Genomic DNA, 1,153,433 nt, shown 5'->3' with positions numbered 1-1,153,433 from the left:
CTGAATGTCTGTAGATTTGCCTCTAGCTCTTCCAGCAGCCAAGCTCCAGATCTGAACCTCTGACTTGGTCAGGAACCCTTCAACACCTTTGCCACTGGGAGGAGTCACGTGATGGAGTAGTGGCCAGTCGGGGAACTCCAGCCCTCTCCGGAAAAGTTTTTAAAAAAACACAGAAAACACAAAGGCACAAACACAAAAATTAAAATAAAGTGAAAGTAAAGGTGGGAAGAAAATGGCAGCGAAGAAAGAAAAGTCGAAAGCAACGGGAAGAAGAGAAGAAGAAAAGACATCGGAAGAAGAAGGTGAAGGCCTTACCTGTCCGAGGAGGCCCGCTGTGGAGAGAGAAGCCCGCTCCCTCAGGTCAGTCGAAGTCCCGAGCTCGGGACTACAAAAATGGCTCGCGGAGCCAAGCAAAAGTGTGCAACCGCGCATGCGCGAGAAGTCGCGCATGCGTGATGCGCAAGACAAAAAAAAACACTGATGGGAGGGGGGACCAGCTGAGGAGTCGATCTCCACAGCTGAGAATGACAGCCACAGCACAGCAGCAAGAAGAGAACATAGAAAACAACGAGAACAAGAAAGAAGAGAGTAAAAAGAAATCAAGGAAACAACAGATGACCAACCCAGAGGAAGAAGAAGAAGAACACAGAGAAATGGAAGAAGAAGGGAAAGGCAAGACAATGGATATATTTTTTTTTAAAGAATATATGGAATCAGTAAAAGAATGGCAATCACAAGAATTTAGTGAAATAAAATTAAGAATTAAAAGTACAGAAGAAAAAATGAATAGATTAGAGATGGTCATCTCAGATATAGGAAAAAGAGTGGACAAGGTGCAAGAACGAGAAACAGCCATAGAAATGGAAATAAAAGAGAAATTAGAAGAATCTAATAAAAAAGTTAAAGAGACACAAGAGCTGTTAGCTCAGAAGATAGATATAATGGAAAATTAAAATAGAAGAAATAATATAAAGATAGTGGGCCTTAAGGAAGATGAAGAAGGCAAGAATATGAGAGAATTTATAAAAGATTGGATCCCCAGGGTCCTAGGAAGACCAGAATTACAGGAAGAAATGGAAATAGAAAGGGCACATAGAACATTAGCCCCTAAACCACAGCCACAACAAAAACCAAGATCCATTTTAGTAAAATTCCTAAGATATACAATGAGAGAAAATATATTGGAGAAAGCAATGAAGAAAATAAGAGAAGACAAAAAGCCACTGGAATACAAAGGTCAAAAAACTTTTTTCTATCCAGACATAAGTTTTGAACTCCTGAAGAAGAGAAAGGAGTTTAATACAGCAAAAGCGATCCTATGGAAAAAAGGATATAAATTTATGCTAAAGTACCCAGCGGTACTTAAAATAGTTATTCCAGGGCAGCAAAACAGACTATTCTCGGATCCAGAGGAAACACGAAAATTTGCAGAACAACTGCAAGACAGACAGAGAGATGAAGACATGTAACGAGAGCAAAAATGACCACGAACTATATGTATGTGTGTATATGGGTATATATATATATATATATATATATATAGTGTGTATGTATATATGTGTGTACATGAGTGTTTGCGAATTTAAAGGAAAATATATAGAGTATAGATAAGAATTAATACGGGAAAGAAAGGGAAGAGAGAAGTAAGGAGGGAATTAAGAGAGTGACCTTTGTTGTATATGAAAATTGGAATCTTTTCTGGGGGGGCGGGGTGGGGAGGAGTTACGGTCACTGCAAAATCAGTTGATGCATGCGAGTGAATTCGCAAATCCAAATGGAGAGGGGAGATGTGGTTGCCCGACAAGGGATGAAGGGCAACTCAGGAAGGGGAGGGGATAGTGGAGTTAAAGAAATTTTAGATTGGAGAATAAGGGAAATGTTTGATGTTTTAGAAATGTTCTCTTATAAAGTGTTCCACACAAGAAAGCTGAAATGGATAAGAAGGAAAGGTGATGATGAGGAAACGGAAAGGAAAGATAAACAAAGTATGAAATGGCTATGTTGAACTATATGACTTTAAATATTAACGGAATACATAACCAAATCAAAAGGAAGAAACTGCTAAATTTACTGAAAAAAGAAAAAATTGATATAGCATTCGTGCAAGAAACACACTTAACTGAAATGGAGCACAAGAAATTAAAGAGAGATTGGATAGGACATGTAACAGCAGCGTCATATAATTCAAAAGCTAGAGGAGTAGCTATATTAATCAGTAAAAATGTACCAATTAAAATAGAAGAGGAAATAATAGATCCAGCAGGGAGATATGTAATGATAAAATGTCAGATATAATCGGAGTTTTGGAATTTACTCAATGTACATTCACCTAACGAAAAAGATCAAAAATTTATGCAAGATATTTTTTTGAAGATAGCAGACACGCAAGGGAACATACTAATAGGAGGGGATTTCCACCTTAATTTGGATTCAAACATGGACAAAACTGGGAAAAAAATTAACAGAAAGAACAAAGTAACCAAATTTATAATTAAATCGATGCAAGAAATGCAACTTTTGGATATATGGAGGAAACAACACCCAAAGGAAAAGGAATATTCATATTATTCGGGTAGACATAAAACATACTCAAGAATAGACCTATTCCTGTTATCAGCTCGCATGCAAGACAGAGTTAGAAAAACAGAATATAAAGCTAGAATATTATCGGACCACTCACCCCTGATATTGGCAATAGAGTTAGAGGACATCCCTCCAAGAATGTATAGATGGAGATTAAACTCCATGCTACTTAAAAGGCAGGATTTTAGAGAATTAATTGAAAGACAAATTAAAATGTACTTTGAAATAAATACGGAATCAGTGAAAGATAAGTTTATACTATGGGACGCAATGAAAGCGTTCATCAGAGGGCAAATAATAAGTTATGTAACCAAGATGAAGAAGGACTACAATCAGGAAACAGAGCAGTTGGAAAGGGAAATAGCAAATATAGAAAAAGAATTAGCAATGAAGGAAGACACAACTAAAAGAAGAGAATTGGCAGATAAAAAAAATAAAATATGAAACACTACAAACATATAAGGTGGAGAAGAACATAATGAAGACAAAACAGAAATATTATGAACTAGGAGAAAAAACGCACAAAATTCCAGCATGGCAGCTTAAGACGAAACAAACTAAGAGAATGGTATTGGCATCAAGGAAAAAAGACAAACAAATCACATATAATCCAACGGAGATTAATGAAAACTTCAGAGAATTCTATGAACAATTATACCAAACTGAAAACGAAGGGAAAGAAGACAAAATAGATGAATTTTTAACTAAAATTGAACTACCAAAATTACAAATAGAGGAACAAAATAAATTAACAGAACCATTTGAAATAGTAGAAATACTAGAGATAATTAAAAAAACTACCGAATAATAAAACACCAGGAGAGGATGGATTCCCAATAGAATTCTATAAAACATTTAAAGATTTATTAATTCCTCCCCTCCTGGAAGTAATCAACCAGATTGATAAAACACAAAGCTTACCAGATTCATGCAAAACAGCAATAATTACAGTAATACCAAAGACAGGGAAAGATCCACTCGCACCAGCGTCATATAGACCAATATCTTTACTTAACACAGATTATAAGATAATAGCTAAACTATTAGCAAACAGATTAGCCGACTATGTACCAAAAATAGTAAATCTACATCAAACTGGATTTATTAAAAAAAGACGCACAACAGACAATATTTGTAAATTTATTAACTTAATTCATGCAGTAGAAGGAAATAAAGCTCCAACAGTAGCGGTGGCTTTAGACGCAGGGAAGGCCTTTGACAGAGTAGAATGGAATTATTTATTCAAAGTACTACAAAAATTTAGTTTACCAGAGAAAAATATTAATTGAATTAAAGCATTATATAAGGGGCCATTGGCGAAAGTGACAGTAAATGGATATATAACAAAACAATTTAAATTAAGCAGATCATCAAGGCAGGGATGCCCACTATCACCTTTATTGTTCACATTAGCCATAGAACCACTAGCAGAACTGATAAGAACAGAAAATAAAATAAAAGGGATAAAAATATAAGACAAGGAATATAAAATCAGTTTATTTGCAGATGATGTTATAGTATACTTAACAGAACCTGAAATATCAATAAAAGAATTACATAAGAAATTGAAGGAATATGGAGAAGTGTTGGGATACAAGATTAAAGCAAATAAAAGTGAAGCAATGCCAATGAATAATGTGGATTTCTCAAAATTTAAGAAAGAATCACCATTCAGATGGCAAATGCAAGTAATACGATACCTAGGTCTACAAATAAATAAAAACCTCGGCCATCTATATAAACTCAATTATTATCCACTAATGAAAAAATTACAGGATGACTTAGAGCATTGGAAAGACTTACCATTAACACTAATAGGAAGGATAAACTGTATTAAAATGAACATTTTCCCAAGGATACAATACCTATTTCAGGCATTGCCAATACACTTGACGGAGAAATTCTTCAAGGAGTTAAAGAAAATAATAAGGTAATTTTTATGGAAAGGGGGGAAACCGAGGATAGCACTAGATAAATTAACAGAATGGTATAAACAAGGAGGCTTACAACTGCCAAACTTTAAAAATTATTATAGAGCCGCACAATTAAGATACCTATCAGATTTTTATCAAACAAGGGAAAAGCCAGATTGGACTAGATTAGAACTAGATAAATAGGGGAGAAGATACCAGAACATATATTATATAAATGGGATGAACGTAGGAATTCTCCAGTATTACATCATCTGCTCAATATTTGGAAGAAGATTCATGTAGAAAGGAATAAAACAAATTACCAACTACCAAAACTAATACTGACGCAAAATCAGCTAATCCCTTTTACAATAGATAACCTTTCCTTTAGAGAATGGGAGAAAAAAGGGATCAAAAGAATAGAAAATTGCTTTTCAGGAAATAAATTATCATCCTTTGAACAAATGAAGGATAAATATAATATAACTCATGATACAGTGTTGGCATACTACCAACTGAAATCCTACCTGAAGGACAAATTGGGAAGCAGTCTGAGGTTACCAGAGGGAAGTAATTTTGAATATGTGATTACAGACACAATGATAATCAAAAAATTTATAACTAACATGTATATTAAACTGCAAGAAAAGAAGAACAAGGAAACAAATGGTAAAACTAAACAAAAATGGGAACAAGATCTAAACATAAAGATAAAGAAGGAAACATGGGAGAAGTTATGCTCAGGAACTATGAGAAATACAATAAATACGAGGTTACGTATGATACAATAGAACTGGATACACAGGCTATATATTACACCTCAAAAGTTAAATAAATGGGACCCAACAGTATCTGACAGATGTTTTCGCTGTCAAAAGGAAATGGGAACAACAATTCATGCAATCTGGACATGTGAGGAAGTGAAAAGATTTTGGGAAGATCTAAACCAGATATTAAATAAAATCACAAAAAGCAATATACCAAAAAACCCAGAGATCTTCCTCCTAAGTAACATAAAAAACAAAGAATTTGGACTTGATTTGGATGGTGCACAAAAAAGATTTGTTAGGATAGCCCTAGCTGTAGCAAAAAAATGTATTATGTCAGCCTGGAAATTAGAAGATAACTTGAGAATACAACAATGGTATATAGAAATGAATAAATGTATTCCATTAGAAAAAATAACATATAATTTAAGAAATAATATTACAATATTTGAACAAATATGGGAGCCATACATGAAACACAATAGAGAAAACCTACCGGGGACATCTACCACCTAAAATGACAGAAGGAGAAGGGAATGAAAAGAATTGACTCAGTGGAAATTCTTGTTTGTTTTTATTGAGTGACAACATTGTTTGAGGGGTTTAATGTATCTTAGATTCTGAACTTTAAATGAATGGGAGGGGAGGTAGGGAGGGAGGGGGGGAGAAAACGACACTGTCGCGCATGCAGCCATCTTCAGCGCAAACTCCGGGAGATCCAAAATGAGTGGTGGACTAGCCTCGCCAAACGAACACAGCTCAGCGCGGACATTGGCGACTTCAGGGGTTTCTACGAGGCTCTAAAGGCTGTGTACGGCCCCTCACCCCAAGTCCAAAGCCCGCTGCGCAGCTCAGACGGCAAAGTCCTCCTCAGCGACAAGATCTCCATCCTCAACCGATGGTCAGAACACTTCCAATCTCTTTTCAGTGCCAACCGCTCAGTCCAAGATTCCGCCCTGCTCCAGCTCCTTCAACAGCCCCTAAGGCTAGAGCTGGATGAGGTTCCCACCCTGGATGAGACATATAAGGCAATCGAACAACTGAAAAGTGGCAAAGCAGCAGGTATGGATGGAATCCCCCCAGAAGTCTGGAAGGCTGGCGGCAAAACTCTGCATGCCAAACTGCATGAGTTTTTCAAGCTTTGTTGGGACCAAGGTAAACTGCCTCAGGATCTTCGTGATGCCACCATCATCACCCTGTACAAAAACAAAGGCGAGAAATCAGACTGCTCAAACTACAGGGGAATCACGTTGCTCTCCATTGCAGGCAAAATCTTCGCTAGGATTCTACTAAATAGAATAATACCTAGTGTCGCCAAGAATATTCTCCCAGAATCACAGTGCGGCTTTCGCGCAAACAGAGGAACCACTGACATGGTCTTTGCCCTCAGACAGCTCCAAGAAAAGTGCAGAGAACAAAACAAAGGACTCTACATCACCTTTGTTGACCTCACCAAAGCCTTCGACACCGTGAGCAGGAAAGGGCTTTGGCAAATACTAGAGCGCATCAGATGTCCCCCAAAGTTCCTCAACATGATTATCCAACTGCACGAAAACCAACAAGGTCGGGTCAGATACAGCAATGAGCTCTCTGAACCCTTCTCCATTAACAATGGCGTGAAGCAAGGCTGTGTTCTGGCACCAACCCTCTTTTCAATCTTCTTCAGCATGATGCTGAACCAAGCCATGAAAGACCCCAACAATGAAGACGCTGTTTACATCCGGTACCGCACGGATGGCAGTCTCTTCAATCTGAGGCGCCTGCAAGCTCACACCAAGACACAAGAGAAACTTGTCCGTGAACTACTCTTTGCAGATGATGCCGCTTTAGTTGCCCATTCAGAGCCAGCTCTTCAGCGCTTGACGTCCTGCTTTGCGGAAACTGCCAAAATGTTTGGCCTGGAAGTCAGCCTGAAGAAAACTGAGGTCCTCCATCAGCCAGCTCCCCACCATGACTACCAGCCCCCCCACATCTCCATCGGGCACACAAAACTCAAAACGGTCAACCAGTTTACCTATCTCGGCTGCACCATTTCATCAGATGCAAGGATCGACAATGAGATAGACAACAGACTCGCCAAGGCAAATAGCGCCTTTGGAAGACTACACAAAAGAGTCTGGAAAAACAACCAACTGAAAAACCTCACAAAGATAAGCGTATACAGAGCCGTTGTCATACCCACACTCCTGTTCGGCTCCGAATCATGGGTCCTCTACCGGCACCACCTACGGCTCCTAGAACGCTTCCACCAGCGTTGTCTCCGCTCCATCCTCAACATCCATTGGAGCGCTTACACCCCTAACGTCGAAGTACTCGAGATGGCAGAGGTCGACAGCATCGAGTCCACGCTTATGAAGATCCAGCTGCGCTGGATGGGTCACGTCTCCAGAATGGAGGACCATCGCCTTCCCAAGATCGTATTATAAGGCGAGCTCTCCACTGGCCACCGTGACAGAGGTGCACCAAAGAAAAGGTACAAGGACTGCCTAAAGAAAACTCTTGGTGCCTGCCACATTGACCACCACCAGTGGGCTGATAACGCCTCAAACCGTGCATCTTGGCGCCTCACAGTTTGGCGGGCAGCAACCTCCTTTGAAGAAGACCGCAGAGCCCACCTCACTGACAAAAGGCAAAGGAGGAAAAACCCAACACCCAACCCCAACCAACCAATTTTCCCTTGCAACCGCTGCAATCGTGTCTGCCTGTCCCGCATCGGATTTGTCAGCCACAAACGAGCCCGCAGCTGACGTGGACTTTTTACCCCCTCCATAAATCTTCGTCCGCGAAGCCAAGCCAAAGATATATTTGAAAAGGAAAATGTATGTATCTTGATCAATGTGGTTTATAGTGTGAAAAATTAAAAATTAAAAAAAAACACCTTTGCCACTCCCTGACATCTCAGTTCTGATACCCCTTCAGCCAGTTTCCAGCCAGTCTCGAACAGTCCACAGCCTGGCGTGAGTCCCCAACAGCAGTCTCCAGCAGCCCACAGCCTCCATGGGTTCCTCGTCTCGTCATAAGCCGTTCACCAAACCACAGAGCCCCTCATTGGTCTGCCACAGTGGTCACCATCCCGTGGGTTGTCTCCTCTGTTTCTGCTACTCAGACGAGGGGTGATCTTGTGCCAGTCCTCCATTCCCTGGAGTCTGCAACCCCTTGTGGCTGCTGCCGATCTCAGGCACTGCCATCTTGGGCGCAGACCCCGCAGTTACGTGATTTTAAATAAAACTACTGTCGGCTCCTTTAACGGGCTGTTCAAAGCATGAGCGGAGCTGACAGCAGTTGACTGGGTGGTTGGACCCCACAGGGGCCCTCTATGTCTGCTCCTCACTCCCTGTGGGTTCACACCAGCGGCAGTGCTGTCATTTTGTCAAAATTTGTAACACTGGTAGTGCTTGCTTATTCCATAAATTAAAGAGGGATTGAACAGAATGAGCAAATGACTGCAGTTTGAACTATTAACACAAAGGAGAATCATAAAACTGCAGATGGTGGAATCTTGAGCAAACAATTAGTTGCTGAAGGAACTCGGTGTGTCAGGCAGCATCCATAGGTAGAAATGGTTAGTCAACGTTTCGGGTTGTACCTTTTATCGAAATTAAAGTAGGAAGGGGAGATACCAAAAATATCAAGAGGGAACTCATCTTTGGGGGGGGGGCTAAGAGGGTGGGACCTCATGATTGAACAGTACAAGGCATTGGTGAGACCATAATGTGGAGAACCGTGTGCAGTTCTGGTCACCCAGCAATAGGGGATTCACCAGGATGTTTCTGATGTGATTGAGTTATAGGGAGATGTTAGATAGCTGGGCATTTATTTTCTAGGGCAAAGGAGGCTGAGGGAGTGACCTTATAGAGGTTGACAAAATTGTGAGGAAGATGGATAAAGTAAATGCTCAGACTTTTTCCCAAAGTAGATAATTCTAGTATTAATGGAGATAGTTCAGACTGAGAGAGGAAAGATTTTGGAGGAACCTGATGGGCCGATTTTTTTTCACTAAAATACATATCTGGAATAAGCTGCCAGAGGAAACTGTAGACGCGAGTACAGTAACAACATTCGGACAGATTTAGGGACTCAAGGATTTTAGAGGGATATGGACAAAATGCAGACAAATGGGATTAGCCAAGAATCCTAAATTAGTCAGTATAGAGACCAACTAGGCTGAAGGGAATGTTTTGTGTTGCATTATTCTATGACGAGGTGATGTGGTATAGGACAGAAGGTGGGAGAGGTGTCAAAAGAAATCCAGGTAAATCTAAGGATGAGGCGGAAATTAGCAGGAAATTGTCGATGTAGATTAGCAAGAAATTTTCTGTGATGTTCTCAGGGATGAGGAACTTCATCTATTGGGAGGATTCTTGAAAAGTTAGAACTCAAAAAATTAATATGTGACTTATTAAAGTATTTAAAGATGAAGATTTTTGATACAAAATACAGAGTGCTCTGTTCTCTCCAAGTTGGCCATTAGCAAGGTTGTAAATTTAACTAAAATCTTTTTTTTTAAAAACTGCAGTTGCTGAAAATTTGAAACAAAATAAAGAATGCTTAAAAAATCTTGGCATGTTGGTCAGAATCTGTGAAAAGGGAAAGGGGTTTGTGTTTCAGATGGAAAATCCTTAATCTGTTGAAAGGTCTTCAATCCAACATATCATCTGTTTCTCATACCACAGTTAGAGATTGTGTGTTCACAGAACATTAGAAGGGAGTGAACTCAGTTGTTTGAGTCTGGGAGTACCTGCTTATTTCATAAAATAAAGAGGGATTGAACAGTTACTCAAGAATGAGCAACTTCCAGACTTCTTCACTTTCTGAGGAGTTGTGAATAGAACATTATGTAGTCATCAGTGTATGTCCCCACTTATTGGCCCAGAGGACCCCAAACCCAGTAGCAATAGATATTCACCAAGACAAATGGATACTTAAACAAAAGTTGCTTTTAATTATCTTTAAACATGAAAACAGGATCACACTTTTAACTTTTCACTATTAACTAACTTAACCCCTTTCTAATCCTAAGCGCACGTATATGTAATATGTATGTAAATTTAGAAAAGTTCTTTGATTCACAGTCCAATCTCACTTCTCACTCCTCCAAGTTCACTGGTTGCAGTCAATTCTTATACTGTGCACAGAATTTAACATTTATGAATTTCACCAGGCTTTGGTGCATGAAAGGTGGTGGTGGAAGGGTGTTGAAATTTGAGCATCTTCCTTTCTATATTTTCTTGTTTCTTTCCCTGAAATCTTGACAGACTAGTTTGGAACATGATGTGTACAACAGATTGGCTTCGCTACAGGAAGGACTGATTCCAAAGAAGAAAGCAGCTGCGGATGATGACATGCATCGAATTAATGAGTTGATCCAGGTATGTGCATGTCCTGTGTAAGAACACAGCGGACATGGCACCTCAGTTATGTGTTGTGAGCAGGCTAAGTATTGGGCCATTATATTAAGACAACGCGATCAGTGCAATGCTCTTACAGCGCCAGGGACCCGGGTTCAAATCCACTGCTGTCTATAAGGAGTTTATACATTCTCCCTGTGTCTGCGTGGGATTCCTCTGGATGCTCCAGTTTTCTCCCAAGTTCCAAAGACACGTGGGGGTTAATAGGTTAATTGATCACATGGGAGTAATTGGATGGCACGGGTTCATGGGCCTGCAGGGCCTGTTACCACAAGTTCACACCACTTCCAGTTTTTCTCCAGTAAGTGAGTAAGAACAAGCAACTAGAATAATTTATTTGCAAGAAAAGGAAGAAGTTAATACATTAATGTAATTAACTAGACTAGAGGGAGCTATGTGAATCATTGGACCTGACCAACAAAGACTACCGATCTGGGATGAATTAAGGTTATCACGGTCCACTAAAGCATCTCTGATGATGATAGAAACTAGCAAGGAATCCTACCCCAGCAACCTCCTGGAAGTGGTAGAGAATTGTGATTGCTTGCTGTGATTTACTGTGATTGCTCCCTCTAGTCTGTCCAAGCTAGTAGATAAGGAGTTGTACAAGAGATTTGCTGCTCAAGCTCTATCCCAGCATGCTTACAAATTCTGTCAGCATAATGATCAAACATTCGTCCAGTGTTCTAGATTGATAGTCTGGAGGCGGATGTTCAAATCCTGTCATGTAGGAAAGTATAAATTTAATTCATTAGTTCTGTAATTTAAAGTTAGAATTGATGATGGCAACCACAAAAACAAACTAACGTCCTGTGGGGAGGGAAATCTGCAGTCCTTGTCCTGCCAGGTCTACACCTGATCTGTGACATGATTTTCAACTCCCCTTTGGACAAATGTAAGGATATGGGCCAAACACAGGTAAGGCGGAACTAGTGTGGGTGGAACATTTTGGTCAAGGTGAGCAAGTTGGTCCAAGGGCCTATTTCTACACTGTATGTCTCTGTGACTCTAAAATGGCTGGACAAGCCAAGGGAATGATTTGTTGACATTACCTGTTTTTTCACGAATGAATAAAACTGAATGCGGCGTCAAAGTGTGCAACTGGCTGACCTGTCGTGACGGCAAGTTATGAATTAGAATAAATTGTTTTTTTAAATGGGAAATTGGTATACCTTCTTGAAACAAAATTGTTACTAACAGATTTGATGTTAAAGCAATTCACTAATGTATTTTTAGAGAAAGAAGTTTTTTTATCCCATCCGGCCTATACAAGGCTGCAGTCCCACATCAGTGTTATCACCCGACCTCAGCAATAGCCTAGCATAATACTACGATGCATCAAACTACTACTTAAAGAGACTTGCCTCCTATTTCATAGATGGACAATAAATCTCGGATTCCAGGATGAAATAAAGTATTGAGGAAATTTGGCCAGGTAGCTGGATAAAATGAGTCTGAGTGAGGATGTTCTGGTTGATGGGCTATGTACATGTTCATTTCCAGTTGGTGTTACAACTTGAAAACTTGATGTGAAGATAAAGGCTTACACTCTGCACTGGATGTCCTAAAGTGCCAAATTTGACTGCTTCAGATGTTGTTTTGAAATAAGGTGAAAATCTCTTGTTTTCCTTCCACCATGCACTATTTAAAATGGTGTGATTTCTGGAAAGTTTCCATTGGATTACAACAAGAGTAGGAATGAACATCAAAATTTAAAATAAAGTGGAATTCTGAGAATTTAAAAGAAAGAAAATACTGGAAATGCTCAGTTCAGGCAATGACTGCAAAAGAGAAGCTGTTAATGTTTGAGGATTGAGTCAGATGGAAGTTGATGGGCATGCATTAGAATAACCTTCAGGACTCGATCGGAGGAAGGACAGGGATAATGGACTGATGGCATTGAGCTGAGCCAGTATGGATTCTGTGAACTGAAAGGTTTTCTTTGTCATAATTGAGAAAGAGAAATTTTAAAAAAGTTTAGTTAAAGAGTGATTGGATGAATAGATAGGACAAAGTGAATACCTGTGATAGGTTGAGTGTGGAACTTTGTGGGAATGAGGCTTCTGATCAAATGTGATAGAGTGGCAACTAAAAGGTAAGTTACACTTTTTTTAGCAGTGTTGGTAATAGGTTTGTGCTAATGGGTCCTTGATGGATGAGGTATACCAAGTGGGTTGGAGAACCTCTTTCGGTGATGTAGGCCTCCCTACTGTCTAACCAGTAGAGTAGATTTTGCATCTCAAATTTTCTGATTATATGCTGTGAACCCATTCTCATCATCCCTCTCCTTGTTCCCTCTTGCACAGTGCAGTCTCTTTGATTCCTTTGCCACTTCCCAATGACAAGAGTAATTAGCCCACCACCACACTCTGGGATGTAGGAGCACCTGAGCTAAACCCATATGGTCTTGGGGAGAACTTGTAAACTCCACACAGACAGCAGCCATGGTCGAGTGAATTCAGAGCTACGAGGCAATGGCTTTACTAGCTACATCATTGCTGACCTGGAACCAGTGGAAGTTGTGTATTTAGATTTCCAAAGGGCATGTAGAAGGAAGCACAATTAAAATGTTCAAAAGGCCCTTTGGCAGATATATGGACAGCTGGGCTTTGAAGGATATGGACCAAATGTAGGCAAATGGGACTACTCCAGATGCTGATTTGATCAGCATGGATGCCTCAAAAAGTGGTAATGCAAAAACATATAAACACACAACCAGACATAACACTGTGTGTGTGTGTGTGTATGTGTGTATTATATTTATTTATTGTTTAATGAATAGTAGTCTCAGAAGGTTAATATGTGCTGTTCATTCACTCGTTCAGCATTGGAGAGAAGCAATTTCTCAGCCTGGTGGTTCTGACTGATATTCCTGTATCTTTCCCAATGGGAGTAGCTGAAAGATGCCGTGTGCTAGGTGTTGGGGCTCTTCAATGATTTTGCATGTCCTCTTTGGACAACAATACTAGTAGATGACAATTCACAGAATCCATGAATGATCCTCTCTGCAGTTCTTATGGTCCTGCGGATTGACCTCCAATCCAGTTCTCTACTGCAAATGTGCCACAATGTGATGCAGCCAGCCATGAGGCTCTCGATAGAGTTCTTGTAGAAAGTTGACATGATGGTGACTGGTAGCCTTGACCACTTCAGTCTTCTCAGAAAGTGCAATTGCTATTGTGCTTTCCTGACAAATGAGGAGGTGTTGAGGTCCAGCATAGGTCACAGGTTGAGGTGTCCAAAGAACTTGGTGCTCTCTATTCTCTCTGCCACTGAGTTATTAATGTGTGGTGGAGGGAGGTCATTTCTGGTCCTCCTGAAGTCCACGATCATCTCCTTTGTCTTGTCTGCATTGAAACTCAGGTTGCTATTCTCGCACCATGAGATTTTCCCACTCTTCTCTGCAGTGCAACTGATCATTGTTGCTGATGAGGCCAAATACTATTGTGTCATCTTCAGAGATTACTCTTTTGGAGCTGGATCTGGTATTACAGTCGTGAACAGTAGTGAGCTGAGCACAAGGCCCTAAGGTGCTCAAGTGCTCAGCGTGACAGTATTCAATGTTCTGCTGCCAACACAGACAGGCTTTGTTCTTTCTGTTAGGAAGTCCAGAATCCAGTTACAGAGAGGTGTTGAGTCCCAGTGAGAACAGCTTCTCCACCAGCACCTGGGGAATGATTGTATTAAATGCGGAAATTGATGAAAAGCAGTCTAGCATATGAGGTGTCATTCAGATGGGTCAGGACAGAATAGAGGGACATCATCAGCGGAACAGTTTCACCTGTTGGCAAACTGAAATGGGTCCGGCATCTTGGAAGTGTGCTTTGATGCTTTCCATCACCAAATGCTCGAAGCATTTCATAATGATGGAGGTCGGTGCCACAGGCCAGTAGTCATTGAGTCATCTTCAGTACTGAGATGATGGTAGCTACTTTAAAACCTGTGGGGACAATGGAGCTGCAGTGAAATGCTGAAGATGTCCATGAGGATCTCAGTCAGTTGGTCTGTGCAGTCCTTGATGCTAAGTAATGGCTTGTGATATCTTGTCTTGGGTATGATTCCTGGGAACTGAGTTTGAGGGAAGAATAAGCAGAATGAGAGATAATCCTATTGAGACAGGTAAAAATTTCGAGAAGCCTTACAAGCTTGATGTGGTTCAGGACAGTCTAACATTAGACAGCAGTACTGGGATAAAAGAAGAGGGAATCATTATGGTTGCAAATCTTTTAAAATCAATATTCTTTGATGGTTCTGGATGCAGTAATTAAAGATGTCTATAGCTGTACACAAAACTTCCCACGTACCAAAGACACTTGGGGTTGGTAGGTTAATTGGTCACATGGGTGTATTTGGGCAGTGCAAGCTAGTGGGCCAGAAGGGCCCATTACTTTGCTATATTGCTAAATTTTTTAAAAATGGCGGTCTTAAGGGGACTAGGTCAAAGGTCAGCTCTGACCTTGTTGAATGGTTCGAGGGGCTCAAGAGGTAGTTTAGCCTATTGCTGTTGTATGGTTTTTCACTGCTTTTAGGATAGCGCACGTCTAGTGGGGAGGGATAATTTAAGGCCGAGACAATAACCACGATTATTTACGTAATGTAATTTTTAAATACATTATATGCAGCTTTACGAATTGAATTGAATTAGATTATACAACTGTTTCTCAACTCTTTTCCTTGCCAGCTGCCCCTCCACTGATCATTCTCAACTTGCTGCTATGTTCTTTTGTTGAAGAACCTGAGTCAGAACCAAGTATGTGAATGATCTAAAAATGGGGAGGAGGAGGGTTGTCACTAGGTCCTTTGTGGAAACCTCTGAGTAGAGCATGTGTTCTGCAGTCTTGCTTCACTGGAGCCTCTTCCTGATGGGACTATTCAAATAAAATGCTTTCTCTTGACCATTCTATATAAAAGCGTTAAACTGACTAGCATTGGGACCCTGCAGAAGCATAGTGCAAAGCAGCCAATGAGTGATGGCAAACAAAGAACTGCTGGAGGAACTTAACAAGTTAGACAGCATACATGGGTTGAAATGGTCGGACAATGTTTCAGGTCGGGACCCTTTATCAAGACGAACCTAAAAATGTAAAATTAAATAGATAAATGAGTGGGTGCAGGTGTGGTTTATCCATCCCCGAGTCAGCTGTGCTGCACGTGGGTGTCAGTGGAACTAGTCATTTCTCTTACTATAACACAGCGTTGTTCTATTCACAGGGGAACATGCAACGCTGCAAACTGGTCATAGACCAGATCACCGAGGCCAAGGATACCATGATGAAGGTTCTGGATCACAAGGACAGAGTTCTAAAACTTCTCAACAAAAACGGCACCGTCAAGAAGGTGTCCAAGTTAAAGAGAAAAGAAAAGTCATAATGTTTCAAAGTGGGTAGTAACCATTTTAAAGCCACTGTATAGATGTTTTAGTTTGGTATTTGAATAAAACCAGTGTTTGCAGATAATGGATAGGCTCCGCAAGATGTGAACACTGCTGCACTGTGTTTCACAGTGAATGGAAGTGCCCACCTTCCCAATAGCACTTCCTTGGTTGATCTAATGAGTCGTCAGAGCTTCGCACTAAAATTGTGGCAACCTGCAACAAAAACCTGACAGCAGACTACCAAGCAATGTTGACTAATAAGCATGTCTTCCACCTCCTTCACTTTGGTGTACCACACCAGTCAGCAGCAACAGATTGGCAAGCAGTTCTTCCCGTTCGTTTTCTTTTAATCTTGGGAGTAGGAAGTTTTATACGAATTTATTGTTCATGATCTCTCCTTGGCAGCACCCCGTTGCTTCTGTTGGTTTTCAGTGGTTAAGATCAAGGTGTTTCAGGTGAGCAACCCCAGTTGTTGATGGACTAGCTATAGGTTTGGATGGAAGAAAGATCAAAGTCCTGCAGACAAATTTGGGGTCTCTCCCCTGACTGAGGAAGAGGCCCCTCTGGGGAAGATGACCAAAATGATTTTCGATTTGTCCCTCAAAGAATGTGCATCTTGGTGCTTATGAAACATGATGCAAGATTTCCCCCACCTTCCACCCCCCAGTCCACCCCTCAAAATTTGTCTGTGCAGTAACGGCAGGAGTAACTCGAGCTGTTTCGAATATTTTCTCAATGAGAAAAGGAAAAGTCCCTAAAATTTTAATTCTTCATCTTGGGAATAAATGGTGTGTTTGCTAATCAAAATTTCTTGCTCATGGGTTTGTTGTGACTTTCCAGAAGGAGTGTAAATTTGCTGCATATTGGCTTTGTGTTGAATGGTCCACACATTGTGCAGAGTGGCCAGGGTGAACTGACGGAACAGGGTCCTGTCACAATACTGTTGTAGAACATTTCCACTTCAGGTTACTATATTGGTAAAGATTCTAATCATGTGGTGATCTTTCTATCATCAGAAATTATATTTAAAAAGTGGAATAACTAGGTTTTTTTATATTTAAAGAATAAAAGAAGCTTGCACGATTCTTGATCAGAATCTCTGTAAGCTGCCATGGCAGGTTTTTTTTTGCCCATCCATCACTTCTTTCCACCTATTATGTGTTTGATGTTTGGACCAGCAGTGTTTGTAACCAAGGAAGGTATTCAAGCCCAAACTGCTGTTTTTGTGTGTGGTGATGTTTGCGATGTTTGTAGTTTGTGATGCAGTTTCTTGTACATACGCACTTGCAAATCATTAATAAACAGTGCAGGCTTTTATACCAACGACACAAAACCTGACTAGTAAACGAGCATGAGTTGATTTGCACCTCCTTGCGTGTATGTATTCTGTTTTCAAAGTTGGTACTATGATAAAGTGGAAAACACAACGTTCCATGATTGTTAGCTCTCAAATCTCCATAGAATCTTGAACTGATCATAATTCACCATACACGTGACTCAAATTGTGGTGCTTTCACTGGTTCAATTGCCAAACTGAAATTAACCCACCTTTTTCAAATATTTTCTGTTTTATTAGCTACTTGTCTACTCGTGAAAATATATTATCTTTAGGTTTAAATTCATGCTAAAATTTTGGAGAAAATAATTTTGTTTTAAACTGATAAAACTGTTTAGAAAATAAAACCAGACAGAATTAGCATTTTCATTCATTTTGCTGTTCCTCATTTTTATGGTGAATATAGTCTGGAGCAATTTCATTCATGCATGGTTGCACTTGTGAGCAAAGTTACTCCACTGACCTGGCAGAGATTGATACATTTCTACTGCGTAAGTGTTCTTAGTATCAAATTCAATGTAGCTTCACCATTGAAACTGAAAGTTGATTTAAATAGATCTGTTGACTTTTGGGAACAGTAGTTAAAAAAAAAACATCAGAACAAGTAAAAACTGCAAAATTCAACCCCTAATCTTCAATCCCATGAACTCCAATCTTCAATAATAGCCCCTTCTGTGACCTGTATCTTTAGAAGGCATTTCTTAACAAGTAAATCCAAGCCTCCCCATCTCATTCTTAGCTTTCTTACTTGGTTCATATCAACCAAATACATTGCATCACATTGGCTCCAGAATTTACTAGTTTGTTATCCTCAGAAAAACCTAATGACAGAATTGGATTGAATTAAAGTTGATGTCTGTTCCCAGTTCCACTCCATCCCTGTCTTGATTCCAGTTTTCTCTCAACTTCACCTCTTTAATTCAACTCACCCATAACATCTCATGAAATGCCTTGGTGGTCAATCACTTCCTTCCTTGCTGAGCTACTCGTGGAACCTTGGCATCTCCTATTTATAGAGTATGTTGTAAGACTGCAAGAAACATGAAAGGTTTGAACCTTTTAAACAGCAAGGTTCCCATTGTTATCTGCCCTGAATTTCTGTACATCCTCCTTTCTCACCACTGACAGCTGCAATTTGAGTTTTATCAAAATCCAGTCACACATCTCCCACCTCTTCCCTTTAAGATTCTTCACCAAACATTTTTTGCCTTGCCAAACACCTTGTTTGCCACTTGAAGTGGGTTAACACTTTTTAAAAAAATTGGTTAGAAATGGAAGTTCCCTAGTTGTCCTGCGTCTCACCGAACAGCTTGATTGGAGTTCCTACCCTCAAAGTAGACTCATTGAATAAAGTCTACCTGTTGCTGGAAACCTGCGTTTCTGTTCCAACTTGTCAGTCTCTTGAATGGCCCAAACACTACATATAATTAATGGTTGTGAAATGGAGTGCCCGTATTGGAGACAGATCTGGTGATCATTTGTATACTTCTCGATTAAGCTGGTTTACCTGGGTAGTTGAAGAATTCCTGAGAGCCTGCTGTTAAAAGGTAGTGCAATAGGATCTTTAAAATTTAGAAACAGATGGATTGAAATTAATATCTCCTTTTAAAGATGGGAATGTTTCACTTCATTGCTGCCCCATGTTATATGCTTCAGCTCGATACTGGCTTGAATGTTGGGCTTAACCTGTGAAGGAGAGGAAGGTGAACCTTTATAGTTTGTGCAGTTCTCAGAGAGTTAAAAGCCTCCTGTGTAGAACAGAAGAATGGGCAGCCAACTTCATTATGAACCAATTTTTGGAGGGTGCCACAAACAAGATGGGTAATGGTCTGTGAAGTTTGCTGAAGATGCAATGACCGATCTCACAACAAATTAGTCTGGTATAAGACATTAGCCCAATTAAGCGTTCTCTCAGCTTCACAAAGCAACAATAATAAATAAAGAAGTTAGCACACATTACTCTAGACTCGAGGTTTCAGAGGGCTTGTAAATTCAAAGCAACACCATACAAGTGTGAGTTGAGAAGCAATTGATCTGAGACATCTCTCATGGAACTCGAGGCCTTGGAAAAAGGCAAAAGAGCTTTCTGTTCTGCAGAATCTCTAGGTTAAGACAGTAAAATGCCCCAGTGATGCGACTACTTGGTCCTATTATGAACTTTCAAGAGCTATTAGTTCCAAGCTCCTCTGTACCTAACTGCTACCTAACTGAAGTGGAAACGGAGTTGATGCTGTGGCAGCCATCAGTGTAGATGGAATGGATGAAAATAGCTAATAGGGATTGAATCTGAATATAGTCCTGTCTCGATGGAAGGATGGTCTTGGAAACCGGGTTTAACAAGCCCTGAAACAATTGCAGGGAGAGCCCGTGTCCGAGATTCGAACAGGAAGCCGCGTCTGATTGAGACAGATCACCTTGTGACTTGACAGGTGAGTGGCACTATTCCTGGGCTGGGTGTGGGTTGTGTCTCCTGCAAATAAGGAGCTGGGGAACTTGACAAGGGCAGGTGATGTAGCTGATGAAACAGGCTGTGGATTTTGTGAAAGGTGAAGATGTGAGGAAAGTTATGCAGCAGCATAAATTGAAGTGACTATGAGTAGGTAGAAGCTGGGGGGAAGAATGATCTCATTACCAACCTGGACTGAAAATTCAGCTCAGGACTGACCGGTTCCCAATTCTGTCCACTGCTTATTCATCATGCAGCATTGAACAGACCTATAACATTCCAGGTACTGACTACCCTCTGAATGAAAGCATCCCCTTTGGGTCTCTTAATCTTCCCTATCAGAAACCTATGCCCTCTGGTTGTAAGTTGTTGAGAGAGTCGGTGTTGGGGAACACAAGGAGGATGTTGGAACCCACCCACCTTATATTGCAGCTTTTGAGCTGAATAAAGTTTTAATTAATCCTGCAGATGGTGAACTGAGAGACCAGAAGAGAGTCATGAATCTAATTCCTGGGAAGAGAAGGTTGTTCTATTGCAAGTGGCTAAAGAAATTCGATTTCTGTTCTTGAAAATGAGGGATGACTTTTCGGAATGTACAAGATCATTCGGGGTACACAAGCTAGAGATATATCCACCACTGAAGATCGCAAACAGGGATGTACTGTAGATACAAGATTAGGGAGGGGCACACATCTAAACTGAATTTGTGACAGAGGGTGGTGAATCACTGGAATTCCCAACCCTGCAGGGTTTTACAATCAGGATCATTTAAGGACGGGGTAGATACATTTTGAAAAGTTAAAGGATTTAAAGATGATGGGAAACTAGCACAAATAAGGAACGAGGGCTGGGGCACATCAGCTGTGATATTGGATAGTGGGCCAGGTTTGAGGAGTGAGGTGGCCTACTCCTATTATGTTCTTTTTCTCAATTGATCTGTAACAGTAGATCAACTATGAATTCAAATCACTGGAAGGTAGAATGAGCTGTAAGCCTTTGGGAGGTTGGTTAATACATGAAGAAATAATTCCCCAAAACCAGAATGTATTTTTAAGAATATTTGTGAGTAGGATTGTGCTGACATTTCTTGAAACTCTGCTGGGCTAACCACGTCAACTTGGAACGATGATTAATTTTATGGAGAAATGTGAATCTTTTGATGATCAATGGATTCCTTATTTCTGTGAATAGTGTCCTTGAGCAGCAGGCACAAAAAGCAGATCACTCTTTCATCAACTAGGTTCTTTTAAAAAGATAGGGATTTTTGTATTCAGAAGATTCTGTTCTCATTCCTTTCAGCCAATACAGTATCTGTTTGCTTGGGTGGTGGAAACAGATTGTGATTTTTGTTTTTGGAGACGAATACAAGAATAAACCCCACAGCTATTGTATGATCAGTGAAGCAGCAAATGGCTTTAACATAAGAAAAAAAGTAGCAAGAGTAGGCCACTCCAACTTGCCCTTCCATTCAATCATGGTGACCCTACCTCTAGTTTTCCATCACTATGATTTACTGTATTATGTTTCTTCAGGTGTCACCATCTGAAGAAATCCCTTGTTTCTGTAGATTGTTCCTTGCTTTATATCTACTCAGGTATTTGATTTTTATGTTCCCTTTCTTGATCACAAAGGTATATCACTCCATTCTAAGACCCTACACCTCCAAAGGAATATTGGACTTGAAAGTGTGTATTGCAGACGCACTAGAATAATGAGTGCAAATAGGCTTTCCACACCCTTGGTTAAATGTTGAACGTGGTCCTGGTGCTAAAGGCATTCAAAGGATAACCATGGAAATTGGAGAGAAACCAATTCCCTGCAATGGGAATCGAAGATGAGGGTCAACTGTAAAATTGGAGTTCTGCATTCAAGTCATTCCCGACAAAGAGCTCATGCCCAAAGTGTTGGCTACCCTATACTGAACTTCCTCTGTCTGAATGCTGGGTGATCTGCTGAGTTTCTCCAGCATGTTGTGTACTGCATTTGAACCCAGCACCTGCAGGGTTTCTTGTTTAATTGTTAGGTGTTCAAGGATAGGCATTGGGAAGCTTTTTTAACCACTCCTACTCACTCAGAGAAATTTACAACTGCCAATTCATTTACCAACCTGCATGGTGTGCGGATGTGAGATGAAACTCGAGCAGTCGCAGGGAGAAGGTGCAAACTCCACACACACAGCACAAGGGGGGGGAGGGGTCAGGATTGGACCCAGCTACTGGAGGTGCGAGACAATTGCCCAACTCTCTGCAACTCTGGGCTACCCAGCTCTTACTGTGCAACTTATTGGGTGATTAACATTTGTGACCTTAACTAAACTCCAGATGATATAAAAAGAGCATAAGCATTTACTTTAGTGAACAACACCCATAAAACTATCTGCTATTGTCGGCAGGCATAGCCAAAGTTGACTGCAAGGTTGGCTTGTTCAGTTTCATCACAAAACTGATTGCTAAGAAGTTTTTATGAACAAACTGAATCCCAAGAGATGGAGGGTCAATTATTTGGAAGAAATCTCAGAGGTAATTCTTTAATCTGTCATAATATTCAGGTAATTTTCTTGCCATCTCTTTGAGGTTGCAACTTGTAATGTGGAAACTTGTGAGTGTTTCACTGTCTGATGATGAGGTAGCTACTGCCGGGGCCAGCCTAATTAGAGCTTTACAACTATGGGTTTCCAAGGCTATGATTTGATGTTTCAGCTCTGAGCTAGTTGACCCGCTGACTCTTCAAATATATGATTGATGATGCCTCTGAACGCCATTAGATTACTGCATTGGAATCAGTCCCAGGAATGCATTATTGCCAGAATAGCAGTTATTGTGTTGCTTACTTTATTATATATAAAAAAAAATTATGGCTTGAATTACTTAAGAGATTGTCCTGCTTGGAGCCTTGAAACTTTTATCTTGTATACTTGTCTGAAAAGAACGGAGCTCAAAGCAACGCTGCCAGGAAACAGGTATCCCTCAGAGACAGTGGCTGCTGTGGCCCTCAGAGACAGTGGCTGCTGTGGCCCTCAGAGACAGTGGCTGCTGTGGCCCTCAGAGACAGTGGCTGCTGTGGCCCTCAGAGACAGTGGCTGCTGTGGCCCTCAGAGACAGTGGCTGCTGTGGCCCTCAGAGACAGTGGCTGCTGTGGCCCTCAGAGACAGTGGCTGCTGTGACTCTCAGAGACAGTGGCTGCTGTGACCCTCAGAAATAGTGGCTGCAGCTTTTGTTTTCATCTATTGTAGTTTCTGAAGAACTGTGCTCATAACTTAAGCACTAAAAGAGGGAGAGTTTAGTGTATGTATACAAAAATATAATGTACAGATGCACCTGAATTCTTATTTGCGGGAGCCAAATGGGAATGAAGGATATAACAACAATAACAGTATGAATTAAGTTACCATAATGTGCCAATAATAGAGAAATAGAGAAGATAGATATAAAAGGATAGATAGATTAATATTCACAGTTACAGTTGATGCAAAAAAATTGATGTTTTGATACTACAGATAGATATGTTTGTGGTTGGAGAGATTTATGAATAGTAAGGATTGCCAGGAATCTTTAAGAACCTATTTAAACTTGAAGCTACCAGCTTCAGGATTAGCTGGTTTAAGAGCTGATGGCTCCTCATGACTGTTCCCATCACGAGCTAAGAACTTGTCTATATTCCTCCACTGTTGTGCAAGATGGAAATGACTGTCATTGTCCAAATCTTCTAAGAGCTCTGGGCTGTGAGATCCAAAGTGAAGTGGGTGCTGTTTGAACTTTTGAAAGGGTTCTGCACCACATGCCGTAGTAGATGGAAGTTTTTCCCAGCATTGAATTTGGGAATTGCTGTCTCAAGGAAGCTGCACAGTCCATTGAATCTATACCAGCTCCCAATGGCCTAATCCTCTCAGCCTCTTTCCACCGCATGTAATTTTCCCTCAAATGCCTACCAAGGTTGCCTTTGAAGCCACCAATTTACTTCCCCCACCCCACCTCTTCAGGCAGTAAATTTCATATTGTAGCTACTCTCTCTTGTAATAAAATGGTTTTTTAAATTAATCTCACGGTTGTATACCTTCCCAAATTTTACTGCATCTCCACTGCTTGGACTAATGGGACCTGTTTACCCAATCAAAACCAATTGCCACTTTGCATTTCGATCAAATCTCTCAACTTCCTTTGCACAAATGAGAACAACCTCAGCCTCTCTGTTCAAGCCTGGCACCAATGCTGATGGATTTCGCTGAGTTATTTCCTAGTTCCTTGTTCTGACTCTTCAACCCAACAATAAGCAGTCTCGTGAAAGGATCCCGGCACGAAACGCTGTCTGACCATTTCTGTCCATGGCTGTTCTTTCTTCTTACATCAGGATCCCAGCATCGGCAGTTTTAGTCTTTCTCCAATGTCCATTATTTATTTGCATTCAGGTATTTTGGAAGTGATTATGAGAGGTCAGGGGCCAAACTTGCTTAACTAAGAGCCACATATGATAAACTTAATAAGTTTGAGAACCGCAAGACAAGAAAATATATGACATACACGATTTTACTCTTGCATGCACATTTTGTTACAAAGTTTTTTGTAAATATTAAGCAACACAGTTGATGTAGTGGTTAGCATAATGCCTTTACAGCACCAGCGATCGAGACCGGACCAGGGTTCGAATCCCATACTGTCTGTAAGGAGTTTGTATATTCTCCTTGTGTCTGGGGACTCCGGTTTTCTCTCACCCTTCAAAAACATATCGGGGGTGTTAGTTAATGGGGTGTAAATTGGGTGGCACAGACTCGTGGGCCGAAAGGGCCTGTTACTGTGCTGTATGTCTAAATTTAAATTTAAATACATGTACGTAACAATACTTATTCATGTATGTACTTTTTAAACCGCTAATTTTATTAGTTTCAATAAATCAAAAAGTACATATACAATATATACTTGTTTAATAGTCAAATTTTGTGGACAAATTTTTAGGGTAAAATTTAGGGGGGGGTCAACTGATACACGTATACTACTTTTGACCGCGGTAAGTACCTGTGTCGTTTGGGGCATTGGGAGCTCAGAGGGGCGGGTGGGTGGCCAGGACCAGGTGTTTGAGGTGCTGGGAGCTCAGATGGACAGGTAGTCAGAGCCAAAGCAAGGGACGATTGTCGGGGCATCAGGAGCTCGGATGGGTGGGTGGTCAGGGCCAAAAACAGGGGGGCTGATTATTACACACATATATACGTAGCACACTAAATATTTTCAATGGCAAACCAAGCCCACTAAAACTAACATTGTGAACAGTAGCTCATACAAATCCTGTCTCAGCCAATATATTTCCACAAGATGCATATTACATGGCAAAGAGCCACGTGTGGCTCACCAGCTGTTTGGTCACCCCCCTCCCCCCATGATAGGTAGTTATTAGAGATGGAAGTGATTCTTCCTTTACTCATTTCCCACCTGAAGTTCAGTTCCAGACACCACTCTCTACCACCATTCCCTGCAATGCATTCCAGGTACTCACCACTCTCTGTGTAGAAAAAAAAATTCTCTGAAGTCTACCCTAAACTTTCCTTCACTCCCCTTGAATAGATACCCTCTGGTATTTGCTATTATCACCACAGGAAAAAGGTGCTGGCTGTCCACCCTATCTAGGCCCCTCATAATCTTATACACCTCTATGAAGTCACCTCTCATTCTTTGTCACTCCAAAGGAAGATGCCCTCGCTCTGTCAGCCTTGCTTCATATGTATGTTCCCAATCCAGGCAACATCCTTTTTAATTTCCTCTATATCCTCTCCAAAGCATCTACATCCCTCCTGTACTGAGGTGACCAGAATGGAACACAATATTCTAAATGAGAGACAAAGGCAGAAAGTACTTGGTTGGAGTTAAGCAGGAAAGGCATTGTTGATGTGTTGTAGGTATTCACTGAACCTGCATGGGGATGGCGTGGTCGATTGCCGTTTAAGACCAATGATTCAGATCTCTACAGGAAGTCTAAGTATGACCTACTGAAGGGTATCTTAGCAGCAAAGAAGCAATTCCAAGGTAAGCTAGAGACAGTCAGATACTCGCCAGCCATGGCAGGCCATTACATCCTACAAGGCAGTCTATCATAAAAAGCTGTGATGCTTCACTACCTTTTATACTCACTTGGAAAAGGAGAATTTAATGGTTCCAATGAAAATCCCTGCAGAAGCTGGTGACCCTGTGATATCTGTGTCTGAGGTCACTGTCAGAGCATCTTTCAAGAAGATCAGGTCCTGATGGCGTACCTGGCAGGGCACTGAAAGTCTGTGCCAACTAATTAGCTGGAATTTTCTCGGTCATTTTCAGTCCGTCATCGCTGCAGTTGGAGGGCAAAAAGGCATCAATGATACCAAGCCCAAGAAGAGCAGAGGGAGCTGCCTCAACAACGATCACCCAGTAGAACTCACACCTGCTGTGAGGAAATGCTATGAGAGGTTGGTCATGGCCAGAATTAATTAATATCTATGATCTGGACCCACTGCAATTTGCCTACCACCACAATTGTCCCACAACAGATGGAATAATGTCTGGCTCTCCACTCACTCCTGGATCACCTAGACAACAGCAACATGTACTGTTTTTCATTGTCTACAGCTGAGCTTAAAACACCATCATACCCTTAGGTCTGGTCAGCAAGCATCAAAAGCTGGGCTTCTGTACCTCCCTCTGCATCTGGATCCTTGGCTTCCTCATCGGAAGACCACAGTACAAATTAAAAACGTCTCCTCCACACTGACAACTCAAGTATGCCCACTGCTCTACTCGCTCAACATCCATGACTGTACAGCTAGAACAACTCAAAGCCATCTACAAATCTGACGACTGTGGTGTCAGAATCATCGACGGCAGCAATGAGGAAGTGCACAGGCGTGAAATAGAACAGCTAATTGAGTGGTGTCAGAACCACAACCCTGCACTTAACATTTGCAAAACTGAGGAACTGATTGTGGACTTTTGGAGGGGGAAATCTGGAGAACACAAATCAGTCCTCATCGAATGGTCAGCAGTGGAAAGGGTTAAGAACTTTAAATTTCAGTGTGTCAACATCTCTGAATATCTATCCTGGTGCCTCCACATTGATGCGATCATGAAGAAGGCTTGCCAGAAGGTATACATCATGAGGAGTTTGAGAAGATTTGTACGTCACCAAAGACTCCTGCAAATTTCTGCATCACTTCAGGTATGGAGATGCCAATGCTCAGGACAGAAGGCTACAGAAAGTTGGGAACATGGCCAGCATCACCATGGCATTAGTATTCTCTCCATTAAGCATATCTACAAGAGGTGGAGTCTTAATAAAACAGCCTCTATCCTCAAGGACACCCACCACCCAGGCCATGCCCTCTTCTCACTGCTATCATCAGGTAGGAGGTACAGGAGCCTGAAGACGAACACCCAATGTTACAAAAACAGCTTCTCCTCTACTATCAGATTTCTGAACGGACAATGAACCACAGAGAGTATCTCAATTTTTTTTCTTCTTTCTTCCTTAGTTTATTTTGTAAAAATGTCATTTATAATAATTTTTTTTTAACCTGCAATGTTGCCACAAAACAACAAATTTCATAACACGTGTTCAGGAAATGTGGGGCCCAATAGGAGCCTGAAGGGTAATCTTTGCATTGAGATGGAGGGCAAGATGTTGGTCTTTCCCATGAAAGAGTTTGCTTGCTAAGCTGGTAGTAGAGGTAGTGAATGAGAACACAGATGACAAACCGATTGGTGAAGCTCAACGTTAGCTAGTCCAGATGGGATAAATCTCAGGCAGCTGAGGGAAGTGGAGATGGAGATTGCAGAGGGCTGACATTCTCTTCCAGTCCTTGAATGTAGGAGAGATGTTAGAGGACAGGACAATGGTAAATATGATGCCCTTGTTTAGAAAGGGGTGCAAAGACAAGCTGGGTGAGGAGACAAGGCAGATTAAATGACCCAACCTGTTCTTGCAGATGGAGAAAAGGCTCTGGGATCAGTCGGGATACCCAGCTTCTGGCCTCTTGTAGTCACTGCATTTAATGGCTAATTTGGTTTTGTTCCTGATGTGTGGTGACCCAATATTGATGATAGGGAATATGGCAATGGTAAAGTTATTGAACGGCAGGGGAAGCTAGTTGCTCCTTGCTGGAGATGGCCGTTGTCAGGCTGTTATGATGGGAAGAATGTATAAACTCCTTACAGACTATGTGCAGGATCAAAACCCTGGTCCTGATTGGTGCTGCATAAAAGGCGTGGTGCTAACCGCTACGCCAACTGTGCCGCCCAGATGGATGAAAGAAGATTTCGAATGATAGGCAAGCTGAAACTTGGGATCATGCTTGTGGAGTGAATGGAAATATCAGAATGTATGAGGCACTTGGGCTCCATAGGCTCGTGGGCCAGAAAGGCCTGATACCGTGTTATATGTCTAAATTCAAATTACCGTACATAAATTCAAATAAGTCTGTAACCCCGGTCACCCACGCACTTTCTAATTGCTGGTTTTTCTTCCCGGTTTAGCTGTATTTTTCTCCACGTTTACTTTAAACTAATAGCCTAAATGTTAAAGAAAACAATTACAGGATAAAATATTAAAAGATGTGACAGTAAGTGAGCAGTGGTTAGCATTTAAAGAAATAATTCTTAATTCTCTCAATACATTCCACTGAAAACCAAGACGACGTGGGCACAGCAACTGTTCTTCATCTGAGGAAATGTGTAACTGACAGTATGAGACTGAAGGAAAAGTCTTGTGGAATTGTAAAGAATAGCAGGTATAAGGATCAGCAGCATTTTAGAAACCTACAAAGCAAGAACAAAATATTGAATAGAAATACAAAAACAGAGCTCGAAGAACACAAGAAATCCACTTTGGAAGAAACAACTGTTGATTAGTTTATTGTTTGAACGGTGATTGCAGCATGCTGTTGTTGCAGAGGACAGGAGTGCTTGTGCATGAATTATAAGAGGTTGGTTTGCAGGTGCAACAGATCATCAAAAAGGCAATTTGGACTTTGCCCTTCATTACAGGAGGGAATGAATTTAAGAGCAGCTCGAGAGGGTACCAGTGAGGCCACACCAGAGTGCTGCATGAGTTTTAGTCTACTTACCTGAGAAGGGATGCACTGACTTTGGAGCCTCAACAGGTTGATTCCAGAGATGAGAGGGTGAGCTGATGAGGAAGGATCGAGTCGCCTGAGATTATGCTCACTGGAATTCAGAAGAGTGAGAGGAGATCTTTTTAGAAACATAAAAATCATGAAAAGGATAGTTGCTCTCTCCGGCAGGTGACTAGAATCTAGGAGACACAAGATTCAAGGAAGTAGATTTAGGATGATGAGGGGAAACTACTTTTCCCCAGAGACTTGTGAATCTGGAATTTTCTGCCCCAGGAAGTAAAGGCTGCCTCATTAAATGCATTTAAGATACAGTTTGATAGACTTCTGCAAGAAGGGGAATTAAGGGTTATAGGGGAAAAAAGGCAGTAGATGGTGCTGAGTCAATGGCTAGTTCAGCCAAGATCTTGTTAAATGGCAGAGCAGGCTCGACAGGGAGATAGCCAACTCCTGCCCCGGTTTCATATGGCTGAATACCTTCCTATCTCCCAACTACTGGGGACTATGCTACTACCCAGTTCACAAATTCCATAGGAAAGCATTATTTTTTGAGATTCTTGCCACCATGTCTTCTCAGGTGATATATGGAGACTTTACCATCATTTTCACTCATATGGGATCTAAGATCAAGACTCATCATTGAGATGACACTGTTACTCTTCCTATTCCTGAGCTGAGAACCTTTCTCTTCATTCATGTGGCCATTACTGAAAAGACCAATGTTATCACCCTGAACTGGCAGAGATTTGAATGGTTAAGATACTTCCGAGAGCCGCAATTTCTAACTGCCGCTAATCTAACTTACTAAAAAACGTGTCTTATTATGCTGGGGCTGGGATGCTTTTTCTCAGGTCAAGGTGAGCATGTGGTTTATGGGAAAGGTAGTTCCTCTGCCGACTGCTCTGTAGATATTCTATTTGAGCTTCCGCTACTCTGCCTCTGATTCAGCCGTACTGTCAGAGTCCATACACGATATCACATGGAGTTCTTCTTTCTGCGGGCCAGGCAGAATTATCACTTACTGGTGGTGAAAAAGAACCTGTACACAGCATACACATGTAAACAATAAAGAACTGTAAACAGAAAACAAATGTAAACAAACTGACTGCAATACAAGGCACAAGTAAGAGTCCTTAAATGAGTCTCTGATTGAGTTTGTTGTTGAGATGTCGGATGGTGGGAGGGGCAGCAGCTGTTCCTGAACTAGTGGTGTGAGTCTTGTAGCATTGATACCTCTTTTCTGATGGCAGCAGCGAAAACAGCACGTGCAGGTTGGTGTGGATCCTTGATGATTGCTGCTGCTCTCTGACAGCAGTGTTCCCAGTACATATTCTCAATCGTGGGGAGGGTTTGGCCTGTGATGTCCTGGGCTGTGTTTACGACTTTACAATCAGGAGTATTGATGTCCCCATACCAGACCATGATGCAGCTGGTCAGCACACTTCCCACCACAGCTCTGCAGAAATTTTCCAGGGTTTCTGGTGTCATACCAAACCTCCACAAACTCCTGAGGAAGCAGAAGTGCTGATGTGCTTTTGAGTCCAGGAAAGATCCTCTGGGATAGTGACTCCCAAGAATTTAAATTTGCTCACCTTCTCCACCTCTGATCCCACAATGATCACGGGATCGTACACCTTTGGCTTTCCTTTCCTGAAGTCAACAATCAACTGCTTAGTTTTGGTGACATTGAGTGCAAAGTTGTTGTTGGTGCACCATTCAGCCAAGTTTTCAGTCTCCATCCTTGTATATGATTCATCACCTTTCTTTATACAACCCACTTCAGTGATATCGACAGCAAAATTGTAGATTGTGTTATTGTTGTACCAAATCACACAGTTGTAGGTGTAAAGTGAGTAGATCAGGGGGCTAGAGCGCAGCCTTGTGATGCTCCAGTACTGATGGAGATTGTGGAGATGTTCTTACCAATCTTCACTGATTGTCGTCTGGAGGTGAGGAAATCTGTGATCCAATTACACAGTGGGATGTTGAGTCCCAAGTCTTTGAGTTTGCTGATCAAATTTGAGGGGATGATGATGTTAAATGCCATACTGTAGCAAATAAAGAGTAACCTGATGTATGCACCTTTACAATCCAGGTGTTCCAGGGCTTTACGTAAAGTCAGTGAGATGACACCCACTGTAGACCTAATGTTATGATATCCATATCGCTGCTCAGACAGGAGCTGATGGGCTTCAACACCAGCCTTTCAAAACATTTCATCACTGTTGATGTAAGTGCAACTGGTCAATAGTCATTAAGGCAGGTTACCACACTCTACTTGGCCACTGATAAGATTGATGTCTGTTTGAAACAGGTGGGTACCATGCCCTACTGGAATGAAATATTGAATATATCTGTGAAATTAATGGTAAGTTGGCCAGCACAGATTTTTAATACTTGGCTGAAGAAAGCATCTGGGCTGGGTGCTTTCCACGGATTCACTCTCCTGAGGAAGGACACAGATCATCCTCAGAAAACGGACTGGACAGGATCATCAGGGGATGTGAGGGTACGGAGGGGAAGTTCTTCGCTGTTCTATGGTCAAATTGGGCATACAACGAATTGAGTTCCTCTGGGAGTGAAGCTTTTCCATCTGCTACTGTTCCGGATTTGGTTTTGTAACCAGTTACAAGTACTCCCCGACTTGCAACTTACGTCCAATTAAAGAAAAAATATAAAATTTACGCGGATTACTTTGTATTTGACAAACCATAACAGGGATACAGGGCGTGGAAGAGCCAAAATATGCATACTTACCTTGTTAGTCGGCATCACGGGGTCAGTAAGCTTGGCACAGCCATCTTGATTCATGTGCGAGTCTTCATTTGGCACATGCACGGTGGGATTGCATATTGGAATTTGGTTGGTGCATGTGCAAGAGTTAAGGTCACAAATTCAATATCGTTAGGGCGGTTAACTCTCACGCATACGCCAATCAAACTGCACAATATATTCTAAGAGAAATAATGCTGTACTTTGTGGCAATTGCTTCCCAATAATCTGATTTAATAGAAATCTTAAATATTCTCAAAAGAGTTTCAGTTTACAGCACGACCAAGTGGAATGTAAAAAAGCTACCTGTTTCTTCCCGCATCTAAAACACGTATTGGGTATATTAGAGTTTAATTTATGCAACTTCTGTGGGGTAAGGTATACCTGATGCAAGAAATTAAATTGCACATCTGTTATCTTACATTAATTGTATTAGTCATGCAGTCATGTCATAAATCAGACCAGGTCTTATCATCAATACTAATATTCAAGTCTGATTCCCATCTTTGTTTTGATTTATATAACTCCCGCTTAGGAGTGCCTGACTGAAGTAAAAAATACATAACTGATGTCAATTTCTTTGTGATTCCCCTTCGAATCAGAATCTCCATTTCACTGCACTCGGGTAAAATCATGGTCAGTCTTAATTCATCTCTGAAGAAAGCTCTTAATTGAAAGTAGCAGTAGATTATATTATTATGAATATTGCATTTATTTTTGGAGGTGTTCATATTACATTAATTGCCCTTGCACATTGTAGAGCTCGTCGAAAGAACCAAAGACTTGTTGATCCAAACCAAGGCTTTTATTAGCAAAAGACCGGAGCTCTTCACAGGTGGCCGACCAGTCCGGAATGATCCGACCTGGCTAGGGACACAACCCTTTAAGGCCCAAACAATAGGTGTGGCTTAGCTCTCAGCCAATCGCTGTAAGCACAGTCTAGATACAGTAACTATATACACTATGTACATTGGTGATAGATCTGTACTATCACATTCACCCCTTCTTGGAGAATTGACCCGGGGAAAAAAAAAAAACAAAAACGAGGGAGAGAATGAAAAGGAAGGGGTAGGTCAAGGACTGTAGCGGTCAGGGGGTCTGACCATCCGGCGTGACCGCCGTGGTGCCGGGATTGGGGTCGCTGGAGTGGTGTCACCAGCGGGCTCATCGGGTGCGACTGCTCCGTCGCTCAATTCCCCAGTCGTTTTGTCGGCAGGGTGGCCCGAGTCATTGGGGTGCTGTTGGTCCTTCTGTTGCGGCACGGGGCCTGGAGCATAAGGAGTTGGGGGGTTTGCTGGGTCTACCGCGTCCTGAGCTAGGTCCCGCACCGAAACAGTGTCCTCCCGCCCGTCTGGGAACTCCACGTATGCGTAATGTGGGTTCGCGTGGAGTAGAGTCACTCGGTCGACCAAGGGGTCATTCTTTGAGTGCCGGACGTGGCGTCGCAAAAGGACGGGGCCAGGGACGGTGAGCCATGCCGGTACAGTGGTTCCCGATTCGGATTTCCTCGGGAAAAGGAACATCCTTTCGTGGGGGGTGGCATTTGTTGCAGTACATAGGAGGGAGCGGATGGAGTGTAAGGCACTAGTGAGAACCTCCTGCCAGTGAGAGGTGGGGAGACCTTTAGACCGGAGAGCCAGTGTAACCGCTCTCCATATGGTGGCATTCTCCCTCTCGACCTGGCCATTACCGCGTGGGTTATAGCTCGTGGTCCTGCTTGAAGCAATGCCACACTCCAGAAGGTACTGTTGCAGCTCTGAACTCATGAATGAGGACCCCCTATCACTGTGGATGGAATTGGGGTACCCGAAGATGGTGAAAATACTGTGAAGGGCCTGTATCACTGAGGTGGCAGTGGTGTCTGGGCAGGCCACAGCGAATGGGAAGCGGGAGTATTCGTCGATGGCCGTAATGATGTAGGTATTACGGTTGGTCGACGGTAGGGGTCCCTTAAAGTCTACGCTAAGACGCTCGAAGGGGCGGGTGGCTTTGATGACGTGGGAGTTATCCGGACGGAAGAAGTGGGGCTTGCATTCGGCGCACACCGAACAGGCTCGGGTCATGGAGCGGATCTCCTCAATTGTGTAGGGTAAGTTGCGCGCCTTGACAAAGTGAGCAAACCTAGTGACCCCTGGATGACAGAGCGCCTCATGGAGTTTCCGTAGTCTGTCCATCTGTATGCTGGCGCACGTCCCCCTGGAGAGCGCGTCAGGCGGGTCGTTGAGCTTACCAGGCCGGTACAGGATGTCATAGTTAAAGGTGGAGAGTTCGATTCTCCATCTGGCGATTTTGTCGTTTTTTATCTTACCACGCTGGGTGTTGCTGAACATGAAGGAGACCGCGCGTTGATCAGTCAACAGTGTAAAGCGCCTCCCAGCGAGGTAATGTCTCCAACGACGTACCGCTTCAACTATGGCCTGGGCCTCCTTCTCGATCGAGGAGTGTCTACTCTCCGGACCCTGGAGGGTTCTGGAGAAGAAGGCTACAGGCCGACCGGCCTGGTTCAAGGTGGCTGCCAGGGCGAAGTCGGATGCATCGCTCTCGACTTGAAACGGGACAGACTCATCGATCGCGTGCAGCGTCGCAGCAGCGATGTCAGATTTGATTCGATCGAAAGCCGCTGTGGCTTCGGTCGAGAGGGGAAAAGAGGTGGTCTTGATAAGAGGACGTGCCTTGTCGGCGTAGTTTGGAACCCATTGTGCGTAATAAGAGAAAAGGCCCAGGCAGCGTTTGAGAGCTTTCTGGGTATGTGGGGGGGGTAAGTCCATTAAGGGACGCATGCGGTCAGGATCTGGCATGACTATCCCGTTTTCCACCACACAACCTAGAATAGCGAGTCGTGTGGTCCGGAAAACACACTTGTCCAAATTGTAAGTCAGGTTTAGCTGACGGGCAGTTTGAAGAAATTTGTCTAGGTTGGCGTCATGGTCCTGCATGTCGTGGCCGCAGATGGTGATATTGTCCAGATACGGGAAGGTAGCGGTTAGCCCGTTCTGGTCCACCATCCTGTCCATTTCCCGCTGGAAGACCGCGACACCATTTGTGACCCCGAATGGTACCCTGAGAAATTGATATAGCCGCCCATTCGCTTCAAAGGCCGTGAATGGTCGGTCCTCGCAGCGGATCGGGAGCTGGTGGTAGGCCGAACGTAGGTCAATAGTGGAGAAAATGCGGTACTGGGCGATCTGGTTCACCACATCCGTGATGCGTGGCAGGGGGTACGCATCCAGGAGTGTGAAGCGGTTAATGGTCTGGCTGTAGTCGACCACCATCCGTAGTTTTTCCCCATTCTTGACAACCACCACCTGGGCTCTCCAGGGGCTTGAACTGGGTTCGATGATGCCCTCATCCAGCAATCTACGCACCTCACTCCTAATGAATTGCCTGTTTTCGTAACTATATTGCCGACTTTTGGTGGCCACAGGCTTCCAGCCAGGGGTGAGGTTTGCGAAGAGTGCTGGCGGGGCAATCCGGAGTGTGGAAAGGCCGCAGGATTGGCCCCGGGGCACGGGGGCGGGTTGCTCGGGTGCTTCGGGAGTGGGGCGATGGCGATGGCAGACCGAGAGGGGGGCGTGGGGTCCCCCAAAGTGTAGGGACACCGTTTGGAACTGACACTGGAAGTCTAATCCCAGCAACACTGGGGCGCACAATTGGGGAAGGACGAATAATTTAAAGTGGGTGACCGTCACGCCCTGTACTTCCAGCGTGGCGATGCAATACCCCTTTATCCCAGTCGAGTGCGACCTCGTCGCTAATGAGATCCTCTGGGTAGTGGGGATAATGTCAAGTCCCCAACGGAGGGCCAGATCTGGCTGGATAAAACTGTCAGTTGACCCAGAGTCAAATAAGCAATTGGTGTAGTGTCCATGCACTTTAATCAGTTCCATTGCTCTGGTGAGGGGATGAGAGCATTGCTGGTTTAATGTTATTGAAGCAGTTGACAGGCGAGTTTTGCGCGATGACGTCACGCAACGGGATGACGTCACGCAACGGGATGACGTAGTCAACGCTCGAGGAGCAGGTTGGAGAACCTCCCGGAAGTGCTGTTGTGGCGGGTGAATGGTAAGTAGTGGGGTTTGTAGTTGCTCGTGATCGGTGGTCGGGCCCTGGCGGTCGTCAGCGATGGACGCTAGGGTGAGCACCTGGTTGGCCGCGGGGGTGGCTGCGGCGGCGGTAGCGTCGGCCCCGGGGGTGTCTGTGGCGGCAGCAGCAGCGGCGGTAGCGTCGGCCCCGGGGGTGTCCGTGGCGGCGGCAGCAGCGGCTGTAGCGTCGGCCCCGGAGGTGTCCGTGGCGGCGGCAGCAGCGGCGGTAGCGTCGGCCCCGGGGGTGTCCGTGGCGGCGGCGGCAGCAGCGGTAGCGTCGGCCCCGGGGGTGTCCGTGGCGGCGGCAGCAGCGGCGGTAGCGTCGGCCCCGGGGGTGTCCGTGGCGGCGGCAGCAGCGGCGGTAGCGTCGGCCCCGGGGGTGACTGTGGCGGCGGCAGCAGCGGCGGGCGAGAGGCAGGCCATCACCATGGTTGCGACGGTGGGTTGCCCCTTCCGGGTTCGGCGTCTCCGTGACGTCAGGCGTTGCCGTGCAGGGGAGCCCTCGCTCTCATTGGACGAGAGCTCTGGGGAAGAAGAGTTTGAATGGGATAGCGGCGATTGGGCTTCACACGAGGCACTGTGTTTGCTGGCGGCCATTTTAGACCTACAGACTGCAGCAAAGTGGCCGTTTTTAAGGCACTTCTGGCACCTGGCTTTTCTTGCTGGGCACTGGGACCTGCTGTGCTTGTTCCTCCCGCAGAAATAACATTTCGGGTTCGCACGGGGCAGGGTAGCAGCAGCCGACAGTCCGTCAGGGGTAGGATAGAAGGGCACTTTACTCACATCAGAACGAGGGGTCCAGTCCCTAGAGAGCTCGGTGGACTTTAAGGCTGCATCCTCCATTGTGATTGCAATCCGGGCCACGTCCTCTAGTTTTTCTACCCCTTGTTCGAGCAAACGCAGCCTCACTTCGTTCGATCGGAGCCAGGGGTAGGATAGAAGGGCACTTTACTCACATCAGAACGAGGGGTCCAGTCCCTAGAGAGCTCGGTGGACTTTAAGGCTGCATCCTCCATTGTGATTGCAATCCGGGCCACGTCCTCTAGTTTTTCTACCCCTTGTTCGAGCAAACGCAGCCTCACTTCGTTCGATCGGAGCCCAGCCACATAGGCATCCCGGACGAGGTCGCTAGTGATCTCGGCAGCAGTTTTGTCCACACAGTTACAGTCCTTGCCCAATGCCTTTAGTACTTGTAAATATGCCCTGCTGGACTCACCGGGCTGTTGTTTCCTCGACGCAAGCATGAGCCGGGCATGAACTCTGTTCACCGGTTGATCATACAGTCCTTTCAGTACCTTTATGGCTGCGGTGTAAGTGGTCTCATCCTGGATGTTCTCGTAGACTCTCAAGGACACCATAGACAGCAATGCTGTTAGACGCTGGTTATCCTCCTCTACCTGAATGAATCTCAGGAAGTTTTCAAAGTTCAGCAGCCAGAAGTTAAAGGCTTTGAAGGCTGTAGCTGACTGTGGGTCGATATCAAGTTTTTCTGGCCGAGTTAAACGCTCCATCCCTTTCAAAAAAAAATTCCTTTTGCTAATAAAATTGTAGAGCTCGTCGAAAGAACCAAAGACTTGTTGATCCAAACCAAGGCTTTTATTAGCAAAAGACCGGAGCTCTTCACAGGTGGCCGACCAGTCCGGAATGATCCGACCTGGCTAGGGACACAACCCTTTAAGGCCCAAACAATAGGTGTGGCTTAGCTCTCAGCCAATCGCTGTAAGCACAGTCTAGATACAGTAACTATATACACTATGTACATTGGTGATAGATCTGTACTATCACACACATAACAATCTTCCACATATCGGATCCCTTTACAGGACAATACATGTAGAATTAAATTATCCATTGTTAAAGGAATTGATCTATTTTGAATCAGGGTGTGATTGAAGCTATTTTTTTCTTGATCCAATTAAATTGTTCAATTTGTGTAAAATATCCAAAATGTCCTTATCAGCAGAAATGGATTTAGTGTCCCATTTGTATACAAAATCTTCTGCTACTCTCTCTCCGACTTTGTGCAGTTTAATTTTCACCCATGAAGGCTTGTTTCTTCCATTAAAGAGGGAAGTGACAAATTTCATCTGGGCCGCCAAAAGTAATGTTTGAAATTCTGGAGTTGGAAATATCATATGGGAGGTTTCGAAGTTAGTTTTTCCATGGAGATTCTGGCTGGCTTACTGTACCAAAAAAACTTCCTAATTATTCAAGTTTTATAATAATTTTTGCAGTAATGGTATTTGGAAGAGCTTGGAAAAGATATTGTAGATGTGGGAATATATTCATTTTGATACAATTAACTCTTCCAATCAATGTTACTGAAAGAGTTACCCATTTATTTAAATCTTCCTCAACTTTTTTTTTTATTTTTTTTTATTTTTTATTTTTCACACCATAAATCACATTAGCCATGATATACACTTTTTCTTTTTCACACATATACAGTGACTTTTTCTCCCCCCCCCTTCCTCCCAAGCCACCCCCCATCCCCCCCCCTCATCCATTTTAGGTATACAGTCTAGGTTGCATTAAACCCGTCAGACAATGTTGTCATTCAACAAAACTACACCAGAAATTCTACTGAGTCCATTCTTTTCTTTCCTTCTCCTTCCATCAACTTAGGTAATGTTTGTCCCCGGTAGGTTTTCGCTATTGTATTTAATGTAAGGCTCCCATATTTGTTTGAATATTTCAATATTATTTCTTAAACTATATGTTATTTTTTTCTAATGGAATACATTTATTCATTTCTATATACCATTGTTGTATTTTCAAATTATCTTCCAATTTCCAGGTTGACATAATACATTTTTTTGCTACGGCTAGGGCTATCTTAACAAATCTTTTTTGTGCATCCTCCAAATCAATTCCAAATTCTTTGTTTTTTATGTTACTTAGGAGCTGACATTTTATCATAACATATCTCCCTGCTGGATCTATTATTTCCTCTTCTATTTTAAATGGCACATTTTTACTAATTAATATAGCCACTCCTCTTGCTTTTGAATTATACGATGATGCTGTTACATGTCCTACCCAATCTCTCTTTAATTTCTTGTGCTCCAATTCAGTTAAGTGTGTTTCTTGGATAAATGCTATATCAATTTTTTCCTTTTTCAGTAAATTTAGTAGTTTCTTCCTTTTAATTTGGTTATGTATTCCATTAATATTTAAAATCATATAGTTCAGTGTAGCCATTTTATACTTTGTTTATCTTCTCTTTCCGTTTTTCCATCATTACCTTTCCTCCTTTTCCATTTCTGTTTTCTTATTTTAAACTCTTTATAAGACAACATTCCTACAACATCAAACATTTTCCTTATTCTCCTATTTATATCTTCTTTATCCCCAATCTCCCCTTCCCCTCCTGAGTTGTCCTTTATCCCTTGTCGGACAACCACATCACCCCTCTCCATTTGGGTTTGCGAATCCACTCGCAAGCGTCAACTGATTTTGCAGTGACCGCTATTCCCACCCACCCAGCCCACCCCAGAAAATATTTCGCTTTTCATATGTAACAAAGGTCACTCTTTTAATTCCCTCCTTATTCTCTCTATTCCATTACCTTCCTTTATTAATTCTTGTCTATACTATCTATATTTTCCTCTAAGTACAGATACATTCACGTATGCACATTGTATCTATTCACTCTTATACCTCTTTACCCACGTACATATCAATCGTGATCATTTTTACTCTCATTACCCGTCTTCATCCCTCAGTCTATTTTTGTAATTGTTCTGCAAATTTTCGTGCTTCTTCTGGATCTGAGAATAGTCTGTTTTGTTGTCCTGGAATAAATATTTTCAATACCGCTGGATGCTTTAGTATAAATTTATACCCTTTCTTCCATAAAATAGCCTTTGCTGTATTTAACTCCTTTCTCTTCTTTAGGAGTTCAAAACTTATATCTGGATAAATGAAGATTTTTTGCCCTTTATACTCCAGTGGTTTGTTGCCCTCTCTTACTTTTTCCATTGTCTTCTCCAGTACCTTTTCTCTTGTAGTATATCTTAGGAATTTTACTAAAATAGATTCTGGTTTTTGTTGTGGTTGTGGTTTAGAGGCCAATGCTCTATGTGCCCTTTCTATTTCCATTTCTTGCTGTAGTTCTGGACATCCTAGGGTCTTAGGGATCCAATCTTTTATAAACTCCCTCATATTCTTGCCTTCTTCATCTTCCTTAAGGCCCACTATCTTTATGTTATTTCTTCTGTTATAATTTTCCATTATATCTATTTTTTGAGCTAGCAGTTCTTGTGTTTCTATAGCTTTTTTATTAGATTCCTCCAATTTATTTTTTAAGTCTTCTACCTCCATTTCTGCTGCTACTGCCCGCTCTTCCATCTTGTCCATTTTCTTTCCCATTTCTGTTAAGGTCATATCTATTTTGTTCATTTTCTCTCCTGTGTTGTTTATTCTTCTTCTTAAATCATTAAATTCCTGTGTCTGCCATTCTTTAAATGACTCCATGTATCCTCTAACAAGAGAAAGTATATCCTTTATCTTGCCTTTCCCTTCTTCTTCTATTTCACTGTACTCTTCCTCCTCTGGGTTGGCCATCTGTTGTTTCTTTGTTGCCCTTCTCTTCTTTCTTGTTTCCATTGTCTTCTGTGTTCTCTTCTTGCTGCAGGTGAACGGCAGCTGTCGTTGCCAGCTGTGGAGATCGACTCCCCAGCTGGTCCCCCCTCCCGTCGGTGTGTTTTTTTTCATGCGCGATTGCGCACTTTTACTCGGCTCAGCGAGCCATTTTTGTAGTTCTATTTCTACCGACCTGAGGAAGCGGGCTTCTCTCTCCACAGCGGGCCTCTTCGGACAGGTAAGGCCTTTTCCTTCTTCCTCCGTTGTCTTCTCTTCCTCTCTTCTTACCGTTGATTTTAATTTTTCTTTTTTTGTCGCCATCTTCTTTCCACCTTTATACTCACGTTTCTTTAACTTTTATTTCTGTGCCTTTGTGTTTTCCCTTGTTTTTCCCGACTTTTCTGGAGAGGGCTGGAGTTCACCGTCCGGCCACTACTCCATCACGTGACTCCTCTATCTTCTTCAACTTAAGGTTGTTCAATTTATTTAAGTTTTAAAAATTATTATCTACTTTAATCCCATTTACAGGCCATCTAAATTGTGTATTTCTTTTACAATTTGTATAATCCTCATCCATTAAAGATATAATCTCCTATTCCAATTTATTTTGGACCCTCCCATAATCTTCCAATTGCAAGTGCAGTCTTTGTAGAGAAGTTACAGGCTCTGTCAGATATTTTAATACATCATCTGCAAAAAGATTAATCTTGTGTTCATCTTGGTCCACTCTGAACCCTTTAATTTTGGATCTTGTCTAATAGTTTCCGCCAGAGGTTCTATGACCAATATGAAGAGAGCTGGTAATGGTGGACATCCTTATCTACTAGACCTACACAGTGGGAATGTCAGAGATATTTGATCATTGGTCACAACTCTAGCCTTAGGTTCATTATACAGAGCTCAAATCCAATTTATAAAATTTTGACCTAATTCAAATTTCTCCAATACTTTAAATAAAAAATCTCACTCCAATCTATCAAAGGTCTTTTCTACATCCAGAACGATGGCCACACTAAAGTTACCTCTTCTCTGGGCCAAATGAATTATACTCAACAGTCTTGTAACATAATCTACTGATTGCTTTTTATTTACTAATCCTGTTTGGTCCTTGTTTATCAATTTAGGCAAAAATTTTGCCAACCTATTTGCCAAAGCTTTGGCTAGTTTATAGTCTATATTTAACAAAAAAGGGACTATATGATGACTGTTTCAATGGATCACTGTTATTATTGCTGTTGAGAAAGATTCCGGCAGAGTATACGATCCAACCACCTGATTCAATACCTCCATAAAAGAGGCATTAATAAATCCTTAAATTCTTTGTAAAATTCTGGTGGAAAGCCATCTTCACCGGGGGACCTATTGGTATGTAATAAAATCAATGCCTCCTCTATTTCCAACTGAGTAGAGGGTGCATTCAATTCCATCTGCTCAGTCAGATCCAAATTATGCAAAGCCAATTGTGACAAATAGCCATAATTTTATTAACATCTTCTTGCAATTTCGATTTATGTAGTTTAGAACAAAATAATTTAATGGCCTCATTGAATTCCTGTGGTTTATAAGAGATCCTATTTGTTTCTGTTTCAATTGCATTAATTGTACAAGAAACAGGTTCTGTTTTCAAATGCCAATACAGGACCTTATGAGCTCTTTCCCCCAGCTCATACTATCTTTGTCTTGTTCTCATTGTTTTTTCTATTAGCTCTTTGCTAATAAGTACTCTTCGCTTTTGTTCTGAGTGCCAATCGAACTCCAATACGTGAACCCACTGCACAGGCGCCAACCAAAGACAGGAATCAAGATGGCCATGCCCCACCTGCGGTCCCTGGGACGCCAACTAACAAGCTAAGTTTGCAATTCTGATATACATTCATTCCGAGATACGACCAATCCTTGAGTCTAATTATGGTCTTAAGTTGGTGAGTACCTGTATAGCACACTATGCTTACAACAACAAATTCCACTCACTGACCTATGGCATAATGTATCAGTTGACTACACAATGTAAGCTGAACTGCTCACCAAATTAACTTTCTAACTATTCCTTAGTTCCTGTAACAATAAACTTGATCTTCTTGCTTCTGGGAATTAGACTGAAGTTGGAAAACTCAACTATAAACAAATAAAGTGAAAAGTTTGTGAGAAAATAGTGGGGAGCTGTTGAAATGATCAGGGAGATTTAATTTGTTTTAGACTCTCTCGAACATAGATACTGATTTGATTGTGACCAAATGTTCAGAGAATATTTAAGATACATGTCATATGAGATGTCTAAATAAAATATGATTCAGCAATGCTGTCTAGTCTGTTCCAAAAATAATTACATCTTTGGATTTTGTTTTGGAGATGCTGCTCATTTATTTCTTCTTGCCCTCTATAAGCTGACTCATGCTGCAGTTTCACTCCCCCCCACCCCTCCCCACCCACCCCAACATGGCTGCTGTTTGGTTCTGAACTCGGCTGGAAGACTACTGTCTTGGCTTCCTTGCTGTGACTTCTCATCAACAACCAAACATGCATTTTAATATGCAACTGACTATATAGTGTCTTGCAGCTGGTTCCATTGTTGGTTTCACCGTACAGGTTCTGAGGGCTCACATGGATTGAAACTAGTCCTTACAACTTTTTTCAAAATGGCCAGAGCACTGAACGCATTAATGGATGTATGCATACAGAGCGATAGCAGGCACAGCTTTGACCACCTGACCATTCATGTGATGTGAAGATTTGGCAATGAGCCAGACTTTTAATTTTTTTCCACAACTTGCCTGCTCTGTTATATTCTTCATTACAAGATCCAAAAGTAAATCATCCCTTCATGTGATTTCACATATTAGGTTAGAAAGGATTTTTAGGACTACATTTTCATCTCTACCAATTTCCTCTGACAGGTTAATATTCAGAAAATCTTAACTCCTCTGACACTACTGCCTCTTAAGCATCTTGGCCTCAGTTAATAACAAGGCATTGTAGCAATTATTTAGAGAAAAGTTATCTATGGGAATTAAACTTTGCAGTGAATTAAATATTTACAGCTGAAGAGGAATGAAAAGGGAAGTAGAGTAGCAGCACTTAAAAGGCATCACATAATGGCAGTAGAAAGCAAAATGGAAATATACAGAAGACAAAAATAGAACCATTTGGAAATAACAAATGATCATACTAATGGTGGAGGAAAATATATGCAGATAAATTAGGGAAATGAGCAATGAAAAAACAGTAGTTGTTTGGGATGAAAATTTTCTGAATATTATCCTAATACGTGAAATCACATAAAGGGATGATTTACTATTAGATCTTGTAATGAGGAATAAAACAGAGCAGGCAAGTCGAGGAAAAATGGGGTATTAGTAACTCTAATATGCCTTGTGATTTTTGAGGCTTGAGTATGAAAAAAGACAAGTTAATAGATTGGAGAGAAGCTCATTTTGTGTTTCATTTGAGGCAGATAAAGTGTTCGATTATATTAGCAAAAAAAAGTCAAGCAATAATGGGAAACATTTAAAACAGGCTTCAGTGTACAGGAAATATGTATTTGACCACAATGAATGATCAAACTGCAGACTCGTGGGAATAACTGGGGCTGAGGTGTACAGTAAGTGCACAGAATTATACACAAAATATGAAGGAGTTTAGACCTATAAAATTAATGGAGGAACTTGTGCAATTATCAAGGAGCATTCATTATTTTACAGTCACATCAATAGAAAAAAGTTGATTAGAGTGGAAATAAGACCAATGGAGGATGAGCAGGATATTACCAGGACAAGGCAATATTAAATGAGTAAGGTGATAAATCCAGCTAAAATAGAAAGGGATCAATTACATAAATCAAACTCGAGGAGGTAAAGTCACTGGCCCTTGTGTATTGCAGTCATGCATTTTAAAAGGTTCAGGGGAGGAGATGGAAAAGGCCTCACTACACATATTTAATTCATTAGAAGGGTGCAGTGCCAGAGCATGAGTGGACAGGTAAGAAGAACATGGAATTGAGAAGATAGAATATAACCAGAGAATTACAGGAACACCATCTTATCAGTGGTAGGAAATATATAAAATTCCTTCCAAAGGAGAAAATTTAACATCTGGAAACGAAAAGTATATTAATGAATCATTAGTGAAAGGAAAATCCTGTCTGACCAATCTGATTACATTTTCGAAGAGGTAACAGGCAGCAGATGTAATTATCTAGATTTTCAAATGGCCTCAAATACAACATAAGAAACTAAAGAATAATGTCAGACAATGTGGAGTCCAGGGATAGGTTCCAAAATTGATGGCAAGCTGCCTTTGGGACAGAAAGGAGAGACTGAGGGAGTAAAGTGTAGCTATTTGGAGTGGAAGAAAGTAGGCAAGAATCAGTACTGGCTTCACAGTGTTAATGTTAACAATTTTGAGTCTGTAAACAAAATCATACACCCACCCCCTCACCCTCACCCCCAGCCTTAATGAACAGGTTGCCAATAAAATTATTTCTTTCTCTTATCCCGACCTCCAGTCAGTCCTCGACACTATCTTTGTCTCTTTTTTAAAAAATTTTTTTTAATTTTTCACACTACGAACCATATCAACCAAAATATGTACAAACGTATCTCATTAAATTTACACAGTGGTCTTTTCTCCCCTTCCCCCCCTCATTACCTCCCTCCCCTCTACTCACCCCCTCCAATACCCATAAATATTCAATTGTATTATATACAATACAATAAAACCATATGTCATCTATTTATTACACACTGAATTGAGTCGTTTTGTTTTCTTATAATTTTCATTCTCATTCTAGGGGATGGAGATCGTAGGCAAGCTCTCTCTGATATGTTCCATGTATGGTTCCCAAATTTGTTCAAACATTGTGACTTTATTTTTTAAATTACATGTTATTTTTTCCAATGGAATACATTTATTCATTTCCATGTACCATTGCTGTATACTCATGCTCTCTTCCATTTTCCAAGTTGTTGACATTATACATTTTTTTGCTATCGCTAAGGCTATCATAATGAAATTTTTTTGTACTTTATCCATTTTGAGGCCTAATTCTCTACTTCTTATGTTACTTAAAAGAAATATCTCTGGATTTTTTGGTGTTATTTTTTGCAATTTTATTTAGTATCTGATTTAGTTCTTCCCAAAACGTATTCACTTTCGTATATGCCCAAGTTGCATGTAATGTTGTTCCCATTTCTTTCTTACAGTGAAAACATCTATCTGATAATGTTGAATCCATTTTAAAAAAATTTTTTAAGAGTAATATATATCCTGTGTAATCAATTATACTGTATCATGCGTAACCTTGTGTTTATTGTATTCTTCATAGTTCCAGAACATAACTTTTCCCATGCTTCATTTTTATCTTTATGTTTAGATCCTTTTCGCATTTCTGCTTAGGTTTATAATTTATTTCATTTTCCTTATTTTGCAGCTTGATGTACAGGTTCGTTATAAATCTTTTAATTATCATTGTGTCTGTAATCACGTATTCAAAGCTGCTTCCTTCAGGTAATCTCAAGCTGTTTCCCAATTTATCCTTTAAATACGCTTTCAATTGATGATATGCAAACATTGTACCATGAGTTATTCCATATTTGTACTTCAATTGTTCAAATAAATTCTTTCCCAAAAAACAATTTTCTATTCTTTTGATTTTTTTTTCTCTCCCATTCTCTAAAGGAAAGGTTGATTATTGTAAAAGGGATTAGCAGATTTTGCATCAATAGTAATTTTGGTATTTGATCAGTCTTTTTTTTCCTTTCTTAGTGGATCTTTTTCCATATATTAAGTAAATGATGCAGTACTGGTGAGTTTTTATATTGCACCAGCTTTTCATCCCATTTATAAAGTATATGTTCTGCTACCTTTTCCCCTATTTTATCCAGTTCTATCTTAGTCCAGTCTGGTTTTTCCCTTGTCTGGTAAAAATCTGATAAATACTTCATATGTGCGGATCTATAATTTCTAAAATTTGGTTGTAACACCTTGATTATACATCTCTCTTAATTTATCTACCGCTACCCTTGGATTCCTCCCTTTCCACAAGAATTTAGTTCCTTAAAGAATTTTTCTGTTAAAGGAATTGGTAACGTTTGAAATAAGTATTGTATCCTTGGGAACACGTTCATTTTAATGCAGTTTACCCTCCCTATCAACATTAGCGGTAATTCTTTCTATTGTTCTAAGTCTTCCTGCAATTTCTTTATTAGTGGCTGATAATTTAGTTTGTACAAGTGGCTTAAATTATTATCTAACCTGATCCCTAGGTATCGGATTGCTTGTGTTTGCCATTTAAATGGTGATTCTTTTTTAAATTCTGTATAGTCTGCGCTACTCATTGGCATCACCTTACTTTTATTTGCACTGATCTTGTACCCCAATATTTCTCCATATTGCTTCAATTTCTTTTACTGATACCTCTGGTTCTGTTAGGTATACTTTGATGTCATCTGCAAATAAGCTGATTTTATACTCCTCCTTTATTTTTATCCCTTTTATTTTATTTTCTATTCTTATCAGTTCTGCCTTAATGCTAAGGCAAACAACGAGGGGGAGAGTGGACATCCCTGTCTAGTTGACCTACTTAATTTAAAGTGACTCGATACATATCTATTTACTGTTACCTTCACCAACGGTCCATTATACAATGCTTTAATCCAATTTATATATTTTTTTGGCAGATTGAATTTCTGTAATACTTTAAATAAGTAATTCCACTCAACTCTGTCAAAGGCTTTTTCTGCGTCTAGAGCAACCACCACTGTTGGTTTCTTATTTCCTTGAACTGCGTGAATTAGATTAATAAATTTGCAGACATTGTCCGCTGTTCGTCTTTTCTTAATAAATACAGTTTGATTTTGTTTTACTATTTTAGGTACACAATCGGCCAATCTGTTTGCTAATAATTTTGCTATTATATTATATTCTGAGTTAAGTAGAGTTATTGGTCTATATGATGCTGGTGTTAGTGAATCCTTCCCCATCTTTGGTATTACTGTAATTATTGCTGTCTTACATAAATCTGGCAAGTTTTGTGTTTCTTCTATCTGGTTCATTACTTCCAGGAGAGGAGAATTTAATAACTCTTTAAATGTTTTATAAAATTCTATTGGAAATCCATCCTCTCCTGGTTTTTTATTGTTCGGTAGCTTTTTTAAATATATCCTGTACTTCTTCTATTTCAGATGGTTTTATTAGTTTATTTTGTTCCTCTTCTTCCAATTTCGGCAGTTCAATTTTACCTAAAAGCACTTCTATTTTATCATCTTTCCCCTCATTCTCAGTTAGATACAATTGTTCATACAATTCCTTAAAAAGGGGGCATGGCAAGATGGCGTAGAGTAATCTCGACCTCTCTGGCCAGACTTTTAAGTACCCGTTTTTTAACCCTTTGTTTTCAAGTTTAAACTTTTTAAATGTTAGTTTAAAGTATCAGGGAACTATTATGGCCACTAATGGTAAAAAGATTAAACCTCAAGTGCAGAAGAAGTTACATTTTCGAAGTGCTGAAGATTTGGGGCCTAGACGACTTGATACAGCCCCAGGCTTAATCTCTTCAGTGTCTAAACCTCAAAGACTGCCTGTGGGAGCTGAAAAAAAAAATATCTATTACTCACCAAGTGAAAGATGGCGCCGGAATTACCTGTTCTCTGGAAGAAGGTGCTTGTTACCAAGAAGTGGATCCCGACTTTGAAAGCCTTTCGATTTCAACGGAGGGAGGACGCAGGAAGATGACTCCATTGTTGGAAATGCATCAGGAAGCATTTCAACCAGAAGAAATTGCTTACCTTCGTGATTTTATGAAAAAACAACGAGATGTGGGGGGAGACCAGTGGCGACTCCCTGAGGAAGTCAGAGTGTCGTCACTGGGAGTCCAGACCCGCAGTAAAACTTTTAAAATGTCTTCTGTTGAGTTGCAGCAGGAGCTGCAGTTACCTGGTTCTGCCACTAGGTCAGAGAGAGCAGGGCTGAGCTTTTCTGATTGACAGTGTATGCAACTAAATGCAGTTATTCAGCCTCTAATGAATGAGATGGTTCAAATGAATTGAATACAGTTAAAGCCGTGTGGATGCATCTTATGAAGAATTTAAAAAATTTCAGAGTGCTTTTTCGGATTGTAAACAACAAGTGGCTCCTAACACAGAAAAAGTGCTGAAGGTTGAAAAATCAGTCATAGAATTGGGAGAACGCGAGAAGGAGCTAGAGAGGAAACTAGACTACTTGGAGAACCAAAGCAGAAGGAATAATGTAAAAATTGTTGGTTTGCCAGAAGGTATAGAAGGACAAGATCATCTTCGTTTCTTTAAAGACTGGATCCCACAAGTATTAGGGCAAGATATTTTTTCTGGGGGATTGGTACTGGAAAGAGCCCATAGAGCTCTAAGAAGAACACCCTCAGATGATCAACCACCGAGTCCGGTAATGATTCGATGTTTGAATTATTTGGACAAAGAAGCAATACTTCGACTAGCAATGCAAAATGCGAGACAACGACAAACTCCGTTACTGATTCAGAATAGCAGAGGTTTTTAAAATCTTGATTTGAGTCAAGAGGTCATTCAACATCAACGTCGATTTAATCCAGTTAAAGAAATTTTGTGGCATAAAGGTTATAAGTCTACTTTTCGCTACCCTGCAGTGTTGAAGATGTTTTATGGAGACTATCAATTTCGGTTTTTTGAGAATGATCGTGAAGCAATGATTTTTGCTGATTCATTGCCAAATATAAGAGGACAAAGACGTAGTCCACCTAAAGAAAGGTATGAAAGTTTTAGACAAGGAGTATAAAATTAATTTATTTGCTGATGATGTATTGGTGTATTTAATAAACCCAGCTTAGTCACTTTTGCACTTGAAGGAGTGTTTAATACAATATGGATGTCTTTCTGGATATAAAGTTAATTGGGAAAAAAGTGAAATATTACCGGTAAGTGAAGGAGATTATTCAGTTTATAAGAATATTATTAATTTGAAATGGACTGATCGAAATAAATATTTGGGTATAATTTTGAATGTTAATTATCAATCTTTATATAAATTAAATTATGTTCCGTTAATGAAAAAAATTAAAAATGATTTGATTAAATGGAAAGATTTACCTATTAATTTAATGGGTAGCATAAATACAATTAAGATGAACATTTTTCTGCGTATACAATATTTGTTTCAATCTATTCCGTATTTACTTGATAATATTTTTTTTTGAGATTTGAATAAAATGGTTAGGGAGTTTTTATGGAGGGGTAAATTTTTGAGAGTAGCTTTGAATAAATTAACTTGGAAATATGAGTTAGGGGGATTACGTTTACCAAATTTTCAAAATTATTATGAAGCAGCCCAACTTAAATTTATTAGTTCATTGATGGATTTGGTATGGCCTCCTAGTTGGGCCAAAATTGAGAAGGCAAATATTTCTGAATTTGAAATACATCAGTTTTTGTTTAGATGGAATATAAATTTGTTACAACAATATCATGTGCCTATATTAAAACATTTAATAAAGTTATGGATAAAGAAAAATAAAATGACAGGCTCTAGGGGTAAATTATCGGCTTTGACTCCTTTGTATAACAATCAACTTATTTCTTTTACAATACATAATCGAAGTTTATTGCATTGCAGATTTAAAGGTGTGAAAAATTTGGGAGATTGTTTTAAAGAGGGTAAATTTTTATCTTTTAATCAGATGAGGGACAGTTTTGGTATTGATAAGAACTCTTTGTTTCTCTATTATCAAATTCGATCTTTGGTAAAACGCATGTTTGGTAGAGATATGATTTTACCTGAAATGACTAAATTTGAGACTTTTCTTATGAAGGTACCAGAGAAGGGTTACATTTCATCTATGTATCAAATATTACAAGATGGTATGGATAAAAAGGGTTGGGATAGATCTAAAAGTGAATGGGAAGCGGATACTGGTTTTATTTTTTCCGAAGATGATTGGTTAGATATTTGTTATGATAGTGTAACTAGATTGATAAATGCACATTATGCAATGATTAACTATAATTTTTTACATCAATTATACTTAACACCAACACCTGAAAAATTAAAAAAGTATTGTTTTCATGAACCAGATTAGTGTTCTAGATATGGTAATACGGTTGGAACTTTTTTTCATGCTGTTTGGTCATGTATACATATAAAATTTTTTTGGAAGAAATTTCAATTGTTTTTAGAATACCTGTATAAGATTAAAATACTTTTAGATCCGACAGTATTTTTATTGGGTAGTTTGCAACCTCTGAAAGTCTTGGGATTAGATAAGTTTCAGCTTGCTTTTGTATATTTAGCTTTATCTGTAGCGAAAAAATGTATTGCTAGTACGTGGAAAGATACAAATATGATTGATATTAATAGATGACATAATGAGATGAGATATTGTTTAATAATGGAAAAAAATTATGTATGTTTCACGTGATAATTTAAAAAAATGTATTAATAAGTGGTTGTTATATTCAGAATATTTACATTTCAATTTACATTGATTAGATCTTAATATGTATATTTAATTTTTCTTTAATATTTTTTCTTCTTTCTTTCTTTATGGCTCTCCTTAGGAGAGTTGGCTGAAGGGGGCGGGGTTCTTTTCTTTTCTTTTCTATATATAAAAAATAACATTAGTGTTTATGGTTAATTGTTGTATATGTCATATTATTTGTTTTTTGAATGAATAAATAAAGTTTTAAAAAAAATTCCTTAAAATTTTCATTAATCTCTCTGAGAATATATGTAATTTGTTTGTCCTTTTTCCTTGATGCCAGTATCGTTCATTTAGCATATTCTTTTTTAAGTTGCCAGGCTGATATTTTATGTGTTTTTTCTCCCAGTTCGTAATACTTTTGCTTTGTTTTCATTATGCTCTTCTCCACCTTGTACGTTTGTCATGTTTCGTATTTAATTTTTTTTCCCCGCCAGTTCTCTCCTTTTCATTATATCATCCCTTTTTACTAATTCCTTTTCTGTACTTACTAGCTCCCTTTCCAACTGCTCTATTTCCCAAATGTAATCCTTTTTCATCTTAGTCACATAACTTATTATCTGCCCTCTAATGAAGGCTTTCATTGCGTCCCATAATATAAATTTGTCTTTCACTGGTCCTGTGTTTATTTCAAAATATGTTTTAATTTGGCGTTCAATAAACTCCCTAAATTCCTGTCTTTTAAGTAGCTTGGAGTTTAACCTCCATCTATATGTTCTTGGTGGGATGTCCTCCAGTTCTATTGCTCTATAGGGGTGAATGATCTGATAGTTGTCCAGCTTTATATTCAGTTTTCCTAACTCTTCCTTGAATATGGGCTGACAACAAAAACATATCAATCCTTGAGTACGTTTTGTGCCTTCTCGAATAATATGAAAATTCCTTCTCTCTTGGGTGTTGCCTCCTCCATATATCCATGTTTCATTTCCTGCACTGATTTAACCATAAATTTGGGTACTTTATTCTTTTTGCTTGTCTTTTGTCCAGTTTTATCTAACATTAGGTCCAAATTAAGGTTAAAATCCCCTCCTATCAATATATTTTCTTGTGTGTCCGCAATCTTCAAAAAAATATCCTCCATAGACTTTTGATCCTTCTTGTTAGGTGCGTATATATTAAGCAAATTCCAAAATTCTGAGTATATCTGACACTTTATCATTACATACCTCCCTGCTGGATCTATTATTTTCTCCTCTATTTTGATTGGTACATTTTTGTTAACTAGTATGGCTATACCTCTAGCTTTTGAATTATAGGATTCTTCCTTAACGTGTCCTACCCAGTCTCTCTTTAGTTTGTTATGTCCTGCTTCAGTTAGATGCGTTTCCTGCACAAATGCTATATCTATTTTTTCCTTCTTCAATAAATTTAGTAGCCTCTTCTTTTTAATTTGGTTATGTATTCCATTAATGTTTATAGTCATATAGTTCAACATAGCCATCTTATATCTTGCATACACCTCTTTTCCACTTCTTTGCCACCTCCATCCCCCTTTTCCCCATTTTCATCTCTTAGTTTTCTCTTTTTACACTTAATATACGACAACACATTTAAGACATAAAGTACCCCTGCAGTTCCCACATCCACTAATACCTTAACCCCAAAAGATCTCCCCCCTCTCTGAGTTGCCCCATACCCCTTGCTGGGCAACCACAACTCCCCTTTTCATTTGATTTGCAATCTTGTTCACAGCGTCAACTGATTTTGCAGTGACGGTTATTCCCCCTCTACCCAGCCCTCTCCAGAAAACACTTTTTTTAAAAAACACATGTAACAAAGCTCTCTCTCCTTTATCCCCCCTTACTCCCTTCCTTCCCTGCTCTTTTCCTTCTTTAGTTCTTTACATATACATTGTTTTTACATCTTTATATATACTTTATCGCCATTCTTCATTCTTGTTACATCTCTTCATCTCTTCTCCTATCCTGCAAACCTTCTGTGAATTCTTGCGCTTTCTCTGGATCCAAGAACAGTCTGTTTTGCTCCCCAGGAATAAATATTTTAGCATGGCTGGATGTCTTAATTTGAATTTGTAACCTTGATTTTGCTGTATCAAATTCATTCCTCCTCTTTAAGAGTTCAAAACTTATGTCTGGGTAAAAAAATATTTTTTGACCCTTGTATTCCAATGGTTCATTATCTTCTCTAATTTTATTCCTTCCCCATTCCAGTATATTTTCTCTTGTCGTATATCTCAAAAATTTTATTAAGATGGATCTTGGTTTTTGATGTGTCTGCGGTTTTGGAGCTAGTACTCAGTGTGCCCTTTCTATTTCCCTTTCTTCCTGCATTTCTGTCATTCCCAGGACCTTCGGGATCTATTCTTTTATAAATTCCTTCATGTCTGTGCCTTCTTCACCCTCCTTCAGGCCCACTATTTTTATATTTTTTCACCTACTATAATTTTCCAACATATCAGTTTTCTGAGATAACAACTCTTATATCTCTTTAATTTTTTTGTCACTTTCTTCCAATTTTTCTCTTAAGTCATTTACTTCCATTTCTACAGCTGTTTCCCGCTCTTCCACACTCTCTACTCTTTTCCCTATTTCTGTCATTACCAGTTCTAACCTTTGCATTTTATCTTCTGTTCTTTTCATTTTTTCTTTTAATTGCTTTAAGCTCTAATGATAACTATTCTTTTAGTGATCTAATTTGCTCTTCAAAAAATACTTTATCTATATTCTGTTCATCAGTTTGACCTTTTATTTCTCTTTGCCATCAGTTTTACCTTTTATTTCTCTGTGAAGATCTTGGTCTTCTTCTTCCTCTTCTTCTGTGTCTGTATCTGTGTTTGTGTCTTCTTCTTCTTCTCTTCTGTGTGTCTGTGTCTCTTCTGTTTTTCCTGATGAGCTGTTTGTATCTCTTTGTAGGGCCTCTTCTTGCTGGTCCTCCCCTCCTGGGCTGCTCATCTGTTGTGCTTCTTGACATTGGTCTTCTTGTCGATCTTCCCTACGTCTGTCTTCCATGTCTGTTTAGTCGCGCCCACTTCTGCTGTCTTCATCATCTTCCAGCTGAGAGCTCTGGTGTCGGGCATCTCTCAGCTGCTCAGTCTGTGACAGCCCGCTCCTCTGTTGAGCCCCCCCCCCCCTCCCATTGGTGTCCGCTTTCTCCTCTGATCGCTTGTTTGGATCCGAGAGTCATTTTTGTAGCGTACTGGCTGGTGGGTCGTAACTCTGCAGGGCAGGTACTGACCTCGAGGGTCGGGCGCTCCTCATCACCACATCGTCCTCTTCCTTCCTGCAGGTAAGACCTTCTTCTCCAGTGACCTTTTTACTTCTTTTTTTCCAGCTGTTCTTACTTTCTCCTTCTTGGAAGCCATCTTCGTTCTTATCTCTGTATCTTTATCTTCTATTTCTTGTACTTTATTTCTGTTATGTTTTGCTTTTTCCTGACTTTTATTTCTATTTTCCTGGAGAGGGCTGGTTTTCCTGACCGGCCACTACTCCATCATGTGACTCCTTCTATCTTTGTCTCTTAATTCCAAGGGATGGAGGAGGCAAAATAAATGATGGACACTTGATTCAGCCATTTATTGTCAGATCTACCTGGACAACTCACAATACCAGGCCCTCCATTCATCTGCCAAAACACTTCCTCCTGGTATGTAAAGATAAGCTCGTTTCCTTTCCTCTTCCCTACAACTATATGTTGAATTAAAAATAAGCTCATGACTTATGAAAAAAATAATTTGATTAACTTTTCTCCTTTTCCTAACCTACTTTGCTAAATTTCTTGGTTTCCCACACATTCCCTGCCCTGGACTCTTTAATATATCTCCTCCCTATCTTCTGCAAGTTCTTTCTAGATCACCCTTTCTTTAACATGGAACATAAAATATTACAGCATAATATAGGCCCTTGCAGACCTATATAAACCTACTTGTAGTAATATAGAGAGCTACTACCAGGAGGAGTCAGTGACAGAGTGTGTGGTATCTGGGGAATGTTGTATCTTGGGTAGATTCAAGATGGATGCCTCCACGTGAGTGTCTCTTCTGTCTTAGTGCTCTTTGCCTTAGCTAATAAATCTAGTTGTTTAAAAATAACCCAAGTTTCTTTATTGTAATAAAAGAAACATTACATGGTACCAGGAGTGGAAGATACAGCCAGGAGTGGAAGAAACAGCCAGGAGTGTGCTGCTGTGCACAGGAGTGAAACCCCCCCCCTCCCCACAGTGTACTTAGTAAGTAATATCAGCAGAGAAAATATGGAGAGTTTAAAAACCCCTGATGCTGTAAAGTGGACTGGAAATGTCGACCATGAGTGGAGCCTGTTTAAGCAAAGGTTTATGCTTTACCAGCAAACAATTGGAATCAATAGCCAACACGGAAAATTGCAATGCTACTTACCATGGTGAGACCTCAAGCTCTCGAGTTTTTCAACAAATTTTGTTTTTACTGAAGCAGAAGACCAGAGCAAACTTGACAAGGTTATCGGGATGTTCACCAAAGAAAAAAGAATCCTTCAAGAGTTATGTGCTTTGGTTGCGCACGCAGTTGCAGGGACAGAACGTTGATACTTTTTTAACAAACTTAAAATTAAAATCTTAGAACATGTAATTTTGGATCGCTGCAAGATTCAATGATCTGTGATCAAATTGTGTTCAGAATTAATGATAAGAAAGTGAGAAAGAAGTTGCTGCAAGAGGCAGAGTTTTCCTTAGCTGGAGCTGTGAAATGTGCCACACCAGTGAATTAGCTCTGCAGCATGTGAAAAAATTTGGCAATAGTATAAAACCCAGTGAAAATGAAGGCAGAGTTGTAGCCATAGTGTCTAAACAAACAAAATATGAGATACAGAAAACAACAAAAAGATGGAAAGACATTCAATTGTAAACAATGTGGCACTAAACTACCACATTTGGTGGCTCTTTGCAGCTCCCCCACGGGGCCTCACAAAATGAAGGACGAACATGATGATCCAGCAGGCTCCACGAGGCCTGCAGTTTGGCCACAACCAAAAGAGCTTAACTGGCTTATCAGGGAAAGTGGATCACAAACACACCAGTCAGTGCTGAGAGGGTTTTGACCACGGCCCTCAGCTTGAGACTAAAAGCAGGGCAGTGAGCCCAATAAAGCTCAGTGTGTTAACTACCCTCAACTGGGTTTGTGTGTCTGAGGAGTCACGTGATGGAGTAGTGGCCAGTAGGGAAAAACCAGCCCTCTCCAGAAAATAAAGAAAAAAAAGTCAAGAAAAGACAAAGTTCAACAAATATAAAATATAAGAAATAAAAGAAAGTTGCAGAGAAGAGAAAGAAGACGGCACCTAAGAGGGAAAAAGTAAAAACAACAGGAAAAATAGAAAAGACACCGGAAAAGAAAGGAGAAGGCCTTACCTGCATGAAGGAACAGGGAGACATGATGGTGAAGAGCGCCCGATCTCCGAGGTTGGTGTTGGCCCTGCGGAGTCGCGACCCTCCGACCGGTGGACTGCAAAAATGGCTCTCTGAGCCAAACAAAAGTGCGCAACTGCGCATGCGCCAGAAGTCACGCATGAGCAGAGCGCAATCTAAGGTAAAGTAAAACACTGACGGGAGGGGGGCTCAGGCGAGGAGTGGGCAAACACGGTGTGACCAGCTGAGGAACGCCTGACATTAGGGCTCTCAGCTGGAAGATGAGGAAAGCGCCAGGAGAGGAAGTGAAATACCAGGTGAGAAAGAACGGCAAGAGGAGCAACAGCAGGAGGCCTTACAGATGAGCAGCTCAGAAGGAAAGGACCAACAGCAAGACGCCAGCAAGAAGACGCCCAACAAAGTGAGACAAGCAACTCATCAGAATAATCTGAAGAGACACAGATACAAAGAAGAGAAGAAGACACAAACACAAGTACAGACATGGAAGAAGACCAAGATCTTCACAGCGAAAAAGAAAGTAAAACAGATGGACAGAACATAGATAAAGCTTTTTTTCAAGAACAAATGAGAACTTAAAAGAATGATTTTTATTAGAATTTAGTGCAATTAAAAGAAAAATGAAAAGAACAGAAGATAAAAAGCAAAGATTAGAACTAGTCATGACAGAAATAGGGAAAGAGTAGAAAATGTGGAAGAACGAGAAATGGCTGTAGAAATGGAAGTAAACGACTTAAGAGGAAAATTGGAAGAAAGTGACAAAAAAATTAAAGAGACACAAGAGTTGTTATCTCAGAAAATTGATATGTTGGAAAATTATAGTACGCGAAACAACATAAAAATAGTGGGCCTGAAGAAAGCACAGATATGAAGGAATTTATAAAAGAATGGATCCCAAAGGTCCTGGGAATGACAGGAAGAAATGGAAATAGAAAGGGCACACAGAACACTAGCTCCGAAAGCACAGATACATCAAAGCCAAGATCCATCTTAGTAAAAAATTTTGAGATATATGACAAGAGAAAATATACTGGAGTGGGCAAGGAATAAAATTAGAGAAGATAATAAACCATTGGAATACAAGGGTCAAAAAATATTTTTTTACCCAGACATAAGTTTTGAACTCTTAAAGAAGAAGAAAGAGTTTAATACAGCAAAATCGATCCAATGGAAAAAAGGTTATAAGTTCATGTTAAGCTGTGCTTTAAATATTTATTCCCGGGGAGCAAATCAGACTGTTCTCGGATCCGGAGGAAGCACAAGAATTTGCAGAATGTTTGCAGGACAGAAGGAGAGATGAAGAGATGTAATAAGAATGAAGAATGGCAATAAAGTATATATAAAGATGTTAAAAACAATGTATATATAAAGAACTAAAGTATATGTAAAGGAGAGAATTGGTGAACAAAAATAAATACGAATCATTACAAATGTAAAAGAGAAGTAAAGAAAGGAAGTAAGGGGAAAAAGGGAGAGCTTTGTTATATGTGTGTTTAAAAAAAAGTGTTTTCTGGGGAGGTTGGTGCGGGGGGGAAAGAGAATAACTGTCACTGCGAAATCAGCTGATGCTTGCAAACAGGATTGCAATCCAAATGGAAAGGGGAGTTGTGGTTGCCCGGTAAGGGATAAGAGGCAACTCAGAGAGTGGGGGTGGGGAATTTGGGGTTAAGCTAATATTGGATGTGGAAGTTGTTGGAGTATTTTATGTTTTAAATGTGTTGTCAAACATCAAGTTTAAAAAAGGAAAACTGAGAGATGAAAATGGGAAAAAGGGGGATGGTGGTGGTGAGGAAGCGGAAATGAGGTGTAATCAAGATGTGAGATGGCCACGTTGAACTATATGACTATAAACATTAATGGAATACATAACCAAATTAAAAGGAAGAGGCTATTAAATTTACTGAAAAAAGAAACAAATAGATATGGCATTTGTGCAGGAAACACATCTAACTGAAGTGGAACATAACAAATTAAAGAGAGACTGGGTAGGACACAGCGGCAGCATCATATAATTCAAAACCATTGGAATACAAGGGTCAAAAAATATTTTTTTACCCAGACATAAGTTTTGAACTCTTAAAGAAGAGTTATAGGTATAGGTATATTAATTAATAAAAATGTACCAATCAAAATAGAGGAGGAAATAATAGATCCAGCAGGGAGGTAGGTAAATGATATAGTGACAGATATATTCAGAAATTTGGAATTTGCTCAATATATATCCACCTAATGAGGAGGATCAAAAGTTTATGCAGGATATTTTTTTTAAGATTGTAGATATGAAAGGAAATATATTGACAGGAGGGGATTTTAACCATAATTTTGATCCAATGTGGAATAAAACTGGACAAAAGACAAGCAAAAAGAATAAAGTGGCCAAATTTATGGTTAAATCAATGCAGGAAATGAAACTTATGGATATATGGAGGAGGCAGAAACCAAGAGAGGAGGAATATTCATATTATTTGAGTAGGCATAAAACATATTCAAGGAGTGATATGTTTTTGTTGTCGGCCCATATTCAAGGGAGAGTTAGGAAAATTGAGTATAAAGCTAGATTACTATCTGATCATTCACACCTGTTATTAGCAATAGAACTGGAGGACATCTCACCAAGAACATATAGATGGAGGTTATACTCCATGCTACTTAAAAGGCAGGAATTTAGAGAGTTTATTGAACGCCAAATTGAAACATTTTGAAATAAACACGGAATCAGTGAAAGACAAATTTATATTATGGCCTTCATTAGAGGGCAGATAATAAGTTATGTAACTAAGATGAAAAAGGACTACAATTGGAAAATAGAGCAGTTGGAAAGGGAGATAGTAAGTACAAAAAAGGAACTAGTAAAAAGGGATGATATAACGAAAAGGAGAGAATTGGCAGACAAAAAAAAACGAAACATTACAAATGTACAAGGTGGAGAAGAACATAATGAAAATAAAGCAAAAGTATTATGAACTGGGAGAAAAAAAAACACATAAAATATTAGCCTGACAACTTAAAACAGAACAAGCTAAAAGAACTGTATTGGCATCAAGGAAAAAGGACAAATAAATTACAAATAGCCCATTAGAGATTAATGAGAACTTTAAGGAATTTTATGAACATTTATACCAACTGAGAATGAGAGGAAACATGACAAAATAGAAAAGCTTTTAGGTAAAATTGAACTGCTGAAATTGCAAGAAGAGGGACAAAACAAACTGATAAAACCATTTGAAATAGAGGAAGTCCAGGATATATTAAAAAATCTGCCAGGAGAGGATGGATTCCCAATAGAATTTTATAAAACATTTAAAGAGTTATTAATTCCTCCTCTCCTGGAAGTCATGAACCAGATAGAAGAAACACAAAACTTGCCAGATTCATGTAAGACAGCAATAATTACAGTAATTCCAAAGATGGAGAAGGATCCATCAACACCAGCATCATATAGACCAATATCTCTACTTAACTCAGATTATAAAGAGTGAAATTATTAGCATACAGATTGGCCGATTGTGTAAAACAAGATCAAACTGGATTTATTAAGAAAAGACGAACAGCGGATAATGTCTGTAAACTTATTAATCTAATTCATGCAGTTCAAGGAAATAAGATGCCAACAGTAGCTGTTGCTTTAGACGCAGAAAAAGCCTTTGATAGAGTAGAATGGATCTATTTATTTAAAGTATTACAGAGGTTCAATCAACCAGAAAAATATATTAATTGGATTAAAGCATTATATAATGGACCATTGGCGAAGGTAACAGTAAATCGATATGTATCGAACCAATTTAAATTAAGTAGGTCAACTAGACAGGGATGTCCATTATCCCCCTCATTGTTCGCCTGAGCAACAGAACCATTGGCAGAACTGATAAGAACAGAAAATAAAAAATAAAGGAGTTTAAAATCTGCTTATTTGCAGATGACATCATAGTATACCTAACAGAACCAGAAATATCAATAAAAGAATTTTACATAAGAAATTGAAGGAGTATGGAAAAATATCGGGGTATAAGATCAATGCAAATAAAAGTGGTGATGCCAATGAGTAATGCGGATTATACAGAATTTAAAAAAGAGTCACCATTTAAATGGCAAGCACAAAGAAACCTAGGTATCAGGTCAGACAATAACTTAAGCCACCTGTACAAACTAAATTATCAGCCACTAATATAGAAATTGCAGGACTTAGAACATTGGAAAGAATTACCGCTAACGTTGATAGGGAGGGTAAATTGCATTAAAATGAATGTCTTCCCAAGGATACAATATTTATTTCAATCGTTGCCAGTTCCCTTAACAGAGAAATTCTTTAACGAACTAAAGAGAGTAATAAGGAAATTCTTGTGGGGGGGGGGGGGAAACCGAGGGTAGCGTTAGATAAATTAAAAGAGAGGTATAACCAAGGTGGTTTGCAGTTACCAAACTTTAAAAATTATTATAGCGTCACACAATTAAAATATTTATCAGATTTTTATCAGACAAGAGAAAAACCAGACTGGACTAAGATAGAACTAGATAAAATAGGGGAGAAGGTTCTGGAACATATACTTTATAAGTGGGATGAAAAGCTGGTGTAATATAAAAGTTCACCATTATTACATCATTTACTTAATAGATGGAAGAAGATCCACTTAGAAAGGAAAAAATGAATTACCAAATACCAAAATTGTTATTGGCACAAAACCCACTAATCCCTTTTACAATAGATAACGTTTCCTTTAGAGAATGGGAGAGAAAAGGAATCAAAAGAATAGAAAATTGTTTTTTGGGAAATAATTTATTAACATTTGAACAGTTGAAGTACAAATATGGAATAACTCTGGTACAATGTTTGCACATCATCAATTGAAAGCTTATTTAAAGGATAAATTAGGAAATAGACTGAGATTACCAGAAGGAAGCAGCTTTGAATATGTGATTACAGACACAATAATAATTAAAAGATTTATAACGAACCTGTACATTAAGCAGCAGCTCTTCAGCGCTTGACGTCCTGCTTTGCGGAAACTGCCAAAATGTTTGGCCTGGAAGTCAGCCTGAAGAAAACTGAGGTCCTCCATCAGCCAGCCCCCCCACATCTCCATCGGGCACACAAAACTCAAAACGGTCAACCAGTTTACCTATCTCGGCTGCACCATTTCATCAGATGCAAGGATCGACAATGAGATAGACAACAGACTCGCCAAGGCAAATAGCGCCTTTGGAAAACTACACAAAAGAGTCTGGAAAAACAACCAACTGAAAAACCTCACAAAGATAAGCGTATACAGAGCCATTGTCATACCCACACTCCTGTTCAGCTCCGAATCATGGGTCCTCTACCGGCACCACCTACGGCTCCTAGAACGCTTCCACCAGCGTTGTCTCCGCTCCATCCTCAACATCCATTGGAGCGCTTTCATCCCTAACGTCGAAGTACTCGAGATGGCAGAGGTCGACAGCATCGAGTCCACGCTGCTGAAGATCCAGCTGCGCTGGATGGGTCACGTCTCCAGAATGGAGGACCATCGCCTTCCCAAGATCGTGTTATATGGCGAGCTCTCCACTGGCCACCGTGACAGAGGTGCACCAAAGAAAAGGTACAAGGACTGCCTAAAGAAATCTCTTGGTGCCTGCCACATTGACCACCGCCAGTGGGCTGATAACGCCTCAAACCGTGCATCTTGGCGCCTCACAGTTTGGCGGGCAGCAACCTCCTTTAAAGAAGACCGCAGAGCCCACCTCACTGACAAAGGGCAAAGGAGGAAAAACCCAACACCCAACCCCAACCAACCAATTTTCCCCTGCAGCCACTGCAACCGTGTCTGCCTGTCCCGCATCGGACTTGTCAGCCACAAACGAGCCTGCAGCTGACGTGGACTTTTACCCCCTCCATAAATCTTCGTCCGCGAAGCCAAGCCAAAGAAAGAAGGAAAATGATGAAATAAGCTATAAATCCAAACAAAAGTGGGAAAAGGATTTATGCATAAAGATAAAAAATGAAGCATGGGAAAAGTTAAGTTCTGGAACTATGAAGACTATAATAAACACAGGGTTACGCATGATATGGTATAATTCGTTACACAGGATATATATCACGCCTCAAAGGTTAAAAGAATGGGACCCAACAGTATCAGATAGACTTTTTCGCTGTAAGATGGAAATGGGAACAACAGTACATGCAATTTGGGCATGTAAGAAAGTGAAAAAGTTTTGGGAAGATCTAAATCAGGTATTAAATAAAATCACAAAAAGCAACATATCAAAAAATCCAGAGATCTTTCTTCTAAGTAATATAAGAAGTAAAGAATTAGGCCTCAAACTGGATCAAGCGCAAAAAAGATTTATGATAGCCTTAGCTGTAGCAAAAAAATGTATAATGTCAACTTGGAGCCTGAGAATACAGCAATGGTACATGGAAATGAATAAATGTATTCTATTGGAAAAAATAACATATAATTTAAAAAATAAAGTCACATTATTTGAACAAATTTGGGAACCATACATGGAACATAACAGAGAGGGCTTGCCTCAGACCTCCACGTCCTAAAATGATAAGAAGACAAATCGACTTGATCCAGTGTGTTAAAGTAGATGACACATTTTTCTTGTTTATTTTTCATTGTGTGAAGACATTGTTTAATGGTTTTATTGTATTGTATATGTTACCCCCTCCATAAATCTTCGTCCGCGAAGCCAAGCCAAAGAGAAGATATGTTTAATATTTATTGGTTTTGGAGAGGGATGGGAAGGGGGGAGGGAGGGTAGGGGGGAAAAATAGGGAGAAAATGCCACTGTGTATATTTAATGAGCAATGTTTGTATATATTTTGGTTGATATGGTTCACAGTGTGAAAAATAAAAAATTATAAATAAAAAAAGCTGGGTTTGTGTTGTTCTTTCTGGGAACAGCGTGTTCTTTCTGGGCTAACCTGCATGCAGCTATAATAATCTCTCCTGTACTATATGCTCCATAGAGCTATAGCTTGTAGCAGCTAGTTACACACCCAAACAATTCCCAGCTGATGGAAAAGTCTGTAACAAGTGCAAAGGACAGAATTATTACGCAAAGCAATATTTTTCCAAAGGGAAACAAGACAGAAGTAAAAGGTTTACACACTATAGAAGAAAATGCTCTCAGTGATACACTTTTCATGGGTATGGTAGGAAAAGAAGTGAACAGGACTGTGTCATTACATAAAAATGGAACAAATATTCCTTTCAAGCTGAACACAGGGCAAAGGTCAAATTGTTCTCTGAGCCCAACATCAGGCCAATGAAGGTAAAGCCATACATTTATAAATCCTGTACTGCTCAAAAGTACCACTTGGTTCTCAGTACTCCAGGCAGACATTATTCACTGCTTGTTGACAAAGCATGTGAAAACTTAATCCTAGTCAAGAGGATGCATCACATTAACAGGGTCCATGCAGAGAACAGCGTAGAGGAAATACTGGGTCAATTTCCCATCTTCAAGGGGTTTGGAGTTGTACCATTCACCTATAACACACATGTCAAACTCTGGCCCGCGGGCCAAATTTGGCCCGCGATATAATTATATTTGGCCCGCAAGATCATATTAAATATATATTAGAGTTGGCCTGCTGACCGCCGCGCCAGTATAGCGCATGCACACTGAAGGTGAAAATGAAGACGCCGGAGGTGTGGAGGGATCTCAGAGTCCCGAATCCCGGGGATCGGAGTGCCACACTCAGCCCGCCCGGCTCCCGGACACACAGACGCGGCTGGAGTTGGGGACCATCCTCGTTGGGTCTGCGCTTCAGCGGCGACGCCGGACCGAACGTCTCGTTGGCGATGCCTTCCCCCTCGCTCCGTGCGTGGCAGTCCCTGCCTCCCGCTCCTTTTGTTGGAGACGAGCCCGGCGCCGTGAGATCGCAGTTTAATCCCTCTCCAACCATGGGAGGGGGGTGGGAGCAACGCGCTCTTCTCAGCCAATTCCTCCACCGCCCCGGACGCCGGCGTTTCAACGGGGGGTTCGGGTGCCTTCGTCAGATGACCGACCTGTTGGTCCAAGACAAGGGGAGAGCGTACAAACTCCACACAGACAGCACCTGAACTCGGGTGAACGTGGAGCTGCGACCCCACATTCCACATCAGGACTGTGTGTAAGATTGGGAGCAGTGAGACGGAAGTTTATTTTGTTCCTGTGATTTAAGCCTTTCTTGGGGTGGGGGGGGGGGTCCTTCTCTGACCACTTGCCTAACAATTAACCTAATCAGATGTGGAGTTACCACAACAGTTCTCAACCTTTTTCTTTCCACTCGCGTCCCTGTGCCATTGGTGCTCTGTGATTAGTAAGGGATTGCTTAAGGTGGTCTGTGGGTGGAAAGAAAAAGTTTGAAGACCACTGCTTTAATCATCCCTCATTGACTCGTCATGTGCACGGTTTCAGACGCTAAAGGAAATGGGCCAATGACAATGACAATGAAAGAGTTTATCCAAAACTATTATTAAACATTTATTTTAATAAGAAAAAGTTTAACATTACATTTGTTGAAAGAAGAGAAAACATGCAGATGTTGTTGAAAATTTTCAATAAATATTTAGTTCGGCCCTCGACTTAGTCCAAGTTTTTAATTTTGGCCCTCCGTGAATTTGAGTTTGACACCCCTGATCTATAAGATACAGTTAAAGAAGGACACACAGCCAGTAGATCATGCCCCGAGGCGGGTTCCAGCACCACTAAAAGAAAAGGACAAGCAGGAATTCGACCGAATGATAGCACTAGGAGCATTAAGAAAGTGGAAGAGGCCACAAAATGGGTGAATTCAATGGTGTGTGTCAAAAAGACCTATGTGTGTGCATGGACCCAAAAGACTTGAATGCCAATATAAAGAGGGAACATTATCAGATTCCAACCAGGGATGAAATTATGTGAGATGGCCAGTGCAAAGTTTTTCACTAAATTGGATGCATTCCAGGGCTTCTGGCAAATAAAACTGCATGAAGATAGCACAAAATACCATATATTTAATACAATGTTTGGCCAATACTGTCTGAAGATGCCTTTTGAAATTTCCTCAGCTTTGGAAGTATTCCGCAGGACAATAGAGCACATCATAGAAGGCATAAATGGGGTACATGTGTACATGGATGACGGGATCTTATGGGGATTCAGACAAAAACAACACAATGAGAGGCTCATCAAAGTGCTACAACACATCCAGAAGCTTGGATTAAAGTTAAACAGAGCAAAATGTCAGTTTTGTGGGAGATAAACTGTTAGAGGCAGGTGTGGAGCCATCAAGAGTAAGGTGAAAGCAATTTTAGATATGCACAAACCCAATGACAAAAAAAGGCATATTGAGAGTGCTGGGAATTGGTAAATTCATACCAAGCCTGTCTTCCAAAACGATGAACTTAAGGAAGTTGTTACATGACAAATGGATAGACAACCACGAGGAAGAATGGGGACGACTGAAGACCATTCTAACCACAGAACCAGTGCTTTTGACATGCTTTGACGCATCCAGAAAGGTGAAAATATCCACAGGCACTTCAAAAGATGGAATAGATGCTGTACTATTTCGGGCTATAGGAGATGGGAGGCCAGTCACATACACATCAAGGACGATGACAACACCTGAATGTCGATATGCACCGATCGAGAAAGAGTGTCAAGGTCTAGTCTATGGACTTGAGAAATTCCACAGTTATGTGTATGGTCTACCAATATAATCAAGAAAAATTTCAGTGAAATGTTGCCAAGAATCCAAAGACTACTGATGAAATTACAATGTTATGACTTTGAATTGGTGTCCAGACCATGGAAATTTATTGTGTTAGATCAGGGGTTCCCAACCTTTTTGTTCCTCTGTACCCCTTGGGCATTTTTATAGATTCCCGTGTACTCCTAAAAATTAAGGATAAAAAAACATGACATTGTGCAATCTGACTGCAGATTACAACACCATGTATTGTACAGTAGTGGTTATTCTCTCAGACCCAATGTACCACCTGAAAAGTGCAAATGTACCACTGGAGGGAGGTACATGTACCCCAGATTGGGAACCCCTGTGTTAGATGATGCATTGTTGAGGGCAACGTCACAGAGTGAAGCACATAATGAGAGTTCCACAGAGACATGTGAATCTGATCACTGAATCTCTTCCCATATTTGACATGATGCAGCAGTCCAGTTTGGCCCCATACATAAGGGGCCAAATCGCCATAGCACACAGCCTACACACAACGGCACAGAAACCACCTCATCAATAAGAAGCCCCAGGGTTAAAGAGTGGAATGCAGGAGCAAGTGCCGCTCCTGAAGCTGTGTGCTGACATCACTCCCATGAGCCAGCGTGGCAGGTGGGGTTTTTGCAGTATTGCTTTTGAAGCGCAGTCTGTTTGAATAAAGAGTCAGTTTCTGGTTCACTCAGCTTGGTGCAGACATGTCCCTTTCTTTTTGCATTGCTACCATATCGTGCGCGCTATAGTGGTGACCCTGCATAGGTTTCAATAGTTTGAAGCCTACCAAGAACAGAGCAGCATGGACCCTACTAGCTTTTCAGTGGCTCCTGAAGCAATGAACCTGCCATGGTTGTGACCATTTCTACTCCTGCCCTGGCTATGGTGAATGCCATGGGCATCCATTTACCGCTATTTTGGGCCAACCAGCCATGCAGTTGGTTGTAACTAGCTGAGGCACAGTTCGTGCCAAGACGCATAAAGGCTGAAGTCACTAAATTCTGGCACGTTGTCAGCTTCCTGGATCCAGTCACAGCAGCAAGAGTCAGCTCTTTTATGAACCACCCGCCCATGGAATGCAAGTATATCATCTCTCATCGGTTCTTACTCGACTCTTTTGAACTCAGCCAGCACGAATGGGCTGTTCGCGTACTTAACTCACAGGTCCTAGGGGACCGCAATCCCTCTGACCTTGTGCAGAAGCTAGTGGTATTAGGTGACGGACATACCAAGTGTTTCCTGTTTGAAGACCTATTCTTGTCGAAATTGCCAGTCCACGTTGCCTCAGCCATCTCCAATATGGACTGCTCACCCACACCTCGTGGCCAAGGAAGCAGACTGGCTTTTCCATGTCCTGCCTATTTGTGCGGTGGATGCTACCACACCGGCAGGGTCTACTCAGTTCCCCTCCCTGGCAGCCGTAGAGATGCAGCGCGGTGACTGTCCCGACAAAGCTACTGGTACTGCTACTACCACCGTTGATGGGGGCGTAGTGCCTGATGTTGCATCCCCCCTGTAATTTCCCTGGATCCTCACCCGGCTGTATGCCGGGAAATGAGCAAGCCAGCCATCGTTAGTGGCCTTGGTGGTTGGCACCAGAAAGAGCCTTCTTTGCCTACGGGACCTGAAGACTGGGTAACATTTCCTCGTAGACACTGGTGCCGAGATCAGGCACATACTGCCCACATTCTTCGAACGGAGAAACAACCCCCAAGGTTACACCTTATAGGCAGCCATAGGTTCTACGATCCCCAGCTATGGAACTTGACTTGTGACTATCTACACCAAGAACACAGTTTTCCAATGGGAGTGCACAGTTGCCTCCATGGGTCAGGCCCTCCAGGGACAGATTTTCTGCGGGCCAACAAACTGCTGGTGAATTTGACCAAGTGCCGCCTAGCAACCTTCCAGGCTTTTCCCCTCACTGTACGCCAACAAAATTTCCAGCCAATGGGAGTCCATGCCTCCAACTGGAACGAGTATACCTCCCTAGTGGCCTATTTCCCGTCTCTGCTAGCCTCGAATTTCCATGACGCGGAATCTGCACAGGGTGTCCAGCACTTTATTGAGACCACCAGTTTATGCAAGGGCAAGATGACTTCCCCAGGACAAGCTCCTCCTGGCCAAAACTGAGTTTGCAACCATGGAGGAGTTGGGTATCATCCACCACTCAAACAGCCCTTGGGCCTCCCCAAGAACTCTGGAGGGTGGCAACCGTGTGGAGACTACTGGTGGTTAAATGACGCAACAATGCCAGACAGGTATCCAATACCACATGTGCAAGATTTCGTTGCTTGACTCTGAGGAACTCTATCTTCTCTAAAGCTGATTTGGTTAAAGGATATCATCAGATTCCAGTGCACCCCAATGATATCCCAAAGACTGCCATCATCACCCCATTTGGACTTTTCAAATTCGTGCTTATGCCTTTTGGCCAAAAAAAGACGGCCCAGATGTTCCAGTGCCTTATGGATGTAGTGACTCAGGACCTGGAGGGAATATTCGTCTATTAGTCGATATCCTCATCACCAGTCCAATACAAGATCACCCAAGGAACACCTTCGGCAGCTCTTCGCCAAGCTTCGGGCTTGTGGGTTAACCATCAACCCAGCTAAATGCCAGTTTGGCCTGGACACCATCAGCTTCCTTGGACATTATATCACCGGCACAGGAACCACGCCGCTGCCCGACAAGGTAGAGGCCATCCGCAGTTTTCCCAAATCAACCTCCCTCAAGGGACTGCAGGAATTCATAGGGATAGTGAACTTTTATCATCGTTTCCTCACAGGAGCAGCAGCCATCTTGCAACCACTATCCCACCTCATCAAAAGGGGAGAGAAGACTCTCACCTGGGCCACTGAAGCACCTCAAGCTTTCGACGGAACCAAAACAGCACTAGCTGAAGCCACCTTCTTGGCCCACCCAGACCCCCTTTTGTCATTGATGACGGATGCCTCCAAGAGAGCAGTTGGTGCAGTACTGCAGCAGTGGGTCCGATCAACAATGGAAGCCACTTGCTTTTTTCAACAAGCACCTAAGGTCACTAGAACTTAAATACAGGGCTTTTAATTGGGAGCTGCTGGCTCTGTACGTGACCATGTGCCATTTTAGGTACATCTTAGAAGGTTGGGTATTCACGGCATACACAGACCACAAACTATTGGTGCAAGCACTGGGGAAGATCCCGGACCCATGGTCGGCCAGACTGCAATGCCACCTTTCCTATATCTTGGAATTTACTACAGACATCCGACATGTCACAGGGACGTCCAATGTAGTAGCAGACGCACTCTCACGCCCAACAATCTCCAAGGTTACGGGTGGTATTGATATGGTCCAACTAGCCAGGGACCAGGCCAAGGATGCAGACACGCAAGCCTACTGCACGTCCATCACAGGACTGCAGATACAGTTCACCCCAGAACCAGGAGGACCCTTACTCCTTTGCAACATGTCCACTGGCCACCCGAAGCCCATTCTTCCTGCTGTTTGGAGATGCCAGATGATCAACCAAGTGCATGAACCTTCGCACCCCTCTATCAGGTCAACGGTCTGTCTCATCTCAGATCACTTCATATGGAATAGACTATGCCATGAAGTCTCTCTCTGGGCGAAGACCTGTGTACAATGTCAACTTGCCAAAATCCAGTGACACACCAAGGCAGTGTTACAACCCTTCCCACCTACGGGAATCAGATTCCATCTATCCACATGGACATCGTAGGACCACTGTCAATCAGCCAAGGGATGAGGAACCTGTTAACTGTGGTCAACCGTTTCACTCGCTGGTCAGAGGCAGTTTCTATGTCAGTCTGTGATACAGAGACTTGCAGTGGGTCGCTCATTTCGGTGTCCCCTCATAGATTACCTCTGACCGAGGAGCCCAGTTCACCACCTCCCTGTGGTCAATACTATCAAAATTCTGTGGTAGCCAGTTACACCACATGCCTACCACCCTCAAGCGAACAGATTGGTGGAGTGCTTTTACCGCCATTTGAAAGCATCTCAGAAAGCTTGATTCTAGGGCCGAGCTGATGGACAAACTCCAATGGGTCCTGCTCTGCATCTGCAAGACACCCAAAGAAGGCCTCCCCACCTCATTGGCTGAGATAGTCTACGGGACACCGCTTGCCATTCCAGGTAACCTCCATTTCAGCTCCACTGAACCTCAACCCAATGTCATGGACATCCTGCAGCGTTTAAGGGACAGCACAGTCAACCCACGCCCACTCACTACTACCACACAGCACACCACCCTGCCTCGTCCCAGAAGATTTGAAAACTGCGGATTTAGTTTTCGTCAGGAGGGGCCAGTCAGGAAACCTTTTACAATGCCCTTATGATGGACCTTTTAAAGTGCTTAAGAGAGATGGGCTGGTTTTTACTCTGGACGTTGGGGGTAGACAGAACATGTTCACTATGGACTGTTTGAAACGGGGCCACTTAGACAGTACGGAACCTTTTCCTGCCCCTTGGTTACGGCAACGTGCCCGCCCTCCTAAGGACTCTAGAACAAGGAGTGTGAGAACTGTTTGGGATCCTGGGGGTGGCGGGGGTTGGTGTAGCAGTTGGTCCGGCACCGTACACAAGGGGCCAAGTCGCCATAGCACACAGCCTACACACAACGGCACAGAGGAGAAGCACCAGGGTTAAAGGAGGGGGGTTTCGCAGTATTGCTTTTGCAGCGCAATGTGTTTGAATAAAGAGTCAGTAACTGGTTCACTTAGCTCGATGTAGACGTGCTCCTTCCTTTTCGCAGCACTACTGTATCATGAACACTACAATGAAATCCAAGCAGATCGCAGCTGAAACAGAAAAGGACACAGTTCTACAGAAGGTCATCACGAATCCAAATGAAGGAAGGCCTAGAGGTGAATGTCAGCAATATTACAACATTCGAGCTGAGCTGAGTGTGGTTGATGGGGGGTGGGGGGGGCTTCTACTCAGACAGAGCAGAATTGTCATTTCTCAATCACTGCGACTAGAGAAGCTGAAAAAGGTAGACGAGGGGCACCTTGGAATGGGAGGAGAGTGTTAATTATGAAGGAGGCAGGATTAGTGTAGTGGTTAGTGCAACACCAGCAACTGGGGTTCGAATTAAAATTTTGTAAGTTACAGGAATTACTTGATTAAAGTGAACTTTACATAATTAAAGACTACAATACTGACATTTTTCAAATGTACATTTTGCACTGTCTTTGTCTTTTAAATGATGTATTTTTAATGCAGGTGCATTTGTCAGGCACCTGCAATAAGTGAAGCTAAACCTGAAAATTTGCATTTCCAACATCCACGATCCCCATCGGTGCCGAATAATGGGGATTTTTCTGCATATCATATCTACTGCCCTATTTTCATCAATTTCTTTTGTTATTCCCTCAAAAAAATCAATTACGCTCCAGAGACATAACCTACCCCTCTCAAGCCCATGCTGATTATCCCTGACACTATACTTCTTTAAATGTTCGAAAAATCCTGTCGCTAAGAATCCTCTGCAATAGCTTGCCCACCAGTGATGTAAGACTCACCCAGGACTTTCCCCATTACTTTTTTTAAAAGAAAGGGACCGCATTTGTCAGTCTCCATTCCTCCGGTACCTCCTCTTCGGCCAAAAATCATTGTCAATTCCCTAGCAATCTCTTCCCTCACTTCCTGTAGTAACCGGAGGTACCTCTCGCCTGGTCCTGAGGACATCAATCCTAATGTTTTTAAGAACATTCAGCACCTGCTTTTTCTTAACCTCAACATAGTCTAGCATATAAGCTTGTTTTGCACTGACCTCACATTGACCAATGACCCTTTCTCTGGTGAACAATGAAGCAAAGTATTCTTTAGGACCTCCTCTGCCCCCAGGCACATGTTGCCTTCTTTATCCTTAGGTCTCACTTTCAATATCCTTCTGTTCTTCATGTATGCATAGAGTGCCCTAGGGGTTCCTGAATCTGACTCCTTCTAACTCTCCTAAGTTCTTTCCTGGCTACCATATCATTCTCATGAGCCCTTCCTGACTTTTGATTCCTAAACCCTCTTAACTAGCTGTATCATCTCATTTATCAACCATGGTTCCCTAATCCTATCATCTTTTCCCTGTCTTACTGGGACAAATTTATCCAGAACCCTATGTAAGTGGTCCCGAAATAACTGCCACGTTCCTTCCGTGCTTCTCCTTGAGAACATCTGTTCCCAGTTTACCCTCCCCAGTTCCTGCCTAATCCCATCGTAATTAGCCCTTCCCCAATTGAACACTTTATCATTTGTGTACTCCTATCCTATACTGAAGGTTAGGGAGTTGTGGTTATTTTCACTGAAATGCTCCCCCACTGAGAGGCATTCACATTGGAGCTTAATCATTATAATGGTGTAAACAGACACATCGGGTGTGATAATCCCTGATGCCAGTGGCTGCTTACCCCACCACTCTCTCTCTATCACACGTGCAAACTTCCCTAAGACTAGGGACTTCCACCCACACTCCCGATTCTCTGTACCAATGGGGTGCCGTCCCCTGCAAGTAATGTTCTAACACAATGCTACGGCCCAACTAAGTGTAGAGCACACCTTACCCACGACTCCTCCAGTGACGTCCATGGCTGCAAGCTGTCATGGAGTGGTGTTTGTGGCGAGGACCAAAAAGCAGGAGAAAGTGAACTGTTCTACATGTTGGATTTTTTAGTGTTGTGAGCTAGGCGTCTGGTCAATGATGACACTGAATGATTCAAAGGATGAATGGAGTCCAACCTTGATTGGCAGGTGATGTGACTTCCGACCTGGTTCCAGACAGGGAAATCAAGTGATCCTCTGTAATCAACATATATCACCACATCAAGAACCCTGCTATTTCTGTACCATTCCAGAATCTGCCCACTAACCTGCTCCTCAATGTCTCAATGGCTATTTGGGGGCCTAGAGGCCACTCCCAATACAGTGATCATCCTTCCTGTTTCTGACTTCCACCCAACTGACTCAGTTGGCAATCCCTGCACAAATCCTCCCTTTCTGCAGCGATGATACTAACTCTAATTAGTAATGCTACTCCTCCCCCCCTCCCTTTTGTCTCCCATCCTACCCCTTTTAAAACATCTAAACCCAGGTAACCTGCATCAACCAATCCTGTCCTTACATCAGCCAAGTCTCTTTTCAGGCCACATTGTAATTCCATGTTCTGATCCATACATTAAGTTCATCTCCCTTATTCCTAATAGATAAATTTCACACCCTCCAACTGACTACATTTATGCTCCCTCTTCACAAACTCACAACACATTGCATAAATCTTTCCACTATCTATTCTCTGCCCTCTCATTCTGGTTCCCAATCCCTCCCAAACTAGTTTAAACACCATCACACCCCTCATCCCCACACTAGTTCCTCTCCAGTTCAGATGCAAATTATTCCTCCGGTATAGGTCCCACCTTCCCTGGAAGAGAGGCCAAAGATTCAGAAATCTGAAGCCCTCCATCCTGCATCCTCTCTTTAACCTCATGTTAAGATGCATCATCCTCCTATTTCAAACTACACTACCACGTGGCATGGCTAGGAATCCTGAGATCACAACCCTGGAGGTCTTGTCCTTCAACTTCGCACCTAACTCTCTTTGCAGTACCTAATCACCCTTCCCACCCATGTCATTGATCCCTACAAAAAGCCCAACTTCTGCTGACCACCCACCATCTTTCCCAATTAATTATTCGCTCTCTCTCCCTCAGTAGCATCAGACAGCACAGATACAGGCCCTTTGACACATTGAATTTGTGATGGCCTTTGATCACCCATCTACATTAATCCCATACCACGGTCCTGTCACCCTTATAATCTGTCAGCATCAGCCTTCTCCTCGAAAATCCAACACTTAAACCTTTGGATTTTGTAATCCACCTCCAAATTCCTTGCCATATCCATTTATATATTTTCCAAAGTATGTGGAAATCTCCCTTGATTTATGCCTGTTGCCAACTATCACAAAAAAACTCAGTAAACTCACAAGCAGCATTCCATGTAAATATGACAGATTCTTTCTCATTTTTCTTGACCTGACAGTAGGTTTTGACACAGCTGTCCACCCTTCCCCAAATTTCCTTCACGGAGATCCAACTGAATAGAACTGAACTTGCCTGCTTTCACTATCCTCCCTTAGCCAGAGAATGAAATGCACAGATGTCCTTTCCCATCTTCACCATCACTGCTGCTGTGTCTGAGGCTGTGATCCTAGTCAAGCCCCTGGCCTCAACTGCATTTTGGCCTTAGCAACATCATCTAAAAGCAGTTGTTACATGTACATGATGACAGCCAGTTTAAACGAGGATAATCCATCACCCTCATCTGTCTCTGCAATGTCAGTATGATGAGAGACACATCTGATGACTGGCAAATGTTCTCCCATTAAATGGCGAGAACTGAAGCCATCAGCTGTAATCCCTGCCACAAATCCATTCTCTAATCAAGTCCATCCCTCCCTTAGCCAAATGCAAGACAATGAAGAAGATTGCTGCCATCCTATCTGACTCTGGGAGTTAAAAAGGAAAGACTGCAGATGCTGTGATTGTAGTGCAATAGGAAAATGTGCTGGAGAATCTGGAACACATAATTGCACTATCCATTTTCATCTCTGTGATAGCACCCATCTCTAGCCCTGATTGAGTTCCTAAACCGTCACTCATAAAATTCCTTCTGCTACTGCATATTCCAATCTTTGCCAAGCTTTATCTTCCCACCCTTCCATAAACTTGTATCTCAAACTTTGTTGTCCATTCTCTAACATACAAAGTCTTGTCATGCCATCTACCTGTGCCAACTCCTGTTTAATTGACAAGTGGATTTAAATACTTTGATCTTTAACTTCTAATCCTACATGTTATCTCCACCAACCTGATATGCACACAGCTAAAGATACATAATCAACATTCAGGTATGGAAAAAGGTTGGTTTTTAATCAGAGCTGGAAACCAAGAGGCACAAAATGGCGGCGGAGGCAAGTAGCAGTGGTCATAGAGTTTGAGAGCAGCAGGGTAGGCTGACATTTTTCTATACCTTGATGGAGGGCTCAAGCTCAAAACGTCAGTTATGTATTTTTACATTTTGTGGTGCACTGTTAGCCAGAATCAGACACACATAAAGATAAAGACTGTACAACAGGCTTTAATCCACAAAGACTCCCACAGAGCCAGGCTGGTATGGCTACAGCAACTCTGAGTGAGGCCTCGGGAGGCTGGCGCAGGCTTATATCCCAGAGTGTCCATTCAGATCCAATGAGGCCGACTGATTGACAGTCGGCCAGGTGTTGTCCTGTCCCCTTACACTCTTGCAGGTACAGAGGTTGCCCTCTGCAGTAGGTTGGTGGTGTACCACCACACATTTGCTATATAAATGACACTGTTTGACCTGCTCAGTTTCTCCAGCATTGTTTTCAATTCAACCACAATGTCTACAGACTTTTGTGTTTTACTATTCAGTTAATCCTGTGCACCCAAAATTAACTAGCAGTCAAGCCTTAAACCATCTCAGCCCTCAACTCTGGAATTCTTTCCCTAATCTCTCCAATTTCTTAAAATGTGTTCTTCACCTAGGTATTTGGATACCTTAAAATGATGTTTCCTTACTCATAGACAATTGGTGAGTAGGGAAATTAGGCATTCTTCTCAACTTTGATAAGAACAATTTCAGCCCCCTCATGCTTTTTCCAAGGTCCAACAAGTTTTTCCCTCATAGTTTGATTGGAAACACTGCTATAAAACACCATGGGCATTTTACTGTAATTGTCTATTAGGCAGACACTACAGGAGCCTGACAAGTATTCTGACTGAATTATCCAAAAGCCAATTCAGAAAGCGACTGGGTAGGAATACAGTTACCCTCTACCCCCTCACTCTCTACACACCAGGCCATATTACAGGAGCAACTCTGCCCAAGACAGCAAGAAACTGCATAGTGTGGTGAAAACCCAAGCCATTATGTAAATCAACCTCTCCTCCATCAATTCTATCTTCATCTCCCACACTTCCTTGGGAAAGTAGCCAACTTAGCAAAGGATACAACCCATTATGGACACACTTTCTTTCTCCCCCCCCCCCCCCTCCCTCCCTTCAGGCAGCAGAAGAGTTTGAAAATATGCACTTTCAGATTCAAGGACTTTGTTTCCTTCGGTTATCAGGCTCTTAACTGGACCTCCCATCAGTATAATGCACTCCACTGACTGTAATTTTTCTCTTTAACATTATACAACATTGTACTTGCTTTACTGTAACACTTTTTAATGCACTACCAGCTATACTAGGTGACTTGCCTGGATGTCATTGCAAAACAAAGATTTTCACAGGTTTCCAATCCAAAAGAATCTTGAGGAGCCTCTGCAGGTCCTCCCAGATGGGAAATCACGGTGGCTGCTGGGATACTGGAGCCTTCCCATGTCCTCCCAGCTGGGAAATCACGGTGACCGTTGAGATACTAGAGCCTTTCCAGGTCCTCCCAGCTGGGAAATCACGGTGGCTACTGGGATACTGGAGTCTTCCCAACTAGGAAATCACGGTGGCTGCTGGGATACTGGAGCCTTCCCATGTCCTCCCAGCTGGGAAATCACGGTGACCGTTGGGATACTGGAGCCTTCCCAGTTAGGAAATTACAGTGGTGGCTGGGATTCTGGAGCCTTCCCAGTTAGGAAATCACGGTGGCTGCTGGGATACTGGAGCCTTCCCAGGTCCTCCTAGCTGGGAAATCGCGGCGATCGCCAAGACACCGTTTGCCAACCAAGTAGCAGCCGCGTGTCTTGGAGCGCGCCGGGCCATGACGTCATCACGCCCCGATGCGCGCCGGGATATCGGAGTCTGTCTCGATCCTCCGGCTCTTCAGTCTTTCCGCTGGGTTTAACCGGCTGTTCCCACACACCCTCCCCACCGCCTCTCCCCCTTCTCCTCTCCGCCGGGTCCCCCGCGGCCGTGCGCTTGGGCGGGGTTTCTGCTCAGATTTGCTGCCGTGCCATGGCGACGTGATCGCGGGAATGTGTGCCAGGCAAGAGGCCGGCCTCCTCCTCCTCCCTCTGCTGCTGTCCTTGTCCGAGGCTGAGGGAACGTCCCGAGCACTCGTCAGCGGCACAAGGTTTGACATTCACTTGCTGAATTTTGCTCGGGGTGTGTGTGTGTGTGCGTTCCCCATCCGTAGCAGGAGGCTGTCGTTTCATTCCTCGCCCGTATTTGAGTAGACGCCGGCTCATTGAATAGGCGGCAGATTGTCGCTGCATCAGCTCGGGCATGGCCGGACCCCGACTCCATCCACCGTGCGTGGCAACAAAAGAAGAACCTGTCGCCGGTAGAGCTTCCCAGCGACAAATGAGGGGAATCCTCTTGTCCCCTGGCTCTCCTGCCAGAATCAAAACGTGCAACTTCTTCCCAACAAACCCCCTGCACGCTCGAAGCCCAATTCTCAGACCTTATTCGTGCAGATGTAATCGATCATGGGGCATGATTTGGATTCTTGTGCAACGCCCCAGGCTGTGTGTGCAAAAAGTGGCGAAATAATTTTTTTTAATGCAATTCATCGGCACCAATTGTTTAATCGTTGCCTGTTTCATCTCAGTTCTGAGGAAGGGGCATTGAGTCGAAACACTAACTCAGCTCGAGCTGCTGAGTGTTTCTGTTTTTGCTTCCCATTTTCAGCATCTGCAGTTTTAATTTACTTCTCACCAACTGTTCAATATCCCGCCTAACGACGAGGTTTGTATTTTTGTGTTGCTGCAGAGAATTGTTTTTGCGAAATCCCCAAACCCTTCTCGCCCACCCTCCGAATTTTGGAAGTACATGTGGGTTGGGGATTTGGGGCGACAATGGCAGCTGGTACGGGGCCCAAAATGTTTACCTTGCTCATTTCTTCCTCTCTTTACCAGATTCTGCAAGAAGGGATGGGGAGGGGATTTGCATTGGAGAACCAGGGACTTCCCTTTGCTGCCACCTACTGTAGATCAGGTCTGGCGCCTTGCTTCTGCGATCAGTCAGGCCCCGAGGAAGCGAGCCTCATTGAGTTACCAGAGTGACGTAGCACGCGTGGTTTCAACCATTGTACTGGTGTTGGTATTGGAAATGGTGTGGGGAAGGATCTGAAGGAAACGGGAAGAAGGGCCACACGTAGGGCTTCAGATCTGCATGAGGAAAGGGGACTCATCCAGGATAAGGGGAGACACACACACACAATAGTTACGGGAGACAAGCGTATTGAATGCACGGATGTATAGATTAAATTGTGGGGAGGATGGGACTGTAAACACGAGACATCTCTAAATGCAGGTAAGATCCCTATTAATGGGTGGTCATTATTAATGGGCGGGAGATTTCAAATAGAATAACTAATCAGTGGATCCAGGGCTGGGGAGGGTGCGATCAGTGGATCTAGGGTGGGCGGGGGATATGATCGGGGGATCCAGGGTAGGGAGGGGAATGTGTGATGGGTGAATCCAGGATGGGGGGGGGGGAGTGTTTGATGGGTGGATCCAGGAGGGGGGTGGCGGGAAGTGTGTGATGGGTGGATCCAGGAGGGGGGGGGGGGTGAGTGTTGATGGGTGGATCCAGGATGGGGGTGGTGGGAAGTGTGTGATGGGTGGATTCAGGATGTGGGGGTGAGTGTGTGATGGATGGATCCAGGATTTGGGGGGGGGGGGTGAGTGTGTGATGGGAGGATCCAGGATGGGGGGGGGGGGAAATGTGTGATGGGTGGATCCAGGTTAGGGGGGGAAGGGTGTGATGGGTGGATCCAGGACGGTGGAGGGTGTGATCAGTGGAACTTTTTATCCTTCCCATTCTTGACTACTTGGTGGGGTGGAGGTTCACATGCAATCTGCAGCATGGAGGCTGACTAGCTGTCCTTTAAGCTACCAGAGTTGCTATGCATTTTAAGGTGCTGAGAGTAATCTAATATACAATTGTTCCAGGCTAAAATTAATGCTTTATGTAATCTACTGACCTTGGGTCAAAGAGTTCTATAGCATGGAAACAGAAGGTATACGTTGCGTTAGCCTTCATTAGTCAGAGGATTAAGTTGAAGAGCTGTGAGGTACCATTGCAAAGCTCTGGTTTGACCATGGAATTTTGCATTCAGTTTTGTTTTCTTGTTATTGGAACGATGCAACTGCTTTGGAGAGGGTGCAAAGGAGATTTACAACGATGTTGCCTGCATAGGAGGACATGTCATATGAAGAACTTTTTTCTTTTCTTGTTGGGAGTGACAAGGGATGAGAGATGACTTCATAGAGTTGTATAACGTTATGAGGGCCTAGATGGCATGGACAGCCAGCACTGTTATCCTGGGACAACAATATCAAATACCAGAGCACACCTGTTTAAGGTGAGTGGAGGAAAGTTTAGGGGAGATGTCAGAAATATGCATTTTACTTGGAGAGTGGTGGTGGGTGCCAGAATGCATTACTGTGGATGATGACAGAGGCTGGTACAATAGGGACATTCAAAAGTCTCTTAGATAGGCACATGGATTTTAGAAAAATAGTGGGTTATGGGTGTGATATAGGAAAAAAATTGGGATTGCTGTGGAGTAGGTTTACATAAGTCAGTACAACATCATGGGCTGAAGGGTCTGTGGTGGAAGGGTCTGTGGTGTGCTGTTATGTTCTATGTTTTAACAGGTGCTTCAATACAAATAGTCCATGCTGACCTAGCTAGTCCCATTTGCTAGCCCACACCTCTCTAAACTTTTCCTTTCACTGTAGGCCATTTCACGTCAGGCCTCTGCCTGGAGGCCGGCTACAAGAATGGATTGAAAACTTAAAACATACCCTTCAGACATCAGCCCTAAAAGGCTGCTCCAGCGTCCCATTCATATCGAGGTGCCTCGTAGTGCCCTCCAGAGCCGATGGAGACGGGGCAACTGGTGCCATAGTGCCACCCGTCATAAGTACACAGCAGAGCAATGGCAGTCTTTCCTACCCATAATCTCCCACACAGCTGAGTGGTCCCGAAGGCCGAAGCAGCCTGGTGTGCTGCTTCTGCCTGCACCGGCCGGCCCCCACCCACTGCTCCAGCCCGAGGGGGGTCATGGAGGGAGAGGGGTGAGTGGGGAGATGGGTCACAGGCCGATGGCATTATTAGTCAGCCCCTAACTTGCTGCTTGCAGTGGCTGTACATTCAGGTCAGGCAGTGGAGCGCAGCGCTCCGCTGATTATCCTTCCCAGAGAAAGGTTGGAATCGGAGCCAGCCATGGCACATTAAAAAAGGTACGTCTTTAGCCATAAGGGTGAAGAATCTCCGCCTTTGCAGACTGGTGTTTTCCCCACTTGAAAGTGCCATATACTTATCCAAGTCTCTTAAACTTGGCACTTCCTCTGGCAGCTCATTCCATATACTCACGACCCGATGTGAAGAAGGTGCCCCCTGGGTCCCTTTTAGATCTTTCCCTTTGAATATTAAATCTATGAGAGCTATAGTTTCAGATTCACCTACTGTGAGGAAAAAAGGCTTTGACTGTTTACTTCATCTGTGGCTCTCCTGATTTGAGAAATCTCTAAAAGGTTCACCATCTCCTCCCCTCCTCAGACTCAAGTGCTTCAGGGAGAAAAGCCTCTCCTTGTAATTCAAATCTCCAAGTCTTGGCAACATTCTTGTGAATCTTTTCTTGACCCTTTCCATTTTAATGATATCTTTCCTAAAGATGGGTGTCCTGTACAGGATACTCCCAAGTATGGTCTCACCAACATCTTGTTCATTTACATCCCCAAAGATGTGTGCTTCGCCCCTGCTCTACTCATTATACATCATGCCAGGCAAGATTCCAATGCCATCTACGTTTGCTGTTGACACCACAATGAGGAAGCGTACAGGAGGGAGCAGCTCTTTGAGTGGTGTCACAACAACGACCTTGCGCTCAACGTTGCAAAACCAAGGAGATGATTGTGGATTTCAGGAGGGAGTCAGGGGAACACAACCCAGTCCTTATCAAGGGCTCAGTAGTGGAGAGGGTCAAGAACTTCAAATTCCTGGGTGTTAACCTCTCAGAGGATCTGTCCTTCTTTTGCTATACTTTTTGAGGTGCTTGAGAAGATTCAGTTTGTCACCGAAGACGCTCGTAAACTTCTACAGGTGTACTGTGGAGAGCATGCTGGCTGGTTGCATCACTGTCTGGTATGGAGGTGCCAAATCTCAGAACAAGGAAAAACTCCAGAGGGTTGTTAACTCAGCCTGCGACATCACAGGCACCAGACTCCATTCCATTGAGGACATCTACGTGAGGCAGAGTCTTAAAAAAGCAGCCTCTATCCTCAAAGACTCCCACCACCCAGACCACGCCCTCTTCACTCTGCTACCATCGGGGAAAAGGTACAGGAGTCTAAAGACGAGCACTCAGCAGCACAAGGACAACTTCTTCCCCGCTGCTATCAGATTCCCGAATAATCAATGAACCAAAGATGCTGCGTTACTTTTCGTGCACTATTATTTTAATTTTTAGTTTGTCTATTATTGTTGTAAGATGGTTCATAATGTGAATGTTTGCCTGATGACGCTGCTGCAAAAACACCAAATTTCATGACTTGTTCATGAAAATAGAATCTGATTAGATCCCTGCTCCAGTACTCAATGCCCTGACCAAGTGTGCCAAGCTCCGACTTCAGTATCCTGTCTGCCAGTGGAGCACTTTTATGGAATCATGTACCTCTACCTACAACACTCCCCAGGGCCCTGGTTTAACACCTTGCACTTCTGTCACCTAAGCTGATCATTACCGCTTCAGTTTATTTGGCTTCTCCTTAAATGATGTGTTAAGCAATTCCAATTTCTAACCAATGCTGCAATTATAGAAGTTTCTGCTTCTTCATATTGGATTTATTAATGACAGTCTTGTACTTGTGTTCCTTGGTTGTCTATGCCCTCACAAGTGGAAATGTCTTCCTCATTTACACAAAAATGTTGGAGAAGCTCAGCAGTGAAATATGAAAGTCTGCAGATGCTGTGATTGTAGTAAAAACACAGAAATACTGGAGGAACTCGGTTGGTCTCACAGCATTTGTATGAGGTTGATAAACAATGTTTTGGGCTTGAGCTCTTCTTTAAAATATGAGCACAAAGCAGGCAGATGCCTGAACAAAAAGGCTTGGGAAGAAAGGGCAGGGGGAGGAACATGCCAACAGACAAAAGATAATCCTTGGACATGGATAAGATAGGAGAGGAAAGGCGAGAAGAGATTGGGGAGGAGGTGGCTCTGAGAATGCAGACCTGGAGGAAAGGAGACAGAGGGAAAGAAAGACTGAGCTAGAAGAAAGGTGAAGTAAGGATAGAGGAAGTGGAGAAACAAGGGGGTGGGGAGGCAAACAGAAACTAGAGGTTGATATTAATACTATCTGAATGGAGGGTGCCGAGATGGATTATGAGGTGCTTTTCCTTACAATTTGTGGATGGTCTCAGCCTGGCAGTGCATGAGGCCATGGACAGATGTGTTGGTATAGGAATGAAAGGGGAATCGAAATGGGTTGCCAATGGGAGATCCCCTCTATTGTGGTGGACAGAGCAAAGATGCAGAACAAAACTCTCTCCCAGACTACAACCAGTTTCTAATGTAGAAAAGACCACAACAGGAGCACCGGATGTAGTAGAAGATCCCTGCAGATTCGTGTGAAGTGTTACTTCACTTGGATGGACTATTTGGGGCTCAGAATGGTGGTGAGGGACCAAGTGCAGCATCTCCGGTCTCAGAGCTAGGTGCCAAGGGGATGATTGGTGGGGAGGGAGGAATGAACAAGCGAGATTTGGATGGTGCGTTCCCTGCGGCAGACAGAGAGGGGAAGATGTGTCTGTTGATGGGGATCATGTAATACATAGTGGAAATGGCAGAGCAGGAGGATGTGTTGATTGTGGAGGCTGGTGGGGTATGAGGTGAGGAAAAGAGGAATTCTGACCTTGTTGCGCATGGGACAGAGCAGGCCAGGGCAGATCTGTGGGTAATGGAGGATGTGCAGGTGAGGGCCGAGTTGATGTTGGTGGATGGGAAGCCATATTTTTTTTTGAAGAAGGAGGACATCTTGGATGATCTTACCTGGAACACCTCATCCTGGGAGCAGATGTGACAGTGGTAGAGGAATTGTAAGAAAGGAATGGAATTTGCTGACAATACCATGTAGTGGGTTATATAAAGAAAGGTGATGAGTCATTATACAGGAGGGAGATTGTTGCACCAACAACAACCTTGCATTCAATGTCACCAAAACTAAGGAGCTGATTGTTGACTTCAGGAAGGGAAAACCAGAGGTATACAGTCCAGTGATCATTGGGGGATCAGAGGTGGAGAGGATGAGGAAATTTAAGTTGCGAGTCGCTAATTTGGGGGATATATCCTGAACCCAACACACAAAAGGCATCGAGAAGAAAGCACGCCAGTGCCTCTACTTCCTCAGAAACCCTGGCAAATTTGTACTGATGTGTGGTGACTGTCTGTATCAAGGTCTGGTATGGGACACTAATACCCCTGAGCATAAAGCCCATGCAAAACCCTCCCCACTATTTGAGAACATCTATAATCAGTTTGTTTACATTCATTATCTGTTTACAATTCTTTATTTGTTTATGTGTATATGCTGTGTACAATTTTTTTTAACACTACTAATTTGTAATTCTGCCTCATCCACAGAAGAAGAATCTCAGTTGTATGTGATGTCATATATACTCTATGACAATAAATCTGAATCCTTACATGGGTTAGGGTGTGAATAGATAGCTATGGGAATTGGTGAGTTTGTAAAAATGTCAAGAGTTTGTCAGCTGAGATGAAGACTGAGAGATCAAGAAAGGGGAGACTGTTGTTAGAGATGGACCAAGTGAATTTGAGGTCATGGTGGAGGTTGGCAGTCTGGATGAAGTAGATCAAATCTTGGGTGCAGAAGGCAGCACCAAAGTAGTCATCGGTGAAGCAGAGTTGAGGAGCCTTGCTTGTTTAGGATTGTAGCATGGATTGTTCCACGTAGCCAACAAAAAGGAAGGCATAGCTAGGTACCTATGGCTACGCTTTTAACTTGGAGAAAATGGGATGAGTCAAAGGAGAAGTTATTGAGGATGAGGACAAGTTATGGCAGCTGAAGGAAACAGAACAAGTCACACAGCATTCTTTCTGTAGCAAAGATAAAGATACATAACCAACATTTTGGGCCTGAGCCCTTCAATAAGGTATAAGGAAATGGCAGGAAGGGATGTGAATAAAATGGTGGTGGGGGGGAGGGCCAGGGGAGGCCTTGGTTTTTTTTGTAACTCTATTTATTGCACTATGAACCATATCAACCAATATACTTATAGATGCATCTCTTTAAATATTCAGTGACATTTTCTCTCTTTTTTTTCCTCCCATCCCTCCCTTCCCCCTTCCCACCCCCCTCCAAAAACAGCAAACATTGAACACACAAAACACAACAAAACAATATCTTTATACAAAGGGAATACAAACAAAAAAGACGTATCATCTACTTATACACATCAAATCTGATTGTGTCCACCCTCCCATCATTAGGTGGTGGTGGTCCTAGGCCTGCTCTTTCTGTTATGTTCCATATATGGTTCCCAGATATTTTCAAACATTGTAACTTTGTCTTTTAAATTATGATTTTTAAAAAAAAAACTTGGTTATATATTCCATTAATGTTTATGGTCATATAGTCCAACGTGGCCATTTTGTATCTTTATTTTCATTTGTTTTCCGCCTCTTCACCACCTCCATCCCCTTTCCATTACTGTTTTTTAAGTTTTCCTTTTTAATCTCAATATATGACAACACACTTAAGACATGAAATACCCCAACAATCCCCATAAGCAATAACCCTTTAACCCCAAATGAACCTCCCCTCCTTGGATTGCCCCTTGTCCCTTGACGGCAACCACAACTCCCCTTTCCATTCGGTTTGCGAACTTACTCGGAAGCATCAACCGATTTTGCAGTGACCATTATTCTCCCACCCCCAGCACCCCCCAGAGAACACTATTTTCTTATACATATAACAAAGCTCTTTTTTCCCCTTCTCTCATCCATCTTTAAATCTTTATATATACATTATCTTTACTTTATATTTTTACATATTTTTGTATATTTTCTTGCCGGTCTTCCTTCTTGTCAATTCTCCTCCTCTCTTCTCCTGTTCTGTAAATGTTCAGCAAATTCTTGGGCTTTCTTTGGGTCCGAGAACAGTCTATTCTGTTTCCCAGGAATAAATACTTTGAGTACTGCTAGATGTCTTAATATAAAGTTATACCCTTTCTTCCATAAGATTTTTTTCGCCATGTTGAATTCCTTCCTCATCTTTAAAAGTTCGAAGCTTATGTCTGGGTAAAAAAATATTTTTTGTCCCTTATATTCCAACGGCTTATTGTCTTCTCTAACCTTCTTTCTTGCCTGCTCCAGTATGTTTTCTCTTTTCTTGTATCTTAGAAATTTTATCAATATGGATCTCGGTTTTTGATGTGGTGGCGGTTTTGGTACTAGCGCTCTATCCGCCCTTTCGATTTCTATTTCTTCATATGAATCTGTCGTTCCCAGCACCTTCGGGATCCATCCTTTTATAAATTCCTTCAAATCCCTTCTTTCAGACCCACTATTTTTATGTTGTTTCGCCTACTGTAGTTTTCCAATACGTCAATTTTTTTGTGACAATAAATCTCTTTATTTTTTCGCACTTTTCCAACTTCCCTCTTAAAGCATTTATCTCTATTTCTACAGCAGCTTCTCATTCCTCCACATTTTCTACTCTTTTCCCTTTTTCAGTCACGACTAAGCTTTGCATTCTGTCTTCAGCTCTTTTAATTTTTCTTTTGATTGAACTAAATTCTAATGATAGCCATTCTTTCAATGACCTCATTTGTTCTTCAAAAAAGGCTTTATCTAAATTTTGTCCTATTTTACCTTCTTTCCTTTGAAATTCTTGGTCTTCTTCCTCCTCCTCTTCTGTGTCTGTGTCATCTTCTCTTCTCTTCTCTGTATCTTTGTATCTTCATCCTTCTCTGGTGAGCTGCTTGCTGGGCCTCCTGCCGCAGGTCGTCCCCCGTCACCCGTTGGCCGCTCACCCTCTTCCAGCCCTTCATTCTCTTTCTCACCACTTCTTTTCTTCTTTCTTGCTTACTTCCTCCAGCCGAATGCCCCGATACTGGTCGCTCCTCAGCTGAGTCCCCCTACCGCCAGCGTTAACCTTTTCTTTTACATGCGCAGTTGCGCAACTCTTGGCTCTGAGAGCCATTTTTGAAGTCTCTGGTTGGGAGGACACTGCTCCTCTGGGGACTCACCAACATCGGAGATTGGCTGCTCCTCTCCATGGTGGCTCTCTGTTCCGATGTGCAGGTAAGGCCTTCTTCTTTCTTCTCCAGTGATTTTCCTTCTTCCCTTTTCTCTGTTATTCTTACTTTTTCTCTTTTGGGTGCCATTTTCTGTCTCTTCTCTGTAACTTTATCTTTCTCTTCCTATTGAGCTCTGCTTTTTCAAACTTTTTATTTTCTCTGGAGAGGTCTGGTTCCACTCGACTAGCCACTCCTACATCACATGACTCCCCCCAGGGGAGGCCTTGTTGAAGGATGTAGAATATTTATCTTTGAAACATAAAGAAACCTGCATGATTTGCTGAGATCTCCAGCAACTTTGTGTAAATTACAATTGCACCATCTTTAACTTCCTCATTCTTGGTTTAGTCGAATGAATAAGAATTTCTTAATTTAATTTTAATTTAGGGATACAAACTAGATGGATCCTCAAAAAATAACTAGGATATTCATAATTATGGCTTGTAGTATGTCAAGAATGCTTGGGTTTGTGACAGTGGGGGTATTTGCAAAAAGTGGAGCTGAGGCAAAATATTAGCAAGTGGTAATGGTGAGGGGTCCAAAGGCCAATTCTTGCATCTTTTTGTATTGTGTTCTTCGGAGGACCAGTTGACACCCATGTTTCCAACAGAATGAGGTCTGTTTTGGTGTATTTGATAAAGAGTGTGATTATTAAAATCTTATTTTACCATTGTATCTTACGACTGCTAGGATGGCAGCAGGTGAATTGAATGGCATTGGTCTTTCATTCTATTGCAATTCCTAGGTTTCTGTGAGAATTTGTTAATGATGATTATTTTATTGTTATACACATTGTACAATGTAGATATAAACCAAAATTCTTACTTTCTGCAGCTCAATGCATACTTTGTAAAGAAAAACAATGACCATAAACTAATTGAATTAAAAGAGACAATAAATAGGTAATATATATTCACAGTAATCCTAGTGCAAAAATGGTGAATTGCAGTAGTGCCAAAAGCATTTTTCACTGTTGGAGCAGTCCCTGATAACAGATCAAGGGTCTGGTAACTGGAAAAAAACTGTTCTTGAACCTACAGGTGCTGGTCTTTGGGCTTCAGTACCTTCTGGCTGAAGGTAGCAGTGAGAAGTTGTGACCAGGGTAATAGGGGTCCTTTATGATGTTGACTTCCTTCTTGAGGTAACACCTCACATAGATGTCTTTAATGGATGGGTGGTCAGAGTGTATGATGGACCTGGTTATGTTTGCTACCTTCTGTGTTCCAGGGCACTTAGATTGCCAAACCAACTAGTGATGCAGGTTGTTGGTATACTTTATACAATGCACCTGTCCAGCAGCATATCAAATCTCCTCAGAAAGTAGAAGGCATTGGTATGCCTTCTTCACAGTTGTCTCCATGTATTTACTCCAGAAAACACCTTCTAAAATAAGGACACCCAGGAACTCAAAGGTTCTGACCCTCTCCACCACAGTCCCATCAATGACAACAGATGTGTGGTCCCTTTGACTCTCCTTCCTAAAATCAGCACTAAGCTCCTAGGTCTTGATGATTTTGAGAGCAAGATAGTTGTCTGGCACGACACAACCAGATTCTCAACCTCCAGCCTGAATTCTGACTCCTCATTTCCAGTTATTTGGCTGACAATGATGATGATGTCACTAAATTTGTAGATTGGTTTGGAGTTGAACTTGGCTACTTAATTATAAGGAGTAGAGCAGGGACTAAGCACACAGGCTTGGGGTGACCCTATGTCACTGAGGAGGAGGTGATGTTGCTGATCCACACTGATCGGGGTCTGATACTGAGGGATCCATTTGCAGAGGCACAGACAGAGTCTCAGATCTAAATACCTTATTTCTTCTTGTTGGACCATCAAAATCCAGCAAACAACCTTAAAGTAGCACAAAAATTTCAGATGCTGAAATCTTGAGTGAACTGAGGAGAGGTTGGAGGGACTCGGTGGGTCAGGCAGCATCCATGGAGGGAAATGGTCAGTCAGTGCTTCGGGTTGGGACCCTTTACTGAATCTTTGACTTAAATATGGTCAGGGTGCATTCAAAGCAAAATTAGGAAGTTTTTTCAGTAGGTCAATAGTTATGTGAACTCCAGGAACTTGGTCTCTCCACTCTCTACGCTATTAGTTATTCTACGCTATTAGTTATTGATGTGTAGTGGAGGGTTGTAGTTCCTGGTTCTCCTAAAGACCACGATCATATCCTATGTTGAGATTCAGGTTGTTACCTTTGCACCATACCACAAGATTTTCCACATCTTCTCTTTAGTGTGACTCATTGTTGTTGCTGACGAGACCAACTACTGTCGTGTCCTCTGGAAATGATGTCTTTGTTGGGGCTGGATCTGGCGATGCAGTCATGGGTCAGTAGCATGAACGGGAGTGGGATGAGCATGCAGCCCTGAGGTATGCCTGTGCTCGGTGTGATGGTGCTTGACATTCTGCTAGGGTATGATCTTGCTTTAAGTACTAATAGAATATTTGCCGGCACATATAACCATTTACGGAGCGGAAACAGGCCATGTTGGCCTTTCGAGTCCGCACCGGTTCACTGATTTTGTGCGCCCTCTTCAGGCATTGGTCCCGGTAGATCTTCATTCAATAACGATGGACGAATTCAATGCAGGTCACTGGTATATTTCTCCTCTTTAAACAAGACTAAACATTAGACATCCTGAATTGGAAAAAGAACTGATATCCTAGAGGCGGAATGAACAGCAGTTTCATTATGTATGTCAGAGAGTGCTGGATAAAGAATATCTCAGTTGATTCCCAATGATAAACTCCCCATCCTGACCAACACAAGGCAGACACGGGCAAATCTGAAAAATGCTTTTGGCAAATTTTGATCATCAATTGAGTGGTTAGTGTTGTTTTGCATTTCAACTGTAGACTGCACAAGAAGCAGATCCATTGTTGTTTGTCATATATATTAATGATCTAGATGATAGGATTAGTAAGTATACAGATGATGACTAAGATTGGTGGTGTCGTGGACTGGGAGGAAGGTTTTCTAAGCATGCAGTGAGATCTAGGCCAGTTAGAAGAGTGGGCAGAAAGATGGCAGATGGAGTTCAATACTGAGAAGTGTGAGGTGCTACATTTTGGTAGGAATAACCAGCAGAGGTCCTACACGTTAAATGGTCGACAGTTGAGGAGTGCAGTAGAACAAAGGGATGTAGGAATTCTGACACATTATTTCCTGAAAATTGAGTCACATGTAGATAGGGTGGTGAAGAAAGCTTCTGGTATGTTGGCCTTCATAAATCTGAGTATTGAGTACAGGAGTTGAGATGTCATGTTGAACTTGTAGAAGGCCACATTTGGAATATTGTGTGCAATCTTAGAGGTCAAAATATAGGAAGGCTATCAACAATGATGGATATCAAGAATGTTGGATGGGTTTATGGACGAGAGGGATTATGGAAGGTTATGGGCTGGGTGTGGATCATTGAGACTAGGTAGGAGAAGGTGTTCAACATGAACTAGAAGGTCCGAACTGGCCTATTTCTATGCTGTAATTGTTATATGGTTATAACAGAGACACACACATCTTTCTGGCACCTTGATCTGATGTTTTCAAATTGAAAGTTAATGATTGAACTTGTGGCTTTGTAACACAGAATTTTGGAAAATTGTCCGTCATAATCTCACCACCTTTGTGTTTTCCTATCACTTGCGCAGTGTTGCCATCCAGTGTTGCTGGTCTTTACACTGCCTCATGTGATCCAGATGTCCTATCAGTTTCCTCCACAATCTGTGTCATGTGACAATCTAGCTGAGGTATAATAGAACCTGTTTTGAAATTTATGTTGATGGTGTCCACCAATACTGCAACATGCTTGACAGGGTCAGATTTACTTGGTGCTGATCCAGTGATAATGCATTTCAAAAGAAACTGAAATTTAATTTGAGATGGTAAGAAAAATACATTTTATGGTGTGGTTTCCTATAGATCTTCCTGACAGGATATTGCATCCAGTGTTGGGCTTCCTGTATCTATAAACTCATCTATGCCACTGGTACAAATGGATGTTGGAAATTGAAGATAGGTCACTTTCATGTTGCGGTATACTTGATGTCTCTGATTGCTTTTGCATTTCCTATGAAGAGACAGACTTCTACGAACAGTTCTTGACCCCACCTGGTGCAGCTCATAATTTACTCTTCAGTCACTGTTTGACAGAGCAAAGATTTTAAATGATCATAGTTCTGGGAATTTTCCTACGTGAGTTGACAAAAATATGAAGCTTTCACCTGCCCTCTGTTACATTGGGGAGTGATCCTGTGGTAATGTTTAAAATTGTCTGAGTTGTTACTTATGATTCTAAGCAGATCAGGTAGATGTAAGTATATGAATATTTCTGAATCAGTGGTATCTAATTCTTTTTGACAGCTACTGTTTCTGTCTCTTGTGTTTCAGGCTTCACAAGTTGGGAAAGTTTGATCCTAGCCAGGAATGGAAGTGAAGCTGACTGAATTCTCCATAGAATTTCAATAGGCCAATCATCTGTGTAAATTACTTGTTTCCAAAACTTCCAGAGCAGGTATGCTTCAGTTGCACAGATGATTACTGTGCAATTTATTATAGTTATTTACATTATATTCTGTTTGTTCTTTGGTAACTTGCTCACAGACTGTTGTTCACTTAAACCCTTGTGATAAGTGGCAGCAAGTCAATGACTGTGGGCCAGAGGGTATTGTCCTGCCCTCAAATGACCTTTGCATACACAACATTTCTAATATTAGTTGCTTGCCAGTGGCTTTTCCCTTCCCTTCAAGCTTGGGGACAGAGCATATGGTTAAAGCATTCCAGATTACTCAGTAGAGACTGGGGTTCAAATCTGGGTCCTGCTGTATTGTCCAGCTAACAATGCAGGTCAGTGTAAGTAGTGCCTTCAACATTTTGCTGGACAGAGATTTCCATTCCACCAATGGACAGAAAGGGTTAAACAATGCTTAATCACATTAGAGGTAATGTTAAATACAGGATCTGTGCACTGTTCAGGTGGACATAACAAATTTTAGGACAGTGCTTGAAGTCTTGGACAGAATTCCTCTCTCAACTAATTAGAGTCAACTGGCATTTCTTTTTTACTTTTGGGTTCTTTTGGTGAGTTGCTATCTTTTCATACAATATAGTAATGACTCCACTTAAAAAATGGGCTTTTAAAATGCTAGGGAAATGTTGCATGTATGTAACAAAACCTATCAGGACAGAAATAGTTTGGAACTGGATTGGACTATGCTCCCCAATGGTTTGGCAGATAAAGGGAATTTGTAGCACTTAGTATGTGTCAGTTTTAATTGCACAAACTAGGATTGGGTGGTTAGTTCAGCCAAGATCATGGTAAATGGAGTGCAGAGAGAAAAAAATGTTATTTAAAAATCCAAATATCAAAGTTGGGCGCAACTGCGAAGCTAAGTGAATATCCAGCTGGCACAATCTAGATGCATGGCACAATCTAGATGCATGCTTGAAGAGTAGTTATGATGCCCAGTGGCTGATTGTTTACCCAGTGCTTTCTGTCTGAAATGGAAGATTGGTCTCCTGAGAACTGGTACACGGAGCAGGTATTGGCTGCTTCTCTTCAGATCTTACTAAGAGTTGCTGTCGTGAAACCCTTCCTGATTCCCATTCCCTGATGTTATACACAGATGGTGCTTGCCTAAGCCACACGTTGCTGTTTGAGGCTCCCAGCTGTTTCCTGTAATTTTGTAAAAAATTCCACAGCCCTAAAATTTTCTTGCTAGCTGGCTCTGTTTCTTTCTTTGGCTTGGCTTCGCGGACGAAGATTTATGGAGGGGGTAAAAGTCCACGTCAGCGGCATGCTCGATTGTGGCTGAGAAGTCCGATGCGGGACAGGCAGACATGGTTGCAGCGGTTGCAGGGGAAAATTGGTGGGTTGGGTGTTGGGTTTTTCCTCCTTTGTCTTTTGAAAGTGAGGTGGGCTCTGCGGTCTTCAAAGGAGGTTGCTGCCCGCCGAACTGTGAGGCGCCAAGATGCACGGTTTGAGGCGATATCAGCCCACTGGCGGTGGTCAATGTGGCAGGCACCAAGAGATTTCTTTAGGCAGTCCTTGTACCTCTTTGGTGCACCTCTGTCACGGTGGCCAGTGGAGAGCTCGCCATATAACACGATCTTGAGGAGGCGATGGTCCTCCATTCTGGAGACGTGACCCACCCAGGGCAGCTGGATCTTCAGCAGCGTGGACTCGATGCTGTCGGCCTCTGCCATCTCGAGTACTTCGATGTTAGGGATGAAGTCGCTCCAATGAATTTTGAGGATGGAACGGAGACAACGCTGGTGGAAGCGTTCTAGGAGCCGTAGGTGATGCCGGTAGAGGACCCATGATTTGGAGCCAAACAGGAGTGTGGGTATGACAACGGCTCTGTATACGCTAATCTTTGTGAGGTTTTTCAGTTGGTTGTTTTTCCAGACTCTTTTGTGTAGTCTTCCAAAGGCGCTATTTGCCTTGGAGAGTCTGCTGTCTATCTCGTTGTCGATCCTTGCATCTGATGAAATGGTGCATCCGAGATAGGTAAACTGGTTGACCGTTTTGAGTTTTGTGTGCCCGATGGAGATGTAGGGGGGCTGGTAGTCATGGTGGGGAACTGGCTGATGGAGGACCTCCGTTTTCTTCAGGCTGACTTCCAGGCCAAACATTTTGGCAGTTTCCGCAAAACAGGATATCAAGCGCTGAAGAGCTGGCTCTGAATGGGCAACTAAAGCGGCATCATCTGCAAAGAGTAGTTCACGGACAAGTTTCTCTTGTGTCTTGGTGTGAGCTTGCAGGCGCCTCAGATTGAAGAGACTGCCATCCGTGCGGTACCAGATGTAAGCAGCGTCTTCATTGTTGAGGTCTTTCATGGCTTGGTTCAGCATCATGCTGAAGAAGATTGAAAAGAGGGTTGGTGCGAGAACACAGCCTTGCTTCACGCCATTGTTAATGGAGAAGGGTTCAGAGAGCTCATTGCTGTATCTGACCCGACCTTATTGGTTTTCGTGCAGTTGGATAACCATGTTGAGGAACTTTGGGGGGCATCCGATGCGCTCTAGTATTTGCCAAAGCCCTTTCCTGCTCACGGTGTCGAAGGCTTTGGTGAGGTCAACAAAGGTGATGTAGAGTCCTTTGTTTTGTTCTCTGCACTTTTCTTGGAGCTGTCTGAGGGCAAAGACCATGTCAGTGGTTCCTCTGTTTGCGCGAAAGCCGCACTGTGATTCTGGGAGAATATTCTCGGCGACACTAGGTATTATTCTATTTAGGAGAATCCTAGCGAAGATTTTGCCTGCAATGGAGAGCAGCGTGATTCCCCTGTAGTTTGAGCAGTCTGATTTCTCGCCTTTGTTTTTGTACAGGGTGATGATGATGGCATCACGAAGGTCCTGAGGCAGTTTTCCTTGGTCCCAACAAAGCTTGAAAAACTCATGCAGTTTGACATGCAGAGTTTTGCCGCCAGCCTTCCAGACCTCTGGGGGGGATTCCATCCATACCTGCTTTTCTTGCTAGCTGGCTCTGTAAAACTTGGCTATCTAGTGATACATTGGCAGAGGAGGTGATTATAAGAATGACTGACAATGTAGGCCAGTAATATGTCTACATTAAACAATATCATCCATATGAACAAAGATGTTTTCTTCCATACAGTATTAACTTGTGCTATTGCCTCTTCAAAAAAACAGGTGAAGATCAATCAACTTTGATTTCCATTGTCAATAACTGCACCTGAAAGATAACATATTGAGTTTCTGGATATGGAGTTGCTATCTCTGCTGGATTACCCTATGATAACAGCAGCCTGGGAGCAGGGTAGAACTTCTCACTGCAATCTACTACTCTGATCCCTGTCTAATTTCAAATTGGAGGTGTGGGGGAGGTGGGGAAGAAAACACTGTAAACCCAAACCCATGAGGAGCCTGAGGAGCTTCTGTTGCAAAGATGATTAACTCACCAGGTTAGCAATATAGTACACCCAAATTGACATTCTCCCACTCAGTTAGGAGAGGTTTGCAATGACCCAATCTGGATTGATGGTGGGGGTGGGTCAGGGAGGGGAGTTGATCCCCACTGGGCCCCAAGAGCCTTTGATTTAAATGACACGATATGGAAAAGGGTCAGATAGGGAAGAATTTGTCATGTGTGTCCAAGAAGGATTTGAGAACCTAACTAGAGGAGAGACCAGACTGGATCTAGTACTGTGTAAATAAATGGGCCAGGTCAGTTGACAGACCTTTCAGTGGCAAACCTTTCTGAGATGGTGACCTTGAGCATAGCTATGGACAAGGATAAGAACAGACAAAATAGGAAAATGTTTAATTGGGGAAGGGCTAATTATGATTGGATAAGCCTGGTACTTGTTGAGGATGTTAAGGGACCATTTTCATGGGGTTTTGGATAGGTTTGTCCTATTGAGACAGGGAAAGATTGTAGGATAAAGGATCCATGGTTGACACAAGGTTTAGGAAGCAAAAGTCAGGAAAGGCTCATGAGAATTGTATAGTAGCCTGGAAATCCTGTCCCTAAGAATCCTCTCCCAATAGTTTGCACCACTGACAAAATTCATTGGCTCACTGATCTATATTTCCCAGGATTCCCCTCTTGCCTTTCTTAAACAAGGGGACCACATTTGCCATTCTCAAATCCTCTGGTAATCCTCCTGTGGCCAGGGAGGAAACAAAAATCATTGTCAATGCCCCAGCAATCTCTCACCTCGTTTCCCGTCATAACCTGGGGTATATCTCATCTGGTCCTAAGAAGGTACTGTAGATACTATAGAAGATTGTTACAACAGACTATAAGTAGAAAGCAGAGTGGGACAGACAGATGGCAGATGGAGTTCAAAATGGATAGGTATGAAGTGATCCATTTTGGAAGGTCAATGGTAGGATTCTTAACCGCATTTAGGAACAAAGATCTTGATGTTCATCCAGAGATCCCTTAAAGTTTCCATGAAGTTGATGGGGTGATTAAGAAGATGCATGGTGTGCTGGCCTTTGTTAGTCAGGGGATTGAGTTGAAGAAGCATGAGGTAACGTTGCATCTCTATAAAATTCTGGTTAGACCACACCTAGAGTATTCCATGCAGCTCTGATTGCCTCAGGAAGGATGTAGAAGCTTTAGAGATGGTGAAGGGAGATTTACCAGGATGTTGCATAGATTGGAGAAAGTCTTATGAAGCAAGGTTGACAGAGCGGGGGGATTTTCTATTTGGAGCCATGATGGATGAGAGGTGACAATAGAAGTATATAAGATTATGAGAGGATTGGATTGGGTGGATGGCCATCTTTTTCCTGGGTTGACCATAGCTAATGCCAGAGGACGTTTGTTTAGGATGAGGGAAATAAACTTTGGGAAGATGTCAGAAGATAGCAAATTCAGCAGAAAAAATCTTTGGGGGGGTTCTCTTTTTAACACTGTGATGGGTGCCTGAAATGCATTTCTGAGGCAAGAGGGGTTGGTACAGTAAGGATGTTCAAAGAATTTTAGATAGGCACATGGTTGTCAGAAAAATAAAGGATTCTGGGTGTGAGGTAGCGAAGGGTTAGATTGTTGTGGAGTAGATTTGTACAAGTTGCACAACATTGTGGGCCGAAGGGCCTGAACTATGCTGTAATGTTATGTTTAATAATACAAGCCACCCCAGTATTATAAGATGTAGTGAGGGTTTGGGACCCGAGAAATGTACATATTGAGATTTTTCTGAAACTGCTTCATCTGTGCATGCACCAAGGAATGAGAGCTGGGAAACAAATTCTGTATTTATTTACCTTTTTGATATAAATGATGCAAGAGCTGCTCTGGCATTGGCTACTGTGATCCCTTTTGCAAGAGTATTTTGATGGCACTTCATTGACTTTTAAGTATTTGGGATTTCCTGAGATTATAAAGGGTTCATGAATAAATGAAATCTTTTTTATGATCTAGTGTGAATTTCCAATTAGATTTATTCATAATCAGCATCTTCATGCTCTAATTTTTGCCTCACCTGTGGGTATCAAGTCAAGTCATCTTTATTTGTCATTCATACCCTGCTTGCACAGTAAAGACAAGATAGCGTGTCTCCAGACCAAGATGCATATTTACATAAATTTCAGTTAGAATAGATGTTCAACACATTTCAAATATTTAAGACATTAACATTCCATGATACCTAATCCCCACATGTTCTGGGAGTTCAGGAGTATGATGGCTTGGGGGGAAAAGTTCTTACCCAATCTACACATTTGGGCCCGAGTGCTGCAGTACCTCCTACCAGATGGCAGAAGGGAGAACAGTTTACTTGAGGGGTGAGTGAAGTCTTTCACAATGTTTATTGCCTTTTGTCTGCTTCGAGTGTTATAAATGTCCTTCATGATGGGAAGAGCACCTCCAATGATCTTTTCTGCTGACTTCACTATCCTCTGCAGGTCTTATGGTCCGAGGAGGATCAGCTTCCAAACCAGGCAGTGATGCAGTTGCACAGGATGCTCTTGATACATCCTACGTAGAATGTCATTTTCCCTACATCAATCTTGGAATTTTCACAGTTTAAAAATGGCCAAGGTCATCATCAATTTTGCTTTTCCAGTTTGATCTTTCCAATTTATAAACTTCTCAGTTGTGGTTACATAATTTGAATCTCAATTGTCCTCTGTAATCATTTTATGTGACAGACGCTTAGGGGGGGTCTCGTAGAGTTTCCACACACGATTAACATTTTTTTCTTATCAATCCTCTCCCACAAGGTAGGAACACCAATGCTTAATTTGCTTTTGGTTTGTGATGCTTTTTTTAATGATAATTTGAGCTGCTACTTCTTTGATCCCTTTACTCTTTAACACCCTGTAACACTGTAGCTCCAAATGTCACTGCTGTGCCATGGGCTATTTGCCTCAATTATATGATGAATCAATCTGTGATCTTACTGGCAGTTATGGCTCAGCTTCTGACATCATTGACTCTGGGTTCAATGCAACTCCAGACACTTGAGATCAAATGTCTAGACTGTCTCTCTAATGCAGTGCTGAGAAAAAGCTGTAGGAAATGCTTTCATTTTTATTTAAATCAAAATCCATTTTATTGCTACAATTGTCGTTAAATTCCATTTGTCGATATATTTTAGTCCATTTAGAATGTCTTGTCCATGTCTTTCTTTGAATGAGAACATATATTCACAAGGGACCGGGCCAAGTTTCAGTTGGGATGGAGCTGTTCATGTTGTCTGCAGTGATGGCTTGAAATTCATCTGCAGATGCTGGGATCAAGTGCAATACACAAACCTTGCAGGGCACGCCATATCCATAGGAAGTAAAGGGTAACCAATGGTTCAGGTTGGGCCCTTGGGTACAAGCAAAACAGGCAGACACCTGGAAAAAAAGGTGGGGGGGAGGTAGAAAGAGGAGGAGCATAGGCTAATATAAAAGAGTGGATACAGATGGGAAGGTGGAAGAGACTAAAGGAGGGTAGATCTCTGATAGGAAAGTGGAGAGCACCAAGTTCCTTGACGTTCACAATGTGCTTCAAAGCTGCCACTGTCGTTCCTATGCTGAAGAAGTCCTCATTGTCCTGCCTCAATGACTATTGCCCTGTTATGCTCACGTCTACTGTCATGAAGTGTTTTGAGGGTCTTTTCATGAGGCACATCAAGCACCTGCTGCCCCCCTCACTGGACCCCCTGGAGTTAGCATATAGATCCAACTGCTGTACAGATGATGCCATTGCCACCACCCTCCATCTAGCCTCCACCCACCTGGAAAATAAGCACAAGTGTTTGAATGCTGCTTATCGACTTCAGTTCAGCATTCAACACAATCATTCCACAGTACCTGATAAGGAAATTGGCCCTGCTTAGCCTAAACACCTCCCTCTGCAATTGGACTCTTGACTTCCTGACAGGGAGACCTCCGGCAGTCCAGATCAGAAGCAGACCATTACACTGAGCACAAGGGCCCCCCCAGGGCTGCGTGCTTAGTCCACTGCTGTTCACTCTGCTGACCCATGACTGTGCAGCTAAACACACCTTGTACCACATCATCAAGTTCACTGACGATGTGACCAAGATGGCCCTTATCAGCAAAAACGATAGGTTAGAGTTAGCATACAGAGATGAGGTGCAGTCGCTAATGGACTGGTGCAGAGCCAACAACTTGCATCTGAGTGTTAATAAAACAAAAGAGATGGTTGTCAACTTCAGGAGGGCCCAGGGGGTCACTCTCTGCTGACCATTAATGGTTCTACTGTTGATGTTGTCAAGAGTATCAAGTTTCTTGGCAGAGAACATCACCTGGTCCCTTAACACCAGCTCCATTGCCAAGAAACCCCAGCAGCGCCTCTACTTCCTGCGAAGGCTGAGGAAAGTTCATTTCCCACCTTCCATCCTCACTACATTCTACAGAGGATATATTGAGAGCATCCTGTGCAATTGCATCACCACCTGGTTTGGAAACTGTATCACCTCAGACAGTAAGACCCTGCAGAGGATTGTGGAGTAGCGGAGAAGATCATTAGGGTTTCTCTTCCTACCATGACGGACATCTAAAACACACTATGCATGTGGAAGGCAATAAGCATTGTGAAGGACTCCACACACCCCACATTAAACTTTTCTCCCTTCTGCCCACACGTCCAGATTGTGCAACAGATTTTTTTTTCCCCCAAGCCATCATGAACATGTGTATTAGTATATCATGGATTTTTAATGTATTATGACAATATTTAACTCCTATTTATGTAAATCTGCTCTATGGTCCTGGAGAAATGCCCTCTTTTCTTTACTGTGCATTGCATTGGTAGTTATGGTATGAACGACGAATAAAGATGACTTGATAATGACCTATCGTGGACACTCAACATCTCCTCACTTGTCTGGAAGGCACAACAGCGACTGCACTTCCTGAGAAGACTGAAGAGGGAAAAGTTACTGGCCATCATTATGTCAACCTTCTACAGGAGCTCTATCGAGTAGGTCCTAGCTGGCTGCATCACAGTGTGGTATGTCAGTTGCAGAGAAATGGATCGGAAGTCAATCCACTGGACCATGAGTAGCAGAGACGATCACTGGAGTCTCCCTGCCTTCCATCAACATCGTCTACCTGGATCATTGTCTGAAGAGGGTGCATAACATCATTGTGGACACCTTCCGCCCTGCACACAGCATCTGTCAACTGCTCATCGGGAAAGAGATACAGTAGTAACGGTGCCAGCACCACTAGACTGAGAACAGCTTCTTCCCACTGGCAGTAAGAATGCTGAACTGCTCATGCTAAACATACGAGACTCTCCTATACATGAAACAATACTTGTGTTAATGAAATACTTGTCCTGCATATATATTGTTAGTCTTCATGTGTGTTGTATACGTTTTGCACTGAGGACTGGAGAACGCTATTTGGTCCAGTTGTACTTGAACAATTAGATGATAATAAACTTGACTTGGAAAGTGTTGTATTCCTTTTATGACATCTTGCATTCCATTTGGGCACTCTTCAGCCAGATGGCTTTCATGTTGAATTATCCATTTTCTGTTAATCCTTTTCCTTTGAGTCCTTCCATATCCCTCAATCTCCTTACCTCCAGCTCCCTTTCCTCCCGTCATAATGTGCTGGTTTCAGGGGAGGTCTTCTGAAATATGGAGTCCAGGAAAATATTTTAGAGAAGTGAAATTATGCACCTGCAGCTTTGGTGTTTCTCCATTTGTAAAATGTTTTTTTTATATTCTGAAATGCAAGGAAATCTTTTGAGACTATTCTAGCTCTTGGATCCATCCTCCTCTCCCAGATATTCCCCTGTAACCTCGTCTCTCCCATGTGTTCATTAAACCCCCCCCCCCCCACCCACTTCAACCTTAACAACTTCCCACCTATTTTTTTTATTTATTTTAAAACATTTTTCACACTATGAACCATATTGACCAAAATACACATGAACATTTCCCTCTTGAATAAACACAGTGTCATTTTCTCTCCTTTTTCCTCCTTCCCTTCCCTCCTTCCCACCCCCCTCCCCACCCACTAAACGTTCAACATATACAATACATCAAACCCATTAAACAATGTCATGACGCAATGAAAATAAACAAGAAAATTGTGTCATCAACTTTTACACACTGGGTCAGTTCATTTCGTTGTCTTCTCATTCTGTCGTTTTAGGTGGTGCAGGTCCTCCGTACGATCTCTCTGTTGTGTTCCATGTACGGTTCCCAAATTTGTTCGAATACTGTGATGTTATTTCTTAAATTATGTTATTTTTTCCAATGGAATACATTTATTCATTTCTATGTACCATTGCTGTATTCTCAGACTATCTTCTGATTTCCAGGTTGACATTATACATTTTTTTTGCTATGGCTAAGGCTATCATAATAAATCTTTTTTGTACTTCATCCAAATTGAGGCCAAGTTCTTTACTTCTTATATTACTTAGAAGAAAGATCTCTGGATTTTTTGGTATGTTATTTTTAGTGATTTTATTTAATACCTGATTTAGATCTTCCCAAAACTTTTCCACTTTCTCAGATGCCCAAATTGCATGTACTATGGTTCCCGTTTCCTCCTTACAGTGAAAACATCTATCTGATACTGTTGGGTCCCATTTATTTAACTTTTGGGGCGTGGTGTATAGCCTGTGTAACCAATTATATTGTATCATGCGTAACCTCGTGTTTATTGTATTTCTCATAGTTCTGGAGCATAGCTTTTCCCATGTTTCATTCTTTATCTTTATGTTTAGATCTTGTTCCCACTTTTGTTTGGGTTTACAGCTTATTTCATCATTCTCTTTCTCTTGCAATTTGATGTACATGTTTGTTATAAATCTTTTAATTATCATTGTGTCTGTAATCACATATTCAAAACTGCTTCCTTCTGGTAACCTCAGCCTGCTTCCCAATTTGTCCTTCAAGTAGGTTTTCAGTTGGTGGTATGCAAACATTGTACCGTGAGTTATACCATATTTGCACTTCATTTGCTCAAAAGATAATAATTTATTTCCCAAAAAACAATTTTCTATTCTTTTGATCCCTTTTCTCTCCCATTCTCTAAAGAAAAGGTTATCTATTGTGAAAGGGATTAGTTGATTTTGCGTCAATATTAATTTTGGTAGTTGGTAATTTGTTTTTTTCCTTTCGACGTGAATCTTCTTCCAAATGTTGAGCAGATGGTGCAGTACTGGTGAATTCCTATGTTGCACCAGCTTTTCATCCCACTTATATAGTATATGTTCATGTACCTTCTCCCCTATTTTATCTAGCTCTAATCTGGTCCAATCTGGTTTTTCCCTTGTTTGATAAAAATCTGATAGGTATCTTAATTGTGCTCTTAATAATCTTAATGATTCTTAAAGATTGGTAGCTGTAAGCCTCCTTGTTTGTACCATTCTGTTAATTTATCTAGTGCTATCCTCGGTTTCCCTCCTTTCCATAAGAATTTCCTTATTATTTTCTTTGAAGAATTTCTCTGTTAGGTGAATTGGTAACGATTGAAATAGGTATTGTATCCTTGGGAAGATATTCATTTTAATGCAATTTACCCTTCCTATCAGTGTTAGTGGTAAATCTTTCCAATGTTCTAAGTCCTCTTCTAATTTCTTTATTAACGGCTGATAATTTAATTTGTATAGATGGCCTAGATTATTATCTAGTTGAATACTTCGGTATCGGATGATTGCTTGTGTTTGCCATTTAAATGGTGATTCTTTCTTAAACTTTGTGAAATCTGCATTATTCATTGGCATCGCTTCACTTTTATTTGCATTGATCTTGTACCTGATACTTCTTCATATTCCTTCAATTTCTTATGCAATTCTTTTTTTGATAATTCTGGTTCTGTTAAGTATACTATGATGTCATCTGCAAATAGACTGATTTTATATTCCTTCTCTTTTATTTTTATCCCTCTTATTTTATTTTTTCTTCTTATCAGTTCTGCCAAGGATTCTATAGCTAACACGAACAGTGAGGGAGATAGTAGACATCCCTGCCTAGTTGACCTACTTAATTTAAATTGGTATATATTTACTGTCACCTTCGCCAATGGTCCCTTATATAATGCTTTAATCCAATTAATATATTTCTCTGGTCGGTTGAACTTCTCTAGTACTTTGAATAAGTAATTCCATTCTACTCTGTCAAAGGCTTTCTCTGCGTCTAAGGCAACCACCACTGTTGGCGTCTTGTTTCCTTGTACTGCATGGATTAAGTTAATGAACTTGCAGATATTCTCCGTAGTTTGCCTTTTCTTAATAAATCCAGTTTGATCTAGTTTTACTAGTTTTGGTACACAGTTGGCCAATCTGTTTGCTAATAGTTTTGCTATTATCTTATAATCTGAGTTGAGTAGAGATATTGGTCTATACGATGCTGGTGTTAGTGGATCTTTCCCCGTCTTTGGTATTACTGTAATTATTGCTGTTTTGCATGAATCTGGCGTGTTTTGTGTTTCTTCAATCTGGTTCATTACTTCCAGGAGAGGAGAAATTAATAAATCTTTAAATGTTTTATAGAATTCTATTGGGAGTCCATCCTCTTCAGGCGTTTTATTGTTCGGTAGTTTTTTTAATATATCCTGTATTTCCTCTATTTGAAATGATTTTATTAATTTGTTTTGCTCCTCTTCTTGCAATTTCGGTAGTTCAATTTTAGCTAGAAACTCATCTGTTTTGTCTTCTTTCCCTTCCTTCTCAGTTCGATTATAATTGCTCGTAGAATTCCTTGAAGTTTTCATTGATCTCCGTTGGGTTTTATGTAATTTGTTTGTCCTTTTTCTTTGATGCCAATACCGTTTTAGTTTGTTCTGTTTTAAGCTGCCAAGCTAGTATTTTGTGTTTTTTTTTCTCCTAGTTCATAATACTTCTGCTTTGTCTTCATTATGTTCTTCTCTACCTTGTATGTTTGTAGTGTTTCGTATTTTTTTTGTCCGCCAATTCTCTTTTTGTTGTATCTTCCCTTGTTGCTAATTCTTTTTCTGTACTTGCTATTTCCCTTTCCAGCTGTTCTATTTCCTGATTGTAGTCCTTCTTCATCTTAGTTACATAACTTGTTATCTGCCCTCTGATGAAAGCTTTCATTGCATCCCATAGTATAAATTTATCTTTCACTGATTCTGTATTTATTTCAAAGTACATTTTAATTTGGCGCTCAATGAATTCTCTAAAATCCTGTCTTTTAAGTATCATGGAATTTAATCTCCATCTATACGTTCTTGGTGGGATGTCCTCCAGCTCTATTGCTAATAACAGGGGTGAATGATCCGATAATAATCTAGCTTTATATTCCATTTTTCTAACTCTCCCTTGGATGTGGACAACAGGAACAGGTCAATCCTTGAGTATGGTTTATGTCTACTCGAATAATATGAGTATTCCTTCTCCTTTGGGTGTTGTCTCCTCCATATATCCAAAAGTTACATTTCCCGCATTGATTTAGTCATAAATTTGGTTATTTTCTTTCTGCTAGTCTTTTTTTCCAGTTTTATCCATGTTTGAGTCCAAATTAAGGTTAAAGTCCCCTCCTATCAGTATATTCCCCTGCGTATCTGCAATCTTCAAAAAGATATCTTGTATAAATTTTTGATCCTCTTCATTAGGTGCATATACATTGAGCAAATTCCAAAATTCAGAATATATCTGACACTTTATCATTACATACCTTCCTGCTGGATCTATTATTTCCTCCTCTATTTTGATTGGAACATTTTTATTGATTAATATAGCTACTCCTCTGGCTTTTGAGTTATATGATGCTGCCGTTACGTGCCCTACCCATTCTCTCCTTAATTTCTTGTGTTCCACTTCAGTTAGATGTGTTTCCTGCACGAATACTATATCAATTTTTTATTTCTTCAGTAAATTTAACAGCCTCTTCCTTTTGATTTGGTTATGTATTCTATTAATATTTATAGTCATATAGTTCAACATGGCCATTTCATACTTTGTTTACCTCTCATTTCCGCTTCCTCATCACCACCTTTCCCCCATATCCATTTCTGTTTTTTTTTTGAACGCACTGTAAGACAACACTTCTAAAACATGATATATTTCCACTATTCCCACATCTAAAATTTTCTTAACTCCAAATGTTCCCCCCCCCCCTCTCTGAGTTGCCCCTTGACCTTTGCAGGGCAACCACAACTCCCCTCTCCATTTGGATTGCGAACCCGCTCATAAATGTCAACTGATTTCGCAGTGACTGTAACAGAAGAAAAAGTGAGTAGAATAGAGCTGGTCATAACAGAAATAGGGAAAAGATTAGACAAGGTGGAAGATTGAGAAACAACTGTAGAAATGGAAGAGAACGACTTAAAAAGAAAATTGGAAGAAATTGATAAAAAAGTTAAAGAAACACAGGAGTTGTTAGCTCAGAAGATGGATATAATGGAAAACTATATAGGAGAAACAATATAAAGATAGTGGGCCTTAAGGAAGATGAAGAAGGCAAAAATATGAAAGAATTTATAAAAGAATGGATCCCCAAGGTCCTGGGAATGCCAGAAATGCAGGAAGGAATGGAAATAGAAAGGGCAGACAGAACATTAGTCCCACATATTGTTGAAGCAGTTTGTGGTGAAGTAGTTCCTCCACAGCCCAATATGGAGGAAGCCATAGTAACCAGAGGAAATCCACATGAGAATGTGTAAACTCCACATGACCAGTGGGGGAGGTTGGAATCTAACTATTGCTGGAGCTGTGAGGCAGCAGTACTGACTATGGGTTGCTGCACACAGAACCTTAAATAAAGCGAGCCAAGTAGAAAGGGTGGCTCAAGGATGCTTATCATGGTAAATAGGATTAATGTAGAGTACAATAATTGTCATGGATATGCTGGGGCCACCAAAGGGTCTGTTTCTATGCTCTATGACTCTGTGTGGCTTGCATGGGTTTATACCTCTAGGAATAGACGAAGATCATATGCAAACTATGACACAATAATTTGGCCTCTGAGAAATATGACCAATTTTTTATGCTTCACCAGGGAAAGATAGCGGCTTGGGGTATTAATGAGGAGAGACCAGAATGTTTGGACTTGGTGGGGGGGGGGGGGGGTGGGGGAGACATGTTTTGCTTGAGCTCTCCACAAAGAGTGCTAAATTGATGGTTAATACTTGAAAATCGAGATTTTCTTCATCAAAAAAGGATAAAGCTAGCAGAAAGATGCCAAGGCAACCAAGAACAAAGACTGAAGAAGCTCCTCTTCAACCTGGAACATCGGGTGAAAGTCCGAAAGGGAACGGTGCAAAAATGGCAACAGGTAATGGCAGAACCAGGTGAAGCTGGGGAGTCGGGTCAAGAGCTGAGCATCATCCTGGAAAAAAGGAAGAATTTGAGTAACTGATTCATAAGTGTTGAAATGGTTACGAAAGATATGATGGGAAATAAGAGATTTGTTGAAGACCTGATGGAGAGAATGGGCCAAGGAGAGACTGAACTGATGAAAACACTTGAAAAGCTTGAGGCTTTGGAGAAAAAAAAGCCAAAGAATGGGAGTCAGATAAACAAAGACTGTTGGACAAAATTGACCACATGGAGAACTTTAGTTGACAGAATGATGTCTGAATTATTGGACGAAAGGAAGGAATCGAGGAAGACACTCAGTTTTTTAAAAAATTTTATTTATTTGTTCAAAAAACAAATAATATGACATATATAACAATTAACCATAAACATGAACGTTATTTTTTATATATATGTAAAAAAAGAGAAACCCCCCCCTTCAGCCAACTCCCTCAAGGAGAGCCATAAAGAAAGAAAAAATATTGAAGAAAAATTAAATAAACATATTAAGATCTAATCAATGTAAATTGAAATGTAAATATTCTGAATATAATGACCACTTATTAATTAAAAAATTATAATTATCACGCGAAACATACGTAATTTTTTTCCATTATTAAACAGTATTTAATCTCATTATGCCATCTATTAATATCAATCATATTTGTATCTTTCCAGGTACTAGCAATAAATTTTATCGCTACGGATAAAGCTAAATATACAAAAAGAAGCTGAAACTTATCTCATCCCAAGCCTTTCAAAGGTTGCAAACTACCCAATAAAAATACTGTTGGATCTAAAACTATTTTAATCTTATACAGATATTCTAAAAACGACTGAATTTTCTTCCAAAAAGATTGTAAATGTATACATGACCAAACGGCATGAAAAAAAGTTTCAACTGTATCACCACATCTAAAACACAAATCTGATTCAAGAAAACCATATTTTTTAAATTTTTCAGATGTTAAATATAACTGATGTAAAAAATTGTAGTTAAATCATTGCATAATGGGCATTTATCAATCTAGTTACACTATCATAAACAAATATCTAACCAATCATCTTCGGGAAAAAATAAAACCAGTATCCGCTTCCCATTACTTTTAGATCTATCCCAACCTTTTTTATCCATACCATCCTGTAATATTTGATACATAGATGAAATATAACCCTTCTCTGGTACCTTCATAAGAAAAGTCTCAAATTTAGTCATTTCAGGTAAAATCATATCTCTACCAAACATGCATCTTACCAAAGATTGAATTTGATAATATAGAAACAAAGAATTCTTATCAATACTAAAACCTTCCCTCATCTGATTAAAAGATAAAAATTTACCCTCTTTAAAACAATCTCCCAAATTTTTCACACCTTTAAATCTCCAATGCAATAAACTTCGATAATGTATTGAAAAAGGAATAAGTTGATTATTATACAACGGAGTCAAAGCCGATAATTTACCCCAAGAGCCTGTCATTTTACTTTTCTTTATCCATAACTTAATTAAATGTTTTAATATAGGCACATTATATTGTTGTAACAAATTTATATTCCATCTAAACAAAAATTGATATATTTCAATTTCAGAAATATTTCCCATCTCAATTTTGGCCCAACTAGGAGGTCGTATCAAATCCATCAATGAACTAATAAATTTAAGTTGGGCTGCTTCATAATAATTTTGAAAATGTGGTATACGTAATCCCCCTAACTCATATTTCCAAGTTAATTTATTCAAAGCCACTCTCGAAAATTTACCTCTCCATAAAAACTCCCTAACTATTTTATTCAAATCTCGAAAAAAAAATTAAGTAAATACGGAATAGATTGAAACAAATATTGTATACGCGGAAAGATATTCATCTTAATTGTATTTATGCTACCCATTAAATTAATAGGTAAATCTTTCCATTTGATCAAATCAGTTTTAATTTTTTTTCATTAATGGAACATAATTTAATTTATATAAAGATTGATAATTAACATTCAAAATTAAACCCAAATATTTAATTCGATCAGTCCATTTCTAATTAATAATATTCTTATAAACTGAATAATGTTCTTCACTTACCAGTAATATTTCACTTTTTTCCCAATTAACCTTATATCCAGAAAGACATCCATATTGTATTAAACACTCCTTCAAGTGCAAAAGTGACTGAGCTGGGTTTATTAAATACACCAATACATCATCAGCAAATAAATTAATTTTATATTCCTCGTCTAAAGCTTTCATACCTGTATATTTTGTCTTATCAATTGTGCTAAAGGTTCAATCACTAACGCAAACAAAGCCGGTGATAAAGGACAACCTTGACGAGTTGATCAAGATAGCTTAAAGGGTTCCAAAATCAAACCATTCGTCAACCATTCAGCTACCGGTTTACTATATAGAGCCCTAATCCAACCAATAAAAAAAGGACCAAAGTTGAATTAATCCAAAACTTTAAACAAAAAGTTCCATTCAACTCTATCAAATGCCTTTTCTGCATCTAGAGATATCACCATCGGATGATCTGAAGATTGTCGAAATCTATTCATCAAACTAATCAACCGCAAAATGTTACCTGAAGCATATCTATTCTTTATAAAACCTGTTTGATCCATATGAATCAACTTAGGTAAAAATTTAGCCAATCTATTCGCTAATATTTTATCTATTATTTTATAATATACATTTAACAACGAAATTGGTCTATATGAAGATACCTTCAAAGGATCTCTTTTTTTGGAATTACTGTAATTAAAGCACTAGAACAAGACTCAGGTAATTCATAATGTTCTCTAACTTTTTTAAAAAAAATTTTATTTTTCACACCATAAACCACATTAACCATGATACATACTTTTTCCTTTTCAAATATATACAGTGCCATTTTCTCCTCCTCCCATCCCACCCTCCCTACCTCCCCCCTCCCGTCCATTTAAAGTACAAAATCTAGGATACATTAAACCAGTCAAACAATGTTGTCATTCAATAAAAATAAACAAGAAATTCCACTGAGTCAATTCTTTTCATTTCCTTCTCCTTTCGTTAATTTAGGTAGTGAATGTCCCCGGTAGGTTTTCGCTATATACCATTGTTGTATTTTCAAATTATCTTCCGATTTCCAGGTTGACATAATACATTTTTTTGCTACGGCTAGAGCTATCTTAACAAATCTTTTTTGTGCATCCTCCAAATCAATTCCAAATTCTTTGTTTTTTATGTTACTTAGGAGGAAGATCTCTGGATTCTTTGGTATATTGTTTTCTGTAATTTTATTTAATATTTGGTTTAGATCTTCCCAAAATTTTTCTACTTTCTCACATGTCCAGATTGCATGAATTGTTGTTCCCATTTCTTTTTTACATCGAAAACATCTATCAGATACTGTTGGGTCCCATTTATTTAACTTTTGAGGTGTAATGTATAGCTTGTGTATCCAGCTGTATTGTATCATATGTAACCTCGTATTTATTGTATTTCTCATCGATCCAGAACATAACTTCTCCCATGTTTCCTTTTTTATCTTTATATTTAAATCTTGTTCCCATTTTTGTTGAGTTTTACCATTTGTTTCCTCATTCTCCTTTTCTTGCAGTTTAATATACATATTTGTTATAAATCTTTTGATTATCATTGTATCTGTAATCACATATTCAAAGTTACTTCCCTCTGGTAAACTCAGACTGCTTCCTAATTTGTCCTTCAAGTAGGATCTCAATTGGTAATATGCCAGCACTGTATCTTGAGTTATATTGTATTTATCTTTCATTTGTTCAAAGGATAATAATCTATTTCCTGAAAAACAATTTTCTATTCTTTTGATCCCTTTTTTCTCCCATTCTCTAAAGGAAAGGTTATCTATTGTAAAATGGAGTAACTTATTTTGCGTCAATATTAGTTTTGGTAATTGATAATTTGTTTTATTTCTTTCTACATGAACCTTCTTCCAAATATTGAGTAGATGATGTAATACTGGAGAACTTCTATGTTGTACCAATTTTTCATCCCATTTATATAATATGTGTTCAGGTATCCTTTCCCCTATTTTATCTAATTCTAATCTAGTCCAATCTGGCATTTCCCTTGTTTGATAAAAATCTGATAGGTATCTTAATTGTGCGGCTCTATAATAATTTTTAAAGTTTGGCACTTGTAAGCCTCCTTGTTTATACCATTCTGTTAATTTATCTAGTGCTATCCTCGGTTTCCCCCCCTTCGATAAAAATTTCCTTATTATTTTCTTTAACTCCTTGAAGAATTTCTCTGTCAGGTGTATTGGCAATGCCTGAAATAGGTATAATATCCTTGGAAAAATCTTCATTTTAATACAGTTTATCCTTCCTATTAGTGTTAGTGGTAAATCTTTCCAATGCTCTAAATCGTCCTGTATTTTTTTCATTAGTGGATAATAATTGAGTTTATATAGTTGGCCGAGATTTTTATTTATTTGTATACCTAGGTATGTTATTGCTTGCATTTGCCATCTGAATGGTGATTCCTTCTTAAATTTTGAGAAATCCGCATTATTCATATGCATTGCTTCACTTTTATTTACGTTAATCTTGTAACCCGACACTTCTCCATATTCCTTCAATTTCTTATATAATTCTTTTATTGATATTTCTGGTTCTGTTAAGTATACTATAACATCATCCGCAAATAAACTGATTTTATATTCCTTGTCTTTTATTTTTATCCCTTTTATATTATTTTCTGTTCTTATCAATTCTGCTAGTGGTTCTATAGCTAACGCGAACAATAAAGGTGATAGTGGGCATCCCTGCCGTGTTGATCTGCTTAAGTTAAATTGCTTTGATACATATCCATTTACTGTCACTTTCGCCAATGGTCCCTTATATAATATACTTCTCTGGTAAACTGAATTTTTGCAATACCTTGAATAAATAATTCCATTCTACTCTGTCAAAGACCTTCTCTGCGTCTAAAGCAACTGCTACTGTTGGCGCTTTACTCCCTTCTACTGCATGAATTAAGTTAATAAATTTACAAATATTGTCTGTTGTGCGCCTTTTTTTAATAAATCCAGTTTGGTCTAGATTTACCATTTTCGGTACATACTCTGCTAATCTGTTTGCTAATAGTTTAGCTATTATCTTATTATCTGTGTTAAGTAAAGATATTGGTCTATATGACGCTGGTGCGAGTGGATCTTTCCCTTGCTTTAGTATTACTGTAATTATTGCTGTTTTACATGAATCTGGTAAGCTTTGTGTTTCATCAATCTGGTTGATTACTTCCAGGAGGGGAGGAATTAATAAATCTTTAAATGTTTTATAGAATTCTATTGGGAATCCATCCTCTCCTGGTGTTTTATTATTTGGTAATTTTTGTATTATCTCTTGTATTTCTACTATGGTTCTGTTAATTTATTTTGTTCCTCTATTTGTCGTTTTGGTAGTTCAATTTTAGTTAGAAATTCATCTATTTTCCCTTCTTTCCCTTCGTTTTCAGTTCGGTATAATTGTTCATAGAATTCTCTAAAGTTTTCATTAATTTCTTTTGGATTATATGTAATTTGTTTGTCTTTTTTCCTTGATGCCAATACCATTTTCTTAGCTTGTTCTGTCTTAAGCTGCCATGCTAGAATTTTGTGCGTTTTTTCCCCTAGTTCATAATATTTCTGTTTTGTCTTCATTATATTCTTCTCCACCTTATATGTTTGTAGTGTTTCATATTTTATTTTTTTATCTGCCAATTCTCTTCTTTTAGTTGTATCTTCCTTCATTGCTAATTCTTTTTCTATATTTACTATTTCCCTTTCCAACTGCTCTGTTTCCTGATTATAGTCCTTCTTCATCTTGGTTACATAACTTATTATTTGCCCTCTAATGAACGCTTTCATTGCATCCCATAGTATAAACTTATCTTTCACTGATTCCGTGTTTATTTCAAAATACATTTTAATTTGTCTTTCAATTAATTCTCCAAAATCCTGCCTTTTGAGTAACATGGAGTTTAATCTCCATCTATACATTCTTGGAGGGATGTCCTCTAACTTTATTGTCAATATTAAGGGTGAATGGTCCGATAATATTCTAGCTTTATATTCTGTTTTTCTTACTCTATCTTGCATACGAGCTGATAACAAAAATAGGTCTATTCTTGAGTATGTTTTATGTCTAGCCGAGTAATATGAATATTCCTTTTCCTTTGGGTGTTGTTTCCTCCATATATCCAAAAGTTGCATTTCTTCCATCGATTTAATTATAAATTTGGTTACTTTGTTCTTTCTGTTAATTTTTTTCCCAGTTTTGTCCATATTTGAATCCAAATTCAGGTTGAAATCCCCTCCTATTAATATGTTCCCTTGGGTATCTGCTATCTTCAAAAAAATATCTTGCATAAACTTTTGATCTTCTTCGTTAGGTGAATATACATTGAGTAGATTCCAAAACTCTGAATATATCTGACATTTTATCATTACATATCTCCCTGCTGGATCTATTATTTCCTCTTCTATTTTAATTGGCACATTTTTACTAATTAATATAGCTACTCCCCTTGCTTTTGAATTATACGACACTGCTGTTACGTGTCCTACCCAATCTCTCTTTAATTTCTTATGCTCCAATTCAGTTAAATGTGTTTCTTGCACAAATGCTATATCAATTTTTTCTTTTTTCAGTAAATTTAGCAGTTTCTTCCTTTTGATTTGGTTATGTATTCCGTTAATATTTAAAGTCATATAGTTCAGCGTAGCCATTTTATACTTTGTTTATCTTTCCTTTCCGTTTCTCCATCATTACCTTTCCTTCTTATCCATTTCTGCTTTCTTGTTTTGAACACTTTATAAGACAACATTTCTAAAACATCAAGCATTTTCCCTATTCTCCTATTTAAAACTTCTTTAACCCCAATCTCCCCTCCCCCTCCTGAGTTGTCCTTTATCCCTTGTCGGACAACCACATCTCCCCTCTCCATTTGGATTTGCGAATTCACTCGCAAACGTCAGCTGATTTTGCAGTCACCGTAACTCCTCCCCACCCAGCCCCCCCCAGAAAAGATTTCAATTTTCATATGTAACAAAGGTCACTCTTTTAATTCCCTCCTTATTCCCTCTATTCCACTTCCCTCCCTTAATAATTCTTGTCTATACTCTATATATTTTCCTTTAAATACGGATACATTCATGTATGCACACTATATATATATATATATATACACACATATACCCCTTTACACACATACATATAGATCGTGGTAATTTTTACTCTTATTACATGTCTTCATCTCTCTGCTTGTTTTGTAGTTCTGCAAATTTCCTTGCTTCCTCTGGATCTGAGAATAGTCTGTTTTGTTGCCCTGGAATAATTATTTTAAGTACCGCTGGGTACCTTAACATAAATTTATATCCTTTTTTCCATAAGATTGTTTTTGCTGTATTGAACTCCTTCCTCTTCTTCAGGAGTTCAAAACTTATGTCTGGATAGAAAAAAAATTTTTGAACTTTATATTCCAGTGGCTTTTTGTCCTCTCTTACTTTCTTCATTGCTTTCTCCAATATATTTTCTCTTGTTGTATATCTTAAGAATTTTACTAAAATGGATCTTGGGTTTTGCTGCGGTTGTGGTTTCGGGGCTAAAGTTCTATGTGCCCTCTCTATTTCCATTTCTTCCTGTAATTCTGGTCTTCCCAGGACCCTGGGGATCCAATCTTTTATAAATTCTCTCATATTCTTGCCTTCTTCATCTTCCTTAAGGCCCACTATCTTTATATTATTTCTTCTATTATAGTTTTCTATCATATCTATCTTCTGAGCTAACAGCTCCTGTGCTTCTTTAGCTTTTTTATTAGATTCTTCTAATTTCTCTTTTAAGTCTTTTACTTCCATATCTACAAATGTTTCTTGTTTTTCCATATTTTCCACTCTTTTTGCCAATTCTGATAAGGCCACTTCCATTTTATTCATTCTTTCTTGTGCATTCTTAATTCTTCTTTTTATCTCATCAAATTCTTGTAATTGCCATTCTTTCACTGATTCCATATATTCTTTAAAAAAAGCTACATCCATTGTCTTGCTTTTCTCTTCTTCTTCCACTTCTTTCTGTTCTTCTTCTTCCTCTGGGTTGACCATCTGTTGTTTCCTTGTTTTCTTTTTACCCTCTTCTTTCTTGTTGTCGTTATTGTCTGTGTTCTGCAGCTGTTCCCCCCTCCCGTCAGTGTGTTATTTTTCATGCGCGGTTGCGCACTTTTTCTCGGCTCTGCGAGCCATTTTTGTAGTCCCGAGCCCGGGACTTCCACTGACCTGTGGGAGCGGGCCTCTCTCTCCGCGGCGGGCCTCTTCGGACAGGTAAGGCCTTCACCTTCTTCTTCCGACGTCTTTCCTTCTTCTTTTCTTCCTGCTGTTTTTGGTTTTTCTTTCTTCGCTGCCATTTTCTTCACACTTTTACTTTCACTTTGTTTTGGTTTTTAAGTTTGTGCCTTTGCTTTTACTCTATTTTTTTAACTTTTCTGGAGAGGGCTGGAGTTCCCCTACCGGCCACTACTCCATCACGTGACTTCCCCAATATTCTCTAACTTGACGTAATACATTCCCAAACACTGTAGATAAATCATCATAAAAAATTTTATAAAATTCAACTGAAAATCAATTTATCGTTCGGCATTTCCAGCATAGCCATTTTAATTTCCGAATCAGTAAATGGTTCTTCCATCTCCTATATATCTGCATCCTCTAATATCAGTAAATTCACCTGTGATTTTAAAAAAAGATCAATTGATCCAGTTTCTTGTTTTCCTTCAGATGTATATAAATTTTTATAAAATGAGTAAAATTCATCATTAATCTCACGAGGTTTATAAGTAATAAGGGAATTCCGTCTAACAGCTTTAATAGTCCTCGAAATCTGTTCTTTCTTTAATTGCCACGCCAGTACCTTATGTGCTTTCTCTCCCCATTCATAATACCTTTGCTCAGTCCTATTAATCACACATTCAAATTAATAAGATTGCAAAGTATTATATTCCAATTTCAACCTAGATAATTCTATTTTCTGATCTTCTGTAGCATCTTTCTGGAATTCCTTTTCTAACTCATCAATCTGTTTCTCTAATTCAAAACTCTGATTTAATCGATACTTCTTTATTTTAGAAGTATAACTAATTATTTGTCCTCTCAAATAGGCTTTCAATAGCATCCCATAATACAAACTTACTTTGAACAGAATTAGAATTTTCTTTCAAAAAATTTTTTTTTCCAAAAAATCAATAAATTCCATATTTTATAACAACATTGCATTAAACCTCCAACGATAGGCCATTTGGATTTTCTCATAAGTTGCATATGTAAAATATAACGAAGAATGATCTGAAATCACCCTACTTTCATATTTCGCTTGTTGTATTTTCCCTTGTAAATGTGCCGATACTAAAAAGAAGTCAATCCTTGAAAACGATTCATGTCCAGATGAATAAAAGGAGAAATCTTTCTCTGTCGAATTAAGACATCTCCAAATATCTACTAAATTAAGATCTTTCGTCAACGCTTGAACCTGAACTGCCATTTTGGATTTCTTAACTTTCTTCAGAGATTTATTTAATATACGTTCCAAAACACAATTAAAATCACCACCAACTAAAATATTATCATTAGCCTGGCCCAAGCATAAAAATGCATCTGAAATAAATATTTCATCATCTGGATTTGGGGCATAAATATTAAGTAAAGTCCAAAATTCACTAAAAATCTTACAATTCAATTTAAGAATACATCCTGCCTTTTCCTCCATTGATTGTAATTCAAAAGACAAAATTTTTTGGATCAAAATTGCTACACCTTTGGCCCTAGAATTAAATGAGGAAGAATATACATGCCCAACCCAGTCCCTCTTTAATTTCATACTTTCCTTCACATTCAAATGTGTTTCTTGTAAAAAAGCAACATCAATTTTCATTTTCTTAATATATGCCAAGACTCGCTTATGCTTAATCAGACTGTTTAATCCTCGAACATTAAAAGTAGCAAACCTCAACTTTGACATATCTACTATTGTTACTAAATGCCAATGATATTTTTATATGAAAACTCAAATCAACGTATATAGGCCCTCCAATAGGAAAAAAAATCACAAATTAAAAATGAACTAAAATGAAAATTAAAAAAAAAGAAAAAAAAGAAAATCCCACCCCCCCAAAAAAACAACCAAAAGGTAGTAATCCCCTAAGCAAAAATTGGGTGTGGGTCACACACCAGTGTGTAAAGACTAGTAAAGAACTTAAAGCAAATCTCTCCCTCCCCAGCCAAACAATGAATAACATCAAAATATCATAATAACAAAAAAAAGAGTAAGAAAAAAAAATTTCTTCTTTTTAACCAAGAGATTCCAATCTCGAAGATCCAATTTCAGAAGAAGTTGGACTCTTTCCATTCCCGTTTTTCCCATTTCTTCCGTTTCCAGAACAACCAGATTTTTCTTTAGGAGATAATGGTGGACTACGTCTTTGTCCTCTTATATCTGGCAATGAATCAGCAAAAATCATTGCTTCACGATAATTTTCAAAAAACCGAAATTGATAGTCTCCAACACTGCAGGGTAGCGAAAAGTAGACTTCTAACCTTTACGCCACTAACTGGATTAAATCGACATTGAATGACCTCTTGACTCAAATCAGGGTAAAAGAAAACTCTGCTATTCTGAATCAATAACGGAATTGGTCGTTGTCTCGCATTCTGCACTGCAAGTCGAAGTATTGTTTCTCTGTCCAAATTATTCAAACATCGAATTATTACCGGTCTCGCTGGTTGACCAGCTGAGGGTGTTCTTCTTAGAGCTCTATGGGCTCTTTCCAGTACCAATCCCCCAGAAAAAAATTCTTGCCCTAATACTTGAGGGATCCAGTCTTTAAAGAAACGAAGAGGATCTTGTCCTTCTATACCTTCTGGCAAACCAACAATTTTCACCTTATTGCTTCTGCTTTGATTCTCCAAGTAGTCTAATTTCCTCTCTAGCTCCTTCTCGCGTTCTCCCAATTCTATGACTGATTTTTCAACCTTCAGCACTTTTTCTGTGTTAGGAGCCACTTGTTGTTTACAGCCCAAAAAAGCAGTCTGAAATTTTTTAAATTCTTCATAAGATGCACCTACATGTATCTTAACCATATTTAATTCTGAACTTATACCAGCATTCATTTGAGCCATTTCATTCATTTGAGATGTCAAAGGCTTAATAACAACTTGAACAACATCATTTAATTGCATACACTGTAGGTCAGAAAAGCTCAGCCCTGCTCTCTCTGATGTAGTGACAGAACAAGGTAACTGCAGCTCCTGCTGCAACTCAATAGAAGGCATTTTAAAAGTTTTACTGCGGATCTGGACTCCCAGTGACGGCACTCCGACTTCCTCAGGGAGTCGCCGCTGGTCTCCCCCCGCATCTCGTTGTTTTTTTATGAAATCACGAAGAAAAGCAATTTCTTCACATTGAAGTGCTTCCTGATGCATTTCCAACAATGGAGTCTTCTTCCTGTGTGCTCCCTCTGTTGAAATCGAAAGGCTTTCCAAATCAGGGTCCACTTCTTGGGAACACTCACCTTCTTCCAGAGAATGAGTAATTCCAGTGCCATCCTTCACTTGGTGAGTAATATACATCTTTTTTTTCAACTTCCACGGGCAATCTTTGAGGTTTAGACACTGAAGAGATTAAGCCTGAGGCTGTATCAAGTCGTCTAGGCCCCAAATATTCAGCACTTCGAAAATGTAATTTCTTCTGCACTTGAGGTTTAATCTTTTTACCATTAGTGGCCATAATAATTCCTTGATACTTTAAACTAAAATTTAAAAAGTTTAAACTTGAAAACAAAGAGTTAAAAGCCAGGTACTTACAAGTCTGGCCAGAGAGGTCGAGATTACACGCCTAGACTCTACGCCATTTTGCCATGCCCCCCTCAGGAAGACACTCAGTGAACTTTTTTCAAAAATGGATCCCACGAGTGTTGGGAGAGGACAAATTTGGAGAAAAACTGCATATCATGAGAACTCATCGAACACGGCCCCAGAAGAGCCGGTAACCAGAGACCAAGACCAGTTCTGGTGAGACTTTTCAGCTACCAAGAACGGGAGATAATTCTGGGGGCAGCATATGATTAATGATTACAAACAAAATAATGGCCTGCTCAAGGTTGATCGTGAAAAAATACTATATTTTCCAAGACTTTAGCCTGACCTTGATTAAACAAAAAAGAATTTGAAGATGTGAAAAGACAACTACATGCTTAAAAACTTGGAATATGCAACGATATACTCCTTGTCTTTGAGGATTGAAGTAGCAGATGGAAACCAGTGATTTTTCAAGACCAAGAACGAGATGGAAGATTTTCTGCAAAGTTTGTATAAAAAAAAAATGGAGGTTGCTGAGGGAGGAAATTGTGAAAATATTTATAACTGAACTCAGTAAAAGTTGTATTTTTTTATTTTTTATAAACTGTCTTGTATTTATTATTTAAAAGTAAAAGGTATAGAAATGTTCACAGAGAGCTCAGTAAAAGGGGGAAAAAACTCTGGGAAAATGGTAGCAGGGTTGAGACTCCGGTCTAAGGGGGAGAATGGCGCCTGGAAAAGAGTAGCATAAAAAGATGGCACTTAAGGGAGGGGTTTTTTCGTCGAAAGACTCTGCGGGCTTTTATCCCGGGCTTTCATCCCGGGCTTTCAGGGCTCTACATATACGTCACCATTGAGGCAGGGACATTGTGTTTTTCTTAAAGGGGAAGGATCACTTTACTATTTAAAGAGTCAGATATTATTGTTAAAAATATTGTTTTAAAGAAGAATATGGATGGAACATTGAAATGTATTAGTTTTAATTTTAATAGGACGGTGAAGAGAAAACTGGTCTTGGCATACCTTAAAAAAAAAGTATAGTCTTTTTACAAGAAATGCCTTTTACCAAATTGGAACATGCAACATTAAAAAGAGGATGGGTGGGGCAAGTAATGTCTGCCTCATTTGGATCAAAAGCAAGAAATATAGCAATTTTAATTAATATACTATTAATGGATCAAGCTGGAAGATTTGTAATGGCACATTACATTATGCAGAATCATAAATGTTTATGAATATTTACACCCTAGTTTATGACGACAAAGTCTTTATGAAGGATATATTTTTAAAAACTGCAGGGGGAAAGACAAAATATATTTAATTGGAGGAGATTTCAATTTTTGTTTGGATCCAATATTAGACAAATCAGCAAGAACAATAACAAGGATGAAAGCTGCAAAAACGACATCATTTATGAAAAATTTAATTGATGTATGGAGGCAACTCAACCCCTTAGAAAGAGACTGTTGATTCTATTCAGGGGTGCATGATTCACATAAAAGGATAGACCTATTTTTTAAATCTGCTCAATTACAAAGTAGAGTGGTAACAACAGAGTATTTGGCAAGACTTTTTTTATCAGACCACTTGCCATTAACATTAACTATTATGATAATGGAAAAGCAAGAAAATATGCATAGATACTGGAGAGGAAGGATTTTTGTGAATTTATTGAGAGATAGAAATATTTTGTGAAAACAGTCTTCTTTCTACTGACAATAGTTTTCTGATGTAGGATACACTTGAAGCTTACTTGAGGGAACAAATAATTCCTTATACTAAAAATCTTGAGAGATTATGTGAGAGTTAGAAGATTTAGAGAAGGAAATAACAAAACTGGAAAAGGAATATCAGATATCAGGAACACAATGAAAATATAGAATTTTAGAGAATTAAAAAATTACAATATAAATTACGAATATGTACAATGGAAAAAAAAAATATTAAAAACTAAACAAATATTGTCAACTGGGAGAACGGGCACATAAAGTGTAATCTTGGCAGGTTAAAGCAGAGGAGTCATCCGGAATGATAAATGAAATAGAAACAGAAACTGATACTATAACATAATCAAAATAAAGAAATAATACATTTTGACAAATTCTATATAAATCAGATTTAGTAGGAGATGAAAATGAAATAAAGAATTTTTAACAAATGTTGAACCTCCAAAATTAGAAGAGAGAAAAGGATGACTTAGATGAACCTTTTGCAAAGGAAGAAATAGAGAAAGCCTTAGGTACTTTATGAGCTAATAAGTCTCTGGAGGAAGATGGTTCCCTCCTGAGTTCCATAGACAATTTAAAGATTTGTTAATACCTCTGTTGATGGATATGTTAGACCGGATAGTGGAGACCCAAACCCTCCCAAAATCTTTTTCAACTGCTATAATTACAGTGCTACCGAAGAAAGGTAGAGACCCATTAAAAACCTCATCATACAGACCAATATCACTTCTGAATGCAGACTATAAAATTATAGCAAAGCCACTAACCAACAGATTGGGTATTTACATCCAGATCAGGTAAGATTTGTTAAAGGAAGACATTCTTCAAAGAGTCCATGTAGATTATTCAATATAATACATATAGCAAAATCAAGGTTGAATCCCAACATTATTATGTCTTTAAATGCAAAAAAGGCATTTGACTGACTAGAATGGTTTTTATTTTATAAAACGTTGGAAAAATTTGGTTTAGGCAGAAAATTCATAAATTGGATAAAAAACTTTATTATAAGCCACAAGCTAAAATTATAACTAATAACCAAATGTCATCTATTTATCTCTTGAGTAGATTGAATAGACAGGGGTGTCCCCTACCACCAGCATTATTTACTCAAGCTATTGAACTTCTGTCGGAGACTATAGAAGAGATCTAGATATTAAGGGCTTCAAAGTTGGACAGGAAGAACAAAAAGCAGTTTATTCGCTGATGATGTGCTGTTATATATGTCTGACCCAGCTGAATTACTGGTAAGATTAGCATATAAAATAAGTATGGACAAAAGTGAGATCATGCCATGGCAAAATTTTGATTGAAAGATACCAAAAAAGTAGTTTATTTAAATGGAAGAAGGATGGAATTAAATACTTAGGAATAATGTCATAATTTACAGAATTTATGTAAGCTTAGTTATGCCTCCCTATTAGAAAAAATAGAAAAATATTTACAGAAATGGAAAGATCTGTCGATTACATTAATAAGAAGGGTAAATTGTAAAAAAAATGAAGGTAATGCCAAGACTTCAGTATCTCTTTCAATTGTTGCTTATTGTACTAATGAAAAATTTCTTTAAATGATTACATAATTGAATAAAATAATTCCTATGGAATAACAACATACCAAGAATTTCACTGGAAAAGTTAACATGGGAAGAATTAGACTTTTGGATTTTTGTTATTTTTCAGCACAAACAAGATTTCTATTGTCTTTCTTTGAAGAAAACGGTCCCCCTTTGAGGATTGGAATGGAACTGAATTCAATAAAAGAGGAGACAATGAAGGATTTTATAAGTGGAATTTCAAGTCCATAACCAAAAAAGGATAATCCTATATCAATACACATGGTTAGAATATGGCAAGAAATAAATGAATGTATCAGGATAAAAGCAGGTACACTGAGGCCACCATTATGTAAAAATATACTACTGCCTATGGGTAACAAAATATTGAATTAATGGTATGATAAAGGACTAAGATATATTGATGATTGTTATATGGAAGGAACTCGTGTCTCACGAACAACTGAGAAATAAGTATGGAGTAGCTAATGGGGCATTTTTCTGCTTTCTCCATTTAACATCATTCTTAAGACAAAGAAGGGGACCAAGCTTGTGAAGTTAATGAGATGGAACGAATGATTTAGTGGGGAATACACCTAAATTTATATGTAGGATGTACTTTGCTCTCCAAAATGAAAGTGCAAAGCCAGGTTTACAGAGGTCAAGAGAGAGATGGGATTCGGATTTAGGAGTCACAATAATGGAAAGATGTTGGTCTGATGGGTGTTTAGATAGCATGACGTCAATTATAAATGCAAGATACGGATTAGTGCAATATAATTTCCTACACCAATCTCACACCACAGCAGTTGCGTAAATCAAAATCAGAAATATCGGAGATGTGGAATAGATATGGGAACGTTTGTACATGCTACATGGTGGTGTGTGAAGGTGAGACCTTTCTGGCAGTATATTACTGAAATACTAACAAGGATAACGAGTGTCCTTCAGACAATCCGGAGCTTTATCTTTTGGACAATTTGTTAAAATAGCTTTAGCTGTGGCAAAAAAATGTCTTGTGAATACTTGGAAGTCCGGTTTCCCCACTACAGATAGCATGATGGAATGCAGAGATGAAAAATTGTATACATATGGAAAAAAATCACATTAATTTAAAAAAATAAATATATTTATAACAATATGGTGACCATATCTTGACTATATTGGGACCCAAATATAAAAAGGTATTATAAAAATGTGACCTCCCTTATGAAGATTTTTAAAAAAACCCAGTTGTAAGCCATGACACTGGATTTATATTGGGAAGAGGGAGGGAGGGATGAGGTTGTTGTGCTTCGTTTTGTAAGAAAAAACAAAGTTATATACATATCGAAACTTTCCATTTTCATATAATATATATGTAGTATTCATGCTACGTGAGCGTGGAGAAGAACAACACGCACACCAAAGCCTTGGAAAACGAGACTGGTTTATTGCTCTGGCCGTCATGCTTATATGGGCCGCAGACACTGGCGTCAGGGCCCTGTGTCATCGGAGCGCTGTCCTGGGATTGACCAGAGTTTCCCATCTTTCTGCTGTGTGGAGGTCACCTGGGACGATGGCCGGTGTCATCCCCAGGTCCATGCGGTTGCTGCGTTAATTGGCCATTTTGCTGGCCAGTCCGCTTCTCCGTACATGCAGGTATGTAAATTTATAGAAAAAAAAAACAAAAATAAAATATTAAAATAAAAAGAATGTTCAGACTCTTAGAAAAGGTTAAGATTTAGGGCGGCAGGTTGGCGTAACAGCGCAACACCTTTACAGCGCCAGCGATTGGGACCGGGATTTGAATCCCATGCTGTCTAAGAAGTTTGTATACTCTCCCTGCATTTGTGTGAGTTTTCCCTAGGAGCTCTGGTTTCCTCCTTCTGTTTGAAACATGCAGGGGTGGGGGGGGGGGGGGAATGGTGTAGGATAATTGTGTATAAATTAGGCAGCATGGACTTGGAGAAGCCAAGAGGGCAAATTTTCAAGATGTCAAGAAGCTTTTGATGGAGTATACATAGGAAAAATTCTGGAAAATGTATCAATATACATATTTAAAATTATTGGCAAAGTCCTGGGAGGTGGATGGTTTCACTTGCATTTCTTGAAACGCTCTGCCTGAGAGGTGATGGAAATTGATTCCATGAATAACTCTAAACTGGAATTGAAAGGTTACTTGAGGATAAAGGATTTAGAAGATCACAGGAAAAAATGGAATGCAAGGCTAAGCATGTGGCCTTTCAAAAGGCCCTTTCAAATTGTGATGTAAAATGGGGTTAACTGGGAAATTTGAGAGGGGTCAACCTGGTCAGAACCAAACTGGGTCCCAGACCTACCTCAGAGGTGGTCAGGGAACCCAGTAAAACTTACCCAAGCATCCTCCTCCAGTGATTTTAAAGGGAACACCAGTGCTTGTGTGTGTGCGTCATAGAGAAACCCCTGGATGACTCAATGTAGGACGCTGTCGTGGTGCTGTCTTGACATGCTGCTGTGATCGGAGGTGGGGGGTGGGAGGGGTGAGCCACGATGTGCAGCTGCCGTGACATACCACTCCGGTTCACAGTGACGGCGCAATGCAGGAGTGTAGGAGCAATGGTTGTCTTTCTTACCCATAATCTCCCACGCTGCTGGAACTACTCTGGCACTGGCAGATTGGCTCAAGCGGTGTGGGGGATTATAGATAAGGAAGATGACCATTGCTCCCGCATCGAGCTGTCGCCGTGAACCGGAATGGCATGTTGAGGCAGCACACCCCCAGCAATTGCAGGAATACCCCCTTCCCCATTTGCCGCAACCTTCCCCCATTTGCGGCAGCGTCAAGTCGTGAATTCCTTTCCCCACCTGCGACAGCAACACGTCGTGGCAGCACTGCCCACCCCCATTCCCCCCCCCCCCCCCCCATTCGTGGCAGCAGAAAGTTACTGAGGGGTGTGGGGAGCATTTAGAGAACTTTAAACAGAAAGGGATTCCCTCTGGGGCTGCCCGTGACTGTGTGAAGCGTCACTCACGATGTCATCACAGGGGCGGGATCCTCCTTAAATCGCCGGGTTGTCAATTTAACAGGTAGGTTAGCTGCTATTTGAAAGGCACATCCTGCCCACGTGACCCAATAATCTCACCCTGGTCCCAGGAGGGCTACTTGGGTGCCACAATTTGAAAGCACCTAAAGAAAGAAAACAGAAGCAAAGGCCTTAATTAAAGAGAAAGAATAATAGAGGATGCAAGTAAGCTAGTTTAAAAAAAAAATTGAAAAAACAGTGTACACATTTAGCAAAAATAAGCAGTTAAGGTCAATGATGGTCCTTGAGCACACAGTACTATGAATTAATAAGAAAGCATTAGAGACTCAGGACAAATGGCTGGTTTTGTTCTGAGAGGCATTCCAGGAATGGTAGAAAATCTGGGATGGTGAGTGGGTAAAAGAAATGGACGAACATTAAAACATTGCCATCACCATAAAAAAGGCATTTAAAAAAAATCTAACCTGACCAGTCCTTCGGGCCAGACAGCCTGATTCCTGGGGTCTTATAAAAAGTGGATGTATGTGAAGTGAACACAACATTTTTGATCGTGGAGTGATTCCAGCAGACTGGAAATCTGCAAAGGTAGCATCTCTGCAGAAAGAAACTTGGAAAATGCCAGAACCAATAATTAAGGAAGTACTATAAGGACACTTAGAAAATCATAGAACCATATTGACCCTGCTCACTTGTATTATGAAAGGGAAATCATATTTGACACATTTGTTAGGATTTTTTGAGGATATAACCAACAGGATGGATAAAGGGAGACCAACAGATAGAGCACAATTGAATTTCCAAGAGGCATTTAATAGGGAGCACAAAACCTTACTGCTCAAGACCAGAGCCTTGAAGTGATATATTAGTGGAAATAGAGGACTGGACGCCTAACATAAAGTGAAAAGTCCAGATAAATGGAACATTTTCAGTTTAGTGAGTTTACCCCCAGAGATCAGTATAGGGACCTCTGGATCGAAGATCAAGGGCATAGCAACCAAAGTAGCTGAATGTTTGGAAAGCAACTTCTAAGGAGGACATAGTCTGGCAAGAAATATAGATGGGTTCAGTGAGTGACAAAAATTTAGGAAAACAGGAGCTTCATATTGATGTGTTGAAATGTTAAGTTATCCACTTGGGAGAAATATAGAAGGGGAGAATATTATTTGTACGTGAATGACCACAGGGTGTTGACATCCTATCACAATAAATGGGATAGAATATGAAAGGAGAGAACTGTGTTGATGAGACTGCACTTCAGAAACTGTGCACAGTCTGGTCTCCTTGTTTGTATCCCAAGTAGTTTTGGCAACTGAGAGAAAGGGATCAACTCCTGAGGAGTGGTTTGACCTGTCTGCCATGCAATTTCAAGAAGGAGGTGATCTTTTTGAAATGTATAAATTCTAAGGGAGCAGCACGACAAAGTAGATGCACTTTCGATGATTTCCCCTCAACAGCTTAGAAATGGACATAGTTTCACAGCAAGTATCTGCCCATATAAGACTATAAGAGATGAGAGTGGAATTGGGCCATTCAGCCCATCAAGTCTGGCTGACCATTCAAATCATGGTGAATGTATTTTTCATCTCAATCCTATTTTTCTGCCATCTCCCCATAACCTTTGTCACCCTTGGTCAAACTCTACTTAAAATAATGTGGCCTCCACAGATTCACCATCCTTTCGTACATCAAATGCTCCTTGTGCATTAATCCTCTCATCCCTGGGATCATTCTCCTAAACTTCTGGACCCTCTCCAATGCCAGCACATCCTCCTTTAGATATGAGGTCTAGTCTACTGCTCACAATACTCCAAATGTGGTCTAATCAATGTCATGTAAAGTCTCAGCATTATATCCTTACTTCTGTTCCTCTCAAAATTAATACTAACATTGCATTTACCTTCTTTACCACTGATTCAACCTGCAAGTTAACCTGCACTAAGACTCCCATCCCTTTGGATTTCTGCTTTCTGAAATTTCTCCCTGTTTAGAAAATGGTCCGTGCCTTTATTCTTTCTACCAAAGTGTATGATCATCTGCCACAACCTTTCCCATTTTCTCAACCTATCCAAGTTCCCCTGCAGCCCCCTGTTTCCTCAACACTACCCTCCCTTCCAGCTAGTTTCATATAATCCACAAACTTGGCCACACAGCCATCAATTGCATCATCTGAATCATTTACACACACATTGTGAGAAGTAGTGGAGCCTACCGGCAGAAATGAGGAAGAATTTCCAAGGGTCATGAAACAGTGACCATCCTTAACTACGTTCTCTCGGGGATGAGGAGGTATCAGCGAACGGGCAGAAATGTGGAGTTGAGGCCAAGGTGTGATCAGGTAAGATCTTGCTGAAGGAATCAGCAGGCTTTGGGGACCTTCTCCTGTTCCACTTTCTTGTCATGAAGGACCTTATTCCATGTCAGAAATTTAGGATGAGTTTGAATGATCATGGAAACATGCACTGTAAATACTGTAATTACAACTCCATACACATGTGCATTTTATGGATGTTATTTGTCCCATTATAATCCATTAGAACATCTGTATAATCTAATACAAAACATAATTAATGTGAGTCAATGCAAATGTTCAATTCCACCTCAGGGCACAGCAATTTTACCAATTAAATCATTCATGCAAACAGCAATTATTACTTTATATAATCCAGAATCATGCCTGATGGTAGAGTGGAATTCCGCTGTGTAATCCTGCACAGCTCAAAGTTGCCTTTTTGTAAAGAGGTACAGTCACATGCTGAAGTACAAATCAATACAAAACTTGTAATCATAGAACTGAGTTATATGGAGCGAGTTTTACAATTACCTTTATAATCCAGTGGAAGAGCTGTAATTATCTCATCATAAAGCAGATCCAGAATTACTTATTATAATCCAATGTAAAGGTTGTAATTATCCATGTTATATTCCAGCACAAAATCTGTCATCAAACATTGTTGCATTAAAATTGTAATCCGGTGAATCAGTAATCACATTACTGTATAACTCAATTGAAATGCTGTAATTATCTTCATTTTAATCTATTATGTAATTGTATCTATGACTAACTCAATACTAAAGCTCATAATTACACAGAATAATTCAGAACAAAGTCTGTAATTACACCTCCATGATGTCTATATTTGTATCACGATGGTTCTGTGCTCCTCAGTATAATTTGATAAACTGATTGCAATCAGTTTGATTTGGACTCTGGACTTTGTTAATGAGTTAATTCCTAATGTAATCCATTCAATATGTACACATTGATCAAATCTAACAATTGAAAGCTGTTTCTGATATGGTGATTCTGATTCGGCTTTCCAGTTTAACACTGTTAAAATTTCAAGATGATAAACCATACAATTGAAGCTAAGGATTTAATATTTTTACAATAATCTAATAGGCAAATCTTGCAAGTTCATTTATTATCTGATTGTACCAGAGCAACCTGACAAAACTGTGTTCTTCACACCACAGTGCAAAACAGTACAAATGCACATACATACATAGGAAAAATACGGACAAATACAATGTACATGTATACATTTATTTAAATAAATATTTTTAATAAATAGTGGGTTCTTGGTGAGTTGCTAGAGCAGTTCATCAGTCATTCAGCGTTCTCTCTGCCCATGGGAAGAAGCTCTCAGCCTGATGGTTCTGGCTCTCATACTTCTGTGTCTCTTTCCCGAGGGGAGTATCTAGAAGATGCTGCACATGGGGGTGATAAAGGTCCTCGCAAATTTTATGAACAAGAATCCCGGTAAGTCATGTTGATTGAGGGGAGGCAGATCCCAGTGATCCTCTCTGCTGCTTTTATGGTCCTGTGGATTGACCTCTGATCAATTCTCTACAATGACTGTACACACTGTAATGTTGCCAGCCAGGATGTTCCTGATAGAGCTCCTGTAGAAAGTTGATAGAATGGTGGCCTGTAGCCTTGTCTGACACAGACTTCTAAGAAAGTGCAGTTGCTGTAGCACCTTCCTGACAAGTGAGGAGATAATGTGTGCCCAGGATAGGCCACTTGTTACGTGGACTCCGAGGAACCTGGTGCTCTCTACTCTCCCCATTACAGTTATTGATGTGCAGTGGAGATTGGTTGTTCTTAGTCTTCCTGAAATACATAATCATCTGCTTCATGTTGTCCTTGTTCAGACTCATTTGTTTTCCCCATTTCACAAGATTTTCTTCCTCTTTGCTGGTGTGACTCATTGTTATTGCTGATGAGGCCAAATACCGTCGTGTCACCTGCAAACTAGAAGACTGTTGGATCTGGTGTTGTAGTCATGTGTCAGTAGCATGAACAGTGGTAGGGTGAGCAAACAACCCTGAGGCGTGCCAGTGCTCAACGTTATGGCGCTCAATGTTCTGCCAACCCGAACAGACTTTGGTCTTTCCGTTAGGTTGCCCTAAATTTGCTTTAAGTAATTTCATCTGTAGTCTGGGTAAGTAGGGTTACAAAAATTGTTCTCTCAATCCTGTACAAGCAAAAGTCTCGTGCAATTGAAATCAGAGTACAGCAACATTTTATAGATGCTGCGTGACCTGCTGAGTTTCTCCAGCATGTTTGGGTAATGCACTCCAGCATGGAAGAATAGTGCAGGATGTGTTTATTGCTTTATGGTGTGATTTATATATTTTTTTAAACAGTGGTTTGAAAAATGAGTTTTCAGTCAGTATAGAGTAACAAATGGTGTTTCCCATGGAATCCTGCTATTTAAAGAACCACAATAAGTTTTTTTTGCCAGATTCTTCTATTGCATTCCACTACCGCACAACTTTTGTTATACACTGCTCACGTGTTTTAATGAAGGGTTTCAGCCCAAAACATAAGCCATTCTTTTTCTCCCACTGATGCTGCTCGACTCGCTGAGTTCCTGCAGCAGGTTTCTGTTGACTGTCTATGTATATCCTTGGTAATGAGATTAAACCTGTACACAATAATTTTGTCCAACCTGTAATCATGTCTTCTCAAAAAAAAGACGAGTGTGCCCCTTGCCCTTGAATTGAATTGTTTGTGGTCACTTGTACAGAGAGAAAGTTTTGTGTGCTGTTTCAACAAGGCAACCTATAGTGGAGCACAGCAGGTCATGCAAAAATAAAACAAAAGTGCAGGATGTAGTGTTACGCTAAGTCAAGAGTGAAGGGTATAATCACATTTTATGGGTGCATCTCAGCCGTCAGTGACTTGTGTACAAGATTTCAAGAGAAACAGTTCCCTAAGCAATGGAGAAACTCGACAGGTCAAACACTGAGTTTCTCCAGCATTGTGTTTTCACTTCAGCCACAGTGTCTGAAGACTTTTGTGTTTTACTTCATTACCCTAAATAATGTGGTGCCACAGGATTTGGTATTGGGGTTTCAACTATTCCATTTTACATCAATAACTGATGAAAAGACTCTGATGTATTCTCACCAAATTAAATGAAAATATAAAGGTCAGTGGAAAAACAAATTGTAAGGAGTTGAGTGACACCTCCTTTGATGCTTTAAAATGGTCTTGAGCATAGAGCTGATGGCAAATAGATGGACAAAAGCAAATTGTAAAATTAGAACAAACTTGATTTAAGAGTGCTCTTTACTACCTTTAGATGTAGTAAAGCAGACCAGTGGACTCACAGATAAAACTATTGCGCCTCTTTCCGAAGAGAAAAGGGTCATTTGCTGATCAGGCACTCTCACCGTAAAATTGGAAGTTGGGCAGGAAGAGGTGCGCTCGCCTCCTGGAGCAGGATGATAGTCCTACGTGGCAGGTGCCCTGATTGGAATGATCACACTGCACAATGAAGATTTTGTTTACTGAACACTTTTGAGTATATTTTGGGTTTTAGTCTGCTGATCATCTTAAAATTTTCCTGTCACATACCGATTTTAGACGTAACCTATTTTTGTGATTTCCTGTCATATTTTAAGTCTACTAATATATTACCCACAAAGCAAGCTGTTTTGGTCAGTCCAAGCAGGCCTGGGGAGTGCAGGTGCTATGCAAATATTGTCTTGGGCCTGGGCATGCTTTGTCAGGATAGATGCAGACAAGGTACAAAAGCAGCTCGCATACAGATGCTGTGTTTTACACTGATGTACATTGACAGGATGCAAAACCATGAATTGCAGCATGTTAAAATATCATTTTCTACATTTGCACTTCTTCCCTGCTGATCTTGGTGCAGTCAGTGATGAATATCTGGTGAAAGGTTTCACCAGGAAATCATGACCATGGAAAACCAATATCAGGGCCGCTGGAATCCATTAATGCTGGGTGACTATTGTTGGACACTGACATGAGAGGCATCAGATGCTGAGTACAAATAAAAATCAACAGCAAAACATTTTAGGTCAGTTAAGCAAACACAATGTGTCAGCATCATGATGTGATTAAACATGCTAAGTTCAATAAAAGTTAATGTTTCTCCAACTTCCTACATGATACAGCAAATCTGAAGTTATTGTGTTCATCTTGAGGTTGTCTATCATAATCACCATATTTTTTCAGGAAGAAAACCTTTTGGAAAGGATTATTATCCAATGTCATTGGGGCCACATATGAGGTCAGTGTAAAAGAATGCAGACATTAAGCAATTGGAAAAGAATGTGGCAGATGGAGTTTAGAGTGGGGAAGATGTGAGGTCATCCACTATTGTACAAAAGATAAGATTTTTTTTAAATGATGGGAGACAGTAAAATGCTTCTATGCAGACAAATGTAGTTGTCCTTGTACATGAAACTGAGAATTGGTATACAGATGTAAGTAATTAGAAAAGCAAGTGGAATATTCACCTTTACTGCAAGGTGGGGTGGGGGTTGAGTATAGGGTTGGAGGAAGTCTTTTACACATGCACCGAACATTGTGAGACTGACTGGAGTACTGCCAGCAGCTTTGGTCTTATTAAATAAGGATGTACTTACATTGATGGCAGATCAGAGAAAATAGTCTGAAGGGGTTGTTTTATGAAGAATGATTTGAGCCTATACTGATTAGAGTTTAGAAGAACTAGAGGTGACATTTGAATGTAGAACGGCAGGCAGATGAATGGGGCCTTTGGCCCTACAATGTCTGTGTTGATCATTATGTTAATCTATTCTAATCCCGTCTGCTTCCCTTCATTCCCTACCTGTTCATACATCTGTCTAAATGCCCCTTAAATGCTGCTATTGTACCTGCCTCCACTACCTTCCCTATAATCATGTTTCCAGGCACCTACAACTCTCTGCATATTTTTTCCAATTGCCTTGTAAATGTCCTTCAAACTTTCTCCTTTGAAGATGTGCCCTCTTGTTTATTGACATTTTCATCTCAGTGTAGTCAGAGGGGTGTTGTCAGATTCTAACTATCTACCCCAGCCATTCTCATCAGGGGCCACATAAAAGCCTTTTCACCTCACGTAGCATAAATATTTTTTTACATTGTCAATAGGAGAGAAATTCAGAAGAAACCAAAACAGAAGGGAGCCCATAAACTTTGAGCAGAGTCCAAGGTGGGGGAGGGCAAATCTGAAAAAAGGCTGAGAGTGGCTGATTTTATGATATTTTATTGAATTACACCAAGGGTGATTGATGATGTGGAACTGAGAGGCTCATGAAGGATACTAGTCCTTGTGAGTGCAGTATCAGAATGCTGTTGTTTATTTAAGGTGGAGATGGGGGGGTTGAAAGTATGAATGGGAGAGTGGAATTGAAGGTATGATCGGATTAATTCATCCATGATCTTCTGGAAAGGCAGAGTAATCACGAGTGCTGGAATGGCTGTCTCCTACTCTCCAAGTTTAATAATTGAACATGCACCAGCTTAGTTTCTGCCACATGTTGCAACTTTGGGATGATGTCCTAATTTAGGACCTTTTTTTGTGTGCACCTCCTCAGCTCCCAGCAAGCATCTTTGGACACTGACTCCCTAATAACGAGAATATTTTTGACTGGATGTGCCTGCATTAAATTGCATAGATTCTGGGTATCTAGAGATGGGTGTGCATGAGATAACTGTTCTACTGTCAATTTAGCTTGGTGTTGGAACTAATTACTATTATGTGCACTTGCAAGATGTAGTTTTTCATGAACCTTTTACACAGTACAGGTGTCCAATTGGGTAAGTGTAATTTAATAATTATGTATGATTAGCCATCTCAAAAATTACTAGATGTTTTCCCTAATAATATGAAATGGCAGTGCTTAATATTTGCTCCCTGCAAGAAAAAAGCATAATGGTGAATGAGGTTGTGAAATGGGAATGAGTCTATACCTGGGACAACAATGACACCCATGTCTCCTTTTGGTGCTTGGAGCTTGCATATCTTGCATTTAAAGCAGGGTTAAGTAAGATGTAAATAGAAGGAATTAAACAAAACCAAAGAGGGAAAAAAATCAAGGTGGTACCCGTGAGATTTTCTGTATCTGCAGTGTTTGACATTTGATATGAAAGAGAATGCTGGAAATGCCTAGAAGGTTACATGCTGTCTCTGGGGAGAGAAATAGTTAACATTTCAGATTTAAGACCAGAAATTATTTTTTGAGCTTACTTTGGGATTTATTGGAACAGCGATGAGCATGAAGACACAGGCTAGAGTGGTAGTGGATGGAGAGGCAACTGGAAATTCAAAGTAATCTTTAAGGTCAGAATGGAGATTTAAAAAAAATTTAGACATGCAGCACAGTAACAGGCCACTTCAGCCCACGAGTCCATGCTGCCAAATTTACACCCCATTATCCTATACCCTCCGGTACATTTTGGAAGGTGGGAGGAAACTTGAGCCCCCCAGGAAAACCCATGCTGACACGGGGAGAACATACAAACTCCGTCCAGACAGCGCTGGATTCGAGATGTTCAGTGTTTATTTCTCCAGGGCAGAGACGACTGCATCCTGAGCATTGAATAAAGTACATGAATGTGTTGTTGCTTCATGTTAGGCCTCTGGTTTATGAGAAAGTAAAGGTTGGTGGTGTGCTCGAGGAAGAGAGGGAAAGTATTTGAAAGCGTGAAAGAGGAGGAAACTGGGTTTTGGGTGGGTGCGCAGGGAGGATGTGGAATGAAGCTGTGAGTGAGCAAGATAAAGTGTTAGCAGAGTGTGAATAGAGATGAATGTATAGTCTTCAGATGGTATGAAGATGTATTAAGTGCTGAGGTCTCTTACTTCAACAGTCTTTGTGAGTTGTGGCATTTCTTCCTTGGACCCTGAGCACAAAGAGCATCCTTCCAATGGGCAGTGATCTGTACCATATGCTCCCTGCTTTAATTATTTGCTCCTACGTCACCTCTCTCTGGAGCTTGGAAGAGTGATCTGTTGAGTGGTTTTGAGGGCCTTTTTCCAAGTCCACAGCTGCACAACCATATACTGAGAGCTGCAGTGGGGCAGAAATAACTTGTTGCTACATCCGGGAATTCAACATTTCTAGACGTGTTAATGACACTTTTTAGAAATGGTATGAGGAGACCACAGTGCTGTTTTTAATACATTATAAAGAGTGGCAGTAAGTTTTCACCCAGTATTATATAATTCCAAAGTCCAGCTGATGAACTTCTTTGTGAATCATCAGTTTTTATATTCTGTTGTACTCGCGATGTTAAAGGAAAGGTGGTTCTCACCATGGACTCTTATTTAAAAGCCATGCAAGTTTAAGAAACCTCTGTTCACACTGATCTCTCTGACAACTTGATACTGTAATTTCTGTTGTATTGATTTAACTTGATCCGTTTTTCTCACTGAGTTAACCTGAAGGCTATCTGTTTTGATATTATAGTTTCCCACTCATATGGTAGCATCCAATATTATTTCCATTGCATGCCCTAATGTTTGGAATGTTGGTGCATTCTGAAAATAATTCCGTGTTTATACTCAACAACATATTCTGTCCAAAGGAAGTGTGGGATTGTGTATTTACAGAGAGCTTAAAAAAAAAAGAATCTTTATTTGAAGCAATTTTGATTTTTTTTCAACCTGTTTTAGTTTCATAATGGTTGGTAGGAGTCAGAGGTTCCTGAATGGTGATGTCAAAGCAAGTCTTGAATGAAACTAGTTATTCCTACCTAATGGAAGTCAACTTTTATTTTAATAATTTCCATCAATTCCTCCTCAATGCTAGTCCCTAGTGTTCCTGAAGTGTTGAATGGATCTTACTGAACAAAGACAGAACCAAAGAATGTATTCAAGTGGTCTGCCAGTTCCTTATTCCCCATTATGAATTCCTTATTCTGACTGCAATGGAGCTACATTTGCTTTATTTAATCTTTCTCTCTAGCTGACATAGTTTGTATTCTCTGTAATTTTACTTCTACGCCAATAACCTCCCCATCCCATCTAATTAGACCTTCTCCCTTCCTCTGCTGAATTTTAAATTTCTCCCAGTCCTCAGGTTTGTTGCTTCTCCTAATCAGTTTTAACCCCTTTCATTAATTTTAATGTTCTCCCTGATTTCCCTCATTCATCAAGATTGTAGCCCCTTCCTCATTTTAGATTTTGGGCAAACATGAATGTACATTTTTTGAAGTTGCTCTGCACAGAATTTAAATACCTTCTATTGTCCACGTATTTTCAACCCATTAAGTGACTTGAAAATATATCACTGTTCCTTCATTGTTGATGAGTCAAAATGATGGCACTCCCTCCCCAATGACATTGTGGGTACACACACACCTCAAGGACTGCAGCAGTTCAAGAAGGCAACTCACCATCCCCTTCTCAAGGATAATTGGGGATGGGCAATTAGATTCTTGCTCACTCTGTGAAGTTCATGACACTTGATAAATAACACAAAACCCATATGACAGCATGGAAATGGGCCCTTAAACTCAATGAGCCTTCACTGACCATCAAGCACCCATTTATCCTAATTCTACGCTCATCCTATTTTATTCTCACATTCCCAAGGTTCTACCACTTGCCTACACACCAATTAACCTACCAAACGGCCTATCTTTGGGATGCAAGAGGAAACTGGAGCATCTGATGGAAACCCCACTTGATCACAGAGAGGGCACAAGGCAGCACCAGGAGTCAGGATTGAACCTGGGTGCCCAGAGCTGCGAGGTAGTGGCTCCACCAGCTGAATCCCTGTGTGGAAATGCATCTGATCTGTACCTGGAGAACCTGCTCTTTTTTTCCCCTCTTCCACATTAGATTAAATCACATTAAATCCACATTTGAATTTCTCCTTCCCCTCTCCATTCAGGTCTGAACTATAGGTTCTCAAATCTTTGTCACTATGGTCCACCTGAAGCATTCTTTGACTTGCTATAGACCACCTACAACAAACTCACAGAACACAAGTGGGGGAAGGGTGCGCCACCAAAATCGTGCTCTTTCCCAGACCACTGTTTGCTTTAGTGGAATTTTTTGAGTATTAATTTTTTTGTTATATTTATAAACTTATTTTACATGATATTTATTAAATTAGTGATATTTGATTTTCTCCAGGTACCACTTATAACAAGTCATGTGGACCAATCATTGAGAATTACTGGCCTGATGGCATCCCAATGGCAGGTGATTCTGCTTGCCCACCACATTCCCAATCCTTCATTCAACAGGGTTGCGTTCTTAGCTCCCTGCTGTACTCACTTTACCCCTATGACTGAGTGGATCGGTACGACAGTAATACCATGTACAAATTTGCTAATGATGCCACAGCATACAAATTGAAAACTTGACTGAATGGTGCACCAACAACATCGTTGCACTCAATGTCACCAAATCCAAGGAGCTGATTGTTGACTTCAAGAAGGGAAAACCAGAGTTATTGATCATTGGGGGAATCAGAGGTGGAGAGGGTGAGCAAATTTAAGTTTTTGGGAGTCACTATCTTGGAGGATCTTTCCTGGACCCAATATACTAATGTTATCGTGAAGAAAGCATGTCAGCGAGCCTTACATAAAACACAATAGTGAAAACCTACCGGAGACATTCACTACCTAAATTAACGAAAGGAGAAGGAAATGAAAAGAATTGACTCAGTGGAATTTCTTGTTTATTTTTATTGAATGACAACATTGTTTGACTGGTTTAATGTATCCTAGATTTTGTACTTTAAATGGACGGGAGGGGGGAGGTAGGGAGGGTGGGATGGGAGGAGGGAGGGGGGGGGGAGAAAATGGCACTGTATATGTTTGAAAAGGAAAAAGTGTGTATCATGGTTAATGTGATTTATGGTGTGAAAAATAAAAAATTTAAAAAAAAGAAAGCATGTCAGCTCCTCTACCTCCTTGGGAGATTGTGGAGGTTTGGTATGGCATCAGAAACTCTGGCAAATTTCCACAGAGGTATGGTGTAAAGTGTGCTGACTGGCTGCATCACAGTCTGGTGTGGGGATAACAATGCCCCTGGGTGTAAAGCCCTTGAAAAGGTAGTGGACACAGCCCAGGACATCACAGGCAAAACCCTCTCCACCATCAAGAACATCTACTGAGAACACTGCCGACAGAGAGCACTAGCAATCATTAAGGATCCAGGCCATCCAGCACATGCTCCGATCTCGCTGTTGCCATCGGGAAAGAGGTATGAGTGCCACAAGACTTGCCCAACCAAATTCAGGACAGCTGCTACCCCTCCACCATCAGATTCCTCAACGACAAACTCAATCAGGGATTCATTTAAGGACTCTTGCTTTTGCACTTTATTGATTTTTAAAATTTGTTATTTGTTTAAATGTTCCCTCTGGGCTCGTAACAGCATGTGTACAGTTTTCTTTTACATTACGAATAAGTGGTAATTCTTCCTCGCCTGCAGGAATATTCTGAAATCATTGGATCAAAACACTAGGACATTCTCTAAAATGTACTTCAGAAAGTCCTTCTTGTCTTTAGCTACTCATCTAACACTTTTTTAAATCAAGATTTGAGTTTATGGAAATACTGGATGTCATTATTAGCTTTGTGGTTAACACTATGCTGTAACTGCGCTAACCACGTGGGTTCCAATCTGACTCCGTGTAAGGATTTTGTACGTTGTCCCCCCCATGTCTGTGTGGTTTCCTCTGGATCTCTGGGTGCTCTCGTGTCCTCCCACATTCGGATTGATTGGTTAATTGGTCACATGGATGTATTTGGGTGACATGGGCTTGTGGACTGGAAGGGCCTGTAACTGTACATCTCTCTCAATTAAATGATGCATTTCCATAGTTTACCTGCAGATTTGTTTCTTCCTCTTGCTTTATTTGATACCATGTTGTATATTCTGGACAAATGAATTAATTACCATATTTGACAGCATATAGGACCCCTTTTTTTCCCCAAAGAAATCGGTTCAAAAACCACCTCAGGTCCTATATGTGAAGGTGACATTTTGGTGCCACTATTTTGCAAGATGGCAACAGGAGGAAAGCACTCAAACTACTCACCCATGCTTTTTGGAGTTGCTGCCACTCGCTCTCTCCCTCCTTCCTGTCCACCAATTCTCTCACTCCCATTGCTCGCTCACTCTCCCACAGTGTTATGAGTGGAGCGCTTGGTCTTGATGATCAGACTTATCAAACAAAGCCTGATCATCGAGGCCCAGCGCTCCCCTCAAAGCACAGTGGGAAGGAGAGACCATTGGGAGGGAGGGAGCAAACAAATTGAATGAGGTAAATACACTAATACAAAATTTTCCTGAAATCTCCCACTACAAATGGTGGGTGGGTAGGGTCCTATATGGCGTTAAATATGGTACCTGATTTGTCAAGGATATTTCTTTATCTCTAACACAATATCTTCCTTCATTTTTTCCAAACATTTGGTTTTGTGGAACACGAGGTACCTAGTCCAGCTGTTTTTTGTTGAACCTTGTTTCATTTATCACAACAATGTCATGATCCTACGCCACTTTTATTTGCACCAAACTAACAGGAATCACTATACATTGTCTCTCGATGTACGTACACTAAATCCTTTTGGATATTTTTCTTAATCTGCTCCATTCTAATGCTGTACCATTTCCTTCCTTTGTGCATCTGTTTTGGGTGAGGGAGTTCAGTTAGACTAGAGAAGTTGGTGTTGTTTGTCTTCATCAAAGCCAGCTGAGAATTGGAGATGCTGGAATCTTGAGCAAATAAAGAGAAGCTGGAAGGACTCAGCCTGTCAGGCAACATCCATGGAGAGAAATGGTCAGTCATCGTTTCAGGTAGATGCCCTTTTTTTAAGTATAGAATCTGCCTGATCTGCTGAGTCCCTCCTGCTTCTCTGTGTTTGCTTTGCTGGAAATGAGTTTCCTTTAGAACTGTGTGAGACCCTGACAGGTTTAGAGAATAGATGGAAGTTGTTCCAGTTGGTGGGTGGTTCAAAGATTTGGGGAAATAGATTGATAGGAAATGATACCATGAAACTCTTTTTCAGTTCATTCATTACCATTTGAATTGATATATACAAGCAGATGAAACAATATTTCTGTGGACGATGCATATGTAGTTATATATTTTGAAATAATTTATTTATGAGAGACCCAAGGTTCATTAATCTCACAGTCTGCAGGAAGAAGCTATTTCCCAGCCTGGCAATCCTGATTTTGATGTCCCTGTACCTCCTTCCTCATGGAGTAAGTCATGGATGGAATGGGTCTTCAATAAATATTTGATGCCTCTTTGAACAACACTTCTGGTGAATGTCATCAATAGAGAAAAGGAAGACCCCAGTGATTTTCTTAGCCTTTTGATGATTCTCTGTATTGACTTTTGGTCTGATGCTTTACAGCTACCGTCCCACACAATGATGTAGTCAGATTGGACTCTTAATTGCGCTCCTTTAAAATGTGGTGGTCAAGGTAGGGGCTGGTAACCTTGTCCTCCTCAACTTCCTTGGGAAGCAAAGCATGGTTATGATATGCAATTTGATGATGTCCTGGTTGATACAAATGATTAGTAGAGATTTTCAAAAGCAAGTTGATAGATTCTTGAGGATAGCAGATTTGTTGGCTGTGGGGTAGGGTACTGACAGGATTTCTCAGCACTCAAACTACTGTGATCTCAATAGAACAAATGTCTTTCAAGACTGAAACAACACTTGTCATAGATTTTACCTTCCTGTTGTAAAGTTCCAAATTTCTGGGGGCCTGAACCAACATTTGCTGTCTGCAGTCTTCAGTAATATGTCACAATTCAACTGCTATCTTGTGCTGTGTTCAGACGTGATGGGTGTGGGGTGGAACAGTAATATTTTTGCTTATGCATGTTATGTGACTACTTCATACTGCTGCCACCAAGATGGTAATAGGCTGCATTTATTTTTGATTCCATTTTTGAGTTGGTGTCTCATTTCGATTTCTAATTGTTGGGCATTCTCTCGTTCAGGGTGCCGTGTTGACACTGTGTGGCAGAGGAGGATGGGAAAGAGGCGGTGCCTTCAAGTAGAGCCAACGCTCGAGCAGAAGATCGCAGCAGGTTGCTGCGGAGTAAAGAAACCCAAGCTGTCTGGCAGCAATGTGCACAACCATCTGAATCACTCTGGCACCGGCCTTGGCTGTGGCTCGATGCCCAGCCTGCAGTCTGGAACAGCCCTGGGGAACCACCACAACTACAGTCAGAACCATTGCGAGAGGAATAACCGGGAGAGCAATGGCAACCTGAACTCCTTGAATTCTACACTCAGCTCCGTGACTGGGCTGGCTACAGTGGGAAGCCGTCCAAACGGGACTGGACACAGTGGGACCAGTGGACTGAATGTGAGGAACTTGGTGGTGACCGCAGAGATGTGCTGCTACTGCTTTGATGTGTTGTACTGTCATCTGTATGGATTCCCACTGCCCCGATCACCCAGGTTCACCAATGACCCATAGTGAGTACTGCAGCATAAGGGTAGATTGTAAAGAGAAGCAAGCACTTCCACAGTGAATGCTTCTTATGTTGGGACATCAGTGAAGAGCAAGGTTAAATCCCCTCCTGTTTAAAAGTAAACCAGTGTGGCATTGTGCACTTTGGGTTTTTTTAACAAATTTATACTGAAGAATTTTACTTTTTTGAATAACTAGATGATAAAGTGAGTTAGGTAAAGCCTATCCTCCTCCGACATAGCCATGGGCTGTACTCCTCTACAAATGGAGCGTTATTTTCAGTCATTTATTACGTGGGGAAGGCAGCAAACAGGTAATACCTGTTTACCCATTTCTATCCAGTTGATTAGCCGCATTGCATTTTTAGTGACCTGAGAGCAAAATTCTGTATGTTTTTTTTTTTCAGGGGTTACTTGGTTATGGTATTTAGATCCAGCATGCGTATTTGGCTGCCGTTTACCTGTTGTTGCTCATTTGGACACAGTTCAGTGACCAACACCAGTTTTACAAATATAGTTGGGAACTGGCACAGTTTCAAAACTTGTGTACTTACCATTGCCAAGATTCTCAGATATTTTTTGTCATTCTGACACCATGCAGGATCTCACTTGTGTGAATGTGGGAGTACCGATGTCAAAGTCATTTCAGTTCACTTTCTCTTTTCTTAAAAGTTGATAGAATGACTGAAGTGACGGAAGCATGGATTGTTTCTTCTGTACCTTTACACGGGAAATAGGAAGAACATTTGGTTTAAAACTAAAGATTTTGAGTGGAATGACCGAATTAGTTTACCTACCCTTCGTAAAACCAGTTCTGATATTGAGATGAATTTATCATTGACCTTTTAATAGTTTAACTTGGCCAACTATAAAATAGTACTTGGAAAAGCAAATGGTAATTAAAGTATGCATGATTCAAGAGAGAAAAACAAAGCTTACCACTATCATGTATACAGTACTTTCAAGATGCAAAGAAAAATGAAATGTTGGATTGCTCAGTGAAGGATATTATTTATTGTTGGGGCAGAATTAACAATTGTACACAGCCTTAATGTACTTTGCATTGTTCTAGGCACCTGGTTTCAAAGGCATGTTGTATTAGTGCAAAAGGCGGAACATAAAATTTTGAATTATGGGCCAGAATTTAGAGCTATTGGGAGATGGCTTTATAAGATTATGAATATATTTGCTAAGTTGTATTTATCTTGCTTTGTTACAAATGTGAATACAAATTGAAAATAGTGAGCACAAGAATAACTAGGAAATCCAGGGCTAATTTCTTTCCCAAAGTTGGTCAAGATGTTGTGCAAAGCCGCTGCATAGAATTGTCTGGGAAAGAAAGGGACAGGGAAAGCAGATGGATAGGTTCCTGACAATTGGAAAAAAAATTATTCGTTGTACTTTACAGGGAAGAATAGGCAGATTAGGCTAGAATTATCAATTATGTAGTGCCTTATTAAAAGCATGCCTTGCAGCGTGAGTGGTATTGACATATTTTGGGATGGACCAAGTTCATAAAATAGGGTTAGGGTTGCAGTTAGTAAAATAGATAATTGATGGATTACATTGCCACTTATAACTGAGTGAGCTGCTTTAGAATCTCATCTGAGATCATAGTGCAACGCTTCCTCTGTAATGCACTGAGTTAATAGATGAGGATCTTATATTCCAATCTAATGGCATTTGCCCACAACCTTCAGATGTGAGCATACTGCCAAGTATACTGAACAAATGCTTATTGGGCTGAAGCATTCCAACTGTAATTGTAGTGATGAGCTGAAAGTTTAGACTCCTGATCTTGAGTTTGAGTGCATTTGGGAAATCCGGTGCAGATGTTGCAGGGGAAATAAAAATTCGAACATACCACCTTATTAAGTTCAGCAGAAAATGTAGATGGATTCCAAGCTGTAGCTATACTAAAATTTGATTAACTTCTTAAGGCATGATGAGATGGGTGCAGTGAAGAAAAGCTTTACTGTCTTGCCAGTTTAGAGTGTCCAGTTGAAAACCTCCCTTCTGCTAGGTTTTGTTTGTCCTCATTAGTCAGAGATTAGAGACCTATCAGTTATATATTTCTTGCAAGACTGAATTCAAACCAGTGTGTAAAAGTTCCACCTACAGCTGCCAATTGTGAGGCCTTGCTGCCATCTCCAAATACTGCTCAACTGTCTTTCAATCACAGTTGCTTCTTGCATTTTGAGCCATCAGTGATCAAAAGTGGGAAGAAATAAAATGTGGCCCACCGTACAAAAAAGAAAAGCTGCATGCAGTTATTAGGCAAGCCATGTCTGTAGGTGATGTGGTCAGGTTATTTTTTGAGGAAAATGGCATTTTGTTTCACTTGTCAGCAGAAGTTAACTCTTGGCTTTGCACAGTTCTCTTTGATGGTGATTAGAAGAGTAATACGTGTTGCGTTTCACTTTCCGGTGGCAGTGAACTCTGGATCAAAAAAAGTAAGTTGAAGCTAAAGATTGTCCCATCAATAGATATTTGAATCGCAGGGTTGAACCTAGGTGAATTTGTGTGGGAAATGTACAATTGTTGCTGACGGTGTGAGGGCACAGGAAGAGTATACATTTTTTGATAATCTCTTCCCCTGCTGTGGAACAAGATTTTCCTTTGCTAATTTTAATGAAAGTTCATTAATCTGAAAATGCATCTTTTTCCTCCAAAGATACTGTTTGACTTTTGAGTGTTTTCAGTCCTTTTTTTAAAAATTTCAGATATCTGGCATTCATATTTTTAGCTTGTTGTAGAATGTCAATTTAATCTTATTTATTTAAGCATGTAAGCTTTTCCAAATTCTGGCAGACCATTCAGCCAGAATGCTTTCATGTTTGATAAATACACTAGGTTTCTGTCATTAGTGTTAGTTGTCACTTCATAGGTATTTTAATAGAGTAGTCCACTGATTTACAAGGATGATCAGGGTGGTGCTGAGGCTAACACAATAGGGACATTCAGAAGACTTGAATAGGCACTCGGGTGTCAGAAAAACAGAGATTATGGCTGTGAGGTAACGATGGATTAGGTTGCTGTGGAGTAGGTTTTTATGTCTCACAACATGGTGAGCTGAAGGGCCTGTACTTTGCTGTAATGTTCTCTGTTCATTGGATATTTGTTTGAATACAACATTCACAGTGTTCTGAACATTGTTCGTGCCTGTACACTAACTTTAAAATGGCGTAATGTTTTTGTGCAATGTAATGTAGTGACTACTTTCTATTATAGATGCTTGAAGGATAAAAGAATCCTGTTGTTATCTATGACTCATTCAAACAAATTTTTACTAAAGTTAAGCTGAGTTTTCCAAAATTTCTTAAACATTGTTAACATTATTATAAGTTGCTAAACATTGTTATAAGCCATTAAAACGTTCTTTTAGTATCCTCCATTTTGCAGAACAAAAGAAATGAAACTAACGCTTATTTCCCGGTGAGCAGAGATAAACTATGTCCCTGAAGCAAAGATGTTGCTATAAGTGTCATAAAAATATGTTAAACAAAATCACAGGCAGCTTGCGAGCATAAAATACATTTTAACCCTTGCAATACCAGCCCCTAATTATTATGTTTTAAAAATAATAATTAACATAAAAAAATCAAACATAGTGTATATATCAGTTAAATTTCAAAAGAAGATTAGAAGATTATCAAAACTTTCTGCCTCTTGCAAAAGACAGATTTTGATAATTGGTCTGTTCAGAAAGCCAGTTTTAGTTTTGATCTGAACTTGGCATACAATTTCCCTTTTGCCCTGAATGGTCTCAACAATCTTCCCCCATCAACCAGGAATTTTGAAGTGCTGAATTGTCCATGATGATCATGACATCCCCAGAGATGAATTTGCGCCTGATCTCAGATAATTTCTGTCGCTCCTGCAACAGTGGAAGATATTCTTTCACCATCTTTTCCAGAATACATTCGATATAAATTGCACTAGCTTCCACCTCCGGTGAGCATATTTGTCTTCCTTCTGAAACTGCTCCAGTGGCAACAAAGATTTAGTCTTGAGAAGTAAAAGGTGAATCAGGGTAAGTGCCTTTAGATCATTTGGATCTGTAGAAGTCTTAGTGATTGGATGACTGTTGAGGATAGCTTCAACATCACAAAAAACTGTGTGAAGACACTCCTCATTAAGATTCTGTCCCTCTAGGATGGAATTGAGAGCTTTCCACAATGATCTAATCAATCTTTCCCATACATCTTCATGGTGTGAGCCAGCAGGGGGATGAAAGATCCAATTGATTCCTTTCTGGACTAGTTCATCATGAATCTGACCTTGATTCCAGTCCAAAAGTGCTTCCTTCAATTTGTGTTGAGCACTCACAAAGTTAATACCATTGTCAGTTCGTAGTTCTTTTACCTGACCATGCCTGGCAATAAAATGCCGAAGGGCATTAATGAAGGAGCTGTGTCAAGTGGTGATGCCACTTCAATGTGAATTTCTCTTATTTAACCATATGTGAAAAAAAATAACACAATAGCATTTCACGACTCTCCACGTTTTACTTCAAACGGTCCATAATAATCAACTTCAACATGTGTAAATAGAGGTTCATCAGGAGAGACTCTGTTCAGGGGCAATCCAGCCATCTGCTGTTGTCCAGGAGGTGTATTTACACACCGATAAACAACTCATAACAGCATAATTTTTCTGATTGACCCAGTGGCACCAGATATCCAATATTTTTGGTGTAGGTGGGATAGCATATGGCTGCAACCACTGTGGCCCACCTCTTTGTATGCTGAAGAAACAAATCAGAGATGTGAAGATCCTTGGCCAGTATGGCAGGTTGTTTCATCTCTTCTGGCATTGCTGCCCTGCAGTCACCCCCCCCCCACCCCCGCCAACTCTTAATACACCATTGTCCAGAATGGGGTTGAATTTACGAATGTGGCTTGTTCTTTTAATATTCTCTTTCTCAGGCTTGAAATTTCATCTGCAAATCTCTTCCTCTGGCAAAAGCAGATTATCTTCTTTTCAGTATTAACCAGTTCTTCAACTGTGAGGCTTCTGTTTTGAAGATTTCCTGTCTCCTTTTGAGGTAGATCTCATTGATGGAAGTTATCAAGATGAGACTGAGCAGGAACATTACTTACTTGATTTTTCTTTCTCCTACAATTCAGAAGCAGTCTGAGCATCCATGCTGTTGCCTTTTTTAAATGATTCCGGATGAGAAGTAATGGATTAAGCAGGTAACTGGGTCCACTTGTTCAGATATTATCTGAACAGCATTTGCCGTCTTTCTCCTGATTTCAGGGACCTCTAGTAAGATTTCTTCTAATTTATCAGGGTTTTGAGGCCACTCTTCCTGAGCCTGTAGAAGAAATCGAGGGCCGGCTACCCACATTCCTTTCTTCAGAAAAGGCTTGACTCTCAAACCTTGGGAAGCCAGATCGGCAGGATTGTTAACTGCGCTAACATATCTCCACATGGGATTTTACCAATTTCAGTGATTCTGTTAGGCACAAAAGTTCAAAACCTTGTGGTTTTATTGTTGTATTTGAGCACAGAGGTACTATCAGTCCAAAATATGGAGACTGTGAGTTCCATCTGTAACTCTTTTCAACATTGTGTCCAAACAAATTCATACTAAAGTTAAATTGAGTTTTCCAAAGTTTATGAAATGATATTAAACATTGTTAATGTCATTATAAGTTGCTAAATGTTGTTGCAAGCCATTAAAATGTTGTTAGATGGTCAATAGATGTGTCGGAACATTCACTGTATCCTCCATTTCGCAGAACAAAAGAAATTAAACTAACGGTTATCCCCTGGTGAGCAGAGATAAACTAACTATATCCCTGAAACAAAGATGTTGCTAGGAGACAGCATAAAAAATGTGTTAAACAGGCTGTTTGCAAGCATGAAATACATTTTTAACCCCTACATGCAATAAGACGTAAATCAAATCCTTCTACACTGAGGAATGTCCTAGATTGTGGCTAATGAGTTACTTGTGAACAACAGTCACTGCATTAATGTAAAAACCACAGTAGCTAGCATGCAAGGTCTGAAAGAATACCACAATAACCAAGTTATCTGTTTGAGTGATTTTATTGGAGGATTTACTGCGAAGTAAAGCTGGTAATGATCCATACCATACCCAGCTTCCTTGGGATGGCAGTCCCCTGCATTTCATATTCATACTGTGAGATCTGTTGTGATCATCTTGGAGGGCAAGATGTCATCCATGGTACAGCATATCCCAACTATGGAGTAGACACTGTCAATGCACACATTTCTATTTGTATTTCTGCAGCAGGGTGTGAACCCACAAACTTCTGACTCGGAGTTGAGAGACTGCCGTGACTGATTCTGTATCATTTGTCTTACATGGTTGTACTGCATGCTCATGAGTACTTCTGGGATCCTTTAAAGTCAGTATGGAACAGACCGTATGGAAGTTGGGTCTGGTGTGAATTATTACACACTGACTTCATTGTCAGCTTGATTGTGTAATGTGGACATGAGGCTGATGGACTAATTATCTGGAGACCAAGAGTGATAATGAGTTTATTGTCATATGTATTGTACAGTGTATACGTGCACTGAAATTCTTATCTGTACAGGTACTTGAAAACTATTATAGTAACTAATTGAATTATATTAAAGGAGAGCATAAATGCATAAGATAGAGAAATAATAAACATTCACAATAATCCTGATGCAATAAAAAAAATCCTTAGAATGCAGGTTCAAATCTCTCCCTTGTCATCTTGAAAGCAGATTGCAAATTTAGTTTTTAGAATTCTGAAATTAAAAATCTGTCGTGGGTAATGCGATTTGGCAACCATGGGTCATGAAGCTCTTAGAAAAGAGAAGGTGCTGTTCTGATTTGGTTTGACTCTCAGTGACCTTCTGGAAGTTATTCAGTTGCATCAAAAACTGACATCTTAAGATCTGCAGTAAATGTTGGCAAGGATTCATGCTTTGGAACCTTTTGTGGACATCGGTGCAGAACGTCGTTAAGAATTCACTACAATTAAATTGAACAGAGTAACAGCTAAAGCAAATTTCCTTCTTTCAGTCCCTCATTCTTCAGAAAATCTGAACCATCTTGACTGATAGTAGTGCTCTTGTCCAAACTCTCACCTTTTGAGCCAAAGATTTCAATGTTTATTTTAAAACAACTGTTCAAATGTTGTTTTTATCTTCCTTCTCCTTATGCAGGTAAGAAGCCAGGCTCCCTCAATCTGCTAAATCAGATCATACTGTGGTGCCAGAAGTGAAATTGTCCTCTGTGCAATGGATACTGGTCATCTGAGTTTAAATTACTTTCTGCTCAATGTCTCTGGCCTTCCTGGGCTATGCAGACTAGGATGAAACAATATAATCTCTAGATATGAAATATCTGGGAATACTCTTGAACTTGGTTCTCCCACTAAAGACATGGTCAATTCACTTACTGTCCTAAAATCTATGATAGTCTTAAATATATACAAGGATTGAACATCCAGTGTGTTAGAGACTTTCACAGATCTGTGGTAAATATTTTCTTTTTCCAAGTCCTAAATGGTCACCCACTTACTTCATACTTGAGGTTCTGTCAAGAAAACAGACTTTTGCTTCTACACTATCACGCCTGTCCATTTCTTTTTTTTCCACAAAGGGCACAACTTTATTAAATTCCAAACAAATGACCAATCAAAATTCAAAACTATGAAGATAGAATGAACAAATGCTACAAATCTGCATTGTTAATTTTCAAAAATACATCTTGTTTACAATGAAATTGTAACACCAAACCTAGTTAGGGGGCCTCGTCTGCCCCCACACTGCCCCACTCCCCACAAAAGGGAATGGAGGAAAGAATGTTAATAAGGTCTCATACGGCCAGGAGGTGGAGGTGCATGACTTGGTGGTGTTATTGCAATATCCAGATAGTCCCCAATCTGAAATTTTTGTGACTGTAATGTCATAGTCATCTGGTCCTTTTCTTCCTGAAACAGTGGTACCAATTTCTTTTACTCTGTGACCAGGTCGTTTAGGATCAGAATACACAATTGCAAAGCTAAAATGTGTTCCTTTCTTCCGTGCTTCTGGATAGACTTCCTTTACCAAGCTAGTTAACTCCTTCAATGTAGTATCCATCCAAGTGTAGATCTGTAGCTCACTAGAAGGAACATTTCCTCTAGCAAATTCATCCATTCTATGATGTCTTCCATTGTTAGTTGTGAATACTCGCAACAGAAGAGGACAGAAGAGGGAAAAATCTACCGGTTTTTCTGGCTCCTTCTTAATCTTCTCCTGCGTTACTCTCGATTCTACAGTCATATTTCCACTCTGCCGTTCCCTCAGTGATGGCGACCGCACCATCAATGTCGAGCAGGTAGCTGGCGCTGCCCATTTCAATGAGATAATCTTGCATTCTTCTGAAAATTCAGAGAATGTGGGCTAATTTCTATAATTTTTCCTGCTTGGGGCAACTCTCTTGTCCAGGAACTTGAGTAACAGATTTATCCAATATTGCAAATTTAAGAAAAAAACAACTGGAGATGCTGAAACTCTTGACATGAAATTAAAAATATTGGAAAGACTCAGAAAGTCAGGGGGCATTTGTGAAAAGAGAAACTGTTCATGTTTTAAGTTAATGACCCTTCATCAGAACCTTTTAATCTTTTTTTGACAGCATTCAAAGTAAATGTCATTGGTAATAAGCCTTATGAAATTTTTGAAGCCAAAATTCCTGTTTCAGCTAAAATCTTGAGATCACATTGGTAGAACCCTTTTAGACCAATTTGGATTGCTTATACAAAAATAATATTTTAAATGTAATTTAATTCCAGAAAGAGGTGTAACAAACATGAAATTGGCCTAAGGACTTAATTCCAGAGTCCCTAATCTAATTCTAGAATATCAGATTCAGTTAATTTAATTTTGATGCATTCAAACTGGGGGTGCTCATGAGTGATTAATGGAGTAGGATGCAGTTTTCAGAGGACCTGTGAATAACTCTATTTAAAAAAATAGAATTAAACAGCACATTAGGTAGCGTTTTACCATTCATTTATGATTGGCGACACATTGTAGTTATGGGTGTTGATTTTGAAGAGCTGAGGTGCCCAACAAGAAAGGAAAAAGTTGAGCCACCATGTAGCCTACCCCACAGATAGAAGCCTTGCTTGATCCTGTCTCTTTGGGCAATTCATCATCTGACCAGGAAGAACCCGTAAACAACATCGAGGTGTTAAAGTTAGAAATGCTGGCTGCACTTCGTAAAGACATTGCAGAGACTGTTAAAACTGAGATCAGGTTGGAGCTACAGGCCATTTAAAAACTCATCCTGCGACGATAGAGCATCCAATGACATCGAATTAACACAAATTAAAAATACCATTGGTGAGATAGAGGGTTCACTGTCTGGGTTTATTGATGACATCTCTTCAATGCAAAAGAAAATTAAAATTCAGCGCCAATATGATAGAGCTGGAAAAAGATATGAAGATTTGGAAGCAAGGTCTCAGCGCAATAACATTGGGATTGTGGGTGTTCCTGAAGGAACCAGCACCGTGAACACAGATGCAGTATCGACTTTATTGAAAGGGATATTCAGCCTGGATAAAGAGCCACTGTTAGACTGAGCACACCGCATTCCACAGCCGATACCAAGGCCGGGGGAGCACCCATGGGCCATTATGGCATGACTCCATTATTGCAGCGACTGCATGGATGTCCTACGCTGTGCCAGAGAATGCCACGAGCTAAAACTGAAGGGATGACTATCTCATTTTTCCCTGATCTTCCTGTGAAAGTAGCCTGAACCTGGATAGCATGCAACAACGTGAGATGGGAACAGCGAACCCTGAATGGGGCTCGATATGGTTTATTGCACCTAGCCTGATTGCAGATCAATTGCAGCGGCAAGGTGAAGGATTTCCACTCAGTAGAAGAGGCTTTACATTAAAAAGGACTGTGGAATTGGGGGAGCATAACATATGTCCAGACGTTGAAAAGGATCTGATTCAAGTGCAAGTGCAATAGGGCACTGTTATTTTTCAAGCATTTTTATCTTAATTTGTAGCTAATGCATTCAAACTATTACCTTAATTCTAGAATTTTTGGATAATTCTAAAATATTAGTATAATAGATATGTGTTGAATATTTGTCTAATTATTTTGGATTCTGGGATATCAGATAGGCATAATTCAGAATAAATATTGGCTTAATTGTAGAATTCCTTTGGAAGAATGCTAATTGTGGTTAATCTGGAATAATGATCCTAGTTTTAGAATATTTGTACTTTGGGTCTAATTAATAAGTAAGCCTCTCATTGATGGCAGGATACATTTGTGATCTATAAATGGTAGGGTGACAAATATAACACTACCATGTCGGTTTGGGGGGGGGGGGTAGAGGATGAAATATTAATCTGCCAGTGCTACATAAAATGCTGGAATGCATCATTAATTTTATGGTGGTAAAGTGTTCAGAAAATCGGTATGATTAAATATCATTGGAATGGTTTAATGAAAGGAAAATTAGTGTTTGACAAATCGAATGGTGTTTATTTTACCAGGATAGAACTGGAGGATAGATCAGTGAAAACCAATGCACAGATGTTTAGAATTTTCACTGCAGCTTTACATTAAAAAGGACTTGTGGAATTGGGGGAGCATAACATAGAAGGGTGTAGGATGAGTTAAATTACAGAGAACAAAAAGAATCAAATCGGTTGCTAGTGAAGTGCCACTAATTTAGCTCTGGTCTCTCTAGACCATGAGGAGGATGCAAAGAGTTTACTGAGGGATATTGGATGCATGGTTAGCTCAGTGGTTTGAATCAGGCACTGTCTGTAAGGAGTGCTCTCCCTGTGTTTGAGTAGGTTTTCTCTGAGTGCTCCGGTTTCCTCCCTTTTCAAAAAGTACAAGGATTGTCATTTAATTGAGATATTTGGACGGCACGGGCCCATGGGTCGGAAGGTATCTTGCTGTATGTCTACATTTAAAAATTCAAAAATTATAGAAATTAAATAAGTAGTCAAGAAGGTGGTTAATTTGGGAATTTTGACACTTTAAATAGAATAGAAAACAATATTTTTAAACTTTTATTAGGGTGCAAAGGTAAGAGAACCTTGCTGAAATTGTCATAGGATTTAGTTCTCATTTGGAACTGTGTGTATGCAATTTTAATCTCTGAATTTAAAGAGGGATACAATTGGAGTCAGTATGACGCAAGTTCGCAAATTGATTCCTGTGCGGAAAGAGTTTGAGGTAGAATGTCTTTCACTCACTAGATCTTAGAAGAAGCAGCAGTAATCTTATTGAAATGAGAAAGACTCTGAGGAGGTTTGTCACAGTGGATGACAAGAAGTTGTTTTCCTCTAGCTATCGAGTCCAGAACCAGGAGCAGCAATTTAGGAAACTCGCACAAAAAAGGATTGGGAAGTATCTCCCCTTTACACAGTCAGAAAACTGAATTCCCTACCACAGAGGGGTTTGGAGGATTAACTATTGAGTCTATTGCAGACTGAGATCAATGTGCTTTAGGGCTCCATAGAAAACTGGTTGCAAAGTAAATCTGAGATGCAGGATCAATGTGATCTCTTCAGTTGGCAGAGCAGACGAGGGGAATGGTGTGAATTTTGCTGTTTCTGTTGCTTTCAATGTTAATATTAATGGATTCCATTCAAGGATATCTAATTGATGCATCTAATCCTGGCACATTTTAACCATACGAATTCCAGCATAAAATTACTCCCCTGTTACTGAATGATGCGGCTAAACTGTGGTTAGAACAGTCTGTCCCACAATATTTGATGCGTTTAATTCCAATCTCAAAAAGATACATTCCGAATCTTCACAGAAAGGTGCAAATTGTTATTCCCCTGATGATATTAAGTTCAGCATTATCCAATCTCAGCTGCAAGATTTAATAAAAGATATTTTGAGTTTCCAGACTAGTTATGGATACTAATGTGCATAGATAATCCTTGTGTGTGAGGGACAAAAGGTTGTGTGCATAACACCCAAAGAATTTTGAGCAAGATTTCTCTGGTATAAAACCAAAGGCAAAAAGAAGCAATCTACTGTTCCAAGTTTGTCTGATAGCAGTGGGAAAGAAATTGCCCTCTAATCTGATGTGCATGATCTCACATTCGTGAATCTTCCAGAGAGGGTGGCCAGGGTAGGATGGGTGTTCTGATATGTTGTCTGCTTTTCTGAGGCAGCAGGGGCGGGGGGGGAGGGGGGGAGGTGCGGGTTATGTGATTATGTGATGGTCTGAACTATGTTCACAACAGTTTCTTGTGGTCTTGGGCAGAGCATTTCCTGTACCACACAGTGAAGCATCCTGACAGAATACTTTCAATCTGTGTCTGTAAAAGTTGTCAGGGGATGCAGGAGATGAGTTGAGTTGAATTTCCTCATTCTTCTCAGGAACTGGAGTGACTGGTACATTTTCTTGGTTTTTGTGTTGATCTGATTCCAAGGGATCACATTTCTGATTTCAAGACATAGTGGTTCCTGCCTGCGTACAAGATAGATATATACAGCAGCCGGTGTCAGCGGTGTCTATAATACCTGATTCTATTATGTAGGAATGAATGGCTTTGTGTTTTCTAGCCCATTGTTTGTAACGTGGAAGATGGGCCGGGATAAACGTCTGCGAGGCTGCATTGGAACTTTCTCTGCCATGAACCTCCATCCAGGACTCAGGGAATACACACTTACCAGGTAAGTATGTTCAAACCCTCTGCCAGTAACAATAATGACCCCCAGGTGAGGAAATAAATCATTGAGCATAAAAGTTGGGACCTCGTGATATAGATGAATGAGGCATTGGTGAGACCACACTTAGGGTACCATGTGCTTTTCTGGTTGTCCAACTATAGGAAGCATATCAGTAAGTTGAAAGTGGGGGTGTGAGGGGAAGACAGAGAAGAGTCACCAGGATGTTGCAGGAATTGTAGGGTGTGAGCTATAGGCTGGGTCTTTATTGCCTAAAGTATAGAAGAATGAAAAGTGATCTTTTCAAAATCATGAGGGCATGGGTAAAATTAACATTCACTGTCTTTTTCCCAGAATGGACAATTCTTGAAATAGAGGGCATAGATTTAAGGTGAGAGGGGAAAAATTTAATTGGGTCTTGAGTCAGATTTTTCACTTGGAGTGTGGTCTGTATGTGGAATGAGTTACCTGAGGAAGCTTTAGAAGCAGTTGTGATGAGGACATTCAAAAGATAAATACTGTAAAATCCTTGTTATCTGGAATTCAAGCGACCGGCAGCCTCAGGCAACCTGCCAAAAAATATCACAGAAAATAAATAGGTGAAAAAAACAAAAGTTTAAAATACGTGTCCCCTAGTGGCCAGTTTGCCAATCCATGCACCACGCAGTCTCAAGCAACCAGCAAATTCATTTATCTGGCATTTACCAATCCCATAAATGACAGATACCAGGAGTTTTACTCTATATGGATTGGTTTATAAGGATATGGACCAAATGAAGGAAAATGGGACTATCTCAACTTGGTCAGCATATATGAGTTGGGTCAAAGGGCCTGTTCTGTGTTGAATGACACTGACTCTATGACATTGTCACGCTTATGTGTCCTGTTATGTCACCAAAACTTGTGTGGAGTATAAACATCAGTGCAGACGAGTTGGAATGAATAGCCTGTTACCAGTATCAATATAAAATAGTCCTTTAACGATGCTGTGCACTGGTTTAACTTCATGCACCTGGTGATGTTGGATCACTGTCATGGAAATGCCATAAATGCTGCAGTGCAATATACAAAAGTGCTGGAGAAACTTGGCAGGTCACGCAGTGTCTACAGGAACCAAAGATATATCACCAACATTTTGGGCCTGAGCCCTTCGTCAAGGTATGAACAAAAAGCAGACAGGCACCTGAATGAAAAAGGTGGGGGGAGGAGGAGAGGAAAAGGGGGCAGGGGGAGGAGCACAGGCCATTTGTTAGCCAAGAGGTGGATATGGGTTGGAGGGCAGAAGAGCTGAGAAATGAAAGGGGAGGGGGTAGTTCTGAATGGAGAGGGAAGGGGGTGGGGAGCTGGGGCAAAGGAAACAGAGGAATAGAGAAAGTGAGAGCTGGGAGGGGCCTAACAGAAACCATTTTGTTGGAGACTGAATAGAAATTGTTGTTCTTCCAATTTGAGGGTGGCCTCGGTTTGGCAGTGCATGAGGCAATGTACAGACATGTTGGTGTGTGAATGGACCGCAGAATTAAAATGGTTGGCCACGTTATCGCAGCAGACAGAGTAAAGGTGAAGTGTGAAATGATCTGCCTTGACTGTTCTTTAGAATTCTTCCTGTTGACTTGCCTCTGCTGTCATCTTGTGCCACACAGTTTTCAATTCATGTTCCAGCCCCAAGGATCTCAGGTACCCACGCTGCCTTGATTGTTGCTCTCGTAGCCATGGGTGCCCAGATGGGTCCCAGTTATGCTTGCCTTTTTGTTGGTTAAGCGGAGCAATCCATGCTGCAAGGCTCCTCAACTCTTCCTCTGCTTCATTAACGTCTATATTGGTGCTGCCTCATGTGCCCATGATGAGTGTGTCAACTTTATCTGCTTTGCTGATAACTTTCACCCTGACCTTAAATTCCATCTTGGTCAACATTCTCCCCTTTCTCAATTTTTTTGTCTCTATCTCAGGAGCCAAACTCTTTACAGAAATGTTCTACAAATCCACCATCTCCCATAGTTATCTCAACTACACTTTATTCTGGCTCATGTAAGGATTCTATTTCTTTGCCTCAATTTCACGGTCTCCATCATATCTGCTCCTAGAATGATGTCTTCTATTCCAGATCATCTGAGATGTCTTCCTTCAAAAAAAAGTGGCTTTTCCATGATTGTCATCAACTCAGCCCTAACCCACATCTTCTCTATTTTCCACTCCTGCTCTAGCCCTTCTCCCCCTAGATGCAACAAAGGCAGGTTTTTTCCCTTGACCTCACCTACCACCCCACTGGCCTCTGATCCAGCATATTATCCTCAGCAATTTCTGCCACCTACAGTGTGATCCCAACTCCAGACAGGTCTTCCCCTCTCCTTCCCACTCTGCCTTCTCCAGGGACCACTCCTTTTATGACTCCCTTGTCCACTCATTGTCCCCTTGGTACCTGACCCAGTTTCCTCTCTCTCCTGCAATAGTGGGGACCTCCCAGTTTCAATTCTGTGACCCATTCCCACACTAACATGTCTGTTCATGGCTTAGGGTCCTGCCAAACCAAGGCCATTTGTAAATTGGAAGAACAACAGTTTCTATTCAAACTGGACATTCTACAATCAGATAGCATTAACATAGAAATTTCCATTAGGCCCCTCCCCTGTCTCTTCTTTCCCTATCCCTCCATCTCCTTATACCCTTCTCTCTTTATTTAGAGGGGCCCTCTCCCCCTTTCATTCCTCAGCTTTTTACTCTTCTGTCCTCTCACCCAAATCCACCTATGACCTGTTGCCTGAGCTCCTCCTCCCTTGCTCCTTCTTTCCTCCTCCCCCCACCTTTTTATGCAGGTGTCTTCCTTGATGAGGGGTTCAGGCCTGAAGCATTGGTTGTATATCTTTGTTTCCTATGAATGCTATGTGACCTGCTGAGTTTCACCAGCACTTTTGTGTCTTAAACTACAATCACAGCATTTGCAGACTTTCTTGTTTAACTCCATAAATGATGTAAACCACGTTAATGATGTGTAATTTCTGTGAAGTCAATAAGGCAGTATGAGCAACAAATAAACTGGGATTGATTAAGACAGTTCTCATTTGAGTTGGGGACAAGATACTGGTCCTGATACTGGAGCAAACCATGTTTATCTCCTGGCTGCAAGGAATGTATTCTGCAGCTGTGAAATAAGAGTGGGCACATTCACTCTTCTTGCAGTGCACAAAAGTGCTGGAGAAACTCAGAATTCATAAGAAGTAAAAGGCAGTTTGTGTTTTGGGCCTGCCACACCTGAGGAAGAGCCCAGGCCAAAGTGTTGACTGCCTTTCGCTTCCTATGTATGTTGTGTGGCCTGCTGAGTTTCTCCAGCATTTTTTTGTGCTGCTATCGACCCAGCATCTGTAGATTTTCTTGTTTCGATCCACTCGTTTTGGTTGTATTGTGGGGAATAAATAAACATGTAATGTTTGAAGTTTATGGGTTTTATTGGGGGACAAGAATGTGTTGGAGACTATGTAAGGCCAGCTTCTTATTTCTCTTATTGAGAACTGTAATTAAAAGAAGCCATTGAATTGCTGGCATTCATTCATTTTTTGATGTTGGTAACCGCCTGCACTGTACAGGTCATAATTACCCAGATTCTAAGCTACAAGCACACTGGGAAGTAATGAGTCTGCATTTTGAAATCTTCACACTTCACCAATGTCTTTCTCTTCTCACAGTGCCCTTAAGGACAGTCGTTTCCCCCCGCTGACTCGTGAGGAACTCCCCAAACTCTTCTGTTCTGTTTCGCTGCTCACAAATTTTGAGGATGCCAACGATTACCTGGACTGGGAGGTAATGGAATTCCAGTTCAAAGTTGTTGCCACCACAAGAAGCTGGGACGGGGGCAGTTCTTTTAAAACGGACTAGAAAGTGATTCTAATTGACAGTTTCTCCATTCCCCCTTTGAAGGAACTGATTTGTTCTAGAGAAAGGATCTTAGAGTGTGGATTGAGTGTAAGTTAGACAGTGAGTATTGAGAGTGAGTATTATTATGAAGAGCTGGAGCTTGTCGTTAGCTGGCAGCTGCCTGCATTCATCCAGCCTATCTTTCCATTCCTAATCTCACTGGCACATGGACCTGGGAGTAACCCGGTGTGCTGCCCTCAGTCTCCTTCCTAATTTGTCCATTCTTTAAACACTAGTCCTTATCCCTTTCCCTACTCATGTCATTGATGCTAATAAGCACAATGACTGGCTCCTTGCCCTCCCCTTTGGGAAGGTTCTGCCATCGCTCATGGACACACTTAATGCTACCACTTGGCATTTGAGCGCCCAGGATGCAAGCTAAGTGGTTATAGGCTCTTGACAATATCCTGGCTGCTCTGCTTCGGTATTAGCCACATCTTAGTCAATCTGTTCCAGTATAGCTACACCATGGGAGAGTATTCAATGATGTGTAATATTGCCCTGTTTTGTCCATAAATCCAAACTGATATGTAATCCTCTCCAAAGGTTTAATTTCAATGTTCAGCAAATTGACTTCATTACACCCTTAGTGCAAATACGGATAAATAGCAGACCTGAGGAGACATTGACTGCTCTTGACATGAAGGCTCTAGTGAATAAAGTGGAACACCAATGATCTCTGGTGAAACTGATTGGAATTGGCAACATCTGGATACTGTTCAGGCTCAGAAGTTATCACATTGGTCTTCATGCTATATTCAACAGCGACAACGACATTGACTTCAAATCCATCAACATCTTGCTGATCTCCTTTGACCAGGAACTTCATCACACCTGCCACATGAATGCAGTGGCTTGATGTTCTGAGGCGACTGATTCACCATTTGTTTCTCTGGTATTGGAAGATGCCTGTTTTGTAAAGGAATAAGGCAGGAGTTTTATGGAATACAGTCCAGTTACCTGAATGTATCCAATTCCAACCAAAATTTGACAATAACTCTGACAAGTCAGACTGTATGATTGGCACCCTGTCCACCACTTTCCAGAGGAAATATTAACACCAAAGCCCCTTTCACACTTGCCAGTGATCCAAGGAAACGAACGCCAATCGCCCTTTAAAGTGGCAAGTGCGAAAGCAAAATCTGCTCAACCTTGGCGTCAGGTGATGGCATCTCATGCCGGGGATTGCCAGCCTCGACCCCTAGTACAATCCCCGGCGTCTTCAGACGCCAGCGTTGAGATCAGGGCAATTGCATTGGAGGCACTTCCTGTTAAAGGTAGAACAGACTAAATGCCAGGGATAAACCTTTGCAAGTGTGAAAGTGTTCAGTGACCCAGTTAGGAGTGGTCTAGTGTGAAAGGCCAAACCCCTATTCCTATCCCTGGTCACTGAACAGCCGATTTACTTGGATGCAAGTGTGAAAGGGGCTCAAGACTCTGTATCCCCTTTGGTGTAGGTATCAGATCCCGTGGAACTGGATATTCCAACAGTATTTATTCCTTAATCTGTCACAAGGCCAGGTTGCTCAGTAGTTAATGGTGTGGTAGTTGTGGGGTCTTGTGTGAATGTCAGCTGTTGAGTTCTCTTTGTTATGGTAAGAATCACAGTTCAGAAGTAATTCCACTGTAATCATTCATTTGATCACTGATCATCACAGTGATCTCCATCACCTTGGGCAGCAAGCTGAGAGAGAAGGCCCTTTCAAATAGGGTTAATCTGGCAATTTGCCTGGTTAGAGTCCCATTCATGCAGGTAGTCAAGGAATCCAGTTAAAGTTACCCGGCTCGTGTCCACTGGTGGCTTGAAAATGGCCAACCCAGTTGTTCTGGTGATGTCAGTGCTTGCGTGCGTACATCACCAGGTTGCATCTACTGAAATGCACAGTGCTTACATCCTGCTGCTCTTCCAATGACTGCAGCATTCCCCTGACAGCAGTGGTCACAACAGTTGCCTCCTGCCTTGCAGGACAGCAGAGATGCTGAGCTAGCATCTGAAGATCATTCCCATTCGCCATTTAGACTTAGATTTGTCACTTCCAGTAAGTGTATGGCGCGTCATTCAACACGTCATTGTGGGGGCAGTATCCCCCTCAAGTCGCCGGGTTGGCGATTTAATGGGTCAAACCTCCTGCAGCTTAAAAGGTGCTAGAAGCACCTTTGCCTCACTAATCACACCTGGGTCCCAGGAGGGCACCTCAGGTGCTGCAGCTTAAAAGTGCCTGGTCAGAGAGAGAGAGGGGGGAAAGGGGTCAACACCTTTAAGATTCCTTTCAAGTTCCCACTATATGACTTAGATTCAGGTTTTTTCCAGGTGTTAACAATGCTGTGAGATTGACCACCACAGTGGGAGAATATGACTCACTGTCACCTTCAAGGGCATTTCATGGTCATCTATAAATGCTGTCCATACCAATACTGTGCCCGAATGAAGGAAAAAAAATGATTTGCGTACTGTTTCCTGTGCTTGTCTCCTTGTGTCTGCTTAACTAAATCTGAACTAACCCTGCTGGTTAACTAATTCTGAATCAACTTTATTGATAAATTTGATCTGAGCTAACTTTATCATTTAACTAAATGTGAGGGTATCTTTACAGGAAATATTGGTGGTCATCTAGATCTGGGATAATCTTGCAGGTCAGCTAAGCCTGGGCTAAGCTCGCAGGCCAACAAAATCTGGGCCAATTTTACTAATTTGATATTTCACAAGTTTGCTCGAGAACATTTATGAATGGAGTCATTCAGAAAGCGACGCAGGAGGCATCTACCAAATTCTCTGCATCTCTACCTAGGACTGTAAATTTGCTTATCCACTCCTGAATGGCACTCTGATAAAGTTTTGGGAAAAGATTTGCTCTTGGATTATTTATTTTCCATTGGAAGATGGGAGATCAACATTCATTATTGCAGTAGGACAAATGCTTTGTTTTAATTTGCTGTCTTGGCAAAGTGAAGGTAGGTTACTTTTAAATGGGGTTAGCTCATTAATCTTTCAGCTTTCACTAATCATTTTCTTGTTGGATCAGATCCTCCTATAACTCAGTGATGGAGATACACAAGAGCTGGACTAGCGTCAGAGAGTGAGGTGGTTTGCATTTTGAAGTTAGCATTGGACAGATAAACTAACAACATAAAGTTAGAGAGCCTTGACGCTGAATAAAGGATATGGATGGAGCTTAAGTTATTTACAAAATGGAATCAAGTGTGTATTTGTCATCTTGAAAATTGGGTTAGGAATTCCTCTCTCCCTCACTAGTAGCTGCTGTTTTCCCTTGAGAAGGTGGAAGACCAGAGACCAACCAATAATTATTAATAAACATCAATTTCACTTTGCACTCTCAGTTTATTGATGGACAGTGCCCTCCATAATGTTTGGGATGAAGGAACTTTTTTTCTTTATGTGCCCCTGTGCTCCACAGTTTTAAATGTATAATCAAACAATTCACATGTGATTAAAGTGCACATTCCAGATTTTATTCAAGGATATTTGTTTACATTGTGGTTTGACTGTGTAGAAATAAAAGCATTTTTTATACATAGTTCCCCCATTTCAGGTCACATAATGTTTGGACATTTGGATTCACAGGTTTTATGTATACTGAGGTATGCTTAATTGCTTTATTGGTGCAGGAACAAGAGAGCTAGGCTTGCTTCTAAGCGTTTGATCACCTTTGGAGTCTGTAGTTGCCATTTTTCAACATAAGGACCAGGGTTGTGTCAATGAAAGTCAAAGAAACCATTATAAGGCTGAAAAACAACAATAAAACAATAAGTGTCATTGCCTAATCATTACAGTTACAAAAATCAACAGTTTAGAACATTATTAAGAAGAAAGAACATGCTGGTGAGCTCAGTAATTGCAAAGGAACTGGTATTCCAAGGAAGACCTCCACTGCCGATGACAAAAGAATTCTCATCATAATGAAAAATCCCCAAATGTATGTCCGACAGATTAAAAAAAAAACTCTTCAGGAAGTAGGTGTGGATATGTCATTGACCACTGTCCTCAGAAGACTTCATGAACAGAAATACAGGGGCTACACTGCAAGATGCAAACCATGGCAAAGGTGGTATGCTTTCAATCTTGGGCAGCTCCTTTACGCCTCCACACTTTAGTTTTGCCATCACTCTGATACAAGTTAATCTTGGTCTCATCTATCCACAAGACCTTTTTTCCAGAATTCTACAGGCTCTTTTAAATACTTCTTGGCAAACTGTAATCTGGCTGTCATTTCTGTGGCTAAGTAGTGGTTCGCATCTTGCAGCGTAACCTCTGTTTTTCTGTTCCTGAAAATTGTCGATTCTTCACATCCCCAGTTTTGTGCAATTTTGAAAATGGAAATTGACAAAAAATCAAAATGTTTGACAAACATTAAAATTGGTACAAGCTTAAAATTGGTCTGCCAAACCAATCTAAAGGTGGTGTTTCATTCACTCAGTGACTACATCATTTCCATTGATGATTCTGTCCTTGTCTTCTGGTCTCTACTTGCACTAAACCCAAGGCTGTTAGCAATTCCCTTTCGGTCTGGAAGTGCTGTTGATGGAGTTGATCAAGTTGTACTCATGCCTTTGCAGTAGAAACTCACCAGATGGGTCTGACATCTGACCAGCTGCCTGTTGGAGCACTAATGACTTTACAGTAAGACTTCAGTGCCTGCTAATGAAACTCCCTGCAGTGGTTTAAATAGATTCAGGTGGTCAAAAGTCATTGAATGAATAGCTGTTAAATTATAAATGATCCCAGTCAAAATTTACAATTATACTCTTAAGTTAGCCTGCAACATGACAAAATGGGCATTTTGATGGTGAATGTAGCTTAATGAAGTGAGGTTGTTTGCTCTGAAGCTAAGAAAGACCAACCAGAATATAACATGAGTGATTAGGAAGTGCAGATTGGCATTCAATTAAGTGTCTACACAAATCTCTAAAGACAGTGGAGAGGCATCAACAGTAAACAGAAAAGCGACTGGGATATCAGTTAATCAAACATAAGGAGCTTGTACTCACTGAAAACCTTTGTCGAACCTCAGTGTGAGAACTAAGTTTCATTCTGGGCACCAATCATCAGGATTTATTGGTTCAACAAATAGTCATCTAAAATATAATAGGATCTAAGGGTTTAAATGTAAATGTGTCTCAAACTCTTTGGTTGAGACCAATTGTATTTTTAGTTGAGGTCATCAAACTAATGACGCACTTGAAGATATTTGGGAATAGGCAGGTTCCATTCAATGTGAACTATCACAGAACCCACCTAGAGTCCATTCAATCCGTTCTCTGAGGTGTTTTGTCAGAGGTACGATTGGCTTCTGGCTGAAATGGACAATGGGACTATATTTGCATTGTGAGTAGTAGTATGCTGGATTAAAATGTTTTTATCTTTATCGTAATAAAGACCAATCTGTGTTTAGGTGGGAGTACATGGGATTCGAATAGAGTTTGTGAATGAGAAGGGGGCAAAACGCACAGCAACGTACCTGCCGGAAGTGGCCAAGGAGCAGGGTAGGTGTGAACAACAGCTTATCAATCTGTTCTTGTCAGGCCTATTGTTTCAGGGGGGTCAGGTGACAAAGGATGTGGGTCAAGTGGTCAGTTCCAGCTGTGTAAAGGTTTTCGTACTGCAAACAGATTTATTTCTTTATTTAAAAAAAAAAGGCAACTTTTTCTTTCTCTGAAAGTGCAGGAAACTCTCAGCAGAAGAGGGTGCATCCCTGGAAAGTCCCTTAGAATCGATGAACATGTCTTGTTAAGGGCCATCCTGAAGCATAAACCCTGCTTTTCTTTCCAGAGATACTGGATGACCCACTGGGTGTTCCCTTCCTTTTCTGATTTTGTTTCAGATTTCTTGTCATTTGATCAAAAATCTTCCTTGATGTATTATTTAATAGTTTGTGGTGCTTACCTTGAGTAAATTTAATTGCATGGAATGTATTTGAAGCAGCTTTGCACCCTGTTATTTTTCTTTTTAAAATTACTTTCCCATTCTTAACCTGGTGATTGTCACATCTTTGGACCTTATCAGGGCTATTTCCCAGAGAACTGGTATAGCCAAACCATGGGTGTTAACTGGCACCAAGGCAAGGCTGTGGCTCAAATATTACTTCTGTTTGTGTTGCAGACTGGGACCATATTCAGACGATAGACTCTCTTCTGCGTAAAGGAGGTTACAAAGCTCCCATCTCAAATGATTTTAGAAAAGCAATCAAACTCACCAGGTGACTAACAGTAATATTATCTCTGAAACTGTATGAATTGATTGGATCTAATAAAATGTTAGCTGTCCAAACTCTCGTCGAAAGGTTGGAAGAAGGCGTGACATCTACCTGTACAGTCAAAGGCATCACCAGTTCTTGAAAAGAAAATTATTTTGTGACAATGTCTTGAACCCTTTTGGCTCTCTCTTCTGAAATGATTTGACTCTTTGAGCATGTCCAGCATTTTCTCTTTTTATTTCATTTTGCAGTGAGTACAGTATTTTGCTTTTCTAAATGACACACCAAGTTTAAGCACTGTTGGATCATGCAGAAAAGCAGAAGCTTTAGGCAAAACACAAGATGATAAAGGCAGCTGTGATACATAGATTTGACATTTCTAAATATCGTCGAGCATTGTGCTGCTGATATAAATAGTACATTAATTTTCAGGGCTACTTAGACCTCAAGTCATAGAAAGAGGAGGAGAAGTCAGCTATCTCTGCCATTTAATAAGATCATGACTGATCTGGCCGTGGACTTCCTTCTCCCCCCCCCCCCCCCCCCCGCCCATGAACCCTTAATTCCCCAACTATGCAAAAGTCTGTCTCTCTGTATCTTAACTATAATTAATGAGGCAGCTTCTACTGCTTCATTGGGCAGAGAATTCCACAGATTCACTATTCCCTGGGAGAAGTATATCCTCGCATCTCTTCCCTGAAACTTGAGGCTTTGTCCCCGAGTTCTAGTTTCACTTGTGAGTAGAAACAGTGCCCTGCTTCTCTTGTCACTTTCATAATTTTATATACAAGATCCTTGTGTATCTCTATAAGATCTCCCCTCATCCTTCTAAATTCCAGTGCATATAATTCCAGGCTAATGAATCACTCCTCATAGGGTAAACCCCTCATTTTGAAATTGACGATGAACTTCCAAAGCCAGTCTATCCTTCCTCAAGAAAGGAGACCAGAACTGCACGCGTTACTCCAGGTGTGGCCTCGCCAGGACCTTGTACAATTACAGCAGAACCTCCCTGCTCCTAATTTTAACCCCTCTTGCAATAAATGCTTGTTGCACCTGTAACCTCACATTTTAGAAATGTGCGTGCAGGCATTCCCACGTCTCTGCACAACACCAGGTTACAATTTTTCCAGTTAACTAATAGAGTGATTTACTATTTTTGTTTAACCAAGTGGATGATCTCACATTTACCAATGTTGTAAGTAAAACATGAAAATCTGTAGACACAATGGTTAAAGTAAAAACACAAAGCTGGAGAAACTCAGCAGGTCAAACAGTGTCCTTTATAAAGCAAAGGTAAAAATACATAACCGAAATGTAAATACAATATGATCCCACTACAGACTCATCTTTCCCTCTCCGCCTTCCATTGGAACTGCTCCCTCTGTGACTCCCTCGTAAACTCATCCCTCTCCACCAATTGTTCCCCCGGCACCTTCCCCTGTGATCACAGGAAGTGGCACACTTGTGCCCACACCTCCTCCTTCACCACAGTCCGGGGCCCAAAACAGGCCTTTCAAGTGAAACAACATTTCACGTGTATCCGCAAGACTGATTTACTGCATCCGGTCCTCCTGTGTGGCTTCTCTACATCAGAGAGACTGGGTGCAGATTAGGAGATTGCTTCGCTGAGCACCTTCACTCCATCCGCACCAGTGACAGGGACCTGTAGCCAACCACTTCAGTTCTGTGCCACACTCCCGCACTCATATGTCTGTCTATGGCCTTATGCACTATCCTACCAAGACCGCCCACACATTGGAGGAACACATCTGATTTTCCGCCTGGACATCAATTTTTACAGTTTCTGCTAACCTGATCTCCTCTTCCCTCTCTCTCTCTCCTTCCCCCTTCCAGCTTTCCTCCCCATCCTTCTCTACTGACTTAACCATCCTCCCTCTCCTTGCTCTTCTTGTCCCCTCCATCCCTTCTCCACCTATTACCTCCTGCCTTTGTAACCCACCCACCCCACTCTTTTGTTTGGGTGCCTGCCAACATTTTTCCATACCTTGATGAAGGGTTCAAGCCTGAAACGTTGGTATGTATTTTCACTGTTGCTATATATAAAGGACGTTGTTTGACCTGCTGAGTTTCTACACCATTATGTTTTTATTTTACCAACATTGTACTCCATTTGCCAAAGCCTTGCCTTTTCACTTAACCCATTTATATCTCTCTGTGTCTTCTACATAGTTTGCTTTTCCTTTCATCAGCAAACTTTTAAAAATGTTATACTTAGTCTCCTCCTTCAAATCACTTGTATTGTTAAGAGTTGTGGGCCCAGCACTGGTCCCTGCAGATGCCCACTCACCAGTGTCAACCAAAGAAACACCAAATTCAAAATCTATTGGGTAACCAATCCTCTATCCACACTAATCCATTACTCCCAAAACTGTGTATCCTTATTTTGTGCAGGAGTCTTTTATACAGCACCTTATCGAATGCCTTCCAGAAATTTAAGTACGTTATACCACATCTATTAATTCTCTATCCACTGTGCTCATTATATTTTCAAAGAACTCCAGTGAATTAGTTAAACATTACCTTCTCTTCCTGAATCCATACAGTGTCTGTCTGATGGAACAATTTCAATCCAGATGTCTCATTATTCTTACTGATAGCTTCCAAGCATTGGCAATTGGTGGTGAACAGAGTGCTATAGGGATCGGTGCTGGGCCAACAACTGTTCATGATATACATTAATGATCTGGAATAGGGGACAGAGGATAGTGTACCTAAATTTGCTGTTGACACTAAATGGAGTAGAAAAGCTAATTGTGCAGAGGATATATCAATAGGTTAAATGAGTGGCCAAGGGTCTGGAAGATGGAGTACAATGTTGGTAAATGTGAGGTCATCCACTTTGGAAGGAAAAATGGAAGATCAGATTATTATTTAAATAGAAAGCAATTACAGCATGTGGCCATGCAGAAGGACTTAGGAATACCTGTTTGTGAATTGGAAAAGGTTGGTTTGCAGGTGCAGCTGTCTATTAAGAAGAACAATGGAATGTTGGCCTTCATTGCAAGAGGGATTGAATTTAGGAGCAGAAAGGTTATGCTGCATATGTACAAGATACTGGTGAGCCCACATCTGGAGTACTGCGTGAAGTTCTGGTCTCCTTACTTGAGGAAAGATATGCTTAGGGGGCGGTGCAGAGAAGGTTCACCAGGTTGATTCCAGTGATGAGAGGGTTAGCCTATGAGAAGAGATTGAGCCATCTGGAGACGTACTCGCTGGAATTTAGAAGAATGAGAGGGGTTCATATGGAAAAGTATACAATTATGAAAGGCATAGATAAGAGGTAGGTAAGTTGTTCCCATTGGTGGGGGAGACTAGAACTGGGGACATACCCTCAAGATTCAGGGCAGTAGATTTAGGACAGAGATGAGGAGGAACTGCTTTTCCTACAGGAAATATTCGCTGCTCATTGATGCAGGGAAAGCTATCTCAGTGAATAGTTTTAAGACCAGTTTGGATACATTTTTACATAGGAGGTAAATTAATGGATATGGGGAGAAGGCAGGTAGGTGGAGATGAGCCTATCATCAGATCAGCCTTGATCTCATTGAATGGCAAAGCAGGCTCGGCTCTGTGGTCAGTGGCAGTGCAGCTACTAGGAATCCAGCTGCACCCTCAATCGAACAGCCTGGTGGAACGTTTCACAAGGCACCTAAAGTTATCCCTGATGGCACACCTCCAAGAGCCCAACTGGTTGCTACTGGGCATCCGCACAGCCCCCAAGAAAGACTGGCAGCATCATCAGCCGAACTAGTTTATAGTGCACTGCTCGCAGTACCTGGCAAATTTGTGCCTGCACCCTGTGGCTAAGAGGACACACCAGTAGAGATCCTGACCAGACTTCAGGAGAGACTCAGCACACTAGCTCCATTGCCGACATTCCACCATGGGGCAAGACCTTCTTTTCATACCCAAGGGCTTGCAGCAGAGTGAGTATATGCTCATCTGCCGAGGAGTGCATAGACCACCCCTGCAGCGGTCTTATGAAGAACTCTTCAAAGTGGTACGTCATAATGGGGCAACTTGTGTTTGGGATTTGGGTGGCTGGGAAGAGACATTTACCATAGACCACCTTAAGCCAGTACACCTGGGCATTAAGCACCAGTTGTGGTCCCACCAGTCAAGAGGTGAAGACAGCCATAGACAATAGACAGTGTACGGAATACGGTTTCAGCATCTCCTATTGCCGGTTCTGGGGGGGGGGGGGGGGGGTGGGAGGGTCATGTGATGGCTCACCCACACGGCAGGCAAACTGTCACCAGCAGTGTGGGGAAAAACAACTGACAGGAAGTTGATGTCACTTCTGCCCTGCACGAGCACGGGGTCCAGCATGGGCCTTTTAAGCGTGCAAGTTTGAATCAGTAAATCAATTAGTTTGAAACTACTTGACTCAGTGTGTTTCTTCCACTCACGGTGGCTGATAGCCACACTATGAATATTTTTGAAAATAAAATGTTTTAAATGTACCAAAGGGTGTGGCACGTGAGAGTGGGAAAGTTGAAAGGGGATGTGCAGGGCATTTTTTTGTACTGGTAGGTACTGGAATTGACAGACAGAAGTAGAGGTGGAAGCAGATACGAAAGTATCATTCAGGAGGCTATTAGATGACCCATGAATGTGCAGGGAAGAGAGGGATAGGGATCAGGTGCAGGCAAAAGAAATTTGGTGTAATTCTGCATTATGTTCCTTTGTAAATCCTTTTATTGCGTTTAATATATAAACTTGCATGCAAAATTTTAAGGAAAACACATAACATCATCTCATATACAGAACAAAAAAAGGATGGAACTACATTGGTCAGTTCTTTAATCCACAAAAGAAACAAGTTATTGAATTAACCTACGATAACCATGTTGAAACCCATATTTGCCAAATTAATCCAAATAAAAATTGATAAAAAGAAAATAAAAACCTAAAAACTAAATCTAATCTACCCCCTCCTTCTCATCAAGGTAACTTTTGTTTTTAAAAAGAAGGGAAATTGTGGATTGGGTAGCGATCTCCAGACATCAGACAGAGAATCTCCGGATCATTCAAAATTCTCAAGTCTTCCAATCGTGATAGTATTCTATGAACGGGCCCCACATCTTTACAAATTGAAACTTCCTATCTTTAATATTGTATCTAATTTCCTTCAAGCTTAAATAGAGCATTACACCAAGTAACCACTGTATATGAGTCGGTGAAGAGTCATCTTACCATTCAATAAAATTGCTTGTCTGGCTATCAGCATGGTAAAGGCCAAAACTTTCTCCTGAGTTGCAGACAGAAGTATACCTGGCTCATGTGAAAAACCAAACAAAATAATTAATGGATGGTTCTGTTTTGATCTTAAAAATGGTTGATAAAGTTTGGAAAATATATTTCCAAATTCTGCATTATGTTCAGCACAAAGTTCCTGTACTGGTCTTTGCTTTGGGGTTGTTATAATGTTGCAAGCTGTACAAATGGCCTTACAGGTAGCATCCTAAAATTTTATAGCAATTCCAACTTGCTCTGTGTCAGGAAGCATTCAGGAAAAATAGGAATCATGACAGGCAGGTCAAGGATAAGGTTGCTTCTGCATTAGAAAACTTGCACACCAAGGGAGTGTAATCGACAGTGACTTTATTGGGCTGCAGATCTGCCTTTTATAGGCAGCTGGCTGTGTCACCACCGGGGCTTGGCTTGAACAAGGCCAGCTGCTGATTGGTTGTCCTGAATTGGACGCCTTGCGATCTGCTGGCTGTGATTGGCCGATTCGACTGCTATTCCTGCAGCCTATGGGAGCGGGCATCTCATCCCGCGTGCTGTCTGCTCAATTGTCATGTTCGATGACTGTTTGTTGTGTCAGCTGCGGAGTGGACCACGGGCTGCTACATGCTTGCATTTATATGGCAAAATTCATAGTCTTAGGACACACTGAAACACACATCAACCACCAACAGATTGTAATTGTGTAATGTAGAGAACTGTAATATCGCTATGACCCAAACCAACAAAGAGATAAAGGACCAGATAGTATTGCTTGATGGAGTAAGCAATCAGTTCTATTTTAATATTAATCTGGAAGCTTTTACCAGGATCAGATGGTGTCTTATTTTAATGTCTCATTTGAATGAAGGGAGCAATATGGAGAACTTCCATAGGGCACACTTAAACATGCGACTCCTGACCCTGAGCTGTGAATACCATCAATGAGCCAAAGTGAATGCTTTGGGAATTAGAGGTAAGTGTAGGGTGATTCAAATGAGTGGCGCATTCTTCAGCAAGTATAAGAAGGTTGCCTTTCTCTGGCTGTTGAAGACTTATAATGAAGTATATTGCGATTGTTCGTGGTGTTGGCAAAAGATCTTCAGACAATTGTGTTTGTGAGGGATATCAAGCAAGGAAATGCATGAACTACAGAGCTGGAATACAACCCTTGAACTCTCCAGCACAGAAACGGGACTTTTGGCCCTTCTAGTCTTTACTGAACTATTCTGCCTAGTCGCCCTGACCTGCACCCAGACCACATCCCTCCATACTCATTCCATCCATGAAGAGTGTTGGACTCAATTAAACCATCCTACATTTGCCTCTAATTCCCAAAGTATTCACTTTCAAATGAAAGGTTAAAATAAGACCATGGTTTAAAAAAAACTTCTATAGTAATTCAGTAAAATCCCCATTATACAGGCACTCAATTAACTGGAATCTCAAACAATCAGCAAAAAAAAACCAAGGAAATAAATAAATAGATTCAAAGAAATAAAGTTTTAAGTAAAAGTTTAAAATTGTAAAAAGTAAATGTTCTCTGAAGCAACACACAACCCCTTGGGAGCAAACATTCATCCAGTGGAGCACCCCACCCGTGCCCCACCCACAGCAGCCGTTTGAATAAAGTTTCAATAAAGTTGTGTTTGAATAAAATTATGGTGCCCAGGATGGAGAGCTGGTCAATGCTGCGTGCCGCTGGGCGACTCTCCCAAAGTGTGTCTCTATCCCTGCGTAGTCAGAGTCTTTATCTTAATTAGTATATTATTAAGTATGTTAGTAAGGTTTTATCTGTAAACTTGAGGAAGGGGAGTTAATTATGATGGTGATATGGTTAGCGCAACACGGTTACAGCACTCTCAACTGGGATTCAAATTTAAAAGGAAGGTGCACCGAGGGTCTGACCAGGACACTTGCCTGGGGATGAGTTGGGTTGTGCCAAGGGTCTGACCGGGACATCAGGATGATGAGCCGGCCGATGCCGCTGTGGCGACTCTGCCTATTAAGAGTATATCTTTATTAGTACCATATTAAGTATATTAGTAAGGCTTTATCTGTGAACATAGGAAATGGAGTTAATTATGATGGCAGCATGGTTAATGCAGCAATTAGCACAACACCTACAGTGTTGCGGTCGCATACTTACCTTCGTCAGATGCGGTGTTGGCCGCTGCTGATGACGTAAGCGATGCGCAGGGCTGTTAGCACGCATGTGTGGATGCGTTAAGCGTCAGTATATGAGTGATGAATATCAGACACAGGAGGAAGAGAGTGAGGATCAGGATCACCTGTGCGGCAGTGAGCTAATGAGAAGATCAGAGGTGTTTAGCTGGGTGGGGTTTGGGAAGTTAAAGAATGCAATGTTGTGTCGAGTGAATAATAAAGAAAGTCGACTTCATGGTGTGCAGAAAGAAACGAGCGAGTGCATTCTTTAGTTGTTTGTGAGCTGTGGTAAATCAGTGTTGTTACAACAGCACCAGCGACTGGGTTTGAATTTAAATTTTGTAAGTTATGGGAATTATATGATTAAAGTGAACTTCACAAAATTAAAGATGACAATACTGATTTTATTTTTCAAATACATTTTGTCTTTTAAATGGTATATTCATTCTTTGGCTTGGCTTCGCGGACGAAGATTTATGGAGGGGTAAAGTCCACGTCAGCTGCAGGCTTGTTTGTGGCTGACAAGTCCGATGGGGTTGGGTGTTGGGTTTTTCCTCCTTTGTCTTTTGTCAGTGAGGTGGGCTCTACGGTCTTCTTCATAGGAGGTTGCTGCCCGCCGAACTGTGAGGCGCCAAGATGCACGGTTGGAGGCGATATCAGCCCACTGGCGGTGGTCAATGTGGCATATAACCATATAACCACTTACAGCATAGAACAGGCCAGTTCAGCCTTACTAGTCCATGCCGTAACAAATCCCCACCCTCCTAGTCCCACTGACCAGCACCCGGTCCATACCCCTCCAGTCCTTTCCTCTCCATGTAACTATCCAGTCTATCCTTAAATGTAACCAATGATTCCCGCCTCAACCACGTCTTCTGGAAGCTCATTCCACATCCCTACCACCCTTTGCGTAAAGAAATTTCCCCTCATGTTCCCCTTATAATTCTCCCCCTTCAACCTTAAATCATGCCCTCTAGTTTGAATCTCCCCCACTCTTAATTGAAAAAGCCTATCCGCATTTACTCTGTCTGTCCCTTTTAAAATCTTAAACACCTCTATCAAGTCCCCCCTCAATCTTCTACACTCCAGAGAAAAAAGCCCTAGTCTGCACAACCTTTCCCTGTAACTCAAACCTTGAAATCCTGTCAACATTCTCGTGAACCTTCTCTGCACTCTCTCTATTTTGTTTATATCTTTCCTATAATTTGGTGATCAAAACTGTACACAGTACTCCAAATTTGGCCTCACCAATAACTTGTACAATTTCATCATAGCCTCCCTACTCTTGAATTCAATACTCCGATTTATGAAGGCCAACATTCCAAATCTACACCATCTACCTGAGTATCAGGTATCTGCACATCTCTAGCCTACCATTTAATGCATATGATCTATTTTGATTTGCCTTTCCAAAGTGTAACACCTCACATTTATCTGTATTAAATTCCATCAGCCAATTCTCAGCCCACACCTCCAGCCTTCCTAAATCACCTTTTAATCTACAGTAATCTTCCTCACTGTCCACAACACCAGCAATCTTTGTATCATCCACAAACTTGCTTACCCAACTCTCCACCCCTACTTCTAGATCGTTAATATATATAACAAACAATAGTGGACCCAGGACCGATCCCTGAGGAACTCCACTAGTCACCGGCCTCCAATTGGACAAACAATTTTCTACCACTACTCTCTGACACCTCTCATCCAACCATTTCAGAATCCATTTCACTACCTCCTTATTTATACCTAATGCCTCCACCTTTTTTCCTAACCTCTTGTGGGGAACTTTGTCAAAAGCTTTACTAAAGTCTAAATAGACAATATCCAACAGCTTTCCCTTCATCAACCTTTTTTGTAACCCCTTCGAAAAACTCAATCAGATTTGTCAAGCATGATCTATCACTGACAAAACCATGCTGATTACTCCCTATCAATCCCTGTACCTCCAAATATTTGTAAATACCATCCCTCAGAACACTTTCCAACATGCATCAAGAGATTTCTTTAGGCAGTCCTTGTACCTCTTTGGTGCACCTCTGTCTCGGTGGCCAGTGGAGAGCTCGCCATATAACACGATCTTGGGAAGGCGATGGTCCTCCATTCTGGAGACGTGACCTACCCAGCACAGTTGGATCTTCAGCAGCGTGGATTCGATGGTCGGCCTCTGCCATCTCGAGTACTTCGATGTTGGTGATGAAGTCGCTCCGATGAATGTTGAGGATGGAGCGGAGACAACGCTGGTGGAAGCGTTCTAGGAGCCGTAGGTGATGCTGGTAGAGGACCCATGATTCGGAGCCGAACAGGAGTGTGGGTATGACAACGACTCTGAAAAGAGGGTGTATTAGGCATTGTAAGAGTGAGGCTGTCGATGGAAAATTTGCACTTTGGCACCTGTGATCCCCGTGGGTGTCGGATAATGGGGATTTTACTATAAAATAACACCCCTTCAAGCAATGCCATCTGGTCCTTTAACTCTTTGTTGTTTTTGGGTCACAGTGATATTACAGTTTCCTACATTACACAATTACAATCAAGTTGATGGGTGTTTCAACGTCTCCTCACATTGTGGATTTTGCCATATTAATGCAAGTGCTTTATTCAGTGCTGTATCAGCCTTATCCTTGACCTGTCCAAATTTTTCTGAAATGCCTGCACTTACCAATTCAGCTGGCAGCTCACTTCCACTTCTCCCTGCATGAAGAAGTTCCCCCTTAGGTTCCCTTTAAACTTTACCTCTTTCATCCTTTACCCATGTCCTCTAGTTTTTATCTCTCCTAACCTCAGTGGAAAAAGCTTATTTGCATTTACTGTATCTCTTAACCATCATAATTTTGTATACCTCTATCAAATCTCCCTCATTCTTCTACGCTCCAGGGAATGAAGTAGAATAAACAAGGAGAAGCTGGAAGGACTTGGGAGTTAGGAAAAAATGGCCAGTCAGCATTGTGGGGTGGGACATTTTCTCGAGAAAGGATCCTGACCTGAAAAGTTGACTGACCGTTTACCTCCTTGGATAATACCCAACCACCTTAGTGCCACAAACTTTTCTTTATTCACTAAACAAAGCGATCGACTATGAATCATGATCTCTGTTTAGCTGTATCAGCATTTGAACATGCTCCATGTATCATCTTGTCCCAATAACAAACAAGAAAATATTTGGGAAGTTGGTCACCCAAGGCAATTGGCCAGAGGATGGACAAATGGTGAGGAACAGGTGTTCTTCTTCTCCAGTGAAAAGGGAGGGAAAAAGCAGAAATGAGAGGCAAAACCAACTGAGTAAAATAAAAGCGGCCAACTCCAAAATTCCCAGTCTGGCAACATATGAAAAGAGGAAAGGTATAATCAGCATTTCAGATGTATGCCTTTTTCTTTACTTGAAATCATCTGGAAAAGTGTCAAGATTTAACTCTGACAAATGCAAGATATTACACTTTGTAAAGTTAAACCAGAGCAGGACTTGCATCATAAATGGTAGGGCCCTGGAGAGTACTTTAGAACAGAAAGACCAAGAGGTACAGGTACATAGTTCACTGCAAGTGGTGGCACAGGTAAGCAGGGTGGCATTTGGCAACCTGACACTGTCAGGGCATCAAGTAAAAGAGTTGGATGCCATGTTGCCACTGCACACGCTGGTGGTGAGATTGTACTTGTGGAGATTGTGCGCAATTTAGGTCACCCAGCTGTAGGAAGGATCTAATGAAGCTGGAAAAGGTGCAGAGAAGATTCATGATGGGATTTGAGGGCTTGTAATAAGGAGAGGGTGGATAGGCTGGGACTTTCCTCCCTGAAGCATCGAAGCCTGAGAGGCAACCTTGTACAGGTTTATAAAGTCATGAGGGGCATAGATATTGTGAATGGTCTTAAATTTAAGATGAAAGGGAAAAATTTAATGGGGATCTGTTAGACATTTTCCATACAAAGGGTGGTGAGTATTTGGAAGGAACTGCAGAAGCGGTAGAAGTGAGTACGATTACAACATTTAAGACATTTTGGTACATGAATACACCCTGGAGACTACAGATGCTGGAATCTGAAGCTACACACACTCTACTGGAGGAACTCAGTGTGTTGAGCAGCATCAATGGGAGAAAAAGGATGGTCAACATTTCTGGCTGCAGTCCTTCACCGGGACCTGATTCTGATGGCCCTGATGGAGGGCTCTGGCCCAAAATGTCGACCATTCTTTTCCTCCCATTGATGATGCTAGACCTGCTGAGTTCCTTCAGCAAAGTGTATGTAGGTACATGGATAGAAAAAGTTTTGAGGGATAAGGCAAATGGGATTAGCTCAGGGACAACTTGGTTGTGCTGGAAAAACTTGTTTGAGGTTTGTATCTCTGTGGCACGATAACTATGACTGTGACTCTTTAAGAATGACTTTCATCTTCACAAGCATTAATTTGTGGCATGTGGAAATCATGTTGGAACAGGAGTGGGGAATGGTTATTTGATAATGGGTGAACATTTGAATCTACAAGCAAATTAACATAGATTATGTAACGTTCTTGACTTTCACACATAGAACAGAAGGAGACCATGTGTTTGTGTTGGCCCCTTGGAGAGCAATCATGTCTATACCAGTTGCTCATTGTAATAGATTACAGAATGTCATGCTGTATTGTGGAAATACTTGGAATAGATGTCTTTATCTTGACTCATAGTTGGTGTGAGCCCTGTGAATTGGAGGAGGTTTCAGCGGCTTCCAGGTGTAAATAATGAAGTCTCCTTCAGGAACTGATGGGTGATTCAGCTTCCTCCTGAGTACCTCTCCCTCATCTCTGGAAGGAGAAAGTACAGAAGGTGTAAAAAAAAAAAGCAGTTATCAGCATTTTCTCCTCAACACTAGCCGATGTGTGGATTTAGTAAATAACAGAACCTATAATGTTGGATGTTATAACAGAATACCTGAAAAGAATAATGGAATTGAACAGCGAAACAAAGAATACAGATGGTGCAACCTTGAGCAAACAATGAGCTACTGGAGGAAACAGTGGGTCAGGCAGTATATGTGGGTAGAATGGTCAGTCAGCATGGTCCCTTTATCATTCGGTGTAGGGATTGTCGGAGTATTTCATGATTTAAATGTGTTGTCATACATTGAGGTTAAAAAGGGAAATTTAAAAGACAAAAATGGGAAAAAGGGGGATGGAGGTGGCGAGGAGGCGGAAAAGAGGTGTAAACAAGATATAAAATGGCCACGTTGAACTATATGACTATAAACATTAATGGAATACATAACCAAATTAAAAGGAAGAGGCTACTAAATTTACTGGAAAAAGAAAAACTAGATATAGCATTTGTGCAGGAAACGCATCTAACTGAAGTGGAACATAACAGATTAAAGAGAGACTGGGTAGGATACATAGCTGCAGCATCATGTAATTCAAAAACTAGAGGTGTAGACATCTTTGGCTTGGCTTCGCGGACGAAGATTTATGGAGGGGGTAAAAAGTCCACGTCAGCTGCAGGCTCGTTTGTGGCTGACCAGTCCGATGCGGGACAGGCAGACACGATTGCAGCGGTTGCAAGGGAAAATTGGTTGGTTGGGGTTGGGTGTTGGGTTTTTCCTCCTTTGCCTTTTGTCAGTGAGGTGGGCTCTGCGGTCTTCTTCAAAGGAGGCTGCTGCCCGCCAAACTGTGAGGCGCCAAGATGCACGGTTTGAGGCGTTATCAGCCCACTGGCGGTGGTCAATGTGGCAGGCACCAAGAGATTTCTTTAGGCAGTCCTTGTACCTTTTCTTTGGTGCACCTCTGTCATGGTGGCCAGTGGAGAGCTCGCCATATAATACGATCTTGGGAAGGCGATGGTCCTCCATTCTGGAGACGTGACCCATCCAGCGCAGCTGGATCTTCAGCAGCGTGGACTCGATGCTGTCGACCTCTGCCATCTCGAGTACCTCGACGTTAGGGGTGTGAGCGCTCCAATGGATGTTGAGGATGGAGCGGAGACAACGCTGGTGGAAGCGTTCTAGGAGCCGTAGGTGGTGCCGGTAGAGGACCCATGATTCGGAGCCGAACAGGAGTGTGGGTATGACAACGGCTCTGTATACGCTTATCTTTGTGAGGTTTTTCAGTTGGTTGTTTTTCCAGACTCTTTTGTGTAGTCTTCCAAAGGCGCTATTTGCCTTGGCGAGTCTGTTGTCTATCTCATTGTCATACTAGTTAACAAAAATGTACCAATCAAGATAGAGGAGGAAATAACAGATCCAGCAGGGAGGTATGTAATGATAAACTGTCAGATATACTCAGAATTTTGGAATTTGCTCAATATATATATGAACTTAACGATGAGGATCAAAAGTTTATGGAAGATATATTTTTTGAGGATTGCAGATACACAAGGAAATATATTGATAGGAGGGGATTTTAACCTTAATTTGGATCCAATGTTGGATAAAACTGTACAAAAGGCAAGCAAAAGGAATAAAGTAGCCAAATTTATGGTTAAATCTATGCAGGAACTGAAACTTGTGGATATAAGGAGGAGACAGCACCCAAAAGAGAAGGAATATTCATATTACTCGAGTTGGCATAAAACATACGCAAGGATTGATATGTTTTTGTTGTCGGCCCATATTCAAGGGAGAGTCAGGAAAACTGAGTATAAAGCGAAACTACTTTCAGATCATTCACCCCTGTTATTAGCAATAGAACTGGAGGACATCCCACCAAGAACATATAGATGGAGGTTAAACCCCATGCTACTTAAAAGGCAAGAATTTAGAGAGTTTATTGAATGCCAAATTAAAACATATTTTGAAATAAACACAGAATCGGTTAAAGATAAATTTATACTATGGGATGCAATGAAAGCTTTCATTAGAGGACAGATAATAAGTTATGTAACTAAGATGAAAAAGGAATACAAGCAGGAAATAGAGCAACTGGAAAAGGAGATAGCAAGTACAGGAAAGGAACTAGTGAAAAGGGACGATATAAAGAAAAAGAGAGAATTGGCAGACAAAAAAATAAAATACGAAACATTACAAACGTACAAGGTGGAGAAGAACAGAATGAAAACAAAGCAAAAGTATTACGAATTTGAAGAAAAAACACATAAAATATTGGCCTGGCAACTTAAAACAGAACAAGCTAAAAGAATTGTATTGGCATCAAGGAAAAAGGACAAACAAATCACATATAACCCAATAGAGATTAATGAAAACTTTAAGGAATTAAGGTGAGCTAAAAATATATAAACAGAAACTAAAAGTATATAATAAATCAAAATATATCTAAATGCATATATTCCAAATATGGTAACCACTTGTTAACAAAAAAAATAATTGTCATGCAGATTATATGTAATTTTTTCCATAACAATACAAGCTTTCAATTCATTATGCCATCGCATTATATTAATCACTGTATTATCTTTCCATGTACTTGCTACACATTTTTGAGCTACAGATAATGCTAAATATATAAATGCAATTTGAAATTTATCCAACCCTAATCCCTTTAAAGGAATCATAAAACCCATTAAAAAAAAATAGATGGATCTAACGGTAACTTAAAATGATATAATTTTTCCAAAATTAACAATTTTTTCCAGAATGATTGTACATGCACACAAGACCAAACAGCATGTAAAAAAGTTTCAGTACATACACCACATCTAAAACAAGAATCCAAATTACTAAAACCATATTTTTTCAAATCCTCTGGATTTTTTTAAAATAAAAGAGATAAAAATAAAGGAGGAGGAGTATAAAATCAGTTTATTTGCAGATGACATCATAGTATACCTAACAGAACCAAAGATATCAATAAAAGAATTACATAAGAAATTGAAGGAATATGGAGAAATATCGGGGTATAAGGTCAACGCAAATAAAACTGAAGTGATGCCAATGAGTAATGCGGATTATTTAGAATTTAAAGAAGAATCACCATTTAAATGGCAAGCACAAGCAATCCGATACCTAGGGATCAGGTCAGACAATAACTTAAGCCACTTGTAAATTATCAGCCACTAATCAACTGGTTATCAGCCACTAATAAAGAAATTACAGGAAGACTTAGAACATTGGAAAGAATTACTGCTAATGACTCTCCCATATTCAAGGGAGAGTCAGGAAAACTGAGTATAAAGCGAAACTACTTTCAGATCATTCACCCCTGTTATTAGCAATAGAACTGGAGGACATCCCACCAAGAACATATAGATGGAGGTTAAACCCCATGCTACTTAAAAGGCAAGAATTTAGAGAGTTTATTGAATGCCAAATTAAAACATATTTTGAAATAAACACAGAATCGGTTAAAGATAAATTTATACTATGGGATGCAATACTTATTTCAAACTTTACCAATTCCTTTAACAGAGAGATTCTTTGTTGAGAATAATAAGGAAATTCTTGTGTAAAGAGGGGAAACCGAGGGTAGTGCTAGATAAATTAACAGAGAGGTATAACCAAGGTGGTTTGCAGTTACTAAACTTCAGAAATTATTATAGAGCCGCACAATTAAGGCATTTATCAGATTTTTACCAGATGAGAGAAAAACCAGATTGGACTAAATAGGAGAGAAGGTACCAGAACATATACTGTATAAGTGGGATGAAAAGCTGATGCAATATAATAGCTCACCAGTATTGCATCATTTACTTAATATATGGAAGAAGATTCACGTAGAAAGGAAAAAATGAATTACCAAATACCAAAATTGTTATTGATGCAAAATTCACTAATCCCTTTTACAATAGATAAACTTTCCTTTAGAGAATGGGAGAGAAAAGGAATCAAGAGAATAGAAAATTGTTTTTTAGGAAATAATTTATTAACATTTGAACAGTTGAAGGACAAATATGGAATAACTCACAGTACAATATTTGCATACCATCAACTGAAAGCTTATTTAAAGGATAAATTGGGAAACAGATTTAGATTACCAGAAGGAAGCAGCTTTGAATATATGATTACAGGTACAATGATAATTAAAAGATTTATAACAAATATATACATTAAGCTGCAAGGTAAGGAAAATGATGAAATAAGCTATAAACCAAACAAAAGTGGGAAAAGGACTTAAATATAAAGATAAAGAATGAAACATGGGAAAAGTTATATTCTGGAACTATGAAGAATACAATAAACACAAGGTTACGCATGATACAGTATAATTGGTTACACAGGTTATATATCACTCCTCAAAAATTAAAAGAATGGGATCCAACAATATCTGATAGGTGTTTTCACTGGAAAAATGAAATGGGTACAACAATACATGCAATTTGGGCATGTACAAAAATGAATACATTTTGGGAAAAACTAAATCAGATATTAAATAAAATCACAAAAAACAACATACCAAAAAATTCAGAGATCTTTCTTTAAAGTAACTTAAGAAGTAAAGAATTAGGCCTCAAAATTGGATAAAGCGCAAAAAAGATTCATTATGATCGCCTTAGCAGTAGCAAAATAATGTATAATGTCAATTTGGAAAATGGAAGAGAGCCTGAGAATACAGTAATGGTACATGGAAATGAATAAATGTATTCCATTGGAAAAAATAACATAATTAAAAAAAATAAAGTCACATTATTTGAACAAATTTGGGAACCATACATGGAATATAACAGAGAGGGCTTGCTTGGACCTCCACCCCCTAAAATGATAAGAAGACAAAATGACTTGATTCAGTGTGTAAAAGTGGATGACACATTTTTCTTGTTTGTTTTTCCCTTGTGTGAACACATTGTTTTATGGTTTCATTGTATTGTATATGTTGAATATTTATTGGTTTTGGAGGGGGCTGGGGAGGGAGGGAAGGGGGGTAAAAAGGGGGAAAATGCCACTGTGTATATTTAATGAGAAACGTTTGTACATATTTTGGTTGATATGGTTCACAGTGTGAGAAATAATTTAAACAAAACATAGTCCCTTTATCGAGACTAGAAAGGGGCTGATTATTTGTGTGTGGCAGAGGGAAGTCAGGGGAGGGGCCTTGGTGATAAGGTATAGGACATAAGGTGGGAAATGTGCAAAGACAGGTAGAGGGAGAGACCACGAGGGAGGTTTGGGGGAGTTGGAGAGAGAAAAGTACAGGTGTAGATAAAGAAGAAATGGAAACAGTGGAGGTTACCTAAAATTGGTCAAATCAATGTTTATGCCATTAGGCTTGAGACTGTTCAATAGGATTAAGATGTGTTGTTTCTCAAGACTATATTTGGTCTCATCCTGATGAAGCCAAGGCACAAACCTATCTGTTTAGAAATAGTTGGGGAAAGTGAAATGGTCGACCACAAAAAGTTCAAGCTTGGACCTAGAAACGAAGTGTAGATATTTGGCAAAGTGGTCATATATTCTATGTTTTGCCTAACCAATGGAAAGGCCACACTGGGTCAACCAAACACAATAGATTAGTTTGGATGATGTGCATGTAAAGTTCTGCCTCACCTGGAAGCTCTGTTTATGGCCTTGGATGGAGGTGGAGAGAGAGATGTTGGGAACAGTTTTGCACTTTGTATTTATGGTGAGAATTGCCTTGGGAGTGGAAGGATGGGTGGGGAGTGAGGAGTGGAATTGGGAATAGTTAAAAGTGGGGAGGGGGAAAACGTTTCTGCTAGTGGGATTGTGCTGAAGTTAGTGGAAGTTGTAAGAAGATGATGTGTCAGATGCAGAGTTTGATGGGGTAGAAGGTAGGTACCAGAGGGACTCTAGCCTTATTCTGTCCTGGAAAGGGGGAGAACACATTTGGAATATCTTGAAGAAGAAGACTTCATCTTGGGAACAGATGCAGCAGAGGAATTGGGAGAAAGGGATGGGATCCTTGTAAGGGACAGGATGGAAAGGGGTATATTTCCAGTAGTGAGACTTGATGGGTTTGTAATAGATGTCCATGAGTAGTTTATTCCTTGAGATGGAGATAGAGAGGTCAAAGAAGGGGAGAGGGGGTGTTAGAAACCATCCAATTCAAGGGTTGGGTGGAAGTTGTCAGTGAACATAATGAAGTTTTGTTCTGCATAGGTACAGGAAGCAGCAGAAATGCAGTCATCAATGTATCGAAGGAAGAGTTGGGGAGTGGTACCAGGGACAGGGACTGACAACAAGGCCAGAGGAAGTTAGAAGTTGAACATTTGATACACAAGTTAAATTTGAAGAGATTTGGTGACCTTTTATAAATTATTTCCACATGACTTAGTTCATATAATTATTTTCCCTTCTGGACTATATTTAATTTTATTTCTTTTCTCTTTGTTGATGAAGACCAGACGATTAATTTTTATTAATAAATTCTCAGGATAGGCTGCCCAGTCTTTCTTTCCCTTATTTTTTTTTCTTAGTTTAGGTGGGATTTTATATAATAAAAATGTTTCTTTTTTTTTAAGATTTCATTTTGAAGAGATGAGAACATATTCATTATTCTGTTCTAATACAATATATATCATACGAGGTCATGGGAGTGACACTTTTCCTTCTTGATTATGTATCCTATTCTCCTCATGTATTGTTTACCTATAATATTATTGAAAAGATTGAAACAGAAAAAGGACTGGGATTATGTTGCTGATGCTGGGATGCATGGACATGAGGCTGTGGAAGTGAGACTGGGTGATCATATGGATTTAGAGCTTGAGGGCAGGAGGGATAACAGAGGAGGAACAGTGAGGGAGACCCTCAAAGAACTCCCATTGAAGACAAGAGGGGAACCTCTTCAGAGTAGGCATCCTTAAAAGAGACGTTGCAGTGGAGCAGCGAGAAGGTCTGCAGATGCTGGTGTAAGGATATGTGGTTGTGGGAGCAAGCAAAGACACAGCTTAGGTCACGTTTGGTTATCGTTAAGGAGCTGACTAATATCCCACCACAGTGCTGTGAATGTTGTTGCCTCTGGCTTTGGGTTGATACACCTAATCGTTAGTCCATGCATTGAAGAACCCAGCATGAGCAACCCATCTTAACACTGCTGTTTCTTTCTCCTCAGGTACCGCAGTGAGAAAATAACAATTAGCTACGCAGAGTACATGGCCTCACGGCAGCACTATTTCCAGAATGGCACCCTCCATGCCCCACCTCTCTACAATCATTACTCCTGACATCAAGCAGCACGACCCATCACGGGACTCCAGCTATCACCTCATTGGAGGTGACGCCTCCTCTTCCTGGTCTAGTTACTTTTACTACTGCACTATTTTATGATGCTAGTTTCCGTTGCCAAGCGCGCCTTCGGTTAGCGCTACCTCAGACAGACTTGGCAACGGAATGCAGCAATGAAACAGTAGGATTTTGTTTTTGGAGAAGGGGAGCGATTTCTAACGAATCTTGTTTCTGTTTCTATACTTGTTTACCTACATTTGCCTTACTTTGGTAACTTGCAGGACTTCCCGTGTACGAGCTGCAGGTTTTTTAAAAAATACTGAAGCCATTGATGTGTGTAGGGTGTTCAGTCTCTTCACCAATGGACTACGTTTTCACTAGGTTGTTATTTTCAGCCTTGCCTCCCTAAACCAAAAGGTCACTGCTCTGTGGTTGTCGTGGGATGTGATTTTCCCCTCCCCGCCCCAAATGCTGTTCAAAATGGGGAGAAAATTTCCACAACCCTGTGTAATAAAAAAATGGAGTTTGACTTTATTCAATCGGCACAAATCAACGGTTGGTCAATAGGTGCTGTTGAAAATGCAGTCAGGACTGAAATGTTTTCCTCCGTCACTTCACAGTCCTGTCTCCCATGACACCAGTAAGTATTAACTTGAATTAAGTAATGGGACTTCTAATGGACATGCTATGCGATATTGCCAAGTAGTACGCGATTATGTGTGCGTGCCTACGGTTCAAACGTAAACCAAGTGTGGATGCTGGATTTTCTTTGCACATTCTACAAGATATCAGCACAGTCCAAGTTCCAGCAGTCACTCTGGCAATAATCTGGTTACCTTTTAATCAACAGTGTTGGAAAGGTAGTAAAATTTTGATTTTTTTTGGCCTCATTTACTACTTGTATATCTATAAGCCCAAACATTATACGTTTTGTGAATGAAAACCCTTTGATAAAATGAATTGTATTTACTCTATGTCTCTCTGTCTGTGTATGACATAACACATCTGTTCTTCATAGAATGATGGTCTGCTCTTGCAGAAGCTTTCTTCTTGTAAATGGTGCACTGGGTGCTAAAGTTGATATTTAGCAGTGTTGAACTTGGGACTCGAGAGTTTCAAGTTTGCAGTAATTGTCACATGTAACTAGGTACAGTGAAAAGGTTTGTTTTGTGTGCTATCTGGCAAGTTTACTGAAACACAAATACAGAATAAAACGCACAGAAAATGGAGTTACAGCGAGAGATCAGTTCGAATGGAGTAAGGACAAGATGCTTTGTGTGCATCTGGAATGATAAAAGAAATGTTGATTCTCGCAACCCATGCAAAAAGGATGGAAGATGGGTAGAATACCAGAAGTTGCACCACTGAATTCCATCATTATTCTCGCTGTTTAACTATTTGTCCAGCTGATAGCTATTACAAGTATTATTTCAATGGTTGTGTTCCATTTTTGCTTGGAAAATGCTAATACTGCACTTGTGTATATTGTCATCTTGGTCATGGAGTGCTATAGCATGGAAATAGGCCCTTTGCTCCAACTTGTCCATGTTGTCCAAGCTAGACCTACTTACCTGTGTTTGGCACATACCCTTTAAACCTTTCCTGTCCATGTATCTATCTTCATGTCTTTTAGACGTTACAATTGTTCCTGCTTCTACCACTTCCTCTGGCAGCTCATCCCATATAGCCACCACCTTCTGCGTGAAGAAGGTGCCCCTCCGATCCTTTTGGAATCTATCCCCTAAATCTGTCTTCTAGTTTTGGATTCCCCACCTTGGGAAAGAGATTTTTTTTTAAGCTTATCAATGCCCCTGATGTCTTAAAAACCTCTACAATGTCTCCCTCTTAGCCATTTATGTTCCAGGGAGAAAAGTCCCAACCTATTAAAACCTACCAGTCCCAGTGACATTCTTGTGAATCTTTTCTGCACCCTTTCCAGCTTAATGATATATTTCCTCTAGATCGGTGACCAGAAATGCACACAGTATTTCAAGAGCAGTCTCACTAACATGCATTACAGTTGTAACCTTGAACTTCTGCAGTTGGTTTTGCATTGAACTGGTTATTTTATCAAGCATAGATCCAAAATATTGTTTTTAATTAGGCTTTAAGGAAAATAAGACCATTTATTACAAAATCACTTTTGTCCATGGCTGAGTGATTAATGGAACCAACCTTTAATCTACTACTCTCTTTTTCACTCTCAAAACAATCAACTGATCATCTTCTTCCACTTCTTCTTGAGGACATTGGTTGATAAACTGATAGATCCAGGCTTGAACTGCCTTGCATACATTGTCCTATTGTAAACCTAGGCTGAAGAAATGCCCCGACCTCCAGTATGTAGCTTTGTGATCATCCACTGAAATGCTGGGTACTTGATTTTAACACACCATCCAAAGTGGCCCTTTAGCCCAACATTGTACTGGCCAAGTTGCTATTCCAAATTAGTCCAAATTTGCCTGCAGTTGGCCTATATTCTTTTCTAAACCCTTCCTATCCATACATCTGTTTGTAACTTTGGAATATTGTAATTGTGCCCATTCCAGATGCAGACTAACCCTGAAAATATTGCACAGGTCTGTCTTAAATCTCTGTATCTCACCTTAAGCCTATACCCTCAAGATTAATTTATCCTGGAAAAAGAATTTATCCATTGCCACCCCCCACCCCACCCCCTGCCTCTGTGGTTCAGGGAATGAAGGCCAAGCATATCTGGCCTCTCCTTATAACTCAAGCCCTGAAGTCCTGGTAATGGGGAGGTGGGGTGGGGGGGGGGGGGGTGCAGTGGTGGTGTGGTGTGGGGAAGTTGAACAAAGCCAAACCCTAGCAAGTTCAGTTTATTGTCATCTGATTGTTCAAGTACAACTTGATAAAACAGCGTTCTCCGGTCCTTGGTGCAAAAACACGCAGACACTCAACCAGACATAAGAGTCAAATAATACATATGCAGGACAAGTATTATATCTAGAAAATATAATCGCTGTTGCCAGCAGCATTGTAAGCCAGTCATCCAATAGTTTGCATCTGTGTGAGAGGCTAAAAATTATTCAAAAGAACAAAAGACAAAATATAATGCATCATCAACCAAATGCTTCTCTTTTGATGAAACTGGTATCTCCAAAACAATGCCGCTTAGCTTCTCTTTTGATGAAACTGGTATCTCCAAAACAATGCCGCTTAGCTTCTCTTTTGATGAAATTGGTATCTCCAAAACATTGAGATCTGTGTAAAACATTGGGATAGCTTTAAGATTAAGCCGTTGAGCTGCTCAAGGTTGTCCTGCTGTTTGATTAGATTGCAACTGATCTGTTCATATTCCTCCACCAGCTTTTCCTTCACATTTATTCATCCTTGGGGGGGGGGGGGGGGGGTGGAAATTGAGCATCAGAAGTAATACAAAGAAGGAAAACACAGAAATCTGCAGACTCAGTGATTGAAGTAAAAACAATGCTGGAAAAAACTCATCTGGTCAAATGGCATACTTTATAAAGATACATAACCAACATTTCAACTTGAGCCCTTCATCAAGGTATGGGCAAAATGTGGGCAGGCCCCTGAATAAAATGGTGGAGAGGGGGTGGGGGATGAGCACAGGCAGGAGGTAATAGATGGATAAAGGAAGGAGGGCACAAGCAGGTAGAGGGATGGCTCTGTGAATAGAGAGGAAAGGGATTGAGAGCTGGAGGAAAAGAGACAGAAGGATGGGAAAGAGATGGAGAATGGGGAGGGGTCCAGCAGAAACCAGAGAAGTTGATGTTAATGCCATCTGGTTGGAGAGTGTCCAGATGGAATAATAGACGGGGATCCTCCAATTTATGGGTCGCCTTGGTTTGGAAGTGCAGGTGACCCTGGACAGTCTTATCAGCATGGGATTGTGGTGCAGAATTGAAACAGTTGGCCACTGGGAGATCCCTGCCATTGATCTGGACAGACTGAAGGTGTTCAGCGAAGCAATCTCCCAATATGCAATGTAGAGAAGGCCACAACAGGAGTAACAAATGAAGTAGATGACTCCCACAGATTCACGTGAATTGTTGGATGGATAATCTGGAATGGAAGACCTCATCTTGGAAGCATTAAGAAATGGAAGAATTAAGAGAAAAGAATAGAATTCTTACAGGGGCTGAGTGTGCAGAAATGTAGTCAAGATATTTGTGGGAGTTGGTAGGATTGTAGAAAATGTCAGTAGAAAGTTTGTTTTCCAAGATGGAAACTGACCTTTTCCTCTCGGAGACAGAATGCTCTGATCTAAGTAGAGGCCTCACCTTCATCTTCCTTCGCTCACACCTCAATGAGTTCTGAGCATGCAACAATGCCAAACTCTTCTGTTATCTCTGTCTCCATGTCCACTTCATAAAATAAAAGCCCATTCTCCCACCTTAAGCCTTCTTTCTCCTCTTGGATACTTCATTCTGGATCTTTATACAGTGCCCTTCATAATGTTTGGGACAAAGACACTTTTTTTCTTTATTTGGAATCAAACAATCCAGATTTTATTCAAGGTTATTTGTGTACATTTTGTGTACATGTAGAAATTAAACCCCTTTTTATGCATAGTCCCCTCATTTCAGGATACCATAATGTTTGGGACATTTGGCTTCACATGTGTTTGTAAGTACTCGGCTATGTTTAATTGCTTCATTGGTGCAGGTATAAGAGAGCTAGGCTTGTTTCTAAGCTATTGATCACCTTTGGAGTCTGTAGTTGCTGTATTTCAACATGAGGACTAGAGTTGCGCCAATGAGAGTCAAAGAAGCCATTATAAAGCCAAACATTAGGATTACCAAAATCAACTGTTTGGAACATTATTAAGAAAAAAGGCTGTTCTGGTGACCTCAGCAATCGCAAAGGGATTGGTAGGCTAAGGAAGACCTCCACTGCTGATGACAGAAGAATTCCCATCATAAAGAAGAAATACTCCCAAATGTCTGTCCAACAGATCAGAAACATTTTAGGAGGTAGGTGTGGATGAGTCATTGACTCCTGTCCACAGAAGACTTCATGAACAGAAATATAGTGGCCATACTGCAAGATGGCAACCACTCATTAGCCACAGAAAGGATGAAAGCAAGATTAACCAGATGGCAAGAATAAAGTGTGGAGGTATAAACCCACTGCCCAAGATCAAAAGCATACCACCTCATCTGAAACATGGTAGTTGGGGGGTGTTAAGGCCTGGACATGTATGGCTGCCACAGGTATTGGTGCACTTATTTCAATGAGGTGTAACTGCTGATAGCAGTAGCAAAATGAAATCTGAGGTGTATAGAAACATCTGCTCCTGTTTGAGCAAATGCCTCCATATTAAAGGGGAGAGTCCCCGGAGTGTCTGTATTAGGGGAAAGTGTCGGTATTAAGGTGGGGGGGTGGGGGGGGGGAAGGACCCAGTAGTGTGTATTGACGGGGTGGGGTCTTGGTAGTGTGTATTGATGGGGAGGGGGTCCCGGTGGTGCGCGTTTATGGGGGGAGGGAGGGTCCCGGTGGTGCGTGTTTATGGAAGGGGAGGGAAGGAGGGCCCCGGTGTTGCGTGTTTATGGGGGGAAGGAAGGTCCCGGTGGTGCGCGTTTATGGGGGGAGGGGGTCCCAGTGGTGCGTGTTTATGGGGTGGGAGTCCCGGTGGTGCGTGTTTACGGGGGGGGGGGGTCCCGATGGTGCGTGTTTATAGGGGGAGGGAAGGTACGTGTTTATGGCGGGAAGGAGGGCCCCGGTGGTGCGTGTTTATGGGGTGGGAGTCCCGGTGGTGCGTGTTTACGGTGGGGGGGGGTCCCCGATGGTGCGTGTTTACAGGGGGGTCCCTGATGGTGCGTGTTTACGGGGTGGGGGGTGGAATCATGGTGGAGCGTGTTTATGGGGAGCGTCGTTAGGGTCAGACGATGTCAGGTTGTGATTGGGTCTCGGTTGGGTTGGGGTGGGGTTCCCGGTGTGACGTCAGACACCCTCTACCTGCCGTGTAGCCCGCGCCCACCTGATTCCCGGCGCGCGACCAACCGTACGCGCGGTTGTGGGGCGGGTGGAACCGCGCCCTAGGCGACGGGCGCCTCCATGGAAACGCCCCCCTCCCCCCCCCCCCCCGACGTCGATGGGACGCTTGGCCTGACTGCCGTTCTCTTCAGGGGCCGGCCGCGTGGGATGGAGCCGGTCACGTTCAGGCCGCCCCTGTACAAGCAGCGATACCAGCTGGTCGTCGAGCTGCTGGAGAGTTGCCGGGCACGGAAGGTGAGGCGGGGGCTGGGCGGGGCGGCTCTACCCGGCCGGTGACCTGCACTCTCGACACAAGCACCAAGCGGTCCGGGCACGGTCTTCACTGACCGAACCAGAGCAGAACTTGTACGTGAAAGCTGTTCAGGTGCAGAATGAAGTGAACTGGATCGGGCGGGGGGTTAAATTCCATCTGGCCTGTCCAAACTGCTCTGTTATTCATAATTTAATAGATGTATCATGGTAACAGGTCTTTCTGGCCCACGAGCCTGTGCCACCCAAATGCGCCAATTAACCTATAAACCCTGCACATTTTTGGATGGCAGGAGGAAACTAGATCACCCGGAGAAACCCACACGGCCACGGGGTGAATGTACAAACTCCTTACAGATAGTGGCGGATTCAAATCCCTGTCGCTGGTGCTGTGATAGCACAACACTAACCATGCTGCCCCTGTGGCTGATCTGGCTGAGGACTCAGCTTGCCCATAACTCAGATTTCCCCATACCCTCAATTGCCCCACATTGGAATAATCAATTTAGCATTTTTAAAAATTTAAACATATTCAATGAGGCAGCCTCTACTGCTTCCTTGGCCAGAAAATTCCACAAATTCACTGCTCTCTGGGAGATGCAGTTCCTCCTGAACACTATCCTAAATCTACTGCCTCGAATATTGAGGCTATGTCTCCTAGTTTATTCTCACCTCAAAGAAAAACAAATTTCTTGCTTCTGTCTATCCCTTTCTTTATGTTTCTATAAAACTACCTCTCAATCTTCCAAATTCCAGCAAGTATAGTCCCAGGTTACTCAATCTTTCCTCATAGGCTGGTCTCATTCATCTCTGGAAACAATCTGGTGAACCTCCTTGCAGTTGCTCCAAAGCCAGTGCAATGTATATATTTTCTCAGGGAAGGAGACCAGAACTGTACCCACTACTCCAGGTGCAGCCTCAGCAATACCCCGTACAGTTGCAGCTAAACCTCCCTGCTTGTAAATTAAATTCCTAAAGCAATGAAGGCCAATGTCCCACTTGATTTCTTAATGACCTATTGCACTTGAAAACCGACCTTCTGTGTTTATGCATAAGTGCCCCAAGACCCTCTGCACAACAGCATTCTGTCTTTCTTCGCCATTTAAGTAATAATCTGATCTTCTATTTTTTTCTTCCAACATAGATGACCTTGTACTTGCCATCATCATACTTGCCTACTTGTTAAATCTCTCTGCATGTCTGGCATTCCATTTACCTTAAGTAAAAACACAAAGCTGGAAAATCTCAATAGGTTAAATAGTCTATTTTATGTAGCAAAGATCAGGATAACCAACCAATGTTTTGGGCTTGAGCCCTTCATCACGGTGTGAGCAAAATGTCGACAGGTGTCCAAACAAAATGGTGGGGAGGGGTTTAAATTTTAAACATTTTGGCCTACGAGTCCATGCTGCCCAATTAACACCTAATTAATTTATACTCCTGGTATGTTTCAAATAGTGGGAGGAAACCTGAGCCCCCGGGGGAAAACCCATGCAGACACAGGGAGAACGTACAATCTCCTTTCATACAGTGCGGGAGGGGCAGGGGAGGAGCACTGGCCCACAGGCAGGAGGTAATAGGTGAATGAGGGAGGAAGGAGGCATGGCTCTATGAATGGAAAGGGAAGGGAGTGGAAAGCTGGAGGAAAGAAGACAGAGGGGTGGGGAAAAGAACAGGGAGTGGGCTAGCAGAAATCAGAGAAGTTGTTAATGCCATCTGGTTGGAGAGTGCTCAGAGAGAAAATTAGGTGTTGCTCCTCCAATTTATGGGTGACCTTGGTTTGACAGAACATGAGGCCAGTGTGGGAGTGGGGTGCAGAATTTAAATGGTTGGCCATTTGGTGATGCCTGTCATTGTTGTAGACAGAGTGAAGGTGCACAGTGGAGTGATATCCCAGTGTATGTCCATTCTTTCCCATATAGAGAAGGCCACAGTGGGAGCACCAGATCCAGTACACAGATCCAGTACACAGATTCACAAGTAAAAGTGTTGCTTCACTTGCAAGGACTGTTTGAGGCCCTGAACGGTGGTGTGAGTGCAAGTGTGGCACTTTCTGTGCTTGCAGGGGAAGGTGTCAAGTGTCGACTGGTGAGATGGGATGAGTGGATGAGGGAGTCACGGAGGGTGCAGTCTCCACAGAAGGTGGAGAGGTGAAGATGTGTCTGGTTATGTTGTAGGTGATGGAAATTGGGGATGTGGATTGTTGTATGGAGGCTGGTGGGGAGATAGGTGAAGTTAAGGGGAATCCTGTTTTTGTTGCATCTAGGGGCAGAGGGGCCAGGCCAGATGAGAAGGAAATATAAATGATGCAGGTGAGGGCTGAGTTGATGGTGGTAGAGGGAAAGCAACATTTTTGCAAGGGGGTCATTGAGAGAAAGGAATAGAATCCTTTCAGGGGACTTTGTGTAAAGAAACATAATTGTGGGAGTTGGTAGGTATGTAAAAGTCTTCAGAAAACTTGTCTCCTGAGATGGAGACAGAGATCAAGAAAGGGGAGTGTCACTGGAGATGGACGAAGTGATTTTGAGGTTGAGGTGAAAGATAGCAGGAAAGTTGGTGAGTTCATCATGGGTGCATGAGGCAGCACCAGTATAGTTGTCACTGTAGTTGAGGAGCCTTGCCTGTCAGTTTGCAGTGTAGATTGCTTCACAAAGCCAACAAAAAGCCAGGCATAGCTGGGACTCATGGCTACTCTTGATTTAATGAAAATGCGATATTATTGAGAGTGAGAACAAGTTCTACCAGATGAAGGGTAGTGGTGGAGGGGGACTGGTTCAGTCTCTTGTTAAGAAAGAAACAAAGGGCTTTGAGACCTTCTGCATGGTGGATGGAGGTGAAAAGAGATCGGACGTCGACGATGAAAAAGAGGGTGTCAGGTTTAGGGAATTGGAAGTCATTGAAGTCATTGATGTGTGAGATATCGGAATGTAGGTAGGGAGGGACTGGATCAGGGGAGACAAATAGAGTTAAGGTAAGATTATACTAGTTCAGTGGGGCAGGAGCATGAAGAAACAATGTCTAACTGGATATTTGGGTTTGTTTCTTGGGTAGTAAGTAGAACCATGCAAGGATGGGAAACAATGAGGTTAGAGGCCCTGAGGGTGGGGAAGCAGCAGAGGCTGGATGACCAGAGGTGATAAGGTTAGAGATTGTACTTGAGACAGTGGCATGATGGTCCTTGGTGGGGTTTTGTTGAAGAGAATTCCATTTACCTTTTAGCTACTCACTGCACATGTATATTTTCTGTAAATCTGTAACATCACTCCCAATTAACCACTTTTCTCTTTTCTGAGTTTCCATTTTGAGACAGAATTTGGCCTGTTCTATCTGCATATCTGGTTGTTGGTTTGTCACATGGTTTATCCTTTCATTCTTTTATGATTGGTGTCATTTTAGTTGGTGTTTTCATCTAATAATGAACAAACCTTGGAATACAAGTGCAAAGGGTACTATTGGTGGCAGCACAGAAAAGATGAGGTGCTTTGCCTTCATTAGCTGGCACATTGAGTTCATAGCAGGGAGGTTGGGGTACAACTTTATAAAATATTGGTATACTACAGCTGAAAGATACAATTGTACTGGAGAGGTGCATAGGAGATTCACCATGATGTTACTTGGGATGGAATATTTTTTTAAAAACTTTATTTAAAGATTTTATCACAGGAATAAAAAGAAAAATTACATTTAAAGAAAAGATATAAAATAAAATAATATAATTACAATACAACATTAATAACCTAACTTAATTCAACCTAACCCCCCTACATATACAAGAACTAAAAAATCTATATATAAAAAAAACCCCACCCTTCCCCTCCCCCAAAATAAAGAGTGAAGAATTAGTAAAATTAACAATATTATGTATTAAAAAAACACACAAAGAAAAATATGACAAATAAGAATAATAAAAAAAAGATTTATCAGATCTAAAATATCACATCTAGGAACATACTTAAATCAAACTTAATTGCAAATACTTAACAAATGGAGTCCACTTCAACTTATAAAAAGACATCTTATCTTGAATTGAAAAAGACATCCTTTCCATAATTAAACAAGACTTCATCTCTAAATACCACCTATCCAAAGTTAGTATATTTCTATCTTTCCAAGTAGACGCTATACATTTCTTGGCCACTGCTAAAGCTAAATAGATAAAAGAAATCTGATAATCATTTAATCCTAAATCAATTAATGATTGCATATTCCCTAATAAAAATATATCAGGATCTAAAACAACACAAATATTATATAATCTATTAAATATAGATTGAATACCTTTCCAAAACTGTTGCAATCGGTCACAGGACCAGACAGTATGTAAAAAAAATACTAGCTGTCTGGTCACAACAAAAACAACAGTCTGACTTACTAAGACCAAATTTTTTTAATTTTTCTGGTGTTAAATATAATTGATGTATAAAATTATAATTAATCATCGCTAATCTAGCATTAATCAATTTCCGAATACTGTTTTGACAAATTTCCATCCAAGCTTCTTCAGCTATTGTAGAACCTAAATCTTTTTCCCATTTTAACCTATCTTTATCCCAATCTTTCTTACATTCATTTTCTTGTAAAATACAATACAAATCAGATATATACCCCTTTTCTGGTATTGAAAGTACATACTTCTCAAAACTAGTTTTGGGCAATAGTCATTTGCCGACCACATATCTATTTTACAAATGATCTTAACTGATAGTACACAAATACAGAATTTCCACTAATACCAAATTTCTTTTGTAATTCCTCAAAAGAACAAAAATGTCCTTCAAAAAAAAATCAGATAAGTTTTTTATTCCTTTCCTTTCCCATTGTTTCAAAGTGATATTGGAGACCGTAAAAGGAACAGTTGATTATTATATAATGGCAATCGCCCAGACCATTTATTTTTAAGCCCCATTTTATCAAGTTTACTCGTCTATAGATTCAATAAATGTTTCAATATTGGTACATCATAAGTTCGTAACAAATTTTTATTCCATCGAAACAAAAATTCATGTGGAGATTTTTCTAAAATAACTGCCAGTTCTATCTTTGCCCAACTGGGCGGATCCTCCATATTCATTAATGCACTAAGAAATTTAAATTGAGCTGCCTCATAATAATATTGAAAGTTAGGTAATCTCAAACCTCCAAATTGAAAGTCCCACATCAACTTTTTCATTGCTACCCTCGGAAATTTTCCCTTCCATAAAAATTCTCTACTGCTTTATATAAATCCTTAAAAAAACTTTTTTTTTAAATAAGGAATTGATTGAAATAAATATTGCATCCGAGGAAAAATATTCATTTTTATAGTATAAATCCTCCCCAATAAAGCTAAAGGTAAGTCCTTCAACCTAATCAAATCTAGTTTAATCTTTTTTATTAAAGGAAGGTAATTAATTGAATATAGATCTTGATATTCTGTATTGACATTAATTCCCAAATATTTAATTTGTTTTGTCCACTTCAATTTCGTAATATTTTTATAAATTGAATAATCGTGGGGGCGTGGCAAGATGGCGTAGGGAACAGACGTGCCTTCCAGACCTCTCCTGACTCTGATTTATTGTTTTGTCTTTAAATGCCCGTTAAAGTTCTTTTAAAAGTTTATAAATAATAAGAGGTGTTGGATTAATGCCTAATGGTTTATATGCAAAAAAAAGGTAAAAGAAAATATCAACAGACTGTTAAAAAACTACATTTTCCGAAATTGTCTGAGCCTACTTGTTTACAAGAAGCCAGGTCTTAACGTAGAATGGATCCAGAGGAGGACATGCAGAGTTCGGCATTGAAGCTTCGTTTTAAGACGGTGAGGGTCTCTGAAGGTCGCACTCAACAGCTTTCAGAACAAGGGGCTGGATGGGTGCCAGTGTTTCGCATGGTGGCCACTGCAGGTGTTGTTGCTGAGGTTTTGACAGTTGAATCAGCTGGGGCGCCACCAGCTGGAGAGTTAAAGAATTGTCATTCGACTGCTATAGTGGTGGCGCTGCAAAATGCATCTTCAATTACAACGGTTTTTCCAGACATCGATTCAGTGAAGATGATTAAAGAGATTTGGCTTAAAGATAACCCTGATCTTCAGTCTCCTGGCATTGCTGGGGGGACTTTGAGAGGGATTTTTATACGAAGTCAAACTGCTAGAAAAGATACTAAATTAAAGGAAGGGACAGAAGATCCCGTGGTCTCTAAGGAACAGCAAGACCCCATTATGCCTGAATCTACTTCTGTTGAAATGTCTGTTAAGGATCTTGAAGATAAGATATATTCTGTATCGAGTCACTTAGCTAATTTTGTGAACCTGTTTATTTCCAAGATTAATGCGATGGCGGAAGTCATTAATGGATCTTTTAAGCTTGAAACCATTGAAAGATTTGAAATGTGTGATCAAGGTTTAGTCGATGCACAGGATCAACTGCAAGATGAAAATAGAATAATTGAAACATTGCAGATCCAAAATAAAAATTTAGCAAAAAAGGTTGATTATTTAGAGAATCAATCTAGACGGAACAACGTGAAAATTGTTGGTTTGCCAGAAGGCATAGAAGGACCAGATCCAAGAAAATTTTTTACTGAGTGGATTCCACGAGTGTTAGGACAGGATAAATTCCCTGAAGGTTTAATACTGGAACGTTCTTATAGAGTTTTAAGAAGAAAATCTTTCAGGACAGAATCCAAGATCTGTTTTGATCCGTTGTTTAAACTACTGTGACAGAGAGACAATTTTACGCACGGCTATTAGAAATGCCCAGCAAAATAGATCTCCTTTGATGGTTCAGAATAATCCTGTTTTCTTCTATCAAGATTTGAGACAAGAAATTATGTTTCAACGACGCGAATTTAATTCTGTGAAAGAACGGTTGTGGAAAAAAAGACATAAGGGAACATTCAGGTATTCTGCAGTACTGAAGATTTTTTAGGATGGAAATTAGCCAAAGTTCTTTGACAATCCTAAAGAGGTTATGGACTTTGCTCAGTCTCTACCAATCATGCAGTTTCAGGAACGATGTAGTCCTTCAAGGTCTCCAAAGAGAGTAGAGATGTAAGGTGGGATCCAGTTTTTTAAAAGAAATGGAAGCAATGGTGACCAAAGAGGTAACGTTGATTTAAAAAAAAATAAATCTTTTTTTTTTGAGAAGAGTTTAAATAGTTTAAATAATGATGATAGTTTAATGAAATGGGAGTTGGGAGAGGGAACTGGGTGGGCACTAGTTTCCAGAAGTCATCAGCTACCTGTGAGTTATCTCACACCCAATATTTTGGGGGAGTTACCGCTTTGGGCGGTTTAAACAGGAGGAGGTAGTTGTGACCTCCGACCTGTTTTTTTTTTCTTTTTAATTTTTGGGTTAAGAAGTGAAGGTTTTTTTATTATTATTTTTTTAAAATAAATAATTTTTTTAAAAAACTTTTTGTTTTCTGATTGTAATTGAGAGGGAATTAGGAGGTTTTTTTTCTCTCCTTTTTTTTCTCTTTTTTTGGGGTTTTTTTTTCTCTTTTTTCTTTCTTTTTTAAGAGGATGATGTTACAGAAGATAATAAGTCAAAAATTGAGGATGTTGAATTAGATGAAAAGGAAGATGAGGGGAAAGGTGATAAGAAGAAAAAGAAGAAAATTAAGTACAAATACATTGAAGGAGAAGAGTTTAATAAAATTAAGTTAATTTCGATAGAGAATTTTGTAGATGTTATAAATGAAGAATATGGAGAATTTTATAAGAGTTTGAACTTTTTTCTTTTTTTATATAAGGGGAGGGGAAGGGAATAAAAAGTTTATCTGATTGTTTTTCTAAGGGATGTTTTTGTTCTCTCGATGAATTATAAAGGAAACTTGGTATTAATGGAAATTCTGTATTTATGTATTATTAATTATGATTTTTTTGAATAACAGATATGTGGTTGATGTATGATTTTAATATTTGAACTTAGTTTTAAAGTGGATTTCATTTGTTAAATACATGTATTATGTTTGATTTAAATATATGTTTAAGGGTATTATTTTAGTATTGATATTTTTTTTGTTGTTAGTAATTTTTGTTGTTGTTAAGTTTTATCCTTTTTATGTAAGTGGGGTTTTTTAAATTTTATTTACAATATTGTTAATTAATTCTTCACTCTTTATTTTGGGGGGGAGGGTTGGACTAATTTTAAATTAGATGATTAATGTTGTGTTATAATTATTGGGGGGGTTAATTTGTGTAGTTTAATGATGTATTCTAATTTTTATTCTATTTTTTATTATTTCTTTAAATGTAATTTTTATTTTATTCATGTCATAAAATTTTAAATAAAGTTTTTAAAAAAATTGAATAATCATCTTTACAAATTGACAAAATTTCACTTTTAGCCCAATTTACCTTATAACCAGATAATTGTCCATAATTTTCTAAAGATTCTTGAATTGCTGGTAAAGAAATATCAGGGTCTACCAGGTATAATAAAACATCATCTGCAAATAAATTAATCGTATATTCCTCATTCAAAACTCTCATACCCTTAACATTTTCATTTTGACGTATTAACTGTACCAAAGGTTCAATAACTATAGCAAATAAAGCAGGTGACAATGAACATCCTTGTCTAGTAGACCTTGTTAAATCAAAAGATTCTGAAATCTGTCCATTAGTAGCAACGCTAGCCTTCGGACTATTATATAAAGCCTTTATCAATCCAATAAACGAAGAACCAAAACAAAATTTCTCAAGTACTTTAAATAAAAACTTCCATTCCACTCTATCAAAAGCCTTTTCTGCATCTAATGAGACCACTATTGGATAATTCATTTTAGATTTAAATTTATTTATCAAAGTAATTAGTCGCAAAATATTATCAGACGCCTATCTGTTTTTTATAAATCCTGTTTGATCTTTATGTATTATTTTAGGTAAATATTGAGCCAATCTATTAGCCATAACTTTAGCTACAATTTTATAATCTACATTTAACAACGATATTGGTCGATAAGAAGAAACCTGTAAAGGATCTTTATCTTTTTTTGGTATAACCGTAATTATTGCATTAGAACAAGATTCAGGTAATTGAAAAGTTTTATAAATTTGCTGTATTACATTCTTATAAATAGAAGATATATCAACATAAAAAGTTTTATAAAATTCTATAGAGAACCCGTCTTCACCGGGTGCCTTTCCATTTGGCATATCTCTTGTAGCCATTTCAATTTCATTCTCTGTAAAAGATTTATCCAACTCTTGTCTATCTTCTTGATTCAACTGTGGCAAATTAATATTTTTCAAAAAAGAATCTATTGCATCTTCACTTACATCTTTACACTCAGATGTATATAATTTTTTTTTAATTACAAAATTCCTCATTAATTTCTTTTTGTCTAAAAGTAATACCCGATTGTTTTCTAATTGCTGGTATAATCCTAGATAATTGTTCTTTTTTTTAACTGCCATGATAAAACTTTGAGCTTTCTCACCCCATTCATAAAATTTATGTTTAGTTCGATTCATTAAACATTCAAATCGATATGTTTGTAATTCATTATATTTTAATTTTAAATTAGTTAACTGGTTCTTTTGCATTTCAGTAGCATTTTTTTGAAATTCTTTTTCACTAACAGTTATCTTTTTCTCTAAATCTTCAATCTCTATAATTCTCTCTTTCTTTACTTTAGATGCATAGCTAATAATTTGACCTCGTAAAAAAGCTTACATTGCGTCGCATAAAACAAAATGACTAGAAACAGAGTTAACATTATTACTAATAAAGTCCTCAATTTGTTTTTTTAAATAACTAATAAATTCTGGTTTTTGTAATAACAGAATGTTAAATCTCCATCTTGGGGTTCTCTGAACATCTTGTGAACTCTGAAATTCTAATAATAATAATGAATGATCTGAGACCAACCTTGCCTTATAATCCACAGATATAACCTTATCCTGCAAATGTGTTGAAATTAAGAAATAATCAATTCTTGAAAAGGAATTATGATGTGAAGAATAAAAAGAAAAATCTTTCTCTGTAGGATTAAGTCTTCACCAAATATCAGCTAAATTCAAATCTTTCATCATATTAGTCACTTGTACTGCCATCTTAGATTTCTTAATTACTCTTGGATACTTGTCCAATATAGGCTCCAATACCACATTTAAATCTCCCCCAATCATCACATTAGAATTTGTTTGTCCAAGTAATAAAGACACATCTACAATAAAAGCTGTATCTTCAACATTTGGAGCATAAACATCAAGCAGAGTCCAAGCCTCATTAAGAATTGTACAATTCAGTTTTAATAATCTTCCTCTATTTTTCTCTTCATTCTGTAACTGAAATGGTAAATTCTTATGCACCAGAATTGCCACTCCTTTCGCCTTTGAATTAAATGAAGAATAGAAAACTTGTCCAACCCATTCACGTTTAAGTTTCAAATGTTCCTTATCTGTTAAATGAGTTTCCTGCAAAAAAGCCACATCAACTTTTAATTTTTTTAAGTAAGCAAGTACTTTCTTACGCTTAATAGGATTATTTAAACCCTGAACATTAAGAGAGGCAAACTTAAGTTTAGACATTACTTACAATAACACAAAGAAAAAGAGAAGGAGAAAAAAAAAGAGAAAAAAGAAAAACACCCCCTTCCCTTATCCCCTCCTAAAACTACAAAAAAGAAAAAAAAATGTAAAGATAATAATTAAAAAAAACTTCACTCCTTAATCCAAAAATTGATTAAAAAAAAAAAGAACAGGTAGGAGGTTGCAACCACCTTCTCCTGTCTCAACCGCTCAATGCGGTAACTCCCACAAAATATTGGGTGTGAGATAACTCACACGTAGCTGATGACTTCTGGAAAATGATGCCCACCCAGCTCCCTCTCCCAACTCCCGTTTCACATTAAACTATTATCATTATCTGAAATCTCAGGAAAAAAAAATTTTTTTAAATCAACTTTGTCACTCCGACCACCATTGCTTCCATTTCTTCTTGGAATTCGGTTCCCATCTTGCGTCTCCACTCTCCTTGGAGACCGTGGTGGACTACGTCTTTCCTGAAATTGCATAATTGGCAATAATTGAGCAAAGTCCATGGCTTCCTTAGGATTATCAAAAAATTTTGGTTGATAGCCATCTTGAAAAATCTTCAATACTGCAGGGTATCTAAATGTTGCTTTATATCCTTTTTTCCACAACACTTCTTTCACAGGATTAAATTCATGTTGTTGAGACATAACTTCTTGACTCCAATCTGGATAAAAAAAAAACACGATTGTTCTGAACTATCAAGGGAGATCTTCTTTGATGTGCATTTCTTATAGCCACACGCAAAATTGTCTCTCTATCATAATAATTTAAACAAAGAAACAAAACAGGTCTTGGATTTTGTCCTGGAAAAGGCTTTCTTCTCAAAGCTCTATGGGCATGTTCCAATATTAAGCCTTCCGGAAACTTATCTTGTCCTAACACTTGTGGAATCCATTCAGTGAAGAATTTTCTTGGATCTGATCCTTCCATTTCTTCTGGCAAACCAACAATTTTTATATTATTTCGTCTAGATTGATTCTCCAAATAATCAACCTTTTTCGCCAAATTTTTATTCTGAATTTGTAGAATTTCAATTGTTTTATTTACATCTTGTATTTGGTCTCGTACCTCGACTATGCCTTGATCACAACCATCAAGTCTTTCACTCGTTTCAAGCTTAAAAGCTCCATAATCAACCATCTGTTGAGTATTAATGTCCACCAAAGTATTAAGCTTTGTATTAACCTGAACTAAAGCCTTACCTATTTCTTTTATTGTAGAGGATAACTTAGATTCAAGATTATTAATAAGCATATCTACTGGAATAGATTCAGGCACAGTAGGATCCTGCTGTTTCTGTATAGCCAAAGGGTCTTCTATTTCCTTTGGTTTAACTTCTTTTCTTATAGTATGACTGCGTGTGGAAACCCCTGCCACAACCTCCTCAGCAGTATCTGGAGGCTGATGGCCAGGGTTATCCTTAACCCATATTATATCAAATGCTTTCATTACATCGATGTCTGTTGAAGTCTTCATTACTGGAGGTGCGTTCTGCAGCGCCACCGCTACATCAATCGGTAAGCATCTTTTCAGAGTCGGGTCTTCAGCAGGTAGTGTCCCAGCTGTTCTAACTGTCAAAGATTCACTGACAGCGCTCACAGCGGGCATTGATTCACGCAGATGCGCCTGGCCATCCCTTTGTTCCAAGGGCTGCCGGGCGCCATCTTTAAAGAGCCCTGCCGATAAAGAGCGGAGCTCCATTGCCGAATCTTGTACCTCTCTTCCTGGATCCATTCCATGCTGAGTCCTGGATTCTTGTAAACAGGTAGGCTCAGATAACCTCGGGAAATGCAGTTTCTTAACGATCTGTTGCCGTTTTTTTTACTTCTTTTCAGCAGTTGTACCATTAGAAACTAATTCAACACCTCTAACTATTTCTAAACTTTTAAGAAGTTTTAACTGGCACTTATAGATAAAACAATAACAAAGAGTCAGGAGAGGACTGGAAGGCACGTCTGTTCCTTATGCCATCTTGCCACACCCCCCGGGATGGAATATTTAAGTTGAGGTGAAATTGGATAAGATGGGTTAATTGTTCTTGCAGCAGTTGGGGGTGGATTGCGAGCCTAGTAGATATAGATGGAATTTTACATAGATGAGGTAGATGATAAGAAACTTTCTTCATATAACAAAGACTAGAGGGAATAGTAAGAGGAGCAAGGAGCATTCAAGGAAGGATATTTTCAACCAGAGGATAGTTGAAATTTGGAACATTCCATCTGATTGGATGGCAGAAGCAGAGCTTAATGAGTGAGCATTTGAATCACAAAGCCATAGAAGACCAAGAGCTGGTAAATGGGATTTGTATAGGTAGCTACGATGGCTGGCAGGGACATGGCGAGTCAAAGGGCTGTTACCATGCAGCAAGTTGAAAATGGTCCCGTACCCTCTCAGAGTACAGTTGTGTTTTCCTACCCAGATTCCTGAAGATTGAAGAGCAGAGACTTCTCACTATATCAAAACTATCTGTTACCAGCCTGTCCTTGACCAGTTCTTGGAAAGAGTGTTCCAAATATATGTGCCTAATTTCATCAGCTTTACCAGACCTGGATTTTATAGACTCCAATAACTTGAAATATTTTTATCCAAAAATCTTTGCATTTTGGATATAATTTCTATTTTGTAGTACGTAGATCAGCTACCCGCCACACACAGAAGTATTTAGGATTCTGAGGGGGTTTGTTGGAATAGCCGTTGAGATGTTTCCTCCAATGGAAGAATGCCAATTAGAGGGATGACAATTCATTGACCATGCCGTGGGGTGATTTACAGCAGCTAACTACTGACCCACATCTTTGCAGAGTTTGCACATTCTCCCCAATAACAGCACCCGAGGACAGGGTCGAACCCTATTTGCTGGAGCTGAGAGGTAACTGCTTACCCACTATATCCCATGATCCATGATCCATGAGCATCCCATGATCCATGACTTTTGAAATGATATAGCTCTTGAAGAGCTTGCAGTATTTGTAACAACAATATATATTTGTATCGCATCAGTTATGTGATAAATAGGATACAAAAAGATTTACTTTGTTCTCTGGAATTTTCGGGTGAGGTAATATGATGTTTAATGTAATATCATGATTCTCTACTTTTTCCCATATTTGCAGGTGGCAGATTTGGGATGTGCACAATGCACATTGCTCTCCCGGTTAAAGTTTTGCAGTTGCATTGAAACTCTAATTGGAGTTGACAGAGATCTGGACCTTTTGAAGGAAAACAGGTATTTTGGGTTGGAACCCTTCACTGTCTTTAAGCCTGTTGATGTGTGCTTTCACACACATGGTTTCTCCCGATAGAGGAGGGAGAATAGAGTATCCAGGGTGTGATGGGCCTTTCAGTATGTTGGCTGCCTTTCTTAGGTAGCAGGAGGTAGAGTCCATGGAGGGAAAGGAAGTCCACTTAATGTTCTGAGTTGCATTAACCACCCTTTGTAGGTTATCCCGATCTTGAACAGAGCCGTTCCAATCACGCTGTGATGCATCCAGCAAGAATGCTTCTGATGTGAAGTTGTACAGGGACATGCTGAGCTTCCTTAGTCTTCTAAGAAAACAGGCAATAGTTTTGCAGCAGGGAAGGTGGCAGAGGGAAAGGTAGAACAAAGGGAATATCTCTGATAACGTAAGACCTTCCACTGATATCTGCAGATAACCAGCATCCTGTCAGACAAGATTGGTGGAGTAGAATGGTCAAAATATATCACAAAAAATACTCCGTAAGAAAGAAGGGAGTTTGTAGGAGAGTTTTTATGTAAAAAAAAATCTACTGTGACATATTGGGATTATTGAGGAAATTATGTAAATATTGATAACATGAGCCCCCAACACTTTTATTTACAAACCACTTAATCGCTGAATGACAATTATCAAGTTTATTGCAAGATTTTAATTTTTGCCTCTATGCAAATTAGGCCTTGCGTTAGTCACTGCCAACTTCCCTCACCCCCCCCCCTTAAAAAAACAGAAATTTTATTGAGTGATTAGTGAAATCAGAATCTTTACAGGAAATAGCAAGTGATGAAGTCTACACACAATGATGGGACCGGGATCAATCTGTCCTAGTCATTGGGAATAGACTATTTATAATTAGAATATTTCATAAAGGTGACAAAACAATGGCCAGCATGGTGGTGCAGCAGGTAGAGCCATTGCCTCACAGCACCAGGGACCCAGATTCAATCCTAACCTCTGGTGCTGTCTGTAGGGAGTTTGCATGTTCTCCCATGTCCTCCTATATTCCAAGTACATGCAGGTAGGAGTGAGGAACCGAAGCCGGGCTTATGCAGGTCAAATGAGAGATGGGAGTTGGACAGGCACAATAATCAATGAAGAATACTTAATTACAGACACTGCAATAGTAAAAATAAATTATTACAAACATGAAGAGCAAATTGCAATACAACGAAAATGATGAAGCAATATATAAATCCAAACAAGGTTGGGAAAAAGATTTACATATACGAATAAAGAATGAAATGTGGAAAGAACTATGTACAGGTACCATGATTAATACAATAAATACTCGGTTTCGTATGATACAATACAATTGGCTGTATAGACTATATGTTACGACTCAAAAGTTAAAAGATTGGAATCCAACAATATCGGCCAAATGCTTGTTGTAAGCAAGAAATTGGAACAACAATACATGCAATTTGGACATGTACAAAAAGTGAAAACTTTTTGGGAGGATTTAAACCTAATATTAAATAGAATTACAAAATATAGGATACCAAAAGACCCAAAGAATTTGGTCAAAAATTAGACAGGTTTCAAAAAAGATTTATTATGATTGCGCTTGCAGCAGCAAAAAAGTTCATCATGATAACTTGGAAAACAGAAGCAACCTTAAAAGTACAACAATGGTACATAGAAATGAACAAGTGTATTCCATTCAAAAAAATTACCTACAATCTAAAAGACAAATATGCTTTATTTGAACAAATTTGGGAATGATACATAGAGTATATTAGAAACCACCAATTTCAAACTCCATCTCTTGAAGTGATAAGATGCATGTCTGAAAATAATTAAATATGAAATATTGAACGACATGATTTCTTTTTTCTTTTTCCTTTTTCTTCTCTTTTGTGTTCTATTGCTTATTTGTTTCTTTTTTCTTTTGTTTCTTGCTTTATGGGGGTGGGGAAGGGGAGGAATGAAAATGTCACTGTATATTTTAATGCTGAATACTTTTATATATTGGAAATAGATTAAGAGATGGGGAAGTGCAGAGAGACCTGGGGGTACTTGTACAACAGTCTCTGAAGGCGAGCATGCAGGTACAGCAGGCGGTTAAAAAGGCAAATCGTATGTTGGCCTTCATATCAAGAGGGTTTGAGTATAGGAACAAGGATACCTTACTGCAGCTGTACAGAGCCTTGGTGAGACCATACCTGGAGTATTGTGTGCAGTTTTGGTCACCTTATCTAAAGAAGGATGTTCTTGCAATGGAGGGAGTGCAGAGGCGATTCACCAGGCTGATACCTGGAATGGCAGGAATGACTTATGAGGAAAGATTGCGCAAATTGGGATTGTACTTGCTGGAGTTTAGAAGATTGAGTGGGGATCTCATAGAGACATAAAATTCTGGCAGGACTGGACAAAATGGATGCAGATGGGATATTTCCAATGATGGGAACCCGGGGCCATGGTTTGAGGATAATAGTCAAACCATTTAGGACCGAGATGAGGAAGAATTTCTTTATCCAGAGGGTGGTGAATCTGTGGAATTCATTGTCACAGAGGGCAGTAGAAGCAGGTTCATTAAATATATTTAAGAGGGAATTAGATATATTAAAGGTTACGGAGAGAAGGCGGGGACGGGGTACTGAACTTTAAGATCAGCCATGATCTCGTTGAATGGCGGAGCAGGCTCGAAGGGTCGAATGACCTACTCCTCCTCCTATCTTCTATGTTTCTATGGTTCACGGTGAAGTACTAAATAAAGAATTATTTTAAAAAATGAGTGGTGGCAAGATCTGTGTCTGGACAGTGTAACTGGAGTCGACAATGCCAGATACAGGTTGATGCAATGCAATTTCTTGCATCAGATGTGCCTCGCATTACAAAAAGTACAGAAATAAAAGCCTGAAATTTCAGAAATGTGCCTTAGGTGAAGTGTGGAGGTTGGAACTTTTGTCCACTCCATATGGCTATGTACAGAGGTGAGATCTTTTTGGGAAGACCTGGGGGACATTCTAAGAAAAATTACAAAAGTGGATTTTCCAAAGGATCCAGAAGTGTAGCTTCTGGGAGACATTGGGGTCGTGAGTTTTAGACTGTCCAAATACCATATCTCGTTCGTGAATGTCACTTTAGTGGTAGCCAGGAAGTGTATAGTGGTTTTGTGGAAGTTCGATTCCCAATTAAATATCACATGATGGAATGTGGAAATGCAGTGTTGCATTCCACTGGAGAAAATCACTTACAATTTAAGGAAGAAACATGACATATTCATTAGAGTGTGGCAACCTTACTTGAAATATTTTGACACACAGATTGATTAGTCCCCTCCCACCCCTCGAAATAGGGGTACTATAGCAATCCGTCCCAGCAGGGAAATTAATGTGATCAAGGAAGTGGGACATGGCACAGGCGATGTGTTTTTTTTTTCAATTTAATTTTAAGTTTTTAAATTACTTTTTAATTTAATTTAAGTTATTTTTAATTTTTTATGCTTTGTTACTTAGCCTTTCTGATTTTTTTTTCTAGGTTTCTGTAGGAGACTTTGACCCCACCGGAATTTGTACCGATATTATTTAATTGACTGTATTTTCAATTGTATTCTTGTGGGAAGGTGGGGGGGGGAGGGGGAGGAAATAAATGCAGACTCTCTATGTTACATGAATGTTAAAAAAAATTTATATTGTTTGAATTTTATGAATCTATGAAAATTAAAATAAAATATTTAAAAAGAAATATGTGCAGATAGGTTGTTAAGTCAATTTTGTAAATTTTCTCAGGCATTTAAATATAATCTTTGAACACAGAAACAGGCACCCTCAGCCCATCGATCCTTACTAACCATCAAGCATGTAAGGTTACTCCTTTCTCCTTTTACCAGTACTTGATCTGTTGTCTTTGATGCTTTGGTAAATTAAGTGCATATCCAGATACTTGTTATGTGTGAGGATTTCTGCTTCTGCCTTTACATCTCAGGCAGTGCGCCTCCCCACCCCTAGAGAAACAAATTCTTGCTCTGATCCCATCTAAACTTTCTATCCCTTACCCTAAACCTATGCTCTCTTGGTACAAGATATTGGGCTATCAAAGAGTGAAAGGGGATCTCATTGAAAGCAATAAAATTCTAATTGATGTGTTGTGTTTGGAAGAGTATCAGGTTCAGTTGGTTCACAGACGAGTCAGGTCACAAGTGTTACAATTACTGGTAGCTTTAATGAACACACAGGAGACAAACAGGAGAACGTCAAATGATACTCCATTACTTGTTATTAAATAACTATATAGACCACACATGTCAAACTCTGGCCCGCGGGCCAAATTTGGCCCGCGATATAATTATATTTGGCCCGCAAGATCATATCAAAAATGTTTTAGAGGTGGCCCGCTGGCCCCCGCGCCAGTATAGCGCATGCACAGTAACCGCTGTGTCCCAGGGTGAGAGAGAGAGAGAGAAAAAAATCCTGGTCCTTGAAAAGTAGTGGTGGGTGGTTTTATAAACACGCTGTCGTGTCCCCCCGCCCACCCCCCCACCGCAGCGCGGCCTGGCCGGTGTCAGGGGAAGCCAAGGCCGCTTCCCAGCGCCCGGAACCCCAGTGGCACAGCGTTTCATGGAGCTGCAGATGAAGTCGGGACGCCAGAGAGAAGATTGGGGCTCCCCGCCGGGCGATGGGGGCGCCGGCCGTCCTGCGCCTTCCCAGCGGACCAGGGGCGGGTGCCCGGAGTGCACGTGGAGAGCGAGGCTGGTCGGGCAGGTAGGGTGGAACCCCCTGCCAATCTCGGGAGTGGCGTGGGCTGGATCGCGATTAGCCGCGCTCACCTGCTCCTCCACCGCTGACTGGGATCCCAGTGTGGTCCTGAGTGCGGAGACTGCCCTGGAAAGGTCCTGGGACACTGGCGCGGAAAGAAGAGCAGGGTCCGTAGAACATTACAGATCAGAAATAGGCCCTTTGACTCTACCTCGTGAAAACCCAACACTGGAGAAACTCAGCGGGTTAAACCATATCCTTTATCCAGCAGAGAGGTACCTGACAATGTTTGGCCCTTGATCCCCCTCATCAATGTATGAGCGAAAGTCTGTGGTTCTCGTAAAAACACCAGAAGGGAGAAACTCAGCAGGTCAAAGGGGGTCCGGGAGAAACTCAGCAGGTCAAGGGGGGTCCGGCAGAAACTCAGCAGGTCAAGGGGGGTCCGGGAGAAACTCAGCAGGTCAAGGGGGGTCCGGGAGAAACTCAGCAGGTCAAGGGGGTCCGGGAGAAACTCAGCAGGTCAAGGGGGGTCCGGCAGAAACTCAACGGGTCAAGGGAGGTCCGGGAGAAACTCAGCAGGTCAAGGGGGGTCCGGGAGAAACTCAGCATGTCAAGGGGGGTCCGGGAGAAACTCAGCAGGTCAAGGGGGGTCCGGGAGAAACTCAGCAGGTCAAGGGGGGTCCGGCAGAAACTCAGCAGGTCAAGGGGGGTCCGGGAGAAACTCAGCAGGTCAAGGGGGGTCCGGCAGAAACTCAGGGGGGGCCTGACCTCGCCAGGACTGTTGCCCACTCCCCCTCCTTGCCGCAGGCCGACCCGCGACTCACGGTGACGGAGCCGCTGATCCGCCGAGATGCCGCCCTGCAGCGAGAGCCGATGCCCCCGCACTGTCGTTGTCCAACCCGATCACCCGCAAACCCCCACCCTCCCGCACACGGGCCTGAGTAAGTATTATGAACTTTAATCTCAGAATAAAACGATCTTCCAATAGTTTCATGTCCTGCACCTGGATACAAGTTCATTAGGCATAAAACTTGAAAAGTGTGTAAATCAAAGGATATCTGTACCAATGGAAAAAGGGCATGGCAAATAACCCTGCTAGAGTTCATGCCCACAATCAGTCACCCATTTGATTGTTTCAGGAATCATGTTATTCTCCCACATTCTCAATAGCCCTCAGATTTTACTATTCGACAGCACACTAGCAACATTTGACAAATCCTCTATAGAGAAATATTATTTATTGAATATTTTATTTCTCATTTGTTAATGCTTCTGGAAAGAGTTTATCCAAAACTATTATTAAACATTTATTTTAATAAGAAAAAGTTTAACATTACATATATTGAAAGAAGAGAAAACATGCAGATGTTGTTGAAAATTTTAAATAAATATTTAGTTCGGCCCTCGACTTAGTCCAAGTTTTTAATTTTGCCCTCCGTGAATTTGAGTTTGACACCCCTGATATAGACATTCACATTGGATCCAGGTTGGACTTAGATACCAGTGGCTGCCTATACTCTACAAACTCAACACATGTACACATTCTACAGATAGGGACTTTCACACACACAGCTGGTTCCCTGAACTCACGGAGGTGCAGCTCTCTGCAAGAACTGATCTATCGCAATACTATGGCTCAGTTTAAGTGTAGCGCACACCTTACCCGCAACATTTCCAGCAATGTCCACAATCGCAAACTGGCATGGAACGACGTCTGGGGCTTGAATCCTGAGGCAGAGAGAAAGAATATGCTATGCATTAATATATACAGTTCTGGTCTGAGTGTCTAGTCAAAAATGACCCTAGGTAATTTAAACAAGCCAACAGCAAGGTGTGCACTAATGGGTGGCTGGAGCCTAACCTTGATTGACAGGTGATGTGACTTCCGAATAGGTTTCAGACAGGGAGGAAGACCACATGTCTCTTTACAATCCACATATAATAACATAGACGGACTAGATACACGAAGGTATCTCTCATGGTGAGAGAGTCCAAAACAATCTCAGAGGGCAAGGTATACTATTTAGAATTGAGACTGAGAGGTTTCTGTGGAATTCTCTGCCATGGTTAGATGTGGGATATATTCAGAATGAGGACTGATGGAATTTTGGAAACAAAGGACATAGAAATTAAATGCAAGTGGATGAAATACAGAATTCTCATGTGGAAAATCCCTCCAAAAATTGAAATTTTAAACATTGTGTTCTTTACAGCAGATTTGTCCTTCTGAATTATGTTGCCTTAATGTTAATAGAGCGGTTCTTCTTCCTACTAGAAGGTACCTCTCGCCCCTGCCATGTGACTACCTGCAACCCCGTCCCTCTCCACTGACTGTCAGACTGTACCAGGGGTCTGTTGCTGTGAAGGACCCTTGCATGGTGGATTGTGACTTTGTTTCCTGCATTGAATTGTAAGTACTCATTGTGGTAAAATAATAAATCTTGTTGCTTTGAGGGGCGGGGGGACATTATTCAGCATGGTACATGTGCAGATGTGCTCAGAGATGTGTTTAGAATTGAGACTGAGAGGTTGACACATGTACTAAAACTTGTGATGTGTTGAATCAGTGAAAATTTTATATGGATGTGCTGGAAAAGGTCACCCACAGGTGTGCTGGTGGTGACATTCAGATGTGTTACATATGATCACAGACTTGTTTTCAGAAGTAAGTTGCAGTTTTTTGGGGACTAACTTGCATATGTATCAAAGAGGAGGTCGCGTGTGTGTCAGGCACGTTGGAGGGGAGGATGAGGCATGTTGGAGAGGAGGCCGTGAGCGGGTCGGGGGAGGTTAAGATGTGCTGGAAGGGAGAGTGAGGCGTGTCAGAGGGGAAGTTGTGGGTGCATAGTGATAACCTGCAGATATGCCAAGGGGTACCTTTGCAGATATGTTGAAGGGAAATTTCCAGATGTGTCAGAGGGTCACTCCTGAACAACAAACTCAATCGGAGACTTATTTAAGGACTCATATTTGGTGAATACTCACACTAACTATATGAGACACTAATATTTATGAAACAAAATGTTTTTATATGTGTAAATTTGTCCTGCTTGTGTATTGATTCTCTGTATATATGTTACGTCTGGTTGTGTGCCTGCGCCGAGGTCCAGCGAATGCTGTTTTGTTGGATTATACTTCTGCAGTCTAATGATGATAGACCCGAACTTGACCGTGACATTTCTTCTGTATTTCTTTCTTTTGTATATATATCTTTTCCTGAGTGCAGTTATTTTTGCACTACCAATAAGTGGTAATTATGCCTGATCCACAGGAAAAAAGAATCATTGAGTTGTATATGATGTCATGTATGTACTTTGACAATAAATTTGAATTTTTGAGCTTTGAGCATGCAGATGTTGAGGTGTTACATGAGGACATGGTGTGAATGGTCACCCATAGATGTGCTGAAAGGAGTGTTGGGGATGTACTGGCTTGTAGTATGTTGTCAAATGTTGGATATTTGAGGAGCTCCGTGTTTGTTTCCAGACATTGAATGAGTTACGTAGTAATAGTCTCAGGACATCCAAAGTGTTGTGACATTAGTTAGGTTCCGTGGCTGGGGAATGAGTTATCACTTGGGATTACAGTTTAATTAGGATCCACGAATTGTAAGGAATTTACTGTCTGTTTTTAATTGGGCAAATCAGTTTATTAACAGATTTTTAGTGGTTCTTGCCTTCATTGGTTTGGATAGAGAATAAAAGAACAGTATTGCTTGTAGTGCTGGACACAGCCAAGAAAGACAGCCACCACATTGAAAGTCATTAATGACTGTTTCTATTCAAATTCAGCGCATGCCCCTTTAAGGGCAGCATGAGTTCAGTCACCTCGTGCATTGTGACGCCATAATCGCTGCCCCAGGCATGCGCTGGGCAGGAGAATTGAGGCAGGGAGAAATCCTGACAGCGCCATCTTCCCATGGCTGCCCCGCCATGTGGCGTAACACATGGGGCTGGTTCTCCATGAGAGAGTGCGCCGCCACACAACCCCCCCCCCCACAACCAGCTACACGTCCCGCCGGGGCGGCCCTAGTGTTTGGGCATGGCCATCTGCACCAGCCGTGATAGGTCTAAGTGCGCCGCCTTCAAATGGTCTATGGTGAAAAGTTTGTCTTTACCCCCATGTCCAAAGTGACAGTCCTGCCAGACCGCTGGAGATCTTTGTATGGACCTTTGTACGGGCGTTGTAAAGGTGAAGTATGTGGGCCATGCCGAACAAATATGAATTCCGCCGAGTTCAGCTCTTTGGGACAATGTGTCGGCAGGACACCATGATGCGAGGGAGGCGGGGGAGTAGTGAGCATAATTTCTTATGGAGATCTGCCAAAAGGTTTGTGTGCTCGGATGTGACTTTGGGCTCATTGGGCAGCGAGAGCGGCGTGCCATAGACCAGTTCCACAGAAGACGCCAGTAGGTCCTCCTTGGGTGCTGTTCTGATGCCGAGGAGGACCCAGGGCAGTTTGTCTGCCCAGCCTGGGCCGGTGAGGCGAGCCATGAGGGCGGATTTTATATGACAATGAAACCTCTCCACCAAACCATATGCTTGCGGGTGGTAGGCTGTGGTGTGGTGGAGTTTAACCCCCAGGAGCTTTGCCAGCTGAGCCCAGAGCGCAGAGGTGAACTGGGCGCCCCTGTCACTGGTGATGTGTGCCGGGACTCCGAACCTCGCAATCCAATGACTGACTAGATTCCAGGCGTACATCTCTGCAGAAGCCTCTTTGCTGGGAACAGCCTCCGGCCATCTCATGGTCCAATCGACTATTGTGATAAAGTAGTGCAGGCAGGGGCCTAAGACATCAATGTGGATGTGCTGAAATCTCTGCACCTCCGGGTTGAATTGCTGGATTGGAACCTGCGTATGCTGGTGGACCTCGGAGGCCTGACACCTGGTGCAGTTCCTCGCCATCTCAGCCACCTCCTTTTTGAGCCTGTGCCACACAAACTGCTCTGCCACCATTTGCACCGAAGTCTTCACCGAGGGGTGGGCTAGGTCATGGACTAAGCTGAAAACACTCAACCTCCATTCTGGTGGGACTACTGGGCACGGTGAGCCGGTGGAGAAGTCGCAGAGTAGTGTGTCCGGGCTGTAGACTGGAGAGCCTGCGTCTCTGTGTCCAGCTTCTGGGCCTGTGCCAACTGTGTGTAGTCATAGCAGGGAGTGTGAGCGTTGATTGCCGGACGAGAGAGCGTATCCGCCACGACGATGTCTTTGCCTGCCCTGTGCCGGATGTCAGTCATGAACTCCGACACATATGAGAGGTAGCGTTGCTGGCGAGCCGATCACAGATCTTTGGCCATCGCGAGTGCCTGTGTGAGGGGCTTGTGGTCCGTGAATACCATGAAGGGCCTGCCCTCCAGAAAGTATCGAAAGTGCCGGATGGCCAGGGACAGCGCCAGGAGCTTCCGGTCGAAAGTGCTGTACTTGAGCTCTGGTGGGTGCAGCAGTTTGCTAAAGAGGGCCAGCTGGTGCCACTGTCCGTTGAACCACTGCTCGAGTACGCCCCATACCGCCATGACTGAGGTGTCCACCGAGAGTGCTGTGTATGCCTCCGGGCATGTGGGCACCAATAGAGTTGCATTGGTGAGGGCCTCCTTTGTTGCGGCAAAAGTGGTCTCTGTCTCCTCCAACCAGGTTAGGACTTTCTCCTTAGTGGCAATCAACACGAATAGTGGTCGCATGGTGTGGCAGTGCCAGGGATGAACCGATGATAAAAATTCACCATCCCCATGAATTCCTGCAGGCCCTTGAGGGTGGTTGGCTTGGGGAACTGCTGGATGGCCGTGACCTTCTCTGGCTCTGGGGCAGCATCTGCTGCCGAGATGGTGTACCCCAGGAACTGCAGCGTCTGCTTGCCAAACTGGCAGTTGGGCACGTTGATCGTGAAGCCAAACTCGGCCAGTCGGGCAAACAGGGTACGGAGGTGGGCCTTGTGCTCTTCAGGGTTGTGGCTGGCGATAAGGATATTGTCCAGGTAGATAAACACAAAGTCCAAGTCCCTACCCACTGCGTCCATGAGGCGCTGAAAAGTCTGGGCCGCATTCTTGAGGCCGAAAGGCATACGCAGGAATTCAAAGTGGTGAAAGGGGGTGATGATTGCCATCTTTAAAGAAACATAGAAAATAGGTGTAGGAGTAAGCCATTTGGCCCTTGAAGCCTACACCTCCATTCATTATTGCCGGTGTCCTCAGGGTGGACCGGGATCTGATGATACCCTTGCACCAGATTGACCTTGGAGAAGACTTGGGTGCCGTGGAGATTGGCCAAGAAATCTTGAATGTGTGGAACTGGGTACCTGAATGGTGTGATCGCGTCGTTCAAATGCCAGTAATCGCCGCAGGGTCTCCAGCCCTCGGAGGATTTGGGGACCATGTGGAGAGGAGATTGTCCGAGCCATGGACAATCCCCAACTCCTGCAGCCGGGAAAACTCCTCCTTTGCCAGGTGCAGCGTCTCAGGCGGAAGTCATCTGGGCTTGGCGTGCAGCGGAGGGCCCTGCATGGAGATATGGTGCTGGGGTAAGGTGGAGCTGGATCGTGGTTGAAGGATGGCAGGGAACTCATGGAGTATGTTCGAATACTCATCCCTGGAAGTGGTGATGGCAGTGATCTAGGGTCTGCAGGCTTTCGTGGTGTCCAGGCACACCAAATGGAAGGAGTGAGTGTTGACCAGCCTCTTGCCCTTCATTTTGACCAACAGTCGTGTGCTCTCAAAAAGTCAGCCCCTAACAATGCAGTACCCACTGAGGCTTACACGAACTTCCAGCGGAATTTCTCTTTCCCGATCTGGATCTGCACCCTGTGGGTACTGAAGGTCATGATGGCGGAACCATTGGCTGCCCGCAGGGTGGGTCACGGTGTGTGTCTTGAGGCCGGTGGGGGGCAGGACGCTCAGCTCCGCTCCTGTGTCCACCTGGAAACGCTGGCCAGTGGACATGTCGGTAACATGGAGGAGGCTGTCCACATGGCCAACCGTCGCAGCCATCAACGGTGGCTGGCCAGGTCGTTTCCCCTGGTAGTCACACAGTTGTTGGCACATACGAGCTTGCGCTCCCCAGTGCTGATGGTAAAAGCACCAGGTGGAATGGTGCTCCTCCGGCTTGTGCTTGAGGGAGTGTTGCAGCCGGCTGGCTCTTGGTCACGCAACCTGACTGAGGGCTGCTTCATTCTCCCTCTTGGTGCGCCAGAGGGTGTCTGCTCGGGCTGCAACTCAGCGTGGATCCGTGAAGTCCTCCGCCAGGAGTAGTTGTATGTCCCTGGGCATCTGCTCGAGGAAGATCTGACGGAATAGGAAACCAGGTTTTTGATCCTCTGCCAGTGCCAGCATCTTGTCCATTTGGGCTGATGGAGCCTGGAGGCACGCTGCTGAGGGGAGAGCCTGAAAGTGCCAAGGAGCAGGTTCTCGAGGGCAGGATATTTACCCTCGGCTGGTGGGTTATGTATTAGATCGTCCATCCTGGCTGCCGTTTTTTTGTCCAGCACGCTCACAACATGGTAGAACATAGTGGCGTCTGCTGAAATGTTCCTCAGTTGAAACTGAGCATCCGCCTGCCCGAACCATATACGCGGGTGATGGGTCCAGAAGGGGGGCAGTTTGATGACAACGTCATTGATCTCTGCCGGATCCATGTTCTTGAGACCAGAGAGGCATCTGGGCTCATGTTAATCCATCGTCTGCATGACTTCTACAATTTATCCGTATGGCAACCCTGGCTTCTTCCTACTGGAGATATTCCTCTAGACCCTTACTATCAAACTGGCTTTCTCTCTTTCCCCACCTCCAACAACGGGGCTTTCAACAGTTTCCATCTCTAAGGGTTCTGCCTGACCTGCTGAGTGTTACTAGTGGTTGCTGTATATATGAGAATAACATGTGGATTGTAAGGGTAATGTTACATAGAGAGATTGTGGAAATTATGCGAAGATCTCTCAATCCAAGTTTGCAAGCATTTAACTTTTAACATTTCAGGTTTTAGACCTTGTATCAGAATTTTGAAAGAGTTCCAACTAAATTCCCTACTGAGTGCATCCAGCGTTTTCTGATAATTATCACTTCATGAAATTTCATCTCCTCTCGAATCTAATCATACCTTTCAAACAAGTCTTCCTTGTAATCAAAGTACATAGGGTAGAAACATTGTATTCTTTGAGCATTTCTGCGTATCAGGTATTTTTTGCATTTTTTTTGTTTAATTTTATCTGTTTGCTCCTATTTTAGAATTGAACATTTGGATGCCACTGAGCTGGCAACGTTTCCATGTGTGTTGTTCGGTTATATGAATCCGGCAGTGGTTGTAATAACAACTCCCAATGCAGACTTCAACATCTTGCTTCCAGGCATAAAGCAGTTCAGACACTGCGACCACAAGTTTGAATGGAGTAGATCAGAGTTTGAAGCTTGGTAAGTGGACAAAATCGTGCTGCTCAGAAGTAGCACAAATTAGAGCCATTCATTAAAAAAAAGAGCAAGAGGCCATGTGGTCCCTCAAGTCTGTGCCACCATTCAGTATGATGGCTGATTGCCCACTGACCCCGAATCCTCTTCTGTGCCAGTTTTCCAGAACCCTCAATTCCCTGATCATTCAAATATGTATGTACTCCTCTTTAAATACTCCAGTGATATTTAATTGCTTTCCTCTTCCTTTAAACAAAATTTCTCTTCCAAGCATGTTGTGTGTTTTATGTATCTGAGAAGCTGAAGCAAGTATGACTTTCATTGCACCTGTAAATTGTTCTTAAGCATATGACAATAAACTTCATCCCTCCCTTCCAATGCACTGGAGTAGAGGATCTCCCAAACACATCACTCTGGACACCTCAGTTTTAAGTGACCACCTCCTAATCTAATAACTATGATCTCTTATCATTCAATCATGTGTAAATGTGGGTGCTTTTAGGATCTTGTATTTTAATAAGATTCCTCAAGTGAAAGATCTGGATAGAAACTCAGATGGACCCTTCAGTTCTCCACATCCATTGACCATTAATTACCTATCTCTATTCACTCCATTTACCAGTGCTGGGTCAGATACTTCTACAGTGTTGTGAGAGTCTTTGCCTCCTGCATCTTGTTAGATGGGATATTATAGTTTACTGGAAAAATATCTTCCTCAGAACCCTTCTAAACTTTTAACTCCTTACAATTTTATACACTACTTGTCTTCCCACTGCGACCATCAGGCACTCAAGCCTCCATATACCATGCTAATTGTAAAGTACTCCAGGAACATTTGTCTGTACTATTGAAATGTTGCTTTTTTTTGCACCAGTTGCAGCCATAAATATTTATTTATCCTTTTATATTTATTATCTCTTGGCTTGTTGTGGTAAATTTAATCTACATTGTTGTTGGTGTATCTTGTGTGCCTGTAGGCACTTTCAGGTGGCCAATTGGCCCGGTTGTAAAGCCGCATATTTTGGCAATATGCGGCCGTTGGGAAGCCACATGAATGTGTAGGAGGCTCTTGCAAGGCGAACTTTGTAAACCTCCTCCGAGAGGGATAATCGCCACAGCAGAGTGGCTTCCCCAGCCATCTGAATGTAGCCGCCTAAAAGTGGCTGCATTCGGGATGACAGTTAGCTGGCGAGTGCTTGACAGCTCCTCTCCCAGCTGCCCCTTCCCCCGGCGCAGGACGTCGGGGCAGGGGCAGCTGGCTGGGCTGTCAGTGCGGGGACTGTAGGGCTAGAGCAGCCGGCGGGGGAGAAGGGGGCAGATTGAAACAATGCCGGTATCCGACTCCAGCACTGTACTCACCCGTTGGCTGCCCCAGCCTCCTTCTCCCCTGCCAGCCGCCCCAGCCTCCTTCTCCCCCGCCAGCCGCCCCAGCCCCCTTCTCCCCTGCCGGCCGCCCCAGCCGCCTTCTCCCCTGCCAGCCGCCCCAGCCTCCTTCTCCCCCGCCAGCCGCCCCAGCCCCCCTCTCCCCCGCCGGCCGCCCCAGCCCCCCTCACCCCCGCCGGCTGCCCCCAGCCCCCCTCTCCCCCGCCAGCCGCCCCAGCCCCCCTCTCCCCCGCCGGCCGCCCCAGCCCCCCTCTCCCCCGCCGGCCGCCCCAGCCCCCCTCTCCCCCGCCGGCCGCCTCAGCCCCCCTCTCCCCCGCCGGCCGCCCCAGCCCCCCTCTCCCCCGCCGGCCGCCCCAGCCCCCTTCTCCTCCGCCGGCCGCCCCAGTCCCCCTCTCCCCCGCCGGCCGCCCCAGCCCCCCTCTCCCCTGCTGCCTGCTCCAGCTCCCTTCTCCTCTGCCAGGGGGCAGAGCGATCAGTGTGGGGACTTTCCATGGGGGATGTCCCCACGCTGGTTGTCCCAGCTGACAGCCAGGCATCCTAACTGACAGCTCAAGGGACAGGAGCCGGAGTGCATTCAGGTGCGCATCTTGGTGCAGCTGTCCCTTCAGGTGGCCAGCAGTGTGCTTTTAGCGCTGCCACCTGAACGGCAAATCAAAGGACCGCTTTCTCTTCTTCAGGCGCATTCTTAGCGGAGAATCCACCTGAAGAAGCCTCGTGTGTCTGTAGCAAGTAAGAATTAATATATCTTTGAGCATTTCTGTGTATCAGTTATGATGATAATGTTATTGACATACACAATGTACATCACGCACCATCATTTTTACTTGCTGCAGCTGGAAAGATATTTTGTTTAAAAAAACACTTTAAAAAAAAACACAGTTTATACTAATTTTAATTAAAAAAATTGATGATATTCATAGTTCTGTTTAAAAAAAAAAGTAACAGCAATAATGCAAGAGTGGAGTTGAAGCAGAGTAGAGCCTGATGGCTGTTAGAAAGAAACTGTTCTTGAACCTAGAGATGCTGGTCTTCAGGCTTCTACCCAAAGGCAATAGTGAGAAGAGGTTGTGACCAGGGTAATGAAAGTTATTTATGATGTTGGCTGCCTTCTTGAGGCAGTGCCTTACAGAGCTGTCTGCCATAAATGGTAGTTCGTAAAAAGTGATAGACATGGCGATGTTTGCAACCTTCTGGAGCTTTCTGGAACTTTGAGCAGTTAAATTTCTAAACCAGATCGTTATGCAACCAGTCAGTGCACCTATAGGTTTGATATTATTGATATTCTGATACTGATTATTTGACATGTTAAAAAACTCTCATCATCATTAAACTTTAAAAAGCTGCTCACAAATGGTTGAAACCTTAGTGTGTAAGATCCATTGGCTCTCTCCTGTCACAGGTGTCTGAACAATGGGCATAAATACCACTACTCGGTCGAGTTCACTGGGGTGGGAGTAGGACCAGCCGGTGCAGAAGCCCTGGGATTCTGCACTCAGATTGCCATCTTCCGAAGAGAGCATGCACAGACAGTCCAAAGAGAGTTGAAGAAATCTGAGTCTCCCTACAACCTGGTGAGTGTTGTGGTCAGAAAATGATGAAAATCATTGTGATATTCACCTGTAAGACCTCAGTGATGACGTGGTCCCGTGCATGGGGATAGATTTTGACATTTTAATGTGGTTCTCATATTGTTGCTGACCATTTATTGCCAGGCAATTCCAAGAGCTTGGTCCCACAAAATACCATTCTGCTTAATTCCCCGGGAATCATTCTGGATCACTTACTTGTTCACTGTTCATTCCTTCTCTGTTCGGTCTCCAATCATTACACAATTCCAAGCCATGCATTATGCAGCCATTAAATTCTGCAGCTTTCACTCCTGCCTCTCATGCCCCTCCCGCATGCCATTCCCTCTCCCCCTGCGCACCCCTCCCTCTCCCCGACTCTCCCTCTCTCTTGCACTGCTCTCCCACGCCGTTCCCCCTCTCTCAGGCTGTTTTCTTACTCTGCTTTCTCTTCCTCTCCTGATTCCCCTCTCTCCCCCGTGCTACACTGTCTCTGTCTTTATGCCACTCTGGCTCTTTCCTCAACTCTCCGTCTCTGTCCCTGACACACACACACTCTCTCTCTCCACCGTCCCCATCTCTTTCCAACTCCATCTCTGACTGTCTCTCTCTCTCTCTCTCTCTCTCTCTCTCTCTCTCTCTCTCCTCTCACACCTCTCTCCCACCTCCCACTCTGCGAATACATTGTTATCCCCACGGTGGGAGTCACTGTTGCTGGAGACCAATATTCATGTCAGTGACAATTTCTTGAATCTTTACCAATGGAGCAGGTGTTTTGTGCTTTGGGGAAAATCTGAAGCTTTGTCCTGAGACAGGCTGAGATTTCAGTTCAGCTGAGGAATGATGAGACCAAACACCATTCCCACAGTGTTGGTGTTCTAAACCTTTTGATTAAATAAACCTACCTTTCTATTCAGAGAAGCACAAAAGCTATGCGTGCTGGAATCATGGGCAAACAAAGAATTTCTGGAGCACTCAGCAGGTCAGGCATCATCTATAGGGAGAAATGTTGACTGATCATTTTCAATCCATGAATGCAGTCTACTCTGTGGAGTTACTCCAGCATCTTTGTGTATTGCCTCCACCAACTCTGTATTTGCTCTCCTTTTCCATACGTCTGGATTCCTCGATTACGTGCAGGGACTTTCCCCTCTGAGTGTGCTGTGCAGAACAACGTGGCCCTTTGTTATCTTTTTTCTCTTGTCTCCCAGGTTTATGAGGTTGTTTATCCAAGTCTCAAAGACCAGAAGATCTTGCAGGACACTATCCTTAATGAGGTGATCTTCGCCTCAGAGTGTGTGAGGCAACGTTTCATGGACAGCAGTGCTGGCAGGCCAACTGAGGGCAGGAGGCAAGGTGCTGATGATGGGGTGTGGGCGCCAGCTGTTTTCAGCCCACATCTCAGCGGGGACCTGGAGGTGAGCAGAGTTGGCAGCCGACTCTACATCCCCTTGCATGCTCTCTTCACTATTCCCAGAGTCCGGTACCTCAGTGGCTCCCTTCGGTGCCTGCAGGAGATACTGCAGGCGAGCGACCGAGTGAAGCTCAGTCACACCGGTTCCATGGTCTTGTACCCAGCCGAAGACGAGAACAGTGACAACTGAATGGTAGAAGGAGCTGAAACACTTGCTCAGTTCAAAGCACACAAACATTTGCTCATGGGGCAAGAATGCTGAGGAAAAGATCTGGGCAAGCCCCTCGCTGACTTACCAGCTGCTTGGTTTGCTGATTTCAGTAGGGGCACTCCTGTTATCTGGCAGAGCCATTCATTCCATGGGCTGTTTCACTGCAGATTGATGGATCACTGTAGATCAAGTTCGTTTATTGTCACATGTTCCAAGATGTGGTGATCGTGGTAGTTGAGCATCTCATCCAGAGTATAAGAAGTGTAGATGAGTTTTTTGTGATACACATTGTACAAGTGTACATATTTGCCAAAATGTTTACTTGTTGAAGTCAAACAGGTGTTTGTGAATAAAAACTATGATAGCAACTAATTAAATTAAGAGACAATAAATATATACAGTAAAGTCAAGTTTTGGGGGCCAGTTTTTCGGGTCATATTTAGTCGGTTGACTTTTATATAGATACTACTTTTGACTATTGTAAATACCTGTGTCATTCAAGACGTTGGGTGGCCAGGACTGGGTGGTATGTCCATGTTGGGTGCATCAGGAGCTTGGATGGGTAGGTGGTTGGGGCCAAAAATAGGGGGTCAACTTTTACATGGGATATATGGAAAATAAGCGATCTTTGGGCCAAAAAAAAGTTGGGGGGGGAGTTGACTTTTGCACAGGATTGACTATAACACGAGTATATTTGGTAAGATATATATAATCCTAGTGCAAAAAAAATGTCCTAGCAATAGTGCGAACAATATTTATGTGATGTCTGAGCAGATTATAATTAATGTAACAAGTTGTCAGATCAGCCAGATAAGCTGATCGTAAAATGCTGCAAACAATTGTATGGTAAATATCAGTCCCAACAAGGTGTCCCCAACCTTGACAATATCCTCTTCAAAGAAGCTTAGTGTTCACAACGAATTAGTCAGTTGATCTACTTTGGTTGTTAAAGTCATACAGCACAGAACTCTAACTCATTCGTGGTGATCAAATAGGCCTTCTGGTCTAGCCCCATGACCTTCTAACTCCTTCCTATCTGAATATCTTTTCAATGCCTTAATTATACCTGCTTCTATTGTTCCCTCTGGCAGCTCATACTGGATGCGGTCCAGCCTCCAAGTAAATAAGTTTCCCCTTGGGACTCTCTTGAACCCCTTCCCTCTCACCTTAAACCTGTGTCTTTAGTTCTAGGATCATCCATTCTGGGAAGAAGACTGTGAGCATTCACTTTATTTATGCTCCTTGTGATTTTATTAAATCTCTTTAAATGTCATACCTCACCCTCTTATGCTCTAGAAGCCCAACCTCTGCTTATAAATCAAGCCCTCCAGTCCCATCATAAATAAATCCTCATAAATCTGCTCTGCACCCCTTCCCATTGATATCCTTCCTGTAGCTAGTCAACCATGGCGGCATGGTTAGCATAGCAGTTAGCACAACGCTCTTACAGCACCAGTGGTCAGGTCCAGGGTTCGAATCCCATTCTGACTCTAAGGAGTTTGTACATTCTCCCCGTGTCTGTGTGGGTTTACCCCAGGGCCTCCGGTTTCCTCCCACCATTCTGGGGTGTAGGTCAATTGGATATCATGGGCTGAAAGGACCTGTTAATGTGTGATTCTGATAGGAAGGTTGTGGGAAGGTGCCATGAATAGTGTGTGTGTGTGTGAATGAAGTCTTTATACATAATTAAAATTCCATATATCTGCACTGAATTTCTCTTTTAACAACATCAGCATCTCTACAACCCCTCCACCTTTGGAAGATCATAAGGTGCTGCCAGTCCTGCTATGTGTGGGCTGCGGAGCAGTATGCTTTTCACGTGTTACTCTAGCACAGTGGTTTTCAGCCTTTTTCTTTCCACTCATACCACCTTAAGTAATCCCTATGCCATAGGTGATCTGAAATTAGTAAGGGATTACTTAAGGTGGTATGTGAGTGGAAAGAAAAAGGTTGAAAAATAGTTTTATTTGAACATAATTAACTCATTATGTGGACGGTTTCATAACTCGAAAGAAAATGGGCCAATGACTATTTTCCTTAAGCAAAATATTTCAGTAACAATTGGGTCTGGAGCAGTGGCTCAAAACCTTTATTTCCCCACTTACATAACACCTTAAGTAATTGCTTACTAATCACAGAGCACCTATGGCATAGGAATTACTTAAAGTGGTATGTGAGTGGAAAGAAAAAGGTTGAAAACCACTGCTCTAGCAGAATCTTTAGGTGTTTTCATGCTAGGTCTCCACTTCAAGGCTGGCTACAGAGGCGGATAAAAATTTTAAACTTACCCTAAAAGGCTGCTCCAATGCTGCTTTTACGTACAGAGCTGCTGTAGGTGAGGCGACTTTGCCTTGGCACTGTCATGAATACACAGCTGAACAATGGCCGTCTTCCCTACCCATAATTCCCCCTGCAGCTGGAACTACTCTGCATTTCCAAGAACGGTTCCAGCTGTGTGGGGGATTGTGGGTAGGGAAGACAGCCAATGCTCTGCCTTGTATTAAGCTGCTGGTGCTGACGAATGGCCCCAAAGGTCAAAGGTGTTGGAGTGGCTGGCAGGGTTGTCACAGGCTGCCCCCTGAGGGCCCCCGCCGGCCGCCCCTGCCCTGAGGGCTCCCGCCGGCAGCCTCTCCCATGATGGCCCCTCCCCTGATGGGCATCATGGAGGGAGAGAGGTGAGTGAGATGGTCGCAGGCTGACAACATCACCTCAATGTTATTAACTCTGGGGAGTCACGTGATGGAGTAGTGGCTGGTCGGGGAACTCCAGCCCTCTCCGGAAAAGTTTAAAAAAAACACAAAGGCACAAACATAAAAATTAAAATAAAATGAAAGTAAAGGTGGGAAGAAAATGGCAGCGAAGAAAGAAAAGTCGAAAGCAACGGGAAGAAGAGAAGAAGAAAGAACGTCAGAAGAATAAGGTGAAGGCCTTACCTGTCCGAGGAGGCCCGCCGCGGAGGGAGAAGCCCACTCCCTAAGGTCAGTTGAAGTCCCAAGCTCGGGACTACAAAAATAGCTCGCAGAGCCAAGTAAAAGTGCGCAACCGCGCATGCGCATGACAAAAAAAACACTGACGGGAGGGGGACCAGCTGAGGAGTCAATCTCCACAGCTGAGAATGACAGCTACAACACAACAACAGGAAGAGAACATAGAAAACAACGAGAACAAGAAAGAAGAGAGTAAAAAGAAAACAAGGAAACAACAGATGACCAACCCAGAGGAAGAAGAACAACATAGAGAAATGGAAGAAGAAGGGAAAGGCAAGACAATGGATATATATTTTTTTAAAGAATATATGGAATCAGTAAAAGAATGGCAATTACAAGAATTTAGTGAAATAAAAAGAAGAATTAAAAGTACAGAAAAAAAATGAATAGATTAGAGATGGTCATGTCGGATATAGGAAAAAGAGTGGACAAGGTGGAAGAACGAGAAACAGCCGTAGAAATGGAAGTAGAGGACTTAAAAAAGAAATTAGAAGAATCTAATAAAAAAGTTAAAGAGACATAAGAGCTGTTAGCTCAGAAGATCGATATAATGGAAAATTATAATAGAAGAAATAATATAAAGATAGTGGGCCTTAAGGAAGATGAAGAAGGCAAGAATATAAGAGAATTTATAAAAGATTGGATCCCCAGGATCCTAGGAAGACCAGAATTACAGGAAGAAATGGAAATAGAAAGGGCACATAGAACATTAGCCCCGAAACCACAGCCACAACAAAAACCAAGATCCATTTTAGTAAAATTCTTAAGATGTACAACAAGAGAAAATATATTGGGAAAAAGCAATGAAGAAAATAAGAGAAGACAAAAAGCCAATGGAATGCAAAGTTCAAAAAAAAATTTTTCTATCCAGACATAAGTTTTGAACTCCTGAAGAAGAGAAAGAAGTTTAATACAGCAAAAGCGATCCTATGAAAAAAAGGATATAAATTTATGCTAAAGTACCCAGCGGTACTTAAAATAGTTATTCCAGAGCAGCAAAACAGACTATTCTCGGATCCGTAGGAAGCACGAAAATTTGCAGAACAACTACAAAACAGACAGAGAAATGAAGACGTGTAACGAGAGTAAAAATGACCACAAACTATATGTATGTGTATATATGGGTATATATATATATATATATATATATATATATATGTGTGTGTGTGTATGCATATATGTGTGTACATGAGTGTATCCGTATTTAAAGGAAAATATATAGAGTATAGATAAGAATTAATAAGGGAAAGAAAGGGAAGAGAGGAAGTAAGGAGGGAATTAAGAGAGTGACCTTTGTTATATATGAAAATTAAAATCTTTTCTGGGAGGGGCTGGGTGGGGAGGAGTTACGGTCACTACGAAATCAGTTGACGCTTGCGAGTGAATTCGCAAATCCAAATGGAGAGGGGAGATGTGGTTGCCCGACAAGGGATAAAGGGCAACTCAGGAAGGGGAGGGGATAGTGGGGTTAAAGAAATTTTAGATAGGAGAATAAGGGAAATGTTTGATGTTTTAGAAATGTTGTCTTATAAAATGTTCAAAACAAGAAAGCAGAAATGGATAAGAAGGAAAGGTGATGATGAGGAAACGGAAAGGAAAGATAAACAAAGTATGAAATGGCTATGTTGAACTATATGACTTTAAATATTAACGGAATACATAACCAAATCAAAAGGAAGAAACTGCTAAATTTACTGAAAAAAGAAAAAATTGATATAGCATTCGTGCAAGAAACACATTTAACTGAAATGGAGCACAAGAAATTAAAGAGAGATTGGATAGGACATGTAACAGCAGCGTCATATAATTCAAAAGCTAGAGGAATAGCTATATTAATCAGTACAAATGTACCAATTAAAATAGAAGAGGAAATAATAGATCCAGCAGGGAGATATGTAATGATAAAATGTCAGATATATTCGGAGTTTGGGAATCTACTCAATGTATATTCACCTAACGAAGAAGATCAAAAATTTATGCAAGATATTTTTTTGAAGATAGCAGACACGAAAGGGAACATACTAATAGGAGGGGATTTCAACCTTAATTTGGATTCAAACATGGATAAAACTGGGAAAAAAATTAACAGAAAGAACAAAGTAACCAAATTTATAATTAAATCGATGCAAGAAATGCAACTTTTGGATATATGGAGGAAACAACACCCCAAAGGAAAAGGAATATTCATATTATTCAGGTAGACATAAAACATACTCAAGAATAGACCTATTCCTGTTATCAGCTCGTATGCAAGACAGAGTAAGAAAAACAGAATATAAAGCTAGAATATTATCGGACCACTCACCCCTGATATTGACAATAGAGTTGGAGGACATCCCTCCAAGAATGTATAGATGGAGATTAAACTCCATGCTACTTAAAAGGCAGTATTTTAGAGAATTCATTGAAAGACAAATTAAAATGTACTTTGAAATAAATACGGAATCAGTGAAAGATAAGTTTATACTATGGGACGCAATGAAAGCGTTCATCAGAGGGCAAATAATAAGTTATGTAACCAAGATGAAGAAGGACTACAATCAGGAAACAGAGCAGTTGGAAAGGGAAATAGTAAATATAGAAAAAGAATTAGCAATGAAGGAAGACACAACTAAAAGAAGAGAATTGGAAGATAAAAAAATAAAATATGAAACACTACAAACATATAAGGTGGAGAAGAACATAATGAAAGCAAAACAGAAATATGAACTAGGAGAAAAAACGCACAAAATTCTAGTATGGCAGCTTAAGACAGAACAAACTAAGAGAATGGTATTGGCATCAAGGAAAAAAGACAAACAAATCACATATAATCCAACGGAGATTAATGAAAACTTTAGAAAATTCTACGAACAATTATACCAAACTGAAAACTAAGGGAAAGAAGACAAAATAGATGAGTTTTTAACTAAAATTGAACTACCAAAATTACAAATAGAGGAACAAAACAAATTAACAGAACCATTTGAAATAGTAGAAATACAAGAGATAATAAAAAAAAAACTACCAAATAATAAAACACCAGGAGAGGATGGATTCCCAATAGAATTCTATAAAACATTTAAAGATTTATTAATTCCTCCCCTCCTGGAAGTAATCAACCAGATTGATAAAACACAAAGCTTACCAGATTCATGCAAAACAGCAATAATTACAGTAATACCAAAGACAGGGAAAGATCCACTCGCACCAGCGTCATATAGACCAATATCTTTACTTAACACAGATTATAAGATAATAGCTAAACTATTAGCAAACAGATTAGCCGACTATGTACCAAAAATAGTAAATCTAGATTTATTAAAAAAAGTCGAACAACAGACAATATTTGTAAATTTATTAACTTAATTCATGCAGTAGAAGGAAATAAAGCTCCAACAGTAGCAGTTGCTTTAGATGCAGAGAAGGCCTTTGACAGAGTAGAATGGAATTATTTATTCAAAGTATTACAAAAATTCAGTTTACCAGAGAAATATATTAATTGGATTAAAGCATTATATAAGGGGCCATTGGCGAAAGTGACAGTAAATGGATATATATCAAAGCAATTTAACTTAAGCAGATCAACAAGGCAGGGATGCCCACTATCACCCTTATTGTTCGCGTTAGCTATAGAACCACTAGCAGAATTGATAAGAACAGAAAATAAAATAAAAGGGATAAAAATAAAGGACAAGGAATATAAAATCAGTTTATTTGCAGATGACGTTATAGTATACTTAACAGAACCAGAAATATCAATAAAAGAATTACATAAGAAATTGAAGGAATATGGAGAAGTATCGGGATACAAGATACTTGTATCCCGATACTTGTATAGATGCGGATTTCTCAAAATTTAAGAAAGAATCACCATTCAGATGGCAAATGCAAGCAATACGATACCTAGGGATACAAATAAATAAAAACCTCGGCCATCTATATAAACTCAATTATTACCCACTAATGAAAAAATTACAGGACAACTTAGAGCAGGGGTGTCAAACTCAAATTCACGGAGGGCCAAAATTAAAAACTTGGACTAAGTTGAGGGCCAAACTAAATATTTATTGAAAATTTTCAACAACATCTGCATGTTTTCTGTTCTTTCAACATATGCAATGTTAAACTTTAGGATATAACTTTAGGAGGATAATGTTACAGGTCAGGAGTAGGTAGCTCAAGTTCACCCTTTGCTTGACCTGAGGGAAACATATTTGGTCCCTGTGGAGATGTAGTCAGCATTCACAGGCTGTGTCCATTTTGGCCTGCATCAGGACTCAGCATTTCCTGCTCACTCCTCAGGCTCTCGGCCTCTATTCAACCTTGAGCCACCATCCCTCTACCTGACCAGTCCTTTACCCAACCTCTACGCACCCCTCACTCCACTCGCTCTGCCTCTACCCACCCCATCCTATGCATGCCCCTCTACTGCCTCTCCCCTCAACGTGTTCCTCCCTCTACCCGTCTCTCACACTCTAATCACCCCTCCCCTACTCACCCTGCCCCTCCCCTTTTACCTCTTCCCTATCCACCCCTCCTTCTACTCATCCCTCCCTCTAACTGCCCCTCGCACCACCATAACTTCCCCTGCCCATTACTCCTCACCTACACCATCTGCCCACCCCTGCTTACCCACCCACTCAGGCCCAGTGCGCTGCCGATCAGCCTTTGCAGAACAGCGGGGGCTGTGCGCAGCCTGCCATGTCCGTCGCGCCGACAGGAAATCACAGGCGCTCGCCAATCCGCCGCATCGCTCGACAGGTGGGAGAAGTGACTGGTTGTGCGGGGAGCCTTCCAACTGGCTTGCCGGCTGATGACATCGACAGACTTCTCGTGTTACAATTTTGTTTTCCCTGTTCTCAAAGTTTGCACGGTCAACCTCCGCGTCCCGTGGATCTGATGCCCGGGTGTTGTTAGGATTCCCAGCAGAAGGTTTGTGGAACTTTACCATTCTGGATTCCTTTTTGAGAATATTCTGGCCATCTTTTAAGGGGGGTGGTTTTAGGGGGGAGGGGATAGTTTTAGGGGGGAGGGGATAGTTAGGGGGTGGGGATAGGGGGTGGGGAAGGATGTGCAATGAAGGGGGAGGATGGTGGGGGTGACATTACCAAAAAAACAGCATCGGCTCTCGCTGCAGGGCGGGCCACCTCTAATACATTTTTGAAATGATCTTGCGGGCCAAATATAATTATATCGCGGGCCAAATTTGGCCTGCGGGCCAGAGTTAGACATGTGTGACTTAGAGCATTGAAAAGACTTACCACTAACACTAATAGGAAGGATAAACTGTATTAAAATGAACATTTTCCCAAGGATACAATACCTATTTCAGGCATTGCCAATACACTTGACAGAGAAATTCTTCAAGGGGTTAAAGAAAATAATAAGGAAATTTTTATGGAAAGGGGGAAACCGAGGGTTGCACTAGATAAATTAACAGAATCGTATAAACAAGGAGGCTTGCAACTGCCAAACTTTAAAAATTATTATAGAGCCGCACGATTAAGATACCTATTAGATTTTTATCAAACAAGGGAAAAGCCAGATTGGACTAGATTAGAACTAGATAAAATAGGGGAGAAGATACCCAAACATATATTATATAAATGGGATGAAAAATTGGTACAACGTAGGAATTCTCCAGTATTACATCATCTGCTCAATATTTGGAAGAAGATTCATGTAGAAAGGAATAAAACAAATTACCAACTACCAAAACTAATACTGACGCAAAATCAGCTATTCCCTTTTACAATAGATAACCTTTCCTTTAGAGAATGGGAGAAAAAAGGGATCAAAAGAATAGAAAATTGCTTTTCAGGAAATAAATTATTATCCTTTGAACAAATGAAGGATAAATATAATATAACTCACGATACAGTGTTGGCATACTACCAACTGAAATCCTACTTGAAGGACAAATTGGGAAGCAGTCTGAGGTTACCAGAGGAAAGTAATTTTGAATATGTGATTACAGACACAATGATAATCAAAAAATTTATAACAAATATGTATATTAAACTGCAAGAAAAGGAGAATGAGGAAACAAAATGGTAAAACTAAACAAAAATGGGAACACGATTTAAACATAAAGAAGGAAACATGGGAGAAGTTATGCTCTGGAACTATGAGAAATACAATAAACACGAGGTTACGTATGATACAATATAACTGGATACACAGGCTATACATTACACCTCAAAAGTTAAATAAATGGGACCCAACAGTATCTGACAGATGTTTTTGTTGTAAAAAGGAAATGGGAACAACAATTCATGCAATCTGGACGTGTGAGAAAGTGAAAAAATTTTGGGAAGATCTAAACCAGATATTAAATAAAATCACAGAAAGCAATATACCAAAAAACCCAGAGATCTTTCTGCTAAGTAACATAAAAAACAAAGAATTTGGACTTGATTTGGATGGTGCACAAAAAAGATTTGTTAAGATAGCCCTAGCTGTCGCAAAAAAATGTATTATGTCAGCCTGGAAATTAGAAGATAACTTGAGAATACAACAATAGTATATAGAAATGAATAAATGTATTCCATTAGAAAAAATAACATATAATTTAAGAAATAATATTACAATACTTGAACAAATATGGGAGCCATACATGAAACACAATAGAGAAAACCTACCGGGGACATCTACCACCTAAAATGACAGAAGGAGAAGGAAATGAAAAGAATTGACTCAGTGGAATTTCTTGTTTATTTTTATTGAGTGACAACATTGTTTGAGGGGTTTAATGTATCTTAGATTCTGTACTTTAAATGAATGGGAGGGGAGGGTGGGATGGGAAGATTGATGGGGGGGGGGAAGAAAACGACACTGTATATATTTGAAAAGAAAAATGTATGTATCTTGATCAATGTGGTTTATAGTGTGAAAAAAAAAATTAAAAAAAAATGTTATTAACTCTTCCCCCGAGAGGGATTGCAGTCAGCACCTTGGAGCTGGCCAGGGCATATTTATGGAGGTAAGTCTCCCGACATAAGGGCAGAAAATCTCTGTTTTACACTCTCGATTTTTGACTGTATGAAAGGGCCTTCTAACTAACCTGAGACTGGTGCTGTAATTCAGGGCCCTGGGCAGTAGAGGGTTCTGTAACATTACAGCAGATTTTGCTGATTGCTGGCAGACACTATGTGCAGATGTTGGGGTTGCTTTGAAAGTTGACTGATATTTTCAAGAATGTTCATGGCCAAATGATTTCAGCAAGGCTCTTATTTTAATCTCTGTTTAGTTATCAATAAATTGTGCTGTGTAGACACGACTCCCACTCTGACACATGGATTCTGAGCATGCCTTTCATCATCACCCAGTGGAATATAACTCCAATCAGCCATAGTTTAGTTTCTCATGTTTTAGTCCCTTATGATGTAGGAGGCCATTCAGTCCATTGATCTCACTGCAATCTCATTTCTGAGTTTGAACATGTACTTTGAAAACAAAGCAATTGCTACAAAAACAACTACAATAGTATACAATTAAATTAAAAATAGACTTAAATCAAAAATAATAGATGGATAATAAATATTTACACATCAATCCCCTCCCCTAATTTTCCTGCCACCCACCTGCAGTGGGAGCAATCTGTAGCAGCCAGTTAACCTGAAAGGTCTTAAGAATTTGGGAGAAAACCAGAGCATCTGGTGGGGAAACCCACGCAGTCACAGGGAGAACATGCAAACACCACACAGACTGTGCTGAATGACGGATCGAACCAGAGTTGCTGGATCTGTGAATGAGCACCACTACCTGTTGTGGTGCGCTGCTCTGCAATATTCCCTCACTGCTGCCCAACAAACGTAATATCACATCTCCACTTTGCAACCTCATTCTCAGACGTCATCAAAGCAGGAAACAATGGGTCAGTGTGCCAAAGTCAACCTGCGGGGAAGGTCACAGGTCTAATCTTTAATTGCTGATGACTTGTCACCTAGATTCCAGCTGCCTCCCTGAGTGAAAGCAAAATCACTCCGCATGTCAGGCAGCACCTGAGGTGAGAGAATGGATAAAATTTCAGACCAAATGCCTTTCATCAGAAGCAATTACTGGCTCTGAAAGGACAAAGTTTAGAAGTCAAATAGAAATTGAACTTTAAATCAGTTCTTAGATGGATCATAATAAATGTCCCAAATGATGCTAACTGATTCACAAGTTATTTGTAATGATCAAATTCCCAGGAATACAGACTGTGCTCATGACTAATCACCACTTGTATCTTGGATGTAATGTTACAAAATCATAGCATGGAAACAGGCTTATTAGCCCACTGAAATCCTGTTGATTATCGACCCATTTACACTAATCCATCATACCTTTTTTTATTTCATCACCCACACCCCCCACCACCACCACCACCACAAAATCTACCCCTAACCTACACACTAAGGGTAATTTGCAGTTCACCCACCCACCTGCATGCCTTTGGGATGTGGGAAGAAGTATGAGTGCCTGGGGACAAACATGCTTAGGCAGAATTTTCAAACTCCACGTAGACAGCACCAGAAGTCTGGAACCTGAAGGTTAGAAGGTTGGAGGAAGGGAGTCATTTAAAACTGAGGTGGGTAGGAATTTCTCACAGAGGGTGGTGAATCTCTGGAACTCAGTCCAATGAAGACCATGAAAACAATTGGGCATAATTAGGGAATTGAGGGAACTGCAACACAGGAGAGACCTGGGGTAGATCAGCCATTATCACATTGAATGGATGGACTGAGTGGCCTCCTACTGTTTTCTTCTACTTGCCTTTGAGATGTGGAAGGAAGTCAGAGCACCCGTCACAAAGTCCACACAGCACTCAAGGTCAGCATCAAACTGGTGTCTTGGGAGCTGAGAGGCAGAGGCACGATGCACTGTGCCACTGTTCTACTGACAAAATATTATGGAGGATGAAAATTGTGCTGCCTTTGATACAGCGGAAGAAGTTGATTTGATAAACATGTTCAGAAACAGCGAATTTGGAGGCCAAATGTATACAGTTTATGGCAGGGCTCTTAACAGCATTGATGTGCAGGGGTGGGGGGGGAGGGGATCTGGAGGGTCCAAGACCTTGAAAGTTGCCATGCAAGTAGATACAATGGTTAAGACGTTGTATAATATGCCTTCATTGGGCGAGGCATTGAGTATAAAATTAAGGAGGTCATATTAAACAGGTTAGGCTGAATGTTTTTAAATTGAATTGTATGCAATTCTGGTCACCCCCTTCCAGCAACTATGTGGAGATGTTGGACAAACTTGGTTTATATTTTCTGAAGTGTTGGAGGCTGATAAAAGTTCATAAAACTTATGAAAGGCATAGATAGGATCAGCATCAGAGAGTCTAGATTTGAACCACAATCAGGATTTATTGTCATGAACAAGTCATGGAATTCAGTGTTTTGTGGCAGCGTCACAGTGCAAACATACTTATAGCCATCTTACAAAATTACTATAAAAAATAAAAATAATAGTGCATGGAAAGTAAAGCAGTGTCTTTCATTCAATGATTATTCAAGAATCTGATGGCAGCGGGGAAGAAGCTGTCCTTGTGCCACTGAGTGCTTGTCTTTAGGCTCCTGTACCTTTTCTCCAATGGTAGCAGAGTGAAGAGGGTATGCCCTGGGAGGTGGGGGTCTTTGAGGATAGAGGGTGCTTTTTTAAGGCAACGCTTCATGTAGATGTCCTCGATGAAGTAGAGTCTGGTGCCTATGATGTCGCAGGCCAAGATAACAACTCTGGAGTTTATTCTTGTCCTGAGGGTTGGCACCTCCATACCAGGCAGTGATGCAATCAGCCAGAATACTCTCCACGGTATACCTGTACGAGAGCCTTCGGTGACGTAACGAACTGCTTCAGACACCTCACAAAGTATAGCTGTTGGCGAGCCTTCTTTGTGATTGAATCAATGTGGAGGCTCCAGGACAGATCCTCGGAGATGTTGACACCCAGGAATTTGAAATTCTTGACCCTCTCCACTACTGAACCCTCGATGAGGACTGGATTGTGTATCCCTAATTTCCTCCTGAAGTCCACAATCATCACATTGGTTTTGCTGACGTTAAGTGCAAGGTGGTTGTTACACCATTCAACGAGCTGATCTATGTCCCTCTTGTACACTTCTTCATTGCCTTTCGTGATACTGCTGACAACTGTGGTGTCATCGGCAAACCTGTAGATGGAATTGTGTCTGGCCGCACAGTCTTGGGTGTATAATGAATAAAGTAGTGGGCAAAGCATGCATCCTTGGGGTGCACCTGTGTTGATAATCAGTGAGGAGGAAACATTTCCAATTTGTACTGACTGTCAAGGATTCAGTTACAGAGGCGGGTACAGAGGCCTAGAGTTTGTAGCTTCTTGACCAACACTGAGGGAATAATGGTATTGAAGGCCGAGCTGTAGTCGATGAAGAGCAGCCGAATGTATGAATTGCTGTTTTTGAGGTGATCCAGAGCTGATTGGAGAGCCAGCAATATTGCAGATGCTGTGGAATGATTGTGACAAAGATGGGAGAACCTAGTACAGGAGGGGTGGATGGGCCACTGTTAAATATTTAGGAGTCATCTTTCTGAGACAGAAGAGCCTTTATTTCCCTTGGGTGGTTTTAACTTTTTGAAACATCATCCAATCTAAGGAAGAGGTCAATTTAAACATAAAGCATGGTAACAGCCCCTTCTGGGCAATGAGCCCGTGCCCTCCAAATATAATTTCCAAACCCCATATGTTTTGAAGGGTGGGAGGAAACTAGAGCACCTGGAGAAAATCTACGCAGACACAGGGAAAATGTACAAACGGTGCCGGGTTCAAACCCGGATCGCTGGCACTATAATAGCATGGCGCTAAACATAATAGCATGGCGCTAAACATAATAGCATGGCGCTAAACATAATAGCATGGCGTTAAACTAAACATGCTGTCCCAGGTAAATGGTTGATGAGGAGGGAAAGGGGGAATGTTAACAGGGCTGGGTGGCATTGTGCACTTGCAGTTACACTCCAATCGTTTGTGATCATACTGAATGGTGGAGCAGGATAGGATGGGGTGAATGGCCTCCTAGTTCCTCGAGCAAAAAAAATTCTTTTGTTCTAGGTTCCAGCAACTGCTGTCTCATGCAGTGCATGAGAACAGGTCACCCAGCATCTATAGGAAGTAAAAGTCAGTTGACATTTTGGGCTGGAGCCCTTAGGAAATGTCAAAAATCAAGCAGACATGTGAATAAAAAGATGAAGGGGGCGCGAGTGGAAAGGGGGTGGGTTGCACAGTACTTGAGATCCTTGTGGGAGCCAAATTGGGAGGTCTAGAAATACCTGAGATCCTTGTGGGGCCAAACAGGCAGCTCTGTACCTTCGCAGTTCTGCATGGTTCCTGGTTCCTAGACTTGACTTTGAGAGTCAAAGTCCCATTTGCATGTGTTTGGCCCATATTCCTCCAAACCTTTCCTGTCTACACCCCTTTCTAAATGTCATTGAAATGTTATGCCTTCATCATTTCCTCTGGCAGCTCGCTCCACATACCCACCACCCTCTCTTTTGGACTTTCTTATCCTGGGGGATAAAACACTCTCACCATTCACCTTATCCAAGCCCCTGATGATCTTATATACTTGGACTGCGTCTCAAGCCTCCCATTCTCCAGGGAGCAAAGTTTCCTCATCACCCTCTTTACTACCTAGATTCACATGAAACTCATTCAAACATGAAACATTGCCTGTTTTTCTTTCCACAGATGCTGACTGATATGTTAAGCATTTTCAGATTTCAGGCGTCAGGGCCTGCCAGAGGCCTTCGATTGCTTCAGTGAATGTAAGAACTTGTAATTCAAAACAGAGGCTGCCTTTAGTTCAGGCGAACTTAACCAGGCTGTAATCCGATTAAAAGGAACTAATTGTGACCTGATTGAAAGAGAACAGAACTGTGACAGGGACCAGGATACATTTGTTCCACAGGGCTCTTCAGGTCACTGATCTGATGGTCCCCAACCCATCAATAACTCCGGAATGAGAGAGAGAGAGGCTGAAGCAAGAGCATCCTCTACAATGTTGGAATACTGCAGGCCACCGGAATCTGTTGGAATGGGACTAGGTGAGTGGGAGGAACCTGAGGAGGCGGGTAGGTTGCTTTTTAGCAAAGCTCCTAATTTCTGTGGTATTCTTAATTCTTAATTCAAGCAGTGCTGTGATAGATGGGAATGTTTTCATGTTCCATGTTTAAAGTGTTCTGCTCTTCAATGTTTCCCGTCAGGTGTCCTGAAAGTGTAGGATTCGTATGGTCAGTTCAGACTGTACAGAAGAGCGGTCATGACTTTATGGATTAGGAGCCATAGTCATGGGAGGTCCCAACACATTTTAGTCAACATGATTGTAGTGCAGGAAAGGTGTGACAAGGGTGGGTTTACTGCAGAGACCAATGGCTGCAAACGTTTACTCGCCAGATTACTGTCAGACACAATTAAACACAGCAGCTTAGAAACAGTGATTGTCACATCACTATTGTGCTGCGGCCACATTAATCTTTTCCATGTCTCAGACGCGTGTGGCACCATGGTGAGCTGTCCATCAGATCTGCACATACAGATACACATGCACACTCAGAGCCACAAATGCACGTACACAGATGAATTTGCACACATACTGCCATGAGTCCACAGTCAGAGCTGCTTACGGGCATATATGCACACATATATAAATGCCCATGCAGACACACATACTCAAGCACATGCAGACCCTTCTCTACCCCCATCCCCCTCTAGGTCTGGTCCACTCCCTTCTAACCACACACTCGAATAACACACCACGAGCATCATTTGGACAATGTGACAAGAACTGCTCAGTTTCCTTTCCAGCCACCTGTGTCCATTAAATTGGGCCTCCCCTACATCCCACGCCTCTCTTGCCATCTCTCCAGTTTCTTGCCCATCTCTAAATATCCTCTGAACCCACTACCCCGCTTCCCATTCAGTTCCATCTGCTGGCTGTGGTCACAGCCCTACCTCATCTCTGCAACTACTTGACAGAAACCCAGTGATCCTTCCCACTTTCCCACCATCAGTGACCAAATGCCCTCCCCCACCCCCCCTTTTCCAGGTGGCATGTTGTAAGGCTTTCCCTGTCCCATGGCTTTGCTGTCTGACTGCTTCAGAGGCCTGGCTTCCTGATTGGCCACGAAGAAGTCATTAGGATTGGTTACTCTGTTTAGTTCACCCTTGATGTCTGCTATTGTCTGTGTGGAGCTTGCACGTTCTCCAGATACACACCCAGGCTAATCAAAACAGCACCATCTCAGAGAAATTATGAGCAGCAGGTACCCAGAAGTACCCCCACTTGCAGGTTACCTTTGAAGTCACATGAACTCATTTGGCATTTCAACATCAGGTCATCATTGTCACTCGGTCTGAATCCTCAAGCATCTGCCTCTGCTCCACTGTCCTCCCCACCCCAACAGCTCCTGAAAAGAACTTTCTCCACAAGGCTGGCAGCGATGTAACAAGTTCAAGTTCGTTTATTATCATCTGACTGTCCCTATACAATGCATGTACACACACACACACACACACACACACACACACACACACACACACACACACACACACACACACACACACACACACACACACACACACACACACACACACACACAGTTATGAGTCCAGAGGACCCCAAAACCCAGCAGCAATAGATATTCACCAAGACAAATGGTTACTTAAACAAAAGTTGCTTTTAATGATCTTTAAACATTAAAACAGAATCACACTTTAACTTATCACTATTAACTAAACCCCCTTCTAATTCTAAGTGCACGTGTATGTAATGTATGTGTATGTTCAGAAAAGTTTTTTGATTCACAGTCCAATCTCACTTCTCACTCCTCCAAGTTCACTGTTTGTAGGCAATTCTTATACTGTGCACAGAATTTAACATTTATGAAGTTCACCAGGGTTTGGTGCTTGAAAAGTAAATGGTTACTGCTCAGGAAGGCTTTTGTTGGTTTCCAGAGAGAGATTTGTTGTTCTACGACACAAATTCATCCCTTCTAATCAGCCATGTCAGTGTCTTGCTGAAGAAACTTGCCCCATCAGGGCTTTCCAGATGATAACGTTTTATTTTCAGGTCACCACAGAGTTCCTTTTTGTTTCTATTACTTCAAGTGAAACATTAGGCAGCCAGTTCTCTCCTCTTGCGTGAACCACAAGGGCTTTGACCAGGCTGAACTAAGAACTCACAACCCATCTTCAAAATGGGGTTTTTCCACAAGCTTGCCAGCTTGTCCTATTCCAGTCCCAGCTGCTGCTGCTGAACTGTAGAATTGAATTCTCCCCCTCTCTCTCCCTCACCCTGTCTCAGAGAAAAGCCTGTTTAACTCTCTTTGCTTGCAAAACCACAAAACCCTCTTAGAATAGCAAACTGCATTCAGACAGCCTGCGACTCCGATCCTAATCCAAGTTCTTTCACCTGTTGCTTTCCAAAACAACAATCCATTAGTGAAGTCTCTATAGGCACTTCCCACAGCTTTTACAAAGGTCCTTGTAGCTGGACTGTCTGGCTTGAGTAGAGCTCTAGTATTTTAAATGAGATCTGTTTTGAACTGTTTGTATGTGACCTACACTAAAAACCCTGCCACAATTTATCTCCTTTGAAACATATCTATATTCAACATAATCTATCACAATACACACACATACACAGACATACACACGCACATCCACACACACACACGCACATCCACACACACACACACGCACATCCACACACACACACGCACATCCACACACACACACGCACATCCACACACACACACGCACGCACATCCACACACACACACACGCACGCACATCCACACGCACGCACGCACATCCACACACACGCACGCACATCCACACACACACACACACGAGCAGATCCACACACATGTGTACACAGACAAAAAATACACAAAATACATACACAAACACAAAATGCACACATACATGTGCACATGCATGCAAGCACATATGCACACACATATACACACATGCATGCCATACACACAATACACACACAAACAAAATGCACACACAAACAAAATACACACACAAACACACATACATACACACAGGCATATGCATAGAGGTGTACATATAGAGGCATAAACAGAGGCACACATGAACGCACACATACGCGCACACCCATGCACACACGCAAAAAATATATGCACAAACACAAAATACACACACACACTCAAAATACACACAAAATACACAGGCAAAAATACACATACACACACACTCACTCTCACACACAATACATACACATACATGCACAAACACATACGTACAAACAAAATACACAAATGCACACACATACATATATACACACACATACATATATACACACATACATACACGTTCATACATGCACGCACAAAGGCCCTTGTAGTGATGAGAGACCAGATGTACATACACTAGCATAAACATACAAACATACATACAAACATCCATACACGTGTGTGTGCACACCAACATACATACATATGCACACACAAAATACACATACAAAATGCTCACACACGTTCAAAATGCACACAGTTACAAGCCATTTTGATCCAAGAGTCCGTACTGCTCAATTATAATAAATTGACCTACATTGCCAGTATGTTTTGAACATTGGTAGGAAACCGGAGTCCACAGAGGCAACCCACGCAGACATGGGGAGAATGTACAAACTCCTTACAGTCAGCGTGGGATTCTAAATCCATTCCTTATCACTGGCGCTGTAACAGCTTTGAGCTAGCCGCTATACCAACCATGCTGCCCCTTTGTAAACTGAATCAATGTACTGAAATTCACTGCGATTTTAGTCACAGATTTCAGATTGATGTTTTGAATTTCCCAAGCAAAGAGTCTCTGTCAAGCCAAATTTATTGTCATCTAATTGTATAAGTACAACCCAATGAAACAGTGTTTGGGGTATAAGTCCTCGGTGCAAAACATGCAGACTCACAACCAGACATAACACACATACAAACCATGCATATGCAGGATAAGTATTTTATCTGTACATATAAATGAATAAATAAATATTTTTTAGTAAACATGAGCATCTCCGATGCTTACTGTGAGCAGCTCCTTTGGTCATTCAGGATTCTCACTGCCCATGGAAAGAAGCCATTCCTCGGCCTTTTGGTGCTGGCTCTGATACACCTGCATCTCTTCCCCCAACAGGAGCAGCTGAAAGATGTGTGCGGGGTGGAAGGGGGCCTCAATGATTTTGCACACCCTATTCAGACAATGATTCAGGTATATCACATTGATGGTGTGGGGGGAGGTGGGGGGATGAGAGAGACTCCAGTGATTCTCTCGCCACTTTTTCTTCATGACTAATGATCATCATTTTAGCTTATCACTCCTAAATCTTCTGGGCACTCTGTTTCAGAAAGAAGGTCAAGGTTTCTCAGGATCTGGAGGAGTTTCACTGGAGTGATGAGAGACCAGATGTGGAATCTTACAGCAGCCTACCAAATCACTTTACAGAGTGAGGCTAAAGAAGCTGTGGTTTGTTCGGTCTAGAACAGAATAAGTTAGTTTCCCAGGTTCAATCCTGATCTTCAGTGCTGTCTGTGTGGAGTTTGCATGTTTTTTCTGTGACCGTGTGGGCTTCCTACAGACACTCCCAAGTTCCTTCTATATTCCAAAGAGAAGGTGAGTTGGCCATGGTAAATTGCCCCTTTAATGTAGGTAGGTGATGGAAGCATCACAAGAAAATTGTTGAGTGTGTGAGAGGGAGGGTGAGTTGCAGGGTTATGCGGGAAGAAGAGGGGCAATGAACTAATGGGTGTTGGCAAGGATGTGATGGGCTGAATGGCCTCTTGCATAGTCATCAGTAAGCAACAAAGAGACTTTATGAAATGTGATCCAAACCATGAATGGTTTTGGTAGAGCAAATGAAGGGAAGCCTTCTCTTCATTTACAACAGATAAAGCACACCAATAACTCCGGGTTGCCTGTCCTGAGGAGGTTCTACAGGTCTGCCACCTGCACTGGTGTCGGGTGGGAGGGGGGAATTTGCACCACCTTCTATTATTACTATAGGTTCAGCGAGTTAAGACTAACATCGGCTCTGGAATTGGCCGGAATTTGGTCAGAGAAGGATTGGGCAGGTCCATGAAATGGAGGGTCATGGTTTCAACTTTCTTTCTCAGCAAGAATGGCCACGGGGTGAAGGTATTGTTACTTCCTGGATACAGAGAAGTCCAATACCCTGCTATCTGATCATTTGGAAATCCCAGTGGTTCAGCATCTTGCTCACCAGGTTCCTATGCTTCCTTCCCACTGATAGGGGCCCACATTCTCTTTCAACTGACCAGGGCCCTGTTTTCTGCTCCCTCTGATGACATCAAGTTAACTAGAAACCCGTTAAAAACCAACTTCACCAAGGTTCCTGGATTATCGGGGTTTTACTGTTCGTAGAAGCTGAGCAACAAAAGGAGAGTGCACAGACTGGAATGTCGATACGTATTCTCTAAATCCCACTCCTGCCCAGTAACCCCTCTCTCCATGGGGCTCCTTGTTCATGAGGATGGAGTCTCCATCATTGTTGCAGGTGCAGCGCATGAGCTGTCAGTGATGTCTTGTACCTAACCATTGGAAGATACAGTTACAAGCAAACAAGGAATTGCAGGAGGAATTCAGCAGGTCAGAATGCATCAGAGAATGGTTAGTCAATGTTTCAGATTGTCCCACTACTAGGACTAAGATTAAAGATGATATAAAGAGGGAAAGAAGCTGGGGGAGCTGGGGGAGGGTCCAAGAGGTAATTGGGTTTAGGACAGAAGATGTAAGGGAGAGGGGAGAGACCACTAGAGAAAAGAAGTTCAAGAGAGAAAAGCAAGTACAGGGTTAAGCAAAAAAGAAGGAAATGGTGGAACCAAATGGAGTGGGAGGATATCTAAAATTGGAAATGTCATGCTACATGCAGTAACAGATGATGTATTGTTCCTCGGGCTTTATATTTTTCCACCACCAATCAAGCCCGGTGAGTTTTACAGACTCTTCTGCCCAACTTGGTCCCACCTGCTAAGTTGCCTGGCTGAACTAGGCCCATTTGCCTATAACACCATCAGAACCTTTCCTATCCATGCACCCATCCAAATGTGTTTTAAGCACCGTGATTGTTCAGCTGGGCTGTGACGTCCTAGTTTGTTCAGTTTCCTTTTCGGGAGTCGATGTGGAAAGTGCAGACGGTCCGGAATTACAGCAAGATCTGAATGCTTGCAAACAATCTCTTCACTTATTTTTTTTTGAAGCTGCTTTCTTGGATGCATCCTAGGCCAAATGACAAACCATTCAGCATTCCTCTGACTTACCAAACTGGCGCTTTCTCACAAGGCATTTCCCAGAGCAGTTGAAGGGGTGAAGCACGGAAACAGGCTCATCAGCTCACTGGGTCCATGCTGGGCACCCGGCACCTATTTACATCAATCCAACACTGACCCCATTACCATCAATTTTGCCCAGATTCTACCCTCGTAACCATACCAGGGATAATTTACAGCAGTCAATTAGCCTACCAATCCCATGTCTGTGGAACGGGGGAGGAACAATACTCTCACGTACAGCCTAACCAAAGTTTCATGTGACTGCAACATGAGATCCTTATCTTTATACTCAGTGCCCTGCCCAATGAAGGCCAGCACGCCACACACCGCCTTCACCACCCTATCTAGAAGCATCACCACATTCAAGCTGCTATGGATCTCAACTCCCACCCACCCCCACCTCTCCAGATCCATCAATGCCATTAACTGTATTCTTTCCCCTTACTGCTATATAACTTTAAATTTTAATTTTCGATTTAAAAAAAAAAAATTAGGCATCCATACAGTAGAGTAACAGGTAATTTCAGCCCACGAGTCTGGGCCATCCAATTTACACCCCATTAACCTACACCTCTGGTGTGTCTTTGAATGGTGGGAGGAAACCAGAGCCCCTGGAGAAAACCTATGCAGACATGGGGAGAATGTACAAACTCCTTATAGACATTGCGGGCTCAAAGCCCGGTCCAGTCCCGATCGCTGGCGCTTTAAAGGCGTTGCGCTAAACACTACACTAAATGGGCTGCCCTAAACCAGCAGAAGAGGTTTTCTCAGGTGACTAAAGTCCTGAGGACCAAGGATTACAAAACATGTCAGAAATATTTTCTCATGCCCCTCTTCTGGCCTCTTGATGAACAGCCCTTTCTCACTGCTGACAGAACCACAACTTGACTTCAGGGCAGTTCTGATATTTTTGGGGGTTTACAATGTTGGCAACATTTTTTTCTCACTCATTCATTCATCAGAGGTCTTGCTGTTTAACACCCACCTCTATAGAACAAGTAGCTTCAGATCTGAGCTCCTGTTATTAAAATGGTAAATTTCAGCATTTTCCTTTCGTTCTGAACTGATTTATTTTCTGTTGCCCTGTCTTACCACCTGCCAGGATATTGCTCCAGGATGACACAATTCCTTTCTCTTTCATCTCTATCTGTCTTGGAAGAGCAGTCGGTCAGAGGCAGCATGTGTTCGCCAGCTGTACATCAAGCCATCTAGCCCCAGTATCAGATCCCTCTGTGGAATCTTGGCTTATCTTCAGATGTAAGAATGTTTCTGATGCAAGAATGTTCGCTCTTGTGCTTAGTCCACCCCTTGGGTCATTCCATGGCTTATAAATGCAAACTTGTTCAATAACACAGCCGGATTTAAGAAGCTGTCAGTCCTGCTGACCTGAAATTCCTTGGAGTTATTAACTCACCCATTCCTTGATTTATGAATGGGATGTGTTCCTGAAAAGCGTTCTGATCAGCATAATGTCTCAAATTGAAAAGACAATGATAGAGCTTTGGCAACTGTTCCTGAGAATACTATTTGCTGCAATGGAAACTAGTTTTTCAAACACCAAGTGCTGAATGGTGAAAATTTATCAATTAAATGTTTGTAAATGGAGAAAATTGCTCCCACATTGCAGTGAATCATGATCAATGAACCTTGTGAAAGAATTCTCCAGTAACTGCGGGGTCACAGTATATCCTCTCAGTAAGCAGGGTCCTTGTCCTCATTGATCCTCAATGTAACAGTCCGTAGTGGCTGTAATGTGAGGGACACTCACTGAATCTGAAAACGTACTGTCAATGAGCCAAGTCGTCAAGTGCAACAGCTAAAGCACTGGCTTCTCCATCTCTCTCTCTCCAGTCAGACTTGGTTGATGCAAGACTGGCAGAATTTCTGGATCACTGGACATTTCGCTCCTGAAACACCAACACACCTTAAATTCACATTTTCTTTTTTAGATTTTACATCGAAGAAATAATACATTTTCCAATGAACCTTCCAGTGGTCTTCAAGGAAACTCAACAAAGGGGAACGCGGTGAACCTCACCCAATGACCAATCGGAACCATCAGGATTTCTGAATGTGGGGTTCTTGGAATTGTACTGTTGAACAATTCTTGCCACATGCAACAAGGCTACCAAACTAAAATAAGCTGACCAATATTTTATTGCTCTCTCTCTGTGTCTTTTGCCAGTCAATACTCTCGTAGGCACTGGGCTGAATGTGTTTCATACAGTGTTTTAGGCCAAAGATTTTATTTTGGAAAACTCAAACTGCCAGCTCCTTGATAAATTTCATTTGGGGTATGATCCTCTTTGCTGCAGTCACATAATTGATACATTTTTTAATCCTTTGGGTGAACAATTCTGATTTCATGGGTTTTTTTTTCTTTCCAAGAATCATATGAGAAATAACATGGAGTAAGGCCTGTCTGTGCACTAAGTCAGCACCGACTTTCAACCATCAAACACCCAGCCTTTGTGCTCCACAGCCAGGAATTCTGAAGGCCATAATTACACTAGTCCAGCAATTAGATAAATTACTGCCCCATGCCCCTGTTGGAAGGCTTCTTGATGAAAGTTCCTATGAACTCAACCATTGCCATCTTGAGTAAGGCTTCGAGCCTTAAGAGTGATGGGCACTGATCATTTCAGGTGAGGCTATGCACTATTATGAGAGCAATGTTCAAAAGTGGGTCGAAAGTGGATGAAAATGGAATCATCGGAGGATGCCGACAACTGTGGCAGGGCCTAAATGGCATAACCTGCTACAAAACTAAATCCGGTGCAGTAGCAGGCAGCAAAATTCCGCTCCCAGAGGAGCTCAATGCCTTCTGCACCCAGTTTTACCACAGTAACAGTGAAAGACCACATCCCCTGATGATCCCGTCCTGTCCGTATCTGAGGATGATGTGCCTTAAGGAGAGTGAATCCTAGATAAGAGTCCGACCCAGACGGAGTACCCAACCAATCTGTGCTGACCAACCTATCAATGTATTCACGGGTACTTTCAATATCTCACTTCAGCAGGGCGAGATGACCACCCTCTCAGTGAAAAACTTTCCCCTCTGGTCCTTCTCGATTCTTTTCTCACCAATGACCGATTTGGTTGGGGGGTGGTGGGGAGATACTGGAAATCTAAAATAAAAGCAGAAAATGCCAGGATCATTCGGCAGGTCAGGTGCATCTTTGGGAAGAGAAATAGGACATTTTGAGTTGAAGGCCCAGAGTCCGAGGAATATTTTTGACCAGAAAAATATTCAAACAGGCATCAATCATACCGGTGCCCAAGAAGAGTGTAGTAACCTCCCTTAATGACTATCAGTCAATGGCATTTACATCAACAGGGATGAAGTGTTTTGAACGGCTGGTGATGAAGCAAATCAGCTCCTGTCTGAACGGTGACATGGATCCGTTCCAATTCATCTATTGTAGCATCTCACTGGCTCTACATAAAGCCCTGGAACATCTGGTCTGCAAAGATGTATTCTGCAGGATGCTCTTTATCGACTACAATTTGGCATTTAACACCATCATCCCCTCAAAACTGATCAGCAAACTCCCAAGTCCTGGGAGTTAACACTCTATGTGTAATTAGATCATGGATTTCTTCATCTCCTAACTACAATCAGTGAGGATTTGTAAGAACTTCTCCACAATCCCCATCTGTACCAGAGCATCACAGGGCTGTGTTCTTAGCCCCCTGGTCTACTCACTTTACACCTATGACTGTGTAGCTTTGAACGACAATAACACCATCCAAAAATTTACCCACGATACCACAGTAGTGGGTTATATAAAGGAAGGGGATGAGTCAGTGTACAGGATGGAGATTGAAAACTTGGCTGAATGGTGGACCAACACAACCTTGCACTCAATGTCTCCAAAACTAAGGAGCTGATTGTTGACTTCAGGAAGAGAAAACTAGAGGTGTACGATCCAGTGATCATTGGGGGATTAGATGTGGAGAGGGTGAGTAAGTTCATGGAAGTCACTATCTTGAACGATCTTTCCTGGACTGAACACACTAATGGTATTGTGAAGAAAGCACATCAGCACCTCTACTTCCTCAGGAGTTTGCTGAGGTTTGATGTGACATCAGAAACCCTGGAAAATTTCTCCAGTAGTGTGGCGGAAAGTGTGCAGACCAGCTGCATCCTTGTTTGGTATGGAGACGCCAAAACCCCTAAGCATAAAGCCCTGCAAAGGGTAGTGCACACAGCCCAGGACATCACATTGAGAACATCTTCAGGGAACGCTGCCATTGGAGAGCAGCAGCCATCATCAAAGACCCCACACACCCAATACAGGCTCTGTTCTCACTGCTGCCATCAGGAAAGAGGTGTCGGTGCCACAATCCTCGCATCGCCAGGTTCAGAAACAGCTGCTCCTCTCCACCATCAGACTCCTCAACAATAAACTTAACCAGGGACTCATTTAAGGACTTTATTGATTTTCTTTAATGTGTTTTTAAAAATGTTCTCTATTGCACAGTCAGTTTCATGTGTACATTGTGCACATTTTTTTGCACTAGTAGTAAGTGGTAAATCTGCAGGAAAAAGAATCTCAGGGTTGTATGTGATGTCATGTAAGTTCTCTGAGTAATGTTCAGGGCATCGACATGGCAGCAGATGAACAAATCAGGTCAATGATTGGAATCTGAGCAAGTTCTCCGCGTGGCACCAGGAAGAGTGTGGTGGGTTTGGAGATGCTGAGCTTTAAGCAAGGTGCAACAATCAGTCACCCACATGGGTCAGTAACTAGAGCAACCAGAAAATGCTGAGTGTACTCAGGTTAGGCAGCACTTGTGGAGGGGAAGCAAAGTGGTTGCCTGGGGTAGCTGTTGGGGCACTGATCAGGCGGGCTGAATGGTGTTGAGCTTCTGGAGGGCTGTGGGAGCTGGAAAGTGGGGAGTGCTCCATCGCACGGCTGTGACACGTCTTACAGAGGATGGAAAGGCACTATTTGATCAGGAGATGAGTCCCAACCCCTGACCTTTCCAACCTATGGGATTTTTGTGGCTGGTCCAGCTATGTGACTGTTTAATGATGACCCCCCCTCCCCCAATGAGAATGAAACAATGTCATTAAATGTCATGAGTAGGTGGCTAAGTTCCCTCTGTTGGAGTGTCTGACTCGCTGAGTTCCTCTAGAAATTCTTTGTTTGCATTTTTTATTTTTTGTTGCCTCCTTTTAATAAATGTAGAGGGGTTCCAGAACCAGGGGAAAGTTATAGAATGGGAGAGGAATGGAGGGCTATGGGCTGGGTGCAGCTCAGTGGGAATAGGAAATATGATGGTTCAGCACAGACTAGATGGGTCGAGGTGGCCCGTTTCTGTGCTATAATTGTTCTATGGTTCTAATGGAGCTAACAGTTCTAATTCTATGAATTAAGTAAGCAAACTTTTCTTGGTGTATTGTGTTCGGTTTGGTCACCTCATCATAGGAAGGGTGTGGAAGCTATGGAGAGGGTGCAGAGAAGATTTACCAGAATGTTGCCTGGATTGGGAAATAAATCTTATGAGGCAAGGTTAGCAAAGCTGGGACTTTTCTCTTTGGAGCATAGAAGGATGAGAGGAGGTCTACGAGATTATGAGAATCATAGACAGGGTGGACAGCCAGCATTGGTTTTCCAGGGCAGGAATAGCAAACACCAGAAGGTGTTGGTACAAAGTGAAGGGAGGGAAGTTTAGGGGAGACGTCAGGGGTACGTTTTTTACCCAGAAAGTGGTAGGTTGCCTGGAATGTCTTGCCAGGGATGGTGGTGGAAGCTAAAACATTAGGGGCATTAAAGAGATTCTTAGACAGGCACATGGATGGAAGGAAAATAGAAGGTTACGGGGTAGGAAGGAATATATGGCTTGGCACAACATGAAGGGCCTGTACTATGCTGTAATGTTCTAAGTTTCCTCATTACAGGAAGGATGCAGCTTTAAAGAGGATGCAGAGGAGGTTTACTAGGATGTTGCCTGGATTGAAGCAAGACTTTCTTGGATTGACGAAGGATGAGAGGTGACTTAATAAGATTATGAGGGTCTTTGATAGAGTGGACAGCCAGCTCCTTTTTCCCGGGGCAACAATAAATTCCAAGGGGCATCTGTAAGGTGAGTGTAGGAAAGTTTAGGGAAGATGCCAGAGATACGTGTTTTTACACGGAGAGTGGTGGGTGGTGGTGGAAGCTGGTACAATAAGGGCATTTAAAGGACTCTTGGATAGGCACATGGAGGTAAGAAAAATAGAGTTATGGGTGTGAGGTTGGGAAGGATTAGATTGTTATGGAGTAAGTTAACATCGAGTTCACACTGTACTGCAGCGTTCTATGCTCTGTGGAAAACCAATCTTGTACCACAAACCTTGCATTCACTTGCAAATATTCTCCTTATGTTATTCTGGGGTTTTCGCTCATGAAATCTCTCTGACTGAGGGACAGATCAGGGATATATTCTGCTGTGTCGCATGCTAGATGAATACTTCCTGATAACTGGTCTGACCAAACCACAGGCACAGATGAGTACATGAGGTTGAGGCCAGTGAGTTGGGACACTTGACCCTAGGAGATGTGCTGAGGTGGTGTGAGGGGAGCAGGGAAGGTTTGCAAGGATGACGAGTCACAGAAATCAAGGGCCCTGGAGGAGGATTGCTTGAGACGCGAGAGCCTGCAGATGCTGAAATCTGAAGCCAAAAAGCAAACCACTGGAGAAACTCAGGGGGTCAAGGATCACCTGTGGGGAAAAGGTATGGCTGACATTTGGAGCCACAGCCCTTCATCAAGGCTGAGCGAATAGAAGGGAGATAGCTGATATAGAGATGAGGGGTGGGATAGGGGCTGGTAAGTGGAATCAGGTGAGGTGGGCAGACAGCCATGTGGTCACTGTGGATTGTACCTAGCATGAGGGTGGGTGGGTGTTTGAATATGGGGAGAGTTGACGGGAATGTAAGAAATGGATAGGGATAAGTTTGGTGTGAATGGGTGGTTGGTAGTCAGCATGGATGGGCTGAAGGGGCTGTTTCCATCCAGTATCGATAATTCTTTGCTCTAAAGCCCATTGCTGAACTACTGATGGGATTACTATGGGGGTGGGTTCAAAAGTTATGGGGAGGAGAATGGGAATGAACAATAATCCTGTAACCAAGGTAATCATCCTAAAATATTTGCGTATGTTTACTTAATATGATCTCTCTATGTAAATCTCTTATTATTACGTGCTGTCTATTGTGTGTGTGTGCACCGTGGTCCAGAGAAACGCTCTTTCATCTGGTTGTATATGTATGTCCGGATAATAATAAACTTGAACTTGGAAAAATACATCAGCTCTGATTTGAATAGCAAAGCAAGCTTGATGGGCTGAATAGCCTAATTCTGCTCCCACATCTTATGAGCCCGTGGCCCACTGCTGCGCCCCTTTGAGCAACTACCGCCAACCCCTCCACCCCCACCCCCCACCTCACTACCTCCTGCTAGGAGGACGGGAACAGCCACCTGATGGGGGAATTTGGACTCTGACCTGTTTCGAAGCTGATGACGAGTCAGTCCTGATGGCCAGAGGTGGATCCACCTGAGTGCAATTACTGAGGACGCTGTAAAAAAAACAATGAATGGTTAACCAGACTCAGCTGAGCTCACCCAACACACACAGCATTGCCAGGTGGCCAGCGCTGCCCTTTGGACTGTGTTTGCATGAGCTCTGCAAAGTCCTGGCAACAGCAGGCAGCCTGCAATATTTCCTGGAGTTGCTGCCAACAGGTGGATAGGGTTTGCTAGCTTTTGCCCCTGCCCACCCCCCCCCCCCCGGACCAGTTGCAGCAGACTCAGAGTATGCCGTCTGCTCACACGGGCCTGAATCACACTTGTTCTAAACCACAGGAAGCTGCAGAAGCTGGAACCAAACATTCTCTGCTGGAGAATCTCAGCAGGGAAAAAAGAATGGTAAACATCTCAAGAAAAAACCCTTCATCAAGACTCTAAACTGTTTGTTTTGGTTCAATCTAGGGTCGGGATGTCACTGGCTAGCCCTCCATTTATGGCCCATCCCTGATGTTAATTCAGCCACCTTGCATTGGATCTAGTAGGTGCCAGATGGGAGGTGGAACCCTCCCAAAAGCAAGGTTTGCCCCTCTGAGCTCTCAGTAAGCCGGGGTGGTACTGAAGAAACCAGAACGAGCAGTTTCACAACACCTCTTCCCCCACTCCCCACTATGCACCACCTGCCACTGACCCATACCTCACCTGGTTCCACCTTTTGCTTACGGTGCCTGCCCTCCCTGTGACCATGTGGGTGAATATGGAGGGGGAGTCGTGGGGATGGGGGAATATGAAGGGGGAGTTGACAGAAATACGGGGGAGTTGTAACCAGGGAGAGAAATCTCACGCGAGTTGAGTCAGATGGGGTTTTTTTGCAACAGTCCAATAGTTTCACCGACACCAGCAGTGGATTCCCAGCTGACTTTCACTTCTAGCTGCCTGGCTTGGGTCCAGCATCAGACTCCAGAATCTGGGTCACTGTGCCACTCAGCTCCACGTGGGGCTGAATATTAGTTGTGACCTACAATATCAGATGCTCTCTGATCCTGAAATGTGTCAGAGGAAATTAATGAAAACTGGTCCTATGGCCCTGCTTCTGTTGGTTACAGTCTATTGCCTCCACATTCCCATCACCCACCCTTATAAATTTGTATCATTCACTTTCCCACTAGGGACAACCTAGTGGAAAATTAACCTGCCAGCCCATGCATCTTTGGGACGTAGGAGGAAACCCACGCGGTCATGGGTAGAATGTGAAAACTCCACGCGGACAGCATTCCAGGTCAGCATCAAATCTGGGTATCAAACACTGAGAGACAGTTCCTCCTCCACTGTGAGCATGCGTGTGAAGGTGTTGTCCATTTTGATTTTGATTCATTTGAGAGGAAAATATAGCAAACACTTGCCCTCATCAATCTTCCACCCCTGGCTTGAGATTCCATCAGCACTGTCCAATCTTCAAGGTCACCTTGACTGGATCACCATGTCCTCTAACATCCATTACCTAGGAGCACAGTCTCTCCCCTACCCTCCCCCAGTTACACCCCATCCTGGCATGGGTAATCTAGCCACTATTCCTTCATCACTGCTGGATTAAAACCCTCTGCTCCAAGGGGATGGCTATTTTCTCAAGGAACCCAGAGAATGGCTGCAAATGTAGACCTGCCAATCAAATCCTGGGGGTAAATTTGGAAACCCTTCAATTAGGCAGAAGAGGTGAGATCTGTAGTGAGTGCATTAAAAATCATTCATATTCTCTCTCTCTCTCTCTCTCTCTCTCTCTCTCTCTCTCTCTCACACACACACACACACACACACACACACACACACACACACACACACACACACACACACACACACACACACACACACACACACACTCCACCCGCAAATATTACTGGGCGTGGGTCAGTTGTTCGCAAGGTCAAAGTTTCTTACTGCATGCATCTTCCCGGAACACATCATGGAATTTATTTGCTGGGCTGCTAGAGGAATTTTGATTGAAACGTGAAATAAATATATTGGAGATTTATTGAAGGCAAATTCCACATGTAACAGACTTTTTGAACTGGGCAGAATCTGCACTGTGTTTCTGCTGTTTCCTCAGCCATGGATTAGACAACAAGACCACAGACATACCAACCTTCTGGGCCTTCATGTATTTAAACCTTCCTTTATTTTCCGTCTGTGTCAAAGTTACGGAGAGAAAGAAGTGCCGCTGATCGCCATGGCCATTCTGCGAGTGGTAAGTGATTACATTGTTCTTTCATTGATCAAAGTTTGCCACTGATCGTTGTGTGTGAAACGCAGAAATGGGTGTTTAATGCTTCCTCGTTGTTAAGGGGAAACCTTAGTTTGCTTAGTAAGCAAGCCGCTTACCATTATGAAAAAAATCTCCTTATTTATTGGAAACTGTACAATATTAAACATAAAGCCAGTCAGAAACAGGCTGCTTGACACATTGACCATCAGTGATCCATTTACATTGATCCTACATTCTCTCCACTCAAGTTCAACTTCAGATTAATTTTCATCTGACCGTACGTATACAATCGGATGAAACAGCACTTCTTTGGACCACGGCATTCACACATAAAGCATGCCTCACCCAGCAACATAATGATCACATACATGCATAAAAATATCATATTTAAATATATAATTATTCTGAAATAATTGACTCGGTTTCATTTATAAGAGACCCAAGGTTCCAGGATACTGTTCAACAATCTCACAGCCTGTGAGAAGAAGCTATTTCCCAGCCTGACCGTCCTGATTTTGATGCTTCTGCACCTCCTTCCTGATGGAAGTGGGTCAACGATACTCTGTGTTAGATGGTAGGGGTTTTTAATAATTCTTTGAGCTCTATTTAAGCAACACTCCCGGTGAATGTCAGATCATAATAACTCAGCTCTAGTGCTCTCCCAGGCAGTAGGGGCAATCAACCCACCAACCTGCACCCTTTCGGGGGAGGAATCCGGAGTGCTTGTGTGGAAGCCCATGTAGTCACAGCGAGAATGTGCAGATTCTGCACAGCTCCTGAGGTCGGGATTGAACCTGGGTCTCTGGCTCTGCAAGGCAGCAGCCCTGCCACTTGGGTCACCGTATCGGCCTCAATTCATTCTCCCTTTAGTCTCCCTCCGAAGGAAAGAGCTCTCGTTTTCCTGTTCTTTTTCGCATGATTGACGTCCCTCATCTGTGGTCTTATTCCAGCAAATCTCATCTCCATCCCCTCCCAAGCTTTGAAATCCACAGAGATGTGCCCAGCACTGCATGCACTGACAATGGCCACACCCGGATCTACAAGGTGCACTGCCGTTTCCATGCTGTTATACTCTCTTCCTCTGACTCTCAAGCCAATGTTCTTTTAACATTTCATTAACCTGTCCAGTCACTTTTTAAAATGGGCGCCTGCCTGCTTTCTGTTTGACACTATCTCCCTGTTCCCTTTGTTACACAATCTATTTAACCAGTGCAGAAGGCCCTCCAGATTTCTACTGGTCATTGGAATCACCTTACCTGGCCAGAAAACATGTGGGCTGGCACCAAACATTTGGTGTGCCTATTGTAAAAGATGAGAGCAAACTGAGCAAAATGTTTGATGAAAGACACATGATCAGAATTTATTCGCTTGAACATGTCCTGAAATGTGTTGTTTTGTGGCAGTGGCACAGTGCAGATCTTGGTATAAATTACATTTTAAAATAAATAAATAGTACCAAAAAAAATCAGAGAAAGTGAGGTGGTGCCTGTGGTTCATTGTCCACAGGCCATTAGAAATCAAATGCAGATATGTGCAGCCAGCAGAGTTCTAGACACACAAGAGAGTGCAGGCCCTGGTATCTGGAGCAAGAAACCATCTAGGCAACAACACCTCATATGCCACCTGGCTAGCCTACAGCTGAATGGTATCTAATTTATCTTCTTCCATACCCTTCTGCTCTTCCCCTCCCTCCTATGTTGTCCCATTTCTCACCCCCCTCCATTTCCATCTCTTCTTGACTTTGCTCCCATTCCCCATCACCCCTCTCTCCCTTCCTCCCCTCTCTCTGGCTCCATCTGGTCTCTCTTTATACCCTCAGTTCCCCTTCTCTTCTTATCAGATTCCTGCACTAGCAACCGAAACACCCACTCCCTCCTATCTGATTCATCTTCACCTGATCACCTGCCCTACCTAGAGAGGCAAAATAGTATTTTCTTGCCTTTCTCTCCCCTATTTTCTGGCCTCTGCCAATCTACTGCCTCTGTCCATCATGCTTTGCCTCTCCCTGGGTCATCAATCCCTGTCCTGCTCCACCCACCCTGTCCTCTTGACACCCGCTTCTCTCCTCTGCATCTCCAGTCTCAATGAAGAGATCTGGATCTAAATTCTTGTTCTCTGATACAGCTCGTCCTGCTGAGTGTTTTTAAGAACCTGCTGGAAGAACTCAGTAACAAGAATGGTTGATGCTTTAGGCTGGGACCCTTCACTGAGACCATGAAATTAGAATTTTGGTTTAGAGCAGAGGGTGGGCAGGATGAAGTAAAGAGAACTGAGCAGATCAGGCAGGGAAGGGAACCTATTGGCAAGTTGTTATCAGAGGTTCAATATGCTCCTTTAATGAGGGCCTGGGCTCAAACAGTGGCCAGAAGAGCCTGTAGGCCAGTTATCAAACTGCTCCGGATTCTTCCATGCTCTGTTTTCCGATCCACTATCCCCTTTCTCCAATCCTCAATCTTCCTGATTCTGTCTGCCTTTTCCTCCAGTTTCCCTGTCGACCAGTCTCCTGCACCTCTCTCCTCCAATCCCTCCCTCTCTTCTTCTCCATTCCCTTCTCCAACCTGTCCCCTTTCCCTCTCTTCACTGGTCTCTCCCTCCTGCCCTCTGGTCGCTTCCCCTCCTCCTTTGGTTTTGCCCCTCCCTCCTGCTGCCCCCAGTCCAATTCCCACCATGCTAATGTCGAGCATCTATTGACCAGTAGGAGGGTCTGTAGCCTCCAAAGCTTTAGTGTTTGAGCAGGTTTTGACCAGGTGAACCTTTGAGAAGTGGCAAAGGTTGACAGTCGTATTGGGTGGCAATAGCACAGTGAAGCACAGCCCAATATGACTCAAGCCGTAGTCATGGGCACCATCCTGTTCAGTGTTCACATTCCAGTCCAGGGATCATAATAAAATCAGCAGGCAGCTCCAGCAATTAGTTAAGAAGGCAAAGAGCATGTTAGTCTTTATTATGAAGAGCTCGGAGTTTAAGAACAGGGAGGTTTTGCTTCAGTTCCACAGGGTGTAGGTGAGGCCACACCTGGAATGCTGGTTTGGTCCCCTTACCTACAAACATTTAAACTTGGGACTGGAAAAATCAACTGTCTCAAGGAGATTGTGGTGATGGGAGGGTTGCCCTACCTAGAGAGGCCAAGTAGGTTGGGTCTGTATTCCTTAGACTAGAGTTTGGAAGAAACTCAAATATGAGATCCGCTTGCTAGGGGTGATGTGGAGATATGGGAGGATCGCAAACTGGAGGACATAGTCATGAAACCAGGGGCTGGTTATTTAAAATCAAAGTGGGTTGAAAAATCTTCTCTCAAGAGGCCAGTGTATTCGCTGCCCCTGAGGGTGGAGGAGGTCATACCATTGAAATACATTTAACATGGCTGGAAAATTATTGGTAAGATCAGGAAATTGAAAGGGGCCCTGGGGAGTTGAGGCCAGCATAGATGCTTGGGTCACCTTGAATGGCAGGGCAGGCTGAAGGGGATGAGTGGCCTCCTCCTGCTCCTGTTGCCTTGTGTGCTGGGAACCCCCTCAACCTTCTCTGTGAAATCCCCGTCGGTTCACCGAAATAGGGCCTGAGCTGTGCAGTGGCACTGGGAGAAGCCCCAAACATTTCTACCCACTCCTGTCACCAGGGTTGAGCTAAAGTTCCTGCATGTACACTTGCTTGTTGATTTTTTTCGTGTTTCAAGTTCAAGTTTATTATTATTTCACTGCTCCAGAGCTATTTCCCAGCCTGGCAGTGCTGATTTTGATGCTCCTGGTACCTCCTTCCTGATGGTTGTAGGTCAAAGGTACAGTGCAGTGGATGGAAAGGGTTTCTTTTACAATTAATTGAATCCTATTTAAGCAAACTCCCAGCGAATGTTGTCAATAGAGGAAAGGGAGACCCCAGTGATCTTTCTGGCCATTTTGATTATCCTCTGCAGGGACTTCCATTCTGATACCCTGCAGCAAACATACCCCTCAACTACCATACCCATTTAAACCATACCCCTCAACTACCATACTCCTCAACAACCATACTCCTCAACAACCATACTCCTCAACAACCATACCCTCAACTTCCATACCCATTTAAACCATACCCCTCAACTACCATACTCCTCAACAACCATACCCCTCAACAACCATACCCTCAATTACCATACCCATTTAAACCATACCCCTCAACTACCATACGCATTTAAACCTTACCCCTCAACTACCATACCCATTTAAAGTTGTTTTGCAATTCCTTGGTAGTGTGAACACAGACTCCTCTTACAATTTGTATAAGTACTCCGATATCTCCTAGAGACAGTATTGAAACAGGCCCTTTGGCCTGTAGGGACTGCAAGTTAAACATTACACACACAATTAAAAGAACACATCCACTCTTACTTCAGCACAATAAAACAGCATGTATTTTCTTCTTTTTTTTGAATATTTTATTTGTGATTTTCCAGACTTGGACTCAAAACAGTTTTCAGCATTGTCAATTATTACAAATCAGAACCGACTACAACTTATCCATATCTATTCGATACAAATTCCTCTGTTGAGTCCAAATTTATCTCCTCCCCTCCCACCCCCCCCCCCACCCCCCCCCCCTCCATTCCCTTGGCACATAAAACTTAACTAATCAAAAATAAACCACACAGGACATTAAAAGCACTTACAACAAAGGAGTAAATAAAATATCAGGGAGTTGTAGGTTTGTTGCGGCATGACGGCCTGAGTTCAGGCCGATTTCTTTTCCTGACTTTACCTGGCTGGACTGAGATGGATCGTACCCCCCCCCCCCACCCTTCCCAAGATTGAGGAAGAAGTGGGGAAGGCAGGGCAACGAGGTGTAGTAGTCCTCTTTACAACTGTGCTCCTGTGAAGTTTAAGTAGGGTTGCCAAATTTTTTGGAAAGTAACGTACCTTCCCCTTAAGTTATAAGTAATTTTATCCAGGGGAACACAGCCTTACATTTCCTTGCTCCACTGTGCAATACTCAGACAAGAGTAGGACTTCTAAGTAACTGCTATGCACTTCCTGGCCACTGCCAATGTGATCATTGCAAATTGAATTTGAAATTTTAAGTCTTATGTCCATCATGTTACCCAACAAAAACAGCTCCAAGTCTTGTGGGAATTCCTTACCTATAATTTTCCCTAGGACTTGGTCCAATTCCACCAAAAAGGGCCTCACCTTGGTACATATCCAGGTCTCAATGTTGCATCTAAAATATTGGTCAGATGGTTCTGGTTTAGATCTATTAATCTTTTGTGGGGTCAGATACAGCTGGTGTAAAAATTGTATTGCACCAGCCTGTACTGTGCATTTATGACCACAGTCATGCCGGTCCAACACAGGTTAGACCAGCACCACTCATCCAAAGTTATTCCGAAGTCCAGCTCCCATCTCTGCCTTGATTTATGAAGGCCTCATTTAGGTCTTTCCATTTGGAACAAAAAATACATTGCCAAGATGAACTTGCATGTGTTCCCCCTTTGAATCATAGTCTCTATGTCACTGCACTTTGGTAGGACCATGGTTGGACCTAATTTGTCCTGTAGAAAAGATCTTATCTGAAGGTAGCAGTGGAACGTCTTATTTGATAAATCATTACTTCTGCCTAAATTGTTCAAATGTCATTAGCTGCCCCTACTTGTACAGTCCTCTATGCACCTGACACCCTTTCGACACCAGGTGTCCAGGATCTTGTTACCCACAGTCAAAGGTATTAATCGATTTGGAGTCAGGAGTGTTTTTGAGGACAGCCCCACTTTTATTCCTAAATATTGGTTAATGTTGTTCCAAATACGAATAATTTGTTTCGAGATGGGGCTGTCTGTTTTTCTGGATAGCAATTTGGCATCCCATTTATAAATAAAATCCTCTACCACCTTCTCGTCCACCAAGTGCAGATCAATTTGTGCCCAGGATGGCATCTCCCCTCCCTTGAAGAGTGAGGAGATATATCTTGACTGGACTGCCCAATAGCACTTTTTGAAGTCTGGCATTCGTAGTACACCCAGACTGTAATCCCAGGTTAATTTCTCCATTGAGACCCTGGCTACTTTTCCATTCCATAAGAATGCTCTCAAGCATGAGAGCAGATTTTGGAAAAAACCCTGGGGTAATGCCATGGGCAGTGTCTGGAAGAGATACTGAATTCTTGCCAACACATTCATTTTAATACAGTTGACCTTGCCCACCAGCATTATAGGCAAGAGACATCCACCTGTTAGGATCCTTCTCAAATTTTCCCAGCAAGGTGGTATAATTTAACTTGTACAAATTATTTAGATTATTATCTATTCTCACTCCTAAGTATTTGATCCCATTTTGCAGCCACTTTAGATAGCAATTCTCTTGACATTGACTATAGCCCCCACCCCCATAAGTAGCATGATTTCGCTCTTGTCCCAACTGATCTTATACCTGGAGTCCTTCCCATAGTTCTCCAGGGTAGAGCACAGTTTGGACATCAATTTTACTGGGTCTGTCAGATATATTAACACATCATCAGCAAATAGGTTGATTTTATGTCCTTCCTGGCCTACTTTAAAGCCCTTAATGTCTGGATCCTGATGAATTACCTTAGCCAAAAGTTCCATAGCCATACAAACAGAGCTGGAGATAGTGGACACCACTGTCTACTGGATCTTGTCAGTGAGAAGGCTGGGGAAATTTTTCTGTTGCTCACGACTTTCACTTTGGGTGCTTGATTTAGTGCCCATATCCAATTGATAAAAGTTGACCTTAACCCCAATTTCTCCAGCACTTTAAATAAAAAGTCCCACTCTAGTCTGACAAATGCATTCTCTGCATCCAGAGCAATAGTCAAACCACTCTCATTTCTAGTTTCTGCCAGGTGTATTATCCTCAAAAGTTAATTTTGAGGATAATCCTCAAAATTATAAAAGTTAATCCTCAAAAGTTAATAACTCAAAAGTTAAAAGTTTTTGGTACAAAGCTCGCTTGATCTTTATTTATTGGCTTTAGAAAATATTTCACCAACCTATTTGCCAGGAATTTGGCTATCATCTTATTATCCGTATTTAATAGAAATAGGTGTATAAGAAGGTGGCAACAGTGGATCATTGACTTTCTTTAATTGCTGTTGAGAAAGATTCCGGAAGTGTATGAGTCTCCATTGCATGACCTACCACCTCTATATAGAGAGCTATCAGTAAATCTTTGAATTCCTTGTAGAATGCAGGTGGAAACCCATCCTCCCCATGGAGTCTTGTTAGTTTGTAACAAGTTCAATGTTTTCTCTATCTTATCTTCTGTGAAGGAACCGTCTAGGCCTTCCTGTTCTTCTGAGTCCAAATTTGGCAACTTTATCTTAGACAAGAATTCGCCAATTTTGTCCGTCCTCCCCGCCAATTCTGATTTATATAATTCCTCATAATATTTCTGGAAGGTATAATTTCCTTTGGTTTATAGGAGTCCATATCCTTCCCAGTTTGTTCTTGAGGCCTGCTCCATCCTCAACTGCCAAGTGAGGACTTTATGGAGTCTCTCACCCAATTCATAGTATTTTTGCTTTGATCATAATGTGGCCTATCCCAAGATCGTATTATATGGCGAGCTCTCCACTGGCCACCGTGACAGAGGTGCACCAAAGAAAAGGTACAAGGACTGCCTAAAGAAATCTCTTGGTGCCTGCCACATTGACCACCGCCAGTGGGCTGATAACGCCTCAAACCGTGCATCTTGGCGCCTCACAGTTTGGCGGGCAGCAGCCTCCTTTGAAGAAGACCGCAGAGCCCACCTCACTGACAAAAGGCAAAGGAGGAAAAACCCAACACCCAACCCCAACCAACCAATTTTCCCTTGCAACCGCTGCAATCGTGTCTGCCTGTCCCGCATCGGACTGGTCAGCCACAAACGAGCCTGCAGCTGACGTGGACTTTTTACCCCCTCCATAAATCTTCGTCCGCGAAGCCAAGCCAAAGAATGTGGCCTTTTCCATACTGTACATTTGAAGCATGTTGTATTTCATTTGTAATAGCCCTATATTGGACGTCTGAGCCTGATTTTTGAAAGTCCTTCCAGATGAGCAATTCTTGCTCTAATTCACCCACCTTCTTTCCTTCCTGTTGTAGTGTATCCAATTATGTTACCCCTCAAATATGCTTTGAGAGTGTCCCTTAGAAGGAAAGAAGGTGTAGAGGTACAGTTGGCCTTGCAGAACATGAATATCTACATTCTTATAAAACTACTAAACTTCGGTTTCTTTAACAGCAAAGCATTAAGACGCCATCTGTAAACTGTTTGGAATTTCAATCATTATTATCAAGGGTGAGTGATCTGAGAGAAGATTCACCTTGTACCTAGCTTCCATGATCCTATCCTCTATGTGGGCTAATGCTAAGAAAAAAATCCATTCGAGAGTAGGAGTCATGCTGCCTTGAGTAGAAGGAATAATTCCTCTTCCTCGGATGCTTCCGCCTTCATATATTGATCAAATTCTGCTCTTCCATACCATCAATGGCAGATCTTGCCGCCTTTGTTTTTGCTATTTTCTTTGTTGACTTGTCCAATCTCAGGAAAATATCCTGCTTAAAGTCCAGGATTCAGAATATATCTGGCAGTGCACCAATACAAATCTACCTGCTTTATCTGTAGTCACACTCTCACTGGAACACTCTTGTTACAAGCCCAAAGGTCCCAAAGAACCAGCAGCAATAGATATTCACCAAGACAAATGGTTACTTAAACAAAAGTTGCTTTTAATTATCTTTAAAAATGAAAACAGGATCATACTTTAACTTATCACTATTAACTAACCTAACATAACCCCCTTCTAATTCTAAGCACACGTGTATGTAATGTGTGTGTAAGTTTTGAAGAGTTATTTGATCACCGTCCAATCTCACTTCTTATTCCTCCAAGTTCACTGGTTGCAGGCAATTCTTATAATGTGCACAGAATTTAACATTTATAAAGTTCACCAGGCTTTGGTGCTTGAAAGATAAATTGTTACTGCTCAGGAAGGTTCTTGTCCGTTTTCAGAGAGAGATTTGTTCCTGGAGACAAATTGATCCTTTTTAATCAGCCACATCAGTGACTTGCCAAAGAAACTTGCCCCATCTCGGTTTTCCAGATGATAACCTCTTTCAGGACACCACAGAGTTTATTTTTGTTTCTATTATTTCAAATGAAACATTAGGCAACCAGTCCTCCCCTCTTGCATGAACCACAACGGCTTTGACCAGGCTGAACTAAGCACTCACAACCCGTCTTCCAAATACAGTTTTCCACAAGCTTTCCAGCTTGTCCTGTTCCAGTCCCAGATGCTACTGCTGGACTGGGAAACTGCAGAACTGAAAACTTTCTCTCTCTCTTAGAGAAAAAGCTGCTCAACTCTCTCTGCTTGCAAAATCCACATGACCCTCTTAGAACAGCAAGCTGCACTCCCAGACAGCCTGCGGCTCCGAACTACTCCTCTGATCTCTTTCATCAGTTGCTTTTCAAAACAACAATCCATTAGTGAAATCTCTTGGGCACTCCCCAAAGTTTTTTCAAAGGTATCCAGGTGCTGCCCTGTCTGGCTTGAGCAGAGCTCCAGTATTTTAAATAAGATCTCTTGTAAAGTGTTTGTATGTGACCTACACTAAAAAACCTGCCCCAATTTATCTCCCCAAAACATATCTATATACAATACAAACACAACATAATCTGCCACACTCTTCCCTATCAGAATTGCTACCTCCCTTGCCTTTAAACTGAACGAGGAGGCCATTACCTGGCCCACCCATCCTCTTTTTAACCTCCGATGTTCTCGTCTCATTCTGTCAAGTGTGTTTCCTGAAGGAAGGCCAGGTCTGCTCCAATTTTCTTAATGTGTGCCAAGACCCCTTTTCTCTTGACGGTTCAATTTAGACCATTGACATTAAAGCTAACACACTTTATGCTCTTAGTCATTGCCCCTAGGATTGTCAGTAGCATACTCTTTCTGCATCTTTGTCACCCCAAGTTCCCATCCCATCCCACTGAACATCCTTGGCCATCTGTCTTAGACCCATGACCAACCTTGAGAGAAAAAAAAACAAGGACTCAGAAGTTCAATTAAGGGAACATAAAAAAGACACAACATTGATAAGAACTATAATAAAACAATCAGCTAACCCCAGATCCATACTCCATCTCTCACCCTACCTTAGTTTGTCACCACCCCCTCAATATAATAGGTATTGCACTTCGCATCCATGTCCCTCCCCTCCTCTCCCCCCTAAGCATCCCAGATCTCATATTTTCCCCCATATCATTTCATATGTATACTTTATCCCCCTTTCCATAAACCTAGTAGTAACACTTAATTGTGCCAAATTACTATTATAATTTGTGGCGGTACACCACAGCCTACTGCAGGGGGCAACCTCTGTACCTGCAGGAGTGTAAGGGGACAGGACAACACCTGGCCAGCTGTCAATCAGTCGGCCTGAATGAATCAAGCCCCAACCAGTCGGGTGTCAATCACCCTCCGGGATATAAGCCTGCGCTGGCCTCCCGAGGCCTCACTCAGAGTTGCTGCAGCCACAGCCACCCTGGCTCTGTGGAAGTCTTTGTGGATTAAAGCCTGTTGTACAGTCTTTATCTTTGTGTGTGTCTGATTCTGACAAACAGTGTACCATACCATTTACAGCAAATACTTACATTGCCACAGTTTATTCCCCATTTTTACTTTTCTTCTCCCCACCACCATCCCCCGCTCCCCCACCCCGAGCATTAGTAGCTCCTTGGCGAATTGCTGAGCCTTTCCCAGCTCAGTTTAAAAACTTCCTTTTCCCCCTGGCATTACTGCTTTCAGGATGGCTGGGTATCTTAGCACAATCATAACCTTTTTGCTTTACCAGCCTTTTGACTGGTTCAGATTCTTCCCTGGATTTTAAGAGTGTTGGGCTAATATCGGGTTAAAAAAAGACTTTAAGCCCTTCAATCTCCATCAGGCCTTCCTTCTTTATCATGCTGGCTGCCGCCGCTCTTAGAATTTTCTTCCTGTCTTTGTTTCGCAGTAGTTTTGCCAAGACTGGGCAGGGTTTCTCCCTAGGATTTGCATTCGGAAGGGGAGATCGGTGTGCCCTCTCTATTTCTATCCTTTCACCCAGCATGTCCTTGCCCAATATTGCAGGGAACCAGCTCTGAAAAAAGTTCACTGGATTTCTCCCCTCAGTGTCCTCTTTTAGTCCCACTGTCTTTATATTGTTTATTTGACTGAAGTTCTCTAAGGAATCCAGTTTACTCCAGATGTGCTCCCTCTCACTCATCAGCACATCTAGCTTCCCCTCTATTCTGTTTATCTTGTCCTTGCTTGCCCCCACTCTGTCCTCAGCTTCATTCATCCTCCCCATTAAGCCTGAGAGGGCACGTTCCATTTAATCTAATTTATCCCCCATGGTCTGGGCTCTATTACCTACTGTTTGGAATAGTCTATCTTCCATGAGGCCCAATGCCTGCATCACGTCCCGCAGAGATGGCTCCGAGCCCCCACTTGCTTTGTGTCATGGGTAAGTCTCTGCTAGGCCTCCTTGCCTCACGGAGTTTTCATCCACTATTGCCGCTGCTGCCCCTGTCGCCATCGGGGTCCTCACCCTCACTGACCTCATCGCCCTGTCTGACCAAACACTGGACTCCCTTGACCTCATTGGGCCCCAACTTGGCTCTTTAGCTGCGCATCCCAGCCCCTTCGCCTCGCAACCACCGCACTCATTGCCTGTGACTTGAGAATCGTGCACAGCATGAACTCTCCTGACCTGGCATTCTCGCTGCAGGGCGTGGGGGTGGGGGGGGTCCACCGATCCTCTCCCTCTCCCCAGTACATTTCACTGGGCTTTTGCCAGCCAGTGGTTGATTCGAGGCAACGTTGCCTCCTTGGTCGTGACTCTCCTGTCGGGTGGGCTGCTCAACCTGGGTGCCGAATTCACTAGCAGGCCTCAAAGCAGCCCCACCATTTTTGTCCCCATGAGGCACTTCAATCTGCTCTGGAGATTTTGAGATTGACTCCTTGCCATTCATACTTGCAGATTTACTTTTTTTGTTATTCTGCTTGTATCTTCAAAATCACTTGTAAGTATTTTGACTACTTTTTAAATCTTTTTTCTTGGTTTATTTTCATATACTTCTGGGATCTGCAGGTTCTTGCTTCCAATTGTTCTCCCTGCATCACGTGACCTCCCAGCCCCTTTCTTCATCCCAGCAAACATCTCTCATCTTACCCCCTGCCCTTTTCCATTGGCTTTCCACCATGCAGGTGACTGTGATACTCCTATTCTCTGCATGTGATCCTACGCACATGTATGGACCACTACACTGTTCGTGCTCCCCGTTCCAGCCCGTGCATATGCGCTACCTCTGTTGTGCGACCCCCCCCCATAGATACGTTTCCAACACTGACCAGCTCTACTCTGGTCCCACATGAGTACACGTCTGCGACAGCCGACCCTCGGCCCCCCATGCCATGCAAGGAGGCGACTGACTGGATCTGTCCTGCTATGTAATGGTCTGGAGGGCTGACATTCTGGCCCAATTTAGTCCAGTACAGCAAAGCAGGCGGTGGGTGATCTGACTGGCAGGGGCCCAGCCATCTCTTCAATGTGGTAATAATGAAGAAAGCAGCTTTCCATTCCACCAGATCACAAAAATTTTCAGGTGGCATTGTATGGCCTTGTAAGGGCTGTCATAAATAGGTTGGAGTGGCTGGTGAACAGTATCATGTCAAACAAACATGTGTGCAATGTTGAATATCATTCTACACATACACTGATGTTGAGATCTACCGGGACCAATGCCTGAAGAGGGCGCACAAAATTAGTGAACCGGTGCGGACTCGAAAGACCAACATGGCCTGTTTCCGCTCCGTAAATGGTTATATGGTTATATGGAAGCATGTCGTGTAGGTGTTGGTCTGATGTGTACAGAGAAGAAATAGGTTCCTTCTCTCCACTCTTCCCTCCATCAATGCCATCTGCTCTCTCTTTGCACTATCATTCTAACCCCCTCTTCGTATCAGATTCCAGACAGCCTTTGTCTTCTAATTACCCGTTCCATCCTACGGCGCATCTTCCTCCACCTCACCACATGTCCTATCCAGGAAGGCTGTCGGTTTTTCTTTCCTGTCTCTCCCTTTGTCTGACATCTGCCAATCTAGGTGTCTGTCCATCACCTTTCACCTCTGGCTGGCCCCGACCTGGTTCACCAATCCCACACGACCCCTGTCCCACCACTGTTTGCGCTGGTTTTTCTTCCTCATTTAACCAGCTTCAATAAAGGGCTTTGTCTCGAAACATCGACCACAGATGTTGTTCGACCTGCTGAGTTCCTCCAGCAGATCGGGTTTTGATTTCAAAGTCCAACGTCTGTGGTCTCTTGTGTTCCTCCATAACGTGGGATCTGAGTGGTCAAGTGAGACAGGTGCATCTGTAACGTGAGATCCGATAGGAGGCGATTCAAGCAGTGTGAGGCACCCGTGTCCATGGGAGAGATGAGTGATGCTCCACTGTTACGCACACCACTGGTGCATGTCTGTCAGAATGCAAGGCATGAACACCAGGCAACTTAGAATGAAACCTGAGCAGAAAATGCCAGAAAGCTTCAACGAGCCAGGCAATATCTGTGAAGAGAGAAACAGAGTAATGTCTTGGGTTGACCCAAAACATTACCTCTATTTCTCTCTTCACAGATACTGTCTGTCCTGCTGAGTGATCCTGCATTTTCTGATTTTCTTACTTGGACTCGGCAGCCCCCCACCCCCCCCACCCCAGGGACCATCCTCCTTCATCATCATTTAGGGCGGCACGGTTAGCGCAATGCTATTACTGCACCAGAGACCTGGGTTCAAACCTGCCACCATCTCCGGATGCTCTGGTTTCCTCCCACCTTCTAAAGACCTGCCGGGTTAAGTTAATGGGTCACCTCGGTGTATTTTGTTGGGGGGGGGGGGGGCACGGGCTCCTGGCCAGGAATGAAACACATAAGGCTCCAGATGCTGTGATTGTAGTAAAAACACAGACTTGCTGGAAGAACTCAGCCGGTCGTGCAGTGTCCAAAGAAGTTGAAGATACATTACCGATGTTTTGGGCCTGAGCCCTTTGTGGCCCAGAATGGCCTGCTACATCTCTAAATTAAATGAAGTTAAATCTGGATAATAGTGCTGACTGTTGCTACTCTTGACCCCTGTCTCAGCCAACTCTGGGAAGTGGAGTGACCTGATCATGTGTGATAAACCGCAGGAGGGTGATGGGTTTGTGAAGGGGGGGGGTGGCTGGTATGGTTGGGGGGTGGTATTAGTGTAATCTCTAGGGTTAATTCTAGGCATGTGCTTTACACCAGCCGGCTCATGCTGGGCATTTAATCGGTCAGCTCTGTCCCGCAGAGCTAGTCTGTGAACCAGGCAGCACATAAACATCGGGCTGTGTTTGCAGGGTGATCACGTGTGGCTACAAACCAAAGGCAGGGGTGAGTTCAGCGTGCCCATTGGAGCAAAGGTGAAGAAGACCGACTCTGGAAAGGTTTTGCTGCTGGATGATGATGGCAAGGTCAGTGACTCTCCCCACATACACTTGGATTGCTGCCGTCTCTTCACCAGGACCTCCCATCTCATCTGCTTTGAATAAATGAGTTTGTCATCATGTACAGTGTGCAGATTAAGTTAAAGACTTACTTGCTGCAGCTTCCCAGCTACATGAAACACACTGACAACTTCCGTATAATTAACATGCAAGATGTATGATGAGATATTAATAAATGTAAAAGGAAGAGGAACTAAATAATAAATATTCACAGTTGGCCGGTAGTGTGGAAAAATATGTTGCGTTAGCAGAATGTAGAACAATACAGGCCCTTCAGCCCACAATATTGTGCTGACCCATGTAAACGTACTCCACAACAATCTAACCCTTCTCCACCTCACACCCATAGCCCTCTATTTTTCTGATATTCATGTGCCGGTCTAAGAGGTTTTTGAATATCCCTATTGTACCAGCCTCCACCACCACCGCAGGCAATGCATTCCAGGCATGCACTCTCTCAGTAAAAACTCACCTCTGACATCTCCCCTAAACTATTTTCCACTCATCTTAAACAGGTGTGCTCTGGTATTTGCTCTAATCATCCCAGGGAAACGGTGCTGGCTTTCCACCCTGTCTGAAGTCCTCTATTAATTCACCTCTCATCCTTTGTCACTCCAAAGAGAAAAACCCCAGCTCTGTCAACCTTGTTTGATGTGACGTGTTCTCCAATCCAGGCAACATCTTGGTGGGGCTCTTCTGCAGTAGTCAAGGCCCATTGTCACCTGGTAGCCTTCATTGAAGATTGCTTCAAGTCATCAGTTGTCCCAATTCCCAGAGTCCTCACCCTCCAGTTGTCTTACCACCAACCCCTCTGCCCCTTCATCTGCTCAGTCTAAGCCCTCCAAGTCCCCTTTCCCACCCCCCCCTCATCGCCACAGACGCAGGTTCCTCTCAAAGCGTCGACTGCCCCCTCTGCCTCCACAGGTGCTGCTTGGCTACTGGACTTCCTCCAGCAGCTTGTCCTCTTGCTCCTAACTCCTGGCCAGCCCTGATTCCTCTCCCCAGCAGAAATCTCTCAATCTGAGACTCTCTGTTTCCAAGGCCATCAGACTCCCCTTCATCACCTCCCCAACCCTAATCTGAGACCGGGTAACACATCACAACAACAAATATGCAAGGTAATAGAGTGAAAAAGTCATTTCTCGGGTTGGGCTTTGTGTGTACTGTGTGTGTATGACAGGAACATGGTCCTTTCTGACTGATGAGCATTCTGCTGAAGTATCTGTGGTGCTGTGCTGTGCTGGGACAGTGACTCAGCAGGCTCTGTTTTTGGTTTCAGGAAGTGTGGATCAGCTTGAGTGACAGAGATAAGGTGGAGCCCATGCACCCATCCTCAGTGAGAAGAACAGATGACATGATTCAAATTGAGGACCTGAAAGAAGCCGGGATGCTACGCAACCTTCACATCCGCTATCGGGACAACGTCATTTATGTAAGGCATCTGCTGATGGCACAGAGAGTGTGGCAGTTAACGCGAGGCCGCTAGGCTCATTGTATCCATGACGGTGAAAAATGCTCCCCACCCACCACCCCCTCCCTAGCCTAATCCCATCTGCAGCAGGCTAGCCATGCATCATCACATCCTAACCTTAACTGGATGCCACCTTCTCTGGGAATCAGCCCCAGCCCCTGCCCTGTCAGGGCCATAGCTTCTTCAGCCCCCGAGTGAGGTTGTGACCACCATGATGGGGTCCTTCATGGGGCTGACTGCGTGGTGCCAGATCACATCTTCATACAGAGCTCAGGGTGATCCCTTTAATCAGGGCCTCTACGTTCTGGCACTTTCTGTGGTTGGGACTTCGCCTGAGCATTTCTGAATTTACAGCAGATCCACCGGCATCAGGCAAAAAGGAAGGATCAAAGGGAATATGGGACAAGGAGCAACCAAATCACAGAACCTTGGTCTCTCCAAATACTGGTGCAGGGTGGGGGAGGGGGTGTGTGAATGGGAGATGGGTGAGCAGAGCCATTTTTGATTCTGGAGCCAGGAATGTGAGACCAAGGAGGAATGCAACTGTTAAAGGATTTAATCGTTGAGAAACCTAGGAGATAAAAGGGTGGAGAGGGGTGTGAGCAGGGTGAGTGGTGAAGAGATTTGGTCTCGGGCTGGGATTGGGCCCACAGATGATGGAATGCGATGATGATCCTGGGAACTGTTGGAGGGTGAAGAATGAGGTGAATGGGAGGAGTTGGGACAGAGTGTGGTGATGTCACTGAGGTGATCGCGGGTGATCGGGTGTCAGGGAAGCTCAGTGTCATGAGTTTCCCACACCTTATTACATTGATGGACCGGCCTGTGGTGCTTTTGCATCATAGGCAGGTCTTGTGAGAGGCAAGTATGTCACAGGCAGTTCCTGCAACAGGCATCGGTCACAGGCAACTCCTTTTTATGGGTGAGTTCATCATGGGCTGTCTCAAGTGATGGGAGATTCCTATCAACAGCTCATGGATTTGCCTTTTCATTGATTTACATTTGCTGCAGTTATGGCACAGTCGACTCCTCTTACAGGCGTGTCAGCCACAGGCGACTCCCGTACAGGCGTGTCAGTCACAGGCGACTCCTGTTACGGACAAGTTGGTCACCAGCGACTCCTGTTACAGGTGAGTCAGTCACAGGAGACTCATGTTTCAGACAAGTTGTTTACAGGCGAGTCAGTCACAGGCAACTCCTGTTACAGGCCAGTGAGTCACAGGTGACTCTTGTTACAGGAGAATCGGTCAAGGAGACTCCTGTTACAGTCAAGTTGGTCCGAGGTGACTCCTGTTACAGGTGAGTTGGTCACAGGCAATTCGGTACAGGCAACTCCTGTAACAGGCGAGTCAGTCTGTTATGAGCCCAGAGGTCCCAAAAACCTAGCAGCAATAGATATTCACCACGACAAATGGTTACTTAAACAAAAGTTGCTTTTATTTATCTTTAAGCATTAAAACTGAATCACACTTTAACTTATCATTATTGATTTAACTAACCTAACTTAACCCATTTCCAATTTTAAGCGCACGTGTATGTAATGTGTGTGTAAGTTCAGAAAAGTTTTTTGGTTCACAGTCCAATCTCACTTCTTATTCCTCCAAGTTCACTGGTTGCAGGCAATTCTTATACTGTGCACAGAATTTAACATTTATAAAGTTCACCAGGCTTTGGTGCTTGAAAGATAAATGGTTACTACTCAGGAAGGTTCTTGTCAGTTTTTAGAAAGAGATTTGTTGTTCCAAGACACAAACTGATTCTTTTTAATCAGCCATGTCAGTGACTTGCCGAAGAAACTTGCCCCATCAGGGTTCTCCAGATGATAACCTCTTTCTTTCAGGTCACCACAGAGTTCCTTTTTATTTCTATTATTTCAAGTGAAACATTAGGCAGCCAGTTCTCTCCTCTTGTATGAACCACGAGGGGTTTGACCAGGCTGAACTAAGCAGTCACAACCTGTCTTCAAAATGGGGTTTTTCCACAAGCTTTCCAGCTTGTCCTGTTCCAGTCCCAGATGCTACTGCTGGACTGGGAAACTACAGAACTGAAAACTTTCTCTCTCTCTTAGAGAGAAAGCTGCTCAACTCTCTCTGCTTGCAAAATCCACATGACCCTCTTAGAACAGCAAGCTGCACTCCCAGACAGCCTGCGGCTCCGAACTACTCCTCTGATCTCTTTCATCAGTTGCTTTTCAAAACAACAATCCATTAGTGAAATCTCTTGGGCACTCCCCAATGAAAAAAACCTGCCCCAATTTATCTCCCAAAAACATATCAATATACAATACAAACACAACATAATCTGTCACAAGTCACAGACGATTCGGTCACAGGCAACTCCTGTTACAGACAAGTTGGTCACAGGCAACTCCTGTTACAGGTGAGTTGGCTGCAGGCAGTTTAGTCACAGGCGATTCGTGAGTTGGTCACAGGCAGTTTAGACACAGACGACTCCTATTACAGGTGAGTTGGTCACAGGCAGTTTAGCCACAGGCAGCTCCTGTTACAGGTGAGTTGGTAACAGGCGGCTCCTGTTACAGATGAGTTGGCCACAGGCAGTTTAGTCACAGGCGATTCGTGAGTTGGTCACAGGCAGTTTAGACACAGACAACTCCTATTACAGGTGAGTTGGTCACAGGCAGTTTAGCCATAGGCAGCTCCTGTTACAGGTGAGTTGGTCACAGGCAGCTCCTGTTCCACACAAGTTCGTCATGGACGGCCCCTGTCCCAGCCACCTCCTGTGGTGGAGAATGCCTTTTGTGGGTGTGTTCACTATGGGCTGTCTCCGGTGATGGGGAGGTTCCTGCCATTGTTAACATTGCCTGTGTCAGTATTGCAGCGAGGAGCCTCACTGCTGGTGGTGAGGATGAGCTAGACTAAGTGAGGGGTTCAATGTTCTCATGCCTTTGTCATATACAGACCTACACTGGCTCCATCCTGGTGGCTCTGAATCCCTACCAGCAGCTCCCCATCTACACCTCAGAGCAAATAATCCTGTACACCAACAGACGGATTGGAGAGCTGCCGCCACACATCTTCGCCATCGCTGATAACTGCTACTTCAATATGAGGAAGGCCAACAGGGACCAGAGCTGCATCATCAGGTGAATGGCGGGCAGAGGGATGGGCCTCAGCTGGCCATGGCTCCACTTCCTCTGGGCCAGGCTTGGACCTGCAGTCTCTGCTCCTATCCTGATAGGATATAGGTGCCAGACGCAGCAGGACAAAGGTCCTGCTCCTGTGCTGCGTCTTTCTGTGGAAATGCAGCCAGGAATTGGTGAGGGAGGCAAATTCAGGGGCTTCCTAGGGTCAGACACAAGTTCACTCACAACGCAGTTCAGCAAGTCATTTTCACTTGTGCGAGCCCTTTGAAGCAGCAGGTAGGTCCATTGCCTCACAGTGCCAGAGACCCAGGTTCAAACCTGACCTCGTCCCTGCCGATCTGGAGTTTTCACGCTCTCTCTGTGAGTGGGTGGGTCTCCTCCCACATCCCAAAGACGTGCAGGTTGGGAGGTTAATTGGCACTGTAAAGTACTCTCGAGTGTGGGATCAGGGTGATTTGATCAGAATGTGGGGAGATCAGTGTAAGATTAGTGTTTTGATCGTTACCATAGACTTTGTGCGCTGAAGTGCCTGTTTCCTATTTTAAATTTAGACATAGGGCACGGTTACGCGCCATTTCGGCCCATGAGTCCGTTACGCCCAATGGCCTATATCCCTGGTACATTTTGAAGGGTGGGAGGAAACTGAAGCCCCCGGGGAAAACCCACACAGACATCTCCCTAAGACTCTAGGAGGTCACAGGATATTTCCAGCATTTAGGTGAAGGGATTCCCGTTTCTGTAACTGCAGTCTCATTCCCCATTCTTCTGCAGAACTCAACCTTGTACCCATGCAGGCTGGATCAGCAGACAGTACTGAGCCAGTTCAAACCTGACCAAATGTCTGCAGAATTAATCAGCGGAGAATGTGTGTGGAATCTTGGAGAATGTATGGCATAGACCCTCACAGTATAGTGGCAATTATATCAAAGGGTACAGCTGTACTGAGAAGAGTACCGGGAAGACTGAGCAGGATGTTGCCTGGGATGGAGTGATGTAGTGATGAGGAGAGGCCAGGGTCTGACTACCTCGGAGCAGAGAAAGTGATGATAGAGACATCAAAAATGATGAGAGGATTAGATGGGGATAGGGGCAGCTTCTCCCCATGGCAAGTAAATGGATGGGAGAGGTATGGAGGGGTGCAGGTCAATGGGACCAGGTAGAATAATGTCTGGCACAGACTAGAAGGGCTGAAGGGCCTGTTTATGTGCAGTAGTGTCCCATGGTTGTATGGTAGATATGGGTAGAATTGGATCTAGATTTCCGGGGTAGAGAACCTTGAGAATTAACAGGTGTTGTTAATTTCAGTGGGGAGTCAGGAGCGGGCAAGACAGAAAGCACCAAACTGATCCTGAAGTTCCTGGCTGCGGTCAGTGGGCGGCACCACTGGATTGAACAGCAGGTCCTGGAAGCCAACCCTATCCTGGAAGGTAAATCTGGCATCTAACAACCCAAGGCCAAACCAAGGAGTGCATGGGTGGGAGTGTGAGGGTATGTGTGTGCCTTTGTTGGTGAGTGCAAATTCATGTGTATATGTTAGTGTGTGCACATGCATGTGTGTGGTGGGGTACATGTGTGCATGCATATATGTGGATGTGCATCCATGTATGTGTTCATGTGTGAGTGTGTTCATATTCGTGTGTGTGTACACCAATGGTTCCTGGCCACCACACTGTGAGGAGGGTGTGCTCTGGAGAGGGTGCAGAAGAGATTCACCAATTTACTGGAATGTTTTCTAGGACAGAGTGACTTAACCTTGAGGAGAATCATCCAGCAGAGAAACAGGCCCTTCAGCCCACTGAGCCAACCTCATTTATCCATTGCTGTCCATCACTGACTTAATTCCCAGCCAAATAACCACATTCAAGGAGTTCTGTTTCAAACCCACCATTGATACGTACATATGATGATTTCTTTCACTATCGATACTCACGCGCATGGTTATACTCACTCCTTCATTGCTAACCTGAAATGGCTGGCTTCACAATGAGTCATTTTTCCTGACTCCCTGTCCCAGACAGAGCTGGTTTCCATAAGAGGTCGCTGTCTATACCTTGCTCCATGCATTTTTCCATGCACACTCCAGATGCCCTCTGATTTGTTACAGCCCAAGATGAGATTTTGTCCTTTTCTACATTTGTACTCCGCTCCAGACCTTGAGAATTTCTCTCAACCGTATGCTCCGTCCCTCATGATGAGCTCAATGTCTAGAACGCATCTTAGAGACACACTGGAGACTACAGGTGCTGGAATCTGAAGCCAAACACACTCAGCTGGAGGACTCAGCAGACCGAGCAGGGTTAGTGAGAGAAAAAGAATGGCTGAGTTTGATTATCCAGTCTCGAGGAAGGATTCCAGCCAAAAACCTTGGCTATTCTCCCACTGATACTGCTTGGTCTGCTGAGTTCCTCCACCAGATTGTGTTGAGAACACATCCCTGAGGCCATTCCTGCTGCTTGTCACACCTCTTTTTAACTTATCTCCTTGGGTGGAGGGTCTCTCTCTCTCTCTTCATTCAGTTGCACAATCCACTCTCAACCCATATGCCAGCATGTGGTCTATAGCCGTCTGTGCCTCAGTGATTAATGTGCTGGTCCAGACACTGACCTGCAGCAAGTGTCTGTCTCCTCCACCCTCTCAGGCAGAGTGTTCTAGATTCCACCCACTCCCTGAGTGAAAAGAATTCCCCTCTAAACCTCATCCTCTACCCTCAACCTACGTCCTCCAGCTGTACTAAAAACACAACACTGGAGAAACTCAGCAGATCAAACAGTATTCTTTATATAGCAAAGATAAAGATATATGACCAACCTTTCAGGTGAGCCCTTCATCAAGGTATGGGCAAAAGGTGCCTGAACCCTACATTTTGCTCATTCCTTGATGAAGGGCTCAAGCCTGATACATTGGTTATGTATCTAACTTTGCTGTATAAAGTTCACTGTTTGACCTGCTGGGTTTCTCCAGCAAATGTGTATTTTACTTTAACCACGGTGTCTGCAGACTTTCGTGTTTACTCCTGTAGCTGTACACAAGGGGAGAAGGTCCCCACTATCTGTCCCTTCCATGCCCTTATTTTGTCCACCTCTATTCCCCCTCAGGTTTCTTGGCACCATGGAGGACAAACTCTGCCTTTCTGGTCTCTTCTCGTAACTTCCTCTGTCCTGTGTGCTCCGCTGCTTCCTACAGTTGGATGGCTGGGGCACAGGAGGCTGAGAAGAGGGAGGCATGATGCGAATGCACACAATAATGAGGGGTTTGACTCCGACCCATGAGGACAAATGGCAGAGGAGGAGAGTGAGGGATGGCACGGCTCTGGTTCCTGACCTCTCTGTGTGGGCACTAAGTCCCGGCTGCAATTTCAATGGCTTCCATTGTGAAGTAACCAAAGAATTGGTGCACAGGCCTAACCATTACACGAGGATTTCTTCCCAATGCCTGGACCATGAGTTGGGGTGTACCGCAGCCGTAGTGGCGCACTGGTTAAAAGCCCTGCCTCATAGTTCCAGGACTTGGTTCGATCCTGACTGTGGAAGCTATCTGTGTGGAGTTTGCATGCTCCTTCAGTGATACTGTGGGATTGCACCAGTTCTTCCTCCCCCCCCCCCCCCCACACACATCCCAAAGATGTGTGGGTTGGAAGGTTAATTGACTGCTGTAAGTTGTCCCTAATGTAGAATCTGGGGAAGACCAAATGGGGATAATTATAGGATTGATGTAAATGGATGGCTGATGGTCAACATGAACTTGATGGGCTGATGGGCCTGTTTTCCTGTGGTCTGACCCTACTACTCTATGGTACAGTTTCAGTCGAACAGTCCATGCTTACCATGACTGACGTAAATGATCGTCTCAAATGCATTTTGTACTGTTCCCTTTCACAGCCTTTGGCAATGCAAAAACTGTGAAAAATGACAACTCTAGTCGCTTTGGGAAATACATCGACATTCTCTTCAGTGCAGATGGGATGATTCAGGGAGCCAAGGTCGAGCAGTACTTGTTGGAGAAATCCCGAGTGTGTCAGCAGGTAGGTGTGACAACTAAAGGCCTATTCCCAATCAGGATAAATGACGCCCACTGACCTGGTGAGACCTCCACCATCCAAAGCTTCCCCAGCTTCCACACTGGAGGAGAAGGGGATTCTGTGATTGCCCACACACACAAGACATTTTGAGGAGGTGTCACTGACGGATTGTGTGTCATCTCTCAAATACCATGACACATCTTTTGCAGGAAACCACATTCCAATCAAGCCATGGTGGGCGGGGGAATATTTTGGAAGCTTTGAGGCAGCCCCACCCCCATCCCCACTCCTGCTGAGAGGAAGGGGCTGAGGATGACATCTCAGCACTGTCCGGCTGCTGTCTCGCACTCTCTCTCAGGGATCTGCCTCCCACCCCCACTCCTTCCTTCCCCTGCCCACCTGGAGCAGCCTTCGCCATGAAACAAGGCTCCATCCCAGTTTCCTGGGTGCTTCCACCACCCGACAACTCTGCTACCAACCGCCCTGATCTTCTTACTCAACTCTAGTTGGTTGTATGTACACACTTTGCTGCTGGTTTCTCATGGTACTGGATGAGCAATGAGAAACACACATCTACCGGGTGGGTGATTTCTCAAGTGTCGTCATCCTCAACGAGAAACCCCACCTCAAGCATGGAGCCTGCGTCAAGAGACTTGGGTCATGCTTGTTTAACAGAAGGGGTGATGGTTTTTGACAGGAGATCGGGTAGTGCCGCTAGCTGCTGACCCCAGACATCAGTACCCCAGGTTTGATCCCGATCTCAGGTGCTATCCGTGCAGAGTTTGCATGCTCTCCCTGCGACCGTGTGGGTTTCTCCCTCCCCCAGTGCTCCCGCTTCCTTCCACATCCCAGACTATTTCCCAGTCTGGCAGTCCAGATTTTGATGCTTCTCTACTTTCTTCCTGACAGTAGTGGGTCAAAGATCCTGTATGATGGATGGTAGGGATCTTTGATAATTCTCTGAGCCCTATTTAAGAAATACACCCGTGAATGTTGTCAATGGAAGAAAGAGAGACCCCTGTGATTGTTTTAATGATTCTCTGCATTGACTACCAGTCCGAAGCTTTGCAGCTGGCGTCCCACACAATGATGCAGCCAGACAGGACCCTCTCAATTGGGCTCCAGTAAAATGTTGTCAAGATGGGGGCCGGTAGCCTTGTCCTCCTCAACCTGCTTAGGAAGTGAAGGCTCCCCTGCACCTTTTTGACCAGTGAAGAGGTGTAAATGGTCCAGGATAGGTTGTTTGTTAAATGCATACCCTTCTGTATTCCATACAGGCTCCAGATGAGAGAAACTACCATATATTCTACAGTCTACTCATGGGCATGAAGAGGGAGCAGAAGCAGCTCCTCGGTTTAGGCACAGCACACGAGTATGACTATCTGACCATGGTGAGTTGTGTCGTGGCAGCAAGCACCCAGCTGCTGCTCCAGCCTACGGGACCAACACGTGGCACACAGGAGATACCAGAAATTTGAAGCCAAAAACGCTCTGCTGAAGGGACTCGGCAGCCCCAGTGAGAGAAAAAGGACGGTCAGGTCTTGAGTCGAAACCCTTCTTCAGGGTGAAGTCAGCCCAAAATGTCAACCGTTCTTTTCATCCCACTGATGCTGCTCGACCCGCGGAGTCCTCCGGCAGAGCATGTTTAGAACGACTTATGTGTTTGCACTGTGAACATCTAATTCAAAAATCAGCCTTACAATATTTAAGCTCTATGAAGAAGCAAATTTTTATTTGTATGAATTGTGCTCGGAACAGAAGGGCAAACTGAACCTGTACCAGTAATTCAACGTACTGTGGGGGAAGTAGATTTGTTCCCTTGCTTCTAAAGAAAAGCTATATTATGTAAGATAATGCAGTGTATCTCCATAGGGTGCCACAGTTGAGGTAGTGGTTAACGCAGCACTATTACAGCACCAGTGATCGAGACTGAGGCTCGAATCCTGTGCTGTCTGCAAGGAGTTTGTGTGTTCTCCTCGAGTCTGCATGAGTTTTCCCCAGGGAGCTCTAGTTAGCTCCCACCGTTCAAAAAGTTCTGAGGGTGTAGGTTAATGGGTGTAAATTGGACAGCACGGACTCGTGGGCTGAAATAGCCTGTTACCATGCTGTATGCCTAAATTTTTTAAATTCCATTTAAAGTTTAAATTTATAAAAGAAAGCCATATTGATTCTCCCATAGAAATACAACCCCATCATCCACAGCTGATTTCTGTTGCCTTTTATTATCTGACAAAGGGACAGAATCCCTGAAAGGGATGCAAAAAAAGCACGATTGGCTTTGATTCTTGGGCAATTAGATCAGAGCTAATAATAGTCAAACTATTCTAAAGGACAAATTTTAAAGATGATATAACTGGAGGGAATTTAGGCAGAGTGCTGTTTAAAGTGGGATACTCCAAAATTTAAACAAAGCTCCCCATAATTTTAAATTTAGAGATGCAGCATAGTATCGGGCCATTCTGGCTCGCAAGCCCAAATAAACGCATGTGACCAGTTAACCTGCCAATCCTGTACATTTTTGGAGGGTTGGATGAAACCAGAGCACCTGGAGGAAGCCCAAGTGGACACGGGGAGAACATATAAACTCCTTACAGACAGCAATGGATTCGAACCCGGGATTCTGGTGCAGTACCAGAATTTTAAGTCCCCATTTCACTGGGAATCTCACACACCAGGTTACAGGCCATCCATGTCAACTAAGGTGGCATTCTAGACTGGTCCCATTTGCCTGCGACCCCTCCCACCCTGTCCTCTTTACACTGGCTTCTCTACTACATTTCTTCTTCTTTGGCTTGGCTTCGCAGATGAAGATTTATGGAGGGGTATGTCCACGGCTGCTGCAGCCTTGTTGGTGACTAACAAGTCCGATGTGGGACAGGCAGGCACGGTTGCAGCGGTTGCAAGGGAAAATTGGTTGGTTGGGGTTGGGTGTTGGGTTTTTCCTCCTTTGTCTTTTGTCAGTGAGGTGGGCTCTGCGCTCTTCTTCAAAGGAGGTTGCTGCCCGCCGAACTGTGAGGCGCCAAGATGCACGGTTGGAGGCGAGATCAGCCCAGTGGCGGTGGTCAATGTGGCAGGCACCAAGAGATTTCTTTAAGCAGTCCTTGTACCTCTTCTTTGGTGCACCTCTGTCTCGGTGGCCAGTGTAGAGCTCGCCATAGAACACGATCTTGGGAAGGCGATGGTCCTCCATTCTGGAGACGTGACCCACCCAGTGCAGTTGTGTCTTCAGCAGCGTGAATTCAATGCTTGTGGATTCTGCCAGCTCGAGTACTTCGATGTTGGTGATGAAGTCATTCCAATGAATGTTGAGGATGGAGCGGAGACAGCGCTGATGGAAGCATTCTAGGAGCCGTAGGTGATGCCGGTTAACCACTTGATAAAGGGTTTCGGCTCAAAACGTCCACCGCTCCTTTTCTCCCCCTGACGCAGCTCAACCTGTGGAGTTCCTCCAGCAGATTTTGGTTAGCTTTAGGTTCCAGCATCTGCTGTCTCCCAGTGAACTTTGTTATACAGTGCGCCATTCATATGAAATAGACATTGGCAACATTTAGGATAGAATGTCTTCAAGGAGTCTTGCAGCCATGGTAACAGGCCTTGGGTAATCACCCATTTAGCCTCAGCCCATCTTATTCTTGCCCCCAATTCCCCCTCGCCTAAGCATCATGGGGTATTTGCAGCAGCGGTTAATCTACTAACTTGCATGTTTTTGGATGTTGGAGAGAACCGGAGCACCCAGGGAGTAAACCAAGCAGCCAAGGGGGAGAATGTACAAACCCCACACAGACGGCATCAAACTCAGGAGCTGTGAAATAGTGGTTCTGCCACTTTGCCGCTCCTATTTAAGGCCCAGTGGTTGGTTGGAGTTTATGGGGGAAATTGGTTCCAAAATCGTAGGAATTCTCTGTCAATGTAATTGTTATGTGATTATGGTTGAGCTCAGTCATGTCTGGATTTAACAGAGAGTGATTTTCCTCTTGCAGGGGAACTGTACAAGTTACACTGGACAGGATGATGCAGGCCATTATGCGGACATTTGCTCAGCTATGAAAATCTTGACGTTTACAGACAACGAGCAGTGGGAAATCAACAAGCTATTGGCTGCTATTCTGCACCTGGGAAACCTTAAGTTCCAAGGTTTGAAGGAAGCAAGAGAGTTACGAGTAACAAAGTGGTCATTATGATGAACAGACATCTCGGCGACTTCTTGTGGGCTTCCCTGAAATCCTGGGAACATGAGAACACGGGAGCAGGTGGAGGCCACTTGCCCCTCCAGCCTGCTCCACCGTTCAATACCAATATGGCTGATCTCCTCTTCTGAGCCAGTTCCCGAGAGTGCTCATTCCCCAAACATTATCTGCCATCACTTTGAGTACATCTAATGACCCAGCCTCTACAACCCACCGGTAGAGAATTCCAGAGATCCGGCAGCATCTGTGACAAGAAGGTTCTCGACACCTCTATTTTAAATGATTGCCCCCAAACCTTGTAGCCAAGCCCCCTCATTCAAGGCTCAGGCACAAGTGGAATCTACCCTGTCAACCACCCCCCCCCCCCCGGACCTTGTATGTCTCAACAAGGGCATCCCTCATTCTTCTAAAGGAAACAGAGCTAAACTGTCCAGTGTTGACAGGTGCACTTTCTCACTCCCAGGAATTAGTTTGGTGAATCTCCTTTGGACTGCTTCCAAACTTACTGAGTACTATTTTTGGGTCAGGTGGAACAAAACTTTACGTAGCATCCTAGATGAGGCCTCACCAACACCCTGTACAATTGCCATAAAGCAATCCTTAACTTCACAACAAGGGCAAACATTCTGTTAGCCTTCGTAGCTGCTCATTTGACCTGGCTGGTGATCCATGCGTTGGAACACCTCGATCTCTCTGTTTAGTTAGTCGAGCTTCAAGTTCATCGTCACAGGGAATTTTGCTTTGTGAGCAGTCAAACTCATACATACTGTAGCAGAGCAGTTAGTGAGGGGGGGATTATATCGAACAGATCAAAGGCAGTATTCTTTTACTAGAGCAAGGAGTCTGATAACAGTGGGAAAGAAACTGGCTGAGATTATAATGTGGCTCTTGATTCCTCTAACTAAAACTAACAAGCTGAACTAACAAACTCGATTTTCCATATTTTTCACCCAGTTACTCAGTCTATCTCTATTTTGTTGTGTTGAATCATAAGGTCCTCATCACAACACAGCCTTCCATGTATTTCTGAGAGTAATGAGTGAGCATTGGAGTCCCAGAATATAGTGTTTACTTGTAACAATCCGCACAGACTTTCAGCAAAACACTTTAACACCAACACTTTTTTTTTCTTTTGTGGTTATCTTAAACTCACCACAAGTCTGAGTCTTTGGAGAATAGTTTGGTCACCAGCCCAGCTCCACCCATATCTCTTCTAATAGTCTCTTCTGTTTCCCGCTCCTCAGTTTTTGCTTCCTCAGTAAGGTCAGATGGTGGCTGTCATCAGTCAGAGTATTGAGTATAGAAGTTAGTAGGCCACGTTGTAGTTGTACAAGGCATTGGTGAAGTCCCATTTGGATTATTGTGTTCAGTTTCAGTCATCGTGCTGCAGGAAAGATGTTTTCAAGTTGGAGAGGCCGTCGATAAAATTGTTGCCGGGACTCGTGGGCCTGAGCTATTATGGAGAGGTTGTGCGGGCGAGGGCTTTGTTCATTGGAGCGCAAAGTGGATGAGGGATCATCTCCTAGGGATGTCCAAGATCATAAGAAGAATAGATTGGATCAACATAGAGACCCTTTTTTTGCCTAGAGCAAGGGAATCAGTAACCACATGACATAGGGAAGAGATTTAACAGAAACCTGAGGTGTAACATTTTTACCCAGAGGATGGTGTGTGTATGGAAAGAGCTGCCAGAGGAAGTGGATAAGGCTGATACTATTGCAATATTTAAGGGAAAATTGGACAGATACATGGATAGATACATGGGGTTAGAGGGATATGGCCAAACACAGGCAGATGGGTCTATTGTGGGTTGGATATTTTGGTTGGCATGAGCAAGTTGAGCAAAGGGGTCTATTTCCATGTTGTATGACACCATGATTGCCCCCCCCCCCTCCCCGTCATTTACTGCATCTGATCTGATGCTCTCATTATTACTAATTACGTACAGATCTTTCTGCTGGGCATCTTTCATTTCAGACCCTTCCAATGCGAGAGATGCCACCCTGAATACATCTGGCTGGTCAGCTGTCTGGCCTTCCACTGCCAGAGCTGAAGGTCAACATAAAACACTGAAGGTTTCTCCTTTCCGCTGACACACACACCTCTGGCCTTTCTTTCCCTCAGTTCCAAATTCACTACCTCTCCCAGCTCGAAGGACAAGGGCAGCAAAAGCATAGGAACTCCACCCACCCCCCAACTTGCACATCATTCTGACCTGGAAATATGTTCAATGTGAGCTTACTGTCATGCACATAAAGTACAATATACAGATGCACTGAGATCCTTACTTGACACAGCCATTAAATGACCACAATAAGCCAAGATAGAAAAGGACATAATAAATACAAAAAGGTAGATAAATATTTACAGTTGCAGTTACTACAAAAACAATAAGTGACATTTCAGTAGTGCAGACAGAACTTTCGGTATATGATTTAAAAAAAAAATTTCCCTTCCTTCACTGGGAACCCCGTCCCTTATAGCCCAGTGCAGACCCCACACCTCAAAGACTGCAGTGATTCAAGAAGGCAGCTCACCACCGTCTTGTCAAGGGCAATTAGTGATGGGTAATTTTCACCCTGCGAAGCCTTGTCCTTTGAATCAAAAAAAAACTGCCCACTTGAATCACAGAAAATGTCCACTTCAGAGAGCCCTAAGTTCATAGCTTTCTCAAACTTTTCTTTCACCTCCTCTCATACCCTCCTCTCTGTTACTTTCCCATCCAGGGACATAAAAGAAGGGAGTCTCATTACCACGAGAGTACCGTGTACAATTTTGGCCCCTTGTATATCACTAGAAGCAGTTCAGGCAGACTCCCTACAGTGATCAGTGTGGGGCAGGGGGGGGGGGGGGGGGGGGATTTGTTTTGTGAGGGAAGATTGAACAGGTTCCACAAGTACTCGGATGAAAGAGAGATGATCTCACTGAAGCCTAAAAACATTCTGCCTTCTTGAACCACTGCAGTCTTTGAGGTGTGGGGTCTGGACAGGGCTATAAGGGAGGGGATTCCTAGTGAAGGAAGGGGAAATATTTTTTTTTAAATCATATATTGAAAGTTCTGGCTTGGCATTTCCAGTCGTAGGTCAGTGTCAGAAGTTTAATCTCTAGATAAAGCTTGGAGTTTTAGATTGAGGCAAGAAAGAATTTCTGCTTTCAAAATGGGCCCTTCTTTGGAATTCCTTGCCTCAGTGAAAGCCACAAATGCTTCAATCCATTCAAAGCTGAGATACATTTTTAATCCACCGAGAACATAAAAATATAGGAGCAGGAGTTGGCCACCTGTCCCGTCGAACCAGTGCCTCCATTCAGTAAGATCGCGGCTGATCTGGCTGTGGCCTCCAATCCAACCACCTGCATTCCCCTACTCTACAGAAGTCTATCCCACGGTGTCTTAAATATATTTCGTGAGGCGGCCCCCACTGCTTCCAGGGGCAGAGAATTCCACAGATTCACGACCCTCTGGGACAAGCAGTCCCTCCTTATCTCCTCCTTCAATCTATTCCCTAGAATCTCCAAAAGCGAATCAACGATTATGGGCATAACTAGAGGAAAAGTTAGATTGATGTGAACAATGGGGCAGGCAGGAAGGACACAGCAGTATGCCCCTGTTCCTAACGCCTATGGTCTTACAATCAAAGCCTGCTGTATAATCAGTTGCCTACCCAGCACCTTTGAGACCACGTTGGCTGGATGTTGGCTCGTGTTTTTTTTACACTTAGTCTGCACTTAAAGGTGTGATGTGCAGTATCTACCCACTTGCTGCCATATCTGGTGTACTGGCTGTCCCATTTAGTATGAGTGTGCTGTTCAATGTGTTACAGGCAGTTCAGAGAAGGTTTGCAACTCTATCACTCAGACCAGGCAGGCTAGTGAGGAGAGGTTTGGGAAGGTGAGATTTCTATCTATTGTTTGGGGGAATGAGAAAGGACTGTATTGAAACATGGAAGATACTGATAGATATTGACAGGGTAAATATGGAGAGGACCATCTCTTGTGGAAGACTGGACATGAGACTCTTCCACTAAGGCAGGGAAGGGGTGATTTTGTTTCCCTGTTCCTACCACCCCTGCTCTGTAAACCTCACCCTCACTAAACAGTTGGCTACCCAACACTTTTGCAGCCACCTTAGCTGATTTTCTTCATTATTACATCTCCTCTGATCTGATCCTCCAAACCTGCCCTCCACAAAATATCCACACCTTCACCCATCTCTCCTTGCTGATGGGTGCATCCTTTCTTTGCTACCCCGCCCCCCCCCCCCCCCCCCCACCCAACCTAACCTCCAGCTCCAGCCCTTGAACACATCATACCTTCACAGGCATTCACATCTTCCCATCATTAGATCTGCGCACGATTCAACCCCAGCCAAGATATCCCATGGGAAACTCCAAAGATACTAGGCAAAGAACAATGAGACTCTGATCCTCTCTTCCCCAAGACAGGGGTGAAGAGGATAGTGGATCTGCATTTAAAGGGAGTCAGAACAAACAAACGAGGGAGAAGGGACAAGAGGGCCATTCAGCTCCCAACTGTGCTCTGTCATTGAACAATTGTAACTGCAACACCTCCAGGAAGCATTTCATCTCCATCTTCCCCCCCACCCCCACCCCCCATCCAACAACACCCATATCAAGAATCTATCTATCTCTGCTGTAAAAAAATTATTCCCCCCTGGATTCTCCACATCTTCCTCCCCTGGGGTCCCTAAAGGGAAGGCATTTCAGAAACCTGCATGCTGTGTTCACCAGTACGGTGGGTGGCACAAAGGGGTAACACTCACTGTCAGCAAATGGCATTGGTATGCTTTTTTCATGTTCACTGGTTTCTGATTGATCTTACATGTCTTACTTTGTGTATTCCTGTACAGCTGCCATATATAATAACCTGGACTGTTGTGAACTTTTGTCATCAAGTCACCTCTCCATGGCAACCAAGTTACTTGAGGTAAATGGACCCTCCTTATTAAACATCCAGTGTAGTTTCTCATGGATGGAGCTCACTTGGGTTTTGGGCCTGTGGAGGTTTGCTGGTTCAAGTTCCCATTGAAGTAGTGAGATCCATGGTATGGTTCCGAACCTCACCTCTGTCCCTGAGGTCCACTCCATAGCTCTCATTGTGCCAGTTCTAGCTGTGGCTGGACTGAAATTTGATTTTGGGCTCACTCTTTGTTTTTAACTGTGTAGTTGGAAGACTGAAGGGGAGTGAGAAAAACAGCAGCCAGATCATCAAACCTGTCCCAGACCCATCAGCTCGATTGGATGGTTAAAATGTTCCCCTCACTTGCTCTGGGAGAGATTTTTTAAAAAAAGAGCATGCAGAAACCTTAGTCATAAACCTCTCCAGTTCCCTGTAAGACCACAGAAGCAGAATTAGGCCACGGGCCATCGAGTCTTGTCCACCGTTCAAACTGTGGCTGTTGTGTATTTCCTCTCAACCCCGTTCTCTCCATAACCTTTGACATTACTAATCAAGAACTTTTGCAGATCTACCTGTGTGACATTTACAAGCTTCAAACCCGACATACAGCACATAAACAGGCCTTAGGCCCACTGATACTATGGTGACCATGAAGCACCCATTGACACCAGTCCCTTTCTATGCTCCCCAGGACCCGCCTCTCCCTCACACACCATTAACAATATGCAGTGGCAGATTTACACGTCACATTGCAGGACTTTGGGATATGGTAGGAGACCCGAGTGCCCTGAGAAATCCCACAGGGAGGAGGCGTGAACTCCATACGAGTACCTGAAGGTCAGGACTGAACCTGATCTCTGTTATTGGAGGGGCAGAGGCAGGTCAGCCTCTTGATTGCTGCCACAGATGATCCAAACACTGGATCACATGCAATCAGAGGGGTAGTGCCATGGAGCTCCCGGAGGCTGGACATCTTAGATTCTCCCATCCCAAGCAATAGTCTGTCACTATTCACCTTATCTAGGGCCCTCAGGATCTTATGGACCTCAATAAGATCCCATCTAAGGAGGAGTCACGTGATGGAGTAGTGGCCGGTCGGGTAACTCCAGCCCTCTCCAGAAAAGTAAAAAAAAGACAGTGAAAAAATGAAGGCACAAACACAAAAACCAAAATAAAGTGAAAATAAAGGTGTGGAGAAAATGGCAGCGAAAAAAGAAAAGCCAAAAGCAACGGGAAGAAGAGAAGAAGAAAGGACGTCGGAAGAAGAAGGTGAAGGCCTTACCTGTCTGAGGAGGCCCGCCGTGGAGAGAGAAGCCTGCTCCCTAAGGTCAGCTGAAGCCCTGAACTCGGGACTACAAAAATGGCTCATGGAGCCAAGCAAAAGTGCGCAACCGCGCATGCGCAAGTCAAAAATAACACTAACGTGAGGGGGGACCAGCTGAGGGGTCGATCTCCACAGCTGAGAATGACAGCCACAACAAAGCAGCAAGAGGAAAATACAGAAAATAACGAGAGCAAGAAAGAGAGTAAAAAGAATTCAAAGAAACAACAGATGACCAACCCAGAGGAAGAAGACCAGCAGCAAGACACTTCTAGTAAAAATAAGAAGACCAAAAATACCCAACAAAATAAAACAAACAAACCAACAAGAAAACCAGAAGAAACAGAGGCAAAGGACACAGATCCTGGAGTGGACTCAGAAGAAGAGGAAGAACACAAAGAAATGGAAGATTAAGGGAAGGGCAAGACAATGGATATATTTTTTTTAAAGAATATATGGAATCAGTAAAAGAATGGCAGTCACAAGAATTCAGTGAAATAAAAAGAAGAGTAAAAAGTACAGAAGAAAAAATGAATAGATTAGAGATGATCATGTCAGATATAGGAAAAAGAGTGTAGAAGGTGGAAGAACGAGAAACAGCCGTAGAAATGGAAGTAGAGGACTTAAAAAAGAAATTAAAAGAATCTGATAAAAAAGTTAAAGAGACACAGGAGCTGTTAGCTCAGAAGATAGATATAATGGAAATTTATAATAGAAGAAACAATATAAAGATAGTGGGCCTTAAGGAAGATGAAGAAGTCAAAAATATGAGAGAATTTATAAAAGAATGGATCCCCAGGGTCCTAGGAAGACCAGAACTACAGGAAGAAATGGAAATAGAAAGGGCACACAGAACATTAGCCCCTAAACCACAACCACAACAAAAACCAAGATCCATTCTAGTAAAATTCTTAAGATATACAATAAGAGAAAATACATTGGAGAAAGCAATGAGGAAAATAAGAGAAGACAAAAAACCACTGGAATACAAAGGTCAAAAAATTTTTTTCTATCCAGATATAAGTTTTGAACTCCTGAAGAAGAGGAAGGAGTTTAATGCAGCAAAAACGATCCTATGGAAAAAAGGATATAAATTTATGCTAAAGTATCCAGGGGTACTTAAAATAGTTATTCCAGGGCAGCAAAACAGACTATTTTTGGATCCGGAGGAAGCAAGGAAATTTGCAGAACAACTACAAAACAGACAGAGAAAGGAAGATATGTAACGAGAACAAAAATGACCACAAACTATATGTATGTGTGTATGTATATATATAAAAAATAGAATATAGGTAAGAACTAAGAAGGGGAAGAAAGGAATTATGGGGGGGAATTAAGAGAGTGATCTTTGTTGTATATGAAAATTAAAATCTTTTCGGGGGGGCTGGGTGGGGAAGAGTTACGGTCACTGTGAAATCAGTTGACGCTTGCGAGTGAATTCGCAAATCCAAATGGAGAGAGGAGATGTGGTTGCCCGACAAGGGATAAAGGGCAACTCAGGAAGGGGAGGGGATAGTGGGGTTAAGGAATTTTAGATAGGAGAATAAGGGAAATGTTTTATGTTTTAGAAATGTAGTCTTATAAAGTGTTCAAAAAAAGAAAGCAGAAATGGATAAGAAGGAAAGATGATGATGAGGAAACAGAAAGGAAAGATAAACAATGGCTATGTTGAACTATATGACTTTAAATATTAATGGAATACGTAACCAAATCAAAAGGAAGAAACTGCTAAATTTACTGAAAAAAGAAAAAATTGATATAGCATTCGTGCAAGAAACACATTTAACTGAAATGGAGCACAAGAAATTAAAGAGAGATTGGGTAGGACATGTAACAACAGCGTCATATAATTCAAAAGTAGAGGAGTAGCTATATTAATCAGTAAAAATGTACCAATTAAAATAGAAGAGGAAATAATAGATCCAGCAGGGAGATATGTAATGATAAAATGTCAGATATATTTGGAGTTTTGGAATTTACTCAATGTATATTCACCTAACGAAGAATATCAAAAATTTATGCAAGATATTTTTTTGAAGATAGTAGACACGCAAGGGAACATACTAATAGGAGTGGAAACAACCTTAATTTGGATTCAAACATGGATAAAACTGGGAAAAACATTAACAAAAAGAACAAAGTAACCAAATTTATAATTAAATCGATGCAAGAAATGCAACTTTTGGATATATAGAGGAAACAACACCCAAAGGAAAAGGAATATTCATATTATTTGCGTAGACATAAAACATACTCAAGAATAGACCTATTCCTGTTATCAGCTCGCATGCAAGACAGAGTTAGGAAAACAGATTATAAAGCTAGACTATTATCGGACCACTCACCCCTGATATTGACAATAGAGTTAGAGGACATCCATCCAAGATTGTATAGATGGAAATTAAACTCCATGCTACTTAAAAGGCAAGATTTTAGAGAATTCATTGAACGACAAATTAAAATGTACTTTGAAATAAATACGGAATCAGTGAAAGATAAGTTTATACTATGGGACGCAATGAAAGCGTTCATCAGAGGGAAAATAATAAGTTATGTAATCAAGATGAAGAAGGACTACAATCAGGAAACAGACCAGTTGGAAAGGGAAATAGCAAATATAGAAAAAGAATTAGCAATGAAGGAAGACACAACTAAAAGAAGAGAATTGGCAGATAAAAAAATAAAATATGAAACACTACAAACATATAAGGTAGAGAAGAACATGAAGACAAAACAGAAATATTATGAACTAGGAGAAAAAACGCACAAAATTCTAGCGTGGCAGCTTAAGACAGAACAAACTAAGAGAATGGTATTGGCATCAAGGAAAAAAGACAAGCAAATCACATATAATCCAATGGAGATTAATGAAAACTTCAGAGAATTCTATGAACAATTATATCAAACTGAAAACGAAGGGAAAGAAGACAAAATAGATGAATTTTTAACTAAAATTGAACTACCGAAACTACAAACAGAGGAACAAAATAAATTAACAGAACCATTTGAAATAGTAGAAATACAAGAGATAATAAAAAAACTACCAAATAATAAAACACCAGGAGAGGATGGATTCCCAATAGAATTCTATAAAACATTTAAAGATTTATTAATTCCTCCCCTCCTGGAAGTAATCAACCAGATTGATAAAACACAAAGCTTACCAGATTCAATGCAAAACAGCAATAATTACAGTAATACCAAAGACAGGGAAAGATCCACTCGCACCAGCGTCATATAGACCAATATCTTTACTTAACACAGATTTTAAGATAATAGCTAAACTATTAGCAAACAGATTAGCCGACTATGTACCAAAAATCGTAAATCTAGACCAAACTGGATTTATTTAAAAAAGACGAACAACAGACAATATTTGTAAATTTATTAACTTAATTCATGCAGTAGAAGGGAATAAAGCTCCAACAGTAGCGGTTGCTTTAGACGCAGAGAAGGCCTTTGACAGAGTAGAATGGAATTATTTATTCAAAGTACTAAAAAAATTCAGCTTACCAGAGAAATATATTAATTGGATTAAAGCATTATATAAGGGGCCATTGGCGAAAGTGACAGTAAATGGATATATATCAAAAAATTTAACTTAAGCAGATCAACAAGGCAGGGATGCCCACTATCGCCCTTATGGTTCGCGTTAGCCATAGAACCACTGGCAGAACTGATAAGAAGAGAAAATAAAATAAAAGGGATAAAAATAAAAAACAAGGAATATAAAATCAATTTATTTGCAGATGACGTTATAGTATACTTAACAGAACCAGAAATATCAATAAAAGAATTACATAAGAAATTGAAGGAATATGGAGAAGTGTCGGGGTACAAGATTAACGCAAATAAAAGTGAAGCAATGCCAATGAATAATGCGGATTTCTCAAAATTTAAGAAAGAATCACCATTCAGATGGCAAACTCAAGCAATGCGATACCTAGGTAAACAAATAAATAAAAACCTCGGCCATCTATATAAACTCAATTATTATCCACTAATGAAAAAATTACAAGACGACTTAGAGCATTGGAAAGACTTACCACTAACACTAATAGGAAGGATAAACTGTATTAAAATGAACATTTTCCCAAGGATACAATACCTATTTCAGGCATTGCCAATATACTTGACAGAGAAATTCTTCAAGGGGTTAAAGAAAATAATAAGGAAATTCTTATGGAAAGGGGGGAAACCGAGGATAGCACTAGATAAATTAACAGAATGATATAAACAAGGAGGCTTACAACTGACACACTTTAAAAATTATCATAGAGCCGCACAATTAAGATACCTATCAGATTTTTATCAAACAAGGGAAAAGCCCGATTGGACTAGATTAGAACTAGATAAAATAGGGGAGAAGATACCTCAACATATATAAATGGGATGAAAAATTGGTACAACATAGGAATTCTCCAGTATTACATCATCTGCTCAATATTTGGAAGAAGATTCATGTAGAAAGGAATAAAACAAATTACCAACTACCAAAACTAATACTGACGCAAAATAAGATAATCCCTTTTACAATAGATAACCTTTCCTTTAGAGAATGGGAGAAAAAAGGGATCAAAAGAATAGAAAATTGCTTTTCAGGAAATAAATTATTATCCTTTGAACAAATGAAGGATAAATATAATATAACTCACGATACAGTGTTGGCATACTACCAACTGAAATCCTACTTAAAGGACAAATTAGGAAGCAGTCTGAGGTTACCAGAGGGAAGTAATTTTGAATATGTGATGACAGACACAATGATAATCAAAAAATTTGTAACAAACATGTATATTAAACTACAAGAAAAGGAGAATGAGGAAACAAATGGTAAACCTAAACAAAAATGGGAACAAGATCTAAACATAAAGATAAAGAAGGAAACATGGGAGAAATTATGCTCTGGAACTATGAGAAATACAATAAACACGAGGTTACGTATGATACAATATAACTGGATACACAGGCTATACATTACACGTCAAAAGTAAAATAAATGGGACCCAACAGTATCTGACAGATGTTTTCGTTGTAAATAGGAAATGGGAACAACAATTCATGCAATCTGGACGTGTGAGAAAGTGAAAAAATTTTGGGAAGATCTAAACCAGATATTAAATAAAATCACAGAAAGCAATATACCAAAAAACCCAGAGATCTTCCTCCTAAGTAACATAAAAAACAAAGAATTTGGACTTGATTTGGATGGTGCACAAAAAAGATTTGTTAGGATAGCCCTAGCTGTTGCAAAAAAATGTATTATGTCAGCCTGGAAATTAGAAGGTAACTTGAGAATACAACAATGGTATATAGAAATGAATAAATGTATTCCATTAGAAAAAATAACCTATAATTTAAGAAATAACGTTACAATATTTGAACAAATATGGGAGCCATACATGAAACATAATAGAGAAAACCTACCGGGGACTTCTATCACCTAAAATGACAGAAGGAGAAGAGAATGAAAAGAACTGACTCAGTGGAATTTCTTGTTTATTTTTATTGAGTGACAACATTGTTTGACGGGTTTAATGTATCTTATTTTCTGAAATTTAAGTAAATGGGATGGGAGGTAGGGAGGGAGGGAGTGGAGGAGGGAAGGGGGGAGAAAACGACACTGTATATATTCAAGAAGGAAAATGTATGTATCTTGATCAATATGGTTTATAGTGTGAAAAATAAAAAAAATTTAAAAAAAGATCCTATCTTAACCTTCTGCACAACAAGCAAAATAGACTAGTTTTTCCAATCTCTTGCTGTAACTCAGCTTCCCTAATCCTGGCAACATCTTTGTAAACTTCTTCTGTACCCTTTCCAACTTCATATCCTTCCTGGATCTAGGTGACCAAAACTGCATATAATATTCCAAGTGTTGGCTCACCAATGTCAACATGATGACCCAACACTTGTATTCAATGCCCTAACCAATGAAAGCAAGCATCCTAAGCCCTCTCTTGGCCATTTTGCCTACCTGCGCTACCATCTTTAAAGACCTGTACCCCTCAGTCCCTCTGCTCCATAACACTCTTTAGGGCCCTGCTATTAACAGAGTACATCCTGCCCTGGTTCAATCTAGAGAGGGTGAGGAGGTTTTCCTGCAGTTAATCAGCAGACAGCTGGCTAAACATTAGCTGTGACAGACCGCCTCCATATCTTTGATGAGGCTTCAGTGGTGGAGCCTGCATGTGGCCCCCTTGAGTGGGATGGGTGGGTAACAGTGTCCCTCTTTGCTACAGGTGAACCCCCTGGAACTGGAGAACGCAATGATCAACCGATCCATCTTAATCCGAGGTGAAAGTATGTCCACTCCAGTGAGCAAGATGTGGGCAGCGAGTAACCGGGATGCACTTGCTAAGGTAGGGTGCCATCAGCAGTTGGTCAGCAATTATTTTCACTAGCAGTTCAGATGAGGGGTCCCTGACCTAAATCATTGACTTCCATTCCCCTCCGTCATGGATGCTGCCTGATCCATTGAGTTACTCCAGCTTGTTCCAGATTTGAGCATCTACAGTCTCTTATGTCTCTGTTAATGCTAGGAACCTGGCACTCCTGCACCGACATGTCTATCTTTATGTACTCTCCCACCAAGGCTACCCGTAAATTGGAGGAACAACATGATTATCCGTCTGGGCGCTCTCCAACCGGATGGCACTAATATCGACTTCTCTGGTTTCTGTTAGCCTACTCTCCGTTCTCCCTCCCTTCCCTTTGTCTTCTTACCTCCAGCTCTCCAACCCCTTCACTCTCCATTCACAGAGCTCACCCCCTCCCCCTATTTTCTGCTGTGCCCTCCCTTATCCACCTATTACCTCCTACCTTTGGGATTGTGCATCTCCCTCATCATTTTGTTCGAATGCCTGGCCATATTTTTCAATACTTTGATGATGGGCTCAAGCCCGGAACGTTGGTTCCGTATCATTAAGTACACTGTTTGGCCAGCTGAGTTTCTTCAGCATTGTTTTTCACTTCAATCACGGTGGCTACAGACTTTCATGTTTTACATGTGGTGCACTGAGGTAGCAGCATGCAAGAACAAAACTCGAAAGATTGTACAACAGACTTTATTCCAGTAAAAGTCTGAACACCAGTTCATGCCTTGGTGGCTCCCTGTGTGACTGGTTAAGGAGGGGCTGGCTCAGGTCTATATTCAGGTCAGCTGATTGGCAGCCGGCCAGGTGGAGTCAGCCCCTTAAGTGGTCTTCCTGTAGGTACAGAGATCGCCCCTGCATTAGGCTGGTGTTCGTATCACCACATTCACCCCCTTCTTAAAATTGTCCTGGGGGTGGGGAGAGGGGTGTAAAACAGTACTGGGTGTTTACAGATTCAGCCATTGGAGTCTCTGGGACAGTAGCAGGGTTGGCTCCTGGTCAAAGGTTGGCGAGGATGTGGTTGCTGCCTGAGAGTTGGCTGGGTCCAGCATAGCCGTGGCGGGCATCGGTGTGGGCAACATGGTGTCTATTTGTATGTCTGTCTGCGGGGTGGGGGGGGGGTTTGTGGACAGGTGGGTATGGTCTGCTAGGAGTGGCTTTCTCTGGAGGGGCAGAGGGAGGCGGTCAGCTCCCGGATCCTGGGTGGGCCAAGGGTACCCATGGTGGGGAGGTTGGGCCGGGTAGTCGTGATGCTGGAGGAGTGGGGCCCCTGCTGGACATAATTCTGGTTGGCATGGAGGAGGAGCTGCACATATTTGCAGAAGATCACCGGTTCTGGATATGTGAGCCAAGCTGGGAGTTGCCCGGTCCTCGCACATGGCAGCGCTCAGGAGGGTACTTGGTGGCTCCCCATGTGACTGGCTCAGAAGGGGTCAGCTCAGTTTTATATTGAGGTCAGCTGATTGATAGCTGGCCAGGTGGAGTCAGCCCCTTAGGTGGTCTTCCTGTAGGTACAGAAATTGCCCCTTCAGTAGGCTGGTTTTATCACCACATTACATTCATATTTTAAAAAAAATTTTATGTAGTCGTTTGGAGAGCAGTATGAAAGAAACCAAAACCTGACTGCTTCACAGGAAAGGGGGCCCATAAAAATTAAACCAAAGTCCTCTGGCTGAAGAGATTTTATCCATCTCTGTTCTGAAGGGACATTCTTCTATTCTGAGACAGAGCCCCCGGTCCTAAATCTCTCACTACTGAAAACACCTCCTCCAAGTCTACTCTATCCAGCCCTTTCATCCCGAAGATGGCGTGGGTTGGTTGGTTAATTGGCCCCGAGGGTGAATTGTAGAATCTAGGGTCAAAATGATGGGAATGTTTGGAGAATGAAATGAAGTTAGTTTAAGTGAGTAAAAAAAACTGAAGATGCTGGAAATCTAAAGTAGAAGCAGTGGGTTCATACTGCATCTGTGGGAAGAGAAGTAGAGAAAACATTTTGGGCAAAACTGGGTAGGAGGCAGAAGAGGCTTGTTAAACTGCAGGGAGAGTCCTGCTCCTCAAGCTTGTCATAGAGTCATACAGCATAGAATCATTCCCCTTGGTCCACCAAATGTCCCATTCACACTCATTCTACCTGCCTGTGCTTGGCCCATATCACTCTACACCTGCCCCCCCCCCACCCCCCCCCCATATTGTCCATGTAACTGTCTATTTGTTTCTTAAACATTACAATAGTATCTTTCTCAACCACCTCCTCCACTAACCCATTCCATACCCCTACCACACTCCATGTTAAAAAAAAAGTTTCCCCTCTGGTTCCTATTAATTCTCTACACCCTCACCGTGAACCTATGCCCTCTGGTTATGGTGGATCAGACTGGTTCCCTGCCAGAAGAGATGCGACCCTTTGAGTGGAGCACCACACATTTCCTGTACCTGAGGGCCTACCTGTGTGCCACTGGTGAATTGGTGGAACCTAGAGGTCAAGGTCTCTGCCCGGCTGGGGCACTGCACTGGTCTCCTCTGTCCAATTATGTGCTGGTCATCAACCAGCTGGTGGCCGTGAAGCCGTGGTACTGGCTGGTCACTCTGGATCCACCCAATGTTTTTATCACTAAGACCCAGAGGAAGCTGGACTTCTGGGGTAACAGGAGGCACCAGCTCTGCAGTGATCCCTTCTTTCGATCACAGAAGGTAATCAATTGCTGGTGTGCATCCATACCCAGCTGGCTGCCCTCCGCCTCAGGGCCTTGTAGACTTGTAGCTGTATACTGTGCACCCTCTGTAATGGCCACCCACCTAGTTTCTTTGCAGGGCACTGCCTTCAGGAGGGCATGTAGCCCCAGGTGACAAATATCAGCAGTACAGCTTTGTGGAAGCTGCCCAATTTATCAGAAGCTCATGTAGGTTTGGGGTCCAGTCTCATCTGGAGAGACAGGTGTCGAGGAGGCTAGGGATGGGTGTGGGAGGGGGCAGGTGGAGCAATCATGGCTGTGCTGACCCCCAATCAGCTGGAGTTGTTTGTCCAACATCTCTCTCTGGAGCCAGTCCTGCACAATGTGAGTGGTGACTCCCACCATGCCGTATCGAAACGTGTTGAAGCAGATCTTGCATGGGCTGTTCTTGTATACTTTCCACTTCCTTGCTCTCGTTTGCCTTCCAGACATGCCATGACAGTCTGTCTTACTGCCTGGCGATAATGGAGGTCTCTGTTTGCAGGGCTCCTCCCCCTTTACATCGGAGACCTGGGGTGGAGAGAAATGCACAGAGTGGTACCATGCAACTGTTGCCTGAGTTGGTTCCTGTCATGTCTGCAGCTGGGAGGAGCCAGTGTAGTTCTTGTACGTGGAGTGCAAGAGTTTGCAGCCCCTCTTTGCCTACCTGAAAGGGCTGCTCCTCAAGTTCTGGCTGCGTTTCAGCCCCTGCTACTGATCTACCATTTCCCAGTGTGGGGTGGGGGTTGGTCTCTTGGAGGATCTCCTTGTCGGGCTATTGCTAGGCCTAGCCAAACTGGCCATTCACGGGTCGAAGCAGCGGGCAGTTGAAGGTTCTGGATGAGCCCATTGTCTGCCCCCTCTTTTCAGGTCACGTCCAGGACTGTGTGTCATTAGAGTGGGAGCACACAGTATCTGAGGGGATGGTGGGCGATTTCCGGGAACACTAGAAAATGTAATAGTTTGTAGTTTATTGCATCTGTGCAATTACCTTGTATGTAACGAGGGGTAGTATTAGTTTACTCCTCACGAATTTCCAAGAATGTAAATAGTATGTTTAGATGGAGTTCTGTGTGTCGTTTTGTAATATTGTTGTAGTTTGAAAAAACTTTCGTAAAAAGAAAATGCAAGTGAACTGTGGCTTCACTTGGAACAATGGTGTGGGTCCTTGAATAATGAGCAGATAAAATGAGAAAGGACGCATTGCCCGAGGTTGTTAGGGAAAGTAGTGATTGGTGGGAACAGAAGAGTGGACCAGAAGGTCACAAAGGGAAGAGTCCCTGCAAAATATTGAAAGAGGAGGTTGGGGTTGGGGGGGGGGGGGGTGGGGGGGGGATCTGAAGGCAGAATCTATGGAGGTGCCAGATTGGAGGAGAATGATTTATTTATGAGGAACAGAGTAAATGCAAGCTAGCTTTTTTCTACTGTGTTTAGGTGAGACAAGAACTAGAGGACATAGGTTAAGGGTGAAAGATAAAATGTTTAAGGGGAATACTAGGGGGATAATCTCCACTCAAAGGATGGTGAGAGTGTGGATTGAGGTTCCATGGGAATTTGGATGGAAGCAGTATGGAGGCCAATGGTCCAGGTGCAATCAATAGGCAGAATAAATGGTTTGGCACAGACTAGATGGACCAAAGTACCTGCTTCCACACTGTATGACTCACCACAACATCAGTATACACTCTTCTACTTCTTGAAATATCATCGACGGAAGCCATCTGGCCTTAAGGGATTTAGCACTCTAAACCCCCCTCAACATGCCAATGGAAATTGATCATACATTGCTGTTTTATCAACACGAGGCATTGCAAAACTAACTTAATCCGCAGCGAATTGTATTTGCTACCATATCTGAGTTGCCACACTTGACTGGGCACTTCCAACTGAGATCCCAGTGCTGCAGACAGAGTTCGGACCTCACACAACTGCAGAAGTAACATCTGGCAGTCAAAGCAGCTGATGTACAGTCACTGCATTCCCCGATTGAAACCCACTCACCCACAAAAAAACGGAGTTGCATTAACTGCAGACTTCGCTGAGACTGCTCTTCCAGCAAAGAACGAACTCGAAACCCCTGGTTTACAAGACTAGTACTCTAACCACTGAGCTACCAGAGCCCTAACAGCTGTCCTCCTTCCTGACGTTTCACCAGCAGGGGGGAATGCCTTCTGCACGTGGAATTGATGACACCGGGCTGGGATGAACATGTCTCATGCCTGGTACAACCCTTGCCAGGGCATAGAGTCACTTGAGGAAAACCAGGTGGGACGGCTGTCTGCAATCCTGTATCCAGAGCAAGAGGGTAACCAGGGAAAGGGTGAGTCTGCTTTGGGAAGCGAGTGGGATCCTTAACAAACATTGGCCATCTCTATTCACCAAGGGGGACATGTGTTCAGGGCTCAAGCCATGATGCATACCCTCCACTCCCTTTCATAGACTCCATCTTTAACTCCCGCTGCCTTGGAGAAGCAGCCAACACATTAAAAGTCTCATCGCAGCCCAGCTATGCTCTCCTCACCCACTTCCTGTCAGGAAGAAGATTCACAAGTGTGAGATCAGACACCACCAGATTCAAGGATACTTTCTTTTCTGTCGTTATCGGATTCCTGAATGAACCCCAAAATAGTAAAATTACTTTGCCCTTGCTCCACACCCTCTGATCTCTCTCTCTCTCTCTCTCTCCCAATATCTGCACTTTTCTACTGTGTCTTACTTGTGTGAAATATCTACTAGTCTGCTTGCAAAACAACCTCTCTTGCCAATCTTGGTACATGTAATAATAAGTTCATTCTCGTATTTATTGTACAATGTGCACATGCACTGAACGAATTTAAGAAGCTCCAGGTATTAGAAGTCATCAAACACACAAGGGCGATGTACTGCAGAGGCAGACAATCCATCCCAGCATGCTCTGGGAGGCAAGGGTAGAGATTGCTGTGGCCCTGAAGGGTTCTTTTTCATAACTGTGTACTGTACTTGTTCACCAGCATCTGCAAATGTCTTGTTTAACTCCAGCACCAACCTGTCAAGAATAATTTGTTTATGTTTGAATTAGATAATCTCTCGTTCCTCTGAACTCAAGAGAGAGCATTCTCCGTCTGTTCAACCTCTCCTCATGTGACCACTGCAGGAACCAGCTTCTCCCAGGACTAGCTGTTAAAGCAGGGGCTCACTGGTTCCTGAATGGGACCCTCATCTGTGAGCCCAAGCCCACTGGAATGTTTAATGTATAATCAGTGCCAGAGCAATACCAAAATAACAACACCTCTGTGATTGTTTCCATCAGGCCATCTACAGCCATCTATTTGTGTGGATTGTGAATAGGATCAACACTGTGATCTACACACAATCTGCCAACAGCCCAGAGAAAGCCTCATCAATTGGATTACTGGACATCTTTGGCTTTGAGAACTTTGACTTAAACAGGTATCCTTTATTCATTTGTGACAGAGCAGATAGAGTTTATGTTTCACTTTCTACATCAATATTACCTGTCTTAGGTGAGTGCTAGGGATATTCTTGACATGGGACCTGGATTCTAGAATTTTGTTTTCATGTATCTGGTCAGGTTTAATACTGTAGTCCAGGAAACAGAAGGCATCTGTAGCCCCACTGTATCATGGTGCAAAAGAGTGAGAGAGGTGGGCAGCACAACGGCTCAGTGAGTAGAGCCGGTGCCTCACCGCACCAGAGACGTGGGTTCAATCGTGACCTTGGACGCTGTCTGTGTGCAGTTCTCCCTGTGAACTCCAGAGTCCCAGAGGTGTGAGTTCTGATGGGTTAGTTGACTGCTGTAAATTTCTCCGAGTGTGTGGACGAGCAGTGGAGTCTGGGGGAGAGTTATTGAGAATGTGGGGAGAATGAAGAATGGCATTGATGTAGTTTTAGTGTATCTGGGTGGTTGATGGTCAGCAGAGACTCAAAGAACTGAGGTACCTGTGTCTCTGCTGCACGGCCATATGACAGTGAATGGTTGAACGATGTTAGGTGGGAATATTTTGTTAACATGTCTTCTCCAAACATGGAAAATAAGGTCCTGGTCAGACTCAAAAGCAATCTGCCTTTAATGAAGTACTTCTGAAGGATGGTCACCGTAGCCTTGTCCCTGCAACACATTCTCTCCATATTCTCATATACTCCTTGTGGAATCTATCACCCACCTATATATTGGAGACAATTTATGGTGGACAATTAATCTTCTGGCCCGCATGTTAAGGGGATATGGAAGGCGAATGGCATATCCAGGGCTGGGCGGGGAACCCATGCAGTCACAGGGAGACTGCACAAACAGTGAGTGGGTGAGGTTCAGGACTGCACCTGGATCACCCAGCCGTGCATCTTCATGCAATTTAATGTGAAAAATGGAGCAGCCAATCGATGCTAATGTTCAGGTACTCAGTCCTGCATGTTTTAGTTGGAGTCACATTGGAGACATGTGGCATGCCACAGGTTTCTGTCCTCTGTCCACTGTTGTCCGACATATATAATAATGATTTGAATGACAATGCAGTTAGCGTGGGTTGTGAGTCTGAGGATGACACCAACATTGGCGGTACAGTGGACAGAGAAGAAGGTTATCTAAAATTACCACAGGATCCAGATTAACTTGGAGAGTGAGCCAAGGAATGGTAGAGGGAATTTAACTCAGACCAGTGTGAGATGTTGCACATTGGTCAATCAAAGCAGAGCAGGACTTACACGGTGAATGGTAGGGCCCTTGAGAGTGTTATAGAACAGAGGGACTTGGGGGCACAGGTGCATAGTTCCATGAAAGTAATGACACAGATAGACAGGGTGGTGTTTGGCTTCATTGGTCAAGGCACTGAGTACATGAGTAGGAACGTCATCTTCAACTGTTCAACAAATTTGGAGAATTGTTCCTGCTAAATAGTATCCTTCCTAATGCTAGCTAACCAATATAGGCCTCCTCCTAAGTTGGTCACCCAGCTATAAGAAGGATATCGTTAAGCCAGTGAGAGTGGCAAAAAGATTCATGAGACTGTGGCCAGGATGGTAAGGGCTGAGACTGTTCTCTCTGGAGTGCTGAAGGCTGAGGGGAGATCTTACAGAGGTTATAAATGAGGTAAATAGTAATATTCTTTATCCCAGGATAGGGGAATCTAAAATTAGAGGGCAGAGATTTAAGATAAGAGGGGAAAGATTTGAAGGGCAGCTTCTTTACACAAAGAGTAGGGGTTACATGGAACGAACTGCCAGAGGAAGTGGTAGAAGCAGGAATAATTGTAACGTGGAAAGGACATTTTGACAGGTACGTGAATATGAAAGGTTCAGAGGGGTAAGGGTAGAATACAAAAAAATGAGACTAGGTTGGATGTGGGACCGAAGAACTCGTTGCCATGTTGTAGAGCTCCATGACACTGGTTGAGGGAGTTGACAGTAGGGGTTTTCAAGATGGGATGTCCATTTACTCATGTCCAGGAAGCTGTTATCAAACTGTAGTATCAAACCAAACCAACTGAATAAAGGTGAAGACACTCACATTTACATTGATCATGGATGATTTGTTATAAAGAAAGGCTAGAATGACTGGGCTTGTACTTTGCATATGAAGAAAGGCTAGAACGACTGGGCTTGTACTCGCTGGAGTTTAGACAATTAAGAGGAGATTTAATAGAAACGTTCAAAATTCTTAAGGGATTTGATAGGCTAGATGCAGGAAGATTGTTCCCAATGTTGAGCAAGTCTAGAACCAGGGGTCACAGTTTAAGGATAAAGGGAAAGTCCTTTAGGACTGAGATGAGGAAGAATTTTTTCACTCAGAGGGTGGTGAATTTATGGAATTCTCTGCCACAGGAAGTGATTGAGGCCGGTTCCATAGCTATATTTAAGAGAGAGTTAGATTTAGTACTTGTGACTAGGGGGGATCAGGGGGTATGGAGAGAGAGCTGGAACAGGGTACTGAAGAGAGAGCTGGAACAGGGTACTGAAGAGAGAGCTGGAACAGGGTACTGAAGAGAGAGCTGGAACAGGGTACTGAAGAGAGAGCTAGAACAGGGTACTGAGTGGATGATAAACCATGATCAAAATGAATGGCGGTGTAGGCTTGAAGGACCAAATGGCCTACTCCTACACCTATTTTCTATGTTTCTATGTTTCTAAATGTTGGTGAGTAACAGAAAGAGAGGGAGCACAGTGCCATCTTTTGTTTTGAATATTTTATTTTGACCTTTGACAAACTCAAAGTAATTTCAACCATCAATACAATCTTTTTCAACATTCATGGAACGTACAGAGTCTCTGTTTTGTCCCCTCCCCTCCGTTGCCCCCAAACACATAACCAGACCGATAATACAAATGCAAGTAGGGTTCAGAACCCCCACCGAAAACCCAAAAAAAGGAATTAACTAAATAACCCAAGTAAGAAATAAAAGAAAAAAAAAACTAAAAGAAAAACCAAACTAAAATAAAACAAACTAAAAAAAAAAAGGGGCTAAAAAGAAAACATGCCAGCTGCCTGTGCCATGTTCCATTTACTTCACTCCAGTCCTTTCCCTTCTAGGACAGGTTTTTATAATTTCCACATTTCACAGGGAAGGGGAGCTCGTCCATCTGCATGCCCATATATTTCAGAGGGCTGCCACACTTTAACAAATATGTCCTGTTTCCCCCTTAGATTGTAAGTGATTTTCTCCAAGGGAATGCAATTCTGCATTTCCATATTCCATCGTGCGGCATTTAATTGGGATTGGAAATCCATGTAAGCGTTATACACCTCCTGCTACTGCCAAGGCAACCTTCACAAACTGAATTTGATATTTGGACAGTCGAAAACTCACATTTCCAATATCTCTCAAAAGGAACAACTCCAGACCTTGTGGAAAATCCACTTTTGTAATTTGTTTCAGAATGTCAGTTCTTCCCAGAAGGGTCTCAACCTTTGTACATAGCCAGGTGGAGTGGAAAAAGGTTCCAATCTCCGCACCACACCTAAAGCACATTTCTGAAATTCCTAGCTTTTGATTTGTGTAATTTTTGTGGTGTGAGGGACAACTGGTGCAAAAACTTGTATTGCACCATCCTGTATCTGGCGTTAATGACCCCAGTCACACTGTCCAGACACAGGTCTTGCCACCATTCTTTATTAATTGTTGTGCCCAAGTCCGACTCCCATCTCTCCCTTGACCTGTGTAAGCCCAGCTTCGGGCCCTCACTTTGGAATATGTAATACGTTCGAGAAATATATTTACACACATTCCCTTGTTGAATTAGAATCTCCATATTCTATACCGAGGCAGGGTCATAGACGGTCCTAATTTTTTCCTTAAAAAAGATCTTATTTGCAGATAGCAGGAGAATGTTCTATTAGACTGACCATATTTGTTTCTCAACTGCTCGAATGCCTTTGTTTGTAGCAGACCTCGATACATCTAATCTCCTTCTGGTACCAGGTATCCAGGATCTTAATTCCCAGAGTCAAGGGTATCAATTTGTTCTGGGTCAAAGGCATTTTAGGCAATATCCCCACCTTCCATCCATACCCTGATCTATTTTTTTTGCCATATCTGAAGAATCTGTTTTCTTTAAAATTAATTTGGTGTTCCATTTGTCTATAAATAGTCCTGCCATCTTTTCACCTATTGCATCTCATCCAATTTGTGCCCAGGATGGGGGAGCCCCCTCCCCCTCTCCTCAAAGAGTGAAGTGATACCTTGCCTGGGCTGCCCAATAATATTTTTAAATATCTGGTCATTTTAACCCCCCCAAACTGTGATTCCATGACTAACCACCTTACCATTCTACAGCTATCTGCTGACACACTCGCCAAGCATCTTAAAGAAACCCCATGGCAATAAAGTGGGTAAAGATTGAAAAAGATACTGGAGTCTTGGCATCACCTTCATTCTGACACAGTTAACTCTGCCCACCAGTGTTTGGGCAGAGAGCGCAGTGCCATCGTGAAAGAGATGCCCACAGATGATTTATTTGTATTCAAAGTTCTTTGTATTCTTTTGCTGGACTTGATGGTGGCATGAGATTCGGACCCGGCCCCGGTGTGGCTGACTAGGTTTGTAATGACCGTGTAGGTACAGAAAACTTCCAATAATCCTGTCTCTGATTGTACATAAATCCTAATGGTCCAGCATCTGCCTCACTCAATTTCATTTCCCACTCCCTTAAACTCTCCAGATTTTGTTTCCCACCCCATTTAAACTTTCGTTTCCAGCTCCCATTCAAGTTGCTGGGTTTTGCGTTATGTTCCATTGAAACTCACCCAGTTCAGGGTGCTTCCCCCTTTAAACTCACCGGTTCCATTTCCTGATTCCTTTGGGTTCTGCTTGCAGTGCGGTAGTCCAGGATATCTGCCCGCCCCAAGTCTGCTGGATGACTTGATGTTGGATATAGTTCTCCGAGTTGCTTCTAATGCCCTTCTTCAGTTGATGTCCTTTCTTTCCAGCTTTGAGCAGCTGTGCATTAACTTTGCGAACGAGCAGTTACAACAGTTCTTTGTAAGGCACCTCTTCAAGCAGGAACAGGCAGAGTACCTTCAGGAGAATATCACCTGGCAGCACATTGATTTTGTAGACAACCAAAAGGCACTGGATACTCTCAGCAACAAACCAATGAACATCATCTCTCTTATTGATGAAGAGAGCAAGTTGCCAAAGGTGAGGACTCCTGAGCCCTTTAAGTTTTCATCTTCTAGGATTCAGTAGCAAAGCTGGCCTTTAATTCCCCAAATTGCCTTGTTAAAGCCTTGGACACTGTAATCTTTCTGGTGAAGCTGCTCTTAGAACTTAGTCCTGATGGAACATAGAACATTATAGCATAATGCAGATCCTTATAGCCCACCATGTTGTTCCGACCTATGTAAATCTACTCCGCCACAATCTAATTTTTCCCTACTTCACATGTTCTTGCATTCACATATCTGTCTAAGAGTCTTTTGAAGGTCCCCATTGCACCAGCCTCCACCACCACCACCCCTTGCAATTCATTCCAGGCACCCACCACTCTCTGGGTAAAAAAAAAAGTACTTCCTTAAACCTTTCTCCATTCACCTTAAGCAGATGACCTGCTATGGTCATCACAGGAAAAAAGGTGCTGGCTGTCCACCCAATCTAGGGCCCTCATAATTAAAAAAAATATTTTATTTATAAATTTTAAATCATATAACATTAAATATAACATATTCATACAGATACATTTGGTTAAAACCCCCTGTGATGCAGCAGCAATGAGAAGTCACAAACTTGAAGACTGTTCAACAGGATTTATTTGGCTAAAAGTCTCTGCTACAGTAGTGGCTGTGAAGGTGGCTCCTGAGTGACTGGCTCGGGAGAGGCTGGCTCAGGACTGTATCCCAGTCGGGTGATTGACAGCCAGCCAGGTGGAGTTATCCCCCAGGGGTCTATTCAAGTCAGCTGATTGACAGCCGGCCAGATGTAGTCTGTCCTCCGGTGGTCTTCCTGCAGGCACAGAGATCGCCTCTTTCAGTAAGCTAGCGGTGTATCACCACATACACCCCATCCCCCCCACAACCTCCCTCACCCACCCCAATAATACCCTCCCTCCTCCCCCTTCTCACCTACAAAGAAAGAAGAAAGGAGATCGTCACTTAAAAACAATAATCAACTTTTTAGCTGTGGAAACCGAGACTCCCACCAGAGCAGGTTGAGAGATTAAATCTTTAAACCAAGAATTTTTAACTAGGGCTCCATACTTCTACAAAAAAATTATATTCATCTCTCAAATTATACGTTAACTTTTCTAAAGGAATGCAGGATTTCATTTCAGTACACCACCTTTGCATTCCTAAAACAAAGTCAGATTTCCCCCCTGATAATCTTATATTCCTCTCTTAAGTTTACCACTCATCCTTCATCACTCCAAAGAGAAAAGCCCCAGCTTGGTCAACCTTGCTTCGTGTGATACGTTCTCCAATCCAGGCAACACCTGGTAAGTCTCCTCTGCAACCTCTCCAAAGCATCCACATCTTTCCTGTAATGAGGTGACCAGAACTGAACACAATATTCCAAATGAAACACAAAAGTCTGCAGACGCAATGATTGAAGTAAAAACACAATGCTGGAGAAACTCAGCAGGCCAAACAGCACACATTATATTGCAGAGATAAAGACATACATCCAATGTTTTGGGTTTGAACCCTTCATCAAGGTGTGAGTGAAATGTAGGCAGGCTCCTGAATAAAATGGTGGGGGAGAAGCGTAGACCCATAGGCAAGAGGTGATAGGTGGTTAAGGGAGGGACAGCACAAGAGAAAATGGGGGAGGGAGGATAGTTCTGTGAATGGAGAAGGAAGAGGATGGAGAGCTGGAGGAATAGAGACACAGGGTTAGGGAAGGGTTTAGCAAGGAATGGTCCAGCAGAAACTGGAGAAATCGATGTTAATGCCATTTGCTCAATTTTCTGCACATCTGCCTGGCCCCCTCTGCCCCTAGTTGCAACAAGGACAGGATTCCCTTTGTCCTCACCTTCCAGCCTCCGCATTCAATGTATTATCCTCCACAATTTCTGCCAACTTCCCTTGTCAACATACATCCTTTCCCACTATTTGCCCTCTTGGCACCTTCCCCTGTAACTGCACCAAGGTACACACTTGCACCCACACCCCCTCCCTCGCCACTATTCAGGGCCCCAAGCAGTCCTGATATATCACTTACTTGTGCATTTGCAGGGGCCACCTACTGCACCTAATAATCCCTTTCTGGCCTTCTCTACTTAGGAGAGACTGGATGCAGACTGAGAGATCGCTGATCACCTTCACTCTGTCCACATCAATGACAGTGGCCAACTGTTTAATTCTGTGCCTCAATCTTGCACCAACAGGTCTGTCCATGGCCTCATTATTAAATCAAGGCCATCTGTACATTGGAGAAAAACTTAATCATCTTTCTGGACATTCTCCAACCGAATGGCATTAACATTGACTTTTACGGCTTCTGCTTGACCACTCTCTGTTCTACCTCTCTTTCCTATCTCTCCATTCTACCTCTTTCTTTTCTCTCCTTCACTCTCTCTCCCCCTGGCTTTTTTTTTCTTTCCCCTCACTCACCTCCTCTCTTTTTTCCTCTCACTCCCTCATCTTTCTCCCTTTCCCTCTTTTCTCTTACTCCCCTGCTTTTCTCTCCTTTCTTTTTCCTTCCCTCTCTCTCTTGCCTTCTCTTTTCTCACTCTCTCTCCTTCTCACTTCTGTCATTAATACCAGTATGCATCAATATTTTCCCTTGTGTCAGTTGCAAATTGAAAACCCAGTGGATGTCACTGGCCTCCAAGGTCTGTGAGCCGTCACCTAGACCATGTTATTGTCCACTTCTAGTATTGAGGGGGTGACAAGGAGAGGGTCTCAGGCAGTATCTCCAAAAGGATCATTTTAAAGAAAAGAAGAGAAATCATCCTTAGATCTTGAGTTCAATTAATGCTGAAACCAACATCAAATAAATTTAATGAAGAGTGAGTTTGAGTTGCTTGCCTTCATAGTTCGGGGCATTGAATACAAGCATGGGAACATCATGTTGAAGTTATACAAGATGTTGGTGAAGCCATACTTGGAATATTGTGCAGTTTTGTCACCGAGTGAGAGGAAGGTGTTATAAAGTTGGAAAGAGTACAGAAGAAGCTTGCAAAGTTGTTGCAAGGATTAGGGAACTGAGGTAATATGAGAGACTGGAAAACTGGACCCATTTTCCTTGAAGCGTAAAAGGATGAGGGGATGTTACTATAAAATCATGAGAGCCATGGACAAGGTGAATAGTGACAGAATGTTTCCTTAAGTGGGACAATCTAAGACAAGAGGGCGTAACTATAAGGTGAAGAAAATGGGGTTTAGAAGGAACATCTCCAGGTGGGAGCTGTTTCTGAAGTGGTAGGAAATGTTCAAATGGGAGATGTTTCTGCAGAGGTAAGAGATGTCCAAGTGGAAGATATTTCTGCAGAGGTGGGAGATACCAGAGGGAAAACTCACCACTGTCCTTTTGGAATTCAACCTCCTTCCCACTCCACACCTGATCACATCTGACTCCAGTGCAGTAGTGAGGAGCTTGAGGGGACAATTCTTCACTTATAGGATGGTGGGCACATGCAATGAAATGCCCTACAAAGTGGAGGAGACAGGTATGTTAACTTCTTTTGAAATAACTTGGCTAACTACGTGGATGAGAGAGGAGTGGAGGAGTATCAGCGTAAAACTGGCATGTGGGATTAAAACTGGAAGGCACATAGTTCAGCATGGACAAGCTGGGCCTGTGGGCCTCCTCCTGTGCTGTAAGACTACAATTCTTTAACTGATCAAAGTAATGTCCAGTTGGGATTTGTTCCTGCAGAGATGCGAGATGTTCCTGCAGAGATGGGAGATATTTCTGCAGAGATGGGAGATGTCTAGGTGGGATATTTTTCTGCAGAGATGGGAGATGTTCCTGCAGAGATGGGAGATGTTCCTGCAGAGATGGGAGATGTTCCTGCAGAGCTGGGAGATGTTCCTGCAGAGATGGGAGATGTTCCTGCAGAGATGGAAGATGTTCCTGCAGAGATAGGAGATGTTTCTACAGAGAAAGGAGATATCCAGGTGGGATATGTTTGGACACAATTGGTACTGTTTATGGAATCTTGCTTTTCATATATTCACTGCCATTTTTTTCTGTGTGTGTCTGGAAAAACACCTTAGAGCACCCTGTGGTTGTTCTTGTTTATTTACTGCTACATTTCTATCTTTATTTTCCACAGGGCACTGATAGGACGATGTTAAACAAGTTGAACCTTCACCATAACAACAATAGCATCTATATTCCTCCCAAGAGCTCTCACGAGATTCAGTTTGGCATTACACACTTTGCTGGTGTGGTTTACTACAACTGTAACGGTACTAACCTCATGAGGTAGCAGCTACCTGTCCACATAGTTTGTGCAGAGGTAGGAGATGTCCAGGTGGGAGATTTTTCTGCAGAGGTGGGATATGTACAGATGGGAGATGTTTCTGCAGAGGTGGGAGATGTCCAGATGGGAGATATTTCTGCAGAGGTGGGATAAGTCCAAGTGGGAGATGTTTATGCAGAGGTGGAAGATGTCCAGGTGGGAGATGTTTCTGTAGAGGTGGAATATGTCCAAGAGGGAGATGTTTATGCCAAGGTGGGAAATGTTCAAATGGGAGATGTTTCTGCAGAAGTGAGATATATCCAAGTGGGAGACATCCATGTGAGAGATGTTTCTGCAGAGGTAAGAGATGTCCAGGTGGGATATATTTCTGCAGAGGTGGGAGATGTCCAAGTGGGAGATGTTCATGCAGAGATGGGAGATATCAGAGGGAAAACTCACCAATGTCCTTTTGGGGATTCAACCTCCTTCCCACTCCACACTTGTGTGACTCCAAAACTATTTGGGTCAGTTTTGAGGTGTCAAGACTCAGCCCTGTGTGCAATAAAGAGGAGAGCAGCTGGTGGGATATTGTAGCCTTCAGCTCTCTCTCTCGTGTGATCTGAGCGGATGTTTGGGGCTATCCAAAGGAGATTCATCAGGCTTGTTTCAGGGATGAGAGGACTTATCCTTCGAGGGAGGCTGGATCATTTAGGTTTTGAAGTTTCCTTGGGGCTTCGAAGAATGAGAGTGTTCTCACTGAGATGTACAAGATCCTGAGGGCCATCAGGATTCCTTCATGGGAATCTTGAGCAGGGGGATATAGAGGCAAGTCACTTAAAACTGAAATCTTTGAAATGGCTTCTCCAAGAGGGTAGCGAATGAATGGAATTCTCTCCCCCAGGGGAAGATGTAGCCTGGATTGTTTGGTGTTCGAGGAGAAGGGGGATGTATGGTTGAAAGATCAGGTCACTGAAGGCTGTTGAGAACTGGCACAGAAGACAAATTGAGGAGATCAGCCATGATTGTGCTGAATATTAGGACAGATTCAAGGAGCTGAATAGCCTCCTGTTCCTCCTTTCTCAAGTTGCATTGACTCTGTCTCTCCACCTTCAAGCTGAGAAACCTGAAGGCCAGCCTCTGACAAGGACGAGCATTCACCATGGACTCCAGCTAGATGCTTGGATCCATCCCAGCAGTAACATCAGGAAGCTGACACGCTGTAGCAGCCTGCACATGGCATTGGGAGGTGAAATTTTCAAGATCATGAGGTGAACCTGGGATCCTGGGGCTGGAGAGAAAAGATCCCTGAGCTCCAAGATGTCAAATCACCTGGGTCTTTGTGAGGTCCAGAAATGGGAATGGGAACCTCCTGGCTCCAGGTGGTGAAGCCTGGGCTTCTCCAGATGGTGAAGCCTGGGCCTCCCCAGATGGTAAAGCCTGGGCCTCCCCAGGTTGTGAAGCCTGGGCCTCCCCAGGTTGTGAAGCCTGGGCCTCCCCAGGTTGTGAAGCCTGGGCCTCCCCAGGTTGTGAAGCCTGGCCCTCCCCAGGTTGTGAAGCCTGGGCCTGGGGCAGGTTTCCTAAGCTGTATTCCAGGTATGAAAGGCAGTGTTCTCTCAGTGTTCAGCCAGGGAAACTTCCTGAACTTGGTTATGATACAAAGGCTGAATGAAGCAGGGCCAATCAGAGGCCAGCTGCTGGAGGCATAGGATTCCCTGTAGGACAAGCACGGTGATCTGAGGGTCAGTCACAGGGATACATTGTTCCTTGGGAGTCTAAGAGTCTACATCAGCAAGTAGACAACCCCAGAAACTGAGGTGCTTCATGTTTCTTACAAACCTGTAGGCTTCCTGGAGAAGAACAGGGATGATTTGAGCTCGAGCATTGTCCAAATTGTGCAGTCATCTGGCAACATCTTACTGAAACAAGTCTTCCAAACCAGTTCGAGACAAACACTAGGGAAGAACAGCAACCTTCCACTTCCTCATGGAGGCTCCATCAAGATGAACTTTACAGTAAGTCAACTTATCTTTTCCATTTCTCACCGATCCCCACTCTCCACCCTCTCCCATCCCCACTCTCCTCCCTCACCCATTCCCACTCACCTCCCTCTTCCATTCCCACACTCCACCCTCTTCCATTCCCACACTCCACCCTCTTCCATTCCCACACTCCACCCTCTTCCATCCCCGCACTCCACCTTCACTCATCCCCACTCTGCACCCTCTCCATTCCCCACTCTCCACCCTCACTTTCCACCTTCTCCCAACCCCACTCTCCACACTCTCCCAACACCACTCTCCACCCTCTCCCAACCCGATTCCACCCTCTCCCATGCCCACACTCCACCCTCTCCTAACCCCATTCTCCACCCTCTCACATCCCCACTCTCCACCCTCTCCCATCCCCACTCTCCACTCTCTCCCAACTGCAGTCTCCACCCTCTCCCAACCGCAGTCTCCACCCTCTTCCATCCCTGCTCTCCACCCTCTTCTATCCCTGGTCTCCACCCTCTTCCATTTCCAACTCCACCCTCTTCCATCCCCACTCTCCACCTCCTCTCACATTCCCACATGCCTCCCTCTTACATTCCCACTCTCCGCCCTCTCCCATACCCACTCTCCACCCTCTCCCATCCACAAACTCCACTTCTCCCATTACCACTCTCTTCCCTCTCCCATTCCCACACTCTTCCCTCTCCCATCCCTACACTCCACCTCCTCTCCCATTCCCACACACCTCCCTCTTACATTCCCACTCTCCGCCCTCTCCCATGCCCACTCTCCACCCTTTCATCCCAACTCTCCAGCCTCTCCCATCCTCTCTTCCCATTCCCACTCTCCACCCTCTCCCATCCACACACTCCATTTCTCCCATTACCACTCTCTTCCCTCTCCCATTCCCACACTCTTCCCTCTCCCATTCCCACTCTCCACCATCTCCCATCCCCACTCTCCACCCTCTCCCAACCGCAGTCTCAAACCTCATCCATCTCCACTCTCCACCCTCTCCCAACCCCTCTCCACCCTCTCCCATCCCCACTCTCCACCCACTTCCATCCCAACTCTCCACACGCTACAATCCCCACACTCCACCTCTCCCATTCCCACTCACCACTCTCTCCCATGCCCACTCTCCACCCTCTTTGATCCCCACTCACCACCTTCTCCCATCCACATTCTCCTCCCATTCCCATTCTCCACCCTCTCCCATCCACACACTCCACCTCTCCCATTCCCACTCTCCACCCTCTCCCATCCCAACTCTCCACACGCTACAATCCCCACACTCCACCTCTCCCATTCCCACTCTCCACTCTCTCCCATGCCCACTCTCCACCCTCTTTGATCCCCACTCACCACCTTCTCCCATCCACATTCTCCTCCCATTCCCATTCTCCACCCTCTCCCATCCACACACTCCACCTCTCCCATTCCCACTCTCTTCCCTCTCCAATTTCCACTCTCCACCCTCTTCCATCCCCGCTCCACCCTCTCCCATCATCGCTCACTTCCATTCCCACTCTACACCCTCTCCCATCCCCACACATTCCCCTTCTCCCATTCCCACTCTCCACCCGCTCCCATCCCCACTCTCCCTCTTCTCCCGTTCCCACTCTCCACCCTCACCCAACCCCACTCTCCACCCATACCTGCTCTCCACTTTCTCACATCCCCACTCTCCATCCTCTCCAAAACTCACTCTCCACCCTCTCCCAACCCCACTCTCCACCCTCTCCCAACCCCAGTCACCCCACTCCCATGCCCATATTCCACCCTCTCCCAACCCTATTCTCCACCCTCTACCATCCACACACTACTCACCCTCCCAATCCCACTTTCCTCCCTCTGCCATCCCCACTCCCCACCCTCTCCCATCCCCACATGCCACCTCTCCCATTCCCACTCCATTCCCTCTGCCATTCCCACTCTCCAACCACTTCCATCCCCACTCTCCACCTTCTTCCATCCATGCTTTCCACCCTCTCACATCCCCATTCTCCACCCTCTCCCGTCCCCACTCTCCAACTCCGCCCATTCCCACTCTCCACCCATCCCTGTTCTCCACCCCCCCATCCCCACTCTCCACCCTCTCCCATCCCCTCTGTCCACCCTCTCGTATCCCCGCTCTCTACCTTCTCCCATTCCCACTCTGCACCCTCTTCCATTACCACTCACCACACTCTCCCATCCCCACTCTCCACCCTCACCCAACCCCACTCTCCACCCATACCTGCTCTCCACTTTTTCACATCCCCACTCTCCATCCTCTCCCATCACCGCACTCCACCTCTCCCATTCCCATTATCCTCCCTTTCCCATTAACTCTCTCCACCCATCCCCGCTCTCCACCCTATTCCATCCCCATCTAATCCCACTTCTTTTGCCACTCTCCACCCTCTTCAATCTCCCCTCTCCACCCTCTCCCATCACCATTATCCACCCTCTCCCATCCTAACTCTCAACCCATCCCTGCTCTCCACTTTCTCCCATCCACACTCTCTACCCACGTCCATTCCCACACTCGACCCTCTCCCATCTCCGCTCACCACCCTCTCACATTCCCGCTCTCCACCCTCTCTCAACCCTACTCTCCACCTTCTCCCATCACCACACTCCACCTCTCCCAGACCCAGTCTCCTCCCTTTCTCATTCCCTCTCTCCACCCATCCCCACTCTCCACCTTATTCCCCCATCTAAATCCCCTTCTATTGCTACTCTCCACCCTCTTCCATCTCACCTCTCCACCCTCTCCCATCATCATTGTCCACCCTCTTCCATCCCCACTCTCAACCCATCCCTGCTCTCCACTTTCTCCCATCCACACTCTCCACCCTCTTCCATTCCCACACTCGACCCTCTCCCATCTCCGCTCTCCACCCTCTCACTTCCCCGCTCTCCACCCTCTCCCAACCGCACCCTCCACCCTCTCCCATCCCCACACTCCACCTCTCCCATCCCCACTCTCCACCCATCCCCATTCTCCACCCTCTCACATCCCCACTCTCCACCCTCACCCAACACCACTCTGCACCCTCTCCAATCCTTGCTCTCCACTTTCTCCCATCCCCCCTCTCCTCACTCTCCCATTCCCACTCTGCACCCTCTTCCATTCCCACTCACCACCCTCTCCCATTCCCACTCTCCACCCTCACCCAACACCACTCTGCACCCTCTCCAATCCTTGCTCTCCACTTTCTCCCATCCCCCCTCTCCTCACTCTCCCATTCCCACTCTGCACCCTCTTCCATTCCCACTCACCACCCTCTCCCATTCCCACTCTCCACCCTCACCCAATCCCACTCTCCATCCATACCTGCTCTCCACTTTCTCACATCCCCACTCTCCATCATCTCCCATCACCACACTCCACCTCTCCCATTTCCACTATCCTCCCTCTCCCATTCCCACTCTCCACCCTCTTCCTTCCTCACTCTTCACCCTCACCCAACCCCACTCTGCACCCTCTCCAATCCCTGCTCTCCATTTTCTCCCATCCCTGCTCTCCACCCTCTCCCATTCCTGCTCTCCACCCTCTCCCATTCCCGCTCTCCACCCTCTCCCATTCCCACTCTCCACCCTCCCAAACCCCACACTCCAGCCATCCCTGCTCTCCACTTTCTCCCATCCACACTCTCCACCCTCTGCTTTTTTTTAAAATTTTTAATTTTTCACACTATAAACCACATTGATCAAGATACATACATTTTTCTTTTCAAATATATACAGTGTCATTTTCTCCCCTCACCCTCCCTCATCCCATCCCACCCTCCCTACCTCCCCACTCATTCATTTAAAGTTCAGAATCTAAGATACATTAAACCCGTCAAACAATGTTGTCACTCAATAAAAATAAATAAGAAATTCCACTGAGTCAGTTCTTTTCATTCTCTTCTCCTTCTGTCATTTTAGGTGATAGAAGTCCCCGGTAGGTTTTCTCTATTATGTTTCATGTATGGCTCCCATATTTGTTCAAATATTGTAATGTTATTTCTTAAATTATAGGTTATTTTTTCTAATGGAATACATTTATTCATTTCTATATACCATTATCTTCTAATTTCCAGGCTGACATAATACATTTTTTTGCAACAGCTAGGGCTATCCTAACAAATCTTTTTTGTGCACCATCCAAATCAAGTCCAAATTCTTTGTTTTTTATGTTACTTAGGAGGAAGATCTCTGGGTTTTTTGGTATATTGCTTTCTGTGATTTTATTTAATATCTGGTTTAGATCTTCCCAAAATTATTTCACTTTCTCACACGTCCAGATTGCATGAATTGTTCTTCCCATTTACTTTTTACAATGAAAACATCTGTCAGGTACCGTTGGGTCCCATTTATTTTACTTTTGAGGTGTAATGTATAGCCTGTGTATCCAGTTATATTGTATCATACGTAACCTCGTGTTTATTGTATTTGTCATAGTTCCAGAGCATAACTTCTCCCATGTTTCCTTCTTTATCTTTATGTTTAGATCTTGTTCCCATTTTTGTTTAGTCTTACCATTTGTTTCCACATTATTCTTTTCTTGCAGTTTAATATACATATTTGTTATAAATTTTTTGATTATCAATGTGTCTGTCATCACATATTCAAAATTACTTCCCTCTGGTAACCTAAGACTGCTTCCTAATTTGTCCTTCAAGTAGGATTTCAGTTGGTAGTATGCCAACACTGTATCGTGAGTTATATTATATTTATCCTTCATTTGTTCAAAGGATAATAATTTATTTCCTGAAAAGCAATTTTCTATTCTTTTGATCCCTTTTTTCTCCCATTCTCTAAAAGAAAGGTTATCTATTGTAAAAGGGATTAGCTGATTTTGCGTCAGTATTAATTTTGGTAATTGGTAATTTGTTTTATTCCTTTCTACATGAATCTTCTTCCAAATATTGAGCAGATGATGTAATACTGGAGAATTCCTACGTTGTACCAATTTTTCATCCCATTTATATAATATATGTTCAGATATTTTCTCCCCTATTTTATCTAGTTCTAATCTAGTCCAATCTGGCTTTTCCCTTGTTTGATAAAAATCTGATAGGTATCTTAATTGTGCAGCTGTATAATAATTTTTTAAAGTTTGGCAGTTGTAAGCCTCCTTGTTTATACCATTCTGTTAATTTATCTAGTGCTATCCTCGGTTTCCCCCCCCCCTTTCCATAAAAATTTCCTTATTATTTTCTTGAACTCCTTGAAGAATTTCTCCGTCAAGTGTATTGGCAATGCCTGAAATAGGTATTGTATCCTTGGGAAAATGTTCATTTTAATACAGTTTATCCTTCCTATTAGTGTTAGTGGTAAGTCTTTCCAATGCTCTAAGTCGTCCTGTAATTTTTTTCATTAGTGGATAATAATTGAGTTTATATAGATGGCCGAGGTTTTTATTTATTTGTATACCTAGGTATCGTATTGCTTTCATTTGCCATCTGAATGGTGATTCTTTCTTAAATTTTGAGAAATCCGCATTATTCATTGGCATTGCTTCACTTTTATTTGCGTTAATCTTGTATCCCGACACTTCTCCATATTCCTTCAATTTCTTATGTAATCCTTTTATTGATATTTCTGGTTCTGTTAAGTATACTATAACGTCATCTGCAAATAAACTGATTTTATATTCCTTGTCTTTTATTTTTCCCTTTTATTTTATTTTCTGTTCTTATCAATTCTGCTAGTGGTTCTATAGCTAACGCGAACAATAAGGGCGATAGTGGGCATCCCTGCCTTGTTGATCTGCTGAAGTTAAATTGCTTTGATATATATCCATTTACTGTCACTTTCGCCAGTGGCCCCTTATATAATGCTTTAATCCAATTAATATATTTCTCTCTTAAACTGAATTATTTTAGTACTTTGAATAAATAATTCCATTCTACTCTGTCAAAGGCCTTCTCTGCGTCTAAAGCAACCGCTACTGTTGGAGCTTTATTTCCTTCTACTGCATGAATTAAGTTAATAAATTTACAAATATTGTCTGTTGTTCATCTTTTTTTAATAAATCCAGTTTGGTCTAGATTTACTATTTTTGGTACATAGTCGGCTAATCTGTTTGCTAATAGTTTAGCTATTAACTTATAATCTGTGTTAAGTATAGATATTGGTCTATATGACGCTGGTGCGAGTGGATCTTTCCCTGTCTTTGGTATTACTGTAATTATTGCTGTTTTGCATGAATCTGGTAAGCTTTGTGTTTTATCAATCTGGTTGATTACTTCCAGGAGGGAAGGAATTAATAAATCTTTAAATGTTTTATAGAATTCTATTGGGAATCAATCCTCTCCTGGTGTTTTATTATTAGGTAGTTTTTTTTATTATCTCTTGTATTTCTACTATTTCAAATGGTTCTGTTAATTTATTTTGTTCCTCTATTTGTAATTTTGGTAGTTCAATTTTAGTTAAAAATTCATCTATTTTGTCTTCTTTCCCTTCGTTTTCAGTTTGGTATAATTGTTCGTAGAATTCTCTGAAGCTTTCATTAATCTCCGTTGGATTATATGTGATTTGTTTGTCTTTTTTCCTTGATGCCAATACTATTCTCTTAGTTTGTTCTGTCTTAAGCTGCCATGCTAGAATTTTGTGCGTTTTTTCTCCTAGTTCATAATATTTCTGTTTTGTTTTCATTATATTCTTCTCCATCTTATATGTTTGTAGTGTTTCATATTTTATTTTTTTATCTGCCAATTCTCTTCTTTTAGTTGTATCTTCCTTCATTGCTAATTCTTTTTCTATATTTGCTATTTCCCTTTCCAACTGCTCTGTTTCCTGATTGTAGTCCTTCTTCATCTTGGTTACATAACTTATTATTTGCCCTCTGATGAGCGCTTTCATTGCGTCCCATAGTATAAACTTATCTTTCACTGATTCCGTATTTATTTCAAAGTACATTTTAATTTGTCTTTCAATGAATTCTCTAAAATCCTGCCTTTTAAGTAGCATGGAGTTTAATCTCCATCTATACATTCTTGGAGGGATGTCCTCTAACTCTATTGTCAATATCAGGGGTGAGTGGTCCGATAATATTCTAGCTTTATATTCTGTTTTTCTTACTCTGTCTTGCATACGAGCTGATAACAGGAATAAGTCTATTCTTGAGTATGTTTTATGTCTACGCGAATAATATATATAATCCTTTTCCTTTGGGTGTTGTTTCCTCCATATATCCAAAAGTTGCATTTCTTGCATCGATTTAATTATAAATTTGGTTACTTTGTTCTTTCTGTTAATTTTTTTCCCAGTTTTATCCATGTTTGAATCCAAATTATGGTTGAAATCCACTCCTATTAGTATGTTCCCTTGCGTGTCTGCTATCTTCAAAAAAATATCTTGCATAAATTTTTGATCTTCTTCATTAGGTGAATATACATTGAGTAGATTCCAAAACTCCGAATATATCTGACATTTTATCATTACTTATCTCCTTGCTGGATCTATTATTTCCTCTTCTATTTTAATTGGTACATTTTTACTGATTAATATAGCTACTCCTCTAGCTTTTGAATTATATGACGCTGCTGTTACATGTCCTACCCAATCTCTCTTTAATTTCTTGTGCTCCATTTCAGTTAAATGTGTTTCTTGCACGAATGCTATATCAATTTTTTATTTTTTCAGTAAATTTAGCAGTTTCTTCCTTTTGATTTGGTTATGTATTCAGTTAATATTTAAAGTCATATAGTTCAAAGTAGCCATTTCATACTTTGTTTATCTTTCCTTTCCGTTTCCTCATCATCACCTTTCCTTCTTATCCATTTCTGCTTTCTTGTTTTGAACATTTTATAAGGCAACATTTCTAAAACATCAAACATTTCCTTTATTCTCCTATCTAAAATTTCTTTAACCCCACTATCCCCTCCCCTTCCTGAGTTGCCCTTTATCCCTTGTCGGGCAACCACATCTCCCCTCTTCATTTGGATTTGCGAATTCACTCGCAAGCGTCAACTGATTTCGCAGTGACCGTAACTCCTCCCCACCCAGCCCCTCCCAGAAAAGATTTTAATTTTCATATATAACAAAGGTCACTCTCTTAATTCCCTCTTTACTTCCTCTCTTCCCTTTCTTTCCCTTATTAATTCTTATCTATACTCTATATATTTTCCTTTAAATACGGATACACTCATGTACACACATATATATATATATATATATATATATATACCCATATATACACATACATATAGTTTGTGGTCATTTTTACTCTTGTTACATGTCTTCATCTCTCTGTCTGTTTTGTAGTTGTTCTGCAAATTTTCGTGCTTCCTCCAGATCCGAGAATAGTCTGTTTTGCTGCCCTGGAATAATTATTTTAAGTACCACTGGGTACTTTAGCATAAATTTATGTCCTATTTTCCATAAGATCGCTTTCTCTTCTTCAGGAGTTCAAAACTTATGTCCGGATAGAAAAAATTTTTTTGACCTTTGTATTCCTGTGGCTTTTTGTCTTCTCTTATTTTCTTCATTGCTTTCTCCAATATATTTTCTCTTGTATATCTTAGGAATTTTACTAAAATGGATCTTGGTTTTGTTGTGGCTGTGGTTTAGGGGCTAATGTTCTATGTGCCCTTTCTATTTACATTTCTTCCTGTAATTCTGGTCTTCCGAGGACCCTGGGGATCCAATCTTTTATAAATTCTCTCATACTCTTGCCTTCTTCATCTTCCTTAAGGACCACTATCTTTATATTATTTCTTCTATTATAATTTTCCATTATATCTATCTTCTGAGCTAACAGCTCTTGTGTCTCTTTAACTTTTTTATTAGACTCTTCTAATTTCTTTTTTATGTCCTCTACTTCCATTTCTATGGCTGTTTCTCGTTCTTCCACCTTGTCCACTCTTTTTCCTATATCTGACATGACCATCTCTAATCTATTCATTTTTTCTTCTGTACTTTTAATTCTTCTTTTTATTTCACTAAATTCTTGTGATTGCCATTCTATTACTGATTCCATATATTCTTTAAAAAAAATATATCCATTGTCTTGCCTTTCCTTTCTTCTTCCATTTCTCTATGTTCTTCTTCTTCCTCTGGATTGGTCATCTGTTGTTTCCTTGTTTTCTTTTTACTCTCTTCTTTCTTGTTCTCGTTGTTTTCTATGTTCTCTTCTTGTTGTTGTGTTGTAGCTGTCATTCTCAGCTGTGGAGATCGACTCCTCAGCTGGTCCCCCCTCCCGTCAGTGTTATTTTTGTCTCGTGCATGCGCGGTTGCACACTTTTGCTTGGCTCCGCGAGCTATTTTTGTAGTCCTGAGCTCGGGACTTCGACTGACCTTAGGGAGCGGGCATCTCTCTCCGTGGCGGGCCTTCTGACGTCCTTTCTTCTTCTCTTCTTCCCGTTGCTTTCGACTTTTCTTTCTTCGCTGCCATTTTCTTCCCACCTTTACTTTCACTTTATTTTAATTTTTATGTTTGTGCCTTTGTGTTTTCTGTGTTTTTTTAAAACTTTTCCAGAGAGGGCTGGAGTTCCACGACCGGCCACTACTCCATCACGTGACTCCTCCACTCTCCACCCTCTTCCATTCCCACACTCAACCCTCTCCCATCTACGCTCTCCACCCTCTCAAATTCCCACTCTCCACCCTCTCCCAACCCCACTCTCCACCCTCTCCCATCCCCACACTCCACCTCTCCCATTCCCACTGTCCACCCTCTTCCTTCTGAACTCTCCACCCTATTCCATCCCCACTCTCCTCACCCTTCCATCCCCACTCTCCTCCCTCTCCCATTCCCACTCTCCTCCCTCTTCCATTCCAACTCTCCACCCTCTCCTATGCCCACTCTCCACCCTATCCCATCACCACTCTCCTCTCTCTCTCATCCCCTCTCTCCACCCTCTCCCATTGCCACCCTCTCCCATCCCCACTGTCCACCCATCCCCATTCTCCACCCTCTCACATCCCCAGTCTCCACCCTCACCCAACACCACTCTGCACCCTCTCCAATCCTTCTCTCCACTTTCTCCCATCCACTCTCTCCACACACTCCCATTCCCACTCTGCACCCTCTTCTATTCGCACTCACCACCCTCTCCCATTCCCACTCTCCACCCTCACCCAACCCCACTCTCCACCCATACATGCTCTCCACATTCTCACATCCCCACTCTCCATCCTCTCCCATCACCACACTCCACCTAGCCCATTCCCACTATCTTCCCTCTCCCATCCCCGCTCTCCACCCTCTCCCATTCCCACTCTCCACCCTCACCAAACCCCACACTCCAGCCATCCCTGCTCTCCACTTTCTCACATCCCCACTCTCCACCCTCTCCGATCACCACACTCCACCTCTCCCAGTCCTACTCTCCTCCCTTTCCCATTTCCTCTCTCCACCCATCCCCGCTCTCCACCCTATTCCAACCCCATCTAAACCCCATTCTATTGCCACTCTCCACCCTCTTCCATCCCCCATCTCCACCCTCTCCCATCACCATTATCCACCCTCTCCCATCCCCACTCTCCACCCATCCCTGCTCTCCACTTTCTCCCATCCACACTCTCGAACCTCTTCCATTCCCATTCTCCTCCCTCTCCGATTCCCACTCTCCTCCCTCTTCTATTCCAACACTCCACCCTCTTCCATTCCCACACTCCACCCTCTTCCAGTCCCACACTCCACCCTCTCCCATCTCCGCACTCCACCCTCTTCCATCCCCGCTCTCCACCCTCTCCCAACCCCACTCTCCACCCTATCCCATCCCCACACTCCACCTCTGCCATTCCCACTCTCCTCCCTCTCCCATTCCCACTCTCCACCCTCTTCCTTCCCAACTCTCCACACTTTCCATCTCCACTCTCCTCACCCTTCCATCCCCACTCTCCTCCCTCTCCTATTCCCACTCTCCTCCCTCTTCCATTCCCACACTCCACCCTCTTCCATTCCCTAACTCCACACTCTTCCATCCCCACTCTACACCCTCTCCCATCTCTGCTCTCCACCCTCTCCGAACTCCACTCTCCACCCTCTCCCAACCCCACTCTCCACCCTCTCCCAACCCTACTCTCCACCCTCTCCCAACCCCACTCTCCACCCTCTCCCAACCCTATTCTCCACCCTCTACCATCCACACACTACTCACCCTCTCAATCCCACTTTCCTCCCTCTTCCATCCCCACACGCCACCTCTCCCATTCCCACCCCTTTCCCTCTGCCATTCCCACTCTCCAACCACTTCCAACCCTACTCTCCTCCCTCTCCGATTCCCACTCTCCTCCCACTTCCATTCCAACACTCCTCCCTCTCCCATCCCCACTCTCCCCCTTTTCCCATTTCCACTCTCCCCCTTGTCCTATTTCCACTCTACTCCCTCTTCCATCCCCACTCTCCACCCTCTCCCAATCCCACTCTGCACCCTCTCCCATTCCTGCTCTCCACCCTCTCCCAACCCTATTCTCCACCCTCTACCATCCACACACTATGCACCCTCCCAATCCCACTTTCCTCCCTCTTCCATCCCCACACGCCACCTCTCCCATTCCCACCCATTTCCCTCTGGCATTCCCACTCTCCAACCACTTCAAACCCCACTCTCCACCCTCACCCAACCCCACTCTGCACCCTCTCCCATTCCTGCTCTCCACGCTCTCCCATTCCCACTCTCCACCCTCTCCCATCCCCACTCTCCACCCTCTCCCATCACCGCACTCCACCTCTCCCAGTCCCACTCTCCACCCTCTCCCATCACCGCACTCCACCTCTCCCAGTCCCACTCTCCTCCCTTTCCCATTCATTCCCTCTCTCCACCCATCCCCGCTCTCCTCCCTATTCCCCCATCTAAATCCCCTTCTATTGCCACTCTCCACCCTCTTCCATCTCCCCTCTCCAGCCTCTCCCATCACCATGATCCACCCTCTCACATCCCCACTCTCCACCCATCCCTGCTCTCCACTTTCTCCCATCCACACTCTCGAACCTCTTCCATTCCCATTCTCCTCCCTTTCCGATTCCCACTCTCCTCCCTCTTCCATTCCAACACTCCACCCTCTTCCATTCCCACACTCCACTCTCTTCTGGTCCCACACTCCACCCTCTCCCATCTCCGCTCTCCACCCTCTCCCAACCCCACTCTCCACCCTCTCCCATCCCCACACTCCACCTCTGCCATTCCCACTCTCCTCCCTCTCCCATTCCCACTCTCCACCCTCTTCCTTCCCAACTCTCCACCCTTTCCATCTCTACTCTCCTCACCCTTCCATCCCCACTCTCCTCCCTCTCCTATTCCCACTCTCCTCCCTCTTCCATTCCCACACCACCCTCTTCCATTCCCTAACTCCACATCTTCCATCCCCACTCTACACCCTCTCCCATCCCTGCTCTCCACCCTCTCCGAACTCCACTCTCCACCCTCTCCCAACCCCACTCTCCACCCTTTCCCAACCCTACTCTCCACCCTTTCCCAACCCCACTCACCACCCTCTCCCAACCCCACTCTCCACCCTCTCCCAACCCTATTCTCCACCCTCTACCATCCACACACTATGCACCCTCCCAATCCCACTTTCCTCCCTCTTCCATCCCCACACGCCACCTCTCCCATTCCCACCCATTTCCCTCTGGCATTCCCACTCTCCAACCACTTCAAACCCCACACTCTACCCTCTCCCATCCCCGCTCTCCACCCTCTCCCAACCCCACTCTCCACCCCCTCCCATCCCCACTCTCCACCCTCTCCCAACCCCACTCTCCACCCTCTCCCATCCCCACTCTCCACCCATCCCTGCTCTCCACTTTCTGCCATCCACACTCTCGACCCTCTTCCATTCCCATTCTCCTCCCTCTCCGTTTCCCACTCTCCTCCCTCTTCCATTCCAACACTCCACCCTCTTCCATTCCCACACTACACCCTGTTCCATTCCCACACTCCACCCTCTCCCATCTCCACACTCTACCCTCTCCCATCCCCGCTCTCCACCCTCTCCCAACCCCACTCTCCACCCTCTCCCATCCCCACACTCCACCTCTGCCATTCCCACTCTCCTCCCTCTCCCATTCCCACTCTCCACCCTCTTCCTTCCCAACTCTACACCCTATTCCATCCCCACTGTCCTCACCCTTCCGTCCCCACTCTCCTCCCTCTCCTATTTCCACTCTCCTCCCTCTTCCATTCACACACTCCACCCTCTTCCATTCCCTAACTCCACACTCTTCCATCCCTACTCTCCACCCTCTCCCAACCCCAGTCACCCCTCTCCCATGCCCATACTCCACCCTCTCCCAACCCTATTCTCCACCCTCAACCATCCACACACTACTCACCCTCCCAGTCCCACTTTTATCCCTCTCCCATCCCCATTCTCCACCATCTCCCATCCCCATTCTCCACCCTCTCCCATCCCCATTCTCCACCCTCTCCCATCCCCACTCTCCAACCTCTCCCATTCCCACTCTCCACCTATCCCCGTTCTCCACCCCCTCCCATCCCCACTCTCCACCCTCTCCCATCCCCGCTCTCCACCTTCTCCCATTCCCACTCTCCACCCTCTTCCATTCCCACTCTCCACCCTCTTCCATTCCCACTCTCCACCCTCTCCCATCCCCATTCTTCCGCCTTCTCCCAGTCTAGCTCTCCACCCTCTCCCATTCCCACTCTCCTCCCTCTTCCATTCCCACACTCCACCCTCTCCCATCCCCACTCTCCACCCATCCCTGCTCTCCACTTTGGGCCATCCACACTCTCGACCCTCTTCCATTCCCATTCTCCTCCCTCTCCGATTCCCACTCTCCTCTCTCTTCCATTCCAACACTCCACCCTCTTCCATTCCCACACTACACCCTGTTCCATTCCCACACTCCACCCTCTCCCATCTCCACACTCTACCCTCTCCCATCCCCGCTCTCCACCCTCTCCCAACCCCACTCTCCACCCTCTCCCATCCCCACACTCCACCTCTGCCATTCCCACTCTCCTCCCTCTCCCATTCCCATTCTCCACCCTCTTCCTTCCCAACTCTACACCCTATTCCATCCCCACTGTCCTCACCCTTCCGTCCCCACTCTCCTCCCTCTCCTATTTCCACTCTCCTCCCTCTTCCATTAACACACTCCACCCTCTACCATTCCCTAACTCCACACTCTTCCATCCCTACTCTCCACCCTCTCCCAACCCCAGTCACCCCTCTCCCATGCCCATACTCCACCCTCTCCCAACCCTATTCTCCACCCTCAACCATCCACACACTACTCACCCTCCCAATCCCACTTTTCTCCCTCTCCCATCCCCACTCTCCACCCTCTCCCATCCGCACACGCCACCTTTCCCATTCCCACTCCCTTCCCTCTGACATTCTCACTCTCCAACCACTTCCATCCCCACTCTCCAACCTCTTCCATCCCTACTCTCCACCCTCTCCCATCTCCATTCTCCACCATCTCCCGTCCCCATTCTCCACCCTCTCCCATCCCCAATCTCCACCTTCTCCCATCCCCATTCTCCACCTTCTCCCATCCCCACTCTCCACCGTCTCCCAACCCCACTCTCCTAAGCCCACTCTCCTCCCTCTCCCGTCCCAGCTCTCCTCCCATTCCCATCCCCACTCTACTCCCTCTCCCGTCCCCGCTCTCCTCCCTCTTCCATCCCCGCTCTCCTCTGTCTTCCATCCCCACTCTCCACCCTCTCCATCCTTTTCCTATCCCATGCTCTGTGTCATTGTTTTCCATGTCTGAACTCCACCTGCTGCTGTGTGGCTGGTGCAGAATTTCCCCGACTGACTTCACTCTGTCCTCTCTAGCCAATATTGCCCATTCTGCTATTTCCACAGGTATCTCAGGGTGTGTGGGACCTACTGCAGAGTCAGGCCAGCTGGGTGTGATGTATTGCCTCAGCAACAACTCCAGCAAGGCAGGTCTACCCCTCAGTTTGTTCCATTCTTCCATATATTGGCCCTTAAATTAGCCTGAACACAAGGCCTCCCACAGATTTAGAGAGCCCATTGTGTCCCACCTCACTGCCCACTCATAAGAACATAGCACAAGCCTGCTCCTCCATTCGATATGATCATGATTGATCTGTCTGGTGGGTGTAGCTTCACTTACCTGCATGTCCCCCATACCCTTCATTCTCCTACCATTCAAAAAATTGTCTATTTGTGTCTTAAATACATTTAATGAGGCAGCCTCTACTGCTTCCCTTTGCAGGGAATTCCACCAATAAAGAAAGTGCTCAGTTATTTAATGAATTGGGTCCCAGGATTGTATAGAACGTACAGGAGCACCAATGAATTGATTTCTTCTCTTCTTTCAGAAGCCCAGTGATGTTTACCGAACATCCATCCTACAGGCATCCGACAGCCACAAGCGTCTCCCTACACTCAGCAGCCAGTTCAAACAGTCGCTGGACAACCTGATGAAAATCCTGAGAGCTTGTCAGCCCTTCTTTATCCGTTGCATCAAACCCAATGAGTACAAGAAACCTCTGGTAGGAGAACATGGGATATGGGGGTCCAGACCCAGAATTCAAGGGTCTCTGGGCTTAATCCCATAGTGTGAGAGTGTCCAGCCTCTGCACAGGGACCCAGTTTCCAGAAATGGAATGATGGGTCCACATATTTAGATGTGGGAATAGATTTACCCATCCAGATGTGGAGTGATGGGTCCACACATCCAGATATGGAGCAATTGGTCTACATATCCAGATATGGTGATGGGTCTACACATATGGATGTAGATTGATGGTTCTACACATCCTAGTGTGGTAATGGGTCTACAATTCCAGATGTGGTAATGGGTATACAAATCCAGATATAGATTGATGGTTCTACACATCCAGGTGTGGTAATGGGTATACATATCCAGATATAGATTGATGGTTCTACACATCCAGATGTGGTAATGGGTATACACATCCAGATATAGATTGATGGTTCAACACATCCAGGTGTGGTAATGGGTCTGCACATCCAGATGTAGAATGATGGTTCTACACATCCAGGTGTGGAGTGATGGATCTGCACATCCAGGTGTGGTATTGCAGTTGTAGGGCCTCTTTGTCCCAACGTGGAATACTGGATCTCTGTAATACTGGCATGGGGACTGCCAAGCTGGGCCAATCATGGATAGAGTGGAGAGGATGGGGTCCAGGAACGGGGCAATGTGGGAATAGGATTGTGCAACCATTGATCTACCTCATGGTAAACCTTTATCACATTGCAGTATATCCTATAAAGCCTTCCATTTTGATAACAAACTTCTTCAAATTTGTGCTCTCCATTGTGTGGGGTTTAATCTCCAGTTCTTACTCCACCCAGCTCTTTGACCGGGAGCTGTGCATCAAGCAGCTGCGATATTCTGGAATGAGGGAGACTATCCGAATCCGCAAGTCAGGTTATCCCATACGCTACACCTTCCAAGATTTTGTGCAAAAATACAAGATAACAATGGGATCGTCTTTGTGGCAGAACACAGAGGTGAGTTCCCTCAATCGCTTGCCTGAATTTTCTTTGAGGGTTAATGTGGAGTTAGTTAATATTGATCAAATATCCCAAGATGGGGGTGGGGGGGGGGGCCTTGCATGGAACGGTAAAGAACGAGAAGGAGCCATGGAGGGTGCTGGAAAGTCCATTGGTGACTAAGATATCCCCCAGTGTCCAACAGGTGGCAAGAAAATTGGGGGAGAAAAGGTAATTTGAAAGGAAATGAAGAGGCTTGAATTCAATGGACTGAATGACCTCCGATGAAACGTGAGAAGTGGAATACCAGGAATAAACAGGTTTCCGCACAAAAATCATAAAGGATCACAGCCAGAATATTAGGAAGGCCAGATGTAGAAAGAACGATGTGGTGTGGATAGTGGATCTTGACATGGGGTGGATCAAGAAATCTGGGCAAGAGGGGAACCAGAGGAGGATCCAACCCCCTAGAAATAGCTGTGAAGGGATAATGTGTGACTGAAAAAAAAGTCACCCTCCCCCCCCCCCCCCCCCCCCCCAGTGAAAGATGCCCAGAGATATAGGGACATGAGGATTGACTGAGGAAATTTGACCCTCCTCTCCTGCTCAGGGTTATCTTCTTTAGAAGGGGAAGCTGAGACCATCTAAAGTGTTCACTGATCTATGCCTTTTGTGATTTTGTTATATCTCCATGAGATCACCCTCATCCTCCTACACCCCAAGGAATAAAGCCCTAGCCTGCTCTACCTCTCCCTACACCTCAGGTCCCCTCCAGCTCCAGACAACATCCTCTTAAATCTTCTCTCACCCTCTCCAGCTTGACGGCATCTTTCCTGCAGCATGGTGACCAGAAATGAGCACAGTACTTAAAGCAGGGCCTTACCAACGTCTTGTACAACTGCAATATGACCTTCCACCTTCTATACTCTGATGAAGGCCAATGTGCTGAAAACCTATTTGACGACCTTATTTTAAATTTAAATTTAGGCATACAGCACGGTAACAGGCCATTTCAGCCCACGAGCCCACGACCCCATTAACCTATAGCTCCGGTATATTTTTTGAATGGTGGCTAGAAACTGGTGCCCCCGAGGGAAACCCACACAGACACTGGGAGAACGTACAGACAGCGCGGGATTCGAACCCTGGTCCGGTCCCGATCTCTGCCGCAGTAAAGGCGTTGCACTAACCGCATTGCCAAGCATGCCACCAAGCATGCCACCTTTATTTACTTGTGACACCATTTTCGAGGTACTTTGTACTCGTACTCCTCAATCCCTCCGCTCTCCAACACTCTAGATTCACTGCCTAGGCCCACCAATGAGAATTATCCCCCACATTGTGTACTCCCTCATCGACAACACCCTCATAAACAACTCCCTCTCTCCTGCATGGAAATTTGGAGGAGTACACTATTCAGCCCCTCAAGCTTCCACCCAGCCTTCCCACCCACCCCCACCCCCGCCACCAATTCAGTATAATGATGATCAGAATGGATTGTAACATCAACTCCACATTGCTGCCCATCCATGGAACAGGCTGCCTGAGGAAGTGGAGGGGTGGAAATAATTCTGATGCTTAAAAGACATTTACACAGGTACATAGATTTTGAGGGGAGCAGATACATATGGGACTAGTTCAGGTAGACAATTTGGTCGGCATGGAGGAGTTGGCCCAAAGCGCCTGTTTCCTTGCTATGTAGCTCCATAATAGTCTTTACCTCCCCACCCCCCCCCCCCCCCCCCACAACCACTCATCGGCCTTGAACTTAGAACTAATCAACTGAATATGTGCGCCTGAGCGGACAAAATCCAGTTGTTTTCTGGACCACATCTCCCTGACTGCGCTCTCAGCCCAGACTCCTTCACCCCCCAAGACTCAATACGGGACCTTACCTTCCTCTTGTCCCTGTGATTTGATCTGCAGCAGTGGCTTGGTGTTCTCAGATTACAGTAACAAACCAGTGTTTCATGTTAGTATGGGCACACATCTGCTTTTCAGGTTCTAGATCTCACTGGGGGACTGACCAAGGATGTTTCTATGCCTTGAAAATATAAGAAATCAGAGCCTGTAGTGCCTACTCCACTAAGGTTCCTTTTATTACCACGTGACAAAGCATTAAAGATGTGGCATACATGATATACTTTAACATTTGTCTGCCGTAAGCCAAACAAGAGCTGCCTTGAGCCTGGCTCCCCTAACAATAGGAGAAAGAGAAACAGAGAGTCCCTTCAGGGTCACTGGGTGCCCGTGGATTTGCTTCCAACATTCCCGCATCCTCTGCAGCTGCACAGGCTCCTATTCGATTTGTCGACTACCTGATCTCCAACACAATTAGGAACCTTCCAGTGGCCCTTCGGGAGCCCTCCTTGCCCTCAGCACCCTTTTGAACCCTGGCTCCAATGACCAGTCTCCAGCAGCCCATAGCCCATGCAGGTCCACTGACCACGTCACCTGCAGTGGGTCTTCCCACTGCTGAGTCCCTTGCTGGTCTGCTGCCACGGTCGCCATCCCGTAACGTCATCTCCCCATTTCAGATGACCTGCGCCGGTCCGCTGCTCGCTGGAGTCTGCCAACTCATGTAGCTGCTGCCAGCACAGACGCTGCCATCTTGGGCATAATCCCCATGATTACAGGGTTTTACTTGCAAACACCCCTCTAGCATCCCGCTTAAAGCCTGCACAGAGCCGTCGGCATTAGGACTGGGCAGTTGGGGCCTTTGGAGCAGCACAGTGTCTTTGCTCTCCCAGCTCCACCATTACGGCAGCTCTGGCAGCACTGCCATTTCTGTGGATTCAGGTGCACCTACCTGGCCTTTGCCCATAACCCTCAGTTCACCTACTGTCCAAAAATCTAGATGTCATAAATATTCACAATGATGACTCACAACTGTACTGCCATACTCAATTCTAAGAGAATCATCGAATTTGCCGATGATACCACAATAGTTGGCCTTATCATCAAACAGTGATAAGATGCATTACAAAGAGGCTTGTAAAATGGTGCAAGAACAGCAACCTGAGTCTCGATATGGACAAGACAAGAGAGGTGATTGCGGACTTCCGGAGGACGAAGGTTGACCACTCTCCACGAGGCATCAATGGCTCAGTTGTTGAGAGAGCAAAGGGCACGAGGTGCTCATTTAAAGGACAACCTATCCTGGACTCATAAGACCTCCTCATTAGAGAGGAAGGTGCAGCAGCGCCTACACTTCTGAAGGAAGCTGAGAAGGGCAAGGCTTCCAGCCCCCCCTCTTGACAACCTTTTACAGGAGCACAATTGGGAGTATCCTGTCTGTCCGCATCATTGCGTGGTGTGGTAGCTGCCAAACACCAATCTGGAAGTCTACAAAACAGTAGAGAGCATTACAGAGGCCTCCCTTTCCTCTGTTGATGACATTTACTGGGAACGTTGCTTAAGAAGGGCTCAAGGAATTATAGAAGACCCTTTTCACTTGGTGCATGATGTTTTAAACCAATTGCCATCAAGAAGGTGGTACAGGAACATCAATATCACTGCCAAGCTGGGAAATAGCTTCAGGCTTGATTGATCCTTTAACAGTGTAAAACTGTAAATCATCTCAAATATTTTGAGTTCTGCTGTGCGAATGATTCTGACATAAAGTCCACAGGCTTTAATTAGCCTTAGTATCTTTACTGGCTCCACGTGTCTGACTGTCCCCCAAAGGGGCCAGCTCGAGTCTTTATACGGGCCGATGATTGACAGGTGGGGCCAGCTTCCCAGGTTGCCTACCTGCCGCTACATTGGTTGCCCCCTGCAGTAGGCCGGTAGGAGTGCGGCCAGTATAGTGGTTGTTCCACCACATATTTCTATATTTTTATTTTGATTATTTATGTTGTCATTATGTACTGTGTGAGCATCATGGTATGAAGAGACGCTGTTTTCTCAGGTTGCATATGTACAATCAGATAGATCCTTTCCCACTGGCACCCTGTCTCAGGAATTAACTGGGAATTTATTAGGACAGGGTCCAGTGGAAAAGGAACATTGTCCGAACACCGGCATCAAATGTCATCATTTCACATTGAGGATTAACTGCCTCTACCCCTACTCATACCCTCGGCATTTGCTGATGCCGGCGTGCTGATAAAACCAGTGGATAAGGGACAGCAGAAAGTCACCCATTTCCCATTGAAGGTAGAACACTCTGATCCCCGGGGATGTGTTGTGTCCCAGTTAATGGCACAAAGTGCTTCCTATCCTAGGACACTGCACGGTCAATTAACTGGGATACCAGTGGAAAAGGGGCTAGATGATAATAAACTTGAACTTCAATTAGGCAGCCTCAATTGCTTCCTTGGGCAGAGAATTCTACAGATTCATAACTATGGGAAAAGCAGCTCTTTGTCATATCTGTCTTAAATCTAGTCCCCGAATGTTTAGGGTATGACCCCTGGTTCTCGTCTCACCTACCAGTGGAAACAACTTCCCTGCTTCTCCATTATCAGTTATTTTTTATCTTTTTACATATAAGATCCCCCTTCATCCTAAACTTGTGAGTCCAGTCCTAGAGAACTCAATCTCTCCTCATGGGCTAAACCCTTCATCTCCATAATCAACCTGGTGAACCTCCAAAGCCAATCTGTCCTTTCTCAAGTATGGAGACCAGAACTGCACCCAGTACTCCAGGTGCAGCCTCACCTGTATACTTGCAACAGGACCTCCCTTCTCTTTAATTCAATCCCTCGAGCAATGAAGGGCCAACAATCCATTTGCCTTCTCGATTACCTGTTGCACCTGCAAACCAGCCTTTGGTAATTCCCAAGTGAATCGTCGTCAGCTGGGCTTGGGTCAGAGTTCAGGTGCATGAGGTGAATAGTGAGTATGATTCATTTAGAAGGGAGAGCTTGATTCCACAGAAAGGTGACAAGGGTCGGTTTGTTGCAAAAAGGGATCAAGTGATTAAAATGTCTTCCTCTTTTGTGAAGATGCGTCTTATCACAGATGCATTAATAATTACATAGGCTATGGGACTTGCATGAACGAAATAAGTTTTTGCAGCAATTCGCTTGTGGTTCATTATTTTGTCACTTGTGTTTTATTCTAACAAACCTCATTATCCCACATCCTCTTTCAGTCCGTTTCAGTTCAGTTTCCACTTGTTCCCTGTTCTGTCTCTGGTACTGATTTCAGCCATGAAGCACCAATACCACTCTGCAGTTAGTGGGAAGTTCAGGGCGCTGGGCCTTGTAAGTGGCCTTTCGCAAGCTTCACCTTGCAGATTTGGACTGTTGGGGAAAATGGAGGTTCTTCTTAAACTATGATATGGCAAAGTCTCTACCTGTTACCATCTATCAAGTCCTTGTGGTTGGACTTGTTTCAAGAGGAGACAAGATAGCCTACAGGGATGGAGTCCAAAGACTGTCAATGTGGTGTTCAGAGAACAATCTTGTCTTGAACTCCTCAAAAACAAAAGAACATAATAGACTTCAGAAAGAATAGTAGAGATCCACACCCGTTATACATCAATGGGGACTGCGTGGAAAGGGTCACTGCTTTCAGGTGGTACACACTTGGCTGAAGATCACTCTTGGATGACCAATACCATAGCAGTATTTAAAAAGGCACAACAGCGACTTCATGCCCTGGGGGTTCTCAGGAAGGTCAAACTGCAGGAGAAACTGCTGGTGTCTTTCTATCACTGCTCTATTGAGAGTGTGCTGGCTTACTGCATTCCGACATGGCTTGCCAGCTGCTCAGTAGGGACCTTCAGAGGGTCATCAGTACGGTCCAGAAGTTGATCGGCTGCTCACTGCCCTCTTTGGAGGATGTATACAGCTCTCGCTGCCTCAGCAGAGCAGTCAACATCCTGAAAGACCCCTTACCAGCCTGGTCATCATCTGTTTGACCTGCTCCCCTCCAGTAGACATTTCAGGACCATTAAATTATGGTCAAAGAGACTTGAAAGCAGTTTTTACCCCAGAGCGACCCATGAACTGAATGCCAGCAGATATTGTTTTGTTGTGTTGTGGTTTTTATATTTTATTTGTTTGATGTATGTGTGCCCTGTCCTCAGTTTCATTGGACTTGTGCAATGACAATAAAGGTTATCTTATCAGATAATGCAACACCAAGAGCTGGAGGGATAGTGAGTGTCCTATCAAAGGGTCAGTTCCCACCAAGACTTAGAAGGCAATAACAAGTGTAATTCACTGACTCTCCTTGTCCTCTTCCCATTATATTGGTGCAAGCCAAGCTGTGTATTGAATTTCTCATTGCCATATAGTTGCACTCCGTTTCCCCATTAGTAATGCCATACACTTTTCTATTATTTCAGGACCACAACCATCTGTTCTGCAGGAAGATCGCTGAGTCAGTAATTGGAGTCGATGGAGATTGGCAGATTGGGAGAACAAAGATCTTCCTTAAGGTTGTGCATAGCTGGAGGGCTTTCAGGCCAGTAACAGCAGCTGGGTCGAGCCTCCTCTTGGTCAGATCTTCTGTTCTCCCCCATCCCTAAGAGAAGGAAGCCTTCATGATATTTCCATATCCCAGCACCTGGAGTTCATTGTTCTGTCTGCTCAGCCCTGCTGGGGTGTAGTGTACCTCAGCAGAGTCCTGGAAAGAAACAGGCTGTTCAGCCCATAAAGTCCATGCTAACCATCAACCTCCCATTTATACCAAACCTACGGTTTTTATTCTCCCCGCAGTCCCATCAGCTCCCCTCAGATTCTATGCACTAGAGGCAAGCCACTGCAGCCAGTGAACCTACTGACCCACACGCGATTGGGACGCGGGAGGAAACGGTAGCACTCCGGGGAAATCCTTGCGTCATCACAAGGAGAACATGCAAACTCCACGAGATTGGGAGGCAGGGCTTCCACTAGCTCCACTGTTAAACATGTTGGATCCAATTCATAAATTTTAACCCATCCTAGGACCAGTTGTGTTTACTGTATTTTGAACTTTTGGTTCCAATTGACAGCTCTGTGGGCGGGTGGCTTGATATAATAGGGAAGGAGATTTGTAAAACTGAGAACTCTGAGCAGTGATCGCAGCCACCCACCCCTCTTACTTCTGATCCCACAATGACTCCCGTGAAACCCCTTCCCTCCTTGAATGCAGTGTGGAATGTCTCAAGTTCAAGTTTTGCTCTCCTGCCTCCTTTAGTAATGGAACAGGAACTGTAGGGGGTGGGCGGATTGTAGAGCGGGTCCTGGGCCAATTGCAGAAAAGGTTGTTGCTACCAGCCACTTTTCAATGGAATTTCATGGCCTGGTTGTTGGTGAAACCTCATCTTTAGGGCAGGGTCATCGCAAAATTAGAGAAGTCGGTATTGAAGGTGTCTGGTCAGAGACACTAAGATAGAATATAATTTACTGAATATGATTTAAAGTCCCCACACAGCATTGACAGTGAACTTAGCTCATGCGAAGGAGGAACTTAAATCTTCATTGGTGTTTAGTTAAGATCATTAACAGCAGGTGAAACATCCCAAAGGTATAAAATAGAGATAGGTTTATTGATTCAGGGGTGGTTAGAAAGGAGAGTGTCATACAGCATAAAAGTTCTCCGGAGTCAACAGCCATTATTGAAACTTGAAAACAGACAGCAAAACAGAGTGTGGGATGTAACATGATTCATTTCCCAGAAACTGCTCAGCATCTGTGGAGAGAGAAAAGCAGTTTTAACATTTCAGGTCTGAATTAAAGAAAGAAATTTGCTGGAAATGCTCAATAAGTCAGGTATCAACTGTAGAGAGGGAGAGAAACAGAATTAATATTGTCAAGTCCAAAAGCCTCAGCACAATTAGGAAGGAGAAAAAAATAAGTTCGCTTGGAGAGCAAGCAGGGATAAAAAGGGATAGACAGGACAAAGGGAATATCTCTGGCCAGGTGAGGACAGGGTGTCGGGTGGATAAGTGGTAGAGAACTTTTAGTCGATGAGTTAAAGGGATGATTGGAGAGTGAGAATACAAACATAGAAAGTTTGAAATGCAGTATGATCAGACTTGCCTGGCAGGTCAAGCTGTGCACACGGATTGCCAGAATTCTTGAATTCCTTAAGATAGGCAAGAGGACCCCACTGTGTGCTAAATACCTCCCATGCCCTGGAACTCCCTGTGCTCTGCACTCACCATATGCCTTGCCTTCCTTCTAGGAGTTCGACCACCTGACCTTGGAGTTCGAGCGAGACAGAGTCTTGATTGAAAATGTCCTGATGATTCAGAAAGTCATGCGTGGTTTCAAAGACAGGTGAGTTCCCTTAATCATACACCTGCCTGGAATTATCCTCAAATACAATCACTCTTCCATTTACTTAAACCCTTATAAACACCTCAATATTTTCTGCTCAGTAACAGTTGCTTTGTCACTGGGTCGAACAGCACATAATCAATTACCACAATAAGAAAACCTATCGTTCAGTACAGATATATTTGTGTAGTATCGTTAAATGTATGCACTGATCTGGATGTTTATAAACTGTAATTAATGAAAGTCCCCAGGTTGAGCACAGAGAGCAGATTATGTTCATTGCCAGAGATCCAGGCTGTGTTGAGAGTTTGCATCCCTGGACTGTGCTCAGGGTCAAAGGCTAGATCTGGATCATTTTCAGGGTCAAAGGTCAGATCTGGCCTTGGTCAGTAAAAGGGGCAAAGGATTGTCTCAAACACTCTTTACAAGAGGGAAGGAGGAATGCATTGTCCAGTGTCTGTCCGTTCATCAGCCATTGCTGACTCAGTATCAGTCAACATGAATATGAGGCAATTCCCGACCTCTGACCCCAAATGCAATCCAGTCTCCAAATTCTGACCTGAACACTAACCAGACTCTAATTCCAACTGTTAACATCAGACTGTGGTGTGATATTTGAAGTTCATTTAAATTGTTCTCAGGGCCAGAGGTTGGATCTAGATCATGCTCAGGGCCAGAAGTTGGATCTGGATTATGTTCAGGATCAGAGGTCAGGTCAGGATCATGTTCAAGGATTGAAGTTGAGTCTGGATTGTGTAGAGGGTCAAGGGTTGGATCTAGATCGTGCTCAGGGCAGAGGTCAGATCTGGATCGTGTTCAGAGTCAGAGATCAGATCTGGATCAGAGGTCGGATTGGATCGTGTTCCGGGTCAGAAGTCAGATCTGGATCTAGGAACTGGATCATTTAGGGTCAGAGATCAGATCTGGATCATGCTCAGAGACTGAGGTTAGAACTTAGTGTCAAAATTAAGGTATTTTAGATTCCAGCATCTGAAGTCTTTTGCATGTCTCAAAATTAAGGTGATTGGATTGTGTTTAGTTTCAGAGGTTGAATCATTTGATTTTATTCAGAGTCAAAAGGATAATCACTGGATTCTGTTTAAATTGAACTTCAAATATCACACCACAGTCTGATGTTAACAGTTGGAATCAGAGTCTGGTTAGTGTTCAGGTCAGAGTTTGGAGACTGGATTGTATTTGGGGTCAGAGGTCGGGAACGGCCTCATATTCATGTTGACTGATACTGGGTCAGCAATGGCTGATGAATGGACAGACACTGGACAATACATTCTTCCTTCCCTCCTGTAAAGAGTGTTTGAGACAATCCTCTGCCCCTTTTACTGATCAATGCAAGATTTACCATCTCTGACCAGACAGAGGAGGTTTGTACATCTCCCCCATCCCCCCTCCTCACCACCACCACCAGACTGGGTGGCTCTGGACAGTTCCCAGGGAAGCCAACCCCACACAACCATTTCCAGTTAATGCAGCAGAACATGAATCGTCATCAGACATTTAAGGGTTGCCTCTTGCTGAAGCATGAGTGCCCAGGCATGGAACGACCTATTCTGTTTCAACAGGAAGAACTTTCTGAGACTGAAGTCTGCAGCTCAGATGATCCAGAGCCACTGGAGAGGACAGCAGTGTCGCAAGAAATACAAAATAGTAAGTCTCTCCTCACGTACCACCTGGGTGCTGAAGGGGTTCCCTTTCACCTGGGAGTATCAGAACCAGAGTTTAAAGTTGGCAGTGAGCTTTTCAGAGAGGTTGGGGCAAGTTTTATTACAGGGTAAGAATCAATCTGCTGGAGGAGCTCAGCAGTGGGAGAAAAAGAGCCATTGACGTTTCAGGCCATTGATTCTGCTCGACCTGCTGAGTTCCTCCAGCAGATTGTTTGTTGCTCCAGATTCCAGAGTCTTCTGTGTGTAACTCATTATAAGGGGTTTGGGTAAGGCAACCAATGCTTTGGCAGAGAGAGAGAAGATCAGATGAGAGCCATGGTTTGTTGTTAGGGAAAATTAGCACAACATTTGAGGCAGATGGGTTAGTTTGAGGGAAAGTATGAGATCAGCCTGAAACCGATTCTGTGCTCTGGGAAGAGAATGGGGCAGTTTATGGTGGACACTGGCTTCGGTATCAAAGTTGGACTTTGGGGGCAGTTTAGTTTATTTGAAGAGAGATATTTCTTTGAGAGATTGGGGAACTGAGGACCACAGAGGACAGAAGAGATGTTGAGGATTGGGGTAGATCAGTCATGGTGATGAAGAGCAAGCTTGAGGGTATGAATGACCTCCTCTTGTTTCTATTTTCTTCATGTCTTCTACAGTTGATGTTGTCTTTGAGGTGAGATTAGGGTTTTGGCCTTGACACTGGGAGAGAGAAAGGTTTAGTTTAGGGTTAATGTGGCGGTGGGGAGAGATTGGGACTGGATTAATGGAGCACGTGGGGCTGTGGGTTTTATCAGGGAGTGAAAATGCTGTGGAAAATTAGGCAGGTTAGGCTGGGATTGAGACCGGATAATAGGGAGGGTCGAGGTCTTGTGTGTTGCAATCTTTGACGCGTTCATTTCTTCCTGATTTTCTGGCTTCTGCTCCAGATGAGGCAAGGATTTGGAAGATTACAGGCCCTGTATCACGCACTGAGAATGGGCAGACAATACCGAAACACTCGTCGGAGGCTGATTCTGTTCCAGGCACGTTGCCAAGGTTACCTTGCGCGGTTAAAACACCGCAAGCGACTGGAAGCTGTGATTACTGTGCAGGCCTACGCAAAGGGGTTACTGATTCGCAAGAAGTATTGGAAAGAAAAGAGAGAGGTAAGTGATGGAAACAGGGGTAGGGAGGAAGGTGCAGAGAGTGGTTAATGATAGAGACAGAGTCATTGAGGGCAAGGAGGAAGTACGGCTGCAGGTGGCTAACACAGTCACCAATTCAACACAGCAACTCCAAGAAAGAACAGCTGACAATGATAGTTATTGGCAAAAGGATGGACTGGGGGTGGGAATTTTAACATCAATGAAAGTGTTTTCACCAAGAGACATTTTGTCAGCGTAGTGCACCAGAGCATGTGTGTGTGTGGTAGGTTGTGGGGTGTGCGTGTACATGTGAGATCTTGTGTGTGTGTATACGTGGGGTGTGTGTGTGCATGTGTGTTCAGATGGATAGGAACATAGGAACATAGGAAGTAGGAACAGGAGTAGGCCAAAAATGGCCCATCGAGCCTGCTCCGCCATTCAATACGATCATGGCTGATCTCATTTATGACCTAACTCCACCTACCTGCCTTCTCCCCATATCCCCTAATTCCTCTATCATGTAAAAATTTATCTAACCAAATTTTAAATATGTTTAATGAGGCAGCCTCAACTACTTCCCTGGTTAGAGAATTCCAAACATTCACTACTCTCTGGGAAAAACTATTTTTCCTCATCTCTGTCCTAAATCTACTCCCCCGAATCTTGAGACTGTGTCCTCTCATTTTAGTTTCCCCGGCCAGCTCAAAAAACCTTCCTACATCTATCCTATCCATACCCTTCATAATCCTATATGTTTCTATAAGATCTCCTCTCATTCTTCTGAACTCGAGCGAATACAATCCTAGACGATTTAATCTTTCATCATAAGTCAACACCTTCATCCCAGGGATCAACCTAATAAACCTCCTCTGGACCGTCTCCAAAGTCAGTATATCCTTCCTCAAATATGGAGACCAGAACTGGACACAGTACTCCAGGTGCGGTCTCACCAGTACCTTATACAGTTGCAACATTACCTCTCTACTCCTGAATTCAATTCCTCTAGCGATGAAGGCCAACATTCCATTTGCCTTCTTAATAACCTGCTGCACCTGTAACCTAACTGGATATACAGTTGTGCATGTATTCATGAGGTAAGTGCACATCTGTGTGTGCACGCATAGGGTTTGTGTGTGTACTCGCAGGGGGTGTGTGTGCGTGGGGGGAGCAGGGAGTGGTTTGGAGTGGGGTGACTGTGGGGAACTGACATGAGTCTCTGTCAGGCTGGGGTAGACTGGGTACTGAGGGGGACTTGGAGGGGTGAGGGCGTGTTTGGGCTGAAACTTATCTCACTCTCTAAACTCTGCAGGTTAAGGCGGTGAAGCTCCAAGTCGCAGGGAGGCAGCGGCGCGTGAAGTTGATGGGCATCACAATGGCTAATCATGAGAATGACGAGAACAAGTCGGTACGGGTGGCCTCAATGTTCTGCCTCGCCAACACCAATACTCTCCTGAACATCTCCTTCTCAGGGCTGGACCTTAATCCTACAATAGATACATGCCTAGTCCAAACCACACTAGGCCCTTTACCAAGACGACTGAATGCCCAGGAACCTCATGTTTCCACAAAAACTTCTCAAACCAGAGTTTCATTGTGGAATTAAACCAGAAAACGTCAGAAACACAAAGGTCACACAGGATCTGTGCAGGGAAATAGAAGAGTTAACATTTTGGGAAGATAATCCTTCATCATAGCTGCAAATAATTAGAAATCAAACTAGTTTTAAGCTGCAGAGAACGGAGAGAGAAGAGAACGCAGAGATGATTTGTGATAAGGTGGAGTCAGGAGAGACTGAAGTCCCTTTCACACTTGCAAATGATCCCAGGAATCAAACTCCAATCAGCCTTTAAAGTGGCAAGTGTGAAAGCAAGATCAGCTCAATGCCGGTGTCAGATGACATCATTTCATGCCGGGGATTGACGGCCTCGACCCTGGTACAATCCCCGGTGTCTGCAGACACCGACGTTGCAATCAGCCAAGTGTGAAAGGGGTAATTGCACTGTGGGATTAAAATGACCCAAGTTTTTGTATGAGTGTAGGAAGAAAAGATTAAAATGAAGGTATAAACATTGCCACAGGAAAGTCGCAGTGGGAGAGAGAGAGACAGACAGAGGAAATAAATAGCAATAAACAGCAATAGTGAACAATTTTTAAACAGCGTGGAAAAATAGGAGGTGCTATAGTGCATAATTTATAAAATAAAGACCAAGGGAAAAAAGCAATGGCGGACCTGACTTCCCAGAATGCCATGCAGCAGAGAAACCCCTCTATTAATTCTCCATGTATGCAACCGGGCATACAGCCCTTTCCCACATTGAATTCTGGGAGGACAAGTCCGCCATTGCTTTTTCCCCATGGTATTTATAAGTTGTACATAATAGTGCTACCAACTTCCCCACACTATTTAAAAATTATCCGCTATTACTATTTATTGCTTGCACTTTCCCATGGTCCCCTATAAAGGTTTATATAGGTCGGCACAACAACAACAACAGGGGCTGAAGGGCTCATACTGTGCTGTACATAAAGCTTAATTTAGTTATAATTAGACATGATTAATTTTGTTAAAATATAAGATCATAATACATTGATCAGGATTTAAGGCAGGTCCACCATCACGATGACATCACAAATAGAAGGTGGAACAGTCCTAACCTCGGGGATGGCTCCTTGCTAGTGTGAAAACGTTCAGTGTCCCAGTTAGGAGTTGTCTAGTGTGAAAAGCCAAACCTATCACAGGTCACTGAATGGCCAATTTAGTGGGATGCAAGTGTGAAAGGGGCTCCAGTGACACAAATGGAGAGGGAGGTGTGTTACAAATAGCTGAATGAGGTGTCGAGAGCAAGGAATGAGGAAATATAGAAAGTAGGAAGCAATAACCCTGCCATTGAGCTAAGGTGAATAAACAAATTAAAAAAAAGGTTTGTCAATTATGAGAAATCCAGTTTTGGGGATCTTAGTTGTACAACCATTTAGGACTGAGATGTGGAAAAATTTCATCTGGAAGATTGAGGGCGAATCTTTGGAATTTTTCAGTTGAAAGAGGGAGAGCACGGAAATGTGGTATTGAGAGACAGCATTGTATTGATGGAGGGGAAGGATTGAGGGGCTGAATGGCCTACTCCTGCTCATAGTTCCCATTGTTTCAGTCCGTTGATCTGAAAAAAATAAAATCCAGGCATGCTCCTATCTTCAGCGTGAAATAGACTGTTCCTTTGATAGTGTTCTGGAAGGGAAATGTCGGCAAGGTTCTCTTCACGGGTCAGATTTCCAGAAGACAGGAGGTGCTGATGTGAGACACAGGGGTAGGTGACCTCCTCTCACACCATTGGCCCTTACCACTGAAATTCAGTCAAAAAGTTGAAGGTATTATGCTCCCCTGGGGTGGCCAGACTAAATTGAACGGTGTAGGGACTCGAAACAAAATTCTGAAAGAGCAACTGGTCGAGCTGTTCCTCCAGCGACAAAAAAATTTGCAGGAGGAACTCAGTGGTTCTAGCCGCATCAGTGGGAGAAAAAGAATGGTGGACGTGTTTTCTCACTGATACTGCTCGATCTGCTGAGTTCCTACCAAAGAGTGCTCATTACTCCAGATTTCTTCTTGCTTCCCCGATTAAGGGGCCTGCTTTTAATTCTTCTTTTAAATTAATAGCAATGCTTTAATTTATGCAACTGTTTTTAAAATGACTTTTACATTTTAACATTTTGTACCTTTTTACCCTTAACCCTACATTGATTAATTTTAAATGATTCTTTAAAAATTGAAAAAACCTGGGACAGTCAAAATGCTCAGAGTTGGGCATCTGGCAACATGAGCATCACGGTTCAGTTAGTGCAACACTGGTACAGCACCAGTGACCTGGAGTTGAATCCAGTGCTGTCTGTAAGGATTTTGTTCGCTCTCTCCATAACTGTGTGGGATTTCCCTGGGTGTTCTAGTTTCCTGCCACATTCCAAAGATGGACGGTATTAATAGATTAATTGGCCACATGGGTGTAATTAAGTTCGTGGGCCTGTCACCGTGCTGTATCTCTAAATTAAAATGAAAATATGCTCCCGGACACCTTTGTTCATGGAACATTCATGGAAGATGTCCCAGATCCTGAACGACGGGGGAAAAAAATGTCTCCCAGGAAACAAACCCCTATTAGATCCCCTTGTGTTCCCTGACTGACGACATCCCATTTTATTCACCCATCAGCTCTGTTTCTAAGCAATGCTCTTGCACTCTCCACAGTCAAGGATGTCCAAGCAGGACATGATGAATGAGAGGAAGAAGAGAGAGGAGTACTTGAGGGTGCAGCAGCAAGAAGCAACAGCTGATCTGGAAATGGTGGACCATATCTTCAACTTTCTGCCAAGTGTGCTGACAAGCCAAGAGAAAGAAGGTCCCCAGGAGTTTGAGGTAACTTTTCCATTTTGCTCATTCCCAGGACTTCCCAAAGATTGGGGTATAGGGCAACAGTTGGTTGGTTTCACAATCCTTGGGGTCTGACAATGGCCCTGGGATCTTGGCGACCCTAGCCTGTGAATTGCTTTGTACTGTGCAACTGAACATAGGCTTGACCCAGGATGAAGGGTCACCTCAGGGTTTGTCCTCCCTCACGTTCACAGTTCTCTTGTAAAACTGGATCGAGGGCTATTGAGCCAGATCCACCATTCAATAAGATCATGGCTGATCTGGCCGTGGACTTGGTTTGACCTACCTGAACCAGAACCTTTAATTCCCCAACTATACAAAAACCTATCTGTGTCTTATATATATTTAATGAGGAAGTCTCTTTTGCTTCCTTGGGCAGAGAATTCTCTCTGGGGAAAAAAAAAGTTCTTCTTTATCTCCACCCTGAATCTATTCTACCAGTGGAAACAACTTTCCTGACTTTCTCTCTTTAATCTTCTCATAATTTTGCACATCTCCACTAGATCCCCCCTCATCTTTCTAAACTCCAATGAGGATAGTCTCAGGCTACACAATCCCTCCTCAAAAGCTCATCCCTCAGCTCAGGAACCCACCTGATTAACCTACCCTGCATGACCTCCAAAGCCAGTCTACCCTTTCTCAAGCAAGGAGACCAGAACTGTGCACCGTTCCCCAGGTGTGGCCCCACCAGGACCTTGTACAGTTGCAGCAGAACCCCCCCCCCGCTCTTAAATTCAATCCCTCCAGCGATGAAGGCCGGCATCCAGTCTGTCTTCTTGATTGCCTGCTGCAGCTGTAAACCATCCTTGTGTGATTCATGCCCAAATACCCCCATGTCCATCTGCACAACAGCATGCTACAATCTTTCATAACTTAAATAATCTGATCTTCTATTTTTTCTTCCAAAATAGATGACCTCATATTTACTAAAATTGTACTCCATTGGCCAAACCCTTGCCCACTCCACACACTCACCGCATCCTCTGCACATTTTACTTTTCCACTCAATTTAGTGTCATCAGCAAACTTGTATATGCTACTCTCTTTCCAGATTGTTTATATATATATATATCATGAACAGTTCAAGGCCCAGCACCAACCACTGATTGGCAATCATAGAAATATCCATTTATTCCAATTCTCTGCCTTCTATCAATTAACCAGTCCTCTATCCATAGAACACACAGTGCAGAAAAAGACTTTTCAGCCCATCTAGTCTGTGCCAAACTACTATTCTGCCCAGTCCCAATAGCCTATAGCTGGTTTATAGCCTTCCATACCCCTCTCATCTATATACCTGTCCAAACTTTTCTTGTGCCAGCACACATTCACCATTGCAGCTGGCAGCTCATTCCACACTCCCACCACTCTCTGAAGGTTCCCCCAGTGTTCCCTTTCACTCTTTACCTATGTCCTCTAGTTCTTGTCCCACCTAAGCTCAGTGGAAAAATCCTGAGGTGCGGTGTTGGTGGGAGGCATTACAGTACTGCTTTGAGACTTGAGACCATGGACTGGAGCTGTTTCAGGGAAGCAACCACCTACAACGGTCATGTAAACATAATGTGTACATGAGCTCAGTGACTGGCTACATCAGCAAGGGCGTCGAGGATGTCACCAAGATCAACTACTTCACCACCAGGGCTAACCAGAAACCACTGCTGGATGCAGAGGTCTGGGCCCTTCTTGGAACTCATTTTTAAAAAAATATTTTATTTAATATTCCGCACATTGAGTAACTCTAATTGTAATAATGCAGACATCAAAAAGAACAAATTGATTACATACATGATGGTTTTCTCTTCTTGGAGCTCATGATTCTGCCTTCAGGACAGGAGACTAAATGGCACTAAGACCAGCCAGAGCTGAACTCTCCCATACAATCGGGAAGGCAAAGTGTGGGTATGCACAGATCCACAGCCAGTGCGACACCAACGAGCCGAGGCGCATGTGGCAAGGGGTCAACACTATAACGGATCATAAGTCAACTTTGCGAGTCAAAAACAATGACACCTCCCTTGCGGACAGACTGAACATCTACGCGTGGTTCAATGAAAAGAACAGGCTAACACCGAAGAAAGCTTTGTATTATCCCCATGAAAAATGAGCCCCCTGCATGGCTGCAGCTGAGGTGAGGAGAACCCTATCCATGGTGAACCCACACAGGGCAGCGGGACCAGACAACATGCCTGGTCGGGTACTGAAGGACAGCGTGGACCAACTGATGGAGGTCCATATAGACATCTTCAACGTCACTGCCACCATCATCCCGGATCCAAAGAGGGTGAAAGTAGCAGGCCTCAATGACTACCTCACGGTGACACCGACCTCCACCATGATGAAATGCCTCAAGCATCTGATGATGGAACTCATCAAAACACACCTCCCAGAGACACTGGACCCATTTCAATTCACCTACAGATAGAACCGTTCCACAGACGATGCTATGGCCTTATCCCTTTACTCTGTCGTGACCCACCTGTAGAATGATGCCTCATTCAGCAGTCTGTTGAATATTTTATTTAATCAACATATATAAGATTAAATAATTGAAAATAATATACCCAATTACACAATAGAATGTTAACAAATATATGTTGAAACTATATATAAAAAAACTAAGACTAAAAACTAAAGCTAAATCCCTCCCATCCTCCTCCCTAAAACTACTATAATACCAAAACTAAAATAATTACAATTAATTAATTTGGATTGCATCAGTTGACACCCAGAGTTCTCAAAGACATCATAACATTATTCTATTATTTCTTCAGGGAAAACTTCACTGAGCATGAAAAATAAAAATACATTTTATAATTTTAATTTAATAAATCGAGCATGCAGGCCCCAAATTTGGAAAAATAAAGAATGTTTATTCCTCAAATTATACTTAATTTTTTTCTAATGGAATACAACTTTGAATCCCAGCATGTCACCTCTCTAATGTTAATAAAACATCAGATTTTCATGTTACAGCCATACGTTTCCTTGCTAATTTAACAAATTTCAATAGGGGATCTAACAGTGACTATTTAGGACTGACACTTTCAAAATTCCATAACAAAAATAATTCAGGATTTAAAGGAAAATCCATCCCCGTTATCCATTTTAAAAATGTGCTCATAGAAACCCAGAAAGGATTAACCTTTGTACAAGACCACGTAGAATGAAGACAAATACCAATTTTTATTCCAAATCTTAAACATTGATCCGATGAATTCATTCTCCATCTATTTAATTTCTGAGGATTAATATGCAATTGAGGTAAAAAATTATAGTGGAGCCATCTATTTCTAACATTAATAGTATTTGTCATAACTTCTTTACACAAAATTTGCCAATCTTCTTGTTCTATAATCATATCTAAGTCTCATTTCCATTTTTCTTTTGAATTAAACAAGTCTACTTTCTTATCTGATCTTGAAATATGCACTTAAAATAAACTTTTTAATCATTCCATCAACCATAATCTTTTCCAAATTTGAAAGATCTTTTAAAATCATTTCTGGTCCTAATTTCTCTCCTAAATAAGCCTTCAATTGAAAATAACAAAATAATGTATTATGAGGCATATCATATTTAATCATTAACTGATCAAAGGACATCAATCTTTTATTATTATAACAATCTCCCAATTTAGAAATTCCCTTATAATATCATGTATTTAAAAAAAGGATTGTCTTTTGAAAAAATTAATAGGGAATTAATTAATGGTGTTTTGAATGAAAGAATATTACCATCAATTTCTAATTTAACTTTATACCAAATATTCAACAAATGTTTTAATATTGGAACTTCCTTATCTATTACACTAGATTTAGGTTCCCATTTATAAATAAATTCATCTGCCATAACTTCTCCTATCTCACTTAACTCAATATCCACCCACGATGGTCTGAATTTAACAAACATATAAACTAAAAACCTTGATTGAGCTACTCTATAATAATGCTTAAAGTGAGGAAGGTGCAACCCTCCTTGTTTATATTTCTCTAATGACTTTCTTACCATTTTCCCTTTCCAAAGAAAATTCCTAAGCTGCTTATTTAAATCTTGAACATTTTTTTGAGGTAAATGTATAGGTAAAGTTTGAAATAAATATTGAATTTGTGGGAAAAACATTAATCTAAATACAATGAACTCTCCCTATTAATGTAATTGGTAAAATGACCCATCTCTTCAAATCTTCCTCTATTTTTTAAAACATTGGAATTTAATTTATATAATTTTTTCAAATTAGTATCAAATGAGCATCAATACCTAAATATTTAATCTTGTCAGTCCATTTGAAACAAACTACTTATCTACATTGTGAATTATCTCCTTTAACTAATTCCATTACCTCACTTTTATCCCAATTTATCCTACATCCTGAAATTTTTCCATCATCCAACAATTATTGATAAAGCCTTGGTAATGATGTTTGTGGCTGAGTTAAATAGACTAGTACATCATCAGCAAATAAACAAATTTTATGCTGGATCTGATTTATCTCAAATCCCTTAGTTGTTGATCATCCCTAATCTTTTGTGCATGTAGCTCTGTTGCTAGAACAAACAAAGCAGGTGATAAAGGACATCCCTGTCTGCTAGATCTGATTAAATTGAAAGATTGAGGTACTTGTCCATTTATTATCACTTTAAGTTTAGGACTTCTATATAGGGCCTTAATCCAATTTATAAAATTTACACCAAAACCAAATTTACTCAAAACCTTAAATATAAAGTCCCATTCTAACCTATCAAAAGCTTTTTCTGCACCCAAAGCTATAATAAGGTTCATGTTCTTTTTTCCGCTAAATTAATTATACTTAATAACCTTACTATATTTTCCAAAGTTTGTCTTTTTAACAAAACCCGTCTGGTCCATATTTATTAAGTCAGGAAGATATTCATTAATCCTATTCACTAATACTTTTGCTACAATCATAATCTACATTCAATAAAAATACAGGTCTATGAGAAGTCAGTTTTAATGCAACTCTGTCTTTTTTAGGAATAACCGTAATTATTGCCGTGGAGAATATCTCTGGAAGACAATGTTGTTTAAAGGCTTGTTCTATTCTTTCTTCTTTGGCTTGGCTTCGAGGACGAAGATTTATGGAGGGGGTAAAAAGTCCACGTCAGCTGCAGGCTCGTTTGTGGCTGACAAGTCCGATGCGGGACAGGCAGACACGATTGCAGCGGTTGCAAGGGAAAATTGGTTGGTTGGGGTTGGGTGTTGGGTTTTTCCTCCTTTGCCTTTTGTCAGTGAGGTGGGCTCTGCGGTCTTCTTCAAAGGAGGTTGCTGCCCGCCAAACTGTGAGGCGCCAAGATGCACGGTTTGAGGCGTTATCAGCCCACTGGCAGTGATCAATGTGGCAGGCACCAAGAGATTTCTTTAGGCAGTCCTTGTACCTTTTCTTTGGTGCACCTCTGTCACGGTGGCCAGTGGAGAGCTCGCCATATAACACGATCTTGGGAAGGCGATGGCCCTCCATTCTGGAGACGTGACCCATCCAGCGCAGCCGGATCTTCAGCAGCGTGGACTCGATGCTGTCGACCTCTGCCATCTCGAGTACTTCGACGTTAGGGGTGTAAGCGCTCCAATGGATGTTGAGGATGGAGCGGAGACAACGCTGGTGGAAGCGTTCTAGGAGCCGTAGGTGGTGCCGGTAGAGGACCCATGATTCGGAGCCGAACAGGAGTGTAGGTATGACAACGGCTCTGTATACGCTTATCTTTGTGAGGTTTTTCAGTTGGTTGTTTTTCCAGACTCTTTTGTGTAGTCTTCCAAAGGCGCTATTTGCCTTGGCGAGTCTGTTGTCTATCTCATTGTCGATCCTTGCATCTGATGAAATGGTGCAGCCGAGATAGGTAAACTGGTTGACCGTTTTGAGTTTTGTGTGCCCGATGGAGATGTGGGGGGGCTGGTAGTCATGGTGGGGAGCTGGCTGATGGAGGACCTCAGTTTTCTTCAGGCTGACTTCCAGGCCAAACATTTTGGCAGTTTCCGCAAAGCAGGACGTCAAGCGCTGAAGAGCTGGCTCTGAATGGGCAACTAAAGCGGCATTCTTACTGAACCAATAAATCCTTAAACTCTATAAAATCAACTGGGAACCCATCTTCACCCAGAGATTTATTATTTTGTCAGTTCGAAAGGGCATCAAATACCTCCTGATCAATAAAAAGACTATCTAATTCATCTTTACCTTCTTGGGTTAAACTCAGTAATGACAGATGTGACAGGTAGTCATCTATAGTCTCTTCATCATATAATGATTCAGAAGAATATAACTTTTCAGAGAATTCCTCAGTCTGTTGTTCATTGGCTTCAGCTCGGCATTTAAGCTATCCTTGCTGGGACTCCACTCGCCTCTGTAACTGGATCCTGGACTTCCTAATGGAATGTCCACAGTCTATTTGGGTCAGCAGCAGAACATCAAGCACCATCACGCTGAGCACTGATGCACCTCAGGGCTATGTGCGCAGCCCACCCTGTCACGCTACTAACCCACTACTGCAATGCCAGATCCAGCTCCAAAAGAGTCATCAGGTTGCCAGATGACACGACAGTAGTTGGCCTCATCAGCAACAATGATAAGTCTCACTACAGAAAAGAAGTGGAAAATCTTGTGAGTTGGTGCGAGAGTAACAACCGGAGTCTCAATGTGGACAAGATGAAGGAGGTGATCATGAACTTCAGGAGGACCAGGAATGACCACCCTCCACTACTCCCAACAACTCTGTAGTGGAGAGCACTGGAGTTTACTTAACAAGTGACCTATTATGGACACTCAACATTTCACTTTTTAGGAATATGTAACAGTGACTGCACTTCCTAAGAAGACTGAGATGGGCAAGGCCACCATCTTGCACCTTTTTACAGGAGCTCAATTGAGAGTGTCCTGGCTGGCAACATTACAGTGTGGTACATTTGCTATAGAGGAGTGGTTTTCAAACTTTTTCTTTCCACTCACATTTCACTTTAAATAATCCCTATGCCATAGTGACTCTTGTGATTAGTAAAGGATTACTTCAGGTGGTGTGTGAGTGGGAAGGGAAGGTTGAGAATCACTGTTCTAGACCCAATTGTTACAGAAATATTTTGCTTGAGAAAAATTGTCATTGGCCCATTTCCTTTGGAGTTATGAAACCGTGCACATAACGAGTCAAATAGGTGGTTTTCAAACTTTTTCTTTCCACTCACATACCACCTTAAGCAATCCCTTTCTCATCACAGAGCACCTCTGGCATATGGATTACTTAAGGTGGTATGTGAGTGGAAAGAAAAAGTTTGAAAACATCTACTCTACAATTTATTTAGCAATATTTTTATACATGTATACTGCATATGTATCTTTTGAATTTATGTGTGTTATGTCTGTATGTATATTTGCAAGTTTTTGCAACAAGGACCAGAGAACACTGTTTCTATGGGTTGTTCAATCAGATGATAACAAACTTGAACTCTCATTAACACTTAGTTCCATTCTGGTCGCATCATTACAGGAAGGATGTGGAAGTTTTGGAGACGGTGCAGAGTAGATTTGTCAGGATGCTGCCTCGCTTGGAGAACATGTCTTATGAGGATAGGTTAACCGAACTGGGGCTTTTCTCTTTGAAGTGAAATAGGATGAGAGGCAACTTAATGGTGGTCTACCAGAATATTAGAGGCATAGATAAAGTGGACAGCCAGCGCATTTTTCACAGGGTGACAGTAGCAAACAGCAGAGGAGGGGAGGAACGTTTAGGGGACATATCAGGGGTAAATTTTTTTACACAGAGTAGTGTGTGTCTGCAATGCATTGCCTGATGTGGTTGTGGAGGCTGGTACAATATAGACATTTAAAAGACTCAGGCACATAGATGCAGAACAAAATAGAGAGATATGGGTATGAGGTAAGGAAGGTTTAAATTGTTGAGGTCAATATAAGGCACACAACATCGTGGGCCGAAGGGCCTGTACTGTGCTGTAATGTTTTATGATCCCACCCTGTAACACTGGGATCTGCCTAAAGGGCACTAGTCGGGTCTGTATCATCATTATCTCTTTGACCTACTCACACTGGGTTATGTCTGTCCTTCACAGGACCTGGAGGTAAACCAGCAGAAGTTGGAAGAGTTTGATTTGGATGACATCTCCCTTTCCTCGGACTCCAATGATGAAGATGACCTTTCCCAGTACACCTTCCCAAAATATGCTGCCACCTACTTCCAGGGGTCGGCAACACCAACCCACATCCGACGGCCTCTCCGACACCCTCTGCTCTTCCATGAGGACTGGATCGATGTTCTGGTAGGTGAGCTCCACCCGTCTGGAAGAAACATTAGGAGAAAATGATACAGCTCGTTGACATCCCAAAATCCATCCCACCTTTAATTTTAAATGAAGAAAGATAAAGGAAATGTTTAGATTGGGAGATATTGGGAGATACAGTGAGAGGAGATTGGATGGGCGTCTTTGAAAGATACAGTCCAGAACAGGCCCTTCGGCCCATGAGTCCTTGATGACTATCAATCACCCATTTGCACTCATCCTACACTAATCCCATTTTATTTTCCCCACATACCCATCTACGCCCCACTCTCCCCCCGCCCCAACCAAGACTCTATCCTTCTCCCTCACAATAGGGACAAACATACAGCGACCAATTAACCTACCAACCCCCGTGTCTTTAGGATGTGTGAGGAAACCAGAGCACCCGGAGGAAACCCATGGGTTCGCAGGGAGAATGTGTAAACTCGGTGTAGACAGTACCGGAAGTTGGGATTGAACAAGGGTCTTTGAAGCTGTGAGGCAGTGGTTCCATGTTCTGTGCCACTGAGTTACCCCAGACATATGTTCATTGAGGGTTGGAGTTGGGGTGGAAATCTCTTAATGGTCTACTGATAATCACATGAAAGTATTCAAGTTCTATCTTGGAGCATGCTGTTCTAATGCAAATCCTATTGTTTAAAGTCAGTTGCTAGCTGTGGAGGTTTTGGGTGAGCTGGATAGGTGACATTACAACTGTGTCAACTGTTTTCTGCAGGCTTCCTTGGCCGTGTGGAATATTATCCTGAGGTTCATGGGAGATCTTCCAGAACCCAAGGCACTTGGCAAGGACTCAAAGACTGGAGACTCTATCATGACCCAGATATATGACTCTCTTGGCAAGCGGTCCAAGGCTTACCTACCTACAAACCAGACTGCAGCCAAGGTAAGGCTCCATCCTTTCTTAGCTATTGACACACTTGATGTTGTGTTAGTTCTGGTAAGTAACGCAGAATAGTGTGAATCCAGACCTCTGCCCACCCACATGGTGTGAAATGATCTACCATGCTGTCCTGGCATCATTGTACCAACCAGAACCCTACAGAGACAAAGCCTGGTTAGGCCTCCAGGACTGTGGTGCCCTACCAAGCCAGCTGTTCCTTTTACTCCATCCGCCTCAACTGTACACTCCCAAGTCCACTGAACCTTGATCACCCACCCCAACCACTCACCTACCCTGATGTTCTCATGATGAATCTCCACACCTGCACCCTACACCAATCATTCTTTCTCTCCCCAAGGCACAAAGACCTTTCAGATGCTCCCTCACCAGTGGCAGGGTTAACTGTTTGACATCATCACTTTTCTCTACGAGGAACACCTATCATATGATGGCGTGTGACATGCAAGACCCCCCCCCCCCCACTCAACTGCGGGGTTCTATCGGCCCTCCCAGCCTTCACTTGGCTTTCGATCTAGTCATACCACAAAGCTCTCTTCATGAAAGGGATTTTCTTCCCTGCTCATTGCTTTTTACCTCACATGTGCATCACACAGAGGTGTTAAAGAGCTCCATAACCATCATCAGCTGGGCATTTAGTGATCTAATATTTTAATATATTGAAGGGTTACTTTGATTATGGGGCCTTTCCCTTTTACAATCCAGTAGCAAACTGTGCTGTCAGACGAAGGTGAGTCTGCTTCCCTCATTCAAGTGGTGGAAGGGAGAGGAATGGAGCTTGGAATCCCAGTGAGATTTCCTCCTTGCTGTAACTCCTATCACTGATATGACGTTGATCGTCTACTGATGGAATTTTTATTTTCTATTGTGTTAATGTCATTGCTTAAGAGCTGAGGCCCACAGTTCTGGTCTAAGGTCTTGTAGTCCATCATCAGTAACCACCAAGACTAGGCTGAGGGAATGATAGGCTTTAATATACCTTGCTGGCCCGGATCCAGGTATAAAAATGGAGGAAAGGGAGAGGTGGCTCGACCTTTATGGCCCAAGACCTCGAGGGAGGAGTCATAGGGTATGAGTCATCAGTTGACGGGCCAGCTCCATATGTACAGCAGTCAACAATAACTATATACAATGGAGGAAACATATCACCACAGATCTCCTGTATCTGTCGTGGGTTGAAGGCCAACATTGGATGGGATTAAGTCCTTCACTACCACATTGTAGTTTGCCCTCTTGCCTTGTACCAAGCTCTACATTAACCTAATGGTAGCTACAAGTTACATGGTTATACACACAATCAAAAGAACACGCTCACTCATTCTTCAGTACAAAATGGAGTCGACCTTCTCTGTTCTTCTCAACCAATAGAGCTCTTTCTTCGTTGACCTCACCAAAACCTGCAACACCGTGAGTCGGAAAGGGCTTTGGCAAATACTAGAGCGACTCGGATACCCCCCAAAGTTCCTCAACATGGTTATCCAACTGCATGAAAACCTACAAGGTCGGGTCAGATACAGCAATGAGCTCTCTGAACCCTTCTCCATTAACAATGGCGTGAAGCAAGGCTGCGTTCTCGCACCAACCCTCTTTTCAATCTTCTTCAGCATGATGCTGAAACAAGCCATGAAAGACCTCAACAATGAAGACGCTGTTTACATCCGGTACCACACGGATGGCAGTCTCTTCAATCTGAGGCACCTGCAACCTCACACCAAGACACAAGAGCAACTTGTCCGTGAACTACTCTTTGCAGATGATGCCGCTTTAGTTGCCCATTCAGAGCCAGCTCTTCAACGCTTGATGTCCTGTTTTGTGGAAACTGCCAAAATGTTTGGCCTAGAAGTCAGCCTGAAGAAAACTGAGGTCCTCCATCAGCCAGCTCCCCACCATGACTACCAGCCCCCCGACATCTCCATCGGGCACACAAAACTCAAAACGGTCAACCAGTTTACCTATCTCAGCTGCACCATTTCATCGGATGCAAGAATCGACAACGAGATAGACAACAGACTCGCCAAGGCAAATAGCGCCTTTGGAAGACTACACAAAAGAGTCTGGAAAAACAACCAACTGAAAAACCTCACAAAGATTAGCGTATACAGAGCCGTTGTCATACCCACACTCCTGTTTGGCTCTGAATCATGGGTCCTCCATCATCGAAGTACTCAAGATGGCAGAGGCCAACAGCATCGAATCCACGCTGCTGAAGGTCAAACTGCGCTGGGTAGGTCACATCTCCAGAATGGAGGACCATCGCCTTCCCAAGATCGTGTTATATGGCGAGCTCTCCACTGGCCACCGAGACAGAGGTGCACCAAAGAAGAGGTACAAGGACTGCCTAAAGAAATCTCTTGGTGCCTGCCACATTGACCACCGCCAGTGGGCTGATATCACCTCAAACCGTGCATCTTGGCGCTTCACAGTTCGGCGGGCAGTAACCTCCTTTGAAGAAGACCGCAGAGCCCACCTCACTGTCAAAAGACAAAGGAGGAAAAACCCAACACCCAACCCCAACCAACCAATTTTCCCTTGCAACCGCTGCAACCGTGTCTGCCTGACCCGCATCGGACTTGTCAGCCACAAACGAGCCTGCAGCTGACGTGGACATTACCCCTCCATAAATCTTCGTCCGCGAAGCCAAGCCAAAGAAAAGAATACACCACCCCAGTCAACCACCCCCCCCCCCCGACATTTTCATTGCCTCTCCGCCACACAGGTGATCGTGACACTTTTAATTACTGTGATCCATCACAGTGTATGTAGCCCCACTCCCGGTTGAATCTCAGGGATCTATGTGATGTCATGTATGTACTCTGACAATAAATCTGAACTTTGAACTCAACCTTGCATTCATGTCCATTACATCCTCCGTCACTCCAAAGAGAAAAGCTCGAGCTCGCTCAACCCTTCCTCATAAGACGTGTTCTGCAATCCAGGCCACATCCTGGCCAATCTCCCCTCCACATCCTTCCGGTAATGAGGCAAAATAGAGCTGAAACCTATGGTTCATGTCCAAAATGTTCCTGTTGTTTATGCTGCAGGGTACATACAGTCAAACACCTGGAGAAGGAATGCTGTTGGATGAAAATCCCATCTCGGACCGACCAATGTCAAACCTGGAAAAGCTCCATTTCATTATCGGGAATGCCATTGCCAGACCAAGCATTAGGTACCGATGGTCACTATTACATTACTTCTCCTTTTCAATGTAATTTTCAAAATCCAAGTGGTATAGATTTTCCAGTGAACTGGAATCACTGGGTGCACATGAAGGGCTGAACTCGATAAATAATTGAGATGAGGAAGAAGGCAGCTTAATTCCTGCATTTTCCATTTTCGGGGATGATAGCCAAAGGAACTGGAGTAACAGATCATAGAGGATCTCAGACAATGCTTAAATGAGGGAGACTCTCACAGAAAGAGAGTCAAGAACTATCCATGTATCTGTCCAAATATCCTTTGAGCATTGTAATTGTAGTTGTTCTTCCAGATACAGACCCCTCTCTGAGTGAAAAAGTTGTCCCTCGGGTCCCTTCAGATCTACCCCTCCCCCATTTTAAACCTATACCCTCTATAACTGTAGAGCCTTCTGTTGTTCAGCCCATCCAGCAGTGCACTGGACTAGAGTGCTAGCATTTCACCTTGATGACAACAGTTACTTCATTTGCCCAGTTGGTGGTTCCTCTGGTGGAGTTCACTTCCTATCGCCATCTTCCTCAGTCCCCATCTTCCTCAGTCCCACTGCGCTCTGAATGTGGATGCAGGCTTGATGTTGACAATTAAGAAAATTTTGGAAAAGCATATGTATAGGAGGTATACAGACCAATGGAACAAGGCAGAGTAATAGTTTGGCACAGACTAGATGTGCGGTAGAGTTCCATGATTCTGTGCTTCATTTCCAATGCAGTGGGAGCACCTCTACACTGACCAACTCTGTTCTGATGTCCAATGACAATTAACACATCCTACTCCTCACCTCCCTTTGCACATTTTCACATCCCACGATTTGATTGTTTTACACCATTTGAATTTCTGGGGAATCTCCACCTCCTCCTTGATGGAACCATTATCTTAGCAGCATCTCATGGGAACGGATGAAGAAAGAGTTCACACTCTTGCTTGAAGCTGTTAAGGACCTTGAGTTTTAGACTGACAACCCTCCTTAGTTTACTGATATGTTTAGTGTCTGAACTGTTCAGAGATCTGAATTTCCTGAGGAGTTCGGATTGATGACAATGTTTGCAGTGTGATGGGGAGAGGGGAGAATTTGCTGAGTGTGGTGGGGAGAGTAAGCATCATGTGAGGGGGGAGATTGCTGCCTCAATATACCGGAGTCTCAGTATGCATGGTTCCTCAAGTTATGGATTGTCAGGAGCAGTGCTGGTTCCTGCAGGATGAAGTTCCTCACCGTTGTCAGTAGTGGAAGACTTTCTGAGCCTTGCCTTGTTCTCATTACAGGGATGAAATTTATTGTCAGATTTGTAAGCAGCTGTCTGACTGTTTCAACAAGAATGCCTTCGCTAGAGGTTGGATTCTCATGTCCCTTTGTCTTGGTTGTTTTCCACCCTCAAATGGCTTCATGAAGGTGAGTCCTGCTGTGCTACCCAGACACCTCCAGGAGAAGTGTGCTTGTCCACCTTTACCACCCCTTACAGGCAGACATCTGTCTGTTATTCTTTACTATGAACATATTAACCCCACACCTACAGGCAGGTGTTCCTGTTAGTCCCACCGTACTACCCACACACCTACAACCAGGTGATCCTGCTAGTCCCAACGTACTACCCCCACACCTATAGGCAGATGTTCCTGTTAGTCCCACCGTACTACCCACACACCTACAGGAAGGTGTTCCTGTTAATCCCACCATACTACCCCCACACCTGCAGGCAGGTATTCCTGTTAGTCCCACCGTACTACCCCCAAACCTACAGGCAGGTGTTCCTGTTAGTCCCACCATGCTACTCCCATGACTGCAAGCTGGTTAGCATCTGATTCTTCCTATGAAGGCAGGCTTTATAGGGTATTGTTCTGTGAGTAATTCTGTGAGTGACCATGGAAAGGTCCCCTGTTCATCCTCCATAACTCAGTTGCCTCAGCAGCATTTATTGTATGTGATAACTGAACTATGTGCAGACCTACAATGAAACATCTCATCCCCTTGAAATGTATTTGATAAAATCCTGGCTGACAATCCCAGTGACCTTACATGTTGAGAACTGATCTTCTTCTGCTTGAAAATATTCTGCTTCCACTGCCCTTTGAGGAAGAACTTCTGTTCGATGCCACTGCATCCATCACTTTCCACCTTGTGAATTGCGCTCTGTAGTAATAATCCACTTTATTATTGGTTTCACTTGACCTTGACCTTGAGTTAGTCTTTGTTAATGTTGGCATCACATCAAGCCAGCAAGTACTGCATGCTGAAGCCACTGGTGAATAAAGGCAGCAGCTGTGAGATGCTGGGCTTCGGTCCAACTTGGAGCTCGTTCAATGTCTGAAGATGCAGAGATCTTGCCTTTCATGCCACGTGGCGTGATTTCTTCTTGGCAATTCTCAGTGTAAAACTTCCCACTTGGGATCATTACACAATCAGCAAAGGTCAGCCCTGACCATGTGAGACACGAGATCTCAGCCAGTCTCGTGCTAATTACAAGGAGCAGGAGCGCACGTCCTTTCCTGCAGCAACTTTGCACAGCTCCAGATTCCTCTCATCTCATCCTGCCAACCATCTTTTGGGGAAGTGCCAGCAAGAAATCACAGAAACATAAATAGCGTTCAGTCCAAGTAGCTGACATCTCTTGTAACACATTGCTGAAACTCCAATAATCTGGCACCTTTGGGCATGGCTGATTTTACAGACTAATGGATGTTAATCCCATGAATATCCAGGTCACACTTTCATTTCCAGTCCCAATAAAGAGAACAATGTTGACAAACCATTTCTGCCCACAGATGCTACCTGACCTGTTGAGTTCCTCTAGTAATTCATGGTATGCTCAAGATTCATCTGCAGTCTGTGGTTTCTGTCTTTTTAGTTTCCCCAATGCAGATTTAGCACCTGTAACAGGTCAAGTGCCTGGTTCAGGTTCCCTGAAACAGGACGAGCACCTGTTTCAAGTTGCCCTGATTCAGGTTGGCCATAAGACATAGGAGGAGAAATAAGCTATTCAGCCCATTGAGTCTACCCTGCCTTTCAATCATGAGCTGATCCATTTTCTCACTCAGACCCACTGCCCAGCCTTCTCCCCATAACCTTTGATTCCTTGGCTAATCAAGAACCTATCGATTTCTGCTTTAAATACACAATGACCTGGTATCCACAACTGTCTGTAGCCACAAATTCCACTCTCAGGCTTAAGCATTTCTATTCTAAGTGGACACCTTCAATCTTGAAGTTGTGCCCTCTTATCCAAGACTCTCCCATCATCGGAAAATAACCTTTCTACATCTACTTTGTCCATGTTTTTCAACATTCAAAATGTTTCAATGAGATCCACTCTCATTCTGCTTAATTCTAATGAGTACGAGCCAAGAGCTGTCAAATGCTCCTCATATGATAACCCTTTCATTCCAGGAATCATCCTTGGTTTTTTTTTGATTTTTCACACTATGAACCATATCAGTCAAAATGCATACAAACATTTCCCTCTTAAATATACACAGTGGCATTTTCTCCCCTTTTTTCCCCCCTACCTTCCCTCCCCCCTTCCCATCCCCCTCCAAACCCATTAAACATTCAACATATACAATACAATAAAACCATTAAACAATGTCATCACACAATGAAAGATAAACCAGAAAAATGTGTCATTTACACACTGGATCAAGTCGTTTTGTCTTCTTATCATTTTAGGGGGTGGAGGACCGAGGCAAGTACAGCTCCCAAATTTGCTCAAATAATGTGACTTTATTTTTTAAATTATATGTTATTTTTTCCAATGGAATACATTTATTCATTTCCATGTACCATTGCTGTACTCTCAGGCTCTCTTCTGATTTCCAAGTTGACGTTATACATTTTTTTGTAACTGCTAAAGTTATCATAATAAATCTTTTTTATGCTTCATCCAGTTTGAGGCCTAATTCTTTACTTCTTATTTTTATTTAATAACTGATTTAGATCATCCCAAAACTTTTCCACTTTCTCACATGCCCAAATTGCATGTACTGTTGTTTCCGTTTCCTTCTTCCAGCGAAAACATCTATCTGATAATGTTGGATCCCATTTTTTTTAACTTTTGGGGCGTGATAAATAACCTGTGTAACCAATTATAATGTATCATGCATCACCTTGTGTTTATTATATTCTTCATAGTTCCAGAGCATAACTTTTCCCATGTTTCATTTTTTATCTTGATGTTTAAATCTTTTTCCCACTTTTGTTTGGGTTTATATCTTATTTCATCATTTTCCTTCTCTTACACCTTGATGTACATGTTCATTATAAATCTTTTTATTATCATTGTGTCTGTAATCACATATTCAAAGCTGCTTCCTTCTGGTAATCTCAGTCTATTCTTTAAGTAGGCTTTCAGTTGATGGTATGCAAACAATGTGCCATGAGTTATTCCATATTTGTACTTCATTTGTTCAAATGTTAATAAATTATTTCCCAAAAAACAATTTTCTATTCTCTTAATTCCTTTTCTCTCCAATTCTCTAAAGGAAAGGTTATCTATTGTAAAAGGGATTATCTGATTTTGCGTCAATAATCATTTTGGTATTCGGTAATTTGTTTTTTCCTTTCTAAGTGAATCTTCTTCCATATATTGAGTAAATGATTCAATACTGGTGAGCTTTTATATCGTACCAGCTTTTCATTCCACTTATAAAGTATATGTTTCGGTACCTTCACCCCTATTTTATATAGCTCTATCTTAGTCCAATCTGGTTTTTCCCTTGTTAGATAAAAATCTGATAAATACCTTAATTGTGCTGCTCTATAATAATTTTTAAAGTTTGGTAACTGCAAATCACCCTGGTTGTACCTCTCTGTTAATTTATCTAACGCTATCCTCGGTTTCCCCCCTTTCCATAAAAATTTCCATATTATTTTCTTTAGTTCATTAAAGAATTTTTCTATTAAGGGAATTGGTAACAATTGAAATAAGTATTGTATCCTTGGGAAGACGTTCATTTTAATGCAATTTACCCTCCCTATCAATGTTAGTGGTAATTCTTTCCAATGTTCTAAGTCTTCCTGCAATTTATTTATTAGTGGCTGATAATTTAATTTGTACAAGTGGCTTAAATTATTATCTAATCTAATACCTAGGTATCAGATTGCTTGTGTTTTCCATTTAAACAGTGATTCTTTTTTAAATTCTGTATAATCCTCATTACTCGTTGGCATCACTTCACTCTTATTTGTGTTGATCTTGTACCCCGATATTTCTCCATATTCCTTCGATTTCTTATTTAGTTCTTTTATTGATATTTCTAGTTCTATTAAATATACTATGATGTCATCTGCAAATAAACTGATTTTATACTCCTCCTTTATTTTTATCCCTTTTATTTTATTTTCTGTTCTTATCAGTTCTGCCAATGGTTCTATTGCTAAAGTGAACAGTGATGGAGATAGTGGACATCCCTGCCTAGTTGACCTACTTAATTTAAATTGGTTCGATACATATCCATTTACTATTACCTTCACCAATGGTCCATTATATAATGCTTTAATCCAATTAATATATTTTTCTGGTAGATTGAACCTCTGTAATACTTTGAATGAAAAATTCCATTCTACCCTGTCAAAGGCTTTTTCTGTGTCTAAAGATATAGAATCTGTTGGCTTCTTATTTCCTTGAACTGCATGAATTAGATTAATAAATTTACAGATTATATCCCCTGTTTGTCTTTTCTTAATAAATCCAGTTTGATCTTGTTTTACTATTTTTGGTCCACAGTCAGCCAATCTGTTTCCTAATAATTTTGCTATTATCTTATAATCTGAATTAAGTAGAGATATTTGTCTTTGTGATGCTGGTGTTAGTGGATCCTTCCCTATCTTTGGTATTACTGTAATTATTCCTGTCTTACATGAATCTGTTTCTTCTATCTGGTTCATTACTTCCAGGAGAGGAAGAATTAATAACTCTTTAAATGTTTTATAGAATTTGATTGGGAATCCATCCTCTCCAGGAGTTTTATTGTTTGGCAGCTTTTTCCATATATCCTGTACTTCCTCTATTTCAAATGGTTTTATCAGGGTTTGTTTTGCTCCTCTTCTTGCAATTTCGGCAGTTCAGTTTTAGTTAAAAACTCTTCTATTTTATCATCTTTCCCCTCATTCTCAGTTTGGTATAATTGTTGATAAAATTCCTTAAAGTTCTCATTAACCTCCATTGGATTATATGTAATTTGTTTCTTCTTTTTCCTTGATGCCAATACACTTCTTTTAGCTTTTTCTGTTTTAGGTTGCTAGGCTAATATTTTGTGTGTTTTTTCTCCCAGTTTGTAATACTTTTGATTTATTTTCATTATGTTCTTCTCCACCTTATACATATGTAATGTTTCGTATTTTATTTTATTGTCTGCCAATTCTCTTTTTGTTTTATCGTCCCTTGTTGCTAGTTCTTTTTCTATATTTACTATCTCCCTTTCCAACTGTTCTATTACCCGATTGTAGTCCTTTTTCATCTTAGTTATATAACTTATTATCTGCCCTCTAATGAAGGCTTTCATTGCATCCTATGATATAAATTTGTCTTTCACTGATTCCGTATTTATTTCAAAGTACATTTTAATTTGGCGTTCAATAAATTCTCTAAATTCCTGCCTTTTAAGTAGCATGGAGTTTAACCTAGATCTATATGTTCTTGGTGGGATATCCTCCAGTTCTATTGCTAATAACAGGGGTGAATGATCAGATAGCAATCTAGCTTTATATTCAGTTTTCCTAACTCTCCCTTGAATATGGGCTGACAACAAAAACATATCAATCCTTGAGTGTGTTTTATGCCTACTCGAATAATATGAATATTCCTTGTCCCTTGGGTACTGCCTCCTCCATATATCCATAAGTTTCATTTCCTGCATTGATTTAACCATAAATTTGGCCACTTTATTCTTTTTGCTTGTCTTTTGTCCAGTTTTATCCAACATTGGATCCAAATTAAGGTTAAAATCCCCTCCTATCAATATATTCCCCTGCATATCTACAATCTTCAAAATAAATCTTGCATAAACTTTTGATCCTCTTCATTAGGTGCATATATATTGACCGAATTCCAGAATTCTGAATATATCTGGCACTTTATCATTGCATACCTCCCTGCTGGATCTATTATTTCATCCTCTATTTTGATTGGTACATTTTTATTCATTAATATAGCTATACCACTGGCTTTTGAATTTTATGATGCTGCTGCTACGTGCCCTACCCAGTCTCTCCTTAATTTATTATGTTCCACTTCAGTTAGATGTGTTTCCTGCACAAATGCTATATCTATTTTTTCTTTTTTTCAGGAAATTTAATAGCCTTTTTCGTTTAATTTGGTTATGTATTCCATTAATATTTATAGTCATATAGTTCAACATGGCCATCTCATATTCTGTTTACACTTAATTTCCACTTCCTCACCACCACCATCCCCCTTTACCCCATTTTCATCTCTCAGTTTTCCCTTTTTGAACTTAATGTATGACAACACTTTTAAAACATAAAATACTTCAACCACATCTAAAATTCCCTTAACCCCAAATGTCCCCCCCCCCCTGAGTTGTCTCTTATCCCTTGCCGGGCAACCACAACTCCCCTCTCCATTTGGATTGTGAACCCGCTCACAAGTGTCAACTGATTTCGCAGTGACGGTTATTCTCTCTCATGTAACCCCCTCCAAAAAAGACTTTTATCTTCACATATAACAAAGCTCACCCTCTTTTTTCCACCCTTACTTCCTTTCTTCCCTTTTCTTTCCCTTCTTTAGTTCTTACTTATACATTATTTTTACATTTTTATATGTATTTTGTCATAATTCTTCATTTATTTTAAGCACAGCTGGATATCTTAACATAAATTTATAACCTTTTTTCTATAGGATCGATTTTGCTGTATTAAACTCCTTCTTTAAGAGTTCAAAACTTATGTCTGGGTAAAAAAATATCTTTTGACCCTTTTATTCCAATGGTTTTTTTGTCTTCTCTAATTTTATTCCTTACCCTCTCCAGTATATTTTCTCTTGTCGTGTATCTCAGAAATTGTACTAAACGGATCTTGGTTTTTGCTGTGTCTGTGGTTTTGGAGTGAATCTTCTGTGTGCCCTTTCTATTTCCATTCCTTCCTGTATTTCTGGCATTCCCAGGACGTTTGGGATCCATTCTTTTATAAATTCTTTCATATTTGTGCCTTCTATCAGATGAGGGAAGGTTTTGGTATTGATAAGAATTCTTTGTTTCTATATTATCAAATTCGATCTTTGGTAAGATGTATGTTTGGTAGAGATATGATTTTACCTGAAATGACTAAATTTGAGACTTTTCTTATGAAGGTACCAGAGAAGGGTTATATTTCATCTGTGTATCAAATATTACAGGATGGTATGGATAAAAAGGGTTGGGATAGATCTAAAAGTAAATGGGAAGCGGATACTGGTTTTATATTTTTCGAAGATGATTGGTTAGATATTTGTTATGATAGTGTAACTAGATTGATAAATGCTCATTATGCAATGATTAACTATAATTTTTTACATCAATTATGCTTAACACCTGAAAAATTTTAAAAAGTATGGTTTTCATGAATCAGACTTGTGTTTTAGATGTGGTGATACGGTTGGAACTTTTTTTCATACAATCTTTTTGGAAGAAAATTCAATCGTTTTTACAATATCTGTATAAGATTAAAATAGTTTTAGATCCAACAGTATTTTTATTGGGTAGTTTGCAACCTTTGAAAGGCTTGGGATTAGATAAGTTTCAGCTTGCTTTTGTACATTTAGCTTTATCTGTAGCGAAAAAATGTATTGGTAGTACGTGGAAAGATAAAAATATGATTGATATTAATAGATGGCATAATGAGGTGAAATATTGTTTAATAATGGAAAAAATTACATATATTTCGCGTGATAATTATAATTTTTTATTAATAAGTGGTTGTTATATTCAGAATATTTACATTTCAATTTACATTAATTAGATCTTAATATGTATATTTAATTTTTCTTTAATATTTTTTCTTTTTTCTTTATGGCTCTCCTTAGGAGAGTTGGCTGAAGGAGGGTGGGTTCTTTTCTTTTCTCTCTTTTTTTATATATAAAAAATAACGTTCATGTTTATGGCTAATTGTTGTATATGTCATATATTATTTGTTTTTTGAACGAATAAATAAAGTTTTTTTTTAAATTGTGCCTTCTTCATCTTCCTTTAGTCCCACTATCTTTATGTTGTTTCGCCTACTATAATATTCCATCATATCAATTTTCTGAGCTAACAACTCTTGTGACTCTAACTTTTTTGTCACTTTCTTCCAATTTTCTTCTTAAGTCATTCACTTCCATTTCTACAGCCGTTTCTCATTCTTCCACATTTTCTAATCTTTTCCCTATTTCTGTCATGACCAGCTCTATTCTACTCACTTTTTCTTCTGTACTTTTCATTTTTCTTTTCATTTCACTAAATTCTAATGTCAACCATACTTTTAATGCTCTCATTTGTTCTTGAAACATTTTTTAATCTATATTCTGTCCATCTATTTTACCTTCTATTTCTCTGTGCAGAGCTTGGTCTTCTTCCTCTTCTTCTGCGTCTGCACCTGTGTTTGTGTCTTCTACTTCTCTTCCTTGTATCTGTGTATCTTCTGACTTTCTTGTTGAGTTGCTTGCCTCACTTTGCTGGGCTTCTTCTTGCTGTTGGTCCTCTTCTTCTGGGCTAGTCATCTGTTGGGCCTCCTGTTGCTGTTCTTCTTTCCTATCACTCCCTTTCCTGTTGCTTTCCTCTTCTTCCAGCTGAGAGCCCTGGTTTCGGGCATCCCTCAGTTGGTCGCACTGTGTTTGCTTGCTCCTCAGCTGGGCCCCCCTCTTGTTGGTGTTTTCCTTGTCCTTACTGAGAGCACTGCGCACTTTTGTTTGGCTCAGAGAGCCATTTTTCCAGTCCAGCGGTCGGGAGGGTTGAGACTCTGCGGGGTCGTCACCAACCTCAGAGAACGGGCTCTCTTCTCCACAACGGCTCCCTGTTTCTTCATGCAGGTAAGGCCTTCCCCATTTTCTTCAGGCGTCTTTTCTTCTTTTTTTCCAGTTTTTACTTTTTCCTTCTTGGGTGCCATTTTCTTTCTTTTCTCTACCACTTTATCTTTTATTTGTTATGTTTTGTGTTTCTTGAACTTTGTATTTTCTTCACTTTATTTCTTCTTTTCTGGAGAGAGCTGGTATTCTCCTACCAGCCACTCCTCCATCAAGTGACTCCTCCAGGAAGGAATCATCCTTGTGAACCTTCTCTGAACCTTCTCCAACATCAGCACATCCTTTCTTAAATGTGGAATCCATAAATGCTCCCAGTTCTCCAAGTGAGATCTCATCAGTGTGTGATAAAGCCTCAACATCACATCACATATTATATTCCTCTTGAATTGAATGCCAGCATTGCATTTGCCTTTGTCACCACCATCTCAACCTGCAAATTTATCTTCAGGCTCTCCTGCACGAGGACTCCCAGGTCCCTTTGCATCTGGGTATTTTCAATTTTCTCCCCATTTAGAAAATAGTTTGGCTGTTTATTTTCTTCTATCAAAGTGAATAACCATGCACTTCCCAGCAGTGTATTTTGGTTGCCACGTCTCTGCTCATTCTCCTGATCGGTCTAAGTCCTTCTGCAGCCTCCCTGTTTCCTCAACACTACCTGCTCCCTCACCTATCATCTGAAAACTTGGCCACAAAGCCATTCATTTAATTATCTAAATCATTGATATGCAACATAAAAATGAGGCCCCACACCCATCTGTGTGGAACCCCAAGAGCAACTGAGCAGCCAACAAGAATATAATCCTGGCATTACTTTCTGCTACCTGGCAATCAGCCAATGCTCCACCCATGCTAGGATGTTTCCTGTTATTCTGTAGGCTCTTGTTCAGTAGCCTCATGTGCAGTTGAGCACCAGTTTCAGGTTGCCCTGATAAAGGGCAAGCATCCAAGACAGAATGAGCACCTGATACAGGTTCAGCTGGAACAGACCACCATCAGAGCTTTGATTTCCTGATCAGTTTAATGCATTTTCTTGTATGTGTACTTCTGGCCATTGCTGGCCTGGCCAGGATTTATCAGCCTTCATCATCTCCCTACAAGTTTCTGGATCCTTTCAAAGAGAGGTGTCTTCATTGGTGGGCCCAGAGTGGTGGGGCCAACAGAACACCTTGTGAGGACACCAGTTGGGGTTGGACACCAGTCTCCTGGTACTCATGGGCAGAGTTTCAATCCCCTGGTGAAGATGGTGAGATTTGAACTCCCCAGTTGGGATGGCTATAAGTCCTGTGATATTCTCTGTGTGGATGTTTGACTCTTGCACGGACAGGCCGCTTCTCACTTGTGCTTGCTTTCACCAGTACCTGCGTAACTTCATCCGAGCTGGTCCAGTGGGCTACGCTCCATTCTGTGAGGAGCGACTGCAGAGAACATCCATCAATGGAGCTCGGACAGAACCACCAAGCTACCTGGAGCTGGAGGTGAGAAGGACAGGGCTGAGAGGCAGGGTCTCCACCATCTCCACATATAACCACAGGCTCTCTGACATCTCTACACACAGCCCCAGACTCTCCGCCATCTGCACATGCAGCCCCAGGCTCTCCACCATCTCTACACTCAGCCACAGGCTCTCCGACCTCTCCATGCACAGCCCCAAGCTCTCCAATATCTCCTCATGCAACCTCAGACTCTCCGATATCTCCACACGCAGCCCTTGGCTCTCCGATATCTTCACATGACGCAGTTTGTATGTGAGGTTGTTTCCTACATTTGGGTGGCAGTTATTTCCAGTGTGTGGGGGAGGGAGGTTCCAGTGAGTGGGGCAACAGGTAATTGAGACATATGGTCTGCTCCCTCTCCATCCAGGCATCGAAGACAAAGCAGCTGATGAAGGTGACAGTGACATTGATGAGTGGCCAGAGCTACTCCATCTCCGTTGACTCTGCCACCACGGCCAGTGAACTGTGCAAGTCCCTTTCAGGCAGACTTGGGTTGATGGACTCCTTTGGCTTCTCTATCTACATCGCACTGTACCAGAAGGTGTGGTAATGGGCCAAGTTTGATTGTGTGCTGGAGGGTGTGTGGTGTTGGGAGGTCTGTGTAGGGGGAAGTCACTGTTTCTTTTAGGAGGGCAATGGTAGTGTGGCTGTTGGTTATGGGAGAGACTGTGGCACTGAAGCCATCGCTTCAATGACCCAATACTGGGGTCTGATGTATCCCTGGCATATGCTGCTCCTGCCTCCATCACTTTGCCAGCGTCCGGTGGTGTTCTCACAGTCTGTGATCTCCTGTTCCTACCTCCATCACTGAGCCAGGGCCCAATATACCCATGCCCTCCAATCTCCTGTTCCTACCTCCATCACTGAGCCAGGGCCCAGTGTACCTTCAGCCTGGGATTTCCTGTTCCTACCTCCATTACTGTGCCAGGGCCCAGAGTACCCATGGTCTGCGATCTTTTGTCTGACCTGGAAGGACTGAGTCCCTGGACAGTGATAAGGGAAGAGGTGTCCCACAGTCAGCCTGACCTGCTGAGGGCTTCCAGTTTTTTTCTGCTTTAATTAACATGATGATACATCACAATACCTTGTGAGGTAAAAATCTTCCCCAAGACAGAGTAACTGGAATCAGTTCTTGCTCCTCTTTGTAAGTAGTTGTGCATATGTGTTCTTTACCTGCATGGACCTCTCAGGATCTCTCACACAGGGTGCCCAATGGGAAGTCCCACATCCCCAGTCTTTAAGACTTTCTGATGTGCTGTTGAATCCAAGATGGAAGCAGAAGAACAGAAGGGTGGTCCCAACGACCTGACCAACACATTCCTTAAAATGAACTGGTGAATTATTTCATTCTCCTTTGTTCAAATGGACAGTCCATTAACCGATGTATCACCAGTAGCTGTATTTCTCTCTGGGCCTTTGCAATTGCCTTCAGTGGTGGATGGTGCAATAGAGATGGAGACGTTTTTAGGCGGCACAGTTGGTGTTAGTAGTTAGCACAACGCTGTTACAGTGCCAGCAACTGGCTTGTATTAAGCATTAAGCAAAATAAGCACGTGCTTAGGGCACCAAGGAAAGTTGGCACCACAGAGTTTCTTCTAGTGCTGGATTTACCATGGTGCTGCTGAACTAGGGCCCCACTAAAATGGGGCTCCACAATAAATGAAAACTATATATATACAGGTTATATTTAATATCATTGTGGGGTCCGGCCTGGAAGAAAACTGAACTTTTAATCTACTATTTCACATTCAGCTGCCAGATTGCCCCCATTGCATGGGTGAGGAGTGGGATCTGGAGGTGTGGGGGAAGTTGAAGGGGATGTGGGGAGAATGAAATGGGATAAGTGTAAATGAATGATTGATGGTCAACACAGAATCAATAGCTGAAAGGCATGGGCTCAAAATCACACCAAGCAACCCTTCTTGAGCTTAATCACCCAGTAACCCACAGATCTCCACGTGTCGTACATTCACGGCCATCCCCCGGACTGGGTTGGACCCAGCACTCTGAACCCCAGGGTGTGGAATATGAATGACCTTGGAGTTGGGGGGGGGTGGTGAGGATCCTGGTGACATGTAGCTACTCTCTTCCCCCTCCCCTCCAGGTCTCGTCCCTGGGGAGTGGTGCAGATCACGTCCTGGACGCTATCTCGCAGTGTGAGCAGTACGTGAGGGAACAGGGGGGACAGGAGCAGCATGCAGCTTGGCGGCTGCTATTCCGCAAGGAGATCTTCACACCTTGGCATGACTGCAGCGAGGATCCGGTCAGCACAGACCTCATCTACCGGCAGATCGTCCGCGGCATTAGATTTGGGGAGTACCAGTTTGAAAAGGTAGGAAACTGAGCATGTCACCAATACCTCATTATCAGAGGTCCATCCGATTCACTACAGCAATAAACTCATTATCATAATCACACCAGAGTTGAACAGATGCTGGGGTCAAATGCTGGAGAAACTCAGCAGCATCCAGAGGAAGTAAAGGGTGATGAGCAGCAGTGAGCCAGGTTCTCACAGAATTCTGATCAACAACAAGAGGAGAACTTCTTTAGCGTGGGCACACCGCCTCCCCTACTGAGAGTGCTTGAGGCCAGCAGGGATAACAGAGGGGGAGCAGTGAGAGAGGCTTTTACAGAACTACTTGAAGAAAGGCCCAGGACCGCTCGCTTTCTGTGGATACTGCGTGACCTGCTGAGTTTCTCCGGTACTCTTGAGCCATTTCCATGGGTGGCACATTTGGGGTAGCGGTTAGTGCAACTCTATTTTAGCACCAGCGATCGGGGCTGGGGTTTGTATCCCTTGCTGTCTGTAAGGAATTTGTACGTTCTCCCCGTGTCTGCATGGGTTTTCCACAGGGGTCCTGGTTTCCTTCCACCTTTCAAAATGTACTGTGGGTGTAGGTTAATGGGGTGTAAATTGGGCGGCACGGACCCGCAGGCTGAAGTGGCCTGTTACCGTGCTGTATGTCTAAATATGAATTTAAAATTTTCATGCTGCAAGAGCAAGAATATTTTTTATCTGGAGAGTGGTTGGAATCTGGAACACTCTGGTGAAGTGGGGGGCGAAGGCAGGTGATACGCACAGCATTTAAGAAGCAGCAAGATCTTGATGGGTCGGGCAGGTGTGCAGTGGGATGGGTGATGGAATTTAATACAGAGAAATATGAGGTAATGCCTTTTGGGAGGTCTAATGTGGGTAATACCTATACAGTGAAGGGTAGGGGTCTGGGGAGTGTTGTAGACAAAAGGGATCTAGGAGCACAGGTTGATAGTACCTTGAAAGTAAGGTCACAAGCTGTGACAGGGTGATCAAAAAGGCTTTAGGCACTGGCCATCAGTCAGAATCCTGAGGATGGACATTGGGAGAGCATGTTGCAATTGGATAAGATGCTGGTGAGGCTCCATTTGGAGTATTGTGTTCAGTTTTGGCTGCCCTGCTGCAGGGAAGACATTATCAAGCTGCTGAGGACACAGAGAAGATTTACACGGATGTTGCCAGGACTCAGGGACCTGAGCTATCAGGAGAGCTCGAGCCGGCTCAGGCTTTATTCACCAGACCACAGGAAAGCGTGGGTTGAAGCGTGCAAATTCATGAAAGGAGTAGCTCAGGTGAATGCAGAGAGACTCTTGCTCAGAGTGGGGGAATATTTAACTTGAGGACATCAGTTTAAGTCTGATCTATAGAAGACAGTGGGCAGTAGTGGTAGTCTGTGACCTGCGGTGCTCCGTGATGTAAGTGTCTTGGATGGAAAAGTAGATGGGTGGTTTAGTGAGTTTGCAGATGATGCAAAGATTAGTAGAGTTGTGAATAGTGTAGAGAGCTGCCAGAGAATACAACAGGATAAAGATCAGGTAGAGAAGTGGCAGATGGAGATTAATCCAGACAAGTGTGAGGAGTTGCACTTTGGGAGGTCAAATGTAAGAGCAAAATGTATAGTGAATGGCAGGGCTCTTAAAAGTATTGATATGCAGAGAGAGATACAGGGGTCCAGATCCATAGATCAATGGAGGTAGCCACACAATTAGAGAGGGTCATAAATAAGGTGTATAGAATGCTCAATTGGAGATGAACAGGGAAGTCTGCAGACATGATTGTAAAAGTGCTGGAGAAACTCGAGTATGAGAGGAGGAGAACTTCTTCAGGGCAGCTCCATTTTAATTTCACACACATTCCTACCCCAACATGTCTGTCCATGACCTCGTTCTCTCTGCCAAACCGAGGCTGCCCACAAATTGGAGAAACAGCACTAAATATTCCGTCTGGGAACTCTCCAACCAGACGGTATTAACATCAACTTCTCCAGTTTTAAACCCCTCCCCCAAGTCCCTCTCTTTCCCTATTCCTGGGTCTCTTTTCCTTCAGCTCATCACACCCTTCCCTTCAAGTAGAGGTACCACTCCCTCTTTTTTTTCCTTCTTCTACTCTCCCACCTGTTCTCCTCCCTCCACCCCTTCCTCCCTCCTCTCCTCTCCCCACCTTTTAATTCAGACACCTACCTGCTTTTTGCTCATACCTTGTCGAAAGGCTCAAGCCCAAAAGGCTGCATGGCCTGCTGAGTTTCTCCAGTACTTTTGAGTACAGAAAGCTTGCCTTCATTGGGTCGGTCAATGAGTACAAAAGCAAGGGGTTGATGCTGTATAAAACTTCGGTTAGGCCGTGTGTGGAGTACTGTGTGAAGACTTAGGAAAGGAACGTTGCCTGGATTAGAAGGGATGAGCTATGGGGAGAGATTGAGAGATATGGAGTGTAGGAGGCTGATGTGGGCAGGGGGTGAGGGGGTGTGACCTAATAGAGATCTTATAAATCAAGAGAGGTGTTGATAGGGTGGACACTCAGAATCTTTTCTCCAGTGCCAAAGTGTCATGCATTAGAGGACGTGCGTTTAGGGTGTGGGTGAGGAAGTTTTGAGGAGATGTGCTGGAAGATATTTTACGCAGGGAGTGGTGGGTGCCTGGAACAGGCTGCTGGGAGTAGAGATGGAAGCAGATAGAATAGTTGTGTTCAGGAGGTTTCTAGGCAGACAGGTGCAAGCAGCAGTTTTAGTTTGATTTGGACATCATGTTCAGAGCAGACATGTGGGCCGAAGGGTCTGTTTCTGTGCTATACTGCTTAATGGTCAACCAGAATCCTCATATGCTCATTGTGACTGTGAGGAAGAGTGAGACAGGCAGTGTTGGAGGGATGGTTGCCCTGTGTTTGCATGGGACTCTTGTAAGTTCATCAGGATGGTTAACCAGTGTCACCACAACCTCCCCCAGGAGGAAGATCTGGTGGAAATTGCTGCCAAGCATTACTATGTGAGATTTGGAGCCAGCGCAGAGGCTGCGAAAGGTCTGGAGGTTGTCCAAGCCTGTATCTCCGACAAACTCCTGAGGAAGAAATCGCAGGAGGAATGGAGTCAAAGCATCCTGGCGGGAGTGCAGGTGAGCAAGTCACTTTACTCTCCTAAGACATTTCACCCGGTAGTTAATTCAGCAGAGATGAAAGCTGGTTGCATGACAACTATGCAGCGACTGGAATGAGAGGCAGCTGACCACTTTCACCTCTTCACATGTAGAGATGGAGGATCACATCACAGCCTGCGTGAATGGTCCAAACTCTCCCGGAAATGCCAAGCAGGCTGAGGTGGGCAATCCACAGAGGATTGGGTGGTGGAGGGTCACAAGGAGCTGGCCAATCCACTGTCATGATGGGCCTTGGCTTTCACACAGAGCACCTTATAATTCACTGTTGATTACTCCACAGCAGTGACTGTTGAACACCCCCCACACCGGCGACTGTTGAACATCCCCACACCACCCACTGATAAACGCCTCCACACTAGCCACTGTTGAACATCCCCACGCCAGCAACTGTTGAACGCCCCTACACCAGTGACTGTCAAATGCCCCTACACCAGCGACTGTCCAACGCTCCCACACCGGGAACTGTTGAACATCCCTACACCACCCACTGTTGAACGCCTCCACGCTAGCGACTGTTGAATACCCCACGCCAGCGACTGTTGAACGCCCCCACGCCAGCGACTGTTGAACGCCCCACGTCAGCGACTGTTGAGCACCCCCACCCCAGCGACTGTTGAACGCCCCCACGCCCACAACTGCTGAACACCCCCACACCAGTGACTGTTGAACACCCCCACACCAGGGACTGTTGGACAGGCTCACATGTTGCGAGACCTGCCTGTTGCTGAGGCTCAGCATCATTGCTGGCAGGTACTGATGGCTTATGCTATCCAACTGATGGAAGAATCAAGAGAGACACCCACTCTTAGCCATCCACATTGTTGGCACTCTGCTGTCTGCCTGATCACCACTCTCACCCAACCTCAGCACGTGCGCACACGCCCACACATGCATGCGTGCGCACACGCTCACACACATGTAGATGAATGCACAAGTACAAACAGATCAATAGATGGTTACAAGAATGATGCACACATGCTTACAAGCCACTCAGATAATTTCAGACACAGATGCACATGCATGCATACACAACACCCATACTCAAACACAAATGTGTATATTGCATACAGATGCATCTGGTGATAAGCAAGCATAGCTATGCACATAAATAGACACATACACAAATATTTACACAGATCAATACAGATACACAAACATTTATCCAGATGGATGAACACATGGAAACACAGATAGTCACACCAATGAACAGATCCATGCACAGATACACAAACAGACATGCATAAATACATATGTATGTGCATTCACCATACACACAAACATATAGACAGGCACACAGGTGTGCACCCAGTTTCTTGTGCTGCTGCTTTCATCAGCTGCTTGAACCCTGGCTCATGCTGGGGGTCTTTCCTAATTCAGTCAGCATCTTGTGATAGATTTACTGTTCAATGTTTCCATTCATTATGTGAGCGTGTGTTTGTGTCTCTGTATCTATGTGCAGTTTCTGTATGTTTGCATGTGCGTGTGTGTGAGTTTATGTATATTTCTGTGTTTGTGAGTATTTGTGTGTCTGTATGTACGTTTCTGTGTATGTGTGTGTGTCTGTCTGTCTATCTATCTATGTCTGCCTGTGTCATTCTCCTCCACCAATCTGTTGTCTGTCTGTGAAAGACTTTGTTCGCCACCGAGAGGCCCGATGTGCTCACTCTCAAGGCCCAGCTGGTTGACGTCGTCCGCTTGAAGTGGCCTTTCCTGTTCTCCAGATTTTTTGAAGCTGTGAAGTTCTCAGGTACCGATATGTTGGTGTCATCCTCTACGTTTGCCTATGTGCGTGTGTGCATGTTACACTGGAGAGTGCCTGAGTGTTTATGTCCATGAGTATGCATGCAGATGGATGCAGAGTGGCACACTGGGTAGAGCTGCTGCCTCATGGTACCAGAGATGCACATTCAATCCTGATCTCAGGTGCTGTCTGTGCAGAGTTTGCATGTTCTCCCTGCGATCACATGGGTTTCCTCTGGGTTCTTTCCACATCCAGGATATGTGCAGGTTGATTGATTAAATGTGGACACTGTAAATCGCCCTTAGAGTTTTGGTGAGGGGTGGAATCAAGGGACAGTTGATGGGAATGTTGGGAGAATAAAATAAAATTGGGGTAAATATGTGCCAGGTGGTAAGTATATACTTAATGGGTGGAAGGACCATTTCCTGTGCACTAAAGCTCCAGGACTCCTGAATGCGTATGTTCTGGTGTGAGCAGAGTGAAGGAAAGGGGGAGAATCCCTGTGCTGGGTAGGACCTGCGGCCCAGCTGCACTTCAAGGGAGAACCTGAGGGCCCTTCCCTCTGCACGGGTGACGCTCGGCTCGGGAGGGTTGGCCCTGCAGGGTGGGGAGAGATAAAACCTTCAGCAGTGGTTCCGTGTGCCCCAACTGCAAGCTGACCCTCTTCTCTTCCAGGGCCTACCTTACCAAGGAACAAGCTGGTGGTGGCCATCAACTGGGCCGGGCTCAGCTTTGTTGATGAGAAGGAGAAACTCCTGTTAAAGCGTTCCTTCCCTGAAATCACTGGAATCAACACAAGCAGGTCAGAGCTCGGGGGAACAGCCTTCCTCCCCCCAGCAACTTCCTCTGCCTCTTCCTCCCCCAGCAACTTCCTCTGCCTCTTCCTCCCCCAGCAACTACTACCGCCTCTTCCTTCAGCACTGTTCCTCCTTCTCACCCTCCTTCTTCTGCCACCCCTCCCCCCAACTTTAGACAAAGTGTTCAGTCAGCATCGGCTGTTAGCTGAGGACTTCCAATCCCTCCTCTCCCTTTCCTTTGGTCACTTTGCTCCATGGGGAATCATCTAGGTAAAGGACACCTGGCACTGATGCTTCGAAAGAGGTCAGTGTGAGGGTAGTGGCCAGGTTGAGGATGAGGGTGGGGGGGATCAGAGTAAGAGTCGAGGCCAGATTGAGGGTCAGGGAAGGGTGGCAGTTAGGGTGGAAGTGAGGGTGGGGGGTTAAGGTGAGGATGGGAGCCAGGGTGGGGGGTTGGGGTGAGGGTGGGGTCAGAGTGGAGGTCATGGGGAATGTAGAGGTGAGGGTGGGGTCAGAGTGGGGGTCATGGGGAGTGTAGAGGTTGGGGTGAGGGTCGGGGGAGTGTGGAGGACAGGGTGTGGGTGAGGGTCAGGGTGGGGATCGTGAGGATGGGGTCAGGGTGAGGTGGGGGCTCGGGGGAGTGTAGAGGTCAGGATGAGGGTGGGGAGTGGGGTTTATAGTCAGGGTGGGGAAGAGGGTGGGGGCAGACGGTGTGTAGAGGACAGGGTCAGAGTGGGAGTCAAAATGAGGATGGGGTCAAGGTTAGGGTCAGGATGGGGGGTCAGGGAGTGTAGAGGTCAAGGAGAGGGTGGGGTCAGAGTGGGGATCATGGAGAGTGTAAAGATCAGGGTGGGGGTCAGGGGGAGTGTAGAGGACAGGGTGTGGGTGAGGATGAAGGGATAAATGGAGGAGATTTAAGCCTGTCAAACAATTTGAATCCCTCTCAGGAAACAGAGGTCAGTTGTCCAGTATAAAGCAGGAGGGTGACAGGCCAGACAGGAAAACTCCTGGTCTGGGAGATGCTCATAGGTGTAGGGCAGTGCAGATCTGGAGGGCCAGCTGTGGCCTAGATCCAGGAGGAAGGGGTTCATGAATAGGACCCAATGGAAGCAGGGAGCACTCTGTCTACCTTGACGTGACCTCTGCCCCGGCAGTGACCCTGATTCCGGTTATCCATTCATCTCCAACGTGCAGAGCTTCGAAGCTGCATGGGCAGAGCGTGACGCTGAGCACCCTGCAGGGAGAGGAATACACCCTGACCTCAGGGCATGTGGCTGACATCGCTGACCTGCTCATGATGTTCCTCAATGGCCTGAAGATGAGATCGGAGTATGCAGTGACATTGCTTGACAGCCCCAAACAAGGTACGCTCAACTCTCACACCAATCCCCTATCACCTTCCCCATCAGTCTGTGAACCAAGTCCATCCCAGGTGAAGGGTTACGGCCCAAAATGTTGACCATCCATTACCCTCCACAGATGCTGCCTGACTCACTGAGTCCCTTCAACATTTTGTGCGATGCCCCAGTTTACCAGCATCTGCGGTCTCTACAATGAAAGAGAGTTAACCACCACCTCTAATGCATTGTTAAAATCAGCAGGGCCTCACTAATCGTGAGCTCCTCCAAAACCTTGATCAACTTGGTTAGACCTGACCTTCAATCGTGAAGTCCTCACCAGCTCTCTGATCGACCCATGCCTCTCTCAATGCTGATTCTTTTTTTCCCCCAATGCTGCCCTTCGCTGATGTTAGGTTGGTTGTGGCGGTGACAGCTGTCCCATTTCTACCCCCTATGTTTGGGCCACGCAGTGCTGGAAGAACGGAAATCAGAATCAATGTTATTTCCTATCATGAGAAGGCAAACGACTGCTGGAGGAATTCAGTGGGTTCGACGGGAACAGAGAGCAATGGCCAACAATTTCTGCCTACGGATGCTGCCTGAGCTGTTGCGGCTCCTTGTCCAGCTTCTTTCTCCCTTTATATACGTAATTGAAGTTTTCAAATGGATTTTCAGATTCATTCTTCTTGGTATCATCATCATTTTCGTCAAAATCTCTTGTGGCAGTCTGGGCTGGATTTGCTCTGACTGACGGTCACTCTAATCTTAATGAAGGGTCCCAGGGTGAACTGTTAATTGACCATTTCTACCCATGGATGCTCTCTGGCCCGATGAGTTCCTCCTTCTGCTCAAGATTCCAGTATCTGAAACTTGTGTGTTTCCCACCTCCTTTTGAGTATTGTGTGTGGGCCTGCATTATCAATCTACCTTTCCTGACCTCCTTAATATGGTCCCCTTCATTTTCACATTCTTCCTCCTCAACATCTGTATTGTTGCCCTCCTCTGCTAAAGCAGATCCTCTCTCGCCTCCACATGGCCATTGTCATTTCCAGAACTCATTCCTTTCTTGACCTCCAATCCTTCACGTCTGGAAATTTTATCATGGTTTTACCTTCTTGTTTTTTTTTCAGGAACCCTCCTTGCCCTCGTAGCTCCATCTCTATTCCCTTTGTGCTTTCCTCATGGTTGCTGCACTTTTGTGTTTCTGTTGGAGTCATCCAGCACCACCAAGTCTGTCCTAACTAGCATCCTGATCTACACTAACATGTCATCTGTAACCTATCCTCAGTTATTAACTTCTCAATGAGCTTATTGAGAATCTATGTTTCTGAGGCCAATTTAGGAAATGCATCCACATGCAAGCAGAAGTTTTGTACCTCTTCAATCCCCAATCAATGTGACGTTTATTGCACATTTTAAATCCAAGAGCAATTTAAAGCCACATTGAGCCCTAATCTCAGGTAATAGTGGGAAAAGTTTGAGGGACTGACTGATCTCCTCCTACTCACCAGAATTGAAGCAGATGAAGGTGTGTGGTTGTGGGGGACTGAACAAAAGAGGAGAGTCTGTCTTCAGGCTGGAAGTCAAAAGGAATTAAATTACAAAAGTACTTCAAGAGTATTTAAGAGCATAAAGAGGACTGGACACTGTGTAGCATCGTCAGCTTTTTTCCCAGGGTAGGGGAGTGGGACAGAATTTAATGTGAGAGGGGAAAGATTTGAAAGGGAAAAGATATGAAAGGGACTTGAGGGGCACCTTCACACAGAGGGTGGTTGGTGTATGGAACAAACATCCAGAGGAAGTGGTGGAAGTGGGGACCACAGTAACATTCAAAAGATATTTAGACAGTTACATGGATAGGAAGGGTTTGGAGGGATAGGGACTAAATGTGGGCAAACACCTTAGGTAGGCAACGTGGTTGGAGTGGATGAGTTGGATCTGTCTCCAGTCTGAAAAACTCTCCCTCCGCAATGTCTCCCATTCCATTTTCTCTGTTTTGTCAGGCCCTACAGTCTAACCATGTGCCTGACCCTACAGTCCAATGTATCTCTGTTGTGTCTGACCTTACTCTCCAACCCATTGTGCCCCCCTGTGCAGAGTTTGATTTGCTGTCCATTTTGCCTTTCCAGATGACCCCATATTCCTAAAGTTTGAGAAGGGTGATTTGATTAAGCTGTTAAAGACTGAGGAGGTAACTCAGTCTCAAAGTCACGGCTGGATTCAAGGGCACAATGAACGTACTGGGAGCACAGGAAGTCTTTCCTTGGAGTCTATCTACATCATTCCCATCCTTGAGAAACCTTCATCAAACGTGCTGGTACGTTGAGTATGGTTCATTTTAACAAAGGCAGGCTTTCATTACTACTCCTGTTAAGATAAGCTCCTATTAGTTCAAGGACCCCATACTGTCTCTCCATTACTCAAATGAGCCTGCACTATGTGTCTGGGGACCCATTCCCATGACATACCTCTGTTATATGACTAGAAGCCTTACCCAATACATGCTCTCATTGCAGGGTCAATGGCCCTGTCTGTTCTTAGTATTGGGTCTTGCCCCCTTTGTCGGACTGAACACTAGCTCCTGTTATGGGGTATGGCTTATAGGAGCACCCAGATTAACTATCAGAACTAACCTTGTCAATGCAGGCCCAGTGACCTTGGTGTTACAAGCCCAGTGCCCCTCCTGTTACACGGTTACAGGGCCTAGTCCTCCTCCTTGCGTGACCCAGAGTCCCTTATTAGAGGATGTAGTGTTCCTTCTGTCACAGGGCTGAATCCTTGTACTGTTACAAGACCAAATGCCCCTCTTGTTACAGGATATAGTGTTTCTCCTGTTTCAGCCCTGCACTCTGGAACTAGCTGTAACATTAACCAGTTGTCCCCGGACAGCTACAGCACTGGAATCTACCTGACAACATGGAGAATGTCCTGTTCGAAACATGGAAGGAGAGATCCAAACTAATCAATTACTGTGCTGTCAGTCCATGTCTCATTTTCCTGTGGAGGGGCAAGAACCAGCGCCGTCGAGTGGGGAACCTCTCACCCAATATCCCTTTGCTGATGGGCAGTGGGGTTTTGCCATGACCACTTGGTTTATCATTACCTCAGTCCAAACACAAACCAAAGAACGGAGTTCCTGGCATGAGAGAGACTGCCCTCAACATTGAGGTGTGGCATGAAGGCACCCTGGAGATCTGACATTAATGGGCATCAAGGAGAAAAGAATCAGACCTCACACAAAGGGAGTTGGAGGTTGAATCTCTGCAGCACCAAGATTGCTTCAGGACAGTGTCCTAGGCTGCTTCTCCATTGATCTCCAGCTGCTTCACCATTGATCTTCCTTCTGTGGTAAGGTCAGGAGTGAGGATCTTTGCTGATGATTGCACAGGGTGCAATTCCATTCACACCAACTCAGCTCATAAAGCAGCCTCATCCCTACATGTGGTGAGACCCAGGCAACCTTGGTGATGCAGCATGCTGGAGGAGCTCAGTGAGAGAAAAGGAATGATGCATTTTCAAGCCAGACCCCTTCATTAAGACCGTCATTGTGGGGAAAATATGCTTTATTATGTCCAAATTAGTTTTCCAAAGATGTAACTACTAGAGTGGATATGGGGGAAAGGTGAACATGGTATATCTGGATTTTCAAACGCTGCTTTCAGGTGGCCATAATACCCCAATGTAAATCCACCTAAAATACCCAAATGCAGCTGTTGGGAGGCCACCTGAAAGCGGAGAGCCCTGACGAAAGGAGTACTTACCCAACCCTCCTCAGGTAGGTGTATTCTCCATTTCCAAGCACCCCCCCTCCCCCCCCAGGCTCCTGAAAGCAGGCGGGACTACGGCCATGGTCAACAGGAGCCGGCGTTTGCTCCGCGGCGCCTCTCCCTGCTGTGGACCTTTCAGGTGCCAGAACAGTGTCTTCAGCGCAGCCACCTGAATATCGCTTGCACACACCCGCAGCCGGCTCTGGAGCTGCATCCTCCCGGCTATTCCACCTGAAAGCGGCTATAGTCTGTTTGATAAATTACCATGTAATAAGGTTGCCACTCAAGTTGATGAGGTGGTTAATCAGGTGGGGTTTTGATAATGACTCATTAGTCAGGGCACTGACCCTGGTTGGACCACACTGTATTACATGCAGTTCTGGTTGCCTCATTACAGGAAGGGTGTCCATACCTTAGAGAGGGGGCAGAGGAGATTGAACAGGAGGCTATCTGGGTTGGGGAACAAGACTTATGAAGCAATGTTGACCAAGCTAGGGCTTTTCTCTTTGGAGCGATGAAGGGATAAGAGCTGACTTAATTAAAGATTTTGAGGGGCTTTGATAGGGTGGATAGCCAGCACCTTTTTCCCAAGATGGCAATAGCAAATACCAGAGGACAACTGTTTAGGGGAATGGAGAAAAATTTAGGGGAAGCATCGGAGGTTAAGTATTTTACACTGAAAGTAGTGTGCAGTTGGAGTGTGTTGCCTGGGGTGGTTGTGGAGACTAGTACAATAGGGTCATTCAAAAGACTCTTAAATAAAGGATTATGGATGGAAGGTTGAGAAGGATTAGACTGCTGTGGAGTAGGTTTAAATGGGTTGGCACCACATCCTGGGATAAAAAAAGGGCCTGTTACGTTCCAATATGGTTTCTGGAATATAGGCTTAGGGATTTGGAGCAAAGGAAGGGGTGATAATTGAATCGGTGGAGCTTCAAGGACCTGTGGCTGGGTCTGGTGGGAGAGGAGTTGGTGAGAATGTAATATTAATGTAGTATTGCAGTAAGTGGGTGGTGATGGCAGGACCAGACTCGATGGGCTGAAGGGTCCATGCTGTTGGAGGTGTGCCTACACAGCCACTATATGAGGACAGTCCTGATGGGACCGTCCACCATTCCTTTTCTCCTACTGGTGCTGTGTTGCTCCAGCAGGCCGCGTGCAATGTTGCCCAGGTCTTGTGACAAGCAGCCATGCGACTGTTTCACTGGCTGAGTTAGTGGGAATGAAATTGCATACCACTGCTTGAGAATCCAAAGCAATCCTACTCAGTAATCTCAGATTTGCTGCTCGGTCACAACAACGAGGAAATGCCTTTGTTCAAATTGTCGGAAATACTGGCAGAACTGCAAACGTGTTCTTCCTGTGCAGATTAGCGCTTACATATTGCACTGGTCTGCTGTAACCCTTCCCCAGCTTGTTTATATCTCTTCCCTTTTCTCCCCATCGGCAGAGTTTGATACGCATGTCTCCTGACCAGCGACATCAGGCCGCACAGACTGTCCCTGCAGAGGAGGTGGAAGCCAAGCTCTACACCCTGGAGGAGTTCTCCTACCACCACTTCAGGTTGATCTTGCTCTTCGACAGAATTGCACACCTTTTCATTTAATTGAGCTTTCCATTATGAAAGCTTTCTTAAAAAGCTTAATTGGCTCCAAAAATTTGGAAGATGAGCCTGGGAAGGCAAAATGGCGCTGTGTCAGGGACCTGGATTTGACCCTAACCTCTGGTGCTGTCTGTGTGGAGTTTGCACTCTCTCCCTGTGACCGCATGGGATTCCTCCCACATCCTGAAGATGCACAGGACACTGGACACTACAAATTGCCCTGAGAAGGGTGTGTGTTTGGGGAGGGGTACAATCTATGGGAATGTGGGGAGAACACGTTACAGAGTGATATAAATACTCACCCCCTTCAGAAGGTCCCAACCTGTGTAAACGGGGTGCGGATCAATAGCGAAGAAGTGATCCATAACTTCACTAGCTTTATGGTTGGACCAATCTCATGCCTCTAAACCTATTTGATAGCAGGACTTTCTGATCCACGGTTAGAGGAGGTGCTCAAAATGACATTGGAGGTCTAACAACCCACACTACCTTCCCAATCCAACGCTCACAACAATACCCTTTTCCACCCTTCCAATTACCCCCTATTGTTTCCAGTTCGGACAATGTGGTGGTGGTAGCAAGGGATGTCTGAGGCTAAAGTTCAAGTTTATTGTCACATATACCAAGATGAAGTGATACAAGTTGTTTTTTGACCAGACCAATAGATATACACAGTACAACAAAATAAGACAGTACAAAAGTACATAGTTACAGAGAAATCAGTTGGTACAGAGCATAGGCAACATAATTGTACTATTTTGGAGTGCATTCTAGTCTAATAACAGTGGGAAAGAAACTGTCCTTGAATCTGGTGGTGTGTGAATCTTCTTCCTGATGGGAGTGAGGGTGTGAAGAGAGTATGGCTGGGGTGTGATGAGTCTTTTAATATGTTGACCACCTTTCCAGGGCAGCAGGAGTTCTAGATGATATCAAGGAGGGGGGGGAGGGGTTGTGTGTGATGGTCTGAACCACATTCACAACCCCTATGCAGTTTATTATAATCTTGGATGGAGCAGTTCCCGTCCCACCCAGGATGCCTTCAATGGTGCCCCTGCAGAAATTGTTGAAGGGCACAGGTGACTTGTCCAAATTCTGCATGTGTCTGAGGAAACTGGTGTGCTTTGAGAGAGAGAGAGAGAGAAGAACAGAGCCACAGCAGGCAGCTTTCCTTCTCAACAAAACAGATGGGCGAGAATCGATGGTTCCTGCAAACAGGATCTAGGGTATGAGAAACCCTGAGCTGTAACTGATATGAACCAAATTCCTCTTTTCCAAACAGGCCTCCGCATCAAGAGTCAATAAGAAGAGCGATGTTTTCAAAAGCACGTGTGAAGGACCGGATCTGGGCCTGTTCGAGGGAGCCCCTGAGACTGCCATTGCTGAAGAAAGTCTGTGGGAGTCCAGAGATGGTGCAAGTGGCGTGTCAAGCCTTCACTGATATCCTTACAGTCAGAGCAGGCTCCCTCCTAACCCTGCCCCCCGGAGTTCTCATTCCTCACTCCACTCTTGTCTCCATGTTTTCTCCATGATGGCCTGGGCTTCTCCTGCATCTCTAAAGCCTGCATTGATTGGCTGGTCTGAACAGTAATTGCCTTCATGTGAGAATGAGTGGCAAAGTCAGGGGGGAGTTGATGGGAAGGTGAGATTGAAAATGGCATCAATGTAAATGGGTCAGCATAGACTCTGTGGGCTGAAGAGCCTGTTTCCGAGCTGTATCAGTGACTAGTCATGATTGACTTAAATTACTAATAGCCTCTAAGAATTCTGTTCCAACGGCGAGGGCTTACTGAGGAGGACACTGCAGTCACGTTAAAAAGACCCAGTGCAAGGACCCAGAGCTGGGTGAAGGGTGAGTGTGTCCAGCTGTTGCAGCTCTAGAGTGGGTTCAGCTCCAGTTAATCAGCCCCTGGTTAAAGACGTCCAGTCCTTAGGGCTTTCCGGCAATATCCAACACATGGGACTTTGTTCCTGCTTGCTTGCTGCTCGATTCCCAGCCTACCTCTTCCTTAATCAACACCTTACCTATAATGAAATACATGGGAGACTACCCTGGCAAGCTGACCAAATGCGGAACTCATTTGACTGACCAGATATTTTCCAGAGCTCTGCAGGAGGAAGAACTACAGGATGAAATCTATTGCCAGATCGTGAAACAGCTGACCAATAACCAAAATAGGTAACCCTGAGTTCAGACCTCAAGAACTGAACCCATCACTTCCTCAAAGGGTTGGTCACAGAATCCTTGAACTGCCGACAGTCAATGGGGGTGGGGGGAGAGGGGTGGGGTTGGGGATGGGGATGATCTGAGCTGTGTTCACAACTCTCTGCAACAGTCATTCTTTCAAGTCGGAACTGAGAAAGATTAAAAACATCAAATTGAGGCCAACGGCAATTTGGGGGAACAATACCTTATGTTCTGTCTCGACAGCCTCCAACCATTGACTTCTCCGATTTCTGTTCTCCTTCTCATCCTGTCTCTCTCTTTCCCTATCCATCTTCTTTCCTCCAGCCCCTTCCTTTTCTTCTCTTATCAGAGAGCTCCCCTCTCCCCTGTCATTTCTCAGCTACTTTCTCTTCTATCCTCCCACCTGTATCCACCTATCACTTCTTACCCTTTGCCTTTCCTCCTTCCCCTTCCTCCCTTCCCTCTCCTCCTCCTTCCCCCCTCCCCTCTCTTTATTCAGGTGTCTGCCTGTTTTTCCCTCTATTAAGGGCTCAAGCCCGAAACGTTAGTTGCCTCTCCTGCTGAGTTTCTCCAGCACTTTATGTATTGCACTCTTCCCCAGCATCAGCAAACTTTCTTGTTTAATAACAAAGGGAGCCTCAGTTGCAGAGAAAGTTATGTAGGGATGATATATGGAGATATCAATGCAGTATCTAGAATACAGAGAAAGATTGAGTAGACTGGGTCTTTAATCATTGGAGCGTAAAAGGTTGAGGGGGGATTTGATAGAGGTATTTAAAATTATCGGGATCGATAGAGTAGATGTGAATAGGCTCTTCCCCTTGAGGGTAGGTGAGATCGGAATGAGGAGTCATAAGTTAAGGGTTAGGGGGCAAAAATTTAGATGTTACATGAGAGGAAGTTTCTTCACTCAGAGAGTGGTGACTGAGTGGAATGACCTTCCGGAGCAGATGATTGCAACAGGGCCAATTTTGTCATTTAAGGGAAGGTTGGGTGAGTGCATGGATGTGAGGGGTTTGGAGGGTTAGGGACAGGGAGCAGGTAGGAGGGACTGGTGGAGTTTCACTTAAAACAGTGTGGACTAGGGGGGCCGAGATGGCCTGTTTCCCTAGTGTAATTTTTATATGGTTTATATGGTCATTGTGGCCATTGAGGGCAATTAAGCTCCTTTGTTTTGTTGCTGATGTACAATCTTTGTAGAGTCTGGTGTTATGGGGCAGGTCACAGTAAAATACGACAAATGTGAAGAAAAGAAAGAGGGATGAGAAATGTAAACCAATTTGTTAAAGGGGAGGAGTGAATCACCCATGATGTTTGTAAAATTTGAGTCTATAAAATTTTCAAAAATAAAGAGAGGGATGAAAAGCAACATGTCCAGTCCTGATATAAAAATCACATTTGGAGTACTGTGAGCAGTTTTGGACCCCATATCTAAGAAAGGCATTGGAGAGGGTCCAGAGAGGTTTACAAGAATGATCCTGGGGATTAACATTTGAGGAGCACTTGATAAGCTCTGGGCCAGCAATCACTAGAGTTTAGGAGTGGGTGGGGGGGAGGGGGAATCTCATCGAAGCCATCCGAATACAGGGTAGAGTGGGTGTGGAGAAAATGTTTCCAGTAGTGGGAGAGTCTGGGACCAGAGGCCTCTGAAATAAGGACGTTCCTTTGGAACAGAGATGAACGTAGAACACATCATCACAGGACAGGCCCTTTGGTCCTCAATGTTGTGCTGACCCATATATTCTTAACAAAAAATAAAAAGTACTAATCCCTTCCTGCCCCGTAATCCTCTATTCTTCTTCCACCCATGTACCTGTCTAAGAGTCTCTTAAATGCCCCTAATATTCAGCTTCCACCATCATCCCTGGTGAGGCATTCCAAACACCCACAACTCTGTGTAAGAAAACTTACCCCTCATGTCTCCCCTAAACTTCCCTCCCTTCACTTTTTACACATGTCCTCTGGTATTTGCTATTCCTGCCCTGGGGGAAATAGAATCTTATAGACCTCTATAACGTCTCCTCTCATCCTTCTACGCTCCAAAGAGAAAATTCCCACCTCCACTAACCTTGCCTCATAAGACTTTTTTCCAATCCAGGCAACATTCTGGTAAATCTCCTCTGCACCCTGTCCATAGCTTCATCGTCCTTCCTATAATGAGGAGAAATATCTTCAGCCAGAAGCTGGTGAATCTGTGGAATTTGCAGCCACAGGTGGCTGTAGAGGCCAAGCCATTGGGTAGATTTAAAGAGGAGGTTGATAGATTCTTTATTATTAAAAGTGTGTCAAATGTAAGGGGAGAAGGCAAGAGAATGGGGTAGAAAGGAAAAAATGCATTAGACATGATTTGAATGGCAGAGCAGACTTGATGGGCCAAATAGCCTGATTCTGCTTCTGCCTTATGGTTATATAAAGAAGAAAGAGTGAGTTGGATATAAGGTCACTGCTCCTCCCCTCCTCACAACCAAGGGCAGGCACTGAGAAACTGGGGGCTCCCCATCTCTGGCTGTCATGGGAGTACCTCCTCCTCCCCCCCCCCCCCCCCCCCCCACGCACAGACTGCAGGCAGTCATGGAGAGAGCTCTGCGCAATGATGAACATGAGTATTGGCCTGGGAAATTAGACCAGGCCTAGCCTGGAAGCTGAGGGGAAACCGCCATCACAGGTAGCTGGTATGACAGCCTTCACTGATCTTGTCACCATCCCCACCCCTGCACCCCCTGCAGGTACAGCTTGGACAGCGGCTGGCAACTCCTGTGGCTCTGCACCGGTCTCTTCTCACCCAGCACTCTGTTGGTTCTTCATGTGAAGAGGTTCATCGAGTGCCGCCTGAAGGAGAGGTTATCGGCAGACTGCCTCCAGAGACTAGCCAAGGTTAAACGGTACAGTAACCTGCATGCACATCCACTGTGCTGGATTACTACTCCACTCTGAGTGGGAACTGTTAAACGGTTCAGTAACTTCACACAGATTTAAATCACTGTCTCCATGCAATTATCTGTCTTTCTGGTGCTGTGAGAAAATGTGAGTACGAGACACATTTCTGAACATGTCAAGCTCCTCACGTCTGCATCAGAGTGTGATTGATCTGTGTGTGTGTGCGCATATTTAGTGTGTATGACTGTGTGATTGTATGTGTATATAAAAGTGCGTGTGTGTGCTATTGTGAGTGAGGGTGAGGATGGTAATGTAATGTTTTGGAGTGTGTGAGAATAAATTAGGTGTTTGTGTATTTATCTTTGTGTGTGTTTGCATATGTGTTTGCAAGTGGGTGTATTTGTTTTTGTGTGTGCGTGTGCATGCATATGTGTTTGAGTGGGTACATGGGTGTGTATGTGTGCACGTGTGTGAATGTGCATATGTATGTCTGTTTATGAGTGTTTGTCTCCATGTGTGTGTGATAGTGTGTGTTTGTATGTTTACATGTGTGTGGTATGTGTGTGTGCGCATGTATGAAGTGTGCACATGTGTTGTGAATGGGTTTGTGTGTGGGTGCATATTTTTCTGTGCATGCATGTGTGTGTTGCTGTGCATGTGCACAGCTTGTGTGCATGAGCATGGGTGTGTGCATGTGCTTATGTGTGTGTTTGTGTGTGTATGAGCATCCACCTCACCTGTGGGTACAACTGCTCAACACTGAACTCGGTATTGCTGGGGCTGAAGCTGATTGATCCTCTGCCCTATCATATTGTGCCCTGCCTCTCATTCCAACCATGCTATGCTGCAGCACATGTTTTGTTGTGCTGTGTTGTATTGTACTGTGTTGAGTTGTGTTGTAATGTATCATATTTTGCTGTACTGTGTCATGTTATGTTGTAATGTATTATGTTGTAATGTGTCGTGTTGTGATGTGTCATGTTTTCCTGTACTATGTCATGTTGTGTTGTAATGTGTTGTGTTGTAGTGTCATGTTGTGTTGTGATGTGTCGTGTTTTCCTGTACTATGTCATGTTGTGTTGTAATGTGTTGTGTTATTGTGTGTCGTATTTGTGTTATAATGTGTTGTGTTGTGTCATGTTGTGTTGTGCTGTACTCTTGTGCTGTGCTGTACTTTGTCATGTTGTACTGAGTTGTGCTGTGTTGTACTGAGTCATGTGTTGAACTGTGCCATGTTGAGTTGTACTGGGTTGTACCGTGTCATGTTGTGTTGTACTGTGCTGTGTTGAGTTGTACTGGGTTGTTCTGTGTCATGTTGTGTTGTACTGTGCCTTGTTGAGTTGTGCTGTGTTGTACTGTGTCATGTGTTGTACTGTGCCATGTTGCATTGTGTTGTGTTGTACTGTTCCATATTGTGTGGTATGTGCTGTGTTGTAATGTGTTGTGTTTTGCTGTACTATGTCATGTTGTGTTGTAATGTGTCATGTTGTACTTTGTCGTGTTGTACTGTGCCTTGTTGAGTTGTACTGTGTCATGTGTTGTACTGTGCCATGTTGCATTGTGTTGTGTTGTACTGTTCCATATTGTGTGGTATGTGCTGTGTGGTAATGTGTTGTGTTTTGCTGTACTATGTCATGTTGTGTTGTAATGTGTCATGTTGTACTTTGTCGTGTTGTACTGTGCCGTGTTGTGTTTTACAGTGTCGTCTTGTGTTGTGTTGTACTGTGTCATGTTGTGTTGTACTGTGCCGTGTTGTGTTGTATTGTGTCATTTTGTGTTGTAATGTGTTGTGTTGTATTGTGTCATTTTGTGTTGTAATGTGTTGCGTTGTTTTAATATGTCATGTTGTGTTGTAGTGTGTTGTGTTGTAATGTGTCAAGTTGTACTCTGTTGTATTGAAATGTGTCGTGTCGTCTTGTGTTGTACTGTGTTGTGTTGTAATGTGTCATGTTGTACTTTGTTGTGTTGTTTTTTACAGTGTCGTCTTGTGTTGTAATGTGTCATGTCATGTTGTGTTATACTGTGCTGTATTGTTTTGGGCTGTGTTGTATTGTTCTTAGCCATGTAATGTGTGTATCACTGAACCTGCAGCCGTTGTCTCCACCAACAGATATGGAGCTCGGAAGAACCCACCACATCTGCTGGAGGTGGAGGCCATCCAGTGCTGGAGTACCAAAATCCTGCACAAGATCTACTTCCCCAATGATACGGACCAGGTGAGTGCCCACTGGCTCACCCGCCGCTGGATGCAGATTCAGGCTGTCCACCCTCTTCTCATGTCACTTCTCCCCCAACAGGTCTTCGAGATCTTCACCGGCACCAAGGCACAGGGTCTATGTGAGACCATTACCAAACACTTGGGCTTACTTGGTGCTGAAGGACTGAGTCTCTTTGTAAAAGTGGAAGATAAAGTAAGAGACATCACATTGCTCCACTTCCACCATTCCAACACCAAGGCATTCACAGTCATGGGGTCATAGAACTGAACAGCACAGAAACAGGTTCTTGGGCCTAACCTCCATGCCTGTATTGTCCACCTGAGCTCATTCCTATCAACCTGCATGGGCCCATATCCCTCAAAACCTTTCTGATCCATGTCCCTGTCTGAGTGTGCTTTAAATGTTAGAATAGTATTCACCTCTCTCACTTCCTCTGACTGCTTCATTATGATATACACACACCACCTTCAGAGGGGCGGCTCGGTAAGTGTAGTGGTTAGCACAACGCTTTTACAGTGCCAGCGATTGGGACTGGACTGGGGTTTGAATCCCGCGCTGTGTCTAAGGAGTTTGTATATTCTCCTGTGTCTCCCCAGGGGCTCAGTTTCCTCCCACCATTCAAAAACGTATCTGGGGAGTAGGTTAATGGGGTATAATTTGGGCAGCACAGACTTGTAGAGCCGAATTGGCCTGTTATAGTGCTGTATGTCTTAATTTTAAAAAAATATATTTTTTAAAGGTGCCCCTCAGGACCTTTTTGAATCTTTCCCTTTTCACCTTAAATCTATCCTCTAGATTGAGACTCCTCTATCCCTGGGAAATGACTTGTGACCATTCACTTTATCCATGCCCTCGTGATTTTATAAATATTTCTCAGGTTTCTCCTGTCACCCTTCCATGCTCGAGGAGAAAAGGTCCCAGCCTATTCTGGCCTCTCCTTCTAGCCCAAACCCACCAGTCCTGGTGGCATCCTTGCGAATCTTTTCTGCATCCTTTCCAACTCAATTACGTCCCTTCTACAGCTGGGCAACCAGATCTGCCCACAATGCTCCAAGTGTGGGCACATCCATTGTCTCGTCCAGTTGTAATCTAACATCTCCACTCAAGTTCATTATTATCTGACAATACATATACAACCAGACAAATCTGAGGCTTTTGAGGTACTCCAAAGGGGTTCAAACTAGGGGGGGTTGGAACCAGAGACCCAGAGCACATAGGGGAGTGGAGGAGAGAAAAGATGATGTGAAAATTGCTTGTAAACTTTAGAAATCAAAGGGTTCTTCATAGTGGAAATTATGTCATTGTGGCCATTAGTGAAACAGTTGCAGGAGGGGCAACTCAATGTTCTGGGCTTCTGTTGCTATAGACATGATAGAATTGGGGGAGGAGGGGGAGGATGAAAGGCATTGCTCGTCAGGGAAAATAGCGTAGCTGTGTTCAGGCAGGACACACCAGAGGGTTTGCCTACTGAGTCTATGTGGGTGGAGCTGAGGAACGGGAAAGGTATAACCACACTCATGGAGTTGTATTATAGACGGCCCAAATCAACAAGAATTGGAGGAGCAAATCTGTAGAGAGAGAGAGAGAGAGAGAGAGAGAGAGAGAGAGCAGGCAACTACAGGAAAAATAAAGTTGTTATAATAGGAGATTTTAATTTTCCACATATTGACTGGAACTCCCATACTGTAAAAGGGCTGAATGGCTTGGAGTTTGTCAAATGTGTTCAGGAAATTTTCTAAATCAGTATATAGAGGAACCAATGAGAGAGAGTGAAATACTGGATCTCTGATTGGTCATTCATCCATCATCATTGATGAAGACCTAGACACAATTAGTCACTTTAAGATTGGATGCAGTGAGAAGGGGAGTCACGTGATGGAGTCGTGGCTGGTAAGGTAAAACCAGCCCTCCACAGAGAAAGTTAAAAAAAAGTGACATAAAAGCAAAGCTTTGAAATAAAACATAAAGTCGTTGAATAAACAATACAAGAAAAGTCTGAAGATGGCTCTGAAGAAAGAAAAACTTACAACAAGTAAGGAAGAAACAAAGAGATCACCTGTCAAAAGAAAAAGGCCTTACCGGAATCCACAAGCCAGGAGCTCTCCCAAAGAGGATGACCCAAGCTGAGAAGCTGGAAAGTGGGCAGCTCAGGGGTGACGTCTTGCAAGGCAGGCTTGAATGATGGCTCATGGACCCAGAAAAGGAAATGCCAGCATGCATGTGCAAGGAGTCATGGATGCGCAGTTTGCATTCCAAACAAAAGGCACCAGGAGAGCATACTAGCAGTAGGTTTCTGCTAATGCAATGGGAGAAGCTACGGGAGAGGCGGTGATAGAAACGGGCTCATTGAGTGAAGACATGGAACAAAAAAGAGAAGCCCTCAAAGAAGATAAAGAACTACAGGAAAAAACACAAGGTATATAACAAATCCAGATGGTGGATAAACAATATTTTGATGAGCAAATAAAAACTTTAATGGAAACAATAATGTCTGAGTTTAAAGCTATTAGAAAGACTATGCAAGAAACAGATGCAAAAATCCAAAGAATGGAGAATGTAATGACAGTAATGAGAAAGCAAAGTGGAGTGGAAGACAGTGATAGGTGTGGAAATGGAGGTGAACAAATTAAGAGAAAATCTAGAAGATAGAGACAAAAAGATTAAGAAGTCATATGACTTATTGGGCCAGAAAATTAATGTTTTAGAGAATTTTAGTAGATGTAATAATATAAAAATAGTGGGCCTGAAAGAAGGTGAAGAAGCCACAGATATAAAAGGATTCTTAAAACAATGGATCCCACAGATGTTGGGAGTAGAAGAACTCCAAGAGAAGATAGAAATTGAAGGAGCCCTTAGGGCACTGATGCCAAAGACACAACCACAGCAGAAACCGCGTTCCATATTGGTAGAACTACTGTGATACGTGACAAGGGAGAAAATATTAGAGGTGGCTCTTAGAAGAGTAAAATAAAACAAGAGACCACTGGAATACAATGAGAATAAAATTTTCTTCTACCCAGACATAAGCATCTATCATTTAAAGAAGCGTAAGGAGTTCAACTTAGCAAAAACTTTACTATGAAGGAAAGGTTACAATTTTGTATTATGCCATCCTGCAGTTTTGAAGATATTTATCCCCTGTGGTCAAAGTAGACTGTTTTCAGACCCAGGAGAAGCCCGTCACTTTGCAGAACAATTGCTAAATAAGCAACAAGATGAAGAGTAAGGAAAATAACAAAAGGGCTGTTAAAAATAATGTATATAAATAGGTTTGAAAGTTATATAAAGATTATATAAAAAAAGCTTTGCTTTATTTTTTAGAATAATATATTGCGATTTCTCTGGGGGAGGGCTGGGGTTGGGGGAGGGACGATCTACTGTGTAATCAGTTGACAATTACGGTTTATACCACAACCCATGAAGTAAAAGGAGTTATGGCTGTCTTGCGAGTAGCAAAGGCAATTCATTAAGGGGGGGGGGGGTTTCCTGCTGTTTTCTTTTCTACAACTCTTTAGTCTTTTTATAGTTTTTGTTATTTTCTTATTAATTGTGTCAGTGCGTATAGTAAAGAATAAGAACATTCAAAAGTCTGGTCTTAGAAGAAGAGAGATGGAGGGTTTGAAGAGGTGGCACAGAGGTAAAAATGGATAGATATAATGAATACATTGAAATATATGACAATTAATATTAATGGAATGCACAACCAAACTAAAAGGAAAAAAATTACTGACATTACTATAAAATGAAAAAATAGACATAGCGTTTGTAAAAGAAACACACTTAACAGAGGCAGAGCATCTCAAACTGAAGAGAGACTGGGTAGGTCATGTAATAGCATCATCGTATAATTCAAAAGCCAGGGGAGTAGCTATTCCAAATTAATAAAAATTTACCAATTAAAATAGGGAAGGTAATAACAGACCTGATGGGTAGATATGTAATGATGGTATTTCAGATGTATTCAGAATCTTGGAATTTGTTAAACGTTTATGCACCTAATGAAGATGACCAGAAATTTATGCAGGACATTTTTTTTAAAAGATAGCAAATACACAGGGACATGTCTTACTAAGGGGAGGCTTTAATTTTAACCTTGATCCATCAATAGATAAAACTGGGAAGAACACCACAAAAAATAAAGCAGCCAAATTTACATTAAGTTTCATGCAAGATATGAAAATAATTGATATATGGAGAAAGCAACATCCAAAAGAAAGAGATTATTCATATCACTCTAACAGGCATAAAACTTATTCTAGGATCGATATGTTTTTATTGTTGGCCCAAATTCAAGAGAGAGTCTGAAAGACTGAATATAAGGCAAAACTTTTATCAGACCATTCACCCTTGCTGTTTTCAATTGCTCTGGAAGGTATTCCGCCGAAAAGATACAGATGGAGGCTAAATCCCATGCTGTTAAAAAGGCAAGACTTTTGAGAGTATATAGAACACAAATCAAAATATACTTTGAGAGGAATGCAATTTCTTACAGACAAATTTATATTATGGGACACAATAAAAGCCTTTATTAGAGGGCAAATAATTAGTTATACAACCAAAATTTAAAAAGAATACAGCCAGGAAATAGAACAGTTGGAAAAAGATATAGTAACCATAGAAAAAGATTTAATGAGAAAAGAGGATATGGAAAAAAAGAGAGAATTGATGCAGAAAAAATTAAAATATGACACATTACAAACATACCAAGTGGAAAAAAAAATGAAAATAAAACAAAGATATTATGAATTAGGAGAGAAAACACACAAAATTTTGGTTTGGCAACTAAAAACAGATCAAGCAACAAGGACTACTATAGCAACAAGGAAGGGGGATAAATAGGTTTCATATAATCAATGATAATTTTATAAGAATTACAAGAAATTTTATAAGCAACTATATCAAACAGAAAACCTAGGGAAGAGTGCTGAAATAGATGAATTCTTGTTAAATAAATTACTAAAACCCCTGACAACCACAGAAATATATGATACACTAATGACATTACCAAATAATAAAACACCAGGCAAAGATGGATTTCCCATGGAATTTTACAAGCCATTCAATAATCTACTAATTCCTCCCCTCTTAGAGATAATGAAACAGGTGGAAGAGACCCAGAATCTGCCTGACTCTTGCAAAATGGGAATAATCTCAGTAATTTCAAAAACAGGAAAGGACCCGCTATTACTGGCTTCATACAGAACAATATTTCTACAAAATATAATGCAAACTAATTGCAAAGCTATTCTTCTTTTTTTCTTTGGCTTGGCTTCGCGGACGAAGATTTATGGAGGGGGTAAAAGTCCACGTCAGCTGCAGGCTCGTTTGTGGCTGACAAATCCGATGCGGGACAGGCAGACACGGTTGCAGCGGCTGCAGGGGAAAATTGGTTGGTTGGGGTTGGGTGTTGGGTTTTTCCTCCTTTGCCTTTTGTCAGTGAGGTGGGATCTGCGGTCTTCTTCAAAGGAGGTTGCTGCCCGCCAAACTGTGAGGCGCCAAGATGCACGGTTTGAGGCAATATCAGCCCACTGGCGGTGGTCAATGTGGCAGGCACCAAGAGATTTCTTTAGGCAGTCCTTGTACCTTTTCTTTGGTGCACCTCTGTCATGGTGGCCAGTGGAGAGCTCACCATATAACATGATCTTGGGAAGGCGATGGTCCTCCATTCTGGAGACGTGACCCATCCAGCGCAGCTGGATCTTCAGCAGCGTGGACTCGATGCTGTCGACCTCTGCCATCTCGAGTACTTCGACGTTAGGGATGAAAGCGCTCCAATGGATGTTGAGGATGGAGCGGAGACAACGCTGGTGGAAGCGTTCTAGGAGCCGTAGGTGATGCCGGTAGAGGACCCATGATTCGGAGCCGAACAGGAGTGTGGGTATGACAACGGCTCTGTATATGCTTATCTTTGTGAGGTTTTTCAGTTGGTTGTTTTTCCAGACTCTTTTGTGTAGTCTTCCAAAGGCGCTATTTGCCTTGGCGAGTATGTTGTCTATCTCATTGTCGATCCTTGCATCTGATGATATGGTGCAGCCGAGATAGGTAAACTGGTTGACCGTTTTGAGTTTTGTGTGCCCGATGGAGATGTGGGGGGGCTGGTAGTCATGGTGGGGAGCTGGCTGATGGAGGACCTCAGTTTTCTTCAGGCTGACTTCCAGGCCAAACATTTTGGCAGTTTCCGCAAAGCAGAACGTCAAGCGCTGAAGAGCTGGCTCTGAATGGGCAACTAAAGCGGCATCGTCTACAAAGAGTAGTTCACAGACAAGTTTCTCTTGTGTCTTGGTGTGAGCTTGCAGGCGCCTCAGATTGAAGAGACTGCCATCCGTGCGGTACCGGATGTAAACAGCGTCTTCATTGTTGGGGTCTTTCATGGCTTGGTTCAGCATCATGTTGAAGAAGATTGAATACAAACTAATTGCAAAGCTATTAGCGAATAGATTAACAGATTGTATACCAAAATTGGTGAAGTTAGAACAGATGGCATTTGTTAAAAACTGAATAATGACAGATAATGCGTGTAAATTTATTAACCTGATTCATATGGCACAAACAAGCAAAATACCAACAGTGGCAGTAGTTCTTGATGCAGAGAAAGCCTTTGATAGGGTTGAATGGAGTTATCTTTTTAACTCCATTACATTTATAGAAATGTAAATTACTGGAAAAATTAATTAATTGGATCAGGGCATTATATAATGGTCCTATGGCAAAAGTGGTAACAGATAGATATGTTTCAGATTACTTTAAATTGAGTAGGTCAACAAGTAGGTCCCTGTTTGCTCTAGCTATAGAATCATTGGCAAAACTGATAAGAAAAGACTCTATGATAAAGGGAATAAAAATAAAAGAGGAAAAATTTAAAATGAGCTTATTTGTGGATAATATTATAGTGTACTTAACATGTCCAGATAAATCAATAAAAAGGTTAGTCACAAAATTGAAAGCATACAGGGCGATATCAGGATACAAGGTTAATATGAGGTGATGCTAATGAATAAAGTCGACTATGCGGAATGTAAAAAGGAATCTCCTTTCAAATGGCAATCACAGGCCATACGTTACTTAGGTATTAGAATAGATAATAATTTAAATCATTTATATAAATTAAATTATCAACCATTAATAAGATTCAAAATATGTGATGGAATTCATATACATAGAGGAATTAAGAATTACCAAATAGTTAAGATGATGTTAAAGCAGAATCCACATCCCTTTTACTTTAAATAATCCTTCCTTTGACATCTGGCACAATAATGGGATAAAGAGGATAAAAGATTGTTTCTTAGGTTCTTTTTTTCATGACTTTTTAACAAATGAAAGAGAAATACAATATACCAAATAAAACTTTTTTCATACTATCAACTTAAATCATAATTTAAAAAGAAATTAGGTGCAAATTTTAGACTTCCAGAACAGAGCCCATTTGGGTATTTAAAAATGTATCCATTTATTGAGAAATTTATTACTAATATGTATACAATTGCAAGACACAATGCAGAAAAAGGAACTATTTAAGTAAAAACAGATGGGAAAAAGATTTAAATGTACAAATTCATGATGAGGCCTGGTCAAGATTGTGCCAGGAGAGTGTAATTAATGCAATTAACATTAGCTATCAAATGGTACAATATAATTTTTTACACCAATTCTACTACACTCTGTATATATTACATGGACTTCATTCAAATTGTTCTGACAAATGTTTCAGATGTAACAAAGAAACAGGAACCTGATTACATGTAGTTTGGTTTTGTGAAGAAGTGGGAAAATTTTGGGAAGACTTGAATATATTATTGGGACAAATTATGATACCAAAAGATCCCAGAATAATTTTGCTTGGTGATTTATATGACCCTGATACTAAATTGAAGTTAGACAAATATCAACAAAACTTTTTGAGTGTAGCAATAGCAGTGGCACAGAAATGTATGGCAGTAACATGGAAGTCAGGTAATTTTATAAGGTTGGATAAATGGCACACGGAAATTCAAAATTGTATACCATTGGAAAAGATTACTTAGAATTTAAGGAATCAACCTGAGAATTTTTATATGATTTGGAAACCATATGTGGATTTCATTAGTAGGAGTCCATCCAAATCGTCCATAAAACCTGCTCCTCCCAATTAATATGTACAGGATAGAATAATATGTTAGGAATATATGAATAGTGAATGATAAATAAATTCAGGTGTTTTCTCTTTTTTTCTCTCTTTTTCTTTGGGGAGATGGGAGGGAGGGGATAAAAAGAAAATATTTATCTGTCATTTTATATAGTTTTCATTACGTTGTATTGTTATATGATGAAAAATTTATATGTACGCATTGATGCAAATGAAAAGTAAAATTAAAAAAAAACATTAATAAGGAAATACCACCAGCTTTAATAGGGAGAATAAACTGCATCAAAATTAATGTATTTCCACTACAGTACTTATTCCCAATGTTATAGATCCCCTTGACAGGGGAATTCTTTAAAAATTGAATAAATTAATAAGAAACTTCCTATGGAAAGGCAAAAAATCAAGAGTACCTTTGGATAAACTAACATGGACATATAAACAAAGGGGATTGCAGTTATTAAATTTCAAAAACTATTTTAGGGCTGCACAATTAAGATTTTTGTCAAACTTCTACCAGGCAGGAGAAAAACTGGCTTGGCTTAAGATCGGGTTGAATAAATAAGAGGAAAACATTCCTGAACACTTACTCTATAAGTGGAATGAGAAACTGGTGCAACATTTTCTTTCTTTGGCTTGGCTTCGCAGACGAAGATTTATGGAGGGGTAATGTCCACATCAGCTGCAGGCTCGTTTGTGGCTGACAAGTCCGATGGGGTTGGGTGTTGGGTTTTTCCTCCTTTGTCTTTTGTCAGTGAGGTGGGCTCTGCGGTCTTCTTCAAAGGAGGTTGCTGCCCGCCGAATTGTGAGGCGCCAAGATGCACGGTTTGAGACGATATCAGCCCACTGGCGGTGGTCAATGTGGCAGGCACCAAGAGATTTCTTTAGGCAGTCCTTGTACCTCTTCTTTGGTGCACCTCTGTCTCGGTGGCCAGTGGAGAGCTCGCCATATAACACGATCTTGGGAAGGCAATGGTCCTCCATTCTGGAGACGTGACCTACCCAGCACAGTTTGATCTTCAGCAGCATGGATTCGATGCTGTTGGCCTCTGCCATCTCGAGTACTTCGATGATGGAGATGAAGTCGCTCCAATGAATGTTGAGGATGGAGCGGAGACAACGCTGGTGGAAGCATTCTAGGTGCCGTAGGTGATGCCGGTAGAGGACCCATGATTCAGAGCCGAACAGGAGTGTGGGTATGACAACGGCTCTGTATACGCTAATCTTTGTGAGGTTTTTCAGTTGGTTGTTTTTCCAGACTCTTTTGTGTAGTCTTCCAAAGGCGCTATTTGCCTTTGCGAGTCTGTTGCCTATCTCGTTGTCGATCCTTGCATCCGATGAAATGGTGCAGCCGAGATAGGTAAACTGGTTGACCGTTTTGAGTTTTGTGTGCCCGATGGAGATGTCGGGGGGCTGGTAGTCATGGTGGGGAGCTGGCTGATGGAGGAGCTCAGTTTTCTTCAGGCTGACTTCCAGGCCAAACATTTTGGCAGTTTCCGCAAAACAGGACGTCAAGTGCTGAAGATCTGGCTCTGAATGGGCAACTAAAGCGGCATCGTCTGCAAAGAGTAGTTCACGGACAAGTTGCTCTTGTGTCTTGGTGTGAGCTTGCAGGCGCCTCAGATTGAAGACAACCTACCAATACTACATCGTATATTAAAAATATGGAGGAGAATACATCTAGAATGAAAGATGATAAATTATCAAATACCAAAAATGTTACTAATGCAAAACCCATTAATTCCTTTTACAATGGATAATTTATTCTTCAAGGAATGGGCAAGAAAAGGAATTAAAAGAATAAAAGATTGCTTTTTGGGAAATAATTTATTGACATTTGAACAGTTAAAAGATAAATACAGAATATCACATGGTACAATATTTTCATATTATCAATTGAAAATATATTTAAAAGAGAAGCTGGGAGCTAGTCTAAGGTGACCTGAGAGAAGTTGCTTTGAATATTAATCTTAGACACTGTGATTAGTTAATAAATATTATCACAAACATGGATAGTAAATTACAAAACAAGGAAAATGATGAAGTCATAGATATAAACCCAAACAATGTTGGGAAAAAGACTTAAATGTATGGATAAAGAATGAAACATGGATGGAACTATGTGCTGGAACCATGACTAATACAATAAATATTCGGTTTTGTATGATACAATATAATTGGCTCCATAGATTATACATTACACCTCAAAAGTTAAAAGAATGGAATCCAACAGTATTGGACAAATGATACTGTATGTAAACAAGAAATTGGTAAATAATACATGCAATTTGGACATGCACAAAAATGTAAACCTTTTGGGAGGATTAAAACAGAATGACAAAAAAAAAAGACACCACAAGATCCAAAAATCTTCCTGTTAAACAACATAAAAGATAAAGAATTAGGTCTAAAATTAGACAGAGCTCAAAAATGATTCATTCTGATCACACTAGGAGCAGCAAAAAAAAATACACAATGATAACTTGGAAAATGGAAACACCTTTAAAAATACAACAATGGTACATAGAAATGAATGTGTATTCCATCAGAAAAAAATCACCTATAACCTAAGAGACAAATACGCTTTATTTGAACAAATTTGGGAACCATACATAGAGTATATTAGAAACCACCAATTTCAGACTTCCATCTCTTGATGTGACAAGTTACAATTAAGAAAATAGTTAAGTATAGTATAATCGGATGACACGGTCTCTCTTTTCTCTTTCTTCCTTTTCTTCTGTTCCGTTTTTTTTTCTTCCTTATGGGGGGGGGATTGTTGGGGAGGAAAAAAAATGAAAATATCACTGGGTATATATTAATACTGAATATATTAATACTGAATACTGTATATATTGTATCTGATGTCGTTCATGGCGAAGCGTTAAATAAAAAGTTATATAAAAAAAAGATTGAAGATGATGGGTCAGGCCAATTTGGGCACAGAATGTCCTGGCCTATGTTGGGCAGATGTGTAGGCCCTGCAGTTGTTGCGCTGATGGGTCTAGACTCATGCAGCTCACGGTTAGGTGGTGCTTCTGCAGTGGGCCTGGCTTCGTAAGCTTGACATCCTGTGTGGATAAGGCCATGCCAGGCAGGGCAGTTTTGTGCCAGTGTTTCCAAGGTGGCCTTGACTATGTCAAATTACTTCAGGGAGGCCTTTAGTGTATCTTTGTGATGTTTCTTCTACCCTCCATGTGAGCGTCTACCAGCAAAGAGCTCCACAAAAAGGAACTGCTTGGGTATAAGCTTGTTCGGCATACAGATGGCATGACCTGTTCACTGGGTCTGTGCTCTCATCAGCAGTGTGTGGACGGATGGTCAACTTGATCTAGAGAGAACTTCAGTGTCTAGTACTTTGTCTTTCCATCTGATGCCTAATATTCAACAAAGAAAAATCATGTGAAAGTGGTTGAGCTATCTTGCATGCCTTCAATGCACAGACAAACAGGAGGGTAGTGAGTACCACAGCTCTGTAGACCTTCAGTTTTGTGGCTGACAGTGTCAAAGGCTTTTGTGAGGTCAACAAAGGTTGGGTAGAGTTTGCAATTCTGCTCCTGACACTTCTCCTGAAGTTGGCGCACGGCAAAAATCATATCAATAATCCCCCAACCTTTGCAGAAGCCACACTTTGACTCTGGCAGCAGGCCCAGCTCCAGATGAATGACTAGACAATTTAGCAGGACTCTTGCAAGAGTTTTCCTGCGATGGAAAACAGCGAGGTACATCAGTGATTGCCACATACTTGTCGATTGTCCTTCCTCTTGTAGAGATGTACGATGGATGCATCTTTAAGTTCCTGAGGAATGGATCCTTGTGTCTAAAAAGACTGGAACAACTCAGTGAGCTTCTCTGTAAGTGAAAGACCACCGATTTTGTAGATCTCTGCCCCCGGGGCTTTGCCGCTGGATAGCTGGATGACAGCTTTCGTGATTTCGGACTTCGGACATCCAATGCGGTGTTGATGTCCACCTGGGGAATCCTGCCCAATTGTTGATTGATAACAGTCGGTTGAGGACAGCTTCAAAGTGTTACGCCCATCTGCACCTTCTCTGAATTTGGGAGGGGGGATCTCCTGAGAGACTGAGGTCCGTAGAGAGTGTTGAGGGCTTCATGGAACCATTTCAAGTCATTTCTGTCAGTGTATCCCTGTATTTCATCAGCTTTGGTGCTCAGCCAGGCATCTTGCATTCTACACAGTTAATTCTGGGCTGACCTGTGAGCACTGGTGAAGGCATTTTTCTTGGCAGCTGGCGATGGTCGTTCTGATGGGCACAATGCTTTTCAGCAAGTAGACTGAATCTCCTCATCATTCTCATCGAACCAGTCATGCTGCTTGTGTGTAGTCCAGGTTAAACTGTGCAAAATGCAAGATGGCTGGCTGAGCTCCAAGGCAGATGAAATACAGGGACACGCTGACAGAACTACTTGAAATAGTCACCCATCTGGAGCTGGGCCTGCTGCTTGAGGCACAATGTGGCTTCTGCAAAGGTCGTAGGACTATTGACATGATTTTTGCCGCATTCCAACTTCAGGAGAAGTGTCAGGAGCAGAATTGCAAACTCTATATAACCTTTGTTGACCTCACAAAGCCTTTGACACTGCCAGGCCTGTGGAGGATCATGTCAAAGTTCAGCTGTCCCACCAAATTCATTCATATGGTACGCCAGTTCCATGATGGCCAGAGTGCTGGATAGTGGAGAATCCTCTATGGCATTCCTAGTCACCAATGGCATCAAGCAAAGCTGTGTGCTTGCACCCACACTATTCAGCATGACGATTACTGCCACGCTGAATGATGCCTTCCAGGATAGTGATCAGGTACAAAATGAAGGAGACTGTTCGGAGAGACTTCCTCTTTGCTGATGACTGCGCGCTGTATGCTGGCTCAGAGCCAGAGATGCAAGTCATTATGGACAAATTCTCCATGGCTTGGAGTCACCATCAACATTAAAAAGACTGAAGTCATGTACCAGCCTGCGCCTCATGTTCTGTACACAGATCCCAAAATCATAATCAAAGGGCAGAAACTACAGGCAGTGGACCAGTTCACTTACCTTGGCAGCACCCTCTCCCGTGCATTGACTATTGACACAGAAGTTATAACAAAGGCAAGTTTTGTTTTTAGAAGGCTGGCTTCCAGTGTATGGAAACATCGAGGAATCAGTCCAGCAACAAAACTGAAGGTTTACGGAGCCTACCTGTTTGTCTGTGTATTGAAGGCATCCAAGACAGCTCAGCCACTTTCACATGATTTGTCTTTGTAGAATATTAGACATCAGACACTAAAGTTCTCTCCAGGGCAAGTTGACCACCCGACAACACACTGCTGATGAGAGCACAGACCCAGTGGGCAGGTCATGTTATCCTTATGCCGGATGAGCGCATACCCAAGCAGTTCCTTTTTGTGGAACTCTCTGCTGATAGATGCTCACATGGAGGGCAGAATAAATGTTATAATGACATACTAAAGGCCTCCCTGAAGTTGCTTGACATCGTCATGACCCCCTGGGAAACGCTGGCACAAAACTGCCCAACCTGCCTTATCCACATGGGCTATCAAGCTTACGAAGCAAGGCCCATTGCTGAAACACAACATAAGCGCGAGCTGCACAAGTCCAGAGCCAACAGCGCAACAATTGCAGTGCCTACACATGCCTGCCCAACATGGGCCAGGACATTCCGTGCCCAAATTGGTCTGACCTGTCATCTTTGGGGACACCGCATCCAATATTAAAGTGACTAATGTGTCGAGGTTTCCATCAGCAATGATGGTTATGGGGAGAAGTCAGAGCAGTGGGGCTGACTGAGAAAACGGATCAGCTCATGATTGAATGGCAAGGCAGACTCGATGGGCTGAATGGACTATTTCTGCTCCTATGTCTTATGGTTTTATAAAACAGCATTTCTCCAGGCCACAGTGCACGCACATACACAAATACAATACAAGACATAAAATTGACATGTACATAGAATATATTGTATAAAATAAATATAAATAATTTTTTTGGAATCATTTACTTGTTTCATTTATAAGAGACTCAAGGTTACAGGACAAGGGCACTGGGCAATTTCTGCTTCTGGCAAATCTTTCTCTACCTTATGGTAGACTAAAGATAATTTTGTGTCGTATTACATTTTCTGCCTTATTACATGACAATGAAAGGATTTTGTATGTTGAAGCCTAGAAAAGAAGCTATTCCCCAGCCTGGTACTCCTGATGTTGATACTCCTGTACCTCCTTCCTGATGGTAGTGGGTCAAACATCCCATATGGCGGATGGTAGGGGTCCTCAATATTCTTTGAGCCTTATTTAAGCAAAGTTCCCAGAGAATGTCGTTAATAGAGAAAAGTGATCTTCTCAGCTGTTTGGATGATCCCCTGTATTGACTTTGAGTCAGAGGCTTTGTAGCTGCCATCCAACACAATGATGCAGCCGGACAAGTCCTGTAAAATGTTGTCAAGGTGGAGGCCGGAAGCTGTGCCCTCCTCAACCTCCTGAAGAACTGTACGTGCTGCTGCACCTTCCTGACTAATGAGATGTTGTGGATCCTGGATAGGACATATACACTCCTGTACTCAGTGCCCCGTAGACACGCTGTCTACCTGTGTGACTACTTTCAAAATAAAAATAGTTAAGTACAATAATAGTGTAAGTTACCACTTAACGATGGCCATCAGGGTGAATCCCACCTTCCTTTATGTGTGACTGATCTCCCCTCCTCTCTCTCTGCCTCTCTCTCTCTCTCTGTGCCTGCCGTATAGCAGCTGGAGCAGAGTCCTTGTCACTGCAAACCTCACTGAGATTTTTCTACCTTTAGGTGATCAGCTTCCCTGAAGGAGATTTCTTCTTCGATTACGTGAGGCACGTGAGTGACTGGGTGAGGAAGGAAACCCGGGGGTTGGAAGGTGAGTCTCCCACTGAAGTTCGTGAGCTTTGCACTCACATCGCCTTCTTCCTGCTGAAGTCGGTTTGCTCTCTCCTCTTGTGTCCCAGGCTCGCCCACCTTGGTGCAGTACAAGGTGCTCTTCATGAGGAAGCTCTGGATCAACGTCTTTCCCGGGCGCGATCTCACAGCCGACTCCGTCTTTCATTTTCCACAGGTGAGCAGCGATCTGTCACAAACCAGTGACGAGCCCTACCCAGTGGAGCGAGGGAGTGAGGGATCCCCTCTCAGGAGGGATCAAGGGATCTCTCCCCCAAATAGGAAGCGAGGAATCCTCTCCTGAGGAGGGAGCAAGGGCTCCTCTTTCAGGAGTGAATGAGGGATCTGTTTGAGGAGGGAGCAAGGGATTCCCCCCGAAGGAGGAACAAGGGATCTGCTCTGGGGTAGGTGAGGATTCCTCCTGAGGAGAAATGAGGGATCAAATCTATGGAAGGAATGAGGAATTCCCTCTGAGGAGGAACAAGGAATTCCCACCCATGAATGAGCTTGTTAAGGAGAGACCAAGGACATGAGGGGTCATGTCAGGGGTGGGAGTGAGGAGTCCCTTCTGAAGAGGGATTGGGGCATTTTCTCATGTTGGAAGCATGACATTACATACAACCTTAAGATTATTTTTCCTGGGGCACATAAGTATTATGACTAATTGGTAGTGCAAAAAAAGCTGTACACAACATAAGCATGTAAACAAAGAAAGAACTGTCAACAGATAATGAATGTAAACTAACTGTGCAATACAGAAGACAAAAAGAAAATCAATAAAGTGCCCAAGTAAGAGTCCTTAAATGAGTCCTTGATTGAGTTTGTCGTTGAGGAGCCTGATGGTGGAGGAGTAGCAGCTGTTCCTGAACCTGGTGGTGCGAGTCTTGTGGCACCTGCACCTCTTTCCTGACAGCAGCAGCGAGAACAGAGCATGTGCTGGGTGATGAGGGTCTTTGATGATTGTTGCTGATCTCTAATGGCAGTGTCCCCTGTAGATGTTCTTGATAGTGGGGAGGGTTTTGCCTGTAATGTCCTGGGCTGTGTCCATTACCTTTTGGAGGGCTTTACTCTCCAGGGTATCTGTGTCCCCATACCAGACTGTGATGCAGCCAGCACATCTTTAGACACTCCTTGACTCGAGATCATGAAGTGTAGCATCCCTATGTGGCTCATTGTGACAGGACTCTAGGGGTAGCAATACAATTCCTTGCAGGGCTGTCCTCTCCACTTCACAGGGAGTTGTTCCATTCGTGCATTCTGATCCACTGTCTGTTCTTTAACATGTTGGTGGGGTTTTACTTCATCTCAGTGTTGCCTTCAGAGCAAATCCCATCACCTTACTGTATCAATGTATTACACAGACCAGGAAGGTACACTCCCATTTTGACACATCCTAACGCAGAGATTCCCTACATTCGACAAATTCTCCCCACTTTCTCTCCAACTGACACTAACCTGGTCTCTCCCTTTCCCAGTTCTGATGAAAGGCTGCAGACCTGAAACAAAGAACACAGAACAGTACAGCACAGGAACTGGCCCATCAACCCATTTGTCAGCCCTGAACACAATGCCCAAATTATACTAAATCTCTGCTGCCTGCATGTGATCCAAATCCCTTTATTCCCTGCATAATCATGTATCTGGCTGGAAGTCTAATAAATACTACTACAGGTATTGTGTCTGCTTCCACTACTACCCTGGCAGCCCATTCCAGGAGCCCACCACTCTCTGTGTAAAGTTAAAAAAAACTTGCTCTACATATCTCCTTTAAACTACCCCATCCTCACTTTAAATATGTCCTTGTCATGTTGGGAAGAGTATCGGGTTTGGTGTGTTCACAGAAAGATAAGTCTAGACACAAGTGTTACAATCACCCATAACTTTAATTAACACACGGGAGACAAACAGGGGAGAACATTAAACAGTACTTGATCCTTATTTCATTTAAGCAATGATATAGATATTCACCTTGGACCTAGATTGGACTCCAACAACGGTAAACCTATACTCGACCAGCTCACTCATTACAAACAGGGGGAAAAAATACAAATGCTGGAGAAACTCAACAGGTCAAACACTGCCTTTATGTAGCAATGGTGAAGATACATCACCAATGTTTCAGGCTTAAGCCCTTCAAGGTTTGGGGGAACATGAGAGATGTCCAAATAGAAGGGGAGTGGTGAGGGTGGGAGATGATAGGTTGGGGGGGACACCACAGGAGGGTGAGGGGGGGAGGAGTCTAGACTAGGTGGAGAGAGAAAGGAAGTGGGAACTGGAACAACTAGTTAAAGGCGGGGGGGGTGGCGGATTAGTGGAATGCAGTGAACAAAATGTTCATGCCCTGGGGTTGGATGGTGTCCAGACAAAAAATGAGATGTTGTTCCTCCAATCTGTGGGTGGTCAGGGTGGGGTAGTGCGAAAGGTCGTAGACAGACATGAGGTTGAAAATGTGACTCAGAATTGAAATGGTTGGCTATGGGGAAGTTGCTTTTGTTGTGGATGGAGAGGAGGTGCTGGGTGAAGCAATCTCCTAATCTGTGACCAGTCTCTCCAATGTACAGAAGTGCCACAGAGGGTGCACCGGATGCAGTAATTGAGTTCTTTGGAGGTACAGGTGAAGTGTTGTTTCACCTGAAAGGTCTCTTTGGGACCTCGGACCGTGGTGAAGGAGGAGGTGTGGGTGCACACACCACAGTGGAAGGTGCAAGGGGGGGCAATGGGTGGGGAGGGAAGAGTGCACAAGGGAGTCACGGAGGGAGCAGTCCCTACAGAAGGCTGAGAGAGGAGGAGAAGGAAAAATGTGTCTGGTGGTAGGGTCCTGTAGTACGTCCCGGAAATTCCAGCGGATAATGTGTTGATGCGGAAGCTGGTGGGATGGTAGTTGAGGACGAGGGGGATTCTGTGTTTATTGTTTCTAAGGGTGGGGGGCTAGGGCAGATGACCGGGGAATGGAGGAGATGCAGGTGAGGGCCGAGTTAATAGTGGTGGAGGGAAAGCCACGTTCATGGAAGAAGGCAGACATTTCAGAAGCTCTGGACCAGAAGACCTCATCTTGGGAGCAGATGTGGCGAAGATGGAGAAATTGAGAGAAGGGGATGGAGTCCTTGCAGGGGACAGGGTGTGAGGACGAGTAGTCCAGGTAGTTGTGGGAGTTAAAGGGTTTGTAATAAACGTCAGTGGAGAGTCTGTCTCCTGAGATGGAGACAGGGAGATCCAGAAAAGGGAGAGTGTGATCAGAGATGGACCAAGTGAGTTTGAGGTCCGGCTGGAAATTGACAGTGAAATTGATGAAATTGACGAGCTCATCAAGGGTGCATGCAGCCACCCTGATGTAGTTGTCGATGTACTGGAGGAAGAATTGGGGGTTCTTGCCTGTGTAGGCTTGAAGCACGTTTTGCTCCACAAAACCCACAAACAGGCAGGCATAGCTGGGACCTATGTGGGGACCCATTGCTATTCCTGTAATCTGGAGGTAGTGGGAAGAGTTAAAGGAAAAATTGTTAAGGGTGAGGGCATGTTCTGCCAGGCGGAGAAGGGTGGTGGTGGAGGGTGACTGCTCAGGTCCGAGGTCCAGAAAAAAGCAAAGTGCTTTCTGTGTGGGGAATGGAGGTGTAAAGGGATTGGACATCCATCATGAAGATGAGGCTGTCCGGTTTGGGGAATCTGAAGTCTTGGAGGAGGTGGAGGGTGCATAAGGTTTCACGGATGTAGGTGGGGAGAGATTGAACTAGGGGAGAATTGGCGTGACCTCAGACCTGAACAGTCACCTTCCACCACCACCCTTCTCTGCCTGGCAGAACTTGTCCTCACCCTTAACAATTTTTCCTTTAACTCATCCCACTACCTCCAGATTTAAGGAGTAGCCATGGGTACCTACCTGGGTCCCAACTATGCCTTCCTGTTTGTGGGATTTGTAGAGAAAAACATGCTACAAGCCTACACAGGCTTGTCCACAGTAGGGACCTGGCATGGAGTGATGTCCAGGACTTCGACCACGAGACAGAGAGAGAATGTGCTGTGTGTTGGTGTTATGTAGTGTGTTAATCTATGCTTCTAGCCAATAATGACCCTAGGTGATTTAAATTAGCCAACGGCAAGGTGTGCACTAATGGGTGGCCAGAGTCCAACCTTGATTGACAGGTGATATGACTTCCGAATAAGTTTCAGATGGGGAGGACACATGATCAACCGTAATACACACATTCCAGACAGGCAGGATGGCCATGTTTCCTCCACTCACAACAGTCCTCTCCATAAAGCCATGCAGACTTCCTGTAATCCAACCATGTCTTTCCAAATGTGTATAAATCCTATATCAAGTAGCCTCTCCAATGGCTTCCTGGCCACTGGTCTGTAATTTCCTGGATTATCTATATTTCCCTTATTGAACAAAAGAACAATGTTGGCTATTCTCAATTCCTCCAGGGCCTTACCTATTGCTAGTGAGGACACTAAGATCTTTGTTAAAGCCCTGAAATCTCCTCTTGCCTCTTTCAATAAGCTGGGAGATACATACATATATATATATATATATATATATGTGTGTGTGTGCGTGTGTGTGTGTGTATGTGTGTGTGTGCCATCCAATCCTGGGAAGTTGTCCACTTTAATGTTTTAAAAAACCCAGCTCCACCTCTTTCTTAAACTCACAATCTCCTAACACATTATCATTCTCCACACTGCAATCACTGAACTCATCTCCTTCTTGGGGAACAAGGATGAAAATATTCATTTGGCACCTCGCCAACTTCTTTCCACTCCAAGCATCAATTGCCTCCTTTCGGCCCTATCCCTCCCCTGTCATCCTCGTGTTTTCACATGCATGAAACAACATGGGAAACATTGACCATTTCTCTTTCCACAGATGCTGCCCGACCTGCTGAATGTTTCCAGCATTTATTGCTTTAAAGTGATATTCTGACTCTCCCTTTTGCTCAATCCCAAGGAGCTTCCAAAGTACCTGCGGGGTTACTACACATGCACCAAGGAAGATGCCATCCAAATTGGGGCGTTCATCTACAAGGTGAAGTTCAACAGTGACAAATCTCAGTTCATCAACATTCCAAAGCTGCTGAAAGATCTGGTACCTCAGGATATGCTTCGGATGATGTCACCTGAGGAGTGGAAGAAGGTATTTAAGGAGTTTATTATACTTTGGTATAGAACATTGAAGATGACTGCGCAGTACAGGCCCCTTCCACCAATGATGTTTTACAAATCTATGTAAACCTCCTCCACAACAAACTAGCACTTCCCTACTTCAAACCCATAGCCCTCTATTTTTCTTGCAGCCACATGCCTGTCTAAGAGTCTTTTGAATGTCCCCATTGTACCATCCTCCACCACTACCCCCAGCAATGCATTCCAGGCATCCCACTGCTCTCTGAGTGGAAAAAAAAACTTACCTGTGACATCTCTAAACTTTCCTCTACTCATCTTAAACAGATATCCTCTGGTGTTTGCTATTGGCACCCCAGGAAAAGGTCTCCACCCTATCTAGGCCTCTCATACTGTAATCTATATTCCTCTATTAAGTCACCCCTCATCCTTTGTTGCTCCAAAGGGAAAACCCCTAGCTTTGTCAACCTTATTTCACATGACAAGTTTCCCCATCGAGGGAACATCCTGCTAAATCTACTCTGCAACCTTTCTTAAACTTCTACGTCCTTCCTGAAATGAATACTAGCGTGGTTTAACCAGAGTTTCATAGTTACAACATTTCACAGTTCTTGAGTTCAATCCCTCTACCAAAGATGGTCAACAGCCCATAAACAATGAATCATTAAACCTGCTTTAGCAGACTTTTTGCCTTCGGGGGAACATAACGTGGGAAACTGCTGGAGTTACTCAATGGGTCAAGAAGCATCTGTGGAGGGGAAAGGAATTGTCTGGCTCCTGTTGTCACCCTCCACCTCTTCTCTTTACTCTTGCCGTCTCCTCTCTCCACCCTGACTCCTGATGCAGGTTTTCAACCCGAACTGTCGACAAGTCCTTCCTCTCCCCAATGGATGCTGTCCAACCCCGCTAATTCCTCCAGCTTAGACATTTTGAGATTAATATTTAACTTAACTTAGCCCCCTCCTAATTCTAAGTACGTGCATGTGTGTGTGTTCAAGATGGTTCTTTTTCACTGTCCATTCATTTATAGTTCAGTTCTCCAAGTTCACTGGTATGAGCAGTTTTCAGTGCTGTGCACAGAATTAAACAGGCATTACATTCAACAGGCTCTGGTGCCTTAACTTAAGTTGTTACCAGACAGCTGGGTGCAGAGAGAGGTTAGTTGTTCATTGGACGTGCAAACTGATTTAATTCAATCAGCAACCGAAATGTCTTTCCGAAGAAACGTGCCTTCTTCCAGGTTACCGCAAAGAGTTCTTCTTTTCTCCTATTTCAGGAGAAACACTACAGGGATTTTGAACAGGCTGAACTCAGATCTCAAAACCTGTCTTGAAATGGGGTCCTTTCGCCGGCCTTTCACTGACTGCGGCAGCCTTTTATTTCTCTCTCTCCTTTTTGTGTCAGTTTCTATTTCAGTCTCTGTCTTTGTTTTTGAAATGTGATGTTTGCTTGTGAAAAGTGAACGACACTAACTAATCTTATTCCTCCTTTTTAAACATAGATTTTATTAACTTAGTCTGTTACAGATCAAACGTGCCTTTACTCTAATGTTGAGTAGGTACCACCGGAGTCTGGGTCATACCAGATCTAATCAATTATTGGGGAAATTTTTACATACAATAAGAATACCATGAATATCCCCAGTGTGTAATGTGCATGCATCAGGAAACCAGCATCCCTGTTGTCCCTGTGCAAAATGAAGGCTCCTTGTCGGTTTCCTTCCGCAGGGTATTGTGGCTATGATCAACAAGCACGCAGGAAAGACGAGTGAGGAGGCGAAGCTGGCCTTCCTCAAGATACTGTATCATCTGCCAACATTTGGATCAGCCTTTTTTGAAGTAAAGGTAAAGAACCTCCAGGAACAGTGTTCGGTGTGCGCCTGAAGCCCCCTTGTCGAACCCAGGCTTCACATTCCCCAGGGGACACAAATTATTCTCCTCGTCTGAGTGGAAAGGGATGAGGGTGAGATCCATCAGCCAGCCTCATCCATTCTTGGCTGCCCTGCGGCAGGAGGTAACAAAAACAATCATTAAGTGTGCAAAACAAGCCCTATCTACCATCCCTAAATTCCATTTTATTCTCCCCACATTCCCATCATCTCTCCGCAGACTCAACAGAGAACTCCATCCAGATAAATATGAAGAGATGCACTTTGGAAGGTCAAACGAAGGCAGAGTATGTGGTAAATGGCAGGATCCTTAACATTGCAGACAAACAGGGTCTAGGTCTATTGATCCCTCAAGGTTATCGTGCAAGATGATAGGGTAGTTAAAAAGGCATATGATGTTGGCCTTCATTAGTTGGGAACTCTAGTTAAATCACTCTGGGACTATTCCATTCAGTCTGGTTGCCTCATTACAGGATATTGATTCTTTAGTGAAGGTGCAAAGGAGATTTATCAGAATGTTGCCTGGATTGGAATATACGGGATGTAAAGCCTGACATGTTCCGACCTCTCACCTTAAACCTAGTGAAGCACAGTAACTAACTCGAGAGGCTAAGACTGAGTCACTGATCTCCAGGCTTTTATTCACAATGGACAAGGACCTCATCCTGTAGGTGGTAATGGAGGCTTTATACAAGGTCAAAAGAGGGAGGGTCCACAGATACAGTCACAGGATGGGACAGACTGTGGGAACTCCTGATCAATTCTGGGACAGACTGTGGGAATCTAGGATCAGTAGTGGGACAGACTGTGGGAATTCTGCATCAATTCCAGAACAGACTGTGGAAACCCAGGATAAGTACTGGGACAGACTGTAGGAACTCCAGATCAATTCTGGAACATACTATGGAAACCTAGGATCAGTACTGGGATGACTGACTGTGGGAACTCCAGAACAATTCTGGAACAGATGGTAGGAGCTCCAGATCAATTCTGGGACAGGCAGTGGGAAAACAAGATCAGTACTGGACAGAATGTAGGAACTCTGGGTCAATTCTGGAACATACTGTGGGAACCTGGGATCAGTACTGGGACAGTCTGGGGAACTCCAGATGAATTCTGGTACAGACTGTGGAAACCCCAGATCAATTCGGGAACAGACTGTGGGAGCCCCGGATCAATTCTGGGACAGACTGTGGGAAACCAGAATCAGTACTTGGGCAGACTGTGGGAACCCAGGATCAAATCTGGGACAGTCTGTGGGAACCCCGGATCAATTCTTGTGCAGACTGTGGGAACCCAGGATCAGTACTGGGACAGACTGAGGGAAATCCAGATCTATTCTGGAATAGACTGAGGGAACTCCCAATCATTTCTGGGACAGACTATGGGAACTCCAGATCAATTCTGGGACAGATGGTGAGAACCAAGAATCAGTACTGGGAGAAATTGTGGGACCTCTGGATGAATTCTGGGACAAACTGTGGCAACCCATGATCAGTAAATGGGACAGACAGTGGGAACACAGAATCAGTACTAGAACAGACTGTGGGAACTCAAGTCAATGCAGGAACAGACTGTGTGAACCCAGAATCAGTACTCGGACAGACTGCAGAAACCTGGGATTATTACTAGGACAGACTGTGGGAACTCTGGATCTATTCTGGTACAGATTGTGGGAACTCAAGATCAATTCAGGAACAGACTGTGGGAACCCAGGATCAGTACTGGGACAGACTATGGGAACCCAGGATCAGTACACGGACAGACTGCGGGATCCTGGGATCAGTACTGGGACAGACTGTGGGTACCCAGAATCAGTAATGGGACAGACTGTGGTAATGCCAGATCAATTCTTGAAGAGACTGTGGGAACCCTGGATCAGTACTGGGACAGACTATGGGAACTCAAGATCAATTCAGGAACAGACCATGTGAACCCAGAATCAGTGCACGGACAGGCTGCGGGAACCTGGGATCAGTACTGGGACAGACTGCGGGAACTCTGGATTAATTCTGGTACAGATTGTTGGAATTCCAGATAAATTCTGGAACAGATTGTGGTAACCTGGGATCGATTCTAGATCAGACGGTGGGAAATCCGGATCAATTCTGGAACATCTGGTGGGAACCAAGCATCAGTACTGGGACGGACTGTGGGAACTCAAGAACAATTCAGTAACAGACTGTGGGAACTCAAGAGCAATTCAGTAACAGACTGTGGGAACACATAATCAGTCATCGGACTGACTGTGGGACACCGGAATCAGTACTGGGACAGACTGTGGGAAATCCAGATGAATTCTGGTACAGACTGTGGGAACTCTGGATCATTTCAGGGACAGACAGTGGGAGCCCTGGATCAATTCTGGGACAGACTGTGGGAAATTCGGATCAATTCTGGAAGATACGGTGGCAAACCAGCATCAGTACTAGGACAGACTGTGTGGACTCCTGATCAATTCTGGAACAGACTGTCGGAACTCTGGATCAATTCTGGAACATACTGTGAGAAACCAAGTTCAGTATTGGGAGAGAATGTGGGAAATCCAGTTCAATTCCGGTACAGACTGTGGGAACTCTGGATCAATTCTGGGAAAGACTGTGGGAGTCCCGGATCAATATTGGGACAGACTGTGGGGAAACAAGGTTCAATTCAGGAACAGACTGTGGGAACCCAAGATTAGTACTGGGACAGGCTGTTGGAACTCCAGACCAATTCTGGAACAGGCAGAATCAGTTCTGGGACAGACTGTGGGAACTCCAGATCAATTCTGGAACAGGCCGTGGACCCAAGGATCACTAGTGAGACAGACTGTTTGAACTCCGGATCAATTCTGAGACTGACAGTCAAAACCCAGAATCAGTACTGGGACAGATTGTGGGACACCGGAATCTATACTGGGACAGACTGCGGGAACACAGGATCAATACCGGGACAGACTGCCGGAACTCAGAATCCGTACTGGAACGGACTGTAGGAACTCGAGATCAATCCGGGAACAGAATGTGGGAGCCCAGAATCAGTATTCAGACAGACATCAGGAACCTGGGATCACTAGTGGGGAAGACGGTAGGAACATTGGATTAATTCTGGTACAGATTGTGGGAAATCCGGGTTAATTCTGGAACATCTGGTGGGAACCAAGCATCAATATTGCGACAGACTGTGGGAACTCCGGATCAATTCTGGAGCATACTGTCAGAACTCTGGATCAATTCTGGAACATACCGTGGGAAACCAGCATCAGTATTGGGAAATACTGTGAGAAATCCAGATGAATTCTGGTAAAGATTGTGGGAATTCTCGATCAATTCTGGGACAGACTGTTGGAACCCAGAATCACTTCTCGGACAAACTGTGGGAACCCAGATTCAGGACTTTGGACAGACTGTGGGAACCCAAGATCAGTACTTGGACAGACTGTGGGAACTCCAGATCAATTCTGGAACAGACTGTGGGATCCCCAGATCAATTCTGGGACAGACTGTGGGATCCCCAGATCAATTCTGGGACAGACTGTGGGATCCTCAGATCAATTTTTGGACAGACTGTGGGAAACCAGGATCAGTACTAGGACAGACTGTGGGATCCCTGGATCAATTCTGGGACAGACTGTGGGAACCTGGGGATCAATTCTTGTACAGACTGTAGTACTGGGACAGACTGTGAGATCTCCGGATCAAATCTGGTATAGACTCTGGGAATTCCCGATCATTTCTGGGACAGACTTAAGGAATGCAGGATCAGTACTGGGACAAACTGTGGGAATCCAGGATATCTACTGGGACAGACTGTGGGAACTCAGCATCAATTCAGGGTCAGACTGTGGAAACCCTGCATCAATTCTGGAACAGACTGTAGGAACCCAGATTCAGGACTGGGACAGACTGTAGGAAACCAGAAACAGTACTTGGGCAGACTGTGGGAACCCATGATCAAATCTGGGACAGTCTGTGGGAACCCCGGATCAATTCTTGTGCAGACTGGATTGTGCATTCTTGCCCAGGATCAGTACTGGGACAGACTGAGGGAAATCTAGATCTATTCTGGAATAGACTGAGGGAACTCCCAATCATTTCTGGGACAGACTGTGGGAACCCAGATTCAGGAGTGGGACAGACTGTGGGAACTCCAGATCAATTCTGGGACAGACTGTCGGAACCCAGAATCACTTCTGGGATAGACTGTTGGAACTCCAGATCAATTCTGGGACAGCTGGTGGGAACCAAGAATCAGTACTGGGAGAAATTGTGGGACCTCTGGATGAATTCTGGAACAGATTGTGGGAACCCAGGATTTGTACTGGGACAGACTGCGGCAACCCACGATCAGTAATGGGACAGACAGTGGGAACCCAGATTTTGGACTTGGAGAAACTGTGGGAACACCAGATCAATTCTGGGACCAATTGTCAGAACCCAGAATCAGTTTGGGGACAGACTGTGGGAACCCAGAATCAGTAATGCGAGAAACTAATGGGAACACTGGTTGAATTCTGGAATAGACTGTGGGAACTCAGTATCAGTACTCGGACAGACTTTGGGAAATCCTGATCAATTCTGGAACAGACTGTGGGAACCCAGAATCAGTACTGGGATAGACTGTGGGAACCCAGGATCTGTACTCGGACAGACTGTGGGAACCCAGGGTCAGTAGTGGGTCAGACTGTGGAAACTCTGGATAAACCTGGAATATTCTGTGGGAACCCAACAGACTGTGGGAACTCCAAATCAATTCTGGAACCGACTCGAGGAACTCCCGATAAATTCTGGGACAGACTGTGGAAAGCCAGTATCAGTATTGGAAAAGAATGTGTGAACCCAGAATCAATTCTGGAACAGACTGTGGGAACTCCGGGTCAATTCTGCAACAGACCCTGGGAACTGCAGATCAATTCTGGGACAGACTGTGGGAGCCCCGGATCAATTCTTCAACAGACTGTTTGAAACCAGGATCAGTACTGGGACAGACTGTGGGAACTCTGGATCTATTCTGGTACAGATTCTGGGAACTCGAGTCCAATATAGGAACAGACTATGGGAACACTGGATCAGTATTGGATAGACTATGGGAAACCAGGATCAGTACTGGGACAGACTGTGGAAACCTGAATCAGTAACGGGATAGACTGTGGTAACTCGAGATCAATCCTGGAACAGATGGTGGGAACCCATCATCAGTACTGGGACAGACTATGGGAACCCAGGATCAATTCTGGGCCAGACTGTGGAAACACTGGATCAATTCTGGAACAGACTGAGGGAAGCCATCATCGGTACTGGGACAGACTGTGGGAACCCAGGATCAGTACTTGGACAGACTGTGGGAACACAAGATCAATTCTGGAACAGACTGTGGGATCCCCAGATCAATTCTGGGACAGACTGTGGGATCCCCAGATCAATTCTGGGACAGACTGTGGGATCCCCAGATCAATTCTGGGACAGAATGTGGGGTCCCCGGATCAATTCTAGGACAGACTGTGGGATCCCCAGATCAATTTAAGGACAGACTGTGGGATCCTCAGATCAATTTTTGGACAGACTGTGGGAAACTAGGATCAGTACTAGGACAGACTGTGGGATCCCCAGATCAATTCTGGGACAGACTGTTGGAACCCAGAATCACTTCTCGGACAAACTGTGGGAACCCAGATTCAGGACATGGATAGACTGTGGGAACCCATGATCAGTACTTGGACAGACTGTGGGAACTCCAGATCAATTCTGGAACAGACTGTGAGAACCCAGAATCAGGACTGGGACAGACTGTGGGAACTCTGGATCAATCCTGGAACAGACTTTTAGAACCCAGAATCAGTTGGTGACAGACTATGGGAACCTAGGTTCAGGACTTAGACAGACTGTGGGAACTCCGGATCAATTCTGGAACAGACTGTTGGAACCCAGAATCATTTCTGGGACAAACTGTGGGAACTCAGGATCAATTCTGGGACAGACTGTGGGAAGCCAGAATCAGTTATGCAAGAAACTAATGGGAACACTGGATGAATTCTGGAATATACTGTGGGAACCCTGGATCAGTACTGGGACAGATTGTGGGAACTCCAGATCAATTCTTGAACAGACTGTGGGAACCCAACATCAGTACTGGGACAGACTGTGGAAATCCAGTATCAATAATGGGACAGACTGTCGGAACCCAGATCAATTCTGGGACAGAATGTGGGAACACCCGATCAATTCTTGTACAAACTGTGTTAACTCTGGATCAGTACTGGCACAGAATGTGGGAACTATGGATCAATCTGGAATATTCTGTGGGAACCCAGGATCAGTACTGGGACAGACTGTGCGAACTCCCGATCAATTATGGAACAGAATCTCAGAACTCCAGATTAATTCTGGGACAGAATGTGGGAACACCCGATCAATTCCTGTACAGACTGTGTTAACTCTGGATCAGTAATGGCAGAGAATGTGGGAACTCTGGATCAATCTGGAATATTCTGTGGGAACCCAACAGGCTGTGGGAACTCCAGATCAATTCTGGAACTGACTCAAGGAACTCATGATAAATTCTGGGACAGACTGTGGGAAGCCAGAATCAGTACTGGGACAGACTGTGTGAACCCAGAATCAATTCTGGAACAGGCGGTTGGAACTTTGGATCAATTCTGGAACATACTGTGGAAAACCTTGATCAGTACTGGGACAGACTGTGGGAAATCCAGATGAATTCTGGTACAGACTGTGGGAAGTCCGGATCTATTCTGGGACAGACCGAGGGAGCCCCAAATCAATTCTCAGACAGAGTGTGGGAGCCCCAGATTAATTCAGTTATGGACTGTGGGAACCCAGCATCAGTACTGGGACAGACTGTGGGAACCCAACATCAGAACTGGGATAGACTGTGCGAACTCCAGATCAATTCTGGAACAGACTGTGGGAACTCAAGATCAGTACTGGGACAGACTGTGGGAACCCAGATTCAGGACATTGACAGACTGTGGGAACTCCAGATGAATTCTGGGACAGACTGTCAGAACCCAGAATGAGTTCAGGGACATATTTTGTGAACGCAAATTCAGTACTGGGACAGTCTGTGGCAACCCAGAATCAGTAATGCGAGAAACTAATGGGAACACTGGATGAATTCTGGAATAGATTGTGGGAACTCAGGATCAGTACTCGGACAGACTGTGGGGACTCCAGATCAATTCTGGAACAGACTGTTAGAACCCAACATCAGTACAGCGATAGACTGCGGGAACTCTGGATCAATTCTGGAACAGATGGTGGGAACACAGATTCCGGTCTTCGACAGTCTGTGGGAACTCCACATCAATTCTGGGACAGACTGTTGGAACCCAGAATCACTTCTCGGACAAAATGTGGGAACCCAGATTCAGGACTTGGATAGACTGTGGGAACCCAGGATCAGTACTTGGACAGATCAATTCTGGAACAGACTGTGGGATCCCCAGATCAATTCTGGGAAAGACTGTGGGATCCTCAGATCAATTTTTGGACAGACTGTGGGAAACCAGGATCAGAACTAGGTCAGACTGTGGGATCTGTGGATCAATTCTGGGACAGACTGTGGGAACCTGGGGATCTATTCTTGTACAGACTGTAGTACTGGGACAGACTGTGAGATCTCCGGATCAAATCTGGTATAGACTCTGGGAATTCCCGATCATATCTGGCACAGACTTAAGGAATGCAGGATCAGTACTGGGACAAACTGTGGGAACCTAGGATATGTACTGGGACAGACTGTGGGAACTGAGTATCAATTCTGGGCCAGACTGTGGAAACCCTACATCAATTCTGGAACAGACTGTGGGAACCCAGCATCAGTAATGGAACAGACTGTGGGAACTCTGGATCAATTCTGGAACACACGGTGGGAACACAGATTCCGGTCTTGGACAGACTGTGGGAACTCCACATCAATTCTGGGACAGACTGTTGGAACCCAGAATCACTTCTCGGACAAACTGTGGGAACCCAGATTCAGGACTTGGATAGACTGTGGGAACCCATGATCAGTACTTGGACAGACTGTGGGTACTCCAGATCAATTCTGGAACAGACTGTGGGAACCCAGAATCAGGACTGGGACAGACTGTGGGAACTCTGGATCAATCCTGGAACAGACTTTTAGAACCCAGAATCAGTTGGCAATAGACTATGGGAACCTAGATTCAGGATGTAGACAGACTGTGGGAACTCCGGATCAATTCTGGAACAGACTGTTGGAACCCGGAATCACTTCTGGGACAAACTGTGGGAACTCAGGATAAATTCTGGGACAGACTGTGGGAAGCCAGAATCAGTAATGCGAGAAACTAATGGGAACACTGGATGAATTCTGGAATAGATTGTGGGAACTCAGGATCAGTACTTGGACAGACTGTGGGGACTCCAGATCAATTCTGGAACAGACTGTTTGAACCCAACATCAGTACAGCGATAGACTGCGGGAACCCAGAATCAGTAATGCGAGACACTAATGGGAAACCTGGATGAATTCTGGAATAGACTGTGGGAGTCGGAACCCAGAATTATTTCTGGGACAAACTGTGGGAACTCAGGATCAGTACTGGGACAGTATGTGGGAACCCAGAATCAGTAATGCGAGACACTAATGGGAAACCTGGATGAATTCTGGAATAGACTGTGGGAACTCAGGATCAGTATTCGGACAGACTGTGGGGACTCCAGATCAATTCTGGAACAGACTGTTGGAACCCAACATCAGTACAGCGATAGACTGCGGGAACCCAGAATCAGTAATGCTAGACACTAATGGGAACACTGGATGAATTCTGGAATAGACTGTGGGAGTCGGAACCCAGAATTATTTCTGGGACAAACTGTGGGAACTCAGGATCAGTACTGGGACAGTATGTGGGAACCCAGAATCAGTAATGCGAGACACTAATGGGAAACCTGGATGAATTCTGGAATAGACTGTGGGAGTCGGAACCCAGAATTATTTCTGGGACAAACTGTGGGAACTCAGGATCAGTACTGGGACAGTATGTGGGAACCCAGAATCAGTAATGCGAGACACTAATGGGAAACCTGGATGAATTCTGGAATAGACTGTGGGAACTCAGGATCAGTATTCGGACAGACTGTGGGGACTCCAGATCAATTCTGGAACAGACTGTTGGAACCCAACATCAGTACAGCGATAGACTGTGGAAACCCAGAATCAGTAAAGCAAGACACTAATGGGAACACAGAATGAATTCCTAAACAGACTGTTGGATCCCAACATCCGTACAGCGATAGACTGTGGGAACCCAGCATCAGTAATGGGACAGATTTTGGGAACTCCTGATTAATTCTGGAACAGACTGTGGGAAACCAGTATCAGTACTGGGACAGACTGTGGGAACCCAGAATCAGTACTGGGACAGACTGTGGGAACCCAGGGTCAATTCTGGAAGAGACTGAGGGAACCCATCTTCAGTTCTGGGAAAGTCTGTGGGAACTCAGAATCAGTAATGCGAGAAACTAATGGGAACACTGGATGAATTCTGGAATAGACTGTGGGAACTCAGTATTAGTACTTGGACAGACTGTGGGGATGCCAGATCAATTCTGGAACAGACTGTGGCAAACCCAACATCAGTACTGCGACAGGCTGTGGAAACCCAGCTTCAGTAATTGGACAGACTTTGGGAACTCCAGATCAATTCTGGAACAGACTGTTAGAACCCAGGATCAGTACTGGGACAGACTGTGGGAACCCAGAATCAGTACTGGGACAGACTGTGGGAACCCTGAATCAGTAATGGGATAGACTGTGGTAACTCGAGATCAATCCTGGAACACATGGAGGGAATCCATCATCAGTACTGAGACAGACTATGGGAACCCAGGATCAATTCTGGGCCAGACTGTGGAAACCCTGGATCAATTCTGGAACAGACTGAGGGAACCCATCATCAGTACTGGGACAGACTGTGGGAACCCAGATTCTGGACTTGGAGAAACTGGGAACTCCAGATCAATTCTGGGATCAACTGTCAGAACCCAGAATCAGTTTGGGGACAGACTGTGGGAACAAAGGAATCAGTACTGGGACAGACTGTGGGAACAAAGGAATCAGTACTGGGACAGACTGCAGGAACTCAAGATCAGTACTGGGACAGACTGTGGGAACCCAGAATCAGAACTTTGGCACACTGTGTGAACTGCAGATCAATTCTGGGACAGACTGTCAGAACCCAGAATCAGTTCGGGGACAGACTGTGGGAACCCAAATTCAGTACTGGGACAGTCTGTGTCAACCCAGAATCAGTAATGCAAGAAACTAATGGGAACACTAGATGAATTCTTGAATAGACTGTGGGAGTCGGAACCCAGAATTATTTCTGGGACAAACTGTGGGAACTCAGGATCAGTACTGGGACAGTATGTGTGAACCCAGAATCAATTCTGGAACAGACTGTGGGAACTCCAGATCAATTCTTGGACAGACTGTGGGAACCCAGGATCAGTACTGGGTCAGACTGTGGGAACTTGAGATCAATTCAGGGCCAGACTGAGCGAACCCAAAATCAGTACTTGGACAGACTGCTGAAACCTGGGAAAATTACTGGGTCAGACTGTGGGAACCCTGGATATATTCTGGTACAGATTCTGGGAACTCGAGATCAATATAGGAACAGACTATGGGAACACAGGATCAGTACTGGATAGACAATTGGAACCCAGGATCAGTACTTGGACAGACTGTGGTAACCCTGAATCAGTAATGTGATAGACTGTGGTAACTCGAGATCAATCCTGGAACAGATGGTGGGAACCCTTCATCAGTACTGGGACACACAATGGGAACCCAGGATCAATTCTGAGCCAGACTGTGGAAACACTGGATCAATTCTGGAACAGACTGAGGGAACCCATCCTCAGTACTGGGACAGACTGTGGGAACCCAGATTTTGGACTTGGAGGAACTGTGGGAACTCCAGATCAATTCTGGGACCTACTGTCAGAACCCAGAATCAGTTTGGGGACAGACTGTGGAAACCCAGAATCAGAACTGGGATAGACTGTGGGGATGCCAGATCAATTCTGGAACAGACTGTGGGAACCCAACATCAGTACTGCAACAGACTATGGGAACCCAGCATCAATTCTGGGCCAGACTGTGGGATCCCTGGATCAATTCTGGAACAGACTGTGGGAACCTGGGGATCAATTCTTGTACAGACTGTAGTACCAGGACAGACTGTGAGATCTCCGGATCAAATCTGGTATAGACTCTGGGTATTCCCGATCATTTCTGGGACAGAATTAAGGAATGCAGGATCAGTATTGGGACAGACTGTGGGAACCCAGGATATGTACTGGGACAGACTGTGAGAACTCAGTATCAATTCTGGGCTAGACTGTGGAAACCCTGCATCAATTCTGGAACAGTCTGTGGGAACCCAGATTCAGGACTGGGACAGACTGTAGGAAACCAGAAACAGTACTTGGGCAGACTGTGGGAACCCATGATCAAATCTGGGACAGTCTGTGGGAACCCCGGATCAATTCTTGTGCAGACTGGATTGTGCATTCTTGCCCAGGATCAGTACTGGGACAGACTGAGGGAAATCTAGATCTATTCTGGAATAGACTGAGGGAACTCCCAATCATTTCTGGGACAGACTGTGGGAACCCAGATTCAGGAGTGGGACAGACTGTGGGAACTCCAGATCAATTCTGGGACAGACTGTCGGAACCCAGAATCACTTCTGGGATAGACTGCTGGAACTCCAGATCAATTCTGGGACAGCTGGTGGGAACCAAGAATCAGTACTGGGAGAAATTGTGGGACCTCTGGATGAATTCTGGAACAGATTGTGGGAACCCAGGATTTGTACTGGGACAGACTGCGGCAACCCACGATCAGTAATGGGACAGACAGTGGGAACCCAGATTTTGGACTTGGAGAAACTGTGGGAACACCAGATCAATTCTGGGACCAATTGTCAGAACCCAGAATCAGTTTGGGGACAGACTGTGGGAACCCAGAATCAGTAATGCGAGAAACTAATGGGAACACTGGTTGAATTCTGGAATAGACTGTGGGAACTCAGTATCAGTACTCGGACAGACTTTGGGAAATCCTGATCAATTCTGGAACAGACTGTGGGAACCCAGAATCAGTACTGGGATAGACTGTGGGAACCCAGGATCTGTACTCGGACAGACTGTGGGAACCCAGGGTCAGTAGTGGGTCAGACTGTGGAAACTCTGGATAAACCTGGAATATTCTGTGGGAACCCAACAGACTGTGGGAACTCCAAATCAATTCTGGAACCGACTCGAGGAACTCCCGATAAATTCTGGGACAGACTGTGGAAAGCCAGTATCAGTATTGGAAAAGAATGTGTGAACCCAGAATCAATTCTGGAACAGACTGTGGGAACTCCGGGTCAATTCTGCAACAGACCCTGGGAACTGCAGATCAATTCTGGGACAGACTGTGGGAGCCCCGGATCAATTCTTCAACAGACTGTTTGAAACCAGGATCAGTACTGGGACAGACTGTGGGAACTCTGGATCTATTCTGGTACAGATTCTGGGAACTCGAGTCCAATATAGGAACAGACTATGGGAACACTGGATCAGTATTGGATAGACTATGGGAAACCAGGATCAGTACTGGGACAGACTGTGGAAACCTGAATCAGTAACGGGATAGACTGTGGTAACTCGAGATCAATCCTGGAACAGATGGTGGGAACCCATCATCAGTACTGGGACAGACTATGGGAACCCAGGATCAATTCTGGGCCAGACTGTGGAAACACTGGATCAATTCTGGAACAGACTGAGGGAAGCCATCATCGGTACTGGGACAGACTGTGGGAACCCAGATTCGGGACTTGGAGAAACTGTGGGAACTCCAGATCAATTCTGGAACTGACTCAAGGAACTCCTGATAAATTCTGGGACAGACTGTGTGAACCCAGATTTGGGACTTGGAAAAACTGTGGGAACTCCAGATCAATTCTGGAACTGACTCAAGGAACTCCTGATAAATTCTGTTACAGACTGTGGGAAGCCAGAATCAGTACTGGAACAGAATGTGTGAACCCAGAATCAATTCTGGGACAGACGGTTGGAACTTTGGATCAATTCTGGAACATACTGTGGTAAACCTTGATCAGTACTGGGACAGACTGTGGGAAATCCAGGTGAATTCTTTTACAGACTGTGGGAAGTCTGGATCTATTCTGGGACAGACCGAGGGAGCCCCAAATCAATTCTCGGACAGAATGTGGGAGCCCCAGATCAATTCAGGGACAGACTGTGGGAACCCAGCATCAGTACTGGGACAGACTGTGGGAAACCAGGATCTGTACTGGGACAGACTGTGGTAACCCTGAATCAGTCATGGGATAGACTGTGGTAAATCGAGATCAATCCTGGAACAAATAGTGGGAACCCATCATCAGTACTGCAACAGACTATGGGAACCCAGCATCAATTCTGGGCCAGACTGTGGGATCCCTGGATCAATTCTGGAACAGACTGTGGGAACCCAGATTCAGGACTGGGACAGACTGTAGGAAACCAGAAACAGTACTTGGGCAGACTGTGGGAACCCATGATCAAATCTGGGACAGTCTGTGGGAACCCCGGATCAATTCTTGTGCAGACTGTGGGAGCCCAGGATCAGTACTGGGACAGACTGAGGGAAATCTAAATCTATTCTGGAATAGACTGAGGGAACTCCCAATCATTTCTGGGACAGACTGTGGGAACCCAGATTCAGGAGTGGGACAGACTGTGGGAACTCCAGATCAATTCTGGGACAGACTGTCGGAACCCAGAATCACTTCTGGGTTAGACTGCTGGAACTCCAGATCAATTCTGGGACAGCTGGTGGGAACCATGAATCAGTACTGGGAGAAATTGTGGGACCTCTGGATGAATTCTGGAACAGATTGCGGGAACCCAGGATTTGTACTGGGACAGACTGCGGCAACCCACGATCAGTAATGGGACAGACAGTGGGAACACAGAATCAGTACTAGAGTAGACTGTGGGAACTCGAGTCAATTCAGGAACAGGCTGTGTGAACCCAGAATCAGTACTCGGACAGACTGAGGAAACCTGGGATTATTACTAGGACAGACTGCGGGAACCCAGGATCAGTACTGGGACAGACTATGGGAACCCAGGATCAGTACACGGACAGACTGCGGGATCCTGTGATCAGTAATGGGACAGCCTGTGGGTACCCAGAATCAGTGATGGGACAGACAGTGGTAACTCCAGATCAATTTTTGAAGAGATTGTGGGAACCCTAGATCAGTACTGGGACAGACTGTGGGAACTCAAGATCAATTCAGGAACAGACCGTGGGAACCCAGAATCAGTGCACAGACAGACTGCGGGAACCTGGGATCAGTACTGGGACAGACTGCGGGAACTCTGGATTAATTCTGGTACAGATTGTCGGAATTCCAGATAAATGCTGGAACAGATTGTGGTAACCCAGGATCAATTCTGGAACAAACGGTGGGAAATCTGGATCAATTCTGGAACATCTGGTGGGAACCAAGCATCAGTACTGGGACGGACTGTGGGAACTTGAAAACAATTCAGTAACAGACTGTGGGAACTCAAGAACAATTCAGTAACAGACTGTGGGAACCCAGAATCAGTCATCAGACAGACTTTGGGACACCGGAATCAGTACTGGGACAGACTGTGGGAAATCCAGATGAATTCTGGTACAGACTGTGGGAACTCGGGATCAATTCTGGGAGAGACAGTGGGAGCCCCGGATCAATTCTGGGACAGACTGTGGGAACCCTAGATCAATTCAGGAACAGTCTGTGGGAAATTCGGATCAATTCTGGAACATGCAGTTCCAACCCAGCATCAGTACAAGAACAGACTGTGTGGACTCCAGATCAATTCTGGAACAGACTGTCAGAACTCTGGATCAATTCTGGAACATGCTGTGAGAAACCAGGGTCAGTATTGGGAGAGAATGTGGGAAATCCAGATCAATTCTGGTACAGACTGTGGGAACTCTGGATCAATTCTGGGAAAGACTGTGGGAGTCCAGGATCAATATTGGGACAGCCTGTGGGGAAACCAGGATCAATTCAGGAACAGACTGTGGGAACCCAAGATCAGTACTGGGACAGGCTGTTGGAACTCCAGATCAATTCTGGTACAGTCTGTGGGAACGCAGAATCAGTTCTGGGACAGATTGTGGGAACTGCAGATCAATTCTGGAACAGGTCGTGGACCCAAGGATCACTAGTGAGACAGACTGTTTGAACTCCGGATCAATTCTGAGACTGACAGTCAAACCCCAGTATCAGTACTGGGACAGAATGTGGGACACCGGAATCTGTACTGGGACAGACTGCGGGAACCCAGGATCAATACCGGGACAGACTGCCGGAACTCAGAATCCATACTGGAACAGACTGTGGGAACTCAAGATCAATTCAGGAATAGAATGTGGGAACCCAAAATCAGTATTCGGACAGACATCAGGAACCTGGGATCAATACTGCGGAAGACTGTGGGAACATTGGATTAATTCTGGTACAGATTGTGGGAAATCTGGGTTAATTCTGGAACATCCGGTGGGAACCAAGCATCAGTACTGGGACAGACTGTGGGAACTCCGGATAAATTCTGGAGCATACTGTCAGAACTCTGGATCAATTCTGGAACATACTGTGGGAAACCAGGATCAGTATTGGGAAAAACTGTGAGAAATCCAGATGAATTCTGGTAAAGATTGTGGGAACTCTCGATCAATTCTGGGACAGACTTTCAGATCCCTGGAGCAATTCTGGGACAGAATGTGGGATCCCCGGATCAATTCTGGGACAGAATGTGGGATCCCCAGATCAATTTTTGGACAGACTGTGGGAAACCAGGATCAGTACTAGGACAGACTGTGGGATCCCTGGATCAATTCTGGGACAGACTGTGGGATCCTGGGGATCAATTCTTGTACAGAGTGTAGTACTGGGACAGACTGTGAGATCTCCGGATCAAATCTGGTATAGACTCTGGGAATTCCCGATCATTTCTGGGACAGACTTAAGGAATGCAGGATCAGTACTGGGACAAACTGTGGGAACCCAGGATATGTACTGGGACAGATTGTGGGAACTCAGTATCAATTCGGGCCAGACTGTGGAAACCCTGCATCAATTCTGGAACAGACTGTGGGAACCCAGATTCAGGACTGGGACAGACTTTCGAACTCCAGATCAATTCTGGGACAGACTGTCAGAAACCAGAGTCAAGTCGGGGACAGACTGTGGGAACTCCAGATCAATTCTGGTACATACTGTTGAAAACCAGAATCACTTCTGGGAAAGACTGTGGGAACTCCGGATCAATTCTGGGGCAGTCTGTGGGAACCAAGATCAGTACTTGGGTAGTTGTGGGAACCCAAGATCAATTCTGGGACAGACTGTGGGAACCCAGAATCAGTAATGTGAGAAACTAATGGGAATACTGGATGAATTCTGGAACAGGATCAGTACTCGGACAGACAATGCGAACTCCAGATCAATTCTGGAACTTACTGTGGGAACCCAGCATCAGTAATGGGACAGACTGTGGGAACTCTGGATCAATTCTGGAACAGACTGCGGGAACCCAGATTCCGGTCTTGGACAGACTGTGGGAACTCCACATCAATTCTGGGACAGACTGTTGGAACCCAGAATCACTTCTCGGACAAACTGTGGGAACCCAGATTCAGGACTTGGACAGACTGTGGGAACCCAGGATCAGTACTTGGACAGACTGTTGGAACTCCAGATCCGTTCTGGAACAGACTGTGGGAACCCAGAATCAGGACTGGGACAGTCCGTGGGAACTCTGGACCAATCCTGAAACAAACTTTTAGAACCCAGAATCAGTTGGCGACAGACTATGGGAACCCAGATTCAGGACTTAGACAGACTGTGGGAACTCCGGATCAATTCTGGAACAGACTGTTGGAACCCAGAATCACTTCTGGGACAAACTGTGGGAACTCAGGATCAATTCTGGGACAGACTGTGGGAAGCCAGAATCAGTAATGCGAGAAACTAATGTGAACACTGGGTGAATTCTGGAATATACTGCGGGAACCCAGGATCAGTACTGGGACAGATTGTGGGAACACCAGATCAATTCTGGAACAGACTGTGGGAACCCAACATCAGCAATGGGACAGACTGTGGAAATCCAGGATCAGTAATGGGACAGACTGTCGGAACCCAGATCAATTCTAGGACAGAATGTGGGAACACCCGATCAATTCTTGTACAAACTGTGTTAACTCTGAATCAGTACTGGCACAGAATGTGGGAACACTGGATCAATCTAGAATATTCTGTGGGAACCCAGGATCAGTACTGGGACAGACTGTGCGAACTCCGGATCAATTATGGAACAGAATCTCGGAACTCCATATTAATTCTGGGACAGAATGTGGAAACACCCGATCAATTCTTGTACAGACTGGGTTAACTCTGGATCAGTAATGGCACAGAATGTGGGAACTCTGGATCAATCTGGAATATTCTGTGGGAACCCAACAGACTGTGGGAACTCCAGATCAATTCTGGAACTGACTCACGGAACTCCTGATAAATTCTGGGACAGACTGTGGGAAGACAGAATCAGTACTGGGACAGAATGTGTGAACCCAGAATCAATTCTGGAACAGACGGTTGGAACTTTGGATCAATTCTGGAACATACTGTGAGAAACCTTGATCAGTACTGGGACAGACTGTGGGAAATCCAGATGAATTCTGGTACAGACTGTGGGAAGTCCGGATCTATTCTGGGACAGACCGAGGGAGCCCCAAATCAATTCTCGGACAGAGTGTTGGAGCCCCAGATCAATTCAGGGACAGACTGTGGGAACCCAGCATCAGTACTGGGACAGGCTGTGGGAACCCAGGATCTGTACTGGGACAGACTGCAGGAACCCAGGATCAGCACTGGGACATACTGTGGGAACCCAACATCAGAACTGGGAAAGACTGTGGGAACTGCAGATCAATTCTGGAACAGACTGTGGGAACTCAAGATCAATACTGGGACAGACTGTGGGAACCCAGATTCAGGCATTTGACAGACTGTGAGAACTCCAGATCAATTCTGTGACAGACTGTCAGAACCCAGAATCAGTTCGGGGACAGACTGTGGGAACCCAAATTCAGTACTGGGACAGTCTGTGGCAACCCAGAATCAGTAATGCGAGAAACTAATGGGAACACTGGATGAATTCTGGAATAGACTGTGGGAGTCGGAACCCAGAATTATTTCTGGGACAAACTGTGGGAACTCAGGATCAGTACTGGGACAGTATGTGGGAACCCAGAATCAGTAATGCGAGAAACTAATGGGAACACTGGATGAATTCTGGAATAGATTGTGGGAACTCAGGATCAGTACTTGGACAGACAGTGGGGACTCCAGATCAATTCTGGAACAGACTGTGGGAACCCAACATCAGTACAGCGATAGACTGTGGAAACCCAGAATCAGTAAAGCAAGACACTAAAGGGAACACAGAATGAATTCTGGAATAGACTGTGGGAACTCAGTATCAGTACTCGGACAGACTGTGGGGACTCCAGATCAATTCTGGAACAGACTGTTGGAACCCAACATCCGTACAGCGATAGACTGTGGGAACCCAGCATCAGTAATGGGACAGACTGTTGGGACTCCGGATCAATTCTGGGACAGACTGCTGGAACACAGGATCAGTACTGGGATGGACTGTGGGAAACCAGAATTAGTACTGGGAAAAACTGTGGGAACTTCAGATCAATTCTGGAACAGTTAGTGGGAATCCAGGATCAGTACTGGCACAGAATGCGGTAACTCTGGATCAATCTGGAACATACTGTGGGAAGCCAGGATCAGTACTGGGACTGACTTTGGGAACCCAGAATCTGTACTGGGACTGATATTGGGAACTCTGGGTCAATTCTGGAACAGACTCTAGGATCTCCAGATCAGTTCTGGGACAGACTGTGGGAACCCAGGGTCAATCCTGGCACAGAATGTGGGAACTCTGGGTCCATCTGGAATATACCGAGGGAACCCAGGATCAGTACTGGGAGAGACTGTTGGAACTACGGCTTAATTCTGTAACAGACTGTGGGAATTCATGATCATACTGAGACAGACTGTGGGAACCCATTATCAGTTCTAGCATAGAATGTGTGAATTCCTGATCAATCTGGAATATTCTGTGGGAACCCAGGATCAGTACTGCGACAGACTGTGGGAACCCAATATCAGTTCTGGGACAGACTGTGGGAACTCCAGATCATTTCTGGGACAGACTGTGGGATCCCAGGATCAGTACTGGAACAGACTGTGGGAACTCTGGATCAATTCTGGAACAGAATCTAGAAACTCCAGTTCAATTCTGGAACAGACTGTGGGAACCCAGGATTAGTACTGGCACAGAATGTGGGAATCCAGAATCAGTGATGGGACAGACTGTGTGAACGCTAGATCAATTCAGGAACAGACTGTGGGAACTGCGGATCAGTACTGGGACAGACTGTGGGAACTACGGCTTAATTCTGTAACAGACTGTGGGAATTCATGATCATACTGGGACAGACTGTGAGAATTTTGTATCAGTACTGGGACAGAGGGGACGGTGGCCAAGTTTAGGGAATGATGGGCTTCCCAGCAGATCACGTGTTTGGTTTATGATGAAAATCATGTTTTAATTTGAGGTATAATGCTGTGTAATAGAGAGGTGGTCGTAATTACTGCTTCTCACAGTTTTGTTGCCTTATGTTTTGCTGGATTTTCGTTTTAGTTGTAGCTCTATGTGTGTTTTGTGTTTGTCATGTTGTAGTTGAATAATGTTTGTATGTATGCAAAAAAAATGGCGGACCTTCATCAAAGTTGGCAGAGCTCAAGTTCAAATTCAAATTTGTTGTCGCATGTGCTGAGGCACAGTGAGGCCGTTTATTTTGTGAGCAGTCCACTCATCAACGCTTATGTAGTGCCTCCCCTAAATATGTTGGCTGCTTTTTCAATGCAGCAAGAAATGTAGATGGAGTCAAAGGAGGGGAGAGGGGTTTGTGTGACGGTCTGAACTGCGTTCTCAACTCTCTGCAGTTTTTCAGTCGTAGACAGAGCAGTTCCCTTGCCCTGCAGTTATGTACCCTGACAGGATACTTTCTGGGGTTCCCCTGCAGAAGTGATCAGGGGATGGAGGATATGCTAATGACTCTCAGGCTTCGGAGAAAGTCGAAGAGCTGGTGCACTCTTTTGGCCATCTCATCAACATAGTTGGACCAGGTGCTAATTCACAGCCTGTCTTAAACAAATTAGGAAGCACATTTTTCAGCTGATGTCCCAGGAACTTGGTTATGTGGTATCCAGCTGGCAGGACAGACCCACAGAGTAGTGACCCAGAGGCTTGGAGTTGAGAGGTCATGCCCCTCAGTGCTCTCAATACTGTTCTGAACTTTTTGAAGTCTCCTGAGATCAAGTCATCTGTGTAGTCCATTCTGTATTATGTGTTCGTGTGATCCATTCTATATCATGTGTTCACGTGATCCATTCTGCATCACATGTTCATGTGATTAATTCTGTATCATGTTTACGTGGTCCTTCGGGTGGCACGGTTAGTGTAGTGGTTAGCGCAGTGCTGTTACAGCGCCAGCGATCAGGACCTGGATTCGAATCCTGTGCTGAATGTAAGAAGTTTGTACGTTCTCCTTGTGTCTCCGTGGGTTTTCCCCGGGAGCTCCAGTTTCCTCCTACTGTTCAAAATGTACCAGGGTTTGTAATTTAATGGGGTGTAATTGAGCGGCCTGGACTTGTGGGCTGAAATGGCCTGCAACTGTGCTGCATGCCTAAATTTAAATTTAAAAAATTCTGTATCATTTATCAGTATGCAGACACTGTGGAAGTTCATACTGTAAAGTGTTCAGCACATGGTTCAGTACAGCTTTTTAATTACTGCAGTATTACGCACCTCAAATTGTACATTGTAAATGCTCAAGTTGATTTGTCTTTGCCCTCTATTTGTTTCTTCTGTGCCATTTTAGCAATCATCTGAGCCCAGGTTTCCAGAAATCGTGCGAATATCCATCAACAGGCACGGGGTGACGGTGATAAACCCACGGACAAAGGTGAGTACTGGCCACCAGTTCCAACCTGCTTTCAGTGTGTGTTTGTGAGTGTGATTTGGACCCATGGTCAAAGGACGTTTGTGGACTATTTTGTGTCCTGTGTCCAAAGCATGATGGTATCTTCCACTTAAAGAGTTCATTGGTGTCCTGCATTTAGAGTATGTATTGAAGTCCCATCTTCAGGGTGCTGTGTTCAAGGTGCGCATTTGAGTCCTGCATTCAGGATGTATACATTGTCTCAAGCCAGGTCCTGTGCTTCTCCTGTCATTTGTTTTCCTGTATTTACACCGCTGCACTCCCCATGCGTATCTTTTTCAATCTTTTTATTGAAGTCAATATCAGATGCACATGATATAAAGTTCAAGTAAAAGTAAATTAAAATTACAGATAGTAAACAATGGTAAACAAGGTACGTATGATCCATGTTGTTGTCGGTCATGTAATTTCTAACCCCAACCTATTATCTGAGCAATTACAGTCAAAACCAGGCATCAACTACTAATTTCAATACTAATAGCTCAAAAAATGAAAACAAAGTTTAATAAAATAAAAAATAATTGATTTATAAACTTTGAAAATAATCGAGGAATATTTTTTTAAACTCGTTGTAGAAGTGGAACCCCTAATTTTCTCTAGAGAGAGGGACGCCATCAAATCCGATAACCATTGTGTCTGTGTGGAAGGGACAACATCTTCCCACCACTGCAAAATGAGCCGCCTTGCGATCAGGGAAACAAAAGCAACTGTAGGAGATTGAGAGGGAGTCAAAATTAAGTCCATTGCTCCACGCACTCCAAAAATGACAATGAAAGGGCTCAGGGAGAGATTTATATCCAGAATTAAAGATAGTGTACTAAGTACCTACAAAGGGAGGGACATCACCAGAACATATGATATAAAGTCCCTTCCTGAGTTGTAAACTTATCGCATTCAGAGGATACATTGTGGTAAAATTTAGCTCATTGAACTTTGGAAAAGTAGACCCTATGGACTAAATTGTAATGTCTCGCAGAGAGAGAGAGAGGATGAATGTACATTTTTCAAAATAGACTCCCATGTATCTTCAACAAACAGTTGTTGAAAATAATATTCCCAAACTCTGTGTGGAGGTGGCTGGATTCCTTCTGTACCCAAGTTGTAGGCTGGTGCCTGTTAAAATGCTCTGTGTTTAACACCCTCACTGTTTCATGGATAGAAATGAGGAAGATTTTGAGCGTACAGTAATGTTCTCTGGGATCAAGCAAGGGCTGTGCGTTCTTCACTGATGTAACCCCTGGGACTGCTTGGTGCAGCTGGGGTTCTACACGGTGCCAGGCGCCTGATAGGACTGGATGGTAAAATGAGACCTGCTCTACAAGTCATGGTTGGGAGCGTGTCATTTCATTGCAAAGCAATTTGCTACAGCTCCGGCCTTTATCTGGGTTCCTGGCCAGCTGTTGCCTACTGAAGTTTTGAGAGCAAACAAACCCGACCACAGCTGGAAAAGAGAAACAAATGAGGCAGCGGTGTGCAGTGGTGGGGGGGGTGGGGTGGAGGAGGGGGACAGCTATCACGGAAGATCCAGTGGTTTTTCTGAATGCTCCCTGAGCACATCCTTTGCGTATTCACACCCTTCTCCCTCCAAGAATGGATCGTCCCACTGAAATCTTGCAAGTTTAGTTCGTTCACTGTTTCCAGAGGAAGGATATCTATCTGTCCATCTGTCTCTGTCTCTATCTGTTTTTCTATCTGGTTAAATTCTGTCTCGCTGTCTATCTTTCTCTCTCCATATATCTCTCTTTCTGGCCCCCTCACTCCCCCTATCCCTCCCTCCATTCACTTTTATTTCTTCCTGCCATTAACCTTTTCCCTTTTCTTTCTCTCTCTCCCTCTCTAATTTCTCTTTCTCTCTCTCTCTTGCTTTCAACTCAAGAAGTTTAGAAATTTTATTGAGACAGTAAAATCTGAGGAGAATGCAGAATTAGTAGTAAGAGGTTTTGACCAACAAGGTAGTCTGTGTGAGGGCAGAGGGTGTTGGATGCTACATTGGGTGGTCTAGTTCACACATGCTGCATTAACCACAGACAGAACTCCATGACATTAACCAGCCCTGTCCCTCTTAACACAGAACAGAACCAAATGCGACCTTCTGCTCCTGGACGCTGCTTGAACTACTCCAGCCCTTTATGGGTTTGCAAGGTTTTGTTCAGGAAACAATGCCCATGAAGCTGATCTATGAAGCAGGCTGGGGACTGCCGTAGATATTCAAAGCTTGTGTTGGCCAAGATCCAGGGAACCTGTCCTGTGACAGCACAGGCTAGAGGAGTTAGTTCTCATTCAGTCACCCTTGCTCTCCTTCCCTGATGAACAGTTAAGGAACTTGGAGCATCAGCTGTTTCCTTGACTTATAATCCCACTCAGGAGGGGAGTTTTGAGGTCAGAAGAACAAATAGACGACCAACATTCTCTTTCCATCTCCCTAGTCTAGACATGGATTCCTCATGTAACCATAGAAATAAGGTTGTGCAGACTGGGGCTTTTTTCTCTGGAGCGTAAAAATTGAGAGGGGACTTAATAGAGGTGTTTAAGATTTTAAAAGGGACAGACAGAGTAAATGTGGATAGGCTTTTTCAATTAAGAAAGGGGGAGATTCAAACTAGAGGACATGGTTTAAGATTGAAGGGGGAAAATTATAAGGGGAAACTGAGGGGAAATTTCTTTACGCAGAGGATGGTGGGGATGTGGAATGAGCTTCTGGCAGACATGGTCGAGGCGAGATCATTGGTTACATTTAAGGAAAGACTGGATCGTTACATGGATAGGAGGGGACTAGAGGGGTATGGACCGGGTGCTGGTCAGTGGGACTAGGAGGGTGGGGATTTGCTACGGCATGGACTAGTAGGGCCGAACTGGCCTGTTCTGTGCTGTAAATGGTTATATGGTTATATGGTTATACAGAACAGATAGGTTTGGATCGTGGACAGAATTCAGATTTCAAAAATCTAAAATGAGAAGTTGAACCACCTCAACGCCATCCCATGTTGTGTCTTCTTGAGGGACATCAGGTGCCATTCCACCAACAAGAAGCCAACTCTAACGAACATCTATAGGTGCACTGTGACAAGTATACTGACTGGTTGCATCACAACCTGGTTTGGCAATTTCAAGCGCCCAGGAACAGAGAAGGCTGCAGGATTATAGCAACATAACTAGGTCCATGACAGGCTCTGACCTCTCATTCACTGCAGATATCTACATCAGGGCACTGCCTCAGGAAGGCAGCCAACATCATAAAGGACCCCCATCACCCTGGTCACAACCTCCTCTTCCTACTACCTTTGGGCAGAAGGTACAGAAACCTGAAGACCAGCTCCTCGAGGTTCAAGAATAATTTCTTTCCAACAGCTGTCAGGATCTTGAACTTCCCCTTGTTTCACTAATCAGGGACTGCTCCAACACCACAAAAGGACTGTACACTATTACAAGTCAGCTTTTTTCCACTCGGATCACTGTGAATAATTATTATCTATCTATCTCACGCATTTATTGTCTTTTTTTAATTCAATTAAGTTTACTATTATCATTTTATATCTTATAATGAAGTACCTGCTTGCCTATAGCAAGTAAGATCTTCAGTGCATCTGTGCATTGTACAATGTTCATGACAATAAACTCATAATCATTACTGACAGTTCACCACTGACTTCTCCAGCCCTCGTCACAATCACTGACTACTTCTCTGCCCCCTCTCCCGTAATCCCTGATCCCTTCCCTCGATCTCTGAGCCCTTCCCATTTGATTAATATCTCCCTACCTTAACCTTTTCCCAGCCACTGCATCCATCCACTATCCCCACTCTCTCTCCTCTCGCACCACCTGCTCTCTAACCCATGTGATCTCGTCTGCAATTAGCTTCTTTTTGGGCTTGGATCTCCCTTCCTGATGAGCAGCCAAATCAGTGAGGTTTACTAGTGAAATGACTGAAAGAAAACTCCACAGCATGTGAGCAAATCCCATTTGTCCCCACAAATACCAATGACAAATCCTCTTCTAAGAAATACCATGACCTTGGGTCAAGGAGTTCCTGGACTCGCACCAGGAACAAGGATAGTGTCTGAGAAAGCTTGCTGTTGGATTAGCGCACAGGAATATCAGGAGGTCTGCTGGTGATTCTGTCCAGAGTATTTGGAGGGATTGAGGGGAATGGCCCAAGACAACACAGTCTATTATTAACAGGGAAGCCTCCCCACTGTTACCACCTCTGTTCATTCCTGGTGTGCAAGATGAAATAGAATGAACCCCATCACAAGCTGTCTGAAATGGAGAAAGAAGCCCCTGAAAAGAAGACAGTAAAAGTTTCAAAACACTCAGCAGGCCAGGTAGCATCGATAGAGGGAGAAACAGGGTTAAAAGTAGTAACTGAGATCAAATACTAAACACAACCTGGTGCGTGGAGCAGCATCAGTGGGATTTTAAAATATGGTCAATGTTTCAAGCCTTGATGAGGCTTCCAGCCTGAAATGTTTCAGGCCAGAACACTCTTCAAGGCTTGAAACATCAACCATTTTGTTTCTCCCAGTGACACTGCTCAGCCTGGTGAGTTCCTCCAGCAGTGTGTGTTCGGCTCAGATTTCAGATTCTGCAGTCTCCTGTATGTAACTGAGATCATGTCGTTCTGATGAAAGGTCATCAACCTGAAATATTAACACTGCTGAACATTTATCTGAGGCCCTGTCACAAAAAGGCGGCCAACATCTTAAAGGACCCCCATCACTCCGGTCACAACCTCTTCTCACTGCTGCCTTCAGGCAGATGGTACAGAAGCTTGAAGTCCAGCACCTCAGGTTCAAGAACAGTTTTCTCCAAATGGTTAATGGGCTAGAAAAATTCCTTGTACTACCCTAAACCAGCCATTCTCAATGGGGGTAACAGCACATTTAAGGGAGGGGGGGGGTCACAGACTGAAATCATAAAATACGTTTTCATGTAGCCAGTAGGAGGGAAATACGGAAGAAACTAACTAAACGACTGCTTCTCAGGGAAGGGGGCCCATAAACTTTGAGCAGAGTCATAAGGGGCATCACAAACAAAACCCTCCTCACTATCGAGAACATTTACAGGGAACACTACCGTCGGAGGGCAGCAGCAATCATCAACAACCCACACCACCCAGCACATGCTCTGTTCTCACTGCTGTCATCAGGAAAGAGGTATAGGTGCCACAAGACTCGTACCACCAGGATCAGGAACAGCTGCTCCCCTCCACCATCAGACTCCTCAGGGACTCATTTAAGGACTCTAACATGCACTTTATTGATTCATTTTGTTCTCTCTGTATTGCACAGTCAGTTTGTTACATTCATTAACGGTTTATAGTTCTTTGTTTACGCTGTGTGCAGTTTATTTTTTGCACTACCAATTAGTGGTAATTCTGCCATGCTCGCAGGAAAAAGGAATCTCAGGGTTGTATGTGACGTCATGCATGTACTCTGGTAATAAATCTGAGCTAATGAAAAGGTTGAGTATGACTGCCCTAAACTACTCTGGGGGTCACCAAAAAAAATCTATCTGTCCTTTTCTCTTGCACCATCTGTAACAATGAATATTTATCTATCTAGCCTTTATATTTATTTATTATCTGTTTGTTCTGGGGTCATTTAATGTGATGATAATGGTGATAAGTTTATTATCTTACACATTATACAAATACACAGAAATTCTACTTGCTGCAGCTGAACAGGTACTTTGGATAAAACACAACTCCTCTAGTATACGTTAAATTACCGTCGAGAAAGATTTAAAAATATAAAATAGAGATAATAAATATTCACAATTGCAGAAGTGCAAGAAAAAAAAAGGCTTTTCAAGAGTGGAGACAGGTCTTTTTGTGGTAACAGAATAGTTTATGGTTTGGGTGATAAAGGGAGTTTCAACAACCTGATAGCGAGACTTCAAGGTTCTGTACCTCTGCCCAAAGGGAGCAGAGAGAAGAGGATGTTCCTACAGTGATAGGGATCCTTTCTGATGTTGGTTGTCTTCCTAAGGCAGCACCTCAAATAGATGTCTTCAATGGACAGGAGTCGTGGACCTGGCTATGTTTTCCACTTTCTGCAGCTTTTTGCATTCCTGGGCACTCCAATTACCAAACCAGGCTGTGATGCAACCACTTGATATTTGGATTCCCAGGAACTGAAAGGTTCTGACCCTTTCCACCTCGTCCCTATCAATACGGGCAGGTGCATGGTCCCTTGACCTCTCCTTCCTCAACTAAAGTGCACAATAAACTCCTTGATTCTTGGTGACATTGAGAACAAGATTGTTGTTCTGGCACCACCCAACAAGATTCTCAATCTCCATCCTGTATTCTACCTCCTCATTTCGAGTTATTCAGCCAACAGCAGTGGTGTTGTCAGTAAATTTGTAGCTGCATTGGAGCCAAACTTAGCCTGCGCAGTCATGAGTGCATAGGAATAGTGGGGGATTAAACACATTACCTTGAGGTGCCCCTGTGTGGATGGTCAGCGAGGAGGAGGTGATGTTGTTGATCTGCGCCGATTGGGGGCTGCCGATAAGGAAATGGAGGATCCAGTTATAGAGGGATGAACAGTGTCCCAGACCCTACAGTTAAGTCGTCTGTTTGTCTGGTACGATGGAGTGGCGTCTGTAGTATTCTATTATAGTTGATGTATCGAAGCACCTGTGACTTCAGCAAATAAGAATTTACTCATTATCATCTGTTTGTCTCTCCACTGACACTGCCTGGCCTGCTGAAGCTTTCCATCAGTAATGCATTCGCTTCAGTGTTCCCAGGTGGAACTGTCAAAACAACGCATTCACAGTCTGTAGTTTCAATGTGACACTACAGCCAACAACCAAAATTAAATCCCGCACTCTCTCTCCCTCTCTCACACACACACATCATGTTTGTATGGGCATTTCAGTAATGGTAACAGAGCGAGGGAGGTCCCTAATCTCTGGAGTGACCTGTGTACAGAGATGACCCAGCAATTTATGCTCCTCCTCTCCCCTCTTGCAGGAACCTCTGGTGACACATCCATTCAACAAAATCTCCAACTGGTGCAGCGGCAGCACCTACTTTCACATGTCAGTTGGCAACCTGACCCGGGGGGAGAAGATCCTGTGTGAGACCTCGCTGGTAAGGCCATTTGCGGACGAGAGTGGCGTTGTGGCCTGAACTGCATCTCCTTCTCTAACCGCTGCTTTGTTTGATCAAAGGGTTACAAGATGGATGACCTTCTGACATCGTACGTGAGTGCATATTTAGCAGCAGCAAGACAGAGAGCGGATGGGACCGAGGTTAAAGAAAGGACATTATCAACGATGCCTTAACATCAGTGCACTCTGACCAGCCATCTCTCCCTCTTTCTCCCCTTTATCTTTTCTCTCAATTTCTCATGCTCACTTTTTGTCTTACTTCTTGTATTCCTCTCTTCCTATCACCCTTTCTTTCTCTCTTTTCCTCTTTTATTTTCCCGCTCTCTCTGTCCCTCTTTCACTCTCTCTTCCTCTTTCCCTTTCTCTGTCTCCATGTCTCCCTTCTATACTCCCCCTCTTTCTTTTGGGAATTTCTCTCCCCAGCTGAGAGCTCTCCTTCTGCAGCTGTTTCAAACCAGAGAGGACACTGCCTTGTTAACTGGTGATAGAATTCTCTGCTGTTAGGGTTATGCCTTGAGGAACTCCATTAACCAGTGCCAGGTCTGATGGGGCACATTCTCTGCTCCGTTATCTGCCAGCTGATTAGACTCAAACCTATTGTTTAATACAGGTCTACCTCAGGGGTTAACAGCATGAACTCAGACCATGTCACCCTCAAACAGAAATTGAGATTTTGCTGTGACAATTAAAGTTCAAGGAGGTTCAGCATTAAAAGGAGAGACAGCCTGCATTTACATAGTACCATTCACCGAGCATTACAACCCACTCATTGCTTATCGGTGTCACTGGTCAAAAAGCTGATGCCTCACCCAACTCTGCCTCCCCTCCCCACAGGTCACACTAATCTTCATGTCCCACCATCTCCCTCAAGATTGGAGACTTCACCCCCAACCCTCTTGCCCGTCAGCATCTTCAGAGTGAAACTGGCCATAAATGCAAAAGCTTCATGATGGCAGGTGTTACCCAAACTCCAGTAGGTGTGTCCCAGACCCTAGCAGACATGTTCCAAACCCCAGCAGGTGTGTCCAAGAACCCAGCAGGTGTGTCCAAGACCCCAGTAAGTGTGAGCCAGACTTCAGCAGGTGTGTCCCATACTCCAGCAAGTATGACCTGGACCCCAACAGATGTCCAAGGTCCCAGAAGATATGCCCTAGACACCAGCAGGTGTGTCCCAGACCCCAGCAGATGAGTCACAGATCCCAGCAGATGCATCCCAGACCATGGCAGGCATGTTCTGGCACTGCCTTCAATCCACAGTGGTCCAGCACCCAGCCCACATTATGCTCAGTTTGCCACAGGTGTTTGAGTGGCATTCCAAAGGTATTCCTGTGCCTTCCATGATGAACAGGCCCAATTTCTGTGGGACATGTCAGTCAGTCAACCACCATCATGTTATAAACTGTTGGAAGTTCGTGGGGTTAATGTGGTCACATCTGCCCACATTCCACCTGCCCGTTCTCAGTGTTTGAGCTGTTTGACCTCAGAGCTGACATCGCGCTCTGCCCCACTGCAGGAAACACTCAGCTATAGGCTCTCTTAGGGTCTGGGTGCAGGGTATGGGATGAAGGGGCATGACATTCTGTGTGTCTGAACAGGAGCTAACAAAGTTTGTCATGTTGGATGTGGTTGATATCGGTTGGGAATTGTGTCACAGGTTGAATGACAGTGATTGTAGTGTGGATGGGTGGCATGAGAGTGTAACGGCTGAGGGATGAGCGTGTAACGGGGAGTATAATGGGTGGGTTATGGTGTGTAACAGCTGAATGAAGGAGGTGTAACGGCTGGTTGATAGGGGTGTAACAGCTGGGTGATGAGGATGTAATGGAGGGGTGACGGTGGGTGACAGGAGAAATAGGTATAACAGCTGGGTGATGACCATCCTTGCATCGTGACTGGAGTTGGGGGATGATCCAGTTAGCCTTTGTAGATGTTGAGGGTGGTTGTGATGTGTGTGTCTGCACCACACTAACCACACCTCCTCCCAAAGACACACAAATGTTCTCAGTAATTTTCTGATCAGCAATCAGTCCACTGCTGCATATCTCCATGCTATTTGTGGGGCCTTGTTCTGTATAAATTAACCAATGTGGTTACAAACCAACACCTTTACACTTCAAAAATACTTTATTGGTTTTGGAACATAGTGAAAAATACTGTGGAAATATATGTACTTCTTTAATCGTGCCTGTTTATTTAATCAATGGAATAAATCTTTAATAAAACAGCTTGCATTTATGTCACGTTTGTAAAGTGGATAAAGTTCCCAATCTGAGATTTAATCAGATCCCAAACAAACCAAGGGGATGGGAGCAAACGTTTGCTTGGAGTGTTGAATTGTAGATTCACGTCAAACTTCAGATGCCACTGAGGAGTGGTTCTTGGGGAGTGTTCCACAGAGGTGTTTGTCATTGAACCAAGATCCCCAGACAAGTTGCAATGGATGTGTCATCGGACAGAGGTCAGGAAACCCTGAGGCACTGAGAAGACTAGAACTTTATACGGGACTTGTTGGATGCCTCACACCAATGGAAATCAATGACCATGAAGAGAGATGGATGATGGGGCTTGACCAGATGTTAAGATAAGATGGCCTCCATTCAAAGTAACTCATTTACCCTGAGTGTGCTAACCTTTAGACACGCAGCATGATAACAGGTCAATTTGGCACTATGAGTCCGTGCCACCCAAATTACACCCCATTAAGTTACTCCCCAGTATGTTATTGAAGGTTGGGAGGAAACCAGAGCCCCCAGAGAAAACCCATGCAGACACAGGGAGGACATACAAACTCCTTACAATCAGCATGGGATTTGAACCCAGGTCTGGTCCCAATCACTCAGCTCAGAGGTCAAGGTCATTGAGGTCACCCTTGGACCTCTGGGAACATCTCACTACTGGAAGCCTTCTACTCTCAGGATGTTCCTGGGTGATGAAATAGCTTCCATAGAACTGCCCTCTACCCTCCTGATTTCTAAGGATAAAGATTATTTTGAGGGCTAGTAGGGTAGAAGATGGGAGGCGATTTACTCAGTTGGAGATGTGCTGGGGATGTTCAAGCTTCAATTAACACACCCAGAAAAGCAAGTCAGCCTTGACTGGAGATATTTGGGAGAATCTAGAGTAAGCACCAATATTGCTGTGATTAGCTGGACCATGGAGGATTGTGGGGTAATCGCTTTAATGAAAGGATTGCAACCTTCAGTATTCTCTACCCCAACCAGCTGTGGAAACTGCAATGCCATTCTAGTCTCCTTACTCAAGAAAGGAGGGAAGGTTCACCAGGTCGATTCTGGAAATGAGGATTGTGGTCTGGGACTACACTAGCTGGAATTCAGAAGAATGAGAGGGCATCTTAGAGAAACATTAGAAAATTATGGAAAGAATAGATAAGATAGAGATGGGAAAGTTGTCTCCAGTGGTAGGTGAGACTAAGAGGCTCAAGATTTGAAGATTTTAGGTTTAGGATGGAGATGATGAGGAAAATGCTTTTCCCAGGAAGTAGTGAATCTGGAATTGTCTACCCACGAAACTATAGAGGCTGCCACATAAATATATTTAGCCACAGGTGTTGTTTTGCACAGTGGGCGAATTAAGGGTTATGGGGAAAAGGCAGGTAGGTGGACCTGAGTCCCCTGCCAGATCAACCATGATCTTACTGATGCAGGCTCGATGGCCCAAATGGCTGACTCCTGCATGTTCTCAGAGCTCATGAATGATGCCTCAAATCAGGAAGGTGAGGAAAAGCAAAGGCAACTTAGAAGATGGGACTAGTCTTAATGAAAGGAGGATTGGGCTAGAGTGACTGGAGGAGCTGGAAAGCTGGACTCGGATAGGTAGGTAAGACTGAAGAATATGACAACAGGCCAGGAGAGTGTGTGAACATGGAGTAGGAACTCAGGGTGTCTGCCTTGCACACTGACACTCCCAGGGATATGCAAGCAAACTGTTACCCGAGCCAGGTCATCAACAACTTTTACTGAGCTTATGTAAGCAGAACAACGAGCAATTTACAATATAAGCTTTATGCAGCTGTTGGCTGTAATCAGTATATCTGCTTTCAAAGCCGCTAAATCCAGCTCCAACAAGAGCACCTCACAATTATGACACTGGAGACACTTGAAGTGTTCTGTGACTTCCTCCCTCTGAAGTCAGAGTTTAATGCTTTCTTGTTATGTGTGGAAGGTGGCCTCATTTTACTTTTTGGAACCCTCCCCCATAGGATTCGGCACTATAATGAACACAGTTTGTCATTGGGCATGGTTAGCATTTTGGGTACTTACACCTCAGAGCAAGCATGCTTCACTTTTTTCTCCTGCCCAGTTTTCTGCAGCCTCTCCTCGTGAAAGATAACGGTTTCTGAAACTTCCAGGTAGCCTGTCGGAAATCAACCCATCATGGCCACAGACCAGCCTCGCACAGGAAAGATCCCCAGACCCAAATTTAGAGTTATCTGTGGTCGCACACCTGAGACTTAATTTTATTTAACAGGTGACCAATTGGAGGATTAATGTAGATGCTGGAGAGATGAAATTTAAAAAATTTAAAATGTCAAAAATTGAGTTCTGATGAAGAGTCATTAATCTGAAAGGATGAAGTTGTTTTTGCTCTCCCTGACCTACTCCTGTACTTTTTCTATTAAAGGGGTAGCTTGGAGTTCACCCCTCCACACTGAAGAAGAGATAAAAGAATTTGTCACGTTTGTAAAGCATCACAAGTTCAGATGAACACAGAACATTTTTTGCCCCGACAAGGGGAAATTGATAACCAGAGGACAGAGGTTTAAGGTGGGGGGGGGGGGGGCGGGGTGCAGATTTAACCTGTGGGATAACTTTTTACACAGAGGGTGCTAGGCATATGAAACAGGTGCTGGAGGAGGTGGTTGAGGCAGGTTCTATTTCAGTGTTTAAGAAAAAAAATGGATAGGATGGGTTTAGAGCAGTGGTTCTCAACCTTTTTCTTTCCACTCACCTGCCACCTTAAGTATTCCCTATGCCATCGGTACTCTGTGATTAGTAAGGGATTGCTTAAGGTGGTAGGTGATGGGGAAGGGAACATTGAGAATCACTGCTCTAGACCCAATTCTTATTGAAATATTTTGCTTGAGAAAAATTGTCATTTCTTTTGAAGTTGTGCATAATGAGGAAAGGTTGAGAACCACTGGTTTAGAGGAATGTGGGCCAAATGGAGGCAGTGGGATTGGCAGGGACATTTTGGTCAGCGTGGGCAAGTTGGGCCAACACTGTATGACTCTAAGACTGAGATCAGAATTGGGAGTATGAACTTATCAGGAAATACTGAACAAGTTGGGATTCTTGAATAGGAATGGCCAAGAGGTAACGGGGACCTATCACTCTTAAGTTCAGTAAGTTACTGGAAGAGATAGTCTTCAAAGCCAACCAAAATTAAGAGGCAAAACCTCAAGATTCAAGAGCATAGATGTAGGGAAATCTGTGGAATTCTCTGCCCAAGGAAGCAGTAGAGGCTGCCTCATTAAATACATACAAGGCACAAAGATTTCTGAATAGTAGGGGATGTAAGGCTCCCACAGTCAGTTGGATCTCCTGTTGGGTTGACGTTCCAATGTGTCCATGGGGTGTGAGATTGGTACCATGCTCCTTCTGATTCTCAGCCTCTTTGGTCAGTGTGAATGGTGATGGAGCCCACAGTGCCTATAAACCAATCTCTGATTTTCACTGGCCTCTGAAGGACCCGAAGGCATCCGCCACACCGGTGCCACTTCCAACCATCACCCCTTGGTTGTAAAAGGTAGCGGTTGTTCAGTTGAGACTAGGGCATTATTCAGAGGGGGCTTTTCAGGGCTAGGGGGAGCAGTGGGGTAATCAAATCAGAAAATGCAGGAGTTCAGGCAGCACATGTGGCGATAGGAACAGTCAGACCCAAAACGTTGACTGTTCCCCTCTCCACAGATGCTGCCTGACCCGCTGAGTGATCCCTGCGTTTTCTGCTGTGAGTTCAGATTTTCAGCCCATGCTGTTTTTTTCAATTAGTGTTCCCGACCCAACACCCCCCACCACCCCAACTCCCTCCCAGTGAGAGAATGTCTGCTGGATCCAAGCCACGGGGGAGAGAGGAAACATGGGTTCTCCCAGCCAGTTCAGCATCCCTTTGCTTTCACCTCTCCAGCTGGGCGGTGAGTCTGTTTTCATTTGAAACTCTATATGGTAACGCACACTCTGTGAAGGGACCCGGTGCTTGAACCTGACAATGCCTGACCAGCTGTTCTGCCTGTTTAATCAAGCGTTGCTCGGGGTTACTGCCAGCGAGATGGTGCTGAGAGTTGCGTGTGCTCCTTGCATTAAATCTGCCATTTCAATGTTCAGAGACCCTTTCACCCACAAGCCACATCTTGTGTTTCTTTTGGAGAGCTTCACCCCACACCGGCAGCCTCTCCACCTTCAGTCTCTTCTGTCATTCCTTCCTTTCATGACAGAATGAATAAATTTAACTTGGCAACGGCTCCCCAACTTTGAGCAGAGCCTGAGTAAACCTTCTGGACTAGTTCGAAACAACTGAAATTGTGAATATTTACCTTTAGCTACCTTGGCACAGTATGGAAATTCGGTTTACACTGTTGTAGGGTGTATCTCACGGACGTGTGTGGCAGGAGCAAGTCAAAATTTGAAGCAATGTACTTATGTATATGACAATAAACTTGCAACAAATCATATCAAAATGAAGGTCTGTTCTATTAGTTCTGAGTATCTACAATCATAGGCAAAGGTACATTGTGGGTTTGGGTAGCACATCTGGACCGGTGTATAAGGTGAACAAGGTGTGAGGCGTAGTGCAGAGGGCAAGTGTGGTAACGTCTGTGTGACCCCAACCCACATCACACTTCTCCCACAAATGCAATTCCAGCCCTCTGACGTGAGTCCCAATGTGACACAGATGAGCAATGAATCAGATGTGGAAGACAAGTGTTGCAGGCATGGTCTTCAGGTAAAGAAGGAACACATTACTATATTCAAGGCTTCACGTGATTATTTTTACCATCAGGTTAACTGTCCCTATCGCAGAAAGCTGAGGCCAGCTGGTTAGAAATAGTAAAAGTGGTCCAGGTGCAGGTTGATGGGACTAAGCTAGGGGTCTCCAAAGTGGTCGGTCAACCCCTGGGGGTCGATGGGACTATCCATGAGGTCAGAAAATGCCAGGGGGTTGAAAGGGGGTCGATAAACACAGGGGGGGGGGGTGGTTGAATTGAACTTTTAGGGTCAAAAGAATTGTGGAGATCCCCATTCCTGCCTGGGAGCTCCTGTCCAAGAGCCTGGGGTCCTTGCTTCTGTCTGAGAGCCTGAGGTCCCTGATCCTGCTCGGAAGCCCGAGGTCCCCACTCCTGCCCAGGAGCCTGAGGTCCCCACTCCTGTCTGAGGTCCCTGATCCTGCCTGGAAGTCTGAGGTCCCCACTCCTGCCCGGGAGCCCAAGGTCCCTGCTCCTGTCTGAGAGCCCAAGGTCCCTGATCCTGCTCGGAAGCCTGAGGTCCCCACTCCTGTCTGAGAGCCCGAGGTCCCTGATCCTGCCCGGAAGCCTGAGGTCCCCACTCCTGTCTGAGAGCCCGAGGTCCCTGATCCTGCCCGGAAGCCTGAGGTCCCCACTCCTGTCTGAGAGCCCGAGGTCCCTGATCCTGCCCGGAAGCCTGAGGTCCCCCCTCCTGTCTGAGAGCCCGAGATCCCTACTGCCCGGAAGCCCAAGGTCCCCACTCCTATCCAGGAGCCCGAGGTCCCCTCTCCTGCCCGGGAGCCCGAGGTCCCCACTGCTGTCCGGGAGCCCGAGGTCCCCGCTCCTGCCCGGGAGCCCAAGGTGATTTATTCGATGCAGATGGCACTGCACTCGATGTTGAGAACAGAATCGCCAATGCTGAAGACTTGAACCCAGTTCCGTTTTGGCATCATCCCAGCCAAAAGCAAAGGTTTTATTTTTACTGTTGCTGTAATCGCTTTCTTGCTTTCTTGTTATAAAGCCTTAGTTTTATTTTCAAGTGTATAACGAAAAGCTACTTAATTATTATTATTCTTTTTATTTTTGTACATGCCTGGGGGTCGATGAGGGATCAAAAATTCCATGAAGGGGTTGATGGTCTTTTGGGGATCCCTGCACAAGGCGGAATAAATAGTTTGGTGTGGCCTGTTTCTGAGCTGCAGTGTTCTATTGTTATAAAGGAATTGGGTATGACTTTTAAGACTAAAGGGATCAAGGGGTGTGGAGTGCAAGCAGGATTATGGTCACATGATCAGCCGCAATCATATTGAATAGTGGAGCAGACTTGAAGGGCTGAATGGCCTTCCCTTATATTCTATGCATGTTACCAAGACCTTGCATTGCCCTCCTTGCAGAGTATAATCGAGCATGTGTGGCCCTTGCCCAGACATCCGGAGGGAACCAGGTGGATCTGGACTCCCGTATGACATTTCTCGGCTTTACTTCCTGCTGTTCTTCTCACACAGCTTTTTAAGTCGCTTCTTGAGCTCCAGCGGGAACTTCTCATAACATCGCTTACACGTGGGCTTCATGTCGAACTCCACAAACTTGTTCCTGCGTGGAGGGACACGAACCTCACTCAGATTCTCTGTGTCTAGCAACTATCCCCCTCCCCTGCATCCTCCACTCCACAACCCCCCTCCCAGCACCTACAGGAAGGTTCTGGAATGGAAGGGAAATGGAGCCCAAACGGAGCCTGTTTACAGGGGAGGGGAGGTTCCCAAGGACTGTGTAGATCTGGAAACACTCAATCTCCCTCCACTGGTTACATTCTCCGGGAAATCCCAGCTGGATCTTGGGATCCAGGAAAATGACGGGAATGGCACAGTGCCCAGAGTTGCATCCCCACAGCACCAGAGCCATGGAAGCTCAAGCGCTGCCTGTGTGGAGTTTGCAAGGTCTCCCTGTGACACCCCCCCCCCACAGATGCTCCGGTTATCTCCAACCTCCCAATGTTGTGGGTTTAAATGGCCACTCTAAATTGCGTTGGTGAGGGGTAGAATCTGAGAGGGGAGTTCACGTGAATTCAGGAGAATACAGTGGGATTCATGAAGAATCAGCGTTGACAGTCACCAGGGACTGTTCTGTGTCTTTCTGCAACTAAGAAGGGAATCTAATTGCTTATAACTAGTATCCTTGGCTCTTCCTCCACATGCCTTTTTGTTTTTTTTTCCAAGTGAGAAGATCATAAACAAGGCCAACATTATTTTCCGTCCTCAGCAGCTGATGGTCTTCCCAGTTCACCACCATGTCTGGTGTCACAGGTTGCCCACTATCGGGGCTGTTACAATGTTTGCATCAGCACAGACAACCATTGGAATAAATGTTTATTGGAGTTTCTGAGTCTTGGTGAGTTTGTTTACAGAGCTCGCACTCTCTCTAGAGTTGTGGGCTTTTACCCCAGTGGACAGCAGATTTTGTCAGTGACTGTTCCCCAGTTCATGTAGCTAACCATCCCTGGGAACTGACTGTGGTGATACACCACTAGCCGACTGCAGGGGGCGACCTGTGTACCTGCAGAAGAGCACTGGAGGACAAGGCAACACCTGGCCAGCCCAGCCAACCTGAATGGACCAAGCCCCACCCGATCGGCTGTCAATCACCCTCCGGGATATAAGCTAGATCGGCCCCTCAAGGTCAGTCTCAGAGATTGCATAGCACTCTCACAGCCAGCTCTGTGGAAGTTTATGAAGAACAAAGCCTGTTGAACAGACTTTATGTTTTGTGTCTGCTTTCTGCTTGATAGCGCATCACACTGACCCTGACAACCGTCCCCAACAACTGTTTCCTGTAACCATCCAGGCAACCATTCCCAACAATAGTCTCTGGCAACCATTCCCAGTCACCCCTGGTGACTGTCTCTGGTAAACCTCTCGAGTAACTGTGCCCAGTATCTGTTTCCACTGATAGGCAGAGGTGAGGGAGAGCCTGTCATCTGGTCAGCCTCTGGGAGTGGGTGAGGTGAGGTGGCAGTGTGTCAGAACGAAGGGCGGAGGTAGCCACTTACTTTAGAGTGAGCTTGCAGTGACAGGTGGAACAGGCGAAACAGGAAACACACCAGGCCTTGTTAAGAGCTGACAGCACTGGAACACAACATGGAAGCCATCAGGTTCACCTCCGGACGTTGACTGTATCCCTCTGCTGGACACACCGCCACTGTCCACGTCAGATACCCAGCCCTCAGCCCAGCTGGGTGGCTCAGATACCGAACATTATAGTACAGTGCAGGCCCTTCAGCCCACAATGCTGTGCCAGCCTATGGAAACCTACTGCACATCAATCTAACCCTTCCCACCCACGTGCCCATAACCCTCTATTTTTATTACATCTATGTGCCCATCTAAAAGTCTTTCAAACATACTTATTAGTACCAGCCTCTACCAACACCCCCTGTAATGAATTCCAGATACCTACCACTCTCTGTGGGAAAAGAAAAACGTACATCTCCCTTAAACTTTCCTCCATTCACCTTAACCAATGTATTTTGCTTTCCCCTTTCATCGCTCTAAAGAGAATAGCCCTAGCTCTGTTAACCTTGCATCCTGGTAAACCTCTGTACCCTCTCCAAAGCATCTATATCCTTCCTGTAATGCAGTGACCAGAACAGAGAGCAATACTCCAAGTCTGATCTTCGCAGAGTTTTTAGAGCTGCAATGTTGTCTTATGCGCTATTGATTAGTCCCCTGACTAATGAAGACCAATGCACCATATCCTTCTTAACTATCTAATCAACTTGCATGGCAACCTTGAGAGATCTATAGACCCGGACCCCAAGGTCCCTCTGTTCCTACCCACTATTAAGAACCCCAAAATAGAAGGAGACCGCTCAGTCCCTTAAACCTCCAGCTCTTCACTCAAACTATTTCACTCCAATGATCAATACTGTTCACATTGCCCCCACAGGTGGTCCTCCATCTCACCCTTCCTTGGTGACAAGGGCAAATCAGTCCCAGTTCCAAATGAGAAGAAGTAACGTTTAACGTCACAGCCCCAGCCTAAATTTGAATCCCTTTTTTCTGGTGTCAGAGAGTACTAGAGCACTAAAACCCGTCCCTTCGGCCCAATTCACCCATGTTGTCTCAGTTGTATGCCTAAGATCATCCCATTTGCCTCCATTTTAAGTTTGTTTATTGTCAGAAGGTGCAGTAAAAACTGTCTGTTTGCGACCAATCCAGCTAATCAGAGTTCCGTAGGGAGAACAGTTGGCACAGAGCAATGGCCACATTATTTTAATGATGTGAGATTCATTCAGGCGTCTGATGATAGCAGGGAAGAAACCTAGCATCGTGTGACCTCACACTCGGAAATCCTCTTCTCCACAATAAGCAGGGAGCAGTTTATTTAAAAATACTGCAACCGTTGGGTCTGCGTCCAGATGATTCCAGCAGTCACGAGAGGTTACAGACTCTGGGGAAGCAGAGTACTGGCATAGGGCACCAGAAAATGAGACCACCCCCTGTTTGAGTAGGAGAAACAGAGGAGACGACCCATGGGATGGTGACCGTGGTGGAGGACCAGTAAGGGTGGACTGTTGGCAACTCGGAGAGGAACCCATGTGGGCTGCTGGCAACTGTGTTCGAGGGATTCACACCAGGCTGCGAACTGCTGGAGATTGGGTCAAGACTGGCTGAAGGGGGTACCAGGTATCGGACCTGGGAGACAAAGGGGTGCCGATGGCGCTGAAGGGTTCCTGATCATGTTGGAGGTTCTGATCTGGAGCTCAGCTGCTGATGGTTTGGGCTGAACTCTGTGGGGCTGCGGAAACACTGGAGACGAATCCACGGTCACTCGGTAACTCCGGGGGCAGTGGGGGGGGAACGACTCTCTTTTGTTTCTCTTTCTCTGACTGCAAGAGGCACTTCAGGCAGTTTCTGACGATGGAGAATCTGTCTGCCTCACGGCAGATGAAAACAAATTTTGTGTAATTTTGCATTGTCTTGACAATAAATTGAATCTTGAGAAGAGTTGGTGACCAGGGTAGGATGCATCCTTCTCAGTGTACCTGTCTTAATGTCTTCTGAACGAGACAGTTGTACCTGTCTCCATCACCTCCCCTGGGACACCCACCACCCTCTGTGTGAAGAAGCTGCCCCTCAGACCTGGACCCTCCCACTGCACAATCAGCTCCTTCAACTCAATCGAATCACTCTTGGTTTGTACATCAGAAGTGAATATAACCTGTCCTCATACGTCATCCTTTTAAGCACTGGCTTCATTTTGGGCTGCGCTTGATCGCCTCTGCTCAGTGCCGCAGAGAGGATCACCCAGGAGTAGCCGCCAGGGTCTAACCTGGGATCTGCTCACTGAGAAGGCTGGGACAGAAGTGGTGAGAACAGGAGGATGCAGGGGAGATGGGAAAAGTGGGAATGATGACAAAATCAGGAGAAATCAAAAGAGCGAATGGAAACATTCATCTCACATTGTGTGACTGATAGTGGGGATAAAGAATGAGTCTCTGTTTAAATTCGCTGGGTGCAGAATGATGGGATACTCACCATCGCCTTCAATCACACGATTACAGTGGTAGCAAACATCTCCGAACAGCTGCCGGAACAAACACAGGCAATGAGAATCATAAAATCTCACACATCTGGAGACTGTGAACTGCTCAATTTCAAAGCATCAACAACACATTTGGAGAAACAGAAGTCTTTGCGTAACAGTTAGTAACAATACAATGCTAGGTTGTGTTACTGAATTAGTGAATAACGTCCGGTACCACAGGGATGGTACTGCTGTGTTAGTGGGTGAAGCTGGAGTTCTAATAACATTGCAGGTATTTTAACCCCTTTTCCACTGGCGTCCCAGTTAATTGGCCCTGCAGTGTCCTGGGATAGCAAGCCCTTTGTGCCGTTTCCACTGGCCACCCTTAATTGCTTTACCATTGAATGCACTCATCCCCAGGGATCGGAGTGTTCTCCCTTCAATGGGAAATGGATGGCTTTCTGCTGTCCCTTTTCCACTGGTTTTATCAGCACGCCGGCGTCAGCAAACACCGGGGGTATTAGTAGGGGTAGAGGTAGTTAATCCCCAGTGTGAAATGATGTCATTTGACACCGGCATTTGGACAGTGTTCCTTTTTCACTGGACCCTGTCCAAGTAAATTCCCAATTAATTCCTGAGACAGGGTGCCAGTAGAAAAGGAGCTTACATGAGCATTTAACACTGAGCAACATTATGATATTAAAGTAACATTTTCGGATGGCACAGTGTTGCAGCAAGTAGTGCTACTACCTCACAGTTCAGAGATCCTTGTCTGTGTGGAGTATGTGCATTCTGCTTGGGTTCCCCCACCCTCAGTGCTCCAGTTTCCTCCCATCTCTCAAAGAAATAGGTTAATGGATCAGGGGAGGGGTGGAGGGGAGGTGGAATTGGTGGGAATGTGGGATGAATATCATGGGATTGGTGTTGGATCAGCGTAAATGAGTGGCTGCTGGTCAGTGTAGTGGGCACTGTACTGTATATCTCTAATATTCTGAGTGAGTAAGGTTATCCTAACATCAGTGTAACTACTGCACTGAAGATTAAATCCATTTGGGAAATGCAAACATGGTAGTATCCAAAAATTATAAATACAAGATATTAACTTCAACTTGATGAAGTGCAGTGTATTTTGGATGTTTGTGGGTGAGACAGGGCTGAAAGAGAGAAAAACAATCCTCACTTCCAAAAGACAAAACAAAAATTGCAAAATATAAAGAAAACCATGTTTATATTTAGGAGTTTTGTTAAAGATGCAAGTTCGGGGTTTTTTTTAAACACTTTAAACAGCACGTGTGGGTTTCATTCAGAGACGTGAGCGGAATATTATCGGCAAGATGTCTTTTGTCAGCTTATTCTGCTCATGGTGAATAAAAGGCTAGAAACATCAAGCAGGTCAGACAGCCACTGTGGAGAGAGAAAGAAGAGCAAATGGTTCCAGCGCGAGCGCCTCCAGCATTTATCCATTTTTATTCTACATTAAGGAGGTGGCTACACTGGAGAGAGTGCAGAGGAGGCTCACTAGGGTGTTCCGAGACTAGAGTGTCTAGGTTATGTGGAGGGGCTGGAGAGCAGTTTCTCCTGGACCAAAGTGAGCTGAAGGGTCACCTGAGATGTGCATATAAAACTGTATTGACGGTGTGGATGGTCAGAATCTTTTTCCCATGCTCAGGAAAAGAGGGCATAGATTTTACAGTGAGAGGAAAGTTTTGAAGAGGATTAGAGGAGCAAATTTCACACAGAGAGTGGTTGACTCAGGCACTCACTGTCAGAGGAGGCGGTGAAGTCAGGTGTAATCACTGCACTTAGAGACTTTTAGATAAGTGAAGTACAGAGAGGTATGGACCTAGTGAGGCAAATGGAGTTGGAGAAGGAGGGCAAAAATAAATCTGCATGGACGGATGGAACAGATGGCCCTTCCTGTGTCAGATAATTGTATATGACTCTAATAAAAAATAGGTGCAGGAGTCGTCCATTTTGCCCAACAAACCTTCTCCATGGGTGATCTGGCCATGGACTCAGCTCCACCTCCCCAACTTTAATCCTTATTCCCCTATTCCTCAAAGCCCAAAACAGATATTCACCACAACCCCTTTACCACTGGGCTTCCACAAAGCTGGAGTTACAATCCAGATTCACAACCTCCCCCTCTCACACTCAATGCAACAAGGATTGCAATGGTCAGAACGCTCAACGTCAGCAAAACCAAGTAGATGATTGTGGACTGCAGGAGGAAGTCAGGGGAACACGACCCAGTCGTCATTGAGGGATCAGTAGTGGAGAGGGTCAAGAACTTCAAATTCCTGGGTGTCAACGTCTCCAAGGATCTCCATCTTCATGAAATCACAAAGAAGTCTTGCCAGTGTAAGGTTTTTGAGGGGATTCGGTCTGTCACCGAAGACTCTCATAAATTTCTCTGTACTGTGGAGAGCATTCTGGCTGGTTGCATCACTGCCTGGTATGGAGGCGCCAACTCTCAGGATAAGAATAAACTCCAGAGCGTTGTTAACTCGGCCTGTGACATCACAGGCACCAGACTTCACTCCATCAAGGACACCTACATGAGGCAGTGTCTTTAAAAAGCAGCCTCTATCCTCAAAGACCCCCACCACCCAGGCCATACCCTCTTCACTCTGCTACCATCAGGGAAAAGGTACAGGAGCCGAAAGACAAGCACTCAGCAGCACAAGGACAGGTTCTTTCCCGCTGCCAACAGATTCCTGAATAATCAATGAACCAAAGGCACTGCCTAACTTTTCGTGCACTATTTTTTTAATATAGTAATGTGATAAGATTGTTATCATGTGAATGTTTGCCCTGTGACGCTGCCGCAAATCACCAATGTCATGACTTGTTCATGACAATAAATTCTGATTCTGACATAATGTCGGGGAGTTGTGGGCAGTGTCCAAGTAAGTCCTGGTGTGGAGGAAGCTTCTCTGAATAACCCCTTCTTGGCTGTTTTGGTGCTGCCACATGAGACAGACTGTGGATAACGTTCAATGGAGATGCTACAAAAGAAGTTCTGAATAAGGTTTCACCCAAGGAGGGAATATCTGATCATCAAGCTCTCCTTTATCCATATAATTACCTTCCCGTTTATTATTCTACATTTTTTCCCAGCACCAAAGATCCCTCCGCCCCTATTTTGACATTAACAATCCTTCACTCTCTTTCTATAGCCCTGCGTCTGGGCAAATGGGAAGACCATTGTCCTCTCTTCCCCCACCAACCCTGGGTGCATGAAATCTGGACCAAGGCAACAGAACTACCAGTTCGCTTTCCTGACATTTTCCCACAAGCCATCGAGACATGACGACTGCAGACGCTGCAACCTTGAGCAAGCAATGAGAGGCTGGAGGGGCTCAAAGAGTCAGCCAGAGTCCATGGAGAGAAATGGGGCATCTCGTGTCAGGACAGAGAACTTGCAAGCTTCATGCAAATGGCGCCTGAGGTCAGGACAGGAGTGAGGCAGTGGTCTCAACCCATTGCACCACTGGAATTCAGGAAGAGACTGCGGTGTGTTTGTCAACAATCCTACATAACACCAGCGTTAGGGGAAAGGATGTGAGCACCTGGTTGTAATGCTTCTCACAGTAGGCAAGTCCTTTTCGTTCAAAGTGACGGTGGCCCAGAAATGGTTTCTCACACTTTGCACAAACAAAATGCTGTAAAAGAAGAAAAGAGCAAAATTCAGTCCATCCGCAGGATGTCCTCCACAGGCACTGTGCTGAGAGGAGCCATGGACCAAGCAAAATATAACTGTGGGAAGTAAAACACGAAATCCACAAACACTGTGGTTGAAGTGAAAACACAATGCAGATGAAACTCAGCAGGTCAAACTGTGTTCTTTATGTAGCAAAGATAAAGATACAGAACTGATGTTTCGGGCTTGAGCCCTTCATCAAGGTACGAAATGTCTATTATATATTTTTATCTTTGCTACATAAGGGACACGGTTTGACCTGCTGAGTTTCTCCAGCTTCATGTTTTTACTTATCACACCCAGGGGGTGGGTGGAGGGTTGGGCAGGACAGACAGATTCCAGGGAGAATTGGTCAGTGTTGGGGAGAGGTGGTCAGTGTCGGGGAAGAGTGATCAGTGTCGGGGAGGGATGGTCAGTGTCAGAGAGGGATGGTCAATGTTTGGGGGGAGTGGTCAGTGTAAGGGAGGGGTGGTCAGTGTCAGGGAGTGGTGGTCAGTGTTTGGGAGGAGTGGCCAGAGTAGGGGAGGGGTGGTCGGTATCAGGGAGTGCAGTCAGTGACCAGAAGGAGTGGTCAGGATCCAGAGGGTGGTTAGTGTCCAGGGAGTGGTGTCTGTCCAGAGGGGGCTGAATCAGTACCCCCTTTTACACAGAACTTGAAAGCTGGGTTTTATCCACCTTTCAAGCGCTGTGTGAAATAATCACAAGGTGGATTGGGGGCAGGTCTAGACTTACCTGTCTTTGATCCACTTTGGTAGGTAGTCTCAGTGGTGAAGTGTATTTGACTCATGGAGCTGACTTTATTCTGTTCTGTGTGAATGTGCAAGCCGGCTTCCTATGACAGGTCATGTCTACAGGAATGCAGCAGTTTTGCAGTATAAAAGGGTCAAATGACTCTGCCTGAGTCAGGTCAGTCTCCATGCAAAGCGGACTGGCTATAGTAACTGTGCCCAGATAGACCCCCCTCACTCCCTTCTGGCCCAGTGACAGTCACCTACCTCGACGTGCCACTGCTTCCCAAGGGCATTCACTACGCGCCCCTCGATCGGCCGACGGCACGCCCCACAGATGGGGATTCCCGTCTTGTCATGACAGGGGAGGCAGTAGAGTTCACCTTTCAGCTCTCGAGCCTCCGCCGTCAGTTCCTTCCTGTAAAACACACACCATGACAGCGGGAGCTTAGGAACATTCCATATTTGCTGCTGCCCCACAACACGAGTTCATTCCTGACTTCAGGCGCTATGTGTGTGGAGTTTACATGTTCTTCCTGTGACCGTGTGGGACTTCCTCAGGGTGCTCTGATTTCCTTCCACGCTCCAAGGATGACTGGGTTAGTTAATTGTCCGCTGGGCATTGTGTGTGGATATGTGGTGAAATCTGGCAGCAGCTGATGAGAAAGTGGGGAAAATAGGACACAGAGAAAATTGGCAGGAGGTTGAGAATGGGTTTGCACTGTGAGCCAATGCAGACCCAATGGGCATGTGGCTTCCTTATATGATCTAGGGAAGTTGGTACAGGGATGCCTTGTTTTGAACAGCACAGGTTTTAATATAATGTGGTTTATAATTTTAATACTATAATTATAAAATTGTTAAATTTTATTAATATTGTGTTATCAACAATGGTGCAATAATTTAACATGTCTGCAGCAACGTAGCTCGGCTTCATTCATTTAACCTCATTATTGCTTAACCTGTTTTAGTATCGCTCTAGATTCTGAGCGGGAAAGCCGTGGCTGCTCTGTCATATTTTTATTGCGTTGTATAAAAGTGTACGCTCGCAAACATTATGAGCGGGAAAAGGAAATGTGGTGAAGGTGATACACGTAATAATCGTAAATGGCTAACATTAGAAAAGAAACTGGAAACTATTCAGCCATGTGAAGATGGCACAACATTTACTAAAATAGCACGAGACAAAGGCATGACTTAATCGTCTGTTCAAACTCTAATCAAGAACAAAGATAAAATTAAAGAACTTGGAATGGCAATAGCATCTTGTATGATGAAAGTAATTGTTAAATATCGATGTTCTGCAATGGGAAATATGGGACGCCTTTCAATGATGTGAATTGAAAACTGCAACCAGAAAAGAATTCCATGAAGTCAAATGACAATTCAAGCTAAAGCAGCAAGCCTCCATTGGACATTTAAAAAAACCCGAAGGAAATGAAGGGGAAACTTTTCCAGCAATTCGTGGTTAGGGTTTACAACTTCAAAAAACTTTAAATATTTTATCCACGTTTGCATAAGAGTTTTAGGTAAAGTATTTTGTAATAATGCTTTGAAGTGTGCGGTCTTCCACAACATTTAACTTTTTTGGAACGTATTAACTGTGCTATACAAGGTATCCCTGTTTTTGGTACAAATGGTTGAGAACCTGAGGCACTGGGGCAAGAACATTGACAATCATGCAATCATACTCAGACAATCATACACTGACAATATATACTGATTCAGTCTCTCCAGAAAATGGTGGTGAGACAGATAGAGACATCAGAAAGGGCAAGGGACTGGATGTCACAGACAAACGTTTTGGTGTAATTAGTTTTGCAGTAAGATCCATAAATATCCCTGATTTACAAGAACATGCGGCTAAGAACAATTCTATGAACTAAAACAATGACTGTGTGGTTTCAGAGTAAGTATTCTGTGCAATTGTAAGTAAAACACGAAAGTCTTCAGACACTATGGTTGAAGTAAAACCACAATGCTGGAGAAACTCAGCAGGTCAAACAGTGTCCTCAATGTAGCAAAGATAAAGATACAGAACCGACGTTTCAGGTTTTTATTTGGGCACCTGTCCACATTTTGTCCATTCCTTTACTGCATAAAGAACACTTTCAACCTGCTGAGTTTCTCCAGCATTGTGTTGTTACTTCAACCACGGTGTCTGCAGACTTCCATGTTATACTACATTCTCTGCACTTGGGTTGAGAAGCTAACTTACCCACAGTGGGTGCAGTTGAAATGGTCGGCATGATGTGCATCACCCTTGTACATCAGGGGAAGCTCATCAATAATCAGGTGGCACTTCTGACAGATGTACTGGCCAAGGCGTTTGGCTTTCTCTCGGTTGTGACAGGGTCTGCAAAGATGCCTATGGACAAAGATTATATCAAGAGTCGAGTATTAAAAATCTGCGCAGACCAATTTACCAAGATATCCATGGATATCTTCAATATCTCACTCCAGCAGGGCATGGTACCCACCTATTTCAAACAGACGTCAATCATATTGGTGCCCAAGAAGAGTGCAGTAACCTGCCTTAATGACTATCGACCAGTGGCACTTACATCAACAGTGATGAAGAGTTTTGAAAGGCTGGTGTTGAAGCATATCAGCTCCTCTCTGAGTGGTGACATGGATACATTCCTGTTCACCTATTGTACTAATAGGTCTACAGTGGATGCCATCTCACTGGCCCTACACAAAGCCCTGGAACACCTGGACAGCAAAATGCAGACATCAAGATGTTCTTTATTGACTACTTCAGCATTTAACATCATCATCCCCTCAAAACTGATGAGCAAACTCCAAGATCTGGGAGTTAACAGCCCACTGTGTAACTAGATAATGGATTTCCTCACCTCCAGACCACAATCAGTGAAGATTGGTAAGAACATCTCCTCCACAATCTCCATCAGGACTGAAGTGTCACAGGGCTGTGCTCTTAACTCCCTGGTCTACTCACTTTACACCTACGACTGTGTGGCTCGGTATGACAATAACACCTTCTACAAATTTGCTGACGATACCACGGTAGTGATAAAAGAAGGGGATGAGTCAGCGTACAGGAGGAAGATTGAAAACTTAGCTGAATGGTGCACCAACAACAACCTTGTACTCAGGGTCACCAAAACTAAGAAGCTGATTGTTGATTTCAGGAAGGGAAAGCCAGAGGTATACGATCCAGTGATCATTGGGGGATCAGAGGTGGAGAGGGTGAGTGCATTTAGGTTCTTGGGAGTCACTATCTCGGAGGATCTTTCCTGGATCCCACACACCACTGGCATTGTGAAGAAATCACGTCAGTGCCTCTACTTCCTCAGGAGTTTGCAGAGATTTGGTATGACACCAGAAACCCTGGCAAATTTCTACAGAGGTGTGGTGGAATGTGTGCTATCCAGCTGTATCACAGTCTGGTATGGAAACACCCTGAATGAAAAGCCCTCCAAAAGGTAATGGGCACAGCCCAGGACATCATAAGCAAAGCTCTCCCCACTACTGATTTCATCCACAGGAAACACTGCCGTCGGAGAGCAGCAGCAATCATCAAGGATCCACACCACCAGCACAGGCTCTGTTCTCGCTGCTGCCATCAGGAAAGTGGTATCGGTGCCACATGTCTCGTACCACCAGGTTCAGGAACAGCTGCTGCCCCTCCACCATCGGACTCCTCAACAACAAACAATCAGGGACTCATTTAAGGACTTTTACTTATGCACTTTGTTGATTTTCTTTTTGTTCTCTCTGAATTGCACAGTCAGTTTGTTTACATTTGTTATCTGTTTACAGTTCTTTGTTTGTTTACATGTGTACACTTCGTACAGGGTTTTTTTTTCACTACCAATTAGTGGTAATTCTGCCACATCCACATAGAAATGAATCTCAGGGTTGTATGTGATGTGTATGTACTCTGACAATAAATCTGAACTCTGTTTCATGGGTACAAAACGTGAGTCTCCCACATGCCTTGTCAATATACAACAAACACATCCACAGAAACACTGAACTCTTAGAATGAACATTTATTATGGATTTAAACTTTGATGCTCAATTCCGTGTGACTGGAAATTGCTATAATATTTGTGGATGAATACTCATTGTGTTTGTAAAGCATTAAATTTAATTAAATTAATTATCAGAATAATGCTATCAGTAATGAGGTAAACCACTATTGCATATAATTGTCTGGTCATGCACACCTATTGACCGATTGTACCTGTGGCCCCTCCCCACAGGCTCCTGTATAAAGGTGACTGTTCCACAGCTCCCCTCTCAGTGCAGGACAGTTGAACAGTGTGAAGGTGCCATTGTTCTTAAGTGAATAAAAGCCTATTGGTTTATCAACAACAGCCTTTGGAGTAATTGCAGGTGCATCAATTTTATTCAAGTATTTTTTTACAATGGAGCAGATCCTGAAGCCAGAAAAGCTGGAGATCAACCCTCAATCGCCTGGGGATCAACCAACTTTCACCTCTGACTGTGCTGTTTTGAAGCATTCCTGCTGGCTTCTTTCACCATTTTTTTCCCGTACCCTCCAGGCCCCTCAAGATTTGACACTCCTCGGTTGAGAAAGAGACCCGAGCCATTGTCGAGGCTGTGCGGCACTGGTGCCATTACCTGGCCAGTAAGAGATTCGCCCTGCTGACTGATCAACGTGCTGTTGTGTTCATGTTTAATAATCAGCAGTGGGACAAAATCAGAAATGACAAAATACCAAGATGAGGATTGAACTGTCCATCTACAATTATGATATTCTGTACCAGCCGGGGAAATTTTATGAGCTCCCAGATGCCTTGTCTCGTGGGACCTGTGCCAGCGCACAGATCAACCGACTACAAAACCTCTGCAACAATCTCTGTCACCCCAGTGTTACCAGGATTTTTTCATTTTGTCAAAGCACGCAATCTGCCGTACTCCATCGACGAGGTCAGGTCCATGACAAAGAACTGCCAGGTCTGTGCTGAGTGCAAGTCACACTTCTACTGGCCAGACAGGGGCCAATTAATTAAAGTCACCCACCTCTTTGAGCGGCTCAGTGTCAATTTTAAAGGGCCCCTGCCCTCCACTGACCGCAATGTGCATTTTCTTAACATCATTGACAAATACTCCCATTTTCTATAGCACCATAGAACACCATAGGATATAAAATAGGCCATTCAGCCCTTTTAGTCTGTGCAAACCATTGTTCAGCTAATCCCAATAATTTGCTCCCATTCCATAACCATGCAGACCTCTCCCTTCAATTTATACTTAAAACTCAAGATTGAGTCCGCACTCACCACATCAGATGGCAGCTCATTCCACACTCCCACCACTCTCTGGGTGAAGAAGTTTCCCCCCTAAACCTTTCCCTTTCACCCTAAAACCATGCCCTCTCGCATTTATCTCTCCTAATCTCAGTGGAAAGAACCTTCTTGGATTTACTCTGTCTATACCTTCAGAATTTTGTAAATCTCTATCAAATCTCCCTTATTTTTCTTCGTTCAAAGGAATAAAGTCCTAACCTGTTTAATCTTTCCCTGTAACTCAACTCCTGAAGACCCGGCAACATCCTAGTAAATCTTCTCTGCACTCTTTCTATCTTATTGATATTCTTTCTGTAGTTTGGTGACCAGAACTCCACACATTATTTCAAATTTGGCCTCATCAATGTCTTAGACAACTTCAACATAACATCCCAACTCCTATACTCAATACTTTGATTTATAAAGGCCAAGATGCCAAAATCTTTCTTCACAAACCTGTCCACCTCCACCGCCACTGTCAGGGAACAATGTTTCTGTATTCCCAGGTCTCTTTGCTCCTCCTCATTCCTCATTGCCCAACCATTTACTGTCTATGTCCTACCTTGGTTTGCCCTTCCAAAATGCAACACCTCACACTTGTCTGCATTAAACTCCATCATCCATTTACTGGCCATTTCTCCCAGTTGGTCCAGATCCCTCTGCAAGCTTTGAAAATCTTCCTCACTGTCCACTTTGCCTCCTATCTTTGCGTCATCAACAAATTTGCTGATCCAATTTCCCACATTATCATCCAGATATTTGATATAGTTAACAAACAACAATGGTCCCAGCACTGATCCCTGAGGCACACCACTAATCACAGGCCTCCAGTCTGAGAAGAAACCATCCACCATCCACCACCACTCTTTGTTTTCTCCTACAGCCAATTTCAAATTCAGTTTACAACTCCTCTATGTCATAACCTTCTAAATTAACCTCCCATGTGGGACCTTATCAAAGGCCTTACTAAATTCCATATTAACAACATCCACAGGCTTTGCTTCATCTACCTTCTTGGTAACTTCCTCGAAAAACTCTACAGGATTTATTAAACATGATCTACTATGCACAACTGATTGTCCTTAATCAGCCCATGGTTGTTCAAATATCTATTTATCCTATTTCTCAGAACTTCTTCCAATAATTCACCTACTACTGACGTCAGATTCACTGGCCCATAGTTGCCCCAGGTTTACTTTTGGAGCCTTTCTTAAACAGCAGGACAACATGAGCTACTCTCCAATCCTCTGGCACTGCTCCCCATGGCTAACAACATTTTGAATATATCCTCTGCAATTTCTACACTTGTCTCCCTCAAGGTCTAAGGAAATATCATATCTGACCCAGGGGAATTGTCTACCTTTATTTGTTGTAAGGCAACAATCACCTCCTCCTCCTTAATCTCCACATGTTCCATGACACTTCTGTTTGTTTCCCTTCCATCCATAAGCACAAAGCCAGTTTCCTGAGTAAATGCTGATGCAAACAAAAATTGTTTAAGATCTTCTCCATTTCGTGAGGCTCCACACAAAGTTGACCACTCTGATCCTCTAGGGCAGGGGTGTCAAACTCAAATTCACAGAGGGCCAAAATTAAAAATTTGGACTAAGTTGTGGGCCAAACTAAATATTTATTGAAAATTTTCAACAACATCTGCATGTTTTCTCTTCTTTCAACATATGTAATGTTAAACTTTTTCTTATTAAAATAAATGTTTAATAATATTTTTGGTTAAATTCTTTCCAGAAGAAGCATTAACAAATGAGAAATAAAATATTCAATAAATAATATTTCTCTATAGCCTTTAAGCTCCTTTTAAATGTATTTTTTTTCACAAGCCAACAAGTCAAAAAAATAACAACTTGCTTCAATGAAAAGCCAATCTTTCAACTATGAACAGTCCAAAGTTAACCAAAGAAAATATTAATCCAAGCTTAGCTTGCTACACTGTGATTTACTCTGATGCACCTGGGTCTAAACCAGATGCTTGGCATCTCTTCTTAGATGCAAGTTCATCAAACTCTGGGGTCACAGTTTGCCTCCCACCTGTCTTGAAAGGTCCTGTTTTCTGTCTTTCGTTTGGCCATTTTTCGTAAGGGGTTTATTACACGTGAGTTTGGCGACAGGTCACAGATGCTAATGAAAGTAAAGAGAGGAGGTGGGGGCGATTAGCGGGCTGATGGGCCGGCGCCAAAGCATTTGCAAAGCATTCTGGGATTTGTAGTATTAGCTGTGCATGCGCTATACTGGTGCGGCGGCCAGCTCTAATCCATATTTGATATGATCTTGTGGGCCAAATATAATTATATCACGGGCCAAATTTGGCCCATGGGCCTGAGTTTGACATGTGTTCTCTAGGGGACCAAATTTGTCCATTACTATCCTTTTACTCTTACTATATTTGTAGAAACCCTTTGGATTTACCTTCACATTACCTGCCAAGCACCCTCATGTCTTCTGTTTGCCTTCCTGATTTCTTTCTTTAGTATTTTCTATACTCAGCAAATTCCTCATTTGCTCCTTGTTGCCATACCAGTTATACACCTCTCCTTAATCAAAATGTTACAAACCTAAAGGACCCCAAAACCCAGCAGCAATAGACATTCACCAAGACAAGTGGCTTTTAAAACAAAAGTTATTTTTAATCAACTTCAAACATGAAAATAGAATCAAACTTTAATTTAACTCTATACTTAACTAACCCAAATAACCCCCTTCTAATTCTAAGCGCACGCGTATGTAATGTGTGTGTAAATTCAAGAAAAGTTCTTTGGTTCACAGTTCAATCTCACTTCTCCCTCTTCCGTTCTCTGGTTGCAGGCAATCACCATACTGTGCACAGAATTAAATATGTATAAAGTTCATCAGGCTTGGTGCTTGAAAGGTAAATGTTTACCGCTCAGAAAGGTTCTTGTAAGGTTTGCAGAGAGAGATATTTGTTGCTCCAGGATTTCCACAACTGAGATACCACCACTAGTCACCTCAGGGTCTCGCTGATGAAACTTGCCCCATCAGGGTCTTCTAGATGGTAACCTCTTTCTTCAAGCTACCACAGAGTTCCATTCCTTCTTCTATTTCAAGAGAAACATCAGACAGATAGCACATCCAGCCATCTACTGCTCTGGAACTTGCTTTCATCAGTTTCAAACAGTTTTCCCTGGATTGCACTTTTCAGTTACTTGTCAGTGTCCCACACACTGACTGACTGACTGAGCTGTTAACTCAACTCTCTCTCTCTTCCAACTGAAACTCCAAAAAGAGCATGTGACTCACGAGTCTTGCAAAACCCCCCACCTTCCTGAGCAAAACAACAGGAGTTCTTTCTTCTGCTCCCATCTGTTGTTAGATAAACAAAATCCAGGAGTGACCTTTCTATGAGCACTTTGCAGAATGGGTACTGATTAACAGCATGACTCCACCAAGCCTACTTGTGAAAGGTGCTTACATTCTCCAGAGATCCTGCAATGTGAATTCTTCAGTCTTTCAAATAAGGTCTGTTTTAAAATGTGTGAATGTATGTGACCTACTCTAAATCTTAAGGGGTTTTTTTCCTTTTTTTTATATATATAAAAAAAGTTCATGTTCATGTTTAATTGCTGTATATGTCATATATTATTTGTTTTTTGAATGAATAAATAAAGTTTTTAAAAAATGTTTAAAAATTCTCCCCAAATATTAATATTGTTACAATATCACCAATGTCCCTTGAAAACCAAGGTTCCCTATGCCTGTTAATTTCGCCTTTATTCCCTGTAGGAATGTGCAAACTCTGCACCCTCAAAATCTTGCTTTCCACTTGCCAGACACATCCTTGCCAGAAAACAGCTTATTTCAATCAACTCTTCTGAGATCCTTTCTCATTTCCACAAAATTGGCCTTTCTCCAATTTAGAACCAGAACTTGAGGACCAGACCTATCCTTATCCATAAGTGACTTGAAACAAATGTCATTATGGTCATTGGACCCAAAATGCTCACCTACACAGACTTCTGCCACCTGACCTGCCTGGTTCCCAAATAGGAGATCAAGTATTGCATCCTCTCTCGTTGGTACCTTAACATTATTGATTTAGAAAACTTTACTGAACACATTTCACAAAGCCACCCAGTCCTTATACAGTATGGGAGTCCCATTCAATATGTGGAAAGTTAAAATCTCATACTACCTCAACTTTCTGTTTCTTTCTTTTTTTTTTAAATTTTTTATTTTTCACACCATAAATCACATTAGCCATGATACACACTTTTTCTTTTTCACACATATACAGTGACTTTTTCTCCCCCCCCCCCTCCTTCCTCCCAAGCCACCCCCCACCCCCCCCCCACTCTCCCATCCATTTTAGGTATACAATCTAGGTTACATTAAACCAGTCAGACAATGTTGTCATTCAACAAAAATACACCAGAAATTCTACTGAGTCCATTCTTTTCTTTCCTTCTCCTTCCATCAACTTAGGTAATGATTGTCCCCGGTAGGTTTTCGCTATTGTATTTAATGTAAAGCTCCCATATTTGTTCGAATATTTCAATATTATTTCTTAAACTATATGTAATTTTTTCTAATGGAATACATTTATTCATTTCTATATACCATTGTTGTATTTTGAGATTATCTTCCAATTTCCAGGTTGACATAATACATTTTTTTGCTACGGCTAGAGCTATCTTAACAAATCTTTTTTGTGCATCCTCCAAATCAATTCCAAATTCTTTGTTTTTTATGTTACTTAGGAGAAAGATCTCTGGATTCTTTGGTATATTGTTTTCTGTTATTTTATTTAATATCTGATTGAGATCTTCCCAAAATTTTTCTACTTTCTCACATGTCCAGATTGCATGAATTGTTGTTCCCATTTCTTTTTTACATCGAAAACATCTATCAGATACTGTTGGGTCCCATTTATTTAACTTTTGAGGTGTAATGTATAGTCTGTGTAACCAGTTATATTGTATCATACGTAGCCTCATATTTATTGTATTTCTCATCATTCCAGAACATAATTTCTCCCATGTTTCCTTTTTTATCTTTATATTTAAATCTTGTTCCCATTTTTGTTTAGTTTTACCATTTGTTTCCTCATTCTCCTTTTCTTGCAGTTTAATATACATATTTGTTATAAATCTTTTGATTAACATTGTATCTGTAATCACATATTCAAGGTTACTTCCCTCTGGCAAACTCAAACTGCTTCCTAATTTATCCTTCAAGTAGGATCTCAATTGGTAATATGCCAGCGCTGTATCTCCAGTTATATTGTACTTATCTCTCATTTGTTCAAAGGATAAGAATCTACTTCCTGAAAAACAATTTTCTATTCTTTTAATTCCTTTTTTTCCCATTCTCTAAAGGAAAGGTTATCTATTGTAAAAGGGAGTAACTTATTTTGCGTCAATATTAGTTTTGGTAATTGATAATTTGTCTTATTTCTTTCTACATGAATCTTCTTCCAAATATTGAGGAGATGATGTAATACTGGAGAAGTTCTATGTTGTACCAATTTTTCATCCCATTTATATAGTATGTGTTCAGGTATCTTTTCCCCTATTTTATCTAATTCTAATCTCGTCCAGTCTGGTTTTTCCCTTGTTTGATAAAAATCTGATAGGTATCTTAATTGTGCGGCTCTATAATAATTTTTAAAGTTTGGCAATTGTAAGCCTCCTTGTTTATACCATTCTGTTAATTTATCTAGTGCTATCCTCGGTTTCCCCCCCTCTCCATAAAAATTTCCTTATTATTTTCTTTAACTCTTTGAAGAATTTTTCTGTCAGTTGTATTGGCAATGCCTGAAATAAGTATAATATCCTTGGAAAAATGTTCATTTTAATACAGTTTATCCTTCCTATTAGTGTTAGTGGTAAATCTTTCCAATGCTCTAAATCATCCTGTAATTTTTTCATTAGTGGATAATAATTGAGTTTATACAGTTGGCCGAGATTTTTGTTTATTTGTACACCTAGGTATCTTATTGCCTGTATTTGCCATCTAAATGGAGATTCCTTCTTAAATTTTGAGAAATCCGCATTATTCATAGGCATTGCTTCACTTTTATTTACGTTTATCTTGTAACCCGACACTTCTCCATATTCTTTCAATTTCTTATATAATTCTTTTATTGATAGTTCTGGTTCTGTCAAGTACACTATAACATCATTCGCAAATAGACTGATTTTATATTCCTTGTCTTTTATTTTTATTCCTTTTATATTATTATCTATTCTTATCAATTCTGCTAGTGGTTCTATAGCTAACGCAAACAATAAAGGTGATAGTGGGCATCCCTGCCGCGTTGACCTGCTTAAGTTAAATTGCTTTGATACATGTCCATTTACTGTCACTTTCGCTAACGGTCCCTTATATAATGCTTTAATCCAATTAATATACTTCTCCGGTAAACTGAATTTTTGCAATGCTTTGAACAAATAATTCCATTCTACTCTGTCGAAGGCCTTCTCTGCGTCTAAAGCAACTGCTACTGCAGGTGCTTTATTTCCTTCTACTGCATGAATTAAGTTAATAAATTTACAAATATTGTCTGTTGTGCGTCTTTTTTTGATAAATCCAGTTTGGTCTAAATTTACCATTTTCGGTACCTGCTCTGCTAATCTGTTTGCTAATAGTTTAGCTATTATCTTATAATCTGTGTTTAGTAAAGATATTGGTCTATATGACGCTGGTGAGAGTGGATCTTTCCCTTGCTTTAGTATTACTGTAATTATTGCTGTTTTACATGAATCTGGTAAGTTTTGTGTTTCATCAATCTGGTTGATTACATCCAGGAGGGGCGGAATTAATAAGTCTTTAAATGTTTTGTAGAATTCTATTGGAAATCCATCCTCTCCTGGTGTCTTATTATTTGGTAATTTTTTTATTATCTCTTGTATTTCTACTGTTCCAAATGGTTCTGTTAATTTATTTTGTTCCTCTATTTGTAGTTTTGGTAGTTCAATTTTAGTCAAAAATTCATCTATTTTCCCTTCTTTCCCTTCGTTTTCAGTTTGGTATAATTGTTCATAGAATTCTCTAAAGTTTTCCTTAATTTCTTTTGGATTATATGTAATTTGTTTGTCTTTTTTCCTTGATGCCAATACCATTTTCTTAGCTTGTTCTGTCTTAAGCTGCCATCCTAGGATTTTGTGCATTTTTTCACCCAGTTCATAATATTTCTGTTTTGTCTTCATTATATTCTTCTCTACCTTATATGTTTGTAATGTTTCATATTTTATTTTTTTATCCGCCAATTCTCTTCTTTTAGTTGTATCTTCCTTCATTGCTAATTTTTTTTCTATATTTACTATTTCCCTTTCCAACTGCTCTGCTTCCTGATTATAGTCCTTCTTCATCTTGGTTACATAACTTATTATTTGCCCTCTAATGAATGCTTTCATTGCATCCCATAGTATAAACTTATCTTCCACTGATTCCGTATTTATTTCAAAATACATTTTTAATTGTTTTTCAATAAATTCTCTAAAATCCTGCCTTTTAAGTAGCATGGGGTTTAATCTCCATCTATACATTCTTGGAGGGATGTTCTCTAGCTTTACTGTCAATATTAAGGGTGAATGGTCCGATAGTATTCTAGCTTTATATTCTGTTTTTCTTACTCTATCTTGCATACTAGCTGATAACAAAAATAGGTCTATTCTTGAGTATGTTTTATGTCTAGCTGAGTAATATGAATATTCCTTTTCTTTTGGGTTTTGTTTCCTCCATATATCCAAAAGTTGCATTTCTTGCATTGATTTAATTATACATTTGGTTACTTTGTTCTTTCTGTTAATTTTTTTCCCAGTTTTATCCATATTTGAATCCAAATTCAGGTTGAAATCCCCTCCTATTAGTATGTTCCCTTGCGTATTAGCTACCTTCAAAAAGATATCTTGCATAAACTTTTGATCTTCTTCGTTAGGTGAATATACATTGAGTAGATTCCAAAACTCCAAATATATCTGACATTTTATCATTACATATCTCCCTGCTGGATCTATTATTTCCTCTTCTATTTTAAATGGCACATTTTTACTAATTAATATAGCCACTCCTCTTGCTTTTGAATTATACGATGCTGCTGTTACATGTCCTACCCAATCTCTCTTTAATTTCTTGTGCTCCAATTCAGTTAGGTGTGTTTCTTGGACAAATGCTATATCAATTTTTTCTTTTTTCAGTAAATTTAGCAGTTTATTCCTTTTAATTTGGTTATGTATTCCATTAATATTTAAAGTCATATAGTTCAACGTAGCCATTTTATACTTTGTTTATCTTCCCTTTCTGTTTTTCCATCATTACCTTTCCTCCTTTTCCATTTCTGTTTTCTTATTTTAAACCCTTTATAAGACAACATTCCTAAAACATCAAACATTTTCCTTATTCTCCTATTTATAACTTCTTTAGCCCCAATCTCCCCTTCCCCTCCTGAGTTGTCCTTTATCCCTTGTCGGACAACCACATCTCCCCTCTCCATTTGGGTTTGCGAATTCACTCGCAAGCGTCAACTGATTTTGCAGTGACCTCAACTCCCCCCCACCCAGCCCCCCCCCAGGAAAGATTTCACTTTTCATATGTAACAAAGGTCACTCTTTTAATTCCCTCCTTATTCTCTCTATTCCATTACCTTCCCTTATTAATTCTTGTCTATACTATCTATATTTTCCTAAATACAGATACATTCACGTATGCACATTATACCTATACACTCTTATACCTCTTTACCCACACATATCAATCGTGATCATTTTTACTCTCATTACACATCTTCATCCCTCAGTCTATTTTGTAATTGTTCTGCAAATTTTCATGCTTCTTCTGGATCCAAGAATAGTCTGTTTTGTTGTCCTGGAATAAATATTTTCAATACCGCTGGATGCTTTAGTATAAATTTATACCCTTTCTTCCATAAAATCACCTTTGCTGTATTGAACTCCTTTCTCTTCTTTAGGAGTTCAAAACTTATATCTGAATAAATGAAGATTTTTTGCCCTTTATACTCCAGTGGCTTGTTGCCCTCTCTTACTTTTTCTATTGTCTTCTCCAGTACCTTTTCTCTTGTAGTATATCTTAGGAATTTTACTAAAATAGATCTTGGGTTTTGTTGTGGTTGTTGTTTAAAGGCCAATGCTCTATGTGCCCTTTCTATTTCCATTTCTTGCTGTAGTTCTGAACATCCTAGGATCCTAGGGATCCAATCTTTTATAAACTCTCTCATATTCTTGCCTTCTTCATTTTCCTTAAGGCCCACTATCTTTATGTTATTTCTTCTGTTATAATTTTCCATTATATCTATTTTCTGAGCTAACAGTTCTTGTGTCTCTATAACTTTTTTATTAGATTCCTCTAATTTCTTTTTTAAGTCCTCTACCTCCATTTCTGCTGCTACTGCCCGCTCTTCCATCTTGTCCATTTTCTTTCCCATTTCTGTTAAGGTCATATCTATTTTATTCATTTTCTCTTCTGTGTTGTTTATTCTTCTTCTTAAATCATTAAATTCCTGTGTTTGCCATTCTTTAAATGACTCCATGTATCCTTTAATAAGAGAAAGTACCTTCTTTATCTTGCCTTTCTTTTCTTCTTCTATTTCACTGTACTCTTCCTCTTCCTCTTCTTCTTCCTCTGGGTTGGCCATCAGTTGTTTCTTTGTTGCCCTTTTCTTCTCTTCTTTCTTGTTTCCATTGTCTTCTGTGTTCCCTTCTTGCTGCAGGTGTTCTGCAGCTGTCGTTGCCGGCTGTGGAGATCGACTCCCCAGCTGGTCACCCCTTCCGTCGGTGTGTTTTTTTTCATGCGCGGTTGCGCACTTTTACTCGGCTCAGCGAGCCATTTTTGTAGTCCAATTTCTACCGACCTGAGGGATCGGGTTTCTCTCTCCACCGCGGGCCTCTTCGAACAGGTAAGGCCTTTTCCTTCTTCCTCCGTTGTCTTCTCTTCCTCTCTTCTTACCGTTGATTTCGATTTTTCTTTTTTTGTCGCCATCTTCTTTCCACCTTTATACTCACTTTTCTTTAACTTTTATTTCTGTGCCTTTGTGCTTTCCTTTGTTTTTTCTGACTTTTCTGGAGAGGGCTGGAGTTCACCGTCCGGCCACTACTCCATCACGTGACTCCTAACTTTCTGTTTCTTTCAATGGTTTCCTATCTCCCGACAGATTTGCACCTCCAATTCTCTCGGACTATTGGGTGGTCTATAATGCAAGTCCATTAGTGTGCTCACACCTTTCTCGTTCCTTAGCTCCACCCATATGGCCTCTGAAGATGAGTCCACAGTGCTGTCCTGTCTAAGCACAGCTGTGATATTTTCCCTGACTTGCAATGCCACTCCTCCCCCTTTCATCCCTCCCCCTCTATCACGTCTGAAACATTAGAACCCCAGAACATTGAGCTGCCAGTCCTGCCTCTCCTGCAACCAAGTCTCACTAATTGCAATAGCGTCATAATCCCACGTGCAAATCCATGCTCTAAGCTCATCTACCTTACTGACAATACTCCTCGCACTGAAATAGATGCATTTGAGATCATTGCTATCATGTACAAACCTCTGCTTTCTGTTCTTACATGCAGTCCTCTTGTGACTCTTACCATCCTCCACCTCACTATCTGCTCTATCACTCTGGTTCCCCTTTCCCTGCAAATCTACTTTCCCCCACCCCACCCCCCTCCCCCAGAGCAGCACTAGCAAACCTACCCGCAAGGATGCTAGTCCCCTCCAATTCAGATGCAAACCATCCCATCGAAACAAAGCCCACCTTCCCTGGAACAAAGCCCAATTATCCAGAAACATGAAGCCCTCCCTCCTGCATCATCCCTCTAGCCACGTGTTTAACTGCATTATCTTCCCATTTCTAACCTCACTAGCATGTGGCATGGGTAGCCATCCTGAGATTCCTACCCTGGAGGTCCTGTGCTTCAACTTTGCACCTAACTCCATAAACTCTCTTTACAAGACCTCCTCACCCTTCCTAACCACAACATTGGTCCTGACGTGGACCACAACGTCTGGCTGCTCATCTTCCCTCCTTAGAATTGGAGGTCATCCCTCCAACTCGGAGGTCATCCCCTGCTGCCACATTCATCAAGGCCCTGTGCAGCCTTTCACTCTGTTTGGCTTCCCCAGTTATATCCACAGTAACTGGGGGCCTTCCTTTATGAGTGATGATCTGTGCCAGTACTTGTTGGCCAGGGGCATTGCCACGAGCAGGACCACTAAAATACTAGCAAATAGGATGACTACAGAGACAATTAGTGGATAATGTGGCTAGACTATCTCATATTGTACATTTAGCACAAAAAAAAGAAAAGATTTAAGTGTTGCTGTGTCCTTAGATCCAGAAAAAGCTTTTGATTGATTGGAATGGGACTTTATAATTTAAGGTTCTGGACAAATTTGGATTTGGTCAAACTTTTACAAATTGGATTAAGGCCTTGTATGATGACCCCAAAGCTAAAGAAATAACTAATGGACAAATATCTACTTCATTTCAACTGATGAGATCACGTAGACAAGAATGCCCTTTATCTCCTGCATTGTTTACATTAGCTACAGAACCACAAGCAGAAGTAATTAGGAGTGATTTGGAAATAAAGGAATTTAAGGTTGGTTAAGAAGAACACAAAATTAATTTATTTACAAATGATGTTTTAATATAATTGACAGAACCTGAGACTTCCCTATGGAAATTATACATTAATTTGTAAGAATATGGTAAGACCTCTAGGTATAAAATAAATTGGGATAAAAGTGAAATTATGCCTCTTACTGATGGAAATTATAGCTATTGTTAAGGAAATATTCAATTTAAATGGCCAAAAGATGGGATTAAATATTTAGTGATCCATGTACACAACAACTTTAAAAATCTATATAAATTAAATTACTTGCCATTACTCAAAAAGTTGAAGAACATTTATAGGACAGGTCAACTGTATAAAGATGAAAATATTTCCAAGAATTAGGTATCTTTTTTAATCTTTACCTATTTTGCTACCACAGAAGTTTGTTCAAGAATTAAATAAATATGTAAGGAAATTTCTTTGTAAAGGTAAAATGTTAAGAGTTGCTATAGAAAGGTTAACATGGAAATATGAATTGGAAGGCTTACAACTCCCTATCTTTAAATATTATTACCAAGTGGCTCAAATGAGATTCCTTGCTTCTCTTTTTGAAGGAGTAGAAAAACTGTCATGGGACAAAATAGTTAGATAAAATAGAGGAGAAATTTGCAGAGGAATTTATATATAAATGGGATTCAAAATTACTAACTGGGGAAAAAAGTCACTTGTTGAAACACATGATTATTGCTTGGAATAGGATAAAGGATGAAATTGGAATAAATGGAAATATATCACCTAAGGTGCTCTTGATTAAAAATCAGCTGGTACTTTTTTCAAAGGATTATTGATTTTTAATTACTGTATCTGGTTTAATAAGGGTATTAAAAATATTGAAGATTGTTATGAACAAGGTCAATTGACCTTGGAATTCCTAGTAACACTTTGTTCAGTTAGAGAGAATATTTGAGGGAAAAGTTAGTAGCGAAGTAGAAACTCTTATTAGGAGAAATACCAAAACATTTACTTCTGAATTATATATTTTATTGTATTAATGAACTATTAAACAGGGAGTGTATAAATCTAGACAGAAATGGGAGTTGGATCTGAATATTATAATTGATGAGCAAAGATGGTTAGATCTTTGTCAAGATAGCATGATAAACACAATGTAAAATATAGATGAGTTCAATATGATTTTTTACATCAGCTATATTTAACACCATAGAAACTCAATAGAATGAAATCAGATATATCAGATCAATGGTTTAGATGTGGTGAAGAAATAGGTCCTTTTTGTACATTCAACTTGTACAAAGGTAAAACCTTTCTGGGTGGATTTACGAAACTTTTTGGAACAAGTTACAGGTATACTATTTCCATTAAACCCAGATTAATTTCTATTGGGAAACATAGAAGGAACAAGACCCAAACTAAAATTGTCAATATATCAAATGAAATTTGTTAAAATAGCATTGACAGTAGCGAGGAAATGTATTGCAGTGACTTGGAAATCAGACTTGTAAAAGATGGACTGCAGAAATCCAAAGCTGTATCTCTTTAGAGAAAATTACATATAAATTGAGAAATAAATACCCTATATTTTTGTGAATTTGGAGCCCATATACACAAATTTTGGGTGTACATATAGAGAAATGTTCTTCCAGCCTCTTGAACCCTGTGTTAACCTTTTTCCTTAAAATGAAAACATTTGTATAAAATCTGCTGAATTCCAGTCTACTGGGGGAGTCCATGCAATCCAAGATGCTATGTTATTTCTTTCTCTTTTCCTTTTTATACTATATAATTCTTCATATGCATATTTTATTCTTTAAGAGGGGGAAGGGGGCTGAGGGTTTGGGAGGGAAAGGGAGCAGTTATAACCATCATGTAATGAATGAAATACTTTCCAGTTTGAATACTTATTTTATTGTATAATGATCTATTAATTGCATGTATGGAAAAAAAATTCTAAATAAAATATTTTAAAAAGAGTGTGAGAGGACACACCAACAGGCTTAAAGACAGTTTCCTTCCCACCGTCATGAGGCTCCTGAATGAACCTGACAATTGTACTCTCATCCTGCCCTTGCTTGGTGCTAATTGGTCTTCCTTTTCATTGCAATCTTAAATTCTGTAAATTGTTCTCTTTACATTGTTGTATGAATGTTAGAGATAACCTGTGGTCTGTTCACAGAAGAACCCTTGTAACTGGACTAGGTAAGTTGTTACAAATAGATTTAAACTTAAACTCTGCTGGTGCTTTATAAGACACATACACTCATGGAACAATTCATCTCTACAGTATAAGAATAGATATTATGGGCCATTATGGTGGCACGGTTGGTGTTGCGTTTAGCACAATGCTGTTACAGCGCCAGCGATTGGGACCGGGGTTCAAATGCTGCGCTGTCTGTAAGGTGTTTGAATGTTCTCCTTGTGTCTGTCTGGGTTTTACCCGGGATGGTGGGGGGAGGCTCCAGTTTCCTCCCACTGTTCAAAAATGTACTGAGTGTTGTAGGTGTAATTAGGTGACACAGCAGCCTCGTGAGCCTGTTACCATGGTATATGTCTAGATTTAAGTTTAAGTTACTGTCTGCAGACCTCTGCAAGAGCCCTACAACTCACCCCTCTCCCCTGCCCTATCCTCACTTCATTTCATTTTTTTTTCTTTTTCCAGATATTTGTCCATTTCCCCACTAAGCATCATCTCAGATACTGTTTCTCTCAGACATTCCTTGTTGAAGCCCCTGATGGAGAGGAAATGGGGGACACACCCATCAGTGTAAAAACACATACTCCAGCCCCTACATTTGCTTTCAATTAATATGCTTCTCCCTGCCTTCCTTATAATTAAAGAGCAGAAAAAAATACAGATTTGTGAATATACAGTGTCCCAAGCATGCACAATGAAACTGATTTGTTAGTCGTTGTTATTTGTGTTTAAACCATTAGTTTGTTTATCCTCATTATGGATAATTCAGGATGAGATCCCACACAGGGCCCCTGCACCAGAATCACACTGAATTTATATCAGAAATTGAATGATGTCATTCACTTCCCTGATTTCTATTTCCTTTGGGGGTGAAAAGTCGCCATCCCACACCGGAATGTCTAAGGAAATAACTTTACTCTCAATGAGGAGGGCTCTGCTTAGTCAAATTCTCCTGCACCCATGTTAACCCTGTGAGCTCCTATTTACCCATTTGCCCAGTCAGTGCAGGACTGACTGTGTGGGCCTTGAAAACGACCATTCGGCTTTCTTCGTTATTCCCTCTACTCACCCTCCTCTGTCTGAATTGTTCCTGGGAAATGCATGGATCTATTCACCTGGATTCAGTGCTCATTGGATGGATCTGCCCCGCATCCAGTGATCATGTGCCACTAGTGTGGATCCGGGAGGGCAGAGAGACAGTGCTGCTCCAAAGGGTTCAACCACCCAGTTGTAATGTCGGCAGCTCTGTACAGTCATTAAATGGCCTGTTAGAAGAGCTGACGGTTTTTAAACTAAAATCCTGCAGCCGCGGGTCAAAGATGGTGGCGCCTGTGCACGGCAGTGGTCATGAGGGGGTCACAGACTCCGAGGAGTGGACTGGCCCAGGGCACCAGAAAAGGGAAGAACACCCTCCAGTTGAGAAGGAGAAGCAGAGGACATGACCCTACAGCATGGCGACCACAGCAGTGGACCAGTGAGGGGCTCAGCGGCTGAAGGATACACACAGGCTGTGGGCAACTTGTGGTCGAGGGACCCGCATGGGCTGTAGGTGGCTGGAGACTGGCTCATGTCAACCAGGCATCGGAGCTGGGATTCGAGAGGGTCCTGAGGGCAAGGAGACCTCCTGAAGGGCTTTCTGATTGTGTTAGGTTTGGATCTGGAGCTTGGACTGCCGATGGATCAAATAGGAGTCTGCACAGCTGCAAAGGATCACTCAGTGCCTCCGAATGGACTCTCTTTTGTTTCTCTTTCTCTCTTACTGTAATGGGCGCCAGAAGACATTAACAGTGACTCTTTGACTGCCTTCTGTCAGACAGAAGGGAACTTCGTGTAATATTACATGTTCTGTACAATTACTTGACAATAAAGATGGATCCTCCTCTCCTACATGGAACATGTGTCCCTCTAATCAAGGTTTCAAAAAAATACAAAGATGGATCAAGTCGCGACCTCTACAAGATGAACGGATCAGCCCTAGAGTACTCACATCCTCTAAAACTGGTGATTATGATAAGATTCAATAAATGGCCCCAATACCTCGTCAAACTGAAACTTTTTATCTTTAGTATTACACCTAATTTTCTTAGATATGACATTACATCCTGTAACCATTGTGCATGAGGTCAGTGGGAGTTCACCTTTCCATTTTATTAAAACTGCTCGTCTAAAACTTTCTCTTGAGATGCCGATAAAAGTTTTTCATGTGAAAAATCAAACCGGGCAATTAAAGCCCAAGGAGCTAACTTAATCTTAAAAATCATTGACAAAGAATGAAAAATATTCTGTCAATAACTTCATAATTTAGGATATTCCCAATACATATGAGTCAGTGAAGCTTCAAAAATTTTACACTTTTCACAAAATGGATCAACATCTGCATAGAAATGGGCTCATTTGAGTTTAGACGTGTGTATTCTATGTATCACCTTAAATTGTAATAAACAGGGCCTTGCACAAAATGAAGACTCATTGGTCAAACTAAGAGTGGAATACCAATCTTCATTTGAAAAAATTATACAAAGATCATGTTCCCAATCATTTTAAACCTTAGTCATTGGGGGTAGTCTTAAATCCAATAGGTCAATATTAATACGTGATATCAATCCACTGGGAACAAATTGTAGATCAAAAAGTAAATCCAGAATATTTGAATCTGCAATTCAAAGGAAAAGCATTTAATTTAAATCAAACAAAATTCTTATCTTGCAAATATCTAAAAAAATGTCTATTAGAAAGCTTGCATCTAACTGACAATTGTTCAAAAGAAGCCAAGTTATTACGAATAAATAAATTTTTAATTTTTTTTCTACCAAGTCTTTACCTCCTCAGTTTGGAAGGCCCATGTTCATTGATCAATCTGCACCCAGCTGTAGATGTGACTACATGGCTCCTTCTACAAACATGAATTATCTATCCCCAAGACTGAACCTTCCCCAAGTCTGTTGGAACACTTTTCTTCCAATAAGCCTCTTGAAGTAGTCCCTGGGATCGCAAGGTATCATTAGGCCCTTTCAAATTGCCATGTAAAATAAGGTTAACCTGGCTGATGACCCAGGTACATGGCTATTTCAAAGGGTCCAACTGGGTCAACCTATTCAAAACCCAACCGGGTCCCAGACCTACCTCAGAGGTGGTCAGGGAACCCAGTAAAACTTACCCAGGTGTCCTCCTCTAGCAATTTGAAATGGGAAATGGTGGACCTGGTTACTCTGGTGATGTCAGCGTTTGCAGGCATGCATCACAGGGAAACCCCCCGGCTGGCTCAATGCTGTCGTGGTGCTGACTTGACGTGCCGCTGCCATGAATGGGGGGGGGAGGGGTGGGGCTGGTTGTGTTGCTGCTGTGACGTGTCGCTCCTGTACATGGTGATGGCTCAATGTGGAACTGCAGGAGCAATGGCCATCTAACTTACCCATAATTCCACATACTGCTGGAACTGATGGTATATACAATTATTTGGATGGACAGGGATTGATTAGGATTAGTCAACATGGTTTTGTACGTGGCAGGTCAAGTTTAACAAATCTTATAGAATTTTTCGAGGAGGTTACTAAGAAGGTTGATGAAGGGAAAGCAGTGGATGCTATCTATATGGACTTCAGTCAGGCCTTTGACGAGGTTCTGCATAACAGGTTCATTAGGAAGGTTCAATCATTAGGTATTAATGTTGAAGTAGTGAAATGGATTCAACAATGTTTAGATGGGAGATACCAGAGAGTAGTGCCTCTCCTCCCTGTCTCTGATATCTTGTTTCCCCTGAGTACCTGGACGGGCACCCTACTTCTGAGGCAGGCAATGCCTCATCAAAACTCTCCTGGATCAGCCTTTGCTCCCCAACCTCTGCAGCCGCTCCCTGCAGAGGACCCTCAGCTTTGTTCAACCCTTCTACCGCACAAACCCACACTGGCGGCGCTCTGTTGTGGTGCAGCCTAGCCTGAGCGAGGAGAACCCGACTCCGGGATATGCTGTTCGCTCTACTCCTCTGCAGGGGCTATTCCTCCAATGCTCGCTCCCTCTTCCCTCTCCTTTTCACGCAGCCCAGGCTGTGACCCTCCTGGGACCCCTTGGTCTTGCTGCAGGGATTCAGAGTCCTGGGGCAGCTTCGGGAGTGCTGGTATCTCCTCCAACCAACATATTTCTGTGAGCCACACATTAAATGTCAAAGCTACATGTGGCTCATGAGCCACAGTTTGGCCCCCCCGCTATGCCATCGGTGCTCTGTGTAGTAAGGGATTGCTTAAGGTAGTATGTGGGTGGAAAGAAAAAGTTTGAAAACCACTGTTTTAATCTTACCTAATTGACGTTATGTGCATGATTTCATAACTCCAAAGGAAATGGGCCAGTGACAATTTTTCTCAAGCAAAATATTTCAGTAAAAATTGGGTCTAAACCAGTGGTTCTCAACCTTCCCTTCTTACTAACATACCACCTTAAGCAATCCCTTACTAATCACAGAGCACCAATGGCATTGGGATTACTTAAAGTGGTAGGTGAGTGGAAAGAAAAAGGTTGAGAACCACTGCTCTAAAACCATATTATCCATGTATCTATCCCTCATTTTCTTAAACACAGTAGTACCAGCCTCAACCACGTCCTTCCACAGAAAATTCTCTACACCTACTACACTCTGTACAAAAAGTTATACCTCCCTGTTAAATTCTCTCCCCCCTCACCTTAAATCTATGTCCTTTGCTTCCCCTATTCTGCGTTCACCTGATCTATTCCTCTCATGATTTGGTGCACCTTTACAAGATCACTTCTCGTCCTCCTGTACTCCAAGGAATAAAATCCTTGTCTACTCAACCTCTCCCTATAGCTTAGGACCGCGACTCCTGGCAACATCCTCGTAAATCTCCTCTGCACCCTCTCAAGCATGACAACATCTCTCCTGTAGCACAGTGACCAAAACTGAGGTCAATATTCCAAATGGGGCTTCACCAACATCTTATACAACTGCAAATCTATACTCAGTACACTGATGAAGGCCACTGTGCTGAAAGCCTTATCTACTTGTGACACCACTTTCAAGGTACTTTGCACCTGTACTTCTCTATCACTCTGCTCCCCAACACTCTCCAGATCTCTTCCATTCACTGTGTAGATTCTAGCCATGTTCAACTTCCAAGAATGCAACACCTCACATTTCTCTGTATTAAATTCCATTAGCCATTCCTCTGCCCACCTGCCCATCCAATCAGGATCCTGCTGAAATCTTTGGCAATCCCGTTAAAAGAGATGGCACACCATGTGGCAACTCTGCAAAACATTGGTCAGGCTGCATTTGGAGAATTCCATACAGTCCTGGTCATTATATTAGAGGAACGATGTGGACACCATAGAGAGAGCACAGAAGAGACTCGCCAGAATGTACTTAGGATCTTGCTTATAAGGAGAGATGAAATAGGTGTGGTTTGTTCTCACTGAAACACGGGAGTTTGAGAGATGACATTTTAGATGTTTTTTAAATTATGAGGGGCAAAGATAGGATACACAGTGAGGTGTTATCCTCAGCATGGGCAATTTAAGGGGAGAAATTTAAAGACCTGATTGGCAAGGTTTTTTACACAAAGGCTGGTGACTTTCTAGAGGGAGCTGCCGGAGGTGGATATAATCATAACATTTGAAAGGCATTTGGATGGATACTTGGATGGGAAAGGAGGGACATGAATGGCATACAGAAGTTTGGACTTGTATTCCACTTGAGAAAATTACTTACAGTTCAGGAGATAAATATCGAACTTTTTGTGAAATATGCAGCTCATATTTACAAACTGTTGGTATTAAAATTTAGATGAATCTCAAACAGTCCCTTTCTCCTGTCAGTGTCTATGAATATATACACAAGTTTAAAAGTATTGGGAAGTGACGTGCTCCTGTTGTGATTTTCTTGTCCCTTTTCTGTTTCTTTTTTTTTAAGTTTGTAGAGCGTTGGGGGGGGGGGGATTTAGAGATAGTTTTTTTTTCTTTTTTTTCCCTTTGTTATATATAAAATACCACATGCATTTGGATTAAGTTTGAAATATTGTGATATGTTCGTTGTAGTTTTATATTAAATAAAATTATAATAAAAAGGACAGGAAGGATATGGATGTAATGTGGGCCGATGGGACTAGTGCAGATAGTTAGCACAGTTTAAATGGATGAGTTTCTGCACTGTACCACTCTATAATTGTGACTATAGGAACACCCTCTCCACAATCATCCTATTGAACCTCCTTAGGATCTTTCTGTCGTGTTCCTGCACTCTCTTCTAAACATGGGTGTGCCCAACCTCCCTGAACTACTTCCAATGCATTAAATGTAATTATTTATCTAAATTCTTCTTCAGGGTGTAGAATTGCATATAACTCATTTGCTCTGAATTATTTTTTGGACTGAAGGGCAAACCTCTAACTTGTGCAGTTTGATATACAGTTCTGTTCCATTCAATGTGTTTTTTCAATTTATTTGCCACAAAGCAGATTGCTTCACAGTGATGAGTTCTCCACAAGAAAACATCTGTGAGTTATGGGTGTGTAAATAGAACATAGAATGATAGATTAGTTCTTGGTCTGCAGAAAAGTACACACACATGTTCTAAAGATGCTGGTGTTTCAGAGAAAATACTACACAACGAGAGCTGGGAGCCAGAGAAGTGCAGGTCTGGGAGTGGGGACGGAGAGGTTCAGGTCTGGGAGTGGGGACAGAGAGATCCAGGTCTGAGAGTGGGAATGGAGAGGTTTAGGTCTGGGAGTGGGGACAGAAAGGTACAGGACAGGGGGTGGGAACGGAGATGTCCAGGTCTGGGAGTGGGAATGGAGAGGTCCAGGTCTGGGAGTGGGAATGGAGAGGTCCAGGTCTGGGAGTGGGGACGGAGAGGTTCAGGACTGGGGGTGGAAATGGAGAGGTCCAGGTGTGGGGGTGGGAATGGAGAGGTTCGTCTGGGGGTGGAAACATAGCGGTCCATGTCTTGTGGGTGGGAACAAAGAGGTTCAGCTCTGGGAGTGAGAACAGAGAGGTCCAGGTCCGGGAGTGGGAACGGAGAAGTCCAGATCTGGGAGTGGGGACGGAGAGGTTCAGGTCTGGGAGTGGGGATGGAGAGGTCCAGGTGTGGGAATAAAGACAGAGAGATCCAGGACTGGGGGTGGGAAAAGAGAGGTTCATCTGGGGGTGGGAACATAGAGGTCCATGTCTTGGGGGTGGGAACAAAGAGGTTCAGCTCTGGGAGTGAGAACAGAGAGGTCCAGGTCTGGGGGTGGAAGCCAGATACTGACCACATTGGAGGGAGAAGGGCTGGAGTTTGTGAGGAGGCAGGAGACATGCAGAGTCCTGTGCAAGGAGTTGTAAGGGAGGGGGGGATGGTTGCAGGGTCCTTGCTCAGGTGTGATGGCTTGAGGAGGCAGTCAGTAGGCGAGGGAACCTCTCCTGCTGCTCGTCGCCAGCACAATCTGGCCAACGGATCCACTGTACAGGAATCCAATCTTTCCTTTATGAAAGGTTGTGTTGAAGGGAAATCCTTGTTTGGCATCCTGATATATTTCTCCTTTATCTGTAATATTTCCTTTTGGATCTCAATGACCATTTTATAAACTAGCTTTATAACTGTGCAGCCTTGTGTATCAGTGTTTCCTGCAAAGGGACACAGCAGCTTTTCCTTGTTTAACTAGAAGGAGTGTGGTTTAAATCACACAGTAAGGCATTGTTGGCGATGTTGTGACAAGACAGTGGTTTGATTTGTGAAGGAAGAGAGACATGTGGCAGGGTGGGAAGAGAAGGGAGGGTGGGTGTAGATGGTGACAAGTTACAGATGGGGAGGCCAGATGAAATGCGATAGAGAAGTGGCAGAACATGGGGCGAATGAAGGAATTTATTTTATTGTCATGTGTGTCAAAATGCAGTGAGATACTCTGTTTTGAGTGCTATCCAGGCAAGTCAATTTGTACTGCAGGTAGTGCATTATAGCAAATAAACAAATAAATATACAAATAAGTGTAGGGAGCTTTGTAACAGTGGCCAAATAGCACAAGGGATTGAGAAAGAACATAAGCAGTACAGGGAATTGAGCTGTGTAAGGGCATCACCTTTTACCAGTGTGAGATTAATTCAGAAGTCTGATAATTGAAGGATAGAAATGGTCCTTGAATCTGGAGGCCCAAAGGGAGAGACAGGGTACAGGAACTTAAGTGTGTAGGTACATAGGCCATTGAAAAGGACAGGAAATGCTGAAGGGGTGGGTGGATCCTCAGATCCCTATACGGAGGCAGGGAGAACAATGCATGGAAGGTGCATTGAATCTGTCCGAAACATTCCAACACTGTAATTGGGATTTTTATAGGTTCTGCCGCAGAATTCAGGTTAATGCTGACTGGAACAGTTAGAGGGATGAAGGCTTTTGATGCCAGGGTTAGATTGGAGGGTAGGATTTAAATTCCCAATGCAGTTTGAGAATGAACACCATGACTAGTGCCTTCAGATTCAATGAGGACGACTGTAATGGAATGAGGGGAAGTTGTTTGAAGTGGGAATCAAAATGAGAGGCAGGTCAGTCATGTGACAGGAACAGGTGCTCAAACAGTGGGGGGAAAGTGCTCAGCAAGAGTTTATCTCCATCAGAGAGAGGGATGCCCTGAGAGAGAGGCACAACCTGTGTTCAATTCAAACTAGTGGTGAGAATGTGGCAAGGGCTAGCGGTGGACTGGAAACTTTGTTAGATCCAACTGAGTGAAAAGCTCAAAAGAAGTAAGAAGATTAATTTTGAGATAAAACTTGCCTGTAGCATAAAAGCAAACAGTAAAAATTTCTACAGAGATATAAATAGGAAGGGGCATCTAAAGTAAATAAGGATCCTCAAGAGATCGAGGCTGGTGAACTAATAACAAAAAGAAATGACAGCATTTTGTATTAGGCTAAACTCCTTAAGGTACTAATGGACTGATGTCAAATAACATGATAGAACTTTTTTTAAAAATACCAATTACAATGGAAAAACTATTGAAAGAACTCAGGATGGCTAAAGGAAGAGTGCCCAGGACCTGATGGCCTGCAGCCCTGGGGTCTTATAGGAAGTGTTTGCAGGGATAGTGGGCCCATTAGTTGAAAATGTTCGGAACTCACTAATCTCCGAGATTGGAAAAGAGCTGCCTCGATCAAAAGCAGGAGAAAGGCAGAATTGGGAAAGGAATGGCCAGTTAGTTTAATGTCCATTGTTGATAAGTTGTTAGTCAATAATTGAAAAGGAATTACTAGTAATAATTTTTGTAAGTTGAATAAAATCAAACCTTGTCAACGTGTTTTAAAAAAAAGGTAAATCATGTTTGACAAATTTGCACAAATTCTTTGAGGATGTGACAGGGAAGGTGGATATAGGGGAGCCTGTAGATGTAATGTATTTAGATTTCCAGAAGGCCTTTGACAAGGCGCTATGTAAGATGTTGATTAAGAGCACAAGAGGTTGGAAGAAGTGTGTCAGCATGGATGAAAACCGGCAGTCATGGAGAAAACAGAGAGTTGGAATAAATAGGGCCTCATCAGCCAGAGGGGTGTAACTGGAAGAGTACCCTGGGGATCGGTTCCTGGCTCACAGTGGTTTACTATTTACATTAATGAACTGAAGGAGGGAACAAAATGTAAGGGCTACAAGTTTGGCGACGAGTTCTTGTGACTGGTAACCTTGATGCAAAGGAAGTTGAGAGATTTGATAGAAGTGGGAAGGTGGAAGCAAGAACTGATGCTGTAAACAGAATCTTTAAAGGTCAGCAGGCACAGAATGACAGCTTGGGGCAAAGGGGGAGGTGAGCTGACAGGTTTACTGGGAGAGTGGGAGAGCTCACAGCCCAGGTGACAATCAGAGACTGCAAAAGGGAAGTCAGAGCAGCACCAGGAAATCCATTGGCGAGGAAAGGGAAAGAGTAGAGAGTGGGGCTGGTCCGTACAGAGCCAATGGTACAACCATTCCATGGTGTGTTCTGAAGGTGGGATGTGTGTGAGGGCACATGGATCAGTGAAGGCAGTAATATATACATGTAGGTAAGGGTGAATGGGTTGTGTGTGTGTTGTGAGTTTGTATGTGCATGTGTGTGTGTGATTGTGTGTATGCACACGTGCATGTTGTGTGTGTGTGTGTGTGTGTGTGTGCCTGTCTGTGCGTGTGTGCGCGTGTGTGACACACACTCTGGCAGTGTGAGTGTTTCCAATGCCCTGCCTCCATCTGAGCACTGAGTCTGAGCCTATCCATGAACCATCAATATTTATCATCCGTACCATTCTGGCAACAGGTGCAGCTCCCGGCTGTTTTTTTCCGTGTGAAAATTAATGTTTTTGAACTTGAGGCCACTTTAGTTCAAGGAGCTGAAATCCAACCACTGTGACACTGAGCTGCCTTTGTCAACAATCAGTTTAGTGGTTGCAGGCTGCGAGCCTCTGATCCCCACAGTGGGTGTCACTCACACCACTCAATCTGGCTGTTTGATAACCTAATGTGGATCATTTAGCTTTGCGGAACACTCTGGTCCTAACACGTGTAGCCACACATGAGTGATAGTCACAACATAGGTTCGGCTTTAACTATTGGGGAGATATCGCTACAATAATTTTGCCTCAATACGTACTGCCAAAGGTTATCCCTGAGTGTAATGTCGATAAGCCAGTGGTGCAGAGGGTATTGCTGCTGCCTCCCAACTCCAGAGACACAGGTTCAGCCCTAACCTCGGGTTCTGTCTGCATGGAGTTTGCACGTACTCCCTGCAGTGCACAAAAGGGCTGGAGAACCTCAGCAGCATCCGTGAGAAGTAAAAGGCAGTCGACATTTTGGGAAGGGCTCAAGCCTCAGCATGGTTGACCCCAGCATCAGCAGACTTTCTTGCTGACATTCTCCCTACACTTCTGCTACCTCCTACATGACAAAGACATGCAGGCTGGAAGGTTAATGGCCCCAAGGGGTAGAATTGGGGGAGCCGGGTGGAGTTGATAGGAATGTAAGTAGAAAGGATACCTCAGGAAGGAAAATTACTTCGGGAATTAGATTTCTGTGAGCTGGCATGGTCTGATGTTGAGGACAAATAGGAAACAAAGTATTTATGGACTGGAGAATGATCACAATCCAGGAAGAGGTGCTAGATCAGCACTGATCTCCCATGGCAGATAGTCTGTTTCAAGAGTGTGAAGTAGAGAATAAATATTAATCAGGATGTCAAGAGGTGACTTATACTTCTAGATGACAGGCAGATGGACCTCAACGTGGTATCCGCATGTACAGGGGCCTTCAAATAATCCACACAAGAGGTTATTAAACAAAATATGGCTTGAGGACAATATCCACTCATTGATTGAAGATTAGTTGAGCTGAATAGCCAGACTCTGCTCTTACTTTCTCTTGTGCCTCATCCAGTTCTTTTGACAGTGTGGTTCCCCACAGATCAGGGTGTGGTCCCTCTGGACAGTGAGGTTGCCCACAGATCGGAGTGTGGTCCCTCTGACAGTGAGGTTCCCCACAGATTGGGGTGTGGTCCTTCTGACAGTGAGGTTCCCCACAGATCGGAGTGTGGTCCCTCTGACAGTCATGTAAATGTTCCATTTTCAGCCACTCTTGTAACAAAAGGATGGGCATTTCTTGTAGCAATTCAGTAGCCGCTTTCACACTTGCATCCCACTAAATTGGCTGTTCAGTGTCCTGGGATAAGAATGGGGGTTTGACTTTTCACACGAGACTACTCCTAAATGGACACCGAACATTTTCACACTAGCAAGGAGCCATCCCCAGGGTTAGGACTGTTCTACCTTCTACTGGTGATGTCATGACACATCGAGCAATGGTGGACCTGCCCTAGATCCTGATCAATGTATTATGATCCTATTTTTGAATAAAATTAATCATATCTAATTACAACATCATTAAGATCCAACTGCACTGGGTAGGTCACGTCTCCAGAATGGAGGACCATCGCCTTCCCAAGATCGTGTTATATGGCGAGCTCTCCACTGGTCACCGTGACAGAGGTGCACCAAAGAAGAGGTACAAGGACTGCCTAAAGAAATCTCTTGGTGCCTGCCACATTGACCACCGCCAGTGGGCTGATATCGCCTCAAACCGTGCATCTTGGCACCTCACAGTTCGGCGGGCAGCAACCTCCTTTGAAGAAGACTGCAGAGCCCACCTCACTGACAAAAAACCCAACACCCAATCCTAACCAACCAATTTTCCCTTGCAACCGCTGCAACCGTGTCTGCCTGTCCCGCATCGGACTTGTCAGCCACAAACGAGCCTGCAGCTGACGTGGACATTACCCCTCCATAAATCTTCGTCCGCGAAGCCAAGCCAAAGAAAAAGAAGAAAAAGAAAGAAGAAGCTTATGTACAGCACAGTATGAGCCCTTCAGGCCCTGTTGTTGTTGTGTTGACTTATATAAACCTTTATAAGGTACCATGGGAAAGTGTGAGCAATAAATAGTAATAGCAGACAATTTTTAAACAGCGTGGGAAAACTATCGCACACAATATAGAAATACGATCGGAAAAAACAATGGTGAACCGGACATCTCAAAATGCCGTGCAGCAGAGAAAAGGCTGTGTGCATGGCTGCATGAACAGAGCACTCATGGAGGGGTTTCTCTGCTGCACAGCATTCTGGGAAGAGAGGTCCGCCATCGCTTTTATTCCCATGGTCTTTATAAATTGTGCACTATAGCGCTATGAACTTTTCCACCTTGTATAAATTGTGCGCTATAACTATTAATTTTCTCTCTCTCTCTCTCTCTCTCTCCCCCGATGCGACTTTCCCATGGCAAAGTTAATACTTCTATTTTAATCTTTTCTTCCTTCATGTTCCTACACTCACACAAAAACTTGGATCATTTCAAACCCAGAATGCAATTGCCCAGTCTACACTTGGCTGATTGCCAGAAACTGGGGATTGTACTCGAGGTTGAGGCCATCAATCCCCAGCTTGAGATGATGTCATGCCGGCATTGAGAAGATCTTCCTTTCATACTAGACCCTTTCCTGAGACCATTTGCACGTGGAAAAGGGGCTAGTATTTCACACTGACCCGACCTCGGATAAACCTCGGTCAAGGTATCTTAACATCTCTGTATCACTGTCAGTGGGTTTTACAATACTGGACATGAACAGTGGAAATGGGCAATGATGAAAGCATCTTATTCTCATCCACCCCAGTCCTTTGGAGTTCATCCTCAGAGAGGTCAGTGGGTGCACTCTCTGTTCTCACTGCTGCTGTCAGGAAAGAGGGATCAGTGCCTCAAGACCCACACCACCAGGTTCAGGAACAGCTGCTACCCCTCCACCATCAGACCCCTCAACAACAAACTCAATCAGGGACTCATTTAAGAGCTCGTAATTTGCACATTATTTATGACTGATTTTTTTTGTAGTTGCACAGACAGTTTGTTTGCATTTCTATTTTTTGTATATGTAGATCTTTCTTGAGAACAGTTTACACTACCTGTTAGTAGAAATTGTGCCTCGCTTGCAGGAAAATGAACCTCAGGGTTGCATGTGATGTCATGTATTGTCTGTACTCTGACAATCAATTTGAACTTTGATGCCTCTGTGTACAGATACCTTATAATTTTCAGACACCCTCATAGACTTCAGGCACCCTTCAAGCTCACACATGTCAAGCCGGGCTTTCTTATTTGCATCACTTTGAGGATCTGTGTCCGACCCTGAATACTGAGTGTGAGAGTGAGAGTGTGTGCACATGTGTGCGTGTGTGTGTGTGTGTGAGTGTGTGTGTGAGCATGTGTGTGTGAGTGTTTATGTGAGCATGTGTGTTTGAGTATGTGAGTGAGTGAGTGTGTGTGCGTGCGCATGTGAGTGTGTGTGAATATGTGTGAGTGAGTGTGTGTACATTTGCATGTGTGTGAGCATGTGTGTTTGAGAGTATGAGTATGTGTGTGTGTTTGCGTGTGTCTGTGAGTGTGTGTGTTTGCATGTGTGTGTGGGAGAGTATGAGTGTGTGTGTGTTTGCGCATGTGTGTGTGTGAGAGAGTGTGTGTGTTTGCATGTGTGAGAGAGTGTGTGTTTGCGTGTGTGTGTGTTTGAGAGTATGAGTGTGTGTGTTTGCATGTGTGTGTGAGAGAATGTGTGTGTGTTTGTGTGTATGAGAGTATGAGTGTGTGTGTGTTTGCGTGTGTGTGAGTGTGTGTGTTTGCATGTGTGTGTGGGAGAGTATGAGTATGTGTGTGTTTGCGTGTGTGTGTGAGAGAGAGTGTGTGTTTGCATGTGTGTGTTTACGTGTGTGTGTTTGAGAGTATGAGTGTGTGTGTGAGAGTATGAGTGTGTGTGTGTTTGCGCATGTGTGTGTGTGAGAGAGTGTGTGTTTGAGAGTATGAGTGTGTGTTTTTGCATGTGTGTGTGAGCGAATGTGTGTGTGTTTGTGTGTGTGAGAGTATGAGTGTGTGTGTGTTTGCGTGTGTGAGTATGTGTTTGAGAGTATGAGTGTGTGCATTTGCATGTGAGAGAGAACGTGTGTGTTTGCATGTGTGAGAATATGAGTGTGTGTGTTTGTGTGTGTGTGAGAGAGTGTGTGTTTGTGTGTGTGAGAGTATGAGTGTGTGCGTTTGCATGTGTGTGAGAGTGTGTGTGTGTGTGTGTTTATGTGCACATGCCAACTTACATATACTGCATATACATACAACATACACAACACATTTAGATGATGTTCACAAACATACACGAGCCTCACATTCACACACAACACACTTGTCCCACACACACACACGCAAACACACACATTCACCATATATTCACACACATTTTCACACCACACATGCACAGACATTTATAAACTACACATACACACAAAATACACAATCTCCACACATTCACATAACACACAAAAAATGCAGGAATATAATGTGTGCATCAAGTCTACACACACACTGCTCTACAATGTGCACTTCTCAATGGTTTTGTTTTCTTTTGCAATTGAAACCAGTTACTCTTTCCTTGGAATGCAATCCTTTACCTTTCCGGATTTAAACTGCATTACCGCAGTAGATGGTTGTTCAAATATTTCACTGACTTGTTGAAGATACAAAAGCTGGTCTCAGGCAGAGGGGACAAAGGAAACAAAGAGCAAAACACAAGAAGGAAGAATAGGCAGTTCCACTCGGACGTGAAGCAAATGGATTCTACTTTTGAAAAACTTAAGGCACAAAGGACTCTTCACTCAAAACCAAGTGACTAAACACGCTGAAATCTGAGCATCAGCTACTTAAAGGTGTTTCAACACAAGACTTGGCAAAACTTCAACTGGCAAGAAAGTCAGACAGAGCAGAAATGCAACAAATTGTCTCCTTTCAGAGACATTGTCTTATGGACTCAAACAAACCAAATGGCACCTGCCACACATAACCTGAGGGAACAGGTGCCTTCTGTTATCCATGGGGTCTTTGAGGGGTGGGGAGTGTAGATTTGAGTCACAGTGCAAAGGCTGTTGACAAACTGAGCTGCACTGTTGGACTCAAACCAGAGGCTTTAAACTAAAATTCAATCTTACACCAAAAAGCAAATGATTTCACTTGCATATTTATCATTATGTTATAATCGAAAGAATATTAGAGCACAGTCCAAACCCTTCAGCCCACAATGTTGTGCTGGCCTATGTAAACCTACTCTACAACAACCTAATCCTTCCCTGCCTCACAGCATGACCCTCTATTTTTCTTACATCCATGTGCCTGCCTAAGTTGTTGATAATGTCCTGATATCATATTACATTTTGTAATGTTATAATGTGAAGTCTTACACGAAAGCAGGAAATGATGGAATATTTTTCTTCCTGTTTTGACTATTTGAATATTTACTTATTCCACATCTTCACACGTGCACAACAATTATATTTTGAAATGTGTTTTTCATGACACCGTATTTTTGGGGGATGGAAGCAGTCTTTAAAACCTTGTATGCAAGTTGCACTCAAAATAGGTTGACTGACATGAGAGTAATTGTGGGAGAGATTAAGTGAAAGAATAGCCAGGTCAGTAAGTGCAGGAGAGACAAAATGAGATTCAAACAAACACAGAAGCAGGAAATATAACCATATAACCATTTACGGAGCGGAAACAGGCCATGTCGCCCCTTCGAGTCCGCACCGGTTCACTAGAACAACTCCACTAGCTCAAACCTCCTGCTCACCGCCAATAATCCTCCAACCCCCTCACCTCCATGTACACATCCAACCTTCTCTTAAATAAACAGAAGGGACCCTGCCGCAACTATTCCATTCAGAAGTTCATTCTATTCTGCCACCACTCGCTGAGTGAAAAAGCCACCTCTAATATTTCTCCTAAAATGTTGTCCCCTTACCCTTAACTCATGGCCTCTTGTTCCAACCTCCCCCGCCCTCAGGGGAAAGAGTCTGTTAATGTCTAGTCTATCTATAACTTTCATAATTTTAAATACCTCAATCATGTCTCCTCTCAGTCGTCTATGTTCCAATGAATAAAGTCCCAGTCTCCTTAATCTCTCCCTGTAATCCAGAAGCTGTAAGCCAGGCAACATCCTTGTAAACCTTCTCTGCACCCTCTCCACCTTATCTATATCCTTTCTATAATTTGGAGACCAGAAATCAGAAATAAAACTGAAAATATTGGAAACACTCAGTATCTGTGAAAAACAGGATTGTACAGATTAATGTGTGAGTGTTATTGACATGGTGTGCGCGTGTATGTGGGTTTGGGTGGATTGGTGTGGGTGCGCGAGAGTGTGGGTGTATGTGTTGGGGTGTGTGGGCATGTGAATATGTGTGATCTGTGTGTGGGATGGTTGGTGTGTGTGTGTACGTGCATGCATGCATGGTTAGTTGTGGGTGGGTGTGTGTGTGTGTGTGTGGGGGCATGGGTATATGTGGGTATGAGTGAGTGTGTGTGCGTGTGTTGGTGTGAATGAGTGCATTTCTGTATGCGCGCATGTTGGGGGGGTGTGCATGTGTGTGTGTGTGTGTGTGTGTGGGCATGTAAATGTGTGTGTTGGGGATTGGTGTGTGTGGGATTGATGTGTGTGATGTGTGTGGGTGTGAGTGTTGGGGTGGGTGCACATGCATAATGTGTGGACATGTGAATGTGTGTTGTGTGTATATGCAGGGGTTGGGGTGCATGGGTGTATGTGTGTGCACGTATATGTGTGTGTCCATGTGTGCACATATATGTGTGTCTGGAGGTGTGGTCACATAGTGTTCACACATGCACAGACCTCCACTAATGTGCAAACCTGAATGCTCTTTGTCCTTTTGCAAATGAAATGAGAATGCCTTCTCCTTCAAATTAAAACTTTTAATCCTTTACCTCCTTTCAGTAATGGTCATTCATTAGTTATGAGCAAATTTGAACGAATGTGATTTTAAAAAAATGCAGACTAAATGCAAAGTTATTGCTTGAACTGTGATGATGTGTCCTTGTTAACTTGCCTGGGAGTTTACTGACCATCAGCTTGAACCTTTACTGATGTACATACACTCTGGTTCTCCGAGCAAGACTCTGTTGTATGTAACTGAGCAGTCTCTTTGAAGCTGGTTATCTAACACCGCCATGTTTTGATAAGACAGATGCTTTGTTTAATTTGGCAGTTTTTTTCACCATTAAATCAAAGTCAGTGTACTGCATGACAGAATGTGCTCTTTCGCAATGCAGAAAATGCTCTTTGTATGCCTAAATGAATTGATAGAGATGTCCTTTTTGTGGCTGCTATCGAGGTTACTGTGCTGGCTCAGTCACAGCACAGCTGCTGTCTTCTTTCCTCAGCTCTCTGTATGAAAACATCTGTATTCCCATAAATCAACTGCCATAGTTAACTAACCCAAATAAAGCACATTCTGTTCCTGTCAGCACCATGAGATAATACAAATGGACAGAGAGAGGGACTCACAACTGAGGTCCAAAGCCTCGCTGCCCCCACATCTGAATGGTAATTAATATTTGAGGGCGATGAACATTTTCCATATACAAGAAGGGTTAAGGATTGTGAAGGATGAGAGGTGACTTCATAAAGGTATATAAGCTAAGAGTTAGAGTCGACAGCCAACACCTACTGGAAGTAAAATATGAAAGTCTGCAGACACCTCCCATGGTTGAAGTAAAAACACAAAGCTGGCGAAACACAGCAGGTCAAACAGTGTCCTTTATATAGCAAAGATAAAGATACAGAATCGACATTTTGGGCTTGAGCCTTTCATCAAGGATTGGAAAATACCTACATCTATTTCCTGGGGTGACCATAGAATGCTGCCGCACAGAAAACAGGCCATTCAGCCCTTCTAATCTGTGCCATCTATCATTCCACTAGCCCTAATGACCTCATCCCGTTCCATCACCCTCCACACCTCTCCCATCCTATTTATCCTATTTATTCTTAAAACTCAAGATTGAGCCTACATTCACCACACCAGATAGCAGCTCATTCCACTCTCTCGCCACTCTCTGAGTGAAGAACTTTCCCCTAATGTTCTCCCAAAACCTTTCCCCTCTAGAACCGTACATGGAACACAACAGAATAGTCCTACCGCAGACCTCCACTGCCTAAAATGACAGAAGAAGAAGACGAAATGAACTGACCCAGTATGTAAAAGTAGAAGACACAAATTTCTTGTTTATTTTCATTGTGTGATGACATTGTTTAAGGGGTTTAATGTATCATATAGGTTGAATGTTGAGTGGGTGGGGAGGGGGCTTGAAGGAGGGAGGGTGAAGGAGGGAGGGAAGGGCGGGGGGTAAAAGGGGAGGTAATGACACTGTATATTCAAGAGGGAAATGTTTGTGTATTTTGGTTAGTATGGTTCATAGTGTGAAAAATTTAAAAAAAATTAAAAAACCTTTCCCCTCTCAGTTTAAAACTATGACCTCTTATACTTATCTCCCCCAATTTAAGAGGAAAACATCTTGCATCCACTCTGTCTATATCTCTCATAATTTTGTAAACCACTTATCAAATCTCCCCTCATTCTTCTATGCTCCAAGGAATAAAATCCTAACCTGTAACTCAACTCCTGAAGACCCAGCAACATCCTAGTAAATCTTCTCTGCACTCTTTCAATCTTGTTGATATCCTTTCTGTAGTTAGACATCAGAACTACATACAATATTCCAAATTTGACCTCACCAATGACTTAAACAACTTCAACATAACATCCCAACTCCTATACTCGATACTTTGATTTATAAAGGCCAAGATGTCAAAAGCTTTCTTTACAACCCTTTCCAACTGTGACGCCACCTTCAGGGAACAATGTATCTGTAAACCCAGGTCTCTTTGCTCCTCCTCATTCCTCAGTGCCCGACCATTTACTGTGCATGTCCTACCCTGGACATGCATCATCTCACACTTGTCTGCATTAAACTCCATCTGCCAATTTTTGGCCCTTCTCCCAGTTGGTCCAGATCTCTCTGCAAGGTTTGAAAATCTTCCTCGCTGTCCACAGTGCCTCCTGCCTTTGTGTCATCAGCAAACTTGTTGATCCAATTTACCACATTATCATCTAGATCATTGATATAGACAACAAACAACAATGATCCCAACACAGATCCCTGAAGCACACCACTTGTCACAGGCCACCAGTCTGAGAAGCAACCATCCACTACCACTCTCTGTTTTCTCCCACACAACTAATTACAAATCCACTTTACAACCTCTCCATGAATACCTAGTGCATTAACCTCCCATGTGGGACCTTGTCAAAGGCTTTACTAAAGTCCATGTCGACAAAATCCATAGCCTTCCCTTCATCTACCTTCTTGGTAACCTCCTCGAAAAACTCTACAAGATTTATTAAATATGACCTACAATGCACAAAGTCATGCTGACTGTCCTTAATCAGCCCATGACTGTCCAAATGCCTATATATGCTATCTCTCAGAACTCCTTCCAATAATTTACCTACTACTGACATCAAGCTCACCAGCCTATAATTACCTGGTTTATTTTTGGAGCTTTTCTTAAAGAAGGGGACAACATGAGCTACCCTCCAATTCTCTGGCACTTCAGCATTTTGAATATATCTGCCAGGGCAAATATATCTGACAATAGCAAATACCAGAGGTGAGAGGAGGAAAGTTTAAGGGAGATATCAGTGGTACATTTTCTACCCAGTGAATAGTAGGTGACTGAATGCTTGCTGGGAGTGGTGTTGGAGGCTGATACAACAGGGTCATTCAAAAGACTCTTGGACCGGCACATGGATGTAAGAAAAATAGAGGGTTATGGGTGTGAGGGAGGGAAGGGTTAGATTGTTGTGGAGCAGGCTTACATGGGTCGACCCAACATCATGGGCTGTAGGGCTGTGCTGTGATGTTCTATGTATCCTGACAGAGTACTGCAGAGGATTCTAACAGAGGGGCAAAGTCCAGCAAATATGCCGTCTAAATCCTGTGGCTACCAGTGCAGGTCCGAGGTAGAGCATCCCCTGGTGAGTGACTCACATCTTGACACCGTAAGCCACAGTAGGCAGTGTGATGGACACTCTCCCCTCAACTTGATGACTTCAGCAACAAAAACCCAGGAGAAGCTTCAAGTTCAAGTTTATTATCGTTTCATATACAACCTGACGAAACTGCATTTCTCTGGGCGTACACAGCACATAACAATCTCATTTATGTATGAGGATATAATTTGAATAAATGTCTAGAAATATTTTGGGATAATTTACTCATTTACACGATACCGTTCATCAATCTCACAGCCTGTGGGAAAAAGTTATTTCCCAGCCTGGCTGTCCTGATTTTGATGCTCCTGTACCACCTCCTTGATGGTAGTGGGGCAAAGATACCGTGCGCTGAAATCAAAGGGTCTTCCATGATTCTTTGAGCCCTCTTAAAGAAACGTTTCTGGCAAATGTCGTCAATAGAGGAAAAGAAGAGCCTGGCAATCTTCTCAGCCATTTTGATCAAGCTAACTCAAGTTTATTGTGTTTGCACAAGTACAACCCAATGAAACAGCGTTCTTTGGTCCCTCGTGCAAAAAGTGCAGACACACAACTAAATATAACACACATGCAGAAAACAATACATATACAAGACAAGTACTCACACATACCAATAAAATAATAAATATTGTTGCGTGAATATGAGAGTCTCGGATGGTTAATGTGAGCAGTTCCTTTGGTCGTTCAGCATTCTCACTGTCTGTGAGAAGAAGATGATCCTCTGTATTGGCTTTCAGTCCAATGCTTTTCAGCTACCGTCCCACACAGTGATGCAGCCAGACAGGACACTCAATCGTGCTCCTGTAAAATGGGTGCCTACTCAGGAATTGTAGGCATGGCCATGCCTTCCTAATGCGGAGGTGTTGTGGGTCCAGGATGGGTTGTCCTGGATAGCTTGAGGACAAAGCAGCCCTCTTGACTGGCAGGCCATTCAGTACCCTGAATGTTCATTCCCTCCAACACTGCAGTGTCTGCAGGGTGCCCTGTCTAAAAAGCGCACTGCATTTACTCACCAAGGCTACTCTTACACTCCTCCCACATCCGTGACCTCCCTCACCAAGAAGGACAAGAGTAACGTGCTCAATGCAACGCCAGTCTGCATGTTCTCCTCCGAGAACCTACACTTCTTGAGGAGGTTGAGGAGGGAAATGTTACCATACCCCCTCTTGAGAGCACAATCTGGCTTTAGTATGTGTGGTGGAACATGGTTATTGTGGGCACATGCCCCACTGAGCTGGGCAGGCTGGCCCGACTGCTGAACTGGTAGCCCCTCCCCCTCAGACCCCTAAAAAAGGCCGAGAGCCCTAGTCTCCTCCCCCATACCTGCCCTTGGACTTGAGCCAGCAGCATGCTGAGGCATGCTTGGGATCTTTAGATCAATAAAGTCTTTGTCCTTTACTTCGTGTCTGTGAGTGGCCGTTGATCGTGCTACAGTATGGAAGCAGCAAAGCATCAGACTGGAATATTTATATATATATTTATTTTATATTATGCTTGTGTGGCACGGTTAGTGGCACGGTTAGCACAACACTATTGTAGCCAGCAACCAAGATTCAAATCCAGCGCTGTTTGTAAGGAGTTTGCTTGTTCTCCCTGTGACTGCGTTGGTTTCCTCCGGGTGCTTGGCTTCCTCCCACCATTCAAAACGTATGGGGGTTGTAGGTTAATTGGGTGTAATTGGGAAGGTAAGGGCTCGTGGGCCAACAGGGCCTGTTACCATGCTGTATGTCTGTATGAATGCATGTCTAAATTATCTTTTTATGAATGTAAGTGATTATTATGTGCACTGTAGACCAGAGAGACGTGGTTTTGCCTGGTTGTATATGTACGGTCAGATGATAATGAATCGGAACTTGAGTTAAATGCACCACTCTGACTTGAAACATATTCCCTGTCCTTCATCCTCATTGAATCTAAATCCTGTAATTCCTGCCCCAACAACATTGAGGGAGCACCTTCAGCAGAGGGACTGCAACGGCTCAGAGCCATGGCTCACCACCACCTTCCCAGGGGCTTCCAGGGAAATAGCAATGAATGCTGCACTTGCCAATAGTACACAGACCTTGAAGATGAATAGACAAAAAAAAAATCTTTGGGCATTTATGGATAACACGTTCATTATCCTGGAAAAAGACATCCAGTGTCAGGGGCCTCTGTGCCTGAGAGATTCCCACAGGACAGAGTATGCGTGGATCTCTGTCCACAGCTTGCTTGTGCCAGAAGGGTCAGGAGGTCCCAGATCACTTATTACCATGCTCCACCCAGAAGGAACACAGTGCAGAACTGGGAATAAGTTTGCTGGGGGAGATGAACTATCCATTTGCACCTGAGGGCTCAAATTCATCAAAGCATTCTGCAACACATTTGGCAACAACCCACTGGCACGTGCCTCCCGTTGAACCAGGTCATTATCTCCCCTCGAACAGCCACTCATCAACACTGTCAGACATCCAGTCTTCTCATTGGATCATTCTCACCTCTTGCTGAACATTTCCCTCTTATCAAACCAGTCTAATGTCCCTCTACATCCATGTGATGCCTTCTTCTCAAAGTACCAGACCAACAAATCTCTAATCGTAAATCAGTCTGAAACCTTCTTCTCAGAATCAACTCAAAAACTCCCATCCAGCCTCAAGCTTTCCACTCATTGAATTAGTCCGATGGGTTTTGAACTTGAAGAGGGGTAACTTTGATGGTATGAGATGTGAATTGGCTAAAATAGATTGGCAAATGGTACTTAAAGAACTAATGGTAGAAATACAATGGCAGTCATTTAAGGATAGCTTGGAGCAAGTGCAGAAAATGTACATCCTAGTTCGTACGAAGAATAAATCGAGGAGGGTAGCGCATCCGTGGCTAACAAGGGAGATCTGAGAGAGTGTCAAATCCAAAGAAGGAGCTTACAAATTAGCCAAAAAGAATAATATCCCTGATGATTGGGAGAAATACAAAGTTCTGTAGAGGAGGACAAAAGGATTAATTAGGAAAGGTAAAAGGGATTGTGAGAGGAAGCTGGCAGGGAACATAAAAAATGATTGTAAAAGCATTCATAGATACATTAAGAGTAAGAGGTTGGTTAAGACAAATGTGGGTCTGTTGCGGACAGAAACGGATGAGTTGATCATGGGGAACAAGGGGATAGCAGACTGTTTGAATGGCTATTTTCGTTCTGTCTTTACCAAGGAAGACATAACTAATCTACAGGAAATTATTGAGGATCGGGGATCTATTGTGACGGAGGGACTAAATTGTAAGTCAAGAACCAGAAGTTGTATTCGTTAAATTGCAGGGATTAAAGGGGGATAAATCCCTGGGGCCGGATAGTCTGCATCCGAGAGTGCTGAAGGAAGTAGCCCAGGAAATAGTGGATGTGTTGGTGATAATGTTTCAAATCTCTTTGGATACTGGATTAGTTCCTGAGGATTGGAGGGTGGCCAATGTAACCCCACTCTTTAAGAAGGGAGGGAGAGAGAAATCAGGAAACTACTGACCAGTTAGCCTGACATCGGTAGTAGGGAAGGTGCTAGAATTGGGAAATCATATCTGACTAATCTAATAGAGTGCTTTGAGGATGTAACCAGTAGAGTGGATAGGGGAGAACCAGTGGATGTGGTATATCTGGACTTTAGTAAGGTGTTTGATAAGGTTCTGCACAGAAGACTAGCGTATAAACGTAAAGAGCATGGTATAGGAGGTATGGTATTAAAGTGGATAGAGAATTGGTTGAGGGACAGGAAACAAAGAGTAGGAATAAATGGGTTCTTTTCAGAATGGCAGCCAGTGACTAGAGGGGAACCGCAGGGCTCAGTAATGGGGCCGCAGTTGTTTACAATATATATCAATGACTTAGATGTGGGAATAGATAACAGTATCTCAAAATTTGCAGATGATACGAAGTTGGGTGGCAGGGTTAGCTGTATGGAGGATGCTCAGAAAGTGCAGGGTGATTTGGATAAGTTAGGCGAGTGGGCCAGGGTGCGGCAGATGCAGTATAATATGGATAAATGCAAGGTTATCCACTTTGGAGGTAAGAACAGGAACGAGGATTATTATTTAAATGGTATCTGTTTAGGAACAGGGTCTCCCAGCGAGACTTGGGTGTTGCTGTGCATCAGTCATTGAAAGTGGGCGTTCAGGTGCAGCAGGCGGAGAGGAGGGCGAATGGTATGCTGGCGTTCATAGCGAGAGGATTTGAGTCCAGGAGTAGGGAGATCCTGCTGCAGCTGGACAGGGCCTTGGTGAGACCACACCTGGAGTACTGTGGGCAATTTTGGTCACCTTATCTGAGGAAGGATATCCTTGCCTTGGAGGGGGTGCAGAGAAGGTTCACTGGGCTGATACCAGGGATGGAGGGACTCGCATATGAAGAAAAGTTGGATAGACGAGGCTTGTATTCTCTGGAATTTAAAAGATTGAGGGGGGATCTTATAGAAACATAAAATTCTTAAGGGTTTAGACAGACTAGACACAGCAAGGTTGTTTCCAATGCTGAGAAAAACTAGAACCAGGGGCCATAGTTTAAGGATAAGGGGGAAGTTTTTTAGGACTGAGATGAGGAAAAATTTCTTCTCTCAGAGAGTGGTAAATGTGCGGAATTCTTTGCCACAGGAAGTAGTTGAAGCCGGTTCCCTGTGAATATTTAAGTGTAGGTTATATTTGGCCCTTGTGGCCAAGGGGATTAGGGGGTATGGGAAGAAGGCAGGAACCGAGTACTGATCAGCCATGAAGGGCCAAATGGCCTCCTCCTACACCTATTTTCTATGTTTCTACACCTTCCCATGCAGTTTCATATTTACATCAAAATTTACTGAATTGATCTTCTTATTAAAACCACCATATTGTCTGCTTCCTTGAACAATGGGGATGGTCATTTCTGATGAAGGTATGTAGAAATTTATTCTCTGAGAGGGTGGGAAAGCTCTGGAATTCTCTGTCCATGACAGGAGTGGAGGCCGGATCATAAGATATATTAAAGGGTAGATGGATAAATATTTGATAGATCAAGGAGTTGACGGTTATGGAGAATGGGCTCAGCTCCTATTTTCTTGCATCCACTATTTCCTTCAATGGAGCCAGTTTAACATCTCCCTCACTGGACAAGTATAATATCTTCCTCTCATGGAAACAATCTTATTGAATATATCTGACACCTTCTCTCTGAGTGAACCTGATATCTCCTTTCACTGAACCAGTGTCAGGTCTACTCCGTTTGACATTTGTCTTCAAGGATATCATCTCGGAAGATGCGGAATCTATATGGGTAGAACTGAGGAATAGCAAGGGGCGGAAAACATTAGTGGGGGTGGTATATAGGCCTCCAAATAGTAGTGTCGAGGTGAGGGAAGGCAATAAAAGAGAAATTAGAAAAGCGTGCAATAAGGGAACAGCTGTCATCATGGGAGACTTTAATTTGCATATAGATTGGACTAGCCAAATTAGTAAAAATACTGAGGAGGAGGAATTCCTTGAATATTTACGGGACGGTTATCTAGACCATTATGTCGAGGAACCAACTCGGGAGCAGGCCATTTTAGATTAGGTATTATGCAATGATAAGGGGCTAATCAACAATCTTGTTGTATGAGGCCCTTTGGGTAGGAGCGATCACAATATGATCGAATTCTCACTCGACATGGAGAGTGATGAAATTAAAACTGAGACTAAGGTCCTGAATTTAAATAAAGGGAATTATGATGGTATGAGATGGGAGTTGGTTAAGATTGATTGGGTGGTGTTTATGGGGGAGTTGACAGTGGATAGACAATGGAAAGCATTCACAGATCTAATGGAGAAATTGCAAAAATCGTTTATCGGTTTGGCATAAAAATAAACCAAAAAAGGTGACTCAACCGTGGATAACAAGGGAAATTAGTGACAACATTAGGTCCAAAGAAAGAGCATATCAATTGGCCAAAAAAAGTACCACAACTGAAGACTGGGAGCAGTTCAAGATGCACCAAAGGAGGACAAAGGGATTAATCAAGAGAGCAAAAATAAATTACGAAAGTAAGCTTGCGGCAAATATAAAAACCGACTGCAAAAGCTTTTACAAATATGTCAAGAGGAAAAGATTGGTGAAATCCAGAGTAGGTCCTTTGCAGTCGGAATCAGGGGAATATATAATGGGGAATAAGGAAATGGCAGACCAATTAAATTCTTACTTTAGTTCTGTTTTTACAAGAGGATACAAATAACCTTCCAAGAATGTTGGGAAACATAGAGACTAATGCAAGGGAGGAACTGAAAGAAATCAGTATCTCTAAGGACATGGTCTTGGGGAAATTGATGGGATTGAAAGCAGATAAATCCCAAGGGCCTGATAATCTACATCCTAGGGTACTTAAGGAAGTGGCCATTCAGATAGCAGATGCTTTAAGAATTATTTTCCAGAACTTGATAGACTCAGGATCAGTACCCATGGATTGGAGGGTGGCTAATGTTACCCCACTATTTAAAAAGGGGGGTAGAGAAAGAGTGGGGAATTATAGGCTGGTGAGCCTTACATCAGTAGTGGGCAAAAGGATGGAATCCATTATTAAGGATGTAATAGCGGAGCATATGACTAGCAGAGAAGGGATCGGACAGAGTCAACATGGATTTACAAAAGGTAAATCGTGCTTGACAAATCTAATGGAATTCTTTGAGATGGTGACAGGTAAAATAGATAGGGGAGAGCCAGTGGATGTGGTGTACCTGGACTTCCAAAAGGCCTTCGATAAGGTCCCGCATAAACGACTGGCTTACAAAATCAAGGCTCATGGGATTGGGGGCAAAGTATTGATGTGGATTGAGAACTGGCTGGCAGGTAGAAGACAGAAAGTTGGGATAAATGACTCATTTTCTGAGTGGCAGGCGGTGACCAGTGGGGTGCCACAGGGATCTGTACTGGGACCCCAGCTGTTCACAATTTACATTAATGATCTGGATGAGGGAATTGGATGTAATATCTCCAAATTTGCAGATAACACTAAGCTAGGAGGGGTTGTGTGCACGGAAGAGGGGGTCAGGAAGCTCCAGTGTGATTTGGATAAATTGAGGGACTGGGCAGATACATGGCAAATGCACTACAATGTGGATAAATGTGAGGTTATCCACTTTGGTAATACAAACCGGAGGGCAGATTACTATTTGAATGGCAATAGATTAAGAGATGGGGAAGTGCAGAGAGACCTAGGGGTACTTGTACACCAATCTCTGAAGGCGAGCATGCAGGTACAGTAGGCGGTTCAAAAGGCAAATGGTATGTTGGCCTTCATATCAAGAGGGTTTGAGTATAGGAACAAGGATACCTTACTGCAGCTGTACAGGGCCTTGGTGAGACCCCACCTGGAGTATTATGTGCAGTCTTTTATCTAAGGAAGGATGTTCTTGCAATGGAGGGAGTGCAGAGGCGATTCACCAGGCTGATACCTGAAATGGCAGGAAAGATTGCGCAAATTGGGATTGTACTCGCTGGAGTTTAGAAGATTGAGAGGGGATCTCATAGAGACATATAAAATTCTGGAAGGACTGGACAGAATGGATGCAGATGGTATGTTTCCAATGATGGGAAAATCCAGAACCCGGGGCCATGGTTTAAGGATAATAGGCAAACCATTTAGGACCGAGATGAGGAGGAATTTCTTTACCCAGAGGGTGGTGAATCTGTGGAATTCATTGCCACAGAGGGCAGTAGAGGCAGGTTCATTAAATATATTTAAGAGGGAATTAGATCTATTTCTTCAGTATAAGGGTATTAAAGGTTACGGAGAGAAGGCAGGGACGGGGTACTGAACTTTAAGATCAGCCATGATCTCGTTGAATGGCAGAGCAGGCTCGAAGGGTCGAATGACCTACTCCTGCTCCTATCTTCTATGTTTCATTGATCTCATTTGGGAGCTCCCTCTTTGAACAAGTCTATAATGTCCCTTTCATATGAACAGCATGGTCTCCCTCTCCCTCTCCCAACCCAGCATGATATTTCCATCCCCGTAAACAGTTCTCAACCTATGAATCAGTCTCACACTCAAAAAAACTCGTATCTTCTTCTCGATGCAGGTACAACAAGGCAGTGAAGAAAGCTAATGGCATGTTGGCCTTCATAACGGGGAGTTAAGTGTAGGAGCAGAGAGGTCCTTCTGCAGTTGTACAGGGCCCTGGTGAGGCCACACCTGGAGTATTGTGTGCAGTTTTGGTCTCCAGGTTTGAGGAAGGACATTCTTGCTATTGAGGGAGTGAAGCGTAGGTTCACGAAGTTAATTCCCGGGATGGCAGGACTATCATAAGTTGAAAGATTGGAGCGACTGGGCTTGTACACACTGGAATTTAGAAGGTTGAGGGGGGATCTGATTGAAACATAAGATTATTAAGGGATTGGACATGCTAGAGACAAGAAACATGTTCTCGATTTTGGGGGAGTCCAGAACAAGAGACCTCAGTTTAAGAATGAGGGGTAGGCCATTTAGAACGGAGTTGAGAAAAAACTTTTTCACCCAGAGAGTTGTTGATCTGTGGAATGCTCTGCCTCAGAAGCCAGTGGAGGCCAATTCTCTGGATGCTTTCAAGAAAGGGTTAGATAGAGCTCTTAAACATTGCAGGGTCAGGGCTCTCAGCTGGAAGAAGAGGAAAGCGACAGGAAAGGGAGTGATAGGAAAGAAGAGCAGCAGCAGGAAGCCCAACAGATGAGTAGCCCAGAAGAAGAGGACCAATAGCAAGAAGCCAAGCAAGAAGAGCCCAGCAAAGTGAGGCAAGCAACTCATCAGGAAAGTCAGAAGAGACACAGATACAAAGAAGAGAAGAAGAAGACACAAACACAGGTGCAGACACAGAAGAGCAAGAGTTGCACCGAGAAATAGGTAAAATAGATGGACAGAATATAGATTTTAAAAAATTTCCAGAACAGATGAGAGCATTAAAAGGATGCTTGATATTAGAATTTAGTGAAATGAAAAGAAAAATGAAAAGTACAGAAGAAAAAGTGAGTAGAATAGAGCTGGTCATGACAGAAATAGGGAAAAGATTAGAAAATGTGGAAGAACGAGAAACGGATGTAGAAATGGAAGTGAACGACTTAAGAAGAAAATTGGAAGAAAGTGACAAAAAAGTTAAAGAGTCACAAGAGTTGTTAGCTCAGAAAATTGATATGATGGAATATTATAGTAGGCGAAACAACATAAAGATAGTGGGCTTGAAGGAAGATGAAGAAGACACAAATATGAAAGAATTTATAAAAGAATGGATCCCAAAGGTCCTGGGAATGCCAGAAATACAGGAAGGAATGACTAGCTCCGAAACCACAGACACAGAATACAAGGGTCAAAAGATATTTTTTTACCCAGACATAAGTTTTAAACTCTTAACAAAGAGGAAGGAGTTTAATACAGCAAAATCAATTCTAAGGAAAAAAGGTTATAAATTTATGTTAAGATATCCAGCTGTGCTTAAAATATTTATGCCTGGGAAGCAAAACAGGCTGTTCTCGGATCAGGAGGAAGCACGAGAATTTGCAGAACGCCTGCAGGACAGAAGGAGAGATGAAGAGATGTAACAAGAACAAAGAACGACGATAAAATACATATAAAGATGTAAAAATAATGTATATGTAAGAACTGAAGAAGGGAAAGAAAATGGAAGAAAGGAAGTAAGGGAAAAAAAAGAGGGTGAGCTTTGTTATATGTGAAGAAAAATGTCTTTTCTGGAGGGGGTTGGGTGGGAGAGAATAACAGTCACTGCAAAATCGGTTGACGCTTGCGAGCGGGTTCGCAATCCAAATGGAGAGGGGAGTTGTGCTTGCCCAGCAAGGGACAAGGCGAAACTCAGAGGGGGGCGGGGGGTGACATTTGGAGTTAAGGGAATATTAGATGTGGGAGTTGTTGAAAATTTTTATGTTTTAAATGTGTTGTCATATATTGAGTTCAAAAGGGGAAAACTGAGAGATGAAAATGGGGAAAAGGGGGATGGTGGTGGTGAGGAAGCAGAAATGAGGTGTAAACAGGATATGAGATGGCCATGTTGAACTATATGACTATAAATATTAATGGAATGCATTACCAAAGTAAACGAAAAAGGCTATTAAATTTCCTGAAAAAATAAAAAATAGACATAGCATTTGTGCAGGAAACGCATCTAACTGAAGTAGAACATAATAAATTAAAGAGCCAGAGGTGTAGCTATATTAATTAATAAAAATGTACCAATCAAAATAGAGGAGGAAATAATAGATCCAGCAGGGAGGTATGCAATGATAAAGTGTCAGATATATTCAGAATTCTGGAATTTGATCAATATATATGCACCTAATGAATAGGATCAAAAGTTTATGCAAGATATTTTTTTGAAGATTGTAGATACGCAGGGGAATATATGGCCACAGAATAAAGTGGCCACATTTATGAAAATTATTGATATATGGAGGAAGCAGCACCCAAGGGAGAAGGAATACAGATATTATTCAAGTAGGCATAAAACATATTCAAGGATTTATATGTTTTTTTTGTCAGCTCATATTCAAGGGAGAGTTAGGAAAACTGAATATAAAGCTAGATTACTATCAGATCATTCACCCCTGTTATTAGCAATAGAACTGGAGGACATCCCACCAAGAACATATAGATGGAGGTTAAACTCCATGCTACTTAAAAGGCAGGAATTTAGAGAGTTTATTGAATGCCAAATTAAAATGTACTTTGAAATAAATATGGAATCAGTGAAAGACAAATCTATATTGTGGGATGCAATGAAAGCCTTCATTAGAGGGCAGATAATAAGTTATATAACTAAGATGAAAAAGGACTACAATTGGGAAATAGAACAGTTGGAAAGGGAGATAAGATAGTAAGTACAGAAAAAGAACTAGCAACAAGAGACGATATAACAAAAAGAAGAGAATTGGCAGACAAAAAAATAAAATACGAAACATTACAAACATATAAGGTGGAGAAGAACATAATGAAAATAAAGCAAAAGTATTATGAGCTAGGAGAAAAAACACACAAAATATTAGCCTGGCAACTTAAAACAGAACAAGCTAAAAGAACTGTATTGGCATCAAGGAAAAAGGACAAACAAATTACATATAATCCAATGGAGGTTAATGAGAACTTTAAGGAATTTTATCAAATATTATACCAAACTGAGAATGATGGGAAAGATGATAGAAGAGTGTTTAGCTAAAATTGAACTACCAAAATTGCAAGAGGAGCAAAACAAACTGATAAAATCATTTGAAACTTGCCAGATTCATGTAAGACAGCAATAATTACAGTAATACCAAAGACGGTGAAGGATCCACTAACACCAGCATCATATAGACCAATATCTCTACTTAATTCAGATTATAAAGTAATAGCAAAATTATTAGCAAACAGATTGGCCGACTGCATATCAAAAATAGTAAAACAAGATCAAACTGGATTTATTAAGAAAAGACAAACAGCAGATAATGTCTGTAAATTTATTAATCTAATTCATGCACTTCAAGGAAATAAGAAACCAACAGTAGCTGTAGCTTCAGACACAGAAAAAGCAGGGTAGAATGAAATTATTTATTTAAAGTATTACAGAGGTAGGTTTAATCTACCAGAAAAATATATTAATTGGATTAAAGCATTATATAATGGACCATTGGTGAAGGTAACAGTAAATGGATATGTATCGAACCAATTTAAATTAAGTAGGTCAACTAGGCAGGATGTCCACTATCTCCATCACTGTTCGCTTTAGCAATAGAACCATTGGCAGAATAGATAGAACACAAAATAAAATAAAAGGGATAAAAATAAAGGAGAAGGAGTATAAAATCAGTTTATTTGCAGATGATATCATAGTATACTTAACAGAACTAGAAATATCAATAAAATAACTATATAAGAAATTGAAGGAATATGGAGAAATATCAAGGTACAAGATCAACGCAAATAAAAGTGAAGTGATGCCAATGAGTAATGCAGATTATACAGAATTTAAAAAAGAATCACCATTTAAATGGCAAACACAAGCAATCAGATACCTAGGTATTAGATTAGATAATAATTTAAGCCACTTGTACAAATTAAATTATCAGCCACTAATAAATAAATTGCAGGAAGACTTAGAACATTGGAAAGAATTACCACTAACGTTGATAGGGAGGGTAAATTGCATTAAAATGAACGTCTTCCCAAGGATACAATACTTATTTCAATTGTTACCAATTCCCTTAACAGAGAAATTTTTTAATGAATTAAAGAGAATAATAAGGAAATTTTTATGGAAAGGGGGGAAACCGAGAATACCATTAGATAAATTAACAGAGAGGTACAACCAAGATGGATTGCAGTTACCAAACTTTAAAAATTATTATAGAGCAGCACAATTAAGGTATTTATCAGATTTTTATCAGACAAGGGAAAAACCAGATTGGACTAAGATAGAATAGGAGCTAGATAAAATAGAGGAGAAGGTACCAGAATATATACTTCCTAAGTGGGATGAAAAGCTGATATGATATAAAAGCTCACCAGTATTGTATCATTTACTCAATATATGGAAGAAGATTCATTAAGAAAGGAAAAAAAACAAATGACCAAATACCAAAATTATTATTGACGCAAAATCAGCTCATCCCTTTTACAATAGATAACCTTTCCTTTAGAGAATGGGAGAGAAAAGGAAATAAAAGAATAGAAAATTGTTTTTTGGGAAATAATTTATTAATATTTGAACAAATGAAGTACAAATATGGAATAAGTCATGGTACAATATTTGCTTACCATCAACTGAAAGCCTACTTAAATGATAAATTGTGAAACAGACTGAGATTATTAGAAGGAAGCAGCTTTGAATATGTAATTACAGACACAATGATAATTAAAAGATTTATAACGAACATGTGCATCAAGCTGCAAGAGAATGAAAATGATGAAATAAGCTATAAACCCAAACAAAAGTGGGAAAAAGATCAAGATGAAAAAAGAAACACGGGAAAAGTTATGCTCTGGAACTATGAAGAATGTAATAAACACAAGGTTACGCATGATACAGTATAATTGGTTACACAGGTTATATATCACACCCCAAAAGTTAAAAAAATGGGATCCAACATTATCAGATAGATATTTTCGCTGTAAGAAGGAAACGGGAACAGTACATGCAATTTGAGCATGTGAGAAAGTGAAAAAGTTTTGGGAAGATCTAAATCAGGTATTAAATAAAATCACAAAAAGCAACATACCAAAAAATGACACAATTTTCTTGTTTATTTGTTTAATGGATTTATTTATGTTGAATGTTTAATGAGTTTGGAGGGGGGTGGGAAGGTAGTGGGGAAAAGGGGAGAAAATGCTACTGTGTATATTTAAGAGGGAAATGTTTGTATGTATTTTGATTGATATGGTTCATAGAGTGAAAAATTTAAAAAAAATAAAGATTGCAGATTCCAGGGATATGGTGAGAAGGCAAGAATGGGGTACTGATTGTGGATGATCAGCCATGATGACAGTGAATGGTGGTGCTGGCTCAAAGGGCTGAATGGCCTACTCTTGGACCTATTGTCTATTGATGAAAGAGTTTTAAAATGAACCTTCCATTGAACCAGTCAAGCATCTGTCTCTTTGGAAAACTCTGATATAGAACCACATGGAACACTACAGCACAGAAGCAGGTCCTTCAGCCCTTCTAGTCTGTGCTAAACTATTACTCTGCCTAGTCCCACTGTCTTGCACCCAATCCATAGCCTTCCATACCCTTCCATCCATGTTCCTGTCCAAATTCTTCTTAAATGTTAAAATTGAACTGCATTCACCACTTCAGCTGGAAGCTCATTCCACACTCCCACCACTCTATGTATGAAGACGTTCCCCCTCACATTCGCCATAAATTTTTCCCCTTTCATTCTTAACCCATGTCCTCTGGTTTGTATCTCACCCACCCTCAGTGGAAAAAGCCGACCTACATTTACTCTGTCTCTCCCCCTCATAATTTTAAATACCTTTATCAAATCTCCCTCATTCTTCTACACTCCAAGGAATAAAGCCCTAATCTGTTTAACCTTTCCCTGTAACTCAGCTCCTGAAGTCCAGGCAACATTCTAGTCAATCTTCTTTGTACTTTTTCAATCTTATTGATATCCCATAGAGAAATTTGTGGAACTTTTCGCATTCATATACAACTGCCAACAGCTGCCTTTCGATATTGGCAAATTGGGTCTCTGCTGTTGTCAGGGCTTTCGAAGCAAAGGCTATCAGTTTTCCTTCCTGCACCAATGCTGCCCCAAGGCATCTGATGGAAGTGTCTACTTGTAATGTGACAGTTTTTTTTCTGTCGTAGTAACTCAGTTCTATTTCTCTTCAGAACACTTCCTTAAGCTTGTCGAAGTCTCGCTGATGCGATGGTGACCACTGACAATCCACATTCCTCTTTCAGCAACTCTTTGAGGTTGGCCGTGTGGAATGCCATGTGTGGGGTGAAGGAACTCATGTACTGGACCAGGTCAAGGAAGTTTCTTATTCCTTTATGTCTTTTGAGTGTTCCATTTCAGCAATGGCTGTTACCTTCCCTGGGCTTGGCCTGACCCCTTCAGAAGTGTACACCATTCCAAAAAATTGACATTCCTTCTCCTTTTTTTTTAATTTTTAAATTTTTCACACTTTAAACCATATTGATCAAGATACATACATTTTCCTTCTTAAATATATACAGTGTCATTTTCTCCCCCTTCCCTCCTCCCCTCCCTCCCTCCCTCACCTCCCCTCCCATTTATTTAAAGTTCAGAATATAAGATGCATTAAACCCGTCAAACAATGTTGTCACTCAATAAAAATAAACAAGAAATTCCACTGAGTCAGTGGAATTATCTTCTCCTTCTGTCATTTTAGGTGGTAGATGTCCATGGTAGGTTTTCTCTATTGTGTTTCATGTATGGCTCCCATATTTGTTCGAATATTGTAATATTATTTCTTAAATTATATGTTATTTTTTCTAGTGGAATACATTTATTAATTTCTATATACCATTGTTGTATTCTCAAGTTATCTTCTAATTTCCAGGTTGACATAATACATGTTTTTGCTACAGCTAGGGCTATCATAACAAATCTTTTTTGTGCTCCATCCAAATCGAGTCCAAATTCTTTGTTTTTTATATTACTTAGGAGGAAGATCTCTGGGTTTTTTGGTATACTTCTTTTTGTGATTTTATTTAATATCTGGTTTAGATCTTCCCAAAATTTTTTCACTTTCTCACATGTCCAAATTGCATGAATTGTTGTTCCCATTTCCTTTTTACAGATAAAACATCTGTCTGATACTGTTGGGTCCCATTTATTTAACTTTTGAGGTCTAATGTATAGCCTGTGTATCCAGTTATATTGTATCATATGTAACCTCGTGTTTATTGTATTTCTCATAGTTCTGGAGCATAACTTCTCCCATGTTTCATTCTTTATCTTTATGTTTAGATCTTGTTCCCATTTTTGTTTAGTTTTACCATTTGTTTCCTCGTTCTCCTTTTCTTGTAGTTTAATATACATTTTTGTTACAAATTTTTTGATTATCATTGTATCTGTAATCACATATTCAAAATTACTTCCTTCTGGTAACCTCAGACTGTTTCCCAATTTGTCCTTCAAGTAGGATTTCAGTTGGTAGTATGCCAACATTGTGACATTCCTTCTCCTTAAAGATGCATTTGTCTGCATTGAGTTTGATGCTGGTCCATCTTGTTCTCTCCATGGCTTTGTGTAGGTGAAGATCATGGGTTTTCCCGTCTCCACCAAAGACCTAAATGTTGTCTGCGATGCCGACAGCGCCCTTACATCCCCTGTAGGTCTCATCTATCTTTTGCTGGAAGACGTCTTGGCTCACCTTTAGGTCAAAAGGTAGTCACAAGAACTTGTACTGGCCAAATGGAGTATTGAACATTGTGAGCAGTGTCGATTCTTCATCCAGCTTCACGTTCCAACAGCCATTCTTTGCATCTAGCTTGCTAAAGATTTTGGATCCCACTAGTTCAGAAGTGATGTCTTCCAGCGCTGGTGTTGGATAGTGACCTCTTTTAATTGCTTCGTTTAAGTCTTTGGGGTCCAGACATATCCTCAGTTGGCCATTCGGTTTTTCCTTCATTACAATGGAATTCACCCTGTCGGTTGGCTCGACCACTTTCCCTATCACCATTTTTCTTCCATTTCTTTGAACTCCTGCTCTAGCCTTTGTTTCAGCTCTATTGGCACCTTCCGCGGAGCATGGATTATTGGTTTGCATTCTGGTTCTATGGTTATGTGGTCTTCAAAATTTCCAAAGCACCTGACTGTGTCATCAAACCATTCAGCGTACATGTCTATGAGCTCGGCCTTGTCTGTGATCGGAGGGCGTTGCTCAAGAGAGATGTTGGTATTGATCCTCTTGGACATTTCCTTCTCCCCGATCTCATTGTTTACAGAGATTAGCTGTAATTCCTGACAACTATTCAGGCCTAGGATTGTTGGTCTGTTGGCATCACCCATGAAGAATGTGCATATGATGCTCTTTCCTTTATGTCTGCCTTTTATTTGGACTTCCCCTAGTTGTTTAATCATGGGGCCACCATAGGATGTGAGTGTGACATTTACGGCTTCTAGCGTGTCTTCCTCCGGGTACCCATTCACCGTGTTCTCAGGGAACATATCTGACAGTAGTCTGAGCGGGAGGACGTTGCTTTGAGAACCAGTGTCCAACTTTATTTTTAAGTTGGATATTGTTGGTTTGTTTCTGATTTTTCTTTTCACTTGGAGCGTGGTGTGCAATTCACTTTTTCCTCCCTTCCCTTTCTTGGATGTCTCATGGAGGATATTGTTTCGATATCGAGCGTCAGTATGTCGGAGTCACTGCTGTTGCTTCCCTCTGTATTCTTCCTTCTATATTCTTGTTATCTCTCTCTTTTCATGCCAGACCTACACAACTTTTTCCCAGTGATTGACCTTCCCACAGGTCCTGCACTTTGAACCATACACGGGGCATTTCTTGGAGTCATCAATAGGGTGCAGTCTGCTGCACCTCCTCCACTTCTCAGATGTCTGCGGCTTTTCTGTGTGCGCTTTATGGCATCGCCCCTTCTATCTCTGTGCTGCGTGTTGGCCTGTATGGAGAGGGATTGCATTTGCCTCCTAGTGGCCTCAAAGGCCCTAGCTGTGTCTACGGCATCTGCTAGTTTCAAGCTGTCTTTTCCGATGAGAGCTTTCTGCACTTCAGGATGAGCTCTTCCCCAGATTAGTGGTGGACTATTCTCTCCTCTATTTCTTTGAACTTGCATTTTGCAGCCATGTTCTTCAGCCTTGTAAGGAAATGATCTACTGGAACTCGTATCGCTTTGGCTGGATTTAGGCTCCAGTCTCTTCGGAGGCGTGGGTTCGGATCCCACCGCTGCCACCATGTTGTGTCCCATCAGTTCCAGATGAGAGGAAAATTTTTCAAATATCCTTTCTGAGTTATTTTCTTCCTCTTCAACCAGCTCCCAGCTATTAAACAGGTCTAGTCCTCGCTCCCCCGTCCGGAGAAGGATGTAACTAACCTTTTCCTATGGTGAAAAACCATAGTCCCCATCACACCTTAGGACTGCACGCTCAGCCCACTACTGTTCACACTGCTGACTCACGACAGCATCGCCAGATTCAGTCCTAACAGTAATCACTTGTGGATGATGTTGCAGTAGTTGGCCTCGTTGACAACCACGATGAGTCAGCTCACAGAGAGGAGGTTGGGAGGTTTGACAAATGGTGCGAGAACAACAACCTGCCTCTCAAAGTGGACAAAACAAAGGAGATGACTGTGGACTTCAGATGGATGAAGGATGACCATTCTACACATCAATGGTTCCATCTTGGAGAAAGTGAAGAGCACAAAGTTTTGAGGTGTGTATATAAAGGACCAGCTATCCTGGACCCACAACACCTCCTCATTAGTCAGGAAGGTGCACCACTTCCTAAGGAGGTTGAGGAAAGCAAGGTTAATGGTCACCATCAGGACAACAGCATTTTACAGCAGCATTATTGAGAATGTAACTCCTGACTGGATCATTGTGAGGTTCAGTAACTGCAGAGCATCGGACCGTGTCATCAAAATGGCCGAGGTGATCACTGGGGTCTCCCTTTCCTCTATTTACTGGAGTGTTGCTTAAATAGGGTGTCAAAGAATTATAGAGGACCCTTTCCATGCAGCACACATCAAGAATGAGGTACCAGGAGCAACAAAATCAGGACTGTCAGGCTTAGAAATAGGGCTGCAGGCTGTAAGATTGATGAACAGTATCCTGTAACGGAGTAAATCATTCCAAATATTTATATATATTTATTTTAAATTATAACTCAGTATATATATGTGATTATTATGTGCTGTCTATTGTGTGTGTATGTGTGTGCTTCGTGGTCCTGAGAAACGTACGTTTGATCTCCCAAAATGCAACTCCTCACATTTCTGTACATTAAATCCAATCAACTATTTCTCTGCCCACCTGAAGTTCCAGCTGTATCTTTGGCAACTCTCTTCACAATCTACAATACTAGACACTTCAATGTCATCTTTAAACTTCCTAATTACGCCATGTATATTTCTGTCTTAACCAATGATCTAGATGCCATACAGCAATTGGCCCAGCACTGATCCTTGTGGCACACCACTAGTCACAGGCCACGAGTCTTCCCCCATCTCTTTCTACCATGAAGCCAATTTTCTCTCCATTCTGCCATCTCACCTTGGATCCCAGGCACCCTAACCTTCCAGAATAGCCTACTATGCAGAACCTTATCGAATGCTTTATCGAGAGTGGTGGATCTCTGGAATTCTGTACCCCAGATTGTTGCAGTTGAATCATTGCAAGCACTTAAAGTGGAGGTTTGCGAAAGTCATGGGACTGAGGGATGTGGGGAACTGGCACAGAGGAGGAGATGAGGGTCGGGTAGATTAGCCATGATCATGTTGAAAGTTGAGTGATGTGGCTTCCTCTTGCTCCTATTTTCTTGTGTCATGTCATGAAACAAGACAGGGTTTGGTCTCCAGATTCTGCTCTTTGCTGTAGAGCTTCAATTTGTAACATGCCAGTGCGTCAAACACAGTAATTTGTTTCAGAATCAGTTCCAAGTTCGGACAAGGTCTTGGACCTTTCGTCTACTTTCTACTCTTCTCCTTTATAGTCGTTTCGCTTTATAGATTGACCAAGGTGGTGTCTGAGATTTATTCTGTAATGCACAGAGAAATTTCCCTCTCAACCAGTGGTTCTCAAACTTTTTCTTTCCACTCACATCCCATTTTAAGTATTCCCTATGCCATCAGTGCCCTGAGATTAGTAAGGGGTTGCTTAAGGTGGGATGTGAGTGGGAAAGGAAGGTTGAGAATCACTGCTCCAGACCCAATTGTTACTGAAATATTTTGCTTGAGAAAAATTGTCACTGGCCCATTTCCTTGGGAGTTATGAAACTGTGCACATAACGGGTCAATTAGGTACGATTAAAACAGTGGCCTTCAAATTTTTTCTTTTCACTCACAAACCACCTTAAGCAATCCTTTACTAATTGCGGTAGTACACCACTGGCCTACTGTAGGGGGCAACATCTGTACCTGCAGGAGTGTAAGGGGACAGGACAACACCTGGCCGGCTGTCAACCAGTCGGCCTGAATGGATCAAGCCCCACCCTGTTGGGTGTCAATCACCCTCTGGGATATAAGCCTGTGCCGGCTTCCTAAGGCCTCACCCACAGTTGCTACAGCTCTGGCTCTATGGAAGTCTTTGTGGATTAAAGCATGTTGTACGGTCTTTATATTTGTGTGTGTCTTATTCTGGCTAACTGTGCACCACACTAATTACAGAGCACCTATGGCATAAGGATTATGTAAAGTGGTAGGTGAGTGGAAAGAAAAAGGTTGAGAACCCCTGGTCTAAACCCTGCTCCACATCTAATAGTAAAAATGCAAAGCTGGCAGAACTCAGCAGGTCAGTGTCCTTTACAAAGGTATAGATACATAACTGATGTTTCAGCTTGAGCCCTGATAGACTTAGTTGGATCTGGGAGCTGCACATTATTGGAGAACTTCAATAGGTTTCCAGCTCCCACTTATATTTGCTCTGCGTCACACATTCTGTGTAATAAAGGAACAACAAGTACACAACTTACTCAAACAGAACAGGTCTTATCCGTGTCTGGGTTTAGCTGTTCAAAAAGGAAGGAGACAGAAGGTGGAGTTAGTTTCACACCTATTGCTGGCAAGATGCTGATAGTCATAAAGTTGAACTAAATGAATCAGGTATGTAATCAAACCTCACCAACATAGTTTTATGAATGGTAAATCATTTTTTATGCATATGCTCAAATCTTTTGAAAAAGTGACTGCGAAGGTTGATAAAGGGGAACCTGTAGATGTAATATATTTAGATTTCCAGAAGGCTTTTGCCATGTAAGATGCTGATTAAAGGCCCAAGGGGTTGGAAGAAGTGTGTCAGCATGGATGAAAACTGGCTGCCACAGAGAAAGCAGAGAGTCGGAATAATCCGGGCCTCATCAGTCTGGAGGGATGTAACTTGAGGAGGTACCCCAGGGATCGGTTCCTGGCCCTCAGGAGTTTACTATTTGTAGTGATGGCCTGGAGGAGGCAACAAAATGAAAGGCTCCAAGATTATCGATGACACGAAAACAGGTGGAAGGACATTGAGGATGTTGTGAATTTGTAATGGGATACATGAAGGATTGAGGGAAAACTTAGCCAATGTCGGGGGGGGGGGGGGGGGTGGTGGTGACTGTATGAGGTACTTCAGTGAGAAGTTATCTAAATGAAGAGAGGCTTCAAGTGAGTGAGGTTCAGAGGGATCAGGATGCTTTTGTGCTTGAGTCTGAATATATTAGCAGCTGGACAAGTGAATAGTTAAGATAATAGCATGATGCCTTTATTGCAAAGGGCTGGGATGCCCCATTTGGTCCCTATACTCAACAAAGTTTATAGTAGAATTGGAAGCAGCTCAAAGAAATCCTGTCAGGGTGCTGCTCTGCGTGGGGTGGGAGCCGCTCTGCCCAAGACCATAAGAAGCTGTAGAGGGCTGTGAACAGAGTTCAGGCCATCACACACAGCTCCTTCCCCTCCATTGATTCCAGCTATACCTTCCACTGCATTGGAAAAGCAACCAACGAATTGAAAGGCAACCAATGAATTGAAAGGCTCATCCAACCCTGGTCACCCTCTTTTCTCCCTCCAACTGTCACTGTTATCAGACTCCTGAACAAACAACACACCAGTAAAATAATGTTGCCTTTGCTCCATTGTGACAGATCTCTCTGTGTAACCTTGTACACTGTACTGTGTCTGTTGCTGTACTATGTATGGGTTGACTACCTGGACTGCTCATTAAATGAATCTTCTCACAGGTGGCAAGATAAATTGAAATTAAAATGATTCACCAGGCTAATGCCTAGCGTGAGGGGCTAAGACAGTTTGGGTCTGCTTTCCATGCAGTTTGGAAGAATTAGGCCTGAACCTATTCCAACATATAAAATGCCAAGGGAGTTGAGGGGAAAGATATGAAGATAGCTTCAACAGTAGGAGAGTTATAAGTAGGGAGACAGAGCAAAATAAAGGGCCGCTCACTGAGGTAGGCAACCATGTTCATATTGAATAGTGGGGCAGGAATGCACTATGGCCTCCTCGTGCTTCCATTTCTTGCATGACTGGGCCACCGTGTATTGGAGGGTGTTAGTGCGTGTCTGGGACGTCCGTGTGTTGGACAGGATTAATCTATGTCTGGGACATTCGTGTGTTGGACAGGGTTAATCTGTGTCTGGGACGTCCTTGTATTGGACAGGGTTTATCCAAGTCTGTGAATCCATGCATTGGACAGGGTTAATCCATGTCTGGGACGTCCATGTATTGGACAGGGTTTATCCATGTCTGGGACGTCCGTGTATTGGACAAGGTTTATCCATAGCTGGGATGTCCGTGTATTGGATAGGGTTTATTCGTATCTGGGAAGTCCGTGTATTGGACAGGGTTAATCCATGTCTGGGACGTCCATGTATTGGACAGGGTTAATCCGTGTCTGGGACGTCCGTGTATTGGACAAGGTTTATCCATAGCTGGGATGTCCGTGTATTGGACAGGGTTTATTCGTATCTGGGACGTCTGTGTATTTGGACAGGGTTAATCCGTGTCTGGGATGTCCGGGTATTGGACAAGGTTTATCCATGGCTGGGATGTCCATGTATTGGACAGGGTTAATCCATGTCTGAGACATCCGTGTATTGGACAGGGTTAATTCGTGTCTGGGACGTCCGGGTATTGAACAAGATTTATCCATAGCTGGGACATCCGTGTATTGGACAGGGCTCATCTGTGTCTGGGACATCCTTGGTTTATCCATGGCTGGGATGTCTGTATATTGGACAAGGGAAATTGACATTGAAGCCTGCAATCTATATCCTCCAGCTTTGGGCCACATCCTGCCTGGAAGATCATTCTCTGTTACTTTTCCAGAACAACAGTCACACAGAACTCTGCAGCATAGAAACAGGCGCTTTGACCCTTCTAGTTTGTGCTGAACTATTATACTACCTGGACCCACTGACCATATGCCTCTATTTTCCTCCCATCCACGTACCTGTCCAATTTATTTCTTAAACATCTAAATTTAGCCAATTCCACTGGCAGCTCGATGCACACTCTCAGCACTCTCCACGAGAAGAGTTCCACCTAATGTTCCTTTTAAACTTTTTCCCTTTCAGCCTTAAACCATGTCCTCTAGTTTTTAATCTCTCCTCACTTCTGTCTAGACCCATCATAAATTTTGCATATAGATTGTGATCATCTCTGCTTCCATGGCATTTTCTGCCCCATCCTGGAACCTCTTTGTTATAATATAGTGAGCAATATGATCCAAGTTTGATCTAATAAAAATGTGACATATTCAAAATAATTTCTGAATTTTTGATTCTGGATATTAAATTGATGTAGCCATTCTATCCTCTCAAACCAGCACCCTCCCTACCTCAGACATTAGAAGTGGGCGGGATGTATCCCAGGGGTGACCAACCTTTTCATTTTTAAACATTCAGCAAGGTAACAGGCCATTTCAGCCCACGAGTCTGCACCGGGTTAGGTTAATTGGACGGCACGGACTCGTGGGCTGAATGGCCTGTAACTGCTTATGTCTAAAATAAAGATTAAAAGTTTGGCCACCTCCTGCCTGGGAGTTTCCAACGGGTGGGAGGAAGAGTTGTGATGGTGAACTTTCAGGGGAAGTTCCACAAAGTTTCTTTTGAAAATTTTATTTATTTAATTATAAATTTTCAAACTCAATCAATGTCAACAATCCATAATAATAAAAACACACTACATTTTCCAATCATATTCAAGTTTCACCGTTGAATCCAATATCCACCACCCCACCACCTCGTCACCCCCTCCCTTATCCCCATTAATATATCTAGAGACAAAATTAAATCGACAATAAAGCTGAAAAGAAAGAGAGCAGCAATAAATGAGTCCTCATTCCCTATTCTTGTAGCATTTTACAGCGTCCCTCTACCTTACAGACATTCTTTCTTTTCTTTGGCTTGGCTTCGCGGACGAAGATTTATGGAGGGGTATGTCCACGTCTGCTGCAGGCTCGTTGGTGACTGACAAGTCCGATGCGGGACAGGCAGGCACAGTTGCAGTGGTTGCAAGGGAAATTTGGTTGGTTGGGGTTGGGTGTTGGGTTTTTCCTCCTTTGTCTTTTGTCAGTGAGGTGGGCTCTGCGGTCTTCTTCAAAAGAGGTTGCTGCCCGTCGAACTGTGAGGCGCCAAGATGCACGGTTGGAGGCGATATCAGCCCAGTGGCGGTGGTCAATGTGGCAGGCACCAAGAGATTTCTTTAAGCAGTCCTTGTACCTCTTCTTTGGTGCACCTCTGTCTCGGTGGCCAGTGGAGAGCTTGCCATAGAACACGATCTTGGGAAGGCGATGGTCCTCCATTCTGGAGACGTGACCCACCCAGCGCAGTTGGGTCTTCAGCAGCATGGATTTGATGCTTGCGGACTCTGGCAGCTCGAGTACTTGGATGTTGGTGATGAAGTCATTCCAATGAATGTTGAGGATGGAGCGGAGACAGTGCTGATGGAAGCGTTCTAGGAGCCATAGGTGATGCCGGTAGAGGACCCATGATTCGGAGCCGAACAGGAGTGTGGGTATGACAACGGCTCTGTACACGCTGATCTTTGTGTGTTTTTTCAGGTGGTTGTTTTTCCAGACTCTTGTGTAGTCTTTCAAAGGCACTATTTGCCCTGGCAAGTCTGTTGTCTATCTCTTTGTCGATCCTTGCATCAGATGAAATGGTGCAGCCGAGGTAGGTAAACTGGATGACTGTTTTAAACTGTTCTTACACTCGTGGGCTGAAATGGCCTGTTACCATGCTGAATGTTTAAAAATGAAAAGGTTGGTCACCCCGGGATACATCCCACCCACTTCTAATGTCTGAGGTAGGGAGGGTGCTGGTTTGAGAGGATAGAATGGCTACATCAGTTCCTTACAGACCAAAAATAAACAAAATTACTACACATAAAAATTCTTACAAAAAAATTCAAACTCAACAAAAAGACAAATTGCTGGACCCCAGGTCTTTAAATTTTTGTGACTCAACCTAATTAAGATGGATGGATGGATTTCCCCCCCCCCCCCCACCACCACAAAGGAGAGGGCAGGTGGGAACAGACAGAGTGATGAAGCACAAGGAAACACACTGTATCTTTGCCCCTGTATAACACAGGTACAGTAGCCAAATTTTAAGGAAGGTGTTGTATTTCCTCTTTAAATTATAGGTCATATTCTCCAGGGAAACACAGCTCTGCATTTCTGCATTCCAGCGCGTAATGTCTAGATGAGAGTCCGACTTCCAAGTAACCCCCATGCACTTCCTGGCCAAAGCAATCAACACAAATTGGATTTGAAATTTGGACAGCTTCATCATTAGTCTTATGTCCATGATGTTTCCCAACAGGAACAACTCAGGGTTCTGTGGGAACTCCTTACCTATGGTTTTCTCTAGGATTTGGCCAAGCTCCACCCAAAAGGCTCCCTTCTCTGTGCCGCACCTAGAACTTTGATCTGAAATTTCTGGCTTAGCCTTGTTCATTTTCTGTGGCATATAGTACAACTGGTATAGAAAATAATACTGCACTAGCCTGTATCGAGTATTAATAATCGTGGTTATGCTATCACGACACAAGTCTTTCATCAATCGTTACACCCACATCTGACTCCCACCTTTGCCTAGATTATGAAGACCCGGCTTCAGGCTTTCCGCTCAGAGTAAGAAATACATTGCCGTGATAAACTTACACGTGTTCCCCTATTGAATCTCCATGCACTCCGGTAGGGCCATAGCTGGACCTAATTTGTCCCTTAAAAAAAAGTCCTATAGATAGAAATAAAATGTCCAGTTTGACAAATCATATGTTTTTTAAGGTGTTCAAATTACATAAGCTGCCCCCACTCATAGCAGTCCTCAATACACCTGATTTCTTTCTGACAGCAGGTGTCCAGGATCTTGTTATCTATTTTCCATGGTATTAAGCCATTCTGAGTCAGGGATTTTTTTTGAAGACAGCCCCACTTTAAGAAGTTTCACAAAGTTGATATGAAATCTGATCCACCGATTTTGACCTGCAGTTCCCACTCTGGGTTGGCTGGTACATGTTTGGAATTGGCACAGGGTGTTTGTGGTACCCATCAGCACTGCCTGCCAACTATTGTCAGAAAGCATTGCCTGAAAGGTCAGAATGGAGTGGAACAGCTCAGGGAGGAGAGTTAGTCCTTTCTCGTTTAGTTGTCGACAGGATTAATTGTCCTCCACTAACTGCCCCTAAACTGGGCTGGCGGTAAGCATTGTGCTGGTGGGCCAGGGCCAATATGGATGTAGATTCCCCTCACTGAAGGGTGAGAGTCATAGGCATTTATGGAATCCTGCATTTCACAGTCACTGCAACGAACTTCTTCTGAAATTTCAAATTGACAGTATTTAATTACCTGAATGTAACTTCTCCGGTGGGATCCAAACTCATATCTTTGGATCAGGGATCCAGAACCAGGTCTGTCCCATGATCTAAGTCTCTTTAACGGCTGTGACCCAGTTTAGCAGTCAAATAAAAGCTAATTAAATGGATGCTTTTCAATGGTTTGAGTTACATTTTGGTTGAAGAAATGACCAGCCCAAATAAATAGCAAAACAAGGTAATCTTGGTGGCAGAGTTGGACCTTTGGTGTTGAGGGAAAGATGAAGGAAAGGGTTTTATTTAATTTGTAAAGTGGGGATGCTTTGAGGTGAAGGACAAGTTGCTACTTGAATGCCAACTCACATGGGTACGGAGATTACAGGGCTGACAAAGGCAGGAAAAGATTTCAAACAAATTAAACCATTTGATACTTAAAACATTTCTCTGTAACATTAAAACAGGAATTGGTTTGTTATTGTTTGGTAGCAATCTAAACTGAACCAGAGTGCTCATAAACTCAGGAAATTGTGCTTTTATTAGCATGGCTAAAGACAACAGGGGCCTGTTATAATTAGTGATTAAAACATTGGTATTTATGTTGATTAAAACTCCAGTGTCATTAATGCTACTTATAACTTGCTTGTGAGTTTTAAACAGGAAAGTCTGCAGACACTGGGGTTAAGTGCCATACACAACAGTACTGCAGAACATCAGCAGGCCACGCATGCAGTATCCATGGGAATTATCGGGTAACCAATGTTTCGTGCCTGAGCCCTGTAGCACGACTGATTTCACTCAGAGATAAGTGAGGAATACAAACACACTTTTAATAGCTTACAGCCAATGGCCGATAGATACAACAGTCCTCGGGTGAATCTGAGGTAAGGCAGGAAAACCAGTGTTGAAATTGGGGTTGGTGAGGGTGGAGCCAGCCATCTGAACTACACACAGACAGTGAATTCCAGTTCACTGCAAGCCCTTCATCAAGGTCTGAACAAAAAGCAAGCAGGTGTTGGGGGGAGTGGGGAGGAGAGGAAAGGAGGAAGGAAGGGGCAGGGGGTGGAGCACAGACCAACCCTGGATACAGGTAAGAGGGCAGAAGAGAATAAAAGCTGAGAAGTGATTGGGGAGAGTGTAGTTCCTCAGTGGACAGAGCCCCAAAACAGCCCTTCCAAGTGAAGCAACATCACTGTGAATCTGCAGGGGTCGTCTACTGCATCCGGTGCTCCTGTTGTGGCCTCCTCTACATCTAGACGCAGACTGGGAGATCGTTCCATCGATCACCTTCACTCTGTTCACTGCAATAGTGAGGGCCTCCTTGTTCCCACCTATTTTAATTCCACACACCATTCCCACGCTGACATGTCTATCCGTGGCTTCATGCTTTGCCAAACCAAGACCACCCCAAATTGGAGGAACAACACCTCATATCCCATCTAGGCACTCTCTAACGAGACAGCTTTAACCCTGACCTCCAATTTCAGTTAAACCCCTGCCCAGGATCTCTCTTTTTTCCCCATCCCTCTGTTTCCTTTCCTTTCGCTCCCCAGCCCCTTCCTGTCCCTTTCCTATTTGAGAGCTACCCCTTCCCCCTATAATTTCTCTGCTTTTTCCCTTCCACCCTCCCACTTTTATCCACCTGCTTGCCAATGCTCCTCGCCCCTGCTCCTTTCTCCTTCCTCTCCTCTCTTCCTCCTTCCTCCCCCCTCCCCACCTTTCTAGTCAGGTTCTCTGTTCATACCTTGACCTCAGGCCCAAATCATTGGTCAGCCTTCACTTCCCATGGACGCTGTGTGACCTGTTTTCTCCAGCACGTTGAAGTATCAGCGTCATTATATCTAATTAAAATACTATCGTCCTGTTGTATCTCATTAAAACATCAGTATCTGGCTATAGTTGAGTAAAACTTCAGTCCTCAGCTAGAGACTGTTAAAATTTCTGTGCTGATTTTAGTTGAGCAAAACTGAGGCAACGTAAGAAGCCAGTTGCAGATCATGCTGATAAATAATCACTGTCCATTTTTAAATGATTATAACATCAGTAGCAACTTATATGGATCTTTTTTTAATTTTACTTTTACGTTTGTCACGCTTGAAAACAGTCATTTTTAACATATTTACATATTCTTTTCGTACACTTTGCTTCTGAGGTTCAAATATAATATCAATTTACTTGTAATTCCTCTCCCTCCCCCCCTACCTGCAAACATCGAAAGAAAACCAAACAACTTAAAGAACTGAAATTAGCAAAGGAATGAAGAGAATTTCAGCGTCCCGCCAGTCTCTCTAATCTTTGAGGTGCTTCACTGCTGTTGTCTTTACACGTTTCATTGGATTTTTCGACCTGTGAGCTGTCATTATAAAGTGTTGTATTTATTTCTTAAATTATATGTTATCTTCTCTATGGGTGCACTGCTGTGCATCTTCATGGATCATTGAGTGATGAGCAGGGTGGAGTCGGACCTCCAGGTAATCGCAATACGTTGTTTTGCTACTGACAGGGCAATATCTACAAATTTAATTTGGAATTTTGTCCTCCAATTTTCCCAATAAATACAACTCTGGGTCCAGTGGGAAGTCTACTCCCATGTTAGCCTGACATTGGTCAGAGGGAAGGTGCTAGAATCAGTTGTTAAAGATGCATTCGCAGTACATTTGGAGAGTAGTGGTATCATCGGACAGAGTCATGTAACCAGTAGAGTGGATAGGGGGGAATCAGTGGATGTGGTATATCTGGACTTTAGTAAGGCATTTGATAAGGTCCACACAGAAGACTAGCGTACAAACTTAAAAAGCATGGTATAGGAGGGATGGTATTAAGGTGGATAGAGAATTGGTTGATGGACAGGAAGCAAACAGTAGGTATAAATGGGTTCTCTTCGGAATGGCAGCCAGTGACTAGTGGGGGTACCGCAGGGCTCCATGCTGAGGCCACAGTTGTTTGCAATATATATCAATAACTTAGATATGGGAATAGATAGCAATATCTCAAAAAGGATCTTACAGAAACATAAAATTCTTAAGGGTTTAGACAGACTAGATGTAGGAAGGTTGTTTCCAATGCTGGGAAAAACCAGAACCAAGGGTCACAGTTTAAGGATGAGGGGGAAGTTTTTTAGGACTGAGATGAGGAACAATTTTTTCTCTCAGAGAGTGGTGGATCTGTGCAATTCTTTGCCACGGGAAGTAGTTGAGGCCTGCTCCTTGTCAATATTTAAGAGTAGGTTAGATTTGGCCCTTGTGGCTAAGGGGATCAAGGGGTATGGAGAGAAGGTGGGAACCAGGTACTGATCAGCCATGATCATATTGAATGGTGATGTAGGCTTGAAGGGCCAAATGGCCTACTCCTGCACCCATTTTTCTATGATTTTTTTCTATGTTTCTATGATCGTGGCCAAAAGGGTCTCACCTTCGTGCAGGTCCATATGGAGTATAAAAGTACCGATTTCTAACCCACGCCTGAAGCACATTTCTGATATCCTTGGTTTTTCTTTATGTAATTTTTGTGGTGTGAGGTACATTGGTGTAAGAAATTGTATTGTACCAATCTAAGTCTGGCGTTGATCACCAATGTTACACTTTCCCTACATAAACCCGACCAACACTCTTCACTGATCGTTATTACCAAGTCCGGCTCCCACCTCTCCCTCGATCTTTGCAGGCCAGTTTTGGGACTTAAACGGATGTTTAAAAGAATAGTGCCAGGTTTAAACATCAGTAGGGAGCTGGAGGGACTCATTTTGGGTGGGCGGCCCGAAAAAGGGTGCACAGACATGTTTTCTCTCCACAGGCGCTGCCTGACCTGCTGAGTCTCCCCCAAACGTTCATTGTTTGCTCACAGGTTTGATCAGCAGGTTATTTTATCAAACACCAATGGATGGTTCAATGCTGATTAATCATCAATACCTGGGCTACTGATCAGTACCAAGATAGTTCTGATAAACACTCGAGCCCAATTACAGCTTCTGAATACATCAGTGATCGCTTATAGATAGATAACCATAACAGCCTATTAATGCTGATTAATTCATCAGTACCCAATTAAAGATTTCATCCTCGTTAATTGCACAAACTGTTCTGTGTTAGAAAGAGGGTTTGGATATGTTTAGTTTGATCGTAATCACCTAGGAATTGGGAGAGGTTGGAGGGGATCAGTTATTGTTAAATCCCTGTATTATATTGAGACAATTATTCCCTGGGCCCCACACTGCATGGACAATGACAGGAAAGTCTCACAGGAGAGAATTTGTACTTGAAGACCCATATTGTATTGAACAGGATTCATTGGTGTCTCAGACATTACAGACCATAATTGATAGGTTAATTCTTGGGTAATCCAGTTGTGTCCAGGGTCTGCTCTGCATGTACAATGGGGGTAACTATAAGATCACCAGATGTGGGAGCTAAATTAGGTCATTTGGCCCATCAAGTCTGCTCCATCATTCGAATCATGGCTAATGTATTTTTTTTCCTCAGCCCCATTCTCCTGCCTGCTCACCATAACCTTTAATAATCAAGAAACTATCAATCTCTGGTTTAAATCTACCCAATGATTTGAACTCTACAGCCAACTGTGGTAATGAATTCCACAGATTCACCACCCTTTGGCTAAAGAAACTTTTCCTCGTCTCTCTTTGTAGAGCTCGTCAAAAGAATCAAAGACTTGTTGATCCAAACCAAGGCTTTTATTAGCAAAAGACAGGAGCTCTTCACAGGTGGCCGACCAGTCCGGAATGACCCGACCTGGCTAGGGACACAACCCTTTAAGGCCCAGACAATAGGCGTGGCTTAGCTCTCAGCCAATCGCTGTAAGCGCAGTCTAGATACAGTAACTATATACACTATGGACATTGGTGATAGATCTGTACTATCACATTCACCCCTTCTTGGAGAACTGACCCTGGAAAAAAAAAACAAACAAACGAGGGAGAGAATGAAAGGAAGGGGTAGGTTAAGGACTGTAGCGGTCAGGGGGTCTGACCATCTGGCATGACCGCCGTGGTGCCGGGATTGGGGTCGCTGAAGTGGTGTCGCCAGCGGGCTCGTCGGGTGCAACCGCTCCTTCGCTCAATTCCCCAGTCGTGTTGTCGGCAGGGTGGCCCGGGTCATTGGGGTGCTGTTGGTCCTTCTGTTGCGGCATGGGGCCTGGGGAATAAAGAGTTGGGGAAGGTTGGGTTTGGGGGTTTGCTGGGTCTACCGCAACCTGAGCTAGGTCCCGCACTGAAACAGTGTCCTCCCGCCCGTCTGGGAACTCAACGTAGGTGTAATGTGGGTTCGCGTGGAGTAGAGTCACTCGGTTGACCAAGGGGTCGTTCTTTGAGTGCCGGACGTGGCGTCGTAAAAGGACAGGGCCAGGGACGGTGAGCCATGCTGGTACAGTGGTTCCTGATTCGGGTTTCCTCGGGAAAAGGAACATCCTTTCGTGGGGGGTGGCATTTGTTGTGGTACATAGGAGGGAGCTGATGGAGTGTAAGGCACTAGTGAGAACCTCCTGCCAGTGAGAGGTGGGGAGACCTTTAGACCGGAGAGCCAGTGTAACCGCTCTCCATATGGTGGCATTCTCCCTCTCGACCTGGCCGTTACCGCGTGGGTTATAGCTCGTGGTCCTGCTTGAAGCGATACCACACTCTAGAAGGTACTGTTGCAGCTCTGCGCTCATGAATGAGGACCCCCTATCACTGTGGATGGAATTGGGGTACCCGAAGATGGCGAAAATACTGTGAACGGCCTGTATCACTGAGGTGGCAGTGGTGTCTGGGCAGGGCACAGCGAATGGGAAGCGGGAGTACCCGTCGATGGCCGTAAGGATGTAGGTATTACGGTTGGTCGACAGTAGGGGCCCCTTAAAGTCTATGCTAAGACGCTCGAAGGGGCGGGTGGCTTTGATAACGTGGGAGATATCCGGACGGAAGAAGTGGGGCTTGCATTCTGCGCACACCGAACAGGCTCGGGTCATGGAGCGAATCTCCTCGACTGTGTAGGGTAGGTTGCGCGCCTTCACAAAGTGAGCAAACCTAGTGACCCCTGGATGACAGAGCACCTCATGGAGTTTCTGTAGTCTGTCCATCTGTATGCTGGCGCACATCCCCCTGGAGAGCGCGTCAGGCGGGTCGTTGAGCTTACCAGGCTGGTACAGGATGTCATAGTTAAAGGTGGAGAGTTCAATTCTCCATCTGGCGATTTTGTCGTTTTTTATCTTACCACGCTAGGTGTTGCTGAACATGAAGGAGACCGCGTGTTGATCAGTCAACAGTGTAAAGCGCCTCCCAGCGAGGTAATGTCTCCAACGACGCACTGCTTCAACTATGGCCTGGGCCTCCTTCTCGATCGAGGAATGTCTACTCTCTGGACCCTGGAGGGTTCTGGAGAAGAAGGCTACAGGCCGACCGGCCTGGTTCAAGGTGGCTGCCAGGGCAAAGTCGGATGCATCGCTCTTGACTTGAAACGGGACAGACTCATCGATCGCGTGCAGCGTCGCAGCGGCGATGTCGGATTTGATTCGATCAAAAGCCGCTCTGGCTTCAGTCGAGAGGGGAAAGGAGGTGGTCTTGATAAGAGGATGCGCCTTGTCGGCGTAGTATGGAACCCATTGGGCATAATACGAGAAAAGGCCCAGGCAGCGTTTGAGCGCTTTCTGGGTATGGGGGGGTAAGTCCATTAGGGGACGCTTGCGGTCAGGATCTGGCATGACTATCCCGTTCTCCACCACACAACATAGAATAGCGAGTCGTGTGGTCCAGAAGACACACTTGTCCAAATTGTAAATCAGGTTCAGCCGACGGGCAGTTTGAAGAAATTTGTCTAGGTTGGCGTCGTGGTCCTGGGTGTCGTGGCCGCAGATGGTGATATTGTCCAGATACGGGAAGGTAGTGTTTAGCCCGTTCTGGTCCACCATCCGGTCCATTTCCCGCTGGAAGACCGCGACACCATTCGTGACCCCGAATGGTACCCTGAGAAATTGATGTAGCCGCCCATTCGCTTCAAAGACCGTGAATGGTCGGTCCTCGCAGCGGATCGGGAGCTGGTGGTAGGCCAAACGTAGGTCAATGGTGGAGAATATGCGGTATTGGGCGATCTGGTTCACCACATCCGTGATGCATGGCAGGGGGTATGCATCCAGGAGCGTGAAGCGGTTAATGGTCTGGCTATAGTCGACCACCATCCGTAGTTTTTCCCTGTTCTTGACAACCACCACCTGGGCTCTCCAGGGGCTTGAACTGGGTTCGATGATGCCCTCATCCAGCAATCTACGCACCTCACTCCTAATGAATTGCCTGTTTTCGTAACTATATTGCCGACTTTTGGTGGCCACAGGCTTCCAGCCAGGGGTGAGGTTTGCGAAGAGTGCTGGCGGAGCAATCCGGAGTGTGGAAATGCTGCAGGATTGGCCCCGGGGAACGGGGGCGGGTTGCTCGGGTGCTTCGGGGGTGGGGCGATGGCAGACCAAGAGGGGGGCATGGGGTCCCCCAAAGTGTAGGGACACCATTCGGAACTGACACTGAAAGTCTAATCCCAGCAACACTGGGGCGCACAATTGGGGAAGGACGAATAATTTGAAGTGGGTGACCGTTACGCCCTGTACTTCCAACGTGGCGATGCAATACCCCTTTATCCCAGTCGAGTGCGACCTCGTCGCTAATGAGATCCTCTGGGTAGTGGGGATAATGTCAAGTTTTTCTGGCTGAGTTAAACGCTCCATCCCTTTAAAAAAAAATTATTTTGCTAATAAAATTGTAGAGCTCGTCGAAAGAATCAAAGACTTGTTGATCCAAACCAAGGCTTTTATTAGCAAAAGACAGGAGCTCTTCACAGGTGGCCGACCAGTCCGGAATGATCCGACCTGGCTAGGGACACAACCCTTTAAGGCCCAGACAATAGGCGTGGCTTAGCTCTCAGCCAATTGCTGTAAGCACAGTCTAGATACAGTAACTATATACACTATGTACATTGGTGATAGATCTGTACTATCACACTCTTCTAAAGGAACTTCCTTTTATTCTGAGAATGTGTCCTCTGGTCCTACTACTGGAAGGATGTTCTCCATGTCCACTCTATCTAGCCCTTCTAACTTTCAGTCAGTTTCAATAAGATCCTCCCTCACCTTCATAAACTCCAGCGAGGACCGTCCCAGAGCCATCAAATGCTCCTCCTTTGTTAATCCACTCATCCCTAAGATTATTCTCGTGAACCTCCTTTTGACATTCTCCAATGCCAACACATCCTTCCTAAGATATGGACCCCAAAACTGCTCACAGTATTCCAAAAGGCCTGGAAAAGTCCCTATAAAGCCTCAGCTTGACTCCATGTTGTACAGACCTATACCTAATTGGTTAGTTAGTTCCTAGGGTCTAACCTACGTAGGATAAGGATGGTTTGTATTTAATGCTTGATTCTGCCTGGTCAGGGTTAACGAGTCTTGAGCTCTCGAGGGTAAGTTAATCACCACATTCTACTGTGTATTAGATAAGGTTGGCTGGAGCTGAGCAAACCTTTGGTATTGCAAAACTTGCGTAGAATCTATTCCACATTGCAGATAGAGTGCAGAATTTACTGGACATGCCATGGCTGCATACAAGTTGGGGGTCAATTTCTAACCAGGACCTGGTTTACCCTGCAGTGAAACATCACAGACAATGTTCAGTGGATGGGGGGGTTAACGCAGATCCTATTGCCTGCCTCTCACTGGGCAGGGGTGTTGGCACTTACAGCTCTTTTTACCCCATAATTCTACCAATTTAAGAGGAGATGACTGAAAATGTTGCACAGACTCAAATAAGGAAGCCTTGTCCACCCCACAGACACACAGAGCCTTGCTCACTTATTCAGTGAAGTGTGAGGGTGAGACGGGGAGATTATATTATCTCTGGGCACTGGTGCACTAAACACGCCTCTGTTTCACGGATCCCGGCTCAGAAGTGCGGGGCATTTTTCAGCGATCTGCTCAGGTTGCCATGCCTCCCAGCCTCCCTCCTCACTGCCGCCGCTGTCTCTGCACCAATGTATCAGTCGTGAAGCCCCTCATTGTGGGGATCTGACACAGCCCCACAGTAACCCGCGCCAAGTACACTGACCCACTTCATAAAGGGCTCACACACATGAGAAATATCATAAAGGTCCTCTTATCAAATTTCTAGGGCGTTTAAAAAAAAGTTGAAATTCCTTTCATTTGACAAAGAATGAGCTCCCTCTGTTGGCTAGTGAACAATAGCCTGTCTCGAGCCCCAGTGCCAGTTATAAAAGAGAAACACCCTCTCTCACACGGACTCATTCAGCCCAGATCATTAGCAGGTTTGGGAATCTGCTGCTCTTGTCTGACTTTGTGCCCAAGCCTTTTCAGTGAATGAACAGCGTGGGCAGTTTGGAAGCCAAGAGTTCAGGCGTGGGACCTTTCTCGCTGAGTTCCAGGAATGTGTCCAGCAGCAGGTAAGGCCACGGGCTGTCCTTCACTGTTTTCCAGCAAGGGACACTGTGTGCCGGTAGGAGAGGCAGCCCAGAGCTGAGGGGCAGGTAAGGGGGAAAGACAAGCATGGGGGAAAAGCGGGCGATGGGCAAGAGGGGGGGACATGCAGATAGAGAGGGAAGAGGGAGAGTTAGACCCACAGTGAATGAGAAAGAAACAGCAATCAGACGACAACAATGAATGATAGAAGAGGGTGAAAAGGTGGGGGGGGGGGGAACCTATCCTCGTGTTCAAAGCTCACACAACAAAAAATTGTTACAGCAAAGCCGATCATGGAACACCGTTCTTTTCTCTGTACAAACATCCCCAGGTTTCTTGTTATATCCATGAAATTTTTTAACAGCTTTTAGGAACCTATACAATACGAGTTTTTAAGATGATTATTGTATTTTAAGTCCTCAGAGTTGCACCCCATAACCCGGCCAGAAGGTCACTACTTACTGTGGCTCCACATAGCAATATTCTCTAAGAGCATGGCACATGTAACTTCCTGCGATTCACCAAATTATTGTTGATCCTTTACTGCAGCTGTTTCCTTTGATACCAATCAAAAGTTCTTCAGAGAATTTTTGTCTGACAGGCCTCTCCAGTAGCAGGACTCTGTCATCAAGTAAACGGGAAGCTTTGAGGTTCAGGCTGCTGGAATAAGCAATGTGGAGGTTTAGAGGTTTGTGTGCGAGTGTGGATGTTCAAAGTGACGGTATTCAGATGCTAACAGGTACCTCGGCTCCAATTCAAATAAGGGAAGTTTGCAAAAAGTGATGGAGCTTATAGAAAGCAGGCAGGGAAAGTGGGCAGAAAATAAATATTTATGGGCAAGACACTGGGTGTGGGGAAAAGAAAGGGGGAAGGTAAGGGAGGGAGAGGAAGAGGGAGGGTGAGGGGAGGAGAGGGAGAAAAGAGATGGAGAGGAAGAGGGGGACAGAGAGAGGAGGAGAGGGAGGGAGAGAGAGGGGAGAGAGGGAGCAGACAGAGAGAGGGTAGTGAGAGAGGAGAGGGGAGAGACTGAGAAAGGGGGGAAGGGAGAGGGAAGGGAGAGAGGAGAGGGAAGTGAGAGAGAGCAGGAAAGAAAGTCATTGGAATTGATCGAGAGTCCGTGGTGCAAGGGTGGAGGGTGCTTGAATGCCAGACGGTGAGAGGGTTGGGTGGTGTGTTTGAAGGAGGGACATGGTGGGTGGGGGGGAGAGTTTGGGAAGGTGGGTGAGGCACTTGTTGGGGGGATTAAACCCTGTTGCAGAGAGCCTCCCCATCACAACCCCAGACTCACACCCTCACCAATATTTCTGCTGCCTCTCTGGCCCTTACTCCTACACCCCCAACACTAAGTTCCCCAGCCCTCTTCCCCCTCCACCCATCCATAATTCACCCCCTCCCCTATTTCCAGGAGAGAGCAGGAAAGGTACATAGAGAAGCCAAGCAAGAAGCTGCAGGGAAAGGGGGCGGGGGGGGAGAGGAAGATACACTAGGCAGAAGGGAAGGGAACAGAGTATTAACACTGGCAGAAAAGAGACACCCTATGCAGAGAGGGCCAGTGCTGAGTTCAGCAGCTCGTTACTTGTTTCACCCTCTCCGTTAACTGTGGGCGGAAGGGGCTTGGATTAGATGAACAGAATAGCCTGGCTCTACAAGAGACCAAAGGAGAGAGAGTGGGGAAAAACAGAGAGCATGAAGAAGGGAAAATTTAAAGGACAAAAGCAAAAGGAAAAGGAAAAGGAAAAATAAGTACCTCTGGGTTCAAGAACAGTTTCTTTCCAACAGCTGTCAGAGTCTTGAACCTCCTCTTGTTACACTACTCAGGGACTGTTCCGACACCGCAAAACGTCTGTCTGCACAGTCGCTTTTTCTTGCACAGGGGGATAACTGTGACTATTTATTATCTATCTATTGTTTCTTTTTAATGTAATTTATGTAATACTATTGTAGTCTCTTTTTTTTTGAAGAGTACCTATTGGGCTGCAGTCAGGCATGTGTACAATGCGCAATGTTAATAACAATAAACGGATCAGTTACTCTCATTGCCAGGCAGAGAAGACGTTAGAGGGGCCACAGCAGAGAGAGGCAGAGAGGAGGGTGAATGTGGGGAGGAAGGGAAGGCAAGTGTCAGAGGGATGCAGCTGGACCTTCTCTGTTAGCTTGCTTGATTGCAGTGTAACAAGGTGCTTTGTGTCAGATGATCCCTGGCTTCTACAGAATCCACCCCTCCCCCCCCCCCCCCACCTCGTCTCCCCTAGTCTCTTTGAAGATCGCCAATAACAGGGTATCAGAAAACATCCTGGGAGGCACTGCGCTACACATGCTCTGCCCCTGTGTGCAGACTATCCCATCTTGATGAGGAAGGCAAATCGCCGGTTCTGTGTCTTTATCTGTGCTGTATAAAAGACACTGTTCGACCTGCTGAGATTCCTCGGTGTGGTCTTTTCACTCTTCCATCAAAGGAGGTTGAAAGAGGGACCTTGCTGGCCTGGGCAATGCATTCCTTGAATTCTTTTTAACGGAGCAGCTTCTACCTTTGGTAACTGAATCCCTTCCCACGCCTTCTGACAGGCACCCTATGCAGAGAGGGCCAGTGCTGAGTTCAACAGCTCGTTACTTGTTTCACCCTCTCCGTTAACTGTGGGCGGAAGGGGCTTGATCCGGATCGGAGCTCCGCTCCTCTGCTTTTGTTCTTTGTCGGACTAAAGCGCCCGTCACAAGTTGGGCATTTGCACCCCCTTTCTGAAAAACCCCATCCACTTGAATGTCCCTCTCCTTTATACTCTCTTGTATCGTCTCCTTGCTGGTTTAACCAAATCCCATCTCGTGATGTCACCAGAATGATTCAGGGTTGCAGGAAAGGTGGCGGCAAATGCATCCGCTGCCAAACTCCCACCCCCAACCCCCAGAGGAAAGGTACTTCCATCCCAAAGAGCTGAGCAGCAGTGGACACAACCCCTCCAGGTATATAGACCCTGCAGGCTGTGTTCATTACCAAAGCCCAAATGCACCAACAGTGCATTTTCTTCTTGTTTTATGTTCCTACATCTCTTGCAAATCTACCTCTTAAAGACCACATGCAGTGCTGTATAAAATAATTTTTTTTTCTCAGACAGCCCTGACCCTCAAGTGCAGTTTGGAATGAAACCTGGATTCACAGTTTGTAACAAATTCTGCAAATGTCGTTAGTAATGAGTCCACAATGAGCAGTTTGTAATGAACTCTGACAATTCACAATAAAGTCTGTAATGAGGTGAAGATGCATTTTTGTTAGCAGTCTGTAATGAAGAGTGTGTATCTGCAAATTAAGTGACACGAATACTCAACAGGTCAGACATCATCGATGGAGAGAACGAGGGTATTAACATTTCAAGTCAATCAGAAATGACATTTATAAAAGTTTCTGGTCGCAAATTAAATCTTTTTTGAGCAAATTTTAAAAATAAATTTACCTTTTGATCCAATGTTATTTTTGTTAGGAGATATTAAATCAGTGGCTTTAAAATTGAAGCTAAATAGGTATCAAATTGAGTTTTTGCATTTATCAATAGCGGTTTCAACAAAATGCTTAGTTATTACGTGGAAATCTGATTCAAATTTAGGGATGGAAAGATGGCAACAATGAAATGAAATCCTGTATTCCTTTAGAAAAAATTACGTATAATTTAAGAAATAAATATTCTTATTTTATTAAAGTTTGGAGCCCTTACTTGAAAGTGTTGATATCAAAGTATGAGGGTCTCGATCTGCCCCATTGGACATCTTCACTCCTGCAGACATGAAGCTCTTTAGTTAGAAGGTTAAGATTAAATAATGATCTCCCCTCTCCTTCTTTCTTTCTTTGTAGTTGGGCCAGGAAGCAGGGAGGGTAGTAGCTGGGAGGCAGGGTTTTTTTCATGCATATAAAAATGATTGATCATAAGATATATGTACTTAGATGTAGTAATTATTGTTATGTTTGTATTGATTAATCTTAAATAAAATATTTTTTTAAAAATCAGAAATGACAGCATATACTGAGCCAGGTTGTAAAGGATTTCCTTATGACACAGAATGGACCAATGTTGTAATGGGGCAGTGCATGAGTTGACGTCATGAAGGCAACGTGTGAATGGACAGAATTTACGGTGGGATATTGAGCCGATATAAAGAATGGTCCGTTTGTAATCAGTAATCGCGCTAAGTGTTGGATCTGCAGCAGAGGGAAATAGATAGAATGCAGTTGAAACACTCAATAGGTCAGATGGCCAGTGTGGAGATAGTTATGTTTCAAGGCAAGGGTTCGAAGGGATCTCAGACCTGAAACCTAAACTGCTTCGCTCTCTCCATGTGCCACTTGACCTGCTGAGTGTTTCCAGCCTCTTCAGATGTCCTGCCCACCCACCCCCACCTGCAGTTTTGCATTTGATTGGAGTAACAGAGCCACTGCTTATTTTCCAGATTCCCACTGAAGTGCCACTGTGTGAGACCAGGGAATAGACGACCATGGCATACCCTCTCCTGTCCGGCAACGTCAGTGGCCCGCAGTGCGCCCAGGAAAGCGCCGAAGAGAACCTGTTCTTCTCCTCCTTCTATGGAGTGGTGTTCGTCCTGGCCTTTGTGGGCAACATCCTGGCCGTGTGGGTGTTCTCCTGCGACAACAGCACCAACACCACCACCAACATCTACCTGATGCACCTGGCAGTGGCAGACCTCTCCTACGTGCTCATCCTTCCCATGAGGATGGTCTACCACCTGAGCCAGAACCACTGGCCCTTTGGGGAGGTGCCCTGCCGCATCACCGGCTTCCTCTTCTATCTCAACATGTACGCCAGCATCTTCTTCCTGACCTGCATCAGCGCTGACCGCTTCCTGGCCATCGTCTACCCGGTCAGATCCATGCGCGTCCGCAAGCCGCTGTACGCCAATGTGGCATGTGTGGCCCTGTGGGCGGTGGTGGTGGTGGGGGTGGCCCCCATGCTGGGGGCTCCACAGACCCTGCAGAGCAGCAACACCACCACAGTCTGCCTCCAGCTGTACCGGGAGAAGACGTCCAGCTTCGCCCTGCTGCCCCTAACCGTGGGCTTCGTGGTCCCATTTGTGGTCACAGTCACTTGCTACCTCCTCATCATCCACAGTCTCAGGAGGGGTAAGCGCATCGAGAGGCACTTGAAGGACAAGGCCATCAAGATGATCATCCTGGTGCTCATCATCTTCCTTGTCTGCTTTGTGCCGTACCACATCAACCGCTACCTATACATCCTGTCCACCAGCACCGAGCACTCCAGCTGCCGGGACAGGAAGCTCATGGCCCTCAGCAACCGCATCACATCCTGCCTGACCAGCCTCAACAGTTGCCTCGACCCTGTTGTCTACTTCTTTGTCGGTGAGAAGTTTCGAGAGCGCTTCTGCCACTTTGTGTGTGGCCAGAGGAAGAGGGCACAGTCCATCAGCCACGAGACCAAGACTAATGAGAGTTCGCTCAGCGGCAAGTCAGAGCTGTAGCCATGATGGCAGGGGTAGTGTGTGGGTGCGCGTGCACGTGTGTGTGAGAGAGTGTGGAGGGGTGTATGTGTGTGTGTATGTGTGTGTGTGTGTGTGTGTGTGTGTGTGTGTGTGTGTGTGTGTGTGTGTGAGAGAGAGTGTGTGGAGGGGTGTGTATGTGTGTAAGAGAGAGAGAGTGTGGACGGGTGTGTGTGTGGGAGAGAGAGTGTGTGGACAGGTGTGTGTGTGTGTGTGTGGGAGAGAGAGTGTGTGGAGGGGTGTGTTTGTGTGTAAGAGAGAGAGAGTGTGGACAGGTGTGTGTGTGTGGGAGAGAGAGTGTGTGGACGGGTGTGTGTGTGTGGGAGAGAGAGTGTGTGGACGGGTGTGTATGTGTGTAAGAGAGAGAGAGTGTGGATGGGTGTGTGTGTGTGGGAGAGAGAGAGTGTGTGGAGTGGTGTGTATGTGTGTCTGGGTGTGTGGGAGAGAGAGTGTGTGGAGGGGTGTGTGTGGAGGGCTGTGTGTGGGTGTGTGGGAGAGCAAGTTTGTGGAGGGTTGTGTGTGTGTGGGTGTGTGGGAGACAGAGTGTGTGGAGGAGTGTGTGTGTGTGGGTGTGTGGGAGAGAGAGTGTGTGGAGGAGTGTGTGGGTGTGGGTGTGTGGGAGAGAGAGAGAGTGTGTGTGTGTGTGTGTGTGTGTGTGTGTGTGTGTGTGTGTGTGTGTGTGTGTGTGGAAGGAGAGAGAGTGTGTTGGTGTGTGCATACATTTGCCAATTTGTTGAGATGAATACGTAATCATCACAGCCTGGATGTAGTTGGAGTGTATTAGATGATCCAAGTCAACCTGATGTCTACTATTGTTGCACCAGTGAAATCCCATTGGGTACATGGTGCTGAGCATGTAGCCCAGGTGAAGTCTGTCAGCACACGATTGTTGTACCACTGATGGTGATCTCTGGTGAGGTAAAGATTGGAGTGTTGGTGAAGACATGAACTAAAGTGACTGGAGCCAGGTTGATGTTTGATTTTGCATATGTTGGCACTAAGGAAGGTTGTGACATCTATCCATGGAAAATCACAGCTGTATAAAATAACCACAACTCCATCTGTGCCTTTCGTCCAACTGAATTGGCTGCCCGAGACATTGGAGACAAGTGAAATGAAGGGGTTAATTAAAAGAGTAAGTGATGCTGGAATCATCAGAGAAAACTCTCCCTGAGCTGCCACCACCGGCTGGGGAGGCTCAGGCAGGTTGGCAAGTGGGTGTGGGGCACACTTACAGTGTGTCACTGTAAGCTATACATTGAATCCCTCAACCAATTGGGAAAGGCAGGCAAAAAAAACCTTCTCTGAATGGATCTTGACTGCGTGAAAAATGAATCCAATGTTCTTACGTGGATCAATCAAACAAACATCAAAAACATCTCTTTGCCTCATCCAGGGCCCTTGCACCCGCAATGTTCTTTAACTTGTAAAGTTAAGGCCGATGAGCAATTGTGGCCACTGAATTAAAGCAAGATTCCATTCCCAGGCAGAGTGCAGAATCCCATGGAATTATGTACCCACGCCCACCTCCCTGGGATGGCCGGTCCATCCTGGGATCTGACTAGCTCAGGAAAGCTGCTCCCTGGATGAAGGGCCTTCCACTGATTCTACTGCATCTCCTAGTTCATAGCCTCTTCATGTGGTCCTTGTGTGTGGGGCTGGGATTTGAATATCTGCTCTAAATAATAGGGGTTTCAATGTGCTCCCGTGGATACACATTGAGGATGTACAGCCCAAACCCTGCCATGAAGTAAACTTTTCTGTTGGTAAGCAGGAGATACAGGAGGCTGTGGATGCTGGAACCTCAAGCAAAAATAAACCAACACCCTGAGACACTGGAATCGTGATTGAACACAGGGAAGGCGGAGGGGCTTGCCAGATCAGGCAGCACCTGCGGGGAGAGAATGCTTCAGGTCTTGATAAAGGGACCCGGCCCAAGGAGGGAGGTGGACACTCCTGAAGTAGGGTTTGGACCCCAAACGTCGACTGTTGCTCCATGGATGCTGCCTGGCTCACTGAGTCCCTCCAGCAGCTTGCCTTTCCCTCTTTCATTAAGTGGATGCTTTCCATACTCCTGCAAAATATTACAAAATCAGAAATACATGGACTGAACTGGTCGACACCAGTGTTTATGTGCTCACCAGTGCATCCCATCATTCACTTCTCCACCCAGTGTTAGCTGCCACTGGGTGACAGGGTAATTATTTGTTCCTTGCCAGCTGCTGGTGATGAGACCAACAAGTACCATCAAGTACAAAATCCATGATTCTTTCCTTCTGCTCAAAGATAGCTGAGGCAAAAGAGATTTTATAAAGCAAATGTTTGTCAACTGGGTTTTAACGTGCATGGATGCAGGGTTAAGGGTGAAAGGGGAAACATTTAGGGGGAACTTCATCACACAGAGAGCGGTGGGAATGTGGAACCAGCTGCCGGTTGAGGTGCTGAATACAGGCTCAATTTTAACATTTAAGAAGAATTTGGACAAGTACATGGATGGGAGGTGTGTGGAACGTTACGGACTGGGTACAGATCAGTGGGACGAGGCACAAAAATGGTTCGGCACAGACTAGAAGGGCAAAGGGGTCTGTTTCTGTAGGGCTGTAGTGTTCTATGGTTCGATGATGCCTGCCTTCAGTTGAATGCTAGCAGATCAATAGCTCATCTGCATTCTCTCATCGTCTGGTTAGGCCACCCTTGGAATATTGCATTTAGTTCTGGTCACCTCATTAGATGCTTTGGAGAGGGTGCAGAGGAGATTTACCAGGATGTTGTCTTACGAAGAGAGGTTGACAGAGCCCTAGGGCTTTTCTCTTTGGAGCAACGAAGTATAAGAGTGACTTCATGATACAACAGTGACATTCAGAAGATCTTAGATAGAAAAATAAGGGTCATGGATGTGATTAATGTGAAGTATTTTGACATAGGTCAGCACAATATTGTAGGCTGAAGGGCCTGTACTGTGCTGTAATGTTCTAAGTTCTCAGCCAAGGAGCCAAACTCTTTCTGGTAGGTTTTAACTTGTACAGCAATAAATCAATTCAATGCTGCCACCTAATGGCCTTATTCAGTCACTGCAAGTACAGTGTTGAATGACACCATTCACTGCCTGCTCACCTTGTGACTGAACCTCTTGCCCAGTGGGACTCCTTACTCTCCAACCCACCATTTCCTCCCACAATTTTCCCTTCAACATCTTCATCCATTTTCAATCACTTTCCTTGTTCCCGTGATAAAAAAAACAATTTACGTCTCCAACAAGAGCAACACACAAAATGCTGACGGATTCAGTGCGTCAGGCCGCACCCGTGGAAGGCAATAGGTAGTCAACCCTTCATTGGAAATATCTTCAACGCGGTTTATTTTCATAGCATCTGCCCCAAAACTGTATTTTTCTTTCTTAATGGGAAACTCAGAAACTACACCCAGAACTCCACTGATGTTAAATCAGAAACTGACATTAAATCAGAAATCCACTGATATTAAATCCACTGATGTAAAATCAGAAACTGGTCAGTCTTGACCCAGCCTTAGGTGCCTCCTCAATTTGCTCGACCCTTGTTGTAGGTTGCCATGGCACATCATGTCTTGTTGCGATCACGAGGTGCCTGTCCTGTTATGAGAGGATCGATAACCTCATTAATCTCAAGTTTTCACCGATTACAGAGAACTCCCCCAACAAAACAGCGCCACCGGTCTAGGTGTCCTCTCTGAGTTGGTATGGAATTAACGCTATTTTTTTCAACGAGGGATGATGCATGGAAATCTGGGAACGTTATCCCATTATTTAATCAATCAGTGGGACCCACCCCACCACCCCAAACTCAAACTTAGTATAAACCGAGATCAATGCAGCTCATTGAGCTTGATCAGCTGAATGAGAAATGAGAACAAGAGTTTTCTCCAGACACCACTACATCGATTGCACCCTTGCTTGCAAGCCTTCAGACAGCAAGCAGCAGCTGTACAGTATATCTCACCAACACTCTCTGAACAAACAATCCCCACCCACACACCCAATGTTATTACATCATCCCCACTAGAATTCGCAGTAACACCATCGTGTCCCACCACATTCCCAGAGTGGCAACATCACCACCAACATTCCAGCTACACATCATCCATCCCAACACTCCCAGTGTTAGAACAAATCCTTATTGATATTCCCATACTGATATTCCCAGTGTTACATCTCCACCAATGTTCCCAATATTATCATATTATCCACTGACAATCCTGATAATTCACTGTCCCATCTGATGCCGCATCGACCACCACAGCTTCCCTAATGCTACACCCTCATCATCTCACCATTTAAGCCACCCGTCCTCCTCCCCCACCCTTTCACACCCCTCCTCTTCCGCCGTACCCATCTGCATCCCCACCCTTCACACCCCCACCCACTGACACCAAAACGCCACTTCCCCAGCTCACTTTTCATGCCCATACCCCTCCCTCACCCCGTCCCTTCACACCCCCATCCCTTCACATCCCACCCCTCTGCACTCAAGCACCACACCCACCCCTTAACACCACCCATGCCCCCACAAAGCACCACAATAACCTCATTGTATCACTGGAATTCTGCTGCCACTCGAGATTGGGTCTAACCCCTCAATTACCAGTCACAGACACCTCTGTCAATGCTTTCAGAGACAAATGTCACTTTCCAGGTAGCTGACAGCAATCGCTTTGTATATTTTTACTCTTTGTATGATATGCTAATCCCATTGTCTAATCCTACAAAATGCACATCATCCTCACCCTTCCCCTGTGTGCAATGTTTCCCACCCATGTGGCACCGTGCCAGGAAGGAGGCTGCAGGGATGCTGCATTGTGGCCAGGACCTGCGTGTCGTTTGGAACGTCAGCGCCAGATCGCCAACACAAGGTTCCATGAATCTCATTCCTCTGCATGCATGCACCATACTTTCTTACCTGGCTTATTTGCCCTCATAACAATGATCCTGTATATTATTATATGATTTGAATACATTATTTCTATTGAACTGTACATTTGTCTCTTTGTTAAATGATTTGGGGATTTAAATAGCATTTTCACAAAGGACGCAGTGCTGTTGTACATTTTTCTGTGAGCAAAGAAGTTCTTGGTGAAGAAAAGGAGCAAGGTTCCTCACTTTTAATCTGGACGGAGTCTCCCAGCTTCACAGACAGAGACAAATATGGCAAGTGGCAAACGGCAATGAGGCATTAAGCAAAGGCCAAATGTTTCTGCCTCCAGCTGAATGGATTTGCAGAAAAACAGAGATTTCCCTGGGTTCCAGGTGAACATTCAGTCAATGCCAAATGCCCATTTTCAATACTGCCTGACCTGCTGAATGGTTTTGACCATCTTGCTCACCTCATCACTTGCTTTATTTCCCAGTGACAAAATGCTGACCACACGCCAACCCAGAACAGCCTTGTGCCCCAAGCAGGGAGGGCCTGGGCAGAGGGGGGTTTGTGTTGGGAGGCGCTGTGTTACGCATTTCAATCTCCTGGCTGGGTGCCTGCGCCTACCTGCCCGCGTTCTTCACGAAACCCAGGTCTGCCAAGGCCACCGAGCAAATCTCGCAGCAGAAGCAGTCAGGGTGCCAGTTGTTGTTCATTGCTTTGATGACGCGGCCGATGATAAACTCCCCTGGATGGGCAGAAGGAGAGCGAGTGAGAAACCAGCAAGATTCCCAGTGGGCAAAGGAAAGAGGATGACATCCCTCATCAAACCCAAAAGGAAGTATGAGAGAACTAGGTCCATGCAAAGGAATAGAGCATGGAAACAGGCCTTCAGCGCACTGTGTCCGTCCTGTCAACCACCCTTTAACCCTTTTCATTCTCCCTACATTCCTAGGCACGGTTAGCAAAGCAGTTAGCGCAACGCTGTTACAGCGCCAGCGATTGGGACCAGGGTTCAAATCCTGCGCTCTCTGTAATGAGATGGTACATTCTTCCGGTATCCGCTTGGGTTTTCCCCGCGATCTCCAGTTTCATCCCACCGTTTGAAACTTACCAGGGGTGTAGGTTAATTGGGCGGCATGGACTCGTGGGCAGAAATGACCTGTTACTGTGCTGTATATCAAAATTTAAATTTGAAATTTTAATTTTAATTTAAAAGAAATTTAACTCCCCTTTAGATGCCACCTCTCACCCACACACCAGGGAGAATTTACAGTGACCAATTAACCCCCTGACCTACACGGTTTTGGGATGTGGATGAAACCTGGAGCACGACCACAGGGAGAGCATGCAAACTCCCCACAGACAGCACCCGAGGACTGAATCAAATCCGGGTTTCTGGTGCCCTAAGGCAGCAGCTCGACCTGTGGTGTCACCATGCTAGCGATGGATAAAGAACTGCTTTTCAGTGTTCCAGCAACACCTATCATTTCCTGTGGATTTGGGAAGAGCCAGTTGACATGGGAAACTGGGAATTCAAAGCTGCCCATCCGGAGCAACTCCAAATCCAGTTGCAGGAACCATTCTTCCTGCGTCCACTGGACTGCAGATGGAGCAAGAGATATTGGTTCTGTCCCTCACTCAGGGTCAAGAGCTCCTGGAGACGCAGACAGGAGCTGGCTGTGACTCTCGTCCAGACATGGAGAGAGAGAGAGAGAGAGAGAGAGGGAGAGAGATGGGGTCTAGGTGTGGGCATTCAAACCCAAGGTGGTCCAAGGGGCAATTGTGACAGGACACACTGATCAACAGGAGCTGTGGGGGGGGGGGGGGGGTGTAATGCAAAAGAATGCCGGGGTGTGTAGGGAGTTATCCCTAAAGTAGAGGTACCATGGCATATTTGATGCCTCACAGCACCAGAGTCCCAGGTTCAATCCTAACCTCGGGTGCTGTTTGTGAGCAGTTTGCATGTTCTGGCTGGGTGCTCTGGTTCCCTCCAACGTCTCTTGGTGAGTTGGAGGGTGAATTGGCCAGATTAATTTTCCCCTAGCCTGGGGGAAATGTGGAGAGAATTAAAAAGAAGTGGGACTAGTGTAAAATGGGTAGTTGATGGTCAGTACGGACTGTAGCCTGAAGAGCCTGGCTCTGCCACTCCATGACTTGAAGGGAATTGGATAGAATGAAGACTGAAATAGATGCAGAGGTCAGGAAGGATTATGAACTCAACTCAGGGAAGAATTTGATCCTAATTCAGACACATCAGGGCCAGTGAGGGAGAAGAGCTTCAAAACACAGATAAGGAAGAGTGGGATTCTCAGCTGGTACAGACTGGGATGGGGGTGTGGGCAGTTTTAAATCCCACAGGCCTCAGGGATAGAGTCAAAGAACAGGGAGGCAGCCATCTGGTCCTCAGTAACACCAGCCTCACACTGTAACGAGGCTGGAAGACTCCAGGGACTGGAACATGAGCATCACTGGATTTGGAGTGTCTCCACTTCTGCCATTTATGGTGCGATGGCCAGAGGGAAGTGTAATGGTGAGAGTGAAAAAGGGTTGTATGGCGTGTATCAGAGACAAAACCCCACAGACAGAGGGCTGAGGGCCTGAGGCGAGCCAATCCTGATGTTGGTCCACTGCACCGGAGCCAGTCCAAGGTAGTGGACAGAGGAAGCAGGAGAGAGCACTCAGACAGGGAGTGATTAACGTGGTGCATAAAGGCTCACAAACAGCAGTGCGTCCTTACATACACATTCACATATAAATTATAAACACATATATACACTAAACAGTATATTTCACATGTGGAAACATGCACCAACATGTCCCATACATAAAAAAATGCACCAACACACCTCACACATGGAAATACACACCAACTCATCCGACACATGGAAACACACACCAACACATCTGACACATGGAAACACACACCAACACACCCCACAAAAGGGAACACACACCAACACATCCGATACGTGGAAACACACACCAACACACCCCACACATGGAAACACACACCAACACATCCGACATGTGAAAACACACACTAACGCACCACACATGTGGAAACACACACCAACACTTCCCACACATGGAAACACAGAGATATGCCACACACCCACACTCCTAAAAGCATATGTACTCATGTAAACATCGATAACAGATGTGTAGACCCTTAGACAGACACAGAGAAGACCGTACATAGACTCAAACATCAAGATCAAATTCTCACCGCATTGTCCACAGCAAGGGGCAAAGAGCATCTGGAAGTCGTGTTCACAGTACTTCCTGCCTTCAAACTGAAGGGAAGGAGAGAAAAATCAGCATCTACAAACTGCTTATCACTTCTGTCTGCCCAATAGAGCCCTGAGTCTGTGAAAATGGGCAGGGGATAGCATGGTGTTAGGGAGAGCTCTAGCACTGGAATTGCCCATGGGAATTGTTTCCTTCAGTGGCGTGTCCAGAAATATCCTCCAGATGTGATGGGAAAGGAGGGGTCTGAAACCTTGCAAGGTAAGTTCGCGCCCGCCGGAAGGGAACTCTCCACTCTCTTCACGGCCAAATTAGTGACACAGCAAGTAGAGCTGCTGTCTCACAGCACCAACATCTCTGGTTTGATCCTGACCTCGGGCACTGATTGTGTGGTGTTCGCACATTCTCCCAGTGACCTCCTGGGTTTTCCGATTCCCCCTCCCCCTTCCCACATCCCAGAGACACATGGGTTGGTGGGTGAACTGGCTACAGTAAATGATCCCTGGTTTGTAGGTGGGTGATAGAAACTGGGCAGGGTTTATGGAAATGTGGGAGAATAGAAGGGAGTTAGGAGAAATGGGAGCTTGATGACCACCATGCACCGGATGGGCCGAAGGGCCTGTTTGCATTCTATTTCTATGTATCACAGGGCCTGTTGCATCCTCTGAAGTAGTGGAGGCTATCATTGGTGGGAGGTCAGGCGCAGTTTTGACATTAGACCCAGAAACACAACCCCTTTCCACCCTCTCATCCAGGATAAGTCAAGAGACTAGCCTACACCTAGGGAGCAGCGGGACTCATGTCTGTACAGTCCATCTCCCTGTCTGCATTGTCTGTTTCCCTGTCTGCATTGTCCACCTCCCTGTCCGTATTTTCCATCTCCCTGTCTGTATTGTCTGTCTCCCTATCCACATTGTCCATCTCCCTGTCCGTATTGTCCGTCTCCCTGTCCGCATTGTCCGTCTCCCTGTCCATATTGTCCGTCTCCCTGTCCATATTGTCCGTCTCCATGTCTGCATTGTCTGTCTCCCCATCTCCCTGTTTGTATTGTCCCTCTCCCTGTCTGCATTGTCTGTCTCCCTGTCTCCCTGTTTGTATTGTCCGTCTCCTTGTCTGCATTGTCCATCTCCATGTCCGTATTGTCTGTTTCTCAGTCTGTATTGCACATGGCTATTTCTGCTGCACGTTGTCTATGATGTTGACTCAGTGTTTCTCCTTCTGCCCTGCTACACCCACACCCCTTCTGTCAGCAACACACCACACCAATAAAGAAGTGAAATCACCATCTAATTGGACTTTAACCTATCTGGCCAGATAAGCAACCCTTGCCTAACCATGTCAGAAATATTCCTTTTATACAATAAGACCATAAAATGCAGGAGCATCGAGTTCTCTCCTCTATTCCTTCATGAGCTGATCCATTTTCCCCCATCAGCCCTCACTCCCTTACCTTCTCCCTAGAACCTTTGGTATCCTCACTATTCAGATATCTATCCACCTCAGACTTAAATACACCCATTGACCTGGCCTCCTCAACCGTCCGTGGTAGCAAATTCCAAAGGCTCACCACACCCGGTTAAAGAAATTCCTCTGCGCCCTTTTTTTGCCCCCGACTCCCCTACCAAAGGAAACAACTTTGCCACATCTAGTCTGTCCAGTCCTCTCCACATTCAAAATGCTTTTATGAGATTCCCCCTTCATCCAAGAGCCGGCAAACCTTCCTCATATGCTAATCCCTTCAATCCAGGAATCATTCTTGTGAATATTCTCTGAACCCTCTCCAATGCCAGTGCATCTTTTCTTAACTAAGGAGCCCAAAATGGAACCTGTCCTCCATGTCAGGCCTCACCAGTGGCCTATAAAGCTTCAACATCACATCCCTGCTTTTACATTCTATTTCTTCAGATATGAATGCCAACATTGCATTTGCTTTCTTCATCACTGATTCACCCTGGACATTAACCTTTAGGGTATCCTGCATGAGGAATCCCAAGTACCTTTGCACCTCCAAATTTTGAATTTTCTCCCCATCCGAATAATTATCTGCCCTTTTATTCCTTCTAACCAAATGCATGACTGTGAACTTTCCAACATTGTGTTTCATTTGCCACCTCTTAGCCCCATTCTCCTAATCTGTCTCTCCATTCCCTCCTCACTATCTGTCCCTCTACCTATCTTTGTATCACCTGGAAAATTAGCCACAAAGCCATTTATTCTGCAATTCAAATCATTCCCAGACAGCGAACAAAGAAGCAGACCCAACACCGACCCCTGCGGAACACCACTGGTTACAGGTACCCAGCCAGAATAGGATCCCTTTATTCCCATTCTCTGCTCCTGCCGACCAGCCAGTGCTCTAGCCATGTTAGTATCCTCCCTGTAGTTCCATGGGGTCTCATCTTGTGCGGCACCGAGTCAAAGGCTGTTTGAAAGTCCAATTACACAACATCCACTGCATCTCCTTTGTCCAGCCTGCTTGTGGCTTCCTCAAAAAAATGTCAACAAGTTTGTCAGGCAAGATTTTCCCTTCAGGAATGGTGACTATGCTGACTTCAGCCTGTCCTGTCATGCACCTCCTGATACTCCGTAACCTCATCCTTGACAGTCAGCTCTAACAACTTCCCAACCATTGATCTTAGTCTATAATTTCCTTCTGACCTTTGCAATTTTCCAGTCCTCCGGAACCATGTCCAAATCTATTGATTCTTGGAAGATCAATACTAATGCCCCCACAATCTCTATAACTACTTCTTTCAGCACCCAAGGGTGCATTCCATCTGATCCTGGAGATTTGTCTACCCTTAGACCTTTCAGTTTCCCAAGCACATTCTCTCTGGTGATCATGACTGCACTCACCTCTCTTCCCTAACACTATTAAACCTCCCGCCTACTGCTAACGTCTTCCACAGTGAAGACTGATGCAAAATGCTCATTCCTCTGCCATCTCTCCTTATAATTTCTCCAGTGTCTAATGGTCCGATATGTACTCACTTTTTTAAAAAACTCTTAGTATACTTTTAAAAATCTTTTCATATACTTTTTGATATTATTTGCACAGCTCCTATCAAAGTTCTTCTTTTCCTTCTTAATGGCCTTCGTAGTTGCCTTCTCCATAATTTTAAAAGCTTCCCAGTCCTTTATCATTTTGCTTCCATGTATGCCCTCACTGCCTTTACTTTGGCTTTGACTTCTCTTGTCAGCCACTGAGTTATTTTTCCTTTCAAATGTTTCTTCTATTGTGGAATGTATCTGCCCTGCACCTTCCTTATCTCTCACAGAAACGGCTGCTCTGCTATTCTCCCTGCTAGGGTGCCCTTCCGATTAACTTTTGCCAGTTCCTCTATCCTACCTCAGACATCCCCTTTATTCCACTGGTATATTGATACCTCTGATTTCAGCATCTCCCTCTCAAATTCGATCACTGGCACCTAAGAGTTCCCTTAACTTCAGCTCCCGTATCAATTCTGGTTCATTGCACAAATCCAATCCAGAATTGCCACTTCCTTGGTCGGCTCAGCCACCAGTTTTATAGGCTTTCTACAAATTCTCTTGAGATCCAGTCCAAACTTAATTTTCCCAATCTACGTGCTTGTTGAAATCCTCCATGACTACCATAATGTTGCCCTTCTGACACGCCTTTCCATTTGTTGTCAACATCCCAGTTCCTTTCTCGAGGTCTGATTTAACTGCCCATTTTACTCTTGTCATTTCTTCACTCAACCCACAATAACTCTGTATCTTCTGATCCTTTGTCACCTCTTTCACCAGCCCCATACCACCCCTCTGCTTACCTGCCTATCCTTTCAATACAATGTGCATCCTTGGACATTCAGCTCCTATGACATTCATCCTCTAGCCATGATTTCATAATGGTCACATCATACCAGCCAATCTGTAGCTGTATTACAGGGGTGTTCTGCACTGACTGCCTATTCCCTTTCCCAGTTACCTGCCTCTTGCCTTTAGGTGTGACTGTCTCCTTATAGCTCCTGTCTATCACTCCCCACCCCCACCCCCACCCCCATGCCTAGGCCTTTGGAATGATCCAGAGTTCATCCAGCTCACACTCCAGTTCCCTAACATGGTCTGTGAGTAGCTGGAGCTGGATGCACCTCTTGCAGTTGTAGTCATCAGAGACTGCAGTCAGAGCATTCCACTGCCCTAGCTGCCATCTCCATTACCTACCCTGGGTACTGTGAGAAGTACCCAGGGTACTTAAAAGGTCTTACCTGACCTTGGCTGTAGCATGTCCTCAGTCTCTGCTCGTCGAAACCCCTAACTCCCCATTCCTATCCTGTCCATCCCTTCCCCACACTCTCCACAATGTTGTATCACCTTGATTTTCTCTTTCCCAAACTGAATGTTGTTTCTCTCCCCACAGATGCTGCCAGACCGAATGAACATTTCTGCCATTTTCAGTTTTTCAGGTTTCCGGCACCTGCGTTATATTTGATTAACATCGCCTTTTACCCTGCAACTAACACTCAATGTTCCTGGGTACAGACCCTGACAGTACAGGAATGGGCCCTTCAGCCCACTGAGATGGTGCCAGCAATCCTGCACACCTTTACAACTCCCATATTGCTGCGACTTGAATGTCGCATGAAAGTGATTGAACTACAGAGTCATGAAGCACAGAACCAAGCCCTTCGGCCCATTGCCTCCATATTGACCAGAAAATGCCTATCATAACTAAAATCACTTAGCTGCCCTTGATGTACAGCTGCTTGTCCATATACATGAGCCTTACCTCATAGAATACTCCTCCCGGAAACTGCTGGAAACACTGCGCGCAGACAAAGCATTTCTCATGGTACAGCTCCCCATTGCTGTTGACGATCCGCTCCGTGGGGTCAAAATGTGAATGGCAGTGACTGCAGGTAGCACTGGCCAGTGCATCCGCCATGTTACTGTGGCAAGGGATGGGGGAGAACAGGAGAAACCAACAATTAGTCCAGGCCAGCAGAGCAACACCATGGGCCGGGCCCAGATATGGGTCTAACTGCCAGAGAGAGTCCACCAACTCTTGGGGGGGGGGGGGGGCGCTGTGGGAGGGCCCAGAGAACCAATCAATCCTCCTGCAGGGTGTGTGGTCTCATTCACAGTAGACAAGGTTTCGGACAAGAAGGGCCCTCAATGCTCATGGCCTCTCACACCCTGAATCAACACACCAAGAGTCAACAGACCCTGGGGCCTCTCACACTGAATCAACATACCCTGGGCCAACACACCCTGGGGATCTCACACATCCTCAGCCCTCACACCCTGGGGCTTCACACCCTGGGCTTTCTACACTCAGGGGCTTTCTACACTCAGGGGCCCTCACACTCTGGTCCCTCACACCCTAGGGCCTCACAAACTGGGCTCCACACACTCTGTTCCCTCACACCCTGGTCCATCACACACCCTGGGCCCACACACACCCTGGGCCAACACACCCTGGGGGCCTCACACATCCTCAGCCATCTCACTGGGCTTCACACCCTGGGCTTTCAACACCCTTCGGCCCTCACACCCTGGGGCCTCACACTCTGGGCCCACACACATCCTGGGTTCACACACACCCTGGGCCTTCACACCCTGGGGAATCACTCCCAGATCTGGCCTCAGTCATTCCCTTTCACACCACAATCACTCCAGTCCATCCCCAACCACACAATCCCTGTCTGCCAGGCCTGTGCCAGGTCAGTTTAAATGCAGACCATGACCGGGGTGGGGGGGGGGGATGTTGGCCAGCAGGGTGTGTATACATTGTGTTCTATACATTGTGTACATTTTATACATTGTGTTCTATGATAGCAGTCAGTAACATTGTCTTTCAGTGCTTCCAACCCCTGCTGCTCTCTCTCCCTCAATGCCTAATGGCTCAATAATCTTGTCCCACCCAAACAAGGGTCCACAAAAGCAACTGGAGATGTTGGGGGTGGGGGGGGGGGGTGTGTTGTAGAGGCGGTAATGAGCCTACATGTTAACTGATGGTACTAACTTCCTTTATCCAGAACAACACATTAACAATCAACATCATTCCGCGTTAAGTACCAGTCTCCTGGGAGATATGCAGGGATAAAGAGCAGTGCCTAGGAATGTGGGAATGTGATACACCCTGTGCACAGTCACGTAAACACAGGGCCCAGCTCAATAACACCAGTGGCTAGACTTGCCCCTCCCTGGCTGCTGATATCAGCCCAGGCTAGGGGTGGGGGCCTCTGGTCTCAGCGTGTGCACTCAGGGGGAACAATCCACCCCACTTTGGCTCAAACCCCAGGTCGCTCTGTTTGTGACACCACCCTAAACCAGAGGCATCTGCAGCCTGCTGTGATAAGGCCCAGGGGTAGACAAAGGCTAGCACCGACCCCAGTCACAGGTGGGGAAGGTGGGATCCAGCAGGGGTGACCAACAATGCTTGGGGGGGTGAGGGAGGGAAACAGATGGAAGAGGAGTGTTTTCCCAGCAGGAAACCCATGGGAATGGGAAACGCTGTAACCACTGTGACAGGAAACATAGTGAATATCACATTAATACTGAATAATTCCGGGGTGCAGGGGAGGAACTATAAACTGTCATCACCTCGGAGGAGTTAACATTAGCAAACTACTGGAGTTAAAGATTGGTAAATCCCAGGATAGATGACATTTGAGGTTCTTAAGGCAAGTGACTGCTGGAATAAGGGATGCATTGGAGTAAACATCTGCAGATCCTCCACCATTGACACAGAGCAATGCCACACCAGCAGGTTTTCCAGACATGTTACTCCCATTCATATCCAAGCACACTTTCACTTCTCTGTTTTCACACATGTCACATGCCGCTGTAATACATCTTCCAGTGAAGCCGGTGAGCTTCAAGAGAGGGAAATACATACATACATACAGCACAGGCTATTCGGTCCACGAGTCCATGCCGCTCATTACAACCAATTAACCTACACCCCCAGTATGTTTTGAACAGTGGAGCCCCCGGGGAAAACCCACGCAGACACAGGGAGAATGTACAAACTCCTTACAGTCAGCACGGGATTCGAACATCAGTCCCGATTGCTGGCACTCTAAAGGCATTGCGCTAACCGTGTCGCCCTGTGCATAGCATAGATTTTCTCTGCAGACCCCATCTTCACCCACAAACCCACCCATGTCCCTGAATCATGGTGCTCTAGACCCCAACCCCGGCTCCAGACGAAGGTCCAGATCCACAGCTCACAGACCAGACCGACGGCTGAGGCAGGTGCTGAACCATCAGCATTTCCACATCATCAGGGGTTGGATTACTACAGTGCTATTCTTCCAAAAATTGTGGGGAGGTTCCTATGTGTTTAGTGCTGGCAGGAAAGGGGGACCTACTGACGTTAATGTTAGAACCAAGTAATGGTAGAACACTAAGAGAATTGTGATCTCATCAAACAGTCTGTGTGGTTTCATGAGGGGGAGTGATAGCTGGCAAATCCATCCGAGATAATTGAGGAAGCCTCGATCAGAGGGGAATGGGCTGGGACTTTATACCCTGGAGCGTAGAAGGTTGAGGGGAGATTTAATAGAGGTATTCAAAATTATAAGGGGGATGGAATAGAGTCAGTGTGGACAGGCTTTTTCCACTGAGAGTGGGGAAGATTCAAACAAGAGGGTGTGGATTGCGAGTAAAAGAGGAAAAGTTTACAAGGGGGAATTTCTTCACGCAGAGGGTGGAGGGGGTATGGAATCAACTTCCAGTAGTGGTGGTAGAAGCGAGGTCGATGTTAATACTCAATGAAAAGTTGGATAGGTTATGGATGGGAAAGGTGTGGAGGGTTATGAGCCAGTGGGACTAGGTGGGAGATAATGTTCGGCACAGACCAGTAGGGCCAAACTTGCCTGTTACTGTGCTGTAGATGGTTAATATGGTTATATTTGGAATTCCAAAAAGGCTTTTGACAAGGAATCTCACCAATGGTTAAGCCCAGAGAGATAACACAATGCAGAGGGTATCCTATCAGTGCACTTCACTGTGTGGTACTGGATCTGATCTGCCCTAGATTCAGGCAGGTAGATTTCAGATGGAGATGAGGAGTAATTGCTTCTCCCAGAGAGTGGCGTATCTGTTGAATTCCCTGCCCAAGGAAGTAAGCAGAGGCTACCTCATTAAACAGATAAGACACAGATAGATTTGATAGAGGTATTGTTGGAATCTAGGGGTTAAAACATTATGAAATAAATGATTAATCAATAAGTTTATTTGTACTGCATGAGTCAGGGAAAGAGGAATGTGGCTAAGTGGCTGTCACAGCATGGAGCAAAGTTGGCTGAACAGAAATTGGCCGCTCCCAAGATACAGGGAGAGGATATGCATAAAACGATTTAGGAGGAATGCTCAACTGAAGGAGGTGGGAAGTAGCACAGGAGACACAGGCCAGATCAAAACAAAGAATGGCCCGCAAGAATCAAAGGGAATGGAAAACCAGTCTAGGAGGAAGATTAAGGCACGAGGAGGTGTTTAAGAGAACAGCAGAAATTGGCCAGACAGGGACCAAATGGTGATTAGAAATATCTGGGGATGAATTAATTTCAGATCTAAACAACAGGATAGTCTGGCCTGGAGGATTAACATGGGAAGGCTACACCCCAGAAATCTGCAAAACAGGAGATGACTTGTGATAACCCTTATGCAAAAAGATCTAGCAGGGAAAACAACTTTTGTTCTGTGTGATAAGATTGACCTATATAAACTGTGCCAACTGGACAATAGGGGTCAGTCTCGGGGAGTAGCTCACTGGCAGGTGACCTATGAACTAACAGACTGACCCAGAGCTCTGTTAAGTTTTATTCTTGTGCTGTGCTGTGCTGTGTGGTGTAATAAACTGACTGTTGAACCGAATACCTTCTCCTATCACTTCATTCAACGAACGCGCTGGACTCAGTTCACACATAGACTAAATTAAGAGTAAATAAATTAAAGCCAGAGTCCAACAATTTGGTGACCCCGACGTGATGAAGATGGAGAAGTGACGGAAGAAAAGATACGAAACACCGGTCGATTGTGGTGTGATGATAACAACAAGTGACCATTCAACAGAGGGAGGTAAGCAGACGCCTGTTCAAACGAAGTTCTGCTATTGGCAAAGATAAAATTGTGTGTTGTCACTACTCTGCAAAAGACCTAGTTAAAGACAAGAATAAAACAAAAGGAGGTTGGAATCCCTCTACGGAGGTTGAGGTCCCTCTAGGAAAAGGAGGTTGGAATCCCTCTACGGAGGTTGAGGTCCCTCGAAGAAAAGGAGGTTGGAATCCCTCTACGGAGGTTGAGGTCCCTCGAAGAAAAGGAGGTTGGAATCCCTCTACGGAGGTTGAGGTCCCTCGAAGAAAAGGAGGTTGGAATCCCTCTACGGAGGTTGAGGTCCCTCGAAGAAAAGGAGGTTGGAATCCCTCTACGGAGGTTGAGGTCCCTCTAGGAAAAGGAGGTTGGAATCCCTCTACGGAGGTTGAGGTCCCTCGAAGAAAAGGAGGTTGGAATCCCTCTACGGAGGTTGAGGTCCCTCGAGGAAAAGGAGGTTGGAATCCCTCTACGGAGGTTGAGGTCCCTCTAGGAAAAGGTTGGAATCCCTCTAAGGAGGTTGAGGTCCGGTTGGAATCCCTCTAAGGAGGTTGAGGTCCCTCTAGTAGTACGGGGTTGGAGCCCCTTGTAGCAATCTCGAGAGGTAGATTTAGACACTTGGCCAAGTAGTATAAGGTGTATGGGGTGATAGTTATTTGTTTCTATAGTGTGTAATAAGTATTTGTTTAAGAATCGTGTACCATAGTAGTGTATAATAAGTATCTGTATAAGGTGTATTGTGTTATAGTTATTTGTTTCTATAGTGTGTAATAAGTATTTGTTTAAGAATCGTGTACCATAATAGTAATAAGTATCTGTATAAGGTGTTCGGCATTTAACTGTTTTTTCATGCACGCTGGTATTGTTGCTGTGTATATCACTGTATTACTCTCGATGTTTTAAGTACTTCTGAAAAAGGGGTAGCAGAGGTTACAGATTGTACTGTTTTACAGGGTAGAGAGGGCATAGAGGCAAGGTATTTAGAATACGGATCAGGGAAACACAGTGGGGATAGGCAGTCACACAGTGAGGCACCTGTGTACACAGACTAACCGCAAAACAAACAATGTACATTTCACACAAAGGGGGAAACTAACAAGCTAACCGCAAAACAAACAATAGACACTTCACACAACCACGAGACACATAATCCCCCAGCTGGCTCTCTCTCTCTGATCATCCCTGAAGGGAACACCTGTTTTCAGGGAGCTGCTGGTCATCTGGTGGTTATATAACGTGGAAAGGAGCGAAGTAGAGTGCAGGGTGTCAAAATCCTACCAGGAGAGAGAGCCAGGGAGTACGAGGTCTAAAGGGATAAAAAATCGGAACAGAGATGGAAGGAGTAATAAGGGAGGTAGGGCAAGAGTTCGGGGAAGACAGAGGAGTTCCCCCATCTGTAGACAGACGGTGGGAAAATACAAGGAATCAATTACTGGGAGGATTACCGAAGGGAGAGGAGGTACAGGCTATGGAACGGTACGAACAGATTTGGAAAGAGCTGCAGAGTCAGGGGAAGGTACCACGAGGGTTTGGAAAAATCCGGCTGTTACTGTACTTAGGAGAAGCAGAGAGGGAAGCATGATCACACACAGAAGACAGGGTCAGGAGAACCCTCGCTTCCCTTTGGGATATGCGTTGCGGGAAAGGGGGGAAGTACGGCTTCCAGAAAGATATAGACAGATGCTGCTAATTTATGAGGGTCCGCAAATTGGGGAAAGGTATCAACCCTTCTCATTCACTGACATGAATTGTATTTTGGACAAAATGCCACCTCCGACTGAGGGAGGTGGAGCGTGGATGGGAAAGTTCTGCCAATTTACGATGGGACATAAGATAGCCATAGGGGATTGGAGAGCATTATTGGGGAAACAGCTTGGGCTGTGAGAGATTCAGCAGGTAGAAATGATCGCAGGAATCACTAGGTGCCTCGATGCTGAGCCATTTGCCAACCATGCTACGGCAGTAGGAGGGGCAATGAGAGATAAGTTCCCCGTTCCCCCCGGTGTCATGCAGTCCCTGACCTTTTCCATAAAGGAGGATGAGGAGATCTCGACTTTTTTGAGTCAGTGTAGGGAGAGTTGGACTGATAAAGCAGGAGTACACCCAGCCACAGATCCCTTGCAGACTACACTCTTTAGGGCTGCAGTAACGAGCGGATTGCCAGCCGTAGTTAGGGAGGCATTAGAGAGTAACCCTAATATTCCTGGCTGCTCGAGTGAGCAATGGGAAAAATATTTGACCCATCACCTGAAACGTTACAGGGCTAAGCAAAAGGAGGACAAACAAACTACGGAGTCGGCACAAGTGCAACTCCTTAAGCTTCAATTAGCAGAGGCTAGGCAAAAGGCGAATGAGGAAAAAAAAGATTTCCTCAAAGGGTGCAAACCAGATGATTCAGCAGCCAACGCAGCCACCACAAGGGAATAATATGAGTTGGCACCCGGCCCCATATTGGGCACCGGGTCCCACCTATGTGGCCAGAATGGGAGGTCCAATGGGGGGATTCCGAGTAAGAGGGAGAGGTCGGGGTGCTCCACGTATGCAGCCAGCCGTATGTTTTGTATGCAGTCAGCCAGGACATCCTCGGGACACTGGGGGAAGGGGATATGGACCACAACAAAATGAGCATTGGGTCCAGTCCCAGAGATCGTCAGTGCCACCCCCGGTACATCAGGCACCCCATGCGGCTTTAGCTCCAAAGAGACAATTCCCTTTGCTGACAGAGGAGGAGCAATATTGCCCACAGTGACGGAGCCTGAGCACCCACGAGCAGGCTAGGTTGGCAGACCCTTTCCTGCAGATTAAAGTTATGGACATGGAAGTATCCTTTTTAGTGGATACGGGAGCCAGATTTTCAACACTCACTGGCACTGAATTTCAAGATAAAACATCATCCTCTAGCGTCCAGCTGATAGGGTTCTCGGGTACACCAGAAAATCTGCCGTTCTCTACACCACTAGTCACTTGTGTGGCAGGACAGACTTTTACACATCAATACATTTTGTCAGCCAGGTGCCCTACCAATCTCTTGGGCAGAGACCTGTTGGTCAAGTGCGGAGCATCGATCCTTTGTGGACCCAGCGGAATAGAGATTACCTTTCCAAATGGATATTCTATGAACTGTTCAGTAACTACACTGCATTCCAGTTCTCAGATGTTGTTGGCGGCAGCTGGAGGATCCGCGTCTGAGGGACAATGGGCTGACATTTACTGGGGGCTGCTGCAACCTGAGGACCCACAGAAGGGAGGGCTGCTAAAGCTTTATAATCAATGGAAGCCGTGGATCCAGACGTTACACCCGTATACCCCTCCCTCGGACCCTCCCCATATGACCCTCTTTTACGATAGGGATGGGGATGAAATGTATCAGCATGCCTTTTATGAAGAGGTAGAGGGCAGGCAATGGGAAATTAATTCGGACTACATAGTGATAGGAAAGGAGGGGGTGGCCGCTACGGTGGCACTGACATCTGAACAGCTGGAATGGTATGAGATGGCAGGTGAGGCCATTCCTCATGTCACCCTTGCAATTGGCACTACTCATCAGGCAAAAGATTTGGGACCGATGTGTCGGAACTTGAAGTCCCTAAGGGACTGGTCTGACACCCAAATACCGACAGTGCAGTTCTCCTCATCTGGTCAGGCATACAGAATTTTGTCTCCGACACATGATCAAGTCCTCCTTGAGCATAGACAGATTGAACGATTTCATGGTAGGGAGAAGATGGATCACCCCGACTCAGCCCCTATGCTAGACTCTCTCCCTGAGAACCTGTGGTCAGTGGGATCAGCAGATGTGGGTTTTTGTCAGCAGGTTGATTCCATGACCTTCGAACTGTCAGATTACACCCCTATTTGGCAGATGCAATACTACATCATCCAAAACCAAAGACAGTAAAGGAGATGCTTTTGTTTTTGGGTTTGTCAGGTTATAGTAGGCAGTTTATCCCATCGTATGGTGAGTTGACACATCCACTGCGAACTTTGGTGAATGAGCAGGGGATGAGGAATCTGGGAGCTACACTTGATTGGACTGCACAGGCTGAGATGAGTTTTATTCTATTGAAGCAAGCTCTTACAACAGCTATAGATTTGGCGATTCCAAATTATAACTACCTTTCTTTTTGGATGTTTCTGAAAAAGCACACACAATTGATGGTGTTCTTTTTCAGAAAAAAGGGGGTGGAAGATGTGTGCTCATGTATGGGAGTATCACACTAGACCCAACGGAAGACAGACACCCACCATGTACAAGACATGCAGCAGGAGTAGCAAAGATTCTACAAAAGGTGGCACACATAGTAATGGGACATGGCCTGACAGTATTAACAACACATAGTATTGTAGCATTTGTGAGCTCCACAGCATTGACAATGACTTCGTTAAGGCAGACGAGACTAGAAAAGATCCTGAATGCTCCAAATGTTACGTTTACCCATGAAGGCATTAACATGGCAGAAAATAGTGGAGAGGATGAACCAAACAATAAAAGGTAAGATCGGGAAAGTACAGGCACGGACCAAACTAAATTGGGTGGATGCGTTGCCTCTGGCATTAATGTCAATAAGGAGTTCGGTAAGTTCTGTGACAGGATTCACTCCATATGAACTACGAACGGGGCACCAGTTCCCGGGACTGGGAGCCGGAAGTCAGACTACGAAGAATGAGGTAAGTTCAATGGGATGCAAGCTGTATTATGATAAACTAACGGCTCTGGTGTCAGATTTTTCACAACAGGTCACAAGTCCCAACAGAGAAGGGGAAACACCGATACCTTCAGTCGCGGAGTGGATTCTGCTAAAGGTCATCAAGAGAAAGTGGTCGGAGCCCAGGTGGACAGGACCCTACCGAGGGGTGGAGAGGACGTCCCACGCGGTTCGACTAGAGGGAAAAGGCGAGACGTGGTATCATTGGAGTCAGTGTGCAGCCACGGACCCACCAGCACGGACACTGGAACAGATTCGTACGGCGGCGACTGAGAACCTGTGAGCAACTACGGACTAAGAACTTTCTGAACGGGTCCCCTTTAAAGAACATATTGGACTCCGGGGACTGTTGATGGTAGAATCTATTGTTGTTTAAAAATCGATGACAATGGGCAAGCAGTAAAGGAGATTTCTTCAGGTATTCGCAAATTAGCTTACGTCCCGGTTCAGACCTGGCGACCCTTGGGCAGCGCATGGCTGGGAAATTTGTTCTCTGGAGACTGGGGATGGATACATACTATAGTGCTAGTTGCTGGATTTGTGGTTTTGGCGTTGATTCTGATCCCATGCATCCTTCCCTGCCTCCAGTGCCTCATTCAACGAGCGCTGTCACAGAGAGACATCCCCAGACCCCAAGGCATGTATTTGACCCTACTGCCCTCTCAAGAGTGTAATGATTACAAGGGATCAGAAATGCCAACCCTGGCATGTAACCCGGATTTCTCTATCTAATAAGTTAACTGGTGGTTGGTCTCATTTTCATGAGACCAAAAGGGGGACTGTTGGAATCTAGGGGTTAAAACATTATGAAATAAATGATTAATCAATAAGTTTATTTGTACTGCATGAGTCAGGGAAAGAGGAATGTGGCTAAGTGGCTGTCACAGCATGGAGCAAAGTTGGCTGAACAGAAATTGGCCGCTCCCAAGATACAGGGAGAGGATATGCATAAAACGATTTAGGAGGAATGCTCAACTGAAGGAGGTGGGAAGTAGCACAGGAGACACAGGCCAGATCAAAACAAAGAATGGCCCGCAAGAATCAAAGGGAATGGAAAACCAGTCTAGGAGGAAGATTAAGGCACGAGGAGGTGTTTAAGAGAACAGCAGAAATTGGCCAGACAGGGACCAAATGGTGATTAGAAATATCTGGGGATGAATTAATTTCAGATCTAAACAACAGGATAGTCTGGCCTGGAGGATTAACATGGGAAGGCTACACCCCAGAAATCTGCAAAACAGGAGATGACTTGTGATAACCCTTATGCAAAAAGATCTAGCAGGGAAAACAACTTTTGTTCTGTGTGATAAGATTGACCTATATAAACTGTGCCAACTGGACAATAGGGGTCAGTCTCGGGGAGTAGCTCACTGGCAGGTGACCTATGAACTAACAGACTGACCCAGAGCTCTGTTAAGTTTTATTCTTGTGCTGTGCTGTGCTGTGTGGTGTAATAAACTGACTGTTGAACCGAATACCTTCTCCTATCACTTCATTCAACGAACGCGCTGGACTCAGTTCACACATAGACTAAATTAAGAGTAAATAAATTAAAGCCAGAGTCCAACAGTATATAAAATTATGATAGATATGGACAGAGTAAATGCAAGCAGGCTTTTTCAACTGAAATTAAGTGAGGCAATAACTAGAGAACATGGGTTAAGGGTGAAATGGGAAATATTTAGTGGAAACATCACGCAGGGAGTGGTGGGAGTGTGGAAGAAGTGTGTTCTGTTATGAAGCTGTAATATGGAACACAGAAACTTGCACACAAGGATAGAAGGTGATAGAGAAGGCTGGAGTTCAGTAAAGTAGTGGAGAATTCTCACTGCCTCTGTGCAAGGCATAAGTGAGGCCTCATCTACTGTGAACAACTTTGTGCCGCCTCCCATTGAAGGAAGATGTTCTCACAGGAGGCGGTTCGGAAGGGTTTCGTTGAAATGATCCTGGAGACAGAATGATTGCCCCAGGAGAAAAAGTCAAAGTTTATGGTTCGCAACCTTTTTCTTTCCACTCACATTTTACTTTAAGTAATCCCTATGCCATCCTTGCTCTGTGATTAGTAAGGGATTGCTTAAGGGGATGTGAGTGGGAAGTGAAGATTGAGAACCACTGCTCTAGACCCAATTGTTAGTGAAATATTTTGCTTGAGAAAAATTGTCATTGGCCCATTTCCTTTGGAGTTCTGAAACCGTGCACATAATGAGTCAATTAGATACTATTAAAACAGTTGTTTTCAAACCTTTTTTTTTTCCACCCACATACCACTCTTACTAATCACAGAGCACCGATGACATAGGGATTACTTAAAGTGGTATCTGAGTGGGAAAAACAAGGTTGAGAGCCACTGAAGAATGAGAGGTAATCTCATCAATCTCATCAGTATACAGCAGATTCCTGGGGGGGTTCGAAGGGTAAATGTGGGGAAGAAGTTTCTCCTGAGTTGAGTCCAGAACCAGACAGAACAAGTCTGTTTAAGACTGAGATGAGGAAGAGTTTCTCACCAGGAATGTCTTCAAAACTTGTTAGAGGATGGACTCTTTAGTTAGATTAAAGGCTGAGCTAAATTTCTATTCAGTGGAGGGTGGGGCAAGAGGTATTGGGAAAGGGCAGGGAAGTGGAGGTGTCCCATCACCCTGCCTCTGTGGAATGGTTGGGTAGAAAGAAAAGACTGAATGGCCTCTCAGTTTAGCTGGCCACTAGCTAATCTGGGAGCTCCACGTGGAGTGCTCTGCCCAAGCTGATGGCAAATCCCTGCCTGCAGCCTGTTGAACTCTAACTGGTCCTGAGCAGACAGAGGGCAGGGTGCAGCTCACTGTCAGAGCATCTGATCCCATTGGTATCCGTGGGGTAAAAATAGGACAGCGAGAGGGAAAGCGACACACAGTTGGGTGTATACTGCAGTGGTAATTGATGAGTGGCACCCCTCCCACCCCAATGGATCCAACAGTCACCTGTCCAAAATCCCTTAGCGCAGCAGGTAGCACAAAGCTATGGCACACAGGAAATGAGGGTTCAAATCCAGCAGTGCCTGTGAGGAGTTTGTACGTTCTTCTCATTCCATCTGGGTGCTTCTGTTTCCTCCCACATTCCAAGATGTATGGGGTCAGTGGATTTATTGGTCACATGCACGTGGGCCATTAGGGCCTGTTACTGTGCTGCATCTCTGAATTAATAATAAAATGATATCTTCAGAATCTAATGGGCAGCAAATACCTTCACCTACAGTAGATAATGACAATAATGTTAAAGGTCTACTCCTGGATTTGGCTTTTTAATACAAGTTGAAACTTCCACTGAAATTAGGAAACAACCAGGGGAGCAGAACTGCCGGATCTCACAGGAGCACCATTCTGAGCACCTCAGGGGGCCACTCTGAGCACCTCAGGGGGTGGCTCCAGGCACCTCAGGGAGTGGTTCCAGGGACCTCAGGGGGCTGCTCCAGGGACCTCAGGGGGCTGTTCTGAGTACCTCAGGGGGCTGCTCCGAGCACCTCAGAGGGCCCTCAGGGGGCCATTCCAAACACCTCAGGGGGCTGCTCCAGGCACCTCCTTGTCACCACTGCCCCCCTGTAAACAAGACAGTTCTGTCACACAGATCAAGTTGAACCTATCTCCCTCGAAGAGTCCCTCAGTAACATCTCCCCCACCCTCTCTTCCTCTGCATGTTAATCCAGGTTCCACACATTCTTGCACCTTCTGACTGTTCATTTAAAATCATTGAAAGATGAATTTATTAGAAAACCAAGTTGCTGCTGGTTCTTTGTTACTGCATCTTGTTCATCCATTACTGAGCTATTGGGTTTGACCAGGGACTAGTTTCATAGCAACTCCAGTCCTTCAAGGAGTCATATCACAGAAAGAGGCCTTTCAGCCCACCTATAGATGCTGACCCATTTCATCAACCCTATCCCCAATTCTATCCCTCGCCAGCATGCAAGGGAGACAGTTTTCGGAGGCTGATTATCCCACTGGCACACGCATTTTTTTGGAGGTGGGAGGAGACTGGAGGACCTGCGGGGGGGAGGGGGTGAATTCTCTTGGTGACAGGGAGAACGTGCAAACTCCATATCAGCAGCACCGGCGGTGAGGGTCTCTACCGCTGTGTGACAGCAGCTCTACCAACTGCACCATGGTGGCATGGCAGTCACCAGCGCTTGCCTTTCCAGTTCCTTAGCTGCATGAGGAACATCGCCACGGGCCCCCATCTACCAAGCCACCTCTTCCAGAGTTGGGGAGGGGGCAGACGAAGACACAGAGGCTGGGGAAGAGCCAAGTGCCCCATCTGTACCAGCTGTCAGGAACAATGGTCCATTTCAAACATTCTCGAACTTGGTTCCTCAACTCCTAACAATCCTTAGCAACAAAAATCATCAGTTTTACAACTGGCTCTCCAGTGTCAACAGATTTTGAATGAATCATTGCAGATATGCACTTCCTTTTTGTGTGAATAATTCCTTCGTGGTGTCCCGGCTCCATATTAAAGTTTATACTTCAAGTTCAAGACTCTTCCAACAAAGGAAATACTTCCTTCCTCACTGCCCCAAATCTTTAAAGATTTCATCTAAATTAGACCACCACTTTGTCATAAACAAGAGAATGCTGAATTTAACTCATTCAGACCCCACCATTTCCAGCTTTTGTGCTACTCTGAACCTATTCAGGATTACTAATGCCTTCTGCTAGAATGCAACACAGATTCAAAATGAGCTCCAAGATGTTGGCAGGCTTGATGTGGAGAGAACGTTTCCTCTTATGGGAGACAATTCACTGTTTACAAATGAGGGGTTGACCATTTCAGACCAGTTTTATTCCTCTCACAGGATTGTGCGCTCTTGCTCAAAGGGCGGTGAGGGAGATATGGTCTTTTTATGGAGGAAAAAAATGTGATTGTGAGATAGAGATTCTCCGTCTTTCCATCGCTGCACTTAGCTCCATACAAGGTCGGAAGGAGGATGGGCTGCTGGAGTACATGCCAGCTTCCATCCGCCTGATGGGGGTGGGGGGGGGTACACTTCAAGGTGGAGTGTAGTGACTCCACCTCCTGCATAAGAGAAATGCTGCTGGAAGCAGTTGCAAAGGGGCGGGCTGATGATGTCACGATTATGCCATCAGCCTGTGACCCAAGCACCAGTTTTAAAGCGCTCAGTGCATTTAGATGCAGGGCGATAGCAATCGTGATTTGTCCTGAAAGGATTCATATGAGTGATGGCTAAAGATTTTTGTTCTTTTGGGTGGGAGGGAAAGGCTATATTTTTCACTTGCCGGCGCACATGTTTAATGTCACAGTGACAGGTGGCGCTACTGTACCACTCGCTTTGGAACTCGGCTCCCGACTCTGCTCTCCGTAAAGGCAACGTGGGATCTGCATTATAGGCCATCCCCATAAAAGGTAAATTCACCCTTTTTTCCCCCTTGAGCCGGCTTTAAGGCAGGGTGGCACCATAAAAAAGGCTTTATAGATTCTTGATTTAAAAAAAGGAGGCAAACGATTGGCCAGGATAGATGAGATTGCTGAGTAAAGGTTGAAATCAGATCAGTTGTCATCTTATTGGAATAGTTACAGGAGTAGGGCGAAAGGGTGGAAGGACATACTCCTGTTCTTCAGCTAAGCGTTTCAAAAGCTAAAGATGGGGAACCTTCAGGTGATGGTGTCCCCAATCGCAGGAGGCAAATCCACAGACACTCAGTGACTCTCTTTTGCTTCACTTTCTCTGACTGTAAGAGGCGCTTCAGGCAATTTCTGCTGATGGCGAATCTGTCCGCCTTACAACAGGCAAAAGCAATTTTGTGTAATGTGACATTGTTTTATTACAATGACAATAAATTGAATCTTTAATCTCTGGACACCCTTGCTCTTCTTGGTGGTGAAGGGCATCGGTTTGGGAGAAGCTGTCAACGTTTTGCGGACAGAGCTCACTGCAGCCACTGTGCACAGATGGCTGAGGGGCTGAAGGTACAGGGTACTGGGTGGGGAGACGCTCCAGACGCTGCTTTGTCCCTGGTGGATTGGAGCTTCCCGAGAGTCGTTGGAACTCCGGGCAAACAGAGAGTGTCCCATCCCACTGCACTCCCGACCTGTCGGGGGTGGGAAGGTCGTGGAATGTCAGGAGGTCAGGATCCCCAGCCTCTGGATGGATTTGTGCAGCTGGTCGAGTTGAGCTTATAGTCAATGGCCAACCTCCCACCTCCAGGACGTTGATGCTAGGGGACTCAGTGGATGTCAGACGTCAGTCATTGAAATGATCATTGTGGGCACTTGTTTGAGGTGAACGCTACTTCCCACATCAGCCCAGACCCTGATGATGATACGTGCAAACATCACCTGCTTCACTGACTGGGGATTGCAAGTGGAACTGAGCACTGTGGTATCGTCAGCAAACCTACCCCACTCCTGAGCTTGCAATGGAAGGAAGTTCATTGATGGAGCAGCTGAAGGTGGCTGAACCCAGGATACTATTCTAGGAAACTCCTTCAGGGATACGCTAAGCCCTGGCAGCCATCGCCCTCTGGCCTGTGGGCCTTTTGACGGCCACTGCTTTCGCTTCAACCAATCTATGTAATGAGGCAGCCTCAACTGCTTCCTTGGGCAGAAAATTCCATAGGGCAGCACGGTTGGCGCAACGCTGTTACAGCGCCAATGATCAGGGTGTGGGTTCGAATCCCGCACTGTCTGTAAGGAGTTTGTACGTTCTCCCCGTGTCTCCGTGGGTTTTCTCCGAAGGCTCCAGTTTCCTCCCATCATTCAAAACGTACTAGGGTTGTAGGTCAATTGGACAGCACAGGCCCGTGGGCCGAAAGGGCCTGATACTGGGTTGTATGCCTAAATTTAAATAAACCAAATCCCTTAGTTCTGGTCTCACTTACCAATGGACACAATGTTCCAGCATCTATCTTATCCATTGCCTTCATAAAACATTATATGTTTTTACCATCATAAAAGGACATTCAGCCCCTTTAAATCTGCTACACTGTTCAATATGATCATGGTTGCTCTTCCCAGGTCGTGTCCCCCCCCCCCCTCCCCCCCACCCCTTCTTTCTCTCTCTTTCTCTCTGGCTTAAACTGATTCCAGGAAGCTGTCCATTGAGAAAGACACTTCCTACCTGGGACTGCCACAGGCAGAAATCACTGCGGGATGCCATTTCCCAGGAGGGCTGAATAATGCTGGGAGATCAGGGCAGTCTGGACCTCAGAACATTCAGCACATCACAACCCGCACCCTAGTGTCCCCACCTCTGCTTCACCCAAGCTCGAGAGTAAACACAGCCCATTCCCCCCCCAAACTGGTCATATCTCCCCACCCTCAGCCCCGACACCAATCCCCCTCCCCTGTTCACCCTCCACTCCCCCTACATCCTATTCTCACAGATACAGTGTACAGCAAAGTAGGCCATACCCTCCCCTCAAATCTCTCTCCCACCACCCATCTCTCCTCATCCCCTACCCCCTCCCTCTCTCCTCACATCTCTCTCACTTCCATTGCACCCTCCTCCCAAAGACAATCACTCCACACCACCATCACACCCTCCCGCTCCCAAATCTCTCTCCCACCACTCGTCTCTCCTCAGCCCCCACCCCCTCCCTCTCCCCTTGAATCTCTCTCACTCCAAATGTCCCCTCTCCCCTCAATGACTATCGGTCATTTCCACTTCCTCCCCTTAAATCTCACGCCACATCGTCCCTTCCTCCCTCTCCCCACACCACTCCCTTTCCCCCGCATCTGCCCCCTCTACCCCCCTGTCCCCACCTCACCTCTCTCCAGCCCACCTGATCCACTCCTCTCAAACCCTAACCCTTTGCCCCCTCTCCTCCTCCTCCTTCCCCAAACCCTCTCACCCTCCCACCAGCTGTGACTCCACCATCTGTCCCTTCCTGTTGCCCCTGCCTCTCAGCACCTGCACCTTCCCCCGGTTCTCAATGTTGCTCGGGCAAGAGCCTGTTCCACCAGAAGAGCCTCCCCTGCTGCATTGAATTACCGCATATATTCATGTATTCGTCAATACTGTGTAAAAATCACCCCTACCCTTCTTCTGGTCCAAAAAGTGTTTATGTATGACCCATGTAAGAGTCGACCACCCCTATTTTTGACCCTGACCACCCATCCATCCAAGGCCCCTACGCCCAGACTCCCGCCCATCCGAGCTCTCAACACCCCGACAGCAAATCCTTGCCCTGGCTGACTGCCCATTGAGCTCCTGACCATAGATCCTTGGCCTGGCTGCCCATCCGTCCAAGCCCTCGATGCCTCAAATGCCTGCCCATCCAAGCCCGGCGCCTTAGTCGTTCACCCATCCAAGCCCCTGACGCCTCAGTTATCCGCCCATCCAAGGCTCCGACGTCCCAGTCGCCCACCCATCCAAGCCCCCGATGCCCCAATATCCCACCCATCCAAGCCCCTGACACCCCAATATCCCATTCATCCAAGTCCCTGACATCCCAGTCACCTGCCCATTCAAGGTACTGATGCCCACCCATCCAAGTCCCCAACGCCTGCCCATCAAATCCCCCAATGCCTGCCGATCCAAACCAACGACGGCACAAATTCCTGCCCATCCAAGCCCCCCGATGCCACAAATGCCTGCCTATGCAAGCCTCCAATGCCCCGTATGTCAGCCCATCCAAGTCCCTGATGCCCACCCATCGAAGTCCAATGGCCTAGACATCCGCCCATCCAAGCCCCCGACACCCCAGATGTCCACCCATTCAAGCCCCCAACATCCCAGTCGTCCACTCATCCAAGCCCCCGATGCCCACCCATCCAAGCCCCCGATTCCTGCCCATCCAAGACCCCAACACCCATCCATCCAAGCCTGATGCCCTAGACATCTGCCCATCCAAGCCCCCAGTCCCAATCGCCCGCCCATCCAAGCCCCCAAAGTCCCAATTGCCCACCCATCCAAGCCCCCGATGCCCACCCATCCAAGCACAGACATCCCAGTCACCCACCCATCCAAGCACCCGACGTCCCAGACACCTGCCCATCCAAGCCCCCGACATCCCAGTCACCCACTCATCCAAGTCCCCGATGCTGCCCATCCAAGCCCACGATGTTCCAGACGCCCGCCCATCCAAGCCCCTGACATCCCAATCGCTCACCCATCCAAGCCATTGATGCTCGCCCATCCAAGCCCACAATGTCCCAGACACCCGCCCATCCAAACCCCCCGACACCTGCCCATCCAAACCCCCCACGTCCCAATGACCCACCCATCCAAGCCCCCAACATCCCAGACACCTGCCCATCCAAGCCCCCGACGTCCCAGTCACCCACCCATCCAAGCCCACAACATCCCAGACGCCCACCCATCCAAACTCCTGACCATGGATCCTCCCCCGACCACCCACCTGAGTTCCTGACATCCCAGCCATCCATCCATCAAAGCCCCCGATGCCCCGGTCATGCTTCCCTCTGAGCTCCCGACCGAGGATCCTTGCCCCGGCCATGCTTGACCCATATAATAGTCAAACCACCCACCCCACTTTTCTGTCCCGAGAAAATGGTCCAGAAAATTTGATGATTGCATGGGTATATACGGGAATTCATTCAGCAACAAAGCCAGGACACTTAAAGCTGCATTAGCCCCACCGAATCCCTGACCCTTGACCTCCGCCCCCCCCCCCCCCCAAACAGGAAGGAGGCCTCCTGAGTTCAGTTCCAAATTCTGCAATTCCAGCAGTGAGGGCCGGGCGCGAAGCAGAGAGTGAGAATGAGAGAGAGTCTGGAAATGCTCGGCCTGTCCTCCACCCAATCCTGGGACAGGGTGCCCTGAGCTGATCCCAGCACCTACCCTGGTCTCCTGCTGACTGCCTGAGCCCACAGCTCCAGCTGCCCACTGTGCCGGCCATAGCGACGGCAGTAGAGCTGAGAAGAAGTCAGCTCACGAAGCCTCACTGCTGCCATGGACTCTCCCCAACCACCAGCGGCCAGAACAGCTGAGGTCAGAGCCCGGGATCAATATCCCAGCTCCCCCCACCCCTCCCTGTGATTGGCCAGGACACTCGGCAACTGCTCTTCTGCATTCTGAAGGCGGACATCGCCAGCTTGTCTCCAGCTTCCTTCCTGACAGGAACCTGCACACTTCCCGAGGTCAGGCAAGAGGAGGGGCTGCCCGAAGCCGGTATTGTCCAGTTAGAGCTCTGCTGCTCCAATCTGTTCCCATTCCCATTCCCGGAAACCCCCAAGACGTGTCGAATTCACTGCGGACAAACAGTCCAGCCCTTACTGGAGATTCAACTGTGCCAGGCGATACACACCACAGTACAGCCAGGATGCAGCCCATATCCCCCACTCACACCACGTCACACCCACACACTCACACCACATCACACTCAAGCCACATCTCACCCACACCATGTCACACCCACACACTCACACATCACACTCGCCACGTCACACCCACATTCCACACCCACACATCACACCCACATCACGTCACACCCACACTCCACAGTGACACACTCACACCATGTAACAACCAGATCCCACACCGACACACTCATATGATAGACCCATGCACTCACACCATGTCACACCCACACACATCACACCCACATCCCACATCCTCACATCACATCATACCCACATCCCACACCCACACACTACATCACACCCATGTCCCACACCCACACACTCACACATCACACCCACATCCAACACACTCACAGCACATCACACCCACATCCCACACCTACATTCCACATACATGGAATCCCCATGTCCAACAGGTTTGCTCTCTGGAAAGAGCACACACTCCGACCCAGGCCAGCCTCCCCTCTGCTCCTCCCCCACCAGGGGTGGCCCCTGACAAATCTATCATGTTACCACTCCAACCAACTTACCAGTGCAAGTGGGTTCTCCCAAACACCCCCCCCCCCCCCACCATCTACTCCCCAACCAACAGGAGATTATTACCCTTCAAGCTGCTCCTCTTCCAGCCTATGCAGATCAGCGCTGTGGGACCCTATGGCACGAATACACATGCAGCACCACCACACCAGATTGTGGCACCTGCATCACGGCTCCAGTACACACAGCTGAGGGTCTTCCACTTACACCGATCCCGCTTGTCGTCATCTACAGGAGCTGCTCGTGTAGACTCTTTAATCGAAATGTTTTGGTAATAACGTCATTCTTCCACTCCCCTCACCACTGAACCACCTCATTTCCAATAATCCTTGCTGAGGTGGATGTTTCGGGAACTGGTTTCTTTATCCCCTCCATACAATTCCACACACAAACGGCCCTGACTCTCCCAGTGAGTCTACAAAGGGAGCATGCCTTGGCAATGTGGTGCACCGAGTTCAGTCAGCACTGGTCCAAGCAATCAGCGGGAACGTGAGCAGGAACGGCATCCTGGCATGAGACGGCCGACACTCCACACCTCAGCAATAGGGTGTTCCTACGAGAATCACCGGTATGCCCTGAAGCACCAGACGAATAGCCTTCATGGTGGAAACATTGGCCAAAGAAAGGCCTGTGGGACTTTGGATTAAGGGAAAGTTGGATGACCTTGCAGTACCTGTTCACTGATGAAGGTGGTATTGGTTCTACTGTCGGCGAGACGCGCTGCAAGTTGACAAGACCACGTATGAGAGTCATTGACTGAAAAAAACAAAGGGATAGGGGGCCAGTTCCCACAGCACAACCCTCCATGGGGAGAGCAATGACCCTTTCTGTCTGGGGGGGTGTTGGTAGGCTGCTTTCATTTTCTCCATCAGCACCTTCACCTGTCTGTTATGTCTGTCCGTTTATTCACCAGGCACGTGCACTGTAACCTTCTGGAGAAATATATTCATCTTTTGTTACTGACCCATGACTGGATCATCCGATCCAGCTCCAACAGTGTCCTCAAGTTTGCAGATGACACAACAGTCATTGGCCTCATCAGCAACAATGATGAGTCGCACTACAGAGAAGACGTGGAAAATCTTGTGAAATGGTGCAAGAGTTTCAATGTGGACAAGGCGAAGGAGATGATCGCGGACTTCAGGAGGACCAGGAATGATCACCCTCCACTACTCCCAACAACTTTGTAGTGGAGAGAGTGGAAAGCACCAAGTTCCTTGGAGTTCACCTATAAGGACACACAGCATCTCCTCACTTGTCAGGAAGGCGCAACAGCAACTGCACTTCCTGACAAGACTGAAGCAGATAAGGCTACCGTCCATCATTATGTCAACCCTTGATAGGAAATCTATCGAGTGTCCTGTCCGGATGCATCACATTGTGGTACAGGAGCATAAGAATGGCAAAAAGTCATTCCCTCCCTCCCTCCATCGACGTGATCTACCGGGATAGTTGTCTGATGAGGGCGTGCTGCATCGCTGAGGACCCCTTCCACTCTGCACACAGCATCTTTCAGCTGCTCCCATTGGGAAAGAGATACAGGAGGATCAGAGACAGCACCACCAGGTTCTTCCTACGGGCAGTGAGGCTGCTGAATGACTGAAGAATGATCATACAAACCTTCCGAAATTCTGCTATTTATTTAACAATATTTATTTATATTTATATATGAATACTTGTCCTACACATGTATTGTTTGTCTATATGTGCGTTATGACTGGTTGTATGACTGCGTTTCGTCAGGTTGTACTGTGCAATCAGATGACAATAAATTTGAACTTGAATGCAACACACTCACACCATGGCACACTCACACCACAGGGCTCTCACAACCCACACCATCACACTCACACCACAGGGCTCTCACAACCCACACCATCACACTCACACCACAGGGCTCTCACAACCCACACCATCACACTCACACCACAGGGCTCTCACAACCCACACCATCACACTCACACCACAGGGCTCTCACAACCCACACCATCACACTCACACCACAGGGCTCTCACAACCCACACCATCACACTCACACCACAGGGCTCTCACAACCCACACCGTCACACTCACACCACAGGGCTCTCACAACCCACACCGTCACACTCACACCACAGGGCTCTCACAACCCACACCGTCACACTCACACCACAGGGCTCTCACAACCCACACCGTCACACTCACACCACAGGGCTCTCACAACCCACACCGTCACACTCACACCACAGGGCTCTCACAACCCACACCATCACACTCACACCACAGGGCTCTCACAACCCACACCATCACACTCACACCACAGGGCTCTCACAACCCACACCATCACACTCACACCACAGGGCTCTCACAACCCACACCGTCACACTCACACCACAGGGCTCTCACAACCCACACCGTCACACTCACACCACAGGGCTCTCACAACCCACACCGTCACACTCACACCACAGGGCTCTCACAACCCACACCATCACACTCACACCACAGGGCTCTCACAACCCACACCGTCACACTCACACCACAGTACATTTGACCCACAGAACACCCACACCCTACACTGGGACACACACCCACAGAAGACTCATACCCATGCACACCCACACTCCACTTTGACATACACACTATAGCACACTGACACACTCATGCCCCAGCACACTCACAAAACACACCGACGCTCTCAGCATGGCACAACCACACTCCACATAGCATAATACACACACACACAAGACACTCACACCACGACACACTGACACACCCATTGCACAGTACAAAACATACCAACACCCCATACTGACACACTCACACCACACTGGCAAACACACACCACAGCACACCCACTCCACATTGACATACTCATACCACTTCACTCTCACACTTCACACAGTCACCCTCACACCAGGGCATACCAACACCCCACACAGACACGCACCACAGCAAACTCACACCATGACACACCTTCAACCCAGATTGACATGCTCAAACCACACACACTCACGCCCATGGCACACACACTCTATACTGACATATTCACACCCATGCCACACCAACACCACACAGTGCAACACTCACACCATGGCACACCCAGACTGAAACACTCACATGCACAACTCACTCACTCATATGACACACCCATACCTCACAGTGACACTTACACTACGACACACTCATACCACAGCACATCCACGTAGACATCCTCACACCCATGACACACTCACACCCTAAGCCGACACACTAACACCCACAGCAGGCCCTCAAGAGGCGCTTTCAAATTGCAGCACCTGGCTAGCCCTCCTAGGACCCGGGTGAGATTACTGGGTAGTCCATGCCTCTCGCTCCTTTCAAACAGCAGCCTAACTTACCTGTTAAATCACAAACCCCACGATTTAAGGGGATCTTGCCCCTGCGATGATGTAGTGAGTGATGCATCACAGTCACAGCAGTCCCACAGTTCCCTGTGTTCTTTCTGTTCCCCTTCTGTTTAAAGTTCCTTTCCTGTTTAAAGTTCTCCTAAACGCTTCCCCCCCCATCATTCACCCCCACTCCTAGTAGTCATTCACTCCCCACACACAAGAAACCTGCTGTTGCTGCGATCGGAGAGGGGGTGGTGGGGCTGCGATGTGTGGTTCCAGTGACTTGGGGGAATTATGGGTAAGGAAGACGGCCATTCCTCCTGTATTGAGCCGTCGCTACGAACTGGAGCAGCACTTTACAGCAGCAACCCCCTCCCCCCGTTCCTGCATTGAGCCAGCCAAGGGTTTCCCAGAGATGCTCGTACGCAGAGTAACTGGGGGAGCCATTTCCCCTTTCAAATCGCTGGAGCAGGATGCCCAGGTATGTTTTACTGGGTTCCCTGAGGTAGTTCTGGGTAGGTGGATTTTGAACACGCTTGCCCGGTTCAGCCCTTTCAAATAGCCGTGTACCTGGGTCTTCAACCAAGTAAATTCCCCGGTTAACTCCATTTTACAAGGCAATTTGAAAGGGTCTAGATGTATACCCATCAACTCTGACACAGTCACACCCATAACATGCTTTCAAATTGTCTTGTAAAATGAGGTTAACCAGGCTTGCTCAGTTAGCACCCCACTAACAAAGCAGCTTGAAAGAGTCCGACCCGATCAGCGTCGTCCAAAGTCAACCGGGTCCCTGCCCTACCTCGGAGGTAGTCAAGGAAACCAGTTAAACTTACGCAGGACGCGTCACTATCTCGGAAGATCTTTCCTGGAACCAACACACCAATGGCATCATGAAGAAAGCCTCTACTTCCTCAGGAGTTTGCAGAGGAGCTAGTGGAGTTGTCAAGTGAACCGGTACGGACTTGAAGGACCGACATGGCCTGGTTCCGTGCTGTAAACGGTTATATGGTTATATCGACCGGCGGCCTGAACAGCAAAATGGCCGTCCTGGTTTCTCCCGTGTTAAGCGCTGGCGTCACAGGGAAACCCTAGCTGAAGTGTCTGCAGTGATCGGGGAGAGGGGTCGCTGCCAGGGCCCGGGTTGGAAAAGTGGGGAGGGTGAGGGGATTGGTTTGAGAGGTCGCTGCCATGGGGGGGGGGGGTGGTTGAGAGGTCGCTGCTATGGGAGGGGGAGGTTGAGAGGTCGCTGCCATGGGGGGAGAGGTCAATGTCGCGGGAGAGAGAGGGGTCGGCTGCCGTGGGTTGGGGAGAAGCGCGATTGACAGTGGGAGGGAAGACTGACAGGTGGTGGGGGATGGGGGAGACTATTTTGCGTGATGTGTCACTTACTGTGTCATCGTGGGGACATGATCCCCCTTAACTTGCTGGGTTGGCGATTTACTGGGGCTATCATTCCCCCCCCCCCAGCTTAAAAGGTGCTGGAGGCACCTTTGCCTCACTAATCGCACCTGGGTCCCAGGAGGGCTACCCGGGTGCTGCAGCTTAAAAGCACCAAGTGATACACACCCACAATACACTCACACCCATGACAATCACAACCCACATCAAAACACACACCCACAACAAGCATGCATCCAGAATGACACATTCACACCCAACACACTCACAATATACTCACAGCGACCACACATCAACACACTCCCATCCCACAGTGCAGTGACTCACTCACATTCAGCCAACATTGACACACCCACCACACCCTGACACTCATGACCAACCGTATCCTAGCAAACCTGCAACCAAACCACTGATACAACCACTACACACCACTGTCACTCACACCTATCCAACAAAGAAAGTAATCTCACACACACACTGTAACACACTTTCACCCAATAGTGTCACACGCAAACCCACACACCAACTCCCACCAGACACTGACATTCTTAGCAAACACACACACACCACTAGAATTTACCTCTGAGAATTATGAGGTGTTGCATTTTGGGAAGTTAAATCAGGGCAGGACTTACACAGTAAATGTAGGGCCCTGGACCGCATTGTGGAACAGTGAGACCAAAGAAAACAGGGTCAGAGGTCTCTGCAAGTGGCAACACAGAGAGAAAGGGTGGTAAGGAAGGTTTTTGGCATGCTTGCCTTCATTGGTCAGGGTACAGAGTGCAGAAGACATCATGTTACCGTGTATCAGACCACAAATGGAGTATTGTGCATAGTTCTGATCACCCAGCTCCAGGAAAGGTAGGTCTGAGCTGGAAAGGGTCCAGAAGATGCCGAGATTGAACTGATGTTGGATATGCTCAAACTTTGTCCCTGGAGCATCAGAGTCGGATGCAAATAAGGTAAATGGTCGTAGCCTTTCCCCCCAGAGTCTAAAAATATAGGGCACAGCTTTACGATGAGAGGGGAAAGATTTAAAGGGACTTGAGGGGCAGCTTCTTCACACAGAGGGTGGTGGGTACATGGACTAAACTGCCAGAGGAGTTGGGTACCAGGTAGAGGTGGGTTCCATTACAACATTGCAGAGGGACATGGATAGGAAATGTTCAGAGGGATGTGGGCCAAACACGGACAAATGGGACTAGTTCAGGAAGGGAACCTGGTTGGAATGGATGAGCTGCCTGCTACTGAGGTGCAAAAACCTATGACACACTCACACCCACCTCAGCACTGGTGTGCGTGCACACCCCAGCACTGATAGGGTCACACCACCCTATATTGAGACACAGTCTCACTCCATCACTGACTGCCATCAGCCTCTGTTCTATCTCATGGCTGATCTTCCAGTTCAGTGCCATTTCCCTGCCCTATCCTCATGTCCCCAATCCCTTCCTGTCTAGACCTCTTGCTTTGAACGCGTTCAGTGACTGAGCGCCGACAGCTCTCCAGGGTAGAGAATTCCAAAGATTCACCATTTCCTCCCCAACTCAACAATAAGTGTCTGCCCCGTTACTCTGAGAACATGTCCCCTCAGCTTGAACATAAACATTTCCCAATCCCACCTTCTAAAAAACAAACACTGCATTCTTGTTTTGCACAAAGCAAGTGACCTCCTGGTTTGCACTGCCTCCTTGCCCAGTCACTCAGTTTGTTCCTCCTGAAGCCTCTCAACATGGCCTCCCTGCTCACAACTACAAACCAGCAGAATTACATTAATCTCCTCAGCAAGTTGTCGACAAGCCCGGGTCTTCACAGGAGCTGATTAGTCACAGTCTGTCAGCATGAGGGGGATCTATTTTATTCCCGGAATCATCCAACGGAGTAACTGGCCCTTCAGCCCAAACTGACCAAAATGTCCCACCTGGCTGTGACTGGTCCATATCTCTATCCATGTAGCCATCCAATTTATTTTTAAACAATGCCTCAACCACCTACTCCAGCAGCTTGTTCCATACACTCCTCCTCTATGCACTTCCCCGGTTCCTATTAAATGTCTCCCCCTCACCTTTAACCTATGTCCTCTGGTTACCAATGACCCTTCTTTGAGCAAAAGACTCACTGCATTCACCCTATTTATTCCTCGTGACTTTGCACACCTCTGTGAGATCACCCCGCATCCTCCTGCGCTCCAAGGAATAGAGCCCCAGCCTGCTCAACCTATGAGTCCTGGCCACATCCTCGTGAACGGTATGTAATTGGCATTTGCCCTTTATTGGATGAGTAGTTGAGAGAGGTAATTTGTCGAGAGAAGCGGAGAGAACAGTAGTCAATGCTGCGTAGGCACCTCGAGTTAGTAGTTCCCCCATTTCAATCTCCTCCTTTTCTTCAATCTTGGTGCCACATTCACCCTGTCCCACCCACTGGAACAATTCCAGAGTCCACACATCTCTGCAGGCGGATGGCGAGAGCACTCAACATCACGACAGCCACTTTCCACAAGACTGTTAAGTCTCTGTTGCTCTCCTGTCCCCTTTCCCCTCTCCATCCCCCTTTCCCCTCTCCATCCCTCTTACCCCTCTCCATCCCCTTTCCCCTCTCAATCCTCCTTACCCCTCTCCTGCCCCCTTACATTCACTCTCTCCTCTTAAACGTTCTCCACAATACCCACATTCCCTCTCCACTCTCCTTCCACCGCACTCTATATATTCCCCCCCCCCCCCGCTCTTCTCATTCTCCACTCTCCCTCCCATTTCCCCCCTCTACTTCCCTGACACTCTCTCTCCCCTCTGGTCTCACCTTCTCTCCACTCCCTTTCTCCTCTCTCTCGCCTTTCTGCCCCTCCACACCCCTCACCTCACAGCTCCCATTAACGGAGGGCACCTGCCACTCACCTCCCCGTCATGGTCCTCGGTGCGAAGCTCCTCTTCTCTACTCCCTCCCTGGAAATGCTGAGACCAAATATGCAAGGAGTTTTTCGATCCAAAAAAGGAGCGCTCAGCAGCCGAGCTTCTGGCCACCTCCTGGGGAGGGAGGGGGCTGCCTTAACGACTGGAATTTCGGAAACAGCACAGATGCCGGAGCCACAGAGCAAGGGCGCTGTAAACCCCCCCCCCCCCCCCCCCCCCGGCGGCTGGTGACCTCTCCCAGGACCTACGCCATTGGAAGCACGAAGTCTTCCACGGACACTCCCTTCGGCCGGGCGGTGCTCCGCTGTCCCAGGGCGCAGGGATTCTGCTTGGTCAGCCAGGCTCTGCACAGCTTGTCCTGGCAAGAGGTCCATCGGCCAGGGCGGTCAGAAGACAACGCTGCCCCGCCGCACGACTGGTCGGAGCCCATTCCAAACATCTCACCAAGGAAGAAGAAAGGGTAGTGATGGCTGCCTGCTCTCCCACTTCGGCAGCACTTGCGCCTCCTGGGCTTGTCCCAACGTCCCGAGCAGATTTCCAAAGTAGTGAGATGGGCATTCGGCCCTTCACGTATATTCTACTTGCTAGTTTGCTGGTTTGTATTTAAGCAGCAGGGAATTTGGCTCTTTTGTATCTAATTGAATACAAACCATCGATTCCCTGTACCAACCCCTATTTCTTAATATCCCCCAAAATCTATATTTGCATGGTTAAAAAAAACCTATGGGATTCTGGGCCTCATTAATAGGGGGATTGTGTATAAGAGAAGTGATGTGGCAGCTTTATAAGTCTCTGGAGTATTGTGTCCAGTTCTGGTCGCCTCGTTATAGGAATGGTGTGGAGGCTATGGAAAGGGTACAGAAGAGATTTACCAGGATCTTGCCTGGATTGGAGAGCACGTCTTATGAGACAAGGTTGGCAAAGCTGGGACTTTTCTTTGGAACATAGAAGGATTAGAGGGGACTTAATAGAGGTCTACAAGATTGAGAGGTGTAGATAGGTTGGACAGCCAATACCTGTTCCCTAGGGTGGGAATAACAACCACTAGAGGATATGTATTAGATTAATGGAGGGATGTATAGGGGAGACATAGAGTTGTTGAGGCCTGGACTGCCTTGCCAGGAGTGGTGGTAGAGGCTGAAACATTAAGGGCTTTAAAAGACTATTAGATAGGCACATGGATAGAGGATTATAGGGTAGGGAGGGTTTAGCACTTTTATATGGTTCAGCACAACATGGAGGGTCAAAGGGCTTGTACAGTGCTGTAATGTTTTAATGTTGGTAAGGCCATATGAATTATTGTATGAAATTCTGGTTAACCAATACAGGAAGGACATGAAGACTTTGGAAAGGGTACAGAAGAGATTTATCAGGACACTGTCTGTGGGGAGAGGTGGGTCAAACCAGGGTTGTTTTCCTTTGGAGCATCAGAAGCTGAGGGGAAGCCTGATAGATGCTTATAAAATTATGAGAGGCATTGATAAAGCGGACAGTCAGAACCTATCTTCTGGTCAAAAATGCCACATACTAGTGGGCATGTACAAGGTAGGGGCAGATTTTCTTTTTGTAGAGTGGAAGGTACCTGGAACTGGCTGTTTGGGGCAGTGGCGGAAGCAAATACATTTATGCTTAAGAGATTTCTGAATATGCCTGAAACAGAGGATTACTTATCATGTACAAGCAGCCAAGTTTTAGTTTAAATTGAGGGTCAAGTTCAGCAGACATACAAAGGACTTGTTCCTGTCCTACATTCGAATTTCATTTGAAATGTATTCAGTCAGTGCCCTGCAGTAGACTATTTTAGATTGAGAGAAGAAATGTCTCATTTCAGAACTGAATGGTTCATCATTCAGAGAATCCAGTTTCCAGGAATTCACCCAAAAGGCAAATATCAGCTCTGCATCTGCCTCAGACAGCAGGTTACAGAGAAAACATCTTGTATTTTCCCAAACTTGGTAGAAAACTGCCTGCTTAAGCTCTTCCCCATCTCAGGAAGTGATCGGGCCAACCTTCACTCCACTCCCTGGAAAGGGAGTCCAGCCGTGTACACACAGTCCTGCAGGAGATGCATTGTAAATCTTAAACCCTAGTACAAGGGGTAACATATTGCACTGTCCTAAATTCTTGCAGAACCTGAATCTTAAATATCATTCATGTACAAGGTCACTCAGGTCCCCCAAACCTTCAATCACACCATTTAAATAAAACTTATTCTTCCAGAGGATGACTTCACATTTTCCTCCATTATAACTGCCATGCCCGGTCTCTGAACCCCGTCTTGCTTCCTCACAACCCACAATATTCCCCACCTTTGTATAATCTACAACTTGGGTATGGTACACCTGGTCCCTTCATCCAAATCACAGCCACACCACACGATCCCGATCTGAATTCCAACTCTTTTCTGTGAATTCATTGCACTTCAGACCTCATTACCAAACATTTGTTTCCATATCCTTTGATAAATTTTATCTGGCACAAGCTTTTCCAATTTGAGACTTGAGACTTGACTATCATCCCAATTGGGTGTGAGAAGGTTTCACTCCAGCGTTAAGGGGTATTTGTTTACTCTGACTGATCAGGCCGAGGGTGAGGGTGAGCTTTAATGTGTGGGATCATTAAGAGACTCGCTTCACAAAAAAAAACTTTAATTAACAATCAGATTCTGCGCAGAGCAGAATGTTTGAACATTTGGGATCAGATCAGGTAAATTAACTCATGGAGATGCCACACAAAGATTTCTGCTGACATGATTTGGGAAAATGCAGATGATAAGTGCTATTTTAAGTTCAGATAGATGACCTGCTCATGTGGGAAGAACAGAATATTTTTGTGTTAAAGTACAACTGTTGAATTAATGGAGAACAACTGTCCCACTGAAATAAAGTACCTTAACGATTCAACTAGTATCTTTTCAATTAATTTCATGGTCTACCTCCGTCAACTATCAAAACGCACAAGCTAAATTAGTATCTACATTAAGTCTACGACCTGGATCATGTTATCATTCAGGAATAAGAATGAGGGGAGTCTCGCTGAGACCAAGAAAATCTTGTAACAATGATCCAAGTTCCAAACACAGGATCCTCCAAAAATTCCATTATCCCTGTGCCTCATTTAAGTATGAAACACCATGGGACTTACAGAAATAATGAGCAAGTGAAGGGAGAGCTAATTTAACTGGTGAGATGATATTTTGGAGGTGAAGGGTGATAAGAAATGGTATACAAAGGAATTCATTAATAAACTGGCAACTTAATGGAGAAGGAGCTTGTTGCAGGTATCCTTGTGATCTGGGCTTCGGGAAACAAATCGATTTAAATTTGGCTGTGCATCTCCATCCCTGCTGCTGTACCTTCCATGAGTCTGGTGATATAAAAAAACAAACACCCAGGTGTACTTTTACATGGCTCAAACCTGGGAGCTGCCTTTACATTGTCAGGATGTTGGTGACTACTGACTTTCATTTGCCAATCAACTGCATCTTACAGCATCATTAGGCATGTACATACAACAATACTGCCCACACAGGTCTGCTTGACAAACACTGGTCTCTCTCTCTCTCTCCAGATGAGTGCATCCCCATCTGGAGCTCACCTCTCCTTGACACTGCACTGCCCAGACCTTGATGAGCAATGTCTCATAGTCATGACCTGTTTTGGATTACATGCAGCTATGAGTATGTGGATCTCCACTCTTCCCACCTGATCAACTTGGCTACACTAGTAGCCTTGCCACCAATTGTGTTCAAACCCCTCTCCACTATTTACAATGACTTTTGGGTGCAGTACTGAGGGGGTACAGTAGGAGGAGCCACATTTGGTTATTTGGGTAGGTACAATACATACTTCTTGAATGGCAGGCAGCTCTGATGACTCCTACAGAATTCCTCATTCAAAAACAGTCATGAATTACTTGAATGCTGCAAAGGCCAGACAGCTGAAGCTGTCTAATTTCTGCCTTGAAATCAGCACCCGATCCCATTGCTCAATTCAACTATGCCCCTAAATGCTGGGCAAAAGATTGAAACCAGAGTTGCTTCAGATTACGACCATCGAGAGAGGTTAACAGATGTGATGCGCATAAAACAAATAGCGGCAAAATCAAAATAAAAACAGACCAGACCTGTTATCTTTCTGTTAAATTTTGCACAAATTATATTGTGTAGTCATACAAAATGACACTCGAGACAAACTGTACACTAAGTCAGAGCTGTGTTGCTTTGACACATACATAGTGTGTGTGGCAGTGCTCCAGAGCTCACAACACTAAAACTGCTGGAGGTGAACAACAAACACTGCTGCCAGCTGTACAAAAATGAAAAACGGAAAGGCTGCTGCTTGTCCAAGGACCTCTCTCTTGCATGGGCTGTATGCACAGGATTCAGTTGACAGACTATACATGCCCCAGGACATCTTGAGTAAAACCCTTTCTCTCAGTGCCACTGCTTGTTCATCTCCCTCTGGTGCCTCTGGAAGGCCCTCGACGCGAGGGTGGAACCGAGCTCTTGCCGCTCCTTCCCCAGCTGGATCCACCTCTGGCTCCACCCCGGGGGGGTGGTCCTCCTGGGCCACTGAACCCATCATCTCGGTGGAAGCCGTCGTGCCGGTCTCCCTCATGCGAGTTGGAGCGGCCAGATTTGGGCATGCGCGCTGATGAGGCAGGCCCACCACGGCCTGGAAAACACAAACACAGATTATTGATGTTCCCAGTCCCAGTTTATAATTAGTATTTTGTAACACCTCAGGCAGGCCAACTTCCTTGGTTAAACAAAATCTGCTGCAAGAACTCAGCAGGTCGAGCAGCATCAGTGGGAGAGAAAAGAATGGTCAGCATTTTGGGCCAATATCTGATAAAGGACTCCAGCTTGTCCCGTCAACAATTCCTTTTCTCCTGCTGATGCTGCTCGACCTGCTGAGTTCCTCCAGCGGATTGCATTTGGCTTCAGATTCCAGCATCTGCAGTCTCTTGTGTGTGTAGTCCTGGGTTGATCCTGTGTGGAGTTTGCACGTTCTCCTCAGGTGGGATGGGAATGGGAAGGGAAGGGTGAGAACCACTGCTCTAGACCCAATTGTCACTGAAATATTTTGCTTGAGAAAAATGGTCATTGGCCCATTTCCTTTGGAGTTCTGAAACCATGCATATAACGAGTCAATGAGGTACGATTATAACAGTAGTTCTCAACTTTTCTCCCCCCCACTCACATACCTTACTAATCCCAGAGAACCTATGGCATAGGGATTACTTAAAGTGGTATGTGAGTGGAAAGAAGAAATTTGAAAACCACTGGTTTAGAGTGATCTGGACTAGCTCAGAATGTCAACTTGGTCTGCATGGGCAAGTTGGACTAAAGGGCCTGTTTCACGCTTTTGATTTGATTGCCATGTGATTGTGCAGTCTCGGCCTGGTTAACACATCCTGTAACCCCCTGGGGACACCATCCTTGTACAGGCAACCATCCAAATTCGCCTTATCAGGCAGTCGTTTATTATTTTGCAGTAAAACGCCATCAATCTAGCACCTTGGCGAGGTTAGATGAGCAGATTTTCCTGTCCATTGGAGGTTCCAAATACTTAAACATGCTGATTACATTTTTATTGAAGTCACACAGCAGCATAAATAAATTTTGCCATGAACTAGGAGTTTAACGCGAGAGGGAAATATTCAAGTACTCAGGATCCTTGCCCCGGTCTGGCTGCAAACCACGTCCTTGGTGTTCCAGGCCCCAACCCTGGTCCAGCCACAAGCCACACCCTTGGTTTACTGTACCTCAAACTCAGCTCCTAAACACACATCCCCGGTGCGCTGGACCCCAGTCCACTGCTGAGCCAGTCAAACCATCAAGATTTCCAAACAATCAGATGCCAAGTTATCAGTTTTACTGTAGGTATATTATTTCATAAATCCTGGTGTTCTGCATCCCAACACAGCTCCTGCTGCACCCCAGAACTGTGCTCTTATTTTAGAGGAGAGACGTTAAATTAAAAACCACAACAGAAAAAGAAAATTAATGTTTTGTGTCAGGATAATTCAAACTTCAGGATGCTAAGTGGGCTTTTCAAAAGTTCTCAAATGGTCTACTAAGGGAGTGGTAGAAAACATTCCAATGGGTTTGCACGGGATATATGTTGCAACCGGAATAGTTGGCCCTGACACCAACACCTGACAGCTTTTGTCTGTAGATGCTGGAAGGGTTTCCCCTGTACAAACCTTGGTCTCTGACAGGTTCGTGGATATCTCCGCGGTCCCCTCTGCCACCCCAGCCATCTCGATGACCTCCTGGAGACAATGGCCTTTTCTCAGGCTTACGGCCACCTTCAAAGCGTGGGAATTCTTCATGGCCGGGTAGGGGGAGGAGGCCCCCTCGCCCACCTGCAGAACAGTTCAGTACATTAGACAATGAAAACAATCCAACCTCCGTCAAGCAGCAGGAGCCCAAGGCTCAGCATTGCTCATGCCTTGCTATCATGGGGTTCAGGGCGGTAGAGGAGCTGACATAATGGATGAAGGAAGGGAACTGTTTCCTCAGGGGTGAGAGTCCAGGAGGGGAGACATGGCATAATATCTGGGTAGACCATTCAAGTGGTCACAGAAGGAACTTCTTCATGAATGGCTGTAGAAACCCCAAACCACCTCTCTTTAAACAGCTGATGAGACTGTAGTTTGAGTTTATAATTACCATCAGTTATAATTTTTCAAAACTGACTGATGATAATTATAACTCACAAAACCTGAAGTGACATGGCTAAATCCAAATTAACATTTGGATCAATGATCACATGGTGTTGCAAACCAGTATACTTGAGAGAAGTAAGGGTAGTGGAGCAGGCTTTCAGTCACAACAGTTAAACTTCCAAGAGGGCGCTCTATAATTTTGCCCACAATTTGGTTTACTTTATTGCACATCAGGACTTGTGACCTGGAGCATCTCTATGTCTCGAGATGGTGTAGGGTTTATCAGTTCTGGTAACCACTGGCAGACTGCACACTGATCACTTGGGTCCACTATTGATCGACATTCAGCTGTACCTCGCATTGCTCCACGGGCTCGTCCTCTCCCTCCTGGGTCACGGCCTCTTACATTCTCCTCTGCTTGATCAAAACCCTCATCGCCCATGAAGTCATCTGTGTTCATGAAAGCATCTCTCCCTCGTGGGCCACAGCCATCATGCCGAGTTCCCCCTCGAATCGGTCGGAACCTTGGGATTCAAAGAAATCTTGTCTTGTTTATGGTTCTCAATTATTTCACCGACTGAACCAGTTACAATGTTTCGTATCTCACTACAACCACAAATTGCTTAAAGGTTTCAAATCTCTTTAGAAAAGAAGCCATGACCATCAAAAAATACTCCGATCCAGCACAGATCTGATTCCAGACGTCCAGTTGGTAGGCAGGCTAGAGCTGTACATGTCACAACCAACACCATCCCAGCCACAGAAACAATTACTCATGTCCTGCTCACACCAGCCTTACCTAATAAGCACTTTGTTGCTTCAAATAATGCTCAGAAGTGCCACAATATCCCAGCATTACATACTATTGTTTTGGTATTTCACATGAATTGGAGGCCAGTGACGAGTGGATCCACTGCTGTTTGTCATATATATTAACGATCTAGATGATAGGGTGGCAAATTGGATTAGTAAATTTGCAGATAATACAAAGGTTGGTGGTGCAGTGGACAGTGAGGAAGATTATCAAAGTTTAGAGGGTGATATAGGACAGTTAGAAGAGTGGGCTAAAAGATGGCAGATAGAGTTTAATACTGATAAATGTGAGGAGCTACATTTTGGTAGGACTAATCAAAATAGGGCATAAACGTTAAATGGTAGAGATTAAGGAGTGCAGTGGAGGAGTCATGGTATATAATTCCCTGGAAGTTGAATCACATGTGGATAAGGTGGTGAAGAAGGCATTTAGTATGTTGGCTTTCATAAATCAGAGTACAGAACACAGGAGTTGGGATGTTATGTTGAAATTGTATAAGGCATTGGTGAGGTCAAATTTGGAATATTATGTGCAGTTTTGGTTGCCAAATTACAAGAAGGATATAAACAGTACAGAGAAGGTTTACGAGAATGTTGCTGGGGTTTCAAGGTTTGAGTTACAGGGAAAGGTTGAGCAGATTAGGACTTTATACCCTGGACCGTAGAAGGTTGAGGGGTCATTTGATAAAAAGGTCTTCATAATAATAGGGGGGACAATAGAGTCAACGTGGATAGGCTTTTTCCAATGAGAGTGGGGGAGATTCAACAAGACGGCTTGGATTGAGAGTAAAAGAGGAAATGTTTAGGGAAAACATGAGGGGGAATTTCTTCATGCAGAGGGTGGTGGGAGTATGGAATTAACTTCCAGCAGAGGTGGTAGATGTTAATATTCAAGGAAAGATTGGATAGGTATATGGACGGGAAAGGTATGAAGAATTATGGGCCAAAAGCGGGTCAGTGGGACAAGGTGGGAGGTGTTGCTCGGCCTGTTTCCGTGCTGTAAATGGTTATATGTTCTCCCTCAGCTGAACTAGTCAAGATTAAAAGATCACTGAGCATTTTGTCACAAAACAATTATATGGCCGGGTAGATGCACAAGATCTGATCACAAAATAAAATGGTTCACAGGCAAGTAATTGCCTTCAAAAAGCAAGCATGACTCCAACTTTAATTTCCTGAGAAATGGTATTTCTTTTTGAAGGGCTCAAGCCTTTCACGGACACTGCAGGACCTGCTGAGTTTCCCCAGCACTTTTATAAATTTTCTTCACTTGGTGTGCTGTGAATCTTTGTTATTCATAGTGGCCTTTGGATGGGTGCCCAGTCATTTCATTTATCCAAGACTGACATCAATGGATGTTTGGAACCAAGGGGTAAGGTGATAGATTGAAGATCTTCATGCTTGTACTGTGTGGTGGAACAAGCTCAAATGACTTTTGCTGCTATTTACACATTTATTTATAGGTTTGAATGGATCACGAGATAGACAAGAAAAATAGTTTTGGGTCATTGTTTAGTGGTTGAAAGAAGAGCCAGTCTTATTGCGATTAAACAGAAATTCTTCTCATTAGGTCCCACACTCATGTCCTCAGAATGCATTCTCACCTGTCATTTCTCCGCCCTCGAAAACGTGCGTCTTCTGACTCCCTTGGGAATCGCTCATCTAAGGGCTTTCTTCCATCCCAACCCTGATGTGGACCCCGGCCTGGGCCCCTGTGCTCAGGGTCCCCAAAGTCCCGGTACTCCTGATCAGGAGGAAAATCCCGCTGAGGGCCGGGGCCCCTTCTCCAACCCTCTTCATGGGATATGGGGCCCATGCGGTTCTCAAACTCTCGTGGCCTGTGACCAAATCGATCGTCCTTGCGGAAGTCATCGTGGAACTGATCTGGTCCTTCAAAGCGATCGTGGAAGTCCTGTGGCGGGCCCCGTCTCTCTGCAGACCCTCTGTTTTCACGGGGATCCCCCCAGTCCTGGGGTCCCCTGAAAGGAGGTCCCCTCTCGGGGTCGCGCTCTGTGCTGTGATCTCGCCTCATTTCTTGTGGATGGCCCATGTGATGGTTTGGTGGACCGTGAGAGTCACCTGACAAGATAAAATGAATTAATTAAATTCAAACGTACTTGAGGGTGTAGGCTAATTGGGTGTAAATTGTGAGGCATGGACCTGTGGGCCGAAACGGCCTGTTACCGTGCGAAATGTCTAAATTTTTTTAAAAAAACAGATAAACCTCATGGGTACAAAGTCTGTGATCTACCAAATTTGCTTGTCAAACCAAATGCGCAATGTAAACAGTGATGCCTAATCACAATGCCAAATGATTAATACATCAGCAAACAGTGACAACTCCAATTGTATACCTGACATGCAGAATAGTTGTCAGCCTTGTGTGTCAGGAAGCCTCCATCCAACATCCTTCTTCACAAGAAATTTATAGAAGATTCAAAATATTACATGTAATATTACACAAAATTGCCTTTTGCATGCCATCAGGCAAAGAGTCACCATTAGTGTCTCCCGGTGCCCATGTCCTTAAGAAAGAAAGAGAAGCAAAAGAGTCCTTCGGAGACACTGAGTGTCCGTGGATTCACCTCCAGCACTTCCGCAGCCTCTGCAACCACACACTCCTGTTCAATCCAGCGGCAACTCGAGCTCCAGATCCAAAAACTCCAACATGTTAGGAAGCCTTCAGCGCTCAAGGACTGTTGAAAGCGTTTATACCCTCAGCACCCTCTTGAATCCCGGTTCCGGTACCTGGTTCCCATAAGGTAGTCTCCAGCACCCTGTGTGTGTGCCTCAGTCGCTGCGCCATCTTGGGCACAGGCCTGTGGTTGCATGATTTTAGTTTTAAAATACTGTCGACTCCTCTAACAGGCCATTTAACACCTGTACAGAGCCAGTGGCATTAGGGCTGGGTGGTTGAACCCTTTGGAGCAGTGCTGTGTCTCTGCACTAGTACAGCACCTCCGGCAGTGCTGCCATATTCTTTTTAAGTACTTTTTTTTAAATGGCTTTCCTTCATGGGCACTGAGTCTAAATCCTGGAACCGTCTGGCTGACAGCATTGAGGGAGCACTTTCACCAGGACATCTTCTACATGTCAACTCCTGTTGGGAATAAAATGGGTATTAGATTTAAACTTTCACCACTGAGCAATTCTGTGACACCACTATTGTGGCAGAATCTGAGTGACATCAATGAGATTTGGACAAGTGATTAATTAATCATCTTCAAATCTGTTTGTAGCTCCTTCTGCCATTATGTTATACTCTCACCACATAAATGAGACAGATGCACAATAGGTCGAGCAGCTCAAAGCAGAGCACCTTTCTGCTGCAGAAAAATCAGTAACCTCATGATGGGAACTTGTGGCAGTTGGATTGGTATATGTTTCCTTCATCACTTGTTCCAGGCCGAGTCTCAATGATATCACTCAAGGACTCCGCCAGCTTGATCAATAATGATGTCACAGAATTACTCAGTGCTGAAAGTTTAAGCCTATCACCTATTCTGTGCCCCACAGAAAGAGTTGAGCTACCTTCTTGAAATACAGAAGCTGCTCCCTCAAGGCTGTTCTATCACTGTCATCAAGCCATGGAACCAAGCCAGGTTTAACAAGAGTAGTGGGAGTGAATGCCAGCGGCAAAACCAGACATACCCAAGGGAGAGGTGGCAACCTGGTAAAGCTACAACACAGGGATGGTAACAGATGCAGCATGACAGATAGCTACAGTTCCACAACCAACAGGTCAGAGCAAATCTCATGCCATATCAAACTGTGAACAGCACTGAACAAAAGACCAAAACTGGGGCATGTTCACCCTCTCGTCAATTACACTGAGCTCTGTTCAGTTTGCGCTGTGGGAGACCTGATTCATTTAGAGATACAGCACGGTAATAGGCCCTTCCATCCCACAAGCCCGTGCCAACCAATCAGCTTACTAACCTCCATGTTCTATGACCCCTCAAGTCTCACTGAACCTGGAGGAAACTCGCGCAGACACAGGGAGAAGGTACAAACTCCTCATCTAAAACTCTCATACCTTGTATCTATGTATTTTGTCATATCAACTGTGCTAAAAGTTCAATTACTAACACAAACAAAGCTGGAGACAAAGGACAACCTTGTCGAGTTAAACGAGTTAATTTATAAGGTTCTGAGATCTGATCATTTGTCATTACCCTGGCTATTGGTTTATCATATAATGCTTTAATCCAACCAATAAAAGAAGGACCAAACTTAAATTTCTCTAAAACTTTAAATAAAAAGTTTCACTCAACTCTATCAAAAGCCTTTTCTGCATCAAGAGATATCACCATCGGATGGTCAGGGCACTGTCGATATTTATTAATCAAACTAATCACTCGAAGAATATTATCTGAAGCATATCTATTCTTTATGAAACCTGTTTGATCAACATGTATCAACTTAGGTAAAAATTTAGCCAATCGATTCGCTTATACTTTAGCTATTATTTTATAGTCTACATTTAACAAAGAAATTGGTCTATATGAAGACACCTTCAACAGATCTCTATCCTTCTTAGGAATTATAGTAATTAAGGCACTAGAGCATGATTCAGGTAAATCATAATGTTCATTAATCTGTCGTATCACATCTCCAAACACTGTAGATAAATCATCATAAAATACCTTATAAAATTGAACCGAAAACCCATCATCACCAGGTGATTTTCCATTTGGCATTTCCAACATAGCCAATTTAATTTCTAAATCAGTAAAAGAAGCCTTCAGCTCCAATATATCTTCTTCTAATACCGGTAATTTCAACATCAATAAAAAGGAGTCAATCAATCCACTCTCCTGTTTTCCTCAGAAGTATATAATTTCTTATAAAATGAGTAAAACTCATCATTAATCTCATGAGGTTTGTAAGTAACAGTCGAATTTCATCTGACTGCATTAATAACATTTGATACCTGTTCTTTCTTTAACTGCCATGCAAGTACCTTATGTGCTTGCTCACCCCATTCATAATACCATTGTTTAGATCTATTAATCAAGCATTCAAATTGATAAGATTGCAACGTATTGTATTTCAATTTCAATCTAGACAATTCTATTTTCTGTCACATCTCTCTGAAATTCCTTTTCTAATTCATCAATCTGTTTCTCTAATTCAAGGCTCTCAGTCAAATAATTCTTTTTAACCTTAGAGGTATAACTAATAATTTGACCTCTCAAGTAAGCTTTCATAGCCTCCCACAATATAAATTTACTCTGAACGGATATGGATCTTTGTCTGGATATAAAGTTAATTGGAAAAAAAGTGAAATTTTACCGATAGGTGAAGGAGATTATTCAGTTTATTATTAATTTGAAGTGGACTGATCGAATTAAATATTTGGGTATAAATGTGGATGTTGATTATCAATCTTTATATAAATTATGTACTGTTAATGAAAAAGATCAAAGCTGATTTGATTAAGTGGAAGGATCTTCCTATAAATTTAATTGGAAGAATAAATACAATTAAAATTAATATCTTTCCAAGTACACAATATTTGTTTCAGTCAATTCAGTGTTTACTCAATAAGAATTTTTTCCGAGATTTAAATAAAATAGTTAGGGAATTTTTATGGAAGGGTAAATTTCCGAGAGTAGCTTTAATTAAGTTAACTTGGAAATATGCATTAGGAGGATTAAGTTTACCACATTTTCAAAATTATTATGAAGCAGCTCAAATTAAATTTATTAGTTCTTTAATGGATTTGGAACGGCCCCCTAGTTGGGCTAAAATTGAGATGGCGAATATTTTTGAATTTGAAATACATCAATTTTTGTTTCGGTGGAATTTAAATTTATTACAACAATATAATGTGCCTATACTAAAGCATTTAATGAAGTTATGGATGACAATAGGTTCTAAGGGTAAATTATTGACTTTAATACCATTATTTAATAATCAACTTATTCCTTTTTCAATGCATAATCAATGTTTATTACATTGGAAATCTAAAGGTATAAAAAATTTGGGGGATGGTTTTAAAGAAGGTAAATTTTTATCCTTTAATCAAATGAGGGAAGATTTTGGTATTAATGAGAATTCTTTATTCATTTATTATCAACTTCGATCTTTAGCAAAACAAATATTTGGTAGAGATATGACTTTACCTAAATTGACTAAATTTGAATCTTTTCTTGTGAGTGCACCAAAGAAGGGATCTATTTCATTGATGTACCAAATATTACAGGAGAGTGTGGAAAAAAAGGGATGGGATAGATCTAAGATTAAATGGGAAAAGGATATTAATCTTAATTTTTCTGAGGATGACTGGTTAGATATTTGTCATGATCATGTTACTAGATCGATAATGATTATGCAATGGTTAATTACAATTTTTTTACATCAATTGTATTTAACACCTGAAAAGTTTAAAAAAAATGATTTTAGTGAATCAGACTCTTGTTTTAGATGTGGTAATTCGGTTGGAACTTTTTTTCATGCTGTTTGGTTATGTGTACATATACAATCTTTTTGGAAAGCAATTCAATTGGATTTTGGAACATTTGTATAAGATTAAAATACTTCTAGATCCAACAATATTTTTGTTGGGCAAGTTGAAGCCTTTGAAAGATATGGGATTAAGACAAATTTCAGATTGCTTTTGTGTATTTAGCTTTATCTGTTGCAAAAAAATGTATAGCAAGTACATGGAAAAATGCTAATATGATTGATATTAATAGATGGCACAATGAGATGAAAACTTGTTTGGTAATGGAAAAAATCACGTATGTTTTATCAAGGCAATTTGAGTTTTGCAAATTTGACCACCCTTTGATTCCATGGAATAAATCTGTGTCTGCGTGTGTGCCCTGTTGCTCATCTCACCTTTGTTTGGCCCAGGACCTGAAGGGCCTTGATTGGAAGCAGGCAAGCGAACTGGTCCCTGCCCCACCATCATCAACGGTGGCACTTGGTTTGAAGCCTTATGTTAGAAAGAAGATTAGAAATGAGTCAAGTGTGCGGAAAAAGTAAGCAATGAAAACATATATCAGACTGGACAGATTCAGATAACACATTCACTGTAGAGTGAACACTGTCTTATTTAAAATAATCTTATTTTTCACCTTGATCTTTTGTTAAACCCAACTTGATTGAAACAGGTTTATGTGCTTACAGTTTGCACATTTAACTATTCTCGTCAGTAACATTGTGATGAAAGTTCAGGGGAAACATTAACTCTGTTTTTCTCTCCACACATGTTGCCTGATCTGAAGGTACAAATACAGAGTGGGAATCAAGGGCAGAGAGGATCCCACAGAGAAGCCGAAAAGGTAGGTTTTGAGGGGGCATTATTTCAGTATCAGTGGAAATTGGCAATAGAAAGGAAGGTGTCCAACTCCAATTCCCCATGCTCCATTTCACATGCACTAGGAAACAACAGCAAATGTGATACTTTGGTGTAGATGATTAGAACTTTCTTCCTATTGCTGGTCTGAGGAGCTTCTCTCAGTTGGTTTCACCAGGAAGTCATTAGATTTTGCTAATCGCACAAAAATATTCCCTTCAGAATGTCAAAAATTTTTATTCAAGTAAATTGATCATAAAAGGATACTTGTTCATCCTCTTGTTTGGGGTGCAATGCCATTATGCTACTTGGACTCTATAAACCATTGGCACTACAGGAAACAATAAAATACAATAGAGATTCACTCAGGCTCACAGAACAGATTCAGCATGACCTGCTCAGAGTGGTCTGTTGCACTTTCTAAAAGGAGGGAACTACCAGAACCCTCGAGAGTGCAAACAGCTCACTATTTGCAGGTACAGGGAGAGGTTCAATAACATTTAAATCTCAGTAAGGTTGGAATCTAATGTGACTATACACAAGTCAGAACTTGTTTACACCAATCTAATTAGGTGTCCAATGATAAAGATGGATAGCGGGTGCAGTAAGATATGATTCAACAACAGTCAAGTTGAAGCTCTCAGAAACAATTTCTGAGAACGATTATGTATAATGTGGTGTATCTTTGCAAAAATGCATGATTGCAATTGAGAAGTAAATGAAGAATTTCTGTCTCACAGAATTTTTAATATCCTTATTAAAGTTAGTTCAGGTTTTTAAGATGCAAGGAAGCAGAAATGGAAAAGATAAACAAGTCAGACCGCTAATCAGAGATTAATTGTTCAAATTATACATAAATCATGCCTTATTTCATCAATTAATGTTGGGTACATCAAAATTGAAGATAATTGACAACCAAACTGTGCAAGTCTTACAAAAGAATCATTTTTTTAGACAATAATTTTATTACAGTTCTGATAAATATCCCAAAGGACAATGTTAATAACAAAAAATTCTCAAAGTACCTCACAGGAATGTCATCATACTTTTAAGAAATCAGGACAAATGACTAAAATGGCAAATAAACATTTTGAAAGAAGAATGGAATGAAAGGTTACCATTGAAATTCGTCAGAACTGTTGAAATGCAGACACTCAGAGGACATTATTAAGAAAGAGAAGCAGAATATCATGAAAAGAATGGGAATTTTCAGATAGAGCTGAAGTTAGGTGGAAGCTGTTGTCAGTCAATGACCACTGGAGTGATTGGCCTGGATATGGGTCTAGATGGGGCAACAGAATACTGGATATCCTGAAGGGTTAATAAAGGCCAGACAGAAGTGAGTTGAATTATTAAGTCATTATCGCCATTCAACAAGCAACGAAAACTATTTTGTAAATCTTTTTTTCAACAGCAACATTTGTGATGGTGTGATTGTCTGTGCCCCTTCTAACAGCACCAAAGGATCATCCCTCTCATCAGAACTAACATTAATCAGCTAACCTGTAAAGAATCACAGTCATCAAGATGAAACACTCTCATCTTTTCAATGGCCAGTTAATCTAGATTAACAATCCAGATTGAAATATTGAATTTGACTGATTGCAACACACAGATGTATCACAGGAGGCAAAATTTATTTGTTTACCAATTGCAACCCACAGATCTATCACAGGAGGCAAAATGTTGTATTCAAAAATATATATGTGTGCAATGGATAAAGTTAAACTATTCAAAGGCCTACACTAATGGTCCAGAATTAGGAGTTCAAATCCAACAACAGAAGCAGAATTTAAAATTTTATTCACAATAAAAAAACGATCACATTATAAAACCCCATTTAACTCACCACTATCTTTTAAGGAAGAAATGTGACTTCAGATCCCCAGAAATGTTATTGAGGGTCTGAGTAAAGGGAAGGGGTTGAGAAAGGCTGAGTATCTCAAAGACAATTACAGATTGGGAAGAAACAATGGCCTTCCTAACAACAAATAAAGAGCAGTTGACCAGACAGAGAAGTGGTCCACCGAGGAATCCACTCTCAGCCAAGTATTAGCATGTGCAAAACAAAGTTACAGCAGAAGATCCAGAAAGTCTGTCTGCTCAAATGCCTTTCAGAGGGTTCTATACACTTCAAGCATGGGCACCACTGCCAGTGTGAAGCAGCTGGCAGTACTCACCTGTGGGCCAGAATGTTAAGGTTTCAAGCTCCTATACACGTCCTGATTCCATAAAGTGGGCTTGTACTTTACTGCTTTGTCAACTTTATAACAGATGTTACTGTATTTCACAGAGATGAAGCTTATTCTTAGAGTTCATTGAGAACAAGATCTTGAAATGGCATTTTCTGAGATTGATCTTTGTCCAAAACATTACTGCAGCCAGAACAGGTTCCAGCAGGTGAAGCAGTTCCTCTTATTCATTCATTTTAATGCAATATTAGAAGGGCACCACAGTTAGTACAACACTGTGAATTTTCCATTTGTGGTGTCATGTTGGCACTCAAAAAGCCTGCTGTTACTTGCTGTTTAACTGCTAATACAAGTATTCTGCTAATGCTACTTAGTTTCATTTTTCCAAAAACTAAAAGAACCTAAAAATGTCTGGTCCCAAGTGTTTCAGATACAGGGTACTGTCCTGTATTAGGTATCATTACATTAACTCTTTATTCCAAGAATGACCTTAATTTCAACACAGTGGCATGTTCTGAAGTGTGACAATACACCTTCCTACTCTACACAGTGCATTCAAATGTTTAGAAGCACAGGGACTTGGTATTTTTTTTAAAAACACCCTTCTGGCCCATGAGCCTGCGCTCCCTAAATACACCCACGTGACCAATTAACCTACTGACCGTACATCTTTGGAACGTGGGAGGAAATTGAAGCACCTGGAGGAAACCCATGTGATCATGGGGATAATGACCACATGACAGCACTGGATTCGAACCTGGGTCACTAGCACTGTAACAGTGCTGTGCTAAGCTCAATGCTAACTGTGCCGCCTTGCATCTAGACCCAAGCAATTTTTTCATCTCCAACACAAGCCGTTATCTATCCTGCACTTAGCTTCTGCAACAAGTATTCCTTTAGCCTGTTCATGCTGCAAATATTTACTAATTTAAGAGTTAACCCCTGAAATTTAAGAGTGGAAATTTGATTCTCCGGGAGACTGAGAAGATGATTGGAGATTTCAATCTCAAGTCAAAACATAAAAAAGTTGAGCTCACTTGGATTTTCAATTCCTTTGAATCAGTGGTTCTCAACCTTTTTCTTTCCACTCAAATACCACTTTAAGTAATCCCTATGCCATTGGTGCTCTGTGATTAGTAAGGGGTTGCTTAAGGTGGGATGTTAGTGGGAAGGGAAGGTTGAGAATCACTGCTCTAGATCCAATTGTTACGGAAATATTTTGCTTGAGAAAAATTGTTATTGGCCCATTTCCTTTGGAGTTATGAAACCATGCATATAATGAGTCAATTAGGTACAATTAAAACAGTGGTTTTCAAACTTTCTTACCATTTTAAGTAATCCCTTACTAATCACAGAACACCTATGGCATAGGGATTACTTTAGGTGGAATATGAGTGGAAAGAAGAAGTTTGAAAAACACTGCTTTGAATCATGCATAGAAACAGCTTGTGTTGTACAGTGTAACATCTCAGACAGAGAATGGCTCACCTGGTTAAATGGCATTCTAGGCCCATCACCCAGCAATGATGGCTTGGTTGGTTGTTGAAAGGATGAGGCCTGATGAGGAGGCCCTTGTGTGCTTGAAGCACCCTGCTGAGAATGTGGGGGTCCTCCTGGTGCACACTGTGGCCCTTGAGGGCCATGTGCTCCTTGCATGCCCTGGGGTTGTCCTTGCATCCCCTGTGGAGGCCCCTGTACTGCAGGGCCTTGCATTCCTCTTGGACCTGATGGGCCCTGCATTCCTTGTGCCACAGGCAATCCTTGGGGCCCTGGATGCCCTTGAGGTCCTAAACCTTGCTGAACATGGGGTCCTTGTGGCCCAGGGTGATTCTGAGGTCCTGGAAAACTTTGTGATGCATGAGGACCTGGATGGCCTCCTGGGGCTGGATGGGCCCCTGGACCTGGATGGTTCCCAGAGGCTGGATGGCCCCCTTGACCTGGATGAGGCCCTGACCCTGGATGGCCCCCTTGACCTGGATGAGGCCCTGGCCCTGGATGGCCCCCTTGACTTGGATGAGGCCCTGGATGACCCCCTGGTCCTGGGTGAGGCCCTGGTCCTGGATGACCCCCTGGCCCTGGATGGCCCCCTGGCCCTGGATGGCCCCCCAGCCCTGGATGAGCCCCTGGATGAGCCCCCGGCCCTGGATGTCCCCCTTGACCTGGATGAGGCCCTTGACCTGGATGAGGCCCTTGACCTGGATGAGGCCCTGGCCCTGGATGAGGCCCTGGCCCTGGATGAGGCCCTGGCCCTGGATGAGGCCCTGGCCCTGGATGAGGCCCTGGCCCTGGATGAGGCCCTGGCCCTGGATGAGCCCCTGGCCCTGGATGAGCCCCTGGCCCTGGATGAGCCCCTGGCCCTGGATGAGCCCCTGGCCCTGGATGAGCCCCTGGCCCTGGATGAGCCCCTGGCCCTGGATGAGCCCCTGGCCCTGGATGAGCCCCTGGACCTGGATGAGCCCCTGGACCTGGATGAGCCCCTGGACCATGAATTCCTTGTGGTCCTGCATGTACTTGGGATCCCATTAATCCTTGTGACCCAACAGGGCCTTGCATTAGTGGGGGAACTTGAGGACCCATTTGTCCTGGAGGTGCCGGTGCTCTGAAATTGCCTTGTGGTCCTGAATGTCCAAGAGGCATGTTCATCTGCATCTGTTGAGGTGGATGTGCCTGCTGAAATCCTTGTGGACCCTGTGGAATAAATCCTTGTCCTGGAAATGCCTGTGGTGCCAAGGAAGGACCTTGCTGCTGCTGTTCTGCCTGTTTCTGTGCCATCCTCTCAATCTTCAGTTGCTGTGTAGACAGAATAAGAACAAAACATGTAAGTTTTTTGTTCCCACTTAGTACTGTATCACAGTTCAAAAAAGAAATCTGAGGAATAATTTAGTTTGTTGTGCATGTATTTGAAGGTTAGATTGTGTCTCCTCATTGCAGAAAGTATGTAGATGTTTTAGAGTGGTTGCAGAGATTAACCTGGACTATGGAACATGTCATATGAAGCAAGGTTGACAGAGCTGGGACTTTTCTCTTTGCAGCAATAAAGGATGAGAGTCATAAAAGATTATGAGGGGCTTTGAAAGGGTGGACAGCCAGCCACTTTTTCCTGAGACAATAATAACAAATACCACAGGACATCTGTTTAAGGTGATTGGAGAAAAGTTTAGGCAAGAGCTAGGTTTTGTATAAGCAGAGTGTCGGGTGCCTGGAATGCATTGCCTAGGGTGGTGGTGGAGGCTGGTACAATAGGGACATTCAGAAGACTCTTAGATAGGTATATGGCTGTATGAAAAATGGAGGGTTTTAGGTGTGAGGTAGGGAAAAATTTAATTGTTGTGGAGTATGTTTGCACAAGTTGGCACAACATCAGGGATTGAAGAGCCTGTATTGTGTTGTTGTTTGAACTCAAAATGCTATTAGGGGATTATTAAACAATATTATTTTTCTTCAGATTCCAACCACATCACATTCTATTATATCTGCCATTATTTTATAGTGAAAACAATCTAAACAGTAACAGGAAATTGGTTTTGTGCCTCCAATAACAAGAATGTAATCATTGAAATGAATCTATAATAAAGAAAGGATTTTGGCAGTGACGTGAGACACCAACCATTTTGCCTGTTCTGACTTTGCTCAGGTAATACCATCCAAAAATAAATACCATTCTATTATCAATAACATAATAGGGTGTGGTAGATAGAGGGGAACAGGTCAATGTTGAATATTTGAATTTCCAGAAGGCATTTGATAAGGTCCCACGCAAGAGACTTATCAAAGATACAGCTGAATGGAGTTGGGGGAAATATATTGGCATGGATTGAGGATAGGTTAACTGACAGGAGGCAGAGAGTCGGGATAAATGGGTGATTTTCTGATTGGCAGACAGTGGGAAGCCACAGGGGTCGGTGTTGGGCCCGCAGCTGTTCACCATTTACATTGATGATCTGGATAAGATGATACTAAATTGAGTAGAAAAGCAAATTGTACAGAGGATGTGGAGAGGCTGCAGAAGGATATAGTTAAGTTAGGTGAGTCGGCAAAGATCTGGCAGATGTTAGTAAATGTGAGGTCATCCACTTTGGTAGGAAAAATAGAAGAGCAGATTATTTAAATGGTGAAAAACTGCAGCATGCTGTAGTGCAAAAGGACTTGGGAGTGGTTGTACATGAATCACAAAAAGTTGGGTTGCAGGTAAAACAGGTTATTAAGAAGACAAATGAATGTTGGCCTTCATCGCTAGAGGAATTGAATTCAAGAGCAGGGAGGTCATGCTGCAATTGTACAAGGTACAGGTGAGGCTGTACCTGAAATACTGTGTGCAGTTCTGGACTCCATACTTGAGGAAGGATATACTGGCTTTGGAGGCAGTCCAGAGGAGGTTCACCAGATTGATTCCGGACATGAGGGGGTTGACCTACGAGGAGAGACTAAATCGTCTGGGATTATACTCACTCAAATTCAGAAGAATGAGAGGAAATCTTATAGAAACATATAAAATTATGAAAAGGATATACAAGATAGAGGCAGGAAAATTGTTTTCACTGGTAGGGGAGACCAGAACTAGGGGACACAGCCTCAAGATTCAGGGGAGTAGATTTAAGATGGAGATGAGGAAAAACTGCTTTTCCCAGAGAGTAGTGAATCTGTAAAATTCTCTGCCCAGGGAAGCAGTTGAGGCTAATTCATTAAACTTATTTAAGGTTCAGTTAGATAGATTTTTACATAAAAAAGGAATTAAGGAATATGGCGAAAAGGCAGGTAGGTGGAATTGAGTCAATGATCAGATCAGCCATGATCTTATTGAATGGCAGGGCAGGCTCGATGGGCCGGATGGCCGACTCCTGCTCCTATTTCTTAAGTTCTTTTGCTCTTATATTGTTCTATTTAGAAAATAATAAACATCAGTTATCTAGTGAAGTAAACTGTTTTATAATTCCGAAAATGGACATCTGTGAAAATCGAGAGGGCCTCAATTGCTTCATCCCCAACCTCTGGTCACACTGACTCAAAGTGCAGTCAGCATTGACAGATGCAGAATGGTTGTCCATGTATTAGGCTCAAAGTTGGCCTGAAGTTTCAGACTATGATAAAATCCATTTAGCTACAGTGAGTGCCTTTCGAGGGATGTACAAACAACATTTCTCCTGTTTTCCTCCTCACTTAAAGAAGCCTCTGCTCGCTGTATGGTAAAGTCTATGAAATCATTGTGCACAACTCTATATCTTAATGTGCATGAGGCAATACACAGATGTGCCAAAATAATGTCAAGGATCATCTCCTATTTTATTACTTATTTTGTCCATTGGATAAAGCAGTTTGCTGATCTGTGGTTAAATACTTAAAACTGGATTTAAATATAATCACCAAGAACACCTTGGTTTTCATTGAGCTTAACATTAACAAAATGTTTAAAGTTACAAGCTCAATATTAGCTGGAAACTGTAATAGCTAACAAGTTACGAATGACCTCGAAACAAGAACTCAGTCAAGAAATCAAATATTGGAACTTAAGAGCAAAAACAATCTATTGGAGGAACTCAGTGGGTTGAGTAGCATCTGTGGGTGGGGGGAGGAAATGTTGATATTTTGGTCAAAAATTTCCATCAATTCTTAAGTGTTTCAACTGGAAACACTGACATTTCCTTTACTCTCTCACTGATGCTGCTGGACCCATTAAGTTCCTTCAGAAGATTTTTTTGCTCAAAAACTTTAGACAATCAAGGTACTCTCTAACCTCTAGCAGCAATGGGTTGGTGTACTGCAGGGCAGCCATCTCCTGCTCAATTTCTGCTTGAGATTTCTTCTTTTCGTCCTTTTTCTTCTCTTCTGCCCTCTCAATCTTTGGCTCCTCAATGGGGACTGAGAGAACTTTATTCTGAGACCATGCCTGCATATAAAAGAAAAATTATGTAACATTTTAGTATTTCTTCGATCTTCAAATTCCCTACCACCTTCCCATGTTTCTACCACCTCCAGTCCTGACTATTTGACTTCATCAGAATGTTTACAATAGGTTGAGAAGTTTTGTTTGCTGTTGTACAAGCACAGTGTAACGGTTCTATCTTGAAATATGAATACCATCTGCTACTGAGCTGAAGAATGTGTGCACAGTGCTTGTCTTGGGAGTAAGGTATTCTATATCTTACCCATTCTGAATTCCACCATTAATGTTTCATATTGGAGCAGTGACCAAAAATATTTCTGTGTTTTGGGACATCCTGAGTTCATGAAATATGTTCCTTTCCTCCTCCACTCCATGCTTATTCCCCTCACTGGGAATATGCTCCCTTCATCTCAGTTAGCATTCTCTCCCCTTCCAGTTACTGAGTATATCTTCCCTTTTCACCTAGCACACATACTCCTGAGGACTATAATTATGTGGGAATAGGATTCTATGAGACATGGCAAGATTCAAATAGAAAAATAGGCTCCACATGCAAATTTAAACAATGGTGATTTTGCTCAGGGACAGATGACACAATTTTTTAAAATCCAAGAAACAAATTGTTTATCAGCAAATATGATGCCTGGATACTCCCCACCCATCAAGCTCAATGCCACACCATAAACTGAATGCAGAGTTTCCTGCAAGCCAATCTAAATAGGTCATTATCTCAGGAGCATCGCAGAGGAATGAGTTAGTTTGACAATAAGACATAGGACAAAATTAGGCCACTTGACCCATCAAGTCTGCTCTGCCATTCAAATCATAGCTGATTTCTTCTCAGCCCCATTCTTCTGCTTTCTCCCCACAACCTTACTAATCAAGAACCTATGAACCTCCACTTTAAATATGCCCAATGACTTGGCCTATTATGCTGGATTTGGCTGACCTGTTGAAACTGTACAGGAATTGGCTTTGCATAAGGGACTTTCTTCTGTATCACTTTCTTTTGATCCTTTAATATCAATTCATCCATGCCCCAATCCAATCCTGGAATTGCCATCTCCACTTCATTCACCTCTTCCTTGTCTGCAAAAGTAAAATCATGCTTTATAAGGGTATGCAGGCAGGCAGAACATTCTTGAAATAGTTTTGGAGTGTCTCATTTCAACAAATTCACATACCATATAAACAGCCAAAATATTCTCAAATGTTGGAACTGCTGGAACATTGACCCTTAACATGACCAAGCAAAATTATTATTTAATTGTTTGGGTGTCAATTAATCACAATATTAGCATAATTGTGAATTCATGTTAATTTTTTAAATGCTAACAAAAGGAAGGCATTTTTAAAAATTTTATGATCCCAACCCCTCCATTTCCTCTAAATCTAGGTTGTCATTTTCTTTCTAATACACCCCATCAACCTCCCCACCAGTTAAAACACTGTTTCAAACCCTCCCTCCTCAGCCCCTTCACTAGTCCTGACCATGCAATTATCGCAGAGTCCCTGACTACTGCTCCGTCACTGAGCCTTGCACCCAGTTCTACCCTGCATTGGTGGGAGGATGGGGGAGTTAAGAATGAAAGAGACCTGTCAAAAATAAAAGCCAATTTTTCCCTTGCCCAAATCCAACCTGACATGGTTCACAGACCACCACAGCTTGTCAAGTCCACCAACTTGCTGAAGCCTTGTCTTCACTCGACCACAGAAAAGGTCAAAGCTATTGTTTAGCAATGTGCTTGTGACATGGATTAATACACAATGATTTTATCTTAAATGAGGCAAGAGAAGGCCAAGTCTAGGCCAGCTTCCAGGGAAAGAATTCCACTAATCCCATTCCCTCTCTCCTTATTTTCATGCAGTCCCGAAACTTAGTCTTTCACACATCCACCCCTCATCTCTCCTCCTGTTCATTAATTTTACTGCTCACCTAAGAGAGTTTACTGAGCCAAGTAACTTACCAGCACATTTCTGGGATGTGGGAGGAAAGTAGAGAACCTAAAGAAAACCCAAGCAGTCACAGGAAGAACATGTAAACTCCACACAAACATCACCAGAGTTTGGGATTGAACCCAGATCACTGGATTTGATGCATAAGCTCTAAGATACATCACATGCCTGAGGTTGTTTAATGATTCTCCCTTTACCATAGGATACACCTGTGATAGATCCAAACAGCCTCTACAATCGATCTTGAATGATCTAATTGATCTAAGTAGTAGGTTTGAATCCCATATTGTCTGTGAGGAGTTTGTATGTCCTCCCTGTGTCTGCATGGGTTTTCCCCAGGGGCTCCAATATGTTTGAAACATACCAGGGTGTAAGTTAATTGGTTGTAATTTGACGGCATGGGCTCATGGGCCGAAAGGCCTATTATGACTAAATATAATTTTTTAAAAAATTAAATTAAAATTTAAAATTAAACAAGTCTATCTCCCCAACCAAACAAGTTCTGCCAATGAATAGTAATATTTTGGAACAAGAGGTGCAAGCTTGAATAATGAATTTGAAATGAAATCAGACACAGAAGGTGTTTTGGAGGATTTAAACCATGCTTTTTGCTTGAGATTTAAACCATGTTTTTTTACTTTTGGAGCCTTTGCTTCTGCAAGGCTGAGAACCTGCTTGTTTTTAGAATCAGCAGACATAAGTTAAATTCCACCGAGGGGCCAGAGATGCAGTTATCTGACAAAGGGACATCTGTGTACCAAGAACATTTAATCTTCCTGCCTGTTTTGGTCACAGACTGTCAGAGGCCTAGCCCTGACAAAATGTTTTGGTCTCAGACTGTCAGATGCCTAGCCATGACGCAATGTTTTGGTCACAGACTGTCAGAGGCCTAGCCTTGACGCAATGTTTTGGTCACAGACTGTCAGAGGCCTAGCCTTGATGCAAAATAAACCATTGTATTCAAAGTGATAAGCTGAAAATTACGTTATTCGATAGAAGTCTAGGCATGCTAGCTTGCTCGCTTATCTTTCTTACTGTGCTGGGAATAGGTGCTTGAGTACGCAGTTTTTGGGTAATATAAGCCATGGTCCCACTGCTGAAGTTTGAGACTCTCTGAGAGGTGGCAACATCTCTCAGCAAGAAGGACTTCTAGACTCCAGCCAACGTCCCAGTCAGGGAGGTGAAGAAGCTACAAGTGTGTGGTCGTTGCCCCGCTTCGGCAGTTGGGACCAGTCCAGGCGTTGATAAGTATAATTGGGAAGGGCTTGCATATTGTAGTTTGATATCAGCTTTAGAACTTGTAATAAAGATTTGTATAAACTGAAGTGCTCTCGGCATGTGTGTCTATTTTCTTTCAGTAGCTCAAATACTGTGACCAATCTAAAACAAACAAAGTGAGAGGTACAAGTTTACCCAGGACAGAAGGCAAAATAAAAATGAAAAGATTGAGGGATGGAGAGAAAGAAAAATGCCAAAGAAAAAGTTAAGAAAATATTTGCCATCATACATTCTGAAAAATGAATGTCAATGCTTAAGAAGTTACTTTTTTAAACAAACTGGAAATAATCTAATTGAATGGGCCCACCGGTCTCTTGGCCCCCAACCAATAACCACGCTCTATCCTGGTAAGACTCCTTCACTACCAGGATAGAGAGAGGATTTTATGGGCGGCAGTAGTGGGTGCGAAGTCTGGGGGAGGGTCCACTGGAATTTGAGGGGGGGGGGGGGGGGAGGTTTTATTCTACCCGGACATAAGGGCAGCACTATTGAAACACAGGAGGGAATTTGACCTGGTTAAAAAGAACCTTAAACAAAAAGGCATTGAGTTTAGCCTCCTTCACCAGGCAATGCTGAAGATAGTAAGGCAGGGAGAGAAAAGTATTTTAAGGATCCAAGGGACGCAATGGACTTTGTAAGAACCCTGCCATCACTTCGAGATTAAATTAAATGTAAATAAGGTGGAAAGAGGAAATCAGGGAAAGAAGGACTGTAAATATTGTAATTGTGAGAAATACAAGGGGGGAAATATGTGTTTTTTTTTCATAATGTTAATGTTTAAAGATTAATGTATATTAGAAGAATGAATAATTAAAGGGAGCTCAAGGAAAGGGAGCTATAAGTGGTAGATGGGAGCATTAGACACATCTCAAAATGGCAGAGGGATTGGCACCAATACCTTGGTTATTGGTTCTCGGGGGGGGGGGGGGGGGGTAAAGATAAACTGGAAGGGGGGAATATATGAGGTGTTTTTCATTTTGTTATCAAGGTAATTTAATTGATGGTTCTTTCAGTTGTATGAGGGTGGGGGATAAATACAGACTCTATTTGTTACATGAATGTTAAAAAAGATTATGTTTGACATGTCTATGAAAATTAAAATAAAATATTTTTTTTAAAAAGTTATTTTTTCAAGTTGCCAATAATTAAAACTTACCAATCTATTAAAAGGATATATGGACAAACACCAAACTCTGATTGCGAGCATAGTGTACAAGTTTCAAGACAAGAATACTATCTTCTATTCTTGTTTAGAAACTTCCATCCATTCATGGCTGTGAGTCAAGTAAAAATATTCTTCTTTGGTACAAGGCTTTGAGAAGGGTAAGGAGATCATCAGCACATGATCCAATTGCTCAATTTTTAAATTTCTTGTAGATCTCACTTTTATATAAATATTCCACTCCACCTTTAGATTTTCTGGTCTTTTAATTAAGTTCAGAACTTGCTCTAAAAATAAATGAACTGACGCCTGCTTTGGTTTCTTATTGATTTGAATACATTTTCATGGCATTGTTACAACCTCAATGAAAACGAAAGGTTTGTTCCTCACTAATTAAGTGCTAGGTATATGAAATATACAAAGTCATGCATAAATGGATACTACTATCCCTGCAATGGTTTGACTGTACGAGACTGAACAATATCTGAAGAGTTTGCAATGAATTCCAATCTGCTATCTATGGATCCTGATGTGATACTTGATTTGTGTAAAAGAATGGAATTGGCCCAGATTTTGCTGGAATGTGGAATCTTATGATATGTTCCATTGGTTGGACTTATTTTGGTATAATTAGGATCTTAAAGCTTTTAATCATAAAGTGATACCACAGCAGAACTAACAAGGCTCCTGGGTCCTTAGTGAGACCAGAGATCTATCTCCTCACCCACTGATATTTGTTTCAAGAAATATTGAGAAAAATGGGAGAACTCAATGTCATGTCAGGTGAAGAAAGAAAAACAGGTAACAAAAAATGGGCAAAGATTTTTTAAAAATGAAATGGAAAATAATGAAGATATTTTTTAAAACCTTCATGGATTGAAAATCTGAAGGACTCCACACTTTTAACCAAGACAGCAGGCTTGGCTAACTATGATAATGATGTCCTGGTCTTTAAAGGGGTAGTTAGTTTATTAATTACAAAACTTAACCTTATGTGGCTAGTTTAACGCAATCACTGAAAAAATGTAGCAACTTCATAAAAATCTAAAATGTGATGCATACATAACAAATCAGCAAACTTGCCAATTCGTGAATAATGATGAACTTTCTCCTCCTAAGGCTCTCATGCTAAATCCATCAGAGTACAAAGTTCTAATTTTACATCAATCTCAACTACTGTCTGACTGCTTGGCCTGCAACAAAAGTTGGTCAAAACTTTCAGCATACAAGGTGAAGCTTCTGCTTCCTGGCTTTAAATGTTAAATTATTTGTAGACTACTTACTGGTCTGTTCCAGCTCCAAGGCTTGTTTCAATTGGTCTGGAATGCCCATCCCGGGAATACTGGACAGATTGTTTGGTTCAATGTCATCTGTGGAATTCCACCATAAATATAAGTTCAAAACTTGAAAATCGTTTCATCTTTATGACCCCTTACATTATATGTTCACTTACTGTGACAACACAATATGGAAAAGTTTTGTAAACAACTGTCGTTGATGTTTACTTCTTCCATGAATGTTCAAAATGGAAAAAGAGCATTCAACACTTGCAGTCTCTTTGCCAGGAGACAGAAATCTAACGAATAAGGCGGAAGGAGTGCCAACTCCTCCAAAAATACTCAAATCTCTCTGCCCTTGTGTAGCTGTGTTTGTGTCTCCCACATCAGCCTCATCAGTCACCTCAGAACTCAGGACCAGGAGTGGAAGCCAGCCCAAGAATTTTAACTCAGTCACTGGACAAATCATATTCCCATCAGAACTAATTGTGGAAAGACTCTTCTTTTTCTTTCTTTCTTTGGCTTGGCTTCGCGGACGAAGATTTATGGAGGGGGTAAAAAGTCCACGTCAGCTGCAGGCTCGTTTGTGGCTGACAAGTCCGATGCGGGACAGGCAGACACGGTTGCAGCGGTTGCGGGGAAAATTGGTTGGTTGGGGTTGGGTGTTGGGTTTTTCCTCCTTTGCCTTTTGTCAGTGAGGTGGGCTCTGCGGTCTTCTTCAAAGGAGGTTGCTGCCCGCCAAACTGTGAGGCGCCAAGATGCACGGTTTGAGGTGTTATCAGCCCACTGGCGGTGGTCAATGTGGCAGGCACCAAGAGATTTCTTTAGGCAGTCCTTGTACCTTTTCTTTGGTGCACCTCTGTCACGGTGGCCAGTGGAGAGCTCGCCATATAACACGATCTTGGGAAGGCGATGGTCCTCCATTCTGGAGACGTGACCCATCCAGCGCAGCTGGATCTTCAGCAGCGTGGACTCGATGCTGTCGACCTCTGCCATCTCGAGTACTTCGACGTTAGGGGTGTAAGCGCTCCAATGGATGTTGAGGATGGAGCGGAGACAACGTTGGTGGAAGCGTTCTAGAAGCCGTAGGTGGTGCCGGTAGAGGACCCATGATTCGGAGCCGAACAGGAGTGTGGGTATGACAACGGCTCTGTATACGCTTATCTTTGAGGTTTTTCAGTTGGTTGTTTTTCCAGACTCTTTTGTGTAGTCTTCCAAAGGCGCTATTTGCCTTGGCGAGTCTGTTGTCTATCTCATTGTCGATCCTTGCATCTGATGAAATGGTGCAGCCGAGATAGGTAAACTGGTTGACCGTTTTGAGTTTTGTGTGCCGGATGGAGATGTGGGGGGGCTGGTAGTCATGGTGGGGAGCTGGCTGATGGAGGACCTCAGTTTTCTTCAGGCTGACTTCCAGGCCAAACATTTTGGCAGTTTCCGCAAAGCAGGACGTCAAGCGCTGAAGAGCTGGCTCTGAATGGGCAACTAAAGCGGCATCGTCTGCAAAGAGTAGTTCACGGACAAGTTTCTCTTGTGTCTTGGTGTGAGCTTGCAGGCGCCTCAGATTGAAGAGACTGCCATCCGTGCGGTACCGGAAGTAAACAGCATCTTCATTGTTGGGGTCTTTCATGGCTTGGTTCAGCATCATGCTGAAGAAGATTGAAAAGAGGGTTGGTGCGAGAACACAGCCTTGCTTCACGCCATTGTTAATGGAGAAGGGTTCAGAGAGCTCATTGCTGTATCTGACCCGACCTTGTTGGTTTTCATGCAGTTGGATAATCATGTTGAGGAACTTTGGGGGACATCCGATGCGCTCTAGTATTTTGCTATTAATACTTCAGATGATATTGTATTACAGAATACAGCATGCATTAGAGTCTGGTTGCTTCGATCTAATATTACGCTGCAAAATATAGTCTGAAATTGCATATTCCTTTCTTACCATACTCTCCGACGGCATCATCTGACATCCCTGGAAGCAGGTTAAGATTGTACCGATCTCTCATTTTATCCCCGGGTCTATTTCTTGTCCAGAATTTACTGCCAATGAAGAAATGGAAGTCACGGGGATAGCATTTAGTGGATCAAGACACTGCTCTCTGCTGCAAAGACAGAGAATCGCTAAGGCTGTGTTGCCAGCCTGGTGTGAGTATTAAGATCTCTTTTGGGCTGCAGAAAAACGGAATGATAGTGAGGATCCAGTGGTTGTGGATCACACTGGCACTAACTACATGGCTAGTATAAAGAAGGAGGTTCCTTGAGAGGTAAGAAGGAGCCCAGAGCAAAAACTGAAAAGCAGAACCACAGGGCTGATGATCTTTGATTGTCTGATCCATGTGCATATTGGCGAAGGGAAAATGCATTTAGAAAAATAAACACATGGCTTTAAGCATGGTGCGGTGAAAAGAAAGGGGCCATTTTCATGGGACACTGGTATCAACGTGGAGGAAGGAGAAATTGCTTCTGTACGAACAGGTTTCACCTGAGTTTTGCTGGGACCAGTGTTCTGACGAATCACAAACTGGGGGCAGGGCTCCAAGAATAGAATGTGTAATAAACCAGGAGGAAATAAGAGAGCAGTGACCCTGGATAGTGAAGGAAAAACAGCAAAAAAAGATGGTGTATAGTAACTCCTGAGTTAGTTAAAATTGTAAGAAGAAAAATTGGCTGAACAATCTTCCTTTGAGTAGATTTGTAATAAGATGGATGAATTGACAGAACTAATAGTATGAATCAATCGCTTTTATGACCAGTTCCAGGTTATTTAATGTCCAAACAAACAGGACAAAGGGGAAAGGAGGCTAGATAGCACAGTTATCAAGGAAGTTCTCAGAGGAGTGTTGAGTCCTAATATAAAGGTAAGAAGTAGCAATGCAGGATTGACTTGGACTGAAATCATTAATCTATAATTGGTTCAGGATAGAAGGCTAAGGGAAATAGATGGGTTATAATGTCCAGCTGAATTGTAACCTGCAACGTATGAACAAACAGTTGAGAAGTAGAGTGAATCTGAATTTCTTTTACTTTGGCTAGCATGTACATGTTGGGCAATGGCTGTCTTTCTAGCTATCAATTTCTATGATTTCTATGCATGTCACATCAACAAACATCATGAGGTTTTTTTTTCTCTGGTTGAAGGATACCTGGTGTGGTCGTTGGATCCTGAACAAAGTATGTGCCCAAGTGGGTGCCAGGCTAGGCTCCAGATCATTCCTTCATGAGCCATCTCCATTCCACCAACTTCCTTCTCCACACTGCAGATATAGAGAACCAGATCAACATACAGTAGAAGAACATAAACCAGATCAGCATTTTAAAAAATCAGTTTTTATTAACTCTTGCACACGCCATAACTTCTCAGGCATTTAAGTTGTCTCATCCCTCTTATGTTTACTGCTCATCACTGGAGATTCAGTCACACTGGTAACTGCCACTTCGATTCAGTTCACAGCTTCATCACCCTCGACTAGTTCAAGATTTTTGCCTTCATTGCAATGAGGATTCATTCTGGATTTTGATTTGGCTTTTATTTTTGTTTCTTTTTATTTGTGGGTGACTCTGTGGCACCAGTTGCCCCGCCTCTATTTGTGCTGAGTGTAAGGGAGGGGTGGGGGGGTTTCGTGAGCTGTTAGGATTAGGCAACGTTTCTATACAAAGCGTAGTGGTATATGAAAACAAGCTATAAAAGATAGCTGCATTTTTAGGATCAATTATGATATTTAAATGACATTTGGACAGGTTCATGGGTAGGAAAGATTTAGAGGGATATATCTCAAATGCAGGCAAACGGAATTAGCTCAGTATGGCTTCTAGTTAAGAAGGACTAGTTAAGCTGAACAATACGTTTCTATGCTATCAAATTCCATGGACTAAACAGATATTGTCCCATGACAACAGAGTTTGCCTTCTTGTGGTTTAATGTAAAATTGGTTACAGTGCATTCAAATGGAGGCTAGAAAAAATATGCATGGGCTTGATTTTTTTTGACTGAACAAAAACAGGCAAAGGGCATTTATTTTGCAATCTTTTCACTTCATAATCTGCTTCAAAATTTTACTCACCCAACATGCCAAAACAGCAAAGATCCATCAGAACCCCCACTGGCAAACAACCCTTCATGAACTGGATGCCAAGCTACAGCTATGAACAAAGAGAAATCAGGAGTTAAAGAGAGGACACAGACTTAAGTCACTTAACAACGTGTAGCAGTTTAATTGCGTAAAATTTTGGGTTCTTTTGCTTTCTTTCCCTCTAAAAGGGTAAGAGTAATGCAACTTAAGAAACAGACCACTCTATCCTTAAGCGTTTCCTTATCAAGCCAATGTACAAAACTGAGCACATTATTTCACTCTGCATATGCTATAGGCAGTAGAACCAGAGAACTGGTTCTTTTGCACAGAAACAGGCCTTTCAACCCATCTAGTCTGTGCTGAACTAGTATTCTGCCACTATTTTACTCTTTGATGGGGCACTTCCTCTCAAGGCCGAGATAGACAAATTCATCCTGAGGATTTGTAAAGATAGAAATTGGTTCAAAATTTACATGAAAGGAGTTTTAAGGTATGAAATCTGTACCTTAGTCATTTCACTTTTGTTCAATTTCCAGAAACATGGCAGGTTAAATGACATTTAAGAAGAAACAAACAATAGACAGGGCTTTTCTGATCTTTCCACCGACTGTTTCTCTTTCCATAAATGCTGAATGACTTGCTGAGTATTTCTGGGATTCTCTGTTTGTTTTAGATTTCCAGCAATTGGATTTTTACTACAAAATACTGTGCTCTGCTGTTTTTTCTGTGTTATATTAATAACAAGTATATGTATTAACTCCAACATAATAATCAGGTTCAGTTACCATCTTCAAGAAACTATAACTTATCTTGAGCAGTCAACAAGCTTCCTGACACTCAGAGTGGTGGGCATATGGTACAAAATGGTGGAGGCAGATAGGTTGCATTTTCCAAACATCCCATAACGGATTATTAATCTGATTTAAACTGCTTTGCCAATTTCCATTTGAAGAAGGTGGTTTCGAATTTCCACCACCCTTAGCATGAAGAAATGATACCAAAGTTCATTCCCTAAGATTTATAATGACAGATCCCTTTGTCATTTTGAGGCTCACCCTCTATGTCCATAGTCACCAATTTTCCTTTCCAGATAAGCACAAAAGTGGCAGATGCTGGAATCTTGAGCAAACTCGGAGCAGCTGGAGGAACTCAGTGGGTCAAGCAGCATCCGTGGAGAGAAAATGGCCAGTCGACATTTCAGGTCGGGACCCTTCAGAGAAAGAATGCCCCAACCCAAATCCGTTTCTCCCCATGGATGCTGCAGGACCTACCTTTCTTCAGCGGCTCAAAGTTTGATCAATTTAACTCTCATTACCCGTCTTCCTCCCTCAGTCTATTTTTGTAATTGTTCTACAAATTTTCGTGCTTCTTCTGGATCCGAGAATAGTCTGTTTTGTTGTCCTGGAATAAATATTTTCAATACCGCTGGATGCTTTAGTATAAATTTATACCCTTTCTTCCATAAAATCGCCTTTGCTGTATTGAACTCTTTTCTCTTCTTTAGGAGTTCAAAACTTATATCTGGATAAATGAAGATTTTTTGCCCTTTATACTCCAGTGGTTTGTTGCCCTCTCTTACTTTTTCCATTGTCTTCTCCAGTACCTTTTCTCTTGTAGTATATCTTAGGAATTTTACTACAATAGATCTTGGTTTTTGTTGTGGTTGTGGTTTAGAGGCCAATACTCTATGTGCCCTTTCTATTTCCAATTCTTGCTGTAGTTCTGGACATCCTAGGGTCTTAGGGATCCACTCTTTTATAAACTCCCTCATATTCTTGCCTTCTTCATCTTCCTTAAGGCCCACTATCTTTATGTTATTTCTTCTGTTATGGTTTTCCATTGTATCTATTTTTTGAGCTAGTAGTTCTTGTGTCTCTTTAGTTTTTTTATTAGATTTCTCCAATTTCTTTTTTAAGTCTTCTACCTCCATTTCTGCTGCTACTGCCCGCTCTTCCATCTTGTCCATTTTCTTTCCCATTTCTGTTAAGGTCATCTCCATTTTATTTATTTTCTCTTCTGTGTTGTTTATTCTTTTTCTTAAATCCTTAAATTCCTGTGTTTGCCATTCTTTAAATGACTCCATGTATCCTTTAATAAGAGCAAGTATATCCTTTACCTTGCCTTTCTTTTCTTCTTCTATTTCACCATACTCTTCCTCTTCTTCTTCCTCTGGGTTGACCATCTGTTGTTTCTTTGTTGCCCTTTCCTCCTCTTCTTTCTTGTTTCTATTGTCTTCTGTGGTCTCTTCTTGCTGCAGGTGTTCTGCAGCTGTCGTTGCCGGCTGTGGAGATCGACTCCCCAGCTGGTCCCCCCTCCCGTCGGTGTGTTTTTTTTCATTCGCATTGCGCATGCGCGAAGTATCGCGCATGCGCGGTTGCGCACTTTTACTCGGCTCTGCGAGCCATTTTTGTAGTCCATTATTTACCGACCTGAGGGAGCGGGTTTCTCTCTCCGCAGCGGGCCTCTTCGGACAGGTAAGGCCTTCACCTTTTTTCTCCTTTGTCTTCTCTTCCTCTCTTCTTACCGTTGCTTTCGATTTTTCTTTTTTTGTCGCCATCTTCTTTCCACCTTTATACTCACTTTTCTGTAACTTTTATTTCTGTGCCTTTGTTTTCTCTTGTTTTTCCCGACTTTTCTGGAGAGGGCTGGAGTTCACCGTCCGGCCACTACTCCATCACGTGACTCCTCCCCAAGTCTGTACAGAGTTGATGGCATTAGGAATAGGTAGTTGATCCCTTTGGAGTGATGTCGTGTCTCCACTCTTCCAGGTCTGTACCAATGGCCGCACTCTGTTATAGCAACACCAGCAGCATCTCTTTTTTTGCTTTCTATATGCCATTCTATCCCATTACATAACCCCATAAAACTCCTAGGGTCCACTAGTGAGCTGATGAGCTTGAGCCCTTCCCAGACCACCCATGGGATTTTGTTTTTCATTTTGGTTGTCAAATTTATAACTGTTTTATGTATGATTTGGTTATTTTATCAGCTATATTTGTCTTCACTACAGTCCACCTATACTAAACCCACAATCTCTCCATAGTCCATAGATTGGAGAAATATTGATCCTCTTGCTCCAACACAGTTCCTCAGCAGGTCATCACTAATGTTATCCTGGCCTCAGCACGACCTGCCCATTATACTCATTCTAATGTTAAAATATTTTTCTCATTTCTAAATATGTCTTAGTAAAGCCAATTATAGAGTTAAAATATTGCACATATATTTTTATTAAGTTAGTTGTGGGCTGGTGCAGGGTCACACACACGTCACAGCACATTTACAGAGAACCATTGTTTTCAAAGAGTTCATTTTCGGAGTGGACAGAAGAAAGGAGTGTTTGCTTTATTAAAAACTGAAGTATCTAAATACTCAATAAGAACTGCTGAAGGAAGCCATCTGTTTTTAAATTAAACTACTTAGGGCCTCTTGAACAAGAGAAATGAAACTCAGAGCCATGTGAAACAGAAGTGAGGTAATCTTTCTGAGTCATGTTGTCTGCAAGACAGAGGAATGAAGATCACATGGTTTACAAGAAACTGGGGTTTGCAACTGTTTAAAATTCCATTAATTGATCACATGATTTAAAAGAATTGGTACTGACCTCACTGATAATGTAAATGGTCAATGATTTGGAGAAGTATATTCTCTAATTCAGACATTTTTAGAAGAGATCAGTTTGGAGTTGACTGAAGTCAAAACCCTGTGATACACAGGGGTTGAAACCTTGTGAAAGACAGGGTTGAGTTACAGAAACCAGAATTGGTGCTGTGTGTGTTACTCCTGGGAAAAAAGGAACACAAAAACAGTGGCTTTTGAAATAAGGAAGATCACTTTGCTGTCTCTTTCGAAAAGCGGACAGAATTCAACTAGATCTATTTTTGTGTAGCTACTTCATTTAACCCAGTGGCTCTCAACATTTTCCTTCCCATGCACATACCACTTTAAGTAATCCCTATGCCATCGGTGCACTGTGATTAGTAAGGGATTGCTTAAGGTGGGATGTGAGTGGGAAGGGAAGGTTGAGAATCACTGCTCTAGATCCAATTGTTACTGAAATATTTTGCTTGAGAAAAATTGTAATTGGCCCATTTCCTTTGGAGTTATGAAACCCTGTACATAACGAGTCAAATAGGTACAATTAAAACAGTGGTTTTCAAACTTTTTCTTTCTACCTACATACCACCTTAAGCAATCCCTTACCCAACTGCGCTGGGTAGGTCACGTCTCCAGAATGGTGGACCATCGCCTTCCCAAGATTGTGTTATATGGCGAGCTCTCCACTGGCCACTGAGACAAAGGTGCACCAAAGAAGAGGTACAAGGACTGCCGAAAGAAATCTCTTGGTGCCTGCCACATTGACCATCGCCAGTAGGCTGATATCGCCTCAAACCGTGCATCTTGGCGCCTCACAGTTCGGCGGGCAACAACCTCCTTTGAAGAAGACCGCGGAGCCCACCTCACTGACAAAAGACAAAGGAGGAAAAACCCAACACCCAACCCCAACCAACCAATTTTCCCTTGCAACCGCTGCAACCGTGTCTGCCTGTCCCGCATCGGACTTGTCAGCCACAAACGAGCCTGCAGCTGACGTGGACATTACCCCGCCATTAATCTTTATCCGCGAAGCCAAGCCAAAGAAGAAGATGCAAGTGGAAAGAAAAAGGTTTGAGAACCACTGACAACTTTTGTCTGGGTTTGTGAATTCATCGTGGAAGAAAATAGCCCCATTTGTTTAACTCTTGTCTGGGTTTGTGATTTCATTGTGAAAGAAATAGCCACATTCCCTGTCTCTTTAAAAAGGGGAATAATTGTGAGTAGAGGCCTGAAGAAATAATGTTTCAAAGCACTTTGTAATTATTTCTGATCTGAGAATTTAGGATCTTCATGCAAGACTAAAATGATGCTGAAGTTTTAAAAAATGACTTTTCAGAGTGGGACTTTATATATATAAATAATATTTATTTATATATATATATATACACACACACACACACACACACACACACACACACTCTTATATTTTACATTTGCACATTGTGGGGTTAAATTTAGAGTTAAGTTTAGAGAAAGCATGAAAAAAGTTACGTTATTAATAGTTTAATTAAAAAACTATTATTTTGAATTTACCATTGCCTGGTGAATTTTCTATTGCTGTTCTTGTGTTAATGCTAACAAAGTTTCTTTAGTCTTAAAAATAATTAAAAGGGTTGTTAGCTCAAAACACCTGATACTTAACCATTACCATGCCACATTAACAAGTGGTCTTCAACCCTACAAGTTTGAGGCGACAATCTCTTCTGAGTACAACTTCCATAAGATATTAAACTATCCATTTTCCCTCTTTCTTCAACAAAAATCTTAGTCAGGTTTAAAAGGCATTTGAAAAATGCTTGGATTCACTTCTCAACAAGTAGCTACTTCCACTGAAGGTTTAATGTTAAACCAAGTGTTCTCCAATATGCTGATTTTTTTCTCTCACGTGCAGTACATAATCTTTGGAAACAAATTTGACTTAGTTCAGATGACCTTGGATCTGGACTTGACTGTGTTTCAATAAATGTTTTGCCTTCATGATGAATTGAAAATATAGGATTTTGTCTGATGCATCAAAGAATGTACATCTATTATTCTGAAATCTTGGTAAAGACAAAAATCACCAACCTGTAGCCTCCTTTTTGTGTCCTCTGAAGACTTGGAGCTCCTCCTTCAAATTCCGAATGTCAAACATTTTACAAAGGTGGTCACGCGATGCTGTGAGAAGCCAGTTCCCATTCTGATTCCATTTAACTTCCATCACTGTGTTCTTATGAGCATGACTGGGAAGAAATGTCACAATCAACAGGGAGTATAATCTATAAAATAGGATTACAAATATAACACTGCAAAGCATCATAACTTTCTGCATTGCTCCAGATCTTTCGTGCTGCAAAGAGCAGCAGTGTTTTTTTCATTTGTAGGATGTATATTTCACTGGCAATATTGCGCATTGTCCAATCCTGACGAACCTACGATGAGGAATCATCTGTATTTATAGGGTTGGATTAAAAACATCAGATTTTATTCCCTGGAGAACATTGTTGAACCAATTTAGCTTTTATGACAATCTGCCAGTTTTTTTCTCATACATTCCAGCCTTTATGGGACTAATCCTAAAATAATCTCACTCTCTTCTTTTAATCCAAAAACCTAATTTTTCTGGCTTCTGACAAGCACCTAACTGTTGGATATAATTATCTCTACCCAAACCTAAAAAAAGCCAGTCAATAGAAGCATATTTTAACATATGGAAATATAACCTAATATCTTTTCTCAATGCATGACATTTTTGTGTAATTTTCTGCATCTACACAATTCCTTATTTTATCAAATTCCTAAGTTAAAATGAAGACTACTATTAAACCCCTCTATTTAAAAAAAATTCTACTGGGTGCAGTTTTAGTCTCTCCTCTTCCTCTACCTCGGGAATCGGTGGTATCTGATGCCCTTTTTCCTGAGTGCTCATAATTGCAAGATCATTTCAAACTAATCACTGCTGCTTATAAGGTATCATCTCTATGCTACAATAATCTGCACAAATATTGATCCAAGACAAAATTCATGTTTGAAAAGCTATGGTTGCCTTCTTGTGGCATCATGCCATTTTATCAGCACCCACACAGAGATGATAACAAGTTCCCCTAGTATTATCTCATGAATTGCATTAACTGCCCAAAATCCTCCAATTCAAGCTTCATAATCATAGCACTCCTTGGAAAAAAACCTTTTTTATGCCCAGGATTTAATTTCCTAAGTAGGATCTAACAAAATATGCCCTACATTGCCTCTTTTCTTGGATACCTCATGACCAACAAGAACCTTAAATTTTAGTTGCCAATGCCCAGACCCCAAAGCTGCTCCTTCTGTATCAAACATGGGAGCTAACAGACACCATACATTTCCTTCCCATTTCAGTCTAGATCCCAGTTACTGTCGATGCAGTCGATGCCACCATAAAAGGGTAAAATAAAAGAGAACATTGTTCATTTGGATTATGCATCCCTGGAAAACAAATCACAAAATATTTACTATATCTTAGCAACAATTTGCGATTATAGGTTTTCCTTAATTGTTGAGAGCCTGAATCATGACCAATTTGAAACTTTCCTTTTCAATTGAGAATTATAGTAATTCTGGCCCACCCAATAAAACCAATCAACAAAAAGTGCTTTGGCCTCAGGTGGGTCAGAGCATATTAGTGCAGAATCCATCAAAATAGAATTGGTATTTTCATGAGAGAATGCAAATACTGGAATCTGGAGTAATAATCAATCTGCCGAAGGAACTCAGCAGGTCCATTGATATTTCCCTTGATCCTCTGGTGCCTCCCTCAGACCCGATGTGATGTTTGACTTGCTGAGACTCCAGGAAATTGGAATTTGAAATTCCTGTTTAGTTTCAATTAAACTATGTTCTTGCTGCTCATGTTTTAAGTACCGGTAAGTTAATCCTGTCAGTTTGCGTGGTCCAGAAATCAAAGATTGTAAACCTTACCTACATTAAAAAGATCATCACTTACAGTGTTGCCAGACTCTGACCCGTCTTAGGATCCCAGAATTTGATTGGCTGTTGGCTGTCTTTACTTCCTGACACAATCAATCCCTTGGTAGGATGCCAGTCTACACATTTCACATCAGCACCATGTCCTATTAGAAGCAGAAACACAACTGAGCATTATTCCAAAAAAAAGTACTCTACAATCTTTGTATTAAATTATTGTTTGAACTCTTTAATTGATCCAGATCATTAGATATCAACCAAATCTTGGAAAGTCACTTACTAATTGCCACAGAAAAGAACATCAACAAAGAAAAGCACTGCCTCGTAAACAACGCATTCCACTAGAACTCATCACAGTAACTCATCTCCTACTCAGCTCAGTAAGCAAGTTTACTCTTCCCCTCAGCAATGCAGATAACAAATCCACAGCAAAACAAAGATGGGGTAATCTGGCTCAGAAAATGACTTGATGCCATCTTTCAACCACCTATTGCTATTCTGCAAACATCTAACCAAGTTCACTGAACTCATCGAATGCTGGATAACAAAACTATTTGCCAAATTCACTTCAAAATTAGGGGGCTGCGAAAAAGAGGCCTGACTCATCCACCAGGCAGCTATTTAAAGTTGGAGATGCAACAAAAAAAAAGTTGTGCGCGTTTCATTTAAATAGAATGGTCTACTGATGAAAAACTGGTCAGCTCCGTACTAGATTTGGGAACAAATATTTCACAGGTCTCATTTCACATTTGAGCTGCTTATTGGTGAATGTTACACAGACCTCAGTGACAAGATGCTGCTTTACTTCTCTACTTTCACCACTGCTTCAATAAAGTTCTGTAGCACATTTCAAGGTTATAATTTCACTAATTAAACAAAAGCAACAGCACTGAATGTCTCGCAGCAGGAATAAAGTATTTGAACATTTGCTTCTGCTAAAAAGAGCATGCAAAATTTTGGTGAGCTTCAAAATTCCTGCAGTAACTGTACATTTGTACACCAATTCCATTAAGTCAAGGGCTATCCATCCAATTTAAAAGTTTCCTGCCACACCTTTCCTGGCCAATCAAGCTTCCGTAAAAAGGATCCGATTCAGGCAGAATTGGAGGACTTACATAATCACATTCTCTGGCCCAATCATTCATCAGTGCAGGTTGAGATTATATCCATTGATCTCAATCCTCTAGCATGTTCCCACAATCACACTCATGCTATCTAACCTCTCCACTTTGCTTCTTCTTTTCATTCTGTGCTCAGACCAGTTTGTTCGCCCTCACCTCAATGCTTCGCAATTGGAAGCAGCATGTTGGATATTTCCTGCGACCTCAAAACACCAAATCTTTTCTCTAAAATTACATTTTCCCCTCCAACCAATCCCCAAATATTTCTTGAAGTCCAGTTTATCTAAATAAAACAAAGATGTGCATTTTTACAGAACCTTCACAAACTTACAAGCAATCAATTAATTAATTATGAATGATAACGAAGGAAATAAATTCACCAATCAAGTATGTCATCCCTCCATCACCCCACACATAACAATGTGAAAATTGCCTTAAGGGAAGTTGATTGGGATATAAACATCGGTGAGATCCAGGTCAGAATGATCTCATCGGACCTTCTCTAAAGACTTTTAGTATACACCTGAGAACAGATATAAATCTCATCTGAAAGTTGCAAGAGCACTCTCTCAGTAGTCCTCTAGAGAACCTGCCGATTAAATTCCTGTGGATGGGCTTGAACCCAGAACCTTCTATTCAGGGGTAAGATGATTCAAGGCTTTCCAACATTTACAATTGCTGTTGTTAGAACATATATTACATTATAAACAATTTTATTTGCTGGTGCAAGAAGAGATAATTGAATAAGCAGCATAAATGCAGGTCTTAGATGGGAGGATGGATATTTGCAGTTAATTCTGCACAGTGAAATATGGGTAACTGGAAGAGCGACAATCAATGGTGGAAGCGGTGGCGTTGTGTGTTTCTTAGAAAGGCTTTATGTTGCTTCAGACTTGGCTCAAGCTGTAAGCGATTCTTCTGCTTTCCCAGTTTCCCAATAAAAACACAGCTCACTGGAATGGCTAGGCTGCACATGAAAGGGGTTGAAATTAAACCATGAATTTCCCAATAGACAAAACTGAGAATTGGTCATTATGTTAGGCTTTGGAGACTTGAGGAACAGTTCAAAATTTTTTATGGCAAAGGTCAGTTAAGTATGTGGATAGACTTCAAAGGAGAAATTTTGAGAGTGCAGAGTTTGCATGTTCCAGTTAGGATTAAAGGCCAAGTTGACAGGCACAGGGAACTGGTTTTCAAGGGATATTGGCGATCTGGTTAAGAAGAAGAGGGACATATATAGCAAATATAGGAGACAAGGATCTAATGAAGTACTTGAAGAGAACAGAAAATGCAAGAAAATACTCAAGAAGGAAATCAGGGGGGGGGAGTCACGTGATGGAGTAGTGGCCGGTCAGGGAATTCCAGCCCTCTCCGGAAAAGTTGAAAAAAACCCCCACAAAACACAAAGGTACAAGAATAAAAATTAAAACAAAGTAAAAGTAAAGGTGAGAAGAAAATGGCTGCGAAGAGAGAAAAGTCGAAAGCAACGGGAAGAAGAGAAGAAGAAAGAACATCGGAAGAAGAAGGTGAAGGCCTTACCTGTCCGAGCAGGCCCGCCGCGGAGAGAGAAGCCCCCTCCCTAAGGTCGGTGGAAGTCCCGAGCTCGGGACTACAAAAATGGCTCGCGGAGCCGAGTAAAAGTGCGCAACCGCGCATGAAAAAAAACACACTGAAGGGAGGGGGGAACAGCTGAGGAGTCGATCTCCACAGCTGAGAGTGACAGCTGCAACACAGCAACAGGAAGAGAACACAGAAAACAACGAAAACAAGAAAGAGAGGAAAAAGAAAACAAGGAAACAACAGATGACCAACCCAGAGGAAGAAGAAGAAGAACATAGAGAAATGGAAGAAGAAGGGAAAGGCAGGACAATGGATTTTTTTTTTAAAGAATATATGGAATCAGTGAAAGAATGGCAATTACAAGAATTTAATGAGATAAAAAGAAGAATTAAGAGTGCAGAAGAAAAAATGAATAGAATAGAGATGGTCATGTCAGATATAGGAAAAAGAGTGGACAAGGTGGAAGAATGAGAAACAGCCATAGAAATGGAAGTAGAGGACTTAAAAAAGAAATTAGAAGAATCTAATAAAAAAGTTAAAGAGACACAAGTGCTGTTAGCTCAGAAGAGAGATATAATGGAAAATTATAATAGAAGAAATAATATAAAGATAGTGGGCATTAAGGAAGATGAAGAAGGCAAGAATATGAGAGAATTTATAAAAGATTGGATCCCCAGGGTCCTAGGAAGACCAGAATTACAGGAAGAAATGGAAATAGAAAGGGCACATAGAACATTAGCCCCGAAACCACAGCCACAACAAAAACCAAGATCCATTTTAGTAAAATTCCTAAAATATACAACGAGAGAAAATATATTGGAGAAAGCAATGAAGAAAATAAGAGAAGGCAAAAAGCCACTGGAATACAAAGGTCAAAAAATTTATTTCTATCCAGACATAAGTTTTGAACTCCTGAAGAAGAGGAAGGAGTTTAATACAGCAAAAGCGATCCTATGGAAAAAAGGATATAAATTTATGCTAAAGTACCCAGTGGTACTTAAAATAGTTATTCCAGGGCAGCAAAACAGACTATTCTCGGATCCGGAGGAAGCACGAAAATTTGCAGAACAACCACAAGACAGACAGAGAGATGAAGACATGTAACGAGAGCAAAAATGACCACGAACTATATATATAAATATATATATATCTATATATTTGTCATACCCACACTCCTGTTCGGCTCCGAATCATGGGTCCTCTACCGGCACCACCTACGGCTCCTAGAACGCTTCCACCAGCGTTGTCTCCGCTCCATCCTCAACATCCATTGGAGCGCTCACACCCCTAACGTCGAGGTACTCGAGATGGCAGAGGTCGACAGCATCGAGTCCACGCTGCTGAAGATCCAGCTGCACTGGATGGGTCACGTCTCCAGAATGGAGGACCATCGCCTTCCCAAGATCGTATTATATGGCGAGCTCTCCACTGGCCACCGTGACAGAGGTGCACCAAAGAAAAGGTACAAGGACTGCCTAAAGAAATCTCTTGGTGCCTGCCACATTGACCACCGCCAGTGGGCTGATAACGCCTCAAACCGTGCATCTTGGCGCCTCACAGTTTGGCGGGCAGCAGCCTCCTTTGAAGAAGACCACAGAGCCCACCTCACTGACAAAAGGCAAAGGAGGAAAAACCCAACACCCAACCCCAACCAACCAATTTTCCCTTGCAACCGCTGCAATCGTGTCTGCCTGTCCCGCATCGGACTGGTCAGCCACAAACGAGCCTGCAGCTGACGTGGACTTTTTACCCCCTCCATAAATCTTCGTCCGCGAAGCCAAGCCAAAGAAAAGAAGATATATATATAGATATATATATAGATATATATATATTTATATATGTGTGTGTGTGTATGTATATATGTGTGTACATGAATGTATGCGTATTCAAATGAAAATATATAGAGTATAGATAATTAATAAGGGAAAGAAAGGGAAGAGAGGAAGTAAGGAGGGAATTAAGAGAGTGACCTTTGTTATATATGAAAATTGAAATCTTTTCTGGGGGGGGCTGGGTGGGGAGGAGTTACGGTCACTGCGAAATCAGTTGACGCTTGCGAGTGAATTCGCAAATCCAAATGGAGAGGGGAGATGTGGTTGCCTGACAAGGGATAAAGGGCAACTCAGGAGGGGGAGGGGGAAAATGGGGTTAAAGAAGTTTTTGACAGAAGAATAAGGAAAATGTTTGATGTTTTAGAAATGTTGTCTCATAAAGTGTTCAAAACAAGAAAGCAGAAATGGATAAGAAGGAAAGGTGATGATGAGGAAACGGAAAGGGAAGATAAACAAAGTATGAAATGGCCTCATTGAACTATATGACTTTAAATATTAACGGAATACATAACCAAATTAAAAGGAAGAAACTGCTAAATTTACTGAAAAAAGGAAAAATTGATATAGCATTCATGCAAGAAACACATTTAACTGAAATGGAGCATAAGAAATTAAAGAGAGATTGGGTAGGACATGTAACAGCAGCGTCATATAATTCAAAAGCTAGAGGAGTAGCTATATTAATCAGTAAAAATGTACCAATTAAAATAGAAGAGGAAATAATAGATCCAGCAGGGAGATATGTAATGATAAAATGTCAGATATATTCGGAGTTTTGGAATCTACTCAATGTATATTCACATAACGAAGAAGATCAAAAGTTTATGCAAGATATTTTTTTGAAGATAGCAGACACGCAAGGGAACATATTAATAGGAGGGGATTTCAACCTTAATTTGGATTCAAATATGGATAAAACTGGGAAAAAAATTAACAGAAAGAACAAAGTAACCAAATGTATAATTAAATCGATGCAAGAAATGCAACTATTGTATATATGGAGGAAACAACACCCAAAGGAAAAGGAATATTCATATTATTCGGGTAGACATAAAACAAACTCAAGAATAGACCTATTTCTGTTATCAGCTTGTATGCAAGACAGAGTTAGGAAAACAGAATATAAAGCTAGAATATTATTGGACCATTCACCCTTGATATTGACAATAGAGTTAGAGGACATCCCTCCAAGAATGTATAGATGGAGATTAAAATCCATGCTACTTAAAAGACAGGATTTTAGAGAATTCATTGAAAGACAAATTAAAATGTACTTTGAAATAAATACGGAATCAGTGTAAGATAAGTTTATACTATGGGACGCAATGAAAGCATTCATCAGAGGGCAAATAATAAGTTATGTAACCAAGATGAAGAAGGACTACAATCAGGAAACAGAGCAGTTGGAAAGGGAAATAGTAAATATAGAAAAAGAATTAGCAATGAAGGAAGACACAACTAAAAGAAGAGAATTGGCAGATAAAAAAAATAAAATATGAAACACTACAAACATATAAGGTGGAGAAGAACATAATGAAGACAAAACAGAAATATTATGAACTGGGGAAAAAACGCACAAAATTCTAGCATGGCAGCTTAAGACAGAACAAGCTAAGAAAATGGTATTGGCATCAAGGAAAAAAGACAAACAAATCACATATAATCCAACGGAGATTAATGAAAACTTTAGAGAATTCTATGAACAATTATACCGAACTGAAAACGAAGGGAAAGAAGACAAAATAGATGAATTTTTAACTAAAATTGAACTACCAAAATTACAAATAGAGAAACAAAATAAATTAACAGAATCATTTGAAATAGTAGAAATACAAGAGATAATAAAAAAACTACCAAATAATAAAACACCAGGAGAGGATGGATTCCCAATAGAATTCTATAAAACATTTAAAGATTTATTAATTCCTCCCCTCCTGGAAGTAATCAACCAGATTGACAAAACACAAAGCTTACCAGATTCATGCAAAACAGCAATAATTACAGTAATACCAAAGACAGGGAAAGATCCACTCGCACCAGCGTCATATAGACCAATATCTTTACTTAACACAGATTATAAGATAATAGCTAAACTATTAGCAAACAGATTAGCAGATTATGTACCTAAAATGGTAAATCTAGACCAAACTGGATTTATTAAAAAAATACGGACAACAGACAATATTTGTTAATTTATTAACTTAATTCATGCAGTAGAAGGGAGTAAAGCGCCAACAGTAGCAGTTGCTTTAGACGCAGAGAAGGCCTTTGACAGAGTAGAATGGAATTATTTATTCAAAGTATTGCAAAAATTCAGTTTACCAGAGAAGTAAATTAATTGGATTAAAGCATTATATAAGGGGCCATTGGCGAAAGTGACAGTAAATGGATATATATCAAAGCAATTTAATTTAAGCAGATCAACAAGGCAGGGATGCCCACTATCACCCTTATTGTTCGCGTTAGCTATAGAACCACTAGCAGAATTGATAAGAGCAGAAAATAATATAAAAGGGATAAAAATAAAAGACAAGGAATATAAAATCAGTTTATTTGCAGATGATGTTATAGTATACTTAACAGAAGCAGAATTATCAATAAAATAATTACATAAGAAATTGAAGGAATATGGAGAAGTGTCGGGTTACAAGATTAACGCAAATAAAAGTGAAGCAATGCCTATGAATAATGCGGATTTCTCAAAATTTAAGAAGGAATCACCATTCAGATGGCAAATGCAAGCAATAAGATACCGAGGTATACAAATAAATAAAAACCTCGGCCATCTATATAAACTCAATTATTATCCACTAATGAAAAAATTACATGACGATTTAGAGCATTGGAAAGATTTACCACTAACACTAATAGGAAGGATAAACTGTATTAAAATGAACATTTTCCCAAGGATACAATACCTATTTCAGGCATTGCCAATACACTTGACAGAGAAATTCTTCAAGGAGTTAAAGAAAATAATAAGGAAATTTTTATGGAAAGGGGGGAAACCGAGGGTAGTACTAGATAAATTAACAGAATGGTATAAACAAGGAGGCTTATAACTGCCAAACTTTAAAAATTATTATAGAGCCACACAATTAAGATACCTATCAGATTTTTATCAAACAATGGAAAAGCCAGATTGGACTAGATTAGAACTAGATAAAATAGGGGAGAAGATATCTGAACATATATTATATAAATGGGATGAAAAATTGGTACAACGTAGGAATTCTCCAGTATTACATCATCTGCTCAATATTTGGAAGAAGATTCATGTAGAAAGGAATAAAACAAATTACCAATTACCAAAACTAATACTGACGCAAAATCAGTTAATCCCTTTTACAATAGATAACCTTTCCTTTAGAGAATGGGAGAAAAAAGGGATCAAAAGAATAGAAAATTGTTTTTCAGGTAATAAATTACTATCCTTTGAACAAATGAAGGATAAATATAATATAACTCAAGATACAGTGTTGGCATACTACCAACTGAGATCCTACTTGAAGGACAAATTTGGAAGCAGTATGAGGTTACCAGAGGGAAGTAATTTTGAATATGTAATTACAGATACAATGATAATCAAAAAATTTATAACAAATATGTATATTAAACTGCAAGAAAAGGAGAACGAGGAAACAAATGGTAAAACTAAATAAAAATGGGAACAAGATTTAAACATAAAGATAAAGAAGGAAACATGGGAGAAGTTATGCTCTGGAACTATGAGAAATACAATAAACACGAGGTTACGTATGATACAATATAACTGGATACACAGGCTATACATTACACCTCAAAGTTAAATAAATGGGACCCAACAGTATCTGACAGATGTTTTCGTTGTAAAAGAGAAGTGGGATCAACAATTCATGCAATCTGGACATGTGAGAAAGTAGAAAAATTTTGGGAAGATCTAAACAAGATATTAAATAAAATTACAGAAAACAATATACCAAAAAACCCAGAGATCTTCCTCCGAAGTAACATAAAAAACAAAGAATTTGGACTTGATTTGGATGGTGCACAAAAAAGATTTGTTATGATAGCTCTAGCCGTAGCAAAAAAATGTATTATGTCAACTTGGAAATTAGAAGATAACTTGAGAATACAACAATGGTATATAGAAATGAATAAATGTATTCCATTAGAAAAAATAACATATAATTTAAGAAATAATATTGAAATATTTGAACAAATATGGGAGCCATACATGAAACACAATAGAGAAAACCTACCGGGGACATCTACCACCTAAAATAACGAAAGGAGAAGGAAATGAAAATAATTGACTCAGTGGAATTTCTTGTTTATTTTTATTGAATGACAACATTGTTTGACTGGTTTAATGTATCTTAGATTCTGTACTTTAAATTAATGGGGGGTGGAGGTAGGGAGGGTGGGATGGGAGGAGAAAATGACACTGTATATATTTGAAAAGGAAAATGTATGCATCTTGGTCAATGTGGTTTATGGTGTGAAAAATAAAAAAAAAAGAAGGAAATCAGGAAGGCAAAAAGACATGAGGTTGCTTGGATATATATTGAGAAGGTAAACCCAAAGGGTTTCTACAAGTATATTAAAAGAATAATAATGGACAAAATTGGTCCCCTAGAGGATCAGAGAGGTCAACTGTGTATGGAGTTTCACATAATGGAGGAGATCTTTGAAAAGTTTTTTTTGCATCAGTATTTAATCAGGAAACTGGAATAGTGCCAGTGAAAGAAGAGAAATAAACAGAAGTGCAACGGAACATATGGAGATTAGGGAGGAGGAGATGCTTGCTGCCTTACAGCGAATAAAGATAGATAAATCCCCTTGGCTGGATATAATATTCCTTAGAAATTGCAGGGGCTCTGGCAAATATATTCAAAATGTACTTAGCCACAACTGAGGTGTACCTCATGTTGTTCTGTTGTTTATAAAAGGCTCCAAAAATAAAACAGGTAATTATAGGCAGGTAAGCCTGACGTCAGCAGTAGTTAAATTATTGGAAGGAGTTCTGAGAGATAGAATATATAGGTATTTGGACAGTCATGGGCTGATTAAGGACAGTCAGCATGACTTTTTGCATTGTAGGTCATATTTAATGAATCGTGTGTTTTTCTAGGAGTTTCCAAGAAGGTAGATGAAGGGAAGGCTGTGGATGTTGTCTACATGGATTTTAGTAAAGTCTTTGACAAGGTCCCACATGGGAGATTAGTTCAGAAGGTTAAGACACTAGGTATCAATAGAGAGGTTAAAAACTGGATTCAAAGTTTGGTGTGTGGGAGAAAACAGTGGTAGTGGATGGTTGCTTTTCAGACTGGTGGCCTGTGACGAGTCGTGTGCTTCAGGGATCTGTGTTGGGATTATTGTTTTTTGTTGTCTATATCAATGATCTGGATGATAATGTGGTAAATTGGATCAGCAATTTTGCTGATGACACAAAAATAGGAGGCACTGTGGACAGTGAGAAAGATTTTCAAAGCTTGCAGAGAGATCTGGACCAACTGGGAGAATGGGCCAAAAAGGGGCAGATAGGGTTTAATGCAGACAAGTATGAGGTATTGCATTTGGAAGGGCAAATCAAGGTAGGACATACACAGTAAATTGTAGGGCACTGAGGAGTGAGGAAGAGCAAAGGGACCTGGAGATACAGATACAAAATTCCCTGAAGGTGGCGTCACGGGTGGACAGAGTTGTAAAGAAAGCTTTTGGCATCTTAGCCTTTATAGTATTTTTAAATAATTTTTAAATAAAAAATAAAAATATTTAAAGTATTGAGTATAGGAGTTTGGGATGTTATGTTGAAGTTGTTTAAGACATTGATAAGGTCAAATTTGGAATATTCTCTGTAGTTCTGGTCACTTCACTACAGGAAGGAAAACAAGATTGAAAAAGTGCAGAGAAGATTTACTAGGATGTTGTTGGGTATTCAGGAATTGAGTTTCAATTGATTAAAAGAAAGAAATTGCCCCTTTACAAAACAATCTTGTATTGTCTTTATACCTTTAGAATCCCAAATCTTTAAATGATTATTAGACATTGAAAAAGGAATAAGCTGATTATTATACAATGGAATTAAAATTGATAATTTATCTTTCGACCCTAACATCCTGTTTTTTAAAATCCAAATCTTTAACAAATGTTTCAATATCTGCATATCATATTGCTGTAACAAAATCAAATTCCAATGAAATATAAATTCATGTATCTCAACCCTAGAAATACACGCCATCTCCACTTTAGCCCAGCTACAAGGCTGATCTAAATTCATCAATCTACTAACAAACTTCAACTGGGCCGCTTAATAATAGTTTTGAAAACGTGGTAATTGTAGTCCACCCAATGCATACTTCCATGTAAGTCTATGCAACGCCACTCGAGCTAATTTACCTTTCCATAAAAACTCTAGCACTGCTTTATTTAAATCTTGAAAAAAGCCCTTAGAAAGTAAACAAGGTATTGACTGAAATAAATAATGAATGAGGGAAAATATTCATTTTAATACAATTAACCCGACCAATCAAAGTTAATGGAAGATTTTTCCACTTAATCAAATTTGCTTTAATCCGTCTTAATATAGGTACATAATTTAATTGATATAATGATATCTATAAACACACCTAAATATTTAATTTTACTTGTCCACCTTAATTTTGTAATAGTTTTAAATTCAGAATAATCTCCCATTCCAACTGGTAAAATTTCACTTTTATCCCAAATAACTTTACATCCCGATAATTCTCCAAATTTCAAAAAACACTCTTGCAGTTGTTTCAACGACCATTCCAGTTTCGTCAAGTATACCAACACGTTGTCCGCAAATAAGTTAATTTTATATTCTTCATTCTTAACCCTCATCCCTCTAATTTCTTCATTTTGTCTAATAGCCTGAGCTAATGGTTCAATAACCAATGCAAATAAGGCTGGTGACAATGGGCAGCCCTGTCGAGTTGAACGAGTCAATTTAAATGGTGAAGAAATCTGTCCATTTGTCACCACCCTAGCAATCGGGTTTGTATATAAAGCCTTAACCCAACCAATAAAAAAAGGGCCGAATTTAAATTTCTCTAACACTTAAAATAAAAAATCCCACTCAATCCTATCAAAAGCTTTTTCTGCATCTAATGCAACCATAGGTTGCTTTCGATATGCATTGACCAAAGTAATTAATTGAAATTTATTGTCTGATGCATTTCTATTCTTAATAAAACCTGCTTGATCAATATGTACCAATTTGGGAAAATATTTAGCAAGTCCATTAGCTAGTACTTTCGCTATAATTTTATAATCTACATTTAATAAAGAAATAGGTCTATTTGAAGACACTTTTAATGGATCTCTATCTTTTTTTGGAATGACAGTTATTAAAGCACTTGAACATGATTCTGGTAACTTCTGATCTTCAGTAACTTGATTCAACACTTCTCCAAATACATTAGAGAAATCATCATAAAAAAGTTTATAATCCCCTGTGGACTTTCCATTAGGCATTTCCTGAGTAGCTTCCTTAATTTCAAAATCCATAAATGGAGATTCCAATTCCTGAACATCATTTCCATCTAATACTGGTAACTTTAATTTAGATAAGTAAGAGTCAATAGAACCATTATCCTGTTTCCCTTCAGAAGTATATAATTTTAGATAAAATGAATAAAACTGGTCATTAATTTCCTCAGGTTTATAAGTAACTTTTGAATTTTTCTTAACAGCATTAATAGCCCGAGATGTCTGTTCAGCTTAATCAATTGAGAGAAAGATTTGATATACCTGTAAATTCTGTTTGTGTATTATATACTTAGAGCTTTGATAAAAGATCATTGTGGTAGAGAGATGATTTTACCTACTTTGTTGAGATTTGAATCTTTGATTTCCTCTGTACCGAAAAAGGGTTATATTTCAAATATGAATAACTTTTTACAAGATAGTATGGATAAGTCAGATTGGGAGAAATCTAAACTTTAATGGGAGAGTGATTTAGTATTTATTTTTCACGAATATTTGTCAGGACAATGTAATTACATTGACTAATGTAAGATATGGAATGGTTAATTATAATTTTTTACATCAATTATATTTGACCCTGGAAAAGCTAAAAAAAAATATGGGTTTAGTAATTCGGATTCTTGTTTTAGATGTGGCTCATGTATTGGAACTTTTCTACATGCCGTTTGGACTTGTGTTAAAGTTCAATCAATTTGGCAAGGAATTAAAGTAGTTTTGGAAAAATTATATAATTTTATATTACCATTAGATCCAACGATTTTTTTGTTGGGAAATTTGTATTCGTTAATGGGAATGGGATTGGACAAAATTCAAATTGCTTTTGTATGTTTGGTGTTATAAGTAGCGCGTATATGTGTTGCTAGTACTTGGAAAGATGATTCTGAGATTAATATATTTCGTTTGTACAATGAATTGAAAGTATGTATTGTCATGGAAAAAATTACTTATAATTTACATGATAATTCTTATTCTTTTGTTAGCAAGTGGTCTCCGTATTTGAAATATATGCATTTCGATATACTTTGAAGTGTTATTAACATTTATAATATTTTTTAAATATATATATGTATAATCAATATTTTTTTTAAACTCCCCTTAAGGCTGAAGGGGTGGGAGGGTGGGATGGGTGTTAATGTAAAATCTTTTCTTTTTAATTATTTCTATACTGTATGTTATGTTTTTTTTCTATCTTTTAAATAAAGTTTGAAACAAAAGGAATCGAGTTTCAAGGAAAGATTATACAGGTTAGAACTTTATTCCTTGGAGTGAAGAAGAATGAGGGGAGATTTGATAGAGGTTTACAAGATTATGAGAGGTGTAGACAGAGTGGATGCAAGTAGGCTTTTTCCACTTCGACTGGGGGAGATAAACACGAGATGTCATCGTTTTAAGCTGAAAGGTTTAGGGGGAACATTAGGGGAAAATTCTTCACTCAGAGAGTAGTGGGAGTGTGGAATAAGCTACCAGCAGACATGGTGAATGTGGGCACTATCTTAAGTTTTAAGAATAAATTAGAATGGGTGCAGGTCAATGGGACTAGTGGAATAATAGTCGACGCAGACTAGAAGGACCAATTGGCCTGTTTTCTATCCTGTGGCATTCTATGATCCTATCCATTGACTTATCTCTGTGAACAGCTTGTGTAGATTAAAGCATCCAATTTTGCTTTTAAAACAAATGACGCCTTAAATCTATTTTTTAAATTTAGACATGGAGCACAGTAACAGGCCCTTGCAGCCTACTAGTCCATACTTCCCAATTACATCTAATTTACCTACAAGCCCCATATGCTTTTGAAGGGTGGGAGGAAACTTCACCACCTAGAGGAAACCCATGCAGACAAGGGGAGAACGTACAAGCTCCTTATAGACAATGCCAGATTCAAACCCGGTTTATTGGTGCTGTAATAGATGATGTTAGTCTTGCTGTCCAATATGGATTGATTTTTAACACTTGCTGAATGCAAGTTGACAAATGATATATTTTGTGACAAGGTGCAGTTAAACCGTAAAAGGTAGTGTTAGACATATACACAAACTACACATTTATAGTGCACGGAAAATTTTACCAAGGGGCAATTTTCAGTTCTTTGATTCTTCCCTTTGAGACTTATCTATCTCCAAGGGATAGGTTTATTCATAATAAACCCACAGAGCTCCACAGCTATTTTGACCAAATCTCCTCCCAGTCTGCATCTCGTTCTATCCTACCTGTTTGATAAGATTTTCTGCAGCTTTTTGCCTTTCTCTTTATCCATAGCTTCCTCTCCACTCTAGTTGAGAGGGCTCAGGTGAACCTGAACCACTTCCCACTCTTTTGCTCACAGTCTTTTCTCCCATCCACAGCTAGGATTGGGTTTTCCTTGTCCTCGCGTTCCAAATCTCCATCTTCCATATTCAACACATTATTTCCATCACCCTCAACAAGGTGCCAACACCAGACACTTCTTTCCTTCTTCTCACAGAATAACAAATGGTCATCCATAACCTTCTGGTTCATTACCCACATGCCTTGCAGCTGCATAAAAGCAGTATCTCTATGTTCCATTTTCTAACTAGCATTTGAGGACTCAAGCATTCCTTCCAGGTGAAGGGACAATTCACTTGCAATCTAACATATGATCTAACAATCTAAATGCCTTTGGTGCTTACAGCATGGACTCAAATGTAGATTGAACAATGGTTTTGCAGAGCACCTCCATTTGGCTTCATGACCCTTCATTTCTCAATCCTTATCTGAATGTAGTTTCCACGAAGTCTCAATGCAAGCCCAAGGACATTTCATCAACTGTCTTGAGTCATCCCCACCCTCAAGATTTAATGCTTAATTCAACCTTTAATATAATTTGCTTGTGCCATTTCTGATGTAAATGAAAAGCAAAAGAAAAATGCAAATTCCATAAATCTGAAATAAATAGGGTAATTACTTTGAAATATTAAGTCTGCTTTTATCTTTCTCTCCACACATGCCACCCGATCTGCTCTCTCGAGCATTTTTGGTTTTAAATCATCAACCTCAATTATTTTCTCAGCAGAGGATGCTCAACCCAGCAGGATATTTTCCAGCATTGCACATTGTTTCAATTTTATGTAGCTCTCAGTTCCAGCGATTTTTTAAATATCTCTCTTTTTGCTCTATCTCATTCATCCACCAGGTGGATTGGCTGTGATTAACCAACAATCACCAACCCCATGTGTGACATTCAGTCTCTGTTGTTCTCCACCCTTTCACAGTCATTCCCTTTTATCTCTCCACTTCTCCCAACTTTGCGACTTAAAACATACTTGCTTCCAACTTTTCCATATTCTGATGAAAGGTCATCAGCCCGAAACATTAAACCCAGTTTTAATCTCCATATGCAGCCTGGCCAGGTGAATAGTTCCAATATTTTCTGTTTTTATTTGCAATTTCTAATATATAGAGCTTTTCAGTGTAGGCAGTTAAAAAAAAAAGCAGGATTATCATCTCTGCACCAAGTTTAGTGTTACCTGTCTCTGAATATGGAATAGATTCCTAAAGTGGGCTTACTTTTATTGATAGTTATTTACACCACTTTAGGAATCTATTCCATATTCAGACACAGGTTAATATACAGGAACAATATGAATCAAACAGTTTTTCTCCCTCCACAGGTACAGTACTAACTGATCTGCTGAGTAATACCTATTTTTATATCGATATTACAGTGGGTAGTGCACCAACAAAATGATTTGATTTTGAACATAAATGCGCAGGGATTTCACTTTTAAAATTTTAGACTTAAGCACAGTAACAGGCCATTTCAGCCCACGAGTCAGTGCCGCCCAATTTATACCCAATTAACCAATACCCCCAGAACATTTCGAATGGTGGGAGAAAACCAGAAACCCTGGGGAAAACCCATGCAGACATGGGGAGAACATCCAAACTCCTTACAGACAGCCAAACTTGGTCCCAATCAGTGGTGCTATAAAGGCATTAACTGCTACCCCAACCTTGCTGCCCCAAATAAAAACAATGTTTTTTCCTCTTCCCTTTTCTCCCCTCCTCTCTCTCACTTACAATCAAACAAGGGACAAAAAAAAATTCCATGGTTATAGTCAAGTACCACAGAAACAGGGCCTTCGGCCCTGCTCATCCATGCTGAACAAGCTGCCCATGTGAGCTAGTTCCACTCTAACCTTTTCTTATCCAGGTACCTGCCCAAATGTCTTTTAAATATAGCAATCATACCTGGCTCTACCACTTCCTCTGACAGCTTGTTCCATATACCCACCTCTCTCTGCATGGAAAATAAATGTCCCTCAGACCCTTTTTTAAATCTTTCTCCCCTCCCCCCACCTTAGATTAAACCTGTCAATTTTGACTTCCAACTCCTCTAAAATGAGTAAAATGATGTAACTAAGAACCTTATTTATGCCCCAATTTTGGTTAAAATTACACCAATCAATGGAAAGCTCACAGCTGATGGGTCATTTTTCTTCATTCTCTCACAATAGCCTTCTCTTGTAAAAGAAACCAATGATAACTATTCTTTCAACAAAGCATTTGAAATTTCTTTTCTGACTTCTGAATCATCCTGTATTTATGAAACAAGACATGGAAAAGGTCCTTTAAAAATGTTTAACCAATTTCTCAGGAGTTCAGGGTAGAAAGAAAACCAAAATGCACTAATTATGTTAATTTTATGGTATGAAGAAGAATCAGATTTGGAAAGAAAGTCTAAGATCATTTTACAGTGCATGTAAATAAATAAATGGCTGGATTTTATTCTGGCTTTGATTAGAATTAGTTAGAAAAAAGGCAAAACTGGCTATTAAAACATTCCTGGTCAAGAAATCCTCATGCTGATAAAGAAAGAAATGGAAAAAAGGGAATGGCAGGGTTGTGTAAAGATTAATGGGAATGTTGCCAGGACTGATAGGCTTGAATTATAAAGAGACTGGGACTTTTCCCTCCAGGGCATAGGAGGCTGATGGAGTTTATAAAATGATGAGTGTATTTTCCCAGGGTCAGGGAATCTAAAACTAGAGGGCGTAGATTTAATGTGAAAGGGGAAAGATTTAAAAGGGACCTAAAGGGCACCTTCTTCACACAAAGGGTGAACAAGCTCCTTAGGGAAGTGGTAGAAGCGGGGAAAATTGTAATGTTTAAAAGACAGTGAAACATGCCAGTAGATAGGAAATATTTAGGAACTATTGGGAAGAGCTTAGAGCATCAAATCCTGAGGTGGATATATTGGTAATAATGCTGTAAAGAACAAAGAGGTTGAAGAAATTCTGAAATGTTCAGAACCTCTTTGATTAGTATGTTGTCAGCTTTTCTGGGAAACGAGACAAGTATTACAAATGTTAGAATTGGAATGCTTTTACTATCACAAGTTTTGAAGGATCAGCAATAAAAAGGGAGAGTGCAATTTAGAATAAAAATACTTAACTGGTGGAAGCCATTTTCCATGGTTTGAAAATGTATTCTACCTAATATGATATGGATGATTTATAAATTTCAATGTAATTATAAAGGGGTGGTATCTAGTCTTTATAAATTACTTCTAAATTCGAGAGGTAGTTCCCTGGACAGAATTAAAAAAATATGGGAACAAGATTTTCAACAGCCATTTTCTGAAACTACATGAATTCTATTGTGAAACGAGTGCATTCATCCTCTCTTCATTCTTACAGCTTAAGGTTGTACACGGACCGGGCCCACTATTTCAATGTACAATTGACTAAATTCTATTCTAATCTCTCTTCTAAATTAGATAAACGTATAACTAAAGAAGGTATCCTATGTTTTGTCATGTTCTTCTCTTTCCAATTTTTGGGAAGGGGCATTTTTTAGTTTCTGAACTCAATATTAGTACGGGACTGTTTGAGTTGGTCAGTAGCCTCCAAAGGGAGGGGATTGAATTAAATATTTAGTATAGTGTATTTCTTATAATCGTAACATAGGTTTCAGTACTATTTGTATTGCTATACAAGATTTGTTAATACTTTATTTTATTGTCATGTACCTATGGAACATTTATTTGATAAAACCAATAAAAATATTGAAAAAGAAAAAAAAAATGTATATGGACAGGGCAAAATGGCATCCGATTTTTTTAAAGCAAAATTTGTTGAGCAACCTTGAAAGAAGAGTCTGATTAAATTTTAGTCATACTCCGATGATGCAGATTGGAGGGACCCAGAGACAAAACTTCCTATATAATGAAAAAGGTACAAAAAAAATGATAGATATCAGATGGATAATATTCATGAAACAGAAAGTATAGAAAGTTTAAAGAGAAAATTAAAAGGAAATAAAAAGGACAAGGGTTCAAAGAGAAGAATGGCAATTAATGTATAAAGGAATTTTTAAAATATTTTCTAAGCCTATTAGTAAATGAGTGGTAAGGGAAGAGATGGACCAGCTAAGGACCAAAAGGCAGACGTGTACGGGTGCAGTACTAAATGAGTGATTGGCATAATTGTAAAAAAAGGAAGAGAGATGTGTGAGGAAAGCTGGCTGCATGTCACCACGTATGAATAGAATCCATCCAAGGCAGTTGTGGAAAGGAAGAGCAGAAGACAGAGGTACTAGTCAAAAGCTTGAAAATTGAAGGATCAACCCAGCAACTACAGACCAGTCAGAATTGTCTGAAACAAGATGGGATGAAATGAATGCCCACTTGAGAAAGCACAATCACCTTGTTACAGTAACTGTTTAACTAACATATTTTTGGATTAGGACATAGAGAATGCGCTGATTGAGGCAAATCCACACAAGGTGGAACTGGACTTCCTTGAAAGGTATGATTAAGTGCCACATTATGGACTTTTCAGCAGGACTGAATCCCCAGAATGTAAGGGGCACTGGCCAGCAGAAATGCAATGATGTCCAAGGGGTAAGTAACTGGGTCGTGGTCAACAGATGTCTTTCATATTGGATGAAGGAATACAGTGATGTTCCCCAGGACAACTAGTTTTATTGATATGGTCGTGGTTTGGATGTGTGCAGAGCAACTTTAAAATCTGCAAGTAACATTGAACTTGAAAGTAGAACGCGAAGAATAATGAAAAGACCAAGTCAGACAGGCAGGGTGGTGGAATGGGCAGGTGTGAGGTCAATAAAAAATTAACACAGAACAATGCAAAGTGACATTTTAAGCAAATGCCAGGAGAGATAACAAAAGCTGAAGGATGCTAGTCAAAAAGACAGACCCTATGTACACTATGCTTTGGAGGTGGCCAATAGGAAAGATAGTTTCTGCAATGCTTCTGGATTGCATTTCATAATCATCAAAAGGAAAGAAATCAAAATTACATTTAAAAAATACAAAAGAGGCCAATCACTGAATTTCCTTTAAACAGTCCGGACTACAGTAAAAGTGTGAAAATCTGGACTGCTCAGGGATTGGGTCAGGCAACACTTTTAAAATTTGAATTTAAGGAGGAATAAAGAAAGGATAAACAGATAAATTGTAATAGTTTATTCATTAGCAAATACAGCTTTTGCTTCATTTACCAAAAGGAGCAGTTTGAAAGAAAAATAAGTCACCAAAGCTTGGTGGTTTGTTGAAGCTGGTGCATCTGAGGCACTTGCGCATTCACGAACACCAGTTAGAGAGTGTTCAAAAAGTCCAGAATCTTGTGCACTACAAATTTCTGGTGTCTGAATTTTTGGACTTCTACTGAATATGTAGCTGGGTTAACCCAGTGGAAGTCTCCACTAATTTTTATTCTCAAGGATATTTTTTTGAAACAATACATGAGGAAGCATCAACTGAAACATAAAATAAGAGGAAAGAAAGAAAGAAGCAGAAATTAAATATACATTAAGGTCTCAGCATTGTTCAATTGTATCTTGTGTGGATGAAATGAGATAGTTAATGAGAATGGCAAGACTCAATGAAATATTTAAAATCTACAGAATACTGTTTTTACCTGTATTTTACCATGGGCCAAGTTATAATCCTATGTCAATGAATGAACTGATCTCTGTGATCTCAGTATTGGCAGACTGCAGCAAGAGGAGTGCTTCATCCATGAGGTGAATAACTCTAAAAATCTCAAGTATATTTAACTAGCACCTTTCATAACTAAATGATTTGAAATGGGAAAATCTCCAACTGGGGCCAGAAGCAGTGAACCACTGAATTCCATGGGGACCTTCTCTCCTCCCTGGCTTCAAGAAAGACATGGTAACGGACTTCAGAGGCACACCATATGGCCTCATTTTGCAATATATGGAAGTGGGTATTTCAAAGGTTGACCACAGATAAATCTAGCTGTAGGTACATCAACCAATAGGACGTCATAAACATCTTAATCAAAATGTTCTTCTACTGTAGTAAAGATATCATGTTTTAATTGAAAAAACTGCTCAATTCCTATTGTGAAAAGAAGATCAACAGTGACAGGTTGGTCAATCACAAAGACGAGCGAAAACATTTATTTCAATGACGAAACAAACATACGATCGACCTAGGAAGGATGGAACTGTGAGTCTATTCAAACAGAAGACACACAAGACTAAAGATGCTGCAAACTGGCACAAAGCACACAATGCTAGAGGAAATGATCAGGTTGAGTACCATCAGTAGGGGGGGGGGGGAAAGATAATTGTCAACATTTAAGGCCCAAACCCTTCATCAAGACTCTATTCAAACTGCTGTAAATACATGGACATAAACATTGACGTCTTACAAAGATGAGTTGTGGCTGCAGAGTTTGCATCTATAAATGAATTACAATAACAGGGTACAAAGCCACGGAAATAAATTTGCCAATGAGGCAGAAGTAGGCAGTGTTATAACCAGTTTAGATAAAGCATAACACCAAATGGGAAAAAGTGTGTCATCAATTTTGGGATTGGTGAGGATACATGGAGATCCTGAGACTTTTGGAATCCAAGCATGGGTAAAAATCCCCAAAAAAAGGCTAGATAATACAATGTTGTTTTAAAGAAAAATAAAGATTTATAAATACTTTATCAAAATACAGATCCTCAAATACATCATTATAAAAGAAATCAACCAATACATGAGAAGCTATGCAGAATGCAAAATTGTTGAAATATTACGCAGTTTTTTTCAATATAGTTTTTGATGAGAATGGATCAGCTCAAAGGTATTGAAGAAACTTTGCAGAACCTCTTTCAGTTGAAATTTGTGATGCTAATCTGCACAGGAAAAAGGTCAGCTTGAACAAATGATCATGTTCCTTCCATTCTGCCTCTGTAACCTGGCACTCTGAATCCTCTTTCCAATGCGTCGGTATCTAATCCTATAGCCACTAAAGGAACTCTGTCTTCCTTCTGAAAAATGGACAACGCCCATACATCTGCAGGAATCACAATCAGAAAGTTTCTGCTAGTTGATCCCCACCACACACGCTTTCCATTTAGCTCTTTGGGCATTTATTGAACCTTTTCAATCTCACTTCAAACACTTCCAAAGAGATAGTTGCCTCCAAGATACACTTCCTCACACACAATTATTACAAATTTTGTTTATGGAGCCAAGTACAGGCTGAAAACATTAGCCTATTAAAATTAACTGCCAAAGTTTGTAAAAGAATTAGTCATTACAAAATAATTCACAACTATCTGGAGCTAGATTACTGTATCACTTACCCAGATATTTTTAATTTAGTGATTTTGTAAATGAGCCACAAAAATTTTATAATTTGCACATTGTAAAATAAACTGAAGCTGTGATACATTTTGAAAATGATCCAACCCTGAAGGAAAACAAATTGAAGAAAGTTTTATATGGGTTTTGTCAAAAATTGAACGTTGAAAGAAGTAGCACTTTTGGCACTGGATCACGGTATGAACTGAAATGACATCATCTTTCTTAAGCAGCATTTCAAATTTGATCAATTGCTTTTTATTTTTGATGTGGAGCTCAAACAAGTAAGCATTAAAATTATATCATGAAGGGTAGCAGCACATGGATCCTATCAAGATCAAAGTTGAATAAAACAAGTGGAAAAAAATTACTTGAATATTTAATTGTGACCCCTGAACCCAACTTAATTGTGTTTTAGTTTTCGATCTGTCGATTTTGGAGGACGGGAGCTTTGGCAAGGGTTATTGTGACTGAAGTGGCAAATATTCATTCTGAGCAGAATCTCTAAATGTTGGCAAACTCAAACTGGGGATGTTGAACTCTTTAATGGCTCTTGGACCAAGATCATTTGCATGAGAAGCCCATCAAGATAAATGCTTGAGGTCCCAAACACTGTACTTTAATTCTGATGTTGCTCTATACAATGAGTTGGACAGTTGGGATGTTCAGAGCTGTAATGGTTTGAAATACAGGAAAGGAGGAATGAAGCAAGAGTTAAATAACTGAGCTCTGACAAAGGGATTTCAAAAAAATATTAGCCGTTCCTGGTCCCACAGATGTAGCCGGACCTGCTGAGTGTTTTAGTGTTTACTTTAAAAAGATTTTCAACAAGTTAGACTTTCAAGAGTTACCAAACTTTCAGTTGGGAGCCTGCCAGCATTATGCAGAGGTTGTGGGTTCAAACCACATTCCAACTTGTATTACGGCACTATTGGAGATGCGATGAGATGTTAAACTGAATCCCGTTAGCCTTTCAAAGTGGTCATAAAAAATCCCATGGTAACATTTGAAAAGGAGTGGAGTTCTCTGCCACAATATCAATATTCCTCAGCACATTCCAATCCTATGAGCTCCTGGACAAAGCAAGCTGATGCATGGGAGCAGTGCCACATTTATACATTTATTCAAAGCAAAGTCCTAACAAGGCTGAGGAACCTACTTCCCAATAACACTATGAAAGTGACCTTCAGTATTATAGATTGTGAAAGATCAAGAAAACAACACCCATTTGAGTTGGGGCTTAAAAAGCATTACTGACCACAGCCTACAAATAAATACAAAATCAATATACTGAGAAGCATATATTCATTTAGACTATCCATGCCCATTCTGGCTCGGAAAGTCTGAATCTCTTGCTATTTCTCCACAGCTTTGCAAAAGTTCCTTTTGTATGTGTATGCCCAATTCCTTTTGAAAGTTGCAATTTTTTCAAATTCCTGCTGTCAACATCTCTGAGGATTTGTCCTGGAGCCTCTCTGTCGACGCAATCACAAAGAAGGCTTGCTAGCAGATATACTTTGCGAGGAGTTTGAGGAGATCTGGCATGTCACCGAAGACTCTCGAAAACGTCTACGTGTGTACTGCGGAGAGCATTCTGGATGACTGCATTACTCAGGTATGGAGGTGCCAATGCTCAGAGCAAGAAAGTACTCCAGAGGGATGTTATCTTGGCCTGTGACATCATGGGCACCAGACTTCACTCCATCAAAGACATCTTGCCAGAGGTGGTGTCTTAAGAAAGTAGCTTCTATCCTCAAGGATTCCCACCACCCAGGCCATGCCCTTTTCACTCTGTTACTATCGGGAAAAAAGTACAGGAGCCTGAAGATGAGCACTCAGCAGCGCAAGGACAGCTTCTTCCCTGCTGCCATCAGATTCTTGAATGAACAATGAACCCCAGACACTGGCTGACTTGGACTTTTTCTTGCACACTATTTTGATTTATTTTGTCAAATGGTTTATATAAATGTTTGAACTATGATAGTGCTGCAGAACAACAAGATAGACGACATGTTCATGACAATAAATTCTGATCAATTTGCATCCACAACCCATTCAGGCAGTGCACTGTTCTAGTTAAAAGCCTGCACCTTAGAATTTTTAGTTTGCTCAGATCTATTTTTAGCCGGGGCTGAGTACTAAATCCATGAGAGATTTTCTCACAATGTACCAGAACTTTGTACTTCAAGCTTATGTTTCATCAGCCATTTTTTGCGCTCCAATTATGAATATCCAAAGGGAGAAGCAAGATTGAGAAAGGGAGACTCAGTTCACTATTCTCAGTCAGTTCATTTATGGTCTGTATCAAACTTGGAGGAAAAAGAAATGCAACAGAATCAGTCCCCCTGCGCGCCCCCCCCCCCCCCCACAATACTTTGTGATGTAGCAAGAGCAAGAGAGGAGTCATGATTTCTTTCCATGGAAAATATATCACATTTCCAAAGTCAGTTTTACCCAATTCAAACAAATAATAACAAAATGCCACATTAATGCTGAGTGAAAACCATGGCTATATCAAAATAGATTGAGGACCTTCAGTGCTGAAGTGTAGCCGCCATCAGCAGCAAGAAAAGTCCTATAAGATTTGTCAGGAAGATAAAAAGACAGGATCGTGATGGCTGACAAAAAAGTAGTTTATAGCCGAGGTTTTCAACACAAAAGGAATGGTGAAGTTAGAAGAGAGAGAAACAACAAGCAACATTTATACAAATAGAGAAATGGGCTTACATTTTAAAAAATCTATTAAACAAAACTGGGCTTGGGATTTTTGGGGGGATTTATAAAGTGAACAAATAGGGACCTAAAAGTTCAAAATGAAAGCAAAGCCATGATAGAATTTCCTACCCTGTGTGAAATTGTAGTTTAAATTCTAAACAGAATGATTGCATTTTTGCTGGATTTTGTCTCTCCATTCTGACATTTTAAAGCAGGAATAAGCACAGGAAAATTCATAAAAATCAAGGCAAAGAAATATAAAACAATTCACTTATGACAAGGTCATAAGATTCTAAATAGAACCAACTGTTCAACACCATGCAAGCAAAGGACACCAGGAAGGTAAGGTGGCATGCAATCAGGTTCATTACCAAGAAGTAAAAATTATCAGTGGTTTGGAAAAATACAATTTTAACAAATGTTTAACTGGCTGGTACATTGCCACAACAATTTCTGTCCTATTTCATTGTTCAGTATGATTCTTAAAATCAATTAAGATTGAAAACTGGTTACTTAAGTGAAAATATTTTTTACAGTTATAAAATACAGTTATATTATACAAGGCCAACTGATATAAATTAAATTTTGTTTTGTTCACTTCTGTCGAGGAAGAAGTGCCAAGAGCTAAATATCATAAAATGAAATAATAATTGGAGTATAGACTGATTAAAATCCAGTAGGTTGAAGCAGGAACAATTTATCACATACGTTGAAAGTATCGAGTCTCTCAAAGACTAATTACCGACAACAATGAAAGTGTCCAAGAAAAATTGTGCCATTTAGGATTTCGAGTAAGATACAGTTTAGGATAACCAAGAAATTTTAAGGATTAAAACTATGCTGCCCTCCAGTGTTCACTTTACAGCACTCAGAATTTCCTTTGGACCTTAATTTTCTTTATTTAATCTTCATCCATCTTGAAAAAAAAATCTTGCAGAGCTCCTGGTGCCTAAATCAAGAGTGTAGATGTTTGTAATGACGCTAACATCAAAGAGGGGGCTGGAGTACAGGCTAACACCGTCATAGTCAGAGACATACAGCACAGGATTTTTGGCTTACTCATTACGTGCTGATCATCAAACACTCATCTACACCTGAAACACCATTTATTCACACAATTAAGCACACATCCAGAGGTGGATACACTGCAATTAAGATAAATCTTGCTCAGGCTTACAGAAAGACAGATTAATTGTGTCGCATGCAAAAATCAGATTACTTGAATCTTCCATTTAGATTTCAATCTTGGAGAACCCTAATTCATATATTTCAGACATTCAGTGGGTAAACACACCAAGCCTCAGTGGGATATGCATTTGAAGTCAATTATTCTATGAATATTTACAATAGGTTGAGGTTATACAAGACCCTTAATACAATCAAAACACAAAGTTGCACATCTTGAAATCTTCTTATTCAGTTGAAAAGTAAACACTCTCCTTCACCAGGTAGCCACAGTAACAGTTTGTCTCCCAAATATTAAGCAAAACTGGAGTTTTGGAATAGTCCACCATCACCAATATATCAATAAATAAATGCTAAAATAAAAATACATCTGAAACAATTCGCCATAAAGATTTGCCAATGAAGCCAGTTCTCAGCCCATGGGATTAGTAGCAGACATCATGTGGTCCTCGATGGGATTATAAAGGAAAAACTGCTGACTAACAGGTGGATAACCTGTATGCCAGGATGGTTTAATCAGTAAATGCATCAACCTCACCGAGCCTTTCCGCAAAGACAATAAAACCCAGATTATTTCCTGGCATTTGTTCTGTGGCAAATTATATAAACATTGTGCAGGAAAGGACTACTGTCGGTGAGAATAGAGGAAGATTGGACTTGATTACCCCCAGTATATACAAATCAGATGTCATAACTTTGTCAAAAAGGAATAATGGTCATTTATGTTTTGAATCCACAAAGGGGAGAAAATGGAAGATATCATTACTAATTTCTATGCTGAACTGTAATTTAAAATGTATACTTTTACAAAAGAAATGCTATGGGCATTGTGCAAAAGACTCATTGGGCAGTAGCTCAAATGAACTTTAAGAACTTATCATAAATTGGTAATGAAGACTAATTCCCATCAAAATAAATCTTTCTTCCACTTCTTCAGTATTCTTTGCCTATAAATCCTGCCAAGGTTATTTGACGGGGTAAATATCAAAACATGTAACAATACCCTTAAGTTTTAGCTCTGATGCTATTGTATCCCCATTTAATTTTAGATTTCAGTTATTTACTATGCATTTCAGAAAACATTCACAGAAAGGATAACTGAAGAGATCATGTGATGTCTGGGCATTATTATAACCTATTAGCACATGCATACTTTGGAGGTGTCAGGACTATGGACATAAATACTCAGTCGATCCATTAAAAAGTGAGCAAAAATACTGGCGCAGTTGGAAAAGTTTCAGTTGTTCAATTTCTACAGGTGTACTGTGGAGAGCATTCTGACTGGTTCCAAACTGACTGGTGCCAAATGTACAAGACAGGAAAAGACTACAGAAAGTTGTGAACTTGGCCAGTGGCAACATGGGCATTAATCTTCACCCCATCAAGGACACCTATAAGAGGCTATCCTCAAGGACCCTTACCACCCAGGCCATGCCCTCTTCACAAAAGTACCATCAAGGAGGAGGAACAGGAGCTTGAAGACAAACACCCAATGGTACAATTGGTGCGACCCAATTAATCTACACAATGATACATTTTGAACAGTGGGAGGAAACCAGAGCCCCAGGGAAAACCCATGTAAACACAGAGAGAATTTTCAAATTCCTTACAGACAGCGTGGGCTGGCACTGTAAAGATGTTGCGCTAACCGCTACGCCAACCATCCTTCTTCTCTTCCACCAACAGATTTCTGAATGGACACTACCTCATTTTCTCTTTTGCACTATTTTTCAAAAAGGAAATTTATAGCAATATTTGCACCTATAATGAAACTGCAATTCAACAGATTTTGTGACATGCTCATGACAATAAATTCTGATTCTGTGCTTGAAGGCCTTTTGGCTGAGCAAATACCATGAAATTACCTCATTTATGCTATCAGTTTCTCATTTTTGTGGCATTGAGTCAGACACATAATGGTGGGCACTTTGACACATTTCCAAAATGTTTGGTCATACAGCACGGAAATAAGCTGACCTGTTCATGCTAACCAAATTGGTCATATTTTCCTCTGCTTGGCCTATATCCCTCTGAACTTTTCCAATCCATGTATCTAATGTACCTGTGTAAATGTCTTTTGAACATTAGTTGTTCCTGCTTCTACCACTTCCTCTGCCAATTCCAGGATGTGTATTGGGGCACAATTCATTGTATTGAGAAGTGACTTAGACAGAAAGGAACATGTCCAAGTCAGTAAATAACACAAAAATATAGTGTAAGCACTGCAGAATTAAATTACAAAAATATAATAAATGACAAACTTTTGGCACCACATATTGACATGGGGAAAAAGTGAAGCTGTCTACCATGAGCTGAGAAAATTAGAATACTTTTACTGTGGTGATAAACTGAAGCAGGTCAAAGAGGACTGTGTGATGCATGTATAGAGATCATTATGATCTCATGGACAGAGACAAAGACAAAAGGAATACAAAGTAGGAATTAATCTGCAGCTTTGGACGTCTCTTGAAAAGCTGAGATCAGTTCAGAGCACCACAGCACTGAAGGAGCTAGACAGGGTAGATGATGAATTAATAATTTTTTGGACTGGAGTGTTGAGAACCAGAGGTCAGTCTCAAAGTAATGATAGCCATTCCAGAGGAGGGATGTGAAGAAATGTTTCCACCAAGAGACTGGTGAGTCTTTGGAATTTTCCATCCAAGAGGGTTGAAGAAGCAAGTGAATGAGTATATTCATGGCAGAATCAATAGGTTTTTATATGCAATGAGAATCATCAAATATGGATAGTGCAAAAAAGTGGCAAAGCAGGTACAAGGGTTAGAACAATCTTCTACCATGTGTACTTCTTACATTTCTTTAAAAAGAAATATTGTCACAGTGTGGACGTACAAGAATGAAACCAGGATTCAGAGGATTATGTAATAAGGAGAGAAAACAGAAAAGTAGTACCTTCTGAAATGCAAGTTGATTGAAATTACTAGAAGGTCCTGAAGACCTTCCCTAGCTTGGGAAGGAGTTGTAATGATACTCCAAAGCAAAGTGTAAAACTAGATGCACAACTAACAATAATTAAGTTGGAAATCTTTTCTGCTAACAGTGGCTGAAGCGATACCAACTGCTAATTTTAAATGTGATGACTGCTTTGTTCTGCAAGCTCCTTAAGGGATATAAATAAAAAGCCTAGAATACAGCATCAGACTGGAGATATGACATGACGGTGCCAATACAAATCTGTGCCTTGTGCACATATGCTTGAAAATACAGGTCATCTCAAACATTAACTTTCACTGAAATAAAGTACAGCAGAAAGATGAAGTTCTTTGGTGTATCTTAATTCCATTCTATTTTTAAAAACTACCACTATATCCTTGATCTTCATTGTGTTGAAAGAATACTTGCCCAAATAGTTGGAATTTAATGATGTCTCAGCAATAATACCAGTTACCTTAAATTTCCTTCAATATGGGCTTCCCTCCAATATCCAGTTAATACAACCAAAAAATAGACATTTGTACTAAGCCTTCCAGTCATGCATGAAGTAGCATAGATGTACAAACAGTTGCAAAATGCACACTTTTCACTGTCTTCTCCATCATGCACCCTTCGTGTCATTTGAACTACACTAGCACAGAAGTGCTGAGAAACTAACAGAAGCCAAAGTCACTGCTGAACCTGGATATTCACACATTACTACTAAAAGGCTTTTTAAAGGGAGCTCACTGTCTAAGGAATACCTGTCTCTTCACCTCTCAATTCTGTTCCATCACCTCTGGGCCACTCCTCCAGCTTCTTTTCCCCATTTCTATCCAAAGATGCTATCTAATCTGCTGAGGTCTCTGGCAATTCTTTGTCTGCTCACCCCTATTACAATGCCTGATGATTTGTTTTTGATTCAATTAAAGTCAGTCCACATTTGTTTGTGAATATGTTCTCCCTTTGACCCTAACCCAAGATCTGGCAGGCACATACAGCCACATTAGCATAAGGCTCAGTAAAATTTACCACACATTCAGCTTGCTCATGGCTGTATAAGTGCTGCCAACATTTTTGACCTTCAATGTTAGCTGTGCTCACAGATTCCGAAAATATGTAACCTCTCAGATTAATGATCAGAGAAATTAATTTCAAATACAATATAATGGACAGCACTGAATCTGGGTGTGATCCATCCTGTCGCTCCAGTCACTGGGATGTTGAGGTCAGACTTGGTTTTCTGCAGCAACAGGTTTTTAACTTTGCATCACATTAACATTGAGAAGTGAGTAAGCAACCAAAACATATTCACAAATCAAACAATTTCCATGTCAAATTAGTCTCACTCTGTGGGTACTCAACTACCACGTGGAAATAAGTGGATCAAGCAAACAGGCTGAAGTTCTATGGGGTCTCTTAGTCCTTCAAGTACAGGTCTCATACAAAGCCACAAATAGAGCCCTGCTGAGAGAAAAAAGGATAAAACAAAAGTACACAAAAAACTTAGAATTTAAAAAAAATTCAACTAAAAGAACTATATTTAGAACTAAATTTTCCATTTATGCCAACATAATAGAATTTTAGGCCATTTGCTTCAGTGCATGGTTTTAAACTAGGGCTTAAAATCCATATGCATTTTCTCACCAACCTTCAACATTCCACTCATCACAGCTCTTCAACAGTACTCACTGCTCCCCTTTCAATTATTTTGTCTTCCTTGAAAACCTTCTGTTTAAAAAAAGATGCAGACGGATTGCAGGCAGCTACAAGCCAGTAAGCTGAATGACTATAATCACGAAAAGGTTTGAACTCATCATAAAGGAAAAATTAGCGAGACATCTGGATAGAAATTATGCTATTAGGAAGATGCAGCATGGATTAAGGAAGGGCAGATCATGCTTAACTGGAGTTCTTTGAGGATACAACAAGCACAATGGATAGGGGCAGAACAGGTAGATGCCATGTATTTGGATTTCGAGAAGACATTCAATAAGGTGAAGTATAAAATACTTATCCATAAGATAAGGATGCATGGAGTTGGAGTTAGAGGATTGGTTCACTACAAGAAGGCAGAGTTAAGATAAATGAAATTTTCTCTGGTTAGCTATCAGTGGTGTGTGGAATGCCTCAGGGGTCGATACTACTCATAACTGTTCATGATATACAACAATGAAATGGGACCAAGTGTAGCATTTGTTGACACGAAATTGAGTAAATAAGCAAATTATGAAGAGGGTGCAGAAGGCCTTCAGAGTGATGTATAGATTGAGTGGGCAAAGGTCTGGTAGATGGCGTACAATATTGCAAAATGTGAGGAAATCCACCTTAGAAGAAAATAATTGTATATGTTTATTCTTTAACTGTTGAAAGATTGCTGATGCACAGAGGAACTTCAGTATGCTTGTGCATGAATCACAACTTATTTTTGAGCAGTTGCCCTCCAATCTCAAAGGCATAATTTGTCTTCCAAATATCCAAGGGCACACTACACAATTGTCTCTTTTGCTTTTGTTTCTTCTTCAAAGAATGTAATTACTATAGATTAAACAGAACAGCCTTTCTGAAATATGCTATTTTTATAATATTTTCTGTTTGCTATGCTTCTATCACTTTTAAACTAGGTTCCAGTCTCTTTTCTTCATACTGATGTAAAGTTCACTGACAAATAGTTCCTCGGCTTTGTTCCAGCTTCCTTTTCTCTCTATGAATAACAGACATTGCATATAAGATTTGCACAAGATTCCAAGCCATAAATATATCAGGAAACCTAAATATTCTTCATTAATTTGATTTCAAAAGTAACAAGTTTTAGATTAAAGCAGCCCAGAGTTAAAAAAAACTTAAGAATTGTTACACATAAAGAGCACAGCTACAAAATTGGCAGAACTGAAAATTTATGATTTTCTCTGAATGAAAACTTCAATTATGTGATTTTCCAAAGGGCACTGAGCAAAACTTAAACTCCACATTCCAACGCTGAGATATCAGTGTTGCAGAGCATTAAGAACAAATGCTTCACGTGAAGTATTTGAAACTTTTCTTTTAAAAACTGGTAATTTTTGCTAAGGTTTGACTTTCCAAAGGATGCTGATTTTTCTCATCTATTAAAATATTAACCATCATTTTCATTTAACACCCTAAATGATAAAAAAATATATTTTAGAATTTATTGTACAATTAATATCTTTGAACAAGGTAGAACAAGGCAGAAACATTCCAGATGGACAGTCCGCAAATGGTTACATCATAGCATCATTAAGAACATAATTGAGTAGTAAAAATATTTTTAGCAAAATAAAGCTTCCACTGCCATTGATATACTATTCCTTAATTCATGATAAGCCTCTAAAAACTATCTGGCCTGTATTCATTACACTAATGGTAGATGTTCTGCATTTTTCCCTCCGGCTCCACCTGTAATGAGTTTGTACATTCTCCCTGTGTCTGCGTGGGTTTCCTCTGGGTGCTCTGGTTTAGTCTCACCCTTCAAAACATATGGGAGTTGTAGGTTCATTGGGTGTAATTTGGCAGCATGGGCTAACTAAAATATGCAATCATGCAAACTTGCATGATTGCATGACCCTGTATCATTGGCAAAAAAAAAATCAATTACCTAAATTGGTAACAGGGATTGAAAAGCTACACACTGCTGTTTTCTGAACTTGGTCTGTTTGGCTTTGGGTCAAAGTTGTTGGGAAAAAAAAATTGTCTTTCAAAATGTGATTGTGCAAGAAAATGTCTTCAATGCAAAAGTTTGAAACTATTGCTGTTTCTACTGTTAGTTGTCTGGTCAATATTTTCCAGAGTCCATAGAGACTATAATCTCTATGCCACTGATTCCAATTACATATATTGTATGCCCCTCCGTTAATAAGCTGGGATTTAAAAAAAAATTAGTTAGTACAAATAATGACCATAAAATTCCTGAATATGGTAAAAATCCATTTAATGACCTTCAGCAGAAGAATAGCCATCCTCACCAGGTGTGGCCCAGATGACACCATTTTCATCAATATGATTCACTTTCAAATGCCCCAGAAATAGCTGACCATAACACTCAACTCAAAGACAATAGGGAAAAGGCCACAAGTGCTGGTTTTGCAAGGGATGCCCAGATCCAAGAAGGTGAAAATGTAAAAAAAGGCAGCTCACTGCAAAGCTCATGGTCTAAAAATAGCAGCTGGCTTGTCAGTGGTCAAATAAAGTTCAGTGTAAAGTTGGAATCTCAATCAAGGACTAGATTTAAATGAATATGAATGGTGGATGATTGGTGTGAAAGATCAGTTTTAATATGTATTGGAGTTCAAGTTGGAGGTAATGTAAAGGATACAACATAATCAATACCATTGCAAAATTGCCAACTACGACTGATTCTGTGCTGGTCAGAGGTTAAAAACAAAATTTGCATCAGTCATCTAATTTGACTTTGATGCGGTGTAAAATATGAATGACCTCAGCTAAAGTCAGTATCATTTTCAATAGGTCCTGAACTCCTCTGAGGTAATTATGCCGTTAATATTCTGAATGAAACCAAAGAATATTTATGTTTGAAGCCATACAAGTTTGTAAGGTACCTTCTGCTGAACCTGAAGCATTTGAAAGAACAAATATTCTGGTAGGTATCTGGATATAGTGATGATTCCACTATCTGGCTTTAGTCTGATTTTAAAGAAATGACTCAGGCAAAGTCCATGTTCTTCATGAATTGTAAACATGTATTGGGATGTTTTGAAAGGGTCATTAAAGGTGTAAATGGAATGCAACATTTATCACTCAGCAACAAGGAGTAACTTGAGACTGGGAATCAACAAATTCTGCAAATGTTAAAAGAAATAACAAAGTTTATGGATATTACCTTCAAGAATCATCTTAAAATGACAAATGCAAGTCATTGAACTGTTTAAACTTGCTCCAGATGTGAACATTATAATCAACCTTTTCTAACCATAGAAAAATAGATGCACTACGGCAAGCACTGAAATACGAGGGAGATGACCAGATGAATTTGTCTCATTAACTTGAAAATATTTTTTGAGGGGTCAATTCCAGACTCTTTGCCTCATCAATGTCAATGACTGAAGTGGATTTTTGAAATTCAAGTTTAAACCATAATATTAGGCAACACTATAACTTTAAAAAATTCCTTAGTTGAAAAACCAAGACTGATAAGTTTTGCATAAAGGAAGATAGGGTTATGATGAGCACCTAGTTTGTTTTGTACCCCTACTTATGATTAGTAGAAGGCATAGAATTATTTAATGCAAATGAGTGAATTTAATGTCACGATGCATTTATAATTTAAAAACTTTATTGGGGGCATTGATTGAGGAAGCAAAAAAGATTTCCTCTACTAGTTTTAGCAGTGCCTAACGTTACCCTTCCAATTTTAGGACGGAGGTTTGAAACCTGCACAGATATAGGGTGGATGTGCTTCTAAGTGGTAAAATGCAACCGGTCTGATTTCAAAGTATTCCACAGCTTATTTGCTTTCAGGATTCTGGATCACAATGAAGGGACAACACAGAGTGCCAGTATCATTCAGAAGTGGATTATCAAAGAGCCCAGTGCAAGCTGCTGTCATGAACTCAGAAACACGATAAAGTAAGATGCAAAACAAGCAGGAACATTTCGTGTGCAAGATGAGGGTGAGTGTAAAACATTGCACACTTGAATAGAGGCACATTTCATTCTCAAATGGTAAAATTTCTCACAAGATCTTCAGATAAAACCAGATCACATCCCCAGCATGAAAGACCTCAGGAAATCAACGTGAGGCAGGAATTCATCAGTTAAATGTAACTGAAACATTTAACATCAGATAAAAAATACAAGTGGTCACACGCCCTTCATCTTCTATAGAAAATGTCAGGATAGAGGAATTAGAGCTCATTGTCAAATTAAGCTATCAACCCACAGAGTTGTCAATCACCCGAGAAGCGAGACACTTTTCAGAAAGCATGAGTATATTTTGAGAGAAATGCTTCATTCTTAATATTTATTGAATGTTACAGCAGTTTTCTGCTCAACAGGCATTACTGATTACAACAGGCAGCTCATGCTGAATCTAGCTAATTAGTGTTCAATATTCAGCAAAGTGATGGAAGACATTCTCATCAGGTAGCACTCATTTGCTCACCAGAATCATGGACCAAAGTGCTGAATTCCAAAGGAGATGAGCACAACTGCCCTTGACATTGAACTGAATGTGGCTTCAAATAATTCCAAACAAAGTCGAACTCAGTGTGTTTCTAGGGGAAAACATGCTCATGTGTGGAGTCATACCTTGCACAAAAGGTTGGTCATGGGAAGTGGATTATCCAACCAAGGATATGAACGCAGGAGTTTTTAGTGTCCTGGTCCCAGCAATCTTCAGCTGCTTCATCAATGTCTTTCCTTCATAGGGTCAGAGTAGGAACATTCACTTCCATTCCTAACTCCTCAGCCAATAAAGTAGTTTACACTTTTCCCCAAAACAACAGGCAACGATAATCTCCATCAAGAGTGTATCTGACCAGTTTCCATTACATCACCATCAACATCTGAGGGGTCATCGCTGACCAGAAGCTCAAGTGGACCAGCCACATAAACAAAAAAAAGGACAGTCACAATCTTACTAAATAGCTGAGCAGGTTTGAGTGGCCTAATTCATACCTAAAGCAGCTACAAGTGATTTGTGACCTGAAACTCCTAAACATTTCCACCATCAAAACCACAAGTTAGAGGAGATTCATGGAATTCTCTACACTTGCTCAGATGAGTGAGTTCTAATAACTCTCAAGCTTGACACCATCCAAATGAAAGCATTTACCACTTCATTGACAATTCTAAATGTTCATCCCGCTTAACAGAAATATCTGCAGCGACCACCATCCACAAAATAGACTGCTATTGGTCGTCTAGACACCACACAATATCATCACCATCAAGAAGAACAAATAGACCAAGTACTTGGAAACACTGGCACAAGCAGGTCCTGACATGGATACTGTTGGTCCTTGAGCATCACCAATTCTGGAACTCCTTATCCATTAGTACAAAGGGGTGGAGGGTTACTTTCACCAGAATGTGTGCAAGGTAGCAGCTCACCCCTGTCATCTCATGAGCATTTAATGATGAGACAATAAATGCTGGCTTTGCTGGGAATACCCAAGTTAAAAAAAATATACAGGGGGGGGGGGGGGAGGATAAAAGGCAGGCTAAGGTGAAATATTTTCATCAACAAGAGGACACATTAGATAGTCAATTTTAACATAAAATGCTTTAAAAGTAACTTCAAATGTTGATAATTATCAAAGACAATCTCCTATCACAGGAGCAAGTTGACTGCACTCAAAACTTAAAAATCTGGACTGGTTCAACTTGAAGCTCATCTTTTATCTATTTCCACATCCCTGACTGGCCAAATTGCCAACAGAGAGCGAATCATGTTGGTGGGAATTAAGCTTTATTCAGATCAGACAAGGCTAATAAAATTTGTTTCTTTAAAGACTTTAGTGGATTGGTTGGGATTTTACAGCAATTTGCGGACTACTACCAACACTAACTTTTTATTCTAAAGTTTATTTGTATTTAAATTCTTCTGCTGTCACAATAGGATTTGAATTCATGTCCCAAAGTTGACTGAGCTGCTTTCTGGATCTTCTTCCAGTAATTTAATCATTAAGTTGCTCTGCACATAGTTCATCACTCGGAACTGAATGAAAACTTTAATATTTAAACTCGACATCGCAATATTAAAAATCCTCAGGACAGAAAATCTAAAATTTAAAATGTTAATTAAAATATTGAACAGCAAAAAATCTAAAAACATTTTCAGAAATGTACAAATTAATATGTGGAGGCATTGAAGTTGAACATTTTAGAATAGGTATTTGATGGACAAAGCATGCCGTAATGCAAGGTCAGGTCCCAGATTCAAACTCCAATTTGTGCAGCACTGATTTCATCTTCTATTTAGGGGATTTGTGCAGCAATGAGGGGTGGCACTTCAATGTAAAGGGAGTAGAAACAACAGCCATTAACTCCTTCATCTTTATTCAAATGGCTCTGTAAACATTGGGTTCACTTGGGCAACCCTGGCTTCATTTGTCCCACCCATCTCTTGAAATCAACTTACTTCAGGCTGAAAACCAGCAAAGCTGGGAAAGTGATAAAACATGAACTGCTTCCCTAATCTGCAGAGAGGTTTTGTGAGTTTCCAGCCTTTTCTCCTTTTATTTCAAGTTTCCGGCACTCATCATAAAGATTTTCATCTTCCTCAACTGCCCATGCCATCACATTTGTGCTCATGGGATTTGCCATCATCCACACTGCATTATTTGAGATGCTGTCATTCAATTTCTATGTTTTAAGGGTTATATTCATGCTATTTTATCAGGGATGCCACAATTTTTCATCCATCAATAACACTTAAGGTGGCACAGCTGGTGAAGCGGTTAGTGCAACACCTTTACAGCGCCAGCGATTGGGACTGGGGTTCAACTCCAGTGCTGTCTGAAAGGAGTTTGTACATTCTCCTCGTGTCTGCATGGGTTTTCCCCCAGGGGCTCCTGTTTCCTCCCACCATTTGCAACGTACCAGGAGTTGCAAGTTAATTAAATGTAAATTGGGCAGCATGGATTCAAGAGTCGAAATGGCCTGTTACCATGCTATATGTCTAAATAAAATTTAAAATTCATATCCAATGTCTCATCTCACCAAATATATGCAATTACCGGCACCAAGAGAGAAGTAGAGTGGCCTGGCTCTCTGATGCAGATTTTATCCATGAACTGCCATGAAGCAAATGTTGTTGGAAAAGTACCTGTTCCCTGACCATAATATGCCTGGCCTATCATTCTATAAAGGATCTGTCAGTTGACAATGGATTAAGTCATTAAATTGACTGTGTTCCCCACCATCAATCAATGAAAAACACCTATATTGCCATAGCTTGTCACAACCTTATGACCTACTTATTTGGTCAATGAAATACTCCAACTGCTGTAACAAAGATAAATCAGCACATGTAAGTGCAATCTGAACAGCAAACGCTCTTGAATAGTATGTTCAGATTGTGGTTTTAAAATATTATTGGGATAAACATTGGACAGTTCAATGGGAATGATTCTCCTGTTCTTCAAGTTACAATCAAGGGTTGTTTCTGTTCACCCATGAGTGCTTAGAAGCTCAGCTGATTATTTTAGCTGAAAGATGCACTATGACAGTGTAGCACTCCATCAGTACTCCACAGGACTGTCAAACTAGACTTTTGCGCTCTGGTCAAGAACAGTCACAGTGGAATGCTGCTGACTGAGAGGTACCTGTCAGCAACATGCAGAGAATGAACAGCACTTCCAAAATGCAATTTTACACACAGAAAAAGGCCATTCAGTCAACTTGTTCATGTCTGCCAAACTGCCTACCTGATCAAATCCCATTTGCTAATGTTTTGCCTATATCCCTCAAATTCCTCTGTGTTCTACAACACCCTTTAGGGCCCTGCATTAGTTCTGCTCTGGTTTAACTTCTCAAAATGCAACCCATCTCGCTGTCCGTTAAATTTCCTGTCATTCTTTGGCCCATTTTTCCAATTGATCTAGATCCTGTTGTTATCTGAGATACCTTCACTATACTACCAATTTTGGTGTCATCTCAAAACATGAACCATACTAACAAAATTACCATCCAAATTGTTAAAGATAATAAACAACAGTGGACTCTGCATCGATTGGTGCAGCACATCACTGGTCTCAAGTCTCCAATTTGAATAACAATCATCCATGGCCACATTGACTCTTACCACCAACACCAAGCCAATTCTGTATTACCCTGTGATATGATCTTCCAGACAAGTGGGACCTTATCAAACTCTTGGTAAAGTAGGCAATGTTCATTGCCTTTCCCTTGACAATCCCCTTGGTCACCTCTTCCAAAAAAACTGAAATGCATGAGGCACAATTTCCTCTGCACAAACCCCTAATTAATTCAACCTCATGTCATTGAACTCCCAATTGCATGAAAAAAAATACTGACAAGAGCACAATGCTCAAACAGAGACGTTCGAATTGCAGAATAGATTGGTGTATAACATTGACACATACTGGAATGGGGGAAGAGTGAGGTTTTGGATTTGAAAAATATGTATATTATGCATGCACCTCAAAAAGTCAGATTCGTTTCTCTGGTGAAATTCCTGGGACCAAAGCAATGTACATTTTCAGCAATGAAATGGTGATTCCAAAAACTACAAAACCATACTGGTCACATTGTCCCAACACATAGTGAGATGCCCAACATGTTCTAAATTCTTCACCTCAAAAGAAGATGCATAATGTGAGAGACAAGAGAAAGGAAATGGTGATTATCTGAAGGGAGGAGGTAAAGATTTAAGAAGTGCAAAGAATGTCAGTTTATTTTAATGTGAGATTTATGTATAATACATAGGATTTCCCAATCCCTTTATTAAGAGGGGCAGGGGTATAAATAGCAGATATTTAACTGACAGAATCTACATTAGCAATCGTGTGGTGGATTTTTGAACTCCATGAAGATCACACTTATTTAAAGTGGTTGTCCCGGTATACAGTAGATAGAGTAGCATTTTTATTTACATACCTCTAAGTATACGTTCCTCATGGCATCGAAGAAAGTCCCAAATTCGAACTGTGCCGTCATCAGAACATGTGGCAAATTTATTATCCGTAGGTGAGAAACTGTTACATGAAGACACACAGTAGGGGAAAGATGTCAGCATTTAACACGAGCCGAACTGAGCACAACCTGGCTCATCCACATACAAGTGTTCTGTACAACTGGATTCCAGAAGTTAACTAGAAATAACCACAATGCTTTAAGCTGGAACATCCTTTATCTGTGAGCATGAGTTTCCATCATCCACCAGCAGAAAACAAAAGTTGGTGGACAAACGAAGGTTGCCTGATACTGAGTTTGACAGCAAGATTTTATGCCACTTCCAGATTTACTTAGATTACTTAAGATATCTTAAAACATAGGAGTATTCTAAATAAATCAAACCACAGCCTACTGGAAACAAACATGTCGAGTCCAATTCTCACTCAGCTGTGAAGCTCGAGCAAGCTTGGTCCTTTCACTGACCAAGACAAAACTATGGCAAACTTCCCAGAGTGGATGCTATGACCATGGCAGACCTCCCAGAATGGATGCCCTGATTACTGTGGATCTCCAGTGCGGATGCCCTGATTACTGTAAACCTCCCAGAGCAGATGCCATGACTGTGGCTGACCTCCCAGAGTGGAAGTCTTGACCACAATGGTCCTCCCAGAGTGAGTCCCTTGACCGCGGCGGACCTCCCAGATTAGGTGCCTTGACCTCTCAGAGTGGATGCCGTGACCTCCAAGATAGAGGGTTCTGTGACCACGGTGGACCTCCCAAGAGAGGATGCCATGACCACGGTGGACCTCCCAGAGAAGATGCCATGACCACAGTTGGCCTCCCAGAGAAGATGCCGTAACCACAGCTGTCCCCTTAGAGTAGATACGATAACCACAGTGGACCTCTTAGAGTAGATGTCGTAACCATAGTGGACCTCCAGAGAGAAAGCCATGGCTGCAGGAAGTCTCCCAGAAACCAAACAGTGCTTGTTACTGGTTATTCAGAATCAAAGCTTGAAATGGCTCTGGACTCACCAGACATGAAACCCAGCTATGGATAGCCTCCCAGACACAAAGCATTGAATGCAATTTATAATTTCCCTTAATAATTAACTAATAGCTCCAAAAATTCAATTCAAGAAAATTCCACTGTTTGTTAGATAATCCATAACCAAATCTGCACTCCAAAGAAATTTACAATTGTGTATAATCTATTTCCCTAATGCAGTTATGTCTACAATCAAGGTTCCACCATGTCAGACACTTCAGTCGCTGAGCTTATGCACTGCATATGGCCGCACAAGGTGATATCAATTTGGTGACTAAACAGTGACTACAACTGCGTCATAGCAGCTCTTCGACATAAATTTTCTTGGAGTATTAACACAAGTGCTTTGTATTTTTCACTTTCTTATTCACAGAAGCAAAAATAAGAGGGTTATTATAAAATATTACATGCTGACTGCAGTACCTGGTTGGAGTAATGTAGTGGGTTAAAGGAAACCAGCTGAATTTTACCACTGTTAAAATCAATATCAAAACGAATGAGATTTTGTCATTTAAATGAGGTTATTTGGGTTGTGATACTTTTGACCTGTGTCCGTGTGAAATTTATCAGTGTATTGCTGCACTGAAGGTACTTGATATTAAAAGATGCGGCTCACTTAACCACAATGAGTACAAGTATTGCAATGTTGTAAGTCTGCTCTTCAACATTCCCAGCCACGTCAATGTTAGCAGTAGTGGTGAATGCTGTTACTAGTTTACAATATTGACCTTCTGCTCATGAAGGTATTTGCGTTAAATTGTGTTGTTCCCCTGAGCTGCTCGTTGGCTCTTCAGGCATGCTGTCAACAGACAAGAGCCCAATAATCAGAGCAGATCCAGGACATTTAATCCATCAGCACAAAGGTTTTGGATCACAGTTTCAAAATCTGCCATTCCCGGCATTGATGAAAAATCCTTGGCCCTACTAACTGCTCACTCACTGGCTGTTTTAACACGAATATCTAAATAGAAAAGTTTTAGTATTATCTGGTGATACTACAATGTGGTCAGTCACAATACCAGAAAAAAAAAGTGACATCCTCAATGTAATGGGTGAAATGGGATTAAAGTTTTCTAAAGTAGTTTTGTTTTCCCACTCTCCAATGAAATCAAACCAGAAGCAAAAGTTACAAGCTGCAAAACCCACCATTTAATTTTACAGTTTTTGCATTGGAAATATTAAAATGATTTTAAAATTTAATCATTTTGTTGTCTTCGATCTTGGTTGTCATAGGTTGCAGATGGATGTCTGTGATTTTAGTATTTATTTTTAATCCCTCCACAGATCACCACCATCGGGACCTTGGTGACCACATTGGTGTTGCAACTGGCTTTATTTCTGAAGTTTTAACCTTTATTCAGTTTTAGAAAAAAGGAAATACTTTATTTAAAATGTCAAATCTTGCTTTACAAAGAACTCATAAAAGGAATACTTGTACACATCAGCACTGCAGCAAAACTGAGCAGTAAAGCATACTGCCAACATCCATATTTCTCAAAAATGGCAACGTATCAATACCACACCATGGTTCTATAGTAGACAATGTGGTTCTCTGATGAAATGAGGAAACAAATAAAAATACTGAGCATAAAATCTGAAGCAGCACTCCCAGGGTTTCATAGAAACCATGCACAACTTCACCTAAAATACATTGAAATGACAATATATTTATATCATTCCCTACAGAAAACTGCATAGCATTAATCCACCTGGCCTCTCTAATCGCCTCCTTGTGAGCTTGGAACATCTTCACATTGTTCATGTTGGACTGCCAATACTTCACATATCCACCATGGTCAGCTGTCAGCATCCACATATCATTATGAGACCAGGTCATGGCTCTAACTGGACTGTCGTGAGCCTGTTGAGTGAGAGAAAAAAAATACTGATTACATTCTCAGATGCTTTATAAACATTATTTTCCATTTCACATAAAATTTACATTTATTTTTCAATTAAAGAAAAGCATCTCTAGGTGCTTGTTTTAGAAATATCTGATCAGCCTATGAATCTACATCAAGATTATAAACTCTTGAAGTGAGCTCAGTACACTGCCTATACTAAATTTAATTTTCTGATACTTCTCTGAATCTGTTTGCATATGCCTTTGTTAATATTTCAGAAATCGATTCAACTGGGCTACTTTTCCTGATGCAAAGGGCACTTAATGTTACCAGCATTAAATATTGCTGAAACAGAGAAGAGCTTTGTCATCTATCAGCTTTTGACACCAATGCTCCCACAATGTTACCTAGGAGATGAGGATATATTAGGTACTGTGCTCCAAAACATCCTCACGTTACCACAAATCCACCTCAGCAACAATAACCTCTAAGTGATGAAGTTACCCCAGTAACACGCTGTAACTCTCTAGGCCACATGGCAGATATATATATATATTTTTTATGGGAAATGGTTGTTCCCAAGTAGCATAAGCAAACTGGACCAAACCATAGGAAGTCTACTTAACAAAGTTAAACCTTTGAGAGCAACTTGAGTAGAAGAGAGAGATGTTCAAAAAACAATGCAAAACACGATGAGTACTTTGAACTTTTGTGAAAGAAAATTATAGATCAAAAGCTCTGATACTGTTGAGATCCTAGACAAGAAAGTCATCAATTTACTGGTTTCTCTAACTAGTGTGTGAAATTGAAAATATACAAATACTAACACCACTCAAAGATATGGTAAAGAAATAAATCTATGAAAATATATGATGAAGAGATGCTGGAAATATTAAAATTCATGTTTGACTTATTATTCAAGGGAGAACTATCAGGTGAGAAGAGAAGAGACAGAATGAGAATTTAACGAGTCCTGTTAAAAACATCTCGTCATGTTAGATATTTTGTACTGGATATTTTGCACAGAAAATTAAATGTTGGAAAGATAACAAAATATTGCATTGGTATCAGAAAACATTTCTGATAGTGCATAACATACGTTGGAACAGACTGTAGACAACACCAAGGATTGGCCACGGTTAGAAATTGCTTAACAACTCATTTTTGTTAAGAATCAGCCATTTAAATGGGGAATGAATGCAAGTAACACAGTTGAAGCATATCAGGAATTAAATTGCACAAATTAGAAACTCTTAGAAAGAAAATTAAGGGTGGGGGTAAATATTGTGTATTGACAAATCTTCAATTCAGAAAAAATCTTAAAGATGGAGATAACAAATTAAAAATATACCACTTATAACATTACAATAAAGCCCAGAGATTCCCAGCTTGTTACTAGAATTTGTAGTTCTGAAGTTATTAGGACTGAAGTAGGTTTGACACAATTGAACAGAAATGTAATATGAAATTCTTAACTAAATTTCATGATGGTTCAAGTGCCTTGTTTTTATTGGGACCACAGCAAACAAAAACCTGCTGAATTCTACTGACACCAATAAGGAATGTCCAATAACAAGCATTTAATAAATTTGATTGCATCACTTTCTGGTTGGCAGATCCTCAAAACAGATAACACAATGCTTCCATTCCATTTCTGTGGTAGTCGATGAGACTAATGTGGGACTTGCAATCCTACTGCAATGGGGAATAGGTGACATTTGATGGTTCAAGTTCAGATTTATTGTCAGAGTACATACATGACATCCCATACAACCCTAAGATTCTTTTTCCTGTGGACAAGGCAGAATTACCACTCATTGGTAGTACAATAAATTGTACTCAACAAGATATGTATACATATAAACAAACAAAGAAATTTAAAGAATCTGACTGTACAACAGAGAGAAAAAAAATGAAATAAAGAGCAAAATTAAGAGTTCTTAAATTGAGTTTGTTGTTGAGGAGTGGAGGGGGAGCAGCTGTTCTTGAACTGGTGATGCGAGTCTTTTGGCACTTATATCCCTTTCCGATGGTAGCAGAGAGAACAGAGCGTATGCTGGGTGATGTGGATCATTGATGATTACAAGGTGAGTGATTTGTGCCATATTTTTCTGAGGTGAGGTTTATAATTTCATCTTGGACCTCAACATGATCTGTTAACCTGAGATACAATACAAGGTAATATTGGAATTAGAAAACTTTTCTGCCTTGTTTGTACTAATGGATAACTGGGAAGATATTTGAGAAAAGACGCTAAACTAAATTGTCAAAATAGACAGGATTAGCACATAGCAAGGAGCAAGTATAGTCTCACTCGAGTTTCTGACAAAAATAGCTGAGAATAATTGTGTATCACTAGGGAATACTTCCCTGATCAAGAGAGGAAAAAAAAACTTGCACAGGCACTCAAATTTAATGGATACATTAGAATAATTTGTTAGAAATGTATTGCTGATAGCTCCTTAACTCTACAACTCCATTCCCCTTCACCAAGATTTCTTCATTCCCCATACCTGCAAAATAGTTTCAAAGTTAAACGTCAACCCATTCCAGAGAGTGAACTCGCCACTTGAAGCACCGGTGACTAAACGCCTTCCTTCAGGAGTCCACTAAATGACAACAGAAACAATTATTTACACACAGAAATAAATACAGCACATTAAATAAGAAAGTAAAACAAAAAATGTGAACTTCCATACAAGAACACAAAACAAAAACATCTTCAGTTCAAGGATTTCTACACACATTTTATACACCTAGCTTTTATCAAGACTGGTAAGCATTTTTTAGGTGGCCCTAGATAAACCATGTGTTGAAGATCAGTTAAATAAGAAAGTCTGCAGCTCATGAAGCATCCAAAGAAAGCAAAGGGTTACCAAAGTTTCAGGCCTGAGCCCTTCATCAGGAATTAAATGGGATACCAATTTAGATATTAGTGGAAAATATAAAGAAAGATTACAATTACAAAATATTGCCATATTGCTTCAATCATGCATCAACAAATGGAGCAAACTGACCAAAGTACTGAAGCAATGATAAAGACCACAGGTTAAAAGAAGGTGGCCCTGAACATGGGGCGCCATGATCAGCATAGCATTTAGCACAATGCCTATAAGGAGTTTGCGCATTCTCCCTGTGTCTGTAAGGGTTTCCTCTGGGTGCTCTGGTTTCTTCTCACCCTTCAAAATATATGGTGCTGTAGATTAATTGGAGTATTTGGGTGGCTCTGGCTCATGGCCCAGAAGGGCCTTGTTACCATGCAGTATATCTAAATTAAAATTAAACTCCATACAGCAAAGTAGATTTTTTTTTTCAATAACTGAGTAAAGATATTATTGAGCCAGAAAAATGAAATTGAATGGAATTGTTGAATGGAATTGGATACGATTCTTTACACATACTATGTTTTTGACACTTTATAATGTTTGCCATTGGCAAGACATCTTTGAATCAGACCACACAAATTAACTTGAAATCAACCAATTTCATTATTACCAAGATCCTGATCACATAAATGTTTCTTTGATGTCGATACAATCCACCTCAAGGCCTTACCCTGACAACAAACACTGGACACTTCACTTTATTCGTTGAGGTTCGGACAAATTTTGTTGTGACAGCATTCATTGGATTCTGCAACATTCCCATGGGTGGCACCAGCTGTAAAATATTCAACACATAAATCCCATCTGTATTACGTGGCAAGATCGAAAATAAACCAATAGCAATAACTGCTTAATAGCCTTGAAATCCAGTAAACAAATAAAAATCAAATATCAACCCAAACTTCTCCTCCACTATCTTTCTCACATGAAGCCTTAAATCCCACTCCTTTCTCCAATATCCCCATTTCTTAAATATGGTCTGAATCCACAAGCCTTTGATCTCCCCTACCCAAATCTATTGTTGGCTTCAGCTGTTAAATTAACAGTGGTGGGTTATTTGTCGTTGCAGATGAAATGTTTACACACGAGAGAAAAACATCCTGTGGGAACACACCTCTATTTGTAATGGAAGTTTAAATGGGAAAATGGGGGGGGGGGGGGGGGGGTGGAATTTGTATTATGGAAAACTGGGACACAGTGGTTTCCTAAAAATACAATCTCCCAAATAACATACAAACCAGAGGACATGGGTTAAAAGTGAAAGGGGAAAAGTTTAGGAGGAACCTCTTCACACAGAGAGTGGTAGGAGTGTGGAAAGAACTGCCAGCTGAAGTGGTGAATGTGGGCTCAATTTTAACATTTAAGGAGAATTTGGACAGCTACGTGGAAGGAAGAGGTACAGAGGGCGATGGACTTGGTGCAGGTTAGTGGGACTATGCAAAAGTAAAATGGTTTGTCATAGACTAGAAGGGTCAAAGAGGCCTGTTTCTGCGTTGTAATATTCTATGGTTCTATTCCTTTGGCTACAACCAGACCAACATACCAGACAGCTATCAGCCCACCAAAGTTGACACTTGAATCAGTCCCAACATTATGGAATTGCTGGAACTGACTGTGAGCAGCAGGAGGGAAGTGTGACATAGCAAACAGGAACACCAAAAAAAAAGCTGTAGCTTTCCCTGCCTCTTTTGATTTACAGCTAAGGCTTGGAATAATTTGGTGTCCACCACTGGCTAAGGGTTGCTTTCTTTCCTCTCTCCCACCCACCAAACTCACTCAAAAGGTAATTTCCTTTTCAATGTTCAAAAACATTAATTTTCAATTATTGATGAATGCCAAAATTAATTACTTAAATCTGAAATCTGATCAATGGTTGCCTCTGAATTTAAGAATTGCCATTGTGGATGTGTCTGGTGGTGGGATCATGTTGTAAATGGCAATATTGCAGAAGACAATGTGTTGGATGCGGACCAAGCTACCAAGTTTTCTCATTCTTCAATCCTTGCAGTAACTTTTTTTTAAAAGATCTACACCAACATGAATTTAAGCAAGCCATTTTGATATTGTACCCCATTGTCAATTATAGTGGGATAAGGGAAGAAAAGATTGCACAAGATGCTAGAATTAGTGGAAATCAAAATCTGGAAGATAATAATGCAGATTATTGCATAGGGATATTCATCAAGGTATTTAATATGTCATTACATGTGTACAGGCAAAGCAATTTCCTTTGGATCACACAAAAATAATGTAATTGGTTAACGTTGTGATTAAAATAGTGATGAAAAATTTTTAATCTCAAAATAATCAACACTTGAATTTTAAAAATTAAAAATTGTGTCAGGATTTGCTATGCTCATGACTGACAGGGTACTCCCACTGTTACCCTTTTCTCCATCTTTCCTCAAACCGATTTTCCTACACCGCCAGTGATACACTTCACTAATAAGAAGAATTAATAAGATAATGTGCTATATCTCCAAATTCTAAAAAAATTTAAATTTACAATTTTTAAAAAATAAAGTAAAATTAAAGCAATTGACCCATCTTAGAATTCTTAACATTAAGACAAAGGCTTATGCTCAAAAAACAAACTAATAAACAATAACATCAGAAAACCCAAGAAAAGCTGCACATTAAATCAGTGCAGGCAGTTTACAACGAATTTCCCTTTGAGATGCTTACATCATTGTAATAAGCTGCATCAGGCTGAATTGCTCGAAGATCTCTGTGATCCCTCTGCCAAACCCGGTTCTAAAAATGAAAAAGGAAATGATCAGCAAATAACATGATTCTCATAATAAATTGTTTCATTACTGCGACATGGTTAGCATGACACTGCTACAGTGCCAGTGACCCAAGTTTGAATCTGGCGCTGTGGGTAAGGAGTTTATAGGTTCTACCCATGTCTACGTGCTCCAAAAAGACAGGGATTTTTTTTGGTTAATTTGGGTATAATTAGGCAGCATGGGTTTAAATGGCCAGAATCGGCTTCTACTGTGCTGTAAATAAAATTTTTAAATGAAAATGAAACTGTAGACTGGGTAACTGATCTCACACATATGACAGATAATTTAGTTTTAATCATTACTGCACAAGTAGCAAGTTTGAATTTTCATTCCAAACTGTGAAAGACTTTGGTTAAACACTGCCTTCATTCTAATGAATAATTCCAGTGAAACCAAACTCAAAGAGGAAAGGAAAGAATAATGTAAATACTGTGAGATTCAACAGTCATAATAGGAGTAGCAGGTGGGATGGAGTCATTTGCACACAAAGGTAACTCATGCAGAGAAAGGGCAATACAACTGGAACACTAAATACACATATTCCACTGGTCTTTACCAAGGAAAAGGAAACTTTCAAAATCTCTCAAGAATAAATTGGGAGGTAGCAGCACTAAAGAAGCTAGCTGTGCTTAAACAAGATGTCCTTTTTTTTTAACCCAAAAAATAAATATTCTTTATTAATAATGAAAAAAGCATCTACAAAGGAAACTGTGCAAAAGGTCTATGCATTCCAAGTGTCATTCAGTCTCTAAATTCGGGTTATGTACCAAGTAGTGGTAGCACTTCCCTTTTGCACACACCATGACTGCCAATCATGTGGGCCCCTGGGTGATGCACCCTCTGTTGTTTGAGGGGAAAACCACTTCAACATTCAGTACTGACCAGTGGTCCTTCCGCAAAGAACCTTTGCATTGACAACACCAAGCTTTAGTGAATCTCTCCATGTGTATTCGCGTGGCTTGATGCACCAGTTATCAGTTTTCCCTCATGGGGATCTCACTGTACTGAAAGATCAACATATTTCAGACTGACAAATGAGTATCTTTTTTATTTCAAATATACACTTTAAACATGATAAAAATATATACAAACACAAACAGTACAATGGTTCTTTACATCCGTAGTCATTCAGTCCAATTGGATTCTATTCAAAATTGCATTAGCACTTCTCTTGCACGTCTTTTTTTCAAAAATAAACTTTATTCACAATAAAACTGTATAAAGGAAAACACATCCTGAGTGACATATCCATATGTTCCTTCCATTAAAGTATAGTATATTGTTACATTAATGCTCCAATTTGCTATGGCCTCTTTAGTTGCTTTCCCTCCATTGTTTAAAAGGCTTCCCTTCCAGTCTCAGCCCTTCACTATCTGGCAGAAGGACTGAACTATGGTCCCTTGTGTTGCCTGCGGCAGGAATTAATATATCTCTCAGCCCGTACTCCTGCAGCCTGGATTGTGCCTGTCAGCATTCCTGTACCAACATCTTAGTGTACTGGAAGATCAACAAGTTTTGTGCAGACCAAAGGGGGTCTTTCACAGAGTTGATCTTCCAGCTCATAAATCAGAGAATCCTCCATTGGGTATGAAGTATGACAAGGACACTTTCTCCACAACTCTCTCAGCAAACCAGTCTGAAAAGTGGGCAGTTGTTCATGGTCATAGAGGAAGGATCTGACTGGGAGGGCTTCTCTCACTGCCTGCCAGCCAGCCCAGGTCGTGGCATATAGGATTGTCCTCTGCTGATGAGGCATTCTGCCAGACGATCTGGGGTTTGGGTAGTTCAAATGAAATGCATCCTACACTGTTGTTTAAAGACTTTGCATGATCTTCCAAACCTCTCTTAATATAGGTGAGGGAAGCACACTTGAAAAGTGGAAATAGTGCCATTCAAACATCAGTTTTGGTAAACTTATAGAAATAATAATCAGGGAAAACATTAACATGAACAAATTGGAGTTTATAAATGGCCACTCTTTAAAGGAAAGTCGCATTTGGCGAACAGAAATGGAGATTTTAACAGAAATGGAGATTTGAATTATGCTATTTAAAAACTATAAGGAATTCATTTGATGCTGTTTGTGTGCAACGTTACAAGTCATGAAAAGTGGCACACCAGACAGCAAAATTGATGCTCCTAGAAATATAGGGTTTATAACCAGACAGGGCTTTCTCCAGGAGATGGTGTTAATGTTTAACATGCGTGTGCAGTGCAAAATTTTCAAGTGTGCAGATGGTACCATATTTGGAGGCATGATGAACAGTGAAGAGAATTGTAATCCACTGCAAGGCAATGAGGCTGGCCAATAGATGAAATTCAATGCCAGGAATTGTAAATACATACACTTAGAAGACAGACAATTTGGACTGACACTTATGAGAGGTGTTCATGTACAGAAGTGCATAAGTACATTTATGTAAATGTGGAAGGGAATTACAGTAATTAACAAGGCATGAGGGGTCCTATCATTCATGAATGGAGTTATAGACCAAGTTTATGTTGAAGCTACAGAAAACTGAAGATCAAGTTCATTATTACACATTCCAAGGTGCTGTGACAGACCATGTTTCACAAACAGATGAGGAGACATTTCAAGCAAAGTACAGCAAGGAAGATACAATAACAAAAGTGTGGAGTTAGAGAGAGATCAGTGCTGGTGATACCTCCCTCCCAGATGCACTGACTCTTCTACTCGCGTTTTGAGGCGAAAAACAATGTGGCGGCGAACAAGACGGCCTCCCCTCCAACTGATTAGGTGCTGTGTCTTGCAGTGGCTGATATGAAGAGTTAGGCGAGGTTAACCCATGAAAATCTGCTGGACCAGGTAACATCCCCGGCAGAGTGCTCAGGGAATGTGCGGCTCACCTAGCAAATGTTCTCACCGACATCTTTAACATCTCCAAGACAAACACTGTGGTTCCAACGTGCTTCAATGCCGCCACCATTGTCCCTGTGCTGAAGAAGTCATCCGTGTCCTGCCTCAATGACTATCATCCTGTCGTATTCACATCCATTGACAGGAAGTGCTTCTTGAAGCACTTCCTGCCACCCCTGTCACTGGACCCACTATAGTTCACATACAGATTCAACCACTCTACAGACGATGCCACAGCCACCACCCCCCATTAAGCCCTCACCCATCTGGAAAATAAGGACTTGTACATTCGAATACTATTTATTGACTTCAGTTCAGCGTTCAACAATCATACCTGATGAGGAACTTGAGCCTGCTAGGTCTAAACACCTCCCTCTCCAATTAGATTCTTGACTTCCTGTCAGATCAGTATCAGCACTTCCAAGACCGTCACATGGAGCATGATGCACCCCAGGGCTGCATGCTAGTCCACTGTTGTTCACCCTGCTGAACCACACTGTGCGGCTAAATACAGCTTAAAGCACATGATCAAGTTCGCTGATGACACAAGCTTGGTGGGCCTCATTAGTAAGAATGAGGAGTCAGCGTACAGAGATGAGGTGCAGTCGCTAACAGACTGGTGCAGAGTCAACAATGAGTATCTGAACATTAATAAAACAAAAAAGGTGGTTTTTCGACTTCAGGGAGAGTCCGGGGGACCGTGCTCTGCTGGCCATTGACGGCTCGACTATTGACGTCATCAAGAGTATCAAGTTCCTTGGAGTGCACTGGTCAAGAATCTCACCTGGTCCTTTAAAACCAGCTCCACAGCCAGGAAAGCCTACAGCACCTCTACTTCCTGCAAAGGCTGAGGAAAGTTCATCTCCCACCCTCCATTCTCACTACATTCTACAGATGTATTGAGAGCATCCCGTACAACTGCATCACAGCCTGGTTTGGAAGCTGTACCACCTCAGACTGCAAGACTCTATGGAGGTTAGTGAAATCAGTGGAAAAGATCATTGGGGGCTCTCTTCCTATCACGAAGGAGATCTACAGCTCTCGATACAGGTGAAAGGCAATAAACATTGTGAAGGACTCAACATAACCTTCATGCAAACTGTTCTCCCTTCTGCCACCTGGCAGGATGTACACACAAGACCTTATAACTAGTTTGGGCAACAGCTTTCCCCCCCAAACCATCAGGCTTCTGAATTCCCAGAACATATGTGGATAGTGTACCATGGTCTTTTACTGTATATGTCTTAATATTTTAATATTTCAATGTGTTTAACTTCTATTCTAACTTATATTTATGTAAATATGGACGTGGTCTTAGAGAAACACTATCTCGTCATTATCACGTGAGCATGGTAAGAGAGATAAATAAAGGTGACTTGACTTGGTACATAACATACACAACAGTAACATAATTTTACCATTTTGGAGTCTAAATCTTGCAGCTTTGCTGGAGGATGCCAAGGTCTTTGAAAGATTGTGGAAGAACTAGCACAATGGATCCAGGAATGAGGATCATTCAGAAATATGGTTACACTAGAAATGCAGGCATTGTTCTCCTTAGGGCAAACTAGTTTGAGATTTGATAGAGGTGGCCAAGATTATGTTTACTTTATATAGGGTAAAGCAATCATGGCCTTAAAGAAAGCAGTTCCTATTAGCATACATTTCAAAGTTATCATGACACAAATCACAGGGATAAGGTATTAGGTGATAGGAAGGAAAACTTTTATTTACAAACTTCCATTTATTTTCTGCTTTTTGAAACTTGACAGGAGTATGGAAAATGAAATAGGACCAAGGAATTAGTCTATTTGAAAATAGCACAAACTTGATGATCTCACTGGGAACATCCTGTGCTGTAACAGTTCTAAGATTCTATATGACAGATATCATTTCTATACTTCCAATTTCTTGTTATTGACTTCATAAACAGGCTTTGTAGACTCTCAATCAAATGGGGCACTGAGATTTGTACACAAGGTCCTTGCTCATTGAGGTAATTAAAGATAAGTGCTATGCAATTCTTCATACTTTTAGAACTAGTTCAGTGTTACATGTCATGAGGCAGAGAGATGTGGATTGAAGGACTATAAAGATAGATTTTAAAAAAGAATCAAACATTTCCTAACCTTCTTGAGTCCTTGAAATTACATCATCACTGGAAGTTACCTTTCAATGTCACATTGCTGTTTGTCGAAGCTTGGACAAAAAAAAGACATTCCAACAACTATGTTTTTGTAAACATTAGTGACTGTGAAGTTCCTTTGCACAAGAGGCCCAAAAAGAAGGTACAAGAATGTCAAATCCACTTTATTGGATAGTGTGGATATAACATGGGATTAAGAAATGCCCTTCCTGGTCAGTCGCTTGAGTAAGAGAGTTGCAATGATTTGTATTACTGTCCCTGATCATAGGAGGCTATCTTCAAAAAGAAAAAAATTCTCAAGCATATCTTTTTCTCTGCACAACAATACATTTACAACATCGGCTTGGTTTGTTAATCCATCTGGATGAAGTGCATGTACTTGCAAGGGATGGATGGGAAAATGCTCTTGATCTTTTCTGATCCCATCACATAATATACTAAAATGATTTTGGGAATCTGCCATCAAAATGATAGCCACCAGAGCAGGATCTCAAAAGCAAGGAGAGGATTTCTTGCATATCACATTGAAGCTTGTTAGTTGCATTTGAAACTTCACTAAAACTGCAAAATATGCCTCAGCAAAGGTTGTAAGAAATACTTTCAATTTGCTTTTGTTGTCCAATTAAATAAGAAAAGCAAAACTAAGTTGTGCAATATTTTGCAATTTTTTTCGTCAAGTTCGATAAAAGTGCAATTGTCCCTGTGATTGCACTATTTGTTTGTAGAGATGAGGTATGATATGTGTTTCTATGATCAATCTTCTTAACTAATTCAGCTTTAATGAATTTCCATCTCTTGGTGCTTTGTTTGAAATTCATTGTAGGTTTTCATTCATTCTAAGGGCATATGGATGCCTCCTTTTCAAGACTTTTAGAAAAGTTATTGATGGTAAAATTACACAATTGATGTCAAAACAGGACGTGATAACACACTGTTGATTCTCCTTCAAAACATGCTTTGTAGAATAGAGGGTGATGGAGGCCAGTTGATTTTCAGACTGGAGGTCTGTGACTAGTGGTGTGCCACAGAATTCATGCTAGGCCCATTGCTGTTTGTCACTTATATCAATGATTTAGATGAAAATGCTCATGGCATGATTAGCAAGTTTGTGAATGTTGCCAAGGATTTCACAGGATCCTGATGGGTTGGGCAGGTGGGCAGAGAGAGAAATGTGAGGAGTTGCATTTTGGGAGGTCTAACATGGGTAGGATTTGCATAGTAAATGGTCTGGATCTGGGGACTGTTGTGAAGCAGAGGAATCTCAGAGCACAGATCTACAAGTACCTTGAAAGTGGCATCACAGATAGTCAAATGTAAGCACATTAGCCTTCATAAGTCAGAGAACTGAGCATAAAAGCTGGGAGGTCATGTTCAGAATTTATTGTCATGAATGTCACAAAATTCAGTATTTTTGCTGAAGCATCATAGAGAAACATTCATATTATGAGCCATCTTATAATGTAAAAAATAAAAAGAGTAGTGCACAAAAAAGCAGTGTCTTTTGTTCATTGATTATTCAGGAATCTGATTGCAGTGGGAAAGTTGACCTTATGCCGCTGAGTGCTTGTCTTTAGGCTCCTGTACCTTTATCCCCAATGACAGCAGAGTGAAGAGGGCATGGCCTGGGTGGTGGTGGGTCTTTTGAGAATAGAGGCTGCTTTTTTGAGACAACGCCTCATATAGATGTCCTCGATGGAGTGGAGTCTGGTGCCTATGATGTCACAGGCCAAGTCAACAATCCTCTTGAATTTTTCCTTTTCCTGAGATTTGACACCTCCATAACATACAGTATGCTCTCCATTGTAGAAGCTTTCAAGAGTCTTCAGTGACATACCTCAAACACCTCACAAAGTACAGCTGCTGGAGAGCCTTCTTCATGATTGCATCAACGTGAAAGCTCCAGGACAGATTCTCAGAGATGTTGACACCCAGGAATTTTAAGTTCTTGACCTTCTGCACTACTGAGCCCTTGATGAGGATGGTCGTATTCCCCTGACTCCCTCCTGAAGTTCACAATCATCTTCTTGGTTTTGCTAACATTGAGTGCAAGGTTGTAATTGTGATGCCATTCAAAGAGCTTTATCTTTCTCCTGTCCACTTCCTCATTGCTGTTTGTGATTCTGCCGAAAACTGGTGTGATTACAGTTGCAGTTGTATAAGACTTTGGTGAGGCCCCATTTAGAGTATTGTATTCAGTTGTGCTACAAGAAAGAGGTTGTCAAGCTGAAAGATTTATAAAGGATGTTGTCGGGATTCAGGGGTCTGAGGGATACCAAAACATGAGAGGAATAGATCAGGTGAATGCAAAGTCTTCTGTCTTCTGATCAGTAATCAGAGGACTTTGGTTTAAAATGTAACAGGAATCTGAGGGGTAACCTTTTTTATGCTTGGTGGGTAGATGGAACTGGCTGATGTAGGTACTGCAAGGTATAAGAAAAATATAGAGTGGGTTTAGAGGGATATGGGTCAACCACAAACAAGAGATAGGAAATAGGAGTAGGCCATCCAGCCCATCGTCTGCTCCACCATTAAATCGAGATCATGGCTGATCTGATGATAGGTTCATCTCCACCTACCTGCTTTTTTTCCCCATATCCCTTAATTCCCTATAATGCAAAAATCTATCCAATCTTGTCTTAAATATATTTACTTTAGAAGCCTCCATTGCTTCAATGGGCAGCAAATTCCACAGAATGTGTGGTTAGGTTATTTTGGTTTGCATAGGCAAGTCAGCCGAAGATTGACAAGATTATTTAGCTCTGTCTTCATTGTGGAGAGTATTCAGGGTCTGATAGACTAGCACTGAGGAAGATATGATGGAAATTGTTATCAGACATACAATTGTGTTAGGTAAATTGACTATGTTGGAAATTACTAAACACTTAGAGCTGAATAGTCATCCAAGAGTGTTGAAGGTGTCTCTAATGATGGATGCACGATTGACACTTGGCTCTGCCAATGACTAAGAGTGGAAATGTTCTTCACTTCTCCTTCACTCAGCATACATGGACCTAATCTGTTGCAGCACAACTCGGTGTTGTTTACTGCATGCATGTGTGCAGTCTTGTCCCATGAGGTTGCCATCTCAGTTTAATCCTCTGCCTCAGAGCACATTATGGATGGCCAATATGTTCCACTGCATATTCCATTCCATTATTTATCTATTTTTTATTTGTCTCTTTTTAATTCAACACAGTATACCACTGGAGATTTTTTTTAGATGTTGAACTGCAGCAAGAAAGAATTTTGATGGGTACGGATATGGTACAAAGTCTATGACAATGAACTCATCGTTAAGATCACAACTACAGTGCCTCGTCGTTAATACTTGAAATTGCCTCATGAGATACCACGATAATGGCAAATATGTTAAATGTTTGGGTTAGGTTTCACCACCTGCAGTAAATCCAGTCTAGCAGCTCTATCCTTCAGGAACGGTAAGAAAATCAGTGGTTGTCCTACTTATGTAATCTTAACAATAGACAATGAAATCTTCCACCCAAGGGCATTTAATGCCTGTTGTACAGTTTCTTCTAAATAGTGTTCCATGATTAAATGTCAAGTTTGAATCTCAACTCAAATTTGAAGAATCTCACTTCATCCAAAGTATACTGATCAGGTCTCTGAACATCCACTAAATAGATCTATTCTAGCTGCAGTGCATACCATTGATTGTGTCTGTGGCACAGGATGAAAGATTTAATTCTGGAGAATGAACATCAGGCACATATAGCTGTGGGACCATCTCCTGGAGGGTGCAAGGAGAACTTTGCAGGCTCAGATGGATTTTGTCATGTTTGAATATTGCCTTTCTAATTATGCTTGGATTAAGTATTTGAGTAGCTTGATCAGTCATTTCAGGGGCTATCACAACTTAAAAATGCCCACTTTTAGTCTATGCAGAACCACCACAGTTTTTAAAATTGCTACAGTGCAGGACATCATTTGGCAGATCAAGTTTATACAGACCATAATATAAACAATCCAGTTAGTCTCATTCTTTTATCCTATCTCCATTGCTTTATAAATTCTATACTTTTAATTATGCAACTCCCTTTTCAGTTCAATTAACCTTCCTCACTTACCCTTACAGTATCTCCCAAATGCAAACCACTTGCTGTGTTTAAAGAAAACCCTCATTACTAAGTTCTTTTTACCATACATGTCATTCTATCTACCTGCATTAATCCTTCTAACAGGGCTAGTTTATTTCTCTCTCCTCTCTCTATGCCCTTTACAATATTGAACATCTCTCTGCCTTGCAGCACCTTCCTTCTGAGAAGATCACTCCAGCTTTGCCACACATCCTTGATAATTTTAGCCAATCTCCTTTTCATTCCCTCCAAAACCTTCAAGTTTCTTAAATTGTGCTATCCAGAAATGGACACAATTTGCCACTTTCTCACTTATCATTCAGAATGCAACCTCATGAACAGGACAACTGATGGAATCAGTGCTGAAGAGTTGTATAGAAACAATGTGTGTGAAAAGTTGTATTATGGACAACGTGGCTGTCCCAGGAACCTTGGCAATATCCCCGCCCTGCACTAACACTCTTATATGAGTGCTCCTTCTCTCTGATGAATCATTACTTGGTGAGGAGGGGCTGCAATGTGGTCTGCTGGTGGATAGGCAATGACAAAAGGGTGGCTGCCCAACAGCAAGATCAGAAGCTTCATAGCTGCACTCTGACCAACACAGTGCACCCTTCAGGAAACTACTGCTGGAAATTAGAAATGCCTGTTCCAGATGCTAACAGTCAGCAACATCATGCACTCAACCTCTTGTTACATGCGATGAAAGCTTATATCTTACTTTCTTTGTTTGGCTGTTCAACTCTCCTACGCATGGCAAATTTTTACATTGAAACAAGCTTAATGATCAATCATAATCATTGAACAGGTTTGGAGACTGAGGTGGTTATGCGCATACAAAGTTGTGAATGATACCAAAAATATATACAAGGCCTGGGCTTCATAAAGAGATATATCCATTTTGCCACAGACAGGATGATATCCATGATAAACCTAACCAAAATGGTTTTGGAAATCCACATTCACCAAATTACATTTCTCTCCTTCCATCCAATTCTTCAAAAAGTATCAAGCTCACAAAATATGATTTGTCTTTAATAAATCCATGCTATCTTTCTCTAATAATTCCAAGCATATCCTATTATTTGTGGCACTTTCCTCATCACCAAGATGAAACTGACTAGTCTTCAGTTACGGTAAAAACACAAAAATGGAGGAGGAGCTCAACAGGCCTTGCAGAGTTCTGAGTTCCTTCAGCATGTTTGTATTTTTACTACAGGAACACAAATTCTTTATCCAGAACCCTTGGGGAGACAGTGTGTTCCGAATTTCAGATTTTTCCGGATTTTGGAAAGCCCACCTGAATTATGGTGCCATATCCACCCCACCCCTTTCCAGTTGCCCAGCTGTCTCCCCCAACCACCGGTCCCTTGGCCGCCCGGCCACCTCCCCCAACTGCTGGCCCCTCGCCCGCCTCCCTCAACCGCCGGTCCCTCGGCAGTCCCCACTTGCTGGATTTTGGAGCTTTCCGGATTTTAGATATCTGGATAAAGGATCTTATACCTGTATAATCACAGCACATGCAGACTTTCGCATATCACAGTCTTTAGTTACTGGATCTTCCCCTTGATCCCTTTCTTTTAAACAAACTACAATTTTTCAATCCAATGCACCACCCTTACTATTTTGATTTTTGGAAGATTATATCCACTAACTCTCCAATTTTTCAGAATTCTAAGATGCATCTCATCTCAATCCATTTCTTCACTAAAAGGTTACTGAACTCAGATGAATACTCATGCAAGACTGAGGGTCCTCATGGAATTTACACCTCTGGGTATAGATGCTTTTTAGATCTGTTACGATCTGCCAAGCCACCGGAGAATTTTCTGAGTTTAAAAAGAGATCACTTTTCATCTTCAAATTCAAAGATCAACAGTCTGATTTGCCTCTTCTCCTATGACAAATCTTTGCTTTATAATATCAGTTATTCACTGTCTTGACAATCTTGAGCACTCAGTACAAATGGTGTCTAATCACGACTTCTGAAATAGAATAGATAGTAATGGACTTATCTCCAAGGAAAGAAGTTGAAGAATTTCTGTAAAAACCATATTAAGTAACTTGGAACAGGAATGTTGATGTCAGCATAAAAAACTGTACTGAGAACTTACAACCAAATGAATTTGAGCTGAGCTTGAGTGGCTTACCCAATCAAACGCTATGCTTTGGAACAAATTTTAGGCAACTGGTGGGGGAACATGCATTGATATTGCACTATTGGCAACACAACTGGTCAAGTCATCTCCTCCTGTCTTGTGTTAAATGGAGTGGATGCAAGCCGAAACAAGATTAGCACTTTCCGTGGAGATGACCAAAACCCACCATAAACAAATGCCAACTGCCAAAGACTCCAGAAAAAGCAGAAATTAGTGACTCAATGCAAGATACTGCAAATAGAAATGACTGGAAATAGTTCAGAGTACCTGCAAAAAGTGAATTAAAATTAAATTACTACATAAATGTAGCTGGTCTATTCAGATCCACCCAGATTCATTGCAGACTCCTTAAAATTTGAAATGCAAGGCTAGAAGTGATGAAAGTGGTATGGAAAGATTTAGCATTCTGAAAGTAGTCACAGTCAGAAAGCTTAAGGGAAAGGAACGGCATGCTTTGTGCAGGCAGGGATACACATGAATGATAGAAATATTAAAATTGGGGATGAATCCAATCAGAATTGGAGGTCCACAGAGATTTCAGTGGATTGCAGAATAGTAAATATAATCTTAAACTTTACATTTTAGCTTATACCTTAGAGGTCAATTCTGAATTTTGCCAAAAGCAGTAGTTTTAGCTGAGTGTTCACAGAGGAGTGGAGGGTGAAAATGACATAGCAACCAGCTTGAAGTGCACTACAGCAGGAAAGTGTAATTGTAACAAATGGATATGGATTTCATTAGTAAATGTAAAAAGGGAAGGCGCATGACGGTTGAAAATAGTCATTGTAATGGGGATTCTGGGAATGATCAGGAACAACTTTGCAAACAGCCTAAACTCTAGTTTCATCTAATTTGCCAATGAAGATACATTAGAGGATGATAGCAAAGTCCACACTGATAAAGATTTCAAATAGGATGTGGAGGGGGGGAAATATCTGATCACAATTAAATAGGATATTAAATAATGACTGAGGAAAATAAGGTCAGAGGAGGATAGAACCAAATGTTTGTTGTTATGGACCAAAAGAAAAAAAATTATTGAATCATAATGCGGTCAAAAATGCAAGAGAAAAATAATAATTTGATAAGAAATCATAGGTCCCCAGAGATTTATCAATGCAACAGCTGAAGAATTGGCTATGCAAAGGTAAAGGAACAATGGTTCTGACCTCAAATTAATGAAAGCTACACCATGTGCAGAATAATATCAAGTTCTTAATAAAAATAATTTTATTTGAGCTTTCCTAGAAGCAATGAGAGGCAAAGAACACAAGGTTGAATTGTATAGTTGAGAATTAAATGGCAAGTGACAACAGCTCTGAACTACATTACAGACAAAATTATGTTTTGCAGCAAAATACTGCGTGGCAGCTTGACCTGTCCAAAGTACAGGAGATTTCTTTGAGGAAAACAGATCAATCTCTGGGAAATTCACAGATCTGGACTGCAATACCACAAGAATTGAAGGACCGCTGAAAGAATAAGTTAGGGTTCCAGATAAACTGCATGCAGTATGTAGAATAAAGACTAAACATGAAGATGCACAGTTCATTTGGTAACACAATAGAATGGGGGTGGCAGTGGTGTGATAGAAATGTCTCGCTTAATAGAACAGGCTTCAAGAATCAGGTCATCTGCTCTTGTTATTAGTTCATATGTGCTTTAGAAAGGGGCAATATGTGACGGTAGTGCAGGCAACAACATAGGCACAGTAAAAAGCCTTGTCAAACACAGTTTAGGTAAAAGACACATCCAAAACAAAACAGCAGTCCAGCATTTGAACACATAGCTAGAAGCAAAGAATGGGACAAAGTTTCAAAGTTGTTATAAAATATTAAGGAGTAAATCAAAAGTGAACCACATGAAGGAAAGATATAAAACTGATAGTAAAGCTAATTGCATTTTCTCATTCAATGGAAGAGCAGGAAACACAAAAATTGAAAAAAGTAGGAAAAAGTGAGAAGTAAAGGTGCTTTTATTGTCACATAATACATTTAGAATGTGACATGAAATTCTTTAACTTTGTCTACCTTAAGGTAAACAGAGTTGCCACTTTGTCTGAACACCTCTCGCGGAAATGAGACACCCCCCACCGTGAGGAATAAACTTTACAACCCCTGGTTTACAAGACCACTGCTCTAACCACTGAGCTATAGGAGAGCAATGAAAAATATTTCACGTATCCCATGTATAACACAACTCTGATCTGTACATAAGCAATACCTTTCTTTGGTGTAAATGAGAGAAATCAAAGAAAAAGTGATTTAATTCAAGTTTATCCAAGCAGAAATATGGTGAGAAACAGAATAGGCAGTGTCTGGAAGCAAACAACTCCCATGGCATCCTGAGGAAACAGGTAGGACGAAATTTTTGTAAACTATAGAAATAGGAGTAGGCCATCTCTGAGCCTGCTCAGCCATTTAATAAGATCATGGCTGATCTGACTGGGACCTAACTCCACCCACCTGACTTTTCATTCCCCTTCTATGCAAAAAAAATGTCTTAAATATATTAAATAAGACAGCCTCTACTGCTTCCTTGGGCAGAGAATTCTAGATTCATTACTTTCTGGGAAATCCAGCTCCTCCTCAACTTATTGTCCCAAATCTTCAGGCTAAATTCTAATCTCACCTCCCAGTGGAAACAACTTTCCTGCCTTTATCTTATCTACCCCTTTTGTAATTTTGTTTCCACAACATCCCATCACAATCCCGAGGTTAGAAACCTGCTCTGGCTGCGGGCAAATGCAGTCGAAGGATTTACATCAGGTGGCAGACAGCTGGAGACTGGCTCGAGTGGCTGAAGGTGTAACAGTGATGTGAGAGGGTGCCAAGGGCATTGATAGTTTCCTGATTGTCGGGTGATTTTAATCTGGAGCTCAGGCAGCTGATGGCTTGGACTGGATTCTTTGCAGCTGCAGGAACTGCGGCAGCGCTGGAGGAGAATCCACGGACACTCAGGGACTATTTTTTTGCTTCTCTTTCTCTGACTGTAAGAGGTGTTCAAGCAATTTCGGCCGATGGCAAATCTGCCCAAGGACAGACATAAGCAAATTCTGTGTAATATTGCACCGTCTCGATTAATGGCAAAAGAACCTGGAATCTTCTGGGGAAAAAAGGGCAGGGTGGGGGGGGCGCTAGAGCAGTTGGGGCAAGAAAACCACAAATTGCTATCTGAAAGATATCAGAAGAATTGTATGTATAGTTTTCAGCACATTAAACAATGTAACAAAAAGTTAAGATAGACAGGAACAATAAGTTTGAAGTTGTCCATCTCCCCGAGAAGTCTTTGAATTTTGGATTAAAAGCTGGATGTGCAGGATTGAAAGTTGAGATCTTGTGGAACCAATTTGCCTGTTGACTTAAAACAATGACAGACAAGAACAATAGGAATGATAATTCTGGTGAGGGGTCACCATGTCATAAGGTGGTATTGGAGAGCTGACACTTTTAGTTCTTCCAAAAGATATCTGCTTGTCAAACAGTAACGGACCTTCTTCTCAACAAAATTAATGACCTTGTTAAAATTCATTTTGCACGAGGTGTGGCCTAATCAGTAGGAATTAATTTAACAGGGAGTAGGTAAAATCCAATAAATCATAGCTATTCTGATGAAAGATAACTGAAGTAAAGAAAATTCTCAACAATGACTGACCTTCTGAGAATAGCCAACATTTCATTTTTATTTCAAATTTCCACTGTCAGTGATTTCGAAGAAAGAATCTGAAGTTGTTGAAGTGAACATGAACGCAGAGGTAACTGAAATGCAACTCTGATGTACAGCCCAAGGTAAAAACGGTTAAAGCTTGCAAAGCTCCCTGGCGGACTGACCTCCAAAGAAAAAGTGATGACACTCGGTGCTGAGCATAAAGATAATTACACATTCAACATACAATGAATGATATTTTATTTTTCTAAAGACACAGCTCCCTTTAGTTGTACAAAAACACAACCTGGTACACTGTGATTAACCAGGACATTGCAGCTGTTTTAATAAATCAAAGAAAAAAAAATTAAAACTGGTGAACACACTGCAACGGGTCTGCACGTTCTTCTGGCCATATGGATTTCCTCCCACATTCCAAAAACAGATGGTGTTTGGGCCTGTTTTTTTTTTTAAAAACTGTGCTCTACATTTTAATTTAAAATTTATAACATTTTGTAGATGAAAAGAAAATAAAACACTTGTCTCAGAAAGTTGAGCTGAACACAATTTTCTCATGCTGCATATGTTGTCTATCAATGGGAGTTATGAGATCTAGAACCTACAATGTCATTTAAAACATCAAGAATTTGTTCAGGAAAGCAGTGAATACTTGCAACTGACAGGAATGGCACAAGAGCAGATGCATTATTCTGAAAAGTATATCACACATCTTAGAACATCCCATAATTAGCTAGAATATTCAATTATCCTGTGGAAATAATTGCAAGAAATGTTACAATATGTTGTTTTTATATAAAATATCTGCCTCTTGCACTGCTTAAGTTTTATATTACTATTGTTCAAGGGAACACACAACCAAGGATAATCACAAAATAACTGAAAGCTTAAACCCTCAGCTTTAACTGCAATTCTTCACCTAGTCCAGGTCAACAAAATTTGGTTTGAGCTTCACTCCCATAACCACCTTCCATCCACTTTTTAAATGGCAGCTCTGAAGCACTTAGTGTTTTCTGTTGCACTGCCTCTTTTGCCCACATGCAAAGCAAAATGTTAGTAAAATAAGCTTTTCAAATTATTTTTGGTTAGGCCATCTGCAGACTTACTAATTATACCCTCTAAATGAACATCTCAATGTTAATAACTGGCAGTACTGAAGCCTGTGATACACCACTGATCGCAGGCTTACAGTACCCAAATAAACCATTCACCACCACCCTTTGTCTCCCATTATTCAAGCAATTGTCTTGAGTTGCATGGGTTTTATCCTTTTTTGGAGTATTTGGTTATATTTGGAATTTCATACATGATGACTGTGTGTGCTCGGGAGACTGTGGCTCTTTAAGCTAATGATTGTGAATGTGGTTTCAGAAATTATCAAATTGAGTAGCTAATAAATTGGGCTGAACAGTGGCAGGCAGAATTTCATCTAGATAAGTACAAAGTGATGCATTTTGTTAAGTCAAATCAGAAAAGGATGCACAGAACAAAAGAGCAGCTTCAGGGAATATTGAGGAAATTAAGAGACCCAGTCCAAGTCTAACTGAAGGTGGTACCACCAGAAAATGACGTGGTATACAGGATACTTGCTTTTATTGACTAACGCACAGAGAGGACGGAAAGGTGGTTTATCAGATATTGGTGAGGCCACATCATAAAAGTTTTTTTTCAGTTGGCATATTATAGAGGACATGACTGATGTGAGAGAGAGAGAGAGGCTTGTTTTCCTTGCGTGGATATGGCTGAGTGATAGAAATGTATAAAATTATAAGTATAGATTGGGGAGGTATAAATTAAACTTACCTATAGCAGAGGCATCTGAACCAGAAGATATAAAGTTACGGGGAGTAAGAGGTTTAGAGGCAACGTTTTCTTAAAACAAAAGCAAATAGGTGGAGTCCGAGTGTAGTAGAAGTGAGTACTGTCACAACATTCTTGTTGATCTAGACAAACACTTGAATTGCCACTGCGAGGTAGTTATGGTAAATGGTAAATGCACTTGATGGCATGGACTTGGTAAGTCAAAGGGCTGGTTCCTGTACAATACCGGTCTATATTCTAAATCTATAACGTACACAGAGGAATCTGTTATAAGCAGTGTAGTTAATTTCCAGGTGTTGTGGTTGCCTGCTATGTAACACAGCAGCTTTTCTGACAGAGCCGCTTTTCTTTACACAGCTGATTTCAAAACTAATTACAAAGCATCATTGCATTCTATGGAAATCATTTTCAGGTCAGTTCCTGCAGATATCACTGTCTTAACTCTATTATATTAACTTTACTCTGACTAGGTTTCTATTCCCGAGCAGGTTTTGAGCTGTTGTCACAAGGTTAACAATGTGCATAGTAGATGTCGTGAGTGTCATGACCATGCTCTTACAGTGTATGCAAAATTATTCTGATCAAGAAATTAAAAGTCTAAACTGACCATAATTCTCAATTTAACAATTTAGATGACAAAATCTGCAGTGATTGTCCACAGGCACCATCAAGTTTTTTCTCAGCCTACTTAACTCTTAAATGTTGATGTTCAGTACACTTTTTCAGGTGAAATTATTAAGGAGGTAGTGAGTTTAACTGTATTTTTACATGCAGCTGTTCTTCGCACTATCCTTTTGATAAAGTGAAGCTATAAATTATATATGCAAAAATGCAACTCCTTCAAAATCTTTATGTAATAAGTGCTTAATTTCCTCTTTAATTTTGGCACATAAAATATTAAATTCAGTGTGTGAACTCAGCATCACAACTGCAATGAGGGCAAAAGCATTCTTGAAGTACAAGTTTTCATCTTGTATCCCAAGGTCTCTTAGATCATCAATTCATAGTAAGACAGTACAGAAACAGGCTTTTCAGCCCAAGTAATCCCAAATAAGATGTTAATCTATGCCAATTCCTTTTGCCCCTCATCCTTCTAAAACTCTCTTATCCATGTACCTATCTAAATAATTTTTAAACAATTATACCTGCCTCTACCACCTCTATTCCATATATCCACTATGAGGAAATATTAATAGCCCTTCATTTTCAGACCCAACAAATTATTACAATTTTGCAGATTTCTGTATCATTGATTGTTGCAGTCAACGATGAAGCAAGTGAGAATTTGCAATTATGGAGGCAAAAGGCTACTCTATTCTCAAAGAATTTTGACAACAATCTTATGAACCTTAAAGCAAATGAAACATCGATTTAAAAAAAGCTAAATACTTTAGCCATGGGCAACAAGATATGAAGAGATAGTAATGACAATTGAGAGCCACAAAAGTAGAGAAATTAAAATATGCAATAAGTGTACAAGCAAGGGGTAAAGGTTAAAAGTGTAAAGGTTCCATTATTTTCACGTAATACTACATTTAGAATGTAACATACAAGAAATTCTTTGACCTTTGTCTACTGTAAGGCAGACAGAGTTGTCAGTTTGCCCAGCGCCCCTCACTTGGTGTTCCTAAGTGGGCCCCCCTCCAAGTACTGACCAGTCCTGTGCTTGCTTATTTGAGATCAGACAATCCCAGGCATATTAAGGCTACTCCTATTAGGTGCTGTAACAGTTGACCTTGGATTTTGAGACAATGAAGTAAAGAGGGACAGATAACTGATTGGCTTCTTTTACCTAATGAAAAAGTTAAAGCAGTCTGGACTTCTGGAATTGGGCATATTATTATCTCTTTCTCAGCTCTCATATTCCCCGATGGCGGGCTCAAGCCTGAAACGTTGGTGATGTATCTTAACCTTTGCTACATAAAGGCACTGTTTGACCTGTTGAGTTTCTCCAGCACTTGTGTTTTATCGCTTTTTCTCAGCTGCTGAGCAATGACTACAAAAGATAATGCTGTTCATAAAATGAAGGTGCTAAATATTCATAAAAATAGTTTCTGGTCTAAATAATGCAAGTTATATTATTTGATGCAATCTAAAAATATTCATTTGGGAAAATATCAATTATTTTCTCCATCAAACCTGCATCTCAATCAAACATTTATAGTTATAGATTCAAAGCACAGAAAACAAATTGAGCCATGAAATTGGTGATAGATCTCAGAAAAGAATTATATAAACATTTCTAATGTCCATCTTTTCATGCAATAGCCATGCAAGGCTTCAGCCTTTCTCAGAAGGAGATTAAAGGAACAGCAGGGAAGCGAAGTGTGTTCACACTTACAAAGACAAATATCGCCTGAATGGGATGTTGTGCACTTCCCATCCAAACAAAAGTACTCATTCGAGTCAGTTAACTTTTCAAATCAGAGCACTTCAAAGGCACAGTACTTGTCAGTATTGCATGTTCAACCTTAAATTCTAAAATTTGAAGTTAAACTTGATCAGATGAGGTTTACTGGAGTTAACCTGAGGAGAGTTAGAGTCACCTGGGACTACACTTGCTGGTATTCAAAATGAGAGGGCTATGGAACTATATAAAATTATGAAAGGGGTAGGAAGATAAAGATAAGATAAAGGAAGGAATGCTGTTTTCACTGGTAGATGAGACAAAAACTAAGGAACATAGCCGCAATCCCGGTGAATCTGTGGAATTGTCTCCCCATGGATGCAGTAGAGGCTGCCTCATTAAATAGATTTAAAATACAGACAGATTTTTAGAAGGTTGGGGAATTATGGGGAATAGGCAAGTAGGTAGAGCTGAGTCCATGGACAGACCAGCCATGATGACAGACTCTTACTATTTCTGATGTTGTTGGATGGAACCTCAGCTTAACATTTAGTCTGAAGAACTGGATCATGCCTTTAGCAATTCAAAGTAACGAATGAGAACGAGCCCACACAGCACACAGCTGAAATACAAAGCCATTGCAGAGCTGAAGGCAAAGGCTGACAGACTTCAAACTACGACAGGTGAAATAATCAATAATCTTTCAAATCAGAGGAAAATCACAACATTTGTCTCCAAAGAACAACTTGATTTCCTTAAGTGGAAAGTTACAAAATTGCAACAAATGTTAACAGCATGAATAGTGGCAAAAAGCTACAGAAACTAAGTCATCAGTGGCAGGATAAAAAAGGTAAACTAGTATAGTTGCTCAGGAATGAAAGGTCTCCACCTGAAACTTCAGCCTGTCTTTGTGAAAATATATTTGGAAGCACCTTTCATTTTCACAATTTTGTCTTTGAACATTTTTTCTGCCTTCAACCTGGAAAGCCAATAATTTAACTGCTATGAGCTCTACTGGATAACAATTTCCAACTGACATCATACTATCTTATCAATTATCCAGGTTAAGAAATAGAACATAGATCAAGTCATTATTGGTCTTTGAGTCACTTGTTTCCCTCTCCTGACTTCATACAAGTTTATTTAGTCCGCACCTGAATATTAAAAATATTTCCTTATTCAAGGTTTCAGTGCAAAAAACATAACTGGGACTTGCTTTCAATGTGTTCGAACTGAAGTGCACAGCAGACCTTGGAATAAGAATATTAAACCAATAACATTAAAAAGAAAAATGCTTAATTTTTGGAATTATTTCAGCAGACTGATGTTGAGTTGCCATTTTCATTAGCAAATTGACAAAATGTTGTCCACCTGAAAACATGAGCAGATTTACAATGCAATAGCATTGGAAGCTTCCATCGTCCAGTGTCAAATACTTGGAAATTCAGTTTCAGGAAATTAGTCCACAAATGTAATGCAAAACCAAGTTTCTAGATAGCAGGAATGGGGTGATTTCACATTAGAATTCCAACACCAGATTCCAACATCAGACAAGAAGGATCATGATCTGTGTTTGACAACATTGTAAAACAACGAAGTCTATAAATAACAATGCTCCTTTTAAAAATTACATCAACACACTTTGCACGATTCCTCCAACAGGGCTCATTTCCTGTCAGATTAATATTTATTATTATGCAAATAACAAAGATTCCACAGAATTGTGTATACAAATAGCAGAACAAATCCAATCTAATGATGGAAGGTATTGCAGACTCCATGTTTTGCAGCTCTTGTTCCTCAAATGTTCAGCTTTGGTTCTGTTTGGGCCATCCAAAGCCGAGAAGAGAATATCGTGTCAAGGAGCTCAAGTAAAAATGAAATGCATGTAGGAGAATTGGAGGAAACATTCCTGTGCTTGCTCATTATGGCATATGGTTATGGCATTTGTTGTTGCAGGAGCTCTTCAAGGAAGTGTCATCTGATCTTTAGCTGCTTCAGTAATTCCATCAGTAGGTGAGAAGTGATCTTCACAAATTACTGGGCAACTGCTCAGATAAGAAAGCAACTTGTGCCCTCATGCAGAGCCCAAACAAGATTCAAACATTGAATGAAAATCAGCAAATAAAATTCATGACAGAAAGTCTGACAAATAACCAGCAAAAACTATCATTCCATCAACTGTAAGCCCTTCCAGTGAATGCAATAAAATCACCACTGCAAAAAGCCACCCACTGCATTTAATGATGGCAAATTTAGCAATTACTGTGGCTGTTGAAAAAGATCAATGGTTAATATTGTGACAACTTGGAAATGTGATGGAATTCTCTCCAGATGTGTTGCAATATCAATACCCAATGATACCTGTTATGCTCAACACCATGCAAGACAAAGTAACCCACTTGATTGTTGGATCCTCACTGAATGGGATCATGTATGCAGCATGCACACATCCATCTGCAAGATGCATATCAATTCAGCATCTCTTCTTTATCAACCCTCTCTGAAAACATGACCATCATTAAGGATAAAGGCACATGGGAATGCCATCATCTCAAGTTCTCCTACGCTGACCTATCTTGAATGTCACTGGGCCAGAACTTTTAAAAGATGCCAATCTGGGAGCTCTTTCATCACTCAAGGGGAGGAATTGAGGAATGGGCAATAAACATAGTTCTTTCTAATGATACATAGATGACTTAGGAATGAGTATAAAAATTAATGTTAGCAACAAAGTAATTTTAGGTGTAAAATATACATAATTTATTGTCCATAGCACTCATAGGTTACTGGAATATTTACTGAGCGTCACAAAACATTGACATGAATGAATAGTTCATCCTAAAAAAAATGTCAGAACACTGAAGCATCATTACACATTTCCAACCTCATATTAAACACTGAAATGTTCCATACCCTCACACTTTGCGTCGAGTGCAGTGCATTGCAACTTAAACTTATTCTTAGCAGTGCATCAGCTTCACTGTCAATCTGATCTCACCTCTAAGAATTTAATAACTGATGGATTATAATCGATCGTCTTCCTGTTCACAGCCTTTCTCATACGTTTGCCATCAAAGGTCAGTTGCTGCATAGCTTGCTGCTGGGCAAAATCTGGTCGCTTGTAAAATGTGTGCCTTGGTCCCTGGTGCTGAAACCTTGGCATGTGAAAAAATCGAGGAGGTGAGGTTATTTCCAAAGCCATGGTGATAAAATTCTTCTAACAAACCTGTAAAGGAAAAAAATGCATATGAATTGTAAGTTAAAATTTTGAACAACTCCTTTAATTTCTCTGCACAATCTCTACTATAATCATTTCCACATGTTCCAGAAAAAAATAATTGTGACTTTCATCAACACTTCTTGTTTCAAACTATGGCTTCAGCTTAGTAAGCAAAATCTCATTTCCACAAATTAAAACAACTCTGATATATCATGTCTCTTAAATAAACTACTGAAGAGCTCTCAAGCACATCTGAAAGTTGATTTTGAGCTGTGAAAAAAGAACTTAGAATTCCCATTTGTAATTACTTTTGATGTCCTGACTTTAATAAACACGAAACCACCAAAGTATATCAAACTTAAAATGGTCATTGCTCATTGAAGGATCATGGTTCCATGGCTACGAAAGGAACAGCAATCATTGTATGCTTGCATATCAACATTATAACACAATGTGTTAGTGTTACAGGACTATACCCCTCTGAAATTAAAACTCATGAACTCAAAACCTCTATCAATGTTAGAAACAACAAAGAAGCAGTCACTGAGCTCAATAGTCCTGAAAAGGTATTTTCATATTCAAAACATATAGCTTTGAAGTAATTAGCCTAACATCCAGAGGCAATATAATTGGAAAGAATTCTACAACATTGTAATGTGAAGATAATAGCTGTTATATAAATGTTTTGTTAAAGTTCTGCTAATAAAGGTGATAGCACAATAAAACAGGCCCATAGAATGGGTAGACAGTTGCAAAAAACTGAGAATTAGGCCACACAGCTGTCACAAAATGTAGCTGCTGGTAACTGACTGGATGATTAAACCTCATTTTCATGTGGAAAATTGGCAGAGATTCAAACATGTTTAAAGCAGAAAGGTGATCCACTGCCTCTAACTGCAAAACCTCAAAGTGACAACAGCAGCAAATATATTGGTCAAAGTGTTTTTTAATTGTTAAACAAGTTCAAATTGTAAAACAACTTTTAGATATGATTAAGATCAACTGAACGTAACTGGCAAAGAAGACAGTACACTAAACGATTTTAACTAAAAATCAAACTTATAATTTTTGTAACATTTTCTTTTGAATTTGTGTTACTTCTACCAACTTTTCAAAGCTCAGTTGTGGAAGTGCTTAATCTGAAAATAATGCACAAATCAAGAATCTTTGTGTTTTGATCTCTGGTTCAAATTAAATGATTCCATCTGCAGCAGTGGTAGGATTTTCAACTTGCTGAACAAGTTCCCTCATTCCAGAGCGAAATATGCAAGCATCGTGGCTAAGTTCAGGTCACTTGCAACATTCCTCTCAAATTAATTACCACATCATGCAATACATACTCACAGGCGAGTGGAGGTACTAGATGACTTCCATTTAATTATCCTCCAGAGATGTGATACCACAATGTATTTAAAATGAAAAACCTCACAAATGCACATATTTTTAGGTATTTTTTTTGGCTATAAATTTGTCCTCAACCAGAATGAAAATAATCATCCACCACCTCATCTAAAACTACACTCAGCCTTGAAAACCAATGTAAATCAAGAAGAGGTAGTGATAAAGAGGAGCTTCAGGGAGACAGTCACCCCCAAATGTCAGGAAGAAGGTAGCTGGGTGACTGATATGAGTAAGAAGGAGAATAGCCAGAGAGTGCAGAGCTCCCCCATGGCCATTCCCCTCAACAATAAATATATTGTTTTCGATATTGTTGGGTGGGGGTGGTGGGGAACTATCTACCAGGTACAATTTGTGGTGGTCACATCTCTGGCAGAGGTTGACCAGAGTGAAGGGGGGAGAAGAGCAATGGTGACTGGGGACTCATTGGTGAAGCAAGTGAATAGGAGGTTCTGTGAGCAAGATCAAGGATCCATTATGGCATGTTGCCTCCCATGTGCCAGGGACGTCTCTGATTGAGTTCACAACATTCTGGAGGAAAGGGTGAGCAGCCAGATGTCATGGTCTATATGGGGACCATTGACACAGATAGAAGTAGTGATGAGGTCCTGAGGAGGGATTAGGAAAGTTAAAAAGCAGGTACTCAAGGGTGGTAATCTCGCAATTGCTACCCGTGCAATGCATCAGAGAGAATAGGAAGTTGTGAAGTTGAAGAGTTGGCGCAGCAGGTAGGAGTCCACATTTAGGAATCATTGGGATCTCTTCTGGGGTAGGTCTGACCTCAACAAAAAGGATGGGCTGCACCTGAACTGGAAAGAGTTCAATATCATGGCAAGGATGATTCCTTGAACTGTAGGGGAGGGAGGGTTTAAACTAATTTATTGGGGGGTGGAAATCAGAATGCGAATGCAGAGAATAGGGCAGAGATCAAAAACATGATGCTATGTGTTCTGAGTTTGTGAAGGACAGGCATAAATGTGGACAGTTAGAGGGGTTGCAATGTGTCTATTTCAATGCTAGGAGTGCAGTATTAGGAAATAAAGGGGATGAACTTAGAGCATGGATCAGTTTGTGTAACTATGATGTTGTGGTCATTACAGAGACTTGACTAGAGAAGGGCAGGATTGGCTGATGCAGGTACAAGGATTTAGGTGTTTTAAGGGGGGGTGGGAGAGAGAGAGAGAGCAAGTAATATTACTTGACAGGGCTATAGAAAGGGTGGATGCTGCAGAGTGAGTGTCTACTGAGACAATGTGGTGGAAGTCAGAAATAAGAAGAGAGCAATATCTGTACTAGGAGCAGTCTTACAGGCTCCCAAATAGCCTTGAGACACCGAGCAGATAAGCAGGCAGATTTTGGAATGGTGCAGGAAATACAGGGTTTTAGTTATGGGTGATTTCAACTTCCCTAATATTGACTGGCACCTACTGACTGCAAGAGGGATAGATGGGGCTGAATTTGTCAGATGTGTTCAAGGATTCCTGACACGGAGCAGCCGACAAGAGGAGACCATACTAGATCTAGTTCTGGGTAATGAACCTGGTCAGGTGGCAGACCTCAAGATGGGAGAGCATTTTGCTGAGTGATCACAACTCCCTGAGCTTTAGCAGAGCTATGGATAAGGATAAAAGTAGGCAAAATGAGAGTGTTTAATTGGGAAAGGGCTAATTATGATGGGATGAGGCAGGAACTAGCAAGCGTAAATTAGAAACAGATGTTCACAGAACTAATGTGGAAGAAGTTTAGGGACCACTTGTTTGTGGTTTGTCTCAATGGAACAGGGAAAAGATGGGAGGAAAAGGGAACTGTGGTTGACAAAGCAGGTGAGGCAGCTCAAGAGGAAGAAGGAAGCACATATTAGATATAGGAAGCAGGAAACAGAAAAGGTTCGTGAGAAGGAAATGGTTGCCAGGAAGGAGTTTAAGAAAGGACTTAAGAGAGCTCAAAGGGGCCATGAGAATTCTTTGGCATGTAGGATTAAGAACTCCAAGATATTCTATGCAAAAGAAATTGACGAGGGTAGGGCAGTAGATGTAGTCTATATGGACTTAGCAAGGCATTTGACAAGGTTCCCCATGAGAAACTCATTCAAAAGGTTATGAGATATGGGATTCATGGAATCTTAGCTGTGTGGATAACAAATTGACTTGCAGGTCGAAAGCAGAGAGCAGTAATGGAAGCATTCTTCCTGAAGATAAGTATTGCAAGGATCTGTTCTGAAGCATCTGTTATGTGATTTTTATAAATTACCTGGATGAAGAGGCAGAAAGATGGGACAGTATGTTTGCAGATGGTTCCAAGGTTGGAAGAGTTGTGGATGGACCTGAAGGTTATCAAAGGTTGCAAGAATTTATAGACGGGATGCAGAGTTTGGCAGAGAAGTGGCAGATGGAGTTCAATCCAGGTAAGTGTGAGGTAATGCATTTTGGAAGGTCAAACCAGAAAGCTGGGAATAGGGTTAATGGTCATTTACTTAAGAGTGTGGATGAAATGAAGGACCTTTGGGTGCACATCCATGCATCCTCAAAGTCACCAGTTTGATAGGATAGTTAAGAAAGCTTGCAGGATGCTGGGCTTCATTAATAGGGAGATTGAGTTCAAGAGTAGACATCATGATCCAACTCTACAAATCTCTGGTGAGATCACACAAAGTTCTGTGTTAATTTCTGGTCATCTCATTATAGAAAGGATGTGGAAACTATGAAGAAGGTGCAGAAGAGATTTAGCAGGATGTTACCAAGATTTGAAAATGTCTAATGAGACAAAGTTAGCAAAGCTGGAACTTTTCTTTTTGGAGCATAGAAGGATGAGAGGAGACTTGACAGAGGTCTACAAGATTATGAGAGGCATAGATAGGGTGGACAGCCAGTGCCTGTTCCCCAGGACAGGAATAGCAAACACCAGAGGACAAGTGCACTAAGTGAAGGGAGGGAAGTTGAGGGGAGACATCAGGGTTAAGTTTTTTTTTAAACAGTGTTCTGGGTGCCTGGAGTGTCCAGTTGTGATAAATGAAACATTAGGGACTTTTAAGAGATTCTTAGATAGGCACATGGATGGAAGAAAGATAGAGAGTTACAGGGTAGAGACTGTTTATTAGTTTTTTTAAGGAATATATGGGTCAGCACAACATTGAGGACCAAAAGGCCTGTACTGTGCTGTTGTGTTTTATATTCCAAGAGATATAATGAAAATAATATTAATAACTAAAAAAGATTGAAATTGCTTTGCCTGTTTCTTGCTACATAATTCAACAGGGTATTGGGAGAGGCACAATTTCTTGATTTGAAATGTTTCATCTATTCATCCAATGACAGTACAGAATTTAACATTCAAAAGCCAAAAAAAACCACACAAAACATGCAGAAATGGTCAAACAAAATTCAGGTACAACAGTACCAAAAACGTGTCATCATTGCACCAAAAGTAATTCAGCAGAGTCAACATATGAATTCCAACACATTGCAAATTGAAAGCACTCTCCTATTTACTTTCAATATGCTAACCTTGCACTTGAATAAGGGAGGGTTAGCATCTCATGAGTGAACGAGGGAGTCACAGAGGGAGCAGTCCCTGCAGAAGGCAGAAAGGGAAGGAAAGAAAAGAATAAAATCCTTACAGGGGACAGGGTGAGAAGTGTCATCAAGGTAACTATGGGTGTTGATGTGTTTGTAGAAAATACCCTCACAGGTCCCAACTGTACCTGCCTTTTTGTTGCCTATGTGGATCAATCCATGCTACAAGCTAACACAGGCAAGGCTCAACTCTTCTTCCACTACAATGACAACTACATTGGTGCTGCCTCATGCACCCATGATAAGCTCGTCAGTTGTATCCACTTTGCTAACTTTCACCCTGACCTCAAATTCACTTGGTTTATTTATGGCAACTCTCTCTTTTCTTGAAACCTCTGCTTCAGCTCAGAAAAACTATACAGTAGTTTCTACAAACCCACCAACTCCAACAGCATTCACATCTCTTTGCACCCTGTCCCCTTTTAAGATTCTATTCCTTTCTCTCAACTCCTCCAACTTCGTCCCCATCTGCTCAGAGGATGCTGTATCCCATTCCAGATTATCCAAGATGTCCTGCATCTTCAAAAAAAATGTGGCTTCCCTCTACCATCATCAACTCAGCCCTAACCTGCATCTCTATTTCCTGCATATCTCCCCTGCCCCTAGATGCAAGGATAGAATTCCCTTCATCCTCACCGACACCCCAATAGCCTCCGCAGACATGTTATCCATCATCAACTCAGCCCTAACCTGCATCTCTATTTCCTGCATATCTGCCCTGCCCCTACCATCATCAACTCAGCCCTAACCTGCATCTCTATTTCCTGCATATCTGCCCTGCCCCTAGATGCAAGGACAGAATTCCCTTTGTCCTCACTGACACTCCAATAGCCTCCGCAGACATGCTATCCTGAATCTCCTACATGATCCCACCACCAGACACATCTTCCCCTCTCCTCCTTCCACAGGGACCACTCCCTCTGTGGTTTGCTCATCCACTGCTCCTTTCCCACCAATTACCCCCTTGGCATCTACCTGTGACTGCAGGAAATCCTTCAACTGCTCCCTCATCATCACATAATCATTCCAATGAAGCAACACTTGTGAATCTGTATGGGATCCTCAACTGAATCCAGTGCTTTCACTGTTTCCTCTTCTATAATGGAGAGGCTAGACAGAGCTTGCGAGAATGTTTCATTGTGCACCACCTCTTTACCTACTGCAATAGTGGTTCTTCCCACATGTCTATTCAGTGCCAAACCAAGGCCACACTATTCAAAGGATGATACTTCAGTAGCTTAAGTCCCAATTCCATGCTGAAAAACTCATGACTAGTGAATGGGATATTGATAGGATTAATGCTAAAATGAGTACTGTTGAATACTGCAGCATTGCCATTAAATAAAGGACAGCAAAACAACATGTTTGGGCTTCCAATTCATCTGCTTTCTTTTTTATAAAATGGTGCTTTACTAGAACAAACATGTCACACTGATTACTAGGCGAGTTGACTGCAAATAGTCAGGAATTCCACCTGTTGAGAAGAGACAGAGACCTAATGTATTAATAGTCCTGGAACACAAATGTAATGTCCAAAATAAATGTTTCATTATTAATAATGAGCAAACAGAACAAGGTTTAAAAAAAAAAGCAAATTCTGATCTGGATAACTGCACATGACAAAAACATTCTTGTCAGTGTGTGACTGTTACGTTTTTACTAGAATTTCCCACACATGCCAATTTAAAAAGATCATTGTTAGCTCCTTGGCCACTAAGAAAATTGAGACTCCATGGCATAATCTGGGTGATTCTTTAGCACAGTACTCTTTGGGCTGCAGCATTAAGAAATCATTTATTTTTAGGTGGATGCAAAAGTTATGCGGCACTGTTCAATGAGCAGCAGAACTGTCTTTGTAAAGTTTATCACTCAATTTTACTAAAATAGATCATCTGAAGAGTTTCTTTCATTGACGTTTGTTGGATCACGTTGAGAACAGGTTGGTTTCAATTTTTCATAACATGAATAAAAACTTTACAAGTACTTATCTACTGAATAATTGGTGTTTTAATCAACAAATACCTTTTAAAATCATCTTGTAGAATTTTCAAAGGAAAAAGCAATTGCACATTTCAATAACATGCATCCAACATCCTTTTGTCAACTTTAAAGTTTTGGTGTGAAACAGTATTGGTGTGTGATGCGAAATTACCTTGGGCAGCCACTCTATCCAAACTGATATTTGATTGATTATGCACATTTTGTTTACTTCTGTCTTGGACCATGCTGGTCAAACAGTGACTGCCATTGATAGTGAATTTTCATTCAAAAGCGATAAAATGTCTTGAGAAGCATATGCATCTTTTAAAAAAAAAACACTGAATATTGTTCTCAATATTTTGTGCATCACAAATGCAAACTCAATCTTTTTAGCGTGACAAACATACTCCATTATCAGATATCCAGTGCTTGGCAATTAATACTGTAGATGGAAACATTCAAACATTTTTAACAGGTGAATTTGAAATTTCCCCACAAAAAAAATTGCTTATCTGTTGCAGAATAGTTTAACAAATAAAAACTCTGGAAATTAGTTGAGATTCTGTTTTATTACTGACTGCTAAGATCCCAGTATTTTCCGGTGTATGAAGAGCAGCAATATTGTCAGAAAACTCACCAAGATTGAAACATTTGGATGAGAGGACTCTAAATGTTCATCATTTCTCAATAAAGCTCTCCTGATTATTTAATAAAACTCAGCTGCAACAAAGTTGTTCAACTCTCGCTTCACAAAGGTTACATATTCTACAGTCGGGAACAAACTTGTTCATAAAAAAACACACCTTTTAATCAAGTCAAGAGTTTGTAAAATAAACAAGCGACTTAAAATGAAATTAAGACTCAACTACTCATTCTTCCAACTGGATCTGTTAGCGAAGCAATTAGCACAACACTACTACTGAACCAGCGACCCGGGTTCAAATCCAGCGCTGAAGGATTCACTGTAGGTGTGTGTCCTTCCCCCCACCCAGGTACTCTAGTTTCCTATCACCTTCCAAAATTGTACAGGGTTAATTTGGGTGTAATTGGGCTGCATGGATTTAAATAGACAGGATCAGCTTCCACCATGGTGTAAACAAAATTTTAAAATTTAAAAGCCATTTGATGAATAGCTTAAAAGTTTCAGCTCGTTAAATATCACTGTGTCCTTACAGTGAGCTTGTTGGCCAGCTTTGGACATCCATATCATCCTTGACTGCTGTATCCCCCTACTAGTTAAGGATTGACTCCTGCTCTATGGATTTTTACATTATGAAATGTTCTTTAGCAATTTAATTCCCTTGTTCGTCGGAAGTGCTAATATTTATCATATCAAAGATTTCAATTAATGTTCTGTGATCTTCTCAATTTGAGGCAGATAAAAGCAGAAATGGACTACAACTGAAGTTTCGCTAATAGAGACAGAAGCCTAAAGGTCATCTTAGGTGCTCAAGTCATTCACAAACTATTTTTTTTTAGAATTTGATTTAACAACTTTTAGTCAGGCGACTAGCCAAACTGTTAAACAACGCTGCCTTTAATCTGTTATTTTGCATATGATTCTACTTCGATATAGTTGTCCTAACATAAAATTTCTCTCCATTTCTTCAGGATGTTCAATCAAGGGTTGTTTTAAATGTAAAGTACAACCAGGAGGATTTTACGGTTATAATTGTTTGATGGGGAAATGTTTCAGAAAATGCACTCTGCATTCAAGAAAACAGTACACAAAGAAGCTTCTTCTCCCCATCTTTTTATATTCTTTCTCTTTCAACCTGAAACTCAACTCAAGTATTGGACATATAGAACATCGTATCTTCTCCTAATCCAAAAAGTTCAGGAACATCAAGTTATGTCCCTGCCAATCATGCATTTATCAGAAGCGAGTTAACTAAAAAGCTATCATTCCAATCAGCTTCAGAATAAAAGGACACGATGCATCTTCTTACCTTTCAAATGGCCACAGACAGATCTCTGGGCTGAAGATTATAGGTTAAAAAAAAAATTGACTATGACTGCACTTCAACAAACTCTCATGAACACAGAGCTAGTAAGACACAGATGCCCAAGAATGCTAGATAAATTTCTAAGAAAGAAAGAGGTGTGAGAAAAGGAGTATTTGCAATGCCCTTTTCTTTGTATATTTTCCAATTTCAGTTGCTGTTTTCTGGTCCTCCAGTCTTGAGGCAAAGTTTCTCTGCCCAAAGTCCAATGCTGCAACCCTTAAACAGCAAAAGCACAAGATGTAAAAGGACAGCAACAGCAAGTCCAAATGACAGGTCCATCTTGAAACCTATAACCTGGCCCAGATGATACACAAAATAACAGCCCTTCACTTTCAGGAACCCACACCACCCTGCCTCCTAGATTTTCTTTGCACCTAAGGCTACAATCACTATACTGCTAACGTGCCAATTTTTCCAGGAAATATGCAGAAATAAATATTGGGGTTCAACTGAAAAGTGTTTTGAGCGCCTAAGGAATTCAAAACCAAAAATATAAATTGGATAAATTAATCATGAGAAGAAAGTAACTGAAGCAAGTGGGGGCCTTGGAGAAAGAGAGAGAGACAATGTCATAACAATAGACTGATGGTGGAAAAAGGTGAGTGTAAAGACATTTCATTGCATAAACACTTTTGTGTGCTTAGTTACAGCCAAAAATTCCAATGATTTGGGGAACCTGGGGAAGTTTACAACTCTAGAAATTAAAATAAACATTAAAGATACATGCATGTCACATGTTTCAGAAGAAATGTTTCTATTGAAACTGTGATTTAAAAAATTAATATTCATTTGAATCAAAATACAAAAAAAAGCTTATTTTGTGTTTGGCATTACTTGATATTAACCATACGTTTGGTTTAAAAATGGAGAGGATGCATGGACGAAACAACTAATTACATTTGTTCTGGTCACAATAAAAAAAAAAGCACAAGTGATGTGATGGAGTAGTTTGGTGGTTAGGGATGAAGTATCACTAGATGAGTAAAAATGCAAATAATCATGAACATCTTCAGATGTTCAGCTATTACTTGTGATTTCCAATGTTGATGCATTTCCATCAGGCAAAATTGTTGCCTGTGACTCGTTTGATAACTGAAGATCCTGATTGTCAAATGTCAGAAACAACCTAGATGTCACTCGCAACTCAATTTAAAAAAATTCAAGTCTCAAAATTGATTGATATAATCAGTAAATCATAGCAGAAAGAAAATCCAGCAGATCTTATTAGCATTTAAGTCATGCTACATCTCCTTTCAGAAAATTGAACAACTATGCAGCTCCTCTTCTCAGCATAACCGTATCTTCCAGCACTTGCTCTGGAAATCAAATTGTCCAAACTATACATTTCCATTGTTCAAAACTTACCCCCCCCCCCCCCCCCATTGCCTTCTGACCTTCAACAAGCCAAGTGCAAAATTATCTGCTCACTTCCCATGGTCTTTTTTATTGAGGCCACCCATTACTGTGATAGCTAGAGGACCAACTGTCCTTCTACTATGTTATTAATATCCCTGAAGACACTCAACCATCCAGTTTAATTTCACCAGAAAGTTTGGAGATAGCAGGACTCCCCAGGTTCAGATTGCCTGACTTGCGGAAGTCTGACTTTTTATATATTCTGTAATACATTTTACAACATAATTATTTTTTGTGGTCTTCTGTGTGGATATAGTATATATTCCATGAATTTAATGTTAATATTATGTTAATTTAATGTTAATATGAACATTCAATGAAATTAGAGCATGAAGAGCAATTTGATGTGAATAGCTGCAGAAAAGGGACATTTCTGACTTGAGAAATTGGCTGATGCAGTTTTCAGGAACACATTCAATTCTTTGATCCACTCATAACTCTGTAGCATAACACTATTCTAACTCCATCTACAAGTTTGCAGAGGACACCATTTTCACAGAGTACAGGGACGAAATAGAGCATCTAGTGGCAAGGTATGAGGATAACATGATCGAATTTAATGTCAGCAAAACTAAGCAGCTAGTCAGTGATTTCATATATCAAGGATAGAGAGCTTCAAGTTCTTAGGAGTACATATCACTAACACCATGTTCTGGAACAACCACTTTGATTTTACAATCAAGAAAGCATCCAAAGAACCCACTTTCTCAGAAGCTGGAGAAAATTTTGCATGATCTCAAGATCTCTTACCTACATTAAAAGATACACCACAAAAAGCATCCTGTCTGCTGAGAGCCATCACTCAAACCAATACACTCCATTGACTACACCTATAACTCCTCGTTTCAATAAAGCTGATCTATCCCAATGTCTCTTCATGCAACCCCCCCCCCACCACCATTTCCATTGGGCAGAAAATTCACATGCTTGTAGACATGAATCTCCAGATTTGATGAGTTTCTTTCCTTCTTTTATCAGACTTAAATGGACCGCACACCAGCGAAAGATGATGCCCTTGCACTTTTATTCTTTTTTTCAACACCTTGCCCTATTTGACATCGTATCATTACATTCTACATCAGGGGTCGGCAAAGTGGTCGATGGGATTATCCAAGGGGTTGATAAATGTCTAGTGGTTCAATTATGGTAGTGGTTTACCAGTATATTCAGTACCACATGGCTGACTGGTTAGCCTACAAGACATTTAGATTAGATATATTTAATATGATATTTAGTTCCAATGAAATGACATGAACAGTAGCACTAACATCTATTTGACTTTGAACTTGCTTCAATAAAGCATTTAAGACATTTTAGATTATTTATTTATAATTGTTTGTTTACAATACAAAACTTTAATATTGTACAAAATTCTTTTGTCGCAAGTTCAATGGTCTGGCAAAGCTGTGAATGCGCAAACGAAATGCGCACAAGGCCTCTGTTAAATGCATCTTTTTTAAAAGTTTTTCCATATCAATTTTTTGTATAAATCAAGCAGTATTATAAAGAATTTTTAAAAATACATTGAGCAACAAACATTGATTGAAAATAATGGTGTAAAAATTACTCTGTGCAAATTAATTTGAATTTTGCGTGCTTTCTCGGCTGGCAGAAATTCTCCAATCATGTTTTCAAGGTCAACTAGTACAAAGACAATCAGTGCCAGAGTGCATTTATCGCTCATAGCTATCAGAGTGGTGTCCGTGAGTTGATAACTGTGGATTTACTGTGTAAAATTTTCCAAGTTCTAGTAACTGTAACGGCATCCCCTGATGCTAAGAATGCAGACAATATTCGCAAGAGTATTTGAAATTTGGATCCATACCTTCATTTATGAATGAAGCAATGCCTATATACCCGTTATGTAAAAAATCTTTCAGTAATGATGCCATGAAGCCTGCAAAGATGAAAGATCACCTCGAAAGGGTTTGCTCTGATAGGAAAAACAAAGATCTTTATTTTTTTAAGGCGCTAAAAGAAAAGATCATAAATCGACCAAATTTAAAGACATTTTTTAAAGCATTTGCCACTGGTGATAATGAAGGAAGACTGAAGGCATCATACAGCATCTCCCAGAATATAGCAAAAAAAGGAAAATCATTGGCACACATCATAATATCAGCTATTAAAGATGTGATTGAAACATAAAAGAAACACCCAACCTATTCTAAAGTGTATGCCTTTTGAGTGGAAGGACAGTAAGCCGAGGCCTTGATGAGATGGTCGAGGATGTGGAGAAAACTTTGGAGTCTGAACTTCAATATTGCAAGTTTTCCATCCAATTCGATGAGTTAACTTTTAGTAGTTCATACATTCTCATTGCCTATGTGAGGTATTATAGTAAAATCCCAAAGTGCACTGTTGACGAGTTTTTGTTTGCCAACTACCTTAAAGTTGACGCAAAGGGTGAGACAATTGTGCGATACTTAGAGGATTATTACTTAGAGGATTATTGGAAGAAACTCAGTATTCCCCTCAGGAATATTACTGCAGTGGCTACCGACCATGCATCAGCAATGGTTGGCTGTTACAGAGGATTTCCCACCTTACTCAAGGAAACATACTGTTTGAGGACCTGGAGAAAATGCACACACCTGAGTGGGTTGTTACACCGTTTGATTTGGAAATAGAAAATGCAGACATTGTATTTCACTTACGAGATGAGCTCATTGATGTGTGTGTGGATCTCGAAGCAAAATCATTGTTTAAAAGTAAAAAAACTCCGTGACTTTTGGAGCAATGTAAATACTAATACTAAATACCCCAAGTTTAGTGCAGCAGTTGAGCCATTTTTTCTTGTAATCCCAAGTTCATACATGGTTGAAGCTGGTTTTACCCATGCAAATACAATTCTAATAAAGCAGAGGAACAGAATGAACCTGAAAGAGCATGATGACTTATGGCTAAAACTCACCAATCTCCAAATATCAATGCCCTTGCTACTATTCAAACACATCCCTCCCATTAACAAAGCCAAGCAATTCAACAAAAAACCAAGTTAATTTATTTTTAATGTGTTTGATATCATCTAACTTAATTTTGAAGTTTTTCTTATTATTAATACTATTAATATCATTATTATTCACATAAATGTATCCAGTATAGGAACAGAAATAGAAACTGAGAAGGAATAACCAAACGCAAAGGTAAAATGAATCTAATTGAGAATCAGTAATGAAGGAAAATGGCGAAGAAATTATTACCTTTAAATAGAGAAATGTATCATAAATAATATTTATTAATTATTTTACATGCTTGGGGATCGATGAGAGATCAAGGATTCCATGATGAGGTCGATGGTTTAAAAAGTTTGTCAACCCCCGTCCTACAGCTGTATAAATTGATTTGACTGGATAACACACAAAACATAGCTTTTTACTGGACCCCAGTACAATTGACAATAAAACAACTCAAATAAGTAATCCATGGAGTGCCTGTACGCCTGGCCCTCTGAAATAATTTGGAATATTAGACACCAGTGCTAACCCTTACTCTATCTCACTAATCATGCCAACTTGAAAATAAACTATATCCTCACTGCAAGTTATCAAATCGTATTTTGTTCAACACCATTTTCAGATCCCTCCAAAGAACCCTCCAATCACATTTACACTATCATCCATTTGATATGCTGCGACATTATTAATCCAGGCTCTGTCCGACCCTATTATTTTCAGCAGAACATGAAGGTCTTCAGACACTGCAGTAAAAACACACATAATGCTGAAGAGACTCAGCCAGTCTTTCAGCATCCATAGGAGGCAGATGTATTGTTAACGTTTTGGGCCTGAGCCCTTCTTCAAGGAAGAAGCAGAAGGGCAAAAAAATAGGAACTCTCAGAATATAATGATGGCTGGGGGAAGAATCCAGACCAACAAAAGGTGTTAATTGTATATAAGGGAAAGAGGTGAAAATTGATTGTGTTTGCGTGAAAGGAGACGGAGAGAAACAGGTCTGGGGTAAAAAGTGGTGGGAGGTGGGAAAGTTTATTGAAAGCCAGAGAAGTCAATATTAATGCCATCTGGTTGGAAGGTGCCCAGCCGGAAATGAAGTGTTGTTCCTCCAATTTGTGGGTGGTCTCAGTCTGGCAGTGCATGAGACCATGGACTAACATGTCAGCAAAGAAATGGGATGGGGAAATGAAATGAGTGGCCACAGAGAGATCCATGTTAAATCTGCAGGGGGTCATCTACTATATCCGGTGCTCCTGTTGTGGTCTCCTTTCCATCAGAGACTGGGCGCAGACTGGGGAAGTGCTTTGTTGAGTTCCTAGGCTCTGTCTGCTGCAATAGCCTGGATTTCTCAGTGGTCACCCATTTCAATTCCTCATCCCATTCCCTTGCTGACCTGTCTGTCCATGCACTGCCAGACTGAGACCACCCACAAATTGGAGGAACACCTCATTTTCCGACTGGGCACCCTACAAACAGATGGCATTATAACCATATAACCTTTTACGGAGCGGAAACAGGCCATGTTGTCCTTTCGAGTCCGCACCGGTTCAGATTTTGTACGCCCTCTTTAGGCATTGGTCCCGGTAGATCTTCATTCAATAACGATGGGCGAATTCAATGCAGGTGGAATCAGTCGTAGAAATGTTTGCGATGTTGGAGGACAAACTGTTAATTATGACTTCCTGGCTTTCATTGAACCTTCCCACCCTCCCACCACTTTTCCCCCAGACTTGTTTCTCTCCCTTTTCCCTATCTCCTTTCACGCAGACATAATCAATTCTCACCTCTCGCCTTATCATATATAATTAACACCTTTTGTTGTCCTGATTCTCCCCCCAGCCATCATTGTATTGAGATTTCTGGTTTTTTGCTCATTCTGCTTATCGCTTGAAGAAGGGCTCTGCCCAAAACTTCAGCAATATACCTTTGTCTCCTATGGACACTGAGAGACTGGCAGAGTTCCTCCATCATTTTGGTGTTTTTACCATTATTTTCAGTGCTTGAATATACATGTATTCTCTGTTTCTTTATTAATAATATTGTTAATTGGTTTGTAATTTTCCATTTTCTGTCCCTTGATTTCTTAAATTTTGGGATTACATTTTTCTGTTCTGATCTACAGAATTTTGGAAGATAACCAGTGCATCCACTACCTCCATTATCAACCCATTCAAACACTTGGGGTGATAGTTAGTAGTGATTTCTTTCCACTTGTTCAGACAATTGTAATCCACTATTTTAAGGTCTTACACGTCATCCATGAGTTCAGATAAAATTTTAGCTTAATTTTTCTGATGTGTGTATTCTCCAGCATATTTTCTATTTCAGTCTGAGACACCTAGATTAATATTCTAATATTATTCCTTTTTGCTCATCTATGGATGTTTTCAATCTGTTTCATGCAAGAGGCACTTCAGGCAATTTCTGCCAATGGCGAATTTGTCTGCCTAATAGTAGGCAAGAGCAATTTCATGAAGTACGACACTATTTTATTACAATTTCTCTGCTTTCTCTTTTCAATGACGGACATTCCTTGCCAAATTCTGAAATTATTCCAATGATCATGATGTCAATTAGAACAGGAAGTCTAAAATATTTAATTGAACAGTGCACTTCATTTGTGAATAAAACCTGTACCACCTGCCCACTGTTTGGTCCTCAAAAGGGATACTTTAAACATTAAACCAGAGTTTTTCAACCTTTTTCTTTCCACTCACATACCACTTTAACAATTCCCTATGCCAAAGGTGCTCTGTGATTAGTAAGGGATTGCTTAAAGTGGTATGTAAGTGGAAAGAAAAAGTTTGAAAACCACTGTTTTAATCGTCCCTAATTGACCCATTATGTGCACGGTTTCAGAACTCCAAAGGAAATGGGCCAATGACAATTTTTCTCAAGCAAAATATTTCAATTGGGTCTAGAACAGTGATTCTCAACCCTCCTTTCCACTCACATCCCATCTTAAGTAATCCCTTACTAATATAATCATAGAGCACTGATGGCATAGGGATTACTTAAAGTGGTATGTGAGTGGAAAGAAAAAGGTTGAGAACCACTGTGTTAGACATTGCGTGTTTACTATCATAATCTTTCAGTACACATTCTTAATCTAGCAAAGTCAACTCACATAGTCACACTTTGTTTTGATTGGACAAGTCACTGATCTCAATTTGACTAAATAACTTTAAACTTCATTTTAATTATTGGGTGATTTTCAAACAGCCCATCACTAACTGCCCCTTCATGTTTTGGAATAGTTCTTCTAATTCTAAAGTGAACAAAGATTCCATTGTATAATTTTCCATCTTCAGCTATTTCAGTGTTACCTTTAACTTTTCTGAGGTTTTGTATCCAGCTTGCTATTTATGTTACTTGGCCAATGACATTGATCATTCCTTTGCCTGCAGTACCCAATTGCAGACCTTAAGAAAGTCCAAATTATTGCTTACACACAAATACTAATATTTTATCCAAAATACATTTTCACAAATGATTACTTTTTTTGAAATTATTAGATCTTTCAATTAACAATTTTATTTTACATTGAGCTACCATTACTTTGTCACACCTCCCGTCAAAAATTCTGCTAATCCACGTGTCCCTCCATTATTTCCAAACTACTTTGTATCCAGTTTTTTTTCCAACTATGTGAACACAAAATCTTGCTTAGTTGTCACCAGTGACTCTAACAACTTCGCAGAGGACTTTCAATTTCAAAAATTCTTGCCTTTCAAACCTAACACCTTGATTTTCAAAACCTGAAGGCTGAGTACAAGATTAATGATCGGTTACAAAGAGTGTGGACGGAGAGAGGAATATTGGGGTTCAAATCCATACATACTTCAAGGTCGCTGCACAAGTTGATAGAATAGTTAAGAAGGCCTATGGGATGCTGGGCTTCATTAATAGGGGGATTGAATTCAGTAGAGAGATCATGTTGCAACTCTATAACTCTGATAAGACCACATTGAGAGCATATGTTCAATTCTGGTCACCTCATTTTAGGAACAATGTGGAAGCTATGGAGAGGATGCAGAGGGTATTTACCAGAATGATGCCTGGATTGGAAAACAAGTCTTATGAGTCAAAGTTAGCAGAGCTGAGACTTTTTGGAGCATAGAAGGATGAGAGAAGACTTGATAAAGGTCCACAAGATGCGAGGCAGAGATAGGGTGGACTGCCAGCACCTGTTTCCCAGTGCAGGATCAGCAAACACCAGAAGTGAAGGGAGGAAAGTTTAGGGGAGACATCAGGGGTAGGTTTTTACAGAAAACGCAGAGTTGTGGGTGCCTGGAATGCCTTGCCAGGGATGGTGGTGGAGGATGAAACATTGGGGGCATTCAACAAATAGGCACATGGATGAAAGGAAAATAGAGGGTTGTGAGTAGGTTGGGTTTAGTACTTTTTTTTTTTAAAAGGAATATATGGGTCAGCACAACATCGAGGGCCACAGGACTCGTACTGTGCTGTAGTGTTCTATTCTTTCAAATGTTTCCATGGTCTTGCAGTTCCCCATCTCTATAATTTCTTTCTTTCCGTACTTGTTCACTGTGGTCCTTCATTTCTGGCCTCAAGCACTTCCAAATTTAATTATTGCATGACAAAGCTTTAAAATGTGGAATTGATTCCTGCTGAGAAACCTGTCGAGTCACTCCAGCACTTTTGTGTACTGCTCCAGAAGATTGTTTGCCTAGATCTGGAATTTGTTTCCCCAAACTTTGCCATCTTCCCCTTAACATGATTTAAGGTCCACCTCTTGGATAAAATTTCTGGGTCACCTACTCAACATAGGAAAATAGGAGCAGGAGTAGACATTGGGCTCTTCAATCTGCCCCACCACTTGATATGATCTTGGCTGATCAACTCCTTTTCTGTGCCATTTCTCAATGGCCCTATAGCCCTTGATCCACTAAATATTTATCCATCTCCACTTTAAATTCTTCTAATGAACCAGATTCCACCTGCAGAAGAAAATTCCAAGATTCACTTCCCTCTGAAAGCATAGTTCTATGTGCCTCAAAAGATCAGCCCCTTAACTTGCCCTCATTTTAGCCTCTCCCAGCAGTTAAAACATCTCATCATCTGCCAGGCCCCCTGAAGATCTTGTATGCTTGAATGATGTCACATCTCATTCTTCTAAACTCCAAATACATGTCCAAATTATTCTCTTGGTAAGTCAATACATTCACCCAGTAACTTTCCTGGTGAATCTGCTTTGTAATATATCCCAGTTATAATCATCCAGCAATGTTTTTTTGAGTGACACTTCTCTCATGAAGTGACTCAAAGTATTTTAACCATATGAAAAAAAATATAGAAGGGATTTTTATTGGACAAGCAGAACAGTAACAGTGACAGGTTAGAACTAAGCAAGAATGCAGTCAGATTCTCATTTTTTAATATTTTGAGCAGGTGACTGGGTGAGGAGAGATAAAGGTTTGGTGTCCCTCGTATTTCCAATATTGCCTCGGATTCTTTGGATTTAAAAATTCAAATCTTTTAAAGAAACCATGTGTAGATGTAAGTGATCACTTTTAATTCCAGGTACACGATTAGATTCATTATTCAATGCTTCACAAAATTGCTGTTCCATTTAACTACAGCATTCTTTAAGTTTCCATTTGAATTCTTGCAGGTGCAATTCGACATTCTCTCCCTTGTTCTTCGTCCAAAAATACCAGTGAACACGGGAGAAATTCCTCGAGGCTGACGTTGTGAAACCTCCTCGTATCCAACATTTTATCCATATCGGGCCCTCCAACAGCCTCGCTTCACTTTCACCTTGCGTGAACAAACCCTCTTCCCGTAACCAAGCGTCGGCCGGTCAGCCCATTTCCCCGAGTCCAGCACGCCGTTCGACAGCCCCCACCCGCCCTCCCCCCAAACCGGCGCCCGCGCAGAGCCTCACCGGCTTCCCTCCCTGCAGGCCTCCTTCACCACCCCGCCACCACGCCGAACCCCCTGGGCCTCCTGCCACCGGGCCTCGCCGGCCCTCCAGCTCTCTTCTCCAAGGCTTCGCCGAACTTCGCGCCCCTTCCATCCTCACCGGCCTTCCCGACCCCAGGAGCCCCCTGCCCTCCTTGCTTCTTTCCGGGCTCCGAAATCAAAATGGCGGCGGCCAGATCGCATTGCGCCAGACTGCTCGCCTGGTCCGGTCTCCTGAGGTGAGCGGCCATGGCGCTGCCAGGTGTGGGACTCTCACTTACCACGCTGCTGCCCAACCTCACTCCCACTCCGCTTCCCTACTGCTGCTTCGCTCTCCTCAAGTCAGGGGTCTCCTCGCTGCCGCCATCTTCCACAAACATCCCCTGCACCGGAACTGACGCCAGAGCGTTCGCTACGTGCGCGTGCTGATCGGAGGCAAACACCGTGAGTACCGACCACAGCGTTCCGCAGCATCATTCACTCACGACGTGCGCGGGCCCGCAGTGACGTAACCCTGCCCCGCACGTAATGCTGCGTGCGCGGTCCCGCCAACGCCTCTCTGTTCTGCACAGTGACAACGTGGATTAGCCGTGGCCTTTTTGGCCTCCACAGATGCCTTTGGGAAGGTTTGGCTTCTTCAACCGTTGTGCAGTGATCTGGAACTGATGACTTCAGGAGGGGTGATCATTTGGGGTGGGAAGGTGTCAAGTTCTTGTGAGTCATTATCTCGGAGAATCTTTCCTGGACCCAAGTCACCCAACACACAAACTGCATCGTGAAGAAAGCACCTCTACTTCCTCAGGAGTTTAAAGAGGTTTGGTAGGACATTGGAAACCCTGGCAAATTTCTACAGAAATGCGGTGGAAAGTGAGCTGACCAGCTACATGATGGTCTGGTATGGGGGTACCAATACCCCGAGCATAAAGCCCTGAAAAAGTTAGTGGACACAGCCCAGGACATCACAGACAAAACCCTCCCCACAATCAAGAACATCTACAGGGAACGCTGCTGTCGGAGAGCTGCAACAATCATCAAGGATCCACACCACCCACCACACACTCTGTTCTCGCTGCTGCCATCAGGAAAGAGGTATAGGTGCTATAAGACTCACACAGGAATAGCTGCTACCCCTTCAACATCAGTGTCCTAAATGACATATTCAATCATGAAATCATTTAAGGTCTCTTACTTTTCCCCTTTGTGTTTTTTCTTCTCTCTGTCAATTGTTTAAATTTGTTTACATTGGTAGTTCAACAAAAAACTGCACAATATGTGGTAATTCTCCTTGGCCACAGGAAAAAGAATCTTAGGGTTGTATGTGATACCATGTATGTGTATAAGAAATCTGAAACACACATAATCCTGCAGCAATCAGTGCCTCACTCTTCCCAACTCCCCTAGCACATTGCATACAAAGAACTTTAATTGTTTAGTTATCCACAATTAAAATAACTTTTCAGAAATCAGACAAAAGAGAAAAAAGAATAATTCTTATTTTAATTTCTTTCATCTTACAAACTTACCCTTTTCCAATAATACTTAAATAGAGAAAACAGAGAAATAGTTCAACCCATCAGAAATACAGCATCTTCTTGGAGCTGCACTTGAAGAAGATCCTGAGGTAATTCTGCTTGAACAAAATTGGAAAAGAATCTTTTTTGATCTCCAGATACAAAAATCTTCAAAGTTGCAGGGTAATTTAGGACAAATTTATAACTTTTTTATCAAAAATAACTTTCTTAACTGGGTTGAAATCTTCTCTTCAATAGATCTTCACTTAGGTCAGGATAAAATAAAATTCTATTTCCATCACATTGAAGTGGGCCTTATCGTTCCATTTCCCCTTTCACAGCAAGACTTAAAAATTATTTTCTGTCTTGATAACGTAAAATTTAATTGATTATAGAATGCGGTCTCTGATTTGGAAAAGGTTTTGGTTTCAAAGCTCTATGAACTTTCAATTTCAATTGGAGTTTCAAAATTTTGCTCTCCCAAAACTTCAGGAATCCACTCTTGGAAAAAAAGCAAATAGCATCTGGATCTTCTTTTCCTTCTGGAAGGCCTACTATTTTAATATTATTCCTTCTACTGAAGTTTTCCAGTACATCCACTTTCTCTAGAAGCTTTTGATGCACTGTAATTAAACCGGTAGTTGTATTTTCCACACTCGCTACCCTGTCTTCAACATGTTGCACTTGCTCCTGTACTCTTGTAATTTTCTCATCCATTTGCTCCAATTTCTTCTTCATTTTATTCACAACCTTTATTAGTTTCCCCTTTTTATTTCTGTTTCAATCCCTTCAAATCCCTTTTCCATTTCTCCCTTTGTTACTTTAAACTGATTGTAATGCGCGTTGAAAGAACCAAAGACTTGTTGATCCAAACCAAGGCTTTTATTAACTAAAAGACTGGAGCATATCACATGTCGGTTGACCAGTCCAGAATGACCTGGTCTGGCGAGGAGCAATCCTTTGAGACCTGCCAGTAGGTGTGGCTACACTCTCAACCAATCATAGTCATCCTACACTACCATCTATACATATGTACATATACACATTGGTGATAGAATCTATACTATCACATTCACCCCTTCTTTGAAAACCAACCCCAGGGTGGATGGAGGTTAGGGGCTGTACCGGTCAGGGGGCCTGACCATCTGGCGTGACCACCGTGGCACTGGGATTGGGGTCACCTGAGTTGTGTGGCCGGGTGCGGTCACTGCTTCGCTCAATTCCCCAACGGTGTTGTCGACAGACTGGCCTGAGCTGGTGGGGTGGTGCTGGTCCCTCTTTTCAAGCACATGACCTGGGGGAGAAGGAATAGGGGGAGGTTGGGTTAAAGGAACTGCTGTGCCTGATCCGGCTTGGGCTAGGTCCCTTACCGAGACTGGTCCTCCCGTCTGTCAGGGTACTCAACGTAGGCATAATGCGGGTTCGCATGGAGCAGAGTCACTCGATCAACCAAGGGGTCGTCCTTAGAGTACCGGATGTGGCGTCGTAAAAGGACTGGACCGGGAACCGTGAGTCATGCCGGTATGGTCGTAGCTGACTCGGATTTCCTTGGGAAAGAGAACATCCTTTCTTGGGGGATGGCATTGGTAGCAGTGCAAAGGAGAGAGCGGATGGAGTGTAGGGCACTAGTGAGCACATCCTGCCAGCGAGAGGTGGGGAGACCTTTGGAGAGGAAGGCAAGCGTAACCACTTTCCAGACGGTGGCATTCTCTCTTTCGACTTGCCCATTACCGCGTGGGTTATAGCTGGTGGTCCTGCTTGAAGCAATACCACGCTCCAGAAGGTACTGCCGCAGTTCTGCACTCATAAACGAGGACCCCCTGTCACTGTGGATGTAATTGGGGTACCCGAAGATGGCGAAGATGCTGTGCAGGGCCTCTATAACTGAGGAGGCAGTCATGTCCGAGCAGGGCACAGCAAATGAGAAGCGGGAGTACTCGTCGATGGCTGTAAGGATGTAGGTGTTAAGGTTGGTCGACAGTAGGGGCCTCTGTAAGTCTAAGCTGAGACGCTCAAAGGAGCGGGTGGCTTTGATGATGTGGATGTTCTCCGGATGGAAAAGTGGGGCTTGCACTCAGCGCACACTGGGCAGGCTCAGGTCATGGAGCGAATCTCCTCGACTGTGTAGGGCAGGTTGACAAAGTGCGTGAACCTAATGACCCCTGGATGACAGAGCTCCTCGTGGAGTTTCTGCAGCCTGTCCAGTGGCATATTGGCGCAAGTCCCCCTGGAGAACGCATCTGGTGGGTCGTTGAGTTTACCTGGCCAATACAGTATGTCATAATTAAAGGTGGAGAGCTCGATTCTCCACCTGGCGATTTTGTCATTCTTGATCGTACCTCGCTGGGTATTGCTAAACATGAAGGAGACTGTGTTGGTCGGTCAGCAGCATAAAGCGCCTGCCAGTGAGGTAGTGTCTCCAATGACGTACTGCCTCGACTATGGCCTGGGCCTCCTTCTCGACAGAGGAGTGTCGGTTCTCCGGACCCTGGAGGGTTCTGGAGAAGAAGGCTACCAGCCGGCCAGCCTGGTTCAAAGTGGCTGCCAGTGCAAAGTCAGACGCATCGTTTTCGACTTGGAACGGAATGGACTTGTCGATGGCGTGCAGCATGGCAGCAGCGATGTCCGATTTGATGTGGCCGAAGGCCATTCTGGCTTCGGTTGACAGGGGGAAGGAGGTGGTCTTGATGAGTGGCCGTGCCTTGTCGGCATAGTGTGGAACCCATTGGGCATAGTAAGAGAAAAATCCCAGGCAGCATCTGAGTGCCTTCTGGGTGTTGTGGGGGAGCAAGTCCATGAGGGGACGCACGCGGTCAGGGTGCGGCATGACCACCCCGTTCTCCACCACACAACCCAGAATTGTGAGCCAAGTGGTCCGGGAGACACACTTATCGAAATTGTAGGTCAAGTTCAGCCGAGTTGCAGTCTGAAAAAATTTCTCAAGGTTGGCATCATGATCCTCCATGTCATGGCCACAGATGGTGACATTGTCCAGATATGGGAAAGTAGCAGTCAGCTACTGGTCCACCATCCGGTCCATTTCCTGCTGGAAGGCCACGATGTCATTTGTGACCCAAAAGGGTACCCTGAGGAATTGATACAGCCGCCCATTCACTTCGAAGGCCGTGAAAGGTCAGTCTACTCGGCGGATCGGGAGCTGATGATAGGCTGATCATAAGTCAATGGTAGAAAATACACGGTATTGGGCATTCTGATTCACCACATCCGTGATCCATGGAAGGGGGTACGCATCCAGGAGCGTGAGCGGTTGATAGTCTGGCTATAGTCAACCACCTTCTGTGGCTTCTCCCCGTTTTTAACAACCACTACCTGGGCCCTCCATTGGCTCGAGCTAGGTTCGATAATGCCCTCATCCAGCAGTCTGCACATCTCGTTTGTGATAAATTTCCTGGGTTTAGAACTATATTGCTGGCTTTTGGTGGCCACAGACTTCCAACCAGGGGTGAGATTTGCGAAAAGTGCTGGCGGAGCAACTCAGAGGGTGGAGAGACTACAGATGAGGCCCCGGGGCATGGGAGCGTATGGCTCGGGCTGCCACTGACAGGAGGTTCCCGGGGTGAAATGGTTACAGACAGAGAGTAGAGCGTGAGGCCCCCCCCCCCCACCCCACCAAAGTGCAGGGAAATGGTTTGAAATTGGCACTGAAAATCCAGTCCCAGCAGAGCAGGGGCAAACGTGGGGAAAGGACTAATAGTTTGACAGTGGAGACCTGCGTGATGACATCACGCAAACAGTGGGGCCTGGAAAAACAGTGTCGGGGAGGTGGTGTTGCTGCCTGCAGCCAAAGGTTAGTGTTGGGGGTCCCTGCTTGCCGTCGGCGGTGGGGCGGTCAGCGGTGGCGGGTCCCTGGATGGCAGCGTCGGCGTGTCCCCAGTCAGCAGTGGCGGTGTGTCCTCGGTCGGCACCAGGGGCAGGTCCCTGTTCGGCGGCGGCTGCGGGTGTAGAGGTCGGGGCTGGGGCCTGGTCAGACGTTAGGGTGAATGTCATTGCAGCGAGGGTGGGTTGAACCTTGTGCTCTCGGCGTCTGCCCCGTGACGTAAGGCGCTGCTATGTGGTGGAGTCCTCGCTCTCATTGGACGAGAGCTCTGAGGAAGAAGTGTTTGAAATGAAGAGTGGCGATTTGGGTTTTCACGAGGCACTGTGTTTAACGGCGGCCATTTTGGAGCGACAGACTGCAGCAAAGTGGCCGTTTTTGGCACCTGGCTTTTCTGTCTATCCAGGCACAGTCCCTGCCCATTGCCCTTAGTGCCTGAATATAATCTTTACAGGACTCACCGGGCTGTTGCCTCCTTGTAGCGAGTTTGTACCGAGCATAGACCCTGTTCACTGGTCGCTCGTAGAGTCCTTTCATGGCTGCGGCGCAAATGGTCGCGTCCTGGACACTCTGGTAGACTCTCGGGGACATCATAGTCATCAATATTAGTAGTCGACGGCTGTCCTCTAGCATGGCAGGATCAGAGAGCTGTAAGTCTGTTTCGAAGCACCTCACCCAGTGCTTAAAGTCATTTGAGGCTGTAGCTGACTGTGGGTCGAAGTCGAGGCGTTCCAGCCGTAGCATATGCTCCATCCCTTCAAAATTTATTTTTAGTTAATAAAATTGTAATGCGCGCCAAAAGAACCAAAGACTTGTTGATCCAAACCAAGGCTTTTATTAACTAAAAGACTGGAGCATATCACATGTAGGTCGACCAGTCCAGAATGACCTGGTCTGGTTAGGAGCAATCCTTTAAGACTTGCCAGTAGGTGTGGCTACGCTCTCAGCCAATCACAGTCATCCTACACTACCATCTGTACATATGTACATATACACTTTGGTGATAGAATCTGTACTATCACACTGATACATTATAATTGTGGTTAAATCTCCTACTTTAGCCTGTGAAATAGTTTTAGCTTCTTTAATTACCTACTCTTCCTCCTGTTGTTCTTCTTCTTCATCATCTTCGGTTACAGAACCTCCCCTGGAGCCTGACTCTTCATCCTCTGGTGCTGAAGTAGAGGTCCCTGGCTTCTTGGTGCTTTGTGGCCCTGCTGCCAGTAGTGCTTTGTGTTTTACCACACTAGTCATCGGCAACTTTTTGCGCATGTGCAATTCAGGTCCAAGTTTTTCACTGATGCCATCTCTCTGTTGTTGCGGGTAGGTGACGCCAGTAGAAGGCCCTTAAAGAGGATCACTCAGGTGGGGAGCAGCCCCAGTGCTAGCTCTCCTGTAGTGCTGGTGTAATGGAAGATTTAAATCGTGTTTTTTAACTTTTGCAGCCTTTGCTTCTGCAAGGCTGAGAACCTGCTTGTTTTTAGAATCAGCAGATATAAGCTAAATTCCACCGAGGGGCCAGAGATGCTGTTATCTGACGAAAGGACATCTGTGTACCAAGAACATTTAATCTTCCTGCTTGTTTTGGTCACAGGCTGTCAGAGGTCTAGCCTTGATGCAAAATAAACTATTGTATTCAAAATGATAAGCTGAAAATTATGTTATTCGATAGAAGCCTAGCATGCTAGCTTGCTCACTTATCTTTCTTACTGTGCTGGGAATAGGTGCTTGGGTATGCAGTTTTTGGGTAATATAAGTCATGGTCCCTCTGCTGAAGTTTGAGACTCTCCGAGAGGTGGCAACATCTAACATCCTGGTTGGGGGAGGTGGAGAAGCTGCTACCGGGGCCCCGACAACCTACTACAAGTGTGCAGTCGATGCCCCGCTTTGGCAGTTGGGACCAATTCAAGCGTTGATAAGTATAGTTGGGAAGGGCTTGCATATTGTAGTGTGAAATCAGCTTTTGAATTTGTTTTTTTTTAAACTTTATTTAAGATTTTATAACATGAATAACATATAGGATTACATTTAAAAAAATTAAGAATAAAATTACAATACAATATCAGTAATCTAAATAAACTATACCCTCCCCAATAATTATTACACATTAATAACCCGACTCAAATTAGTCAAACTCCCCCCCTTTCCCCCAAAAATAAAGAGTGAAGAATTAATAAAGTTAATAATATATGTGAGAAAAAAACCCACTTACAAAAAAAAACAAAAACATAACTGATTAAAATACTAACAAAAAGAAAAGTAATTAATACTAAGATATCAGACTTAAAAAACATTTAAATCAAACTTAAATGCATATATTTAACAAACGGAGTTAAGATGAAACATATATTTAACTCAAACTTAATATAAAAAATTAGTAAAGTTAGTAACATTATCTATCAAAAATTCTTAAACATAATCAATTCTTAAAAAAATTGTAGCATGAAAAAAAAGATTAAAAAACACTTTCTTTATAGAGATAAACCTTCACCAAATATCAACTAACTTCACATCTATCATCATATTAGTCACATAAACCACCATCTTAAAACAAAATTCAAACCTCATTAAGCATTGTACAATTCAATTTTAGTACTCTTCCACCATTTTTCCCTTTTACTCTTGAATAGTTATCCAATAAAAGCTCCAATACCACATTTAAATATCCCCAATCATTACGTTAAAATTCAGATATCCAAATAATAAAAACACATCTGCAACAAAATCTATATCTTCAACAAATGGAGCATAAACCACAAACAAAATTCAAGCCTCATTAAGAATTGTACAATTCAATTTATAACTTTCACCATTATTCCCTTCGTTCTATAACTAAAATAGCAAAATAATATACACCAGAATTACCACTCCTTTCACCTTAAAGTTAAAGAAAATATATTAAAAAAACTTATCCATCCCATTCACATTTAAATTTCAGATATTCCTTATCTACTGAATAAACTTTACAAAAAAAACCACATCAATTTTTAGTTTTTTAAACAATCAAATACTTTCTTATGCTTTTTTTTATATTTAAACAAAAAAAACCCCCTTCACTCTTTAATCCAATAATACAAAAAAAAGGAAAAAAAACGGGTAGGAGGTTAAAAATACCCCATCCGGTCTAAACCGCGCAATGCGGTAACTCCCAAAAAAAAAATGGGTGTGAGATGACTTTCAGGAAATAGTGCCTATCCAGTTCTCTTCCCCAACTCTCACTTCATCTTAAACTAACATCATCATTATTTAATATCCCTTTTTTTAAAAAAAAAATTAGAAAAAAAGAGGACAACTCTTCTTTTAATCAGCTCCAATTGCCGAGTCACCATTACAACCATTCCTTCTTGGAGCACGGCTCTTTTTTTCCATCTCTTGTCTCCTTAGAGATTGCGGTGGACTATATCTCTGTTGAAACTGAGTAATTGGCAGCTCTTGAGCAAATGCTATAGCTTCCTTTGGAGAATCAAAGAACTTTGGTTGGCAACCATCTTGAAAAACCTTCAAAACAGCTGGATATCTAAAGGTTGCCATATAACCTTTCTTCCACACAACTCTTTAGCAGGATTGAATTCCCGTCGTTGGAACATAACTTCTTGACTCAAATCCGCATAGAAGAAAACTCGATTATTTTGAATCATCAAGGGTGATTTTCTCTGTTGTGCATTTCTAATAGCCACTCGTAAAATTATTTCTCTGTCGTAATAATTCAAGCAACGAACCAAAACAGGTCTTGGACTTTGACCTGAAATAGGTCTTCTACGCAAGGCTCTGTGAGCACGTTCCAGTATTATACCTTCCGGGAAATGTTCTTGACCCAGCACCTGCAGAATCCATTCAGTAAAAAATTTTCTTGGGTCTGGTCCCTCCATACCTTCCGGCAAACCAATAATCTTTATATTGTTCCGTCTGGATTGGTTTTCCAAATAATCAATCTTTTTCACCAAATTTTTATTTTGAGTTTGTAAGTCTTCGACCATTTTGGTCACATCAAAAACTTGATCCCGTATTTCGTCTATATCTTCTTCACACAAATTAAATTTATCTCTCACTTCAAGCTTAAAAGCTCCAAACTCAGCCATCTGTTGAGAATGTATTTTCACCAAAGTATTAAGCCTAGTACCAAGTTCAATCATAATCTTGGATAATCCCTGCATTGTATAAGATAATTTAGATTCAAGATTCACAAAAATCTTTTCAATTGGAAGAGATTTTGGCTCAACAGATTCCTGCTTCTTCTCCAAAGGATCTTCTATTCCTTCCTTCATTCTGGTTGCCTTTCTTGTAGTATGACTGCGTGTGGAAACCCCAGCCACAGCCTCTCCAGCAATGACTGGAGGACGCTGGCCGGGGTTTTCCCCAGTCCATAATATATTAAATTCTCCCAGTACATCAAGTTGTATAGGTTCTTGTATCTCAAGAGATGCAGTTTGCAGCGCCACCTCTACAGTTGACAAATGCCTTTGAGTAACTCTTTGTTCTAAAGGCTGTTTGGCGCCCTCTTTAGGGGGCTCTACCGATGTAACATAGAGCTCTACATCCGAACACCGTACCTCTCTCCTGGGATCCATTTCACGCTGAGTCCCGGTGTCTTTCCTGTAAGTAGGCTCCAAAACTTGAACTTTTGGAAAATAGTTTTTTGATGATCTGTTGTCGTTTTTTTTTGCTCTTTTCCACCATTGTACCATCATAAGTTAAATTAATAGCACTAAAATTATCTAAACTTTCAAAGAATTTTAACGGGCATTTCTAGACAAAACAATAAGATAGAGTCAGGAGAGGACTGGAAGGCACGTCTGATCCTTACGCCATCTTGCCACGCCCCCAGCTTTTGAATTTGTAATAAAAATTTGTATAATCTGAACTGCTCTCGGTGTGTGTGTTTATTTTCTTTCGGTAGCTCAAACACTGTGACCAATCTAAAATGAACAAAATGAGAGATGTAAGTTTACCCAAGACAGCTGGATACAGCCAAGAAAGACTCAGCCACCACATTGAAAGTCGTTAATTACTGTTTTTATTCAAATTCAGCGCGCGCCCCTTTAAAGGCAGCATGAGCTCAGTCACCTCGTGCATTGTGACATCATAATCGCTGCCCCAGGCGCACAATGGGCAAGATACTTGAGGCAGGGAGAAACCCTGACAGCGCCATCTTCCCATGGGTGCCATGCCACGTGGCGTTACACGCGGGGCCGGTTCGCCATAAGAGAGTATGCCACCACACAACCTCCCCAGAACCAGCTATGCATCTCTCCGCTTGGGTTGGCGATCCCAGCGTTTGGGCATGGCCGTCTGCACCGGCCGTGATAGGTCTAAGTACGCCGCCTTCAAACGATCTGTACAGCTTGTCGAAAAAACCAAAGACTTGTTGATCCAAACCAAGGCTTTTATTAGCAAAAGACAGGAGCTCTTCACAGGTGGCCGACCAGTCCGGAATGATCCGACCTGGCTAGGGACACAACCCTTTAAGGCCCAGACAGTAGGTGTGGCTAAGCTCTCAGCCAATCGCTGTAAGCACAGTAATTACATATTCTAGATACTGTAACTATATACATTGGTGATAGGTCTGTACTATCACATTCACCCCTTCTTGGAGAACTGACCCTGGGGTGGAAGGGCTGAAGAGGGAGAAGGGAAGGAAAAAAAACGAGGGAGAGAATGAATGGAAGGGGTAGGTTAAGGACTGTAGTGGTCAGGGGGTCTGACCATCCGGCGTGACCGCTGTGGTGCCGGGATTGGGGTCGCTGGAGTGGTATCGCCAGCAGGCTCATCGGGTGCGACTGCTCCTTCGCTCAATTCCCCAGCCGTGTTGTCGGCAGGGTGGCCCGGGTCATTGGGGTGCTGTTGGTCCTTCTGTTCCGGCACAGGGCTTGGGGAATAAAGAGTTGGGGAAGGTTCGGTTTGGGGGGGTTGCTGGGCCTACTGCGTCCTGAGCTAGGTCCCGCACCGAAACAGTGTCCTCCCACCCGTCTGGGAACTCAACATAGGCATAATGCGGGTTCGCATGGAGTAGAGTCACTCGGTCGACCAAGGGGTCGTTCTTTGAGTGCCGGACGTGGCGTCGCAAAAGGACGGGGCCAGGGACGGTGAGCCATGCCGGTACAATGGTTCCTGATTCGGATTTCCTTGGGAAAAGGAACATCCTTTCGTGGGGGGTGGCATTTGTTGTGGTACATAGGAGGGAGCGGATGGAGTGTAAGGCACTAGTGAGAACCTCCTGCCAGTGAGAGGTGGGGAGACCTTTAGACCGGAGACCCAGTGTAACCGCTCTCCAGATGGTGGCATTCTCCCTCTCGACCTGGCCGTTACTGCGTGGGTTATAGCTGGTGGTCCTGCTTGAAGCAATACCACACTCCAGAAGGTACTGTTGCAGCTCTGCGCTCATGAATGAGGACCCCCTATCACTGTGGATGGAATTGGGGTACCTGAAAATGGCAAAGATACTGTGAAGGGCCTGTATCACTGAGGTGGCGGTGGTATCTGGGCAGGGCACAGCGAACGGGAAGCGGGAGTACTCGTCGATGGCCGTAAGGATGTAGTTATTACGGTTGGTCGACGGTAGGGGCCCCTTAAAGTCTACGCTAAAATGCTCGAAGGGGCGGGTGGCTTTGATAACGTGGGAGTTCCCCGGACGGAAGAAGTGAGGCTTCCATTCAGCGCACACCAAACAGGCTCGGGTAATGGAGCGAATCTCCTCGACTGTGTAGGGTAGGTTGCGCGCCTTCACAAAGTGGGCAAACCTAGTGACCCCTGGATGACAGAGCGTCTCATGGAGTTTCTGTATTCTGTCCATCTGTACGCTGGCGCACATCCCCCTGGAGCGCGCATCAGGCGGGTCGTTGAGCTTACCAGGCCGGTCCAGGATGTCATAGTTAAAGGTGGAGAGTTCAATTCTCCATCTGGTGATTTTGTCGTTTTTTAATCTTACCTCGCTGGGTGTTGCTGAACATGAAGGAGATCACGCGTTGATCAGTCAACAGTGTAATGTCTCCAACGACGCACCGCTTCAACTATGGCCTGGGCCTCCTTCTCGACCGAGGAGTGTCTACTCTCTGGATCCTGGAGGGTTCTGGAGAAGAAGGCTACAGGCTGACCGGCCTGGTTCAAGGTAGCTGCCAGGGCGAAGTTGGATGCATCACTCTCGACTTGAAACAGGACAGACTCATCGATCACGTGCAGCGTTACAGCGGCGATGTCGGATTTGATTCGATCGAAAGCGGCTCTGGCTTCGGTCGAGAGGGGAAAAGAGGTGGTCTTGATAAGAGGACGCGCCTTGTCGGCGTAGTGTGGAACCCATTGGACGTAATATGAGAAAAAGCCCAGGCAGCGTTTTTTTTTCACTTTCTCACACGTCCAGATTGCATGAATTGTTGTTCCCATTTCCTTTTTACAGCAAAAACATCTGTCAGATACTGTTGGGTCCCATTTATTTAACTTTTGAGGTGTAATGTATAGCCTGTGTATCCAGTTATATTGTATCATACGTAACCTCGTGTTTATTGTATTTCTCATAGTTCCAGAGCATAACTTTTCCCATGCTTCCTTCTTTATCTTTATGTTTAAATCTTGTTCCCATTTTTGTTTAGTTTTACCATTTGTTTCCTCATTCTCCTTTTCTTGCAGTTTAATATGCATATTTGTTATAAATTTTTTAATTATCATTGCGTCTGTAATCACATATTCAAAATTACTTCCCTCTGGTAACCTCAGACTGCTTCCCAATTTGTCCTTCAAGTAGGATTTCAGTTGGTAGTATGCCAACACTGTATTTTGAGTTATATTATATTTATCCTTCATTTGTTCAAAATATAGTAATTTATTTCCTGAAAAGCAATTTTCTATTCTTTTGATCCCTTTTTTCTCCCATTCTCTAAAGGAAAGGTTATCTATTGTAAAAGGGATTAGCTGATTTTGCGTCAGTATTAGTTTTGGTTATTGGTAATTTGTTTTATTCCTTTCTACATGAATCTTCTTCCAAATATTGAGCAGATGATGTAATACTGGAGAATTCCTACGTGGTACCAATTTTTCATCCCATTTATGTAATATATGTTCAGGTATCTTCTCCCCTATTTTATCTAGTTCTAATCTAGTCCAATCTGGCTTTTCCCTTGTTTGATAAAAATCTGGTAGGTACCTTAATTGTGCGGCTCTATAATAATTTTTAAAGTTTGGCAGTTGTAAGCCTCCTTGTTTATACCATTCTGTTAATTTATCTAGTGCTATCCTCGGTTTCCCCCCTTTCCATAAAAATGTCCTTATTATTTTCTTTAACTCCTTGAAGAATTTCTCCGTCAAGTGTATCAGTGTATTGTATCCTTGGGAAAATGTTCATTTTAATACAGTTTATCCTTCCTATTAGTGTTAGTGGTAAGTCTTTCCAATGCTCTAAGTCGTCCTGTAATTTTTTCATTAGTGGATCATAATTGAGTTTATATAGATGTCCGAGGTTTTTATTTATTTGTATACCTAGGTATCGTATTGCTTGCATTTGCCACCTGAATGGTGATTCTTTCTTAAATTTTGAGAAATCCGCATTATTCATTGGCATTGCTTCACTTTTATTTGCGTTAATCTTGTAACCCGACACTTCTCCATATTCCTTCAATTTCTTATGTAATTCTTATATTGATATTTCTGGTTCTGTTAAGTATACTATAACGTCATCTGGAAATAAACTGATTTTATATTCCTTGTCTTTTATTTTTATACCTTTTATTTTATTTTCTGTTCTTATCAATTCTGCTAATGGTTCTATAGCTAACGCGAACAATAAGGGTGATAGTGGGCATCCCTGCCTTGTTGATCTGCTTAAGTTAAATTGCTTTGATATATATGTCCATTTACTGTCACTTTTGCCAATAGCCCCTTATATAATGCTTTAATCCAATTAATATACTTCTCTGGTAAACTGAATTTTTGTAATACTTTGAATAAATAATTCCATTCTACACTGTCAAAGGCCTTCTCTGCGTCTAAAGCAACTGCTACTGTTGGAGCTTTGTACCCTTCTACTGCATGAATTAAATTAATAAATTTACAAATATTGTCTGTTGTTCGTCTTTTGTTAATAAATCCAGTTTAGTCTAGATTTACTATTTTTGGTGCATAGTCGGCTAATCTGTTTGCTAATAGTTTAGCTATTATATTATAATCAGTGTTAAGTAAAGATATTGGTCTATATGACGCTGGTGCGAGTGGATCTTTCCCTGTCTTTGGTATTACTGTAATTATTGCTGTTTTGCATGAATCTGGTAAGCTTTGTGTTTTATCAATCTGGTTGATTACTTGGTAGTTTTTTTATTATCTCTTGTATTTCTACTATTTCAAATGGTTCTGTTAATTTATTTTGTTCCTCTATTTGTAATTTTGGTAGTTCAGTTTTAGTTAAAAATTCATCTATTTTGTCTTCTTTCCCTTCGTTTTCAGTTTGGTATAATTGTTCATAGAATTCTCTGAAGTTTTCATTAATCTCCGTTGGATTATATGTGATTTGTTTGTCTTTTTTCCCTGATGCCAATACCATTCTCTTAGTTTGTTCTGTCTTAAGCTGCCATGCTAGAATTTTGTGCGTTTTTTCTCCTAGTTCATAATATTTCTGTTTTGTCTTCATTATGTTCTTCTCCACCTTATACGTTTGTAGTGTTTCATATTTTATTTTTTTATCTGCCAATTCTCTTCTTTTAGTTGTGTCTTCCTTCATTGCTAATTCTTTTTCTATTTTTACTATTTCCCTTTCCAACTGCTCTGTTTCCTGATTGTAGACCTTCTTCATCTTGGTTACATAGCTTATTATTTGCCCTCTGATGAACGCTTTCATTGCGTCCCATAGTATAAACTTATCTTTCACTGATTCTGTATTTATTTCAAAGTACATTTTAATTTGTCTTTCAATGAATTCTCTAAAATCCTGCCTTTTTAGTAGCATGGAGTTTAATCTCCATCTATACATTCTTGGAGGGATGTCCTCTAACTCTATTATCAATATCAGAGGTGAGTGGTCCGATAATATTCTAGCTTTATATTCTGTTTTTCTTACTCTATCTTGCATACGAGCTGATAACAAAAACAGGTCTATTCTTCAGTATGTTTTATGTCTAGCCGAGTAATATGAATATTCCTTTTCCTTTGGGTGTTGTTTCCTCCATATATCCAAAAGTTGCATTTCTTGCATCGATTTAATTATAAATTTGGTTACTTTGTTCTTTCTGTTAATTTTTTTTCCCAGTTTTGTCCATATTTCAATCCAAATTCAGGTTGAAATCCCCTCCTATTAATATGTTCCCTTGCGTATCTGCTATCTTTTTTTTTTAATTTTTTATTTTTCACACCATAAATCACATTAGCCATGATATACACTATTTCTTTTTCACACATATACAGTGACTTTTTCTCCCCCCCCCTCCTCCCAAGCCACCCCCCCCCCACCCCCCCCTCATCCATTTTAGGTATACAATCTAGGTTGCATTAAGCCAGTCAGACAATGTTGTCATTCAACAAAACTACACCAGAAATTCTACTGAGTCCATTCTTTTCTTTCCTTCTCCTTCCATCAACTTAGGTAATGTTTGTCCCCGGTAGGTTTTCGCTATTGTATTTAATGTAAGGCTCCTATACTTGTTCGAATATTTCAATATTATTTCTTAACCTATATGTTATTTTTTCTAATGGAATACATTTATTCATTTAAATTTAGTAGTTTCTTCCTTTTAATTTGGTTATGTATTCCATTAATATTTAAAGTCATGTAGTTCAGCGTAGCCCTTTTATATTTTGTTTATCTTCTCTTTCCGTTTTTCCATCATTACCTTTCCTCCTTTTCCATTTCTGTTTTCTTATTTTCAACTCTTTATAAGACAACATTCCTACAACATCCAACATTTTCCTTATTCTCCTATTTCTATCTTATTTATCCCCAATCTCCCCTTCCCCTCCTGAGTTGTCCTTTAGCGTATCTGCTATCTTCAAAAAAAAATATCTTGTATAAACTTTTGATCTTCTTCGTTAGGTGAATATACATTGAGTAGATTCCAAAACTCCGAATATATCTGACATTTTATCATTACATATCTCCCTGCTGGATCTATTATTTCCTCTTCTATTTTAATTGGCACATTTTTACTAATTAATATAGCTACTCCTCTTGCTTTTGAATTATACGACGCTGCTGTTACGTGTCCTACCCAATCTCTCTTTAATTTCTTGTGCTCCATTTCAGTTAAATGTGTTTCTTGCACGAATGCTATATCTGGTAAGCTTTGTGTTTTATCAATCTGGTTGATTACTTCCAGGAGGGGAGGAATTAATAAATCTTTAAATGTTTTATAGAATTCTATTCGGAATCCATCCTCTCCTGGTATCTTATTATTCGGCAGTTTTTTTATTATCTCTTGTATTTCTTCTATTTCAAATGGTTCTGTTAATTTATTTTTTTCCTCTGTTTGTAATTTCAGTAGTTCAATTTTACTTAAAAATTTATCTATTTTGTCTTCTTTCCCTTCGTTTTCAGTTTGATATAATTGTTCGAAGAATTCTCTGAAGTTTTCATTAATCTCCGTTGGATTATATGTGATTTGCTTGTCTTTTTTCCTTAATGCCAATACCATTCTCTTAGTTTGTTCTGTCTTATGCTGCCACGCTAAAATTTTATGCGTTTTTTCTCCTAGTTCATAATATTTGTTTTGTCTTCATTATGTTCTTCTCCACCTTATATGTTTGTAGTGTTTCATATTTTATTTTTTTTATCTGCCAATTCTCTTTTAGTTGTGTCTTCCTTCATTGCTAATTCTTTTTCTATATTTGCTATTTCCCTTTCCAACTGCTCTGTTTCCTGATTGTAGTCCTTCTTCATCTTAGTTACATAACTTATTATTTGCCCTCTGATGAATGCTTTCATTGCGTCCCATAGTATAAACTTGTCTTTCACTGATTCCGTATTTCTTTCAAAGTACATTTTAATTTGTCGTTCAATGAATTCTCTAAAATCCTGCCTTTTAAGTAGCATGGAGTTTAATCTCCATCTATACATTCTTGGTGGGATGTCCTCTAACTCTATTGTAAATAACAGGGGTGAGTGGTCCGATAATGGTCTAGCTTTATATTCTGTTTTCCTAACTCTGTCTTGCATGCGAGCTAATAACAGGAATAGGTCTATTCTTGAGTATGTTTTATGTCTACCCGAATAATATGAATATTCCATCTCCTTTGGGTGTTCTTTCCTCCATATATCCAAAAGTTGCATTTCTTGCATCGATTTAATTATAAATTTAGTTACTTTGTTCTTTCTGTTAATTTTTTTCCCAGATTTATCCATGTTTGAATCCAAATTAAGGTTGAAATCTTCAAAAAAATATCTTGCATAAATTTTTGATCTTCTTCGTTAGGTGTATATATATTGAGTAAATTCCAAAACTCCAAATATATCTGACATTTTATCATTACATATCTCCCTGCTGGATCTATTATTTCCTCTTCTATTTTAATTGGTACATTTTTACTGATTAATATAGCTACTCCTCTAGCTTTTGAATTATATGACACTGCTGTTACATGTCCTACCCAATCTCTCTTTAATTTCTTGTGCTCCATTTCAGTTAAATGTGTTTCTTGCACGAATGCTATATCAATTTTTTCTTTTTTCAGTAAATTTAGCAGCTTCTTCCTTTTGATTTGGTTATGTATTCCGTTAATATTTAAAGTCATATAGTTCAATGTAGTCATTTCATACTTTGTTTATCTTTCCTTTCTGTTTCCTCATCATCACCTTTCCTTCTTATCCATTTCTGCTTACTTGTTTTGAACACTTTATAAGACAACATTTCTAAAACATCAAACATTTCCCTTATTCTCCTATCTAAAATTTCTTTAATCCCACTATCCCCTCCCCTTCCTGAGTTGCCCTTTATCCCTTGTCGGGCAACCACATCTCCCCTCTCCATTTGGATTTGCGAATTCACTCGCAAGCGTCAACTGATTTCGCAGTGACCGTAACTCCTCCCCACCCAGCCCCCCCAAGAAAAGATTTCAATTTTCATATATAACAAAGGTCACTCTCTTAATTCCCTCCTTACTTCCTCTCTTTCCTTTCTTTCCCTTATTAATTATCTATACTCTGTATATTTTCATTTGAATATGCATACATTCATGTACACACATATATACATACACACACACACATATATATACATATATATATATATATATATATATATTTATATATATAGTTCGTGGTCATTTTTGCTCTCGTTACATGTCTTCATCTCTCTGTCTGTCTTGTAGTTGTTCTGCAAATTTTCGTGCTTCCTCCGGATCCGAGAATAGTCTGTTTTGCTGCCCTGGAATAACTATTTTAAGTACCGCTGGGTACTTTAGCATAAATTTATATCCTTTTTTCCATAGGATCGCTTTTGCTGTATTAAACTCCTTTCTCTTCTTCAGGAGTTCAAAACTCATGTCTGGATAGAAATAAATTTTTTGACCTTTGTATTCCAGTGGCTTTTTGTCTTCTCTTATTTTCTTCATTGCTTTCTCCAATATATTTTCTCTCGTATATTTTAGGAATTTTACTAAAATGGATCTTGGTTTTTGTTGTGGCTGTGGTTTCGGGGCTAATGTTCTATGTGCCCTTTCTATTTCCATTTCTTCCTGTAATTCTGGTCTTCCTAGGACCCTGGGGATCCAATCTTTTATAAATTCTCTCATATTCTTGCCTTCTTCATCTTCCTTAATGCCCACTATCTTTATATTATTTCTTCTATTATAATTTTCCATTATATCTCTCTTCTGAGCTAACAGCTCTTGTGTCTCTTTAACTTTTTTATTAGATTCTTCTAATTTCTTTTTTAAGTCCTCTACTTCCATTTCTATGGCTGTTTCTCATTCTTCCACCTTGTCCACTCTTTTTCCTATATCTGACATGACCATCTCTATTCTATTCATTTTTTCTTCTGCACTTTTAATTTTTCTTTTTATTTCACTAAATTCTTGTAATTGCCATTCTTTTACTGATTCCATATATTCTTTAAAAAAAAAATATCCATTGTCTTGCCTTTCCCTTCTTCCATTTCTCTATGTTCTTCTTCTTCTTCTTCCTCTGGGTTGGTCATCTGTTGTTTCCTTGTTTTCTTTTTACTCGCTTCTTTCTTGTTCTCTTTATTTTCTATGTTCTCTTCCTGTTGTTGTGTTGCAGCTGTCATTCTCAGCTGTGGAGATCGACTCTTCAGCTGGTCCCCCCTCCCGTCAGTGTTTTTTTTTTCATGCGCATAGCGCATGCATGAGGAGTCACGCATGCGTGGTTGCGCACTTTTACTTGGCTCCGTGAGCCATTTTTGTATTCCTGCGCTCGGGACTTCCACTGACCTTAGGGAGTGGGCTTCTCTCTCCACGGCGGGCCTCCTCGGACAGGTAAGGCCTTCAGCTTCTTCTTCCGACGTTCTTTCTTCTTCTCTTCTTCCCGTTGCTTTCGACTTTTCTTTCTTCGCTGCCATTTTCTTCCCACCTTTACTTTCACTTTGTTTTAATTTTTATGTTTGTGCCTTTGTGTTTTGTGTGTTTTTTAAAAACTTTTCCGGAGAGGGCTTGAGTTCCCTGGCCGGCCACTACTCCATCACGTGACTCCCCAAAGTGTCCGTTTTTAAGGCACTTCTGGCACCTGGCTTTTCTTGCTGGGCTCTGGGACCTGCTGTGCTTGTCCCTCCCACAGAAATACATTTTGGTTTCGCAGGGGGCAGTGTAGCAGCAGCCGACAGGCCGTCAGTATCTCGGGGGGGTGGTAGGGTAGAAGGGCACTCTACTCACATCAGAATGTGGGGTCCAATCCCTAGAGAGCTCGTTTGATTTTAAGGCTGCATCCTCCATTGTGATTGCAATCCGGGCCACGTCCTCTAGTTTTTCTACCCCTTGTTCGAGCAAGCGCAGCCTCACTTCGTTCGATCGGAGCTCGGCCACATAAGCATCCCGGACGAGATCGTGTGTGATCTCAGTAGCAGTTTTGTCCACACAGTTACAGTCGTTACCCAACGCCTTGACTACTTGTAAATATGCCCTGCTGGACTCGCCGGGCTGTTGCTTCCTCGACGCAAGCACAAGCCGGGCATGAACTCTGTTCATTGGTTGATCGTACAGTTCTTTCAGTACCTTTATGGTCTCATCCTGGATGTTCTCGTAGACTCTCAAGGACACCATAGGCAGCAATGCTGTTAGACGCTGGTTATCCTCCTCCACCTCAATGAGCTTTAGGAAGTTTTCAAAGTTCATCAGCCAGAACATAAAGGCTTTGAAGGCTGTAGCTGACTGCAAATCGATGTCAAGTTTTTCTGGCCGAGTCAGACACTCCATCCCTTTTTAAAAAAAATTCTTTTTGCTAATAAAATTGTAGAACTCGTCGAAAGAACAAAAGACTTGTTGATCCAAACCAAGGCTTTTATTAGCAAAAGACAAGAGCTCTTCACAGGTGCCCGACCAGTCCGGAATGATACGAACTGGCTCGGGACACAACCCTTTAAGGCCCAGACAGTAGGTGTGGCTAAGCTCTCAGCCAATCGCTGTAAGCACAGTCATTACACTCTAGATACTGTAACTATATACATTGGTGATAGGTCTGTACTATCACACGGTCTACGGTGAAAAGTTCATCTATATCCAAAGTGAAAGTCTGGACTGCAGCAGGACCTTGTATGGACCTTCGTACGGGCGTTGTAAAGGTGTCGTATGTGGGCCACGCCAAACAAATATGAATTCTGCCAAATCCAACTCTTTGGGATGATGTGTCGGCCGAACGCCATGATGCAAGGGAATCGGGGGGGGGGGGGGCTAGCAAGGATAGTTTCTTACAGAGATCTGCTAAAAGGTTCGCATACTCAGATGTGACGTTGGGCTCCGGGCCAAAGAACTCACCGGACAGCGAGAGCGGTGCGCCATAGATCAGTTCCACAGAAAACGCTTGTAGGTCCTCCTTGGATGCTGTTTTGATGCCGACAAGGACCCAGGGCAGTTCTTCTGCCCAGCCTGGGCCGGTGAGGCAAGCCATGAGGGTGGATTTCATATGACGATTAAACCTCTCCACCAAACCATTTCCTTGCAGGTGGTAGGCTGTGGTGTGGTGGAGTTTAACCCCCAGGAGGTTTGCCAGCTGAGCCCAGAGCACAGAGGTGAACTGGGCACCTCTGTCACTGGTGATGTGCACCGGGACTCTGAACCTAGCGATCCAATGGTTGACTAGGTTCCTGGCGCATGTCGCTGTGGTAGCCTCTTTGATGGGACGGCCTCTGGCCATCTTGTGGTCCGATCAATCATTGTGAGAAGGTAGCGCGCTTCTCTGGACACCGGCAGGGGGCCTATGATGTCAACATAAATGTGCTGAAATCTCCGCACCGCCAGGTCAAATTGCTGGATTGGGGCCTGGCACCTTGTGCAGTTCCTTGCCATCTCAGCCACCTCCTTTTTGAGCCTGGGCCACACAAACCACTCTGCCACCATTCGGACCGAAGTCTTCACCGAGGGGTGGGCTAGGTCATGAACTAAGCTGAAAACCTTCGACCTCCACTGCAGTGGGACTACCGGACACAATGAGCCAGTGGAGACGTTGCAGAGCAGCGTATCCATGCTGTTGGGCAACTGAATGTCCTAGAGCTTGAGGCCAGAGATGGCGGTCTGGAGAGCCTGCGTCTCTGTGACCAGCTTCTGGGCCTGTGCTAACTGTGTGTAGTCAAGGCCATGGGCGAGAGCGTTGATCGCCGGATGAGAGAGTGCATCCACCACGACATTGTCTTTGCCTGGCATGTGCCTGATGTCGGTGGTGAACTCCAACACATAGGAGATGTGGCGTTGCTGATGAGCCGACCACAGATCTTTGGCCATCACGAGTGCCTGTGTGAGGGGTTGTGGTCTGTGAACACCATGAAAGGCCTGCCCTCCAGAAAGTATAGAAAGTGCCAGATGGCCAGGTACAGCACCAAATGCTCCCGGTCGAAAGCGCTGTACTTGAGCTCTGGCGGCCACAGCTGTTTGCTAAAGAAGGCCAGCGGGCGCCACTGTCCGTTGAGCCACTCCTCGAGTACACCCGCTACTGCCATAACTGAGGCGTCCACCGAGAGCACCGTGTATGCCTCAGGGCATGGGTGCACCAATAGAGTTGCGTTGGCGAGGGCCTCCTTCATTGCGGCAAAAGTGGTCTCTGCCTCCTCCAACCAGGTCAGGACTTTCTCCTTTTGTGGCAATCAACGTGAACAGCAGTCGCATGGTGCGGACATTGCGGGGATGAACCGATGATAAAAATTCACCATCCCCACGAACTCCTGTAGGTCCTTGAGGGTGGTTGGCTTGGGGAACCGCTGGACAGCCGCAACCTTCTCTGGTGCCGAGGCAGCACCTGCTGCCAAGATGGTGTGTGCCAGGAACTGCAGTGTCTGCTTGCTGAACTGGCACTTGGCCACGCTGACCGTGAGGCCAAATTCCGCCAGTCGGGCAAACGGTAAGGAGGTGGGTCTTGTGCTCTTCACAGTTGCAGCTGGTGATAAGGATATCATCCAGGTTGATAAACACAAAAGTCCAAGTTCCTACCCTCTGTGTCCATGAGGCACTGAAAAGTCTGGGCAGTGTTCTTGAGGCCAAAAGGTATACACAGTTTTCAAAGAGGCCAAAGGGGGTGATGATCGCCATCTTGCCGATGTCCTTGGAGTGGACCGGTATCTGATGATACCCCCGCACCAGATCGACCTTGGAGAAGACTTGCGTGCCATAGAGATTGGCCGAGAAGTCTTGAATGTGTGAAACCGGGTACCTGTCCGGTGTGGTCGCATCGTTCAAATGCCAGTAATCATCATAGTGTCTCCAGCCTCCAGAGGATTTGGGGACCATGTGGAGAGGGGATGCCCAGGTACTGTCTGAGCGACGGACAATCCTCAACTCCTGCAGCTGGGAAAACTCCTGCTGCAGCTTCTCGGGTGGAAATTGTCTGGGCTTGGCATGCAGCGGGGTGCCCTGCATGGAGATACAGTGGTATACCCCATGCTGGGGTAAAGTGGCGCTGAATCGTGGTTGAAGGATGGCGGGGAACTCCTGGAGTATGTTCAAATACTCATCCCTGCAAGTGGTGATGGCGGCGATCTCGGGCCTGCAGGCTTTCGTGGTGTCCAGGCGCACTGAATGGAAGGTGCGAGCGTTGACCAGCCTATTGCCCTTCATGTCGACCAACAGTCCGTGTGCCCTCAGGAAGTCGGCCCCTAACAATGCAGTACCCACTGAGGCTAATACAAACTTCCAGCGGAATTTCTCTTTCCTGATCTGGATCTGCGCCCTGCGGGTACCGAAGGTCTTGATGGTGGAACCGTTGGCTGCCCGCAGGGTGGGACCACGAGATCGGGTGCATGTCTCAAGGGCGGTGGGGGGGAAGGACGCTCAGCTCCGCTCCTGTGTCCACCAGGAAACGTTGGCCAGTGAACTTGTCGGTAACGTGAAGAAGGCTGTCCACATGGCCAGTCGTCGCAGCCAGGTTGTTTCCCCTGGTAGTCACATGGTTGTTGGCACTTATGAGCTTGCGCTCCCCAGCGCTGATGGTAAAAGCACCAGGTGGAATGGTGCACCTCCGGCTTTGCTTGGGGGAATGTTGCGGCCGGCTGGTTCTTGGTCGTTCAACCTGACTGAGGGCTGCTTCATTCTCCCTCTTGGTGCACCAGAGGGTGTCCGCTTGGGCTCCGATTCGGCATTGATCCATGAAGTCCTCATCTCCCAGGAGTAGTTGGATGTCCCTGGGCATCTGCTCGAGAAAGATTTAACGGAATAGGAAACAAGGTTTGTGATCCTTCACCAGTGCCAGCATCTTGTCTATTTGGGCCGAGGGTGTGTGGTCCCCAAGCCCGTCGAGATGCAGGAACCTGGAGGCACGCTGCTGAGGGGAGAGCCCAAAAGTGCAAAGGAGCAGGTTCTCGAGGGCAGGATATTTACCCTCGGCCGGTGGGTTATGTATTAGATCATCCATCCTGGCTGCTGTTTCTTTGTCCAGCACGCTCACAACATGGTAGAACATTGTGGCATCTGCTGAAATGTTCTTCAGTTGAAACTGCGCCTCTGCCTACCCAAACCACGTACATAGGCGTTGAGTCCAGAAGGGGGGCAGTTCGATGGCAACGGCGTTGATCTCTGCTAGATCCATGTTATTGAGACCAGAGAGGTGTCTGAGCTCAACGGGGTCACCTATGTAGTGCTGGACACAGCCAAGAAAGACTCAGCCACCACACTGAAAGTCGTTAATGACTGTTTTTATTCAAATTCAGCGCGCGCCCCTTTAAAGGCAGCATGAGCTCAGTTATCTCGTACATTGTGACATCATAATCGCAGGCCCAGGGACACGCTGGGCAGGAGACTTGAGGCAGGGAGAAACCCTGACAGCGCCATCTTCCCATGGGTGCCCCGCCACGAGGTGCCGGTTCGCCATGAGAGAGTGCGCCACCACAACCCCATAGATAGTAGTAGTAGTAGTTGTAATGGATCTGGGTTAATATTAATCCTTAGTTTAATGTTAAAACTATATTTCATCTACATATGGTTTAATACGTTAGTTTTGGGTGGACAGGGCTCATTTACATTCTACAGACACATGGTTCTGTGCAGCTGTCAGCTGGCTTCAGCTCAAAGATGACACATTAGCATTTTAAACACACATTGAAGTTGAAGATAAGAGATGAAAGGATTTATGATGGTTCTTGAGATATAGACATTTTGTGTCCATGTGGACAGACATCACGGAAGCATAAGTGGACAGATGCTTCTAGCACGTCCGTGTGAAAAGACATTTATGAACCTCAAAGACTGAAATTATACCATATGACATGAGATTTGCAGAAATATTGAAATCCGAGTCAAAGAAATTAGCTGAAGAAAACCTGCCATTCTGTTGAGACTCAGAACTGACCTACAGCAATATGTCTTGCAGAGGGAAGCTGCCTCTGTAACTCCTGAAATAGGGGAACACAGGATAAGTGGCTTTGAAATAAGTAAGCCCACTTCTACGTTTCTCTTTAAGATAAAGAGGGCAGTTTCAAAGTTTGGAACACATATTCCAAAACTCTTCATTTAAGAGAAGTAAACAGACTCCAGAACTCTTAGGCAAGAGGGAGTTTGTGAAATTACTCATATGAAGGAAAATCTCTCTGAAGGATAACTCATTGAAAGAATTGTGAGCTTAAAGTGTCCTTAAGATATGATGTTTAAAAGCATTTTGTAGTGTGCGCATTATCTCAAAGTGTGGAAAGAATGGCAAACACTCGAAGTCAAAGACTGATTTTTTGCACTGGCAGCTCTGCTAATATTCTCTTCCTGCTGCTGATGACAGGGGTGGTGTCACAGCAGCCTCGGTCTCAGATTGGTCAGCGTTCCCACTGTTGCTCATTGCTTCCCGCCATGCGGGTTGTCACCTGGGATGAAGGTCGTTAGCCCCCGTGGGATCTGCGCAGTCACCGTGTTTGTCAGCCATCTTGTGTACAGGTCATGTCCTGGTTAGCGGGCCATTACACAACTGCCCCGCCTACTTCTGCATTGCGGGGGCTGAGGGGAGACCAGTTGGCTAATGTCCAGATGTGCTGGTTGGAGGTGGTCAATAATGAAAGTCTCTTCTTTACTGCCAATATCCAGCACACATGTCGACCTGCTGCGCCTGACTACTTTGAACAGCCCCTCAAATGGCCATTGCAGAGGTGTCTGGTGTGTCCCCGAACTGAAAATTTAAGACATTCAAGCAAGACCAAAATAATGCTGAAGTTTTAAAAGTTGACTTTCAGAGTTTGGGACTAACACAAACAAACACACTATTATGAGCCCATAGGACCCCAAAACCCAGCAGCAATAGAAATTCACCAAGACAAATGGTTACTGAAACAAAAGTTGTTTTTAATTTTCTTTAAACATAAAAACAGGACTTATTACTGTTAACTTAACCCCCTTCTAATTTTAAGCTCACGTGTATGTAATGTGTATATATTCAGGAAACTAATTGCTTTAATAGTCCAATCATTCACTTCTGCAAGTTCACTGGTATCAGGCAATTCTTATATACTGTGCACAGAATTTAATATTTATGAATTTTCACCAGGCTCTAGTGCTTAAAGGTAAATAGTTATTGCTCAGGAAGGTTCTTGTTGGTTTCAGAGAGATATTTTTTGCTCGTTGGACACACACAAACTGATTTCCTCTGATGAGTAACTTCAAGCTTAACTCAGAACTCACAACCTGTCTTCAAAGTGGAGTTTTCAACAACCTGCCAGTTTGCTGTGATGCAGCCTCAAAAACTACTGCAGAACTCATCTCTCTCTCTCTAAGAAAAATCTTGTTTGATCTTTCCTCTCTCTCTGCTTGTAAAAACCAAACCTTCTTGCAGGGCTCCAAACCTAATCCTTGAAAGATCTTATCAGCCTTGGCCTGTACATTGTTCCATCTTACATTTTAAATGAGACATGTTTTGTTACTCTGTGAAGTGACCTACACTGAAACCCCATAATCTATCTTTTTAAAAGACATATAAAATATAACAACACACAATTGATATTTGTGCTTAGCAAGGTTAAATTTAAAGTTTAAGTTAGATAAGAAATTATTTTGAATTTACCATTGCTGTTCCTTTGTTAACGTTTCTTTAGTCCCTAACAAAATTGAGAGGGTTGTTAATTCGTGAAAAAAATTGAGGGCTTATCCCAGATAAAAACCAAAGATTTGAGCTTACTGAGAGCTTATTTGATTGATTAGGTTAAAAGTCTTTTTGAAAGCCAATTAAAAGGCTTGTTTGTGTGGAAACAAAACAGCAATGGGTTTTTATAAATGTTTGGCATCACCAAACTGTGTAGATTTAAAAGTGCAGCTGATTATGTTGTAAGTCCCAAAACTAAGTGTGGGCCAAGTTAAACTTTCCAAATGGATATTAAGTAGTTTTGGAATCCCCAAACTTTGCAGATCTGAATAGGGGAAAAAAGAAGTTATTGCTTATTGCTACAGTTGGAACTTATAGAGGTAAAATGGTCGATTAAAAAAAAGTGATTCAGAAAATTATAGCTGAACACTATGTAAAAGAAGATTTTTTGGGCAGGAGAAGTTAAAATAATTACGAGAATAAATCTCTTGTGCAGCAGTTAAAGCCGAGAGAGATGGAGTTTTTTAAAAAATTAGAATTGCATGAGAGAGGCAGTTTGAGGTAGAGAAAGAGAAAAACTAATAGACAACATGAGCTAGTTATAAAAAATTAAATGTGAGAGGAAAAAAGTTTGGTGACTGAACCAGTTTGAAACCCTGGCAAATTTCTACAGAGGTGTGGTGGCAAGTATGCTGACCATCTGCATCATGGTCTGGTCTAGGGACACCAATAGCCTGAATGTGTCATCACAGACAAAACCCTCCCCACCACTGAGAACATGGAACACTGCCATCAGAGAGTTGCAGCAATCATCAAGAATGCACACTACCCAGCACATACTCTGTTCTCACTGCTGCCATCAGGAAGAAGGTAGAGGTGCCACAAGACTCGCACTACTAGTTACAGGAACAGCTGCTACCCCTCCATCATCAGACTCTTCAGTAACAAACTCAATCATTTAATTTTTTTTCCTCTCTCTGGCAGTTTATTTTTCTTTATTTGTTTTCATGTGTACGTTGTGTAGTTTTTATTTTACATGACAAATAAGTGGTAATTCTCAAGATGGTATGTGATGCCGTGTATGTACAGTACTCTAACAATAAATCTGATCTGAATTTGAAGATTCATGAAGTCATGTAACAGCTTTGGCTGGACCACATTTGGAACAATGTGCGATGGAGGCTGGTACAATGGAGATATTTAAAAGACTCTTAGTCAAGAAAAATATGGGTGTACACTAGGAAAAGTTTAGATTATTGAGTAGGTTTATATAGGTCAGAACAACACTTTGGGCTGAAGGCCCTGTGCTGTAATGTTCTGTTAGAGGTAAACAGGAAAATCTGCAGATGCTGGGATCTGGTGCAGTGCACAAAAGTACTATACAAGATTGTAGTCAGTACAATCCTTTTTTTTACATTTCATCAGTCATGGATCTCTGTTTTCTTCGGTGTGCCTATGTCCTGAAATTTGTCAGTTTTATTTTTTGTTTAACACAATTCCAAGCTTTTAGTTGTTGAATATAGATTATGTCTGCCATCCTTGTCTTCATGGTGGAGATTACAGGTTTGGAAGATTCTGTGCCAAAGGCTTATCAAATAACTGCCATGTGTTTTGCAGATTTCACACATCATGTTCATTGTACCTGAACTGGAGGGAATGAATATTTTCAGTGGATGATTGAATGTTAATCAAACATTTGCTGTGAACCAGGGATTGCTGATTGTGGGTGAGTTTGCATCAGTGGTGACACCACCCTGATGTAAATGATGAAGAATTGAGATAATCATACCATTAATTATCATGGCGAGTTAGTTAAACTTACTCTTGTGCAGAATGTCATGCCCTGGTACCTCTGATGGAAGAAAATTATTTGACACTTAGCACAGAAGCAGGTCCTTTGGCTCAGTGAGTCTACACCAACCTCCCACATTAAATATAGACTAAGCTAATTTAATTTTCTCAGCATTATCATCAACACACTCCCACCCAACCCCACTCACAATTCTACCACTTGTTTCAGGAACTTCTTAATTTGCTGACAAGTTAGGAATGCAATCGAACGTCGTTCGATCAACGTGCTCAGCTCTCTGATCCTGTAATGGAAGACACTTCATTGGTGAATGAGTAGGAGATAATAGGACTCAGGATGACTCTCAGCACTTCTGCTTTGCTGTCCTGGAGCAGAAATGATTTCATAGCCTACTACTATCTTCCTCTGTCCCAAGTATGACCACCCAGTGGAGCATTTGCAGGGTTATATCAGGGTTCTTTCATGTTTTACTCAGTCAACTGCTACTGCGATGTCAGGTCAGTCACTCAGCTCATCTGTGGAATTTAGCTGTTCGGGCCATGCTGCATCTGGGGAGTAAGTCTTCAGTTCTGAAGCTGGAACGTCCTTCACCTTATCCAGTGCTCCCACATGGAGTGAATCAAAAAGCCTGAAAATTGACCTATGATTGTGGGCATCTCAGGAGGAAGCTAGGATTGATCATCCAATCACTACTATTGGCTAAACATGGATTACAAATGGTTCACCAATATCTTTAGCACTCACATGCTAGGCCCCATCATAAAAGATAGGGACCTAAAAACTGTTTTCTCCCTGGAGGGCATAGATTAAAGGTGAGAGGGGAAAGATTTAAAAGGGACCTGAGGGGCACCTTCTTCAGGGGCCAGTGGGTATGTGGAACAAGCTGCTAGAATAAGTGGTAGAGGGAGTATAGTTGCAACATTTAAGATGTACTGTATTTCTATGACAGGTATGTGAATTGGAAAGATTAAAAAGGATATGGCCAAATGCAAGCAAGTGACTCAGGCCAACAACTGAGTCAGCATAGACAAGTTGAGCTGAACGGTTTGTTTCTGTGCTATAAAACTTTGACTTCCCATTACCTATTAGATTGTCCAAAACTGTTAGACAACACAGCTTTGATCTGATATACTGGTTGTGGGATGAATCACCTCAGTCAATGCATTAACTTTTAACTGCTCAGCTTGCACATAATTCTGTACTGCAGCATCTCATTTTTAGGAAGAGCTAGGGCTGCTCCCTCCTGAATCTGACTTCTCAATATTGACAGAGCCATGAGTTTACAAGTCATGCTGGTGTACATTTCAATAGAAATGCCATAACTCAAGGCACACTTCCATAACTGTACATTAAAACCCACATTAGCATATTCCCACAAATAACAGGAAAAATTTTCCTTACTTCCTCTTCATGTTGTAGTAAATAATCATTCAAGCTTTGGTTTGATATGAAGTTGTCCCATTTGTGGTTATTTAGAGTGTTTACATAGTTGTCAAAGAGTTGACACAGTGCCAGACAGGAGATTGGTCGACAAGATTGGAATGCCTGGAATGGGGTGCAACTTCTGAAATCCATTGAAAATTGGATGAATCAGAGGAAATAAAAAGGAAATTGTACACAAACAAGTATGAAGGGAACAAGTGCAGATCCTGAGGGATCTGTGCCAAGGTCAGTGCAGTTTGCAGTAAACACAATTATTTAGAAAGCATGACAAAAAGCATTTTTTAACTTTCAGAATTGGTAAAGTGTGAACAAGTGACAGTTTTAACAAACTAAAAATATCTGCAGGAAAAGGATGAAGCTGAAGGAGATTTTCTTCATAATCCGTGCTGCAAAAAGCTGCACATTTAATTCTCACCCCTTTTAGAAGTGAACTCCTTCCATTTCCTTTTTCACAATTCAGAAAGGAATGGGTTCACATCCCAACTTGAGAATGCACAAACTCCTCGTCCAGTGTAACGAGAGTGTGGCAACCCTGGAACGCATCTTTCATTTGGGACGTTAAATTGTGTTCCTATCAAATCTCGAGGACTTTAAATATCTCAAGATGTTGTTATCAAGAGCAGAGGAGTGATCCTTGGCATCCATCAATTACTTGAAGGAATTATCTGGTCATCATTACACAATTTGTGATCTTTCAAGATACAAATGGGCTGATGTGGTCTTTCCATCACCTATGACAATGATTCAAAAGGATCCCTTAGTTGTCAACTGCTTTAAGAGTAAAATAGAAAATGCTGTTCTATGATTTCAAGATTTAAGAGAAAATTGGATAGTTACATATTTCTCTCTCATATTTAATAAACAAATTAAAACTTTGGGTAGAGAGGGAAAACACAGATATGAAATAGCAGACATGTCAAAAAAAAAATCAAATTTGTCATCAATCATTCACCTCAAGTTTTCATTCTGTTTCTCCAGCAATGTTGCTTGACCAGGATATAAAACATAAAAGCACAGAAACAGGCCTTTCGACCCATATAGTCCTTGTTGAGCTATTCTGCCTCGTCCCATCAACTTGAGAAAATCCTATCACAACAGCATGGTTTGTGTAGTGGTTTCACGACACCATTACAGCACCAGCAACCCAGGTTTGTATCACTGCTGTCTGTAAGGAGTTTGTATGTTTTCTCCATGTCTGCGTGAGTTTTTCCCAGGTCCTCCCACCTTCCAAAATGTTGGTTAATTTGGGTGTAATTAGGCAGCATGGTTTAAACGGCTGGAATCAGCTTCTACTGTGCTGTAAATAAAACTTAATCAGGGTTCAATAGCCAGCTAAGTTAAGGGACCACATTGGAACCAAGGCCAGTTGAAAGTAATGGCATTAAATTTAAAGAGATACCGGTTTAACTTTCAGAAATCTTCATCCTGTATTATCTTTAAACAGGTGCTCTCACATGATAAGGTAACTGCACAGATGTAGTATCTGAGTTAATGTTGTAGTTAATCAAAATACAAATTCAATTCTTGATTGTCACTCTGAACATCTGCATTCCAGAGTGTCATCAAATAATTTAATTTCTCTGCCAAATTCTTTAAAACAATGAGATCCAATGAGTGTCCTCAGAATAATGGGGGAAAAAAGCAGCCAAAGTGCTTAGAATAAGTTACAAGATTTCAATTTGTCTGGAGTGACAGAAAATTGACACACAAGGACTCCTGGACATACAATGAAAAAATATATTTTCTCTTTGCTGAACATGCAATTCCAGAGTTTATTCACATCCCAGGGCATGGAATGTGCTATGAAGTGATCCTGGATACAGAATCAAACCAAGGAATTATCATGTCCTCAGGTGATGTGGTGCGTTTGGTCGATGTTTCCACCCACAGTTCCTCCATCTTCAGTTTTCACATTAACTCCATGTTTAAGCAAATCACCATTGCCAATCTCTCCAGTGGACAAGCATTGGAAAGACCTGTCAGTCAAAGCCAGCGATATTAATACTGAAAGCTTCGTTTGGTTTGAATGTCATCGAGAATCTGCTGAAGCTCTTCGTCCTCAAACCGACCTTCCAAACTGGAATTCAAGGAATGGAGAGAGCGGGGAGGGGCGGAGGTGGATGGGGGTGGGAAAAAAAACTGGTGTAAATATATTACTACTTTTCTATAGCCAAGTCAAACAAGACCAATCCATTTAATACTAAGAAAGCCCCACACCCTGAGTTATCACATCCAACAAATGTCATGAATCAGTGTAGATGTCCAGTGTAGATCCAAGACACTGCAAATGTTAGAAATTTAAATAGAAAAGAGTGCCATGGTTGGCTTAGTGGCTTGCACAATGCCTTTAGTGAGCCAGTGATCAGGTTCAGTCTGGGATTCAAGTCCTGTGCTATCTGTAATGTGTTTGTACATTCTCCCTGTGTCTGTGTGGGTTTTCCCCAGTTTCCTCCCACCGTTCTAAATGTTCTGGGGGTGCAGGCTAATGGGGTGTAAATTGGGCAGCATGGACTCGTGGGGCAAAATGGCCCGCTACCGTGCTGTGTCTAAATTTTAAAAATTTAATTTACTTTCCATTGATTTTGCCTGACCTGCTGAGTATTTTGGGCTTTTTTTTTTATAGTTCACATCTTCAACATCTCTGCAAAAGTTAATGAAACATGAAGGGTCAAAAATGATATATGCTTTAAAATGCAAGATTGGGATAATTAATCATGACCATGGTGAGTTCAGTTCCCTTAAGGGGGACTGGTCACAGTAGAACATCCAGTAATCACAACAAGGGAACAGAAAGGATTAGGGGTATGAACAATCTGAAATATTTTCCACAATTCACTGCAACTTGATTAAATAGGCCTCTTAAGAATTATTGAGGACCCCAATTATCCATCACTCATAAGGAAGGAGGTACAGGAACATCAAAATCAGGACTGCCAAACTTGGAAATAATTTCTTTCCCCAGACTGTGATATTGATGAACAGTATCTTCTATAAATGAAACAAGTAAATTATTCCAAAATATTTATTATCTTTATGTATATACTGTATGCGATTTGTATATGTGTGCACCGTTGTCCAGAGAAACGCTGTTTCATCTGGTTGTATATGTACAGTCAGATGATTATGAACTTGAACTATTACTTTGCTTTACAATTCTTAATGTAAATACAAAAATGTAATCCACGTATAAATATATATACATATATTTTATACAAACAAAAATGCTTGGAGGTGCTTGCAAAGATTAAAACCTTGTGTTTTTGATTCTTTTGTTAATTTTGTGCCTATCCCTTTAAGAAAAATTATAGTTTGTAGTGTTGTCATAGTTACGATGTCATAATGACTATGACATCATATGTTGTAAGAGAATTATGGAGGAGACACAAGCTCAAGATACATTTCTTTGAATTCGTCTTATTTCATCTTATTTTGTTTACTTTTTTAATATCTGTTTAAAGTTGAATATTGTTATCATTATACAGTATGCTTTGTTTACTCATCTTTATGAAAATCTCAATGTGAAGTTATGCAAAATGTTTATTTCTTTTATCAAGAATTTAAAGCTACCTACAGCTGCAACTATGAAGTTTGATTTATTGGATTAATAAGATGGTAATTTGGAATATTGATGCTCACGATTCCAAGAAGATAGCGTGTTTTGAAATTGGGAAATATTAGAACTTGGAAAGTGTCATCTATATTCTTATTCAAAGGAAATATGATTGTGAACTTTGTTTGGAAAAAGGTATAAAATTTGTCTGAAAGAACTCAATTTGTTAAAAAGCATTTAAACTTAAAAAAGTCTAGTTTTCTGTGAGAATCTGTTAGAATATTACAGAAGTCTCTATGAGAACATGTCTGTCTGACTGCAGACACCTGTAACCTTGGAGAAATATGTTAAAGAGCTACCAGCCAGAATCTGGCAGTAAGCCCAGAAAATATTTTGAAAAATTGTAAACAACTGCAGAATTGAGGCAAGCCAGCCAGAGAAATCCTCTTAAAGGGACCACGCACAAATACAAATTTGTTTACAGTTCTGAGGAACCAGGTTAAGCCAGAAAACAGGCTGCAGTGTGAAGAATCCAAGATGGAGAAGAAGTTGAGCTAAATACCTCAAGCAAACAGCCCCTCTCAAAGAGTCAATTGGTTGTGAGTTGAGCCAGCAAGGCAAATCGACAACGCTTGGCAGGAGATTTGGCCAACCACCATTGAAGAAGCGGCTTTAACTACCAAGTAAGAAGACGACTCCAATAAGGCACTGCATGCCTCATTAGCTGACTTAAAGGTTAGTGGAACTGAAACAGATGAATGTATGTTGCAAAGCCCCAGTGGTGCTGCATTGAGCAAATTGCTGAAGATAGAGACTCAATCAGTGGTGCCTGAAAGTTCAGATCTGAATCCTTGGTTATGAACATAGGAAGAGCTTCAAAGTCATCTAGACCAAGTACAGCTTTGCGTGCTTCAAGCATATCAGGTATGCATACTAAGGCGCAAGCAGACTTGGCTTCTATCTATACACAACGTGAGTGGTTGGAGAAAAGACATGCTCAAGAAGATATGGGAGCTATAATGAACAATCAGCAATTATGGCAAGAAATTGAAATGAAGATTCAGCAAGAATAAAAAGGATAATTGAAGAGAGAAAAGAAAAAAACTAGACCTCAAGGAACAATATGCTATGAAGATGGCCAAAGAAAAAGCATTAGCTCAGGGTTCTGCAAGATCTATCACTCAAAGTGAGCACCCGAAGGGCTAGCACCTAACATTCCAGCAGATCAATGGGTACTGCAGCCATAAGAAACGAGTATACTAAAGCAAGGAGCCATGGGTGGCACTGCTTGTGCTCATGTCAATGACCAACCCTGTGGAAAGGGCTAGCGGCATTCAATCTCTTCCAAGTGCACAATTTATGAATCTTCCCGAGAGGTGAGTATTTCAAAAAGACACAAGCATGCAAGTGGATCATACTCAACAACTTCATGTTGAAGAACCAGCAACAAACCAAGGATCTCCACTAATGCCATCGCTTATATACTAAGGATCCCCATCAATGGCATCAGTTACAACTCAAAGTCCTACACCTATGGCACCAGTTCAAGTTCCTTATGATCCATTCACAAGACAACCAGTTACAAGCCATGGAAAACAAGACAATATATAATTCATAACAAAACAATGAAATTCCTATGTTAGCACAGCAACAAGGTTCCTATGGTTTACCCAAGAAGGAAATTCCAGTTTTTAATGGAGATCCATAACAATCTGACATTCATGAAATCCTTTGAACATCACATTGAAAGTAATACTAAAAACACTAGATCGTCTGAATTACCTGGAATAGTATACTGGTGGACAGGTGAAGGTGAAGGAAAAGTTGCTAATACATGGATCCAGACCGACAAAATGACAAAAGAATTATTGTATCATCATTATGGGGATGTACATAAAATCGCAAGGGCAACATCGACAAGATTCTTTCTTGGTCAGTAATAAAATCAGAGGAACAAAGGCTTTACAAGCATATGCACTCTTTCTGAGAGGATGTTGTAATGCAATGGGAAGTAGTGTACATTTGAAATAGCTGAATTTGCTTGATAATTTGTTGATTATTGTCAAAACAGAAGGAATTATGGAGAACCAAAGTTGCAGAGCTTAAGATACTTTCTGGAAGGGACATCACTTTTGTTGATGTTGAACAAGTTTTGGAATGACATATACATGTTAACACTATACCAGTATTTGGAAATATTATTGGAACTATTGAAGTAAAGAAGTCTAAATCATCATCTTAACAGAAACCAAAGGGAAGTACCTTTGTTATTGCTGTGTCAGATACAAGCATGAGAAAGAACAAAGAAACAAAAGAAAAAGATCAGATTGTACAGGAAAGGTGTTTGAATTGTAAAGATAAAAAAGGGAGCTTCATACTGAAGACTTATACATTTCTTGATCCAGGAAGTACCTCATCATTTTGTACTCTTGAATTGATGAATAAACTTAATCTCATGGTAAAAGATAACAAATCTTGTTGAAGACAATGAATTAAGAAAGTTACATGTAGTTTCAAGTTTACAGATTGCTGGATTGAATAGCGATGAATTTTGCAATCTTCCAGTATATATACTCAGAAGACTATGCGTGTGAATAAGGTGAATATTCCCTATCAGGATGATATCAAACAGTGGGATCATCTAAAAGATGTTGGCTTACCCAAGATTGATACTAAAATTGAAATGTTAATTGGATTAGATGTACTAAAAGCTCTTTAACCTCTAGAAGTAATAGGGAGTCAAAATGACAGACCTTATGCCGTGAGAACATTGCTTGGATGGACAATTAAAGGACGATTAGGAAGAAAAATGAATAATGATCAGGAGTCATTTAATGTAAAGGTCAACAGAATTTCAGTTGTCAAACTTAATGATCTGTGGGAACAACAGTTTAAAATTGATTTCCCTGAATGTCTCACAGATATTCAAGAACCTTCAAAGGAGGATAAATAGACTCTGGATTTAGTTTCAAAATCTGTTAAATACGTTGATGGTCATTACTGTGTAGCTTTACCTTTGAAGAAAAGGGAAATTTTTATGCCAGATAATAAAATAATTGCAGAACAGCGTATGCTGAATTTGAAGAGAAAATTCAAAAGAAATTCTTCCTTTCATTTGGAATATATCAGTCATGTCAGATATGATAACCAAGGGTTATGTGGAAAAGGTATCAGAAGATATCTTGTAATGTACAGATGGTAGAAAATGGCATTTACCTCATCATGGAGTTATACATCCACAAAAAGAAACTACGTGCAGTATTTGATTATGGAGCATCATTTCATGGAGTTTCATTGAATTCTTAACTTTTACAAGGTCCAGGTTTAAACAGGAGTTCTGATAAGATTTTGTAAAGAGCCTTTTATATTGCTACAGATATTGAAGCGATGTTTCATCAAACGAAAGTACCATCAGAAGATCGTGATTTTCTACGATTGTTATGGTGGCCTAATGGCGATTATAGTAAAGATGTGATTGAAGACAGAATGACCGTTTGTTTATTTGGAGCAACTTTGTCACCGAGTTGTGCAAATTTTGTTCTCAGGAAATGTACTGAAGATAATGAAGAGCAATTTAGTTCTCAAGCTACAACCATCATCACAAATCATTTCTATGTTGATGATTGCGTTACTTCAGTAGTTTCAGAAAAAGAAGCAATAAAGCTTTATCGTGAGTTAAAAGAAGTCTGTAATAAAGGAGGTTTCTTCCTTATGAAATGGATGACCTGTTATTCCTGAGGCAGAAAGAGTAAAGGAGATAAAGCATCTTGACTTGGATTGTGATGTTCTACCTGTCTAAAGAATTCTAGGAGTGCCATGGTGTGTTCAATCTGATATTTTCAAATTAAAAATTGGTTTGAAAGAATGACCTTTGACAAGAAGAGGTATTCCTTCAATCTTAAAGTCAATATACGATCCTTTGGGAATATGGGCACCAATAGTATTAATAGCCAAGAAAATACTGCAAGAATTGTGCAGAAGAAAATTTGGATGGGATGAAACAATATCAGATTCCCTATTCTCTATTTCTTTCTTCTATTTATACTTGTATTAAAATGGCTACAAGAAGCAAATGAGGGAGGAGTCACATGATGGAGTAGTGGCCGGTAGGGTAAAACAAGCCCTCTCCAGAAAAAAAGTCAAGTAAAGACAAAGTTCACAAATATAAAGCATAAGAAATAGAAGATAAGTTGCAGAGACGAGAAAGAAGATGACACCCAAGAAGGAAAAAGTAAAAACAACAGGGGAAAAAAGAAGAACAGTCACCAGAAAAGAAAGAAGCCCTTACCTGCACGAAGGAACAGAGAGCCATGGTGGCGAAGAATGACTGTTATTGAAGAATGGCAATAAAGTATATATAAAGATGTAAAAACAATGTATATGTAAAGAACTGAAGAGGGAAAAGAGAAGGGAAAAAGGAAGTAAGGGGGAAAAAAAAGGGAGAGCTTTGTAATGTGTTTTAAAAAAGTGTTTTTTTTGGTGGGGGGGGAAAGAGAGAATAACCGTCACTGCAAAATCAATTGAATCTTGTGAACAAATAGAGGAGGAAATAATAGATCCACCAGGGAGGTAAGTAATGATAAAGTGTCAGATATACTCAGAATTTTGGAATTTGCTCAATATATATGCACCTAATGAAGAGGATCAAAAGTGTATGCAGGATATTTTTTTTGAAAACTGTAGATACACAAGGAAATATATTGATAGGAGGGGATTTTAACTTTAATTTGGATCCAATGTTGGATAAAACTGGACAAAAGACAAGCAAAAAGAATAAAGTAGCTAAAATTATGGTTAAATCAATGCAGGAAATGAAACATGGATATATGGAGGAGGCAGCACCCAAGAGAGAAGGAATATTCATATTATTCGAGTAGGCATAAAACATACTCGAAGATTGATATGTTTTTGTTGTCGGCCCATATTCAAGGGAGAGTTAAGAAAACTGAGTATAAAGCTAGACAACTATCTGATCATTCACCCCTGTTATTAGCAATAGAACTGGAGGACATCCCACCAAGAACATATCGATGGGGGTTAAACTCCATGCTACTTAAAAGGCAAGAGTTTAGAGAGTTTATTGAACGCCAAATTAAAACACATTTTGAAATAAACACTGAATCAGTGAAAGACAAATTTATATTATGGGACGCAATGAAAGCCTTCATTAGAGGACAGATAATAAATTATGTAACTAAGATGAAAAGGGACACTACAATCAGGAAATAGAGCAGTTGGAAAGGGAGATAGTAAGTACAGAAAAGGAACTAGTAAAAAGGGATGATATAACAAAAAAGAGAGAATTGGCAGACAAAAAAAAAAACAAAACATTACAAATGTACATGGTAGAGAAGAATATAATGAAAATAAAGCAAAAGTATTACAAACTGGGAGAAAAAAAAACATAAAATATTAGCCTGGCAACTTAAAACAGAACAAGCTAAAATAACTGTATTGGCATCAAGGAAAAAGGACAAACAAATTACAAATAACCAAATAGAGATTAATGAAAACTTTAAGGAATTTTATGAACAATTATACCAAACTGAGAACGAGGGGTAAAATGATAAAATAGAAGAGTTTTTATCTAAAATTGAACTGCCAAAATTGCAGGAAGAGGAACAAAACAAACTGATAAAACCATTTGAAATAGAGGAAGTTCAGGATATATTAAAAAAGTTGCCAAACAATGAAATGCCTGGAGAGGATGGATTCCCAATAGAATTCTATAAAACATTTAAAGAGTTATTAATTCCTCCTCTCCTGGAAGTAATGAACCAGATTGAAGAAACATAAAACTTGCCAGATTCATGTAAGACAGCAATAATTACAGTAATACCAAAGACGGGGAATGATCCATTAACACCAGCATCATATAGACCAATATCTCTACTTAACTCAGATTATAAGATAATAGCAAAATTATTAGCAAACAGATTGGCTGATTGTGTACCAAAAATAATAAAACAAGATCAAACTGGATTTATTAAGAAAAGATGAACAGTGGATAATGTCTGTAAACTTATTAATCTAATTCATGCAGTTCAAGGAAATAAGAAGCCAACTGAGGATGTTGCTTTAGATGCAGAAAAAGCCTTTGACAGAGTAGAGTGGAACTATTTATTTAAAGTATTACAGAGGTTCAATCTACCAGAAAAATATATTAATTGGATTAAAGCATTGTATAATGGACCGTTGGCAAAGGTAACAATAAATGGATATGTATCAAGCCAATTTAAATTAAGTAGGTCAACTAGACAGGGATGTCAATTATCCCCCTCATTGTTCGCCTCAGCAATAGAACCATTGTCAGAACTGATAAGAACAGAAAATAAAATAAAAGGGATAAAAATAAAGGAGGAGTACAAAATTAGCTTATTTGCAGAAGACATCATAGTATACCTAACAGAACCAGTAATATCAATAAAAGAATCACGTAAGAAATTGAAGGAGTATGGAGAAATATCGGGGTACAAGATCAACACAAATAAAAGTGAAGTGATGCCAATGAGTAATGCAGATTATACAGAATTTTTAAAAGAACAATTTTTAAAAGCACAAGCAATCCGATACCTAGGCACCAGGTTAGATAATAACTTAAGCCACTTGTACAAACTAAATTATCAGCCACTAATACAGAAATTGCAGGAAGACTTAGAACATTGGAAAGAATTACTGCTAATGTTGATAGGGAGGGTAAATTGCATTAAAATGAATGTTTTCCCAAGGATACAAAACTTATTTCAATCGTTACCAATTCCCTTAACAGAGAAATTCTTTAATGAACTAAAGAGAATAATAAGGAAATTCTTGAGGAAAGGTGAGAAACTGAGGGTAGCATTAGAGAGGTATAACCAAGGTGGTTTGCAGTTATTATAGAGCAGCACAATTAAGGTATTTATCAGATTTTTACCAGACAAGGGAAAAACCAAACTGGACTAAGATAGAACTAGATAAAATAGGGGAGAAGGTTCCGGAACATATACTTTATAAGTGGGAATGAAAAGCTGGTGCAATATCAAAGCTCACCAGTATTGCATCATTTACTTAATATATGGAAGAAGATCCACTTAAAAAGGAAAAAAATGAATTACCAAATACCAAAATTGTTATTGACACAAAACCCACTAATCCTTTTTACAATAGATAACCTTTCCTTTAGAGAATGGGAGAGAAAACAAATTAAAAGAATAGAAAATTGTTCTTTTGGGAAATAATTTATTAACATTTGAACAGTTGAAGTACAAATATGGAATAACTCATGGTACAATGTTTGCATATCATCAACTGAAAGCTTATTTAATGGATAAATTGGGAAACAGACTGAGATTATCAGAAGGAAGCAGCTTTGATTACAGACACAATGATAATTAAAAGATTTATAACAAACATGTACATTAAGCTGCAAGATAAGAAAAATGATGAAATAAGCTATAAACCCAAACAAAAATGGGAAAAGGATTTAAGCATAAAGAAAAAAAATGAAGCATGGGAAAAGTTATGTTCTGGAACTAAGAAGATTACAATAAACACAAGGATACGCATGATACAATATAATTGGTTACACAAGTTATATATCACACCTCAAAAGTTAAAAGAATGGGATCCACCATTATCAGATAGATGTTTTCGCTGTAAGAAGGAAATGGGAACAACAGTACATGCAATTTGGGCATCTGAGAAAGTGAAAAAGTTTTGGGAAGATCTAAATTACAAAAAATAACATACCAAATAATCCAGAGATCTTTCTTCTAAGTAACACAAGAAGTAAGGAATTAGGCCTCAAATTGGATAAAGCGCAAAAAAGATTTATTATGATAGCCTTCGCAGTAGCAAAAAAATGTACAATGTCAACTTGGAAAATGGAAGAGAGCCTGAGAACACAGCAATGGTACATGGAAATGAATAAATGTATTCCATTAGAAAAAAATAACAAATAATTTAAAAAATTAAGTCACATTATTTGAACAAATTTGGGAACCATACATGGAACATAACAGAGAGGGCTTGCCTCGGACCTCCACCCCCTAAAATGATAAGAAGACAAAACAACTTGATTCAGTGTGTAAAAATAGATGACACATTTTTATTGTTTAATTTTCATTGTGTGAAGTCATTATTTTATGGTTTTACTCTATGTATATGTTGAATATTTATTGGTTTTGGAGGGGGTGGGAAGGAGGGTTGGAGGGGAAAAAAGGGAGAAAATGCCACTTTGTATATTTAATGAGAAACGTTTGTATATATTTTGATTGATACGGTTCATATTTTGAAAGATAAAAAATTTATATAAACAAAGAAGCAAATTAGGAAAGAAAGATGTGACAACTTACCTGGCTATGGATTAACACTAAACCTGACCAAGTCCAGAAACTAACCAAAGAACACGGTGAACATGAATTGATCATCTTATGTGACCGTGTCAATGAAGTGGAAAACATATGCTCCAGATTCAGTGACAGTAATTTGATGCCAACGGCAGAAGTTGTTTCCTTAGAAGGCAAGAGCAGAGGACAGAATTACCATAATCTGGGCTTGGATGAATCTACAGAAAGTGGCCATCTTACAAAATTCTATTCAGAGTTGCTTTACATGGTTTTTGGGAAGGAGCTGCTTTCACGTCCCCCAAAAATTGATAGAGCTCACCGCTCTTCAATACCTAAGCCAGCTCCTGAGCAGAGCCCATGTTCGGTCATTCTTTGGCTGCATCCTTGATTAGTGAAGCTTGTCAAAGAGGGACACTCGAGTATCATGGCCAGAATATCAGGATTATTGTCCCAAAGTTAAGAAGCAGCGTGCCAAATACAGAGAAGTAATGTCAGAATTGTACAAGCGTAGTTCCAAGCATTCCTTGCTGTATCCTGTGCTTCTCCGCATTAAACTTTCTAACGGTCATAAGAATTGGTTGCACACTGTTGAAAAGGTTCGGATCCAATTAGAGCAGGGTTTCACAACCAGGAGTACGAGATAGCATTCCAGGGGGTGCGAGATAACATTTCAATTTTTTTGTTTATATTAAGGGTACTGTCCTATATATATTCAAGATAAAAATATCGATTTTTTAAAAGTCCAAATTAAAGATGGGGATGTCCTTTTTTTTCTCTATTCAATCGAATAAGATTCTCTACGAATTTTAGCACATTTCGATGCGCTGTTTCCTTTTAAATGGCATCGCCCTAAAACTTTTTTTTTATAAATCGGGACATTTAAAATGGGGGCCAAACTTCTTGTTTCATGTTTTGTAGTGAATTACATTCAATTTTTATTTCTTATTATTTATTTGTGTTATGTAAATTATTAATTAACCCTTCATTATGTCAAAGAAAAGGAAATGGAATGATGATGATGTGCAGTTTGGTTTCACTTGCACCGACCGGAACAACTGAGGATCTGCAAAAACCCCAGTGCATGCTTTGTGACATTGTCTTTTCAAACACAAATTTGAAGCCATCTAAGCTGCAGGAACACTTCCAACAACCAGCACAGTGGAGCAGATGTTACAGGCCATGATGTTGAATCATTGAAAGCTAAAGGGGCCGCTTTGATTCTCGAGCAACCCTTCCAAAATTAGGTTTTATATCTGCTGACAAACCACTGCTGATGGCTTCATACCATGTGGCGTATAAAGTAGCCAAATCCAAGAAGCCCCATACAATTGCAGAAGAGATGATAAAACCGTGTGCATTAGAAATGGCAACAATTGTTCTGGGAAAATAAGCCTCAAACAAGCTTAAATTAGTGCGTTATCAAATAATGTTACTCAGAGCCGAATTGGTGATTTGAGTTTGGACATTTTGGACCAAGTTATCGCAGATATCAGGGCTAGTCCCTTGAAAATCTCTCTCCAGTTGAGAGACTAGAGAAAATCTCTCCAATTGAGATGTTGCAAATTGCAGTCAACTCATCGCATTAGTGAGGTATGTCCATGATGGTGTCATAATGGAAAATTTCCTGTTCTGTGAAGATCTGAAAACAACTACAAAAGGAAAAGATGTCTTCCAGTGTGTGAAGGACTTCTTTGCGAAATATGACATATTATTGGTTCTGTGTGTACCGACGGTGCCCCTGTTATGCTAGGAAATAAATCAGGATTGCAAGGTACCCACTGTTTTCTTCATCGACATGCTTTGGCATCAAAAACATTGTCTTCAAAGTTGAAAAAGGTCCTTGACACTTCTGTGAAGACCATCAACTGGATTAGGGGTCGTGCTCTGAGCCACCACCTCTTCAAGTCGCTTTGTGAAGATTTTGGAGGTGAACATTCAGTTTTGGTTTTCCACACAGAAGTCCGCTGGCTGTCACGTGGGAGAGCTTTAACACACTTCTTCGAACTGCGAGAATAAGTCAAGCTTTTATGAAGGAACATGACTATGATCTGCCCAAAGAAATGGAATCAAAAGAATTCAACCAAATGCTAGCCTATTTGAGTGATATTTTCACTCGTATGAATGACCTGAGTATATGTATTCAAGGGGAAAACAAACATATTGAAATGCTGCGAAAAGTTAAATGCTTTCAAAGTTACATCTTTGGTATCGATGAGTTAAAAGAGGGAATCTTTCAAATTTTCCATCACTCGAAGAAATGGTTGATGACGATGAGTCCCTAATTCCAAGAGTGTGTGAAGAAATTGTGGATCATTTGGAAATACTATCAAAGTCATTTGATGGATATTTTGGAGGAGAACTGGAAACTCCAGAAGAATGGATTATAAATCAATACTCCTTCAATTTGGATGATATATCGGATGATGAAGAGCTGAAGGAAGATCTTATTGAATTGCGCACAAATCGCGTTCTTGAAATGTAGTTTGAAAGCAAAACTTTGGAACAGTATTGGTGTTCGGCAATGGACACGTTTCCAAGACTTTGTGAAAAAGCACTAACTGTGCTCATCCCATTCGCGACGACACACTTATGAGAGTCTGGATTTAGTGCCCTTTTGTCAATCAAGACAAAATCTAGAAATCGCTTGGGTGCACAGGCAGACATGCGGATTGATATCAGCCACAAAGTGCCACGTTTTGAAAAACTCTTAAGCAATAAACAGGAACAAAAGTCATTAAATTTAAATTGGCTTACGAACATTTGAACATTAGTTCTTTAATTTTTTTTTAAAAGAAATTTCATGCATGGATGAAATTTAAAATTTTTTGTAGGGTTTATGCAACATTTAATTTGTTGCAATATTTTTTCTTTTCCATATGTTTCATTTTTGTTTATATATTATTAAAAATTGATTCTACAAATTTGTTTTGGTCACCTTCACCTTTATTCTTAAATAAATTATTACTTTAAGGGGTGAGAGAACATATTAAAATTTTTTAGGGGTGCAGGGCAAATAAAATGTTGGGAACCACTGACCTAGAGGATCTCAGGACTATATCATGCCCAGTATGATTTTCCACCTGATGACTGAAAATGTTTGACTATTATTACTTTTAACATTTCTAACATTTATTATATATTATTTGTTGGTCAAGGAGTTTGTTTTCTTTGCCTGGCCAATTTTTAAAATCTTTTTTTGGGGTAATAAACCTACTAAGATTGTATTCATGCAAGTATTTTTGTCTTTATTCATTGAGCTATTAAATTCTAACAAGAATACTAATAAATATATTTATTTCTCTTTCAGTAATATTCGCTCAAATTTTTACTTTATCTTTCTTAATTCATTGAGCTATTAACTTTTTTTTACAAGAAATGTTAAAAGAAATCTTTGTTTTGGTTGTCGTCATAATAGAATTAATTATCATTTGGAAGAGCTGATTATATTGACATCAACAGCAATGGAGTTATTGATTACAGGTCCAGCAGGAAGATTTATTTGGGTGCAAAATAGATTGTTGAGCTTGCTTTTGAATCTTTAGTATCTGTCTAGTTTTGGGCATGGAGTGGGGGGGGGGGGGAGGTGAGAGATTGTTTTCTCAAAGAATCTGTACAAACTGACAGTGTAAAGATTTACAATTTATCACCAGTTTCACATTTTTGCCTCAATGCTGACACCTGTAGGCTAAATATTATTTGTAATAATCAACTTACATTAATTATGAAAAAATATGGATAATTCTATTAATTTCTTCAGTTGGAACAAAAAAGTTTGAATCATCCAGTTAAGAGATGAAAAAGATTTTCACATATTAAACAGTTTAAAACTACTTTTGTATTTATTTTTCAAGAAATGTATCTTCATAGTTGTGATAATTCAAGGTGGAGGGGGCAGCATTTTCATTCTTCCTTCCAGGCTAAAGCCAGGTTGGGGGGTGGGGTCTTGATTCTTATTAATCAAAATATTCCTTTTGTCCATCACAATGTCATATCAGATACAAAGCGTAGTTATGCCATTGTTTCAGGGAAATTGTATAATAAAATGGTAGATTTGCTAATATTTATGCCCCTAAGGCAGATGATGTGGTTTTTTTGATTTTTTTTTCTTCCTTACCAGGCTTGAGTTTATACTCCTTCATACTTGGTGGGAATTTTAATTGTTGGTTAGACCCTGCTTTGGATCGCTTGTATCTTAAATCTACCACATTGAGTAAATCTGCTCATTAATTCATTCTTTTTAAAAAAAAATCAGATTATGGTATTTCTGATATTTAGAGTTTTCTTTATCCAAATAGGAGAAAGTATTCCTAATTTTCACACGTTCATCGAACTTATTCGCAATTGAATATTTTCTTGATAATCAACTGATCCCACTGATTGCTCCTGTAGTTATCAGAGTATAGTAATATCAGATCAGGACCCTGTTGAATTATTTATGGCTCTTCCCGGCCTCCCTCAAATAAAAAGATAGTGATATTTCAATTTGATTTTATTATCAGATAATGTCTGTGAAAAATATGGAGCAGATAACTTTTTTTTGATACAAACACTGTCAGAAATTTCTTGTTTGATTGATTGGGATGGTTTGAAAGCTTTTCTGAGGGTGGGGGAAATTATTTCTTATACTATGAATATAAAAAGCAAAGCCAATAAAGAAAGATTAGTTAATCAAATTAAAAATTAAATTAAACTCAAATTAAAAATCCTAAGTGTTTTTTTTAAAAAAGCGAATATGCTAACTTTTAAAGAATGATATAGATTGGGCATTAAATGTTTTAAACATTTATTTTTAGAAGGGAGTTTCTCTTCCTTTGAACAACTTTCAGTTAAATATGGTCTACCAAATACACATCTTTTTTTAGTTATCTACAGATTAGAGATTTTTCACGATCTCAATTACATACATTTCCTTAGAGGACTGATAAGAATTTAATTGATGTAATTTTTAATTTATAACCTTTATGGTTCAATGTCTAACATTTATGATATATGGTTTGGAATAAGTGAAGGACTGCCACAAGGCACCAGCAAACAGGAGACCAGCCTCCCACCCCCACCGGTGGAGGAAGAGAAGCAGAGGAAACAACCCACAGGACAGTGACTACTGCAGCAGACCAATAAGGGGTTCGGAGGCTGAAGAATACACAAGTGGGCTGCTGATGACTTGAAGCGAGGAACCCATTTAGGCACGGACCTGCTGGGGACTGTGGTCAAAGGACTCACACTAAGCTGCAGACTGCTGTACACTAGCTTGAAACTGCTTGAAGGGGTACCAGGTATCAGAGCTTAGATGCGAGAGGGTGCCAAAGGCTTCCTGATCATGTCAGAGGTGTGTGTGTGTGTGTGTGTGTGCTGCATTAGTTACCATTTATAGTTTATAGCAAGAGTGTATAAAACACATACGAGCGTGGGAAAGTCTAATCCCAACCTGAATCTGAGATTTAACACTAGGCCTGCCAGATTGTGAGGGCAATCACAAAGCACAAAGATTTGAGCAAGCTGGTCTGTGGGTTTGTCCTCAGTTTGAACAGTCTGAACCCCACTGGCCTGCTCCCCCACTGACAGCCTGCCACCAGCCCCAGATGATAGATAGCGGTGATTAGTAAGGGATTACTTAAGGTGGTATGTGAGTGAAAGAAAATGTTTGATATCCACTTCTTTGGATCAATACATGCTGCAGATTTTCCCAAATTCTAATATAAATTGTAAGCTTATGTTTTATCAAATTGTCCATGTATTTTCCCACACACTTTTGTAAATTGTCTGTATGTATTATTAAATTTTGCATATATTTTCCCAATCATTTTTATGCATTGTGCGCATGTTTTATTCCCTCTACGATTTTCATACACTCTTCTATTAATTGTTGTGTGTTAATAAAAGTAACATTTGATTGCAAACCCTTGCATCCAAACTTTTCTCTCATGCACCAGTGTGAAGATAGACAGTATTACTGACCATTATCACCCTGATTTCAACCTGGCATAAAAGACCAGGGGAATATTTTTAAACTATTTTTGGGGAAAAACAAGTGGATTTAACATGGCGTCAAATTTGGCTTGCTGTGTAAAAAGACGCACTGACCTGAAAAAAAAATACTGACTGTGTTCGTTTAAGTGTGAGCAACCAATACTGGCATATTGAAGGCTCTTCTTAACAGAAAAATCATGCCAATGCTGTGTAAAAAGTATTTTTTGCTCTTTCCATTCCCTGCCACTTTAAGAAGCTCCCATGTACACAACAATATCATCAGCATGTCACTAATGGGACTAGGCATACCAAGTCACCCTTTCACATTGGGAACCAATTCGAAACAGTTCATTCAATGATACACTCTCTCTAGGCAGTTAATTCGCAAGTCGATTTGCAGCCCCCATACTATTTCAGGATTCACACTGGCACGTGAACCGGTAAATTGCAGATTAATTACTGGGTTCACGTGCCAGTGTGAAAAGGGCTAGTGACTCGGGCGGGGCGGGGGGGGGGGGTGGTGGGGGCAGGCACACACTTTTGCTTATCTTATTCTGGCTAAGGGCTCCTGGGCAATTTTTGCTGATAGCGATAGTGGATTAAACAAAATTTTGTGTAACATCACATTTTTCAGTTTTATTACATGACAATAAAATAACTTTGATTGTCTTGAGAATTCAATGACATCTCACCACTCTGTGAAGAATACATACAAACCAACTTATTTCAAAAGTGGCAACCAAAACAGGATTCCCAGGTCAGAGAATGCAACTCATTGATACTGTCATTTCAAGAAAAAAAAGGTCTGTTGTAGAAACAATCAAAAAGCTGTTGATTTAAATGTTGAGATTCACAGATGAAACATTCTCACTAATATTTTAAGTATACTTAATAGTGGTAATATGCAAATAGCTAGCTTGTACTGTTTTAAATACACACAGAGAGAACACGGACCTTGGAATGAGTGCTTTGGCCTCTTCGGCGGTTTCAGGACACAAGTTCGCCAGACTGGCCAGCTCAAATTTGTGCAATTTCTTCTGTAAGAGCAGACTGCAAAAAAGATGCTCAAATGAAACTATTTCTCAATTTTGTGACAACATGCGGCATGGTTGGCATAGTGGTCAGCGCAACACCTTTACAGAGCCAGTGATTGGGACTAGGGTTCGAATCCCATGCTGGCAGTTCTCCCAGTGTCTGTGTGGGTTTTCCCTGGGGGCTCTGGTTTCCTCCCATCGTTCGAAAAGTACTGGGGGTGTAGGTTAATTGGGTGTAAAGTGGGCGGCATGGACTCGTGGGCTGAAATGGCCTGTTACCATTTTATAAAAATTAAAATTTAATTTAATGAATTGTACACATGATCCATTGCAGTGGAGAAGCTGCATTTTATAGTTTTTCATTCAGGTAATTTTTTTTTATTTTTACCCTCCTTTGTTTTTGTATACAATTAAGTCAGATGCATGCACCAGCATTCAAATGCAGTTTCTTCCCTGCGACTATCAGACTATTATGGGTCTCATTTTAAAATAAGTGCTTTTCCTTCGTTTTAACTGAACCTTTCCTCTGGAGCACTATGCACTTATTTTCCACTATCCATTGTACTCAAGGAAAGGTTGACTTGCCTCTTGCATAAAAAGTGAAGCATCTTAGCACAAGTGACAAAACAATTCAATTCACAAAAATTCCGAAAGTACTGGCACCATTGGCAACAACAGGCTTGTTGCACATGTATATTTTAGAGATAAATGAAAAGTCAAAATAATGAATACATTTCTGTACAAGACTTCATCTTGGTTCAAAATTCCGATAGACAGCAAATTACCACAGCAATAAGAGAATTCTCTGTAGTTGAAATGGGATGATGTCATAAGATTAACCTCAACAGTTTTCAAGGCATGAATGAGAGAAATAGAATTAATTATATTTGTTTACCTTTAATGGTTAAACTATAGGTAATGGCAAAGGTTTAGGGATATTTGATGAATTACTGAAGGGAGAAAGCTGAATGCTATTATATACTAAGGAGCATCTCTGAAAAAAAAATCACATAAAATTCTAGTTGCTGGTTAATAGACAATATCATACAAATGTGACAGTATGGTGTTTGGCGGCAAGGAGTAAACTTTAATTTAAGATACAAGTGACCAAGCTGGGAGCCTAAGGTTTCATCTGACAGTAAAACACAGGAAATCTGCCGTCCAAAAATATTCATGTTTAGCATTTAGCTCACCTGTTTCCCACATTTCCTTCCAATTCATTAAGCAGAGATTCCCATTGCTCTCACCCAACTCAATTGAATCCTAACTCTCACACTCCCCTCCTGTGGTGCACAGTTAGACAGAATCAGACACACACAAGGTAAAGACTGAACAACAGGCTTTAATCCACAAAGACTTTCACCGAGCCAGGCTGGCTGTGGCTGCAGCAACTCAGTGTGAGGCCTCGGGAGGCCGGCGCAGGCTTATATCCCAGAGGGTGATTGACATCCAACCAGGTGGGGCTTGATCCATTTAGGCCGACTGATTAGCAGCCGGCCAGGTGTTGTCCTGTCCCCTTAGACTCCTGCAGGTACAGAGGTTGCCCCCTGCAGTAGGCTGGTGGTGTACCACCACATTCACCCCACTCTTTTTCGGAGGGATGGGCAGTAATAAGGAATCGCACCCACTATGGACAAAACATTTTTTACAGTTGAGATGATTCGGTAGCCACCAGGGTCTCTGTGACCATCGCAGGACTGGCTCCTGGTCACTTGTCAGATGGGAAGTGGCGGCAGGGGTGTGTGTGGCTGGTGTGGTGCCGCACGGAGGGGTGGCCAGAGGGGCCAGGGTCGACGTATGCAGGTCATATTGGATGGGTGGGGTGGGCAGGTTTATCTCATAAGGCTGAAGCAGGCCCCTGGTGGTCAAGGAGGCCCTGCGTGCCCCATAGCTGCCTGGGGACGGGGATGTATGCCCGGTCAGCATCGTCCTGGGTTGGAGGGTGGCATGGTGTGGTGGGTGCTCCTGCTGGTGCCAGGTTCCTGGTTGAGACGGTGTCCTCCCTGCCACTGCCGAACCTAACGTAAGCGTAGTTATGGTTTGCTTGAAGGAGGAAAACCTGCTCCACCAGGGCTTCGGCCTTGTGTGTCCCGGGGACGTGAACCATGCTGGGAGTGACATTCCAGTCGCCGACCTCTTGGGAAATGAGAACGTACGTTCGCGAGTGGTCTCGTTGGTAGCCGTGCACAGCAGTGACAGAATGGCATGGAGCGCCTTGGGCAGGGCATCCTGCCAGAACTCAACGGCCCACCCTTTTGACCTGAGAACCGGGAAGACTGCCTTCCAGACCACCCCATGCTCGTGTTCCACTTGCCTGTTGCCTCTTGTGTTATAGCTTGTCGTGCGGCTGGTTGCAATACCCCTCGCCGTCAGGTACTGGCGCAGCTCGACGCTCATGAAACTAGACCCCCGGTCGCTGTGGATGAAGGCGGGGTAACCAAACATGGTGAAAATCTGCCCAAAGCCCTGATGACGGTGTCGTGGAGGTGTCCAGACAAGGGATGGCGAAAGAGAAGCGTGAGAACTCGTCCACTACCATGAGAAAGTAAAAGTTTTGGTTCATGGAAGGCAGGAGCCCTTTGAAGTCCAAGCCAAGACGCTCGAAAGGCCAAGTAGCCTTTACAATTTGGGCCTGGGGGGGGGGGGCAGAAGAAATGGGGTTTACACTCCGCACAGACCCAACAGGCCTCAGTCATGTCCCTGAGGTCCCTGATGGCAGAGGGACTCATGCAATGCCTGCAACCTGTTGTCATGCATAGATGCGCAGGTGCGAGAGGGCATCAGGAGAGTCGTTAATCTTCCTGGGGCGGTACTGGACGTCGTAGCTGTAGGTTGCCAGCTCGACTCTCCAACGCAGGATCTTGTCGCTCTTTATCTTGCTCTTGTGGGTAGTGTTAAACATGAACGCCACAGCCAGCTGGTTCGTGAGGAGCGTGAATCTCCTGCCGGCCAGGTAGTGGTGCCAGTGGCAGAATGCTTCCACAAATTCCTGGGCCTTCTTTTCAATGGCAGAGTGCCCTAGCTCGGAGTCGTGGAGGGTCCTGGAGAAGAAGGCATGGGGCACATCCCTTGGTTGAGGGTTGCAGCAAAGGCCACCTTGTAGGCATCGCTCTCCACCTGGAAGGGGGAGTCCTCATCCACAGCCTGCATCATGGTGTCCACGATGTCCTGCCTGATGCAGGTGAAGGCTGCCTGCGCCTCAGGTGGGAGGGGAAAAGTTGTGGCTTGGGCCAGTGGGCGGACCTTTTCCGAGAAGTGAGTAATAAGAGAACAGGCCCAGGCACCTGTGGAGGGCCTTTAGCGTGGGGGGGGGGGGGGGGGGGGGAGGTTACTATTAATGGGTGCATCCTTTCCAGATCTGGGCCGACGAATCCATGGGCTATGATGTACCCCAGGATGGCGAGGCAGGTGGTGCTGAACACACACTTCTTGTTGTAAGTGAGGTTCAGCTCCACAGCCGTCTGGAGGATTTTTTCCAGGTTAGCATCGTGGACCTACTGGTCACGGCCGCAGATAGTGACGTTATCCAGATATGGGAACGGTCTACCATGTGATCCATCTCCCGCTGGAAGACAGAGACTGTGTTCGTGACCCCAAAAGGAACCCGGTGGGACTGGTACAGGCGCCCGTCCACCTCAAAGGCAGTGTAGGGCTTGTCTTTTGGGTGGATAGGGATTTGGTGATATGCCAAATTCAGGTCAATCATAGAGAAAACCCGGTAGCGGGCTATCTCATTGACCATGTCGACGATCCTCGGCAGGGGGTAGACATCCAGCTGGGTGTACCAATTAATGGTCTGGCTGTAATCCATGACCACCTTCAGCTTACTTCCACCTTTGACCTCCAGGAATTGGGCTCTCCAAGGGCTGTTACTGGGCTCTATAACGCCTTCCACCAGGAGTCGCCACACCTTCGCCTTGATGAAGTCCCTGTCTGCAGTGCAATAGCCTACTTCTGGCAGTGATCGGCCTGCAACCTAGCACAAAATGTTGAAAAAGCGCTGGTGGGGTGATGCACAGTGTGGAGGTCGCAAGTTGGCCGGGGCTGGTAGGTTGGTATGCTGTGCAATGTGAATGGAGGTTGGGCCCCACCCCCCCCCCGAAGGCAAGGGTGAGACTCTGCAAGTGGCACTGGAAATCCAGGCCCAGGAGGAGTGATGCACAGAGTCTGGGCATGACCAGGAGCCTGAATCCTGTGTAAGTCCCCCTTTCCACCGTTATATCAACCGAGCAGCGCCCGAGGGTACCAACAGTCTTATCTTTGGTGGCGAGGGCGATTGACCAGGTGATGGGGTGGACCTTTAACCTTAGGGAGTGGGCCAAGCTTGGGTGAATGAAGCTCTCGGTGCTGCCACTGTCCAACAGGCACCTCGTTACCTGCCCATTGACTCGCACGTCCATCATCGAGTGCCCGAGATCATGGGGAATATCCCCAGTCAGTGTGGTGGCGGCCAGTACCATCTCAGAGTCAGAGACGTCACTATCCGGAGAGATAGGGAGCGTCGATAGGGCAGCTTGGTCATCGCCCGCGTTGACCATGTCGACATCGGTTGCTGGATGCAGCGTGTGGCAGCTGATGGCACCCGAAGGCGTGTGGAGCGTCGGTAGGGCAGCCTGGTCATGGCCGTGTTGACCATGTCATTCTCAATGCTGTCAGGGGCCCTCTGTGTCAGGCGCTGCCTGGCCCAAGATGGCTGTGGCACGTGGGGAGCCGGTGCGTGGCTAGCCTCCTTCCCCAGCTGTGTCCGCTGCGCCTAGGGAAGTGACATCATCACGGGGCACATGCTGCGATGGTTACTGGTGGGGCCAGATGTTGCGCAGTCAAAGTCGGAAGTCATTGCGGGGACAATGGCGCCGCCCAGCACTCGCACGTGGGGGGGTTCCGCAGGGGAGGTAGGGAGGTCATAGAGGGTTGCTGAGCTGCCAGCAGGTTTAGAGAGGCAAACTTTTACAAAGTGTCCTTTCTTGCCGCATCGGGAACAATACTAGTTCCTAACTGGGCAGTTATGGTGCAATCGTCGATCTGACCCACACTAGGACACACAGTACTTACAGGGGGACCGGGCGCCTGCCGCAGCGACATTCTCCTCCCCAGCTAGGCCTGGGGCTGCAGCTGCAGTGTGAGAGGGCCATGAGGGAGCCTGGGGGAACCTGGAATCGAAGGCTTCGACGTGCAGGGCTGCTGCTTCAGGGTTTGGACCACTTCCACAGTCCTGGTTAGGGCATAGATGTTGTCTTCCAGCAACTTGTGTCGGATGGCTCTCAAGCGTAGCCCTCGGACAAAGGCATCCCGGATCAGCCTCTCGACCTCCTCTACACCTACCCCGGGTTCAGCCAGACCCAGTCGGGCCAACTCTCGCAAGTGTCCCAGGTAAGACTCAGCCGTCTCCCCAGGTTGCTGGACTTGCACAGACCACATTCATGGGGGGCTTGTACAAGTTCTTGAGAGTGTCCACTGCACTCTTGCATGAGGAACAGCCTTTGGATACCTGGAATGCGTGGGGACCCAGCTTTGACTGGAATAGGACCAACCTCTTCCGATCGGAGTCCAGGATGTCGCCCTCATGTGACTCGATGATTGCCTTGACCACGTACTGCCAGATCTCGAAGCGTGTCTGGGCTTCCGAGTGGCGTGGGTCAATCTCGAGGCTCCCTGCGCTCAGGAGTTTTTCCATGGCAGCCGTGGGAAAATTTTATGGATTAAATTGTGGTGCGCTGTTAGACAGAATCAGACACACACAAAGATAAAGACTGAAAAACAGACTTTAATCCACAAAGCCAGGCTGGCTGTGGCTGCAGCAACTCAGTGAGGCGTCAGGACGCCGGCCAGCACAGGCTTATATCCCGGAGGGTGATTGACACCTGACTGGGTGGGGCTCGATCCATTCAGGCCGACTGATTGACAGCCGACCAGGTGTTGTCCTGTCCCCTTACACTCCTGCAGGTACAGTTGCCCCTGCAGTAGGCTGGTGGTGTACCACCACACCTCCTACTCGCCAGATCGGTTCATGTGCTCCCATCCTATTTCCTGCAACTCCAGCTCCTGACTGGCTCAATGCTACATTCCTGTCTGACCCACCACAGCCCCTATTCCAACACACTCTCCCCCACACCAGGGTCCTGATTGCTGTGCTCTCCTCCAACTCACTGGCACCCCAGCTCTCCAAGACCCAGTTAACCACCAGTGCTTCAGTTTCTGAGATTTTTTTTAAACTGACCAGGGACACATTTCACACAAGCCCTTCTAAACATAAAGGCTTCACTGGAAAGATTATAATAACTGCGCAACATCGAAAAGTTAAAAAAAAGCCTTAGATTGTTAACATTATAACATTCTACACCCTGGAAAAATCTGCTAATCCACATCACCAAGGTGCCGAGTGTCCCAGATAATCAATTTTGCTGTATTATGTTTGATGTTTTAATCAGCAAAAACAGTTGACCCTCCAGATTACCTATTAAAACATCAGATATTGTAAATACATACCAATAATATAAATTCATAATCTCACAGTGGGAGTGCTGTAGGCCACAACTATACGAATCTCAACCCACAATGTTCCACTCTCCCCCCTCACCCCACCCCCACCCCCTTACATCCAACACCACCTCTATGAAATAACATCAAGGAGAAACTTGGGGTTCCCAAATGGGACACTCAGAATTTTAAAACACACTGCACTGACCTCCTGACACTGGCGATGGTCTCCCTGTTCTTGAAGCGGCTGAATCTGGCTGTATAGTTCAACGTTTTCATGAAAACCTCGGAGAGCTCCTGTTCATCCTCTGCACTCTCATTCTGTTGTTTCCTGTGCTCCAGCAACATGTGGACTTCAGAGTTCAGTAGAGTCTCAGAGCTCTCAAATTCTGAGAAAGGACAAAAGAACGCATTAAAATTCAAACAAGTGAACCAAATAACTTTCCCAAATAATTTCTACCAACATACCGTGGGGTAAGGGGGAGCAGAGAGTGGAGGCCAATAGGGGGTGGGGGGGAGGAAACGAGGCCAATGGGGGGGGGATGAGGCCGATGGGGGGGGGAAACGAGGCCGGGGGGGGGGGAACGAGGCCGAAGGGAGGGTGGGGGAGGACGAGGCCGACGGGGGTGGGGGGAGGAGGGGGGGGGACGAGGCCGACGGGGGTGGGGGGAGGTGGGGGGGTGACAAGGCCGACGGGGGTGGGAGGAGGTGGGGGGGACGCCGATGGGGGGTGGAGGGGGAACGAGGCCGATGGGGGTGGAGGGGGAACGAGGCCGATGGGGGTGGAGGGGGAACGAGGCCGATGGGGGTGGAGGGGGAACGAGGCCGATGGGGGTGGAGGGGGAACGAGGCCGATGGGGGTGGAGGGGGAACGAGGCCGATGGGGGTGGAGGGGGAACGAGGCCGATGGGGGTGGAGGGGGAACGAGGCCGATGGGGGTGGAGGGGGAACGAGGCCGATGGGGGTGGAGGGGGAACGAGGCCGATGGGGGTGGAGGGGGAACGAGGCCGATGGGGGTGGAGGGGGAACGAGGCCGATGGGGGTGGAGGGGGAACGAGGCCGATGGGGGTGGAGGGGGAACGAGGCCGATGGGGGTGGAGGGGGAACGAGGCCGATGGGGGTGGAGGGGGAACGAGGCCGATGGGGGTGGAGGGGGAACGAGGCCGATGGGGGTGGAGGGGGAACGAGGCCGATGGGGGTGGAGGGGGAACGAGGCCGATGGGGGTGGGGGGGGAACGAGGCCGATGGGGGTGGGGGGTAATGAGGCCGATAGGGGGGTGGGGAACGAGGCTGATGAGGGGTGGGGGTGGACGAGGCCGATGGGGGTGGGGGGGGAACGAAGCCGGTGGGGGGGGAACGAGGCCGGTGGGGGGGGGAACGAGGCCGGTGGGGGGGGAACGAGGCCGGTGGGGGGGGAACGAGGCCGGTGGGGGGGGAACGAGGCCGGTGGGGGGGGAACGAGGCCGGTGGGGGGGGAACGAGGCCGGTGGGGGAGGGGGTGAACGAGGCCGATGGGGGGTGGGGGGGTGAACAAGGCCGATGGGGGGTGGGGGGGGTGAACGAGGCCGATGGGGGGTGGGGGGGACGAGGCCGATGGGGGGATGGGGGGAGACAATAATGGCTGGGGCGGGTTGCGAGGCCGGTGGAGGGGAGTTGTGAGGCGGGGGGGGAGCCGTGGGACGCGGGGACCCAAACTGCGAAGCTGAGTTACCTTTAGGAAACACGAGCTGCGAAGCATCTTCTTCTACATCTCCGACGCGAGCTTCGCTGCTGCACGCCGCCATCTTCCCTGGGCTAGTGCGCAGGCGCAGCACCTGCCAGCCTCGCGATGGGATGGTCGCAACGCGCCCAGTTTGACAGCAGCTTCTGCGCTGTGGGCGAAATGAATGATCTTCTCTGCTGGTTCCTTTCTTGCTTGGGTGATTTATCAGTGTCTGGTCTGCTATAGATCTTGGGCTAATGTGATGGCACTCTTTGAGCAAATCTATCATCTTAATACGGCCTCTTCAACTTATGGCCAATGGACACCATCTAGAAAGAGTTTGTTTCACATCGTCAATCGAAGGGAGAAAATTAAATTTAAAAAAATTTAGTGATCATACCCCCAAGATATGTAAAGTGTTCTCTAACCAGTCTAAAAGATGTATGCTCATAGATAGGTACATGTATATTCATTGGAAATTGTTCACTCTTGGAGAGATTCAGTTTATATCCTGAAAAAATACTAAATTGGGAAACCAAAGACAGCATTGAAGGAATAGATTTCTCAGGATGCTGTGTATAAAGATACCTAAAATTTAAAATTTTAAGACTATAAAATTTCTTCTTGTATGTGGAATAATAAGAATGCTAGGTTGACTAAATTTAATTTGCAGAAATTAAAGAAAAATTGTAGTATGGTTTTTACCTAATTTTAGATTTTATTATTAGGCAGTTAATATTTGATGTTGTAGCGGGAGCTTCAGCAAAGAAACTCACAGCCACCACCTTGGATGCTCTCAACGACAGTTTGATTCAAATCCCGCGCGTGCCCCTTTAAGGGCAGCGTGAGTGGTAACATCATAACGGCTGCCTGAGGCGCGCACTGGCTGGAAACGCGGGGTAAGGAGGATCCCCGACGACGCCCTCTTCTCATGGCTTCCCGGGCCGGTTCGCCACGAGAGAGTGCACCGCCACACAATTGACCCCGCCAGAAATGGCTTACGTGTCCCGCTGTTTGGGCAGATCGCCTCAGCACTTTGGCTTAGCCATTTGAACCAGTCGCAAGACGTCCAAGTGTGCTGCCTTTAGGCAGTCTACTGTGAACAGTTCATTTTTGCCCCCAATGTCTAATGTAAAAGTCTTGCCAGATCGTTGGAGGACTTTGAACGGGCCCTCGTAAGGACGCTGCAAAGGTGCAGTGTGAGGTCCACGGCAAACAAAAATGAGTTCTGCCAAGGCCAGCTCTTTGGGAAGGCAGGATGGTCGGGCGCTGTGATGCGTAGAAGGTGAGGGGGGACTAGCAAGGCGAGCTTGCTGCTTAGGTCCGCCAATTGATTTTTGATACTTGGTTATAGAATCGGATTCTGGGCCGAAGAACTCACCAGGCAAGGAGAGTGGTGTGCCTTACACCAGCTCTGCAGTTGATGCCTGTAGATCCTCCTTGGGTGCTGTTCTGATGCCAAGGAGGACCCAATATAATTCATCTGCCCAGCCAGGACCTGTGAGGTGAGCCATGAGGGTTGACTTCAGGTGGTGGTGAAATCTCTCCACCTGACCATTTGCTTGCAAATGGTGGAGTTTAACCCCCAGTAGGTTCGCCAATTGAGTCCAGAGGGCGGAGGTGATCTGGGCACCCCTGTTGCTGGTGATGTGCACTGGAACTCCAAACCTGGCGATCCATTGGGCGACCCAGCTCCTGGTGCACATCTCGGTGGAAGCCTCCTTGATGGGAATGGCTTCCGGCCATCTTGTGCTCTGGTTGACCACCGTAAGCAGGTAGCGCACCTCCCTGGACACCGGCAGGGGGCCCACGATGTCAATATGTATGTGTTGGAACCTTTTGACTACCCGGTCGAACTGCTGAATTGGGGCCTGCGTATACTGGTGGACCTTGGAGGCCTGGCACTGTGTGCAGTTCTTCGCCATCTCAGCTACCTCCTTCTTGAGCTCATGCCATACAAACCGCTCTGCCACCATTCGCACCGATGTCTTCACCAAGGGGTATGCTAGATCATGGAACATGTTGAAGGCCCGTGATCTCCAATGCAGCGGGACTACTGGGCGCGGAGAACCGGTGGAGACGTTGCAGAGCAGTGTGTCTGGGCTGTTCGGGTGGCCAGCCACCTCACCCATCAATGGTGGCTGACAGAGTAATTTCCCTGGTAGGTAGAGGGTTGCCTGCACTTGCGAGCTTGTGCCCCCCAGCGTTGATGATAGAAGCACCAAATGGGGTGGTGCTCCTCTGGCTTGTACTTGGAGGAAGGGAGCTGTGACTGGCTGGCTTCTGGCTGAGGGTGGCTTCGTTCTCTCTCTTGATGTGCCAGAGGATGTCCGCTTGGGCCGCGACTCGCCGTGGGTCACTGAAGTTTTCGTCCGCCAGTAGGAACTGAATGACCTCGGGCATCTGCTCCAGGAAGATCTTGGCAGAACAAGAAAAAGGACTTGTGATCTTCTGCCAGTGCCAGCATCTCATCCATGAGGGCCAATGGCGTTTGGTCTCCCAGCCCATCCAGATGTAGGAGTCTGGAGGCCCGCAGTTGTGGGGAGAGATCGAAGGTGCCCAGAAGGAGATTTTTGAGGGCAGGGTATTTACCCTCAGCTGGTGTGTTGTGGATGAGATCGTCCACCCTGGCTGCCATCTCCTCATTTAGCACACTCACGACGTGGTAAAACATCATGGCGTCTACGGAAATGTTCCTGAGGCAAAACTGTGCCTCTGCCTGCCTGAACCACATACGCGGGCGATGGGTCCAGAAGTGGGGCAGTTTCACAGCGATGGCGTTGATCTCAGCTGGATCCATATTGGGAGAACAGAAAAGCATCTGGGCTCATTGGGGTCACCAATGTAGCAGGAGCTACAGCAAAGAAACTCACAGCCACCACTTTGGATGCTCTCAACAACTATTTTATTCAAACAGATGGACAGAATATAGATAAAGTTTTTTTTTTTACAAGAACAAATGAGAGCATTAAAAGAATGGTTGACATTAGAATTTAGTGAAATTGAAAGAAAAATGAAAAGTACAGAAGATAAAGTGAATAGATTAAAAATGACAGAAATAGGGAAAAGAATAGAAAATGTGGAAGAACGAGAAATGGCTGTAGAAATAGAAGAAGAAAATTGGAAGAAAATGATAAAAAAGTTAAAGAGACACAAGAGTTGTTAGCTCAGAAAATTGATATGTTGAAAAATTATAGGTGAAACAGCATAAAAATAGTGGGTTTAAAGGTAGATGAAGAAGGCACAGATATGAAAGAATTTATAAAAGAATGGATCCCAAAGGTCCTGGGAATGACAGAAATGAAGGAAGGAATGGAAATGGAAAGGGCACACAGAACACTAGCTCTGAAACCACAGACACATCAAAAACCAAGATCCATTTTAGTAAAATTTTTGAGATATACAACAAGAGAAAATATACTGGAATGGGCAAGGAATAAAATTAGAGAAGACAATAAACCATTGGAATACAAGGGTCAAAAGATATTTTTTTACCCAGACATAAATTTTGAACTCGTAAAAAAGAGGAAGGAATTTAGTACAGCAAAATCAATCCGATGGAAAAAAGGTTATAAATTTATGTTAAGATATCCAGCTATACTGTTTGGTTTTGTGATCGATTGCAACAGTTTTGGAAGGGTATTCAATCTATATTTAATAGTTTATAGAATATTTGTCTTGTATTAGATCCTGGTATATTTTTATTAGGGAATATGCAATCATTAATTGATTTGGGCCTACAAGATTATCAGATTTCTTTTATCTATTTAGCTTTAGCTGTGGCCAAGATGTATAGCTCTTACTTGGAAAGATAGAAATATATTAACTTTAGATAGGTGGTATTTGGAGATTAAGTTCTGTTTGACTATGGAAAGGATATCTTTTTCAATTCAGGATAGGATGTCTTTTTGTAGGTTGAAGTGGACTCCGTTTGCTAAATATATGCATTTAAGTTTGATTTAAATATGTTTTTAAGTTTGATATTTTAGTATTGATAATTTTTTTTTCTTATTTTTTTGATGTTAGTATCTTTATTTGCTATGTTTTATCTTTTTTTTGTGTAAGGTTTTTTTTAATATATAATTATTGCTCATTTTATTAACTCTTCACTCTTTATTTGGGGAGGGTTGGACTAACTTGAAGCTAGGTCATTAATGTTGTGTACTAATTTGGGGGGGGGGGGGTTAGTTTATTTAGTCTGCCGATGTAGTGTTGTAATTTTTATTACCTTATGTTTAATCTGTTTACTGTAACTTTCTATTTTATTCATGTTATAAAAATCTTAAATAAAGTTTTAAAAAAAAAAGATATCCAGCTGTGCTTAAAATATTTATCCCTGGGGAGCAAAACAGACTGTTCTCTAATCTGGAGGAAGAATGAGAATTTGCAGAACGCCTGCATGACAGAAGGAGAGATGAAGAGATGTAACAAGAACGAAGAATGACGATAAAATATATATAAAGATGTAAAAATAATGTATATGTAAGAATTAAAGAAGGGAAAGATAAGAGAAGAAATGAAGTAAGGGGAAAAAAAAGAGGGTGAACTTTGTTATATGTGTGTAAAAAAAAAAAAAAGTATTTTCTAGGGGGGGTTGGGTGGGAGAGAATAACTGTCACTGCAAAATCAGTTGACACTTTTGTGTCGATAGGGCAGCCAAATGGAGAGGGGAGTTGTGGTTACCCGGCAAGGGATAGGGGGAACTCAGAGAGGGGGGGGGACATTTGGGGCTAAGGGAAAATTGGATGTGGGAGTTGTTTTTTTTTAAAATTTGTTATTTTTCACATTATAAGCCATATTGACCAAGATACATACAGACATTTTTCTTCTTAAATATATACAGTGTCGTTTTCTCCCCTTTTCCCCCCTCCTTTCCCTCCCTCCCTCACCCCCTTCCCCATTTATTTGAAGTTCAATCTATAAGATACATTAAACCCGTTAAACAATGTTGTCACTCAATAAAAATAAACAAGAAATTTTACTGTGTCAGTTCTTTTCGTTATCTTCTCCTTCTGTCATTTTAGGTGGTGGAAGTCCATGGTAGGATTTCTCTATTGCGTTTCATGTATGGCTCCCATATTTGTTCGAATATTGTAATGTTATTTCTTAAATTATATGTTATTTTTTCTAATGGAATACATTTATTCATTTCTATATACCATTGTTGTATTCTCAAGTTGTCTTCTAATTTCCAGGTTGACATAATACATTTTTTTGCTACAGCTAGGGCTATCATATAACCATATAACCACTTACAGCACAGAACAGGCCAGTTCAGCCCTACTAGTCCATGCCATAGGAAATCCCCACCCTCCTAGTCCCACTGACCAGCACCTGGTCCATACCCCTCTAGTCCCCTCCTTTTTTTAAAAAAACTTTATTTAAAATTTTATGACATGAATAAAATAAAAATTACATTTAAAGAAATAGTAAAAAAACTTAACAACAAAAAAATTACAACAAAAAAATATCAATACTAAAATAATATCCTTAAACATATATTTAAATCAAACATAATACATGTATTTAACAAATGAAATCCACTTTAAAACTAAGTTCAAATATTAAAATCATATATCAACCACATATCTGTTATACAAAAAAAATCATAATTAATAATATATAAATACAGAATTTCCATTAATACCAAGTTTCCTTTATAATTCATTGAGAGAACAAAAACATCCCTTAGAAAAACAATCAGATAAACTTTTTATTCCCTTCCCCTCCCCTTATATGTAAAAAAAGGAAAAAGTTCAAACTCTTATAAAATTCTCCATGTTCTTCATTTATAACATCTTCAAAATTCTCTATCGAAATTAACTTAATTTTATTAAACTCTTCTCCCTCAATGTATTTGTACTTAATTTTCTTCTTTTTCTTCTTATCACCTTTCCCCCCAACTTCCTCTTCATCTAATTCAACATCCTCAATTTTTGACTTATTATCTTCTGTGACGTCATCCTCTTAAAAAAGAAAAAAGAGAAAAAAAACCCCAAAAAAAGAGGAAAAAAAAGGAGAGGAAATAAACCTCCTAATTCCCTCTCAATTACAATCACAAAACAAAAAGACTTTAAAAAAAATTATTTATTAAAAAAAAATAATTTAAAAAACCCTTCACTTCTTAACCCAAAAATTAAAAAGAAAAAAAAACAGGTTGGACGTCACAACTACCTCCTCCTGTTTAAACCGCCCAAAGCGGTAACTCCCCCAAAATATTGGGTGTGAGATAACTCACAGGTAGCTGATGACTTCTGGAAACTAGTGCCCACCCAGTTCCCTCTCCCAACTCCCATTTACTCAATGTATATTCACCTAACGAAGAAGATCAAAAATTTATGGAAGATATTTTTTTGAAGAGAGCAGACACGCAAGGGAACATACTAATAGGAGGGGATTTCAACCTTAATTTGGATTCAAACATGGATAAAACTGGGAAAAAAATTAACAGAAAGAACAAAGTAACCAAATTTATAATTAAATTAATGCAAGAAATGCAACTTTTGGATATATGGAGGAAACAACACCCAAAGGAAAAGGAATATTCATATTATTCGAGTAGACATAAAACATACTCAAGAATAGACCTATTCCTGTTATTAGCTCGCATGCAAGACAGAGTTAGGAAAACAGAATATAAAGCTAGACTATTATCGGACCACTCACCCCTGTTATTTACAATAGAGTTAGAGGACATCCCTCCAAGAATGTATAGATGGAGATTAAACTCCATGCTACTTAAAAGGCAGGATTTTAGAGAATTAATTGAAAGAAAATTAAAATGTACTTTGAAATAAATACGGAATCAGTGAAAGACAAGTTTATACTATGGGATGCAATGAAAGCATTCATCAGAGGGCAAATAATAAGTTATGTAACTAAGATGAAAAAGGACTACAATCAGGAAACAGAGCAGTTGGAAAAGGAAATAGCAAATATAGAAAAAGAATTAGCAATGAAAGAAGACAACTAAAAGAAGAGAATTGGCAGATAAAAAAATAAAATATGAAACACTACAAACATATAAGGTGGAGAAGAACATAATGAAGACAAAACAAATATTATGAACTAGGAGAAAAAACGCACAAAATTTTAGCGTGGCAGCTTTAGACAGAACAAACTAAGAGAATGGTATTGGCATTAAGGAAAAAAGACAAGCAAATCACATATAATCCAACGGAGATTAATGAAAACTTCAGAGAATTCTATGAACAATTATACCAAACTGAAAATGAAGGGAAAGAAGACAAAATAGATAAATTTTTAAGTAAAATTGAACTACCGAAATTACAAACAGACGAACAAAATAAATTAACAGAACCATTTGAAATAGAAGAAATACAAGAGATAATAAAAAAACTGCCGAATAATAAGATACCAGGAGAGGATGGATTCCCAATAGAATTCTATAAAACATTTAAAGATTTATTAATTCCTCCCCTTCTGGAAGTAATCAACAAGATTGATAAAACACAAAGCTTACCAGATGCATGCAAAACAGCAATATTTACAGTAATACCAAAGACAGGGAAAGATCCACTTGCACCAGCGTCATATAGACCAATATCTTTACTGAACACAGATTATAAGATAATAGCTAAACTATTAGCAAACAGATGAGCCGACTATGTACCAAAAATAGTAAATCTAGACCAAACTGGATTTATTAAAAAAAGACAAACAGACAATATCTGTAAATTTATTAACTTAATTCATGCAGTAGAAGGAAATAAAACTCCAACAGTAGCAGTTGATTTAGATGCAGAGAAGGCCTTTGACAGAGTAGAATGGAATTATTTATTCAAAGTACTAAAAAAATTCAGCTTACCAGAGAAATATATTAATTGGATTAAAGCATTATATAAGGGGCCATTGGCGAAAGTGACAGTAAATGGATATATATCAAAGCAATTTAACTTAAGCAGATCAACAAGGCAGGGATGCCCACTATCTCCCTTATTGTTCGCATTAGCCATAGAACCACTAGCAGAACTGATAAGAACAGAAAATAAAATAAAAGGGATAAAAATAAAAGACAAGGAATATAAAATCAGTTTATTTGCAGATGATGTTATAGTGTACCTATCAGTAAAGGAATTACATAGGAAATTGAAGGAATATGGAGAAATGTCGGGGTATAAGATTAACGTAAATAAAAGTGAAGCAATGCCAATGAATAATGCGGATTTCTCAAAATTTAAGAAAGAATCACCATTCAGATGGCAAATGCAAGCAATGCGATACCTAAGTATACAAATAAATAAAAACCTCGGCCATCTATATAAACTCAATTATTATCCACTAATGAAAAAATTACAAGACGACTTAGAGCATTGGAAAGACTTACCACTAACACTTATAGGAAGGATAAACTGTATTAAAATGAACATTTTCCCAAGGATACCTATTTCAGGCATTACCAATACGCTTAACAGAGAAATTCTTCAAGGAGTTAAAGAAAATAATAAGGAAATTCTTATGGAAAGGGGGAAACCGAGGATAGCACTAGATAAATTAACAGAATGGTACAAACAAGGAGGCTTACAACTACCAAACTTTAAGAATTATTATAGAGCCGCACAATTAAGATACCTATCAGATTTTTATCAAACAAGGGAAAAGCCAGAATGGACTAGATTAGAACTAGATAATAGGAGAGAAGATACCTGAACATATATTATATAAATGGGATGAAAAATTGGGACAATGTAGGAATTCTTCAGTATTGCATCATCTGCTCAACATTTGGAAGAAGATTAATGTAGAAAGGAATAAAACAAATTACCAACTACCAAAACTAATACTGATGCAAAATCAGCTAATCCCTTTTACAATAGATAACCTTTCCTTTATAGAATGGGAGAAAAAAGGGATCAAAAGAATAGAAAATTGTTTTTCGGGAAATAAATTATTATCCTTTGAACAAATGAAGGATAAATATAATATAACTCCGAATACAGTGTTGGCATACTACCAACTGAAATCCTACTTGAAGGACAAATTGGGAAGCAGTCGGAGGTTACCAGATGGAAGTAATTTTGAATATGTGATTACAGACACAATGATAATCAAAACATTTGTAACAAACATGTATATTAAACTACAAGAAAAGGAGAATGAGGAAACAAATGGTAAAACTAAACAAAAATGGGAACAAGATCTAAACATAAAGATAAAGAATGAAACATGGGAGAAGTTTTGCTCAGGAACTATGAGAAATACAATAAACACGAGGTTACGTATGATACAATATAACTGGATACACAGGCTATACATTACACCTCAAAAGTTAAATAAATGGGACCCAACAGTATCTGACAGATGTTTTCACTGTAAAAAGGAAATGGGAACAACAATTCATGCAATTTGGACATGTGAGAAAGTGAAAATATTTTGGGAAGATCTAAACCACTTATTAAATAAAATCACAAAAAGCAATATACCAAAAAACCCAGAGATCTTCCTCCTATGTAACATAAAAAACAAAGAATTTGGACACGAGTTGGATGGTGCACAAAAAGGATTTGTTATGATAGCCCTAGCTGTAGCAAATAAATGTTATATGTCAGCCTGGAAATTAGAAGATAACTTGAGAATACAACAATGGTATATAGAAATGAATAAATGTATTCCATTAGAAAAAATAACCTATAATTTAAGAAATAACATTACAATATTTCAACAAATATAGGAGCCATACATGAAACATAATAGAGAAAACCTACTGTGGACATCTACCATCTAAAATGACAGAAGGAGAAGAGAATGAAAAGAACTGACTCAGTGGAATTTCTTGTTTAATTTTATTGAGTGACAACATTGTTTGATGGGTTTAATGTATCTTTTATTCTGAACTTTAAATAAATGGAAGGGGAGGTAGGGAGGGAGGAAGGGGAGGAGGGAAGGGGGGAGAAAATGACACTGTATATATTTAAGAAGGAAAATGTATGTATCTTGGTCAATATGGTTTATAGTGTGAAAAATAAAAAAATTTTAAAAAAGGGAAAACTGAGAGATGAAAATGGGAAAAAGGGGGATGGTGGTGGTGAGGAAGCAGAAATGCGGTGTAAACAGGATTTGAGATGTCCATGTTGAACTATATGACTATAAATATTAATGAAATACATAACAATATTAAACATAAGAGGCTATTATATTTACTAAAAAAAGGAAAAATAGATATAGCATTTGTGCAGGAAACACATCAAACTGAAGTGGAACATAACAAATTAAAGAGAGACTGGGTAGGACACGTAGCGGCTGCATCACATAATTCAAAAGTTAGAGGTGTAGCCATATTAATTAATAAAAATGTACCAATCAAAATAGAGGAGGAAATAATAGATCCATCAGGGAGGTATGTAATGATAAAGTGTCAGATACACTCAGAATTTTGGAATTTGCTCAATATATATGCACCTAATGAGGAGGATCAAAAGTTTATGCAGGATATTTTTTTGAAAACTGTAGATACACAAGGAAATATATTGATAGGAGGGGATTTTAACTTTAATTTTGATCCAATGTTGGATAAAACTGGACAAAAAGACAAGCAAAAAGAATAAAGTAGCCAGATTTATGGTTAAATCAATGCAGGAAATGAAATTATGGATATATGGAGGTGGCAGCATCCAAGAGAGAAGAAATATTCATATTATTCAAGTAGGCATAAAACATACTCAAGGATTGATATGTTTTTGTTGTCGGCCCATATTCAAGGGAGGGTTAGGAAAACTGAGTATGAAGCAAGACAACTATCTGATCATTCACGCTTGTTAATAGCAATGGAACTGGAGGACATCCCACCAAGAACATATAGATGTTTTTATAGATATAATTATATATTATATTTTGTAAGCAAATATACATCCGGTACCGCACGGATGGCAGTCTCATCAATCTGAGGCGCCTGCAAGCTCACACCAAGACACAAGAGCAACTTGTCCGTGAACTACTCTTTGCAGACAATGCCGCTTTAGTTGCCCATTCAGAGCCAGCTCTTCAGCACTTGATGTCCTGTTTTGAGGAAACTGCCAAAATGTTTGGCCTGGAAGACAGCCTGAAGAAAACTGAGGTCCTCCATCAGCCAGCTCCCCACCATGACTACCAGCCCCCCCACATCTCCATCGGGCACACAAAACTCAAAACGGTCAACCAATTTCCCTATTTCGGCTGCACCATTTCATCGGATACAAGGATCAACAACAAGATAGACAACAGACTCGCCAAGGCAAATAGCGCCTTTGGAAGACTACACAAAAGAGTCTGGGAAAACAACCAACTAAAAAACCTCACAAAGATTAGCGTATACAGAGCCGTTGTCATACCCACACTCCTGTTCGGCTCCGAATCATGGGTCCTCTACCGGCATCACCTACGGCTCCTAGAACGCTTCGACCAGCGTTGTCTCCCCTCCATCCTCAACATCCATTGGAGCGACTTCATCCCTAACATCAAAGTACTTGAGATGGCAGAGGCCGACAGCATCGAATCCACGCTGCTGAAGATCCAACTGCTCTGGGTAGGTCACATCTCCAGAATGGAGGACCATCACCTTCCCAAGATCGTGCTATATGGCGAGCTCTCCACTGGCCACCGTGACAGAGGTGCACCAAAGAAGAGGTACAAGAACTGCCTAAAGAAATCTCTTGGTGCCTGTCACATTGACCACCGCCAGTGTTCTGATATCGCCTCAAACTGTGCATCTTGGCACCTCACAGTTTGGCGGGCAGCAACCTCCTTTGAAGAAGACCGCAGAGCCCACCTCACTGACAAAAGACAATGGAGGAAAAACCCAACACCCAACCCCAACCAACCAATTTTCCCCTGTAACCGTGTCTGCCTGTCCCGCATCGGACTTGTCAGCCACAAATGAGCCTGCAGCTGACGTGGACATTTACCCCTCCATAAATCTTCGTCCGCAAAGCCAAGCCAAAGAAAAGAAAGATATTATATATAGATATATTATATAGATATAAACTCCATGCTACTTAAAAGGCAAGAGGTTAGAGAGTTTATTGAACGCCAAATTAAAACACACTTTGAAATAAACACTGAATCAGTGAAAGACAAATTTATATTATGGGACACAATGAAAGCCTTCATTAGAGGACAGATAATAAGCTATGTAACTAAGATGTAACTAAGATGAAAAGGGACTACAATCGGGAGAAAAAACACACAAAATATGAGCCTGGCAACTTAAAACAGCACAAGCTAAAATAACTGTATTGGCATCAAATAAAAAGGACAAACAAATTACATATAATCCAATGGAGATTAATGAGAACTTTAAGGAATTTTATGAACAATTATACCAAACTGAGAACAAGGGGAAAGCTGATAAAATGGTAGTGTTTTTAGCTAAAATTGAACTGCTGAAATTGCAAGAGGAACAAACTAATAAAACCATTTGAAATAGAGGAAGTACAGGATATATTTAAAAAAGCTGCTGAACAATTAAATGCCTGGAGAGGATGGATTCCCAATAGAATTCTATAAAACATTTAAAGAGTTATTAATTCCTCCTCTCCTGGAAGTAATGAACCAGATAAAAGAATCATAAAACTTACCAGATTCATGTAAGACAGCAATAATTACAGTAATACCAAAGACGGGGAAGAATCCTCTAACACCAGCATCATATAGACCAATATTTCTACTTAATTCAGATTAGAAAATAAAAGCAAAATTAGTAGCAAACAGATTGGCCAATTTTGTACCAAAAATAGTAAAACAAGATCAAACTGGATTTATAAAGAAAAGATGAATAGCAGATAATGCCTGTAAATTTATTAATTTAATTCATGCAGTTCAAGGAAATAAGATGCCAACAGTGGCTGTTGCTTTTGACTCAGAAAAAGCCTTTGACAGAGTAGAATGGAATTATTTATTCAAAGTATTACAGAGGTTCAATCTACCAGAAAAATATATTAATTGGATTAAAGCATTATATAACGGACCATTGGCGAAGGTAACAGTAAATGGATATGTATCGAACCAATTTAAATTAAATAGGTCAACTAGGCAGGGATGTCCATTATCTCCCTCACTGTTTGCTTTAGCAATAGAACCATTGTCAGAACTGATAAGAACAGAAAATAAAATAAAAGGGATAAAAATAAAGAAGGAGTATAAAATCAATTTATTTGCAGATGACATCATAGTATACTTAACAGAACCAGAAATATCAATAAAAGAACTACATAAGAAATTGAAGGAGTATGGAGAAATATCAGGGTACACGATCAACACAAATAAAAATGAAATGATGCCAATGAGTAATGCGGATTATACAGAATTTGAAAAAGAATCAGCATTTAAATGGCAAACACAAGCAATCCGATGCCTAGGTATTAGTTAGATAATAATTTAAGCCACTTGTACAATTTAAGTTATCAGCCACTAATAAAGAAATTGCAGGAAGACTTAGAACATTGGAAAGAATTACCGCTAACATTGATAGGGAGGGTAAATTGCATTAAAATGAATGTCTTCCCAAGGACACAATACTTATTTCAATCGTTACCAATTCCCTTAACAGAGAAATTCTTTAATGAACTAAAGAGAATAATAAGGACATTTTTGTGGAAAGGGGGGTTAGATAAATTAACAGAGTGGTACAACCAAGGTGGTTTACAGTTACCAAATTTAACAATTAAGGTATTTATCAGATTTTTATCAGACAAGGGAAAAACCAGATTGGACTAAGATAGAGCTAGATAAAATAGGGGAGAAGGTACCAGAACATATACTTTATAAGTGGGATGAAAAGCTGGTACAATATAAAAGCTCACCAGTATTGCATCATTTACTCAATATATGGAAGAAGATTCACTTAGAAAGGAAAAAATAAATTACCAAATGCCAAAATTATTATTGATGCAAAATCAGCTAATCCCTTTTACAATAGATAACCTTTCCTTTAGAGAATGGGAGAGAAAAGGAATTAATAGAATAGAAAATTGTTTTTTGGGAAATAATTTATTATCATTTGAACAATTGAAGTATAAATATGGAATAACAATGTTTGCATATCACCAACTGAAAGCTTACTTAAAGGATAAATTGGGAAACAGACTGAGATTACCAGAAGGAAGCAGCTTTGAATATGTGATTACAGACACAATGATAATTAAAAGAGAAATGCAAGAGAAGGAAAATGATGAAATAAGCTATAAACCCAAACAAGAGTGGGAAAAGGATTTAAACATAAAGATAAAAAATGAAACATGGGAAAAGTTATGTTCTGGAACTATGAAGAATATAATAAACACAAGGTTATGCATGATACAGTATAATTGGTTACACAGGTTATATATCACGTCCCAAAAATTTAAAAAATGGATCCAACATTATCAGTTAGATGTTTTTGCTATAAGAAGGAAATGGGAACAACAGTACATGCAATTTAGGCATGTGAGAAAGTGAAAAAGTTTTGGGAAGATCTAAATCAGATATTAAATAAAATCACAAAAAAAACATACCAAAATATCCAGAGATCTTTCTTCTAAGTAACACAAGAAGTAAAGAATTAGGCCTCAAACTGGATGAAGCGCAAAAATATTAATTATGATAGCCTTAGCTGTAGCAAAAAAGTGTATAATGTCAACTTGGAAATCAGAAAAGAGCCTGAGAATACAGCAATGATACATGGAAATGAATAAATGTATTCCATTGGAAAAAATAAGATATAATTTAAAAAATAAAGTCACATTACTTGAACAAATTTGGAAACTGTACATGGAACATTACAGAGAGGGCTTGTCTTGGTCCTCCACCCCTAAAATGATAAGAAGACAAAATGACTTGATCCATTGCATAAAAGTAGATGACACATTTTTCTTGTTTATTTTTCATTGTGTGATGACATTTTTTTTTTAATTTTTATTTTTCACACCATAAACCACATTAACCATGATACATACTTTTTCCTTTTCAAATATATACAGTGTCATTTTCTCCCTCCCTCTCCCTCCTCCCATCCCACCCTTCCTACCTCCCCCCTCCCGTCCATTTAAAGTACAAAATCTAGGATACATTAAGCCAGTCAAACAATGTTGTCATTCAATAAAAATAAACAAGAAATTCCACTGAGTCAATTCTTTTTATTTCCTTCTCCTTTCGTTAATTTAGGTAGTGAATGTCCCCGGTAGGTTTTCGCTATTGTGTTTCATGTAAGGCTCCCATATTTGTTCAAATATTTCAATATTATTTCTTAAACTATATGTTATTTTTTCTAATGGAATACATTTATTCATTTCTATATACCAATGTTGTATTTTCAAATTATCTTCTGATTTCCAGGTTGACATAATACATTTTTTTGCTACGGCTAGAGCTATCTTAACAAATCTTTTTTGTGCATCCTCCAAATCAATTCCAAATTCTTTGTTTTTTATGTTACTTAGGAGGAAGATCTCTGGATTCTTTGGTATATTGTTTTCTGTAATTTTATTTAATATTTGGTTTAGATCTTCCCAAAATTTTTCTACTTTCTCACATGTCCAGATTGCATGAATTGTTGTTCCCATTTCTGTTTTACATCGAAAACATCTATCAGATACTGTTGGGTCCCATTTATTTAACTTTTGAGGTGTAAAGTATAGCCTGTGTATCCAGTTATATTGTATCATACATAACCTCGTATTTATTGTATTTCTCATCGTTCCAGAACATAACTTCTCCCATGTTTCCTTTTTTATCTTTATATTTAAATCTTGTTCCCATTTTTGTTTAGTTTTACCATTTGTTTCCTCATTCTCCTTTTCTTGCAGTTTAATATACATATTTGTTATAAATCTTTTGATTATCATTGTATCTGTAATCACATATTCAAAGTTACTTCCCTCTGGAAAACTCAGACTGCTTCCTAATTTGTCCTTCAAGTAGGATCTCAGTTGGTAATATGCCAGCACTGTATCTTGAGTTATATTGTATTTATCTTTCATTTGTTTGAAGGATAATAATCTATTTCCTGAAAAACAATTTTCTATTCTTTTGATCCTTTTTTCTCCCATTCTCTAAAGGAAAGGTTATCAATTATAAAAGGGAGTAACGTATTTTGCGTCAATATTAGTTTTGGTAATTGATAATTTGTTTTATTTCTTTTTACATGAATCTTCTTCCAAATATTGAGTAGATGATGTAATACTGGAGAACTTCTATGTTGTACCAATTTTTCATCCCATTTATATAATATGTGTTCAGGTATCTTCTCCCCTATTTTGTCTAGCTCTAATCTAGTCCAATCTGGCTTTTCTTTTGTTTGGTAAAAATCTGATAGGTATCTTAATTGTGCAGCTCTATAATAATTTTTAAAGTTTGGCAGTTGTAAGCCTCCTTGTTTATACCATTCTGTTAATTTATCTAGTGCTATCCTCGGTTTCCCCCCTTTCCATAAAAATTTCCTTATTATTTTCTTTAACTCCTTGAAGAATTTCTCTGTCAGGTGTATTGGCAATGCCTGAAATAGGTATAATATCCTTGGGAAAATGTTCATTTTAATACAGTTTATCCTTTCTATTAGTGTTAGTGGTAAATCTTTCCAATGCTCTAAATCGTCCTGTAATTTTTTCATTAGTGGATAATAATTGAGTTTATATAGATGGCCGATATTTTTATTTATTTGTATACCTAGGTATCTTATTGCTTGCATTTGCCATCTGAATGGTGATTCCTTCTTAAATTTTGAGAAATCCGCATTATTCATAGGCATTGCTTCACTTTTATTTACGTTAATCTTGTAACCAGACACTTCTCCATATTCCTTCAATTTCTTATATAATTCTTTTATTGATAGTTCTGGTTCTGTTAAGTATACTATAACATCATCCGCAAATAAACTGATTTTATATTCCTTGTCTTTTATTTTTATCCCTTTTATATTATTTTCTGCTCTTATCAATTCTGCTAGTGGTTCTATAGCTAATGCGAACAATAAAGGTGATAGTGGGCATCCCTGCCGTGTTGACCTGCTTAAGTTAAATTGCTTTGATACATATCCATTTACTGTCACCTTTGCCAATGGTCCATTATATAATGCTTTAATCCAATTAATATACTTCTCTGGTAAACTGAATTTTTGCAATACTTTGAATAAATAATTCCATTCTACTCTGTCAAAGGCCTTCTCTGCGTCTAAAGCAACTGCTACTGTTGGCGCTTTACTCCCTTCTACTGCATGAATTAAGTTAATAAATTTACAAATATTGTGTGTTGTGCGTCTTTTTTTAATAAATCCAGTTTGGTCTAGATTTACCATTTTCGGTACATACTCTGCTAATCTGATTGCTAATAGTTTAGCTATTATCTTCTAATCTGTGTTAAGTAAAGATATTGGTCTATATGACGCTGGTGCGAGTGGATCTTTCCCTTGCTTTAGTATTACTGTAATTATTGCTGTTCTACATGAATCTGGTTGCCCATTCAGAGCCAGCTCTTCAGCGCTTGACGTCCTGCTTTGCGGAAACTGCCAAAATGTTTGGCCTGGAAGTCAGCCTGAAGAAAACTGAGGTCCTCCATCAGCCAGCTCCCCACCATGACTACCAGCCCCCCCACATCTCCATCGGGCACACAAAACTCAAAACGGTCAACCAGTTTACCTATCTCGGCTGCACCATTTCATCAGATGCAAGGATCGACAATGAGATAGACAACAGACTCGCCAAGGCAAATAGCGCCTTTGGAAGACTACACAAAAGAGTCTGGAAAAACAACCAACTGAAAAACCTCACAAAGATAAGCGTATACAGAGCCGTTGTCATACCCACACTCCTGTTCGGCTCCGAATCACGGGTCCTCTACCGGCACCACCTACGGCTCCTAGAACGCTTCCACCAGCGTTGTCTCCACTCCATCCTCAACATCCATTGGAGCGCTTTCATCCCTAATGTCGAAGTATTCGAGATGGCAAAGGTCGATAGCATCGAGTCCACGCTGCTGAAGATCCAGCTGCGCTGGATGGGTCACGTCTCCAGAATGGAGGACCATAGCCTTCCCAAGATCGTGTTATATGGTGAGCTCTCCACTGGCCACCGTGACAGAGGTGCACCAAAGAAAAGGTACAAGGACTGCCTAAAGAAATCTCTTGGTGCCTGCCACATTGACCACCGCCAGTGGGCTGATATCGCCTCAAACCGTGCATCTTGGCGCCTCACAGTTTGGCGGGCAGCAACCTCCTTTGAAGAAGACCACAGAGCCCACCTCACTGACAAAAGGCAAAGGAGGAAAAACCCAACACCCAACCCCAACCAACCAATTTTCCCCTGCAGCCTCTGCAACCGTGTCTGCCTGTCCCGCATCGGACTTGTCAGCCACAAACGAGCCTGCAGCTGACGTGGACTTTTAACCCCTCCATAAATCTTCGTCCGCGAAGCCAAGCCAAGCCAACATGAATCTGGTAAGCTTTGTGTTTTATCAATCTGGTTGATTACTTCCAGAAGGGGAGGAATTAATAAATCTTTAAATGTTTTATAGAATTCTATTGGAAATCCATCCTCTCTTGGTGTTTTATTATTTGGTAATTTTTTTATTATCTCTTGTATTTCTACTATTCGAAATGGTTCTGTTAATTTATTTTGTTCCTCTATTTGTAGTTTTGGTAGTTCAATTTTAGTTAGAAATTCATCTATTTTCCCTTCTTTCCCTTTGTTTTCAGTTTGGTATAATTGTTCATAGAATTCTCTAAATTTTCCTTGATCTCCTTTGGATTATATGTGATTTGTTTGTCTTTTTTCCTTGATGCCAATACCATTTTCTGAGCTTGTTCTGTCTTAAGCTGCCATGCTAGAATTTTGTGCGTTTTTTCCCCTAGTTCATAATATTTCTGTTTTGTCTTCATTATATTCTTCTCCACCTTATATGTTTGTAGTGTTTCATATTTTATTTTTTTATCTGCCAATTCTCTTCTTTTAGTTGTATCTTCCTTCATTGCTAATTCTTTTTCTATATTTACTATTTCCCTTTCCAACTGCTCTGTTTCCTAATTATAGTCCTTCTTCATCTTTGTTACATAACTTATTATTTGCCCTCTAATGAACGCTTTCATTGCATCCCATAGTATAAACTTATCTTTCACTGATTCCATGTTTATTTCAAAATACATTTTAATTTGTCTTTCAATGAATTCTCTAAAATCCTGCCTTTTGAGTAACATGGAGTTTAATCTCCATCTATACATTCTTGGAGGGATGTCCTCTAACTCTATTGTCAATATCAAGGGTGAATGGTCCGATAATATTCTAGCTTTATATTCTGTTTTTCTTACTCTATCTTGCATACGAGCTGATAACAAAAATAGGTCTATTCTTGAGTATGTTTTATGTCTACCCGAATAATATGAATATTCCTTTTCCTTTGGGTGTTGTTTCCTCCATATATCCAAAAGTTGCATTTCTTCCATCGATTTAATTATAAATTTGGTTACTTTGTTCTTTCTGTTAATTTTTTTTCCCCAGTTTTGTCCATATTTGAATCCAAATTCAGGCTGAAATCCCCTCCTATTAATATGTTCCCTTGCGTATCTGCTATCTTCAAAAAAATATCTTGTATAAACTTTTGATCTTCTTCGTTAGGTGAATATACATTGAGTAGATTCCAAAACTCCGAATATATCTGACATTTTATCATTACATATCTCCCTGCTGGATCTATCATTTCCTCTTTTATTTTAATTGGCATATTTTTACTAATTAATATAGCTACTCCTCTTGCTTTTGAATTATACGATGCTGCTGTTACGTGTCCTACCCAATCTCTCTTTAATTTCTTGTGCTCCAATTCAGTTAAATGTGTTTCTTGCACAAATGCTATATCAATTTTTTCTTTCTTCAGTAAATTTAGCAGTTTCTTCCTTTTAATTTGGTTATGTATTCCGTTAATATTTAAAGTCATATAGTTCAGCGTAGCCATTTTATACTTTGTTTATCTTCCCTTTCCATTTCTCCATCATCACCTTTCCTTCTTATCCATTTCTGCTTTCTTGTTTTGAACACTATAAGACAACATTTCTAAAACATCAAACATTTTCCCTATTCTCCTATTTAAAACTTCTTTAACCCCAATCTCCCCTCCCCCTTCTGAGTTGTCCTTTATCCCTTGTCGGACAACCACATCTCCCCTCTCCATTTGGATTTGCGAATTCACTCGCAAACGTCAGCTGATTTTGCAGTCACCGTAACTCCTCCCCACCCAGCCCCCCCAGAAAAGATTTCAATTTTCATATGTAACAAAGGTCACTCTTTTAATTCCCTCCTTATTCCCTCTATTCCATTTCCCTCCCTTATTAATTCTTGTCTATACTCTATATATTTTCCTCTAAATATGGATACATTCATGTATGCACACTATATATATATATACACACATATACCCCTTTACACACATACATATAGATCGTGGTCATTTTTACTCTTGTTACATGTCTTCATCTCTCTGCTTGTTTTGTAGTTGTTCTGCAAATTTCCTTGCTTCCTCTGGATCCGAGAATAGTCTGTTTTGTTGCCCTGGAATAATTATTTTAAGTACCGCTGGGTACCTTAACATAAATTTATATCCTTTTTTCCATAAGATCATTTTCGCTGTATTGAACTCCTTCCTCTTCAGGAGTTCAAAACTTATGTCTGGATAGAAAAAAAATGTTTGACCTTTATATTCCAGTGGCTTTTTGTCCTCTCTTACTTTCTTCATTGCTTTCTCCAATATATTTTCTCTTGTTGTATATCTTAAGAATTTTACTAAAATGGACCTTGGTTTTTGCTGCGGTTGTGGTTTCGGGGCTAAAGTTCTATGTGCCCTCTCTATTTCCATTTCTTCCTGTAATTCTGGTCTTCCCAGGACCCTGGGGATCCAATCTTTTATAAATTCTCTCATATTCTTGCCTTCTTCATCTTCCTTAAGGCCCACTATCTTTATATTATTTCTTCTATTATAGTTTTCTATCATATCTATCTTCTGAGCTAACAGCTCCTGTGCTTCTTTAGCTTTTTTATTAGAATCTTCTAATTTCTCTTTTAAGTCTTTTACTTCCATATCTACAAATGTATCTCGTTTTTCCACATTTTCCACTCTTTTTGCCAATTCTGATATGGCCACTTCCATTTTATTCATTCTTTCTTCTGCATTCTTAATTCTTCTTTTTATCTCATCAAATTCTTGTAATTGCCATTCTTTCACTGATTCCATATATTATTTAAAAAAGCTACATCCATTGTCTTGCTTTTCTCTTCTTCTTCCACTTCTTTCTGTTCTTCTTCTTCCTCTGGGTTGACCATGTGTTGTTTCCTTGTTTTCTTTTTACGCTCTTCTTTCTTGTTGTCATTATTGTCTGTGTTCTGCACCTGCTGCTGTGCTGCAGGTGTCTCTCTCAGCTGTGGAGATCGACTCCACAGCTGTTCCCCCCTCCCGTCAGTGTGTTTTTTTTCATGCGCGGTTGCGCACTTTTTCTCAGCTCTGCGAGCCATTTTTGTAGTCCCGAGCCCGGGACCTCCACTGACCTGTGGGAGCGGGCCTCTCTCTCCGCGGCGGACCTCTTCGGACACGTAAGGCTTTCACCTTCTTCTTCCGACGTCTTTCCTTCTTCTTTTCTTCCCGTGGTTTTTGGTTTTTCTTTCTTCGCTGCCATTTTCTTCACACTTTTACTTTCACTTTGTTTTGGTTTTTAAGTTTGTGCCTTTGCTTTTTCTCTATCTTTTTTTAACTTTTCTGGAGAGGGCTGGAGTTCCCCTACCGGCCACTACTCCATCACGTGACTCCCTGTGATGACATTTTTTAATGGTTTTATTGTATTGTATATGTTGAATGTTTATTGGTTTTGGAGGTGGGTGGGAAGGGGGGGAGGGAGGGTAGGGGGGAAAAAGGGGAGAAAATGGCACTGTGTATATTTAAGAGGGAAATGTTTATATGTATTTTGGTTGATATGGTGAGAAAAATAAAAAATGTTAAAAAATTAAAAATAAAAAAAAATTAAAAGTAACAGTGCAGGCAAGAACGTGGTGGAGGATATTGTGTGCTGGAAAAGCAGCTTTAGTGATTGTAAATATAGTTCAATTAAATTATTATTTAAATATGGAACAGAAGCATTTTTAATCTTTCCAAGGTCCTGAAACAAGTAATCGGGATTCACACCCACAATGGAAATAATGCAGTATTTATAGTGGGCACCTGTCCTCACCAAAAAGCCATTTAACATACCAACATCAAGAGTTGTCACTGGGAAGGAAGGGAAGGATTGGGGTGATGGCGAAGCATGCAGACAGGAGGTAGAATAGCTCATGAAGAGTACATTTGAGAACACTCGATGGGATACCTTGAATTCCATGTCTACATACATACCAACCTTCAAACTCTCACTCTCCTCACCTTTGAGAATGTCACTGGAAAATTACATCTGCACCTTCACACTCTGCTGATTTTAAAGTTAAGATCAGCAACGTTTCAATTCAGTAATTTCTCTACTTTCATCTCATATTCACTGGAATAATTTCTGTGCAGAAGAGAGAAAGATTAAATTGGGATTTAGTTTCAATTCTTTATTAGGAAAGATTATTTCTTCAGTTTCATTAACTGCATTGGGAAAGTCACACTTAAAAATGAGTGTAAAAGAGGAAGGTTGGGTAAATATTCTTACATAGAGAATTAAAAACAATGCATTTACTCATTTTTTTTAAAGAGGCAACAAGTTTATGAAAAAGGTCTCTTAATGAGCTTGAACAATGCACTTTATGTCAGTCAAAGTGAGTCTCTTAGTCAATGCAACTCTGAAAGGAAAAACATCTCACTTCCATAATAATGGAAAATTATTTCCTCATTGCAGCTGACTGGCAAGATCTCCACAATCATCCTCATTGTTGGCATTCTTCAAGGATGTGCCCTCAGTCCCCTACTGAACTTCCTCCACATCCATGTCTGTACATCTGAAAAACCTGAGCATCATTCCAACTACATTCTCAAATTCACTGATGGTACCAGTCTCATGGACCAGGTATCAAATAACAATGATGGAATATAGTAAGAGACTGAAAGTCTAGTGGTGTGGTGCCAACTTCCTTCAGCACCAGTAAGATGGAGATAAAAGCACAAAATGCTGGAGAATCTCAGCACGTCAAACAGTGTCCTTTATGTAGAAAAGGCAAAGATACAGAACTGACATTTCGGACTTGAGCCCTTCATCAAAGTATGAGAAAATTCTGGTAAGTGTCCGGAACAAAACAGTGGGGGAGGGGGAGGAGGGGGTGGCAAGGCAGGAGATGATAGGTGGATTACATGGTCGTAGAGTTTGAGAGCACCAGGGATTACAGATTGAGAGCAGTGAGAGAGAATTCCACTGAACACCCTTTGGAGAGCAAAGGAGAACTTCTTCTGCAGCATTTCCAGCTTCTCCAGCATTTTGTGTTTTTACTTCAACCACAGAGTCTACTGTGATTTACTTCCGACTACAACAACAACTCTGTGAAAGCTCTTTGAGAGATGCCTGCCCTGAAGAAGGTCTCCTTTGCTCTCCAACATCCCCGTATAGAGGACAGCAGTGACAGGACTCAAACTGGAGGACATCCACATTGTCCACAGCGACCAGACCCTTCTTTGTGATGTTTCAACTGTCAAGCTTTGCCCCATTGTCCCGGCAGCATGGAGATGACCGGTATACCCGGCTATCAGGACCATTGTCAAGATGGCAGCCAGCAGGTTTGTCTGGCACGGCCTTTGCAAGTAGATCAGCCAATGGACCAGAAATTCATGCACTGCCAGCCATCAAAGGTACAGACACACATTAAGGTACCCCCCACCATTCAAACTGGCATAATGGTGATTCAGCCATGTGCACATAGACATTGTAGGGCCCCCACCAATGTCACAGGGGCCATGGTACCTGTGACGATGGTGGACCACCTCACAAGGTGGCTGGATGCAGTCCTTCTGGCGGAAACCTCAATGGAGGCCTGTGCTAGAGCCTTAATAAATATATGAGTGGCCCAATTCGGAGTCCCTGAGCACCTGACATCAGACAGGGATGCACAATTCACCTCAGGGTTCTGGGCGGCCTTAAGCAGCCTCCTGGGAACCCAAACGGGTTGGTGGACAGGTTCCACAGGCACCTCAAAGTGGCACTGTTGGACCAACTCGAAGGTCTGAACTGGGTCGACAAATTTGTACTGACAGTAACCACAACAGCAGTGCGAGTATAAGTCAGCTTTAATAAACATATGTACACTGAGAGGTCTTGTCTCTCTGCAAGACAAACCTGGAAGGCGAGACAGTAGCTCTGGACTGCTTTATGTACAAGGTCACCGGGATGACCCCTGGTGACCTAGTGGTGTAATGGTGTAATTACATATCACCACAAAATTGCCTTGGGTCCTCCTGGGAATCCGCAAAACACTCTAGGAGGGCTTCAATGCCTCGGCAAATGAAATGGAACATGGACCACCTCTGTCATCCCTGGGGAATTCCTGGTTGCCATCTGCCTCGAGAGACTGACTGAACGATTGGGCGCACTGGCTCTGACACAGCCACAGCACACAGTCAGACCAAGACGTTCATCCCCAGAGACCTGAGAAGCTGTGCGGTGAGGAGCGCACCGGAGGCCACTACAGCAGCCATACCGGGTGGTCAGGCATAATGGGGCACAAGTGTGCATTGGCAGCAAGGAGGAAACATTTACAATTGATTGGCTCAAACCAGCACATTTGGACACCAGCCAGCCGATCAACCTCCCAGCCCCACACCGCAGAGGCAGGGCGCCCAAAACCCAGGACAGTGGTCAGATCATCAGTTCTGGGGTGGGGGTTGAGTTGCGGCCTTGGTGTCCCAACCCGCAAGATGGCAATCGAACGTTGCCATCCTGCAAGGGCCATGCGACTAAATGGGCTTTCTTCAAGAGCTTCCAGCCACACGGCGAGAAACAGCGAGCACCGGTGGGAACGCAGCCTATCCACGTTTGGCAAATTGGTGACCATTTCTGCTGGAAGCGGTGTAACAACCAGGGTGAACCGTCAATAAAGTTAGTACTTACCTCATGTCAATGTCTTGCTTTCACGCTCTGCCATAGCACACGCAACAAGAGTTTCCTTTAATTTCTATTTTGTCTAGGTGCCTTTGCCTTACAGGGGCGACTTTTTGCATGCAGTACTGACGGGAATGATCAAATATTCCCATTCAGAACAAAAACAAACTTACCTGTTCACAAGGATATCCTAAGATCGTTGGCAGACCTCGGAATGGGGAGAATCGGCAGTCTCCATTGGAACGCGGGACCTTAAAACAGCTGGTGCTCAGGCAAGATCAGCTCCTCCGGAGTTTTAAACAGCCAGCTATCAGGCCACTTAAACTTTTCGGGAGCCACAAACAGCAGACGCTCAGTGCATTTAAATATCGTGGAGTATTTAAAAGGACATCGCATGGATCATTTAAACACTATGGGAACTACCAGTGGTGGACCCACGGGCCATGTAAAGAAGGCACAACAAGGACACAGACCAGGGCTATAGGTTAAGCTGAGATGCCAGGCCCTGAGGCTTCTGCTCTCTACCATTCCCTTGGCTAACAAACATTCTCTTGGAGAACAAACTTAATGAACTCCAAGCCAGACTTTAACATCAGAGAAACATCAGGGAGTGCTATGTGATGTGCTTTAGAGAAACATGGCAAAACATAGACATTCCAGACCCAGCGCTACAGTCCAAGGGCTACACCCTCCATCGTGCTGATCGAACCCCAGCATCAGGAAAAACCAAGGGAGGCAGCATTTGTGCCATCATCAATTCATAGTGGTACACAGATGTGACAGTTATGTCCCAGACCTGCTCCCTAACCTGAAACATCTGGTGATCAAGTGCCGTACATTCTACCTGCCGATGAAGTTCATTGCTATCATCCTGGTTGCAGTGTACATTCTGCCCCAGGCTAACGCCAGGCTGGTACTGGAGAGACTCAGCACTGTGATTAACAGTCATGAGACAACACATCCTAGTGTCTTCCTTATCATTATGGGGGACTTCAAACAAGCCAATCTGAAGAAGTCTATGGCAAACTAACACCAACATGTCACATGCGAGACATGGGGAGTCAACACACTCGACCACTGCTACCACCAGCATGAAGAACACATATCGAGCCATACCACGACTAGACCAGCAAGTACTTCTACTCCTGGCGTACAAGCAGAGACTGAGGACCACAGCACCAGTAGTGAAGATGGTGAAAGTATAGTCAAGGGAGGCGGAGGTGCGTCTGCAGGACTGCCTTGAATCAGTGGACTGGAACATATTCAAGGATTCATCCATTGACATGACTGAATATACCACATGTGTCACCGACTTCATCAAGACCTGGTTGACAATTGTGTGCCCATGTGCACATACTGGATGTTCCCCAACCAGAAGTCCTCGATGAATCAGAGGATTCACAACCTGTTGAGGATGAGAACAAGGGTGTTTAAGGCCAGGGATCAAGATCTCTATAAAAAGACCAGGTACAACCTGTGGAAAGCCATCTTTTTTTAAAATATTTAATTTATGTTTTAACAACCCAAATAAAATTGATGTCTTTAAACTTTAAAATAGTGTAACCCATTATACATGTCATATATGTATATCCCACTCCACTCACCCCCCCCCCCCCCCACACACACACCCACCAAAGCTCCAAGAAAGAAGGAAGAAAGAGTGAAAAAGATACAAGATGTAAGAAGAAAGACCGGAGATTGTTGAGAGTCCTTTTCCAGAGATTTTTACTTGTTCATGTCAATAAATTCTGATTCTAAATAGAATTTATTTTCAGAGTAAATTAGTTATTTTTGAGGCACAGAACCTGCCTACCTGCAGTCCACTGGCTTGTGTGGCTTTGTCATCTGACAAGGTTTCTTGAGCAGGATGCTCAACCAAATGCAACAAAAGAAGTACATTGAGTTCACTGCATTCCACAAATGAGCTTGCCTTCCCCCCCCCCACTTAAACTAATTATTCCAGTTCCTACTTCCTTTCTCTCTCCACCTAGCCAAGACTTCTCCCCCCTTCCTGCAGTCCTCCCCCCCCCCCGCCTATCATCTCCCACCATCACCACCCCCCACTTTTGTTCAGACAGCTCTCATGTTCCCCCACACCTTGATGAATGACTCGGGCCCGAAACGTTGGTGATGTACCTTCACCTTTGCTACATAAAGGCAATGTTTTACCTACTAAGTTTCTCCAGCATCTGTGTTTTTTTCACAACCACGGCGTCAACGGAATCCTGTATTTTACCCCCAAAAGAAGAACCTTTATCGATTTGGTGACATTGAGTGCACGATTCAGCCAGGTTCTGAATCTCCCTCCTGTATTCTGATTCATCGCCTTTTCTTAATACAACCCACTACATGGTAACTTTGGCAAATTTGTAGATGGTGTTATTGTTATAACAAGGCACATAGTCATCCCTAACGTCGAAGTACTCGAGATGGCAGAGGTCGACAGCATCGAGTCCACGCTGCTAAAGATCCAGCTGCGCTGGATGGGTCACGTCTCCAGAATGGAGGACCATCGCCTTCCCAAGATCGTGTTATATGGCGAGCTCTCCACTGGCCACCGTGACAGAGGTGCACCAAAGAAAAGGTACAAGGACTGCCTAAAGAAATCTCTTGGTGCCTGCCACATTGACCACCGCCAGTGGGCTGATATCGCCTCAAACCGTGCATCTTGGCGCCTCACAGTTTGGCGGGCAGCAACCTCCTTTGAAGAAGACCGCAGAGCCCACCTCACTGACAAAAGGCAAAGGAGGAAAAACCCAACACCCAACCCCAACCAACCAATTTTCCCCTGCAGCCGCTGCAACCGTGTCTGCCTGTCCCGCATCGGACTTGTCAGCCACAAACGAGCCTGCAGCTGACGTGGACTTTTACCCCCTCCATAAATCTTCATCCGCGAAGCCAAGCCAAAGAAGAAAGAGTCATAGATGTAAAGTGAGCAGAGCAGGGGACTCTATCCGGGACAGGTGGAGATATTATTACTAATGTTCACTGATTTTGATCTGGAGGTGAGAAAATCCATGATCCAATTACATAATGGGGTGTAGAGTCCCAGATCTTGGACTTTGCTGATCAGTTTTGAGGGGATGATGGTGTTAAATCCTGAACTGCAGTCGATAAAGAGCATCCTGATGTCTGCATCTTTGCTCTCCAGGTGTTTTCAGGGCTCTGTGTGGAGCCAGTGAGATGGCGTCTGCCTGTTACTATGATAGGTGAACTGGAATGGATCCATGTCACCGCTTAGACATGTATGTACTCTGGCAATAAATCTGAAGTCAGGCAGCATCTTCACTCAGTTAGAAAAACAAAACTTGCTCAGAACTGCGCATAATGTTCCAGTTTCTGGCCCACTGTTAATGAGACATGGCTGAGTGATTGAAAGGGAGGCCAGCCTCAACACCAGAGGTAGCACCGCGTTTCCACGGCAACGGGAGCAGCATTTCCGCGGAAAGCCGCTGAGGTGTCTGGGGAATGTAGTTCGTGTTCGGGCAAACCTGTGAAATGTCTCCCATCAGATGCTGAGATGCTGCCTAACTCGCTAAGGCCCTCCAGCTTCTGGTTTGTTCGCTAAAAGTTTCAGCATCTGCTGTTTTTGTTCACGATGCATGCTGGAACTGAAGTCCTTTGAAAGTCAGATCAGTCCGAGCGTTGCACTACAAATCCCGAAATGCAACGGGATCTCAGGGGTTGATCAGAGAAGAGTCCAGAGCTGCTGGGATTGCCTGTTGGGCGGAACCTAGTGCTAGGTCGACACCAGTTCGGTCCTGCCTCCTAACCCCTTCTCCACCCTTTCCTGGGCCGGGCTGGGCCAGGCCGTGGCTTTGCTTCACTGCACTTCACTTCCGCTTCCCTCCGCCATTCGGTGGCGGCTTGTCCTGCCTTGGTAACTGTGTAAACCTTTCCGAACGGGGCTTGGTGCCGGAAGGTCGGCCCTACGGAGCGGGTGAGTGTGTGCAACTGTGTTTGGGCGCCGACATCTTGCCAGCGGGTTAGCCCCCCGGCACCTGCACAGCCTTCAGCAGCGTCTGTGAGAGATGTCGGGGATGAGGGAGGTCAGGACAGGCAGGAGCCGCAGCTGTCATGGAACAGTTCATGGGCATGTGTCGGAGTCAAATGGTGCCTGCAGGGTATGTGTGTGTGTGAATGGAGTAGTCGGCGGGCGGGCTACGACGTTCGGTGGTGGGGGGGGGGGGGAACGGGTGGTTAGGGCGGGAGGAGGAGGGGGGTGGAGGAAGAAGGGGGGGAGGAGGAGGGGGGGGAGGAGGAGGGGGGGGAGGAGGAGGGGGGGGAGGAGGAGGGGGGGGAGGAGGAGGGGGGGAGGAGGAGGGGGGGGAGGAGGAGGGGGGGAGGAGGAGGGGGGGGAGGAGGAGGGGGGGAGGAGGAGGGGGGGAGGAGGAGGGGGGGGGAGGAGGAGGGGGGGAGGAGGAGGGGGGAGGAGGGGGGGAGGAGGAGGGGGAGGGGGGGTGGTGTGAGGACGTGAAGAAGTTGGGGATGGAGGTGAGGAGCGGGTAAGGGGGACTTGGGGATGTGTAGTTGGAAGAGGAGGTGGGGATGGTGAGTGGAAGAGGAGAGGGAGGAGGAGGAGGGGGTTGGAGAAGAGGTGTGTATGGGAGAAGGCGGGTGATTTGTGCGCGGAGGGGGAAGGCGGGTGATTTGTGCGCGGAGGGGGAAGGCGGGTGATTTGTGCGCGGAGGGGGAAGGCGGGTGATTTGTGCGCGGAGGGGGAAGGCGGGTGATTTGTGCGCGGAGGGGGAAGGCGGGTGATTTGTGCGCGGAGGGGGAAGGCGGGTGATTTGTGCGCGGAGGGGGAAGGCGGGTGATTTGTGCGCGGAGGGGGAAGGCGGGTGATTTGTGCGCGGAGGGGGAAGGCGGGTGATTTGTGCGCGGAGGGGGGAAGGCGGGTGATTTGTGCGCGGAGGGGGAAGGCGGGTGATTTGTGCGCGGAGGGGGAAGGCGGGTGATTTGTGCGCGGAGGGGGAAGGCGGGTGATTTGTGCGCGGAGGGGGAAGGCGGGTGATTTGTGCGCGGAGGGGGAAGGCGGGTGATTTGTGCGCGGAGGGGGAAGGCGGGTGATTTGTGCGCGGAGGGGGAAGGCGGGTGATTTGTGCGCGGAGGGGGAAGGCGGGTGATTTGTGCGCGGAGGGGGAAGGCGGGTGATTTGTGCGCGGAGGGGGAAGGCGGGTGATTTGTGCGCGGAGGGGGAAGGCGGGTGATTTGTGCGCGGAGGGGGAAGGCGGGTGATTTGTGCGCGGAGGGGGAAGGCGGGTGATTTGTGCGCGGAGGGGGAAGGCGGGTGATTTGTGCGCGGAGGGGGAAGGCGGGTGATTTGTGCGCGGAGGGGGAAGGCGGGTGATTTGTGCGCGGAGGGGGAAGGCGGGTGATTTGTGCGCGGAGGGGGAAGGCGGGTGATTTGTGCGCGGAGGGGGAAGGCGGGTGATTTGTGCGCGGAGGGGGAAGGCGGGTGATTTGTGCGCGGAGGGGGAAGGCGGGTGATTTGTGCGCGGAGGGGGAAGGCGGGTGATTTGTGCGCGGAGGGGGAAGGCGGGTGATTTGTGCGCGGAGGGGGAAGGCGGGTGATTTGTGCGCGGAGGGGGAAGGCGGGTGATTTGTGCGCGGAGGGGGAAGGCGGGTGATTTGTGCGCGGAGGGGGAAGGCGGGTGATTTGTGCGCGGAGGGGGAAGGCGGGTGATTTGTGCGCGGAGGGGGAAGGCGGGTGATTTGTGCGCGGAGGGGGAAGGCGGGTGATTTGTGCGCGGAGGGGGAAGGCGGGTGATTTGTGCGCGGAGGGGGAAGGCGGGTGATTTGTGCGCGGAGGGGGAAGGCGGGTGATTTGTGCGCGGAGGGGGAAGGCGGGTGATTTGTGCGCGGAGGGGGAAGGCGGGTGATTTGTGCGCGGAGGGGGAAGGCGGGTGATTTGTGCGCGGAGGGGGAAGGCGGGTGATTTGTGCGCGGAGGGGGAAGGCGGGTGATTTGTGCGCGGAGGGGGAAGGCGGGTGACGCATTAGTTGGGGTTGTGGATGGGGGTCACCTGGGGAAGTAATGAGTGGATGCGACAGAAGGCGACAGACGACACCCATGACAAGATAATAACTCCAGAGGAGAAAGAGGTGAAGTTGGCAGGTTAGGGATGGGCATCGTGGGACAAGGGGGCAAGAAAGAGTAGTCAGGTTGGGGATGATTGGTCCTGCTGGAAAGGTCTCCACTGACATGAGGAAAGGTTGCGGAGCAGGGTCAATTTCATGTGGCAATTTTTGTTCCAGTCGGGGGAAATGTTTTCCTGGTATCATGTTTGGGGAAAGTGAGGCTTGTAGGGTATAGCTTTCCATTTGGCTAAGTTTCAGGAATAATTGCTGAATCACATTTGCAATGGCAAACTGTAGAATGGATCTGTGCCATTTCCTGATTGATCATGACTGGAAAACCTTAAATGAGTTCAATAGCGCAGTCTAACTTCATCCCTGCATCATCAGAAATGGTACATTAAAAACTTCCCTTAAGTATTGTGGCAAACAAATAGAATACTGATTCTTCAGATTTTGTGTCACATTTGATGAGTGACATTGAAAATCAGTTTGAGGTATTTGAGCTGACGAAGATTTTGTTGAAAAATAAGATTTTTGTTGGAATGATGAAGTAGCCTTTGGAGGGTAGGTGAGGACCAGACAATACATTAAAGTACATTAGCTTCTTTGTTTAGTGGTTACAGACTGTATGAGCAGAGTAAACCCTTGTTCAGAACATTTTTAATGGGCATGTATTTGTACTTGTAATAACGTAAGAAGAGCAAAGGTTTTGTGTTCAGTCAAAACTCTTGATGATTGATATATTCCAATTAGATGCACAGGTCTGAACCTGTACATTTTATTTGCTTTAGTTTCTCAAAGATTCAATGTCTCCATCTCTTCAAAATACAATTTTGTGAGAACAAAGGATCTGAAATGTTCATGGTATCATTAATTATAATAAAAATTGTGCTCCAACCATAAAGTATTACCTGCTCTCATGAAGAAGTGTCTTGATGCATGAATGAACAAGCATGCATTTATATATGATGTTTAAAAGGAACCATACTGTTATTGTCAAGGATGTGTAGGCTATTCTTAGCAATAACTCACCAGCAAAGCTGAGAAAGTGTCCTTTATTTTGGTGACAGTCTGCAAGGGCTGTGATAGTAGTTTAATATATAGAAGTGCCGGAGAACTCCGCACTTCCGAGTGTTCTTTATGGCAAAAATTGAAGTGCATCTGCTTAGAACAAATGTGGAGGAGTTTCTTTAGCCGGGTTTGTTAAATCTATGGAATTTGTTGCATCAGGCAGTTGTGGAGGCCGAGTCATTTGGGTGTATTGAAGGCAGAAATTGATAGGTTCTTGATTAGCCAGTGCATCAAAGTTATGGGGAGAAGGCCAGGTGGTGAGGCTGAGTGAGAAAATGGATCAACTCATAGTTGAGCCTGCCCTGCCATTCAATGAGCTGAATAGCCTATTTCAGCTTCTATGACTTTTGTCAAGGTGTGAGCAAAAAGCAGACAGGCATCTGAATCAAATGATAATGCAGGGAGGAGGTCGAAGGTGGATATGGGTGGGAGGGCATAAGAGAAAAAAAAAGCTTGGGAAGTGCAGTTGGGGAGGGGATAGCTCTGATTGGAGGCGGAAGGGGGTGGGAAGAAGGTAGAAAGGAGAGGGATGTGAGAGGGTACCGAGGGCAGGAGGGGTTCTTGAAGGGTCCTGGGTGTTGAGGGCTTCCTGATCATGTCAGACGTTTGGATCTGGAGCTCAGGTTGGAATGAAGGCCGTGTGGCTGCAGAAGTGCTGGAGGTGAATCCACGGACACTCGGTGACTCTGAAGGACTTTTCTTTCTCTGTCTGTCAGGGGAGCAGGGAATTTCTACTGATGGCAAACCTTTGACTATGACAGAATATATGGAATTTTGTGTAATACATCGGTTCTCAATCGTGACAGTAAAAGAATTTTAAATCTTGAGAGAAAAACAGGAGGGACATAAGACAAACCGGAGAAGTTGATGGTTGGAGAATGCCCATACAAAACATTTGGTATTGTTCGTCCATTTTGCGAGTAGCCTTTGTTGGGAAGTGCGTGAGGCCATAGACGGTCATGTTCACGTGGGAATGGGGTGTGAATTTATGGGTGCCCTTGGTTTGGCAGTGTATGAAGCCATGGACAGACATTCCTTTAATTTAAAGGTGACTTCTCTGTTTGATTAAAGAAATTGTGGCCAAGACAATAGCAGTACTTGGTACTTTGTATAATTATCTGACCTTGAATATTCAACTGACGAGTTGTTTGGTATTACCCTGTAAAATGGATCTCTGACATTGCAGCATTGTTTCATACTGCAGCATGTTAGTATAATTAGTATGCTTCAGTCCTGTAGTGGCAATTGAACCCAGATCTTGTGTGCTGTGGACTGAGCTGCCAAAATATTATTTTCATTTTATTATTTCACTAACTTGTACATTTATGTCCTAATCTGGCGTATTGAGCAATTTTGCAACCTTTCATTTGAGAACATACTGTGTTGTGTGTTAAAGGTGGCTCAGTTGCTTGCTGTGGGAATTGATTGTTCACAAGGTCTAATATAAATGCTGATGAGTTGATATTTAAAAAACAAAGATGCTTGAAATACTCAGCAGATCATTCAGCATCTGTGGGGAAACTATTGCAATTTGGCTTAAAGAAATGAAGAAAGAGTGTGCCACTTAAATATAATGTACAGATGCAATAAAAATCTTCTGTGCATGTGTATTTAACAATTCATTGACCTTTTCATCAAATATCAGAAGGCTTTTCATAAAAATAGAGTTCTCTATTTGTTCCACAAGAGCAAGTGTAGCCTGGGTGATGACGCTTCCTGATGTGGTGGGGTTCTGTCTGGGGTTGGCTGTTACATTTCCTGTTGGCTCTTTTAAGACTCCATACTGACATGCCTTGGAAACCAAAGGGACACAACCTGGCTGAACAACTTGTGCAGGTTTTAATGATGTATAGACATTGGGTAAGAACAAAAATGAATTTAAATAGAGCATAGAAAGAAGTCTGATTCTTTGCTAGTTTCTTGGTGTTTTCTCCTGCTCTTTCTCTGAAGGCCAGGGATTGGCATCTTTACAAGAAGTCCAAATACCACCTGTGGAAGGTAATCTCTGAAGCAAAGTGACATTTCCAGAGGAAGCTACAGACAGATACATACTCCCAACCATGGCAGGGTGTGCAGGCCATTACAGCATACAAAGCTGTTCAAACACTAGGCTTCAGTACCCTTGCTCTGCAACTGAATGCTTGACTTTCTCATTGGAAAACCACAGTCAATGCAAATTGGAAGCAATGTCTCCTCCTTACTGATTATCAACACAGATGAACCCCAAGGATGTGTGCTTAGCCTACTTGCTATACACCCATGACAATGTGGCCAGGCACAATTTCAATGCTATTTACAGGTTTGTCAATGACCCCATAGTAGTCAACAGAATGACAAACGGCAATGAGGAAATGTACAGGAGGGAGATAGATCTGCTTATCGAATGGTGTAACGACAACACCTTGCGTTCATTGTCAGCAAAATGATTGTAAACTTCAGGAGGAAGTCAGGGGAACGAGGACTCAGTTGTGGAGATGGTCAAGAAATTCAAATTCCTGGGTGTTAACATCTCAGAGGATCCGTCCTGGAACCTCTATGTTGATGCAATCACGAAGAAGGCTTGCCAGCGGCTATACTTTGTGAGGTATGTCATAAACTTCTACAGGTGTTCCTTGGAGAGCGTTCTAGCTGGTTGCAATAGTGCCTGAACTCCTAGGACAAGAATAAACTCCAGAGGGTTATTAACTCGGCCTGCAACATCACAGGTACCAGACTTCATTCCATTGAGGATGTGTACATGAGGAGGTGTCTTAAAAAGCAACCTCTACCCTCAAAAATCCCCACCACCCAGACCATACCATCTTCACTCTGCTACTATCAGAAAAAAGACAAACACTCAATGGCACAAGGACAGATTTTTCCCCACTGCCATCAGATTCCTGAATGAGAAATGAACCAAAGACGCTGCCTTACTTTTCGTGCACTATTATTTATATATTTTTTGGAGTAATGTAGTAAGATGGTTCTAATATGAATGTTTGCTCTTTGATGCTGCTGCAAACCCCAAACTTTCACGACAAGATTCTGAAGTTTTCCTAATAAAAGTTCAGTTTACTTTGAACGTTTCATGTTCCTTGTAATCTTGCAGCTCCCCATTACTCATTCAACTTGCATTTGAGTAGAAAAGCTGTATCCCACTATGAACCCTTCAGATGAATGGTGTGGTGTATATTGTGGAGCCAGGGTGATATTGAGAAAGTGCAGTGGATAAGACTTTTGAAACAAGCTGATTCGAGTAGGAAGGTTATTAGAAATAACCCTATCCTAACATGGACTGAACCAGAAGAGCCTGTCTTTAGAATTGCCTGCTCAATTGCGTACATGAACTAGTTGGGTGATTAGCTGTTCATTATTTCCTGGCTGCTGCACTTCCTTCTATCCCATGATGACTTCACCTCAAAAGCACTTCATTGACTAGATTGCTTGAGGAGATCACAATGATATGCTTCCAGTGATGGTGGATTGCCTTTGTTTTTGGCTTGTTGCTAGGTTTGTAAGCCTTAAATCCTTTTGCCCCTCCACAAGTCTGATAAAGTTCCAATGGCCAACTTTCTCCCTTTGAACTTGCATGATGTTGGTGCTGTCTGCTTGCATGACTTGCACTAGGGAACTGATCATGGAAATCATAAATTGAAAATTGGCTGTGCTAAGTGTCCTTTGGGAATTGATTAAGCTTGAAATGATGCCGGTTGAAGGGCAGAACAGAACGAGATTCAGGACTGTGGCTGTTTTGTCTCTCCTTTATGCAAGTGCCTGAAGTTCAGTTTAAAAAAATGTTTGCTGCAAGTGTCTCAACATGGGTAGTGTTTGCTCAGATGAACTATTATCAGGAATGACTGGGTAAGCCTTAATTGCCAAGCTTGTAAAGGTACTGTATTTGTGTTGCTATGATTAGTTTCTCTGCTGCACCTAATAGGTTTGTTGCTTTGTGCAGACAGGATATCAAGAACAGGAACTGATGGCTCTTTGTGCTGTTGTGTACTTCCTTCTTTGGCTTCCACTGCCTCTCAAAAGTGGAAAGCTTTCAAGAGGAGGAAACACAGTTCAAGATAAATGCTAATCATTTACCTGGAGATTCGTATTCCGTTATAATATTAAGGGGCACGTTTGGCATAGCGGTTAGTGCAATGCCCTATCAGCACTAGCGATCTGGACTGGAGTTCGAATCCTGCACTCTCTGTAAGGAATTTGTACGTTCTCCCCACGTCTGCGTGGGTTTTCCCCTGGGGGCTCCGGATTCCTCCCGCCGTTCAAAACGTACCGGGGTGTAAATTGAGCTGCACGGACTTGTGGGATGAAATGACCTGTTACTGTGCTGTATGTCTTTTAAAGAAAAAACTTTTCTGTTGGAGATGCTGGCTTTAGACTGTGACATGAAATGACCCAGTTAACTTTTCAGAATCTGCCTCCATCTCAACTCAACGCCATTTAGCAGCAGAAGTAGGGAAAATCTGTGCAAAAGAATGCCTCCTTCCTCCACCCCCTCCCCCTTTGGACTTTTGTGATGGTTAAAACTACTTGTGCAATTCCCTTGCTTAACTGCAGAGCCTTTTCCTCTGCATTGAGCGAACTACTTCCTTTTATCTTCAATTTGCATGTGGAATCTGTAAATCATATTAGCCGGGAACTTGAACAGACTAAAGGTTAGTATTTTCTTGTGACAATTTTGTTTTCAGGTACCATTGAGGGAAGAATTGTCTGGTAATGCTGGTCCAGACCATATCCTGTTGGCAACAAGTTAATTGCTTTGTGATTGTTACAGTTTGTTCAAGGTGCTTTGAAACTGGTTTCAGACTGAGGGTTTGCAGCTTTTTTTTTTGTAATGTGCAAAAGCTATGATTTACATTTTAAGATTGCTGGCAAAGCTCGAGGCTTTGGCAAATTGGGGTTCCATTTGCCTCTGGTTCAAAATGTTTTGGGCCTTGCAGAGAACTAAAAGATGAAAATGGACCTCTTCTATCCCTGCTGGCACTCATTTTTACCTACTTGGTATTTTTCAATTCTTTTACCCTTCAGCTACATTTCTAATTTCAAAGATTAAGATGTATTTTGTTTATATTCGCCCTTGTTTAAATCTAATAATTACATTCTGGTATTTTACTGAACAAATGTATAAGATTGACCATTCATATTTTTTTTCTCTATATGAACCCATTGATGTATTGCTTCATTCTACCTCTCAAAGAAAGGATCTCTTTTGCTATGATGTATGGAAAGGATTAAAGACTGTTTTGTAGTTGATGTAGTGGGGCAGGGTTGATTCCATAGATGATCAAGTCACCAAGAGGATTTGGGCAGATAATGCATCTGGTTTGGAATGATGCTAAGGAATCTCAATATTCTGATGTTCTGTGTTGCTCAATGATTTCACTAAATAACTGAAGTGTGTGGATAAATTAAGACCTTCTGTTTGCCCACCAATTTGTATTTCCCCTTTGTGGCACTACTTGTGCAATAAGGGAATGATACACAGGTTAAGGTCTTAACAAAAAAGCTCGATGGATTATGAGTGAATAAGTACTCTGAAGGGAGAGGAAGAATCAATCTGTGTCAGTTGGCCTACGATTCCGTAATTTATGCGGTTGAATGTACAGGGCTTTGAACTCGAAGGAAATTCATATTCAGTTATAATATCAAGGGGCATGGTTGGCATAGCGATTACTGCAACGCCTTAACAGCACTAGCAATCAGGACTGGAGTTCGAATCCCGCACTTTCTGTAAGGAATTTGTACGTTCTCCCCATGTCTGTGTGGGTTTTCCCCTGGGGGCTCCGGATTCCTCCCACAGTTCAAAACGTACCAGGGGTGTAGGTTAATGGGGTGTAAATTGAGCTGCACAACTCGTGGGATGAAATGTCCTGTTGCTGTGCTGTATGTCTTTTAAAGAATAAACTGTTCTGTTGGAGATGCTGGCTTTGGACTGTGACATGAAATGACCCAGTTAACTTTGCAGAATCTGCCTCCATCTCAACCCAATTCCATTTAGCAGCAGAAGTAGATAAACTGGCCTCAAGTTTTGTCTGTGTGTGGGAAGTTGTACCTCAAGCAAGATTCTGTGCTGCTTAAAAGAGGTTGTGTATTGAAGCAAGTCTGACAGTTACAACCTGGAATTTAGGGTTCTGACCACCTCAACTGATTTGTCAAAATTAGAACAAAGCTGTGGCAGAACTATCTCAATTGAGGCTGCTTGAACACGGAAAGTATTTGACAAATTAGCCTTTTGGACATTATGTGGAAGGAAACCATTGGGCCTATCAAGTTTACCCTAACTTTGAGGGTAATCCATCTCATTTCTACACCCAAGACACCTGCAAGTCTTTTCCTTTCAAAGGGATGCTGGGTATGTGTCTGAATGGTACACTTGGAGCTGCTTTGGAACTCTGACCACTTGCTGTGTGAAGACCTCTCCCCATAAGATGTTTTTTAGTTTCAGTTTTCACCTTATTTCTGTCTCATTTTTATGACCCCTTGCCAAAGGGAATAGTTTCTTAATTAATTTGTCTCAACAATTTTCTCTGATTTTGAACAGCCCCAGTTTATCTAGCCTTTTCACATGAATTCCTTTGAAAGTGGAATTTCTTTACTCTCTCAAGCCATATTATCTTTTGCAAATGTTTTGCTGTTTGATTTTTCCACCCCTCTAAGCAGCTGACATTTTCTGGACTTGCTGGCAAGTTTCCTGGCACACTGCCTTTCATTCCTTTCCAGGTGAGAACATGTGAAGTAATGCTTTTGGAAGTTCAAACTTGCCTTCACTTTGATACAAGAGGATTCTTTGCATATTTACAAAAATCTCTTGTGAGAACACAATCGCAAGTGCACATTTAATGTAGTCAGGCTGAGAGATTGTGTCCCTAAATACAAAATTTTCACCAAGTTTAACTTTACCTTTCAGAACTCACTAAAATGGGATGCCTCTTTATTTTACTCCATGAAGGCTTTAGCAGGAGCCAATTTCCTTTGAGGCCATCAGTTCTATTTGTACTTCATCTAAATTGTTGTTCTTCATGAGGGAAGCAAACCTGTATCTGTCAGTCACCTGGTTCTGTCCTCTACTTAGAAGCCCAGAAGCATTTCTCGTGTTCGAGAACAGAATTCCTTCTTTCCAACTTAGCTGTGCTGAGCTTGCTTGTACTATGCCATCCGCTGCTTTATCTCCACTTGTGAAGTCCATGAATTGCACCTGTGATTCCTTTAAAGTGTTTTCTAGTTATCCACTGGGGATTTGAAGGAGACCATTTCTGGCTCCTGGTTAATTTCCTCATCTTCCAGCACACTTCAGAAATCCAAGCAAGTGAATTAATGAATTGCCAAAAGAGAAGCTGCTTGATCCATCAAGAATTGATCACTGGTGATGACAGAATTGTTCATCAGGAACTCCCTGCGAGAATCCTTCCAAGTATGTGTCCCTTTCTCAGTACAAAAATGGCTTGGTGTGTTCATACCTTTTGATAACCATGCCTGGCTGCATTCTTAGTTGTACACTGGCAGCCATATTCATGGTGTTGTTCTTGCACACATTCACATTGTTATTCCTTGTATTCTCTGATCCTGGAGTCATCAATTTCAAAATGTACTGTCATGACATCCAATTCATTCTTCCCACTAAATTTTCAGATTGCTTTGTCATTTGTGCTGACATGAACAGTAAAAAGTATGATGAAAGTGAAAGGTTGTGGTTAGCTTTTTTTTGATCTTTTGTTCATAAAATGTTAAAGTGTCTCATTGCTCAATTTAAATATCACATCTCTCAAATATTTAAACCTAAACAAAATTCAGAATAACTCTGATTATCCAAAATCGGATTCTCCCTAGTATGCACTGGGCCTAGGTGAGTATTTGGAGTCGGGATTCTGGCGTCGGGAGCTCCATGGAGACAGGAGCCCACCGACTCGCCAGTGAATGTTCTACTCACCCAGGAAGTCTCCCCAGGGATCAATGGTGGGGACGTGTCGGGGACCGGCTGTAGAGGTTGGGCGGTGATCAGTGGTGTTGTTGTGGCCAGCATTTTTTTGGGTGAGAATTAAACATTATTTTAATGCTTAAAAAGCCTTTTCTTGGTGTTTAAACATTGATACAAATGATTTCCTGTTGCTACTCAGCTGTTTTTAAAAAATGACCAGTTGTCTGAAAAAAACCATTATCTGATATAGGCCCGGTCCTGAACATTTTGGATAATTGGAGTTGTATTGTAGCATGCAAGCAGACAGGTCAGCCAGGGCCTTTGGAGAGGGTGAACAACATGAAACTGGAATATAGCCTTTTGTTAGTACAGGGGATGTGGATGGCAGTTATTTTCTAGTAGCGAGTTTTGTTTTCTGTTAGTTAAAATGTGTTATATTTGAGGGGATAAGTCTGTGCAATGGTTCTGTAAAAACCCTATTTGTGTAATGTTGCACACCAGGGATAGCATGACAGTTTGCTGTGTATTACCTGGAATTGGCTTCCTAGTCAGGCTGAAACTGTTGGGAGTGTGAGCCAAGATAGCAATTAACACCAATGAGAAAATACCTTCAATTATGCCAGACATTAATGCAGGATATGTCATCTTTATAAACAGTGGAACAAGGTAAGTACAGAATTGCAGTTAGTGTCAATGTTCTACACTCAACTGGTGTCCATCAAGGATCATAAGAGATTGCAACCTCTGTGACCTCCAACGTGAGTGTCCACCCTGGCCCCAATGGCCTACCCAGACTGAGCCTCTGTTGTAGGTTTTCACCTTGGCAACCTACAGGATTGAGTCTCTGACAAGAGACAAGTTCTCCGGCAGCCTATAGCACTGAACCTTCTTTGCAAATACTCACATTAGCCACAGAGAGCCACAGAACCAAGCCTCTGCAAACTTGTGCCCTGGCAGCCACAGGACTGACCTTCCATTACGCCATCTCGCCCTTTCCCTCCTGTCCTTGGATCTTTCTACCTTCCACCTTCTGATCCACACCATCTCCTGACACCCTCCACCCCATTAACTCCCACTTCAACCTCTGCCTGGACTTTGCCATCTACCCTCAACTTTTCCTTCTCTGAGACAGAACACTCTGCCCTCAGTTGAGGCTTTACTTTTGATCCCTTTTCCCACAACTCTGAGTTCAGTGCATGCCATGATACCCAAGTCTTCTTCCATTGGCTCTGTTTCTCTGCCCACTTTTACAACCAAGATTCTCCACCCTCCATTACAGATTGCTTCTCCTGCTTTAAACTTTCTTCCTTCTGGACAACTTGTTCTGGTCTTCTGCCTGTGCTGGGCCTTTATATTTTCAACTGCTGCCGAGGCATTAACTGTCTCAACTTCACCACTCCTCTCATTCATTCCATTCGCACCCCCTTGGAATGCATGGCCCTCCACTCTCTCCTCACTAACCCAACCTCACCATCAAACCTGCAGACAAGAGTAGCACTGTTATGGTCTGGCATACTAACCTCTATTTGGGTGAAGCCAGCTGACAACCCTCAGTCACCTGCTCTGACATACTCCACCAACAGGACCCCACCAAAACTCATCAAACCATTGTACCATGCACTATCTCTGAACTCATCACTTCCAGTCATCTCCAGCCCAAGATCCACAAACCCAATTGTCCTGGCAGACAGATTGTTTCCATGTGCTCCTCCCCCACCAAACTGGTATCTGCTTACCTTGACTCCATTTTGTCTCCTCTGGTCCAGTCCCTCCCCACCTATCCACGATGCTTCATATGCCCTTCAGCAACTTCCAGTTCCCTGAACTCAACTGTCTTATATTTACCATGTACATACAATGACTCTGCTCACCCTTCCCCCTTACCAAAGGATTTAAAGCCCTTCATTTCTTTCTTGACAATAGATGCAACCAGTAACCCTTCACCAGCACTCTACTCCAGCTGACATTACTCATACCTGAGGGACAGGGGTGCGTGGGGAGTCCGTCCCCTTGGGCAGGTCCAGGGTGGGGGGGGGGTCGGCTTGGGGAACAACCAGTCACCAGGGGGTGGGGGTTATCTCTATATGCTCGTCCTGCTGCTCTTCGACAATCCGTCATCCTCACAACTCAAATCTCTTGTCAGAGTAAATACATGATGTTGGGACTGTTCAAGGCACTGGTGAGGCCATGTTTGGAGTATTGTGTGCAGTTCTGGTCTCCAAATTATTGGAAAGATATCAATAAGGTAGAGAGGGTGCAGAGAAGATTTACTAAAATGGTGACTGGGTTGCAGTATCTAGAATATGGAGAAAGATTGATTAGACTGGGACTTTATTCATTGGAACGTAGAAAGTTAAGGGGGGGGTGAATGTGATAGAGGTATTTAAAATTATGAGGGGGATAGACAGAGTAGATGTGAATAGGCTCTTTCCCTGAGGGTAGGGGCGATTGGAGCAAGGGGTCATGAGTTAAGGGTTAGGGGGCAAAACTTTAGAAGTAACATGAGAGGAAGCTTCTTCACTCAGAGTGTGGTGGCTGAGTGGAATGACCTTCCAGAAGAAGGTGGTTGCAGCAGGGTCAGTTTTGTCATTTAAGAGGAGGTTGGATGAGTACATGGATGTGAGGGGGTAGGAGGGTTATGGGCAGGGAGCAGGTAGGTGGAATTAGTGGAGTTTCACATCAATCGGTGTGGACTAGAAAGGCCGAGATGGCCTGTTTCCGTACTGTAATTGTTATATGTTGTATGGTCTCCAACCTCAGTAACTTTTCCTTTGACTCATCCAGTTTTCTCCGAGTCAAAAGGAGTAACCATGGGCACTTGCATGGGCCCTCAATATGGCTGCCTTTTTTTTTTGCTACATGGAGCAGTCCATGCTACAAGCCTATATAGGAAAAGTTGATGGTCCTTTCCGACTCTATTTGGCTTCACCCAAATAGAGGTTAGTATGCCAGACCATAACAGTGCTACTTTGGTACTGCCTCATGCACCCATGATGAGCTTGTCTACTTCATCCACTTTGTGTCAACTTCCACCCTGACCTTAAATTCACTTAGCTCAACTCGAGCGACATTGTCTCTTTTCTTAATCCCTATCTCCATCTCGAGACAAATTCTCGGCCAACATCTACAAACCCACCAACTCGCACAGCTACCTTGACTACATCTCTTCACACCCTCTCTTGTAAGGATTCCATTCCATTTTCTCTGCTTTCATGCCAGATCATCAGAGATGTCCTCCTCCTTCAAACAATATGGCTTCCCCTCTACCATCATCAACTCTGCCCTCAACTGCATATCCTCTGCCCTGACCTCTCTGCACCCATGTGGAATAAGTACAGAATTCCCTTTTCTTTACTTACCAGCCTCTGCAACAAACATATCCTCTGACATTTTTGCCACCTACTACATGATTCCACCACCAGGCAAATCTTCCATGTTCCTCCCTTCTCTGCTTTCAACAGGGACAGCACCCTCTGTGACTTCCTCGTCCACTCCTCCCTTTGCTCCCTTGGCACCTCCATCTTCCTCAAACAATTCTTCCAAGTTTCACTTTTTTAAACATTTAAGAATTTTAAAACCACATTCATATTCAATAAAGCTGTGTGTACGTGTATATGTTTTATTTATATTTATATGTCTGCCCTCATCGCACATGAACTCCTCAGACTTGACATCGACATAGCCGCTCTCAGTGAAGTCCGCCTGGCAGATGTAGGCAGCCTCCAAGAACGCGGCGCGGGCTACACACTCTACTGGTCTGGCAAGCCTTCGGATGAACGATGCCTATCTGGTGTAGGCTTCATGGTCAAGAGCTTCATTGCCTCCAAACTCGAAAACCTTCCGACAGGGCTCTCGGACCGAATCATGTCCATGCGACTCCCCCTTCAAAACAAGCGTCGCATCAGCCTCATCAGTGTCTATGCTCCAACCCTCCAGGCGGAACCAGCAGAAAAGGACAAGTTCTACACCGACCTGCGCAACCTCATCCAACGCACCCCAACAGCCGACAAGGTTGTCATCCTGGGCGACTTCAACGCTCGTGTCGGCAAAGACTCAGAAACCTGGCCAGGAATCCTGGGCAAGCACAGCGTCGGCAAGTGCAACGACAATGGGCGCCTCCTGTTGGAGCTCTGCGCAGAACAGCGGCTTGTCATTACAAACACCCTTTTTCAGTAGAGGGACAGCCTTAAGACCACCTGGATGCATCCCCGATCCAAATACTGGCACCTCCTGGACTACATCCTGGTGCGAGAAAGTGACAAACGAGATGTGCTCCACACCAGGGTCATGCCTAGCGCGGAATGCCACACTGACCACCGGCTGGTTCGCTGCAAGCTCAACCTTCACTTCAAGCCAAAGCCCAGGAACAGTAAAGCCCCCAGAAGGAGGTTCAATGTTGGAAACCTGCAGTCACGAAGCGAGAGGAAACTTCCAGGCAAACCTCAAAGCAAAGCTCGACGATGCAACCCGCCTCACGGACCCGTCCCCTGAAATCCTCTGGGATCAGTTGAAGACTACCATACTGCAATCCACTGAAGAGGTACTGGGCTTCTCCTCCAGGAAAAACAAGGTCTGGTTTGACGAAAACAGCCAGGAAATCCAGGAGCTGCTGGCAAAGAAGCGAGCTGCCCACCAGGCTCACCTTACAAAGCCGTCCTGTCCAGAGAAGAAACAAGCCTTCCGTAGCGCATGCAGCCATCTTCAGCGCAAACTCTGGGAGATCCAAAATGAGTGGTGGACTAGCCTCGCCAAACGAACCCAGCTCAGCGCGGACATTGGCGACTTCAGGGGTTTCTAGAGGCTCTAAAGGCTGTGTACGGCCCCTCACCCCAAGTCCAAAGCCCGCTGCGCAGCTCAGACGGCAAAGTCCTCCTCAGCGACAAGATCTCCATCCTCAACCGATGGTCAGAACACTTCCAATCTCTTTTCAGTGCCAACCGCTCAGTCCAAGATTCCGCCCTGCTCCAGCTCCCTCAACAGCCCCTAAGGCTAGAGCTGGATGAGGTCCTCACCCTGGATGAGACATATAAGGCAATCGAACGACTGAAAAGTGGCAAAACAGCAGGTATGGATGGAATCCCCCCAGAGGTCTGGAAGGCTGGCAGCAAAACTCTGCATGCCAAACTGCATGAGTTTTTCAAGCTTTGTTGGGACCAAGGAAAACTGCCTCAGGATCTTCGTGATGCCACCATCATCACCCTGTACAAAAACAAAGGCGAGAAATCAGACTGCTCAAACTACAGGGGAATCACGTTGCTCTCCATTGCAGGCAAAATCTTCGCTAGGATTCTACTAAATAGAATAATACCTAGTGTCGCCGAGAATATTCTCCCAGAATCACAGTGCGGCTTTCGCGCAAACAGAGGAACTACTGACATGGTCTTTGCCCTCAGACAGCTCCAAGAAAAGTGCAGAGAACAAAACAAAGGACTCTACATCACCTTTGTTGACCTCACCAAAGCCTTCGACACCGTGAGCAGGAAAGGGCTTTGGCAAATACTAGAGCACATCGGATGTCCCCCAAAGTTCCTCAACATGATTATCCAACTGCACGAAAACCAACAAGGTCGGGTCAGATACAGCAATGAGCTCTCTGAACCCTTCTCCATTAACAATGGCGTGAAGCAAGGCTGTGTTCTCGCACCAACCCTCTTTTCAATCTTCTTCAGCATGATGCTGAACCAAGCCATGAAAGACCCCAACAATGAAGACGCTGTTTACATCCGGTACCGCACGGATGGCAGTCTCTTCAATCTGAGGCGCCTGCAAGCTCACACCAAGACACAAGAGAAACTTGTCCGTGAACTACTCTTTGCAGACGATGCCGCTTTAGTTGCCCATTCAGAGCCAGCTCTTCAGCGCTTGACGTCCTGCTTTGCGGAAACTGCCAAAATGTTTGGCCTGGAAGTCAGCCTGAAGAGAACTGAGGTCCTCCATCAGCCAGCTCCCCACCATGACTACCAGCCCCCCCACATCTCCATCGGGCACACAAAACTCAAAACGGTCAACCAGTTTATCTATCTCGGCTGCACCATTTGATCAGATGCAAGGATCGACAATGAGATAGACAACAGACTCGCCAAGGTAAATAGCGCCTTTTGAAGACTACACAAAAGAGTCTGGAAAAACAACCAACTGAAAAACCTCACAAAGATAAGCGTATACAGAGCCGTTGTCATACCCACACTCCTGTTCGGCTCCGAATCATGGGTCCTCTACCGGCATCACCTACGGCTCCTAGAACGCTTCCACCAGCGTTGTCTCCGCTCCATCCTCAACATCCATTGGAGCGCTTTCATCCCTAACGTCGAAGTACTCGAGATGGCAGAGGTCGACAGCATCGAGTCCACGCTGCTGAAGATCCAGCTGCGCTGGATGGGTCACGTCTCCAGAATGGAGGACCATCGCCTTCCCAAGATCGTGTTATATGGCGAGCTCTCCACTGGCCACCGTGACAGAGGTGCACCAAAGAAAAGGTACAAGGACTGCCTAAAGAAATCTCTTGGTGCCTGCCACATTGACCACCGCCAGTGGGCTGATATCGCCTCAAACTGTGCATCTTGGCGCCTCACAGTTTGGCGGGCAGCAACCTCCTTTGAAGAAGACCGCAGAGCCCACCTCACTGACAAAAGGCAAAGGAGGAAAAACCCAACACCCAACCCCAACCAACCAATTTTCCCCTGCAGCCGCTGCAACCGTGTCTGCCTGTCCCGCATCGGACTGGTCAGCCACAAACGAGCCTGCAGCTGACGTGGACTTTTACCCCCTCCATAAATCTTCGTCCGCGAAGCCAAGCCAAAGAAAAAAAATTTATGTATCAATAAATCCATCAACCCTAGGCTAAATATAGAAAAAGGAAAAAGAAACGAGAATGCCAAAAAAAAATATTCGCAATACAAAAAATAATGGAGTTAAGGGTTACCAACGGGACAGGCCTTCAAGAGTCCCTTACACCTTCAAACCAACATGCTGTAAATATAGGCTCCATATTTTCAAGGAAAAATTATAATTATTATGTAAATTGTTATTTTCTCGTGGAATATAAGAAGGCATTTCAGCTTGCCTCCTCTCCATCCCTAAATCCACATCTGATTTCCAAGTATTGGCTATGAATTTCCTAGGAATGGCTAAAGCCCATCGTAAAAATTTAATTTGATACATAGTTAATCGGAATTTGGAACTAACCACTTTAATATTACCCAACAAAAATAGTATCAGATCCTGTGGGAGTTTAACCCTTGATATTTTCTTTAAAAATGTTTTTAACCTCTAACTAGAAAAGCTTTACTTTGAACACTACCAGGTAGAATGAAAAATGAAACCAACTTCCTCATCACATTTAAAACATAAGTCTGATAATGTTGGATTCAACTTTTTTAATTTTTGAGTTAAATATAAATAATGTAAAAAAAAATATACTGAATCAGTCTATACCTAACATTAATAATTTTCATAATATTTTCTTTACATAGTTGTTTCCAAACTTTTCATCGATTTGTCCATTTAAATCAACCTCCCATCTTAATCTTGATTTATGAATTCCTAACATGGGAGAAAGTTTTTGAAGTAATCTATTTATACCCCCTTTCTAATTCATTCTGCCTAGGTAATATCAAATTATGATCTAACTTGTCAATCAAGAAAGCTCTAACCTGATAGTAATAAAAAAGTATTATTTGGGATATTACATTTTTCTTTCATTTGTTGAAAAGCAATAAATTTTCTAGTTTCAGAACAATCCTCTACTTCCTTAATTCCTATTTGATTCCAAATTTTCAAAAATTAATTATTCATAGAAAAAGGAAGAAGTCTCTTTTGATACAAAGGCATTTTTCGAGAAATCAAACCATTTCAACCTATGTCATAATTTATTTTATTCCATAATTTGATCAAATGTCTCAGGAGTATCTCTAATTCCTGTTAACAATTTTGAATTCCATTTATAAATAAAGTTCTGCATAGAATCATCCTATTTTACTCAATTCTATTTTAACCCAAGCTGAATTTATCTAAATTAAACATCCCATTGATACATTTGAGGTGAGCTGCTCTATAATAATTCTTAAAATGGGGAAATTGCAAACCTCCTAATTCAAATTAGTTTTTTCCAAACAAACTCTCGCCATCTTTTCTTTCCACAAAAACTTCAAATTTAAATCCTTAATTTTTTTGAGGGTTTCAATAGATATTGAACATTTGGAAAAATATTCATTTTAATACAATTCACTTGACCTTCTAAAGTTATAGGCAAATCATTCCATCTATTTAAATCATTTTTAATTTTAATGTCAAGGTAAATAATTCAATTTGTATCAATTATTTAAATCATTATCAACTTTATTCCCTAAATATTTAATTCCATAATCTGACCACTTAAATTGAGCAAATTCTCTACACTGAGTATAATTCCCTTTTAACCAAGGGCATCATAACACTTGTGAATCTGCAGGGGTCATCTACTGCATCCAGTGCTCCCGCTGTTGTCTCCTTTATGTCAAAGAGACTGGATACAAATTGGGAGATGGCTTCATCAATGTGGCATTGTCTTCTGCAATAGTGTGGATCTACCAGTGGCCACCCATCCATTCACTTGCAGCAAGTCTGTCCATGGTCCCATGCACTGTCAGGCTGAGACCACCTGCAAGTTGGAGGAACAACACCTTGTATTCCGTCTGGCCACCCTCTGGATGGCATTAACACTGATTTCTCCAACTTCCTTTATGCCCCCACACCCCGTGTCTCTCTTTTCCCTTTTCTCTGTTTCCTTTATCCCAACTCTGCATTCACAAAGCCAAAGCACTCCCTTCCCCCCCCCACCATCAGTTCTCATCTTCCCTCTCTTCATGTCTGAATATCATCTGTTGGTTTTTACTTCTCTGCCTGTTTGCATCATACCTTGAAGAAGGGCTCGGGCCCAAAACATTGATGATATATCTTTAGCTCCAATGGAGATAGACAACAGACTCGCCAAGGCAAATAGCGCCTTTGGAAGACTACATAAAAGAGTCTGGAAAAACAACCAATTGAAAAACCTCACAAAGATAAGCGTATACAGAGCCGTTGTCATACCCACACTCCTGTTCGGCTCCGAATCATGGGTCCTCTACCGGCATCACCTACGGCTCCTAGAACGCTTCCACCAGCGTTGTCTCCGCTCCATCCTCAACATTCATTGGAGCGCTTTCATCCCTAACGTCGAAGTACTCGAGATGGCAGAGGTCGACAGCATTGAGTCCACGCTGCTGAAGATCAAGCTGCGCTGGGTGGGTCACGTCTCCAGAATGGAGGACCATCGCCTTCCCAAGATCGTGTTATATGGCGAGCTCTCCACTGGCCACCGTGACAGAGGTGCACCAAAGAAAAGGTACAAGGACTGCCTAAAGAAATCTCTTGGTGCCTGCCACATTGACCACCGCCAGTGGGCTGATATCGCCTCAAACCATGCATCTTGGCGCCTCACAGTTTGGCGGGCAGCAACCTCCTTTGAAGAAGACCGCAGAGCCCACCTCACTGACAAAAGGCAAAGGAGAAAAAACCCAACACCCAACCCCAACCAACCAATTTTCCGCTGCAACCGTGTCTGCCTGACCCGCATCGGACTTGTCAGCCACAAACGAGCCTGCAGCTGACGTGGACATTTTCCCCCTCCATAAATCTTCGTCCGCGAAGCCAAGCCAAAGAAGAAAGAAAGAAAAATGGACACTGCAAATCCTGTTGAGTTTCTTCCAGCATTTGTGTTTTTACTACAATCACACATCTGTAGACTTTTGTTTCACTCTACTTACTGTTAACTATAATGCTTGAAACATTATAGTTGTTTCTACAGAGTCTAGAGTTGGCTTGGTGATAGACATTTCCCAGAAAGATGAGTTCAGCAAGGAATTTTCTTTGTTTGATCCGTTTATCTGGCTACAATTCAGGTAATGGCTTCTCTGAATTGTAGGAGACATGGCATCCAATGACAAACGAGACTGAGTCCCTGAAAAGAGGTGTGTTTGGTTTTTGTATTTAATTTTTTTTAAAATTTGGTTTTGGTGAGGTTCCTTGTCTGCCTCATAACTACAACAAAGAGATTGGTTCATTACAGGTGGGGTAATATGTTATTGGGCTGTTGGACATTTGGCAGTTTTAACTTTTGCATTTTCTGCGAAAAGTTGAGCACTCCTGCCCTGCTCACTGTCAGCACTCTACCTTCCCACAGAGCAATGAGATTTGATGTCGTTGGAATTGAGATCTTGATTCTTGCAGGACTAAATCCATGATCAGCTGTTGAGTAATGTAATGGATACTCCCAAAAAGAGATCAGGGAGTTGGAGGTGATTGAGACAGGAGGATTGGATAGGTTACAGGTAAAATGAGGGTGGAAGGGTGATAACACTGCTTTTAAAAGATTACATTACAGAACTTTCATGAAAATATCAACATTATCAGAATTATGTTCCTTGTAGACTGTTGAAAGAATTACAAAGCTTTGAATGCTCTGTCTTACGAAGGATGTATGTATTCTATTTTGAGAAAAGGCTGCAGCTGACATCAAAGAAAGCAAAGAACTGGCAGATAGATTTGATTTCTGTCGGCAGATGAGCTTTGACATGTGGGACAGCTGCAGCCTGAAGCACCAGCTCTGCATGGATCCCTGCCTGTATGGAGTGTGGGGGTGGGCAAGAAGTATCAGGCTTGCTGTGTCTCACTGCCAAAAGCTGCTTGTCAGACTTGATAAGGCTTGCTTATTTGCTTCCTTTTGATTAACCATTTTCATCACAGATGATAACATACCTGCACGGAAATCTTTGAATGGAATCTTTGTTGGAATCCTTAGGGGCTCTGGATTCCTTCAAATTATAATGGAATTGGAAGAATCTGTGGTTGAAGTGGGGGGTGGGGGGGTGGTGTCTCTTGGCATTGGAACATATTGGAATTTGCTTCTGCAGATGTTGACTACATATTGGTTGTAAGGTAAAACATCATGAGATGGGAATGTGTAAGGAGTTACCCTGTACAGGGCTGTAACAAGATGTGAATGCATCCTTGTACTTACAAGATAAGAGAGACATTGATGGATTGAGAGGCAGGAAGCTAGCAGGGAAAGGATAGCAACAGTTTTAGTCATTGGACAAGTAATGATATGATGATGTTCTAAGCACGTATCCAAGGGTATAAAAAATCACCATTTTGCTGATAACGGCAGAATGCATTCTCCGACTAACATGGTTAGTTGCAAGTGTTACAATCCGGTAATAAAGAACAAAGAACCCTGATTTCGACTCAGTCTGGTGTTTGTCTCACTCATTCATGAACAAAGCAGACCTAACATGGTCCAAGTGGACATCATTTCCAAGACAGGCTATGCCATTTAGAGCTGGTGTTGTGTCGTTTTCTTGATGCTCTTTCATGAGATTAACCATCCCTCTTCATCAAATCTTAATGGCAAAACTAATATCTCTCTTCTTTATGCTTATCTTGCTTTTCTTTGAATGTTTCTCATCTGTTTACCTCATCCACTCCATGTGATTGCAAGTTTCACTTTCTAACCACCTTGAAAAGAAGTTTCTCCTGACTTCCCTATTGAATTGCTAAAAATCAACCTTTTTGGATGCTTCTGTGGGGAGGGGGGGGGGGAGAAAAGGCAGAAAAAGCTTCCATATCAGATGCTCTGAAAAACTTTGTCACTTCATAGAAAAGAGTTCTGGTCAATTCAGTCTTCATTTCAATTCTTTTCAATCCATCAGGGAACTGGAGAAAATCCATGACTCATTGTCACACTTGGGCTAGAAGACTTCACGTGTGGCTGAAGCAAGTTTCAAAACTAGTTCAAATATTATGATTTTAATTCATAAATGTCAATTATATTTTAAGACTGCACTACAATGTTTGGTTTATTTGATTCATGGCTTTATTAACCTCTCAACACTTGAATGATTTAGACCACACATGTCAGTTTGGCCCGCAAGATAATTTCAAAAATGTATTAGAGGTGGCCCGCTGGCCGCTGCGCCAGTATAGTGCATGCACAGCTAATACTACAAATCCCAAAATGCCGCCCCCACCTCCTCTGTTTACGTTGCAGGGTCTCACCGTGGACTCTGGTTTTGGGGCCTGGCCGGTGTCAGGGGAAGCCAAGGCCTCTTCCCAGCACCCGGAACCGGAGGCCTCAGGCCTGACCTCGCCAGGACCGTTGCCCACTCCCCCTCCCTGCCGCAGGCCGACCCGCGACTCACGGTGACGGGGCCGCTGATCTGCCGAGATGCCGCCCTGCAGCGAGAGCCGATGCCCCCGCACTGTCGTGACCCCCCCCCCGGCCGCCCCCCCCCCCCACCACAGCACGGCCTGGCCAGTGTCAGGGGAAGCTGAGGCCGCTTCCCAGCGCCTGGGCCGTTGCCCACTCCCCCTCTCTGCCGCAGGCTGACCTGCGACTCAGGGTGACGAGGCCGCTGATCCGCTGAGATGCCGCCCTGCAGCGAGAGCCGATGCCCCCGCACTGTCGTTGTCCAACCCGATCGCCCGCAAACCCCGCCCTCCCGCACACAGGCCTGAGTAAGTATTATGAACTTTAATCTCAGGATAAAACGATCTTTCAATAGTTTCATGTCACAGTGATAAATATATTCCTGGTTAAAAATGGTCCTGCACCTGGATACAAGCTCATTAGGCATAAAACTTGAAAAGTGTGTAAATCAAAGGATATCTGTACCAATGGAAAAAGGGCATGGCAAATAACCCTGCTAGAGTTCATGCCCACAATCAGTCACCCATTTGATTGTTTCAGGAATCATGTTATTCTCCCACATTCTCAATAGCCCTCAGATTTTACTATTCGACAGCACACTAGCAACATTTGACAAATCCTCTATAGAGAAATATTATTTATTGAATATTTTATTTCTCATTTGTTAATGCTTCTGGAAAGAGTTTATCCAAAACTATTATTAAATATTTATTTTTATAAGAAAAAGTTTAACATTACATATGTTGAAAGAAAAGAAAACATGCAGATGTTGTTGAAAATTTTCAATAAATATTTAGTTCGGCCCTCGACTTAGTCCAAGTTTTTAATTTTGGCCCTCTGTGAATTTGAGTTTGACACCCCTGATTTAGACTCTTTTGTTTCCCTATCTTGTTCAAAACCTAATCAGATTTTGTGACTTGTTATTAACATCCACTTGTTATTTCTGTCCTGGAAAAAAGCCTCTGGCCATCCACATGATCAATGCATCTTATACATCTCCATCAGGTCTCCCCTCATCACTCTGAGGAGGAAAAAAAACCACAAAAACCAAATTCACTCAACCTATCCTCATAAGAGGAGGAAGTCACGTGATGGAGTAGTGGCCGGACGGTGAACTCCAGCCCACTCCAGAAAAGTTGAAAAAAATAAAGGAAAGCACAAAGGCACAAAAATAAAACTTAAAGTAAAGTGAATATAAAGGTGGAAAGAAGATGGCGACGAAAAAAGAAAAGTCGAAACCAATGGTAAGAAGAGAGGAAGAGAAGACAACGGAAGAAGAAGGAGAAGGCCTTACCTGTTCGAAGAGGCCCGCGGTGGAGAGAGAAGCCCGCTCCCTCAGGTCGGTAGAAATTGGACTACAAAAATGGCTCGCTGAGCCGAGTAAAAGTGCGCAACCGCGCATGCAAAAAAACACACCGACGGGAGGGGCGACCAGCTGGGGAGTCGATCTCCACAGCCGGCAATGACAGCTACAGAACAGCAGCAGCAAGAGGAGAACATAGAAGACAACGAAAACAAGAAAGAAGAGAAGAAAAAGAAAACAAAGAAACAACAGATGGCCAACCCAGAGGAAGAAGAAGAGGAAGAGTACAGTGAAATGGAAGAAGAAGGGAAAGGCAAGACAATGGATATATTTTCTCTTATTAAAGAATACATGGATTCATTTAAAGAATGGCAAGCACAAGAATTTAGTGATTTAAGAAGAAGAATAAACAGTACAGAAGAGAAAGTGAATAAAATAGATATGACCATATCAGAAATAGGAAAAAGAATGGACAAGGTGGAAGAACGAGAAGCAGCAGTAGAAATGGAGGTAGAGGACTTAATAAAGAAATTAGAAGAATCGAATAAAAAAGTTAAAGAGACACAAGAGCTGTTAGCTCAGAAAATAGATGTAATGGAAAATTATAACAGAAGAAATAATATAAAGATAGTGGGCCTTAAGGAAGATGAAGAAGGCAAGAATATGAGAGTGTTTATAAAAGATTGGATCCCCAGGATCTTAGGATGTCCAGAACTACAGCAAGAAATGGAAATAGAAAGGGCACATAGAGCATTAGCCTTTAAACCACAACCACAGCAAAAGCCAAGATCCATTTTAGTAAAATTCCTAAGATATACTACAAGAGAAAAGGTACTGGAGAAAACAATGGAGAAAGTAAGAGAGGACAACAAGCCACTGGAGTACAAAGGGCAAAAAATTTTTATTTATCCAGATATAAGTTTTGAACTCCTGAAGAAGAGAAAGGAGTTTAATACAAAGGCGATTTTATGGAAGAAAGGGTATAAATTTATATTAAAGCATCCAGCGGTATTGAAAATATTTATTCCAGGACAGCAAAACAGACTATTCTCGGATCCAGAGGAAGCACGAAAATTTGCAGAACAATTACAAAATAGACTGAGAGATGAAGACGTGTAACGAGAGTACAAAAGACCGAACTAAAAAGACGTTTGTATAGGACTATATACATATATAATACATATATTACTTAAGTGTATGTGCATTTAAAAGAAAATATATAGTGTATAGAGAAGAATTAATGAGGGGAAAAAAAGGGAAAGAGAGGAGTAAAGAGGGAATTTAGAGAGTGACCTTTGTTGTATACAAAAATTGAAATCTTTTCTGGGGGGTGCTGGGTAGGGAGAAATTACGGTCACTGCAAAATCAGTTGACGCTTGCGAGTGAATTCACAAATCCAAATGGAGAGGGGAGATGTGGTTGCCCGACAAGGGATAATGGGCAACTCAGGAAGGGGAGGGGACAATGGGGTTAAAGAAATATTAGGTAGGAGAATAAGGGGAATGTTTGATGTGTTAAAAATATTGTCTTATAAACTGTTCAAAGAAAGAAAGCAGAAATGGATGAGAAGGAAAGGTGATGATGAGGAAACAGAAGAGAAAGATAAACAAAGTATAAAATGGCTACATTAAACTATATGACTTTAAATATTAATGGAATACATAACCAAATCAAAAGGAAGAAACTGCTAAATTTGCTGAAAAAAGAAAAAATTGATATTGCATTTGTGCAAGAAACACACAAATGAAGTGGAGCACAAGAAATTAAAGAGAGATTGGATAGGACATGTAACGGCAGCGTCATATAACTCAAAAGCTAGAGGAGTGGCTATATTAATCAGTAAAAATGTACCAATTAAAATAGAAGAGGAAATAATAGATCCAGCAGGAAGATATGTAATGATAAAATGTCAGATATATTCGGAGTTTTGGAATTTACTTAATATATATTCGCCTAATGAAGAAGATCAAAAATTTATGCAGGATATTTTTCTGAAGATAGCAGATACGCAAGGGAATATATTAATAGGAGGGGATTTCAATCTCAATTTGGATTCAAACATAGATAAAACTGGGAAAAAAATTAACAGAAAGAATAAAGTAACCAAATTTATAATTAAATCGATGCAAGAAATGCAACTTTTGGATATATGGAGGAAACAACACCCAAAGGAAAATGAATATTCATATTATTCGGATAGACATAAAACATATTCAAGAATAGATTTATTCCTGTTATCAGCTTGTATACAAGATAGAGTTAGGAAAACAGAATATAAAGCTAGAATATTATCGGACCATTCACGCTTGATATTGACAATAGAGTTAGAGGGTATCCCTCCAAAAATGTATAGATGGAGATTAAACCCCATGCTACTTAAAAGACAGGATTTTAGAGAATTCATTGAAAGACAAATTAAAATTTATTTTGAAATAAATACGGAATCAGTGAAGGATAAGTTTATATTATGGGACGCAATGAAAGCATTCATCAGAGGGCAAATAATAAGTTACGTAACTAAGATAAAGAAGGATTACAATCAGGAAACAGAACAGTTGGAAAAGGAAATAGCAGATATAGAGAAAGAATTAGCAAGGAAGGAAGACACTACTAAAAGAAGGGAATTGGTAGATAAAAAAATAAAATAGGAAACATTTCAAACATATAAGGTGGAGAAAAATATAATGAAGACAAAGCAGAAATATTACGAACTAGGAGAAAAAACGCACAAAATTCTAGCGTGGCAGCTTAAGACAGAACAAACTAAAAGAATGGTATTGGCATCAAGGAAAAAAGACAAACAGATCACATATAATCCAACGAAATTAATGAAAATTTCAGAGAATTCTTCGAACAATTATACCAAACTGAAAACGAAGGGAAAGAAGGCAAAATAGATGAATTCTTAACTAAAATTGAACTACCGAAATTACAAACAGAGGAACAACATAAATTAATAGAACCATTTGAAATAGTAGAAATACAAGAGACAATAAAAAATCTGCCGAATAATAAAACACCAGGAGAGGATGGTCTCCCAATAGAATTCTATAAAACATTTAAAATTTATTAATTCCTCCCCTCCTGGAAGTAATCAACCAGATTGATAAAACACAAAGCTTACCAGATTCGTGCAAAACAGCAATAATTACAGTAATACCAAAGGCAGGGAAAGATCCACTTGCACCAGCATCATATCGACCAATATCTCTACTTAACACAGATTATAAGATAATAACTAAATTATTAGCAAACAGATTAGCTGATTATGTACCAAAAATAGTAAGTCTAGACCAAACTGGATTCATAAAAAAAAGACGAACAACAGATAAAATTTGTAAGTTTCTTAACTTAATTCATGCAGTAGAAGGAAATAAAACTCCAACAGTAGCGGTTGCTTTAGACGCAGAGAAGGCCTTCGACAGAGTAGAATGGAATTATTTATTCAAGGTACTACAAAAATTTAGTTTACCAGAGAAATATATTAATTGGATTAAAGCATTATATAAAGGGCCATTGGCAAGAGTGACAGTAAATGGATATGTATCAAAACATTTTAACTTAAGCAGATCAACAAGACAGGGATGCCCACTATCGCCCTTATTGTTCGCGTTAGCCATAGAACCACTTGCAGAACTGATAAGAACAGAAAATAAAAGGCAAGGAATACAAAATCAGTTTATTTGCAGGTGATATTCTAGTATACCTAACGGAACCAGAAACATCAATAAAAGAATTACATAAGAAATTGAAGGAGTATGGAGAAGTGTCGGGATACAAGATTAATGCAAATAAAAGTGAAGCAATGCCAATGAATAATGCGGATTTCTCAAAATTCAAGAAAGAATCACCGTTTAGATGGCAAATGCAAACAATACGATACCTAGGTATTTTTTTTTCTTTGGCTTGGCTTCGCGGACGAAGATTTATGGAGGGGGTAAAAAGTCCACATCAGCTGCAGGCTAGTTTGTGGCTGACAAGTCCGATGCGGGACAGGCAGACACGGTTGCAGCGGTTGCAGGGGAAAATTGGTTGGTTGGGGTTGGGTGTTGGGTTTTTCCTCCTTTGCCTTTTGTCAGTGAGGTGGGCTCTGCGGTCTTCTTCAAAGGAGGTTGCTGCCCGCCAAACTGTGAGGCGCCAAGATGCACGGTTTGAGCCGTTATCAGCCCACTGGCGGTGGTCAATGTGGCAGGCACCAAGAGATTTCTTTAGGCAGTCCTTGTACCTTTTCTTTGGTGCACCTCTGTCACGGTGGCCAGTGGAGAGCTCGCCATATAACACGATCTTGGGAAGGCGATGGTCCTCCATTCTGGAGACGTGACCCATCCAGCGCAGCTGGATCTTCAGCAGCGTGGACTCGATGCTGTCGACCTCTGCCATCTCGAGTACTTCGACGTTAGGGATGAAAGCGCTCCAATGGATGTTGAGGATGGAGCGGAGACAACGCTGGTGGAAGCGTTCTAGGAGCCGTAGGTGGTGCCGGTAGAGGACCCATGATTCGGAGCCGAACAGGAGTGTGGGTATGACAACAGCTCTGTATACGCTTATCTTTGTGAGGTTTTTCAGTTGGTTGTTTTTCCAGACTCTTTTGTGTAGTCTTCCAAAGGCGCTATTTGCCTTGGCGAGTCTGTTGTCTATCTCATTGTCGATCCTTGCATCTGATGAAATGGTGCAGCCGAGATAGGTAAACTGGTTGACCGTTTTGAGTTTTGTGTGCCCGATGGAGATGTGGGGGGGCTGGTAGTCATGGTGGGGAGCTGGCTGATGGAGGACCTCAGTTTTCTTCAGGCTGACTTCCAGGCCAAACATTTTGGCAGTTTCCGCAAAGCAGGACGTCAAGCGCTGAAGAGCTGGCTCTGAATGGGCAACTAATGGATACCTAGGTATACAAATAAATAAAAACCTCAGCCATCTATATAAACTTAATTATTATCCACTAATGAAAAAAATACAGGAAGATTTAGAGCATTGGAAAGACTTACCATTAACACTAATAGGAAGGATAAACTGTATTAAAATGAACAATTTTCCAAGAATACAATACCTATTTCAGGCACTGCCAATACACTTGACAGAAAATTTCTTTAAGGAGTTAAAGAAAATAATAAGGAAATTTTTATGGAAAGGGGGGAAACCGAGGATAGCACTAGATAAATTAACAGAATGATATAGACAAGGAGGCTTACAACTGCCAAATTTTAAAAATTATTATAGAGCTGTACAATTAAGATATCTATCAGATTTTTACCAAACTAAAGAAAAGCCAGATTGGACTAGATTAGAGCTAGACAAAATAGGGGAGAAGATACCTGAACATATATTATATAAATGGGATGAAAAATTGGTAAAACATAGGAATTCTCCAGTATTGCACCATTTGCTTAATATTTCGAAGAAGATTCATGTAGAAAGAAATAAAACAAACTACCAATTATAAAAACTAATACTGATGCAAAATCAGCTAATCCCTTTTACAATAGATAACCTTTCCTTTAGAGAATGGGAGAAAAAAGGGATTAAAAGAATAGAAAATTGTTTTTCAGGGAATAAATTACTATCCTTTGAACAAATGAAGGATAAATATAAAATATAACTCAAGATACAGTGCTGGCATATTACCAATTGAAATCCTATTTAAAGGATAAATTGGGAAGTAGTCTAAAGTTACCAGAAGGAAGAAATTTTGAATATCTGATTACAGACACAATGATAATTAAAAAATTTATAACAAACATGTATATCAAATTACAAGAAAAGGAGAATGAGGAAATAAATGATAAAACTAAACAAAAGTGGGAACAAGATCTAAACATAAAGATAAAAAAGGAAACATGGGAGAGGTTATGTTTAGGAACTATGAGAAATACAATAAATACGAGATTACGTATGATACAATATAATTGGATACATAGGTTATATATCACTCCTCAAAAGTTAAATAATTGGGATCCAACAGTATCTGACAGATGTTTTCGTTGTAAAAAAGAAATAGGAACAACAATTCATGCAATCTGGACTTGTGAAAAGGTGAAAAAATTTTGGGAAGATCTAAACCAGATATTAAATAAAATTACAGAAAGCAATATACCAAAAAACCCAGAGATCTTCCTCCTAAGTAACATAAAAAATAAAGAATTTGGACTTGATTTGGAGGGTGTACAAAAAAGATTTGTTAAGATAGCCCTAGCTGTAGCAAAAAAATGTATTATGTCAAACTGGAAATTAGAAGATAATTTGAAAATACAGCAATGATATGTAGAAATGAATAAATGTATTCCATTAGAAAAATGGAATATAGTTTAAGAAATAATATAACATTATTTTAACAAATATGGGAGCCGTACATAGAATATAATAGAGAAAACCTACTGGGACATCTATCACCTAAAATGAGAAAAGGAAAAGAGAATGGAAAGAATTGACTCAGTGGAAGTTTTTGTTTGTTAATGTTGAGTGACAACATTGTTTGATGGGTTTGATGTATCTTGGACTCAGAGTTTTGAATGAATGGAGGGGGAGGTGGGGGGGGGGAGGGGAGGAGGTGGGGGGAGGGGAGGAGGGGGGGGAGAAAATGACACTGTATATATTTGAAAGGAGAAATGTGTATATCTTGAATAATGTGATCTATAGTGTGAAAAATAAAAAATTTAAAAAAAAAACAAAAAAACCTATCCTCATAAAACATACTGTCCAATTCAGGTGACAGTCTTTAAATCTCCCATTCACCTTCTCTAGCATCCATATCTTTCCTACAATGATATGATCAGAACTGAACACAATATTCAAAGTGGGGTCTCAACAAGTCTGTATGGCTGAAACATGACCTCATGGCTCTTGAACTCAAACCACAGTTAATCTAGGCCAACACATCATGTGCCTTCTCAATATCACAAATAACCTGTGCAGCAGCTTTGTCCAATGGACATGGACCTCAGGATCTCTGTTTGCCAACACTGCTCAGAGCCCTCTCATTAACATTATATTCTGCCTTCAAATTTGACCAAATGAGAACCAGCTCTCATTTTTCTGGGTTAAATAGCATCTACCACTTTTCAGTCCAGTTCTGTATTATCAATGACCCTTTGTAATCTCTGGCAGCCCTCCACACACTCTACAATATTACCCACTTTCACGTCATCAGCAAATTTACTAGCCCACCCTTCCACTTCCTTATTTAGATCATTTATGGGGGAATGTCATGTGATGATATGGGGTTAGACTGGTAATCCCTGCTCTCCTTGAGAAAAAGTGATTTTAAAAAAGACTATAAAAGTTACAGAAACTATAAGAACTGTTTAAAGACATATAGAAGACATTAACAATACCACCAAAGAAGGATAAAGACCTTACTGGAACACAAGAAACTGAGCAAGTAAAGGAACAAGAAAGAGAGGCCTACCTTGAGAAAGGATCTTGGAGCTGTCCGCAAGGAAATATCCAAAGGAGAGGGGCCAGAAGTTGGTGAGATCTTGGACACTGTTGCACAAGGTCTCCTCTGATCATGGCAACTGACATCAACTGAAAAAGTGACTATGCACATGTAGAGCAATTTATATTTAAAAAAAAATGGAAATTTTAAAAAAGATACAGGATACTCACGTCTCCAGCGATCAAGAAGAGGACCTGGAAAAGCAAAGAAAAGATCAAGAGTGACCTACAATCAAGAAATGAAGCAATTTTAAAAAGTTTTTTCAACAATCTATGGAAGTATTAACTGATGAAGATTTGAAAAAATGTTTTCAACGATGGATGCCGGAATCTTTTGATCAGGCTGAATTTCAAGGAGATTTGGAGATTGAGCGAGCCCATAGGGCACTGAGACTAAACCCCAGCCTGACCAAAGGTCCCGTCTAATACTTGTCAGATTCTTTCGAAATGAAGTAAGAGAGAAGATATTGGAGTTGGCAGCAAAACAAGCTAAGGAAAGACGATCACCTTTTATTTATAATGGAAATAAGATTTTCTTTTATCCAGACATAAGTTTTGATTTATTAAAAAAGAGAAAAGAGTTTAATCCAGTTAAAGATGTGTTATGGAAAAAGGCTATGCCTTTGTTTTGAGATATCCAGCAGTATTGAAACTATTTTTCCCGGGCGGGAGGAATAGATTTTTTACAGAGCCCAATGAAGCAAAGCTATATGCCAATTCTTTGCCTGCTAAAGACCAACAGGTGGTTTTTGATACCTGAATTAATTACACAACTGGAAGAATTTTGCTGTAACTGAAATTATATTGTGTTTAAAGAGATTTTAAAGGAGGAGGTAGGTTTAACCTATAATGTGGAAGATCTATTATATTTGATAAGATTAATGAATTATTAGATTAATTGGAAGTAAGAGATGGTATAGTATATCGAGCGAGTTAGTGGGGAACATGATGGTGACCACTGCAGAAACATGGGTACTAATGTGATATCTTTTGCATCCCATATAAATTGGGATTAAAGACGTTTTACCATCACGTGCCTCTGGGGTTTCTCTTCACTTTCTTCTTCGGGCTTCCTTTCATTATTTTTTTTGTTTCATGCCCAGATTATTTATGATTGTAGTACTGTTGTATAAGGAGTATTAGGGTGAGGAGGGAGGGGGTTTAATATTGGTGTTTATTGGCAGGGTTAGGGTTGTCTTTTATTAGTATCAATATTAACAGAATTCAGAATATAATAGAGAAAAAGGTTATTAAGTTATAAAAAAATTAAAGTAGATGTGGCTTTTTACAAGAAATATTTAACAGATAGAACAAGCGAAATTAAAGAGAGATTGGATAATCAAATGTGCAGATGATACGAAAATGGGGGAGTGGTGGATAGTGAGGAAGGTTTTCTTGGATTACAGAAGGATTTGGTTTGTTTGGAGGAGTGGGCTGAAAGATGGCAGATAGAATTTAATGTAGACAAGTGCGAGGTGCTGCATTTCGGGGAAAAAAAAACCAAAATAGAACATGTGCAGTTAAGGGAGGGCATTGAGGTACGCAGAGGGACCTGGGGGTTATGGTACAGTATTTATTGAAGGCGGATTCCCACGTAGACAGGGTGGTTAAGAAGGCATATGCTATGCTGGCCTTTATAGAGTATAGGAGCTGGGAAGTGATGCTGTGGCTGTTTAAGGCATTGGTGAGGCCAGGTTTGGAGTATTATGTTCAGTTCTGATCTCCAAATTATAGAAAGGATATAGATAAAGTGGAGAGGGTGCAGAGAAGATTTACAAGGATGTTGCCTGGCTTACAGAATCTAGATTACAGAGAAATATTAAGGAGACTGGGACTTTATTCATTGGAACATAGACGGCTGAGAGGGGACTTGATAGAGGTATTTAAAATTATGAAGGGAATAGATAGACTAGACGTAAATAGACTCTTTCCACTGAGGGCAAGGGAAGTTGGAACAAGAGGGTATAAGTTAAGGGTAAGGAGGCAAAACTTTAGGAGAAATGTTAGAGGATTCTTCTTCACTTAGAGTGGTGGCAGAATAGAATGATCTTCCAGAGGAGATAGTTGCGGCAGGGTCCCTTCTGTCATTTAAGAGAAGATTGGATGTGTACATGGATGTGAGGGGGTTGGAGGGTTATGGGTGGAAAGCGGGAGGAGTCAGCTAGTGGAGTTGTTCAAGTGACCTGGTGCGGACTCGAAGGCCCGACAAGTCCTGTTTCCGTGCTGTAAATGTTTATATGGTTGTATCATTTACAAAATCAACCAGAAAAATTTTGTAAGATCTGGAACATTTATATGGATTTTATTGGTAAGAGTTCATCGACAGTGTCCGCTCCTCCTGCTCCAACTCACCCTAGTTAATTTAAGGTTTAAGATTATATTTGTAAATTTGAAATTCAATTAATCCATGAAGGATATATGATCAATTCAGGCAGACTTCTTCTGTTTTTAGGGAGGGGGAGAAAATATAAAATTGTTTTTCGCATTGTTTTATATTATTCTTTAAGATTACAGGTAAGTACTGCATTTGTTATTGATGCAAATGAAAAATAAAATTTTCAAAATAAAATTTAGATCTTTTATAAAAAGATCTCTGCGGAACACCACTGGTCTCCATGTGGAATATCTCTCTTCTCTTTGGCTTGGCGGACGAAGATTTATGGAGGGGTAAATGTCCACGTCAGCTGCAGGCTCGTTTGTGGCTGACAAGTCCGATGCGGGACAGGCAGACACGGTTGCAGGGGAAAATTGGTTGGTTGGGGTTGGGTGTTGGGTTTTTCCTCCATTGTCTTTTGTCAGTGAGGTGGGCTCTGCGGTCTTCTTCAAAGGAAGTTGCTGCCCGCTGAACTGTGAGGCGCCAGGATGCATGGTTTGAGGTGATATCAGCCCACTGGCAGTGGTCAATGTGGCAGGCACCAAGAGATTTCTTTAGGCAGTCCTTGTATCTCTTCTTTGGTGCACCTCTGTCACGGTGGCCAGTGGAGAGCTCACCATAGAACACGATCTTGGGAAGGCGATGGTCCTCCATTCCGGAGACGTGACCTACCCAGCGCAGTTGGATCTTCAGCAGCGTGGATTCGATTCTGTCGGCCTATGCCATCTTGAGTACTTCGATGTTAGGGATGAAGTCGCTCCAATGAATGTTGAGGACGTTGTTTACATCCAGTACCGCACGGATGGCAGTCTCTTCAATCTGAGGCGCCTGCAAGCTCACACCAAGACGCAAGAGCAACTTGTCCGTGAACTACTCTTTGCAGACGATGCCGCTTTAGTTGCCCATTCAGAGCCAACTCTTCAGCGCTTGATGTCTTGTTTTGCGGAAACTGCCAAAATGTTTGGCCTGGAAGTCAGCCTGAAGAAAACTGAGGTCCTCCATCAGCCAGCTCCCCACCATGACTACCAGCTCCCCACCATGACTACCAGCTCCCCACCATGACTACCAGCCCCCCCACATCTCCATCGGGCACACAAAACTCAAAACGGTCAACCAGTTTACCTATCCCTCAGCTGCACCATTTCATCAGATGCAAGGATCGACAACGAGATAGACAACAGACTCTCCAAGGCAAATAGTGCCTTTGGAAGACTACACAAAAGAGTCTGGAAAAACAACCAACTGAAAAACCTCACAAAGATTAGCATATACAGAGCCGTTGTCATACCCACACTCATGTTCAGCTCCAAATCATGGGTCCTCTAATCGCATCACCTACGGCTCCTAGAACGCTTCCACCAGCGTTGTCTCCGCTCCATGTGGAATATATACCATCTACAACCACCCTCTGCCTTCTCAAGGCAAGCAAATTCTGTATCCACAAAGCAAGACCTCCTTGGATTCCATGCTGCCTATCTTTTTGAATGTGTCTTGCATGAGGAATCTTGTCAAATGCCTTACAGAAATCCATATACACTACTCTACCTTAATTTTATTTAGTTATTTTCGATTAGTAGCAGAATTACTGTGCAATGATTAAATATGCTGGAGAAACTTAAAAGGTCATTCAGCATCTATAGGAAGTAAAAAGTAACCATTTTGGGACTGGGCTCTTTTTCAAGTAACCCGGGGTAGATGGCTGTAGAAGTATTACCATTTAACATTGGTCCAGGTTTTAGTGTCTCAGCATGAGGCAACCTGAAAATGGGACTTTGACCCACCAATTTCCATGAGGACCAAGCAGTCATATGCACTAGTATTAAATCTCTTATCTCCCCATACCACCCAATTTTCCTGCCAACCAACATTCATAAGCCGCTTTCAGGTGACCAGAATACCCCAATGTAAAGTGGAGAACCCTGACCTGAGGAGTACTTGTCCAACCCTCCTCGGGTAGGTGTATTCTCCACTTCCGAGTGCTCCCCCAGGACCTGAAAGCGGACGGGACTATGGCCACAGTCGACAGGAGCCGGCGTTTGCTCCACGGCGCCTCTCCCTGCTGCGGACCTTTCTGGTTCCAGAACAGCGCCTTCAGCGCTGCCACCTGAAAGTCACTTCACACACCCCCGCAGCCGGCTCCGGAGCCGCATTCTCCCAGTTATTCCACCTTAAAGCAGCTATAGTTATTTGCAATAACCAATTCACTTGCCACTTGTGTCTTCTCATGTGAGAGATTTTGGGAGCACCAGGAAAAAACCCTTATCAAAAGGCAGATATACAAATTCCTAACAAATAGCACTGGATCAACCCTCGGTTGTTGGGAATCCAAGGCAGTATCACCAACTGCTGTACCTTTTTCCAGCAGTATTTGGATATTGGCTATTCCATTACTTACATGCATTGGAATGAGCATTTTTGCGGGTATTATAATTTTATGGTGGGAAAATTATTGATGAAACAATGAACATCCTGTTTTCAGACCTGGTCTGCTATCTCAGTAAACTCGATTCTTGTTAAGAGTTGTGATATATTGGGATTTCCTGAATCAAGTGAACTTTGTGCAATTCCTCGAAGTGCTGGAGAAACTCAGCAGTTCACGCAGCATCCAGAGGAAGAAAAAGGCAGTCAGTGTTTTGGGCCTGAGCCTTTTGTCAGAATGGTGCATGATCACCTCCAGCAATTTTGTTTATTGCATTCAATCCCACCATTTGCAGATATCCTTGTTCAACTAAGAAAAAAACTTTGTCACATCTGATCTGCTAGTATGTTGGCCTTTCATTATGGGAGTATTTGAGTATAGGAATGAAGATGCCTTGAAGATATAATTGAAGATGCCTCTTCAATTATACGAGGCCTTGGTGCGAACTGCACCTGGATTATTGTGCACAATTTTGGTCTCATTTCCATAAAATGTAAAAATTATTTTCTGGGTTTGACTGGCTGGAAATGAGGTGAACTAATTTAAGGACTCTTACTTTGCACATTATGTATTACTGAATTTTTTCTGATTTGTACAGTCTGTTTACATTTTTATTTTACATTTCTCCATTTTGTGTATGTATCTTTTCTTGAGTTCAGTATTCTGTATTACAGATTAGTAGAAATTCTACCTGGGCTGCAGGTAAAAGAATGTGATACGTACTCTGACAATAAATCTGAACTTCAACCTGATTCAAATGTCCAGAAGAAGTGTAATTTTTAAGGAATGTGATGAGATTTCTTTGCTCAGTGTTGCAAATTCTGGAACTTTTTTCCCCCTGCTGCATTGTGGAGGCAGTTATTGAGTTAATTCAGAAAAAGGATGATAGTTTTCAAGTTAATAAGAGTGATAATGCATGAAAAAGTGTAAAAACAATCACATGATCCTGATGAAAGACATATGAGGCTTGAAGCACCAAATGGCTTCTGACTGCTTCCATTTTTTGTACATGAGGGAGTTTTCCACATGTTGGCATCTACTTTGTTTTAGTAGAATTCTAGAACACACAATATTCAACATGCATATTCTTTGTGCATTTTTTAAGATCTACAACAAAGCCTTTTTTTAAAACTTGTAGGGCATTTCATATCTTGTAGTGTCCTAAGGCACTCTGCAGAGAAATTGCCTGAGAAAGTTTGGTCAAAAGGGCATCTTTATGGAAGATTTATGGTTTTGAAACCATAGACATTGATGATGATGCAGAGAAATTTGTAGTTAAAAAACAAAAGGAATAGAAAAGAAACAGCCCCTTAGACCAGCTCTCCCATTCAGAATGATTGTGGCCAGCAGTTAATATTGGCACCACACTTGCAAGCACTAACTTCATATCTCTTAATATCCAAAAAAACAAAATCTTTCATTCTTTGCCTTTAAGCATACTCATTACTGAACTTCTGCATTCTACTGATTTACTGTCCTTGCAGGGTTGGTGTTGAAGAAATTTATTCAGACATGATTGGCTGAGCAATTTCTTTGGGACTGCATGCAGTGAACTGGGATTCACTGGTAGGGTGTTGTGCTGATGGCTGGCCCCGCCTTCCAGCTCCGTCTCCATCTGCCCACATATAACCTTGTTTCACGCCTAAACCCAGAACCCTTCTGTTGAACCCTACCCTTAGTTATAAACTAATAAAAGCATTTGTTATCCCTCCAGTCGTGAAAGCTTTTATTCACGCTACAATTTTATTAGCTTATTCCCTAATGATGGAAGTGCTACTCAAGCCTGATTTGCTACTAATAGACCCTCTGTCCCCCAACGCAGCTGAGGAGTTCACATACTGGCTAGACTGCTTCCAGGCCTACCTGAATGCGACCAGAGACTTCTTCCACTCTGATGAACTCAGGAGATCCACACTCATTTTGAGGGTAGGAACGAAAGGGTATGCACTCATTAAGGACCGCTCTACGTATGATGCTGCCATCGAGGTGTTGAAGCTAGGTATCTGAAGTCACAGAACAAGGTCCTAGTGAGGAACCGACTTGCTCTATGTCGCCAGCGACCAGGATCTGTGGATGTTTGCTAAGCAGTGCTTTACTGAGAGTTTCATAGACTCACAGACTGTGCAAAAGCACCTGAAGATGTATCCTTTTAATAACCACATATTTCTCATGTCATGATCACATTCTACGCATGAAAAAAACATTGTATAGTACATCTGTTGTTCGAAGGGGGGAAATTCTGTTAATTTTGATTGTATATTCTTGATGAACTGTGTGTTCCAGTGTTGTTGGGTCTGGACTTCCTGTGTCTTCTTAAAAGCGTGACCTTGGAGTATTCTGGTCCCCTTCCCCTGTAACGGTTCGGAATGGAGGGCCCCTAAAATCAGAACCCACATGCTGCCTCTTCACGCTAATATCGACCCTTCTCATCCTCTTCCTGAATCTGTCTGCAGACTGCGAGCCCATTGCTATTAAGAGCAGGAGGTACAGCTCAGCAGACAGAGTTTATAAAGTCAGAGACTCAGCCCCTGTGGAGGAGGGTAACATCAAGCCTAGCACCAGCCCATGGAGAGCACAAGTGGTGGTAGTTAAGGGGAAAAACCAGTTCAGGCTAGTAATTGACTATAGCCAAACCATTAATTGGTGCACACTCCTGGACGCATACTCCCTCCCTCAAATTTCAGATGTGGTGCATGATATTACATAGTATCGGGTCTGTTCGACCATCGACCTGAAAGCTGCCCATCACCAGCTGCCAATCCATTCTGAGGACCATCCATGTACAGCATTTGAGGCTAGCAGTCATCTCTATCAATTCTGGAGGGGCCTGTTTGGTATTACTAACAGGGTTTCTATCTTCCAGAGGCAGATGGACAATGGTGGACGAGTATGGGTTGAAGGCTACTTTCCCCTACCTCAATAATGTCACCATCTGTGGCCACACCTTGGAAGACCATGACGCCAAACTTCAGAGTTTTCTCCATGTGATGAGAGCCCTGAACATCACTTATAACTCTGACAAGTGTGTGTTCAGTACTAAATGCCTGGCTATCCTTGGCTACATGGTGGAGAATGGCATCATAGACCCTGATCCCAATAGGATTTTCCCCCTGTTAGAGCTCCCCATCCCTGGGATCACAAAGGCTTTGAAGAGATGTCAGGGGTTTTTCTCATATTATGTCCAGTGGATCCCTCAATACACTGATAAAGTTTGCCCCCTCTTAAAAACCACTAATTTCCCTCTCTCGGCTGAAGCCCAAATGGCTTTTAACTACCTCCAAAACCACACAGTGAAAGCCGCCATGCACGCGGTGGACGAGAATGTACCTTTCCAAGTGGAAAGTGACGCTTCGGATGTAGCCCTGGCTGCTACGTTCAACCCAGCAGGCAGGCTGGTTGCATTTTTTCACGAACATTTCAAGGCCACGATATCCAGAACCCATCGGTGGAAAAGGAGGCTCAAGCCATTGTAGAAGGCGTAAGGCACTGGAGATGCTACCTGGCTGGTAGAAGATTTACACTCCTCACTGACCAGTGCTCAATTTCATTCATGTTCAGAAACATCAAGAGAGGCAAAATCAAGAATGGCAAAATTGCTATGTGGAGGATCAAACTGTCCGCCTACAGTTATGACATTGCCTATCAACCAGGAGCTCTTAATGCCTTGTCCAGAGGCATGGCCAACTGCGGGCTATGCATAATGAGCTCTGCCATCCAGGGGGGTCACCCGCATGGCTCATTTTGTCAAGGCGCGCAATCTGCCCTACTACATCAGGGAAATGACCAGGTCTGCATGGAGTGCAAGCCAGACTTCTTTCATCTCGCATAAGTGCACCTGATCAAGTCATCCAGGCCCTTTGAATGGCTCAGCGTTGATTTTAAGGGACCTCTCCCCTCCACGAATGGAAAAACCTTCTTCCTCTCTGCCATTGACAAGTACTCCCACTTCCCATTTGCCTTTCCATGCCCAGATGCATCCAATTTGTCTGTTTTGAAGGACCTAGATTCCATTTTCACTCTGTTCGGGTATTCCAGCTATATCCATAGTGACTGGGGCTCATCCTTTGAGTGACGAGCTGCATCAGTACCTGCTGGTGAGGGCCATCGCAACCAGCAGGACTTCTAGCTACAACCCCCGGGGGAATGGGCAGGTTGAAAAGGAGAATGCCATGGTCTGGAAGGCTGTCAAACCGCTCCTGAAGTCAAAAGACCTTCCAGACTCATGTCCTTCCTATGGCGCTGCACTCTATCAGGTTCCTACTATGTACTGCAACCAATGCTACTCCTCGTGGGCTTCTATTCACCTTCGAAAGAAGGTAGCATTGGGATCTACACTCCCAGTCTGGCTCACTACTCTTAGTCCAGTCCTTCTCAGGAAGCACATGAGGAGAAGCGAGACTGACCCCCTGGTGGAAAGGGTGAAACTGCTCCACGCCAACCCCATGTACTTCTTGGAGTACCCAGATGGCAGGGAGGACACCATCTTCATCAGGGACCTGGCACCCGCCGGAACATAGGGGCCCTGCAAGCCACGGAGCTCATTCTCGCCGCCCCCAGTCGGGGCCTTGGGGGATCCGGTTCAGAAGGAAAGTGCAACCCCCTCCATCATCAAGCCAAGACCCAGCCCGCTTCTCTCCTCTCTCACAAGGGGATCAGGGAACACAAGGAGTCCAAGCTCCCCCTGGTGCTAAGGCACTCCACCAGTATCTCCAGGCCCTGGACTGCTTAAACTTGTAGATTTGTAAATAACTGTATATTTTTTTAAACCACTTGTTCTGAACCCATGTTCTATGTCTTCAGAGAATTTAGTCTCTAATTCTACAGGAAGGGGTGAATGCAGTGAACTGGAATTCACTAGTAGGGTGTTGTGCTGATGGCTGGCCCCGCCTCCCAGATCTGTCCCCATCTGCTCATATATAACCCTGGTTTCCTGCCTAAACCCAGAACTCTTCTGAAGACCACTGTTGAACCCTGCCCTTAGTTATAAGCCAATAAAAGCGTTGGTTCTCCCTCCAGTCATGAGAGCTTTTATTCAATGAGTTCTAGACATGCAGTGTGGGGTGTATCATCCCTGCATCTACCCTCCAAGAATTTAGTATATTTCAATTAAATGTAAAATCTAGAAAATATAGGCCGATTCTGCTTCATTCTTGCCTCAAAGGGCAGCTCTCCTTACTGTTTCAGAATAAATCTGAGTGTTCTTGTAAATTCTCTCTGATTAGTAATATCTTCTTTCTTTGTGGAGCTCAGACCTGCACATAATACCAGTAGTCTCACCATTGCAAGAAGTATCGGTTTGTTCTCTCTTCCTTTTTGCAAGAATGTTGTAATCCTAATTGCTTCCCGTTCCTAAATGTTAACTTGATTTTTTTTCTGCAAGTACACCTGGGTCTCTTTGAACAAGAGAACTTTCCAGTTTATTACCATTTGAAAAGAATATTTTTTTAATATCCCAGTGGATGACATTACAATGTTTCACATATGTAGTAAATTTGACATCCTCACTCATTCAGTTAGCTGGTCAAAATCTCACTGAAACTCCTTGCAATTCATGCTGCCACCTTGCTTTGTTTAATCAGAAAAATTGGGAATGATCCCTAACATTGTAACCTGCAGCAGTTCATTAATAAATTCTCCCAATCTGCAAATGACTGCATAAATCCTCCCTTGATTAACATCTATTAACCAATCTTCAGCCAGATATTGCACTCAATCTTGTGTTCAATTTTTGTTTATTAATATCTTGTAAGGGTTTATGAAAATTCAAATATATTACATTCACTGATTTTTCTTTTTTTCTAGTTATACCCTCAAGATATTATGTTGAATTTGTCAAATGATTTCCTCTCCTAAATCCACATTGATTCTGCCTAAACCTATTATGTTCACCGCGACTCATGACCATTTCTTCAATAGGTCTTCAGTTCCTTGTTTTCTCTTTCTTAAACGTGAAAGAAAGCAGAATTGGAGGAACAAAAATAATTGGTGTTCCAGGGCTGAGTGTGTATCAGAGATGGAAGCAACCAAGACAACAGTGATTTGAAATCATGGGTCTGAATTTTGTCAGCAAGGTTTCACTTGAAGGAGTTGTTGAACACAGGTTGTGTGCTGAAACAGGCAGCAGATGATCTCAGCTTTGCATTGTGTGGAACAAGAGTGGCAGGTCAAGAACATTGAAATTTATTCAAGCCTAAGGTGAGAGGCATTATGGAATTATACAGCATGCAAACAGGCCTTTTGGTTTCACCAGTCCTCACTGACCAAAATGTCCCACCTGCCTGCGTTTGACCCATATCCCTCTAAACCTATCCAATTCACATAGGTTCATTTTTTTTCTTAAACGTTGCAATATAGAACTTCAATCACATCCATGCACTCACCACCCTCTTTTTAAAAAAAAAGTTTCTCTTCAGATTCCTGTTAAATGTTCTTTTCCCCTCCCCTGTCACCTTAAACACATGTCATCTGGTTACTGGTTTCCCTACTCGAGTCAAAAAACGCTGTTGACCTGATATTTTCCTCATGAAGGTTTCAGCAGGAGAGGAACTGAAGGCAAAGTTAGAGAAATGAGTTGAGGTGAAATAGGCAGTCTTCCTGTGTATGCACATTCCTGAAGTTCATGGGATGAAATCAAATTTATTGCAGCAAAACATCCCCAACCCTTTCTCGTAGCCCTATAAACTCTTTCCCCTTGAAGTGTTTTATTTTTCTTTCTTTTCTGCAATTTTTCATCATGTGTAATTTGTAAGCTACAGTTCCCCCTGTCATTTCCCCTCTTTCATGTCATAGTTATTCAGCATGAGAACAGTCTCTTCAGCCCTTCCTATCCCAGGTAAACATCATTGCTATGATCTGTACTAATCCTGTTTCCCACCACTCACCCTGTAGCCTTGTCATAGGATTCCTGATGCTATTTAAAATCTGTAAATCTAGAAATGCAACCTGCTTCTACCATCATCTTCTAGTTTTCAACAAAATCTTTACCTCCCCTCTCCCTTTCCTCCAAATTGTCTCCTCTGGTCATGGACATCTCTGTTAAGTGTAGATATTTCTTACTGTCCAGTATATCCTTTTCATATTTTTGAATACCTCATCAGTTCAGCTCTCTGACATCTGAATCGGAATCAGGATTTATTATCATGAACAAATCATGAAATTCAGTGTTTTGCGGCAGCGTTGTAGTACAAATAGATATAACCACCTTACAACATTAGTATGTATTCAAAAAATAACAATTTTAGTGCACTAGAAATAAAACCGTGTCTTAGGTTCATTGATTATTCAGGAATCTGATGGCAGCAGTTAAGAAGCTGTCATTGTGCCATTGAATGCTCATCTTTAGGTTCCTGTACCTTTTTCCCAATGAAGAGGTGTTGACTTGGGTGGTGTGGGGTCTTTGAGGATAGAGGTTTTTTTTTTAAGACACTGCCTCATGTAGATGTCCTCGATGGAGTGGCCTGGTGCCTGTGATGTTGCAGGCTGAGTTAACAACCCTCTGGAGCTTATTCTTGTTTTGAGAGTTGATGCCTCTGTACCAAACAGTGATGCAGCCAGCCAGAATGATCTCCATGGTACATCTGTCACATAGTCTTCTGTGACATCTCACGAAGTGTAGCCGCTGATGAGCCTTCTTGTGATTGCATGAATGTGGATGCTCCAGGACAGATCCTTGGAGATGTTGATACACAGGAATTTCAAGTTCTTGAACCCTCTCCACTACTGAGCCCTCGATGAGGACTGGGACATGTTCCCTTGACTTCCTCCTGAAGTCCACAATCATCTCCTTGGTTTTGCTGATGTTGAGTGCAAGGTGTTGTTGTTACACCATTCAACAAGCTGATCTATCTCCCTCCTGCACGCTTCCTCATTGCCGTTTGTGATTCTGTCGACAACTGTGGTGTCATTGGCAAACTTAGAGATGGCATTCGGTGCTTTAAAGCAAATGCAAACAGCCACTCACTGTTGAAATGCTCTGTCTTGTGCAACATCCTGGTCAATCTCCTCTGCAGCCTTTCCAGTGCTTCCTCTCTGGTGATTAAAACTGCACATGTACTTCATCTATGACCTAACTAATGTTTATAAAGTTGTGCTATCATTTTCCTGCTCTTGTATTTGATGATCTGTCGAATTAATGCAAGTATCCAATGTGCTGGGTTAAGTTAAACATCTTTGTCTGTACTGTGCTGCCAGGGATACTTGAACGTGTGTACCATAGTCTGTGTTCCTCAGTACTTCCTCATGTCTTCCATTCATTGTGGCCTTGTTAGTCCTCCAAAAATGTAATACCTCAGATTTTGCAGCATTAAATTCCATCTTCTATTTCTCTGCCCACAGTCCAACTAATCTGTTGTTTCAAAGCCAGACAGCTTTCTCACAAAATAAAACAGCACCACTTGTCATGAATTACAAGGAATCCAATTGTTTCAACCATATTTTCACAATGGAACCATGGCAAAGGCCATTTTGCAAACTGAGCATCAACCACATCAGTGAAAATACTTTGGGCAATCTCTTAATGCTGATTATCCCTGCTGAAGTGAAAACTTAACACTTGTACCTCAATTTTATTTTGATGGATTATCTACTTTTGATGACTGTTCCTTGCAAATACTATTACACATTTTTTTTTTTAAATGAACTACTGTTCAATTGCAGCAAGTTGTAATTTTGATGCATATGTACATTTTACACTATTTGGCAATAAACATTATCAATTGTATCTTGCCAACCACGAATAAAAAAATGTGAATGTGTGAATAGGGTATTATGCTTTTAGTTAAATGAGTAAGGATGAGAGGAAAATAAACACTAGTGTGATCCTTATATGTGGTATGTTTTACTGAAATTGTCAAGTGCAACCTCAACAGCATGGACCTCTAATTCCTACATTGAGGGAAACTGTCATTTACCTGTTGTCTTTTATTTTCATCCAACTGCACGAAAACCAACAAGGTCGGGTCAGATACAGAAATGAGCTCTCTGAACCCTTCTCCATTAACAATGGCGTGAAGCAAGGCTGTGTTCTCGCACCAACCCTCTTTTCAATCTTCTTCAGCATGTTGCTGAACCAAGCCATGAAAGACCTCAACAATGAAGACGCTGTTTACATCCGGTACCGCACGGATGGCAGTCTCTTCAATCTGAGGCGCCTGCAAGCTCACACCAAGACACAAGAGAAACTTGTCCGTGAACTACTCTTCGCAGACGATGCCGCTTTAGTTGCCCATTCAGAGCCAGCTCTTCAGCACTTGACGTCCTGTTTTGCGGAAACTGCCAAAATATTTGGCCTGGAAGTCAGCCTGAAGAAAACTGAAGTCCTCCATCAGCCAGCTCCCCACCATGACTACCAGCCCCCCAACATCTCCATCGGGCACACAAAACTCAAAACGGTCAACCAGTTTACCTATCTCGGCTGCACCATTTCATCAGATGCAAGGATCGACAACGAGATAGACAACAGACTCGCCAAGGCAAATAGCGCCTTTGGAAGACTACACAAAAGAGTCTGGAAAAACAACCAACTGAAAAACCTCACAAAGACAAGCGTATACAGAGCCGTTGTCATACCCACACTTCTGTTCGGCTCCGAATCATGGGTCCTCTACCGGCATCACCTACGGCTCCTAGAACGCTTCCACCAGCGTTGTCTCCGCTCCATCCTCAACATTCATTGGAGCGCTTTCATCCCTAACGTCGAAGTACTCGAGATGGCAGAGGTCGACAGCATCGAGTCCACGCTGCTGAAGATCCAGCTGCGCTGGGTGGGTCACATCTCTAGAATGGAGGACCATCGCCTTCCCAAGATCGTGTTATATGGCGAGCTCTCCACTGGCCACCGTGACAGAGGTGCACCAAAGAAAAGGTACAAGGACTGCCTAAAGAAATCTCTTGGTGCCTGCCACATTGACCACCGCCAGTGGGCTGATATCGCCTCAAACCGTGCATCTTGGCGCCTCACAGTTTGGCGGGCAGCAACCTCCTTTGAAGAAGACCGCAGAGCCCACCTCACTGACAAAAGGCAAAGGAGAAAAAACCCAACACCCAACCCCAACCAACCAATTTTCCGCTGCAACCGTGTCTGCCTGTCCCGCATCGGACTTGTCAGCCACAAACGAGCCTGCAGCTGACGTGGACATTTACCCCCTCCATAAATCTTCATCCGCGAAGCCAAGCCAAAGAAAAACATACATGACATCACATACAACCCTGAGGTTCATGTTTCTGTGGGTGAAGCAGAATTACCACTTATTGGTAGTGTAAACAAATAATGTAGATAAACTGAATAAAGAGAATTTTTAAAAATCAATAAAATGCACAAGTAAGAGTCCTTAAATGAGTCTCTCATTTGAGTTTTCTGTTGAGGAGTCTGATGGTAGAGGGAGAGCAGCTGTTCCTGAACCTGGTGGTGCAAGTCTTGTGGCACCGATGCCTCTTTCCTTTCCTTTTTTTTAAAAATTTTTTTATTTTTCACACCATAAATCACATTAGCCATGATATACACTATTTCTTTTTCACACATATACAGTGACTTTTTCTCCCCCCCACCTTTCCTCCCAAACCACCCCCCCACCCCCCCCTCTCATCCATTTTAGGTATACAATCTAGGTTGCTTTAAGCCAGTCAGACAATGTTGTCATTCAACAAAATTACACCAGAAATTCTACTGAGTCCATTCTTTTCTTTCCTTCTCCTTCCATCAACTTAGGTAATGTTTGTCCCCGGTAGGTTTTCGCTAATGTAAGGCTCCTATACTTGTTCGAATATTTCAATATTATTTCTTAACCAATATGTTATTTTTTCTAATGGAATACATTTATTCATTTAAATTTGGTAGTTTCTTCCTTTTAATTTGGTTATGTATTCCATTAATATTTAAAGACATACAGTTCAGCGTAGCCCTTTTATATTTTGTTTATCTTCTCTTTCCGTTTTTCCATCATTACCTTTCCTCCTTTTCCATTTCTGTTTTCTTATTTTCAACTCTTTATAAGACAACATTCCTACAACATCCAACATTTTCCTTATTCTCCTATTTCTATCTTATTTATCCCCAATCTCCCCTTCACCTCCTGAGTTGTCCTTTATCCCTTGTCGGACAACCACATCTCCCCTCTCCATTTGGATTTGCGAATCCTCTCGCAAGCGTCAACTGATTTTGCAGTGACTGCTATTTCCCCCCACCCCGCCTCCCCCAGAAAAGATTTCACTTTTCATATGTCACAAAGGTCACTCTTTTAATTCCCTCCTTATTCTCTCTATTCCATTACCTTTCCTTATTAATTCTTGTCTATACTATCTATATTTTCCTCTAAGTACAGATACATTCATGTATGCTCATTGTCTCTATTCCCTCTTATACCTCTTTACTCGCATACATATCAATCGTGATCATTTTTACTCTCATTACCCGTCTTCATCCCTCAGTCTATTTTTGTCTTTACCCACATACATATCAATCGTGATCATTTTAACTCTCATTACCCGTCTTCCTCCCTCAGTCTATTTTTGTAATTGTTCTGCAAATTTTCGTGCTTCTTCTGGATCCGAGAATAGTCTGTTTTGTTGTCCTGGAATAAATATTTTCAATACCGCTGGATGCTTTATACCCTTTATACCCTTTCTTCCATAAAATCGCCTTTGCTGTATTGAACTCTTTTCTCTTCTTTAGGAGTTCAAAACTTATATCTGGATAAATGAAGATTTTTTGCCCTTTATACTCCAGTGGTTTGTTGCCCTCTCTTACTTTTTCCATTGTCTTCTCCAGTACCTTTTCTCTTGTAGTATATCTTAGGAATTTTACTACAATAGATCTTGGTTTTTGTTGTGGTTGTGGTTTAGAGGCCAATACTCTATGTGCCCTTTCTATTTCCAATTCTTGCTGTAGTTCTGGACATCCTAGGGTCTTAGGGATCCACTCTTTTATAAACTCCCTCATATTCTTGCCTTCTTCATCTTCCTTAAGGCCCACTATCTTTATGTTATTTCTTCTGTTATGGTTTTCCATTGTATCTATTTTTTGAGCTAGTAGTTCTTGTGTCTCTTTAGTTTTTTTATTAGATTTCTCCAATTTCTTTTTTAAGTCTTCTACCTCCATTTCTGCTGCTACTGCCCGCTCTTCCATCTTGTCCATTTTTTTCCCATTTCTGTTAAGGTCATCTCCATTTTATTTATTTTTCTCTTCTGTGTTGTTTATTCTTTTTCTTAAATCCTTAAATTCCTGTGTTTGCCATTCTTTAAATGACTCCATGTATCCTTTAATAAGAGCAAGTATATCCTTTACCTTGCCTTTCTTTTCTTCTTCTATTTCACCATACTCTTCCTCTTCTTCTTCCTCTGGGTTGGCCATCTGTTGTTTCTTTGTTGCCCTTTCCTCCTCTTCTTTCTTGTTTCTATTGTCTTCTGTGGTCTCTTCTTGCTGCAGGTATTCTGCAGCTGTCGTTGCCGGCTGTGGAGATCGACTCCCCAGCTGGTCCCCCCTCCCGTCGGTGTGTTTTTTTTCATGCGCGGTTGCGCACTTTTACTCGGCTCTGCGAGCCATTTTTGTAGTCCATTATTTACCGACCTGAGGGAGCGGGTCTCTCTCTCCGCAGCGGGCCTCTTCGGACAGGTAAGGCCTTCACCTTTTTCCTCCTTTGTCTTCTCTTCCTCTCTTCTTACCGTTGCTTTCGATTTTTCTTTTTTTGTCGCCATCTTCTTTCCACCTTTATACTCACTTTTCTGTAACTTTTATTTCTGTGCCTTTGTGTTTTCTCTTGTTTTTCCCGACTTTTCTGGAGAGGGCTGGAGTTCACCGTCCGGCCACTACTCCATCACATGACTCCCCCCGATGCCTCTTTCCTGATGGCAGGAATGAGAACAGAGTTTGTGCTGGGTGGTATGGATCGTTGATGATTGCTGCTGTCCTCCAATAGGAGTGTTCCCTGTAGATATTCTTACTAGTGGGGAGGGAGTTGCTTGTGATGTCCTGGACTGTGTGCACTATCTTTTGGAGGGCTTTACGCTTGGTTATTGGTGTCCCCATACCACACAGTGATGCAGCCGGTCAGCACACTTAACTGCACAAGTCAGTAGAAATTTGCCAGGGTTTCTGATGTCATACCAAACCTCCACAAACTCCTGAGGAAGTAGAGCTACTGATGTGCTTTCTTCATGATGCCATTAATGTGTTGGGTCCAGAAAAATCCTCCAAGACAGTGACTTCCAATTTCTTCACCCTTTCCATCTCTGATTTCCCACTGGATTGTATACCTCTGGTTTTTCTTTCTTGAAGACAATAATCAGCTCCATAGTTTTGGTGACAATGAATCCAAGGTTGTTGTTGGTGCACCATTCAGCCAAGTTTTCACTCTCCCTCCTGTACGCTGACTCATCACCTTTCTTTATACAACCCACTACTGTGGGATCATCAGCACATTTGTAGATCTTAACTGCAGATGTAACAAGTTCAGCACATGCAGAGAAGACATGATAGGAGACTTGATGGAATTTTTCTGACCTCAAAGTACATCAGGTTTTGTTCTCTTATAGCACAAAGATATCAGCTGATGGTTAAATAGTTTCAGTAGTGAAACAGACATGGTTTACTTCAATGTTTTAGATGAGACAAATGGTTCGATAGAATCATGTATTTACAATGGAAGCACATTTTAATCTATAAGACCATCAGAGACCTTTGAGACAAAATAGTTTAAATTTTTTTTATTTTTCACACTATGAACCATACTGACCAAAATACACACAAACATTTCCCTCTTGAATATACACAGTGTCATTTTCTCCCCTTTTCCACTTCCCTCCCTCCTTCACCCCCCCTCCCCACCCACTCAATGTTCAACATATGAATCATTAAACAATGTCATCACACAATGAAAATAAACAAGAAATTTTTGTCATCCACTTTTACATACTGGGTCAATTCATTTCGTCGTCTTCTCCTTCTGTCATTTTAGGTGGTGGTCCGCGGTAGGACTTCTCTGTCATGTTCCGTGTACGGTTCACAAATTTGTTCGAATACTGTGATGTTATTTCCTAAATTATATGTTATTTTTTCCAATGGAATACGTTTATTCATTTCTATGTACCATTGCTGTATTCTCAGGCTATCTTCTAATTTCCAGGTTGACATAATACATTTTTTTGCTACAGCTAAGACTATCATAATAAATCTTTTTTGAGCTCCATCCAAATCGAGTCCAAATTCTTTATTTCTTATATTACTTAGAAGAAAGATCTCTGGATTTTTTGGTATGTTGCTTTTTGTGATTTTTCTTAATACCTGATTTAGATCTTCCCAAACCTTTTCTACTTTCTCACATGCCCAAATTGCCTGTACTGTTGTTCCCGTTTCCTTCTTACAGCGAAAACATCTGTCTGATACTGTTGGGTCCCATTTATTTAACTTTTGGGGTGTGATGTATAGCCTGTGTAACCAATTATATTGTATCATGCGTAACCTCGTGTTATTGTATTTCTCATAGTTTCGGAGCATAGCTTTTCCCATGTTTCATTCTTTATGTTTAGATCTTGTTCCCATTTTTGTTTGGGTTTACAGCTTGTTTCCTCATTCTCGTTTGCAGTTTGATGTACATGTTTGTTATAAATCTTTTAACTATCATTGTGTCTGTAATCACATCCTTCTGGTAACCTCAGCCTGCTTCTCAATTTGTCCTTCAAGTAATTTTTTCAGTTGGTGGTATGCAAACATTGTACCGTGAGTTATACCATATTTGCACTTCATTTGTTCAAAAGATAATAATTTAATTCCCAAAAAACAATTTTCTATTCTTTTGATTCCTTTTCTCTCCCATTGAGACAAAATAGTTCACATCATTATCTGAAAGCTTCTGAGGACGACAACCCAAGATGCTCAAAATTACATTATGATGACTGGGGACACAAGCACAAAGTATTCATTGGCAGCTCAAATTCTCCAATAACCACCTTTAATGTGTGAAGTGGTTAAAATAATCAATCTGGAATCTTGTTCTGTGTCACAATAGTGCAAAAAAGCCTTGGATAAAGTGAATTGAGCTAGAGAATCCAATAACCCATTGTACTCCTGCATAACAGACTATAGATCTTGTTTCTATTTTGGAATGAAATATATCTATCAGGTAATGCTATGGATTAGGGTAATGTTATGGAATACCTATAGTCAGTTACTTTGAAATGCATTCACATTTATATGAAGTAAATATGATGGACAATTTGTGCACAAGATTCCACAAATTGTTTCATATATTGTTTTTAATCACATGGTGGAAAGGTAAATGTGTTCCAAGACACCAGTATGAACACCTTTTACTTGCTTTGAAGAGGGATCCTTCATATTCTGCTAAGAGCACATAGAAGATTTCTACTTAATTGGGAGTGGGACTTGCTGGGAATTGTAGTAATAGTTGAGTCATCCAGTGCAGTTAGCAACTCAATGTGACCGAGTTGCAGCATTGATTGCAGAATCACTGAAGTGTGCTGATAGTTGTATTTCCTTTGTCATCCCTTTGAAAGTATTAACACGTGAACTCCTTATTTCTTGCATCTTTTTTCACCACTCCCGTGCCAACATGTCTGTCCATGGCTTCATGCACTGCCAGAGACCACCTGCACTCGACAAACAGGTGGCATTGACATTAACTTCAACTGTTTCTGTTGGGCCCTTACACTGTCTCTCCCTATTTCCCTATTCCTGTCTCCTTTCAGCTTTTTTTTCTCTTCTACCCTCTCACCCACATTCACCTATGACCTCTTACCTGTGCTCATCCCCGCCCCCTCCCCCACTGTTTTATTCAGGCATATGCCTGCTTTTTGGTCCTACCTTGACGAAGGGCTCAGGTGCGAAACATTGATTATATACTTTCACCTCCTGCTGAGTTTCTCCATAATTTTTGGGTATTAAACTAATTTTTTGAATCCCCTTTTTTTGCAAACTATATAGCTTCTGAAGCAAGAGACATATGAGAGACTGCAGATGCTGGAATATAGAGAAACAAACAATCTGCTGGAGAAACTCAATGGGTTGAACTGCCTCAATAAGAGAAAAAAGAATGGTCGATGATTCTCCAGGAACCTTTCATCGAGGTATGACATGACTTGAAAGGTTCTGGCCTGAAGTATTGAAGATTTATTTCCCTATCAATGCTGCATGATCAAAAGTTTCTCCAGCGAGATCTTTGGTTCTCTCCACTGAAGCAGATTTGATTATCTGTCCTGAAGGTAGTAGTTTTGAAGGAAATGCTGAATCATTAATTCACAGGTTGTGGTGACTAGCAGTTCTCTTGCTGATGGCCCACTTTCCTTTTGTATGTGAGGCTTTGAGCTGCTTGATTTGTTATGAGTAGTCTGATGGACAGGTCTCCTCGATATGTCAAACTGTAGAAACAGGCCATTTGGCACAACACATCCATTCCAACCAGTGGGAACTCATCTGTATTAACCTCATCTTCCAACATTTCCCAAAATCTCTGTGCTTTGGTGATTCAAGTGGTTGTCTGGACACTTCAATACTGTTCTTAGTTGTTACCAGGAGCTCTTTGTACATGCTTTAGTCATGATACATACTTGAGTTTCAGGTGAACATGCCTTTTCATTTTGCTTTGCCAAGAGAGCTGCGAATCTATGGAATTCTCTGCCCAAGAGACTGCTTCATTAAATATAGTTAGAACAGAGATGAAATTTTAATAGCAGAGGAATTTGGGGTGATTCGGCAAATGCAGATATGTGGAGTTGAGTCCACAACTAGATCAGCCATGATCTTATTAAATGGCAGGGAATGTTTGACCGGCCCAGTGTCTTCCTGCTCTTATTTCTTATGTGTGACCTTTTCAACTTGCATGATGGTTTGACCAACTGACTGGGTTGATGGGCCTCCTTGACAGACTGGTTCAAACTTGAGTTTGTGTGAGGATGCCATCATTTTGAAGTCGTTTGCTGCTTGACTTCCTTAAAGGGCTTTTGTTAAACACTTAGTTTTTATAACAATCATGTGTTTTCATCATTAAGCCAACCACTGGATTTCTGTTTCAATAAATTAAAATTCTTAGTCTATCTTGTTCAGATTGAGGTTCAGTTTCATCTGATCTAGATTAATTGATCTAGTTTTCTGCATTCCTCGTTCATCAGTATCCTTTGCTGCCTTCATACCAGTGCAAAATTAAACTTAATGTGACTAATCATTTTGCATCTTACTGAAACAGGAATGTGTGGTTTCTTCACATTGTCCTCATGGTATTGTCAGCACCAAAAAAGACTGGTTTGAGAACAGACAGGATTCAATGCGACTCTTCTTGGCTGCTTCCTCTGTTTCTGTTCAGTAACTGACAGGAAAGCATGCCTTTAGATGTGGTTAAGCCACTGCAAGTAATGTGTTTAATTAACAGTTTATCGTGACTGTCTGCAGTCTGGAATAAGTGATGATGGTGTAAATTCTCAAGATGTCTGGCATGCTCAATTTTGCGTTTCACAGGCAATTAAAACTTTAAATATATTAGCTGTTAACAAAATTATAAATAACTCAGTCAATGACATTTTAAAACTCTTCCAAGGCTGATAATTTGTGTTGGATTTTTTAGAGTGTGCCTGTTATTCAATCCTTAAGTTGATCAGGCTGGTTTTGTGTATGCTACGAATACATTATTTCATCAAGCATTTGAGCAACTTTGAATTAAATGCCTCATCTGGTGCCTCAGTTCCAGAGACCCAGGTTCAATCCTGATAACTGGTGTCATTTGTAAAGAGTTTGTGCATTTTCCCTGTGCCCTTGTGGGTTTCTTTGAGGTGCTCTGATTTCCTGCTACATCACAAGCATATGAAGATCATAGGTTTTAATTGGCTGGTGTGTACTACTGCAGTGTAGCTGGGTAGAACATTGAGGGCATGGAAAGAGTAAAATGGGTCAGGGTAGGATTAGCAGAAATTGGCCTTTGGTGCAAAGGTAAAGGTTCCATTATTGTCATTGAATATATTTAGAACGTAACATCTGAGTCCTTATGCAAAATTTTTACTGATACCTTTTCTTCTGGAATTTTGCCTAAAACTTTGAGGCTTCAATTTCATTGATTCCCAAAAAAGGTAAGAATCTGTCTGAATGTACATCTTAGAGACAGATCTCATTATTAAATGTAGATTTTAAAATTCTTTCTAAGATTTTGACCAAAAGACTTGAGAATATTTTGCCTAAAATCATCTCTAAAGATCAAACTGATTTACAGGAAATAATTTTTTGACTTGTCAATACTTTTTTCAAAATGTTACAGGCTCGAATTTACAAACATTGCAGGGAATCACTCCTACCCTTTTACAGATCAATTTATATTGAACCCTTATTTTTCACCCCCTCCCTTCTTCCTCTCCCCTCCCACCCCAGTATTATCAAAGAAAAACAGAACAATTACTGAAGATGGCATTTAGAAAAAAAGGAAAGTGGGGAGGGGGGGGAAGGGTGCTGACCAGGCTTCTAATTTCCTCATTCTTGAGATTCCCGATCTTGTATGAGCCTATTGTCTGGACCTGTTGTCCACTGCTTGAGAGAGGCATTAGGAAGGTTAATCACACCTCTGCCTCAATATATTACAAGTATGGCTGCCAAACATTAATGAATGTGTCGTGTCTCCCTCTCAAGTTAGAGGTCTGTAGTGAGCTCAGTGCTTTTACTATTTCTTCCTCGAAGAAGGGAGTATCTAATCCTTCCCATTCCTCAGGCTCTAAATTTGATCATTCTAAATTATCAGAAGATAGAAATTCCTCCATTTTATACCCATTGATTGAGATTTATATAATTGCATATTGCTCGGAAAAAAATGCTTCATTTATTTCTTTTGATTTATAGGAGATTCTGACTGCCTCTTTTTGGATTGCATTAATTGTTCTGTGGTTTCCTTTGCCCTCAACTGCCAAGATAATACCTTCTGGGCTCTTTCTCCTAGCTCATAGTACCTTTGTTTGGATTTCAATATCGCTTTTTCCTTTTTGTATGTTTGCATGGTGTGGTACTTGATCTTTTTATTTATTAGTGTTTTGTATTCTTCCTCAGAGTCTGATTTTTGATAATCCTTTTCCAATTGAGTGATTTCCTGTTCCAATTCATTGACCTCCCTCATATACTTTTTTTTATTGCCTTTAATGTATCCAATTATTTGTCCTCCCAGATAAGCTTTTGTATCCCATAACAGAAATTTGTTGGCAGTGGAGGTACAGTTTACCTCATAAAATATTTCTATTTGAGCTCTAATGAAACAACAGAATTCCGGCTTTTTCTATAGCAACGAATTAAGGCGCCATCTGAAAACTGTAGTTTGTTTGGCTTAACAGTAGTTAAAGTCAAAGGCAAATGATCTGATAATAGTCTTGATGTATATTCAGATTCTACAATTCTGTCCTCTAGCTTGACCAAGGCTAGAAGCATGTCATTTCTGGAGTGAGTCATGTTGGTTCAAGTAGAAGGAGTAATCCCTCTCCCTCAGATGCCAAATGACCTCCAGATTTAACTCAGCAAGAGTTGTTTTTGCTGCCCTGGCTCTTGTCACTTTTTTTTGCCGATTTATCCAATGCTGGATCCATCAGAAATTAAATTCGCCTCCAGTTAAGACATTTTCCCTCCCTTCTGCAAAGTATAAGAAGACATTTTGGATAAATTTTTCATAGTCAAAATTGGGGCCATATATATTCATTAATATCCAGGCTCCAAAAACATTTGACAGTGTACCATTGCGAATCTTCCTGCTGGGTCAATGACCTTGCTTCCACCCTAAATGAAACATTTTTTTCTAATAAAATGGCTATTCCCCTAGCCTTGGAGCTAAAGGAGGACATGTCCTACCCAACTCCTTTCTAATTTTTGATGCTAGTTGTTTGTGAGAAGGGTCTCTTGTAAAAATGCCACATCTACCTGCATTTTTTTTAAAAAACGTGTGCCAAGACTCTTCCTCTTCACCATCCTTTTTAAACCATTGTCATTGACGCTCAGGAACTTAACTGTTTTTCCTGGTATTCTTTCTCCACTTTCCCTCCCTTTATCTCCCTCTCAAAACATTTGTCCCTCACCTGATCCATGATGTTCGTCCTGTTGGTTCTGCTGACCACCCTCAAAATAAATCCTGGAAAACTAAAACAAATGACAAATTATCCATATATCTTTTCCCCCAGCCCTGCTTCTTCCTTAGCTCCCCTACCACACCAGCCTAAGAATTTTTGGTGTCACCTTCCTTCTTATCTTGGAGCATGCGCATTGGACCCATTTTCTCATTTAATCACTCAGTCACTCAGGAGCACTCAACAAATAATAGATGTAAGAAAATATGTTTTTTGATAAACAGAATGTAATAATGTGCTTATTTCTACAGTATTTACATTATGTACAGCCAATTAATTACTAGATAATCTTCCTTCAATTTTTTTCCCTCAGTATCTCCCTTGGGAGTTTTTTTTTGGGTGGTTGTCAAAGTATTTACATATTCTTGTGCCTCTTTGGCCTCAGTTTAAAAAAAAATTCTTCTACCACCAGATAGAAATACTTTCAGGGTTGCAAGATATAATAAGGTAAACCCAATTCCCTCATTTTATTTATTTATTTTTTTTAAAGAGATTTTTTAAAAACTGGTTCAAACACTTTGCACTTTCTTAAGAGCGCCTGGTTAAATCTGGGTAAAAGAGGATTTTGCCCCCTTTAAATTCTTCAGGGCCCTCTAGCCTCTATAGCCGCTGCACGCAGAATCTTTTCTCAGTCTTGATATTTCACAAGCCTGATAGGCAGAGAGAGGTCTCTGTCCTGGACCTGGTTTTGGGAGGAGTGAGTGACGACCACCCCCCCCCCCAACCCCCGTTCTCTCTTTCCCCAATATCTCTGAGATCCAATTCTTAAAAAATGTGTTTGGGACTCTTCCCTCTACCTCCTTTTTTACCCTTTCTATTTGTATATTATTTATTTTGCTTAAATTTTCTAATATATCTAATCCTTCCCTTATTTTTCTTTCTCTATTTCCCAGGCATCTTGATCTCTTTCCATGTTATCTTCCACTCTTTCTTCTACCTGATGATTCTCCCACAGCTCTTTTAATTTCTCCCATTTCCTTTGATAAATCCTTTAAAACTTTATTCTGTTTTCAGACACCTCCACCAGTTTCCCTCATCCCTTTAATATACCACATAAAAGGTTTAAATCTTTCTTTCAGTCCTGCTTTTCTTCTCTGTCATCCTCCTCCTCTGTGCTGTTGCTCCCCAACACCCACGCCACTGACTCAAGGTCACCCATGTCCTCTCTGCTGTCCACGAAATTCACCCCACTCCACAGGTAGGGTCGTTTTTGTGGCACTGTCTGCACCTTTTCCTTGCCCCTCTCAATCTTATGGCATGGGATCCCTGTCTCCCATGCCTCCCTTCACCCCACTGCCGGTCCTAATGCAGTCATTGCTTTCCACCATACTCTCCCTTCGATCGCGGGGAAAATCCTGTAGAGCCGGTGCACCTCCCCTCCAGTGGCGTGCACTTTTACCCAAGCCCACTAGCATGCATGTCCTGCTGCTTTCAGGGTCTCGGGCAGGCAAACCATCCATCTGCTGAGTGGGCCAAGATCTCAACTCTTTCCCTGCATCTGGATACATTGGGAGGGCTCTGCCATCTTCCCTGCCATTCTTGATCCTCGCGGGGTACTGATGTTGAGACTTTTAAAGTAATCTGATTGTCCTTCATTCCCATTGCTGTGGTATTCCTCTGCTTCTTTCAATATTTTTTTAAAAAAGGTTCTAAAGTTGATTTTTTTCTGGAGCTCACTTTTTTCCCTCCTACTCCTTCCTCAGCATCGCGTGACTCCCGACTTTGTTTTTTTTCCCCTCGTGCTTTATGTGTACTGAGGAAGAATCTCTTTTCCACTTGCTTTGAAATTACTCTGAGAATGGATTGACCAATTGTTTTTGTTTTGGGGGCTTTTTAATTTTTTTTCCCCATTGCAGTTAGATTTTTGTTTTATGCATTAACTTTTTATTTCCTTACTCAATGTAACTGTCAATATATGGAAATGTTGAATTAATTTGAAAGTACTTAATATGGTCAAGGTCAATGTATATTACTTTTCACATTTTCTGTATATTTTTTCTTTCTTTGTGTAAAATTAATAAAAAGATTAAAAAATGTAATGTACATGAAATTCTTTAACTTTTATCTACTGTACGGCAGACAGAGAGTCACCACTTTGTCCAGTAGCCCTTACAGAAACCTACAGCATCTAATGTTCATAGGCAGTGTCCCCTCCAAGTACTGACCAGTCCTGTCCCTGCTTAACTTCTGAGATCAGACAATCCCAGATGTATTCAGGCTATTAGGTGCTTGGTGGGTCAAAGAGCCTGCTTCTGTGGTATATGACTGATTTGAACCATTGGTGAAACTACTGTGCTATGCTTGAAGTGATCAGAGGGTAAAATAGCAATTTGTGAGAGAACACCATTTTGGTCGAGATTTGAGCCAGTCAGAAAAGTGTTTTCTTTTTAAACCTCTGATGCTTTTAAAGCTATGTCCAGTGTGGATAATTTCTCAATGTGACATGAACCACAATGAAAAACGTGCATCTCTTCTATAGAGGCGATGAGGGCAGTCACTACAAGTTTTTGACTTTCATAGGTAAATGCACTAAAACCACGCACATGAACTTAAAATGTTAAGAAATTGTAAATACAACAGAAAATGTAAACTTCAATTGCCAAAGTGAAATTTGTATGCTTTGTGCTTCCAAGCAGTTGCAGCTGTAACAGAACCTTGTTGACGATGTAAAAAAATTGTTCACTTCCACGTTCCCTTTTTGTTTGGAATAATTCAGAAGTAGCTACCACAATTTCAACTTTACACTGAGGGAATGTCTCCTGAAATGTGCCAACTGGAAATTTGATGAACTAGAGCCAATCCTGTTATCTGCAAAGTAACATTTCTTGTAACATAAAAACAAGAAATAGGAGCAGGATTAGGCTGCTCAGCCCATCGCGATCATGGTTGATCTGGCTGTGAACTTGGCTCAAGCTGTCTGCTTTATCCACATGCCTCTCAATTCCCTTACTTTGCAAAGATCTATTTATCTGTGTTTTAAGTATATTCATTGAGGCAACCTCCACAACATCCTGGGCAGAGAATTCCAAATTCATCACTCTTGGAAAAGCAGTTCATCCTCATTTCCATACTAAACTGACTCCCTCAAATCTCGAGGCTACATCCCCTTGTTCAGTTGGAAAGATGTGATCTGGAATCTGAATTCCCATCAGATTGGGAAATATTTATGAGAATATGAAAGACATCATTGTTAATTTTGAAACAGAGATTCTGCTGGTCTTGCAAGTTCAGGAATGTATTAGATATTCAGCGTCTAGCCCTATGGCTCAGTGTATTCATGAGTTTTAACTTCAGTGTAAGATGATGCACTGGATGCTTGGATGCAGTATGAAATTTGCAAACACTGTTGGATGTCATACACATGAATCAATCATACTAAGGGATGGGTGAACTTTGTCATTCACTAATGTCATTTCTCTTTGTGTACTTGGTCGTGGCAACATTGGTAGAGAATTTGGCTGCAGTGATGCTATGGACTTCAACTAGTGGTAGTAAAGAGAATGAAGAGAATGTTAAGTGTTAATGGCTGTCCTTTGATACCTGGACTGTTGGGAGAGAGCGGAGCAGAGGGATCAGTGTGGGGACGTCCCGCGCAGGACATCCCTGCGCTGACAGCCCACGCTGGCTGCCCCTGCCCTGATGTTCCGGACAGGGACAGCTGGGAGGGAAGCTATCAGGCGCTCGCCAGCTGACCGTCATCCCCTTAGCAGTTGCTTTCAGGCGGCTGCATTCATGTGCCGGTAGGACCGCAGTGCTCTGGCGATTATCCCTCCTGGAGGAGGATTACAAAGTTCAGATCGCATGCGCCTCTTGCGCTTTCAAGTAGCCTCCCGACAGCCCCATATGGGCATAATATGCGGCTTTACATCGGGGGATTTTGGCCACCTGAAAGTGCCTAAAGAAGCAGTTAGTAGCCAAATGTTTCTGTGATATGACCAATAAAGGACTGCTCATCACTAGATTGTACTTATTTAATCACAAGTAATCTTATGCTTTCACTCTTATTCTCATCTCAGAAATAATTTCTTTCATGTCCTCATATATTCAAGGACGTTTATTTTCGATCAGATTCTTAAATTGACCTCTCATTGGTAAATGATGATGCCTTTGCATTGTTTTAACTGTACTTTTCACTTTTTCCTGCATTTTGTCTTTGTAAGACTGGACTAAGCTTTCTTTGATTTTCTGTAATATACACATTTGTTTAACTATTGCACATTACAACTGCAACTAAATATAGCTCGGCTTGCTTGGATAATACTATAAAGAAAGCTTTTCACTCTGGGTATACATGACAGTACCATTTAAATAATGCACACTTGAGTGTGATCTAGTGCTTTGAGGCAGGATGGGAGACACAATAGTCCTTATGATCAGCTCATATTTACCCACAGTAGTTTGATTATTAAACCAATACAACTAAAGTGCTGTTATTTCAGTTTGAAAATAAAGCTTGCCATTTTGTGGTGCTGACATGTGCATATTCACAAAGTACTGCCACTTTTATCTTGTATGCATTTCCTTTGTACCTGCTAAGCATTTCCTGTGTGGTACACTGTCATCACTCCCCACTTTAGTCAGCTTCTCGTTATTTTGTTGTCTAAATGCAGACCGAGCGCCTACTTAATGAATGTCTCTTCTGTCTGCACGCATGTCTCTCCACTGAATTGCACTTGGATTTTCTCAGATGCAACAATATTTACTCAGTGTTTCAGTTGTACAGAAATGGGCCCTTAGACCAACCATATTCAAGCTGAACCTTTTGCCATTCTCCATCAATGCCATTTGCTTGGATTACCTCTGTATCCTCAAATTCAAGTTCATTGTCCCATATAACAGGAAGCAGTGATAAAATTGGATTTGCAAGCATCTCAGCTGGATATCTCCTATATAGTATTATACTAGGCACTTTCAAGCAGGGAAAACACCAGTCTGTAAAGGTGGAGATTCTTTGTCCTTATGGCGAAAGACATACCTTTCTGAATGCGCTGTGGTGGTCTCCGAGGCACCGATTCCAACCCTTCTTGGGGAAGGATCATCGGCGGAGCGCAGCACTCTGCCGCCTGACCTGAATATACAACCGCTGCAAGCGGCTGCTTAGGGGTGAGTTGATGATGCCATCAGCCCTCGACTCGTCTCTCCACTCACCTCTCTCCCTCCATGACCCCTTCAAGGCAGGGCAGCAGGAACCTTCAGGGGATGGCCAGTGCAGGATGTGTCCTTTGGGGCCACTCTGCAGCTCAAAACACAGCAGAACAATGGCCATCTTCCTTACCCATAATCCTCCACGCAGCTGGAACTGTTCTGGAACCACGGAGTGGTTCCAGGTGCATGGGGGATTATGGCTAGGAAAGATGGCCATTGCTCTGCTGCATATTGATGATGGGTGGAGGCCTGACATGAAATGGCCTGCTGTCTGTCTGTGAGGATGATGTGCGGGCTGCCTTCAGGAGAATGAATCCAAGGGCAGCATGGTTGGCATAACAGTTAGCACAATGTCTTTACAGTGCCAGTGATTGGGACCAAACCTTGGATTCGAATCCTGCACTGTCTGAAAGGAGTTTGTATGTTCTCCCCATATATGTGTGGGTTTTCTCTGGGGTCTCTGGTTTCCTCTCACCCTTCAAAAAATATACTGGGATGCAGCTTAATGGGATGTAATTTGGGTGGTACAGACTTGGGGGTCCAAATTGGCCCTATTACAGTGCTGTCATGTTTAAAAATTTAAAATAAAAAAAACATCCAGTTTAATTATTGCAGTACTGAGTACTGAAAACCTGTGCTGACCAACTTGCTAATGTATTCATGGATATCTTCATCTCACTCTGGCAGGGTGTGGTACCCACCTGTTTCAAAGCAGTGTCTGAGAAGAATATGGTAAGCTGGCTAGTGGCACTCATATCAACAGTGAAGAAGTGTTTTGAGAGCCTAGTAATGAAGCACGTAAGCTCCTGTCTGAGCAGTGACATGGATATGTTCCTGTTCACCTATCGTAGCAACATGTCTGTGGCAGATGCTATTGCACTGGCTCAACACAAAGCTGTGGAACATTCGTCTGGATGCTCTTTATTGACTACAGTTTGGCATTCAACACCATCATCTCCACAAAACTGATTAGCAAACTCCAAGACTTGGTCCTCAGCACCCCTCTGTGTAATCGGGTCCTAGGTTTCCTCACTTCCAGACCACAATAAGTGAGGATTGGTAAGAACATCTTCTCCACAATCTCCATCAGTACCTGAGCACCACAGCACTGGGGTCTTTTCCTCCTGTTCCAAGACTGTGGCTCAGTATGACAAGAACACCAAATTTCCTGATGATAAGTGGGAATTCTGCTTTGCCCACAAAAAAAATTTCAGGGTTATATGTGATGTCATTTCTGTACTCAGACAATAAATCTGAAATCAGTCATGGATTGTATAAAAAAGGGCTGACAAGTCAGCATGCAAGCGGGAGACTGAAAACTGTGCAACCTGTCAGGTATGAATAGTGGCAAAATAAGAGTACCAGATGTAGCAGTGGAGAAATACACTTCCATGAGCTTGGGGAGCTGTGTACATGACTTGTTTGGTGGGTGTTTCTCCCAGTTTCTTTCAGGTTATTTCATTGTGTTGCCACTACAACTTGTGAAGTCTGACCCCATCCTGACTCTGAAATGTTCCCCTCTGTTCCGGTCGATTTTGGAAACCCCATAACCTTGAGAATTGGTGCCTGAAGCATTTGCCTGTCTGAAGTTAAATAAAAGCTGAAATTTAATGAAAGTGCAGCCTGATCTCCAAAGCTATACCCCAACAGCAGCTCAAATCTTCTAATTCATCTGTACATTATGCTTGTATACATGACAATAAATTCATAATCGGTGGGATATTCATTGCACTCCAATAAAGGGTAACATGGTCGGCATAGAGGTTAGTACAATGCCTTTACAGCACCAGTGACTGGGATCAGGGTTCGAATCCCGCACTCTCCGTATGGAGTTTGTACGTTCTCTCAATGTCTGCGTGGGTTTTCCACGGGGCTCCAGTTTCCTCCCACCATTCAAAACTTATTGTGGGTGCAGATTAATTGGGGGTAAATTGGTGCCAATTTAAAAAAAAAAGGTGCAGCATCAAAGATTTATCGCAGAAAGGAGAGGCTTATGGTGTGGATTAAAGATTCTCTTTCAGTAAACATAAAATAGGCATGAATAGATTTTATTTTTATGAGCAAGATGTAATGATACGTACTTGGACCTCAACCTTCTCCAGTTTGTATGACTGGGATGAAGAACAATTGCTACATTTGATGATGATGCAAAGCTACCCAAGATGAGTTGAGAAGATGTATTATTTTTAAATTAAATTATACATTCAGCACTGTAACAGGCCAATTTGGCCCTATGATTCTGTGCCGCCTAATTTACACACCATTAACCTACACCCAGCATCTTTTTTTTTAATTTTTTTATTTTTCACACCATAAATCACATTAGCCATGATACACACTTTTTCCTTTTCACACATATACAGTGACATTTTCTCCCCCCCCCCCCCCCCTCCTCCCAACCCACCCCCCCCCATCCATTTAAGGTATACAATCTAGGTTACATTAAACCAGTCAGACAATGTTGTCACTCAACAAAAATACACCAGAAATTCTACTGAGTCCATTCTTTTCTTTCCTTCTCCTTCCATCAACTTAGGTAATGATTGTCCCCGGTAGGTTTTCGCTATTGTATTTAATGTAAGGCTCCCAGATTTGTTCGAATATTTCAATATTATTTCTTAAACTATATGTAATTTTTTTCTAATGGAATACATTTATTCATTTCTACATACCATTGTTGTATTTTCAGATTATCTTCCAATTTCTGGGTTGACACAATACATTTTTTTGCTACGGCTAGAGCTATCTTAACAAATCTTTTTTGTGCATCCTCCAAATCAATTCCAAATTTTTTGTTTTTTATGTTACTTAGGAGAAAGATCTCTGGATTCTTTGGTATATTGTTTTCTGTTATTTTATTTAATATCTGATTGAGATCTTCCCAAAATTTTTCTACTTTCTCACATGTCCAGATTGCATGAATTGTTGTTCCCATTTCTTTTTTACATCGAAAACATCTATCAGATACTGTTGGGTCCCATTTATTTAACTTTTGAGGTGTAATGTATAGTCTGTGTATCCAGTTATATTGTATCATACGTAGCCTCGTATTTATTGTATTTCTCATCGTTCCAGAACATAATTTCTCCCATGTTTCCTTTTTTATCTTTATATTTAAATCTTGTTCCCATTTTTGTTTAGTTTTACCATTTGTTTCCTCATTCTCCTTTTCTTGCAGTTTAATATACATATTTGTTATAAATCTTTTGATTAACATTGTATCTGTAATCACATATTCAAGGTTACTTCCCTCTGGCAAACTCAAACTGCTTCCTAATTTATCCTTCAAGTAGGATCTCAATTGGTAATATGCCAGCACTGTATCTTGAGTTATATTGTATTTAACTTTCATTTGTTCAAAGGATAATAATCTATTTCCTGAAAAATAATTTTCTATTCTTTTGATCCTTTTTTTCCCCCATTCTCTAAAGGAAAGGTTATCTATTGAAAAAGGGAGTAACTTGTTTTGCGTCAATATTAGTTTTGGTAATTGATAATTTGTTTTATTTCTTTCTACATGAATCTTCTTCCAAATATTGAGGAGATGATGTAATACTGGAGAACTTCTATGTTGTACCAATTTTTCATCCCATTTATATAATATGTGTTCAGGTATCTTTCCCTTATTTTATCTAATTCTAATCTCGTCCAGTCTGATTTTTCCCTTGTTTGATAAAAATCTGATAGGTATCTTAATTGTGCGGCTCTATAATAATTTTTAAAGTTTGGCAGTTGTAAGCCTCCTTGTTTGTACCATTCTGTTAATTTATCTAGTGCTATCCTCGGTTTCCCCCCTCTCCATAAAAATTTCCTTATTATTTTCTTTAACTCCTTGAAGAATTTTTCTGTCAGTTGTATTGGCAATGCCTGAAATAAGTATAATATCCTTGGAAAAATGTTCATTTTAATACAGTTTATCCTTCCTATTAGTGTTAGTGATAAACCTTTCCAATGCTCTAAATCGTCCTGTAATTTTTTCATTAGTGGATAATAATTGAGTTTATACAGTTGGCCGAGATTTTTGTTTATTTGTACACCTAGGTATCTTATTGCCTGCATTTGCCATCTAAATGGAGATTCCTTCTTAAATTTTGAGAAATCCGCATTATTCATAGGCATTGCTTCACTTTTATTTACGTTTATCTTGTAACCCGACACTTCTCCATATTCCTTCAATTTCTTATATAATTCTTTTATTGATAGTTCTGGTTCTGTTAAGTACACTATAACATCATCCGCAAATAGACTGATTTTATATTCCTTGTCTTTTATTTTTATTCCTTTTATATTATTATCTATTCTTATCAATTCTGCTAGTGGTTCTATAGCTAACACAAACAATAAAGGTGATATTGGGCATCCCTGCCGCGTTGACCTGCTTAAGTTAAATTGCTTTGATACATGTCCATTTACTGTCACTTTCGCTAACGGTCCCTTATATAATGCTTTAATCCAATTAATATACTTCTCCGGTAAACTGAATTTTTGCAATACTTTGAACAAATAATTCCATTCTACTCTGTCAAAGGCTTCTCTGCGTTTAAAGCAACTGCTACTGTAGGTGCTTTATTTCCTTCTACTGCATGAATTAAGTTAATAAATTTACAAACATTGTCTGTTGTGCGTCTTTTTTTGATAAATCCAGTTTGGTCTAAATTTACCATTTTCGGTACATGCTCTGCTAATCTGTTTGCTAATAGTTTAGCTATTATCTTATAATCTGTGTTTAGTAAAGATATTGGTCTATATGACGCTGGTGAGAGTGGATCTTTCCCTTGCTTTAGTATTACTGTAATTATTGCTGTTTTACATGAGTCTGGTAAGCTTTGTGTTTCATTAATCTGGTTGATTACATCCAGGAGGGGCGGAATTAATAAGTCTTTAAATGTTTTGTAGAATTCTATTGGGAATCCATCTTCTCCTGGTGTCTTATTATTTGGTAATTTTTTTTATTATCACTTGTATTTCTACTATTCCAAATGGTTCTGTTAATTTATTTTGTTCCTCTATTTGTAGTTTTGGTAGTTCAATTTTAGTCAGAAATTCATCTATTTTCCCTTCTTTCCCTTCGTTTTCAGTTCGGTATAATTGTTCATAGAATTCTCTAAAGTTTTCCTTAATTTCTTTTGGATTATATGTAATTTGTTTGTCTTTTTTCCTTGATGCCAATACCATTTTCTTAGCTTGTTCTGTCTTAAGCTGCCATGCTAGGATTTTGTGCGTTTTTTCACCCAGTTCATAATATTTCTGTTTTGTCTTCATTATATTCTTCTCCACCTTATATGTTTGTAGTGTTTCATATTTTATTTTTTTATCCGCCTATTCTCTTCTTTTAGTTGTATCTTCCTTCATTGCTAATTCTTTTTCTATATTTACTATTTCCCTTTCCAACTGCTCTGCTTCCTGATTATAGTCCTTCTTCATCTTGGTTACATAACTTATTATTTGCCCTCTAATGAATGCTTTCATTGCATCCTATAGTATAAACTTATCTTCCACTGATTCCGTATTTATTTCAAAATACATTTTTATTTGTTTTTCAATAAATTCTCTAAAATCCTGCCTTTTAAGTAACATGGGGTTTAATCTCCATCTATACATTCTTGGAGGGATGTCCTCTAGCTTTACTGTCATTATTAAGGGTGAATGGTCCGATAGTATTCTAGCTTTATATTCTGTTTTTCTTACTCTATCTTGCATACTAGCTGATAACAAAAATAGGTCTATTCTTGAGTATGTTTTATGTCTAGCTGAGTAATATGAATATTCCTTTTCTTTTGGGTGTTGTTTCCTCCATATATCCAAAAGTTGCATTTCTTCCATTGATTTAATTATAAATTTGGTTACTTTGTTCTTTCTGTTAATTTTTTTTCCCAGTTTTGTCCATATTTGAATCCAAATTTAGGTTGAAATCCCCTCCTATTAATATGTTCCCTTGCGTATCTGCTATCTTCAAAAAGATATCTTGCATAAACTTTTGATCTTCTTCGTTAGGTGAATATACATTGAGTAGATTCCAAAACTCCGAATATATCTGACATTTAATCATTACATATCTCCCTGCTGGATCTATTATTTCCTCTTCTATTTTAAATGGCACATTTTTACTAATTAATATAGCCACTCCTCTTGCTTTTGAATTATACGATGCTGCTGTTACATGTCCTACCCAATCTCTCTTTAATTTCTTGTGCTCCAATTCAGTTAAGTGTGTTTCTTGCACAAATGCTATATCAATTTTTTCTTTTTTCAGTAAATTTAGCAGTTTCTTCCTTTTAATTTGGTTATGTATTCCATTAATATTTAAAGTCATATAGTTCAACGTAGCAATTTTATACTTTGTTTATCTTCCCTTTCCGTTTTTCCATCATTACCTTTCCTCCTTTTCCATTTCTGTTTTCTTATTTTAAACCCTTTATAAGACAACATTCCTAAAACATCAAACATTTTCCTTATTCTCCTATTTAAAACTTCTTTAGCCCCAATCTCCCCTTCCCTCCTGAGTTGTCCTTTATCCCTTGTCGGACAACCACATCTCCCCTCTCCATTTGGGTTTGCGAATTCACTCGCAAGCGTCAACTGATTTTGCAGTGACCGCAACTCCTCCCCACCCAGCCCCCCCCAGAAAAGATTTCACTTTTCATATGTAACAAAGGTCACTCTTTTAGTTCCCTCCTTATTCCCTCTATTCCATTTCCTTCCCTTATTAATTCTTGTCTATACTATCTATATTTTCCTCTAAATACGGATACATTCACGTATGCACATTGTCTCTATTCACTCTTATACCTCTTTACCCGCATACATATCAATCGTGATCATTTTTACTCTCATTACACGTCTTCATCCCTCAGTCTATTTTGTAATTGTTCTGCAAATTTTCGTGCTTCTTCTGGATCCGAGAATAGTCTGTTTTGTTGTCCTGGAATAAATATTTTCAATACCGCTGGATGCTTTAGTATAAATTTATACCCTTTCTTCCATAAAATCGCCTTTGCTGTATTGAACTCCTTTCTCTTCTTTAGGAGTTCAAAACTTATATCTGGATAAATGAAGATTTTTTGCCCTTTGTACTCCAGTGGCTTGTTGCCCTCTCTTACTTTTTCCATTGTCTTCTCCAGTACCTTTTCTCTTGTAGTATATCTTAGGAATTTTACTACAATAGATCTTGGTTTTTAAGGCCAATGCTCTATGTGCCCTTTCTATTTCCATTTCTTGCTGTAGTTCTGGACATCCTAGGATCCTAGGGATCCAATCTTTTATAAACTCTCTCATATTCTTGCCTTCTTCATCTTCCTTAAGGCCCACTATCTTTATGTTATTTCTTCTGTTATAGTTTTCCATTATATCTATTTTCTGAGCTAACAGTTCTTGTGTCTCTATAACTTTTTATTAGATTCCTCTAATTTCTTTTTTAAGTCCTCTACCTCCATTTCTACTGCTACTGCCCGCTCTTCCATCTTGTCCATTTTCTTTCCCATTTCTGTTAAGGTCATATCTATTTTATTCATTTTCTCTTCTGTGTTGTTTATTCTTCTTCTTAAATCATTGAATTCCTGTGTTTGCCATTCTTTAAATGATTCCATGTATTCTTTAATAAGAGAAAGTATATCCTTTATCTTGCCTTTCCCTTCTTCTTCTATTTCACTGTACTCTTCCTCTTCCTCTGGGTTGGCCATCTGTTGTTTCTTTGTTGCCCTTTTCTTCTCTTCTTTCTTGTTTTCATTGTCTTCTGTGTTCTCTTCTTGCTGCAGGTGTTCTGCAGCTGTCGTTGCCGGCTGTGGAGATCGACTCCCCAGCTGGTCACCCCTCCCGTCGGTGTGTTTTTTTTCATGCGCGGTTGCGCACTTTTACTCGGCTCAGCGAGCCATTTTTGTAGTCCAATTTCTACCGACCTGAGGGAGCGGGTTTCTCTCTCCACCGCGGGCCTCTTCGAACAGGTAAGGCCTTCTCCTTCTTCCTCTGTTGTCTTCTCTTCCTCTCTTCTTACCGTTGATTTCGATTTATCTTTTTTTGTCGACATCTTCTTTCCACCTTTATACTCACTTTTCTTTAACTTTTATTTCTGTGCCTTTGTGTTTTCCTTTGTTTTTTCCGACTTTTCTGGAGAGGGCTGGAGTTCACCGTCCGGCCACTACTCCATCACTTGACTCCCTCTACCCAGCATCTTTTTAAAGGATGGGAGGAAACCAGAGTCCCTGGAGAAAATCCATGCAGACACAGGGAGAACGTACAAACTCCTTACAGACAGCGTGGGATTTGAGCCTAGTTCCGATCCTGATCGCTGTAGATATTTGTGCCATTTGGTCTCGAATATGAGCACACTGGGTCAATGAGTGAGTGGACAAAGATCTGGCAAATGGGAGTTGGGCCTCCTTCTCCATTTCAGAATGTTCATGATTTGCAAAACCCTTTCAATAGATTAAAGATTTGGCCTCCACTCGGGCGAGGAATTCAAATGACTAAGCATTTTTGAGAGAAAGAAACTTTATGCATTTTTTTACTGTTTTTGCAATCAGAGAGGATTGGTGACGGCACCACCTCCACAATCATCCTCAATCCCAGAGCTCCAAAGGGTTGTGAAATCATTCCTGACTACATTCCTGCCACACCCAAGACTGCATAGCTAAACACAGCTCCAACTCATCTATACATTTGTGGATGACCCCATTGTTGTAGGCAGGATCTTGAACCACAACAAGGCAGAGTACAGAAGATGGATGGAAGGACTTGTAGCTTAGTGCCAAGACAACAACCTCTCCCTCAATGTCAGCAAGACCAAGGAGTAAGTTGTAGACTTCCTGAAGAGGGGCGGAGTTTACTCTGGTCCACATCATCAATGACAGCTGAAAATTCCTGGGAGTAAACGTCTCCAGTGACTTGTCCTGGTCCACCCATGTTGATGAAGTGGTCAAGAAAGCACAAGATGCATAACTGCATGATATGGGGACTGCTCCGCCAAGACTGAGAAACAGCAGAGTTGAGAACATGGCTCAGGTCATCACATGCACCACTTCTCTTCCCCCTCCCCCACTACCACCACCCTCCATTGACTTCATCTGAAACTCCTGCTGCCTTGAAGAATTAGCCTATCTATATATATCTGTATATAGTGTGAGATATGCACCAACAAATTCAAGAATAGTTTATTTTCCTCTGTGACCAAACTCTTGAGTTAACCACAAAATAGTAAAATTGTTGCCTCTGTAACTCTGCACTTTAGTCCTTTGTATGGGATCTCAATTAACCTCCATCACTGCATCTTGATACCTGTGACAATAAACTTGAACTTTTTAAAAGATGTTTTGTCATTTTTCCCTCTAAAATGAGTTACTACATCTTCCAACTCCATTTACCAACCACTTGTCCTCCCTCTTAACCTATCAACATTTCTCTGAATTGCTTGCCTTCTTCCCAACCTCCACCCTGCCCCTATTATTTTGATACATCTACAAAATTTGTTTCTTCCAGTCATTAGTAAGCATTTATGGTCCAATTACTGATATCTGAAACACCCCAACAGCTACATTTGAAAATGGTCCACTTATCCCAATTTAGTGTTTCCTGTTAGTTATCCAATCCAATATAGTCTCCAAAACAATGTACTCTTGTGAAGCAACCTTTTTGTGTGACTTTGTCAAAGATATTTTACATTTGTATGCATCACCTCTACTGCTTTCCCTCTGACACATCCTCAGAGTTCTAATAAATTTGTCAGGCATCATTTTGTTTTTTGGGTGTTATGTTTACTCTGACCAAATATTCTGTTATCTCAATCAAATTTCAGATTTTTCCAATGGGAGATCTGCTTATTTGGCTATAATACCCACTTTCTAAACACTCTTGAATTAGGATATGCATGTTTTTCAATTGTTCAGTAGTTCTCCAGAATCAAGGATTTTCAAAAGATTATAAATGGTACACTTTTATCTCCTGTTACACGATTATTTCGCTATATTAAGGGGAAATGAATATGCAAGTTGGGAATTGTGAGGGCTGTTGTTGAGACTACACTTAGTGCACAGTGTACAATTTACTTCATTTAAGGAATGAATATTCCAATATTCATTGCAAGCAGTTTGGAGAAGGTTCGTCAGACCCTTAACTGTGTTGGATAGGCTGGGTTATGAAATAATGGTAGGTTTGTCTATTGGATCTTACAGGAATAAGAGGCAACTTTTTGTTGGTCAATTAAGAATTAGGGAACACTGTTGAAATAAGAAGAGATTGTCTTTTTAAGCCTGAATGTAGACCTGGCTCTTCAGCCCACCATTGTCAATGCTGCTTTGGTGTTAATCTAATCCCATTGCCCTGTGTATGGTCTGTATCTCTCTGATCCTGCATGTTCAGTTGACCAATTCTTTAAATGTTACTTTGCCCCTACTTCTCCCTGCCATACCTTTTTCAATATTCCACATCAAAAAAAAGTACATAAGAATACATATTAAAAAATAAAGTACAGAGTACACTACCTTCAGATCATATTCTTTCATCCACAGTACTCTGCATTCATAATCAAGCAAAATATATTATATTAAGATTTTATTATAAAAATAATCTAATCCCACTACCAAATCCGAAGCTGTTTGGCAAGGAGAGGAAAAAAATCAGAGATTTTGGAAGTAATTCAAAAAGGGTCCCCACAGTGTTTGAAAATTTAAATCAGATATCGAGCATCGAATTTTTACTAAATTTAAACATGACATTGCATCACGTAACCATTAAGCATGAGTAGGTGGACCATCGTCCTTCCATTTAAGCAACACTGCCCACTTAGCCGTAAGAAAAATAAAAGATAATACATGCAAATCAGATGCTGTTAACATTATGCCGCTTTCCAATAATTCCAAAGAAAGCAATTAAAGGATTAGTCTTAAAATTTGTTAAAAACTACAGAAAAAGTTTAAAATATTTGCTTCTAATATTTCCCAAGACTTGGACATGTCCAAAGCATATGAATTTGTGAAGCATCTTCATTGTTGCATCTATCACAACATCCGCCCAAAAGTGAGATAGTTTGACTTTGGACTTGTGGACCCTATAGACTACTTTAAATTGTAGGAGGGAGTGGCAAGCACCTATGCTAGTGTAGGTCTCGTGGGTGAGATGGGGCATAATTAAAGATTTCCATCCACATGTTGTAAATGTGGTTGCCATATTTTTAAGGAATGTCATACTTATTTCTTAGGCTATAGGTAATCTTCTCAAGGGGAACACAGCTATGCATTTCTGCATTGCAACGGACTATACCTAGACATGGATCAGACTTCCAAGACTTTTCTGGCCACTGCCATGTGATCTTGATAAATATGGTTTGATGTTGGGACAACCTAATTTCAGGTCTTAGGCCAGCAATATTCCCAATAAGAATAGTTCTGGGTTCTGTGGAAATGGAATTGCTCAATTTTCTCTAAGTGTTTCCCCAGATCTATCCAAAAGGGTCTTACCGTGGAACATGCCAAGTTGAATGTAAAAAAAAGCTCCTATCTCCTCACTGCACCTAAAGAATTGATATGAAATGTCAGATTTTAATTTATTTAATTTTTATGGTGAGATGCAGCTGGTGCAAAAAATTATATTGCTCCAATCTGTATCTTACGTATACAATAAATGTACTGTACTTTTACGCATATAAAGTGTGTTATATGTGTATTTTACAAACTAGGTCTCCACCCCTACCCCAAACGTTATATGCATGTGCGCACTATATGAGAATATTTTTACATGTTGAAAGAGCATGCACAATTAATAGAGGGCATGGGAAGTTGAACCGGAATTTATAGCGAGCATGGGAATATAATAGTGGCATTGAAAGAACACACACAATTAATAGTGGGTGCAGGAAAGACGCACCGGCAATTTATAGCAAGTGTGGGAATATAAGTGTTGTGAGTGAGGAAACAGGTCTCAAAGTCAAGGACTTTGAATTCAGTTTTGATGGGGAAGGATTTTATTTACAGAAGGCAAGTGTGGAAAATGGTAACTGATGCAACACACACGTGTGCACATGCGCACGCGCACGCACACACACATACACACACACACACTTTACAGCAGCCGTGGGAAAGTAATAGTGGACAATTAATAACAAATGTGGGGAAAATTCACACATACAATGAACTGGTACATTCAATGATCAAGGAAAAATCACTATGATGCCCCACCACCCCTTGACTCAGTGCAGGCACAGCTCTATACTGCAAGAGACACTAATTAAATGCTCCCAACCAGATTCTCCAGCACCCTTCCATGTTTCTAGACCTGGAGTGAAGCAGGGTAGTCCCAAGCTGGAAAAGAGAGAGAACAATCAACACATGGCACCTTTATAGTACTGGAGGGTCCAGCCCAGGTCATTAGCAGGAACCAATGGCTCAGTGCAGAGAGGGTTTATCCAATTTCAACAGACAGGCTGGAGAGTCCAGTCCAGGTAATTTACATTGTAAAATGGCAGGGTGTGCACTAATGGATGGGGTGGAACTAAACCTTGATTGGCAGCTGGTGTGTCCTCCGACTAGAAAGGGGGCAGTGCTATCACGTGATGGCCACAACCATTCCCAATACAATCCACCCCTCAGATTCACACTACTCACCAATCATGAGACAATCAATAACTAGGTATATGTTATAAGTAAAAACAAAAAGACATGTTTAAAAAAAAAGATTCAAGTGGGTCAATTTATAAACTAGTGCCTCTGGACAAAGCACATAATCAAATTCAGTAACAACACCTCACCAACCCCCACCCCCGACCAAACAGGGTTGTCGTGCTACCGATGGGGTAGGGTGCTTGCTGTGGGAGCTGTTCCCCAGTGTCAGAGGGGAGGGTAAAGAAAGGAACTTGTTTGGTCACTGCCTGATTTCTCCAGCTTAGCTGGCAAATGTGAGCACCCTTACCACCATCATAGCGAGCAGGCAGTACAACATCTATCAGGTTCCAGAGCCCTCTCTTGGCTTGCACATCCCGAGTATTGGGCTCCTGCTCGGGCAGTTTCTACGCACAGAACCCAGATGCCTGTCACCATGCTATCCTGTGGTGAAGCAGGGGCAGACTGGCAGGTATACATCCAGGGTGTACCTGGGGCGTCCGTTTTTCTGGGCTGACATTTGACACCAGAATGCCGTGCCCGCACGCGTTCTCTTTCAGCGGGTGCCCCAAGTGGCTTTGTCAGATCCTTGTAACAATAGCCAGGAAGAGTCAGGACAGAAAGTTATCTAATTTAGTGTTTTTAAATAAAGGCTCCCACAGCCCCATCCCATGAGGTGTTTATCTGTTATGGGAGTTCTGGGGTGATGCTGTCATTATGAAACAAAATGTATACAATGTTTCCTGGTCAACTTACAAATAGTAACTTTGCATCCACAGACTACAATTATGTATCTATAAAATGTAGGTTCATTTACTATGAGTGTGCTTAGAGACATTATGCATAGTAAATATCAGAGCTAAGGGAGCTGTTTTAAAGAAAAATCCATTACAAAAGCTTTATTAGCTAGAATGTCCAGTGATAAAGTTTCCATAGCAACAGCTGTTCTTTAGTGAGACCTTTTTGCATAATACATAACAGTTGTCTTGTGGGTCACTGGTCAGTTCAATGTCACTGTACAGGTGCTACCAAAATCATAAGCGACCCTGAGGAAAGAGCTGGGTAATGTCCCAGTGTTGAATGAATGGGTTGTAGTGAGCAGCAGCACCAGGCGGATGTGGCTTTCTTACAGGAAACCCTATAGCACACATGTCAAACTCTGGCCCGCGTGCCTAATTTGGCCCGCGATATAATTATATTTGGCCCGCAAGATCATTTCAAAAATGTATTAGAGGTGGCCCGCTGGCCGCCGCGCCAGTATAGCGCATGCACAGTAATACAACAAATCCCAGAATGCATTGGCGTCATCCCGCTAATCGCCCCCACCTCCTCTGTTTATGTTGCAGGGTCTCACTGTGGACTCTGGTTTTGGGGCCTGGCCGATGTCAGGGGAAGCCAAGGCCGCTTCCCAGCACCCAGAACCGGAGGCCTCGGGCCTGACCTCGCCAGGACCGTTGCCCACTCCCCCTCCCTGCCGCAGGCCGACCCGCGACTCACGGTGACGGGGCCGCTGATCCGCCGAGATGCCGCCCTGCAGCAAGAGCGGATGCCCCCGCACTGTCGTTGTCCAACCCGATCGCCCGCAAACCCCGCCCTCCCGCACACAGGCCTGAGTAAGGATTATGAACTTTTCTTTTCTTTCTTTGGCTTGGCTTCGCGGACGAAGATTTATGGAGGGGGTAAAAGTCCACGTCAGCTGCAGGCTCGTTTGTGGCTGACAAGTCCGATGCGGGACAGGCAGACATGGTTGCAGCGGCTGCAGGGGAAAATTGGTTGGTTGGGGTTGGGTGTTGGGTTTTTCCTCCTTTGCCTTTTGTCAGTATTAATCTCAGGATAAAACAATCTTCCAATAGTTTCATGTCACAGTGATAAATATATTCCTGGTTATAAATGGTCCTGCACCTGGCATAAAACTTGAAAAGTGTGTAAATCAAAGGATATCTGTACCAATGGAAAAAGGGCATGGCAAATAACCCTGCTAGAGTTCATGCCCACAATCAGTCACCCATTTGATTGTTTCAGGAATCATTTTATTCTCCCACATTCTCAATAGCCCACAGATTTTACTATTCGACAGCACACTAGCAACATTTGACAAATCCTCTATAGAGAAATATTATTTATTGAATATTTTATTTCTCATTTGTTAATGCTTCTGGAAAGAATTTATCCAAAACTATTATTCAATATTTATTTTAATAAGAAAAAGTTTAACATTACATATGTTAAAAGAAGAGAAAACATGCAGATGTTGTTGAAAATTTTCAATAAATATTTAGTTCGGCCCTCGACTTAGTCCAAGTTTTTAATTTTGGCCCTCCGTGAATTTGAGTTTGACACTTCTGCCCTATAGGGTGATTTAAAGAGCACGGTAAGGTAGCGTATGTGCTGCCGCCAATAACTCAGGTGACCCACAAAGCTCAGGATGTCTGTTTTATTTGAGGGGATGGCAAAATTCAAGGTTTCATTCTTGGCAGTGTCTGAAATATCTCTTTGGCCAGAGCACCATTGTGTCCCCAGAAACAGGACATTCCGGCTGGGGCACTGCACCTTTTCAATGTTAATGATCCAGCCCTGCTTCCTGACAGAGGAGATTAGCATGTGAAGGGCCTCTGAATCAATGGTATAATGGACAATTGACTCCTCCAGGATTAAACTGTGGCAAATAGTGAGCTGTGGAATGTGTCTTGTCTCTTGTCCCAAATAATAGCTGCTCTTGTGAGTTGAAATGGAGAGGAATGGAAAAGAAATCATTCTGGTTGCAGGGTCTGAACAGACAATCTTGGAGGGATGGGGGACAACAACTGGTTCCACTTTTGCTGTCCCATCTACAGTTGTGCCGTGCAACTCCAAACGTAAACTTGCCCCTGTTAGTATCAAGGAACTAACTCTTCCTTTAAAACTTGATTCCTAGAATGCATTCAGGGAAAAGCACTGTTAAGACTGTTATAGGTATAATATGACCTCAGGTCCCCCAGGCAGAACAAATGTGCTGGGGGCCTTGCTCTTCAACCTATAGGAGGGAGGTGGGAGTCTACCACCCCATGGGTGAGGGTTCCTGCTGGTGCAGATGGGACAGTTCCTGTCTCAGTAGGTCTCTGAGCTCAGCCTTGAGGGCAGGAGAGACTGTTTCAAGTGGGGAGGAGCAGAGTCAGTGTCAGGAGGGGCAGGCCTAGGCTTTTTGCTAAGATGGTTGTAGGTTTTCCCCTGCCCAGATTTCCCCCCACAAAACTCTTTCATAAGGTGTAAATGGCAGAGGTCAGGATCCCATTTACGCTGGTATGGTCCACCCCTGTGTGCAGCAGATCCAAGTACAGCTGCCTGCATGTAAAGCGAGAAAGGAATGTTTCTAGCCATTACTGCTGCCCTAAGGACCTGGGTGGGTGCCCCCTGCTGCATGTATTCTAGCCCTTCCAGGAGGGTGATGGCATCCCACACAGTCTTCCCAGTAGCTGGTACCATGAGGTGCAGGACCACTGACTTTAACTCGGGGCGCATGGTGGTGACCAGGTACCCTGCTAAGGCACTGGTCACCTGGGTATTTTCTTAAAACTTACGGTCACAGGCTCCCTGATAGATGCCGTTGACCAGCCCCCACTCTCTAATATCCCAGGTGCCATCACTGACTGTACCCCATTGCAGGCAGCCAAGTAGATCCCACTCCAGGAAGGTGGGATACCGGACCCAACACACACTACCAATCCCATAGGGTAGTGCCTTCCTGGATCTCTGGCTGGGGTGCCCAAAGGGCATTGTTGATGTTTTGTTGGTCAGGGACCCTCCCCCCCCCCCCCCCAGGGCACTCACCTCCTGATGAGAGAGCCTCAAGTTGGGGGCCCCCTCATCCCACTGCTGAAGGAATTATGTGACAAGGTGCTCAAATGGCCATTGGCGGTAGCAGTCCACCAGCTGAATCAGCTCCTTTGGGGGAGAAATCCTGGGCCTCTGTGGTCTCGGAGAGGTGGCATGGTTCCCTGCAACTTGGTCATCTGCATCCTCCTCCTCTATGCAGTGGATTTAGGACAGGGTAGTTCGGGTGCACAGGGGGAAGAGTGGTTGTGGGACCTAGGCTCCTTGGGCACCACCTCCTCATCACTGTTTAACCATATATCCACGTCCCCAAACCACGTGTCCAGCTAGTTACTGTGCTGAATCAAGACTTGGATTCTTTGTGGATCTGACTGCCAGCCAGATCTGCAGGGTGCCCACGCATGTTGCAGCTGTATTGGTCTGCAGGTGACTTCAGTCCCCCTAACCTCAAGATCTTTGGCTCGAGTCTGGGCAGCGCTGATGAAGTTCTTCTATCTCCCTGACATTCTGGCTGCATGAATGCTAAATCTGGTTAGTAATTCCAACCTGGCATCTCAGGAGGGACGCAAACAGCCAAAAGGCTCCCTTTGGCTTTGGAGAACCCTGACTTCTTAAGGAGGGAGACCATGTGGTGCCAACTGCTCGGATCAGTCCATGCTGGCCAAGCGTTCAAATCCCTCCCTCTTGTCTATCCACCAGGGAATCCTATCCTTGGTGCCTGCATTGGCTTTTTTGTCCCTGTTCCAGAACATTTCCTCACGCCTGAGTCCGGCCAAGACCCCTGAGACCCTGCTCGCGCACAATTGTTGTGAGTGAGGAAACAGGTTTGGTAGGTCTCAAAGGCAAGGATTCAGCAGTTCCAGTGCTGTAATGTTCTATGGTTCTAAAAAGACTCCATTCACCCTTTATACAGAACTCAAAATTTTATATACTTGATCATTTTGCCCTTTAGCAGGCATCACTTCAGAGAGGTGAGCCTCTAATGCAAAGCTTCCACATTCTTCCTATAATGCAGCAACCTGAACTGCACCCTTTACTGCAAATGATGATGAGTTTATTGTCATAAACCTTGTACTATGAACACATGCACTAAAATTCTTACTTGCTGCTGCTGAACTGATATTCGTAAAGAAAAACTATGAGAGTAAACTACTGGTAATTAAATTAGTAGAGACAGTAAATACCCTCAAGATTGGACTGTATGGACTCATAGGGCCAAATTAGAGTGTTACTATGCTGTATGTCTAAATTTAAATTTTAATAAAATTACTTTTAATAAAATTACATAGTTTTACAAGCAATGTTGAATTTGTTCTTGACAATTATCTGGCTGTGGCTTTATTTCCTTTTGTATCTCTTTAACTTATGGGTAACTGTCAAAAAGATACCTTCAGGGTTCCATGACTGAAGGAAGTGGTACAAGTTCTGAGTACGCAATATTTTAAGTTTTAAATGTAGACATACAGCACAGTAACAGCTCCTTTTGCCCCATGAACCCTTGCCACCCAATTACACCCAACTGACCTATACCCCCAGTTCATTTTGAAGGGTGGGAGGAAACCAGAGCCCACAGGGAAAACCCACTCAAACATGGGGAAAATGGATAAACTCATTACAAACGGTGCAGGATTCAAACCCTGTTCCGATCGCTGGCGCTGTAACAGCATTGTGTTAACCACTACACTAACCTTGCCACCCCTATGAAAAAGTAAACCTGCCATCAGGTATGCAGTGAGTGTGAATATGAATTTGTGCAGGCTGTATGGCAAGGTTATATTTAAACTTCTGGTACAGTGGGTTTTGTATGCTTCTTTATATATACCTCGACTGCTCCACTATTAAATGGAAGCCATTTTTCTCTAGTGGATGGAAGGAAAAGTCTTGTGGCGCTATTTCAAAAGAGCAATGCAATCAGCCAGCTATTCCTTCATCAATTTTTGTGTCGCAGCCAATGCCCATAGAAATAAATTCTTGCAACCTTACAGTGCACAATTTGATTTCTGTTACCATTGCTATAAAAGGACGATAATTTCAAGTACTTTTTGTCTGCAAAATACTTTGGAGTATCCCAATGTCGTATGATGTTCAAAATAAATGCAGACCGTTGAATTTTATCCAAGACCCCCAGATGATGCCCTCCCCTCACATATTCTAAATTTATCTGCCAGTTATGTACTTGGGTTATGCGTATGTATGCTGTGCTCGGTGATGGCACGATAGAATTGATGGGCTGGGTGGCAATAGCCCAGTGGAGAGGGGTTGGGCCGGTAGTGGGGTGCCTTGGTGCTGGTCGCTGATGGGACCTCATCGCCAGGCTCTGACACAGGGCTGCATTTGGGGCAGTTTGTCCCTGTTCATCTCTCTGCTGCACAACACTCTTCCCCTCCCCCCCCTCCTCCCCCCTTACCAGCTTGTACCAGCCACAGCCAGGCCAGCCGCCTGAGAAATTCAGCTCTCAGCCCACACCTTGTAAATTGCATAATTATCACTGACTCCCCAGTGTCTACATCACAGGGGTTTAACATTCATTAGAAACTGCTGTGTATTGGTCTTCTGCACAAGAGTCAGAAGCTACAAATCATGCAGTGTTAAACTCACCATGTAACTTGCCGCCACTCAAGAAGATTGACAACATACATGACACATCAGCTTGGCTAGTAGGGATTCCATCTACAACCATTCACCTACTCCACCACTGATGCATGGCAATAGCAGTTTGTAAATTTGTATCATATGCAGGCTGCAGCCACCACTCAGAAATACTCTTTGGGCAGGATCTTTTAACCCATGATGACATTACACTAAGATGGAAGGATAAGGGCAGCAAAAGCATGGGGACACCAGCATGTGGACCTTATACAAAAGCAGCACACAATGTGACTTGAAATACCCCCGCCTTTCAACCATTTCGTGACCATTGCAATTTGCAAACTCTGGGTACGCTACAATTTCCAGAAACTGATCTTGCGTTTATAATTTAAACAGCATCAAAGTAATCGCTTACTCTGCTCCCATGGCAGAAAGTCCAGGGTTATTTGAATCAGTTGTCCCCAACTTTTCCATAAATGACACTGGCGCTGCATGAGCCGAGTTCTGATGTAGGAGGCAGACCTCAGGCTCAGACCTGCGTGCACTTTTTACAAGCGTGCGAGCATTGATTGACAGGTAGTATTGAGACCAGAGGAGCCTGAGACCCCACTGCTGATTGGGTGAACACCGTACTTTTGTGATTGCAAGGCACGAGCCTTGGTGTGCGACTAGTGGAGTAGTACAACTACCCTACACTACTATGTATAATGTGATACTAGTACTACATGCATAATGAAATGTAAAGACAAGTTATATAATTCAGTTATAGACCTTTTGTTCTAATGCTGTTCCCTTGGTATGGAAAGCTAGTGACTTGTTGGGACCAGTATGCTGGAATAGCCACAGGCACTGAACTACCTATTTCATACTGGAGATTACAGGCAAAATTTAACTCCCACACCCCCCCCCCCCACCACCTCTCCCCCCCACCACCTCTCCCCCCCCCACCACCTCTCCCCCCCACCACCTCTCCAACCCCCACCACCTCTCCCCCAATCCTCAATCTTCCCACCAAACTATTAGATCAGTGGTTCTCAACCTTTTTCTTTCCACTCACATGACTTTAAGTAATCCCTATGCCATAGGTGTTCTCTGATTAATAAGAGATTTCTTTAGGTGGCATGTGGGTGGTCAGCCTGAAGAAAACTGAGGTCCTCCATCAGCCAGCTCCCCACCATGACTACCAGCCCCCCCACATCTCCATCGGGCACACAAAACTCAAAACGGTCAACCAGTTTACCTATCTCGGCTGCACCATTTCATCAGATGCAAGGATCGACAATGAGATAGACAACAGACTCGCCAAGGCAAATAGCGCCTTTGGAAGACTACACAAAAGAGTCTGGAAAAACAACCAACTGAAAAACCTCACAAAGATAAGCGTATACAGAGCCGTTGTCATACCCACACTCCTGTTCGGCTCCGAATCATGGGTCCTCTACCGGCACCACCTACGGCTCCTAGAACGCTTCCACCAGCGTTGTCTCCGCTCCATCCTCAACATCCATTGGAGCGCTCACACCCCTAACGTCGAGGTACTCGAGATGGCAGAGGTCGACAGCATCGAGTCCACGCTGCTGAAGATCCAGCTGCGCTGGATGGGTCACGTCTCCAGAATGGAGGACCATCGCCTTCCCAAGATCGTATTATATGGCGAGCTCTCCACTGGCCACCGTGACAGAGGTGCACCAAAGAAAAGGTACAAGGACTGCCTAAAGAAATCTCTTGGTGCCTGCCACATTGACCACCGCTAGTGGGCTGATATCGCCTCAAACCGTGCATCTTGGCGCCTCACAGTTTGGCGGGCAGCAACCTCCTTTGAAGAAGACCGCAGAACCCACCTCACTGACAAAAGACAAAGGAGGAAAAACCCAACACCCAACCCCAACCAACCAATTTTCCCCTGCAGCCGCTGCAACCGTGTCTGCCTGTCCCGCATCGGACTTGTCAGCCACAAACGAGCCTGCAGCTGACGTGGACTTTTACCCCCTCCATAAATCTTCGTCCGCGAAGCCAAGCCAAAGAAGAAGATGTGGGTGGAATTAAAAAGTTTGAAAAACACTGTTTTAATTGTACCCTAATTGACTTGTTATGTGCATGGTTTCATCATTCCAAAGGAATTTTTCTCAAGCAAAATATTTCAGTAACAATTGGGTCTAGAGCAGTGATTTTCAACCTTCCCTTCCCACTCATATACTACCTTAAGCAATCCCTTACTAATCACAGAGCCCAAATGGCATAGGGATTACTTAAAGTGGAAAGAAAGAGGTTGAGAACCACTACATTAGATATTTAATGTCTCTCCGACTGAATTGAATGTTCTAATCGTGGTGGTGGGAAGGTGGAGGATTGGGAAGTGAGAGTTGAATTAAAGCAGATTGCCCAGAGGGAGGCAGTTAAGTAATTAGTGCCACTCTGGTAGCCTGAGAAGTGGCCTCTCAGTCAATCACTCAACAGCACCCACCAGAGTGACGCTAATTACTTAACTTTCTCCCTCCAGGTGGTCTGGGCAAGGCAAGCTGCTTTCAACCCCCACCACCCCCCCTGAATTATCCTCCAGCTTCCCACCAAACTATTAGATTTTTTACACCTCTCTAACTGAATTGGATATAAAAAATCTAATAGTTTAGTAGGAAGGTGGAGGATCAAACACACGCTACAAATCTTCATGCTGCAGGCCTGCCAATGCCGGCTCCCAGAAACTGCCATGCATGTCTTCTTGGCAATGGCGTGACACTGACTCTGGCCAACATTCATTGGTTTCACTTACCAGTAAATAGAGACCAGGGGCCTATCCTTTACTGAGTAGGCTGAAGCCTTGGGACTCGGGGCCCCCTTACCCCGTATTCAGCCTTATGGTTAATCCACCACTGCTTCAATGTAAATATAGATGCACCATTCTTCATTTGTTTTGTTGATAAAACTGTGTGCAATTTACCACAATATTTCTGTATTAATTTTAATTTTTACATTGTTATACTATTTCCTGCAAATAGATTGGATACAGCCAATTTTCAATCTATTGGGCGATACATTCTTTCCAAAGATGAGTCATTACAGAAGAAGCTGCAGATGCTACAATCGTGAGCAAAATAACCAACTTCAGTACATAAAAGAACTGAGGAAATTCAGCAGGTCACGGAGAATCAGAGAAAGTAAAAGTTAGTCGACGTTTTGGGCTTGAGTCCTTCTTCAGGAGTGTTGAAAATCAGATATCCGAATAAAATGTGGATGGGAGGAGAAGAGGCAGAACAAATTGCTGGAGGAACTCAGCAGGTCAGGCAGCATCTGTTTTCGGAGAAGGAATGGACAGTTGACATTTTGGGTTGAGGCACTGCTTCAGGTCTGAGAAAGGAGATGGAAGCAATCTTCAGGTAACAGTTGTTATGACCACTGTTGTTTCATGGTTCTGCCCTTTTAGTAAGCAGCGGATGCGGGAATGATTGAATACATGTCGTTGGCAGTTGATTTGAATACCAGTGGGCAAGTGAGGACCTGTAGGGAGAATTCCATTGGAGGAAGTGCAAAGTTTTTAAAAACATTTTCAGCATGTAAGTGTTGTTGGTTAAGGCAGTGATGATTGTCTTTGTAAAAATGTGAGTGACTGTCCCTCACCTGTAATTTTCTTGTTGAAGATACTCCTGCAGTGCTGGTGAAAGGGAATTCTAGAGTTTAGAACTGGCAATGAAGTGGAATTGTTTCTAAACCAGCCCAGGGTAGCATGTGTCTTTTGTAGAGTTGTTGAATACTTGGCTGGTTTTTGCAGCATTCCATTCACAACTGCTTACTCTAAACACAGATCAACAGAGGAACTCGGAGTATCAAGGAGCATCAGTAGAAGAAACAAAATGGTCAGCATTTCAGCTCAAAACATTGAGCATTTCTTGTTCTCCCACTGATTCTCCTTGACCTGCTGAATCCATCCCACAAGTTGTGTTTAGCTTCAGATTCCAGCATTGGTGATCACTTTTGTGACTACTGGTCTCTGGGAACATTTGAGCATGGGTAATAGGTGGCAATGAACCATAATGTTGTGTTTATCTAGATGCAGACTTGGCAATGGTAAAATCTATACTTGAACAATTTGCTCTTGGAGCTTCCTCCTCTCACTAATTATTTATCCATTCATGTAGGGAACTTGGATCAAGTATATTGGCTGGTGGTTGCTCATCTGTATCTGTGACATGCTACTTTCATTGGCTAGCATAGTCAGGTGTCCTAGTCTTTCTAGTATAATTTTCAATAACCTGGTGTTCCAGGCACACCCTTCTACATCATTCAACTAGAGGTTAAACCCCCCCCCCCCCATCAGACTTAGAGGTGATGAGAAAGGTATGTGCTAGTCCAAGAAGGTGGTGGAATATAATTATTTTTGTCCACTGCCTCATTGATGTTTAGATTTTACCTGCTAGGTCAACTCCGAATCTATCCACTTAGTTCAATTGTACAACACAACATGGTGAAGAGTGTTCTCAAAGTAAGATAGAAGCTTATCTTGATGAGGTTCGTGAAGTGGCTATTCCTGCAATGAACAGTTGCTTATGCAACATTGGTGAAGACCAATTCAATGAGGTTTTTCCCTCATTTTGATTCCCCCACTAAGCTACTGGCTCTACGTTTGTTCTGCTGGTGGGACTGGTATTGTGATAGAGGAGTCTGTTACTCGCTATCAGGTACAATTCCAGGCATATGACTGTGGCAGACTATTCCTTTTTTTTGAGATGACTGTTTCAATTTAAATACCACTCCACTATTGTCCATGATGTGAATGTTGCAAATGTGATTGAAATTGACATCAATTTTTGACCTCTACTTTTTGGGAACCACTCTTCCACCCCCTCTTTGTTTTCTATCTGCCTTGTTTTTCCTTCTCTTTTCCCTCCCTGTCCTTTCAACCTGCCCATCATCCACATCTTCCTCTCACTCCTTATGTCTTTCACTTGTTTCCATTATGTATTGCCTTCTATCAAAATGCATCTTCCTTGCCCCTCTTCCTCATCTATTCCCATTTCAAGTGTGTTAGTTAGTGCATTGAGGATATCACCGAGATCAAATGCTTCACAACAAGGGCTAACCAGAAACCATGGTTGGATGCTGAGGTCCAGGCACTTTCTCAGAACTCATGATGCTGCCTTCAGGACAGAGGACAAGAAGGCACTGAGATCAGCGAGTGCAGAACTCTCCCATTCAATCCAGAAGACAAAGTGTGGGTACACGCAGAGAATCCACAAGCAGCTATGTGACACTGGCAATCCAAGGCGCATGTGCCAAGGCAGCAGAACGTCGAGAACTATCAAAGTGAGCACTGGACCATCACAGGGCTGTGTGCTCAGCCCGTTTCTGTTCACGCCGCTGACCTTCGATTGCATCACCAGTTCTAGCTCCAGTCGAGTCATCTTACACAGTAATTTTACATCTTTAGACTTACAGCATGGTAGCAGTTCCTTCTGGCCCATTAATCCATGCCACCCAATTACATCCAATTGACCTATAACCTATACATTTTGAAGGGTTGGGATAGTCTGGAGCACCTGGAGGAAACTCACGCAGACACGGGGAGAATGTTCAAACTCCTTACTGACACTGCCGGATTTGAACCTGGGTTGCAGGTGCTAATCCTGTTGCAGTTATCTCATAATGTAGTGCGAGAATAGCAACCTGAGTCTCAGTGTGGACAAGAAGATGATGTTGATTGTGCAGAGACTAGAGAGCACCAAGTTCCCTGGAGTTGTGGACACACATCTTTTCACTTGTGAGAAAGGTGCAACAGCGACCGCATTTCCTGAGAAGAATGAAGCAGCAAGGCTACCAGCCATCATCACATCACCCTTCTGCAGGAACTCTGTCGAGAGCATCCTGGCTGGCCGCACCGCAGTGTGGTACAGTTGCTATTGAGAATTGGATTGGAGGTCGATCAGAGATGATCACTGGGGTCTACCTACCCCTCCCCATCCCTGATTGACGTGTCTTCCAGGATTGATATCTGAATAATCTTTCAGTTGCTCCTGTCAGGAAAGAGATACAGGAACATCAGAGCCAGCACCACTAGGCTGAAAAACCGCTTCTTCTGGCAGGCAGTGAGAACGCTGAACGACCAAAAGAATCTACTCACACTAACTATCCAAGATTAATGTTCACTAAACATTATTTATTTATTTTTACTTATGTATATTTGTCCTGCGAATATAGTTTGTCTGTATATCTGTTATGTGGTTATGTGGTTATCTGTTATTGGAGAACGCGGTTTTGTTGGATTGTACTTGTGCAATCGAAGGATAATAAACTTGAACTTCTTTCCGCACCCACCTTCTCTTCTCATCCATTTAAACCTATCATCTGCCAGCTCCTCCCCTCACCTTTTTATTTGAGCCTCTGTCTTCTTTCCTGCCAGTCCTGATGAAGGGTTTTCAGCCCAAAACGTCGACCGTCCGTTGCCTTCCAAAAATTATGCCTGACCCGCTGAATTTCTCCAGCATTTTGTGTGCTGCTCAGTGTTCCAGCCTCTGCAAACTGGAATGGAATTGTCTTTCACATATTGATTGATGGTCCAGTGATAGCAGATTCTGATGCAAAGTTTTCCACCTGAACTCTGTTTCTCTGTCAACAGATACTGCCTAAGCTTCTGAGTATTTCCAGCTTTTTCTGATTTATTACAATTGATGGTCCAGCTGGTTTTAATTTTCATGTGTTTAATCAGGTTGAGTTTATATATCTGAAGGGTTGCTAAATTATATTAGAGGACAGTGCTGTTACTCTGGATTAGTGATTGAATCAAGAGATAAATTTTAGGTTAATTAGCTGAATTTAAATTCTTTGGTTACTTTGGTGAGAAGATATGAGGCCAGACCGTGGATCTTCAGATCATTAATTCTGTAACTTAACATTCTTAAACGTTGGAAATCTTGCAGTTTTTGCATGTTGGATCAATATTTGTCAATGTTTATTAAAAATAAGACCAAGGTCATCACTGAACACTCATTGCTTGTGGGATTGCATTTATTATCAAGAATTCAATTATCAAGAATCCAGCCAATATTCTCCAATAGGATAGAATGCAACTCTCTGTCAGCCTCACGGTGGACAAAAGTTAAAGAATTTCATGAATGTTACATTCTAAATATAACATTAATGTGGACTTTGACAATTATGTGACAATAATGGTAACTTTTACCTTTACCTTTCTGACAAAATGAAGGTAGAATCACTATGATTTGAATGCAGTCCATATTTGGCATTTCTTTCTTTGGCTTGGCTTCGCGGACGAAGATTTATGGAGGGGGTAAAAAGTCCACGTCAGCTGCAGGCTCGTTTGTGGCTGACCAGTCCGATGCGGGACAGGCAGACACGATTGCAGCGGTTGCAAGGGAAAATTGGTTGGTTGGGGTTGGGTGTTGGGTTTTTCCTCCTTTGCCTTTTGTCAGTGAGGTGGGCTCTGCGGTCTTCTTCAAAGGAGGCTGCTGCCCGCCAAACTGTGAGGCGCCAAGATGCACGGTTTGAGGCGTTATCAGCCCACTGGCGGTGGTCAATGTGGCAGGCACCAAGAGATTTCTTTAGGCAGTCCTTGTACCTTTTCTTTGGTGCACCTCTGTCACGGTGGCCAGTGGAGAGCTCGCCATATAATACGATCTTGGGAAGGCGATGGTCCTCCATTCTGGAGACGTGACCCATCCAGCGCAGCTGGATCTTCAGCAGCGTGGACTCGATGCTGTCGACCTCTGCCATCTCGAGTACCTCGACGTTAGGGGTGTGAGCGCTCCAATGGATGTTGAGGATGGAGCGGAGACAACGCTGGTGGAAGCGTTCTAGGAGCCGTAGGTGGTGCCGGTAGAGGACCCATGATTCGGAGCCGAACAGGAGTGTGGGTATGACAACGGCTCTGTATACGCTTATCTTTGTGAGGTTTTTCAGTTGGTTGTTTTTCCAGACTCTTTTGTGTAGTCTTCCAAAGGCGCTATTTGCCTTGGCGAGTCTGTTGTCTATCTCATTGTCGATCCTTGCATCTGATGAAATGGTGCAGCCGAGATAGGTAAACTGGTTGACCGTTTTGAGTTTTGTGTGCCCGATGGAGATGTGGGGGGGCTGGTAGTCATGGTGGGGAGCTGGCTGATGGAGGACCTCAGTTTTCTTCAGGCTGACTTCCAGGCCAAACATTTTGGCAGTTTCCGCAAAGCAGGACGTCAAGCGCTGAAGAGCTGGCTCTGAATGGGCAACTAAAGCGGCATCATCTGCAAAGAGTAGTTCACGGACAAGTTTCTCTTGTGTCTTGGTGTGAGCTTGCAGGCGCCTCAGATTGAAGAGACTGCCATCCGTGCGGTACCGGATGTAAACAGCGTCTTCATTGTTGGGGTCTTTCATGGCTTGGTTCAGCATCATGCTGAAGAAGATTGAAAAGAGGGTTGGTGCGAGAACACAGCCTTGCTTCACGCCATTGTTAATGGAGAAGGGTTCAGAGAGCTCATTGCTGTATCTGACCCGACCTTGTTGGTTTTCGTGCAGTTGGATAATCATGTTGAGGAACTTTGGGGGACATCCGATGCGCTCTAGTATTTGCCAAAGCCCTTTCCTGCTCACGGTGTCGAAGGCTTTGGTGAGGTCAACAAAGGTGATGTAGAGTCCTTTGTTTTGTTCTCTGCACTTTTCTTGGAGCTGTCTGAGGGCAAAGACCATGTCAGTGGTTCCTCTGTTTGCGCGAAAGCCGCACTGTGATTCTGGGAGAATATTCTCAGCGACACTAGGTATTATTCTATTTAGTAGAATCCTAGCGAAGATTTTGCCTGCAATGGAGAGCAACGTGATTCCCCTGTAGTTTGAGCAGTCTGATTTCTCGCCTTTGTTTTTGTACAGGGTGATGATGGTGGCATCACGAAGATCCTGAGGCAGTTTACCTTGGTCCCAACAAAGCTTGAAAAACTCATGCAGTTTGGCATGCAGAGTTTTGCCGCCAGCCTTCCAGACTTCTGGGGGGATTCCATCCATACCTGCTGCTTTGCCACTTTTCAGTTGTTCGATTGCCTTATATGTCTCATCCAGGGTGGGAACCTCATCCAGCTCTAGCCTTAGGGGCTGTTGAGGGAGCTGGAGCAGGGCGGAATCTTGGACTGAGCGGTTGGTACTGAAAAGAGATTGGAAGTGTTCTGACCATCGGTTGAGGATGGAGATCTTGTCGCTGAGGAGGACTTTGCCGTCTGAGCTGCGCAGCGGGCTTTGGACTTGGGGTGTTAAAATTTTCCCCAGTGAAGTCTTGATCCATTTCACTGAAGATTTGATCTCTAATACCCTTTTTCAATACCTCTCCACCATCTGCCTCCCTTGTTGTTCCCTACACTTGCACTTAGCTCATCCTCTTTGCAGCTCCTATTAACTTATTTTTTCCAACCCAGAGCCCCCTCTTCCCCTCGCCCCTTGATGTGTGGAACAGTCTGTTCCCCATCCTGGGTGTCCTGGCAAGGGGGAACCTATTCCCCTTCTCACAGTCCAAAGACAGTGTGGCCTGAAAACTCTTTGTGCAGACCCTGCTCAAGCATCTGCTGTTTTCCAAAACTTTTCATTTTTAAAACCGATATTTTAAAAATTTAGCTTCTGAGAGCATTACCTCTGCCCCCAAAACAACACCAGCATTACATTGCACCAATTTCTGTACTGGTTTTCAGAACACATATTCAACCTGAGACCTTTCTAGTAGTCCAGTTCCTCAACATACTATTCACTTGCAGATCTTAATGAGAAAGTGAAGGTGCTCCAGACACATAATTTCAATTGAATCCCTTTTGCTGTTGGTTATCTATTCCATGGAAAGATGTTTCTGGTGGAAATGACCAGAATTAACCTGGTTAGGAGTTTCTGAGTTTTTTTGGCCCTGATTAAAGATACTTTGCTCCATGTTGTCCCAAGATGAACTATCTGTTTTGATTCATGCAAAGATGCATTTTAATTTTCATTGGTTAATTTAGGGAGGGAAAAGTCAAGGCAAACAAATGGAAATGCCATTAGATTTAACCTAGGCTCAGAAAACACACATTCTGTTCTCACTGCTGCCATCAGTAAAGAGGTCTAGGTGCCACAAGACTCTCACCACCAGGTTCAGGAATAGCTGCTACCCCTCCACCATCGAACGTCTCAACAACAAACTCAATCAGGGCCTCATTTAAGGACTCTTGCCCTTTATTGATTTTTTAAAATTCTCTCTGTATTGCACAGTTTGTTTACATTGTTTATCTTTATTTCTTTTCATATACATGCTATGTCTAGTGTTTACACTACCATTAAGTTAAGTTTATTGTCATTTGATTGTGCAAGTACATCCTGATGAAACTGTTCTCTGGTCCTCGGAACAAAAACATGCAGACGTACAACCAGACATAACACACATACAGACAAATAATATATATGCAAGTATTATATCTATAAAAATAAATATTGTTTTGTACTTGAGAGTCTCATATGGTTATTGTGAGCAGTTCCGGTGGTCATTCCACAGTCTCACGGCCCGTGGGAAGAAGCTGTTTCTCAGCCTGGTGGGTGCTGGCTCTGATCCTTATGTGTCTCTTCCCCAACAGAAACAGCCGAAAGATGCTGTGTTCAGGGTGGAAGGAGTCCTCAGTGATTTTGTATGCCCTCTTCAGACAACGATCTTGGTAGATTACATCGATGGGGGGAGGGAGACTCTAGTGATCCCCTCTAATGCTCTTATGTTACCGTGGATTGACGTCTGATTCAATTTTCTGCAGCAACCATACCACACTGTGATGCAGCCGGACAGGACACTCTTGATCGGGCTCCTATTGAAGATTGACATAATGGTGGCTGGTAGCCTTGCCCGCTTCAGTCTTCTCAGGAAATGCTGTCACTGTTGCGCCTTCCTGACAAGTGAGGAGATGTTGAGTGTCCACAATAGGTCACTAGTTAAGTGAACTTGAAGTAACTTGGTGCTCTCCCTCTCTCTACCACAGAATTCTTGATGTGTAGTGGAGGGTGGTCGTTCCTGATCCTCTCAAAGTCCACAATCTTCTCCTTTGTCTTGTCCACATTGAGACTTGGGTTGTTACTTTCGCATCATTTCACAAGGTTTTCTACCTCTTCTCTGTAGTGCGACTCATCGTTGTTGCTGATGAGGCCGACTATTGTTGTGTCATCTGCAAACTTAATAACACTGTTGGAGTTGGCTCTGGCGATGCAGTCGTGGGTTAGTAGTGTGAACAGGAGTGCGCTGAGTCCTTGAGGATAAAGTCTGCTTTCTGTAGATGTCCTCAATGGAGTGAAGTCTGGTACCTGTAATGTCACAGGCCGAGTTAACAAATGGTTGGAGGTTTTTTTCTTGTACTGAGAGTTGGCACCTCCATACCAGGCAGTGATGCAACCAGCTAGAATGCACTCCACGGTACACCTGTAGAAGAGCCTGATAGCTGTTGGGGGGGGTGGGTGGGGGACTGTTCTTGAACCTAGAGCTTGCAGAACTTCAGGCTTCTGTACCTTATTCCCAAAGGTAGTGGTGAGAAAATGTTGTGATCAGGGTAATAGGGGTCCTTTATGATGTTGGCTAACTTCTTTTTTTTTTTTTTTTTTTTTTTTTTATTTAAATTTTTTATTTTTCACACCATAAATCACAATAGCCATGATATACACTTTTTCTTTTCCACACATTTACAGTGACTTTTTCTCCCTCCCCCCTCCCTCCTCCCAAGCCACCCCCCCATCCCTCCCCCCTCTCATCCATTTTAGTTATACAATCTAGGTTGCATTAATTCAGTTAGACAATGTTGTCATTCAACAAAAATACACCAGAAATTCTACTGAGTCCATTTTTTTCTTCTCTTCTCCTTCCATCAACTTAGGTAATGTTTGTTCCCGGTAGGTTTTCGCTATTGTATTTAATGTAAGGCTCCCATACTTGTTCGAATATTTCAATATTATTTCTTAAACTATATGTTATTTTTTCTAATGGAATACATTTATTCATTTCTATATACCATTGTTGTATTTTCAAATTATCTTCCAATTTCCAGGTTGACATAATACATTTTTTTGCTACAGCTAGGGCTATCTTAACAAATCTTTTTTGTGCATCCTCCAAGTCAATTCCAAATTCTTTATTTTTTATGTTACTTAGGAGAAAGATCTCTGGATTCTTTGGTATATTGTTTTCTGTTATTTTATTTAATATCTGATTGAGATCATCCCAAAATTTTTCTACTCTCTCACATGTCCAGATTGCATGAATTGTTGTTCCCCTTTCTTTTTTACATCGAAAACATCTATCAGATACTGTTAGTTCCCATTTATTTAACTTTTGCGGTGTAATGTATAGTCTGTGTAACCAATTATATTGTATCATACGCAGCCTCGTATTTATTGTATTTCTCATCGTTCCAGAGCATAACTTCTCCCATGTTTCCTTTTTTATCTTTATATTTAAATCTTGTTCCCATTTTTGTTTAGTTTTACCATTTGTTTCCTCATTTTCCTTTTCTTGCAGTTTAATATACATATTTTTTATAAATCTTTTGATTAACATTGTATCTGTAATCACATATTCAAGGTTACTTCCCTCTGGTAAACTCAAGTTGCTTCCTAATTTATCTTTCAAGTAGGATCTCAGTTGGTAATATGCCAGCGCTGTATCTCCCGTTATATTGTACTTATCTCTCATTTGTTCAAAGGATAAGAATCTACTTCCTGAAAAACAATTTTCTATTCTTTTAATCCCTTTTTTTTCCCATTTTCTAAAGGCAAGGTTGTCTATTGTAAAAGGGAGTAGCTTATTTTGCGTCAATATTAGTTTTGGTATTTGGTAATTTATTTTATTTCTTTCTACATGTATCTTCTTCCATATATTGAGGAGATGGTGTAATACTGGAGAAGTTCTATGTTGTACCAATTTTTCGTCCCATTTATATAATATGTGTTCAGGTATCTTTTCCCCTATTTTATCTAATTCTAGTCTCGTCCAGTCTGGTTTTTCCCTTGTTTGATAAAAATCTGATAGGTACCTTAATTGTGCGGCTCTATAATAATTTTTGAAGTTTGGCAATTGTAAGCCTCCTTGTTTATACCATTCTGTTAATTTGTCTAGTGCTATCCTCGGTTTCCCCCCTCTCCATAAAAATCTCCTTATTATTTTCTTTAACTCTTTGAAGAATTTTTCTGTCAGTTGTATTGGCAATGCCTGAAATAAGTATAGTATCCTTGGAAAAATGTTCATTTTAATACAGTTTATCCTTCCTATCAGTGTTAGTGGTAGCTCTTTCCAATGCTCTAAATCGTCCTGTAGTTTTTTCATTAGTGGATTGTAATTGAGTTTATATAATTGGCCTAGATTTTTGTTTATTTGCACACCTAGGTATCTTATTGCCTGCGTTTGCCATCTGAATGGGGATTCCTCCTTAAATTTTGAGAAATCCGCGTTATTCATAGGCATTGCTTCACTTTTATTTACGTTTATCTTGTATCCCGACACTTCTCCATATTCCTTCAATTTCTTATATAGTTCTTTTATTGATAGTTCTGGTTCTGTTAAGTACACTATCACATCATCCGCAAACAGACTGATTTTATATTCCCTGTCTTTTATTTTTATTCCTTTTATATTATTATCTCTTCTTATCGATTCTGCTAGTGGTTCTATAGCTAGCGCAAACAATAATGGTGATAGTGGGCATCCCTGCCGCGTTGACCTGCTTAAGTTAAATTGCTTTGATACATGTCCATTTACTGTCACTTTCGCTAACGGTCCCTTATATAATGCTTTAATCCAATTAATATACTTCTCCGGTAAACTGAATTTTTGCAATACTTTGAACAAGTAATTCCATTCTACTCTGTCGAAGGCCTTCTCTGCGTCTAAAGCAACTGCTACTGCCGGTGCTTTATTTCCTTCTACTGCATGAATTAAGTTAATAAATTTACAAATATTGTCTGTTGTGCGTCTTTTTTTGATAAATCCAGTTTGGTCTAAATTTACCATTTTCGGTACCTGTTCTGCTAATCTGTTCGCTAATAGTTTAGCTATTATCTTATAATCTGTGTTTAGCAAAGATATTGGTCTATATGACGCTGGTGAGAGTGGATCTTTCCCTTGTTTTAGTATCACTGTAATTATTGCTGTTTTACATGAATCTGGTAAGTTTTGTGTCTCATCAATCTGGTTGATTACATCCAGGAGGGGCGGTATTATTAGGTCTTTAAATGTTTTGTAGAATTCTATTGGGAGTCCATCCTCTCCTGGTGTCTTATTATTTGGTAAATTTTTTATTATCTCTTGTATTTCTACTGTTCCAAATGGTTCTGTTAATTTATTTTGTTCCTCTATTTGTAGTTTTGGTAGTTCAATTTTAGTCAAAAATTCATCTATTTTCCCTTCTTTCCCTTCGTTTTCGGTTCGGTATAATTGTTCATAGAATTCTCTGAAGTTTTCCTTAATTTCTTTTGGATTATATGTAATTTGTTTGTCTTTTTTCCTTGTTGCCAATACCGTTTTCTTAGTTTGCTCTGTCTTAAGCTGCCATGCTAGGATTTTGTGTGTTTTTTCCCCTAGTTCATAATATTTCTGTTTTGTCTTCATTATATTCTTCTCCACCTTATATGTTTGTAATGTTTCATATTTTATTTTTTTATCCGCCAATTCTCTTCTTTTGGTTGTATCTTCCTTTATTGCTAATTTTTTTTCTATGTTTATTATTTCCCTTTCCAACTGCTCTGTTTCCTGATTATAGTCCTTCTTCATCTTGGTTGCATAACTTATTATTTGCCCTCTAATGAATGCTTTCATTGCGTCCCATAGTATAAACTTATCTTCCACTGATTCCGTATTTACTTCAAAGTACATTTTTAATTGTTTTTCAATAAATTCTCTAAAATCCTGTCTTTTAAGTAGCATGGGGTTTAATCTCCATCTATACATTCTTGGAGGGATGTCTTCTAGCTCTATTGCCAATAACAGGGGTGAGTGGTCCGATAATAGTCTAGCTTTATATTCCGTTTTCCTAACTCTCCCTTGTATGTGGGCTGATAACAGGAATAGGTCTATCCTTGAGTATGTTTTATGTCTAGTCGAGTAGTATGAGTATTCCTTTTCTTTTGGGTTTTGTTTCCTCCATATGTCCACAAGTTTCATTTCTTGCATTGATTTAATTATAAATTTGGTTACTTTGTTCTTCCTGTTAATTTTTTTCCCCGTTTTATCCATATTTGGATCCAAATTCAGATTGAAATCCCCTCCTATTAGTATGTTCCCTTGCGTATTAGCTACCTTCAAAAAGATATCTTGCATAAACTTTTGATCTTCTTCGTTAGGTGAATATATATTAAGTAGATTCCAAAGCTCTGAATATATCTGACATTTTATCATAACATATCTCCCTGCTGGATCTATTATTTCCTCTTCTATTTTAAATGGCACATTTTTGCTAATTAATATAGCCACTCCTCTTGCTTTTGAATTATACGATGCTGCTGTTACATGTCCTACCCAATCTCTCTTTAATTTCTTGTGCTCCAATTCAGTTAAATGTGTTTCTTGGACAAATGCTATATCTATTTTATCCTTTTTCAGTAAATTTAATAGTTTCTTCCTTTTAATTTGGTTATGTATTCCATTAATATTTAGAGTCATATAGTTCAGCGTAGCCATTTTATATTTTGTTTATCTTCTCTTTCCGTTTTTCCATCATTACCTTTCCTCCTTTTCCATTTCTGTTTTCTTATTTTCAACTCTTTACCAGACAACATTCCTACAACATCCAACATTTTCCTTATTCTCCTATTTCTATCTTCTTTATCCCCAATCTCCCCTTCCCCTCCTGAGTTGCCCTTTATCCCTTGTCGGACAACCACATCTCCCCTCTCCATTTGGATTTGCGAATCCACTCGCAAGCGTCAACTGATTTTGCAGTGACCGCTCTTTTCCCCCCACCCAGCCCCCCCCAGAAAAGATTTCGTTTTTTATATGTCACAAAGGTCACTCTTTTAGTTCCCTCCTTATTCTCTCTATTCCATTACCTTCCCTTATTAATTCTTGTCTATACTTTCTATGTTTTCCTCTAATTACAGATACTTTCACATATGCCCGTTGTCTCTATTCACTCTTATACCTCTTTACCCGCATACATATCAATCGTGGTCATTTTTACCCTCCTTACCCGTCTTCATCCCTCAGTCTATTTTTGTCTTTACCCACATACATATCAATCGTGATAATTTTTGCTCTCATTACCCGTCTTCATCCCTCAGTCTATTTTTGTAATTGTTCTGCAAATTTTCGTGCTTCTTCTGGATCCGAGAATAGTCTGTTTTGTTGTCCTGGAATAAATATTTTCAATACCGCAGGATGCTTCAGTGTAAATTTATATCCTTTCTTCCATAAAATCGCTTTTGCTGCATTGAACTCTTTTCTCTTCTTTAGGAGTTCAAAGCTTATATCTGGATAAATGAAGATTTTTTGCCCTTTATACTCCAGTGGTTTGTTGCCCTCTCTTACTTTTTCCATTGTCTTCTCCAGCACCTTTTCTCTTGTAGTATATCTTAGGAATTTTACTACAATAGATCTTGGTTTTTGTTGTGGTTGTGGTTTAGGGGCCAATGCTCTATGTGCCCTTTCTATTTCCATTTCTTGCTGTAGTTCTGGACATCCTAGGGCCTTAGGGATCCATTCTTTTATAAACTCCCTCATATTCTTGCCTTCTACATCTTCCTTAAGGCCCACTATCTTTATGTTATTTCTTCTGTTATAATTTTCCATTATATCTATTTTTTGGGCTAGTAATTCTTGTGTCTCTTTAGTTTTTTTATTAGATTCCTCCAATTTCTTTTTTAAGTCTTCTACCTCCATTTCTGCTGCTATTGCCCGTTCTTCCATCTTGTCCATTTTTTTCCCCATTTCTGTTAAGGTCATATCCATTTTATTTATTTTCTTTTCTGTGTTGTTTATTCTTCTTCTTAAATCATTGAATTCCTGTGTTTGCCATTCTTTAAATGACTCCATGTATCCTCTAACAAGAGCAAGTACCTCCTTTACCTTGCCTATCTTTTCTTCTTCTATTTCCCTGTACTCTTCCTCTTCCTCTTCTTCTTCCTCTAGGTTGACCATCTGTTGTTTCTTTGCTGCCCTTTCCTCCTCTTCTTTCTTGTTTCCATTGTCTTCTGTGGTGTCTTCTTGCTGCAGGTGTTCTGCAGCTGTCGTTGCCGGCTGTGGAGATCGACTCCCCAGCTGGTCCCCCCTCCCGTCGGTGTGTTTTTTTGTATGCGCATCGCGCATGCGCGAGGAGTCGCGCATGCGCGGTTGCGCACTTTTACTCGGCTCTGTGAGCCATTGTTGTAGTTCTCTTTCTACCGACCTGAGGTAGTGGGGTCTTCTCTCCACAGCGGGCCTCTTCGGACAGGTAAGGCCTTCACCTTTTTCCTCCGTTGTCTTCTCTTCCTCTCTTCTTTCCGTTGATTTTGATTTTTCTCCTTTTGTCTCCATCTTCTTTCCACCTTTATATTCACTTTTCTTTAACTTGTATTTCTGTGCCTTTGTATTTTCTCTCGTTTTTCCCGACTTTTCTGGAGAGGGCTGGAGTTCACCGTCCGGCCACTACTCCATCACGTGACTCCCTCCTGTTGGCTAACTTCTTAAGGCTGCAACTCAAGAGAGGATGGTGCCCATGATGGACTTGGCTTTGCTTTCCTGGTTATTTAATTAGTTTCTGGTGATACTGTTGTGGTTGTATGTGGTTATCATAGCTTGATAATGAATCTTTGTGGCTGAACTGAACAAATCAAATAGTGCTCAACATGTTCTTTATTTAAAAATACTTTCAACTGGGACAGTTGAATCTTTGAACAAGCAATGCTTTTGATCTTCTGCTTATGGCAATACAGCTCAATGGTAAACATGCTTCTTGTTTTTTAGGGTTGCTTAGTCTGGAATTATGTCCAACAACGGAGAGTTGGAAGACAAACCACCTGCGCCCCCTGTACGTGTGAGCAGCACTAGCTTCTGTATGAGCAGTAAGGACGCTCTGACCAACCATAATGCCAAGCCTCTCCCGTCAGTGCCTGAAGAGAAACAGAAGCGGACAAAACTGAAGTCCATCTTCTCAAATGCTGGAGAGAAAGGTAGAGTGGGGTGACAAAATATGGGTGCAGAATATGCTGAGGGTTGGGTGAAAATGGTGTATGGAGGGACATGGAGTGGGTTTGTTTTGTGCCCAGTGGATTTGGACATGTGTGAGTGGGGCGTCATTAATGTGTGAACTGGACATGAGGCAAGGGGATTAGGAATAAAATGTGAGCATATGAAATGGTAATGAGTTCACAATACAGCTTAAGTGTCATCTATAGAGTCTTTCTCACTTGCACCTTGTCCCAGTAATTGACAGCTAATCTACCGGTTATGGGTCCAATGTGAAAGCTCTTTACTCGTAAATATTATTATCCCCGGCATCTAATGATGCCTGCATGTTGATTAGCCCAATGTGAAAGGGACATAGGGTATCCTGGGATAAAGTAGTGACACTTTGATTACGTTTTTGCTTGAGTGCAGGAAAGTGAAGGAAACAAAACATTAAAAAGATATAAAATCTGCCGACCTATATAAACCTTTATAAATGTCTAAAGGACCATGGGAAGGTCACAGTGGGAGAAGAGGTGATGGATCTGCCATCCCAGAATTCTGTGTGGCAGAGAAATCCTTCCATGAGCACTTCGTGCATACAGCTCTTTCCCTGCCGCCCGGAATTCTGGGAGGGCAGGTACGCCATCGCTCTTTCCCACAGTCTTTATAAATTGTGTGCTATACTTTCTCACGGTATTTTATAAAATTATAAAGGTTTATATAGGTCGGCATAACAACAGGGGCTAAAGGGCTCATACTCTGCTGTACATAATGATTCATTATGTTATAATTAAGCACGATTAATTTTGTTTTAATATAAGATCATAATACATTGATCAGGATTTAGGGCAGGTTCACCATTGCTCGATGCATCACTCAGATGTTACTGGTGGAGGATAGGCACTCCTATCCCTGGGGATGCCTTGTGATGAGTGTGAAAGGACACAGAGAACCGGTTAACAGTGATCCAGTGTGAAAGGCAAAATGGTTTCCTTAACTGGTTCACTGAACGGCCAATCTACTGGTTAGCCAGTGTGAAAAGGGCTTATGATCCAAGGTGTGTGGCTAGCAATATACAATCTGCAGGAGGAACTCAGCAGGTCAAGCAACATCTGTGGGAGAGAAAGAATGGTCAAGCTTTCGTGTCAGAAATCTTCGTCAAAAACAGTACCTTGTCTGTTTTTCTCGCATTGATGGCGCTTGACCTGCTGAGTTCCTCCTGCAGATTGTTGTTCCAGATTCCAGCATCTGATGTCACCTATGCATCTGGTTTGCATGTGGATTATGTTGCTTAATGCCTCCTTTACTATCTGTTGCTTGCATGTATCATGGTTGCAGTAATGAATTAGGTTTTAACTGTACAAAGTCAAGCATTTTGCTTTGTGATGCACTTAAGGGTTTAATCTCTCTTTTCTCAATTTTAAGCGAGCTAACATCAATTGAATTTCTGAAGTTATTTGGGTAAAATATGTTTGCACCCTCAGTTCTATCTGAACAAAGATTCATGAAGTACCAAAGTACCAACTAATATAGATTATCATTGGGTTATATCCATATATAAAAAAGACATGCTTTGGAATAGTTTGTTGGCTCACAGTACTGGTAGACTGATCAAATGTTTGTGTTCTGATATTTTCTTTGTGTTGATCTTAAAGGAACGGCTGAGGTGGAGAGAATAGGTACTTTCATTAGAATCAACATAGACAAAGCTCCACCGATGTCACCAACTACTCTCACTGTGCAGGAATCATGATTTTTTTTAAAAACGATGTACTTCATGTGCAACCCCCTTTGCAGTGGGGGAATTTCCCATTTCTTTTGTTCACCAGCAATTTGAATGTTTTAATTTCTCCTCCTTTCTGAAGGTGGTATTAAAATTTGCCAAATGATCATGTTATTTATAACATAGAAAATAGGTGCAGTACTAGGCCATTTGGCCCTTCAAGCCTACACCACCATTCATTATGATCATGGCTGATCAGTACCTGGTTCCTGTCTTCTCCCCATACCCCCAATCCCCATTGGGCACAAGGGCCAAATCTAATCTACACTTAAATATTGACAGGGAACCGGCCTCAACTACTTCCTGTGGCAAAGAATTCCACACGTAGTATGACAGCTGGTAATAAGACTTCCTGGGAAATGTCTGAAGAAGACCAAGATAATGCTGACTGATGTCTGCAAATATTAAAATGTATTCCTCTTACCTAGCTGGTACAGTATCAAGGTTTATGCAACATGATGCATGTCCTGTTTCCTGATTTAAATTCATTATTCTGATCTGAACAGTTTTAACCCGTGCAGGTTGTTGTGGTACTCATTTCAGTTTAATCATAGAATGTGGCTCTAGTTATCAAGTGGACATTTGTTGCCCACCTTTCATTGTCTTGCACAATTGGTGGTGCTCTGCTTTCTTCATTCACTGATTATGGATTGGTACCAACATCTCAGCCAATTCAGAGTGTAAGTAAGGGTCAGTAGTTTTCCAGCTCGACTAAGTAAACACAACAGCTTGCTGCAAAAAATTCGTACAACTATCCAAATGATTCAGAGTAACTATTACCAGAATTTAATTTTTCCAGTTCTGTTGAGATTTTATAATCTTTTTATCTCTCTCCATGTCTAACATATTTGTCGTAGTAATTTATAATTGTGTGCTCATTCCTGTCAATGGATTTCTAAAATACAGTCTGATTCTGAAGTTGGGTATCAGCCAGATCAGGTATGGATGAGGTTGGGGAGCAATGAGGGAATAAATCAGACACGCTGTTTCCTTTGACTACATTGAGCTGGATGGATTTTATAGTTTGGGACCTGGTGCCAGCCCACAAATGATTATATTAATTCATTCTGAATTCCAAACTTCTGGCCGAATGGTTTAATAGCATAACCACCAAGCCCTTTCTGCTATGTGGACCACTCTGGGGAACCTCTGTGTGAAAGGTGGATGACAGCTTTTGGCAAGATCAAAGAACTTAATCACTTTGATATCAACATTTTTAAGCTCCTTTTGAATCTGTTCCTCCTGCTTTTTTTATTGATAGTTTTTGCATTGCATTGTTTTCACAGGGAATAAGAAGAGAGAAAAAGAGCGTCCGGAAATATCCCCTCCATCAGACTTTGAACATACAATTCATGTTGGGTTTGATGCTGTGACAGGAGAGTTCACAGTGAGTACAAAACGAGATATACAATGAATCATGTCTTTGTGATCATCCTGCTAACTTGGTATTGGCCCTAATCCAGTGAACTTGCTGGTCATCACCACCTATTGCATCAAATCATACGAAGATCACATAGGTATTGAAGGTTTGTGATCCCAGCCATGAAGTGCTGTCATCCTACTAAGATGCTCATTGAACAAATTTCTTCTTTGCCAAGGCAGATTTTTCAGATAAATATTAGACATTTACTTGTATCCATGTGCTTGTCTTCTGGCAGATACACCCTCTGTTTTCCCATCAGTGACATTTTTCCTAATTAACTCCACTAAATTCCATTTTTACTTTAAAAACACCACTTTCAGTTTTCTGAATGCAAATCAAGGTCAAACTTCCAACATTCCTATCAATGCCTGAGTCGTTTGGTAAATCTATATAAGGCCATCCATGTCCAAAATATCCTTCCAGGGTACCATATGCAGAATTGAGAACTACTCTCCAGACAGATTCCAAGCAATTTTCTTCATTTGGGCAGATTTATGGATAGAAAGGGCTGCCAAATGCAGGCAAATGGAACAATCCCAGAATGCCAACTTAGTCAGGGGGCCTATTCCATTCTATTTGACTCTGTGAAACACATTAATTTCCTGATTATTTATTCAGTAGATGTGCCCATTAATGAGTACATCTGATATCTTGATGTCCTGCTTTTTCCAACAAAGACAAATCAATTTCATTCAAGATTCCCACTTTCCTTGTCTCCATTCTCCTTTGAACATGTATTGAATTTAGGCCAAAGACGTGCCCTTTAATATTACCAATGGCTCAGGATCCACCTACACATTGACGGCCTCAATAAATGTCTAGACAGGCCAAAGAGAATTAAATGTTTAATTTGTAGACTCTTGAGTTCAATACAGTAAGTGCTGGAGAAACTCAGCAGGCCATGGGAAGTGAACTGTAACCGATATTTCAGGACTGCGCCCTTGGTCAGGAATTTGTTATCCCTTACTTCCTATGGATGCCGCAAAACCTGCTGAGTTCTCCAGCGCCTTTATGTTTTGCACTTGGCCCCAGCATCTGCAGATTTTCTTTTTTAAACGCCCCCTGGAGTATTGGTTAACACAAGATAGGTTGAGCACTGAATGTGTGAATTCTACTAGCTCTGATCCTGTGAAGCTGAAGTGGTGGTGTTTTGCAGGGAATGCCTGAACAATGGGCTAGGCTGTTACAGACTTCCAATATCACCAAACTGGAACAGAAGAAAAATCCTCAGGCTGTGCTTGATGTGCTCAAATTCTACGATTCCAAAGCTACAGTGAAACAGAAGTATCTGAGTTTTTCAGGTAAGGTCATGGAATGGCAGTTTGAAAGGGTATGTGAGTAAAGGAATACTTTTTGATAAGTTTCAGGCAAACAAAGTTAGTTACCATGGACGATGCCAAATCTTTGAGTTAAAATTTTTTCCTTTCATTTCTTTAGACCAACAAGATGGATTTCCAGCTGGCACACCAAAAGTGAGAATCTTGTATCTTTTCCTACTCTGTCTCACCCACCTATCTTATTGCGCACTTAGGAAATTTGCATAGAATAGATTGGTTAGTCAAGAATTTGTGAGATCATTGAAAGGAAAAGATCAGTCTTGTGATTCATTAAATGGTTATGTTCTGTTTTGTGAATATTTTATTAAAATGCATTGTGAACTTCCGATAGATTAGAAGAGGAATTATTTCACAAAATTTAGAATGAGGAATTGGATGTGTATGCATAAAGGATAATTGTATGATATGGAGACAGCTTTTCATGTTGTTTTTTGCAAACTGGGTATGAGGGAGATGAATGCGAGGCAGTTTGTGTGCATGAGTTCTAAAATGTAGTCTTCTCTCTTTAGCGCAGTTCAAAAGGTGCAGAACCTTCCAATGTACCTACCGTTCCAGAGGAGGAGGATGATGACGAGGCCCTACCTCCAGCCATTGCACCACGGCCAGAGTGCACAAAATCTGTAAGTGTCCTTGAACTGGCGCAGTACAGTGCCCAAACACAGGACCAGTTTGAGCTCGAGCTAGAAAAATCCTCACTCAAGCTGTCTGCCTTGATCTTGCCTCACTGGTTTACATGTTTAATCTCTTCTTTAACATCATACTTGTGAGCCTCTTTGTGGATGTTTCAGCATTTTTGGAAATAGATCTGTCAGCCACCTTTCTTGAACTCTTCCTACATTATGCTTCATTACTGGGTGGCTAATGAGAATACTCCTTCAATATTTTCCCTTCGCAATAGTTCTGCCAGAAGAACCACCTAAAAACAGCATAGAGAATAGGCCCTTCGATTAACATTGCCTGTGCTGAACATGATGCCAAATTAAACTAAATCTCTTCTGCCTGCATATTATCCATCTCCCTTCAATCCCAGCATATTCAAGGTCAAGGAAAAAAGGCATATGTAAGGTTCAGGAAGGTAAAATAAGACGGAGCTCTGGGGGAATGTAAAGATTGCAGGGAAGAGCTCAAGCAGGGCAAAGGGAGGCATGAGATATCATTGGTGAGCAGAATTAAAGAAAATCCCCAGGCATTTTATATTTGAATTTAAAAAGAGGATGAAAAAAATGGCCGTGTTGCTGGAGCCACTTTAACGGCAGCGCTGGTGCTAGTGTGGTCCTGTGAAAAGCAAAGAGTGAAGACACAGCGCTCCTCCGCAGGGTTCTACTGCCAACTCCAACTACCGATGGCTCCTAAAGGCTTTAAACAGCCTGTTAAAAGAGCCAATGGTGTTTTATTTTAAAATCGTGGGTTCTGGGTCCAAGATGGTAGCACCTGTAGTCGGCAGCAGATGTGAGGGGTTGCAGACCCCGGAGAAGTAGATGACTGGCTCAGGGCATCAGCTTGAGAAGGAGAAGCAGAGGAGACAAGCCTATGGGACGGTGACCACGGCAGCGGACTAATGAGGCGGGCTATTGGTGGCTCGAGCCAAGGGCTGCTGGCAACATGCGGTCCAAGAACTTGCACCAGGCTGTGGGATACCATGTATCAGAACCAGGTTGCAAGACGGTGCTGAGACAGGAGGGATTCCCTTAGAGCCTTAGGCACAGAAGGCATCCTGATTGTGTTGGAGGTTTGGATCTGGAGCTCAGGTTGCCTATGTTTTGGACTGAAATCTATGTGGCTGCAGAGCCTAATCCATGGACACTCTGGGTCTCTGATGTTGCTTCTCTTTCTCTGACTGTTAGGAGCACCAGGCAATTTCCACTGATGGTGAATCTTTGACTAAATGCAGTTTTGTGTATTATTATATCTTTTTCATTACATGACAATAAAATAATCTTGAATCTTGATCAGAGGGAAGGATAAGACAACTCATGGACAAAAGAGAAAGTTTGTTTGAAGTCAGAGGAAGTGGGCAAGGTACTAAATGAGAACTTTGCATCAGTGTTGACCAAGGAAAAGGTCATGGACATTTTGAGATCATGAAAGGTGGTGTTGTGTCTTTTGGAGAGCAGTAAGTTTCTTGGAGCTGATGTTATTAAAAGATGCAAGTGAAGAGATAGCTGGGACTTTGAAAAGATCTTTGTGTCCTCACTTGTGACAGGAGATAATCCAGAGGACTGGCTAATGTTCAACCTTTATTGAAGAAGGGATAAAGGGATAATCCAGAAAATTGTGGGCCAGTAAATCTCATATCAGTAGTAGGGAAACTATTAGAAAGGATTACTTGGGGATAGGATTTATGTACATTTGGAAGTCATGGTCAGATTAGGGGCTAGTGAGGCAGGAACCCCACTCAGAATAAATGAATCAAGAAGGGGTGAGTCATACAGGGTGGAGAAGAACAAAAGCTGCCTGTTTTGGCAACTGATAAGTAGAGGAGGTGAGAATGGTAGTATAGAGACCAGATGGAGTCAGGCTAGGGATGGAAAAATTGTCTTTGGATGAAAAGATGGTGTGTGGGTTAGCTAGTTTGCAGATGATACAACGATTGGTGGAAATGTGGACAAAAATGCTTATCAAAGAATACAACTGGATAAGTGACCTGGATGAAGAGGCAGCAGGATGGTTCAGTAAGTTTGTGGATGACATTCAGGTTGGAGGAGTTGCAGATGGAGTTAAAAGTTGTCACCTTACAAGAGGATATAGACAGGATGCAGAACTGGGCAGAAAAGTGGCAGATGGATTTTAATATCGATAAGTGTGAGGCGGTGCACTTTGGAAGGACAAACCAGAAGCCTGAGTATAGGGTTAATGGTTGGTTACTTAAGAGTGTGGATGAACAGAGGGACCTTAGGGTCAAATCCATACATCCCTCAAGGTCGCCGCACAGGTTGATAGGATAGTTAAGAAGGCCTACGGGATTCATTAATAGGGGGATTGAATTCAGGAATAGAGAGGTCATGTTGCAACTCTACAAATCTTTGGTAAGGCCATTCCTGGTCACCTCAATATAGGAAGGATGTGGAAGCTATGGAGATGGTGCAGAGGAGATTTACCTAGATGTTACCTGGATTTGGAAACAAGTCTTTATGAGGCAAGGTTACCAGAGCTTGGACTTTTCTCTTTGCAGCATAGAAGGATGAGAGGAAACTTGATAAAGATCTACAAGATTATGAGAGGTATAGATAGGGTGGACAGCCAGCACCTGTTTCACAGGGCAGGATCAGCAAACACCAGAGGATATGAGTACAAAGTGAAGGGATATGAAAGTTTAGGGGCAACATCAGGGGTAAGTTTTTTACACTGAGAGTTGTGGGTGCCTGGAATGCCTTGCTGGGATCGGCAGTGGAAGCTGAAAATGGGGTTATTTGAGAGACTCGTAGACAGACACATGGATGAAAGAGAAATGAAAGGTTATGGGGTAGGAAGGGTTTAATACTTTTTTTAGGAAGGAATGTTTGGGTTGACACAATATTGATGGCCAAAGGGCCTGTACTGTGCTGTGCTTTTCTATGATAAAGATCAATTATCGATGTCAGCAGAGAAATGGCAGGTGAAGTGTAATCTGGATAAGTGTGAAGTGTGTCACACACCAAAGTGCTGGAGGATAGATGCAGCATCTATCAGAAAGGATAACCAATGAGGAGGGGGCAGGAGGAGGAGTATAGGCTAACAGGAAAGAGATCATGGGTGGAGTTAAACAGGGAAGTCTGGACTTTTTACAGTGCACTGCACAAAAGAGCTGGAGAATCTATTCAGGTCATGCAGCCTCTATTTGAAGAAAAGGGTAACCAACGTTTCAGGCCTGAGCCCTTTGTCAAGGTATGAGAAAAATGCAGGCAGGTTGGAGAGTGCCCAGAGGAAATATTAGGTGTTGTTCCTCCAATTTGCAGGCAGCCTTGGTTTGGCAGTGCAAAGCAAAATGTAAGGGGAATGTATGCAGTTATTAGTTAGGATCTGGGGTTCCAGGTCCATAGCTCATTCAAAGAGGCCACATAAGCGGGTGAAGCAGTTAAAAAAAAAGTATATGGTATGCTTGGCTCATTGGGCAGGGCATTGAGTATTAAATAAATTTTTAAAATAATTTAGGCATACAGCATGGTAGCAAGCCATTTTGGCCTTGAGTTCGTGCTGCCTAATTACACCCGATTAACCTACAACCCCTGGTACGTTTGAAACAGTGGGAGGAAACCGAAGCCCCTGGGGAAAACTCATGTAGACATGGGGAGAAAGAACATACTCCTTAGAGACAATGCAGGATTCGAACCCTGCTTGCTGGGGCAGTAACAGCGTTGAGTTAATCGCTAAGCTAACCATGCTGCCCCAAAAATTAAGTAAGTACAAAAGTAAGAAATTCATCTCCCAGCTTTATAAACTTTGACCCTGCTTGAAGTGTTGTGTGCAATTCTGATTGTTACATCCATCCTGTAATGGGCAGCTTTGGAAAAGATATAGAAGAAGTTTACCAGGATGTTGCCTAGTTTAGAGGGAATTAGTTATGGGAGAGATTGTTCAAACCTGGGTTGTTTTATCTGAGGCGGGGAGACTGACAAACATGCATAAAATCATGAGGGGCGTTGATAGGGTAGACAGTCATATCTTTTACCCAGGACATGTGTTTAAGCTGAGGGGGAGGAGGGAGTTTAAGGGAAATGTTAGGGCAAATATTTCAGAGAGTGGTAGATGCCTGGAACCAGCCACCAGGAATAGTGGTCGAAGCGGATACAATAGAACCTTTGAAGCTTCTTGATAGACATGGATATGAAGGGAATGTAGGAATATTTATCAGCTGTAAGCAGCTGGGTTTTGGTTTGAGTTGGACATGTTCAGCCCAGACCCCATGAGCTGAAGGGCTTTTTCTTGTATTTGCATATCTACCTAAAACACTTTTAAGTATATCTTGAAAAATATCTTTTCATAGCTTTAATCTTCTTTATTCCACTCAAACATCTTGGAATTTCATGCAGTTTGACATAATTGCTTTGGTATTGTATTTCCTTAATAGCTTCCTTTCCTACATGGAATAAACTGCATTAATTAACTCAATTGTTTGATATCATTTAGTCTGCCTTTGTATTCAGTTCTTTCTTTTGCATTATTCCTTTTGCACTATACCTTTTCCACTATACCTTTTGCACTATTCCTTTTGCACTATACCTTTTCCACTATACCTTTTGCACTATTCCTTTTCCACTATACTTTTTGCACTATTCCTTTTGCACTATACCTTTTCCACTATACCTTTTGCACTATTCCTTTTCCACTATACCTTTTCCACTATACCCTTTGCACTATTCCTTTTGCACTAACTTTTCCACTATACCCTTTGCACTATTCCTTTTGCACTATACCTTTTCTACTATACCTTTTGCACTATTCCTTTTCCACTATACCTTTTCCACTATACCTTTTGCACTATTCCTTTTCCACTATACCTTTTGCACTATTCCTTTTGCACTATTCCTTTTCCACTATACCCTTTGCACTATTCCTTTTGCACTATTCCTTTTGCACTGTACCTTTTCTACTATTCCTTTTGCACTATTCCTTTTCCACTATACCTTTTGCACTATTCCTTTTGCACTATACCTTTTCTACTATACCTTTTACACTATACCTTTTACACTATACCTTTTGCACTATTCCTTTTCCACTATTCCTTTTCCACTATTCCTTTTCCACTATGCCCTTTGCACTATTCCTTTTGCACTATTCCTTTTGCACTGTACCTTTTCTGCTATTCCTTTTGCACTATTCCTTTTCCACTATACCTTTTGCACTATTCCTTTTGCACTATACCTTTTACACTATACCTTTTGCACTATTCCTTTTCCACTATACCTTTTCCACTATTCTTTTTGCACTATTCCTTTTGCACTGTACCTTTTCTACTATTACTTTTCCACTATACCTTTTCCACTATTCTTTTTGCACTATTCCTTTTGCACTGTACCTTTTCTACTATTACTTTTGCACTATTCCTTTTCCACTATACCTTTTGCACTATTCCTTTTGCACTATACCTTGTCTACTATACCTTTTACACTATACCTTTTGCACTATTCCTTTTCCACTATTCCTTTTCCACTATACCTTTTCTACTATTCCTTTTGCACTATACCTTTTCCACTATACCTTTTGCACTATTCCTTTTCCACTATACCTTTTCTACTATTCCTTTTGCACTATACCTTTTCCACTATACCTTTTGCACTATTCCTTTTCCACTATTCCTTTTCCACTCCAATGGATGTTGAGGATGGACCGGAGACAACGCTGGTGGAAGCGTTCCATTGGAGCGCTTTCATCCCTAACGTCGAAATACTCGAGATGGCAGAGGTCGACAGCATCGAGTCCACGCTGTTGAAGATCCAGCTGCGCTGGATGGGTCACGTCTCCAGAATGGAGGACCATCGCCTTCCCAAGATCGTGTTATATGGCGAGCTCTCCACTGGCCACCATGACAGAGGTGCACCAAAGAAAAGGTACAGGGACTGCCTAAAGAAATCTCTTGGTGCCTGCCACATTGACCACCGCCAGTGGGCTGATATCGCCTCAAACCGTGCATCTTGGCGCCTCACAGTTTGGCGGGCAGCAACCTCCTTTGAAGAAGACCGCAGAGCCCACCTCACTGACAAAAGGCAAAGGAGGAAAAACCCAACACCCAACCCCAACCAACCAATTTTCCCCTGCAGCCGCTGCAACCTTGTCTGCCTGTCCCGCATCGGACTTGTCAGCCACAAACGAGCCTGCAGCTGACGTGGACTTTTACCCCCTCCATAAATCTTCGTCCGCGAAGCCAAGCCAAAGAGAGAAAGAGATTCCTTTTCCACTATACCTTTTGCTCTATTCCTTTTCCACTATACCCTTTGCACTATTCCTTTTGCACTATTCCTTTTGCACTATACCTTTCCACTATACCTTTTGCACTATTCCTTTTGCACTATTCCTTTTCCACTATACCCTTTGCACTATTCCTTTTGCACTATACCTTTTCCACTATACCTTTTGCACTATTCCTTTTCCACTATACCTTTTGCACTATTCCTTTTGCACTATTCCTTTTCCACTATACCCTTTGCACTATTCCTTTTGCACTATACCTTTTCTACTATACCTTTTGCACTATACCTTTTCCACTATACCTTTTGCACTATTCCTTTTCCACTATACCTTTTGCACTATTCCTTTTGCACTATTCCTTTTGCACTATTCCTTTTCCACTATGCCCTTTGCACTATTCCTTTTGCACTGTACCTTTTCTACTATTCCTTTTCCACTATTCCTTTTCCACTATACCTTTTCCACTATTCTGCACTATACCTTTTGCACTATTCCTTTTGCACTATACCTGCCTTTGTGCACATACTGTCTTAATTCCAACAGTCTACAAAGCCATTTATCTGCATTGTCTGGTGTAAATCTCATTACTGAATATATATGCCAGCAATTTACAAGAGAGTCTGTTCTATATAATAGGGACCCTCTTCTGCTTTTAAAGATCTTTGTTGATATCCATGGAGGCATCTGGATAAAGCTCCCAATATCAGAAGCAAAATACACGAGAGACTGAGAGATGAAAGAAGAGAAAATGCTAGGGGGGGATAAAAGCTCCTTAAGCTACTGATTCTATTTTTGTCAAACTGTGAGACCAGAACTGGGACATTCTAGTGGCATTTTAAACTGCATTAGATTTCAAGCAAGTACAGAGGTGGGGAAAGAAAAAAGTGCCAAAGGGCAGAAAATATTAAATTTGCATGGCTGCTAATGTGGGCAGATATTTGTGGAGCAAGTCACAAAACAAACTAGTTGAGGTGAACCAGGGAAAACAGTGCAGTGGTTATGGTTAAAAAGTGTTGAACTCCTTAAAGTGAAGTCCCAAACCAAAGTAATAGGATGTTACCCAAGGGAAAATTTATTCAACCAATGTGCAACATTGAATAAAAGTTCACAGTAACTGCTAGGGCATCACCAACAGCCAAATCTAAAGGGTTGAAAAATCTGTCCAGCTCATTCAGAGGGCAGAGCCTCAGAATAGAAGGACATCCCTTCAGAACTGAGATGGGGAGAAATCTCTTCAGCCAGAGGCTGATAGAATCTGTGGAATTCATTGTCACAGACTTGGCTGTAAGGTCAAGTCATTGAGTATATTTGAAGCAGAGATTAATAGGTTCTTGATTTGTCGGGGTTTCAGAGGTTATGGGGAGAAGGAATAGAGTGGAGAGGAAAACTACTTTAGCAGTAATTTGAAAGGTGGAGCAGACTCGAGGCTTTGACAAGTTGTGGTCTTCCACTGAGCTTCATTAGAACAGTGTGGCAACCAACACAGGTCTGGTTGGATTGGACAACTGAGTGACAATGACTGGAAGCTTGGAGTCACGAATGGACCAAATTGAGGTCTTTCTTTCTTTATAAAATATTTTTATTGAGTTTAACATTTAAACACACATAATAAAGGATGATTACATAATAAATCAATCTTTTCTTTGGCTTGGCTTCGCGGACGAAGATTTATGGAGGGGGTAAAAAGTCCACGTCAGCTGCAGGCTCGTTTGTGGCTGACCAGTCCGATGCGGGACAGGCAGACACGATTGCAGCGGTTGCAAGGGAAAATTGGTTGGTTGGGGTTGGGTGTTGGGTTTTTCCTCCTTTGCCTTTTGTCAGTGAGGTGGGCTCTGCGGTCTTCTTCAAAGGAGGCTGCTGCCCGCCAAACTGTGAGGCGCCAAGATGCACGGTTTGAGGCGTTATCAGCCCACTGGCGGTGGTCAATGTGGCAGGCACCAAGAGATTTCTTTAGGCAGTCCTTGTACCTTTTCTTTGGTGCACCTCTGTCACGGTGGCCAGTGGAGAGCTCGCCATATAATACGATCTTGGGAAGGCGATGGTCCTCCATTCTGGAGACGTGACCCATCCAGCGCAGCTGGATCTTCAGCAGCGTGGACTCGATGCTGTCGACCTCTGCCATCTCGAGTACCTCGACGTTAGGGGTGTGAGCGCTCCAATGGATGTTGAGGATGGAGCGGAGACAACGCTAGTGGAAGCGTTCTAGGAGCCGTAGGTGGTGCCGGTAGAGGACCCATGATTCGGAGCCGAACAGGAGTGTGGGTATGACAACGGCTCTGTATACGCTTATCTTTGTGAGGTTTTTCAGTTGGTTGTTTTTCCAGACTCTTTTGTGTAGTCTTCCAAAGGCGCTATTTGCCTTGGCGAGTCTGTTGTCTATCTCATTGTCGATCCTTGCATCTGATGAAATGGTGCAGCCGAGATAGGTAAACTGGTTGACCGTTTTGAGTTTTGTGTGCCCGATGGAGATGTGGGGGGGCTGGTAGTCATGGTGGGGAGCTGGCTGATGGAGGACCTCAGTTTTCTTCAGGCTGACTTCCAGGCCAAACATTTTGGCAGTTTCCGCAAAGCAGGACGTCAAGCGCTGAAGAGCTGGCTCTGAATGGGCAACTAAAGCGGCATCATCTGCAAAGAGTAGTTCACGGACAAGTTTCTCTTGTGTCTTGGTGTGAGCTTGCAGGCGCCTCAGATTGAAGAGACTGCCATCCGTGCGGTACCGGATGTAAACAGCGTCTTCATTGTTGGGGTCTTTCATGGCTTGGTTCAGCATCATGCTGAAGAAGATTGAAAAGAGGGTTGGTGCGAGAACACAGCCTTGCTTCACGCCATTGTTAATGGAGAAGGGTTCAGAGAGCTCATTGCTGTATCTGACCCGACCTTGTTGGTTTTCGTGCAGTTGGATAATCATGTTGAGGAACTTTGGGGGACATCCGATGCGCTCTAGTATTTGCCAAAGCCCTTTCCTGCTCACGGTGTCGAAGGCTTTGGTGAGGTCAACAAAGGTGATGTAGAGTCCTTTGTTTGAGCAGGAAAGGGCTTTGGCAAATACTAGATAATAAATCAATGGTATACAGGTAAATCCATATAAAATGGAAAAAATAATAGTAGCTAAATAATAAAATATGCATAACCATATTTAGAATTACTTGTAATAACCCATTGTAGTGATAAGCATAGTGCATGCAACCATGTCAGACCCATTTATTGGACTGTTATATTAAAATAAAAAAGATTTAAAAATTAATAAAAACTAAAGAACTAAGCTAAACTAATCTATCCCCTCCCTATAATCAAGGTTACCTTTTTTTATGACAAGAGAGAAAAAAAATAATTAATGATGTGGAATTATTGGCAACCCCTGGAGAACAGACAAAGAATTACCGGAACGTATCTTTCTCTTTGGCTTGGCTTCGCGGACGAAGATTTATGGAGGGGTAATGTCCACGTCAGCTGCAGGCTCGTTTGTGGCTGACAAGTCCGATGCGGGACAGGCAGACACAGTTGCAGCGGTTGCAGGGGAAAATTGGTGGGTTGGGGTTGGGTGTTGGGTTTTTCCTCCTTTGTCTTTTGTCAGTGAGGTGGGCTCTGCGGTCTTCTTCAAAGGAGGTTGCTGCCCGCCAAACTGTGAGGCGCCAAGATGCACGGTTTGAGGCGATATCAGCCCACTGGCGGTGGTCAATGTGGCAGGCACCAAGAGATTTCTTTAGGCAGTCCTTGTACCTTTTCTTTGGTGCACCTCTGTCACGGTGGCCAGTGGAGAGCTCGCCATATAACACGATCTTGGGAAGGCGATGGTCCTCCATTCTGGAGACGTGACCTATCCAGCGCAGCTGGATCTTCAGCAGCGTGGACTCGATGCTGTCGACCTCTGCCATCTCGAGTACTTCGACGTTAGGGATGAAAGCGCTCCAATGAATGTTGAGGATGGAGCGGAGACAACGCTGGTGGAAGTGTTCTAGGAGCCGTAGGTGATGCCGGTAGAGGACCCATGATTTGGAGCCGAACAGGAGTGTGGGTATGACAACGGCTCGGTATACGCTAATCTTTGTGAGGTTTTTCAGTTGATTGTTTTTCCAGACTCTTTTGTGTAGTCTTCCAAAGGCGCTATTTGCCTTGGCGAGTCAGTTGTCTATCTCTTTGTCGATCCTTGTATCCGATGAAATGGTGCAGCCGAGATAGGTAAACTGGTTGACCGTTTTGAGTTTTCTGTGCCCGATGGAGATGTGGGGGTGGGGGGGGGGGGCTGGTAGTCATGGTGGGGAGCTGGCTGATGGAGGAGCTCAGTTTTCTTCAGGCTGACTTCCAGGCCAAACATTTTGGCAGTTTCTGCAAAACAGGACATCAAGCGCTGAAGAGCTGGCTCTGAATGGGCAACTAAAGCGGATTGTCTGCAAAGAGTAGTTCACAGACAAGTTGCTCTTGTGTCTTGGTGTGAGCTTGCAGGTGCCTCAGATTGAAGAGACTGCCATCCGTGCGGTACCAGATGTAAACAGCATCTTCATTGTTGAGGTCTTTCATGGCTTGTTTCAGCATCATGCTGAAGAAGATTGAAAAGAGGGTTGGTGCGAGAACGCAGCCTTGCTTCACGCCATTGTTAATGGAGAAGGGTTCAGAGAGCTCATTGCTGTATCTGACCTGACCTTGTTGGTTTTCATGCAGTTGGATAACCATGTTGAGGAATGTATAATAATGATCAATTTGAGGTCTTTCACACAATGACAATGCAATCTGAATTTTGTTTCCCCATTCTGAAGGAGACCATGCTGGCCTGGTAAATCTTGTCCACCAAATTGAAAGTAGTTCAAATAAATCCTTTTTAAGTTGAATGGAGTCAAATGGTGGGAAGGGAGTTAAGTCAGGTTTATTGCCATGAAACAGCATTCTCGGGTCCTTGGTGCAAAAACATACAAACATACAACCAGACAGATATACAAACAACCATATATATGTAGGACAAGTATTCATATGTACAAATAAATAACTAAATGTTAGTTTGTAAATGAGCTAATCTTCATTCGAGCAGTTCCTTTGGTCGTTCAGCAGTCTCACTCCATGGGAAGAAACTGTTCCTCAGCCTAATGATGCTGATTCTGATATTCTTGTATCTCCTTCTTGGCTGTGCAGGGTGGAAGGGATCCTCAATGATTTTGCACGCCCTCTTAAAAGATCTCGGTTGATGATGGAAAGGGAGGGAGAGAGATACCAATGATCACTCTTGTGGTCCTGTAGATTTCTCTGCAGCAACTGTACCACACTGTGATGCAGCTGGCGAAGATGCTCTCAATCGAGCTCCTATACAAAGCTGATATAATGGTGGGTGGCAGCCTTGTCTGCTTCAGTCTTCTCAGGAAATCTGAATTTGAATCTTCTCAGCGCCAGCTGTTGTGCCTTCCTGGCAAGTGAGGAGATGTGAAAGCCATTGTTCTGTTTCACTAACTGCCCTTTTATCTTCTATTCAACCACTCAGTACTCTAAACTCTTCTATATTAATATAATCTAAGCCTGTCTTTAGATGTCACCTCTTTCTTTGTGTTGCTTGGTTATCCTTTACAGCCGCAATTCTCAAATTCATTCTGCAGGAGTTCATTCTTAATGCTAAGTATGAAATTAAAAAAAAACTTTCTTTGCAACTTCGGTTTGACTGATCTTTGTTGGTTTCTAGTATTGAAAGTGCGTATAATAACTGCTAGCACTGATCTGAGTTTAATTGAAATGGTAATGTCTCTCAGTTATTAGTTACTCTCACATAGAATTAACAGGAGATCAGCAGTAGCTGTAAAGAGAAAAGTCAAACCCAGTCCAATGATCCTCCTTGTAGAGCAACTCTGCATCAGCCCCAGAGATCCAGGTTCAGATTTTATGCTCAATACTATCTGTGTGGAGTTTGAACATTCTCCCTCTGACAGCTCAGGTTTCCCCTGGGTGCTCCAGCTTCCACCTAGGTCCCTTTGAGTTCATAAGTTAATTGGCTACTGTAATTATCTCTGCTACGTAGATGAGTGGTAGAATCCAGAGAAAATACAAAATGGAATTGGTAAGGAACAGAGGTTCTGTTCCCGTGCTATATCTTTGACTACAACCTTATTGAGATTTTGAACCCTTCTGATTTTCACAACCCTCTGTGGTGATCAGATTTTGAGCACACAGTTTTCTCCATTTCGGCCTGTGGGATGAGCTGGAGGCTAAAGTGTTAAAGGCAGTGGCAGAGTTTGGTGACTTCTTACTAATGTTATTTTTTGTAATTGTAATGTTTTGGCACCCAAGGAGTTATATTCCAGAATGTTAGCAACATTCGGGGAAGTGCGGTGTAATCTGAGGTTTCAACAATCAAAAATGAATGCATTAACATTGCTGTTTGGGTGTGGGGGCAAGTATGTATATGCGCATGCATTATCTTGCCAGCTGTCCAGCAAAGTTGCCCTTTTTTCAGGTTTACACGCGTTCGGTGATTGATCCAATCTCACCTGCTGCAAGCAAAGAACCAGACAGTGACAACACCACAAAGGGATTAGACAAAGGGAAAAAGAAAACAAAGATGACCGACGATGAGATTATGGAAAAATTGAGTAAGTGCTTAAATTTTACAAGAGATTCTCTGGAATAATTACAAGCTAATCATTCTTTTGTCATGGGTGTAAAGCGAGATATTTAGGTTTGATATGCTCGGACTGGAAGTGCAAATGTGTGTGTCAGATTTTCAGCTAATACATTTATAGAGTACACGGAAAGAGTCGGGCAGAGTGGGAACGTCTTGGTTATTTAGCATACAAAACAAATTAATGGTTGAGATAAACATTTAGTAATTGAGCCAAACACAATCTGCTGGAGGAACTCAGCAGATCGAGGAGCATCACTGGGAGAAAAAGAAGGACTGATGTTTCGAGCATTAATTCATTTTTAAATATTTTATTTAATTTTTTCTCCATGTAATAATCAATGATTAATATAATAATAAAAAACTGAAAACTACTTACATGATGGTATAAAACCCCCCAAAAAACCTCCCCCCAATTCCCCGCCCTCAAGATGATTAATATATGTAAAAGATACCATATAGATCAGGGGTGTCCAACTCAAATTCACAGAGGGCCAAAATTAAAAACTTGGACTAAGTCGAGGGCCGAACTAAATATTTATTGAAAATTTTCAACAACATCTGCATGTTTTCTCTTCTTTCAACATATGTAATGTTAAACTTTAGGATATAACTTTAGGAGGATAATGTTACAGGTCAGGAGTAGGTAGCTCAAGTTCACCCTTTGCTTGACCTGAGGGAAACATATTTGGTCCCTGTGGAGATGTAGTCAGCATTTACAGGCTGTGTCCATTTTGGCCTGCATCAGGACTCAACATTTCCTGCTCACTCCTCAGGCTCTAGGCCTCTATTCACCCTCGACCCACCATCCCTCTACCTGACCAGTCCTTTACCCAACCTCTACTCACCCCTCACTCCACTCGCTCTGCCTCTACCCACCCCATCCTATACACGCCCCTCTACTGCCTCTCCCCTCAACCTGTTCCTCCCTCTACCCGTCTCTCACCCTCTAATCACCCCTCCCCTACTCGCCCTGCCCCTCCCCTTTTACCTCTTCCCTATCCACCCCTCCTTCTACTCATCCCTCCCTCTAACTGCCCCTCGCACCACCATAACTTCCCCTGCCCATTACTCCTCACCTACACCCTCTGCCCACCCCTGCTTACCCACCCACTCAGGCCCAGCGCGCTGCCGATCAGCCTTTGCGGACAGCCACCATCTCTCTCTTCACGTGCAGGGCCGAACCAGCCGTCCCTGGGGTCCGCGCGGGTGCAAGTGCTGAAGGCCGTGGCGACCGGGAGAAGTGCGCTCGCGCTGTGGAAGGGCCGTCCGGTGCCAGTCACGTGGGGCTCGCGCTGCCCGGGGGCCGTGCGCAGCCTGCCATGCCCGTCGCGCCGACAGGAAATCACAGGCGCTCGCCCATCCGCCGCACCGCTCGACAGGTGGGAGAAGTGACTGGTTGTGGGGGGAGCCTTCCAACTGGCTTGCCGGCTGATGACATCGACAGACTTCTCGTGTTACAATTTCTCGTGTTACAATGGGGAAGGATGTGCAATGAAGGGGGAGGATGGTGGGGGTGACATGACCAAAAAACAGCATCGGCTCTCGCTGCAGGGCGGGCCACCTCTAATACATTTTTGAAATGATCTTGTGGGCCAAGTATAATTATATCGCGGGCCAAATTTGGCCCGCAGGCCAGAGTTTGACATGTGTGATATAGATATATAAAATAAAAGAAAGAAAAAGAAACTTTCACAATTGCACAGAGGGATACCATCTAACACACATATTTAAAGAGAGTTCTTTAATACAATTCAGTTCAATACAATTCGGAGGAGATTCCTGCAGGTCTAGAGGGACGGTAAACACAAATTTAAACCTAATATTTGAGTATATAGGTGCCAGATTTGTAAAAACATAACATATTTCTTTCTCAAATTAAATATAATTTTTTTCCAAAGGAATACAACTTTGAATTTCTACATTCCATCTTGCCATATCCAAATGCGTATCTGATTTCCAAGTAATTGCAATACATTTCCTTGCCACCATTAATGGAACTTTAACAAATTCCAACTGATATATTGATAGTTTAGGTCTTGTTCCTTCAATATTTCCTAATAAAAATAAATCTAGATTTTGTATTAATCTGGCCGCTTTTTCAGCTGACTGTCTCTTTTTAACAAAACCTGTCATCCATATTTTTTAATTTAGGTAACAATTTAGTCGTTGTATTTGCCAAAATTTTTCCAACGATCTTATCTACATTTAATAATAAAGTAGGTCTATAATTTGAAGGCTTTAGAGGGTCTTTATCTTTTTTAGATATCACTGTAATTATTGCCATCAAAAATTATTCTGAAGCCTGATCTAATATTTCCATTAAAATAGGAATTAATAAATCTTTAAATTCTTTATAAAATTCAGACAGGAATCCATCCTCTCCTGGAGATATTTTACTCTGTAATGAACTCCTAGCTTCCCTCACCTCTAACTGAGTAAAGGGAGCACTTAATTCACTTTGCTCTTCCAGATTTAATCTAGGCAAAATTATCTGTGATAAATATCTATCTATTCTATTTTCACCTTTTAAAGATTCCAAACTATTTAATTTCAAATAAAAAAATTAAAATTCCTAAAGGATTCATTTATTTCTTGAGGCTTGTGTAATAATATTATGTGTCCTTTTTAATTGCATTAATTGTTCTCAAAGCCTGCTTTGTTTTTAATTGCCAAGCAAGTATTTAATGTGATCTTTCACCTAATTCATAATATCTTTGTTTTGTTCTTGTAATGGCTTTCTCTATTCTATAAATTTGTAATGTATTATTTTTTGTTATTAATTAATTGCGTACACTTATCTTCAGAACTCTTGTTTTTGAAGATCCTACTCCAAAACTATTGTTTCTCTTTCTATCTGATCAACCTCTATACTCCTTTTTAATTTTAGAAGTAAAACATAATTTGACCTCATCAATATGCTTTCAAAGCATCCCATATAATTATCATTTTGAGCCTTAATTCTTCCACAGGACTGAGGAAAGTTGGTACAGAAGCATTGTGAGGAGGGCAGGATGGGAGAAGTGAGACAGGTCTCGTGTAGGTTTAGTGAACCATGCAGGGGTGAAGCATGATGGACAGAGGCAGAGGACTGGCAAATGCTGGAGAAAGGGAGAGAGAGGCAAGTAAAACAAAGGGGTTGGAAAGGGAAGATAAGTCATACAGGGGAGGGGGTGGTATGAAGGTGAAAGCTGTCAGTGCTGCAATCTGATGAGGTGAGAATGGTGATGTAAAGAGATACTAGATGGAATGAAAGCTGAAGGGTGTAGGGAGCACAGGGAAGAGGAGGGAATAGAAGCAATCCGATGGGAAGATGGGGTTCAGGGATATGGAACCAAAGAGGAAGAGATGATGAGGTTGATTGGGGCTGGTTGGGAAGAGGACCAAAAATAAAGGTGAAATGGGAAGAGAAGAAGGGGCCAGAAGAAGAGAGAGACGGGAGTCATGACCTGAAATCAGGAAGTTCTATGTTCACACCATTGAGCAGTAGACAGCCCAGGCAGAACATGATGTATTGTCCCTTTAGTTTATGTTGGGACTCACTCTGGCAGTGGAGAAGGCCCAGGACAGACAGGTCAGTGTGGTAATGGGAAGGGAAGGTGAAATGGCAGCAATTGGGAGCTCAGGATCGTCACTGCAGACAGAACGCAGATACTCCGTGAAACGGTCCCCAGGTGTCTATCCAGTAACTGTAGCTGTGTCAGTGGGTGTTGAAAATTGGTTCAGGGCACCACTTCCCATGATTGGTGGGCGTGTCTTGAAGTTTTTCTCGTGATTCCTCTGAAATAACTCCAGAGGTTGATTTCAAATGTAGAAGAGGAGCTTGAGAGTGACACATTCTTTTTTTTAATGATTTCACTTTTGGCTGTATTGTGAGTAGGCTTTTGTTTACTCAGGTGGACAATTCCATTTTATGTTAAACAAGAAAATCTGCGGATGCTGGTGGTGTGCAATACACGCAAAAACAGCTTCTTCCCCTCTGCGTCAGATTTCTGAATGAAAAATGAACCATGGCCCCTACTTCACTTTCTCTTCTTTTGCACTAATTTGTTTATTTTTTAATGTAATTTATACACCTAGCCATTTGAAATTCTTAACCCTTTCCACTGCTGACCCCTCAAGGCTCCTGATTACCATCATGGAGTCCACAATCTGCTCCTTAGTTTTGCTAACTTTGAGTTCAAGGTTGTTGTTATGACACCTTTTAACCAGGTGATCTTTCTCCCTCCTGTATACTTCCTCATTGTCATTTATTGCCGATGACCATGGTGTCGTCTGTTGGCTGTGCTCCTCCCCATGCTCCTTCCTTCCTTCCTCCACTCCTCCCCTCCCCACTTCCCCCATCTTTTTATTCTGATCTTCCTGTTTTTTCGCTCACACCTAGATGAAGTGTTGAGGTCCAAACCATTGGCTACCCTTTACCTCCAATATATACTGCGTGACCTGCTAAGTTTCTCCACATCATTTGTATATTACACAATCCCAGCATCTGCAGACCCTTTTTAACTGATTTAAGAAACTGACTGGATGACTGCTATCCCTGTATCTAACCGTAACTGAGTACTGTTTGTTGGAGTCTTGGGTGCTTCGAAGTTAAAATTTATTCTCAGAGTACATACATGACATCACATGCAATCCTGTGATTCCTTTTCCTGTGGGCTAGGCAGAATTTTTACTTATCAGTAGTGCAAACTGTACTAGACAAAAAATGTATACAAAGAGAGAAATGCAAAACAAAGAAAGAAATGTAAACAAGCTGTGCAAATACAGAAAAAAAATTTCAGTAATAGATGATGTGCAAAGTAAGAATCCTGAAATGAGTCTCTGATTGAGTGTTTGTTAGGAGTCTGATGGTGGAGGTGTAGCAAATGTTCCTGACCCAGATGGTATGAGTCTTGTAGCACCTATACTTCTGATGTAGCAGCAAGAACAAAACATGTGCTGGGTGGTGTGGATCTTTGATGATTGCTGCTACTTTCCAACGGCAGCGTTCCATGTAGGGGGTTTCACCTGTGATGTACTGGGATGAATCCACTTCTTTTTGGATCATCAAAGGAGTATTTTTAAGTTTTCCTTTCCCAAAGTCTTGGTTTTGGTGACATTTTGGCACCATTCAGCCAAGTTTCTCTCCAGTATGCTGTCTCATCACCCTTTTTTTTTAATGCTGCCCACAACTCTGGTATAGTCAGCAAATTTATGGATGGTGTTGTAGTCATAGCAAGCCATAGGTGAAAGTGAGTGGAGCAGGGGACTAAGAACACAGCCCTGTGGTGCTCTGTTACTGATGGACATTGTGGAGGGGATGTTCTTGCCAATCTGCATGGATTGGGGTCTGGAATTTGAGGGAATGATGGAGTTAAATACCAAACTATAGTTCATGTAGAGCATCATGTTGTATACAAATTTTGTGTCCAGGTGCCTCTTGAATGTCTTGTTGCTTTTTATTGCATTATCAGAAATATAAACTCATTTGCCCATCTTTACTATAGGAAGCATTGTTAGTGTTGGCGATCCAAAGAAGAAATACACCAGATTTGAAAAAATTGGACAGGGGTGAGTGCTGTTACGGTTTTCCTTTTAAATGTCTCTAGGTTTGATATATTAGGTTGTCTAAGAATGTAATCAAACATTTCAGTGTTTTTCCACTGTCCTTAAAGTTAGGAATTCATATTGTACTTTCCAATTACTAGGTTTACAATTGATATCAGTGCAGTGATGCCACAATATTTATGATCATATTATTCTGTTTCCTTACAGTGCCTCCGGGACAGTATTCACAGCTATTGATGTAGCCACAGGACAGGAGGTACGTTACTGCCAAACTTGGAAACTGTCTGTTACTGAGCTCCAAGCTACAATTGGGGGCCTGTCCACATCTAAGTATCAGGATAAAAGGATATTTTGAGCAGTAAAGTGCACAAAAGCAAACAAGCTTTGAGCTTGAAGTGATGGATGTGCAATATTTGTCACTGATTTCTGGAAAAAAGATCTTCTTATGTTGCATTCTTATTCACCCATATGCTTTGTGTGGATGCTGTCATAGATAACCTGTTGAATTGGTCAGTGAACGAATAAAAATGGCCTTTGAATGTTTGTGAGATTTTTGAAGAATTCTGCGGTCTGAAGCACTGCTGTATATTGTGGGACTGCATGATTTCATTGTGATAAAGTGGAGGTTTACCATGAAGGTCTTGGAGAAATGTCATTGCCACTCACTTCTAGCCAAAAAAAAGTCTACCTTCCATGTAGTAGAAAATGGGAAGATTAGAAAGGCCATGGTCACCTCATTAAAGGAAGGATGTAAATGATTTGGAGAGGGTGCAGAGGAGATTTACCAGGATGTTACCTGGATTTTAGAACATGTCCTATGAAGCAAGTTTGACAGAACTGAGGCTTTGGAGCAATGAAGGATGAAAGGTGACATAATAGAGGCATATAGGATTGAGGTGCTTGGATAGGGTGGATCTTTCTCCTGGGACAACAACAGCAAATACCAGAGGGCATCTGTTGAAGGTGAGTAGAGGAAAGTTTGGGGGAGAAAAGTTGAGAGGACATGTCAGAAGTAAGTTTTTTTTTAAACTCTGAGTGGAGGGTACCTGGAATGCATTGCTGGAGTTAAAAGACTCTTAGACAGGCACATGGATGTAAGAAAAATATAGGGTTATTGGGTGTGAGGTGGGGAAAAATTAAATTGTTGCAGAATAGGTTTACAACATCATGGGCTGAAGGGCCTGTGCTGTGCAGTTAAGTTCTATGTGTGTTTTGAAAGAATGGTGTGCTGTCTGCTCCAGACTGGATGGAGTGTAAGATAGGATGGTGCTGGATTTGATGAGCTGCATAACCTTGCTGTGCATGTGCTTTCCCAGGTGGCAATCAAACAGATCAACCTGCAGAAACAACCAAAGAAAGAGCTAATCATCAATGAGATCTTGGTGATGAAAGAGTTGAAGAACAACAACATTGTCAATTTCCTGGACAGGTAAGGGAGAGAGAACATTTGCTGGTGCACTCCCCTCCCATTAACAACCTGCTTTGACCTTTGTCCCCATCACATCACAGAGAATTGGAATGAATAATTCCTCGAGTTTCTTTCCCCTATTACTGCCACTGAAACACAGGCCTATAAAAACCCTGTGTTGTTCCATCTGTGCTGGAAATAAGGATCTTTGCCTGCAATAACTTTGCTGTTATGGACCACTGCCTTGCCAACAAACTTTCTCTTTTTGTGCTAGCTACCTGGTGGGAGATGAACTCTGCGTTGTGATGGAATATCTGGCTGGAGGTTCGCTAACCGATGTTGTAACAGAAACTTGTATGGATGAGGCACAGATTGCTGCTGTGTGCAGGGAGGTAAGAGTCCATTGGGAGTTTCTTTCTTAACCTGGTAAGGAGGATGGCACTAATCGCCACTACAAAATAAGGACAAGCTTATGTAAGTCTGAGGTGCATAGGAATTTCATCTTTCAGGGGGCAGTGATTCTCAAGAATTCTATATTCTGGAACATTGCAGATTTCAGATCATTGGAGGGGTTTAAAGTGGAGGTACATTTTTCAAAGATCAGGTTAGGGAGGGCAGTGGATGTCTCAGCCTGGAGTAAATTGATTGAAGGGGAAGGGGGTGGAGCTCATGTTCCTTTTGTGGAATTCACCTTATCATTCAGATAATGAAAACCGTGGCATAAGTTGCTTCACGTTTTCACTGACCTCTGGTTGCAACAAAACTGTTGGTGGGTCAGTGAAGCTAATTCCATTCTGCATCCTTTCCCCTTTGGTTCAAAAGAAAATGTTAGCAACTGTCAATTTCCAGTATTCTCTGCTGTAATTTCTGCCCACTCTATTTCCTTTCTACGATTGACAATAGTCAAAACTGATGTTATTGACGGAAAGATGGTGTGAACATGGCAGGGGAGATTCTGACACATACACCCCTTCACATTTTGTTGACCTGTTCATTTCTAAACGATGTGGTAACTCTTTGCTCTAAAATTTGTGTTTGAAAAGCAAGCCTCTTATTTTTCTCTTCTTAGAGCCAATTGTATTTATATATGTCTTTCAAAAAGTTGCAAGATTCTTAAGGTTGAATGAGCAAGAACAAATAAATGAGGCTTCTAAAGGTGACAATGATCCAAAAGCAGGCCTTTCTACTGTCTGTATTTATGCCAGTCATTACCTGCCCATCCACACTCGATTCATTTCCAAGCCCTGCCATGCTGATTCTTGTGTGCATCTATTGACAAAAGCCACTTTTACACAGCCACTGAACAGCAGAGCATTTCTGCTTCAGTGGCAGTGTAAAAATGTCGGGACAGAATTTTTAATGCAAATTCTATCCTGTAATTTTTCCACTGGGACCCCTACACATTTTTACGGAGCGGTTGCGGTGTAAATTGACTGCAGCCACTCTATAAGAAACAGGCCTAATGAATACGACATTACCCCTCCGGCCAACTTCGCAACACACGAAAGCTGTGTAAAAATGCTCCTGTGTAAACAACCACATCGGGACACACCAGAGGGAAGTGTGCTAATTTTTTTTTAAATAATTCACAGTCTCTCCTTAAGTGCTCCAATTATAAATCTGCACATCAGGGTATCTCATTCTTACATTTTTCTTAAATGTTTTCTTAAATTTCCTGCTCAGTAGCATAGAACATGGAACAGTACTACTACACAGAACAGATCCCTTGGCCCAAAAGATTGTGCTAACCTATGTAAACCTACTTCACTGCAATTTAACCCCTCTCTACCTTTCACCTATATCCTTCTGTTGTTCTGGCATCCATGTGCCTATCTAAGGTCTTTTAAATATCCCTGTTGTACCAGCCTCCACTACCACCCACTGCAGTGCATTCAGGCACCACCACTCTCTGTATTTAAAAAAACCGATGAATACTAAACAGAACAGTATGTTTCTGATGTGTTTTGGTTAACTGCATTTTTCAGATAACTGAGAAATGGCTTTAAGCAGGCCCAGTAGCATCAGCAGAATGCTTGTATTGACCGTCGCTGATCCTCGACACCTCCCCACTGGCGACACCAATCCTCGACACCTCCCACTGCCATTGCTGATCCTGCCCATGAGCCCGAGGACCCCACTTCTGCCGCCATCACCGATCCCTGACACTTACCCACTGCCATCGCTGATCCTGCTTGGGAGCCCCGAGGTCCTTGCTTCTCCCAGGGGGCCACTCTTCTTAATGTCACCAGGACAGCGGAGAACCAAGTAGGGTCGGCGGGGGTCATTTGCAGGTCATGCCCCCCCAAATGTTATTGTGCCTCCCACCCACCTGGTCCACCACTGCCACCCCCCCCAGTCTGATATTGCCTCCGCCCACCCCTACCCCCCCCAACCCTGGACCCAGTCTGACACCACCGAGAAATCAGAACCCTCTGCCTCCCCCCCCCCCCCACACAGTTACCCTCATGCCCCTTGATTAGATTTGTTCTGACATTGACTGCAACCAAATACAGTGGATGGTAAAGAAGAAATGGAAAGAGAGAGGGGAGGGAATTTCCTGAAATGAGGACAATCTCCCCATGCGCTGCCTGACCTGCTGACTTCCTCCAGTCACTCACTGATGGCTTGAGATTACAGCCTTCTTCTCTGAACCGGCAACCAGCAGTTTAGCGTCTGTCTTCCCAGCTGGTTCTGAGCTCTGTTGCCAAAATGGCACTAAAACGTTTTTTCAACTTGTGGCATCATGTTGCGGCCAAATGTTTTTTCAGATAACTGAGAATTTCAGTTATGTAGTTTTCAAGTAATCAGAAACATACTGTACCCAGACTTTGTCTTTTCTCTCAACAGTGCCTGCAAGCATTGGAGTTCCTTCATGCGAACCAGGTTATTCATCGGGACATCAAAAGCGATAACGTGCTGCTGGGAATGGATGGATCTGTGAAACTCAGTAAGTAATGGTTTGATTCGCATTGTGCCGAAGTTCACATCCCTGCCATTAGAGAGAAGCAGGATTTCACGATTCCTTTACTGTCATGTAACAGTACAGAACATGTAATAGTACACAAAATTGCCGATCATAAGGCAAACAAAGAGTCACCATTAGTGAAACCTGGCACCCCTTACAGTGCGAGAGAAAGAGAAGCAAAAGAGAGTCCCTTCAGAGTCACTGGATTCGCCTTCAGTGCTCCTCCTGCAGCCTCTGCAACTGCACAGATTTGAGCTCCTAAACCTTAGATTACAAGAAACTTTCAAATCCTTGAAAATAAAAAAACCCACGCACTGTATAACTGAAATAAAAGCAGAGAATGCTGGGTTTACAGCAGGTTGAGCAGCATCTGCATAGCTAAGGTTAAAGCCCCTTCACCTGTCGAGTATTGCATTCAATTTTGGAGCTTTACTGTTTGGCCACCGTTTTTTTGCTTTGAGATTCTAATTTTGACGGTTTCTTGTGCAACAATCGATGTCAAAAATAGTGGTCAAGCTCATGACAGGATGTGCAGTTCCTCCAGTTTGCTGCACACCATTCCATACATTGACTGGTTGAAAAGGAAATGCTTAAACTAGAGGGGAATTCTACTCTGAGGTGTCACCCATTGAGGAGTAAAATTCTGAAATCTGCTAAGTACTTCACTTGAAAAGAAATCTCCATTTGGTTTAAGCACACATTTAAAATTACTTGTTATCTTAATGTTAATGGTCTTGTGTTCTTTGTGTCCAAAAAGCCGACTTTGGCTTCTGTGCCCAGATTACGCCAGAGCAGAGCAAACGCAGCACCATGGTAGGTACACCTTACTGGATGGCGCCGGAGGTGGTAACGAGAAAAGCTTATGGTCCCAAGGTTGACATCTGGTCGTTGGGAATTATGGCCATTGAAATGGTTGAAGGAGAGCCCCCTTACCTAAACGAGAACCCGCTGAGGGTGAGTACTTCCACTAATCACCTGCATTTTAAAGCGATGAAGCATATTGTGTCTTTTTAAGACATTTTACCTCGATGAATCACACTGCAGAAGACGAGGCTTAGAGATTGTCAAGCATTTTATAAAAGATTCTTTGGCATCTTGGCTTTGTCCAAAAATGTGTCTCAATAATTAAGAGTTAACAGAGAATAAGTGTGTGGAATGGCTAGACAACTGAGAGAATTGGTAAGGTGTTTGGGGTAGTGGGTGGAAGAGTTTCTTTGTCTTTGGGCCCAGCTAAAATTGCAGAATCCTATCAGATCTTGTCCTTTTCTCTTTCTCTGTAAGTTCCTCTAATCATCACAAAATGTGAAACAGGCCATTCGATCCAACATCCATGCTGACCAATGGGCATCCATCTGTATTAATCCCAGCCTTAGTCTTTACTGCTTCACTGTCTTAGCAATTGTGGACACAAATGCTGTCCGTAACTCTGCTTCCACCATTCTTTCTAGCAGTGTGTTCCAGCTGCTTGCCACATCCTGGGTGAAAAAGGAAGCCTTAGTTACCCTTTTTATCTTTTACCTCTTACCCAAGATCTTTGTCCTCTAGTTTTATCTACCTCTGACAATGGGAATAGTTATCTGCAGTCTCCCCAATCTGAACACCACAACTATGGTCCCACTTAACCTTGTCCACTTCCTGAAAAACAGACTGAGCCTCTTCAGTCTCTATCCCAGACAACATCCTGGTGAATCTCCTCTACACCCTCTTCACCATTACACTCAGTTCAAAGGTCAACCAAGCTTGCACAAGACAGGTTGATTTCCACGGCCATGTCCAAATCCTATAATTGAATAACAAAATAAACTAAGTGAATATCCATCCTTTGTTCCTGAGCTCTCCACCTGTCATAAACTACCATATATTTCACGAGTTGCGAAACCTCAAAAAATCTCTCAAAAAAAGGGGGTCAGCTTCTACGCCAGATATACTTTTGAGACATTAAATTCAGCTCAAAATTCAATCTACACTGATCTGGCGTATAAGCCAATCCTTGAAAAAACCAATTTGTGTATAAGTTGACCCTTGAAAAATCAAAATAAAAACCTGACTGCAACAGATTTTCATTGACATTTTTATTGAAACCATCAACACAATTAGCACCCTTCAAAATCGCTCTCGATATCATTGTCTGAAGCAAAGATGGCAGCCAGCACATCCATACTTTCACTGTTTAAACACTCATCAAATGGGTCCCACTCTATATCTGATGGGGCAATTTCAGCCTCATTGTCAGTATCCCATAACAGATCATCTTCCGTGCCATCAATTGCACAAGAGATACCGCACTTTTTAAACCATTTTATCACAATCTTGACTTTAACTTTGTCCCATTCCTTGAGCATGAAGTTACATAGCACATCAAGTGATTCAGCATGCATTGCCCCCGACTTTTGTAAACTACTTTTCTGCACTCGACATCCATGTATTTCATTCCTCACGCACATGATCTTTGAATGGTTTGTTCAAGCAGACATCGAGAGGTTGCAATATAGAAGTCAAACCACCTGGGATAACCACTGTTTAAGTATTAGTGTTTTCAGTTAAGTGGCTACAAAACACACCCCAGACTGTTCTTTGCATAACCCTGGCTGCCTGTTCCGCACATTGTCTATCTATAGTTTGACACTGTTTTCATCCATCCACCCTTTTTCAGGAAAATGTACAAAAATACCTGCAGGGAATTTCATTTTTGTTTAATTTTGCATTTGAAGATTACCATGGGTCTTAACTTTATCCTGTCGGCCATGCGCGATAACACCACAGTAAACCTGGTCCATCATGGGCTGTACTTTTGGTTTGCACAGTTTTAATACATTTCCATTCCACTGTCTATTGCCTATCATGTCGAAATTCATGGGGGTTTCGTCCATGTTTCTGATATTTACCAATATAAACATGTTTCTGCTGGTTACATATAATAAACTGGTGAAAATGTACAACTTTATGATCAAGATTTTTTTGGTAGTTATACCATATTTTTCCTGTTCATGAAATGGTTGCCCCAGCCTCAAAATCAATCCTGTGGTCTGGGTGTGACTTTGTGCAGTGCAGTGCAAATGTACTTATTTTATTTCAGGTGACTATGTAGCAATCTTGCCTCTGTTCACGTAACCATTCTGCAACATTTTTCCAACTCTGGCCAACGAGTAATTCCTTTTCTCAACGAACATGGCCTTTTTAGTATGTTTCTTAAAGTCTCTCTTCCTCCAATCTCTTACCAACTTCTCATGCGCATCAAATTTTCTTGCAGCTGCCCAGTTGTTGGTTTTCTTGGCCATTTCTATCACTTTCAACTTAAAGCTCACTCATATTTTTGTTGTGTGCTCCATTGTGTCGATGGACCTGTCGCCAAGCATAGCAGATCAATCATGCGATTTATGGGGGTCGATATCTACCCGGTCAACGGCCTATCTCAGGAATTGCAAGCTTTGGGGGTGGACATATGCCAGTCAACGGGGCACCTCAGCCAGCCAGAAAATGGGGGTCGACGTTTACGCCAGATATACTATAAAACGAGGCTGAAAAAGGGGGTTGATATATGCCGGTCAACTTATACGTCAAAATATGTGATACTTTTATGGGGTGCTTTTACCCATGCCAGTGACAAAATAATTTGGAAGGTATTCATTACTTAAATTTTTATGCTGTTCCTCTGAGCTAATTGGTCTTTTTGGAGATAAGAGGCAAGTTGGACTTGATTGATGTCCAAAGTTCATTTATCCATGTATGCTGCAGGCCTTGTACCTTATTGCCACTAATGGGACTCCAGAGCTGCAGAATCCAGAGAAACTCTCAGCGATTTTCCGTGATTTTCTGAACCGTTGCCTGGAGATGGATGTGGAGAAACGTGGCTCAGGAAAGGAATTACTGCAGGTATTGATCATATCTTGATTTTATTCAGACCAGTATCAATCCCTCCAAATGAGAAACACAGATGTTAAAAACTTCAACAAACTTGAGAAATGGTGGGTTTCAATGAAAAGTCCCGGACTGAAACATTGACTGAAATTTCTATCCAGTAGCTCATTGTTTGGTCAATCTCTCCGAATGTTTGGATTTATTTTGCATGAAAATTCACTGTGATATCTCCCTAGACCCAAGCAGAACTTTATTTATTTGCACATGTGTGTTGGTATTATTTATTCCTCATGCCATCATTCAGCATCATAAATATTTATGAAGGATCTCCTTGACTCCCGCTCATTGATGACAATTTCACCTGTTTATGTCCTGTTTTCCTCAAAATTGGACAATTCATTCAGAGAAAACTGGGCAAATGGAGACTGGGAAACTTCTCCCTCGATGTGGAAACAAGTTGGTGTATTTCGATTAACAGAACAGTGCAGTCCAGGAACAGACACTTCAGCTCACGTGTCTGCCGAACAAGATGGCGTTAAACTAAAACTCTGCTCCCTGTACATGATATGTATCCCTCTATTCACTACATTTTTCTGTGTCTTAAACTCGACTACTGTATCTGCTTCTACCCCCATCTGTCAGTCCATTCCAAACACCTACCACTTTTTTAAAAAAAATTGCACCTCCTTTAAACTTCAGCCTCCAATCCCCACCACCCCTTCCCCCACCTTCTTTTAAACTCATGTTCTCCAGTGTGTGATGTTTTTACAGTTGGAGAATAATTCTGTCTATCCTATCAATAGCTCTCATAATTTTATAACCTTCCATCAGGTCTCCCTTCTCCCTCCACTCCAAGAAAACAGCCCAAGTTTGTCCAACTTCTCCTTATTAGCTCATACCCTCTAATTCAGGCAACATCCTGGTAAATCTCTCCTCTACCCTGTCCATAGCCTCCATATCCATGCTTTAGTGGAAACGACCAGAACAGCACACACTATTCCATGTGTAACTTAAACCAAAGTCTTCTATAGCTGCAACGTGGCCGTACTTTTGTAGTCATTGCCATGATCAATGAGGGCAAGCATTGACTTACATTACCACTTCCAAGGAGCAGTGGACCTGGAGCCCCAGATCTCTTTGTCCTGTACCTCAATGCTGTCAAGAGCCCTGCCATCCACTGTATACTTGTGCATTGTGCTAACTGGTGACTGCTGTGGGCATCTGTCAATGATTTCAATGCACTGTGATGTTTATTCACTCCACTCACCACAGTCCTCTTTCTGGCTTTGTCCCACAGCATCCGTTTCTGAAGCTGGCCAAGCCCTTATCCAGTTTGACGCCGCTGATTTTGGCTGCCAAGGACGCAATGAAAAGCAACCGTTAGCTCGCCTCAATGACTCCTCTCTGCTAAACCCCTTCCCCGCCCCCACCCCCAACAGATTCGGAATCAAGTATTACTGTCTGCATTGAAATGTTGGAGAAGCTGGCAGATCTCACTCAGGCATCGAACAACATCACCAGCCAACCCACATGATCAAGGTCAATGCTGCTTTTATAGTTTTCAAAAAGAAAAGTCCCTTTTCCTTCCCTCCACTTTTCAATACTTGAATTGCAATTGAAAGACTGATTCGTCTCCTCCTCTGTGTAATCTGGACTTCTCCCAGCATACAGTTCTGCAGTTGCTTGTCTCCTATGAACATTATGTACTGTATCGGGTGAGCAGGGGCTTTGGGATGTTCTGCTTAATGCCTTTTTTTGTATATTATGTAACTCCGTGGCGATTTGCATTAGAATTCAGGAGAGAAATGGCGTAGTTGTTTGTACTAACATTCTGGAGTTCTGATGAGTTACTAGCATTGACTGTCGGGGCCAAGATACCAGCTTCCTCCATGCCTGGGATCAGTGTGATTGTTATTTTGCTGTAAGTCACAAAATGCCTCTGATTGGTGTGGACACTCAAAGGAGTTCAATTTTTCTGTGGCCATAATCGGGCAGGAATGTTGGTGGATTCAGAACTTGCAATCAGGCACTTTGCTCAAATTAGCCTAATTTTTCTTTTTGCAGTGGGACCTAATTTTTTTCTGCATTGGTGCCAAATTCCCTTTGTTTGTATTGCAGCCACAACCATGCATTGAATTGTCTTGATCTTGGGTGCATTCATTGATGCCACACTGACTGCGTTAGGGCTTCTGTTGGGAAACTGATTTGGATGCTAGTGTTGAATCTGGTTGAGCAGTCATCAGACAGTACTGTGAAGAAGCAGTATTCCCATCTGATGTTCACAGATGCTACATCATGATGGCCCAGGTCCCATATGCCTTTCAGTGCCCAAGAGTCTTATTTATTTGCATTAAACAGAACATTGTTTTGATTTTATTTTCACTGGTGTTTTTTTAAAAAAAAAACTGCCATGTGTTTACATTAATGGTGGGTAATGCTTCAGGGTTCTGTAGGATGCATCCTCTGTGCACACCTCATTCCAGGTGCACCTACAGAACACCTAGCCTGCATACACCCCATCATCCTACACTGTATCCCATGCACATACCTCTTCTTTTCTCCCCCCACCCCCCCCCCCCAACACCTCTGCTACTGCACTGCTCCCAGCCTCTAGAGATACACTCTTTTGGGTGGGGGGGGGGGGGGAAGAAAACGCATTATTGCATTGCAAACTTGCAACTGTGGATCACTGCACAACCAAACCTTGTGTTGAGCCGCACCTCAAGCAGAACACTGCACATCCCACCTCGTGTGTAGCATCATATACTGTAATGGGTGCGAACAAATGACCATCAGGAATGTAATTTGGGACAAGTGGATGCCAGGTCATGAGGAACAGTATTTTATGTCTCCACACATTGCCAGACTTCTGAAAGTGTTTTCCAGCTATCATTACGGAGGAAAGAATGGAGGACTTCAATTACCTGTGGCTGCTGTTCCACCCTGACCTGCATGTCAAAACTCTGCACAAGAAAATGATGCAAAAATGCAACCGTTCAGCACATCGTGACTGGCAAACTGTCCAATGGAAAATAACTCGTTGACAGCTCTCAATAGGAGTGTTGGTAAATTCTGTGGCTCATAACTGCAGTATTAAATGGAGAAAATATAACAGAAAGGTGAACATATCTATTGAAGTGCCTAATAGTAAAGTCTGATATTTCTGGGATTATGGGGTTTTAGACACTTTTCTAATTAATACTAAACAAAATAAAATTTTTAGATAACACAAATGTGTAATTTTTCTGTTTGCTTTGATTCTGAGAATGAAACTTACAAGAGGAACCTCTCAACCAGAAGGCATGTTAGACCTTGAAAAGACTGGGAGGCAATGGGAGGATCAGGTAAACGCTGTATGGTTTATTTAGAGCCTCCAGACTTTGGTGACTATACCAATCTCAGCGAGAAATTGACTCCCAAGGAAAGAATCAAATGCAAAAATATACACAGAATTTGTATGGTCCCCATACAAAATAAAAGTTGTAAATCTGGAATCAAGCATATTTTGCCAGTGTTCAGCTTTAAGGAAGAGTCTTCAGGGAAGGAAGGAAATTTGGGATTGAGGAGATTGGGTGGGAGTTTGAATTTAAAGTCTAGGCAGTTGACAAATCGGCCAGTTGTGCTGTGAAGGAAAGGAACTACATGCAAGAGACTGCATGCGATACACAAAGGTGCTGGGGAAACACAGCAGGTCATGCTACATCCATCCATAGGAAGCAAAGGGAAACGTTTCAGGCCTGGGCCGTCCATCAGGAATGTGTAAAAAGCAGGCAGAGGGGCAGAATAAAAAGTGAGGGGAGTGGGGTGAGGAGAGGAAGGAGGAAGGGACAGGGAAAGAAGGACAGGCTAACAGGTAAGAGGTAGTAAGTGGATACAGGTGGGCAGGAAGAAGAGAAAGAAGATGAGGTGGCTAGGGGAGAGAGCAGAGGGGAAAGAGAGATAAGAGAAGAAAGTGCACTTTGTATTGCACTTTATACCAACATCTGCAGATTTTCCTGTTTAACTCCAAAGGTGGGATTGGAGAAGTATGGAGATTCTGGAGTGTAAGATTGATTGCTATAACAGAAAGAAGAAGGCTCGACCCTAATGAACGTGTACGCCCCCAACTATGATGATGAAAAATTTATACAGGACATTTCCCTATAAATGGCGGAGGGGAATGAAAATATTCTAATAGGGGACGACTTTAATCTATGTCTGGATCCTATGCTGGATAAATCCACAAAATGGATAACTAGGACCAGGGTGGCGAAAGCCACCATTGACTACATGAGGGAGCTGAATTTGATAGATGCGTGGCGGAGAAAGCATCCAAGAGAGGGATTACTCATTTTACTCGAAGCAACATGACCCCTACTCTAGAATAGATTTTTTTTCTAGCTTCATCCCATTTGGAAGGTAGGATCATGGAAGCCGAGTATAGGGAAAGGCTTCTCTCAGACCATTCCCCCTTGGTTTTGACTATAGATATGCCAGATAAGCAAGGCACAGCATTCAGGTGGTGTCTTAACAATTTGCTGTTGAAAAAGCCGGAGTTTTGTAGTTTTATAAGAACTCAAATAGCCCTGTTCTGTAAGGACAACTGCACCTCTACTCCAGAAAAATTTCTTCTGTGGTGTACTTAAGGGGCCCGATAATTAGGTTTATAAAGACAGTCAAGAAAAATTATATGAGGGTAGTGGAGGAATTGGAAAAGGACATTACCCAATTAGAGAAGGATTTTCAGGAATCAGGCTCGGAGGACCATTATTGAGCTCTCACAAACAAGAAATTAGAATATAATATACTTCAGACGTATAGTATGGAGAAGGCCATTATGAGGTCGAGGCAAAGCATTATGAGTCAAGGGAGAGAGCCCACAAAGTCCTCACTTGGCAGTTGAATGCAGAACAAACCTCTAGAACAATTAATGCAATAAAATCAGGGAATGGCCAGGTCTTGTATAAACCAAAGGAAATGAATGAGACCTTCAGGGAATTCTATGAAGGATTGTATAAATTTGAATTAACTGGGGATCCCAATCAAATGGACGAGTTCCTGGCCAGATTAGATCTCCCACACCTGAATCCAGAGGAACAGGCAGGATTAGATCTTCCTTTTACAGAGGAAGAGCTGGGTAAAGCATTGAGTGTGCTACAAGCAGGAAAGTCTCTGGGGGAGGACATTAATTTTGCAATGTCTGTGATTCGATTTTTAAAGAAAAGCTGCGGTAACGTTGACTTTCGAGGGTGGAGCTTGCTCTGGCGGTACCTTTCCTCTCCCAACCACAACAACATGCTGGATCCTGTTCAGCATTGAAAATCAGGCCATTCTGAGAGTCAAGTTGTCAGCAGAACTATGCTTCATGAAATATTAATGAATACGTGGACCCTGGATCCAGGCGCAAAGCTTTGTGTTTTTTTAGCTTCGAACCATGACCCTGGGGACTGGAAGGTCGTGGACATTCACCTTCAAGTGCTGTGGCCACCAGAACTGGAACTGCCACCAGTACATTCGAGCCCACTGTTCAGTGAGGAAATCCAGTTTGATGGAAAACAATGACCACAGTTTGTGAGCAAGTCACTTTCAGATCTATCCAGCAATCCTTGTACGAATGTGGCCAAGACAGCGAGAACCTGCACTTCTCTCATCCGGCCTGAGATGATTCCTCCCACCAAGTGTCAACAGCCTGTGTGAGAAGCAGAAACATGTCCGAACCCATGAGAGCGACAGAGCGGCCCTTATCTGTGCGGCAATCTTGCATCTCTTTATTTGATGGGGCCCCTCACCTCGATTTCATTTTAACAGGAGACGGCAGATGCTGGAATCTGAAGCTGAACACAGTCCGCTGAAGAAAGTCTGGTTGGCAGGTGCTGAGATGAGGATGAATCGGTGACTGCGGATGAGAGCAGGAGATGCCCAATGCGATGGTGGTTGGGCAAGTTGGGAGACGATGCACTCTGTCCCTGGCATACACAGAGCTGGTGGATCCAATAAGTGTTTTTTTCATGTTCTCGGTACCAGCCCGAATGCGCCTTCCTGCAGCTGCACACTTCCACCATGAGAAGGAGCTGCAACACCAGTCCAGCATCGTGGAAAAACTTAATTACCTCTTGAGTCTGCCGTGTGCGATTCACCAGTGATGAAGTTAATGCCGATGTAGATTGGCCTGGTATGCCATCTTTTAATGGGAAGTGTGGAAGCCACATACTGCATTATTATAAAATGGGACCAAAATCAAAAAGTCCTTCAGCAAACTTCATGTCACTCACTCTAGGTAAGTCTTTACGGGCTTTGGAGATGGATAATGATAACGAGTTTATTGTTATACAACTGAAAATCTTAATGCAGCCAAACATCTTTTTTTTAAAAATTGACTCCAATACAAGACATTAGATTACCCCAGTATTGAAAGATAATAAATATGAAGGGCAGATCGGTAATAAATATTCAGTTACAGTTAGTGCAGGATAAAAGTGGTGTTTCATAGCGCAGACAGGACTTTTTGTGAGTTTAGGGTTAGGGTTGTTTGAAGGCCCTGAGGAGCCATTGGAAAGAAAAACTGAAGGAAGCAGTGAGAAGATATTGTGACCAACGAGACCGGGGTCCTTTGTGATGTGGGCTGCCCTCTCGAGGTGGCACCTCACGTAGATGGCAGATCAGAGCCCGCAATCGGCCTGGTTTTTGTTTGCTGCTTTCTGCAACCTCCAATTACCAAAGCAGGCTGTGATATATTTGACCATATGCCAAATCTCCACAAACTTCTCAGAAAGTGCAAGTGTTGGAGTACCTTCTTCACAGTTGCCCCAATATGCCAGCTCTACCTTTGAAGGTATAGACCCCCAGGAAAGTGAAGGATCAAGTCTCTCCCGAGTCTGATTTGGACATAGTTCACTTGTTTGTAAATGGGCTGCATTCTCAGCACCAAGAAAATGAATTAATACATTTCCTTTTTTTTTTTAACTTTATTTAAAATTATATAACATGAATAAAATAAAAATTACATTTAAAGAAATAATAAAAAATAAGATAATAAAAATTAGAATCTTCTTCTTCTTTGGCTTGGCTTCGCGGACGAAGATTTATGGAGGGGGTAAAAAGTCCACGTCAGCTGCAGGCTCGTTTGTGGCTGACAAGTCCGATGCGGGACAGGCAGACACGATTGCAGCGGTTGCAAGGGAAAATTGGCTGGTTGGGGTTGGGTGTTGGGTTTTTCCTCCTTTGTCTTTTGTCAGTGAGGTGGGCTCTGCGGTCTTCTTCAAAGGAGGTTGCTGCCCGCCAAACTGTGAGGCGCCAAGATGCACGGTTTGAGGCGTTATCAGCCCACTGGCGGTGGTCAATGTGGCAGGCACCAAGAGATTTCTTTAGGCAGTCCTTGTACCTTTTCTTTGGTGCACCTCTGTCACGGTGGCCAGTGGAGAGCTCGCCATATAACACGATCTTGGGAAGGCGATGGTCCTCCATTCTGGAGACGTGACCCATCCAGCGCAGCTGGATCTTCAGCAGCGTGGACTCGATGCTGTCGACCTCTGCCATCTCGAGTACTTCGACGTTAGGGGTGTAAGCGCTCCAATGGATGTTAAGGATGGAGCGGAGACAACGCTGGTGGAAGCGTTCTAGGAGCCGTAGGTGGTGCCGGTAGAGGACCCATGATTCGGAGCCGAACAGGAGTGTGGGTATGACAACGGCTCTGTATACGCTTATCAAGTCTCTCCCGAGTCTGATTTGGACATAGTTCACTTGTTTGTAAATGGGCTGCATTCTCAGCACCAAGAAAATGAATTAATACATTTCCTTTTTTTTTTAACTTTATTTAAAATTATATAACATGAATAAAATAAAAATTACATTTAAAGAAATAATAAAAAATAAGATAATAAAAATTAGAATACTACATCATTAAATTACACAAATTAACCCCCCCCCCCAATAATTATAACACAACATTAATCGTCTAATTTAAAATTAGTCCAACCCTCCCCCCAAAATAAAAAGTGAAGAATTAATTAACAATGTTGTAAATAAAATAGAAAAAACCCCACTTACAAAAAAAGGATAAAACTTAACAACAAAAAAAATTACTAACAACAAAAAAATTCAATACTAAAATAATACCCTTAAACATATATTTAAAACAAACATAATACATGTATTTAACAAATGAAATCCACTTTAAAACTAAGTTCAAATATTAAAATCATATATCAACCACATATCTGTTATACAAAAAATCATAATTAATAATACATAAATACAGAATTTCCATTAATACCAAGTTTCCTTTATAATTCATCGAGAGAGCAAAAACATCCCTTAGAAAAACAATCAGATAAACTTTTTATTCCCTTCCCCTCCCCTTATATAAAAAAGAAAAAAAGAAAAAAAAGTTCAAACTCTTATAAAATTCTCCATATTCTTCATTTATAACATCTTCAAAATTCTCTATCGAAATTAACTTAATTTTATTAAACTCTTCTCCCTCAATGTATTTGTACTTGGTTTTCTTCTTTTTCTTCTTATCACCTTTCCCCTCATCTTCCTCTTCATCTAATTCAACATCCTCAGTTTTTGACTTATTATCTTCTGTGACATCATCCTCTTAAAAAAGAGAGAAAAAAAGAGAAAATAAACCCAAAAAAAGAGAGAAAAAAAAGAAGAGAAAAAAAATCCTCCTAATTCCCTCTCAATTACAATCAGAAAACAAAAAGAGTTAAAAAAAAATTATTTATTAAAAAAAAATTTAAAAAAAAACCTTCACTTCTTAACCCGAAAATTAAAAAGAAAAAAAAACAGGTCGGAGGTCACGACTACCTCCTCCTGTTTAAACCGCCCAAAGCGGTAACTCCCCCAAAATATTGGGTGTGAGATAACTCACAGGTAGCTGATGACTTCTGGAAACTAGTGCCCACCCAGTTCCCTCTCCCAACTCTCATTTCATTAAACTATCATCATTATTTAAACTATTTAAACTCTTCTCAAAAAAAAAGATAAAAGATTTATTTTTTTAAATCAACGTTACCACTTAGGTCACCATTGCTTCCATTTCTTTTAAAAATCTGGATCCCACCTTACATCTCTACTCTCTTTGAAGACCTTGAAGGACTACATTGTTCCTGAAACTGCATGATTGGTAGAGATTGAGCAAAGTCCATAGCCTCTTTAGGATTGTCAAAGAACTTTGGCTGATTTCCATCCTGAAAAATCTTCAGTACCGCAGGATACCTAAATGTTTCCTTATGTCTTTTTTTCCACAACCGTTCTTTCACAGAATTAAATTCGCGTCGTTGAAACATAATTTCTTGACTCAAATCTTGATAAAAGAAAACAGGAGAATTAATACATTTCCCAGGTAGAGTTCAAACAATACTCATCGGTGAGTGCATTGAAACGTGACTGTGAAGAAACATATTTAAATTGTAAATCGTGCTGTCCAGCCGTGTATTTGACCCAGAATAGCTGGCATGAGGAAATTCTGGTGCTAATTTGTCCAATTAAATGAGTGGACAATAAACCATAGCTTCACACTGTTTGAATAAGGCAACATGAAGTGTGCAGCAAGGCGGTTTATATATTAGTAGAGAAATAGAAGAACTGCAGCCGCTGGAATTTTGAGTGAACAATGAGAAGCTGGAGTAACCCAGGAAGTTAGAGAAATGCACTGAAACATGTTGGTTCAGGACACTTGAGAGATTAGATCACCCAGAACTTCGGGGTGGTACGATAAATAAACATGTTTAAATTGTGCCATCCTGCTGGGTATATGGCCCAGATTTGCAGTGCATTGAGGAAATTCTGGTCCCAATCTTGAGGGTCCAATTTGTTACTATGATCTGGATGTAAAATGGCCAATGCAATGGCAACTAACACCTCTGAGCCCAAACCAACATTAGTCTCCATTACATCTCCCTCAACAGCATCGCCCTTCACATTGTGCTCCCTCGCTGTGCAGATGTGTGCAGTCTTACCTTGCCAACCTTCACTGGAACTCCTTTTATTGGAGCTCCCCACACTTTTCTGGCAGTCGCCTGTCTACTTCAGGAGAGAACCAGAGCCGCCAGCATCATCCAAGCGGCTGGAAGATGTCACCAAGGCCTGGGCTGCGACCAAGATCAGCGGTTTTTTCCAAGATAACCAGATCAGGACATTATTAGGGAGCATCAGCGAGCTCCTGGAGGTGGAGGAGGGAGGCATCTCCAGGGGGAGAAAGGGAAGCATCCACAGATGCTGTCAGGGAGTAACCCCAAGAAAGGCCACCTGCACACGAGGGCGGCGCGGGATCTCAGAGTCCGGGGAGAGAGTGGCACGGGGTCTCAGAGCCGGAGGAGAGGGCGTCGCGGGATCTCAGAGCCAGAAGAGAGGGTGGCAAGCCGGAGGAGAGGGCGGGGAGAGCGCAGGTCAATTCCAAGGGATCGGTAATTTGGATCAAGCACAACACTGGCTCCAACCCTGGAAAAGTGTGACGGCGTTGGCGGCAGACATGCGCTGAGGGAGGTACCTTATAAGCACCGTCAAACACATTGCCATCCAGGGATAAACAGGGAGATCGACTCTGTCCCCAGAATAAAAAAGGTAACAGTCATAATGCCCCCTCCCCCCAACTTGGTGCCAATCCTGTTGCCACCTTTAACTTCTCAAAAGAGTACAACTTTCTTTTCCAAAGAAAGTTGGACCTTCATTAATTTGATCTATGCTCGATCGATTTCTGAAAAGAACCATTGCAAAAATGGCCCGGATAGAAACCCTTGGAGCTGTTAAATCAAAATAAAACGAGAAGTGTGAAAGTTGTGGGTCTGGGGGAATATTCATTAAACCTCGCTCTGTCAAATTCCATAACAATGTTCAGCATTGCTCAATCAGACTGGCAGAACTTTAGCGCGAACACTGGTGTTTTATGAAGAAAACGGCGAAGCGTTTAATTCAGAGGGTGTTTCTGTGCATTTTTTAACAGGGGTGGGTGTACGCCGATGTCAGAGGAAGCCTTAGGGCACCATTTAACATAGATAAGGGGTCAACCAATTGGTCAGAGGGATGGCAAAGTTCTACTAGAAATTGGGTCTGTGGATGTGGCTCTCACTCTTGGGGAAGAACCTGCTCATCAGGTGTGAGGTGTTGTCAATACTGCTGAATGGTCCATTCCCCACCCCAGCAGTCTTCCTTTCATGTGAGGATCCAAGATGGAAAGGATGCAAAAGGGTCACAATGTAGAAGTTGACAGACAAGGAAGGGGGCAACATGGCCCTCATCCTGAGGACCACCTTCGTGTGTGGCTGTTCAGGTTGTGCGTGGAACCAAAGTACTAGGGCACCAAGTGCCGCCATTGCAGAAGTTATACCTGTCCCAGTTGTTGTGAAGGATGGGCCGGGGCCTGTTACGCACAATGTCCCAGTCAACCAGATTTTGGAGCACCACCAATCCTTTGTGGAAAGGTTCTTCCAAACCAGACCAACACCTTTGACCACAATGTCAGTACTGGACGTCCTGCAGTCCCTGAAAGACAAACACTTGTTGCTGGAAAACTTGGAGAAAATATATCCTCTGGCAGCAGCAATTAGACGCAGGAATTCAGATGAATCAGTGAGTGCCAGGTGTAAATGATCTGTTGATGATTGATCAACTGTTGCCTGGTACACGTGTATTTATTCTCGGTGTCCTTCACCTTAAGGAAAATGCACACTTTTCCACTTAATTTGCTTTAAAACAGTGTCAAGTGTTGAGAGTCTCACAGAGAGAGTAGAGAGCAAGCCATGACTGGGCTTAACATCTCCTGCGGGTACTTCTTTGCTGTACTGACTCTCTGTGAGATAGTCAGGGCGGTATCCAGAAGGCTCTTGCCGCCTTGGATCTACTCCACTGTACTGGTAGAGTTGGCTGCCTGTTTCCAACTGGGGGCTTGCTGGCTTGAGCTCAGGATGTTGGTGGTTATTGGCCTGTGGGTGGGTGGGTTCGGGATGGACGTGGTCTTGACTCTACTCTTCGTTCTCTCTTTGATCCTTGAAGCCACTCGGGATGGTGCGCAGGCCAACCCTCTGATCACTCTGCAGGAGCTGCTGCGCTCCAACGCTCCACTGCTAGCCGTCGGCCTGAGGGTCTTGTCCCAGTTCGGGGGCACACAGTTGGCTAGCTTAGCCACCCGAGCGTTCTGGTCCTGGGAGCTGACAGAGTTCCATCTCATCCAGAACATGATGGCTGTGAACTGCAGTTCTGCCATTCAGACGTCCATCTGTCATGCTGCCTTCATTGAAGCCACTTGTGCCTTCCTTTTCCATTTGGTTGTGATGAAGTTTGAGGGAGATTTTCGATACAGGATTCTGTCCAAAGCTCTCACAGTCACTGCCCTGGTGTATGCAGGTGAGCCTCCATTCAAAGAAAGAATATCTGTTGATAGCATGTTTGACTGTTAAGTTGCTCGTTGTCCATTTGAAGGGCCGAGGGAGGGGTTAGACTCACAAATCAAACAAAACTGCAGGAATCATACCGGAAACTGCAGATGCTGGAGCCTGAAGCAACAAGCAATCTGCTGCAGGAGAGAGAGGGAAAAGAGGTCAGCTGGAATATGAGTCATACAGGATGGAGGGAGGCGATGAGACTGGAGACAGCTGCTGGCGCTGAAACTGGATCAGAAGAGAATGAGACAGCAGTGGGGTAATGAAAGCTGTTGGGTAAGGACAGATGAATCTGAAGAGGGGAGGGATTGGAAACCCATATGAGAAACTTGAAATACCAACAGAAAATGTTGGAGTCATTCAGCAGGTCCGACAGCATCTGTGGAAAGAGAAACCGATTTAGTGCATCAGGTTGAAGACCTTCATCTGAAAGGCCTTCAGTTTCAGAGAATGTGAAAGGGATTTGGGCCAAGCACAGGCAAACAGGACTAAACTGAGATAGGACTATTGGGTTGAAGAGTCTGTTTCTGAACTGTACAATTCTGTGAAAGGTGTTAGTCTTGGTAGCAGAGAGGGTGAGGGGTGGAAGGACATTGAATGGAACAAAAAAATTTCCTGATAGGGCAACATAATGTGGCCTTTGAAAGGGAGTTAAACTCTCTTATCTGTAATATGTTGCTAATGTTGTAAAATCTAGGTAATGTATAATCCTGGGTGAACGTCTACAATCACCTCAGACAAGTTTGCAAAAGATTTTAGCATTGCAGTTTTGGTATTTCTCCAGTGTGAAACCTGATCAGTTGAGTTACGCAGGTTCTGTCCTGATACAAACTAAAACAAAGAGAGAACATATTTAAAATCTACAGGTGCTGGAGATATAATTAAAAAAAACAGAACTCAGTGTAGGTACTCAGCAGGTCAGGATGCGTCTGCAGGAAAAGATGGAGTTAACATTTCAGACTGAAGAGCCCTCATTACAAACTTCTTTAGAAAGAAAGAAACTCAACTACAGCTGGAGAACATTGAGAGCTGGGGTCTGCTTTGTGCTCGGCTGGAAGATGGGGTGTTGTTCCTTGAGTGTGTGTTGTGGCAGTGCAGGAGGCCACAGACACGGAGTAGGAAGGGAATTAAAGTGAAAAATAAAAATTATCTGCTGGAGGAGCTTGGACACTGAGTTTAAGAGTAGGAGCACCATCTTAAAAACTGTTCAAGACATTGTTAAACAAGGTGCTGGGCCAAGTGCAATACACAGAGGCGCTAGGAAACTCAGCAGATTGAGCATAGGAAGTAAAAAGATGAGCAACGTTTCGGACCTGAGCCCGTCCAGCAGTGAGAGACTCTCACAGAACTCAGAAGAAAGGAGGAGGGTAGGCATCCCTGAAAGAGACTTTGCCACTGAATAAACAGGGAAGTCTGCAGATGCTGTGGTGAAGTGCCAAGAGATAACCTGATAGAGATTCATAGAATCATGAGGTAGATTCGCATGAGAAATAGTCACAAGTAAACAAGAAGACTGCAGGTGCGGGGAAAAAACTGGAGCAAAACACAAAGGAAGTGTGAGAGTAACTCAGCGGGTCAGAATATCTGTGGAAGACAAATAGACAGTCGATGTTTCGGAGGATTCTTGCTATTCCTGATGAAGGGTTTCTGTCCCGAAACATGAAACTAGCTCTTTGTCTTTTTCCATGCAGCTTGACCTGGTTCCTCCAGCATTCTGTGCATTGTTAACTAGTCCCAGTCTTTTCCTCAGGGAAGGGGAGTCTAAAACTAGAGGATGTAGATTTAAGGTCAGGGGGAAAGATTTAAAAGGGACCTGAAGGGCACCTTTTTCACATAGAGGATGAACTGTCAGAGAAAGTGGTAGAAGCGGGGACAACTAGTTCTAAACATGTTTAGACGGGTACATGGGTTGGAAAAGTTCGAGGGGTATGGCCCAAATACAGAGAAATGAGATTAGCTTGATCTTAATTTTTTTTAAATTTAGAGATTTAGATAACTCTTCCACGCCCAAATACACACGTGTGACCAATTAAACTACTGACTCCAAAAATCTTTGTAATGTGGAAGGAAACGGGAGCACCTGGAATAACCCCACGCAGATGTGGGACGACATGCAAACTCCTTACAGATAGCGCTGGATTCAAAAATTTAATTTTTATTTTAAAAAATTTAGACAAGTCCATGCCACTCAATTTTCACCCAATTAACCTACATTCCACAGTGCATTTTGAACAGTGGGAAACAATTGGAGACCCCTGGGAAAATCCACAGTCACAGGAGAACAAACAAACTCCTTTTAGACAGCGTGGGATTTGAACTCCAATTCTTATAGCTGGCGCTGTAATGGCATTGTGCTCACCACTACACCAACCGTGCCACTAACCACAATGTTATGTAAACCACATTGTCAACACAGACAAGTTGGACAACATGGACAAGTTGGGCCAAAGGGCCTGTTTCCATGCAGACCATGATTCAAATCTGACGGCATTCAACAGGTTAAATGATTCCCCACGTTGGGGGTGTTTAAAACCAGTGGTCACAAATAAGGCATCACCCAATCAGGACAGAGACAAGAAGAATTACCTTGGCTGGGGTTGGAGAATCCCTGGAGATCTCCATCTGAGTGGGTTTAGAGAATTGGTTGAATATATTCAGGACTGAGATCAGTGGAATTTTGGATATTATGGGAATGATGTGTGGAACCATCCCTGGAATTTGGCACTGAGGTAAAAGATTGGCTGTAATCATGTTGAATGGTGGGAAAGGTAGGAGTGACTCTCTTGTGGGGGATGTGGCCTGGAGCTTGTTATTTGGCTTTTAAGTGTTGGCCATGCTGTGTGATAGAGGTTTTAAGGTATTACTATGCCTAATGTCTAATCTATGGTTTCAACCCCCTCTATAGCTGGCCCATACACCACAGCTCTATTTAACCCAGCACTCTCATTCTCCGTCACATTCCATTGTTCTGGGAACACATTATCAGAATACATGATCGTCTATTGGCTTGGCCCCTTCATTGGTAAGTACCAATATCCCTCTCTCTTGCATGAGGCCTGGTGGATTCAGGCTTCAGCCTGACTCTGCCCTGCATTCACAGAGGTTGGTGCCCTCTGCTGGTCTGTCTGACCGTGACATTAACATTGCACCATGAAAATAAAAAAATTTAAAAAAAAAACAAAAAACATTGCACCATGGATGGGACGGCAATGACTGTATGATCCTGTTCAAATGTCTTTTTCTGTTGTTAACATTAATGTCAATAGCAGGAAAACACATGGAACACAGAACATCAGAATCAGAATTTATTGTCATGAACGAGTCATGAAATTTGGTGTTTTGTGGGAGCATCGTTGTGCAAACATACACATTATAACCATCTTACAGCATTAAAAAAATAATTGTGGTTGAAAAGTAAGGCAGTGTCTTTGGTTCATTGATTATTCAGGAATCTGATGGCAGCAGGTAAGAACCTGTCCTTGTGCCACTGAGTGCTCGTCTTTAGGCTTCTGTACCTTTTTTCCAATGGTAACAGAATGAAGAGGGCATGGCCTGGATGGTGGGGGTCTTTGAGGATAGAGGCTGCTTTTGTTAAGACCCCCCCCCTCATGTAGATGTCCTCAATGGAATGAAATCTGGTGTCTGTGATGTCATAGGCTGAGTTAACAACCCTCTGGAGTTTATTCTTGTCCTGAGAGTTGGTGCCTCCATACCAGGCAGTGATGCAATCAGTCAGAATGCTCTCCACGATCCACCTGTTGAAGTTTACAAGAGCCTTCGATGACATACCAAACTGCCTCAGACACCTCACAAAGTATAGCCACTGGCGAGCCTTCTTTATGATTGCATCAACGAGGAGGCTCTAGAATAGATCCTCGGAGATGTTGAGACCCAGGAATTTGAAATTCTTGACCTTCTCCACTACTGAGCCCTCAATGAGGACTGGGTCGTGTTCCCCTGACTTTCTCCTGAAGTCCATAATCATCTCCTTGGTTTTGCTGATGTTAAGCACAAAGTTGTTGTCGTTACACCATTCAATAAGCTGATCTATCTCCCTCCTGTATGCTTCCTCATTGCTATTTGTGATTCTGCGGACAACCATGATGTCATCGATAAACGTAGATAAATTGGAATTGTGTCTGGCCACACAGTCTTGGGTGTATACTGTCACATCACAGGAACACAGAACAGTTCAGCACAGGAACACAACAACACATCACAGGAACACAGAACAGTACATCATAGGAACACAGAATGGTACAGTACAGAAACAGGCTCTTCAGCCCACAATGTCTGTGCTGAACATGATGCCAAATTAAACTAGATCCCTCCTGCCTGTACATTATGCTTACTCCTCCATCCCCTTGTTTGTCTGGAAGCCTCTAAAATGCCACCATCATATATGCTAACACCACTACAGTCAACATTTTGGGGAGAAACTCTTCTTCAGGTCTGAGAGGTTATGAAGACCATTCTCTCATCCCCCACCCCACTGTCCCATCTAGTTACCATCACCCTCATATGGTGTCATCAATGTCCTTCAGACACGTCTACACCATCACCCTCCCCTCACTCCTGACTCCATCTGCCTTTACCACTCCCCCTCAACCAACCCCCCATCCCATCCCCATCGACTTCCACCCATCATTCTCCCAACTCCATCCTTCCCTCTCCCCCCACCTGGCTCCATCTGTCTGTCATCCTCCACCCCTTCCGGATCCACCTATCACCTACTGACCCCTTTAACACTGCCTGTTTCCCCTCTCCTATTGTCAGACCTGAGGCAGTGTTCCAGCCCGATATGTTGACTGGCCAACCCTGCCTGGATTTAGGGGAAGGTTCTTTTTCCAGCATTTGATCTGATGTTGGGTGACTTCACAGTAGATGAGGTCGATTCTGAGTACCCCAGAGAACGTTGCCTCTGACTGGACCCCGTTGCCCTGTTCCCTCATTCATGTCGCCCTGCCAGTAGCTGTGGGGGAGTCTGGGTCATCAGCTGAACAGCATCTTATGCCGTGTAAGTGTGTCTTTATGGAAAAATGAGCTTGTGTAAGTAAATGAAACACCAGATATTCCAGTGCTTATTGATGTTTGGATTGACATAGTCGCCTCAGTCAGGTATGTGGACTGCTGGGTTTTCAATGACAGGTGCTCGGTAAACAGAGTGGTGATGGGCAAATGACGATTAAAATTAGGAGGAAAAAAATTTTGCAGGATCCATCAAGAATATAAAGTAATCTGTAAGAAATTCCAATCCAAAGGGAATGCAGCTCTGTGTCATAGAGCTCGGAAACTCAGTCCTTGCTGACTGTTTACACCGACCCTACACATTACCTTGTTTATTAGACCACAGACTTGGTGTGAAATTTGGCCATTCCAACGTGGCAATTTACTTTCATTTTCAGTTCCTTCTCCCCGTAACTCTTGATTTTCTTCCCAATTAAGATCTCAGTCTTGAATATGCCCAATGACTTGTCCTCCACAGCATCCCACAGATTCACCATCCTCTGAGTAAGGAAATTCCTCCTCATCTCTGTTCTAAAGGGATAATTTTGTATTCCGAGGCTGTGCCCTCTGGTCCCAGACTGCAGGCCACTCTATCTGGGCTTTTCAGTACTTGAAGGTTATTCTTAGCCCCCCCCTTTCTCAGCAACTCCCCCCGGATTCTACCCCTCACCCACACACCAGGGACAATTGGCCATGGCCGATTAACCTACCAACTCGCGCACTTTTGGAATATTGGAAGAATTTTAAGCACCCAGGGGAACCAATATGGATCACGGGGGAGAAGATAACATGTCCCCATCACACTGGAGGTGAAGGGCGAAGCTGGGTCTGGCACGTTGCGCCACCTGCTTCACTAAATTAAACTGAATCAAATCAAATTGAATAGTTTACCTGAGACAGAGTGAAAAATCTTATTTTGCCTGCTCCCTGGGCAAGTCAAATGATACTTAAATACAATAGGCAGTGCGAAGTAAACCAGAAGAATTGAGCACAGTGTTACAAAGAAAAAGAATGAAAGAGCAGTATAATTCAAGAAACTGTCAACAGTTGGGAAGAGCCAGTCCTTGAATATGGTATATATATTTTTTAGACATACAACCTGGTAACAGGCCCTTCCGGACCGTGAGTCTGTGCTGCCCAAATACACCAATTAACCTACTAACCCCATGTGTTTTTTTTAAGAGGGTGGAAGGAAACTGAAGCACCCGGAGGAAACCCATGCAGACACAGGGAGAACATCCAAACTCCTTCCAGTGCTGGATTTGAACCTGGGAACCTGGGTTGCTGGCACTGTAATAGCTTTGTGCTCACCGCAATGTCGCCCTTAATGCATCCCTTGAATATCCACATAATCCACCTCCTTTCTAGCTCTTCATACTGTCGTTACCTGTTCTCCAACTTACTCCCAAGATCTCTGACTAACATTAGACTTATTTGTTGCAGCAACAACTGTGGCCGTCTTACTCTTCAATGGAAACATTCCTCTGTTATTCTCCAAGAATCTCATCTATTCCCGGCAGTCTAAGTACAAAGTTCCAAAAGGAAAATCAGCATTTGGTCCAGGAGAGAACAAGGCAGCTAATGGCCAACAGGCAAAGAAAAGAGACCCCCAGAAGAAGGCCCGTGAAACATAGAAGATAGGAGCAGGAGTAGGTCATTCAGCCCTTCGAGCCTGCTCCGCCATTCAATGAGATCATGGCTGATCTTAAAGTTCAGTACCCCGTCGAAGGATTCGAAGTACATTGCCTGGACACTTTGCAGATCAACTGTGGATTTTAAAGGGGAAAGGGATAAAAACTTAAAAGAAATAATCATTCAGTGTGGGAACTGAGGTCCCGATGTGTTAGAGGGAGAGCAAGAACTGATGAGTATGAGGGAACTGGTTCTGTACTGAGTGAGTCAGGTGTCAGATACTGACCTCAAATACAGTCTTGTATGTTTAACTCCATTCACTGCTCATTTGCACCGACTAAGCCACAGAAGTAAATTGTCCTTGTAATTGAAAAGAAGCAGTGGAACTCCCTGCTGAGAGGGTGCATTGGTCATAACATTGGTGAAGCTCTCAGCTTCCTCTATGCAACTGGGACCAGGCAGCAGATTGAAACTAAAACCAGGGGCAGCAACTGCATAACATCAAAATAGGTATCAGCATGAAGAATGGAAAAGAAATTGCTCACTGTTTAATTAAGCTATATCCTACAACAAGAATGCAGAGCTGGACGAAAGGAGACAGAAGGAGAGGGGAAGAGGGTGGGGGCAAGAAGAAAGGAGACAGAGAGAGAGGGGAAGAGGGTGGGGGCAAGAAGAAAAGAGACGGAGGGAGGGGGAAGAGGTTGGGGCAAGAACAAAGGAGACAAAGGGAGAGGGGAAGAGGGTGGGGGAAGAAGAAAGGAGACAAGGGGATAGAGAGAGCGAGAGAGGTGGGGTGGTGGGACCTTACAGAAATGGGGAAAGTTGGTTAATATTGGAGGGGGCCCAGATGGAAGATGAGGGGTTGTTCCTCCAATTTGCAGGTGGTCTCAGTTTGGCAGTGTAGGAGATCATGGATAGACAGGTCGGCAAGGGAATGGGGGAGGGGGGGGGCGGAATTGAAATGGCAATAAAATTGTTTCATTTTGCCTTTCGGACTGACATCATTGGTTGATCATATGACCTCAGTATAAATAAAACATGGGCCACGTGTTGTACACAGGCTTTGGCTTAACATTTATGGTGTGTTCCTGGGATCAAGAACACTGTGAATATCAGTGCATTACACCCATTCAGAGCCAGCTCTTCAGCGCTTGACGTCCTGCTTTGCGGAAACTGCCAAAATGTTTGGCCTGGAAGTCAGCCTGAAGAAAACTGAGGTCCTCCATCAGCCAGCTCCCCACCATGACTACCAGCCCCCCCACATCTCCATCGGGCACACAAAACTCAAAACGGTCAACCAGTTTACCTATCTCGGCTGCACCATTTCATCAGATGCAAGGATCGACAATGAGATAGACAACAGACTCGCCAAGGCAAATAGCGCCTTTGGAAGACTACACAAAAGAGTCTGGAAAAACAACCAACTGAAAAACCTCACAAAGATAAGCGTATACAGAGCCGTTGTCATACCCACACTCCTGTTCGGCTCCGAATCATGGGTCCTCTACCGGCACCACCTACGGCTCCTAGAACGCTTCCACCAGCGTTGTCTCCGCTCCATCCTCAACATCCATTGGAGCGCTCACACCCCTAACGTCGAGGTACTCGAGATGGCAGAGGTCGACAGCATCGAGTCCACGCTGCTGAAGATCCAGCTGCGCTGGATGGGTCACGTCTCCAGAATGGAGGACCATCGCCTTCCCAAGATCGTATTATATGGCGAGCTCTCCACTGGCCACCGTGACAGAGGTGCACCAAAGAAAAGGTACAAGGACTGCCTAAAGAAATCTCTTGGTGCCTGCCACATTGACCACCGCCAGTGGGCTGATAACGCCTCAAACCGTGCATCTTGGCGCCTCACAGTTTGGCGGGCAGCAGCCTCCTTTGAAGAAGACCGCAGAGCCCACCTCACTGACAAAAGGCAAAGGAGGAAAAACCCAACACCCAACCCCAACCAACCAATTTTCCCTTGCAACCGCTGCAATCGTGTCTGCCTGTCCCGCATCGGACTGGTCAGCCACAAACGAGCCTGCAGCTGACGTGGACTTTTTTACCCCCTCCATAAATCTTCGTCCGCGAAGCCAAGCCAAAGAAAAAAGACACATATGGAGATGCATTACTGAGAGCAGAGCTGTGAGGGGCCCTGGTAAAGAGCTCCGCCCAGCACAAGGATTGGAATCACCGAGGCACAGAAGACTGTGGAGCCAGTCCTTAGGCAAACACATCAAAATGGTACACTGATTCCACAGCCAAAAAAAACACGTCAATGGTTACTCCCTCAGAAACCTGAGGAAATTTGTTGTCTCCAATATCTCTGTCCAACTTTTTCTGACACACCAGAGGAAGTTTACAGTTTAGATAGATCAGGATGGGAACTGCTCTGCCTAAGACTGAAAAAAGCTGCAGTGTTGAAAATGCAGCTCGGGCCATGAAAATCAACCTCCCACCATCGGTTCTGTCTATTCTTCCTGCTGTTTTGCTGATATATTGAAGGGATCATCCTGCTCAGTCACACTCTCTTCTTCCTGCATCGTCCCCCACTTCTTACCACAGGCAAAAGATACATGTGCATAGAGGGAGAGGGAAAGAGGATGACAAAGGGTGGGGGCAAGAAGAAAGGAGACAAAGGGATAGAGAGAGCCAGAGAGTTGGGCTGGTGGGATCTAACGGAAATGGGGAAAGTTGATATTAATGCCATCCGGTTGCAGACCCTCCAGATTCAAGGACAGTTTATTTCCTAATGTCACCAGTCTTAGATGATTCTCACACTACCCTTGCCCTGTTTTTACACCTATATTTTTCTCTCTTCCCTGTCCCAAGTTTTGTACTTTCTCAATGCCCTGCACTGTATGACTCAATGTCACTACTCCTTACATTTATTGATCTCCATTCCAGTACCTGCTGTGTGAGCTAGACTGTCACAAAACAAAGAATTTTCACTGTATTAGCACCATTATATTCAATTCAATATTTGGGATCCTTTTTAACCCTGCTTGTCAAGGCCATTTCACGTTTATATCACGTTTCAACCTCACTGGACTTGTTCAAAAGCAGATGCTTGGCCCTGACATAAACTTCCTTCTTATTTCTCATCAAATCCTCAATTTCCTGAAATAACCAAGTTTCCCTCATCTTAACCATCTTTACCTCTTACCCTAACACACACATGTTGTCTATGAACTTGAACGATCTCATCTTTAAATAGCCCCACCTATTGGACTGTAACACACAAGTGTTGGAGAAACTCAGCAGGTCACGTAGCCTCTGTAGGAAGCAAAGGGTAACCAAATGTTTTGGGCCTGGGCTCTTCATTAAGATACAAGAAAAAAGCAGGTAAGCATCTGAATAAACAGGTGGGGGGAGGAAGGGGCAAGGAAAGGAGCACAGTCCAATAGGAAAGAGGTGGATATGGGTGGGAGCAGAAGAGAATAAAGTTGAGAAGTGATAGGGGAAGGGGATGGCACCGTGGAGAAGGAAGAGTTGGGAGCTGGAGGAAAGGAGACAGAGGAATAGGGAAAGAGAGAGTGGATGGGATAGGGCCTAATGAAAACTGGAGAAGTTGATGTTAATGCCATCTGATTGCAGGGCTCAACCACAAAACATTGGTTACCCTTTACTTCCTATAGATGCTGCCTGACTTGCTCAGTTTCTCTCGTACTTTTGTGTATTGCATTACAATCACAGCATCTGCAGCCTTTCCTATTTAACTCCCACTTATTGGATGTTGTTTTCCCTAATTTGTCTATCCCTGTCAGGGTGTCTCCAATCTTCCCTCATCAACATGTGTCCCCAATCTACCCCCATCAATGTGTGTCCCCAATTTATCCCCATCAATGTGTGTCCCCAATCTACCCCCACCAATGTGTCCCCAATTTATCCCCATCAATGTGCGTCCCCAATCTACCCCCATCAATTGTGTACCCTATCTACCCCATCAATGTGTCCCCAATCTACCCCATCATTGTGCATCCCCAATCTACCCCATCAATGTGTGTCCCCAATCTACCCCCGTCAACATGTGTCCCTAATCTACCACCATCAACGTGTCCCAAATCTACCCCATCAACGTGTATCCCCTTTCTACCCCATCAACGTGTGTCCCTAATCTACCACCATCAATGTGTCCCCAATCCAATCCCATCAACGTGTGTCCCTAATCTACCCCATTAACATGTCTCCAATGTAACCCATTAATGTATCTCCAATCTACCCCATCAACATGTGTCCTCTTTCTACCCCATCAACGTGTGTCCCTAATCTACCGCCATCAATGTGTCCCCAATCTACCCCATTAATGTCTCCAATCTACCCCATTAATGTCTCCAATATACCCCATCAACATGTGTCCTCTTTCTACCCCATCAACGTGTGTCCCCAATTTACCGCCATCAATGTGTCCCCAATCCAATCCCATCAACATGTGTCCCCAATCTACCCCATTAATGTCTCCAATCTACCCCCATCAATGTGTCCTTAATCTACCTTCATCAATATTCAAGATTCGATTTATTGTCATTGTAATAAAACAGTGTCATATTACATAAAATTGCTTTTGCCTGTTGCCAGTCAGACAAAGAGAAGCAAAGGAGAGTTTCCCAGAGTCAGCAAGTGTCAGTAGATTCACCTTCAGCACTTGCTCAGCCTAGACACACACACACACACACACACACACACACACACACACACAGGCCTGAGTGATTCTGTTTCTCACCCTGTAGATGCTGCCTGACCTGTTTAATATTTCCTCCAAGTTTTTTAAATTTCAAATCCAAAGCGCCGTCAATTTTTCACACATAACTAACCCAGTGGTTTTCAACTTTTTTCTTTCCACTCACATACTACCTTAAATAATCCCTATACCTGCGATTACTAAGGGATTACTTAAAGCGGTATGTGAGTGGAGAGTAAAAAATTTGAAAACCACTTTTTTAATTGTACCTAATTGACTTATGATGTGCATGGTTTCATAACTCCAAAGGAAATGGGCCAATGACAATTTTTCTCAAGCAAAATATTTCAGTAACGATTCCCTTCCCACTCACATTCCACCTTAAGGAATCCCTTACTAATCACAGAGCACCGATGGCAGAGGGATTCCTTAAAGTGGTATGTGAGTGGAAAGAAAAAGTTTGAAAACTTCTGCCTTACGAGATATTAGTTTCTTTCCTGCTGTTAGCACAGTTTACATCCGGTACCGCACGATGGCAGTCTCTTCAATCTGAGGCGCCTGCAAGCTCACACCAAGACACAAGAGAAACTTGTCCGTGAACTACTCTTTGCAGACGATGCCGCTTTAGTTGTCCATTCAGAGCCAGCTCTTCAGCGCTTGACGTCCTGTTTTGCGGAAACTGCCAAAATTTTTGGCCTGGAAGTCAGCCTGAAGAAAACGGAGGTCCTCCATCAGCCAGCTCCCCACCATGACTACCAGCCCCCCCACATCTCCATCGGGCACACAAAACTCAAAACGGTCAACCAGTTTACCTATCTCGGCTGTACCATTTCATCAGATGCAAGGATCGACAACGAGATAGACAACAGACTCGCCAAGGCAAATAGTGCCTTTGGAAGACTACACAAGAGTCTGGAAAAACAACCAACTGAAAAACCTCACAAAGATAAGCGTATACAGAGCCGTTGTCATACCCACACTCCTGTTCGGCTCCGAATCATGGGTCCTCTACTGGCATCACCTACGGCTCCTAGAACACTTCCACCAGCATTGTCTCCGCTCCATCCTCAACATTCATTGGAGCGACTTCATCCCTAACATCGAAGTACTCGAGATGGCAGAGGCCGACAGCATCGAGTCCACGCTGCTGAAGATCCAGCTGCGCTGGGTGGGTCACGTCTCCAGAATGGAGGACCATCGCCTTCCCAAGATCGTGTTATATGGCGAGCTCTCCACTGGCCACCATGACAGAGGTGCACCAAAGAAGAGGTACAAGGACTGCCTAAAGAAATCTCTTGGTGTCTGCCACATTGACCACCGCCAGTGGGCTGATATCGCCTCAAACCGTGCATCTTGGCGCCTCACAGTTCGGCAGGCAGCAACCTCCTTTGAAGAAGACCGCAGAGCTCACCTCACTGACAAAAGACAAAGGAGGAAAAACCCAACACCCAACCCCAACCAACCAATTTTCCCCTGCAACCGCTGCAACCGTGTCTGCCTGTCCCACATCGGACTTGTCAGCCACAATCGAGCCTGCAGCTGACGTGGACATTTACCCCCTCCATAAATCTTCATCCGCGAAGCCAAGCCAAAGAAAGAAAATGACCACTCATTGGTAAATGATCATGTCTGTGCACCATTTCAACTGTACTTTTCTCAAAACCCTGTTCATTGTCTCTGTAACGCTATACCCTGCAGTCCGACTTCCTGAACTTTTGTTTTATTATTGTAGTCAAGTATCCGTTGACTTGCCTGGATAGCAGGGCAACACAAAGGGTTTCACTGTATCTCCATATACGTGACAACAAACAATTCAATTCCTTCTGCTTATTCCTTGGAGAAGAGCTCAGGCCCGGAATATTGGCACAATATCTTTGTCTCCTAATGACCCTGAAAGACTGGCTGAGTTCCTCCACCATTTCCGTGTGTTTTTAATTCAAAACCAAGACCCATCAGGTCCGCATGGAGACCGAATTCTCTCCAGCAGCATGAACTGAGTTGAGCTTTTAACCACCTCATTTTGTAAAGGTTGTTGTGATTCACAAATTTCACACATTTCCTGAAATTTCTGTATTCACACTCTACCTTAAACTTATGATCACACTGTCAACAATACTGCATATGATGGAAATTATATTTACTTAACAACCACACTGATCCCAGTGATGTAAGGGGGTCATATGTTATTACAAATGATCTTGCAAGTATCTTGTAACAATTCATAAACAGAAAACAATTTCTATTCAATCACATGGATGCTGGTCGTCTGAATAATGTTGCACTCTGTCGTCCTGATCCTGCTGAGCTGTGAGTTGGAGCAACATTCTGAACAATCTTCACTTTGCTGATTAAAAATCCGACCCAGACTTCGAAATTACTCTCTCAGCTGTGTGTCTGCTATTCCAAATCATCAGGCAGCCCGGCCTCTCAAAGACAGAAGCACGGAATATGATCTTGAAAAGTATTCCAGTCACAAAGTTCGGATATTACAATCTACGAGCAATTTTGCAAACAGAACAATGATCAGCATTGGTCACTGCTTGATACTCTGTGCCCACAGTGGGATGGCACAGGATATAACAACTGGCTCCTGGTCCTTGTGTTCAATGATACTGAGACTGGAGGATGGCATCACCCTGGTACCAGTCACTGTATTTGCGAGCTGTCAGACAGAGTGGAATCCATCACCCTGGTACCAGTCACTGTATTTGCGAGCTGTCAGACAGAGTGGAATCCATCACCCTGGTACCAGTCACTGTATTTGCGAGCTGTCAGACAGAGTGGAATCCATCACCCTGGTACCAGTCACTGTACTTGCGAGCTATCAGACAGAGTGGAATCCATCACCCTGGAACCAGTCACTGTACGAGCAGATTACAATGAAGAAAAGAAATTTTGCTTCCTGAACACTTTGGGTGTATTTTATGGATTTTTTGGCTGCTGATCACAAAAATCACCTTAAAATATTCCTATCACTTTCCTTTTTTTTAAGATATCACCTATTTTGTGATTTCCTGTCATATTTTAAGTCTACTCGTACATTGTCCACAAGGCCAGCTGTTTTGGTCAGTCCAAGCAAGCCTGGGCCTGCACTCAGTGCAGGTGCGAAGCAGATGTTGTCTTAGGTCTGGGCGTGCTTCATCAGGACAGGTGTAGTTAGGCTATAAAAGCAGCTCACATATACAGATGCTGTGCATTACATTGACATAGATTGAAAGCTTATTGATGTACATGTTTTTCAGGCAATAGCCTTGTGAGTGTACTTAACAGTAGCATTTATTGTCTTCAGGAAGATTCATTGCAGCTGAAATGTCTCGTCAATGCCGCAACATTTGTGGCAGGTGTATAGTTAATGCTAAATTCAATAACAGTTAATTTTCTGCTTCTTCAACTTCCTATGTGGTACAGCAAATCTGAAATTACCTTTGTGTTCAGCTTGAGGTTGTCTATCCTTCTTTTCTGGAAGCAAACCTTTTGAAGAAAATTGCTGTCCAGTGATAAAACGACGTGTAGTTGATTTGAGGAGACTGAGGGACAGTGTGAAGTTGATCACCCTGGTACCAGTCACTGTATGAACAGACTGAGGGACAGTGTGTAGTTGATCACCCTGGTAGCAGTCAATGTATGAGCAGACTGAGGGACAGTGTGCAGTTGATCACCCTGGTACCAGTCACTGTATGAGCAGACTGAGGGACAGTGTGTAGTTGATCACCCTGGTACCAGTCACTGTATGAGCAGACTGAGGGACAGTGTGTAGTTGATCACCCTGGTACCAGTCACTGTATGAGCAGACTGAGGGACAATGTGGAATCAATTCCTTGGTTTTAGTCACTGTATGAGCAGACTCAGGAAAGTTTAATAATGACCACACCTCCTTCTGACCAGGTAGTATAATGACCACCCTGTAAGTTGATATAGGAAAGTTAACAGTACTGCAGTGACTGTGTCACTCCTACAGCAGTCCAAAATCTGATGGTATTTACCAGGTGCAATCATCTTTATTTTTAGAATCTTTTAAACTTGATAAACAACAGGCTCAGATGTCAAAGATGGCAGTGGTAATTAACCACTTTAAAATAGTCTTCATTAATTATTTTCTGGCATTGAACAAAATTATGCTCATCAAAGGACTTGTATAAACCACCTCAAGGTTTTAATACAGAAGGCGGCAAATTGCAAGTCACTAAGTTGAACATTGTGTCCAATGTAAACTTTCTATTTTTTCCTGTGGTTTAAAATAGGTGCCACTGAGATATTGCTTTGGAACATGACCAGTGGGTATCTCACAAAGCCGTCTCACCAAGTCCGCTCACTCAACTGCCTGTGCATTGCATGGCAGCACCTTGCTGGTGGATCTGCTGAAGGATGAGGAGGTGGTCCACAAAGCCAGAGAGGCGGGGAGTGAAGATGGAGAAGCAGGAAGGTGTGAGAAAGAGCCAGGAGCTGAAGTCTCCCACTGAGAGGATATCCATGGAACTTCTCGGCCACAGGATTGACAGGTAAGGTGCAGGTTGGAGCAACTGGGTGAGGCAGATGCAGTGAGGGTCCTGTGGTCAATAGCCCACTTTTTGTATTTTTTCCAGAACCTTGTGAATCCACCAGTAGGTACAATTTACACTAGATTAAAAGAAACAGGCTGGGTCAGAGGCAACGGCTTGTACAATTTTTAAAGAAATCAGGATGAACAGGCACTTCGTGTTAAGTAACGTACAAATTGTTTATTTGTAGTAGATACTCCCAGAATTAGGAGAGGAGCACAATCTAACACACAAGAATATTAGAAGCAAACTACACCCTCACTATGCCAGGAATCAACCTCGCTGACCTTAACAAGACATTTCTTTCTTGGGTAGGGAGCTAAAAACGTGGTCAATATCCCAGATGTCATCATATACAGATATTTATGATTGTATTTAATCATCTCCACTCTCAAATCCTCTTGCAGTAAAAGTCCAACACCCATTTTGCCTTAAATTCAAATTCTTTAAGAGCTTCCTGTATCTCTGATGGTTTGTTCCCCGTTGATGTCCCTGCCTCCAGTACAGGTGACTACTCATAGGGTTCTAGTGAGATGGAGCCCACTGACCATGTCAACATTCAATTCTAACCCATTTATGCTAATCCTACATTAATCCGGTTTTTAAAAAAATTTCCCCACAATTTCCCCTCTGATTCTACTGCACACTGCACAATTTACGTGCTCAATTAATCTTCCAACCTGCAGGTTTTTGGGATGTGGGAGGACACCAGAGCACCTGGAGAAACCCCACATGTTCACAGGGAGAACATGCAAACTCCACACAGACAGTGCTTGAAATCAGGATCGAATTTGGGTCTTTGGTGCTGAGAGAGGGGATTGTACCAGATGTCACGGTACTTCCCTATGTTACCAGTTGCACCTACAACAGGCAGATTTGCAAGGATAGAATCAGAAGGTATCACCGTCAGGTTGGTCCTTTCACCAATCGTCTAAATGACAATTGCCACAGTCAGTGTCAGACAATACTCCTCAGCCCTCGTTATGGTTCACCCACTCAGAGCTCACAGCACTTCCATTGGCATTCCCACTGAAATCTATTTAGTGATTGAATTTAGATCCAGTTGCTCCCACATTTCAACGCTACCTAACACTCATTTACTGCCTGTTTACACCTGAGCCTCCTGAAAATTCCACAACCTGATGGCTTTGTATTTCATCAGATGCAAGGATCGACAATGAGATAGACAACAGACTCGCCAAGGCAAATAGCGCCTTTGGAAGACTACACAAGAGTCTGGAAAAACAACCAACTGAAAAACCTCACAAAGATAAGCGTATACAGAGCCGTTGTCATACCCACACTCCTGTTCGGCTCCGAATCATGGGTCCTCTACCGGCACCACCTACGGCTCCTAGAACGCTTCCACCAGCGTTGTCTCCGCTCCATCCTCAACATCCATTGGAGCGCTCACACCCCTAACGTCGAGGTACTCGAGATGGCAGAGGTCGACAGCATCGAGTCCACGCTGCTGAAGATCCAGCTGCGCTGGATGGGTCACGTCTCCAGAATGGAGGACCATCGCCTTCCCAAGATCGTATTATATGGCGAGTTCTCCACTGGCCACCGTGACAGAGGTGCACCAAAGAAAAGGTACAAGGACTGCCTAAAGAAATCTCTTGGTGCCTGCCACATTGACCACCGCCAGTGGGCTGATAACGCCTCAAACCGTGCATCTTGGCGCCTCACAGTTTGGCGGGCAGCAGCCTCCTTTGAAGAAGACCGCAGAGCCCACCTCACTGACAAAAGGCAAAGGAGGAAAAACCCAACACCCAACCCCAACCAACCAATTTTCCCTTGCAACCGCTGCAATTGTGTCTGCCTGTCCCGCATCGGACTGGTCAGCCACAAACGAGCCTGCAGCTGACGTGGACTTTTTACCCCCTCCATAAATCTTCGTCCGCGAAGCGAAGCCAAAGACATAGGTCGCCACAGCATCATGGGCTGAAGGGCTTGTACCGTGCTGTAATGTTCTATATGGATAGCAACTGGAAGGATTATTGCCTCTCAATCTATCAATATCGCACTCTCTTTTTCTGTTACCCCACTTCGAAGCAGACTGATGTCAGTTTCTCTCACTCTCTTTTCCTCCCTCTTATTTGCTCTATTTTCCTTCTCTGTCTCATTCTCACCATCTTTCCTTCATTCCATCTGAGACCTGATGGGATGCAACTAGCTCGATCAGCATGGTAAAGGGTTGGATCTATTGGGATACTTTTGGGTGAGATGGCTAGAGTAATCAATTGAATTTACAAGGTTGCTTTCCAATAAATGAGGTGTATCAGTGTACTGATCATGTAAATGAGCTGGAGTACAGAGAAGATGGTGCACACATTCTCCCTCAGTCTTTTGGGTTTATGCATTGCTTTCTGTTTCTGAAATTCTGTTCTATTGAAGTCAATGGAGCCAATGTTTAGAAACAGGAGTGCAACAGAATGCAACCTGGAGCCACCATGTTTAGCACATGCCACCATCTAGCCTTGAGGTCATAATTCATCTGTGGCAGCTGGCAAATTAGATATCTATTGCTCGGCAAAGGTACGACTGTAAGATTGTTGTAAAAACCCATCTGATTCAGAGTCATGGAGTTATACAACATGGAAACTGGTCGCTCAGCCCAACTTATCCATGCAACCAAGTTATCTACCTGAACTAGTACCTTTTGCCTGTGTTTGGCTACCATCCCTCTAACTCCTTTCGACCATGTGCCTGTTGAAATGCCTTTTAAATGTTTCATGTGTCGAAGTCTATCACTTCCTCTGGCAGCTCATTCCACTTCTACCATCTTCTGTGATGCCTCTCAGATCTATCTTAAATCTTTGCCCTCTTGTCTTGAAACTATGGTTTGAGACGCTCCAATTCTTGGAAAAAGACTTATGGCTAATCTGTGCCCATCATGATTTTATAACCACTATTAAGTCACCTTCTTCCTCTTATGGTTTAGGGAGAATAGTTCCAGTCTAACCAGTCTCGCTGCAGTCTAGCCAACATCTCCTCATCTACTCAAGCCCTCTAATCCAAATAAAATCTGTTTGAACCTTTCCCTGCTGATTAACTGATGGCCTTTAGGAAGGAAAGCCTGCTGCCCTTATTTGTTATGGCTGATATGAGTTGTTTCCACCCATGTGATTTATCATTACCTGCTCTTTACCACCTGAGTAAGCCAGGTTTTTCCCAACAATCCACTACTCATAGCTCAAGAAATAAAAGCAACACACCCAAGAGAACAGAAAAAGAATAGGGCTTTATCAAAGTATTTTATAAAGGCCTTGTCTCATGCTGGAATTCAGTCATGTTGAGTTATTTAGTTAGATTACTGCATTAATAAGGCAAATGGCTGGGAATGTATCACTGGGAATGTGTCATTGAAACTCTGGAAAACAAGTTATGCAACTCTAATAGTTGTCTGGGATTGCAAGGCAGCAATGGCCTCGACCAGTGGTTCTCAACCTTTCTTTCACTCGCAACCCACAGAAGTATTCCTTTTGAGACATACAGCATGGTCACAGGCCATTTCGGCCCATGTGACCGTACCACCCAATTTACACTTAATCAACCTATACCACGGTACGCTTTGAATGGTGGGAGGAGACCAGAGCCCCTGGGGAAAACCCACATCAACATGGGGTGAATATCCAAACTCCTTACAGACAGTGTGGAATTCGAACCCTAGCCCCAATCGCTGGTTCTTTAAAAGCATTGCACTAACTGCTGTGCCAACTGCGCTGACCATCTAGAACAAGCCCACAGTCCACCAGTGGGGGAATATGCGGTGGGGTAACTGGTGAGCTCAAGTGAGAGAACATGTTCAATGAGTCTTATAGAACACTACAGCACAGAAACCGGTCCCTTTGGCCCTTCTAGTCTGTGCCAAACCATTTTTTTACCTACTCCCACTAACCTTCACTCAGTCCATGACCCTCCATACCTCTCCCATTCACGCACCTGTCCAAATTCCTCTTAAATGTAAAATTGAACCTGCATTCACCATTTCAACTGGCAGCTTGTTCCACATTCCCAGCACTTTCTGTGTGAAGTTCCCCCTTGTGTTCCCCCAAACTTTTCCCCTTTCACCTTTAAACCATGTCCTCTGGTTTGTATCTCACCTACCCTAAGTGGAAAAAGCCTATCTACACTTCCTCTGTCTATTCTTCTCATAATTTTAAATACCTCCATCAAACCTCCTCTCATTCTTCTACACTCCAGGGAATAAAGTCCTAACCTGTTTAACCTTTCCCTGTAACTCAGTCCCTGAAGTCCGGGCAACATCATAGTAAATCTTCCCTGCACTCTTTCTATCTTACCTGTAGTTAGGTGACCAAAACTGCACACAATATTCAAAATTTGGCCTCACCAATGTCTTGTACAACTTTACCATAACATCCCAACTCCTATACTCAATGCTTTGATTTATGAAGGCCAATATACCAAAAACTCTCTTTACAACCTTATCTACCTGTCATGCCACTTTCAGGGAATTATGTATCTGTATTCCCAGATCTCTGTTCTACTGCACTCCTCAGTGCCCGATCATTTACCGTGTATTTCCTTTCTTGGTTTGTCAATTTCTTGTTCTACTTACTTGATTCATCTACTGCCCCTTACATTCTCATATGTACCGATCAACTGGCATGTTGCTCTGCTCCCATCCTTGATAAACCTGTAGACTCAGATTTGTAAACAGAGGAGAACTCTTCTTCTTTTTATATGTGCCCACAATGAGGAATTTCAATGGTGCATCTAAGAGAAAAGGTATGTGTGAGGCATTGACCAACTGTTTTGCTGGGTAGTCTTGGATGTACAGTACATCATATGAAGTTCAAGTTTATTATGACTGCACGTATACAACCCGATAAAACAGCATTTCTCTGGACCACAGTACACACACACACACACACACACACACACACACAATAATCACATATATAGAGAGAGAAATATTTTGGGATGATTTACTCAGTTACAGGATGCTGTTCATCAATCTCCCAGCCTGTGGGAAGAAAATATTTCCCAGTCCTGATTTTTATGCTCCCGTACTTTGTTCTTGATGGCCATTTTGATAATCCTCGATGGATGCTCGCGATGATGATCCACTAAACGTTGGGGGGTCTAACTCAAGCTTCTTAAGAAGTGTCAACCCTTGTATGTAAGAAAGTATAATACCATCAACTCGAAAGTGAACAGCCAAACCAACAAAAATACAAAGCTATTGATTCTGAAATTTTGTGGAGAACTTTCTTCAATGATTAGAATATTACTTTTTGGGCCTGCAGAGGATGAGGATTCACTATTTTCCAATAACTATCAGGCTGGAACTTCCCCTTATCACCTGAACATTCCCTTCTCCAGACCACCAAAAGGTCTGCAGCACGATTAGAATATTACTTTTTTTTGCATGAACTGCAACTGTGAATATTTATTTTCCTATCCTTTTGCATTTATTTTATTTGTTTCATGACACATTTATACTATTGTAATTGGTGCATCTTAATTACCTGTGTGGCTGCAGCAAGTGAAAATTTCAATATATCTGTAGAACCATAGAGCATTACAGCACAGAAAACAGGCCTTTTGGCCCTTCTAGTCTGTGCTGAACTAATGTTCTGCCTCGTCCCACTGACCTGCACCAGTACATATCCCTCCATACCCCTCACTTCTAAGTATCTGTCCAAATTTTTCTTTTCTTTTTATATTTTTATTGATTTTTAAATACGAAAACATGTATATATAAAACATTTATGAACTACACAATAAAAAGTGCAAGTTACATAGCTCAACAAATTATAAAGGCATATAAAGTGCATCCATAATATATAAAACATAGACACAGCTAATAATTTTAACACGGATCTTTGTGCCTCTAAACCCCAACCCCTTACCATCGTTGCCTGGCTAGAGAAAGAAAAAAAAGAGAAATATAATTAATTCCTGGAGTAAAATAACAAAGTACTAAAGTTTAGGATTTCTATTATGTCTAAAGGTTGTGGAAAAGATTCAAGAATGGTTCTCCCAACATTTGAAACTTTATATTTGAGTAACTAATTGAATAACAAATCTTTTCTAGGTTTAAACAGAACATAATGTCCCTTATTGACTGAGCATGGGTAGGTGGGGCAGCATCATTCCAACTAAACAATATTGCATGCCTGGCTGAGAGAGAGGCAAAAGACAGAACTCGACATTTGATTGGAGTTAAAAGAACCTCATCCTCTCCTTTTGTACTGAAAAGAGAAACCAAAGGATTAAAGATAAAGTTTGAAACACATCTCTCCAATATCCTTCAAACTAGGGCACGTCCAAAACATATGGATTAGGGAAGCCTCTCCCCTCTTACATTTATCACAGCAAGGGTCTGCATCTGAATAAATACGAGATAATTTAACTTTAGACATATGTAAAACTTTAAATTTTAACAAACAATGACGTGCACATAAAGATGTGGTTTTAACCAACTTAAAAATTGAATCCCAAACATCGTCTGATATTGAAAAGTTTAAATTCTTTTCCCATTTTAACTAAGGGAGAATGTGTTAAACCTACCAATTTATCATAAATAATGAATATTAGACCTTTACGAGAAAGTTGTAAACTAAAAAAACATATCAATAACATTCGCATCAGGTGTCCTAGGAAAATTAGGTATCTGAGATTGAAGAAAATGTCTGATTTGCAAATATCTGAAAAAAATGAGTATTTGGTCAGTTGAACTTTTCAGAAAAATGTTCAAATTATGCAAAGCTGTTCTCAATAAAAAGGTCCTTGAAACATTCAATCCCCAATCTGTACCAATCATGAAAAGCAAAATCGTGAAATAAAGGTTGAAAAAGATGATTGGACTCTCAGAGTCTGTCTGACAACTGGATTGTCAATTGCTTTATTTAAAGAAAAAAGAAGTGAGGATCTGAGAAGTGCTGAGATGGAAAAGTTTTTAACTGAATTCAGGTCCATTGCTACCAAAACTGGACAGTCCACTTGATTATGAAAATGTAACCAAAATATAAGGCTACGTATATTGACCACCCCAATAATAAAATCTGAAATTAGGTCACCTCTGTTCCTTATAGATTTTTGAAGATGAACTTTGTTTAGATGAGGGTGCTTACCCTTCCATATATAAGATGATATAATCGTATCGTGAATCAAAACATGATTTGAGAATGAAAATTGGTATAGACTGAAAAAGATGTAAAAATTTTGGCAAAATATTCATTTTAGTAGAATTAATACAACCAGCCAGAGATATAGGCAGGGATGACCATTGCATTAGAGGCTGTTTCACATGTTTTCATAACGTAAGGATATTTTCTTTAAAAAGATACTTATGATTCTTTGTAACTGTAAATCCAAGATAGGTAAATTGATTTCTCACAACCTTAAAAGGGAGACTAATTTATATTGAGGCGGAAACATTCAAAGGGAAAAGTTCACTTTTATGCAAATTTAATCTATATCCTGAAAACTGACTAAATTTAGAAAGTAATGAATGCATGGAAGGTCAGGAAGTGTCAGGACTACATATAAAAAGCAAAAGATCATCCGCATAGAGGAGAACATTATGTTTAATTTCCTTCTTACAAATCCCTGAAATATCCTCACATGCTCAAGATGCAAACACTAATGGCTCTGTGGCCAAATCAAAAAGTAATAGACTTAAAGTACACCCTTGATGGGTTCCCTGTTGGAGATCAAAAGGCTGTGACGGTTAAAAATTACTAAGAATTGAAGCTGTAGGGCATGAATAGAGTAGTTTAATCCACGCAATAAAACATGGGTCAAAATTGAATTTTCTAAAATTACAAATAAATATCTCCATTCCACCTATTCAAACACTTTCTCTGCATCTAAAGATATAAACATATTCAGGAACCACACTGGGAGGAGAATACAAAATATCCAAATAAGTGATGTATATTAAAATAAGAGTAACAGTTTTTAATAAAACCTATCTGATCTTCAGAAATGATTGATGGTAGAATATTCTCAAACCTATGGGCCAATACTTTTGCCAAGATTTTAACATCAACATTTAATAAAGAAATTGGCCTGTATAAGGAGCACTCAGCTGGATCTTTATCTTTCTTTACTATGAGAGATATACATGCTTCATTAAAAGATGGTGGAAGATGATCTTGCTTAAATGAATCAGCTATCACAGAACTTAAGTGCAGTGAAAGCAGTTGAGAAAATAATTTTTAAAAAACTCCACAGGAAATCCATCATGTCCTGGAGATTTTCCAGATTGCATTAAAAAAAAATAGCAGTAGCTATTTCCTCTTGTGATAATAGGCTCATCTAATCTCACTTGGTTAATCAAAGAAAGTGAAGGAATATTTAATCGATCCAAAAAACTGTTCATCAAACTGCTATCATCTGGAAATTCAGAAGTTGGGAATAAAATTTCCTGAATGTATCATTTATCTCAGAGTGATCTGTAGAGATGTTACTATTATCTGTTTGAAACTTTGTAATTTGCTGCTTGGCCTCAAAACCCCTCAACTGATTAGCTAAAAGCTTACCAGATTTGTCACCATGAATATATAACACTGACTCTTACTTTTCACAAGTTGGCATTCAATAGGAATCGTTGAAAGATCAAATTTTGTTCGAAGTTCCACTTGTTTTTTTATATAAATCAGGATTTTTAACTTGAGCATGTTGCTGATTTGTTTGTTTATATTGATTAATTAATTGTAATCTCTCTTTCATGGTATAGGAAATAATCTCTCCCCTGAGATAAGTTTTCATAGCACCCCAAACAATCAAACTGGAAGTTTCTAATGAAATGTTAGTATTAAATAAAAAAGTTATCTGCTCTTCCATAAATTTCATGAAGTCATTATCTGATAGTAAAGTTGAATTGAAACGCCAATGTCTTTTTATTTGAGGGAGGCCAGGAAGGGTCATGCATAATACCACAGCAGTATGATCTGTGATATTACTATGCTCTGATAATTACAAAATAAGTAAGTAGGATCAATTGATTATCAATAAGAAAATAATCAATTCAAGAAAAAGTATGATGAACAAGTGAAAAGAAAGAATACTCTCTTTTATTTGGATGAACAAAAGCCAAACATCAGAGTTAACATAATATGATAAGAAGGAGTGAATTAATGAGTCAGATTTGCTTATTTTAAGAGGGTTCGGAGATGAATGATCTAAAGCAGGATCTAACCAACAATTACAATCCTCACCCAGTATCAGAGAGTATAAGCTCAAATCTGGTAGAGAAGAAAAAAGAGTTGTGGTCACTTTCTCCAAAATCTTCGCCCACTGAGAGATCTGACACCTGACCTGGTTCATTTCTCAATACCAGTATAATTACTGTATGTGGCCTCTACACCCCTGAGCCAGCTTGGGCATTAGTGAGCAATGTGCCCTATCAATCTCTGGCATAGATGGGTGCAACTCCTTCCCAAAAACCATACAGAGAAACTCTGAAAAGAATTCTGCAAGTTTTCCACTTTCAGTAGTTTCAGCCAAGCCCAAACCACATATATTCTATCTTCTGCTCTTGGCTTCCAGGTCAATGATTCTCACTGTTAACTTTGAATTACTGTCACTTAGTTTGGAGCATGTTTCTTCTAATCCATCTATACGCTTGGTCAAATTGTTCAGAATAAGCTCAAAAGATGATAAACATTCACTGTGTTCCTGGGTTAAACACCGAACTTCTTTAGGTTTAGCACTAAACTGATTTAAAATAGATTTAAACTCATCAGATAATGACTGTCTGTGCTGTTCCAGTTCAGAAATAGCCTCCGTGTTTGGATTAGCTGACACTTCTTTCTTCCCAGATTTACCTCTTCTTGTGGCCATTCTAAAGTAAGTGTGAATAAAGGAGAAAAGCATCAAAGATGAAGCACTTTGGATGTAAATTAGGTGGAAAAAAATAAAAGTAGGAGCAGGTGCCATTACTCCATGCTGCAGCCAACTGGAAGCCCAAATTTTTCTTAAATGTTAATATTCACCACTTGAGATGCCAGCTGGTTACACATTCCTATCACTCTCTCTGTGAAGGAATTCCCCCCTAATGTCTCCCCTAAACTTCTCCCCTTTCACCCTTAACCCATATCCTCAGATTTGTCCCTCACCTAATCTCAGTGGAATAAAAGCCAACTTGTATTTTCTTTTCTTTGGCTTGGCTTCGCGGACGAAGATTTATGGAGGGGGTAAAAGTCCACGTCAGCTGCAGGCTCGTTTGTGGCTGACAAGTCCAATGCGGGACAGGCAGACACGGTTGCAGCGGCTGCAGGGGAAAATTGGTTGGTTGGGGTTGGGTGTTGGGTTTTTCCTCCTTTGCCTTTTGTCAGTGAGGTGGGCTCTGCGGTCTTCTTCAAAGGAGGTTGCTGCCCGCCAAACTGTGAGGCGCCAAGATGCACGGTTTGAGGCGTTATCAGCCCACTGGCGGTGGTCAATGTGGCAGGCACCAAGAGATTTTTTTAGGCAGTCCTTGTACCTTTTCTTTGGTGCACCTCTGTCACGGTGGCCAGTGGAGAGCTCGTTATATAACACGATCTTTACTTTATCAATAACCATCATAATTTTGTATGCCTCTATCAACTCTCCCCTCATTCCAAGGAATAAAATCCAAATGTTCTCAACCTTTCCCTGTAACTCACTTCCCCAAGTCCTGGCAACACTCTTTCAATTTTATTAATATCTTTGCTGTAGTTAGGTGACCAAAACTGCACACAATACTCCAAATATAGCCATACTAATTAATGTCTTAGACACCTTTACCATGACATTTCAATTCCCAAAATCAAAATTTTGATTTATGAAGGCAAAAAATTATTTTCACAACCTTATCTACCTGTGACACCACTTTTAGAGAATTTTGTATCTGTATTCCCAGATCCCTCTGTTCAACTGCACTCCTCATTGCCCTACTATATACCATTGTATGTCCTAATTTGTTTTGTTGTTCTAAAATACAACACCTCACACTTGTCTGCATTAAATTCCATCAGTCCATTTTTCCAGTTGGTCCAGATCTCTCTGCAAGCTTTGAAAACCTCCATCACTGTCCACAACGCCTCCAATCTTTGTGTCATCTTGAAACTTGCTGATCCAATTTACCACATTATCATCCAGATCATTGATATAGATGACAAACAACAATGATCCCAGCACTGATCAATGAGGCACACAACTCATCTCAGACCTCCAGTCAGAGAGGCAATCATCCACTACCATTCTCTGGCTTCTCCCATAAAGCCAATACTGAATCAAATTTGCAACCTCACCATGAATAGCAAGTGACTGAACCTTCCTGACTAACATCCCATGTGGGACTTTGTCAAAGACCATACTGAAGTCCATGTAAACAACATTCACAGCCTTTCCTTGGTCAACGTTCCTGGTAACCTCCATGAAAAACTCAAAATTTGTTAAATATGACCTACCATGCGCAAAGCCAATGTGGACTATCCCTAATCAATCCCGGACCATTCAAATACTTGTATATCCAAACTCTTTGAAGATCTTTCAATAACTTATCCACTTCAGATGTCAGGCCCTCCGTCCTATGATTTATTTCCTGGGTTTTTATAAAGCCTTTTTAAAATAATGGAACAATATGAGCTACCCTTCCATATTTTCACCTCACCTGTGGGTAAGGACATCTTAAATGTATCTGCCAGAGCCCCTGCAATGTCTGCACTAGCCTCCCCCAAGGTCCAAGGGATTAGCTTATCAGACCCTGGGGATTTATCCAACTTTAATCACTTTAAGACAGGAAGTCCTCCTCCTCTTTACTCTGTAAGGTTCCATGACCTTACTGCTTGCTTGTCTCAATTCCCTAGACCAGTGGTTCTCAACCTTTTCCTTTCCACTCACATACCATTTTAAGTAGTCCCTATGCCATCGGTGCACTGGGATTAGTAAGGGGTTGTTTAAGGTGGCACGTGAGTGGGAAGGGAAGGTTGAGAATCACTGCTCTAGACCCAATTGTTACAGAAATATTTTGCTTGAGAAAAATTGTCATTGGCCCATTTCCTTTGGTGTTATGAAACCATGCACATAACGAGTCAATTAGGTACAATGGTGTACCGTGGTTTTCAAACTTTTTCCATCTTAACCAATTCCTTACCAATCACAGAACATAGGGAATTCTTAAAGTGGTATGTGAGTGGAATGAAAAAGGTTGAGAACCACTGCCCTTTTCCTGAGTAAATACAGATGCAAAAAATATTATGATCTCCTCCATCTCTTCTGGTCCACATATAATCGACCACTCTGCTCTTCAAGAGGACAAATTTTGGCCCTTCTATCCTTTTGCTCTTAATATACCTGTAGAAACCTTAGGAATTTCTTTTGCCTTATCTGCCAAAACAACAAAGCAACCTCACGTCTCCTTTTAGCTCTCCTGATTTCACTCTTGAATTTTCTTGCATTTTTATACTCCTCATGTATACCATTTGCTCCTTGTACATTGTATGAATTCCCCTAAAAACTCTCAATCACAACAACCAATTGGAGCTGCTGCAAAGGCAGCTAATGTTAACGTGCATCTGACAGCTGGCATATCCACAATCAGCACTGGGCAATTATCACCTCAACCTTCACCTCCAACTTCTTTCAACGATACTGCTCTATGGTCTCCTGGAGTGCCACAGGTGGTGTCTTCCTTGCAGTCACTTAAGCACGGATCAAATAAGAGTCAGACAGTGGTTTACCATAGTTCTTGCAGATATATGGTGATCCTTTTGTGTTTCTTTCCTTTCATTTTCTCTTGTCATCGTAATATCCCAGTCCTTGGCCAAAGCTGCCAATTTGTTGAATTTCCCTACCACATATCCCTGCATTTTTCTCTGGTCCATGTACCTATCTGATAATCTCTTAAATGATCCTATTGTACCCTCCTCCACTGCCATTGCTGGCAGTGCATTCCATGTACCCACACACACAGAGTCAATTAGGTATGATTAAAACAGTGGTTTTCAAACTTTTTCTTTCCACCCACATACCACCTTAAGAAATCCCTTACTAATCATAGAGCACCTATGGCATAGGGATTACTTAAAGTGGTATGTGAGTGGAAAGAGAAAGGTTGAGGACCACAATTCTAGCTCTCCTAAGTCCTTTCTTAAAGTCTTTCCTGGCAATCTTGTAATTCTCTAGAGATCTATTAGTTCCTATCTTCCTAAACCTTTCATAAGCTTTCTTCATAAGTAGATTTTCTACATCCCTTGTACACCATGATTCTTTTACCTTATCATCCTTTCCTTTTCTCAATGTTTCCTACACATTTGCCACATTTCTGCCAGGCTTTTCCCGGAGTACGTCTGCTAACAATTTATGCTCCCAAGCTCCTGCCTAATAGCATTCCCCTACCCCAAATGAAGGTTTTCCCAAATTGACTATTCCAGCCCTTCTTCAGCTCCATGGCAAAGGAAAGAGAGTTGTGGTCACTTTCTCCAAAATGTTCACCCACTGAAAGATCTGACATCTGACTTGGTTCATTTCTCAATACCAAGTCAAGTATGGCCTCTGGAGGAGTCACGTGATGGAGTAGTGGCCGGTCAGGGAATTCCAGCCCTCTCCCGAAAAGTTAAAAAAAACCACACAAAGCACAAAGGTACAAGATTAAAATTTACAATAAAGTAAAAATAAAGGTGAGAAGAAAATGGCAGCGAAGAGAAAAAGTCAAAAACAATGGGAAGAAAAGAGGAAGAAAGAACGTCGGAAGAAGAAGGTGAAGGCCTTACCTGTCCGAAGAGGCCCGCCGCGGAAAGAGAAGCCCGCTCCCTTAGGTCAGTGGAAGTCCCGGGCTCGGGACTACAAAAATGGCTCACAGAGCCGAGAAAAAGTGCGCAACCGCGCATGCGCGAGGAGTCGCTCATGCGCGATGCGCATGAAAAAAATAACACTGACGGGAGGGGGGAACAGCTGCAGAGTCGATCTCCACAGCTGAGAGAGACACCTGCAACACAGCAGCAGGTGCAGAACACAGAAAATAACGACAACAAGAAAGAAGAGGGTAAAAAGAAAACAAGGAAACAACAGATGGTCAACCCAGAGGAAGAAGAAGAAGAACAGAAAGAAATGGAAGAAGAAGAGAAAGGCAAGACAATGGATATATCTTTTTTTAAAGAATATATGGAATCAGTGATAGAATGGCAAATACAAGAATTTAATGAGATAAAAAGAAGGATTAAGAATGCAGAAGAAAAAAATGAATAAAATAGAAATGGTCATGTCCGAGATAGGAAAAAGAGTGGAAAATATGAAAGAACGAGAAATAATTGTAGAAATGGAAGTAGAGGACTTAAAAGAGAAATTAGAAGAATCTAATAAAAAAGTTAAAGAAGCACAGGAGCTGTTAGCTCAGAAGATAGATATAATAGAAAACTATAATAGAAGAAATAATATAAAGATAGTGGGCCTTAAGGAAGATGAAGAAGGCAAGAATATGAGAGAATTTATAAAAGATTGGATTCCCCATGGTCCTAGGAAGACCAGAATTACAGGAAGAAATGGAAATAGAGAGGGCACATAGAACTTTAGCCCCGAAACCACAACTGCTGCAAAAACCAAGATCCATTTTAGTAAAATTCTTAAGATATACAACAAGAGAAAATATATTGGAGAAAGCAATGAAGAAAATAAGAGAAGACAAAAAGCCACTGGAATATAAAGATCAAAAAATTTTTTTCTATCCAGACATAAGTTTTTAACTACTGAAGAAGAGGAAGGAGTTCAATACAGCAAAAACGATCTTATGGAAAAAAGGATATAAATTTATGTTAAAGTACCCAGCGGTACTTAAAATAGTTATTCCAGGGCAACAAAACAGACTATTCTCGGATCCAGAGGAAGCAAGAAAATTTGCAGAACAACTACAAAACAAGCAGAGAGTGCCTGTCCCGCATCGGACTTGTCAGCCACAAACGAGCCCGCAGCTGACATGGACTTTTACCCCCTCCATAAATCTTCGTCCGCGAAGCCAAGCCAAAGAAGAAACATGAATGTATCCATATTTAGAGGAAAATATATAGAGTATAGATAAGAATTAATAAGGGAGGGAAAGGGAATAGAGGGAATAAGGAGGGAATTAAAAGAGTCACCTTTGTTACATATGAAAATTGAAATATTTCCCGGGGGGGGGCTGGGTGGGGAGGAATTACAGTCACTGCAAAATCGGTTGACGTTTGCGAGTGAATTCGCAAATCCAAATGGAGAGGGGAGATGTGGTTGCCTGACAAGGGATAAAGGGCAACTCAGGAAGGGGAGGGGAGAATGGGGTTAAAGAAGTTTTAAATAGGAGAATAAGGAAAATGTTTGATGTTTTAGAAATGTTGTCTTATAAAGTGTTCAAAACAAGAAAGCAGAAATGGATAAGAAGGAAAGGTGATGATGGAGAAACGGAAAGGGAAGATAAACAAAGTATGAAATGGCTACGCTGAACTATATGACTTTAAATATTAACAGAATACATAACCAAATCAAAAGGAAGAAACTGCTAAATTTACTGAAAAAAGAAAAAATTGATATAGCATTTGTGCAAGAAACACATTTAACTGAAATGGAGCACAAGAAATTAAAGAGAGATTGGGTAGGACATGTAACAGCAGCTTCGTATAATTCAAAAGCAAGAGGAGTAGCTATATTAATTAGTAAAAATGTGCCAATTAAAATAGAAGAGGAAATAATAGATCCAGCAGGGAGATATGTAATGATAAAATGTCAGATATATTCGGAGTTTTGGAATCTACTCAATGTATATTCACCAAACGAAGAAGATCAAAAGTTTATGCAAAATATTTTTTTGAAGATAGCAGATACACAAGGGAACATATTAATAGGAGGGGATTTCAACCTGAATTTGGATTCAAATATGGACAAAACTGGGAAAAAAAATTAACAGAAAGAACAAAGTAACCAAATTTATAATTAAATCGATGGAAGAAATGCAACTTTTGGATATATGGAGGAAACAACACCCAAAGGAAAAGGAATATTCATATTATTCGGGTAGACATAAAACATACTCAAGAATAGACCTATTTTTGTTATCAGCTCGTATACAAGATAGAGTAAGAAAAACAGAATATAAAGCTAGAATATTATCGGACCATTCACCCTTGATATTGACAATAGAGTTAGAGGACATCCCTCCAAGAATGCATAGATGGAGATTAAACTCCATGCTACTTAAAAGGCAAGATTTTAGAGAATTATTTGAAAGACAAATTAAAATGTATTTTGAAATAAATACGGAATCAGTGAAAGATAAGTTTATACTATGGGATGTAATGAAAGCGTTCATTAGAGGGCAAATAATAAGTTATGTAACCAAGATGAAGAAGGACTATAATCAGGAAACAGGGAAAGGGAAATAGTAAATATAGAAAAAGAATTAGCAATGAAGGAAGATACAACTAAAAGAAGAGAATTGGCAGATAAAAAAATAAAATATGAAACACTACAAACATATAAGGTGGAGAAGAACATAATGAAGACAAAAAAGAAATATTATGAACTAGGGGAAAAAACGCACAAAATTCTAGCATGTAAGCTTAAGACAGAACAAGCTAAGAAAATGGTATTGGCATCAAGGAAAAAAGACAAACAAATCACATATTATCCAACGGAGATCAAGGAAAATTTTAGAGAATTCTATGAACAATTATACCAAACTGAAAACGAAGGGAAAGAAGGCAAAATAGATCAATTTTTAACTAAAATTGAACTACCAAAATTATAAATAGAGGAATAAAATAAATTAATAGAACCATTTGAAATAGTAGAAATACAAGAGATAATAAAAAAATTACCAAATAATAAAACACCAGGAGAGGATGGATTCCCAATAGAATTCTATAAAACATTTAAAGATTTATTAATTCCTCCCCTCCTGGAAGTAATCAACCAGATTGATAAAACACAAAGCTTACCAGATTCATGTAAAACAGCAATAATTACAGTAATACTAAAGCAAGGGAAAGATCCACTCGCACCAGCGTCATATAGACCAATATCATTACTTAACACAGATTATAAGATAATAGCTAAACTATTAGCAAACAGATTAGCAGAGTATGTACCTAAAATGGTAAATCTAGACCAAAATGGATTTATTAAAAAAAGACGCACAACAGACAATATTTGTAAATTTATTAACTTAATTCATGCAGTAGAAGGGAGTAAAGCACCAACAGTAGCAGTTGCTTTAGACGCAGAGAAGGCCTTTGACAGAGTAGAATGGAATTATTCATTCAAAGTATTGCAAAAATTCAGTTTACCAGAGAAGTATATTAATTGGGTTAAAGCATTATATAAGGGGCCATTGGCAAAAGTGACAGTAAATGGATATATATCAAAGCAATTTAACTTAAGCAGGTCAACACGGCAGGGATGCCCATTATCACCCTTATTGTTCGCGTTAGCTATAGAACCACTAGCAGAATTGATAAGAACAGAAAATAATATAAAAGGGATAAAAATAAAAGACAAGGAATATAAAATCAGTTTATTTGCGGATGATGTTATAGTATACTTAACAGAACCAGAACTATCAATAAAAGAATTATATAAGAAATTGAAGGAATATGGAGAAGTGTCGGGTTACAAGATTAACGTAAATAAAAGTGAAGCAATGCCTATGAATAATGCGGATTTCTCAAAATTTAAGAAGGAATCACCATTCAGATGGAAAATGCAAGCAATAAGATACCTAGGTATACAAATAAATAAAAATATCGGCCATCTATATAAACTCAATTATTATCCACTAATGATAAAATTACAGGATGATTTAGAGTATTGGAAAGATTTACCATTAACACTAATAGGAAGGATAAACTGTATTAAAATGAACATTTTCCCAAGGATATTATACCTATTTCAGGCATTGACAATACACTTGACAGAGAAATTCTTCAAGGAGTTAAAGAAAATAATAAGGAATTTTTTATGGAAAAGGGGGAAACCGAGGATAGCCCTAGATAAACTAACAGAATGGTATAAACAAGGAGGCTTACAACTGCCAAACTTTAAAAATTATGATAGAGCCGCACAATTAAGATACCTATCAGATTTTTACCAAACAAGGGAAAAGCCTGATTGGACTAGATTAGAACTAGATCTCTTCTCTTTCTCTTTGGCTTGGCTTCGCGGACGAAGATTTATGGAGGGGGTAAAAAGTCCACGTCAGCTGCAGGCTCGTTTGTGGCTGACCAGTCCGATGCGGGACAGGCAGACACGATTGCAGCGGTTGCAAGGGAAAATTGGTTGGTTGGGGTTGGGTGTTGGGTTTTTCCTCCTTTGCCTTTTGTCAGTGAGGTGGGCTCTGCGGTCTTCTTCAAAGGAGGCTGCTGCCCGCCAAACTGTGAGGCGCCAAGATGCACGGTTTGAGGCGTTATCAGCCCACTGGCGGTGGTCAATGTGGCAGGCACCAAGAGATTTCTTTAGGCAGTCCTTGTACCTTTTCTTTGGTGCACCTCTGTCACGGTGGCCAGTGGAGAGCTCGCCATATAATACGATCTTGGGAAGGCGATGGTCCTCCATTCTGGAGACGTGACCCATCCAGCGCAGCTGGATCTTCAGCAGCGTGGACTCGATGCTGTCGACCTCTGCCATCTCGAGTACCTCGCCGTTAGGGGTGTGAGCGCTCCAATGGATGTTGAGGATGGAGCGGAGACAACGCTGGTGGAAGCGTTCTAGGAGCCGTAGGTGGTGCCGGTAGAGGACCCATGATTCGGAGCCGAACAGGAGTGTGGGTATGACAACGGCTCTGTATACGCTTATCTTTGTGAGGTTTTTCAGTTGGTTGTTTTTCCAGACTCTTTTGTGTAGTCTTCCAAAGGCGCTATTTGCCTTGGCGAGTCTGTTGTCTATCTCATTGTCGATCCTTGCATCTGATGAAATGGTGCAGCCGAGATAGGTAAACTGCTTGACCGTTTTGAGTTTTGTGTGCCCGATGGAGATGTGGGGGGGCTGGTAGTCATGGTGGGGAGCTGGCTGATGGAGGACCTCAGTTTTCTTCAGGCTGACTTCCAGGCCAAACATTTTGGCAGTTTCCGCAAAGCAGGACGTCAAGCGCTGAAGAGCTGGCTCTGAATGGGCAGATAAAATAGGGGAAAAGATACCTGAACACATATTATATAAATGGGATGAAAAATTGGTACAATGTAGGAGTTCTCCAGTATTACATCATCTACTCAATATTTGGAAGAAGATTCATGTAGAAAGGAATAAAACAAATGACCAATTACCAAAACTAATATTGTCGCAAAATATGTTACTCCCTTTTACAATAGATAACCTTTCCTTTAGAGAATGGGAGAAAAAAGGGATCAAAAGAATAGAAAATTGTTTTTCAGGAAATAGATTATTATCCTTTGAACAAAAGAAAGATAAATACAATATAACTCAAGATACAGTGCTGGCATATTACCAATTGAGATCCTACTTGAAGGACAAATTAGGAAGCAGTCTGAGGTTACCAGAGGGAAGTAACTTTGAATATGTGATTACAGGTACAATGATAATCAAAAGATTTATAACAAATATGTATATTAAACTGCAAGAAAAGGAGAATGAGGAAACAAATGGTAAAACTAAACAAAAATGGGAACAAGATTTAAATATAAAGACAAAAAATGAAACATGGGAGAAGTTATGTTCTGGAATGATGAGAAATACAATAAATACGAGGTTACGTATGATACAATATAACTGGATACACAGACTTTACATTACACCTCAAAAGTTAAATAAATGGGACCCAACAGTATCTGACAGATGTTTTCGATGTAAAAAAGAAATGGGAACAACAATTCATGCAATCTGGACATGTGAGAAAGTGGAAACATTTTGGGAAAATCTAAACCAGATATTAAATAAAATTACAGAAAACGATATACCAAAAAATCCATAGATCTTCCTCCTAAGTAACATAAAAAAACAAAGAATTTGGAATTGATTTGGATGGTGCACAAAAAAGATTTGTTAAGATAGCTCTAGCCATAGCAGAAAAATGTATTATGTCAACTTGGAAATTGGAAGATAATTTGAAAATACAACGATGGTATATAGAAATGAATAAATGTATTCCATTAGAAAAAAATTACATATAATTTAAGAAATAATATTGAAATATTTGAACAAATATGGGAGCCTTACATGAAACACAATAGAGAAAACCTACCGGGAACATTCACTACCTAAATTAACGAAAGGAGAAGGAAATGAAAAGAATTGACTCAGTGGAATTTCTTGTTTATTTTTATTGAATGACAACATTGTTTGACTGGTTTAATGTATCTTAGATTTTGTACTTTAAATGGATGGGGGGGGGAGGTAGGGAGGGTGGGATGGGAGGAGGGTCGGGGGGAGAAAATGACACTGTATATATTTGAAAAGGATAATGTATGTATCATGGTCAATGTGGTTTATGGTGTGAAAAATAAAAAATTTAAAAAAAAAGTATGGCCTCTCCTCTAGCTGACCTATCTACGTATTGTGTCAGGAAATGTTCCTGAACACACCTAACAAATTCCATTCCGAGCAAACCTTCACTCTGAGATGGTGCCAATCATTCAAGTCAAGTCCAGACAAATTTATTATCATCTGATTGCATAAGTACAACCCAACAAAGTAGCGTTCTCCAGTCCTTGGTGCAAAACATGCAGACACACAACCAAACATAACATGCATACAAACAAACAATGCACTTGCAGGACAAGTATTCAAATATATACCAATAAATTAATAAATACTATTTTATGAATATGGGAGTCTCGGATGGTTAGTGTGAACAGTTCCTTTGGTTGTTCAGCATTCTCATTGCCCATGGGAAGAAGCTGTTCCTCAGCCTGGTGGTGTTGGCTCTGATACTCCTGTATCTCTTCCCCGACGGGAGCAGCTAAAGATGCTGTGTGCGGGGTGCTCAATGATTTTGTGTGCCCTCTTCAGACAATGATCCCAGTAGATCACATCAATGGGGTGGAGGGAGACTCCAGCGATCCTCTCTGCCACTTTTATGGTCCTGTGGATTGACCTCCGATCCATTTCTTTGCAGCAATCAATATTAGGGAAGTTAAAATAACCCATCACAACAACCTTGTTATTTTTGCACTTTTCCTGAATCTTTCTCCCCAATTGCTCCTTGATGTCTCTGTTACTATTGGGTGGTCCGTAATGTACGCCCAGTAGGGTTATTTCCCCTTCCTATTTCTGACCTACCCACGCTCACTCAGCAGACAACCCCTCCACAACTTCCCCCTTTTCTGCAGCTATGATATTATCCCTGTATTTAATTTAGACTCTACACCATGATTAGTAAAATGATCATCCAACTAGGTAGAATGATGCCAGCCAGATGTTATATCTTTACTCATTGAAAATAGGTGCAGGAGTAGTTCAACCCTATACCGCCATTCATTTTGATCATGGCTGATCATCTACTCAGTACCCAGTACCTGCCTTCTCCCCATACCCCTGATCCCCTTAACCACAAGGGCCAAATCTAACTTCCTCTTAAATATGGATAAGGAACCGGCTTCAATGGATTCACCTCTATCTGAGAGAATTTTTTTTTCTCATCTCAGTCCTAAAAGACTTCCCCTTATCCTTAAACTGTGTCCCCTGGTTCTGGTTTTCCCCAACATCGGGAACAACCATATAAATATCTTCTTTGGCTTGGCTTCGCGGACGAAGATTTATGGAGGGGTAAATGTCCACGTCAGCTGCAGGCTCGTTTGTGGCTGACAAGTCCGATGCGGGACAGGCAGACACGATTGCAGTGGTTGCAGGGGAAAATTTGTTGGTTGGGGTTGGGTGTTGGGTTTTTCCTCCTTTGTCTTTTGTCAGTGAGGTGGGCTCTGCGGTCTTTTTCAAAGGAGGTTGCTGCCCGCCAAACTGTGAGGCGCCAAGATGCACGGTTTGAGGCGATATCAGCCCACTGGCGGTGGTCAATGTGGCAGGCATCAAGAGATTTCTTTAGGCAGTCCTTGTACCTCTTTCGTGCACCTCTGACACGATGGCCAGTGGAGAGCTCGCCATATAACACGATCTTGGGAAGGCGATGGTCCTCCATTCTGGAGACGTGTCCTACCCAGCACAGTTGGATCTTCAACAGCGTGGATTCAATGCTGTCGGCCTCTGCCATCTCGAGTACTTCGATGTTAGGGATGAAGTCGCTCCAATGAATGTTGAGGATGGAGCAGAGACAACGCACAGAAACAGGCCACTTCGGCCCTTCTAGTCCATGCCCACCATCTTCTCCCACCTATTCCCATCGACGTGCACCTGGCCCATAACTGTCCACACCCGAACACACCCTGATGAAGGGTTCAAGTCCGAAACGTGGCCGATGTATCCCTACGTCCGCTCCACAAAGTACACTGTTTGACCTGCATTGTGTTTTACAGAGATTTTGTTTACCTTGGCGCAGATAATGTGGGTGGAAGGGGCTGTTCCTGTATAGTGATAGGGACCAGGAATCTGGACGTTGTCAGACCGCTCTTGCCTGGCCAGAATGGAGCTGACGGGCCACCTTACTGCATCCAGCCTGTCCAATCCCTTAAGAATTTTATACATTCCTATAAAATCCCCCTTCAATTTTCTAAATTCCAGCGAGTATAAGCCTAGTCGATCCAGCCTTTCTTCATATGCAAGCCCTGCCAGCCCTGGTATCAATTTAGTGAACCTTCCCTGCACTCCCTCCATGGCAAAAATGTCTTTCCTCAGATAAGGAGACCAAAACTGCACTAGTTTAATGGTGAATATATGACTCAAACATTAGTGGACTTTTAAAATTGCTATCACTCTATCTATTTATTATTTATTTTCTAGGTTGGAAAAGCGAACAGAGGAATTGACAGCTCAGTATCAGGCATTGGAGCAAAGTGCAAGGAATCTCCTGCAATCCTTTGAACCACACAGTGCAAACATTGCAAAACAAGTGGATCAGGATGAGATGTGGTCGTTGCTTTTGGAACACAGGTGACATAAGAATAGCCAAATCTCACAAGGATTATTTGATCCTGCTAATTGAGAGATTTAAGGAAGATTAATTGGTTTTGTGTGATTGTGAAGACATTTTATTGGACAACTAGGAAGATATTGTTTCATCTTGTATTCGTATGTGTGAGTTCTAAGACAACACATGGATGAAGGAACAGGTTATTTACTTTAAAGTTATTGTAAACAGCACCATGAGGCTGCAAGTCTCCATGATGTCTCTGCATATTGTGTGTCAGCCCCCTGCCGGAAGCCAAGTCTAATCAAACAGTAAGGCATTGCAACCTAATTCTTTTTCGGCTTACTTCAACTGATGTCATGTGAATTATACTCTAGTCTTGAGGAAGTCCAAAAGGAAACTGATTAACGGCAGGAAAGAAGTTGTCCTTGATTCTGTTTTCAAGCAAAAGTATCTTTTGCCAGTTGAGAAGAGTGTGACCACAATGGGATGGGTCTTTTAATATGTTGGCAGCTTCTCTGAGACAGTGGGAGGTCAGTGAAAGCTGAGCTGCTTTCACAACTCTCTGCAGTTTCTTGCAATCTTGGGCAAAGCAGTTCCTGTACCACATAACGAGGATATTTTCTGTGTACATCTGTAAAAGCTGGAAGAAGAAATCGAGGACATGCCAAAGTACCTCAGGCTTCTGAGAAAGTATAGCCTTTGGTGCACTTTCTTGGTTATGATCAACCTCTTTCCTTCCCAAACAGCAGGTACTGCCAACCCTAACTAGCCTTGGAAAGGATTTGATGAGCCATTGCTATGTCCTCCACAGAATGTGGTCTCATAATGTGAGGGAGTGAATTGCAAGTCTTAGACCCCACAATAATGAAGGGATGGTGATATATCTTAAACAAATAACTAGCAAGGCTAAAATGGCTGTGGAAAGCAGGATGAAGGAGAATTCCAAGGAATGATGCATTTATATTAGGAGCAAGAAGGAATCTGGGGAAAAGATAGATCCACTCAAGGCCAGAGAAGGGAATGTATGCTCAGAGCCAGAGGCTGAGGTCGATGAATATTTTGCATCCGTAATAATCAAGGAGGACATGGTTGATGGTGAGAGTACTGAGGAGAGTTTAGATATTTTAGGGCATGTTGAAATTAAGGAGGAGTTAGGTATCTTGAAAAACATTAAGATGGGTTAATCCCCAGGGTCTGAACATTTCATTGAGCATGTGCATTAAGGACCTCCCAGAAGCCCACATTTTAATTCCATCAATACCACACTGACATGTCTGCTCATGGCCTCATTACTGCCAAATTGGAGGGAACAACACTTTATATTCCATCTCAGGTGTCTCCAACCAGATGGCATCAATATCGATTTCAATTTCAAGTAATCCACTCCCCTGTCTCTCTCTTTCCCTACCCTGTTTCCTATCTTCCTGCTCCACATCTCCTTCCCTTCCTTCTATCAGGAAACGACCCCATTACTTCTCAGGTTCTTTCTCTTCTACCCTCCCACCAACATCCACCCATTACATCTTACCTGTTAGCCTGTGCTTCAAGTTCAAGTTTATTTATCATCCAATTGTACAAGTACAAGCCGTCAAAGCAGCGTATGTTCTCCGGTCCTCAGTGTAGAACACTGCAAACACACACACAAACATAACACACTTCATCCCTTTCCTTTTCTCCCTCCTCCCTTTCTACCTTACCCCCCACCCACTTTTTTTATTCAGGTATCTACCAGTTTTTCCAGATTCCTAACAAAGGGCTCATCCTAAAACGTTGATTGTCTTTCACTTCCTATGGATGTTGCATGACCTGCTGAGTCTCTTCAGCATTTTTATCTATTGAGCGATTAAAATTCTTGGCTCATGAGATAAATTTGAACCTGGAGATTCCGGAATATGGAGTTTAAAAAAAAATTAGCCGGAGAACTCCGTGGGCTGAGCAGCATCAGTTGGAGAGAAACAGCGATTGTCACCATTTTTGGGTAAATTTCCTTCATCTTGAATGTTAGCAATTTATTTTTAAATGTAGACATACAGCATGGAAACAGGCCATTTCGACGCATGAGTCCGTGCCACCCAATTTTCACCCATTTAACCTACAACCCACAGTACGTTCCAAACAGTGGGAGGAAACCGGAGCCCTCGGGGAAAACCCATGCAGATATGGGAGGCACAGACAGTGTGACATTTGAACCCCGGCCTTGATTGCTGGTGCTGTAACAGCGCTGTGCTAACTGCTACACCAACCATGTCACCAAATCTTTTATTTCTCCCCACACAGACATTTGCTTGACCCACTGAGTTCCTCTGGCAGATTATTTTTAACTGAAGATGAGATTTGATACTTTCAAAGTAATTTTTATGGTTGATTTAATAAAGCTGTTGATCTAAAATTCCTGATGTGTACCAAAGTAAAACTCATCTTGTGTTCTTTATTTTATATTTAATAGGTTCACACGTGTGGAAGTCAATCTATTCTTCAGTTATGTTGTTGACATGCTTCAGTCTTTGCATTCTCGTGTGTTGGAGAAAAAACCAGGCTACGTCAACATTCTTCCCACTTTCTCTTCGATCTTGAAAAGGAAGGCTTGGGATAAGGACCTTGAGGCCACGTGGATAAGTGTGTGTTCTGGACTTGGTTTGGATGACTCCGATGAAAAGGCTCTGTGCACATACTATGTGACCTTCTATAATGAGGCTGAGTATTATCCAGCATCTGCAAGAAAGATGTACAATCAGAACATCAAAGAGGTGTTAAACAAGGCTGTGTCTAGCCATATTCTACACCACTGTCTCCTCCAACTTGTGCAGTTGGCAGAAAAAGAAGACAGCGTGATGGTGCCTGACAATCAACGAGTCACTAATCCAAGCACAGCACAGCCTACTGGATCAAAGTGAGTGGCAAGGTGCATGTACAGCTGGAAACTACCTGTCATGGGAATACTTCATTATTCACATTGAAATATCTACCCTATTCATTATAAAGTAAATCCACGGATTCTTTGCAAGCCTGACATGTTAGGACTGTATAAAATAAGGCATATTGAAACTTCTCTGGAATCTCATAGGACGATTAGTAAACTTTCGGTTAGTTGAATGATTCTGTTTATTGAATCAAGTTTTCAATTTAAAAGTTCCTTTTATTGTCATGTAATAATACCAAAAAAGTAATAAATGCAATATATTTTGCCCATTGTAAAGGCAAAGAGACACCATTAGTGTTGCCAGATGTGCCGTCTAGTAAAATAAAAGAGAAGCAAAAGAGGGTCCCTTCAGAGATACTGAGGTTCCGTGGATTAGACGGTTCCTGTAGCTTCAGCAGCCTCACAGACTCCTGTTTGATCCATTGGCAATCCGAGCTCCAGATCCAAAACCTCCAATACTTCAGCACCCGAGGCCTTTTGGGAGCCCTTCTTGCCTTCGGCACCCTCTCAAATTCTGGTTCTGATACCTGGTTCTCATGAGCCACTCTCCAGCAGCCTGCAGTCCCTCAATCACATCGCTAGCAGCCAACTGTCTCTCCCAGGCTTCACTTTCTCATTGGGGGTGGGGGGTGGGTGTGTGTTTGTTGTGTTGAAAAGAGTATCAGGTTCAGCGGGATCACAGAGAGATGAGTCTGGACACAAGTGTTACAATCACACGTAACATGGGAAACAAACAGGGGAGGATGTTAAACAGTACTCAATTACTATTTCACGGAAGCAATGAGACAGACATTCACCTTGGACATCAGTTAGATGTTAGTTATATTCAACCCTACTCACACACTACCAACCCTGTTTCACTTAAGCAACGATATAGAAGTTGACCTTGGCCATCAGTTGACTCTGACAACTGTAAACCTATATTCGACCCCACTCACACACTATAAATGGAGTCTTACACCACGCTCCGGGTTCCCTGATCAACAGGGGTGCAGCTCAACTGCAATTATTGATCAATTGCAATACTATGGCTCAGCTTCAGCATAGTGCACACCTTACCTGCAACAGTGATGTCCACAGTAGCAATCTGGCATAGAGTGGTGTCTGGGGCTTGGACCATGAGGCAGAGAGAAAGAATGTGCTGCGTGCTAGTACAGTGTTAATCTGTGCTTCTAGCTAATAATGACCCTAGGTGATTTGAATTACCCAATAGCAAGGTGTGCACTTATGGGTGGCCAGAGTCCAACTAGGGCCCCATGTGGTCTCTCACCTGGAGTTATTGGGGTTTTCCGAGGCTGGGGTCGGGGGGGGGGAGTGTGGAGGTTACTGATATCTCTACTTGGCACCAGTGGGGTATCATGTCCGAGTTAAGTAGTCAGGGCGCACAGGAAGATAGAATCCCTGCAACATGACTGCAGTGAACTGCAAGAGGCAGTGCAGATTGCCCAAGGGCAAGTGACCAACTTAGAAATTAAAATCATGGAGGCAGCTTCGAAGATGCTTCAAGCAGCTCGCTGGTCTGACTCGCAGGTTGACTCAAGAAAAGTCCGAGCCATTGACCAGCGGGAGGAGGGGATCAACACGTGGTGGGGTGATGGGAACGTGTGGATGGATGGTGATAACCCTGAGGAAATCGAGTCGCACTACATACTTCCTCCTCCCTTCGTGTCTGAGCCTTTATGTCCAACCAGTGACCATGCGGTCCCAGGTCTGTTGAGAAGGATGCCCTGCTGACCCTCCAAAACGGGGAGATAGCCAAAACTGGAGGGACCTTGGTGGGCATGTAGGTGGTCACTGAGAGATAATGGAGTCCCAGGACTACTCTGCTCAGGGGGTAACCAGGTGAAGGGATCGATACCACCAGCAGCCAGGTGAACATTTAGCCATGCACCTGCTTCATTTGGGAAATGAGATTGCTCCAAATTCCTTTCTCTCTCATTGAGAAGTGAGCACCCTGGGTGGTTTGTCTGACCAGGCGTGGACTTTGTAATGAATCTTTTTTTTCTCTTTTTCAATCACCTTGAGCTGTAGGAATGATCTCTTATACTGTAAGTAGTGTCAGGTAATTGAACACAATCTGCTGATTCAAAGTTACAGTTTATCAGTAGAGTGTCACTGATCAAACAATAGTAAGAAATGTATATAAGCTGTATTTTGTTTCACTTGACAATGAGAGCATCTACTGGAACTTCCATTAACAAATGGGGTAGGAGCTTTTATTTAAAATCACTAAATTGGCCAACTTTCAGTCCTGTCACCTCCTGGCTATCATTACAAGAATCCAATAAAGGCACTTGTAGCATCCGTTTAAAGAGAATGTGAACAGAAACGGCATCCTGGTATCGAACAACATCCCAGAAAAACGGGGCCCTCCATGTACACCCTGGATATACATCTCCTGGCCTGTGCCCTGCACCTAATAGCCTGAATATGCCGGGATTGTCTGACATCAGAAGCTAAGCAGGTACAGGATTGGTCAGTACTTGGAGGGGAGACTGCCTAGGAACACCAGGCGTTGCAGGTTTCTGAGGGGCGCTGGACAAAGTGGCGACTCTCTGTTTGCCTTACAGTAGAGAAAAACAATTACCTTTACCACGGGATAGCATGGCAATGGGCATCTGGGCTTTGGGAGCATTCAAGCGTGAGGCCAAGGCGCGGGATGCGCAAGCCATGGAAGGGCTCTGGCACCTGATGGATGATCTTGCACTGCCTACTCGCAGACCTTGGTGGTAAGGGTGCTCACATTTGCCAACCAAGCTGGAGGAACCAGGCATGTGAGTTGGTGACCGAACAAATTCCTTTTTCTACCCTCCCCTCTTACAGTGGGGAGCAGCTCCCACAGCACCCTGCCTGTCTGGAATGTATGTATTGTGGGTGATCACGTGTCCTCCCCATCTGAAACTTATTTGGAAGTCACATCACTGGTCAGTCAAGGTTGGACTCCAGCCACCCATTAGTGCACACCTTGCTGTTGGCTAATTTAAATCACCCAGGGTCATTATTGGCTAGAAGCACAGATTAACACTGTATATAGTGCCTGCCTCATGGTCTAAGCCCTGGATATCGCTCCATGCCAGGTCTCTACTGTGGACATCACTGGAAGTGTAGCCCCGTAGTATTGCGATAGATCAATAGTTGCAGAGAGCCACACCCCTGTTGTTAAGGGAACCGGGTCTGTGAGTCCCTGTTTGTAGTGTGTGAGCAGGTCGAGTATAGGTTTACTGTTGTCGGAGTCCAACCAAAGTCTGAGGTGAATGTCTATAATCATCACTTAAGTGAAATAGCGATAGAGTCTTCTTTGGCTTGGCTTCGCGGACGAAGATTTATGGAGGGGGTAAAAAGTCCACGTCAGCTGCAGGCTCATTTGTGGCTGACCAGTCCGATGCGGGACAGGCAGACACGATTGCAGCGGTTGCAAGGGAAAATTGGTTGGTTGGGGTTGGGTGTTGGGTTTTTCCTCCTTTGCCTTTTGTCAGTGAGGTGGGCTCTGCGGTCTTCTTCAAAGGAGGCTGCTGCCCGCCAAACTGTGAGGCGCCAAGATGCACGGTTTGAGGCGTTATCAGCCCACTGGCGGTGGTCAATGTGGCAGGCACCAAGAGATTTCTTTAGGCAGTCCTTGTACCTTTTCTTTGGTGCACCTCTGTCACGGTGGCCAGTGGAGAGCTCGCCATATAATACGATCTTGGGAAGGCGATGGTCCTCCATTCTGGAGACGTGACCCATCCAGCGCAGCTGGATCTTCAGCAGCGTGGACTCGATGCTGTCGACCTCTGCCATCTCGAGTACCTCGACGTTAAGGGTGTGAGCGCTCCAATGGATGTTGAGGATGGAGCGGAGACAACGCTGGTGGAAGCGTTCTAGGAGCCGTAGGTGGTGCCGGTAGAGGACCCATGATTCGGAGCCGAACAGGAGTGTGGGTATGACAACGGCTCTGTATACGCTTATCTTTGTGAGGTTTTTCAGTTGGTTGTTTTTCCAGACTCTTTTGTGTAGTCTTCCAAAGGCGCTATTTGCCTTGGCGAGTCTGTTGTCTATCTCATTGTCGATCCTTGCATCTGATGAAATGGTGCAGCCGAGATAGGTAAACTGGTTGACCGTTTTGAGTTTTGTGTGCCCGATGGAGATGTGGGGGGGCTGGTAGTCATGGTGGGGAGCTGGCTGATGGAGGACCTCAGTTTTCTTCAGGCTGACTTCCAGGCCAAACATTTTGGCAGTTTCCGCAAAGCAGGACGTCAAGCGCTGAAGAGCTGGCTCTGAATGGGCAACTAAAGCGGCATCATCTGCAAAGAGTAGTTCACGGACAAGTTTCTCTTGTGTCTTGGTGTGAGCTTGCAGGCGCCTCAGATTGAAGAGACTGCCATCCGTGCGGTACCGGATGTAAACAGCGTCTTCATTGTTGGGGTCTTTCATGGCTTGGTTCAGCATCATGCTGAAGAAGATTGAAAAGAGGGTTGGTGCGAGAACACAGCCTTGCTTCACGCCATTGTTAATGGAGAAGGGTTCAGAGAGCTCATTGCTGTATCTGACCCGACCTTGTTGGTTTTCGTGCAGTTGGATAATCATGTTGAGGAACTTTGGGGGACATCCGATGCGCTCTAGTATTTGCCAAAGCCCTTTCCTGCTCACGGTGTCGAAGGCTTTGGTGAGGTCAACAAAGGTGATGTAGAGTCCTTTGTTTTGTTCTCTGCACTTTTCTTGGAGCTGTCTGAGGGCAAAGACCATGTCAGTGGTTCCTCTGTTTGCGCGAAAGCCGCACTGTGATTCTGGGAGAATATTCTCAGCGACACTAGGTATTATTCTATTTAGTAGAATCCTAGCGAAGATTTTGCCTGCAATGGAGAGCAACGTGATTCCCCTGTAGTTTGAGCAGTCTGATTTCTCGCCTTTGTTTTTGTACAGGGTGATGATGGTGGCATCACGAAGATCCTGAGGCAGTTTACCTTGGTCCCAACAAAGCTTGAAAAACTCATGCAGTTTGGCATGCAGAGTTTTGCCGCCAGCCTTCCAGACTTCTGGGGGGATTCCATCCATACCTGCTGCTTTGCCACTTTTCAGTTGTTCGATTGCCTTATATGTCTCATCCAGGGTGGGAACCTCATCCAGCTCTAGCCTTAGGGGCTGTTGAGGGAGCTGGAGCAGGGCGGAATCTTGGACTGAGCGGTTGGTACTGAAAAGAGATTGGAAGTGTTCTGACCATCGGTTGAGGATGGAGATCTTGTCGCTGAGGAGGACTTTGCCGTCTGAGCTGCGCAGCGGGCTTTGGACTTGGGGTGAGGGGCCGTACACAGCCTTTAGAGCCTCGTAGAAACCCCTGAAGTCGCCAATGTCCGCGCTGAGCTGTGTTCGTTTGGCGAGGCTAGTCCACCACTCATTTTGGATCTCCCGGAGTTTGCGCTGAAGATGGCTGCATGCGCGACGGAAGGCTTGTTTCTTCTCTGGACAGGACGGCTTTGTAAGGTGAGCCTGGTGGGCAGCTCGCTTCTTTGCCAGCAGCTCCTGGATTTCCTGGCTGTTTTCGTCAAACCAGTCCTTGTTTTTCCTGGAGGAGAAGCCCAGTACCTCTTCAGTGGATTGCAGTATGGTAGTCTTCAACTGATCCCAGAGGGTTTCAGGGGACGGGTCCGTGAGGCGGGTTGCAACGTCGAGCTTTGCTTTGAGGTTTGCCTGGAAGTTTCCTCTCGCTTCGTCTGACTGCAGTTTTCCAACATTGAACCTCTTTCTGGGGGCTTTATTGTTCCTGGGCTTTGGCTTGAAGTGAAGGTTGAGCTTGCAGCGAACCAGCCGGTGGTCAGTGTGGCATTCCGCGCTAGGCATGACCCTGGTGTGGAGCACATCTTGTTTGTCACTTTCTCGCACCAGGATGTAGTCCAGGAGGTGCCAGTGTTTGGATCGGGGATGCATCCAGGTGGTCTTAAGGCTGTCCCTCTGCTGAAAAAGGGTGTTTGTAATGACAAGCCGCTGTTCTGCGCAGAGCTCCAACAGGAGGCGCCCATTGTCGTTGCACTTGCCGACGCCATGCTTGCCCAGGATTCCTGGCCAGGTTTCTGAGTCTTTGCCGACACGAGCGTTGAAGTCGCCCAGGATGACAACCTTGTCGGCTGTAGGGGTACGTTGGATGAGGTTGCACAGGTCGGTGTAGAACTTGTTCTTTTCTGCTGGTTCCGCCTGGAGGGTTGGAGCATAGACACTGATGAGGGTGATGTGACGCTTGTTTTGAAGTGGGAGTCGCATGGACATGATTCGGTCCGAGAGGCCTGTCGGAAGGTTTTCGAGTTTGGAGGCAATGAAGCTCTTGACCATGAAGCCTACACCAGATAGGCATCGTTCATCCGAAGGCTTGCCAGACCAGTAGAGTGTGTAGCCCGCGCCGCGTTCTTGGAGGCTGCCTACATCTGCCAGGCGGACTTCACTGAGAGCGGCTATGTCGATGTCAAGTCTGAGGAGTTCATGTGCAATGAGGGCAGACCGACGTTCAGGTCGGTGGCTGTCAGTCTTGTCTAGCATGGTTCTGATGTTCCAGCATGCTAGCTTGAGTTTGTGAGCATCTTTTGAGGGGGAGGACGTGGAGGGGGAGGACGTGGAGGGGGAGGACGTGGAGGGGGAGGACGTTGAGGGGGAGGACGTGGACCTGTCCTCGGGCCTGCGCAAAGGAGCTTTTAGGTGGAGTGCAGTGCGCGCAGTACTGGCCCCACCCTTTACACCCATGGTTCGTGTGCCGTGGCCAAGCAAGCTGGGACGTGGCAGCGAGGTCCTTGGGTCGTAGGTTTTATATCGGAGTGGCCTTCTCCTATGCAGGTTTCTTACCCGGGCTGGAGGGGCCTGCCTCCCCTCCTAGGTCGGTCCATACTGCCCGGACCGGGGCCGAGGCCGCCGCAGTTCACCCTGTGCCTGGACTGGGGCCACCGCCTCCCACTCCCTGCCCGGACCGGGGCCTCCGCCTGCCTCACTCGACCGAGGCCGCCGTCTCCCCCTTGCTCCTGCCCGTATCGGGGCCGCCGCCGTCTACCCTTCGCCCGGACCGGGGCCGGGGCCGCTGCTGCTCTCCCTGTGCGATAGAGTACCATTTAATGATTTTCCCTGTTTGTTTTTGGTGTGTTAATTAAAGTTACATGTGATTGTATACTTCTGTCCAGACTCATCTCTCTCTGATCCCACTGAACATGACTGTTTCTGGTGCCTTGCTTTGTCCACTGCTCCCTTCATGGAAGGTCTGCAACCTTCATGGTGCGCTGCCCAGCACAAGTGCCGCTCTATGCTTGCAGGATGCTTAATAGTTGCGATTAAAGCCTGTATTGAGCCGTCAGCATCACAAGCAGGTAGTAGGACTCTGTGGATTAGCATTGTGTCTTCGCTCACCACTCTCCTGCTACAAGAGCCTTTATTGGATCCTTGTAATGATAGCCAGGAGGTGAGAGGACTGAAAGTCGGCCAATTTAGTGATTTTAAATAAAAGCTCCTACCCCATGTGTTAATGGGAGTTCCGGTAGATGCTCTCATTTTTTTCCCCCTTGGTTTACTACAAGGTTTCCTACTACAAAATTATTTTAAATGTGCATCTATTACGTGAACAATCAGACCATTTCTGGTGCTCCCGTGGAGGAGAAAATGGACACAGACTGGAAGATTGCTTAGTTGAGTACCTTGACAATAGCAAGGATCTCCCAGAGGCACCCATTTCAATTCGCCACCCCATTCCCTTGCCAGTGTGTCTATCCATGGTCTCATGCCAGACTGAGGCCACCCCCAAATTGGAGGAACAACACCTCATATTTCTGTCTGGGTACCCTCTGACCGGATGGCATTAACATCAACCTCTGATTTGCATTAGCCACCCTCTCCCCATCTACCCCTAAAGGCACTTTCAGGAGGCCAAAATATCCCGATGTAAAGTTGCATAAATACCCCTATGCAGCTGTCAGGTGGCCACCTGAACCCGGCCAGGAGGAGCACTGACCTAACCCTCCTCCTGCAGGTATATTCTCCAGCTTCGAGAATCCCCTGTTGCACCTGAAAGCAGCAGTGGATCTACGGCCACAGTCTTCTTCAGCTGGCATGTTCAGGTGACAGAAAGGTGTCTTCTCCACGGCCACCAGAATGTCCCAGCTGCACTCCCCCCGCCGCGTCTGCCGGCGCATGATCTGCGTCCAAGCGCCTCATGTCTCCTTTCCTCCAGCTCTGCCTTTATCCCTCTTCCCTTTGCTTCTTCTCCGCCAGCTCTGTACTCACAGAGCCAAGGCCTCCTCCCCCAATCACGCTCCTCACCTTTCCTCGCTCCAAATCTGAGTCCTCCCGCGCCGCCGCGAGCGCGCACGGGCCGGCCGCGCGCGCACGAGCCGGCCGCCCGCGCCGCCGCACTGCGACGTTGCACACCAAAAGCGGGGCAGTTCAAAGTGGCGGCCACGGGAAACCATCACCGCTTGAGATGGAGCCCGAGCGGACGCAATGAGCCACAAGAAGAAGGCAGAAGCCGAGGCCGCGGGCCCGCCGCCGGCCCTCAGTGTGGCCGAGTGCACCTGCCCGGTGTGCCAGGAGCTGCTGAGCGAGCCGGTGACCCCGCCGTGCGGGCACTCGCTGTGTCGGGACTGCTTCGAGCGCACGGTGGAAATCAGCACCCTGAACTGCCCGCTGTGCCGCCGGCGCCTGTCCAACTGGGTGAGGGCGCAGGCCCGGCGGGGCGGCCTGGTCAACACTGAGCTGGAGAAGCGAATCCGCCAGCAGTTCCCCCGGAGTGGGCTCGGGGAGCCGGCAGGAGGTGAGTGAGCGAGGGGGCGGGCGGCGGCGGCGGCGGAAGATTGGGAACGGCAGTAGGCCTCGCCCCCCTCTCTCTCTCTCTCTCTCTCTCTCTCCCTCCCTCGACCCTCTCGCCTCTCGTTGCGCCAGTAATTCGCCCTACTCCTAATGCAAACCCTGCTCGAGGTGGAGGGGGCTGCAATCCTTGAATTCATCTCCATCCCAGGTTCTTTTTCCTCTCTTTTGCAATTCTTAAGGATCTCCGAGCGGAAGAGGTGTCCTTTTTTTAAAAAAGAATTTGACGGGAGCAGGCCATTTTAGCCCGCGAATCCGTCCAATTAACCCGCTACTTTTGTTTTGGAGAGTGAGAGGAATCCGGAACAGACCCAGGGAGGTGCAGAGAGGGCGGGAATCGAACCCGCGTCCCGATCGCTGGCGCTGAAAAGGCGTTGCGCTGAGGTGTTGCCTGACTCTAAAACTTCCAGCAACTTGTGAATTGTTTTCTTTCTTTGATTTGTGACTGTCTTTAAACCCTTGGTAACATAGCAACACAACCAAATTTGTGCTTAGCGTGCCATACTTGTGCTAGTTTGTGCCAATCTGTCCTTTCGTTTTAAATAAACTGAGTTTCTCCAAAGAGGAGGTCTCCAAAAAGTTTCGGTACTTGGCTACACAAGAGTTAAGGGTCAATATCTACAACATTTCAGCGTGCTTTTAACAGGCCTTTGAAAGGCCATGTCTCCTTTAAAAAAAAACATATTTACAATTGGGTTGTTGAGATGAGCCAATTTTGTATGAAGTGCAAATCTATTTCTTAATTAAGTTATCCTGTGGCATAGCTGGTATTGGTGGGGAAATTTACTCCATTCTTTTAAGGCAAATATAGGGAAGTACCCATGTTTTGGACTTGAACTATGTCAAGGAACAGAAATTCCTTGATGCTACATATGCAGATTACGGTTAAAGATCTAAAAGGTTGTAATAATTGAAGTTATTTTTGGTAGTGGACAGTAAATGTAATAGTGAATTTATCAGCACAAGTCCTGTGTATGTGATGGATGAAACGGGAACTTTTATATACCAGAAATAACTTGCAGTTGTCTGTCATACAGTTACAAATGGACATAACGGGGAAATTATGGCCACACATAGACAGATTGTGTGATGATGCAAAGCTGATATTAAATGATAGAACATTACAATACAGACCCTTCAGCCTATGTTGTGCTATCTAGAACCAGAGAACATTATAGCACAGAAACAACCCTTGCAGTCTGTGCTGAACTATTAATCTGCTTAGTCCCACTGACTTGTGCTCCCCATACCCCTTCCATTCATGTACCTGTCTAAATTCTTATGTTAAAATTGAGCTCACATTCACCACTTCAGCTGGTAGCTTGTTCCACACTCTGTATTAGAGATCCCCCCCCTAAACTTTTCTCTTTCAGCCTTAACCCATACCCTCCGTGAAAAAAGATGACCTACATTTACTGTCTATACCCTCAATTTTAAATACCTTTATCACATCTCCCCTCATTTTTCTATGCTCCAGGGAATAAAGTCCTAAACTGTTTAACCTTTCCATGTAATTCAGTTCCTGAAGCCCAGGCAACATCTTTTATCTTATTGATATCTTTCCTGCAGTTGGGAGACCAAAACTGCACACAACTCCAAATTTGGCCTCACCAATGTCACACAACGTTACCATAATTCAAAGTATTGAATATAGGAATTGGAATGTTATGAAGGCCAATATGCCAGAGCTCTCTTTACAACCCTATCTACCTGTGACAAAACTTTCAGGGAATTATGTATCTGTATTCCTAGATCACTGTGCCCTGTGTATGTCCTTTATTGGTTTGTTCTTCCAAACTGCAAACCCTCAATTGTCTGCATTACATTTCGTCTGCTGTTTTTCATCCCATTTTTCTAGCTGGTCCAGATTCCTCTGCAAGTTTATGAAGCCTTCCTTGCTGTCCACAGTGCCTCCAATCTCAGTGTCATCTGCAACTTGCTGATCCAATTCACCACATTATCATCTAGATCATTAATGATGTCAAAGCAATGGTCCCAGCAATGATCCTTGAGACACAAGAATCCACTACCACTCTGGCTTCTTCTGTACAGCCACTGTCAAATCCAGTTTAACACCTCACCTTCCTGACTAACTTTCCTTGTGGGGCCTTATCAATGGCCTTACTAAATTGCATGGAGACAACATCTACAGCCTTCATTAACTTTCCTGGTAACCTCCTCAAAAAACTCTCTAAGACTAGTTAAACATGACCTACCACACACAAAGCCATATTGACTATCCCTAATCAGTCCCTGACTATCCAAATACTTTTATATCTGATCTCTTCTGACAATTTATCTATTACGATGTCAGCTTCACTGGCTTATAATTTCCTGGTATATATTTTTTGAAGCTTTTTTATATATTTAAAAAAAACAAAGGAACTTCATGAGTTACACTCCCACTTCTCTGGCTTCTCACCAGGGACTAAGGACATTTGAAATATTTCTGACAGGACCCCTGCAATTTCTACACTAGACTCCCTCAAGGTCTGAGGGAATAACTTGTCAGGCCCATACTTGGTTTGCTCTAAGACAGCAAACACCACCTCCTCTTTAATCTGCATGGGTTCCATGACGCATGGTTCATTTTCCTTACTTTGCGAGACACTGCCAGAATCCTGAGTAAATAATGATGCAAAAAAAAACCATTGAGATCTTTCTCATCTCTTCTGGCTCCATATATAGCCGACCATTGTGATATTCAAGGGGACCAATTTTGTCCCTCACTATGCTTTTGCTCTTCATATACCTGAAGAAATCTTTGGGGTTTTCCTTCACATTGTTTGCCAAACCAACCTCATGAGGTTTTAGCCCTCCTGATTTCCTCAAGTTTTTTTTCTTGCATTTTTTAAATACTCTTTATGTACCTTATTTGCTCCTTGTTGCCTACACCTGCTACACACCACTCATCTTGAGCTGGTCCCCAATATCCCTCAAAAACAAATGTTCCTTATGCCTGTTAACTTTGCCTTTAATCCTGACAGAAACATATAAATGCTGTACTCTCAAAATTTTGCCTTTTGAAGCCCTTCCACTTACCAAACACATTCTTGCCAAAAAATGTCCCAAACCACATTTTCTAGATCCGTTTTTATTTCCTCAAAATTGGCCTTTCTCCAGTTTAGGATCTCAACCCAAGGACCAGACCTGTCCTTCTCCATAATTAACTTGAAATGAATGGTATTATGATCACTGGATCTAAAATGTTCCCCTGCACATACTTCTGTCACTGGTCCTGTCTCATTCTCTAATAGGAGATCCAATATTGCACCCTCTGGTTCCTATTGATTTATCATACTCCATCATTCAATTAAATGTCTCAAAATAGGTGAATTATAATAAGTAATAATTTAGAATTCCATTTATAAATATATTGCTCCATCTATTTTAGTTAACTCAATATTAGCCCATAGTAATGAATTTTCAAAATCAAACATTCTATTAATACATTTAATTTGTACCGCTTCATAAAAATTTTGAAAATTCAGTAATTGCATACCTCCTAGATCATACCTCCAAGTTAATTTTTGTAAAGACACCCAAACCATTTTATCTTTCTACAAATAACTTCCTAACAATAGAATTCACATCTTTGAAAAAATTTTGAGGAATTTTACAAGGAATGGATTAAAAAAGATTATAGTTTAGGAAAAATATTCGTCTTGATACAATTAATTTTACCTATTAATGTTGTAGGTAAATCTTTCCATCTATTTAAGTCATTTTTAATTTTATGAAATAAATATAAATAATTCAAATCATATAAATGATCTAAATTCTTATCCAATTTAATACCTAAATATTTAATTTGATCTGTCCATTTAAATTGGGCTATCTTCTTACAATCAGTATAATCTGCATCAGTCATTGACAAAATCTTATTTTTCTCCCAATTAATTTTATAACCTGAAATTGCATTGTATTGTTTGAGTCTTTCACATAACAATTTTAAATAATTTTGGGGTTCTGTTAAGTAATTCAAAGCATCATCAGCAAATAAATTGATCTTGTACTCCTCAGATTTCACTTTAATACCATGATATTACTATCTCGTCTTATCAATTAAGCTAAAGGTTCAATAGCTGATGCGAACAGTGCTGGAGTCAAAAGGCAACATTGTCGAGTAGATCTTTCTAATTAAAAAAAGACTATGGTATTTGGCTATTCGTCACCACTTTGGCAGGTTTTCTGTAGAAAGATTCAATCCAACTAATAAACATTGGTCCAAACCTAAATTTTTTCAGTACTTTAAATAAAATAATTCCACTCTACCCTATTGAATGCCTTTTCGGCATCTAATGATAAGGCACCATCCAAGATTCTCAATATCTTCCACAGAACCATTTTTCTATTCCCCTAACTATGAATCCCCTATCACTGCAGCTCCCCTCTTCTCCCTTCCCTTCTTAGCCACAAGACCAGACTCTGTGCCAGAGACCTGACTGCCATTGCTTGTCCCTGGTAGGTCATTCCCCCATCCAAAAGTATCCAATGCACACCAAATTATGTGGCAACACAAATTAGTAGGCCACCTGGCCTGTTGATCTTACTCTGCCATTTAATAAGATCATGACGGCCTTGCTGTGGACTCTGCTTCACCCACCTACATTTTCTATAGATCCCTACAATGCAAAAATCTATCTAACTGTGTCTTAAATATTTAATGAGGCTTCTTTGATTAAACTCCAGCTTCTTTGATTAAACTCCACAGATTCACTAATCTGGAGGAAAAAGCTATTCCTTCTCATCTCTCCTAACTCTACTGCGTGTAATCTTGGGGTTCAAATGTTGCCTACCAGTGGAAACAACTTTATTGCCTCTATCTTGTCTATTCCTTTCATAGTTTCTTGTTTCTATAAGATCCCCTCTTGATCCTCTGAATTCTAATAAGCATAGTCCTAGATGACTCATCCTCTCCTTGGGCTGATCCCCTAATATCTGGAATCAACTTGGTGAACTTCCACTGCATTTGCTCGAGTGCTAGTTTTTCCACCCTCAAGTATGGCCAGAACTGCACTCCGTACTCCAGGTGAAGCATTTCTAGTTCCCTGGATTGTTTCAGCAGAACCTCCCTGTTCTTAAATTCCAACCCTCTTGCAATTTAAGGCCAACATGCCATTCATTGCCTTCTTGATTTCTGCACCTGATTCATGAACAAGCAGACTGAAGGCCTTCTGCATAATGGCATGTTGCAATCTTTCACCATTAAAAATAATCTGATCTCTTTTTCCTTCCAAAGTGGATGACCTGATATTTACCAACATTGTACTCCATCTGTCAGACCTTTGACCACTCACTTAACCTGTCAACATTTCTGCAGACTCGACATCCCCTGGACGATTTGCTTTGCCATTCAATTTAGGGTCATAGGCAAGCTTGCATGTGCTACACTCGGGCCTCACTTCCAAATCGTTATGTTGTGGGTCCAGCACCAACTCCTGTGGCTCTCAGCTTACCACTGATTACCAATCAGAGAAATGCCCATTTATCCCAACTCAGTCCTCTCTTGGTTAGCCAATCTTTTATCCTTGCTAATACCTGTATATCACCCCAACTCCAAGCATCGTTCTCTGGGAATGTCTTTTATGTGCCACCTTATTGAATGTTTTCAGGAAGCCCATGTATACAAGAAGTATATGTCTATCCAATGGATTTGTTCCATCCTCTTCCCCTCCCCCCAATATACCATTGTTATATTTTTCGTTCTCTTCCATTTTCCAGGTTGTCACAATGCATTTTTTTGCTACTGCTAGGGCTATCATAATAAATCTTTTTTGGGCTCGATCTAATTTGAGACCTAGTTCTTTACCTCTTATATTGTTGACAAGAAAAGTTTCTGGGTTTTTTTGGTATGTTATTCTTTGTGATTTTGCTTAATATCTGAGTTTGTTCTTCCCAGAAAGTATTCACTTTTGTCCATGCCCAAATTGCGTGTATTGTTCCAATTTCTTGTTTACAGCAAAAGCATTTATCCGAGATTGTTAGGTCCCACTCTTTTAATTTCTGAGGGGTGATATATAGTCTGTGTAACCAATTATATTGTATCATACGTAGTCTTGTGCTTATTGTGTTCTTCATAGTTCTTGTACATGGCTCTTCCCATGTTTAATTCTTTATCTTTGTTTAAATCTTTTTCCCAGGTTTGCTTAGGTTACCTTGTTTCGTCGTCTTCTTTACATTTCAATTTAATGTACATGTTTGTTATGAATTTTTAAATGATCATTGTATCTGCAATTATGTATTCATAACTACTTCCTTCTGGTAGTCTCAAACTGCTTCCCAGTTTGTCCTTTAAATAAACTTTCAGCTGATGGTATGCAAACATTGTACCGTGTGTTATTCTGTATTTGTCTTTCAGTTGTTCAAATGTTAATAAATTATTTCCCAAAAAGCAATTTTCTATTCTCTTGATTCCTTTTCTCCAAAAAATAAGTTTACTATTGTAAAAGGGATTAGTGGGTTTTGTGTCAATAGCATTTTTGGTATTTGGTCATTTATCTTTTTTCTTTCTACGTGCATTCTCTTCCATATTTTAAGTATATGATGCAGTACTGGTGAATTGTTGAATTGCACAAGCTTTTCATCCCATTTATAAAGTATGTGCTCCGGTACCTTTTCTCCTATTTTATCTAGTTCTATCCTAGTCCAATCTAGTTTTTCTCCCGTCTGGTATAAATCTGATAAATACTTGTGCAGCTCTGTAGTAGTTTTTGAAGTTTGGTAACTGTAACCCACCTTGTTTATATCTCTCTGTTAATTTGTCTAGCACTACTCTCGATTTTTTTTTTTCTTCCCCCCCCCCCCCCCCCCCCCCCCCCCCCCCGCTTCATAAGAACTTCCTTATTATTCTCCTTCGTCATACAAAGAATTTCTCTGTCAAGGGAATTGATAAAGTTTGAAATAAGTATTATATCCGTGGGAATACGTTAATTTTAATCAGTTCACCCTCCCTATCAACGTTAGCGGCAATTCTTTCCAATTTTCCAAGTCTTCCTGTATTTTCCTTAATAATGGCTGATAATTTAGTTTGTACAAATGATTTAGGTTATTGTCTATCCTGATACCAAGGTATTGTATCGCTTGTGATTGCCATTTACATGAAGATTCTTTTTTGAGCTCTGTATAATCCATATTACTCATTGGCATTACTTCGCTTTTATTTGTGTTAACCTTATACCCAGATATTTCTCCATACTCCTTCAATTTCTTGTATAGCTCTTTTATTGAAGTCTCTGGTTCTATTAATAATACTATGATGTCATCTGTGAATAGCTAATTTTATATTCATTCTCCTTTATTTTTATCCCTTTTATTTTATTTTCCTTTCTTATTAGCTCCGCCAATGGTTCTATTGCCAAAGCGAACAATGAGGGGGATAATAGGCATCCCTGCCTAGTTGATCTGCTCAATTTGAAATGGTTCGATACATATCCATTTACTACTATCTTTGCCAATGGCCCGTTGTATAATGCCCTGATCCAATTAATATATTTTTCTGGGATTTTAAATTTCTGCAACATTTTAAACAAGTAGTTCCACTCTACCCTGTGGATTTGTTATATCCTCTAAGAACTCCAATAAATTTGTCATTTATGACCTACCTTTCTGAATCCATTTTGCATCTATCTGATAGAACAATTTGAATCTAGATGTCTCACAATTTCTTCCTTAATGATAGCTTCAAGCACTTTTCTTATTACAGATATTTAGCTAACTAACCTGTAGTTATCTTCTGCCTACATCCTTTTTTTAAACAGATGAGAAATATGCTATCTTCCAATCTATATCCAGAGAACCTTTATGAATGATCACAAATACATTGACACACAGGAGACTGCAATGCTGGAATCTGAAGCTATATGCAACCTGCTAGAAGCTCCAGAAGATTGTGTATCAAATGATGTGACTGCCTTGCATAAGATGAACAATATTTTAACTTGTATTTGGTTTTAAATGGATCCTTGGACATTAAATGTTGGTTACTGTTTACTTTCTATAGGTGCTGCGTGACTTGCAGAGTTTCTCCAGCACTTTTGTGTATTACAGATTAACATGGTTTTTGATTTATTGACAGGTTCTTAGAGGATGCTCCTTGTTCATCTTTTGAACTTTAATGCCCAGTAACTGAATTATTTGTCATGTTTGTTAAGATACCGTGAAAAGCTTTATTTTGAGAGGTATCCAAGTAAATGAACTGTTACTTCAATACACCAGGTAAGTAAAATAATAAAACAAAATGTCAGGTTGTAGAGTTACACGAAGTTAAATAGTGGAGTGATAGTATTACAAAGAACAGGGTTATAGAGAAAAGGCCAGTTAAAACAGTGCATTGGTGTTATCTTTTGAATAGACCTCATTGGTAAAAGTCTGATAACAGGAGGAAAGAAATTGTCCTTGAAACAGGAGGTTTGTTTTTAAGCTCTCAAAGTATTCCTCTCTATATCTAGTAAGGTATATGAATTGCAGGATCAGATAAAATTGTTTGCATCAATGAGTAAGTAATTCAGTAGAGAACTGACCCATCTATTATTGTATAAGTTGATAGATTGTGCCCGCCTCCACAACTATGCAGTCCTGGTGAGCTGCGTCAAGAATTTGAAGAGCAGGTCAACAAGGTGAGAAGTAGATTCTGGTAGATTTCAGTCCTATGCAGTATAAAACTAATTGTATGGTTCTGTGTCTGTGTGGCTGGTGAAAGTTTGGTTTTAAAAAGTAGAATGCTTCTAAATACCTTGACCATGCATATTCTCTTACTATCCATCAGTGAACTAAAAACTTCAAACTTTTGCTTATCTTTGCTTTGCTTGCATTCCAGATGAATTCTATGATTGTACAGGATCATATTTAATTAGTCTGGTGTTAATTAAGGGAAACTATGATGAGCTTTATTTAATTTATTGATTAAAATGGTTACTTTCTATGTATGTTTGATTTTGGCAGGGGAGTCGTTAAAATTAGAGGGCGCATTCTCAAAGTTGCACGTATTGGTTTGTACAATGTTTCAACATTATCCAGAAAATAAATGATTTGATAAACCTCATCACCTCATGGGTTCTAAATTGCTTGCACCGGGTGTGTTGATGGAATTAGTGCTGTTGTTTGTTCATTGTCCATCACTGACAAGGAAGCAGTTATTATTCCTTATTGCTGTTGACAAGTGATGATGAGCCTACTTGTATTGGTAGAAATTTGATAGTTTCACAATCCTGTTGTATGTGCAGTTCCATATTTAGACGTAGCATTGATGAAGAATAAACAGTATATTTACAAGTTTGGATGGTATTTTGTAGGTAGAGGAACCTGGAATTGCCAGTACAGTATCCCTATGTGCCAGCTCTTCTCCTTTCTTGTGGAAGAGGTTTCAGGGATACTGTCGATCTACCTTGTTGAGTAATGGAATGCATTGTGCAGGTGGTTTACATGACAGCCACAGCTTGGTGGAGAGAACGAACACTGGAGGATTGATGCATTGCTTATGAAGCAGCTGTAAAATGGAAGCTGCAAGTAGAAAATGTTGCTTTATCATCCTGGCATGAAGGGGAAAAGGTCTGTGATGTCAAAAAGACCTTGCTTCAGACTAGTTTTTGTAGCCACTTGTTTGGCTAGCAAGATGACTCTCTGATTAATTGTCATCTTCACTCTCAACAGGATGTTCATATTGGGGTTTATAGGTGAACATTGGCTCTAAAGGAATGATGTGGGGAAAATGAAAGCCTTTCATATTGGTTATGATAAGAGGAAACTAGTTAATGAGAGAAATGAATAACAATGTGGTAGAGATGTGCTACCAAGCAAGTAGTTGCTTCTGTCATAGGCACCAACCAGGTCTGTCAGCAAATTACATCCTTAATTACAGCCTACCTCATTGTCCAGTGACATTCAGAGAGAAAAACACAGTTGGCATGTTGCTTCAGCAATTTTTCCTAACCGTTATATTGCATTAGTGTTTTTCCGGAGCCTATTTGTTTAACATGACTGCTTAGTTTTGTTTGTTACTCCTGGTTCTCCAAAATCAAGAGTTTATTTTGCTCTTAGGCCTACTGGTAATTATAAGTTTGTTAATTACACAGGTCAGAATGATAGAACTGCAGTTGCTTGTAAACTAGTTATAAGTAGGCACCTGTATTTTCTGGTAATGTTATTTTCTGGACAGTTATTTTAAATTGTTTAATTGTAGTAGGTATTACATTTTCAGTTTAACATTTTTGATCCTGCTTCAGTATGGTCAGCACTGTTTCAAAATTGATTATTCATACTGACCTGTAAGTTTGGTGCCTTGTCTGTATCCTAACTTCCTCAATTGTTTTCTTTAAATTAAAAAAAAAACTGGCTAAAAGTTGCTCATGATTGCGTTACAGACTTGTGACTTCTTTCCCTTTTCAATATCTTTTCAAGAAATCTGAATTCTTTGTGTGTGTGTGTGCATGCGCGCACCTGATTGGTCTGTGTAAAATTCATCATATGAACAAATTTGGACAAGTGCACTGCAATAAGAGTATTAGCTCTTTTTGGTCATTTGTAGCAATGATAAACGAACGCCAGTGTTTGTAGTTGATTGTGACTAGTTTATACTCTGTGGGCGGTTTTGTCATTGGTAAATAAACTGCTGAATCCTCAATTCTAAATAGTTGATGGCAGAGCGCCGTGCTCGAGAAGAAGAGGAGAACAGAGCAAGTGAAAATTTTATTCAGAAGCTTTTGGCAGAAGAACAGGAGCAGCAAATGTATGCAGAACAGAAGAAGAAAGAAATGGATGAACAACTAAAGAGAGATGAACAGCTAGCCAAGATGCTGAGTGAGGAGGTGGTAAGTAAATATCAGCGGAGAAGCTTGTATGTGCTCAACATTTGAGTTGAGTGGTCTCAGTTAGTTTATTGTTTTAAAGGAGAAACAATTGTGCGTAAGAATGATTGATTCAGAACTCAAATGATGTAATGAATAATTTTGGCAATCATAAATCATCCAATGAATTGCTGTCACAAACATTTGAAAGAAAACTACAGAAGTTCAATTGCAAATGTGGCTCTATATGAAAGATTTTGGTAGTCTTGAAGATGGAGAGATGTGTCCTAAAATATTTTCCTTCCTTAACAGACCTAGATCCTCCATTTGTATTTTGAAGTAAATTGGGTGAAAATGTCAGGGCACCCTGGACAAAGAAACCTTATATCTGACTTACAGCCTGTTTTCAATGCCTCCTTATTGGTTTCTCAATTCATGCAAAGGAGGAACATTGAGGGAAACATGCAGTCAGCAGTTGGTGCTGGGTTACTTGACTACCCTGCCATCTTCTGAGATTTGTATGTCTCTCCACTTAATACGGTTTTGTAAGTTTAAATAGAGAATTATTGTCTAGAAAGAAGTTTTAACTCCTGATTTGCTACAATGCAAGTTATGATTTCAGGGTACATTTAACCCTGTGAAAGGAAGTTGCTATATTCACTATTTGATACACTTTTTGTAGATTAGCAGCCTTTGGTATTGTAGCTGAGTGCCTTGATCATTGTCTATCTGCATATGTATGGAAAGCAGTTTTTGAATGTGGTCTATTAAAAGCATTACAAAAATAAAGTGGATGAAAGGCAATTAACTCTAGGCCAATTAGCTTGACATCTGTAGTCAGGAAAATGTTTGAAGCTATCATTAAGGAAGAAATGGTGAGATATCTGGATAGAAATTGTTCCATCACATAGTCACAATATGGATTCAGGAAGGATAGATTGTGTAACTAATTTCTTGTTCTTTGAAGATATGAGCACAGTGGATAGAGGAGAACAGGTGGATATAGAATTTCCAGAAGGTATATGATAAGGTGGCTCACTGCATAAGATAAGGATGCATGGAGTTGGGGTATTAGCTTGGATAGATGATTGGTCAACCAATAGAATGCAAGAGAGTTGGGGTAAATGGGTGTTTCTTTAGCTGGCAATCAAGTGGAGTGCAGCAAATGCTGGGCCCACAATTAATCATGTGTGTAAAGGAGGATGGGTTAAGTGTAGTGTATCTAAGTTTGCTGATAACACTAAATTAGGTGGAAAAGCAGAGAGGTGTATGTTTGTTACATGAGTGGGAAAGGGTATGACAGAGTATAATAGTAAATGAAGAATAGGATCTAAGATCAGGGATGGATGTGATGTTGAGGCTTTATAGGGCATTGGTGAGATCTCACTTGGAGTATTGCAAGCAGTTTTAAGTTCATTTAAAAACGAATGTGCTGATGTTAGAGAAGATTCCGAGGACGTTCACAAGGATGATTCCAGGAATGAAAGAGTTATCATGTGTGGAATGTCTGACAGCTCTTGGCCTGTACTTTGGAATTTAGGAGAATAAAAGGGGGGTGGGGGGGGGTTCCTTATTGAAACATTTAAAACGTTGAAAGGCATGGACAGAGAAGATTTAGAAAAGTTGTTTCCCTTGGTAGGAGAGTCTTGGGCAAGAGGGCACAACTTCAGGATTGAAGGGCATCCACAGAAAGAGGAATTTCTTTAGTCCGATGGTGGTTGGATAGGCCGCTCGAAGGCTAAATGGACTCTTTACTGTGTGTTTGAATAAATTCGTAACAAAGCCCAGATGTGTTTTTAAATTGTTTATTAGTGAATACAAAAGGACTCTTAATGTGGTAACGATCATTATAATCTGGTAATGATAATGTTCTTGCTTACGTGACTAACGGTAACGACTAGTCTCTTCAGTAATGTATGTTTCGTTTGTGCCCAGGCATAGTCTTCTGAGTGTTTTGCCTGGGAGATCACAAAAATCGTGCTGTTCAGTCCAGCGACATCTTGGCCTGAAACATTGCTGGTTTTAATGACCTTCCTTTGACCTATAGTTCTCAATAGAATCCTTGATTACCTTCCCTGAAGATTAAGCTTATTCATTAGCCCCACTGCGCAAAATGATGCAGTGCTACCTGGGTGAAGAAATGCATAAGTATGCACTGTTGTATTCCCCTTCCTGGCCTTGACTTGTTCAGGCACTGTTGAGAATTTGCAGTTAACTTCATCAGCCCCAGTAAGACTACTTGTCAGAACAGAGGCTACAGGACTGTTTTCAGTTGCTTCCTGTCTTTCTGCTCACTCTTTTTCCATTTCCTTTTTTTTAATGGATGTGCAGCATTCTGGGATGCTTTAAATTGTTTACGTTGCAACTGAGTCACTACCTGCAGTTTTTCTTGTGCCCTTTACACAGACAGCCAAAACCTACTCCATTTTCTTTTAGGTAAGTGATTTTCTCCTTATGTGCCCTTTTTTCCAATTGTGACCACATCTCCACAGAACAAACAGCTCTTCACAGTAGGCAAACTCTCCTTTTCCTTAGTTCCTTTATCATTTTCCTTATCTGCAACTGTCACAGTAGTGGCAAAGATGCTTCCTTTTATTCTTGGATGAGGCTATGACTTGGACCTCCTCACATCTTTATCTCCAAATACTAGATCTGTTGCAATTTTCACTTGCCTTTCAAGGAAATCCGCCCTATCCTTAAAGGTAGCTCTTTGATTGTTTTTCATGGAAATCACAGACCACAGTTCTTCATGTATCCCTCAACAGGTAGTGCAACTTCTTTATGATTAGCATATTTCCAGGCATATTAAGCTCATGCATGTAGTTGATGTCTTCCATGGCAATATAGCATCCTCTTAGAAAGAGGGTGTTTGTAGAGCTTTTGTGTCATCTGGTTTTATTGATAACCATGAAAGAGCCTTTTCCATACAAGTTGTAGCAATTTTATGCTCATTGCCAAAATGCTCCTGTAATAACTACTTAGTCTTCCTAAATCCTCTGTCTGAGACCATATGTAGAGAACTCCTTACAAGTTCCCTTGGATGTCCTTTTGTGTACTGTTCCAGATAAAAGAGATCTTCTCTGTGGTTTTTCTTCTTGCTTTGAATATTGTGTTCAAAGGATTCAATGAATGCTTGATATTGAATTGGGTCACCATCAAAAACTTGAATCTCCACCGTAGCTGGATTAATAATGCAGAGATTTTATTTTTCCTTTCCATGACTGAGAATACATTGCTCTATCACTGTTGCTTGTAGCAGGTAATGTAACTGGAATATCATGTGTGCATGTTCACCCAGATTTCTGATGCTTGTCTGGAGTGTCAAAGGAGCTGTGGTGAAAGATTGGATTTGAACTATAACTGTCTGAGGTTGTTGTTATTGGTGTTTGTGGATTGGTAACACCATGCTTTGGGAGGATTTGTCCATGTATATCCATGTCTTGTAACTGTGGTCCAAAAGGATCTGCCTTAACATTAAATGTTTTCTTGTAGTCCTTTCTTAAGATCTGACTCAATACCATCAGACACTTCAGATAAGTTGCTTCGAATTCCGGATCCCTTTGAGACTCCTAGTACCCTCACTTTGGACCTAGTAGCAGCAATTTTGCTTCCAGCTCTGGCTGTTTATCCTTGAGGAATTTTTCTTGTAGAAGAGCAGCCACTTCAGCCTCATCTTTATTTGTGCAAATGTTGTTCTGGAAACTCTGGAGCTTGATCCAGAAGAACTTTGTTTGCTTCTCCTGCTTCCAACATTTGACCCATTGTCACCTAGTTTTATTTCATCCTGCATGTCAGATGTTGTCTTATTACTTTACTCTTTCTCCAGTTGGAATTGCACATCCTTTGCATCTTCATTGCCATTTTGTGACACACCTTCAGCCATTTAGTTGAAGACTTTAAATTCAGTTGATGTCTTCTGTCGTGGTTTTAATCGCGCCTCAGTGGTAATGTCGGCAGCAGCGACGGTGGCCATTTTGCGCATCTCCATCCAACCATTCACTAAACTCAAGCACCAAGCATGCACAATATGAGTGCAAAATTAACAGTCCCCAATGGACAACCGCCAGCACCATCAAACTGTGTTCAAACTAAATAGGTATACAGAGGGAATCCACAAATGTAATCCTACCACTTCTGATATCTGTGATGCGTTGCTGTCAATAAGCAAGTTTCCACCATGGCAGCAGTCCATGCTATTGCTGTGATTCTCAGCAAATGACTCTGCCAGCATGTTCCTAGGACTTTCTGCTCTAGTATTAAAAGCCCTGGACCCTTCTGTGGCCAATACTTAGACCGATGGAGGTGGATTGCTGTTAGCGCCCTGTGCTTGGTATTTACAACATGGCCGCCATGTTGCTTTCCAACAATGTCCAATTCAATCCAGTCCAATATTTTATGTTGACTAAAATGTAGCAACTACTATCCATAAAAAGACCACTCGAACGCTAAGTGGGCTCTTTACTGTGGTGTGTTTGAATAAATTCTTGAAGTCGAGAGATGTTTTTAAATTGTTTTTTGGTGAACACAAGGACTCATGACATGCTAACGGTCAGTGTAATGTGGTAATGAAAAACATCATTGCTAATGTGACTAATGGTAACGATCAGTCTCTTCGGTAAAGTGTAAAGGCCAACAGAAAATATCAGAGCCTCATTCACCCACTGTCTATCCCACTAACTAGTCAACACGGGCAAACTAAAAACCAACCGCCTGCAATCTCTGTGCATACACCAACAACCCCTGTCAATAGCACATGTGCACTGGAAATACAGGACTCTCCCAGCCTTCAGACCCCGGGGTGCTGCTAAAGTCTGCAGCCAAACCGACAATGGTAAACAATGAGTCTGGAGTTTGTCCTGGCATTGCTTATACAGGAATTGTTAAAGGGTAGTTTGCAGGTGCAGAAGGTGATCAAAAATGCATATAGGGTGTTCACATTTATTGTGGGTAGAATTGAATTTTAAGAGTAGGGAGGCCCTGCTGCAACTGGATACAGGTGAGGCTGCACCTGGAGAATTGTGCAGTTCTGGCTTTCTTTCTTGGGAAAGGGTATACTGGCTATGGAGACATCTCCAAGCATTCACTCAAAACATTTTGTTAGTTTGGATTCTTTATCTGCTTGTTTCTTGATTCCAAATGATCATGGTGGCTGTTTGCTGCCATTAAATGCTCTAACAGCACGAAAAAAAGAAAGAAAAATCATGCCAGGATCCTACATTTAATGTAGGTTAAAGTATTTGGTGCATTTTAAAAAAAAAAAATATTGCAATGTTGATCATGAAGTGTTTTTTCTTTATCTGATTGGAAGTCCAGTAAAACCCTATTTATTACTTGGTGTTTCAGCATCCGGTCTACTAGATGTTTGCTGTATTCCATGTCCACCTATCTGGGACCACGGGAAAATTTATCATTCTGTTGTGTTTCATGTTTTTAAAAAATGAAATAGAAGTGTTTTAAATAGAATAACATCAAATAATCTGGCACTGCAGGTTCTGAATATGGTGGATTAATGGCATTTTACTGTATCATTTAGCATTTGCATGAGCATGCTTAATTTGTGGGTAAGATTTTTAAGCAATGTAGGAAAATAATTGCTTAATTTATTTTTTGAAATGCAGTGTGCAGTAATAAATATGCAGCATTTAATCTTTGAAACTTTCCCTGCAGAATTTGAAGCTCAGAACAGCTCCGGAAAGCGTCGGGTGCGCAAAATCTACATTAAGGTTCAATTCATCCACGTCCAAAGGAGCCAAACTGACGGTGCACAGCCATAATAATATGAATGATATCCAAAGGCAAGTAGAGGTGCAATGGGATTTTTAACCTTACCATATTAATATTTTCTTGCACATATTTACATCTTGGGGAAATCAAGAGGAACATTTGAGCTGTGAATTGGGCAGGTCACATGCTATGGCTGAGTAGGGGATACTTATTGTTAAAAGATCTCCACATTACTTACATTTTATGGATAATTTATGTTCATAGGATGTTCAAATTTGGATATAAAAACAGTAAAGCCAGATGCAATGTGATGTTTTTTGTTGCTTCTCCTTCCCTGTAAAGATCTTTTAAAATCTGATAGAGCTTTCACCCATTGTGATTAGTTGATGTATGGATTGAGAAACCAATGCATACCACAGGATTGTTTGCAAATAAGGTGGAATGAAAGAACAAAAATCTCTTTAATTGCCATTTTTCTTCGCCAGTAGACATTTGTTAACCTGAAGAAGATTATGCTATTGGATCTAGAATTAGCAATTGGTATTGTTTCTTTAATGATTGCTGTCTTTGTTAATTTTTTTTGTATGGTTATGCTTTAGATTAGAAGGAGCAATTTGGAAATAATTTTTGAACACTGTTTTAAGGAGGGACTTAATGTAAGAATAATGTTGTAGATCTTCTGCTAGATTAAAGACTATTAATATCTTAAAAGGATTGAGTATTGCATTGGAAAGCCAGCAGATCTATACAGTTGTTGACTATTATTTTGAAAGGAATAAGGTTTCTAAGATACTTAAGCATGAAGTTTGAGAATTTGAAAGCAAGTTCTGTTGCCCAACACCCATCTCCACGTAGGGCAATATGAGGGTTTGAAGAAGTCTGATGAAGTCAAAAAGAATATCACTGACAATTGGCTTCAATTAAAAACTGGCACAGGTGGAATGGAATTCATGTTTGGTGGTTTGTGGCAATAGTTGGTCTTGATTTTTAACACAAAGAAATTATGCCTCATCAAGCTGATAACACTGGTGGAATTGGGAGTGTGGCGATGAATTGGAGTTGAATTTCCTCAATCATAGAACCAACTGTCATAAGGGGATGTGTGGAGGTAACAGTAGCAGTGGATAGATTATCAGGTGAATATTTGGGGAAGGTAAAGCTAATATCAGAAGTGATGGATAGCCTGAGTTAGTGATACTCTCATTGAGGGAAATTGGTTCATTATCATGGCTTGCCATAAAGAAGGGGCATTTTGTATTTCTTTTTGGAAATTCATTCTTAATGTGGGCTGTCACTGATTGTGGTGGACTGTTTTGAACTGTCTCAGACTATAAAAATATATATAGGTCCTCTTTGGCTTGAATATTTATCCATTTGGATAAATGGTGAATAGGAACAGAACACAATTGGTATACCCATCCTACTCTGCCTTTTGTCCATAAGTTGTACAGGCAGCTCATCTTAATCCTGCAGCTGAAGACTGAGGCAGTGTAGATACCACAACTACAGAATGTCATTGGTGGATATTTAAAGCAATGAATAATGCTCTAGACAAATAGACAAGAGCTGCTCTATTTGAGGAAGTGAAAAATATCACGTCTAGGTCAGACCATCATGCAAGATAACCTCCTGTCCATTGTCTCTTCCTATACCTCCCACTGTCTTGGGGAAGCTGCTAAAGGACCCATACCACCCTGGTCACACTCTCTTCTCCACCTTCTGTCAGGGCGTGTGGGTTGGTAGTTTAATAATTTAACCTGACTATCTGGACACAGATTCTGTATGTAATTGGAAAAAGACAAATGTTTATTAACTATTGTAATAATAAATTAACAAGGTTTATATTTAGTCAAGGATATGGATTGTGGAGGCTTTGGAAAGAGTACAAAAGAAGTTTACCAGGATGTTACATGAGTGATGGGGGAGAGGTTGGACAAACTTGGGATGCTTTTTCAGGAGTGTGGGAGTTTCTGCATTTGGCAGTAGAGGGGGTTACTTCGGGACCATTAAAATGTAGTAGATTAGGTTAGAGGAGATGCATGTGAAATTTTGTCTCGTATAGAAGGGCTGTTTTGGGGATCCTGGATGATGGTGAGGAAAGAGGTGTAAGAGCAGATGCTACACTTTATGGTTTCAGGGGAAAGTATCAGGGATAACTGAGTGATGGGTGGCATGGGGGGGTGGGGGGGGAGAATGTGTGGGCAAGGAAATCGTGGTGAGAGCAAATCCCTGCAGAATGGGTGTGGAGGGTAGATATGTCTGGTGGTGGGTTTCATTTGGACCTGGCAGAAATGTCAGAATGTTGTGCTGAATATGGAGGGGAGTGGGGTGAAAGATGAAGGGTTGAGGGTGGGCAAAATGAAACTCAGAGATAGTGGAAATGTAAAAACAAAATGGTAATGCTGCCAAATCTGCTGTAATGGCAGTGCTGCCACTCGTGTGGACCTGGGAGAGCAGAGACAGTGCTGCTCTAAAGGGTTCATCTGCCTGGTCTTAATGCTAGTGTCTCTGTCTAGGTGTGAAACAGCCTGTTAGAGGAGCTGATGGTGTTTTTAAACTAAAGTCCTGAGCCCAAGTAAGTGGCGCCTTTGTTCGGCAGCAGCCACAAGGGGTTGCGGACTCTAGGGAGTAGTGGAGCAGTGCAGGGCACCAGAAACAAGGAAAAAAAACACCAGTTGAGAAGTAGAAACAGGAGATTACCCTACAGGACGGTGACCACAGTGGGCCAGCGAGGGGCTCAGTGGTTGAGAGACCCATATGGGCTGTTGGAGACTGGCTCATTGGAACCAGGTATTGGAGCCAGGACTTGAGAGGGTGCTGATGGCAAGAAGGGCTCACGAATGGCCTCGTGTGTTGAAGGATTCCAGATCCAAACCTCCAATGCAATCAAGAGCTTGGGTTCCCAATGGATTGAACAGGTCTTTGTGACTACAGAGGTTGCAGGAGTGCTGGAGACTTGGTGTCTCTGAAGGGACTTTATTTTACATCTCTTTCTCATTCCGTATGGGGTGCTGAGTGACACTAATGGCAACTCTTTATCTGCCTTGCAGAAGGCAGTTTCCTGCAATATTACTTGTTCTGTACTATTACATGACAATGAAGGAATCTTGAAATGTAGAAGATGGTTCTATTAACCATCATACAGGTAGCCCCTGACTTGCAATGGGGCTCAGTTCTTGGACTTGCATTGTAAGTCAAAACTGCACTCTACCTTTCCACAGAAGGCAGTTGCAGCCACACCAATTAATTAATTAAAAAAGGAATTATATAATGGTAGTTCATATGACTAAAGAAGAAAGATCTTGTGGAGGAACAAAGGAAATGGAAAGATGAATAATCAGCCATGAGTTGATAATTATATTTATAACTTGGTTATCTTTTTGCATTGCATTTAAAGAATACTAACCAAAGCAATATGCAGCCAAGCAGGAGAACAGAGCAGAGGAGCCTGAGGTCCCTGCTTTTGTTTGGGAGCCTGACCATCGCAAGCTGCAGTTTGGCCATCCCTGCTCTAGATGTTCCCTGTGCCTTGTCCAGAAGAGCTTTAGAAATATTCTTTCAGGAATCATCCACCAAAATGACAAAAATGATTGGAGACAGATTCTGAAAGGAGAAAGAGGTGTCAGAAATAGTCCAAGCAAATCTACTTGGATGATTTCTTTCAATATTATTATTAGATTTTTATATAAGAGTACATGCAGAAAAAGAGATTGATGCATAACAATGATACAGTTGTAACAAGGTAAGCAAACTCACTATAACAGAATTTTTTTACATTATGCAATGCTATTAATTCAAAGATAAAGTAGAAAAGAAGAAAAAAAATAAAAATAATTTTATAATCTAAACCATTTCAAAGTTGCGTGGCTAATATAAAGAGAGAGTACACTACTAGTAAAAACACAAAGAAACATAAATTCATGAGAATCACAGATTACTTTATTTTCATAAACTTTAATGGTAATGATAATTATTCTAAAAGGAACCCCAAAGATTTGAAAAATTTAAATTTCAAACACTTATTTAACTTTGGAGAAAATTAGATGTTCAATATGACATCAAAACATGTAATCATTGATTATGAATGCGTGGAACAGCATCTTTCCATTTGAACAGAATAACTCATCTTGCAATAAGAGAGGCAAAGACTAATATATGACGTTGAGATGAAGACAATTTCACTACCTTCTTTTCAACCATCCCAAACAAGGCTGCCAATGGCTCTACAATCAAAACCTTTGGCACTCGTAAGGCACAGATACAGATCGGGGAAGAGAAGTTCCCTTGGAGGTTCGTCCTGGCCTCAGTGAGCACGGCGCTGTTGGGGGCTGACTTCCTAAGGGCTCACGGTCTGCTGGTGGATGTGAGGGGCAGGAGGCTGCTCAACGCCCACACCTTCCACTTGGTGCACCTGGGCACGGCAGACGACGCCAGGTCGGAAATCACCACAGTCATCGCCTCCGCCGAAGACTAATTCGCCGGGATCCTCAGTGAGTTGCCTGCCATCCTGGAGCCTCGCTTCGACATTGCCTCCCCCTGACATGGAGTATTCCATCATGTCTCCACACAAGGTCCCCTGATCCACACCAGGGTTAGACGGTTGCCACCGGAGAAACTGAAACAAGCCAAGGAGGAATTCTCCAGATTCCAGGAGTTGGGCATCGTTCGGCGATCGAACAGCACTTGGTTGGTGCCGCTACACATGGTCCTGCAGTCATCGGGAGGTTGGAGGCCTTGCAGAGACTTCATGTAGACGGCTGAACGACGCCACAATTCCAGAAAGGTACCCAGTCCCCCATATCCAAGACTTCGCAGCCAACCTCCATGGCGCGCGGTTCTTTTGAAAGGTCAATCTGGTGCCACGTGGCGGCAGCCATTAGGAGATGGCGTCGTCAGAGGTTTCTTCTAGACTCCAGCATCCCTTCCAGCGCGCGCCATGGGCAGCAATTATGATGTCACAATGCACCAGGTGACTGAGATCATGCTGCCCTTAAAGTGGCGTGCGGAATTTGAAAAAAAACAGTTGTTAACAACCATCGGTGTGGTGGCAGTGATTTACTTCAGCTCCTCAGAGCGCCACAAATACTTAAAATCCTGCAGCCTAACTCCTTCTAGTCTAATCCCATTCCAATGAAATTCTCGGCACTTTATTATTCCATAGGAATAGTCTTATATAATTAAAATGAATTTTTATGTAGTGCAAGAGGCAACAGTTGAAAAAGAATCTGTAATCGTGGCATCACCTTCATTTTAATACAATTTACTATTCCCATTAAAGTAATTGGCAAGTCTTTCCATTTCTGTAAATCTTTCTCTTTTTTTCTAAAAGAGAAGTGTAATTAAATTTATGCAAGTTCTGTAAATTATTATCCATAATTATTCCTAAATATTTGATTCCATCTACTGTTGTATCTTCCATTTAAATCTACTACCTTTTTGATATTTTATAATCAAAATTCGTCAATGGCATTGTCTCACTCTTGTCCAGATTTATTTTATAACCTGATATTCTTCTATATTTTTCTAATATTATTTGTAATTTTATCAAGGATTCAGCTGGCTTAGACATATATAATAGCACATCATCAGCAAATAGGGTAATTTTATGTTCTTCTGTCCAATTTTGAAGCCCATAATATCTGGATCTCTCCTTGTAATCTCCGCCAGTGGTTCATTTGCTAGGATAAAAAGCCATGGGGACTGAGAACACCCCTGTCTACTCTATCTACTAAAGGGAAAATCTGCTGACATCTGATTATTAGTTATGATTTTGGCTTGTGGTTAATGATAATTTTTAAATTGGATAAAAACTTTCTGCCTTTACTAAATATTTCTAATCTTTTAAATAAGAAAGAACATTTTAAATGGTTGAATGCTTTTCCTGTATCTTGTGAAACTTGTACTTGGATTCAACTTTGATTTTTGCCTTGTGTATTATGTTAAATAGTCTACCCAGACTATTTGAAGAATATCTTCCTTTAACAAATCCCATCTGATCTATACAAGTTAATTTTGGTAGACATTGTCCCAATCTAATAGCTTGCGCCTTTGCCAATAGTTTATATTGAGCATTCAGAAGTCTACATAATGAAATTTTAATGGGTCTCTACTTCAGTAACACTAATTATAGCAGTTGACCGCCCGGTCCATACATCTATCATAAGAGGCATCAATAAATCTTTAAATTGTCTGTAGAACTTAGGAGGAAACCCATCCTCCCCCAGAGATTTGTTGGCTTGTAAAGTGTCCAAAGCTCTATCAATTTCTTCTCTTCCAAAAGGGGCATTTAAATCAACCTGTCCTCTATCTTCTAATTTTGGAAGTTCAACATTCATTAAAAATTCTTCCATCTCCTTTTCATCTCCTAATAATTCTGATTTGTATTGTTTCATATATTTTCTAAAAATATTATTTATTTCTTTTTGATTGTTTTTATTGTATTTATCATCCTATATGACTCCTCTGCCTTTACCTGCCAAGTTAAAGCTATATGTGCTTGTTCTCCTAATTCATAATTCTTTTTAGTTTTTAATTTTTTTCTGTTCTATACATTTGTAACATGTATTTCAATTTTTAAAATTCTCTAATATTCTATTATTTTTGTAACTGCATTCTTTGATATTCTTTTTTCAGTATTTAACCATCCAACTCAGTAACATATTCTTTCAAGATTCTTTTGGTATAAGAGATCAATTGTCCTCTTAAGCTTTAAGTGTATCCCATATTATCAGTAGAAGAAAGATTAGTTTTATAAGATAGTTCCATTTGTCTCTTAATAAACTCTCAAAAGTCTTTCCTTTTCAACAGTAAATTTAATTTGTATTGTAATGTAGATAAATATTGGGAGAATTTGGTAAAATTAGAGTAGGTTACATACATACACAAATTTTAAAACAGATCTTATTTGAAATACTGAAGAATTCATATTCATGAACTTTACAGAAACTATGGAGAATGCTATGCAGATTTCACAAGTAGGTGCTAATTGAAATGACATCATAAAATGAATAGACCATTGTCTTGGACTGGAGACACTTTGGCTGTTTGCAAGGATCTACAAAGTGCTCACAAAAAGGTCACTCCTGGGTTCTTGTTTACCTAAAACAACAGATGGGAGCAAAAGACTAACTCCTATTTTTGCTGGAGAGGGTCAGGGGTTTTGCAAGTGAGAGAGTCACATGGGCTTTCTGGCAGTTGGTCTCTCAGAGAGACAGCTGAAGCAAGCAGGAAGCTTGTCCAGAGAGGCGGATGACTGGAAATGCTATCTGTCGGACGTTTCTCTTGGAATAAGTGGAACAGAAAGGGACTCTGTGTAGCCTGAAAGAAAGAGGTTATCATCTGGAGAACCCTGATGGGGCAAGATTCATCAGCAAGACATTGAGGTGACTAATGTTGGTACCTCAGTTGTGGAAATCCTGGAACAAATCTCTCTCTGCAAACCTCCAAAGAACTTTCCTGAGCAGTAAGCATTTACCTTTCGAGCACCAAAGCCTGATGAAATTCTGTGCACAGTATAAGAATTGCCTGCAACCAGTGAACTTGGAAGAAGGAGACGTGAGATTGAACTGTGAACCAAAGAACTTTTCTTAAATTTACAAACCCATCATACATGTGCACTTAGAATCAGAAGGGGGTTAATTTGGGTTAGTTAATAGAGATAAGTTAAAGTCTGATTCTGTTTTCATGTTTAAATATAATTAAAAATAATTTTAAGTAACCATTTGTCATGGTGAATATCTATTGCTGCTGGGTTTTGGGGACTTTTGGGCTCGTAACAGTATCCTGAAAACTGACCAAATTGATGAGTAATATTAATATAGCAGAAATTGGAGTTTGGATGATTTCTGACATTCCTCTCCTTTTTTGACCATCGTAACTTTAAAATATTGCAAGTTGGAACATTGCAAGTCAGGGTCTATCTGTAAAAGGGAAGCTGTGTTGCTTGAGAAAGGACATTTCATCTGTCCTGAATTGTGCTGAAAGCCAAAGTTTTGAAGGCAGAGAAACTTTGGTAGGTTTATCGTAAATGTCAGTATATAGCTTGTCACTTGAGATGGAGACAGATGTAGTCAGGGAAAGAAGTGTCAGAATTAATCCATGTGAATTTCAGAGCAAGGTGGAGATTAGTAGCAAAGTTAAGCTCTATCTGTCATTTCTCTGTCCATATCTATAACTGATCTATATCCTTTATTAGAAAGGGGTTGTAGTTTAAGAATTGGGAAATATTGTTTCAATTGTACAGGTGTTAGTTTCTGTGTTCCCTCTTTCTATTTAGTTAAAGTCAGTATATATTTTCATTAGAGACTGAAAAAAATTCAGTCAGCTAATTTCAGGGGTGAAGGTTGTCCTTTTGTTAAGAAAATTGATCTGATCATTTAAAAACTTAAATGTTTATGAATTTCTTCTTGCAAAGGGTGGTGAAAATCTGGATTTTTTTTCTCCCTATATGTTTTATGCAGGGTAGATCACTGGTTGTATTTAAAAGAAAAGTCAGTGTTTTTGAAATAAGTATCAAGGGCTATGGAGAACTTGCATGAGTAGTGGTGGGGCAATCAGCATGGTTGTGTTGCATTATGGGGCAAACTTTAGGAGTCGGTGGTTGCTGCTGTTGTCTTGTGTTTTGTGATCATGGTTTTCAAAAATAAAGCGGCACCCATTTAAAACAGGAGGAACCACAATGTGTTTGTTTCTTCGTAACTATCTCAAAGAGCAGTGAAAGTGGATATTTAAATGTTTTTAAGGTAATGGAAGATGAATTTTTGGGAAATGCAAAGATGTTGCAGCTAGATCAAGTGCTATCTTACCAAATAACAGAGCAGGCTGGTGTGAGTAACTTCATCAAATTTATATGGGAATATTTTGCCCTGGCATCTACAACCTCATCACACTGTTCATTCTGATGCAAATTGGTTTGCTGCCATTGCACCAGGACTATTACCAGGTTAAGGTCCTAAAATTGTTGTACTTTTGTTCCTTTTTCAGGTATTTATCCCCTACTATACCAAAGTACCAAACAGCTGAAATCAGTGGATGGAGAACCAATGCCTCTGATCCAGTAAGTGTAAAAACTGACTTTTTAAATTTAAACATATAGCACAGTAACAGGTCCTTTTGGCCAATGAGCCTGCATGGCTCCAAATACGCAGATTAATCTATGTTTTTGAATGGTGGGAGGAAACAGGAGCACCCAGAGAAAACCCACATAGACACAGGGAATGTACAAACTCCATGCTGACATTGCTGGATTTGAACCAGTCGCTAGCGCTGTTCAAAGTTCACATTTATTGTCAGAGTATAGACATGACATCATATACAATCCTGAGATTCTTTTTCCTGTGAGCCAGGCAGAATTTATAATTACTGGTAACTAAACTGCACTGAAAGAAATGAATACAAAATGTGCAAATACAGAAAATAAATATTCAGTAATAAATAATGAACAAGTTATTAAATGACTCTTAATGAGTCTGTTGTTAGGGTGTCTAATGTTGAGAGTAGCAGCTGTTCCTGAACCCAGAGGTATGAGTCTTGTGGCACCTGTACCTCTTTCTTGGCAGTGAAAACAGAGCATGTCCTGGATGGTTTGGATCCTTGATTGCTGCTGCTCTTTGATAGCATTGTTCCATGCAGATGTTCTCTATGGTGGGGAGAGCTTTACCTGTGATGCTGGGCTATGTGCACTATTTTGCAGGGCTTTTCTTTCAGTGTCCTCATTCCAGGTTGTGATCCAGTCGGTTAGCACACATTCAATTCCACATCTATAAAAGTTTGCCACGGATTCTGATTATATACCAAACCTCCTAGAAACTCCTGAGGAAATAGAGCAACTGATGTGCTTTCTTTATGATGGCATTAGTATGAGGGATCCAGGAAATGTCCTCTGAGATAGTGAATTTAATTTGCTCCTTCTCTCCACCTTTAAACCCCACTGATCACTGGATCGTACATCTCTGGTTTTCCTGTCCTAAATTCCACTATCAGCTCTTTAGTCTTGGTAATATTGAATGTGAGGTTGTTGTTTGTACACCAGTCAGCCAAGTTTTCAATTTCCCTCCTGTTTGCTGATACATCACCCCCTTTAATACAGCTCACTAGAAACATAGAATATTACAGTACAGAAACAGGCCCCTTTGGCCCTTCCAGTCCGTGCTGGACCATTTTTCTGCTGAGTCCCATTGACTTGCACCCAGTCCAAAACTCTCCACAACCTTCCCACCCATATATCTGTCCAAATTATTCTTAAATGTTAAAATTGAGCCACCATTCACCACTTCAACTGACAGCTTGTTCCACACTCTACCATTCTTTGTGTGAAGAAGTTCCCCCTAATGTTTCCCCCAAGCATTTCCATTGTCACCCTTAACCTGTGTCCTGTGGTTTGCATCTCACCTACCTTAAGTGGAAAAACCTTACATTTACTTTGTCTATCCTCCTGATAAGTTTAAATACCTCAATCAAATCTCCCCTTATTCTACGCTCCAGGGAATAAAGTCCTAATCTGTTTAACCTTTACCTGTAACTCAGTTCCTGAAGTCCAGGCAACATCCTATAATCTTCTCTGCACTCTTTCTATCTTACTGGTATTTTTCCTGTAGTTAGGTGACCAAAACAGCACACAGTATTCCAAATTTGGCCTCACCAATGTCTTGTACAATTTTACCTTAACATCCCAACTCCTATAGTCAGTACTTTGATTTATGGAGGCCAATATGCCAAAAGCTCTCTTTACAACCTGTTCTACCTATGACGGCACTTTCAGAGAATTATATATTTGTATTCCCAGATTCCTCTGTTCTTTTGCACTCCTCAGTGCTCTATCATATACTGTGTTTGTTCTTTTTGTTTGTCCTTCCAAAATGCAACACCTCACATTTGTCTGCATTAAATTCCATCTACCATTTTTCAGCCCATTTTTTCCAGCTGGTCCAGATCCCTCTGCTGTCCACAATGCCTCCAATCTTAGTGTCATCTGCAAACTTGCTATCCAAATACTTGATCTCTTAGAACACTTTCCAATAATTTACCTACTACTGAAGTCAGGCTTACTGGCCTGTAATTTCCAGGGTTAATTTTGGAGCTTTTTTTAAATAACGGAACAACACGAGCTACCCTCCAATCCTCTGGCACCACACCCATTGCTAAAGACATTTTAAATATTTCTGCCAGAGCCCCTGCAATTTCTATGCTATATCATTCAAGGTCTCAGGGAATATTTTGTCAGGTCCTGGGGATTTATCCTCCTTGTTTGCTTTAAGACAGCAAGCACTTTCTCCTCTTTAATCTGCATAAGTTCCATGACCTCACTGTTGATTTCCTTACTTCCCTCAACTCTGTGCCAGTTTCCTAAGTGAATACTGGTGCAAAAGGTACCCATCTCTTTTGGGTTCATACATAGCTGACCACTTTGATCTTCAAGGAGACCAATTTTGTCCTTTTTGCTCTTAAAATATCTATAGAAGCCCTTAAGATTTTCCTTCACATTGTCTGCCAAAACAGTATCATGTCTTTTAGCCTTCCTGATTTCTTTATTGGGGTTTTTCTTGCATTTTTTAATACTCCATGTACCTCATTTGCTCCAAGTTGCCGATACCTGTAAAACACTTCTTCTGAACTAGACCCCCAATATCCCTTGAAAACCAAGGTTCCATATGTCTATTAAGTTTGTCTTTAATCCTCACAAGATCATAAAGACTCCGTTCTCTCAAAAATTTTACTTTTGAAGGTCTTCCACTTACCTTGCACATCCTTACCTGAAAATAACATCTCAATCCAAGCATTTGGGATCCTTTCTTATTTCCTCAAAATTGGCCTTTCTCTAATTTAGGATCTCAACCATAATTAAACTGAAACTAATGGCATTATGATCACTGGACCCAAAATGCCCTCTACACAATGTCACCTGTCCTGTCTCTTTCCCTAATGTGAGATCCAGTATTGCACTCTCTCCAGTTGGTACCTCTATATATTAGAAGACTTTCCTGAACACATTTGACAAACTCCAAGCCATCCAGCTCTTTTACAGTATTGGTCAATATGTGGAAAATTAAAATCTACTATCACAACCTTGTGTTTCCTGCAGCTGTCTACTATTGCTTTACAGATTTCCAATTCTTATTGACTATTGGGCAATCTATAATACAATCCTATTAGTGTGGTCATGATTTTCTCATTCCTCAGCTCCACCCATATAGCCTCAGTAGACATGCCCTTTGGTCTGTACTGTCTGAGCACAGTCAACAGCCCTGGATTAGCTAGTCAACAGCAATACTGACACCATGATAGTTGGCAAAATCACAGACAACAATGATGAAGTGTATAGGAGAGAGATAGATCAGCTATTTGAATGATGTCACGACAACAACCTTGCACTCAGCATTAGCAAAATGAAGGAACTGATCGTGGGCTTCAGGAGGGGCAATCAAGAGAACAGAAATGAGTCCTCATTGAGGGGTCAGCAGTGGAAAGGGTTAAGAACTCCTGGGTGTCAACATCTCTGAAGATCTATCCTGGGGCCTCCATATTGATGCATTCAGAAGAAGGCTCGCCAACGGCTATATGCAGGAGATTAAGGAGATTTGTTAAGTCACCAAAGACTCTTACAAATTTCTTCAGGCATATTACTATCTGGTTGCATCACTATCTGGTATAGGGGTGCCAATGCACAGGACAGGAAAACGCTACAGAGAGTTGTGAACTCTGCCAGCACATCCTCAAGGACCCTCACCACCCTGGTCATGTCCTCTTCTGTTACCATCAGGAAGGAGGTGCAGGAGCCTGAAGATGAAAACTCAACAGTTCAAAAACAGCTTCTTTCCCTCTGCCATCAGATTTCTGAATGAACAATGAATCACAGACAGTACCTCACTTTCTCTTCTTTTGTACCAACTTGTATTTAAAAAAAAACAAACATAATTTATTGGAATATTTGCACCTGTCGCGCTGTTCCAAAGCAACGGATCATGACATTAAATTTGGATTCTGAGCGGCCTGCTCTGATTGGGTATTTGGAGGTAATGAAATCTGGGATCCAATTGTACAGTGGGGTATTGGGGCCCAAGTCTTAGATTTTGCAGGTTAGTTTTGAGGGAATGATAGTGTTTAATGCCAAACTGTGGTTGATAAAGAGCGTTCTTGTGTATGCATCTTTGCTTTCCAGGGTTTTGTGTAGAGCCAGTGAGATGGTATCTGCTGTAGACCTGTTTCTGAAGTAGACAAATGGGAGCTGATCCATATTTCTGCTCAGACAAGGGCTGATGTGCTTCAACGTCAGCCTCCCAAAACACAATCACTGCACCATCCAAATTATTTCCATTTTATACGAAATATTATCCCAAAACTGCAGTAATTCATGAGTACTGAATTTATCTGCCGCAATTAGGGGGTAACACAGTTGATGTTAGCGCATCATCTTTATAGTGCCAATGATCAGGACCTGGGTTCGAATCCCGCGCTTTCTGTAAGGAGCTTGTACATTCTCCCTGTGTCTGCTTGTGTTTTCCTTGATGCTTTTCATATTCTCCCACTGTTCGAAACTTACCAGGGCTGTAGGTTAATTGGATATAAATTGGGTGGCACGAACTTGTGGCCTGAAATGTCCTGTTACTGTGCTGTATGTTTAAATTTAAATTGCACTTTCTAATGAGTAACCTGGGGAGGGATGGGTGTGGCTGGGAATGGGAGAGCATTAAAAACAACTGAATCAATGTAGGGTTAGTGTGGTTTTGGTGGGCTGAAGGATATGTTTCAATGTTACATCTCTGGTTCCCACAACCTCTTCCTTTGTGCATTATATGGCTCCAGCTATTGAATTGTTTTCTCCTTGCTATTGACTTCAGTCTTACAAGGAGACCGATGCTGCATGTAGTCGAATGTATTGGCAGTCATTCTTGCCTTATTTCTGGAACTTGTCACTTTGCTCTTTTAGAATTGGACTATAATGAAGTCTGGAGCCAAGTGGTCCTGGCAAAATCTAACCAGACATCAGTTAGCAGATTTTGAATCTTTGGATGAAAGTGGATGAGAAAGGTTTAATCAGGATTCTAAACATATGTGGAAGTAATGTATAATTAAACCCCTGATTTGCAGATAAGGGAGTGAAACACGTAAGTCTGCAGATGCTGTGATTGTAGTTAAAACACACAAAAATGCTGGAGCACCTCAACCAGTCTCACAGAGTCCATGGGAGGTAAAGATGTATTTACTGACGTTTCGGGCCTGAACCCTTCTTCAAGGAATAAACAAAAAACAGGAAGGCAAAAGAACAAAAGATTTTTATTCTTGTGCCTTCCAGTTCTTTGCTTCTTCCTTGAAGAAGGGCTCCTGTCTGAAACGTTGGTTATCTATCTTTATCTCCCATGGATGCTGAGAGACTGGCTGAGGTCCTCCAGCATTTCTGTGTGTTTTTGAAAATGTGGGAGTCAAGAAAGTAAAACTCTGGGATGCATCATGTAAGAGCACAAATTATGCAACTTTTGAATTCTATGTGGATGGTTGATGCACCAATAACTCAATAATTGTTGAATGGTGGCATGAAGACAGGGGGAACCTGATTTCTACAGATGCAAGGCATTGTTTGAGCCATTGACTAAACAGCTGATTTCGCTCTTTCTCCTTGTGGTGATGTAATTTGGTTAATCCAGGGAAGGACTTTAAGATGGAATAGGGTACAATTTAAAGGGGCACATTTCTGCAGAGGTTGGTAGATATGTGGAGCGAGGTGCCAGAGGAAATGTTGAGGTGAGTGGAATTGCAATATTTAAAATATTTGTACAGACATGATTAGGAAAGATTTAATAGGTAATGGGCTAACGACAGACAAGTGGGGTAGCTTGGATAGACCTCTTGGTCGTTATGGACCAATTGGGATAAAGGGCCTGTTTCCAAGCTGTGACTTCATTGTCTGACTAATTAAAGTTGCATTCAGGTTGAGATTTGATTTTTCTCAATTAAGCCTAGAAAAATGGTCCCTGAATTTGGTGCTCTTAATTACAGCTATCTTTTCACATTGCACAATGAAACTCAATAAAACTGGCCCCAAATTTCATTTAAAAATGACAGTCTTTTTTTCTGAATTTTGGTAAACTTCAGGTGAGCCATAAGAGATGGTAAACTGCAGGTTTCTTTTTGTTAAAGCAGTCTTTTGTAGATATTTGAATAGAGCAATTTTTTGAGGTTGCATTTTTTTTTATTCAGGTTAGCACATCTGTGGGAGATGACCTAATTACAAGCAATGACTCCATGACAAGTATTCATCTTTTTAATTGTGATAAAGGAACAGAACCAGACTCCAGTTCAGACCAATCAGAATTAGTCCACTTTAGTGAAGGTACTCCCAAAGAAGCATTCACATTTCGGCAAATAGAAGAGTGTACCAGTCTAGAACAAAATGAAAATGAGATCCCAGGAGCTTCTTCCAGCAACGCACAGAATGATGGCGATAAGGAAGATGTACCACTTAAAAAGTTGAAGAGGAATTCAATTAATTGTAATGAAGATAGGTTGGATTCCACAATTGTGCCAATTCTAACTCATAAACTTGAGCATGCATGCACAAGTGCAGGATGTTGTAATTTAAATAATGTAGACTATGCAACAGTCCAAAATTTGATGCAAGATAAAGGTATAGAACAAGACATTTTAAACCAGAGTCTCTTTCCAGCAACAGTTGTGAAAAGAAAAGCATGCAATTCCTCAGTTTCTGCACCAATTTCTGTTGTTGTTAAAAAGAGAAAAATTACTTTTGATGAACCCAGTCAAATTTTCAATGAGAATCTTGCTAACTGGGAGAGAGAACATGTTGAAAAGTGTAGAATGGAAGAGCAGGATCGATTGCTAGCCTTGAAACTACAAAAAGAACTTGATAAAGAGTCGCAAACTATTAATAGAACAAGGGGAACGCCTGATGAATATTTGCTTCGGACTAAGAAATTGCCTACAAATTGTGAGGAAAAAATGCTTGAAAAATGTAAAACTGCACTGGCTGCACCAAAGGACTGTCGAGTCAGCAGAGGCTCCCAGAGATCAGACTCCGGCACCTTGGAACTCTGTAACAAGCAAGCCATGTTCAAGAATAATTCATCCAAAACATCTAGACAGAAAAGTAGAATCTTGCAGGATCCAACAAAACCATTTTTTAATCAAAAGGACCGATATCAGAGACCATTTGCTTCTATGGATGCGAACACTGCAGCAATGATTCCGGTTAGTGAACTGAGAAACCGTACAAAACAGCAGACTATTGTTAATATGTTTCAGAAATATAAGCCTTAATAGGCTTGTGCAAAGAACTTGACCACCATTTTGGCTTGTTAACAGTGCCTGGTTTTGAATTTAAGGTTGGTTTCTTGTTTTCCCAAAAGTCTTCAGAAAAGCTTTAGAATACATGGAGGGCTCCAAATGCCTTATTTAACTTTAATGGAGTAGTTTTAAGGACCTTTATCACAAACTTAATTTTCATTTTCACATAGTTTATTGGCATTCAGGTAATTGTAAATGGTTTGAAGTTCTTTAAAAGTATCTTAATGCTACTACAATGGGAAAAAAAAACAGTAAGTTTGTATGCCTGTTCAGTGCAGTTTGGTTCTTGTAATAAATAAAAGATTACATGAGATTTGATTGTTTCATTACTGAATCCCAACACCAAATATTGATTTGCAGTACATTTTTCAAACAGCTGAAATTTAACAGCTTGGATATTTCTGTAGGCTATAGAAAATGAAGAGCTATATGCATTGTTGGAGTTTGGGGGTAAATTGGCATTCTGAAAATCTCAGACGATTGCTATAATTGCAGTTTTTGTGAAGTGGACAGATTAATCACATTTTCAGAATAGATTTTATCTGAGGTGGAAGATAAAAATGGAGATCAAGAAATAAAGCAGATTTGTTTTTAATTTTGGGAAAACTGAATATAAATGAGCAGTGGAACTGTGTCTGTGAGTCTGAAAATTCTGAATCCCACTACCATCCCAGTGCTTTGAATTGTTAGTCACATGTACCAAAATAGTGGAAAATGTTGTGTGGTATCTATCTATGCATCAACCCACACTTGAGTGTAGGAAATAATGCACAAAATAAAACCAGGTGCCGAATCTTGTGTGGAGAAAAGAATAGCTTTAAAAAAAGTCCATGTGCTGTAACGAAGTAGCGTTTGTGTGATCAAGAGATTGTTTTTACTTGTGCCTATTCCAGACTCTCAGGAAGAAAACTGTCCTTGAATCTGGCGGTAACAGTGAGAAACTTTGGCATTGAATAAACTCTCACGGTCATGTGGAAAGCAAGCACACTGCACGCATATATAGCAACAGAGGTTGGTATTGAAGCCTGTAAGGCAGCAGCTCCAATAGGTGTCTTGCAAAAGTAGATCATTGCTGGGTGTAAGTTACAAAACTAATTTCCCACCACCATTGGGAGTACCTTCAGCAAGACTACAGAGGTTCGTGAAGACAGTTCTCGGCTAGTTTGGGATAGACAGTAAGTGATGGTTTTATTTGTGGAAGAATTTTATATTTGCCAATGTTATATATAAGAAAAGCTACCATGACTGCTTTAAAGCAAATTTATTAAAGCCCTGAGAAAATGTTTGAAGAGCTTGCTGTGTCCTTGAAACTCTCCAAATTGCCATTACTTTGACATATCAAGGTTTCCAACAATACCTTTCTGAATAGTGTTTACAGTGTTGGGAAGGGAACAACTCTAGCACTGAAGAGCTCACTCCAAGTATTAAGAGAATCCATTGAGATTTTGTGCTGTAAGATGAGGAGGTGGGAATTGAACCTCAACCCTCTTGCTGCAGAGCCTAGTGCTGCATGGTTAACAAAATGCATTCCTGGAAGAATTAACTGCTGTTATCGTGAACAAAAAAGTCCCCTCTTCCAAGATCATCCAAAGGGAGTTATAATTAGGACACCCTCAAAATCTGGTCCATGTGATTCAAAGAAATACGAAGAACCACAAAGCACAAGATTCCACAGCAACAATTAATGTACAATGATGCATTGCAAAGAGAGAATTTGAGTTGGCACTGTATAGGAGTGCTGTGGTCAAACCAGATTACAATTCAGAGTTATGTTGTTGATAATTTGTTGGTCCCAGAAGAAATAAAGACTGCAAGGGACTGTGCAATGAAGTGACTTAATTTAATTAAGCCCAATGCGATCACAGAGTTCTTGCAAAAATTAAACAATTTAAAGAGTCTAGTTTCAATGCCATAAAGTGATACGACCATGATTATACTTGGGAATATCAAAGTTACATTTGTTAAAGCCATTTTAACAGGATAATTTGCATGTCTAATTGATTGTAATTCCAAAGTCCATGAGATACTGCTGCAGGAATAGTCCATTCAACATGATTATGGCTGATCTACCTCAACATTTTGTTGCTCATTTATCAACCCATGAGGCCTCGAATTTCCAGATATCTATCAGTCTTCTCTTTGAAGAAAATAATTGGCCAGGTAGAAAACTCCAGACTCTCTGCCCTCCTTGTTTTATGTCTCAAAAGATTTGCCTCTTATTCTGACCTTTGGTACTCCTCTCTAGCCAAGGAAAATGTTTTTCCCTGCATCCATCCTGTAAGAATTTTGTCCACTTCATAAAGGTTATTTCTCTTTTTTCTAAACTGTAATGAATGTTAAGATAGTCGTCTCAATCTCTCCTTGTGTGACAAATCCAAAATCCCAGGAAACAATCCAGTGTATCTTGTGGAGGTAGCACTCCCCTGGAATATCTGCTCCGTTGTGTCAATGGAGATTCTACAATGTTCCAGCTGTGCAGGTACATCCAGCCAAACCACACTGATGATTTTCAGCATTAATTTTGTTCTCATTGAATAAGATATTCAAGATTTGCTATCTTAATTTGATGGAATCTCTCGAGTCTCTCTAGTGACTTAATAATGGGCATTTTCTAGTACAATTCCTGAAACACACTTGGCATATTATGGTAATTTAACATCTACTATTGTAGTTAGTGTATCTTGTCAAATAGTTTGGCTGCAACAAGTATGTATTTTGGTTTATTTTTACTTGTATGTGACCAACTGTAAGTTGTTACTCAGGCAGCAAGGATTGTTAATTTTGTACAGGTATGTGCCGCTTAATGTCTGTTTTGGCAATGGCCGACCGCAAATACGTCTATGGTCCCATAATAATTCAGTTACTGTGAGCAAGTTTACAGCAATTTAGAAAAGGCGGTCACTAGCTATAGGAAATTGTATGCCATAATACCTAAACTAATCCCATTGCCCGGCACTCTCCCCACAGCCCTGTATCAGTCCCCAAACTGATCCCTACTTACAAATAACAAAGTTCCACATGCAAACTAGTCAAAATGTAAAACCAGAATGATTCAGATCCAAGGTGAAACAGCACACTGGATATAAAATATGAGACAACAGATAATAAATGGGAGCTTCAGTAGCCTGGAAGGATGCTTGCAGGGAACTTCTGCGGAGGTGATTTTCAAAATTACTAGCTTTTGGTTTTGATTCTCCTTGCTTTTGATTTAAATGTTTGAAATTATGATATAAGAAACCTGCAAGTAATTATATAAAAATGGCTGTATGATCAATGGAGAAAGAAGGTAGATGTGAGTGCAGTGAATGAACAAATGGAATTGGAGTAGAAGTAATCCATGAGGGGAGTTCAAATGAGGCAATAGACAGTGAATGGTATTGAAGAAGCTCGGACGATGTTCATGGACCCTGAAAGTTGGAACATGGATAGGTGAATGTCGAACCTGGATAGTTGTCTTATTTTCTGTATTTTAATCAATTACAGGTTATGATCAAATTTCAGCAAACACAACTTGAGTGACAGGAGTACTTCAGTGCAATTTTGTTCACTTTTCAGGTCATGATGCCTTTGAAAAGTGGTGAAATATGGCTATTCCTCAGAGTTGTGGAATTTAAATCATAGGGAGGACTGCTTTTTGTGTGTTATGTTGATCCTCCTATTTCCTTCTCAGGAGGTCCAAACAAGCTCTCACAGCAACCCCACTTAATTTCTATTTTTTTTCCTCATGCCTAGATCTCTGATCGAAAGTCAGTGCAATTTGCAGTGGCTAATTCATTTAACAGCCAGTGGGTTTTTTGTTTGTGATGTGGTGGAACAAGGAGCACAGATGAACCAATGCCATTTCAGAACATACAAACTCTCCCCAGACAGCATCAAAAAATCATTGAGCAGGATCACTGGATCCATCAGACAACTTTATTACTAAGATAAGGTACACCAACTACAATAGTAAAAATTTAAATTGCCACATGCAAGACAAACATCAAAGGGTAGATAAATATCCACAGTTACAGGTGGTGCAAGAAAAATTGTATAGTTTTGCTGCAAGATCATTTGGTCTAATTGCAGTAATACAAGGATGTTTAAGAGCCTGTTGGATAAAACAGTTCTTGAACCTGGAGATGGATTTTGGGCTTCTGTACCTTCTGCCTGAAGAGAGCTACTCGAATAGATTGTGACCAAGGGTGATGGAGATACTTTGATGTTGACTGCTTTCGTGAGGCACCGCCTGACATAGATGCTTCAAATGGACAAGATCATTGCTCGTGATGCACTTGGCTAGATTTGCCACTTTCTACAGCCTTTGTGGCACTGCCATTAGATTGCTGAATGAGCAATGAACCACAGGCACTACCTGACTTTGAAGTTCTTTTTCTTGCCCTGTTTTTATTTATTTTGGAAGTTGGCTTTTAATTAAATCCATCTATTATGGTGCTGCAAAACAACAAATTTCATGACAATAAATTCTGATTCTTCTGCATTTCTGGGCACTTGAATTTCTAAACCAGACTGGATCATCCGATGCAACCAGGGCAAGTAATAAACATAGCTGTCATTCTTCATGAAACCCCAGAAAATAGGCAGTCCTGTTGTACATAACAAGAAAATGGAAATAAAAGCATATTTAGGCTAAGAAAAATTAAATCAAGTTTACTACATATGAAAAGAACCCCACCTCCCCACAACTGAACCAAAAATGTAGAAGCCAACAGGAAGCAGTTGTAATACAGGTACTTCAAAGCATTTTGCAGACCATCTGCATTCAGTAATCTGGAACGATCCTGAACTTCTGGTTGTCCACCACTTTAATTCTCTTACCCCAACCTCCTCTCCCTGCACCCTCCACTGCCCTCCCCCACACTAACTGATCTGCATTGTTATAACAATGCTGAATTCAAACTAGAAGAATAATGCCTCAAACTGGTTGTGTTCCAGCTTTTCACACTGGAAATCAAATGTATTGCAACTTAAGGTAACTTGGTGACACTTTATTGGTTTCAGAAGTGGTTAATTTTCCTAGTCATCCATTAGTTTTTTCCCCATTAGTACTCCATGACTTGTTTTGCATGCTTTACAGACCCAAAAGCAAAACACTGCACACAGTATCTTCTCACTACCATAGAAATGAAATGATAGAAATGAAACCATCCCTACCTCTCCATCTTCTCTACAATTTAAAATAATTTTCTGTCTGACCTGCTGAGTGTTTCCATCACTTTTTAAATTTATGGGCATCCTATCAACCACCCGAAACCTTTATTTTTTCTGTTTTTGGTCGACAAGCTGCAATGTGCATTATCTACAAAATGTATCATGACCAGGCCACTCCAAAAGCACCTCCAAAATCGATGACCTTGGTGGCCAAGAAGCATCAGGGTCATGGGCTCTTCATAGTTCCAGGATTTAGACCTAGTAACTTTGTTTCCAACAACATTGTGCAAGTACCTTCACCTGAAGAATTGTAGTGGTTCAAGGAGACTGTTCCTTGTCCCAAAGGAGTTTGTGGGTGGGCAATGAATGCTGGAATAGCCAGTGCAATCAGATCAAAAGGAGCAATTCTTTCCATTGGTAGGATTAGAATTTTATTTTTCACCCAGAGCCAATGTGCTCTGGAACTCGATGACTGAAACATGGTGGAGACAAAACTCTTACTTGTATTCAAAACGTACATTTGAGAATTACAGACCAAGAAATGGGATGTGAAAACATTTTGAATAGTACAATACATAAGTGCTGGAGGAGCTTAGGAGGTCATGCAGCATCCGTTGAAAGCAATATGCAGTTGCTGTTTTGAGCCTCAGCCCTTCAGGAATAATGAGAGTTAGTCTCAGAAATCTCTCAGATTTTTCACTGGATTGATCTTAAATCAGGTGAAACTTTTTAAATATTTGTAGTTTTCTGAGACCTTGGATTTACAAGTCGTTACATTGTACACGAGATATGCTGCTTGTCTTCTGGGCCAGTTAACTCACACCTTTACAGTCCCAGGGATCAGGACTGGGCTTCGAATCCCGCGCTATCTGTACATTCTCCCCGGGGGCTCTGGTTTCCACCCACCGTCCGAAACGTACCGGGGTGTAGGTTAATGGGGTGTAAATTGGGCGGCACGGACTCGTGGGCTGAAGGGATCTGTTACCTTGCTGCAGGTCTAAATTTAAATACAAACTTGGTCATGAAAATGACATATTTGACTGCCATCAAGTATTACCTCTCTTTTACATTTATTATTCTTTCTGAAATGATTTAATATATGTTATTGGAGTTTTTTAAAAATAAAAGCACTTGTTGACAATCAACTCATTAAAGATGTTCCCAATGAAATGTTTAATAAAATAATCCCGAATAAAGCAGGAGAAACTCTCTGTAGTGGCAGGTGGGGTGGGAGCCAGAGCCACCAAGTTCCTCTACTCCAAATGCAACGAGCTCGCTCTTTTTTGCCCAAGCCCGGCCTTTATTTGCATGCAGCGCCCTGATTGGCTAATGATGTAACACTTTCTATTCAAGCCCCCTTTTTTTTTTGCCTTGAGTAAATATGTCGGCGGGAACCCTCGAACTGACAAGCGCTACCCGCACGCAGTCGCGCAGCCTGTGACTCCCGGGGTACATCGCGCCCGGCTCCCTCGCGCTCGCAGCCTATTGCCGCTCGCGACTGTCCAATCGGATGCAAGCAACTGATGTCAAGGCAGAGACGGAGGTGAGAGGTTGTGTTTGTTGGAGGGAGTGCGCCTGCGTGGGCGCTCGGTGTAAGATGGCGGCGGTTGGTGATGGAACGGGGTCAAGTGGGTCGGCGCTGCAGGGGTTAATTCGCCAGTTCACAGCCATTACAGGTAAAACGACAGGAGGACCGACTGTGCCCAGCGGGACGGGGCGTGCGGTCAGGCCTGCGGGCTTCGGGAAGGATAGCCGAACCTGCGGAGATAAGGTTGGCGCCTGGGCCAGAGACAGGCCAGGTCGCTGGAGCCATAGCTCAGTCTTGCTGTTGCACGGCGGATGCTGGGGGAGTAGGGCAGCCGAGGCTTATGCAGGGTTAACAACTCCCACCGCATGCACTTTACATCCTTTGACGGTTTGATGTCCTAAACCCTACCTTCTGTCTCTCGTTTGGTAACCACGCCCACTGAATAAATCCTGTCCAGAGTTGGGTTTTGCACCCCTAATTTACCCATGCCATCTTAACACGAATGGATATCCCTATCATCTTCTCCCTCACTAACTACTGAACCTATCAATTGGTTGCAACCATCCTGACTCTATTTTGTGTTTTATTAGCAATGTTAGGAACCTGAAATAAAAATCAAGTGCTGAAACTACTCGAATGCAGACTGGGCTTGTCAGCAACTTTGTTTTCATTACAACCTTTTCCTGCTGTGCCTTGCTTTCATTGATGTATTCATGCCATTTCTCCATTCTAGCCACTTGCAGAGTTTCTGTTCTCATCCCTTAACCAAATGCAGACCCTTTGTCTTTACTCTGCTGTATGTGCTTGGTTCCTGTTTCCCTCTTTTTGTTTTCTTCCTACCCCACCCCAGCCCAACGGTGGAATGGTATTCACCGATGCTTGCCCCTCGACCCACTGCACAGTTGGTATGATGTTGCTTCCCTCCTGAGAAATTGTGTGGTGTTGAGGTCCTGCTGTCTTTCTATTGGCTACAATATTGTGAGGCTCTTTGGCTCATCATCCCTAAAGAGTCCATTGTGCCATTTTGTGCTGCCTGCACATTTTCACTTGTTCCTGTTCTCTACTTCAGTCCTTTCCATACCATGTCCAGTGCACTGTGGTACTTCTGCTTGCATCTACAGGCTTATTAAGGGGAGAGGTGTTATCCCCTTTTCTGCGTCTCATTCACTAGTTTGATCAATATAGTGATTTCCCCACTTCCTGGATTCATTATGAAAGAGGTACCATTCTTCTCTAAATGCAATTTCCTGAGCCTGGTGCAGTGCACACTTCAATGTGTCTCTTGGAAGACTGATGACCTGTCTTTGTGCATAATGTAGCTTACCATATTTTAACAAATACATGAGTATGATTGTAATTTAGCCTTCCATCAGTTGCCCATGATTCAGTACTAATTCTGCAGCTTTCTAACATGGACTGCAAAGTTACTTACTCGAGGTCTCCTGCTTGTTGCATTGTAATTATTTGATTTTGGGTTGCAGCAGTCCTCTGTAGTGTGTACTTATTAAATAGTCAGAGAGGAGACAGTTGTTCAGGCCTTATGATCATGGTATCATTGCTCAACATTTCCCACATTAATGCAGTGTTAATGCTTTTGAAATGGTAAGCACTCAGTTCTAATGATAGTTGTCCACAAGGAAAATTGGAAATACCTCTCCAGGATTCTTATTGTATTTTGGACATTTTTTAAAATACCTTTTGACATTGCGATGATTGTTCAAGTTAATAACCAGCTAAGTTCCTCTCAGGCTCCCTGTTCTTTTTGTTTTTTCTCCTCTATGGTTTTAAACAATGTTTAAATTTTAATATTGCTTGCACACCCTTGACCCATTACCTATAGCCTCACTCTGGATAATTAATTGAAAGCTGGAATGCTATTGGGTCTCATAATCTTTAGAAGAGATCTACTAGTAAACATGTTTCCAAAAAGATCAATTGTAACCTGGTGGGATCAAATGATAATCTATCAATTTACCATTTCGACTTTTAATGTAATGTAGAAATACTTTGTCGAAAGCTGTCTTAAAAAAAACCAGTCAGATGTTGTCAACAATTCACTCTTATCCACTAATTTTACAAAAATCAAGTTTGAAACATTCAGTCTTTCTATCTCTCATGAGTTGCCATGTCAGATTTATCATGTATAATAACTTGTGGAGCTTTGTGATGTTAAATGGAGAAACATAGGACTTGCTCTTGGATTTGGAAGGCTGAATATGTCATGTCAGATTGCTTCCCTGCTAGAACTCCGGATGGAGTTTGGAATATCTTGCTATGATATCCCCAGATTTCAAGTTCTTAGTACGTAGAGATAAGATTGACTTGTGCACAAATTAATTGTCTGATTAAAATCTTGCCTATCTGTTGATTCAAAGCAAGATCATGAAGGCCAATGTATCTCACTCATTTTTTTTTCCAGAGCAAACGTGAGTGAGAGCCCTTCGACCTCTCTAAAATAGCCAATACAGATTATTGGCTATTACTGATTTTATAATAGACTATAATGAGCTCAATGGTCTAATTCTGCTCCAAAGACTTGTGGTCAGAGAATAAAAGGGCATTCCTTTAGAACAGAGATGCAGGGGAATGTCATCAGTCAGGGGATGTGAATCTATGGAATTCATTGCAATATACAGCTGTGCAGGTTATCATCAGGTATATTTAAAGCAGAGGTTGATAAATTCTTGATGAGTAAAGGCATTAATCAATGTAGGGAGAAGGCTGAAGAATGGGATTGAAAGAAAAATGCATCAGTCATGATTTCCTCACAAATATAAGATCGCTGGAGAAGAAAATGGATTACCTGAGGCTCCAACTGAGCCAGATAGAACTGCAGGGCTGCTGTGCCCTGGTGATTACAGAAACTTGGCTCCCAGACTCCATTTCCAGACTCAATGAGCCAACTTGATGGCCTTATCTCCTTCAGGGCAGACAGAGATGCTGGTGTTGCTGGCAAGACTCAAGGAGAGGGACTGTATTTACATCAGTGAGAACTGGTGCACAAATGTGTCTATTGTAAAGACCTTCTGCTCAGCATAGATAGAGAAACCGATGGGTTGCTTGCTCAGAAAATTCTTGGCCACAGTGATTGCCACAATTTACATTCAACCTTTGGCAAAGGAGGGAGAAGCAATGAAGGAGCTTTATGGTGCTATCTGTGAAGCCCAGACATCCCACCCTGATAGTGCCATGAATGTAGCTGGTGAATTGAACTACACCAACCAGAAAACAGTTCAACCACAGCTACAATAGAATGTCCACTTTGCCACCAGAAGAGAAAACATCCTAGATCAGGTGTATGCCAAAGTATCTGGCGTGTACAAGGCTGGTCCTCATCCCATCTTGGTTTCTAGGATCTCATATCAGCCCTGCTAACCCTGGCATACAGACTGTGGCAAAATGAAGAAAGCCAATTCACAGGGTGATCAGGGCACAGAAGCACTACAAGACTGCTTTGAGACTACAGACGAGCAGTTTCAGACAGGTGGCCCCTTACAAAAACCAAGTAAGCATCGACAAGTGCGTGAGTTCAGTGACTGGCTACATTACAGCACAGTTGGCATAGCAGTTCGAATCCCGCGCTGTCTGTCAGGAGTTTGTACATTCTCCCCATGTCTACATGGGTTTTCCCTGGGGTCTCCAGTTTCCTCCATTCAAAATGTACTGGGGGGGGGTATAGGTTAATTCTTTCTTTTTCAATCTTTTTATTGATTTTAATATACCATAAACAATGCATAGCGAGAATAAGGATACATAATTAAAAAGATTAAATATAGAACAATCTGTACATAATAATATCTTCATCTCCCCATACTTGATCAAAGAGAAAAAAAGCAAAGAAAAAAAATTCTCGTTCTAGTAAAACCCCTTGTACTAATCTAATAAAGAAAACAAAAAGCGAAAACACTGGAAAGCCTTGGATCAGGGTTCATCAAACATAAGAAGCCTGGTCCTCATCCAAAAGAAAAACTTAAGAAGGGACAATAAATCAAAGAAAATGTTATAAATTATATTATACAAAAATATTGTATGAATGGAGCCAAGTTTCTTCAAATTTAACAGGGGGTGTCAAACAGAGAGTGGTTTGAGAAAACCATTGAACTTTAGTAGATGGAGTGGGGTCCTTCCGTTTAAGAAGAATTGCTCTCCTCGCCATCAGGGTGATAAAAGCCATCATCTGATAAGCTGAAGCCAGACAACAACCTACATCTACTAGATTAATTGAGTGTAAATTGGGCAGCATGGACTCATAGGCAGAAATAGCCTGTTAACATGCTGTATGTATAAATTTAATTTAAAAATTTTAAATTAACAAGTGTATCAATGATGTCATGGCGATCAAATGCTACACAACCAGGGTTAACCTGTCACCATGGGTGGACATAGTCGTCCGTGCACTTCTCTGAGCTTGTGATGCTGCCTTCAGGGAGGGGTTAAGATGGCACTAAGAACAGCCAGGGCTGAGCTCTCTCATGCAATCCGGAAGGCAGAGCATGGGTACTCACAGAAATTCCACGACAGCTGTGCAACATTGGTGACATGAAGTGCATGTGGCAAGGGATTAAAACTAAAAGACCACAAGACAACCTTGCGAGGCAAAGACTCCCTTGTACCTCCCTTCCAGGCAGACTGATCATCTTCTATGTACTGTTCTATGAGAAAACAGGCAGACGCCGAAGAAAACTCTGTCTTCCCCTGATGAATGGGCCCTTTGCATAGCTGCGGCTGAAGTTAGGTGAACCCGATCCCAGATGAACCCACAGAAAGCAGTGGGACAAGACAACATACTTGGTTGGGTATTGAAGGACTGTGCAGACCAACCGATGGAGGTCCTTATGGACATCTTCAACAAGTCACTGCAGCAGTCCATTGTCACAGAGGGTTTCAAGACAGCCACCATCATCCTGGTACCAAAGAGGATGACAGTAGCGGGCTTCAATGATGAAGTGGCACTGACTTCCACCACTATGAAATGCTTTGAGCATCTGGAATGCATCAGAGCACACCTTCCAGAGACACTGGCCCCATTTGAAATCACCTATAGAAGAACCCGTTCCACTGATGATGCAATAGCCTTGCCGCTCCACTTTGTCCTGACCCAACTGGACCAACCTCATACTCTAGGCTCCTGATTTGTTGACTTCATCTTGGTTTTTAGTGCAATCATTCCCCAGAGGCTGGTGGAGAAGCTGGGACTCAACACCCCTCTCCTAACAGAAAGACTGCAGTCTGTCTGGGATGGCAGCAGAACGTCAAGCACCATCATGCTGAACACTGGAGCACCTCAGGGTTGTGTGCTCAGGCTGGCTCCTGTTCACTCTATGACCTCTGACTACAACACCAGATCCAGCTTCAACAGTTATCTAGTTTGCAGATGACACAACAGTTGTTGGACTCGTCAGCAACAGTGATATGTTGCACTGCAGAGAAGAGGTGGAAAATCTTGGCGATACAAGAATAACACCTTGAATCTCAATGTGGACAAGACAAAGGATGGGGGATCAGAACTGACCACCATCCACTACACATTAACAATTCTCTAGTAGCGAGCGTAAAGAACATCTATTTTCTTGGAGTCCACTAAACAAGTGACCTACCTATCATGGACACATAACACTCAGGAAGGCGCAACAGAATTTCCTGAGAAGACTGAAGTGGGCAAGGCCACCATTCTGTCAACTTGCCACTGGAGCTCTATTGAGAGCATCCTGCTGGCTGAATCACAGTGTGGTACAGTTGCTGTGGAGAATTGGATCAGAGGTCAATTCACAGGACCATAAGAATGGGATCTCTCTCCCTCCACCCATTTTCTCCCCCCCCCCCCCATCGTTGTGATGTACTGGGATCATTGTCTGAAGAGGGTGCGCAAAATCAATGAGGACCTCTTCCACCCTGCACACAGAATCTTTCAGGTGCTCCTGTCAGGTAAGAGATACAGGAGTTTCAGAGCCAGAACCACCAGGCTGAGAAACCGCTTCTTCCCACGGGCAGTGAGAATGCTGAATGTCATACTAACTTTCCAAGATGCTACTATTAATTAAAGAATATCTATTTATTTATTTATTTATTTGTCCTGCATATTTATTGCTTGTTTGTGTGTGCATTGTGTCTGGTTGTGTGTTTGCATGTTTTGCATTGAGGACTTGAGAATGCTGTTTTGTCAGACTGTACTTGTATAATCGGATGATAATAAACTTGATATATAGTTTGGCTTCCTTGAAAAAGCAAGTGTAATTTGCATCTCAGCAAAATTAAGAAGCCAACATTTGGTGTGGAGTTGCTGGGCAGCACATTACCTTCATTAAAAAGTAGATATTTTTGAATTAATGTAGTAATTATGGAACTTTAATTTTCACTGTTTTTTTGGGACTGGAGAAAGGGAGGTAATCCAGGGGGTTGTAAGATTGTATGTATTTGTGAAAATTAAATTGTGAAAGTATGTTTGGACACTTTGGAGGCATATACATGAAAAGCTTTGTATGGTTAACACCAATAATTTGAGATTTTAAACAAATTTTCATAGCTGTCTTCTAAGCAGGAATCATTCTAAATGTAATAGGGTACTTGTTCTGCATATGTATTGTTTGTCTGTACATATGTTATGTCTGGTTGTGTGCTTCCATGTTTTGCACCAAGGACCGGAGAATGCTGTCTCATCGGGTTATACTTGTACAGTACAATCAGATATCAATAAACTTATTTGTATGTGATATAAAAGGTGATTACAAGGCAAGAAATAAATACCCAATATTTGGAGAGATTTGGGTTTCCTTGTTGATGAATTCAGTTTACAAGACAAAGAAGCATTTGGAGCTATTAGGGTACAAGAATAAAGGAGATGTGACAGATTTTTGGGCTCTGACAAGATCTACTGGAATATTGTGTACAGTTTTTGTTGTAGGAAGGATACACCAACTTGAAGACAGTACAGCTAGGTCTTTGTTTATTTCTGGTATGAAAGACGATCTTGTGAGGAGATAGTGTATGTTAACATATAACATAACAATTACAGCACGGAAACAGGCCATTAGGCCCTTCTAGTCCGCACCGAACCAAACACCCCTTTCTAGTCCCACCTCCCTGCACAATGCCCATAACCCTCCATCTTCTTCTCATTCATATACCTGTCCAACCTTTTCTTAAATAATACAATTGACTCCGCCGCCACTATTTCTCCCGGAAGATCATTCCACACGGCTACCACTCTCTGAGTAAAGAATTTCCCCCTCATGTTACCTCTAAACCTCTGCCCCTTAATTCTTAACTCATGTCCTCTTGTTTTAATCTTTCCTCCTCTTAACGGAAATAGTCTATCCACATCCACTCTGTCTATCCCTTTCATAATCTTAAATACTTCTATCAAATCCCCTCTCAACCTTCTACGCTCCAAAGAATAAAGACCTAATCTGTCCAATCTCTCCCTATACTCTAGATGCTTAAACCCAGGTAACATTCTGGTAAACCTTCTCTGCACTCTTTCCACTCTGTTTATATCCTTCCTATAATTAGGCGACCAGAACTGCACACAGAACTCCAAATTAGGCCGCACCAACGTCTTATACAATCTCAACATCACCTCCCAACTCCTATATTCCATGCAATGATTGATAAAGGCCAGCATACTAAAAGCCTTCTTCACCACTTCTTGTTCACTAGAATTATTTATTTTTTTGGGGATGTATTCATCTCTGGCTGTGTTCATTACCATCTGTAATTTCCTTTTAGAGAATTGAACTGCTATTTTGAATTGCTGCCGTCCTTTTAGCAAAGGAGGTGTCTCAGTATTGTTGGCTAGGTAGGGTAGTTTAAAGATTTAGTCTGGATTCACAGCACCTGCTGCTCTTACATTTGATGAGAGACATTTGCAGATGACATAGTAGCCTTGACTACTTTTTGGAGCAAGCTAACTGCAATGTGCTGATGGCAGAGGAAATGTTTGAATGGGATGCTAATCAACCTTGTGTTTCATCCATTAGAATGTTTTCCCTTTCATGCCTCTTGATTTTGGTTATAACTCTGCCTTGGTGTCAAAGGCAGTAACCCTAAAACTTTGCTCTTTGGTTCAGGTTTGGGTCAAGGTTATTATTAGATCTTCTGAATTGGCCTGGCAGGAATTGGTATGCAGATTACTGGAAATCAAGTGCTGCTTAATAACATTGCTGAGCCATCATATTCTGGATTGAATTTGTCCTCTATTTCGTGAACACCATATACATGAGCAATTTTCCACATTGTTCAGTAATGTCATTGTTGCAAGTATGGCAATTTGGCTCAAGTTGCAATTAGTTAAGGAGTACAACAGAATGTTTAGTCCCAAAGCCTTTATTGTATTTGGGGTATTCTCAACTGTTTAATATCATTCAAATCAAATAAACCTTTGTGCTGGTGGGAATCTCCAAGGACAATGCTTCTGCATGAATATGGTTGTAAATTTCCAGCTATGACTATTAAAACTTCCTTTCATTGTCACATAATACATTCTATTAAAAAATATTAATGTACATCATGATGTACTTTAACTTTGAATGCACAAGGCAAGCAAAGAGTTGCCATGGGCCTTACCTGGTGTTCCTAACAATAGGAGAAAGTGAAGCAAAAGAAGGTCCCTTCAGAGATACTGAGTAGCTGTGTATTTGACTCCAGGGCTCTTGCAGCAACTGCAGCCGCACAGATTCCAGTTCAGGCCTTTGACAACCCAAGCTGCAGATCGAAACCTCTGATGCGATCAGAAAGACTTCAGCACCTAAGGTCCTTCAGGAGCCCTCGTCCTTAGCACCTCTAAAGTTTTGTTTCCTTTACGTGCTTCCCATGAGCCAGTCTCTAGCACCCTACAGTCTGTGTGAGCCCTTGATCGCTGAGCCCCTTTCTGGCCTGCTGCCATGGTCACTGATCTGTAGAGTCGTCTTCTATGGTTCTTGTGGGGGTGGGGGGTGTTCTTCCCATTTCTGGTACTCCGGACCGGTTTTCCCCTTCCCCGGAATTTGCAATCCCTCGCGGTACATTACCAGCACATGCATAGACTTCCATGGTTGAAAGATTTTAAAATAACAGCCAGTTCCTTTAACAGGTTGTTTAAAGCCTGTATGGAGCTCTCGACACTAGGACTGGGCAGTAGGATTCTGTGGAGCAGTGCTGTGTCTCCGCTCCCCACTCTCCTGGGCCAGTACCAGTGCTGCTGCTAAAGTAGCTCCGGCGTGCTGCTGTATTTTTTTTCCTCCTTTCATGCACACATGTTAGACCCCGGTATCATCGGTGATGTTTTTTTAAATTTTTTTTATTTTTCACACTATAAACCACATTGATCAAGACACATACATTTTCCCTCTTGAACATATACAGTGTCGTTTTCTCCCCCCCTCTCTCCTCCCCTCCCTACCTCCCCTCCCATTCATTTAAAGTTCAGAAAATAGGATACATTAAACCCGTCAAACAATGTTGTCACTCAATAAAAACAAACAAGAAATTCCACTGAGTCAGTTCTTTTCATTCTCTTCTCCTTCTGTCATTTTAGGTGGTAGATGTCCCCGGTAGGTTTTCTCTATTATGTTTCATGTATGGCTCCCATATTTGTTCGAATATTGTAATATTATTTCTTAAATTGTATGTTATTTTTTCTAATGGAATACATTTATTCATTTCTATATACCATTGTTGTATTCTCAAGTTATCTTCTAATTTCCGGGCTGACATAATACATTTTTTTGCTACAGCTAGGGCTATCCTAACAAATCTTTTTTGTTCACCATCCAAATCAAGTCCAAATTCTTTGTTTTTTATGTTACTTAGGAGGAAGATCTCTGGGTTTTTTGGTGTATTACTTTTTGTGATTTTATTTAATATCTGGTTTAGATCTTCCCAAAATTTTTCCACTTTCTCACATGTCCATATTGCATGAATTGTTCCCATTTCCTTTTTGCAGCGAAAACATCTGTCAGATACTGTTGGGTCCCATTTATTTAACTTTTGAGGTGTAATATATAGCCTGTGTAACCGGTTATATTGTATCATACGTAACCTCGTATTTATTGTATTTCTCATAGTTCCTGAGCATAACTTCTCCCATGTTTCCTTCTTTATCTTTATGTTAAGATCTTGTTCCCATTTTTGTTTAGTTTTACCATTTGTTTCCTCATTCTCCTTTTCTTGTAGTTTAATATACATGTTTGTTACAAATGTTTTGATTGTCATTGTGTCTGTAATCACATATTCAAAATTACTTCCCTCTGGTAACCTCAGACTGCTTCCCAATTTGTCCTTCAAGTAGGATTTCAGTTGGTAGTATGCCAACACTGTATCGTGAGTTATATTTATCCTTCATTTGTTCAAAGGATAATAATTTATTTCCCGAAAAACAATTTTCTATTCTTTTGATCCCATTTTTCTCCCATTCTCTAAAGGAAAAGTTATCTATTGTAAAAGGGATTAGCTGATTTTGCGCCAGTATTAGTTTTGGTGGGAGGAGTCACGTGATGGAGTAGTGGCCGGTCAGGGAATTCCAGCCCTCTCCCGAAAAGTTTAAAAAAAAACACACAAAGCACAAAGGTACAAGATTAAAATTTATAATAAAGTAAAAATAAAGGTGAGAAGAAAATGGCAGCGAAGAGAGAAAAGTCGAAAACAACGGGAAGAAAAGAGGAAGAAAGAATGTCGGAAGAAGAAGGTGAAGGCCTTACCTGTCCGAAGAGGCCCGCCGCGGAGAGAGAAGCCCACTCCCTCAGGTCAGTGGAAGTCCCGGGCTCGGGACTACAAAAATGGCTCGCAGAGCCGAGTAAAAGTGCGCAACCGCGACGGGAGAGGGGAAAAGCTGCGGAGTCAATCTCCACAGCTGAGAGAGACACCTGCAGCACAGCAGCAGGTGCAGAACACAGACAATAACGACAACAAGAAAGAAGAGGGTAAAAAGAAAACAAGGAAACAACATATGGTCAACCCAGAGGAAGAAGAAGAACAGAAAGAAATGGAAGAAGAAGAGAAAGGCAAGACAATGGATGTATCTTTTTTAAAGACTATATGGAATCAGTGAAAGAATGGCAATTACAAGAATTTAATGAGATAAAAAGAAGAATTAAGAATGCAGAAGAAAAAATGAATAAAATAGAAATAGCCATGTCAGAGATAGGAAAAAGAGTGGAAAATATGGAAGAACGAGAAATAATTGTAGAAATGGAAGTAGAGGACTTAAAAGAGAAATTAGAAGAATCTAATAAAAAATTTAAAGAGGCACATGAGCTGTTAACTCAGAAGATAGATATAATAGAAAACTATAATAGAAGAAATAATATAAAGATAGTGGGCCTTAAGGAAGATGAAGAAGGCAAGAATATGAGACAATTTATAAAAGATTGGATCCCCAGGGTCCTAGGAAGACCAGAATTACAGGAAGAAATGGAAATAGAGAGGGCACATAGAACATTAGCCCCGAAAACACAACCGCAGCAAAAACCAAGATCCATTTTAGTAAAATTCTTAAGATATAAAACAAGAGAAAATATATTGGAGAAAGCAATGAAGAAAGTAAGAGAAGACAAAAAGCCACTGGAATATAAAGGTCAAAAAAATTTTTTCTATCCAGACATAAGTTTTGAACTCCTGAAGAAGAGGAAGGAGTTCAATACAGCAAAAACGATCCTATGGAAAAAAGGATATAAATTTATGTTAAAGTACCCAGCTGTACTTAAAATAGTTATTCCAGGGCAACAAAACAGACTATTCTCGGATCCAGAGGAAGCAAGGAAATTTGCAGAACAACTACAAAACAAGCAGAGAGATGAAGACATGTAATGAGAGTAAAAATGACCACGAACTATATGTATGTGTGTAAAGGGGTATATGTGTGTATATATATAGTGTGTATACATGAATGTATCCGTATTTAGAGGAAAATATATAGAGTATAGACAAGAATTAATAAAGGAGGGAAAGGGAATAGAGGGAATAAGGAGGGAATTAAAAGAGTCACCATTGTTACATATGAAAATTGAAATCTTTTTTGGGGGGGGCTGGGTGGGGAGGAGTTACGGTCACTGCAAAATCAGTTGACGTTTGCGAGTGAATTCGCAAATCCAAATGGAGAGGGGAGATGTGGTTGCCCGAAAAGGGATAAAGGGCAACTCAGGAGGGGGAGGGGAGAATGGGGTTAAAGAAGTTTTAAATAGGAGAATAAGGAAAATGTTTGATGTTTTAGAAATGTTGTCTTATAAAGTGTTCAAAACAAGAAAGCAGAAATGGATAAGAAGGAAAGGTGATGATGGAGAAATGGAAAGGGAAGATAAACAAAGTATGAAATGGCTACGCTGAACTATATGACTTTAAATATTAACGGAATACATAACCAAATTAAAAGGAAGAAACTGCTAAATTTACTGAAAAAAGAAAAAATTGATATAGCATTTGTGCAAGAAACACATTTAACTGAATTGGAGCACAAGAAATTAAAGAGAGATTGGGTAGGACGTGTAACAGCAGCGTTGTATAATTCTAAAGCAAGAGGAGTAGCTATATTAATTAGTAAAAATGTGCCAATGAAAATAGAAGAGGAAATAATAGATCCAGCAGGGAGATATGTAATGATAAAATGTCAGATATATTAGGAGTTTTGGAATCTACTCAATGTATATTCACCTAACGAAGAAGATCAAAAGTTTATGCAAGATATTTTTTTGAAGATAGCAGGTACGCAAGGGAACATATTAATAGGAGGGGATTTCAACCTGAATATGGACAAAACTGGGAAAAAAATTAACAGAAAGAACAAAGTAACCAAATTTATAATTAAATCGATGGAAGAAATGCAACTTTTGGATATATGGAGGAAACAACACCCAAAGGAAAAGGAATATTCATATTATTCGGGTAGACATAAAACATACTCAAGAATAGACCTATTTTTTTTATCAGCTCGTATGCAAGATAGAGTAAGAAAAACAGAATATAAAGCTAGAATATTATCGGACCATTCACCCTTGATATTGACAATAGAGTTAGAGGACATCCCTCCAAGAATGTATAGATGGAGATTAAACTCCATGTTACTCAAAAGGCAGGATTTTAGAGAATAAATTGAAAGACAAATTAAAATGTATTTTGAAATAAATACGGAATCAGTGAAAGATAAGTTTATACTATGGGATGCAATGAAAGCGTTCATTAATAAGTTATGTAACCAAGATGAAGAAGGACTATAATCAGGAAACAGAGCAGTTGGAAAGGGAAATAGTAAATATAGAAAAAGAATTGGCAATGAAGGAAGATACAACTAAAAGAAGAGAATTGGCGGATAAAAAAATAAAATATGAAACACTACAAACATATAAGGTGGAGAAGAACATAATGAAGACAAAACAGAAATATTATGAACTAAGGGAAAAAACGCACAAAATTCTAGCAGGTAAGCTTAAGACAGAACAAGCTAAGAAAATGGTATTGGCATCAAGGAAAAAAGACAAACAAATCACATATAATCCAACGGAGATCAAGTAAAACTTTAGAGAATTCTATGACTAATTATACCAAACTGAAAACGAAGGGAAAGAAGGCAAAATAGATGAATTTTTAACTAAAATTGAACTACCAAAATTACAAATAGAGGAACAAAATAAATTAACAGAACCATTTGAAATAGTAGAAATACAAGAGATAATAAAAAAATTACCAAATAATAAAACACCAGGAGAGGATGGATTCCCAATAGAATTCTATAAAACATTTAAAGATTTATTAATTCCTCCCCTCCTGGAAGTAATCAACCAGATTGATAAAACACAAAGCTTACCAGATTCATGCAAAACAGCAATAATTACAGTAATACTAAAGCAAGGGAAAGATCCACTCGCACCAGCGTCATATAGACCAATATCATTACTTAAACATAAACGTATAACATAAACATAACAATTACAGCACGGAAACAGGCCATTAGGCCCTTCTAGTCCGCACCGAACCAAACACCCCTTTCTAGTCCCACCTCCCTGCACAATGCCCATCACCCTCCATCTTCTTCTCATCCATATACCTGTCCAACCTTTTCTTAAATAATACAATTGACTCCGCCGCCACTATTTCTCCCGGAAGATCATTCCACACGGCTACCACTCTCTGAGTAAAGAATTTCCCCCTCATGTTACCTCTAAACCTCTGCCCCTTAATTCTTAACTCATGTCCTCTTGTTTTAATCTTTCCTCCTCTTAACGGAAATAGTCTATCCACATCCACTCTGTCTATCCCTTTCATAATCTTAAATACTTCTATCAAATCCCCTCTCAACCTTCTACGCTCCAAAGAATAAAGACCTAATCTGTCCAATCTCTCCCTATACTCTAGATGCTTAAACCCAGGTAACATTCTGGTAAACCTTCTCTGCACTCTCTCCACTCTGTTTATATCCTTCCTATAATTAGGCGACCAGAACTGCACACAGAACTCCAAATTAGGCCGCACCAACGTCTTATAAAATCTCAACATCACCTCCCAACTCCTATATTCCATGCAATGATTGATAAAGGCCAGCATACTAAAAGCCTTCTTCACCACCCTATTCACGTGAGTTTCTACCTTCAGGGAACGATGTACTGTTACTCCTAAATCTTTCTGCTCTTCTGTATTCCTCAATGCTCTCCCATTTACCACGTATGTCCTATTCTGATTCTTCTTACCAAAATGAAGCACCTCACACTTATCAGCATTAAATTCCATCTGCCATTTTTCAGCCCACTTTTCTAAGCAGCCCAAATCCCTCTGCAATTCTTGAAAACCATCTTCATTATCCACTATTCCACCTATCTTAGTATCATCTGCATATTTACTAATCCAATTCACCACCTCATCATCTAGATCATTAATGTATATAACGAACAACAATGGGCCCAATACAGATCCTTGAGGCACACCACTGGTCACCGGCCTCCAACCTGACAGACAATTATCCACTACCACTCTCTGGCCTCTCCCTTTCAGCCAATGTTCAGATTATAAGATAATAGCTAAACTATTAGCAAACAGATTAGCAGAGTATATACCTAAAATGGTAAATCTAGACCAAATTGGATTTATTAAAAAAAGACGAACAACAGACAATATTTGTAAATTTATTACCTTAATTCATGCAGTAGAAGGGAGTAAAGCGCCAACAGTAGCAGTTGCTTTAGACGCAGAGAAGGCCTTGGACAGAGTAGAATAGAATTATTTATTCAAAGTATTGAAAAAATTCAGTTTACCAGAGAAGTATATTAATTGGGTTAAAGCATTATATAAGGGGCCATTGGCAAAAGTGACAGTAAATGGATATATATCAAAGCAATTTAACTTAAGCAGGTCAACACGGCAGGGATGCCCACTATCACCCTTATTGTTCGTGTTAGCTATAGAACCACTAGCAGAATTGATAAGAACAGAAAATAATATAAAAGGGATAAAAATAAAAGACAAGGAATATAAAATCAGTTTATTTGCAGATGATGTTATAGTATACTTAACAGAACCAGAACTATCAATAAAAGAATTATATAAGAAATTGAAGGAATATGGAGAAGTGTCGGGTTACAAGATTAACGTAAATAAAAGTGAAGCAATGCCAATGAATAATGCGGATTTCTCAAAATTTAAGAATCACCATTCAGATGGCAAATGCAAGCAATAAGATACCTTGGTATACAAATAAATGAAAATCTCGGCCATCTATATAAACTCAATTATTATCCACTAATGAAAAAATCACAGGACGATTTAGAGCATTGGAAAGATTTACCATTAACACTAATAGGAAGGATAAACTGTATTAAAATGAACATTTTCCGAAGGATACAATACCTATTTCAGGCATTGCCAATACACTTGACAGAAAAATTCTTCAAGGAATTAAAGAAAATAATAAGGAAATTTTTATGGAAAGGGGGGGACCGAGGATAGCACTAGATAAATTAACAAAATGGTATAAACAAGGAGGCTTACAACTGCCAAACTTTAAAAATTATTATAGAGCCGCACAATTAAGATACCTATCAGATTTTTATCAAACAAGGGAAAAGCCAGATTGGACAAGATTAGAATTAGATAAAATAGGGGAAAATATACCTGAACATATATTATATAAATGGGATGAAAAATTGGTACAATATAGAAGTTCTCCAGTATTACATAATCTACTCAATATTTGGAAAAAGATTCATGTAGAAAGGAATAAAACAAATTACCAATGACCAAAACTAATATTGACGCAAAATAAGTTACTCCCTTTTACAATAGATAACCTTTCCTTTAGAGAATGGGAGAAAAAAGGGATCAAAAGAATAGAAAATTATTTTTCAGGAAATAGATTATTATCCTTTGAACAAATAAAGATAAATACAATATAACTCAAGATACAGTGCTGGCATATTACCAATTGAGATCCTACTTAAAGGACAAATTAGGAAGCAGTTTGAGGTTACCAGAGGGAAGTAACTTTGAATATGTGATTACAGATACATTGATAATCAAAAGATTTATAACAAATATGTATATTAAATTGCAAGAAAAGGAGAATGAGGAAAGAAATGGTAAAACTAAACAAAAATGGGAACAAGATTTAAATATAAAGATAAAAAAGGAAACATTGGAGAAGTTATGTTCTGGAATGATGAGAAATACAATAAATACGAGGTTACGTATGATACAATATAACTGGATACTTCTTTTTCTTCTTTTGGCTTGGCTTCGCGGACGAAGATTTATGGAGGGGGTAAAAAGTCCACGTCAGCTGCAGGCTCGTTTGTGGCTGACAAGTCCGATGCGGGACAGGCAGACACGATTGCTGCGGTTGCAAGGGAAAATTGGTTGGTTGGGGTTGGGTGTTGGGTTTTTCCTCCTTTGCCTTTTGTCAGTGAGGTGGGCTCTGCGGTCTTCTTCAAAGGAGGTTGCTGCCCGCCAAACTGTGAGGCGCCAAGATGCACGGTTTGAGGCGTTATCAGCCCACTGGCGGTGGTCAATGTGGCAGGCACCAAGAGATTTCTTTAGGCAGTCCTTGGATACACAGGCTATACATTACACCTGAAAAGTTAAATAAATGGGACCCAACAGTATCTGACAGATGTTTTTGATGTAAAAAAAGAAATGGGATCAACAATTCATGCAATCTGGACATGTGAGAAAGTAGAAAAATTTTGGGAAGATCTAAACCAGATATTAAATAAAATTACAGAAAACAATATACCAAAGAATCCAGAGATCTTCCTCCTAAGTAACATAAAAAACAAAGAATTTGGAATTGATTTGGAGGATGCACAAAAAAGATTTGTTAAGATAGCTCTAGCCGTAGCAAAAAAATGTATTATGTCAACCTGGAAATTGGAAGATAATTTGAAAATACAACAATTATATATAGAAATGAATAAATGTATTCCATTAGAAAAAAATAACATATAATTTAAGAAATAATATTGAAATATTTGAACCAATATGGGAGCCTTACATGAAACACAATAGAGAAAACCTACCGGGGACATTCACTACCTAAATTAACGAAAGGAGAAGGAAATGAAAAGAATTGACTCAGTGGAATTTCTTGTTTATTTTTATTGAATGACAACATTGTTTGACTGGTTTAATGTATCTTAGATTTTGTACTTTAAATGGATGGGGGGGAGGTAGGGAGGGTGGGATGGGAGGAGTGGGGGGGGGGAAGAAAATGGCACTGTATATTTCTTTGGCTTGTCTTCGCGGACGAAGATTTATGGAGGGGGTAAAAAGTCCACGTCAGCTGCAGACTCGTTTGTGGCTGACAAGTCCGATGCGGGACAGGCAGACACGATTGCAGCGGTTGCAGGGGAAAATTGGTTGGTTGGGGATGGGTGTTGGGTTTTTCCTCCTTTGCCTTTTGTCAGTGAGGTAGGCTCTGCGGTCTTCTTCAAAGGAGGTTGCTGCCCGCCAAACTGTGAGGCGCCAAGATGCACGGTTTGAGGCGATATCAGCCCACTGGCGGTGGTCAATGTGGCAGGCACCAAGAGATTTCTTTAGGCAGTCCTTGTACCTTTTCTTTGGTGCACCTCTGTCACGGTGGCCAGTGGAGAGCTCGCCATATAACACGATCTTGGGAAGGCGATGGTCCTCCATTCTGGAGACGTGACCCATCCAGCGCAGCTGGATCTTCAGCAGCGTGGACTCGATGCTGTCGACCTCTGCCATCTCGAGTACTTCGACGTTAGGGATGTAAGCGCTCCAATGGATGTTGAGGATGGAGCGGAGACAACGCTGGTGGAAGCGTTCTAGGAGCCGTAGGTGGTGCCGGTAGAGGACCCATGATTCGGAGCCGAACAGGAGTGTGGGTATGACAACGGCTCTGTATACGCTTATCTTTGTGAGGTTTTTCAGTTGGTTGTTTTTCCAGACTCTTTTGTGTAGTCTTCCAAAGGCGCAAAAAATGTATGTATCATGGTCAATGTGGTTTATGGTGTGAAAAATAAAAAATAAAAGTATTGGTTTTGGTAGTTGGTAATTTGTTTTATTCCTTTCTACATGAATCTTCTTCCAAATATTGAGCAGATGATGTAATACTGGAGAATTCCTACGTTGTACCAATTTTTCATCCCATTTATATAGTATATGTTCAGGTATCTTATCTCCTATTTTATCTAGTTCTAATCTAGTCTAATCTGGCTTTTCTCTTGTTTGATAAAAATCTGATAGGTATCTTAATTGTGCAGCTCTATAATAATTTTTAAAGTTTGGCAGTTGTAAGCCTCCTTGTTTATACCATTCTGTTAATTTATCTAGTGCTATCCTCGGTTTCCCCCCTTTCCATAAATATTTCCTTATTATTTTCTTTAACTCCTTGAAGAATTTCTCAGTCAAGTATATTGGCAATGCCTGAAATAGGTATTGTATCCTTGGGAAAATGTTCATTTTAATACAGTTTATCCTTCCTATTAGTGTTAGTGGTAAGTCTTTCCAATGCTCTAAGTCATCCTGTAATTTTTTCATTAGTGGATAATAATTGAGTTTATATAGATGGCCGAGGTTTTTATTAGGTATCGCATTGCTTGCATTTGCCATCTGAATGGTGATTCTTTCTTTAATTTTTAGAAATCCGCATTATTCATTGGCATTGCTTCACTTTTATTTACGTTAATCTTGTATCCCGACACTTCTCCATATTCCTTCAATTTCTTATGTAATTCTTTTATTGATATTTCTGGTTCTGTTAAGTATACTATAACGTCATCTGCAAATAAACTGATTTTATATTCCTTGTCTTTTATTTTTATCCCTTTTGTTTTATTTTCTGTTCTTATCAGTTCTGCTAGTGGTTCTATGGCTGACGCGAACAATAAGGGCGATAGTGGGCATCCCTGCCTTGTTGATCTGCTTAAGTTAAATTGTTTTGATATATATCCATTTACTGTCACTTTCACCAATGGCTCCTTATATAATGCTTTAATCCAATCAATATATTTCTCTGGTAAGCTGAATATTTGTAGTACTTTGAATAAGTAATTCCATTCTACTCTGTCAAAGGCCTTCTCTGCGTCTAATGCAACCACTACTGTTGGAGCTTTATTTCCTTCTACTGCATGAATTAAGTTAATAAATTTACAAATATTGTCTGTTGTTCGTCTTTTTTTAATAAATCCAGTTTGGTCTAGATTTACTATTTTTGGTACATAGTCGGCTAATCTGTTTGGTAATAGTTTAGCTATTATCTTATAATCTGTGTTAAGTAAAGATATTGGTCTATATGACGCTGGTGCGAGTGGATCTTTCCCTGTCTTTGGTATTACTGTAATTATTGCTGTTTTGCATGAATCTGGTAAGCTTTGTGTTTTATCAATCTGGTTGATTACTTCCAGGAGGGGAGGAATTAATAAATCTTTAAATGTTTTATAGAATTCTATTGGGAATCCATCCTCTCATGGTGTTTTATTATTTGGTAGTTTTTTTATTATCTCTTGTACTTCTACTATTTCAAATGGTTCTGTTAATTTATTTTGTTCCTCTTTTTGTAATTTCGGTAGTTCAATTTTAGTTAAAAATTCATCTATTTTGTCTTCTTTTCCTTCGTTTTCAGTTTGGTATAATTGTTCGTAGAATTCTCTGAAGTTTTCATTAATTTCCGTTGGATTATATTTGATTTGCTTGACTTTTTTCCTTGATGCCAATACCATTCTCTTAGTTTGTTCTGTCTTAAGCTGCCATGCTAGAATTTTGTGCGTTTTTTTTCTCCTAGTTCATAATATTTCTGTTTTGTCTTCATTATGTTCTTCTCTACCTTATATGTTTGTCGTGTTTCATATTTTATTTTTTTATCTGCCAATTCTCTTCTTTTAGTTATTTCTTCCTTCATTGCGAATTCTTTTTCTATGTTTGCTATTTCCCTTTCCAACTGTTCTGTTTCCTGATTGTAACCCTTCTTCATCTTGGTTACATAACTTATTATTTGCCCTCTGATGAACGCTTTCATTGCGTCCCATAGTATAAACTTATCTTTCACTGATTCCGTATTTATTTCAAAGTACATTTTAATTTGTCTTTCAATTAATTCTCTAAAATCCTGCCTTTTTAGTAGCATGGATTTTAATCTCCATCTATACATTCTTGGAGGGATGTCCTCTAACTCTATTGTCAATATCAGGGATGAGTGGTCCGATAATATTCTAGCTTTATCTTCTGTTTTCCTAACTCTGTATTTCATGCGAGCTGATAACAGGAATATGTCTATTCTTGAGTATGTTTTATGTCTACCCGAATAATATGAATATTCCTTGTCCTTTGGGTGTTGTTTCCTCCATATATCCAAAAGTTGCATTTCTTGCATCGATTTAATTATAAATTTGGTTACTTTGTTCTTTCTGTTAATTTTTTTCCAAGTTTTATCTATGTTTGAATCCAAATTAAGGTTGAAATCCCCTCCTATTAGTATGTTCCCTTGCGTGTCTGCTATCTTCAAAAAAATATCTTCCATAAATTTTTGATCTTCTTTGTTAGGTGAATATACATTGAGTAAATTGCAAAACTCCGAATATATCTGACATTTTATCATTACATATCTCCGTGATTGATCTATTATTTCCTCTTCTATTTTAATTGGTACATTTTTACTGATTAACATAGCTACTCCTCTAGCTTTTGAATTATATGGCACTGCTGTTACATGTCCTATCCAATCTCTCTTTAATTTTTTGTGCTCCACTTCAGTTAAGTGTGTTTCTTGCACAAATGCTATATCAATTTTTTCTTTTTTCAGTAAATTTAGCAGTATCTTCCTTTTGATTTGGTTATGTATTCCATTAATATTTAAAGTCATATAGTTCAACATAGTCATTTCATACTTTGTTTATCTTTCCTTTCCGTTTCCTCATCATCATCTTTCTTTCTTATCCATTAATGCTTTCTTTTTTTGAATACTTTATAAGGCAACATTTCTAAAACATCAAACATTTCCCTTATTCTCCTATCTAAAATTTCTTTAACCCCACTATCCGCTCCCCTTCCTGAGTTGCCCTTTATCCCTTGTCGGGCAACGACATCTCCCCTCTCCATTTGGATTTGCAAAGTCACTCGCAAGCGTCAACTGATTTCGTAGTGACCACAATTCTTCCCCACCCAGCCCCCCCAGAAAAGATTTTAATTTTCATATACAACAAAGGTCACTCTCTTAATTCCCCCCATAGTTCCTTTCTTCCCTTTCTTTCCCTTCTTAGTTCTTATATACACACATATACACACATATACATACATACATACATGCTGTATATATATATATATATATATATATATATACACACACACCTACATACACATATACATATAGTTTGTGGTCATTTTTGTTGTCGTTACAAATCTTCTTCTCTCTGTCTGTTTTGTATTTGTTCTGCAAATTTTCTTGCTTCCTCCGGATCCAAGAATAGTCTGTTTTGCTGCCCTGGAAATGCTATTTTAAGTACCGCTGGATACTTTAGCATAAATTTATATCGTTTTTTCCATAGGATCGTTTTTGCTGCATTAAACTCCTTCCTCTTCTTCAGGAGTTCAAAACTTATATCTGGATAGAAAAAATTTTTTTGACCTTTGTATTCCAGTGGTTTTTTTGTCTTCTCTTATTTTCCTTATTGCTTTCTCCAATATATTTTCTCTTGTTGTATATCTTAAGAATTTTACTAGAATGGATCTTGGCTTTTGTTGTGGTTGTGGTTTAGGGGCTAATGGTCTGTGTGCCCTTTCTATTTCCATTTCTTCCTGTAGTTCTGGTCTTCCTAGGACCCTGGGGATCCATTCTTTTATAAATTCTCTCATATTCTTGCCTTCATCTTCCTTAAGGCCCACTATCTTTATATTGTTTCTTCTACTATAATTTTCCATTATATCTATCATCTGAGCTAACAGCTCTTGTGTCTCTTTAACTTTTTTATCAGATTCTTCTAATTTCTTTTTTAAGTCCTCTACTTCCATTTCTACAGCTGTTTCTCGTTCTTCCACCTTGTCCACTCTTTTTCCTATATCTGACATGATCATCTCTAATCTATTCATTTTTTCTTCTGTACTGTTTACTCTTTTTATTTCACTGAATTCTTGTGACTGCCATTCTTTTACTGATTCCATATATTCTTTAAAAAAAAATCCATGTACTTGCCCTTCCCTTCATCTTCCATTTCTCTGTGTTCTTCCTCTTCTTCTGAATCCACTCCAGGATCTGTGTCCTTTGCCTCTGTCTCTTCTGGTTTTCTTGTTGGTTTGTTTTATTTTGTTGGGTAATTTTGGTCTTCTTATTTTTATTAGAAGTGTCTTCTTCCTCTGGGTTGGTGATCTGTTGTTTCTTTGATTTCTTTTTACTCTCTTCTTTCTTGCTCTCGTTATTTTCTGTGTTTTCCTCTTGTTGTGTTGAGGCTGTCATTCTCAGCTGTGGAGATCGACTCCTCAGCTGGTTCCCCCCTCCCGTCAGTGTTATTTTTGTCTTGCGCGGTTGCGCACCTTTGCTTGGCTCCGTGAGCCATTTTTGTCGTCCCGAGTTTGGGACTTCAACTGACCTTAGGGAGCGGGCTTCTCTCTCTGCGGCGGGCTTCCTCGGACAGGTAAGGCCTTCACCTTCTTCTTCCGACGTCCTTTCTTCTCTTTTTCCCGTTGCTTTTGACTTTTCTTTTTTCACTGCCATTTTCTCCACACCTTTATTTTCACTTTATTTTGTTTTTTCACTGTCTTTATTTTACTTTTCTGGAGAGGGCTGGAGTTCCCCAAACGGCCACTACTCCATCACGTGACTCCTCCGGCGATCAGGATGTTCTTAAAGCCACTGCTTCCCTTTTGTTTAATAATTATTATTTATAGGACTTATGAATGAAATGTCAGGACTGCAAAACTTGAAAATGATCTGTTGATAATTTCCTGTTTTAATATAGAGTAAGAACTAGATTTCCTTGCCTCACATTTGTGTGAATCTCTTAATTTTGGGCCATCATTTTCACAACCTGTTTAAATTCCATATTTACTAAATTTAAGTTTCTTGGCTGTCAAGTAGGATTGAGATTTGTGCAAAGGTTGTTCATTCAGACATCTGAATAAATAAATGGTTTGATAATTTGAGTTAGATCGTAAGAGATGACCTCACTGAAAAATATAGCTTGCTGTGCTGGATGCTGGGAAATTGACTTGATTGGGAAATCTACTATTTTAAGCATTATCTTGGCATAAGAGGATTTATTTTAGGAGAAATTCATTAGGTGGCATCTTTGTAATAACTCTACCCCAGAGAGATGTGGATACTCAGCATAGAAGATGTACTGGTACATGTTACATAGAAGAGAACAGAATAATTTGGATCCTTTATCCCATGATGTTGCACCAACCTATACAAACATCCATCTAACTCAGGGATCTCCAAACTTTTCAGGCCATTAACTCCTTCAAGGACTACGTGGTCCTTCATTGACCTCCTCAAGCATGGAATCCCGGAGCTGGATGAGGACGAGGCGGGAGGGGTTGGACAGGGTGGGAGGAGATGCTGGGTAGGGTGGGCAGTTGGCTCTTGAGCCCTCAATCCGGTGCCACCTCGAGCTGGACGTTAATTTGTCCACCATTTGGGGTGTAAGCCCTACACCCCCAAATGGAGGAAAAACTAGGGGGCAGAAAGGGCACTTACCTGTTAAATGTGGCATCCTGGGGTCCACAGGTTGTGTACGATGAGGGGGAAATGTGATGGTGACACTTAGTGGAAGCTGGCATACACGCAATGAGGGGGAAGTGTGACGGCAGGGCATGAAAGTTCATGGCAGGTAAGCCTCCCCCCGCCCCCCCCCCATCCCACCCTGGGGTGGGTGTGAGGGATAGTGTGGTGGCACTATTTTGAATCAACCCCCCCTCCCCCCCCCCCGACCACCTGGCATTTATCGACCCCCTGTATGGTTCCATCGATAATTGACCACTTTGGAGACCCCTAATCTAACCCTTCCCTCCATCACAGCCCATCGTCCTCCATTTTTCATACATCCACATGCCTATGTAAGAGTCTTTTAAATGTCCCTATTGCACCAGTCTTCATCACCATTCCTAACACCTAAAAATCTCACTGTTTTTAAAAAAAAACTACTCTGATATCCCCTCAAAATTTCCCCGCACTTTAAATGGATATCCCGTTATTGGCTATTGCTGCCCTGGATAATAGGTTTGGCTGTCCAGTATCTCGGCATCTCATAATCTTGTACACCTTTTAAGTCACCTCTCTACTTTGTTGCCTCAAATACAAAAGCCCTAGTTCATTCAACCTGGAGAATATCGAGGAATATGGGGATTGGGTAGGAAAATAGATGGAAGATCAGCCATGATCTTTTCAAATAGCCCAGGATGCTGAAGGTGTTGCTTGGCTTATGAATTGGGAGATGAAGTTTAGTAAGACAAAAAAAACCTACACTCTGGAAAAATTTTTAAAAAACCTAAATTCCTAATAGAGGTGAACAAATGATTAAAAATGCATAACAGGTTGTGCCTCTTTAATCCGGTGACATTGGGACGTGGCCAATGCCACGGAAAATGCCTGAAAGAAGAAATTGATCCCTAAACCTATCAAAAGTAGAACAAAGCTTAAAACAGGAAATAATACAGTTAGTGTAGTGGTTAGCGCAACACCTTTACATTGCCAGTGATTGGGACCAGAGTTGCAGTCCCGCGCTGTCTGTGATGCGCCACTTAACGTTCACCAAATGTACTGTGAAATTTGGCTTTCTGTAATGTGGATGTTGAGCGAACACCATATTACATACTTAGCAAAGCTATATGGGATACTATAGTGCTCGTGCGAACTTTTTATTTGTAAGTAGGGATCCGTGGGGGGACCGATATGGGGCTGTAGGGTTGGTGGGGGGACCAACATGGGGCTGTGGGGAGAGAGTGGGGCAGTCAGATCAGTTTGGGAAACGGTATACAATTTCCTATAGCTTGCAATCGCCTTTTCTAAATTGCTACGGACTTGTTCATGGCAACTGAATAATTATGGGACCATGGACATGTATGCAGTTGGATGTTGCCTAAACAGATGTTAAGCGACGCATACTTAAACTTGCCAGACCAGACAGCACCTGTATATGTAAGCAAAACAATGCAAAAAGGCCATGAAGGAAAGGGTTTCATTTCTAGGAGTAAAATATTCAGAAGTCACGATTATGGGATTGTATGTTTGACTTTCATAATAGTAAAAATGAAAGAGCGCTGAAGACAAGAAAAATGTTTTAGGTGAAATATCTTAGTTGAGAGATTATAGTTATCTGGTAAAACAAATTGGACTTTATATAAAATGGAATAGCTGGAGGCCATCTGAGGCTTTTAAATCGTGAATATTTTGGGTTGGATAAATTCTACGTTGAATGTAAATACAGGTTTGTTTATAATAAATATGAAGAAAAAGTTTGAAAAGACTTCGTTGTATAGTTTATGTAGAACCTGTGACCACAGGATATGACTGAGGCAAATGCCTCATGCTTTCAAAATGAAGCTGGATAAATATTTGAGAAAGATGCGAAGATGACTTGGAATGTGAGGAGACTACTGTCGAGTGCAAACGCCGGCTGATTATCCTGTTGTATTTCATGCAGTTTGAGTAAATTGGAGTTGAGTGTCACTGCTTTCATTCCCCATGTGGTAATTCCAGATGTGAACCTTTTAATCCTTAAATGATATTTTGTATTTTTTCTGTGTTTTAAGGATAACTCTATCTTTGTAGTAAATACACTGGCTTGTATTTGTATCAAGTAAAGAGATGATAATTTTAAGAATTTTAACAGTATGTATTTCTTGTCATCTTGAGCTCTAAGTTTTTGTAACCTAGGTGCCAGTGAAAGTGTGGGGAAACACATACTAGAAGCATGCAGCAACAATCTGGAGATGGCTGTCACAATGTACTTGGATGGCGGTGGAATAGCTGAAGAACCCAGTACCAGTACTGCAGGAACATCGAGTAGACCGCCTCCACAGTATGTTCTAGTATTTTTTCATATGGTAAATTTGTTTAGTTGAATTATTTATATTCCTTTATCTGTTATAAAATGTTACTTTAACCCTTTCCTATTTCACAGCTGAGGCTTTATCACATCCTTGGGTTTTGCTACTGATTATTTTGCTGTGTTAGATCTGTTGTGTGTGCAGACATGTTAGCCCCTTAGAGACCGGTGTCCCACCAGAGACACATTACTGGGAGGGGAGGGGGTTTGGTTATGAGGATTGCTGACTAGGATATAGTAATTCCAACTAATAGTGTATCAATATAAAACCTCCTCATGTTAAATGCACCAGGACAATGTGACAACTAATATGTTGTTAGAGTATGTACTGAAATATTTATTTATCCTATCCATGGGCAGTCAGTTTAGATGTATTTTAATTTCATGCTTTGCCGTTCTAATATTGGGGAGCTGTCTGTAGCGCTATATATATATATATATATTTATAGTGAGATTTTTTTATTTTAGCTGCCCTCTGGCACTTTTTGTTCTCTTGCTTGTGGGCTTTCTTGCACTTGAACTGAATTTGAAATTACATGAAAATCTTGGAGGATGAGGGCTTAATCATTCTGAAATTTCACTTGTACAGGAATCCCTCCCCACCCCCTTATTTGCCTCCTCCCAAAAATAATGTAATTGTCATTTGTGTGAACTTGCTCTTGCAGGATTTTGCAAATGGGATTTCTGGTCTTTGCTGACTTTCTTTTAAATTTGTCAGAAAGAGATGGCATTTTGAACCCTTGTCGCCCAGCCTCTCTCGTCTCTCCTTTCATTGATGTCATAAGTGCTGAATGTCCAGCTCATTGGTGTTCTGGCTTCCCTCTTGTGAGAGCCTGCACCTCTGAACGACGGTTTGAGAATGAAGTGGCATGATTTGCCACATGACCACCTCAAGAACTAGAGTATTGGAGGTGGTTAGGTTGTCGAGGTGAGGGTGGGCTTAGTTGTGATGATGGACGCCCTCTGCGGCGGGGTTGTGCTACCTGCACTGGTTTGTTACTGTCCAAGTATGCTGGTTTGAAACGGTCCATGGAGACAGTCTCGTGTCTGTCACCCATGTCGATGATAAACATGGATCATCATTCTATACCACCTTGAAAAGACCTGCGTATGGCCGTTGCAACAGGAATACATAAAGGCAGTCCTTGAGTTCGGTGGAATGTATGAAGTCTTAGACCCCTGCTGGATGGCCAGGATAGACACCGGTGTACCCACCTTCTCCCTTAAGCGTGTGAATACTGAAGTAGGAGATTCCTGCTGCCCACGAGCTGCTGGAATGAAATCTCCTGGGACTGTTGGGGGGCTCCATGCACCAATTCTGTGGAGGATGTAGTTGGATCTTCCTTTGATGTGGTATGGTACCTAAAAGTACCCAAGGCAGTTCATCGATCCAATCTGGTCCTTTAAGATGTCTCCTATGACAATAGAAACATTCCACGAAGCCATTGGACTGGGGATGATAACCAATGCAATTATTTGGCCAGCAACTGTGGAATTCAGTTCATGCGTAAACTGAGCTCCTCTGTCAGAGGAGACATGCAGAAGAAGAGGTTATCATTTGGAAAACCCTGATGGGGCAAATTTCTTCGGCAAGGCACTGAAGTGGCTGATCAGAGGGAATCAGTTGCGTGTGTCCAACAAGCAACAAATCTTCTCTGAAACCAACAAGAATCTTCTTGAGTGGTAACCAATTACCTTTAAGCACCAGAGCCTAGTGAAAATTCATAAATGTTAATTTCCGTGCACTGTATAAGAATTGCCTGATAGCGGTGAACTTGGAAGAGTGAGAAGTGAGATTGGACTGTGAATCAAAGAACTTTTCTGAATTTATACATGTATGCTTAGAATTAGAAGGGGGTTAAGTTAATAGTAATAAGTTAAAGTTTGATCCTGTTTTTATGTTTAGAGAAAATTAAAATTTATTTTTGTTTAAGTAACTATTTGTCTTGGTGAATTTCTCTTGCTGCTGAGTTTTGGGGTCCTCCAGGCCCATAACCTTAGTCCAAAACGTGCTATCCAATTGGTAATGAGGGCTCTTGCACATGCTGAGGTGGAGGTGTTGGAGAGCAAGAGAACCTCTGGCCATCTCTTGAACCTGTCTACTATTGAGAAGAAGTGAGTAGCACCCTTGGACGGGGGCAATGGGCGGACAATATCCACGTGGATGTGATCAAACCTGTGCTGTATTGGTGCAAAACCTATAGTGGGGCTTTGGTGTAGTGCTGAACTTTTGAGGTCTGGCGCCGGATGCATTCCTTACCCAAGCGCTGACTTGCTTGCGCAGGCTGTACCACATTAATTTGCCTGCCTTGACGCTTGTTGTTATCCTAATCGAAGGGTGAGCCAAACTGTGTATGGCGTCAAACACCTGACGTTGCCATGCAGCAGGTACAATGGACCTCGGTTGGCCAGTGGATGTGTCACAAAGTAGGGAGGCATTTGCTGGACCAAAACATATGTGCTCTAATTTCTGTCCTGATAGGGCAGTGTGATACGCGGCCATCTCTTCATCTTCCTGCTCAGCTGCTGCCAAAATCGTGTAGTCTCTACCGGGAGCAGGCGAATGGAGGGAAGTGATGGTGGTGCTGGATAGCATGTCGGCGACTAGATTGTTCTACCAGGCTATGTGTTTTATTGTAGTTGTAAACCCTGAAATATAGAAGCTTCCTGTCAAAAATACTTTACTTTTGCTCCGGTGGTCTCAAATGATGACTAAGGAAAGCAAGATGCCGTTGATGAACTGCTCCAGGACCCCATTTACTGCAGTGCCTGATGTATCCAATTGTTCACCCTCGGGTGAACGAGCATAATGGCTCTTGCTAGCGCTCCCTTTGGCAGTCTCGAATGTGATCATGCCCTTGTCATTTCAGTTTAGTTCCTTGGGATGTTCGGTCAAGAGTTTGAAAAGTGGCTGCAGTTGGCACGAAACAGTGGTAAAAGTTAATAATGCCAAACTCCTGCAGGCCTTTAATGGTAGAGGGTCTTGGAAATTTGCAAATGACCTTGAGTTTGGAAGGTAGTAGAACTACTCCGCCTGACTGATGTGGTGGCTGAAGAAATTGATTGATGCGAGGCCAAACTGGCATTTGGCCAGGTTGATCGCTAACCCATGGTCATTTAGCCAATGACATAGTTGACGGAGATGTGCCCGGTGCTGCTGCAATGAGTGGCTGGCGATAAGGATGTTGTCCAAATAAATAAATATTAAATCCAGGCCCTGGGTAACTGTGTCCATTAGGCTTTGAAATGTCTCGGATGTGATTTTTAAACCGAAAGGCATATGGATGAATTCAAATAGCCCAAACGTGGTAATCAAGGCAGTCTTGGGATTGTTGTCCGGGTGAACTGGAATCTGATGGTACCCGTGCACCAGATCAATTTTGGAGAAAATCCTAGTGCCAGGAAGGATTGCTGAGAAATCATGTATATAGGGAACCAGGCAGCGATCTGCCTCAGTGATGTCATTCAGACGCCGATAGTCCCACAAGGTCTCCTCTCTCCAGTTGCTTTAGTATAATATGCAGCAGTGATGCCCAAGGGGTGTCAGAGTGGCGAACAATCCCCATTTCCTCTGTGTTGGAATTTGTCTTTAGCCCACCGCAATTTATCTAGAGGTAGCCTGCGTACTCGTGCATGCAGGGGACGTCCATGAGTTGGAATGAGGTGCTGTTCTCCATGTTTCGGTTGGGGGGGGTTGAGGACTGCAGAGTAATAATGCTGGAGAATTCCCGTAGGATTCTGGCGAATTCATTGTCACTGAGTTGAGGCAAGGTGTGGTCAATGTTGTGGGGTGCAAGGCAAGGGACTTGAAAGTCTTCAAGTTAACTCGGTGGCAGCCTTTGAGATCTACTAGAGGAGAGTGGCTGCGATACATCAGCATTGGTGAAAGACTAGCTGAAATTGAGTGCATTTGTCCGTGACCCTTAAGACTAGATGCTGCTGTTGTTAGCGGCTGTGAGAGGAGGGCTCTTCTTTCCTGAATGTGTGTCTGGGCAGAAAGAGGGAAACACACTAACATCTGCTCCTGTGTCGACCAAGTACCGATGGCCCGAGTGTCAATCCTAGAGGAAAAGGAGGTTATTCTTGTGGCTGGCCGTCACAGCCACTACCATTGGATTTCCTAGATGCTTGCAGGGGGAAAGGCAGTGGTGGGCTGCAGTTCCCCATCTCTGATAGTAATAGCACCACTGCTCTCTGTCTGCGCTGTGTTTGGTTAAGTCTGACACCGCACTGCTGTCCGGAGTGGGCAGGGTTCATACGCTTTGCCAAGGCACAGCTACGCGCCCAACTGAAAGTCTACCATTCAGCACGGGCTGCTGAATGACGGGGGTTATTAAAGTCTTCGTCTACAAGCAGCAAACCGATGTCTTATGGCATTTGCTCAAGAAAAAGTTGCTCGAAAAGCAGACAAGGCTTGTGACCATCCATGAGTACCAGCATCTCGTTCATTAGTTTGGAAGGAGTGTGGTCACCCAGGCCGACCACATGGAGAAATGTCGATAATACATACGAGCAGGACTTTGATGACTTCATACCTGTCGTTGGCTGGAGGCTGGCGTAAGAAATCAACAATATGCTCCTCAGTGTCTTGGTCCAGTGATGCAATGGCATAGTAGCATTTCATTACATCAGTGGTAAACTGGCATAGATAAAACTTGGCCTCGGCCTGCTCGAAGCAGACTTGTGGCTGAGAGGTCCAAAATACTGGAAGTTTGAGTGCAACATCGTCCTGTGCATCCATAGTGAGGTCCAAAATGTTGTTTGGATTGTCGGGATCATCAATGTAGCAAATGGTCCTGTGAAAAGCGTACAACAGAAGTCGTCTAAAAATAACTGCCGGGCAGCCTCTCTTTTGATGATATCATAAGCGCTGAATGTCCAGCTCGTTGGTATTCCGGCTCCCCTCTTGCGATAGCCTGAACCTCTGTATGACAGTTCGAGAACTAAGTAGTGCAATCCACCACACCCTTTTAATTTGTATATAGAGTACATGTTGATTCTTAATGTATTTCAAAGAAGGATGTTCATTCAAAAGCAACATTTGAGCAGAGCATCTCTATGCTAGAGAAACAAATGCTCTCATTTTGCAATATCCGAGGTTAGTGGAAATACCAAACAAGTCGTAAAATAGCAGGAAAGAGTGGTTTGCCATCTATTCGCATTAATAACGTCTCCCATTGTATATGGAACTGTTCATTTGAATTTAACAGTCCTCAGCAATGTTATTGCATTCTGTAGTAATTGATTATCTCAAATTTAGCACATTACCCTAAATGTAATGGGCCTTTAACAGGATAATTTCTACACTGATCACCAAGAAACTTGAAAGGGAAAGTAACCAGAGTGGTAATCCCAGTTAAAACTTATATATGGAAAAGGTATTTGAGGTCTTGGAGATGAATGTGGTAAATTGTAAAATATATTTTAACTGTCAGATTAGTTGAGGCTGAATCAGCAAGGTCAACATAGCTACAGGTTCTTGAGGGATTAGTGATTTTTAAAATAAAGGACTGCAGTGATGAGGTGTAGTAGCAGTGCCTTGGGTCAGAGTGTAAACAGAGCACTGCAGGAGTATTGTACATCAGTGGGGAAAGCCCACGTTTGAGGAAAACTGGATTAATGGTTATTCTAATAAAAGTTGAAGAATTATCTGAATTAAATTGAGGGACACAGCAGGGGGGAAAGAAAGGAATTATGGGTAGTCGTACACAAGCTGGGGTTTCTTAAGGTTAAACAAGAAAGTCTACAGATGCTGTGATTGTAGTTTACACAGAAATGCTTGAGAAAGTCAGCAAATCATCCAGCTTTATGTAACAAAGATACATAACCAACATTTCATTCCATACTCCCACCACTTTCTGTGTGAAGAAATTCCCCCAAATGTTCTCCCTAAGCTTTTCCCCTTTCACTCTCAACCTATGTACTCTGGCTTGTATCTCACTACAGGGAATAAAGTTTTAACCTGTTTAACCTTTTCCTGTTACTCAGATTCTCAAATCTCTGCACTCTTTCAATCTTATTGATATCTTTCATGTCGCTTGGTGACCAAAACTGCACACAATATTCCAGATTTGGCCTCACCAATGTCATGTATAACTTTATCATAACATCCCAACTCCTGTAGTCAATACAGTACAACTCCAATTATCTGAAATAGTCAGGACCAGGCCCATTTCGGATAAACAGCCCAGTAGCAACAGCAAATCACTTGTAACAGTGTTTAAACAACAACAAACAAGGGAAGGCTTTTTAAGCATTAAAATAATGTTGAATTCTCATAAAGAAAATGGTGGCCATCGCCGATCACTGACACCTCTCTACCAAGGCCCCACTCGTGCTAGGGGCCCGAGGGTTCCACTCCTGCCCGGGAGCCCGAGGTCCACTGCTTTTGGCACATGGAGCCCAATATTCCTCCTCAGTTTGGCTCCAAAAAAGATTTGATTAAATGAGGATTTCGGATAGCCTTGTTTATTCAAAATTTTAAAAAGTTTTGGTTAACTGAAGATTTTGGAGAATCTGATTTCGGATAATCGGAGTTGTACTGTACTTTGATTTATGAAGACCAATGTGCCAAAAGCTCTCTTTACGACCTTATCTACCAATGATGTTACTTTCAGGGAATTACATCTGTTGTAGAATCCAAAACTGTACAACAGCCAGCACATTTTGATGTCAGCATTATAATTACACAGAGCCTTTAAGCTTCTGCCTTGAGAGATGATGGTGCAATTTCATTCTTCAACAAATGCTCATTCCTTTTGTTTCATTTCAGGGATGAAGTACGAGCTCCAATTCCACAAAAGCAAGAAATACTGGTGGAACCTGAACCGTTGTTTGGTGGTAAGGTGTTTCAAACAAAATATTTACATTTATGGTTGATGATTGTAGTTGTGTGTCGCAAGTATCCAGGCTTTTTTGAGGGATTGAGAAAGGCATGGTGATGTGAGACGGGCTATGTATATGCCCTGCTGAATGGTAAATCATATATAATGGTTTTGAATGGTTTTCTATCAAAGGAATAGGCTTTTATTAATCTAGCTGGATTGTTAAAACACCACCTCCAGCAGCCAAGAGGTTCAAACCAGTCTCCCTCCTAGCCCTCACCACTTGTGGAAGCCTTCCCTCCCCCCACTCTTATCCTTGGTGTCCTTCTGCACCCACATTCCTCATTTCCCTGTTAAAGTAACTCTCATATTTGTTTGTGCTGTCCATCGCAAGTTGTGTTCACTGCAAAGGCAAAGTTGATCCAATTTACTGCAATTGCCTTGAACTCAATAGACTATATTTTATCAAAATTGATTTGCTGTTTGCTATTTTTATTACCCATTTTGATCATATTTATGCATTCCACAGCTCCCAAACGACGGAGACCGGCACGCTCCATATTTGATGGGTTCAGAGACTTCCAGACAGAAACGAGTGAGTTCAGTGTATTTATCTTTTATCCTGGAGATTAGAAGTGTAAATATGGAAAGTAACTTTAGCTTTTCTATGCACTATATATTAAAAAAACACCCGTGTGCTTGACAGGGAGATATGTTAACCTTTAAAAGATGAAATTTAGAAATATGAATACATCTGCTTGTTCTTTTCAAGTTGATGAATATAAAAATGTACTTGTTTAAAGCAGAAACATTGTGTGTTTTGCATCTTCTGCAGTGCTGTTATGTTTGAACATTTTAAATTGGCTTTGTAATAAACTCTGGAGATCACCACAGTTTCTTTGTGCATTGCTTCAAATGCTTCTGCATAATCATATTTTCAGGGACAAAACCCTAATGCAATAAGCAGTTCTAAAATTCATGAAGGGTGTTACAAGATCAAACCAGCAACCACAAAGAAGGCATATCACACAGGGGTAAAGATGAACAATTACTTTATTAACAAAAAATTCACCGTCAAACTTTAATTTAAAATTCCCCCATTTTATAACAATGCCCACTGGTTACTATGCAAATTTCTATAACAGTGTAAAACTAATAAATTCCCTAGCCTAAATATAACGTATGTAATTAAAGTCTAAATTATATTTCCAACCAGTCCACAGAAAAACTTAGACACAAAACTCACAAAACTTCGATCTCAACTGATCATAAACAAAATTCAGTTTGTTTGGTAAACTGAAGCCAAAAGATCTTTGAGAGCGAGAGAGAGAGGAACAATGGCTTGGTCCGGATCCTTCTGGCTGCCTTCGGAATGTTCATCCTTTTTGAAATCCCAACATTCTAAACTGTCCTCCAGACCATGATTCATGCTCTGGGCCTCCTTCCATTCCATAGCACCATGGTTTATCGTTCAAGTCCAGAAATTTTTAGATCATTTTCTGCACATGCTCAGTCCATCTCCCTCTCTCTCAGCAGTCCACCTTCACCTTGGCTCTCTAAGGCAAACTGCCACTTTTTAACATAAAACCACACAACAATATACAACACAGAACTCTGTAACACCTCCCCTGCTTAAAAAAAAATTGGTCCACAAGAACAAATTTTCAACAATTAATGGAAGTATTAACTTAAATAAAATAAAATGAACACTCCATTTTTTTTACAATAAGTATGTGATTAGATTCATATCTACCCAGATTAACATCTTGACCAACAATCTGCTATTACATTATGTGTGTAATAATTAAATCATACTCTTGTAATAGTAAGCTCCAATTCAATAACCGTCTGTTCTTATTTTTCATTTTAGATAGAAAAACTAATGGATTATGATCCATATATATTATTAACGATTTTTGAGCAGTACAAATATACACATCAAAAACTAGTGCTAATAACTCCTTCGTAATGGTTGAATAATTTTATTGATGGTCGTTAAACTTTTTTGAGAAGTATGAAATAGGATGTTCTACTCCTTCACCATCCTTCTTCTGTAACAGTACAGCACCAATCACTTAGTCACTGGTGTCCACGGCTAAAAAGAATGGCTTTTCAAAGTTAGGGGACACAAGTACAGGCTGATGGCATAAAATGGCCTTTAACTTCAGAAACGCTTCCTGGCATGCATCTGACCAGATAAATCTTTCTTTCTTTCCAAGTAGTTTTGTTAATGGGAGTGCAATTTCTGCAAAGTTTTTACAAAATCTACGATAGTAGCCAATCATACCTATAAATCTCCAAAGAGCTTTCTTATTACCGGGGATAGGGAACGCAGTGATAGCCAATATTTTCACTCCAACCGGTGCCACCTGTCCTTGTCCTACTACATAACCCAGGTAAGTTACAGTGGCATGTTCAAACTCACTCTTGTGCAAATTCACTGTGAGGTGTGCTTCCACCAGTCTCTTAAATAACTGCTCTAATTCAAGCATGTGTTCTTCCCATGTATCCGTACTAATTACTAAATCATCGATTATAGGCTCCTTTGTGCTCTAAACCCTGAATTACTGAATTAATCATTCTCTGAAATGTGCTAGGTGCATTTTTCATCCCGAAAGGCATAACATTATACTCATACAATTCCGAAGGTGTAACAAATGCAGAAATCTCCCTGCCTTTCTCTGTCAAAGGAACACACCAGTATCCTTTTAAGAGATCAATCTTTGTAAGAAACTTAGCCTTCCCCACCTTATCTATACAATCATCTATTCTGGGAATAGGGAACGCATCAGTCTTTCTCACCATGTTTACCTTCCGATAATCTAAAACCTAATTGAGCCATCTGGCTTAGGCACCAGAACACAGGGTTAACTCCAATTTGGATTTTTGGATGATGTCATTTTTGAGCATATAATCCACCTCTTGATCCAACAATCTGCTTTTTTCCTGATTAACTCGGTAAGGATGCTGCTTAATAGGTTTAGCATCACCGACCTCCACATCATGACAAGCCACAGTAGTTCTTCTTGGAACATCTGGGAATATATCCTTAAATTTCATAAGTAATGTCTTCATTTCTTCCCTTTCTGATTTAGTCAAATGCATTAACTTGGTGTCTAGGTTTTGCAAAATTATACAATTTTCCAGCCTGGGACTTATCACTTTATGTGGTCCATGACCTTCCACGAAACTTATCTCCTCCTGACTTTCCTCTATAACTAGCACCTTGGTTGGAATCCTAGTCTCCTCCTCAGTCATTTTCTCAAAGTAAGGTTTAAGCATGTTCACGTGACAGACCTGTGTCTCTCTTCGACGATCAGGTGTCTCAATGACATAGGTGACCTGGTTAATTTTTGATTTCACCTTAGATGGTCCTGAAAACTGAGCTCTCAAAGGGTTTGACTGCATTGGAAACAAAACCAATACTTTGTCGCCAGGTTTAATGTCCCTAATTTTTGCTTTTTGATCATACTGAATTTTCATTTTTCCCTGAGCAGTTTTAAAATGTTTCCTTGCCATCTTGCAAGCCTGATGTAATCTGTTTTTAAATTTGAAAACATAATCCAACAAATTAGATTGTATATCATTATGTATCCACTGTTCCTTCAACAATAGTAATGGACCCCTGACTTCATGACCAACTCAAATGGACTAAAGCCAAGAGACTCCTGAGTTGCCTCCCTAACAGCAAACAATAACAAATGGATTCCTTCATCCCAATCCTTACTATTTTCCATGCAATAAGCCCTCATCATATTTTTCACAATTAAATGGAACCTTTCCAAGGCCCCTTGACTTTCAAGATGATAGGCAGACGACACAATTTGATGGGCTCCCAATTCATACACCATCTGTTGAAATATTCCAGACATAAAATTACTCCCTTGGTCCGATTGAATTTCCCTTGGTAGTGTGAAAAATTTTAGCATAGTTTTCACAATCGTCTTTGCTTTAATTTTTCTCAGGGGAATAGCCTCTGGAAACCTTGAAGCTGTGCACATGAGTGTTAACAAATATTAATTTCCTGCTTTAGTTTTTGGCAATGGGCCAATACAATCCACTATCATTTTTGAGAAGGGCTCCCCAAAAGCAGGGATGGGTTGTAAAGGTGCCACTGGTGGACCTTGATTAGGCTTGCCGACCAGTTGACAAGTGTGACAGGTTAATCAAAAGTTCACAACATCCTTTCTTAATTTTGGCCAATAAAACTGTTTCCTTATCTTTTCTACCATCTTCTTCACTCCAAGATGATCTCCTAAAGGGGTACTATGAGCCAACTTTAATATTTAATTCCTGTAAGTTTTTGGGAATTACAACTTGCCTTGTTACCGCCCAGTTTTCACTGGCAGGTATCACTTGTGGTCTCCACCTTTTCATCAATATTCCATCTTGAACAAAGTAACCAACTGGCACAGTTTCAATTTCATGGTTAGACAGAATCTTATCTCTTATCCCAGCAAGATCAGGATCATGCTTTTGTCTAGCTATTAATTCTTCTCTTGGACCGGGGCCGGGGCCGCCGCCTCCAACTCTCTGCCCGGACTGGGGCCTCCGCCTGCCTCACTCGACCGTGGCCGGGGCCGCCAGCTCCCCCTTGCTCCTGTCCAGATCGGGGCCGCCGCCGCCTACCCTCTGCCCGGACCGAGGAAATAAATAGAATAATACCTAGTGTCGCCGAGAATGCCCACTGGTTACTATACAAATTTCTATAACAGTGTAAAACTAATAAATTCTCCAGCCTAAATATAACATAAGTAATTAAAGTCTAAATTATATTTCCAACCAGCCCACAGAAAAACTTAGACACAAAACAATCACAACTCACAAAACTTCGATCTCAACTGATCATAAACAAAATTCAGTTTGTTTGGTAAAATGAAGCCAAAAGATCTTTGAGAGAGAGAGAGGATGCCTTTGGAATGTTCATCCTTTTTGAAATTCCAACATTCTAAACTGTTCTCCAAACCATGACTCATGCTCTGGGCCTCCTTCCATTCCACAGCACCATCCAGTGGTGGTTTATTGTCCAAGTCCAGAAATTTTTAGATAATTTTCAGCACATGCTCAGTCCATCTCCCTCTCTCTCAGCAGTCCACCTTCACATTGGCTCTCTAAGGCAAACTCACTTTTTAACATAAAACCACACAACACATAGGCCAATACACAACACAGAACTCTGTAACAAGGGGTTGTGACCTCCTGGCATCTTTATCACTTAAGATTTGGTCATTATCAAAAGAGTTGAGTTGCTGACCAGAATATATATTCCTATTTAATTTTTTGTGATATAATTTGTTCTATTAGTTTGATATTTAACCACCAATGAAAAGATGAGATGGTCACAGTATTAGACTGTACTATTTGTACATGAATTTCATCAGTAAAATCAATCATTGAAGATAATCTCTAATAGGATGAAGTTGAATAATCTCTGACATGATTGCCATTGATAGAATTTTAATTAAAGTAATATCACATTAAAGTGATTTCTATAACCTTGAACAAAATTCAGATAATTCTTCCCATTCTACTCTCTAATTATATATTCTCTTAATATATTGGTAAAATAAGATACTGTTCAATACTGTGGCTCACTGAGGGGGATTTGGCAGATTTTTGATTCCCAAATCTGGTTGGTACAGTCTGGTGGGATATTGAACTGCAGAGACTATGGACAACCCAATTTAGAGCCAATTAAAGGAAACATTTTGCAGATGTTAGAATTATGATGAGGCTTTAGCCCTTTTTTTTAAACTACTTCTGCTTATTGGATGACTGAAGTTTGATCTTGGGGCACCAAATTGCTGAAGAAAGTGAGATGCCTTATTATTTGACTGCTGAATCCAGATTAGCTGTATCGCCCAACAATCATCCATGTGGCATCCTTCTCCCCCACCCGACGCCCATATTTCCAACTATCTGACCCAGCCTTCCTTGCTGCCACCCCCAATTTGCAAACAAAATTCTGATCTTTCATCCTTGATTCTAGCCTAAGGTGAGACCTACCTGCTTGACAATAATTGCTCTCCACTGAATCTATGAAATGGAGACAAAAATAACTTGGAGAAAAACATTCTCTGGCTTCCTGCTGCTGAATTAACTTACAGGCTCTACATCTAGTTAGTGCAAGGAATTGCTGCATTGCAATCAAGGAGTGGTGCGAAGTTTTCCTTTGTTTTATTCACTGCCATTTTGAACGTGAAATTCAGTGACTAAAGAAGTCTGCTTTTGCTGCCTGTTATTGGCCCCAGAGGATTAATGAACTCTTTTCTCACCTCTTCCAATGCTGTATATTTATTAGTCCTTGCTTGCCTGATCTGGGCTTGCCCTATGCTTCTGCTTACAAGTACAATGGTGTGGTTGGGTATTTACCCAGAAGATCCTCACAAAATATGCTAGAAAATGTTAAAATACATACCTTTCAGTGCATCATAATGCTTATCAGTTATTGCCAAAGAATATTTCTGGTACTGAAAATGTACCTCTGCATAATTTACATTTTTAATATTATTAAATATAAAGATATAACTTGATTTTTGTATTTACATTCTGTTTTTCTTTCTGTATGGTGTATCTTGATCTAAATCAGTGGTTTTCAAACGTTTTCTTTCCACTCACGTAACACTTTAAGTAATCCCTATGCCGTAGATGCTCTGATTAGTGAGGATTACTTAAGGCATTACCTTAATATGTGAATGGAGGAGGTGGGGTGGGGGGGGGAAGAGGGAGTTTAAGAACCACTGGTCTAGACCCAATTGTGACTGAAATATTTTGCTCCAGAAAAATTGTCATTGGCCCATTTCCTTTGGAGTTAAGAAACCGTGCACGTAACGAGTCAATTAGGTACAATTAAAGCAATGATTCTTAATCTTCCCTTCCCACTCACATACCACTTTAGGTCGTCCCTTACTAATCACAGAGCACCTGTGGCGTAGGGATTACTTAAGATGCTATGTGAGTGGAAATAAAAAGTTTGAAAGCCACTGATCTAAATGTTCTAATATACAGCAAAACTCCTGGTATCTGGCACCTATGGGGATCGGTAGATGCTGGATATTTTCTGGTTGCCTGAGACAAACTTGCCATGCCCAACTAATACACCTGCATTAAGAGTAATCAGTTTAAAAGACAAAAATACTGTACATACATTGAACAAACTTCACTTTCATGAATATATAAACTGTAAAGCATTTTACTTTATTTTCAGTCACATTCTTTAAAAACATCTAATAGTTGGAAAGTCTGCAGGTTCCTCCCCTCCACAGAGCCACCCAAAAGACTAACAATTTAATTGTATTAACTTCCCCCTCCACCAAGTTTACAGGTAATGCCTTAATAATATTTATTAATAATTATTAATAATGAATAATAATTATTAATACTTAATAATATACTAATAAAGATAAAGACTTACTAAGCAGGGATAAGGAGACGCTTTAAAAGAGTCACTCCAACGGCGAGCTGCATCAACCAGCTCTTCATCCTGGGTGATGCCATTTTATTCAAACACAACTTTATTCAAACAACTGCTTTGAACAATGCATGACCAAGGAACTGGCTGAATATTTGCTCTCACCTTCACCAAAAGTTTGTGTTACTTCAGAGAACATTTACTTTTATAATTTTAAAACTTAAATTTATTCTTATTTTCTTCATTTTTATTATTTAAATTTAGACATACAGTAAGGTAATAGCCCATTTTGTCCCATGAATCTGTGCCACCCAAGTTTCAAAAGTTTCAAAAGGTGGGAGAAAATCCATGGGAAAACCCATGCAGGCACAGAACATACCAACTCCTTACAAACAGCGTGGGATTGGAATCCTGGTCCCGATCTCTGGCACTGAACATCGTTCCGCTAACTGTGCCTTGATTTTTTTTTGTCGTTTGCTTGAATTCCAGATAACAAGGGTTTTATTGTATTGACTGATTTTACTCCTATGGGGTTGAAAATTAGCCTTGGTCATGTGCTTGAAGTGCTTGTAAAATACTGTTTCCAGAATTTGTTTTAAAATTGAACTAAATTTCATCAATTAAGTTTAGTTCACATGCTCTGCTCTATAGCAATGAATGCATGTGACCATTGATGAATTTCTGTTCTTATTTTGATGAGTTCTTTAGTCTGGTGCAAACCTGGTCTTTTTTGGTGGTTGCACAGGTGCCAGATTGCCCACAGAGGGCGACATGCTGCTTCCTCCATTCTTTAAATTCCACTGTACTGTCTGAACATGGTTGGCAAATTTAAATACTGTGCACAGTAAGTTTGTCAGATCAAAATTCTGGCCATTGTTTACTTTATTAAAATTAGTTAAATAAATCAATGACCCTGAATCTAAACATTTGTGGGAACAGCCTATTATCTTCTTTCCCCATCCATTTCTTGCTTTGATATGTCTCAATTTTCTTTCCCCTTTCTTATTTTTCTCCTGCTGTTTATCCTCTGTATAACTCAGCCCAGCCTATTCTCAGAAAGATTAACTAATAGTTGGTGTTTCAATGAAAAATATGGTGTAATTTTCTGTTACAGAAAGTAGTGGCTTAGTTTCATGGGATCAGTGATTAGTTAATGAATAATATAAATAACTGTATTTGTAGTCTCACCTCAAAATACTGGGTCAATAATCTGATGTGCATCATTGGTCTCTTATGTTGAATTTTTGTTTTAACTATTAATAACGAATGATGAAATAGTAAAAAGAAAGTAGAGGTTGTTCTTCAATGGTCTAAAAAATTATACCTCAAGGAATTTTAAAAAAAAGTCAATGTTCTACAGTAATATTAAAACCTTTTTCTTTGTGGGAAAATAAAATGTCTTTTCATTCAACTTTATGACATCGAGATAACCATTCTGGATGTGAAAAAGAGCAGTCCATCAATGTGTGCACTAACACTGTGTTGATGATATGTTTACAGTCAGACAGGAGCAGGAGCTGCGGAATGGTGGTCCAGTGGACAAGAAGCTGACCACTCTGGCAGACCTCTTCAGGCCACCCATAGACCTAATGCATAAAGGCAGTTTTGAAACGGTGAGGGTTAGCATGGAATTCTTATCATGAACAACAATTACAAGAATGGAATAATATTATTGAGAGATCCAGAGGTAATATTGGCCAAAACTTTGAGTTGCAAATAATGACATGACTATCAGTACTCATTCTAATAATGGAGGAAATCTGACAGCAGTTTCTCAAGTACACAACATTTGGAAGTTGAAGTTGCTGTCAGTTGATTTCTGTTTTTCTTAAGTATGTGTTTTGAATCATCATTATAATTTGCACATAATAAGACATCATTTATGAACTAATTTTGACTTCTATTTAAAAAAATACTTCCTGAAAATGGTATGTTGCAAGAGGTGTATGTGAATCAAAATAATGTCTTTGGCCATAAAAGGATGCATGTGTTGCTTGAAATTTCGACATTTATTTTTAATCTATGTCTATAGTGAAGAAACTACCTTCATCCTATTTAGAAAGGAATTAGAAGATTAGGGCAAGTCAGCATGGATTTGTGCAAGTCAGCATGGATTTGTGCAAGAGGAATCATGCTTGAAAAAACCTTGTATAATCTTTTTTATTTAACCAGTTGACAATGGTGAGCCAACTGTTGTGTATGTGGACTTTCAAAAGCCTTTTAATAAGGTCCTGTACAAGAGGTTGGTGTGCAAAATTAAAGAACATGGTGTAAGAGGTAAGGTACTGATGTGAATTGAAGACTGTTTGACAGTCAAGAAGCAGAGAGTGGTAATAAATTGGTCCTTTTTAGATTGGCGGGCATTTACTAGTTGGGTATCACAAGACTCAATGCTGAGCTGAGATCCCAGCTATTTACAGTATATTTTGATGATCTCGATTAAGGAATTGAATATAATATCTCTAAATTTGATGATTTTAAATTAGGTGACCATGCGAGTTGTGAGGAAGATTCCAAAAGGCAGTGGGGGTGACTTGGCAGTTTAGGAGAATGGTCAGATGTATTGGCAGATGCAGTATAATGCTCATAAACATGAGGTTATCCATTTTGGTGGCCATAAAAGGAAGGCAGATTATCTGAACGTTGAGAAATTAGGAAAAGGAAGGTGCATCGAGACCTCGGTGTCATGGTACCACAGTCATTGTAGCTTGAAATGTAGGTACAGCAGTTGGTGAAGAAAGCAATGGCACATTGGCCTTTATTACAAGAGGATTTGAAAAGAGAACCATGCACCGGAATAGTACCTCGGTGAGGCCACATCTTGAGTATTGTGTAGAATTTTGCTCTCCTAATCTGAGGAAGGACATTCTTAATGCAGGGCAAGGTGCAGCAAAGGTTCAGCAGGCTGATGGATAAAGAAAGACTGGATGAACTAGGGTTATACTCATTGGAATTTAGAAGAATGAGAGGGAATCTCATTGAAGCATATAAACTTCTGACAGGACTAGATACTGGGAACCTGGTGCATGTCAGTAATGAATGAGACTGGTTTCTGTGGAGAGACTATGAGCACCAATGACTGATGACAGTGGTGGCTGCTTAAGGCTGCATGGTGAAAACAAGCCATAGCTGAAGACTAGAAGTGGTTGTTCTTTATCTTGTCAGATTACATGGATCCTCCAGCCAGTCTCCATATATGCTACTGGACATGTTGGAAACTGCTGTCATCTCCTTTGTTTGGCTGTACAGGTTTCCCCAGCCCAGAGATTTCACAATGGCCAATGTGTCGAAACACAGCAGGTGCTGCCAAACCCCAGCAATTGCATGCATTTTCTAAGCATGCCAGGATGCAGCCTTGCAACCCACCTCTCAATAGAATGATCCAACACTTGACCCAACGTGTTTAACACATTAAGCCTTTCCATGCCAAGCCATGGGTGACTCATTACTGGGAGCATAGCTAGCAGAAGCCAGGGATTTGCATTGGGTACTCAGCAAAGTAAGAATACATGAGTAGGAAGCCCAGATCTTTGTGAATGTTGCCAGTGCAGCTCACGCTGATGTCTTCTTTAAAGTGCAATATTCTGACTAACTAACTGCTTTCTAATAAATTGCCTGTCTGTGGGGTACCAATATACTGCTGAATCTAATCCAGTTTATAGATCAACTTTGACTATCCAGCCTGAGTAAATGGTGTTATTTAAGTTTGTCTAGTTTCTGAATTTATGGTTATAACTCTTTAACCAAATGTAGATTGTTTTCTATATCAATTAGTAGAAGAACCAACTTGGGACGGTGTAATACTGGATCTCCTGTTAGGGAGCGAGCTAGGTCAGGTATTGGACATTAATGTTGGAGAACAAATGGGTCTAGTGATCATAACTCTGTTAGGTTTTGGGTAGTTTTAGGGAAGAGCAAAGAGGGGCCTAAAGTTGAGGTTCTGGATTGGAGAAGAGCAAATTTCGAAGGAATAAGAAGGGATTTGGGGAGTATTGAGTGGGATAGGATATTTTCAGGTAAGGATGTAAATGAAAAATGGAGGATATTCAAAAAAGAAATTTTGAGGGTACAGAGTAGATATGTCCCAGTGAGGATCAAAGGAAAGACTGGAAGTCATAGGGAGGCTTGGTTTTCGAGGAATATTGGAAATTTGGTCAGGAGAAAAAGGGAGGTGTACAAGAGGTATAAAGAGCAGGGAGCTGAGAATTTGAAGGAGGACTACAAGGAGTGTAGAAGGAATCTTAAGAAAGAAATTAGAAAGGCCAAAAAAAGGCATGAAGAGGCTTTGGCAGACAGAGTAAAAATAAATCCAAAGGGTTTCTCTAGGTACATTAAAAGTAAAAGATTAGTGAGGGATAAAATTGGACCCCTTGTAGATAGTGAGGGTAGGCTGAGTGAGGTAGGAGGAAATAGGGGAAATTTTGAATGATTTCTTTGCCTCGGTATTCACTAGGGAAAAAAATATTGAACCAGTTGAAGTAAAGAAAAATAGTGGGGAGGTCATGAAGCATGTAAGGATAACCGAGGAGGTAGTGATGGGTGTGTTGAAAAAGATAAAGGTGAATAAATCTCCATGACCGGACAAAATATTCCCAAAGACACTCAGGGAGGCTTGTGGACAGATAGTGGGGCCATTAACAGAGATATTTAGGATGTCACTGGCCACAGGGGTAGTGCCAAAGGATTGGAGGGTGGTGCATGTGGTTTCGCTGTTTCAGAAGGGGTCCAAATGTAAACCTGGGAATTATAGGCCCATGAGGCTGACGTCTGTGGTGGGCAGGTTGATGGAAAGTCTTCTGAGGGATGGTATTTACAAATATTTGGAGGTACAGGGATTGATAGGGAGTAATCAGCATGGTTTTGTCAGGGGTAGATCATGCTTGACAAACCTGATTGAGTTTTTCGAGGGGGTTACAAAAAAGGTTGATGAAGGGAAAGCTGTGGATGTTGTCTATTTAGACTTTAGTAAAGCTTTTGACAAAGTTCCCCACAGGAGGTTAGGAAAAAAGGTGGAGGCATTAGGCATAAATAAGGAGGTAGTGAAATGGATTCAGCAATGGTTGGATGGGAGGTGTCAGAGAGTAGTGGTAGAAAATTGTTTGTCCAATTGGAGGCCGGTGAATATTTGTCTCTTGGCAGGAGATTGATGAATCCAATGAACCCTTTTTATGTCTGTTTCTTTTCTCCAATTATATTGACTATCGCTCTCATTTATTTCCCCTGGATGGATGGGAGGGGGAGGGTTAGGACTTGTTCTTCTTGTTTTTTCTTTTCTTGCTCACAATCAACATCAAATGATAATATTATGTTTCTTTTATGTAATTGACGAATTTCATGTTGATTTGAAAATATAAATAAAATAAAAAAAGACATGAACCGTCTCGACTTCACCACTTCCCTCACTCATTCCAATCTTATCCCGTTGGAATGCCTGGCTCTCCACACTTATACCCACCTCACCATCAAAGCTGCAGACAAGGGTGGTGCTGTTGTGGTGTGATGAAGTGACCTCTATTTGTTTAAAGTCAGCTGACAACTCTCAGGCACCTCCTCTTACTTAATCCTCTGACAGGGCCCCACTAAAACTCATCAAAGCACTGTATCATGCACTATCTCTGAACATCACTTCTGGCCATCTCACTCGTATTACCTTCACCCTCATTGTTTCCCAACCCCACACTGCCTGATTTTACCTCCTACCCTCCTGGAGGAACAACACCTCATTTTCTGCTTAGTCACCCTTCAGCCAATGACATTAACGTCGACTTCTCTGGTTTCCATTAGTCCTCCCAACTCATCTTTGCCTGTCTCCTCTAACTCGCGGTCTCTCTCTCCACCCCCCCTTCCCCTTTCACAAAGGCAAAGACAAATGCCTCTTCCACCAATCATTTCCATTTCCTCTATCCTGTCCTCTTCTATCCAATTAAGACCTTTTTGTCTGTTGATCTCTACTCCTCCCCCTCCCATTCTGCCCTTTTCCTCAGCCTCTTAATGCTGATGCCTGCCTGATGTTTTACTCATACCTTGAGGAAGGGCTCAGGCCCAAAATGTCGATTAGATATTTTTGCCTCCTATGGATGCTGCGAGTCCTGCTGAGTTTCTCCAGCATTCCTGTGTTTTTACGACAATCACAGCCTCTGTTTGTATGTTTCAACCCCTCATTGGTTTACAAACTCAGACCTTGTGTTCCTTGGTTTTCTTTTCACCCGGTCTTCTGTGACTTGGATTTATTTATCTCTTGTTGTATATTATTACTCTCTCTTTAAACAACAATGGTTTTGCATCCTTTGCTTCGATCCCTCCATGTTTCTTGCATTGTTTCAAAGAAAAAAAAATAGAACCAATGTAGGTTAGAAAAATGTAATTGTTACTGGATTGATAAAGTTTTGAACATGCACGGCCTACTTGAATATTAAAATATTCAGCCATTTTAAGTGTGTTTATAGAAAGGGAAAATAAAACTCATTCTGAGGGTGGATATTCCCTGATGCAATTTTTCAGAGCAATTTCTGAGAATATAACTAGAAACTGAGAAAAGTTGATAAAGAAAGACTTCTCTGCATGAAAATGCACAAATACAATGAAGATCGTGTCTGTGGAATCTGAATATCAGCTAAGATTTAATGTAAGTGTATGCAACTTTGACTCAGAAAGCATTTGTCAGCTGGTACATTAGAGAAGTCCAGATGAAGGAATTTAAAAGCTTACTGAGTCAACAATCGCTCACTCCACTGCACTTCATGAAGAGACGTTTGTAGAATGATCCGACATTCAAAGAAAATTACTTTTGTGTGTTGCATTCTTTTTAGAATATTACCTATGCAGTTCACTGTACAAATCCATTGAGGAGCAGGTTTTCAAGAGACATTTTGAAGGTCTTGTGGTGAGGGCAACTTTATTTTAGTGAGCAGTGCTGGAAATTGCCAAAGGGAGGGCCCCTTAGGAAGCAACGAAGAATGTTCCCTTAGTATCTGTAAGATTTGTGTGACAATACAGTTATTGCTATAACTAAAACTGGTAATTTTTTGGATGAGTCCATCAGCTTGCCTCCCACAGGCTTGCTTCTATTTCCTTTGATGTGAAGTGAGATGTTTTCTAATGAATTGACTGCTACTTTTTGCTATAAATTATCAAAAGGGCACATTACTTCAGAGAATATTCTGCCTCTTATGTTTGTCAGAGGCTACTTTGTCCACGAATAAACCAACTTTGATAGTGATTTACAGAATGAAGCAGCAGTTATGACGCTTGGTCCCATAATAAGTAGATTCCCAGTCTATTAACAATGATGGAAAGTGCACAAATCAAAAGGGAAGCTCAGTTAGCTGGTATAGAATAGTTCAAGAGCATTCTTTGCCTCATTTGCTTTGTCTGTATAATTGAATATTGCATAGTGTTAAACTAATCTCCATAAGGTTTATAAAATTTCTGATGGCATGCTCTTCTCAAGCATGTGTTTTACTCTCTAGTGCAGAGGTTCAACCTTTTTTCATCCATGGACTACCTTTAAGTATTCCTTCACTTACCATGCACTACCTATTACAAACCCATGGGCCATTAAGGGGAGGAGTGGGTGCTGGCGAGCTTTTCCCATGGAGATTTTTCTTTTGTTTTTGCTTTACATTTTTTATTTATTGTTGTAGCAATAATATTTGTTTTCACTATCGACCACCTGTGGACACTCAGGACACCACGGATACTCAGTGACTCTCTCTTACTCTGACTGTAAGGGGTGCCAGGGAATTTCTGCTGATGATGAATCTTTGTCTGCCTATGGCAGACTAAATGCAATTTTGTCTAATATTACATCTGTTTTATTACATGATAATAAAAAAGAATCTTGAATCTATAACAAATCCACAGAATACTAGAAATCCATGGGCCATGGGTTGAGTAACTGTGCTTTTGTGTGTGTGCTCGTGCTCTCTTTTGCTCATCATCTGTCTCTCTCTCTCTCTCTCTCTCTCTCTCTCTCTCTCTCTCTCTCTCTCTCTCTCTCTCTCTCTCTCTCTCAACAGAGATTGAGGACTGTTCAGCCTCTGTTACTCTCCTGTCAGAATATCACATCAAATCTGGGTTGGATCTTTTGCTTAGTAGGCATGAATCGATAATAATTCAAAGTAACAGAGACAGATGCACTGGAGGTTCTGTGGGTGTCTGTTTCTTTAACATTGTGCAATAATTTTATTGAATGGTTTTGTAAGCATGTAAGTTCCAATGACATTCATGGCTCTATGCTTATTTTTATGAAGTTGTAAGGTTCCAATATGTCCATGCTTCTCTTTGGACAGGCAAAGGAATCAGGACAGCTGCAAAACAAATGGTTGATGGTAAATATTCAGAACGTGCAAGATTTTGCCTGTCAGTGTTTGAATCGTGATGTTTGGAGCAATGAGGCAGTGAAAACCATCATTCGAGAACACTTCATCTTTTGGCAGGTACAGGGAAGTGGGGGGGGGGGGTGGGGGAGTGAAGGTATACAAGCTTCAGTCATGCATTCAGTACATTCTTTGCATTTAAATGAAAGTATTGTTTATTGCTGACAGTATTTGTTTGACCATCCTCACCTACACACCATTGCGAAGTACCTTACAGCTCACTTAGCTAATTTATCACCACTACAATGTGACAAATACCTGCTGAAAACCCAAGTTCGTAAGGCTTTGTGTTGATGGTGGATTAATCCTTTCCAATTATTTCTACACTTCAAACTAAATGTGAACCATGTGATAGTTAAAAGGGCAACTGAGGGTAAGAAGTTTTAAATTGAATAAACCTTTTTGTCATAGCAGAAAGCTTCAAATTGTTTTGAGAAGATAGATTTCAGGTGTACCATGAAAAATTCCACTAATGTCCATTCTCATTTAACAGCATTCAGCTTTCAAATGATAAATTTTAATTCTTCATTACCTTCTGAGCCTGTCATGAAAAGGTGAATTGGAAGTCAGCACTTGTTTGAGCTTGATTGGCACAATCTATCTGGCTGCCTTTTCACTTTGATCATGGTTTATTTGTGATTTGTTTTCATTTTCATTAACATTAACAGTACCTTTGTAGATGTCAAGTGTGCAATCTAGAACTCGCCTTTGTCTTCTTCTTCCTCCCAGGTATATCACGACAGTGAGGAAGGACAGCGATACGTCCAGTTTTATCAGCTCTCAGACTTCCCTTATGTATCTATACTAGACCCCCGCACTGGTAGGCATCTGTAAGATTTTCATATTCTAAAACACTTTTTGGAAGAAGAGTATATGTTCTTTTTGGTAGTCCAAACTGTAGACAGTTTTGGTGGCTTTCAAGAGTGGAAGGATTTTGTTTGCAAAGAAAAACTATGGTTTTATATCTTTTGCAAGGTTTCGCCACTGTCTGTATTACTCTTCAAAAATTCTTCAGATGCCGTGAGTTTCAACAGAGTTGGTGATGTTATAGCCTCTCCTTTTAGTTAAGGATTCTTCAAATTCAGCCATTGCTGTCATTTCAATTTTATCCTCTTGATCCAGTGATAATATTTTGCCCTTTGTACTAAAATGGATCAGTGCAGCTATATAGAATTAAATCAGTGACTTAACAGAGTGTTAGCAATTTAAAATAAGAAAGACTCCCATGCATTAAAATCTCGGGCTAGGCAATTTCAACCTGAATGACGATATGTAAGGATTCAGTGCATGGGAGCTGATTTTAGAATCCAGCAATTTCAGGAACACATGGTCATCTTGTCCATCTTGTCCATTGACGTGGCACTGATTCAACACTGTTTCCAACAGCAGTCGTTTTTATTAAAAAAAGACTGATAAATCAGATATGACAACTTTTTAGTCTGTCTTTAGCAGAAAATGAAAGCAAGCCTCTCGGCTCCATTAGCTTAGTGAGGCTCCGATAGCTCTGAGGTTAGAGCACTAGCCTTGTAAACTAGGGGTTGCAAGTTCATTTCTCACTGGGGCCTCGTTTCTGTGAGGAGCGTTGGCAAAGTGGGAACTCTCTGTCTTCCTTACAGTAGACAAAGTTAAAGAATTTCATGTATGTTATATTCTTAATGTAGTATTACGTGACAACAATGAAGCTCTTACCTTTTACCTTTGATTTTAAAATGAGGTGGAGTTGTAGAATCCGACAGTACAGAAACGGCCCCTTTGACACGTATCTATTTGCCTGAATTCAGCCCATATCCTTCTAAGCCAGTAGTTTTCAAACTTTTTCTTTCCACTCACATACCACTTTAAGTAATCCCTATGCTCTAGGTGCTCTGTGATTAGTAAGGGGCTACTTAAGGTAGTATATGAGTGGAAAAAAAAAGTTTGAAAACCACTGGTTTAATTGAACCTAATTGACTCATGATGTACACGGTTTTATAACCCCAAAGGAAATGGGCCAATGACAATTTTTCTCAAGCAAAATATTTCAGTAACAATTGGGTCTAGAGCAGTGACAAGATATGGGGAATGCAGTAACCATATAACCATTTACAGCACAGAAACAGGCCAGTTCGGCCCTACTATTCCGTGCTGATCATCTTCTCCCACCCAGTCCCACTAACCTGCATTCAGCCCATAACCCTCCACACCTATCCTGTCCATATATCTATCCAACATTCCCTTGAATATTACCATCGATCTCACTTCTTCCCCTTATACTTTTGAATACCTCTATCAAATCGCCCCTCAACCTTCCATGCTCCAGGGAATAAAGCCTTAGCCTGCTCAACCTTTCCCTGTAACTCAAACCCTGAAACCCTGGCAACATTCTCGTAAACTTCTTCTCTGTTCTGTTTATATCCTTCCTACAATTAGGTGACCAAAACTGCACACAATATTCCAAATTTGGCCTCATCAATGCCTTATACAATTTCAACATAACATCCCAACTCCTGTGTTCTGATTTATAAATGCCTTCTTCACCACCTTATCCACATGTGATTCAACTTTCAGGGAATTATGTACCATGATGCCCAAATCTCTTTGTTCCACTGCACTCCTCAATTGTCCACCATTTAACATGTATGGCCAGTTTTGATTATTCCTACCAAAATGTAGCACTCACATTTATCAGTATTAAACTCCATCTACCATCTTTCAGCCCACTCTTCTAACTGTACTATATCACAGTGCTTCTCAACTTTTTTTTCCCCCCCCCCCACTCACATACCACCTTACGTAATCCCTTACTAATCACAGAGGCATAGGGATTATGTAAAAAGAAAAAGGGAAAGAAAAAGTTTGGAAAACCACTGGTCTAAACCTTTCCTGTCCATGTGTCTGTCTAAATGTCTTTTGAGAATTACATTTCTCCCCACTTTTACCTCTCCCTTTGGCATTATTCCACATACCCATCACTCTCTGTGAAGAAGGTGGCCCTCAGGTTCCTTTTAAATCTTTCCAATCTCACCTTAAATTTATGCCCTCTAGTTTTAGATTCCTTTACTTTATCCTTGTCTATGCTTCTCATGATTTTTATAAATGATAGTCTGGTTTTGGTGAATATCTATTGCTTCAGGAGATGGGAAAGACTTTATTTATTCCTTGGAACGAAGAAGAATGAGGGGAGATTGGATAGAGGTTTACAAGATTATGAGAGGTATAGACAGAGTGGATGCGAGTAGGCTTTTTCCACTTAGACTGGGAGAGTTAAATATAAGAGGGCATAGCTTTAAGCTGAAAGGGGAAAGGTTTAGGGGGAACATTAAGGGAAAGTTCTTCACTCAGAGTGGTGGGAGTGTGGAATGAGCTTCCATCTGATGTGGTAAACGCAGGCTCAATTTTAAGAATAAATTAGATGGATGCATGGATGTGAGAGGTTTGGAGGGTTATGGAATGAGACTAGAAGGGCCATATGGCCTGCTTTCTGTGCTGAAGTGTTCTATGGTGAATCAGATAGATTTCCCATCAAAATCATTTTGTCACTGATATGTTGTCTCACTCTTCAACTTATCTCCAAGTTATTTAGATTACTGAATTTAGAATCCACCACTGTCTTTGAGCTAATGCTTTTAGATTACTTGTTCAGTAATTAAACCCAGCACAGTTCTCCTAGTATAAATATAATATTAATATTAAATAATTTGAAAGTCAAAATTCTGAAATGTCACATTGCTGACATTAAGTGGTCACTTTTCATATGTAAGGCTGAACAGTGAAAAAATATATTGTGACAATGCCAGTTTAATTTTCCCAACAAAAATATTCCAAGGAAATTGGGTTATTTCATTATGGAGAAATTTGCAGCCCTCTGTTAAATTTATGAATAGAAATGATCACAGTCATCATTCAGGTGCCTTGCCATTCATTGTGGGGAATCATGTCTCTCCATCCATCACAATCTCTGACCCTCCGAATTATAGTTGTTGCTTCCCCTGTTCTCCTTTGGTGAAGGCTCCTGAGATTGTAGTCAATGTTGAGTTCATGATTATACATGGGAAAAATACTGAAGTGGTTTTCCGTTGCCACCTTCCGTTGCAGTGTCCATACTAGATGGGTAACCCTAGCCATTGATCTGCCGTTTTACAACCATAAATTCCAATTTGTAGAATTTGCTCGTAAAAGCCATCCACCGATCCACAGTTTCACATAATCCTGATTGGGAGGCTAAACAGGTACTACACCTTGCCCAAGGGTGACCTGTAGACTATCGGTCAGAAGAAGCATGTTACATCTCTTTTTGCTGGCCAATTGTACAGCACCAAAACTGTAAGCTTATCACGGTCAGCTTAATTAAACCTCCATTTAATTGGATTGAAACTGAGAGGTATTTGAGTGAAGGTATTTGCCTATAATTTGTTTTTGAGTAAATTAACTTCCTTGCTTGGTCATTATGGAAAAGTCAGTGTCTTACCATATGAATAATTGCTTGTACAATCAGTTGAGTTCAAAAGCATAATAGATTTGCATCTACGGTACAGGAAGATGGGGTCTTACAATGGACCCTGGTTCTGGGATTCGCATTGTAAATTGAAATTAGTGTAATTTGAAATCGGGTGAAAAACATGAAATTTTGCTGAAAAAAAGAGATTTCCGCCAAAAAAAATGTGAGAACAGATCCATTGTAACTTTGAAATTTTGTATGTCTGTGTTGTATGTGGGGGAGGGGGGAGCTATCTATATAATCATGGGTATGCACCAGTTTGCATAGCATATAAGTAATCAGTGAGGTTATTTAACAAAAGAGTTGCAGAGGTTGCATGGAAATTTGATGTGAATCATTAAATCAACATTAATTTGTAATACTTATAGCAATAACCAGAGTTTGGAATGATCTATATTATTTTGAGTTAAATTCCAAAATAGATGATGTTGATTTAATTAGAGCAGCTATCCCAACCTTTTAGAACTCTGCCTGAAGTTTATGGGTCTAAACATTTAGTTGGTTTCTTCCATACTTCTCTCCTATTGACAACAAAAAATAGTTGCTCTGTTGAATACTTAAGTTTCTGTGTGAGTTCAGCACTATTTCAAATTTTTTATCACTGGCTAACAATTTACCTTCGCTGGGGTAAAATCTTGGAGCATCAAGACAATAAACTGTTTTGGTGTCAGAGTTAGTATATCTGATTGCATGATGGAGTTTGTCATTTGTTTTAGGAGACTACACTTGATAGAATAATTTGGATCTTTGATTTCTAGATTATGTATGAGTAATGGAATACTGGCTATCTATCATAATCTCAAATATTTATACAGTGATTTTCAATAATGGTACTTAACCTTTTTCTTTCCATTCACATACACTTTAAGTATCCCTTATGCCATGGGTGCTCTGTGTATGTAAGGGATTGCTTAAGGTGGTATGTGGGTGGAAAGAAAAAGTTTGAAAAACACTGTTTTAATCGTACATAATTGGCTCATTTTGTGGATTGTTTCATAACTCCAAAGGAAATGGGCCAATGACGATTTTTCTCAAGCAAAATATTTCAGCCAGTATATATTTCACAGTGTATCTAGAAGCTTGAGAGAGTATCTCGTGCTTTGACAGCTTTAAAAGTTCCCTCATGGTCACCCAGCGCTACTACAGCACCTAACAGCTGTCAAATCCCCCTGCAGTAGGTTCAGTCCTTTGACAGCTGTCAAGGTTCCCTAGTGGTAGCCCTGTGCTACCACAGCACCTAGCAACTGTCAAATCCCCTGCAGTAGGATTCTTCTACCACCCTCATGTATTCCTTTTTGACTGCTTCAGTCCTCAGTCAAAAATAAAATTGTCCAAGGTCCATAAAAGTATTTAATAATGGTCTTTAAGAAGATAGTTTCAGTGAATCCTGGCCTTTTTTGAGAATCACCATAATAATTGTTGTTGAAAAGGATTCTGGAAGGATATGGATCTCAATTGCCTGGTCTCCCACCTCCATAAAAGGAGGTATCAAAAATTCCTTGTAGAATTTGGGAGGAATCCATCTTCCCCTGGAGATTTGTTAGTCTGTTGTAAACTCAATGCCTTTTCTATTTCTTCCTCTGTGAAGCGGAAATCTAACCCTCCCTGTTCCTTTAGGTCTAAATTTGGTAGTTCCAATTTTGACAGGAACTCATTGATTTTTATCTGGCCCCTCTGCCAATTCTGTTTTATATAGATTTTGATAAAATTGCCTAAATGTCTCTAATTTCTTTTGACATACGAGATCCTATCATTTCCGGTTTGTATTGCACTGATTGTCCTTCAGGCCTTTTCTGCCTTCAACTGCCAGAAGAGGTCCTTATGGGTTCTTTCCTCCAATTTGTAATATTTTTGTTTTTACATTATTATAGCCTTTTCTATACTATATGTTTGAAGTGTATTCTATTTCATTTCTTTGTTTGTTAGAGTCCTATATTGTTCTTCAGAGCTGGATTTTTGAAAGTCCTTCTCTAAATAAGTAATCTCCTGTTCCAATTCTTCTACCACCCTCATGTATTCCTTTTTGACTGCTTTAGTGTGTCCAATTATTTGACCTCTGGGATGCAACTTGAGGGTGTCCCAGAGGAGAAATTTATCCGGAGTAGAGGTGCAGTAGGTCTCACAGAACACGTTTAGAACGTGTTCTAACAAAGCTACAAAACTCCGGCTGATTTACCAGCAACGTATTAAGGGGCCATCTATACACCGTCTCTTGCTTATCCTGCATTTCTTATGATTAATCTCAAAGGTGAATGATCTGACAGAAGCCTGTGTCTCCATGATCCTACACTTTACATGGGCTGAAACCAGAAATGAATCTATCCTAGATTAGGAATCGTTGTCTCAAGTAGAAGGAATAATCTCTCTCTCTTGGGTGTTTTTGCCTCTATTTTTCTATCAAATTCAGCTCCTTCATGAAATCAATGGTAGCCCTTTTTTGTCTTTGCTATTTTTTTCAATAACTTGTCCAGGACAGGAAGATCCAGACAAATGGTAAAGTCTTTTTTTTCCCCACCTAGAATATTTTTGTCTTCCCTCTGCCACTTTCAAGATTTTAAAAAAAATATTTATTTCACACTGTGAACCATATCAATCAAAAAACATACAAATATTTCCCACAGTGGCAATTTCTCCCTTTTTTCCCCCCTTACCTTCCCTCCCCCTCCAAACCCATTAAACATTCAACATATACAATACAATAAAATCATTAAACAATGTCATCACACAATGAAAATAAACAAGAAAATTGTGTCATCTACTTTTATACACTGGATCAAGTCATTTTGTCTTCTTATCATTTTAGGGGCTGGAGGTCCGAGGAAAGCCCTCTCTGTTATGTTCCATGTACGGTTCCCAAATTTGTTCAAATAATTAGTCTTTATTTTTTAAATTATATGTTATTTTTTCCAATGGAATACATTTATTCATTTCCATGTACCATTGCTGTACTCTCAGGTTCTCTTCTGATTTCCAAGTTGACATTATACAATTTTTTGCTCTAGCTAAGGCTATCATAATAAATCTTTTTTGCGTTTCATCCAGTTTGAGGCCTAATTCTTTATTTCTTATATTACTTAGAAGAAAGATCTCTGGATTTTTTGGTATGTTACTGATTTAGATCTTCCCAAAACTTTTTTACTTTCTCACATGCCCAAATTGCACGTATTGTTGTTCCCATTTCCTTCTTACAGCGAAAACATCTATCTGATAATGTTGGATCCCATTTTTTTTTTAACTTTTGGGGTGTGATATATAACCTGTGTAACCAATTATACTGTATCATGCGTAACCTTGTGTTTATTATATTCTTCATAGTTCCAGAACATAACTTTTCCCATGTTTCATTTTATATCTTTATGTTTAAATCTTTTTCCCACTTTTGTTTGGGTTTATAGCTTATTTCATCGTTTTCCTTATCTTGCAGCTTGATGTACATGTTCGTTATAAATCTTTTAATTATCATTGTGTCTGTAATCACATATTCAAAGCTCCTTCCTTCTGTTAATCTCAGTCTGTTTCCCAATTTATCCTTTAAGTAGGCTTTCAGTTGATGGTCTGCAAACATTGTACCATAAGTTATTCCATATTTGTACATCATTTGTTCAAATGTAAATAAATTATTTCCCAAAAAACAATTTTCTACTCTTTTAATTCCTTTTCTCTCCCATTATCTAAAGGAAAGGTTATCTACTGTAAAAGGGATGAGCTGATTTTGCGTCAATAATAATTTTGGTAGTTGGTAATTTGTTTTTTTCCTTTCTAAGTGAATCTTCTTCCATATATTGAGTAAATGATGCAGTACTGGTGAGCTTTGATATTGCACCAGCTTTTCATCCCACTTATAAAGTATATGTTCCGGCACCTTCTCCCCTATTTTATCTAGCTCTATCTTAGTCCAATCTAGTTTTTCCCTTGTCTGATAAAAAATCTGATAAATACCTTAATTGTGCTGCTCTATAATAATTTTTAGAGTTTGGTAACTGCAAACCACCTTGGTTGTACCTCTCTGTTAATTTATCTAACGCTATCCTCGGTTCCCCCCATCCATAAAAATTTCCTTATTATTCTCTTTAGTTCATTAAAGAATTTCTCTGTTAAGGGAATTGATAACGATTAAAATAAGTATTATATCCTTGAGAAGACATTCATTTTAATGCAATTTACCCTCCCTATCAACGTTAGTGGTAATTCTTTCCAATATTCTAAGTCTTCCTGCAATTTCCTTATTAATGGCTGATAAATTATTATCTAATCTAATACCTAGGTATCGGATTGCTTGTGATTGCCATTTAAATGGTGATTCTTTTTTAAGTTCTGTATAATCTGCGTTACTCATTGACATCGGTTCACTTTTATTTGCGTTGATCTTGTGCCCCGATATTTCTCCATATTCGTTCAACTTCTTATGTAGTTCTTTTATCTCTATTTCTGGTTCTGTTAAGTATACTATGATGTCATCTGCAAAGAAACTAATTTTATGCTCCTCCTTTTATTTTATTTTCTGTTCTTATCAGTTTTGACAATGGTTCTATTGCTAAAGCGAACAGTAATGGAGATAGTGGACATCCCTAGTTGACCTACTTAATTTAAATTGGTTGAATACATATCCATTTACTGTCACCTTTGCCAATGGTCCATTATATAATGCTTTAATCCAATTATCTGCGCTGGATGGGTCACGTCTCCAGAATGGAGGACCATCGCCTTCCCAAGATCGTGTTATATGGCGAGCTCTCCACTGGCCACTGTGACAGAGGTGCACCAAAGAAAAGGTACAAGGACTGCCTAAAGAAATCTCTTGGTGCCTGCCACATTGACCACCGCCAGTGGGCTGATAACGCCTCAAACCGTGCATCTTGGCGCCTCACAGTTTGGCGGGCAGCAACCTCCTTTGAAGAAGACCGCAGAGCCCACCTCACTGACAAAAGGCAAAGGAGGAAAAACCCAACACCCAACCCCAACCAACCAATTTTCCCCTGCAACCGCTGCAATCGTGTCTGCCTGTCCCGCACCGGACTTGTCAGCCACAAACGAGCCTGCAGCTGACATGGACTTTTTACCCCCTCCATAAATCTTCATCCGCGAAGCCAAGCCAAAGAAAAATCCAATTATGTTTGGCCTGGAAGTCAGCCTGAAGAAAACTGAGGTCCTCCATCAGTCAGCTCCCCACCATGACTACCAGCCCCCCCACATCTCCATCGGGCACACAAAACTCAAAATGGTCAACCAGTTTACCTATCTCAGCTGCACCATTTCATCAGATGCAAGGATCGACAATGAGATAGACAACAGACTCGCCAAGGCAAATACCGCCTTTGGAAGACTACACAAAAGAGTCTGGAAAAACAACCAACTGAAAAACCTCACAAAGATGAGCGTATACAGAGCCGTTGTCATACCCACACTCCTGTTCGGCTCCGAATCATGAGTCCTCTACCGGCATCACCTAACGCTCCTAGAACGCTTCCACCAGCGTTGTCTCCGCTCCATCCTCAACATCCATTGGAGCGCTTTCATCCCTAACGTCGAAGTACTCGAGATGGCAGAGGTCGACAGCATCGAGTCCACGCTGCTGAAGATCCAGCTGCGCTGGATGGGTCACGTCTCCAGAATGGAGGACCATCGCCTTCCAAAGATCGTGTTATATGGCGAGCTCTCCACTGGCCACCGTGACAGAGGTGCACCAAAGAAAAGGTACAAGGACTGCCTAAAGAAATCTCTTGGTGCCTGCCACATTGACCACCGCCAGTGGGCTGATATCGCCTCATTCGTGCATCTTGGCGCCTCACAGTTTGGCGGGCAGCAACCTCCTTTGAAGAAGACCGCAGAGCCCACCTCACTGACAAAAGGCAAAGGAGGAAAAACCCAACACCCAACCCCAACCAACCAATTTTCCCCTGCAGCCGCTGCAACCGTGTCTGCCTGTCCCGCATCGGACTTGTCAGCCACAAACGAGCCTGCAGCTGACGTGGACTTTTACCCCCTCCATAAATCTTCGTCCGCGAAGCCAAGCCAAAGAAAAAGAATCCAATTAATATATTTTTCTGGTAGATTGAACCTCTAATACTTTGAATAGATAATTCCATTCTACGCTGTCAAAGGCTTTTTCTGCGTCTAAAGCAACAGCCACTGTTGGCATTTTATTTCCTTGAACTGCATAAATTAAATTAATAAATTTACTGACATTATCCTCTGTTCGTCTTTTCTTAACAAACCTAGTTTGATCTTGTTTTACTATTTTTGGTACACAGTCGGCCAATCTGTTTGCTAATAATTTTGTTATTATATAATCTGAATTAAGTAGAGATATTGGTCTATATGATGCTGGTGTTAGTGGATCCTTCCCTGACTTTGGTATTGCTGTAATTATTGCTGTCTTACATGTATCTGGCAAGTTTTGTGTTTCTTCTTTCTTCTATCTGGTTCATTACTTCCAGGAGAGGAGGAATTAATACCTCTTTAAATGTTTTATAGAATTCTATTGGGAGTCCATCCTCTCCAGGCATTTTATTGTTCGGCATCTTTTTTAATATATCCTGTACTACTTCTATTTCAAATGGTTTTATCAGCTTGCTTTGCTCCTCTTCTTGCAATTTTGGCAGTTCAATTTTAGCTAAAAACTATTTTGTTTTATCATCTTTCCCCTCATTCTCAGTTTGGTATAATTGTTCATAAAATTCCTTAAAGTTTTCATTAATCTCCATTGGATTATATGTAATTTGTTTGTCCTTTTTCCTTGATGCCAATACAGTTCTTTTAGCTTATTCTGTTTAAGGTTGCCAGGCTAATATTTTGTGTGTTTTTTTTCTCCTAGCTCATGATACTTTTGCTTCATTGTCATTATGTTCTTCTTCACCTTATACATTTGTAATGTTTCGTATTTTATTTTTTTGTCCGCCAATTCTCTTCTTTTTGTTATATCGTCCCTTGTTGCTAGTTCTTTTTCTGTACTTACTATCTCCCTTTCCAACTGTTCTATTTCCCGATTGTAGTCCTTTTTCATCTTAGTTACATAACTTATTATCTGCCCTCTAATGAAGGCTTTCATTGCATCCCACAATATAAATTTGTCTTTCACTGATTCTGTATTTATTTCAAAGTACATTTTAATTTGGCGTTCAATAAATTCTCTAAATTCCTGCCTTTTAAGTAGCATGGAGTTTAGCCTAGATCTATATGTTCTTGGTGGGATGTCCTCCAGTTCTATTGCTAATAACAGGGGTGAATGATCAGATAGCAATCTGGCTTTATATTCAGTTTTCCTAACTCTCCCTTGAATATGGGCCGACAACAAAAACATATCAATCCTTGAGTATGTTTTATGCCTACTTGAATAATATGTGTATTGCTTCTCCCTTGGGTGCTGCCTCCTCCATATATCCATAAGTTTCATTTCCTGCATTGATTTAACCATAAATTTGGCCACTTTATTCTTTTTGCTAGTCTTTTGTCCAGTTTTATCCAACATTGGATCCAAATTAAGGTTAAAATCCCCATCTATCAAAACCCTTGCGTATCTACAATCTTCAAAAAAATATCTTGCATAAACTTTTGATCCTCTTCATTAGGTGCATATATATTGATCAAATTCCAGAATTCTGAATATATCTGACACTTTATCATTGCATACCTCCCTGTTGGATCTATTATTTCCTCCTCTATTTTGATTGGTACATTTTTATTAATTAATATAGCTACACCTCTGGCTTTTGAATTATATGATGTTGTCGCTATGTGCCCTACCCAGTCTCTCCTTAATTTATTATGTTCCACTTCAGTTAGATGTGTTTCCTGCACAAATGCTATGTCTATTTTTTCTTTTTTCAGGAAATTTAATAGCCTTTTTCGTTTACTTTGGTAATGCATTCCATTAATATTTATAGTCATATAGTTCAACATGGCCATCTCATATCCTGTTTACACCTCATTTCCACTTCCTCACCACCACCATCCCCCTTTCCCCCATTTTCATCTCTCTTTTCCCTTTTTGAACTCAATGTACGACAACATTTTTAAAACATAAAAGACTTCAACAACTCCCACTTCTAAAATTCCCTTAACCCCAAATGTCCCCCCCCCTCTCTGAGTTGCCCCTTATCCCTTGCCAGACAACCACAACTCCCCTCTCCATTTGGATTGCAAACCCGCTCGCAAGCGTCAACTGATTTCGCAGTGACAGTTATTCTCTCCCACCCAACCCCCTCCAGAAAAGACTTTTATCTTCACATATAACAAAGCTCACCCTCTTTTTTTCCCCCCTTACATCCTTTCTTCCCTTTTTTTCCCTTCTTTAGTTCTTACTTATACATTATTTTTACATTCTTATATGTACTTTGTCATCGTTCTTCATTCTTGTTACATCTCTTCATCTCTCCTTCTCTCCTGCAGGCGTTCTGCAAATTCTCGTGCTTCCTCCGGATCCGAGAACAGTCTGTTTTGCTCCCCTGGGATAAATATTTTAAGCACAGCTGGATATAAATTTATAACCTTTTTACCAGAAGATCAATTTTGCTGTATTAAACTCCTTCCTCTTCTTTAAAGTTCAAAACTTATGTCTGGGTAAAAAAATATTTTTTGACCCTTTTATTCCAATGGTTTTTTTGTCTTCTCTAATTTTATTCCTTGCTCTCTCCAGTATATTTTCTCTTGTTGTGTATCTCAGAAATTTTACTAAAATGGATCTTGGTTTTTGCTGTGTCTGTGGTTTCGGAGCTAGTCTTCTGTCTGCCCTTTCTATTTCCATTTCTTCCTGTATTTCTGGCATTCCCAGGACCTTTGGGATCCATTCTTTTATAAATCCTTTCATATTTGTGCTTTCTTCATCTTCCTTTAGGCCCACTATCTTTATGTTGTTTCGCCTACTATTTCTTTGGCTTGGCTTCGCGGACGAAGATTTATGGAGGGGTAAATGTCAACGTCAGCTGCAGGCTCGTTTGTGGCTGACAAGTCCGATGCGGGACAGGCAGGCACGGTTGCAGCGGTTGCAGGGGAAAATTTGTTGGTTGGGGTTGGGTGTTGGGTTTTTCCTCCTTTGTCTTTTGTCAGTGAGGTGGGCTCTGCGGTCTTCTTCAAAGGAGGTTGCTGCCCGCCGAACTGTGAGGCGCCAAGATGCACGGTTGGAGGCGATATCAGCCCACTGGCGGTGGTCAATGTTGCAGGCACCAAGAGATTTCTTTAGACAGTCCTTGTACCTCTTCTTTGGTGCACCTCTGACACGATGGGCAGTGGAGAGCTCGCCATATAACATGATCTTGGGAAGGCGATGGTCCTCCATTCTGGAGACGTGACCTACCCAGCGCAGTTTTCCATTATATCCATCTTCTGAGCTAACAACTCTTGTGACTCTTTAACTTTTTTGTCACTCTCTTCCAATTTTCTTCTTAAGTCATTCACTTCCATTTCTACAGCAGTTTCTCGTTCTTCCACATTTTCTAATCTTTTCCCTATTTCTGTCATGACTGGCTCTATTCTATTCACTTTTTCTTCTGTACTTTTCAATTTTCTTTTCATTTCATTAAATTCTAATATCAACCATTCTTTTAATGCTCTCATTTGTTCTTGAAAATTTTTTTGAATCTATATTCTGTCCATCCATCAAACTCTGTACAGAGCTTGGTCTTTTTCTCCCTCTTCTTCTGTGTCTGCACCTGTGTTTGTGTCTTTTACTTCACTTCCTTGTATCTGTGTCTCTTCTGACTTGTTGAGTTGCTTGCCTCACTTTGCTGGGCTTCTTCTTGCTTGGCTTCTTGCAGTTGGTCCTCATGTTCTGGGCTAGTCATCTGTTGGGCCTCCTGTTGCTGTTCTTCTTTCCTATCACTCCCTTTACTGTTGCTTTCCTCTTCTTCCATCTGAGAGCCTTGGTGTCGGGAATCCCTCAGCTGGTCACGCTGTGTTTGCTTGCTCCTCAGCTGGGCCCCCCTCCCGTCGGTGATCTCTTTTTACTTAGTGAGCGTAGTTGCGCACTTTTGTTTGGCTCAGAGAGCCATTTTTGCAGTCCAGCAGTCAGGAGATCGCGACTCTGTGGGGTCGTCGCCAACCTTGGGGAACGGGCTCTCTTCTCCATGATGGCTCCCTGTTTCTTCATGCAGGTAAGGCCTTCTCCTTCCTCTTCCAGCATCTTTTCTTCTTTTTTTTCCCTTTGTTTTTACTTTTTCCTTCTTGGGTGCCATTTTCTTTCTTTTCTCCACAACTTTATCTTTTATTTGTTATGTTTTGTGTTTCTTGAACTTTGTATTTTCTTCACTTTATTTCTTCTTTTCTGGAGAGGGCTGGTATTCTCCTACTGGCCACTACTCCATCACGTCACTCCTCATCTACCACTTTCAAGATTGAGAGCATATACATTCACCAGGGTCCAGGATTCTGAATGTATCTGACAGTGCACCATTACAGATCTCCCTGCTCTATCTGTGACCATGCTTTCCACTCTCACTGGAACTCTTTTTCCAATCAAGATTGCTACACCCCTTGCCCTAGAACCCATCCCCTTTTTAACTTTTGATGTTTTCGCTTTGTTAAATGTGCTTCCTGGAGGAAGATCAGATTTGCCCCAGTTTTCTTTGTGTGCTCTTTTCCTCTTCACCTACCTGCTCAGACATTTACGTTAACACATATATTTGATATTATTGACCATTGCCCCAGAGATTCTTCCTAAGTCTCCGACTGCCTCATGTTCAGTGTCTACCCAATCCTTTTCCTTCAGGCAGGCACTCCAGTCCACAGAGTCAGCAACAAATTCTAGAAAGGAAAAATAATGAAAGAGACAAAAAAGAAAAAAGAACAGCATAAAATACGAAAACAAACTATCAATTCACATATATCCCCCATCCATATCTGACTCTTTAATTTTTCCTTCCCCTCAGCATCATCACCATCCCACTCCTCACCGCAGGCTATGCACTTTGCACCCATCTACCTCCCACACCACTCCACCCTCACCCCCCCGCAACATTTTCCCTTTAACAAATTCTCCCACAAATTTATTTATGAAATAAACATTTAAACCTGCAATTATTGTTATTATTATCTTATAGCCATTATTTAAAGTACATACAACAAAGCATTGTCATTACCCATTTGGCACTATTCCTTACAAACCGGCAACTGTTTTACAAACTGTTGGGCCTCTTTGACCTCTGACAGGACCTTTCTTCCACCACCCACCCCAGCATTAATTTTTTTTTAGAATTGCTGGGTATCTGAGGACATGTTCATACTCTTTCTATTTAGCCATTCCTTTCATTCACTCAAATTCCTTTCTTTGTTTTAGGAGGGCCACATTTATATCTGGTTCTCTTCCAGCTCCATCTTCACCCCTCCCACCCGCCCTTTCTTTCACCCCGACAGCTGCTGCACCTAAAATGTTCTCTTGGTCCTGGTGATGTAGGAGCTTCAGTAGTACTGAGGGTGGCCTTTGACTGGGGCCCAGGCGCCTGAAGAAGGATCAAAGGCCCTTTCCACCTCAACTAATTCTCCCAGTTTCTCCCTTCCCAAAACCTCTGGTGGCCAATGTTGAAAAAACTCCCTTCCTTCGACCCCACAATTTTTATCATGTTCCTCCGGCTATGATTCTCCATAGTATCAATTTTCTGCTAGAGACGTTCCCTTTCTGCCCCCAATGGGTAACTTCCCTCTCCAATTTATTTATTCTGTCTTCATTATCCCCAGTTCTTTCCTCCACTTCAGTCACACTTCCAGTCAGCTTAATTAGGGCATTTTCCCATCAATCCATTTTATTATAAAGTTCCCCTTTTTTATAGCTTAAATTTTTGGCCAATCTATCCTCCATCCTTTCCGTGGCTTTTATGATGTCATGTAATGATGGCTCTGTGCCCTCTCCTCCTCTTGCTGATGCCATCTTGCCTCTCTCATGCCTCCTGAAGTTTCCTTGCTCTCTCCTCCTGCCGCCGCTGATGACCTCCTCATCACTTCCCTCCTTATTGGATTAACTTCTGGAATCGAGATCTCCCAAGCCCTTGCGCAAGCTGCTCCTATCACTAGTCGCGCTCCACTCCCAGGTGCTTTTTTCTCGCTGTCCTTGGGGGGGGGAGAAGGGGTGTCACACACCTTCTGAGGCTCGGACCTCTCTGCAGACCCTTCGCCTCCTGACGACCGATTGGAAACTGCGTCACCTCTCCTCCCTGGGTCAGTATCACCTCTTGTTGCCCTCTCAGGCAAATGCTGGCCACATTCTGCAGGTTGTTCTTTCGTCATTGGGACTCCTGAGACTTCGGGCCTGGAATCGGCATCACCGTCATGAGGCAGGCTGGATCAGGTGCTGGCGGCTGCTCCTACCTTACTGGCTTCATTTATTTGACTGGTGTTTTTCCTCCCCATTTTTGCTGGGTAGGAATCTTTATTTATCTATTCTTACTATTTTTAGTATTTGTACTTTTTTAAAAACAATTTTTGGCTTTTTTGGTCCGGGAGCTCTTGGGGTCGATGTCATACTGTTCCCTCCTCATCACTTGACCTCCAACCAACCACATTCTCCACCCTGTATTCTGACTCACTTCCAGTTATTCGGTCAACAACAGTGGTTTCAGCGATGATGTCAATTGAGTTGGATTGCTAATGTATGTATATTTCTGCTTCTGTGGGAAGTTTGTTTCCCTTATTGGGATTTATATAAGCAGTACTGTGCAGATTGCCATTCCCAGTAATCAGGGCTTAGTTTTAAGATGACATCTTGTCATACCTTGATGAAGGGCTCAACCCTGAAACATTGGTTATGTGTCTTTATCTTTGCTATATAAAGTACACTGTTTGACCTGCTGAATTTCCCCAGCAAAGTGTTTTTTTACCTTTTAGTGCTAAGATGCACAGCATTCATTTAACAATGAGAGCTAATTTGCTGAAGTCCTTTTAATTAACACTGGGTCAAACATCACCTCCAAATTTCTACAACATTAATATTGTGACAGAGTATATAGATATGTTTTTGGGAGAAAAATTGGGAAAGGTTTGTTAGAGAAGGTTACATACAAACACTTTAAAATAGATCTTATTTGAAAAACTGGAGCTTTTCTAATGCTAGCCTTTGCAAGAGCTTTGGAGAGTGCTCAAGAGATTTCACTAATGGATTGTTGTTTACAAAAAGGCAACTGATGAAAGAGATTGGAGCTGTTCTAGGAGGGTCATGTGGTTTTGCAAGCAGAGAGAGTCAAACAGGCTTTCTCTCTGTGAGAGTGAGAAAGACACACAGAGATCACTTCTACAGTGTTACAGCCAGCAACAGCAGCTGGGACTGGAACAGGACAAGCTGGCAAGCTTGTGGAAAGCCCCATTTGGAAGATGGGTTGTGAGTTCTTGGTTCAGCCTGGTCAAAGCCCTTGTGGGTCATGCAAGAGAAGAGGACTGGCTGTCTAATGTTTCACTTGAAATAAGAGAAATAAAAAGGAACTCTGTGGTGACCTGAAAGAAAGAGGTTATCATCTGGAGAACCCTGAAGGGACAAGTTTCGTCAGCAAGACACTGAAGTGGCTGATGGAAGTAAATCAGTTGTGGATGTCCTGGAACAAGAAATCTCTCTCTAAAATTCGACAAGAACCTTCCTAAGTGGTAACAATTTACCTTTCAAGCACCAAAGCCTGGTGAACTTTATAAATGTTAAATTCTGTGCACAATATAAGAATTGCCTGCAACCAGTGAACTTGGAGGAATGAGGAGTGTGAACCAAAGAACTTTTCTGAACTTACACACACACATTACATACACGTGCGCTTAGAATTAGAAGAGAGTTGTTAGGTTCAAAAAGTCAATATAGATAAAGTTTGATTCTATTTTCGTGTTTAAAGATAATTAAAAGCAACTTTTGTTTAAGTAACCATTTGTTTTGGTGAATATCTATGACTGCTAGGTTTATGGGTCCTTTGGGCCCATAATAATATTAACCAGAATTCTTCCACAATTGCAAAAGTGTGCTGACCAAGTTATCATTTTTTTTAAAAAGCACTGTTTCAGAAAACTTTGAGGGCAATTTCCTTGTTGTTTGTTTCTCTTTAAGAGTCACTTCCTGGTTGATTGCCTGTAATTATTAACTTTGTTTTTATTTTGGAATGTGGATTTCCTGGACTGCCAGACTTAAAATCCCATCTTTAATTGTTCGTGAGAAGGTGATGGGAGCGGCTAAGTTCTGCTGAAAGGACTCCCACAATTTGGGTGCCCGGACTATATTTTCTGTTTCTGAATTTGCTGCCTCGTTCATTGTCCTGTGGTTGTAAGGGTTATTCCTTTTTAATATAGACCTTAGGACCTTCCAACAGCCTTTCCAAACAGCTGTTAGAAATCTACTAGTGCTTAGAGTCTGGAGCCTCTCTGAAATCAAACAAATTTCTTACCTCTTCACTGAAGAATCTAGTGGGTGTTTATGTTAGTCCAGTAGCTTCATTGTTTCCATTACATCTTTTTTTCAAATTTAATTCCAGATTCAAAGATCAGATTTCACAAACAACCCTTTTGGAGATTCTTTTCCCTGTGGGCCAGGCAGAATTTCTACTTCTCAGTAGTGCAAAAAGTACTCGAGAAAAGATGTGTGTACAAAAGAGAGAACTCTAAACAAACTGCAAGACAGAAAAAAAAATTATTCTGTGATGAATAACATGTAGAGTAAGAGTCCTTAAATGAGTCTTTGAGTTGATTGGTCAGGAGTCTGATGGTGGAGGGGTCGTAATTGTTGCTGAAACTGGTGGTATGAGTCTTGTGGAACTTACGCCTCTTTTCTAATGCAGCAGTGAATTCAGAGCATGCCCTGGGTGGTGTGGATCCTTGACCATTGCTACTGCTCTCCATCAGCAGTGTTCCATGTAGATTGTCTCGATATTGGGGAGAGTTTTAGTTGTGATGTACTACCATTCAGCGGTACTGGTGCCACCATTCCAGGACATGATGCACCCAGTCAGCATACGCTCCACGGCACCTTTGTAGAAGTTGGCCATGGTTTTTGATGTCATACCAAACCTTTGCAAACTCCTGAAAAAGTCGAGGCACTGATGTCTTGAAGTTTGCTGGACAGTTTTGAGGGGATGATGGTGTTGAATGCCAAATTGTAGTCGATAAAGAGCATCCTGAGGTATGTGTCTTTGCTGTCTATGTGTGCCTGGACTTTGTTTAGAACTGGTGAGATGGTATCTGCTGTAGACCTGTTGCTGCAGTAAACATTTTGGAATGGATCCATCTTGCTTCTTTGATAGGAGCTGATGTGGTTCAACACCAGCCTCTCAAAATATTTCATCATTGTGGATGAGAGTTCCACTGCTTGGTTGTCATTTAAGCAGGTTGCCACACTCTTTTTGGGCACCATTATGCTTGAGGCCTGTTTTGAGACAGGTGGGTACCATGCCTTGTCGGAGTGAGATGTTGAAGATAACCATGAACCATTGGCAAGTTGGTCAGCATAGGTTTTGAGTACTCGGCCGAGTACTCCATCCGGTTCGGGTGTTTTTCTTGGATTCCCTCTTGTTATCCATGTTTAGAATTCTTGGCTCCTATGATAGGACAAGCTAATGTCCTTGGATCTATAGCCAGATAATGTAAGAGACTTGGTTTCTTCCACCATCTCATTTTTTAAAAATCTTGTAAATGTTCCTAGTGTGGACTCAATGGATCCAGAATTTGGTGATTGGCTCACTGCTCAAAAGTAGCTTCTTATTTGTGTCAAAGGAAATGGGAGTTATTTGCAACAATGAGAATGCATTGGGTGCCAAATTTAGGTGAGTGGTGAACTAATTTAATATAGGGAGGGCACAACAAAATGGAGGAAATGATAAGTAAGTAGAATTGCAATGCGCAGAAATATACTGATTCATGAGCATCAGGTGAAAGGAAATTCTGACTGTGAACAAGGATAGCAAATTGCAAACATGGGCAAACAAGCCACGTGTAAAATTAGAACTGAGCATTAAATGTTTCCCTTTTGTTTTTGAATAATTTATATTTGTTTTTCCAAAGAATCATGCAAATCCAATAAACAAAATATTACATTTTCTTTACATGTAATATGATTTACAGAGTCCTTATTTCCCCCTCCTTACACCCTCCCCTCCATATCCCTTAAATTATACAAATACTAAATATAAAAATACAGACATGCAAAAACCACCTAAATACTGACAGACAACAATCCTTCTTGAAGCTGGAGGACCTCAGATGTTAAATAAAAAATTTGGATGTTAAATAAAAAAATAGGTAGGGGTAAAAGCACACATCATCTGTGCCACATTCCCCATTTCATACTCTTAATCCTTTACCCACTGGGATGGATTTTTCTTTTCTCTTATTCAGTGTGGGGGTGGGAGGGGGAGTGTGAATTATATTTGTGCACCTATGTGCCTCAGATATGGTTGCCACACTTGAACCAATGTGTCATATGTCTTCTATAAATTTTAGGTGATTTTCCTCAGGGGAATGCAACACTCTATTTCCATATACCCTCGTGCGAATCGGACTTCCACATAACCACTATACGCTTCCTGGCTTCTGATAGGACAACCTTCACAAACTGAATTGTGTGTTTGGATAGTCTAAATTCTACATCCCCAATGTTCCCTAGAAGGCACAACTCCAGATCCTGTGGAAAATCAACTTTGTAATTTTTTTCAGTGTCCCTCAGGTCTTCCCAGAAGGATTTCATCCTTGTACAAAACCAGTTGGAGTGGACAAAGGTTCCAACCTCCACACCACATCAAAGGCACATTTCTGAAATTTCTGGCTTGAATTGTCTAATTTTATTGGTGTGAGGTATAACTGATGCAAGAATTATATTGTACCAGCATGTGTCTGGCATTAACAATTCCTGTCAGGCTATTCAAACACAAACCATCCCACTATCGTTCATCATTTGTTCTGCCCAAGTCTGACTCCCATCTTTCCCTTGACTGATGTAAGCCCGGCTTCTGGCCTTTACTTTGGATTATGGAATATATCCTAAGATAAATTTACACACAATCCCCATTCGAATTAGAGTCTCCATGTCACTACAGTAAGGCAGAGTCATTGTTGGTCCCAGTTTGTTCCTTAGGAAAGATCTTAATTGCAGAAAGCAGAATGTTCTATTCGATAACTTCTATTTAGTCCTCAACTGCTCGAATGACATGAGGTGCTCTTGATGGTAACATTCTTCAATACACCTGATCACCTTCTGGCACCAGATGTCCAGGATCTTATTGCCCAGAGTAAATTGTTCTGGGTCTAGGGTGTTTTAGGAGATGACCCCACCCTTAACCAAAAACATTGATTTAATCTTTGCCATGTCTGGATCACATTTTATTATAGAGTTATCTGGTTTTTTTAAACTAATTTGACGTCCCATTTGTATATAAATTCTCCTGCTATCTTTTCTCCTACTGCATGTAACCCAATTTGCGCACAAAAAAGGAGACACCCTCCCTCAAAAATGAGACAACAAACCTTGCCTGGAATGCCCAGTAGTATTATTTTTTAATCTGGCAGTTTTAAACCCCCATGTCAACTTTTCCATGGAGACTCTAGACACTTTACCATTCCACAAAAAGTTTCTGACACATCTATTGAGCATTTTAAAGAAGCACTGGGGCAACGAAGTGGGCAATGTTTGAAAAAAATATTGTAGTCTTGGCATCTCCTTCATTTTTACACAATTAATTCTGCCCACCAACATTATGATCTGAGTTTTACATCTAGCCAGGTCCTGCTTGATCTTCTGGAGCAAACGGCCCCTCACCCCAAGTCCAAAGCCCGCTGTGCAGCTCTGACGGCAAAGTCCTCCTCAGCGACAAGATCTCCATCCTCAACCGATGGTCAGAACACTTCCAATCTCTTTTCAGTGCCAACCGCTCAGTCCAAGATTCCGCCCTGCTCCAGCTCCCTCAGCAGCCCCTAAGGCTGGATGAGGTCCTCACCCGGGATGAGACATATACGGTAATTGAACAACTGAAAAGTGGCAAAGCAGCAGGTATGGATGGAATCCCCCCCAGAGGTCTGGAAGGCTGGCGGCAAAACTCTACATGTCAAACTGCATGAGTTTTTCAAGCTTTGTTGGGACCAAGGAAAACTGCCTCAGGACCTTCGTGATGCCATCATCATCACCCTGTACAAGAACAAAGGCGAGAAATCAGACTGCTCAAACTACAGGGGAATCATGCTGCTCTCCATTGAAGGCAAAATCTTTGCTAGGATTCTCCTAAATAGATTAATACCTAGTGTCGCCGAGAATATTCTCCCAGAATCACAGTGCGGCTTTCGCGCAAACAGAGGAACTACTGACATGGTCTTTGCCCTCAGACAGCTCCAAGAAAAGTGCAGAGAACAAAACAAAGGACTCTACATCACCTTTGTTGACCTCACTAAAGCCTTCGACACCGTGAGCAGGAAAAGGCTTTGACAAATACTAGAGCGCATCGGATGCCCCCCAAAGTTCCTCAACATGGTTATCCAACTGCACGAAAACCAACAAGGTCGAGTCAGATACAGCAATGAGCTCTCTGAACCCTTCTCCATTAACAATGGCGAGAAGCAACGCTGCGTTCTCGCACCAACCCTCTTTTCAATCTTCTTCAGCATGATGCTGAACCAAGCCATGAAAGACCTCAACAATGAAGACGCTGCTTACATCCAGTAAACATTCACGGATGGCAGTCTCTTCAATCTGAGGCGCCTGCAAGCTCACACCAAGACACAAGAGAAACTTGTCCGTGAACTACTCTTTGCAGACAATGCCGCTTTAGTTGCCCATTGAGAGCCAGCTCTTCAGCGCTTGACGTCCTGTTTTGCGGAAACTGCCAAAATGTTTGGCCTGGAAGTCAGCCTGAAGAAAACTGAGGTCCTCCATCAGCCAGCTCCCCACCATGGCTACCAGTCCCCCCACATCTCCATCAGGCACACAAAACTCAAAACGGTCAACCAGTTTACCTATCTCGGATGCACCATTTCATCAGATGCAAGGATCGACAACGAGATAGACAACAGAGTCGCCAAGACAAATAGCGCCTTTGGAAGACTACTCAAAAGAGTCTGGAAAAACAACCAACTGAAAAACCTCACAAAGATAAGCGTATGCAGAGCCGTTGTCATACCCACACTCCTGTTCGGCTCCGAATCATGGGTCCTCTACCGGCATCACCAACGCTGGTGGAACGCAAAGTTTCAACGCTGTCTCCGCTCCATCCTCAACATTCATTGGAGCGACTTCATCCCTAACATTGAAGTACTCGAGATGGCAGAGGTCGACAGCATCGAGTCCACGCTGCTGAAGATCCAGCTGCGCTGGGTGGGTCACGTCTCCAGAATGGAGGACCATCGCCTTCCCAAGATCGTGTTATATGGCGAGCTCTCCACTGGCCACCGTGACAGAGGTGCACCAAAGAAAAGGTACAAGGACTGCCTAAAGAAATCTCTTGGTGCCTGCCACATTGACCACCGCCAGTGGGCTGATATCGCCTCAAACCGTACATCTTGGCGCCTCACAGTTTGGCGGGCAGCAACCTCCTTTGAAGAAGACCGCAGAGCCCACCTCGCTGACAAAAGACAAAGGAGGGAAAACCCAACACCCAATCCCAACCAACCAATTTTCCCCTGCAACCGCTGCAACCGTGTCTGCCTGTCCCGCATCGGACTTGTCAGCCACAAACGAGCCTGCAGCTGACGTGGACATTTACTCCCTCCATAAATCTTCGTCCGCGAAGCCAAGCCAAAGAAAGATATATATATAAAAATAAATGTGTGTGTGTGTGTGTGTGTGTGTGTGTGTGTGTATATTTAATGCCTTCCTGTGGCCACACTGATTGGCTTTCCTGTTGATAGGGTCTATAATCTCCTTCTGACAAAGGCATAATTTATCTTTTATCCAGATTAACCTTATAACCAGAGACCTTCCCCTAATCCTCCAGTATAGTCCTCAATCTGGTCAATGACCCCACCTGCCCCCCCCAGGTCCTGTCAAATACACAAACACATAATCAGCAAACGGGTTAATTTGTGCTCCACTTGGCCCACCTTGAATCCCGTTATGCCTGGATCCTGCCAAATCGTTTCCATTGTCTTCTTTTAAGACGTTGGTAATGCAATCAAAGGAACTACCAGGAACACTAAGTGGTGGAATGAGGGATTCAGCAGGAATCATTGCGAAGATTCAAACTGTTCACAATTTGCATCAATGATCTGTGTAAAGGGACCAAGTGTAATATATGCAAGTTTGTTGATGATTCAAATTTTGAGCCCTTATAGGCGTTGTAAGGAAGAGTTCACATTAGAATAGAAAGGTTAAGTGAACGGGCAAGATTCATGGATGATAGGTGGAAGCAGACAGCAAGATGATAGATGAAAGCAGACAAGGAAAAAATGAAAAAAGGTCACTGGGCCAGGAGGGGTGAGAGGAGTATCAAGGTAAAGAGAGCTGCTGGAGTGTGGGAAGCTGCTAATGCTAGAATCTGATATGTAATAAAGGTGAGAATGAGAACCATTTGATAGAGGCAGGTAGACCCGGATGGGGTAGAAGATACATTTGGTGAAGTGGGAATAGAAGGGGGAAGAGGACAAAAATGAGTTATTTTTGAGAAACAGGATATATGAGGAAAGGGAATAAAAATGGAAGGCCCAGGGTGGATCAGGAGGAGAGGGAGAAATGGGAATGTGGGAGGTAAAGATTACCTGAAATTGCACATTTCAATGTTCACACTATTAGGTTGAAGACTTGCCTTGGTAGTGAAGCCTAGGTCTGAATGTTGGTATGGGGAAGGGAGTTCAAAAGGCAAACCATTGGGAGGTTGGGATAACCATCTGAGGCAGCACCTGGTCCTTTGCAAACTGGTTGCCTCATCTGCTCTTGTTTTCATTGATGTAGAAGAGGCCACATTGGGACCAGTGAATGAAGTTGGAGGACCTGTGGGTGAGAAATAATTTCACTGAAATGTGCAAAATTCTTAAGGAGTTTGATAGGGCAATTTAAGGAATGGTGTTTTCCCCAGCTGAGCTGCTCTACTGCCTGACAGCAAATCTCGATTAAATGTAGACCCTTCAATCTACTCTGAGAGTTTTCATCAGTGATTCTCACCAGAGTTAATATCTCTCTTGATGCCGAAACAGCCGCTTGTGAAGCAGCATGATGTGGTCAGTAAAAAGAGATGATGGCCCACCCCAACGGTGTTCAAGGACTCTGCTGAAGATCTGAATGATAACGCTAGGGCTGTCATGGACTTTATTAAAACATCTGTAGGCGAGTGTTTCAGGGTTTTCCCCAATCACAATGAAATCTGCCACATGCTGAGCCAGATCACAGGTATTTAAATCTGGGAGATCAAGATCACTGCAGAAGTAGCAAGTATAATTTTTGGAAAGCCATCTCCCAGGTGAAGTGGAGTTTCTGGATGACGAATACTCAACAACTAAGGCAAGGTCTAAATGACATAACCTGCTACAAATCCAAATCTGGTGTAGGAGGAGATGGCATGGCAAAGCTTCTCTCCCAGATGATCTCAATGCCTTCTACACCCGATTCAACCATAAGAACAAGGAAGAACTACCACTGATGATCCTCTCCTCTCTGTAACCCAGGATGACATATGGACTGCCTTCAAGAGAGGGAATCTGAGAAAACCTCTGGCCCAGATAGAGTCCCTAACCATGTATCAAAAACCTGTGCTGGCCAACTTGCCAACGTTTTCATGGATATCTTCAACATCTTACATTGGCAGGGCGTGTTGCCCACCTGTTTCAAATGGGCATCTATTGCACTGGTGCTCAAGAAGATTGTGGTAACCTCTCTAAATGACTATTGACCAGAAGGACTCGCATCAACAATGATGAAGTGTTTTGAGAGGCTGGTGTTGAAACATATCAGCTCCTGTATGAGCAGCAACAGGGATATGTTCCAATTCGCCTATTGTAGCAGCAGGTCTATGGCGGATGCCATCTCACTGGCTCTACACAAAGCCCTGGAACATTAGGACAGCAAAGATGTATATATCTGGTGTTCTTTATTTGCTACTTTTTAGCATTTAACACCATTAGCCCCTCAAAATTCAGCAAACTCGTAAGACTTGGGACTCAACACCCCACTGTGTAATTGATCCTGGATTTCCTTATCTCCTTACCACAATCAGCAATGATTGGTAAGAACATCTCCTCCACAATCTCCCATCAGTACCAGAGTACCACAGGGCTGTGTTCTTAGACCCCTGCTTTTGTCACTTTACACCAACGACTGTGGCTCGGTACAACATCAACACCATCTACAAGTTCTCTGACAATACCACGGTAGTTGGTGTATAAAAAAGGGTGATGAGCCAGCATAGTGGAGGGAGATTGAAAACTTGGCTGAATGGTGCGCCAACAACAACCTTGTTGACAACAACATTGTCACCAAAACAAATTTTTTAAAAATTTAAATGAAAGGAAGGGAAACCAGAGATCATTGTGGGTGGGGTGGGGGGGTGGGGGGTGAAATCAGAGGTGGAAATGGTAAGCAAATTTAAGTTCTTGGGAGTCACTATCACAGGATCTTTCCTGGACCCAACCTACCAATGGCATCATGAAGAAAGTAAGTCAGTGCTTCTACTTCCTCAGGAGTTTGCAGAGGTTTGGGATGATATTGGAAACCTCAGCAAATTTCTCCAGATATGTAGTGGAAAGCATGCTGACTGGCTGCATCACAGTCTGGTATGGGGACACTAATACCCCCAAGCAAAAAAACCCTGTGAAAAATAATGGACGCAGCCTAGGACATCGCTGGTAAAATTCTCCCTACCAATGATAACATCTACAGGGAATGTTGCTGTCGGAGAGCAGCAGGAATGATCAAAGACCCTCACCACCAGCACACGCTTTGTTTTCACTGTTCCCATCAGGAAAGAGGTATAGGTACCACAAAACTCGTACCACCAGGTTCTGGAACAGTTGCTACCCCTCCCCCATTATCAACAACAAACTCAATCATGGATTTATTTAAGAACTTTTACTTTTGACTTTATTGATTTTTTTTCTGTTATTGCACCCAGTTTATTTACATTTCTTTATTTGTTTACGTGTGCATTGAGTTGGGTTTTTTTACACAGCCGATACGTGGTAATTCTACCTCACCTGCTTGAAAATGAATCTCCGGGTTGTATGTGATTGTCTGTATGTACTCTCACAATAAATCTGATCTGGAAGTCAGAGTCACTGTCAAATATTTTCAGCCAGAGAATGGTGAACCTTTGGTACTTTTAATTAACCAGAGCTACAAATGTTCAAATGCTGGTTATATTTAACAAAAGAGGTTAATTGATTTATGTATGTTCAAATTTATTGTCATCTGATTGTACATATACATACAACCCAACGAAACAGCGCATCTCTAGGCCATAGTGCACAAACACAGACACACGGTGCACCTTACACACAAATGCCATATATGGTGGTCCAAAATAATTACAAATAAAAATTACAGGTTTGTAGAATTGTTCAGCCATCTCACTGTCTGTGGAAATAAGCTGTTTTCCAGCCTGGCAGTCCTGTTTTTTATGTTCCTACACCTCTTCCTTGAAGGTAGTGTCCCAAAGTTACTGCAGGCTGGATGGCAAGGGCCCTCGATGATTCTCAGCCTTTTTTAAGCACTGCTCCTTGTAGATATCGTTGATAGAGAGAAGAGAGATGCCAGTGACCTTCTCAGTAGTTTTAATCACCCTTTGTACTGACCTGTTTTGCAGCTACCAACACAGACTATGATGCAGCGGGCCAGGGCCCTCTCCATTGTGCTCCTGTAGAATGTTGTTAGGATGGTGGCTAGTAGCCTTGCTCTCCTTAGGAAGTGTAGCCACTGCTTCACCTTCTTGACTGATAGGGAGGTGCTGTTGGTCCAGGATTGGGCGTCCTTTAAATGGTCGCCAAAGAACTTAGTGTCCCCCACTCTCTCTATTGCCTAAAGAGCATTGAGGGTCAAGGACAGTGCAGGAAAGTGTTGCTGTGACAGAAGATTAGCCCTGATCCTGTTCCATGGCTAAACAGATGTGAGACACTATGTGGCTTTCTCCTACTTTGTTTTTAAACACTGGTTAATATTTAATATTTCTCAAAGGGAAATTTAAGAAGGTTCCTATAATTTAAGTGGCTATCTTATAAATACATGGATGTCTTTTATTATCTGCGGGAGGTAAATAAAGAGTGATGAGTATCCCAACTAAACATATTCATGGTGAAAAGTTAGTGTTTTCAATTTTTGACAAGATGCATTTTGAAAATCTAAACATTTCTATTGTCTAGTAATGAATCCTCATCCATCTATTGTATAATATTGTCTGAGTCCAAGAGTGAGGGCAGAAGGAAACCCTTTGGCCCAACATTCAACCACCCATTTACATTAATCCTACATCAATCCTTTTTTATATTGTCCACATTGTCATCAACACCACCCCTGCCCCCCTTTCCCCCAGCCCCCAGATACTAGTACACACCTACACATTTGCCAATTTACTGCAATTAAGCAACTATACCAAGTCTATGGGATGTGGCGGAAAACCAACGCACATAGGGGAAACAACTAGTCGCAGGAAAGTCAGGATTGAAGACAAGTTTGTGGCAGTGTGAGACAGTGGCTCCACCAGCAATGCCACTGTTTGTAAAGTTTGAGAAATAAATATTTGAATTTGCCTTTCATTAACTCCTCTCCCCTCCCCACCCTAACACTTTAGGTCAAAAATTAGTTGAATGGCGTAACTTGGACGTGAATTCGTTCCTGGAGCAGGTGACGGGATTTTTAACAGAGCACGGGCTGTTAGATGGACTCTCCTGTAGCCCACCAAAGAAACGGCTGCGATCAGTAAGTGTGCTAAATTGTGTGTGTTACCTGGGTGTCCACGTGCCAAAGATAATGCATTCAGTGAGCATCCTGATATTGGACATGGGGCAGGAATGAGCAAAACTAAATGTTTCAGAGAGAGAGAAAAAGAATGCCAGCTCATATAGGATTTGAAAAGAAACACTGTGTTGCTACATGTCTGTCTGTGCATCAGAACTTAAAAATATTTTTAACATTTTTTATCTTTAATATTTTTAACCCATTACACGATGGTCATGTTCCATTTCTTCTTTACCATCAGGAGAGCTTAATTGATGCCAGCGAAGATAGCCAGCTAGAAGCAGCAATCAAGGCTTCTCTACAAGAAACGCACTATGAGTCATCAAGCCCAGAGAACGAGGATCAGTCGGATGAGGGATCAGAGGCAGAGGCTTTCTCGGACAGTGAAGGATTCATCTCCATCAATGGATCCGATGAAGAAAGGGAAGAGGACAGTACCCCGAAAAAGAAGCAAACGCCCCGCAAGGATCTAAGCAGTAAACAGGCTCGTGTTGAATTGACTGAAAGAACTGAGGTAGGGAAAGAGACTAGTTTGGAATTTTCCTACAAGGACAGGTCTGAAAAAATTCGATCAGGGCCAGATGCAGAAACCTCAACAAAGCAGCAAGAGATAGAAGATACAACAGTCTATTTGGATAATAGTGGTAAGGACCTGATTTCTCTTAAATTGAATATTGTACAGTTTTAAAAAAATTATTTTAAAGATGGGTTGTACCAGGAAGACCAGCATTTATTACCCAATCCTATGATAAGCTACAGTGCTGTTCAGTTCTTTCTTTGGACTATTACTGCAGTCCTTCTAAAAATTGTGTTCTTGGGTGGTGAGTTCCAGGATTTGGACGCTATTACCATGAAATGGTGATGACGTACTTTCAAAGGAAGATGTAATACTTTTTTGTCTCTAGATTTGTACTGCTCATATTTTCTATTTTGTAGTGCAATGTAGAAGTTATATGTTTGGAATCTCCTGATCAAGTCTCTTGGGAAAGAATCCATAGGTCGTTTTATAGGTGGTACCCATTTCAGCCACTGAACCAGTAGATGGGACTCCAGTCAAATAAGACACTTTATCCTGGATGGTGTCAATTTGAAAATTGGAATTGCACTCATACAGTCAGGTGGAGGATAATCCATAATTTCTTCATCTGTGATTAGTGGATAGTGGAAAGGCTTTGGATATCTAGGAGGATCTGCTGCTTGTCGTGGGATATCCAGCTTCAGATCTCGTGGCTCTTCTGTGACCGCAGGATGTTTGAAATATTATTGAATGTCAAGGGTTGGTGAATTAATCCTCTTGTTGATGATGGTGACTGCGTACTTGTGCAACTGTTATTTGCTGCTCATCAGCCGATGTCTGAATGTAGTCTAGGTCTTGCTGCACACCACATTGTCACATGCTATCTTGATGTGAAGGGAATGCGCTCTCATTAAATTCAAATTCAGCTATTTTGTCTATTTTTGGTTTAAGGTTGCACAGAATTCTGAACACCAGCAAACCTCCAAAAACCGGCACTTGGTAATAAAAATGCCCAACCATATTGTTCCTCGCCCCTTCCGTCTGTTCCCCCGGCTGTTGATCGGTTGACCTACCTCCTCTCTTCCCACCCCCACCCCCCCCACCCCAACACACACACAAGCTGTCAATTTGTCTATCACCTCCATCAAACTCCCGGCGCCCCCACCCATATTCAAACTTCTGGCCCCTCCCCTATCGAATTCCTGGCACCCCCCTCCCCCATCGAACTCCCAACCATCCCCCATCGAACTCCCAACCATCCCCCCTCTCCTTTGTCCTGGCGTGCCTGCTCCCCTCACTTTGTGTCCCGTGTTACGGGCCCAGAGGACCCGAAAACCCAGCAGCAATAGAAATTCACCAAGACAAATGGTTATGCAGGTATACAATCCTTTATCCGGACATCTAAAATCCGGAAAGTTCCAAAATCCTGCGTTTTTTTTTCCCTGGTGCTGGAGCAGTGGAGGGAGAAAGAGAGATGGCAATGTGACTGGGTTGGGGGGTGGGGGGAGAGAGATGGCAGCATGACATGGGTGGGGGGAGATATAGCAGCGCGACTCGGGCGGGCGAAGGAGGAGAGAGACGGCAGCTCGACTTGGGGGGGCGAGGGAGGAGAGAGATGGCAGCTCGACTCGGGTGGGCGAGAGGAGAGAGAGATGGCAGCGTGACTCGGGTGGGCGAGGGGGGAGAGAGACGACAGCGCGACTGGATGGGGGTGAATACAGCAGGACGATTTGGATGGGCTTAAATCTGGGGCAGCTAGCTTTTGTTCTGAAAGCTGGAAAAATCCGAAATTTGGAACACAGAGTCATCCAAGGGTTCCGAATAAAGGATTGTGTACCTGTATAAACAAAAGTTGTTTTTAATTCTCTTTAAACATAAAAACAAGATCAAACTTTAAATTATTGCTATTAACTTAACTTAACCCCCTTCTATTTCTAAGCATGCGTCCCCAACCAACCAATTTTCCCCTGCAACCGCTGCAACCGTGTTTGCCTGTCCCGCATCGGACTTGTCAGCAACAAACAAGCCTGCAGCTGACGTGGACATTTACTCCCTCCATAAATCTTCGTCCGCGAAGCCAAGCCAAAAGAAAAGAAAAAAAAGAATATGTTCAGTAAATTTCTTTGATTTATAGTCCGATCTCACTTCTCACTCCTTCAAATTCACCGGTATCAGGCAATTCTTATACTGTGCACAGAATTCAACATTTCAGTAGAGCCTGATGAAAATTCATAAAAGGTTACCACTCAGGAAGGATCTTGTTGGTGTCTGAGAGAGATTTGTTGCTCGTTGGACACACACAAACTGATTTACTTCCATCAGTCACTTCAGTGTCTTCCCGAAGAAACCTACCCCATCAAGTCACCACATAGTTCCTCTTGTTTCCCTTATTTTTAGGTGAAACACTCCAGTCAGCCATTTCCTCTTGTAAGGACCACAAAGGTTTTCAACAGGCTGAACTCAGAACTCACAACCCATTTTCCAAAATGGGGTTTCCAACCAAGCTTGCCAGCTTGTCATGCTGCAGCTTCCAAAAGCCACTGCAGAACTCCAACTGAATTCTCTCTCTCTCTCCCTCTCTTTCTCTCTCCCTCCCTCTCTTTTCTCTCCCTCTCTCTCACTCTTTTCTCTTTTTTCTCTCTCTCGTTCTCTTCCTTTCTTTTTTCTCTTTCTCTTTGTCTCTTCCTCTCTCTTTCTTCCTCTCTCTTTCTTCCTCTCTCTTTCTTCCTCTCTCTTTCTTCCTCTCTCTTTCTTCCTCTCTCTTTCTTCCTCTCTCTTTCTTCCTCTCTCTTTCTTCCTCTCTCTTTCTTCCTCTCTCTTTCTTCCTCTCTCTTTCTTCCTCTCTCTTTCTTCCTCTCTCTTTCTTCCTCTCTCTTTCTTCCTCTCTCTTTCTTCCTCTCTCAGAGAAACTCTGATCTTTTCTCTCTCACTCCTTGCAAAACCACATGACCTTCCCTGACGCAGCAGGAGATTTTTTTTTCTTTCAAAGTGGATAACCTCACATTTTTCAACATTGTACTCCATCATTCCCTGCGGTACACCGCTCACCATGGATCGTCAACCAGAAAAATACCTCTGTATCGCAACTCGTTGCTTTCTGTTGGTTAACCATTCATCACCCCCAACTCTACACATCTTCATCTTCTGTATAGGTCTTTTCTGCAGGACCTTATCGAACACCTTCTGGAAATCTAGATAATCAATGTCCATCTGCTCCCCTTTATCTACTGCACTCATTTTATCTTCAGTAAATTTGTCAAACAGGACCTGACTTTGCTGAATCCATGGGATCTGTCCAGAGAATTTTGGTAAATTATCATCAAACATTTTAATGGAACTGATATCATTGACTCACAGGTCATAACTAAGTGATGTGTTGCTTTATGGGTGCCAAGATTATGGCCACTCAGATGGTGTTCACAGCATTCTTGAAAGGGAGTGCCAATGACCTCAGCAGGAAATGAGATTAGGTCCTGCAAGACAACATAGGTTTGAAAAAAAAAGACTTTCAAGACGATAACCTCTGGGCCAGTGCCACGTGCATCTGAGAGTAGGAATAGGAGGATAGATTGCATTTGCCAGGCTGCTGTTCATTAACCAACTTGGCATTTAATACCATCATTCCCCAGAGGCTGGTGGAGAAGCTGTCCTCAGTGGGACTCAACACCCCTCTCTGTAACTGGATTCTGGACTTCCTAATAGAAAGACCATAGTGTGTTTGGGTCGGTAGCAGAATATCGAGAACTGTCACGCTGAGCACTGGTGCAACTCAGAGCCATGTGCTCAGCTTGATCCTGTTCATGCTACTGATTCATGACTGCATCACCAGATCCAGCTCCAACAGAGTCATCTGGTTTGCAGATGACACAACAGCAGTTGGCCTCATCAACAACAGCAATGAGTCGCACTGCGGAAATGAGGTAGAAAATCTTGTGAAACGGTGCAAGAGTAACAACCTGAGTGTCAACGTGGACAAGACGAAGGAGATGATTGTGGACTTTAGGAGGACCAGGAATGACCACCCTCCACTACTCCCAACAACTCTGTAGTAGAGAAAGTGGAAAGCACCAAATTCCTTGGAGTTCACTTAACTAATGACTTATCGAGGACACACAATTTTACTTCACTTGTCAGGAAGGCACAACAGTGACTGCACTTCCTGAAAAGACTGAAGTGGGCAAGGCTACCAGCCACCATTATGTCATCCTTCGATAGCTCTATCGAGACCATCCTGGCAAGCTGCATCATGGTGTGGTACGGTTGCTGCAGAGAAATGGATCGGAGGACAATCTACAGGACCATAAGAGTGGCAGAGAGGAAGACTGGAGTCTCCCTTTTCTCCCCCCACCCCATTGACGTGATCTACTGGGATCATTGTCTGAAGAGGGCACACAAAATCATTGAGGACCCCTTCCACCCTGCACACGGCATCTTTCAGTTGCTCCCATTGGGGAAGAGATACTGGAGTATCAGAGCCAGAACCACCAGGCTGAGGAATAGTTTCTAACCACAGGCAGTGAGAATCCTGAACGAGCAATGGAACTGATCATTATAAACCATTTGAGACTCTCAATTGTTCAAAACATTTTCTTTTTTTAAAGAGGTAATAATACTTGTCACATATTTATTATTTGTATGTATTATGTCTGGTTGTGTGTTTGCATGTTCTTGTTCTGAGGGTCGGTGAACGCTGTTTTGTCAAATTGTACATGTACAATCAGATGACAATAAACTTGATTTGCTGAACATGTGGGTGCACAGTTGGTGAGGACTGGTGATTTATTACTAATCGGAATCCCTTTTGGGGCAGAAGGGACCTGTACAAGAGAAATGGGTTATATTGAACCCAGAGGGGTACCAATATTCTGGCAGGGAGACTTAATAGATTCACCTTGGAGTCTTTAAAATATTCTAGCAGTGGATAGAGAGACTGCACTTCCTGAGAAAGTTTTGGCAGGCAAGGCTACTGGCCACCATCCTATCAATTTTCTACAGGGGCTCTATCAAGAACATCCTGGTCGGTTGCATCACAGTGTGGTACAGTTGCTGTAGAGCACTGGATCAGAGGGCAATCCACAGGACCATAAGAGCAGCAGAGAAGAGACCTGGGGGCTCTTCCCATCCTCTCCCCTTTGACATGATCTACCCCAGGATCATTGTCTAAAGAGGGTTTTCAAAATCATTTAGGACCCCGACCATCCTGCATGCAGCATCTTCCAGCTACTCCTGTCTGGAAAGAGATACAGAATTATCAGATCCAGAACCACCAGGCTGAAAAACAGCTCACAGGCAGAATAGTAGACTCCAAGACTCTACTATTTATTTAATATTATTTCTTTAACTTTTTAAAAACCATATATACATGTGTTTGGGATGTCAGGAGCTCAGATGGGTGGACAGCCAGCTGGGACTGGGTGGTAAGTCTGCATTTGAAGCATTGGGAGCGCAGGTGGGCGGGCGGCCATTGCATGGGCGTGGGATGATAGTCAGGGCGTCAGGACCTCGTATAGGCGAGCAGCCAGCACCAAAAATAGGGGTTGACTTTTAAATGTGTTATGTGTAAAATACCAGATTTTTGGGCCAAAAACAGAGAGGTTGACTTTTACATGGTTTTGATTATTACACGCATATACAGGTACACATTCCTTTATCCGGAACCCTCGGGCGACGGTGTGTTTGGAATTTTGGATTTTTCCAGATTTTGGAAAGCCAGATTTAAGCCCACCTGAATTGTGCTGCCGTCTCTCCCCCTCCCACCCCTCCCCCCACACCTGTCCGCATGACTCGCGTTGCAAGTATCGCCCGCTCAACTCGCACTGCCTGACTTCCACCCCCTCACGCTGCTGGTCTCCCGCCCGCCCAACTCGCATTGCCGGTCTCCCGCCCGCCTGACTCGCGCTGCCAGTCTCTTCCCCCTTGCCCGCCCAACTCGCGCTGCTGGTCTCTCTCCCCACTTGCCAGATTTTGGAGCTTTCTGGATTTTAGATGTCTGGATAAAGGATTATGTACCTGCAAATGGTATAGATATTGCATATAAATTGATTGTAAATATCTGTGCTATGTCTATGTACTGTGCCCTCCATAATGTTTGGGACAAAGACATTTTCCCTTTATTTGTCCCTGTGCTCCTCAATTCACATGTGATTAAAGTGCACATTCCAATTTCATTAAAGGTTTTTTATATACATTTTGGTGAAACCATCTAGAAATTACAGCATTTTTTATTCATTATTCCCATATTTCAGGGCACCATAATGTTTGGGACATTTGCCTTCACAGGTGCATGTAAGTACTTGGTTATGCTTAATTGGCTCATTGGTGCAGGTGTAAGAGAGCTAGGCTTGCTTCTCAGCTTTTGATCACCTTTGGAGTCTGTAGTTGCCATTTCTCAACATAAGGACCAGAGTTATGCAAATGAAAATCAAAAAAGCCATTATAAGAACAGTAAGAGACTTTGCCCAAACCTTAGAATTACCAAAATCAACTATTTGGAACATCGATAAGAAGAAAGAGCGTACTGGTGAGCTCAGTATGTGAAAAGAGACTGATATCCCTGTTGACAATAGAATTCTCTTCATAATGAGAAAGCCCCCCAAAAGCTTGTCCGACAGATTAGAAACACTTGGGAGACAGGTGTGGGTGTGTCAATAACTATTGTCTGCAGAAGACTTCGTAAACAAAAATACAAAGGCTACACTGCAAGATGCAAACCAGTAGTTAGCCATAGAAAGAGGATGGCCAGATTAGTTTGCCAAGAAGTATTTTTAGAGCCTGCAGAATTCTGGAAAAAGGTCTTCTAATCAGATGAGATCAAGATGAACCTGTATAAGAGTGATGACAGGCAAAGTGTGGAGATGTGAAGGAACTGCCCAAGATCTAAAGCACACCACCTCATCTGTGAAACATGGTGGTGGGGGTAAGGCCTGGACATGTATGGCTTCCACAGGTACTGGTGCACTTATCTTCATTGATGATGCAACTGCTGATAGCAGTAGGAAAATGAATTCTGAGGTGTATAGAAACATTGCTCAATTTTGAGCAAATGCCTTCAAACTCATTGGATGACACTCCTTCCCACAGCAAGACAATGATCCCAAGCATACTGCTAAAGCAACAAAGGAGTTTTTCAAAGCTAAGCAATGGAAAATTCTTGAATACCAAGAGAGTCACCCAATCTAACTCCAATTGAGCAAGTACTGAAGAGAAAACCTAAGTGGACAAGTCCTCGAAACAGGCAGAAGCTGAAGATGGCTGCAGTAGAGGCCAGGCAGAGCATCACCAGAGAAGATACTTGGCACTTGGTGATGTCGATGAATCACAGACTTTAGCCAGTCATTCCATGCAAGGGATATGCAACAAAATACTAAACATGACTAATTTAGATAGAAATATAAAATATAGACCATTGCTATGTTCCAAATGTGGTGCCCTGAAATGAGAGGTCTAGGTATAAAAAGTGCTGTCATGGTCAAACCAAAATTTGCACAAATACCCTTTAATAAAATCTGGAATGTGCACTTTAATCACATGTGAAATACTTGATTACAAATGCAAAACTGTGGGGCATGGGCAAATAAACAAAAAAATGTCTTTGTCCCAAACATTATGGGAGAGGCACCGTATGTGTTTGCAGTTTTTTAATGAGGACCGAAGAATGCTCTTTCTTCCAGTTGTACAATTGTATGATAATAAGCTTAAACTTGAAAAGGTTAAGAATAGTGACCAAGACAAAGAGACCATGTAGGAAAGATTTATCAATAACGTTAATAGGATGGGTGAATTGTATTAACATCAATATTTGTTCAAGAATACAATATTTATTTCAATCGTGCCAGAAACGTTCTTTCAGAGTTTGAATAAAATTATACAAGGATTTATTTGGAAAGGTAAAATGTCAAGAATTGTTCCTGAAAAATTAACATGGATATTTGATCAGGGAGGACTAAGATTACTGAATTTTAAAAATTATTATAAAGCAGCTCAATTAAGATTTTTGTCCTTGTATTATCAAATAGATGAGAAAACAGCTTGGGTTCAGATTGAAATGACTAAAATTGGAGAAAGTATCCCAGAACAAATTTTGTATAAATGGAATAGTGAATTGTTTAAAGAAAAAAAATGGAAGAACCAATTCTAAAACATATATTGAAAATATGGAATGAGATTCATATGAAAATGTTAAAACAAAATCAACATGCCTTTCACTTTGAATAATTCTTTATTTGATAATTGGTATTGTAAAGGTATGCAGAGGATAAAATATTGTTTTTTGGGATCTTTTTTAACTTTTGAGCAATTAAAAGATAAATATAACATACAAAATAATTTTTTGCATATTATCAATTAAAATCATATTTAAAAAAAGAAATTAGGAACAGATTTAAGATTCTTGGAACAAAGGTGTAATAACAGATACATTTATAATCAAGCAATGTATTACTAATATGTATAAAATTACAAGAAACTAAAAGAAAAAAAGATTTATATAAATCAAAATTACGATGGGAGAAAGATTTAAATATACAATTCCAAGAGGAAATATGGTCAAAATTGTGTCAAGAGAGTGTTACAAATACAGTTAATTCTAGATATCAAATGGTTCAATATAATTTTCTTCTTCAGTTTTATTATACTCCACATAAATTGAATGGACTTAATTCTAATTATCGGAATGTGTTTTTGATGAAACAAGGAAATTGGGACTATTTTACATTCAGTATGGTCCTGTATGAAAGTGGAACCATTTTGGAAAGATTTGAAGGTATTGTTAGGATTAATTATGAAGATACAGATATAAGAATATATTTACTTGGGAATATATATGAAGAAGATATAAAAATTGAAATTGGATAAATATCAAGAAAAATTTTCAATATAGCATTTGCAACTGCAAAGAAATGTATAGCAGTAACGTGGAAAACTAAGATTTTGGTAAAATTAGACAGATGGCATATTGAAATGCAAAATTGTATACCTTTAGAAAAAATTACATATAGTTTAAGGAATCAAATTGAAAACTTTTATAAAATTTGAGAACCATATATGGATTTTATGAATAAAAATCCATCCACATCCTCCACTTTGCCCACCCCTCCCAGTTAGTAATTATAAAAAATAGTCAAAGAATACTAGATATGTTAGTGATGAGGAAATAGGTGTTGCTTTCTTTTTCTTTTTTTTCTTCCTTTTTCGTTCTTTTGGGGCAGGGGGTTGGGGAGAAATTTTAAAATTTATTGTATCATTTTGTATAGTTTATTAAGTTACTATATTATTGAATTTAACTTTGTCCTGATACAAATGATAAATAACATTTTCTAAAAATAAACAAAGGGAGTATGTTGAAACAACAGGATAGTGGAAGACGAGCGTCAAAGTAAAATGGGTAAACTTAGACACAGAACAGTGGGATATTGCAGTTACAATGGAGATGTGGTTGTAAAAGAACCAGGACTAGCAGCTTAGGGTTCATATTATCAAGGTTTAAGATTATTTTTATTATTGTCACGTAATAATAAAAATATGATATACGGTATGTGATATGCTTCAACTTTTGTCTGCCACAAGGCATGCAAAGAGTCACCATGGTCATTGCCAGTGCCCCTAACAATAAGAGGAAGAGAAGCAAACGAGAGTTTCTTCAGAGACACTGAATGTCCATGGATTTGCCATCAGCCCTCCCGCATCCTCTGCTGTCATACAGACTCTTGTTCAAACCATTGACAACCTGAGCTCCAGGTCCAAATTTCAAATATGATCAGCAAGCCTTCGGTGCCCAAGGCCCTTCTGGAGCTCTTCTTGACCTCAGTACCCTCTTGAATCCTGGTTCCAATACCTCGTTCTCCACTCTTCAACAGCCCACAGCCTAGTGTGAATCTTTTGACCGTAAGACGCCTTCTGCCCTCAGGCTGTGTGGGTCGGTTTATCGTCATAAACGTGTGTCACAGAATTTGTTGCTTTGCAGCAGCAGTATTGTGCATGTCAGGTGCAAAATTACTATAAATTACAATTTTAAAAAAATTAGTGCAAAAAAAGAGAAAAAGTTAGTTCATTGTTCAGAAATCTGATAGCAGAGGGGAAGAAGCTGTTTTTGTAACACTGAGTGTATGATTTCAGACTCCTGTACCTCCTAGATGGCAGCAGTAAGTAATGGGCATCGTGAGGGTCCTTAATAATAGAAGCTGCTTTCTTGAGACCTTAATGGAGTGAAGACTAGTGCCCATGATGACGCTGGCCAAGTTTACAATTCTCTAGTCTTTTCCTGTCCTGTCCATTGGCACCTCCGTACCAGACAATGATGCAATCAGTCCGAATGCATTCCATTGTACATCTGTATAAATTTGTAGGAGTCATAACAAAATCAAATTCCTAACAAAATATAACCATTTCTTGATTGCGTTGACATGATGGCCCCAGGATAAGTCTTCAAAGATGCCGACACAAGAATTTGAATGTCCTTGCCTTCTCCACTGCTGATCCCTTGATGAGGATTTGCTTTTATTCTCCTAGTTTTCACTTCCTGAAGTCCACAATCAATTCTTTAGTTTTGCTAAAGTTGATGAAAGATTGCTCTTGTGACTCCACTCAAATAGCTGATCTCACTCCTGTTCACTTCCTCATTGCCGTCCATGATTCTGCTGACAACCATGGTGTCATTGGCACATTTGTAGATGGCATTTGAATTGTGCCTGGCCACGCAATCATGGGTGTCAAGAGAGGAGAGTGGTAGGCTATGCGCGCATCCTTCAGATGTGCCTATGTTGATTATCACTGAAGAGGAGATGTTGTTACTGCTCCGCACTGACTGTGATCTTCCAATGAGCAAGTCAAGGATGCAGTTGCAGAGGGAAGTGCAGAGGCCTAGGTATGGAAGCTTGTCGACCAGGACTGAAGGGATTATGGTGTTGAAAGCTGAGCTATATTCAATGAAAAGCAGCATGATGTAGGTTTTGCTGTTGTCCTGCTAGATGATCCCAAGCTGAGTGGAGAGCCAGTGAGATTGCATCTGCTGTGGAACAATTGGCTGTAGGCAAATTAGAGTGGGTCCAGGTCTTTTCTTTGGTCCAATTTAATTCTCTTAAATTATTTCATTACAGTAGATGAGAGTGTTGCTGGGCAGTAGTCATTGAGGCAACTCATCCTGCTCTTTTAACTTTTTAATTAGACATACAGCACTGTAACAGGCCAATTTGGCCTTGTGAGTCCATGCCACCCAAATTATACCTCATTAACCTATACCCTGGTACTTTTTTTTTTGAAGGGTGGGAGGAAACCGGAGCCTCCGGAGATGTCCCACGCAGAATCAAGGAGAACATACAAACTCTTTAGAAACAGCACGGGATTCAAACCCAGGTCCGGTCCCGATCACTTGCGCTGTAAAGGCATTGCACTAACTGCCAGTATGGCACCGGCATGATTAATGTCCTTTTGAAGAAGGTGGAACCTCTAACTGTTGTGGTGAGAGATAGAAGCCGCTGAACCCCACATTTGTCCGCTGGGGTATCTCCTTCCCTGTAGATTTTCTCATTTTTCCCAGTTCGCTACTCCCCTGGTGTTTGTAACCCCTCATGGTATGCTGTCCAGCACAGGCCTTGCCAAATTTCAGGATTGACAAAATACAAAGTTGGCTTCTTTAAGTGCCACTTAAAGCCTGTACAGAACAATTGGCATTACAGCTGGGCAGTTCCTGGAGAACTGCGCTGTACTTTCGCTCTCTGTTCTCCCGTGTTCGCACTGGCAACAGCACTGCCATTACAGCAGTGCCACCATTCTCAATGTTTAGGTTACAGATGTGATAGGAACAGTGGGAAGAGAGATGGCGGGGGTGGGGATTGCAATATTAGTCAAAGACTACCATAAATATTCGAGTATAATGTGAAAAACCTTTTCTCCTCAAAAATAGGGGCGTTGCATTATACTCGAGAGTAAAAAAATTTTAAATTACTTCTGCGGGCGCAATAGAAGGCAGCGTGACTCGGGCTGCCGGGACAGCAAGCGGCAGTGTGACTTGGGCGGGCAGGTGGCAGTGCGATTTGGGTGGGCGAGGGGAGAAGGGTCATGAGAGACGACATCACGAATCGAGCGGGTGAGGGAAGGAGGGGGTCATGAGAGATGCCAGCATGACCCAGGCAGGGGAGGGGGAGGGTCGTGAGAGACGCCAGCGTGACTCGGACGGGTGAGGGGAGGGGGGGTCATTATTATACATGGGGGTAAGATTTTCCCCCTCAAAAATGGGGGGGGTCGCATTATACATGAATATTTATGGTATATCACTGTAGTCTCTAGACCAGGGGTGGTCTCCAAACCTCCCCGGCATTTGTTGAGCCCTTGGATAGTCCCTGAGAGTCGATGGGTCTATCCAAGGGGTCAATAAATGCCTGGGGGTCAAAAGGGGGTCGATTGAACTTTTGGAATCTAAAGCAGACATTTGTATAAGAAATAAAAATACATAAAATACAACTTTCTGATACACATTTCTGATTTATATACAATTAGATTTTCTCTATTTTATATTTGTTTACTGAAATAATGATGATATAGTTATAATAATCAGGGCGTATCTACTGAAAATAGCGCCTATGACAGGGGTGGCCAACCCTTTAAAATAAACAATGACAAAGAGGTCTTGCAAGAGAGCTGGCGTTGATGGTCGCCATTGCTGTATTTGGCTTCAGCCTTGTAATAAGAGCAAACAGGAGGGCAAGGAAAGGTGGATGGAGCAGAGAAGAATGAGGTATGTGTTCTTTGTATGGCCGGGGTGGCAGCACTGGGCCTTCCCCTCTGGCCAGTGCTGCCCCCCCCCACCCCCCTCTCCTGAGGGATCAAGGATTCCATGAAGGGATCAATTGTCTGAAAATATTGCTGGAGGCCTATCATTCGAGGCAGTGTAGGTGGAAATTGGGAACTGAAAAGGAATATCACCCTGATGGGTTATTAGCACAGATCACCAAATGGTTTATGGGAGCTGGAGGATCAAATATGTAGAGATATTGCTGAACTTTATAATAAAGATAGCAAAGCTGTTAATTGTGGGTTAATTTCACTTAGTCTTACACTGAAAATTACCAAAATCAATTGTTTGGAACATCATTAATAAGAAAGAGTGTACTGGTGAGTTTGTGCTATGGAATGGTGAGCTCAGTAATCGCAAGGGAACTGGTTGATCATGGAAGACTCCACTGCTGATGACAGAAGAATTCTCATCATAATGAAGAAAAATCCCCAAATACCTGTTTGACTGATCAGAAGCATTCTTCAAGAGGCTGGTGTAGATGAACAGAGAGACCTTGGGGTCCAAATCCAAACATCCCTCAATCTTGTACATCCCTCTGATCTGCAATGCCAAAGTGTTAGGGATTGATGGGGAAAACTTTAAGTTCATCCAGGAGAACTTTTTCCAGCAGTGTGTGCATAGGTCTACTTGGGAAGGGACAATATTGGAAATAAAAATACATAAAATACAACTTTCTGATACACATTTCTGAATGAAGCTGGTCAATTAACTGAGGTATTGGGGGAGGAACACTGGGATCAGTGACCACAATTCTATTAACCTTAAGATAATTATGGAAAAGGATAACAGTGATCCTCAAATTAAAATCCTAAATTGGGGCAAGGCTAATTTTAACAAAATTAGGCAAAAGATGACTGGGCACAAATGTCAGAGTAAAAGTACGGCTGCCAAATGAACAATATGGCAGATCTAGGACAAACGCGTTCTTAATAGAGTAAAGGGTAGGAATGGCAAGGAACCTTGGTTAACAAGAGATACTGAGGCATTGATTTGGAAGAAAAAGGAGACTTGTATTAGATACTAGGCTCTTTCAAACTGCCAGGTAAAATGGGATTAACTGGGCAAATAACCCGGTTAGCACCCCAGTTACGTGGCAGTTTAAAACGGTCCAACCGGGACCCTAACCTACCTCAGAGATAGTCAGGAAACCCAGTTAAGCTTAACTAGATTGTGTCCACAGGTGATTTGAACGGGAAAATAGCTGACCTGCTTATTTCCAGTGACATCAGCGCCTGCGTGTGTGCATGTGAACATCCAGCAGTACTTCCAGTGAGTGCGTAATGTGTCATTGCGGGGTCAGGATCCCCCTTAAATTGTCAGGTTTAACTCTTAAACTCTCCTTAACACTAAATCTATCCCCACCTATGCACAGGTTTTTTTTATGTGTGTGTGTTACAGTCCAGGCCAAATTCTAGATAGTTACCCCAAAGTTCAGTCTTTCAAATTCAGAGTTGAAGCGTAGGCCTTTGAAATTTGATGCCCAGAATTAATGTTGAACTGATGGGGAGACTGGAGTTGTGTCTGCTACAGACTCACGAATTCTCCTTGTGTTGCCTTTGAAGAAATGTTCATCCACACGAGCTGCGTCATAACACTCCTGGTCCTTTTGGAGGCAAGACGCGAACTGGGCGGCCTCCACGAAGCTTTCAAGACCCAGGCACCAGTCTCCTCAAGTAACTTCACTGCTAGTCACTGTTATGCCTCTGTGTTACTTGGGAGGCTTCATAAATAACTTGAGATGCAAGATTCAAATAACAAAAGAGACTTTCCACCATCTCAGAAAACTGTTCACACACACTCATACACATATACATATGCCCCACAGTGGTGCACTACAGTTACTACATTGAGAAGGGTGTATTCTTACGCCATTACAAAATAGTTCACATTATCCTGACTATATAACAGTCACAATTGAATTGAAGCAGTCTCTCCAAGTGACCTTCACTGTTAATCACAATCAAAATGAACCACTTTGCTTCTGAAAAGACCCTCCTGGCTCAAGTAAATCCACCGAAAAGGCCCAGTCACTCTCAGAGCATGTTTTGCACTCAATTCCACAAAAAATGGCTGGCAACAAGAGCTGCTTTCTTTTCAGCATCAGAATGGTTCTCACTTGCATACATCAGTGTTTTTGCAAATGAATTGAATTCTGGAACAGACTGTGACAAGCCTTCCCTCAGTTCTTCCAATGTATCGAATTATCGCTGGGGTATGACGTGTTGTGCTTGTGTGAAACGTTAAATGTTAACTAACCATTCTGTCTCTCCTGTCTATACTATCCCTTACAGTGATAATCCCATTTTACTAAAACAGGAGCTTGTAGTAGTCCCAAACATTATGGAGGGCATTGATTTTTAATTTTAGTAAAGCATTTAATAATAGGTCAGTGTGGAACATTAGAGTACATGGAATAGTAGGCCAGCTAGCCCAATGAATAAAATATTTATTAAGTGTTAAGATTCAGAGAGTGGTTGTAGATGTCAGTTTTTCAGACTGGAGGATTAGGATGAGTGAAGTGCCTCAGGGTTTGGTATTAGGACTTTTGGTTTTTTAATTTTTTTTAGTTTTATGAAACTTAATGTATGTTTAAAGCTACTAAATCTTCAATTGCAAGTTCTGGCAGCATGTTATGGGATTATTTTACAAGAAGTGCACAACGGCATGGTTAGCTCAAAGCTATTATGGTGTCAGTGACCAGGGTTCAAATCCAGCACTGTCTGTAAGGAGTTGGTATGTTCTCCCTGTGTCTGCATGGGATTTTCCCAGGTGCTCCAGTTCCTCCCAACCTCCAAAAACGTATGGGGTTTGTAGGTTAATTGGTATATTTTTGGTGCCACAGGCTCATGGGCTGGAAGGGCCTGTTACCATGCTGTGTTTGGGCAAGCAAATCATTTATGCTTATTGTATGGCAAGTTAAATTTGCTGATGACACATAAATGTCTGCAATGGGTCCAGACCAAATGGGAAATTGGGCTAATGAATGGCGTACTGTGTTAACAGCAATACCTTAAATTTTATTGTGAAGGAGAGGGTCTTAGGGGTACAGGTACATAATCCTTTAAAGATGGAAACACAGATAGGCAGAGTACTAAAGAGAGAATTCAGGAGCTTTCCTTCAGTCGGGGCATTGAATACAAGTGTTAGGACTTCATATTGAAGTTATTCAAGATGTCACTGAGGCCAGATAAAACTGCGTGCAGTTTTGGTCGCATAGCTATAGTACGGATATTAAAGTTAGAAAGGGATATACAAAGTTGTTGCCAGGATTAGGGAAGTTGAGTTATTGTGAAACACTTGGGGAAGAATTGGGAACGACTTAGAGCATAGGAGGTTGAGACAGGATCTTATTGAGACCTATAAAATCAAGAGGGCCATAGATAAAGTGAATAGCAATTGACTATGACTAGAGCAGGGCTCCCAAACTTTTTAGCTCATGGAACCTTTTTGGGGAGGACTTAGAAATTGCAGAAACCCAATTGTCAATTACAGTTTAAAAGACCTTGTATATATGCAAGCTTTAAGAAAGTAAATAAACTCACCATTCTCCAAGTTGAAATCATTTGTTGTCTCTAATTTACATTTAATGGGATGAATGAAATTGTTCATTATCCTCACAGATCCTATTAATGTTGGACACAATGTTAACTATATCTGTGTCAGGAGCAGGCATCAAGTCTATTTCTGTATTTTGTTTTCATTCCTGTGCAATACAAAAATCCAGCCTCACATATGTAAGTTGTGGAAAATGGTAATAGGCAATGCACAACAGATTTTGCCAAGGATGAATATTCTTCACTCAGGCTCCATCTGTGCACATGTGTAAGCACTTTTTCCACGGAATGGCCTTCTTCATCGTGTAGTTATTGATGCAGTTAAAAATTTCCCCAGTTGTGTGCCCTTGCAAAGTTTCACAAAGAAGCACATCTTCCTCAATATCCTCGTAAAAATAACCTAACAAAGACTAGCAGCACTGGAAGACCTATTACATCTCTTTTTTTACACTTGATTTTTCAGATAAAAGCACCATGTAAGAATCTTCATGAAAAAAACTGGCACCTCAGTACTTCAGATGAATTATCCTGTCTCCTATGTTCTTTTTTTAAGTCAATGATCCATCGTTCTTAATACAATACTGCACACATGGAATATCTTTCAGTTTAAATTTTAAAATGGGGTCAGCCTTGTGCCAAAAAAATTCCGAGTCTCATTGGTTGAAATGGCATCTTGAGGCCTGGCGTCTGCACTGCTGAAGTCGGGCCTCAAGACACATTTTGTTTTGTTAGCGTCGAGACAATTGTTCGCTGCTATTCCAGAAACACAGCAATTTAAAGACACAGATAAAAAGTTATTACGTTTTAATTATTACTGCCCATTTCTTCAGCGGAACCCCTGCACCTTCCCGCGGAACCCAGTGTGGGAAATGCTGTCCTAGAGTGAGAGAATCTAAATGAGAGGACACACTATAAGGCAAGATGGTGTGGTGGGGATTTAGAAGGGATGTGACGGAATGGTTTTTCACTCAGAGGGTGTTGGGCATATGAAGTGAACTGACAGATTAAGATAGGTAGGTTAGTTTCCTTTATATAAAAAAGATAACACTTGGATAATTACATGGATGGGAAAATGTGGTAAATTGGGTCAGCAAGTTTGCAGATGACACTAAGATTGGAGGCATTGTGGGCAATGAAGAAGGTTTTCAAAGCTTGCAGAGGGATCTGGACCACCTGTAAAAATGGCAGATGAAATTTAATCCACGTGTGTGAGGTGTTGCATTTTGAAAGGACAAATCAAGAAAGGACATACATGGGAAATGGAAGGGCACTGAGTAGTGTGGTAGAACAGAAAGATTTGGGTGTCACAGGTGGATAGGGTTGTAAAAAGAGCTTTTTGTCATATTTGCCTTCATAAATCAAAGTATTGAGTACAGGAGTTGGAATGTTATGGTAAAGTTGTATAAGACATCGGATCAGTGAGGCCAAATTTGAAGTATTCTGCAGTTTTGGTCACCTAACAACAGGAAAAAAAAATCAATAAGATAGAAAGAGTGCAGCGAAGATTTACTGGGATGTTGCCTAGACTTCAGGAACTGAACTACAGGGAAAGGTAAAACAGGTTAGGACTTTATTCCCTGGAGCAAAGGAAAATGAGGGGAGATTTAATAGATATATTTAAAATTATGAAGGGGATAGAGTAAAAGTAGATTGGCTTTTTCCACTGAGGGTAGGTGAAATATAAACTAGAGGACATGGTTAAGAGTGAAAAGGGAAAATTTTAGGTTGAACTTCTTCACACAGAGTGGTGGGGGTGTAAAATGAGATGCCAGCTGAGGTGGTGAATATGGGCTCCATTTTAACATATATCAAGAATTTGTACAGGTACATGGATGAGAGATGTATGGAGGTCTATGGATTGGGTATAGGTCATTTGGACTAGGGAAAAAAAATGGTTTGGCACAGATTAGAAGGGCCAAAGGGGCTTTTATTCTGTGTGGTAGTGTTCTATGGCTTGGAGAAATCTGGGTCTAATGCTGGGAAGTTGAACTAATGCAGGAGGACATGTGGTTTTACATGGATGAGCTGGGCCTGTTTTCGTGCTGTGAGCTCTATGACTAAGTCCCCAAACTGAAATATACAGCTGTGGATGTCAGAGGTCACTTAAAGCAAAATATGAAAACACTCAGCAAGCCAGGGTGCATCTGTGGTGAAATGTACTTTTGTCTCAAATATTGCCTGGCCTGAGTATTTCCTGTATCTTTTGCTTCTTTATTATAATTGACTGTCATTTATATTTCCCATCACTTTGAGAGCAGTTTAACAGGGCAGTAAATAAACAGAGGCTGATAACGCCTCAAACCGTGCATCTTGGCGCCTCACAGTTTGGCGGGCAGCAGCCTCCTTTGAAGAAGACCGCAGAGCCCACCTCACTGACAAAAGGCAAAGGAGGAAAAACCCAACACCCAACCCCAACCAACCAATTTTCCCTTGCAACCGCTGCAATCGTGTCTGCCTGTCCCGCATCGGACTGGTCAGCCACAAACGAGCCTGCAGCTGACGTGGACTTTTTACCCCCTCCATAAATCTTCGTCCGCGAAGCCAAGCCAAAGAAGAAATAAACAGTTAATCCTTTATGCACACATAACATATTCAAGCAATTTTGGATGTAGAGAAACCACATTTTGGCTCTAGTTGAGTAACTATGCTTAATGTGTAACACATTTTTCTGTGTTCAGTGCTCCTGCCAGTATATTCCCTTAGACATCAGCTGTTGTTTCGCCATAGCAAAATGGTGGGTGCTCTGCATTGTATCTAACTTTGTGTTTTTTGGAACCTTCACCTCCCATTAGTTTAAATTGTCCATGACCAATTAGAGCTATATAGGGAATAATTGCAGAGCTATATTAGGATCAATGGATGATGGGATGGCTTGGCTCTGTACTGCCGATTAACACTCATAATCTTGTGTTGCAGCTTTGTCAGTCTGCAGACTTGTTGGTTTGGCTGGTACTGGTCCACAAAATTAGGTTATTGATTTTGGTTGGAAAAATAAAAACTGGATCTTCATGGGACCTTGAAACTTCACGAGATTGCATGAAATTGAAAATGTTTTAATGCGGGTACTGCCAGAATGTGGAGTTTGAATGCAGTTAGACACAATGCAGAGCACCCACCATTTTGCTATGGCGAAACAACAGTGTACAGTTTTGGTCTCTGTATCCTTTGAGTCAAGTGCACTGTTCTTTGGTCCTAGCTTTCGGGGGTTGTTGAAGAGGCTTGAGTAAAGGTGGCCGTTACCAACTAGAGATGGAAGAAATAATCTGATTGAAATGTATAACATTCTGGTCCAAACTGATAGCATATTGATTGACTGTTTCCTCTATTTGAAGTGTTTAGAGCTGACGACTTCAGTCTTAGTATGTGCATTTGGTCTCTCAGGACTGAGGTGAAATTTCTTCATTTGGAGGGTACTTTTTTAAAAATTCTCCACCTCAATGGCTTTTGGATGCTGGATATTCAAATATATTCAAGGCTGGAAGATGTTTGAACAGAAGGAATTGGGATTTGGGGATTGACCACAAAAGTGGAGAAGGGACAAGAATGTCCATGATCTTAGAAAATAGAACATTACAACACTGGACAGGATTTTTGGCCCTCCATTTTGTGCCAACCCATTTTTTTTTAAGTACTAAACCCTCCCATAACCCTCTATTTTTCTTCCATCCACGTGCCTGTCTAAGAGTCTCTTACGTGCCCCTAATGTTTCAGCTTCCACCACTATCCCTGGCAAAGTATTCCAGACACTCACAACTCTTAGCATAAAAAATTACCCCTGATGTCTCTCCAAAACTTCCCTCCCTTCACTTTGTACACTTGTCCTCTGGTGTTTGCTATTCCTGTCTTAGGAAACAGACACTGGCTGGCCACTCTGGCTATGCCTCTCATAATCTTGCAGACCTCTATTAAGTCTCCTCTCATCCTTCTACGTTCCAAAGAGAAAAGTCCCAGCTCTGCTAACCTTGCTCATAAGACTTATTTTCCAATCCAGGCAACATCCTAGTAAATCTCTGAAATGAATACAATACTCCAAGTGTGATCTCACCAGAGATTTGAAAAGTTGCAACATGACCGTTGCTCTTGAACTCAACCCCCCTATTAAAGAAGCCCAACATCCCCTAGGCCTTCTTAACTATCCTATCAACCTGTGCGGCAACTTTGAGGGATGTATGGATCTGGACCCCAAGGTCCCTCTATTCATCCATACTCTTAAGTAACTGACCATTAACCCTGTACTCAGGTTTGTCCTTCCAAAGGCATCACCTCACTTATCTGGATTGAATTCCATCTGCCACTTTTCTGCCCAACTCTTTATCCTGTCATAACCTTCAGATCCATCCACAATTCCTCCAACCTTCATATCATCTGCAAACTTACTGACCCATCCTTCCTCCTCTTCATCTAGCTCATTTATAAAAATCACAAAGAGCAAGGGTCCCAGAACAGATCACTGATCTCCAAGAAGAATACTTTCCTTCCACTATGACACTCCGCTTTCTACCTGGAAGTTATTTTTTAATCCACACAGCTGAGGTTCCATGGATCCCAGGTCTCAAGGCTTTCTGAACGAGTCTCTAACGGGGGACCTTGTCAAAAGTCTGACTGAAATCCATGTAGACCACATCTACCACCATACCTTCATCAATTTCTTTTGTTTCCTTCTCAGAAAACTCAATTAACCTCTTGAGGCATGACTTTCCCTTCACAAAGCCATGCAGACTATCCTTGAGTAGTCTGCATTTCTCCAAATGCTCATAGATCTTAAATAATCCTTTCCAATAGTTTGCACACCACTGGTATACGACTCACCAGTCTATAATTCCCATTATTCTCCCTATTACCTTTTTTAAACCAGAGGACTACATTTGCCATTCTCCCCTGCGGCAAGACAACTCAAAGATCATAGCTACTGCCCCAGCTAACTCTTCCTTCACTTCCCACAGCAACCTGGATATATTATGTCCGCCCCAGTGACCTTAATGTTTTTAATAAGATCAAACGCTTCCTCTTCCTTAATCTCAACACTGTCCAGCACACAAGCCTGTTCTATTCCGACCTCACCCTGTTCAAGTTCCTTTTCTCTTGTGAATACTTTTTTTTAATACTAGGAGAATCTTGCAGGTCTAGATGCATAAAAAAGATATCATTACAAATTTAATCCCATTATTTGGGTTTACAGGTACCAAATTTATATGAACATAGAATACTTGTATCTCAAATTGCATGTAATTTTTTCCAAAGGAAATCAACTTTGAATCTCTGCATACCACCTTAACACACCCAAGGATGTAGAAAACTTCCAAGTAACTGCAATACATTTCCTTGCTACTGATAAAGCTAATTTAACAAATTCCAATTGATAAACTGATCATTTTAATTTTGGTCTTGTACCTTCAATATTCCCAAATAAAAATAAATCAGGATTTGCAGAAAAATAATTCTCATAAATCTGTCCAAAAAGGGCTTGTATTGGGACAAGTCCAAGTTGAAGGTTAAAAAAAATCCTACATCCAAAACATTGATCAAATAAATCTGATTTCAACCTATTCATTTTCTGAGGTGTAATTTTTTTTAACAATTTCCTCTCTTAGTAAGTTCTTATTTCAGTACAACTAGGTAAAAACTTAGTTGGTCCAACCTTATCCCTTAAATATGGTCTTAATTGAAAATAACAAAAAAGAGTATTATATGATATAGCATATTTATTCCTCAATTGCTCAAATGACATTAATTGACCCCTTTCATAACAATCTTCAACATTTATAATTCCTTTATGAGACCAAATATTCAAAAACTGATTATCCGTTGAAAAAGCTGTAAGGGGATTTTGAATCAATGGCATCTTATGTGAAATATTCCAAATATTAAGCAAATGTTTCAATAATGGTGTCTCCTTATCAGCAACCATTAATTTCGGTTGCCACTTACATAAACATTCTTCCAGTCTCCTCTCGCCTACCTTATTGAATTCTATATTAATCCATGCTGGTTTTTCATCTTCAAAAAAGAAGCAAGAAATCTCATTTGTGTCGCTCAATAATAATTTCTAAAATTATGAAGCTGTAGACCTCCAAGTTCATATCTCCATATTAATTTTTCTATCGAGACTCCTGACATTTGCCTTGCCATAAAAATCTCCTTATTTATTTGTTTGTTTGTTTATTTAATTCTTGAAAATTTTTGAGGTATTAAATAGGCAATGTTTGGAAAAGATTCTTGGAAATGTATTCATTTTTATACAGTTAACCCTTCCAATTAAAGTTGTAGGTAAATTTATCAATTTTTTCCAAATCTTCAATCTTTTTAAGAAAAGATAAATAATTCAATTTATACAAATTCCTATCTGTACTTGTATTTAGATATTTAATTCCCTTTTTTTGGCCATTTGAACTGAGTATCCCTTTGACATAGAGAATAATCACCTTCCACTAAGGGAAAAATTTCACTTTTAACCCAATTTATTTTACACCCCAAAAGTTTTCCATATTCTTCCAATTTAACATATAATCTTTGTAAAGATGTCTCAGCATCAGTCAAATATATTAAAACATCTATAAATAAACTAATTTTATGTCCTCCTTGACCCATCTTGAAACCCTTAATTTGTAAATAGAGCAAATTACTTAGGCAAGTGATTCTATAGCTAAAATAAATAAAGATGGGGATAAAGGACATCCTTGTCTACTAAATCTTGCCAATTTAAAGGAAGGGATACTTGTCCAATAGTTATTACTTTAGCCTTGGGATTATTATATAATGCTCTAATCCAATTTTAAAAAATTAAATCTAAATCTCTCCAACACCTATCAAATGCTTTTTCTCCATCTAAGGCCACTGCAGGACTCAACTCATCTCTCTTTTGTGCCAACTGAATTAGACTGAGTAATCTAGCTACATTTTCTGATGATTGTCTCTTTTTAACCAAACCGGTCTGGTCCATATTTATTAATTTGGGTTATCGATTACTCATTCTATTTGCCAAAATTTTTGCAACTATTTTATAATTTGCATTTAATAATGAAATACCTTATTTTGGAATTATTGTAATCATAAATGATTCTGGAAGAGTATGGGTTTCTCACCTGTTTCGTCAACCATGGTCCCTTTTCCTTGTCCCAGTGGGACAAACCTATCCTGAACCCAGCACAAGTGGTCCCTAAACCTCCTGCACATTAGTTCTATGCTTTCTCCCTTGAACATCTGTTTCCAATTTAGTCACTAGTTCCTGCCTCATCCTGTTGTAATGAGCATTTCTGCAGTTAAGCACTTCCCCATTTTGTTTGCTTTTATCCTTTTCCAGGCTATGCTAAACCTCAGGGAGCTATGGTCACTCTCACCAAAATGCTGTCTCACCAAGAGGTCCACCACCTGACCAGGTTCATTACCCAGAGATAGATCCAGAATGGCCTTTCCTCTTGTCAGCTGGTCCACATTCTGTGTCAGGAATCCTTCTTGGACACCTGCCAAATTCATCCCCATCTATTCCTCTTGCGGTAAGGAGGTGCCAGCCAATATTAGGGAAGATGAAAGTACCCATGACTACAACCCTGTATTTTCTTTTTTAAAGTTGATTCCCAAAGCCTAGGCCCTACACACTCTGGTCTCTGAGCCCTTCACTCCTCCTTTGTCCGCGACAGTCCCAAAACTACCCAGTGGCTGAGTCCCTGCTCCACTCCCTTTTTAAATGTTGCTTCTAAAAACACTTTTCACTGGTGAATTAATAGACAAACTTCAGGCATCAAAGAGAAAACTAGTTTTCACAAAAGGATGATTGAAATAGTCTCTCTTTCTTTGCTGTTCACTTTGAATGACTACAGATTGATCATAGGGGTAAAACATGAAAGTGTGAAGACACTGTGATTGAAGTAAAAACACAAAGCTGGGGCATCTCAGCAGGTCATACAATTTCTAACTTTCATTATGACTCAACGTTGCTTGGTCCATCTCTGTTGACATTTTCCCCATTCTTGATCTTTCTTTCTCAATCTCGAAAGATGAAGTTTCTATAGGCATTTTTTTTACAAACCCACTAACTCCCACAATTACTTTGACTACATTTCTTCACACCCAGTCCCCTGCAACAATTCTATTCCTTTCTCTGAATTCTTCTGTCTCTGTCGCATTCGCACCCAAGATGAGACCTTCCAGTCCAGATCATCCCAAATGTCCTTTTTCCAAAATTGTGGCTTCCCGTCCAACACCATCAACTCAGCCCTTGCTTGCATCTCCTTCATTTTCTGTTCATTTGCCCTGGTCCCCTCTGCCCCTAGACACAACAAAAACAGGATTCCCTTTGTCCTCGCCACCACCACACCAGCCTCCACATCCACATCCAATTTCTGTCATCTACAATGTGATCCCACCAGCAGACAAATCTTCCTCTCTCCACCTTCTGCAGTGACTGCTTCCTTCCCTCCTCCCATCGTCCCCATGGTACCTACCCCTGTGACCACAGGAGATGTTCCACTTATGCTCACATGTTCTCCCTCACCACCATTCAGGGTCTCAAACAGTCCTGCCAAGTGAAGCAACATTTCACTTGTGAATCTGCAGGGGACATCTGCTGCATCTGGTACTCCCGTTGTGGTCTTCTCTACATCGGAGAGCCTGGGTGCAGACTGGGAAATTGCTTTGTTGAGTACCTTGGCTCTGTCTGCTGCAATAATGTGGATCTCCCAGAAGCCATCCATTTCAATTCCACATTCCATTGTCTTGTTGACATGTCTGTCCATATCTCATGCACTGCCAAACTGAGACCATTTGCAAATTGGTGGAACAACATCTCATCATCTGACTGGACACCCTCCAACTTGATGGCATTAATAGTGACTTCTCTGGCTTTTGTTTAAAACCTTCCCTCCCGCCCCCTTTCTTCCCTTGTCGCCTTCCCCCAGCTCTGTCTGTCTCTTCCTTTTCCTTGTTTCCTTTTGCACAGACAATCAATTTTCACCTCTTCCTTTAAATCCAATTAATACCTCTTGGTGGTCTGGATTCCTCCCCCAGCCAGCATTGACTGTATTCTAAGATTTCCTGTATTTTTTTGCTCATTCTTCTTATTCCTTGAAGAAACATACCGGGATTGTAGGTTAATTGAGTGTAAATCTGACTTGTGGGCCAAAAGGGCCTGTTGCTGTGATGTATTTAAATTTGAAGGGCTCAGGCCCAAAAAGTTGGCAATATATCTTTGTCCTATGGACGCTGAAAGGCTGGCTGAATTCCTCCAGCATTTTAGTGTGTTTTTTTTTTACATCATTCTTTTCCAACTGCAAATATTTATATATTTCACCAAAAATTCAAGGCATTGGTTTAAAGGTGAAAAAGGGAAATAATTTTAGTCTGCAAGTCAGCTTATTGTTTCAGTGTTGATCATTTTGAACTTTATTGCATCATGTTGGATCCACTTGCTGTGTGAATTGTAAATTGCTTGATTTTTGCACAAGAAAATTTCCATAGCCCATATTTCAAAATTCACAAATCATGCCTTTTGAGAATGCTACTTTTACATTCTAGGGTGTTTGAATCACAGGACTTATAATATCTACTCCACACTGCCTGCAATATAGATGGTGCCACAAAATAAGTGATGAAAATCAAACTCTGTTCAGGGGACCAATGTATGAATGAGCAGTCAAAGATTTAAATTCTTGAAAACTAAAAGCTTCAAAAAATTTCACGGCAAGCACAGCTCTAATTTATTTCTTATTCATGCTGCTGGTAAACTTAGAGAAGTAAACTTAGGAAATATATGTACTGAATTCCAATAAAGAATGATGTCTTCTCAAGGCCTTGTTCGTTGGATGGCTATTTTAATACATTATGCTATTGAGTATGTTATTACCCCTTTTTTGTTGAATGGTTATGATAACTAGTTTATATGTAAGTTTTTCTTATTTTCCTTTTTTATGTTACCTCTATATTTAGATAAATATAGTTTCTACCTTTTGTTAAATTGAATAAAAGTATTGAAACAGAAAATAGGAAATGTAAGGAAATAGATGAGTAAAATAGAATAAAAGTGCGGTTGAATGAAGAAGTGGTGCCTAGAAATTCAATTGCACAGCACAATTCAAAATAGATTTTTCTTACCACAAATGAAGCACTGTATTGACTATCTCGGAAGTACTTTGCATCCTCCAAATTTGTTCAAGTACTTTGTAAAAGTTGTCTTGAAACTCCAATGTCATTGTCTATATTGGGGTCCTTACAGAGGACTGGAGGGTCACTTGGGCCCCTGTAGTGCATCAAAGAGACAACATGTACGCATTCTTGCATGGTAAACGGAGGCCCTTCAGGAGCCCTTTTTGCCCTCAGTGCCCTCTCGAGTCCTGGCTCCAATACCTGTTTTCTCCAGCAGCCCACAGACCATGTGGGTCTCCCAGCTAAATTGCTGTCGCTTATGTGGGTCCTCCAGCCATCAAGCCCCTTGCTTGTCTGCTACTGACCTGAAAGATTGTCTCCTTTGATTTTTCCTTTTCAATAGAGGGTGTAATCCCCATTTCTGATGCCCTGCGCTAGTCTGCTGCACCCCCGGAGTCTGCAACCCCCTCATGGCCACTGCTGAGCGCAGGTGCCCCTATCTCAGTATCAAACTATTGCGTAAATCTTTCAATAGTTGGTTAAAATAGTTTGCCATCTTAGCAGTTAACTCTAGCTTTGTCACTGTTTGCCCAGAATAATAATGACCTAAACTCTTAAATAAAATGAGAAAATGCTGGGGGTCAGAGAGAGGTGAGGAGAAGGGGAGAGCAGCATCAGAGATCAACATTTTGCCTCTGAAATCCTTTGTTAGAGCTGGGGAAAGAATTCTTGACTTGAATCTAATTGACATTTCATGAGGTTATACTTTTCTGTGATCTGCATTAGCCTGACTTTTTCCCTATCTTCCAAAATATCTTTAGTTAATGAAATATGAAGACTTTTGAGAACTTTTCTCAGTACTTCAAATGTGGTCTCACCAGACTTTGTACAACTGTAAATTAACTTTTGTCTTTTTTAGTACCAGTCCTCCTGATGTACAAAAAAGTCTAACAATCAATGTACATGCATTTCCAAGCTACTATGGTCTTTCCTGGGTCTGGTTTATCATTTAGAAAGTAGCCCTATATCCATTTAAAGTCTAAGATGTGTTTGCTTGTATTGATGGTGGGGAGGTGGGTGGGGGGTGGGGGGGGAACATTTAAAATCCAAAGATTTTATTTTCAAACTTGGCGGCATGTCAGCTAAACCAATTTATAGTGAGACACAACAAAGGCCAGAGATGGCAAATGACCCATAAGTTTGTTTTAATGTTTGAAGATGGATAAATGTTTCAGGATATCATCTTCTTGAATATGGGTATAAATCAACAAAGCCTGGATTAAAGTTTAAGCTGCTCAATTACAATTTGCTTGCATTGAAGACTTGAGTCCAGTAATTATCACATCTATTTGTTGAGTACAATACATTCATACTGTGAATCACATGCATTAAAAAAAATCTTACAACCATGGATCTCGAGACGGTTACACAATACATTGTACTTTTAAAAAAATATAACAAAAATCAGGCTAAAAGTGTTGCATAAGAGGGTGTATGATGCTGATCTGTTTCTTGGTTTTTTGGTTAGATAATGGAATCATAGAATGATACAGCATGGAAGGAGGTCATTTGACCCAAGTAGCACGTTCTGACTCGATGAAAAAGCTACCCAGGGGAAGGAAGTGATCTTATAAGAGGGTCATTGTGTTAGGCAAGTTATAGTCTTTTCGAACGATTTGCAGAATTCCTTTTTCCCACCTCCTCCCACCCCATCCTCAAACAAAACTTGTTTACCTGAATAAATGTATGGTTTGTACTGTGCGATTCTTAATCAAAGATGAAAGAGCACGCTGTGATTTTTATTAAATCTTTCTTTGTTGGTAAAGAGAAACACAGGAGACCATCAGGGGTATCTCGATTAGTTCACGTTCACTGGCTTGTGTCAGTTTCCTATGCCATGTCTTGTTTACCCCAGTTGTGGGATCTACATTAGCTCCTCTGCTTCGTGAATTAACCCATATGCCAGTAGAGTTTATGTGTCCTTAACTCTGCATTTTCACTATCTTAGTCATTTTCATTTTTCAGATGCTTAACAACTCACCAGATGTGGGTCAATGGGTCATAATTATTGATGACAAGGTTGCATGTTATGTAGCACATGTTCCCTTAGTTTATTTAGCTCCTCTTGGGTGAAATTGGCTGATGTAACTTGATGCTGGCCAGGTGACTCTCAGTATAGACAGAATAGCATGGTGCTAACTGACAAGGAGTAATGCTTATAATATCATCTTGTGTGTTATTATACCCAAACAGGACCAAAAGCAAGTCTGATGCTGCGATATCCAAATGGACAAAGGGAACAGATTGCACTTCCAGCTCAAGCAAAACTACTGGTCTGTAATTTACTTGATGTAGTGCCTAGAGTGGAAGAGATATCGAATAATTTTTACTTGTCAAACCTCAGGATGTTTTAAGGGGAAAAGAAGGAAAATTGGTATTTGCCTCAATGGTGATCAATGTCTAGAGCCTGATTTACATCTTAGATGAGGAAAACAGGTAACCATGGAAATTATGAATGGGTTTGTTGTCCTCATCCAAAATTCTATGGCTTTTGTCCTGCAAATTGGAAGGTGGCAAAAATAACCCAATTACTTGAGAATGGTGGTGGGGGGGGGGGTGTTGGGGAGAACCACATAAGGAACCACAGACCAGATAGCCTTGTCACTAGTGGAGAAAATGCTGGAGTTTGTACAGAGCAGGACACTTGGCAAATAGCAAGAGTTTGACAAAATCAGCATGGATCTAAGAAAGAGATAAACCTTTGGGAGTTTGTTGAGAATGTCATTGGTTGAAGATGAGAGGGAAAACAACTATATGTAGTATATTTGTATTTCTAGAACACCATTAAAGTTCCATGTAAGGAGTTAGTGCACACAATTAAAGCAGCTGGAATTAGGGGTAATATACTTGCATAGAAATGGTGGATTGGAATGAATGGGTCTTTCTTGAAGTGGCAGATGTTGACTGATAAGATACCATATGGATCGGTGCTCGGGATGTCAGTAATTCACTAAATGCATGAATGATTGTGCTGAGAGTGTTTAGTGTAATAATTCTTCATTTTATGACATTGCAAAACTGGGTGGAGTTGTGAGAAGGATACAAATAAGTTTTAAGATGATTTAGATAAGAGTGAATGGTGATTGCATGTCGCACGCAGTTTAATGTGGAAAAGTAAAGTTATCCACTCTAGTAGATTGGCCATGATAGGCCTCTTGCTCTTTTCTGTTGCCCTAATTTTCTTCCATCCTGCACATGAAGTGGAATGGCCAATGTTTAAACTTGGAAATTGCTACTAAGATTTCAATGAAGGTGAATGATGCTTAAAATGTTCATGTTCACTTCAAGAACAGCAGAACACCCAGCCGTACAATAAATAGAAATTTGATTCTGTTTCAAGAGAGCAGTTTGAGATGCAAGACTAAACCTCCAGCAGTTAAAATTCTATTATCAGCATCAGTGGGAGAAAAACTAAATCTCAATGTTTCACTCTGGAACCCTTCAAGCCTTAGAGTGCAGAGAGGAGATGGCCAGTCTAGCTAACTAGAACTATTGATAGTTATCTAGCTATCTCCCTTCTGCAATCCTTAAATGTGATCCTTGCTTTAGAAGTTGTTTTGAAAATATTCCTTGAGAAATTTGTGTGGGAATTATGTAACACTTGTTTGCCAGAGTCAAAATGAATGTTACAAAAATAGAATTTAAATCTCATTTGATCCTCTAGCTCAAGGGTGGCCAAACTTAACATAAGAGCCACATACGATGTTTGAAAGCACAAGGCATGAAAAAAATATTACATACGTATTTGTACTCTTCCATGCATATTTTATTTTTAAAATTATATATACTGTAATAATTAAGAAATACATGTATGTAATATTATTTATTCATGTATGTAGTTTTCAAACTGCTAATTTGTATTAATTTCAATAATTAAAAAGTACACAGAAACATACTAAATATTTTCAAAATCCTGACTGATATTCTGTGGAAATCTCTGTCCAAGAAAGCATTTGAGGCTGCCTCATTAAATGTATTTAAGATACAGTAAATAGAATTTTCTTGTAGGGGAAAGGCGGAGCTGGGCCCATGGCCAGATCAGCTGTGAGATCACTGAATGTGGGAGCAGGTTCCACAGGTCGGATGGATGACTCCTACTCCTGTTTCTGATATGTTCACTTCAGGAACACTGCTGCGAGTGGTCTCTGTAAATAACTGCACCATTGTAGCATCCCCAGCCAAGTGCATGATATGAGAAGCAACCAGAGGCAAAGCTGCCTCTTGCAGCAGAGCAAAGCCAGGGGGGTCTGCTCCTCCCCGTCCCACCCTCCGCTCTCTCTTGCCATTCGTCGTTGGGATGAGGAGAGCAGCTGCTGGGAGTAGAGGCTGGGGTGTAGAACAGACTAACCTTTGGCTGCCTGGTGCACTCTCTATCTGGTGGGGCCAGGGCTTGCCCATGGCCACTGATGGTTCCCTAACTGCTGATGCCAGCTCCAGTTCTGGCACCTTGGTAGGGACCCCCTCCAGCCTCTCCTCCCTATCTCTGTCTTTTGCTTCCCCCTGCCTGAGTTCCAGAACAGACACCCTGTCTCTGAGGCAGGCAATGCCTCATCAATGCTCTCTGGCCCAGCCTCAGCTTCCTGACCTCTGCAGCCACTTCCAGTAGAAGGCCCTCAACTTTCCCTGACTCTCCTACCTCACATCCCATGTTGGTGGTGCTCTGCTTAGTGTAGCCTGGCCTGAGTGAGGAGAACCTGACTTCATCTTGCTCCGCTCGCTCTGCTCCTCTCCAGTGCTCACTCCCTCTTCCCTCTACTTGTCACGCAGCCCAGGCTGTGACCATCCCAGGACCTGGTTTGGTTGCAGGGATTCAGAGTGTCCTCAGACAGCTTCGGGAGTGCTGGTATATTGTCCGGCCTTCTCAGGCAAGGCCTCCCAGCTCCAGAGGACTGGCTCATAAGATTCTTGTCTCAACCAGCGAGCTGGATATTATATGTCAAAGAGCCCCATGAGGCCCGTGAACTGTGTTTTAGCCACCTCTGCCCTAGCTGAGTAATTCAATTTTTAAATCATTATATGTTTTTACAAGAATATGTAACTACTTTCTAATTTTATAGTGCACATTGTAAATAAGAAAGAAGTATTCTAATTAGTGACCTTTGTATCGAAAATATCCAACAAAATTTTTCTGTCTCAGAACCTTGTGAGTGACTCATTCAGTGGTAACTTGAGGCTAGTTTTATCATTTCTTTATAACAGGCAATGGAAGATCAGGTTGAACAGAAAAATGCAACTTGTGTTTCTGTGCAATACACTGAAGTTCTGGAGAAACTTGGGCCTGTTTGCCTGCTCCCCCTGCCCCTTCTTCCATCCTCCCCTTCCCCCACCTTTTTATTCTCAAACCTTGACAAAGGGCTCAGGGCCGAAACATAGGTTCCCTTTGCTTCCTATAGACACTGCGTGACCTTCTGAGTTTCTCTAGCACTTTGGTGTATTGCATGGAAGCACAAGTTGCACTGAATACAACTTTAGTTTAAATTCTGCAGCATTTTGAAAAGGTTGCATAGTAGCCAAAAAATGTCAGAATGCAAAAAAGCTTTTGAGGAGAAAATCCTGGCTGAAGTATTGGTACCAATAAACTCGATGTCTCTGCGGATCACACTGTAGGAGGATATGATCCATGAGCCTTTTTCATGGGAATGTACCTCCAACCATTGGAAGAAGAGTCTTCATAACAAACAGGGACATTTTAACATTGTTGGCCTAAAATCTATCAAAACTGTATATAATAGTCCAAGTGTGGTCTCACCAGTGACTTGGATAGCTGTAACATGACATTGAAACTGCTGCTTCCACTAAAATGCTGGAGAAACTCAGCAAGTCGTGCAGCTTTCTTTATGTAGCAAAGATAAATATACATAACTAACATTTTGGGCCTGAGCCCATCGTCAAGGTACAAGAAAAAATCAGGTAGTTACCTGAATAAAATGGTGGGGAGGGGCAGGGGTAATGACCACAGCAAGAGGTCTTAGGAAGATATGAGTGGGAGGGCACAAGAAAAAAAAGCTGAGAAGTGATAGGGGGAGGTGATAGCTCTCTGAATGGAGAGGGAAGGGAGTAGAGAGGAAAGGTGAGGGAGACAGGGAAATGGCCGAACAGAAACTGGAGAAGTCAAAATGTTAAATCCATCTGGTTAGACAGTGCTCAGATGGAATAAAATACCAAGAGAAGCTGAGAGAAGACAGCAAAGGGGCCATCGTCCACCCTACCCCATTGGTGTTGGCCATTGGAGGGAACTGAGGGTGCCTGGTCTACACTGGACAGCCGAGGGTGAACAGGAACTGCAGTAAACCTGGATATGTGGTGGCCCATTACAGTGCAGTCACCATCTGGAAGAACTGCAAGCAGGAAGGCCATCAGACCAAGAAGTGTGGAGAGAGCAAATGCTGCAACTTGTGTGGGGAAGCAGGCCACCTCTACAGAGCCTACCCAAAATGAGTAGCCATCTATGCACAGGTGACAAGAGGGGAAATGGCCAACATCTTTGCCCCCAGCGAGGTCAACACCGCGCCCCCCCCTCCACCTCAACCTCAAATGTGACAGAGACTCTGATAAAGACCAAGACCTGGGGAGAGAGGAGATCTCAAGCATGTCTACCTCAAACTCCAATTACAAGGCTAGAGGCCCCTCCAGAGAAGGCAGATTTGATGGGGGAGAGTGTGGCGGAGGGAAAATGGTAGATGATTTGAAAATCAAAGAAAGCCTTCAAAACCCCAAGGAAGGAACTGGCAATTGACACTGCAGCAGAGGGAAGTAAAGGGTCAAGATCAAACAGAAGCCAGCAAACCACTCATCATTACCTGAGGATGAAGCCATCATGATGACAGAGGAAATGAAAATGCAGAGAGAAAAGAGAGCAGGACAATAGGTTATAAGTAAGTTCAACGGTGGGAGGCACAATAACCAGTGACACCTAGCTCCAGGAGCAGGTTAGAGGCCATTGCCCCCCCCCCCAGCTCTAGGAGACCAGGAGCAGGGCAGAGGCTGTTGGTCTCTTTCTCTGGGAGACCAGGAGCAGGGCAGAGGCTGTTGTGCTCCAGCTCAGGGAGCAGGGTAGAAGCTGTTGCCCCCAACTATGGGAGAATACAAGCCAGTCCAGAGATGGATTTCCCCTCAGTGACACCACCAGCATTGCCTAAGGAGACCCTACACCTAGAGGAAGATAACCCCCTGATCCTGAGACCAAGATCAGTGCTGCAGTTCACCAAAACAGTGTGTATAAGGGCTCAAGCTGATTGACACTGGACAAACTGTAAGGTTTGTGAACTGGAGACTTCCATGAACATCAATGGAGATTAAAATAGCAACCTTTAAAGTGCGCAGTGTCAAACACACTACGCAATGTGTAAACGCCTTGCAATACCTGGCTAAGGTCAAGTCAAATGTGACTTTCCAAACAAGAATGTTGGATGCCACACTCAGAAACTATTGGAAGAGGTCGAGATGGTGGCCCCATGGGTTGTCGGTATGGTCAGTGGGGAATGATGGTCACATTTCTGGTCTGTGGATCTTGCTCCAGGGAGGCAACTTTGAAATCACTGCGGTTGAGGAGGCGGTTGGGGGATGTCTCCTTGTGGTGGACCTAAAATATCACATCACCCTGCTCTGGCTGATCAATGTGTACACCTCCTCCACCTTCGTCATTCAGCAGCTCCCACCATTGCTGGCAATGTCCAGGACACCTTCAGCAACTCTGCAGGTGGCTACAGCCCACCTGGTCGAGTTTGGACAGCTCAATCCGGTCCCAGATAGAGTTCGCCTTTGTATCAAGGACCTTCTCATCAGAACCACTGACATCACACCAATGTTTTTTTCTGACTACAACCTCCTTCATGCCTCCTGTCACATACAAGAGGAGCAGAGGATAGGCAGGGGAATGTAGAAGCTGAAGGTGAAGTTGTTGACCCCTGAGAATGTAGGAGAACTAAAGGAGTACGCTGGCCAGAGAACCATGAAACCCTTCTTTGACTCCCCAGTGACCTGGTGGGAAGTGACCAAGGAGAACATCAAGAGGTTCTTTATCCTCAAAGATGTTCAGAGAGCAAGATAGAGGGAACTGAGCCAACTCCAGACTTGTCCTGCAGCAACTCCTCCTTCTGCAGTTGAGAGAGGTGGATCTCCAAGAGGTGAAGAGCCAACAGGCCTCACTGTTCTCCTCAGAGACCAACAAGATTCCACACAGTGGAGTGGGATGAGATGTGCACACGTTTCTTCTTACAAAAGGTTCACAGAGGGAGCTCTGTGATCCACACCCTTCCTTAAGGAAGAAGATGGCTCAGCCATATCCTCACAGATGGGCATTCAGAGGATCAGCAGATCCTTTTATACTAAACTAAATAACACGAAGGCAGCAGACAGAAAGGCCTCCCAAAACTTCCTGTCCTCTATCATGGAGGTCTTAGATGACAGCACGCATGAAAGTCTAGACCAGCCAATTACTCTGGGGGAGCTAATGGACTCCATCCAATCCTTTGGGTCAAGTAAGACTATGGAAGCGACGGCTTACCAGCTGAGTTGTACATGGCTCTGTGGGATTGGGTGGGCCCAGACCTGCTGGAAGCTATACAATGCTGTGCTTCTGGCAGAATCCATGAGGAGGGACATCATCACTGTCATCTTCAAACAGGAGGAGGAGGAGGATATCGGGAATAAGAGCCCCGTATCATTGTTAAACCTTGACTAGAAAAACTTGTCCAAGCCATTGCCAATCAAATCAAGTCTACCCTGGGGCAGGTAATCCATCCAGACCAAACCTGCACAGTTCCAGGCAAGAAGATCTCTGAGAGCCTTGCACTGCTCAAAGATGCCTACATGCATGACAGGGGTTAGACACCTGCCTGGTCAGCTTAGACTATGGGAAGGCCTTCAATTGAATATTGGACATGTACATTATGGACATGCTCTCCAAAGTGGGTTTTGGGAAGGAAATCCGGAATTGGATTAAATTGCCTGACATGGACATCCATAGTGCAGCCCAAATCAATGGGTGGGAAACAGATGACTTTCCCATCACATCTGGAGTGAGGCAGGGTTTCCCACTCTCTCCAGTCTATTTAAGTGCTGCATAGACCCCTTTGCTGAATCCATCAGGAAGGATGGGAGCATAAGAGGTGATGTCAGGCAGTGGCAGCACTCAGGTCAGGGCCTCCCTGGACGTGGGACATTGCTGACTTTTGTGCAGACACACGGTCTGCAAAGTGACAACATCTGCGGCCAGTTTGAGTTTGCATTAGGCACCAGGGTAAATTTGAACAAGAACGAGGTAATACTCTTCAGTAACTGGTCTGACTGGCCCACCATCCTCTTCACAGTCAAATCTGATTCCTGAAGCTGTTGGGGATCTGGTTTGGAGGGGCTGAGGCATGCAATAAGAATTGGTCGGGGAAGATTGCAAAAGGTCCTTCAGAAATGATGTTGGGAGGTGTGGTGCTCCCTCTCAATAACGGGGAAGAACCTGGTCATCAGATGTGAGATTCTTTCAATACTGCTGTACATGGTGCAGGTGTGGCCCATCCCCCACACCTCCGCCCTGTCAGTCACCAGAGTGGTTTTCCAGTTCCTATGGCGATCCAACATGGTAAGGGTCCGAAGGGTTGCCATGTACAATTCACTTGACAATGGTTCGGCTTTACCACATCGCCTATCCTTCGTGGAAAAATTTTTCCACACGAATACCTGGCAGAATGCCTCATCGCCAAGGCTCACAAACAGCACCAGGATTTGGCCTGGGTGGCAGTGAGAGGAGCACTTCCATAGAGATCCTTCCAGTACAACTGGAACATCACCCACCCCATATGTTGACCTCAAATGTCTGCCATTGAGTGGAGACAGTTGCCTGCCTCTTTGCTGAATGCAGATTTACTAAGAGTGTGTGAAGGATGCCAGGGTCCTTGTAATGGTTCATCTTCAGCAGCAGCGTGACCGAGGACTCTGAAATGTGGGCTGTTCCCAGGAACACAAACACACAGTCAGACGTACAGAACTGCTAGAAGACCATCATCTTGGTGAATGATGCACTTTGATCTGCTAAAACCAGCACATGGAGATGTCAGTGTGGGAGTGCAGCCAATGAGAGGGTGTTGTTGTCAAGTGAATTGTACATGGCAACCATTGCCAGGCACTGAGGGTCTGAGACCGAGGGGAAGCTCCTCAAATAACTAAGAGGGGAGAAGTGAAGCAATAAGGTGTCACAGTGGTGATAATGGTGTTAATGGAATTGAATGATGGGTGTATATGGACATGAAAGTAAGGGTAGGAACAGACTCTGAATGGTTATCCCTTTGTAAATAACTTACTGAGAATAAAAATCTATTTTTTGGAAAATAAATATGAGGTGTGGGACCTCCAATATGCGGGTGCCTTGGTCTGGTATGCATGAAGCTGCTACTCTTGATACCCCGACAAGGAAGGTGAACAGGCTAAGTGCTGCCTTCACCACCTTGTTTGCCAGCGTCACCAATTTGAAAGAACTATTTGCCCCCAGGTCTCTCTATTCTACAACACTCTCCAATTCCCTACAGTTTACTATGCAAGTCCTATCTGGTTTAACTTGCCAAAATATAACATTTCACATGTGGTCCAAGTTAAATTACATCTGCTGTTCCTTGGCCCATTTCCCCAATTGATATAAGATTACAAAACAACCTAGTTGACTTTCTTCACCATCCTTGATACCACCAATTTTAGAATCTTCCACAAACTTACCGTGTTGACTTCATTCTTGACCAACACTGAGTCTGCAAGAGTACTGCAATACACAGAAGTGCTGGAGAAGCTCAGCGGGTCATGAAGCAAAGAGTAACCAATGTTTCAGACCTGAGCCCTTCAACAATATGTGAGCAAAAAGAAGACAGGCTCATGAATAAAAAGGGAGAGGAGGGAAGAAGAGGCAGAGGGAGGATCTCAGACCCACAGGCGTGGGAATGGGTGGGGGAGCAGGAGAAAAAAAGCTGAGAAGTGATCGGGGGTGTGGGTGGCTCTCTGAATGCAGAGAGAAGAGGGTAGGGAGCTGAAGGAAAGGAGACATGGGAAAAGAGAGAGAGATGGGAAAGGTCCTAACAGGTCGATGTTTAATGCCATCTAGTTAGAGAATGCCCAGACAGAATATTAGGTGTTCTCTGTCCAATTTACAGGCATCTTGGTTTGGCAGTGCATGAGCCCATAGACGGACATGTTAATGTGGGAATGGGGTGTGCAATTAAAATGATTGGTCACAGGGAGGTCCCTGTTATTGAGATGGACAACAGTGTGATCTCCCAGTCTGGGTCCAGTCTCTGATGTAGAGGAGGCCACAACCAGAGCATCGGACGCAGTCAATGAGAAGTGGGGGGGGGGGGGAAGCGACAAATGAATTTGGCGTCCCAAACTGTCCTTCCTTTGGGGCATAACTATTGAGGAGAGGGATTAAGAGAAAGTTCTTTGCTCAACGGGTTTTTAAATTTTGGCCTCAAGGCAGCAAATTCTTGGGTGTTGAGTAAATTCCAGTTGGAAATCAATTGATTTTTGGAAAGTAATGGATTGAAGAATAGTGTAATAATAGTGCAGGAAAGTGGAGGTGATGTAGAAACTGAGCATGGACTACCTAGGACAGTGGGCATGAAGGTTATTGCTTTTCATGTTTGTTATTACAAACCTGGGATTGGGTTGGAATGAGAGGTGTAGAGGCCTTTAGGTCAAAACTTTTCCAAGCGATGAGTATGGTATACGCTGCCACAGTTTGTCAAAGGTTGGATCATTGTCTTTTTTTAAAAAAGATAAAATTTGAAAAGCTGCCATATTTATTACAAAATTTACACAACTTGATGTATATCTTGGGAACAATACAGAAACTGCATATGTTGGAATCCCGAGCAAACAGAGGGATTCTGGGGATGGGTAGCATCTGTGGCAATTGACAGTCAACAACCGTCCAGGGCCCTATTTCAAGTTGTCTCTCCATAGATGCTGCCTGACTCACCAGCTTCTCAATGATTACTTGGTTTGTAGCTCTTACATTTGTTGTTCAGAAGACACTAACGCATGTATCCTCCGCCGAGTTTCTTGGTGCTGTGCTAAATGTTCAACCAATTTGAATTTTGGGTTTGCTTTGATTAGAAATCAGGCTCAGCAATGCCCAAGGCTACTTTGAATGAGATTTGTACCTCTTTGAACCACATAAAGCTGCTAAATAAAACTTTGAGGAAGCTTCTCTGTTCTATCACTGTGTAATCCCTTTTGCCTTGTATTCCCTCAGGCACTGGTGAAGCACATCCAGTTGAAGGGATACCCAAATGAGCGGTTTGAGCTGGTCACCAACTTTCCACGGAGGAAGCTTTCCCACTTGGACTATGAAATTACACTGCAGGAAGCTGGACTTTGCCCTCAGGAAACTGTCTTTGTTCAGGAGAGAAATTAACTTGGGGCATTGCTAAAGATTTTATACAAACGTTGCAAGATCTGGTTGTTGGTGATAACTTGGCTTCGGCCTGAACAAAGAGAACCATGTATTTTCATCTTTTTACTGGACCTACAGAGGCCACTGACATGAAGAAATTTTGAGATCCACACTCAATTCTTAATACTTTTTGATTCCCAAAAAATGAACCCTTTTTACTGGACCAGAGAGCACTGGATGTGTTTTTTTTTTGTCTGTCTTTAAATATCCATCATTCCGTGCTTGACCCATTGCATTTGTCAGCACCTGGAATCAGTATTGTTTGTGTTTCCACCCCCCCCATCTTGCATCTAGTCTTGGCAATGTTCTAAGATGCCATTACTAAAACCTACAAGAGCCTCGCTTTCTAACTACTGTGAGGAAGTTTTCCCCTTGCCTAGTCCAGATGACAACACGAAACGCTGAGGAAACAGGAAATGGTATGGGAAATGGATGATTTGTCATCTGAAAAGATTTGACTTTGTCTCTTGGTAGTGTTACTTATTTAGGCTGTAAGTACATGGTAGGATTTTGGTGTTGCTCACTACAATGCATTTTCGGTTTCCCTGATGTCTTCAAACAACCCAACTCAGGCCTGTGCTGAAATTTATGTCTCTTGTATTATGGGCGGAAAGGTTTGCAGCACAACCTGGTAATAATTTAATGGATCTAGCACACCAGATCTAAAGCCACTGACTTTAGTCTGCACTTTTGGGGCGTGAATTGCTGTGGAGTACTTAATTAAAGAGTTCAATGCATCATTCCAAGAAAATCAACAGAGTTCCTGAACAAGCTCTGCAAGGACTCAATGCACCTGGCTAAAGCAAGGAGTCCTGTGAATACATATTGGATTCTTACATTAAGCTATGAGAGTGAATTTCTGCAAAGCAAGGTTAATTCTGAGCAATCCTGCACAGGGTATTTCATGTGGAGCTGAGAATTGAGTGACTGTGCTCATATCTACCATTGTGAATCTTCAGGGATTGTACACAGTTCCACACAATGATTACTTTGCAATCCTTCTTATCAATCTGATGTCTGTGATGCTTAAAAATTTGAGGGATTATACAAATCATCCTGCAACGTGTTTATGGCTTTAAGATGCGAGGAGAGGTTTGATTGACAAGTCTGGGATCCTTCATGGTAAGTATTGGAGATGAGAGGACCACACACTGAGAAAGATTTGAGATGCAATGGAGTCCCAGACTGTGATGAGCATGGATTGGGTTAGGGTGGAGTGGTGATGTGTGTTTGAAGCGTAGTTTTTGGGTTCAAAGAACCACCAGTAAAATAAAACTATGCCACAGAGCTGATGGAAATAAGCTATATTAGTATGAGCTGCTGGGAATAATCAGTGTTTTGTGGCTGTGTTCGAGCCTGGTCCTTGATATTCAGAGGAGGAGAAGAATTTGATACAGTGATAATATTGCCTTTTGGCAAAAATTTGCAAAGACCGTTAGTAGAACGTGTCTGCTTCTGCAGGTGTATGTACACAGTAAGAGCATGAATCACATTGGAAACCATGTGTGTATTGGGGGTGGGATTATTGCTTGGAGCACGGTACCCATTGGGTGGGAGGGGGAGGGTGGGTAGAGGAGGCAACCAAACCCAACAGGGGCATCAAACTTTTGGGGGAGGTGTGGGGAGGGAATCAACTTTGGGATTGGTTTGTTTAAAGAAAGGTGGACACTGAGAACAGATGAGAGTGTGCTGGGGTCAGGTAACTGTAAACTAAGTGTGTGATAGTCCAAGAAAATGTCTACATATAAGTGAGAATAGCTCTGTCATTTTGGGGAGAGCCCATGTTGGAAATGGACTGTTACCACATGTAATTGGGTTAGGGTGAGCATTGTTTCATAGCAGTATGATTCCCTTCTCAAATATTTTTGATCTCTGCAGTTATGAACCAAGAATCTTTGTCAGCACAGTCTGTTAACATTCCAAGTCTGTGAAAGGAGTACATTTTTGGCAATTAAAGAAGGTATTAAGCGACAAAATAATGTTCTAAAATGGCTACTTTCAGGTCCTCTATGGATATGGAAATTAGGAGCAAAAATCACCAGCTGGCTGCAAAAACTCAGCAGTCTAGGCAGTGTCTTTGGAAGCAAAGAAATGGTCAATGTTTTGGGTCAAGATGATGCTCTGAAAACACTTTTTGCTCCAGATTCCAGCAGTTGTAGGCTCTTGTGTCTGGATATGGAAATTGTCATGTCCACTTAATAAACTCACGGACAATATTGTGACTGGATAAGAGAGAGCATAAATTGTTTGACTGCAAAAAGTAGATCAATTTGGATGCTGGGCCACTTATTTTTAAAGCCACCGACTTTCTTCATTTAATCTATAACTATTGAATGTGTGATCTGATGAATCCTGTGGGAATCTAAGGAGAATAGGTTACACTGTGGTAATTAGTGAGAGATGAGATTGCTCTGTGTGCTGGCATAGACTCAGTGGCCTATATTGTAAGGAAATTGGTAAATAGCTAACCAGTGTAGATCAATGCTATGAAACATTGCAACACGCAGATTCTGCAATCAATTCTTCAACCAAATCTCCATAAACTATTAAATCATGTCAGATTACTACTTGTTTTTAATACTACTTCAGTTATTCAGTTTTTGAAATGTGAGTTTATACTTATAAATGTATTCTGTAGACTGCCTGGAGAAGATCTTCGAATATTAGGCAGTTCCCACACAGCTGGCCAATTGAATCAGTAAACTGAATAATTTGAGCATTGCAGGATTGCATCAACCAGTGTCTCATTTTGTAAACCTCAATCAATAAAATTTATAGTTTGCTTTTTAACAGCTGTTTTAGTGTACTTGGATTTTTTTTATATAAAAAGTGTAGTCTTTGGATCGATGGGGCTGTTGGAATGAGACGATAAACTTAGGAACAAAAGCTTTGGGGAAGATCAGATAAAAAGTAAGAATGCAAGCAAAGGGATGTCAATAGGTGTGAAATGCACGGCTGTGGGTCTCCATGGGTTAGGGGAGAAAGACAATGGAACCAATATTTCTGAACATCTCAGCAATTTAAAATCAACTTGTTCTGTCTTTTACTCAATTCTATTAAAATATTGTTTCTTTACACCTGTTACCTGACGTGTGTTTCTAGCATTTATTTTTTGTTTCAGACTTCCAGCATCTGCAGTATTTTATTTAACCACCTTGCAAGAAGAAATTGGGGCAGCTAGGCAAAGGCTTGTTCAAAATGTTTATGGAATGCATCAGAGAGGAGAGCTGATGACTTTAACCAGACTTGTCTCAAGAAAACCCTGCCCAATTACCACCAGCATGTAACCTACTGTACCAGAGGTCCTAGTACACTTGATCACTGCTACACCAATATAAATAAGGCCTACTGTTTTTTCCTAAGGCTACATTTTGGCAAGTCAGATCACCTCGCTGTGCTCCTTCTGCCTTCATGCAGACAGAGCCTAAAATGAGAGGCTCCAGAGATCAGGACAGCCAGAAAATGATAGCAGGAGGTTGGAGAACATTTACAAGGCTGCCTCAAGTCAGTGGATTGAGGAGTGTTTAAGAACTCAGCTGACGATATGAATGATTACACAAGGGTTATGATAGACTTTATCAAAGCAGCTGTGGATGAGTGTCTCCACTGAATTGTTCAGGTTTTTCCCCAATCAGAAGCCCTGGATGAGCAATGAAGTCCTTGAAGCAGGGCTCAGGCCTGAAAAGACAGCAATATTACCTCCTGTAGATGCTGCAAGACCACCTGAGTTCCTCCAGCATTTCTGTGTATTTTTAATGAAATCTAGAACCTGCTAAGAGCCACATCACAGGCATTTAATTCCAGAGGTCCAGAACACCACATAAGGGCAGGTACGACCTGTGAAAAGCCACCTCCTAGAAAAAGTGGAGATTCTGGACGAGAGTGGAAACAACGAAATATACCCGACAGCTGTGACAAGGCCTGAATGACGTAACTTGCTACAAAACCAAATCTGGTGCAGTAGGAGACATCAAAGACTCATTGCCAGATGAACTCAATGCCTTCTGTGCCCAATTTGACCATCAGAACAAGGAAGAACCACCGTCCCTCTCCATGTCCCCTGATGATCCTCTAAAGTCAGTATCCGAAGATCATGTGCAGGCTGCCTTCAGGAGAAGCGAATCCAAGGAAAGCATCCGGTATGGACGAAGTACCCAGCTGAATACTTTAAAACCTGTGCTGACCAACTTGCCAATACATTCACAGGCATTTTCAACATTGCACTCCAATAGGGCATGGTACCCACCTGTTTCAAACTGGCTGCAATTGTACCAGTGCTCAAAATGTGTAGTTATCTGCCTAAATGACTACCAACCAGTGGCACTCACACCCACAGTGATGAAATGTTTTGAGGGGCCTCTGTTGAAGCACAATCAGCTCCTGAGCGGCAATGAATCCATTACAATTTGCCTGCCGCAGCAACAGGTCCACGGCACTAGCCCTACTGAAAGCCATGGAACACTTGGACAGCAAAGACACATACATCAGAATGCTCTTTATCTATGAGATCTATCAAAGATGATCAGGAAACTTCAAGACCTGGGCCTCAATACCCCACTGTGTAATTGGATCCTGGATTATCTCACATTCAATGAGGATTGGTAAGAATCACTCCTCCACAATATCCATCAGTACAGGAACACCACAGGGATGTGTACTTAGCCTCCTGCTTTACACCTATGACTCTGTGACTCGGTACAATAACAACACCATTTACAAATTTGTTAACAATGCCGTGGTAGTGGGTTGTATAAAAAGGGACTATGAGTTAGCATACATCAGGGAGATTGAAAACTTGGCCAAATATGTGATAGTCCGTGCTGCCAAAAACAGAAAAATACAACACTGAACTCTAGAGCATACAAAACACATTTATTTAAGTCACGTTAGTGTGAATGAGGGATAGTGATGTCTGGTTGACAATATTACCCTTGTTAATATTGAATCTCATTCAAAGCACACAGGAAAATGACCATATTTAAGGAATTTTCTAGCAGCATATCTCTCAATTTGTTTGAGGTTCATTGTTGCAAGTCCTGGTTTAATATATCATGTCCTTAGCTAAGAAATTGGAAATGATTGACGTCAAACAGTTATTCACGTCTACGTTAATTTGAAGAGATTTCATTTCTTACAAACGAGTTAATGTCTAGGAGGTCTGGTTCTAATGTACTTTAACATTTGCATTCTATAAACCTGAGATTTAGACTTTAATTATCAGACTAGCAGTAAAATCAAACTCTTAACATTCATAATGGGAAAGAAAGCTTCTAGATTGTGGTAGAAACAGAACAGAACTCCGTTGGCTTCTCAGCGTTGATCTGTGCGCATTGGCACGTCATTGTGCAGCTGACAGTTGTAAGGCTTAATCAGCTGTCTTTTGCCCAGCAAACTATTTATGAATGGAGACCGTTATCTTGACAGTTTTGGCTCGATTGCCAAAGCCATTAATGCTTCGGCTTAGGAAATAAGTTTGGATAATTGCTTTGAATAATCAATTTAATCAGTGATTTGGCTTGTCTGGTAAAAGCAGCAATTTGCTCATTGAACATACACACACAATTTTTTTCTAACACCAGTTTTAAAGCTAGAGAATAAAGACAAAATCAGTGATTCATTTTCTTAATAATTTCTGTTTCTGGATGGCCCAAAAATAGAATCTTTTACAAATGGTGTTTGAAAAACAACCTCACACTCAATGTCACCAAAACCAAGGTGCTGATTGTGGACTTTAGGAAGGTAAAAAGAGGTGTAGAATAATTCAGTGATCATTGGGAGATCAGAGATGGAGAGGGTGAGCAAATTTAAATTCCTGGGAGTCACTATATTGGAGGATCTTTTCTGGAGCCAACACACTAATGTCATCATGAAAAAAGCCCCTCTCGGGAGCTTGCAGAGGTTTGGTATGACACCAGAAACCTTGACAAACTTCTTCAGGTGTGTAGCAGAAAGTGTGCTGACTGGCTGTTTCACGACCTAGTATTGGGGCACCAATACCTCTGAGCAGAAAGCCCTGCAAAAGGTAGTGGACATAGCCCAGTACATCACAGGAAAAACTCCCCAACATTTAAAACATCTACAGGGAACGCTGCTGTTGGAGAGCAGCGGCAATCATCAAGGATCCACTCCACTCAGGACATGATCTGTTCTTACTGCTGCCATAAGACTCGTACCACCAGGTTCAGGAACAGTTGCATAGAACACAAGAGTCTGCAGATGCTGTGATTGTAGTAAAAACACAGAAATGCTGGAGGAACTCAACTGGTCTTTTTAGGGACTATAGGAGATAAAGATATATTGCTGATGTTTCAAGCCTGAGCCCTTCTTCATGGAATAAACCGGAAGTCTCAGAATTCAGACGATGCTGGCTGGGGGAGGAATCCAGACCAAAAAAAGGTGTTAATTGGATATGATAAGGGGAGAATTTATCATGTCTGTGCATAAAGAGAGAGAGAGCTGAGGGAAGGCAATGGGGGAAGAATTTGGAGAGGTAGGGGAGGAGGTTTAATAAAAGCCAGAGAAGTCTATATTAATGCCATCCTGTGGGAGGGTGCCCAGTTGGAGATGAGGTGTGTTCCTCCAATTTTCAGGTGGTCTCAGTCTGGCAGTGCATGAGACCATGGACAGACATGTCAGAAAGGGAATGGGATGGAGAATTGAAATAGGTGGCTACTGGGAGATCCACACCATTGCAGCAAACAAAGCCAGGGTGCTCAACAAAGCGATCTCTCAATCTGTGTCCAGTCTTTCTGATGTAGAGGAGACCGCAATGGGAGCACCAGATGCAGTGGACGACCCCTGCTGATTCACAAGTGAAATGTTGCTTCACTTGGAAGGACTGTTTGGGGCTCCGAATGGTGGTCACAAATGGAGCATCTCCTGCAGCACAGAGGTGGGTTCCAGGGGGATGATTGGTGGGAAGGGAGGAGTGGACAAGGCAGTCATGGGGGGAGCGGTCCCTGTGGAAGGCAGAGAGGGGAGGAGAGGAATATGTGTCTAGTGGTGAGATCATGCAGTAGGGGGAGGAGGGTGTATTGGATGTGGAGGTTAGTGAGACGGTAGGTGAAGAATCCTGTCCTGGTTGCAAGTGGAGGCAGAGGGGGCCAGGGTAGATGTGCAGGTAACAGAGGATATGCGGGTGAGTGCAGAATTGATGGTGGTAGAGGGAAAGCCACATTGTTTGAAGGAGAACATCTCTAATGGTCTGGCATGGAAGTCCTCATCCTGGGTGTGGATGAAATGGAGACAGAGGAATTGAGAAATGGAATGGAATCCTTACAGGGGACAGGGTGGGAAGAGGTGTAGTCGAGGTAGCTGTGGGAGTTAGTGGGTTTATAGAAGATGTCTATTGAGAGTTTGTTTCCCAAGGTGGAGACAGAGAGATCGAGGAAAGGAAGAGTGTTGCTAGAGTTTGAGTGAATTTGAGGTCAAGAACAGTTGCTACCCCTCCACCATCAGACTCCTAAACAACACACTCAATCAGGGACTCGTATAAGAACTCTTACTTTACACTTTATTTATGGCTGAATATATTTCTCTGTATTGCAGGCAGTTTTTTTACATTTCTCTTTTGTATACTGTATGTATTTTTTCTTGAGTATGGATTTTTGCACCACCTGAGAATAGAAATTCTGCCTGGCCCACAGGAAAAGAATCTCAGGACTGTAGGTGATGTCAACGCTTACATTCGTGCTCTGAGCAAAAGGTCAGATCTTGAGGTATGTAGAACTAAAAGAGATACATAAATAATTTGCAGAAATACATTGATGTTTTTTGAAATAAAGATTAGATAATATTCAGTTGGGGCAAAAGGTGATGAGAAACTTCATATCATGGCCAGAAGAGTTTGGCTGAAATGTGTAGAGAGAACAGGATCTGGGGTGCATTGGAGTAAACTCTAAATTTAGATAGAAAAGGCACAGATGGGTTCCAGCAACAGCTGGTTTGGAGCAAGTGTAATCCAGCAGCTAGAAATAAATAAATTTTACTTGAAATACAGACCTATGATTGGAAGCTCTTCTCCAGGTCATCTGTGCATCGAATTTCCAAGGCATTTGTTTTGGTGGTCAGTAGATGGTTTGGGAATGCAGTCTGTGGTGGGAATCAGTGGCCTTAGCGGTAGGGTTTGAGAGGTTCAGGGTTGGATATCAGAATTTCATTCAACACTAAGAGGTGAGGGGGTGATACCTGGATATCAGGAATGTACTCTCGGAGGCTGTTTTTTGAGTGATTTTGCAGGGTATACAATGTCGAAGGTAATAGGAAGCACTAGGGGTAGGATGGGGTGGAACAGTGAGGTGGTGTGCCATTGTAGTTTTCCCTGAGGCTACTGGAGGAGAGAGGCCATAATTAGGTCGGTTGATTCCCACCCAGTCAGATGAGGGTGTTGGAAAAGTGTTAAAAGGCTGGTGCAAGCAGGTTGAGGTGGATGAAGAGTGAGGGAATGAAATACTCTGTCAGGTTAAGAAGGATCTTTTTCAATTGAAGTTGTGTCAGGATGGTGAAGAAGTGAAAACATTAGTGAGTTGAGAACACTACAGTCGAGGTTTTAAGGATGACAGGTCGCAAGGGTAGAAGAAAATGTTTTAATTTGAGAAAAATTATGGAGGTTGGGAAAATGCAGTAAAGGTGTTTTGCATTGATAAAGTTGCAAGAAGCCAACAATCAGATTTAAGAGTTTATTTAATGTATGAAAGGATCTGGCAGCAAGAAAATCGGATGAGCGAAGATTTGACTAGAGAGGAACTACGGAGAGATGTCTTCCAGTTACAAGATGGATTTTGAGCCTTGGAGGCCAGTGAACAGGCTGTGTGCCTGAAGGGTTCAATGCGAATAACAGGAAGGTGTTTTTTTTTGAAAGAGATGAAGTCTCAAGAATTAGACTTGATACTCTTGAAAATAATAACTCCAGTCCTTGCATCATGCTTCCTTGTTCTGGATGTTTGGTGACTCAGATTAAATACCTTAAATTGGCCAAACATGGACTACTTGGGGAAAAAACAAACCTTATCTTTCCAATTGCGTACCCATTCCGGTGCCGACATGTATGTCCATGCTCTCATGCATGTGCGATTGAGAACATCCGTAAATTGCATGAACACCACCTCATTTTCCTCCTGTACATCCTGAAACCAGTTGATATCAACATAGACTTCTCCAGCTTCCATTAAGACCCTCCCCCCGTTCCCTATCGCCATGACACCTTTCCTCCACTTCCCCAGCCCTTGTTTTGCTCTCTTTCCCTGTCCGTCACTCCTTTCCTCCAGCTCTGCATTTACAGAGCCACCCACTCCCCAATCCATTCTCCTGCCCTCTTATATCCACCGATGTCCTTCTAGCTGGTGGAATGTCCCTCCTCCCCCCCCCCCCACCCTTTTTATTCAGACACCTGCTTGCTTTTGGATCATACCTTGGCCCAAAATATTAGTTATATATCTTTGCATCCAATGGATGCTGCAGGACCTGCTGCATTTTTGTGTGTGCAGAATTTCTTGTTTCACCTCTGAGTACAGACTGATTTGTCTTCTGTGTGAACGTTATAACTATCCACGGCATTGATTCACCCTTACTGGCGAACCTCTGCTGCTTGTGCTTCCCCTCCCTGAGTCGTGAGGACACCCGGCCTGGAATGGGAAGGTGTGAATATGTTCCAGATCAGGGTCTCTGAACTGCAGTCACAGAAGTGGCCCCCTTTACCCAACTCATCCATGCTGGCTGATGCAGTGCAGGGTGTCAACTAGTTGAACTAATTCCCTGAACTAGTTCCATTTGTCTGTGTTTGGCGCATGTCCCTCTAAACCTTTCCTATCCATGTACCCGCCTCTCCCACTTCCTCTACATACCCGCGACCCACATGTCCTTTTTAAAACTTTCCTCTCTTACCTTAAATTTAAGCCCTCTAGTTTTAGTCTCACCTACCCCGAGGAAAAGACTGTGACCATTCGGTCATGGGCCCAGAGGACCCCAAAATCTTGCAGCAATAAGAAATTCACCAAGACAAATTGTTACTTAAACAAAAGTTGCTTTTAATTATCTTTAAACATGAAAACGGGATCAAACTTTATCTTATTACTATTAACTTCACCCCCTTCTAATTCTAAGCGCACGTGTATGTGTGCGTGTAAGTTCAGAGAAGTCCTTTGATTCACAATCCAATCTCACTTCTCACTCCTCCAAGTTTACTAGTATCAGGCAATTCTTATACTGTACACAGAATTCAACATTTATGAATCTTCACCAGGCTTTGGTACTTGAAAGGTAAATGGCTCAGGAAGGTTCTTGTTGGTTTTCAGAGAGATTTGTTGCTCGTTGGACACTTGCAACTGATTCCTTCTGATCAGCTATTTCAGTGTCTTGCCAAAGAAACTTGCCCCATCAGGTTTTCCAGATGATAACCTCTTTCATTCAGTTCACCACAGAGTTCCTTTTCTGTTTCCCTTATCTCAGGTGAAACATTAGATAGCCAGCCATCTCCTCTTGTATGGACCACAAGGGTTTTGAACAGGCTGAACTCAGAACTCACAACCCATCTTCAAAATGGGGGTTTTCCATAGCTTGTCAAGTTCCAGTCCCAGCTGTTGCTGCTGAACAGTAGAACTGAAATCTCTCTCGAAAAACCTGTTTGACTCTCTCTGCTTGCAAAACCACGTGACCTTCCTTGAACAGCAAACTGCATTCAGACAGACTGCGGCACCGGACCCAATCTTCAGAGTTGTTCATCTGTTGTTTTCCAGAACAATAATCCATGACTCCACAGTGTGTCCAATTAACACCTACTTGTGAAGTTTCTATAGGCATTCTTCAAAGTGTTTGCAAAGGCACTCGGATCCTGGACTGTCTGGCTTGAGCAGAGCTCCAGCATTTTTAATGAGATGTGTGTTGTGAAGTGTTTGGACCTACACTAATTTTTTTAAATCTCCTTTAATTATACAATATAAATATCTGTCCCAATTCATCTTATCGATTGCCCTCCTGGTTCTAAGTGGTCATCCTCTCAGCCTCTTACTTTCCAGGGGTGTAAATGCCCTCGCCAGTGCAGCCTCTCCTTGGGTCAATCCCTCCAGTCCCGCTGCGTCCTGCCCAGTTTCATGAGTCATCATCCTCATTTTGGGGAACCTGTCCGCTGCACAATGGACATTTATGGTCATCACCACCCGATGACCCGTCCCTTTCTGGGCCCTTCCTTCTGCACCTTCTATGGAACGATGGCGAAATGATTCCCGCGAATGTTCGCGTCACTGAGGACATTGCCCAACTTTTTTTTAACTGTCCACCTCCTCAAAACCTGCTGCTCGGCGTCTCGGTTCGCCAGTGGTTCGGTTCCCCCGAGCCCCGCAAGTAAACCCGGCGGCGGAGAACTTCCCGGCCCCTTCCTTTCGTCCAGACAAGAGGAGGGCGATAGGGGGGCCAAGTTGAACGGGCGGGATGGGGGCCGGCCGCTGCGCTCGTCTCCTTGGCGTCTCGCTCGTTCCCCTGGCACTCGTCTCCATGGCCGCCAGCGTCGCCTTGCTGTTTCCAAACGGAGACGCGCGCTACATAGTGGACGGCCACATCACCTGGTGGGCCACCATCCAGGCCGGAGTGTGGGGGAGCGGGGTCCTGGTAAGAACGACCTCTCGGCATTAACGCGAGTCCGCGGGCGGGCGAGAGCGGGAGAAGCGGCAGCTCGTTGCTTGGGAGTCACTTTTGCGCTGATGCTCCAGGACCCTCCTGATGAAGCGTCTTCGCGGCTCGGAACCCGCACGACGAAGGGTCGTCGATCGTTCTTTTTCTCCCCTTGATGCTGCCGCGTTCCTCCGCTCCAGTACCTCGTGTGGCTGCTGTTCGTCTCCTTTTCTCCCCCTGATGCTGCCGCGTTCCTCCGCTCCAGTACCTCGCGTGGCTGCTGTCCGTCTTCTTTACCATTGGATGTTTAAAACTCAAACCTGTCCATGTGTTGACCGGGTTAAAGGCAATCGGCAGGTGCTGGGGGTCGAGGGCAATGCTGTGGTGCACCGTGGTGATAGTGAGCAGACACAAGATTCAAAGACTGAACAACAGGCTTTATTCAGCTTAAGGTTTCTGCTGTGCCCTGCCCCAGAGTGACTGACCTCCAGAGGGGTTGGATGTGGCTTCTAGCCTGGCCAGGTGTTGTCTGTCCTCCGGTGCTCTTCCTGCAGGTACAGTGGTCACCCCTGCAGTAGGCTAGTGGTGTATCACCACAGGTGCATAAACATGCTGGGGAAACTCAGCAGGCCATGTAGCCTCCATGGGAAGTAAAGGGGAACCAACCCTTTGTCAGGCAAAAACTATGGAGTCAGCACATGCATCCACCCACAGTGGGGAGGGGGGGATCTGCACTCTCTCCACTGTCACAGCATCCACCCATAGCAGGGAGGGGGATCTGCGCTCTCTCCAATGTAACACCATCCACCCATGGCAGGGAGGGGGGATCTGCGCTCTCTCCAATGTAACAGCATCCTTTCCATTAAACGACAAACTTCTTCATAAGAAAACCTTCCAAATGCCAAATACTGTCTCATTTTTGCTGTTCAAATCTGGAGAATCCCAACTAGTCTGGAAGGTTATTCACACTTGCAAGTGATTCCAGGAATTAATGACCGATTGGCCTTTAAAGCAAAGTCAGCTCAAAGCCAGCATCAGATGAAGTCATCTCACTCCTGGGATTGACCTCTCAACCCCAGTGCCCGTTGCAATCAGGCAAGTGTGAAATGGGCAATTGCATTGTGGGATAGAAATGACTGAAGTTTTTGCGTGAGTGCAGGAGCTAAAATCGAAGGTATATACTTGACTGTGGGAAATTCGCAGTGGGAGAGAGAGGAAATAAATAGCTATTGTGCATAATTTATAGTGAGGGAAAGTTGGTAGTTTCCCCCCCCATCTTTATAAATTGTGCGCGATAGCGCTACCAACTTTCTCACCCTGTGTAAAAATTGTCCGCTATTGCTATTTATTGCTAGCACTTTCCCATGGTCCCTTATAAAGGTTTATATAACAACAGGGGCTGAAGGGCTCATACTACGCTGTACATAAAGCTCATTGATGTTGTAGCAGCCCGCGTCACAGGCCGATGCAGGGAATGGCTGCTGAATGTGGTGACCGGCAAAGCATCATGCGGGCTGAAATGCCCATTTCCATAGGCTGCCAGCAGAGCAGTGAAACTGGCCAACCACCACCGGTGGATCACAGGCGGCCCAATCGGGTTATGGGCATCTGAGGTAACCAATCGACAGCTGGCCTGCTCAAGCCATGCCCCAGTGGTGACACGGCCAAGCTGACTATAAAAGGCTGAGCTGCCACTGAATAAACTCAGTGTCAAATACACTCTACTGGTGTGTGTGTCTTTCTTCTCCTGCAGATTCGAGCTACAGCCTTAGGGCTATAACCAAGATCTATAACCTAGCTGTAGTCATAGCAACCTCACTACAGTGGTGACCCCCAACTGGTCCAAATGGCGCTTTGGATCCAAAGA

At 42.2% G+C, this 1,153,433-nt stretch overlaps 14 protein-coding genes, 3 long non-coding RNA genes and 2 pseudogenes across 47 annotated transcripts in view; 14 read left to right on the top strand and 5 right to left on the bottom strand.

The window, feature by feature from the left end:
* sap130b (Sin3A-associated protein b) overlaps positions 1–17,728 on the top strand; it is an 89,154-nt gene extending 71,426 nt beyond the window's left edge. For 4 of the 5 annotated variants that reach the window (XM_069896405.1, XM_069896403.1, XM_069896406.1 and 1 more), the window contains 2 exons: positions 10,519–10,632; positions 15,883–17,728. In XM_069896405.1, coding sequence (XP_069752506.1) covers positions 10,519–10,632; positions 15,883–16,041 — 273 coding nt within the window. In that variant the 3' untranslated portion in view covers positions 16,042–17,728. The remainder of the gene's footprint in view (positions 1–10,518; positions 10,633–15,882) is intronic. The other variant, XM_069896407.1, reaches the window with a different exon arrangement.
* Positions 17,729–76,536: 58,808 nt separating this feature from the next.
* Positions 76,537–182,425, top strand: LOC138742263 (AMMECR1-like protein). 2 transcript variants are annotated; one of them, XM_069896400.1, is made up of 9 exons: positions 76,537–76,946; positions 90,546–90,669; positions 120,604–120,807; positions 138,728–139,211; positions 151,773–151,883; positions 155,555–155,669; positions 161,195–161,285; positions 161,902–161,998; positions 181,344–182,425. In XM_069896400.1, exons 3-9 carry the CDS (start codon positions 120,759–120,761, stop codon positions 181,453–181,455), a joined length of 1,059 nt encoding a protein of 352 aa, XP_069752501.1. In that variant the 5' UTR covers positions 76,537–76,946; positions 90,546–90,669; positions 120,604–120,758; the 3' UTR covers positions 181,456–182,425. The 2 variants fall into 2 exon arrangements, with proteins under 2 accessions (XP_069752501.1, XP_069752502.1); XM_069896401.1 differs by lacking the exon at positions 120,604–120,807 and having other exon boundaries at positions 76,538–76,946.
* LOC138742264 (histone deacetylase complex subunit SAP18 pseudogene) lies at positions 146,906–147,527 on the bottom strand (annotated as a pseudogene).
* A 4,956-nt stretch (positions 182,426–187,381) lies between the features above and the next one.
* On the top strand, positions 187,382–219,525 carry henmt1 (HEN methyltransferase 1). Its single transcript, XM_069897843.1, has 6 exons — positions 187,382–187,675; positions 201,329–201,441; positions 208,424–208,558; positions 214,362–214,544; positions 217,321–217,492; positions 218,698–219,525. The coding sequence occupies exons 1-6, from the start codon at positions 187,502–187,504 to the stop codon at positions 219,088–219,090; spliced, it is 1,170 nt and encodes a 389-aa protein (XP_069753944.1). The 5' UTR covers positions 187,382–187,501; the 3' UTR covers positions 219,091–219,525.
* A 30,523-nt stretch (positions 219,526–250,048) lies between these two features.
* LOC138742261 (unconventional myosin-VIIa-like) lies at positions 250,049–437,883 on the top strand. Its single transcript, XM_069896399.1, has 47 exons — positions 250,049–250,171; positions 264,579–264,692; positions 266,005–266,157; positions 269,115–269,299; positions 270,605–270,726; positions 273,178–273,320; positions 274,595–274,708; positions 277,298–277,451; positions 282,372–282,448; positions 289,985–290,104; positions 296,117–296,256; positions 301,247–301,457; positions 305,533–305,668; positions 307,504–307,673; positions 322,898–323,071; positions 323,901–324,059; positions 330,340–330,432; positions 332,163–332,257; positions 333,838–333,922; positions 334,854–335,072; positions 336,361–336,456; positions 339,289–339,456; positions 347,539–347,745; positions 348,482–348,649; positions 351,706–351,833; positions 353,123–353,249; positions 363,204–363,323; positions 363,709–363,882; positions 365,446–365,673; positions 368,598–368,762; positions 370,434–370,551; positions 371,221–371,347; positions 372,537–372,706; positions 374,812–374,999; positions 377,900–378,012; positions 379,332–379,489; positions 380,075–380,228; positions 382,964–383,119; positions 385,225–385,330; positions 385,412–385,525; positions 400,277–400,364; positions 400,453–400,559; positions 405,327–405,512; positions 407,227–407,343; positions 428,445–428,528; positions 435,544–435,663; positions 435,744–437,883. Exons 1-47 carry the CDS (start codon positions 250,154–250,156, stop codon positions 435,855–435,857), a joined length of 6,483 nt encoding a protein of 2,160 aa, XP_069752500.1. The 5' UTR covers positions 250,049–250,153; the 3' UTR covers positions 435,858–437,883.
* Positions 437,884–442,371: 4,488 nt separating this feature from the next.
* On the bottom strand, positions 442,372–573,787 carry LOC138742259 (LIM and senescent cell antigen-like-containing domain protein 2). 5 transcript variants are annotated; one of them, XM_069896392.1, is made up of 10 exons: positions 573,565–573,787; positions 545,796–545,955; positions 541,026–541,092; positions 538,424–538,544; positions 454,814–454,963; positions 452,863–453,013; positions 451,737–451,829; positions 448,176–448,224; positions 445,688–445,763; positions 442,372–444,234 (listed from the first exon to the last, which is right to left on the bottom strand). In XM_069896392.1, the coding sequence occupies exons 1-10, from the start codon at positions 573,753–573,755 to the stop codon at positions 444,120–444,122; spliced, it is 1,173 nt and encodes a 390-aa protein (XP_069752493.1). In that variant the 5' UTR covers positions 573,756–573,787; the 3' UTR covers positions 442,372–444,119. The 5 variants fall into 5 exon arrangements, with proteins under 5 accessions (XP_069752493.1, XP_069752495.1, XP_069752494.1 ...); XM_069896394.1 differs by lacking the exon at positions 573,565–573,787 and adding an exon at positions 573,302–573,478; XM_069896393.1 differs by lacking the exon at positions 573,565–573,787 and adding an exon at positions 564,602–564,746.
* LOC138742260 (uracil nucleotide/cysteinyl leukotriene receptor-like) lies at positions 527,228–537,917 on the top strand. Of its 2 annotated transcripts, none has more exons than XM_069896397.1 (2): positions 527,228–527,395; positions 531,846–537,917. In XM_069896397.1, exon 2 carries the CDS (start codon positions 531,891–531,893, stop codon positions 532,887–532,889), a length of 999 nt encoding a protein of 332 aa, XP_069752498.1. In that variant the 5' UTR covers positions 527,228–527,395; positions 531,846–531,890; the 3' UTR covers positions 532,890–537,917. The 2 variants fall into 2 exon arrangements, with proteins under 2 accessions (XP_069752498.1, XP_069752499.1); XM_069896398.1 differs by lacking the exon at positions 527,228–527,395 and adding an exon at positions 528,051–528,150.
* A 2,160-nt stretch (positions 573,788–575,947) lies between the features above and the next one.
* On the bottom strand, positions 575,948–703,094 carry wdr33 (WD repeat domain 33). 3 transcript variants are annotated; one of them, XM_069896389.1, is made up of 21 exons: positions 702,938–703,091; positions 683,184–683,411; positions 660,971–661,039; positions 658,956–659,060; positions 657,914–658,009; positions 655,266–655,417; positions 652,492–652,589; positions 613,482–613,608; positions 611,588–611,742; positions 605,915–605,993; positions 604,997–605,107; positions 603,796–603,893; positions 601,863–601,949; positions 597,133–597,272; positions 596,034–596,186; positions 591,791–593,092; positions 587,651–587,747; positions 582,409–582,883; positions 580,346–580,515; positions 579,527–579,688; positions 575,948–577,992 (listed from the first exon to the last, which is right to left on the bottom strand). In XM_069896389.1, the coding sequence occupies exons 2-21, from the start codon at positions 683,385–683,387 to the stop codon at positions 577,769–577,771; spliced, it is 4,104 nt and encodes a 1,367-aa protein (XP_069752490.1). In that variant the 5' UTR covers positions 683,388–683,411; positions 702,938–703,091; the 3' UTR covers positions 575,948–577,768. The 3 variants fall into 3 exon arrangements, with proteins under 3 accessions (XP_069752490.1, XP_069752491.1, XP_069752492.1); XM_069896390.1 differs by lacking the exons at positions 575,948–577,992; positions 579,527–579,688; positions 580,346–580,515 and adding an exon at positions 580,749–580,931 and having other exon boundaries at positions 702,938–703,094; XM_069896391.1 differs by lacking the exons at positions 575,948–577,992; positions 579,527–579,688; positions 580,346–580,515; ... (9 more) ...; positions 611,588–611,742; positions 613,482–613,608 and adding an exon at positions 644,489–644,596 and having other exon boundaries at positions 702,938–703,083.
* On the top strand, positions 641,393–656,435 carry LOC138742258 (uncharacterized). Of its 4 annotated transcripts, none has more exons than XR_011344022.1 (4): positions 641,393–641,597; positions 646,378–646,510; positions 647,374–647,540; positions 656,323–656,435. It is a non-coding gene; the product is annotated as an uncharacterized lncRNA (long non-coding RNA). The 4 variants fall into 4 exon arrangements; XR_011344023.1 differs by lacking the exon at positions 656,323–656,435 and adding an exon at positions 654,841–655,134; XR_011344020.1 differs by lacking the exon at positions 656,323–656,435 and adding an exon at positions 653,737–654,696.
* LOC138742975 (zinc finger BED domain-containing protein 5-like) lies at positions 695,623–696,745 on the top strand (annotated as a pseudogene).
* A 139-nt stretch (positions 703,095–703,233) lies between the features above and the next one.
* On the top strand, positions 703,234–747,970 carry LOC138742256 (uncharacterized). The gene is made up of 3 exons (XR_011344019.1): positions 703,234–703,745; positions 733,847–734,016; positions 745,742–747,970. It is a non-coding gene; the product is annotated as an uncharacterized lncRNA (long non-coding RNA).
* Positions 728,862–782,411, bottom strand: polr2d (RNA polymerase II subunit D). Of its 6 annotated transcripts, none has more exons than XM_069896388.1 (5): positions 760,634–760,754; positions 759,938–760,257; positions 758,435–758,615; positions 751,670–751,765; positions 728,862–734,945 (listed from the first exon to the last, which is right to left on the bottom strand). In XM_069896388.1, the coding sequence occupies exons 2-5, from the start codon at positions 760,215–760,217 to the stop codon at positions 734,867–734,869; spliced, it is 636 nt and encodes a 211-aa protein (XP_069752489.1). In that variant the 5' UTR covers positions 760,218–760,257; positions 760,634–760,754; the 3' UTR covers positions 728,862–734,866. The 6 variants fall into 6 exon arrangements, with proteins under 6 accessions (XP_069752489.1, XP_069752486.1, XP_069752488.1 ...); XM_069896385.1 differs by lacking the exons at positions 728,862–734,945; positions 760,634–760,754 and adding exons at positions 743,871–746,749; positions 782,288–782,411; XM_069896387.1 differs by lacking the exons at positions 728,862–734,945; positions 760,634–760,754 and adding exons at positions 743,871–746,749; positions 760,931–761,077.
* Positions 782,412–788,642: 6,231 nt separating this feature from the next.
* On the top strand, positions 788,643–922,213 carry LOC138742254 (serine/threonine-protein kinase PAK 2-like). Of its 7 annotated transcripts, none has more exons than XM_069896379.1 (16): positions 788,643–788,868; positions 841,667–841,809; positions 887,830–888,035; positions 891,103–891,203; positions 892,396–892,540; positions 892,677–892,711; positions 893,086–893,196; positions 905,892–906,027; positions 911,546–911,609; positions 911,814–911,862; positions 912,923–913,035; positions 913,289–913,406; positions 915,862–915,961; positions 916,737–916,933; positions 919,715–919,852; positions 921,135–922,213. In XM_069896379.1, the coding sequence occupies exons 3-16, from the start codon at positions 887,849–887,851 to the stop codon at positions 921,219–921,221; spliced, it is 1,581 nt and encodes a 526-aa protein (XP_069752480.1). In that variant the 5' UTR covers positions 788,643–788,868; positions 841,667–841,809; positions 887,830–887,848; the 3' UTR covers positions 921,222–922,213. The 7 variants fall into 7 exon arrangements, with proteins under 7 accessions (XP_069752480.1, XP_069752478.1, XP_069752479.1 ...); XM_069896377.1 differs by lacking the exon at positions 841,667–841,809 and adding an exon at positions 827,555–827,658; XM_069896378.1 differs by lacking the exon at positions 841,667–841,809 and adding an exon at positions 827,555–827,672.
* Positions 922,214–931,411: 9,198 nt separating this feature from the next.
* LOC138742251 (aquaporin-12-like) lies at positions 931,412–947,880 on the top strand. Of its 2 annotated transcripts, none has more exons than XM_069896374.1 (3): positions 931,412–932,164; positions 935,105–935,221; positions 947,749–947,880. In XM_069896374.1, exons 1-3 carry the CDS (start codon positions 931,561–931,563, stop codon positions 947,874–947,876), a joined length of 849 nt encoding a protein of 282 aa, XP_069752475.1. In that variant the 5' UTR covers positions 931,412–931,560; the 3' UTR covers positions 947,877–947,880. The 2 variants fall into 2 exon arrangements, with proteins under 2 accessions (XP_069752475.1, XP_069752474.1); XM_069896373.1 differs by lacking the exon at positions 947,749–947,880 and adding an exon at positions 938,650–939,432.
* On the top strand, positions 947,880–974,335 carry LOC138742252 (single-pass membrane and coiled-coil domain-containing protein 1-like). Its single transcript, XM_069896375.1, has 3 exons — positions 947,880–948,006; positions 970,849–970,998; positions 973,425–974,335. The coding sequence occupies exons 1-3, from the start codon at positions 947,915–947,917 to the stop codon at positions 973,870–973,872; spliced, it is 690 nt and encodes a 229-aa protein (XP_069752476.1). The 5' UTR covers positions 947,880–947,914; the 3' UTR covers positions 973,873–974,335.
* Positions 973,398–982,235, bottom strand: LOC138742253 (uncharacterized). Its single transcript, XR_011344017.1, has 3 exons — positions 982,161–982,235; positions 980,703–980,943; positions 973,398–973,690 (listed from the first exon to the last, which is right to left on the bottom strand). It is a non-coding gene; the product is annotated as an uncharacterized lncRNA (long non-coding RNA).
* On the top strand, positions 982,215–1,015,820 carry rnf168 (ring finger protein 168). 2 transcript variants are annotated; one of them, XM_069896371.1, is made up of 6 exons: positions 982,215–982,650; positions 991,245–991,321; positions 993,335–993,511; positions 999,155–999,282; positions 1,008,194–1,008,266; positions 1,014,404–1,015,820. In XM_069896371.1, exons 1-6 carry the CDS (start codon positions 982,341–982,343, stop codon positions 1,015,478–1,015,480), a joined length of 1,842 nt encoding a protein of 613 aa, XP_069752472.1. In that variant the 5' UTR covers positions 982,215–982,340; the 3' UTR covers positions 1,015,481–1,015,820. The 2 variants fall into 2 exon arrangements, with proteins under 2 accessions (XP_069752472.1, XP_069752473.1); XM_069896372.1 differs by lacking the exon at positions 982,215–982,650 and adding an exon at positions 990,775–990,920.
* Positions 1,015,821–1,022,220: 6,400 nt separating this feature from the next.
* Positions 1,022,221–1,141,509, top strand: ubxn7 (UBX domain protein 7). Of its 2 annotated transcripts, XM_069896369.1 has the most exons (11): positions 1,022,223–1,022,334; positions 1,048,465–1,048,609; positions 1,055,409–1,055,476; positions 1,055,990–1,056,055; positions 1,064,372–1,064,484; positions 1,071,163–1,071,309; positions 1,071,979–1,072,069; positions 1,100,365–1,100,492; positions 1,100,773–1,101,175; positions 1,129,723–1,129,802; positions 1,139,762–1,141,509. In XM_069896369.1, exons 1-11 carry the CDS (start codon positions 1,022,256–1,022,258, stop codon positions 1,139,921–1,139,923), a joined length of 1,482 nt encoding a protein of 493 aa, XP_069752470.1. In that variant the 5' UTR covers positions 1,022,223–1,022,255; the 3' UTR covers positions 1,139,924–1,141,509. The 2 variants fall into 2 exon arrangements, with proteins under 2 accessions (XP_069752471.1, XP_069752470.1); XM_069896370.1 differs by lacking the exons at positions 1,129,723–1,129,802; positions 1,139,762–1,141,509 and adding an exon at positions 1,128,998–1,129,115 and having other exon boundaries at positions 1,022,221–1,022,334.
* Positions 1,141,510–1,151,248: 9,739 nt separating this feature from the next.
* LOC138742248 (transmembrane 4 L6 family member 1-like) overlaps positions 1,151,249–1,153,433 on the top strand; it is a 19,774-nt gene continuing 17,589 nt past the window's right edge. The window contains exon 1 of one of the 2 annotated variants that reach the window (XM_069896367.1): positions 1,151,249–1,151,563. In XM_069896367.1, the coding sequence (XP_069752468.1) occupies positions 1,151,387–1,151,563 (177 nt within the window). In that variant the 5' untranslated portion in view covers positions 1,151,249–1,151,386. The remainder of the gene's footprint in view (positions 1,151,564–1,153,433) is intronic. The other variant, XM_069896368.1, reaches the window with a different exon arrangement.

Source organism: Narcine bancroftii, chromosome 9 (assembly GCF_036971445.1).
Source record: "Narcine bancroftii isolate sNarBan1 chromosome 9, sNarBan1.hap1, whole genome shotgun sequence".
Lineage (NCBI taxonomy): Eukaryota > Metazoa > Chordata > Chondrichthyes > Torpediniformes > Narcinidae > Narcine > Narcine bancroftii.
Note: the sequence above shows the minus strand (reverse complement) of the source record. Positions and strands in the feature narration are given on the sequence as shown.

Excerpts from the sequence above, each read along its gene's own strand:
- LOC138742263 (XM_069896400.1), top strand. The coding sequence starts at position 120,759 with ATGGTTAGAATATGGCAAGAAATAAATGAATGTATCAGGATAAAAGCA. Across the intron at positions 120,808-138,727 it reads ATGTATCAGGATAAAAGCAG|GGTGCCGTGTTGACACTGTG; the intron begins GTACACTGAGGC and ends TCTCTCGTTCAG. Across the intron at positions 161,286-161,901 it reads GGAAGTGGCCAAGGAGCAGG|ACTGGGACCATATTCAGACG; the intron begins GTAGGTGTGAAC and ends TTTGTGTTGCAG.
- henmt1 (XM_069897843.1), top strand. The coding sequence starts at position 187,502 with ATGGAAACGCCCCCCTCCCCCCCCCCCCCCGACGTCGATGGGACGCTT. Across the intron at positions 187,676-201,328 it reads AGAGTTGCCGGGCACGGAAG|GTGGCAGATTTGGGATGTGC; the intron begins GTGAGGCGGGGG and ends CCATATTTGCAG. Across the intron at positions 201,442-208,423 it reads GACCTTTTGAAGGAAAACAG|AAGGTACCTCTCGCCCCTGC; the intron begins GTATTTTGGGTT and ends TCTTCCTACTAG.
- LOC138742261 (XM_069896399.1), top strand. Across the intron at positions 363,883-365,445 it reads ACATCGCACTGTACCAGAAG|GTCTCGTCCCTGGGGAGTGG; the intron begins GTGTGGTAATGG and ends CCTCCCCTCCAG. Across the intron at positions 371,348-372,536 it reads ACTGGAATCAACACAAGCAG|AGCTTCGAAGCTGCATGGGC; the intron begins GTCAGAGCTCGG and ends TCCAACGTGCAG.
- LOC138742260 (XM_069896397.1), top strand. The coding sequence starts at position 531,891 with ATGGCATACCCTCTCCTGTCCGGCAACGTCAGTGGCCCGCAGTGCGCC.
- LOC138742259 (XM_069896392.1), bottom strand. The coding sequence starts at position 573,755 with ATGTTTGGAATGGGCTCCGACCAGTCGTGCGGCGGGGCAGCGTTGTCT. Across the intron at positions 541,093-545,795 it reads CGGGAGGAGTATTCTATGAG|TTTGAAGGCAGGAAGTACTG; the intron begins GTAAGGCTCATG and ends CCTTCCCTTCAG. Across the intron at positions 451,830-452,862 it reads GGAAGCAGTGGCACGTCGAG|CATTTTGTTTGTGCAAAGTG; the intron begins GTAGGTGACTGT and ends CTTCTTTTACAG.
- wdr33 (XM_069896389.1), bottom strand. The coding sequence starts at position 683,387 with ATGGCTTTGGAAATAACCTCACCTCCTCGATTTTTTCACATGCCAAGG. Across the intron at positions 605,994-611,587 it reads ACACAAAAAGGAGGCTACAG|CTGTAGCTTGGCATCCAGTT; the intron begins GTTGGTGATTTT and ends CTTTGTTCATAG. Across the intron at positions 580,516-582,408 it reads CGAGGGCGGAGAAATGACAG|GTTCCGACCGATTCGAGGGG; the intron begins GTGAGAATGCAT and ends TTGAATCCCAAG.
- polr2d (XM_069896385.1), bottom strand. The coding sequence starts at position 760,217 with ATGATAGATTTGCTCAAAGAGTGCCATCACATTAGCCCAAGATCTATA. Across the intron at positions 758,616-759,937 it reads GCAGCTCGTGTTTCCTAAAG|AATTTGAGAGCTCTGAGACT; the intron begins GTAACTCAGCTT and ends GTCCTTTCTCAG. Across the intron at positions 746,750-751,669 it reads GCCAAAGCACTCATTCCAAG|TTCGAAGAAGTGTGTTAAAG; the intron begins GTCCGTGTTCTC and ends TTATTCTCGCAG.
- LOC138742254 (XM_069896376.1), top strand. The coding sequence starts at position 887,849 with ATGTCCAACAACGGAGAGTTGGAAGACAAACCACCTGCGCCCCCTGTA. Across the intron at positions 891,204-892,395 it reads CTGTGACAGGAGAGTTCACA|GGAATGCCTGAACAATGGGC; the intron begins GTGAGTACAAAA and ends GGTGTTTTGCAG. Across the intron at positions 892,541-892,676 it reads GAAGTATCTGAGTTTTTCAG|ACCAACAAGATGGATTTCCA; the intron begins GTAAGGTCATGG and ends TCATTTCTTTAG.
- LOC138742251 (XM_069896373.1), top strand. The coding sequence starts at position 931,561 with ATGACTGGGCTTAACATCTCCTGCGGGTACTTCTTTGCTGTACTGACT. Across the intron at positions 932,165-935,104 it reads CACTGCCCTGGTGTATGCAG|CTGGCCCATACACCACAGCT; the intron begins GTGAGCCTCCAT and ends CCCCCTCTATAG. Across the intron at positions 935,222-938,649 it reads TTGGCTTGGCCCCTTCATTG|CAACAACTGTGGCCGTCTTA; the intron begins GTAAGTACCAAT and ends TATTTGTTGCAG.
- LOC138742252 (XM_069896375.1), top strand. The coding sequence starts at position 947,915 with ATGGAGAAGCAGGAAGGTGTGAGAAAGAGCCAGGAGCTGAAGTCTCCC. Across the intron at positions 948,007-970,848 it reads CTCGGCCACAGGATTGACAG|GTTGGAAAAGCGAACAGAGG; the intron begins GTAAGGTGCAGG and ends TTTATTTTCTAG. Across the intron at positions 970,999-973,424 it reads TCGTTGCTTTTGGAACACAG|GTTCACACGTGTGGAAGTCA; the intron begins GTGACATAAGAA and ends TATATTTAATAG.
- rnf168 (XM_069896371.1), top strand. The coding sequence starts at position 982,341 with ATGAGCCACAAGAAGAAGGCAGAAGCCGAGGCCGCGGGCCCGCCGCCG. Across the intron at positions 999,283-1,008,193 it reads AATATGAATGATATCCAAAG|GTATTTATCCCCTACTATAC; the intron begins GCAAGTAGAGGT and ends TTCCTTTTTCAG. Across the intron at positions 1,008,267-1,014,403 it reads GAACCAATGCCTCTGATCCA|GTTAGCACATCTGTGGGAGA; the intron begins GTAAGTGTAAAA and ends TTTTTTATTCAG.
- ubxn7 (XM_069896369.1), top strand. The coding sequence starts at position 1,022,256 with ATGGCGGCGGTTGGTGATGGAACGGGGTCAAGTGGGTCGGCGCTGCAG. Across the intron at positions 1,022,335-1,048,464 it reads CCAGTTCACAGCCATTACAG|GTGCCAGTGAAAGTGTGGGG; the intron begins GTAAAACGACAG and ends TTTGTAACCTAG. Across the intron at positions 1,101,176-1,129,722 it reads AGTCTATTTGGATAATAGTG|GACCAAAAGCAAGTCTGATG; the intron begins GTAAGGACCTGA and ends ATACCCAAACAG.